Consider the following 1,144,115-nt stretch of genomic DNA (forward strand, 5'->3'; position numbering starts at 1 on the left):
TAGACTTTGATATTCTTGGAACTACCAGAATTCCTGAGTTTTGTGATTTCAGAGAGTATGAAGGATTGTAATGTGCTAGAAGACTAGTTAGATACATGGGAGCTAAACAATTAATCCCATGTCTTCTAATAATGTTCCCTAATGGAAGCATGTATATCGAGAAAAGCAGGGGTCCAAGAACTGATCCTTGAGGGACCCCAAAATTAACTGGAAATAAATCGGAGGATTCACCATTTAATTCTACAAAATGGTATCGATCGGACAGGTAGGATCTAAACCAACTTAACGCCTGTCCATGAATACCTGTGTAATTTTGTAAGCGATCTAGAAGAATGTTGTGATCTATAGTGTCGAATGCAGCACTAAGGTCAAGTAGAACTAATAGGGACATACAGTCTTGGTCCGAAGCTAGGAACAAGTCATTTGTAACTTTAACAAGTGCAGTTTCTGTGCTATGATGGGAGTGTAGTTGTGAGTGTAAAGCTTTAGGTGAGACTGGATCACAAGGTGCTCTAAAAAGGTTGAACATCACCTATTTTGTTCCTGATACTTTTAATTTTTTCAGTGAAGAATCTCATAAAACCCTCACTACTGTACAGTGATGGAAGTGTGTTCAGATTTCTGTTTTTTTTTGCTAATCTAACCACTGTGCTAAATAAAATCCTGGCATTGTTCTGGTCATTTTCTATGAGTTTGCTCAGGTGCTCAACCCTAGCAGCTTTTAGAGCATGTCTACAGCTGGACATACTGTCCTTATACGCAATTCTAAAAACCTCTAATTTAGTTTTTTTAATTACATAAAGTAACACCTCCATGTCATATGAGAGATTATTGGTAAGTGTGAGGTGAATTTTCCAAAAAAATAAATAAATCCCAGAGTGTGGGATTTACGGACTGACGTCACATCAACATGGCTGCTCACTCATTAAAGAATAAAGTCCCTCTATGATTGTTTACATTAGTTTCTAGCAGAGGTGTCAAGTAACAAAGTACAAATACTTCGTTACCTTACTTAAGTAGAAATTTTGGGTATCTATACTTTAATGGAGTAATTATTTTTTTAGCAGACTTTTTACTTCTACTCCTTACATTTTCACACAATTATCTGTACTTTCTACTCCTTACATTTTAAAAATAGTCTTGTTACTCCTATTTCATTTCGTCTTGTCATCATTTAAAAAAAAATCAAGATAAATCGCGCCATCCGGACAGAGTGAATTTGATTGTGTTTGGATGAAAAGTATAAACATATACAGTACCACTGTTTCAACATTATCATATTAATATAACATTATAGTCATTATGGCTTTAGAAATATGTTTTTTTGGAGGAGGTGGAGTAGTGTACAATAGGCCCCTGTGGCACAGCCTAAGCTTTTGTCCTTAATGGCATTTTTTCTTTGCATTACTTTTACTTGTATACTTTTAAGTAGTTTTGAAACCAGTACTTTTACACTTTTACTGGAGTAAAAAGCTTGAGTTGATAGTTCAACTGCTACAGAAGTCTTTTTAAACCCTAGTATCTATACTTCTACCTGAGTAATGAATGTAAATACTTTTGACAGCACTGGTTTCTAGCAGTATTGGCTTTAAACAGATAACACAGACAACAGTGTTTGGTTAATATCTGTATCAGTGAGCATTTTTATTTATTCATTTGATTTTTATTTAGGGGGGGGGCACGGTGGCTTAGTGGTTAGCACATTCGCCTCACACCTCCAGGGTTGGGGGTTCGATTCCCGCCTCCGCCTTGTGTGTGTGGAGTTTGCATGTTCTCCCCGTGCCTCGGGGGTTTCCTCCGGGTACTCCGGTTTCCTCCCCACATCCAAAGACATGCATGGTAGGTTGATTGGCATCTCCGGAAAATTGTCCGAAGTGTGTGATTGCGTGAGTGAATGAGAGAGTGTGTGTGCCCTGCGATGGGTTGGCACTCCATCCAGGGTGTATGCCCGATGACGCCTGAGATAGGCACAGGCTCCCCCTGAATAGTTCGGATAAGCAGTAGAAAATGAATGAATGAATGATTTTTATTTAATCATTAATGTTATCACAGCCTTTAGTTGGTTAAATCAGGCTGAATAAACAGAATAAAACATACTAACACAAGAAAGATAAAACGAATTTAGTTTAGAACATCGAGGTCAGCTGGAGATTACCAGATGGTGCCATTAGTTTTTAGAAGTGACGTTAAAGGTAGGGTCTCCAATTTTTGAGAAATGCTTCAGAAAACTGAGTCGGGCCGAAAAATAAATAAAAAACAAAACAAACCTCTAGCCAATGAGCAGAAAGGGGCGGGTCTTGTCAATATGCAGTGGAGAGAGTGTTCAGTGCGCATGTGTGCCATTAGCTGAAAGCGGTTTTAACATTGACACAGAGGATAAAAACAAAGAAAGAAAGCGAAGAAAGGCTTACGATAAGGACAAGAAGTAGGACGTGTTAATATAGGATCAGCTTTCCGGCACTGGAGAGAATTGAAGGAGCAGGAAGTTGGCCACATATTCACAGATTGGAGTTTCCCAAGTCAATAACTCCTGAGCTAAACGCTGTTACTACACAAATAACACCTCTTTTCTATCATAGTAATGTAGAGAGGCAGCTACAACCGCGTTTTGTGTAGTAACAGCGTTTAGCTCAGGAGTTATTGACTCGGGAAACTACAATCTGTGAATATGTGGCCTACTTTACTTAAGACGCCGAGGCGCTTTTTTCCTTCTCGATAGGTGAGTAACGTTGGTTTTGCTTTGTTACACAGAACTAATATATGCCTTTGTCCTTTACATGATTATGTTTGTGTGTCATTTTTGTTTGTTTTTTTATCTGCAATCGTACTTCGTTGTTCTTCCCTTCAGCTATGATAAGACACATTTCATTAGTTGCCTGTGTTACGTATGTATGTGTGGGCGTAGCTATCAATACAGGGGTGGGACCCATTTGGGTTAGGGGCGTGTTTGTTTTGATGATTTTATATGTCAACATTGGCTTTCAAAAATCGGAGACCCCACCTTTAAATGAGACTTTCATGCGTTATATTAAAGAGATAGAAGATTTAAAATGTTAAAAAAAAGTGGGTCCATCTTTCTTCTGCTCATATCAGGGTTTTAGAAATACTGAGTAAAATTAAAGTAAATAAAGAGAGACCATTATCTTCTTAGCTGTACTCGCTATCCGCTGCAGGGTCTTGTGGTCAGAATCGCTGCAATTCCCAAACCAGGCAGCGATGCAGCTGTTCGGGATGATCTCCATGGTCTCCCTATAGAACATGGTAAGGTAAGGGGGTGGTGGATGGTGTCTGTTGATGGAGCTGTTGTTGAGGGACCAGGTGAGGTTCTCAGCAGGTGCTCTTGATGATCTCCACAGAGGATCTGTAGATGTACAGCAGAGAACGATCACTCTGAGCTCTGTCAAAGTGATGGCATGTTTTCCAGGTTTAGGCTCAGATTGTGGATGTACTGTAGGTACTGAGTGAGTTGATGGCCCATTTTCAAACAATGTCTAAAGAATACTTATGCATGCTTATGATTTTTTTTATTGATGGATTAATTTATTGGTTTTCCCAGTATTAAAAATAGTTAACACAGGGCTGCCAACTTGGAGTTCAGCTTATAGCAAGATATTGGGGGCGGGGCTTTGGTTATCGGGAGAGGCGTGGCTTGCATTAGCAGAAGTGTATTAAGAATATACTGATTTTCAAAGTATTTGGTATCTGTACATAATTTTTTGGGAGATTTACATTACATTTAATTTTCCCAAACATTTTACAGAAATAGGATTAACATGTGCGCTATTGTAAGTGCTGGTGGCTGATTTTGCAGCCTTAATCATTTATTGGGATGTCGTTGACTTGACATTCTGTTCTTAGAAAACAATAATTAACATTAACTATTAGGTATGTCCAGATATTTGTCATCTGGAAATGCTTTTGTACTGTTTTTTTATGATAAAGTTATGTAAAATAACTGCTCAGTGCTGCAAAACAAACAACTCTGCTAATGCTAACTTAATTCTATACAAACTATATAACAGCATAGGCCTATTAGTTACTAGCCTAAACTGGACTTAAGTAAAGTTGGCCGCATATTCACAGATTCGAGTTTCCCGAGTCAATAACTCCTGAGCTAAAAGCTATTATTGAGTTATTGACTCGGGAAACTCGAATCTCTGAATATGTGGCCAACTTTAGTCTAAACTGGACAGAGACACGGAGCCTTGTAACTCATTGACCTGCCTGCGTTCACAATTCATACTGTGCAGATGGGAGGGAGAACAGCTGACTACACAGTTTATGGGAATAAATTGTGTATTTCCATCACAATTGTCACAAAAAGTCACTACACTGTCTCTCTGGTTGCTTTGCGAGATCATGCGGTGCGATTTTTTTTTTCCTTACTGCTGCACGAGTCTGGGTGAGAATATGGGGGTGTGGCACCTCATTTGCTAAATATATGCAAAACTTGTTTTTCACATTTGAGTGACTGAGCAGCGAGAACAGATCATGAAGGTGTTGAACAAGCAGGTGCTGAAAAAGGCTGAGGAAGCACTCAGACTCTACTTTCCTGCATCACAACTGGTTTGTAAACCACACTACATTATATAATTCAGTTTCTCTGGAATATTCTTCGATGTTTTATTGGTATCGACAAGTTTTTCAGGCATTCGTTGTGGTCCGTTCAATGAAGTGACAGAGAAAGGTCTGCTTGGAAAAAAGGTTGCAGCTGAAAATGAAGGAAAATATAGAAAACATGCTTATTTACTTACATCTGATTTATTTAAACGTGTTATACATCATTTGTTTCATAGAAATAAGCTTTGAGCACTTACAATTTTGTACTTTTTTGTCTTCAGGTGTATGGATATGTTTGTCGTATTAATCGAGTAGACGTTGATCCCACAGATGTGCTGGTGGACCAGTGGCCGGATTTCCGTGTGCTGCTTGTTAAACCGGGTCAGCAGCAGGTATTACGCAAGATGACTTCAGTGTGAAAATAATTAGAGCTTAAATATAATAATCTTTGTTGCAACAGATAAAAGACAATCTAACAACACACTATATCTCAATTTTTATAGTTGTCCTGTTCCTTTTATATACAGGATCCAGACTTGATAAAAAATGTGTGCATTTTTACCAAGGACAAATCATGTCTCATGAACATACTAACCAGGACAGACGTTCTTGACTGGAAGCAGGACATGATTTTAAGTATTAATTTTTGATTTTTTTTCTTATTACAACACATACAGAGATCCCGACCCTAGGAAGCATTGTTTAACCATGCAACCTGTAACATATCTGTTTAGGTGTTGACCTGCAGCATGAGGCAATGATAAAGGCTGTAGCAGCGAACAAAAGTGTACCAATTAACAAAACAGTTGTTGGACACTTGATGAGATTGCAGGATCCATCTAAGCTTAAAGTGGAGAGGTAAATGGTAAAAAAATCTGGAATTATTCTGACTTTTATCTCTCATGTGTAGATTATTTAATGTGGGCAACATTTTTATGGGAAAAGAAAGTGATGGCCTTATAACATAACCCAGATCGATGAAATCATTTAGGTTATTTTGTCGTTGTCACTTCAGTTTATGTGTTTGAAATGAAGTAGGGTGTACTTTCTTTGTCCAATTATGCCATTATTGTATAGTCAGAATATTTTGATTCAGAATCAGAATAAGAAAAGAGCTCGAAAGAGGAATGTTTTCACATGTGAGGAATTTGTTTTAGTGACAGCAGCTCCACAGTGTACATACACAGAACACTCACTACTCTTGCACACTATTTACTTAAAACACATACTATGTATATTTCAAGTGAACATTTCACACTTGTACATTCTGAGATCATGTGGAATCACCATGAAATCCACTTGGAATTTTCCCTTGCTCTGTAAAAAGTTACCTCTTTGAACAAGCATCTTGAGATACTTCCAGCCAGTATTATTATCTGAGCCACTTGTTGTATCAAATTAATCACCATTTTCAGACCAAGTGGAGAAGTTGTGAGAAGAACCAAACTCTCCTTCATCCTCTATAGGTCATCCTTTCAAGTGTCATCAGTTAAGGAGTCTCACGCTGCCTTGATTAACAGCAAATGGGAGTTGGGCAGGGGTGAACGCACTGAGCCCCTGATCAGGAACATGATCAGGAACTTCCCTTCGTGTTGCGTGCTGGATTCAGAGGGTCGGCCGGTGTCGTGGCTCTTGAGTTACCCTTCCTGTGCGATGGGACCAATTTACACGCTGCCGGAGCACAGACAGAAAGGCTACGCCAAAGCCCTGGTCACCATATTGGCAAAGAAACTACATTCAGACGGCTGCCCGGTCTACTGCTTCATTAAGTTGGAGAACCAACCATCGTACAGGCTTTTGACCAGTTTAGGCTTCACCAGGGATCTGTCTTATAGGAATGCTTGGCTTTATTTTAATCAGGCATCTATGACTCCATAATTACTTTCCTGTCATGACATTACATTCCTGTCATGATTGTACAATTGAAGGTGGCGTTCGGCACACGTTCATCCAATATCTTATCCATTTGTAACCCTGTGAATGGTTGGCTCTCCAGTTTAATATCTATCTACATGTAGTCTTTTTAAAAAAAATTAATTTCTTGCTATTTTCTGGTAACATTATAGATTATTCTGTTTAAGTGCTATTAAAGTAAAACTTTTTGTTGTTCTTGCATTACAACAATAAAACCACGAGAAACTTATATTGTGTTACAAATGTGTGATCTGTAAGACACAAAGGCAAATTAAATGATCCCCCTGCAGCTTATCTTTTGCAAAAATGAAACTGCCATCAATCATTTCAACAAATTTAACCCCAAACACACACAGCCTTGTAAATTATCCATTTTTTTAGATTAGCAAATAAAATTGATTCAAAACATACTCGATATCTCAAACAAAGTTAGACATTTCTCTCTTTCTTATGGCAGTGAAGCTTGGAATTGTATTATTATTTGGATTATTTTGATCACTTTTCACACCAATGAGATCGATGATGCTATTGATGTAGGATCTTCCTCGTTCAATTCCTGTGACCTATGATTACACTCAGGGGCACCAATAGTAATTTTGGGCCCTATGAAAGAAAATGAGACTGGGCCCCCTACCACACATACAAGCCAGCCTAGCTATCCAAATTTTTGTCTACAATTTACATTTGCAGCATTTAGCAGACACCCTTATCCAGAGTGACTTACATTTTCTCATTTTTATACAACTGAGCAATTGAGGGTTAAGGGCCTTGCTCAGGGGCCTCAGCAGTGGCAGCTTGGTGGTCTTAGGAATCAAACTCTCAACCTTCCGATTGGTAGCCCAACACCTTAACCACTAGGCTACCACATCCCACAAAGTTTAATAATACTGACCTATAACTTATAATTACCACTAGGTATCAGTATTTAGTAAGAGACCTACCATGGCTGTATAGCTAGCAGATGATTTATTGTGCAAATGTAAATTTAATAAAAAATACAGTAAAGTAACTAAATATTCAGGGAAAATGCAAGATTCTTAAAGTTTAAACATACTGTACTGCAAATAAAATGTTACCTGCTTTATAATGTAATTAGTTCTTTTTGTTTATATATTGCTTTTTGTTTTTCACCTGTAATACCATCGAGAGCGACATGGGGGAAAATGGGGAATTGAGCATATATGCCCAGTTACCATAGAGTATATGAGATTTGTTTAACAGAGGAGAACTGTGTGTTTGTGCTCTCTCTCATATGGCATCTGAAGTCCTTTTGTGGAGAACTCTTTGAGTTTCTTCTCTACTAAAGGAATTTTTTGTTGTAAATGGCAAGAACCAAAAACCTAGTGAAGCTTTGAGTGAAGCTTGTTAGTGGTCTTCTATGGGAACCATTACTATCTTCTAGGGGAATCATTGTTGTGTTTGTTGACTTCAGGAGAGCACAGAACGACCGTTCTCTGCTGTACATCTACAGATCCTCTGTGGAGATCTTTGAGAGCACCAAATTCCATATTGCTGAGAACCTCACCTGGTCCCTCAACAACAGCTCCATCAACAGACACCATCCACCACCCCCTTACCTTACCATGTTCTAGGGAGACCATGGAGATCATCCCGAGCAGCTGCATCGCTGCCTGTTTTGGGAATTGCAGCGTATCCGACCACAAGACCCTGCAGCGGATAGCGAGGACAGCTAAAGAAGATAAGGGTCTCTCTTTATTTACTTTAATTTACTCTTTATTTTATTTCTAAAACTCAGAGCAGAGGAAAGATGGACCCACTATCCTATCAACTTTTCAGTTTCTCTGACATTATATAACATACATTATACCCCTTGTTTAATGTTTAAACTTCCACAATTATAGTATTTGCCTGTAAACCATCTGTTTCTTATGTCTCTCTCTAACGCAAGAAAGTTTTTTTAGTCACATCTATAATCTAATGGCGCCATCTGGTGGTCTCCAGCTGAACTCGATCTAAACTAAATTCGGTATATCCTCCTTGTGTTTTGTTAGTGTATTTTATTCTGTTTATTCAGCCTGATTTTAACCAACTAAAGGCTGTGATAACGTTAATGATTAAATAAAAATCAAATAAATCAAAAAATGCTCACTGATACAGATATTAACCAAACACTGTTGTCTGTGTTATCTGCTTTAAAGCCAATACTGCTAGAAACTAATGTAAACACAAAGTAGAGGGACTTTATTCTCTAATGAGTGAGCAGCCATGTTGATGTTACTCCGTAGTGTTTTTGGAAAATTCACCTCACACTTGCCAATAATCTCTCATATGACATGGTGGTGTTACTTTCTATAATCAGTCCTCTTTGATAGACATCTTCAAATCCAATTTTTCCAAAGTCCAAAGTGCTTGACCGTTTGAATAGCATATGGTCAGGTACAATACTCTCTTTGGGTACACATTCATCACTCTGAATAATAATGTTTCAACGTCAAATTCAGCTTGCAAAATGTAATAGCTTTTAGATGTAAAATGTACAATGGCTATTAACTTATAGGAACACCTATACACCTTCTCATGTGCTGTTGGCCAGAAAAGGATATAATCACTAATCATACTCTAGTCCACATTCTTTACAACCATAATGAGCAGAAAAGCATCTTGCTGTGAGCATTAACTAAAGCTTTAGACCGGAATATATTCATGCCTTAAATGAAGATTTTATAAGCATTGTGCTACTGCTAAATGATTGGCTGTTTGGGTAGTTGCATAAATGTGCAGGTGTACTGGTGTTACTGTTAAAGTGAATAGTGAGTGTAAACAAACACGTATCAGAAAATGAAACTGGTTCTCACTGTTTTAGGCGGTGAATCACTGCAGACGCCTTGTTTGGAGTTAAAGATGAGTGGAGTGCACAAACTGACTCGAGGAGCTAAAGGAAAATTTCTGTAGCGCTGTGTCTCTGTTTTACAAAAATCAACCGTTCCTATTGTTTTATTTTAGAAATTTAAAATAGTGCTTTCAAAACTAATTAAGTAATTTAGCCACCTGGGGAAGATTGAAGTTTCCATTTGAGAGGGAGTTAAAGAACGATACAGGAGGTGGACAGAACCTGTGGGAGAGACAGAGACTGAATGGGATGTTTTTATTTTTAAACTGAACTTTATGTTGACCATTTGATAATGTGGAGGTGTTCTTTTTTGTTTGTTTGTTTCTTCTTCCTGATTCAGTTGTTTAATTGCAGGTGGCCTTGAAAGACGAGGTTATGCTTTGAGCAAAGAGGATGTCTGGGACCTCTGAATGAACAGTTTTAATTCTCTTAGGAAAAGCTGCTCCTGAAACTGCTATAGCCAGTGTTTTTCATAACTTCTTTCATACAAGGTGTATTGTAGCAGAGCAGGAGGTTAGGGAAGTTGTGCCAGGGAGAGGAGGTTATGCTAAGGTCAAGGTATCTGTGTGTATGAGAGAGAGAGAGTATGAGTATTTGAGTGTGTGAGAGAAAAGAACATTGTGCTCTGTACAGAAAGTCTGCAACATTATCAGAAAAGATGAAGTATTTTATACAATTATTCTCATAAATACAAAATTCAAGATTAATATTAGATAGATTTAGTTCACAATGTATGTATTTATCCCCAATCAGCAAGTCTGAGGTGACTCAGGCAGTAGTGGCAAGGAAAAACTCCCTTAGATGGTAAAGGAAGAAACCTTGGGAGGAACCAGACTCAAAAGGGATTCTCATATGGGTGACACTGGAGGGTGTGATTATAAAAATACAGTCTAATAAATGTTGTATAGATGCAAAAGATCACATGGAGTTCACATCTCCTCTTTAGTATGGCAGAGTCTGATTGGAGCTGGTAAATCTCTAGATGCCTCAGGATTCTCAGAGTCGGCCTCATCACAGTGGAGTTCCAAAATCTTCATTGCATGGAAGATGATCGGAGCTGGTACAGTTTCTGGATGTCTCGGGATGGGTAGAAGGAGAGAAGCAGTGGAGAGGGATTAACGAGATGAGTTTAAACTGGGAAAGTGTGTCTGAGCACTGAACACTATCAGGAAGATTATTCCAAAGTTTGGGAGCTAAATATGAAAACGCTCTACTGCTTTTAGTAGACTTTGATATTCTTGGAACTACCAGAATTCCTGAGTTTTGTGATTTCAGAGAGTATGAAGGATTGTAATGTGCTAGAAGACTAGTTAGATACATGGGAGCTAAACCATTAATCCCATGTCTTCTAATAATGTTCCCTAATGGAAGCATGTATATCGAGAAAAGCAGGGGTCCAAGAACTGATCCTTGAGGGACCCCATAATTAACTGGTAATAAATTGGAGGATTCACCATTTAATTCTACAAAATGGTATCGATCGGACAGGTAGGATCTAAACCAACTTAATGCCTGTCCATGAATACCTGTGTAATTTTGTAAGCGATCTAGAAGAATGTTGTGATCTATAGTGTCGAATGCAGCACTAAGGTCAAGTAGAACTAATAGGGACATACAGTCTTGGTCCGAAGCTAGGAACAAGTCATTTGTAACTTTAACAAGTGCAGTTTCTGTGCTATGATGGGAGTGTAGTTGTGAGTGTAAAGCTTTAGGTGAGACTGGATCACAAGGTGCTCTAAAAAGGTTGAACATCACCTATTTTGTTCCTGATACTTTTAATTTTTTCAGTGAAGAATCTCATAAAACCCTCACTACTGTACTGTGATGGAAGTGTTTTCAGATTTCTGTTTTTTTTTGCTAATCTAACCACTGTGCTAAATAAAATCCTGGCATTGTTCTGGTCATTTTCTATGAGTTTGCTCAGGTGCTCAACCCTAGCAGCTTTTAGAGCATGTCTACAGCTGGACATACTGTCCTTATACGCAATTCTAAAAACCTCTAATTTAGTTTTTTTAATTACATAAAGTAACACCTCCATGTCATATGAGAGATTATTGGTAAGTGTGAGGTGAATTTTCCAAAAAAATAAATAAATCCCACAGTGTGGGATTTACGGACTGACGTCACATCAACATGGCTGCTCACTCATTAAAGAATAAAGTCCCTCTATGATTGTTTACATTAGTTTCTAGCAGAGGTGTCAAGTAACAAAGTACAAATACTTCGTTACCTTACTTAAGTAGAAATTTTGGGTATCTATACTTTAATGGAGTAATTATTTTTTAGCAGACTTTTTACTTCTACTCCTTACATTTTCACACAATTATCTGTACTTTCTACTCCTTACATTTTAAAAATAGTCTTGTTACTCCTATTTCATTTCGTCTTGTCATCATTTAAAAAAAAAAAATCAAGATAAATCGCGCCATCCGGACAGAGTGAATTTGATTGTGTTTGGATGAAAAGTATAAACATATACAGTACCACTGTTTCAACATTATCATATTAATATAACATTATAGTCATTATGGCTTTAGAAATATGTTTTTTTGGAGGAGGTGGAGTAGTGTACAATAGGCCCCTGTGGCACAGCCTAAGCTTTTGTCCTTAATGGCATTTTTTCTTTGCATTACTTTTACTTGTATACTTTTAAGTAGTTTTGAAACCAGTACTTTTACACTTTTACTGGAGTAAAAAGCTTGAGTTGATACTTCAACTGCTACAGAAGTCTTTTTAAACCCTAGTATCTATACTTCTACCTGAGTAATGAATGTAAATACTTTTGACAGCACTGGTTTCTAGCAGTATTGGCTTTAAACAGATAACACAGACAACAGTGTTTGGTTAATATCTGTATCAGTGAGCATTTTTATTTATTCATTTGATTTTTATTTAGGGGGGGGCACGGTGGCTTAGTGGTTAGCACATTCGCCTCACACCTCCAGGGTTGGGGGTTCGATTCCCGCCTCCGCCTTGTGTGTGTGGAGTTTGCATGTTCTCCCCGTGCCTCGGGGGTTTCCTCCGGGTACTCCGGTTTCCTCCCCGGTCCAAAGACATGCATGGTAGGTTGATTGGCATCTCCGGAAAATTGTCCGTAGTGTGTGATTGCGTGAGTGAATGAGAGAGTGTGTGTGCCCTGCGATGGGTTGGCACTCCATCCAGGGTGTATCCTGCCTCGATGCCCGATGACGCCTGAGATAGGCACAGGCTCCCCGTGAATAGTTCAGATAAGCAGTAGAAAATGAATGAATGAATGATTTTTATTTAATCATTAATGTTATCACAGCCTTTAGTTGGTTAAATCAGGTTGAATAAACAGAATAAAACATACTAACACAAGGAAGATAAAACGAATTTAGTTTAGAACATCGAGGTCAGCTGGAGACTACCAGATGGTGCCATTAGTTTTTAGAAGTGACTTTAAAGGTAGGGTCTCCAATTTTTGAGAAATGCTTCAGAAAACTGAGTCGGGCCGAAAAATAAATAAAAAACAAAACAAACCTGTAGCCAATGAGCAGAAAGGGGCGGGTCTTGTCAATATGCAGTGGAGAGAGTGTTCAGTGCGCATGTGTGACATTAGCAGAAAGCGGTTTTAACATTGACACAGAGGATAAAAAGAAAGAAAGAAAGCGAAGAAAGGTTTACGATAAGGCAAGAAGTAGGACGTGTTAATATAGGATCAGCTTTCCGGCGCTGGAGAGAACTGAAGGAGCAGGAAGTTGGCCACATATTCACAGATTAGAGTTTCCCGATTCAATAACTCCTGAGCTAAACGCTGTTACTACACAAATAACACCTCTTTTCTATCGTAGTAATGTAGAGAGGCAGCTACAACCGCGTTTTGTGTAGTAACGGTGTTTAGCTCAGGAGTTATTGACTCGGGAAACTACAATCTGTGAATACGTGGCCGACTTTACTTAAGACGCCAAGGCGCTTTATTCCTTCTTGAGAAGTGAGTAACGTTGGTTTTGCTTTGTTACACAGAACTAATATATGCCTTTGTCCTTTACATGATTATGCTTGTGTGTCATTTTTGTTTGTTTTTTTATCTGCAATCATATTGTTCTTCCCTTCAGCTATGATAAGACACATTTCATTAGTTGCCTGGGTTACATATGTATGTGTGGGCGGAGCTATCAATACAGGCGTGGGACCCATTTGGGTTGGGGCGTGTTTGTTTTGATGATTTTATATGTCAACATTGGCTTTCAAAAATCGGAGACCCCACCTTTAAATGAGACTTTCGTGCATTATATTAAAGAGATAGAAGATTTAAAATGTTAAAGAAAAAGTGGGTCCATCTTTCTTCTGCTCATATCAGGGTTTTAGAAATACTGAGTAAAATTAAAGTAAATAAAGAGAGACCATTATCTTCTTAGCTGTACTCGCTATCCGCTGCAGGGTCTTGTGGTCAGAATCGCTGCAATTCCCAAACCAGGCAGCGATGCAGCTGTTCGGGATGATCTCCATGGTCTCCCTATAGAACATGGTAAGGTAAGGGGGTGGTGGATGGTGTCTGTTGATGGAGCTGTTGTTGAGGGACCAGGTGAGGTTCTCAGCAGGTGCTCTTGATGATCTCCACAGAGGATCTGTAGATGTACAGCAGAGAACGATCACTCTGAGCTCTGTCAAAGTGATGGCATGTTTTCCAGGTTTAGGCTCAGATTGTGGATGTACTGTAGGTACTGAGTGAGTTGATGGCCCATTTTCAAACAATGTCTAAAGAATACTTATGCATGCTTATGATTTTTTTATTGATGGATTAATTTATTGGTTTTCCCAGTATTAAAAATAGTTAACACAGGCCTGCCAACTTTTGAGTTCAGCTTATAGCAAGATATTGGGGGCGGGGCTTTGGTTATCGGGAGGGGCTTATGGAGGGGTGTGGCTTGGTGTGGGAAAAAATACAAACACAAAATCCTTGCATTAGCAGAAGTGTATTAAGTATATACTGATTGTCAAAGTATTTGGTATCTGTACATAATTTTTTGGGAGATTTACATTACATTTAATTTTCCCAAACATTTTACAGAAATAGGATTAACATGTGCGCTATTGTAAGTGCTGGTGATTTTGTGAAAAGTGATTTTGCAGCCTTAATCATTTATTGGGATGTCGTTGACTTGACATTCTGTTCTTAGAAAACAATAATTAACATTAACTATTAGGTATGTCCAGATATTTGTCATCTGGAAATGCTTTTGTACTGTTTTTTTATGATAAAGTTATGTAAAATAACTGCTCAGTGCTGCAAAACAAACAACTCTGCTAATGCTAACTTAATTCTATACAAACTATATAACAGCATAGGCCTATTAGTTACTAGCCTAAACTGGACTTAAGTAAAGTTGGCCGCATATTCACAGATTCGAGTTTCCCGAGTCAATAACTCCTGAGCTAAAAGTTTTTATTGAGTTATTGACTCGGGAAACTCGAATCTCTGAATATGTGGCCAACTTTAGTCTAAACTGGACGGAGACACGGAGCGCCTTGTAACTCATTGACCTGCCTGCGTTCACAATTCATACTGTGCAGATGGGAGGGAGAACAGCTGACTACACAGTTTATGGGTATAAATTGTGTATTTCCCTCACAATTGTCCAAAAACTCACTACACTGTCTGTCTGGTCTCTCTGCGCGTTGCTTTACGAGATCATGCGGCGCGATTTTTTTCTCCTTACTGCTGCACGAGTCTGGGTGAGAATATGGGGGTGTGCCACCTCATTTGCTAAATATATGCAAAACTTGTTTTTCACATTTGAGTCACTGAGCAGCGAGAACAGAATCCTGAAGGTGTTGAACAAGCAGGTGCTGAAAAAAGCTGAGGAAGCACTCAGACTCTACTTTCCAGCATCACAACTGGTTTGTAAACCACACTACATTATATAATTCAGTTTCTGTGGAATATTCTTCAATGTTTTATTGGTATCGACAAGTTTTTCAGGCATTCGTTGTGGTCCGTTATCAATGAAGTGACAGAGAAAGGTCTGCTTGGAAAAAGGGTTGCAGCTAAAAATGAAGGAAAATATAGAAAACATGCTTATTTACTTAAATCTGATTTATTTAAAAGTGTTATACATCATTTTTTTCATAGAAATAAGCTTTAAGCACTTACAATTTTGTACTTTTTTGTCTTCAGGTGTATGGATATGTTTGTCGTATTAATCGAGTAGACGTTGATCCCACAGATGTGCTGGTGGACCAGTGGCCGAATTTCCGTGTGCTGCTTGTTAAACCGAGACAGCAGCAGGTATTACGCAAGATGACTTCAGTGTGAAAATAATTAGAGCTTAAATATAATAATCTTTGTTGCAACAGATAAAAGAGAATCTAACAACACACTATATCTCAATTTTTATAGTTGTCCTGTTCCTTTTATATACAGGATCCAGACTTGATAAAACATGTGTGCATTTTTACCAAGGACAAATCATGTCTCATGAACATACTAACCAGGACAGACGTTCTTGACTGGAAGAAGGACATGATTTTAAGTATTAATTTTTGATTTCTTATTACAACACTTACAGAGATCCCGACCCTAGGAAGCATTGTTTAACCGTGCAACCTGTAACATATCTGTTTAGGTGTTGACCAGCAGCATGAGGCAATGATAAAGGCTGTAGCAGCGAACAAAAGTGTACCAATTAACAGAACAGTTGTCGGACACTTGATGAGATTGCAGGATCCATCTAAGCTTAAAGTGGAGAGGTAAATGCTAAAAAAAATCTGGAATTATTCTGACTTTTATCTCTCATGTGTAGATTATTTAATGTGGGCCACATTTTTATGGGAAAAGAAAGTGATGGCCTTATAACTTAACCCAGATTGATGAAATCATTTAGGTTATTTTGTCGTTGTCACTTCAGTTTTTGTGTTTGAAATGAAGTAGGGTGTACTTTCTTTGTCCAATTATGCCATTATTGTATAGTCAGACTATTCTGATTCAGAATCAGAATAAGAAAGAGCTTGAAAGAGGAATGTTTTCACATGCGAGGAATTTGTTTTAGTGACAGCAGCTCCACAGTGTACATACACGGAACACTCACTACTCTTGCACACTATTTACTTAAAACACATACTATGTATATTTCAAGTGAACATTTCACACTTGTACATTCTGAGATCATGTGGAATCACCATGAAATCCACTTGGAATTTTCCCTTGCTCTGTAAAAAGTTACCTCTTTGAACCAGCATCTTGAGATACTTCCAGCCAGTATTATTATCTGAGCCACTTGTTATATCAAATTAATCACCATTTTCTGACCAAGTGGAGAAGTTGTGAGAAGAACCAAACTCTCCTTCATCCTCTATAGGTCATCCTTTCAAGTGTCATCAGTTAAGGAGTCTCACGCTGCCTTGATTAACAGCAAATGGGAGATGGGCACGGGTGAACGCACTGAGCCCCTGATCAGGAACATGATCAGGAAATTCCCTTCGTGTTGCGTGCTGGATTCAGAGGGTCGGCCGGTGTCGTGGCTCTTGACTTACCCTTCCTGTGAGATGGGAGTAATGCACACGCTGCCGGAGCACAGACAGAAAGGCTACGCCAAAGCCCTGGTCACCATATTGGCAAAGAAACTACATTCAGATGGCTACCCGGTCTACTGCTCCATTAAGTTGGAGAACCAACCATCGTACAGGCTCTTTACCAGTTTAGGCTTCACCAGGGATCTGCCTTATAGGAATGCTTGGCTTTATTTTAATCAGGCATCTATGCCTCCATAATTCCCTTTAAGATAAGGAACATTCCTGTCATGATTGTACGATTGAAGGTGGCATTCAGCACACGTTCATCCAATATCTTATCCATTTGTAACCCTTTGACTGGTTGGCTCTTCAGTTCCCCTTTATCATTTTAATATCTATCTCCATGTAGTCTTTTTTAAAAAAAATTTCTTGCTATTTTCTGGTAACATTATAGATTATTCTGTTTAAGTGCTATTAAAGTAAAACTTTTTGTTGTTCTTGCATTACAACAATAAAACCATGAGAAATTTATATTGTGTTACAAATGTGTGATCTGTAAGACACAAAGGCAAATTAAATGATCCCCCTGCAGCTCATCTTTTGCAAAAATGACATTGCTATCAATCATTTAAACAAATTTAACACCAAACACAGACAGCCTGGTAAATTATCCGTTTTTTTTAGACGAGCAAATAAAATTGATTCAAAACACCCAATATCTCCAGGGCTGTCAAGTGCCATGCATTGAGAGTGACAGTCACGCATTTCAGTCTTTTGTCACGCTCTCCCGCCACACGTCTTATTTCTCACTCAGAAAAACTTTTTGACTATTTATCATATATTTATTATGCCGCAGCACCTAAAATGTATCAGTCCGCACCGCTGTCTCTATGGAACCGGGCAGGAATCAAGCGCGTTTCCCCAAGAGTTCTTAGTCGAGCCTGACACTTATCAGCCAATCACAAATAGAGGCTACACAATAGCCAATCAGAAAATCTGGGTAAGATTTAATGCAACAACCAATGAAAAAACATATTCATTAGAGAGGGTATTTTTGATGGCCGACTTGAACAACACCTCAACACGAAACAGCTTGTCTCTGGACGGGACATGACCCTAAAATCATGACCCTAAAAATGGCTGAGCATGAGCCGAACTATTTTATATGGGAGCAACATTACAAATGATAAAGGAGTTGAAAAAGGCAACAAACACTTACAATAAACACCCCCCCCCCACACACACACATAAACACAAATTAATAAATGGAAATTAAACTTTAAAATAGTTGTTTTTTTAATGAGGAATTGGACACGTCATGCTTGCCTGTCTTCAAAACTTGAGAGCCCTGTATCTCTAACAAAGTTAGACATTTCCCTCTTTCTTATGGTAGTGAAGCTTGTAATTGTATTATTATTTGTATTATTTTCATCACACTTTTCACACCAATGAGATCGACGATGCTATCGATGTAGGATCTTCCTCGTTCAGTTCCTGTGACCTATGATTACACTTGACAAACTAAGAGTAATTCTTCAAACTTGAGGCCTGCCATTCATCTAATGTCATAGGTGTCATAAAATCATGTAATGCTGCTGATCAGCTTTTAACTTATTTTCTGGAGGAAGTAATTAACCATCTCTTAACCTGTACTCAGTAAAGTCTGAAACGACAACTCAATAACTACATAACTAAATCAACATAAAGTTAAAGGTGGGTCAAAGATAACCAGCAGCTGATTAGTTTTAGTTAGTAAAAATTGTCAAACGCCTACAGATGTGATCTTTACAGTCTCACACAGTGCCTTCCTACGGTGGCCGAGAAGTGCAAAACACATTAACAAATCCGAAAACACAACGACAAGTCAGACAACCCGAAAGAGGTTGGTATAGTTTGTGATTGGAACACGTACCGATCATTGGACAAGACACCTGTCTCTCAAAGATGGAATGGATTACTGTGGATTAATTTTATTTTCTTATATTTAAACAGAGAACTTTACACATAAGATTTCATACCTGTATATCTTGAGTGACAGGTGTCTTGTCCAATGATTGGCAAGATTCTATTCAAAAACAATACCTACCGTTTCCAGGTTGTCTGACTTGTCGTTGTGTTTTCGGATTTGTTAATGTGTTTCGCACTTCTCGGCCACCGTACCTTCCAGATGTTAGACCATATTACACCCCTTATTCATGGAGCTTTTTATTTTCTTTCACACCACAACACTGTGTTTGCCCCCCCCCCCCCAAATATACACACAAAATCTACTTAATCCATTATCTGATCAAACCTCTTTTCTTAACCTATTTGTAGATTTTTTTTTGTACACACTGTTAATCCTACAAACATTCTCCAAACTACTCGAGCTTGAGATGAACAGATTACATAAACCGTGGGAAGGAACTAGACCCAAAGTAAAATAACGAATGTGTAGATATGAACCTGCAGATAAAATAACAGAATGTTGAACACGTTTCCATAGAGCGAGTCACGTTTTTAAACTAGATTGTAACCTCATTTTTTTATTGTTTGTGACTGAATTTCTTCATCAGGAGCTTTGTATAGCCATGAAGTTGTTGAACAAGGAGGAGCTGAAGAAGGAAAAAAGCAAAGGAAGCGCTCAGATATTATTGTCCCCAGGCGCAGCAGGTCTGTAAACAACACTGACGATCTTATTTCTCTAACATTTATTTGTTGTTCCCTGGTGTAAATAAACGGTTTAATTAATTCCTTCATTTCTTCATTATTAGACTGCCACAGATACACGAGATGTAACGAATCTGCTGATTTTAAGGAAATTTTGATTCTTTCAAAAGATTCGTTCATCAAAATGATTCGTTCATCAAAATGATTCGTTCAATGAATCGTTCAGTGACCATTTCTTCATATTACATGAATGCACCAGCAGGTGGCGAAAAAGAGCCAACTAAGTCTAACTAAGTGGTTCATTTGACCAAAGCACAAAGTTTTCTTACATAATTAACATTTTAATATTTAATATTTAACATTTAATATGTATGTTTGGTCAGACATTTACACATGTATAAATTTACGTTATGTTAAACGTTATCTTCTGTAGGTTAAATAATATATATAAAAACGTCTGCCCACAGTACCTATAACTGTATTTTGCATCTGCTGCCATTTCTTGCTGGTACCATGATGCCATCACTGTGTCAACAAACTGTAAAAGATTTATTTATCAGTTTGTGTTCCAGAGTACCAGCTATGCAGACTGCACTTTTATGAGGCTTTAGAAATGTCTGTCTCATTTCGTGAGGCTGCTGTTGAGAAGCTGAGTCATTAGATGTTCTGGTGGAGCAGAAGCCAGATTTCAGTGTGTTCCTCATCAGACCAAAACGGCAGGTGGATTTATACAAGACGACTTCAATATGTAACCGGTTTAATATATAACATGATCTGCTGAATTAACAGACAATGTCTAACCAAAAGTAGATCATCTTTAGTTTGTTGACCTGTTTGTCACATATACAGAAACTAGAAATCCTTTTTAAAGTCACAGATTTTTTCGCCAAGAATGAAACGACTCTCAGGAACATACTGATCGACTCAGATTTCTCAGACTTATCACATCATCTACTTTATTCTACATCCTCCATGTAGAGATGCTAAAGTTTGTCGCAGTGAGCAAACAAGGAGCCAGTGATCAAAAATCATTTGTGCTCAATGATCAAACTACAGAATCCATCTAACCTTACAACAGAAAGGTGACTGATTTACCATTAGGATGCTTAGTTAACAGACAACAATCAGACCACTCACACCATAGTTTAACCTGCCTATTCTTTAACCGATTAGATGAGCTATTGTATTGTTTAAAGAGAACATTTGGTGCTTTTATCAGTAAATGACGTTTTGTTAAAAGTCTTTATGTTTGGTGAAAATGACCTAAAATAATAGAATTTCTACTTTTTATTTTCATTGATGCTCTTTATATTGCCTGTAAGAGGAAATATGATATAAATACTGAATATATTTCAATTAATTTCTTTTTCTATTTCAATACAAATTAAATCTAATACACCACGGGTTACCTGTACGTGTGTCCTCACTTAAACAGTCGCACATTGCTCTGGTCAGTAGAACATTTAGTGAACTTTAGTGAACAGTTCATCAGAAACGTCCTGTATCATGAATTTCCCTTTGTGTTGTGTGTTGGACTTATGCACAGACACAAAGGCTATGCCAAAGCCCAGGTCACCGTACTGGCATAAAAAAAACTGCAATCACTGGGCTACCGCTACATTAAGGAACCACCTTTACCAGTACAGGATCTATTTGGATGAACTTTAATCAAGTGTGTTAATGTCATGAAACCTAGAGCTTGAACACTAATGACTGTGGAAAGTCCAGGAATAAAAAGCTCTATAGCTCCAGCAGGCTACATAATCACTTGCATTGCTCTACTAAGCTCTCTGTGGCATGTAATCTTCCTGTATATCTTCTACAACATATGCTGAGTAAGTGTAAAAAATAGTGGGCTGGACTTGGGAAACACAGAATGAACTCAGATAAGCTGCATTAAAAGTAGCTTGGCAATTCCCAATAGCTTATAAGCGTTGATTCAGTGGAGTGAGTGAATCTTCACCTGAATTAGGTTTTGTTTGTTGACTGGATTTTGTTGCAGCACTTTAAAAAAAAAAAAAAAAGCTATGAAGGTGCTGAGCAAGGAGGAGAATCAGTGCCTGGACATTTTTAAACCTTGTAAATGATTCTACAAAATGATTACAGTATGTTCTGACTCCGTCACATTACACTTGGAGTTTGAACCTAAAGTGTAGAAATGAATAAATGCTATAAGACAAAAAGACAGTGAATTCTTTGCTCCTCCAAATTCACAGTGGCACTAATCCCAGTATGATACCATATATGTAGGTATATGGATTTGTTTTTCTGATGAATCGAGTTGAAGCCAGTCCCACAGATGTTCTGGTGGATCGCTGGCCTGATTTTAACGTCCTATTCATCAGACCACAAAGGCAGGAGGTATTTCCTGACGTGGCTTTACTATAAAGTATCGACAACGTAACTACTGTTAAGTTTTTTTATATTGATCTGTTTCTCTCACATGCAGAAAGCAGACCTTTTCAAAGACATGTCCGTTTTTGCCAGGGATGACCGATCCCTCAGGAGCGTACTGATCAGGACAGACATTTTTGACTGGAAGCAGTACTTCTGTCTAAGTATTCATTTGACTTCTTTTTGTTGTGTTATAACGGTTTCCTAACATATTGGGCCACTAAAATGGTAGTTATGTTCAGTATGCAGCTGTTGTAGCACACATCATCAACATGGTGTATCCACTCACAGAACTGTAACTCACTTATGTTTCTTGCACCACTCTGGACACACTTAAGACATTGTAGACACTGTAGTGAGCACTATAAACACTCTGCTATCTACAGGCTTCCTGGTGGCATGCCTAAATGATGACCACAGCATGCATCAGTTAGAGATGATCAAAAGCATATCAGGCTATTCCATATCCTGGCCAAGTTGTACCATCACCTGGAGTGAGGTTTCAATCAACTGCCTTACAGTTTGCCTAACATCAGGGCGCAGTGACACAACACAACACATCAAGTACTAATGGAAGCATATCACAGCAGCAGGAAAGAGTGAGAAAGGAACGAGAGAGAGTTTTGTTTAGCCGCACAGTGTTAACCAATATACACAGAAATGATGGTAGGATTTTTCTGCATCATACTAGAAGACCTCAGCATATGCCTTACACAGATCATGGTGATCAGGAACATTGAATTAAAACAAACTATTAATGTTCTCCTTCTAAAAATACATCCTTGTAAGATTTTAGTCTGTGCTCCTCTGGTTTAATGGTCAATCTAATAAACCCTGCAATCTAAAAAAATCTGTTTAGGTGTCGACGTGAGCCACGTGGAACTGATAAGAAGTACAGCTGTGAACAAAGGGGTGCAAAATATTAAAAACCACATGTGCCACTTGATGAAGCTCAAAGATCCTTCTAAACTTACCACGGAAAGGTGAGAGATCTGCCATTAGGTGTCTCGGTTTATTGTTAATTCTAAAACTAGTCAGCATTTTAACTCGCAAGTCATTTTTAACTTAGATAAACTAAGTAGTTTTGGTCAAAATGATGTTTTAAATTGTATTCATCTCTTCACATACATAGTATTTATAATGCAACAGCTGAACAACAAATGAAATGATACACAGGGTATTAAATTAAACTTACACAAAAACGCTCTGCAGGTTCTCCTTAACAGTGTCTTCACTGGACGAGTCGCACGTTGCTCTGGTCAATAGCACCTGGAAATTTCGCTGCGGTGAATTAAGTGAGCGGTTCATCAGGGAAATGATCGTGAACTTCCCTTCGTGTTGCCTGCTGGATTCTGAGGGGCGACCGGTGTCCTGGATCTTGACCTATGCTTCCTGTGCGATGGGAATGCTGTACACATTGCCAGAGCACAGACAGAAAGGCTACGCCAAAGCCCTGGTCACCATATTGGCAAAGAAACTACATTCAGACGGCTACCCGGTCTACTGCTTCATTGAGTTGGAGAACCAACCATCGTACAGGCTCTTTACCAATTTAGGTTTCACCTCAGATCCATCTTACAGGGCTACTTGGTTTATATGTGATCAGTAAAAACAAGCTCATTTATGGAGATATTTGTTGGATGAGAATTTGGTGATATCACGTAATTGTTTTAATCATTGAGACATATTGTTTTAGAAAGGCTGCTGTTGAGCTCTCTGCTGTTGAGCTCTCAAACTGACCACAGATTTCACACCTTTTCTTTATTCTGATGTTTGGTTTGAACATTACCTGTGAGGAGCTCCTGTGCCTGGCTTGTGAATGATGGCATGATGTTTTTTACACTTGTGACTAAGAGCTCAATAATCTCTTTATGGAGGTCTTGGGAGAGGCATTAACCCTCTCCCAATTCATTCATTCATTCATTCATTCATTCATTCATTCATTCATTCATTCATTTTCTACCGCTTATCCAAACTTCTTGGGTTACGGGGGGCCTGTGCCTATCTCTGGCGTCATTGGGAATCGAGGCAGGATACACCCTGGATGGAGTGGCACTAACCCAGCTAGTTCATATTTAATTCCCCTTCTCTGTAATGTGGTGCCAACTTTTCTGAATCTTTATAATTGTTGTACTTTTGTTTTGCTCAGCACTTTTATACTTTCATGCACTTTTAGATGTCAGATCAAACCTGGCTTGGCTATTTTAGAGGGACCAAAAACAACGAACACAATAAATTTCTCTAATAATCAGAAATTTCCAACAAACCCAAATAAACATGAATTTAATTTTCTCCATTTTTGTATAAACAAACTCTGTACCATTTACGCTGGGTCCAGCACTGTAAGAAATAAAAAAATGTGTGAAATAAAGCGGTGAGGTTGAAGATCTTAATGAAGAACATGAAGTTTATTCATGAAGTACTTTGGGTTCATCGGAGTCAGTAAGAACCCAGGACAAATCATGCTCAAGCATTTTATAGTTTTCCCTCTTTGTAGTTTAAATGAGGTTTCCCTTTAAATGTGTATTGTGTGTAAGAACTGAGTGTCTCCAAAATGGCTGGGTCAAACATTGTTATCTAGCCAGATGTCTTTAAATGTTAATCATGGTCACATACACTTTGACTTGGTATTGTTCCAGTTATCACTAAAATGGTCACTTTAAATGGTAATTCTTTATGTCCTGCTGCTGCTCCCACACTAAAGATGTAATCAAGTATTATTCCTTTAGAGTTCTAAATGGATTACATTATGATACTTAAACCTTTTTAGGAATGATCTCTTTTCGATGTGTATCTTGGAGTGGAATCTGGGTGCATTTATCTGTAATTTCATACAGCACATACGTTAGCCATAACAATATAACCACATGCGTCTTTCCTTTTTCTTTTTATAATCTTTTTTGTCTAATAAGCACACCTCTAACGTGGGATCTGTATTTTAACACTGATCCATGACTTTACTGTTTGTAAAGATGGCTTGAAGGGAAACTATTAAAGGATCCAGAAGTAAAGGTCAGAGTTCAGATGAGTAAAGCAGAAATTTATGGTTTGTTGGTAGGTTAAATGAAAAAAAGGGTGGCAAAATCTATGAGATAATGGAAGAACAGGGAGGCATTATTCAAAAAAATGCGGAGGTAGAAAAGAAATAACAGGAAAATGTGCTTGCCCTTGAAAACATCCCCCAAACATTTAAAAGCTCACGCTGGTATCGGTGTACCACAGTGGAGCAGTGACAGAGAATGACAGAGAGTGGCTCATGTGACTGTGGGGAGGAAAAACTCCCTTGAATGGTAAAGGAAGAAACCTTGTGAGGAACCAGACTCAAATGGGAACCCATCCTCATGTGGGTGACACTGGAGGGTGTGATTATAAATATGCAGTCTAATAAATGTTGTATTGATGCAAAAGAAGACATGCAGTTGGCATCTCCACTTAGTATCGCAGAGTCTAACTGGAGCTGGTAAATCTCTAGATGCCTCAGTCGTCGGCCTCATCTCAGTGGAGGTCCAAAATCTTCATAGCATGGAAGACAATCAGAGCTGGTACAATTTCTGGATGCCTTGGGATGGGTAGAAAGAGAGAAGCAGTGGAGAGGGATTAACATATCTGCTGTTCATAATGTTAGCAAGTACTAGATGATAATGTGCATTTGGTCTGATGTAATAGAGCACAGTATTATGGGATGTATTATGTGTATGCCTGACTAAAGAGATGAGTTTTTTATCTACGTTTATACTGGGAAAGTGTGTCTGAGCACCAAACACTATCAGGAAGATTATTCCAAAGTTTGGGAGCTGAATAAGAAAATGCTCTACCACCTTTAGTAGACTTAGATATTCTGGGAACTACCAGGAGTCCTGAGTTTTGTGATCTCAGAGGGCATGAAGGATTGTTTCATATCAGTCTGAAAATCCTGAATTTCATGTGACATTACACTCAGTTTGTGTCCTATTGCTCCCTCACACTGTTTTGGGTGTCTTGGTCAAATGATTAAGCTTTGTTGTGCTTAACACTGAACTATTTGTTGGAATCTGTACAAATCTTTTGTGGAAAATAAACAAAATCTTTTTGGAGTGGCCATTTTACTGTAAAATGAAACTTTGGAAAAAGTGGATTTGAAGATATCTATTAAAGAGGACTGATGACAAAAAGTAACACCTCCATGTCATACGAGAGATTATTGGTGAGTGAGGTGAATTTTCCAAATAAAAAAAAATCCCAGTGTGCAAACCTATATATGTTTCAGTATAGGTTTTTGATATATGTGACATACACATATAATTGGCCGTTTTCCTATATTATATGCACATATATGCACACATATATATGTGTGCATATATGTACATATGTGCGTGCATATATATGTACACATATGCACACATATATGCGTGCATACATATACCTATATAGGTACATATATGCAGGTATATATGCACCTATATGTTCACCTATATAACAGTAAAATTAAAATCCATAGCTGCTAGGCAACATAAATAAAAGTCCAAAATGTAGAAATGTACATTATTTATTTACTTCAGATCAATCAAATAGTACAAAACAAAAAATATAGTACAAGAACAAAAATAAGACAAAAAAACCTGCTAGGCAACATAAATAAAAGTCCAAAATATAGAAATGTACATTATGTATTTATAAGAATCAAATAGTACAAGAACAAAAATAAGACAAAAAACTGAACAGAAATTTTTTTTTGTCTTGTTGCACTTCTCAGCTCCGTGAGCTTTGAATTAATAGATGTGCCTATCTGCCCTCGGCTGGCCGCCGGCCACTTCTTCAATGTAGCATCTAGAGAAGACAAAAATAATAAGACATATAAGGCCTCCCCCTTATTTTTAGCAGTATCGTTCTTTCTTATGCACATGTCCGTCATGGGGACTATTGTTAACAGTCACACGGTCATGTACATCCAAAGCAGAGAAAACTCATGGATAGGAAAAATGTAGCCACTCCTGCGTTTTTTGGTTTGCTTAAAACACAAGTGAAGTACAACTTCTGCAGTTGTTTAAGGGAAATAAGACCGCTCAGCGGAAGTCAAAATGCTATTATTCTGAATAAAGTTTGGTGCATGTTTATGCACGTCATGATTTGACTATTTCCATGTAAACTGATTCAGATTTTCCAAACCCTCAAATATTTAATCTGATGTAAGAAACATGTAAACGTAAACTTGTCAATGGGCTGCACTTAGCATTTTTCTGCACCCATGGGATTTACGGAGAATTTAGTTTAGATCGAGTTCAGCTGGAGACCACCAGATGGCGCCATTAGTTTATAGATGTGACTTTAAAGGAAACTTTCTTAAAGGCAGGGTCTTCACAAAATCAAAACAAAAATCAAAACAAACGTGTAGCCAATGAGCATAAAGGGGCGGGGCTTGTCAATATGCAGCGGAGAGAATGTTCAGTGCGCATGTGTGACATTAGAAGAAAGCGGTTGTGACATTGACATGGAGGATTAAAAAAAAAGAAAGAAAGCGAAGAAAGGCTTACGATAAGGCAAGAAGTAGGACGTGTTAATATAGGATCAGCTTTCCAGCACTGGAGAGAACTGAAGGAGCGGGAAGTTGGCGCATATTCACAGATTGGAATTTCCCGAGTCAATAACTCCTGAGCTAAACGCTGTTACTACACAAATAACACATCTTTTCTATCTTAGTAATGTAGAGAGGCAGCTACAACCGCATTTTGTGTAGTAACAGCGTTTAGCTCAGGAGTTATTGACTCGGGAAACTACTTTACTTAAGACGCTGAGGTGCTTTTTTCCTTCTCGATAGGTGAGTAACGTTGGTTTTGTTTTGTTACACAGAACTAATATATGTCGTCCTTTGCATGATTATGCTTGTGTGCCATTTTTGCTTGTTTGTTTATCTGCAATCGTATTGTTCTTCCCTTCAGCTATGATAAAGACACATTTCTTTCCATTAGTTGCCTGGGTTACGTATGTATGTGTGAGCGGAGCTATCAATACAGGGGTGGGACTCATTTGGGTTAGGGGCGTGTTTGTTTTGGCGATTTCAAATGTCAACATTGGCTTTCAAAAATCGGAGACCCTGCCTTTAAAGAGAGAGAAGATTTAAAATATTCAAGACATAAGAAACAGATGGTTTACATGCAAATACTACAATTGTGGAAGATTAAACAATGAAACAAGGGGTATGATGTATGTTATATGTCAGAGAAACTGAAAAGTTGATAGTTGATAGTGGGTCCATCTTTCCTCAGCTCATATCAAGGTTTTAGAAATTAAATACAGAGTAAAATTAAAGTAAATAAAGAGAGACCATTATCTTCTTAGCTGTCCTCGCTATCCGCTGCAGGGTCTTGTGGTCAGAATCGCTGCAATTCCCAAACCAGGCAGTGATGCAGCTGCTCGGGATGATCTCCATGGTCTCCCTATAGAACATGGTAAGGTAAGGGTGTGGTAGATGGTGTCTGTTGATGGAGCTGTTGTTGAGGGACCAGGTGAGGTTCTCAGCAGGTGAACACCATGGAATTTGGTGCTCTTGATGATCTCCCCAGAGGATCTGTAGTTGTACAGCATAGAACGGTCGCTCTGAGCTCTCCTGAAGTCAACAAGCACCTCTTTGGTTTTGTCAAAGTTTTGTCAATGTTCACACTGGGCCCCTGAGCAAGGCCCTTAACCCTCAATTGCTCAGTTGTATGAAAATATGGTAAAATGTAAGTCGCTTTGGATAAGGGTGTCTGCTAAATGCTGTAAATGATTGTTGGCTCTACAAAAGGCTGATATTTGGAGAGCTAAATGGTTTACTGTCACTGTTCTCCCTTTTATCTCTTATGTGTAGATTATTTAATGTGGGCCACATGTTTATGGGAAAAGAAAAGTGATGGCCTTATAACTTAAGGCAGATTGATTGTTGTCACTTCAGTTTATGTGTTTGAAATGAAGTAGGGTGTACTTTCTTTGTCCCATTATGCCATTATTGTATAGTCAGAATATTTTGATTCTGAGTCTTAGATCATGTTGATGTCCACCATGAAATCCCCTTGGGATTTGCTCTTGCTCTGTAAAAAAGTTACCTCTTTGAACCAGCATCTTAAGATATTTTCAGCCTGTATAATTATCTGAGCCAGTTGTTATATCAAATTAATCACCATTTTCTGACCAAGTGGAAAAGTTGTGAGAAGAACCAAACTCTCCTTCATCCTCTATAGGTTATCCTTTCAAGTGTCATCAGTTAAGGAGTCTCACGCTGCCTTGATTAACAGCAAATGGGACTTGGGCAGGGCTGAACGCACTGAGCCCCTGATCAGGAACATGATCAGGAACTTCCCTTCGTGTTGCGTGCTGGATTCAGAGGGTTGGCCGGTGTCGTGGCTCTTGACTTACACTTCCTGTGCGATGGGAGTAATGTACACGCTGCCGGAGCACAGACAGAAAGGCTACGCCAAAGCCCTGGTCACCATATTGGCAAAGAAACTACATTCAGACGGCTATTGTTTTAGAAAGGCTGCTCTTGAGCTCTCAGACAAACTGACCACAGATAATGTCACAGATTTCACACCTTTTCTTTATTCTGATGTTTGATTTGAACATTACCTGAAGCTCTTGATATGGACCTGCATTATTTGGCTTATTAGATAACAGTACATCTGCCAGACTATGACTATAACATCTGCCAGACTATGACAGCATTGCTATTAATGTTTATTTAAACCCAGTGTTTTCAGTGGGCTTCCTATCTCCGTGTTGTGTTTATCCTGGGCTTCTTTTAGTTTTGCACAATAGATGGCTTGTGTTGGACAGAGGAATAAATGACTGTTCCTCTTCTACAATATGAAATCACCAAATTTTGTTTATAATTCCACCTGACCGATGTGTTAACCTCACTTGCTACATTCAGAAAGATTTCTGAAGATGTGTAACACCTCACTTAACTTTTATGATGTTATTAGCATGCTTCCATTTGGTATTAACATTTTTTGCTTTAAAAAATAACACTGGGCAGCTCAACTCGAGTTACAGTTGACTTGATGAAAAATAAATATTTTAATTTTGTGCCAAATGAGATTTACAAATCTGACATTTTGACACTTTTACCATAAAAAAATGTGACAAAATCCCCAAACATCAATACTTGTATTGAAAGCAATTAAACGTGGCTGGAGTTGGGCTTCCTTTTTTTATCCCCCAAAAACTACCAAAAAAATGTATTTCACCTAATCTATTAGAAATATCCCACATATATTGCATGTTTGTCTTGTTACCCTGGAGGCTGTAAACAGTGCTGCATGATCTAACTGAAGAACCTGCATGATTGCTTTCAGTAACTCAGCTGTATTTTGGTTTGGATGCAACTTGGAAATGGGTCTTAATATAGTTCTGATGGTTGAGGTGTTGTTAGGAGTATGTACAAGGCATTTGAGTAGAAAATGAGTTTGACTGGCTATATTTAGTGTGTAGGTTAGTGATCCGGCTATATATATAAAAATGTAAATAAAATGGTTATTTTCCTCATGCTCCTATTTTAGCCAGCTATAGATTGGTGTTATACACAGAATTTGTACCTCCAGGGTTTTTGTTTGTTTGTTTGTTTGTTTGTTTTTAACAATGTTTTCCAAAGCATAGTGGATTTTTGGATATAGTTTAGGTTGTATTAAATGTTATTGAAAAGTTGTACTTGTCTCTTTTTCAGGTTGTCTGGCTTCATGCTGCCATCACCAATAGTAAGTTCGGGGTCTATATTGGCACTGTGGTTCACTACAGATTTTGCTGTGAGTGCTCAAGGATTTAAAGCAATATATGAAGGTAAGAGATGCTGCAGTATTTGTTTTATTTTCATTGTGAAGCTGAATATATTTACACTGTGTATTTAAACTCCAGGCTCTTTTTTGGTATTCATTACTCGTGGTCAAAATTTGTAGAAAATTTGCTTGGTTTAAATTTGTTTAGGGTCCATAAGAAAATGCAGACAAATCTGAGGCAATATAACTATATATAATTGAAAAAGTGCATGTGGTAAAATTTGCAAGCTGTTAAATGTCAAAGTACATCTATTGTATCAGGTTACTTTATTATTTACACTATCTTTGACTTTTATTGCAATTTGGTCATCAAATAGAGCCGGGGCTGATTTATTTATTTATTTATTTATTTATTTATATTTATATAAATATATATTTATTCCCCACCCCTCCTTGCCCCCGAGGGGTAATTATAGACATAGTGACAATGTGTATGGCGATCACAGAAAGTGAAACGCCCCCTAGATTCGATCTTTACATGGACCAATATTTTTCCAGCTGTTGTCACTGACATCTATATGTTTATCAGCCCTGACTAAGACAGTTAATGTAAAATTGTCATAGGAACAACAAATGTGAATGAGGTGGATTATTTCCTTACTGGTTACTCACTTAATATTTTTCAAATGTTTGTTTGTTTGTTTATTTATTTATTTATTTATTTATTTATTTATTTATTTATTTATTTAATTTTTTCCCCCCAAAAAATGGCTTTGGAGTGTAAAATACAAGTAGATAAACTGGGCACATACTGACAATACAAGTACAAATTACACAATGGGACAGAAGACAGAACATACATGAATTTGTTGTTGTTTCTAATGAAACATATCTTTTTGGTTTGTTTGGTATTCAGAGGAAATATTGAACCCAACAGAACTTGTATTGGCTTAAAATAACAAACGCAACTGCCTGTCTCCTTGTATGTGTAATATTTTAACACATCGATGAAAACCTGTGACATCTAATACCACTACTCCAGAGCTTCATATTCATTAACATTAGGCAGGAATCCATCCTGTGACCTGCTTAACATCCTGCCAAACTGAATGAGCACTGCCAGTATCTTCTAAAGCATTACTACACATGATTGGTAAACGTTTTTTCTGGCAGATGTTTCATGGCATAATGGTGCATTTGTATGTGAAAGGACTTTTTAAAAAAAAAGAAAATCTGGCTTGAAAAAGTAGGCACTCATTCGTTCACAGGTACGTCTCTGTGAAACTAGATTAATACTCCATGCAAATGCATGAATGAGCTTTTCCAATTAGTTGTCGGATTAACGCAGCATCCAAGTTTTACCTGGATCTTATTCAATTCCAGCTCTGCTCCCCTGAGCTATGTGGACTAATTTCTCTAGAAAGATGAGGGCACGGATATGATCTCCATCATTGTTCTCATTCACCTTAATGTTAACGCATGAAATGCAGTTAATAAGATCCCCACTTGTATAGTTCTTATCTCACTCGTCTTTCTTTTCCCTCAGACGTGCACTTAGTCAGGGAAGCTAAATTAAGGTTGGATTTGTATCCGTTATTACAACTGAGCTTTAGAGGGAAACAGCAACAGCTCATCGTTTATTTATTTATTTTTTTAAATAAAGTTTAGATATCACTGGAGATTCACCCATGGCATTCTCTTTGAACATTCTCAGGCATTTCTACGTACCAAACTCGGCAAGCACAACCATATGACTCATCAGATCTCCGCCTTATGAATGATGCACATTCATGTCACTTCTTTGCTAGAGAGACCTATTTTCATGCTTTATTTCTCCCTATAATCTCCTTCAGAATATGGATTACTGCCATCATAATTCAACTTCTTTTTGGCGCCGGCCTCATTGCTGTTAACTTATGAGCTGCTCTGAAAGGCTTTGCACATCTAAAAGTCACGTCTTTCTCATTTGGCATCATGTATTGTTGGGTGCCAGCAAAGCGCCCGAATACTCAGCCTATTTTTATGACCATATGGCGGTTGTTGAGGCACCGCTGTGGAATGCAGATGTTCTGACAATGTGTGCTTTGTGCACGCTGTGAGACAAAGCCCGTCTCCCGCATGAGGTATTATTCCTGCATCGCACTGAACACTGCCGCATGATCTCATTACACACCTAAGCACTGTGATGTAATTACACCCTAAGCGTCCGCCATCCTGCGTCCTTCACTTCGGGAACAATACAAGCGTGCTCCTATTTGCGATGCGTGTCGCAAACCAGATGATGACCATACAAGTTTCACTTTTGTGCAGTCCACGAACTGACAATTGAGATGTTATGAAATTGGTTCAAGGTTCTTTCCGCTGGCTTGTTTTTATGCGCGTTAGCCAATGCCCATTGAAGTCAATGCTGCATAACATTTTCAGTGACTGCGTGACCTTTCTCTGTTATGCATTAGGAGCCTCTTGCACAGCTACAACCCAATCCATCAGGTTAATGGGATTTTATAATGCCGTTCCCTCTGGTGGAAGGAACGGACACTGTTTAACACACTCTAGGTCCCCCCTCGCCCCACTCCAACCCCCTTTCTCATTCCCTTAGAGCCAAACACATTCTAATAGCTTTAGACTTCAGCATTAGTGGGCTGTCCATTAGAAAGATATTTCTGAAACTAATTGACAAACAAGCCAGCTAAATATATTTCATTCATTGGTTACATTTACGGCATTTGTCAGACGCCTTATCCAGAGTGAATTACATTTGATCTCATTTTATACAGATGAGCAATTGGGGGTTAAAGGCCTTGCTCAGGGGCCCAGCAGAGGCACCTTGATTGATCAAAACCTTAAGAACATGGTGAAGAGATGTTTGATCTTATGATCAGTGGGTCAGGTATTCATCCTGTGGGAAATTGTAAACATTCTAAAGCAGAGGTGTGTGTGTAGGTGGCAGTAAATCTTTGTGTTTAAATGGAGATTTTTTTTTGAGTAGATTTTTTTAAACACCAGTATTTATTTTCTAGTATTAAAAGGTTATAATGCCCTGCGAAGGGTTGGCACTCCGTCCAGGGTGTATCCTGCCTTGTTGCCCGATGACGCCTGAGATAGGCACAGGCTCACCGTGACCCAAGGTGGTTCAGATACAGTAAGCGGTAGAAAATAAATGAATGAATGAAAAGGTTTTAAGAAAAAGCTAAAAAAAATAATAACACTTTTTTTTTTCTTTTTTTTTTGGCACCATATAACAATCACCTCTTAATTGGTATTTCATTTGTTTATGGAGGTGTAGTATACAAGGCATAGATTGTACACTTTTAAAACCATATGTTAAACGGAAAAAAAAAGAAGTTAAAGAAAATCATGACTTGGCCAACGCTATCTATAACTGTGACACCCCACAATGAACAGTGTAAAGCAAGAGTAATGATAATGTTCTCAGTGCAGAGAAAAAATACTTTTAAACCATAGAGATTTTCTATACATTAGTCCATAGCAATTTTTCCAACAGCCTTCAGGTTTGTGTAAGTTGAGATCAGTAACAACAAATCTACGAATTAACCTTGCTGCCAGAGAGGATCTGTGCACCTTTTTTCCACTTTTTTTCCCCCCCAAAGCATTCAAAATAAATGAGATCTGTGGAGCAAAGCGCTGACCTTGAAACATGTCATCAATGGCTTTATCCTTTTTTTTTCTCCATAATGCTGTACTGAATCAACATTAAAAATGAACATAGTCAACCATAAGAATTCAACAGCTAGTATTCCAGGTTGTCCCAGACTATGCAGCAATTGGTTAGATATACAGGGCAAAAATGTTGAAATGTCAGCTTCCAAATAGATATTAAGGAAAAGGTTTTGACTTCATAAGACACTTTCTGGTAGGTAGACAGGTCTTTTTTAAATATAGTGCCATTGAGTCATTGTTTTATGAGTGTCGGATTTTTTTCCATTTCATTTAGCCTTGCAAGTGATGTTTGTCATTTAAAACAGAAACGTTCATGGTCTCGGCCAAACCTACTTAAGGTTTAAATCCAAACGTTTAGTTGGAGCAGTCGGATTGTATCCTGAGCCGAACGATTGTATAATATGTGCATGCACATGTCATTAATCCTTAAACATTGTGTTTTTACAACCAATATTGTAAAGTGATAGCAATGTTTCCCTGCAATCCATATCCAAAGATGCAGCCAGTTTGGCTGCATTTCCTTTAATTCTACTCAAAATTAATTTATAGTCTAAATATTCGAGACAATAGGGTTTTGTTTGTTGTAAGATAAAATCTTTAATAGGCCCCAGGCCAAAATATAGACATTTAAAGTTCTGTTATTTGCTTTTGATTTATTGCTCATGTATCACAGCCACATGGATATGGGAAATATGAAAAATGATGAGGTAGAGAAGTGCCGGCAAGATATAGTAGAGCCAATTAAAGCATATTTTCATCGATATTGTGCTGTGTGATGCACATGATGTCAGTGTTTATCTGCAAAAAAGTACCTAGTCTGTAGATACAGAGGGAAAAAGCTTGCAAATAGAAAATTTTGTCTCAAAATATTGTTTTTTTTTTTCCAAATATAGCTTGGCAGTTTGTATTGGACTATAAGCCTTTTTTATTTAGAATGTTCAAAAAACTATGGTTTAAAAGAAATCTGATCATTAAAATAAAGTTTTTAGAAAAGGATTGAAAATGAACTGTTGCCACTAAGTTCTGACAAAGCACCACCTGTTTCAGCACAATGCCTCTGTGCACCAAACAAGGTTTGCCAAAATTGGTGTAGAAGAACTCAAATGCCCTGCAATGTGAGCACCATTGGGATGAATTGGAACACCAACTGCACCTCGGACCTTCTCACCAGACACCGGTACCTCTTTAATGGTCCTGTAGCTGAATGAAAACAAATCCTCACAGCCATGCTTAAAAATCTAATGGAACAGCAAAAAGGGACCGAATCTGAAATGGAATGTTCAGCAAGCACATACAGTATGATTCTAGGCCTGTACAGTATGATTTTACACCTGGTCACTTCATGTGTTTTCTCTGATCCGATAGCTATCTGATTTGTTAAAACTGTTCTATTTACATTAGGCCACATAAATGCGTCTTGGTGAATCGGATATCGATCTGGTCTTTCTACTCCCGCCCAATATGCAAATATATTTTACCTCATTTCCGGGGTAATTGAAATGGAACACGCTTTCGTGCATTTTCGCTGGCGGCAGCAGTGCGTTTTAAGACCAAACGAGACACCTGGGTGAAAGATCGGAGCAGCACTGGTGGGAAAACGTTTGTTTCTGGCACGATGCACGTCTCGCAAGGTCACGATCTTGCTATATCCTTGCACAACGATCTGATCTCCCCTTCAGCCACAGCTCGCAACCTTGGGGTAACCATGGACAATCAACTGTCCTTTTCCTCTCATGTTGCAAATGTGACTCGCTCATGTCGGTTTCTTCTCTACAACATTAGAAGGATTCGGCCATTTTTGTCCACACAGACTGCCCAGGTACTTGTTCAGTCTCTTGTCATTTCTAGACTGGATTACTGCAATGCACTGCTGGCAGGTCTACCTATGAACGCAATCCGTCCTCTGCAAATGATCGAAAATGCAGCTGCCCGGCTTGTTTTCAACCTGCCAAAGTTCTCGCATACCACCCCGCTGCTGCGATCCCTCCACTGGCTTCCGGTAGCTGCACGCATCCGATTCAAAACACTGATGCTGGCCTACAAAGCCAAAAATGGACCAGCTCCCTCTTACCTCAAAGCCCTCATCATTCCTCGCACTGCACCCCGTAACCTCCGATCTACCAGCACTGCTCGACTGGTTCCACCATCTCTCAGGGTAAGAGGCAAGTATACTACAAGACTCTTCTCTGTACTGGCACCAAGGTGGTGGAATGAACTTCCCCTAGAGGTCCGGACAGCTGAGTCACTGGCTATTTTCAAACGGCGGTTGAAGACCTACTTATTCAGGAAGCACTTCAACTAGCACTTCTTTCCTTATCCTTTGCATTTAAAAAAAACAAAAAAAAACCTTTGACACTTTTTCATTGTAACTTTGAACAAATGTTTTAAACTCATGGTATCTTAAGTATGTAACCTAGTGAACCAGCATTAATGTATTCAGTGTTAGAGATTTAAGCACTTATGTACGTCGCTCTGGATAAGGGCGTCTGCCAAATGCTGTAAATGTAAATGAGTCACCTGCGAGTGACGTACTTCCATTTGGGAGAAGTATAGCGCTGACGTATGTGGCTTAAACAACCACAAGCATTTACACCTGTCCAGTTTCATCTGAAATGCGTCCCAGACCACCTCCGTCTCGAAACCGTTTCGGTGGGCATTTAGACCTGGTCTTTTTATGATCGGACAGCTATCTGATCACAGAAAACGCATGAAGTGACCAGGTGTAAAAACCCCCTGTGATGCTCAGGTGTCCACCTCTGATAAAGATTCGACAGGAATCAGTTCAGATTCCTGCATGAAGTATTTAACAGTACAGCTCAATTATCTGTTGAATCCCCTCAGAGTAACATCTATATTGAGAGTGTTACAATACATTTTATTAAACACTAACTTATAAACACAGTGCAATATACAATACACTGTCACAATGACTTTTCAAAAATAAATAAAAATAATTAAGAAATATATATAAAGTTCAATATGCAATTCACTGCATCATCAGTGACTTTTAACAACCAGTTAGCTACAATTTAAATTAGAAAATAGGCTTTTGTTTAACCTGCCAGTGACTTAAATGCCAAAAGACACACCAGGACATTATAACCCATAACACACCCACAACACAACCTCTTCACCCCTTTGCCATCTGGGAGTCGCTACAGGAGTGTGAGATCATGGACATAAAAACTCAAACAGCTTCTATTCACAAGCCATTAGACTCCTGAACAACATAACTCGAACTGACTGTGGCCACACAACTCACTGAGCACCTTACTTAAATCTTAATACTGTATTTTTCCATACATTTCATTTCTATTATTTATTTTTTTCTTTTTTGTAAGGGAGATATGCAAAGGATTTCATTGTATGGTCCAAACCATTGTGTTTTCACTGAAAATAAAGCTCTTGAATTTTGAACTTTTTCTTTTATTTTTAGGAAATAAATGCTGTTACTTAATATGAATGAATACACATTTTATTTATGATATACGATTAATTATATCATTACACTGTATGACTGTGGGTTAAAGACGAGCAGCAGATAATTGATGTACTACAGTGAGAACAGCCTGCAGTTGTATATTCACATACAGGTCCATATGAACGTCTCCCTGCTCTGAACAGGTTAAGGACATGTAGGACAAAACTTCCTGTTTGTGTTTGTCAGATCTAACACGCTGTCTAATGCTAAAAAAAAAAACAATCCAACACATTAAGATCCAATTGAGATACAAACCGAATTCTGGGGACCATTCTTTTCAAATGATCTAATCCCAACAAGAGAGAGGTTAAAATCTGGATCTAGAAGCTTTATCTTTTTTTAGTTTCTGCCATTCTACATTATTGGTTTCTGACCTTAGATCATAATTTGTTTTGTTCATTCAAAGGCATTAATACCTGCCAACAATACAGGAAAGTATTTTACTGTACATAACTGAAAACCAACTTCCATCAAAAATATATATGATATATATTCACGATTATTGTGACAGCTGATTCATTAAACATTTATAAATATTGTAATTCATTCACAAAATTTTACTTTTTGACAAATCAAGATTTGTCAAGAAGTACAATTTTAATGCATAAAGTAATAAAGTAAAATAATAATACATATTAATACAAGCAAAAATTACTATCAACCTTAAAATTTTTTAAATTATTTATTTTTATTCCCAATAAACTTGTTCTTTACCCTACTTTCTAAGGGGCCAACTGGCTCTCAAGGTGCACAAGGAATGTCAGGCAAAGATGGGCAACAGGAACAAATTTAATGACCTTCATAAGTTGATATAAATGAATGTCTAATAAAATTTTCTATGGTCAACATAAAACTGCATGGCCATATTTTATCCAGACATCTTGTAGGATTTTGAAAGTCTTAGTATGCATAAAAAAACCTAAACTAACCTTTCTATATACATGAACTGTGTCAAAGCTTACAATTTTTTTCTTTATTACAGGGTGAAAAGGGACCTTTGGGTTCCGTTCATCCCCATTTGTGGCCATAACTGTTCAAGGTATGAAAGTAGGCCTTTGAATATCTGTCATTCCAAGTGAATCAACTGGATGATAAGCTGTAATGGTATGCTACATGGAGAGGAATGAGGTACAACAACTGCACCACACACAGACCCATAAAGAACAAATTGCAGAATTTAGGAGAGACAATAGTAACAAGGAGCATTCATCAGACATACTTTATAGGTGGAAAGAGATGTGTCTTCAGACTTGTGAAGAAATTTTCTTTCCTACACCTCTTTTATGTCCTTGGTCATGATGTTAACCAACAGGGCACGCTGGGGCAACAAGAACATCACCAGTCACATTTTGAAAAGTGGGTGTGTTCAAAGGAAAAGGTGGAATGTTCTAAGCTGCGTAACACATATTGATGTAAATTTCAGAAAATTCTGATCCATTATGTCGTCTCAAACACAAATGTCTTCAGTGTATAACAAAAAGAATTGACACTGCTCTTTCTTTATTGCAGTTCATTGCAGTTCTAGAACAGATGATTATATCCAGTTTATATCCAGAACAGTTTATTATATCCCTCTTTTTAATTTTTTTGAGGGTGATGCAGGTGTTCTTTTGATTCCTGGTCTGGATGGAAGACAAGGACATTCTGTAAGTATATTCTAAAATATTTCCTATGCAAAAAAAATATATTTGAATGTTCTTCAGTTTACATTAAAAAAATATCAGAACGTAGTATCCTAATAACAGGACCTAAAACGAGCCAAATGACATTGTTTCTACTTGACAGTTTTCCTAAAATTTGTGAATCTTTGCATGAAAGGGTGAAATCCATGGTGGTGTCTACGCAAATTGTTTACCATGAAATGCCATGGTTCAAAGTCGGTTAGAGAATAACAGTAGTGTGTATGCTCTGAGGTTTCAGTGATTTAAACATGTGGAAACCCTTTTTTGCCATTCAAAAATAACAATTAGGCATTATTAATGTTTCTCAAATGTATAAACACTCTTAGCAAAACAATATTAAAGTTGGTTATTGCATTCCTCTCGAGCATTTGATCATTTTCTACTTTAGTGCTCTTTTCTTCTGACATTACAAGCACTCTAACTGACTCCACAGGACTCTGTAGTATGGACTAATTTTACCCATGTGAGCACGATTAGTACATGACCTGTTGGGACACATGGAAACTAAAGGAAAGCAATAAAGAGAAGCAAAAACAATGCAATGGCACCTAAAACAATTACTGTTCAGCAGCACTTTTTAAAGTCCAGTATAGGGTGTACCAGAATCGCATGCTGGCTCAGAGCTGAATTCGGGCCAAGCCTCTCAGTCTGAACAGCTTTGTGCCTGGTTGTCATTCTTCTCGCCTCATATAAGACGAGCATGAGGATGTCTACACCTGGGAGGTTTTTCCTACTTTCAACTCCACCAGTTTTGGTAGTGTCTGGGGAAGGGGCATGGACCAAGCTGTAGCAGCCATCCTGGAGAAGTAGGGTTGAATTGTACAAAACAAACACTGAATGTACTCTTGTGCATGGCACCTGTAAGATCAGGGGTTGCTATAGTGCAAGCATTTTAAAGCAGCTTTCATGCAGCAGCTGTTGCATACATTTTTACTTTGTTGAGAATATATCATGTGAAAAAGTCTGAGTAAAGTATTTTTCCATTAAAAACAGGAAATAATAGCTGTTGTGAGAATAAAAGGAATAATGAGGATATGAAGCTAGTGGGTGCAAGTGTTGAGGATGCAGACGATAGGGATAGGTGGAGAGATATGATTCGCTGTGGCGACCCCTGAAAGGAAAAGCCGAAAGAAGTAGAAGAAGACACATTCATGCAGAGTCCTGCTGTTCCCTCTAGTGTTTGACTGGTTTATTGTAGAAAAAGCAGATGAAAATGATGCTAAATGACAAAAAATTTATGTTTATTTGCACTGTTTTTTATTTGGCATCTTCATTCAGAGCAAAGTCTGAGTCATTGGGCTAAATGGCCAGTTGAAGACTGAGCACAAACAACGGCATCTGTCTATAATGGGTCCAGTAATGTATTACTGCCTGCATAAAAAAGGCACCTCCAGCTACCAGGGGCCCCAAAAGCCCTCTGTGACCTGTGTCCCATTTAAAAAAAATAAATCCTAATTATAAGCTATACATGATATTACTGGAACCTCTTCAAATGAGAGATGTTGGTTGCTTGTTTGAAGCTTGCTTCTCTTGTATTTGTAGCCAGATGATTCTGGAATGACCTGGAGGCTGAATCTGGGTTTTTTCAAAATCTCAATCGTCCAACTTTAAGTAGTCTTCTGAGCTTGAATGGTCCCTGCAGGACAGGATGCTACTTATTTGGTCCTCAGACTAGCTATTCATTAGGGTGTAAGATTGGGTGTATTCATTAGGGTGTAACATAACATAATTTCAGCTTCATGTCTTTGAGATCCAAATTCACAAAAGACATTAAGGGAAATTAGCACAAGCACAAAATAAATAAATAAATTAAAGTTTATAAAGGGTTTCCCCTTACCCACTTAAATTACTATACCATTTCTCAGCCTAAGCAAATCTGTACTCATTATTTCAAACCTTATCTGGAAGTAAAAGTCCTCACTGTTTTTACATCATACAGGGAAGAAAGTTTCAGAGGGTTCTTCTAAACAGCAAATAACCATCATTAATCAGTGATTAACTATTAATCACTAAGCATAAATTCAGCTAATAGAAAGAAATCCTTTGTCGAGAGTGAGCACAATGGCTCAGTTATGAAACTACTGGCTGGTTATATCTAAATACACAAGTCAGAGGTTTAAGCATGAATGTGCAAATATTTATTCCAAAACTCAGTACAGGCAAGAGAGGGCGGGTGGAACAGCAGCAGAGCAATCAAGAGTTGTAATTTAAGTTGACAAGCCAATGGTCTGAATTAATAAAGGTTGTCCACATGTAAACCTTACAATATACGGTAAAGAGGCTTACAGTGTTATGTGCAGATGCTGTACTCAGTATCTCTACACAAGTGTCACAGGTATTAGGTTAAAATTACAGGTACAGAGTCAATAATGTTGTTCTTATCAAAAGGGGACATCATTAGATGTTAATTGTCTGCTATTGAAAGAAAGAGTCCAACTATATTGTTCATCTTGTTGAAATGTTGTGTATTTACATGATTTATGAGACATGTCTTTAATAAAGTAGGTTTCAAATCATTAAATAAAATGCTGTCTCCAACATCCATGCATAAACTCATTAACACAACTAACCCTCCCCATCTTGTTTTCCTCCGAAGTATTGTTCGGTCCCTTTTTTCGTACAGTATGCACTTGAAGAAATGGGAAGTACTTTATTTTGCAACATGTTTCCATGTTCATTTCCTAATCCCTGTAGAACAAATCCAGACCATAGTTTGTTTACTTTCCTCTAAATTCACTGAACACTGGATTTCTTGTTTCTCCCAATTAAATCCCCTCAGGATATCATTAACAGGACTACGTCTTAATAAAAAAAAAAAAAAAAACAAATAAACAACTATAGTAAAATTCAAAGTTAACATAAAATAAATATTTTGTAATACAACTAAATGCAGCTTCTTACTTTAGAAAAGGATTTTGTTCCGATAATTTTTTCAACACAAGACCTGTCACCTTTGTTCCCCAATAACTCCAAATTGTTTTTTTTAGAAAAAGTACACTCAAAGTAAACCAGAGTGGCAAAAACAGCGAAGCAGCTCATTTTTCCAGACATAAGGTGGTCAGAACATAGCTAGGCTTACAGTGTCAGCTCAATGAAACACTATTTAGCAATATTTCAAACCCATATAACCAACTGTGGAAGACTGATATCAAACAGCGTTAAATCACATGAATTAGCATAGAACACCCTCAACTCTCCTCTCCTAAATGCCCATATAAAGCTCTAATGAAAAAAAAGTTCTATGGTCACAGTATAATGCAATACCCTTTTTTTGCACTTACTTTCTACATTTTCAGAATTGTTCAATACTTTAAGTGGAAACCATGAAGAGTTGTTCCTTGATAAATAAAATAGCTGACACGGGTAATGGGGAACCTAATCAATCATAAACAATTAATGGTTTTGATGAAGGTTTTGTGAGGGAAATCTTTCCAAAAGATTCGTGGCATGCACTGGTATCACAGTAAGCATCGATTGCTTGGGAATACTTCGAAATCCTAAAAAACTTATTGTGCCAAGATCAGTGTAGTGTTGTACTCCTCTTTAAGAAATAACGTTCCCGGCATTGATTGCTGTTGTGTTATACGAACGGAAAGCATGTAGTGTTACTAAGTAAAGTATGCAGTAAACCTCTCTGTGAAGTACATGTCTCAGGTGTTGTCTCGGTCATTACAATGGCGACGAGGGAGTAAACGGCAAAATAACGCGAAAAAGCAACCGACACCACAAAGAGAAGGCTCAAACAACAGCGTCCTTTCTCCGACACAAAAAAAAAAACAGAAAAAGGCTGAGACGCGGCACGAGAAAAGTTACCATCATATTCATCTTGTGAGTAAAACTACAGAAACGATCAAGAAAGAAACTAAACCAAAACGCAGAAAAGTATAAAGTGGATTTCACACACGTGTATAAATTTCATACAGCTTCACACGCTTTGCCAACGCCTGAATAAAAGCTAAAGCTAAAAACATGCTCAACAACAAAGCTACCATCACCCGAAAAAACATGGATGCTACTGCTGTATTGCCACATTTTCCAAGATTTGACATTGACTCAGATCAAGGCTCACTTGCAGTGAAATGGAAGAAATGGTTATCAAGATTTGGAACATTTCTAACAGCTGCTGGTGTAACGAACAAGACCAGGCAAAGAACGATGTTGCTGCACTATACAGGAGAACAAGTTCAGGACATTTTTGACACAATTCCAGAAAATGGCAACAGTGATGATTATGATAAAGCAGCACAAGTTCTGACTGAATATTTCAGCCCAAGCCGTAATACGGAGTATGAAGTGTATGTGTTCAGACAGACTAAACAAAAACCAGGAGAGACAATCGATGTGTTTCACACAAGATTAAGACAGCTTGCAATGACTTGCAAATTTACAAATACAGACAGAGAAATAAAATCTCAGATCATACTCACATGCACATCATCTTGATTGCGAAGAAGAGCATTGAGGGATAATAATCTTACATTAAAACAATTGCTAGACTTTGCCAGAGCATTTGAAACTTCAGAGCAGTAGGCGGCTGGAATTGAAAATGGCACACAGGCTAATACCTTCGAAAGTGTTGCAGCTATACCAAAAACAAACCTCGGTAATAGAGCACATACAAACCACACAGAGAAAACCACATATAACATGCAGGAACTGTGGTGGACCTCTCCTGCATCCTGGAGGACAGTTAACATGCCCAGCTAAAGGAGTGTCATGCAAACTATGTGGTAAACCAAATCACTTTGCTCGTTGTTGTTGTTACAGCAGACCACGGATGAAGCGGGACAACGAAAGACACACAGCCACGACAAAGACAGGACAGCTCGCAGAAGGTGAGAGCAGTAAAGCTAAATGAAAACAGCCCACCAACAAAAACACTGGAGCCGGATACAACTTCAAGCACAGACGATGAATATGTCTAACGTCACACAAGAACATACAAATGTCAAACAACCAATGACAAAAGTCTGGATAGCCCAACAACCTCTAGATATATTAATAGACACAGGTGCTACAGTCAACCTGCTAGACAAAAACGCACATGACAAAATCAAAATGTCAAAACAACAACCACTTCCACTACTAGGAAAGCTAACTACAAACATCTCAGCACATGGAAAAACCACTGAGGCAACATTCTATGTAGTTGAAGGAGATCATGGGTCTCTGCTCAGTCACAAAACAGCTACTGAACTTGGACTCATTCACATTGTCATTCACATTGTCATAATTCAGCAGACATAATTCAACCTACAACTTCTGTCGCTGACCAGCTCTTGTCAAAGTACCCAAACATCAAAAATGGCATAGGAAAGCTGAAAAATGTTGAAGTCAAGCTACACATTGACGACACAGTCAAACCTATTGCTCAACCACATCGCAGAATTCCTTCCCATGTTCGAAAGAAAGTCGAGAAGGAACTACAACTTCTGGAAGATGAAGAGATCATAGAAAATGTAGAGGGTCCAACACCTTGGGTTTCACCTATTGTTGCAATGCCAAAGCCAAAAAACCCTGAGAAAATACGAATTTGTGTTGACATGAGATTACCAAGTCAGGCTGTATTGAGAGAGAGACACATTTCACCAACCGTTGATGACATCATTCATGACCTAAACGGCACGGTAATGTTCTCCAAACTGGATCTCAATTCAGGATATCACCAACTCGAATTGGCACCTGAATCCAGATACATCACAACATTTTCCACACATGTTGGGTTAAGAAGATACACAAGACTCATTTTTGGTATCTCATCAGCTGTTCAGAACACCATCCCACAGGTCCTACAAAGCATCCCTGGAGTTCGAAATTTCAGAATTTTCCATTCTGGTATATGGTACCACAGCTGACGCACACAACAGATCCCTCGAAGCGGTCTTCCAACGCCTACATGAAAACAATCTGACAATCAACAAAGGCAAAAGTGAACTTCACAAAACGTCCCTTGAGCGCACCTGACCCTAAAAAAATTGAGGCGATCACAGACATGCCACCCCCACTAAACCAAAGTGAGATGAGAAGTTTACTAGGTATGGCCAACTACAGTGCGAGATTCATTCCTAACTATTCATCAACAACTCAACCTCTGAGAGAGCCCACACAGAAAGACTCAAAGTGGATATGGGGAAAAGAACAAAGAGATGCACTGAAAACACTTAAACACAACCTGGTGAATGCTCCTGTAATAAGTTACTTCCATCCTGACAGAGAATCCAACGTCATTGTCGATGTTAGTCCCATTGGTCTAGGAGGCATACTAGCTGAGAGAGATAGAACCACACATCACACCTACGTTGTTGCTTATGCTAGTATAGCATTAACCCCAGTTGAACAACGATACTCACAGACAGAGAGGGAAGCCCTTGGCATCGTCTGGAACTGTGAACACTTCCATCTATATCTCTAAGGTGTGGGATTCAACATGATCACAGATCACAAACCTCTTGAGTTAATATTTAACAACCCTAAGTCAAAACCCCCAGCAAGAATTGAGAGATGGGCACTAAGATTACAACCCTACAAATACAAGGTTGTTTACAAAGCAGGAAAGACAAATCCGGCAGACTATATGTCCCGCCATCCACAAAAACTTCGCGAATCTACAATCACCGATGATGTTGACACTGAGATACATATCAGATTCATTGCTGACAATGCAGTCCCAAAAGCCATGACATTGGAAGAAGTGAAAGTCGAAACAGCCAAAGACAACCTTCTTCAATGTGTTATCAACACTATGCACAACGGCCAATGGCACACACTGGATGATACTTTCACTTCAGAACGTGATCAGGCAGACCTGAGATCATTCCACAATGTAAAAGAGGAACTTACTGTTCTGGATGACAGAAGCATTCTTCTAAGGGAAAATCGTATTGTAATGCCAAAAACCTTACAGCAAAGAGCACTTGAACTTGCCCACAAAGGTCATCAAGGCCTAGTGAAAACAAAACACTACTCAGGGAAAAAGTTTGGTTTCCGGGAATCGACAAACAGGCAGAACATTTACTTTCGAACTGTATATCATGCCTCAACGCAGATCAAACACCACTTCAGATGTCTGAACTACCTGAAGGTCCATGGCGAAATGTTTCTGTGAATTTTTGCGGTCCATTCCCATCAGGTGACTATCTTTTAGTTATCTTGGACGAATACTCCAGATTTCCTTTTGTAGAGATAACACCATCAACATCAGCAAACAAAGTTATTCCATTGCTAGACAAAATTTTCTCCATCGCAGGTATTCCTAATGTAATGAAATCTGATAATGGCCCTCCTTTCTTCAGCCAAGAACTGGCTAACTTCACTACACACCTAGGTATACACCATCGCAAGATCACTCCGTACTGGCCTCAGGCCAATGGTGAAGTTGAGAGATTCATGAGAACGGTAAAAAAAGCCACGTCGACAGCTTTTGCTGAAGGAAAACCTTGGAAACAAGAATTGTACAAGTTTCTGAGGAACTACAGAGCAACCCCCCATCAATGTCCCCGGCCGAATTGTTGTTCGGAAGACCTATGCACATCAAATTACCAACAGTACACAGCCCAGTACACGACGATGCACTTAGGCAAGCCGATTGCCACAAAAAGGAGAAGATGAAGCAATACTTGGACGAGAGGAAAAGAGTTTCAACATCTGAACTCACAACAGGAGACTCTGTACTCATTCGTGAAAAGACGAATGGAAAACTCAAAACACCATACAACCCAAAACCATACACAGTGATAAAATCAAAAGGCACAATGATAACAGCACAGAGAGGACAACACATCATTACAAGAAACACCTCACACTTTAAACCCCTGAAGCAAAGAGTACATGTACCACTCTGTGATGTCTCTGATGATGAAATGGATGAATTTGATTATGGAGACAGACCTCAAGAACAAAGAAGACCTCCAAATGTTCCTGAAAATCCTGAGCAACGAGAACAACGTTATCCCAAAAGAGAGAATAGGAAAAGACCTCGAAAGCTAATGGATTACACTTGATGAACTAAGATTAAAGCACTATGAGGAACAGTTATAACATTAAAAAGAAAGTTAATATGGTCTAAGTTTTCTCGTCACAGTAAGTTAATGTGTTTATAATGCTGAATGTACTATAATTCTGTTGAGGATTTAAGCTAACATAATTTCGAGAAAATGCATTCCCAGTTCTCTCAAGTCTTATCAATAACAAACATGTCTAGGATAATGTTTTATTGTTGTCATGTTTTGACATTTTTCTTTTAAAACAAAGGGAGGGATGTAGTGTTGTACTGCCTCTTTAAGAAATAACGTTCCCGGTGTGACACCGAAATCTGTGAACTATCGTATGTTGTGACCTTAGAGGGCGCTGTTGCTAAAATGCAGCTTAAAATAGGTCGTCTAGAGAAGTTCGCAACGTAAACAGCGTATATGCAAAATCTTGCGTAAATCTTTGTTGCGAGAACGCGCCAAGCGCCGTGCACATTACATTCAACGCGCGTGCCGTCGTGCTGCAAAGAAACAGTTGCATGCGCTTTGAACTAAAGACTCATTTACAGTACTTAAAAAAACAAAGTTACTCAAATGCTTTTGCATTCTCTGTTTTCATGACTGCTTTTTTTTAACTACCCTGAAAGTCATTTATTAATTAAGGCTAAAAAAAATTTAGTCAGATGCTGATGCTTTAGACTGTTAATTATATATATTAATTATAATTAAATAATTAATTATATAAATTAAATATATAACAACAATAAGATTATTATTATTATTATTATTATTATTATTATTATTATTATTATTATTATTATTATTATTATTCCAAATTTGAATTAAACAAATTTTAATACATTCGAATTATTGTTATCCAGTAATACAGTGCAGAATAAAATACTGGAATTCGTTATTGTTCTCCAAAAAGGATTTAGGTCTCATGTCAACAGAAACAAACTTACAGCACGGTCACAAAATATGATAAGGTGCTATTACAGGTTATCAGAATCTGTTACCTCCCTCTATTTCACACCAAATTGAATTGAATGTTCTCCACAAAGCCATAAAAAAATGACCATACTGTTATGTGGTTGATAATGTCTAACACACCAGATTACTTAAATCTGATTAAGTGTCCTCAAGTGTCTCATGAATGTAACTAATAATTTTAACCACAAATGTAAATCATATATCCCATTTAATACTGTTGTTAAGTGTAAAATACATGTAATCTTTCAAAGATTTTTTTATATGTCTAATTCATGCTAAAAATAATAATCATAAAAAAAGACACATTTTTACAACTTATTTGTTTTAATGGTAACTTTAATACTAAAATATAAATAGTAAATAATAACAGGGGAATGGAGGAGATTCTTAAAATGTGCATGCCGCACAGCTGTAGGACTTGATGGGATCGGGCTCTTGAACACACTGTGTATGAAACCAACGGTCACACACGTCACACTGAATCTGTAAAAACAAAGGAAACATTTCAAGGTAAATATCTGAAACATCTGAGCTGGGATCCACATACAACATATTCTATTTCAAGACAGATGCCATGTACAAGGGGTTCAGAATGGACAGAACACTGTCATTAACTGCCTTAACAGCATTTTACCCATGATGTACATGATGGCGGTTGTTCATTTTTTTCCCTCACTGTCTTTGCTTGCCCTTTGCTCTTCTCCCCACAGTTGTGGCACAGCTCAGATAGGTTATCTGGTCACCATTAAAAACAATACAACTTGTCAATAATTGCATGCATGTGTTAATCATTTAAAAAATGTATTACATAAGTTAAAACCACAGAATTGATCAAATGTACCAGTCTCATTTAGCAGGGTCACTGCAATCACTGAAATGAGTGACTGTCATGATCAATGTGTGACACTTGATAGCCCTGAGAACATTCAATTCAATTTGGTGTGAATTAGAGGGAGGTAACAGATTCTGATAACCTGTAATAGCACCTTATCATATTTTGTGACCGTGCTGTAAGTTTGTTTCTGTTGACATGAGACCCAAATCCTTTCAGGATATACTATAGAGGGTGTTAGGCATCACCAGAGTGAATATGGAGAACATTCAATTCAATTTGGTGTGAAATAGAGGGAGGTAACAGATTCTGATAACCTGTAATGCCTTATCATATTTTGTGACCGTGCTGTAAGTTTGTTTCTGTTGACATGAGACCCAAATCCTTTTTGGAGAACAATAACGAATTCCAGTATTTTATTCTGCACTGTATTACTGGATAACAATAATTCGAATGTATTAAAATTTGTTTAATTCAAATTTGGAATAATAATAATAATAATAATAATAATAATAATAATAATAATAATAATAATAACAACAACAACAATAATAATAATAATCTTATTGTTGTTATATATTTAATTTATATAATTAATTATTTAATTATAATTAATATATATAATTAACAGTCTAAAGCATCAGCATCTGACTAAATTTTTTTTAGCCTTAATTAATAAATGACTTTCAGGGTAGTTAAAAAAAAGCAGTCATGAAAACAGAATGCAAAAGCATTTGAGTAACTTTGTTTTTTTAAGTACTGTAAATGAGTCTTTAGTTCAAAGCGCATGCAACTGTTTCTTTGCAGCACGACGGCACGCGCGTTGAATGTAATGTGCACGGCGCTTGGCGCGTTCTCGCAACAAAGATTTACGCAAGATTTTGCATTTACGCTGTTTACGTTGCGAACTTCTCTAGACGACCTATTTTAAGCTGCATTTTAGCAACAGCGCCCTCTAAGGTCACAACATACGATAGGTCACAGATTTCGGTGTCACACCGGCATCGATTGCTGTTGTGTTATACGAACGGAAAGCATGTAGTGTTGCTAAGTAAAGTATGCAGTAAACCTCTTTGTGAAGTGGTAAGTTTGTAAGTTGTTTTTTTTTTGTAAACCTCTCAGGTGTTGTCTCGGTCATTACAATCAGATTTCATGGCATAACATTATTTAGAAGATATAGCTAAGTGTTTTACATGCATGTGATGTGCCCTTATGTTCATGCATTTTATAAATATTGCTTGCAACATAACACATTTTTTATAATCAGAATCAGGTTTATTGGCCAAGTGTGTTGACACACACAAGGAATTTGGTTCCAGCAGTTTGTGACACTCAAAGGTACAGACATAAATAACACTATACTATACAAGAAAACAATGCAGACAAAGAGACACAACAAATATACAGACGATGTGATGACTGATAGTCCTGATAATGCAGTAGGCTACTTATGATAAGAAGCAGTGAATATTAATATGGTGAGTTGTTAATCAGGGGGATTGTCTGGGGAAAGAAACTTCCTGTGTCTGGCAGTTTTAGTAAGCAAAGTTCTGTAGCACCTGCCAGAATGGAGCAGCTGAAAGAGGTTGTGTCCAGGGTGAGAACGGTCAGAGGTGATTTTCCCACATAGATAGATAAGCCATTCTCACGCTGGAGCTGTATTAAATTCCACCAGATGCTGTTTGTAACAATGTCTCTGGAGCAATTTTTTGTTGGCATCTGCAACTGTATTTGTTGGCATCTGCAACTGTATCTGTAAGCTTGTACAATCCATTTCACATATATTCCTTCCCTACCAATGGCCCGACAGAGCTCAACTTTTACAGAGGAAACTAACAAGCAAACCTGCAGTGGTGTCTATGAACCAAAACAGATGGTGTAATATTTCGTATGTAACTTGTGAAAGTGAAGTGAATTGACATGACATACGGCTAAGTAAGGTGACCCATACTCAGAATTTGTTCTCTGCATTTAACCCATCCAAAGTGCACACACACACAACGTGAACACACACCCGGAGAAGTGGGCAGCCATTTATGCTGCGGTGCCCGGGAAGAAAGTTGGGGGGGTTCAGTTTCTTGCTCAAGGGCACCTCAGTCGTGGCCGGCCCGAGACTCGAACCCACAACCTTAGGGTTGAGTCAGACTCTCTAACCATTAGGCCACGACTTCCCCATTGTCTTACTGACAGAATCGTTGGGAATGAATGTTTATCTGCTGCATTTCTATAGTATTCTATATGCAGTGGTCAGTACCAACCAAAAGTGGTCTAAGGAAAGACAGCCAGTTAACTAGGAACAGTGTCATGGGTGCCCAAGGCTCACTGATGCATGTGGGTAGCGCAGGCTAGCCCACATGGTCTGATAACACGGAAGTGTTACTGTAGCACAAATGACTAAAAACATTAGTGCTGGCTACGACGGGTGTTGGAACACCCAGTGAATTGCAGTTTGTTAGTTATGGGGCTGCCTAGCCATGCAGACTGGTCAGAATGCCCATACTGACACCTCCACACCAATGAAAGTGACTAAAATGGGCATATGATCATCAGAATTGCACCATAGGGCACCTGCAACACTGCACCAATTGTTCAGGAAAGGTTTGAGAAAGATAAAGAATTCATCTATGATGACTAACAGATATTCACCTGGATGGAACCTACTTTAGACAACATTGTGACAAGTTGCCCAGAAGACATCTTAAATGGTTTGTTCAGGGAAGTTGGGATAGCCTGACATTCTAGACAGAGCTTAACAAGCATCTTTGTTGGTCTTGATGGTTTATGTTTAGAGCTTACCTTTTCTCCAAGCCGTCCAGGCTATAGACTTCCTTTTGTCTTGATGGCTTTCCTGGGCATATTGTATTGTCTATTGACTAAAGATTATTGCAGATCAGGTCAAGTGACTTGTTGTCAAATGTCGGAATTACATATGAGGTTCATAATCCAGTGGGATGTATTCTTATTCCGTACAATGTTGTATTTAAATCAGTGTGACCCATTAGACGTGAGATTAGCATCTCTTCCCTTGGGCTTCTGCCCTTCCTCATGCTTGTGGCTACTTGATTTTGTATACTGTATATGTGACGTCCTGTATTTGCTGTGTTCCAATATTCCTGCTGTATTTTAAGTGAGTGTTGCTTTATGATAGTTTTGACCTCTGTTCTGCTTATTGTTATGTGCACATAAACTGTTTCATGCATTGTAGAGTTTTTTGCTAGTATATCCACAGTTTCATTTCTTTCCACCCCTACATGGGCAGGAACCCAAAGGAAGGAGACATCTATTATTTTATTGTAAAGTGTGAGAAGCAAGATGAATGAGGTCTTGTCTACATGACGCTCTCCCTGACTGAATGCTTAATAATGCTGATAAACTGTCTGAGGCTATAATGACATCTTTGTTTGGATTATTTTCCTCCACCCACCCTAATACCATTAAAATTGCTACTAACTCCACAGTGTATACTGACAGGTAATCTGTTGTCCTCTTTTTGACTGCTACTTCATAGCTGGGGATAAAAAATGCTGCACCAGTACGGCCTGTTTCTGGCTGCTTTGATCCATCTGTAAATATGAATAGTTCCTCTTGATACTTCGCTACATAGTTTTGAACTATTTCCAGGGCAAAATTGCTGATATTGCCACAGTGGGTCCTATTTGCAGCTGATTGAGACCTGCATTTTGAGCCTTAGCATTCCCCACCCACCCGAAACTGTAAAAATTTATTTTGCTATGCTCTGTGCAGTTTTGCCACACAGTTTTTGTTGGGTACACCATATTATGTCCTTGCAAATTAGTCCAATATGCCAACATGATCTTGACACTCCTAATACGTAGCGGCATCTCTCCTGCCTCCACCCGTAATGCAGTTACTGGCTATGTTTAAATGCCCTGGTACAAATCTGAAGTGCCTGTGCCTGCTCCACATCAAGCTTTTTAAGGTTAGATTTCGATGCTGACATATATGCTAAGCAACCATAGTCAGAGGCAGTTCTCATGAGTGCCTGATAAATGTTTATTAGCGATGTTCTACTCGCTCCCCAGTCTCACCCTGATAGACATCTCAGCAAGTTGTTGATCTTCTTGAATTTATTTCTGACCTTATTAGTATGTTTACACCAAGTCATCCTCTCATCAAAAATAACTCCTAGAAATCTCACCATCTTAACTTGTTCCAAATCTTGTCCATACAATTTCAGTGGCACTACCTTATGGCGCTTAGAGAAGCATATAACTTGAGTTTTTTGGATTGACAGTTTAAATCCCCATTTATAAGTCAATTGTTCAACTTTGTCTATTGCATTTCGTATTTTCTTTCTTAAATATTCTACATTTCGACTCACCCAGAGTGTTCCATCGTCTGCATAAAGTGACTTGCCTATATTTCCGCTTACCTGATCAAAAATGTCATTTATCATAATATTGAACAGTATGGGGCAGCAAACACTACCTTGTGGGGTACCATTTTCCACAATATGCCTACTTGAATACTCTGTACCAACCTTAAATTCTATTGTTCTTCTGTCCATGGAGTCTAATATCCAACCGAGTAATTTACCTTTTATTCCTAATTTGTTAAGTTTGATAAGAGGTCCATCCTTCCACAGCAAATCATATGCTTTTTCGACGTCAAAGAACACAGCCATTAATCAGTTTGTAATTTCCTAACTTCTGCTTCTAAGCACAAAACAGTCCGTTGTCCTACCCTTACGAAATCCAGACTAATATGCTGGAAAAGGACCCTTGCCTTCCATATAGTAATTTAAACTATCTGTTACCATCCTTTCCATGATTTTCCCTAATTGTGATGTTAACGCTATAGGTCTATAACTTGACAGGATTTTTACCAGGTTTGAGTATTGGGACTATCACTGCCTGTTTCCATTCATGTGGGATTTTACCTGTATCATGTTAATCAGCATTAATACTACCTCCAGTGACACATCTTTCATATGCCCTAGCATGCTATAACATATAGCTTCTTTCCCTGGTGTTGTTTGTCATGCATTTAAGATAGCCCATTTTAATAGTAAAAGGCAAGTCTATATCTCCTACTGATGCAGTTCTACTTACTTTAATTCCAGGGTTTTCCAACAGTGTCTGATTCGTATTCTGCTTATCTATTGTAAATTTCCAGAACTGTGGATTTTCACAAAGGTTTCTACCAAAAGCTCTGCTTTTTCTGCAGTACTAACTGCATTCTTATTATTGCTACATAACACTGGCATGTCCACATTTCTACAGTACTTAATCCACTCATTCTTCTGATTGTTCCCCATATATCTGAAAACTGAGTTTCACTTCCAATTTTATTGCAATACTGTTTCCAATACATGCGTTTGACTGATCTAATTGTTTTCCTAACTACTGCTTGTGCCCTTTTGTAGCCAATTAAAGTTTCTAGTGTGTGATGAGCTTTAAGCTGTTTAAATGCTTTATTTCTTTTTTTTAACTGCTATTCTACAGCTCTCATCCCACCATGGCACGCTTTTTCCTTGCTTATTTCCTGTGCTTTTAGGAATTGTTTCTTCTGCTGCTTGTATAGCTGTGACTACGGCACTATTCATTTCCTCCACATCTGTTATTTCTACTCAGTATTTCCACACACTTAGACTTACTAATTTCTTGAAATGTCTGCCAATCAGCTTTATCTATGCTTCTCCATCCTGGTGTATATCCCCATTATTGGATAGTGATCACTACCCACTGTCTACTCCTTACTTCCCATGCACTAATTCCTGCAATTCCAATTGATACTAGTGTTAGATCAATGGCACTCTCTGTGTTACTTGAACTATTATACTGCGCACTTTCCATCATTAATACACACCATCTCTTTATCATCTATGAATCTCTCTATTGCTAATCCATTTATATCTGTGTTTTTACTACCCCATAACGTACTGTGTACATTAAAATCTCCACATACCACTAGTTTGTCCAGCAATGATCCACAAACTAATTCCAATATATCAGCACTTAATCTAGTGCAAGGGTTGTAAAAATTTACTATTTTTATGCTATTTTCCCTGACCATACTTCAATTACAACAGATTCCTGTTCTGTCCCTTTACAAATAAATCTTACCCCATTTTTAACAAAATTTAATTATATCCATACAATACAAAGTCTAACTGTGGTTTTAACCATGTTTCTTGCACACATATTACATGAGGTCTGTCTGCTAAATCTGAGACAAAACTCTTGAATACCTGTTCATTTGCTATAAGGCTTCTAGAGTTCCATTGCAATATAGCTAATACCATAAAGAGCCACCAGCCCATGACTGCAAGTTTGAACTTCCTGTCACTATCATTTCTTCCATCACTTCACAGCTAAGCCCTTTTATTCCTAGATATTTTTCTGCTGATTTAACTATTATTTTGATCTTCTCTGTCTTTCTGTCTGTCTGTGCCGAGTTTATCACCGCAACCATAAACAACACAAATTCACTTTTCCAACTAACAAATCTTTCTTTGCCTCAATTTTTTCACATTTCTCACAAGACTTACTTTTATTTTCTTTGAGTTCTGGTTTATTGGTTTCCTTTTCCTTAGACACTTTATTTATATCACCCTTCCACAGTTACAGCATTTCAACTTTATTCCTTCTTCACATTTCCCGTACTCTTGCTCACCTGAACATCTACCACATCTTTGTTTACCCTTACACACAGCTGCTACATGGCCATATCTTTGGCACTTAAAACATCTCAGTGGGGGAGGGATTCATGTTCTGACCTCGTAGCTAGGGCTGCGATTTGGCCTAAAATAAAAATCCCTGATTTTTTCACAAAAAATTCTATTTATGATTTGAATAGATTTTTCCTGTATATTTATATACATACACATGAGACAGATTCCAAGGGGCCGTCTGCAAAGTGCAAAACCTGAAAAGCGAATACTATAATACTGTCACCAAATTCAGCTCACACACCACTGATGTCCTGATAGTTATTCTACAACACATATTTGGGGGAAATGTATTTTTGTATAATTTTTTAATGATTTTTCATATAAAAAACAGTACAGTGTATTACAGTGAAGTTATTGACTGTTTTTAAAGTATTCGCTTTTCAGGTTTTGCACTTTGCAGACGGTCCCTTGGAATTTGTCTCTTAGGTGTTCGCACATAGAGACTTATGTATTTTGTCCAACGTGGATTAAAGCTGATTTTCAGAAAAATTGGGTTGTAGCTGCCTCTCTACATTACTACGATAGAAAAGAGGTGTTATTTGTATAATAACAGCGTTTAGCTCAGGAGTTATTGACTCGGGAAACATATCTGTGAATATGCGACTTTACATAAGTTACAATACACAATATAGAGTATAATGTTTGTTGATGTGTATAAAAGGAATTCACTGCATCCATGATCGCTTTCCAACAGCACCCTTCTTATCATACTGGATACAGTTTGTAAATGTTTATAAAATGGTAGGTTGATTTTTGGCGGTGTGCTTGTGCTGCCATGGTCTTTTTCATTTCGCAGGAAGCAAAATCTCTCCAACTCGACAGCATGCCTCTGTTTAAGGTGCTGCAGTAAATTAATTCGTACTGCTATCTTTGCTAGCAACAGATTTTAAACACACTTTGCAGCGGGGTGTTTGTTCTGCGTCTGACGCTGCAAAACCGAACCAATTCCATATGACAGATGACACCTGTGCCTTTCTTGGGAAAAAGTTCTTCCCTGCTCGCTGCCATGTTGTTTGTGTATCTCTATGGCAAATGCGCGGGGGGAAGGGCTGAGCCCATTCGAAACTACGGGAACCCAGAGGGGAGCAACAGCGGATGTTATAGAGAAAACCAATTTTTATTCAAACAAATCGATGTAAACTCCACATTCGAGTTAATCGATAAAATCGATTTATCGCCCAGCCCTACTCGTAGCTCACGTAACCTATGAATAACTTACTTGGAAGTCTTGCTTCATCAAACTTAAATAACAGACAGGCTATCACATTTCTTCCTGTTTCTGGTTGTTTTAAGGTGTTTTACCTCCAGCACTTTTGCCCCTGCTACATTGTCTTTGATTTGATCTTCTTTGACATTTATTATTGTATTCCTGTGACAAGTCCTCGAACCAACGACTTGTTTCCAGTCAAGACACATTTTATTCTCTTGTCATCTATTGTACTCCGGCTCTATGGCTTTCTTTTGTTGCTTTTTATTCCTACAGAAAGTCACCAAACGTCAAACGAAGACGATGGGTGAAATGAGATGTCAATTGATAGGTGAAATGAGATGTCAATCAGCATCAAACATCCAATGCCAAATAAATATCAAATAAAAATTCGGGGTGGCACCTGGGGTGGCCAATCAGATGCTCTGTCACTGAGTAATAATATGCTCACTTACATGTTTTGAAAAATAATTCAATAAATAAAATAGATAGAAAGGAAGAGGGAGAAAAAACAACACGAATACATGATGAAGATTTGAAAACATAATATTGGTACAATGAGCGAGTTCCGTCGGAGTCAGAGGAGGGAGGAGGGAGAAAATAGGCTTTTTAAGCCGCCTTTAAGCCGGGTTTCCACTGTACAAACGCGGCCGATAAACCGGGAGTCATTCATTTCCTATAGAGAGTCGGGCTGCGTGAGGTGCCGACCATCTGCGGATCTGTTTTGAGCGTTGGATCTGTTAAAATTTTTTAACTTGTTAGTGATGGCCGGTTCATGAACGAATCGTTCTTTTGAACCGGTTCTTTTTAGTGAACTGGATGAACCAGTTCACCAAATCGGACTGATACGGTATGTTCTAAACAGTTCGTGTCTTGAGTCAGCGCTGATCTACAAGTTACTAAAGTTACTCACTTTCGGTTATGCCTGACAGTCGGTCCGACTCTAAATAAACTAATATCCCGGAGTATATGTAACTCCTGTACACGGAACTGAGACATGCTGTGCTGAGAGATCGGTGAGCTTGAGCTGTTCATACTGCGCATGTGTGAATTGCTGAACCGATACAGCGAATCATCAGTACAGAACTGAGAACTGTTTCTTTCGGATGTGTCCGAGAACCGATGAGCTGTTGATACTGCGCATGCTTGAATCACTGAACTGATACAGCGAATCATCAGTACACTGAACTGAGAATTGATTCTTTCGGACGCGTCCGACATACTGAGAACTGATGAGCTGTTGTTACTGCGCATGCGTAAATCACTGAACTGATACAGCAACATGTGGAAATGGTTATGATTTAATGTTTTATAAACGTATGAGTGTTTAACTCAGTTGCATTAGTTTTTTTAAACAACTGATGGAGGGAAAGAAACTTTAAAAGAAGTGGTGAATTGACTTCTATAAGCAAGTTGTTAATTAATAATACAGTCACAGAGGATGGAAAAAGATACCAAAGTTTGTTACTCAGTTTTATATAGTAATACCTCGAGATACGAGTTTAATTCGTTCAGTGACCTTGCTCGTATCTCAAATTGCTCGTATCTCAAAGCAAGTTTCCCGGTTAAATGAATTGAAATCCCATTAATCCGTTCCAGCTCGCAAAATTCCACTCCAGTTGTTTTGTTTATGTGTTTGAATATGAAAAATGTACAGTACCTGTATATATAAATGACAAATATTGTATAAAAACATACAGTAATAAAAGAGAATGTTAAAAAAAAAACTGGTTTTACTTTATGGAAGATGTGCATGGAGGTTGAGGGTGGAGTAAACAGGCGGAGGAGTTAGGAGGAATTACACTTTCACTTTCGTTCACTTACTCGCTACTGTACACTCTTAATGCTACTTTACACTTAAATGGAACTTAACTAAACTTCACTAAAATTAATGAACTTAAATCAACTTCACTATTTTTTATCCATCCATTCATTCTTTTATTACTTTCCAAAAACGCATAAGCGAACATATCTAATACTATGCATGATTATTGGTTCTGTTATATGGTGGGTCAATTCCATTTTTCGCTGCTCTTTCCGGTCTGTCCATGCATGCGCACGGACGGGCGCGTGGATTCTTGCCCAGAACAGAACCATACCAACAACATTAACTGTATGCATATCATCTAATAAATTCTCTTTTGACAAAGTGGTCCTGACAGAACTGAAATTCTCTTAACTTAACAGAACTTAATTGCTACAATTTCTTTACAAGTTTTCTTTACATTAATTTTGCTTAATTTTCTTCATTGCTTTTCTCTTCACTTGTTTTTGCCTTTTTTTGTCAATCTTTCCTCACAAACATCTGCCGGTCGTTTTAATAAAAACCTGTCGGCATATTGGATGCGGTGTAGTCGCACAAGCACATTTTTTAACGGATCCAAAGCTAAACGGATCCGAAAATTACGGATCCGCAGATGGTCGGCACCTCACGCAGCGTCTTTGCGACTCTCCATAGGAAATTAATGTATTAAAATTTGTATGTCAAAGCACTCGTATCTCGAGGCATCACTGTACTTCCAATTTTGTATCTACTGATCTGAATGACTTTCTGGATAGTGTTATAGACAATGCCAAAGTTATTGATGATGATTTTAAATTGTTTTGTGATGGTGATTTAAGATTAGAGGAAGTTAAAGAATGTTTTGGCAGCCTTCAGGATAATCGTTCTCCAGGTAATGATGGACTTGTTAGTGAGTTCTATAAAATATTTAGAGATAAATTAGCTCCCTTTTTGGTAGCTGTCTTCATAGAATCTCTTGAAAAGGAGGAATTGCCCACTTCTTTAAGGCAAGGTGTTATTACATTAATTCCAAAACCAGATAAAAATACTCTATATTTAGAAAATTGGAGACCCATTAGTCTATAAAATAATGATGCCAAACTATTTGCTTTAATTTTTGCCAAAAGACTAAAAAAAAGTATTGGAAAATATTATAGATGGGGAACAGACTGGATTTATTCAAGGAAGGCACATTAGTAATAATATTAGATTGATATGATAGACTAGATATGATAGACTACAATGAATAAGTCTTAGATGATAGTTTTATCTTTTTTATTGATTTTCACAAGGCATTACAACTTTTTATTTAAAGCAATTGATTTTTTGGGGGGTTTGGAAGTTTTTTCAAAAAGCTATCAAAACTCTATACAAGATGTCCCAGTTCTGTAAAATTAGCAAGGTTTAGGAAGATTTGAAATAAATAGAGGGATTAGACAGGGATGTCCGATCTCGCCCTTTTTGTTTTTATTAGCAACACAAATAATGGCCCTTCACATCAAAAAATGGACATTTTCAAGGAATTACAACATTAGGAAAAACATTTAAGTTGCAGATGACACTGCCTTGTTTGTGAAAGTTATGAATGAAATCAGTAAAGCAGTGAAATGCATAAAATATTTTTCAGATGTATCATGGCTCTTTGAGTGTTTAAGGTTGCCGACCCCTGAGTTAGACCTAAAGAATTTGCTGTTGTAATGGATGCAATTCCCCATAAAGTATTGATCCTTCTGAGGATATATTTTAGATATCAAGGGTGAAATATTTATTGGTAATACAAATATTTTACAAAATAGAGTCTCAAATAACTATATTAGGAATATACTTAATAATATTGTTTATCCCCCAGCTTATTTTTTTCTGGTCTTCTGTGTTTGGGGATGTGAATTGGCGTAAAGCTTGGCAAACAGTGGATAAATTCTATGTTAATAATAAAGTAAAAGAAGTCTCTTTTAAAATAATGCATAGAATATACCCGGTAAAACATGTGCTGGAATGTTTTAAATTAGATATTGATTACTCCTGTAATTTCTGTAAAGGTGAAATTCCATTGCATACAGACAAAAATATTTTGGATTGAAGTGGAGAATTTAATTAAGAAAAAATTGAACATTGAAATGCAGTTGAGTGGACTCGATGTAATGATACACTTTAATGATCATGGGATTGAAAAAGAGAAGGCATATTTCATAAATGGTCTGGCTCCAAACCAAATTTTATTTGCTTTATAAATGATTTCATGCTTTATTGTTCTGTTTTGTGTAATTGTCGAAGCAAAAAGGCAATTCGAGCTTATAATATTGTAAGCAGATTTCATGTATAGGGTAGCAACCTTTTCCTTTTGTTTGTTATAATTTTGTTCTTGTCCTCTGGCATTGTTGTTATTTCTTTTCTTTTTTGTTATTGCTGTGTATTTGTATTTTAAAGAATATATCTCATTGTATTGTTGGTTTATCGCATTAATAAATAAAATAAAAAATAAAGCTAAAAAAAAAAGTGTTAGCTGCGCCATCTTGACTCAGCTTGCTCCCTCACGCTGCGAATGCCGTGCAAAATAAAGGCAGCGTGGTTGGCGGGGCTTATGAAAGTGCTCTTGAAAGATTGGCTTATGAAAGATGGCTCTTAGTAGAGCCAGTCACTGGAATGAGAGCCATGATTGGACAAAACAACTTTCCTTCTAGAACTTTCCATTCTCTCTTTTTTGTTTTAACTAGTAACCTGATTACCCGGATTACAGTCTTGGGAGATGCACTAACAGAGTTGACAGGAGGTAGAACTTCTTGTTGTAATCCAGGGGTGGTTCTAGGGTTTCATCTTTAGGGGTTTTAGCCCTCAGTGACAATTTAAAACAAGAAGAGTTTTATATTATATATTATATGTGTCATGAGCAACGAACCACCGCGGGAGCGTCGCCCTAGAGACGCGTCTCCGGAGTACTAGCGCACTTCTGCACTACACTCCCCATCAGCCACCTCGCCTCCTGATTGCACCACCACCTGTCTCTCATTTCCCATTCACATAAATACCACGCTTCTACTCCATACCGGTGCGAGGTCTCGACTTGTGTTACTACCGTCATTCTGAGCGTTTTCTGTGTTCTGTTTTCCCGGTTATTACTTCTGCTCTTTCTTCCTGACTTTCTGATTGTTTGCCGCCTGCCCCGACCGTTTGCCTGTCCCCGATTCGGATTCTGCTCTCTCTCTCTCTGATATTGTGTTTTGCCGGTTCTGACCCCCGCCTGTTTGACTCCGATCTGTGTTTATCCTTAAGTAAACTCTGCTGCAAATGGATCCCCAGCAGTATGCCTCCTCGTCATTACAATATGACTACATAGTAAGCCAAAAGTTATGGTATTATTTAAAATGGCAAAAGTGGACACCAAAATTTTATGCATGATGTAATGAAGACAGTCTTGAATCAAATCAGTTCATGTGTGCATTCTCTACAAACAGTGTGTCCAATGAATGCAGTCAGTCATTAATAAAAAATATTCACAAGGCAAAGACCAAATCAATAAATGTTATTTTCATTTAGTATTGAATGGATTATTTGCATTAATATTTTGTTTGTGCTATCAACTCTGGTAATAAGAATAGTGAAATTTCACTGGTATTGGTATAACTGATTTTTATTTAAATGTAAACACAGTACTGTATGTATACTAAAGCCACACACAAATCTCACAAATCTCAAAATTCACTACTATAGCAGAAACATGCAGTAGTAGTACAACTTTTTATAACTGTACCTCCAACAAACTTTTACTTGTGGGATGATATAAAATACATCCTCACAATGCATACATTTTAAAATAAATGTCTCCAAATAAATAATGAAAACTAATTCCTTTTGTGGGAATAACAGACACAAAACCTCTTTGCAAACAATTTGAACACAAATAGCATTACATTGTTTACATCCTCATGAGTGCCAAATTCTTTGCAGTTAATTTTTAGATGGTATTATTAAGCTGTATCTCCTATCTTTCATGGAGGCAAAACGGTCAATAAGTAAGACATCTCTTTCTGCTCACATGTTGCCTCTCTGTCTTCTCCTCTATCTACATTTGTGTCTCTGTTTTGTCTCTCTATGGCTTCACAGTCGGCCTCTCTGTCCCTTTCTTCCCTGTCTTCACGTGTCATTCTGCTGTCCTTCTCTTCATCTCCATGTACTATGATGAAACATGATATAGTATTAGCATGTCAAGTGTACAGAGACCATATAAAAATTACTCTCCTATCTATTACCTCTCTTCATTATTAGCCTAGGCAATTTAATATCCATTAAAGCAAGGGTAGACACACACTTTCACTTATCCTGTGATGAGGGGGTGAGTTTTGCCACCCTAACACCTTTTATTATTTTAATTGATTATTTTATACTTCAATCAAATAATAAAAAAAAAACACTGAAAGCACTGCTGCAGGGCAGGCTAACAAGGCAAAAACATTTCCAAAATACCTTCTATGACCGTCTTTGCGGATTTCTGCTGATTAACGTTATAGATAAACGCCTCCAGCTCTGACTGACTGTGCTTCTCTGTTCAAATAAAGCAGACAGCTGAAGACGCACTTTTGAAAGACTACAACGTAGGCCTGTAAAAGCAAAGTAAAAAAATCGCTCTTGGATCAAACTGATAAATAATTTTCTTTCCCATCGACATCATGTCCTGCATTTTAAGGTAATTTTTATTTTTTATTTTTGAAAGTAAAAATTATACTTATAGTTTTAGGGTGGCAGAGATCACAGATAGGGAGGCTGAAGCCACCCTAAAAAAGGTCTAGAACGGCCCCTGTTGTAATTATCTCCTACTTTGCTTTTTCTTGGTGTACTGCTTTTTCTTAGTGTGTTTAATACTTTACGCCTGTGTCATTCCATTTAAAACTAAATATAACTTTTCATGGATTATAAGATTATGATTTCTTTATCTGTGTAGATTTTTTGAGTTAATATCAACGCTGGGACAAAATTTTATGGGAATTGCTGCCTAGGAACTGTGTTTAATTAAAAAAACTGATGGTCTTGAATACTTATTTTCCCCAACTGTCTTTCATATTTAATTCCCCTTCTCTGTAATGTGGTACCAACTTTTTTGAAACTGTATAATTGTTGAACTTTTGTTTTGCTCAGCACTTTCATACTTTTATGCACTTTTATATGTCAGATCTAACTTTAAAGACAATGAACACAATACATTTCTCTAATAATCAGAAATTACCCACAAACGCAAATAAACATTAATGTCATAATCTCCTTTTTTTGTTTAAACAAACTCTGTACCATTTACACTGGGTCCAGCACATACGTTAGCCATAACAATATAACATTGAATATAATATAACAATAATATTGAAGTGTCTAATAAGCACACCTCTAACGTGTATTTTAACACTACTTTGTTCTGGGCAAAAATTCCCCGTGCCTGTCCGTGCGCATGAATACAGGCATTCACTAAATTCCAATAAAGAAAATTATTTTTCTTAAAATCATGTATTCTCCTGTAATAGAGTTGATTAGATTAATATTGCTTATTTTACTGTAAACTTAGATGAAAAGCTGTTTCTTGTAGTGAAAGCCTAAGAAGCCCACTGTGTATTACTGGTAGTATCTGCACGCAAATTGACAAAAAAGACATTAGTAGTGCACACAGAGTCGACGGCGAGATATGTTTGGGAACTGAGAAGTGTGTGTCAAATAAGATGGTAACAGTATAAAAGGCATAAAGCCAACCAAACCTGACAGCCTAACCCAACTGGCCACAGTAATTATAAAGCATGTATAAAAGCCTGCCTTGAATCACAGTGTGTGTGCATTCTGTTGTAGACAGCCTTAGTGCATGTTATACTTTAGGTGCATCATAGAACAAATGCAAGTTTACACTTGGAGAATGTTTCTTCGTTATAATAATATAATAGCATATAATTATAATATAATCTTTGCATTTTAATAACTTTTACTTATTCCAATACTGTTTGATTATTTGAAGGAGTTTTTATTTGTAATTTTCTTTTTATTTTACATATATTACACACACCTATTTGTATTACTACTACTTTTAAAAACAAGGCCTCCCATTGTGAGGATCCTGAAAAGACAAAAAGGTCTAAGTCTGCCTCCTTCATTTAAAGATTCAAACAATAGATTAAGTAGAAGACCTTTGAAGTAGAAGAGGATCCTTTGTTAGAAGACTGAAGGGACTTCGAAGGACACCTGCGTTCAAGGTAAGACCAACTTGTTGATCTTGTGTTTTCAATACTAACCCCTGCAAACTAGGACACATTACTTAGTGGGAGAGAGGGGAAGGGTTTCCTACGCAATCTGAAAACGTGTATTTTATGGGATTTTATGTATATTATGTATTTTATATCATCCCACAAGTAAAAGTTTGTTGGAGGTACAGTTATAAAAAGTTGTACTACTACTGCATGTTTCTGCTATAGTAGTGAACTTTGAGATTTGTGAGATTTGTGTGTGGCTTTAGTATACATACAGTACTGTGTTTACATTTAAATAAAAATCAGTTATACCAATACCAGTGAAATTTTACTATTCTTATTACCAGAGTTGTAGCACAAACAAAATATTAATGCAAACAATCCATTCAATACTAAATAAAAATAACATTTATTTATTTGTTCTTTGTCTTGTGAATATTTTTTATTAATGACTGCATTCATTGGACACACTGTTCGTTGAGAATGCACGCATACATGAACTGTTTGATTCAAGACTGGCATCATTACATCATGCATAAAATCTTGGTGTCCACTTTTGCCACTTTAAATAATACCATAACTTTTGGCTTACTATGTAGTCATATAATATATAATATAAAACTCTTCTTGTTTTAAATTCTCACTGAGGGCTAAAACCCCTAAAGATGAAATCCTAGAATCGCCCCTGCGTATAGGGTTAGATTATCAAATAGGCCACACCCCGATGATGCAATATCACGTGAAATAAGTGCTGCCCATGCAATACACAGAGTGGGGAGAGCAGCGACTAGAAGATAAAATAGACCCCTGGTATAACAGCAGAACCATTAATCATGTATAGTATTAAATATGCTCACTTACATGTTTTGAAAAATTACATGAGGTAACATAATACTGGTACAACGAACGGGTTCTGTCAGAGTTGGAGTCAGATCATAGGACCTCATGAGAGGAGGGGAAAAAAAAAGAATGTAATAACCGGATTGGTGCGCTGATTATCAGGTGACTATCAGCAGATATTTGTTACGACAAAATTACTATAAGAGGGGTTTACCACAGTGGAGCAGCGACAGAGAATGATACAAACACTCTGTGATCAAAATCAGACAACTCAACAAGAAAAGGGGCTCCATAGTGATTTTATGATGTTTCTCCGCTTTCTTCTGGTCTTCATTGGTAATATGTTAGATATTTTCAGATTCGTGCGTCTTAAACATTTTTTTAAACATCGGAAAATACTGAAAATACTTTTTTGCAGGTTGCGTTGTTTTAGGGACGATTAAGATTGGGGAAGAGTTGACGTTATTCAGTTAGTCAGACGTCTTTCTTCATTGTTTAACTGATTCCTCCTCCTCTCCCTCATCCTCATCCTCTCCTCTCGTATTACATGGATAAAACTCTTAACTGCTTTCAATAAGAGCTACTAAGATTTTTGGCTTTTTAGTATCATAAGTTATACATATGATGTTTTGTTTCTTTATCTGGAAAATGTTTTTTTGATTGTGATTGTTTAGAGCAGGGGTGTCAAACTCATTTTGGTCTGGGGGCTGCATACAGCTTAATATGATCTCAAGGGGGCCAGACCAGTAAACTCGTAGCAAAATTTCATAGAACTAACAATAAGGCCATCCTTAAAAATATTCTTGTTTGCCGTAACCCGACCGACCCTGTCAACTTAACACCGACTCAATTTTTTTTTTTTTATTTTGCTTTAAGTCTGACCGACTTGCCGGTTGTAAATCAATATCAGGCATTATGTCCTGAGTAGCATCCAATTTTAGAATCTCATTAAAGGCAGGGTCTCCCATATTTGAGAAATGCTTCAGAAAACTGCGTTAGGCCACAAAACAAAATTCAAAACAAGCGTGTAGCCAATGAGCAGAAAGGGGCGTGTCTTCTCAATATGTATCGGAGAGAGTGTTCAGTGCGCATGTGTGACATTAGCAGAAAGTTTTTTTATCATTGACATGGAGGATAAAAACAAAGATAGAAAGCGAAGAAAGGCTTACGATAAGGCAAGAAGTAGGACGTGTTAATATAGGATCAGCTTTCCAGCGCTGGAGAGAACTGAAGGAGCAGGAAGTTGGCCACATATTCACAGGTTGGAGTTTCCCGAGTCAATAACTTCTGAGCTAAACGCTGTTACTACACAAATAACACCTCTTTTCTATCTTAACCCAGTTCGCTTTGCGTTTGGGTGATTTCTGCAAGCCGCGAATTCTAAGTGTTCAAATTTGATCATTACATTCAAGTAACATTACCTGGGAAATGGTTTGAGCACAATGAAGGAGAATTCGCGGCCTGCATAAATCAGGAGAATCAAATAAAACGGATGGTCATGACATCGTATTGTTGAATTAGCAAGCACACTTTCGTGTTTATGTACTGAAGGAAAGATGTGGATATAATTAAAAGAGAATCGGCGGAGGGTCATCAGGTAGTTTTAGCTGACATCTTCAACAAAGTAAAAGTAGATAAGGCTACTGTAGTATTTAGTTTACTGTCCGATTTGACGCACCAAATAGATGGAAAAAACGGCTTTTCTCAGAAAAGAAATCATAGCACAATGGTTAGTACCCTCAGAATATAAAGCAATAAAAACAAGAATAAAATCTCCTGGTTAAATGTTGAGTAATGTAGTGCTTAAAGTTTAAAAATGAATAACAAATGAGCAAAAACAATGCTTCCGACTGGCAGAAAGAAAAACGTGGTGCAGACACAAAAAATGCTTCCTATTGAAATACATTAGATCGAAAGTCTGTGCTTTGTGACATGTTAAAAAGGGAGCTCCGTCTCCACAAACACGAATCAAATAGATTACATATCGTGACCTATGTCACGAACTGCCGTGAGACTGGGTTGAAATAAAAGGAAGCATAAGTACCTGAAACTGTTTGTTTGGATCGTGATGACAGTAACTGTTTGCCCTGTGAAAGATAATAATGAAACTGATGTTACTGTTCCAGCTGTGGCCAGCCCTCTCCTGGGAACGGAGCAGTGTGCTCGTGGACCCCCGTACTGGTGCCAAAATGCCAAGACTGCTTCACTTTGTGGCGCCGTCTCCCACTGCCAACAAAATGTCTGGAACCAGCCTCATGTGGTCAGTTTTGTGTCTCTTCACACACCCTAGACCCCCCACCCCATGACCACCTTCTTGTTTATGTTCAGTCCTGAATTTTTTTTTTTCTTTTTAAGAAATCTGTGCCATGTGACTTGTGCAAAGAGGTGGTGGCTGTGGTGGACAAACTGGTGAAGGACAATTCAACAGAGGTGAGGATTTTGTGTGTTGATGGAGAGATGACATAAATGTAATTATCCATCATGTAAGTTTGAGTGAAACAGGATTCTGTTCTCTTTGTGTCTGTAGTCTGAGGTCCTGAGCTACCTTGAGAAAACGTGCCAGTTGGTTCCTGATGAAGGCCTGGCTAGTCAATGCAAGGAAATTGTGGACAATTACTTCCCTGTCCTCATTGATATTATTAAAGGAGAGCTGGTAAGTTAGACTAAATGACTTCAACAACTCCTTTTGCTATTTTGCCAGACTATGACAGCGTTGCTATTAATGTTTATTAAAACCCAGTGTTTTCAGTGCGCTTCCTCTCTGTGTTGTCTTTATCCTGGGCTTCTTTTTTGTTTTGCACAAAAGATGGCTTTTAATGGACAGAGGAACAAATGGCTTTTTGTTCCTCATCCTTTATGAGCCACTTTGCACCTTCCTGTTTCATGTGCAATGAATGATTTAAAAATTTCTATCCTGTTCTGTTATCTCTTTTCAGGACGACCCAGATGTGATCTGTAGCGCTCTTGGCCTATGTGTAACCCAGCAGGAGGTTTTTGCCAAAGCCCAGCTCATATCAAATGAGATTCCTGAGTTGCCTCTGACCCAGAGGATCAATCCTTTACTCCTCAACATTCCTCAGCTCCTTTACCCCAAGGAGAATGCCAATAAGGAGAAGGAGACCACCGCCAAGGTCTGTTTACTCTCTTCAGCCTGTAGTCTGTGGGCTTTCTGTGTCGTATGGTTCATTACAGCTAATTGGTGTGTTTTCTACAGGAGGGTAACGAAGTGTGTGACGACTGCGTGAAGTTCATCACGGACACTCAAACGGCGGCCAAGAAAAACACCACCTTCATCGATGCCATGATTGCACAGATTGAGAGCCAGTGTGACCTGCTGGGTCCTGGTATTGCAGATATTGTAAGAGCCTCGATTTAATTCTAGTTTCAAAAAAGTTCTGCATCAGATTTCATATTTAACCAGTCAAGATTTTTGAGCCTCGTCTTCTGCTTTGTAGAAAGTGTTACAGACTTGACCTGAAAATCATTAATTCCCTCCAACCATCTTGTGTATCTTTTTTCCACAGTGCAGGCAGTACGTCAGTCAGTACGCACCTCTAATCTTCCAGCAGCTCATGTCCATGGTCAGTATATCCCCATTTTACCTTTAAACAAAATGAAGCAATCCAATAAAAAATGTAGATTATCCTGACTCTTGTGTTAAAGGTCTAAAATATAGAGTTCAGGCTGTACACAGCCAGACTGGCACACCACTGATGAGCCCATGTCCAGTCTGACAGCCACTCGGCTTGTCTGTTGGTCATGTTCACGTTTTCTAATCACTTTTCTCTTGATTTTATTCCACCTTTCATTTGCCTTCTTTCTCTCTCACTCTGTCCCTTTGCTTTCTCTTTGGTCTACAGCAGGGGAGTCAAACTCAAATTCACAGTGGGCCAAAATATAAAACTGAGATAAAGTCACGGGCCAAACTGAATATTTATTGAAAAATTAACTGCAACTGATATGTAATGTTCAACCTTTTTCATATGGAAACAAACTTTAGTTTTGCTTAAACACAGGATTTGGTACAACCAGAGCTTGATATTACAAACATATAAGAAAGTAAATTTGAAATAAAAGACACATCAGTAGTGTTCATTTCATAAACTTTGACCATACACTTTTTGACAAACTCTCCCTCATTAAAGGGCCGGGCAGATTTTGCAATCTCTGCTGCCGCAATAAAGCTTTACAGCCTTTACAGCAGCTTCACTTTTGATTTTGCTTTCATGAACGTAGTCTGCCGGGAAACCAGACTTTTTTTTCATCTCCTTCGAGTTCTGGATCTTCTGCTTTACGTCCAGGTCCTTATACTTCTCATAATGTTTCGTTACATATTGTCTTCTTATGTTATATTCTTTCCTTACGGACACATTAGCTCCCGTTAGCACACAAGACAAACAGGTCTGTCCTTTATATTTGTGAACAGATAATCTGCCTCCCACATGTCTTGAAAGCTCCTATTGTCCATCTTTCGTTTGGCCATTTTTGTGGAGGGTGGAATTAACATGCCCGATGTGACTGTAACATGGTTGCTAACGACTGTCAACAGAGAATGAGGGGCGTTTGCTGTTTGTGACTATGCGTCAATACAGTGGCAAGGCATTCTGGGATTTGTAGTATTAGTGTTTTAGTTATTTGATATGATCTTGTGGGCCAAATATAATTACATCACGGGCCACATTTGGCCCACGGGCCAGAGTTTGACACCCCTGGTCTACAGGAAAAGGTAGGTCTCTAGCATTCTGCTAGTTTCATGCTGTTTTCTGTTTTTTGTTGTTGTTGTGGAACTACATGCCTGTGGCTGACCTGCTAACCTGTGATGTATGTAGATGGCTTACTTACAATATGAACTCAACATTTTTATAAATCCACCTGACCGATGTGTTCACCTCACGTAACTTTTATGATGTTATTAGCATGCTTCCATTTGGTATTAACATTTTTTGCTTTTCTAGTTACCCTGGAGGCTGTAAACAGTGCTGCATGATCTAACTGAAGAACCTGCACGATTGCTTTCAGTAACTCGGCTGTACTTTGGTTTGGATGCAACTTGGAAATGGGTCTTAATATAGTTCTGATGTTTGAGGTGTTGTTAGGAATATGTACAAGGCATTTGAGTAGAAAATGAGTTTATGACTGGCTATATTTAGTGTGCAGGTTAGTGAGCCAGGTTGGGTATAAAGATTCGACAGGAAGCAGTTCAGATTCATTTGTGTTCACTGTTACAGTACGACTACAGGCTGAAATACTGAGCTGACATACAGCAATGTTTTTGCTGCGTGTTTTAATCTTCTGTGTATCTGTGTTAGATCTGACAAACACACAAATGGGAAGTTTTGCTTGAGGATTGAGAGTGGTGTTCGAATTCCACCACATTAATATGAATATTCAGTATAATGTCGGTATTTTGTGATGAAGGAGGTTGAAAGCTTAATCCAGGACCAGACCACTGTGGTATGAACTTCTGCTCAGTAATGAAACGCTGTCAGGTTTCTTCACATGAGTTAAACAGCGTACGATGAAGTAGAAATTGTCATATATGGCTTAATGTTGCTTTTGATTGCTTTTCAGGATTAATTTGCTATCCTTCCACTATAAGTTAATTTGATTCTCATTCAATTCCAGGATGAAGTGGTGCAAGCTCTGGAGAAAGTGTGCAGCATCCTGCCCTCTACCCTTTCTGCTCAGTGTAAGGACCTGATTGATACTTATGGCCAGACGATCATTGAGCTACTGATCCAGGAAGTTGATCCCAAGACCGTCTGCAGCCTTCTGGGCCTGTGCAGGGACATGAGTCGCACCTTCGTCCGTGAGTTTCTATCTAAATGTGCAAAAAGCTTCTTTTCCCTCCTGCCCTCGTGAGTCCAGCTAGACCGTCTACAACACAATACAATTTAGTTTCCTTTTTGGCTGTTCTGTATGTGTTCTCTTTTAGCAGAGATGGTAAAGGCTGAGAACGAGGCAGCTGGAATGTGTGGAATATGCAAGGTATTCATGCAATATGCAGGTGGCATACTGGAGCGGAATTTGAGGATCATCTGCATCATCATGCCTGTTGAATACAGCGTTCAGGTGTGTTATGCGTCTGTGGCACATGACCTGTCACCAGGACAAAAATAGATGTTATTGGATAAATGACACCATTTTTGGTAGAATTCTCATAGATGAGTATAGAGAGATGATCATGAGTATAATCACACAAACACACGCACACACACGTTGCACAAGCACTAAAAGTCCTAGGATGAGAGCATTATTAAAGCTAATCTTGGGTAGTTTTTCTAAACAACTTTCTGTTTAATCTTTATGATATAGTCTGATGAGGTTCAATGATGTACAATATGATAACTTTAACAAGTATCTTGAAGCTCTGAGTTGCATTAAATGACTGAGGGTCTCTTCGTGTGTGCAGTGTGAACAATTCATTGAGCATTATGAGGATCTCCTCATCCAGCTGCTGCAGCAGGCCCTTGACCCTGAATTTATCTGCACGGTAAAGTTCCTTGTCGCTCATGCATTCTGTACGGGTTTGCAGAGTTTTAGTTTTAAAGGCATTATCTTAAAGGACTCTTGTTAGTTTCATTACTTCCTGGCAGCAAAACAGTTATGGTTCTCTTGTTCTGAGTGTGTTTTGTGTGTTGTAACGATGTAGAAGCTGGGTGCATGTCCTGGGGTGCAACGGATGCTGTTGGGTCTTGAGCAGTGCAGCTGGGGCCCAGCCTACTGGTGCAAGAACATGGATACTGCCATCCGCTGTAACGTGAGTATCCTACATGCACTCTTTACTCTGCTTGACCGTTTGAATAGCATATGGTCCGATACAATACTCTTTTGGTTACGCATTCATCACTCTGAATAATAATGTAGGCTTTTCAACGTCAAATTCAGCTTTGTAAAATGTAATAACTTTTAGATGTAAAATGTACAATGGCTATTAACTTTAATAGGAACACCTATACACCTCCTTATGTATGCTGTTGGCCAATCAGAAAAGGATATAATCATGAATCATACTCTAGTCCACATTCTTTACAACCATAATGAGCAGAAAAGCATCTTGCTGTGAGCATTAACTAAAGCTTTTGACCGGAATATATTCATGCCTTAAATGAAGATTTTATAAGCATTGTGCTACTGCTAAATGATTGGCTGTTTGGGTAGTTGCATAAATGTGCAGGTGTTACTGTTAAAGTGAATAGTGAGTGTAAACAAACACGTATCAGAAAATGAAACTGGTTCTCACTGTGTTTTAGGCGGTGAATCACTGCAGACGCCTTGTTTGGAGTTAAAGACGAGTGGAGTGCACAAACTGACTCGAGGAGCTAAAGGAGAATTTCTGTAGCGCTGTGTCTCTGCTTTACAGAGAACTGTTAAAACTGTTCATTCAGAGGTCCCAGACATCCTCTTTACTCAGAGCATGTCTGGGACCTCTGAATGAACAGTTTTAATTCTCTTAAAGGAAAAGCTGCTCCTGAAACTGCTATAGCCACTTATAAAGCCAGTGAGATGATTTTAGGAAGATCCTGAATTTCATGTGACATTACACTCAGTTTGTATCTATTGCTCCCTAACACTGTTTTGGGTGTCTTGGTCAAATGATTAAGCTTCGTTGTGCTTCAGTCTTAACACTGAACTATTTGTTGGAATATGTACAAATCTTTTGTGGAAAATAAACAAACAAATCTATTTGGTGTGGCCATTTTACTGTAAAATGTTGGCTTGCTTAAAATGTTGCTTGACACCAATGCAACGACTAATCAGTCCTGCCATTTGGGTGGTGGGATATTGAAGATATCTATCAAAGAGGACTGATTACAATTCAATTCAATTTAATTTTATGTGTATAGCGCTTTTTACAATTGACATTGTCTCAAAGCAGCTTCACAGAACATAAACATAGAACAAAGGTTAATATAAAGAATAATATAAAGATTAATATAATACTGTAAGGAATTATTTCTCTATCATCTGCCGCCTGGACAGGATTCCTGAAGTTAGCCACTCGCCCTCTGCTTGGTTTCTGGTTCTCCGGCGAGTACTCGGGGAAGTCTCAATGAAACACGCCCGTCAGTCTTTCAAAGAGAAGTCCAAACTTTATTATGTCAAACATGAATATATAATAGTACAAAAAAGAGAAAGGACGTAATGTGTGTTTGTGGAGCTTAATGCTAGTTTCTGCAAAAGCAGGCTTGACCGTTATCACAAAGCGGGAAACCTCCCAATTGCTGTATCATGTTTTTCACACAAGGCGTATTGTAGCAGAGCAAATGTGCCAGGGAGAGGAGGTTATGCTAAGGTCAAGGTATCTGGGTGTGTGTAGGAGAGAGAGAGAGAGTATGTGAGTGTGTGTGAGAAAAGAACATTGTGCTCTGTACAGAAAGTCTGCAACATTATCAGAAAAGATGAAGTATTTTATACAAAAATGGGAAAGTGTGTCTGATAACTATCAAGAAGATTATTCCAGCGTTTGGGAGCTAAATATAAAAACGCTCTACCGCCTTTAGTAGACTTTGATATTCTTGGAACTACCAGAAGTCCTGAGTTTTGTGATCTCGGAGAGCTTGAAGGATCGTAACGTGCTAGAAGACTAGTTCGATACATGGGAGCTTGTATGTAAGTAGCAGCAGTTTGTAATCAATTCTAAATTTAACAGGTAGCCAGTATAGAGATGATAAAATTGGGGTTATATGATCACACTTTCTTGCAGGGGTGGTTCTAGGATTTCATCTAACGTGCGTAAAAGCAAAGTAAAAAAAAAATTCACTCTTGGATCAAACTGATAAATAATTTTCTTTCCCATCGACGACATGTCCTGCATTTTAACGTGATTTTTATTTTTGAAAGCTGGAGCCACTCTAAAAAAAATCTAGAATCGCTCCTGCTTTCTTGACCTGGTGAGAACTCTGGCAACTGCATTTTGTACTAACTGTAGCCTGTTTATTAAAGATGCAGGACAACCAACTAGTAATGCATTACAATATTCCAGGCTAGAGGTCATGAATGCATGAACTAGCTTCTCAGCATCAGATACAGACAGGATGTTTCTCAGCTTGCCAATATTTCTAAGGTGGAAGAAGGCTGTTTTTGTAATATGGGCGATATGATTTTCAAAAGACAAGTTGCTGTGTAATATAACACCCAGGTCTTTCACTGTCAAGCTACTAGTCAAGTCAAGTTGTCAAGTTGAATTGTGAGAGCTTCTGTGTACTGGTTTTTGGACCAATAAGTAGTATTTCTTTCTTATCTGAGTTTAACAACAGAAAATTACAGCTCATCCAATCTTTTATCTCTCTAAGGCACTGAGTTAATTTGGACAATTTAGCTATTTCATCACAACTCGAGTTGAGCTTTCTTTGTTTTTTTAAAGCAAAAAGATGTCAATACCAAATGGAAGCATGCTAATAACAGGTTAAGTGAGTGAGGTGTTCTACATCTTCAGAAAGGTTTCAACACTTCTTTCAGTAATTTAGTTGGAATGGGGTCTAGTGAACAAGTTGTTGATTTAGCTGTATTAATAAGCTTATCTAACACTTCCTGTCCTGTACTTGTAAAGCACTGTAGTTGTGAGTGTAGAGCTTTACGTGAGACTGGTGTTCAGATTTCTATTTTTTTGCTAATCTAACCACTGTGCTAAATAAAAACCTGGGATTGTTCTGGTTATTTTCTGAGTTTGCTCAGGTGCTCAGCCCTAGCAGCTTTTAGAGCATGTCTACAGCTGGACATTATACACAATTCTAAAAACCTCTTATTTATTTTTTTAATTACAGAAAGTAACACCTCCATGTCATATGAGAGATTATTGGTAAGTGTGAGGTGAATTTTCCAAAAAAAAAAAAAAAAAAATCCCAGAATGCCACATTAACATGGCTGCTCAAGTACAAATACTTCGTCACCTTACTTAAGTAGAAATTTTGGGTATCTATACTTTAATGGAGTAATTATTTTTTTTAGCAGACTTTTTACTTCTACTCCTTACATTTTCACACAATTATCTGTACTTTCTACTCCTTACATTTTAAAAATAGTCTTGTTACTCCTATTTCATTTCGTCTTGTCATCGTTCAAAAAAACTATCAAGATAAATTGCGCCATCCGGACAGAGTGAATTTGATTGTGGTTGGATGAAAAGTATAAACATATACCATTTCGACACCCTATTGGTTTGTACGTGACCCATCGCACCTGCACATGACACAAATCACGTCACACTTCAGTTACCCAACGCTGGACATAGCATGTCTCAACAACCAAGCACCAGCACCAGCGAGGAAGTTGGTAGCCAGGAAGACCAACCAACCGCAACCCTTATACATCCCTGGCTGTACCTGGAAGAGTTGTTTGAAATAGTTAGATTGAAAAATGTCATTGCGCATGCGCTGTAAGCTATGTGCACCCAAATAACACGAGCTAATGACTTTCAAAAACTCGCCGTCTAATTTAAAAAAGCATATTGAGCTGAGCTGAAATTTTGTTATCAGTCAATTATTAAAAATTTTTGCCAAATGTTATCTGAGCTTAAATTATTGCTCTATTTGTAAGTTAATTGTGCAAAGCTATAGTTTTTGTTATTATAAGTCGATTATTGACAGTATTGTAGTGACCTAGTAACGTACTAATAATGATTGCTATGGCAAACTTGGTTACATGCCAATGGTTTGCTTGCTACCAGTAGGTTATGATTAAACATTGCAAACTAGTTTGGTGGTTCGGTGTGAGATTTAAATTCAACTTTAACCAAATGTTATCTGAGCTTATGTTGTTAGTATATGCAATATTTGTAAGTTAATTGTGCAAAGCTATAATCCACAGCTGGTTGATAAGTTATGTACTAAGGATAGTCATGATCCTGTCTGTGTATGAGAGTGCTCTATGGGTCCTTGTAAAGAGGTAATAGGCCCAACTATTATCCAAATGCTGTTTAAAATGATTTTACTGCTAATTTTCAGTCATGCCAGTAGCTACTTGTGGTCCTAAAACAGTTTTAAAGGGATAGTTAGATTAGATTAGATTAGATTCAACCTTATTGTCATTGTGCAAGGTACATGTACAGAGCCAATGAAATGCAGTTAACATCTAACCAGAAGTGCATAGATGGCTTATTTACAAGTGGCAGTATAATAAGTAAGGGTATGAGATTATACAGAAGGTGTAGTAATATGTACATATAACTGAATAAGAGCATATATAGTGTGGTTTTTATATAAGTATGATACAGTATGAAGTGGTATAACAGATATAGCTGTACAAAAGGAATGTCATTATGAATACAGCTGAAACAGGTAGCCTAGTGCATCCCAAATTCTTTTTATTTTATTTGATTTCTATTTAATAATTAATGTTATCACAGCCTATAGTTTGTGCTTTAACTCTCTACATTTGAATATATTGTCTTCTGGTTCCTGACTTTTATATACTATCTGCTTAACTCGCTTTGTTCTAGAGTAGTGTGATTTGAATACCATTCTATACCATTGTTTATTTTATAGTGTTGGTCTTTGTTGTTCTCTCAGCTGATTAATCTGACTTACCCATTTAAATCGAAGGTTCTCTCGCTAGCGTTAGTTTGTAAGTATCTCTCCATCTCATCTACCCTCCTCTGTTGTGTAAGTCTCAAACAGTGGTGGTACAGTATGTGGACTCTGGAATTGTCAGTCTGCTGTAAAGAAAGCTGATTTTTATCTCTGCTTTAACTTCCCATTACTCCTTTGATTTTCTTGCATTAACAGAAACCTGGATATCCCACAGAACACTGCTACACCAGCTGCTTTATCCTCTGCCTATGCTTTCTCTCACTCACCACGAGAAACAGGCAGGGGTGGTGGTACAGATTTATTGTTGTCAAAGAAATGGTATTTTACACCTCTCCTCTTGTCTCATTTAACCATCTCCTCTTTTGAATTCCATGCCATTTCATTTACCTCTCCAATCAACCATGTAATCATTGTTGTTTGCTGCCCTCCTGGTCCCCTAGGAGACTTCCTGGAAGAAATGGACACACTACTTAGTGTTTTCCCTTCCGATAGCTCCCCTCTGACGGTGCTTGGTGACTTCGACCTCCCCTCTAACAAGCTTCAGTCTTCTTCCCTCCTGACTCTTCTCGACTCATTCGACTCGACACTCAACAGCTACATCTCCACACACAAAGGAGCCAATGTCCTGGACCTGGTTTTCACCTGTCCTTCTCCAGCTACGGACGTGACTGCTACCCCACTACATGTCTCCGATCATCACCTGGTATCCTTCACCATCACTCTCCCTACCCTACCTAAAACTACCTCTCACCCCCTCGCTCTTACCCGCCACAACCTTCACTCTGTCTCCCCTTCTTCTGTAGCTTCTGGTACTCTTTCTTCTCTTCCTGATCCTGAGTCATTTTCCTCACTACCCTTGGACTCAGCCATAGATACTTTCCTCTCATCTCTTTACTCAACTATGGACTTCCTCTGCCCTATGTCCACTAAACCCAAGAGAGAAAGTGGAAGTTCTCCTCAGATGTGACTTGTGCCAAGACTTCCTTCTACAAGGAAAAGCTTGAAGCTTCCTCACATGACACCTGCCAAAGTTCTTGCATACCACCCCGCTGCTGCGATCCCTCCACTGGCTTCCGGTAGCTTCACGCATCAGATTCAAAACACTGATGCTGGCCTACAAAGCCAAAAATGGACCAGCTCCCTCTTACCTCAAAGCCCTCATCACTCCTCGCACTGCACCCCGCACCCTCCGATTTACCAGCACTGCTCGACTGGTCCCACCATCTCTCAGGGTAAGAGGCAAGTATACTACAAGACTCTTCTCTGTTCTGGCACCAAGGTGGTGGAATGAACTTCCCCTATAGGTCCAGACAGCTGAGTCACTGGCTATTTTCAAGCGGCGGTAGAAGACCTACTTATTCAGGAAACACTTCAACTAGCACTTCTTTCCTTATCTTTTGCATTAAAAAAAAAACACAACCTTTGACACTTTTTCATTGTAACTTTGAACAAATGTTTTAAACTCATGGTATCTTAAGTATGTAACCTAGTGAACCAGCATTAATGTATTCGATGTTAGAGATTTAAGCACTATGGATAAGCACTTTAAGCACTTATGGACTCTGGATAAGGGCATCTGCCAAATGCTCTGAATGTAAATGTAAGATAAAACGAATTTAGTTTAGAACATCGAGTTCAGCTGGAGACTACCAGGTGGTGCCATTAGTTTATAGAAGTGACTTTAAATGAGACTTTCGTGCATTATATTAAAGAGAGAGAAGATTTAAATGTTCAAGTGGGTCCATTTTTCCTCTGCTCATATCAGGGTTTTGGAAATTAAATACAGAGTAAAATTAAAGTAAATAAAGAGAGACCATTATCTTCTTAGCTGTCCTCGCTATCCGCTGCAGGGTCTTGTGGTCGGAAACGCTGCAATTCCCAAACCATGCAGCTGCTCAGGATAATCTCCATGGTCTCCCTATAGAACATGGTAAGGTAAAGGTGTGGTAGAAGGTGTCTGTTGATCGAGCTGTTGTTGAGGGACCAAGTGAGGTTCTCAGCAGCTGAACACCATGGAATTCGGTGCTCTTGATGATCTCCACAGAGGATCTGTAGATGTACAGCAGAGAACGGTCGCTCTGAGCTCTCCTGAAGTCAACAAGCACCTCTTTGGTTTTGTCAATGTTCAGACTGATTGTTGGCTCTTCAACTGATAGTCGTTTCACTTTCTCTCTGAATGCTGAAGTGACCTAAGATAAGCCATTTTGAGGAACTTTGTCGGTTGTGATGCCAATGCTACATGTCTTTAGTCATTAGTATCTCTTGGATTTGTCTTCTCTGGGAAAATGCAACTAAACAAGATGTCTGTCAAAGTGATGACATATTTTCAGTTTTAGGCTCAAATTGTGGATTGTGGTGGAAATTTCTAATCTAAAGATGTACATAAGGCTTTGTCCTTCTATGCTTGTACCTTGTGTGCATCATGACCAGAGACTGACATTGTCATCAGTAGGTTTTGTTAAGATTATGTCAAGGGCAGTAGGGACTGAGGACGAGTTGTCCATAAACAATGTCCAGTAGGTCCTCTAGAAGACCTTGGCCTGGTAAGATTAGCTTGGTCAGGAGATGAGCATGTGGTAATTTTGAGCCAATGATTGATGATGTTTTGCTTTTACATATCTTCTGTTTTCTTGAGTTCTGTCTATAAAATCTTGATGTAATGAATGATCGTGGCCCTTCATCTCTCATGCTACATGTGGAGTGTTGGGTCCTGCTGCGCAGCTGATCACGATAAATTGTGTAACCTTTAAATAATTGTGTAAAATTCTAAATATTTCAATGTCTAAATCCAGATATTTAACATAACTACACTTTCTTTTTAATTGAGTGACTGGCTTGTATGTTTGGTGCGAAATGGGTCTGGTAGGGGGCCCAGTCTCATTTTCTTTCATAGGGCCCAAAATTACTATTGGTGCCCCTGAGTGTAATCATAGGTCACAGGAACTGAACGAGGAAGATCCTACATCAATAGCATCATCGATCTCATTGGTGTGAAAAGTGATCAAAATAATCCAAATAATAATACAATTCCAAGCTTCACTGCCATAAGAAAGAGAGAAATGTCTAACTTTGTTTGAGATATCGAGTATGTTTTGAATCAATTTTATTTGCTAATGTAAAAAATGGATAATTTACAAGGCTGTGTGTGTGTTTGGTGATAAATTTGTTTAAATGGTTGATGGCAGTTTCATTTTTGCAAAAGATGAGCTGCAGGGGGATCATTTAATTTGCCTTTGTGTCTTACAGATCACACATTTGTAACACAATATAAGTTTCTCGTGGTTTTATTGTTGTAATGCTAGAACAACAAAAAGTTTTACTTTAATAGCACTTAAACAGAATAATCTAAAATGTTACCAGAAAATAGCAAGAAATTTATTTTTAAATTAATTAAATTAAACTGGAGAGCCAACCAGTCACAGGATGAACGTGGATGCCGAACGCCACCTTCAATCGTACAATCATGACAGGAATGTTCCTTATCTTAAAAGTAATTATGGAGGCATAGATGCCTGATTAAAATAAAGCCAAGCATTCCTACAAGGCAGATCCCTGGTGAAGCCTAAACTGGTCAAGAGCCTGTACGATGTTTGGTTCTCCAACTCAATGAAGCAGTAGACCGGGCAGCCGTCTGAATGTAGTTTCTTGGCCAATATGGTGACCAGGGCTTTGGCATAGCCTTTCTGTCTGTGCTCCGGCAGCGTGTACATTACTCCCATCGCACAGGAAGGGTAACTCAAGAGCCACGACACCGGCCGACCCTCTGAATCCAGCACGCAACACGAAGGGAAGTTCCTGATCATGTTCCTGATCAGGGGCTCAGTGCGTTCACCCCTGCCCAACTCCCATTTGCTGTTAATCAAGGCAGCGTAAGACTCCTTAACTGATGACACTTGAAAGGATAACCTATAGAGGATGAAGGAGAGTTTGGTTCTTCTCACAACTTCTCCACTTGGTCAGAAAATGGTGATTCATTTGATACAACAACTGGCTCAGATAATAATACTGGCTGGAAGTATCTCAAGATGCTGGTTCAAAGAGGTAACTTTTTACAGAGCAAGAGCAAATCCCAAGGGGATTTCATGGTGGACATTGACATGATCTAAGTCTCAGAATCAAAATATTCTGACTATACAATAATGGCCGAATGGGACAAAGAAAGTACACCCTACTTCATTTCAAACATAAACTGAAGTGACAACAACAAAATAACCTAAATGATTTCATCAATCTGGGTTAAGTTATAAGTCCATCACTTTCTTTTCCCATAAACATGTGGCCCACATTAAATAATCTACACATAAGAGATAAAAGGGAGAACACTTTGGGAGAGCAAGGAAGTCAGAATAATTCCAGATTTTTTAAATTCCAGTTACAGTGACATTAAAAAAATTTACCTCTCCACTTTAAGCTTAGATGGATCCTGCAATCTCATCGAGTGTCCAACAACTGTTTTGTTAATTGGTACACTTTTGTTCGCTGCTACAGCCTTTATCATTGCCTCATGCTGCAGGTCAACACCTAAACAGATATGTTACAGGTTGCACGGTTAAACAATGCTTCATAGGTTCGGGATCTCTGTACGTGTTGTAATAAGAAATCAAAAGTTAATACTTAAAATGATGTCCTGCTTCCAGTCAAGAACGTCTGTCCTGGTTAGTATGTTCATGAGACATGATTTGTCCTTGGTAAAAATGCACACATCTTTTATCAAGTCTGGATCCTGTATATAAAAGGAACAGGACAACTATAAAAATTGAGATATAGTGTGTTGTTAGATTGTCTTTTATCTGTTGCAACAAAGATTATTATATTTAAGCTCTAATTATTTTCACACTGAAGTCATCTTGCGTAATACCTGCTGCTGACCCGGTTTAACAAGCAGCACACGGAAATCCGGCCACTGGTCCACCAACACATCTGTGGGATCGACGTCTACTCGATTAATAAGACAAACATATCCATACACCTGAAGACAAAAACGTACAAAATTGTAAGTGCTTAAAGTTTATTACTATGAAAAAATTATGTATAACACTTTTAAATAAATCAGATTTAAGTAAATAAGCATGTTTTCTATATTTTCCTTCATTTTCAGCTGCAACCCTTTTCCCAAACAGACCCTTCTCTGTCACTTCATTGACAGTCTCTACAGTCTAATGATAAAACACATTTTCACCACAACGAATGCCTGAAAAACTTTTCGATACCAATAAAATCCTCTTCCACAGATTCTGAATTATATAATGTAGTGTGGTTTACAAACCTCTTGTGACTCAGGAAAGAAGTGTCTGAGTGCTTCCTCAGCTTTTTTCAGCTCCTGCTTGTTCAACACCTTCATGATTCTGTTCTCGGTGTTCAGTCACTCAATTAAAAAGAAAGTGTAGTTATGTTAAATATCTGGATTTAGACATTGAAATATTTAGAATTTTACACAATTATTTAAAGGTTACACAATTTATCGTGATCAGCTGCGCAGCAGGACCCAACACTCCACATGTAGCATGAGAGATGAAGGGCCACGATCATTCATTACATCAAGATTTTATAGACAGAACTCAAGAAAACAGAAGATATGTAAAAGCAAAACATCATCAATCATTGGCTCAAAATTACCACATGCTCATCTCCTGACCAAGCTAATCTTACCAGGCCAAGGTCTTCTAGAGGACCTACTGGACATTGTTTATGGACAACTCGTCCTCAGTCCCTACTGCCCTTGACATAATCTTAACAAAACCTACTGATGACAATGTCAGTCTCTGGTCATGATGCACACAAGGTACAAGCATAGAAGGACAAAGCCTTATGTACATCTTTAGATTAGAAATTTCCACCACAATCCACAATTTGAGCCTAAAACTGAAAATATGTCATCACTTTGACAGACATCTTGTTTAGTTGCATTTTCCCAGAGAAGACAAATCCAAGAGATACTAATGACTAAAGACATGTAGCATTGGCATCACAACCGACAAAGTTCCTCAAAATGGCTTATCTTAGGTCACTTCAGCATTCAGAGAGAAAGTGAAACGACTATCAGTTGAAGAGCCAACAATCAGTCTGAACATTGACAAAACCAAAGAGGTGCTTGTTGACTTCAGGAGAGCTCAGAGCGACCGTTCTCTGCTGTACATCTACAGATCCTCTGTGGAGATCATCAAGAGCACCGAATTCCATGGTGTTCAGCTGCTGAGAACCTCACTTGGTCCCTCAACAACAGCTCGATCAACAGACACCTTCTACCATACCTTTACCTTACCATGTTCTATAGGGAGACCATGGAGATTATCCTGAGCAGCTGCATGGTTTGGGAATTGCAGCGATTCTGACCACAAGACCCTGCAGCGGATAGCGAGGACAGCTAAGAAGATAATGGTCTCTCTTTATTTACTTTAATTTTACTCTGTATTTAATTTCCAAAACCCTGATATGAGCAGAGGAAAAATGGACCCACTTGAACATTTAAATCTTCTCTCTCTTTAATATAATGCACGAAAGTCTCATTTAAAGTCACTTCTATAAACTAATGGCACCACCTGGTAGTCTCCAGCTGAACTCGATGTTCTAAACTAAATTCGTTTTATCTTACATTTACATTCAGAGCATTTGGCAGATGCCCTTATCCAGAGTCCATAAGTGCTTAAAGTGCTTATCCATAGTGCTTAAATCTCTAACATCGAATACATTAATGCTGGTTCACTAGGTTACATACTTAAGATACCATGAGTTTAAAACATTTGTTCAAAGTTACAATGAAAAAGTGTCAAAGGTTGTGTTTTTTTTTAATGCAAAAGATAAGGAAAGAAGTGCTAGTTGAAGTGTTTCCTGAATAAGTAGGTCTTCTACCGCCGCTTGAAAATAGCCAGTGACTCAGCTGTCTGGACCTATAGGGGAAGTTCATTCCACCACCTTGGTGCCAGAACAGAGAAGAGTCTTGTAGTATACTTGCCTCTTACCCTGAGAGATGGTGGGACCAGTCGAGCAGTGCTGGTAAATCGGAGGGTGCGGGGTGCAGTGCGAGGAGTGATGAGGGCTTTGAGGTAAGAGGGAGCTGGTCCATTTTTGGCTTTGTAGGCCAGCATCAGTGTTTTGAATCTGATGCGTGAAGCTACCGGAAGCCAGTGGAGGGATCGCAGCAGCGGGGTGGTATGCAAGAACTTTGGCAGGTGTCATGTGAGGAAGCTTCAAGCTTTTCCTTGTAGAAGGAAGTCTTGGCACAAGTCACATCTGAGGAGAACTTCCACTTTCTCTCTTGGGTTTAGTGGACATAGGGCAGAGGAAGTCCATAGTTGAGTAAAGAGATGAGAGGAAAGTATCTGTGGCTGAGTCCAAGGGTAGTGAGGAAAATGACTCAGGATCAGGAAGAGAAGAAAGAGTACCAGAAGCTACAGAAGAAGGGGAGACAGAGTGAAGGTTGTGGCGGGTAAGAGCGAGGGGGTGAGAGGTAGTTTTAGGTAGGGTAGGGAGAGTGATGGTGAAGGATACCAGGTGATGATCGGAGACATGTAGTGGGGTAGCAGTCACGTCCGTAGCTGGAGAAGGACAGGTGAAAACCAGGTCCAGGACATTGGCTCCTTTGTGTGTGGAGATGTAGCTGTTGAGTGTCGAGTCGAATGAGTCGAGAAGAGTCAGGAGGGAAGAAGACTGAAGCTTGTTAGAGGGGAGGTCGAAGTCACCAAGCACCGTCAGAGGGGAGCTATCGGAAGGGAAAACACTAAGTAGTGTGTCCATTTCTTCCAGGAAGTCTCCTAGGGGACCAGGAGGGCAGCAAACAACAATGATTACATGGTTGATTGGAGAGGTAAATGAAATGGCATGGAATTCAAAAGAGGAGATGGTTAAATGAGACAAGAGGAGAGGTGTAAAATACCATTTCTTTGACAACAATAAATCTGTACCACCACCCCTGCCTGTTTCTCGTGGTGAGTGAGAGAAAGCATAGGCAGAGGATAAAGCAGCTGGTGTAGCAGTGTTCTGTGGGATATCCAGGTTTCTGTTAATGCAAGAAAATCAAAGGAGTAATGGGAAGTTAAAGCAGAGATAAAAATCAGCTTTCTTTACAGCAGACTGACAATTCCAGAGTCCACATACTGTACCACCACTGTTTGAGACTTACACAACAGAGGAGGGTAGATGAGATGGAGAGATACTTACAAACTAACGCTAGCGAGAGAACCTTCGATTTAAATGGGTAAGTCAGATTAATCAGCTGAGAGAACAACAAAGACCAACACTATAAAATAAACAATGGTATAGAATGGTATTCAAATCACACTACTCTAGAACAAAGCGAGTTAAGCAGATAGTATATAAAAGTCAGGAACCAGAAGACAATATATTCAAATGTAGAGAGTTAAAGCACAAACTATAGGCTGTGATAACATTAATTATTAAATAGAAATCAAATAAAATAAAAAGAATTTGGGATGCACTAGGCTACCTGTTTCAGCTGTATTCATAATGACATTCCTTTTGTACAGCTATATCTGTTATACCACTTCATACTGTATCATACTTATATAAAAACCACACTATATATGCTCTTATTCAGTTATATGTACATATTACTACACCTTCTGTATAATCTCATACCCTTACTTATTATGCTGCCACTTGTAAATAAGCCATCTATGCACTTCTGGTTAGATGTTAACTGCATTTCATTGGCTCTGTACATGTACCTTGCACAATGACAATAAGGTTGAATCTAATCTAATCTAATCTAACTATCCCTTTAAAACTGTTTTAGGACCACAAGTAGCTACTGGCATGACTGAAAATTAGCAGTAAAATCATTTTAAACAGCATTTGGCTAATAGTTGGGCCTATTACCTCTTTACAAGGACCCATAGAGCACTCTCATACACAGACAGGATCATGACTATCCTTAGTACATAACTTATCAACCAGCTGTGGATTATAGCTTTGCACAATTAACTTACAAATATTGCATATACTAACAACATAAGCTCAGATAACATTTGGTTAAAGTTGAATTTAAATCTCAAACCGAACCACCAAACTAGTTTGTAATGTTGAATCATAACCTACTGGTAGCAAGCAAACCATTGGCATGTAACCAAGTTTGCCATAGCAATCATTATTAGTACGTTACTAGGTCACTACAATACTGTCAATAATCGACTTATAATAACAAAAACTATAGCTTTGCACAATTAACTTACAAATAGAGCAATAATTTAAGCTCAGATAACATTTGGCAAAAATTTTTAATAATTGACTGATAATAACAAAATTTCAGCTCACCTCAATATGCTTTTTTAAATTAGACGGCGAGTTTTTGAAAGTCATTAGCTCGTGTTATTTGGGTGCACATAGCTTACAGCGCATGCGCAATGACATTTTTCAATCTAACCATTTCAAACAACTCTTCCAGGTACAGCCAGGGATGTATAAGGGTTGCGGTTGGTTGGTCTTCCTGGCTACCAACTTCCTCGCTGGTGCTGGTGCTTGGTTGTTGAGACATGCTATGTCCAGCGTTGGGTAACTGAAGTGTGACGTGATTTGTGTCATGTGCAGGTGCGATGGGTCACGTACAAACCAATAGGGTGTCGAAATGGTATATGTTTATACTTTTCATCCAACCACAATCAAATTCACTCTGTCCGGATGGCGCAATTTATCTTGATAGTTTTTTTGAACGATGACAAGACGAAATGAAATAGGAGTAACAAGACTATTTTTAAAATGTAAGGAGTAGAAAGTACAGATAATTGTGTGAAAATGTAAGGAGTAGAAGTAAAAAGTCTGCTAAAAAAAATAATTACTCCATTAAAGTATAGATACCCAAAATTTCTACTTAAGTAAGGTGACGAAGTATTTGTACTTGAGCAGCCATGTTAATGTGGCATTCTGGGATTTTTTTTTTTTTTTTTTGGAAAATTCACCTCACACTTACCAATAATCTCTCATATGACATGGAGGTGTTACTTTCTGTAATTAAAAAAATAAATAAGAGGTTTTTAGAATTGTGTATAATGTCCAGCTGTAGACATGCTCTAAAAGCTGCTAGGGCTGAGCACCTGAGCAAACTCAGAAAATAACCAGAACAATCCCAGGTTTTTATTTAGCACAGTGGTTAGATTAGCAAAAAAATAGAAATCTGAACACCAGTCTCACGTAAAGCTCTACACTCACAACTACAGTGCTTTACAAGTACAGGACAGGAAGTGTTAGATAAGCTTATTAATACAGCTAAATCAACAACTTGTTCACTAGACCCCATTCCAACTAAATTACTGAAAGAAGTGTTGAAACCTTTCTGAAGATGTAGAACACCTCACTCACTTAACCTGTTATTAGCATGCTTCCATTTGGTCTTGACATCTTTTTGCTTTAAAAAAACAAAGAAAGCTCAACTCGAGTTGTGATGAAATAGCTAAATTGTCCAAATTAACTCAGTGCCTTAGAGAGATAAAAGATTGGATGAGCTGTAATTTTCTGTTGTTAAACTCAGATAAGAAAGAAATACTACTTATTGGTCCAAAAACCAGTACACAGAAGCTCTCACAATTCAACTTCCCTTAAGAGGGATGTACTGTTACTAGTAGCTTGACAGTGAAAGACCTGGGTGTTATATTAGACAGTAACTTGTCTTTTGAAAATCATATCTCCCATATTACAAAAACAGCCTTCTTCCACCTTAGAAATATTGCCAAGCTAAGAAACATCCTATCTGTATCTGATGCCGAGAAGCTAGTTCATACATTCATGACCTCTAGCCTGGACTATTGTAATGCATTACTAGGTGGTTGTCCTGCATCTTTAATAAACAGGCTACAGTTAGTACAAAATGCAGTTGCCAGAGTTCTCACCAGGACAAGAAAGCAGGAGCGGTACTAGATTTTTTTTTAGAGTGGCTCCAGCTTTCAAAAATAAAAATCACGTTAAAATGCAGGACATGTTGTCGATGGAAAGAAAAATATTTATCAGTTTGATCCAAGAGTGAATTTTTTTTACTTTGCTTTTACGCACGTTAGATGAAATCCTAGAACCACCCCTGCAAGAAAGTGTGATCATATAACCCCAATTTTATCATCTCTATACTGGCTACCTGTTAAATTTAGAATTGATTACAAACTGCTGCTACTTACATACAAGCTCCCATGTATCGAACTAGTCTTCTAGCACGTTACGATCCTTCACGCTCTCCGAGATCACAAAACTCAGGACTTCTGGTAGTTCCAAGAATATCAAAGTCTACTAAAGGCGGTAGAGCGTTTTTATATTTAGCTCCCAAACGCTGGAATAATCTTCTTGATAGTTATCAGACACACTTTCCCATTTTTGTATAAAATACTTAAAATATAAAATCTTTTCTGATAATGTTGCAGACTTTCTGTACACAGCACAATGTTCTTTTCTCACACACACTCACATACTCTCTCTCTCTCTCCTACACACACACAGATACCTTGACCTTAGCATAACCTCCTCTCCCTGGCACATTTGCTCTGCTACAATACGCCTTGTATGAAAAACATGATACAGCAATTGGGAGGTTTCCCGCTTTGTGATAACGGTCAAGCCTGCTTTTGCAGAAACTAGCATTAAGCTCCACAAACACACATTATGTCCTTTCTCTTTTTTGTACTATTATATATTCATGTTTGACAATAAAAAAGTTTAATAAAGTTAATAAAGTCAATTAATAAAGTTTGGACTTCTCTTTGAAAGACTGATGGGCGTGTTTCATTGAGACTTCCCCGAGTACTCGCCGGAGAACCAGAAACCAAGCAGAGGGCGAGTGGCTAACTTCAGGAATCCTGTCCAGGCGGCAGATGATAGAGAAATAATTCCTTACAGTATTATATTAATCTTTATATTATTCTTTATATTAACCTTTGTTCTATGTTTATGTTCTGTAAAGCTGCTTTGAGACAATGTCAATTGTAAAAAGCGCTATACACATAAAATTAAATTGAATTGAATTGTAATCAGTCCTCTTTGATAGATATCTTCAATATCCCACCACCCAAATGGCAGGACTGATTAGTCGTTGCATTGGTGTCAAGCAACATTTTAAGCAAGCCAACATTTTACAGTAAAATGGCCACACCAAATAGATTTGTTTGTTTATTTTCCACAAAAGATTTGTACAGATTCCAACAAATAGTTCAGTGTTAAGATTGAAGCACAACGAAGCTTAATCATTTGACCAAGACACCCAAAACAGTGTGATGGAGCAATAGATACAAACTGAGTGTAATGTCACATGAAATTCAGGATCTTCCTAAAATCATCTCACTGGCTTTATAAGTGGCTATAGCAGTTTCAGGAGCAGCTTTTCCTTTAAGAGAATTAAAACTGTTCATTCAGAGGTCCCAGACATCCTCTTTACTCAGAGCATAACCTCATCATTCAAGGCCACCTGCAATTACACAATTAAATCAGGAAGAAGAAACAAAAACAAAAAAAAAATACCCCCACATTATCAAATGGTCAACATAAAGTTCAGTTTAAAAATAAAAACATTCCATTCAGTCTCTGTCTCTCCCACAGGTTCTGTCCACCTCCTGAATCGTTCTTTAACTCCCTCTCAAATGGAAACTTCAATCTTCCCCAGGTGGCTAAATTACTTAATTAGTTTTGAAAGCACTATACTTGTATACTGTACTAAAATAAAACAATAGGAAGGGTTGATTTTTGTAAAACAGAGACACAGCGCTACAGAAATTCTCCTTTAGCTCCTCGAGTCAGTTTGTGCACTCCACTCGTCTTTAACTCCAAACAAGGCGTCTGCAGTGATTCACCGCCTAAAACACAGTGAGAACCAGTTTCATTTTCTGATACGTGTTTGTTTACACTCACTATTCACTTTAACAGTAACACCTGCACATTTATGCAACTACCCAAACAGCCAATCATTTAGCAGTAGCACAATGCTTATAAAATATTCATTTAAGGCATGAATATATTCCGGTCAAAAGCTTTAGTTAATGCTCACAGCAAGATGCTTTTCTGCTATTATGGTTGTAAAGAATATGGACTAGAGTATGATTCATGATTATATCCTTTTCTGATTGGCCAACAGCATACATGAGGAGGTGTATAGGTGTTCCTATTAAAGTTAATAGCCATTGTACATTTTACATCTAAAAGTTATTACATTTTACAAAGCTGAATTTGACGTTGAAAAGCCTACATTATTATTCAGAGTGATGAATGTGTACCCAAAGAGAGTATTGTATCAGACCATACGCTATTCAAACAGTCAAGCAGAGTAAAGAGTGCATGTAGGATACTCACGTTACAGCGGATGGCAGTATCCATGTTCTTGCACCAGTAGGCTGGGCCCCAGCTGCACTGCTCAAGACCCGACAGCATCCGTCGCACCCCAGGACATGCACCCAGCTTCTACATTGTTACAACACACAAAACGCACTCAGAACAAGAGAAACAAAACCGTTCTGCTGCCATGAAGTAATGAAACAACAAGAGTCCTTTAAGATAAAACCTTTAAAACTAAAACTCTGCAAACCTGTACAGAATGCATGAGCGACAATGAGCTTTACCGTGCAGATGAATTCAGGGTCAAGGGCCTGCTGCAGCAGCTGGATGAGGAGATCCTCATAATGCTCAATTAATTGTTCACACTGCACACACAAAGAGACCCTCAGTCATTTAATGCAACTCAGATGGTACTTGTTAAAGTTATCATATTGTACATCATTGCACCTTATCAGACTACATCATAAAGATTAAATAGAAAGTTGTTTAAAACTACCCAAGATTTGCTTTAACACTTTTAGTGCTTGTGCAACGTGTGTGTGGGTGTGTTTGTGTGTGTGATTATACTCATGATCATCTCTCTATACTCATTTATGAGAATTCTACCAAAAACGGTGTCATTTATCCAATTTGAAGAAACATCTATTTTTGTCCTGGTGACAGGTCATGTGCCACAGATGCATAACACACCTGAGCGCTATATTCAACAGGCATGATGCTGCAGATGATCCTCAAATTCTGCTCTAGCTTGCCACCTGCATATAGTATGAATACCTTGCATAGTCCACACAATCCAGCTGCCTCGTTCTCAGCCTTTACCATCTCTGCTAAAAGAGAACACATACAGAACAAGCTAAAAAGGAAACTAAAATGTATTGTGTTGCAGAAGGTCTAGCTGGAATAACAAGGGCAGGAGGAAAAAGAAGCTTTTTGCACATTTAGGTAGAAACTCACGGACAAAGGTGCGACTCGCGTCCCTGCACATGCCCAGAAGGCTGCACATGGTCTTGGGATCAGCTTCCTGGATCAGTAGCTCAATGATCGTCTGGCCATAAGTATCAATCAGGTCCTTACACTGTGCAGAAAGGGTAGAGGGCAGGATGCTGCACACTTTCTCCAGAGCTTGCACCACTTCATCCTGGAATTGAACTAGAATCGAATTAACTTATAGTGGAAGGATAGCAAATTAATCCTGAAAAGCAATCAAAAGCAACTTTAAGCCAAATAAGACAATTTCTACTTCATCCTACGCTGTTTAACTCATGTGAAGAGGCCTGACAGCGTTTCATTACTGAGCAGAAGTTCATACCACAGTGGTCTGGTCCTGGATTAAGCTTTCAACCTCCTTCATCACAAAATACCGACATTATACTGAATATTCATATTAATGTGGTGGAATCAAACACCACTCTCAATTCTCAAGCAAAACTTCCTGTTTGTGTGTTTGTCAGATCTAACACAGATAAACAGAAGATTAAAACACGCAGCAAAAACTTTGCTGTATGTCAGCTCAGTATTTCAGCCTGTAGTCATACTGTAACAGTGAACACAAATGAATCTGAACTGATCCCAAGCCGGCTCACTAACCTGCACACTAAATATAGCTGAATGAGAGAGAAAGAAGGCAAATGAAAGGGGGAATAAAATAAAGAGAAAAGTGGTTAGAAAACGTGAACATGACCAACAGACAAGCCGAGTGGCTGTCAGACTGGACATGGGCTCATCAGTGGTGTGCCAGTCTGGCTGTGTACAGCCTGAACTCTATATTTTAGACCTTTAACACAAGAGTCAGGATAATCTACATTTTTTATTGGATTGCTTCATTTTGTTTAAAGGTAAAATGGGGATATACTGACCATGGACATGAGCTGCTGGAAGATTAGAGGTGCGTACTGGCTGACGTACTGCGTACACTGTGGAAAAAGATACACAAGATGGTTGGAGGGAATTAATCATTTTCGAGTCGAGTCTGTAACACTTTCTACAAAGCAGAAGACGAGGCTCAAAAAGCATGACTGGTTCTAGAAACTAGAATTAAATCGAGGCTCTTACAATATCAGCAATACCAGGACCCAGCAGGTCACACTGGCTCTCAATCTGTGCAATCATGGCGTCGATGAAGGTGGTGTTTTTCTTGGCTGCCGTTTGAGTGTCAGTGATGAACTTTACGCAGTCGTCGCACACTTCGTTACCCTCCTGTAGAAAACACACCGATTAGCTGTAATGAACCGTACGACACAGAAAGCCCACAGACTACAGGCTGAAGAGAGTAAACACACCTTGGCGGTGGTCTCCTTCTCCTTATTGGCATTCTCCTTGGGGTAAAGGAGCTGAGGGATGTTGAGGAGTAAAGGATTGATCCTCTGGGTCAGATCCAACTCAGGAATCTCATTTGACATGAGCTGGGCTTTGGCAAAAACCTCCTCCTGGGTTACACATAGGCCAAGAGCGCTACAGATCACATCTGGGTCGTCCTGAAAAGAGACAACAGAACAGGATAGAAATTTTTAAATCATTCATTGCACACGAAACAGGAAGGTGCAAAGTGGCTCATAAAGGATGAATAAAAAAGAGCTATTTGTTCCTCTGTTCATTACAAGCCATCAATTGTGCAAAACTAAAAGAAGCCCAGGATAAACACACACAGAGATAGGAAGCTCTCTGTAATCACTGGGTTTTAATAAACATTAATAGCAACGCGGTCATAGTCTGGCAGAATAGCAAAAGTAAGTATTGGTGCTAGACCACAAACTAACCCATGCTGAAGGAGTTGGAGTCATTTAGTCTAACTTACCAGCTCTCCTTTAATAATATCAATGAGGACAGGGAAGTAATTGTCCACAATTTCCTTGCATTGACTAGCCAGGCCTTCATCAGGAACCAACTGGCACGTCTTCTCAAGGTAGCTCAGGACCTCAGACTACAGACAGATGCACAAAGAGAACAGGAAAAAAGAAACAAGAGTGTGAAGGCTGCCCATTTTCACCATGTTCGTTCATGACACATTGTGTACAATTTCTTGCAGTTAAATGCTGCTCTTGCTTTTCCATCAAAAACAATGTACACTTATTTCACTTATTTTATTTAATAATCAGATTATTATCAGAAACAGATTAAATATTCAGTCTATTCAATTTGATTTCATTTGTATTTGATCATCCTGTTTCACTCAAACATACATGTTGGATAATTACATTTATGTCATCTCTCCATCAACACACAAAATCCTCACCTCTGTTGAATTGTCTTTCACCAGTTTGTCCACCACAGCCACCAACTCTTTGCACAAGTCACATGGCACAGATTTCTTAAAAAGAAAAAGAAAATTCAGGACTGAACAAAAACAAGCAGGTGGTCGTGGGGTGGGGGGTCTGGGGTGGGTGAATAGACACAAAACTGACCACATGAGACTGGTTCCAGACATTTTGTTGGCAGTGGGAGACGGCACCACAAAGCGAAGCAGTCTTGGCATTTTGGCACCAGTACGGGGGTCCACGAGCACACTGCTCCGTTCCCAGTAGAGGGCTGGCCACAGCTGGAACAGTAACATCAGTTTCATTATTATCTTTCACAGGGCAAACAGTTACTGTCATCACGATCCAAACAAACAGTTTCAGGTACTTATGCTTCCTTTTATTTTCTTGTCTCAGCATGTCTGAACCTCTAAACAATCACAATCACAAAAACATTTTCCAGATAAACGTTTCCAAGCAAAACGTTTCAGAAGCATGAATCTGATAATATTAAACGTATTACCCGTGGAGACCAGAAGAAAGTGGAGAAGCATCATAAATTCACTGCCGTGTTTGTGTCGTTCTCTGTCACTGCTGCAATGTGGTACACTGACACCCCTCTTACAGTAATCTTCTCATAATCACATCCCTTTTCCTGTTATTGTCATTTTTCCATTCCACCTTCACATTTTTTGTATAACGCCTCCCTGTTCTTCCATTATCTCATATATTTTGCAACCTCTTTTTCATTTTCACTCCAAACAAACCCTAAATTTCTGCTTTACTCATCTGAACTCTGATCTTTACCTCTGGATCCTTTAATAGTTTACCTTCAAGCCGTCTTTACACACAGTAAAGTCATGGAACAGTGTTAAAATACATGTTAGAGATGTGCTTATTAGATGCTTCGATTAAAAAAAAAAAAAAAAAAAAAAGATAAATTATAAAAAGGAAACAGAGAGACGTAAGTGGTTATATTGTTATGGCTACTGTATGTGCTGGACCCAGTGTAAATGGTACAGAGTTTGTTTATACAAAAAAGAAAATGACATTCATGTTTATTTGGGTTTGTGGGCAATTTCTGATTATTAGAGAAATGTATTGTGTTCGTTGTCTTTGGTCCCTCTAAAATAGCCAGGCCAGGTTTGATCGGACATCTAAAAGTGTATAAAAGTATGAAAGTGCTGAGCAAAACAAAAGTTCAACAATTATAAAGTTTCAGAAACGTTGGCACCACATTACAGAGAAGGGGAATTAAATATAAAATAATTCATTCAAATAAGTGTTCAAGACATCAACAGTTTTTTAATTAAACACAGTTCATAGGCAGCAATTCACATGAAATGTTGTCCTGGCATTGATATTAACTCAAGAAATCTACACAGATAAAGAAATCAATCTTATAATCCATGAAAAGTTATATTTAGTTTGAAATGGAATGACACAGGCGTAAAGTATTGAACACACTAAGAAAAAGCAGAGCAGGAGATGATTTCAGTAAGCAGTTCTACCTCCTGTCAGCCGAGTTAGTGCATCTCCCAAGACCTTCACTAAGAGATTATTGTGCAACATAATAAACACAGGTGACAGACGAGATATTATTTCATGTAAGGACCATTAGTAAGTGGAAAAAACATTACGCCACCATTCACCGGCCGAGCACATGAGCTCTTCGCAAGTTTTCTGACCAGAGAGTCAGAAGATTTGTCAGAAACCTAGCTCAAGGGCCAAGAACAGGTGAAGTAGTCACCAAGAAACCAACAAAAGATGCAGTCCACCACTACAGCCTCCATTCTCCCAATAACTCACAGACTTTCCCAAATGTTTAAACAAGCTTCAACATGCCTTTTCTTCCATAATGGAGCTTTTTGGTATGAAAAATTTCATATGAATTGCTGCACAGGAACTGTGAATATTTATTTACCCCACGGTAAAAAAAGGTGAATAGCTAATGGTTTGATATGAAACAGAGAACAAAAATACAGTAAGTTTTGTAAATTTCGTAAAGCAAAGATGCTTTGAAAATAATCAATAAAGAATTAAAATAAAGAGTGTTTTGTAACTAGGGCCATGACATAACATTTAGAAGGACATGTGTCTACTTAAAGTGAATGGTCCACAGCACACTAGGGAGTATAAGACACATTGCAATAAGACTTACCAGATCAGTCATATGTCTCTCTTTAAAATGTACCAGTAGAAAAAATCTAAGAAAGGAAAAAAAATGGACATGCACAGGACTCTCACAGGATATTTAAGTCGGTTGAATAAATAAAATATTACTTTTGTGTGTAAATGATAAATACACTCGCTGCCCAGCTGCTCAATTCTACGGTTATCTAATCAGCCAAATAATGCAGGTCCATATCAAGAGCTTCAGGTAATGTTCAAACCAAACATCAGAATAAAGAAAAGGTGTGAAATCTGTGGTCAGTTTGTGTGAGAGCTCAACAGCAGCCTTTCTAAAACAATATGTCTCAATGATTAAAACAATAACGTGATATCACCAAATTCTCATCCAACAAATATCTCCATAAACTAGCTTGTTTTTACTGATCACATACAAACCAAGTAGCCCTGTAAGATGGATCTTAGGTGAAGCCTAAAGTGGTAAAGAGCCTGTACGATGGTTGGTTCTCCAACTTAATGAAGCAGTAGACCGGGTAGCCATCTGAATGTAGTTTCTTGGCCAATATGGTGACCAGAGCTTTGGCGTAGCCTTTCTGTCTGTGCTCCGGCAGCGTGTACATTACTCCCATCTCACAGGAAGGGTAAGTCAAGACCCACGACACCGGCCGACCCTCTGAATCCAGCACGCAACACGAAGGGAAGTTCCTGATCATGTTCCTGATCAGGGGCTCAGTGCGTTCACCCGTGCCCACCTCCCATTTGCTGTTAATCAAGGCAGCGTGAGACTCCTTAACTGATGACACTTGAAAGGATAACCTATAGAGGATGAAGGAGAGTTTGGTTCTTCTCACAACTTCTCCACTTGGTCAGAAAATGGTGATTAATTTGATACAACAACTGGCTCAGATAATAATACTGGCTGGAAGTATCTCAAGATGCTGGTTCAAAGAGGTAACTTTTTACAGAGCAAGAGCAAATTCCAAGGGGATTTCATGGTGGACATTGACATGATCCAAGTCTCAGAATCAAAATATTCTGACTGTACAATAATGGCATAATGGGACAAAGAAAGTACACCCTGCTTCATTTAAAACACAAACGGAAGTGACAACAACAAAATGACCTAAATGATTTCATCAATCTGGGTTAAGTTATAAGGCCATCACTTTCTTTTCCCATAAACATGTGGCCCACATTAAATAATCTACACATAAGAGACAAAAGGGAGAACACTTTGGGAGAGCAAGGAAGTCAAAATAATTCCAGATTTTTTTTTATTCCAGTTACAGTGACAGTAAACCATTTACCTCTCCAAATATCAGCCTTTTGTAGAGCCAACAATCATTTACATTTACAGCATTTAGCAGACGCCCTTATCCAGAGCGACTTACATTTTACCATATTTTCATACAACTGAGCAATTGAGGGTTAAGGGCCTTGCTCAGGGGCCCAGTGTTAACATTGACAAAACCTTGACAAAACCAAAGAGGTGCTTGTTGACTTCAGGAGAGCTCAGAGCGACCGTTCTCTGCTGTACATCTACAGATCCTCTGTGGAGATCATCAAGAGCACCAAATTCCATGGTGTTCACCTGCTGAGAACCTCACCTGGTCCCTCAACAGACACCATCTACCACACCCTTACCTTACCATGTTCTATAGGGAGACCATGAAGATCATCCCGAGCAGCTGCATCACTGCCTTGTTTGGGAATTGCAGCGTTTCCGACCACAAGAACCTGCAGCGGATAGCGAGGACAGCTAAATTAGATAATGGTCTCTATTTACTCTGTATTTAATTTCTAAAACCTTGATATGAGCTGAGGAAAGATGGACCCACTATCCTATCAACTTTTCAGTTTCTACAACATATACATCATACCCCTTGTTTCATTGTTTAATCTTCCACAATTGTGGTATTTGCATGTAAACCATCTGTTTCTTATGTCTTGAATATTTTAAATCTTCTCTCTCTTTAAAGGTGGGGTCTCTGTTGTTTGAAAGCCAATGTTGACATAAAATCACCAAAACAAACACACCCCTAACCCAAATTGGTCCCACCCCTGTATCGATAGCTCCACCCACACATACATACGTAACCCAGGCGACTAATGGAAAGAAACGTGTCTTTATCATAGCTGAAGGGAAGAACGATACGATTGTAGATAAACAAACAAGCAAAAATTACACACAAGAATAATCATGCAAAGGACAAAGGCATATATTAGTTCTGTGTAACAAAGCAAAACCAACGTTACTCACCTATCGAGAAGGAAAAAAGCGCCTCGGCGTCTTAAGTAAAGTCGGCCACATATTCACAGGTTGGAGTTTCCCCGAGTCAATAACTCCTGAGCTAAACGCCGTTACTACACAAAACACGGTTGTAGCTGCCTCTCTACATTACTATGATAGAAAAGAGGTGTTATTTGTGTAGTAACAGCGTTTAGCTCAGGAGTTATTGACTCGGGAAACTCCAATCTGTGAATACGTGGCTTCCCGCTCCTTCAGTTCTCTCCAGTGCTGGAAAGCTGATCCTATATTAACACCTCCTACTTCTTGCCTTATCGTAAACCTTTCTTCTCTTTCTTTGTTTTTATCCTCCATGTCAATGTCAAAACCGCTTTCTGCGGTTTTGACATTGCACACATCACACACATTGCACAATTGCACAATGTCACACATGCACACTGAACACTCTCTCTGCCCATATTGACAAGCCCCGCCCCTTTCTGTTCATTGGCTACGTGTTCGTTTTGATTTTTCTTAATTCGGCCCGACTCAGTTTTCTGAAGCATTCCTCAAAAATCGGAGACCCTGCCTTTAAGTTTCCTTTAAAGTCACATCTATAAACTAATGGCGCCATCTGGTGGTCTCTAGCTGAACTCGATCTAAACTAAATTCTCCGTAAAACCCAAAATTTCTAGTTTAGTAAGGGAAAAGTATTTGTACTCGAGCAGCCATGTTAATGTGACATTCTGGGATTTATTTTTTTTGGAAAAAAATTCACCTCACTCACCAATAATCTCTCATTTGACATGGAGGTGTTACTTTCGGTCATCAGTCCTCTTTAATAGATATATTCAAATCCAATTTACCCAAAGTTTCATTTTACAGTAAAATGGCCACACCAAATAGATTTGTTTGTTTATTTTCCACAAAAGATTTGTACAGATTCCAACAAATAGTTCAGTGTTAAGATTGAAGCACAACGAAGCTTAATCATTTGACCAAGACACCCAAAACAGTGTGAGGGAGCAATAGGACACAAACTGAGTGTAATGTCACATGAAATTCAGGATTTTCAGACTGATATGAACATGTATGCCATTGTAACACGCTGCAAAAACACAAACTTCCATTAGGATCAAACATTTTAATCAGTAAAAACAAATGTTTAAAATCATCTCACTGGCTTTATAAGTGGCTATAGCAGTTTCAGGAGCAGGTTTTCCTTTAAGAGAATTAAAACTGTTCATTCAGAGGTCCCAGACATCCTCTTTGCTCAGAGCATAACCTTGTCTTTCAAGGCCACCTGCAATTACACAATTAAATCAAAGAAGAACAAACAAAAAACCCACATTATCAAAAAGTCAACATAAAGTTCAGTTTAAAAATAAAGACATCCAATTCAGTCTCAGTCTCTCCCACAGGTTCCCTCTCAAATGGAAACTTCAATCTTCCCCAGGTGGCTAAATTGCTTAATTAGTTTTGAAAGCACTATTTTAAATTTCTAAAATAAAACAATAGGAAGGGTTGATTTTTGTAAAACAGAGACACAGCGCTACAGAAATTCTCCTTTAGCTCCTCGAGTCAGTTTGTGCACTCCACTCGTCTTTAACTCCAAACAAGGCGTCTGCAGTGATTCACCGCCTAAAACACAGTGAGAACCAGTTTCATTTTCTGATACGTGTTTGTTTACACTCACTATTCACTTTAACAGTAACACCAGTACACCTGCACATTTATGCAACTACCCAAACAGCCAATCATTTAGCAGTAGCACAATGCTTATAAAATATTCAATCCAAGAGCTTCAGTTAATGTTCACTGTGAGATGCTTTTCTGCTCATTATGGTTGTAAAGAATTTGGACTAGAGTATGATTCATGATTATATCCTTTTCTGATTGGCCAACAGCATACATGAGGTGTACAGGTTTTCTTATCTATTCATCTAAAAGTATACTTTATACAAGTTTACTTGTATACTCACATTACAGCGGGTGGCAGTATCCATGTTCTTGCACCAGTAGGATGGGCCCCAGCTGCACTGCTCAAGACCCAACAGCATCCGTAGCACCCCAGGACATGCACCCAGCTTCTACATCGTTACAACAGACAAAACACACTCAGAACAAGAGAAACAAAACCGTTCTGCTGCCATGAAGTAATGAAACTAAGAGTCCTTCAAGATAAAACCTTTAAAACTCTGCAACCTTAAACCTGTACAGAATGTATGAGCAAAAGGGAACCTTACCATGCAGACAAATTCAGGGTCAAGGGCCTGAAGCATCAGCTGGACAATGAGAGGCTCGTACTGCTCAATGAGCTGGTCACACTGCACAAACAAAGAGATGCCCAGGTCATTTAATGCAACTCAGAGCCTAAAGATGGTTCTTGTTAAAGTTATCATATTGTACACCATTGAACCTCAGACTAGAGAAAGTTGTTTAAAACTACCACGATTAGCTTTAATAATGCTCTCATCCTAGGAATTTTACTGCTTGTGCAACACAACATGTGTGTGTGTGTGTGTTATTACAGTCATGATCATCCATCTACACTCTGAGAAATCCACCAAAAACATTCCTTTATCCAATGCAAGAAATGTTTTTGTCCTGTTGACCGGTCATGTGCCACAGACACATAACACACCTGCGTTTTATATTCCTCAGGCAAGAAGTTGCAGACTTTCTTCACGGCCTCCTCGATCTGAGCCTCTGTGGCGTTCTGCTCTAGGATGCCATCTACATATCGCACGGCCATCTTGCACACATCACAGAATCCACCAGCCTCAAACTCAGCCTTTACCATCACCGCTAAAGGAGAACACATACAGACCAAGTCAAACAGGGAAGAAAACAGGAAGAGAAGCAGGAGGGAAAAGAAGCTTTTTGCACATTTAGATAGAAACTCACGGACGAAGGCGCGACTCGCGTCCTTGCACAGGCCCAGAAGGCTGCAGACAGTCTTGGGATCAGCTTCCTGGACCAGTAGCTCAATGATCGCCTGGCCATAAGTATCAATCAGGTCCTTACACTGAGCAGAAAGGGTAGAGGGCAGGATGCTGCACACTTTCTCCAGAGCTTTCACCACTTCATCCTGGAAGATCACAGTTAAATCCCAAAACATTAAAATGAATTAAATTAACTTTAGGATAGCAAATTAATCCTGAAAAGCAATCAAAGGCAACATTAAGCCAAATATAGTCAAAGATTTCTTCTTTATCGTACAGTGATTAAATCATGTGAAGAGGACTGAAGCTTTTCATTACTGAGCAGAAGTTCATACTGTACCTCAGTGGTATGGTCCTGGATTAAGCTTTCAACCTCCTTCATAACAAACTCACATATGGCACATTGTGGGGAGTCACGGGCACGCACCATCTTCTGCACAAGCACACAAACAAACTTAACATACACACATACCATGGATAACAATACAAGTACAAGCACATCTAAAGTAGGGATGAAACGTGTACAGAAAAATAAACAGATTTAAATGTACGCAGTCAAACAGGTTATGGGAATATAATCAACGTAGGAAGCCTTGTGAGATTGAGTTACCACATGCATGTATTTTACCTTGGCTTTAACAGAAACAAAAGGTCTAAAGATTTAAAATACTTTAAATCATACCCTGCTATTTTTAACCAAGATTAATTTGCTTTACAATGTCCTGCTTAATATAACCCTATAACCCTGTTTTATTTTCGGACAACGCCATCGGTGTTCCTTATGCTGCATGACTGATATCTGTAGTTACGACACACTGGCTACTTTACCTTGGCAGGTTTGATGTAGGAAGGCTTCACCAATTTAGTGGCAGGGAAGGTCTTTGTTGCAGCAATGGATTTAGCAGGAACGAGGTTCAGCATGGGCACAGATTTAGTCGTGGAGTCACAGAAACCAGCACGGCAACAGATGTCTTTGGGTTGCTACAGAAGAAGCAGAGAGATCATGGGTGAGATGTTTTAAGTAGAAGATCAATCAGGAGTAGAATCACCTCAAATCAAGCACATTATTTTAAACAAATAACTAACAAAGCGAACACACGGGCTACTAGAGGTCTTAAACTGGTTTTGTTTCAGGTTCATAAGATCAGGGGTTACCAATGCAACTTAACTACAAAACTAGATCAAGTTAAAAATAGATATATAAATAAAATACTGAATATTCATTAATGTGGGGAATCTAACACCACTCTCAAACCTCAAGCAAAACTTCCTGTTTGTGTTTGTCAGATCTAACACAGATAAACAGGAGATTAAAACGCAGAGCAAAAACTTCAAGCCGGCTCACTAACCTGCACACTAAATATAAGTCAAACTCATTTTCTACTCAAATGCCTTGTACATACTCCTAACGACATCAACCATCAGCATTATATTAAGACCCATTTCCAAGTTGCATCCAAACCAAAATACAGCCGAGTTATTGAAAGCAATCGTGCAGGTTCTTCAGTTAGATCATGCAGCACTGTTTACAGCCTCCAGGGTAACCAGACAAACATGCAATATATGTGGGATATTTCTAATAGATTAGGTGAAAGATTTTTTTTGGTAGTATTTGGGGGAATAAAAATAAATAAATAAAAAAAGAAAGAAAGGAAGCCCAACTCCAGTCTCAGAGCCACGTTTAATTGCTTTGAATAGAAGTATTGATGTTTGGGGATTTTGTTTTTCTTCAAAAATGCTAAGTGGCCAAAATGTCAAATTTGTATCTCATTTAGCACAAAATTAAAACATTCTTGATTCCTGTTTCAAGTCAACTGTAACTCGAGTTGAGCTGCCCAGGGTTGGTTTGTTTTTTTGTTTTTTTAAAGCTAAAAGATGTCAAGACCAAATGGAAGCATGCTAAATAACATAGGTTAAGTGAGTGAGGTGTTCTACACCTTCAGAAAGGTTTATGACGGAGGTGAACACATCGGTCAGGTGGATTTATACAAATGGTGAGTCCATATTGTAAGTAAGCCATCTACATACACCACAGGTTAGCAGGTCAGCCACAGGCATGTAGTTCCACAACAACAAAAAAGAAAACAGCATGAAACTAGCAGAATGCTAGAGACCTACCTTTTCCTGTAGACCAAAGAGAAAGCAAAAGGGACAGAATGAGAGAGAAAGAAGGCAAATGAAAGGGGGAATAAAATAAAAAGAGAAAAGTGGTTAGAAAATGACCAACAGATCAACAAGCCGAGTGGCTGTCAGACTGGACATGGGCTCATCAGTGGTGTGCCAGTCTGGCTGTGTACAGCCTGAACTCTATATTTTAGACCTTTAACACAAGAGTCAGGATAATCTACATTTTTTATTGGATTGCTTCATTTTGTTTAAAGGTAAAATGGGGATATACTGACCATGGACATGAGCTGCTGGAAGATTAGAGGTGCGTACTGGCTGACGTACTGCCTACACTGTGGTAAAAAGATACACAAGATGGTTGGAGGGAATTAATGATTTTCAAGTCGAGTCTGTAACACTTTCTACAAAGCAGAAGACGAGGCTCAAAAATCATGACTGGTTCTAGAAACTAGAATTAAATCGAGGCTCTTACAATATCAGCAATACCAGGACCCAGCAGGTCACATTGGCTCTCAATCTGTGCAATCATGGCGTCGATGAAGGTGGTGTTTTTCTTGGCTGCCGTTTGAGTGTCAGTGATGAACTTTATGCAGTCATCGCACACTTCGTTACCCTCCTGTAGAAAACACACCGATTAGCTGTAATGAACCGTACGACACAGAAAGCCCACAGACTACAGGCTGAAGAGAGCGAACAGACCTTGGCGGTGGTCTCCTTCTCCTTATTGGCATTCTCCTTGGGGTAAAGGAGCTGAGGGATGTTGAGGAGTAAAGGATTGATCCTCTGGGTCAGATCCAACTCAGGAATCTCATTTGACATGAGCTGGGCTTTGGCAAAAACCTCCTGCTGGGTTACACATAGGCCAAGAGCGCTACAGATCACATCTGGGTCGTCCTGAAAAGAGATAACAGAACAGGATAGAAATTTTTAAAATCATTCATTGCACACGAAACAGGAAGGTGCAAAGTGGCTCATAAAGGATGAGGAACAAAGAGCCATTTGTTCCTCTGTCCATTACAAGCCATCTATTGTGCAAGAGCTTTCACTTCTCTAAAACTAAAAGAAGACCAGGATAAAACACACACAGATAGGAAGCCCACTGAAAACGCTGGGTTTTAATAAACATTAATAGCAACGCAGTCATAGTCTGGCAGAATAGCAAAAGTAAGTAGACCACAAACTAACCCATGCTGAAGGAGTTGGAGTCATTTAGTCTAACTTACCAGCTCTCCTTTAATAATATCAATGAGGACAGGGAAGTAATTGTCCACAATTTCCTTGCATTGACTAGCCAGGCCTTCATCAGGAACCAACTGGCACATTTTCTCAAGGTAGCTCAGGACCTCAGACTACAGACACAAAGAGAACAGAATCCCGTTTCACTCAAAACATAAAAATATAATTATCCAACATGTATAACATCTCTCAATCAAAATCCTCACCTCTGTTGAATTGTCTTTCACCAGTTTGTCCACCACAGCCACCAACTCTTTGCACAAGTCACATGGCACAGATTTCTTAAAAAGAAAAAGAAAATTCAGGACTGAACAAAAACAAGCAGGTGGTCATGGGGTGGGGGGTCTGGGGTGAGTGAAGAGACACAAAACTGACCACATGAGGCTGGTTCCAGACATTTTGTTGGCAGTGGGAGACGGCACCACAAAGTGAAGCAGTCTTGGCATTTTGGCACCAGTACGGGGGTCCACGAGCACACTGCTCCGTTCCCAGTAGAGGGCTGGCCACAGCTGGAACAGTAACATCAGTTTCATTATTATCTTTCACAGGGCAATCGGTTAGTGTCATCACGATCCAAACAAACAGTTTCAGGTACTTATGCTTCCTTTTATTTTCTTGTCTCAGCATGTCTGAGCCCCTGAGCAATCACAAAAACAATTTTCCAGATAAAGAAAAAAAAGAATATATATTACAACGAATAAGCCAAAAATCAGCAGTTATGAGGTTTGTCCATGTAATACAATAATACAAATACTGGAGAAATAAAGGAGAAATGTACAGTAAGGGTTGGTTAGGGAAAAGCATTTATGAGGAACAACTACTATTTAATTCTCTTTTCCAAGTACCCACAACATCAAAATTCCCCACATGGCCTACAAATGAGTGTCTATTGGACAACCTACTCTTAACCACTCAACAATACAATGTCCACATCATAGATATCAAGAAGGAAACGAAAAATGCGGAAAAAAAAAGAAAAGCACAAAGAGTGTCCTGAACAAATATCACTCAGTAAAGAAACATGAACTTGGCCAAGCATCACATGACAAAAAAAAAAAAAAAAAAAAAAGGGGATTTTTAAGCAAGTTGCTATATTCAGATAAGCTACAGTTTATTCTTGAGACTGCATCGGGCTAAGCACTTCACCTTTAACAAACATACCACAGTGGAAAAGAAAGAAGATTTGGCTAACAATTTCGAAACTTTAATCTGAAAGAATATCAAACTGAATTGTGGCTCGGTCACATGATATTCACCTCGGCAGCATGACTAACAGTCTCATGGTGGATGAGCAACTGCAATTACAAAAGCTGACATTTCAAAAAGCGCTCTACTAATCTGTTTATTGTTGTTTTTAGCGCATGCTCACTGCTGCAGTACTTCTGTGCAAATGGGCTAAAGCCATGTAGTTGTTGATTAATAATAAGAAAGGCTTTGGGCTGCATAACACTAAATCAGCCAAGATCCATAACAGCTTCAACAAGACTACACAAGCCCCATGTTGAAATTCAAGGGACTGCATGATATTTTAGAGTCATGCAAATGAGGTTAATTGTTTACCATCATTTACTGAATATAGTCAAATTATAGTCGATTGTAATGTAACTAAAATTATAGTGGTCAAAGTCAGAAATATGGCAGTGAAATATTTAACTGACAGTAAACAAAGACAAGATTTGCAACAAGATGAAATTTAACAAAAAAAAAAAATAATAATAATAATAATAATAATAATAATGCGTTTTTTTTTTTTTTTTGCACTGCCTGAATAGTCAGGAGGAGGAGATGCACTAAACACTTAAATATATTAAATACACTATTTTTTATTTTATTTTAATTAACCTTTGTTCATTCAAGCAGGTCTGTTCCTGGCTCATCAAGGGAACAAAACAAAAGCAGCAATTATGAAACATTTCAAGACTCAAAATGCTGCCTGTCTTCATAAAGTCACCTTTGCTTGATCTTGGACACGGTACATAGTCGATCTTTAAGGCTGCACACACTATAGTCATGAGACAAATTAGTTTATGGACACAAACAGTAAACAACTTGCCAGCAATTCCTTATTGATTTGACCCTAGAAAAGCACAAATAAAACAGGCTCGTCGTTGACAATCAGGGACAAAATGCTGTTTAAAAAAAAAAAACATATGAAACATGATGCAGTTGGTAAACAGTCCCACAAGTAGTTAAAAAAGACAGCAGACAAGTTTGCCTCCCTCATGCATAACAAACGGCACAATCAGTCTTAACCATAAACATACCATAAGCACAGTATGATGAAACTTGCTCTTAATCTAATGCGGTCGACCTTTTATACACTTCCTATTTATAATCACATGGCAAAAAAAAAACTTGTCATTAACAGCTATTCTGCCTTCACCCCTCAACTAGTGAACTTACTCATATGATTCAAAGCTGAAGTGAGAACTGTAGGTGCAGTGAAAAGGACAAACTGAGAACAAAAAGAGGATGTGGAACTATTTTCAGGGGACTGGGTAAAAGTAATATGTTCAAATGCAAATCACATCTAATCTACAATATTTAACTTGTATTAAAAAAAATTATACATTGGATTATAATACAAAGCTAGACTATGTTGTAATGCCTTTTGTCGGATAAAGGCATTCGGTTATTAATAAATAATCAATAATAAGAGTGTAATTGAAAAGCATGTTGTATATTTAACCTCTTTTGGTTACAGGAGACAAACCTCATAACTTAAGGTTTTAAATAGTTCCCTCATCTGCTTCTCTTGTTTTTTCTCTTCCCGGTTGAATAAATAAATAGATAAAAACAAACAAACAAACCAACACTCCTCTTTCCAGAAAAATCTGACTAAAAAAAAAAAAAAAAAAAAAAAAAGGCAGACACAGGAGACTCATTTTACAAATGCTATATGAATTAACTGATTATTTGACAGTCAGAATTACACACACACTTACTAAAACTGCCAGACACAGGAACAGTTTCTTTCTTCAGGCCCCTCATCACCCTGATTAACAACTCACCATAATTATATTCCCTGCTTCATATCTATAAGTACTGCATTATCAGACCTGTCAGTCATCACATCATCTGTGTACATTACACACTACTGCTGCTGCATATCGTACAAAAAGCATAATATTGTTATTTGCACTTCACACTTTATGTACATAACTGAGCAATCATATTCTGTATTCATATTTAATACTCATAATGTATATTGTATCACATCTGCATAGTCTTGTATAGTCTGTATTATCTTGTATAGTATAGTGTTATTTATGTCTGTACTTTTGAGAGTCCCAAACAGCTGGAACCAAATTCCTTGTGTGTGTCAACACTTGCCAATAAACCTGATTCTGATTCACTCACGCGCGCGCGCGCGCGCGCACACACACACACACACACACACACACACACACACACAGTTTGAATTAGAGCTGAAACTAGTCTCTATAAAAATTAAAATCATTAACCGCTGACCAATCTAGGACGTGAGAAGAAACTACAACGAGTCACGAGGATGAGGGCTCATTCACAAGCGGAAACGGAACTGTCCACCGGTTAATAATCACAATGTACAAACTATATCAGTTTCACAGCACTGATTTTAACCTGGTGTTAAAGCAGTAGTGTTAGACAAACTAAGTAAACACAAACACAACAGACAACAAACCTGTATTCCGTCGTCATTCGACTTGTTTACGCTGCGTCATGTTAGCTAACGGCTAATCAATGCGTTACACAACCGTTAAAGCGTCCAATAAGCACGGAAATATTAAGCCTATTACCTGTGGACACCAGCAGAAAGAGGAGAAGCATCATGAAGTCACCGTGGAGCTCCTTTTGTGTTGTTATAAGACGTCTGGTCTTGATCACAGACAGTGTTCGTGTTGTTGTGTCTTCTGTAGCTGCTGCACTGCGGTACACTGCCACCAGCTCGAGCTTAAAAAAAACAGCTCAGTCACGTGACTCCGACTCGCCCAACCACGTGACCTGCTCAGTGCGTGAGCATATTTCACTGATCATGCTTCATGTAAAAGCAACTTAAGAGTTTTGTGGTAAAATGCTTTGAAGTAAAATGTGTCACTGATCATGCCTCAGAATCAGAATCAGGTTTATTGGCCAAGTGTGTTGAGGTAAAATGCGTTGAGGTAAAATGTTTCACCGATCATGCTTCATGTAAAAGCACCTCAAGAGTTTTGAGGTAAAATGTTTCACTGATCATGCTTCATGTAAAAGTACCTCAAGAATTTTGAGGTAAAATGCTTTGAGTTAAAATGTTTCACTGATCATGCCTCAGAATCAGAATAAGGTATTTGAGGTAAAATGTTTCACCGATCATGCTTCATGTAAAAGCACCTCAAGAGGTTTGAGGTAAAATGTTTTACTGATCATGCTTCATGTAAAAGCACCTCAAGCGTTTTGAGGTAAAATGTTTCACTGATCATGCTTCATGTAAAAGTACCTCAAGAATTTTGAGGTAAAATGCTTTGAGTTAAAATGTTTCACTGATCATGCCTCAGAATCAGAATCAGGTTTATTGGCCAAGTGTGTTGAGGTAAAATGCGTTGAGGTAAAATGTTTCACTGATCATGCTTCGTGTAAAAGAACCTCAAGAGGTTTGAGGTAAAATGTTTCACTGATCATGCTTCATGTAAAAGCACATCAAGAGGTTTGTGGTAAAATGCTTGGAGGTAAAATGTTTCACTGATCATTCTTCAGAATCAGAATCAGAATCAGGTTTATTGGCCAAGTGTGTTGACACATACAAGGAAATTGGTTCCAGCTGTTTGTGACTCTCAAAAGTACAGACATAAATAACACTAAACAATACAAGATAATGCAGACTATACAATGCAATGCAGATGTGATACAATAGACATTATGAGTATTAAATACAGAACATATGACTGATCAGTTATGTACATAAAGTGTGGGAAGTGCAAATAACACTTATGCTTTTTGGAACGATATGCAGCAGCAGTACTTGGTGATGACTGACAGTTCTGATAATGCAGTACTTATAGATATGAAGCAGGGAATATAATTATGGTGAGTTGTTAATCAGGGTGATGAGGGGCCTGAAGAAAGAAACTGTTCCTGTGTCTGGTAGTTTTAGTAAACAAAGTTCTGTAGTACCTGACAGAAGGGAGTCCTGTAGCTCCTGCCAGAAGAGAAGAGCTGAAAGAGTTTGTGTCCAGCGTGCAAAGGGTCAGTGGTGATTTTTCCTGCCCGGTTTCTGGTTCTTGTGTCATACAAGTCCTGGGGACTGGGCGGGGGGGCACCAACTATTTTTGCTGCTGTTTTAACTGTGCATTGCAGTCTGTTTCTGTCCTGTTTTGTTGCTGCACCAAAGCAGATGGTGATAGATGTGCACAGGACAGATTCAATGACTGCGGTGTAGAACAGCATCAACAGCTCCTGTGGCAGACTATACTTCCTTAATTGGCATAGAAAGTACATCCTCTGCTGGGCCTTTCAGGTCTTGGGAAAAGGTAGTGCCCAGAAACTTGAAGGCCTCCACAGATGACACCGGGCTGTTGGATATTGTGAGGGAGAATAGTGTTAGGGGTCATTCCTAAAGTCCACTATCATCTCCACAGTTTTGAGGATGTTTAGCTCTAGACTGTTCTGATTGCACCATAGCACCAGCCGTTCCACCTCCTGCCGGTATGCAGACTCATCGCAATTTTGGATGAGATCGATGAGCGTAGTATCATCAGCAAATTTCAGGAGTTTAACAGTTTGGTTACTTGAAGTGCAGTCGTTAGTGTAGAGGGAGAATAGAAGTGGGGAGAGGACATATCCCTGAGGAGCGCCAGTGCTGATTGTCCAAATGCTGGAGGTGATACCTCCCAGTCTCACCTGTTGTTTCCTGACTGTCAGGAAGCTGGTGATCCACTGACAGATGAAAGGGGTTATAGTGAGCCTTAGGAGTTTGGAGTGGAGAATTTCCGGAATTATTGTATTAAAAGCCGATCGAGTTGTGTGTCATAATAAGCCGATTAAAAGTTTTATTCATTTAGAGTTTTAATTTCTTAAATTAGTTTTACTTCTTTTAATTTAAAGTCCTTTTCTGTCTCTTCTTAGGTCACGTTTCACACAGAAACACTCTTGGGAAAAAACAGCTTTTTGTTTGAAAAAGTGGATTTGCCGAGTGTGAAAGCACTCCAAGAGGTTATTGACTAATGTTGTTTCCAGGAGCAAAATGTCTGTTCTGCTGGATCCTCTGAGGCCCAGAAATTCAATTTCACAGATTAATCATCATGGATGAACTCAATCAAGTTAAATTGGCTTAACAGATAGATTCGTTTGATCAAGTTGAGTGTAAAAGCACCATGATAATTTTTAGAAGTTTTCTTTCTTTCATTAAGAATTTATTAATTTATTTATTTATTTAGTTAATAATGCTTTAGTCAGTGAGCAAATAAATGTCTCATTTTGCTGGATCAAGTCTTAAATGATATTATTAAGAGCATAACAACCTATTGGAAATGCTCAAATCTTGAGCTCAATTGTTTGACAAGAAGACAAAGAAATAAATATACATTGATCATAAATATCAAGTCGAACATAAAAGGGAACTGTAAGTTAAGTTTTTAATTATATTTTCAAAATGTCTCATACAAAATGGTTTCTTCATATGAAAAACATGAGTATTTGAGTCACAGGAAGTCATGCAGCACACTAGGGAGTATACCGACACACCACAGCTTGAGACACACTTGATCAGTCACTTACTTACACACACTGGAGCACACACACAAACAGCTTGCCTTGACCACAGGCATACAATTACGAGTTATGTGAACGAGTTACTATAGCATCGATAACATCGGAACAATCAAACGCCTATAATCTTGTGAATTGAAATAGAAAGAGTTGCTACTGTCAGAGCTGCTAGTAAATAAAATAACAGATAATAGATATAAGCCTTTATAAGACTGAATCAGAACTATGAACATCACTGTGGTATAAAATAATTCCCTTTTAACTGGTGTAAATGCATATAAGTGTGGATAAACATACTGTTATGAGACACTTCTTTTCTTCACAGGGGTGCAATATACTGTATATCCAAAACTAGTGCAGGCCCTGTAAAGAACAAGGCCTTAACTTTCCTTGAATAGATTTATTTTCAGAGTATTTTCAAAAAATCTAAACATTTGCCTTTTAACAGGCTAAAAAGTTATCTGTTCCAACACACACACATGATTCAATCAGGTCTATGATTAGAGTTGACTGCGTTACTGAGTAAGTAAACACAATCCTAAACAAACTCAGCACCTCCAATTTTATTGCAGTTCAAGTGTTTGTTGAATAACTGCATGTAGGTTCATACCTACGTATATACTTTGGCCTGAACACTTATGCTTTATTTACCATTCTCTAGGTTTTATTTTATAGAATCGTCTATTCATTTGTGTCGGGGCCATGCACATTTTTCTGTGAAATGTTTTAACAGAATAATTTTTTTTTATTGATTTATTCATTTCTCATTATAAACCATCACAGGGATAGGGTTGAAATTCGGCAAACTCCAGCAGTGCATCCTCTTCCTTAAAGACCTGAGGAGAAAAAAAAAATACAAATAAATTGAATAAGTTTTCCCTCACTTCATGTTAGAAAACAAGTTTTGATTAGAGAAGACTTAAGAGAACGTGTCGGGGGACCATGTACACAGACACGTTTTTATAATAAAGAGCTATTAGTAATGTTATGATTATATATACATATGTTCTCAGTGCATTATGGGTAACAGTCATGTAGACAGTCATCACTGATATTGCTTTGTCAGCCATTTAGCATAACTAAGATAAAAAAGTCGATGTGATAACTGTGCAGATTTAAGGTCTAAAGTGTAAATCAGTCTTTGATTTATTTGATTTTAATTACTATCTGGTAATTAGGCTCAATTTACAGGTATGATTATCAGGTGAAGCAGGCATTCTGGGATTTTGTATGAGAACCATAAATAGAGTTTTGGCTCAGAAACTGATAGAGTTAAATGATTAAAACTTAATGATCATGGTCTACAGTCTTTAACTCTACTCGACTATTTCTATTATTAATTCAACAGTGAAACTGAGTTCTGGTGTCAGTGGCAGAGCCAAATGGTGGCCAACAGTGGCTTCGGTCTCCCCATTGAGGTCATTGTGCAAGCTGAATTGTATGCAACACACAACACAGTGACCATGTGATTACCAGCAACTTGACATACTTGCAGAGGAGACACTTTCTGCCCAACTGACTACAAACCATCTTCGCAGCCAAACTTAATATCACCACAATGTTATTCGTTTCTAGATCACTGTGCTTAAGAATAGCCTAGTACATGTACTGAACACCAAAAAAATAGAGATCGGTAATGCAGTGTTTTACATTGCAGCCATGTCACGCTTCTGAGAAGATAAACAAATACATTTAACTAAAAGATCTGTGGACTTCCTTTAATGAGACAGAAAGGTGGTGAGATGCCGTTAGATCTGCCAGAAAATCCACCTAAATGTGTGTGTGTGTGTGTGTGTGTGTGTGTTTATAATTGAGAGAAAACCTGTGAACCTTGGACTTTTTAAATGACTTTTCAATAAGAGGAATGCAGTAAATGTATGGGACCCGTAAATGAATTTGGATTTGCCTTTTGCTGCCAGAACTAGTCAGATTTGCTGTTATAGGAAATTCATCACCTTCTGAATCAAGACATCGGCACTATGGTATTTAAATTCTATCTTAGTACCACAATAGATCCCCCCAGATCCCAAATACACTTTTGTCTACTCTCATTCATGTAACCAAATTTCTCCATTTCAAGAGTTATATTAATTCCCCACACGGTGTGTCACGGGGTGCATAGTCACTGTAAAGCCTCACGTTTATGTAGAAGTCATCTTGTTTGTCTGAGAAGGTGATACACCACAGCACGGAGCTTTAGGAGGCTCTGCGCCTTTCTTTAACACCGTCTGACGCACCACGTCCACATCTCTCTCCAGGTGATTCAGTAAAGCAGTCAGAATAGACGGCGACGAGTGAAAGTCGATGAGGAAGTAACCAGCTCGTGTGTGTTGCTGGTTGTGTTTGCTGATCTTGTACGGTAACCTTCTCTCTCCGAGGTTCTCCAGGTTTCTGACCACAGCGCCGCGCTCCATCAAGGTCTCCATCGTGCGCCTGAGCACCGCCGCGGTCTCCGGCCTCTGCATGGCCTTCAGCACAAGAGACAGCTCGTAACGAGGCATTATTAACTCGGATCAACCTGGAAAGATCTTTAATAATCTCTTCTGGAAGGAAAAAACATGTGACTTCACTTCAGGATACAGGGCGCCGCCATGATGGCTGAACAGTAATAATGTTCATGGGCGACTTCTTTTTCTTACTTGCATGGCGACTGTCAAATAAAGTGTTTGGTTCATTAGCGCCACCAACTGGACTGGATTGTGTAATGTAGTAGTTACACAAGCCTAGAAGTCTAAACGGCTCTTCTTCTTCTTTTTAATAATAATAATAATAATAATGATGATAATAATAATAATAATAATAATAATAATAATAATAATAATAATAATATGTATTATTATTATAACAACAAAAACAATAACATAATAATAATAATAATAATAATAATAATAATAATAATAATAATAATAATAATAATAATAATAATAATAATAATTGTTATTATTATTATAACAACAAAAACAATAACAAAATAATAATAATAATAATAATTCTTCCTCTTCTTCTTATGATAATAATACTACTAATAATAATTAGTAATAGTAGTAGTAGTATTTTATTATGTAGAATAGATTAGTACTAATTTAAATATTGTAGATTTTTAATATGTTAAATCATTTTCTCTTTTGTATTTTGCATTCTTTTATTACTTTCCCATCCCAAACGGACGGAATCTTTCTGTGTTCCTCTACATAAATACAGCCTGAATCCAAACAGCTTCCCTAGAATGGTGGTATATCTATAGGTGATATGATTCTAGCAGTGTTGTAATGTAACGGAGTACAAATACTTCGTTACTGTACTTAAGTAGAAATGTCACGTATCTGTACTTTACTTCGCTATTTAAATTGATCAACTTTCACTTTTATTCCACTACATTTCCTAGACAAAATGTATACTTTTACTCCGTTATATTTCCTCTAAGCGTTTTCGTTACTCGTTACTACAAAATAAAATCAGAAGAATTATGTGCGACTGTAATAAGGGAGGTTTGGCAAATCACTGCTCCTAGATTGCATTACGCAGCTCCGCACGCTGTATTTCAGCGCAATGTTGCCAATAGGAGGCGGAAGCACAACTGAAACCGCCATGGAAGCACCTACTGGTGGACCTCCCGTTATCGTAGACCAAGAGCCACATTTTTTACTGTGTTACCGAAAGAGGGGCATCATACACATGGGCACACATGATCATCACCTTTTTTTCCCCTGCCATTTTGAGAGGGAACTTGACACAAATTGTTTACTCAAATGATTTTGCTCCTACTGGGAAACTTTGAGGTATTTTCATCCCACTCACATGCGCGTTTGACGAAAATACCGTATTGAACTCAAGCGAAACGAACACGCACAATAAAAAGACACAAATACAAACTTTGATATGAACGTAAGAGCCGCATGCGGTTCGGGAGCCGCGGGTTGACCACCCCTGTCGTACACGACCACCCAGACGATAGTGGTGGTGAACAGGGTGAAGAAGATAACGTTATACACACGTGGCCGTATTTGCAAGAAATGTTTATGTACATTGGAATGAAAGATTCTTCCTACCGGATGAAGTGCCTCTTATGCCTACCGAAAATCACTGAAATTTTACTTTTTACTTTTACTTCAAATACTTAAGTACAATAAATATCAGAAAATTACTTTTGATACTTAAGTATAGATCAGATCCTTTAAGACTTTTACTTGAGGAATATTCTAAAAGGTGTCTTTCACTTCTACCAAAGTCTTTTTCTAGTACGATACTTGTACTTTTACTCAAGTATTGCTTTCTAGTACTTTATACTGGATTCTAGTGCATTGCACGTTTAACAGCTCCACTATCTAAGTGCACTATAGGTGATATGATTCTAGTGCACTACACGTTTAACAGCTCCACTATAGTGCACTATAGGTGATATGATTCTAGTGAACTACACGTTTAACAGCTCCACTATCTAAGTGCACTATAGGTGATATGATTCTAGTGAACTACACGTTTAACATCTCCACTATCTAAGTGCGCTATAGCTGATATGATTCTAGTGAACTACACGTTTAACAGCTCCACTATCTAAGTGCACTATAGGTGATATGATTCTAGTGAACTACAAGTTTAACAGCTCCACTATCTAAGTGCACTATAGGTGATATGATTCTAGTGAACTACACGTTTAACAGCTCCACTATCTAAGTGCACTATAGGTGATATGATTCTAGTGAACTACAAGTTTAACAGCTCCACTATCTAAGTGCACTATAGGTGATATGATTCTAGTGAACTACACGTTTAACAGTTCCACTATCTAAGTGCGCTATAGCTGATATGATTCTAGTGAACTACACGTTTAACAGTTCCACTATCTAAGTGCACTATAGGTGATATGATTCTAGTGAACTACACGTTTAACAGCTCCACTATCTAAGTGCGCTATAGCTGATATGATTCTAGTGAACTACACGTTTAACAGTTCCACTATCTAAGTGCACTATAGGTGATATGATTCTAGTGCACTACACGTTTAACAGCTCCACTATAGTGCACTATAGGTGACATGATTCTAGTGCACAACACATTTAACATCTCCACTATCTAAGTGCACTATAGGTGACATGATTCTAGTGCACTACACGTTTAACATCTCCACTATCTAAGTGCACTATTGGTGATATGATTCTAGTGCACTACACTTTTAACATCTCCACTATCTAAGTGCACTATTGGTGATATGATTCTAGTGAACTACACGTTTAACATCTCCACTATCTAAGTGCACTATAGGTGATATGATTCTAGTGAACTACACGTTTAACATCTCCACTATCTAAGTGCACTATAGGTGATATGATTCTAGTGAACTACAAGTTTAACAGCTCCACTATCTAAGTGCACTATAGGTGATATGATTCTAGTGAACTACACGTTTAACAGTTCCACTATCTAAGTGCGCTATAGGTGATATGATTCTAGTGAACTACACGTTTAACAGCTCCACTATCTAAGTGCACTATAGGTGATATGATTCTAGTGCACAAAACGTTTAACAGCTCCACTATCTAAGTGCACTATAGGTGATATGATTCTAGTGCACTACACGTTTAACAGCTCCACTATAGTGCACTATAGGTGACATGATTCTAGTGCACTACACGTTTAACAGCTCCACTATCTAAGTGCACTATAGGTGATATGATTCTAGTGCACTACACGTTTAACAGCTCCACTATAGTGCACTATAGGTGACATGATTCTAGTGCACAACACATTTAACATCTCCACTATCTAAGTGCACTATAGGTGACATGATTCTAGTGCACTACACGTTTAACATCTCCACTATCTAAGTGCACTATTGGTGATATGATTCTAGTGCACTACACGTTTAACATCTCCACTATCTAAGTGCACTATTGGTGATATGATTCTAGTGAACTACACGTTTAACATCTCCACTATCTAAGTGCACTATAGGTGATATGATTCTAGTGAACTACACGTTTAACATCTCCACTATCTAAGTGCACTATAGGTGACCTGATTCTAGTGCACTACGTTTAACATCTCCACTATCTAAGTGCACTATAGGTGATATGATTCTAGTGCACTACGTTTAACAGTTCCACTATCTAAGTGCACTATAGGTGATATGATTCTAGTGCACTACGTTTAACATCTCCACTATATAAGTGCACTATAGGTGATATTCTCCCCTACATAAGTGCACTATAGGTGATATGATTCTAGTGCACTACACGTTTAACATCTCAACAAAGTTAATAAACTCCCATTTAGAGTCCATAAACCTCTATGTAATTCTAGTTAAACAGTAAGTAACGCGATATTAAAAGAGCTACAGGTTTAAAAACCACCTAGTTTGAACATGACGTATTTCTTGTGCGCCATTTCCCGTCTTCACGTGATCAGCCAATCGGCGTCGTCGCGTGTAATAGTGCAGTAAAGATGGCGGCGGGTAGCTCAGTCCCTAGTGATCTCTACCAACACGTTTATACGTTTCTTTTAGAGAACAAGTTCACCAAAGCCGCCAAGGAGTTTCTAAAACAAGCTAAAGTCGTAAGTAGACGTCAAGTGTGTTTGTTTATGTCGTGTGGTTCTGTGTAGCGGATTAAAGAGTCAGTGCGACCCAAACACGTGTCTAGTTCAGGAGCAGTGTAGTTGTGTGCATATCGCCTTCACGTGTTACTGTGATCTTCAGTGATGGGTTTTTAAACTGAGTTGGACATTTTTATGTATTATCTACTGTATAAGATAGATATAGAGTGCTTACTACTTCTGTCTGATCGCTATATGATAGTGTTTATTGAGTTCTATATCGCAATAAAAAAAATCTATGTTAATTCCGTGTTGATCTCCAGGAGGAACCTCAACATGTGACTCCTGAGAGTTTATAAATAACATTGTTTTGGTCTAATTCAGTGTGAACAGTCAGAGTGGTCAGAAATTAACAAAAAAAGATTTACAGTCTCTCACACTTTGGCCCTTAAGCAAGGCCCTTATTTATCTGTTCCAGGGGCACCATATTATACCTTCCTAACAAGCGAGAAGGAAAAATAATACATTTTACTGTGCATTAATGATGGTGACAGATTTTTAAAGTTATATACCACTTGTACATTCTGAATTTACAAACACCTTTTTTTTAAAAATATTTTTTATTTAGAAGCCTCAGGACCAAAATGAAGACGGACTCGTTGACATCTTTAGTTTTTGGGTTAAGTAAGTACTTGTTTAATATTCCTGCTACCATGTTAGAATAATCAGGATTATTTATTTATATATTTATATATTTATTTATTTATTTCGCCACTTGCGTGTATCTGATAGTTAACATAATCCTCACTTACCTTAGTTCTCGGGGGGCAACGAAACGGAAAGCTCTGCCCAAAGGTCCTGAGGTTAATGGACCGTCTGCGAAGAAGGCAAAGAAGGATGAGGAGAGTTCTAGTGAAGAGGAATCGAGCAGTGATGAGGAAGATGCAACACCTGTCCAGAAACCAGCTCAAGGTAAAGGCTCAGCTCAGTATTTCTGAACTAGAGCCATCAGTATTTACTGAAATATTGGCATGCCCTAGTAAACTGAACGTGCTTCAGGTTTCGTAAAGTCTTAAATCTTTTCATGTTTGTTAAAAGTACACTTATTTCCAAATGTAGTTACCTGAGGTTAAACTTAAATGTCTGTCTGATCACAGAAGAGCCACCATGTAAATATCAGTCAGCACAGAGAGCTCTATTCTTAATTATTACATAATGTCATTGATCATATCATGAACACTGGCAAGGGCACAGATTACAAAATCTAATTTACTTATGTATTAGTAAGGTACAAGCCATTGTAAAGTAAACCAGCTACTGTAAATCACAAGCCTTTTGGATTCTGTTCATTTATCTGTGGTTAAAATTCCTAGGAACAATCGATCGTGTTATAAGGAAACGTACTAATGAAACTGAAATGATACATCATCCTGTAGGTTATTGAAGTAGTCTGACTTTACATCACTTTACTTTTTATCTGCTGGGTACTAGTACAGTTACCTCAAACAGGTTCTGTCTGAGTCTGCAGCCAGTGTTTAGTATATGTACATTTAAGTTTAAGTGTGTGTGTTCACAGCTGCAGCACAAGTGAAAAAGGCAGCGGCTGCAGTGCCGGTGAAAAAGGCAGCGGCTGCAGTGCCGGTGAAAAAGGCAGCGGCTGCAGTGCCGGTGAAAAAGGCAGCGGCCGCAGTGCCGGTGAAAAAGGCAGCGGCCGCAGTGCCGGTGAAAAAGGCAGCGGCCGCAGTGCCGGTGAAAAAGGCAGCGGAGTCCAGCAGCAGTGAAGACTCTAGTGACTCTGAAGATGAAGCCACCACTAAAGTCCCAGTAAAGGTAAACCCTCAAATTATGCAAATCGGCATAAAACCCGACGGACATCTGGCAGGTTTTTTAGCGCGCCGCTTTCTAAATTTGCCGCCTGTTTTATTTGGTGTCTCAGAAAGTCACAGCTGTGAAGCCTGCAGTGTCGTCCCCTGCAACAGCTGCCAGGAAGAAGGACACCAGCTCCAGCAGTGAGGAGTCTGACTCGGAGGAAGAATCAGCCAAGCCTGCAGCCAAAGGTAAGCGACCCTGAATGAAACTACAGGATGTTAGCAAGTGTTACCAGCAAGAAGGAAATATAAGGAGGTGATACGAATATGCGACTAAGTGCACAGAAAAGGTTCTGTACCTGGAGAAAACAAAACACTTCATGGTATCGCAGTATGTACAATTGTCATTTACAAAACTGCCTTTGTACATCCTTCTGTTGTTTTGGAGATGCTCTGACCCTGTCGAACATCACTTTTCAAGTCGGCCCATTTTTCCTGGCTGCTGAAGTTCTCTCACATCTTTCAGGTCCTACTGTAACGATACGGTGGTATTCACTTCACCTCTTAGTTTTAAGTTTATGGCTGATCAGTGTATTGTAGGTGAACGTGTATTGTTTGGCCGTAATAATTAGCTCTAGCTCAGACACAAATGATGTATTCTTCACCAAATGAAGTTTTTGTTCATGTACTAACACCAAATAGAATTTTTTTGTTGATTAAGAAATTCCAGTGCTTATAAATGAACCATTAAATAAATACCCAGATTGTAATTCTCACTCATACTCACCGCTCTGTGGTTTGGTTTTGTTCTGTGCTTCTCAGCAGCCAAGCCTACGGCTGTGACCCCTAAACCCAAGGCTGCTCCTAAAGCCCCAGCTCAGAAAAAACAGGAGAGCAGCAGCAGTGAGGAAAGCTCAAGTGACTCTGAAGATGAGGCTCCAGCAAAGGTAGGATGACCTTCATTCACCACGAAGCTTTCTGAGACATGAATTTTTCCAATAAGTGTTATAGCCATCCAAACTTCCAGCTGTGTCAGCGGTAACACAGTAGAGAAATTTCTGATGCATCTTGAAAGTGGGCGTACGTCTTCTGTAGATTTTGAATGTGTTTGATTTGTGTGTAAAAGGCAGCAGTAAAAGCCACTGCCCCGAAGAAGGTTCCAGCTCCGGCCAAAGCCGCCAACAGCAGCAGCAGCAGCGACGATGACTCTTCAGATGAGGAGGAGGAAAAGGCTCCACCCAGTAAAAAACCCAAAGCAGGTACTGTCTTTCAAACCTTTCAGAGAATACAGTGACCACACAGAAAGTAAACCCATCTGCATTGAGGCTAAGGGTGTGTTTTTTTTTTTTTTTGGGCATGTAGGTACGTACAGTGCGGTTCCTCCACCTGTAGCTAAGCGTGCCCCTGCTCCAGCAACTAAACAGGACTCATCAGACAGCAGCGAAGACAGCAGTGACGAGGAGGAAGAAAAGAAAGCTCCTGGTAAGAGTTTGGATAACTAGATTTTATATTCTATATTTTATATTCTAATATATAGATTGGGAGAATGCTTGGTGGCAGCAAATTGCACTACTAGACATGGACTTAGCTGAGATGATACACACTTTATAAAACCCAGTTCTTTTTGTGTCTGGATGTAGCACCTGCAAAGGCTGTGACTCCCAAACCTGTGGCCAAGAAGGATGAGTCAAGTTCAGACAGCTCTGGTATGACCGACTACAAGATTCTGGCTCATAATTATTATCTGAAGCTTGTATGTTTTATTTTAATCTGTTTGTTTTACAGATTCAAGCTCAGAGGATGAAGCAAAGAAACCAGCTGCCAAAGCAGCTCCACCTAAAGCAGCTCCACCTAAAGCAGCTCCACCTAAAGCTAAAGCCCCAGCAGTTCCCAAGAAGACTGTGGCAGCTCCTGCGAAGAAGGAAGACGACTCCTCGTCAAGCTCTGATGATGACGACGAGAAGGAGGCAAAGAAGCCACCCACCAAGGCAACACCGGCAAAATCTGTCCTAGCTGCTAAGGCCACTCCTGCCAAGAAGGAATCCTCCTCATCCTCTAGCTCTGAGGATTCAGATGATGAAGATGAGGAACCAACAACAAAAACTCCTGTAACCAAGGCCACCCCGGCAAAGGCCACCCCGGCAAAGGCCACCCCGGCAAAGGCCACCCCGGCAAAGGCCACCCCGGCAAAGGCCACCGAAGAGTCGTCCTCTTCCAGTTCGGAAGAGTCTGATGATGAAGATGAAAAAGCAAAAACGACTGCTAAACCTGTCCCAGTTAAGACTCCTCCAGCAAAAGCCACACCCGCAAAGAAAGCAGTCTCCTCAAGCTCAGGTGAGTACAGCAGATCCTCTTCGTTACGCCTGTTAAAGATTGTATTTTTAAGACAACATTTGTTACATAAGACCTCCATTTCTCTCTAATTTGCTAGGTTTGATTTCTTTCAGCATGCCCCAAAGTTGTTTCTTTCATATTCTCATTAATACAGAAAGTTTTTTTTTTTTTACCAACAGACTCTGATAGCTCAGAAGACGAGGCTCCTGCCAAACCTGCAGCTCAAACGACTAAATCCACACCTAAACCAGCAGCTACTCCTAAGGCTGCATTAACACCCAAGACTCCATCCAAGCCAGCGGAGAGCAGCTCAGACTCGGACAGCTCTTCCGATGAGGAGGAGCCTCCGAAGAAAGTTGCCGCACCTCCTGCCACTAAAGCAGCACCACCTAAATCTAAACCCGCAGCGGAGTCCAGCAGCAGTGACTCAGACAGCTCCAGCGATGAAGACGAGAAGACTAAAGTGAAACCTGCTACCGCAGCTAAGCCTACTGTGACTCCAACAAGCACAAAGAAGGCTGAGAGCAGCAGCTCTGACTCTTCTGACAGCTGGGATTCAGAGACCGAAGCAAAAAAAACGACTCCGGCCAAACCTCCCGTCACCAAAACAACAACTCCTAAAACCCCAACCGCAAAAACGCCCGTCTCGAAGGCTGCAGAGTCGTCGTCCTCCAGCGAAGAGAGCTCAGATGAGGAGGAGGAGACCAAAGCGCCAGTAAAAACCACACCTGCTGCAAAAAGCACACCCACTGCTACAGCAAAGCCGAAGCCTGTGAGCAGCTCATCAGAGAGCTCTTCATCTGAGGAAGAGGAGGTGAAAACTCCCAAGACTCCAACTGCAGCAAATGGTACTGCAAAACTTTCAAATTTTTAACTTTGGTAACTTGATTGTTGTGTTATCGCTGTATCCTTTACAATACTGTAACAAACAGCGTGGCACTGCAAACCTTCAGAGTATCAGTAAGCTAATGAACTAATGACTCAGTTAGAAATGTGCAGTTCGGTGGTGTTACAAATAACAAGGGATTTTGGGACTGTTGCTGTTACACTTGTGGAAAAACTTGGCAAGAGGAACATCTATTAATTATTATATTCCAGGGTGAAATTCCACTTCTCGTATTCAACTAAATTGCTTGAATAACTCTGTCGTGAGGGCAACTAACAGTGATTCCATTGTCTCCCTTTATTGAGCCTCTACCTCTTCTGTGGTAACATGAGCAGTGACGTTCATTGCTTTTGTAATCATTTTGTCCCATAAAATACACTCCTACACTGCTAATCATCATTTTTTTTAAACCAAAGGTACCGGCGGCAAAAGAAAGAGGGCAGAGGATGACGAGGAGGACGAGGCCGCTTCAAAGAAAACACCCAAAAACAAAAAGCCTGTTCACGTCACTCCTCATTCCTTCCCCAAGGCCAAACAGAAGGTAAGAATGATTACTGCAGGCTGTCTCTGTAACACGTATGCCTCTCTCTACATCTCATTCTATGTAGTATTGCAGTCGAGGCTTTTTAAGTAAACATACGAGGTCAACTAATTCAGTGCTTTCTGTTCGGGTAAACCGAAAGAACTGACTGAGATGAGTCCTGCTGACTGAGATGATGCTTTGTGCTAGTCATGGTGTTTTATAGCAGCTTTGCGCAGCATAACTCGCTGCTGGATATTAAATCAGGGCAGGTAAAGTAAGCTAGCTGGTGCATCTTTGGCTTAGATCTAAGTCTATGATCGTGTAAGTGTAATATATATACCCCCCATAGGTTTATTTTAAATGAAGCCCCGTTTCTGGTTCGTGTTTGTTCCTCAGCTTCAGTCACTTTAAAAGTACTCAGAAAAATATCATCATAAATCATTGCTGGGACTTGTGACTAACAAGTGACTGCTACGTCTCTAAAATTGTGCTAAAGCATGGTAACGAAGCTCCTTTTTTTGTTCATTGTGTCCATCCTTCTGTTGTGTCCTTTAAAGAATGGCAATACTCCTTTCCGTAGAATAAGAGAGGAGGAGATTGAGGTAGACCCGCGTCTGACAGACAATTCCTTCAACGCCAAGGTAGGTCACAGTATTCACACTATTTCTACCCTACTACTATAAGTTTCTTTTAAATTCCTTTTTGACACTTTCTTCTGTTCTTCAAGTTGGGAGCGACCGGAGATTATGGCGAGAAGGCTAACGACGTGCTTAAGTACACCAAAGGCAAGTCCTTCAGACACGAAAAGACAAAAAAGAAGCGCGGCAGCTACAGAGGAGGTGCCATTTCTACCTCCGTCAACTCCATCAAATTTGACAGTGACTGAGATCCGAACCTCGCAAACGCCACATTTCCTTCATGTTTCTAACTGAACTGAACTCTCCGTCTGATACAGTGGTTTCGTATCTAGGATCTGGCCACCCAGAGCCCTGCAGTGTGTTAGTGCTGTACTCAGGTCACTATTAATATTGTGCCCTCCAAGCCTTGAGCAAAGACACAGCCATGTCAGTTGCAGTTTCTTTTCTTAGCCACTAGGTGGTGACCTCGTTTCTTCTACATTTATTCTTTCATTTCTCTCATCAGAGGCCTGATCTCATGAGTTTGTTTAGAATTAAGTTTTTCTTTTTCTTTTTATTGAGCTAATGAAGCAGTTGTATTCAATTACTCATTCTAGTTATTAACTGTATGAACGGTTTCTTTTTTATCTCTGTTAAAAGTTGATGTCGAATGGTGTGAGGATTGCTAAGCTAATCTGTTCTATATGAATTCTAATCAGACTAGATATCGAGCATGGTAATCGTGTGCAAAGTCTCGTGCGAATAAGAAGCCGCTGTTAACGGCACTTGCATCCTTCTTACCGTGGCAATTTCAGTTTTTGATTCTTAATTTAATGCTGCAACAGTTGTACCGTCATCCCATTTGTTCATGTATTCATTAAATTGTTTCTAATTAAAATCTGACTCAATCTTAATACTAAGGACTGATCTAACATGATGGGCAGGACAAGTGAAATTTCCATAAGTCTGAAAAACCTGAATGTATTTAAGGTAACATTGGCACAGCTTTCAGAAACTGCATTAGAGGTGGGGGAAAAAAACACTTATCATCGCTCCACTATTGTACACTTCATATCCCCCCATTTAGATGCTTGTCGCATGCTGAGTTGCTGTCAAAACCTTGACTCAGTAAGCTTTCGCCGATCAGCTCTACATAGTGCAGGTTCTCTATATGCAGACTAAAAGACCGGTTATGGAGTCATAATGCTGCATCAGCACATCTCTACTGGAGCCTCGAGAACTCTTCTGCACTACATTTTTACTACATTAGTCATAAACCTGCATCATATTGTGTAGCTGCTTCACACGTCTAAAAAAACGTCGTGTGGTTTAAAGCTGCTGCATGCAGTCCTCACTGAGCATTAAACTTGTTGATGCAGGAAACATATAGCAGAAGTTTGTCTCCTCCTCTGTGCACATCTGCCCTGTGGAAGCACTAATCAAGAGCCAAAAAAAATTGCTCCACCACAGACTACATAAAATGTCACTGTATTACTTCTGTATTTTGACTAAATCAGAAAACCCAGAGGCAGAAATAGCAGCATGGTACGTTAACCTCAGTATCTCAGCCTCAGATACGTCAGTCCGGTTCGTAATTGGTCTCAGATAAAGATGTGCACGGCTATCAGTTTTAAGATATTTTCAAACAAATTTAGTCGGTTTTATTATCCGTAAATACAGAGTGTCACAAAAGTCTCTATATCGAAGGGAAGTACAACTTTTTCATACTTACAGACTGGAACCGACAACACCAACATCCACTGGTACGAGGCTCAACTGACGTGGTTCTGCCATAGATGCTCCTTTATGTATGGAGATTTTTGGGACACCCTGCATAAACAACCTACTAGATACTTCACGCTAGCACCTAAAGAAATGTAAGAACCTCCATCTTACGTGAGTTTTTATTGTACCGCTCTCCATCCTGTGAACCTTCCTGTTGATCTCAATCTGATCTGCTTCTCCGCTCGCACGTTAAATCCATAAACTCACACCGAGTCATGAAAAATGGTTTAATATAGTAACTCTGAACATCAGTCACACTCATTCAATAATAGATATTCATGTACATAGCATCATGTTCTCAATTAAGCTTTTTTTTCACACCCATAGCCACTTTATAATTATATATTATGTATAAAAAAAAAGTTATAAAGTACACTGTAATGCTGAGTGCTAGGATTTGGCTTTTCTGTATGCGTCCTTTAAAACAGACATAGATTTGCTTTGAGAGCTCTAAATCAAAGACCTTTTGAAGAGCTTTGCAGCGTTTCAGTGCTTGTCAACAACGCTTGCAGAACATCCGACAATCCCCTCAGCCCTTAGAAGAACTCCAGCATTCTCACTAGGTTATATCACACATCTGAGTGCCGCAGGCAGTGGAACGTACACGTTTTTTTTTCTGTACTAGGAAAAGAACTGAAATCTGTTTACACAAAGTTTAACCTTGATCTGGCTGATATGATGTGTGTTTTAAACATACATGGCTTGCGTAGTGTCTTGTCTTGTATGTGTACATAAACAGACCCACGTGGATAATCATAATTCATGCTTCTGAAAAGGAATTTTATCATCAATTTAGGGTCTACGTTAGAATTATTTACCATTGACAAGTACCATTATAATGCATTTATTCATCTTCAGTGACCCTTTTTATCCTGGTAAGGCGTTGCGGCGGGACCCATTGGCCATTCCATTAGCATCCGTGAACTAGAAATACACTCTGGGTGGGACAGCAGTGCATCACAGGGCACCATTAACCCACATTTATAATCTCCGACGCATCTATCTGCATGTTTTTAGGAGGTCGGAGGAAACCCACATGAACGCTGCACAGACATGAGCTCAGGATCGCAAGTCATTCTAAAATGAAAATGGTCACAGATACATTTTGCATGCACAACCATCCTTATACGTGTATTAAAGGCTCTTTTCTCAGTATGGATAAACATCTTAAAATTCTTGCCTGTGATATTTGCACATATGTGGCAGACTATAAGAAGTGTGAGCTGGGAAGGGACTAAAGTGGAGAAGCTGGAGTCCTTCTCTCTCTCTCTCTCACTCACCCGCACATTCATTCACTCACACACACATTCACACTCACACACACACACACACACACACTCCTCACACACACACCTCTCCTCATGTAGCAGCATTGGCCACTACAGCAGCATGTGCATGATTTATTACATGCCAACTTCAGTTCATTACTTAATTTAGTTGGCTGCACACAAAGCTGCTCTTTGTCTCTCTCGCTCACACTCGTTTTTTTATTGTTTTTTTTTAAACCCTCTCTCACTGCTTTCTCTCTCTCTTTCCTACTACTGTTGTTTAGGCATGGCGAAGTCCCATGCTGTGTCCTGCGCACACTTCCACATAGCACGCACCAGGCGAGTAAAGCCCATGTCCTTGGGCTTTTCAAGCCCTCGCATCAGCCTCTGCTTCATGATGGATATGAACTCCTTGTTGCTCAGCTCGCCGTTACCTGAGACAAAGACAATGTCAATTATTGCATTTCTGGTTTCATTCTAGCTTTCATTTCTGGACAGAAGCGAGCACACTTACCGTCACAATCGAACAAGGCGAACACCACGTCGCACACGTGATCCGACAGCTCCACCTTCGCTACAGTGCGAGCCACTTGCTTCATAGTGGCTAGAGAGAAGGCAGGAAGGACATTAACATTAGCACACAGGAGCCTACCATACTTGTGCTTTACTAGCAATCTCTAATGAAGGAGCATATATTCTAGTCAGATTATGTTTAGATCTTAAACATTTATCATCTTAAATCAGCTTGGATCAATAAAAGACAATTTATCCATGATGAGTTTGACGGATATCGGGTCTACTGACAATCAGAAGACAGGCACTGAGGATAACACGATAAAATCCAGAGTCTTAGCTGAGCCAAAATAAAGAAGAGCAAAAAAAAAAGAAAGAAAGAAAGAAAAGACCATGACACGGTCTTTAGTCTCCATAAGAACCATTGATCTGCTCTGTTCTCCAACGAAGAGTGCAGGAGACGAGAAATATAGAAGATGGAGGCTGGGTTATGATTTTTGTGCCAAGACGAATCAATTTCTACATTATCAGTTCTGCATGGCTCTGAGCAGAAAATGTAATTCTCTTTCAGTCCAGAATAAAGTGGAAAAGGAAGATGCACTGAGAGAGAGAGAGAGAGAGAGAGGGCGAGAGAGAGAGAGAGAGAGAGAGAGAGCGAGAGAGGGGTATTAAATGAAAAAGGGGGTGTGTAAATTAGATACACAGATGTAATGGCGTGAACCTCCCATGATGAAAGTGTAGACTTGGTCTCCGTGTCTGTGTTTACTGGCTTTAAACCTTTGACGTTTACGTTTACAATCAAACGCGGCTCACGTCGGTCTCAGATATCGAACACATTAGAATGATTTAAAAACATGGGCCGGCAGTGTGAACTGCTCGTGAGCAGTTTTTTTTCTTCTGGTTGTTTTTTTCTAGCAACAATTTCTAAGCCACCACGGAGCAGACGGTTTAATAACAGCATCGTAATTAGTTACAGAGATGAAAAAATAGTTTCAAGTGAGGCTGAGATCTCTGCTTAATATCTGCTAGGAAGTCGAAGACGACGTACAACGTCTTGTACAGTAGCTCGTCTGTCTCAAAGTTTGATATGATGTGGATACTGAGATGCTTTCTGAGTTGTTCATGAGTTTCTACATCTTTGCTGAAACAATGAAACCTGGTCCTCTCTCATTACTAAAACCTTTCTGCCTCGAACTGGTTGTTTTTGTCGTCGTTTTTTCCCCTCTTCCTTTCTCTCACCATTCTGTGTAAAGTCCAGAGTCTGTTGTATGTAAAAACCCAAAGCAGACAACTTAATATTCAAACTATACTGAGTTCACTTTCTTTCCCATTCTGATGTATTATATGAACGTTCACTTTAAGCTCCTGACCTTAATCTTTATGTCACAATCTCCTGAGTGGATAAAAGCAGGGGTGCAGGTGAAGGTTGATTATTGAAGGCTGGTGAGTGTGTAAGCCACTCGATTAGTGTCTGCAAATGCGGCACAGCATATGATTAGTCATATTCCAGTGAAACCTCAACAACCTCCCTCACAAATTTCCGCCTTAATCATTTTTGCCATACGAATGAACCGAGCGCCGGTTAAGTTCGAACCCATACGTCTGGGATGCGTACAAAACTTGTTTGCACCAGTGGAAAGCTAAGCAAAGCAAACCCAAGCGAGTTTACATGTTTTACTAATATTTTCAGTCAGCGAAAGCTCAACCAATGTTGCATTCGGCATGCGTTCAAAAGCTATGTGTGTGTTTTTAAGTTGACAGATTGTTGGTGTTGGTGGCGGGGCGACTTCATTAGTGTTTGTGCGTTTTTTTGTTTTTTTTTGTGAAAGATTTAGTGAAGAATTACAACCATGGATCCCAAGAAAGTTAGCGAGGCTGGTAGCACGATGAAAAGTGAGCCACTTTCGGTAGAAATTAAAAATGAAATCATCGCTCAAAAAAAAAGCAGCCGGGGCAAAAAGAGAGTGCAAGCGGCCAGACATTTTAATGGAAGTGGATTCCCCTTCCAAAGAGTAACCCCACTCCTCCTCCCCCACCTCCTCATCATCCTCCATATGCAAAGAGAAATCATAAATTAAAGTAAGGAGAATTTTAATGCCTGTTTATTTCATATTTTACTTCATTTACATGTCTTTTCTGGGGCAGTGGTGGTTCAACTGGTTAAGGCTCTGGGTTGTTGATCGGAGGATCAGGGTTCAAGAACCAAGCACGGCCAAGCTGCCACTGCTGGGCCCTTGAGCAAGGCCCTCAACCGTCCTTGCTCCAGGGGCGCTGTATCATAGCTTCCCCTGCACTCTGACCCCAACCTCCTCAGTTGGAGTACGTGAAGAAAAGAATTCCACTGTACTGTAATGTATATGTGGCGATAATAAAGGCTTCTATGCCCCCGTTCTTCTTCTTTTATAAACTTTTTGATGGTTTTAATATGTTTTAAAATCATGATTACGGTAATATTTTCAGGTGGCTGGAACAGATCATCTGCATTTACGTTATTTCCTGTGGGAAAATTCGTTTCGCCTTAAAAACTCGCCTCCAGAACGAATTAATTTCGTATGCCGAGGTTTCACTGTAATACAAAAATGGTTAGAAGGATAAATGGATAGCTATTCAAACTAACTGGAATTAAAAACAACAGAACCGTGAATAACTGATGAGCTTTGTTATCGTCCATGAGCTAAGACGTGTGACGCACGCAATGGCCAGAATGAATATCTCCAAACACTGTGAAAGCTTCAGTGGTCCGGCATTCATACACGACCGTGCTGCCATAGCTACAGCAGACTCGCACACCTACACACCTACGCTTTGCTTAATTATGTCACACAACGAGGGGCGACAAGTGTTTCTGAAAACAAAAGAGAAGAAGAAGTGACATATAATATGAACAGCAGCACATACAGTTCTCCAGATCAATAATAAAAAAAGAGTGGATAAAGAGAGTGTAGTAATTTGCTTTGGATTCTAAGAGTTGAATAGAAATGATTTATTTCTAACCCTGAAACATCAGGACATGAACCAATCACCACCGTAAGCTTTTGATTGGGAGAAAATGGAGGAAATGTGAGAGCTGCCTGGGAAAAATGCCGAAGCTGGTAGATGGCAGGTCCACAAAAGTACGGTGTGTGTGCATGTACCTTTGTCTATAGAGGCACCAGCCATGTGGTAGAAACTCAGCGCCGTGTCCACGTCGTTCACGTTCTTCAGAAATGTGAAAAAATTCTCCACTTCTTCAAACGTGATCCCCTAATGAACACAACGGAGGATGAGGTGAAAGAATGATCGCTTTCTGCTTAATAAGCCTAAAAAAAAAAAAGGGCAATAACGGTATACAGGCTGTTTATTTGTTTTATGATACAAGGCTCCTTTTCACTAAGAGCTTAAGTATTTGAGGATGTAAAATTAAGCTAGGAAGAATTTCTCTGTTATGTGTTTTATCTTAGTGAAGCATGACTGATTGGTCTGATAGTCTGTTGCTGGATCATGTAAAGTCACCTCGCACTAGGCAAAACATGCCACTAGATATCCAGAAGCAGTGAAGTGTGCATGTAGGGGCGAGTGGTTGTGTACGAGCGTGTGTGTGCGAGATGTTTTAACTCAGCACCTCCCTGTAAAAGCCCAGAAAATGCTACGGTGGGAATCGCTGCGACACTCGCTACAAGTATAAATACTGTTTTACGATATCCGGACGTTTCGATATACAGCACAAAACGATTATAACCTGGCTTACGGTTACAACTCTGAAGTGTTCCAATGTCTGCTTATTAAGCCAGCTAACGCCTCCACATCGCCAGATAGCACTTAATCACTCAGCCAGTCAATGAAGCACATATTCCTGCCAAAGCAGTTCATAATCTCATCAATGGAAAGCTGTGGAACCAGTCATGTCGAAACCTCATATTCAAGAGCACTGAGTCATCACCTTTTCACCTTTAAGCTTGTCTGCGTCAGTAAACAGTAACACATTACAGGCGTGACAATGAGTACTTGAAAGCTAATAGATGGGTAATGATTCGTATAAGAAGCACGCGAGAGAGAGTGTGAGTGTGTGTGTGTGAGAGAGAGAGAGAGGAGAGAGAGAGAGAGAGAGAGAGAGAGGAGAGAGAGAGAGAGAGAGAGAGAGAGAGAGAGAGAGAGAGAACACATCCGTACAGTCATACGGTGAAACTAATGTTGCATTTTATCCAGACTGCTCTGTTAGGTGTTTCTCTCTCTCTCTCTGTGTGTGTGTGTGTGTGTGTGTGTGTGTGTGTGTGTGTGTGTGTACTTATCAAGTTTACCTGTGCATCTTTGAACATCTTCTTCAGTCCTTTTTGCATCTGTTTAAGTTTACGTGACTGTACACCACTGTAGGCCAGAAGCATTCCACCAAACTGCCTCTCTGTGATTCTGCCGTCCATTGGGTCATTCCTTTCAAACTACACACACACACACACACACACACACACACACACACACACACACACACACACACACACACACACAGAGGATAAGACTAAGGAGTTGAATCAAATGCTGATCTAACCCTTTTGTATGTTCATTATAATTTTCTGGTATTAGACCATTACAAAGCGCCCGCTGCTGATGCTTTTCTTTCTGTTGCACTCTTTTTCTCTCTCTGAAATCTCCACCCTATCTGTATGTAAATCTCCTCTGTGCTGCGTGATGAGGCATAAGCTAGCACAGTCATGCATCATCCAGACAGCAGAGCAACACTGGGACTGGTTTTTGCGTACACAATGTATGCTTAAAAAACACTGAAATCACACACATGCAGCTCGCCTTTCTTCGAACGAGTCAAGTACCGTTAATCAAAGTAGCATTTATTAAGTCTAGAGACAAACAGAAATACGTGACACTAAGAATACATCGTGATTCTGTGCACTTTATTTCTTTAAATACAGAATACACATTATGGGTTGCATTGCGTAAATCTGATTTATCCGTGCAGCTATCTACCGAGTCCCGGCTTTATGGCTTTATCGAACGTTTAAGAAACTCCGCATGCTACTATTTCCCACTGTTAGACATCCAGGCAGGAGAAACAGCTCCATCTACTGCAGTCAACATTGCAAGACGTGAACTTGAACGAAGATAAACTTGGGATTTACGAGGGTAATCTTTGTAAATATCTCAAACCTATTCTGAGCGGTGTATTAAAAATTCAGCCCGATAACTTGTATTAAATGAGAAAAAAAGAACGTGAAGCCAAATCAAGTTCCATATTATCGTAACGCTCACAAATCCTCAGAGGTCCCGCGACTTCAGTCGCTTCCCCGCTGCACCAGAGATAAGCAGCCGGAGTCTAAACTCAATCCCCTTAAGTGAGAATGTCCATCAAATGGACTGTGGCGCCAAAGAGAGACAGGAAACGGAAGTAATGGGTGGAAATGTCTGTATCATAACAGACTGGACAGTAAGTTAAAAGAAAAATAGACCTGCCAGCTTGGAGAGAGAGAGAGAGAGAGAGAGGGAGGGAGAGAGAGGGAGGGAGAGAGAGGGAGGGAGGGAGAGAGAGGGAGGGAGGGAGAGAGAGAGAGCTCTTAGTGACAAAAAAAACATGAAACTATGACATATGCTGACTTTGTGCTTCCATCATTGAGACAGAGATCGGTCAGTCTTTTCTGTTTAACCCATTCATTGTGATTTCCTGTACCATCTCTTTATTCCCCTCTTCCACGCATTGGGTTTTACGGCCGACGGCGGTAATCTCAGACGGTTAAACTTCAATCACACACATTTTGAAATGTAAAGTCTCACACAGGAGACGCAGGAGACAGTGGGTGCAGATAATGATAGCGGTTTAGAGGAAAAAGACTAGATACGCTTTTGACTGCACAGAATTTTAGTGGCGATGATATGCACGTATCTATGATGCCATTATAGATTTTGAAGGTGTTTTTTTCTGGGGGGGAAAAAAAAGAAGCCACGTTTTCTTCATCGTTATAGCCGCGTATCACGGTCCTCTTTAATTTCTAGAATTATTCTCGAACTGCTGTACCTCAAGCTTGAGAACATCATGCTGGAGTTTCCTCTGGAATTCCAGGAACGCGCCGATGGTCAGTTTGCCCTTGAGGTCCGCTCCGAAGAAGTAGGTGGTGAGAGCCGAGCTGCAGCCGGCCGTCCTTAGAGTGTTTCCCGTAGTGGAGCGATCCCTGTGCCTCATGCCCATGCTGGTCTGAGAGCGGATTATACTCTGCACCTGTGACGCACACATACAAAGAAATCCTCTAAGGTGAGGTAGCGCTGTGTTGTGACATCACAAAATACCGGTTTCAAACCCTAGGATTCCCGACTATTAAGCATTAAAAACTCACACTTCACACTTACAGCAACAGCCTGTGTAGAAGAAGAATATTCCACACGAGCTGCCTGATGCTTATGAGCACTTAATGAGCAGTAATGTAGCCTATTCAGCTCTGATTAATTCTCTATATCCTTCTGCATAACAGCTAGGACAAAACCGCTAATATTTGCTTATGAGTAACTGATTGGAGTCATTCGTTAACTTCAGTCAGGCTGGATTTGTGATTGATCATACACAAGATGTGATTTATCAAGTTATTCTCGTGTCTGATGATGTGCGTATATTTAGAACCGCTCCTTTAGATCCTGCTTAATTCGAAACCCCTAGTGGTGGGAAAGTGCAATGGTATCAACAGCATCGTTTCCAGGGTAATCGCAGACGGTGGCGCTCACAGACCGGTGACAGATAAACTAGATCTAGAAGGACAGGATGATGAGGATGACTGACTTCACTATTGCTGGAATTTATTTCCATAGAAAGCTCTGTGCTGAGATGGATGAGTGGCTCATTAGTGGATTTCATTTGCCTGATGGCAATTTTGGTTAATCCCATCTAGCAAGTTGTCCCACAACCAACCGCAGGGATAGAATCGGACTCGCGCTCAAGTGCATGTTTTGTTTCAGGGTTTTTACCCATAGAAACATTTCGAAAATAAGAAACCGGAGACTGACGTTTCGCATCCTGCTATGGGCCGAATAACAACATCTCTCACGCGTTCAATCGCTCGTGTCGCAACACATGATTAAACACTCTGTGACCGATCAGATCGCTGAATATCACAGGTCACGGTTTACGATTCTACCAGATTTTATTTGTAATTAACAGAGTTCAAACTGAATGTCATTCTGATTAAAGGTGGGGTCTCCCCTTATGTGAAAGTCATTGTTGACATTTGAAATCACCAAAACAAACATGCCCCAACCCAAATGGGTCCCACCCCTGTATTGATAGCTCCGCCCCACACATACACCAGACAAGTATAACCCAGACAAGTATTATGGCGGAACCTGTTGGGGCATCTGACCGAGGGTATATTTTTATCAATAAATGAACTGAATGAGTAGGGAGACGGTCAACACCTAGAACCCGAGGCAGAGGTCATAACGTTGCTGCCGATAACATGGAAAACAGAAGACTTGGAGCGTGTGCGCATGTTTCAGGCACAAAGACTTGCAGTAACGCAAGTAAGTGTATTGATTGATTTAATATTCCGAACTTTAATTGATAGCAAGCCGTATTCTGTTAGTCCTACTTCTTGCCTTATCGTAAGCCTGTCTTCGCTTTGTTTTTATCCTCCATGTCAATGTAAAAACCGCTTTCTGCTAATGTCACACATGTGCACTGAACGCTCTCTCCGCCCCTTATTGACAAGACACGCCCCTTTCTGCTCATTGGCTACACGTCAGTTTTGTTTTGCGGCCCGAATCAGTTTTCCGAAGCATTTCTCAAACAACGGAGACCCCACCTTTAAATAGCAGCAGTTCTGGGCAGTTAACTCTCCGAAATCCAAGTACAGCCCTGAGCATGTGTGCTCATGTGTGACGTGACCATTAAGTAGTCACATCTGAAATAAAAGCTTTGTGAAATGTCAGGCTCCTTTGTGTCTGCTTCTCTGTGGAAGTGAATGGTGAAAGTGAAAATCATTAAAAAAAAAAAAAAAACAGCTGATGAAGAGAATCTACACGGATGAGTGTGTTTAAGATCTCTGGGTTAAGAGAGAATGAAGATATTCAAAGCTCATTGATGCAGTGTGTGTGTGTGTGTGTGTGTGTGTGTTCCTACCTGCTCGAACTCCTCCAGGTCCACCTCACCATCCCCATTAAGATCAAACATCTTGAAGGCGATCTCAAAATTTCTCTGAGGTGCTGAAAAATAAGTAAACGCATCTCTAATAATGAAACAAAACGTAGCACAGATTTGTTAGCATTAATGCAACACGTGCCATCTGTTAGTGAAAAGACAAGACAAAATCCCGCTAAGATGGCCTCAGTAATGTGTTTTGATTCTGTAGGTTGAGGATTTGAAACAGGAAACAAAACTGTGTTGAAGTGACTGATTTATACCCATTAACGTTTGAGATACTCCACACCTCCGTTGAATCTCAACAAACTTGACAGAACCTTGGCCGAATATGAAGAACAGGTAAGAGTTTAATGAGTCTTTGTTTATCCTTGGAGGTTCTCACTGTCCCCTTCCAGAGGATGTTATCATAGACGACGGGCTGTACGTGTCGTACGGGATATACGATCTAAGGATGACGGTGACGCAGACACAAAAGGGAACCACCATATTCGCTGCTTAAAAGCTACCACTGTAGAGCAAGACACGTCCCGTCGGGCGGGACGTAAACGGTCTAGAGATATTTTTTGTAATTGGATGATTACAGGACTAGAAAAGAACGAGTCATCGGATATTTTAATGAACTTCAAATATATCAACAAGGTTTTTTTGTATCGTACGTCCATAATAGTGAACAAAAAGCTGTTTAACCTTAATTTGGATTTCAGGAGCACTCGGAATGAACGGTGTCTTAATTGGAGATGCTTTATTCCTATTAAACAGTGAGTAAGTGTAGATTAGATTAGAGTAAATTAGATCAGGAAGGACAACAGCTGCATTTGTCACATCCTGAGGGAACTGTGTTTAAACGTGTTATGAGAAGCAGATGTTTTTACAACATTATATCTTTGTCACGTTCCCCTGGCAAATCTTGCACAATGTGCAATTCGCAGAAAAAAAAAACAAAAAAAAAAACCAACTCACTAGAGAGGACGGTGGTGAGGAATATGTAGTCGGAGAAGGAGATGAGGCCGCACTCCCCGAGCGTATAGAAGATGCTGTCCTCGTCCGCAAACTTCTCTCGCTCCTGAGCAATCTTCTGTTGGCCCCGAGAAAGATAAATAGAGTGTGGTCTGAACACCTGCGTTCTGTGTAACAACTTGGTGCAGTACAAACTCTATGGCCGTTAGAACAGACACACACTAGCATGCTAATACACACGTACACATACACACGCACACAGTACACGACAACATCCATCGAACATGCACGTGCAGCGTACTCGTTCAGGCAGACACACGGCAGAGGGAAGAGGGAACATGAAGAGAACATGTTATCGTCATCATAATCAACATCACCGTCACCACAGTGGCACATAAATCAGTGTACAACAGTCTAATGTGAAACACTACAATTGCATGTGAAACAAAAAGACTACACAAAAGACAGACAGAGACAGTGAAGTGGTCTGTCCTGCGTTTGATCACAGGGACCGAACAACAACTTTTACATACAGACTGCAGTGTATTGCTCTGTTTCTATTTCAAACACAAACACACACACACATAGTGCACAGTGTTACCTCTGTCTGGTTGGAAATCCCATCAGAGTGTCAAGGAAGGAGAGAGAAGGTTAAAAAAACAAACAAAAAAAAAACACAAACACAACCTCACTATTATTGGCTTCATCAAGGACAGCTACATCACATACACACTTCAACACGCGTTCATACACTATAGTTGTGCCAGATTTTTTTTTTAACCTAATTGTAATTTCATAATTTATTTAACTAGAACAGAACAACAGTAAAAATATGAACAGTCAAAATCCAGGTCTTTTTTCCCCCCCTGTAACTTTTTAAACAAAATACACCAATCTATTATTCTGACAAATACGCATGTATGGTCTATTTATGTGCTATTTATCCCGTAGTCTACTCAGCGGGAAAAACGAACAAAGCCAACAAAAATTTGCACACCGTTATAGGCTACACGGCTGCTCGATTCAAACGGCATCGTAAGCGATAGCCGACCTACATTTTATACTTCGGAGGAAAAATAGCCCTTGTTGTGCTGAACACTCTGTATAATGCAGAGCTAGCATGCTGTAAGCGCCATTTTAGAGTTTACAGAAAACTAGTTCAGCAGCACTCCGAGGCGAAGAGCAACGTCGACGGAATGTCGTTTGGTCCTGAACTTATGATGGTAACAAATGGGTCCAAGAGTTTTTTGTTTATTGCATTTAAAAAGCTGAGAAGTGAAATTCTTTCAAAAGTTTGCGCAACTAAAAGCCGAATTCAGCTATTAATGTCAATGTCTGCATTTCTATTCACATTTATTTGTTGGTCCATTTTTATTTCAGTTTTCCGTCATTACCCACAATGCGAAAGCGCAGTGCAGGAAGCATCAAGCATCTTGCTTGAATTCTATTTAAACAGCGATGCAGCGGCACTTTAATCCTCAAGTCGGACTCTCTCGCCTTCTCACCTGTACGTACACTTTTCTCAAACACTCCTTTCCAAAGCTTCAACTTTTGTGCCAATACTACAGTCTACACCACTAATCTGCAACTAATCATCTCGTAGAGCGGTAAAGATTCTCCCAACTTGTCACGGCGGAGCAGCAGAGAACCTCTGGCGGGTTTGAGGAACAAAGGAACACAGCGTCAACTAAAGAATTAGCACCAGAACTTACGTGTTTCATGGTGGTTGCACTTTCACATATATGAACTCTGGAATACACCTGTATTTTTTATTTTTTTAAGAGCCTAGACACACTTACGTCACTGTGCTATAAAAATAGAGATATGAGATTTACCCCAAAAACATTTATCGAGAACACGACTCTGCTGCTCGGGGGAATGATGCTGGAATAATTAAGTCTAAGCACAAGGCTGAAGATGGTGTGTGTGTGTGTGTGTGTGTGTGTGTGTGTGTGTGTGTGTGTGTGTGTTGAAATACCAGGAGAGCACAAGTTATTTTTATTGTAGATGGGGAAGTCTGGATAATAGCTATGACAGCAAAAGCAACTAATTGGTGTGTGTGTGTGTGTGTGTGTGTGTGTGTGTGTGTGAGAGTGAGTGTGTGTGAGAGTGAGTGTGTGTGAGAGTGAGTGTGTGTGAGAGTGAGTGTGTGTGTGAGTGTGTGTGTGTGTGTGTGTGTGTGTGTGTGTGTGCGCGCGCGCTTGCTCGCACGTGCTCTAGGCACCACATGTCTCTGCTGTCACCTTCAGAGATCCTCAGAGAACATGCAGCACCTTTCGCAGCCAGGAACACACAAACAACACTCAGCAGGCTACAGATTAACACAAAAGGGAGCAAACCAACACCCACACAGATAACCACACACACACACACACACACACACAATTGCAAGACAGAAGGTGCTCAAGCCTGTGAGGTGATCATCAGTAACAGTCTATGCTCACAGATGAAAAAAGAGAATGCAGGAGACCAAAGAGAAAGAGAAGCTGACAGCTGGACTTGTACATCTAATGGCTGCTGCTCTGTTCAGCACCACATGCCCTGGAGTCTCCAACCTGATACACAACACAAAGACTGTAGACGGCACTGAAGCGCAGAGGAGATGACATCTAAAGAGCACTGAGACTCAGCTGAGACAGGATGAAGACTGAACAGAGACACGAGAATAACAGCATGAAGATAGCACCGAGAAACAGACGAGACAGGATAAAAAAAAGAAGAAGAGAGAAACACCAGAGACATGAACACAGCACTTAGGCACACCCAAGACAGTATAAAGAACATATTGAGACATGGCCTAGAAATTATTGAGACAGCATAGAGACACAGCGGAGACAGAAGTGAGACAAAGCCGAGACAGTATCGAGACAGCATTGAGGCACAACCTAGAACGTGTCGAGACAGCACTGAGACACAACCTAGAGAGTATGGAGACAGCACTGAGACACAACCTAGACAGAATCGAGTCAGTACAGAGAGACACAGCCTGGAACATAGAGACAGCACTGAGACACAGCCTGAAACGTATCGAGACAGCACTGAGACACAACCTAGACAGTATGGAGACAGCACTGAGACACAACCTAGACAGAATCGAGTCAGTACAGAGAGACACAGCCTAGAACATATCGAGATAGCACTGAGACACAACCTAGACAGTATCGAGACTGTACTGAGACACAGCCTAGACAGTATGGAGACAGCACTGAGACACAGCCTAGAACGTATCGAGACAGCACTGAGACACAGCCTGGAACATATCGAGATAGCACTGAGACACAGCCTGGAAAGTTTCGAGACAGCACTGAGACACAACCTAGACAGTATCGAGACAGCACTGAGACACAGCCTAGAACGTATCGAGACAGCACTGAGACACAGCCTGGAACATATCGAGATAGCACTGAGACACAGCCTGGAAAGTTTCGAGACAGCACTGAGACACAACCTAGACAGTATCGAGACAGCACTGAGACACAGCCTGGAACATATCGAGACAGCACTGAGACACAGCCTAGAACGTATCGAGACAGCACTGAGACACAGCCTGGAACATATCAAGATAGCACTGAGACACAGCCTGGAAAGTTTCGAGACAGCACTGAGACACAACCTAGAACGTATCGAGACAGCTCTGAGACACAGCCTGGAACATATCGAGACAGCACTGAGACACAGCCTAGAAAGCATCGAGACGGCACTGAGACACTCTAAACACTGAATAAATCAATAATAACAGAATATAATCAGTGTGTGCGGCAGTCGATCCTATATGTTGTGTAATGGCACTTCAGATACTGTCTTGTAAAAAGCTCCACACTCGTTACTATTTTTACACCTCGAGTAGGGAAACTCCCACGTCTGATTACATAACCGTTTAGCCAAACGTAAACGGCTACGCTGCTAAGCTGCCGAATTCAACATAAGAACCAGCAGTAGAATTTTGTAGGAATCTGGTCATCGGAGGGGCAAAAAGTCGAAGAAGGAGAGGTTGAGGGTGTCTTAAGGAAAGCCGTGAGCTCTAAAGCTGAGCTCTGGTACAGAACACGGCGTGTTAAGAAGAAAGCACATTGGAGATGCAGTGTGTACTGGCCTGAGGGAATGCTGGAGGGGGGATTCCTGCCTCTCCCACTCCCTCTCATATCTTTCTCTTTTAATTTGGCCTTGATTCTGGGCTTCCTGTTGTTTAGGATAGTGATATCTCTAGACATAAGAAGACGACATCAGACGTTTGCTTACCGAGTACGTAAGCTGGGGAGAGGTTCCTGCTGATTCACTACCAGTGCTGCGAGGGTTCACTTTATTAGTTCTACTGATGGACAGATTCATAACAGAGAAAGACAAGTCTTGTGTGCAAGTAAATTAATTAGTCACGAAAACTTGCTATGTGCAACCATCAATGTCCGTGTGTCTGGCTTCTCCCCAGGAATACTATAAATGTGCATCAAAGTAGAAAAACCCAGTGTACTTACTATTGGTTAAGACACTAGAGCTGATAAAAATGTGAAGGATAATATAAAAGAGAGAAAAAGAGTAAAAAAAAAAAAGATCGCCAATGGAAGGCACGTTCCCATTCGGGTCCTGGATCTTCTTAAACCTCTTTCTCACAGTGACTTTTTCCTTTGTCTCGGTCACACATTATCATCAGGACAATGTCTACAACAGTTTAATAAAAGCAAGAAAGCTTGCAACGAGACAAGGAAGAAAGCAGGAAAGGCAAAAAAAAAAAAGACTAAAAGTAATAGGAATTGTCTTGAGACGGCTTATAAGCCATGCGCAGTGACAAACAGCAATCGATCTCTCACATCATTCATCAGGGACTTTAGAAAAGGTCCTCTTTTATTATCAAGGTCTCTCTCATACACTCTCACACACAAACACACACACACAGTCATAAAACTCATTTCATCCTTCATCTTAATGCCGTTTGGGATCAAATGAATTGCAAATGGTGTTTTGTAGACCCTGAGTGTGTGTGCGTCTGTTTGCGGGTCTGCGGCAGAAGAAATCTCAACAGAGGTGTTCGATAGTGTTCGAGATATTAGGTTGTCATATAAACCAATTACCATCAACTTACAGTCTGAGACGGAAGTGTGCGTGTGGGCATGTTTTGAGATCTTTGTGGGAACTAAACGTCCTCAAAAATAAGAATATATTGACCTTATAGGGATCTCTGGCTTGTCCCTGTGTTTTATGAGAAAATTTTATTTAATAAAAAATAATAGCCAAATTGTTTACCGAAGTCTTCAGATGAATAGTAAGACAAACGTGTGTGTGTTTGTGTGTGTGTGTGTGTGTGCGCATGTATGCATGTGTATAGCACCTCCAACTGTCATCGAAGGGCTCCTGCTGAGACTGAAAGCCCAAAATAAGGTCAACAAATTCAGCCAGAAGCCAATACACAATTATTCACTGGCAGCAGCTCTATTAGCATGCCACAGGCTCATTACGGCACCTGCCCCCTCCCATATCCCCTGCCTGTCTACCTAGGTCACCTGACACTAGGCAGATGATGTGACATCACAGTGCCCTATGACCATATAGGGATAGGATACGGAGGATAGTGTGTGTGGCTCGTCCCATTCCGCAGCATGCTAACAATGCGGTCTCAAACGTTTGAACATGTGAACGGTCCACACAACAAAGAAAAGGACAAGCTTGTGGTCAGGGCAAACTGTGGTGCCACAGTGTGCAGACAGGGGGCACAACAGGCAACTCTATTACCCACTCCCAGCTTGCAGTCCCCGTCCTGCAGACATTCAGCAGGGCATGCACACACGAAAAGAGAGAGAGAAGAGAGAGAGAGAGAGAGAGAGAGAGAGAGAGAGAGAGAGAGAACAATTCAGAGTTCTTCAAGATCAGATACAGCACTTCTCCTGCCTGAGGAAAGCCTACTCACATCTAATGTTAAGAAAACTTGAACTGCTAGATTATTAAAGTGCTGAATTATTCATGTGTGCACGCGCACCTTCGCTCGTTTCCCTTCAGATACACACACGACCTTAGATACAAACTGAATTCGTATCTGTATGCATGGTTAATAATTCAGAAGCCACAATCAGCTGCATTGTTCCACCACTGAGAGAGCTTGGATATGCAAGCGTCAGCTGTGTTTCAGGTGTGTGTGTGTGTGTTTACCGGAACACCTGTATACATCTAAGAACTGCTGCTCTTTTCCATTTATGCTGTCTATTGTGTTTTGTGTGTGTGCACTGTGCCTAAAACCAGAAACCACCACCATGGAGTGTTTTTACTGAAAGCAGCAGCAATGACAATCCAGTTCTAATAACAGATATTAATATCAGAGTTTAAAAACACTGTGTAATAAGGTTGTATCGGTCAATAAAATAAAGATAGATTACTTTCCTGAATATGCTATTTTAAATGATTGGTATAGAAACATGTGCATTTGTAAAAAAAAAAAAAAAAGAAATCCTAGTGAACGGTTTTGCATTAAAATTAAATCGGTACAAACTAAACTCAACTATATGAATCGATAATAATACAAAGACAGAGATTAAACAGATAAAATAAGAAATAAAAAGTTCCTGCGTTGGAGTTGAAATGTTTGGGCCCCGATCTAAAGCGGAACCTTGCTATGCGATCACTGAAGCATTTTACCTTCTCGATATATCTACACTGCTGCACCGAGTTCTGTAACTTCCCATAAGACCATAAGCATTGCTTATGGAAAGTTGAGTCATATCTGTCTGTCTGTGTCAGTCTGCCTCTCTCTGTCTCTCAAACATACCAATAAGGGAAAGATGCTCTGTCAGGAATCGTTCCGTTCTCATTTCTGCTGAATCTAAAAGTCTCACTTTCCGCTTAGTACCACACTATATTCCCAAACCAATGATTATTAGTGAAATTTATGTAGCTGTAATGCGTTGCTTGGCTGCACTCCTGTGCAGTGTAACTGAGGACTAAGGTTTAGGTGAAAGGCTTGCTCAGGCAAAGAGAGACCAGCTCTAACAACTCTGAAGAGAGAGAGAGAGAGAGAGAGAGAGAGAGAGAGAGAGAGAGAGAGAGAGAGAGAGAGAGAGAGAGAGAGAGGGTTTTTTTAGTGCAAAGGCTCTGAATTGCATCTACACACACACACACTCATGCAGCTCAGTATCATCCCCATACCTGCCAGAAGTCCTACACAGAGGGACGGGCATACAGGATGGATGGAAAAAATTGGAATGATGGAGGGTGGATTGGATAGGAAGGAAGGAAGGAGAGACAGGGACAAGAGAGAATGGAAGGTTTTATTGGTTACATGAGTGGAGAAGAAAATGAGAGACAACTGCAAGAGCACAAGATATCGCACAACAAGACAATTAAAAGTGTATGTTAGGGTTAGCACAAATGCACTGTAGCATATAGCATAAAACACAGAGGTGCCAACAGTTCTTTAGCTAAAAAAGAGAAGAGATGTCAGTACAGTGGAGACAGCAACAAGCACCACACACCTAACATGCATCTGAACAAACGCTGCAATTTGGTGTTAACAGGCGGCCGAGTCCGGTGTCCGCAATGCTGTAGAACACTATTAAGCAAAAAATAAAAGGTTAGGACAAAACCTGTGCATCCGTAAAGCATGGTATATTAGACTGCGACAAATTCTGGGCCAAATCCATTAGTGTCTTATTATACAGGGACAAGATGGGTTACAGAAAAAGAGAAAGAGAAAGAACAGGAGCAGGTGGACTGAATGGAGAAAGAGCCAAAAGGCTGGATAAACCTAATGAGAAGCGAGGAGGGATGAAAGGACAGACGACATTCACCATCTCCACAGATCAAGCCAGTTGTCACATTGGAACTGGGAAGGGAAGGAGTGGTACAGGAGAGGGGGAAAAGGGAGAGAGAGAGAGAGAGAGAGAGAGAGAGAGAGAGAGAGAGAGAGAGAGAGAGAGACAGAAAAAGAGAGAGACAATAGAAAGTGAGCATTGTGCTATGCAAAAACGCTGTGAAGGGAAAATTTGGGAGGGAAATAACTACCCCCAGAGGACACAGCCTGAGCTGGGAGGTCAGAAATCAGTGTGTGTGTGTGTGTGTGTGAGAGAGAGAAAGAGAGAGTGAGCATGATTTTGTGTCCATGTCATCATATGGCTATAATCTATCACACTCTCGCACACGCACTCTCGCACACGCACTCTCGCACACGCACTCTCGCACACGCACTCTCGCACACGCACTCTCGCACACGCACTCTCGCACACGCACTCTCGCACACGCACTCTCTCTGGTGAAGGCTGAACACAAAGATGATCTTATAGCAAAATAATGAATAAGCCTTACGTTGATGGTAGTGTATGATAAGTTCTGTTTTCATCAAGCAAACTTTACACGAGAGTAAACTACTAAAGACCAGTAAAATGTTGTGCAAGTTTCCTCCAAAGCAGAATTCTGATTTAACGGTTGTGATTTATGGTTTTTATCATATCTCTCGAGTGGGCTAATCAGCATGTGGGCGGCTGAGACAAGCCCGGTTCAGACCAAAGACCAGAGCTTTGTCCAAGGTTCAGTTCATAAAGAGCCACTCCATTTGCACTTGTTACTGCACTGGATGCCTCCCACGGATAATGGCACTAATGGCTGGAGAGAGAAGAGCAGCAAGGCTGAGCCTCATATTACTCTTCATTGTGTAAGTTTAGGGACGTTCTGAGAATAAAAAAAAAATCTATATAAAAAAATAGAAAGAAAAAAAAAAATAAAAAAAATAAGGTGTTTCATCTAAACACTCGCAAGCTTTCTGGTGTGGATATTTTACAGCATCTCACAGCTCACGTCCAAATGTTCAACCTTAAACGTAAAAATAGTTTAGGGTCGAATCATCTAGAGATTCTAGCAATAAACAAACAAACAAACAAATAAATAAATAAAATTCACTATATAGAAATAGGAAAATAGATTATGAGTCATAGAACAGCATGGTATACAGAATGACATATGACTAAACACAGATGTGCCCAGCTCAATAGTGCAGATCAGCTACAGTGATACAAATGAGAGAGAGAGAGAGAGAGAGAGAAAGAGAGAGAGAGAGAGAGAGAGAGAGAGAGAGAGAGAGAGAGAGAAAGAGAGAGAGAAAAACACACTTCTTCCGTCTTCAATCGGTTTGCTTACTTAAAGAGGGCATAGAATTTGGTTAGGCAGTTAGACAGACACACACGAAGAAAAGAAAAGAAAAACTGCTTTCTGTGACACAATGACCAAAGCTGCAGGAAAGCGAGAGAAAGACATCATGAGGGATCCAAGGCCTCGGGTCCTTCTAAAGAGAGAAATTAATGGCTTTATGAGAAGCGGCTTTTGAAACACACGTTCCGCGGCAACATCCTGCTGGGTAGAACAATAGCTAGGTAACCTCTTTCCACCCACTCGCCCACACACACACATACACACACACACAAAACAGAGCTTACCTTTCCATCATAGCGTTTCACCACAAACTGATCCAGACCTAGGTCTAAGAGATAGAAAGAAAGAGAGACAGAGGGAGAGAAAGACAAAATGTTAATAAATCTTTACACGGTTACTGTTTTAATAGTTAACAGTGATTAATACGGTAGATTAAGACCTCTATTTTATTCTCATGCGCTTCCAGTTAAACGGACGGCTCATCGTTTTTACATCTTTACGATGTGTTGATAGTACAGGTCTTGGAGAGTGGGGAGAATTGTGCCAATGATTCGGACTGCTGAACGAATCATTGGCGCAACTCTCCCCACTCTCCAAGACCTGTACTCCTCCAGGGTATCAAAAGGGCAAAGTCAATCACTCTGCACCCCTCACATCCAGCACACTCACTCTTTGAACTGTTGCCGTCTGGTCGACGTTACAGAGCCCTGAGCTCCAGAACGACCAGACATAGGAACAGTTTCTTCCCTCAAGCAATCCATCTGATGAACAATTAACACCATGGAACACACGACACCTAATATGTGTACTATGTATACCTCAATTGCACATATGTACATACATACATACATACATACATATTGTCTAAATGTTTACTGTTTACTTCGACCGCACATTTCACAATTGCACATATATACATACAAATTGTATATATTGTATACCTCAATTGCACATTTCTCACACTTGCAAATTTGTACATACAACTGTCTATATTTGTATATGTATATTTCATATGTATATCTAAACTGCACATTTCACATCTGTAAATGTGGACATACAATTATACTGTATATGTCATTCTGTTACACTGTGGAGCTTCTGGCACTAAAACAAATTCCTCGCATGTGAAAACATGCCTGGCAATAAAGCTGATTCTGATTCTGATCAATATATACAGTAGTTATGCATTCTTTATCATTTGGTAGTGTATAAAAGTCAGTCAGGTGTAAACAAGGCAAGAAAACTGTTCTGGAAGCCAATCCTCCAAATGAAAGATATTTTACTCTTAAACATTTTTGTAGCGTCCTTTGATTTGTCCTTTTACATTAATAGATTTAATAACGTTTGTATCCTGTCAGCAGGGATTTTTTCTCTCCAAAGCTAAATTGATCTAATCACATGGTACAGACTTTAAACTGCACCTTAGTCATAATAACTCTGGAGGTCTGGCTAATTTGTGCATTTTGCCTACCTGTCTGTCTTTTTACCCTGGTCGAGAGCTCATAATCAGATTCCTGAAAACGCATGATAATGCCTTTGATTAATTTTTTTCCCTTTTTCATTAATCATTGCTAAAGCTGGAGAGCGAAGACTACCCCTCATACAAACCCCACAACACACACACACTAGACCCCAACATTTCACTCCTCACTGGCAAATTTATTCCTCCTCTTTCTAAAGGTGTTTTTTAGTCTGCATGGGATGATTGATATAATCAGTCAGGCCAAAGATGGTACCAGAAGAGCCAAGCACGAACGGTTACCCGAGAAATAGAGCCCGATGATGAAGGGCCAAAACTCAATGTAGATCAATGTAATTCTGCTGGGCAAAGGTGATGAATTATGGAGCAGCATTTCTGCCGCTCCAATGAATAATGCATTACATGTTTATGTCCACCATTAGTCCTACTTTTTTCTTATTCTTTCTCTTTAGCAAATACCTGTCTATCCGTCTAAATAAGAAGGCTTGAATGACAATGTAAAAGTGAAACAGATGGTGACCTGCAAGGACATAAATATCCTCTATATGTGAAAAACTTTCTAGTATAAAACCAGGAGAAACTATAGAGCTACGTAAGAACGACCCAAGCCCTGTAAACTCTCCCGGGGATGAAAAGCTACCGGCTGTTCGACCGAATAACGAGTAAACATCATCTTTGTTAAATAATAACACGTTTTAGCAAACTTTTTATCATTAGGCTTAAAATGATGTAGAGTGTCTGCTACACAAGTCCTTATGTATGAGCTGTTACTATAGAAACAACCAGGTATTCGTATGTTTATATAAACCTGTGATATAAACCAGTTTACTGTATAGAAGAGACACGTCAGATCGAGAAGCCGACCGGTGTGTGCGTGTATATACACACACTATATATATATATATATATATATATATATATATATATATATATATATATATATATATATATATATATATATATATATATAGTGTGTGTATATACACGCACACACAAATATATATTACATCATCAGATTTTTTTGCAGTTAATGCAATGCATTTGTTGTTGTTTTTTAACAGATTGGACACATTTTAGAGACATGAAAACAGACGTGTGTGTGTGTGTGGGTATGGGATGTGGTAGCTCAGTAGTTAATGCGTTGGGCTACTGATCGGAAGGTCATGGGTTCGAACCCCAGGTCCACTAGGCTGCCACTGCTGGGCCCCTGTACAAGGTCCTTAACCCTCAGTTGCTCAGTTGTAAGTCACTATGGATAAGGGTGTCTGCGTTTCTGATGAACGCACGGATGAACGTCCGCCTTAAACGACTCCATCACTGTTTGATTGAGTTAACGAGTCATATCAATAAAGTCAAGCCTGATTCTCACGTTTTGTATCGAGCGATTTATCCCCGGTCACCTTTTATTATAGTTCCTATTAAAATACTGCAACATAAAGGTCAGGAATATTTTATTTTTTTCCCCTTCTGCCCCATTTTGGCTCGGCTCTCGAAAAGTAAGTGTGAAAAAAAGACAACGCCTACGAACATTATTTAGTCCAAGGTCAAATGATGTGTGGGGAACACCTACCAATCAGCACTAACTTGTGAGCATTATGCTCCTGATAATCAGTAGCACGTTGCAGATAAGAAAGGGTTGACAAAATCTCCTTGGCCCACTTTTAATTAAAAAGCATAGACTGCAGGCAAAACCTCAGTGGCAAGCAAACTTCAGGGCCATCAGGGGATCAATACGTTAAAAGCAATACCACTCGTCTGTGCCAGCCGGCGCACAACTCAGAGGAACGAGCAGTCAGCATAATACGAGGGGCTTTGGGTGTCTGCCCTCTGGACTGTCCTTCAAAAACCTTAATATGCATACAGTTTCGCCGTTTATTCAATCAGATTCGATGTCTGGAGGCAACAGAGAGTTTGTCGATGGTAAAAAGGCTTCTACTGTGCATCACGGTGAGGCTCTGAAGTCTAATAATGACAGCAAGGCTGTGTTGGGTAATTGCACTGACGGGGCTTTAGCTGAGAAGAAGGGGGAAAAAAAAACAGAAGCGCTCATGCATTTCACACCGACACACTCCCTTTCTCTCTCTCTCCCTTTCTCTCTCTCTCTCCCTGTGATTTTCTCACTGACAGTTGGTGTTAAATCCTCATAGTCGCATGCAGACCAAAAGAACCCTGCATTATTTAATTTGACTAAGAGAGAAAGATAATATTTACAGATAGGATCTCTGTGTTAAAACCGAGTCAGACTACGATTCAGTCAGTCTTCCGTGTGTGTAGTGTGTGCTTTTATGAATCAGGCATAAATTAATTGGAGTAAGGAATTTATTATGAAGCTGGTTATTAAAAAAAAGTAACCCTGGCTGTGGGAATTCACAGAATCATTCTCTAGTGCATGCCGATAATTGCGGGCTGGGGATCAAATCTCTGTCATCAGCTGGCTCAGCATATGAGCTGCTAATTTATTTACCGACTGTCTAATAGCCAGACCCCTTCCTTCACGACCAGCGGCCACTCGGCTAGTCGGTTCAGCCTGTCAGACATTGTTCACCCTATCTGAGGAATCACCTGACTGAGGCTGTGGTAGACTGCGGAAAGCAGCTGTTTGCTGTCACTCTTCCTGTCAACCATATAAAAGATGTGGAGGGGTAACACGAGGTCAAGTCCGGTCAAGTTGCCCCGGCCTCCGTTAAATAGATACAAGATACAGGTGGAGGAAACCGGAGAAGACAAAGCCCTGATGATCGCATGTACTGCTGGTGAGAACACATCTGTTCTTCTGTACATGAGGTAGTTGGTTTACGGTCATTAAGTGACAAAGCGAAAGATATTACTCACTCATCGAGAGCAACGCGCTTATAAGACGTATTCATAAGCGCGTCGTGCATCGTGACTACTCAAGGAGTGTCGCATTACTGAAGCACTTCTAGAGATACACAGAGAACACTCACTCTCTGGCTGCTTCTCATTAGGCGTGATGGAGCGGATGAAGTCCTGTGGCGTCATGTACACCTCGGCGTCCCCGTGCTCGCTGATGATCTTCAGTGTGGCAAAGTAGCGGAAGATCTTGTCAGGGGTGGAGTAGGCTCGGATACGGTTCTCGTACTCCATCACCTGCAGAGGAAACAATGTTATGAGACGGCGGAGAGGTTCTCGCAAAAACAAAATGACCTTGTGCGATGCGGCACATTTGAAAGTTTTAAATACAAAAGCTACTTTATACAGCTTATTTAAACAGCCACCTGGCAGCCTTTTCTCCTGTAGCACCTACTGTAAAAACTATTATAGCCTATTCATGTGCAGAGCTGTTCAGTTTCAGCTAAGAAAAAGTTGTCACAAACCAGCAGGGAGGGGAGATATTAACCTGCAGACTCACACACTCCATTAACAGGCATTCGGGAGACAGATGTGCTAGTTAGAGAGCGGGATCAGATCAGTGAGTGTGTCTGTCACTGTTCTGATCTACAGGGAAAAAGGTAGAGGAAAACATTCTGACAGGACGCCATCATGGCACCGATGCCATCTGCGACTGGAGCACGCTGATGCCACATAGAAGATTATGGTACGGCATACACACAAGAGGAACACAAGGACATACACACTTACCCACACACACACACACACACACACACACAGTCGGCATGAACAAATAAATATCAGATGATGATAAATATAAAAACGTCCAACCAGCAAGAGATTGTTTTACATAGTGTAGAAACTAATATAGAATTGGGAGGAATTCTTAAAGAATTTTTCATCCAAACGTCAAATAAGAGTCAGGATTGTGTTAAAGGCTTAATGCTTTAATCAATATTTTATTAGCAGGTGAATTAGCCACACTTCTCCACAAATCCAATGTTTACATCTGTTAATGAGAATTAAACTCGCTGGCTAGAAAACCACAATAATTACTGTGAGCAACGCTGTACTATAGAATTCAACTTGCCAAAAAAAAACATCATAATAATGCAGAGATTATTGATAATCAAGCACTGGGAAGCCTGTCCTCGATGCAGAAAGATGAATGACTCCTTTTTATTTATTTCGAGCCATTAATATCGGCAGCGCTGAAGAAAGACATGATGCACAACACCACTAATCCTTTATCAGCACAACTAAAAGTCATTGCACAGCCTACCAAAGGACTTTATAAACAGAGAACAAGATGAACTGCTTGTAAAAACTCGCCGTGTTGAGAACGCGGAGACTCTGGACCGGGGGTCGGCAACCTTAAACACACAAAGAGCCGTTTGGTCCCGTTTCCCACAGAAAAAAACAACACAGGGAGCCACAAAACCCATTTGATATCTAAAATAAAGAAAACACTGCATATATCGTTTTTTACCTTTATGGACAGTATAGAAAAAACTGTAGTGTGTTGCATTTATGAAATCAACGAACTGCTACCGAGTAAACGAAATTTTATTTCAGCAGGCAAACAAAAATATTTTGAACAGTTTGAACTAACCTTAAGTAAAAAGACGCTGGGTTGAAGGTAACTTTCAAATAAAATGTTCAATGTCTAATTGAGTCCTCTTCGGCTCTCAGGTTTTGAAGACAGGCAAGCGTGACATCTCCATCTCCCCGCAACCCCAATTTTTTTCATTGGTTGTTGTGTTAAATCTTTCCCAGATAGTGCTATTTTCTGATTGGCTATTGTGCGGCCTCTTTTTTGATTGGCTGATAAGTGTCAGGCTCGACTAATAACTTCAGGGGCTTGATTCCTGCCCGGTTCCAGACAGCGGTGCGGACTGATACATTTTGGGCGCTGCAGCTTACTAAATATATGATAAATAGTCAAAAAGTTTTTCTGCATGAGAAATACGATGTGTGGCGGGAGAGCGTGACAAAAGACCCAAATGCTTGACTATCACTCTCAATGCGTGACACCTGACAGCCCTGAATGACATCAAAATTTTAACTTGCCGGCTGCAGCAAACCAAAAATGCGTCTGCTTCTGTGTGTCGGATTTCACAAGTCGGCGGTTATAAAGCATATTTTGAGCGACAAAAAAATTAAAACACGGTTTATTTTAATGTTACAAGAGCATCATAATCTTAGCATTTAGAATTCCTTTTTTTTTTTAAACTAACTAACTAACTAACTAACTAAAATAAAATAAATTTAAATTAAATTTTTAATTTCCAAATCTACAGGGAGCTGCAGCAGAGGAATGAAATGGCCACTTGCGGCTCCGGAGCCGCGGGTTGCCGACCCCTGCTCTGGACGATCGCAATTTGATGTCTGACGTGAACATGTACGATTCTACGCGGTGCTACTGCAACATGGTACATTTATAGGAACCACTGAAAGAATAAACTGTTTCTATTAAAATGGCCAGTGAGTTTGGATGCGTATATGCAGAACAAAGCATCTTTGTATCTTTAAATCTTCTCTTGGGGTCGGGGAGTTGTTCACAAATTCCAAACGACAGCGTCCGTAAGAGCCCTGATGGAATCGGATGTCGTCTTCTCTCTACAAACGTAAACGCGCCTTCATCTCCACTGAGATCCTCTCCAATCATTTTACTCCAGGGCTTTCCCTCATTTGAAATGGATGAGAAAGGATGATGAAGTGCCTCGCAATAATCCTGAATCCAGCAGTCAATAGAAAGTCTGCACGAGTCAATACGTCTACCGGTTCAACTTCCTGCCTGAGCCACGTTGTAAATAAGCGTGGGTTTGTGTGAATGACTGCTGAATTTGTTTTGCCAAGCAGCACAGAGTTAAGCTTGTTTAACATGAATTATAAATGCTTATAAACTGGTGCTTTTGTGTAAATTCACTTATTTTGTCTTGTGGATTATCCCTGTAAGATTCTGCAAGGAATATGTAAAGTTACAGCCTGAACTGTATGTTTTAGATTTACTACACACACACACACACAGACACACAGACACACACAGACACACACACACAGAGACACACACACACACAGAGACACACACACACACAGACACACGGAGACACACACGGAGACACACAGACACACACACGGAGACACACAGACACACACACACGGAGACACACACACGGAGACGCACACACGGAGACACACACACGGAGACACACACACGGAGACACACAGACACACACATGGAGACACACAGACACACACATGGAGACACACAGACACACATGGAGACACACAGACACACACATGGAGACACACAGACACACACATGGAGACACACAGACACACACATGGAGACACACAGACACACACATGGAGACACACAGACACACACATGGAGACACACAGACAGACAGACAGACAGACAGTCACACACACAGACACACACAGACACACAGGCCAGACTGGTTTGAACTGACACATCATCAGATACAACAACAAACACCACATCAGGTTTCACACATCGACAGCTAAAACATGCCAAGCTCTACTAAACTGAACAGATTAGGGGGGAAACAAAAATGGTTGGTCTTTTTCCTATTTATTTACCGTTTGTTAGAAACATTACTTCTATTAATAAATATGCTTCCTATTATTCATATTAAATAATAAAAAAAATACTAAATATTTCTGCGGATGTTAAACAAACATATCATTAGTGAAAATCTCTCTCCTTTTCGAGATGATGTGCATCCCAATGAGGCAACACTCGAGTCCATACACAATTTACAGCTGTGTCCATGAAAAGTACACAGAAACATGGAGGAGGGAGAACGAGAGCTAGAAATAACCACGCCGCCTTGATGTCAATTTAATAATGCTTTAAAAAAAATCTACTTTGCTTTTCCCTGAGACACAAAGTTTTGAAACTGCATATTAATCTACAGATGCACCATTCTAACAGTACACAGAAGGCAATCAGGCTACTTAGAAATTATTCTGTTTTCTTTACTAATGTGTTACAGCAACAAAGCCTTGCTAAGTTTAGGCGACGTGACTTAGTCAGGTTAGTGTTACGAATGCAGATTTGCTTTTAGCTGAGCAGGTGAGGAGGTCAGTCTCGAGGTCATGTCAACCATTACCTTACGGTCACGGAAGCCGACTCTCTGTTTCTTCTTCTTGCCCTCTGAGCTCTCGTCGTCCTCATCACTGCTGCCGGACTCCACCACGCTGTCCGAATCTGCGTTCGCATCTTTCGCTGCTTCCTCCTCATGCAGCTCCTCCTCGAGCTTGACAGACGAGGCTGCCTCGGCATAAGCCCTGCCAATCAGGATACAAATCTCGGTTACTGAAACGCTCTTAAAAAAATAATCGATGCACACAGTGGATGTACAATTTCCACACAACCACACCCTAGCTACAGCTGATACTGCTTATAGCTGATACTGATACTGCCTACGTACTAGTTTTATGTTTCAGTCCTATGAATCGTGGGAGAAAATGATGGAAGATGTGACCGCACAGATACAGAAAAGCTAGGCATTGTATATAGTATTTCTCATGTTAAAATCCCACCCGTGACTGCACCTGACACACACAGACCCTGAATACTTTGGATTTAATAAGAAACAAAAGCTGTTCTCTAAACCTAATTAAAATGCGACTGGACAAATAGCTGCACCACAAGCAGCTGTTTTCTTCTCAGTTGGATGCCTCCCTTCTGGAGCATTGCTAAACTTTAGACTATTTCTCTGTACTCAATTGTTTCTAAGGAAATGTCAACAAACTGATGAGCACTTAGCTCGCTCCTGCATGCGCATCTGTCAGCAGTGGGACTCTGACACTGTGTAAATTATGTGATAACACAGTTATATATGAAAAAGACAAGCAGGTGCAAAAGCAGGAGCTGGTCACAGGTGATTGCGGCTCCTACTCTGGAAATAACAGGTGACAAAAGGAAAAGATTATACACTACAATTGGGATGCGAACAATTTGCACACTCCTGCATTTGCACATTTGAATTTGTGAGTTTATTTATATTACATCAAGCACACTGTGTGCCTTGTTTGTTTACTAGACCATTATGTGTGCGCGCGCGTGTGCGTGTGTGTGTGTGTGCGCGTGTGTGTGCGTGTGTGTGCGTGTGTGTGTGCGCGCGTGTGTGTGAATGTGTGTGTGTGTGAATGTGTGAGTGTGTGAATGTATGTGTGTGTGTGTGTGTGAGAGAGAGAGAGAATGAGACAGAGGAAGCAGTAGCAGAAATGAGGAACGTGCGGTAAGATAATATGTTGTTACTTGTTCCAGAGGAGTCCTGTAGTTGCAGAGATGCCCGTCACTCCTGCCAGAGCAGCCAGAAGCAATCTGCGATGCTGAGGCGGGCGCGTGCTGGCTCTGTGTACGCGCCGAAAACACTGCACCATCCCAAACGTGACTGCTGTCAACGCCCGCACGCGATACATGCTGTCAAACAGAGACAAGTGGTAGAAATGTCCCGATTAGAGGAATGATCAAAACTCACAGCATGCCAACTGCGGCTACATGCCAATTTTACAGCTCTGGAGTACATCGCAGCATCTGTTTATGACTTCTGAGATGATTTTTTTTATTTTTTTTTAAGAGAATGACACTAAACGGTACATTATAGCAGCAGGAAAGGTATTACTTCAAAGCCGTGTCTCGTACATCAATACATATAACATAACACAGCTTAAATCGTTCACATTTCCTCAGCATATCATATTATACCATCACGTTACCCGATACTCTGATATTCTGCCCATGAAGCCCAAAAGCATAGTTGCTTATTTACACACATTGTGAACACACAAACACACTATAACTCAACTTTATATGCTATTTTTACAATGGTTTTACAGAACACTGGATATAGATTTAGATCCCTGATTAGCAAGCCAGATACAAGCAGGAAAGACCAAGAACTTTTTATTGCCACTAGCACTTTAATGACCTTAATCAAAGAGTGAACTCTAAAGGTATGGTAATAAATGCTAATTTATTACACTTATGTATGGAAAAACCAAGGATGTACAAGGAATTCAAGCTGTGTATGTTGGAAGGTGAACACATCCTAGGAGCAGGCAAACGCCCCAAAAAAATATTTTTACACTTTAAGCAACTGATTTTATTCCCAGAGAAATGCATCATTCAGACTTTCTGTTTGGAAGCAAAATTCTCGATAATCTTTTGTAAACGTGACGAAGATAAAGAGATCTAGTTCTGTACGACTTTACTATGATCACTAGTCGATAAATTTATTTTTTTTTTTTCTGAAGTCAGCAGTGTGTCACGGGACATGGGACTGTAATTAAAGAAGCGGTTTGCAACAGCCACCTGTCGATACTCTTTTCCTGATTGCCTCGGGACAATCGCAGTGCATGATTCAGCATCAGAGACCGACGGAAGGGACCCTGTGTTAATTGGAGTGAGCTTTGGCGCGTGACTACAGAGGATTACGGAGATATTCTCTGGACGAGGAGAGGTTTTGGCAGGTTCTCCTCTCGGATTGGCCTTTTTTCTTTCACAGTGTGTGTGTGTGTAGGTGTGCAGGAACATGTACCGTACCGACTCTCAAATCTCGTTCGGTTAAAAAAAACAAAAAAAAACAAACAAACAAAAAAAACCACCATATCGTGGAGGAAATTTCCAATCTAACCGTATGCGATTTGTAACAGAACGCACTGAGTTTCAATGATATCATCTGCATTTTTTTCTCACTTATGTCTTAATTTTTGTTTTTTTGTGGCAGGTTTTATGAACGGAAAGCTCACTGAAGTGTTAGAATCACTGCTGCTGTAATAAACACTCCTTTTAAACTCCTTTTTGTCAAGCTAATAAACTTTTTGAAGGTAAAAGCCTGAACCGTATAATAACTGAAGATTACCGTGCCTTTTCTGAATGTGCTCGTTTTTGTTTGTTTGACAGGAATCTTCACTGTACTTTACTCTACTGGTGAATCACAATAATTAACTTTACAGAAAGAATCGATTTTCCGTGTTTCGATCTCACTAGTGACTCGTTTTGCGTATACCGTGATCCCTCGTTTATTGCGGTTAATGGGGCCCGGAACCCCTCGCGATAAGTGACAATCCACGAAGTAGGATCGGCCCTAAGTTTGACTGTTTCACTGATGGTCATCATCTTCCTCTTCCTCTTGGGCTCACTAGAGGAATCTTTCGCAGGGGCACGGTGCTTAGGAGGCATTGTAAGGGCTTAACGAAAAGTTAATTTCGAACACAATACACGAGACACAGTTGACAGCATGAACGAGAGTGGCGAGATACAACAAGGGAAGAAGCTGGGAGAGGATGCGAAGATGCGCAGCCAATCAGCTCAGATCTCGCACCGGGAACCAATCATGTGCCTTGTCTGATTGCCCGTGGGTATGTACAAAGCCTCTGAGAGAGTTTCTCTCTTTGTCTGGCATCCTGGGAAACCGTTTTTATTATTACTTTTCGATTAATATTTTTGAAAAATCAGAGATGCACTGAGGCCGCGAAACTTGAGCCGCGAAGTGGCGAGGGATTACTGTATACGTGACTAGTCGTTGTAATTTCCGATAATAAATAAAACTGTTTAACGGAGTACCAGTTACTGTGGTGCGGGTCTGCAATGAGTGTTAACTGAACATTAAGGCACCAGGCTGCTGCTAGGCTCTGATTAATCGCCTGAAGAAAGCCAGGGCAAGCATGCTGTTCAAACAATTACACAGACACAAGGAAGCTTTTTAGCTCTTGAATGTCCTGCCAGCAGCACTCAGGCCACAAAGTGTTAGGCAAGCTCGCTTGGGCTCTGGGAAGTTCGACTGGAAATGAATCTCTCCTTCAATGTACGTTTATTAGCTCAAATCCAGATCGTTCCAAAAAAACAAATCGAGCTTCGAGATCAAATGACAAACGTTTGTTCTATGAAATATCCCGTGAAGTTTGAAATAAACGACAGAACATACACTTGATTTATCCTGAAACTCAGATCCTTTTTTCTCATCACAACAGCACGGCTCTGATTCCTAGTCTAACTAGATTTCTAAGAGCCTTATTAGATTCATATGCATCAAGCATGAGTACAGTTATCATAGGAAAAGAATTACATACATGTTTTATGTAATTATATTATATAAAGATAATATATAACCTTTATATATGAAGATGAATGGGGGAATTTGGTTTTGAGCTCAAGGACTGAATCAAATGTCTAAGCCACAAAAGTTTCAGTGACTGTCAAAGTAGTTTCTAGAAACTATTGCACCGATTCTGAAAGTGTTGCACCGATCTATCTCTCCACTCCAAAGGCAGGTTAAGCTTCAAGCGAGGCTGAAAGCTCCAAACCGGGCATTAAAAAAAAGCCTCCGTCGATCCTCAGATCAGAGCAGAAACCCAACGACCGCTGGATCATGTCCCATATGTTCAGCATTGATCTCACAGCCCTGGAGGAGGAAGCTAATGGTTATTAAACAACGAGTCATGAGAGCTGATTTTCTTCACGTTTGGCCGGAGAGAGAACACGTAAATACTTGGATGACTTGGAGTTGCAGTCGGGTCCAGAAATTACCAGCACTCTTAGAAAAAAGCACCTTAGCACCCTTAATGAAGACAGAGTTTGGAAAAACTGCTTCTACTTATAGTGCATCAACTGCTTGGAATGAGATTCAACGATCATTGAAATTGAGTGTACTTATCTCAATGAATGAGTTAAAGCTGGATCTCAACCGAACATTCCAAACTGCCTGCACTTGTTCTTAATCTTGTTTTAGTCTTGTTTTATTGTTGGAAATGTGTGTGTTGTGATTATTGTTCTGTGTACTTAATTTGTTTTTATGTCGTCTATTGTGTGCTGCTACCTTGGCCAGGGCTCACTTGTAAATGAGATATCTATCTCAATGTGATTTTATCCCTGGTTAAATAAAGGTATAATAAAAAAAAAAATAAAATAAAATAAAAAATGGCTTAAAATAGCTTTTTATACTGGCTCACATTTGTTCATCTTAAGCCTTATTCGGACGGGATTAGTTTTATGTGGGGACGTTGGGGTAAAGTAATTATTACCAGAGCTTCTCGGTGATTTTAGTCCCGTCCGAATGCGCCATCTCGGTAATCATTACGGACAATGTCAGTAAAGATTACGGCGACTTTTACCTTCTGTAAAAAGGTCCGGAAAAATTACCTCAGGTAATACTGATCCCGTCCGAATAGACCCACTGTAAATATGTATGGTAAAATTCCGTCATTTCCTGTTTAAAACTAGTTTTTGGCACGTTTTGCAAGCATGGAGGTGCTTGAAACAGGAAGCAACGTCATACGCACATGACGACAAGGAGATTACTGTGGTGCGTAAAGCGAGTTACCCCTCCCACTTCTGCTAGTTTTACTGAGATGTCTTGTCCCGTACGAATTGGCCAATTAATATTACAGACGTCCTGATGTAAAATTGCATTACATCACATCCCCAAGTAAAACTAATCCCGTCCGAATAGGGCTTTAGACACAATAACTGAGGAAAGTCCTATAAACAAAATGGAACTAAGGCATGTTTCCATTTTTATACATATTTAATAATAATATTATTTAAACAACATAAAACGTCGGATAGTGTCCTAAGCAATCTTTTATGACTTGTGAACTCTGAGGTGCTGAACTCCCTGAGAACTTCATTAACATGAGGACAATTACAAAACACACAAAAGTAAATGAGACAAAAATGTGTTCATCTTAATAAATCAGGCTACATGTCTGAAGATGCCCATATCAAGTGTCAAGGGAAAATCGTAGGTTGTGGTGTATACACCTAAAGGAGGACACTTTTGTATTTCACAGCTATAAAGTGTAAAACGGATAGATGGATGACGGTTAAAGATTTGCAAGACGACTGTGTCGTGTTGTAGCTTCCGAAGTCTCCAAATCTATAATTAAACACCTTCTTCATGCCAACAAATGATGTAGGAGGCGTGCCAACAGAAAATCCTTTTCTTTCATTTAACCACAAACAAACGGCTGGAGTTTACTAGACATAACTGGAAATGTAAGGTGTTAATGTGTCAGTCTGTTGAATTCCACCCTGTTCATTAGTATTTTCTCGTAACAGTACATTCCTTCATTTTTTTTATTTATTTCTTACTTAAATGTCCATTATTCTTCACCCAGAGATGACATTATTTACATTAAGGTGTTATTCACCATGTGTCATCAGCTTAGCTCTAATCTGTCATAGTTACGGACTTTACCGGCTATACAATGGTGTTTATTAAGGTTACCATGGCAACCGGATGCTATTACCTTAATCCATCATGGTGCATTCACATGTTGCAACGTTGTAATGGAAAAGATCCCAAATAATTCTCGACTACAAGATGCAGAATGATATACGACCCCTCGAGCTCACATGCTGTCTTTCTTAAATATTTTATGTCCTATATTATTTTATATATAGTTATATTATTCTGTATTGACTCAAGCATGAAGTGGAAATGTAATGAAATGTCATGTAGTAACAACGCAATATTATCAAGTAATTCAGTGTGTCAACACAATCCACTGCACCATCACACAGGATACGAAGCCACAAGATCCTGCAATAGAGTCAACGAACTGAATGAATATTTCTAGTGTTTTCTTTCTTAGAGTTCTATAGTCGCTGAATGTTCTCTCACACTTTTTAGTCAGAGGAAACGTACATATCGTAAATATCCATCGACGAGCCTGGAGTCTATCGAATACGGACTCGTCGCATAAAGTGGGGGACTAAGACGCATGTACGTTGACACAGTAGGAAGTAATTAGAGATGCCCATAAGCCTACAATGCATGTCTTTGGACTGGGGAAGAAACCAGAGTACCCAAAGAAACTTCACCCACACAGGACAAAGACAGGAATTAAACCACCAACCCCAGAGGTGTGAAGGTCTTAACTGAATTCTCATATCTGATTGGTCAGAAGGTTAGGATTCTAGTGTTTACATTAACGAGCTCCATCTAACACATTATCGTTTTTATAGTAACAGCTCGCTCATTCACAGAGACTTGTACAGAAGACGCTCCAATCATCTTCCGTGCCACGTGTGGTCTTTGAGGACAACGACCTCATCAATACAACATTTATCAGACTGTATATTTATAATCACACCTTCCACTGTCACCCATATGAGCATGAGGTTCCCCTTTGAGTCTGTTTCCTCTCAAGGTTCCTTCCTTTACCGTCTAAGGGAGTTTTTCCTCACCACAGTCACCTGAGTCACCTCAGACTTGCTCAATGGGGATAAATGCAAACATTTAAATATATCTAATATTAATCTTGAATTTTGTATTCTATTAATCTTTATATTATTCTTTATATTAACCTTTTGTTCTATGTTTATGTTCCGTAAAGCTGCTTTGAGACAGCGTCAATTGTAAATAAATTTGAATTGAAAATAATGTACAGAATATTAATCAAATAACAAACATTTTTATATCGTATTGCTATTGATAGAACTTTCCTGTCACTGTTCTTTACTTGGCATTCATGGAAGGAGCCTCCAGTGTCAGTTATATATACGGTGGCTATGTCGTACTCCGTTCGACGTTGTACGTAATCCTTTAACATTTTACTTGTTTTGTAATTTTATCTTATTAACTTCAAGACAGAGCAAACAAGTAACTGATGAGGGAAAGAGTGCTTTAACTTTAATGATAACATTAAATAACATGTCTGGAAGACATTATACAACATTACATGGGTTTAAAGGCTTGTCATGGCATTTATTAATTAATAATCGATGGCACATTTGTTGAAGAACAGGACACTTCTCCTTCCTGAAACATGAAACTTTTCATTAAGGGGGGAAGAAAGGTGACATTCATAAAGAAATAAAACTGTCAACTTTATAGAAAGCACAGAGGGTTTGTTTGCAAAGACGTGGACAATTTCCACCTTGTCTCAAGAACTACTAGTATTTATCCAGACTCTTTGTGGATATCCCTATTAATTGTAAGTCTAATAAGCATCAATTTCAAAACTTAAGCATTTTCTTCACATGGGCAAGTTTTTTTTTTAATCTCCACAATCCGATCCACATGATATGAATCCATCATGAACCGGATCTTTGGAGAAAAACAAAAATGTGCTGAATAACTCTAATTCGGAGAGAAATCATTTATATTTAGGTGATTAACTAAAGAAAAACTTCTGGAGTGATCTTTTACATTGTTTTTTTTTCTGTTCTAAACACAACATCAGCTTGGAAAAGCAGCACATCGAGCCAGTTAAAGAAACACTCACCTGAGCTGACAGCTAGCAAGGAGGCTAACACTGAAAAGCAAAGCTAACCGTATTAGCTAGCTCACAAACTTGGAAGTATATTTTTCCCGATTAACAAGACGACTTCTTCACTTTTAATCCCTAGCTAACTCAGCTAAAAACACGTCCGTACTATTGTGCACGTACTGACACAAGCGAAAGCTAGCTTGCGAACTAGCCGTGCTAGCATACTACCTACCCATGCTAAGCTAAGCTAAGCTAAGCTAAGCTAGCTCACACTTCTTTACGCACTGTTTACTCACTTTGCTCCGATGAAAAAGCAGGTTTAATGAAGAAAGATTTTAACTCCGCTTGGCGAATTCCTTCTGAGTCAGTCTGTGTTTACTTCCGTAGATGAAACGAGAAGTTGTGCGTCCATAGAAGAGCCGAAAAATAACCGTGAATGGACCTAGATCTAGATCCTCCTTCGCACTAGAGCTATCAGACCGCACTACCGCACTGCATAGTGCGCTCACCGCCGGCGTAGCGTTCTGCATTCACATACAGTTTAGTACGCTGGCATGCATTGGGGTGTAGTTAGAGCAAGGAGGCTGTAGTCAAAAAATGTGACAAATATATCACAATAAATATCACAAATGACTGATATATCACAATAAAGATCACATATAACTGATATATCACAATAAATATCACATATAACTGATATATCACAATAAAGATCACGCGTGACTGATATATCGCAATATATCACATATGACTGCACTGATATATCACAATAAATATCACATATGACTAATATATCACAATAAATATCACATATGACTGATATATCACAATAAATATCACGTGTGACTGATATATCGCAATATATATCACATATGACTGCACTGATATCACAATAAATATCACATATGACTGATATATCACAATAAATATCACATATGACTGATATATCACAATAAATAGCACATATAACTGATATATCACAATAAATATCACATATGACTGATATATCACAATAAATATCACATATGACTAATATATCACAATAAATATCACATATGACTGATATATCACAATAAATATCACGTGTGACTGATATATCGCAATATATATCACATATGACTGCACTGATATCACAATAAATATCACATATGACTGATATATCACAATAAATATCACATATGACTGATATATCACAATAAATAGCACATATAACTGATATATCACAATAAATATCACATATGACTGATATATCACAATAAATATCACATATGACTAATATATCACAATAAATATCACATATGACTGATATATCACAATAAATATCACGTGTGACTGATATATCGCAATATATATCACATATGACTGCACTGATATCACAATAAATATCACATATGACTGATATATCACAATAAATATCACATATGACTGATATATCACAATAAATAGCACATATAACTGATATATCACAATAAATATCACATATGACTGATATATCACAATAAATATCACATATGACTAATATATCACAATAAATATCACATATGACTGATATATCACAATAAATATCACGTGTGACTGATATATCGCAATATATATCACATATGACTGCACTGATATCACAATAAATATCACATATGACTGATATATCACAATAAATATCACATATGACTGATATATCACAATAAATAGCACATATAACTGATATATCACAATTAATAGCACATATGACTGATATATCACAATAAATAGCACATATGACTGATATATCGCAATAAATAGCACATATAACTGATATATCACAATAAATAGCACATATGACTGCACTGATATATCATAATAAATATCACATATGACTGATATATCACATTAAATAGCACATATAACTGTGGTGCAAGTACATCACACTTTCATTTAATGTCTAAAACAATAAACAATGTCTAAAACCAACAACACAATTAATATAAATCATGTACTTAAAGTTTTTTATGCTATATTTAAATACCACAAATTAAAATTCTGTAAATAAAAATGTAAAGATTTAGTCATTACTGAAAAATTGTAACATATTTGTCAAAAACTACTGTTATGAGGCAGATATCTCATATAATATACAGTAATTGATCACAATATTCATATTGCATTCATATTGCGGTCCTTTTGGTATAGTGTGTGTATTCGTATATCGAATACAATTAAATTAAAGAGTGTGACATGCATAAACCTACTGAAAATGATTCTCGTAGCATTTGTCTATCCTTGCAGCCATATGGTCAAAACCCAAAAACTGTAATACTGCAGTAATATCTACCACAGCTGGACTCCTGACATGTACTGTATTATCATAATGCCATCTGGATGGGTGCAGTTGACCATCTTATTATGCAATTAAAGTCACACGATTATGTGATTGTGATTCTATAAAGTTATTATTGTCCACATTCTATTATAGGAAGATGAATACACACACACACACACACACACACACACACACACACACACACACACACACACACACAAACACACACGTACACACGTTCCTCTTGAAGTGATCTGTGTGAATCCACAGGTGTCTGGTTCGTATCATGATTGGCAGAAAGTCTCTCTCATACACAACACTTTTCATACACAAGCTTTTTTTCTCAGTATCTTTGACAGCCATTATCATGAATTATTCACCAGGACTGAAATGTCAACAGCATTCTCTACATTTATCTTGTTTATGTGTGTTGACTCAATACCTAGTTACTTTAGTGTTTCTAAAATTGTAACGAAACAAAAAAAGTCGATCAGATCTAGGCTAGCCTCTTATAGAAATTTCACTGGACAAGAATCAGTGAGTTTTATTTTCATATGAACTCCATTCTCCTTGCCACAATTATACCATCTAGTTCATTTTATTCTGGGTAGCTTGTTTGGACTTTTTAATGTAGACATTTTTAACTGTTCTGTGTACACAGTCAGGTACTTTCAATTCAATTCAATAAAATTTTATTTGTATAGCGCTTTAGTTTTTTATCAATGGATATTGTCTCAAAGCAACTTGCATTACATTTTTCACTCTGTTGACTTATATCATGCCCTGGGACATTGGGCCTAAATGTAAAATTGTGCATGCAGGCCCTATGGCCAGCCCAATAAAAGCATGGACAACCTTTATGAAGAACTGTCTTACTGTAAAAGACTCACAGTTTTAACTGCTAATGTTGGCTTGGTTAGATGCATCCCAAATAAATCCTTGTTTTAATGCCAGAACATCAGAGATACATCTGTTGGGCCAAAGCTGTGAACTACTCCAGGGGCAAGGTTTCTTAACTGACTTCAGCTGGCTAACAAGAAAGAAATGAATTTAATTCTACTGTACCTGAACATGTGAAAACATAAAAAGTGTTGTTGTTGTTGCTCGATTTTATGTTTCCCTTGGTATAGTCTCTCACTTCACCACATTAACCTTGCAATTTCTGGATCATGATATTATGGTTTCAGTTTGCATTAAAGTGTCTTCCTGAGCAGACAAGCAGACCTTAAACTATCCAGTGACTACAGGTCCTTTCCCTGAGTATCTTTTTACAACAGTCTGAAACCTTCTGAATCCTGTCTGAAAGGGAATAACCACTAACTGTAATTCTGACTCAGACAAAAATCAGTATAACATCACTGGTGGGAATTACCTACTGGTGGGAGTCAAATTGCTGGGTAATTTCTCACCACTCATCTGAAGCTAATTGAGCGCCATCGACTGAAATCCCCCCAGTGACAGAATGGCAGTCTTTAAGCCTATGGTTTATTTTATTATATCTTTGAACAATTTGCTGACCTGGATGAATAAACACCTTCAGAAATGTATCACACCCTTATCATCACAATGTGCACCGTGAGCATACAGATTTGAGCCATCCGTGCATATTCATAGATTATAACAGTTATCCCTGTTCTCTTTCCCTTTGTCTTTTAATAGGCATCTGGCTCTGCATTGAGATGTAATTTATAGGGTGGTGTTATCACACACTCTGAGTAAAATTAGGGTCTCTTCTGCACATTTGTTTGCTGATTAGCCAAGCGTAGAAGCAAGATCCTCCTACACCAAAGCATTCTTTGCTGAACTTCCTTAACATAACCACAACAAGTTCTGAGTTGAAGAGACCCAGTGGACTTAGAAGAAGTAAAATTATAAAGGTTTGAATTTGATCTGTACATAAATATGACTAAATATATGATGCGATTTCACTTTGGAATGGATAAAGTCTGTATGGAGCAAAGATGTAGCACAAATATGTTATTCTGAATGAACAGACATGGTGTTCCAATGGAGAAAACCCGTCAGAAAGGTTCACAAGAGATCTGTTTGAAACCAGACGTGTGGATGCTGAAGAACTGTCAAAGCCGGAATTCACACACACTGCTAACAGTACTCCATTCATTTTAATTATTAAAAAAAACTTCAGGTTTAAATCAGAATACAGATACGGATATATTGGCATTGTGTCACATCCCTAGTATGAACAACTCTATTTCTCCTTGAAGAGCAGAAAACCCGACTTTGTGCCGTGATCTAAGAGTCTCACAGTCTTATCTAACGAAGCACGGCTGAATAGCACTATACCAGATCTGTCTGTCTCATTACACTGACAGCAAATCAGTCTAGCTAGCTGCAAATAGGTGTAAAAATATGGTGTGCATCACCCATCCAAGGGCTTGTTAATACACCCAGTGACTGGCTTGCTTAAGAAGGCCTTCACTGCACAGTAACTAATGCACAGGAAAATGTACAATGAAAACAGGAACATCGCACATGAGTGAATCATGGAAAACTACAACAACCTTCAGGTTACATGTTCCACGCGACCTGCGATATGTGGGTATGTGGGTGTGTGTGTTTGTAAAGGTAAACTAGTAGTGCAGGTTTGAGTGGCCACTTATCGTACTTGGACTTTGACACTGAACACACACCCTTGATTTATACTGAAAGCCTTAGATTTTTTTCTTATCTTTCAGCAAACAGTTGATCGATTATCACCTAAACGTATAGTGCACATTATGACATAAGCGACACCACGTAACGTGCCATATCCTGTCCGTACTTTTAGGAAACATTTCCTGTATAAACGTATGTGTTTCTCGAGGGGTCCAGGTAGTCAGGTGTAGTATAGGTGCAGAGGAGTGTCTAATTGCAACAACCCTGTATAATAGATGAAGCCTTGCATTGTTTGCGCTTTAGTATGATGAATATTTCATGTGGGCTAAGTGAGGTATGTCGTCTGCTTTCCCTGTTGGGCAACCACGCCTGCCAGGTGCTGCTTTTAGTTGTAGTGCATTCCTGATCTTGACTTTAAGGTGTGGCCTTGTAAAAGGACAGCATTATGAAAAGTTCAAGAGACAAGGCAGGGTTGTACGTTTCTGTCTGTCATCTGTAATGGGCCTCAGCTTGTGTGAAGAAAAAAAAAAGGAAGGTGTGACAGAATGGGAAATGTGGGTGTTCAATGAGAATGGTTATCTTTTCTAAATCTTTCTTTTAGCTTATCAGTTAATATCGCTGCTCATAGTGTGTCAATGCCAGATTATGAAAACCTTCTGAGTTTCATTTTTCTTACCGTTGTGTGTTTGTTGGCTTGCACCTCTTCCTCGTTTTCCAAATCAGCAGTGGAAATAATGGCGGCTTATTTTGATCTCGATGTGTGTGAAAAACACCCATGTCAATAACCTGTATGCAAAGTAGCCAAAGCGTCAGTGTATGTATGTAGCTCTCTGTTGGTAGGCAGGGGCCTCCTGGGCTGAGCAACAGGTTTGAGGCAGAAACAGCATGACTGTTTTAGTAATAGTAAACCCTCAGAGCACCATGAAAGCTATACATCTCATTAATGGTAACAAGTACTTATAGATTCTACATTCATCAGCTGTGTGTGAGGAAATATATGCATACAGGTTTGAAGAAGAAGACATTACCCTCTTTAACAACAAAGAAACTTCAGTTAAATTTAGCAAGTAAACTTCTCTATGTGATTTATAGTTGATTCAGAAATAAATAAAAGATAACGATCTGATGCAAATCCATAATACTTTATTAGTCATGCAGTGGTCTGCTGCACACAAGAATGAAGAAACCAGAACAGTCCATTCTCAACTTATTTCATTTGCTCATTGTGCTCTTTGTGAATTGTCTATTGATTACCTAAAAATAAAATGGTTCCCTCTGCAACACCAAAAGTTTTCATGTGTGCTATTTACTGATTCTTACAGTCAAAAAATGGAAGACAGAAGATCAAATGGTATAATTGTGATGCGTTTTTATTAACAGCATAATTGGACTGCATGAGATAGCAGTCTGTAGCTGCAAACACCATACGTTATCTCTAGTGGGCTTATAGTCCATAGGGAGATAAATGTGATAAAAGATTGAACAAGGGACTTGTTAGTTACAAGATTGGTATACTGCTAAATCAGTCTATACAGTAGTAAAGTTTTTCAAAATGAGAATATGAAACATTATATGTATGACAATGAAAGTTTAAATAACATGCCTCAATGAGAGCATGTTTGCCCCATAAATACTGAATGCATTAGAAACTAAATCCAACACCCATATCATCTGGGGATGACCAGTTCCACAGTGGCCTGCATCGTGGTCCAGGACTTTTCCAGCTGATTTGCATTTAAATTGCATCACCCCTGCACTGCAGCACATTGCAACTGGGAGAGGATGAGATCTGGACAGCTGGCGCAAGACAAACAATGAAAGCCACTTGAGTTACACCCAGATGGTTTGTCATTTCCCACCTAAAACCTTTTATAAGCTGAGTGGGAATGGATCTAAAATTGCCGACGAACAACATTTCTGGTCTGTGCCCAATGACAGATGCAGTTAACAGTGGGTGTGAGACAGGAATAATCCCTGGATGGGATATTAGTCCATTAGTCCAACAGTCCAAGGAAGAATTCAATTCATTCGTTTATTTGTATAGTGCTTTTTACAATTGACATTGTCTCAAAACAGCTCTACAGAACATAAACACAGAACAAAAGGTTATTATAAAGAATAATATAAAGATTAATAGAATACAAAATCCAGGATTGAGATTAGATATATTTAAATGTGTTTGTATTTATCCCCAATGAGCAAGTCTGAGGTGACTCAGGCAGCAGTGGCAAGGAAAAAACTCCCTTAGACGGTAAGGAAGAAACCTTGAGAGGAACCAGACACAAAGGGGAACCTCATCCTCATATGGGTGACAGTGGAGGGTGTGATTATAAATATACAGTCTGATAAATGTTGTATTGATCTCTGGATGCCTCAGGATCCTCACAGAGTCTGCCTAATCTCAGTGGAGGTCCAAAATCTTCATCGCACGGAAGACCATTTCTGGATGCCTCGGGATGGGTAGAAAGAGAAAGAACAGACATACGCCAATTAGGAGGAAACCAGAGAACCTGAAGTAAACCCACTGACATGGGAGTTCACATCTAATACCAAAAATTACTGCTCAAGATCAGTTCCAACCGGGTCCTTGGAGGTTTCTTGGAAGTTTGAAATCTTATCGTCTCAGATTCGACTGAGGTTTATTAGCGTTCAGATTTCTCTTCTGCAGTTTTGCACTGGCAAAGATGAGGCTAATTTGGTTAGCAAGTAATACAAGTCTCATAGCTCCAGCGCAAAACAGACAAATAAAAACTCCTCGTGTAAATTAGATCTCCCCCGAAACCATTTCTTTAATGAGTGTTTGCCTTGAGCACGGTACAGAAGATATTCATTGGTAGCCTATTCTTCACTTTAGTCATTAGTCATGCTACAGAAACACTCATTATCTGGTCTGGATACACTAATGAATCATCATATTGATAAACTGTAAGCATGGGCTCAATATTTTACATTAGCCTGTTGTGTGCATGTGTGAGAAGAATGAAGGAAGTGGTTGGTCTGATCAATCAAACCAAGCACCCTACAGACCAGAGTGAAGGATGATCTAATAGTAGAAAAGGAATAATAGAAAAGACGGACAAAGAACTGTACAGGACTTCCCTCTGTTTACAGACTTGATAAGCGTCCCGCGTGCACTGATTGGCTGCGCGGTCCGATAAACACCGCCTATTTGAAGTTGTCAAACTGATGCACACGCCGTCTATGCTTCATTTCATTGGATAAAAAAACGTGCTCGTGTCCGTGCAAGGGCCAGCATTTAACTACTCTGACCAATCAAATCGTTACTTTTTGTACTTCACTTTGAACGTTTTTTTTTAAAGGAAAAAAAACGGTTATGAATTTAAAAAAAATGACCGTTTTTTTTTTGTCATGGTAACGCGTAGTCAGGTTTAACGCTCGGAGATAACTGAATTATTTTCGGTCGAAGGAGGGAAGCTGTAGTTTATTCCGCATTTCTGTGTGTGTGTGTGTGTGTGTGTGGCAGCCCAGCCCAGCCCAAGCAGCCCGCCTTATTCCCCTCCCTCCCTCTCTTCCCTACCCTCTACGGTCTCCCTCCGTTCAGCCCGCAGCAGTTGCCGTCCGGCTTCCAGGCTTCTCTAGCAGACATGGCCGCGAAAGTGTGCAGACTCCTGCTGTCCCGGAGCAGAGTCGCCGGAGCGTCTCCTTTCCCCGTGCTTGGTGTCTCCTCACCTCGACAACACCAGCACACAGGAACGGTAAGAGTGTGAGGATGAACAGATTACACACACACACACACACACACACGCGAGGGGCGGCTTGTTCTAGTCCTGCACTGTCCTGGTGATAAGGAAGTAACGAGCTAACTCACCACTTATCCGACTGTACACTGGTGCTGTTGTGTTCATTTCTGGTTCTTTAGGTACAGAGATAGATGAAGGCTTTTTTTTACGCAGTATTCAGTTGTGACATTGCAATATTTGGTCGTGCATCGGCGTGTATCGGCGTGTACTGTACATACAGCTAAGAGCTTTTAAGCTAACGCAGTACATTTCCATTCTGGTCACGTTTCCGTGTTAAGGAGACTACAGTAAACTCAGTGATAGTGAACGCACGACAGGTCCGTTTAACCTTCAGTGCAACAGTGTCAGTGTCACTGTCAGTGGGTCTCAACTTTATTTGTTGCATGGACGAAGGACACACAAACACACATACACACACACACACACACACACACACACACACACACACACACACACACACACACACACACACACATATATATATATATATAAACACATACACACACATTCACATATATACATACATATACATACGTATACACACACACACACACACACACACACACACACACACACAAACATATATACATATGCACGCGAACAGTCACGTTTCTGTCCAACTATCATTGTGAGGACCTTCCACTGATTTAGCAATAAATGACTGAAATGAATGTCTACCCCTAAAAATCTAACCTTGGTAACATTGGTAATTAAACATTGGTAATTAAAATGAAGCCTTTTTAGCTATTTTAGTTGCTTATGTAAAAAGAACAAGAGTTTTTCATATTAGGACCATGCAGATTACTCCATGAGGTCCTTGTATTCTGTATGGACATGACATTGTACTTGAGTGAGTTTTCTGCATTGTAGTAGTGACCATATAAGTGCCACTGATTTTGTTGAACCTGTTAATCGGGTATGGTGAGCAGTGTGTTTCCTGAGCCTCTGCAGTGTGTGTGTGTGTGTGTGTGTGTGTGTGTGTGTGTGATCGAGGAAGAGAGAGAGAGTGTGAATGGTGAGAGAATGGAGATAGTGCCGCAGAACTCTTCAGTGACCCTCAAGCAATCCATTTCTCTCTCTCTCTCTCTCTCTCTCTCTCTCTCTCTCTCTCTCTCTCTCTCTCTCTCTCTCTCTCTCTCATATTTTCTTACACACTCATTGTGCCCTCCTTTCCCTTCCCTTCCCCCTCGACTTGTATTCATTCTCCTACAGAACTGACACACAATTGACTCTGTTCCGGGTTTCCCTTTATGGCTTCCCGGGTTTTCCCGTTTGGAGTGGATTTCCGTTCCTGAGCTTGTGCTTTGTATGATCAGTGCTCCAGTACAAGGAGCACAGATCACAAAAATGTAAGGCAATAACTGACCCAATTTGTTTAAGCATGCCTGACTTTTCCTGCCAATATATAAGCAAATATCCTTGCTGTGTTTGCTGACATCGTACCTCATTTCTCCACTACTTGGAACAAACCCCAGTTTGACTGTGAATCCATCTGTAGCTTTGTATAGCAAAGCTTTAATTTCACGTCATGCGTTTGGTATTATTGGCTCTTTTTACGCTTTTGCAGGGGTTTCATATAAGGGGAGCTGACGTGAAGCTGTTTTTGCAGGATGAAAGAAAAGCTCAATGAAGAGTTTAATGATGTCTATAGAGGTGGCAGGTCTTGTGATGGTGTAGTAGTCACCTAGCACATGACTTGTGCGCTCTCAAGTGGGCTAATCCAATCCAGAAGGCACAGATTCAGGGCTTTAATTCAAACATCTTTATCTGTAGAAGCACCAGGGGAAATATGACTGAGCACTCAAGGTCCCCAGATCTATAAGCTGTACTTGGGGCTCTGGTCCTGCTCTTGACACTCATATTAGACCTCAGAGAGAGACACTTATCCTGCTCTACCTCTGTATTTATGCAGCTGCCCTATAAAGGTGCCCCGATTTTGGGGGGGGAAAGGCAATGATTTACTCAGCAAAGCAACCTGCCGTAAATCATGATGTGGGTGTGGGCTCGGCACAGTTCTATCCATTATACTGGAGCGGCATCTTGATGTAATTCGGTTCCTCTTCTGCACCTTTCAGCTTGATCGATTTAGAACAAGCCTGAAGTTTTCTATGTATGAATGTGAAAGAACCAGACAGGCAGGCTCATCCCCGAAAACCTTACGGCACATTAATAGAATCAGGATTAGAATAAATTAATTAACCTCTGCTACTCTTGATTGACTGGCAAGCTGCGGTGATCCGGATTAGCGACCGAAAGACAGTGGCGGCTCTATACGGTGAAAGTATGCTACTGAACACATCACCCTTGAGCCGTCCTGCAAACTAAGAACTGGAAAGTTGATTTCATGTAGCAGTCATGTTGCATCTGGTTCTTAACATTTCAAGCTGTGGACGGAAAAGCTGCCTTTATCAATGCTAATGACAAAGTGCATACATAAATACTCTAGAATAACTGATATTTTGTATTTAGTGAACTTCAGGTGAGCCAGTGCCTACTGTAGCCTCCGATTCTTGTCCTTAGCTGACAGGATTTTAAACCAGTCTGATTTTTTTCTGTTCTGCCTCAATGTTTTACATGCGTAAACACATGTGTTCCTAGATGCTTTTCTGCTTATTACAGTTGTAAATAGTAGCTATTTAAGTCACGTTAGTCTGTCAGCCAGCTAAAACCTGTCTGGTCATTCTCCTCTGATCTGTCATCAACAAGGTGTTTAAGCATTTAGATAATTTTTGTTGAAATATTGCTGTGTGAGAAAATCTCAGATCATTAATGTCTGAATTACTTAAACCTGCCCATTTGGCACTTCTACTGCTCTATGTGAACAGTAACTGGAGCTCTGTATCTGCATGATTTTATGCATTGCTTATGCACTGCTGTCACATGTTTCCCTGAGTAGATAATAGCATGAATGAGCAGGCTTTTATGTGTTCCTATTAAACTGGCCTTTGTGTGTGCTTCAGTACTCCATTCACCATATGATTTTTATTATCCCTTAACTTTCTGTACTGTTTGCACCCATTTTTATTCCTTGATTATGTTGGATCAAGGCTCCAATCAGCCCATAGTGTCCTCGTTTATGGGAGATTCGATCTGCCTTGCTTATTACCCCTCTATAGGCCTTTTATTATTATTATTTTCCAATGTTTTTTTCCATATTTTTACCCGCTATATGCTCCACGTCGGTAATAACTGAGGTGCACCAGGTAAAATATGCTTATAAGCATTGTGTGTACCATTTTAGATGGCTGAATAAATTTTAATATTCAAGCGTAAAAATCATTGACCCCACCTTTTTATATAGAAAAGGTTCTCAGAGGACGAGGGAGGAAAACACTGACATGACTGACCTTGATGAAAAAATATCCCAGAGAAGCACCTGTAAATAAAAGCATTAGAACAGGATCCCATGCAAAAATTTCTAAACTAAATATAATGGCCTTCTTACTGTGGGTGATATTTGCATGATTTTTCAATGTATATCAGCAGTGATTGGACGATGCAGAAGCAGGCTGTAGGATAAACAAAACAGTAAGAATTTTTTTGTTATTTATCCTGGTCAGGCTCGAGGGGCTTAACTCTGGGACACTGGGCATTATGAAAGGACACCCGGATCGGGACGCCAGTTCATTTCCACAAGCAAACACATTAACACTTACAGGCAGTTTAGCATTGGGAGTTGGAACAACAATCTGAAATGCAACAGAAGCTTGTTATTTTCTAATTAGGTTCTATTCCTAATTTCTTTTCCATATTTAACTTTTTTTTCTGCTATACAAGTCCTTGTTACTATGGAAACAGTAATGTATTAGAACAAGCATGTTCATATCAATCAACTGTGATTGCGGTACACCTTCTGACCAATCAGAATTGAGAAGTGAACAGTATGATTATGTAATTATGATGTGTGATATGACTAGTTTTCTTTCATGCTGTGAGAGAAATAATAACAACCACGTAGCCCTTTTTTAATTTTGTTTTATTTTTAACTTCTCGTTACCGGGTGGATGTTTACCATCTGGATTGTAAACTCTAAAACAGTGTGGAACTTAACTGAGGAAAGTGTTCAAGATAAAACATACTGTAATCTCAGTCTCATGGGTTCAGCAGGATTTCTGAGCGTCATGCTGTTTAAGTTCTTTTCATTCATGAATATTAATGATGCTAATAAAATGATTATTTGTCCATGACCTTTAATTAGATTGGCAATAAGATTTGCTGCTATATTGAAGTCGGCTGAACCTTTTGGCAGTACAATTTTGAAATGCATAAGAGGTTTGGGACCTTGGCCTCTTTGGATGGGGGAATTTTCAAGTTGAAATCATCTGCAAGCAATTTATTAATTAGCTGTTCATCAGAAGTTGCTATGCGATTGACTTCCATTTAAGATTTGTGTCTGTGTGTCTGTGTGTGTCACTGTCTGCTTTAATGTGCAGTAAGATTTTTTATTTCTGTCTTGTATAATAACATCTTAATAAATAATATAATAATACATATTTTCATGTACATTCTGTCGTCAAAAGTATGTGGACACTTGACCATCAGTGTCCACATATCTATCCAGAAAATGAGCTCCATGAGCTCATGGTTTGCTGAAGTAGCAGTGAAATAACTCTGGTGTCCTGCACAGAGCCCTGAGCTCAACCGCACTGAACATCTCACCCAACATCAGTGTGTGATCTCACTAAGTAGCTGAATGAACACAAATCCCCACAGCCACATTCTAACATCGAGTGGAAAACCTTCCAAGAAGAGTGGAGCTTATTATAACAAGAAGTCTGGAATGGGATGTTCAGCAAGCACAAATGGGTGTGATGATCAAGTGTCCACAAACATTTGGACATATTGTGTATGTAAGTGAGCTGGAATGTAAAAAGTATGTAAGAAAGAATTGTTCCCAAGCTACATATTACCACTCATCCTTGGTAGTCTATGAACTATGTTCGGTATAGAAGAATCAGACTCTCAGCCCACGCTTTTAAACGTGGTGTGTGTATGTGTGTATGAGTGTGTGCACAGTCACATATATGGTGACCTCCGATCAAGGCTGCGTTCCTGCTTCACTCAATTTGTTCCAGGTCTATCCACCATGACCCTGGTGCAGGATAATAAATGAATTATTTAACGCTACCGTTTTTATTCTATGCATTTTTTTTCTTTCCCAGAAAATATTTAAATAGCAGTATAGTTGCTGATTGATGTGTAGCATTTTGTAGAACAGAGCAGATGGGGTTATGATGATCACCTCCAGCGTAATTGAGCTAAGTGAAAGCTCATCGCTCCAGGCTCCGCGGGTCTCGCTGAAGCTCGTGGCTTTGAATGGAGACCAGCCACCCGGTGTCAGGCCGCACGGTTTAGATCTGCCACTGGATTGTGCTTGATGAGAAAACAACCATTCTCCCTTACCGACTGAAGATCTAAACAGGCTTTCTAATTTTGTCCCTGACAGGAAGGTTACCTAGCTCATCTCTGTGTTAAATGAGTTTGAGATGATAGCTGACTGGAATTGTGGCTTGCTGATTGAGTATGTGGGTGAGCGTGTTGCATGATTGCATGCTTGTAAGCCGGTCTGTTTGCCCCCGTGTTCAGTGTTGTGTGTTCACTAGTGCGATCATGTGTCTGTGACACTGCAGCGATCGATCGGTTCAGGCTTGTCATTGCGTTTGGAGAACCAGAAAGATCTCTGCTTTACGTAAGGAGCAGGGCGCGACGGGCCGCACGCTGTTCAGGGAAATTCATCCACGCCGGAGCTGAGAAACGATAATGTATTAACGAGCACATTAATATACGGGCATTAATATAAACAAATTATAGCTGTGACAGTTGTCATAGCTGCTGCTCTAGAAAATTAATCAACACCTTCAGATCTGAGAATTCAGTGGCTTTGTGGCATAATTAAATTTAAACATCACCATTTTAACCACTTGTTTGGGGAATCTGTTATGATGAGCAATTGATTCTTCTTGGGATTTTGACTTATATTTTCCCCACACTTTACGGAGTATTTTGGCTTCAGGGTTGTTCCATTTCATAACATTACCACACACACATGCACACACACACAATACTGCTTGTATAATAGCTACACAAGCTGCATTTCCACTACAACAGGATTAAACATTTAAGCATGGCCAGAGCCACCTCACAGCTCAAAGGTTGTTTCAGTGATGAGCTCTGTGGAGTTTCACATGTTCTCTGCATGTCTGTGGATTCTCCTGTTTCCTCTCATGTCCCAGGAACATGCTGCTAGCTAGATTGGCTAAGCGAGGTGTGAATGAGTGTGTGAATGTGTGTGTCCCATCCAGAGTATCTTCCTGTTGGACTTTTTTTTTTCTATCCTTTGCTCACATCCTTTGGACTGTTCAGACGGGATACGTTTGTTGGGGAATCTGGTTTTTAGGTCACAGAGGTAGAAGTATCTTTGTGAGGTACACAGGGCTGTCAGTCTTAAATGCTATGCACACCACACACACCTTATTTTAATACACGCACTGCTTTATTATTAACACTTCCTGTAGTGCACATTGCTCTTGAGGTGAAGTATGTCACATGAGTGTAGCATGGCTGTAGGATGTACCTCTACTCTTTTACTAAGTAGTGAGTGCTTTTGTTTAGATTATGTTGTTCTGTATCGTAAGCTTGGTCTTGTTTTGGAGACAGTAAACACGGCATCCCATGCAAAACTAGCCCAAACTGGCATCTAGTCATTGTCATCTCTGTTTACATTATAATTAGTCGCCAGAACAACTGTATGAAGGAAGGCTGGCGTGTATTTCCGCATTCGAACCGGCTCTATGGATACCTGCCTAAGATTGCTTGTGCTTTGTGTCAACCCGATTACCCGCTCAAGCCCCCCCCCCCTCCGTTTTTTTCACTACTACTATACTGTGTGTATGGAGGTGTGTGTGTGTCTGTGTGGAGGTGTGTGTGGGTGACCTGAAAGTCCCAAGGACGCAGCCAGCCTGTCTCGCTCCATTTGCCCTGCTTAGCCAGACATTCACTCCCCTTCTGAAGCTACAGAGAAGAGAATCAGGAAGAGAGGATACTCTCACACACTTAACGCCTGTATCCCAGCAGCAAATCAATATAATTACTCGCTCATCATCTACCAGGAGTGGAGAAGTACTGGAATTGATGGGGAAAGAGGATTTTTTAAATTTTTTTTTTCATGGTTTGCATGCTTTCTGTCAGACTAGATAGGGCTAGAAAGTGTGTTAATCTGTGGTTACAGAGGTGTCAAACTGTCCAAACCACTGCCAGTTCTCCTTAACAACATGTTTATGTATCACGTGAGTAACAGACGTAGAACAGAACATCGCCCGCACTCAGCCAAGCACCTCACCTACGTCATTTTCTTATGTGGTTATGCTCACCACAAAAAAAACAAGCCTATAAATAATGTCAGCTTAAACCACCAATGGGTTTTGTATGTGGAATGTTTGGGGGGGGGGGGGAAGACAATGTTAATGTGCACCTTTTAGTAGCAAATCTTTTTATTCGCCACATGCATGCAAATGTCTTTTTCTCTGTGTTTGTTCACAACGCCATACAAAAATTGATTCAAGATCCAAGCCTTTGTTGTGACAACACAGTGAATTTCTTATCACTGTGTTTCCTCCAGCAACCGCAGACAATTTAAACAGGACCTACATCAAGAGAAATGGTACAAGTTGGGGAAAATAATAATAATAATAATAATAATAATAATAATAATAATGACCAAATATTTCCACAAATATTTTTTAAACAGAGTAATATTTGTGAACATTATTATTATTTACAGTCTCTCAGTTGATAGAGTGCAACCCTTCCTGTTTTCTCGTGGCTGTCCTAAACTAAACTTTGATTGAAGCCGAGTGTCACGAACGAAAGCTCCGATTAGCGTCCACTGTTATCTGGACTCATCCACACATGACACTGGTGTAGCAGAATGCTAATAGGCTCTATCAGCATCGAAAAGGACATGATTAGCGTGATCTGTCGCTCGTCTTGCGCTCCATGCCAAGAAAAGGCCAACCCAGCATCACAGCTCTGCTGAAATCTGCCCTGTGGGGTGGATTTGTATTTGTGTGTGTGTGTGTGTGTGTGTGTGTGTGTGTGTGTGTGTGTGTGTGTGTGTGTGTGTGTGTACAAGTCTGCTGTCTGATTCTGGCACAGGAAGAGATATTAAGAGATAAGGAAAAAGGGAGAGTGAGTGTGATGGAGAAAGTTCTAGAGGTTCCTGTGGGGGTGTTACTGGTGCAAACACAGAGACACAGAGAGAAACGTTTGACTTAACCAGGAATTGTTTATTACAACTGAGCAAATACTCTTCAGGTCCAAGATTTAAAAAATAACTTCTGAGTAGATCTGTGTCTGTTGACAGGAACCACCAGAAGTGCATTTATTCATTTTTGTTTCACAACAAAAGGACTGTGTTGAAGGTATTTTTTAACATTCAGTTGTGTTAGAGAAGCCGATCTGAGACAAGTATGAACAAGAGCAATGAGAGCAAGGCGTAGTGAAATGTACCCATTCACACAAAGGTATTTGTGAGAGTCATGCAAGACAGTGCTACAAACACTGAGCAATAAAACACACCTACACAAACACACCCTTTCTACTGTCTACAATTCTCTAGCAAGACGTAACACAAAAACGTCATCTTATGTAAAAAAGTAAAGCAAGTCCAGTCGAGAACGTGTTTCTTCATGGCAAAATAAATAAATAAACGAATAACCACGGCCTTCAATATACGTGAAATCTACGTCAGCTCTCTGGACTCCACCCAGTTTCACCGCAGTTATTTTCCACCCAGTTATCTGAATCAGATGATTGTTTTACCGGTACAGAAGTGGAACAACTTCTCTCTGGGTCTTTTTTAGTGTCTCAGTGCAGCTCAGTGTTCTGTAGATCTTTGGAATGTAGATTTCAGCTCAGTGAAGCTGTTAGCCAGTAGTACTGTAAATCCTTGAACAGGGCAGAATTATGATTTTAGTTTGTAATGTTTTTTTTTAATGGGGCGTGACATGCACTGAAAAAGAAATTTAATCCCCCGCCCTGCTTACGTTATTTTTAAACCGAAATGCGAGCATGCTGACATTCGTTGCTGATGAGAAAGTCCTGAGATTGAAGGTGGGATTGCCATCAGTGGCAGCTTGCTTCTATTAAGTTATAGAACACTCCCAGGAAGCAGATTTGATTCACAGTGTAGGACAAGGGTACCTAAACCTCCCAGAGTTCTTCATGACACATTAATTACACAAAGTGAAGTGTAACTTTTGTAACAAATGGCAAAACTCTTTACTGTCCCAGTACCCAGAACCCCAAACTATGGCATTAGGAATGGAAGAAGCACCAAATCACAATTTTGGAAGTTCTATCCGACTTTTTTCTGTTCTGTAGTGCATGTAGTTTCCTGTTCATTTGAGCTGGTGACACCTCGTTCAGCTCTCTAGCCCAGAACACACGCCTCCTCCTTCCTCATTCCACACCACGGCTCTCCATTTCTGTAATTACTATGAGGATCAGATTTCAGTCAGCACATGCGGCCTTCAGTCTGCTGCAGTGCTCAGTCCCTCTGTTCACCCTCTCAGCTGCCAAACCACTCTTAGCTGTCGAATGAGAGGCAACGTCACTGCAGTAACCCAGAGAAAAAATAAAACCGAGTGTGTGTGCTTGGTGAGGTTACTTCAGGGCGGGGCTTGCAGTGACAGCAGCTCGTTCGGGCTTTGTGGCGCCTGGGTGGCTGCAGGGTTAACAAGCAATGGTTTGTTGTTTTTCTGGGTGGGTCTTGTGGGGGAAGGAGGCTATTCCATGAGAGATGCTTGCACCACGTTGTTGTGTCAGAATGTCAGCTGAACAGGAAGTATGCTGCCTGGCTTTTTCTGTGAGCTGTCAAGGAGACACAAGTTCAGCATCACATACACACACACACTCACAGACATTTCACTTTCAAATACTTTGTGCCTCAGCTTGGCAGACTGTCATTGATGCTATAGGGATGGAAGTAGGAAGTGATGCATTCAATTCCATTATACATGGGATGCAGGAAAACCTGAAACACATTAAATATAATTATATTCAAATATTTTTGATGTCCTTAGTTGGCTGAAGACAAAAGGACAGTGTTAGTAGTGGAGGCACCAAATGAAGTACAAAGCACAAAGCAGCTACACAACGCAGTTCGCTGATGTACGGCTAGTTAGTCCTTTATGAGTTGACAAACACACTATTTGTTTGTGAGTATGAGTGTGAGTTCTGGACAGACTAATGGACTAAAGGACTAAAATGCTCTCTTTTAGTAAAGATTTCAAGTCCCATCGCTGCCATTATCAGGATGTAGTAAAATGGCATTGTGGATAATGTCAGAAACCTGAAAATCTGTTTGTGAATGAAGTTTAAACTAAGTCAGCTACAAGAGATAAAGGAGAAATTCTGGATAACTTTGAATGTCACATCTTAGTTAAAAAGTTTCCTATACATGTCGTTCAAGGTGGATTTGGACTGACATGGACTTGCACTTGGACTGACCTTTATGCCTAACTCTACTCTCTGTATCATTCTCCAGTGCCTAATTCATTCTCCACAGCATACCGGCGAAAACGTGAAGGTGATCCTGCAGCTGAGAGCACAACCTTGAAACACAGAGTACCAAGCTGCAGTGTTCTTAAGAGGTTATGTGACCGGGTCAACTATCCCCAAGAAACAGGGCTGCTTTTAGGCCTTAACACTGAGTAGCCTACTTTCTCTAACAACAACTGTCCTGAACAAGAATGGCTAAAATGAAGCCTAACGGCATAATTGCGGTATATCACATGCATTACCGCCGCAGTTGACAGGAGGTGGTACGTCTTTTCAACCTTAACTCTATTCTGTGAGAAAGAATGTCAGGACTCCCCAAACTGGCTATCAGCTGTAGAGTGTGTTTTTATTTTAAGACTGTTGAATCCAGCAGAACGTGAGCTTTTTTCTGATTGGCCCTTCTGTCTCATGTCTCATTTCAACTTCTGCTCGTTTGCGGCGGACAGCTTACCATTTTGCAATTAAATCGCTGAGCTGAGAGTTTCATCAGATTGTTGAAACAGTAGCCAGGCTAGTTTGTCTGGCTTTTCTCCAAACCATGCATTACTGCCATTATGTAGAGTATAGTGAAGAAATACGGAGAAGTATGCCACGCTAATACATCATAAATTATTTGTAGCCAATTTGGAACACAGCCTCATTTACTGTGGTGCAAAATTTTCTGAGTACTTTTCTAAATAGTCTGTTAAAAAGTTCATCTGGAATAAATGAGAGGTTTAAGCAACCTGTTTAACATCTGAGAGTTTAAACCTGTCCATCATTTCTTGGAAGAACACATTTAGATGTGGCCTTACTGTTCCTCCCGGTGAATGGGGAATGTTTTGAACATATACAAGGTTTAAGGAACCACAAAGCACCTGGGGGGTGGGGGTGGATAGAACAAAAATTTCCACTTGTAATATGTTCACATTTACACTAAAACAGATGCGCGGCTTTTTCCACCCTTCAAGTGCCTGGTGGTTGCCCTGTATACCCCAACATCTGATGTGGAATGGTATTTCCTGTTACTCGGCACTGAATGTGTGTGCACATTGCCTCTCAGCTGTAATCTTCGCAGTGCGTTTAAGTGCACAAAAAACAAATCATTTAGCCATGTTTGGAGCTAGTTTTCTAGTTCCTCAACGTCTGCTCTGTGTGTCAAGGCCCCTTAAACGTAATTAATCGAGTTTAGCTGCGACGGTAGTCGGCGTTGCCGACGGCAGTGGTGGTGTCTTTGTATTTGTATTCTGATCATTCTCCTTGTGCACCGTTACTGCAGCTACTATGTAAGGAACAGCTCTCTCACAAAGGAAATTAAAGCTGTAAACTTTTTGTGAACAGAATCACTTTTACCATAGGTATGTTTAATTTTCTCAATAAAATGATGCTGCTGTGTGGAGCAGTGTTTTTAGGACTTATCTTATCCATCACAGCTGACCATGTCTTGCCTGTGTGTCAGGATGAGCTGCGAGACTCGATGCAAATAAAGGAGAGATGGAGAGTTGGAGAGACAGACAGAGAGAGAGAGAAATAAGAAGTTGAAGTAGTGGCGAGAGGTAAATCTGTAGAACGGATCAGTGCCGCTGACAGCAAAGCCTGCATGTCTAAAACTCCATTTCATCAGGCAGTCCTGAGGGATTTCCCTCTCCTCTGAGAGAGAGAGCGAGAAACAACTAACGAGTGGGACAGACTTATAGAGCGCAGCATACAAGCAAACAAGAGAATAACATTTACAAACTGGAAAACGGTGGACCTGGTTTTAAATTCACATCAACCTGATTCCTAGCAATCCAGCAATACTACTTAGTAAGGAGTGTGACAGGCCAGCTTGTTGTCTTTTATCCAAGGTGCTTGTGTGAGAGAAAGCTTTTACAGTACAGCTCTGACCTCACGCCTCCTCTCAGTCGCCATGGAGTTGCTGTGGAAACACTGCGACACCGAGGAAGTCTCTGCGCAGCCCGATGTGTGGCTGGCTCCGTGCAAAAGAGATTTCTCACTCTGATCACGCCGTAATTGGGCACTTATTTCCAATCCGAGTACCGGCCCGCTACCGTGCTAATTATACTCATGAAAATGCTCCGACAGCAACATCTGACAAAATGTCGTGTAAGCTTGGTGTGTGTCGTTGCTGTAATGAAGTAATAAGGACCAGCAAACAGACTGCAAACTGTGCTTAGGGAAAATATTAGAAGGAGGAACTATCCTCCTATAGCATTCCTGCTCATCATGTTCTGCTTGTTTGGATTAATGTCCCTCAGCTAGACCTGGGATTTATTCCTTTCATTGCAGCTGTATCGTGCTACAAGATCTCAGAGTCGTCTGTGGCTAATGATTAATCTCTGATGACGCACCATCCCGATAAAGCTAGTGAGTGATCGCTTTATCATCACTACCAACCAAACCCATGCTTTTGTCTGAGGAAATCCTCACCTCTCTCCACCTCTCTCTCGCTCCACGCTCTGTGCTGTTAGTCAGAGTAACTGACGCTAGTCTCTCTCAAAGTATTTTACATTTTCTTTTACTTTTTCAGGCTGGACATTGGGAATTACAAGTTACAAGCATGAGTCATGCAGCATTAAACCTCGAAAAGCATTAAATAGCCCCATATTGAAATATTTGTAATATCTGTTTAGTGTTAATTTGTTTACTTCACCTCAGCCTGCTAGCAAAGGTGCTATGAGGTTGGCACATAAAAATGAACAGAACAGCTTCTTTTTATAACTCGCCATTTACTGAACATGTTCAATGTCATATTATGTCAAAGAATGCAGTGCAGCTCTGGCGTTGATGGCATGAAGGTTAGATCTTGTGGAAACTGTCCCACTGTTTAGGTAGTCATGTTAAGCAAAGTGAAAATAGACCCTTAAAGAGCATGTGTTCTGTATAAACTCCTTGCCTTTGTCCTTGGCTTGCTCACACGTCTTAAAAGCAGCATGTGTTGCATAAAATCTGTCTTGCATAACAGCTTGTATTTTAATTTGAAATGTGCAAGGCTGGTCACAGGATTCCCCGCGCTGATGCAGTACTGCTAATGACCGTGTCATGTAATTAGAGCTCTCATTCATACAACACTAATTACGGCACTGATGTTTGACTGACGCTGGGCTGCGAATGCAACTGTGACTGACTCCTTCCATGGCCGGACCTTTACTTGTCCAGGGATACATTCCGAATTGAATAACTGCAGTCTGTGATTTCAGCCGGAGCTTTACACAGTCAGACCCGAGGACCCCTGACAGACGTTTGTGCGTAGGATCTGTTAACATAACACCTCTGTAAGGGTCACAGACTGACACAGAGGGCATGAAGACAGGCTTATGGTGTCAGCATGACGATAGGACTCACTGTGTCTTTGTTAGCAGAGGCTCTAATTAAACTGCACTGAGTGAAGAGGGATTCCAGCTGTATCTTTCTCTTTCTGTATGTCTGTCTGTAACTCTCTTTAAGTCTAGCTATGTGTCAGTCTACTCTGTCTCACTATCTCTGTGTGTCTCTCATACAGCTCTTGTATTATGAATGGAGAAGCGTTGCGACTCAGTCATTCATCCCTGCTGCTTCAAATGTGCCCCGGATGACAGATGAGCTCCTGCACCGACACGACCGAATGTCTCTTTAAAGTTTAGATCGTGTCTATAACACCCCCCCCCTTTCTGTGTGTGTGTGTGTGTGTGTGTGTGTGTGTGTGTGTGTGTGTGTGTGTGTGTGTGTGTGTGTGTCTCATCCAGCTGAGCTCAGGCAGCTCTGATGTGTCACTGATGGATCACCACACATTAGCAAGCCAATGCTAGACCTCTCATACCACACTGTGTCCTTGACACACAATGCCAGTCAAGTTTTCCAACATCTGGACCAATCAAAATAATACAGAAGCTCAACATTCTACCTTTTTTGTCATAAACCTAGGAAACACAATACATTGAAACTCATCCTCTGCAATTCCTCCAGCAAGCTCTGACATTAAATCAGGACATAAGGAAAAGTTACATTGGGTGGAAATAAATCATCGGCTCCTCTCAGATCCTAGTGACGAATTAAATGCTGGTGCTCTTGGAAAGGAAAGCAACTAATGCTCTATTTAATAGACCCATAGACAGTGTTAACTCCGAAACATAAATATGTGATGTGAGACAAGGGCCTGATTAACGTGATAAAGATTTTCCAGATTTGATTAGACCTAGATTGTTCCTGGCTCGGTTCACAGAACATTTAATTAATTTTTCTTGATTGACACGGATGTGAATCCTGTTCTAAATTTGAATTTAAAATTGAATTTAAAATGAAGCCATTTAAAGAAAATGCCAGATGTTGAATGGCAGTGTAGGTGAATCACATACAATATTAAAAATATCTGTATTGGAGCAATCAGTAGGAAACCTCTCACTATTCCATGTGAGCCATTTCAAAGCTAGACATTTAAATTATGAGGATTTTCATCCAGAACGATGGTGTTTTCAACAAAATATCACTGAGCAGCAAATTATTTGTTGCTCATTTGAGACATACTGCACTTAGCAGTAAATACCCTTGGTATTATGGTAGCTGGAGGAGCTGAAAGAACGGAGCTGGGAAGAGTACAGATCATTGATTTTCAAACAATCCACATCAATCAGGTCAGACGACTGCCATTTTGAAATGACCCTATTTGGCATTTTCAGTAAACTCTATTATTCTCATTGAATACAAAAGAAAACCTTTCTAGCCTTCAGAAAGCTGTACAAGCTAATGTATGCAAGGTCAGGGTACAGGGATTCAGGATAGTAAATGTACTGGACAAGAAAAGTCCATGTAAAAAGTATTTGTAAGAAACTGTTTGGCCATATCGTGTACTGTTTACGTACAACACTACTGTTATGTATTGAGTATATGTAGTGAATGACAATGATTTGGAAGGACTTCAGATATTAGAAAGGATCTGGTTGACATGCAGCTGAGAGCTCAGGAGGGATTCATTATGACACAAGTGCAGGGATTTTCCCTTTCCAGATCTACAGCGTACAGGTCCGCAGCATCTGAACACACGCAAACGCGCACACACACCACACACACTCACACACCCCTTCATCGTCTAACTGCCACTCTGTTGTTTGTTCATATTGTGTAAGAGATTGCTTAATGTTCTGGAAAGCCTGTCTCCTGTTTATTGTGCATACAGTGGAGAGAGAGAGAGAGAGAGAGACTGACTGACCAGCCGAGATCAGATCAAGAGATTCTCCTTACTTTACACTTTTTTGTTTTACTCCTCTTTTAACTTTGGGAATAAGGAGCTAACTTTTGTGTACAGAATATTTCAGAACCCTTTCTGCTTCTGCATTAGTGCAGTATGAAGGATTGGGGAAAGCAGTGGAGGGAACGTAAAGAGTAAAGTGTAGCAGAACAGAAAAAAAGTGGAAGTTCCTATAGGACAGCGGGTCAAATAATTTTCTCATGGGTTTATTTATTATTGTATTCTATCAACCACAGTGTGTGGGGGGGGGAAAAAGCTTCTTTCTCCAATTTGTTCTGGTTTCTGTTGTATGGCTGCGAGTTAACCCTTTAGTTTCTGTAGTTGGGCTTTTTTTTTTTAAGATATAGGAGAAGTGACTGCAAACCTAACTATCATTTTGTCTTTTTAATTATTTGCTGCGAAAACACTTATGAACACAAAAAGCTGTTAAATGTATGTGTGTGATGTCACAGTGCAGTGTTTGTTCCTCTAAGTCAGTAGGGCTGTGTATTGGCAAGAATCTGGCGATACGATACGTATCACGATACGGGGTTGCGATACGATATGTTGCGATACATTGCGATATTGTAAGCAAGGGGATATATTGGGATATATTTCTTATTTTAATTATAGGATAAAGTTTTAGGGAAGCTGTCAAGAACACCACCATAGGCAAACCTTAGCAAAAAAAAATTCTTATTTAACCAGAAAACATTGGGAACTGCATTTGCATTAATTAGCCCCTGTAACATTCAATATGATTGAACCACTTTATGTGCAGTATGAATAAAGGGGGCAAAATAAAGTGCTTGCAGGATTTCTTAAATGTATTAAATTTTAGCTGTTATAAACAGAACATATATATTTTTAGACCCTGCCTTTAAAGCTTCACAGTTTCAGTTTACAATTGTAGCATGCAGTGTCCTAACATTTTGATCTGAACAAAAGAATTATATCTGCTTAATATCAATGAAAGTGCTTGCAGGATTATTTAGTTAAACTAAATATAAAATATCACATTTTGATCAAAGTGCTTGCAGGATTCCTAAAGAAAACAAAACAAATATAAACAATAAAATATTAACAGATGTTGAACATTCTCAGAACCTTTAAACTTGGATTTTACAGGTTTTTTTGATTTGTATTTATATTTGTCTTTTTATTTAATGTCAAGGTTTTTCTGAAGAAAGATAAGCTGGTCAATATGCTCAGATGTCAGTGCACTTCTATGTGCATCTTCATATATATATAGCGGACTATTTTACCGTTAACATTAGTAGCGCGCCGTTATGCTAGTACTTTGTAACGAGTGGAGTGGTACTACCCCTTTAAGAGCAATGTGCCTTTGCTTTATTACTGTTATACTAGTTGGATGTGCGCATGTGCAGAAGTGTGCACGCTTCAGTTATAACACCACATGTGTGGAAGTCTGATGCTGCAACCGATATTCTCTTTTATTTTCATTTTCTCATACTAATGAGTATTTTTGTTTTAGTAACATGTTATTACGGAGGTTTTTCCTGTGTACGGAGGAATAAACCGCTGTGAGTGAAACGTTTGAGAGTTCGTCCTTATTTTCGCAGGCCTAACCTTGAGGAGCTATCCTAAATCTCCATTAACGTGTTACTTCCTGTCACTGTTTAAGTTCAGAGATAAGACTGCGATCTAGCGGTTGGGATATAAACGGAACAAAATGAAACTGCCATCTGTATAATTTTTTTTATTTTTATTTTTATTTTTTAAATAAATATCGATATTCTGTTCTTGAGAATCGATTCAATATCGCCAAACAAAATATTGCGATACTCACGTGTATCGATATTTTCCTACACCTCTATAAGTCTGGGGTCGGCAACTTGTGGCTCTTTCATCCCTCTGCTGCGGCTCACTGTAGATTTGGAAAATAAATATTTAATTTAAATTTGTTTTATTTTAGTTAGTTTAAAAAAAAAATGTCATTCTAAATTCTAAGATTATAATGCTCTTGTAACATTAAAATAAACCGTGTTAAAATAAATCGCTCAAATTATACGTCAAAACTGACGACTTGCGAAATCCGACACACAGAAGCAGACACATTTTTGTTTTGCTGCAGCCGGCAAGTCAAGTGCCACACATTGAGAGTGACAGTTTGGTCTTTTGTCACGCCCTCCCACCACACGTATTTCTCACGCAGAAAAACTTGACTAATTATTGTATATTTAATAAGCCACAGCGCACAAAATGTATCTGTCCGCACCGCTGTATTTATGGAACCGGGCAGGAATCAAGCGCGTCTCCTGGAGTTCTTAGTCAAGCCTGACACTTATCAGCCAATCAAAAAAAGAGGCTACACAATAGCCAATCAGAAAATAGCACTATCTGGGAAAGATTTAACGCGACAACCAATGAAAAAAATTGGGGTTGCGGGGGGTTGGAGATGTCACGCTTGCCTGTCTTCAAAACTTGTAAGCCCTGGTCATGAATACGAAGAGGACTCAATTAGTCATTGAACATTTTATTTGAAAGTAACCTTCAACCCAGCATCTTTTTTGTTAAGGTTAGTTCACACTGTTCAAAATATTTTTGTTTGCCTGCAGAAATAAAATTTTGTTTACTCGGTAGCAGTTCATTGATTTCATAAATGCAACACACTACAGTTTTTTCTATACTTTTCATAAAGGTAAAAAACGATATATGCGGTGTTATCTTCATTTTAGATGTCAAAAGGGTTTTGTGGCTCCCTGTGTTGTTTTTCTGTGGGAAACGGGTCCAAATGGCTCTTTGTGTGTTTAAGGTTGCCGACCCCTGCTCTACGTTATGCACAGTGTGTTTGTCATGAATGGGTACACACACACACACACACACACACACACACACACACACACACAGGTCCTGAACCAGCCTGCATTTTGTTTTAGTTGTAACTGTATTTAGCAATGCAGCACATTAGCTTTGTGACAAAGGGCATCTTATTACCAGCAGTTTAGCGTGCTATCTCCAAGTAAGATCACATATTAACTTCTCTGTTTCACAGCTCTCTAAACTGTGCTCAGCTTTTGTTATGCCAGTTCACAGGAGCGTGTGTCTGGGGGAATTGTTGATGTATTGACCATCCATCAAGAAAAGCTGCATACAGTGCATACAGGACTGAATACTAATCAAATAGTACTGAAATGCACAGTGTGTGTGTGCGTGTGCGGTTTGGGGGGCATCCTCATTGTTATAAAAGGTTGTGATAGTTGTCACACTTCCTTTTAGCTGCTTAGCCACATGCAGCGATTAACGGGTCCAAGCACTATGGTGATGTTAAAGTTTTTATATTGTGAGGGAGATTTTCCTCATGAACATTGTATGTCATTTGTATGTTTGTATGTTTTTTAATTCTAGCACCACCTAATGGTAAAATGTTAATTAATTACCTTTGTTAATTAATTACCTTTGTGTGACTTTAAACCTACATACAAGTTTGATGGCAGTACAACAAAGCCTTCCTGAAATACATGAACACTTCCTGTTTGGTGTCTGTTCCTGCTTGGTAGCTTCTGAGGGGCCAGTCTTATGATCACCTGATTTAGGCTTCAGGCAATTCAAGATGGCGGTCACTCCATTGTGGCAGTTAATAAAAGTTGTGGAAATAAAATGTACTGAATGACTCTGTGGCAAGCAAAGTGTTATGCAGAGTTATGGACAGAAATGTTTGTCCATAACAAAAATAAAAGGCTATAAGGAGATATTGTATCTAGAACAAAGAATCAATCTGAGGTGATGAAATGTTAATAAAATGAGTGTTATCTGTTTTGAAAGTCCTCTGATGTTCAGGTTCACCCCTGTTTTGGAGCTTGAAACAGAAGCTACATATGTGGATGGACATCATGTAGAGCTCACGGCGCACACCGATGGGAAGATGTCAGTTTCTTACAGCAGCAAGAAGAAACAGTGCTCTTTGGTTTGTCATTGTAATTTGTGGCGAGCAGGCACTGTATTCACCATGACAAGCTAATCATGGGCTATAGGCTGGGCTGTCCCTCTTGGGAGAAGTGCAGGATTAAAAGGAATCCTTCCTTTGCCTTTAATGACACTTGCACTGCTCAAGTGCAGCTGAAATATCGATGATCATCAATAGTCCAACACTTCAGATTTACAGAAGGATCTTTTGCTTCTACAGGGATGGATTTAGCAGTGGTATTCAGAAGCTTATGATCTGTACATCTTGTGTGAAAGACTTGAAACGGAAATTATGTATTGCAGGACAACAGCCTATGTATGGTAACTGTGATAATGTGCGAAGAGTCAGCAACTTTACACATTTGCTGCTGCTGCTGGCGCTCATTAGAATCTTTGTCACACGGCTCATAGCTTAAGCATCACCACAAAGCATGTTCAGCAAACCTCAAGCCATGACAAGCAATAACTACTTCTGGGTTAATTGGAGGCTGCTATCTGAGCCCTTGCTACCCACACAGGTCTACCTTTTATGCTCCATTACCACTTTGCCTCAACATGCATGTAAAGGACCTTGTGGGTGGATGGGTGGCTTTAGTATACATTAGAACATATGTTGGGTTTATCTTTGAGCTCTAACAGATGTCATCTGTATTTAGACCTAAAATTATTGGAAGAGAACAGTTTTTCAATTTGTGTCTTGATAGAAAAATATAAAAGTTTTATGTTTGCGAGCACTTGAAGTAGCTCTCTGTTATGACCCCAACCACTAGCCATTTAGGGAAACCGAGTAGCCTAATGTCTTGCATGGCAATATTACAAGTCAGAAATGTTTAAGCAACTTTAAAATGATTGATTATTAAAGGCCCTTGTCATTCAGACAGACTTGCTGCTGTAGATACATAATTAGAGGCATGTTTACATGTCCAGTCCCATACATTTGCTTACCTGGAAATTAAAATGACTTGGATAACAATGAGCAGCTGATGTAATCTAATAACATACGATCAGCTAGTTAGTTCATTATGCGGATTTGTAGAGGGAATCTGACTTTAGGGTGATTTGACCAACACTGAATATGTTTCTTGGCCCGATTAACTTTGAGCAGTAGACATAAGTTGAAAAAATAATGAGATGACCACTTTAAGTTTTTGGTGTTTGACCTCCTTGGTATGTGAGTTGGTGCCCTCAGTAATTTCAGTATTTCCTCATATGATTAATCTGATTCTCTATATGCCTCTTTAGCACCAAAAAGCACCGGGTGCTGGTTCAAAGTTGGTTCCACTGGCGAACCTTCTAAGAACCTGTTTGCCTTTCCATCGGCTAGAGAGCCATCGCAGAGCCGAGTGTGACGTCACTGTATACGCGTATAAAAAAAAAAAAAAAAAAAAAAAAAAAAAAAGCGCAACAGCGGGGAAAACATCAACAATGGCGGGTGTTTTATTCTTAAGGCTCACTTTGCGAATGCACTACTCTGGCATCCAAACGTGGCGAATCCAACGTGTACGTGAGGCTCCATGTAATCTGTATAAACGGAGGTTGTAATCGAGAAAGTACATAACGTTATTTTATCATTAACACAGAAAAAAGTTAGCCTTAGCATGTAGCTACCTACTATCGTGTGCTGATAATGTATCATATCGCGGTAAAGTAAAAGTGTATTAAACATTAGTATACTTAGGGTATATTATCAAACGCAGTAGCCACGCTCACAGCCCCTGACGCAAGTGGTTCTTAAGTCTAGACCAACAAAAGTTTTGGAGCTACTTAAGAACCACGTTTCCTGGTTCAGAGCCGGTGCTTTTGGCGGTCGAAAAAAGAAATGAACTGGTTCTAAATTAGGCTCTGGCTATGAACCAGCACTCAAACTGCCTCGGTGGAAAAGGGGCATCATGAGACTCTCTTTGCCTTGCATGTACTTTCACTCTCACTCCCTTTGTATCTAGAAGACTTTTAGCGTAATTAATTGAGAATGAGTCTAATTGGCGTTATTGTAGGCTCTGATGGAGCACAGCTGGAGTGATTGCTAAAGTTGGAAGAAAAGGAGGAGTAGTTTTTCCCCCTTCTACACACAGAGAACCAGGAGCTTAGAGCTGATTTTTTTTTAAATGTATTTATGCCTTTTTTTTTTTTTTTTTTGCTGCAGCTTCACTTACAGCAGTTGGCTGAAAAACGAACTCCGCCTTATGTTTCTGACAAAGTTGTTCCAACATTCCATAACACTAGCTTAATTCAAGCTCCGAAGATGAGTAATAAAGTGCTAAATATGTTGCCAAATATTCCATTTAAACCTTTCATTGCTATGAAAAAACGGAACATGCGGTAGCAATTTTGACCTCAATTAACTGGTTGTAGATGTTGAAATTTAGATCATCATGAAAAGAGAAGCACAAAAGATTTGTTAAGTATATCGTTCATGCATCAACAATTCTCCGAAAGATTTGTCCTCAAGATATTTAAAAGATAGTACTGTTAATTGTTGCTTCCTATATTTTCTTTTTTTTGGCATAGGTGTATTGTCATGCTGGAACATGGAACAATAAACAGTCATGACATTCTACGCAATTGTGTGCTTCCTTTTGTTTCAAGAAGTAATAAATGGGTGTGGTGGCTATAGAGTATTTCTCTGTTCTTTTAACACCGTGCACCATGATTTCAGTATGACACTGTGATGTGGACTTATCCTCTGCTGGCGACGCTATCTGGACCCTTTGTCCACCTGACTGGGAGAAGAGGACTGAGGTCTGAAAGGGCAAAATTCTTCATCCAGCCCAGGGCCTTCTTAACTCCCCAGGTTAGTGCAGCAGGATTACAATGAATTTGAAGAGCTGGATGTCAAAAACAGAACTTACATTTTTCTTGAGCTCCACAGGGTTTTTAAAGAAATCATGTGTAAGCTACCTAAGCTTTATTTAATACCAATGCCTTTCTGAATGAGCTAGATATCGTTTAGTACAAATCACTACAAGTCACTACAAATGTTTTTGTTTCCTTTTGATAAGAACCCCCCCCCCCCCCCCTAAACTCTGATTTGGTTAATGAGGCAATTATAATCCCATTAACACCTTGCTTATTATAGCAAGTCATTTTGATAGATTTCATGGAAGACTCAGCGTTGAAAAATCACATTCTGGCGTGACCTTGTAAGCGATCAATATAAGCTGTCATGTTTATATCCGCAATCAAACTAAACAGCAGCAAGTTGTTTGACTTTTCGACACGTCTCAATGTCTCAGTGTGGTCATTTCAGTCTAGCACAGATTTAAAGCTACATTCTGTTTGATCAATTTGTTGACTTTCAGCCAAGTAAATGTTCATTTGTTCATTTCTCGTTTTTCAGTATTTTAGTAACTGTTAAAACAGATAATGATAATAAATACTATAATGAGGAACCTGCTCAATATTAACGCAATTTAGGGTGTCATGGAAAATGTTTTTTTAACTTTTATAACCTATATTAGTACCAGTCATGTGCTGCTAGCAATGAGCTCTTAATGGTGATATTTATTAAGCTGTTATCCTGTGTAAACCTCTTCTAAGCTGGCTGAACTGAGTCTGCAGAGCATTTATCAGTGAGCGGGAGGCATTATAAATATGCACCTTGAACCATGAGCTAAGCGATATCCTCGGTGGGGGGGAAGCCCCGCAGTGCTCAGTGCTCGCTGAAGCAACGTGCTCTCAGGTGCTTCTCAAATATTTGCATGACCGAGAGAGCTTGAGTACACGTAGCTGAACCTAGTAAACACAATGTTTTTAATGCTGTTAAATTTGTATGTGAATGTGCCATGGTCATAATCCATCCTGCTCTATACACTCCACACACACTTCAACTTATGAACGACTGAAGGAGCTTTTTTCCAGTGCTAAATGACTAGGTCTGAGGAATCATGCGAGAGTTACAGCAACTCAAAAGGAAACTCAATTTCACCTCACTTTCCTTATTGGAGTCGGACTGTCTGTTTATTTATAAAACTTCAGCGTTTTTTTTCTAGGCCAGTGGCCATGGTAACAACATTTCTTGACCTGAATGAAGCGAATTTGATGAAAGATTGTTGCAGATTGTTTGGCTGATGAAGCTCGGTGTTGCAGATGCAGTACGTTCAGGAGATGAGCACAAGGAAAAGTGTCTGCATTTTTAATACTGCTATATATTTTTCTCTCTGCTGGCTGAGTTTCAACAGGCATATGGGCTATAAATTTCTTTCTACAGAATAGCCTATTTGATCCTGTGCATCTCTGTTGCTGAGCAGCACATTAGTGAGCGTACGCTTGTGTACGCATGTGCTAAAGAGGCTTCCATATTCACTACACATAAGGACTGACGGTTAGATAGCTGAGAGAGCAGAGGAGATGAGGTGTGGCGCAGGGGAAAAGGTGGCGATATGACAGAAGTTACGTTAGTTTTGCTTTTGCACTTTGTCTAGTCTTCATGCAGTCCATCCATATGCCTAATATTTGTTATCATTGCTCATGTGCATTTATTTAGATCAGTGGTCCCCAACCTTTTTTTTTCGCAGCGGACCGGTCAATGTTTGATCATTTTACCGCGGCCCGCTGTGTGTGTGTTTATTACGTTGTTTTGTTTTGGTTGCTGTCACTGCAGAAAACCCTGCTTCATACAGATAGTATGTCGGAAATGGCAATAGGGATTTAAGTGCTGTGGTGACAATCTCAGGATATTCCGCCATGACTTTAATCCAGAACATCGGCAGAGTTTCTAACTTTCTGTCGACGTCTGTTTCGTTCTCATTTTTGCAAATTTGTTGGTTAAATTTGAGCAAACACAATATACACGTACACCAAGCACTGTTAAACATGAGAAAGTACCGGTGAACAGAGAGAAGATCAATACACACCTTCTCTCCACCAAAGCTACAACGCCACTGCCGCTTGCAGCCGCTCAGCTTCAGACGTCACCTAAAACCGCCCCGATGTCATGATATTTTGTGCATGTGCGGTATTGGTGCGGCTTTAGGTGACGTCTCTCAGCTCCCGGTTAAACTCTCGTCCATGGAAAGTCGCACAAACCCGAGAGAAATACACCACAATAAAAAATTTAATGTTCCTTGGGCGGCCCGGTACCATTTGGTCCACGGAACGGTACCGGCCGGGGGTTGGGGACCACTGATTTAGGGCTGTGTAGGTGAGGGAATCTCTGTGCACCTCATGATTTCTAGGGTATAGTTTTTACTTTAGCCTAATGTTTTGGCATGAATTATGTGTAGGATTTAAACCTCATCTCAAAACATACTCAGGGGGAAATGAAGCATGCTGATTAATGTGACAAGGAAATATATAGCTGATGTAGGAAATTGTATTGGATGGTATTTAAAGCAAACAAATAACAAAATACAAAATCATCTGAGCACTGGAAATGGCTTCAGAAATGAGTGCAGAAATTGTTATTGACCTTAAAGCTGCAAGATGTACGAGTTTGGAATTTTGCCCTTTTGCAAGCTACTTGGCAAAAACATTTTTAAAGCTGTGCATTAATCTCCCAACTGTCCAGCAAACTCGATCAGTCCTGAAACCTTTTTCCTCTTTGAGCATTGAGGGACTCACTCTCACACTCCTTCACTCTCTCACTTCCATTTGCTTTGTTTACACACGCTTGTGCTCTCGCTCTCTCTCTCTCTCTCTCTCTCTCTCTCTCTCTCTCTCTCTCTCTCTCTCTCTCTCTCTCTCTCTCTCTCTCTCTCTCTCTCCTGCAAACACAGGGTAGTAAGACCTCTTTCATGTTGTGGCACGATGACGTTTTTATATATCTGAGTCAGCTTATGGCACGAGTATTTCCCTCTAATGCTGATCCAACCCTTATGACATGGCGTTTTTCCAAAGTATTTTTCTTCCATGACTCAGTATCTTTTTACATTATCCACTTTAAATTATTGGCTCATTGTTATTTGTTAGTATATTTTCTTCTAATATAAATGACCCAGATTATTTAAAAAAAAAAAGAGAAAACACCTTCAGCCCATGAATAAGTGTCCATTAACACCCTGATTAATTCCTGATTAATCGACAACATGAAAAACAAGATCCAGCTTAACGAAAGGTACATTCAGTTACAGACTCTGTCAGATAAACCAGCTGAGAGAAAACAGTTATTTTTTTAACTTGTGCTGTTTCGACTTTAATTGCTCTCTTAGCACAACACCTGAGATCATGTGTTAGCTCTGGGACTCAACATTGAGCTTCTGAGCCTCGATTTCTTCGTTTAATAACACTTTGTTCTCTGCTATTCTCCCGTGTTCATTAGATTTTGTTTTCAGATCTGTATTGCCACACATCAGATAGCATTACTCGGGACAAGCGTCTCGTTCTGTAGTTAGCGTCTTGTGAGAGTTCTGCGCCGACACGAATTCAGGATCTTATTCCATACCGCTGAGGTTCCAAATGAATGTGGATCTCCATTTCTCTAGACGTTTAGTAAGATTGTGTCTCAGCTTTATCTTTGCTTCCATCCATCTCTCTTTCTCTCTCTCTCTCTCTCCTGCACTCGCATTCCTTCTCTCTACCCGCATTGCTGTAGTGAAGGGGCCAGATGTGGCATCGATCGTCAGGGTCTGCAGCTCTTAGCCTGTGCTGTGCTGACAGGCCATCACTCCTGTCATTGCTCTGCTGAGCAGTGCTCTTACAGGATTACCGTGTCATACTCCAAGGCAAAGGGTTTGCATTACGGAATAACATGGAAGCGGTATTCTTCTACCTTTTTACATTTTTGGTCTCTTTCCTTTTCACTAATTCATGTTGCCATAAATGTCACTACAGCACAGAGTTTTCAAAAGACTGAAAACCCAAAGTGTTGTTAGGTGTGTCTGTTATTCTATAAGTAAACCCCATGACACTCGGGCACCATATATGGAGGGATCCTGAATCATCTCTGGCAGCTTAGTACATTCCGCTTCCTTATTTGAGCCGAGTTTCAGGGAGACTTCATCACTTCCACTTTGTCCTTGGCTGCTACTTAGCTGTATCCTAATCCTCTAAGTGAGGGGAAAAGAGAAGGAGGGAGAGACTGTGTGTGTATGTGTGTGTGTGTGTGTGTGTGCGTGTGTGTGTGTGTGTGTGTGTTCTCTACAGTACAGCAGAGTAACATTAGGTTCTCTAGTGTATGCTTATCACGTCCTTTGTTCAGGGTTTCCCCTGCTCTATTTCATCCTCCACTGGAAATGATGTCATTATGTGCTATATATCTTCTGTCTGTTTAAAAGAGAAACTATTATTATTATTATTATTATTATTATTATTATTATTATTATTATTATTATTATTCGTCCTGTTTCAAATCAGTGTTTCAATTGCATTACAGTTGTGGAGTAATGGACTCCCTATAGTCATAGTGTTGCAGTAGTTATGGTATTGCTGTATTTATGGTGTTGCTGCTTAATTCGTTTGCATTAATTTAGTCAGGATATGTCAGCTTTAAAGCATATTGGAAAACTTTTTTCAATGGAAATAACTACTGGAACTAAAATGGCAACAGCTGTATGTGAGGGTGTACCTACCTACCTACCTTTCTCAGTAAATGAGTTAAAATGGGAATAACGATGAAATTCCACGTGGTGTTTTCTGTATCTGTTTAATACAAGACTTGCCACGCAATTAAGCACAATTGCACTATGTGCTGCTGCATATGCTGCTACTCGATATGCTGTTTTACTCAATTAATGGATGATATCCAAGAGTTGGATGCCTTGGGTGTGGGAAAATAAGTGTGTGTGTGTTTGCATTTCAAAAACATTGCAGAAACATTGCAGTGTATACACCCAAACATTCTCCTGTTCATTGAAGATAGCTGCAAAATCAATAATAGTCAAAAAAATTTTTTTTTATCTGCCAAGCTAATATTCACCATCATTCTCAGCTCACGGTCTTTATAAAGATTGACAGGTTATTGACCGAAGGTGGTTTTTTATTTTATTTTATTTTTTCCATCTCTCTTCTCTCACACTCTCTCTCACTCAGCCGACTGCTTGTTCTTCGAGGAGATAAAAGGATGACTCAGGTACTAGCAGAAGATGTATTATGAGTATCGTTTCATTGTGCTTCTGTGTATAGAAATCAAAGCCAGCACAAACTCTTCTTACTTCACGACAGGCCACGTCGCACCACCCCATGGATTATTTTCCTAGACCAGCAGGACTCTGTTGTGTTCTGTTCCTGACGAATACCCTGCACTCTACACTCACAAAATGCATTACAGCAGATCGAAAATGGGTATGTGAATATGTCGGCAGGAGAGGGATGATGAATCAAGTGTGAGGAGAGAAGGATAAAAGCTACCAGATTAGCCAGTGTGAACTGTCCATCTATCTCTCTGCTTGTTTTAATGAGCTCTTGACTGAAAGCGGTTACAAGCTCTTCCTCTTCTAGTATCCAGGCTTTAACCCTTCCTTACTTTGTCTAGCACTTTGTTGAGATACTTCCTCCTAAGGTATCTATGGGCTATGTTTCACATTACAAGCTTCATTGCACCTTCAGCCGTCTATACCGACAATTCACACTTTGATTTCTCGGACGGTTGTTCACTACTCTGTGTCCTTAAGATCTTTCCACCTTTGTATGAATTGATTCCACAAATATGAAGTGCATCACCAACTTCATTCTCCCTCCCGCCCTCGCCTGAATACACACAGTCGCTGCTGTTGCTCTTGGCGACAGTGATACAAACAGGTGGGTTGAGAAGAAGCTGATATTTTTTTTTTTGTGATGGTGCTTGTGATCCCTGCAGCAGAAGCATGTCTGATTCAAGGGTGTGGTCATGTTTTTATGGATGCTCATGCTGTGTCTGGAAGAAGGTTAAATGTCTCCACACTGATACAGAGTGAATGGTTTTATAATACAAAAGAAAATGCAATGGAGGAGATTGTGTGTGTGTGGATGTGTGTTGACATGTGATGTATCTGTGTATGTGCAGTGCACAGATGATGGACAATCTCCACGGCTGTTTGGATACAGTGTTCGACGAAGGGATGAACGGAGGGCGCAGCTGATTAAACGCAGCTCGTTTGCTGCTATTGGAAGAGGCTTGAAGCAAAGCGAGCCTGTGTCTGTTGACTTGGTTGTGTCTTTTATCTGTGCCTTCAAGTGAGCTTTAAGCTTAGGCTTTTGGGATGGGGAAATAAAACTCACCTTGATTTCCACAGATAAACGTATTTAAAGCTTTCCTTTGCTCAATGAGAGTGTCTGGCATGTTCAGAGGCTTTACACTACTGATTAAAGTCAAGTGCATTACAGTCAATGGACGTGCATTAAGTATGGTGATATTGCCGCTGTGTGGGTGGGTGTGTGTGTGTGTGTGTGTGTGTGTGTGTGTGTGTGTGTGTGTGTGTGTGTGTGTGTGTTTGTGTGTATAGATATAAATAGGTTGCGCATGTTGTGGACCTGACCGGTCACATTCCTTATCAAAATGTATGAACCATATAAAGCATACTTAAAGTATTGATTCACACTCTAGTCTCTTTTGTAGGGTAAATAAGAATGTGAAAGTCCAGTCATTATTCTGCTCTTAATACAGCACAATGTTGTGTTTCATGTGCATGAACGCCCTGTTGCTGTGTGGTTTTTTTTTTAATTAATCCTCGCTCTCTGAAATGTTCTCTCCACCCCTAGCATTTATTTCGGTTGCTAAAGCAGTGACTACATCTTTCTTAATTAATGTTGCGAGGCTGAGCGATCGCTCTGAGGATGAATTTGTTGTTTAAGCTGGGAAAGGCCTACACACGGTTTCGTGCCGGGGCGTAATATTTATCGGCAGCCGTTTTTGTGCTCTAAGGCTCTAAGGCTGTATTTCCCCTATGCATTACTAAACAGGAATCTACATTGTGAAGAATTTAAAATGGTTTTATTTCCAGTCAATTGCCGAGTTTCTGAATAAAACGAACATTACGAGCAATACAATAAAGCCTCGGTGAAGTCAGCAAACCATACGAAGAGGGAACGGTTCGTGTTTATTGTGTCACGGTTACGGTTCAAAGCTGCTGAACCCGTCTGTATTTATATCACGAGTATATTTGCTGATGAATAATCTTCATGAATGTGTGGGGCATTGGGAATCCCTGCACACGATGAAACGAAGCTTTTCAGATTTGAACTTTAATCGGAACGGACATTTTTCCAGGCTGCGTAATTAAACACCAGAGATTGTGTTACTTTAAAGCAAAGTATAATATTTAGAATCCCTGTTAGAAATCTGTAGTGTGTGTTCACAGTGATTTAGTGCTCAGCGGCATTTCTGTCTTGTCCACAGCTCCAGCTGATTATAAACCATACCCTGTGGTGTTGTGCTTCGGGTAGTATGTAGGAGGAAGGAGGGGGCAGTTGCAGTTTGGTAAGACTTTTTTCAGAGGAAAAAAAAAAAGTGCAGTCTTTGCTTTAATTAATGTCCAGCATCATCAGTCAGCTGCTGGTCACTATAAAACAGATATTGTGTGTGTGTGTACGCAAATGAACACAAGTCGAGGTTCAACACCATATGTCTGTATACGCAAACACAGCGCTTCAAACTGAGCAGTCCGCAGGCTATCTCGCTTGCACACAAAAAAGAAAAAAGCAGGATCTCAGGTTCAGTACGCTGATGATCTAATAATCTGAATCTGTATTAATCGTATTTCCATAATCAGGGTGTAGAAACGGTGCAGCACTAGAAGTGTAAATAGGACTTTAATAAACCCAGTTTATTGAGTGAAATTGAACATGAAGGTACAAACAACGGCTTTTTGTCCTCGGTACAAACAATATTTCATCATCCGCAAAGGAGAAGAACTAGACTCCAGTTGTGTAAAGTTGCACACTTCCTTTACGTCATGCATATTAATACAGATTCCAGTGTCACGGTTGAATCAATAAAGCAAGCGGTCCTGTGGCCATGTGAAGGGTCTTTAGCTTACTGGTGTCAGGCTGAACAATGGGTGAAAAGAAGCCCCATTAATTGGGTTTGTTTAGTCTTTTGATCTCCTAGATTAAGAAAGTCAAGTAGTTGAGAAGCGCTTCTTATAAAAAAAAAAGAAACAAAAAAGATTGGATTACCGTAATCACCCTCTTCTTCTCCCTGCTCAGGGGTCGCCACAGCGGATCACGTGGTCCACATACTAGATTTGGCACAGGTTTTACACCAGATGCCCTTCCTGATACAACCCTTTAATCCGGACTTGGGACCGGCACTGAGAGTTGACTCCTTACAAACAATATTAATTCTTGGATGTTGTCGAATCTCAATTTTATTATCATTATGTATGATACAGTGACCTCATAATAAGAACTGAAAAACTGCAGATGACTAATGTATGATCTGCCCAGAACATTGAAACATGCTTGAAAGGCTAGAACATGGATGATGAAGATTTCCATGCAGTAATGTATGCAAATGTGCTGACTAGAGAAGCATCAATCAGACTCCAGATGTGTCCGTGTGGCAAGAGGAAACAGAAGAACTGCTCCCACTAAAAAAACAACACCCTCTAAAGCAGCACACAGTTCCTGCTGAAGCAAACTTTATTATTAAAACTATATTTTCTTTGGATGAAAATTATCGAGACATTTTTTAAACGTTGGGGAGTAAAAGAGCTTTCCTAAATAATGTGAGCTGTAATTTCCAGCTGTCCTTTAGCCTTAGCTCCAAAATGGTGAAATGATTTTAAAAAATAATTCAGTCTTAATGTCTGAAAATCTAAACTGAAAAGGCAATAAACAAATCTAAGCTAATTACATCTCCATAGCAAGAGACATTACTTCTTTCCACCAGAACTTCTCTGTCGTCATGCCCTCCCTCTGGGCTTATTCTTAGTCTGCTTATTTCTTTGTTTGTTTGTTTGTTTGTTTATTTTTAAGGTGTGTAACCCTCAGCTATCACACACAATTCCTTAGCAACTCCATCAGATGATGGATTCAGAAGGTTTAATGCTGGTATTCTGTGCATCTCACAGAAAAGAGACAGAAAAAGAGATTTTCTTTAACATAAACTGGAGTAAACTCTGGTGCAGAAAACATACACTTCCAGTCTGTGCTTTTTTTTTATTTAGTTTTTTTTAGTTTGGTCTTTATTGTGTCTTTAATATACAGAACAAGTCATGAAGCACAGGAGTATAAGGAAATCCTTGCAGCTGCACACACTCTCACAAACAATCTCTCTCTCTCTCTCTCTCTCTCTCTCTCTATCTATCTATCTATCTATCTGTTTCTCTCTCTCACACACACACACACACACACACACACAAACTCTGTCTCACAATCACATCTTGCTCTCTCTCTCTCTCTCTCTCTCTCTCTCTCTCTCTCTCTCACACACACACACACACACACACACACACACACACACACACCAACACTTATGAAATTCATTGGGGATGCTAACAGCCTGTAAATTTGTCACATCCTTCATTTTCTTAAGAACTGTTTCCCAGTCTGTGTATAAATAATACACTGCTGAAGGCTTGCTGTTCTACTTTGACAGAACAAATCTACTCTCAGCTGTCCCTAGCTTAGGGTTTGGCCATATTTAATAGCAGATTATAGTACACACATTATATACACAGTACACGCCCACTTATGTGGATGGAGGCATCTCTACTCTAGGATTCTATTCTATTGTACACGTGAGACAGATTTTGCACCACAACTTGAGCTCCAGGGATTCCTGGACTATTGATTCGACAGAGTCAATAAAGGTGTGTGTGTGTGTGGTGTTGAGAATTTCACTCACCCGCTCTCGACTCTTTAGAGCACCTACATATAAAGGGGGAATCCATCTCTGGCTGTAAATGGCTTTCTGAGTAAAATGCAGGAGTTATTTCAGAGAGGCACAGCAGACTCCAGTGATTTAGGGTGATTAGGATGATGATGGCCATCAGGCTCGGGGCAGGATCGTTTGTGGAGTGCACGGGTGTGGACGAGTGTGTATGCCGGTGATCTCGGTCAGAAAAATGAATGAGGCCATTCAGGAGATGAATAGCAGGACGTAGCTCAGCGTAAGAATGACATTGAGAATAAAAGCTCCTACTTCTCATTCTCTCTCTTATAAATTAGCAGTGAAAAACTGCACCATGTAGAACTTTATATGAGATGCTGCAAGAGTTTGAAGCGGAGATAATATCTTAATTGGACCAATCCACACAATGAATGACAAGTGTGGGAGAGAGAAAAAAAATTCTGCAAACGAGTATAACCACTTAAATAAATGCACTTATCCACATGCGTGCTGATTAAAATAATATAGAAGTATTTTCTATTTGAAATGAGTGCTAACAAACGCATGCAGGATGATTTCTCATTGTTGATTTTTTATCCAAACCTTTTAATAAAAGAAATATAAATATTTCCACAGAGAAAGACCGATTCACATCTGTGAAGGTGCTTCAATCTGTTTTCTGAGATCTGCATATAGATTACATTGGTGCTGTTCACGTCTCAGTGATTGTGTCTTAAAGAGAAGCGTATAGACCAGATTAATGGAGCCCTAGAGATTTGGGTTAGCATCGAAATGGGAGACTCTGACGAACATGTCAGTGATAACTACAACATAACAATGTACAATGTTGTTAGAATTAATTTTTTACCTGTTTAACATCCCCATGTCAAAGTGCTGGGAACCTCTGACCAAGAACACAAGCGTATGCCTGTAAAGGTGAAAAAAAAAAAAAATCAGGAATAGAAAATGCAGACTGCAGAAGGAAACGTACAATGTTCGATATAATAAAAGCAAGAGACATCATAAGAATGAATAATAAAAGACTGATACAATGAAGATTGTAAGAGAGTCAAGTGCCTGCTATATTTGCCAGTGTATATGATGTGGTATCTATGCGTGATTAGTCCTTGTTGTAATCCTATGATTTAGTCGTGACGCTGAGATAGTGTGAAAGGTTGCGTTGCTGACAGATTGAGAGGAAACACTCACATCTAATACACCAACGTGCCACACTGAGTCTTCAAAAAAAAAACGCAGTGAAGCGGCACGAAGGGTCTTGTCGCAGAGCAAACAGGGAAACACCGGCTTTCAGACAGCTGCAGGACAAGGATAAAGAGAGAGAGAGAGAGAGCAGAGAGAGGAGAGGATGCCAGCATAAAGAGAAGCGAGGGGTAAACCCCCTTCTCAAGGCAAGGGATTCCACTGCTGCAGTGTTCAGCATTTCATGCAGTCACTCTCCCTCCCACCTCTGTGCTGCAGAGTACACACGCACACACACACACACACACACACACACACACACACACACACACACACACACACACACACACCATCCTCTCTGTCGCTCCCTCACATTCCTGCATCCTGTTCTCTCTGTCTCTCTCATTCCTGCATCCTTCTCTCTCTCTCTCTCTCTCTCTCTCTCTCTCTCTCTCTCTCTCTCTCTCTCTCTCTCTCTCTCTCTCTCTCTTATTGGTTGCTGGATGGTGTACTATTGCCTGCTCTGCTGTTTAATATTTCAGCTCATCCACGAGCAGAACCTGCAAGAGTGGCGTTTTTTTAAAACAGAGCTTTAAATCTCGCTCAGAACTCTTCACCAATACATACACACAGTACAATTTACAATAACACAGTGTAACTGAATCTGTACATGCCCTTTTCCCTATCAGTTACTGACACACACACACACACACACACAGAGCTCCAAGACTGCAAAAGACCAATTTAGTTGATTTTCAGGATTCATGATATTTATTCATGTTGAAATCAACCTTTCCTTGAGATATTATATAGCAGGCTGCATGATTACTGTTATAATATACAAAAGTGCTACTTTAGATAAAAAAAATGATGTGCGTGTGCTGGGGGAGTGTGGGAGAGTGATAGCTGACATGGCTCTCTGCTGAGAGATCGGCTTGTTAACTCGTCATCACTAATTAATGCCAGTCCTAAGTCAAGATCCGCAGTCAACAGCCTGCCACTGCCTCTCCTGCAGGGGGAACACACACACACACACATATATACACACACACACTGCTGCATCACAGCTGTCTGAATGAAATTTATTGTCCGAAATAACAATTCTGATAGATCTGAATTTCAAACAGCCTGCTATTGGGCATCTGCAGGGTTTAGATAGTTGTGCTGTACCATAAAGTCAAGTGCAACAGATTTTAGTAGCACGAACGTATTCGTTTCCCTGATGACGAGTCATAGATGCTCTCACATTTTGTTTCTGAACGCGCTAACAGTATTCTCTAATAGCTTGGAAAGAAATGGATAGTTTCAGTTCTATTATCAAGCAAAAGATGCACCTCTGTGACCACGTGACAAGAACTGAATTCTCTAAATCAGCTATTCAACCAATAACACCGTTCCCCTTTAACCACAGTGCTTCTGTCAATATAATGTCATGTCTCCACTTTGTGCCGTGACTAAGAACTGTTCCCGCACACCCCCTCATGTCTTATTGCATTTAAAAGAATAAGCTATTGTTCCGCCATGTAGAGTAGTCTGTTTACATCAAGTTCCAGACATGGATTAGAGCAGATTTTAGAACTTAATCTAACATATGCTCACGGTTCGCCGTCAAACAGCCTCTATCCTATTGAGCAGCAGTTCAGTCCAGTCCTAAATATCAGCATCATGGAGCATTAATGGGGGTTTTAATAGAATGTGACAAATTCTTTAGGGTTTGCTTATAAATCAAGTGCCACGATGTCCATTGATTTGGTTTATGCAACATGAACACACTGTAAAATTACTGCTTTGTCTGTGGCAGTTTAGTATTATTACATCATTAATATTTCAATGCACACGGACAGTAAATGTTTGAAGTAATTAAATGCCGTCATAAAGGAATGTGCAGCCCTTCCTCACTCTGTCCTGTGACTGCGGGGAAAAACTGGTGTGTTAAGTGTGTTGGAGTCTAAATTGACATGGTGTGTGTGAGAGAGAGAGAAATGCTGGCAGGACGTTATGGAGCGCCCCTGGGACACATCTCCTGTTTTAGGATCTAAATAGAAGACTGATAGTCAGTTAATTTAGGCAGCTGCCTGGTAGCTGTGTGCTGCAGTAAACCATCCTGTCACCTTTATGGAAGCTATATTTAGACCAGTATGTGCTTTGATTGGTTTGTTCAAAGTGTGGAGTGTGGTGTGAGGGTGAGAGGGTGGTTAGTGGTATCCTTGAAGCAAATATGTCTGTCATAGAGCTCAGCTGCAAACGGGAGTTTGTTCCCCCTCCGGATCTGATGAACAGCTACGTTCAGCTGCACCGTTGGTTTAATTCGATATCAGGGTAACATACTGTACCTAAAATAATGAACAAAAGATCACTGTTTGTGGAGTTGCAGTCTCCTTAGTGGCACTGAAGATCTAATGTAGTTGTTGTGCAGGGTGTAATTAATGTGAGGCATGTTGACAGAGCTTTTTCTGGAGCGGTTCTGGAACTCTAATGATTATTTTTTTAAAGAAAATTAGTATTGCTATACAGAGCATTATTTTAGGCTCTTTGGAAAATGAACCATATATAGTTGCAGTGTAGCTCTAGGGTCATTTGGAGGAAAGGGAAACACTGGTGTTCGGTGGTTTGCCTCACAGAACAAAAAATCCATCTTTTGGTTCTGATCAATTGAACAAATGAACCTTTTAGTGATATAAATGTTTAGCTGTGATCACTGTAGATCAGTTGCGTGTTGTTTTAGGATACTTTCTCATTCATTCACAAATCCCTATTTAAATCAAGCCCTGGTGTGTTTACCCACTTGGTCCTGTTTGTTTGTGTGGATGACAGCACAGCAATCTACACTCCTGAACAACAGAGACAGGCTGAGCGAGGTGTTCTCAGTCCAAGACCAAGTGGACTCCAGCAGCCAGAAAGTGATGCAACCCTGAATCGATCGAACCTCAAGAAATGAACCAAACATACCATGCCAAACAAGCCCTGATCGTATCTCTGTGTTTCTGGGATGGAATGCACATTATACTGGATGCAGTCCACAAAATGTCATGAGCTAGTTGTTTATTGAATTACTTGAATTGCATTGTTTTATTGAATTACTTGACCACCAGCTCAATGTTGGTTGGGTTTTGTGGAAGCGTGGAAGAGACAGCTGGTCTCGACCAACTATTAAAACTATTTTTGCAGCCCCACCTATTACAACAGCATTTTTTTTTGCTTTTGATATATGCAGAATCAAAGGAATACAAAGTAAATAGCAAGTTAACTAAATTAAAGGCACAAGGATATTGTTTAATAGGTTAGAAAAGCTCTTAATACGCAAATTTCTGTGTGGCGAGTGAAAACTCACTGGACGACCTTCCTGTCAATTTCCAGGCACTCATACAGAAATTCTTTCCCTGTGAGTCTCTCTCTCTCTCTCTCTCTCTCTCTCTCTCTCTCTCTCTCTCTCTCTCTCTCTCTCTCTCTCTCTCTCTCTCTCCCTCTCCCTCTCCCTCTCCCTCTCCCCCTCCCATCTCCAAGTGTCTGTGTACAGCTCAGTGGAAAACATGATGCTCTTCCCCACTACTCATTGAAGCTCCCATCTGGATGCCGTTCATCAGAGAGCCTCAGTAACATATACCAAAATAGAAAGAAGAATGAGGGTTAAAGTTGAGCAGTTTCTCATACCACACAACTCAGCCATTCCCATACTAGAGATTTAACCCCACACCCCACCCCCACACACTCTCACACACTCACTCTCACACACTCACTCATGCCTCTCAACTCTTCTTCATCCTTGTTTTTTCATCCTCATAACGGCACTGACACTAATTCTACGTGTTTTCCTGCGTCAAATGGTCTATTCTTTCTGAAATGATTGATGAACACATTTCTGTAAACAATTAATATGCTAAAATAGAAATATAGAATTGTTTACAGAATTGTTTACACATTTCTGTAAACAATTCTATATTTCTATTTTAGTATATTAATGACAACCTAACTGATGATTATTAGTTATATAATCGATTAAATTTCCCAAGATGTAATTATGTAATTGCCATGAATTAGAATGTTAGTGCATCAGTGAAGATGTTTGGTCCTCGTCAGGACGTAAAAACACGCTTTGGGCTTATTTAAGATAGGCCAGCATATCTGCTACACCAACTTGAAGTGTTTAATGTGTGTCACAGTGATGAATCAGCTGCTTGTGTTTGTGTCTCTGCAGGGCTTGAAGGGAACTCTGACATGGCAGGTTCAGAGGCTGCTGTGCTCATCTGCTGCTTCAGAAGGTGAGAGGACACTGTGTGCGCGTGTGTGTGCGTGCGTGTGTGTGTAACCTGTTCAGACCTGGTATTAAGATCTTTCTCTGTGATCCAGCCACCAGCAGACATACATATCTATTCACACCTGTTATATTTTAATGCCCCTACTGCATTGACCACTCGAGTGACCTGGATTTGTCCGTAGCAGGGTTTCTAACACCAAACAGTAATAACCTAACCTCCTTCATAAACTAGATCCATATAACTAGTCAACAACAACCGGAGCATTTATAAATATAAACGATGTGTTGTTTATATTTAGCTGTTGGATGTCAGTTCTTATTTGACTCACGGAGCACTCTGATTCATTTATAAACAAACACTGTGGCCTGCTCAAACTCTTCTCAGGCTGTGTGCAATTTCAGGCTGCTTTTGCTCAGTCCATGTCCTTGTGAATAAACACAAGCAGGTATGAAAGTAGAGTGTACATTCTACATGTTTATGGATTTAAATAACGGACATTCCACAAGTGTAACTGAAAAAGAGTAAAAAGAAAGATGACACTTTTTTGGCATGAATGCATAAATAAAAACTGGAGCTAAAACGTGTTGGAGTTAAACGTTTTGAGGCATGGTGTTTATAAGAAAATATTAGAAAAGGGTATATATACGAGCGGGCATTTTGCATAGTCAGTATGCACACTGTAATATAGAAATATAATTATTATAAGACACAAACAAGCAGTGGACAAAATTGTATCAACAGAATAGCTAGCAACTCACTGGATTCCATAGGAAGAATAGGAAGAACATAAACCTGGCAACCCCGGTTACGTCTTTTTTTTAGTTTATTTATTTTTAATGAATTGCTGAATTACTGAATTAAGTATTAACATTTTTTTTACGATATTAATATTATAGTTAATTAATTACTATTTAGTTAATGTATAAACATGTCCCTACAAGTTTCACCCAAACAAGTGTTCTGAGCTCTCAGAAGACTCGTCTAACCCTGTTCAGACCTGCATTTAGTCCTGTCCATTTATCATCCACCAGAGAGCAAGAACCAAACTTTGTTGGTTTTAACAGCGTGTAAATCAAACCGCTGTGTATTTCCCAGCCACTAAGCCAGAACCCAAGCTAACGATAGTGACAGACGGGAAAACACACTCCACTTACCTAAAAAATAAGCACTGAAAATTTCATTCTGGTCCTACTGCATTTTTTAATTTAGCTAATCATTCATTAATAGTTTGAACCACCGTTTACATTAAAACCAACAAACAGTAATAATCTGGAGTGGAACATTCGCCCACTCGGGAGCTTAATTGCACCTCTTTTTGGCGAGCACATAGTTGTCCTATTATCACATTAGCAGGGAAGTGAATAGAAGAGGTATGTTCTGATTGAAAGAGGTTTACACCCACAGGGCACGATGACATATTGACTGTATGCACGACAATATTTACACATTTACTTTAAATGTGTTGCAGTATTTATCAATAACAGGGCAAACTTTCACCTGTGCACTTATATAAGGCAGCAATAAAATTCAAAAGTCCTCTAAATAATTTATACAAGCACGATGTTTAATGTAAGAGAGTTGCACTTGAGAGCTATACAGAATGATTCAATCTAACTGTCCTCCTTAGGATTCCAAAGCAGACTAGAAACTACAGTTACATGAAACACCGTCCGTGGTGAATAGCAGGCATGCAGTCGTAGTTCTGCTCTGTTTAGAAGACTAACACAAATTCGACTCGATCGCATTGAGCGCTGCAACTTCTTAAAGTGCACACCGGAGGCGTGATGAGTCAGAGTCAGAATGCACTCTAGATATTGTGCAAGGAGATTGTATGGAGGGAAATGCTGACCAGATTCAGGCAGATGGACCTCGCTGAAAGCACAGCCGTGCTGCAGAGTCGGCTTTATTTTAGTATATATTATAAGAGCTACATTTTACTAGCAGTGCTATTAAGATAAAGATTGGCCTCTTGTGGTGTCAATCACACAGGCTCTTGTTAGTAAAGGGTTAAAAAATAAAGAATGACTCTGATTCAGAAGAAGAGGGAATAGGTCGATGAGGCTCGGGTGATATCCTTCACATATTTTCGATGATGCTCGTACTAAATGGTCCTCTGCTTTGAAGATACCTTTTGAGGCAGTGATATCCTCAGACATCTGCACTTAAAGACACAATCTCCTAAAATGACTCCTCATTAAGCCTAACACAGGCTCTAATTGTTCCACACAGAAAAAAACACATTGCTCTGAGCATTTAAGGAGGTAACCAAGTGTAATGATTTAAAGTTGACAGCTGGCAAACACACTGCTTCAGCCATAAACGTGTTGCACGCTGAGACCCTGTAGATGATGCCTCCCAGGGACAACGACTTCCATGGAGCTCGATTTATTTCTGCGCATAATTTGGAATGTAATGAAATAGAATTGCTTTGTAATGAGTTTAGGAGTTTCATTGGCACTAAATAATTCCTTATAAATATGATAATTTAGTCATTGTTCTTCACTTTTCTCTCACACTCAAGGTCTCTGCCTGCAGTGTCGAAGTAGTGAAACTACCAGAAGAGCAACAGCTGTAATACAAAGCAGAGCTCAAGCACACTACGAACAGCTGGCTAGGATCTGAATGTGACCATTTCATATAATTAGTCTAACTTTTCAATTAGATGTCTGTGTTCATTTATGCCTTATAAATAAAAGGCTGTGAATTATAATGCCGGAAAAGTTATTCAGACCAAAACCTTTTTCTAATCAAGCAACAACTATGACAGATTATAGAGTTATTGCTCAGTGAGGAAAAAATGTAGCCGTATCTGTTGATGAAGGGTAAAGAAGTTTAATGCCTGTCACTGAATTGGCAAAAAGACACAATTAAAATCTTGGATAGAGAAGTTTGCATTCTCCAGCTACATGATAAAAATCCTAAATCTCACCGTCCTGCAAAAGGTGTTTAGGAAGGGTGCATATGCACTCGGATGTCACTCTTCCTGCAGCACGCCTCCTCTCTCAACACCACTTTCCATGTACTGCAACACTGCCCTCTACAGCTAGCCATAGGTTTGTCTCTTTGTATCCCAGTATGCCACATGAAACCACAATTATTCCGATGATAATATATAGAATGCAAGATAGAGCACACTAGTGTCTGCTGCACAGCCACTGACACAAAGTGGAAGCCATAGCATTCAGACGCACACAGACTGTCTTGTGGTCCTTCATTAAATGACAGCAATGGCTAAAAAGCTGCTGCGTGGGCAGCCATTCTGCAAGAGCTGTAACGATACTGTTTATGTTTGTTTTGTCAGAGGTGACGGTGGTGTATCAGAACAGCCTGCCGGTGATCTCTGTGAGGCTGCCGTCTCGGAGGGAGCGCTGTCAGTTCACTCTAAAGCCCCTCAGCGACAGCGTGGGCATCTTCCTCCAGCAGCTGCAAGCTGAGGACCGGGGTATCGACAGGGTCGCTCTCTATTCCACAGGTATGACCACAGACACACTAATGCACGTGTTCTTCTAGTATACTATGGAATCTGGATTCACAATACATTAGGTTCTGGTCCTGGCCATGTTTATATATCGACTATGACAGCCACAACTTTACTGTTTTAATCACTGAAGTCAGCGCTGCCCCAACTAAATAATAAAGAAATGTTCTGTTTCATAAGCACCCTTTAGTTCTGGCACAGCGAGCTGACTGTTGGCCGTCGAGCCGTTATTGTGCGCCTGCGGCTGATTCGCTGCCCATAGTGTTGGCAGTAGTCTGCTTTTATTAGCGCCTGTCAGCACTGATTGAGCATTGCAGGCTAGCGATGAGAGGGAGTTCTCTTACTCTCTGTTCCTCCTAGCAAAGTATTTGCAAGACAAGAGAAACCGAAGTGAGGAAAGCTCACTCGCTAACTGTGGTACAACTTTTTACAGAAGATTAAAGATCAGTTGCTTTCCTTTTCTGTCATTAACAGTGGTGCATGAAAATGTTTTTACTTTCTCAAAGCCAAGGTGGGGGGAAAAAAGCAGTTAATGATTTTCCTCTCCCTCTTTCTCTACTATAAGTAGATGGCGCAAGGATAGCATCCTCTACAGGGATTGACATTTTGCTGCTGGATGACTTCAAGCTGGTCATTAATGACACCACGCACCTTGTGCGGCCACCCAAAAGAGGTGAGCTTTCAGGGCATTCATTCAACATTCCTTTTTAAAAAAAAATAATATTACATGTAGCTAATGATTGTGTGTGTGTGACAGAATTGTTGGCACACGAGGAGGCAGAGCGGCTGAACGATGTAAAGCTTCTGGTGCAGCAGCTCTACACCACTCTCCGCATAGAGGAGCATCAGCTGAACAAAGAGAGAGAGCTGATTGGCCGACTGGAGGATCTAAACTCACAGCTCCGCCCACTGGAAAAGGTGCCTTGGATTTGTGAAGACTGCTGTAAACAGACAGCATTTTGAAAGATCACTACAGCATAATGAAGCTTTGTATAGGTTGATAATTCTTTATAAGTCTATTAGAATAACTCTGTATGTTTAATCAGGGGATGTATGTTTTTATTCATTTCTATTCAAAAATATTGTCACAAATAAAGCAGTATTAAAAACCACCACATACTACTAGTTTGTAGTTGCCCTGGTCATTCAGTGGTCATAAATACCTTCTGCATTCCCGGATCTAGCACTGAGAAAACCTAATTCAATTTTGAAAATCGAAATCAATCAGACTGATGTGATGTCCCCCTCTACTTTTTCCTCCTTGATTTGGCATGTAAACCTGCACCTCACAGTTCTTTGCTGTGTGTCTCAGGTGAAAGACGAGCTGAGCAGGAAAGCAGAGCGTCGGACCACCTGGGTGCTGTGGGGAGGCATGGCGTATATGGCCACCCAGTTTGGTGTGCTGGCACGGCTAACCTGGTGGGAATACTCGTGGGATATCATGGAGCCTGTCACCTATTTCATCACCTATGGCACAGCCATGGCCATGTATGCTTACTTTGTGCTCACACGCCAGGTAAAATGCCAACAAGCCACCAAAACCCTAGTTACTAACAAATGGCGTTTATATATAAACCGTGTATCCTACTCATATCGTACTCTGGTGTAAACCTATAATGTTAACCTCAGCTGGCTCTAAATCCTACAGCTGGCAGGAGTTACTGTGCTTCTCTACACAGATTACACTGTGGAGTATAAATAGCTTATTTCTTCAACTACACACACAAATCTAATAAGAATGTTGTCATTCATATTAATAACTTGAAAGAAAGCAATCTAAAACAAATCCATAGTTTGAAACAAAGACGACAAACAATTCTCAAATGAGTGATGATGCAAACTCTACAGCAAGAGCAAATCGTCACTTCCCACCAAATTAGAGAACAAATAAATGTTCAAGCAAGAAAAAAACTATGACTCAATCACTTTCGGAAATCGCTATTGTGATGCAAGCTGACTGCGATGTTATGCAGAAATGAATGCACGCTGGGTGGTGTGTGACGTGACACAACATGCAGGCAGAGTAGTAAAGTAGTTAGTCCTCTTATACCACAGGCATTTGACAAAGTTTGTAATGATTAGTTTATTATAATAACACTGCGCTTTTTAACGGTTGTGCAACATCTGTGAGACAAGTTTCTGTTCTCACCTTCGTTATAACTGCAATAAACAGCCGTTCCCTTACAAGCCTCTCTCTCTCTCTCTCTCTCTCTCTCTCTCTCTCTCTCTCTCTCTCTCTCTCTCTCTCTCTCTCTCAATCACAGGAGTACATCTACCCTGATGCCAGAGACAGGCAGTATCTGCTGTTCTTTCATAAGGGAGTAAAGAGGACACGCTTTGACGTCGAAAAGTACAACAAACTGAAGGACGCAATTGCTGAGGTGTGCCTTCACACACACACACACACACACTCCCCACACGCAGTTATCCCTTCTCTTAAAAATAACACTCCTCTGCCTGAATGACCCTGACTCTCTCCTTCCCAAACTCCTCCCTCGACCCTATATTCCTCCCTAATCTCCCTCTTTCTCAGGCCGAGTTGGACCTGAAGCGCCTGCGAGATCCTCTCCAGCTGCACCTCCCCATTCAGCAGATTAGCACCAGCAAGGATTGATGTGAGGAAGTGAAAGCCTCCCTTCCTCCTTCACTCTTTCCTTCTCCCTTCTCTTTCCTTCCCTCCTTACTCTTTCCCCTTTTCCCTTTATCTCATTAAGCCCACCGTTCTTTCATTTTCTATTTTTTTTCCTTTTTTGTTTGTTTGTTTGTTTCCCCTGCCACCACTTTCAATTTGTTTTCTTTCTAAAATGAAATGGCATTTATTTTAATTACCACTGTTTTTATGTTCTATAATTTGATTTTGAAAACTGCGTCAACATGGCGAGTCAATGTAGGAGGAGGGGATGGAATGAAATCCACCGAAAGAAAGAATGACACCTGAAGCCCCTTTGCTGGAGGGCAAAACATTTGCTGGTTAAGCCTGCAGACCTGTGCGCTCTGGTAACGCTACAGGATCACCAAGAGAACAGCAGCAGCCTACAGGAAGTGACCTCTGGGTACAGAAACGATATCTCCCAGACATGCTGAAAACAACACATGCAGACACATGCTCTGTGGTTCAGCACCTTTGAAACGTACTTTTCCAATAAAAACCTCTAAAGACCTATTTTTTACAGTGGAGTTCTATATCTGGCACAGGAAAGATCTTGGGCCGTTGGCCTTTTTTTTTTTTTTTTGAACAGCCCTTGTTGAGGGGACAATCAAATGCAGGAGAGCTATTTTTGACCCAACATCCCTGCGTGGAGCAGAGTTGTCCTCTGTCTCCCCTCTGTCCCCTCCTGTCCTTTAGTGGCTGGGACTCTGGACTGCTGCCACATCTCCCTGTGTCTCCAGTTGCATTCTTAGCATGACTGACACGCTCTGCTGTGCAAACGACAGAGCCATAACAGGAGTTCAACCACACTGCTGCTAAGCGTGTACAAGGGAAAAGGGGTCACGTGATGAGCATCATTTCCTGTACAGACCTGTTGCAAGCTGCAGACCAGAGATCTACCGGCTAAACATCACTGTGTGTTCAATTATTTAAAAAAAAAAAGAAAGAAAAAAAAGAAAAACAACAAAAAAACAAAACATTTTTGGCACTTTTATTTTGAAAGCCATATTATATTATATTATATTATATTATATTATATTGTATTATTATATTTGTTATGATGGGTGAGGAAATGAAATAACCTGTTTCTTTAATATTGGTGGAGGATTTTTTTTTATTATTATTATGTTGTCAGCATCGCACTTCAGTACACCAACCGGATCAGGCCATTTTCCTCATACATGCAGCTCTGGATATCAAATTACAAAATTAGCACGCTTCCTGTGCACATAATGGTTCAATAGAAATGCGGCCTATGAACGGTGACAGTGAATGATTCCACATATGCAGCTTTTCCTTTGAAACCTGTGGAGATTAACAGAGGATTACAGAAGTGACAGATTCAGAAGGTTTCCTCTTCTTTTCTGTGCCAGAAAACTGTTACCCACAGTGCCTCACAGCTCCCCGTGCAGCATGCTGATCAGGGCGCTCCTATTCCCCTGTGCAGCCATGTTCTGGTCTCTCAGCCTCAGCCCCTCTACGAGACCAGACACATCCTTCAAGATATTTTCCTGGGCTGTTTACTGTATCATACGATTGTGTGTCAAAAAATAAAAAAAGTGACAAAATCTAGCTGTACAGCTGCACAGCTCTTCTGTATGCCAAGAATATACTGAAGTGTGAAGATACCATGTAATATATTAGATCCTAGATTAAGTTTCTCGCACTATTTTACGGCATGCTGTAGCGCGTGACTTTTGCATCCTTTCATCTAGATCATGGTGTCTTTTGGGGACAGGCTTTAGAGCAGACCCATTCTGAAATAGTAAAATCAGAATGAAATGGTAAAATCTGTGGATGGAATATGAGGCCGCTTGAATACGCACATTTTTTTTTTTTCTTTTTCTTTTTTTTTTTAAAATAGTTTACAACGAGACATTAAGGCATTTCTTCTGGACATGGTGCTCTGTTCAAGTTGAGTAGGAACAGATTTTAGATATCTAACAGCCTTGCCATCTCTCTCTCGGAGTAATATTTCAAAGCTTAACTCTGCATGTTGGCCTTGCGTGCTACAATTTTGAAGTGTTTTTTTTTTCTCTCTTAAATATTATCTTCTCACGCAGTTTACCATCAGACCAGGGCTCCTGGCAGACACAGCACTAACGTCCAGTGGCATTGCAAAATGAGCTACGAGACCGTCATGTTTCAGAGACCTGGTGCAGAGCAGCACTTTTTCATGTAATACATGGCTTACTTATTTAATCAGAAAAATGTCATACACCGTGCATGACTGCAAGCCTAGAAATATTTCACCTTGATCCAAAGGAATGTGTCTCGCAAAATTTGACATTTATTGGAAAGTAAAGCACAATCATATCAATCATAGAAAGGCCAGATCTGAATAAGTAAGCTGAAATCGAGTTGTGGAGACGGCTAGCCTGGATATTTGAATTTGTATCGGTGTATAAGATACTGCAGTGGACTTGTGTATGATGATCAAGCTGTCACAGGAGACTCAATAACTGCTTCTGTATTTCATGAGGAACAGGATTTGCTGCTCTCAGCTGTCATTAGGCAAAGTTTAGAAATGCTGTCAGTAAGAACGTATCGTCAATGTACAGCTTCATCGATACGGACAGGATGAATGTCAGCGTGTTTTTTTTTTTTTTTTTTTGTACAACTCCATGAAAGCTTCTGAGTAATTCCCATCCATACTGGTCTTAATCAATATGAGCAAATCAATCCCCTCCTGTGGCCCCTTGGCTTCTTGTCCTGAAACTGTCAATAATCATAAATCCTTGTATGCTGTTGCACGTGCAGAGGAAATCGGGGACAGGGACGGTGTCTTAAAAACACTTCCTGAAATGACCTGCAAAGCTGATACCAAAATCATTCACTGTTCAATGCCTCAGTCGTTATTATCATTGAGCATTTTGACTTTTTTTTGTTTGTTCACGTACTCTACAAGGGTTTGCCTTTTATTTGCTTTGCCTTTTATTTTTTACAAGAGTATATGTAATATATGGAACTTATTCTAAAGCGGGTGTTGCATGAATGTAATGTTTACATGGGGAAATTATATACAAATGACAGAGAGGAAAAAAAAAGCTGCAAAGATTACAGATTTTACAGGTTTCGTTGAGGATTTTGTGCCGTTTTAATTCCTTCCATGTACTCTGAGACTGCCCTGAAAGATAGATAGGCAGCGAATGTCCAGCCATGCAACTCGTTTTCATTTTTTAATCACTCTATCTATCTCTCTCTCTCTCAATGTCTCTCTCTCTCCCCATTTATATCTTTTAAATACCTCTTCATAAGCCGACAATTTTTCCATAGCACACGAATTAAGTTGTAGAGGAGTGTGTAATTTTACATTTTTACTACATGCACTTAAAATAAAGATAAAATTGAAATATGTCAGTATGAGTTAAGCAGGATCTCATTGTTTTCACATTAATGCATTTCATTCATTACATGTTTTTTATCAGTGGCATCAGATGCTGTGATATTGGAAGACTATAAAAATGTAAACTCCTGTATCATTTATGAAATGTGTATAAAAGAGAAATGTAATTCACTTATCAATAAATACTTATCCAGTTTTGGAAGTTGGAGTCATGTTTTTTTTTTTTTTTTTGTTTGTTTTGTTTTTTGCCTTTGGAATTCGATTTTCTTTGAAATCATGTATACAGTATGGTTTAATAATCATAGTAATTATCCGTGATGCAATTGTTGTTTTTTTGTAATGCTGTGTAAAATTCCAAGCCATAAGGAAAGAGTAGTTGAGCCGACCACGTTGTTGAGAAACGTGGTTTGGGCTTTAACTTGATTTTACATGTTTACATCAGGGCTGAACAGCTGAGCCTTGACCTTTGCAAATCTGCATCCTTTGCTTTTGTTCTTCCTGTAGTCTTGCTTCCTATTCAATAAGAGTGGAATTTTTTCTCCAATGTCTAGAACAAATACTGTGATGTGATGCTCCTCAATCAGGTCTAACAGCATATATACCCCACTTTAGCACCCAGTGAATAGTGGAAAGATTTAAAGATGATGATCCTATTGAACCATGTGCACTAATCCCATACGACGCATGACACATTCCAGCTCTTGTATCTTAATTGCCCCACTTGATTAAAGGAGCAATTTGTTTAATTAAAAACTGGCAATTTTTTCTTTTGGTCACGTCTTTGCTGCCAGAACTGATAGAAATTGCAGTGTCTATGATTAAGGGAGCTCTGGGAAGCTGCCAGGATCAGTATGTGGATTATGTATGAGCTCAATGGAGACTGATTGGTTTGGGAACAATGAAAGGATGATCCTGTCACTGGCCGGTAGTGTGTGTGGTGTATGGGGCTGGAGGACAGGACTGAAGGTCAAGGTGAGACAGATGTCCTATCTTCTGCACAGTACACAACACTTGACACGGATCCATTATACACGGTACAGCTTTAAAGACCCTGCCCTTTTCCACAATTCTCACAACAGACCCACTTGTGAGCGTGTGTTAGACAGAAGTCACCATGCTGTTGATTTGGCTGATAGATGTCCAATTAGCTTTGTCGGTCCAACAGATTGTGGCCACCGATAAGATTGCAGGTGAGTGCAGTGCATTTTTAACTTGTTTAATGTTTCTTAAATGCTTTTCATAGAGAAGTTTCAGATTGTCACTTTGAAAGCTTGTTATCTTGTCATTATTGGTCTACAATATTCTGTACATTTCTGAAAGGTAATTGATGTCCAGGTAGCCAGTGAGGAAGCATTGATACTGATTTGCTGCTGAATTTCAAATGCAGTAGATTGGGTTGGGACTCAAGTTCTAGTTGAAATGAAAATGAACACTTAATTGAAATGAAAATCTAGTGTCACATCCCAGCTACTGTACAAATAATATGTACGTTTTCATCAGCAAGCTAAAAATTTGACATCCCAATTAAGTCTATTTCATTTCCACATACAAAGTGTCAAAAAACAAGGGCGATTATTCATTTAAGATGCTGTATGGTAAAAAAAAAAAAAACGTCCTAATGTTCAATTTGTGTTTTTTATTTTGACCCAAAACAAGTCATGTGATTTGTTTTATCATTTGTTAGCCACATCATATAAAACCTTATCCACACAGACTTTTGTTTACTTTGGCCATCAAAAGAAAATCAAGGGTACAGTATGTTGTTCTCGGTTGAAAGGATAAAAAGTTGGTAAATGGAATGGAGGGAGTAGAACTGATTTATTTTTGGCAGTGTACAGGAATCTTGTGTTTTGCATGTCACTTTGACCTGATCCTTGGCCTTTGATTCTTCCCGTATTAGCAGAACATCCTAAAGAGATAAGACTTCTTTGCAGTCTGCCTTGCTGTCACTAGTTTGCACTCTACTGCAGTGACTGCTTTCGATGGTGAAAAGGAAATGAAGGGACGAGGATATATTCTTTTCACTGGGCGTGTCTGTAATATTGGATTTGTATTTGGACTCTGAGGAGTTTAGCGGTTTAAATCTCTAAAGGTCAAGTATTTGCAAAATTTTGTCTTTGCATCAGCTTTGTAATATAATTCGTTTCTTAACACATTGCAAGTCAAATAAATCGAAACGGTCCAAGGAAATGGTGCGTTAATGAGACCAGTTTCCTTAAGCGCTGGGGAAATTCAGTTGTGGAAGTTTCTCTCTAATGCCTACAGCTGGAGCTGGAGTAAAAGGTCACGTTTTACCAAAATCTACCGCATCGTGGATCTCAAAACCCACTCAACTACTGCTCTGTAGGTTATTCTAGATATCACTTGGTTCACACCACTTCATCTGCCATTTACAGCAGGAGGCATGAACTAGCTTCTTACCATCTTAATGAGTTTGTAGAGAGAAAGATATTGATTATTCAGTCAATTTTCCTGTGTTTATTTAGTGCATGTACAGTATTACCTTCCATTAAGCGCATATATGGTTTATTCCCTGCCTGAGGGTTAGGATGGATTTATTTGGTCAATGATTAGGAAACAAAATGATATACAAACTTGCATTTGATCCAGACTCTGCAGAATATTAAGTGAATGTATGATTGGAACCTTTTCTACCATTTTCATGCCTTCATTCATGGCCAGCTCCAGATCCATGCTTGGCCTACATCAGCCTGAATGAACCCTGGAGAAATACAGAGTACCATGTCAACAACTCGGCTGGTGTGCCCTTGTGTGACCGGCATGTAGACGGTGAGTGGTACCGCTTCACTGGTATGGCCGGTGATGCCATGCCCACCTTTTGCATAGAGGAGAACCACTGTGGCACCCACGCACCAATCTGGCTCAATGGCACCCACCCACTGCCTTCCGATGGCATCATCACGTTGCCTACATGTGCAAGCTTCAACGATGACTGTTGCCACTGGCGTGGGATGGTGGATGTAAAAGCATGCCCCAGGGGTTACTATGTATACCGCCTGCCGCGTCCCTCAGTATGCTTCCACGTCTACTGTGGCCGTAAGTCTGTCTGCCTGACATTTCTTTTACATGTTGGCTTGCTACTTTAATTTAATTGCTGAGAAATTTAACAAGGATCTTGTGTGTGTGGCAGATTTCTATGACATCTGCGATGAGGTGGAGTGCACTGGTCCAGACTGTCCATTGGGAATAGAGTGCCGTTGTCCTTCAGGAACTGTTCTGGGGCCAGACTCCCAAACTTGTCTGGGTGAGCCTAGAGACCATGAGGGATGGATAATGGGGAAAATGTCTTATCCGGAGGTTATTCTAGACAGAGTATTAATGCAGACAGGGGAATAGGTTTAATTTTTCCAATCTGACTGGGAAATCTAGACTAGGTTAATTTACATTTTTCTAAATCATGCAGACAGAAGTAAAAGGATATTTGTCCTCTGAGTGATAATAGTAGAGATTAATACAGACAAAAGGGCAAAATCAAACAAGGAAAAAACACAGGGTGTTGTTTAATTTGGGGTGACAGCCATTTTGCAGAATCCCTGTCATTGTGTAATTACAGTCTTATCAACTCGAATGCAATTTATTTTCATCTCCTTTGTTATTAATCTCTTTTTGAATGAAAGAGAAAAAAAAGGAAAGTTTTGTATTTGATTTCTCATAAATCATTCAATATTAAGTAACTACCAGCTCCATTCTGTCACATTGTAAACCATTGTTTAGTTATTTAGCCTCCCTGCTGTCATTTACTCTCAATTGTCTTTCTATCTCTTAACACCTTTCTCTCTTGTTTTTCACACAAGATATAAATGAGTGTGAGAATAGCAATGGTGGATGTGCTGAAATGTGTTTGAACACCAAGGGCTCACGGCGGTGTGAGTGTGGTCCAGGCAGAGTCCTGGATGCCAATGGCTGGACCTGCAATGGTAGGACTCATCCAAATTTAGCTTGAACACACTTAACACACACAAGAATGTTGAAACAACTGTGTTTTTGGCTCCGTGCAGAGATCGCAGGCTGCCACAATGTGAATGGAGGCTGTAGCCATGGCTGCTCATCAGAGGATGACTCCTATTACTGTCACTGTCCAAGAGGACTGACGCTGGGAGAGGACAAGCGAAGCTGCCAGGGTCAGCTAGACTACACTCGTATATATTTAGTTGTGTGTCTACTCTGTGGGAACTAAATACCTAAAATAACTAAAGACTTTTAACTTTTTCTAAATAGAAATTTCTAAATAGAAATTCAAAGATCTTTTGTCTAGGTTTAGATTTGACTTTAGTGTTGGGTTGGTCTTAAGGTTTAGAGTTTGGAAAGACTTAGTTTTTTTGGGATTGATCTTGGTTTAGGTTTGGGAGAGGGTTAGGGGTTTATGATTGAGTTGGGTATACGGCTGGGATGTGTAGAAATTGGGCAACAGCTTTTACTACTGTATTTAGAAATAAATAAGATACTTCCACCGGATTACTGATATTAAAATGGTGTGTCTATTCCTGTCCAGTGCCTGTGCAGTGCGATCCCAGCTCTATTGATGTGTCTGTTCCTAAAGACCTTGTCGGTGGCCTGGAGCTCTTTTTGTCAAATTCCTCGTGCCGCGGTGTCTCTAATGGCACTCACATCAACCTTCATTTCAGCCTGAAGACCTGCGGCACCGTGGTCAAGGTGAGGAGAAACTAAGGAGAACTAAAAACTTCTTTTGTTATTGGAGGTGTTTTAGTCTGACTCAGGAACTGATCTGAGTAAAACTTTCATAAGAAAATACAGGACCTTGTTTTGGTCCCAGAAGGCCTTCCGTTGTATTAGTCTATTACAATGTAAAAGAGTAAAGAATGGTATTAGGATTGTGACTGCAGTGCTCAGCTCAGCTTGATACAGTCACATACAGTAATAGCATAACTGTTGTTAATAGGTTGTTCTTATTTCTTATAGAAACGGCTAGACACTATTTGGAAACTCAAACCACTTTACAATCTTCTTTATAGGATTGTGCAGTTTGGTTTTCAATAAGGTTCTATTCCAGAGACAAAGATGTGTTTCTTGGATCGTATCTGTGTAGATTTAGTGTGCCAATAACCTCTGGAACAGTAGATACATTTTTTCTGTCTCTCTAGGTAATTGATGACAAAATAATTGGCACGAACCTGGTTACAGGGCTGCCAAAGTCAAGTCCAACCAGCAGTGGAGATCTAATTGTACGCACCAGCAAGCTTTTGCTGCCCATAACGTGTGAGTTCCCAGGTCATTATGAAGTATCAGATGGTTACCTCCCCAGCTTACGCAGCTCTGCACTGGAGCTGTCAGGACACAGTGAGGGCGTCTTCCCATTCACACTGGAGCTGTTTAAGAGCGCAGAGTTTTCCGAGCCGTACAACAGTCCTCCTCAGCTGCGTTTACGTGATGCACTGTACTTTGGCATAGAGCCACGAGAGCGTGTGGAGGGCCTTGCTGCACTTGTGGAGACCTGCTTTGCCACCCCTGGCCCTAAATCTGAACAAGTCCTCAAATATTACCTTATTAAAGATGGGTGAGTGAGTTGGGTAATCAAAGGCCTTGTACTTAAGAATGGTTAAACAGTTGATTTCAGAAAAGGACACAGTCCAGCTCTGACTTACTGGCCAACAGTGACAGCATGTTGAGTCTTCTTGGGCCAATTTTAGTTTTGGACTTGTACTCTTCACTTCCTTTTTCAAATTTTCTAGCCACTGACACAGTTCTGCTGTAGGTCCAGTTAAAATAGATACGACCTATCCGACCACTTATTGGTTACAAATTCAGACCCACACACCAATCATTTTTTCCAAGTTTATTTCATATTCTGTGACATTGGCTGGGGTTTAATAAATAATTCACTTCAAATCCATGATGGTCTTCAAATCTATGAAGAACCCACTAGTAATAAGAACCCAATTGGTAATCTGATTGGTGATTAGACCTCCAAGGGAATCAATAATTCTTCCATAGTTGATTTGGCTGGCTATATTTCAGCTCTTTGTAGTTAGTGCTTAATTATGGCCACTGAGCTGGAAAAACATCAGTAATTATGGAGTTAAGTGGAGGTCTGGCTACACACGTGATGTTCAATGTCACAATTTTCCACTAGAACAAAAGATGTTTAGCCTGTTTTCTTTTTGTCAGCTGTATTTCGGATGACACAGTTCGCCAGCTCTCGGCTAAAAATCAGCTCTCCAAACACTACCAGGTTCCTGTCTTCAAGTTCATTGGCAGCGACAACAGGGTGAGTGAATGTTCACACTGACAGGCATCCGGTAGACAACTGTTTGAAATTGAGAAGCCCTTTTCAATATTTTACCCTAAGTCTTGCTGTCTTGCAAAGGAGGACAGCAGTCACAAAATCACGTGCCAATATCCAGTCAAATGCTCGGGTGATGTCCGATAAAACCTTCTCCCAAAGTCATTTCAGATCCAAACTCCACATTTCAGAGTATTCTTTAATGAATGAATCTTTTTGTACTTTTATGTATCTCACATAATGCATTGGAGATAATGCACATAATTTGCACATGGTTGTAAATCACATAATGAAGACTATAGATGGAATTAGGCAATAAGTCGTACTGTTTTCAGTCTGTTGTTTTATAGTTTTGCAAACCTGATCATGCAAAGTACAAAGACAAAATAAACAAATGTATATATCTTTCTGCTCTGGTCTGCAACAAAAGCTAACTAACAGTTGCAATGGGTATTTAAGAGAACACTACTGAGTCTACATTGATGTAGACTTTGCCAGAGGACTTATTGATGGTGCTTCCAAGCGTCATTTTGAAGTGTAAAATGAGAAATGGCCTTACAAATCCCAAATACAACAAAGGCAGCAATACAATTGCTGGCACACACACAAATGGGAATCATACATGAAGTTTGCCATTAGGGACAGAGAGTGAGAGAGAGAGAAGTTGTGAAATAAATCTTTACTGTTGTGTGTGGGTGGCCAGGTTTTTATAACACATCATTTCAGATATTGTAAGGACATTAGGTTGGCCCTGAAAAAATCGTTCTTTTCTGAGAACAAAGTATTTTCTTTTGAGTCCTGAGGTAATCATTCGACAATACAGAAGTCAATAAACCTACTTACAACAATACTGAAGTCAATAATAAAAATACTCCACATATATAGTAAAACTAATGTCAGTGTGATTTTATGGTTGCAGCTTCTGACAGTGACACAATGCCTTTTGTGTGTAGGAGGTGTACCTGCACTGCCGGGTGCTAGTGTGTGGTGAGGGAGAGTCACGCTGTACGCAGGGCTGTCACAGACGTCTGAGGCGAGACCTCTGGACTGAACAACATCAGGAGAAACGCACGCTGACAGGAGGACCCATTCTCATTCTGCCAGATCTGTAACACACACACACACACACACACACACAACTCTGCCATCCACCTCTTTATCTGTAACCTTGCTTCTGTGATCAATCAAACACCACCATACAATGTCTAGTACATATACCCCATTAACCCCACAATTTCATCAGCCAACTGGAAACTCCATTACTGTGCACATGCATCTGTGTCAATTTACTCACATCGCTCACAAATACACTGACATCACACTCATGTATATCTGAGCCAATGACTCACTCTCTTATGTCATCATAACATACAGTAAGCTTTCCTCCAGGTTAATAGAAGCACTGAACCATGAACACATCCATTCACTCAGCTAGTCCTTACTGAATATTTATATAATATATATTTGTGCATTTATAAATTCTATATATTTTGTAACAGTTAACAGACCGATGCTATGTCAATTTTGTCATGGACTTATACTATATTGCTCAAAATAAACACATTTAACATTTAAAAAAACCCCGCATGTTAACATGCAAAAGTATCACTGTATTAAAATTCTGTGTTAATGAATTCAATGCTTATGTCACAGCTGACCGGCATATGTTTTGACACACCAAATATCTATAATAAGGGTATAATGCAATGTTATTTTCTAGATCTGTATCTGATAATTCTCCAAATATCCATAAAAATGTATTGTTTTAAACAAATAAAATTAAAATATATTAACTCTTACACTACGCCCTTGGAAGCACAGGAAGTCATTGGCGAAAATGTAAGCACTGTTAGCATGGTGTGGCACTGTTAGCATGGTGTGTATTAACAATGTAAGCACTGTTAGCATAGGAACACTTACTTCCTCAACCTCGGCTACATCACCCTAGTTCATAATAAGTTTCAAGTGGAGATGCATTCTGATTCCCCAAAATGGAAACTAAACCTAGTCTGATTTATACCAGTGTGATCATTACAAATGATCAACAAATGAACATGGTCAAGCTTCATATCTGACCACTTGCTTCAACATGTATGAGAGTTGTACCTCCTCCTCATGTGATTTTTTTTTTTATTGTGTCCAAATCCTGATGCACGCATTTGTATCTGTTTAAAAAACATCTTTTCAATCCGAATAACACAATCCAAGTAAATGCACATAGACTGCTGTATTTGCAGACACAAATATACCCTTCATCCAACCTTACCGGAATGATTCTCTGCTGAAACGCCATTTTAGACATGCATGGAGAAAAAGATTTACAATATGTAAAGAGACACAAAGTAAGTTTGCAATTTATTCAGAATAAAACTTAAAATAACTTAGGAATGTTAAGACAATGCAGAAGTCATGATGTTCACGATGTTCTTGTGTCTTACAATGTGTTAGTCTGGGTAAAATGAAACCAGTCTGGATTGAATTAAGGGCTGAAAGTTTAATTTGAGTAGCAGCTACACTTTAATAAATTACGAATAATAAATTGTCTCATTTAGAACAACTTAACCAGACCTGTCTACATTAGCCCTAAAGAAATGTTAAAGAAATGCTTTCCTCCCACAGAACCGTAGGAGTTTACCGTTAGGTAAACGTGTAATCCAAGACCTTTTACATTTATTTGTATATTATTAAAAAGGCTTCGTGATATGTCTGGGATTCAAGCATTTCATTGTTATTCGCTCTACATGAGTCTTTCGCACCACCGGCCTCTCTTTGGAGTCCACTGAGCTCTTTTTGTTGAGGTTGAAGGCACTTGCAATGTTGAGTCATTTTGCTTGGCAGGAGAAGTGGTGTAGTTCTTACAGCTCATCTTTCTCCTCTCCCTCACAGATACATGCTGCCCTCTGGCTGTTCATGAACGGCCTGCAGCCCAGAGTCCATACCGTGTTGTACATGGTGTCTGCAAATGCCTCGCAAGCTGAGAGAGAGAGAGAGAGAGAGAGAGAGGGGAGTGGTAATTTATACTGTCATTAATAATTCTCAAGTACACAAAAAAAGCCATGAGAAGTCAGAGAGCAAGATAAGACGTCAGAGTGTACAAAGTGCAATAGTATGTCAGCATGCAAAGGAACCGTTTCCTTATCTGTAACAGCGTCCATATCAGACGCTCTACAGTTTGCTCCTCTGAGACTCCTATCTTGTTTACTTCAAGCAAGCACAAATGTGATTGTAAGAGTAATGGATATGTGATTAGAAGCACTTCTCACCTTCAACCTTCGACACAAAGCCCAAGCTCTTCTTTAGATCCCCGCAGATGCTGTGGAGGCACCAGCGGAACTTGGTGTCACAACGGTACTTGTTGGATCCGCATGTGTCGTAACACATGTCCAGCTGGTTACAGCACTTGGTCATGGCTGGGATGCCCATGTCGAGCTGTGTGTGGTAGAGCATTATGTAGAATTAGTGCATACTGGGAAGTATCAGGTATATTGTTGATATGCTCTTTAAAAATGAGCTCCTTGGTGGTGTGGATATTTGAGTGTTATAGCTTTCTAGCGAGGTTTTACTTTTTTGGTAAGAAACAGAGGATCTCCCATAGGAAGAATCAAAGAAATGGCTGAGTTGGATGAATCCAAGAGGAATCCCTGTTTCCCAATCGCTTCCTATCCCAGGTGTAAATTTACTTTTCATAACTTAAGATACTTGGCTGTACTGTTTCATGGGCGGAACCATCAGGGGAGCACGATTTATACCTTTATTAGCTTTTCCCTAGGAAAGTGTACGTGTTGTAGCTTTTATTAGTGTTTGGAGTATTCCAACACAATGTCTAATTACGTATGATTAATTAGAGGATTTCCAGATAAAATATACACACTAAAAGTAGAAAAATATCTTGTTGATGGTACCACCCCAGCAGCAAGAAAAAAGTGTAGTTTTTATTGTTATTTTTGAATGTTAATGTGTTGACCTATGTTCTTTCGAACCATAAAACTAAATGTGTTTCCCTTTCTTTATTTATCCACCAAACCCTAAACAAAACCCTTTTCTACCTGGTTGAAACAACCACCACATGTATTCAGAGCTCTGTAGTGAAAATGGTAACACATGCGGGTGTTAGTTTGTTAGTTATGTTTCAGAAGACACATACACTATCCGGTACCTGGAAACCAAGCAAAGACGAGGTGCAGCCATTGGGTTCAGGCATCTGGAAGCCTGGACGAGCTTGTGGAGCTTTACCTGTCAATCAACAAATATGCCTGTTATCTCACCACATGCAAGAGAAAAGCAAAGTGATACTGTCCATAACGTTGCTCTTTCATGGACTCTCTCTCTCTATATATATCTCAAAGGGTTTCATTTATAAAGCTAGGAGGAACTTTTCTTAAGCATTACAAGCATTACTAACAATCTCTGTCTATCACTGCTAAAGTGTGTATTCCCAACGAAGGACAAAAGTTTCAGTAACTAATAAAGACTTGAGCAATGATCTTGAGCTTTGCCTGCATAATTCTGATATTATCTGCTTTGTTATATAACAGTGCTGCTCTCATTCTGATAAAGATAATACTGTGAAGCAATAGTTTTGTAAGACTTAGCAAACATCTCCAGTTTGCTAAATGGCTCTCCAGTGTTAGTTTTAATGAACCAACACAACAGCATCGATCAAGTCAAAATGAACAGCAAAACCAGGCTTTGGCCACTTACTTCTCATCAGAATGACTTTCGATGGTGTCCATGGCCAAGAGTTATGTGTTCGGTACAAAGTAAAGCCGAGCCACTCTCTAGAATCACGTCACAGCTCTGTCAACATCAACATTTAGCTTGGCTTGCTTACCGAATCTACAGCGGTACTGGCACACTCCATCACGGCCTCCCATAAGCTCCAGCAGCGAGTCAAAATACCCATTGACGGCTTGAAAGCTGCCTCTGATGGAGCCCAAGCCCCATTCGGCTTCGTCGTCGGCATCCTGGGTAGAGCTGGCGGCAGTTTGAGCTGTTTCAGCCTCGGGGATTGTGTTCACGTTTAACTCTTCAGCTGCTGCGGCCTCGGGACCTGACGGAAGCTCCTCGGCAGAAGCAGAAGGGATGAGGGTGGCAGCCAGGCCTGTGGAGAGGCAGAGCAGGAGAACGAGGGCACAGTGAGAGACCATGGTGAAGCCTTGTATGGAATAAGTGTTTGTGGTGTGAAAGAGTGAAACAGCCTGCCACTGATAGTGCTTCATGGACAGGACTTTGAGCCCTGATTAGATCAAGCAGACAGCGAGGCACTGACTCGTGTTAAGGTCAAAGGGCACAGTAGTATCATGCTAGGCGAGAGAGCACGTTTCAAGCCACAAACTCCCTGTAATCTATATCACTTTATTTTTAGCTGTAAATAACGTAGTCATAGACTCAATAACTTTACGTGGAAAAGGTTTATTTGTACTTTTTTTTTAAACCACAGTAAATTCTACCACATATCAAAACAATTTAAACTGCAAGTGTTTGTGGCTTGCATTCTGAAATATAGTTTCAGTCATTGGGTTGGGCGATTTATTGCAATCCATTGGCGAGGTTCTGGGTACATCTAGTGGTTAAACTGATGAACAGCATAAACATATAATCACTGCAAGTCAGCACACGGCCAATGGGTAGCCTGTATGGAACTGGCATCAGTAGCTGGTTCCAAAAGTACATGCAGTATGCTTGGTGTCTGACTGATAAACCATAGACTTTGTCGTCTACTGACAGATTTATACACTCTCTCGTTAGTCCAAAAGTTCTTTGCTTCAGTCTTTTACTCCCCTTCAGCTTAGAAGAGTCTGAGTCATTCACACAACATGGTGACAAACCCTGTTCCTCATAAGATGACATATCCTCATGACCTAGATTCAACCCTGTATAATTTTAAATATTCTTGTGCAAAAACTATGGCATGAATTATTTTTTAGTATTTTTTTCATAGGACCTTAAGTTCACAATTAAGCAAAGGAAACAAAAATATTCTTCTTGGTCTTATTTATTTAGATTTATTTATTGAGGAAAATTATCTTCATCTATTTTTTCTACTTGGCTTTTGCAGCAGGCAATAAAAAAAATGATCACAATATATTATTAGAGTAATATAAAGTATATTTATATTTTTTTGCATTTCTTGTCACTGGTGTTAACTACAACTTACTCTTTGTTAACTCTTTTCTGTCTTTCAGTAAAATAATTTTTACCAAAAATTAGGATGTAATTGAGGAATATATTGATGCTGGTGTGTTTAATGCTGTGTTTTTTAAGAGGCTGGTGATGTTGACTCTGGCTTGTGCATTTAACACCAGTGACAATGAATAAACTTCAGTGATGTAAAGTTAAACAACATCAAAATCATGAATGGACAAACACGATGGAACATTTTGCTGGTCTGAAAGTGACCTTTATTTGAGAATCGCCCATCTATGAAGACTTTATATGGTGTTATGAACTAAACGATTGGAAGCAGATTATAAAACGTTATTTCATAGTAAGGACAGACGTATGAAGGATCCTAAATCCAGATATTTGATTTGAATTATGCTTCAAATTAGGATGTATACTGTATAGCAGGAAAGAGGACGATAGTTTCTCACACATCGGTAATGACCAGCCACTTCCTGTCCTGTGAAACTGTGGAACTCAAAGTAAGACCTTTCTGTTAAGATTACCATCATTAAATGGCTAAAATATTTTTACAAGGCAGCTCATTCTTGAATGTCCTAATCATCCATTCAGTGTGGTCCATATCTCCTCCCAAACCTGCCTGTGAAAGAGACAAATCAAAGCGTTGGCCTACTGGAGCATTAATGATGCTATAAATATTGATTCTAATGCTGTGAAATGTTGACTGTTAAACAGTACATACATTGTTGTCTCCTCGCCGACTTTTGCTTTTTTCAGGATCGCTGAAATGTTTCGTTCGAGATCCTTTAAAGGAAGGAAAAGACTTTATTCCTTCTGAACTACCCGTTAAACAGGGTGTTGGATTTTTATATGCATACACTCTTGAGATTAACATTAGCGTGTTCATGGTTACCTTAATGGTTCTCTGAAGAAGCACATTTGAAGCAGCAAGGTTCAGGATTTCATCCTAGAGACAGAAAATGACAAACGTACAGTTGAGCACGTAAAGTTTTCAATGTGATGCTCTTAACTGAGTGTAAAACGGGCAGTACTTCTGAGTCTCTGATGCAGTTCTCAAGAGCGCTGGTGGTAACAGTGGACACCATGGTCTCTCTGATGTCTTTCTGAAGCATCTGGACCTCATCCCACACTTTCCACACCTGCTGTCTTTTAGCCTCCACCTGACTGACGGAGGAAAGTGCACACGGGTTCACACCCGCGAACACAACCTCATCACACTGACCCACCGGCTCGCAGCTTTCTAAACAAAACAACAACGATCCAAAGACATTAGATGTACAACTTTAGAAACACCCATTAATTTGTTTATATGTAATGTGTTATTAAATATTAATGTGCTGAACATACAGTAAATTTTATGATTATGGTTGATGTACTGGAAAATCCTAGTGACTATGTCGTAGCTAGCTGTGTGTGATGCTCAGTTGTAACTGCTTGCCATACACATTCTCTGTCACAGTAAAACATGGTGAGTGTGGTGAAGGCTGAATGATTTGCTCAGGGTTATGTGTAAAAATCTGTGGTTGTGCTTTGTACCATTTCCCTTCTGGTCAACCAGAGCGTCTTCACACTCTATTCGGGCTCTGAAGGGGGAAAAAATGTATATCTTTTATTACTTGTTTTGAGCAACATGTAAAATGAAATAAAACTGAATTTACAATAATACCTGTGGTTTTCCTCTAGAGCTCTCCTGGCTTCCTGTTCCAGTGATAACACTCGGCTTACTACCTTCTTTAACTCTGTTGCTTCTGTGGAGACTCCGAATGAGGTAGACGCAGACTAAACACAAGGTCGTCTTATTATCCTTGTAAGGACTGATAATGCTTACACATAAATCTACTCCTAACTGTAACCTAAAGCAAGATAAAGCCAGTTTCTTCATGGGGACCAACCTGATGCCAAAACTGTCAATTGTTCTTATTCTTATGAGAACATTTAGTCCATGCCAAGATATAAACACTTGACTCACACACACATCATCTGATGATTGATGAATGAGGGCTGATTTGACATCTGTCTCAAACATTAGCGTTGTGCCAAATGACCTTAAATTACTAAGCAGGTGGAAACCTAAATTACATCCCTGACATATAAATGTATTTTATAAAAATAATCTCAATATTTAATCAAATCTAACCGAGAAAATGGTGTCATGATCCTTCACTAGCGGAGATCATCTTGTTTTATTTTGCTATTTATACATTTTTGCTGTTTGGCTTTTTACAAACTTGTTTTTTTTTTCTACCCGATATCTGAAGTGTAAAGCTCTCACCTTATCCCAGAGTGGTGACTGGGAGAAAAGGAGTGACTTCAAGTATAAATCATACTCTGTCTGTATACAACAGGTCACAAACAGCAGTTAAAACTTAATAAAAGTCATCTTAAATTAATTAAGGTTATGACTCTAATGACAGATGGATCATTTCTATAACATTTACATAACTAATACATGTGTAAATCACTGGAAAATGAATCCAGTGAGATTTACTCATTAGTCAAAGATGTGGGTGTTTGACGTGTGTATGACGTGTGTCTGTGTCTGTGTGTGTATTAACAAGGCATTATAGTGTCTCACCTTGATTTCTCGGAGGACGCTGCCGAATGCAGGTGAGCCGTCACACACGTCATCAAAGACATCACTAAATACTGCGAGGCGCTTTCTGCAGGGACCTCCGCTGGCAGGAAGTTTCCTCAGTGCCTAACATACACGCACACGCATTAACGATTTCCTGTGTCGGAAATGTGTATTAGTCTCTTGCTGTCCTCTGAGATGACTAAGTAGACTGTAATTTGTCTGCGTTCTGAAGCACAGACATTCGCCGTGCCTGGAACACATCAGTCAAGCTCATGAGATTCACAATGGCCCTAATATGGCTTCAGAGTTAAAAACAATTTCATACATTTTCATGTATGAATGGTTTCTGCATTCAAGTTGGACCTCGGTTATTTTTCAAAACTTGCTTAAAATGACTAAATTAAGTTAATTTATTTCACCGTTTACTTGGAACGGTCAAATAAACGAAATAAGACTCTCAAGTCAGTTTACTGTGAGAGGTCATGTTCATGAGTCAAATGGGCCAGGAAAACATTTCAAAAGGCTTAAAATAAGGAAAATATTGGCCTTTCAAAGAGCTGGTGAAAGGGATTAAAAGATATCCCTGTTTAAGGAATTCAAAAAAGAAGAACCGTGGATACTTTCAATGAAATAAAGACTAATAACTAAAAAACTGCCAGAGAGATTTGAAAAAATCCATTACAAACATCAGGAGAGTTGAAGAAATGTCCTGAGGCAAGAGGAACAATCCGTCCATTCCAACATTCCAATTTATACAAGCATCTGATCGTTGGTCCCATTATATAACTTGCATTAACAACATGTCAAAAGTGAAGTAATGTACTCTTTAGCTAGAATTCTGACCTGTTGAAGCCTGCGCTCGTGTCGCTTTGCTGCTTCTATACCACTCAGACACTTCCTGGTGGTCACGGCTTTTATCCTTAAAACCCGCATGTCAGTGTGCAGCCTCCGATGCTGTCGATCGCTCAGTGCAAGCCCAGCTTTGTGTGTGTGTGTGAACCTGCGGCTGTCCTGTTCCATCGTGTCAGACACTGTGCAACCGTTTTCCTGGATTGCTTTTCTCAGCTTAGCTAATTCGGTCATGTCCTGAACTCCTGTCAACAATTCCTCACTGGGACATTCTGGTCTTTCCTGGATTCTAGGGATATGTAGCATGGTGCCTATGGTGAGACTGTGCAGGGCATCAGATGTTTCTTCCACATTAGCTTCCGTTTGGCTCCTTTCCCGAACACGAGACAGGCCCACGTCTTTACATTTGGGTTTGCTCATTGTTGTCTTGCATGGCCTGCAGTTAAGTGATCTATGAACGAGTTTGTTAGGACCCAGGTGACCTGAGATGTAGGTCTGGATGTCGGCTTTGTGTGCTTTTTCCAGACTATTAAGAACTTCCTTCAACTGCCGCTGCATGTCTGAGCGCCTCAGAGTTTGGCTGCCTGATACAGACATGGCTAAAGCTGACAAAGAGAATTCATCATTTCACTGGATCATCTTCAACACAGCTCTGACACAACAGTCTGTATTGCAATGGTAAGAGTAAATAATTGATGGTTTTTATCAGATGTACCTACCTCTAATTCAGCTTGTAGTTATACAGTTAGAGAGATTAAAGCTTTTTCTATGCACCTTGTGTGTTAATCATCATCTAGTCCATTTTCTGGTTCTGATCACAGGACCAGAAGCTGTTAGCTAGATGGATAAAAGCATTAAAAGGTGGTCAAAACACTAGCAACAATGCAGATATGCTGTCACTGATGTTCTGAATGATCCAACAAGCACAGCATATCTGGTCTGTGGTGGTTAATTGGTGCTTTCTTTCTGAAGAATGGAGAGCAGACAGATCACACTTAGTATTTGTATACCATATAGATTTTGCTGATAAACTGACCTATGAAGGTGGAGGTGGGTGAATGGATCTGTGTGTCTATAAATCTTATTGTATTTCATTCAATGGGACACACCATGCGTATGTGTATTTCCTCTACTGTATAAATTGGCTGTGATTAGAAGAGCATAGTGTCGAATGACCTGTCCTGTGATGGATCGGCATCCAATCCCGATCGTGTCCCTATCACCTAGAATTTATTAATATTTAACTTCAATTAAAATATAATGTTTTTTTTCCATTTAAAAGGTCCTTATAAACCAAATGAGAATCTGTGTATACAATAGTCTTCATATAAGGGAACATCAGTAACAACTTTGCAATCTCAAAATTGCCAGAACTTTTATTTTTTACGGTACAGTAACCAGTGTTTTATGTCTTAAAAGTAATAAAACAACAAAACAAAACATGTATAATGTAGTAAAGATACGGCTTGTTTACTCGCCTTGCCTCCAGCTATGCGTCCATCACAAGCATTACCTGGTTGTTTACACAACACAGGTTGCTATGACAGCGCGTTCCGAGCTCTTATTGGTTACCTTTGAATCACGTGGTGAAAGTCAGACACGAAAGCATTTATTTGTTGAAAAATTAAAAAAAATATATATATATTACTTTTTTTTATTATTCAATTATTTATATACTACATTTAGTATCTCGTTATTTAAAATGATTTGTCAGAGCTTAATTATACGTCGGCTATATTATCTTCGTGTTGATTGGTTGTAGGCTGTGGGCAATAAATATAAAATTTCTCATGAGCAATTTTTAAAGTGGGACACAAATACTTATAAAGACATGTCCCCACAGTGAAAAACTGCTTTTATCATTATTATTGTAGCATGGAAACTGCGTCATTATGGTTATTTTCAAAGTTTTTCTCAGGTTCAATGACAAAGTAGATTTTTCTTCAAAACTATTTATTGCATTGTTTGTGTTGTTTAAAGTTAAGCCATCAACATACATTAAGATATAAACATGACTGTTATTGTGAAACATATATATATATATATATAAAACAAAATCAATTATTAAATAATCACTTTATAGTAACTGCTCTATGTATAAAACAACACAGCGGCTTTGGCGTGTTAGTTACAGTGCACTATGCAACAAACTATTGTAAACAAGCTCAACTAAATAAGTAATATCTTAATCGCTAATATAGCAGATTAATGGAAAATTACATCAGTAATCAGCATTTTTGCCGCAGCTAATCTATGAATGAGTCTGCATTAACTACATTAAAGAGAATCGCTTTATTTAAAGTGAATAAAATCTCCTACTTAATGGAGTTCAACGTTAATCGAGCCGCAGCCACACACCTGACTCGTGTGTGCAGAGTAGGTGAGAGGAACTGGGAAGGCATGCAATGGGTCAAACCACTGTTAGGAAGGGGAGGGGGAACTCAACTGTTTCTAAATGCATTTTTGCGTTATTTTCTACTTACACAATTATTTAGGTATACATACATATATTTTTCACAATAGAGAGTGCGATATTTTTTTATATATTGTTGGGGGGGGGGGGGAATACTCGGTTGGGGATGCATGTCCCCCCCCGCGCCCAGAATTTACGCCAATGCGCACGGTGAGGTCACGTGGGCTTTGATAGCAGCAGGTGTGCGTTAATTGAGTCAATTAAGTCTTAATAGTGTATCTTGAAATTAATAATAATAATAATAATAATTAATAATAATAATAATAATAATAATAATAATAATAAAATTACATATTGTTGACCTAGCGTTTCTGTGGTGGAACTTTAAGTGATTCAAATACGTAACTTCTAAAAGGTAAGGAGCTTATTTTATATTTTATATTTTATATTAGGGTTTTTCCTTTAATATTAGCTTTCTTGTGGCATGTTGTTTAATGGGCCAGGCTGATGTTTGCTTACAGTTAATGTGATATGTTTGTTTTAATCAACAGCGCGTCTCTTTCAAAGCGGTAAAATCTCATTTTCAACAATTCAGGTATTTCTGAGCTACATTTTTTTTAATATTGGGTCTCCATTTACACGAATAGTGTCAGTAAGGGGCCGTTTAAAAAGTGCATAACGTAGACATCTCCTTAGAGTCTGTAGTCCTACCCTCAATCATTAGTACTTGTAGTATTAGAATAGTTATTGCAAAAAGCGAGTTTGTGGACTAATTATAGTACAATATTATATTTTGTATGTATGCATAAGTTAAAATGTCTTTCAAGTGAAGATTGCAGAAGTAAAGGGATGTGGGATAAAATGCCAATACAAGTCTAAGCATATGATTATGGTCAAACTGGTAGATTGCATATTGAATGAAATGATTTGCTTGTTGTTAAATTATCATTTTCAAAATATATCTTTTTAATACTTAATGTTAACCATTAGAATGATCAGTGTCTTAATAGTCGTATTTTTAGTTAAATTTTTTTCTGTGATATTGCACGTTTTCATACTTATTCAACAGTAAGTCATATAACCTGCAAGGTACAAGGTACTACAGTCCCGGATTTTACGTTGCCTGTCCCTTACTGACTCCTCATAGCCTCAAAAGTTTGACATTTCTGTAGGTTCATATGAGCAATGAAAGGCATATGTTTCAAAAACCAGTTATGCAACAAGAAGCGAACCAGAAAAAAAACACCCACTTAACATTTGTATAATTTGTAATGCTCTAAAACTAGTTGGACAATAGTGTGCACCTCCTCTATAAAATATGACTGTTTTATGGACAGTTGTATCAGGTTTGCTTGTTTTATGTGGTTACTAGTTGTTGCCTGTTAGTTTAATAGTTCAAGCCCAAAAGTCTGGCCCTATTTTGAAGTGCAAAAACATTTGCTGTGTCCCAAACGGAGTCGACTAATAGTCTCTGCTCTATTAGTAGAAGGGAAAAAAGAGGACAAGTGTGATCCATAATCTTTTTTCCAAAAGGTTGCTGGACATTTACATGGTACCATTAAACTGGACATCAGTAATTCTGTGACAATGTTTTTGGTGACTCGCATTATTAAGCAAAATGAGTCAATTGAAAGTACAAGTGAATATTTGTTGATTATTATTGATCCACTAAGGATTTTAGCTTTAAAAGATGGGGCTTCTTAAAGAGGTTGAGGTCATTTGTCAATAAAAGATGAGGCTTTGTGCAAAATTTAAGTTCTCCCATGAGCAGAGCAGTTGGAACAATCTGGTTTTCATGTCAGAAAAATTCGTCCCCGTTCCTTGACGTGTACATTGTGGAGAAGAGATTGCTCTTCAGGGATGAAATTTGGTATGAATTTCTAGATGACCTCTTGCTTAAGGACTTCTGGAACAAAGACATGTTATTCTTTGGGATTATGTCAGTGACTTGTGTTGAACACTTCACAAATCCCAAAGTCTTGTATTGGCCTTGGTCAGTGCTCTTGATAGTCTAGACGGATGTCACTGCCTCTATTGTTATGACTTGGTTTGTGTCAAGTGCTTTCAATTCTTGGCTGTCTTCAGTAAAGGGGCTTCCCATGTCTTAAAATACAACCATCACTGACATCTTGAGCAAACTGAGACTGTGTAGAGGCTGCCTGGTTAGGTTCGGTTAGGTGCTGTGCAGTAAGAGAATGTTTATTAGAGAAATTAATTGAGCAACATTTAGCAACCTGCAAGTCATGTAATATTTGTTGGGATTTATTTGTTAGGGTCAAATGTTTGGTAGGATTCATAGCCATTTTCGATCATTTTGATGCGTAAGCAATCAGAAAGCAACAAAAATTGTGTAACAGTGTTTTAAGGCTATTGCACGTTCGAAGAATTTGGTTTCTAGGATGCAGAATTCCACTTATCCCCATATAGTAGTTTTATTTTACATTTGTTCCTGTTGATAGAGTAATCTGATATTGTTGCAAGTGATCATAACCTTAGTGTCTTGAGCAAGGCAAGCAGGCTGGTTGGGTGTAGTTGGAACAGTGTCATTTCATTTGTAATTTTGCTAACCATAATGTTGTCATTTTGATGTTTTGTTGAAACTAGACATCCTCCCTCATGCTTTGTAAGGTTATTCCATTAGTAATGACTGTAACCATGGGATCGTGATCTAGTGCCCTCATCCTGCAAAGAAATTTATTCCTTGAAACCAAATTTCCTGACTAGCAGAAATGAAGAGAAGAAAGTGTAACTTGTCCATCCTGGTATTGAGGCTTGACATGGTTTAGATCTTAATCCATCTGTATTTGCTTTGGTGGAGTCTTCTGTTGTTTTGTTGACTTTGACACAGATATGTTTACTTCATGGAAGATGTTCTTGAGATGATCAACTGTTGGGAAGAGGTTATTATTTGCCAGGGAAAGACGTCTTCCTACTCTTGTTTTCCCATTGTCTCCTGGGCCTTTTTTGGCATTGCTGTCTTGCTGTTTATGAACATACTTAATAGCTGATTGGCTTATTTTTATTTTTCAGCCTAATGATGACTTCATACTGAGAGTTAACAGCAACAATTTCCAAATGTAAACGCCACACTTGACCATCTGGCAAAGGAACAGCTTAGCAGTCAGTTGTCTAATTAATTTTTTTTCTTAAAAGTGTCAGAGCAAAAAAGGGCTCTAATTCCTGCACTGTTTATCTGAATTGGATGATTAATGATTTCATATAAAACACCAGTATGCTATGGTATAATAACAATAACTGATGGAACTGTATGATGCTGTATCATTATGCTATAGATCGTGTCTTCCTGTAATAAAGCCAGATTGATCTGGGTAAGTAGAGATGACGGTCTTTATTATGGACGTTAATGCTTTATTATCAGTGTTGAGTCATAAAATTGAACTGAAGTTAAGACAGTATTCACATGTGATGGGATAGATGCTTCTTTTTCATATTATTTGTTGTGCTAAAGTACATTAGTTCTGATAGATTAGTGAAATCAACTGATAAATGATTTGTGTCCAGTAATTTGTACTTAGACAGTCTTTTAAGTGTACTTCATATATTTCCTTGCTCAGTGTTTTAACATGGGAAATGATCTGGTATTCAAGCTTTTTCTTTTTTATCTATATTTGTGTCCATAATCTGAAGTGTATGTATAGCTATTAGGTCAAGGATAAGGTTTCCATTTGCATCTTTAATTGTTAATAATAATACTATAATATTTTAATTAAAAAAATGTTGATCTTGGTTAAGTTAATTGTTTGGGTATTAAATGTTATATATGTTCTGAAATGGAGTTTTTGGACCAATGGAGGTTTTTTGTTGGCATGTAAACTTCTTTTTCTTCTTCGTGTGTGTGGAGTATGAGAGAATTCTTCTCTCGCTACTACTTTTGCTGTTTTCCCAGACAAGTGGGTGAGATTTTTAGGAAATCGTTGGTATTGCTTGCAAGGATTGGTGAACTGATGAGAAGAAAATGTGTATTCTTTTGTGGATGAATTTTCTCATCGGAAGTGTATACTGTATACTCATACAGTATAATGCTTCATCTGATGAGTTCCACTGTCTTAGGTGGTGTTGAAGATCAGTCTTTTTTGTGTTTAAATCCCCGTTGATGAAATGTGTGATGACAGGAATTTGAGTCATAAATGTCAAGTGTAGGATTTGCTGATTAGACACATTATTAATGATGTATAATATATCGTATATATATATAATATAGTATAAATGTTCAGTAATTAGGAAGGAATGAGGGGTAAGATAGTAAGGTTGCAGGATTGTATCTTATATGTTCCATGCTGATTGTCATTTGGACCTGTGTATAGTTCATGTAGTTTTTCTATCAGTGAAACACTTCCAAGTTTGCTTGAACAGATTGAACAGGGGATACAGTACATCTTGCCATTCATCTGTTTGCAGTGGAAATGGTCACCGAGGCCATTTCCTTTCGTTCCATATGTGGGATGATGGATCTGGGTCAATTTTGTGGTCTGGATCAGAGAATGCTGTGGACGCATGCTGTGAAATCTTATATTGTATAACTGCCTCAGCTTGACAAGATATTTCAGGCTGTCACTGGAGCTTTTCTGGTATTCCTGTTAATTTGTCTAATAAAAAAAATGAAATGACTCGTAAAGAGTTTCCATGTGTGTGATAAAGTTCATTATGCTAAGTGAAGTCAAGGCTAAGTCTTTAGTATGTAGGCATATAGTATGATTATTGATTCTAGTACACTGACCTTTAAGGCTGTGGTGTTCATGTTTTTTTTCTTTCGGTAAGGTTATGGAGTTTCTTTTTCCGCGCTGTCATTTTTAAATCCCTGGACAAATACACTGTTTGGATGATGTCCAGATGCAAGATTCCAGTTTTTTTTTTTTTATTTGTTGGTATTCCCAAGAGCAGCAATGGTTATATTTGGTGTGTAGCAGCAGGGCATGGCCAGGCTGAGTCTTGCCCCTGTAATTTTGTGACCTTAACACTTGCTTGGTGGCCCTGCATTAAATTTTATAGCTTGTGCTCCTAGACCCACAGCTGGATATGAAACTAGCAATTTAGCAGTACTTTTTTTTTAATATATAATCTCTGAAGTGTGTTATTTTTTTAAATCAAAGTTTCTGAAAATATCTGATATGTAGTCTAAACACGATCTGGTGCACCGTTCAGGGTGCAAAAACTTTTGAATCCCCAACCTAAAACAATAACAGAGAAAACTAGTCAGGAAATATTACACACTTTTTTTTTTCCAGAAATATTTAATAAAATTACTGCTCTTATATTTACAGTCAAGACATTCCTTATTATTCTTGGGCAACAGTGGGTCTACATGACCATTCACTTAATGATGAACAACTTTGCTCTGTACAAAACACAAATGCTAACTTTTTTTTTGTATAAAAAATATAAGTTAATTTAAAATGTAATTCTAATTAAGAAAATAACAATGCTAATAATCATTGACGGTTGCATTAAGGATAGCAATATAATAGGAGCCATAATAAAATTAAGGACAACATAGTAGTAATAATAATAATAATAATAGTATTAATAATAATAATAGTCTCTAAACATAGTGCATGTGAGGGGAGAAAAAGAAGCTGTGGCTGAGCTCAGTCACTGAGGTGGATAATGCTGTGAACTTCCTCTTAACTCAGATTCTTGTTTTTAAGCAGTTATGGTGGGCGCACATGCATAAACACACACACACACACACACACACACACACACACACACACACACACAATCTGAAAGTGCATGGCTGCCTAAGACCTAAGGTAGCACCATAAGAGTGTAGCTTACGTCTGTGAATACAAACACATTTTCACACACGTGTTGCACATGTGCCAGAAGTATTAAGGGGGAGAAAATCACACACACCACACACACACTGCAACAGAAGCTGTACTGACTGAACATACCCCCGCACCCCCCGTACAGGCATGGTTAAGCAGTTTGTCAGTGTTGGTTACATTCACACGAATTCGCTCTCAGCTCTGGCCATGTCTCAACGTATTATAGGCTGCAAAATAGAAATGCAAACCATGCATGACACCGCTCTATTTTCAGAACAAATCATTTAATCAGAGAACACGCTGTCGCCACTTTACAGGCGATTCCTCATTCTAATTGATCTTTGGCCGTGTTTTCAAGTGTAGCCCAATTGTGTGTCTTACCATCTCACTCGAATGTAGTTTTTAAAAATTAAGAGCACAGTGTGTGTTTTAACACAGTGTTTCATCTTTATACACATAATGGTTTGAAAATCTTCGGGACATGTCTTGATTATTACTACTCAATGTTATTACTCCTCACACCAAGTTTGTCCTTCCATACTTTTAATCAGTGTTTCATAATGATCTAATGAAACCTTAACTTATTGCTTTAAGATGTTCTACACATTACTGTGAACTTTTAATAATCTCTCTATCTAATAGTCTTTCATGTCACTATCGTTCTGTTAAATCGTGACATTAGTATTAGACGTTTCTGTCTATCATTTATTCGTAACCCAAATAGAAACTTGTAATATTAAGGTCAGGGTTGATGATTTGAAACAGTTATCGTTAATGCTACGTCTTACTTATAGGGGGGAAAAACCTAACAAACAACTGGGCACAAATGGTAGCAAGCCGGACTGCATTTGTCATAGTGGTTGTTTACTTTCCTGTCCTACATACACAGTAGTATTACGCTAAGCACTAATGAGACGTGTGTAAGTCTGAACTCGTCTTGTGCATAAGTACGACAGTGATATAAAAATGAACAATAAACAGCACTATCTGAGAGTGCAGTGAACATTTCGGAAGTCTATAAATACAAATTAAATATTACCGTTTAATGAGGATTTCTAGTTTACTTTTGTGTGTCTGTCACTATAGTCACAATGCACTGTGTAGAACATTTATTACTGTTTGCCTTAGAAATGAATTGATTGCCCAAGGTCCAGCACTTTTAGGACAAGAGGATCAAAGGCTGATTTGTACATCAGGTTGAATGGTCATAGATTTTTAGAGAGGAACATTGTGACTCTCGTGTGACTACAGTAAGGTTCAGAATGATCCGGTTTCTTTCGTCACAACAGCTCTGTTACTTCAGACAGATACACTGCAGGGTTTGTTTTTCTCCCCCTGCCTCCCCACATCGAATAGGCTGTATTTCTTCATTCAAGTACAGCAAAACATCTTTGCACAAACGATCAGAATACGTCCACGAGTCAGCCACCGTGCTTGGCCTTGCCTCGTGCACCTTTATGCTCCCTACAGTCTCTCTCAAAACTCCCAAGTAGGTTTTGCGTTAGATGTTTTGATCACAGCAGGAATTAAAGTACCGTTTCAGACAACCTGAACCCTCTCCAGTTATTTAGTAGGAACCGCAGGTTCAGATTTAAGGCCTCTTCAAACATAAGACCACAAAAGAAACCATTTTGAAAAACAAAGAATTAGATTTCACCTCAAAACATTAAAAAAAAAGCTACCATCCAAGGAACACTCGAAGCTAAAGAAGTCCATTCAGACCAAAGGTGGTGCCACACAGCAGATTTGAGGCAAACGATTCCTGCTTTCTAAAGAGCCATTATAATTAGTCTCTACCTCCGTCACCCACTGAGGTAACGCTTGTTTTGCTTTGTCGTCTTCTTTTTTTTATTCTTCCTTTAGTTGCTTGGTGAATATCACCTCTCCTGCCTGGCCTCTCTGCTCCCTCCCATCTTCAGAGAAGTGGGATTGTTCTAAAGGAAGTGCAGTGTCTATGGCAGGGTGTGGATGTTGTCCTGTTCAAGGCTGAAGGTCTCAGGCTAAGTCAGTTGTCCACTTTGACTGGCCCAGTCTCTAGCAGCTCGCTCTGCTCTGGTTCCTCACATGGAGTCCACGCACATGGCTCTTCCCCTTGAACGATGCGCTCCCACTGGCTCAGGTTTTCCCTGCATTTACACAATGCTACACTTTAGAAAACATTTACAAGAACCGGTATATAATTACTGACTTTAGCCATGAATGAGACATATGATAGAATAGTTACAGATGAGCTACTTTGAGAAACGTCTTCAACCAATGATATCTAGCCATGTATGATTAGATCTGGTGGGTAACACACTGTATATTGTGCATATTATTATGCAGGACTGTGTAGAATGGCTGGATATGTAAAGGCTCTGATGTCTCGCATCACTAAAATGCTAGTTACACATGTAACTGGGGTTTAAAATGGCTGTATAGTGGATATCACAAGCCTGTTAGGATTGTTGTGCGTTTTACCTTGTTCCACCTTTAATAAGATATAGCAACCAACAAAATACAAGTGTACATGAGTAGAAACATTTTAGCACCTTTTTGTTTTTCAGTTTCCATACTTCATCAAAGGCTGAAAAAGATCTGGCTTGCAAGGTTTTGTGCTGCAAAATAATTACACCTGAGCAAGTTGAGTGAGTGAAGAGGTGTTGTAGGTATTTTAAATACCATAATGCACGTACCTAATGCATCTTTACTATGGCTTCTAGAACCTACTCCGAGAACCTAACCCAGATAGATACTGGGCCGATGATGTTTCCAAGTGAGAGGGAGCCGAGACATTATTTGGGATTCACAGGAATTTCCGTCTGGGGAATTTTCTTATACGTTCTGCATGATCTCTCCTGGACGTAGGCCTGTCCAGTGCTTCATTACGCTGACCGGAACTTATGTTGTTCTCAGTGAGCTGATACGAGGTCAATGTACGTATCTTTCTGCTGGGATCACATCTTAAGTTCAGGCTGCTGCTAGCACCTGACATACTAGCTTTATGCCACAGTACCTAAGCATGTGCTGATGTCCACTGAAATCCAGGCCACCTAACTGTCAATGTAATCCTTCTATTAGGGTACATCAAAGTTACATGGAGAGAGAGAGCGCACATCTGGTCAAGTCATATCATGGCATCGTGCCAGCTCTATTTGAGAGTGCATGTCCCAGTCAGCCCGAAACCTGACAACTGCTTCAGTCAATTGGAATTTGTTATCAATTGGTAAGCTGAATGAGGACCAAGAGAAGAACTTGGACAGTAAAGCGTCACTGAAGGACATGAGTCAATGGGTTCATCATTTTCGAAACAGTAAGTAGTAGGAATATTGTGTATTCACTGTGTATGAATACTAACTTATTAGCTAGAAATATTCCCACCTAGCTCCCAGTGTTCCTGGGACCATGACTATGAACTGAAGATGAGTAAATCATCCTTTTTCGGGTAAGCTTAGCAAATATACCATATTAACTGTTTAGAATAGAGTATGGCAGATATTTTTAATGAGTGCTAAGTTACTGACACAGTAGTGAAATATTTATTTATAGAAGCTAAGCAGTGGCACAAATTGTCAAATGCAGGTATCTTACTGTACCATGATGCCTTACATAGTGAGGGTTGTACACTCCAGTCTGGGTTATTGATTGGATTGAGGCCTTTTTTAGTATTGCTCGGTGGACCCTAAACTTTTTTTCTGTGCTATGTCAATCTAGCTACACACTCAGGGGGAATACCAAATCTGTTATAGGCCGGTTGATGTGTTTCCTGGATTGATTGTTAGCTGTTAGTCGCCTGATTTGCTGACATGACTGAAATATGTCTGACATTAGTCGATGACCGCAGCAAGTAAAATTTTTGAAAAATATTTCACTAGTGTCAATAAATTACTGCTCAGAAACATGAACCATTTCCTAAGATTAAGATAAGACGAAGGAATTTGTTTACTCATCTTCAGTTCATGGTCCCAGGGACACTGCGATCTAGGTGGGAAAATTTCGGACTAATAAGTAAGTATGCATACACAGTGAATACAGAATCTTCTGAATACTTACTGTTTCTGTAGGTTCAGTAATGATTAGAAAATAATGAACACAATGACTCATTTTAAAGCTGCAGTCACACACAATAGCTCATGTCCTTCAGTTTAGTTTTATTGCCCAAATCCTCCTGTTGGTTCTCAGTCAGTTCACACCAGTTGTCAGGTGACATTCACCCTGATCCAACCAGTAACTCTCGCTCATCATGTAACTTTGATGTACCCTAATGGAAGGATTATATTGACATGGCATAAAGCTAGTAGGTTGGCCTCTAGCAGGACCAGGCTGAACCGCAAATGTACTGGTGTATTTCCACATGTTTGGTGACTCTCCAGCAATGTACTCAGTAAAGGACGGTCCTCCCACTTTTGCCAATACCCAAAAGCTGTCAGGCATTTTTGCTGTAATCGAGATCTACACATATAGCCAACCATCCACCTGCACATTCACACAGTAATCCACTCAAACAATCATGTGGCAGCAGTGCAATGCAAAAAAAAAAAAAAAAAAATCAGATACTGTACAGGTTAAGAGTTTCAGATAATGTTTACATCAAACATTAGAATGGGGAAAGGTCTGATCTCGGTCACTAACTGTGGCTTGGATGTTGGTACCAGATGAGCTAGTTTAAAAGTATTTCAGAAACAGTCTCTAGAGTTTACACGGAAGACGAGTAGGAAAAACAAAACATGTCCTGTGAACAACAGATCTGCTGGTAGAAACATCTTGCTGATAAGAAATGTCTGAAGAGTCTGGTTCAAGCTGCCAGAAGTCCATAGTCATTTAAATAAGCGTTAATTAAGAAAAGTGTCTCAGCATGCACGGTCTAGTTTCAGTCAGTGAGTCTGCGCCCACGACGTGCCTCAGATTCCTTTCTCAGACGAGAGAGGAGCCCGAGGTGGTGGCTTGCTGTTGTGGCTCATCCACCTCAAGTGATGTGCGTTCTGATATGCTTTTCTGCTCATACCGGTCTGCTTATTCTCTTCTGATCACCCTCGAGAACAAGGTGCCTACAGCCTACAGAACCGACCGTGTAAACTCCAGCGACTACTGTCTTATGTTTTTGAAATACTCAAACCAGTCCATCTGTCATGCCATGGTTCAAGTCTCACTTTTCCCCCATTCTAATGATTGATGTGAATATTAACAGAAGCTCTTGACCTGTATTGGATTATTTTTTTTTCATTACACGGAGTGAATAACTGCATTGTGGGCAGGTGTTTCTATATTAAAGTAAATAAACAGTGTATGTGTTTAGGCAGAGCTCTAATTTACTGGACAGGTTGTTATATCTGTTGAACTACTGTTGCAATCAGCTTATGTTTCCATATCTCCGACATGACTTATAACTTAAATGCGATTCAGCTGCTGCCTGAATAACTGACCTGCAGGCTCGAAGAAGTGGAGACGATGGAGGAAACATCTCAGACAGCGTGGTGTAACATGGTACGGCCACTGCGTTGTAAAACCCCACCTATGAGCACACACACAACATGGCTGTAAACACAAAATAACTACTGACCGCTTACTAGAGTAACAATGAACTAACTTCATTTTATATACATTCATTTTAAGTTCAGAAACTTCTGAATCAGTGTCCCTTTTTCAGGTCTGGCTGTACCTGTCCTTGTGGAACCTCATCCTTCTTATCCCTGTCCATCATGGGAATGGGCTGCATTCCTATCTTCTTCATTTCATCCCCCTGGTGAAAAAAGAGACGATACATGTTCCGTGCTCCATTTCTTTCTTTGTTTCCCCAAGTTAAAACTGCCTGAATATTTAGAAGTGTGCATTGCATTTTAACATGAAACTGTAATAAAGCTTACCTCAGCCCAGAACTCTGCATAGATGTCGTTGGCTGTGAGGCGAGTGATAGGCCACAGTTTGGTAACAGAGCAGAGATCACACGCTGTCATCATCAGGCCAATTACGCGGTCCCTGGTAAGCCGAGCAATTAGGACACTGATCATCTCCATGCTAGACTCATGAATGTCATGACACTCTTTTGACACGATTAACTGTGAAAGTGCATGACCTCTGACCTGTGGGCGTGGTTGTTCAGGTCCAGTGCTCCTGTGCTCAGCAGATCAGCAAGCTGCTTGCGGTTGCTAAAGTAGAGTGCCAGGTCGGTGGCGATGATGGCTTTGCGGATGATCTCTAGCACCTGCTCGTACTCGCTGGAAGTCAGGTTGGAGAAAATATTGTGCCCTTCCAGCTATGGGAAACAAAGAGATCAATAAAAAAGCAAAAGCTCCACTTAGGAGGCAAACGGCAGCAGCAAAGCCTGGAAGAAAGGTTCCCAAGACTGAGCAGGGGTTTACATAAAATAATCTAAGGGCGTGGGAAGTGTGTGTGTGTGTGTGTGTGGGGGGGGGGGGGGGTCACATACACATACAAATCTACACATACAGAGAAATTGTTCTTAACCCTCCACTGGTGTGAGAAGAGAAAAGCCTCTCTTGATCATTTCACCTTTTCCCCTTCATTCAAATGTGAAAACCTTGCTCCTACACCCTTATGTGTTTTGCTAAGTATCTCACCTAAAAACTGTACCATTAACAAAACGATCATAGAGGGATCATTTTCTTTGCTGGGTTGAGGAGTGATAGCATTTTTCCACCGGACAGCACGGTATGGCTCAGGTAAATTATCCACAATCTGCCATTTTATTCAAATCTGCTAATATAAAAGCCAAACCAGCACCTATGAGTGGGGCCAAAAATAGCACAGACTATCAACTGGTCAACATAAAAGTTCTCTCTGCTAACACAAAGTAAAAAAAAAAAAAGAAAAAAAAAAAAGGCAATTTAGTATTAATTAATTTTATTTATAGTACAATTTAAATTATTGCTGTTAGCTTAATATTAGATTTCTTCTATTGCAAGTAAAATCTTCCGAATCCAATAAAGTTTCCTAATCACCTTGTGCTCTACACCTGGGTCAGAATAAATTGAAATGAATAAATGAAATTTTAAGGTGTATTTTACCACTTTTTACCTGCTAAGTTCCAAGGAAAATTCTAAATCTCAGTAATAGAGTTTGCATTTTAAAGAGCTGTTCGGTGGAAAAATGCTAATAGAGAGGCAGTGAAGTCAGGAAAGGGACACATCTCACCAAGCCAAGTGTGTGTAGATGCAGTGTGTGAGAGCTCTACCTGCAGGATAGACACCGTCTGGGAGAAATGATGCTGTTCCATGGTGGACGTGGAGTACAGCGCCGCCAGAGGGTGGTCAAACTTCTGCAGGTAGCTATTGCTGTAGCCTCGGTGGTCCAGGTCATGACATAAGCAGGCTATAAGCAGACCTTTCCTCTGGGTGAATGGAGACAGAATAAAACATGAGGTGGTATGTAAGGAAATTTTTCGGAAAAAGTTTGGGATACGCACTGACCTCCAGTTCAGTGAAGATTCCGGAGGTTTTCTGGAGAATGACGTACATGCAGTGGGCCACCGTCACAGCATGCTTCCAGTTGTGGTAGGGAACCCGTCTGTAATTCTTTCGCACTGACATGGTGAAGCGACACAACTTCTCCAGCTCAAAGCTTTACACACAAAACAGCCACATCAATAACCATTTTTACAACGCAGATTAACTGATCACACAGGAGCCATTATCATTTTGGTAAGAACATAGTATACACACACAAACAGTTTAACAGTAATATTCACAATTACACTAAAATAAAATAAAGATTCCAGTGTGAACACTGTGTAAAGTGGAGAAATAAAGGATGAAACTGTACATCCTGAATGATTACCGCTACAGTACAGAAGTGAATCACATCAACACCGTGGCTTAAACACGGTGTTTAGAAACATGAATTCCATTTCTCTCTCATCATTTCCTGTGCATCAGGAATTTTAAACCTAAAAGTGTCATTTAAAAACTTGTTCTCACCTGTTTTTCCCACATGAACTGTGAACCATGTACACAAAGACTGCAGGCCAGAGCTCCTCATAAGGGCTAATATCAAAGTGGAACCTAATAAGATAAGCAGAGAGTGAATGAACTGCATATGAACGTCGTTTGGGAAAAATCAATTTTTTTTGTGTAAAAGAATAATTTCCTAATTTTAGATCAGTGTTAATGCCCTGTTAGCATAGTGTACGTCGACCCATACCCCTACAGTAACAATTAACCAGAATAAAATAGTTGACATTTTCATTATACTGTGGCTCACACCTCAAATCAAATGGAAAAAGATTTCATTGTTTTTTCAAGTTTTAGCTGTTTTTAAGGTTTTATTTTAACACAACAATATTTGTTCCCATATTTTATCGTGTAACTGCTAATTCCCAGAGAATGCTACAACAAATAAGAGATCATTTCTTAACTTTTGTGTACGTTCCATAACATCGTCCTGTACGTTTTAACAGTACGCCCTGTAGTGTTTTAGTCTTCAATTTCTCAGGTAAACCTACCATATAGGTCATTTCCTTAGTACACCATTATATTGTATCAGTTGCAATGCAGTTTCACACAAAGAGCAAGATTAATTTATGAATTTTCAAGAAAGTTAGTTTAACCCAACATTACATAAACGGCTAGACTAACAAGGTAAGTGTTTGAGCTACATGTGGGCCAATTATTGCAGTTCCACATGCTTTAGTGTATACTCACATTTCAATCTCTTTGTATATGGGGGTAGGAAGGTTAAGCTGTGTGAGGGTTTTCCACTCCTCAGATGTACAGATGCTGTGGTATGAAAGTTTCTCCATAGTCACCCTGTAGATGCACTCTGAATGTCTGATGCGATGATACATCTAAACACACACACAGGCCACGTTGAGGACATTAGTCTGTTCAGCGTCTTTTACTTTACAGACACAAGGCACGTAATTGAATATCGATAAACAGGAATCAAGCTTTTTTTTTCTTCTTCAAACGTTTGCAGGACGTCCGATTGTGACGAGGTGTGTGCATCAGTACTGAAATATCAACAAGAAGGCAAACGAGTAAGAGGTTTTTTGCATTGATGTGGGTGAGCATTCGGGTTTGAAGCTTAGATGACAAAGGCCATATTGACCAACAGGAAGCAGAGACAACTAAAAATATCAGCATTCGTACAAACAAGACTATTACATAAGGGTTTTTTTTTTTTTTTTTTTTTTTTTTTTTACAAACACCCTCCTGGTTTAAAGTATGCTTTACATCTGAATTCAGATATATATAGGAAACTTTAAGGCACAAATTAGACTGTGAAATTGCGTTAGACCTGTAAGACACTCACACACACACCACACACACACACCTTTGGGTGACGGTTTCTCCACAGATATTTACAGAAACATACACTTTGTGAAACTCTATTGTTAAATGTGTTTTAACATTTGACCGAATTAAAACCCAGCACTTGAGGTTCGGTGTCTGCCAAATAAATACGCACATGTAAAATTCACACCCAGAATGCCCGGCACAGCCGTGTCACGTCTAACAGATTCAGCAGCGGCTATGGAGGGCATTATTTATTGTTTTTCCTCTGCAACTGTTTAGCTACTAAACCTGATGCCTGTCAAAGGAAAAAAATAACCCTGAAGCCAAATTTCCAAAACTAAACCACATTTTCGCCAAACCCAAGGAACAATTGCTACTCTGTACACAAGACTAAACACCACTTCTCTTTATACACACACATGCCATGGCAGTCTCGGTTTGTCTTCTGACTCTGTTTATCAGTTATAAGTAAGAAGAGGCTTTAAGGGTTTAAAAAGTCTTGCACAGCTTAGGGAGTTTGACTTTAAGAGTTGAGGAACAATGCGCTTTAATAATTTAATTTGATAAAAGTCTCAGCGGTGGTGGTCATTAAATTCCACAGCACTTTAGACGTGCACAGAAATGCACACATTGTAGAAATCGGTCAGTGGTGGTTGAAGCTGTTGTGTGTTTTTTTTTTGCTCATTAAACTTGTTCATCTGCAGGAATTTGACTCTGGAGTGCGACTCGTTCCGACTCCCCGAGAGCTTTCCATTAACACACGGCTGGGTCTGTCACTCACGTTTGCACAGTGTAAGGCCAGAGCACAAAAGACGGCGAACATCTTGAAGTTGTTCTCGTCAGTTTTAGTGAAGGCACTTCCGTTCAACTTGTTCACCATCTGTACGACGCCTATTACGGTCCCTCGGCTGACGATGGGCATGCACAGGATGTTCCGCGTCGTGTAGCCGGTATACAGATCCACTTCTCTGTGAAGACCATGGCACACAAACAAAAAGAAAATCACATTTAATCAGGTACATAAACCATTTGTGTTCTATATACTTCATGAGTTTCAGACTGACTTGCTGACACGTGTAAATAAACTCTCTTTTAACCATGTGATGATATTTTTAATAAATTTCTCTAAACTGTTTAATATACAATGAAATAATATCCATAAAGAGAGAATCTAGTGATTAGTGTTGTTCCCCCCCCCCGTATCCCATACCAACATGAGGTTAGGAGGTGGACGACAGAATGAAAGTCAGGTGGTTATGAGAAGAGTTATGTTTATATGCTGCAAATTAGGATGTGTGTTACCTGTTGAACCGTGGGTCTGCATAGGCATCTGGAATATTCAGGACCTCTCCTGTCCGTGCCACTTGACCCGCTATGCCCTTCTCTATAGAAAACCTAAGGGGACACAGAGATTACAGGGAGTGTTAGATGACAAAATACGACAAACACAAACAATATAGTATAAAGCAATAATGCACCAACTCTGATACTGGACTTGAGAATGCAGTGCAGCGAGTGTGGGCATTAAAAATGAGGTCATAGTGGAGTGAGATTTCACACACAATGATATCTTCACTTCACTTCTGCGAGGACTGAGACACGTGCTTCCCATAGCCCATAAGATGCAGCTCGCAGCACATTGTGCTCATGTTTCATAAGACACTAGCTGTTCTGAATCAGCCACTCGAGTACACTTTATTAAAGATACTATTTAAACACCAAATCATCTTTAAAAACAAAAGTCAGCGTACTGTATGCTCATTTCTTCAGTGTTGCCCAACTGTTATAATACACAGCAAGTTACTTATTTCAGTATCAAGCATCGTACTAGTTCTGTTCAGAACATTTAATACCAAACGTTTACTGGTACTCACCTAATTTCTTTGGTTTTCTTAAATACCGGCCTCCCTTCATTCTCCTCCCCGATATCAAAAAGGTCAGAGTACAGCTCTTTGTTATTGTGATCGACCTGGAAGAGGGCGCATCTGTCTGCATTCACCAGGTTTTTTGCATATATCTGGAACACAAAGTAGTGCAGCGGTCATCTCTTCGAATTCCTGTTTGACAGTTTAAAAAATGTCCAACGAAGTACAAGAGTATGACTGATGCGTACTGAGAATTCGCTACAATCCCAGTCATTAGACATACATTAACATGCGTGTTAATATCTGGGCAGGGATCTATGATGAGCAAATGGGATGCACTGTGGCAGAGTGAGAGTGAGTGAGTGAGAGAGTGTGACAGACAGCTAGAGAGAGTGTGAGTGTGTATGTGTGATAGAGATATAGAGAGGGAGAGGGAGAGAGTGTGACTGTGTGTGAGTGATAGAGATATAGAGAGGGAGAGAGTGTGACTGTGTGTATGTGAGAGAGAGAGTGAGACTGTGTGTGTGACTGTGTGTAAGAAAGAGAGTGACAGAGAGTGAGAGTGTGTGTAAGTGAGTGTGTGTGAGAGAGTATGACAGTGATAGAGAGTGAATGTGTGTGTGAGAGTGAGTGTGACAGAGAGAGTGTGAGTATGTGTATGTGAGAATGAGAGAGAGAGAGAGAGTGAGTGACCGTGTGCGTGTGAAAGAGAGTGTGATGAGATAGTGTGTGTAAGTAAGAGTGTGACAGAGAGAGAGAGAGAGAGAGTGAGTGAGACAGTGTGTAAGAGAGCGAGAGAGAGTGCAAGAGAGCGAGTGTGAGTGACAGAGATAGTGTGTGTGAACGCAAGAGAGAGACAGAGTGTGAGTGCAAGAGAGAGCGAGTGTGACCGAGGTAGTGTGTGAGTGCAAGAGAGAGAGACAGTGTGTGTGTGAGAGTGAGAGAGTATGAGTGTGACCGAGACAGAGAGAGAGAGAGAGCAAGCGAGAGAGAGGATCACCAGTGGGGAAACCATTCGTTTCTTTATGATAACTTTTATCCATTATATTGGACCCTTTTCTAACATCGGTTGTCAACAGAATAGGAAAATCCTGGCAGTCGGCTCCTGAATTAGTCTCGTTAGCTCCAAGCTTACAGTGTGGCCAGGAACAGACAGACTCAGATAGAATTACAGCTGTTCGATGCTCTGATGGTGTCTTTCCTCTCTGACCCGTCAACATCACTTCCTGTAATGCTTGGCTCAGCAAGAAGACACGCAGACAGGAGAGGCTCAGTGACCTGATACCTGCTGTGTGCTTGCTGTCTCTTTAAGACAGGCAAAGGAGAAGAACATAACAACTAGAGTATAAGCAAATGGATGTGTTGCCTGAAAGGATAGAGATCAGGAAAGCAAAAAGATTCAAGAGTATGATATGAGCACTAGCATGGGGTTGGGGGTGGGGTGGCTCTGGGGAAGCCCAAGGGGAATGGCACGAGCAGGTTCTAGGAAGGGACTTTCACTGAACCCAGCAAACATAAGAGGAGTTCTTTCATCGCTCATTTTTCTTCACTGGTGATGTCAACACACGAGCAACAAAAGCACAGCAGTTTTTCTCCTCATGACAAGGCGTGTGACCCTGCTGAGAAAAGCAGAAACATACTCACCATGATATGTTCAAGTAGAGAATCTATTGCCACGATATTGTCGAAGTACGTTCTATGAGGAGGAGAGTGAGAAAGGTTTAAACAAATAAAACAGAACGGTAAAAAAAACTGTATAACATTACTATTAAAATGAAGTTTGATGATGATGATGTGTGTGTGTGTGTGTGTGTGTGTGTGTGTTGTGGTCTGGAAAAACCCAACAGATGTCACTGCAACGCTAAGAGCTATAAATTACAGTTGTGCATGCCAAAAAAATAATGTGGACCTGTTTCATTTACTTCATATATTAGTACCCAAGTTTTCTGCGTAATAGTCAACCGATCGGTCTCTTCTACAGAAGTCAAAACTTTGCTAGCCAAGTGTGTCTTCGTCACACCGAATCAATGTGTCGGAATCATTCGGAGAGTCGTGGCACCATATCGTCTTTAAGATTATTACAGTATAGTATTTTATATTTTATTAAAGATTCTCTACAGCTCTCCATGCAGTCACTCACTTTGACACGTCTAGCAGGAAGTCGTTGAGCTCCGTCTGCTTTGCTAAACCTCTGCAGACCTGGAATGAACAGAAAAGAAAAACAGAAATGTATTAAAGACACCAGACAGTTTTGTAGTCTCACGTTCGATAAAGAATACCAAATGTTACCAATGAGTCTTCCTCACACTGACAGGCACTTATATATACTGCTCAGACCCAGAGCCACTGTGGGACGCAATCACTCAGTGTGTTACTGCTTATGGTTAAAAAGGTTGCGACTACATAATTGTCTCCCAGAGGTGCATGTGTGCGTATATTCAATGACCGGGTTGCAAAAACTGGACCTCTGAGGCTGTTCAGTGCATATACCCAGGGGCTTTGAGAGAGTGTGTGTGTGTAAACAGAAAAGTTGTGTCTGAACTCACCTGCACTTGGTGAATAGCTACAGAAGCCCACGCTAAATTTGCAGTGGCAACCTAGAAAAAAAAATGGAGACAGGTAAAAATAGATATTTACTTTATTTTTAGGTTGGTTGCTTTTCCCAAAGATGAAGATCTGTTCGCATGTTATTTTATCTTCTGACACTCAACAAACAATCTGCACTGTCATGTTCGTTTCTTACTATTGGTTCCGTGTCAATAATATAAGTAATAATAATAATAATAAATGCTCCAGGTGTAATTATTATTCCTTTTATACCTCTGCAATATGCCAGAAATGATCATTTTAATGTATTAATCAACAGCACCTTATGCTTATTAACCAGAAATGGATACAGGTAATTTCCTGCTAGCACTTTATCACGTTTGTTCCTTCACCAGGTGCTCTTATTTTTCCTTTCTCGGCTTGTCATGTTAAGGAGAAACCGACACAGGAGTCCTTCATGAAACTCATGTCCTGATGTTACTGTAAGTGTTGACACCCGAGACATCATCCATAAAATTTTTAATAAACATCTTTGCGCACGTCTACATGAATGACAGGTTTAGATTAATGCGTTTGTTCTATGTTATGTTTCTATAGTAACCGATCATCTGACTGACCGTGATTAAACTAATGCATGATTAAGTCATTCTCCTTACTTCTGTTACTCCTCCCCCACAACCACACCCCACCCCATGACATCACATGCTTAAAGCAATACTATTTCGACTTGACAGAGTAACTCTTGACTCTGGACAAGAAACAGAAAACATAATTAATACTATTTGCAAGAGGCTATAGTGGGTAGTGTAATGTCTGCGCACCTCCTGGTGGCTGAGGTTGAAGGGCTCTCGGCCGAGGTTGCGGTGCAGCTCCAGCACAGCGATCAGGTCTCCGATGGCCGTGAGGATGGGGAGACACAGAACAGAGTGAACATGGATCCCTGAGTCCTGCCCTGTGCCGTGGGGAAACCGCTCATCCTGTACGTACACACACACACTCATTTCAACAATGTGTTTCTGCTTAACTAGTGTATCTACATTCCAGCTCTGACATTCCCCTTCATTGTGCAGCCGTGTATTGTACCTGCTCTAAAAACAACTGATCTGCGTCAATGCTTAATTACCTTAATCACCTGTAATTGGAGTTGAGTTAAACGGGCATAATGAGGAGTTAATACCACAACTGCTCATTCAGATCTGAGATGTAGCTACAGGACAGGAGCATGTGCCATGCTGGGGGGGAAAACCGTGTCAGTTCTGTGAGGTTCTTAACCGTGAACGCAAGTCGATTGCTGAACAGTATCGATAGTGTGCACCACCACTGACTGTCTGTTTTGACCACAATATTGAAACATGTTATGGGCTGGAAACAAAAATATTTACTCAACACCCTTCAACGACCCTATTAAATCCTATGTGTGTGAAATTATTGCTAATTACTTCGTTGCATAGGAATGTGTAGGGACCATCCCACAATTATTTTTTAGTTAGTGCATATGTGGGAGCTCTGAGGAGATGTGATATTAATCTGAAGCAATAATTCGAGGACTCCCAGTTGTTTCTTACAGTAAATGTGTAAATCGATCTTTCGTACAGTGAGCTGCACAATAAAACAAGGCATGGAAACATGGCTTCAGGTTCTTCACCACATTCGATGGTGTCCAAAATACGGTACATTGGCACACAGAATAAACAATGGAATACTAATTTAATGATTTGTTCGGGCATTTCTGCAATCCTGTCAAGATCCAGAAGATTCAATGTTTTCCACTTCCCCAACCAAAAAACCCCACTTTGTACCATCTGCCCTGAGGAGAATACTCACACTCTTCCCGTGATCTCCGACAGTCCCTTCCTACACCCTGAACAGTTTAAGCTCATTTATATTCTTATATATTCTTATATTCTATATCGTTCATGTGGACGATGTGGACCAGAGATGGAGAATTACGTGGACAAACTCTGTTTTGCTTTAACCATTTGGCTCATTCTCTTACCGAAAGCTTCATCTATAGCCGAGTCTGAACCTCTTTGCAGAGGCAACCAGGTTTTGGGCTGAATAACCAATGATCTTCATAAGGGTTATTAAAATACATCACAGCTTTCTAGTCAGCGTTTTGCACCGTGACTTACCCCCATGATGTCTTCTACAAGTAGTGTCTTGCGTGTCTTGGCAACGTGAGCAGCTATGGTGGTACCGAACACAATGGGACCAGAGGGGATGAGCCCGGGAAGCCCCTCCTTTGCCCCGGTTGGTGTGAATAAACACAGGGTCTGGACCAGAGAAAAGGACAGGATATGATTTATGATGCATCACTATTCTTCAGCAAACCCTGTGGTGGTGAGTCAAATTAAAACCTTTAAAAGTTGTTACAATTTAGAATTTAACAGAAGGGATTTCTGGAAGAATCTGACCAGTGCTGAAAACAAGAAATAGAAGTGATAGACTTCATCAATGCCCATTAGTGTGAGCTTAAAAAAAAAAACCAAACATCTAAGGATTTTATTTGACTCACCCTCGTATGAGCGCTAATCGTTCTAGCGAGCGTTCAAACGTGTAAACGTAATAAGTGTACGGAAATAGCTATCCAAACATGCTTATCTGTTGCAGATAGGGTCATAATGATGACACGGCTACTCTGGTAATGATGTAAAAGAGACAAATCGCTGTTTGCAGATTCCTGCATTTGTTTGCACTTGATGTTCCTACAGATTACAGATTAAAGACGCCTAAGGTTAAAGAAAGGCCTAGTCCTTCCTTTTATTTCTGACAATACCATCATCAAATGCATCGCCACTACCTCATTTCTATTACTATAAGAATATCAGAATAATAATGATAATAAAAGGAAGTATACAGTCATAGAGAACCACTTACATTGTTGCATTCTCCAAGGAAGTATAGTGCAAAACCATCCGCTTTTGTAGCTATGAGGGGGAAAAAAAACACTTTTAGGCGTCAGCTTTAGATTCTTTATCATCACAGCACAACTTCTTCGATCGTGTGTAAACTTTAACTCTAAAAGGGGGTTCATATTCGTAAGCTAGAGTTCAAATTATACAAGACTGATCTGTGCTCATGGCTCGTGAAGAATCTCGAGTCATGTGTGTGCAAGTGTGACACGCTTGCAGTTTGTTTGTGGTGTTTCGGTTTACGTGAATGCATGTGAGTGCACACATATTAAGAGACGTCGTGTGTACAGGGGGCAGGGATGAATCCCTGAGCTCCGCAGTGCTGCAGTGTGCCGACGAGGCGTGGGTGGATTAAACGTGACAGCCTGTGCACTACTCACAAGGAGAGAGAGAGAGAGAGAGAGAGAGAGAGAGAGAGAGAGAGATGAACATGAACATGCACTAGGGCAAGACCTTCTAACCAGGGTCAAGCCCACCAGCACCCAGCACTCTCTCTGTGTTTCACCATTAACCCATAAGTTGACTGAACTGCAGACACTTGTCGAGGGAATCCCGGACACTTTCATGCAGGATATTTCCAGCACTTTAATACGGTTTCGTTTGCTCATATGGATTTCCTTTTTAAACTCAGTACAGTACACAGGCCTGACTTCGAGAGACTCGAGTCATGTTGCCAAACCTTCATTTGTTTCCTGTAATTATATTAGTGGCTAAATGCTTCTGGACCTTTTTGTTTGCTTGTTTTTAGAATGGCCTGTGCACTGCAACAAACATCTGTCTGTTTCTTTTGAAAGCTCTTTGTGATGGACGACGACGAGACACGTTACGAGAAACAAGAGGGCATAAGTGTCTCATTTTTAAGGATGAGAAAATTTCCAGTTAATGTAAGAAATGCTTCAGGGATGTGTGTGAAGCCTGACCTGTTTTGATGATGTTACACAATTCGTACAGCAGGAGTTTGTTATCTCCGCCTGTGTCCAGCCGCTGCTCCATGTAGCTGTTCAGCTCGTAAACCACGCCCTGCATATTAGTGTCCTGGTACTGCTGGACACAAGAGACACACACAGTATGCAACTACACAAACACAAACAACACGTACTGCATACAGATACGTGTTAGGACTCTCGGGCAGTGAAACAGGTGAGTGGATACATTCAATCATCACACAACCACTGAGAGAGTAGGTCTGTGTGTGTGTGCGTGTGTGTGTGTGTGTGTGCATGTGTGTGTGTGTGTGATGCAACAGCAGGCACAGTTTACTCCTGTGAAGGTTTTAGCCCTCTAACCACACCCACAAATCCCATCATCCCATCTCACTCCGGCGTCTCAAAGATTTGATGCTTCTTGGGTTCTAGTCACAGGTGGATTTATAACCGCGGCCGATTTGAAGGATGATCTGAAGCATTCATTCTAAGTCTAATGTTTTGAACATTAGACACATTTGTGACACCATGAATGAAAACTAAATAAATAATGAACATTCTTGTAAGAGGATTAAACTAACTTTAAAAACAAAAATAATAAAATAAAATTAAAAACGTCAAGTAATTTACATGCGTCTTCTAAAGACACCTCCGGACACACACATGCTCTCTCTCACAACACACACACACACACGCACACACGCGCACACACACACACTCCAACATGTAATCAAAAGGAAAGTCAAGCAATAAAGGAGTGAGAAGAAAACACAGACAGCAAAACTATTCAAAAAGAAGTCACCTCACTTACCCTGCTTACTTCTTTAGTCGAAGGCTCATCTGTGTGGAGACAAAACAAAAACATGTCCAATGGAATAAATAAAAGGTGGCGTGTTAAAGGATCGCATGTTGTACTTTCGCTGGTGTCGCTTCTCTAAAACCAACCTTCGCAAACACTGTCGACTATTCAGGAGATAAATCACAGTTACATAGTGCGAGCACAGAGTGGTTTAGTCTTGGCAGACCTTTTGGTGTCTCTACAGTAGGGAAGTGACAGAATATGAATACATTACTTAGAATGAACAGATAATGATTGTCTAAACAGATACAAATACTGATACTATATATTTAAAAAAAAAAGTTCCTCAGTAGTGCATCGGACCAGGATTCTGTGGGCTGCAGCAAAGAAGGTGCATAAGCAAAAAGATCATTTCATTCAGGTACAAGTCAGAGATTGGATATGAATCTCTCCTGGCAAAAAAGGTACATCAACATGGACATAAGTGTCATTAGATAGCTATCGGGTCAGAGACAACACATGAAGTGACCATGTGTAAAAAGGCCCAGTGTTATAGCAGCAGTTACATGAGGTATTGTAATGTATTGTGCAAAACAGCAATCAATCAGTTCTAGTCAGTGCACTCAAAGCAGTCCTGAAGGGCAGAGGTCGCTCCTGCTGGCCAGGTTTTCACCAGTCATTGGACAGGACACAACAAAATTGTCAGTGTCAGACCTTATGGTGCATAAAATGGTCAAAAGAAAAAAAATATACACAAATTGTGTGTGTGTGTGTGTATGTATATATATATATATATTAGTATATACACAGTATATATGTGTGCATAGTTAAAAAAAAGGGTATATTTAATAGGAAAAAAGCCTTGTCATGTAAACCTTGGGTTTAAAAATAAGAATAGAGAGAATTATTTTAAGCATTATGCAGATACAGAATAGTGGAATTGTGTCTCAGACAGAGAACACAAAACTTGGAACACACACACACACACACACACACACACACACACACACAAAATGAGTGAATTTATGACTTTGTTGCTCAGTGTTTCAGTTTCTCAGCCCGTCAACGGACAGAGGCTTTAGCAGAACCTTCTCCTCAGTCAAAGACAGCTACTGAGTCAAGGTCGGAGAGGAAGAAAACACTGTTCATGGCACAAGGTGCACAGATGTGGGCCTGAAAACAAGACGCATAAGGCTCCTCTCTTCTCTGAGGTAATGTGATTTAGTGTACATTAGTGGCTGCCATGGCAGACGCATCTCACTCACTGCGTCATAGCAACATGTGACCCAACATATGACGAGTCCTTTCAGGGACACGAAGCACTCTTACCAAAGAGGAAGTACAATGGACAGAGAACACGTCGAGAGGAATAATTAGTGACATTATATGTATGTTTCACAATACTGAAATAATCACTGAATAGCATACAAAAAAAAAAAAAAAAAAAGGCTAGTCTAGCCAGATTTCTGTTAAAGCTTATAATAATCTGTTATTCTGATGACTGCAGCAGAGCGACATTTCAAGTGGCATTTCGGTTTTATGCAAACGACAAACTCGGGTGTATTCTTTCTGACCAACCGTATGACACGTCCCATATCTGCGGTGTCGCGAAACCTCTGCTCTTACACAGAGATGGTGCGATACTACTTCTCTTTTTCAAAAAGAGTCCTTGAGCATCATATCATCTCGATACTCCTTTGACGGATTTCCTTTAAAATCCGCTATAAAATCATTTTTTAATGAAGCACTTACACACACACACACTAAAAAAATCACTTGCATTACAAATGTAATACAATCTAATAAATATTCTTCAAATCCAAATGCAATTTTTTTTTGCCTAGAATATTTTTAACAGTTATATGTCATGTAATGGAACATCCATGAGACAAGTTGCTTCGTGTTCTCACTGACATTATGGTAGCTATAAACACATGGCTAACTCACTATCCTGTACAACTCTGATCACTCAAAACGGTCAGAAGGAAAAACTTGACACAATTGCAGATGTCTGAAGAATTTCAAACACGTTTAGAATTTTTAATAAATCAATTCTACAGGAGAGGAAAAAAGTCTGGGATCTGCATAATCATAATCCATTGTGAAGTTAAATAAAATAACCATATATACTGTGTGTGTGTGTGTGTGTGTGTGTGTGTTTATATATATATATATATATATATATATATATATATATATATATATATATATATATATAATGTGTGTGTTTATTTATTTATACATTTCTTAACAATTCATTTCATTATTTTAATTTTTGTGCTTCCTGCACAGTCCTCATGAGCGTATAAAAAGTACAATGCGAATGTGGCTGTACAATGCAGATGTATAGCTCGTGGTGTCAGTACAGCTGAATGGGAGAAACATCTATCTTTGTTCTTGCAGGTAAACTACGCTGGCCTGATCTTCCCAGGCGCCATGGCGAATGCCGGTCTTTGTTGCGCTTGAGGCCGGTGTCCAAACAAAGCCGACAAACAGCATCAGCTGCGTCACGCAGCCCGACGAACCACCCAATCCTGCTTTCTGCCTCATCCTTACTGCTGAGCGGTGGAAGCCCGGAGACCACATGCTCAGGCGGAGGGCGCTACTGTTCCATCTGTGTGTTTGGCCCTGAGCTCGTGCGAAGGTCCCGGGTAAGCCAGGATCACAGTGAGAGCCGCACAACAGGCTAGAAGATACACCTGAGATTCCCAAACAAACAGCGGGATAAAAGACGAGTCTTAAAAGACGTCATCTGCCGAAACGAGTATGATTTACACTGAAGTCAATCAGGAGTCTTATTTATTGTCTTAATTACACAAAATAACTTAAAATACTGCTAAAGTCCTGATAATCATTCTTTCCTCAAAAGGTTGCTATGGACAAAACTTGGAGGTTTCTCACTACGTATTTCACACTTCTGCATGCAAACCTGTGCAACAGTCTATACTGTACCTCTGTATCGTACTCTAAAACTAGGCATCCTGAACAAATCTTATAAAGTCTCTTTCATTTTCCATGGGGGAAATGGATTAAAGTTGAGTGGAGCTGAGTGGAGCCGCAATTAATGACTGCAGTAAGAAATGCAGGACGCAAAAAATACATAAATAAAATAAATCAATTGTAGGAGGGTATCAAATAGCTGTGTTAATAAAAAGGCAAGCAATCCTGGGAGGAAGCAGGTATAAAATATATATATATATATATAATAAATAAAACTGGAAAAGCTGGAAACAAGTTGCACGTCGAGGCCGAGCGGCTTCTTTCCTGCTGTAACTAAATTATGGCACATTTCAGCCATTTTTCCTGAGCACGTCATCTATAGCGCTTTACTTTAGTGCCAAAGTGATTAGAGCCACACAGCCGCAGACAGTCTGACTGGGTCGTAAATCACCGTGTGTGTATGCATATGTGCAAGTTAGTGAGAGAGAGAGAGAGAGAGAGAGAGAGAGAGAGAGAGAGAGAGAGAGAGAGAGAGAGAGAGAAACAGAAATAAAGAAAGCAACAGTAAATGTGTGCAGTGGAGAACACAGGCTGTATATCTCAGCTGTGTTGGTCCTCTAGAAATGGTGCCCTGAAGAGTTGGGAATTTATTAAGTACCTAGCCCGTGCGTGTGTGTGTGCGTGTGTGTAGCCAGGGGGGAGTGGGTAGGGGGCCACTGACGTCAGTAGGGCCTGAGGGTGCTCATTAGTCACAGCCAAACTACACACACGCAGACAGGCAGGATAACACCTCACCAGTTTCACACACCTCAGTAGTCAGTCACACACATGCACACACTTTCAACATGTCTCCAGTCTTCTTGTACTTGCACCTTTGCTGTTTTGTTGACTGCCAGTACTCATACACAGACTTCGACACATGCTACATTCTGTATGGATTTTACATCCCAAAACAAACTGAGGGGAGAAAATTCATTTAGAAATAAGGAACAGACATGAACACAACACCCACACACTTACTTAAATTGACCATTGTACAGCAATCTAGAGGTTACACACCGTTAGCGGGGCAATGTGTAAGGAATGTGTGCTTCGAGGCTAAACGCAGTCACAAGATACAAAACATGACTGTTCACATTTTGCAGGATGCCGGATTCCAGCTGCTCACACACTGTTCACCTTTGTTTACACTCCAGACCAGGAGGTTCTCGTCAGACTTTACCGTTTGCATTAAACCTTAATTATACAACAGTTAGCTCTCTACGCGCAACCTGATTGGTTCCTGAAAAAGTGTTCTAGCAGATGTTGTATCTGATAACAGCATTTTTTCCCTGCTGAACCAAATCTGTGTCGTTCAGCTGACCACAAGCTGCTGAGTAACAGCAACGGTCACATTACTCTAAACCGTTCTATTGTCAACGACGTATAAGCGAAAAATAACATGACATACAGAAACACAGTCTGCATCACATGATTTGAGAGCACCAGGACTGCCTTCAGAGAAGCCTGAATAAAGGAGGAGTGTTTTTTTCCTCCTTGTTTGGAGGGCTAGGAGAGACATGTGGGGACCTGTACATACTCAGGCGCATCGATGTTACAACAGAGGTCATGTGACTTGTCAATGCCCTCACTACCTAACATGGCATAAACTTAAAGCCGATACAATGTGATAAAATGCCTGTATCTGAAATAAAATGCTAGACATCCTTCATTCATTTCATTTTCTACCGGGTCTCGGGGAGCCTGTGCCTATCTCAGGCGTCATCGGGCATCGAGGCAGGATACACCCTGGAGGGAGTGCCAACCCATCGCAGGGCACACACACTCATTCACTCACACACTACGGACAATATTCCAGAGATGCCAATCAACCTACCATGCATGTCTTTGGACCGAGGGAGGAAACCGGAGTACCCGGAGGAAACCCCCGAGGCACGGGGAGAACATGCAAACTCCACACACACAAGGCGGAGGCGGGAATCGAACCCTGGAGGTGTGAGGCGAACGTGCTAACCACTAAGCCACCGTGCCCCCATACTAGACATCATTAATAAACCATTTTGGTTCAAAAGTGCTGCTGTAGTGAACATCAATTCTATAAATGAGAAATTAATACTGACACGAAAGTGTCCCCCGCCCCCCAATTTCCAAAAATGCCACAGCAGGATAAAGCATTCTTAATGTTGTATCAAACTAGAATTTTATGTCCTGATCACAGAAACGTGGAATCAAAACTCTTGGAATGCCATTTGTCCAGTCCAATCCAGTTCGGTTTAGATGTTCACTATCGAAACGTGGTTGCAGGTAAGGTTTCCATCTGAGGACTCCTCCATTCAATTCAATTCAAGTTTATTTGTATAGCGCTTTTTACAATAGACATTGTCTCAAAGCAGCTTTACAGAACATAAACACAGAGCAGAAGGTAAACATAATTAATGATAAAGGAATTAACGAATAATAAAAGAAATAAGAATTAACAGAATAAAAATTCTAGATTATTATTAGATGTATATAGTTCACAGTGTGTATGTATTTATTCCCCTATGAGCAAGTCTGAGGTGACTCAGGCAGCAGTGGCAAGGAAAAACTCCCTTAAATTGGTAAAGGAAGAAACCTTGAGAGGAACCGGACTCAAGGGGGAACCCATCCTCATATGGGTGACACTGGGGGTGTGATTGTAATATACAGTCAGTTAAATGTTGTATTGGTGTGAGGTTCAAGGACTTCTGATCTCCTGAGTACCACAGAGTCTAACTGGAGATGTCTCAGGATTCTTAGAGTCGGCCTCGGACATCCTCCTCCATGCAGATCATGTTTGTGCACATAGCACTACAGAGCAGAACAATGCACCAACACTCCTGTTGTTTCCAGATCGTTCCTTGACATCAAGTTCCTTTACATGCCATGTCTTTATGACAGTGAAAATTGTGAGCTTGAAGCACTTTGATGCCCATGTATAGTCTCCTCTGCTTTGTAGGCATTGATCAGCTTCATTATCAGATCCTCAATCAAATTCTTAGAGCAGAGCAAGCTGCTTAAACATTTGGTGACAAATGATTTCTGTTTACATTTATTTTCCTGCACTTGGTGTGCTTCCATCTTTTTTACTCCCACATGCACACATTTTGTTGAAGACATTTGTGTAAATAGTCCACGTCTCCAGATTTGAGGATCGGACTCCGTGTTTGTTTAACAAGTCCTTAGAGATGCTTCCTTGTGCGCTAAGAAAAGAATAAAGATCACAGCACACCCTACTACGGTGGATTATCTTCTGGTAGCAATACTAACCTAGGGGTTTTCTCCTCGGAGTTACAGCCGTTCTTTTATTAGTGAATGACAAATGATACTTTTTACCAGTTTAGCTCCATTTAAAGTTGGGGAGCATGATTATGGAGCGGTTCAGAACGGCCACAGATTTTCGGATCGGTTGTGTCATCACTCGCAACTTAGCATACACGAGGGTGTGACTATGGAATGCCAAAAGGGTCACACCGTTTAGAAGAAACAGTTGAAAATACATATAACAAAAAAAAATTTCTGGCAAAACTTCGTCGTCCAGTTCTTTTGGTAGAAAAGGTGTAAAAATGTGCAGATACTTAAGAAAATTGAATACTGGCCCATGAGCACAAAGAAATAAATTAAAATAAAAAATCTGCCTATAACTATTACATCATTACATATTTGGTCAGGTTTGTGTGACTCTAGTCATGAGGCAGGGAGCAGAGCAGCTGGAATCTGTGAAAATAATATAAGGTACATTAGACAGAAATCTTAACAGTGTATCATCAGTGAGCTGTTGAAGCTGGAATTTGGATTAGGTCTGGACTTTCTGTTACAGGAAACACATCCACAGCTTCGAGTTTGAAAAACAGTGTTGAATAATCACATTTTAATGGCAGCAGATTTGTCCCTATGCTAAGTGTAAACACTCATGGAGAGGAGTTGACGTTTTAGACCTGACATCTTGTCTGACTGTTGTATTATTAACACAGCTGAGGAGTCAGTCTCTGAACCAGGGCAAAGCATTCAGGCTGCAGACTCGACGTTTGCATCAAGGGCAACAAGCTGACTTACAGTATATAAAAGTGTCACTAAATAAATTCAGCTCTGATGTAGTCTCTCTTGTGCTCTTAAATTCAAACACAACGTAGAGAATCGCTGAAGCCAATCAAAATACATCCTCCAGCTCTGCTGCTGTGCTCATACAGAAAACATTTCCAAAACGCGACACGTTGCATTCCCCTGGAGGTTGGCTATGACGTCAGAGGCTGAGCTTAGGCTGACTGCCAGCACTGTGAGCCCTCGATGCTCGTGGTGGGTCTGGTACAGTGGGCACAGTGCAGGTAGCACGAGGCAATGCCAGGCCTCGCGATGACCCGTATGCACTCAGAAGACTATTTTACCCAGGCCTTTACCAGCACTCTCTATTTCTCTGTAGCCTCAAGCCACCTCTCACGTTCGCTCCACAGCTCCGGTTATTCACACACTCGAACGAACAGATTAGTACGAGAAAAGAAAAGCGAGGTGTTTAATGGATTGGTTACAAATCTGGAAGCTTACTGTGCTCTTTCTAGGAGGTTGTGTTTATGTGGGGAGGAAGACGTACAGTATAATTCAACTACGAGTTTGGCATTTCATTTTAATGAACCACGCAAGTGTATATGTTCCAAGTTCAGCGGATGTGGTGAGGTCACTCTTTCTCCCTGCCTGGAGCGTTTCTCTGCCAGTCTGATTCCATTCAATACGCCAAACACCACAAGCTGCACCATGAAGAAAATGACAGAACACATTTCTCTAGCTTCACAATGAATAGAGTGTAATAAAATTTTATGTGAAAACCAAGGAAGATGCTAGTCTTAAAAAAAAAACCAAAAAAAAAACACACTACTCCCCTAGAAGCTATGCTTAAATTTACAAGTACCCTTTAAAAAAAAAAAAAAAAAAAAAAAAAAAACCGGAACCCTTTCCTCCAGCTCAGATCGTGGCACAGACAGCAAGTGGACACGGGAGGAGACTGTTGATAACCGCAGAGCTCGTGTTGCTTTTGCAGGACAGCATACCTGTAGGTGGGCCGCTGCTCTTGCGCTTCAGCCATCTGTCCACCGTCTCCGCGCTCACGCTCTCCAGCACAAACTCGTCCAGCATCTGCGGGTGCAGGGAAAGGTACGCCTTCACTTTCTCATCCGTCAGACCTGCAAAACAGCCATCGCCATCAGTCAGGCAAACACTGTCACGTTTGATTAAGGGTATTTATCAAGTGTAAAAGAAACTCACCCGTTAGCATAAGGCTTTGCTAACTGGCTCGTCAACAGACGACTTATTTTATGCATTTGTATAAAATATAAGCTTCAGACACACACACAAAAAATATCATGACTCCAGATAAGCCTAAAGATCTTTGCAATCCTGAATATGTAAAAGTTCAATCAGGACAATTTTTCATATTTTCGATCCAATCACAATTGTGTGTGGACACAAAACCGCCATGACCAAACGGTGCGTTCTTAAACTGCTGCATGGGATTCTGTGTTTATTGTATTGCTGCATCTCCGGGGAAAGGCAGGCGGTCCTGACGGAGCCGAGGGAAGAAGACGCCCAACTTGATTGTGTTTAATATGCAATTAAGTCCTTGTGTGTTTGCTAAGTGCTGCTGTTTATTGTCTTTGTTGTCAGCGCAGGCAGCCATTTGTCGAGCTAGCGTGGGGTTTTAATGCACTCCGTGGCGTCTGAGAGCCAGCGCTGACGTACGTGCTCGGATGTGGCCTAGCCTCTGGAGAAGCCATCCTTTAACGTTAACGTCGTAATGTAGGGCAAGTATTGGACTATAATGTCTGGATTGTATTTCTCAGTGTCTTTTTATTAGGAATCTTTTCGTCAGGCTAAACAAGTCGCACGGCATATTGGTTATAGGCACGGAAAGGAAACCAAAATACCGGAGTGAACTGTGGAACGATTAAAATAAAGAACCAACAAAGCAGGTCATATGAAAGGTGAAGGAAGTGTAAGGGTATTAGATTATGGCTTAATACTTTTATTACGGTCACAATTTTAGTGTCGCTCTTGTCTGCCTCAGCGTGTCATGTCAGATAAAAGTAGAGATTAAAACAGGTCAAATGAATAGATTTATTCCTTACACCTTAGCGATTAGTCAGTTAAAGAACACCACATCATATTTTTTATCCATTTCTAGTTACAGGCAACGTTATTGAGATACAGTAAATGTAGTAAATGCTTATGGTTGCAATAAGCTATACGCAGTCATTTTCCCAGCCCCTACATCCCCCGAAGCGGATAAGAAATAAAAAGAAAGTGATGCTTGTCGCAACATAGTGAACTCGTAAAGCCCAAAGTATTGAAATCTTCCCTGTGCTACAAGGCTTAACCTCCTTAACAAAAGAACAGACACTTTTAGAAATGTCAAGTTCTCGAAAGTTAAACTGGTATACTCTTTACAAGTCCTGCTGTTGCTATAGAAACAATAAAGCATTACAAGTGGCATGTTGATATAAACCCGTGAGTTGTCATGTAGCCAGAACGGCTGCTGTTACAGAGAATTAATCAACACTGTCTGACCGGTAAGAACTGAGAATCTAACAGTGCTGAGGTTTTAGGACTTAGGACTTCATGAGATCAAAAATATTGTGTTTTCCAAAACACAAAAGTTGAAATTTATTTTCTTGTATTATTTGTATTTCATCACTGAGTGTGTAAGCTTGAAGGGGATCGCAGCTGGGAGGCATGTGTAGTGCATGGAGACAAACACACACAACACAGAAACTACGAGGGATCGCAAACCCAAGCCTCATCTTTTGTCTGGACTTCAATAGAACCTCCAATGGGGTAGCAAATGGCTACAGACTGTTTTGGTGCACAACAACAAAAGCCTAACAGACAAGGAAGGCAGAGGCTCTACGCTTTGAACACTAAAGTCGAACCAGATGCGCGAGTCATCCAGCCTCACAGCCTTAACAGCAGATCTTGGAAAAATAAGCAAAGCAGTGTCATTTTGATAGCCCACAGCCAGCTATGATCTGTGTGTGCGCGTCTCTTCTTTTTGGTCCTCGCAGAGACACTGTTCTTTAGGCTCTTTTCACAGACGCCCAGGTCTTCGCACAGAACCTTGTGTGTGTGTGTGAGTGTAGGAAAGGAGTTGGGGGGGTCGACTGACGTTGTCCAGACACGAGACAGTGCTCTTGAGCTGCGTACAGCCTCACGAGACTCCTCGAGTCGGTGCTGACGCACGTGGACAGAGTGCACTGCTTAATAAATCGACAACTGGAGGGGATGCAGAGATGCACAACAGCTAAAGCAAGAGGCGGGGCAAGGGACGTCTCGCCTCGTCTGTCTTCATTTCGCTGGAAAACGAAAAAGACTTCCTGAACCTCTGAATTTATGAAGTGCACTCTGTTTTAGGCTGCTAAAAAATGGTGCCAAAATAAAACTGTCCCTATTAATTGGTTTACGTCAAACCGTCCCGGCCGAGCACTCGGTCAAAGCCACACACTGACAGCAAGCACACGCTTAAGCCAAGAGGACGGCTCTTTCTTTCCTTTTTTTTTTTTTTAGGGTTTTAGCTAGGTTTTTTTTATTTAACATCCTCCTCACCCCTTCTCTTCTTCCAACAATACAAGCCTATAAGCCTCTGTCCTTTTAAAGCCACACAATAAAAAAAAAAAACCCTAAGGCACCAAAGCGTCCAACCTTCCCCTGCCTTAACCGTTCGGGTAACATGAGTTTTGCTGAGAATGCTATCTAAGGCATTATCAATGTAATAATCTCAGCTATTTGCTACACCAGTCAATGTCCTTGTTCATATTCTCCGATACAATTTTTTGTAGGAGATCCAGGTTTGCGTACAACTCTTCTCCACTTTCTAACACTAACCCGTTCTATAGGTTTTGTAGCTGGGAGTACTCTGTATCTAAACAGGAAGTGGGTGTGGCTTAGACCAGAAACTTTGTTTAATTGTTAAACATAAAGCCTACCACAACACTTATGCAATAAATAAATAAATAAATAAATAAATATTTTTTTTTTTTTAAAAATATCAAACAAACAACAACAACAAAAAAAACCCTGCCACATCTACTGGAAAAAAAATCTTTCATTCACAAATGGACATGATCGCAGAATGTCAAAATAACGTCCTTTATGATCGATTAAAAAGACTGGCCGTTTTTCCCCGCTGCCTATTGTGGAGTCCTCCTGTCAGATTTGAATAGGAGGGAAAAGTAAAGCGAGTGTTCATGGGAAATCCTGGTTGCACAACAGCCTGCAAGCTGTGCTTTTTGAGAAGACACTAGCCCCTTACAATTGTAGCGTCCTCATTAAAAGCTCAACCTGGAGCTACACAAGCACTTCTTGTTCAGAAGAGGGGGTTTTTTTTAATTAAAAAAAATAATAAAATCCTGGGAACTGAGTGCATCTCTGTTACGTCCAACAATAAAAGAACACAAGAAATGTCCTTAAAGTATGATCTTGTGCATTGGAAAGAAAGTTAGATCTGAAATTTATCCACCAGTGACACAATCATTTCTTCTCATAATATTTTAGTGTTTTTTTTAAAGACTATTCAGTCATCTCTAATGGTAGCAGTACAACAACAACAACAACAAAAAGGCACTTCCAATTCCAATAAATAAAGGAATGGTGGCTAAATAAAGCCCCATGCATTCCTGCATACTAACATTCCTATTTTACGTCATATGACCGAGGTCTGCACTGATCGCAGTTTTTCCCTTTTTTGCACATAGAACGAGAGCATGTGATTCAGGAGGACGTCAGGATCTCGGGGGCTTAGTGCAGACGTCCGTCATCTCACACTGACCCCGCTGGCATGATCGCTGCTGGACAGCTCAAAGGCCACAGACCACAGACCCTCAGCGAACCCCTTCCGAGTGACACAGGGCCGAGGCTGGAGCGGTGTGGCATAGGAGACCAGTTAACCTCGAGTCAGGATCAGTATTAATGCCAGTGCCACGGTGTGTCAGTTTGATGTATCTGTAATGTGTCCTGCTAAAATGTATGGTTTGGCCTGTAAAAAGGCATAAAAAGAACTGTGCAATGCCATTTGGAACTCTATCCAAAAGGAGGGAAATATGCCATGTTTAATTAATAAAATAAATAAAATCATTGTCCCTGTAAAATTTCCCATGACTGAAATTCTTATATGGATATTATAAGCTGATGCTCAGTCAACTTACACTAAAATCTGACAACTTCAGTAGGATGAATGAAACGGATTCATGTAGAGCTTTGAAAACAATCTGAATCAAAAAAAAAAAAAAAGTGTGTGTGTAAATTTTAATAAAACATTGAATGTGAATTTGATGAATCTGATTTCTATTTCTCTTATTCTTATTTTTTTTTTTTACATCCTTACAGAATCTCCAATGGTTCTTTGGCTCCAGTCCAGAAGATAATAAACTTTTTCATATTCCAATCCATTCCCCATCATTCCCCATATTGTCTGATCGTAACTAACCAAAACGCTTCCATCATGCTACCATATTTACTCTATGAAGCCCAGATTAATATCTGAACAGTTGAACCCAACCTTCCAAGTCAGTGATTCATAGTCTAGATACGCACTTTTCATTAAACCGATCAAATCTCTGCAGCACTTCTACCGTTCCAGATGTCTGTCAACACACCAAATTACAGTAGTGAATCTTTTAGGATAGACACTTTTTTTACAACAATAATTACTCTTGAAACATTGGCTTGTTTGGCCAAAACTGTTTGGCTGCTCTTGCACCAGGAGAGTCCTCCAAGACTCGCGAGTTCATCTGCCGCTCGTACACAGTCCAGGTCGGCTGGAGGGAGCGTTATCAGCATCATTGATAAAACGCTGCATAAATGACCTGCATACTGACCATATCTCATGCTTACAGAACAGCTAGCTGTACAGGAGCCAGATAAGACCAGCAGCATATAGAACACTGTTTCTTTTGGAAAGGTTTTTGATTTGTATTTGGTCCTGGGGTCAAAGACGGAGTTAAGTGTCGGCTTCAGAAGACTCAGAAGTCAGGTCAAGGTCAAGTTTCAAAAGAACTGAAAGGAATTGAAGCAAGTTTTCTGAAAAGCTCATGATCCTATATGTGAATTAGTATTTTAGTTAAAAAAATTCAGAAATGCCAACTTGTATGTCTTTAGGTAAAAAAATAATAATACAACAGATTTTCTGCACAGGGATATTATCCAAACCTTACAAACAGATAGTAATACAATAATAAAAGTCAACAGTTTCTGTTCCGTAAGTCTTAAGTCAAAGGTTTTGTGTGATTGAACTTTATGGGTGAGAACCCCGCCATAAAAAAAGTCCCTTCATGATTAAATAGATAAGATCCGGTTTCCCTGGCAGTCATATCCATTCCGATTCACCTATGGGGTGAGACGACAGGTGTTTATTCCAATTTCCTCATTCCATCACACTGATACACGTTAAGACATCACGGGTTTCAATTAAAAGAACTTTCTGGGCGGGTTTTGGGGCATGATAATGGTATGTGGTTGTCAGCTCTGTGCAGTTGTACTGAATGTCAAAGGGGAGCATGCACTACACTAAAGATCACAATCTGGCAACCTGGTAGAGAGAAAAACCATCGATAAGAACAATGAAACTTTGTAGTAGTAATAATAATAAAGAAAGAAACACTGATAAAAACATGTTACCAACATTAATAAAACAACACCACCAACACCAACAACAATTATAATAATTAGTTGGTGTCAGTGGTAAAGAATCTAATCTGGCAACCCTGAACATGAATGTTTCCCAGTGATAGGTAAAGCGACAGAAAACAATATCCTGTAGAAGTACAGAAATGAAAATAGTTGTTTTTTTTGTTTGTTTTTTTGCTGCATCTAAGCTTTTTTCTTCAAGTTTCTGATTCATTACGTGATTTCATGATCACATGATTTACAGGCACTGACATTTTTTGATCCTCTGGCTGAAAGACAAGAGTAACCGAGTACACAAACAAATGATACATGGCACAGATGGCCAAGAAACAAATGAGTCAAACAAATGACTTTATGCAGTTGCACCCTTCATCTCTAATTCAGCGTGTTGGTCCTGTTACAGAATGTTTCTGAGCCCCACAGACTACAGCGGTAAAAACCAGATCCTGTTCAATTACCCAGGATCCAGCAAGTCATCCTGCGAGTGGGCAAACCCATGCCCTCATTATGCCAAACAGAGGATTCATAAAACACCAGGTCCTAATAACTGTGCTGAACTGTACGACTATGACCTCCTGTTCCGTCCCAAATTAAAGCAGGCCTCATTTCCTTCCTTCCTGACGACTGTCCTTATTCCACGACTCTGATCCTCTTTGTCTTTTTTAGATCAGTTCAGCAGAGTCGAAGATCCCCCCAGACGTTTTTTGCGTCACCGAGGGGTTTTTATTTTAATTCTGCTTCGAGTAAAAGAGCAGCGGTTCTCGAGAGGGAGGGCTCGGACGTCAGCTGTGACACGTGGCCTTTGGAGACCATGCGCCCGACATCTGAGAAGATCCCGGGGCTGCACTCAGCTGTTTAACAGGTTGTGGTCAATCACTGGAGCTGCAGAGGAGCAGCACTAAGATACTTACAGTAGATTCTTTACGTTCCCGATAAAGTAATCGACGTTCGGTTTAATAGTAGGATTGTGAATAACTGCTGATTCTTCTAAAGGTCTTCTCCTGGTTGTTGCTGCTACTGCTGCTGTTAACAGAGCTGAAGGTCTGCTTTTCTCTATTGGGGGGTAAAAACTGCTTGAATATGTCCAGCAAACATTTCCATTTAACAGGTATCTGATATCTTTTGAAGGATCTTCTGGCCAATTGCTTCAGGAACTGGAAGACTATAATTTCCCTGCACTGCAAAAAATGATACCTAAGAATGCTGAGCAACAACAACAACAAAATGTGTGTTCTAATAAAACAAATGCAAGACCATTAATCCTATTTTTAAACAATATCAAGCTTAAAATCATTTTGTTCCTTTCTAGATATCGAAGTTTTAAATAAGCAAAGCCAAAAACTGGCAAAAAAAAGAAAAAAATTTCAAAAGTCTACAAAAAGAAGCTTAAAAATCTTACATTTGTTTACAAATAGGTGAATTTACCTGTGTTTAAAATATTTTGCTTGATAAGATCAGAGTTGACAGGACAGCAAACTAAACCATGTAACAGTTATATTTTATAGCAAGAGATAGAATTTTTTATTATTATTATTATTACCTAGGACCTTAGTTTGATCGATCAGAGTTTCCATATAAACTGTTTGATCTTGTATGTTTGCAGAAAAACATCTTAAAAGGCTGTAGGTTGGTTTTCAGTTTCGCCTGAATTTTGCCTAAAATTTCGTCTTAAAAAAACACACACACACACACACACACACACACACACACACACACACACACACACACACACACACACACACACACACACACACACACACACACACACACACACACACACACACACAGCAAGCAAGTCGCACCAAGTTTGGACCTAAAAAACATTTAAAGAAAACAAACCTTAAATAAATAAATAATAAAGGCCTTAAATTTTGTATACGTCAAGCTATAAATGCCAGTTTGAAACAATTACGCTCTGACAAGGTAACTGAAAGTCCAGTCCTGAAAGCAAATATATATCCCTCCGAATCCCCTGCATAAATTATACCGAGCCAATAAAAGTGGTTTCCGCCGTCAATTGGATTTGTCTGTGCTGATGGGGAGTACGATAACAGGGCTCCTTCATCACAGCCTTGCCTTTTAGAGAGTTTATTTGATGAGCTGAGCTCCGAGACTAAGAGCTCTGTGTGCGGTCAGCTTCACGCCTCTTATGGCCAGGAAGTGTGTAGCTCTAAAGCTTTACAGTAATAAATAAAGCCAGCGGAGGTGTAGGGGTTCCGATACAGCGAAGCGCAACAGAGTGAGGAGGGGAAAAAAAGAAATAAAATAGAAAATAAAAAGGGCCGGCTTTTTGTGAACGGCCCTCTTTCTGGCACCGTGTCAAAGGCACTCTGCCAAGGTAGTACTTTTTCACTTGCCTGCCATGAGAGCGAAGCAGGCTCGGGTGGGTGTGTAAGAGGCTGCGTGCGTCAGCAGGTCCAGCTGGGACTCCCTCGCCAGGAGGTGGGAAGAGCATGTGTTTCTTATCTTATCTACGGGAGGGCTGCAGAGACACTGCCTGCCCGTGCAAATGAAAAAAGGAAGGAGCAGGAGGGGAAGGGTGGAGGGCAGTTACCTCTGCACCCTAAATGCAAACCTGCTGGGATCTCAGCCGTGTACAGTTTCTCCCCCGGCACTTCATTTACAGGTTTTCTGCCGATAAGGTGAAGAAAAATGGCGTCAGAGCGGGGGAGAAGAGGCAATATATTAGTAGCGTAATTTTCAAGGCTGCATGGAGTTTCTGAGATGTGAACAAAAATGCTTGCGATTATTACATGGCAGAATTATATTGTTGATAAAATGGTGAAACGCTATAGGCCGAAGCTTGCTTAAAATACATTATGTCATCATTTATAGTAATGGCAACGGTCTTGAAAGTACTCGCTCAAGCCTATATCACACATACACACTTTAATTTCGAAGAATCGGCCCATCTCGCTAGTCATCACCACAAACACCAAAAAGTAAACAGGAACAACCTTGAGGTGATGATACTACGGATTTGATTCCTCCTCCTCCAGCCTTACACACGCTCCAACACATATGTGAACAAATGTGCAAGCCCAATGTGTGATCTTGCACTGAAACATGCACACATACAGATTTCCATGGAAAGGTAATCTGCATTATTTCCACTCTCGTGGCTATGCTCATTATTCAGAAGGTGTGCAGGCTATAAAATACGGGTTCATATGGAGATAAGGCATGGATGTGAACGAGACCATGCTCCTCTTTCTCTGGAGTCTTTGCTGCCAAGGCTGTGATCATACATACTTTTTTATGCTCTTTTAACATCCAGTAGCTTGTACAAATTGATAAATCTACCTCTAATCTCTGGCCACAACATGCTACACTGGGCAACTCTGGCTCTCTGTCCAAAATGTGCTATTCATTTAAAAACCGAGGATGAGCTGCTGACCACATTAAAGACTGCTGTTATTATTAATATTTATATGATGTAAGCTGAATCAATCAGGCTTAAAATTATATAGTTTCAGCATTCAAATCAGCTGTTTCATACCACACACGAGATCTGAAAAAAAAAAACATAAGATGAATAACGTTCATTCATAAACTTCTGCAGAATACTAAAGCTCGCTCGGCCAGTGAGCCTAGGATACCACTGATGAGAACTGCAGTCTCTCGCTGCCTTTACAGAGCCTTGAATGTTAAGACCACCAAACAGCTCGATGACGTAAGAGGGATTTAAACTAAAAGCATGTCCCGCTGATCAGTAAGTGGTTAGAACAAATGGTCACGCTGACAGGCTCGCACTGCCACGTCCGAGCCATTGCCCTGAACTTAATCTAGACCGTGTTCACGTTTACTACAGCTGTGTAGCTGCGCTGCATTGGATTTGTCTCTGGATAAGCCAAGGACATATTATATTATATTATATTAAGTTATACACAGCAGATAAAACAGCAATCTACAGGATGCACAGATTATATAGGAGCCCAGTCTCACTGGTACAGATTTACACTGATAACTAAAGGATCTGATCATTTAATTAATTCCCTGAATAAGCCATAGTTGTTTTGGGAAAAACTACACAATAAGTAAGGCATAAAATAGACATAAAGTTACAGTAAACTTATCACCACATTTCTCATACCGTACTCATCTCTTACTCTCTCTTTTTTCTCACATCACTGTCCCATTATTGCACATTATAAACATTATTAAAACTGTTTACAATGAGACAAGTTTGTTCCTGTTATCACTTACATTACAGCAGCATCTTTTGTCCGTCTCTTAATTTACCTCAAAGTAAATAAAACAAAAAAAAATACAACGCAACGCCATGAGTCATGAGAAACTAGATAGCGTCGTGTCTTCTTGTCCTGTGCTGAAAAGTAATGAAAGACGGCCACGTTGAACGATGTTTGTGAAGCACACTGTAACATTAAGCTCTGGAGGGCCGGCATTTCAAGACAAAATGTGCATCATCTTTATTGACTTCTCTGCGGAAAAAGAGAGGCCGCTTGGGGAAAGGAAATCACTGCAACGATTAAACGACATCCAGCTGAGACAGGAAGTGCGATTCCTTCTCTGAAGAGTGTTTCCCGCATGACAATACAGCCTCATTGTTTGTTTTGCTCTGGAGCTGTTGGTCCAATTGGGGATGAGAATGCCTGTCAGATTATATTAGTGTTGACCTAGAGAAGCCTTAAAACAATGACCTCCACAAAGGAGCATGTACAAACACATATACATTAAAATAAGCATGGAAAAGACTGTCTGGTCTGATAAAACAACCAGTGCAAAGATCCTAACATCTGGATTAAGTACTATGTCAGTATGGAAGTGATCAGATTCTACGCCAATTGTGGAAAATATCCGACGTATATTTTTGATGGGGTCAAAAATAATTTCGATGGTGATCACCGGTTTTATTCTCTACAAATTTAAGTGACCAAATTCACCACATGCTAATGATCATTTGTTACCTCAATGGGTGGTGGTGGTGGTGGTGGAGCAAGATTAAGATTTGTAGCTAATAACTCAATTAAAAATAACTGCTATGGAGGTCAACACACTGAGGTCATACATGTTTGAACCGGCGTCAAACCAAGACCCAAAATACTTTTGAGGCCATGCAGTAGTTTCTGCTGGACGTGGTTTGCAGAACCTTCGCTAAATAAGTAGGTAAGCTAAGCGCTGTGCTAAAGGAATGTTGGCTACAACATTTATATACAAGCTTTCAAACAGCGCTTTATATACAGTATAAACAGTACTTTCAGAAAAAGGTTTAAAACTATCCGTATACCAGCAGACCGGCGCTTACACGATTACGTCAAATTTTGTCACCTAGGTTATATTTATTTTCTTGGGAGAGAATAATACATGACTCATCGTAATTATGACTCGTATGTAATTAATGAGGGCGCAATTAGGTCTATTTACGTTGGTCGAGATGCAAAGCGGGTAACGTGAACAAAAGCAGCTTGGGGAAGGTGAAGAACGATCCGAGATTCGTTTCAGCACGAGCTGATAGACTTTTACAGACAAAAACGTTTGCTGTTCAGATTCCAACGACTGACTCGCAAGTTAAAACAGGTGAAATCTCAGTAAGTCAGAGATCCTGGTTAACAATCTGGACTCACTGGCTGTTAGAAAGACTACATGATTATATGGGAAAATGCAAATGCTTTAAATCCTCTGTGATTCAATGAAAATTAAACGGAGCCATGGGGGGGGCATTAAGAAATCAAAACAGCACTTTTGAAGACACAATGTAGCTGATGATGGAATTCCCCTTTATCCTTACAGTGTTTGGATTTCTTGGCAGCAATAGCATTATGCAATAACATAAATGACGCACCAGCCGACGTTTTAGAGAAGGAACAGGACTCGCAGGCCTAAAAGAAAGTCAATTCTATAGCATGACTCATTTTGGCTGCACTCCTCTTCCTCAGTAAATTCCTTAGGAAATGTGCTACAGAAACTCTCCCTCACTCACCAATCTGTGCCCCTTCTCAATAAGCTGACAGAAACGGGTCTGCCTCATTTATTTGGCTCGTCTGTGATGGTTTCAGTTGTCCGTTATTAGCCATTAGATTCCAGTATTATATGTTTCCACATGTTTAGAGAATGTAGTCAATGACCCAGACTGCATAAAGTATATGATCCAACATTACATTCATCTTCACCGAATTTCATTTATTATTCTTGGCCAAAGAGCATTGACCTAGAACTATATAACAGAGGCATAAAATTTAGCCAAGCTTAAAGTTTTGCAGAAATTAAAAAAAACAGGCCTTTAGCAACAGTTTCTGTTGTTAAAAACTCTTAAAAGATCATTTAATAAATTCAATAATGTGCATAGTTTGTGTTTTACAAATATACATTTATACACTAGCTAAGACAGAATCTACACGCTTTGATATTTTACACAACACCCTCATGTAAACTGCTACTGTTGTCTCACAAGAGCATGGAAAGTTGTAAAGTAATTGAAGTGGAGGGACTTGTAGTCTGAGCGTCTTTTAGCAGTCGTAGACAGTGGCACAAATTACAGTGGGCACCGGGGGAGGAAATGTCTTCCCGCGTTTGACAGAATATTGAAGCAGACGTCGAGTAGCGTGAGCAGTGGTGCAATAAGATTTGCATAGAAGCCTTACTGTAGCCTAGTTTGCATGAAAAACAGTGTGCAAATGGTGCTGACCTGTGACTTTTTTCCAGCAGCGTCATGCTCGGTAATCATATTCACCTGCTGTAGGCTAAGTGCAGACTTCACTGCACCATGCAAAAGTTAGGAGGTTTTTTAAGTGTTTGCTTTTTTTTCTTTTAGAATTTTGCATATAAACTGCACCAGTTGTTAGATGCCTAAAACTTTCTGCATGAACATTTTCTTTTCAGGCTGAGAGGATTAGAGACACAAGTGACATTTAAGTTCAGCTTCAAACAGTCCTGCCGTTAAGAATTATTCTACTTATTTTTATTGTTATTAATACTATTATTTATAAAATATCCTAGCAATACGGTAACAAATTTAACATCCAAAACAAATATTTAATTTACTTTAATTTGATTATGTATGTATTGTTTTTCTCCTGACAATTCTGTGAAACTACAGGATTGGCTTTACTTTTTTATTCTAATAATAAAAAAAATAAAATTATAATTACATAATGCAGTGATATTTAAAAATATGTACTGAGTGACACTGCTGTCTCACAGCTCTATAAGTCAACTGCCTGTCCAGGGCTCTTGGTGTCCATGTGGGGTTTCTTAAGGTTCCTACAGGTAAAAATTAATGATGGAAAGTATTTGGAATGTATTGCATTTGTATTTGGAATGTATCTGAAATTAGAACGGCAATGGAACTCAATACACTGAGGTCATACAGGTTTGAGCCAGGGCCAAACCTAGACCCAAAATACGTCTGTAGCCCAGCAGAAACTACTGCATGGCCTGGACGTAGTCTGCAGTCGTGTTTGAAAGCAGTCATTTAAATGTAAGCCTTCAGATTGGATGGATTGGGCTTTCAGAAGAAGGCTTAAAAGAGATTGTTACTGGCTATATGTATTCCAACAGACCAGTGCTTACAATATTACATCAAATTGTGTCACTTGGATTATATTTGAACATCTGAAATTTTTTCCCAAACCCTCTGAACCCTCAATAACCCTCAAAAGTCTTCTTTGTATGACCTGTATTCACTATAATCCTGAAAAGAATCAGGTGGTTTGTGAAGATCGATAGATGGATGGATGGATGGACGGATTAATAAATAATGTATTATTTTGCTGCTTAATTGGAGTGTGGGGAACGTCTTACTGCTAATGCATCCAAAGACATTCAAGACTATTTGCTGCCAAATTTCTGTCAAAGGCAGATACAGGGGTGTGAAAAAGTATTGGCCCTCTTCCTGATTTTTTTTTCTTTTTCTTTTTGCATGTTTGTCACAGTTTAATGTTTCAGATCATCAAACACATTTAAATATTAGTTAAAGATAACAAGTAAACAAAACATGCAGTTTTTAAATGAAGGTTTCTATTATTAAGAGAAAACAAAATCCAAACCTACATGGCCCTGTGTGAAAAAGTGCTTGCCCCCTAAACTTAATAACTGATTGCGACAACCTTAGCAGCAAGAGCTGCAATCAGGTGTTTGCAATAACTTGCAATGAGTCATCTTTGCAGAATTGTTGTAATTCAGCCACATTGGAGGGTTTTCGAGCATGAACCGCCTTTTAACATCATGCCACGGCATCTCAATAGGATTCAGGTCAATACTTTGACCACTCCAAAGTTTTCATTTTGTTTTTCTTCAGCCATTCGGAGGTAGACTTGCTGGTGTGTTTTGGATCATTGTCCTGCTACGGAACCCAAGTTCGCTTCAGCTTGAGGTCCCGAACAGATGGCCGAACATTGTCCTTCAGGAATTTTTGGTAGACAGCAGAATTCATGGTTCCATTTATCACAGCAAGACTTCCAGGTCCTGAAGCAGCAAAACAGCCCCATACCATCACACTACCACCACCATATTTTTATTGTTGCTATGATGTTCTTTTTCTGAAATGCAGTGTTACTTTTACGCCAGATGTCCTGGGACACACACACTGGAAAAAGTTCAACTTTTGTCTCTTTAGTCCACAGAGTATTTTCCCAAAAGTCTTGGGGATCATCAAGATGTTTTCTGGCAAATCTGTGACGAGCCTTTATGTTCTTTTTGCTCAGCAGTGTTTTTTGTCTTGGAGCTCTGCCATGCAGGCCATTTTTGCCCAGTCCCTTTATTACAGTGGAGTCATGAACACTGACCTTAACTGAGGCAAGTGAGGCCTGCAGTTTTCTGCATGTTGTTGTGGGGTCTTTTGTGACATCACAATAAGTCATGAGTCGTTGCTGCGCTCTTGGGGTAATTTTGGTCGGTCGGCCACTCCAGGGAAGGTTCACCACTGTTCTGGGTTTTTGCCATTTGTGGATAATGGCTCTCACTGTGATTTGCTGGGGTCCCAAAGCTTTAGAAATGGCTTTATAACCTTTTCCAGAGTGATAGATCTCAATTACTTTCTCTTTCATTTGTTCCTGTATTTCTTTGGATCTCAGCATGATGTGTAGCTTTTGATGATCTTTTGGTCTACTTCACTTTGTCAGTCAGGTCTTATGTAAGTGATTTCTTGATTGTGACCAGGTGTAGCAGTAATCAGGCCTGGGTGTGGCTAGAGAAATTGAACTCAGGTGTGAAACCAGTTATGTTTTGTTTGTTTTTTTGGGGCTGCAATTTTAACGCCATTTGGGTTGGAGACCAAAAGATCGATATGAGACGGAAGTATATTTCCTGGTATTTAGACCTAGCTGTGTAAACAACACTAGCAACATAAAACACAGATCCTTTTGTATCAGACCATTAGATTTTTAAAGCAAGCAAAAATATAAGAACAGCAAGTGACCTTCACCTCTGCATTCACTGGATAAGGTTCGCCCAAAGAAGCAGACATTAAATGCCATTATATAAAAGGTGCTGGAAACCGGCACACTGGCTGAAGCCATCATACTAACCAAGGACCAAAAGTCCCAGATTACCTTAACGCAGACATTTTGCATTGACAGATAAAGTCGTTGTATTAGCCACAACCTCTACCACAAAAATACCTGACATCTGGCAAGAACAGTTCAAAGTCACACTTAATTTTTTTCAAACTCGCATATAACCCAGAGGCACTAGCAAATTCCCTTATCACCATAGTCCAAGATTAAATTGACCATCTCTACCCATTTTGCTCATAACATTTTGTCATGCCTCCACTTGAGTCTATTCAGAGCGTTCCAGGAGCGCTTATATTTAGAACTGGGACGTTTTACTGTATCTCTCCCATCGACCTTGTTAACCACTTTAATTCTACTAGCTAGTTAGAGAGGTGAGTATGTTTTTTCGGGATCGGTTTTCACTAGCAGAGCAAAAAATCCATAAAACAAACAGCCATAACGTATCTCGGCTTACCACACAGACAAAATAATCTCCCCCCCACACACACACTTTCAAACTTTGCATTGTGATACGTAGATCACGATAAAATTCAAGCTGTCTGGGTGACACCTCTAGACTGTAGTATTTCTGATTTCCCAATCATTTTTGACGTGTTAGCATACGACAAGCGCATGAGCGCTACAATTGTTTGCAAAGAGATAAAGAGGAACAGATGAGTTGGAATAGTAGTGAAGAAAAATACATGATGGAATAAAACAGAAGCAAGGAAGAGAAGTGATGGATTTCCCCTCATTATTATTCAAATGCACATGTTTAAAAATAAGAGAAATTCATTTCAGTTTGTTAATAAAACATTTCTGCTGAGCAAAAGGAGTAAAAAAAAAAAGAGAAGAAGAAGAAGAAACTGGAGAATTTTACATATGCAAATTTTTTTTTCCTTGATAAAACATGAACTTATATGAAAACCAAATAAATAAATATGGAAGCTTCAACAATGGGGGCAAATGTGGAGATGCAGTTGTGTCCATGTGTTCAGGGTGCGGTTCAGGACTCATTGTGAAAGCTGGCTAAAGTTTCAAAATGCTGACTAATTCAGTTTGATTCTGGTAGTTTCCATTTTCAGAGCTTTCCTGAACATGAACTGAAACACTACTCACGGCTCTTGCATCATCAGTGGCGTAAAAAAAAAAAAAAAAAAAAAAAAAAAAAAGAATATGACCATCTCTGACTTCGCAAGTATTTCACACAGGTGTTATTTAAAGTTGCTTCACGTGTGCTTACTGAGCAGTTAATAGCAAAATGTGCACAAATTCAGACCTCAAGAATAACTAGAGAATTGCATGTTAGACTACGTAGTGGATGGTAGTGTTTGTGTGGTCAAGGCTATGGTGTATATGCATGTGTATTAATATGATTGTGATTCATAAACAAATGAACTAATAAATAAACTAGAACAAATTCCTCATATGTGAAAACCTACTTGGCAATAAAGACCTTTCTGATTCTGATAACTTAAACTTAGACTTACTGATTTCTTCTAAATCACTAAACTGCATTTTTCACCATTGCTTTAACTTGATACTTTATACTTTTCATTGTATTTCTTGTTCATCAAGGGGGAAAAAAAAGGTTGCGCTGGATCAAGTGCTATTTTATAAGTAGCTTAATAAGGACGGTAGAAGCCATAAAGTAAGATGAATACAAATGTGCAATTATGAATAAATACAACTACAATTTCTAATGCTATTTATTGATATTAACAGACTTCTTTTAAACTTTCAAGCCGATACAAAAGATTGTCTACTTTTATATCGTTGTATTATTCTTTCTATTCATTGTTTTTTTGTTTTTTGCTTTTTATGATACGTCATATATGCAGCAAAGATAAACTAAAACATCTACATGTTTAAGAGGCTGAAGTCAATTTTTGGTTAATTATTCTCAGAAAAACTGGAAGACTCTGAATATGAAATTTCCTTGCATTAATGCTGATTCATCATTTGAACTTCAGTCGCTTACTCTTATTACAGCGCTACATTTCCGAAGGACAACAAACTGTTTTAGAAAGGACATTATTTCCTGTCCAGTGTCACCCAGATGGGGATGAGGTTCCTTTCTGAGGCTGGTTCCTCTAAGTTTTTCTTCCTCATATCATCTCAGTAAGGTTTTTCTTTCCACAGATTTGTTCAGTGGGATAGACAGTAAGACAGAAAATAAATTGTAACTTCATTTTAAAACTATTCTAAGTTTCTGTACTTTTGTAAAGCTGCTTTAAAACAATGTCCATTTTTCAAAAAAGTGCTATACAAAATATAGTGCTATAAAAAAATGGAACTTAAGCCAACTACGTTGGTAAAACACCACCAAACATAGTCGATTACATCCCGCAACTTTCTGGGATTTTTTTTAACTAGTAAAAACTAGAACATTTCAAATGACACCCAAAATACCTTCAATCTAACATTAAATGTATTTATTTATTATTTATAAGCAGCTCCTTGTGTTAGTTGATTGTCGCACCTGTTACAGATCTGTATGTCTCAAACATTAACATATTACTGAAAAATTTGCAAACATTCTATACTATTGAAATTCTCTTGAATATTGACAATCACAAAACAGAATCTTATTCTATCGGTTTAATTCTTTTTCAATGCTGGCCACCAAACAGATGTCAAATTATTCATTCATTATTTAAGATTAAACTGTTTCCCCCCGAAATGAATTATTCACAATAATCTTTTATCAAAGCAACGGAAAGATGTTTAAACAACGACTTTAAACGTAAACATCTCCCTGTTTCAGGGTGCGTCATTTTAAATTTTTAAGAGTCTTGACATTTTTTTTCCTCAAGGGCTTTAAGAGGCAGCTTGTTAGTGTCTGGTGTGGACATGTTCCACTAGAACTTAAGGTAAAGTAAAATAAACACAAAGGCCACCTCTCCGATACAGCCGGGAGACACACACACACACACACACGAGTGCATTACATGTGTTCTTCATTGATTCGAGCAAACAATTTTCATGTATTTTCATCTCAGACACAGAAATTTTATGCATCTTGATGAGTAGCAGTAGCTGAGTCCGCCGAGTAGCAGCAAATTCCCTTTCCACCTCAGCGTGAGTGTAGTTCGCGTGTAAATGTCCATTAAAAATATTTTCCTTGACTTAAAAACATTTACCTTGGTGATGTGCATGAACACTGGCCTGTGTCATACTGTAGTCATTCACATGTGGTGACGCATTTTTAAATTTCCTAATGATTGTCTCATCTAACGAACATGACGCAGGGACGTCAGTCACAGCTTTGATCATGTGAACTCACCAAGAGTCTTCCTTACATTTCATGTCAACATGCTTCTAACAGGTTTTAAATGATACAAAAGCAAGCTGGGTAGCTTATTGTGTGCGACAAACCAGTATTTAATGCCCAGAAGTATGTTAATCTGAAGACGTGAAAGGAAAAGCTAGCGTTATTGTCAAGTCAGGATTCCAACCCTGATCAAGTTTAACTCAAATTCAGGACATGCAAGTCTTTTTTTTATTCACAACAACCAAAACAAGATCGTTTATATTCTACCACACCTGAAAGACATTAGTCTATGAAAACTAAAACTACTGAAATGAGCCAAATTATCTTCAGAGAAGATATGAAGCAGTCTCGGGATACAATTAGAAAGATACGACTCCTAGACACAGTACTTGTTTACATATTCAAGCAAACACGCTTCCCTTGCAACTCGATCAGCCTAGTTACAAGTCGAAAAAAAAAATATATTTATGTTGACAATTTAAATGTGGTTTTGTTTCTGTGCTCACTATCTGGTCGTTATACACAAAGCAAACCCTACAAAACAGTTACACCTTTGAGACTTCAAAGTGCTGTGACGCAAATCCTACTGTGGTAAGCCACAAATGTGCAGCAAGAGCCTAATAGCACAAAGAGTGCTGACTATCACCAGTCACTATAACCACAAAATAAACTTTTATTAGAATATACACCGCTTGTCAAAAGTTTCCTTATATCATTTAACATCTTTTTTTTTTTTTGCCAATTTCTTTCAAACAAACCGTGTCTTCCCTTCACTAATCGGACCCGATTGTGCAAATATAAAATGAAGTCTGAAAACGAAAACTCAGTTGATCAGTCTGATACTTGTACTTGCTTTTCTAAAGAGGGAATAAAAGTCGATCAAGAAATGACGATTACCCATGTTCAGTGAACTGATTCTACCGGAAATCTAATCTAATCTAATCAAATCCTGACCACTTTAATCCTGCACCTGTAACACAATATGTATCTGTGGAGTCATTTACTTTATACTAAGCACATTGTACCTGATGTTGACAAAGCACTCATTTTAACAGCTCAGTTAACAAGATCCACAAACATGTAGGTTTATTTTATTAATTGTTGTTTGGCATTATAATTGTTTGATCTGGAAATCATAGTGATTAAAATGTAAAGCTTAAAAACGTACGACTGGCTGTACACAGTACCACAATCACTGATTATCAAAGCAGCTCGTAAGAAGCCGACATGCAAAGCTCCGAAAAAACACTGTATTGGAGATAATATGATATGATACCATCTAGCTTGAATACCGATCACACACAAACCACACCTGTTGTACTGTAACCTTAAGAGCACATCACTGAAGAAAGGAAAAATATAACTTATTTATTTATTCCATTTGTTTTTACAATAAAATATCTCCAAGAACTAAAAAGCTAAAGCGGAGCAGATACTTTACTGTTCCGTTTTACACATAAGGTCTTTTCATGTGTGGTAATTATTCGAAGGATTTACCAGGTTTATGTGTATTGCAAAGGGAGCAAACGGGCCTTTTCTGTGGAAAACGAAAATCTAAAATTTCACAGATGGCTAAAATAAAAAAAGGAGGAGGAGAGAATAACCTTTCATCATCACATACTGCAAAGATCTACAACTTGTGCATGTTTTAGAAGAATTATGTAGCAGCAGGCAGCAAAACCAAAGATGGGCCTTCTGGCAAATACATAAACAAACCAGGTGGTGCATGAGGATGTGAAGCTTTCTGACAGACATACAGCGTTCGCAATAGTGCTGAAGGCACAGTAGAGGAGGTTTATACCATGGATTAGGAAATCAACTGTGAAAACTAGAGTCATTAGGTGTTATTAGGTGTATTGATACAAACAAACAAACAAAAAACTGACATATGGGTCTGAATTTGATTGCTTCAGCGGGGAATTTTAGTTAAAAGCAATATGCTAGCTATCTATATATATATATATATATATATAAGGAGTGAAGGTTAATCAGTGATTGTACTTGTATTTGCTGAAAGACTTAACATTGAAGTTTATTTGTTCTTGGCATGTTCCTGGCTGTAAATCATAAAACATGCTCGTCTTGTTTGGACTTCAATCACTTGTCTCATCGCAGCTCTTCTATAAACACTAAACGTTACAAATTACAAATGGTGTTAAATGATGTCTAGTGATAGCTGTATGACAGCCATGTGCCGCGGGCTATTTCCAAGAACTTGCATCGGAAACTTTCCAAACTACACAAAAAAGCAAACAAAAACAAAAAAAACCGCTCGCGCCTGTTAACTTTGCGCAAATGGGGCAAAAGTTTGTAAACAAAAGTCAAAGATCCGTACAGCTGAATTTTATAGCACCAAACGGCACGAGCTTGCCGGTGAGGAGGGAAATAACACAAATGTACCTACTTGAGCCAAGAAAACAGTCCGCGAGCCTTCTGAAGCAGCTGGTCGAAGGCGGCCCATCTTCCATGTCGGACTGGAAAAACGCGATAGAACGGGAGAGGATGAGGAGGATGAGGAGGAGGATAAAAACGCTGTAATGAAAAGTCTTGATGAAGGACTCCGGCGGCTCATCAAGCCAAACGGAGAAGGAAGCTGACAATCTGGGTAACGCAGTCCAAATCGGCTGCTGGTGAAAGGGGGGATGCCGGAAACGGCGAGAGCGCGCAGACAGTACCTCGTGTCTCCGCGTCCTTCGGTTTCTCGCACGAGCCGCACCGCAAATATCCTGCAGATGTAAAAACAGCGACGTTCACACTGCTCCTCGTGTCCTGGGTGTCCGCGGAGAAAAAAACCAAAACAACGCGTTAAAAAGGAGCCAAACGGTGGCGCGCCGTGAGCGGACAGACTGGCGACGTACACGCAAAAGTTGTGTGTGTGCGCGCGCGCGTGTGTGTGTGTTTTCCCAGGAGTCGGGGGGCTATTGGGGGCGTGATGAGAGTAATTTCTGGGTTGTACTTTTTTTTAAAGGAGCTCAGAATGAGCGCAGTAACAGAGCGAGCACATTTTCATGCTTTGCGCAAAAACACAACCCGATGTCTCCGAATTCCCTGCGTTTTCTTCCCCGTGTTGTGCTGCCGGTTTGCACCGCTCTCTGCTACACGGAAACCACCCACGGCACGATCAAGCCGATATACAGGCATTCTAATGAAGGGATTTTAGTGACCAACACCGTTCCGGAGAATGAATGAACACAAGGTGGCCATAAAAGCACATTCCTGCTCGCCACACCCATATGAGCGATTAAACGGAGCCATAAGTACAAGTCAAACTGTTTGCTAGTGCTGCGGCAGGCGGTCTGATGCGCTCCTTACGTCAGCACGCGTCAGTGTGTGTGTGTGTGTGTGTGTGTGTGTGTGTGTGTGTGTGTGTGTGTGTGTGTGTGTGTGTGTGTGTGTGTGTGTGTGTGTGTGTAAAAGAGAGAGAGAGTGTGTTTGAGTTCATTTTTTAAAATGAATTTTCATATTTTTTTTTACCATGCAACATTAAACGTTTTGCTATCGGAAGGTTTATTAACACTATATTAAACTCGCTTTGATTTGCAAATGAACAGAAAATACATTATGTCAGAAAATAATTTAAGTGCACAGGTGACACTTATATTGAGGCAATGCACTAAACAGGGAAAAATCCATTACGCACTGATGATTGTTCATTAAATAAAAGTCATGCACGGGTTTCTATTAAAAGCTTATGTTGCATTCACCCAGGTTCAACACTGCACACTACATATAAATGATTCTGCAGCAACTTTGTTATTGCAGCTATGCTAGAGGGAAGAAATTGCAAATATTGAAAGGAAAAAGGGTGTAATTATCACATTTCCCCTTGTACAGTATGCTACATAAATTAGAAATGGAGGTGTATTTATTTGTAAACTCAGAACACATTTTTATCACTGAAAGTCTAACTTCTAGTGAATAACCTACTAGTGAACTCCCAACTTGTGGTGTTCAATTATCCTTCACTTATTTTTACACTGTGATCATAAACCAGAACTAGAACACTAACAGTGTTATCAATCTGGCTTTGCTTGCATGAGAAACTGTACTTGGTTATTTAAAACTCACAGACGTTTGCCATCCCGTCCTTTGTAATTATCACACACGTTTGGTTTCTGCTCCACAAGTTGTGTTTTTTTAAACTTTGAGGTTTACTCAAAGGATTTCCTGTGTCATTTTTTTGACGTCCTGCTGACGTCTTTTAGGCCCGCACACAGCTCACAAAACGTTAAGATGTTTCTTCAAATCTGAGCAATTCAGTCTCGCTGGATAAACTCATCTAGTGCGAAAAGGTGTTTTGTCAGCTAATCGACACTGTAAGCGACCCAGAAATTATAAAACATCTGTAAAGTTGGCTGCAAGGACACTTCAAGAGACTGCAAAACACCTGAACCATATTTAAAGCTTTTATTGCGTGTATATAATGTGTTACAGACCTGAAACCAAGTTTCACAGGGTAAGGTGACTGGGCACAACACTGTGATGTGTATTGTGCATGTGCACTGGCATCATCATGATGAAAGTAAAATGAGCTCTGAGATTATATATCTTATAGCATATAAAGAAAAAATGCAAGTATTTCATGAAAAGGTTTAAACAAACTATTTTTCAATGTTTAGTCAGTTACCTTTTTTACATAAAGGAGGGAGATGCCTGACGACAACAACTTATCACAAGTTTATTATTAATGTTACGTATGATGTCACTTTAAATCTGTGCCTCAATTTCATATTAGCTCAGATTTCCACATCTAAAAACTTTGAACAAAACGTAACCTAAATATCTGGTTTGAAAGCACTCTTTTACTTTTCTTCCACATTACAAGGAAATGTTGCATGTCTGGGTATTAACATGGCAAAGTGTTCTTACAAAAGTCAGAAGAAACTTAATACATTTGTACTGGAATTCCTACAAATGCTATGACTACAAACCTCTGCCCCAGGCATATTAGTTACATTTCATATGCGTTGGGACTATGTTCAACGACTCTCTCTCTCTCTCTCTCTCTCTCTCTCTCTCTCTCTCTGTTGAAACTATCATCTATTTGCTTTCCCAACAGCCCCCAGTGCGCTTACATGATTGACAATTAAAATTTGCAGAAAACAAATGGAAGCGTTTTTCAAGTATTTTTACACGGTTTCATGTTGCACGGAAAGGTCTAAATAACCCGACCAAATTCTGGGATCTAATCCATCATTATATACATCAATTTGTCATCGGTTGAAACATATACGGATAATTATTAAGCAAGTAATGTGTGGAATAAAAAAAAAAAATCAAGCTGCTTAAATTTCTAATTCAGCATCTCGTTGCCTTTGTGAATATAACACCACTGTCGGCTGCAGTTTTGCTAAAAAAGAGAAGGACAAGGTAATAATCATGTGTGGAGGAAGCTTCTTTTCTATTACAAACTGTGCCACCACATGTGGGAGGGAACACACCAGTGTTCAAAGCCAATGCATTAAGAAGACCTAAAGCAGAAAATGTCAGCAGGGCTTTTGTCAAATGTACTTAAAAGAGGCATTTTAGGCCATTTTCCCTCTTTTATGTCACATCTATCCTTCTTCTGTTATCACACCCCCTGTGCTGAGCCTCATAATGAAGATTTGTCTGTGAGACCGCGGTTATGATGTCATCTTCCTCTGTTTAGGCTTCACCGAGCCACGTGTCCGTTATGACCAACATTACCCTTCATTTCTGATCTGAACGTCAACAAAACAGCAAAAGATGTGATCTGGGTGTAAAGGGCTAATCATGTATACTATAACTTCACAGTGAATTCAGTCACATTGCATGAAATTAAAGCATGTTACAAGGAGCAAACAGATAGGAATATGATGTGTGATTCTAATGATTTTTTTTTTTTAGGGCAAATTTTAATTAGTACCCCATGCAATGCTGAGGAGAATCATCTGTGGTAAAATTAGGTCACTGTAGACTATGCAAACCGAGTGCACAGACAAATAACTTTTGCACCATCAAGAATTGTGAACAACAAAAAAAAAAAGCATATAGTAATTATTTAATCCGTTATATTTTCTATATTTTCACTGCGGCAAAAATAAGCATTGCCTGTAGACGTGCCTTAGGTGTAAATTTTCAATTGAGGGAAATAAAATAAAACAAAATAAAAAAATAAATATATATATGAAAAGAAAAGCTGTACGTTACGAGGCATAAAATGAAATACGGCTAATTAAACGACAGAATCGGGTTTTTTCCTTTCATTAAAACACAGTAGCTCTAAAAGTGTTATGCATATTCTACATATTCCTCTATTAAAGTAAATATGTGGGAGGGAACACACTCGTTGGTGTGTGTTTTTTTTTCTTTCTTTTTCTTCCTCCAAACCCTGTAGCCTATCCTGCTCCAAGCTAAACAGGAAGAGAAGTTAGTGAGTATAAATGTTTATTCCATTTCACACAATATAAGCAGTATTTTATATCAAATCCAGAGCCTGTATCAAAGGATACAATACAATGAGCCAGATCGCTTACACAGTGGGCTTTAGAAATTGATTCTTCTGTTAAAATATTACATCCCGTTTTAGCCTGTTAAACAATACATGGCTTTATGAGGTCACCAGGTGTCGATGAGAAAATATCAGTAATCAGTTTTAGTTTATTGACTTCCGCACTTCCCGAACAGCTTTATTTCTGTCGACCTACTTCGAATAATGTCTAGGAGCACTGCTTGCTTTGTCAAGTGTCAAGTGTGTATGGACATAATCCAGGTCACTATAGATGCCATCATAATCCGAACACACTGTGTAACGTCGAGACGCTCCTGGAGGTCGTTGCTAGATGAACGAAGAGAGAGCCGGAGTTTGAAGTAGATTAGGGATGAGTGCACGATGGGGGGATGGGACGTTAGAACATATGGAAGTCATTTATAATCCAATAACTATTGCTGTGCCTATGTGTCTGCGTTAGCAATGAAGTAAGTATTTGTGACAAGACCGTGAGCCCGAGACTGCAGCGCCAATGCAGTTCCAATGCTTTTTGGTATGAACACTTTGAAGCAAAGTCTACTGCATGCTGGAGCAAGGTCTTTTCAGTTAGCAGCCCAATCGTGCACAAGAAATTAGCTCCCAGAAGAGTTGCATCACCTCATTTATTTAAATGTAATAAAGTGCTCTTTAAAGTGTATATTAGTTTTTGCCTAGCTGATAACACTGACAGACTGACTCCACAATTTGCCCGAGTGTGCTGGAGTCACTCAAGACCATGAAAAAAAAAAAAAACTCTGTGGAGTGCTGCTTTACCGTTCACACACATACACACACACACACACACACACACACACACAAAAAGGAATAATTTTATATTTATTTAGTCTCTGCCTCAGGCGTCATGTCCACAAACCGTTGGATAAATATCTGAAGCATACGGTACACAAAAACTTCAGGGCTTTCAAAGTCAACATGTGATCGTTTGGTTTCTACGGTACTTCCGGTAGACGTACGTGTTGTGTATATTTAACGGTCCGCTTGGAAACAAAGCCGTCGTCACGCACTACTCCACACATGGAAGAAGGAAGCCTCCGTGTGACACTGAGTGCGTTTGGAGATCAGCTAAACACTGGATTTTCCAATTGATCTGAAGTTCACAGTATAGACTCATTCACTTCCTTGTGATCTACAGTATGGCTGCACGCCGGTCTGTTTATGTAGGAACATCGACTTTACATTTTTATATCCTTAATCATGACACCGAACAACACAAACTGTGAATGGTTGCTTGACATGTCACGTACTCTTAGGCTGTCCTTGATCAATAAAGGCTGATATGGAGTTCTGAGTGCTGTCAGTCTGAAAGCACTCATTCTCATCACTTCAAGGGAGCACAATTTAATGGAAAGTCTATAAACTATTAAGTAATATATAAGACGTGATCTTTGATGGTGCCAGTGCCAACAGAGTTTTTTTTAGTAGAATAACCTATCCATGGGCTATTTCTCTTCCACATATAATGTCTCCTGCATTATGATGATCCCGTCTCCTGTATTAGAAATCTTTCGTCACAAATAAACCAAAATATTCTCTGATAAACTACACCAAGCTAGATGTTTAAAGAAACAATGCAGTTGTGTTCAGTCTTGTTTTCATTAATATCTTAACCTCTTCACAGACTTTTTCTCAAGCTAATATGCATCTCAGGAGGCCTCAGATTTTGGATCACTTCCCACTGAAGTAGTTACAGATTTAAATTTACTGTATGCTTATAACCTGGATGATTATTATGATTTCGATCGTGTTTAACTTTCATTCATTCATTCATTTTCTACCACTTATCCGAAACTTCTTGGGTCACGGGGAGCCGGTGCCTATCTCAGGCGTCATCGGGCATCGAGGCAGGATACACCCTGGACGGAGTGCCAACCCATCACAGGGCACACACACACACACACACACACTCATTCACTCACACTCACACACTACGGACAATTTTCCAGAGATGCCAATCAACCTACCATGCGTGTCTTTAGACCTGGGGAGGAAACCAGAGTACCCGGAGGAAACCCCCGAGGCACGGGGAGAACATGCAAACTCCACACACACAAGGTGGAGGCGGGAATCGAACCTCCAACCATGGAGGTGTGAGGCAAATGTGCTAACCTTTGCTGAACCAGAGCTGAGGGTCTTGTGATGTTTCCTGACATTAACCGTGCTTGTAAAGCTCTCATAGGGTTGACATGATAAAGCAAAAAAAAAACAAAAAACAAACAAACAGAAAAACTAGCAGGGCTACCGGGTGCTGATGCTGGTGAGAAAACATTATCAAGATGGCTGACGACACGTCGGTGGACAAGACATGTTACAAAAGTCTCTTAAATGATCCCAAGTTGTGATTGATTTTTCAACATTTTAAAAATTCATGAACTGGAGAATTAACTCCTCACAATTCTTCTCTTGTTAAAAACTCTTTTTTCCATCTTCGTAATATTGCTCGTCTCCGATCTTCTCTCACCATAGCTGATACTGAAACCTTAATTCATGCACTAATCACTTCACGTCTGGACTATTGCAATGCCTTATTTCTTGGTCTTTCAAAAAAACTTATCGCAAGATTACAGTATGTTCAATCAAAACTCAGCAGCACGAGTTCTCACCTCCACTAGGTGCTCTGCTCACATTACTCCACTGCTTCATGACCTTCACTGGCTACCTGTAGCATCATGTATACACTTTAAGGTATTGCTTCTAACGTTCAAAGCATTAAATGGTCTTGCTCCCCAATATCTGTCTGACCTACTTTCCCCTTAGCTGGTCCCTTAGATCAGCTGAACTTGGTTTGTTGTCCATCCCTCCTTTCCGTTTGTCTACTGTTGGTGGAAGGTCATTTAGTATAAAGGCTCCTCAATTATGGAATTCGCTGCCTCCTACACTACGAAACATCACATCTGTGGGTGCATTTAAGTCCCAGTTAAAAACATATCTATTTAACAAGCATTTCGGATAATGCAATTATATGTATTATGTGTTGTGTATATGTAAGTGTCTGAATGTACTGTATTTGTGAAATGTAAAGCGACCTTGAGCTATGGAAAGGCGCTATATAAATAAAACTTCTTCTTCTTCTTCTTCTTCTTCTTCTTCTAACTGCATTATGCTTTTTTTTTCCTTTAGAAAGTTTTGCAGGGAATCAGGTCAAGACTAGCGTTGTGATGGTCACCCTTGGTTTTGACTTCTGTGAATGGTCAGATATGAAGTTTGAGAGAAAACCAAGACCATTAAATCATTAGTGACTGGCTGGTCAGGGTCATGGTGGATTAAATGAGGTTATGAGTTTGTTGTGGGACTAAATATAAATGGGTAGAAACAAACAAATAAGAATAACTGAGAGATATAGAAAACAAAAAAAATATCCACCATCCTGCGCTCAGTTCCATTTGAACCCGATTGTGAATCTGCCATGAGTCAAATTTTACAGCCCATGCTGACAGAGCTGCCATTTCTACCTCACAATGTCTGAGGACATGATGATAGAGGTAAGTATTTTATTTATGCCACACATGCATATACACACACACACACATATATATATATATATATATATATATTAGATATTGAAGCTACAAACAGATACAGAATGTTGTTGGTCAACTGAGGAAGATTTCCACCAGCATTTGTTTAAAGCTTACTTAATTCCAAGAGTCACATTCTGTTCACAAGGAAACAATTCTGTTGTGACTTTCCAGAATAATCGTATTAACGGAGATTAACACCATTACGAAACAGTGATCAAAATTATTGTAAATATGCCAGTGGATTTGATTTGAAAGTCGTTTTTCTGAAGCTACAGATACAAAGTTACTGCTGATTACTGGTGTTCTCTATATAACGAATAATCGGTACAGTTATAGTACAATACAGAGTTATGATGTAGATGAATCGGGTCTTCTGAACGTTTCGTAGTCCCTTCCAATGACTCGCCGAAAAAAAGACAACAAAGCCGAAAAATGATTCTAATAAATAATGACGTATCTGTATTTGATCCTATTCAGCTTTCTTTCCACGCTTCATCACTGTGTGTTTTCCTGCGATTGTCGAATGCTGAGAGGCCTCGGCATCGAGCACCTGGTTTTATGTGCCACCCGAATGCTTTGTCCCATCCCAGCACAAAAGGTACGAACACACACCCAAATAAAACACACACCTATTATTGCTCTGTAACAAAATGCATCTTTTTAATACGGTATGATTTTGCAGCAGGCTACAGTCTTGAGTGCAGACTGCAGTCTTTGCACACTCGCAAGCACGCACACACACATTAATACACACATTCTCTCTCTCTCTCTCTCTCTCTCGCTCGCTCTTTTTCTCTCAACGTCTGCTGTGACGATCCACAGGACAGCCAGAGCATTGACGTCAGAGACAGGCGTATGAAAAAACTGGTCCCTTGGGGCTCGGCAAAGTTATGCTTGTGCTCACAGCTCTGCTTGCAACTATTTCAGCAACGGTGCTGCCTGTTAGAAGCCATTCGCTTAGCATCTGCTTTTCACATGGGAAATTCGACCATTGTGCCATAAAAATAAAATGGGCAAATTTTATGAAGAGTTCTCCATGCACATGTTGCCTTATGAGTTTAGCGCAGTGCTTTCATCCTTTTCACAATTTTAAATTGTTGATCTATCTATCTAGCTTTTGGGGAACTGCACTAGTGGTGAACAAGCCAAATGTTTTTAACAGTGAAGAAAATAGTTTTTAATATTTAAAAAAAAAAAAAAAAAAAAGCCTTTCGAAAGGTGGTAATAAATGGAGTGGGTAAATGGATGACATACTGGTGATGCATATGGACATGAGAGTGGCATTGAGTCAATGTTAAAACACTGTTCTTGTGTGTGTGTGTGTGTGTGTGTGTGTGTGTGTGTGTGTGTGTGTGTGTGTGTGTGTGTGTGTGTTGTAAAAAGCATGTGAGAAGAAGGTGCCATAATGAAACTCTGTATGTTAGGCTCTGCTATCTGCTATTCTGTGGTTGCCCCTTACAAAAAAACCCCACACCACCGAATACAGGCTTATTATTGTGCAGCAGACATGAGACAAATAATTAACATAGTTATATAATAACAATTAAGCATGTGCTTGTTGCAATGATGTTATTTTGACCAGAAAATGTCTCGCATGATTTATTCTGAATTGTATTTAAACCCTAAGCAAATGAGGAGTACAGAAAACACGGACAGAAGAGAAAGATTTGGCCGGGACTGTAGGAAGAAAGAGGGTTGAGTGTTTGAAGGAGAAATAAATAGAATAAATGAAAGAGAAACGGAAAGGCACAAAAACAAGCGCTGCTCTCGAGCAGAGGTGAACGTTGCAGTGGGAGGAAGTGCAGAAAGCACATGAATCAAAAACCCATCTAAGCCAGCCAGAGAAAAAAAAGATGAAAAAAAAAGGGAGAGGGAGGGAGGGGAGGAGTGGAGGGAGGGGGGGTCTATCTGCGTCAGAGCTGCAGCCAATGCAGTGAGAGATGGGCCAGGCTGGAACAGAGAGAGATGCTGTTACTGCCACTCACGTTGCCTTCCAGGACCTTGTGTACCCCCCAACGACAGGGAAATGGCACGCGTTGCTGCAGCTTCTTCTACTGGAACATACACACTCACACACACACACACGCACGAACACAATCCTGGGTGGTATATAAGTGCACAGACACACAGACACACTTTAATTTATATTTGCTTAAGCAATTCATAACACCACGACTGACGTAGGCACAATCCGGTCTGTCGTATTATGTATCACCGCTCTGGAGACAAAAGGCAGCAACTCTGCTGAACTCCACAATTGCAACCAAAGTGAACAGAAAAAAAAAGGAAGGAAATATTAATCTGAGACAAGACGTCAAAGTTCAAAGTCGTATGTAAGCTGGGGAGGTCTCTATCGTCGTTACAATGGCTCGGCTGATTAGGCACTTCCCATTCATGATAAGGCATTTGTTCAGTCAAATGACCACAGTAAATATAGTAGGACACGAGCCATATGCAAAGCGCTTTATATTTAATAATAATAATTTTAAAAAAAGGCAACAGATGGCTTTTTTTTTATTTGGAATAATATCAGTAGTCTGTTTGTTTGTTGCTTTACAGAGGTAAAAAAAAAATCATCATTTTGCTAATTAAAGTAATATATTGTCATCCACTATGTGGTATTTCCTTCTCTTGAAGCCATGAGGCTGTGCCAGTGTTCGTCTACAACATTATGGTGTTTACATGCGACGTTATTAGACATCGTTATTAAATGCAGTTGTCATGTTGTGTAGGATGCCGCACTTTAGCAGCTGAGCAGAATAAAATGCTTTTATCTACCTCAAAAGCTTTAAATCTACCTCCTAAATGAACCAATAAATCTACAGTAAAAGCTGTTAGTCATCCAGTGTTTATTTCCACGACCTAGATCAGTTAAACACGAGGTTGAAAATATGCCCTGAGTGGTTTAAGTTATGTGTTACGGTTTGCCAGAAGTCAAATCCCAGGACTTCGATTGTGTTTTCAAATCTATTACAATTACTAATCAAATTTATAAATATATTCACACCGACCACTTCAGTAGGAACACTGATACCCGTATATTCACATCGCCTAGTCTTTTTCATTCCGAGATGTTGTTCTGCACCACAGTCGTAAGGAGTTGTCCATCGTGATGATGCCATACTTTACTGAAAACGAGAAGCAATCCGAAGTGTTGATGTTGAGAAGAATTTCTGACAATTCTGCTATTGCAATCCATTGACGATAAGAAGTGTTCAAGAACCTGTTAGTAGTCTCTGACAGTATCACATCGCTCAGGCTCATCACAGAGAACACGGGCTGCAATGGTACTCTACACGTCACGCTATGCAGAAATGTTCGCAAGAGATACTACACTTACCGTGGGAGAGCCGGGCTGTAGGTAAAATGCAGATAAACCGTTGCGACCATTATTTTGTGTGAAGGTTGAAGACATTCTACATGTAAGCACTCACACTGACCCAAATGTACATGTGCTAACTCATCCTGGTCCATCATCTACTGCACATCACAGAGTAAGCTTCTATCCATCTTCTGTAGGTGCACCACTCCTTAAAGTACGGGAATGCCGCAAGACATCATTGGTTTTGTCAGTGCGACTGGAAAGCAGCACTTTTCCCGTAGTTTCCACATCATCCAAGCATCTCCTTCCAGAACTTTCTTACCCAACTACAACTCCAAACATTGCTTGGAATTGATGAATAACCACAATCCAGAATCCAGCATTGTTGGAGTTTGGCTGAACATAAAACAGAACAAAAACTTCATGACACGCTTCATGAAATACAATATGAAATGAGTTACTCCTCGAGCGCCACTCCAACACTGCAACACGATGAAACAAACAACAGGCCACAAGTCTGCAAGCCATGGTGACGATAGTAAGAAGTTAAATACCTTTAGAACTAGAATTACCATCGACCATGTCGGGCATCGAAATCAAAACACACTCCATTCATGGGGCAGACAGACAGGATTTGTCTAAAAAAGTAGCCGTAGATCCGTCAGTACCTTCTGAAACTTTTGCAAGCATCCCTGATGTAAGCGAAAGCCCTACAACAGGTTATTCTATGTAGGCCTACTGTTGTGTGGATGATCGTAAGAATGAGGCAAAAATGTAGAAAGACCACTGTATAATGGGCTAAAAACATCTTTACCACAAGATCTCACCACAAAATAGAGTACATTGTCTCCAGCTCGGCCCGAAGACTTCTTCACATTACGAAGTGGTAAAGCAAAACTCAATCCCGAACTGTCGTAGACACACTGAAGAAAAGCAAGTCCTTTCTGTCGCCTTTCTTCCAACACGGTCTTTCTGTTGTAGGAAACACGGCCCATGGTGTTGGTGTCACCACACACTGTTTTTACACAGTTCTTGGGAAGTCAAGTGTGATTTCAGGTTTAACTTGAAAATGTAGGTGAACACAAGACAGGCAGCCACACTTCATGTACGCACTTCTTTATTATTTAGTTCATTCATTCATTCATTCATTCATTCATTTTCTACCGCTTATCCGAACTACTTTGGTCACGGGGAGCCTGTGCCTATATCAGGTGTCATCGGGCATCAAGGCAGGATACACCCTGGATGGAGTGCCAACCCATTGCAGGGCACACACACTCTCATTCACTCACACACACACACACACTACGGACAATTTTCCAGAGATGCCAATCAACCTACCATGCATGTCTTTGGACCGGGGGAGGAAACCGGAGTACCCGGAGGAAACCCCCGAGACACGGGGAGAACATGCAAACTCCACACACACAAGGTAGAGGCGGGAATCAAACCCCCAACCCTGGAGGTGTGAGGTGAACGTACTAACCACTAAGCCACCGTGTCCCCTATTTAGTTAATTTATTTATTTTATTTAAATTTGAATACATATTTGGATGCGATCCACACACCAATACCACAGGCATTGGTGTGCTAGCAATTTGCTGCAAACACTTAATAGGTATTTAGCCTCCAACCTTCACCATGGAGGAGCACATATTTTAATTGTCACTTAAGACTGGGAGAATATCTGATATCGCATGCAATGAATGAACATCCTTTATTATTTGCCAATGGTTTTATTTATAGTTCTAACGTATGCATTTGTAATGTATTCTTTCATTTGCACTATATAAGAATTCTTGATAGATAGATAGATAGATAGATAGATAGATAGATAGATAGATAGATAGATAGATAGATAGATAGATAGATAGATAGATAGATAGATGTGGTCACTGAATACATTAAAGGTGAAGTCTGTATTTTGTGTTTACATAAAACATGGACATAAAGTTGTCTACATGACAGGAACATTTCTCCTGCTGTGCTAAATCCCTCACTACTACACAGCCCAGGTGAGTCATTTAGGATACGACTCTGTAGTGTTAACTCCGTGCATAGAAGCTCCGACCTGCTAAATCTGTGCCTGATGCCCTTGAGCCTGCAACGCTTCTCTCACCAGTCCGAAGGAACGAATGGCTCACAGATGATACATAGCTGTCACACAAGCATCTATGCCCTCATCGGTGAAACTGTGATCCACTGCCCTGACTGGGAGGTTACATTCAGTCATTGTGTGGTGTGTGCATACAGTACACACTCCTAAAGCACTAGCAAAACTGAAGACTCGCACGTCCATGAAATGTATTACTAATACAGTACATACTTTAAATGAGATCAAGCTCAAGCGTAGCCTTACGTTTAACCTGTTTCATTTTGTGTCAACCTCTATACTATATGTTGTGTAATGAACATTAAGACGTTCTCCTCCTCCCCCCGAGAGAATTTAAGGTTAATAGCATGAAGTGTAATTGACTCAGACTGAAGCTGCGCTCAGATTGTGCTATTTTTTTTAGAATCTATGATGCTTGTCAGACTGTACGAACATGATCCGCATGTCACACTGTAGGATCTCAGATGTCATCATGTCAGACTGTACGACAGTCAAGACGCTTCAACATAAGACGCACACAAGACCTGTCCGGGGTTTTACGTCATCAATCCGTGACACGTTCAGCCCAGCGTTAAAATGGCAGGAAGCAACAAACAAAAACAATCTGTAGCGTTAATTTTGTTTATGACAATAACGTAGGTTCGGTGCTCCTATTGGTTCTTGTTTTGACGCTTATTGTAGGAGATGGCCATGTCAAACCATCTCAAAAAAGATTTTCAGACGAATTTTCAGAGGATTTTCAAAATTTGTCTCAGACGAACAAACCGTCGCCAAAATCACACAGTTTTGAGCCTGGCTTATAACTCAAAAACCTAAAACTAGAATTATAATATAGGCAAACTTTCTAACTAACTAACTAACTAACTAAATAAATAAATAAATAGCCACAGTGCTACAGCTAGAACCACAAAAGAAGTTCCAAAAAGAAAAGAAAGAAGAATATACAATTGGAAAAATAATGCTGTCTCATCCATGATTTAAAGGAAATCTTTATAACAAGCTTTACATGCAAAACAAGGAACACCAAACTATATATTTGGGGCAAAAATGATCATTTTAATTATAAATTATAATATTGATTAGTAATCACTAATTCTGAAGTACAATCCCTCCATTTTAGCGTCTTTAGAGAAAGCTAAGCTGATTCGTTCAAACATGCTTGTCAATATAATACAAAGGTTTTTTTCCTCTTTCTCAAGGACAGGTGTGTTGTTCTGTTTGTACTCTGTAGCTGGCTTTGTTAGTGGAGCTGTCGCTCCCGGGTTGTGTTTATGAACCCTGGAGAAATTCTGCATTGAAAAGTCAACTTAAACCGTACTGTATGTCAAACTGGTCAAGCAGAAGAGTTAAAAGCTGAACTGCAATCTTTATATAATGCAATCATAATCATAGTCATAATGCACTCCATTGAAGTACTGATCGGTCGGAAGACTGCAGGAACACCTGTGATTCATTTTATGAAAGAAAGAAAGAAAGAAAGAAAGAAAGAAAGAAAGAAAGAAAGAAAGACAGTCAGCAGGAAAGTATGAGTTTGATGACTGCGATGTGAGGGTGTTCACTGTCTGTCTCTTTCTCTTGTTCTCTCTCTCTCTCTCTCTCTCTCTCTCTCTCTCACACACACACACACACACACACACACACACACACACACACACACACACACAAAGAAGTAGTGTCTCTGATTTTATATGTAATGTATATCCAATGTAATTCTGTGAACCCACATCAAAGTAAGGCTAGAGTTTGAAGAATGTCACACACCATCTACTGAGACCAGTGACCTGGAATTGTTTCACAGAGGCTGATCTCAAACCTCAGTCTCTGCCCTCATTAACTTTGAAAGATGATGATGATGATGATGATGATGATGATGATGATGGTGTATGACACGCGTCAGCACCTCCCAGACGGTAGAAAGTGCATGGGAAAGGGAACGTGTGAGAGAGAGGGAGAGAATACGAAAGAAAAAAGAGAGCGAGGAAAACAAATAGCAGATTTAGGCTTGAATGTGTTTCCCACTGCTGTCTGCTTACGTCTGTAGTAGAGACGTCTAAATGGACTCAGTGTGTGCAATCACATCAAAGCCCTCGATATTAGTGCCAAGCACATGCTCAGGCCTTTACGCATGACTCTTGTCCATGCGTATACACACACACACACACACACACACACACACACACACACACACACACACACACACACACACACACACACACACTCCCTGCCTTGATTTATGCATTTATTTAAAAAGCACACAGACTTTGATTCACTAACATCATCTCAACTCAAGGCGTACATTATTATTATTATAATTATTGTTATTTTAAATTCATTTATAATTTTTTTTAACTTTAGCCTTTTACAGACCGGGCTGCGATTCATTGCCGTGCTAATCGAACTACACGTACTGAACATGCTACAGTACACTGTATACTTATGTGCGACTACAGTTACTAGATCTAGAAGTACAGTACATTAGTATGGTCTTAAAGATGGGTTCCAAGAAAGCTCCAAGAAATCCGATTCAGTCTGAACATGTCGATGGTACAGATCAGGCATTTATCACCATCATTCAATATGTAATATACAAGGCATCATATATTTAGTAAATCAAAACTCTATGCTCAATGAACTTGTAAATGCTAAAGACATGTCATGCAGTAAAATCTGCTTAAACATTTAACTCTTTTCTTTGAAACTGATGATCAAAACGAAAGCACCCGAAGTCCATTTTCAAAACCTTAGCTCTCTTTAGAAGGCCTGGAAAGACCACCTGTCTGTCTATTTACCTTTTTTCCTGCCCTGTAGTCATTTTGTTTCTCGCTCCCTTGCTCTCTCTGGCTCACCAAGTGCATTTTGTATTTCAGTTTAAAATGCCACACTGAGTACAGTAAACCACGGCAGTTGACGTTAATCAGATGGCTCCGGTGCAAAAAATCCTCAGCAGAAGAAATCAGACTCCGGACAGTCTGCCGTTAGCACGGTGTCCTGCTTCACTGATATTTAGTTGCGATATTTAGTGAGGTGTTACGTGCTCCTGACTTCACCCACGTCTGTGGCAGCGATCCAGCTGCTGGTTTACACGCCTGTGATGTCAGAAAGCTCTACACAGTGATAGCAGAGTCCTTGCTGCCTGGCACGGCGCTCTTAGTGCGTGCACAAAGGTGCCAAAAAGACAAGTTAAGCAAGGCGACCTCTCTCGTGCTCTGTACTTATCCGCCAACCGCGGAGAGCACGTGCCATTCTTAATGTGCTGCTGGAGAACAAACACAACAACTCCCCTTTTAGTCTCTTATACAAGGTGATTTGGGTGAAGGACAGAGCTGTTTAACTGAGAAATACTCTTGTTTACTTTCCTACTGGAGATTCAATCCCTCAGGGGATTGACACCATCAAGAGGTGCACTTTTTCCCCCACAGACAGGTTTAGAGTCAGGTAAAAAAAAAAAGAGATCTTACTATCTGCTAAAAAAACATAATGCATGGTCTTTTTCTGGCCCTTAAATATAATGTACTGCTGAAAAGATTTGCATATATAAAGATCTAGCATGTTTTTAATATGAAAATATTACAGCTGCTGCAAGTCAACACAAGCTGACTACAAACCCCATAAAAGAGACACTGCTCTTTATCACACAGGTGATTAAGTCATTATTGTGTAAGAATTATGTAAGAATTTTTATACATTAATCTGAAAGTACACATGCACAAAATTAAACACATATGATCAAAGGCATCACAGGTTTTTCTGTGTGCGTGTGTGTGTGTGTGGCATCAGATTTCTGTAGCACTTATCCTACAGCAGGTTGAAAGGAAACTGGAATCTATCCACACAAGGTAGGGGGCATACTGGACAGGGTGAAAACCCAATACAGAGCACAATTTCTAACTCTCCTGCACACACACACACACACACACACACACACACACACACACACACACACACTTGCATACACACTCGGACAGTATAGAGATTTCAGTCAACCTACAAACCAGAGAACCGAAACCCCTAAAGCACAGAAAGAACACACACACACGGCAATAATTTTCACACAAGACGATTGTGGTTCATCGTGTAATCATGTGGGTGAAGAACCATTAGAGATTTGATTTCATGATGAATATTTAAAGGGATGTTTTTTTTGTGTGTTTTTTGCCTAGTGGTTGTTTTAGACAAACCTAGAAACTCCTCGCCTTACAAGTAAAAGTAACTGGACCTGACTTTCCCCCTTCCTTCTAGCAGGCCGCACAAATGAGGTGTGAGTGTGAAATTCGATCACTGTTCATTCTAAACTATAAAATCGGTATGATGAGAAGGCAGCGGTACTTCAGAATTCTGCAGGGTGACAGATTTGTGATACGCGGCATGGCGACTTTTAAGTAAAAGCAAAGGTGTGGCAGAGAACAGAAAACATATCAAGCAAAGTGATGCTGAAGAAGCAGAAATGTGAGGAGCGTTGTGTTCATTATCGTATCAAACGTATCAATACAACCCTGAACACAGTCACCCATTTGGTGCTCCTACTCCACACACACACACACACACACACACACACACACACACACACACACACACACACACACACACACACACACACACACACACATTTAATCCCATCTATTTTTAATCCCGAAGATAGAAAAAAACTAAAATAAATAAAATTATACATTTAACAAAATATATAAAATAAAAATAAAATAAAAAACGGAAGGGGAAAATATATATATTTTCCCCTTCCATTTTTTATTTTTATTTTATATATTATGTACTTATTCTTTATTCTTATTTATATATTATATATACTTCTATACTATATTTTATATATACTTATAAACTTCTAATAATTCCACTAAATAATTGCTACTGAATTGTCAGAGTTATTGCTGTTTCCCTGGACAATAAAGTGAACAGGTTTAAACTAAATAAAATAAAGAACTATAAATAATATCACCCTGAATCTAAAAACAATTTTTCCATTTTTGGTAGAAATGTGTTCTGAAATTGGAAACTAAAATACACTGAACAATACAAATAGATTTAAGACAAAAATAATAACTCGACTGTTCCAATAAACAACAATTATATATATATTATATATTTTCACAGATTTCAATAATGGCCATAATGATTAAATTATATTAAAATAATTCTGCAAAGACGGTATTTATTTATTTAAGTGCATTTTAAGCTCAAGAAACCCACACTGGGTTTTTTAGGTTGTTCCTGAATGCATTATTTGTCACTTTGCTGCCATCTAGTGGATATTATGCAGAACTGCTACACACGTACACTTCTATATTGAAGCATAATAATTCATTTAAATATTAAATAATAATTGATTTTAATATTTAAAATAAAGCATTTCTTTCGATATATTGTCTCTTTTTTATAGGCTCAACATTATCTTAAGATTATCTTAATCTGTTGTTCATTTGTCTAATGAACAACAATTTCTAAAATCACAATCGTTCTCATCGAAGATGAAAAAATTCCCTCTACCATTACTTATTCCCATTTTACATGCCTTATTAACGTGAGAACCAGTGCACAGGCTTTTTTGAACTAGTGATTGGAATTCCGGCTCAGAGTCGACTCTTTGAGCTCCCAAACGACTCCCTGCCGTTTTCCCCTGAACCGAACTAGTGATTATTATTCTCTGCCTAGCAATTGCTGCAACAGTTTAATGAAATATTGTCCGACTTTATACTTAACAAAATAATATTACTATGCATTGCACTAGCACTACTATGCAACACCTACTAAAATAATTTTCAGCAACAACTACAATTTAGGACAATTATGTGGTAGCTTAGTTGTTAAAGCATTGGACTATTAATCAGAAGGTCATTGGTTTGAACCCCAAGTCCACCAAATTGCCACTGCTGGGCCCCTGAGCAAGGCCCTTAACCCTCAATTGCATAAATTGAAATAAGAATGTAAGCCACTCTGGATAACGGTGTCTGCTAAATGCTGTAAACGTTGTCTAGTGTTCCTTTTTCTATATTATTATATTCTTGTTTTTTACTATTTACTGTATAAGACCTATAGCTGTTCAAAGTTGTATAGATACATGTTAGGATCTGTAAAGGTTACTGCTGTTTAAACAAAACAATAATTAAGAAGATTGTTATGAAAAATATCTGGTGTCAAGATAATTATTCATCTGTCATGGGATTTGTGATGTCATACAAATGTACCAAACAATGGCGGCAAAGGATGTAGGATTAGCCATGGCTCTGTAATACTATACTCCTGCTCTACAAGTTTCAATGATGTAGCTATTTACGTAAACTGCTTTTGTTCCAGAGAAATATAATGGCAGAACTCTAACAGTATTAAGGTTGTACAACCAGTAGCACTTTACTTATACAATGACCAACACATGATCGGTACTAACAAGCCATACTTAGCCAGTATCCTTTCCATCATCATCAAAATCATTACATAAATTAAAATTCCATCTTATATACTACATATAAGTTCATAATACAAGTTCTGAGAAGTCAGAAAAAACTAAGCATTACAAATTTAATCACCTTAAAAATACATTATTTTTGCTTTATTATTTATTTATTTATTGTTAATGTGAAGCATAAAATATTCGTGGTTAATCATAATACAGCTATCAAATAGTAATAGAAATTACTGTCAAGTAATGTTTTGTTCCATGCAGATTTATAATCCACGTTACAGACAACCACACCATCAACCACAACCCTGAAGATGAATGAACGAATTAATACGTGTGTCTCAATGTGGTGTTATTTAATCTTAACCCTTATTAAACATTTGATGCTAATACACTAGTGTTTGCTAGATACACTGAGAAGCTACTCACACTAGACAGAAATCATTTCTAACTTTGCATGGTCAAATATCTCTAACATGCAGCCATAATTCCATATCTCAGGTTTACATTATGACCACAAAGATTTAAAAATGTTACTACTGAAGCATTAATGTACTGAGCTCAACTTGGAAGCGACAGACACACCAGTTTTAATACGGGTTAAAAAAGCAGACGGTTTTAAAATATGAACGTAGCATCAGTGGAGTAGTCATTTTGTGACCATCTCATCAACATTGCCTTGCCAAAACCAATTATTTTGATCTAATTGGTTTGCAGTTGTTTAAGCATGATTGATATGTTGATTGATACAACTGCTATTCTGAAAGGCCTTGACTAATCGTTTTAGCTGAGCACAGAGGTTTGGGAACAATAGTGCTACCAGCAGATTGGAAACAATTGCAATTTATGAACATCATATTGCAATGTAATTGGACACCTGGAACCATCTCTAAACTGTAATCAGTAAACAAGACATTGAGGTAAAGGTTTTTAGTTGCTGTGAAAGATGGCACAAACCTCTTTTGGTTGTGAAGAATCACGTGATCGATGTTGAATTAGACATGGCTACCGTGTCTCACCATTCGTGGGAAACAAGGCCGATCTGGTCTGGAACCTGGAGAGAGTTCCCCTCATGGACAGGTCGAGCCTTTGCTTCAGTTAGACAGACAAAAAGGCTTTTGTGGCTCCTGATATGAATCTCAATGGATCTCTTTCTAAGCTTCCACTCCTTTTCTTGGCCACCGAAAACATGAAGAATAAGGGTTCAATGAGAAAAAAAAATGCAAGACTGCTTTGTGTAACATGTTTCACCGCCACAAGCTGTTTTTAATAGTAAAATATAAACGTAAAGAGCACAATCCTCCTAAACAATTTGTATGTTCTGAAAGTGCAATATTTGATGCAAATGCCCAGATGCCACACTCTACAGGCTAAAGGAAGTGCCCACATCCCCCTTCATGCCAGCCAAGGGAGACACACAATCTGGCTTGGCCTCTTAAGAACATTCATGTGGGGTCACACAATGTGTGCAAACAACACAGCCAGACTCCCTTCTATTCAAAGGCCTGATTGTGCCAGGCCTGGACGTTGCACTATACGTCCACATAGCAGACAAATTCCATGTGACAGAAAGGTCACTGGATGCAAGGCCTGGCATAATATTATTAAAAAGCCAACTTAAAAACAATGTTAACACACTTTAAGAGATAACTTCTACTATTCTGCTGTCTTCTATATGTCAAACGTTACTGTCCGGAGTGGTGGGAGAACACTAGCTATAAGTAGTGATGCTATTAGTTTAAATACATCTTTAATCACATGATATTTTAAAATAGCAGTTTAGAGTTTCTTTGGTCATGCTAGACAGGGTGTAAGGTGGAAGAAGTCAGAACGGCACAATGCATGCACACACACACACACACACACACACACACACACACACACACACACACACACACACACACACAGAGTCATTTACAACTAGGGACAAATTTTCATTGCCAATTCAGGTCTGAGGGACCCGGTGAACCTGGAGGAGACCCAAGGCACAACAGCAAAACTCCACATAGACAGTAACCCAAACTCAGGATCAACCTGGAAAGGTGTGAATTCAGACGATGTGTTAATATGAAGAAGTACAGATGAATGCATCTTATATAACTCCATGGACAACAGCGTTGTGATGGAGCAAAATAAAACCCATTCCAGCTGAAATGTTGGCTCACAGGAGCGGTTCAAAAGGCTTTCTCTGGGTGTAGGCCTACACATAATACAAGAATTTTATTTATACTATCATTTCTTTTTCTCAGTGTTCTCCATGTGTCCGTCATCTCTTCTGCCTTGATGAGTGACTTATTCAGTACATTTGAGTGGGATATCCAAGGTTACATTGATCTCGTGCCCCTGTCCATACGCAGTTTACATCAAAATGCAGGTGGAAATTTTGGCATTCATGTAGTAACACATCACCCGCACCGTCTGGCTCAGGCTCAAACGTTTGTGTCAAATCACCAGTTAAGGTTCGAGTTTTCATACCTTGGTCAGCGCAGCTTGAACACGGGAAATCCTCTGCTCTCGCGAGCTCTCCTACTCCTCCTCCTCCTCCTCCGTCGTCGTCGTCCGGAGTTTTTCGTTTCTTCGACATTGGGTGTCCTAGATAGGTCACAATGTTTTGGAAATGCCTTCTGATGTTCGAAAGGGAGACGTGAGTGAAAGCGAGGCTCTCTGCGCTGTGCAGTTACGCACATGCGTTTGGCCGCAAGGTGAAAAGCAGGAGCTCCGCGCGCCGAGATTTCGTGCATTCAGACTCCAGCGGTTTCCCGTCCAAAAATCCGCGCGCTCAGGGAAAAGTTGGCAGGTTAGAGAAACGAAACGCGACTACAGGAAACCTAATAGGATCTAGTTTTCCTAGTTTCCCTTGCTCGGAAACAAGCTTTCCATGACAAAAGATGGAATACCTATACGAAGTGACTTGCTCAGTCACGTGTGCCAAGGATTATACTGAAGCAGGAAAAAGGTACACGTCCACGATAACGCACGGCTCAGCTCTCGCTCTCCTATCCGTAGTGGCACACGTATCCACGCGGGTCGCTCTTTTATTCTGCTGCTCCACTGAAACATGTCCATAGCGTTCATTTGCATGGTCAGCTTTCAACTCAGAGAAAGAGTGCACAGATATGATAAATGTTGCCCTATGTTTTTGACTGAATAGGACTGAAATGCCAAAAGGATGCCCTAAACATCCTGCGTGTTTTTGGACCGACTTTATATCACTGTCAGAGCTTCCCAGTTACTCACAAGTAGGCAACAGATGAAGTAACATCTGTACCGTCAGGGAGAAGCGTTTGATATTGTAGTGTGGCCAGTGGAGATGGACATACGCGCCAAATCGCTAAGCTACAGACGGCTGAGCACCGCGTCGCACCTTTGGCTCTTGCGCAGAGATCCTTCTTCCAACGACGATTTAAAAGAGTTGTGCGCGCCCTCATCAATCTCTCCGCCGAACTGCCTGATCCAGTTGCCAGGGAAACGCGAACCGAGCAAGCGGGCATGGTTTCAGCAACCGGCGCCTTAAGTACTTCAACTTTGCACAGCGTTGATCTCAGTGTAGTGGCTAACTCTCAGGGACTTCCAGTGGTCAGACTGGGTTTTTGGCACGAGGCGAGCAGTTTTCTGTAAATAAAGGGCTGCAGTGTGTGTGTGTGTGTGTGTGTGTGTGTGTGTGTGTGTGTGTGTGTGTGTGTGTGTGTGTGTGTGTGTGTGTGTAGGGGGAAAGGGGGTGGTTATTGCTTTTCTGTTCACGATCCAATGACGTCAGAGGCCTCCTCCGCAAACGGCACCAAGGCTTCAGCTCAAATTGACTTCAATGATAATCTCACTTACTTCTTTACGCAAACCGTTACATCTGTGTACGCGCACAGGAGGATTCACTGACCGGAGGACGCATGTGCGAAGAAGACAAACTCATAAACTGGCAAGAAAACGCACAACGCACGAAAGCAACAAAAACGTGGCCTATATCATAATGATCTTTTGAAGAAGTAAATACATAATTGTTTTTACACATCATGACCCGTGACAACCTCTTTGGATAAAGTTGTGCGTCACCTGTTGAACGAGATGTGAGGGAGAAGCAGTTGGAGCCCGGAATGAATAAGGATGTGCGTCCTCACCCTCTTTATTACACAGATGCAAGAGACAATCAGGGACGTAGATCATGTTAGAGGAGGGCACGTTTTATGCACGTGAAATAATAATAATAATAATAATAATAATAATAATAATAATAATAATAATAATAATAATAGTAATAATAATAGCAGCAGCAGCTATTGCCAGCTGTTCTGCTGCATGTTAAAAAGAAAACATAACATGAGTGTTACTTCTAAATCCTGCTTTGATTATTATCTTTTAAAATCACTTCTGCGTTTATCATTTCATAGGAAGGTTTCGTGCAAATGCTCGCCTTTCATGCAAATTTAGAATTCTTTACTAATGCCATAGACGAACGCTCCAATCCAACAGGCTCTTGGCGCTCTGCTCTCCCCCCGTTCACTGCAGCTACTGACGTCAAAGCTGCTTGCGTCAATGCGCTCTCTTTGACAGAAGGAGATTTTTTCCCCCTCATATGAACCTAATGAGATTAACAACAAAAAAAACCCCCGAAAAGCACCATTTGATTCTTTATATGCAACGTGAGAAGAAAAGTAGGGTTTTAACCTACAGCATCTTTAATTATGTACCTCTTCCTGGCATTAGGAAATCGTCACGATACCTCTCTGGGATAGTCATTAAGGATGTGTAGTGTGTGAGGCAGGAATTCAGTTTTGCAAATGCATGCACCTCTTTGTAGAATGCATCGGGATGAACACCTCAGGCCCGTGTTTCAGCCTCCCCCACGCAGCACACGTGTCCCGATGGAACCAAATTAATCGGTCCTGCGTCGCTGCGTCTCGCGCCTGGATGACGCGCGCGTCTGAAGCGCGTCACAAATGGCTTGGCTGCCGCGCGTGACATGCAATAACACCGAAAGAAAAATGATCAAGTTCAACTTATTCATTCATTCATTAAATGATTTGCAAGCTAGAGTAAAGTAGGTGCAATAATGACCTCGCCAGATAATGAACAGCGCGAGATCCCGAAATAAGCAGTAATCAATTCACAAAGGTTATACCAACAAATAAATATATGCACAAATTGTTGTTGTTATTTCAAATATATGTTTTACATATGTGTGTGGTGCATTAAACACACTTCTCAATTCTGAGAAGTCTTTTGTATTCATGACGTGGAAAAAGTAACACACTCATAAGCAAAAACTTTGTTCATTGTTCTTGTGTTTACTAGTCTTTTATAAATACCATTATTTCTTTAAAGGTAAAAAAAATCTTGGCTTACCTTAAAGTTGAACTGAACAATTAAAAAAAAACTTACTTTTTAAACTTTTCGTCTCCTTTCTCATGTCCAAACGATGTGTTTTTTTTAAATTAGTATTAGCCTTGCTAAACAAATTTAGTTTAGGTTTGTAGGATGACACGTGATATTGCTTGTTATCCAATAGCAATTAAAACAAAGGTGTAATCAGCCAATTAAAGCGATGAGAATGTTTTAATCCCCTCCCCTGCCATTCTTGTAGGCTTAAAGTTACGTTCGAACTTTTATTAAATAATAAAACCTACTTTGTTAGATGCCCACTTTTAGCTCACTATGAAAAACACACACTTGTGGATTGATTTTAACGAGTCTTTCTGAAATCCAGCTCATATATAGATACAGTGGTGTGAAAAAGTGTTGGCCCCCTTCCTGATTTTTTTTTTTTTGCACGTTTGTCATACTTTAATGTTTCAAATTTAAATATGTCAAAGATAACACAAGTAAACACGACATGTAAAGTGTGACAAGCATGCAAAAAAATCAGGAAGGGGGGTCAAAACTTTTTCTCTGTATATTGCCATGCACATGAAGAGATCCACAAGGAAATGCTGTTCATTATAGGCGTGTGATTTTTGCATCCCAAATGTATTTGTGGACTAAGTTTGCATTTCTGAAACAAAAGTGTCTTGTAATCACTGGGTACAATGACGAGATGTGTGACACAAAGCCACACTAGCAGGACTGACTGTTGCTTTAACTGCTTGGGATTGGATTATCTTCAACAAGCACTTACTGTACATAGTCTTGCCCTAACTGCAGCATAATGCAGGAAGCACATTTTGCAGAAGAACTGCTGCCTATTCAGCAACCTCCCCTGATGCTGTATGAGTGCAGTCTGCAGTCAGTATCTAACCAAGAGCAATCCTCTGTTAAACACTATTGATTCCTAGTGATTCCCATCATGTCCTCAACTATGGTCAGTATCAACAGTCGAGTGAGTCTAGTTTCGATAATAGACTGTACACATTGTGCATTACATCCTCAAGAGAGTACATTTATAAATGACTGAGCAATTACTGCAACATCAGTAATAAGTTGTATCAGTGGTTTAATACATCTTATCCACAATATCAACAGCTGATCTAACCCTAAAAGATCTCAGTTTCAGTTTGAGTACTGAAAAGATTTTTTTCATTGCTTGCAGTGCCACCTAGCGGCATTCTATGAAGTTTGAGAAGAAAGTTCTTGAAGAAAATCTGTCTTCTAAGCTGTAAATACTATTTTAATTATAAATACAAGGCTACTAAATAAAAATATAATTTAATATAAACTATAGTTATATTAAATATGTAATTATTGGATCTCATTCTACTGGGATTTTGAATTTCTGTAAGTTCTGAAAAACCATTGCTCTCTTAGTTCCTCACCACTGGAAAGAAGAACTCCATCACTCTGATGGTATTTAACTCCTACAACTTTTTATTATTATAAAAAAATATATAAATATATTTTAGATAACATCTATATATAAATTATTATTATTATTATTATTATTATTATTATTATTATTATTATTATTATTATTATTATTATTATTATTATTATTATATTTATTTATGTTTTTTCCCCCGACTCATTAGGGTGAAGAAAATTGAAGAAGAAAAAAACACCCAATTAGAGTTATGTCCCTCTCATAAAGGTGTAAATTAAAATCAGAGCCACAGTCGGTGTTAGCGTGGACATTCCTTTGGTCTGTTCATAGCTGCACTGCTAAGATCTGACTCTCCTAAACACCTCCAGATAAATGCAATTCCTCACTTAAGTGAGTAGAATTTGCTCATAAGAGAAGAGTAAACAGAGTTGAATGGCTTGGGCAGAGTAAGCCATAAAAGTGCAGAAAGAAGGCTAGTGTTGTGACTTCAAACTGACCCATGGATTTCCCTAAAAGCATGCATCAAGCAGTATTTGATAGAATAGTTAGGCCTGGACATGGGTAAATATGACTATGGCTATGTTAAATAAACTATGGCGATTTATTTCATAATGAAATGTCCCTATAGCCAGCATCCTGATAATAATGCTAAAGTAAATCACCTAAAGTCTCAGAACCTTGTTGTTGTTGTTGTTGTTTTCAACCTGGCATGATATAAACCCAGTTTGTATTTACTTTAGAAAGTGTAAAAGCTTTGTTTTACTTCTCTGTCATTTCCATGCTGTGGTGCTGCTCAAAATCTGCCCTGCCCAACAAGATGATGACCATGATAAGGGAATGCATCCAAAACTTTATTTTACACTGCTAAAATATACAATCAAACTGTGAGATATTAATTTAATTACTTACTCCATTCCTCCAAATGACAAATTGGAAAACATAATGAAATATTTTTCTCTCAGCAGTATTAAGTATGATACAAGGCTACCTTATTAGTTTATATTAAGCCTGAATAATATCTAATCATCATCATTATTATTATTATTATTATTATTATTATTATTATTATTTTGCGTATTGTCTGATTTTATCTAATGTCTAATTTTCTTTTCTGTGTATTTACCTTTATTATCATAATCTACACTTATACGTATAACCACATATTTTAACTGATGTTTTTTTTTGTGTCTATATTGTAATATTTAAAACTTGTTGTGATTGAAGCTTGAGGACACATGATTAGGTCTTCTGGTCTGTGACCTGCTGGTAGTTAAAATACCACTGAAGACTTGCGTTGATCTGTGTTTTGATCTGACAAAAGCTAATCTGAACAGAAGCAGATGGTAATTCTAAATTTGCACAGTATTCTTCTTTTTTTACTACCCAGACAGTAACCTGTTCATTTTATTCCGTCTTTATGTTCGTACTTGTTGCTGTAAGTCTACTTTATTGCTAAGTATTGTTTAATTGAGATGTATCGACATTGAATAACTCCTACTGTTTGGAGAAAAAACATTGTTTTACTTCTTAAATTTTTCTATTAAAAGCCCAAAAACAGTCCTTGACTCTATTAGACACCTGAAATATGTGCCTTATTCACAATTACAGTGATCTTGCTACACAGTTTAAGTCAGCATTAGAACTATCTGCGTTTGAAGATGGACAAGTTACTGAACTGCATTGTGGGATTTGACTCCATTTTCAGTAAGCAGGAGAGACTTTGTAAAATGATGTTTCCCCATTGCTTCTCAAGGCTGAACGTCTCTTAACAAAAATATGTTGAGGTAGGTTTTACTAATTTGCTAATAAATTCCAAAGAATCCTTTTTTTTTGTATTCTCTCAACCTTGTAGGACATTAGGTCAGGTCGAAAATTTATTTTCTCATTTTTATTTTAGCTTTTTTCGATTGTGTGCAAAATGGTTATCTTGAGGGAAATAAAACGCAAAGTCCATCTGACTACATATTTTCCCGTCTTTTTGTAACCAGTCTTAATCAGTTAATCATTTTTTATTTCTTAATTAAGATTCAGTACCGCCGATGCAATTGTGCAGCTCCAGATGAGTGGATTTCACAAATAAAAATGATAAGAAAGATTTATGCTGAAAACAAAATCCTGAGGTGATAATAAATCCATTTACACTTTGTACAAATGATTGTCTGTACAGAACACATTCACCATGTTATTAGAAAACTATAAATAATCCCACATGGAATATTATAAACTGTTGCTCATATTAAACAATTCTCAAGGCACTGATGGAAGCAGCAGTAATATATACACTCCAGACAAGGCCTATAATCACCCCAACATTCTGCTGCATAATAAACTTGCTCAGTTCAATGCATTTGAACATAAGGATCCAGGCTTCAAATCTTTGTGCTGTTGCATAGACTGAGTGCTAGTTCAGAAACCTGTGATCACTGGGAAGTTGGTGCACAGTGCTCTGCTGTCTATAAGGAAGGAGGTGTGATGGGTGTCCAGGCTGTAGCCAGTCGCATGTGGGTTGTGCTGTCGTATGGAGATGCTTGGTGTACCTCTGTGGAAGGTGTGCCATCATATAGTGGAGATCCAGGATTGGGTACTGAAGCCGAGTGTGGCATGCTGGCATAATGAGGGGCAGAACCACGGAGGTACTGGGTGCCTAAGCTGCTCGCCATTCCACCTGTCTGAGACACTGGAGTCAGCGGAGTGTTTCCCACACTCCACAAACTGGTGTACTGACTGCAAGAAAGCAGGGTGTGAGAGAGATATTAGCTATAACAGTGCGATTAAATAGATTCTACTGTCACATACTACAGACTTAAGACAAGTATTTAAAATAAAAAAAGTAGGCAATATATAAGATTTTAATATCTAGCCATGCAGTGTTTATATATCTATCAGGTTTCTGCTTTCACAAATGAGTTACTGTTCCTTAGTAACTGCCTGATCAGGGTTGCAGTGCTTTAAATGATGCTAGTTGTTTGTTAACATTTTAGGAAATAGAACCACCAAAATAGGTTAAAAAAATATCCCAGACAGATACAAATAAAAATAACTGCATGAGTGGCATAAATAATATATATATACATAAAAAGTAATATATGTTGACTATACTATCAAAGATATCTTAGATACCTTGTTCATTTTGAATAGCTACAATTCAGGGGCAATATACAGATATAAGCCATAAGCTATAATCTACATCATCTTGGAGAGACATTTTTGTAATGAGGAAAGTGCTGACCTAGAGTTTGAGTTAGGGGGAGAGTGTTGGCCCATTGAGATCATGCTGGAGTGAGAAGATATCTGTTGACTGGACCAATTCTCATGAGTGGGCAGCATGGACAAACAAGCTGAAGGGTTTTCTGAGTAACCAGCTGCAAAACAAGCAAAAAACAACAACAAAAACTTACTTCTGGTATAAACTTAAACACATGCAGAGTATATATATATATATATGCATTTTTATATGGGTGAGGCCACCAAACCAAACATGGGATGCATGTTTACGACTATGAGCTCTGATGTGCACAAAGACTTCAGGAATGCAAGACATTCTCCAGTTAGTGCCATTTGTTTGAGTTTCTCATTAATGGCATGGAGTCATAGGTCATGTGTGCCAGTGAGAGGAAAGTAAAAGTGTGTGTGTGTGTTCTTACTGGGGGAGGTTGTTCGATGAGGATAGGGGCTGGGGTAAGGTGAGGAGCGATGACTTCTTAATGTGGAGTAACGTTCACAACCGTGAGAGGACGGCAGAGGCAGAGCGCCACCAAACTGAGGGTGAGAGTTTGCAGGAGGACAGAGGGATCCGTTTCCTGGCAGAAACCAGCCACTCACTACACACAGGGAAGACACATTGGGTTAAAACTTGTAGATTTGCAGCAAATACACACATACAGTATTAGCAAATTCCTGATCAGACAAATCAAACATTTCATTTTAACATGTTCAAAATTCACAGTGCCATTTGTGCAAATAACATTTAAAGACATAAATTCAGACTTACATTGTGTATAGCCAGACTGTTGATTCTCACTGACTTCGTCCAATATTTCCTTATGATCACTTCTACAAACCAAATGCAATACAAACAAAAAGCTCATGCTTTTCCCTTTCCAACATCCATCTCAATTTATTTAATATCATCAAAGTAAACGAAACACATTTATTTTTATGATGTATTGATATACCTTTCTTTGGCATCTAGGAAAGCTTTGGCAAAGGGGTTGTATTTGATTTTGAGTGCAGTGATCTGAAAGAAGCCATTAACTACATTAACACACAATCCTCAAAGACACTTGATTTGACAGACACAACAGAGATAATACAATGCTTTAAAAGTAAAGTATGATGAAACTCGCCTCCTCATTCTGGTATGCAGTGACGGCTATGAACTGGGTTTCAGGAAAAGCGTGGCTGGTGATCATTCTGTGTGGCCCTCCGACCCGCACTATGTGGATACGTGGTTCGTATTTGTGTAAAGAGTTCAGCATGATCTAAAGAGCAAAGGAAAAAAAATATGAAAAAGAAATAACTGAAAAGAAGGTCATGGTTTAAGTTTAAGGGGTAATGAGTCCTTCTGATAAACCCTTATGACTAATATATATATATATATATATATATATATATATATATATATATATATATATATATATATATATATATATATATATATTCAAAATGGCAGTAACTTTAGTGCTAAAACGTTGATGTCTTAAAAAAACAGTACAAATTTTGAGCAATGTCTAATGAGGAAACTTCATGAGAACATAAAATATTCTAATAGATTTTGAAAATGTATAATAAAATGTATGATACATATTATTATAGGACAAGCATGTCAATAGACCGAGTATAACTATATTTAACTATATTGTATAGTTAAACTAAACTACATATACTAAATATATGTATTAATATTTGGTTTTCAATTCAACCAATAAATAAATAAATAAATAAATAAATAAATAAATAAAATAGAGAATAATGATGGTATATTTCCTATACGGATATATTTGATAGATATTACGTATCTCTCATAGTTGTTCAGTGTATGCGGCAATGTGCAGCACTAACCTGTCCTCCCCCGTTGAGTTTGTTGGTGAGTTTAACTCTGCTGAAAGAGACTGGAGCTTTCATCCAGTGCGCTCCGAAGTTTGGAGAGTCTGGGTGCATATATACACAGCTGGAGGTGCGAGGCTCGGGCCTGCCACCCGCCACCCACTCCCCGTTCACGTACTTCCATCGGTGCGAGTCCGCCGCCGAGAAATCCAGCAGGAACGAGTACATGGCACTCGGGTCCAGACCAGACACACTCACTTTCAGCACGGGGAACATGCGCCTGCACGCACCGACAAACACAAGACACGCGCGCGCTTTAAAGCCAAACTTCCCAAACTTCTTATGTAGAAGTGACAACGTGGTGCAAATAGATGGATTAAAATATGACATCTCAAACTAAATATTAACAAACGAATCAATGTGCCAAAATCCCCAAAAACTGATGTCGCATCCAATGTCAGGTTATCGGTGTTGTTGTTATTGACATAAATGACATCATACTGTATTATGACGTTAGAAATAACATTTTCAGTTCTACTTATGAAAATAGTTCACACTGAACGCCATACCTGCCGTTCTTCGTTACAATCATCTCATTGGTGAGCTCTCGAAACTTCTGCCACAGCTCGACCTCCTCCAGGTTCACTTTCAGCTCCCTCTCTGTTGGGTCTCCTTTCTCGCTTCCAGCCTGCAGCTCGTTCTCCACGGCGCTCAGCAGATGGTCCACCCGGTACTGGGCGGCTTTCCCCGAACACTCACTGCCACTCGAAGCCATAGTTATTTATCCAAGGAGGTCTAGATGATGTCCAAACTGTGCTCGCGTTTGTGTGTCAGATAATCAGCCCCATGCACAAGGAGTTAAAAGGTTACTGTGCGTCTGGAGCGGCTTCGGGTCCTCATAAATAGTTCCGACTGTCCGCGCGCAGCTGTGAACCAACCTGATTGGCTAAACTGATCCTTTGATATGCGCCGACAAGCCTCTGATTGGTTAGACACGAAAGTATTTTGTATAGTCTACTTGTATAATTTTGGACGTATCAGTTATTGATTTCAGCTACACAGCTATTTAAAGTATCGTTATGAAAAAGAAAGAAAATAGTTGCATTATTATTATTATTATTATTATTATTATTATTATTATTATTATTATTATTATTGTTTTAATATTAACTCAAATTTAAGTCTAAGTTGTGATGGGTATCATGCTCACAGAGATAAAGATTAGATTTCTTAATTGTTTTAAATGATTAAGATCATCAAATAGATTACATTCACATATACCTTTTTACACTTAATTATTTTTACACTAGGTGAAATGTGATCACTGAACCAGGTCCCTTCAACATATCACAAATAAATGAGGAATTTTCAAATCTTTATTAAAGAAATTTAACAACATTCGTGCAATATTATCAATTGATTAGGCTTGTAAACTCCCTCATAATTATTTCCAGTATTATGACACCCCCCCCCCTCAAAATAGAAGGTTCTCAGAAAATAGCTAAACTATTGTGCAAAAAATTAAATGCATAACCACAATGAATTGCTATACAGGAAAAAATATATAGGTATGCTTTAAAAGCTGCAGTTCTGACAAATGTTTATTATTTCACTGTGCATAATTGCTCCACGTCTTCTTATTAAATGGTTTACCCTAAAATGAAACACATATCGTGTCAGTTAGATAAAACAACACAAAAAAACGTAATGGGACAACCAAAGAAAAGGTATAATTGTTTACCAGTAAAATGCAAGGAGCATAAATATCCTCCATGGACAGGGGAACCTTGTCAGTGCGGGTGCTGTTGCAGGGATCTTGCACTTCTTCAGATAGTTCAGAGCTGTACAATTCAGAAATATTAAAATCACAATGTACATTAAGATAATTCTGTGTATTTGCAATAAGTAGATTTTTTAACCTGCCAATCTGGTCGGCTTGTGTATTAATTTCCTCTTTAATGCATTCAGAGGATTCGGTTGTCGTGTGATCTCTCAGGGACTGGTCTGGAAGTGGAGGATCACTGCGACATCTCAGTTCTTTAGCTAAGACTATGTTTGGATATGCGTACTCCATCTGTTTAATATGGAGAGAAATGTATTTGAAAGTTAGGTTTATAGAAATTTTAGAAAGATGCAAAGGCTTCTTGTATAATATCTCAGAGTGAATTATTATGTATTCTCTGAACTAACCATGTCTTGGATGCTGTTTCCTTTATCGTACTGCATCATCAGTCCATTTTTAATCAGTAAACTGTTCATGCAACCAAAGAATGAGACAACTTTATTTGTTAATTTGTTAAATGTGCTTATTTTTTGTCTGGTGCTGCGGGTTGTTGTAGTATTTGTGCTAAAGACTGACCTCTGAGCCTGAGCCATGTTGAAAAGAGACAAGCTGTGCATGAGACGTAATTTACGCTGAGTTACAGATGCAGTTTTTGATTGGTGAAGTGGCTCGTTAGCTTTCTGTTTAAATCAAGAAAGCAGGAAAAAAAATCTATTATCATTCAATGTATGTGTTATACTATTTGAGTATTTATAAAATTTATACAAAATTTCAATTTGTGTATAGATAACTACTAAAGGTCTTGGGGGAAAAGACTTGAAAACTACCAATGGAGCAATGTTGGTCCTGAATGCTTCCAAGAAACTGGGCTGCAAAGTGGAAAACTTGGGTACCTGTAACTTCTGCAAGAACACCTGTTGAGACAAAGGATCGTCAAAAAAAAAGAGCAGTAAATACCTATTTTTTTACTTCAACACCTCGGCACTGCATGGAAATGCACCATAGTGAAGTGAGACTGTCACGATGGCAGGGGATGACATTAGCGCAGGGGTTGGAGGTGACGAGGAGCATGTCATATCTCACAGTTTGGGTGTCAGCCTCAGCACCTGACTTTCTCACCCCACACAGGGCACATGCATACAGCAAAGGGTGAGAAGTCGGGGGTGGGGTAGGATGGGGTGTGTGGGGGGATTGAGGACGTAGGAAGAGAGCTGTTGATAGAAGTGACTACTCACACACCTCTTAGTCCATATACACACACAAGAACTATGCTCATTCTGTATTCAGGGCCACAACTGTGTTGCCTAGCACTAACATCTGGCTTGACTGGCTTTTAAAACAATTTCATGCAATTGATTTCTGGTCCTTTTCAAATTGTCCCAATAAAATTTGAAGAGATTATGCTTGGAGATGGATGCTAAGAACTATGTGATATGTACGTGGAGTAAAGCATGTTTTCTATCATGATATTTCCTCTGTGATGTTTGTGTAAATCAGTAGCCTAACGTCTGAGGTGGACATGAGTTTGGGAGACTCTGTGCCTGAGTTGTGATGCCATGAGTGGGCAGCAGGGCTGAGTAATACCCCCTTACCCTTGTCTACCCCAGCTCTGTCTCCCCATTGTTTGCCTTCCCTTCTTCTAGCGTTCAGCCAAGCCGAGCTCTGTTTGCCCACATCCACTTCGACAAAATGGTGTGAGAAAAATGAAACCGGCACGGCTGTCTGAGGAGCCCCCCTCCTTTTTTAACTTTTTTAGCCCGCTTCTACTCCACTCCTGTCCTCTCTCCTTCCCTTTCCCTCTGTTATTGGTGTATTGAAGATGTTTTGCTAGATACTAATAGAGAATGTATTTTAGCTAGATTTTCATGTATATACTCCAAGAAAATAAGAGTTCTTGATCTGCCCACTAGGCTTTGCTGTAAAATGGGAAACATGAGTACATATAACTCCTGCTTTAGTGCAGTGGGATCCGAGGATCCCCATGGGGTCCTTGGTTTTATACATTCTGCTTCAGTGGTGGAAGTCACAACCCACCATTATCATATTTACTATATGTATTCTTAGCCTAGAAAAATCTGTGCTGAGGGCATAAGTCCTCTCTAGCTACAAAATGTTATATTTCTTTCTTTATCAGAAAAAAAAACATGTCTATTTTCATGGATTTTGAAGTCATTTCACCTGCACACAGTTAATTTGGAATACCTTTGTCCTTTGCTGATAAAGTTGTTCTAGAGTTTTGAGCTGTTCCTGTTGTTTCAGACCGAATCAATCAATCAAAATCAAAGCCATTTTCATGTTAACCAAAATCACTGCTTTCACCCAATGAATAGTGCATCCTGTAAAAAAGTGACATGAGGAGACACTAAAACCCACTGAAATCTCTGTATGACTCCGGAAATGCTAATTAACACACATGATTGTGTGGTAGGTAAAATAATGAGAGTTTATGAGGGGTATGTATGTGTATGTGGGAGACAGCAGTGAGTAGGACGCGACCACGGCAGGTGTGTTTGTCTGCCCGCGCCCCCCCTCATGATCACATCTCACATCTCCAGTGGTCTGACACATACACTGGGAAACGTTAGCTCAGATTCATCCTGTTCCTGGATTTGTTTGCCATGGAAAACTGGAGAGATGACCTGTACTCCTCCTCCACTCTCTGAGAATGTATCATGCTGAAAGACACAGAGGACACAAAAAATATTCTGTTGATATACCTTCAGCTCTATGGTGTGGGTTATTGTGGAGTTCTAGAATATAATTTTTAGAAATTGTGTCAACATTTACATTTTTTTTTATACAGTGATTTTGTACATTTCTTCCCACTTCAGGTCTTACTGGAAACGTCTGATTCCGTTCCGTTTCCCCTCAATGCTTTCTCGAGCTGGTGCAGTGTGTGTGTGTGTGTGTGTCGATGCTGGAAGGAGCGTGGAGTTGCTAATATATTCCTAATGATGTGCTACTTCTCAAGCGTAGCCTCTGAGCAGCCCGGCTCACGCCCGATAACACTGCACACCCGGGTGAGGACACACTTTGTCTGCTGGGTGCAAACTATCCTTCTGAAGCACACTGAAGCAGGGCACAGTTTACTCACATCAACATGTAGTGACTAGCGGCCCTGTATCAAGCCCATTCACAGACAGTGAGAGAAAGAGCAGAGATACAGATACCCGGGATGTAAAACACCAATAATGTCTAAAAACTGAAAGAATTGTATTGACCACTGTTACACCTGAGCATTTTTTTTTTTTTCCTGGAACCTGATCAGGACGATTTGACCTGCGTCTTATTATTTTTCCAGTCAACCCAGCAACAGACTAAGCAATGCTATGAGCCGCCATATTTGCCCAACGATCCTGAAAATAAATATGTGTGAAATTCAACATGCTGAAGAGACCTTATGACTCAGTGCCTTTCATAGAAACTAAGCACAGCATAAATAAATAGAAATAAACAGAGACAAATACGGGACATTCGTTCATAGATATAACTTATGGATCCTTGTTTAGCCTTGTCGGTGTTCAGGTTTAATGAAACGAGTAGCATTATTTTTTCACATCGCAATGCGGAATGTTATATAGAAGAGGACGATGTGGAGGGCAAGCCTTGGCCGTGTTTGTCCAGGTCGTGGGGAGAATTCACACAGACATTCAACTTGTCAACTCTGTCTCATAACGCTGAAGACTTTAAGCATTCAAAGCCGCCAAAAAAGCAGAGTAACGTGTTCTCACAAGCATCACTACCCCATTTTGGCAACACATTTTAACTGCTTAGTGGCCACCAAGATGATGTGCGCTTCGCGTCTCTATGCCAGTATAGACGACATGCCACAAAACAATCCAGACCAGTCAGCACACAGGAGAGACATGCTTACACTTTGTGAAGAAAACGTGAAATAAAAACGTAATATAAAACAGAAATCGGGGATCAGTTTCATTAAATCAGTGGTTTAATTGATGATTCATTTATACGCTCCAAATATTCTAGCCGACTCAGTGATGTGAATGAAAGTCACCAGATCAGAGGATCGGAGAACAGACTAGATGCTTTCTGAAGTTTAATGAAAGAGGAAAAACCTCAACTTTACTCTTGAGAGACAATTCTATCCTTTTTTTGTTTACATTAAGCCAGTCTGCATTCTGGACACTTCCAAAAGAAGTTTTTAACAAAAGGGCTTAACATCTTTGTTGAACACTTTTCTAAACAATTCCTACAAAGGCCCTGAGCTCTGGCATGATGTGACATCTCAGGCCAAATTGGGCCATCTCCTTTGTATGTGAAATGAATTAGACATTCACCCCTGGGTGATGTTTTTTCTGTGCTTTGGTGAACACAGAGATCTTCTCTGCTATAGTAGGGCTTCTGTTTGTTCGTCTCACTGCTGTGTGACTAGTTGACCAGCTCTTCAGATAAAGTCCAGGCTAAACAAGCTTTCAGAAGAGAGGGTTTTGTACAGATTATGTACGTCCAAAAGGACTGAGCCGATCCGACAGAGTTGACCGACGAAAAACACTTTTCTGTGACATAACGACAATCACGATACGAACATGTTTAAGTGACTACGGTTCCTAAATGAAAGTGAGTGAGCTGAACTTACGTGCTTTTGTTGATCTGCACCTTCTGCAAGAGAAATCTGTATCTTTGGTAGAACTTTTAACTTCTTCTTTAGCAAATCATCTAACTTCAGCCCTGGATCTGACTTGCTGGAAAGCTCTGAGAACAGGAGAGTTATTATTATTATTATTATTATTATTATTATTATTATTATTATTATTATTATTATTATTGTTGTTGTTGTTGTTGTTGTTATTTTTAGTAGAAGTAGTAGTGGTAGTAATAAGCTGTTATCAACATTTTAACTAGTCAAATCAAAAAAACAAACTGGTTTACGATTCTAAAATTAATCACAAATGACAAAAATATCATAGTTGCTACTTTACATCAGGTCAAATATGACATTTTATTGTTTGTTTTTTTGCATGAATAATGATCCTAACAGAGCTGTACAACATTTGAAGGACATTTGACTCTGACTTCTGATTAATAATGATGCCGGTCTCTTCTCACTTATTTGCTGTAGTTGTTTCTCTAGCTGTTTGGTGTTGCTGTGGTCCATCCAGGACCTGAACACCTCTTGCTCCCTGATACGCTGCAGACTCTCACGCTGACCCAGTTGCCTCTGGAGCTCCAAGATCTCTCAAAGGAGAAACATCACATGGCAATGACATTGACAATGAAGGATACAGAGCTTAGAAGAGCCATCCCCATATGATACATCTAAATTGTAACCTGTATATCATATTATAACTGACTAATACGTGATGTATTACTTTATTGAGAGGAAGTGGTATCTCTACCATTAGAGATTTACCAGGTAATAATGTGTCTTCGGTAAAGACTTCAGGAATGCAGCATTATCTTTAAGGCTTGAGCCAACAAACTCCTGGAAGGACAAGGCTCTTGAGCTCTATAAGAAAAGAAAGACAGACGCAAGGACATAATAATGAGAAGGGCATCAAAAGAGAAATAAAAAGAATAGCGAGGTGAGAACAGGGAAGTCTCGACGAGGAACCTCGTCTTGCAGCAGGGCTGGGAATCCCAGCACCCAAAGCAAATGAGAAGTAAACACACAGCCACAGGAAGCCATTAACTGCAGCAGGGACCAATTAGGCCCCAGCAGGTGGCCTCAACCCTGCCTGCTTTGGTCCTGCCCCGTTGTGGCGTCCTGACTGGGGGGGTCTCGGCCTGGCCCAAGGAAACAACGGGGCAGTTTCATTTGCTCAGCAGTTACTTTTTTTCACCAAAGGTTTCCTACCAGCAGGCTCATAAAGCCCTTTATAGCACTGCCTTTGTCCTCCTCTCCAGTGCAGGTCATTAGAAGAGACAATTACAGCCCACTGAAGAAGGCCCACTTTTATAGGAGGAGATTGATAAGACAGGATCCGTCTAAGGCTGCCAACCCCCGACAGTTTACCTTAAACACCCTCCACCACCACTCTCTCTCTCTCACCCTCATTGTCCTCAGGCCAGACGGCCAAAATCAAAGTCAATCACAAGTCTGCACCAATAGCCCCCAGTTCCCATATTAAAATGAGAAGCTTCCTCAATCCTCTCAGCCTAAACGGCATTATACCTGCACTTCAAAGATGAACGTAGCTACAGGCTTGCATTGTTTTTTTTCTGTAGGCTGTGATCTACCCTGGGATTAAATTCACACTACTAGATTCGATCAGATTGACTATAGAAGTAGCTTGTGATATTTATTCAGTGTAAATTGATTATAAAGTTTACTTATTTTGTGCATTAATTATCAGCCTCGAGTAGCGTATCAGAACTATATGGATCCATGTAATTCACCCTTTGTATAATTTCAATTTATTTAAGAACAATTTCCTCAATTTGCAGATTCGTGTATTTTAATAAATGTAGCATGTCCTAGGTTTCAGTGGAAAGAGTTTACTTTGAATGGAAATTGAATGGATACTGTTGGTGCTGTTTGTATTTGTGTATTGTTAGGTTGTGTGGGTGCTGTGTGTGCGTGTGTCTCTGTGTGTGTGTGTGGTGGAGGCGGGTGGGGGTGGGGGAGTGTTAGGGTAGATGGGTGAGTGGCTTTGATTCTAACAGTTGTGTATTAGAGCTCAGACTCACAGGAGGAAGGGTCAATCATGTAAGAATATCATTACCATACACAACAGTGCACTTGAGGTCTGAAGATGTGATTAAAGATTCTGGTGCTGTTGTGTTGGGTGGTGGTGTTTTTTCTTTACTGAGAATTTCTACAAGGAGTGTTACAGGTTATTTTCTGCTTTGATGTCAAAGACACTGCTAGCACAGTTATAATAGGGTTTAATAGGAGATACGATTTCCACTATATCAAATACAAGGGATGACCTGCAGATTTCACTGCTAGTGAATTTCCCAGTGAAGTTCAGTGTTCTATTAATAAAGAATTCACTGGAAAAGAAAAGGACACAGCAAACATTGGACTCACCGTTCCAGAGTGAACATCAACTCTTATTATGCTTAATAACTTCAGATGAAATTAAACTAGACCATAGAAATGAGTCTACTCAGAACTCAATCATGAAATAAATCTTTCGCCCAAGCGTACTATATTATTGCACTATATATTATTGACATGTTTACATACACTTTAATACACTTGTCATTATATACAATCCCTATGTTTGACTGTTGTGCAATAACTTATTTCTATCTATATATTTCTATCTATATAAATATTTACATACTTATTTATACCAATACATCATTTACAATAACAGACTTATTTATTACTTACTGTTTTTTTTTACTGTTTATTCTTAAAATTGTAGCTTGCACCAAATTACAATGTAAGGACTGTATTAATTTCATTTTCCTCTGTATAGTTACAATAAAAGAATCCTGAGGCTTGAATCTTGAATCAAACAGCATTTGCTACCCCCTAGTGGTGATTCTGGAACTGCTCCCTGGGGGAATAATAAAGTTATAATGCAGTGTGTGAGAGTAGTTACCTGTCCATTGTGTTTTTCTGTGGTGTTTAAATGAACAGAGGTGTGCTGTTTCATCTCCTGTCGCTGTCTTTGGACTTTTTCCGAGAGCAACTTGGCGTATTTTTGGGACAATCTGTCCTTCAGGCTGTGAAGCCTACGATACGCCTCTAGATGTCGCTGGAGGACAATTAAACACAAACTCAGTCCAGAGAATGAATTTCAGACTGCAGTAAATCACACTGTAAGTGTAATTAAATCTAGTTTAATCTATCTCGACATTTATTTTAGAGTTTTATCTCGAAACGGTTCGAATGATAAGGCTTTAAAGAATTTGGTTTCTTTGTTAGAATAGATCCATTCATTTTAGACAGCAGTTACAACCAGGCGCCAGTAGATGGCGATCTTGATCCGCTGGGAATATATATATATACATTGCTGTAAATAATAGAGATGCAATAAATAAATAATGCAAGTAAAACTGCTTGATTTCTATTCTTTATCAGATAAAATACAACTACAATATAACTAAATAAAATCAGTGCAATTTTTTCTGCTGATTTTTAAACACTTTTTTATATTATTGCAGTTTTAAAGTCTAAAGAGAGGTTTTGAAAGTGTAAAATTCGATTGATGTCAACAAAATGGTCATTTTTTATTGTGGGGATGTGGTAGCTCTGTAGTTAAGGTATTGGGCTGCGAATCGAATGGTTGCCACTGTTGGGCCCCTGAACAAGGCCCTTAACACTCAACTGCTCGGTTGTATAAAATGAGATGTAAGTCGCTCTGGAAAAGGTATTCTGCTAAATACTGTAAATGAAATTTCTCCCTGTAGCGTCTTTCTTTATGATTTGTCCATCAAACTGCATAATCATCTATGCCAGTTCTAACACCAAATTATAATAATTTTTGTGTGTTATGTAACCTCAATATGTTCATATAATGTATAAGGACAGTTACTATATGTTTTATATGCTTCATATATATGCAGATATATTTACTTTCTCTAGGAGAATCGAATCATTTGTTTCTTTAACTCACATTAACAAAAATGTGTCACATTAATGAGTCACAGTCACAAGAATGTGTGCATTCATTTTGTGGCTATTTCAGTAATCTCCATATAACACCTGTGTGTAATGTAATCTCACTTAAATAGCCTGGACATTGTGTTCTTGTTCCAGATATGAGGAAAGGTACATTTCCACTTGACATGGTTTCCTGCATAACCATCCTACTTCTGATAAATCTTTATTGTACTAAATTCTACTATGCTACCTAAAAAAATATGCAGTAGTGAATTAATCACATTTCTAAAGCATTGTAAAGTCTACATGGCTGCTGAGAATGATTTTGCTATCCATCAGCGGATCACTTAATGTGATCTCAGTGAAACAATATTAACTTTTAGAAGTCCAGGAGAAAAGAGAAGTGACTTGAAAGATACCTGTTTAAGGAGGACTTTCCTTTTTTGGAGCTCAGCAGCAGATACAGGACGCTGAACTCGTCTCTCCTTCAGCTTCTTCACCTGTGTCACAACTTTGGCCACAGAGACTGCCTTTTTGGTGAGGGAAACACACAAGCTTGTTAAAGAGCATCTGACTTTCCTTCATTCTACCATTATACATTAGACAAGCTTGAGACAGACTTTGATCCGCTTCACGTCATTCTCTTCTCGACTATTCCTGACCAGCTTCCCGAGGAAAATATTTAATTTAACTCCCAGTTCATTCTATTTGGCAAGAGCAAACACAGAACACTATTTTACTAATTGTTTATTTAGTCTGGGGGATTTAGTGGTTCTCACAGCAACTCTTATTTAGTTGAGGCCATTTTCCGATTCACTCTTTACACGTTTCTGAATAGTTCATTACATTTGCCGAAGCAAGTAGGCTACACGTTTGTACCGACTGCTGGGTACAACAGAAAGCAGTTTTAATGCTATTCAAGTGCATCCTGAGTTCCCGTCTAAGGTTTCCAAGGTTTTCAGTATTATTTTGCACATAGAGAGAATTTGTATTTGTATTGTAATGATCCCATGACCCACGTTAGTGACTGCTTCTGCTATAGCCTCTTGGTGGACTTAAAATTAAACTACATTTGATGAGGAATACAAAACAATTGGAGTGATTTTATTAAGTTAACCATAGAACTCAGTAGGTAAAGAGCCAGTGATCAGAGGTTAATAAGTGTTCTGGGTATAACGCTAAAGAGAAGCAGTAGGTCTTTACACGAAGACGTCATCAGACCCTTCTCGGATCCTTTCTGGAAAAGGCCAGAAAGCTGTCTGGCAGCCTGGTAATACCCCTGTCCCCACATTTTACAGGATCTGACTGTTTCGGAAGTCTAGTCTTTACAAAGGCCGTTACTGGGACGAGAAATTTATCAGTTCAGTTGCCACAGCAATGTACAGGGGGAAAAAATGGCTTAAGGGACCTTGCAGATATCAGACAAGATAAAGGAGAGAAATGTGGTGGTACTGTCTATCTGTCTGGCCATGTCGAACATGAATCAACTCCTACTAGGAATGGAAGCTTTCCATACCCATTGATCCTATATGCATCCTAAACAAACCCAGCAAACTATGCAGAAACAGAACATGAAACAGGAGCAATAAAAAAGGTACATGAGACAGAAGAATACTTTGGAGGATTAGCACAATAATAGCACAGAATGGAGCTGTGGCAAGTGTGAAAAGATAAAGGTCAGGGAGTTCGAAGGGCAGAAGAGAAGGCAGTGTTGACAGCTGTAACCTGGGTGACCATCATAGCAGTTTTTGTACTTTCTTCCTTCTAGTTCTGGCAACAAAAGGATCAGAGTTTGGAAAGCTCAGTGATGATGAACAGAAAGCTGAATGAACAGCCCCTTTGCATTCTGCAGCCACCGACAGACACAGAAGCCCTGTGAAAGGCTCGAGCGTACAATGAATTGCTGAATGTGTGGACTGATAGTGCAGACACAGACAGGAACAATACATCAATTGTGAAGGCAGACACAGGAACCGTTATACAACAATTCCTCAAGTGTACACGGTGTCCCAAACATTGGGAGGAGTTAGGCACCGGTGCGTCTCTTATGTCATTCCATTAGACTGTTCACATTTCTGTGGGATCACTGACTTTAATATGGCTAATCAGCAACTAGATTGAACTCAAAGCGAAGCAAAATTAACTCATTGATAAGAACTGTATCCACTGTCTTTATTCTAGAATATTTCAAGATGGTTTCTAAAAATGATCAGTCAAGAGTGGTCCTTTTATTTTTGTCAAATCGGCATTAATACAACGCACAAATGCATTCACATGCGAGTCAAGATCTTATACACTGTGTCGATGCCACATGACTGGGGTAACTGTGTGAAGGTGCAGGTGTACAGGGGTGCCTAATAAAGTAGATGGTAGATGACTTGATCCTCTTAGATTCTTAAATGAAGGTTTTTTTTTAGAATATAGGCATTTACTATTATTGAGTGATGTCATCATCTCTTTATGCATCAACACTCCTTTCCTTTCCATGTTGAATGACTGAAAGTTTCCTTAATCCCCAATTCCATTACAAACCCGTGTTCTTACCCCTGTTGTTCTGTTTGGGGATCTCACAGATGTGAAACTTGAATAGAATATTCACATTTTTTTATTTATGTGTTTATGCGTTATTCTTCTGATCTGGTTGTGCAACTACACAGTACATGTTTACAGATCATTCATTTATCTTCAGTGATTATCCTGATTAGGGTCATGGTGGATCTGGAGCCATGGTGGAAACACTAAACATAAGGCAGGAATACAACCAAGACAGGACATCAGTCTGTACCAGAGGATCTCTCCCTCTCTCTATCACTCTCTCTCTCACACACAAAATGAGAGATGTAAATATTCATCAGTGTTTTTTAGTCTGAGTTTCTTTAGCAGATTGTCAACAAATTCTCTAAAATGAAAGAAAACGTTCGCCCTATCGAACCAATAATAAGTTATTAGAATCAAAGTGATGGAGGGTGGAGTGAAGATTTACACCAGATCTGACATGCTTAATGATTGTGATTAGAAAAAAACAACTTGATGCTAAACACAGACCGAAATTAATCACTGCCATCTTTTTCTGTTCACATTCTCATCTTACTACACAGAAAGCTGGAAATTTCATTGATACACACTATAAGCAAATTATACAGTTCAGAGCTCACAATGAAACATGACAGTTATGAAATCATGGTAAATTGACTGGACTCCGGTACACTATACTATAACAATGTACTCCTAAAGTAGTTGTGCTTTTTTTTTTTTATTAACAGAACTCTACATACCTTTCCCAAGTCTTCAGAAAACAGGTAGGAATCGAGAATGGATGGAAAAGAGCTAGTGTGATGAATATCTTGGGTCTTCATTGTCATCGTGTGTTTGTCTGTGTTGTACTGTGATGATAAGTTACTAGCTGTTATCTCAGAATCACAGAATTATCATTCAAATATCATTTTCAGAAAAAATAAATAAATAAAAGTAAATCGATTATTACTAGCTTTATAATACTTCAATATAACAGTATGCCTAATGAAAGGATTCCCAAACAATACATTGTACAGCAATATTACAAAATGAATAAACAATATATTATACACAGATTATTAGAACGATAACAACATACAGCAAGAACTGATATATTATATATAATTGTACCTGTTTAACTCGGTGAATTAGAAGCCTGAATTTTCTGCTCAGAGTTACTCACTTTCTGAGTGTGTGTTTATGTGTGTGTGTGTGTGTGTGTGTGTGTGTGTGTGTGTGTGTGTGTGTGTGTGTGTGTGTGTGTGTGTGTGTGTGTGTGTTTGTTTGAGAATGTGTTGCTATAGAGAGGCCAGATTACAAATGAAGGGTTTTCTAAGTCAAACCCACAAAACTTAAAGCTACTTTTGAATTTTCCCTGTTAATAATCTGTTATTAATGAATTAAGGTGATTGTACTAGCACTTGCTTCAGTTTATGTTTAGTTCATTTCTCTGAAAAAAACAACAACAAAAAAACAAAAAAGTACATAATGCACATTGGGCTTTATGTATTGTTGGTGGAAAGTTCAGGAATAAAATGTTTTAGGACTCCAATCAAAAAACAATATAATATTAGGTGCATTTAAATATTGTTGGATTGTTTTTAAATGAATATTAAGAATTCATAATGAGTATTGTACTAAAATATTAGTTTTAGGTGAAGCACTGCTTGGTATTTAAGAATTCAAACTTAAACACACACTTACTATTAAACTCTCACTATTAACAGCATTTGTAGCCTATTTGTAGCTAAACTATGTGTGAAATCGTTCAGATTAACAAAAATATTACTTTGCAGCCTCTGTTCGGGACGAACAACCAGAAACATGAGATCTGGAAACGTGATAATAACAGGCTTAGTGATTGGATGTCATCCAAGGGAACAAACACAAAAGAAATGTTCTGTCTTGCTCAATTACTGAGATGATTACATGCTATTGTTTTACTTGTTTCTGGTAGTCAGTACAGATGGAATATTTCTCCAGAAACCAAGTCTGCTAGTAAATTTGAATAATAATAATAATAATAATAATAATAATAATGAAAAAATCAAAGAGGTTTTAGATGATGTTAAAGTACAATACGTACTACAAAAAATACTGCATTGAGATATTACTTATACTTATTAAAATAAATTGACATGGAATGTAAGATTATGCATGATGTTATGCATGTTTCAAAACTTTACAATAGAAGTATTCAGAATGTATAGAAAACACCATGCTTATGGATGTCATTATTCGGATCTTAAATAGCAATATCTTTGATTTGATACCTAAAATCAAAGTCAGAACGTCCTTAATAATAAAATTAACAAGTCACTGTAGATGCAGAACTGGATGTAATACACTTTATTTAATAAAAAAATCATAAAAATGACAAGGTCTGAGCTAAAACACAAACACAACATAACGTTATTAAATAAATACTGTACAAAGCTGGTTTTATCAAACCCATTTTCTCCGTGTATAGGCTTTTTACACACACACACACACACACACACACACACACACACACACACACACACACACACACACACACACACACACACACACACATTTGTGAATTCTGCATTGTAAAGTTTGTCCCACTGTCTTTGATTTCTGGCACAAAGGAAAGCGTCGCGCTAGTGGGAAGCTGCGTCCCAAACGGTAGCATCACATCCGCACTTACAAAGCCTATCCATGCCAAAAAATACCCAGCACAACACCTGTGGCTTTGACTGTGCATGATGAGCACAGGTACCGAAGCTTCAAAACATGGACATCGGTTTATCCGAGTGTGACTGAATGGCGCTACATTTAGAACGCAACCTGAGTGGAAATAAAGGGCCAACGGGCCGCATGACAGACACAGACACACAGTGCCATCCATATCAACAGGCTACAGCAAGAGGAAATTAGATTTCAGTCCATTGATATTTTTTTAGGGTAACCATTCCGATGTGGTTTTCACAGTGGCTTCCATCAGCAGCTCTTGAGATGAGGCAGAGCAGTGAGTTTGTCCACTTTGCTGAAGGCGGCTGCGCTCTCGACACCTTTCAGCCACTCTTTACATTTCCGCATCACCGTCTCGTCCACGTCTCCGTCCTCCTCTTCGTACTCAACGTCGTCGTACTTGTGCTGGTCGTTGAGCAGTGATATCTTCACGATCGCGCTGATGTCATTCGAGCTATCCAGTTTGACGGCGGGGCCCGTGCTCTTCGACGCGCCCTGCGCCCTTTTGGACGGTGCAGCCCGGCGGTGTCTGGCGTCCGTGGACCCGCAGCACTTCTGCTGCTTGGCCAGCATCTGTTTTTCGAGGTTGCGTTTCTGAATGACGAGGATGGCTTCTGGGGTGAGGCTGAGGGAGAACTGCACCTCCTGCTCCAGCTCTTCTTTGCCGTAGGCGACTGCGCGCCGAGCCCCGGATTCCCCGGAGCTGGAGCGCGGCACGCTTTCACACGAGCCACCCAGCGGTTTGCACGCGTTCAGCCACGCGCTTTTCACGTCCACGACGTCAAGGTTTGGTACTGAACAGTCTGTGGGAAATTTGCTAGAATGTTGCTGCTGCTGCTGTGGTTTACGTCCCAGCTGTCTCAGATTGGAACTAGGCCAAGACGTGGACAGTTTGTCCTTCTCCGGTTCCTTCTCCTCGCGCGGCTTCTGACTGAGCAAAGACTGAGGAAGAACAACAGTCGTGCCGGGTTTCTTCTTCCTGAACAGATCTTTCCCTGGCGACGATATCCGCGAATGGAGGTTTATAGGTGGAAAAGGCATCTTATCGGCTGTGTTACGGCGCGTATTTGTGGAGCAATAAAAGCGCAGCGTTTAGTTAGCCAGAGAACTGGACCGAGCCATTCGCTTGCAGTGACACGCAGCTCCCCAGCAGGGTAAAGCTTTACTGCCGGGACAAGGAGGTGTCATTTGGCTTTTATAGATCCAGGGACAGGGGGTGTGGCCACAGCGCAAAGACAAGGCACGTGTCTGAGATTCCATCTTCATGCTTTATAAGCTACATTATTTATCCCACCAAACGTTATACAGTACACCTTATTCTAAAGTAGAACATGGCCTAATTTATTTTCCTACTTTAGTAGTTCAACATTGTTATTACATGATAATATGCTAATGAATAAGTACATTTAAACTTCAGGCTCCAGAATTTGTCCATTAAGCATTTTGTCCATCAGTGACATGCTCTTAACTAAAGCAGACCTACTGATGTGATGTTCTTATCTTTCACTGATTCTCATCCAAAGGAACATCTTCCAATCCCAAACGCCACGAAGAACTAAGTAAAAATCAATATGCTTTTATACCTTTAGAAGTAGCACTTACTGCATATCGACAAGGAATTCATACCATCCATTATTTTCCCCATAACAAACCACTGTTTGTACTCCATAATCATTTTCTCTACTTGTAAATGACTTTACCTTATTAGTAAGCAGCTGTAAACTGTAAAGCATTAGACATGCACAGTGTTGTTTTACCACAAACAAAGGGTAAAAATACACCTACTATTTGTTAATCAGATATTAATATAGACATTATACAGACCATTGACATTATACCTGACAAAATAAGAGTCATGCAGATATGGATATGCTTAAAAAGCATAGTCTCTTTTGTGTTATTCATGAATATTACATATCTGAACTTTGATGTAAATAATCTATTGTTTAATTATTTTCAATAAAATATATCCTAAGATATATTGATGCAATGGAAGCCAAAAGCAGTTATTAGACTGCATACTTGTGCAGACCAGCACAAGAAGAAGAAGAAAAAAAAAAAGACATCCCACCCAACAGTTGAATGCTGCATCCCATGTTCATATACGGTGTTGTAGAGAATGTGCTGGTGGAGGAGGGTCGCTCAATACGGAGCGCGCTACACGTAGTCACTATGGCAACCACAGCTGTGCAGTCTTAGCACATCAGCCTAAGTCAAAAGCAAAAACCATTAGGTCATATTGAAGGCCAATGTTGTAAGAGTATACGGAAGCAAATACTGCATGAAAGTATATTAGCTAAACTCCTTCGTGTTTGAAACGGTGGCGTTTGAGTGGCAGCTGACGTAGTGTGAATCTTGCCATACATGACATGGACTAGTCTGCCTCATTCACAACCATTCTATGATCTGAACAAAGACATCGAACATTTGTGAACAAGTTAACACATTAGCAAACAAATTCATCAATCATCTCCAGTGACTAATGTATCCGGCCTGAGTCTCTCTCTCTCTCTCTCTCTCTCTCTCTCTCTCTCTCTCACACACACACACACACACACACACACACACGGAAAACAATTGACTGACATTAAAAAGACAGAATAATTGTGTTTATTACAAGAGCAGTGTTATCAGACAATTTACTGTGTTTACAAAATATTTGGTGTAAAGTACACAAATGACATTTAATGTACAAATTAAGACATAAGAATAAGGCACAGTTTTGGCACTCTCAACAGCAGCCTGACACCAAAAATACTTAAATATTTGTTCATTTTAGGGACATAATGTTCAATGTTCAGAACAAACACATTATAATGCTGCAAACATAAAAAAAAAGCAACTTCTGATGAATGTTTATTTTAATGCTAATCCGCAGGATGACAGAAATATTTGAAAGTATAACAATATGCTGGCATATATTAGCACAAATTAAATGAAAATCTTTGCAATATAATATTTTACATATTTACTATGTATATTCTGAATATTTTGGCTTGGACAATATAATGTTGCTGAGAAAAGCAGTTTTAGCTCAAACAGGAAGTGAAGCACTTTAGGACTGCGTCCCTGTAGGAAGAAAACACAGTAAAAAAAATAGCATTATTGCAAATTTTTTTAATTCAGTATGGTGTAATATTTAAGAAACAATTCAAGAAGGTTAAACATAGACAGATTATCACAATATGACAAATTTATCAGTGAAAAATGTAGAAACCGGAAAAAAAAAAATGCTGTTTGTGTTGCTTATTCACTTGAATCACACAGCTGTTATGCTGGACTAGCTTTATTCTTGGGCTTTGGATGGGTGGATCTGTTGCTCGTTTTCTGTTTTGGTGAGAAAGGACCGACGCACCTCCCCTGACATCAGGTACATGGCTGCGGTATGATGTAACCCACACGGTCACTATGGCAACTGCAGAACGAGGTCATGGCGCCTCCTTATCCTCATCTTCCCCCACCCCCTCTTCCAGTCTCTCTCTCTCTCTCTCTCTCTCGTTATTAACGTGTTGCTATGCAGACTATATCACAGTTCTACATCCAGTAGGAGGTGTGAAGAGCTGTCAAGGTTAAAAGGAAAAAAGGGGAGGAGGAAGGAGGAAGGGCTCTGGGTAACGCCGTCCCCTCTTACCTTTGAAAGGGATGTTCAAAGACTCATCCCGCACCCCCAGCACATCAAAACCTACACCTCACTACTCTGCAGTCAACCGTCTGGTTAGGAACTACTTTCATTCTTGATCAGAGTGATGAGGATGAAAAAACTTCATTCCAGTCATATGTAATATAAGGATAAAAAAAAATGGCATGCCATGGAGCAAGCACTGATGCTACTGCTGCATTCACAAAAGGATGAGGATGACAGAAACACCATACTCATTAAGAAACCAGCTCCAATCACAGCATCAGCTCACTACGCCACGATGCAGCTCCATTGTCAGTTAATCCAATAACAAGCCAATGATAAAGGTCTTAACTGGAAGGCTTTAGCCAACAACTGCGCATGGTTTAGGTTTTTACCAATACAGCAGCACAAGAAAACTAAACAATCATCACCACCACAATCCAACTACTGTCTTTTCTAGACACTCATTCATATTATGCTTCATATTCTGCCACTTGGGTTCATAGATGTCTGGCTCACACATACTGAGCTACTAATAGAAGGAGTGCATTTTAGATCTAGGCCTATGCTGCTAAGAATATATCATAGCATGGCCATCACACTTCCAGTGCAAGTGCTTGAAAAATAAAGAGGACGCAGACTCTCAACCACCACACACCTTAGAATACTTTAGAAACTTCAAACAGTAGAATCAGGTTAGATAAACCCTGTCGCAGGGAGCCATCCGCTAACACATTAAACAGCACATTTACTGCCTTGTCTCTGCACTTTGATTTGCCATTCATCTTTAAATCTGTTTGTGTAATGGCTAGATAAGTTTCCTGACCTATTTTTAAGCTCACAGTTAACACCTAGATAGGGCACACAGAATTATATATATATATATATAGGTTTTAAAAAGCTTGGCAGAAAGGTTCTGATAATCTTAAGGCTAGAGCAATGCATGAGGACAGAACAAAAGTCTCATGCAAACAAGAGGTTTGTAGTTTCATCTAGACAAGTGGTTAGATAGACCACCATTATTAATGTGGAGAATTAGTAACGTCAAGGTCAGTATCACAGTGGTTTGAATTAGCTTTTCAATTAGCTTTTCAATTTCTTAGAAAAGGTACTGAAGGTACTAAACTAAATCTGTCTCGATTTCGAAACGCAAACCAAATCATAAACAAACCCCTTCTGGTTTAAACCACACCCAATTTGGTTTTAAATCTGAACAACACGTATACGAAAAAATTCAGTTCAGTTCATTACACCATCCACTTTACACTAGAGCTTACAACAAGCTTCATTATTCCTCTGAAATCAAAGCTGATCCTAAAGGAATATTTTGTAATCTAACGCAATTTTACAGTCATAGGCAGAGTTTAAACCGGACATGTAGGGAATGTCCTCAGCTGGACAAGCTCCCAGAACTGCCAAGATGGCTTTTTGACTTCTGTATTAAGGAATTAATCACATAGCATTATGGGGGTCAAGAGAAAGGAATGAAAACCCAAACCAAAACAACTACAACAACAAAAATAAACCCAGAGCCATTTGTATGGTGCAGACACCCAATCATGCTCCAGGAGGGGATTAGTGCCATATGGTCAGGGACAGCAGCACATCCGTGGGTAAATAACATGTTTTCATTCAGACACCCAGGCAAAACAAACCACCCAGCTTGACTAGGAGAGTAACACACTGGCATTTGGAGGAATCCTTTAGTCTTGGTTGGAGCTAAGTACCGATATCTAATCTCACCTTCCAAGTGTCACATATTACAAACCGACCTGGCAAATGCTGAACAGAAGCTAACGTGTGTAGAATTAAAATATAAACACTGTGAAGGTAACTTTAAGCCTGAGCTGTTACTTTTTGAAAATGATTGACTGACAACAGAAGCCAAGTGTTTGTATAATTAATTCATTTTGTTTTAAGTCAAAATATACCTAGACAGAAACGCATATACATATATAGAAATGAAATTCTGCTTACCGAGCAAATGGAATGTATGAGATGCTGTACCTAAAAAGACAAAATAAAAAAATAAAAAAAGAGAGAAGAGGAGAAAGAAGAAGAGATGTGAGTTTCTATTTTATATCATTATAAATCTCCATACATTGAGATGGAGATAAATGATAGGATAAAAAAAAAATCAATTCCAGTATCATTAATAAGATAACACAGTGTTAAATGGTTCATAATCTATCGAAGGCTTTCACACGAATGAGACTTCTGAAGGTAACAGGAATTAAATCAAATATAAATGAAAATATCAGTTTAAAAGCCAAACATAATAATGAGGGCTTCTCATACAGTACAAGCCATTTATGGTCACAGCAAGGACAATAACACAACAATTAAACAAACTATTGAACTATAATGAACAAAAAAAAAGTAATTCAAACCAGTAGACATTCCTAAAACCAGTCATATTAAATTCAACATCATTCATACTTGTGTTTTTTTTTTAAATATATTTTTAGTTTCATATATTATTCTTTGAAAGGTTACAACTATGATTACTTAATTTATAACACAAAATAAAATTTCTTTAAAAAAAAAAAAAACATACGGTCTTTCAACATAGAGGCACTTAAGAAAGATACGTTATGAACTGGTTAAATATTCACAAAGACTTGTTCAAGTGACATCGAACGCAGTGCATGTTAGATAGTATATTAACAGATTGTGCTGTCCAGGCATGTATGGAATTTCACTGCCACACACAAGCTGGCTCAGGGCTTGTACCCTTCTCTCTCTGCTAAGGAATACTCTGTATAAGAAATGGCACATCACTGTGGCAGTGTGCGGTTCATGTTGGCAAAAGTGTGTGTGTGTGTGTGTGTGTGTGAGTGCAGAGCAAGCAGTTGCCAGGGTGACGGCACTTGTCTGTTATCCTGATATGACTCAGGATGTGGAAGAAGAGAACGTATCGTCAGTGATGATGACAATAACACTGGCAATAAAGTCTGGACCAGTGACGTGTGTAAAATCCCACACACACACACACACACACACACACATGCTGAGAGTGAGGAATGCAAATAAAGTTAGTCATTTGTCTCTCATGCTCCAGCAGTCTGTGGTGTGACTGGAGCCAGCAGAAAGGATCAGGAAATGCCAAGAGAGATTAGCTTAATTTCCCTGCCTAACAGAAGCCGAGCTAAGCTAGAGACACTATTTGTCCTTTCTGTCTCTTTTTTTTTTTACTCCCATATAATTAATGGCTAAAGGAAAGAGGACATTGAGGACAATCCTTAGTCATGTTTACTGGGCAAAAACCCTCACACCTACAGTGAATCAGCGCAGCTAGCCAATGTACACACACGTTCAGACGTTTATTTCTGCTTTGTTTTTTTTAAATTATTGGCACCCATGGGGTAACCTGTCTAACTATACATTTTGTGACCACAAATTTGCCAGCCTTATTAACCACCACACTCTTCACTGCAGCTTCATCACAGCACCGGGTTCTTTTAAACTTTTTAATTATTTCCTTAACAGTGGACAGGGAGTCAAATATTCTATATTTTAGAATCAATTTAGAGTAAAAGCTTGGATTTAACTAACCGTGTTCATTTTCAGCATAGGACTAAGCAAATTAAACACAACAGCATTTTTCTTAACCTTTTATTTTTTTCCCTAAATCCCATCTTTACCCAGGGTGCCAATAATTCTGAGGATGACTGTAGAATTAGACCACCATTACAGTGCTTTTTTGCTGTACATGATGGCTTTCTAATCCGTTGTTTTTTTGTTTTATTTTTACGTATTTTTGTGCTGTTTTGGCCTAGACTATCCCTCACCTTGGTTATTTTTAGTTCTATTTAGTTGATTTCCTGCTGCCTATATGAGCAGCATGCGGTTAATAGCAACCTGCCTGGCTTAATTAAAGCTGAATCAGGCACAGTTAGCCACAGGAGCTTCCAGATGGCAGTGGTCCAGACAGAAAAGGAAGTCAGTGCCAGGTTGATTTCGAGCTTTAGGGCACGCTGTGGCTGAATGTGACTTTACTCCCTAACTGGATAGTCCATAGCTCTGCAGTGTTAAAATAGTTTTCAGGATGCAATTTCTGCTAATTTCTGTAAAAACCTTTCATAAGTTATTATATAAAATATATACAAGTCAGAGGTCTAGATAACCAACAATACCTGGATGCCTGGATACTTACCATGTCATAGCTAAGAACTGTAAGATGCAGAAGATGATAGCCAGCCCCCTTTTATGCCACTAATAAAAAAAAAAATAAAAAAAACACACACAACAGTTGCAGTGTTAATTACAAAATCGTGGGTTCTAATATAGCCTTATTGAGTCAACACAACTGTTAGACTAATATATTATACAAAGCTGCTTACCCAAAAGACTGCACATAAGGTCAGGACAAGGCACAACTGCAGAGAAAAAGACAAAATCATGTAATGCTTTATGGAAGAGAACAAAACAGCCAACATCTCTTCATCCAACTCAATAATGTAAAAGATTCATACTTTTGACTCATACTTTTGAATCATGACAGATTCTGATTGCATAATTGGTGTTTACTAAAAAATAGAAAAACCCTTCAGATTGTTGCATGTGCCCTCACTTTATATTGTTACTGAATAAGCTCCATGGCTGTGGCTCAGACATGTCCCAGAATATACTATGCCCCGGTACAGGGCAACATTTTTACTCATAAGCCAACCAGTTAACTTGGCTAACGTTATTAATAAACAAAACAGCTTTGTTTTTATGTGGTGTATTAAAACCAAAAGAGGGCGAGCATTACAGATTTTTTTTTTATTCCTTCGTTAGTTTTTGCCAGCTCCTGAACTGCATGATTGTGTGTAATGCGAAGATATAGAAGATCTGTCTAAGCTCAAGCTCATTATACTGAATTCTAGGCTTTACTGAGGATTAAATGACTAGATCTTTGGTGTCAGTTTGGTTCCAGCTCCCGTAATGACTTCATGCCATCTCAACTCTCCAAGGTTAACAGTGGTGTGAAACTGTAGTCTGGGTTAAAGCGTTACAGATGTAATGCATCTTTCCAAGCATGATCAAGAAGTGTGAGCTAGAGAAACACTTCAGCAGTGCAGTTAGGCACAAACCCGAGGCATACAATAGCTTCAGCCTTACCAGCATGACGCAGGTGGCTATGAGTCTGGTCGGCTCAAACATGCGCTTCAGCTGTTTCAGTGGGCCCATGAGGAAACAGGTACTGGAGGGAGCAGATAAATGGTAAATATCATTATATTAAACGCAGAAAAAAGAGCAGATGCTTTATATATATATATATATATATATTACAGACAGACATATGACCACCACAACAGCATCGTTGCATCCTGGAAAGTCTCTGTACTGGAGGGATGAGAAGTCTAACTCTATTCTACCAAAAGGTATTTACATTTCTAGCATTTGGCCGACACCCGTATCCAGAGCGACTACCATTTATCTCATGTAGCAAATTAAGGGTTAAGAGCCTTGCTCAGTGTGGCAGCTTGGTGGTTCTGGGATTCAAACTCAGAACCTTCTGATGAGTAGTCCAACACCTTAACCACTAGGCTACCGATTCATGTTCATCTAACCGGTTTGATGATAGCATTAGTGTTGGTTGTCAGTCCAAAAACTCCCACAGGTGTTCAGCCGGGTTAAAATCTGCTCAATGGCAAGGTCATAGCATATTATTTACATGTTTTTTTTCTTTCACCCGGTGACTTTGTGCTGTGTTACTGGGGCAGAGTCATCCAGAAAGAGACAAATCCATTCAGGATGGAAATGTTTCAAACAGGGGTTTCTAACCTCTAGCTCACAATCCATTTGCGCTTTATGGGTGATGGAGGTAAAATACACTGAGATTTGTAATTCGATATTAGACAAAAAATCCGATTAAATAGCATCACTAAGATTTCTTCTTCTCCTCTTCGCTCTCCTGATGTGACCAGAAACAGAATGACTCTAGTCCCCTGAGGGCTGAGGATCTCCAAAGTGTGTTACTCAAGCAGGCTAACTGAGGCATATATTAGATTAGTAAAGGTCTAATGCATGAGCAGCAGGCATGTCCCGTGCATAGCACTGAAGGGGCAAACGTCTATAACCACCAGACCCGAGACGTCTTTGACCTCTGACAAGACAAGATTAAGATAAATCTGGTCACGTGAAATGGAAAGGCAGAAATATAAACGGCAGTACAGCGCAGAATTTAATGCTGTGCCATTATGCTGATGAACGGAGAAAAATGTTTTAATTACTGTTCAGTGAAAATGTCCGGTGTAATACTTCCTTCTGGTTGTGTCTCGGGAAACATGACATGTTTACTCAGTGCTTCCATGGCACAAAGTTTACATGCACACTTATCCTGTACACACACACACACACACACACACACACACACACACTCACACTGTACATTTTTCTGGTTGTTTTCATATGAACTCAAAGCTTTTGTAAACCCCTTTATATGCTCATTTCTATTAAAATTATTTGTACAGTATTAGATGGATACTTTTTTTTATATTGTTTTAAAAAGCAAGGCCACAGCAACTACAAACGAGAAAACAGAGCTAAGGTTGGAGCACCAGCTAAAATATCGCTAATGTGATATGTACAGCAAGGGTGCGCTGTTTATAGATGGTCATTCGTTCCAAACCCATACGTCAACTGGCTCATTTTATGGAAAAAGGGAAATCCTTTTGGCTCCTACACAAAATGGGTGGGCTGGAGGTTGGGAATTCTAACGTATAGTCACTAATCACCTGCAAGATAAATATTGGAGATACGAATGGTGCATAAATATAGTTAAGAAGAAATGTCTAAAAAGTGTTGACAATAACCAAGGTGCAGCAAGCATGGATGGAAGGGGAATTCTGGGGCACTTTCATGCATTCTGACTGCAGTTAATAATTAGGCCTCTTCCTGGTTCCTGCATAACTGATTCAAAGTGCTGTCACGACAGGCTGGTGCTGCTTTCCAGCCCGGGTCACAAACACAAGCAGTGCTCATGGGAATAGGACAGATGAGGCCGGCTGTTTGAACTCTTAGCGCTCATGCCTTAAAAAGAATTCAGATGAGTCGTGGGACTAACAAAGTTGATTGGGATCATATCTGTTTCAAATGCTAACGAGTAGGCAGTCAGGCTTTGTTTTAGGTCTCTTTTTATGACTGCTGTTAAAGAGCAAGGCGACCCGAGACACTGGATCCACACAGGCTCCCTTACAGAGGAGAATCTAGCTGCAATAGTAGGATGATCTGTGCTAGAGCTATGATCTTGTGGTGACATGAATAAAACAGACAGAAATGATTGTGCGATGCTGAACAGAACTAAACTCCCAGATCTCATAGCAACTCCCGAAAAAAGTGCAAGCTCTCAACTGATAGCCTGTGTCTTAATTTTCACACAACCAAGGGGACAGTGTCTCGGTCTGCATACGTGTGGGTGTGTGTTTCTTCTTGCCTGGTTTCTTGTGAAAGGACATTTTAACACCGCATGAATTTAATATATTGCGTAACTCTGCGGTATAAGGACACAGAGGAAGTAGTATGGTCTGTCCACATAGAGTTACTAAAGACGAAGCGACCGAACAGTAGACTTGAGTCTTGTGCAAACAGTGCTGGCCCATTTATTTAGCCGGCCTAAATCTCAGAAACACATGGGAAAGAAGGCTACTGCGGGCCCTGTAAAGAAACGCACGTGTTTAAGGGCAGAAATCATATACTACAGAGATGTCCTGCATTAAAGGACAGTTTTTCCATTGAGAGGAGCTCGGCTAACTTTGGGACATTTGTGCAACAATAACAAAAGCATGTGGATGGACAACTGAGTGTCATTGAAATGACAGACAGAAGCATTTAATATAAGTCATGTGAAGGCTGTACATTAATGATTATAGCCTCTAAGTCACTATTGGGAAAGTTTTATGTCTTCAAACAAAGAATGCGGTGAAATCTGCCGGTGCTATAATGCACTGTTTTGTGATGGTGGTGTTATTCAAAAGTCTTTGTTGAAACGTTAATGGGTTGGTTAGAAGTGAGAAGTTATGCATGAGCTCAACTTGGGACAGAAGGCCAAGGTCAGAAAGACTGAACACAATGCTTGTAAGATATCTTACCTAGCTAGAGCTGCAAGGTTTCCTATGGTGTAAAATACTGCAAACAACTGCAATCCTTTAGGTAGGAAAAGTAGCGCAGTGCCCTGTTTAGTCCAGAAAAACAAAATGGTGTTATCCATTAAACACTGAAAACAAATACATATCAATGTAAAACTATCCAAGTATAAAAACTTCCATTCAAACTCATGAGTTACTTTAACTGTTAGTACTGATGGTTTGACACTGATATTGGTTAAGTCCTGCCACCTAGTGGATTTTTAGCTTTATATTTAACTGGCAACCGACAACAGAGGCTCCTTCTATAAACCATATCAATCTTTATACAAGTTTCTTTGTTCGATAATGTTTACTTTAATAAGAAATCCGATCAAACGGTTATTATACAAACTATATGAATAAAATGAGTGTTTCATCATTATGAATCTATTGATTCGATTACGTCAGTGTTAAGCGCTTATAGAAAATTAGTCAACGACTTCCGACCTGCAAGATTCGATCATTCTACAACAGTGTAACTGTAATTAAAAAAATCCTGAATAATGTGAACAGTCTGGTGTGTTCTTGTGAGAGCACACACAGCAGGGTGGTTAACATTGTGTGAACTATCAGCTAGCCGTTATCAGCACGCCCACAAACCAAGTGTGGGTCGGGTTCCCGGGTGGGGGCTGGGTCGTGGCGTCAAGTCTTAAAATGTCAAAAAATCAGTCTTAGTTTTAACTGGAGTGCACATTATCACATATATGCGGCTGTCCCTGAATTCATATAGATTTCTATAGATTTTTTGCCCAAGCACCGAGTTTTTACGTTAAAACCCGGTAGGTACGAACACAACTGTGACAAAACTTGGACATGATAAAATGATTTGTCAAAGGTCTTTAGATCATTTGGTCCAAAAATGGTCTCATCCCTAATGAATACATTTAACTGTATAGTTATGATGCTGATTATATACTCGTCTAATGTTAGTACATATTATATCAGATTTATGTCAACTGACTCAGAAAAAGAGTGTCATTTGATGTATTTGTGAATGATAAGCCACAATGGTGTACGACAAGGTTAACACGCAGAGCTCCTAGGCAGACAGTGTAAAGGCTATCGGGTCTGAATTTGCACTGAGCCGAGACACGAGGTTAGTAAATTACCAGCATTACCAAGTTACTTCCTGAATGAAAGATCACTAAACTGGTTGTGTTTATGTACACAGCCTTGAGAGAAAACATCCTGTTTGCACTGTGTCACCTTTGGCTTGGTTATACTGCAGGTTACATCTGAATCCAGATTTTTTTCTAGAAACTAGGAAACTTCTCACCATTATAGAGCACAGGATCCCAGCGGCGAAGCATATGATGAACCATTTGATCCTTGTGCTGTAACTGAGTGTGGAGGCATCCAGGACCTGAGGGGAAAGAATGGCAGGATATCACATGGTTCCTTTCATTAGAAAACATGCTGAATACGGCTAAATCAAGACTAGCCCATGTACTTCTTGTACTTTCGAGAACATTATTACAAACAAATGAGTCAGTAAAATCTTTCGGTTTTAGTATGTACTCTGAAACTGAAAGCCCAGAGGTTCACAGGCAGCCGTATAGCTGACCAGGCATGTAACAGGCACGGTATAACACAAGAAACAACAACTTTACTTGAACAGCCAAGTATTTCATCACACCAGCAGTAAAGCTGTATTACCAGCCATTTCCTCTAACACCATGAACACAACACAGTATTTATGCTTCACTTTTTATTTTATTTTAAACCTACTTAATATTCAAAAACAGACTGAAAATGCCTATTGTGTGTCTACATTAAACTATATTAAAATAAGCTTTATTTGTGTAGTTTAAGCATTAGGTCACATGACTACCGAAGGGACACAACTACACTAATCCTATCATTTCTAATAAAACATCAATCTCTGAAAAAAGTGAGAGGATGTCAGTTAGAGAACACATTATGGGCATAACTGCAACAATACAGGGCTAATAAAGTTATATTATATAGCATTAACACAATCTAATGAAAACAACAGGCACAAACACGCCATGCAAAGCCAACCCTATAAACACCATAATAAATAAAGGCACATGCAGAGCAGGAGTAGCAGGTTTGTGTGGGTCTATTATCAGACACTGGATTCTGATCATAATTTATTGTAACTTCATCACAGACATGGGTGACAATATGACAGGTTTAAAAAAATGATCTCTGCACCCGTCATGGATGCGTGTTAATATCCTAAAGGGCTTTCTAATTATATGGAAGGAATCTTTTTATAAAGAAGTGTTTTTATAACATCTCCAATGTTTATACAAATGTGTTAGCCAACACATTACATCATGTTCCTTTGCTGATTTTAAGATTTCACTGGAAAGCTTGTGTGTTTATGTATTCATGTGTTTTTCAACCCCTTTAATCCAAACACCATAACCTTACCTTATAACATCCATCCTCTGAGACCATGCAGCATTTGGTGGAACAAATACGGAGTTAATATAAAATAAGCTAGAAAGTTCATAGTAAAAACTTGCAGAACACATTTATACAGATATACTATAAACAACACACAAACACACACACACACACACACACAAAAACAAACACACACACACAAACACACCATAACACACACACACACACACACACACACACACACACACAAAACAAACATACACACACAAAAACAAACACACACATACACACACAAAAACAAACACACTCAAACCAACACACAAACAAAAACACACACACACACACACACACACACACACACACACACACACACACAATAAAACACAAAATAACACACACACACACACACACACACACACACACACACACACAGCCCTGTACAAACTTTTTGTACACAATATTATAGCTAGACTGTAAAGCTCACAGCTGTATCCCAAACAACTCCCTACTCCCTATATAAGCACACTTTACAGTGTATAAAGGACTGACATGTGCACACTACGTAGTGTACAATATTTTCAAGAGATTGTCATTTCAGACACGGCCACGAACTATGTAGAGGAATTACCAACATGTACATTTTTCGTTTGGATAAAAAACAGTCCTTCGTACGAAGACATGCTACGAAATAACTCAATAAAAAGCTTAACAGCTGGATACAATTCGTTTGCAGGGTGCAGGCTAACTGGTTTAACCACCATTAACTGGTTCTTTTAAAGGAGACGCAACAAACAAAACCTCCTCTGAGGGACAAATCTGCTGTAAATAAAGACAGTTTACCTGCGCCGTCAGCCCAAGTTCTTCATTATCGTCTCGGCCATTTAAAACACGTCGAAGCTTGTCCATGATTGACGCTTTTCACGTTCGGGAAATATTATTTGACACTTCCTCAAACTTCAGACGTTGAGATAATGACACCGAGGCGTGTCAACGGCCGCGTCTCAAATGCCACATCGAGCCCTACGTAGGCCCGCTATGTTGTTATGGAAACACCATAGATATCTACACCTAGATGTCGCCTTGGGGTTCTAAAAATGCGTTAAAACCGCCGCCACGTTGGAACAGGGGTCTTGTACTTCAAATGCATGCACGATGCCGGACTTCTGTGCTGCTTTTGGATGTGCAAATGAACGAAATCTAAAAACCAGACAGCAAGGGATTACATTTCACAAGTGACAATGTGTTTTATGATATTTAATGTTACGGTATTATATTTCTGGTTACGTTTGGTTTGTTTCAGTCCTTGGTTAACGACCTCAGCTAATCCATGACCGACAATGTTTATAGATTCCGAAGCTGTTAATAAGGACAAATTGACCCATGCTTTTTTTGCTTAAAGGTAAAAAGACCCAACTTTATGTATGTTTTGTAAGATTCCCTTATCTGTCAAACATATTTTATTAGCTTATCCTGGACTTAAAACAAGCAGAATGCTCTTTTATCAAGTTCTACTTCACTTAAGGATATATTTAATGACTTTATGCCTGAAAAGGTTTTGGATTTTTTTTTATCGTATGTTAATTGAAAAAACAAAATTATAATATGACTTGCTGATTATATTTGTTTTGTTTTTATTGTATTTATATGATTTTTGTGTTTTTGTAATTTAATATTTGCCATGAAAATAGCTATGATTGCTGACATGGCATTAAATAAAATAATCCTGAATCTGTCACACCATTGTAGCAGTGTTGCATGCAGTAGACTAAGGTAAGTAGTGGGGTTGCTGGGGGGTTGGAAATGTCACTCTTGCCTTGTCTTCAAAACTTCTAACCCTAGAGCCCTTTAAACTTAGACCTACTAGCACTATGCATTATATTTTGAAAAAGTAGTTAATATCAAAACCTTACATTTTCTCTGGACTCAATGATAAATACATGTCTAACCTTTGGAACGAACCAAAAAAAAAACAACAACAACAACTAGAAAATCGCATTCATGGCATTTTATTTCCGTTAGACCTTTGCCTACATTGACGCTGATGCATTAAAGAGGAGGGGGTCCCCTGTTCCAAGATGGCGGCTCTATTGACGCATTCGTTCCAATGAACTGCCGCAGCCAAGGCGACATTAAGGTGTAAACACAAGCGCCTGCACCCTATCTAGTGCACTGTACGTATAGTGCACGGAGTCGTTTTAAATTCAGCCTCAATGCTGACCAAATGTGTACCGCAGTTTCGACATATAGGTAAAAGAAATCAGTAAATATTGTTTAAGAAGTGACAAAAAATTATTTTGAAAGAATTCTATTTTATTCGGTCATAAACTCGTGACCAATGACGTTGCGTTCTGTTCACGTGTTTGCACGAGCGCTGTAATTCACGTCTGGTTACGTGTTTCTCGGATAGTTACAGGGCTGTCGAGTGTCACGCATTTCGGTCTTTTGTCACGTTCTCCAGCCACACATCGTATTTCTCACGCAGGAAAACTTTTTGACTATTTATCTCCTGGAGTTCTTAGTCGAGCCTGACACTTATCAGCCAATCACAAAAAGAGGCTACACAATAGCCAATCAGAAAATAGCACTATCTGGGTAAGATTTAAGATTGGTGTTGGTTGGAGATGTCACGCTTGCCTGTCTTCAAAACTTGCGAGCCCTGTAGTTCTGCATGAAAGGGGATTCTATTGATGTGGTACTGTATTTAGGAAAGAAGTTGCGGTCATGCAAAGTACTGCATTTATACTCCGAGACATCCGGTTAGTGAAACCAAGAGTGACTCCTCAATACCACAAACATCACAGTTCCCCATTTATTATCATCACCAATAATGCCTTTCACAGAAAATGTCCAGAAGTTAGTTTAAGGACACCTTAATGTGTGCTTTTGGACCTTTCCATTGTGTCCAAATACATTTGAATCATTTAATTTTTATGACTTTATGACTAAATATACCCAAGAAGAGAATTTAAAACGAACAAAGAAGTGTGTGAGTAAACTTTTACAGCATACACCCTTACCCAGACCAACTTATTATATACATCTGAGCAATTGAGAGTTGCGGGCCTTGCTCAGGGGCACAGCAGTGGCAACCTGGTGGACCTGGGATTCAAACTCGCAACCTTCCAATTGCTAGTTGACAAGTTAACCACAACCGAGGAACAAATACACACCTCTACAATGCTGACAAGGCAACTACAGTAACACGAGTTCATCTGAGCACGAACATCTTTCATTATTTTATTTTTTTACCACTGGATTTATATTAAGAAGATGATTTCAGCAAGATTAAATAAAGGTGTTAAAAGAAACAATAGGAACATGTTGAGAACTAAGAGGATTCCAAAGCTTTAATGTGTCTCCTCCATATTTGTTTATTAAACTCATTCATGAATTATTCTGTTCTTTAAAAAATTCATATGTACAATATATAATTAAAAGACACAGATCATCCAGTGCTACTGTAGGTAAACAGAAGGTAATTACCAAAGAGCAAAGCTGTTCTAACCTTAGCAGCATCAGACACAGTGTCCCCAATTGCTAGTTGACAAGTTAACCACAACGCTACCACATACCCACAGTAGGATTTATTTCTCTCTCTCTCTCACTCACTGTCTCTCTTTTCTGACTACAAAATGGCATTAACATCCTTGTTAAAAAAGCTTTGCGAATTGAAAGCTTTCTTAACACAGAGTAGACCGTTAGTCACCATTATAACAAATGTACAGATGAATGTTTGTTTTTCTTTAAAACATGTACAATTTAGTGGGGAAAAGGATTTATAACACAATCTATAAACAAGTAACCTCAAGAGGCAAAAAAATAATAAAAATAAAAATCCCACAGATCTTTTTTTTTTCACCCCAAATTATAAACCAACATTCAGAAACCAGGTGGGAGAAACATACATACACCATATAATTCAATAACATAGTGCACTACCATTACCAACAATAACTTTTTATTGAAAATATTTTTGTTTTGTTTTATATAATTCAAAAGATTTGTATGATTTAATTGTTCCCACTTTTTCTCTAAATACTGGGTTACTTTCTGGGGGAAAAACATTATGCTTTTTTCTCTGCCTGTATACAGTATGTAAACATGTGATATAAATCCTCTATAGAAGCCTTCCATATAGCATGAGGAGAATTTGTGGACAAATTGTAGCCAGGCAGCAAGTCCTAACCGCTTTAAATTTGTTTTCGGTCTGAAAAACGATTCAAATATTATGAAAATTCATGATATGGTAAAAAAAAAAAAAAATTCCTTATTCAAAGCATACAGATGTTGGCAATCAGCATTTCCTGAGGACGGGAATCACTTTATAAGAAAATCAGACAGCACATTATTCAATACAATTTATTTAGAAATCGCTGGCATGCAAGCCAATATGATTTTACTCTTCACCTGATCCACACTCTCACAAATAAAGGCACCTAACTGCACTTTCCCTTGTGCCTGGTGTGGCACCATTACTATGTACATTTATACCATATATATCTTTGTACATAACTGGATATAAAGCACCACTGATTTAAAGTTTTGCACAAGCTTTGGTACAAATGATGCAGTCTTGATGCCGATGACTCCGGCAACAAGGAAAAGTTCTGCGTGGTACCTTTATTTCTGACAGTGCATAGATTTCCACCATTGTCATCATTTGCATTGTGAGATTAATTTACACCATTACACATTCAAAGGAAACAAATAAAAAAATAAATAAATCAAGCTCTAAGATATGGCGAGATAGCAAACACACACAGTCAGCGCTCTTTCGTCAAACTTCATTAAAAAAGAAAGGAGATTTTCGGTGGTGTGTCTCTGTTTTGAATTCAAGCATAAGGCTAGTTTTCGAGGTCAATGGGTACGGCGTAGGCTACGTAGTACATTAATGATAAAGATATTCTGTACAACGAAGTTATAATGAATCTAAAATCTGAAGCAAATACGAATAAACAAACAAGCTTTATCATGGCTATGATTAGAGAGAGAGAGAGAGAGAGAGAGAGAGAGAGAGAGAGAGAGAGAGAGAGAGAGAAAAGAATGGTCTGCATATATTAATCTCATACTTTAATACAAATTCCAAACGAAGGTTAGTGCAAAACTCGGGCACTTATTTACAATTTTCACACGTCAAACCAAACCCTATCAAGTGCACTTCTAAAACAAGTAAATCAACCAACCAAACAAGCAGGAGAAATAAATAAATAAATAGTTTAACAAATATATATATGATAAGATGATTAAATAGGAAGGATGAAAGGATTTGAAATAAATAAAACGACTAAAAAATAAATAATAAATAATAAACATATTTTTTTCCCCCAGCAAAAATATTTTAACTCATTTATAAACCAGCAATCGTGTCTTTAAAGCTGTTCCAAAATGTACCATGTCCTTTTTTTTAATTCATAAAACCACTTAGACTAGCATGCATGTTGGAATCGGATAAAGAAATGTATGTAAAGAATGCTGGCATCTTTTATAGTCCTGTCCTTAAGTTGTTCGGAACATAATATTGCTTGTTCTGCTGTGGTTACACCTGAGCTAGCCAAAGAAGCATTTATATTATAGGGCTCACCTGTGTGTATGTCAAGTGATTCATTAGATAGGTTTAAAGGAAGAGGTCCGGTCTGGAAAAAAAAAAAACAATCAAACCCAGAAGGATTATTTTTCTATTTGAGTGAGCTAGAGGACACATTTGTAGTGATGCCAGACCAGTGGCTTTGCGCTTTCCTTGTTAGTAGCATTAGTGGTAGACGTTCAGTGCATATCTCCAGAAGTAAACATTAAAAGGACTCATCACATGTGAGCAAAGGGAGAACTCTGTGTTTATACATTTGTTCCCTGCTGAACTATTCCTTTAAGAGCTTCAGTGTTAGTGTTTCAACATGAGCTACAATCTTGCTGTCCACTAAATAGGTCAATGTTGTGGACACGATTAGTGTACATTTATTCCAGCCAGAGCCATACGGAGAATGACAGCAAGCTGGAGCAATATGACCGCAGTCAGGTCCAAACATTTTGACATGGCTCACAGCACATGACAGTCTTCACGGCATGAGCTGGTGGGTTATGTTATTTGTGCTCTCGGTTGGCGATATTATCTAACTCACTAACATCACTCCAATTCCTTTGCCGTGCCTCATTTGAGGATTAGAGCAGAGAAGCTCTGGATCGAATCTCGAGTTAAGTTAACGCTTTCCCAAAGTTAGCTCTACCGTGTGCTTTGAGGACTGCCAGGTTCCGTTTCTCAGGCTTGATGCTTGAATATTTTCAGGTCCTCTAGGTGGTGCTATTTGATTCTGTGCTACAAGCAAGTGGACGTCACTCTCTTCATTCCTCTTCTCTGAGCCAGACAAGAAGCAAGGACAGGCTCAAGCTTTGGAGCCTGCGGCGTTCGGTTCAGGGCTGAGTATGTAGCGGCCATTGCTCCCTTTAATAAACAACAAAAAGAGAGCAGAATTATTTTGTTGGTCTGATCTATTGTAATTTTTCAAATGGATGAAATGAAAACCTCAGTCCTATATTCCGCAGTGTGCCAGAGAACCAAGTGGTGGCAATGTTGCTCCTTCTAGCACATGGTAGATCCACACTACCAATGGCACACAGATTGAAATACATCTAGGTAAATACAGTAAATCCAAGTGAACACGTTAAACAGGATTTTTTCTACCTTGACCATGTGCACGTCTTGTCTCGTGAGCTGACTCAGAGATAACTGCTCTTGGTTCACGATCCAGGGGTGACGGAGTACCAGAGGGGCGGTGAGCCGCTGGTGAGGGTCCACATGCAGCATTTTAGTCACGATGTCCTACAAACACAAGAGTGTTTACAACCGAGGAACAAATACACACCTCTACAATGCTGACAAGGCAACTACAGTAACACGAGTTCATCTGAGCACGAACATCTTTCATTATTTTTTTTTTTACCACTGTATTTATATTAAGATGATTTCAGCAAGATTAAATAAAGGTGTTAAAAGAAACAATAGGAACATGTTGAGAACTAAGAGGATTCCAAAGCTTTAATGTGTCTCCTCCATATTTGTTTATTAAACTCATTCATGAATTATTCTGTTCTTTAAAAAATTCATATGTACAATATATAATTAAAAGACACAGATCATCCAGTGCTACTGTAGGTAAACAGAAGGTAATTACCAAAGAGCAAAGCTGTTCTAACCTTAGCAGCATCAGACACAGTGTCCCAGTTGCCCCCAGAGAGGGTGTATTTGCCACTGCCGATTCGAGCCAAGATTTCCTCGGGGGTATCATCAGGTCCACTGGCGAAGGGCGTGAACCTGTTAGAACCGAGAGATTTTTGGGCTGAAAAATAGATGACGAATGTGCTTTTTTTTTGTTGAAGCCCAATTTCTAAGCACTATTTTTAGCTCCCAGGTTAGACGTGTTGAAGTGCGCCTTTTCAGATGCCCTGATTACACGGAGCTTTAAAGCTCAACAAACAGACAGGGACATTAAATTGTTCGAGCACGGCTTGATTCTCCACAGCAGTTGCAGAACTGACCTGGGCTTACGCCGTAATCCTTTCAACGCTGCTCCAGAAATGAGTGCTTTCGTGAGCAGTGTTCTTATTCGTGATTGGAACAGTGATTTTTGTTTGCTTGTATTGCAGGAAGACTTCAGATAAATTTGTCGACAGGTGTCAGGCAGACGGCCCCGAATCACGCCCACAAGGACAAGCTGTCAAGCTCGCTGAACAGATTTAAAACTAGCCGTGGTTTGCTTGTTGAAGGCGTACAGAGTGATCTTTTTTCATTACAATAAAACCTGATCAAATGCAAAAATATCTACATTCAAAAGTATTCCCTTAAGATCTGCAACTATATTAGAAATAAACATTTTGCCCAAATCAGATGTGTTAAGTGAACAGAAAAAAAGGAATTCATTCCAAAACCGTGACCTGACATCGTCCTTATGTAAAACATAATCCGCACTGAAAAATCCATGTCTGTTGCTGTTGTTACTATAGCAACAAGCATGGATATGCAAGCAGATGCAACTAACAAGCTGAAGTAACAAATCTGATCACTTGAACACTTTTAAGGTTCGACGTAGAGACTAAATGAATCGGACTTGTCCTGCTTTGGGAATTAAAAAAAGATTTCTATGAATTTATACAGTTAACTGTGGCATCAATGAGTAAATAATATAAGAGGCAGGAGAAATAAATGTTATCTATGTGCCATGATCATGATTTTGCTGGATGGAGTCTAAACCTTCAGCGTGTAAATAAATATACCTCTGTATTTTTCTATAAGAGCTCATCAATGTGTGTAGAGAGAACTAGTGTATGGGTGTATGAGTGTGTGTGTGTGTGTCAGATACCCACCCTGCGAGCATGGTGTACAGTAAGATTCCCAGACTCCAGATGTCGCAAGCTGCGTCGTATCCTTGCTTCTTCAGAACCTGCCACATAGACCGACTATCTCTGTCATCTCACAGCATGATGTTGGCATAACTATAAGAGTTACTACATTCATTACCATAATGTTTCAGTGAGCCATCAATCTGTTTGTCTGAACCGAGCAACAGGACGCTGATCTTCACCACGGACGTCGTTAAACATTTCACAGCGACATCCAGACTGACTGAATTTTAAGATTTATTTTGTATTATATTATTCAGAACTAACAGAATATGTGTTCTAAGCAGATACAACTACAGACCCAAGTAGGAGGCAGACTGTTTGTTTAAAAAAGCTTGCCAGAAAGCTTCACAGGGCATCTGGTTGAGACTAGAGGTGTGTATCAGACTCAAAAAGAAGGGAGGTAGGCAGATTCATATCATCGTGTTAGGTCCATGATATCTCTCCCAAAATATATTTATTATGTATATCTGTACACTTTATGCACATGTGCAATGACAATAAAGTTGAATTGAATCTAATCTAATAAATAAAAGGGTGTAATATATACTCTCAATTTGTCACACAGCCCTGAAGGTTTTAACCTTCTAACCTAGTTCTGGAGCAAAGCCATATCCTGCTAATACACAGTAAAGCAGTAAGCTAGTTTGCTGTATTGATATTATATCTGGCAACCCAATTTAAGTGAACGTGAAATAATGGCATAACCCAATGCGGTTAACACTAGTTACATTTCATAATAATTTACTATTGACTGGATGTCCTTGGTGAACGCTTGTAGTAGTTTGGTAAGGAAAGCGAATCAATGTTATTAGAGGTTAGCTAGCTAGCAAATGCTCGTTCAATCATCACTCATGACTCGGTGGTCTAAAAATCCATTCGGTAAAATAAACAGAAAAATAAACTTAGTGCTCTGGGTCTAAGATCTGCTTTTTTTTTGCAAGATGGAGACTCGAGGAAAAAAGGCTTTAAATCCACATAATAGGAGAGAATAGTGCCCAATACACCGATGCATCTATAGGAGCAGGAATAAGGAGAGAAGATGATTCATTACCTCTGGAGCCACAAAGTTGGCAGTGTAGCAAGGGGTCATAAGGAGGCCGTTTTCAGCCCGGAGTTGTTTTGCAAAGCCGAAATCACAGATCCTTATCGATTCTGGGTCACCCGTCTCATCCACGTACAGGATATTGCTAGGCTTCAGGTCTCGATGTACAACCTGGGAATGGACAATTATGAAACAACCTCTAAGCAGTGGATGATACGCAAAACAAACTCATTACAAATGCGCATGGGCATGGACTAGATTTACACAAAACCCCTGAGTGCATGCGTGAGAAATCGAGAAGGTACCCCTTGCGAGTGCAGATACTCTACAGTCTTGGTTAGGGTGCAGAGCACAGCAGAAGCCTCTCTCTCTGAGAAGCCGTTGTGGCGCAGGATGCGGTCGAGCAGCTCGCCACCACGCATGAGCTCCATCACCAGATACACAAACTTCCCATCATCGTAAACCTGCAAGCAGCAACACACACACAGCTGATATTTTAAATTGATATTTATCTATTTCATACTTAGCTTTTTTTTAATATACTGAATGATTTTTTTCCAACCTAAACATTTTTGCCTAAATTTTCACATACATCGTTTTGTCTTCGGCTCATTTTTACCTGAGACACAGCTGTCTTTATAACAGAAGGTGGGCGCACATTCGGGTATGTTACATGAATTTAAATGTAGAAAACTGACTCACGTCTTTCAGAGTGATGATGTTGGGGTGCTGTCCATAACGCAACAATATCTCAATCTCCTCAGACGGGTCCTTCTTAGCTCTGTCTATGATCTGAAACGAAGGAGACTAGTGACTGTACAGCCTGAGGACATTTCTTTTCCAGGTAAGAGGAACTTGTGAAGTAGGAAATAAAAATGCTAAAGACATGCTACCCATTTTCTATACAGAACCTCCTGCTTGTGAAAATCCTCAATACTCATGCTACTCAAACGCGCATTATGTCATCATTATTATTATTATTAACCAGCTCAACTTACTTTAACAGCGTATTCCACGCTGGTGATTCTGTGTACGCAGCGCTTGCATACTGAATACGAGCCGACGCCGACGTCCTCTTTAATTTCGTAGCTGTCAACGAAATGGATGTTGTTGCTATGAAGTTGCTGAAATGCAGAACAAAACATCGAACATTATAGACGTTAACCAGATTTTCTTCCAATTCTTCCAAATATTTGACACACTTTTATTTTTCGTACTTTACTCCTTTAGTTGTCGTAAATATGATCACATCACTCCCATTCTCAAACTCTCTACACTGGCTGCCGATTTCTCAGAGAATAGATTTTAAGATTTTACTCTTTGTCTACAAGTCTCTCCATAATACCGCTCCTCTCTAACTATCTGAACTTCTTCATCCCTACTTTCCTATTAGAAGTCTTCGTTCATCTGACCAGGCTATGTTGGTTGTCCCTCGTGTACGGCTCAAGCGTAGAGGAGAGCGTGGCTTTTCTGTGGCCGGTCCTAAATTATGGAACTCCCTGCCACTAGAGAAAAGGATGGCACCCACCATTTATAGTTTTAAGTCCATGCTAAAGACCCACTTATTTTCTCTAGCCTTTTCATGATTGCCTAGTTTTTTATGTCTGTTATATCTTATGGTTTATATCTATATTACTTTCTTTTAAACTGGCTATTTTATTTTTTTTAAAGAATTCTTATTGTAGGTTCTTGAACTATCTTATTGTGTATGTGCGTATTTTTTAAGTGTATCTGAAATGTCAAACGAACTGTGAAGCACTTTGGTCAGCTGTGTGGCTGTTTGTAAATGTGCTATACAAATAAACTTGAACTTGAACTTGAACTCCCCCAATGCTGTGGAAAATCAAAATGCTTCAGATATTTCATTAAGCCTACAGAAGTCTATCCGTGTTCATGGACTAGGTTTACCTGACAGTGGTCACATGAAAGCTCATGCTGTGTAGGTTTAATCTAAGCGACAGATGTTTTTAGTGCGTGACGTCAGATCGAAGCACAGGGAACAATATGTCAGTGCCAACAACTGGCCTTGTCACTCATCCTGACATCTGTGTGTTCTCTAAAGTCAATAGTTCACTCCACCTTGACTCGTCAGTGAGATACACTCAGTCAGTCAGGCTCCACGTGACTCAAACAAATCAGCTTACACATGTGGGATCATGGCCCTCTTTGCTTTCTGAGACCTACATAAGCAAAGCTACAATAGATGCACCCATCATAAATATGACGAATTTGTGATAGTTTGGGGGTAAAATATTATCACAATGATTTATTAAGGGAAGTCTATTTCCTGAGATTTTGGCAACCTGAAAAGTCAATCTCTGACTTAATCTTTGTCTTCGTCACTATCAACCTTGCTGTAGATTGTGTATTGGGGCATTTTTAACCACAACAATTCACCATCCATCTGTTTCTTTTGTTTTAAAAACACTTTGTGTGGTTGTGTTTTCACATGATGAGTAATAACAAGGATTTCAGATTTTCTGTGTTTCAGGTTTGGCAATAACCTTCTAGATAACAATAGCTATACAATATAAATATCTAGTAAATATCATACACTGGGCTACATTTTTCAGAAGCGTTCTCTTGAGGGGTGCCAATAATTTTGAAATGCACTCAGCCAGTTGATGTAGTTGAGCCTGTATTATTTTTATTACACTGTAAAGTGCACCACTGATCTCACCATTGATCTTATCACCTACAGGACATAAATTCTTCTGTGTTTCCAATAAATGCATAAGTGCCAAAAACACCAGCATTAAATGGGATATCGACTGCTAAAATAAACGTTCCTTATCCTGTAATCCCTCTGCAATGAATAAAGGAGCAATGATGCAGACTGATGCACTTTTGCTTACCTGCACTATAGGGTTAATGGAGTTTGGCCTGGTCTCTGCTATACACTGCTCCTGTCCCAGATTGGAGGCCACAAAGCTGAAACCGCGGAAAAGCTGATGGGCATTGGCACTGGGAGGAACACCGGGCGAGTCTGAGTACACACACACACACACACACACACACACACACACACACACACACACACAAACCCAGAGGGAAAGTCACAATTGATCCGATGTACTGTATGCGGTATGAAATGACATTTCACAAGGTGGTCACAATCGGCACAGATCTACAGTTAATGCTATCAGGGTCACGTCGAGAGGGTGCAGATGGTTTCATCACACTAAATCCCAACATGAGAACAAATGTCTGGCTGAAAGCTGTGTTACAGAAAGCTGAGCCCAGTGATCACTGCATTGTGTGCATTTCTCTCCTTCTCTATGTATACAATATCCATTTACATTGTCATTTTGCCTCAAAAAAAAAAAAAGGTTCTACTACTTCCTCACTTACTGCTGCTTAACCGTTTGAGCTGTTTGTTTAAAGCTTCTGTTTATGTAAATTTAGGAAGGATTTGCATCGATTTGTACCTGTTGGCGTGCGGGAAGTGAATTCGGGGTCGAAATGGAAAGTGTCTTCTGGCCTACCAACTGCTGGTTTGAACGGAGGTTTAATCTCCTTCCTGTATAATTTCTGTTGAGACACAATCAGTAAACAAATTCCGATCAGTTTTATAAAAATCCGTTCTGTATCACAAAGAAGTCGCTTATTTCTAGGAAGGACTGTACAGTTGCATTGCTTACACACGAACAACCTGCAAAGACAAAACACCTAGCTAACAATCCTCAGTTCAATTCCACAATTCAGCTTCACTTTCTTTCAAAGTGGAACGTCTAAGAGGCTTATGGAAGACCTGTGTCTTACCTGTGTAAGAGATGTGTGAGAGTGCAAGTTGCTTTTTCCAAATATTGCCACAATGATAAGAATATCTGATATATACTGTATTGTTTTGCTCTGCATCTGCATCCTGTTTTTTTAATCCTCAATGATGGTTCCATCTATTAGGTCATACAAGAGCTACCAACAGGGAAGGGTGAAAGCTAACATGTGCTTCCAACTAGGCACATGAAGCTGCATCACACTGCATCCTTTTGAACTGCTGCTCACATTCACAACCCTCTTTCTCATACATGACCTCACGGATGCCAACAATTAGCTAGTAACAATGTGATTGACAGTCAGTATGACGTCAGCACGGATTATTTTGCTAGCCTGGCTCGAAGACATGGAGATCAAGAGTTCCAATCCTGGTGATGCTTTTCTGCTCTCCAGTCAGGAGCCATTGTATCCCTGTTTTATTCTTAAGGTTGACCAGCAGGTTGTCAAGAGAGTCCACTTACATTCCAGTCTATGTTTGCGAAGAAATGGTGCCTTTTGATTTCTTCCACTCCATCAGGTCCGGCTCCTATAATGTCACCAGAGAAGCAAATATCAAAGTATAAAAATATAACTTTATTAGAATATAATAATTTCCTATAATGCTTATGAAACAAAAAGCAGACCTTTTCATTTGTATCTCATATGAAAAGTAGATCTCTTGATAATCCATTTCAAAACTCTGGCTCAAAGACTTCATGATCTAACTCATCACATTAAGTCATTAACAGGAAACATTCAATTATTATTTCATCCCTGTCCTGTTGACTCTTCTCTGTTCCCTACTACAAGAACGTTCTGAATGATGCATCGATTGCCTCCCGGTAGGCCATCTATTACATGGAGGAGTTGAGAAGTTGCCTGTGTAAATAGCTAATGCAAGGCTTAGCCCTGTCTCGCTGTGCTCAGCATGATACCTTGACTGCATTTTCCATGAATAATGGAGAGTGTGATTCTTACGGTCACATTTAATCACGACCCGCAAAAAAAAAAAAGGGCTGCCTATGAGCATTGACGTGGCTCCACTTCTACCACATCTGTAGTGGACGTCCTCGACACAAGAAACAGGGCGTCCTACCGGATTGACTTCTAACTACAAAAGCTAAATTTAACCTAATTCAAGGGCACAATTGGCGGCGATGACAAATAAAAAAATCGACTTAGTAAGTAAGGAAAATTTGTCTAAAGCCTCATAGCATTGAAGTATGAACACTGAAATTGTCCTAAATTTCACATAGATTTATAATTTTTTTTACATAAATTTCAACCAAAATCTTTTTGGTTTTCTTGTCACTTCCTTATTAATAAAACTTCCCCATATGTAAAAAAACATTCAAATCATAGTAGCATGAACACACACTTTAACCACCTCTGCAAAATCTGTAATACGATTATTTTTTTCAGAACAGTTGCAGTGTTTATCTCTTAAGCAGGATCAGCTCAGGCCATGTTGTCTATAAAAACAATTGTTTTCTTTATGCTTTATGCAAATCTGATACAATGTGTGCCAAGCTCCGGAGGATTCAGACAACATCTGTCATTAAAAATCTCAGCTGAAACTCGTTGTTAATTACGGAGCAGATGCGTGAGCTCAGGTTCAGTCCCTCAGCATCGTTTACTCATCTCGATCTTTATCCATTATAAGATAGCTTAAAGAATTCCAGGGCAAATATTTTGAAAACTGACTCAATGATAGAAGAAAAAAAATCAGCACGAGCTTATGGTCTCTGCATGCTCAGTGCAGAGGCGAGGTTCGGCTGCACAAACAATATGATGTAATTGCGGAGCAAATGGACACCGTGTGGAGACTTTGCTTGCTGTGCAATACATATGGCATTCTCTGCACATGGACGCTCTAAGCGATGTGTGATTGCCGCACAGATGGGAATGCTGAGACCTTTAAGAATACCCTAAATGCGTATAATAATCTAACACCATGTAAATTATTTTAAAGCTACAGGCTGAAGGATTGTTTTGTTTGTTTTTTCTTTTTACAAAAAGGCAAAATACAAATGACTGAATGAAGCAGCCAAAATTATTCTTAGCTGCAGTGAATCACCAGATAGTCAGGGGATTTTAATTCAGTTGTTAAAAAACATCATCATGTCCAAACTTTAGGCATGAAGTAGGTCCAACTACATTATGACAGGCAAGTGTGAGCATATAATCACAGGGCTGAAATGGAGACACAAAGTGAAGGAGTCTGAATTTTTTTTGCTCAACAGGAATGAATTTGGTCTCTGTTGTGGTGTTAAGCTTGTGAATGCTAGTCGAACTCTATTCCTTCTGGTATTTTGTTAAAATGTTAGCTAGAGAGCTCAAGATCCCAGTGAACCCCGAGTATAGTTAAGATTCTAGTGAAAGATATGATCCTTTTGGTTATATTGGGTGAGTGAGTGAGTGAGTGAGTGATCCAAGGGAGTCTCCTTGGACAAATGCCACAAATACAGTATATCTTGCTACAGTATGTTTTAACTAGCATGCTAACACTAGCTGGTTTGTGCCTCATGTTTGTGTCAAGACCAAAATACCAAATAGTCCATAAAATACACTTCAGGTGATATAAACACTCACTGACCAGATGTGAGTGTTATTCTTTGCTAATTGTTTCAGTTGTTCAGTTTAAAATAACTAGTTAAGTTAATGGTTGTAGCATTTTCAAACCTTTAATTCACCCAGACTTATGGATACCTTAAAGAAAGACTTGGAAATCCTTAATATCTCAAGTTTCATCATGCTGTACATCCATGTGATTGAATGTGTGAATGTGGTTCAGAGTTGTTCAGATATATTACCTAATCTGTTGGTCGGATTCCTTTTAAAAAGTGATCGCAGTAAGCTCTGAACCTCTGGGCTTAGGAATTGTGGCATGCCAAGCTTTGCCCTAAAAAAAAAAACCAAACAAACCCATAAAACCAAGACAAAAAAAAAAGTTACACTTCATATAATTTTGATTAAAATAAAACTAAATCAAGGATTGTGTGATATAAACTTTGGAATCGTCTTTCTTTTCAATGTCCAGTGATGATATGTTAGCAGATCAGCCAATTTTCCCCAGTTTTAAACTGATTTATCAAACACAGGTGATGAACACTGATAAAACAACAGGAAGAAAAAAAGATCATTGCAGTCAAATAGAGCAAATGCAAATCGTTTAGGACACATATGAAACGGTTCAGTTTGTCCCAAACGCCACACGAGGGACGGTTCCTCCCATTTATCAATTCTGGATGAGATATTGCTCAAGCATACATGCTAGTAATCCCTCAACTGAATGTTATGTTATGTTACTGAAGGATCATGTTACACATTATTAAACAGAAGGGTCAAATCTTACTTGAGAATAAGTGCCATGGTCTCCTTGCGGTCTTTGCCTTGAAACGGCAGAGATCCGGTCAGCATTTCAAACTGGAAGACAATAAAATATAAATGTCAGACTTGGGCGTCAGCTAGACGTTCTGACAACAACAGATACATCAGAGCATCAACTCTTACAAGTGGTGCCTTCTGCATGTGTTCAGGAGTTGTGTAACCGAATCATCCCTGAGATATTAGGACACGAGCCAGCGCTCAGTCGGCTGGAGCTACTTCTAAATTTATACATTTGCTTGCCGATGCCATCTTCAAAAAGCAGGCCAGATAATAGCACAAGGCATTTTATATGTCGATACATAAACTCTGTATGTGTAAAATATTTACCAAAGAAATACTGTCTAATGTCTTATCTAATACAAATAAGGTCTATTGGATCACATTAGATTATTATTATCACTGGATTTGTTTTTAAGAGAAGCATGAAAAGCCTAAAAGGCTATTCGTGTTTTGTTTGAGCATCAAATACAATCTATTGACTTCCTAATATTTACTTGCTTTATTTCTTTAAAAATGGCTGTCCATAAATTTGAGAGCTTGCTGCTTGCTTGCTTGCTTGCTTGCTTGCTTATTTATTTATTTATTTATTTATTTATTTATTTATTTATTTATTTATTTATTTATTTATTTATTAATGGCTGGGCTGTGCACTGCACAAAGTGCCATTTAACTCAACAACGAGTCATCAAGTCGATTAACCTTGGGAAACAGAATACATAAAGGACGTCCTTTTGTTTTTTACTAGCAAATAAAAAAAAATTATAATAGTGATGTGCATGCTTTTTAAAAATGTTTAAATATGTTAACTTGTCAATGTCTGATCCTGCCTGTAAGTGTGATCCAGTTAAACAAAGATGATTTGAATCCTTTCACCATATTGATCATTAATGTTAAAATAAAAAAGAAGGAATGATTCTAATTATACACGTCATTAATACGTATGAATAATAATTATCTCCTTGAATCCACTTCGAACATTCAACTATCGGGGTTACAATCGACAAACTAACAAACTAACATGACATGATTTTTTCACTAACCCTGCAGTTCTCTTTGCAGAACAGACAGTCCTTGCTCACTGCATCTCCCCTGACCTATCATTCCTCTACTTCTTCTATTTTTCCTTTTATATCTCTTCTGTAATAAACACAGAATACAGTTCTCGGTGTATTGTCGTGAGAAAGCGGAATACAGGAATCAGGCATGCTTTGTTCGGGGATCTGTCTGGGTGAAAGATCAAGACAACAGCTCACAATATCCTCAGATACGTCCTCAAAACAACAAGTAATTAAAGCCCTGTAGTGTGCACAGTGCTTTCCTGTTATAAACAGTGTGTCTCGGGAAGTCTGTCTCTTCCCTTTCTTTACTCTCCTGCTGTGTCTTCCATATAAAGAGACGTGTCTTTCTCTATGCCACATTTAATGCGTCTGGTAAAATTTCAAATGCATGTCTCAGGTTAGAGTTTCACTTACTGCATTACAATGAGCACACACACACACACACACACACACACACACACACACACACACACACACACACACACACACACACACACACACACACACCTGATATGCCTACAGCTCTTCTTCTGTTTGCTGAAGATAAAAGCTTCTAGAATTAGATAGTCTTGTATCCAACCTGCTCGCCTTCGGCCTTAAACACACTCACCATCAACACGCCAAATGACCACCAGTCTGCGCTTTGTGTGTGTCCTCTCCTGTTGACTACCTCTGGGGCCATGTACTCGATTGTCCCACAGAACGAGTACGCTCTCTTGTCATGATCTATCGCTTCTTTACTCAGACCGAAATCTGAAACAGTGTGTGTGTGTGTGAGAGAGAGAGAGAGAGAGAGAGAGAAAGAGAGAGAGAGAGTATGAGAGAGATAGTGAGAGAGAGAGAGACAGATACAGAGAGAGAGATTGTGAGAGAGTATGAGAAAGATTATGAGAGAAAGAGAGTGTGTGTGTGTGAGAGAGAGAGATAGTTAGAGTGTATGAGAGAGAGTAAGAGAGACAGTGTGTTAGAGAGAGAGAGAGAGTGTGTGTGTGTGTGTGTGTGTGTGTGTGTGAGAGAGAGAAAGAGAGAGAGAGAGAGATAGTGTGAGAGAGAGAGATAGAGATTGTGAGAGTGAGAGTATAAAAGAGATTGTGTGTGAGAGAGAGAGAGAGAGAGAGAGAGAGAGTGTGTGTGTGTGTGTGTGTGTGTGTGTGTGTGTGTGTGTGTGTGTGTGTGTGTGAGAGAGAGAGAGAGAGAGAGAGAGAGATAGTGTGAGAGAGAGAGATAGAGATTGTGAGAGTGAGAGTATAAAAGAGATTGTGTGAGAGAGAGAGAGAGAGAGAGAGAGTGTGTGTGTGTGTGTGTGTGTGTGTGTGTGTGTGTGTGTGTGTGTGAGAGAGAGAGAGAGATAGTGAGAGAGAAAGAGTGTGTGTGTGTGTGTGTGTGAGAGAGAGAGAGAGAGAGAGAGATAGTGAGAGTGTATGAGAGAGAATAAGAAAGAGAGTGAGAGAGAGAGTGTGTGAGTGTGTGTGAGAGTGAGAGTATAAAAGAGATAGTGAGAGAGAGAGTGTGTGAGTGTGTGTGAGAGAGAGAGTGAGTGAGAGAGAGAGAGAGAGAGATAGAGAGAGTGTGTATAAGAGAGAGTGAGAGATTTTTACAACATAAAGCTCTTTGCTCAGCTAATTAAAGTGGTAAAAAAGACAGAATATATCTTACCAGTGATCTTTATGTGCCCCTCTTCATCAAGAAGAATACTGTAGAAAGGTTTAGAAACATTAACTTAATGCTTTTAAACACATTAAATTAAAATACTAATGTGTCTAATCAGCCTGTCAGGATTTCGGTTCTTTTGTAATTATTGCAGTCAGATTTGATCGATTTTGTGACTTTTGTCAAAATATATCTTTTAAACTCCTGCCAGTGAAAACATATGTAATGACTTTCTATAAGTGTGAATCGAATCTGTGGGAAATCTGCTTTCATTGTGAAAAACTGCAAGCTCCTCAGAATATAGTAGAGTTTGCTTGATTTTGCTTTCATTTCTACAATCTTCCTTCCCCTAAATTAAAGAGAACATGAATAGGAGAAGCTTTCTGCTTATCCGTCTCTCAAGAGTCAGTTTAGATTACAAGTCGGTGTGATGTTCGACACTCAGCAAACTTTAACCGCCCCGAATAAAAAGTGTTGTTGTTTGCACAAGCAGAACACTGGTGTAGATTTCAGCTGTCTAGCAGGATAAAAAGCTTCGACTGTGTCTCTAAATCTGGCCCGAGCGCAGCTGCTGTGATAATCACACCTCAGCACCTGGATGGATTTTTTTGGATCAAGACGAGTGGTTATATCACCGCAACCGAAGTGCATTTCTTGCCAGAGAAATGATGCTGAGGTTTTTATTCGATGTAATTTAAGCTGAGCGCTGCTTCCATAAAGGCTGGTGTAAAAGACCGTCAAGGGATAATACAGCATTTATCTGAGATCAATCCAGATCCTCCTCGGTCCTAGATGCTTTCCTGTGGATGGTGTTTAAGTCGGAGGGGTTGTGACGTCATCGAGCTTGATTCTCTGGACATTATAACCATTTTTCTACGAATGTAATGTTTTGTATCATTATCCAGCCATGATGTAGTTGTAACCTCTTGGCAGATGCTGCCAGATTTTTATTTAAAATATCCTGGTACTTCAAGGAGTCAATGATCTGTCATAGCCTAACAAAGTTCCCACAGCATCACATCACAGATCCACCAGCCTACATAACAGTGTGGATTAGGTTCTGTTCTGTATAACAATCCTTCTTTTTACACCAAACCCACCTGAGGGTTTATTTGTGTCTCATCTGAACACGGAACACGGTTCTAGGCAAAGATCCAGTAGGGTTCGCTGAACTCCAGGCCATTGTGTTTGTGGTTAAATGAAAGAAAATGCTTTCTCCAGTCTTTCCAAGTTTCAAGTTTGTTGGCATAAGCTTGCCATCTAATTGTACATTTGGAAACTTAGCCATAACTAAAATGATGCCATCTTCTACAAATCTCCAACTGAGATGTTTGGAGAAATGGGAAAACTACATTCGCCTCCGATTTCTTGACAGGTTCATTACAGCTCTGGATCTTTTAAACTTCTAAATGATTACCCAAATAGTGGACATGGACATGGACATTTTCTTTGAATAAATTCACTTAAATTAAAGGTTAGATTTTAATTAACCACAAAAGATTTTTTCGAATTGTTTTTTTTTTCTTCTTTACCAAGGACAAAAATAAGTCTAAAGCTGACTGCAGTAAATACTTGGTTGTAGAAGATGGATCACATTCAACACTCTACAACATGCAGTATAAAGTTTGGACTAAGTCTATACTGTATATTTAGAAGGCTACATAGACTTACTTTTCTGGCTTGAGGTCACGGTAGATAATTCCCAGGCTGTGAAGATGGTCCAGAGCTAAAGCCAGCTCAGCCAGATAGAATTTCACATCCTCCTCAGTGAACATGACCTGCACAGCAAGAAAATAATGATCAATCTTTAAAATGCTTCAAGGAGTATTTAAAATAGGAGAAAAAAACTAACCGAGTAACCACCTACGCTCTATGTATTTACTTAAAAAAAAAAAACTTCACTTTGCTGCGGTTATGTTATAATTGCTTGGGAATTCATTTCTGCTCTGCGCAGGATGGTGCTGGGAGACTGACACCGGCATTCTGATGGAAGTAAATTAGCACACATACGCTGTAACAAGTTCCAGGTAGGAGTGCAGCAGCTGCTGCTGGCAGATGACTGATTCCAGCACCGGCGTTAATTAATTCACATCTCCCGTTTCACCAGCCCCTGCGCTCAGGATCATGATTAAATCAAGTCTCACGCATGGCATCAATGAGAGCGTAAAGAGTCTCTGCAATCGCCTGGTGCTCTTTTAAAAAGAAACAGAAGCGAAGCTAAAGAAGGTAAGACACGCACGTCTGAGGCATGTTGGGTTTCTTACTCACGGAGACGCTGGAGTGTATAATGGATTACAGTGTTTTAGCTCACTACAGGGTAAAGGGCAAAAATGATTCATGCGTAGTCACATACGGTTTATTGACCTAATAAAGAGCCATGTTTATGCACCATCAGGGCCCATATGTTCAAGTGTTATTAATCTGACGGGCGATCGTCCTGTCTGAAGGTGATGATGCTCACACTAGGTCGGACTGGTTGCTTAGCATAGGGAGGGACTCTCATTAATCACTGTCAGAAAAAAAAGCACTGAGAATCTAAACATCACGAAAAAAGATAAATAGAATGTATTAAGATGAAATATGGGTAATACATATGTATTTATATACCAGGAATTAAGTTATAACTTTTCCATTTCCCATCATCCTAATTTGAGAACTCTAATTACTATTTTATGTTAAATCTTGATAACCATGTACACATTTGATGATCGCCTACTATTAAGAAATGTAGTTTATTATCGGTTGCTTTATATGGTTTTTGACTTGGACCTCTTTAGGGTAAAAAATCCAACAAAAGACAGACAAGCCTGCAGACAAGAATAGAAATGTGCTGTCTAAGATGAGCAACCTTGAAGCTCTTAGTGTGATGAGATTCAAAAATAACTTATAACACCTCCTGTCCTGTCACCACGGCAAAAAAAATGATTCTTAGCCATCTCAATCTATGTTCTAGATTAAGTGATCTTAAAGTATCGATACCATCAACATGGCCCATTTATGAATATCAGAAATGATACCTCTTGGGATTTCACATGAAACAAGTCACCGGTGGTAAAACTCCACTCGTCGTCCTCATCGCGTGAGGACGTAGTGATCAATAATCTATTTCTGCTCGATTTCTAAAAACAGATCTGAAAACATTCTCAGAACGGTGTTTTTTTTTTATCTGCAGATAGAAAAGATTTGTTGTGCAATCAGGAGAATGAAAGAGTCCATTAGGGAGTGTTACAGCAAAGCACTGGCAATGCTAATTGCACCATGGGGGGACGATTCGTCGGAGAATAGCTGGCAGACATGCCTTTAATTACCCAGCATTGTCGGAATAAATCTCCATTAAGGAGCCTTCACACAGCTATGATGCTTATAAGGCTACTAAAAGATCTAACGTCATAATAGAGGCTGAACTTTCCACTACATGAGTGACTTTAGGGCTCCGCATGTGTTTATATAATGCGAAGGCGTAACTGATACAGGAACTGAACAGGAACTATCATGCCGTCAGCGTCATATGTACGTAACTATAAATGTTTAAAAAGTGTGAAAGGTAACGTGGGGTTCCATATATGAAGCAAGCAATAAAACCAATTTAGGTTCTAAATAAAACTGCTCCTTTTGAGAGTGTAGATAAAAACCTGAGTCACCTTTGACGACTAGCAACTAACCTCTTTGGAGAGCCGTGTGAAGAGATCTCCTCCTCGTAGAAAGTCCAGGATGAGGTACAGTTTTCCCTCAGTCTGAAAAGCTGCATTAAATAACATGGCATCTCAGTTTGCTGGAACGTTCTATATATTTTAAGCAGCATTGAAAAAGTCTCATAGTCATAGGTGAAATGGATCATATGTGCACTGTAGTGTCAATACAGCTGCTATAACGTAAGCGATACTGAGCGGGAACCGATGTCAAATACATGCAGTGTGGGTAATAATTATTTTAGTAATCAGGGAGAGAAACATTGGCTGCTCACCATAGTGAAGTTTCACTATGAAGGGATGATTCACTTCAGCAAGAATGTCTCTCTCCATTTTGGACCGCACCCTGTCACGCACTTGATGGACAACAGACCAGAAGAACAAAAGGACAAATGCAAATTCATTGACAGGAATTCCCCCCAAAAAACAACATTTTCACCAAGTCTCACCCTTTTTTCAGCGGATAATTGCACTAAGAATAAGAACTGCTGCTGTAAACCGCTAAGACTCATCCTGAACATCGTTTCAGCACTTTCTCACTGTTTAACATGATCATATGTGCAGTTATGGAAGTGTGATGGCTAGTAATTGCATAGAAGTGTGAATCAGATCGTCTTCCTGTCTGAGTAGCATTTACATCCCTCTTGCTCAGTGGATCAGCATTACAAACACACTTCTAATGTATTCTGTGAAAGCTGCTTCTATTTTGCATGATATCACTGGTTTAAATGCAGTCATGGTAGTATATATATATGCAAACCAAATGATAGGGTTTATCCCCCATTTAAACCCTTCTAACATCTCAGAGAGAAGAGAAGAGAAGAGAGGCGAGTTGAGGCGAGGAGAGAAAAGAGAAGAGAAGAGAAGAGAGGCGAGTTGAGGCAAGGAGAGAAGAGAAGAAAAGAGGAGAAGAGAGAAGAGGAGAGGAGAAAATAACAGAGGACAGAAAGAGTAGAGAAGAGTACAGTGGAGACAGAAAAGAGGAGAAGAGAAAAGAAGAGAAGAGAATAGCCGAGAGTTGAGGAGAGGAGAACAGAGAAGATAAGACAGCAGAGGAGAGAAAGAGAAGAGAAGAGAAGAGAAGAGAAGAGAAGAGAAGAGAAGAGAGGCGAGTTGAGGCGAGAGAAGAGAAGAGGAGAGGAGAGGAGAGGAGAGGAGAGGAGAGGAGAGGAGAGGAGAGGAGAGGAGAGGAGAAAATAACAGAGGACAGAAAGAGTAGAGAAGAGTACAGTGGAGACAGAAAAGAGGAGAAGAAAAAAGAGGAGTGGAGAACAGAGGAGAATACAGAAAAGAGGAGAAGAGAAAAGGAGAGAAGAGAATAAGCGAGAGTTGAGGAGAGGAGAACAGAGGAGAAGATAAGACAACAGAGGAGAGAAAGAGAAGAGAAGAGAAGAGAAGAGAAGAGAAGAGAAGAGAAGAGAAGAGAAGAGAAGAGAGGAGAAGAGAAGAGAAGAGAAGAGAAGAGAAGAGAAGAGAAGAGAAGAGAAGAGAGGAGAGGAGAGGAGAGAAGAGAGAAGAGAGGAGAAGAGAAGAGAAGAGAAGAAAGGAGAGAAGACAGAACAGAGGAGAGGAGAAAAGAAGAGAGGTGAGGAGAAGAGAGGAGAGGAGAGGAGAGAAGAGAAGAGAAAAGAAGAGAAGAGAAGAAGAGAAGAGAAGAGAAGAGAAGAGAAGAGAAGAGAAGAGAAGAGAAGAGAAGAGAAGAGAAGAGAAGAGAAGAGAAGAGAAGAGAAGAGAAGCGCATGCTGCCCAGCTGAGTATTTTTGGTTTATGTGAGTGAAGAAGAGCTGGTTGTTGCTAAGGTGTCTCTCTTGCTGGTGGTGTTATTTTTCACTCACAGGGGCACAAAGAAATCACAAAGATGATTTAGTAAATGCTGAAGAAAAACTCCAGTGTTAAAAAAGAGTCTTGTAAGTAACCATAGTTACACGCAAAGACTTACGTGGGTTGTACGCAGGTTGTGTAAAAGGATGCCTCGGAAACAGCCAATCATAAACTACCATGATGACAAACTGATTATTGTAATTATGGTGTGACTCAATAAAAAGAATATGAAACAGGGGGAGAAATGATATTGGACTTTGTTTTCTTAATGGTGAAAATCTGGATGACGTAAAGATAAATCATTACTTTTTTTTTATTTAGAATAATAGAAATAATCATGTACTGGAAAAAGATGAGGCACAATCTTGATCTAGCCCATTGTAGGGACAGTTCTCTTCTCATCTACACACTAACTGCAAGAGATATTTCCGTAAATGAAACTCGCCTGAATCTCTTTACGAATAACATGATTTTAGGTCAAATGCATTGCGTCTCCGCATGACCGAACGGATATTTACTGATAACGAACACACGGATGTACAGGGATTCCTAATAAAGTGGATGGTGAGTGTACAAGTGACACACGGATTGCTCCTTTAAGGCACTCTTTCCTTTCTTACTGGCTTTATTGAGAGACATTGCAGATTTGTTGAACACTCTCAACCCTGCAGCACTGTGTAGGTCCTCCAACACTGACTCCCTGCTGCTTAATAAAAAGCTCTTTAAACTGTTTCCCCAGAGCGTTTCAGCGCCTTTATCTTTTCATATAATTACGTGCGAACTGCAGGCTTCGCTGAAATCGCCGAGGACTGATTTATTACAGGGAAGATCGACAAATACTACGTAAACATGATCTAGAAGGATAATATTAGTTTCATTAGTAATATGTATAAATGTTAGAAGTGAAGTAAAGACATTACCTTTCAGTGTGGCCTTTTTTAACACCTTCATGGCGTAGAGCTGCCCAGTGTCTGAGCCTTTAATTTTTCTCACAAGAAATACCTGCAAAAAAGTATAAATACACAAAATGTGCCTTTCTGATCACGATCTATCTATTCATCCATTTCCTGTACTGTTTATCGTACACAGGGCTGCTGGAAACCAGGGGCCTTTTCCAAGGGGATGAAGTGAGGTACAATTTAGACAGCCAACCAATCAGAGAGCATCATCACACACACTAGAGACAATTTCATAGAGTCATAAAGGAAACCGAAGTAGCCAGAGAAAACCCCTAAAGCATGAAGAGAACATGCAAGCTACTGTATACAAACACAGGGTGGAGGCAGGTGTCGAACCCCAAAGCATTACAGCACCAGATGTTTCTTCAAGGTAAGGTGAATTTGCATGCCATTGACTAACATATAGGATGTGTTTCTGAGCTCACTTTGCCGTATGATCCCTGTCCCAACACTTTAAGAAGCTCAAACTGTGATGGGTCAGCTTTCTCGAAGCCTTCCTTCACATGGCTGCTTATATCGATCTCTTTCAGGATGCCGTCATCCTGCAAAGGAAGAGAGAGAGAGAGAGAGCCTGTGAGAGCTTGTCAGAGACAAACAAACACTCTCGCCATTAACCTGAATGTATACGAGCGAGAGGTTTCGCCAGCTTTCGTTGCGACTAGTGGAGCTGTCGTAAACAGACTCGGTGCTAACCACAGCTGAATCATATTTAAAAATACACCTGATAGAGATGTGATAAATATTAGCTGTGTGAAGTAACAGTGCAGTGTTTGTGATGATGGACAGATTTTCTCTACATAAAATAGAAATAATAGTCTAAATTATGAACCATCATTTGTCACCCTACACTCGTTAATGTGTATCCAGGCTTAGTGATGACTAAAGAGAAGTGACTGGGCTGCCTGATTCTTCCTAATTCCAGAATAATAACTTCTGTACTTTTATTTATGCCACATCATTATATAATCCCATGTCGATTTAACATATCTAATGGTGACCATTGTTCATCCATTCATCCATCATTGATTCATTGATTCATGATGGTACCAGACTTTCTATTCTCCCAGCCACAGATTCCAGCTGTTCCTGGAGGTTCTCCAGATGTTCCCAAGCCAAAAGTGAGATAACAAGCATTTTCACACTTGGATTGAATAACTAAACAGCAAATTTATGTGATTGATGAAAAATAATCAATAAAATTATTATTTTTCATATAGGAGTTCTCCTGGGATTTCACACCTCATCAAGCTTTCAGGAAAAGCTGCAAGGTGACAACGACCGGTGTTGTCTCCAATCGGTAGGCCGTGTTTTTGATACAGCTCTAAAAAGAAGATCTAGGTGCGTCCAAAAATAAGTGTTTTTTTTTCTTTTCTTTTTTTTTTCCAGGAGCTGCGACTCTACCCCGAGGTTTGGCCAGATTGTCATGTTTGCACAAAACAATTAGACGTAAAATTCCTGCAGCATGTAATATGGACAGGGTCTGACAGCCAAAAACTTCAGCTTTAACAGTTATGTGTCGTGGGTTGCACCATCTGTTGTTCTTAAAAAGCACACGTCCACCTCCTCTCCTCTTTCCGTTCTCCTTTGTATTTTGTCTGCGCATGTGACATAAAATACACCAACCTCTTAGATACGTTTCAGGCATTTTTCTTTAACTGGCACAGACCTGCACTGCTAGACACTGTTTCTGCTCCAGGACCTGCTACATGGTGCCAATATAATATGGAGTAATAAATCCATGGTGTCCTTTTAACAAAATAAGGACACAAGGCTCTAATGCTGTAGCGTGCTGTCCACACTGGACGTACTACATCGTGTCCAGCATAATAAATAAACACAATTAACTAATTAGCCCATTTTTCTATCTGATTTTCATTCATATATCAATTAAACGGAATCGTTTCGGAATCATAAGGTGGTGATTCAAATTTCCTGGATAAATCTATAAATTGATAAATAAATAGACAGCTGCATATGTAAGCCTTCAATTTAAGTTGATTATAAAAGTTTCATCGTAACATGAGCTAGATCTGCAGAATTAAAAATAATTCAATTTAGAATTGCCGACAGCTGTAAACCAATTACAATCTCTTATTATTAAAATGTTTAGACTTGTTTTTCATGTGCTTCTCTTCTTCAGCTTGCTTCAGAATCTTTATGTGTACTATGTGTAAACGCAGAAATATCCAGGAGGCAGAAGGCAAATTGAGAAAAGCGCCCATGCAAGACGTTCCATCGTTGGTAGTGTAACAAAGAGTGAATGTGATTCACGTCTTTGGGCCTAAAGGCTTGCTCTGAACTAACAACCTCCATGAATGCTCATACTGAGAGTGAATCTTCATGCACTTCACCAGCAATCTGTATGAAATGTACATTAAGGTACTTATGATCATTACAAATTGAAAACTTGAGGATTTTTAGAAAAAAAGCTGAAATACATGCAAACAATATTGTGGTTAATAACATACTTCTAATGCTCTTAATCTAGGGATTAATAAGAAGCATAATTCCAAACATTAGTCGTACATTAGTGTTCTTTACTCCTGAGTAATATTAGATATTCACATAGTAACCTGATTACATTATATCCATTCTCCAATTCTCCATTCGTACGGAGCAAAGGAATACAGATGAGGGACAAAGTAGCAACCGAAAGATGGACTAAATGCAATTTCCCTCGCACCAAAACGCATTATTCAGGCCTTTGCATTTCATTTTCAGGGAAACTATTTGTTCAGTCAGACAATAAGCGTCATATTAAAAACAGGCTTTTTAATTTTTTTTTATACATCGTGAATCCACTCTGGTTTGAGCACAACTAATAAAATGCACAATTGTGAGTCATGGAGCACGGCCCTTAACCTTCAACTGCCCAGTTGTATCCTGTTGTTTTAGATAAACGCACCATGCAAATGAGTAAATGTAAAAAAGCGACTAAATATATGCGTGCCAGGAAACAACAGGGCTCAGAAGGTTCTACATATAAAAGTAAAAAAGAAAGTTAAGCCTTTAATTAAGTTTAAAAGTGAAGTTAATTGGCATCTGCTGGTTTTATTTAAATCCATCTATACACAAATGAACAAAGGCTCATCCTACTCTGGCTATTCTCTGCTCAACACCATTTTTGCTGCGTAACATAAATGCCACATTTAATGTGCCATCAGCTAACTATATTAATCACAGGTACACAGACACTTTGACAGCTTAACTTCTAATAGTGTGAGACAGTGTTGTCCAGGCAGTTCAACGTTTTTGTTGGAGCACTGAAAAGCAGCTCAATGGGATTTCATACACAAAAACATTTGTATAAAATGCAGTGGGACTAAACAAACAAACAAACAAACAAACAAACAAATAGCATAAACAACAACAAAAAATATGATAATTACATTATTATTAATAAACAACATTGCAACGTTTCTAGAATTTAACTCCAGAATTTATTTTGATTTAGCTTATCATAAGGAAAGTAAATACTGTTTGTTTTAATGCCATAATAAGAATACAGCTGTGTAGACCAGATGTTCTTAAAAGTAATATTGATTAAAAGTTTTATATGTACTGTCATATGTTCTGAATGGGTTTTACATCAAATCTCAAGCAGGCCTATAAAGAATATAAACTTGGACATTGCTGGACTTCTGTGTCACCCTGTGTGGTCAGTAACATCTCAGAAATACTCTTTACTCATGATTGTGTCCTTCCTTTGCACCCTGTTCTAACCTTAGGGGTTTTTTTTTAAGGAAGATACTATAAGGCATTTCTGGAGAACGACGTCATGCTAAATGCCAGTTGTGGTTGTATTTTTGCAGTCTATTATGCCATTTATTATTGGTCACTTCCTATGTTGTCAAGGTGAAATCATGGCTCAGGACGTGTCAGCGTGGAGGTGATGTTTCAGTTCAACACACGCAATGCGCTTTGGGGAGGACGCGTCTCCGCCGGAATCTGCAGCAGGATAACTTTCACATAGCAACAGAGCAGTGATTACAGCAGCAAACCTCACAACTTTAGACGAGAGAGAGAGAGAGAGAGAGAGAGAGAGAGAGAGAGAGAGAGAGAGAGAGAGAGAGAGAGAGAGAGAGAGAGAGAGAGAGAGAGAGAGAGAGACTCACCTCGAGTTTGCACAAGCTGGCGCTTTTGGAGCGCGACTTTTTGCGCAGGTAAATCGAGAACCATCTCCGTACTGTGAATTTCCGCATGTTTGCTTCCATGTTCGCCAATTTCACCTTATCCTGCGCTGTAAATCCGGATAACACACAGTGGGGATTTACTCTGGCTTCTCTTCTCGACCTTTCTCTCTAATCCATAACGTGGAGATTGCTTTAAACTGGACGAGAGACGGCGCAACGCCCCGGTTTACTGCATGGGGATGTGACACAGCTCTGTGTCTTTTAGCAGCATCCTTCTTCTTCTTCTTCTTTTTTCCTGTGTGGCGTCAGTGTGACCTGTGCAGCTCTCTACCTTCGGCTCACTCCCTTTATGCAGCCAATGCCAGAGCTCTTTCTCCTCCAAGTCCCGGGGCGCTTCACTACTGAGCAAAGCTGCACTGGGTCCTACCCGTTTTCTGATGAGACCCGCCTCCGTGCATCAGATTCACACGTATCAGCCAGTGTCTAATTGGAGGACTGATTCTGATTGATTAACAACTAACCAATCATAGCGCAGAACGCCGAGTTGGTCGGAAAACGCGTGGGAAATCTGAGCTGTGCGTCCAAACAGCTGCTCACCTTGCGGTAGGAACAGAGCTGCTCGGGAATGGGGACAGTAGTGATACCTCGGGTAGTGCAATAAATATATAAATATATAAATAAATAAACAACAAAAATAAACAGTGATAGAAGGAGTTTAATTCATTTTGGATTTATGCCACTCAGGACAGAAATGGTTTTGTAATATTTGTATTATGAAAACATTAAAAATGCATGAATTAGTCTTGCTCATCAAAAATGTAGCTCTAACTGCAGGACCAAAAGTTCAGAGAAGAAGTCAGATCTAATCTGGTCTTAACTGGACAGACAACAACCAGAAGACAAGAAGGTGACATTTCAACTCCTCGTATCTGGGACTTGAAGCTAAAGGTCAGAAGGTGGCATCTGACCTGATCCAGCTAAATCTACATGAGTGGACTCAAATAAAAATGAAAAATCCAAGGCATGGAATTGGACATGATCAAGCTGCTCTTTCTGGACAGAGTCTAATCAAATCATCAGGTGTACTAATGACCGAAGATAAAAAATAGAGCAGGTACCTGATTTAGCTCCTTCGACCTACGTAAACGTTTAATCAAACTAAAAATCCAGGGGTTGGAGTCAGACTAAATCCAGGACCTGTTCTAGCTCATCTTCCTGTGCAGACTTGATTCATAATCCAGGGGGCTAAGTCAGAGTTATTCCAGCCCCTTCCACCTGGGTGGATTCCAACCAAAAGTCCAGTTGGTGTAGACAATTTAGCATGATTCAGGTAAACAGCAACATGTCCAAGACAGATTCTCCAGTACCGGCACTGGGAACCTGCTTCTTCTATCAAACTGGTTTAGGGTTTTAAGTAGGCCAGTGCAGAATGATGTTAGTGAAATCACTTTAATCAAGCATGCTGTTGTGAAATAAAATACTTTTAAAATGTTGCTAAAAAGCTAAAAAAAAAAAAAAAAAAAAAAAAAGTCTTAAATAGTCTGAGAATAAAATCATATATAGAGATTACATTTTTGGATAAAAGTGACAATATTTAATTTAGTGAAATATTGTGGGGGTGATGTTAGAGGTATTTGTTTCATCGGACCAGAGACTAGCTACAGGAACAGAAACACCGGCTCAGAACTTCATTCAGAATAGCTACAAAAATAAATTTGAATCAAATCGAATTGAATTAAATTGAACTTAACACTTGACACTGAATCAGTATCCGGTGCCTTCTAACATGTTAGTGTTAATGTGCTACTGCTAAGAAGAAACCTATTATTAAGGAATTGTGTTCCAAAACATTATCTTAGTTTTAAATGTAAAGGTTTCAAAGAACATGCTATAAATGAAGAGAGACTTTTTCTTTTGCAGGATGCACCACTCAGCCATCTAACACCATACAAAGTGAGAATTAAAAGTAGAGTGTTAAGGAAATGCTACTGCTGAGACCGATGACAAAGCGTTAGCAGCAGGTGCTAGGCTGCAACTTCATTTCACACACTTTCTGGGTTTAATGGCAGTAAGTACAAGAAAACTGATGAGGAAGTGTCATGTCAGACATGTCATGTGAGTCCTGATATGTCAGTGTGAGCTACGAAATACATTTAACACATCATCTTAACATGGATGAACACGTGGATTTTAGTTGTAGAAAAGAATCAGGGACAGAAACATATTTCCAAAGAAATACAGTTCAGCAACTGACTAGAAGTGATGCTAATAGATAGTACAAAATAATTATGTACCGATTGAATCCAGTCTATTAAATGTTGTTTGTATTGATTTCACAAAGCTAACATTTTCTTTCAAAAGATGCTGGTTAGCATACTTTTTTGTCAACAGACCAACCCTGGATATCAGTATCAAGCCAAACTACATGTTACAGCCTTCATAACGACTACAGAATCTATTTTTAAAAGAATAAAATGTCAAATGTCTACATAAACCTTTAATACTTGCAGCTGAAGCTGATTTCTTTTAGCTCAGACTTTTTCTGCTTCCCACTCAACAGTGGAATATTCCAGAATATTAATCTTGACAAAGATTAATGCCTGTTTCCAGCATGTCGAGTTGCCTATTATCAACCCAATTTAACCCTCATACCTGACCCAACAACAGCTAAACCCCACAACTGAGTTGTAAGGGTTGGGGGGGGGGGGGGGGTTGGGGGGGGGGTGCGTGTGTGCGTGCGTGTGTGTGTGTGTGTGTGTGTGTGTGCGCGCGCGCGCGCACAGTTTGAAGACAGCCAGTGACGTAGCTTTCGGACATTTGGGGGGAAGTTCATCCCACCACCTCAGTGACAGAACAGAGAAGAGTCTTGCCTTATTCCTTGCTTATAATGTTAGTATATTTACTAATATTAGCTTTTATGTAAGTTGAGTAAACGCTAAGCGAGTGACAGAGGTGATATGGACGACTCAGGGTTCTCCGTCACTCCATAGACTACAGTATATGAACTGTTCCTCTACATAGTCGCAGCTCTGCTTCTGGCCATATTGACAGTAATCCATCAGACATTTCAGGAAGTGTCAGGAATCCTGCTGCTTAATTCAATCTGTCTGCCACAGACTATGGATCTTTTTTCTTCTTCTCCTTTTACTCCCTTCTCTCTGTCACTAGCAATTTCTGTCACACAGAGACACTTGGACAACAGACACACAAAAGCAGCTCTGACTGCATGCAGGTATAATCAAGGACAAATTATGTCTAATGACACGGTCAGATTCAACTTGCGCATCTTCAAGTAAAAGACGTTCATATTTTTTAGGCTAGCAATTTCCTGATAATTGCTATTCAGTAAAGAAAGCAGGGGCCATCCAGAATGGACTGATTTTCCATGTCCTTACATGCAGGGATGTTTGGATGCTTTCATACTATTTTCTAGTTCACTAAAAGATTAGTCAGAAAATCTGTTAAGGATTGTCTTATTGTTACTGGGTTAATGGCAGGGGATTTAGTCGAAGTTACCAGGATTTGCAGTATATTGCAGGTTTTATGGTTTTCAAAGTAAAATAGTTATCAAACATCTAAACCTTTCAAAAATCTTAGAAATATATTCTCTAAAAACCCAACATGGCTGATCAGTTCCCTCAAAACATGTTACGTTACTAAAACTTAAACCTGTTTGTAAAGCCAAAGAAGGAAAGGACTGAGGGAGAGATAAGAGAGAGAAGAACCCGAGTGAAGGAAAGAAAGAGAGAAAGAAAATCCAGAACCCGTTTTATTTTCCTTAAGATTAGAGTGCTGCCATGTGAACAGTGATCTATCGGACACTTTGAGCAGGATGATTTATTACTTATTTCAAAGAAAGGAATCTTTTTTTTCTCCCCACTTACAAGTCCTGTTTTTGTTCCCCTTCTGCCCTGATATTCCGTTTCTCTGCTCAGCACGGCTGTTAAACAACCCTCTTCACACCAAAATAACGTAATAACACGACCTCATAAACAGAAATAATAACTCACTCGACACGTTTATCTTTTTTTTTTCCATTTGAAGCAAAGTCCACTACCCTGGATAAAACTGAGCTCATAAACATCCAAAAAAACAAATATAAGATTCTAATCAATTATCTACAATAAGGCAGTTGGATCATATTAAACTTCAGTGGGTTAAGGGTTTTACCTTCTGAGCTTAATGACTGCCTGTAAGGCTCAACAGCTTTACCAGATAAAGGGAATCGCTGTAGCTGATATGTTAATGTTCCCTTAAAGACTGTGTTCTTGTATAAAATGAGCCACTTCATATGCGTTTAATGGACCGGTTTTTAAAGGGTTTGTCGTTGTTAACATCGGATATAACGATGAAGCTATAAATCATTCACATATTCAGTCCTTAATCTGTAAAGAAAAAAAATTTGTATGACCCACATCTTCATAGTACCTCAGTGAAATGAGTACATATCAAATTTTTACATAATGATTACATAGAATCATAATCCCGTTTCTGCTTGTTTGAGTTATGGACAGTGTAGGTGGTGCCCTCCAGTGGCCTAAAGGTGAATGCACAGGAATTGGGTCTATAGGCTGTGTCTGGAGGACACAAGTGGTCACAAGTATATCGTGAGGTCGGTCTTGAAAACATTTAAAAAAAAGGATGTCAAGTACAACCTGTTCTTTCAAAAAGATCAAATTCAACAAGCACAAACAGGAATAAAGATTACAGCGTATCTGATTGCACCACATCGACTTTTGCAAACCCCGACAGCTTAAAGAAAGCTTGGCGTCAGCAGCGTGCCTCCGAGAGGAGGATAGTAGACCGGCATGGAGTTGTCGCACACAATGAATCCTGGGTTGGTGTTAAAGATGATCTCGCCTTCGTCTCTGCTCTGAAGCTCCTCCTTGCTATTTTCACAGTCGACAAGCTGAAACTGCTTGTCCAAACAGATCTCTATCTGGCCCAGGATCTGGAACTCGCTTTCCTTAAATAAATAAAAAAAATAAAAAACTATACAGTGCTATACTGATCAGTAGAGAATACAGAGTAATCCCAGATTAAATCCATTCTGATTCCTACCTTTTCGTGGGAAACACACTGAATTTTTGGGTGTGCTCCAAATGCACTGATGATGCTTCCGTTCACATCTGATAACTAATTAAAAGGTCAGAAAAGTAAGAGTTATCCCTCGTCACGCGTGATTAAAAACCACAGCTGATCATTAAAATGGCACGATGTGGTCATCTGACTAACGAGACCAACGAGTCAGCAGTTCCTCATGTGTGAGACTCTTTTTTTATGCAGTATGCACATTAAAAGTCATACAAAGAACAAAACACTGGAAGTGAAATGTACTGAGGTCACGGCACTTACTCGTTGAATTCTGGGAACTGAATTATATGCTGCGGTCATTACATAAAGTTGTTTATCTAAGCAGATCACTGAGCTATGAATGGAGCTCATCTGACAAAACATTAATGAACTTAATAAACTCAGTCGATTTCTACAGCCAAAGCAGCTATATCATAAAATAAATAACACTTCAGCATTCACATTATTAACACACAAGTCATGGCAATTTACCTTGTAGTAGTTTTCAGAGGGAACAATACTGCTCTTCTTTAAAACACTAAAGCCAAAAAAAGAAAAGGAAATGATGAATTAAGCAATCATGTATGCACACAATCACTTAAATTAATTAATAAATCCGTGTATTTTGAAGTCTATAAACTTTCTCTCACCCATTAAGGTCAAGCTTGTGGTAAAGTTCCAGGGCTTTGCTAAAGTATTTGTGCTCAGAGTCCATGGCTTCTTCTTGTGCCGCACATGTCCCATGCTTTGTCCATTCATGCTTCCTAAAAGACCAGACAGAAAGTCCATTAAAATAAAGGCAGAATAGTCAAATAATTTCACTTATATATAAAAGGGCACAGATTGTACCAGAATATTGTAGATTGAGGTTTAAGAAGATCTGGCCAGTACGTCTTCATTTCTGGTAGCAGGTCCTGAAAAGCAAATGTAGGCAAGCAGTGGTGGGCTGTATGAAGGTGAACAGGTATATAAACGGCAAAAATGGCCTACAGGTGCTGTAAATATAATGTCTGTGCCAGATTTATAATGATATACAGATCCCGCCAGCAACGGCACAGATTACAAAACTCTAGTTATGCCCCCTTGCACCAGAACATAAACATCAATTTTCTATATCCCATTTCCACCCAAAGCTAGAAGTATGCAGTATGCAAATAAATTCTGTGATTCACCTCACATACACACACACAAATATATTTCTATACACATCCACCCTGACACACACTTTCCCACATCCTTACCTCAATCAAGCTTGCATTAAAATGCCAGGATGCGTTACAGTCGGCGCCGGTGTTAGGCCTGTGCACAAGACATTTTATTCATCTGAACAGTTCTTGGAAAATAAAATAAAATATGGGCAATAAAATAAAAGGATGCTGAACGTACCATAATCCATGCAGGGTCCAGTAACTAAAATTGGCAGTGCATTTTTCCATCTATAAACACAGAAGCATTCTATAACAGCATGATAACAAAATACTATAACAGCGTGATATATGAGAGGAAACTAGACTAAAGAGAACGACCGTTTACAGCTGCTACAACGGCAACAATAACAGGAACTAACTTGTCTTGTATGAGCTTCCACATAATGTATGAAATACACAGGGCTGTGCATCTCAGGACAGGTCTGATTTAAATTACACCAATTTGGGAGAAGCTCAGAAGACTAGCTGTGATATTAAATGATTATGAGTGGTGATCTCGGCACATATACTGGACAGAATAACCGGATAGAGCGTGTCAGAAAGTCAGAAAGAGTGAGAGGAAGATTGATAGGAAGGAATAGCGAGAGAGAGAGAGAGAGATGGAGAGAGTATATGGCATTTATAAGAGAGAGATGAAGTGAGAGTCTAATATAAATGATAATCATCTTCATCATGAACAGTAGAACAGAATGAGTAAACATACAGATGTAGAACTGATTCAGTTTCTTACGATGCAAAATGTTTTTGGCCAGTGGTGAGTCAGGATGAGTTTGGTCCATTCTTTCCTAAAATAAGCACAAACCAATTCAAAACATTACTAAATATTGATTAACTCAATGAAGTCTTTAAAAAAAAAAAGACTACTTTTTAAGCTTGATTATGAGGTATAAGCTTACCTAGGAGTGCTATGGACTGATATCATGAAGGCAAATCCAAGACACAGGATGATGACATGTGACTTCATCCTTCTTCAACGATTAACCCAGGCTGGTCTGAAAAACAAAGACAAAGACAAGGACGCAGTCTTTAACGAGTTAAAGTGATGATTGCGGAGCTTCCAGAAGGAGCTACAGTTTAAAGAGCAAGGCTATTGTTGCTGAGGTTCCTCAAACTGAACGTTTTTTCCTCTTTTTTCTTTTGATAAATGGAAGAATACGCACAAAGTAAAAAACAATAAGTTATCACCCCTCTCTGAAGTGTTTTTTCTTTTCTTTTCAAATGCTTCTCGAACAAGCAAACAGGCTGTGGATGTAATAATGCCTTACAAATATTAATAGTTTCCCCAGATACTTCAACCAAATAGTGACACCATGGACAAGACGTTATGAATCACTTCATTCGTTTGATTCCTTTGGTAACTTTCTGGTTGGTTCTTTGACATCGAGCAAGCTGCACCGTCAACCAGAACCTAAAGTTTTGTCATCTGTATTGACCAAATTGTACATTTTGGGTATACTTCGGTATATCTGACTGCATTTTATAGCTGGGGTTTGTACCAGGATGATTTATTGTGCTATGTGTGTTCATTTATCCATCATTATTCGGCACAGAAGACTTTTACAGTGTGATCTTTGTCCAAGAACAAATGTTACATGACTGAAATGACAAATGGCTTCATGTCAAGTGATAAAACAGTACATGTGTGTAAACCCAATAAGAATAAAACCTGCTTTTTTGACTTGTTGTTAGACGAGTACATAATCGTACATAACATATAACATAACATAATATATTTAACATTATATAATTATGATTATAATTATAACATAATAATCATAATAACAATCTTTTTTCTTGAAACCCAAAGAAAGAGACAGAGAAACAAAAGGAATAATTGTTGGGATCAAATTGTTAAATGTAATCATAAACAGATAAAAAGTATGACATGTTCCATAATGACAAGAAACAACAACAACAACAAAAAAGTATTTAGTGGTTAATTGTGGTGATGTGCTGGTACAAGAAAGTAAACTTTGGGGTAGTAACCTGAACACCTACCTGTTATTGATTCAGAATCGAATCTCTTAAATCCCATAAAACGGATAGTTCAAAAAGAACCGATTCTTTTACCAATCGGTTCTTGTTGGAGCTTAGTTATCGATACGACACAAGTGATCATATAAAACTAAACGAAATGAAAAAAGTGAAAATAATAACGTTTAATAGAAATAACCGCCTAAAGGAAGTGAGAACAAAGACAAATTCACCCGTTTCTCCCTGTAATAACGAGTCAACCGGTGTGACGTTTGTTTTGAGGTAAATGTAACGTTTGTAAAAGTGCTTCCTCGACAGCTTAAACATACAAAAAAAAATAAAAAATAGCGAGTCAGCACTACTTAACCTCTCCAAATGCAATTATGGGTCATGTTTATAGCTAGCTAAGGTTCGATTAGAAACATGTTTACGTCGAGTGAAGTGTACAGAGATTGGGTTGCCAGATGGAAATAAACACTGTAATAAGACATACTCCAGGTCGACTAAAAACCGGGTTACTTTATATTTTTATTCCTACTTTTTTTTAAACAATATATATTAAAGATTAAAAGAGATATTAATATGCTGATATGGTAATATATATAAGTAAGGATGTCTATAAAACAATAACGAATCAGCTGATTGTTATTTTAAAAACATTATTATTTAAATGACAGGTTTACAACCCAATCTGGCAACATTGTAGTGTACCCCGGACCACGTGATATGCTGAATCTTCACACGTGACTTCGCTTTTTAACCACCGTGTTTGCCGCTGATGCTAATACGTCAGTCCTCCCGCCATATTAGCGGGGGCAAGAATGGCTCATAAGGAAGTGCAAGTGCAGTTGTACGGTTTTTTACATTTGTTTTGTGGTAGACAGTCGTAGATCTTGTGCGTGTTTCAGTTTATAATGTAACTTTTGTATCCAAGTTCCCCTGAGGGTTCAGGAACCATTAAACAGTCACTGTTGACGTCATGATTCAAATAGGACACACACTCACACACTCTCTCTCACACACACTCTCTCTCTCTCTCTCACTCACACACACTCACTCTCTCTCTCTCTCTCTCTCTCACTCACACACACTCACTCTCTCTCTCTCTCTCTCTCTCACTCACTCACACTCTCTCTCTCTCTCTCTCACTCACACACACTCTCTCTCTCTCTCTCTCTCTCTCTCTCACTCACTCTCTCTCAAACACACACTCTCTCACTCACACTCTCTCTCTCTCTCTCTCTCTCTCTCACTCACACACACTCTCTCTCTCTCACTCACTCTCTCTCTCACACACACACACTCTCTCTCTCTCTCTCTCTCTCTCTCTCTCTCTCTCTCTCTCTCTCTCTCTCTCTCTCTCTCCACACACAGAATCCAATCCCCCTTATGAATGATCTGTGATATGGAGCCATTAGGATACTGGTACTCCATGTAGTACCAGGAGATTTTAAATAATGACAAAAATCTGGCATGTAGGGTTTCTTCTAGTATGAGAATGATCCAAAACACATCCAAATCCACCCAAAGTGCTTAAACAACCACAGAATCACTTACTATCATATTTACCATGGATACCCATGAACCTGGAGCTGACTGTACGGCCTTAAGTTAAGCCTCAAGCTCCTGTGTAGTACAATGTTTCTGGGAGTGTTTCCCTCCAGATCCATCATCCTCACTGTAAACTGTGTTGTCCTGACTGTAAACTTAATCTGCTGTTAAAAATAGAGCTCGGCTGTATCACGATCTTTACAAGGCCGTCTCAGACGTCTCAGAAAACACTGTAAGACTGCAATGTTAAAGGAACTAGTTTTTAAAAAAAAACAAAAAAACATTGGAGGTAAAAATAAGCTATAATAAATATTAAACAACAAATATTAGATCCTTTAATTATTATTGAATTGTTCTATATATAGTCAGATTCCAGAATAATCAGTCCAGGCCTAAACTCCATCGAAGCAACACATTACTAATCCATATCCATCCTTACACACTGGGTAACACTTATCATTACAATACACTGTCCTTTAAGACATAAGCCTCTCTCTTGCAGAAATGATGGTGGGATGTGAGTTTAAATGCTATATATAATCTTGTTGCGTGTCCATAAATGGTGTACAGGAAGGTTGCGAGCTCCTTGTGGGGGCATGATGAGTTTTGTTTTCATCAGCCACTGACTCCCAGGCGAGTTGAGTCTGATGTGTGTGTGTGTGTGTTAAGCGCTGCTCTGCACTCTGCCTGGGTAAGTGTGTAAAGTGTGCCCTTCACTGAACGTTTCTACATTTTATTGACACTAGAAAACACTTGATTAATGCACGAGTCTGTGTTCTGAAACTGCATCTTGGAAATGCTTTCTGTGCTTGGGTGCCTAAATGAACGTTAATGACAGTGATCATCATTATTATAATGATGTTGATCATTATAATAATGATGATGATGGTGATGGAATAGGATAGCCTGATTGGACCTATTAAGCTGTTTTTATATTTTTAGCTTTGTGGCTGACGGATCATGATACAGTTATTATTCATACGTGTCATGCAAAAAGGGAAGAGGTGCATGATCTGGCAGTTTAGGAAGTGCAAGCAGTACCAGGAATTTGCAGAATTGTATAATCTTTCTCTGTATGTCCTGTCCTATGTTTTGTGCAGTTTTAAAGTCTTTGTTTGAGATTCGGTTCCTCAAGCATGTAAGGAGGTCAAGTGTGAAGGATTTGACATTTTGGGTGTGTCACTTTGACGAGTGTCTTTCTGGTGCATATATAAAATATTCTACAAATGAAACGGTATGTTTAATATTTCAGGCTCAAGATCAATGCCCATAGTTTCATCATTTTCGAGGCTTGGAATTATATTACACATTTGACAGGCTCTGCTTCTGATTATTCTAATATCATACATATGAAACGGTGTCTATGGTCTCTGAATGGTTCCCTGAAGCTGTTTACCAAATATGTGTATGTTAAACACACAATTAGCATCAGTAATATCATAAGTGATAAAAATAACTTCATGTGTATTCCTTTATCTTAAACACACATCATCCTTTAAAAAGCCTTGATCATGGGAGTTTTTTCTCTACTACATCCCATAATTTAGTCTCTCTCTCTCTCTCTCTCTCTCTCTCTCTCTCTCTCTCTCTCTCTCTCTCTCTCTCTCTATTTTCTCTCTTATTTCTCGTATTTCTTCATTACTTCATAGGTCCCTTTTCCGGTATAGTTGAACATGGCTACAGCCATCGCCAGACACAAGCACTTCACTCATGACTATCACAGTAAGCAGTCCAGATATGTGGTCAAGGAATACTCCAGGTAAGTTTCTGTGCATAGTGGACTTTGTATAAACTTCACAACAAAAGATCTCCACCCTCATCATTCCTGTCAGCCGCCAAAACTTCAGACGGATCTATTAAGTGTTATTGGAAACACACTCACACGCACATTATACAGTTTTACCATCTAGAAGTTATATTTATCATTCTGGTTTTCATTTTCGGCAGATTTTATCAAGTGAATGGCAGAAAAATATGGGTAGAATATTAGAATTAACTGAAGCGTTAGCATAGACATCAGACAGTGAAGGCTTTGAATCAATAGAAAACAAGTGTATTTCAATCTTACAGTTCACAATAGACAATAGAATATATTTCTCTTTGTATATTCATTAGCAGATGGATTTAAGTGTGTGCGAGTGTGTGTCGTTTGTAAGGGATATGAACGTCTGTGTGTTTCAGCTCTGAAGTCGAAGAAGTGAGATATGAATACAAAACCGGGAAGAATATCCAAAATGTGGTGAGGTTTATTTATCATTAAACAGCAAAAAAATTAATCAGAGAGTTTAACAGGTTAACGTTGGCTTGGAAGAATTTATTTACCAAGATCTTGTGTAATGTGTTCCATAATCTCAGGCTTGAAACGAGGTGTGTGTGCAACAAGCTTATGAAACAGTCTTTTGTCTTTCTGACAGGTGCAGAGGAAGATTCCAGAAAAGTACATCCGTGAATCATCCATGATCAGGGGCCCGAAGTTCCTGGTGAGGCTCAGATCACACACTGTGTTTGAAAACACTCCCGTGAAGCTGTTCTGCACCGTGGAAGGCTACCCCAGCCCACAGGTTAAATGGTTAGTCCCTTTTAAAGATTCAAACACATTTTATTCTTTGTAATCATTTACTAAAATTGAAAAATAATAATAATCTTTTAACCTGGATTAAATTTTCAGCAAAATACCAGAAATCAATGGTGCACCTGACATAGTGTTTTATAGTGACCTCAGAATGACCAACATTAACTGAAAATCAGTCACAATGCAGGACTAGTGTGTGTCTGAAAAACGTACAGTACTTAATATAAAGCCAAAGGTAGCAAGGAAATCTGCTGCACACCTTGAATCAGACTGACAGACGTGTGAAGCTGAAACAAGCCGAGACTAGCATGAAAACGTCTAGAACGACTCCATTAAAGTCATCAATCATCCTGTTTTTTTACTCTTTGTTCTGATTTTATCAGGTTCAAGGATGATGCCCTGATCGACATTTCTTCCGGAAAATACTTTGTGGAAACCAGCGCTGGAATTCACTGCCTGAACATCATCAAGTAATTAAGGCATTAGTGTGGATTCTGTCACAGATTCAATGTTAAATCGCAAAGAAACGGTGTTATACATATTGCTTGAATAATAAGCAGTGTTTCTGATATCTCTAGTAAGTAAGAGATTTACTACTTATCCAGTCTCTTTGACTCACATTACATCACATTACATTCTATAGTTTATCATTATCCAGGAATTACATTTCTCAAAAATCTCAGATGCCTCAGATTAAGATTTTTTTAAGGATCAGATCCTCACAGAATTCTTTATCAGGTTAAAGTTGTAGGACAAGTTGACATATTTTCATCATATTATAGCGAATATGAGCCATTTTGATTGCACACTGCGCCCCCCTGCTCCACAAAAGGAAGATGGTGGTGTGTGTGTGTGTGTGTGTGTGTGTGTGTGTGTGTGTGTGTGTGTGTGTGTGTGTGTGTGTGTGTGTGTGTGTGTGAGAACTTTTATCCCGATTTAGCCTTAACATGTCTTGAGCTCCCCTCAGCTGTTCATACCAAGTGCTGAGCTCAGCGTCATGCGACCTTCCAGCACCTTAAAGAGTTCAGGATCACATTCTCTGTCCCTAATCAGTATCACTATAACGTCTACACAGGCCCTTACTTCAAAATCACTTTTTACATATGAGATTTAATTTAATTTATTTATTTCCCCCATAAAATCGGCCAATCGAAAATCAGGACAAGGTTACTGCTATCTCAAAGCCCTGTTCTTACACAGGTACTATATATATATATATAAGGAGTAACATTCCTTATTAACGACATCAGCAGTCCACATTTTTCCAAAAACCTTTTCACGTTCCATTAGGAGAAGCATTCGTATTGCTGCTGCAAGGAAGTTGAGCGCACATTAAAATAGCAGCATTGAGGTGAAGGTCACATTACCGTGAATCGTTCCTTAGTACCATTTATGCCACACTGCTGACCAGGTCCCTGCCATTCATATCATTCTGTTTCTGTTATTTTCTCTTTTGTCCTGGCTGATTGTATCTACAGATCTATATTAAATACTTAAGCAGCATGTAAAAATGTTATCTGTTCTTAACCTTGCTCGTAAACAGCACTTTATAGCATGAAGCTTAACGTGCTGACTTCCTTCTAGATCAAAAGAAGCATACTGTGTGTATTATAGACTAGAGAGAATTTTCCACTCTGTCCAGTTGTCAATTAGGAAATTACCATGGTGGAAATCTGATGAAAGCAGACATTGTGCAGCACTGGCAGCTTTTATTGTTTGATTAACAAGTCGAATGAGATTGAAGATTGTATTGATTCTGTGTATTGATCTGAGTTTGGGGTGATTCCTGCAGAAAGATGGACAGTATTCAGCAGTGAATGCATGTGTGTGTGTGTGTGTGTGTGTGTGTGTGTGTGTGTGTGTGTGTGTGTGTGTGTGTGTGTGTGTGTGTGTTATTTGTGCAGGTGTTCGATCGACGATACTGCTCAGTACACGGCCGTCGCCGTTAACACTCACGGCCAGGCCTCCTCTCAGGCTGCAGTGATTGTCAAGAGTGAGTACGTCTTTAAACAAGCTATCAGAATAACATACAGCCAATACAGTAGGAACAATCAAGTCTTTTATTCCCACAGCTGCCTCACCTCCATCAAACATATAAAACTACTTCAGTTCTGTGAAAAGTGTTAAGGATAAAATATAAACACACTACAGAATAATTTAAAGAAAGGTCAAAGCAGTTAGAGAAATAACAGGGCTCATGGGGAATTGGCAAGACTTCGCAAAGAGAGTTTGGAGAAAAAAGTCCTTTGGTATTCAGGGGGACCTTTGCTAACATGGAGGTGTAATTGAAGGGCTGTGTGATACATCCATAGCTGTTTTTTGAGGGGTTTTGTATTGTAGTTTCTATGCACTTCTCAATTTGTTCTCAAACTACATTTTTAAATGCTCATGAATGAAGCAGCGAATGGTCAGTGGTCAGTACCCAGGTCATCCAGCTAGTTGTAGGAGTTTTTGCCAGACGTAAACAGAGAAAGGATTGGGACAAGGGCACAAAGTGAGAAAAAAAAAGTCAGGGGTTCAGAAAAACAGAAACAGACCTAAAACACAATCTAAGACCAATGTCGAGATACTAAGCAGGGTGGAAATCCCCCAAAACAGCAAAGGTAAAAGAACAAGATTAAGATCTAGACGAAACAAGAGAGGATAAAGCAAGTCTAAACACAGCGTTATTCCTCACATTATTCTTAACTGGAATACAACAGGAAATAAGAAATCATAGAAAGGAAGTGGGGTTATTATTTAGTGGATGGCGCCCTCTGGTGGTCTGGAGAGAAGAGGTCCTGGATAGATCATGTACAAACTGCATATTAGAGTGTTTATTAAATGGGGAAAAAATAATAGCCCAATCTGATTAGATGACTCTTATTAGTGCATATACTCTACATCAGTTGTTTAATTTAAATACAATTTCTGTATTAATTCTGTTTTACATTATCTCAGTAATTGGGAATGCTTTGTTGTGCACATTGTATAGGGAGCAAAGATGAGGAGAAAATCTGCCCTTTTTCTTGGATGCCTTATGAATGTAAGTCTAAAAGATTTTTTTTTAAATAACTTTTTATGATATTGTAGATCCACAATAAGCATTTATTGTCCGTATGCTTTTTATAGACATACTTATGTTGTTCACCCAGTATTGTCCCAGTATGGGCACATTTATATGATCCTGGAATATTACCACAATTCTTATTCTACATTATTATCGTGATTCTTTTAAAAAAGCTTTCTTTTGTTTTCCTTCAGTTGCAATTTTACCTGAGATTAAATATACAAAGATCAACATCACCTTTTTGGAGACGTTTGATGTGGTGTTCGGTAAAGAGGAAGACTGTGTGACTCTGTCCTGTAAGATGACTATAAGCCCCAATCTTGCCAACTTACAGCCTGAAGCCAAGTGGTACAGAGATGGTAAATGAGACATAAATCATACAACATACTGCTTACCACACAGTTCACACACATTTAGAAATGTAGAATATGTAGAATAACTCCTTAAATACATTCACCTTACTGAATTGGCTTGATAATATGCTTTGAGAATAGGTGACTAATATGATGTGTCTACAATCTTTAACATGCGTTCATCAGCTTAGAGCCCGTCGGATTTTATATACATTTTATTAATGTGTAGTTTTTTAATGACACATCTGAGGCGCAGACCTTGAGATATTTCTCCATTTTGTAACTCACAGTATTAATCCTAACCTTCTTGTTCTCAAAAACATGATTCAATTACATTTTCGATAGGAAGACTTTTTCATTTACACTGGAGGGAACAAAACAGCTACCATTCTGAACTGTGTCTCTTAAAACGTACAGAGGACCGCCTGAAGGAGTCGAAGTGGGTGAAAATGGAGTCTGGGGGAGGCGTCGCTAAGCTCACTCTGACTCACCTTGCCAAAGATGACGAGGGTCTTTATACCCTGCGCATGGTGACCAAAGGAGGTGACGCGGTGCACAGGGCTTACGTCTATGTGAAAGGTAAAAAATAAAATCTCTGAACTCAACAAAAGGGGACAATTAATTCCTTCAATCTTGCATTAGGAGGAAAGTAAACATTTTTAACCTTCAAGCTGACACAAAGGTCTTGCTGCTCATTAGTATTTCTACACAGAAAGGTCTTCAAGAAATTCTGTGAAGCGAAGATGCATGAATGAATGAGATAAAAAGGATGAAAAGAAGCATTTCTGAGATTTGGAATAACCACTGTGATAAACAACGATAAAAAATACACTTTTAACATTTGGGCCTGAAATTACATCCATCCTCTGAGGTATATACCAAGCTGTACTTTTTACTTATCACTACATACTTTGGAGATGGAGGTACTGTAGCAGAGATTAGGATGTTGAGATTCTCTTTAGGAGTGACGAGGATGGACAGGATTAGGAATGAGCACGTCAGAGGGACGCTCAGGTTGGCTGGTTTGGGGACAAGGTCAAAGAGGCTAGATTGAGATGGTTTGAGGAGGGAGATGGTTTTATTGGTAGAAGGATGTTGGAGATGGAACTACCAGGTAAGAGGTCAAGAGGAAGGACAAAGAGGAAACATGTGGATGTGTTAAAAGAGGACATGAAGGTAATTGGTGCGAGATTAGATTATGCCGAGGATAGAGTTAGGTGGAAACGGATGATTCGCTGTGGCGAACCCTAACGGGAAAAGCTGATGTTCTGCATAATCAGCGGTTGTCCATCTTATCTAATACACTTTTTTGTCAAAAATGCCCTGTTCTGGAGTGTTTTAATGCTATATTTAATAATGACATGATTATTCAGCTGGCTATATTAATGGAAACACAGTAACAAGAGCTGGTATTATAGAGCATTCCATAAAGTCGTGATTCTTTTACAGATGGTCCCCCTCCAGTTCCTCAGGCCCCTGGAGCCCCCATGGACATTAAGATCCATGATGCAAACAGAGATTACGTCATTGTGTCCTGGAAGCCGCCCAACACGACCACTGAGGGCCCCATCATTGGATACTTCGTTGATAGGTGACAGAACGGGCTGATATGTCCAATTACTCTCTGGACTAACTAACTGAACTAAACTCTGTTGTGTAGGAGGGCATTAAGGAGATCTCATCATTCACATATATATAAAATTATATTAGTTGATTGGGGATTCCAAAGTTTTTGAATTTCTTTTTAATTCCCTTAAAATGTCCTACACATTGCTTTATAAGGTAGCTATCATTTGGCATAGAAACATAATTAAAATCGAATGAATTAGGAGCGGATCTTCATTCATGGCTTCACAGTTTAGCAGTAAAAAAAAATCTATGTTTATTTAAGTATATTTTAAGTTTATTTATGTATATTTATTTTTTTTTGTTTGTTTATTCATTTCAATATATTAACTTTTTTTTTTTTTTAAGATTATTGATTTATTTATGGCTAAAACCAATATATATATATATATATATATATATATATATATATATATATTGTATTTCTTTGTTTTCCAAATCTGATGTCTGACTAAGCTATAAACAGCAAGCCAGATCTTCAAATAAGACCTTTTAAGCAATAGTGTGTTTTGTTTAGTCAGACTATGCATCAATCATAAGTCATTCACGAACAGCCTTGTTTGCATCATCAACCTAGAAGCTATAAAAGTCCATATATTTTGAAAATAGGCCATTTTGATTACATCTATCTATCTATCTATCTATCTATCTATCTATCTATCTATCTATCTATCTATCTATCTATCTATCTATCTATCTATCTATCTATCTATCTATCTATCTATCTATCTATCTATCAGAACGAGGCAGAGACATAGAAACATTTAGAGTTTTCCTCAGTATATACTTTGTTGGGCTAGAAATCTCGATTTTATACAGTCATCGTGATCGTAAAATCATAATGGATTTTTTTCTGAAGGCAGTAAATGGAACAAGCGCTATTTGTCTTAAACACTCACACATTTTAATAATAGGCTGTAAGTATTAGATTTTTTAATTGTATGGCGAGATAATAGATGCTTTTAGAAAAATAATTTCTTGTCTCTGCTTGAACTCCGTGACAGATGTGAGGTCGGCACGGAGGACTGGGTACAGTGTAATGAATCTCCCATTAAGATCTGTAAATACCCCGTGTCTGGGCTGTTCGAGAGTCACTCCTATTACTTCCGTGTGCGTGCCGTTAATGCGCGTGGCATCAGCAGACCTTCTAGAATGTCTGAACCCATCGCTGCTGTGGATCCGACTGAGTTTGAGAGACTTCATGGTAAAAAAAAAACCAACAACAGCTAAATCCATTAATTATAAATAATATCATTCATCGTTGTGTGTCAGTTTGTATTTATTCTCAATTTGTGTTTGAACAGCTACAAGGCTCGGTGGAAAACTTGCCGTTGTTACCTATCATGACGACCTTGAAGGTAGTCTGGATTCACATATTCCTTCAATTCTTTGATATACAGCTCTACACAGACTGACCTCTTTATTAGGAACAGCTGTACAGCTGCACTTCTATTCAGTTCTCTTACCAGCTAATCACATGGCATTAGCGCAATGCATGAAATCATGCAGATACAGGATGAGACCTTCAGTTAACCTTCACAGAATGAGAAAAATCTCTGCACTGACTTTGTGACTTGGTCATTAATACTCAATGAGTTGGGTTAAATATTTCAGAGCCTGATATCCTGGGACTTTCACACGAAACAGTGTTTATAGTTTATAAAGAATGGTGCAGAAAAGAAGAAAAAACAAACAAACACCTTATTATAGAAAGAGAGACAGAGAAGGATGAGCAGACTGGTTTGCACTGATGGGTAGGATGCACAATATAAATGTTGATGACATCATAGTCTACTGCTGTCAATCAAAAACAAGACCCTGATGTCACAGTGGGCACAAACTCACCTAACCTGATATGTTTTACCAGTCTTACACGAATGAGCAGCTGTTCAGGTGTTCCTAATGACGTGTCCAAAGAATATAGATACAGTACAAATCTTATATTCTGACACTGTTTACTCCATCAGTTTTATTTAAACAAGTCAACAAATGTACAATAATATACGTTAAAGGAAGCAGTTCATTGATTAATAGGTTATTTCAGTATTTTAGCAATGATTAAAATACAGGAAAAAAACAGAGCTACAAATATTCAAATGTTTCCTAAATCTACATGTCTCTTTTCTGTGTTTTGGATTCTTCTGATCAGCACTACTTATATTATTTTTTGCATGTACAATTAAACTTTTTGCTCGGTCACCTTTTGCTTCATTTTCGCTAGTTCTCTTTTGGTTTTATGTTGTTTTTTGTTGTTGTTGCAAATTACACTAATTACGCAGGTCAAAATTGGCTCCCGTTCGAGAGGTGCTGATTACTTTTTGATGAGAATTCCATCATGAAAGGAGTGTCTGACCATCTGTGGTGCTTTTTCAGACTGGAATTAACACATCAACTGGTGTCAGGAGCATGTGTGTGTTCGCGTGGGTGTTTCCACCAATATTGCAGACACTGAGCTCATTTTAATGGTGTAATCCTATCTTTTGAAAGCAGAACCGATGACACGGCGATGTTTCCTGAGAGGTGTTTATGCGTGTGTGTGTCTGGGTGTGAGAAAAGGATTGAATGTGAATCATGCTGTTTTGGTGCACGCAGTAATTCTGTTTGATGTGATTTTCATGAAGCTGAGGGAGTAGCTCCTGGAGCTCCATCCAAAGTCTACGCCTCTGAGACTGATCGAACATATATCGTGCTCAGCTGGACCCCCCCGGAGTACCACGGCAAGGCCCCTATGTGGTACTACATCGAGAAGGTTGGTACACCTCAGCGTCTGACAGATCACCTGTTTGAAGAGCAGTTCGTCCATATCACTTTACTCTTATTTATAATTAAGTATCCGTTTATACACATAAACAAGGAGGCGCGGTTTAGTGTAAGCATTTCTCGATTGCTAGCTGGCATTGCTATGTGAAGTCATGGAGTGCTTTTTGATGGATTGCTTTAATCTCTGGATGGAAGATGTTGCTGGCAAAGAGCGATAAAAACACATACTCAATTTTAATCTCACTCTCTACTCCATGAAGCTCAGAAACCCCCCTTTCTTCCTTCCTTCCCTCACTTTCAAATCACTTTCACTGCTGATGTTAACGCTTTAAGGACAGTTGTAATTAACCGTGCTTTTTAAATTTGTGAATTGAGAAACTAGAATTACTGTAAAAGTTGTTTGATTGTCAGCTGACACAGCTGGGTGAAGTAATGGAGTGCTTTTCAACGGCTTAGACTCTGGCTGGCAGTAACTCCTGGCAGAGGGTGAACACTCAAGTGCCAGTGCGTTCACCGCGCTACGCCGTCTTCAACCTGGCTGAAGGGAAGGAGTATCTGTTCCGCATACTCTCAGCCAACCTGTACGGCACCAGTGAGCCCTCCAAGCCCACCGCACCCATCAAAACCCAAGAACTGCGTGGTAAGAACTTGAACAAAATGCTTTATTTTCCAATTCAAAATACATTTACATTTACAGCATTTGGCTGAATATAAGAATATATTTATATTTACTTCACTGTAATGTTATTTTCAGACCAAAATATCATTAAATTATTGTTCTATTGAATATCAAGCAATGGTCAATGGTTCTATTACGATTGTTTTTTCTCTTAAATGTCTTTCATATGTTGTTACAATCCTCATACCTGCCACAAAGAGGATGGTCAAGTATGTGTGTGGTGTTTGTTTTTTTTGTCATTATATTGACAATAATTAGGAGGATATGTATATAAAATTAATCTATTTTACATTTGCGTTCAAATCTAAAATCTAAGTCAGCAAGCCAAGAATACATTTTAAGAATATGTACAAAATAAAGCCACCCTGTGAGCTGTAAAAAATGATATTGCTATGTGTGATGGGATCATGCATTATGAGCACAAATATTTTATTTAATCATTAAACATACCCAATCGTTCTATATTAATCATGCTGTCATAAAATAGCTTTCTCTGAGTTTCAGAGAAAATGATTGCAATAAAATAGCAGGAAAAGTGTGGTGGTGTCAGTGGAAAACCCTGCAGTAAACCTCCAGGAATTCATCCATACAGTATCCCTGTGCTCAGAATGTTGCCAGAACAAACAAAAACAGGAAGAATGTATGATTCTGATTGGTTAATCCTGTTTCTCATGAATGCAACCAATAAAATGTGATTAAACAATGTCAAAACAATGTCGTGTGGTATATTTGTATGCTAATAAGCAACAAATAAGCATCAGGAACTAACCTGAAACACTTTCCCAGACAGATACGCCTCTGCCTGAAGTGCAGGTTGATTCAAGGCGAGATCAGGAGAACAGTAATTAAATTGCCAGTGGTGCTATAAACCGTAACGAACGCATGCTCTGAAAGTCATCTGGAAGTTTAATCAGAAGCGGATGATCATTGTAATGAGGTTTTCTGTTTCTCCAGGTGTTCCTTCGGCTCCTGGACAGGTTGTGGCCACAAGAGAAACCGATACATCTGTTCTGATCCAGTGGGCCCCTCCAAAGGAACCCAATAACCTCATTGGCTATTATATTGACTTGTGTGTTAAAGGATCAAAGGACTGGACCTCTGCCAACCACAAGCCACACAAGAAGACAGAGTATGTCCTAATTTAAGCAGTGGAGTGCATTTTGCTGAGGATTTTTGGTCTTAGTGTAATACTTTACTGTGTTGGTATACAGTTGTTCTAACTGTACAGCATTATGTGTAGCACATGGTAGACTTATTTGTTTGGATGTCATGAATCTCTAAGATAAACGCGTAAAGTCGAAATATGTACTCTCAAAGAAATACGGAGAAAAAAAGAAGAAATATTCACAAAACAGAAAGACACCCGCTTCTCATCACACACTGATTTTACTCAAAATTCAGACTCAGAAAACATTAGCTAAGATATCTAACTAGGTATCTAATTCTCTTTTAGCTAGCATGAAATTGACATGCTAATAACTAGCTGTCACAAACTACTTTGATACGATATGTAACGTCTAAGTAGCAGCAGTGTGATTAAACGGATCTCAAGGTATCAGGTCTTGTTTTTGCTGTTACTTCCGATAAAATGATGCTTTGTTAGTTTATTAGTGGCTTGATGCAGAATTGTAACCTTATGACTTATGGCTTGTATATGATGACAGGGAACTGTAGTGATGTAGTGTTTGGTACTGTAGAAGATGGAAAGTTTTTAAATCTAGGACATACACGTCGGAAACTCTTTGCACCGCAACCCGTTCTGCTTGTGTTTCAGGTTTGTCGTTCATGGCCTTAAAACCGGTGAATCGTACGTGTTTCGCGTGCAGGCCATCAATGAGCTGGGCCTCAGTGAGGAGTCACAGGAATCAGCACCACTGTCTGTCAGAGCTGCCCTCAGTACGTATGACCAGCTTTCAGACACGCCGCACATCCGAGCCCACTTCTCTATCAAGCTTGGACACAAAGTCCTATTTTTCACTGAGTTTCTAATGAGAATATTTGTCTTTGCCAGCGCAAAGTTTCACTAACCTAAAAAAGTGGTGGAAATACTCTGACTTTATGTATACCGCAGCATGTCAAAGGAATAATAACAGAGTGCATGTGCAGCAGAGGTGAGTCCATGCAGAATTAATGAAAAAAGGGTAGAATTAATGTGTCCACTTTGCCATTCCTCTGACAGGAAGGGACTAAAAAGTATAATAGCAAGCACCAAAAAAAAAAAAAAAAACCTGATCCCAAAAAGTCTCTGTACAGAAGTGAAGAAATACTCGGATATTACAACAGGTTTAACCGCTAGCTGGATAGTCGTGTCTTTTCATTTTGCACTGAAATTCATGCTTTTGTAAATGAACTCACAAAAACGAGAACTTGGCCAGCTTATCCTTTAAACTGTGGATACACTTTCCCGCATGAATAGGCATTATTTTAATTATCTTTAAAATATAAAAAAGAGAGACTTTTTTTTAAGCATGCTGCATTTTAAATGCAGTGTTACAAAGAGACTAAAAAACACAATTTTCCAGATTCAACAAAACAAAACAAGTGCTATTTTATAAATTTCAGAAAACTAGATTCTCAAATTCATCCTAATTTGCACTGAATAATATGATCACAACTAGCAAATTTCATGCAGCAATAGACTCCTTTTAGATGTGTATTTAAATGCTTGCCGTCCTCTTCATCGTGTCAGTCATAAAAGTCATTTCTATTTGTATTTTTTAAACGATCTCATTATTACAATACAGTGATCCCTCGTTTATCGCGGTTAATGGGGACCGGAACCCCTCCGCGAAGTAGGATTGGCCCTAAGTTTGACCTTTTCACTGATGGTCATCATCTTCCTCTTCCTCTTGGGCTCACTAGAGGAATCTTTCGCAGGGGCACGGCGCTTTGTAAGGGCTTAACGAAAAGTTAATTTCAAACACAATACGTGAGACACAGTTGACAGCGTGAATGAGAGTGGTGAGATACAACATGGGAAGAAGCTGGGAGAGGATGCGATGATGCGCAGCCAATCAGCTCAGATCTTGCGCCGGGAACCAATCATGTGCCTTGTCTGAGTGCCCCGTGGGTACAAAGCCTCTGAGAGAGTTTCTCTCTTTGTCTGGCATCCTGGGAAACCGTTTTTATTTTTATGTTTCGATGAATGTTTTTGAAAAATCAGAGCCACGAAAAAACTTGAGCCACGAAACTTGAACCGCGAAGTGGCGAGAGATTACTGTATACCTTATATCACATTAAACAACAAAAAAAGTCTGTATTGTTTATCCCACCATTTATTTGGTGCTTAAAGATGGTGGTCAGGCTGCTTTTTAAATTACAGACACTCTAGCACAATCTGGCAACCCACACTAAAGGCAGGTGCATAATATGAAGGGCAAGCACAGAAAGCAAAACATTCATAATCTGTCGCTGAATACACATAACTTTCACTACTTATATATTCATGTAACTTTTTCAGCAGCTCTGACTATGACCTTAAAACAACAACTGCTGCATATTTAAAGAGCTCCCGGGTGTGAAAGACCGCACCTGACAGCAGACATCTTTTTTGGTTTAAACAAAAGTCTTTAAGAATTAAGAGCTGGTGTTAATCTAGTCTCACACCTAATCAACACTCTGGAACACTCTGTTTTATTCGGTGTACTGCAACTAATGAGAAACATTGAAATAGAAATTTAAGAACAAAGTAACCAGGATAAATTAGTTACTCAAATATAGTGACTGAGCAAATAGACATTACGCAACGTTTCAGATGTTCTTTTCAGATAAAATATACCGAACAATCAGTATTTTTTCCTCTCTCAATCATATCCGTTACATCCACAATAATGCTGATGTTAATAGAATTGCTTCATAAATCAGTGTGTGGCATTATTACTGCAGGATTTACCGAACAGCGGCTACTCTGTATCTGCGCATGGAAAACTTTCTGAATGTTGATTTAAACAACCACTTTTAGGTCAGACTCGTATTCATAATTTGCAACAAACACCAGTCGTAATGCGTCGCATCCGCCATAAATCATTCCTGCATTATAAGTCACAGCAGACAATAAATGGCCTCGAATCGACTTTATTAAAAGCCAGAGATAGCTGGAGTACAGCGTGCTGCCATGGACATTGAGTAATAGGCACGTAAAGCATGAGTCATTTATCTTGTGTGCAGAGCTCCCCTCGGCTCCCTATGACATTGCGCTCCTCCATTGCGATGGCCAATCCATGGTGCTCAACTGGAAGCGTCCTGTCCACTGCGGGGGTGCTGAGGTCACCGACTATTACATCGACAAGTTCAACGTGGCCAAGAAACAGTGGCACGAGGTCAACGTCTCGCCCATTAAGGAGAGGCTATACAAGGTTTCTACAAATTTACCTCCTATGTTCCATTTGCCACACTTTATGTTACATTTCCACATGAGAAGAGTTTGTAGTATGAGTGTGATTTTCTCTTTGTCTGCAGGTTCCAAACTTGACTCCTGGTTCAGTGTATCAGTTCAGGGTTCATGGTGCTAATCTAATCGGTTTGGGTGATGCATCTGCTGTTAGTGCCCCATTCGCATGTGAGGCATGGAACATGCCTGAGCCAGGTAACAAACACCACACATGTGGAGTACATTTTAAGGAATCACATTCTCAGGCACAGCGATTGATTTTTGGTGTAATAATAGAAGCACTGTAGTGTATTTGGAATTTCCTCATATTTGTACCAGAAAGCTTGAAGTGATACCAGTGATAATATATATTTTTATGATAACCCTGTGGACTATGCCTTTTGTCTGATATAAATGAAAAATGAGATTAAAAAAAAAAAGGTTTTACATTGTCACATGAGCATATACAGTTTTTATGGAACGTAGGCCTCCATCGAAGACGTAACTTCTATCTACTGCTATAATGTGGACCAGCAGTGTAATACAATACTACTATTTGTTTGTTTATTGTGCTAATATCTGAATATGGTTTTAAACCCAATGTGGGTGTGGCCTAAATGGAAAGTTACTAGAAGCACTATAAACATTATGAAACACACATCCAGAAAAATACCCAAAACAATATTTGAACTGAAAAAAACAAGGCTTGACTCAGATGTTTGACTTTTTTCGCCCAGGTCCAACCTATGACCTGAGCATCAGTGAAATCAGAGATGACTCTCTGGTGGTGGAGTGGAAGGCTCCTGTTTATAGCGGTGCCAGCGCCGTCACTGGGTACTATGTGGACATGTGCAAGACAGGGACTAATATCTGGACCACTACTAATGCCAGTGCTGTGAGCCACTGCTACCTGAAGGTATGGTCTCTGGTAACAGTGTATAAACATGTACATGTATTTTACCAGGCTGTATGTAAGACACAAATGTAGTCCATATATAAAACACATATAATCTACTCTCACCTTCCACTTTAATAGGAACACCTGTACACTACTAATTTAGGCATGTATTTAATCAGCCAATCACGTGGCAGCAGCACAAAGCATAAAATCAAGCAGTTACAGGTCAAGAGCTTCGGCTAATGTTCACATCAGACTTCAGAATGAAGAAAAAATGTGATCTCAGTGACTGATCTTGTTTTTTTGGTGCTGGAAGGATACAGTAACTTAAATTATCACTCTTTACATCTATGGTGAGTGAAAAAGCATCTCAGCATTCACACAATCAAACCTTGGATGAGCTACAACAGCAGAAGACTACATTGGGTTTGATTTTTTTTGTGAATATTGAGATGTTTTTTGTGCTCAGTAACATCGTAAAAAGTGAAAACTCCCTGGGAACTCGATCCAATCTGGCTTTTTTCCTATGATCTTTCTTAGCAACAAAGCTTGGCTTTTCCACCCAAGTTTGATGTGAACATTAACTGAAGCTCTTGAGCTCTATCTGCATGTACCTGCATGCTGCTGCCTAATCTGCATAAATGAGCCGGTCTTAATAATACAAAAATAATAATAACGTAATGTGTTATGCTTAGGTGAAAGACTTGGAGATGGGCTCTTCCTATGTGTTCCGTGTGCGTGCAGAGAACGCCCATGGCATCGGAAAAGCTGCAATATCCTCTGACCCAGTGTGTGCAAAGGCACTTCCAGGTAACACACACACGAACACGCAGATATAAGCAACCCACACACCCACTACTACCGGGGACTGCCAACCATCTCAGCTATATCAGGATACATCAGGCTGAAGAAGCAGAAACAAGGTAAACAGCTTGCAGTGTGAGAGGTCAGGTTAAAGAAAGGGAGAGAAATCGAAAGAGAGAGGGAGACCGCACTGCAAAGTGGTGCAGGAGGAAGATGTCTGCCCGGCTGCAGATAAGAAAAAAAAAAAAAAGCAGTCGAAATGATTCATCTTGAATTGCCTTAAAACATTCATACTTGAGAAAAGAAGGCACTTGCTTCGACCAGCAGAGTGCACTGTGGACTTTTGTGTCTGTGTGTGTGTGTGTCTGTGTGTATGTGTGATAATGGGAGGATAGAACACCACAGGACAATGAAGGACAGATGAGTTGGAGGTGACGGTGCCCCATAATCCCACTGTATCCATAACATAAATCCAACATGGCTACCCCATATCCCTTACACATTTCTGAATCAGGATGATTTATATCTACACCCTCGTTTTCTTATGTGTTTTTTTTTTCAAAGGTGCTCAGGAAATCAAGTGTGGCGTGGACAAAGAGACCGGAGATATTTACCTGTCTTTCGAGAGCTGTCAAATAACAGAGAAATCCCAGTTTGTGTGGAAGAAGTCCTATCAAGAAATCACGGACTTCTCCAAAGGAATCGCAATTAAAACGTCAGGAAGTCGGTAAACAGTATACACGGCTCACTGTTAATTAAAGAATCACGTATAAGTATGTTAAAACATTTTGTATATATTTAAAAGCCTCATCTGTATGCTAACCCTGTGTGTCTGTTCTTGTCAAAGCTCGACTTTGTTGTTCAAGAACCCAGACAAAGAGGATGTAGGCACTTACTCCGTTTCTGTCACCAACACTGATGGAGCTTCAGCCAGTTACTCGATCTCATCAGAAGGTGCGAGATTTGGAGGCTAATTATGGAGGAAGGATAATGAATTATGCATCAGTTTTTTTTTTATTCTGATGTCATGTATTATTCCTTATGTATATATGTAGTTTAAATATCAGTAACCACATTAAAACTCATAGATGTTTAGATGTTGCAGCATTAAAATTATAATCTAAATAGCTAAAGATATGGCAAACCTGTCATTTATATCCTAGTGCTTCAATCATGTGATTGTTTCTGTTGTGATTTTCTTATTGGGGACTAAATCTCTGGCTTTGCTGCACAACAGAAACACACCCAAAGGCAAAAGATTACTCACCTTACTTCAGAAAAGAATAAACGCCACTTCAACTAAGCCGGTGAAATTGACTATGAGCCTTATGTGCTGCCCCTTGAACTGCAGATTCCTTTAGTAGAAAACATGTGTACACATCTGCTCATTGCGAAAAACATCCAGTGTGCGGTAGGTCTGTGGACCAGAGAGGTCAGAGCAGAGTGGCCAGACAGGTTCAAACTGACAGGAAGGGCATGTGTACAGAGGTAGCGGTGCCTGAAGCAGTTAAGGCTCTGGGTTGTTGATTGGAGGATCAGGGTTCAAGCACTGCCAAGCTGCCACTGTTGCCACTGTTAACCCTCACTGCTCCAGGGGCGCTGTATCATAGCTGACCCTGTGCTCTGATGCCAACCTCCAAAAGTTGGGATATGTGAAGTAAGAAATTCACTGCGCTGTAAAGTATATGTGACAAAATAAAGACTTCTTCTTCTTCTTCTTCTCCTTCTTCTCCATAACTCTATAGTAATATCCACACTTTACAACCGTGGTGAGCAGAAAAGCATCTCAGAACACATGCCAAACTACAACCAGAAAGGTTCCAGTGTTTTCAGCCATGAACAGAAAGATATGACAGAAACAGACTGCAAAAAAAAAAAAAGTAAACTATTTCCAATCTTTAGCTGCTCAGTTTCATCGAGTCTGTAGGCAGATCCGCTGTATTGCTGCTTGTTGAAGATGTATTGCATATTGTCAAGTGTATTAGGACAGTCGATTCTTAGTATAAACGAAAATGAATCTTCTTGATGAAGCCCTGACAATAACATTGATGCAGCTTGTGCTTTATTCGATTCTCAAAAGAGCAGCAATTATACGACGTGATGTCACATGAAAAGCGCAAAAGCTTCATTATGGATTTTTACAGCTTTGTCCACTGGAATCTAATCATGTCTTAAAATCACTTTCATTTGGAAAGCAATCTCAGGTTGTCAAGAACCCTGCACCATGTGCACCTTATGCATCATTTCATAGGATGATTTTTGTTGCACAGTGCTCACAGATATTTGGTGGAATTTGATGTATTTCTCTTTTATTTCAGAGCTTACGAAAATGCTGGCACTCAGCCATGACATCCGCCATCCAAGTAAGTAACCAAGGAACTATTTCTGTCCTGCTATTTCCAAGCTGACTCACTCCATGACTATCGGAGGAGCTGTATTAAGACTGAGAATGTTTGCTTTGAGCTTTGACCAGTGCCTTCTTGACCAATGTTTTACTAAGGTTCTCAGAGCCTATGAGGATTTGTGTATCTATGCCATTTTCAAGGTCACATATGTAAAGCATGAGAGCACACAAATTTCACTTCTGCCACTTCTGTGTTCATCACAGTTATCCCTCTGAAGACCGAGCTTGCGTACAAGATTATGGAGAGAGGTCGTGTGCGCTTTTGGCTGCAAGCTGAGAAGATCTCCTCTGCTGTGACCTACAAATTCTTTGCCAATAACAAAGAGCTTGTCAACTGCGAGGTAAGCAACGAGCCTCATGCAAAGCGACACAGACAGCTTGTGACACTTGCGTAAATCTTCGAATGCTTGGTGAGAACTGTTTAGGTTCTATATTAAGTTGACCCTAGCATGCACTGCACCGTGCACCGTCTCACCCAGAATGCCTCCAAGAAAACGTAATAAAAGGTCCAAATAAATTGCTTACAAAGCTAGTAGAGGCACCAATGAGGACAATTTGCTTCCATCTTTGTATTACTTTCATCCTGTTTTTGCTCCAGCAAACTAAAATGACACATGATGTAGCCACGGGCATTATTGAGATGGTGCTGGATCATTTCACTGAGGACAACGAGGGGACATTCGCCGTGCAGATTCAGGACGGAACAGGAAAGGCACAGTCCTCTCTGGTGCTAATCGGAAATGGTGAGGAGATATATAAAATCATATATATCCCATTATAATTTGACGGATCCTTAACCCTAGCTTCTTCTTTTTTCCCCCCTCTAGCTTTCAAGGCAGCTCTGGCTGAGGCAGAATATCAGAGGAGGGAGTATATCCGTGTGAAAGAGGGTATAAATCACAGAGAAATATTAATCTGTGCCGTATTAATACACATCCTCTACTATTAATACAGACCCTTGGCCAAGTAGTTACTAAATGACTGAGGTTTTTGTTTAAGGGAAAAAGAATAGTGTGTGTCATATTCGTATCTGTGTTTTGTATTTGTTTAGAACACTTCTTATATTATATTTAATGTCTTTCTATTTGTTACTCTTCTATAACAAATGTAAGCCTGCCATTTCTCACAGTAGTCGTAAGTAATAGTAAAGCAATGAAGGTGAAATGGTGTGAATTATAGTTATTGGGTCTCAAGTACAGAAAGTATTTATAGACATGGATAAGAAACAAGTAAATAACTTTTGTTATGTCGTGATAAAGAAAGAAGAAAATACAATAATACTTATAAGGATATAATACAAGCCAAAATGCAAAAGCAACGTGGATACACTTATCATCCTTCAGACGTAAATCTGTGAATTGCTTCATCAGCTGCCAATAATCTCCCTTTTGCTAGGACCTCATTTTAGCCAGTTCCTGTCTGTTCATGTTGGGGAAGATGCCAGCGTCAGCCTCATCTGTAAGGCGAGTGAACCCACATTTGTGCCTCAACACACCTCAGACAAATGGCCTGTGTTTATTGTCAGTGCCAGTCAGAATGACTAATGTGTCAGGCTTTCTTCGTCTCATTTATAAAGATATCATTGTAGTGGTTTGTTGTTTAGAGGCGCAGTGAACAGCCATATTTCAGGCTGGCTTGGTCATCACTGTCTGATGCCTAATGTCTCTCCTCTCCTCTCCTCTCCTCTCCTCTCCTCATATCCCCTCTCCTCTCCTCTCCTCTCCTCTCCTCTCCTCTCCTCTCCTGTCCTCTCCTCTCCTCCTTTCCTCTCCTCTCCTCTCCTCTCCTCTCCTCATATCTCCTCTCCTCTCCTCATATCCCCCCTCCTCTCCTCTCCTCTCCTCTCCTCATATCCCCTCTCCTCTCCTCTCCTCTCCTCTCCTCTCCTCTCCTCTCCTCTCCTCTCCTCTCCTCATATCTCCTCTCCTCTCCTCTCCTGTCCTCTCCTCTCCTCTCCTCTCCTCTCCTCTCCTCTCCTCTCCTCTCCTCTCCTCTCCTCCTTTCCTCTCCTCTCCTCATATCCCCTCTCCTCTCCTCATATCCCCCCTCCTCTCCTCTCCTCTCCTCTCTTCTCCTCCTACACCTTTTTCCCTCTCCTCTATCCCCCCTCCTCCCCTCTCCTCCCCTCCCCTCCTTCTCTCCTCTCCTCACCTATACTCCTACCCCCATTCCCCTTCTCTTTTTCTCCTCTCCTCTCCCCTCCCCCTCCTCTCCTCCTTCTCTCTTTCTCCTCTCCTCCTTCTCTCCTCTACTCTCCCCTTCTCTCCTCCTTTTCTCTTTCTCCTCTCCTCCTTCTCTCCTTCCCACCCCTCCCCTTCCATCCTCTTTTCTCCGCTCCCCTCCTCCCCCTCCGTCTCTCTATTTCCCCTCCCCTCCCCTCCTCTCCCCCGCCTCCTCTCCTCTCCTCTCCTCCCCTCTCCTCAGGTGGCAAATCTGAAGAAAGAATCTGCATTCCACTGGTATAAAAACGATGTGGAGGTGATACCTGATGTGCCTGCTGACCTGAGTTCTGGAGTCTGCAAACTCCCACTGTCTCTGGTGAGATCTTGGCTTCATGAAAGAAAATAGCAATGCTGTTACTGAGCTTAGGCAATAAAACCGAACAAATCTGATGGAGCAGCAACAGATGTCGTTCAAATGCACAACATTGTTATCTTTATGGAATAATTAAACGATTTATTTATTCCTGCTGAATTATTATTTTCCTTTATAAGTTTTATGTTCCCATTGTTTGCAGAGGTTAATCAAATTTTTTGCAGTCTTTTGCTTTTCTAATAATGAACAAGTCGATTAATGTTTCTCAGCAGATCGCATTCAAAGCTCTGATGTCGGTTAATGGGAAAGACAAAGTTTCCGAAGATCGTAGTAATAATGCTCTTTCTAATTTCATGATTAAACGCCTTTTTTTCTTAACTCTCAGGAGAAATTAGGATGAACATGAGAATTTAAATTGAAGATAAAAAGAGCTGGTTAGCCAAGCATATAGGATTTCATGCTGGAGAAATAATGTTTAGCTTAGATTAGTAGCTATGAGATTTAAACCTGAAGTGGGTGTGGCCTAAATGAACCTAATAATGAACCTCACCTTCCTAATAATAAATGTGCTCTTTCTTTGTCCTGCAAGCTTTATATCTCCCAGCTTGTTCACACTCACAGCCTTCAAAACCAAAACTTCCTACTTGTGTAACCTTTTTGTTTGTGGTCCTTGTCCCTAAAAAACATGAAGCTGTGCCTTCTATTCATAACGGTAGTAGTATTTGTACAGAACATATCTGTACCTGTATCTGTTACCTGTTTGTTTTAAGTATCCATTATTTCATCCCATCATTGGTGCATCAATGTACCAAACTATATTGTCATCTTGTTCTTAACCACAGATTATTTTGATTTTGTGCCACTGGCATCACTGTAAAGGTTCGCTTTTCTCATATGACAAAAATTCTTGACTTGTCTCGAGTTACTAGAAGATCCAACAACATGCACAGACTGACATAGTTATCATGATTTTTCTTAACACTGTAAAATACAGCAAAATGTTAATTAAGCAAGTGACTTAGCGAGTAATCAAACCTAAATGTCCTTATGGGAACTTAAACTAGATCATGGTCGTGGTCAATTGCATAATTATACAACAACAGGGAGTAGGACACTGTATTCAAAGCTAATTATGATGACTTCCTTTACAAAGCCATGGGCTCGGAGCAGACATTGAAAGGAGGTTTGTGTTTAAGCAATAATTAAAACGCTTTTTGTAGTTCCAGCAGTGGGTGTTTTTAACCTTGGCACACCCAACCACCGCTACCTAACATTTCATTTGGAAGTCCCAGGAATGGGAGCATATAATAGTACATAAGCGAGATGCGTCGAATGAGCAGCCCACAGAAAACATGCTCGAGTGCCCTGTCTCAGCAAACATTGTTTGAATTTCTGCCCTCAGTTCTCCAAGAAGGACGTGGCTGTGTACAAAGCAACTATTAGCGATGACAGAGGACAAGACGAGTCTCAGGTTGATATTTCTGGGAAAGGTAATAGTGCACTCACCTCAGTTTGTTGCAGTTTAGCAAACATTTCTAAACTAAAAAAAAACCATCTTCTTACTTACTTACCTATTCTTTTATCTGCAGCCTTTGACAACATCATCAGCGAGCTCTCACGTATTGCTGGTATGTATCACATTTGCATTACAACATATCTGTGGTCTGGGAATCTAGTCAGTATCTAGTCAGTACGTAACCAAAGATAGATCACTCAGGAGATACAGAGGTCTTAAAATAAACAGAGCTACAATGAAGCTTTCTTTAGCATGGATGTAGGATGACTGCTGAGTCATAATGAAGAGCGGCCGGATATACAGAAACCCTTTCTGCTTACACATTCCAGCTAAATGTCAAGCCTCAGAACAGGAGTACATGTGTAAAGGATGATGCTTTCAGTCTGTACTGTTCACAATGACAGAAATATACATAGATGACACTGTCTCTATGTTCCCAACCAAATGTTTTCTTTTATTTGCTGAAAGTTAAAAGAAAAACATGATTATCTAAACCAGGTTTGGGAATAAATGATGTTCCTGAGCGTCTGTGAGTCATGCTGATGATTGTCCTGTAATTGTAATTGGCATTCAGTGTTTTGTCGGGGGTCTTGGTTCAGAATCAGAGGAAGATTAGCATGAAAACATCATTTGGCAGATCAGATGCGTCACAAGCCATAGTTCGTCCACGTCAGATACAAAAAAAGAAGTTCAACTACTGTATGTGGCCAAAGGTGGAAACCAATTGGACGAGAGAAAGCGTGAACTTGTGAGAGTGTTAAAAAAAAAGAAACAAAGGAAAAAACCAAAAGGCATGTCAATAACAAACGGGTGGTATGTTTACTTTATGCTGATGAGAATCAAAAGAAAGAAATTCAGACTATATTTTTATTTACCTTGTCAGCTAAAAATTGTGGTGTATTGACAAGCTGGAGAACAAAATACATGGATTAGACTGTAAAATAAACAGAAACCACATATATGTATTATGCGTTATCTATTTCAATTAATTTGTTAGAAATAGTGGGCTAGTATTTTGGCTGAATCACCTTGATCCACTTATTAGCCATATTTCTGCCTTGTAGGTGTAGTGCCTGTATTTGCACACCCCTGCACTAATCCCCTTTTCCCAAACCAATCAGCAGTTACTCTCCTCCAAAACCCCACAGAGCACCTCAACTCGAAACTCATGTGTTCCGTAATAGAAAAACCCCACAGTCTAACTTTTGTTTGAGAAAGTGTCTCTTCTTTCTTTTTGACGTGAACAGGGTCCAGCGCATCCGAGTTGGTGATCCAGTGCACTGCTGAGGGCATCATGCTGCAGTGCCACATGAAATATTACACAGAGGAAATGAAGATCCACTGGCTGCACAAGTACGGTTATTCTCTCCTTCCGTTCCCTCTCGAGAAGGGACGTTTCTGAATAGAGTGATGGAAATGACCATGGAAATGTGATATGCGTGCTCGCTCAGACCTCCGAGCGTGACGGTCGGCCCTGCATGTAAACACGATTTAGAGATTTTTGTCTATAATTGTATTGCTTTAGTCTGCGGCATGAGAAAATGATTATTGAAAAATTAGCAGAGCCGAGTGACAAGAAACCTGTGCGTCTGTCAATACAAATCAAATCAATCAGATTAACAGTTACCTAAAGCTTTAGCCCCGAGGTACAAGCTGGAAGCATGTGGCATACTAACACATCCTGAGCTCTTCTTGTAAACATGGCCATTCTTGTACCTGTATGACCAATTTAACTAAATGTCCTTAAACTTCTGCGAAAGTGTCTCATCATTTCTGGAACCAGGTGTACTGAGACGGCACTGATAGCATTTCTTGCAGTAACATAAAGATTTACCTTCTCACAGATCATGGAATATCTAAAATGCTAACAGATTTCTGTTAGGAAACAATTGGAAATGCAAACTGCTCACCAATACGCTCTGTGTAGAATGTAATGCATTCCCTTTATATTTATTTTAATATTTGTATTTAACAGGGAATCTAAAATCACTGCCTCTGAAAGGATGCGTGTTGGTGGCACTTCAGCTATGGCCAGTCTGGAGATAGTCGAACCCATCGATAAGGACAAAGGAGTATATTCCTTTGTGCTGACAGACAGTGAGAAGACGTACAAACGCGTTTTTGAATTGTCTGGACAAGGTAAGAAAAGTTGACTGACTACTTCATCCTTAAAAAAATAAACGTTTCATATTTTTTTATAGCATTCTCTGTTCAGTTCAGTTCAGTTCAGTGGCGTTCTTGTAAGCAAAGGCAAAGGTCTTTAGAGAATCTTGAAGTTTAACTAATGGTTAACCCCACAAATGGGGTACCGACACAACCTTAATGGAAATCGGCCAGTTTAGAGTGAACTGGTGTTCAGAAGAAGTTTGCCCAAAGATCTGTCAGCACTTAACTCAAGAGCCAAAAATCTCCTACATTCCTTGCCCGGTTTCTACAAAACAGTGTCCAAAAGGCCAGTGCCACGGCAGTAAACACCTGTGATCTAACTGGGTAATTCCAGTCGTGAGGTACTAGTAACAATATATCAAAGGTACAGATCCTGGCTTTGGCAGCAGTTAGTCCGCAAACTGTCGAGTGTGCTGCCCGAGAGCACTTCCAATCAGTCGAGCAAAGACAGTAATTAATTAAGAAAAAAAAAAAAGCAGAACTCTACAATGCACCAAAACATGGCCATTAAAATAATGAGATGATATCATTTTTTCCCCCCTGTGCTGTCCCCTAGAGGGTTCTAATGTTAAATCGTTTTTCTCTTTCTATTGTATCATTTGGGCTGTGCTTAACATTTATTTTCTTTCTGTCTTTTATCCACCCCTCCAGTCTATGATAATGCGTATGCAGAGTTCCAGAGACTCAAGTAAGATAATCACCGCTTGGGAGGTTGCTTGCTTCTCTTGTCGTCCCTTCAATGTTTAGAAATGCAAGAGCATGTGTGGCGCATGTCAGTGTGTGGATAAAATATTAGCGTGTGTGCTAATGAGCCTGCTAACAACGCCATTCTTCTGTTGCTTTTCAGAGCGGAAGCATATGCTGAAAAGAGTGAGTACACTCATTCAAGTCCTCTGCGCTTGTCACAGCTTCTTTTATTGATATAATTGCATACTTCAGTCTGACTGGCTGTGCGGCGTTTATATTTTCAGATCGAGGCAAAGTCGTTGGCGGTCTGCCTGATGTTGCAACCATTATGGAAAAGAAGGTTTGGCATCATTTCAGCATTGGTGTACCATAATATAAACACTAAAGTCATCAGCTGGGGTTTGTGGCCATAGAATTTTGTGGGGCAGGACTACAGACATCGTGCCCCAAAAAGTTGAGAGGCTATCACACTTTTTAGAGTGATTCCTTAAATGAGAGCTCACAGCTGGGTTTGGTCTAGCAGGTGTGCTTCCTATAATCACAAGTGTCAAGGAGAGGTAATATCATTAACCAGGGTTGCCAGGTTGGAGCACGATTTGCTGCTTAATTACAAAAACCACCCAGAAGACCTAAAACTAGCAAGTCACCGTTGTGCGTATGTATTTCTCATATACATTATATTACTCACTCCATAATCCCTTTGTTTCTAATTTAAAATGTACAGCATATCATACTACAGAAATTGTTCTGTACAGCACAGACACACTGTCCGCACATACACCGTCTTGCTTTGCAGATATTTTTAAAGCACTTCAATTTCACATAAATATCACAACCCTGGCAACCCTGTCATTAAGCGTCCTGTCCTTTGTCCCTCCTGCACTGAAAGTGTTCACAGAGCATGCATGGGGCAGCAGGATTCTTTACCCAGTGGACCTCTTTTAGCTCTTGCTGCACATTCCATTATGTCCATGGTGGAAAAAAAAAATGTGTAAATGCGGCAATCAGAGCAGTTACACAACATCTAGAAAAGCCAGAAACAGAACATTAGTTTCTATCTTTCCATTAGCATTTTATTTACATTGATGGTCATCAAAAAGAGGTTATTAATATTTCTGATGTCATTTAAAAGGCATTGAGTTGTGAACTTTATGAAGATGAATGTTTGTTAAATATCAGCTATACACTGTGTCCTACCTGCCTTTGTGCATTACAAAAAGACACACACACACACACACACACATTTGTTTGGGTGTTAAAATGCTTTCAATTTGGAGGAAAACAGCACTGAAAGAATCAGCAAGGCTCACAATGGGTTATGGTGAATTTTGTTCTGCATTTTGCAGACCATTAATTTGGCCCCTGTGGTAATGATGCAATTGCATTAGTGATCCTAGGCACCACAGGGCAGTTTTGTAGTGATCTCGAATGGTGTGTGGTGGTGTGTGAACAAGCCAGAGGATCATCTGCTCTCTTCATTACGGATAGCATGCGCTTTGGGGGGTGGATGATACTCCTTCATTGTCTCCGGACTTGTAATCCACTGTTGAGGAAGCTTCAAGGAATGTTGTCTATTCATTGGATCCATCTGAATAGACAACAGTGGAAATGTCAAGCACCCTCTCTCTCGCTCTCTCTTTCTCTCTCTCTCTCCCTTTCTTTCTATTTCTTTAACAGCAAGCAAATACTAGGTCCTTATCTGTTACATCCCATTAAAAGGCAAGCAAGTATCATGTAGGACATTAGCAGGTCTCTTATAATGGACAGTGCTCTAATGAGAGCTTCCTTAAAGCTAGAGAGTGGGTAAGATGCTCATTGTTAAAGAGATCCCAAGGTCTTGCTGAAGCAGAGCCATTATTATAGCCACAGGAGCATTATGAGTCCAAACAAGCAACCTTGTTTATACCTGTTAGTATGAGCACAAGTTGAGTATTAGTTATATTTTGTAGCAGAATGTTTACTAGAATATGTTTCTGGAAATTTTCTTAAAGAGCCTATTTACCATAAACGTGCTTCAAGTACAGCTTTAGGAAAATGTGACATTCACGTCAGATCATTTGCTGTTATTTATAAATAGACAGAATGACACGAAGAAATAATGCTGGGGCTGATTTCTTTCTATCCCAGACTGTGGATCCAAGCAGACTCTCAGTGCCAGACTGGTGATTATACAGAGTCAAACTGCCCCTAGATTTATAGGTACACTGGGTTTGGTATTAGAGAATGCTTTGTGTCTATGGCAGTGTGTTGCTGGCCGGCTGCCCTGCTGGCACTTTAATCAAATTTCACTTAGTTCACAGTAGACTGTGACTGAACCAGAAAGAGCTTTCTGAGTCTCGGTCTGAACTAGCTGAAATGTGACAGGCCACATTATACACATTATTTAAGCAAGTTCCATATTGAAGTTCTGATTTACGCTGAATAAATCACAAAATTGTTTAGTTCCTGTGTATTTCGCTGATCTCCTGAAACAGTATAGCCCATTCAAGGATTGCAGCTTTTTTTTTGTTGCATCGCCCCTAAATAGTGGTCCAAATAACATCAGAAATGCAGCTCTTACGAATTCACTTCTTTTTTTAAACCCCTCTCAACCTACAATTAATGTACTATAGTGGGAATTAGATTAAAATAATGAAAAATGTAGACAACAACCCTGAGTGTTTCCCTGTCGTAGATGGTTTAAAAACATCCTCTTTAGTATGCTAAGATCCACAAGATCCCCATGGAAATGCTTTTCTATGCACTCTAGATCATTTTAGATGGAAGAATTCCCTTTGTTTATGAATCATTTATCATCTGTCCTGTGTGTGCTTGGTTCTCTGCAGACCCTGAGTCTGACCTGCACAGTGTGTGGCGACCCTAAACCACAGATCACCTGGTTCAAGAATGACCAGGAGGTGGAGCCAGGTGACCAGTATGTGATCTCGCTGGACTCGGGCAAGTTTGCCAGCCTCACCATCAAGGGTGTGTCCTTAGATGACTCAGGCAAGTTTACCATGTGCGTGCAGAACAGATATGGTGGCGAGTCAGTGGATGTCATTGTCAGTGTCTACAAGCATGGTGACAAGATGCCAGACATCAAGCCTTCAGCTGCACCCAAGAAAATATTGCCTCCGACTCAACCCATTGTACTCCCTACCCCCAAGGCAACTAGCCCCACCCCTGCTCCTGCCAAGACCACAGCTCCATCCTCAAGTGCCAAATCAGCTGGCATGAAGTCTCCTACTCCTTCCCGGAGGAAGTAAGCTGTCCTATTTTGGACAAAAAGAAGCAGCAGAAAAGTAACATTAAAAAGATGCCATTTTTCATCATTGACATTGTTTGGATTTATGGGATCTATTGAATTGAGTAAAGTAAATAGAGAACTAAAATGCACAGGGGGTGGGAGGGGTAGGGGTATAGGATGGTGGGTTTTTTGGGGGGGTGGGGGGTGGGGGGTGGTTTGGGAGTGTCAAGTTATATTAGATTCCTTTCCCACCGCCTACAAAATGAAGTGCTAAACTGTTTGGCATATGGCTTACTTCGGTGGTGTGGGTTTCTAATGGATTTGGCTGCCTCTGCCTGGAGGTCCCTTGGTGAAAAATGGCCAGTGTTTTGATGTTTATTCTATTTATCTCTATTTTTTAAAAGCTGCACTTTCAGTCAGGTGGTGGAATCTTGAGGCATTTGGATAGATAGTCCACAGAGTGCTGGGTTTCTGCTACAGCACTTCAGATAAACCTTTTCTCTTCTCATGTCCTCTCCTTTCTTCCTCTTCATGACCTTCTGCCTGCGTTTGTTATTAAACAAGATGTAGTAATCATTTTCACGGTGTTGTGCTTGAGTTACTTACTGTATATCACACACACACACACACACACACACACACACACACACACACACACACACACACACACACACACACATGTTCACTCCATGAATGCACAAAAGTGATAAACGTATTCAAGCCTTTATGAATTCCATCAGCATCTTTCATCACGTCTGTGTCCCCACTCACAAGATGTTCCACACACTTCATGTGTATGGCATATCTTGCGTGAACCAGAGCCTCGTTCCAGGTTCATATTTTTACGAACGTAGAATAAGTTTGGCGGAGTCTTACTGTCACAGATCTCTTTAGCATGGAGCACTTTGGTTTTTTTGTCTTGCTCACATTTTGCTTTTCATTATCCTTCTTCTCTGCCTTCAAAGGATGATTAACCATTTCAGATAGGACATGAAGTAAAAATAGTGTCTTCTCTAACCTTCTCCTTTTGCTGATTAAACTGCTCATGCAGTCATTGCATTTCAATGGGGATTTGATTAAAATAATTAAAATGAAGTGAAAATTGAGGTTGTTTAGATTTTGAATTTGACTTTTAATTAAATTGTGCATATTTAATCACTGGGAATTATTCGCTTGGAAGTCATGTTTCTATGGAAACTCAGGCAATCCATAAATCCTACACTTTACTTTAACCCCCCCTCCAAACAGCATGTTTACAAGATGTCACCTTATGATGTATCATTTCACCCTATGGAAAAATATTGATTGTGTTTGCACACATACTTGGGTGAGATCCTACGGTCTGTAACAGATTGCAGCACTCAAAACTATTGTTGCTTGTAGGACAGTGTGAAACAGCGTAGTAGAACCCTGAAAAATAGGCAACCACATGGTGGCAGTGGTGCATCACATGCGTCACCAATGGGAGAAACCACTCTGACACCAAATTATGGGGCTCAATTTTTACACATTGATTTGCTGTGGGAAGGTGAATCACAGAACTGGGAGATGTGGGCAAAATACCACCACACCAAAGTCACTGGATGAGTCAAAAAAATCTTCTGTCGAAACCATGCACTTGTCCTAGTGTTCCAGCAAGTGTGACAGCGTGAAATATAACCTACACAGCCTCGGCTTTTTAAACACAAATTCTATGAAAGTTTGAAAAAAAATTTATTCTTAGGTAAATAAACCACTAGTCAAAATGTCGGACAAACTAAAGTGTGTGTATAATAGTGCTAGGCTAATGCTTAAAATTTGTATCCGTGTTTATGCTCATGATGTACAATAAGTAGTTTTAACTTAAAAACATACAAAACAAATAACAATGGACTGTTTTCACACCTGTTCCTTGGAGAAGCTCTGAATCCATGAAGACCCTAACCAAGACACAGTGGTTGCTAAAAATGACTAAATACATCAACAGTTTCAGACCATTCTGAATGTTTAATTATGATAACACTGCTCTTGGTCACAGAATAATTTCATATGTGCTAACTCATTCATTCATTTCATTCATCCACAGTAACTGTTTAAGCTTGGTCAGGCTAGTGGTGGATCTGGTGTCTATACTAGGAACAAGTGGGTGTGAGGTGGACATACAGCCAGGATGTGATGTTCGACCGTCTCTGTGCACCGTGATCAAACACGTTGTAAATCTTCAGTTTGGCACCGAATCTCACCTACTGGCATCAGGATGAAACCCAAGAAGACATGGAAAGAATTGGAACAACTCTGTGCAGACAGTAACCAGAAATCATGAGCAAATGGGGGACATTCATTAGAGTATTAGAGCCAACCTGAAAGGAACAGCAGAGTGACTGCTTGGCATTTGATGGGGTGGGCCAAAACGTCCACTAATGGTCCCACTGCTGAGTGCACCAGACATTTCCACTCTCAGCTAATCCCTCAATGGCCATAAGTGCTTTGAGGATCTGCCAGTTTTCACCACAAAGTACAGAACAGAAACATCCAGAAGCACAAAGTGTATTATAGTACTTGTGTATAGTCAAGAGCAGTTTAACAACCATTCCTTGTCCCATCTGCTTGTTCAGACAGCCTGAGCAATTTGTGCATCTGAAGCCGTGTTGGTTTTGAATGAACCATGCAGAGCCAGCTTATGCCTCTGGATTGCCTGCTGTCTTTCTTCTAAACTTAATCATGGCTATGATTCACTATATTATCTCTGAGCTCCAAATATTTTATGAGTTTTATTTTTTTTTTTTACTGAGCTATGCATTTAGAAATATATCCTTTTATGAAGAATCCAAAACTTCTGGATATTTCTGTCAGTCAGAAAAATGAAAGATATATTTATGTTAGACATTATGTGATACTTATGTGACATTACAACGCTCTTAAATTCTCTAATTAGAAAGTACGGTTGAATTTTTGGCACCCAGTGGTTCCAGCTGTAACAGAAATGATTGATATGGTTTATATTAATGCACTCATTCTAATACATTACTGTTGCTATAGTAACAGCTCATACACAGCAACATCTATGGCAAATGCTCTACACAATCTAAGGCTACTAAAATATGGATCAATGAAGCGTACTATTGCTTAATATAGAAAAAGATATGGTTATTGATAGAGGAAGATGTTTTTTTGTTTTTTTTTTAATGGAAGGAGTCTCCAGAGTCAGTGCTTAAAATTAAAAACACTTCTGGTCATCTATAAATGTCATGTATAGAGTTTAATATTCATGTACATTTACAGAATGTTATCCAGTAATCCATTCCTTCCACTGTTGTTTCAGCAGCATGTCAGAATCCTAGCTAGGATGATGTTTCCATTATAGGACACTGTATAATTTTTGCTCGTATTTAACACATTTTTTCAAGGACTTGTCACGTGCCAGATAATTCATCAGTGTGTAATGATGACAAGCTTGCATGAGCTGATAGCCATTGAAACAGATGAAGAATGGCAGGTTTTTGGCTACTGGTTAAAACGGTGTTTAAGTTAAACAGAATGTTCACGTTTTCATCGATGAGAAGGGAACGTTTTATTGCTGATACAACACAGATTTGTTTTAGCTCTCTACAGAAAGCAGTGACTGCATGCTTGTATGAAGATGCTAAAAAGAATCACGGTCAACTGAATGTGTGTCTGTGTTTGCGTGTGTGTGTTACAAAACAAAGAATTTAAAAAAGATAGCTGCTAACAGCTTTATCCTTGTAAGTGATGTGCTGGATATTTGGATGCTGGTAGGAACCCAGGGATCCTGGAGCTGTGAAGTGGCAATGTTACCTGTTACACCACCATGCCACCCAATATTTGGTAAAAATGATTAATTGCGATAAAACCTGATATTATCCCTGCTCTGCCGGTTTACTTCCCCACATCTACAAAGAGAGGAGGAACTTTGAAAGTACATCAAGAACTTTCCTGGCAGTGCTGGTCAGAGTGCTGCAATACAGGCATCATCAAAGTTGTGGAATCAGAGAAGCTGGGAGATGAAAACCCATCACACTTCAAGGCAGAAATCTTTGGCCATAGTGGGGCTCTTCCAAAACACTCACAATCCTTTTCTAGAATGGTGTTGGATATAAAAGTATGATTATCTGAATAACTCCGGACGTTAGCCAACAAAATATAAACAAACAAACAAACAAACAAACAAACAAATAAATAAATAGATCCATACAAATGATGTGTACATTACCTGTACATGTTCTTATACACCAATACACTAATCAAATAATAATAATAATAATTTATATATATAATATAATAATAATATAAATATAATAATAATAATAATAATAATAATAATAATACATACTGTAGTAAAGATCCTTTATGTAGCATCCAGTATAATTCTGTGACATATAACAATCACATCATTCATTTGACTCTCACACTATGCTTATTACTATGAACTTTGTCTCGAGTCCCGGAATTATAGGCTTTTTCTTCTGAACTGCATAAAGAGGAGCACTTTCAAAAGCCAACCTTGCTCCAAGCTATTTCTGCCATTGAGGAAAATTAGGAAATGAGGAGAACATGATTAGAATATGGAAGCGTGGATAATGTAGAAATATTTTCATCAATATGATGTGGCAGACTAAAGTACGCTAGCCCTATGGGTATGTTAAGCTCATAGACAATTATAGTAAAGAGACTTGCAAACTTGTACTGTTGCAAAGACACTAACTTGGCACAAATTAGGGCTGGAGCATAATGAAAAATCTTACAGTTGAAAACGACGACGTTAAAAGAAAAATAACACTGCTTTACATCACCAAAAATGGTATAGAAGTACAATTTCATTTTTCATCTGCCTCTAATGGGTTTGTTCTTTAAAAAGCAATTTAACCTGTCTTAAAACTCTGCACCTTGAATAATGCTTTTTTGAGTGACCTCAGCGTTTAAACTGTATAACAAACTGCATATATTCTCATTCCAGCACTCGAGTACATTTCACTGTAATGCTATTATTTATTATATTTATCTATTATTGTTACATTACATACAGAAGTCCTAAGAGGCCGTGCATTATTATATTTTTTCTTTCGCTTCGTCGTGATAAAGACTTACTTCAATCTTTATCTCGACATAACAAAAGTTGTTTTGTATTCGTTTTGTCGTGCGTTTATTAACAAATGATCGTTTAGCAATTTATCTCTGACCCAATTTATCACTTATCTTTTGTTTTACATGCTTCAGAAGATACAGCATGATAATTCTCTGCAAATAATGAACATATCTGCACTTCAACACACAGCTTAACATCATGCGTTACAAGTAAATCATAAGCTAGTTGAGTGAGTTAGACTAGCTAGCCAAATCTTTTGCTGTTGCACAGAATGAACACATAACGTGTATGAGGAGACTTTGCTAGAAAGCTAATTATGTAGCATAAAAATGTATGAATTTACATGCGCTAACAAATCTAGCAAGCTGCTAACACTCACTCACTCACTCATTTTCTACCGCTTTATCCGAACTACCTCGGGTCACGGGGAGCCTGTGCCTATCTCAGGCGTCATCGGGCATCAAGGCAGGATACACCCTGGACGGAGTGCCAACCCATCGCAGGGCACACACACACTCTCATTCACTCACGGGATCACACACTATGGACAATTTTCCAGAGATGCCAATCAACCTACCATGCATGTCTTTGGACTGGGGGAGGAAACCGGAGTACCCGGAGGAAACCCCCGAGGCACGGGGAGAACATGCAAACTCCACACACACAAGGCGGAGTCGGGAATCGAACCCGGACCCTGGAGGTGTGAGGCTAACAGCATTGAGCTAAGTTTACTTAAGCAGGAAAAAGTTACCTTTTTTGAATATACTAGTGGTTTGCAATTCAGCTGAGCTCAAGTTGAGAAAAAGTGAGAAAATAGAAAATGTTCTGGTCAATTGTTGACATATTAGAAAGTAGTTTATAATGTAAATATTGTATGGACTTACCTGAGGAATTTTCTTGATCACTTTGTGAATAATTACAACTACAACAGAAAGCAGTCATTTAAATGAAGTCAGTATGTTTTGTACACTTTTCACCACTGTTCTGTTTTCCCCTGAAGATTTCCTTAACAGAGTCGTACAGATATGCTGTCACACCTCGACTACAATAAACTCACCACGGGCCGTGTTAGAGTCTCTTACACATTCTCTCTGTTTATGTCCTACCTATGAATTTATTCTGGGTTTGCAGCACAAGTAGCTTTCAAACCAATTTAAATGAATTTCGAACCAATTTAAATGAATCAACAGTGGTCCAATGGTACCACACACACACACTCACACACACACACACACACACACACACACACACACACACACACACACACACACACACACCTGATGCATTCCAACAGATTTCATCCATGAATGAAACTGAAAATATGCCAGAAATCAAGTGCCAGTGGCACGGCTCTGACTGCCCTGAAAGCTATGGTGCAAATTGAATTGCTGTTTCAGAGAACGATTTCAGCCGGAATAACAATGGGTGGACACTGTGGTAACCCACACCAGTCAGACATTCTGCCATTTTATTTTATTTAACTGCAGTTCGTCTGATACTCATCTTGAATCTCTCACTGTGCTGCACTACAGACTGAAAGTGTATACAATCATCCAGATAAGATGGGAACCGTATATTAGACTTGATCAAAAAATACATTTGACTCTAAGGTCGTTACTCAGCAACTACAAGCAACATTAAGTAGGGCAGAAAATTTATGAGGGAGAAACAAAGTGTAGAACAAACATGATTTATGAGTTATTTCATTGAATATGATGGTTTTAACAACCACTGAACCATGCTATGAAAATAAATGTACAATTTTTTTTTTATTATCACGTAAAAATGTACATTTCTGTTTTAGGAAACCATGTTTTAGCTTTGGTGCATTTCTACATTTGCAGCACAGTGCACAGTTACTTATCAGCTGTTTATTTTATTTTGTCTCGGCTAATTGCCAATTTGTATGGACAAAAAAAAACCACTCAGTACACAAAAAGTGTTTGTTGTCACTAAATGCCATCATGGAGATTTTAAATAAGTAATGAAAGGCACAAAATATCTGAAAACTGCCTCTCTTTAACAACTCAGGTGCAAATATATTTTTAATGTGGGTGCAATTACATTATTTTCTTGTGTATACATGTAAATGCTAATAAGGCTTTAATTATTAAATACATACTCTGCTCAGAAAAAATTAGGAAACACTTCAATCACATAGTGTATAACCTTTTGTGAACAAATCTTTTTGACACTGGTCAATGGAAACCAAACTCATCAACCCATTGAGAGCTGGCTAACAAAATCAAAGGAAAATATTTCAATTACAGGCTTAACTAACCTGCATGAATTTCAGTATACTCTAAATGTAAGTCAGTAGTGTGTATGACCTCCACATAACTGTATTATAGCAGTATCTGGGCTTGTGTGTGATGAGATGGCATAGGGTCTCCTGGTGGATTTCTTCCCAGACCTGGATCAGGGCAGCAGTGAGCTTTGTGGTGCTACTTGGCGGGTTCAGATACATAACATCCCAGAGTTTCTCAATTGGATTCAGGTCTGGGAAATGTGATGGGCGGTCAATGGCATGAATGCCTTTGTCGTCATTCAGAAACTGCCTGCACACTCTGGTCACATGAGGTCAAGCATTTTCAAGCACCAGGAGGCACCCAGGTCCCACTGCACCAGTGTAAGGTCTGACGATGACTCTGATTTTATCCCAGTACCTAACAGCAATAAAAGAATTGTGGCTAGAGCATGGAGGTCAGTGCATCTCTCCAGTAGATATTACTCTACAGAACATTATTGACCCAGCTCCAAACCAATCACTCGATGATGTTGTAGGCAGAAGAGCATTTTCCATGGCATCTCCAGACTCTTTCAGGTCTGTAACATATGCTCAGTGTGAACCTGCACTTATCTGTGAATAAGTGGACGGGGTGCCTGTGGTGACTCTGACAATTCAGGTGTTCTCTTGTAAATGCCAGTCAAGCTGAACGTTGCTGGGCTGTGAGCACAGGTCCTAGTTTGGTCAGAAACCTACACACCGGTAGCCAACAGGTCATTTTGTAGTTCTATTGCAATTCTCTTCCTGTTCCTCCTCGTACAAAGGAACAGATACTGGTCCTGCTGCCAGGTTGCAGCCCTTTTATTACTCTGTTCATCTTTGCCCAGCCAATCTCTTGCATCTCACATCCGCTTTTTAAACTGTGCTGGGAGACACAGCAAACTTCCTTGTGATGGCACCTCTGGATGTGACATTCTGGAGGAACAGGACCCTAACAAAACACAAAACTAGAAACAAATCATTCAGAAAGGATAAGGAGAAAGCAATTGTCTGTGGCCACCACCTGCAACCCATTCCTTTTGTGGGGGGTTGTTGCCTTGCTGTTACCTCTCTAGCTTAACTGGACAAACTGATATCCCTGAAGTTTTATTGACATGGTGTTGTTCGTTTAATTCAATTCAGCTTCATTTATTTGCATAGCTCTTTAACAATGTGCATGGTCTCAAAGCAGCTTAAAAGAAGCACATTAATAGTAATAAATTATTATTCATGTCTAACATTTATTCCACTGAGCAAGCCTGAGGTGATGGTGGAAAGGAAAAACTACCTGAGAACCTTGAGAGGAACCAGGCACAGACGGGAACACATCCTCATTTGGGTGACACTGGACAGCAAATAATCCAATTGTAAATGATTTAAATGTAAATAATGTCCTTTCTACAACGGTTTGTAGTCTGTGGTTGTTCTGTCTTGATTTTGAGCTCTGCATTTATGTATATGAATCTTATTCTCTACATAAAACATGACCATAAAGAAGGAAAGAATACTGACACTCAGTGCTTTAAGTGGCAAAGTTGCTACTCCATGGATTTGTGATGCACTTAGAGTAAAACATGCTGCAGTTTAAATTACTCCAGAATCTCGAGGTTCATACATAAAACACCGACGTGCACATTTTGTATTTCTTCACAGCGAGTGATGGGTTTACTCATTTTGGCTTACGGGTGACACACTGGTAAAATCATGAGCAGTTCTGCCTTATTTCAAAAAATATTTGACCCCATCCAGTGTTTTTGTTGCAGTGTTTAACATTATTGTTGTGTGTGCACTAATTTGTCTGCTGGAGTGTTCTGCATGGACTACATGCTGTTTCATCTTGGCTGTATTATGACATTTGATGTGATGCCTAACTCTTGAAGCTGAAGATGTGGATTAATTTTTCCAGAACAGCAGATCGTTGTCTGCTCTTATTTAAATAATAGGGTTATCTTAATGCACTTCTTTAACTGTAATTAGTTTCTCGAGCAACAGGTAATACCCCTCGACTTGGACAGCAGATACACATAAAATAGATTAAAAAAACTATAGATATTTAAGAACATTTAAGTTAAGTTAAATTTATGGAAGTTCGGATAAGCGGTAGAAACTGAATGAATGAATGAATGAATGAATGAATAAATTTATGGACTCATTTACTTAAAATTTAAGTGTCAGTGCTATGTAAAGATGAATAAGTTCTCCAAATCAGGGAAGGCATCGAGACAGAGGACTTGCTGCTTTCTGGTTCAGGATCTGATTCATAATAATCAGCTGCTATAACATAATGACAAGTAACATGAACTAACTTCCTTCCACAACATATAGCACATCACTGTGTAATAAAAGGAATACAGAACTTGTTAAAATAATCCAACCTGGTATCATATCACACAATTTCTTATGCTGATAGGGGAACAAATATGTTCACAATCCTTTTTCATTTATTAGTGAATGATATCTTTGTGTATTTTCTGCGGTTTATACAGTAGATACATGTCATTTTGTAGAAACCCTACTGTGGTTTAGTGGATAGCACATTTGACTCGCATCCTCCGGGGTTGGGGTTTTGACTCCTTTCTTCTCCCTGGCATGTTCTCCCTGTGCTTTAGAGGTTTCCTCTGGGTTTTGTCAGTCCAAAGACATGTGTGATAGGCTTACTGGCATCACTAAATTGCCTGGAGTGTGTATCTGAGATACAGGTTGTGCCCAGAGTCCTCTGGGAATTCCCAAGGCTCCTATTGACCCAATGTTGGATAAGCGCTACAGAAAATGGATGGATGGATGGATGTATGGATGGAACCTCCACAAGAAACGTTAGTTCTTATTATCACCCAGTCGAGTTTTTGAATGTTTTTCTTATGTTACTGAATGCAGTGTAATACTGTATGTAAGCATTTTAATATTATATTTAGCTTGTAACTCCTAATATCAGTCAGTTAGAGGATGCTAGATCGTCATTTAGAACTACACACCCATTTGGGGCCATCCAGTGGACCCATCCTTTCAGGTTTACAGCTGAGATTCTAATCTGTTTATTCATCAGGGAGGGCTCATTGAGAGCATAATATGCTTTATATTTCTAGAGATTTGTGTAAATCTAGCAGTATTGTTCTCATCCGAACAATCAGAAGGCCCATAAAAATAAAGCAGGATTCGGACTGTAAAACAGATTTGCATTTGTAGTTAATTGGCCATATGCTTTCAGCGTATATAACGAGAACATTTTTCTGTCCTGTTGTAATAACTTTTTACATTTCAACATCTGCATTCGGTATGTGACCAAGATGTTGTGTGTGTATCGTGCCAAATCATTTTATAAGCTTCAGCAAATGACACCATTATGAGACTAAGTGATAACGTCTGTCATGTAGAATATACATAATCAGCCAAGTACTGTAAATACCGTGTGTTCTGCTTAATGCTGCATTCGTGGTGTGTTTTGAAGTGGTACTGTAAGTTGTATGTAAGGACACAAGTCTCATGAAAAGCTACTTTAATCAGACATTTACAGTTAAGCTGGAGTGGTTATTGCTTGTGCTTTACTTTAGCGAACTGCAAACATTCATGTCGCATTCCGGACAAAAATTGCAGCAGAGCATCAAGAAATGTGATTATTAAGCGATTATTATTTAATTCAATTCAATTCAATTTTATATGTATAGTGCTTTTAACCCCGGGGTTGGTGCTCGCATGCGAGCGCCTGGTGGCCGGGTCCTGCCCCACGGGGCCCGGCCGGGCTCAGCCCGAAAGAGCGACGTGGGGCCGATCTCCTGTGGGCCCACCACCTGCAGGAGAAACCGTAAGGGGCTGGTGCAATGTGGATTGGGTGGCAGTCGAAGGCGGGGGCCTCGGCGACCCAATCCCAGACACGGAATCTGGCACTAGGGACATGGAATGTCATCTCGTTGGGGGGGAAGGAGCCTGAGCTGGTGCGGGAGGTTGAGAGATACCGACTAGATATAGTCGGGCTCACCTCCACACACAGCTTGGGCTCTGGAATCCAACTCCTTGAGAGAGGCTGGACTCTCTACTACTCTGGAGTTGCCCATGGTGAGAGGCGGCGGGCTGGTGTGGGCTTGCTCATAGCCCCCAGTTCAGCAACCATGTGTTGGAGTTCACCCCGGTGAATGAGAGGGTCGTTTCCCTGCGCCTTCGGGTCGGGGATAGGTATCTCACGGTTATTTGTGCTTACGGGCCAAATGGCAGTGTAGAGTACCCAACCTTCTTGGCGTGTCTAGAAGGGGTGCTGGAAAGTGCTCCGACCTGGGACTCCGTCGTTCTACTGGGGGACTTCAACGCTCACGTGGGCAGTGACAGTGACACCTGGAGGGGCGTGATTGGGAGGAACGGCCCCCCGACCTGAACCCGAGTGGTGTTCTGTTATTGGACTTCTGTGCTAGTCACAATTTGTCCATAACGAACACCATGTTCAAGCATAAGGGTGTCCATCAGTACACATGGCACCAGGACACCCTAGGTCGGAAGTCGATGATCGACTTTGTGGTTGTTTCATCTGACCTCCGGCCACATGTCTTGGACACTCGGGTAAAGAGAGGGACGGAGCTGTCAACTGATCACCACCTGGTGGTGAGCTGGATCCGATGGCGGGGGAGGAAGTTGGACAGACTTGGCAGACCCAAACGTACTGTGAGGGTCTGCTGGAAACGTTTGACAGAGTCTCCGGTCAGAGAGATCTTCAACTCCCACCTCCGGCAGAGCTTCAACCAGATCCCGAGGGAGGTTGGAGACATTGAGTCCGAGTGGACCATGTTCTCCACCTCCATTGTCGACGCGGCCGCTCGGAGCTGTGGCCGTAAGGTCTCCAGTGCCTGTCGTGGTGGCAATCCCCGAACCCGGTGGTGGACCCCGGAAGTAAGGGATGCCGTCAAGCTGAAGAAGGAGTCCTATCGAGCCTGGTTTGCTCGGGGGACTCCGGAGGCAGCTGATAGGTACCGAAGGGTCAAGCGAGCTTCAGCCCGGGTGGTTGCAGAGGCAAAAACTTGGTCTGGGAGGAGTTCGGTGAGGCCATGGAGAAGGACTATCGGTTGGCCTCAAAGAAATTCTGGCAAACCGTCCGGCACCTCAGGAGGGGGAAGCAGTGCCCTGCCCACACTGTTTACAGTGGGAGTGGGAATCTGCTGACTTCGACTGGGGACATCCTCGGATGGTCGAAGGAATACTTTGAGGTTCTCCTCAACCCCACCGACATGTCTTCCACTGAGGAAGCAGAGGGCGGGGGCTCAGTTGTGGACTCGTCGATCCCCCAAGCTGAGATCACTGAGGTAGTTGAGAAGCTCCTCAGTGGCAAGGCACCGGGGGTGGATGAGATCCACCCTGAGTACCTCAAGTCTCTGGATGATGTGGGGCTGTCTTGGTTGACACGCCTCTGCAACATCGTGTGAAGGTTGGGGACAGTGCCTCTGGACTGGCAGACTGGGATGGTGGTCCCTCTGTTCAAGAAGGGGGACCGGAGAGTGTGTTCCAACTATAGGGGGATCACACTCCTCAGCCTCAGATGGATGGATGGGTGTGTGTGTGTGTGTGTGAGACAGAGAGAGAGAGAGAGAGAGAGAGATTATGACACGTGTTGTTTATTGTAAGTGTTTGTTGCCTTTTTGGACTTCTTTATCATTTGTAATGTTGCTCCCATATAAAACAGTTCGGCTCAAGCCCAGCCAATTTTAGGGTCATGATTGAGGACAATGTCCTGTCCAGAGACAAGCTGTTTCGTGTTGAGGTTTTGTTCAAACCGACCATCGAAAATACCCTCTCTAATGAATGTTTTTTTTTCATTGGTTGCTGTGTTAAATCTTACCCAGATAGTGCTATTTTCGGATTGGCTATTGTGTAGCCTCTTTTTTTTTTTTTATAAGTGTCAGGCTCGACTAAGAACTCCAGGGGAGATGCGCTTGATTCCTGCCTGCCCGGTTCCATAGAGACAGCGGTGCGGACTGATACATTTTGGGTGCTGCGGCATATTAAATATATGATAAATAGTCAAAAAGTTTTTCTGCGTGAGAAATATCTCTCAATGCGTGACACGTGACTGCCCTGATATTAGGTGATCTAAAACAAATAGTACTATAGACTCATTTCTAAAGTAGAAATCTTGCAAATGCATACAATGTGGGTGGCCATGTCGCTTTGACATCCCTTCGTATACAGTGAAGGAACGGGGTAATGAGTTGTTGATGCAGCATTAACCGAGTGGTACACTATAATGGGCATGTATAAAGCTATAATCGATAAACAGTTTTACTTTTTAATCTAGTCCACTAGACCAACCACATGACATCACCATTATTCCTTGGCTGCAACAATACAGAGTCTGCAGAACCATACTTGATTGCAGCAAGAGAAAAGTGAATGAGTTTTAATCCATGTTTATCTCTGTGCCTCTGTTGCTTTGGCTTCCGGGTGCTGGGGTAAATAGAATCGTCCACAACTAGGAACAAGCAAATCATCAGTGCCTTCAAGGGAGTTTCAGTCTTTTCTGGCACTGTAATCTGCTCTTATTTTACTGCCAAAAGTCGAGAAAGCAGTTTAATCCACGAGCAGGATTCCTTCTGCTCTAACAGATTTATTTTGCTCTCGAACAAAAAAAATCACTCAAATCCATTCTATTAGTTCAAGGATTTGCTTTGTTAATGCGAAAAATAAGTATGCACCCACTTGAAATTACAGTGTAATGAATAACCCCTTTAATTCTGGTCCGGAGTAGGGGTTGCGGTGCACGACTGCAAATAATTTTTTTACTAATCAACTAGTCGATGTGCTCATGCTACTATCTGCGCTGTTCTGCTCTGCTATATTTCAGTGCAGCAAAATTAAAATCCCCAGAAGTACTAATGGTGGTTAAGCTGAAAGTGCAGATTTCATCTCACATGATAGCGCTGGAGTAAAACAAAGTGGCTTCAGCTCGCAGAACTAATGGTATTGTCTGCAAAGTGAGCGCTATGTTTCATTATTTAATCTAAAAGCAGTTCAACATACAGTAGACATTCCTTCTACTCAAGGACCTGCCTGTTTAATCTCTGGGTAACAGTACCAATTATCATCGGGTTAATGACTTTTACCTGTGTTGTTGCGAGGAGAAAGACACCTAACACGTACTGTAAAATCGTCGGTGAGGAAATGGTGAATGAATGTTTTCACTTTGGCAACAAATGCATACTTTCCAATCTTTGAGCATTCACATACAATTTTAGATGTATCAGCATTACAGATTTGAGTTTGTTTTTTTTGTATATACAAGTGAAAAAGTAATCTACAAGAAGAACAGAAGCGATCCTGCTCCCAGAGAAAATTACTTTACATCTCGTCTTCTGGAGGTAAAAAAAAAACAAAACACGATCCTATGACTCCAAATTCCACTCCAAACAGCCACCTCTGGCCATGTGTTACAGCTAATGGACAGTCTGTCTTCTTGTCCTAGAAAGGTCGGAATGATACTAGCTTATTAAATTATAGCTTAAACAATCTGTGTAATGTTATTGCAGAAACCTGAGGGAAAAGAAAAAAAAAATCTTAAGTCATGTCATCTGCAATCAGTCATTTGTGAATGTTTATTAAGCTTTACTAATCTGTGTTTAAACAGTGCAGCTAACGCACTTGACACGTTTGTGCTTCCGGTGTCAGTCAGACTGCGGCAATACGAAGCGCTTGATCCACGTCAAGGCACTTCTCTGAAATGTGAATCTGAATCTTCAGTTTGGCATCAGACCAAGCTGCTGGTGAGAAAACCATTTTGTCTGAAGTTGATCATTGATTTTTGCCTGTCAAACTGACTGACATGCTTCCAGCTGACAGGGCGCCTAATTCAGTAACAGCGGCTCACAGGCTCGGCACTGAGCACGAGAAAAACCTAGTCTAGCAGACAAACTGTGTCATTGTGTCACTATGGTGTTGGATTGTTTGCAACCAGCAGTGCTATACCTATTTAGCTGGAAAACTGAACTGGCGGGTTTGTATCAGATGAATAACAAACAGGAACGAATATACCGTACTGTAGATCTGTAGTAATAGCCAGTGTACTTATTAGTGCTTAAAAAACAATACAAAATACAGCCATGTTATTCACAATGAACAGATCCTGTGTTCTAAAAAGATTTTAAAAAAAACCCACGCTATTCTTCCACTCGCTTCCCCATAGGATATCGAGTTGAGACATCAGGAGACATAGAAGTGAGCTAGTGATCATATACAGCATGAAGGTAATTACTATATAAATAATTGAATAAGATGTTAGGATCTCAAAACAGTGTGCAGAATGTAGCAGAGTAAATGTTATCATTTGAATTATTTATAGTAAACCATGACTATAATAATGTATTTATTCTCACTGTGGTGCTGAGGCTTTCTCTCTTTATTACATCTACTATGTTAAACGACATAATTAACTTTAAAATAAACACTAGCCGGCCCTCGGATTAGTAGGTTGAACAATGTCATTCTGTGCCGATATGTTTAGGCTAATTCTTTAAGCTTAATGTCTTTTGGGAATTTAGAGTCTCACCTCCTACATATTGACAGAGACGAAGATTAGTGCTCAACGTTTGTCCTACAGCTGGATCCCAGGAGTAAACAGAGGTTAAATAGTTTCCTTGAAAGCACATTATTGGAAGACAGCACTGAAAGTTATTGATTTGCACTGAGGATCACGAGCAGCAGGCTTTCAGGTAACAAGCCACATTTATTTAAAATGCCATTCATGGAAGACATCGTTAATTGTTCTCTTTTTAGCTCAGCAACCAAAACGCAGACCGACTGAGTCAAAACTCCTGCAGTTGAAGCAAAAAGAAAAAAACCCAACAAACAAACGTTTTATAGGTCTCTATTGTGCAATTGATCCTTAATGGTATGAAAACAAGCCATTATTACTGAAACTAACTGGAATTCCACTCATTCGCAAGCCGAAGAATGACACCACATGTTATTCAGTTCACTCTCATGACCTGAATATTGATCAGGCGTGTTTAACTCACACCTCCAGAGTCAGGGTTCAATTGCTTGCTTTGCCGTGTGTGTGAAATTTGCATGTTCTCCCTGTGCTTCAGGGGTTTCCTTAAGGTATTCCTTAGTTTTTCTTAATCTAGTCCAAAAACATGTGCTGTAGGCTGGTTGGCATCTCCAACCAGCCTATTGTCCATAATGTGTATGTGGGATTGTATCCTGCACCCTATCCAGAGTGTCCTCTGTGTTGTATTGTATTGTAATCCTGTTTCCCATTAATTATACTATAGGTTCCACACACTGTAGGATAAGTGCTGAACATTTTCATCCATTTTCATGTTTAGTGAAGATTTAGCTTCTAGTTAATGTAAGAATGTATCAACAGATTCTACCTAAATTTATCCCTGTCTTTTCATGCATATTAATGTCCAACCAGTGACCATTTAACTACGTTCAGCATTTATTTTCTCTAAATGTTTTTGTGTGATATCTGTTGAGTAAATAGCTTATGAAGGCACAAGCATCTGAATGACAACAACTGTCACCTTGCATTGGCAGTTCAAATGCATTGGAAAACTCCCAACACCTGACAAGACTCAGTAACATGTTTGGACAAAATAATGCAAAAAAAAGGAAGGTGCAAATCATGCAAAGTTTAGTACAGTATATTTGTTGAAATATGTCATCAGTACAAAAATTATGATTTTTCCCTCAAATATATACAGTATATGTGAGTTGGAGAAGCGCACAAATGCTGCATTTGAATGTTGTTTCTTCATGTAAAATACTGCCTAATATAGCATACAAACAGGCACATACCTCTTTGTACATCTGACCCTCTGAGTCTGGCCATCTCTGGTGGCTTTTCCTGTCATTTGTATTCCAACGCCAAACTTTCCTCCATTGCTTCAACGAGAAAAATGCATGACACGGTTTGCCCTTTTTTTTTTAATTTAGCATCATGCACATTTGCAGCCAAGGTGAAAACAACTGTTGACAATTGTTGACTTCTAACTACTTTCTTAAACACATCCGCTGCTCCCGCTCTAACATGTCCTCATTATTATGATATACTCCAAGCGTGGCAGATAGTCCGTATTTAATTGAAAACAACAAGGGAGCAAACGCTTCCAATGTTTTAGATCAGTGAAACATTGCCTTGTGAGAGTTCGGTGTCTGCACTGTAATTTCTATTTGAGCTGTTATGACTGAACATCATTATCTTCCTCTTCATTGATATGTCCCGGCTGGATTGTGACGGCGAGGTGAAAAACAAAAACAACACCAGCTTAGAAACTACATTAACCTCTGGAGCGCTTGGTTTTGCGGTACTGAGCATCCGCCGGATGATTTTGACATGGAGACGCCACCGTCGGCTTGAGCTTCAATTCCTTGGGACGTTGACTGTCCCTATCCTGTCGTCTAACATGTGTTTTGTTGTTCTCCGTGAGTAACACACACATCAGAGTGCTACTTTCTTTAGTGTAAAACACAGGCTTACTTATGGAAAGAGTTTTACTAATTTCCGGCATTGGTATTGTTAATATTCATCAATGTCGGCAGGTTAATAACTGCATTATCCACTCATGCAACCCTGGAGCCTTATGGCTGGCAGAATCAACACATTCATTACCCCCTGTTTTATGGTTGAATGGTTTGTTTTTTCAAATTTCAGGTGCCTTTCAATGCTCTGTCCAGTACGCTGATACTTCTGGACTCGTTTACATTTACAGAATTTAGCAGACTCGTTTATCAAAAGCGATGTAAGTAAGTGCTTTATACTTTTTAGCAAAAAAAGCTTGAGCGTGAGGTCAGGGACTAGAAGAAAAAAAATATAATTGAGCTTAAACATTGTTAGAGAGAAACTAGTACAGCTTGAAAGAAAAGCCTCACACAAGTCAATGGATTTTTGAAAATAAATTTAATTAGCGCTAATTCAGGTAATTTGTAAAGAGGGATGGTCTTGTGTCTTCGTTTAAAGGAAGCAGGTGATGGCTGTTTGGACAGACAGAGGAGGTCCTTTACCCCACCTTGGTGTCAGCATGGAGTAGACTTACAGTATATGATGCATACCTTCCTTTTACCTTTGAGGATGATGGGTCCAGTCAACCCTTCAGGTATTTTTGCCTTTTAGGCAAGCATAAGCATTCTCCTTGATTTGCCATGTGTGTTTTGATTTATTGCTGTTGACTATCTTTATGTTCACCTGTTCTGTTTTTTTTTTTACTTCAATTAGTTATTTATGCCCTGACATTTTTCTTCCTGCATGCACGTTTTTGTTTCTTTTTTTTTTTTTTTTCAAGTTTTCCAAATATTGGAATACTGTTATACTGTATATAATATAATGCAATGTAATGCAGTTAAAGTTAACACAATAAACACAACTTTCAAGCTTAGTTCTATCATTTGAATGTCAGACAAGTGATATTACATGTTGTGGTGATCTTAGATTAACTTTACGGCTGTGCTAAATTTTTACACACTATTTGACACACTGCCAACGACAGAAGTGAAGTAAGTTTATCAGTGTTTCTGCTACAGAACCAGTTAGTGAGACATGTCAAAGCACGTGGATTACCCAAAAAGATCAACGGCACACGTTAATGCAAGAAGACAGTAGGAATTAAAAGACAGGGCATTTTACACAATTAAAAATTTTAAATCAGTTCCTTCCAGGAAGAACTTTAGATTGGGGTTGAAATGGAAAACACTTCCAGTCTAGTGTAAGATATGCATTGAAATTCTTACTTTCCCATTTTGCCACAAAAACATCTCACCAAAAGATGCAACATACATCATGATTATGCCACAGTATTAGATGAATTGCACAGACAGATTTAAGATAGGCTGTACTACATGTGGTGAGTGGCACAGTAGTGAGACAAATTGACCAGCTACAGGTTATATCTGGGTGTTGGATGGTATCATTCATTCAAGTGGTTTAAAGTGTAGAGTGTGTACTGAAGTGCAGCTGCGTGGAAAGCTACAAAGTGCTCAGTGTCAAAAATGATATAGTAAATCCTTTCGGTATACTGTAGTGTGCACAGTACATTATATAATAGTTAATTTTATGCAGCATGTAGGTTTTATATATATATATATATATATATATATATATATATATATATATATATATATATATATATATATATATATATATATATATATAAAATCCATATTCTAATTTATGCAGTTTTTTTACAGCCACAGTATGTAAATGAAGAGGGTTAAGTCATTAAGACTGCAGCATTGCCAGAGTGTGACAGTCAGCTTGCAGAAGTTAGCCCTAAGAGTCTTAGTGACAGAAGCTGTCCCTGAACCTGGATGTGTGTGTGTGTGTGTGTGTGTGTGTGTGTGCTGATGGACCTAAGCCGCTTACCAAAAGGGAGGTGTGTGCGGGTTGACTGAAGTCCTGCATGATGCATCCTGCCTTTGTAAAGCAGCGTGTGGTCTAAATGGCCTGCACAGCTGGGAACGGAGTGCCTATGATCCTCACAGGTATTTTTACCATTTCTGCTGTGCTTTATGCTCCTGTGTTTTGTGAACTTCTAGTACCAGGATGCCATACACCGTGTGATTGTTGCTTCAATGATGCAACCTATAAAATCTCTTCAGAACTGTGGTTGACATGCAGGCCTTGCTCAGATATCCTAAGAAATAGAGGCATTTGCCAGCCTACATTACTGTGGTGTGGGTTCAAGTAAAGTCAATTCAAGAAGCTTTTACTGTTATTTTGAATGTAGATCGATTCATACATACATACATACATACATACATACATACACACACATACACACACATACACACTCACTCACTCACAGTACATTTTAATATTACATATTTAAAAAAAAAAAAAAAGAAATGTCCAGTACCAGCATTCTCAGCCAAATAAAGTAAATACAGATGAAAAACTGTACTAAGTCATCCTGAGTTTGTATGTTTCCATCCTGCTATACCTGAGAGATATTGTACAGTCTAGGGGGAAAAAAAAGAGTTCCTCAGTCTTGTAGTGGAGCATGATAAAGACAGCAGTCTACCACTGAACACACTCTTTTGCCTGGTGAATATGCTGTGAAGAGGGTGGTGGGTGTTGTCAAAAATGGAGAGCAGTCTGTCAATATGTAGCTGATGTACTGTAGTACATAGCAAAATGAAACCATAATCCTCTTTGACCTTGGGGCTATCTTAAGACACAGAGTTACATAAGACAACACAGAACTAAGGACTAAAAACGTAAAGTGCATGTGTGCAACCTTGTGCAAACAGTTCAAGACAAAAGACATAGACCATATAACACAGTATAAGACAGCTATTACAGATAAAGAAGGGAGGAAGGAAGGAAGGAAGGAAGGAAGGAAGGAAGGAAGGAAGAAAGAAGATGTCTGTCTCTTGGTTTGTAGCTACATTGTTCAAAATAATTTCTGCAATGTTAACGTAGCTAGCTAGCATATAACCTAAGTCATAGTGCTTTGTGTCGTAGATTAAAGTCTACTACTATTTCTACAGGAAGAGATATTAATGAATAGGCACACATTCCATTAATTAGATGATAGCTATGATAGCATGTTTTACATTCTGAAATAGTACATTTAACTGTAAAGTGATATATCTAAGTGATCTCACCTACGCTCTCACAAACCCACTGGATCAAATGGTTGACAGATAAAATGCAGATAGGAAAGCTGGTTCATTATTGGCTGAGATTGAGCATGAGGAAAAGAATGTGCAATAGCAAATGGATGAATTTTTTGTTACTTTTCCAAGATGGTAAAGCCTTCTAGTTATTAAAAGGGAAATGTAAAATCAATATTGCATTTGCATTTGTAGAATTATGAGCACACAGAATTCACAAAAAGCAAATATGAATGTCGCAATATGGATTTGAATGTGATATAATGCACAGCCAATGGGGAAATGCAATTGCAAATACATGACTGAATTACCAAATTTTTACACAGAATTTGGATATTAAAACTCTATTACACCAGACTACTCCTATTTTTACCAGATACACAACATGGTCAATCAAAGTTTGGCCAAGTCTTATGTCAGAACAAAGGCACTGAGCAAATATTATATTCATTTATATATTTACAAACAGCCTACTATTATAAATTCTACCATATAACAGTGGAATCATTATAACTGAATGGCCTAATCTTTGTTAATACCATACACATCTTTTGGGCTGTAATTGCAAATCTTACATAGTTGGTGTGACCTAAAAAATATAAAATGAATCCATATCTGTGATGGATGGATGGATGGATGGATGGATAGAGGGCTGTATGGATGACAGTGAATTGGCCTTGAAATTGGTGGGCAGATTTGAAGGCGGTCATCATCAGGCCGAGAAAACAGCGTCAACAGCTTGTAGTCCTTAGTTTGCTACCTGAGGAGGTATTTTATGTCCTAATGATGACTGCTCCAACAGTCTCTTTCCCACCTAGCCCAGCAAAGCCAGTTGTTATGGCAACTCCTTACAGTCTTTCTGCCGTTTTGGTCACCATGAAAGCCCGAATCACAGAACGAATATATAAAAGAAAATCAGATTACTGCAAGGCCTTTTACTACACGGTCGTATCAATTTTCCCAGCATGAGGGGATGGTCCCAAATGATGCCTCAAAAATTAGACAACATAGGATGCTGCCAAGAGTTTCATCTAGTAGGGGGGCATTTCACTCTGCTTCTAATATCAGACTCAATGTCAAATCAACCAAATCCACCAGCCCTCACGGAATACAGTATTGTTAATCGTACAAATCTGATTTGTGCAACAGCTGCATACAGACCAGCTACTGTGCTGTGGTGTACATATCCAGAGACCACGTTTGTACTTAGGCCTGAAAGGACAAAACAGTTAAACCAACTAAAAACACAAAAGAAAACTCAGAAATATAACAGCAAACCCAAAAGCTTGGCCTTAAATGGAACATACTGAACATTACATGCTTGTTGGACCCAGATTATGACTATCACAAGAAAAAAAACACTGTATTTTTGGTATATTATCAAGTTAATAATAATAAACCTAACAAAAACAATTTAATGCAAAGTTCTTTCTACTGAACAACCCGGCTTAATTTTCCAAGTTGACGACAAATCTAATACAACATCATTAGAATGCTTTTCATTCTCTACAGTCTCTCAGACTGGCAGGCCCTGTAGCCAATCAGCAGCAGGCTTTAACCACTTAACCTTCACTTTGTTTATGTATTTATGCAGTTAAAGGTGGGGTCTCCGTTGTTTGAGAAATGCTTCAGAAAACTGCGTTGGGCTGCCAAACTGTCAGGACTCAACCCGGACTTTTGGCCACGTGCTGTTTTTGTTTATCTTCTTCGTCACGTGTCTGCCCTGCCTTCGCCTGCCCCTCCCGGTCTTCACACCTGTTCCTTATTGTTTCATCGTGTCTTTTTATATTTAAGTGAGCCGCATTGCCGAGTGCAGCGCGGAATCATTAGTTACGTTTACCCCTCGTCATGTCTAGTCTTTGTTAAGTGTCTTCATTTGTATTGCTTTTGTTATCGTCTTTATGTCGTTGTCTTTATCATTTATTAAACCCCTTTCCTTTGAAGCTATCCTGCAAACGGGTCTGTCTCCATCCGCTTCCAGCTGTGACACAAACAAAACTAACGTGTAGCTGAGAGACTGCCAAACGTGTAACTGAGAGACTGCCAAAGTTCTCGCATACCACCCCACTGCTGCGATCCCTCCACTGGCTTCCGGTAGCTTCACGCATCAGATTCAAACACTGATGCTGGCACACAAAGCCAAAAATGGACCAGCTCCCTCTTACCTCAAAGCCCTCATCACTCCTCGCACTGCACCCCGCACCCTCCGATTTACCAGCACTGCTCGACTGGTTCCACCATCTCTCAGGGTAAGAGGCAAGTATACTACAAGACTCTTTTCTGTTCTGGCACCGAGGTGGTGGCATGAACTTCCCCTAGAGGTCCGGACAGCTGAGTCACTGGCTTACATTTATTGATAAAAATATACCCTTGTCAGCTGCACCTACAGGTTCCGCCATAATTCTTGCCTGGGTTATACTTGGGTTATACTTGTCTGGTGTATGTGTGGGGCGGAGCTATCAAAACAGGGGTGGGACCCATTTGGGTTAGGGGCGTGTTTGTTTTGGTGATTTCAAATGTCAACATTGGCTTTCACACAACGGAGACCCCACCTTTAATACTGTTATGTTCTGGTTAACACGTTTTTGGTTTTACTGTTGTGTTTCTCACTGTTTTTAATTTTGCATTTTTAGTGTCCTGTTATATACAAAACAGATGCATCATAAACATAAATGCTGGCTATTTATAAAAGAGATTGATTTACAGATGTTTGAAACCCTTTTTATTGATTGTTCAGATAGTTGGATGTGGGCTGCATTTTGAACGCAAGTATCACGATTTTAAGGAATGTTGATCACTCATCAGCATTTGGTAAACCGGGCAGAAAGCTGCATCGACTCTCTTATAGCTCCCACATATACAGTATATTCTTGCCAGTATCAATGCCAGCTCTCTGGTGTGGGCAGAGGGGGTAGTCCTAGACAGATGGTGTGTAGGATGGACAGTTTGATCTTAGAACCCTCTGATTAGCTTAGCTACTGTATGCATCTGGATATCCTGTTAATAAGCTCAGTAGTCATGATGGGGAATGACCTCAGCCTGTACTTTTGAGGAAACAGCCACTGATTCCACTGTGTGGACTTCTCCAGCTCAGCACCACTGACTCTGATGCATGAGCTAACGAGGTAAGAACCCCAGGTCATATTGTTAGTACTAACCCATTTGGCTCATTCTGTTAACCTGGACTTTATTCGGTTAGTCTGGCCCAATAGCCTACATTTCTCCTTGTGAATGTGCTAGATCACAGCAGTGAAACACAAATCCTTTGGGCCAAAAATAGTCTGCTGCTCATTTCTTAATACTATTTCTACCCATTTTCAGACTGGAGGATTATTTCCTACCCAGAATTCACCAGACACAATGTGAAAGTCTGCTCATGCCACTGGTATTACAGCATGCTTCATTTTTTAAAGGATGCCCCAAAGTACAATGCTATCTGTGAAACAGAAGCACAGTCAGTGCTGGACCAGCTGCATAAACAACCGAGTTCACATCACATAAAAAGTTTATTTGAGTTTATTCTCATTACTATAAGTGTCATTACTATACAAATGCTGTGCAAGCTGCAGTAATCATGACTTTATTATACACAGATGATCCTGGACCCTAGATCAGATTTTGAATAATGACCCAAATAATTTTTTTTGATTTCATTTTAATGTTAAAGAAAAACTGTTGACTGAAATAAGATGAGGTGTTCTCTAATTTCATGGCAGCAGGTTGTATCACACACCGAATCCGCAAACTTTCAGAATACAGGTCGTCTGCAGATTCTGATAGCAATGGCAATATTATTATGTGAAAAACAAAAAGCCAGATAATTGTAAACACACTAAAACACAAAAATGGATTGGATTAAAAATGAACTCTGCACGGAAACATGGCAAAGAAAACTCAACATTTTGTCACTGCTGGTTTTTAAATAGAAAATGCAAGACAAACGCAAGAAAGGTAAAACATAGCTGCATAGTACAGAAGGTACTCAAATATTCATAATAGATGTGTAATTTAGTAATGTCATTTGTGTGTGTGTGTGTGTTAGGTTGCAGAGGACCCAGTGAAGCTCATGCCTAAGAGCCTGGAACTTACTAATTCATATAAATATATATATGATCTGTGTTGGCTCATGATCAAATATATATTCTAGAATCAGTATTTGAGGGCAGTGGTAGCTCAAGTAAGATGCTAAGTTTTTAATGGGAAGCTCTTCCAAGCCTCCACTGTTGGGCCCTTAAACAAAGGCACTGCATTATGGCTGAAACACTGCTCTGACACCAACCTCCAAAAGATGGGGTATTCAAAGAAATAATGTCACTCTTCTGTAATGTATACATTATACATGGATACAAAATAAAAGCTTTTTCTTGACAAATGTCCACTTTAGCCCACAAGGGTCCCGACAACCCCCCTTTTTTTCTCTGTCTCACTCACACGAGCCCCTGCAAACAAGTTTATCTCTTCCAGTGTACAGTATACAGCAGTGCTTTTCTCAGAGGGCTTCGTGCTGTGCCTTTTGCTGTTCTTAAAGAAAGATCATGATGGCTCACCTGGACAGAGGAGGCAGTCTCAGTTTCCACTTACTTAAATTCAGAGCACTTCTTCTCAAACACTCCAATTTGAAAAAAGAAAAGAAAAAAAAACACAGTGAATGCCTCAGAGGTAGATAGGAAGCAACGGGGAGTCCTTTCTCACTGCTGTGGTATACCTGCCAAAATGTTTCCCTGTGCTTTTTTGCTCACAAAGACCTCTTCAGCAGAATATAATTACAACGTGGGAAGCCAAGAATTTTGCTAGTCATAACTAGCCCAACATTGGTGGAAGGAGGAGGCAAATCTTTCTGGATTTAACTAAGCACCTCAAAACATCAACCTTTACTTAGTCCTTCTAAACTCAACACTTGTCAAGATGCATTTCAGTACTAACCTTTTTAGCCAGAGTTAATTTAATGAAAAGTCTATATACAAATGACATTTCAATAAAAACTAGGGGTAAGAAAATGTTCAATGTCAGCTCAGTGCCTGGAAAACATCAAGTTTAATGAAGCATTCATTACGTAGATGCTAGGTTCATACAAGTGCTCGGATTATTTGATATTCTTTGGGTCATTGTTTTAGAGTCTGGAAGGCGTGTACCAAAAATTAGGCATCACCGTGAGTCGAGTAGATTGACCAAGAGGAGGAATGCACACAAAACTCGACATAACCAGTCTGTCAATCCGTTTAAGCTATCCATTACTTCCCTGTATCCCTATTGACAAGCTTTGGATAAATAGCCGCTTTCTACTAAGAGGTTAAAAAAGACGAGAGCAAGTAAATCAATGCTTCTGTTAGGAAAAAGATCGTCACCAAATTAATATATATTAATAAATATCTAAATATCAATATAAAATGAACTGGGAGAAATATGGTCCAGGCAGAAAAGCCACTGGTGTCCCTACATCAGATTCCACACTCTTCAGACAAATTGGCCTGAGTTCACTGTATTTGACAGTGAATTAGGCTTTAAATGTATCAAATTAGTGACAAATTAATTTTACAGATTTTCAGAGTGGCAGTATGCGTGGGCCTAGCTTCACTCTAGATATCTCATTAGCTGGAATTAAATGTCTCACTGCTTATGAAGGTAATCATTTTCGTAAAACGATTTCAAACAGCGATTTCAGAATCCTGATGATTTCCAGGCGACGATGGTGTCACCTGGAATTCCATATAAAGATCGGTTCTCGACATAATTCGACAGTGAGCACAGCATCTATTAATAACTCTGAAGGATTTAAACACCCAGTGTGGCAGCATGCAGCTAAGCATTTTTCCCTATGGCAATCCCACTTAATTTTATTGCTTGATGTGTGGTTGTCTGGTTGTGTGGGGAATAATGATTTTCGTTGGTGCTATTTTGAAATTATGCACATGACTTTAAAGGTTAAATGTAAATGATAATTATCTTTAAATAATCAGGAAAGAGGTAATTATCTCTTTAACTGCATTGCTGATATGGTGTGTGGAGACCGAGTGGGTCTGCCATAATGTTAGTGTATAGTCAATTATGATTTTCACCAGCTTGTAAATATTACACGGCAGTATCCACTGGGAAAGTGGTTGGAAAGCATCAACTATCTGCCAGGCTACAGAAATACTTATGAAGATAAACAAAATTTATTCAGCTTCAGTAAGTGCTTTGTCCAGGTCATGGTCACAGTAGATCCAGAACCTCAGGAACACTGTGCGTGAGGCAGGAATACGCCATGATGGAGAAGACGGAGAGCGCAAAGCAAACACGCATAATCAATCCATTTGTACATGGGGAGACCGTGTGAAACTCTGAACAGATCAGAATTTGTTGAGACTATTTATTATGTTCTCACCCTTCCACTGCATACCATATTCCCAGTGTGTGTGCCTTAACTTTCCCATCACATGGGAAATGACAAAGCCAGAATTTTGCCTTAGCAGATTTATCTGTGTGACTTCACTTTCCACTTCATAGGAACAGCAATCCAGAAAAATTGCAAAAATTCCAGTTTGCAAATTTGTTCCTGATTGATGTGAAAACAGCTAAAACATGTGTTGCAAATAAAACAGTACTTCATTGTTATTAAAGCAATTTTAAACAATGCAGCTAACTGGTACTGGCTGCTGCTAGTCACCATACTATACTCATACTTCACCTGAGTTTTAATCATAACCCCAGCCTGCACACATAGATAAAATTTCTTCATCTTTTGTATTTCGTTTGCTAAATATTGATATCAATTTCCACGCTTTCACAAAAAAATTAATCTACTTGCACGTTATTGTCCGCTGTAAGCCTTTCTGTCTTCTTCTAGATTTCTTTTCTAATGCAATGTACTGCACTGCCTACAGTGTTTGATAGACAGGGCTATATTGTTGGCAGTAAAAATTTAAATTCTATCGGATAGTTTATTTAAATATGCCCAGAGGTGAAGAGTGAAGAAGAGAATGTGCAAACTCTAACAAATTAAGCGCTACAATTACTTTTTCAAAGAGGCCGAATACTACCAGTGAAGACATCGAAATGAAATATCAAATCAACTTTGCATTTGCATCTAGGTTCTGTCAGCATTTGTAATTTGTGTTGAACAAAAATGCAAATTTAAATACTTGTTTTGCTATTGATTTGGAGTTATGTTTCAAATGATGTGCACTCGAAAGGGGAAATGGAATTTTAAATACATTTGAATGTGCATTTTCTAATCAGCGTCAGAAACACAGTACAAAACAATGAGCTGGGAGTTAAAACAAGAGGAGCAACAAAACTTTGGAGCAGGAGTCCCTTTATAGTCATGCTTAATAAGCTGAGAGTGCAAACAAAAGTTTGCAAAAGTGTGTAGGCTTGCACCGATCAGCCATCTGATACATACACTTTGTGCTGTGGACCAGAAGCTGCTTTCGGAGTCGCACGTCACTGTCCAATCCCATTCAACTGGTTTAGAGTCAGCTAAGGAGTGTCCTGACTTGTTTTCAGAAGCTGACAATGAAAGAAAAAACTCACAGACACTGCTGTAGACATTGCTTCCTTTAATCAATCATTAAGCTATTCGGAGCTTCCATGCTGTGTGCTCTCAGTCTCAGAAACAAAGATTTCAGCCGAGCTGCCAGTTTATCTGATGAGAGCACTATAACAATTGGTATGTCCTTAAATAGAGTAACATGATACATGAACATATTTTGCACATTTACTGCAGTGATTCCTTTACCGATGCTAGTAACACTGTAGCCTAAAAAGCAGTTTGACATGTTCCTTGCTGCACAAATAGAAAACTGAAAATAACAACGTTGTGACATATCTGCTGTCTTAAGTATAGCGAAGATGACTAATCGTCTACTTTTTTGTCAACTAGCAAAAATGAGTAGTCATACAACCTCCAGAGTGTGTGTGTTTGTCTGGAGTGCTTGATCAATAGACCAGGGAAGTTGATTTCCTAGTGGTTTATGTGATACAGAGCTGCACAGCATGGTCAAAATACACTGTAGCATTGCTACATATTGCATCACTATCCCTTAAAATAAGTAAGTAAAAAGAGATATAGATAGATATTTTCCTCTGATATTTTGACCAAGCTTATTGATATTCGAACGTCTATATTCATGACGAGAAATGGTAATGATACAATAATTTACTGCTGTTGTGAAAAAGATGTATGATTACATTGTTCAAAGCTCTCTAGAATATATCTGACCCTGCAGTGCAGATCTCTGATTTTGTAAGAAGCAACTATGGAAGAGAAAAAGAAAGGAAAAAAGAAGGAACATTTGCTGGCCTTTCCTGCCCTTACCTCTAAATCAAGCACTTGTAAGCACGTTGTAACAATTTGTCATGGTAATTACAGAGCGGAAGTTTATTCTTGTATGAACTTCTCAGTTGGAGAGATCCTGCAGGGGCTCCTTTAGATTTTTGTAGGACCTGTTCATTTTATCTCCATCTTCACAAAAGTCAAGGTCACACTAATGAATGAAATGAAATGAAACCTCTGAGCTTGAATGTGAAACCCTTTCTGATTATTTAAAAGGAAAGGAACAATGTCAGCTTTCCATTCCTGCCTGCTGCCATCATTTCTGTAAAGGCTGATAACTAGCACTCTGACCCGTGATGAATGTTATTCGAGGAGCAAAAATGTCTTATTCGATTAGTGAATTTTTGCATAGAACACACAGTTCTTGGACGATCACAAAAAAAACAAAAAAACAATTATGATGGGTTTATATTTGATTTCTTTTTATTTTTTTAACATCCAATCCAAAATATGAGTAATTATTAGTTTTATATAACAAATAAACAAGTCCATAGATCCATAGTTTCAAGTTTTCCTAACACTAAGAATAAAATGCAGCCTATTAGAAAACCTCTTATATGAAAGATGACAGTAAATGAGGAAAGTATACAGATAAAAGTCTTACATAATATATATGACTTCAGTGGTTAGGAGTTTAGTTTTAATGAAGCTACCCTCTGCTTTGATAAATCTTCCACTGAATTGTCGTTTAAAGAGAATTTGGAGGTAATATGGGCAAGAAACTGGCATACTCCATCTATTTTGGTAGTGTGCAGTGCACTTCCCAGAGCCTTGTTACCACTACACTCATAAACACATTGCTATACTCTGGTAGAGAATTTTTGTTCTCTTGCATGATGAGATACATTTTGTGCACAAGAACAACAACAGAGAAGCGTAGTGGGACAGAGAGCACGATGCCACACTGCACACCAATAGCTCGAGGTTATGTTCTCCACCACAGGTGGGCAAATGCATGTGCCAAAAAAGCCCACATGCCCTGGAGGCAAATGCCAGTAGTCACTAACATAAATGAGCCTGACCTTGCTCCACTCTGACACCACAAAATAAACTGAAATACAGGCTCAGGGTTATCATAGCAAGTTTTCCCCATCATCATTTAAAAAAACAAAAACAAATCTAAGCCAAATTATCAACATCTGCATTAACCAATATTTGTACTATTAATGATTAAAATTAAGGCCACAGTGACCAGTATGATCTAATACAATAATTTGCATCCATTATTTCAGAATTTAAATAGCACCATAAAAGCAGACAGATGGGAACAATGCAGACTTTTATTAAAAACCCCTGCAAACAAAGCAGAAATGCTAGGCAATACTCAAAGGGATAAACAAGCATCGAGTCAGGTGATCAGCAAACAGGCATGAACTGCACAGAGCAAATGGGAGAACAGGTGCAATGCTGAAGCAAGACATTGCAATATACATGTATAAGTGTATCTGGGTTATTAAGGAGTGTTGATTAGTGCAAACTGGTGAGTTAAAGCAGAGATCCAGTTATCAATGATCCAGGAGTTGCAAATATGGACCTGACAATCTCACTTCCCTTAAAAATGCTCACTGTGGGAGCTGACTGGGATTCCATTCTCAGACAAGCTCTGGGTCATGGGCAATCAGGGTGCCATGGAAAATAGCTCTGATGAGTGCAGGGACCTAGCACTCCCAAACGATGAGGGATTGGAAATGTCCCCTGTGGCACTTCATTAAAGTATGGACATAAACCCTTGATATCAAACTGTGATTATTCCTGTGGACCAGGAATAAAGGTCTTAAAGAATGGAACATGAAAACTAAAAGACAAACAGTATTGACATGGGAATGTCTGATCCTAATTTTCTGGTATGCTGGAATAGTAAATCTAAAGTTTCAAAGGCAGTGGACAAGGTCATCAGAGGGATAAGCCTGAGGGATTTAGAGAAGCAGACGATGACCACTTAGATGGTTGTCGAGGCTCAGGAGGACGGCAAGAATGTTATATAATATGTTGCAAGGTGAATCCATAGACAGTGAAAGACTGGTAGATGGATGAGTTTGCCTGCCGGGGGACTTTGGCATGGGAGTTTGTATGCAGGACTGTTGGAAACTGAACACTGAATTCCAAGTCCCTCTATTATACCAGCCCAGAGATTTGAAATTCAACTTTTTGACGTTCAGGAGATGTTCCCCTGCTCCTTTGGCAGAGGAAAGTTGATTGAACACATTGTGTAAGTTAAACATAACTTACACTAACCCTAGACAAACAGCAGTTTTCCACTACAGCCTGTCCAATGAGAAGCAAAATGAGTTGGGTTAGCTTGACTTTATCACTTTACAATGAGATGTACTATGAGTACAATGACACTTCAGTGGATAGCATTCATTTATCATGGACTATGAGAGGCTAACCCCATTGGCAAGCTCCAAAAGCTTCAGACAAACTCTAGACATGAAAGAAGTGGGCAGATCGATCAAAGCAGAAATCAAAACAATGATGCAAAATAGACTTTTATCAAAAGGCTTTGTAATAAATCATGAAGCCATGCTGGCGCGGGACTTTGCACAGTATGTGTGAGAGTTCTGGTTATTTATAGGAATATGGATGATAAAGAACCAGTGAATTACATATGTAATCTGGTGAGCGTCTACAGGTTAAGAGCGTCAAGTGACATACGTGGCACATAGCGAGTTCCAATATTACAAGACCAGATTTCAGTAGGTTTATAGATTAATTATCAATTAATTATCAATTAATTTGTAATTAAATGTTCATAATGTGGGTTTATTTTTAATCATGGATTGAATAAATAGTCAAAGCAATTAAACAAATTTTGTCAGCATTAATGTTGAACTTTATGGCTTCTAAATTATAAATATTGCATTAAATATTGCTAGTTAAGGGAATTTAACTCAGGGAACTTTTTTAATTGGTTTTTCATACATTTCTATTATAATTTTTTATTCTTCTTGTAAGGGAGACATAAAAGTAAGTATGAATTTTAGTATGTGGTCTAAACCAGTGGTCTCCAAACCTTTTTTTCGCCGCGGACCGGTCAATGTTTGATAATTTTACCGCGGCCCGCTGGGGGTGGGGGTGGGGGTTGGCGGCTATACAATTAGATTAAAATTAATCATTTTAATCTAATTGTATTTAAACATGCCTTTTTAACTCACTACAACGCTAAATCAATGAGAACCCTGAGCTTGTACGAGACGGTTCCATCTGGGGTAATAGGAGACAATGACACCCGAAGTGTGTTGCTTATGTCCAGTTTATTCCGTTGTTTTGTTTTGGTTGCCATCACTGCAGAAAACCCCGCTTCACACAGATAGCATGTCGGAAATGGCAATAGGGATTTAAGTGCTGTGGTGACAATCTCAGGGTATTCCGCCATGACCTTAATCCAAAACATCGGCAGAGTTTCTAACTTTCTAACGACGTCTGTTTAGTTCTCATTTTTGCTAATTTGTTGGTTAAATTTGAGCGAACACAATATACACGTAAACCAAGCACTGTTAAACATGACAAAGTACCGGTGAACAGAGAGAAGAGCGATACACACCTTCTCTCTCCACCAAAGCTACAACGCCTTTGCCGCTTGCAGCCGCTCAGCTCCAGACGTCACCTAAAACCGCCTCGATATCATGATATTTTGCGCATGCGCGGTATTGGTGCGGCTTTCGGTGACGTCTCTCAGCTCCCGGTTAACCTCTCGTCCATGGAAAGTCGCACAAACCCGAGAGAAATACACCACAATAAATAAAATGGAAATAATTTAATGTTCCTTGGGCGGCCCGGTACCATTTGGTCTACGGACCGGTACCGGTCCGCGGCCGGGGGTTGGGGACCACTGGTCTAAACCATTGTGTTTTCTCTGTGCACATGACAATAAACCTCTTGAAGTGTTACTTATTTATTTACTGTAATGTGCAAATTAACATTTTATTTCGCATGAAAACTGGTCCTTATTTCAAATCAGACTCATTTTTCTTATTCTACCTAAAGAACAAACACATCTGTGAGGTTCCTGGATAATTTAAATATATCTGGAAATAACGCAAGAATGCAAAATGGTTAGGCTTCTTATAGAGAGAAGCAGGGATCGAAACTCCCTGAGTTCATCTCTTTTCATCGACTGCTAATCAAGCCGGCAAGTCATGTGGAAATGCAGCTGCATTGATAGCGGGAGGAATGAGGTTGAAATTCACGGGAGTATGCGGCAAGATTTAATTATATATTTGCTATCTCTTAGCAGACCAAGTGGAAGACAATAGCATAGCAAGCTGGCAGACAGAGAGAGAGAGAGAGGGACAGAGGCCTGGCATTGGTTTACAGAACACTGGCTTAAATGCTTTTGGAGAACAACTGAAGTGAGTTGTTTGTTTCATGGAGTTCCTGGTACATGGTAACTAACTCCTATGAGATCTAATGTTCCAAACTGTGAAACTGAATCCTATGTATGATTGGCTTATGTATGACAATGCTATTGGACAGGAAGTAAGATTTGATGGATATCTTAAGGATGCGTGATTGCAAAAGTGTAGCAATATAGACATCTCTAATGTGGTTATATTAAATCTATTCAGTGTACATTTTTTAGCATAGATTCCTAATTTTTTCAACATAGATGTGCTTGATGTATATAATGTATTCATGTCAATAATTTGAATAATAACTTTCAGAATGAATTTTTTCTGCTGGTCATATGATTGGTGATGGAGCACAATTACTGTTGAGGAACACAAGTTAGCCAAGGTGAAATTATTCACTCACTCATTTTCTACCGCTTATCCAAATTACTCGGGTCACAGGGAGCCTGTGTCTATCTCAGGCGTCATCGGGCATCAAGGCAGGATACACCCTGGACAGAGTGCCAACCCATCACAGGGTACACACACACTCTCATTCTCTCACACACTCACACACTACGGACAATTTTCCAAAGATGCGAATCAACCTACCATGCATGTCTTGTAGGAAAAGAATTTTAATCTATCATCAACCCCGCCCGGACATTTTGGATGCTGCTTCTCTGTTAAAATCGCTTGTTATAAAATCAGTATGTTGCTTCTTTGCCGAGAGAAGACAACCACAGCTCGGGATCAGATCATTCAGGATCCAAGTTTGGACATCGCATCGATAAAATATTCTGTTATGAAGAAATGATTGAGTCAAATGTTTTTCCCCAAATGCAATTTTCTTTACTGGTTGCTTACGAGACATAGATGGGCAAAAGTTGTTAAGAATGCAACAGATACAAACCACAAAGTGGTGATATTTAAACATTGTACACAGCAATAAGCACATTGGTGTCTATAAATAATAGCTCCAGTTATTTCCAAAACCAGTTATTTCCATCACTGTTGTCATTGTTTTTGTGTTTGGAAATGCACTCATTATTATTGGTGCCAGAAAGGCTGCTTTAAGTTTTTTTTTTAGAAACTGCTGATCTCATGCCATTTTCAGAGACATGTTTACACAGAATGGTGCAGAACACATTTAGTAAGCAGATGTTTTGTAGGCATAAACACCTTATGGATATGAGAGGTCAGAAAAGAATGGCCAGAAAAGTTTACAATGACAGTAAGTTACAATAACTCAAATAATCCCTTATTTTAACCATGGTGAGCAGAAAAGCATCTCAAAATGTGTACCATGTTGAAGATTCAACAGCAAAATACCACATCATTCAACTGAAATAATGTTAAAGAAATCAAACATCATGGAAAACAGCTCAGAAGTTGAGGCATTAATACATGGAAGCAAAAACCAAGCATATATTATAGCTCACTAAATATTCAGAGAGTTCATAAAACAGATTTAAATCTAAAACCCAGGAGGCATGGTCAGGGCCAAGACGGATCCAAGGAAAACGGGAAGTAAATGTCAGCGTTCAATGACACTTCCAGTTTAGTTCATATAGAGCTTGATAAATCATGCACCTTAAAAAACTGGGTGTTTCTCGATACCAAGAATACAAAAAATGGACTTCGATAAATAAACTTGATAGGACACAAGAATGGACTTTGCACCTGTACACATTACAGTGCCACTGTTTACTTGTTATTGTGCAGTACCATCACAATAATCACCACTTTGTCAAACTGTTTAATCTTCAAGACCATTTTGTATTTCCTTGATAAAATCATTTTTCAAAAAAGACCACACAGTTAAAACGGTAAGTTCAGAGTAAACCTGGTGGTTAATCTGCCATTTGAAACAGACAGTGTTTCAATCTGTTCGACATTAGCCAGTGTCAACTAATTTGCTAGCTAATTTACCAAATAAACTTGCTGTATCTCATGAGAGCCTCCTCTTTAGGTAAAACCTTGATCATACTATACTATTAACATGTCCTCATACTGTATGCATTATGGATCTGAATAGAGTCCTTCCTATGACAATGATGACACAATGAATCATGGGAATTTCAGTTCGTTCTTATTGCCAAGACATCAACCAACACCACCTTGTTTTTGGGGATTAATTATCTTTTTTAAATTGTTGCTTCTTTAACATGTGTTCAACTTGTATTCTTGAACCTAGACAAAAATAAAATCAGGCAGGGATACAAGGAATCACAAGTATGCATGTCGAAAAGCATCCATTAAACTTTACTGTGTGTGAATAAGCGTGTGAGAGTGTTTACATGGTTTCAGCGTTACTGGAATAATACTGTTACTGAAAATGATAGAAAGACAGAATTAATTTCCAGTTTCTGAACATGTGTTAAGTTAAATAAATGTAAGGTATTCTTGAAGCTTAACAGTTTTTTTTTTATAGTGCTGCGGTATGGGAAATTAAACGATCAGTTCTTAGCCTCCTGTGTATTTAACGTCTAGTCGAGTAAATTATGCACTTGTTCACCTTTAACAATGAGATTTAGTGCGAGTAAGGAAGGAAATAGAGCGAGAAAGATGGCCACCTCCTATTTGTCAAGCACAACAAAGAGGAAAAAAAAAAAGAACCCTGAAAGCAGTGGGAAATTAAATGACCCAACATATTACACTGTCAGCTAAGGCCCTTTTTCTGAGGTCATGCAGTAAGAGGGAGCATATTTCCATCTGTTCCTACCTGTGAGAGGTACGTTCAAAACCCATTTGGGTGTGAGCAAGCTCCTGTGACAGGCACCATGACTGAGTGACTGGGAGAGAGAGGAGTAGTTACCTGGCTTCAGTAGGATCCCATCACCTGTTGTCCAGCTATAATAGAGCCAGATGGAGTCCAGTAATAGAAAATGTGATTCACTCTGTGTCATGATCCACTGTGAGAAAAACAAAAGTGATTATCAATTTTTCCCACATAGCCTTCCTTCGGTCAGAAGCCATTTCCATACGATGATTCCATTAGGCTGAATTCGTGGTGATATGGAACCTCAAATGATGAGAGCAGCCCTCTCTAGGGCTCTTTCTGGGCAACATGACAGAGTTAATCCCCCTCAGAAGTACGGCAACAGCACAACTGGCATAACGGTCCCTATGGAAACTAGACTTTATTCCATACAGAGAGTACCACAATTTAGATTCATTTCCGATGATCAGGTTCTTATGTCCAATTGCGAACGACGGAATAGTTTCGGATGTTAGCGACCTTCAGGGCTCCACTTAGCCATTCAAGCTGCACATTTGGACTAATGTCCCTTTCCTAACACATTGAAATACATAATGAAATCAAAGTGACTTCACAGTCCTTTTGGAAAGCCAAATAGGATTCTGTTAGTTTGATCAGCCATGCTAGCTGTAATAGCCAAATAAGGATATGTCTGTATATCATTCTGTGATCATAATTATATGGTTTGTTTTCAGATGAATAAAAAACAACGACTAAAAAGCATGTTTAATTAAGGTTAATTTGCATTTCAGATTGTGCATAACAAATCATATCCTCTTTGTTTCTGGCCTTTATAGTCTGTACTCTTAATAATTCAGTCAGATGCACATGCTAAGCTTACATGCAAAGAGAGAAGGGATTGAAATTAATTTTGAATTGAGGTGTTGCAAAGGAAAGCAAACTTTTTTGTTCATGATGAGATTAAATGTGATCCTTTATTGTATGCAAAGTAAAATTTCATAACAGAGTATAAATAATTAAAGAACAGGCAGTGCTTGCTGTTAGTGAGTGGTAGTAGAACAATTTCAAATGAATTAATTCCATATTAAAGAATTACTGTAATTTTATATTTACCTTTTCCTGTTTTTCCATTTGTTTGCTGTGGAAGTTTTCCATTTTGAAATGAAAAATGAATTAATCTATCTATCTATCTATCTATCTATCTATCTATCTATCTATCTATCTATCTATCTATTGGAAACTTTCTAAAATACTTTTGTTTACTTTTTTCGGAGGCAGCATGGCTCGTGGCTGAACAGGGGAAGAATAATGGATGTCTTGTGTCTACGCCCATCCCTTTTATATATAGAGCAGTTTTGTATTTGGCTTAAATTGAAATAACGGTCAATCTCAACTTGGCTGGATGGACAATGTCTTAGGGACAAAGAACCAGAGATCTCAATAAAATGAGGATGAGTAAAGTGAAGACATCACTGTTTCTGCAACCAAGGGAGCTGCCTGAGTATAATTATATACTTATTGTTGACAAGTCGCTCAGGACAGATTGATTTTACGGTCAATGCCAGAATAACCACACACTAGCAATGCCAGGCTGTTAAAGGCCAAAATCCTCATATCTATAGCTAATTAGTCACTAAACTTGAAAATCTTTAAATCTGCTTTTGGATGTTAAAATAATGCAGCATATTTCCATGTATCCTATGTATACAGTACATAGCCTTCATCCTTTGTTGTTTCCTTATTGCTCTTTTAAGACTTGTGTCTTAATATTCTTTCTAAATTACCTAAATCGATATGGTATGTTGGCAAATATGTGCCATAAACCTCTGCCTACATTTAACTATTATTCCATTCATTAGCCCTGTTTAACTATTTTCATCTACAAATCATTTTATACTCATTATGCTTAAGACATTGATGACATGTCTTAGCAGATCAGTCTTATCAGTTTATTTGTCTTGTACTTTTCTTTTCTTTCTCAGCCCAAGTCTGAATATGAAATTTCCTAAAAATCACAAGCCCCCAGGAAACCCTGAATACATTGTACTTTGTCTTCATGTTTTATTCCACATTTTAGATTCATAGCTGTTGTAGTTGATCAATTTCATCTCCAGATCACAGCTAATCTGTGAGATATTTTATTATATCCTTTCTCAAGGTTTTACACCATCACCACTTCCTCAGGAGACAAAATGAGACAATTCATTCTTATTCTTTTTTTCTAACACCTTCTACTGGTTACATCAACAGATCTCATTTGCCAGTTAGCTTACATACATTCAAGCAGAAACTAAACATGTGTTTACTAAAATCTACCATATTAAGATCAATTTTGATTGGTTTGTCCTTGCTCTGGGAAATAAAACTAGTTTCTGCCTGAGATGATTCAGAGATATTCTACATTGTGGTTTACATACTCAATATAACCAAATTATAAAAAATACAGGAGATGAAAAAAGATAGAAAAGATAATATTTATTCCTCCATGTTGTGAAGCTTTGTGGTATGAGACTTGAAGGGAGTTTTCCACCATGAGAGAGTCGAGAGAATGACTGTTAACAGTATATCAAGTGTAATGCAAGTGATAACATGAACTAAAATGCTTTGCAAATGTTTCCTAACAGTAATTAATAGTTTAAAAGCACGTTTTCATTCATTATTAAAGTAAAATTTGTCATCACTGACAAGTCACTGTCATATAAGCAGACTAAAATACTTAAGTCTGTCCACACACATACATACCTGTAAATTACTAGCATTTTCTTTTATTGGTTTTTCTGGCATCTAGGATGTGGTTCCCAAATATCCCAACTATTCCATCACAAGCCCTCCCCAACCCTGAAATATTTCAGACTGTTGCTGGGCCTGGCACAATAACAATGAATAAATGAAGCATTAAGATATCTTATAGCTTCACAGGATTCGGCATTGAAACCAGATTCCCATAGACTGTGCCAAACAGAAGCAAGGTGTTCTACACGTGTGCAAACATGCAGACAGCGTATCTATGACTCTCAGCTAGGAATGTCCAGCTCTTTTCTTTGTCTACAGGCCTAATTATTATCTAAAAAAGCACACACAGCTTGGACATAACACAGAAGTAGTCGGTTGTCATGGGAACATGGAGCTCCAAATAAAAGAAAAATGCTCACATTATGGATTATGATTTCACACTTTTACAAGGGATATTGAGGCAGTGTGTTTAAATTTTCTTCATATATATATATGTGGGTGTGTGCGCCATACTCTAGTGTAAAGACTTAAATAAATTGTTAAAAAAACAAAAACATATGACCTTTTCCCAGACAAACCTCTCAGAACAAAATGCCATTCTATTCACAAATAAATTGAAGGTGTCATGTTTCTTCAGCGATTTAAATGAATGAGTAATCAATCAAGTGCTTCACTGTATATAGTCACCTCCCAGCAAGCAATACTTACTTTATGAATTCTGGTTAACAGCAAAGCAGATAAATCAACAAGCAATTTTAAATCAACAGGAAGGTTTCTGATAATTAGCCCACAAGCCCACTTTTGATAGTGTGCCAATTAGCAGGCATCCAACATCCAGCAGTGCATCGAACAACATGCTGCATGCCAAGACACTTAAATGAATAAGGTTCTTATGTTTGCCCTTTAGGTAGAATTTCCCAACCCTGGATCTCTAGTACCTCTCTGCAGATAAAATTGGTGTTTTCTCTACATGAACATACCTTATTCAAATCCTGAGCTAATTACCATGGACCTCAAGAGCTGAATCAGTTGCTTAATTGCAAATAAAAAAATAAATTCAACATGGCTCCAGAACATGTCGGTTGGGAATCCGAAAACCTTATTCAAAAACCTTACTTTTAAGACATCTTTATGTCAACCAATAAGATTAGAGGCATCAATTAATGTAATGATAATGAAATAAAAACACCTCTGACCAGCATTTTTGTCCCCATTTTGCCTCACTGTATGTTTTGCCACGTAGTTTTTTCCCCACTCTAAGTGATACCTTTTATGTACATTTGTCCCCTTGAGTTTACCATATATGGAGTCTTATTTCTGCGAGGTTTACCTTTGATATGTATTTGTTCCGTTGAGCTTTTTCCTTTTATGGAGTTTTTTGGGCGACCCTATGCAAATGAGCTGTGGGTGGGGCGTCGCATTTCAATTAAGATGCACCTGCGTCTTTCTCCGTTTGCCCTGAGACAGGTATTGAGGCGTAAAGGAAAATAAAGAATAAAAAATAGTATGCTAAAACTTAAAAAAAACTGACTCATGGTTCACCCCAATGAAAAACTTCACCCCCAATGAAACCTCCTCTCTTCGAAAACCTGTGTTTCCCTTCGAGCCTGGTAAGTTTGCGCTTCTCTCTGACATGATAAAATGGTTCAGTTTAACCCAGTGATGTTTGAGTGTTAAGTATTTTGATATAGCTGATTTTTCCTGTTGTGTACTGTAGTGTCCACTGATAAACACAAACAAACCACACCACCTATAATTAACATCAATTTCTTTGCTGTAAAATATCATGCATTTTAAAATCCAAACATGAATATTGATTAAACACACGGGGCACATTTTGAGGTAGCATGAGACATATTTATACAAATTCTCTGTATCCATAATAAACATGTGCACATGCTTGTTTATACAGTACACCTTCTGGCCACTTTAAAATGAACAGTTTTACACTTGAGTGTTCAGGAAATTCTCAAGTCAATGCACCAAGTCATGAGGATGAGGGTCAAGAGCTTCAGTTAATGCTCACATCGAACATCAGAATGATGAAGAAATGTTTCAGTGACTTGTAGGGTTTTAAAAACAACATTCTGAGACACTTTTCTTGTCAATATAGACTGGATGACATCTGTTCATTCTCCTCGGACCTCTCTCATCGACAAGGCATTGTTTACTATCTTCTTTGTAAATTTTAGGGACTTGTGTGGCCCAGGAGATCAGCAATTCACAGAAATCTCATTTTGTCCCCTTCCATGTTTGATCTGAATGTTAGCTGAAGCTCTTGAACTGTTTCTGCATGTTATACATTGGTCATTTTATTAGGAACACATGTACATTGATTCAAACAACCAGTGTTTAAATATTAGAATTACATTTAGGATCAGGCACTCTTTCTTCTCTGATATTTCTTTAATCAACTGATGTGCATGGGCAGACATTACAGTACATCCTGTTTTGAGTTGTGCACAGGAAGAGCGCCTTTTTTTTTTTTTTTAATATTTATTTGTTATACACCAACCGTTCTCATCAATTTGTTTTTACTTAGATGGTACCTAATACCTAATTTGATTTTAAAACTTGACAAACCTAAGAATCAACTAAACTGTGCTGCTTTGTTGAGGAAATGTTCTTTAAGTGTGAATATTTATATTGCCTCATCCACCCTGCTTCTCAATGGACAGAATGATCATTCCTGGAAATTATCTATATATTTGTATATCTATATTATGTTATCTATATATTTAATTATCTATTATATTACACTCATGGCTGTATTGAATGGTATTTTGTACTGCTTATATACCGTTTACTATTCGTTACCTGAATTCACTATCTGTCTCTTTATGTTCGGAACTTTTTTCCAGTGGCATGGATGACACATTTCTGCATGCTAGTAACCTTGTATTCTGTAAAAACAATTATATATGTTTGAATTGGTATAAGCATGGACGTATGCGCTTTTGAATTCAAACTATATCGTTATCTATCAACAGCAGTCCTACCCAGGCCTTCATGGAATTAAACATAAGGCTTTAATGTCGTAGTCGGGGTACAGAAGAACGCTTATGCAAATAATTACCCACTGTCTGTTCAGGAAAGCTGAAATTTCCCTGAATTAAAAATAATTAAATGCTACACAGAGTATGAACACATTAATCTTGATCACCTGAAACATGGCATATCTAATGAGTAAATGTCATTCTCATTAAGATTCCGCCGGAATGACAAGTGGCCATGCAACCCAGCCAAGAGTGACTTTAATGGGTTGACCTGTATGCCAAAGCAAATGATAGCTACTGCTTCCTCTTAGAATTTGCAGTTATTATTGCTGAAACAGAACCTTAATTAAGACAGGAAGAGATGAGAAGGAGGAGATGAAGCTGACTTTGGATATATAAACGTGTTCTGTGCAGTTTGTTGAAGTTCAACCTTTTTAGTAACAAGGTCTGTGGACAACACTTAAACTGCTGCTGGGAAGGTCTGTGGTTTGTGGGTTTTTGTTGTTTTTCTTATGTGAATTGCATGTAGATAAATTGCTTTTATTCATGCCTGATAAGTGTAACATACATGCTATGTAAGTTCCAGTTGAACCCCTAAACCAATTATCATGTCGGTGGTGCATCTCTTGCATTGTGGTCCACAGAGATCTCCCATATCCCAGAAATTAACAGATGCGCATCAGATTTTGTATCAGATAACGGATGTATTAAATGTCTCTGTCGGCTGGATGAAGGATTCTTTACATTGCAATACCAAAATCTTTTTTTTTTTTTCTCATTTATTTAAGAAATGTATTAAACATCTTAACAGCTGTTACCATAACTCTCCAGCTCAGGTGAATTTACTTGTTGTATTGAATTGGGTGTTTCTCCAGACTTGATATATATCTGTTTTATTGTTTATTGTTGCATCGATAAATGTCATATCATATGATGGCCTCATGAATATTGCACAGAAACATAAAAAGATGATTTAATTTTCTATTGTGGGTGTTTTTGCATACAAGTCTATAGGCTCTATATGAGAAGGTGACAGTGCATATGATTTTTAATTAAGAAAAAAAATTAGTCATGAGAAAAAAATATGCTTTACAGTAAGCTGTTCCTGAGCTGCTGTGAGTTGTCACGCTGCCTAAGTATGAGTAGTTGCCATGTGTTTAGCACAATAGCACATACCTTAAGTGTTGTTATGCTTCAACTTCATTGCTGAAAGACATGTATATTAATATCACAGTGACTGGCAGGAGCTGCAGCCAATCAGGACAAATCACATTTGAGAGAGACTGAGTGACTTACTGTAGCAACTGCACACAATTTTGATTTCTGACAGACCCCCATAGACATTATCTGACACCCCTAACCCCCCAGAACAGTTTACTGTTTTATTCCTTACTGTGTTATAATCTGGAACAAATAAAAATGTATTAATGTCCTTTTTTTCCCCCCTGTAAAATAAATTATTGTTGATGGAGTGATTTTATGATTATGCATACTGGTCCCTAGCACCTAAGGTAGAAGGTACATCCTGGGTACATTTAGAACTTGTTTAAATATTCCTCTTTGTCGCTTTGCTATTCAGAATTGCAATAATGCTGTTGTCCATTGTCGAGCATGAGGATGGGCAAGAGCATAATAGTACATGGCATTCTAAATGTTGCGTGGAGTGCATGGGCGTGCAGTAATTGAAGGTTACCATGGAGAAATGGTGGCTCGAATGTAAGCCATAGGGAGTTATTAATATCTGCCATCAGTCTTTGTTCTCATACTTCTCTTGAAATTGGATGCGGTTGACATTGGTGCTTCAGCAGTTAAATACATTAAGGGGAGTAGAACGGAAATGGGAAAGTGGTTTATTCGCAGCTTGTCTGCTATGGTAAGGTTTCATTATGATGCATGGGTGTAAAAAGGGCAGGCTTTTCTGTAAGCTATTAATAATAATAATAATGTCATTTTTATGGTTACAGATGTCATGTATGGCCAGATGTTTGGGAACCCCTGTCCCTTGCACTTGTATATGTTCATTCCAAATCCGTAGGCATTAAAACTGGGTTGGTGTCCACTTTCCTGTTTATAATCTGGGAAGGTGTTCAACTAGATGTGTACTACACTAGATCACAATGGTTCCACTAGACTAGCCACAAGAGCATTAGTGCTGAGGACTAGAGAACGGGCAGCATTACAATTAATCCAGAAAATGTTCTGGATTAACCTTTATATACCATGTCTTTATTGACCTTGCTTTGTGCATGGAGACACTGTCATGATTAAACAGGTTTGAGTGTCTGAATTCTAGTTAAAGGATGTCCTAATACAAACGGTATACAATGATAATCTAGAGAATTGTGATTTCACCTTATGGCCGGCCTTATAATCGTATGGCTGTGATGGTTAAGTCAGGTTTCTACATTCTATAGGCCCCATAGTGTAAGATGTGATACTGAAAGTGTTGAAAATAAGGGGAAAAAGTAACCACAATAAAGGCAGTAGGTCTAAGTTGTCAATCATGTTGCAAAAGGTCATGTGTGTTTTATGATGCTACGGGAGTAGAATATATTTAATAAAATAGATTTTACACAACATAGGTTTCTGTTTAGATAACAAAAAGCAGAATGGAAAGAAGACAAAAGCCAAATGTGGAAAAAGTGTTTATCATGTCCGTGTTACTGATTAGAAAATTCAAGGACAAGATTCAGCTTTGATGGCAGCAAAGAGTGAAATGAAAACACTTACTCTAAAAAGTGAAAGCAGGCTACAATACATTCTGCACAAAGCAGAACTGCCTTTTATAAGCGCACATGCTGAATACAAAAACCGCTGAAAACTCCTACTAGGTGACTTGTATTACTTTTGATTCAAGTCGTTTGACTGTAACTGATTTAGTAAAATATGAATATTTAATTTCATAGTTTTATGAATCTGTTCAAGTTATTTTATTTTTAATTTAGGTTATCAATGATGAATGGGTGTGATTATGTACAGTTTAGTTGAATATTTAAAATAAAAAATGTCATGTTTGTTAGTTGAAAAGTAGTTCCTCTTATAATTGAAGTTGGTTGTTTTTATTTTTAAAGATTAGTAATCATTAGTAATTAGCTTATCTTATTTAGAAGTTAGATTTAAGTTAGTTAATTGATTGACTCATTCAGTCAAATAATTGACAGTTAAAATATTTACCCTATTTGGTGCTCATTGAAATGTTATATGTTGTTTCTTCACTGAGTATTTGATAAATTGACCAATGTCAATCCCTCTTACAGATCAAAATGTAATATCCTGTAACTGTTAAACTAAATCGTATCTGGTACACTTTTGGTATGTTCTAGGATTTAGATTGTGATGCTAGCCTAAAGACTGTCTGTCTGTCCATGTGGTTGATTGTCACTGACTGTGAACGAGAACACCAGCTCTGCTTACCACCTCAAGTAATGCATGTTGCCTCTCATTTCATCTGTGCCACAAGAGTGCTGTGTAATAGCTCATTAGAATTCACCCACATAGCAGCCAATTTGAAAGTCTAGCAGATGTGACACTTTTTTCTAAACATGACAGCCATCCTGAATTGTGTGTCATGGAAGACCAGCAAGAATATTATTGGGAGTGGCAGAAAAAAGAAGCTTCTGGAGTAACCGAGGTAAGCTGTAGCATCACTGAACGGACACTGAAGACACCTTTGAGAGAAAAACCAATGCTGCATGACCGATGAAGGTCAGACTTCACTGGGGTTTAAGCTGAAAGTGATACTTGGAAGGACATGACAACACTTGTAATAATGGCTTAAATCAAGCTACTGAAACATTATGGCCATGCATTAAGATCATTGTTCATGTATTTCTGAGACACTATGCACAATGACTGTCACTTTCACATTACAAACAATTTTGCCACAGAAGCAAATTCAAAGAAGGTTCAGTGGTGCATGATATTAGGTTTTTGCAAACATGGAGCTGCCATGGAAGTTGGGCCATGACCTGAGGGGGTGATGGAAAAATATAACGATTCATGTGTGTATGTACATGTCAACCAAAAATCAGTCTTTACATCTTTAGATTATCAGCCATAATTGCTTTATTATTGATGAAGCTTAGCAAAGAATGCTGAATTAATACAATTCACTGACCATGCACAAGCAGCTGTTGGGTCTAGACAGGTAATTGTATTACGCTTTTTTCACACAAGTAAAGAGAGTTCTGTGTCATTACTTGTCTAGAGGTTTTTGTTGCCTTTTTCTGCTCTCTAATCAATGCTGATTTTACTTTGATATTCAGGTCGCATGTGCCCTTGGTACTTTAAAACTCCCATTTACTGTCAGGAACAGTTTGAGTTCAGCTCCATCACTGAGCCCAGCAATGGCCCAGCAGAGAGAACCAGACATAATAATGTAGCGCAGGTTACCAGTGACCTCAATGCAAGACCTGTCAGACATGTTACTCACTGCTCTCTTAACAAATATTCATGATCAGTATACGGCCGTCTGGCCAGACAGAAATGCTGCTAGGAGAGGAGAGAAATGCTGCTATTAATGGAGGAAGTATGGCTGTGAGCAGACGTTTGTCAAGAAACCAGCATGTATTTAATTATTTGGTGTAAAATGACTTTGTAAAGGTTATTTCTCATGAATATGATCCCCCTCCCTTTAACATGACGTGTAAAATTATGCATTTTTATTTCATACCCACTTTAAACAGTGGAGTGTTATGCACTGAAAACAACTGGTTAATATAGAGAAAGCAGCACTTACACACGTGCATCATTTATGCAGCATAAAAACAACATGGTTTATAAAAAAATAGTTGGTCTGCATTGGTAGATTTTTGGATATTTATACTAATATATAAATTAAAATAATTTTGTAGATGCTTAAAATTACTTTTTAAATTGAGGAATAAATTCTTTCAAACCTCCAAGCTTTAGAAAATAGAAAGTGGAAGGTAAATGTTTGAAGAAGAAAAAATTCTAAACATCAGACTGGGATTGTCAAGTCAAGAAGCTTTTGTCATTTCGACCATATATAGCTGTTGCAGTACACAGTGAAATGAGACGTTTCTGCAGGACCATGATGCTACATAAAACAAAGACTGAGCTGAGGGCTTACAGTAAGTAAGTAGTCCTAGCCACATAAAGTGCATCTGTGCAACCTGTTGCAAACAGTGTAAGACAAGACTTTTGACAGTGCAAACAAAAAATACAAGACATTTGACAAGATAATACATAAAAACAGCCCTGACCAGTGTAAATACTGTATGTTCAATCAATATTGCATGTGCAGAAATACCGAAATAAACGCATTAGTATTATAGCACCAGTTACATGAGGTATTGTGCAAAACGGCAATCGACTGAAACGTTAGACAGCATTTGCAAAGAACAAAAACAGTGCAAAACAGCATGTAAACAGTTTGATATAGTGATGCTGTAGACATGGATGACTATTGGAAGAGTGTGTATTTGTTGTAGGCCAGTATAGTTGATTGTGCATGTGTGTGTTGTGCTCGGTACAGTTCATTTCAGTTATTGAGTAGTCTGATGGCTTGTGGGAAGAAACTGTTACACAGTCTGGTCGTGAGGGCCTAAATGCTTTGGTACCTTTTTCCAGATAGCAGGAGGGTGAAGAGTGTGTGAGGGCTGTGTGGGGTCATCCACAATGCTGTTGGCTTTGCGGATGCAGCGTGTGGTGTAAATGTCCATGATAGAGGGACTCCAATGATCAACTCCGCTAGAAGTAGAAAAGCTGTTGGGCTTTCTTGATGATGGAGCTGGTGTTGAGTGAGCAGGTGAAGTTCCACACACAAGACCATCAAGACCATCTCCACACGCTACAACCAGAAGCCGTGGATGGCTAAAGAGCGTGCGCTGCTGAAGCCTAGAGACCTAGCCTTCAGAACAGGCTATCAGAGAAGTAAAGCGTGCACATGCCCAGACAATCCACAGCCACGTCCAGGACAGCGGAGACACCCAGCGCATGTGGCATGGCATACAGGCGATCACCAACTACAAGACCGCTTCACCTGTCTGATCGTGATGCCTCCCTCCCAGATGCGCTGGATGACTTCTACGTTCAGTTTGAGGTGCAGAACAACATAGCGGCAAACGATAAGGTACTCTGGTCTATCCATGGCCGATGTGAGGAAAACTCTATGCAGAGTTAACCCACGGAAGTCTGCTGGCCCAGACAACATTCCTGGCAGGGTGCTCAGGGAATATGCGGAACAGCTAGCGGACGTCGTTACTGACGTCTGCAACATTCCTTGAGCAGCGCTGTTGTTCCTACGTGCCTCAAGACAACCACCATCGTCCCAATCCCAAAGAATTCTAAAGTGTCCTGCCTCAATGACTATCGTCCTGTCGCACTCACGCCCATCGTTATGAAGTGCTTTGCGAAGCTCGTCATGAGGCACATCAAGACCCAGTAACCACACTTACTGGCCCCATACAGTTTCCGTATCGTCCAAACCGCTCCACAGACGATGCCATTGCCACAGACGTTCATTAAAACCCTCACCCACCTGGACAATAAAGACACAGTCTGCTGGGACTGAACACCTCCTTCTGCAGCCCTCACTTCTGCAGTGTTGAGTAACAAGTCTAGATACAGTTTGGATCAAAAAGGGAACAGCTGTGAAACAAGTTAGTTCCTGTAAACATTATAGTTATCTATTTCCTTCAACTGCTGTTTTTTTGGACTCCTCTTAAATCAAAGCTTAATCCAGTTGCATCAGTGTTCAACTAAATCTTCAGTAGGACACTGAAGTGTAGTAGTTATAGTTTTTGTCCATATTAATACACTGCATCTGACCGAGGGAGATTTACACTCCTAATGGCAGAGCAAACACTTTACTCTAAAAACAGAATAAAGCAGCTAGCTGTATTTTCACATTCAGCTTCATGATGATGTGTAAGTGGCAGTCAAAGATGTGGTGGTAGTTATCATGAAATGGGTAAGAATTTTTGAGTGAATATAGCGGTCATAATGAAGTGTTCGTTACATAGAACATCTGGCAGAAATGAAAGGTGCCACAAGAAACATTTATCACATGCATGTAATGATGATGATGATGATAAATTATCTACACAGTAAAAACATTGCATGTAAATTAAAGCTTGTCTTCTGTACCTGCATGTTTGTGTCCCATTTCAATTGGCTCTCCATGTTTCTATGATTACTTCAATATATAAACAAACGATTTTATTCCATGCCACTGGCGTTACATGCACAAGCTCTTGTTTGAGCAAGATCCTTTGCCCTTGGCTTCTATTGTAATTCCAGAGTGAATGCTGATGTCTTCCAGGTCAGTAGAGTGTGTACTACACAAACACACAGCATGCCTCAGATCACTCAGGTAACTGTCTTTTAGTTCTGTACTCTTGGCAAATGTAGCACATTCGAGAAGGCTTGTATGTCGGGAGCTTCACTGGTGTGATTGTTTATTTGTTTGTGTGTGGCTACTTTTCAGGTTTCCACAAACAATCAGCATGATCAGAAAGCAGCAGATGTCTGCTCCTTATTGTGTGCAATGAAGCATGGGACTGCTCGGTTTTGGCTTGCACTTACCTAATCCAATTTACCATAATGAAAACCTAAAGTGGGGGAAAAAAACTCACTGCACTGAATTGCTCTTAAAGAATACCATAGCATCATCCAACCCAATCTTCTGCATATGCACATTACCACAGAATATTGACAACTTTCAGTCCACATGCCAAGGAAAGTATGTTTATGGACTGAAATTTGGAAAAAGGAAAAAAAATAAAAAAATAAATGCTTGTAGCAGAGCTGTCTACTGTATGTGGGGAGGACAACTGCCTGTGGTTCATGTTTTAGTTGAAGACTCATGTTCATGTTTACCTGAGAACCATGTTGACTTGAAATTGATTATGAAAATCTAAGGCCAGTTGCCAGAAAATTAAATATACACCTCAGTGAAGAATTCAGAATTGGTGGTTGTGTCAGTGTAGTTGTGTGCCAGTGGGTTTGATTGCACATCAATTCCACAAAAACTATAGGTAAACATTTGAACCTATGTTTAAATAAAACTCTAGAAGAACGCATTGACCATCTAGAGCAAGAAATCCTATGAATATAACAGTATGCAGTTGGTGATTGTTTAATGTTAATCTTGTGGGGAAAAGGAGTGGTGTAACATGATTTATTGAACTTTTCCATCTCCTCAATCGTTTTGAGTTTAACAGATTGTGAAGTTTATGAAAGTCGAAAATGTGGCTCTCTACTGTTGAGCCTTTAAGCCCACATGGTATTGCTATAACTGACTAGAGGTGGTTTGCGTACCCCAACGCATTTTTCTAAACATATAGGTCTTTAGTTTAGACTTTCAGTGTTTATAGTCTGTACATTTTACTAATAAGTACTGAGAAGAGACCTGAATCGTGACTTCACAGGATGAAGAGTTTGGGAGATTGCTTCAAGTGATTGAATGTGATCATAATAAATGAATAGTTTTTCAATGATCTAACCTCATTACTACACTCTGGAAGAAGTTCCTTGTAGGTCGTTGCTGCTACAGTGAAATCCTCTACCGTTCTAATTATATGAGCGGTTCAGGTAATAAAAGTACACTCGTATCATGTAGCTTAACTAAATGCTGTCTCTACTTTTTAGTTTATAAATAATTCTGTTACATGGCAATACCAAGTAAGAGCATCCAGGCTTGAATACTTCTTTCTCTATCCTCAGACATTTATCTTCACTTTTGGCTCTTTGAACCATTTCTTTTAGAAATGTCTTTTCTGTTGGTTGTGTTGCACATTTCGTTACATTACTGTATTGCTCTGGAAGTTATTGCTTAACCTTTTTAAATAAAGTAATTGAAGACATGAGGGAACAAAGGCTCACATTTTCTGCAATTACAAAGCTTTTTTTTTTTAATAGATGCTACTTCTCACTGAGTAAGATTTTCTGCGGGTATGTCGTGGTTGCAGCAGCGACTGACAGTTTTGTTAATGAAGGCGGGGCTGTAGCTCTCACCGGAGACGGCCATGCTCCCTAATTAGATATTTGATTTAAACGTGGTGTGTCAGGTTGGTTAGCTGTGTTTGGGGGAAAAAATGCTTAAAATTTATCTCGTTTGTCAAAGTGGACAAAAAGATTGTTTGAATTTATATTGCCTGATTCTTGCAACAGACTATAAACTCCACCTATTTAAACTGTGCTGTTAAGTAACATATGTCATCTTATTCAATGTAATTTTTTTCTTTGAGAGCACTAATTAACAAGTTTTATTAATTCATGAATTAGTTACAAGAAATGCCAAATTAAGCTCTCAGAGATTGAAAGTGTAGGTGTGTTGCATGCATGTTATTGGGGCTAGACTTATACAACATACGCTACATTAATAACTGGTTAAAGGTGCAGGAGGTTTAATAGCAACAGACTGGACTCCACTTGTTCATGACAGTAACTTGGCTCATGGCTTAAGGAGGATATGACTGCAGACTGGTGTGATTCTGTTTATTCAGCAGGGACACAGCTGTCATTGTTTTGTTGTTCATCAGAATATTCATGCTGGGCTAAAACTGATTTCACACCAGTCATCTTGCACTTTTTTTTTTTTAATGTTATTGCAGACCAAATCCATTGGTTATCAATAAAGCTTACATTTTTGCACTTTATTAAAAGCAGCTTTGTTTGGGGACCGTCCTCTGGCAGAAAGCTGACTGTTCTTGGGACTGCAGATTAGTAGGAACGATTTTTTTTGTGCTTTTGCCAGAAAGAGTGAATTTTTAAGACCCTTAGCTTTGAATTATTTAAATCATGTGAAATGAGTTGGAAAGGATGCCTGAATCATCAAAAGATTAGTTGTGTTGATCCTTTGCTGTGCTTTGCGACATTGGTGTGAACACAAAGGCTTAACCTCAGGCATTTGTTTGGATTTTGCAGGGGAAAATGTGTACTGTTGGGTGGACAAAATTGCAGGTTTTAAAAAAACTATGAATATATTATGATTTACTGTATATTATTGATTTCATTTAAACCCAATATGGCAACACATTTCTTTTTTATTTAACATGCTACAATATTTCAGTGCCATGCAGAAACTTTATAGCATCAGATGCTCAAAAAGTAAAAAAAAAGTGTGTTATGATAATTCACATCCTATCCATTATATCTGTAGTCTTCAAAATGAAAATAGGAAAATAAACTAAGCAGCTTTTTATTTGGTTAAAATGTTTTTTGGTAAAAATAAAACTAGGAAAATAATTAGGCTGTAACGTGGCCTTCTTGCAATTAGTCATTCTCTATTATATACAGTATATGGGTCATACTTTATTCATTACATTTAAAACCGAATTAATGAAAAATAAAGAAAATTATTTCCTACTTCCAGAGATACATGATGCAATGAAACCTTAAAACTAATAAAATTGACCAAATTTTGACTAAACACAGGCGAGGAGGAGGAGAGAGAAAAGGTGAGAGACTGATGGCGTTAGTGTTTAAGAAGAAAGCAAGTCAAAATGGCTTAAGCTTTAAGTTCAAAATCGAACCTGAACATGATAAGCTGGTAGGTTTCTGGCTTTCACTCATTTACTTTTTATTTTAACAAATGTTTGAGCTTTGGATCTGTCTGCATAATGTCAGTTTTACTAGTATCAAATTTTTAACAGAAATATAAAAACATAGGAAAAAAATTAGTGTAAAATAAAATGAATACTTATTAATGAACAATTTATTGAACAAGGTTTTAATATTTTTTTGCATTTACATGTAAACACTGATCAAGTTGAAAGACACAGCGTTAAGCAAAAAAAGCTTTCAAAATCATTTTCAAAAAGAGAATTTATTATTGTTAGAATTGTATTATTATTATTATAATGTGAGATTTTTTTAAAATAATTTTGTAGAAAGTTGTGTTGGCTGTGCAGGAGCTTGTGTACTCGTTTTACACTTTTCTTTACAGCTAAACTAAACTAAAAGCCGCGCCCTAGATTCAGAATAAATCGCCTGGTTTAACTGCATCGGTGCTTGAAAATGGGCTTCAGAGCCTTTTCTCAGTAATACCAAACATTTCAACTTGTGAAAGAAGTAAGATACTTCAATTTAAACTTAAATAATTCTGAAATGTTTTTGCTCTTTGATCATTTTGATATTGTTGCATTTTTGCACTTTAATTTCACTCTACTTCAATGCAACAATGAATTTTGACTTTTTAATGAAAAATATCTTTTTGAAGATCTTATTAATTTCCATAATAATAATGTACGTATTTACATTGCTGCATATGTCACTTGTAAGCCTTGCAGTTCCATGACCGTGATGTTCTTATGACTTTATTAACTTAATTCATTTATTAGGACCTCCAAATATGTTTGTAGACTTTAATTATTTAAATGTCAGCCGCCTTTAACTGGCCTACAAAGATGCTTAAAAGATTAAAACCATGATGAGATGAATGAAGCAAATAGTTTAACATTACATTAAAATTTTATCTATTTAACATTAAATGGAAATATACTAAGGATCAACATTGCTTTAGTAAGGCAATTTGCCCAACTTTGACTTGTGAGGAGGAGGAGAGAAAGAAAAAAAATCAGGAGGGAAAAAGAGCCATCATCCTCAGGTCAAACTCTGATTTAATGTTGCCAAAGAAAGAATGACATGAAACTTTCAATGCACACTAAATGAAAGGAAACAGCCAGAGCAACATCACTCTTATCATGTGAGGCACTAATCCATTTATCAGAACTGACAAGTACAATGATGATTTGTTTGATGGAATTACACTTCTTTATCCCCTGCTTTGTAGAGTACACTTGCATTGTTGTCCACTGTTATGGAGGCTAGCGCTGCTACAGTATGATTTTGTCAAAATTCAGGGCGTGTGCCATCTGTCGAGCCGCAGGAGTTTTCACTGAGATTCATGCAGAGGTTTGCCTGCTATTCTCAGCGCATCCTGATATACACTGACATCATAAGGAATAATTTAGCATATCTTGCCTTTACATTTGTGTTATGGCTTTTGAATTTGACAGAAAATCCTTTTTTCATGTTTATTTCAGGGCCAAAAAAAGCTGTAACTAGGATAGAAAGTGATGAACCCAAACACTGCAATTGGGATGTGATATTGTGCTCAATCTGTGCTCAAATTTGTTAAAACATCTGAAATTTGACTCCAGTAACATAAAGGTTCTCAAGTTAAATAGGATTTATTTACAGCTGTTTAGCTGAGTGAGTTTGTGCCATTGTAACATTAGATACCTGTATTTGCTGATGCGTGTTTGTGTAAACTGATGTTTCTGTAGCTCACCTGCCCTAAGGCTCAAAGTGTGTGTGTGTGTGTGTGTGTGTGTGTGTACACACACACACTGTCACTTAAAGGTTTGTAAATATATATATAATTCAGTGGTGTGAAAGTGTTGGCCCCTTTCTGATTTTTTTTGCACGTTTGTCACACATTTTCATATCAAACAAATTGAAAAATTTGTTATAGATAACAAAAGTAAACAAAACATGAAGTTTTTAAATGCAGGTTTTTATTATTAAGGGGTTTGGATTTTGGATGTGGGTTTGGATTTTGTTTTCCCTTAATAATAAAAACCTCCATTTTAAAAAACGCATGTTGTGTTTACTTGTGTTATCTTTAACTAATTTAAATTTGTTTGATCTGAAACATTAAACATGCAAAAAAATAAATAAAAATTTCAAGATGGGGCAAACACCCTTTTTCACACCACTCTGTGTGTGTGTTCCTGTTAGCAAGGAACTTCTTGAACAGCTTCTTGCTGGATTTTATTCCTTTTTTGCGGTAATTGCATGAACGAAGTGATCCTAATAAAGTGACCAGTGGGTGTTTTTTTTTTTTTTTAATTCATATAATATTCTCCCTCTCTGTTTTCTTTCAAGATGTCAACAGAAGTGCTTCCATTTCTGACATTAATGTTGTGATACTATTGAATATGTAAAGGCCACTTCTGTCCTTTACATAAGAATTGACTTTGTGCCAGCGATTTCTTCTCTAGTGTCTGTGCTTTATTATGAAGAACTGGTATCTGTGGGGGTGTGGAAGCTCTCAACCGTCATTGTTAAATGAGGGCAGGTGCCCCCATTAAGCCCAATTATCCTTCTTGGCAAAGATATTTAATCTTCTGTGTTATTCGAGAACTATTACACAAACCATCCCAACCTTCATTTTGCAAACGTAAGATTCTTTTTGAAAGAAATAGAGAGCGAAATGATCTAGTTCTTGGGATGTGTACCTAAATATTTTCCATAAAGTGAGGGTGTCGGAACTCAGAGCCGGTCTCCAAGTCGACACATCACAGGGTGATCTCTTCTCTTAGGCCTTTAGTTAAATTTCACTGTTAACTCTATAATTACCACAAAAATACTGAGAAAACTCCTCAGACCTGGATGAGAATGAGCAAACTTCTTTATTATGGTCAATCAGCCAACAAATTATAATTTGCCAAATTAAAAGTAACAAATTGCCAAATCAAAAGTAACAAATTGCCAAATTCAAAGTAACAAATGAAAACCCCCAAAAAGAGCATGTCATGCAAAATCAATCAAGAAAAACAAGAACTCTCGCGACATCCTTGCAAAAATAAAAACCACCCACCTTGACCCGCGGACACGGGCACGCGCCCGCGTGCGCGCACACGCGCCCCCACACGCACACACACACCTTCGCCCCCGAAGAACCCAAAAAAAAAACCTCAGATATCTTCTCAATATATACCCTGGCGCTCCTAGGAGCCCAGGTGCCATATCACCTTATTTACCGGAATCATCTCCTATGTTTTCTAAATACACTGACCCAATTTCCCCTTATTTCCCATTACCTTTCACCCATATGCCCATTTATGGATTTTCCTTCCCTTATTTTTCATGACCTCAGACTAAACACCTGGGCCTTCTTCAGTCTGCACAACAAGTTTATGAGCACCACATGCCCATATATGGATTTTCCTTCCTTTAGTTCTCAGTGCCTAGGTCTGTGGACCACTGTTTTTTTCATTCTACATAACATGTTATTGCTATGGACCAAGGTCTGAGAACCATGGTGTTCTTCATTTTCCATAACAATTTATGAGCTAAGGTCTGGGAACAATGGTATTTTCCCTTCTACATAACAAGTTATTACAAATGTGCTCAGACTGACTAGGCCTAACAGCCCCAAATCTGGTTGCAATAAACATCTTTGGCCTACAACATCACCTACATATGTCTTATGACAGCAATTGTAATATTTTGCAAGGCCTAATACTTTACTTTGGTTATAGTATTGTAAGGAATAATATTTTAATTATTTCTACTAAGATTTTTTTCCAACAAGGGGACTGTGAGGGACTTCACTTTGTTCAAGTTTTATTTCATGGTACATTTTTGATACAGATTTTCTCCTTTTTCTTCAAACATACTTTTTGTTAATTGGGGCTAAGTCTTCGTTTTTTAAATATCAGTCTACAGCACTTGTTTTCACTTCGCTACAGCACTTGGTGTCTCGTCCATGCAGATTTTGGAATGGTATTTAGGTTCTGGCTGTCACTTGGGGTATTTTTGCGTGGCCTTTCTGGGCAGCATACAGGCAGTCCATTCTATTTAAAAGTCATGATTTTATAATTTTTTTTCTTAATGAAATTTTGGACGCTAAACTGTGAACTGGAAATGCGTTTTTTTCCCCCTCATATAAATAGCATTGCCTTTTAGGTGTGGAGACTGTGCTTATTGTGCTCATGAATTCTTATTTCTGATTCCTGGTTCTTGTCCAAATGTTTGCACAAGCCACAATTAGAAATCTACTAACTATAAAATTATTTGGGTAATAACATTTACAGATAAAAAGGCTCTCTGTAGAGGTGTTTACATATTTAAATGATTTTTGTAAAAATAATTTGATCAGGGCTGCACAAATATTTGCACACAACTATATAGCAAGCCCTATAAAAGATATAATCATATTTAATAATCAGCCTAAAATGGAAGTTTGAGTCTGAAGACAATGTATAATATTGTAAAAACACTCCAATCTCTGTGAGTTCTACAATGATGATATATACTGTGAGAATCAATCAGATGTCCTCAAGCAAAACAGCAGAAATCTCATCCTGTCCACATACGCTACGGATGGTAGAAGAGATGGAGTTATTGTGTTTTCATCCAGGTATACTGTGATATTCCAACAATGCATCAGTCAGATATTGCTTTATTATCCTCACAGTTTAGGACAACAATTATATTAGATTAAGTGTGATGGAATGATATGAAGTCCATACATCATCTCAATACATTTATAAGAATTTTTTTTTTTTTTAGGATAACTCATAGAATATTGTTTTCATAGTGAAAAAGATCTGTCAGAGTAAAGCGTACCCATTCATTGTATCTACATTGTCATTGTAACCCATTCATCACCATTTAATTTAATGCTTTATGTTATATTTATTCCGCAGATTCTGAAAAAGTTTTGAAAGAGTAAATCAGGAGTCCGGAATTTTCAAGTCAAGAAACTTTTATTGTTATTTCAAACATATATAGCTGACGCTAATGTTTCTCCAGGACAATGGTGCTACATACTGTAGAACAACACGGAGCTAAGGACTTAAGTCTTTAGTGTCTTCATTTTAGTGACCTCTATTCCGTGTGATATAAAATCTAGTGTATGATTACGACGATACTAGTGATGTTTTGTTTGTAAGCTCAAATGAGTTAAGTAGGTCCATAAATGTGAGTCCTAAAGCGTCGTTTGTATTGTCAACGTGAATGTTAAAGTCTCCCACAATTAACAAACTTTGATAAAGCGTTAATTGTGGGAGACTTTAACATTTTTTTATTTGTCTATGTTTATATTTTTTCCCTTCAATTCTGAATACAATGTTTGTTTGGGATTGATTTGAAAGAAGATACTCAAAGTCCAATTCAGTCAGCTCCTTTGTTCAAATGTTATGTAAGAAGCCTGATTTTAATTCTAAATGATGGAACTCAAATTTGCATGCTGCAGTGTTTGAGTGACAGGAAGGCAAACTGGGATGTCAGACTGTAAAATCAGATTGTCTAGCAGAGGGCCAAAATATCACAAACATTATAAAAGGCAATTCGGATGCAAGTGTCACTACAGCTACAAGTAATTCATTGAGCATGTTTTGCCTGGGGCATTTTCGCTGAAGGCTCTTTCAATATCAAATTCAAGACACAGTTAAAAGCAACACCGTTTCATTTAAACCAGGAAAATGACTCCAATGCCCCCCCACAAACCCATATTTTTCTGTGTACATTTACTATTGGAGTGAAATAAGTGTGTGCACCTTTACTGTGTACTACTGTACCTCCACTGTGCTTGACTGATGAGCTTGATCATGAGCACATCCTTACTGTTCCCACACTTTAACCTTGACCAAAGTGACAAAGACCAGTCTTGGTTTCAGAACTCTGAGGCTCACTGTATTTCTTTACAAATTCCCATGTAGCCTTTGGATACTTACTGTTGAGGAGTTATTTGCATTTGACATCCCTATTTTTGCTGGATTGTGATTTGATTTGATTCCTTCATCCCTGTCCTGTGGAAGTTGTTGTTGACACATGTAACATTGCACATCCCATTCTCTTTCCTCTATAAATTTAATTATTTATGTTCTGTTTTTAACTTTCTTCTGAAATGTAATTTATTTACTGTATATGAACAGTGTAGGAGTAACTGGGTTTTCATTACACTGTATGCAACTGTGTATAAAATAATTCCAGTGAATACAGAGATATTGCCATAAGTCGATGGTCACTTCTCAACTACGCCATAAAAAAGTACCATTTTTTCCAGCCTGTTAATCTGTGTAGAGAAAGCTAGATCAGGGACAGAAATAAGTTACTCAACTCCCCACATTAGGATTATGTATGATAGTCTGTGGGCAACACCTTTTGTGCAATAAAAAAAAAGGAATCTGCAAAGGTCGATGAGACAACGTTTGTCTAGTGTTCAGAGAGGCTACCTGAAATCAATATCATTGACTTGTGAGCCGAATCTGTTGTGTGCTTTTGAGAAAAGTAATTAAGAGGAAGTGCTACATTTTCACTGAAACGTATTTAGAAGGTCTACACGCCTGACAAGCTGATAAAGACCAGACTTATATAATAAATTCAAATAACCTAACAAAATAGACCTTGTTATTGGGTTTAATATATACAGTAAGATTAAGACATTAAGGTGTGTTAAGGCAGGTGCAGAAGTGAACAAGCCACAGCTTTAACTCTAGATTTACATTTAAAGCGTTTGGCAGACGCCTTTATCCAGAGTAGGACTGGGTGATAAAACGATAACGATATGTATCGCGATAGACACGTGAATGATAGCGATATAAAATATGCTCGATAAAATGTTCGATATTTTTTTATCCTTCGTCGGGAGAAAACGGCGGTTGCGAAGCAAGTTTGGTTGCATTAACAAAGGCAAGCACTCTCTGGTAACCTAGAAACGTAGGGAGTGACATGCTAAGAGCCAATCATGTAACAGTAACAAGTTTGTTTGCGCCATATTGTTGTCTCGTGCTTCAGTAACCGGCGACTGATAAGCAGAAAATGAAATTGTAAATAAAAGAGGAAAAGTCAGCTACTTTTTCATATTTCTGCAGGTTTTATATTTCAAACAATGTTGCTGTACTGTTTCAGGTTTGTTTTATATTCTAGATGTATCTCAGTTAGGGCGGAAACGATTCCTTGAGTAACTCGATTACAAAAATGTATCTTTTTAAATTTATTTTAAAGCCTCTTTTAATTCATTTTAAAGCTTGCGCACACGTGTGTGTGTGTGACAACGCGCTTACATTACATTACATTACAATACATTTATGGCATTTAGCAGACACCCTTATCCAGAGTGACTTACAACTGAGCAATTGAGGGTTAAGGGCCTTGCTCAGGGGCCCAGCAGTGGCAGCTTGGTGGACCTGGGGTTCGAACCTATGACCTTCTGATCAGTAGCCCAACACTTTAACCACTGAGCTACCACACCCCCCGCTTACGTCAAAGCGGTAGGAGACGCGAGGAGTTAGTGGCCTTTTGATTTGAGGGTGTGTGCGCATGCGGGCTGCAAAATGGAAGGGCACGATAACAATGGCAATGAGCAAAGAGAAGAAACAAACAGGAGAAAATGCCAGAAAATCATACCACCACAGCACGTCATCCATGCTTGTATATGCTTAAAGCACTCGGTGTGAAACCATGCATGGCCTCTAGGTCCATGTTCTTGTCCATGTTTTTTGCCTTTTAAATACCACAAATCATTCCAAAAAGACAGAAAAGGTTTGTTATGCCTGAGCTATAGATTTAGAAGTTAAGTTGCATGACTTAAAGGCAGTATTTTTGTATTATTATTATTATTATTATTATTACTTTTATTACTTTTATTTATTTATTTTAATGTATGCCTTTTGTTTTGATACTTTAATTTGAAAGTAATTTTTTTGTTTTTGCATCTCAAAGGGTTCATTTAAAACCCAGAATGTTTGGCACTTAAATGTACTTAATTCTTCTCAGTCAACTTTTTCATTGTTCACAGTACAAGTACAGACAGAGAAACAATGGGTATCTAAATGTTTATTTCTGATGGAAAATATTGTTGCATGCATTGCATACAAAATAAAAGTAAATTTTTCTAAAAAAAAAAAAAGGAAACCAATTAGTTTCTCTTGTATGTTTAATATTGCTCTTTAATTAAGCAAAAATACATTTTATCCGATTAATCGATGACCTTTTCGGTAGAATACTCAATTACTAAAATATTTGATTGCTACAGCCCTAATCTCAGTCTACCTCAGTTTTATTTATGTTTACAAAACTGCACATATTTTAAAACACTTTATTCACCAGAAGGTGAACAGCTAGTGAACTTCCTAACACTAAACTTGCACTAAATTCTCAGGTTTCTCTATGTTTAACACTTTGCACTATTTTATTACACTTTATTAAGCATTTCTTACATTTTATTTCATTTTGCACCCTAAATGTTAAGAGAGAATTGTTAAGTGTACATTGTGACTTTAGACTTATGTTTACGTTTTAATTATTTGAGTTTTCCATGGTTGTTGACATTTGTCTTAATAACTGAGGGGATTATGATCAGAGGAAGGTTACGTTCAAAATAAAAATGTTTAAATGTATTATTTTTCTCCTGGTCCTTATTTTAAAGGGGTCATAAATATCAATAATTATCGATATCGACCGATATGAAACACTGATATCGTGATACAGTTTTCAGCCATATCGCCCAGCCCTAATCCAGAGTGACACACACAAGTGCTTAAATCTCTAACATTGAATACATTAATGCTGGCTCACTAGGTTACTTAAGATACCATGAGTGTAAAACATTGTTCAAAGTTACAATAAAAGTGTCAAAGGGTTTTTATTTTTTTGAATTTTTATATATGTGTATATATAAATGCAAAAGATAAGGAAAGAAGTGCTAGTTGAAGTGTTTCTTGAATAAGTAGGTCTTCAACCGCCGCTTGAAAATAGCCAGTGACGTGTAGAGTCTTACCTTGCCTCTTACCCTGAGAGATGGTGGGACCAGTCGAGCAGTACTGATAGATCGGAGCGTGCGGGGTGCAGTGCGAGGAGTGATGAGGGCTTTGAGGTAAGAGGGAGCTGGTCCATTTTTAGCTTTGTAGGCCTCGAACTCTAGATGGATCTATTTAGTGATCTCTGCCTTGGTAAATGCATGAAAGTGTTAGGAACGTTATGACGCACACACTAGCAAACTGTACAGCCATGTTCTACAATATGGGCATTGAGACAGTTAGAAAAATACAGCCCTAATAATGTACACTTTGCTTTGGAAGAACTGCTTACACGCAAGATTTTCTGTAGAAAGTATGGCTATAATTTCAGTTCAGGTTGCATAATACGTACATTAATCATGTGAATTATTTTGTGAAGTAGTTTGTAGAGAATTGTCCTGTAATTCCAACTAAATAAGTTCTATGCAGCCAAAGAATTTAAACATCATAAACTCAAACTCCCCATTGACTTTTGGTAATATGAGTAAACGGTAGGGTGTATCTGTGTGTCAGTGTCCGTCCATATGTGTCTGTCCGTCTGTCAGTGGCCGTCTGTGCGTGCATGTCCCCGTGTATATGTCCCCGTGTGTGTGTTATTTCATTTAAAATCATTTGAGTCAAGCTTTTTTATAAATCCTTTTGAGAAGAGCACCATAGGGCATCTGATGCTGCAAAATTGCCCCATATTCGTTGAGTGTAATCACTGACCGTAATGATTCTGGCAGATGGAGGATCATCCAGTTTGAGAAGATATTATGGGTTGAAAATATGTTGGGGTCATCCAAATATAACATGTGACCTTTGAGACTTTTCTCTTTGAAACACTAAATAATTTTCCGAATCTGCTAGATGCCTTAAGGTTGTTACTCGGGCTCCACCATGTCGAAGCTGTGGCTGTTCCCTTAGCTAAATGTAAACAAATTCAGACGTTCTCAAAGTCTGTTATATTAATCTAACATAATATTATAATATCAAATGCACAGCCAGCACCACTGATTTGATTTTAGGTCTGCCAATATTAAATCTAAAGGAGTTGTTGTAAATCATACTATAACTGAAAGAATTGATGTATTTTAACAGCAACATGGACTGGATCACATGATTATGTAGTTTTAAATTTAGTTAGTGCTCCCAGATATATACAGATATATGGAGTACACTTGCATCATCTACTTGTCGAAGGAGGTGCAAATGCAATTCTGTATTTATAACGACAAACTAGGTGTGACCGAAGTCTGGATAGGAAATTTGTTAGTTTGAAGTGCTCTTTGTGAACATAAACATAGCCACACAGTTTCTGTTTTGTTCTCTGCTTAATCTCTAATATTCTATCTTAGCAGCTAAGTTCAGTGGAATCACATTTTACTCAGGATTTAGGTTTCATCACAGTACTGAGGAAGCACTGGTTAAAATACTGACTTATGACTGGTTTTCTCATTGATGCGATATCTGAACTACTATCAGTGTGCAAGTGTTAATGATGACTTTTTAGTTAATAGAGGAGTAAAACTGCCACCTGTTGTTTTTCCTCTGTTCTTTCGATTAATGTGTGAATGGTTAAGGAAATGTGAAAAAGGTCATTCGCTGAACTCTGAATGTTAACTTCCTGTTGCTTAATTCAGACAAAACAATGTCTTTGGATGGTTCACTCATTCATCCATTATTATAATTTATTATTATTCATTTGCACCCTGTATTCTGTGAACTCAGCAGTAAGTGCCCATGTAATTCTGGTGGTCAGCTCTAAAAAGTTTTCATATCCTATCTGTCCTTCCTGCAGGCCTTCTCAAACCCTTTCCTGTTCCACAGTGCCCTTGGTCTCATATTGCCATAGATTGTTATCACAATCTTACTGCCTTTCCAAGGTAACACCACTTTACTCACAACATATTGTTTTCTTGAGGCCTGCAAACTTGTTACTATTCTCAAACTATTGACTGCCCTCGAGTCAGCAGAAAGCTTTTTATGAATTACAAAATGATTACAGCAGCTTGTCTCAGGGCTTGGAGTCTTTACCTTCTGTAGGTGGAAGTCACCAAATAGTCATTGTCATTTGATGCATTTTCTTGAAGTGATTACTGTGAGGCGATCATGACAAGTTTGAAAAATATGTCTGACGCTAAGCTTACTCGGTCACCTCATTGTAAAACAGTTGTGACTGCTAAAGCTATAACTATTAACATGAGCTAAATTGATGTGTGCTTAAGGATTTTAAAGCCATATTCATAAAATATCTGTTGCTCATTTCTGAAATTGGCTATGAGCTGACGTGAGTTGATCAGATAGCACTAGTTTGAGGAACAGCCACAAAAGTTATTTAAAAGCAATAGTCATAAATGTCCAGAATCTATATTCATTATCCAGCTATCAGAACTTGTCCCAAGATTAGTTATATTAGTTTAAATGATGCACACTACTTATTTCTGACTATTACTGTTGGCTTAAAGGTTTATTCATAGGTATAAAAGAGAACTAGCCAACAGCATGCTACCCAAGTAGTTTATCATCCTGGGCAGCCAACATTTTAACATGGGTTAAAAGTTTTCATGTATAATTTAGCAAACAAATTATTAAACCAATTATTAACAAATTTCTTTAGGTAATACAAAATGTACACAAAATGTGTATTTTATTAGGTGTTGCCCTGACACTGTTCCATCAAGTGAATTTCAGATGATTGCATGCACTCCTGAATATTTAAACTTGTTTGCATCACTGTGGTGATTATGGCACTGGGCCAGATTAGTAAAATGGTGCTGTGCTCCTGGTGTTCTGGGATGCGTCATCAAGGCTTCTCTCTTAAGGCATCAGACCAAAGGCGTGACATGACTGTGACTGTCAAGCATTTATGCCATTGTTAAAATGGATCTGTACAGATCTGAGGTTAGTTGCCAATCAAGCCCATATAATTCATCTGATATGCTTCAACTCATCTGTTTCTAATTATTATTTATTCACTTTGAAGTCAAGGTCATTTTAATAATTGCTTGTTTTTCTGTGTACAGCCTTGAAGGTATCTCTGATTTTAGTACAGTCAGCTGAAGAGTGGCACGCATGTCTTTTTGACCAATAGTCGAAATCTTCATGAAGTGGATGTTTTAGGTTGAAATCGTGGTGCATCTGCGAATCATTTGTCAAAACGTATTTGTTGGAATATCTGCCTCCATTTCACTCCTGGTGTCTGATACTCTTAAGAAGCAAAGTTATTCTGCCGTGGCATTTCTATACAGTAGCTGTTTCCTTGGTGATGCTCTGCCAGGTCTATAACACAGCCAATTCAGTTACTGCTTGTTGTGTTCAGTAGGTGAAATGCAACTTGTTTTCAATTTCAGGCTGTAGGGAAAAAAGCCAGAGTTTACTGTACTGTGAAGCATCATCATCATCTGAAATTGACTTATTTGGTTGCCATTTTCTCGTAGGTGCTCGGAGCTCCTATAATGTGTTGTATAAACAGCATGCGCTTATTACTTACTTCTTACGTCGTTCATCCTTGTACATGTGAAAATTGCAAAAAAAAAAAAAAAATGCATATTTTAAAATACTTTAATATTTATCTGAAGTAATATTTTTTGAAAATATGTGTATTTTAACAACCTGTAGTACAGTTCTCTAGGGTTTTGACACGTCAAAGAACACATACGAGCAAGATGCGTCATAAAAGCTCGTACATAGACATTTTGCTGGAAAATGTTTCAACCATGGATATATACTTACAGGTAGATAAACCATTAATTTACATTTTATACAGTAAAAACATTTATTTTAACAATTTTACCTACATTTAATCAAAAAAAGTACAGCATATTTAATCATTTTACAAATTCCTCATAAAAAATAGATTTCTGTACAAAACCATTTTCTTTTGCACCTACTTCAAGTCAGCAGCACATGACAGCAGAATGACGTGTATGAATGCTATGATTGTGTTGGACTGAATGCAGTTTTACAGCTTAGTGAATTGCTTATTTTACAGTGTTGGTGGTGGTGGGGGGGGACTGTCAGCGTTATTGCAGCAAGCCTGAAGAGAGGCATGGCGTGGGATATTTGGCAGACTGTAGGGATGGAGTGTGAAGAGGGGTGAAGTAGATAGTATCATAATGCGCAATAACTTTGTGACTGGTCTAACCTGCTGTACCCAACGCTTGTTCCTCAGTCTGTCTGACAGCTACATGGGTTTAAATATGTTTTAGAAGAGTGATAATTCCTCTATTACTTCTATAGAAGGCTATGGCAAATTGAATGGGGGGGAAAAATATGATTCCTTTTTAAAATTATGTGCATATGAGGCTAAGTTAGTGATGGCAACATGGTTTACAGTCCAAAGTGTTTGGAAAGTTACAACTAATCAAGTATTGAGTATGTTTTTTGTTTTGTTTGGGTTTTCCCAAACCCTTTTTCTCTCGTATGAGTTCCAAGAGTTCAAATTTTAAATGTTTGCGAGCACACCAGTGCACATACTTTTGGAAACATAGAACAAATTAGGCTTGTTTTTAGTTTTGTTTTTTTTTTTTTTAAATATAATTAAAAAAAAAATAAATAAAAATAAAGCACATTTACATGCATGATCAATAAACCCCAGCAACTGAAGCTGTTAAAATCACAGTGAATCTGCTCCCATGAAGCCGTATATGCTCCTAAACTACGTGATACGGATGAGTGAAAATGGCTCTGTCATGCTTTTGATTCTAATAAGGCAGTGTTTCTTTAAGAGTATATTTGATATTTCATTGGGTCAGGATCTTGGAGAAGTTGAGTGAGAGGTACCAGGATACATGAATTGGGCACGATGACTAAGCAGGAATGAAATTATGACTGTAAAAATGTCATGAAGGCATTTGACGTACATTATCCTGGCTTATAAGACGCGTCAGTGATGTCACACAAAGAGAAAATGTAGCATTAATAAAGTATAGATATGAACCTGCATCTGGGATAAAAAGACAAACTCTGGGTTCAACTGTGCTAAATATTCAGTGAAAAAGTAAAGTTCTAGGTCAAGAATTTTACTTCATTAAATTCTGGAGGAAGTGAATGAAAAGGATAAGAGTGACATCAACAAAAAAATAAATGGAATGAGATGTGAAGCTTTCAGAAAATCATTCCAAAGCCTAAAGTGTGTCTCATCCTTTCTGATAGGCTTATGTAAACGTAAACATAACTTTATTTAAAGATCTAATTTAGAAAATAGAATCAAGCTCTCTCTTCATAGATATAGCATGGCATCATGCTGTTTATGGATATGGAATTACAATGATTTATATACATATTGTCAGTAACCCTGTGGATTTTTTTTTAATGTTTATTCCATGAACCCCTTTCACATCCTTCTCATACTAGTGCAAAAATTGTGCGATAAAGTTTTTTTTTGTCTCCTTTAATAGCCACACAGCAGTTGACAGTTCCATTTGCAACCTGGCGATACAGTTTTTCTGTGTGTAGAAGTGTTACGTCTTGTTTTTCTTGGAGAACAAGTCCAGTGTCTGTTATACTTGTCTTTTGTCTTCACTGAAGAAAATACACTTTGCAAGAAATTCTGTGGCATTTAAAAGACACTTCATCTTCCCAGATGAGCTTGTTTGATTGGTTGGGGGTGGAGAAAGACATGGGGTGGCGGTGGGGTTGGTTGTTTAGAAGAATTAAAAAAAAAATAAAAAAAATAAAGCAAAAACCCCTTCCACCCGGTGTGTGCTGTTAGTGGTGCTATTCATTGCTCTGAGAAACTTGTCCATGTCAAAGACAGCACGCAATCATAATTTCCCAGAAAAAGTTTTTTTTTTTTCTTTGTTTCTTTCTTTGAGAATTTCAATTTTTTTTTCCTTTTGTGTTCTTAAAAAAAAGCCATCAATGCTTGAAATTGTTCAGAGCGAGTTCACATCCCTTCCAAAGTGCATTCGGTTATGAAGAATTGGCATGTGGTTCCCAGTGTCTGGACCTGCTAACGAGGGCTATACTACTGTGCACACTGTGTTGAGCGTCGTATCAAATCTCACGGCTTTGGCCTCAGTTGGCTTCATGTTCGTATCGTACATGGGGTTCTCAAACGATGCCTGTCCATTGGTATTCTCGTGCCCTGCGTAGCCATTGTATTGGACTTTTGGTCTTGTCCTGCCAAAGACGAAAAAAAATCCTGTTACCAAAGACAATTGATGTCATGCATGTTGAACAGTCACCGAAAAAAAAGCAGGGCTATCCAGAATACATTCTCCTGCCAGCGTTAAGGGGTGGAAAATACTTCAAGAATTGTACTTGACTACTATATTATATTTTGTGTATGTTTACACTTTATTATAGCTTATGAAATTTAATATTTGGACTCGATTGAACTTCTAAGGAAAAAGAGAATAACTTTTTACTCTTTACATTTAAGGTCCCGTCTCTCCGGTACAGAATTATACAGAAGTCTGAGGCCACTCTTTGTTTTCAAATTGCCATTCAGTCTTTAGTGTTTAATAACATGCTGGCAAACAATAAGACAAGACTTATTTTTTTTAATTTATAAAATCTATGGTTTCCTGCTGAAATAATCACAATTATTGTTGTGTATAATTACTAAATGGCAATTTGATTGAAAACCAGTGGAGGTATCTAAATTTTGCACAATAAAGTAGTCTCTCGCCTACTCTTATATAATGAGCCAATTTAGCATTAACTGTACTTCATTGTAAAAATATACAATCAGGAAATATCAGTAAAATTATTTTAATATGCTGAACAATATAATATATAATCTTATATGCTGAATGCTTTGACACCATAGAATTTTGCTAGTATCTTGCAGGAAATTTGCTGATATCAACGATTTCTTTGATCATACATAGCTAGACTTCCGGTATCGATTCTGGTAGCTAACAAATTGACTAGGCAAACATGTTCGTTACAGAAAATTTGACTTGTAATTTATTCATATGGAAATAGCAAGCAGTGTTGATCATCCATATCTGGTCATCTGGTGACAATTGTTTAGTTGCTTTACAAAATCAGTTTTTCACATTAGAACTTTGACATTTCTCAGTCAAGCATTTACACTACTTTTTAATACACTTGTGTAGATTTCAGTCGACTGGCTAAGACACCTTAAAGTAAAATTTCTCGTTATTTATGCATATAATTTCTTAGTACTTTTTCCACCCCTAATTGTTAGAGGTTAGAGTAAATACATTAGAGACATTAGATCAAGCCAAAGAAATAACAAAAAATTTAATAAAATGATGTCCTAGACTAAGTGTGGGGTGAGACAGGAAAAGTAAAAATAAATAAATAAACAAATCTCTAAATTTAGGTAAAGACACATAACTATAAATACTCAACCACTTTTTCATGCCAGAACACAGATCAAGATCGCAGCAATTATGATTTGAGTAGCTATTTAATGTGCACTGTTGCTAAGCTGTGCTTTTCCACTACAATGAGGTAAGGTTAAATGTTAAAGATGCCTGGGAGCACAGAGCCTCATGAATTCCCTCTGTGGAGCTCCATGTTTGAGCAGGAGGCCATTAGCATGGGTGAGTGTACCTCGTAACATCAACTCTGTTTTTAAACTACTGCCAGTCTCTTTTGGAGCGTGAATGTAACGGCAAGGCTATTAGGTCTGCTGGCTAAAATTATTATTCATTTATCCACAGCAAAATCAGGGCCACTACTGTAACTAGAAGCTAAAAATCAGGGATATATTATTATTATTTTTTATAATGCCTCTCTCAATAAGGAATCGTGCAGAATTTTTTTTGCTCAGAAACCATAACTAGGGTCTAAAATAATGTAATTCTTGCAAAAGGTCACTGCTTTCTTAATCTACAGAAAGCCGTAACTGATAGTCTGTGGCCCGGCTGCCTATCATTGACATGATTAAGGGTTGCATGTAATTTGTACGATAATCTAAATATAAATGACCTGCATTTTGAGGCAAATTTCACATCGTCCCTTCCTCCCTCATTCCTTCCCTCCATCAGCCCTGCTTGGATTGCATGGTGCATTTAACACTTCAAAGAACTTTAAAGAACATTAAGGAACAATGCCTCGTTGGCACATTTGCACAAACTGATGACTTTAAGCCTGTCATATTAGGGAGACAAAACATTGCATAACTCTCTTCTCCTCAAAACACATACATACACACACAGGCATGAACCCCCCTCAAGATGAACAAAAATAAATGAAATGATGAAGACATTGTGGCAGCTGAGGGATTGTGGCCTAATGATTTAGTTTCGCGGTTCTTACCTGGAGCCGGCCCTGATTACGTCTTTGGGTCTCTCATTCACATCTGTCTCTTGTGATTGTACCCTGCCAATTTTTTATTTATTTTAATATTGGGTAATTGTCACCCGTCAGTTTTAACTGTATGTCACATTTATCTATCGCTTGCTTTGGTAAACGTAGGAAAACTCCAATGCTCTTTTTTTTCTGTTTTGTGATTTGAGAATGAACACAATGGTTCTTTGGTAATATTAAGTGCAGAAATTTGTTGAATCAATTGTGCTGATAATCAGGCACAGGAGTTTCCCATACAAATGTAGCGAAACAATGCAGATCAACATCCAACATGGAAATAAGGTCAGAAATATGGAGGTCTGATTCTGCCAAAATGGGAATAAATCAATCAATCAATCAATACAATATTAATAACAGGTTTTAAATTATACATGTACAGTTGCTCTTTAGTCCTTGATCAAATTACATATTTTTAAAATATGAATCAACCTATGCATCACTATTTAAAAAAAAAAAACACCTTTTTTTTGCAAATATTAATGGTTACACTAAATTTTAAATTAAATGTAGAAAATAAAATGGTAATTGTGGCATGTGTGAACACCCTACTTACTCACAGCCTTTTATGATTTAATTCATGATTAAGTCAGGGTCCTGAACTTTTCAAAAAGGTTCATCATGCATTTCTTGAAGTTAGTTGTGTTTATTTTATTTTTTTTTAACATTTTGGATCAGTGTCCCGTTGCAGCTGCCAGTCTCTCAACATGTTCATTTTCCTGTCTGTGTCCCGTTTACATCCAGAATCTGCTGAAATTTATTTTAATCCATTCTTTTTATCTGTTATTCTACTATTCCACTGTCACTGGCCATCACACAAACAAAAAGCATAATAGATCCCCCTCCTGGGCTTAACAGCTGGCAAGGTGTTTATTTTCCCCCATCAATACTTTTTGGTGAATTAAATTTTTTTTACTTTGGTGATTAATGGCTAAAGATTTCCAGTTTACGGCATCATTCCCTAGCACTTGTATCCACAATGTTTGTGAATGTTTTCTGGTCAAGTACCTAACACTCAGTGAAGTTGGCATGTTGGATAACTAAGAATTGGCTTCCTACTTAGCTAACATTTTAATATAATAAAGTTTAATTTATATTATTTTAACAAGCCTACATAGCTTACCCAAAATTTACACCGAGAAAGTAGCTAACTATTATTGGATTAGCATTCTTACTGAGAAGTTGCCTACACTGGACACTTTTGTTGTATTCGTAGAACAATAGATGTAAATTTGAGCAGCAAGAAATTTGTAGGCCTTTTATTTTTTCCTTTGTACAAATGTGGTGAAGTGTGTGTGTGTGTATGCTCTAGTTTTGCAGGCAAGTAGAGCGTCACTGACAGGATGACAAGCTATACGGCTCATCTTGAGTTGCACAGTTTTAATGTGTTAGTACAAAATGGAGAATTCCCTTTCAGTGTGACTTTCAGAGCTAAAACGTCTAGTTAATGTCTCCTAGCAAATGCATGGCTCCAGAGCTGAAAGTGACTTCTTTCTGATTAAATTGTTGCGATGAAGTTAAATTACAATACAAGTAGCTACCTGATGTTACCAATGTTATGTGTGTGTGTGTGTGTGTGTGTGTATATATATATGCATACATACAGTATATTCTCACATAACATTGGTAACTAACATCAGGTAGCTACAGTACTTGTATTGTAATTTAAATTCATCACAACAATTTGATCAGAAAGAAGTCACTTTTGATTTATATCTGTGAACAGGCAGACATCTGGTACCCTTATCTTTAACATTGTCCTCTGTTTGTGTTTATGTATTTTTGTCCATGTGGTAATGAGGAGGTAAGTTGTTCATGTTTCAACAGCAGATTAAAATCCAGAGCGAGCAAAGTGTTGGTGAGCCAGCTTTTCCACTTGATGCACAGGCTGTGATCAGATTGATCACCCTGATTGCTGGTGGAAATGGTGATAGAATTTATAAAAACATCCATATGATGTCACCGTGCTTGTGTGTGTGTGTGTAAAAGAGAGACGGAGTGAGCTGGCAGAAATTTTGAGATTTCTCTGCATGTGTTGGATGTCCAGACAGTTCACCATTTCCCAATATAGTTTTTCTTGCATCAGTCTTTGCCCTGTTCATGCAAGAAGACTGAACCCTAAAATGTTAAGCCCAGCTTTCTGGCCCTGTAACAAGTGAATTGTTATTGAACAGTGTGTAACTTTTTTGTAGTTTGGTGGTAGATCTATAAATGGCTAACCACTTGTAATGTAGCTGTATGAAGCGTCTCTCTCTCTCAGGTGCGCTACATAATCCTATTTATTTATTTATTTATTTATTTATGTTTGTTTGTTTGTTTATTCTCATTTTGGCAGATAAATTTCTCCATACATAACTGCACAGCTATAGTTGTGTGAGGCATTCTCAGCAGCTCCTACCTGTGTTTGTAGAGGTAAAAGGCAAACCCTGACAGAATGAGAGCGAAGAAAGGGACCAATATGGCAGCCGCTACCGAGCTGCTATTCGTGCCGTAGTACGGATTGGAGGGATCCATATCTGTAGTGACAAGAGCTGAAAGTGTAATGAAATGTGAGCACCAACAACAAATATTCTGTAACTGCCTTAAACATACTGGTCTGTTTCAATTTGTTTGTTACCCAATCTTGTACTTAGTGTTAACTCTCTAACTAAAGAGAGCAGCACTTTAATATTTTTACTCTGTTCAGCGTCCTCATTTCTTCTTATTACTCACACTTGTCACATAGCTTGCTAATTAGCTGAGCTAACTTAGCTCTGCTGTAACTCAGCACACCACCAGCAAGCGGCAAATTTGCACCATAATCACTAAGCGCGTCACATATTAGTAAAAATACATTTACTGTGTTTAAGGGTGGCTTTACGGGTAAACTGTCCCATAAAATGACCAATAAATAAAAAAACATAAATAAATATTTAATGTTGTTATTTATTAGTTTTATGCTTTGCACTCCAGTGATCATTTTACCTTGTCTTGTCAGCTGAAACTTGCCAAAGTCTTTGCTATGGATGTGGCCTTGGTAAACAAACATTTTCTTTTCAGACTCAGCTGTCACCTTGATCAGAAGAGAGGGGGGAAAACAAGAGAAATAACAATCACTTTTATTTATGCAAGCTCATGGATGATTGAGTATTGTCTCACCATAGCCAGTCACCAAAAAAAAAAAAAAAAAAGTCTAGAAGAGAAACAAATTCATTGCAACACTGGTTAAAAGCTCTGGATTAGTGATGAGTTCGGGGGTTCAAGCCTCAGCCCTGCCAAGCTGCCACTGTTTCTTTCAAGCACAGCCCTTAACCCTACTTGCTCCAGAGTCCTAGGAACGGTATCAGTTATGGTTAAGGGCTGCTTAAGGGCCCAGCTGAGGCAATACATAGAAAAGCTAAGTAAACGCAAACTACACTACTGTAGTCCCCTTTAATAGTATTAGAATGACAAGGCTGATTCCTTTGTTTTGATGATGCACTGAATACATTTTTTGTGTGAGATCAAAAGACAAATATAAGATGATGGGACATGGCACATCACAAATTATTAGGTGTTGGATTTATTTAACAATTGAGATATTTGTATAATAACAAAAGCGTCTGTCAATTTACAGTAATCAAATCAATTGGGTGGAACTTCAACATGCAGCAAGACAATGACCCAAGGAACACTGCCAACACAAATCAACAGCTTGGTGATGTACGTAGCAGTGGCAAGCAAGGCAGATGCAACAAAAATATTAAGCGTTATTTACTGTCCCTATACTTTTGCTCACATAAGATTTTGTGGTCTGCCACCAAAGGTGCCATGTACTGAGTTACAACACTAGATGTAAATATCAGAAAAGATGGGTGAAATTTGGATCCATCATCTCTCATTTGTCTTGAGCTCAAATCCAAAGGACCTCAGGATACGCAAAATGAGAGAACCTGTTCTGCTGCTCCAATACTTTTGACAAAGGTATACATTAACTTTACGTTTACAGCATTTAGCAGACACTCTTATCCAGAGTGACTTACATTTTTATTTATTTCAGCTTATATACCTGAGCAATTGAGGGTTAAGGGCCTTGCTCAGGGGCCCTGCAGTGGCAACTTGGTGGACATGGGATTCGAACCAATGACCTTCCGATCAGTAGTCGAACACCTTAACCACTGAGCTACCACATCCCATCTTGTAGGGTTGATAACTGCGCTATGGATTTAAATCTCTAATTTCCCTAAGAATGGTGGAGTAACTTTGTGGTACTTACATAACCATCCATTGCCCAGTTGTCATTTTTGAATTTACTGAAGTACTGCTCTGTTGGGCCTCGTATCTGGTAGACTTTGAGTAATAAATGATTTTCTTCTTTTTTGTAAGTCCCTGCAGAAGACAAAAATTTATGTTGACAAACATGTTTCATAAATATATTAAAAACCAAATAAATTAGCTTAGGCATCAGCAGAATTTTAAAATTCCACCATGTTGAATTCTCGAATCTGATCAACAACTATTGATTACATTTTCTGTGACAGCAGATCTGACAGATGATAACAATTTTGACAGATTGAACAGATTGTCTTGTTCTAATATGTTATGAAGAACCGTATACAGCTGCTGTAACATAAGTGATAACAAAAATGAACTTGCCTCATAGATGCTTCACAACATTTAAAAGTAATAAAACACTAAGATGTGCCGTCATGGCATATAGTTTCACACCAACATCATAAGGATTATTTTCCTAAAACGAAGTATCCTTTGTCAATAGTATATAAATATTACTGCTGCTTGCTTTTTCAAATCAAAGGCTTGTTAAACTAAAGACAGTTTCCATTTTTTATTTAGTAAAACATTTTACTTGTGCCTGTATTTCAGCCTTTTCTAAGCCTTCCTGAATTTTATAAGCTAGGATTTAACAGCTCACCCGAAAGCTTGATCTGTACCCCGCTTTGTTCTAAAAGCGTGACGTTGACTCTGCTCGTTGACACGTTGAAAGCAGTCACTGTTATTGTAGCAGTCTGTCTCTTGCCAAGGTACTCGTAGAAACCGGTCCAGCCCGAGTTAAAAGAGAACACGTCTGCAGGCACTGAACACCAGGGAATAATCAGGATATACAGTAATTGTGAAAGACATTGTCTCAAAGCAACTTTACAGAACATAAACATAGAGCAGAAGGTAAACATAAGGAATGATAAAAGAAATAACCAATAATAAAAGAAAAAGAATTAACAGAATAAAAAATTCAAGATTATTATTAGATATATAGTTCACAATATATATGTATTTATTCCCCTATGAGCAAGTCTGAGGTGACTCAGGCAGCAGTGGCAAGGAAAAACTCCCTTAAATTGGTAAAGGAAGAAACCTTGAGAGGAACCGGACTCAAGGGGGACCCATCCTCATATGGGTGACACTGGGGGTTATGAGTCTCACGAGAGTTTGACACGCTAACCATCACACCAGTCATGTTTACTTCAGGAGAGATACTGTAACTATCTCTCACCCACTGATTTGTCTTAGAGCAAACTAAACTAGTGTGTAAACATTAGATCCGATAGTCATAAGCGTTGATGCTCGTACAAGAATTATTCTTCAGGCTGTTTAAGAAATCCCATCTTTTAGAACACGAAGATTTAATTAGTATCATTCTGTAGACATAATGCATTACGCATAGATCTAAACTGCTGATTTTGTGTATAAAATGTGTATAAGACTAGAGCACTCATTATGTAAAAGAAAAATTAATTTCTTTTCCTCTGCAAACATGGTGACAATTGCAGAGATATGGTTACGTACCCCGAATCTTGTTTTTCTGTATGTCTGGGTCTCCCTTTGACTTGGTGTTTATTTTTGGTCCAACTAGAAGACAGATAATTGACAAGTTGACATTTGCAGGTGCACTCTGTCCTTGCATGTTTGCACAGGGATAATGATCACAACTTTTAAGCATCGTAGTTCATTTAAAAACTGTATTCTGTTGAATGACCCACATCTTATCACCTGTTCATAGGAGATTGCATAATCCTTTAGCTTTAAATGATTCGTAAAAGGGAAACAAATGTATTTCTATTTGAATGTTCACCATTTTTAGAATGCAATGATGTGTAGAAACATTGAAGATTGGTTTCTGACCGGCTTAGACTGTGTGCTAATATTTGGATATTTTACAAAATGTTGCTGCAATAAATATTTTTAATAGGAAAAGGATGCTGTGTAAGTGTAAATTGTGGCAAAGAGAGCAAATACATTGTTTCGTTATTTCCCAACCTTCGCAGCAGAAACACTAGCGTTAATGTACTAAACTCTTTCTACTCACAGTACAGGTAAGGGTCAGTACCTTTGCAGACAGGTGTTTTGCCCGACCACCGGCCATCTGGCTTGCATGTCCTGTGCTCAGATCCCCCGGCCAAAAAGAATCCATCTTGGCACGTGTACATGAGTGTGTAGCCCAGCGTAGGCAGGTCGATGGCCCTCACATCCACGTGAGACGGTGTCTCAGGCTGTCGGCACGTGTGAGCTACATAGAACAGATGCGATGTGTAAGGCTGGGAAGCACACTTACTGTACTGTATTTACGTGCAAAGGTTGCATGCCTTAAGTGCACCTTACATACTGTAATATGTGAAGTGTTCACATTTGCTTTTAGTTGACTCATGTCTTTACACAATCAGGCTCAGGTGGTGCTTTTTATCAGTGTTTCTTGTATGAAGGTCACAGAAGCATAAACAGGGGTCTGTGATGTTTTTGGTAAAGTGGATGAAATCACCTCTCACTAGTAGCAAAGTCATACTTTATTATGGAGTTATTTGGCCTGTTTAACTGGTCACTTGAAGTGAATAAGTTCAGTCCAAACCTAAATCACCCAAAAGCAAGTAGAACTATAAATAATGTTAGATTGATCCTAATGTGTTTCTTAAGATAAATGTTCAGTAATATAAAACAGGGTGTTTGCTTTTATAAGACTGAATAGTAGTGTGACAATTTCAGCCATGCTCTGACACCTGCCTACAGATTTACAACTTAAGATTAGTTCCTGTTTTTTGGCAAGTGATTTTGTTTGGAATTTTGTAAAAGTTGTCTGTCATATTCAAATAAGTCCTTACCGACACACTCTGGCTGCATGCCACTCCAAGTTAAATTTTCCAGGCACGTTCTAGTGGTAGACCCAAGGATATGATAATTTTTTCTACATCTGAAGAAAACCTTACTCCCCACCTAAAAAAAAAAATCTGTGTTACTAATAGCATAAAGGAATCTTCTTTGCAAACATTTGGGTTTACTACCCTTACCATAAATCCCTGAGCCTGCAGTGGAATTCCATAAGCAGGTGTTCCCGGATCCTTGCACGCATTATATGCTGGATCTGTAATCACAAATCACTTATCACCATCCTGTAGCTTACACCTCACCAAGAAGATTAAAAGGATGTTCATCGGGTGAGGATTACACACCGATGCAGGAAGGCTGCAGTCCGCTCCATGAGCCATCCTCCTGACACGCTCTTCTAGAGGAGCCCACTAGCAGGTAGGGAGGGCGGCAGTAGAACGACACCTCAGACTTGTAGGTAAATTGCTTGCCTTCTCTGTAGCCTTCTGCGGGGGTTCCGGGGTCCCCACATAACACCGCTAGACATGACGCAATTTGGATAACAGAAATGTTTACGTTATTTTTGGTCATTTTAGTATGTTTAACATTACCAGGTTTTCGGTGCTTCCTTAGAATCAGGATACCCATCATCAAAATGTTGCCTATCCAGTGAGAGCATAACATGCTTCTTTGCACTAAGGCAAAACATGCACTATATGTCTCCTAATACCTCTCAGAAAACCCAAATCTCCTCTTTTACTGTTGTTTCTTTTTTTCTTCCACCATCTTATCACCAATAGGGTTTGTATTTCAGTCCAGTGGAGTTTGTATTTAAACAGAGGACATTAGATGTTCTCGCAAGTAATCACTGTAACTAGATACCGTTTTAGATTTTTTTTTTTTTATAATCACCACAACAAGTTTCTCCTTCTCCTGTTTCCATAACAATATGATTTGCAATGAAATGGTATGATTTAGCTTTACCTACTGCCAGAATGAAACTTGGGTGTGGTTCATTGACTTTTTAGTGCTGTGACTCTTGTACTCTAGCATTAATTCCTTTTCCTCACCAAGTAGGACTTGGTTACTAATCAAAAACTGATATGACTTTCATTTTAAAGCCTGAAAACATTGTTCATGATTACAATGGACATGATTACAATGGACATGCTGGCTGACTAATGCTGTGTAGTTTTCTAATGAATTAATAAAAATCAATCGGTATTTAGCATTAGTTAAGATTCGACTTGCTGCCTAGACACTTTAGTTAATGGAATTAATGCTATGCTAACCTGGCATAGTTAATGTTAGCTAAATGCTCCCCAAAGAACACTCATCCTCATAAAAGCTTATCCGCTTTTAGACAGACGCATGGATAGCTCAATGCTAACGGTGTGTAGCATGACAGTCACAGGAGAGAAATTTGGCAAACTTGTGTAAGCTTTTTTTTTTCTACATTGATTAGATGATTATCTAATTTAACAGATTAGTATTGAGTATTTGTTTTTAACTTTGAAGTTTAAATAAAAATATTACTTAAAAAAAATAAATGCAGTGTTGTTCACAGGCTCGAACCAAGAGTAGCCATTCACACCTGGGGAACAAGAAACACCTGCAAATCATATGTTCCGATATACCTGATCACTTGAAAAAATGGGTGGTTGTTCATTCATCTTTTGATCTCAAACCCTCATGGTATTGTTTTTGCCTCTTGCTTGTTTTTGCCTATTGGTTTTGACACAAAATTATCTAGCTTGCCATTTCAGTACTTCCAACAGGGACTATACGTTCACACCTAGGGACGATTAAGTGTAGTCAATCTACCTGCTGGCATGTTTGTGAGAGGTGGGAGGAAACCATGTGGATGTGCACATAAATGGCACACAAAACAGTTAAATGAGCTAAGGCTCAAATCCTTAGCTTTGAGGTAGCAGTGCTACCTGCTGGGCCACTGTGACACTTGGAATACAGTTTAATGACACACATTTATATGAAGTCGCTTTATCTGAACACAGCAGTCTTTTCATTAAAGCAAAACCGCCTGGGGATCTAATGACACATCCGCTGTATCGGTGCTCTCTACACCATTTACACCGTGTTTTGACTTGGTGTTTTAACTTAATATAAACTTCATTTATTAACAAAGTAACCCTTCTTTCCATTTCACAGCACAATACGTGCTTCACACCGTATAGTTAGTGGAAATCCATGATGCTTTTTATTTTATTCTGTCTGTTGCTTTAATATACTTACAGAATTGCCAGTTGTCACCGGCAGCTATCTATGGGCCAAGAACTAAAATTCATGAGCCAGGTATACTGGCAAATAAAAATGATTCAGATTCTGAGGTTGTTCATGTTCGTGTGCTGTCTGTCAGGCTGTTGCACTTCTTAAGTTTTCATGCAGCTAGAATTGCTTCCAGAATCGTTACTGCTCTGCGAGAGATGCTTCTCCCCTCTCCCGAAAGCCGTAGATGACAGGCCATTTGGGGCATGAAGTTCCCAGCTCTTTTAACATTTTCTCTGACACTGTGTCAAAGGATTAGACTCAAAACCTGTAGGCTTTAGCAGCAGATTGGGGCCAGGCACCTTGTGTATCTTGCAAACGATAAGAACTAGCAGGAGGACATATTTGTGACATGTTGACACTTGTCACAGCAGTTTAATGACCTGTCAAAAGCTGCATCAAGGACATTCATGTCAAAATGCCTAAAATGCTACTGTACATCCCAATTGTCTGGATCAGTTTAATGAATCAACAAAGCTAAATATCAACATTTGGCCTAGAAATGTGAAAGGGGTTTTGCAATGAGCTCTGTAATTTTGAAGCTTTGTTGAATTCGTAATATTAGAAAGTTCACAGAATGCCTTTGCAAATTTTAACAATTCATGTGAATCTTCCCTCCTATCTAGAGATTATTGCATAGTTCGTATGTGCCGATTAGCATTAAAAGTTTGTACATTTGGCATTGCTCAAATCTCTCTACACTCATTACTTGTGGGTGTTGCAGTGCTTTCTGAGGTAATGCCAGGCTAGTGTGAAACAAGTTTATGCTGCGGCTCAATACTAGCTAAAAATACAACCTTGTGCAGAATAAATAAGTGTTTATAAAAAAAGCTTTCAGTGTGAACAGGACTTCAGTAGCCACAACTGACCTTTTACCTTTTTTGTTTAATGTAAAATAAATGTCTGTTGTATTTGGTTATTTGTGTGAAGTGGTATGGTTAAACACGTTGGCTAGTTTATTAGGAACACCTACACTTTCACATGGTTGTACTTGTGCTGCTGCACCCACAATATTGGCTGATTAGAAATTGGGTCTCATCTGACTCTTTTTTTTTCCGCAGCCCTCCATCCATGTTAGACCCCAGTGTGTTCATTTATACTCACGCAAACACTGAGGGATTTCGCCACGCCATGTTCCATTCCCCTCACATGTGGCGATTCCGGGAGAGGATAACTGATATCCACTGAAACAGCTGTAGGCCACGCTAGAACCCCACTGCAGATCAGAGCCCTCCACTTTCCCGTTCCGGATAGCCGGGGGCTGGCCACACATGATCACTGCAGGCACAAAATGCATAATTATCATTAGCATTGTCTCAGATTCCTACTGTCAGCATTTAGCATTATTCAAATTAATTATTCATCATCTTCCTTGATTGTGTTGATTTATGGATGGCGGAACAGAAGTGTATGTATGGCACCAGATGAGAGTAGACAAAGATGATTAAGCAGAATTATTTTCTCCAGCCACTGCTTGCCCAGAATGTTTACTACATTTTTAATGCAGCACAGCACGTGTTAGACAGCTCAAAACCAGAAGCTAAAGTGTGTTCACTTGCTGTTTGTAACTCGAACCTGACATCTGATAACCAAGATCTTACACTTTTTTCCTTCAGAGTGTGTAAGTGAAAAAATCCTCTAGCTGTGGGAATGAGGGGGGAATGGAGACAGAAGTTAAAACAAGATCAAAAAGGCTTTTTATGTGGAGATTCCAGCAACTCTTTTTTTTGGTATATTTTTTTTGAGTGTTCACTATAAACTGTTTTGTAGCCTAAATAGCAGGAAAGTGCAGAATTTAACTGAAAGCACTGTTGCGCCTTTCCACAATACTAGCATAAGCATCAGTCACAACTTTAAAAGTTTTATACCGCTGCATTGTTAAATCAATTAATCTATTATGGCAACATCTGTAATTCAATTTGGAGGTTTATATAGTGATGCACTCGTTCCAATACATTATACACACAATACACAAGTACGTGTATGGCAGGCGCATTATGTAATCTAAGCTATTAAAAAATTAACAATAGAAATGTAGTTAATAGTTTGGTTGTTGTTCAGTTATTTCAGTATAATATTCTTCTCAAAAGTTAGCATGCAACAAACTTCTGTTTTCATCCAGCCATTTTTGTATAAATGATCTAAACTAAATGAATTGATAAGATCTCGATTTGCAACATTTGGCAAAACATCCATGATATGGCTAAACATTTTCTAAACCAAACAAATTTAAACAAAGCAAATCCTTTGTCATTTTCTACTATGCTGAAACGTTAAACCATTAACTGATGATGAGATCTGATGATGTTTGCAGTCGCTAGGTTTGGGCATCTGAATGATAAGAGTCTGATTGGCTGTCTCTCTCTCTCTTTTTTTTTTCTTTCCCCAAATACCTCTGCAGCTTGGTTTGGTCTGATTCCACATGCCATCTTTGGAGCAGTAGAGTGTGTGCTGCCCCAGAGGGTCCATGATGTAACCAGGGTTGCAGTGATAACGGACCGTCTTATTGAAGGTGAACTCATTGCCCATGTAAATTCCATTGGCAATAGGACCAGGATCTCCACAGCTGATAACTACAACAAAAATCTTCTATTAAAGATAGTCCAAGTGTAAATCAAACCTGGTTTGTCATGTGGTAATTCAGCACAGATGCAACAGTAGGCTTGAATATGTAAACCTCGACAATACACTAATTGGTATAATAAAGTTAAACATTTTTTTAGCCACAACTTTTCAGCGGAGGGTTCAGTGAGTGGAAGTTGGTAGCCAGAAATGATTATATGAACATCCATTTAACTTATTTGTTTTCATTCATGGCTAAGAACTAATAAATAAATTAACCACAAATTATCATAGATTGTGAATATTCAATTTCATTAACCGTTAACAAAAACAGAGATGCATGCCATGTTCAAGCATGTCACAGTGAATGGAAGCTATATTCACTAATTAGCATGCAATTTGCCTCATCTTGCTCGGTTGCTAACTATTCACTCAATCATAACACTTGAAAAATTGCTTGGGGAAAAAAAATAAATAAAAGGAGGCCTTCAGTAAACTGTTAGCACGAGATCCCAGATTTTGGTTGCTTCTTTGCTTTAAATTATTTTTAAGTTAACTACTGCTTTAAAGAGCAGGACTGGACTCTGACCTGCGCAATCCGGAGCTGAGCCAGTCCATGTCCCGTTGGTGGTGCAGTGGCGAGTTGTGAGGCCTGTGGTCTTGTAGCCCTCCCAGCAGGCGTACGACACTGAGCTGGAGAAGTGCATTCCATCACTGAACATGATCTTAGCGTAGGCTGGAGTTCCAGGATTCCCACAGGACACAGCTGGGAAAGTCGATGTGGAAACATAGCATGATGAAAACAGGCTTAGCGATACTGTCAGAGTAAGGATGTAGAACAGCCAAAAAAAACTGACTGAAGTTAAAGCAGAAGACAAAATTTACTCTTAGGTTTTTTTTTTGTAAAACCCAAACATTAAAGCATGTAGCTATAGTCCACAACCCCATTAAAAACCCATGGAGCAGAGAATAAAACGGGTGAAATATGTTAAACATGGACAATTTCTGTCAAAAACACTAGAATATAATTTAATTAGAAGTGCCATAGTTGGGTGAGAGATTATAATTGTCACATTAACTGCATTGGATTGTAATCGATACAGTCCCTGAATTTGTGCAGAGAGAGAGACAACTTTTCAAACAAGTCGTAAGCAATAAAAACACAACACTGAAATTGCTCATCCTTTCTTTCAGACAAGCATTCAGTGAACAGACGTTTTTGTTTTTTTGCCTCATGGCAAACAGGTTTCTAACAAGAAATGATTCTAGACATTTCGTGTGTATGATAAATGACTCGTTTTCCAGCTAAATCGTACGGTTGTGAGAGAGGCCAAACCCATTAGTGTAATGCACAACCCAATTCATAACAATCATCCAAAGAGCACAAGTTTTAAGTCTTAACCTCTTGAGGCCGTTCGTCATAATCAGTGAAATTGTTACTGCAAAATTGCTACCTCACTATAAACACTGCCAGTTTATTAAATAGAGAAAAAATGGTTCAATAAAGAGTTAATGAGATCTCTGTGGAACGGCTCTGCTCCGGGCAAATATATTTCCAGACTAGAAGTTGTTCTTTCCAAGTGGCAGGAGGTTAGTGCTTCTCCTGCAGTTTGGGATTTACATTTAGTACCCGTGTGGCGTTATTTGTATGCCCAAGACATTGGCTCAGCCTCCACCTGCATCACCCATCCATCTCTTCTCCCTTAAAGCAGCCGTTAAAAGCCCCTTACTCAATTATAGATGTCCGCTAAATAATGCATCTTATTGATCTTCTGTACACAATCCATGGGCTTACTGTACTCTGTTTGGATTTAGGAGTTAGTGATGCCAGAGGGATTTACCATTTTACTCAACTTACGTATTTTGATTGCTCTTGAGCACGTTTCTTGCAACGTGTGACAAATGACCTGGGTGATATTCATTTATATTTTAAATGATGAACAATTATAATTGTTTTGTGCTAACAAATTTTCTCACAACCTCTCATTAATGTAGTGATTGAACATGCTCTGCTGTAATTACAGGGTATTTGTGTATCTTTACTAACTAGAGTCATTGAATTAACCAGTAATTACTGATTTTAGGCCTGTCGGCACAAAATACTCATGGATGGACAAAGCCTGGGATTCTGGGCCAAGATTTTTTTTTCTTTTACTTTATAGTGGCCAAGGGAGCAAATCGCTTCAAACGTGTTGAGTCCTTGGGCCTCTATTGTAGATTGTAGTCTCATCCCACAGGATTTCCCAAGCACTTTACATCAAGAGATTGTTGTGCTGTAATCCTTGTAATAAAAATGTTTGTCTGTCTAACCAGCCTCCTCACTGTGAGGGTGCAAAACATACGTTCTCTGAAACGGCAATAATAACAGTGGATATACAGTAGGCATTTTTAGTTGTAAAGGTCTTTTCATATCCATTATCTGATTCTAAAACTTTTATTTTATTTGGTCAGCCTTATTGAAACTAAATCTGCTACCAGATTTTCTTCATGCTTGAGTTTGGTTTTATATGTATATTAAAATTATGCAGATACAGTTCAAGAGAAAACTTAGTTTTAAGGCTGTATATTCCCCTGCCTTTCAGTAACCCATCTATGTCTCCTTACCCTCACACACAGGCTGGTTGCCACTCCATGAACTGTTCTGCAGGCAGGTACGCTCCGAGGAGCCCCTCAACATATATCCCGCTTCGCAGGTGAAGCGCAGGAGGCTCCGAACACGAAACTCCTCTCCCAGGCGTGAGCCATGTGGCGGAACACCCGGGTCTCCACAAAAACCAAGAGCACCACCTGCAAGTGAGCATTATAGAGAGAGTTGGGTTTCAATTCATCAGCCTAGGTGAAAGGTCCCAAGGTTTGCATCAATAAGAACTATTTTTATTATAGCCAAGTCATATATTTCATTCAAATGATAGCACATGACGATATGTTTTATGATGATAAAACTTATTAGTTTTCCATTAAAGCTCTTACAAAAGCTGCTTGGTAGACAGCTGAAGCTTTTTTTTGTTGTGAATTTATGCTTAGATTTTAAACAGCATAGGTTCATTCTAATGCTTATCTTATATAATTGGAGACTGGAAAAACCTAATGTGCTAAATCAGGTGTGAGAGATCTCATTTGAACTTAATCACTGCCTTCAGGGCATCTGTTCCATCTGAGGTATACATCATTAATCCTGAATATACTGACTTGGGCATCAGTAAGATCTTGTTTGAGGTGTAAAGCTACACAGTCAGAGACATGCAATAAACTCAGCTGCTGAATTCCTTACCTGAGCAGTAGGGTGGTGAGCCACTCCAGCGTCCATCCTCCTGGCAATGGAGCGTGGCATTTCCCACTGGGGTTCGGCCTTGGCTGCAGGAATAACTAACTACTGCACCGTAGGTGAACTTCCTGCTTGAGAGGATGGCAAAGGGTGGGACGCCTGGATCACCACAAGAAATAGCTATAGGAGAGGAATGAGGAAGTAAGCAAGGGAGATGTGTCCTTAACAAAAAAAAAAACAGGAACTGTTAACATTTACACATCTTATTGTTTTTCGCGGTGTACTTTATATAAGGTGTGAATGTCACTGTAAAATGCAGTCTTTAACTGGTCACATACAGTATATAATGGCCCATAACATTAATCCCAGAGCTTGTTTCAGTAGCTTACAGCGGTTTAGTGGTACAGTATACTACTTGGCAAACTAGGCACCGTTATTTCTTATTCAGTGAAGTGCTGCACCCAATAACTAATGTAGGGCTTTCTTTTATCCAGTTACCTGTCTGTCATTACTGTTACATTTTAATTTGTAAAAAAGAAAAAAAAGCCTTTTTTTAATCATGTCTTTTTTTGCACAAGGATGAAGTTTCTTTTATATATTTTCAAAAACTTTCATCATGAAAATCAGGCCTTTTATAAAACATTTTGTCTTAATTTTCATACACAAAATTAGCAATACTGTTTGAATCAGAAAAGGAGACAGATAATATTACTCACAAAGGCACTTTGGAAGCGATCTGTCCCACAGGCCATTTGACTGGCAGGTGAGCACAGATGAGCCAAGCGGATAAAAGCCCTTCTTGCAGTGATACATCACTGTGTGTTGGTAGCTGAAGCTCTCAGGATAGCGATGTGAAGAATGACGGACAGCGTTCTCCACAAAGCCTGGATCAGAGCAGTTTACCACTATGAAAAGAAAATGGGGGGGGAGACCAAATAAGATGCTTAATGTCCTTAGGCACAGGGACAAAGCATGGAGGAATGTGAAGAGTGGCCATCACTTCTCTGAGTCTCTAGTGCAATTTCAGTCATTTGTTTGATCATTGAAGGATCGTGTCTACGGTGAAAATGACATCTGTGGCTGTATGCTTAAAGCTGTTCAGAATGCTTAAGTCAGATTTCATTGTGTTTAAATTGCATATGAAACATTTTATATATTATTTAAATCATTTTGTTGTATTAATTAAATCATGAATATAGAAGTATGCTGCCAAAACTACTTAAAATAAAAGTAGTCAAGGCTGACTATCCAGAACCTTGACAGCTACTGACATGCTGGAGCTAATACATAGGAGAAGCTATATTCTAAAACCCACCTTAGACAAGGGAGGCTGCACAGTTTTTGAAAACACCCACTTCAAATCATTAGGTGTACACCACTGAAAGTGGCTGTGGCAGATGGAGGTGCTTGGCCCTTTTTAGAATGGAAGTAATAAGCCTGTGGGACCATAGAGAACAGGCCAGCTACTACGCTGTGGTGCACTGAGATGATGGCTGCCATGCATACCTATAGGGTAGGTATGGACTTGCTGCAGTTTAGCAAAGTTTAAAATACAGCAATAAAGGAGGAAAAGTGTATAACAAATGGTTCACAGAATTCAGGTACCATCTCTGAGTGCTCCGTTTCAACAGTCTGCTACACCATAAAGAACCCCAGGAGATAAGCCGCTCCTAAGGTGATTGTTGAGGTTTTGTTAAATCAGTCATCATGGCCACACAAAGTCAAGTATCTTTCTCACCCCGTGCACAATGTTGTCTGATTGTGCCAGGACATTTCTACACCCGAGAACCAGCTAGATGAAGTTCAGAGACAGATGGACTGCGCTCAATTCTAGCTGGTGAGTGTGTTCTGACCTTATACTGGGGGGCACATTCACCTGTAACACTGAAGCACAGCCTGAGAGGAGAAATCCATAGTGGTAATCTTTTTCCTATTGAGTCACTCCCAAACAGAGTTCTATCAGGAACACCCTGCATCACCAGGAAGCTAATGCGTTGGCTCTGTTTTCTGAGGCATAAACATGTTAAAGTTAATTGCATTTGATGTCCGTTTGCAGGCTTTAGATCCCCTATTGTCAAATTAATAAAATAGTGGCAATGTGTTTGATAATTCACTGTGCTTTCCTTTAGATAAAATGTGCCTGTGCTTTGAAGGAAAAGCTGACAATTGAAACTCAACATTGGACCACATTTAGCACGCGTCTGTTGTGGGAGGGTGTGATCTGGGGGAGGAGCCAAAAGGACAGTGTGACAGCTGTAGTTTACTTTCAGTGGCCTATTTATGTTTTTTGCTCTCTCTCTCAAATGAGTGTATGAACTGTGTATATCTAGAGTACTGAGTAAGATAAAGTAAATGGGAGCTGGACATGCATGATATTTTTTATTGTCTTTATTTTGCCATCTGCCCCAATGCTCCAATGAGCCAAGTGAATAAAGGTTCCCATGGATCTGCTATGTTCACTGGGCATGGTGATGCTGATTTTTTAAATATTAATAAAACAAACAAATGCAACTTACACATAGTAACACAATTTAATGTTTCTGTTTCACTTGCTGCAAAATGTAACGGAAAATTTTGCCTATTTCACAACACCAGCAAATCCCTGTTTGTTTTCTAAAAGTGTTAATCAGGTTTCAACTTACATTTGTTAGATTTTAAAAGCAATAAAAAGAAATCTTGAGATGTTGCAGGAGCATAACTCTCTTACCTTTGCAGAGGGGCAGTGGGTTGCTCCAAAGGCCATTCATACGGCACTGGGCTCGAGCGGATCCGTGCAACACGTAGCCAGTGTTGCATGTAAAGTTTACTACGTCATTGAGGTTAAACTCGCTCCCATTTGTCCGCCCATTAGCTGGGTTTCCAGGATGGCCACAGGTAATAGCTGTTAATGAAAATGAAAGGTCAGAATGTACTACAATTACTCTATTATGTACACTCGATGTTGCCGAGACTAAAGGAAGACGGTTCCAGTTTTTTTCATAATATATGAAAAATAACCGAAGGGCAGGTTGCTTGTTACAGAATAAACATGATTTGAAACTGTAACCACAGCCTTTTAAAATTTTAAAACTACAGCCATTATTTATTTATTTTAAAAATGAACATACAGTATGAGAATCTAAGAATTTTGAGGAGGAGGAGGACGACCCTGGTATTTACCCTTAGCATATGGGCTGGTGGAAGTCGCATCCAAGAAGCCCTGGAATGCAACAAACTACACTTAGCTAGAGGACTTTTAAATGTTCTAGTGCTTTTAATTATTGTTGAATAATACATGCACCACAGTGGGGAATATATCTGGTACCTTTGAGTTCAGAGTTGGAGTTCAGCTATAAACCAAAATCAACCCGCATATCTCAGCATGCAACTATGGTCAGTCCTCTCTGACCCACAAAAGTGGGGGTGGTGGAACTTAACAAGAATTTTGTTGCATTTAACAAGGCCCCATTCATTTACCTATAATATGTGGATGATTTCCTACTCATTAGCCTGGGACCACTGGAATGCTTTATTGCTACAGGCATTGCAAGTTGCATATGGTCAAATCCTGTATTAAATAAGGTAACACACAGGCTGGGCATACTTAAACTTTATACTCAAATCCCAGAGATCCACTCAGCGTTCATATCAACATTCCTTTGGCCTAATGATGAAGTGGTAACATTTCTAAAATGAGTAAAAATTCTGCTGAAAGCTTCAGAAGAATACTTACGAACACAGACAGGCGCTCGACCTGACCACCTGTGGTCCTGCTGGCAAATACGAACTGAAGTCCCAATGAGGCGAAATCCCAGGTTGCACTGGTATACTACTGTGTCTCTGTAGCTGGAGCCATCACCGCTGATGTGGCCATTGGTGATGGGATCAGGTGAATCACAGTGACCAGCTACGATGTAGCAAAGCACAGTTGTTATAGTTTTGAACATAAATAAGTGTCCTAGTGATCTCTTTTCCTGCCTGTAACATGTTCCACTTTGACAAAACAAAAAAGTACTCCACCAGTCATTTGTCACTTTTTCTCCGAAAATAATTTTAGTAAAAAAATAAACTATTTGCATTAAACTAAAAATGTAAAAGGTTATTCAATAACAAAATTCCATAGTTCAGTGGTGTTGGCTTAAACAAACAGGTAGAGAGAAGACAGAGATGGGTTCAGATAATTGCTTTAAACCCTAAATATTATCTCTTGCATTTACCTTTTTGAATGCTCTTCTATTTAGTGTATGTGAATAGTCAGATTGTGCCTGAAATGTCACTTGCCACTATTTGTAAGCATTACATCAATTTCTTTTAACAAAACTGTATCTGTCTTTTAAAATATAGTCAACTACAGTAATGTATAGAATTCCACATTAATGCCAGATAGAATATTGTAGTGAACTAATATTTATTATTCAGGAAGCAACTTTTGAACTCCTTCAATGCACCATTAGATCCTAAATATGCCTTTAAAATGCTGAATCCTGCACATATAGAATTCTCTTACCTAGACATTTAATCTCCACTCCACTCCACAGGCCATTGGCCAGACACTCCCGCATGTGGGAGCCGACTAGCGTGTAGCCTGTATTGCACATGAAGATGGCTGTGGCACCAAAGGTCGTCAGTGTACCCATCTTCTTACCATTAGGAGGAGAAGGCAATTCCCCACAGGAGATAACTACAAATGACAAAGGCAAGCTGGAACAATTCAAAGTCAGGAAATGACTAAAAAGGTGCAAGGTAATGAGAGCTACCCGTAAGTGTTATTCATGCTTATCACGACTTCTGCATAAATGGAAAAGGAGGGGGGAAATCTTATAAGCTTCATGGTTAATGCATTTTTTTTTATTTATTGGAAGAGAAATGTCAACCAAGATTTCCACAATTTGATTAATAGAATTAGCACAAAAACATATTAGCAGATCCAGTAAATACTAAAAAGTAGAATGCTTTCATAACATTCAGCATCAGACAAGAGCCCATTATTTATAGTCTGTTCTCATTTAAAGCTTCCATTCATCTGAACTTTATCTGAACTCTGCAGTTGTAACAGCACTCTGTAGCACACCACAGCAATATTCATTTAAATTCAACACAACCCTTCTACAGTCCACACACATTTTAATATTGCTTAAAAGATATAATCTTGCATGTATCCATTAGTAGCAATAGGAAGTTATTTATCTTGAAGCCTGCAACCGTGGACCAGTGGGATGCATGGGTCTCCCAAATAAACAAGGCTTTCTCTTTGCTTTCTTTAATTAGCTATAGCAAGTTCGGTTGAAGATGCAATCACTGCTGTGCTGTCTGCTTATCTTGTTTAGGAGGTATAAACGGATATGTATGGAAATGTAAACATGTATGTAGAAGAAGAACAAATTACTGCAAGGAACAACAAAGTGCTGTAATAAGGTGTTGAAACATGACAAGCTTTCAAGGCCAGCAACTTGGAATAGATTCATCTGGAAGTTGAGACCAAAGGTCAAGCATATGATTTGCATAGTTTTTATACAGCAAACCATTCAGTGAGGCATTGTGTCCTGTGGATAGGGACATTGTCATCCTGGAAGAAATGACTTCCATTTGGATAGAAGTGTGTCATCTTAGTATAGTAGGTGATTAGTTGGAATAACTAGATTTGCATGGACTTCCTGTTCTCAGGGGAGACGTGTTCCCAAACCAAACAGTACAAAAGAGAACCCTGTCTGTCTGTTTAGCTAGCTATAGCAGTTCTGCTGCTGGTGTCCTATGATGGCTCAAGTCCAGTGATGTAGGGTTAAGAACAAATTACGCAACAACAGAAGGACTACAGTCATTGATTGCAAAATGTACAATCTGTAAATACAAACTGTAGTGTGTGAAAGAGTAATTCGGTGTATGCTTACTTTTGCAAGTCGACTTCCCCTCCAGTCCTTCCCAGGTTGCATTTGCTAAGCACTTGATAGTTCTTTGGCCCTCCAGGTAGTAGCCAGGAACGCAGCTCAACATGATCTGAGAGCCGAGTTCATTCAGCATGCCCGAGATTAGGCGCCATACCATGTTTTCTAAAAGCATACTCTCGATGTTGGGACACTGAATCGCTGCAGGATAAAGCCAAGAAAGCATTAATGGAAAAGCTTACGACTGGGAAATTGTGTATTGCAAAAGGCATGTCTGTGAAAGAAATGTTACATATTTGAACTTCATTCTCAGAAGGCTGACATATCATCTGTTTCTCTGTCAAGAATGCTTTCAAATTCAATTTCTTTGGTAAATTGGTATTTATTTGTTAATAAGAGACTGGTGTAAGACTGAGTTACTCTTTCTTGTAACAAACTGATTGGTGTTTCTAATTTGATGCACTAAGAGACCTTGAAGTTAAAGAACACATCTTTTTAGTCACAACGGGAACATGATGGTTTCAAAGGTAACTTTCAAATACTCTTTTGACTTCTCCAAACTGGGACCATTAAAAAAAATCTCACTTTATGTAATGCAATTACCAAAAAAAAAAAAAAAAGCTCATGCTGCCTCGTTTTAAAGAAACGTCAGTTTTAATGGCAGTTGACCTGGTACTGCAACATGTGCATCCATTATCAGGTTCCAGGCATATATCAGCTACAGAGACCATTACTAATTCCAGTCAGAATGAGGGAAAAGTAGGATAGGGACATGCCCCATCATAGCTATTTCCTGGTTTTAGTACCAAATGAGGAAAAATCAAGTCATTATCAGTCATTTTAGCCAATTACCTGCCCTACACCATTCTAAGATGGAGAGAATGGAGTTGAGAGAGGCCGCTCGATTAAGTGGTGGAAATTTGAACATGCGGTTGGCATAGAGATTAAAAAAGAGGAGGAAGAGACTCACGTAAGCAGCGAGGAGGACGAGCCACATTGCTCCAGGTACCATCCTGTAGGCAAACAGCAGATAGCAGGGTGGTATTCTCAGCCCAAAAGCCTTCGTCGCACTCATACCTCACAGTGCTACCCACAGTGTACTGTAGCCCATGGAAGGAGCCGTTGCCCGGGCTTTCTGGGACTCCGCATGATATTGCTGTCAATTGAAACACAGCACATTGTTAGTAATGTGTTGTACTACACAATGTAGTAGAGGACAGCTGCCAAACATAAGACCATCTTTGACTATAGCATCCTTCAAGACATATAGCAAAATCATTACAGTCTATAAGAACAGGTTATTTGGAATTATTTTAGGGAACAGTGGTGTAATAACAACAGTTCTTGAGTATCTATCTGTCCATCCTTCCTCCTACCCATCCCACCCATGGTGTGCACATGTGAGAAACACAAAGTTCAAAACATTAGTCCACATTACATCTGCTGTATGCATAATGAAACTTAATTAGATGGTGTGGTCAGATCTGAGAAAAAAATTGAACATGCAAACAGATGTTTCCTTTGCTTAGGGGAAAAGTAATGGCACCAATTAAAAGTGATTCTGTGGCAGACCTGATCCTGTAAAGGCCATAAAACTAACACAAACAAACAAACAAGCAAATAAATAAATAAAAAGTGTCAAGTCCTTGCCTTGGCCTCATTGACATTTGCACTGACTGCAATGAATTGTTCTTGCTGTTTAAATAAATGATTGGCTTTAATTAGCTCATGTTCTGGCTCTGTGCACTTGCTCACAATAAGGGAAGAATATCAATGCCATAACCTCCAATCCTTAGAAAGATGTCATGTACCTTTCCATAACTACCCGTAATGGCTGTCCCTGCTTGAAACATTAGGTTAGTTTGCCTCCTGACCTTTGCTCTCTCTCTCTCTCTCTCTCTCTCTCTCTCTGTCTCTCTGTCTCTGTGTTATAGAGTCCAAAATTCTGAGATCACATTGAAAAATAATTTGCAAGACTTTGCACTATTTCTAGGTCATTATTTAAATGTAAATTAAATTTACACACATGCTGTTAGCCAGTGTGTAGACCAATTGCTACAAAAGATATTTTCTCCAAAACATGCTGAACATGATTTTCTGTTGATTGATGATGGTATCCATCTACAAACACTTAAATTATAACCGCATTGAGATAGAACTAGATAATGGGAGGACCACTTACATAATAATTCCTTGTAGGCAGACAGCTGTGAGGGTACGTGCCTATCTTTGTGTTGTGTATGCGATTGCACATGCATTTCCACATAAGCTACACTTCTTCTCTGTAATATCTAAACAGGTAATTACCAAACATAAACTCCCCCCAAGCATGCACTCATAACAATCACATAATAATTAGCCCTGCATAAATTTCACCCATCTCCAACCTTCATGCAAATATATAACCTATTTCAGCTAGCTTGTCCTTTCCATAATGACTACATAGAGAGGCTTGGAGAAGGACTGTTTCTGCATCAGTGGCTCGAGGAAAAGTGACTATGTGGGCCAGAAACCAAGATGACGGGGGATCAGGGTAGAGGACTGTGTATGTGGGGGTAAAATCACACCCTTGTCGAAGGATAAATTAAACTTTATCAACAGATAAGCATGAACAATGAAATTACGACTGTGACACGAATCACATTTTTGTCTCAATCTCGACATCATAGCCAACACTTGGATGAAGGACACTCATCATCTCAGTGAGTGTTCTCAAAATAAATTATGTATTGAGATGGCATAAGAGACAGCAGATACTGGCGTATACAATAGGGCATTGTGGCTGAGTAAAGAAACAGCATCACAAAGGAACTGGAGGGTATATATTCATATTTAACTGGCTGTAGAGAAGGTTATGATAGACAAGCCCAGTCTTTAGATTCAGAAATTGTCAGATGGGTCTGACACACATGCATGCACACACACTCCTCAAATTGCCTTTATATACGTATATACACACACACTACAGGCTGAAACCAACAACAGGTGAATCATATATATTAAATATAGGACAGATATCATTATAGGGCAAAGCCATAAGAAAAGACAAAGGGAAATACCTTGACAAAGTGGTGGTGGGGCATCCCATTGATAAAGTCCATTTAGATGGAGTCGACATGTGGCATTGTCCTGGCCAACGAGCCTGTAGCCTGCATTACAATAATACTGAATTCGACTGCCAGGCCGCTCTTTTGTCCTGTTGGTGATCCCGCCATTCTTGGGTGGTGCACTCATGCTGCAATATGCCGCTATGTTTATTAAAAAAAAAAAAACATAGTACTGTATGAGATCATTGCAGGTTAAAAATGCAGAGACAATATTCAAGTAATTGTAGAGACTCAAATAATACTAAAGAGAAGGAGTCAGTTGCTTAATATTCTGAAAATGCAACACATACCAAAAGTACAAACAGAAACAAAACCCATAAACATCCCAAAAAGTTCTAAGCTTATTTATAAATCATCTTAATTAATAGCTTTCTTTAACTGCTGCCTTTCTAAGTATTTATGATTAGAATGAGGAGTCTGGAAGTTTAACAGAATACAACTGAATGAAGTTTTCATGTCATTAATCTTTAAGATTCATGCTTATGAACGGACTCATATTGGTGTGAAATTATAGGCCCTGGGAAACTTGGACCCAATTTCCTCAGACAACTGAAATCAAATGCAACATCACTAACTGAGATGATGCCTTTTACAAAATCTTGGCAGAGAGCAACTAGACTTCATACATACAAAAAACCCAACCCATGCAGCATGGCCTTCTAATTTACTTTGATAAAAAACCCAACGGAGTGTTTAAAATGGAAAGAAAATCCCCCACAGAAAGAGCTGAGCCTCTGCTCCCACCAGAGTTTTGTAAAGATAAAATGAGATAGACATGCATTACAGCCTGCTGTTCAATGTTTGCTCATTGTTCAAAGTGTAGCCGGTAGCTGTTTGGAGGCCTTCCCATATTATAATTTATTGGGGCTGCTGAACCTCTATGCAAACGTAACTGCTTCCTGCAGTGAAATGATTGTTGTTGCCCACCTCTCATTCCACAAAACAAAATATTGCTTTATATTTCAAAAGTAAAAAAAAAAAAAAAGAGAGAGAATGTTTGTATGTGTATGAAAAGGGAAAATAGAATTAATCACTTCCACCAGCCACTGCACATTATATATCAAGTTTGACCATTGGTCACAATGTCAGTTTGAGGCATGAGGCACGGAAACTATTCAGCGAAAATCATTACAGCATCTTTGACCTCTATTATATCAGACTCAATCAGCGGCACCCTGAAGGTACAAAACATCTGTTCCTACTCTAATGAGCGCTAACTAATAAAAAACTGACTTTCTTGCCTTTTCTGATCCAAAACTGCATCAGTTGGTGCAACAGTACTGGAGGACTTGGTAAGTAATCCAACCAGACACTAAATGTTATCTTTAGGTAGCACTGACCACAATAAACAGGACAAAAAAAATATTGATGACACACAAACCTGTGTAGCGTATTTTGAACCCCCTCTTGTTGGTGGCATGATCAGTTGACCACCTTAAGTAAAGCTGGTTGGTTTTGCTTGTGAAGTTCAGTTGTGTTGAGTGGTTTCCGCTAAGTGCCACCAACAACGGGCTTTGTCCAGATGGTCCTGGGAGACAAAACAAGACAGTGGCAACAAAATAAAACTACGAGATACGAGTTTATCTGTAATGCAATTACATACCTACATATATCTAACTGCACTGTAGTTTTATCCACTACATAAACTCAATACACTACACTTGCATCATATAGTTTAACTAAGAGTATAAAATAATATTAATTTGTATAGCATATTATGTAACAATATATAACCAAGTATTTTATTTGTGTTATGCCACAAGAATTAGGCAATAATTAAACTTATAAATTCATTGGGCAATTTTATCTGTTAATATTTCCAGTTATTGTTGAAATAAATTTATTTAAGATTTTTATTTATTTAATTTTTTTTTTAAAGTTGTAAGTGCTTTGAATATCAAAGTGCTTTTTCAAAATATTCCAGCCCAGGAAAACAGAACAGATGAGTTTCCCAGTTTCTTGGTAAAATGACATGCTGTTTTTTTTTTAGTTGTTTGTTGAGACATGTTCAACATTAAATCTAACTATGAACCGTTAAAACACTCAGTGCGTCATTTCATTAATAAATTAAACATTGCATTAGTAGTCAGATCACTGTGAAAGTGAAACAGCACACTCTAGACCATGCTGTTATGCGAAAATAACACACTTCGGGTGGTAGCAGAATTCTACTTCCAGCATCACATCCCACTGGTATGCATTATTTTCATATAACCACACAGTCTGTCTTGTGTTATTCCTTTTGTGAGGTAATGTAATACGACTTTACCATCAAAGATTTCCAGCTCATCAAACTGCTTTTCACTCTGAAACAACTCCACGTAAATGGAAATGGTATAGGAGGGCAACACTTTGATGATCCAGGAGCAGGTCTGGGAATTGGGGTAATTTTTTGGGAAGCCGGGACTCAGGATTACTCCAGACGACATGGAATGCTCCTCATTTGCAGGACATTGAGCTGTTGGGACATAGTCAAGTTAGCAAGTTACAGTACAGAATGTTTTTCCAAGGCCATGGTGCTACAACGAACAAAGACAGAGCTACATGGAACAACACAGAGCTAAGGACTTGAAATAAGTTACATAAAGCTTTTCTGTCAAACTAGTGCAAAGACAAAAGGCACAAAACTTTACATTACACAAAAGTAGCACCAACCAGAGTACATACTGTATATTCTACAGTACAAAGAATAACATTTGTGATTTCATACTGTTTAATCTGTGTAATATTTACAGAGGTTTATCATTAATAATAGCAGGACTCCTACATGACTGAATGTAAACAGATCACAATTACACTTATTAAATAGATGCTTTTAGAATCGAACATTTCACTGTCACAGTTCATCTCTTCTATCCCATGCTAGATCTTATACCAGTCTACTTCAATCCAGATCAATCCTTTTATCAGTCTCCTTCCTTGTCCCATGTATCATATCTTCATTCTGTGAATACTGAGAGTGAAGCTTCTTATACTGTAAGCAGCCTCACCATTTGACAATAAAGCACTCGGGAACTCTGACCTTTTTTTTTTTTTTTTTGCCATCTTCCTGCTCCCCCCCCAAGCAGTGCTGTGTATAATGTAATCAGCTCAGCAGGGTTTTTTTTTTTTGGATGCGTTTTTAAGCCTGACTGTTCAAGTTGTTTCCATTTACCTTCACACACTGGAGGAGGGCCTTCGAACTGCAGGTGGGAGTTAAGCTTGCAGGTGAGCTCATCGTTGCCGACCAGGGTGAACCCAGGTAAACACCGATATCTTACAATGTCACCTGTAATGTTACAGTATTATTCGTTTGACATTCTACTGATCATCAAGTGCAGAAAACAAGATCATCAATGATACCATCAGGCTGGATCGTTAAAGCATCTTTCACCTTCTGTAGCTGAATCCACTGAAATAATTTTTTGTATAATATAGAATTTTGTCAAACATATAATTTCTTTTTTGTCAATCAATAACTTGTAGCTGCTTGTATATTAACCATAAACAGAACCATTTTAAAGGACCTGCACATTTGAAAGTGTACAGCATATTGTATGTAAACAGGATATTTAGATGAAATTAATTCAGTTTAAACTCAGGTTGGTTCACCCTGTAGGTGGAAGAAAGCTAGATTCGGTAGCTTTAAACATTAGAGGTTGATTTTGGAAACTCAGTGTGGTGAAGATACCATCTGTTGTGTTACAAGGCACGTTTATCCGCAGACACGTGCCACATATTTAATAGTATCCTGTCAGGATCTTCCCTGAAAAGATTTCATATTTCTTTATCTGGACTCTTCGATTTCTTTGAAAACAGTACAATCAGCTAAATATAGTGTACATTGGGTAGTGACTGTCACATACCTATTTCATAGTCTCCATCTTCATACAGTATTTCTGCCTCGTCCACAGCAGGGGGAGGGGAGCATTTCTTCAGAGGATAAGCTGAGAAGAAAGGAAATATTTTGGAGAGCTTTGCCTCATTTTTTTTTTAAAACTTTATTTCAAGCTGCTTCTGTAACAAAATCTGTCAGGATTATATACAATAACAGTATGTGAAATTGTTCTATATATCCTATACTGAAGCAGGAGAGCTTCAGATCACCAAACATACACATGTAAGAGAAAGAAAATACACAATAGGCTTTTGAGCTGTTACTATAGAAACCATAAAGTATATTAATATCAACGTTGTTTAATTTCAGCTGCAACTAATAAAGTTAGAACAACACTGCTGTCATTGGACATTTATGGGCAAAATCTTTGCTTCTGTTTTGTTGTGGTGTGCGTACAGTACAGTATATATTCCTTGTCTTGAAATTGAAAGAAAGCAAGCCCCCTTTTTTCCTGTAGTTTACACATTCTGACACAAATAGCAAACAAACATAAAAAGAGGTGTCTTTTTCTGACAAGTCTGATCCTAAAAAATGCTGATGTCATCAGAACCAGTGGCTGCATGATTGAATATCGGATAACAAGATGAATCTTGTGTTTTAGCCATTTCCCCTACAGACTTTGCGTGATATGTATTGGTTCAGTAGCAACATATTTTTTCATTTAGAAGAGAAACTAACCGTGGAAATTGAGGACAAAGAATCCGCTCGTGGAGAAGTCACTGTGAAACTTGATAAGAACCTGATTGAAAGAACTGTATGCTGATTCCAGGGCTGTATTGCCACTGAAGATTCCAAGCTGTGGGTTGCTTTGTTCTGGTCCATCCCTGCAAGAAAGCGAGTGCACATTGAAAATGCATTACTCCCAATTCTTGCATTAAATAGTTTAATAATGCCTTGCTTTTTTTTCCCCCGGAGTAGTTGGAGAAAATTGATTTGCTTTCAAATCTATGGCTGGATTTTGTGCTGACTTTCATGTGAAGCCATTTCATTACAGGCCATGTTGAATGAAAACCAGGAAAAATGATGACTTAACAGAGTAGCCCACTCTTTTAATGGCTTTTGAAGATTAATGGCCTACGTAACTAAGAAAGGGCTCAGATAGCCTGCACTTTCTTCAATGCTACACATCTTTTTGATCCACTTAAATGGAGGTGTCAGAGAGAAACGAAATAAAATGGCTTGTATGATATAACTATAATGTTAAATCTAGTAATGAACAGATCTCCAGATTCCAGACAAACCATGCGTAAGGATGTAATACTTTATCATGGGATAAAGGTGATCAGTCAGTAGAACTACTACAGTATGATGTTTCCCTGTAAAGGGACTCAAACTATTTCAGTAAAATGCCCTCATGGCAAAACAGTTAATTTCTCACCAGTCTGTATGTATGTATAGACAATTATAAATCTTGAAGATTTAATTATATATATTTGAAAACTTTTATAAATGTATTCTTGGATGTTTAACATCATACACATAAAGCTTTGTTTAGTTGATTATATACTACTAATAAATAATATTCTTAGAGCAATAACCGTTAAACAATAATGTTCATTGCTCAATCATTTTTGTGCGTCCATTTCAAACAACAACCACAACAAGAAAAATGTCAGAAACCTGCTACATGGTTTCCTGGTATATATGCTTTCATTTACATTTTTACAGCATTTAGCAGACATCCTTATCCAATGTGACTTACATTGTTCAGGAGCCCAGCAGTGGCAGCTTGGTCGATCTGGGATGACAACTCATGACCTTCTGATCAGTAATCCAATGCCCTAATCCAATATTCCTAACCCTAACCACTAGGCTAACACATTCCCTTTTATTAACATGCCACAAAATATTATTTGCATTATTTTATTGAAACCATTATAATATCCCTATTTCCTGTTAATATGACAAGATTGACTGACATTTGTCATTTTGTGCCATGTGTCATGTGAAAACTCCAAGGTTTTCAATTTTTCAACTCGCTGCCAAGTATTTAATCCTTAAATTTGATTCGACTTTGGTTGCTGCAATCCTAGATCTCACAGTGATTTTATTTAACAGATTTCCTCATTTTTCCCAAAAAGGAATTCTTGGCTACACCACTGTTTTGTGGTCAGGAATCTTTAGAAGACTCTGCGTTTCACAGTTGAGAAAAACAGTTCTTTTTTTGGTGTGATCAGGGATGAGAACTTACCACACTGCAATGTAGTCGGTTACAGGCTCGGTCTGGAGCAGTGTAAAGTTGATGTACACTCCATGGCCATGTGGTACGGTGATGAGCCACAGGCAGTCCTGTGAATCCGGATACTCGTTGGGGTATCCGGGTGAAAAAATTGTACCGTTCAGCGCCGTCACATTGTAGCCACAGGGTGCTGTGCACAAAAACATACACAATTCATGAACAAGGACTAAGATAATTTATCTTTCCCAAGAAAGATATTCATGGCAGATGATCAGCAGTGGGGAAGTGCGACATCATCATACTAATGATAGCGTCGGCAGGCAGGGAACCATGGCCTTCTGTTCAGATTTCTAGAGGATTAAAGAAAAAGAGGGGGGTTCCACAAAGTGGAAGATAGGGAGAAAGAGAAAGATGGTGCAAGCAGTGTTACAGTGGTGGGAGAGGGGTGGTGGTGTCTGGTGCTCAGAGACAGACAGAAGAAAGAGAAAATGTGCAGTGCTGTTGATTGATTATGGGCCAGACGGCTTTCACACTGCACTACTCTGATTGATCATCAAGGCTGCAATTTAAAGCAGGTCCCTGTAGCCTTGGTCTCCACTGGATCAGTCTTCAAGGTGCTTAATTAAAAGGCAGCTTTCGGGGAAAAAAGCAGTCCTTGATATGCTGTACCAGTATAACACAAAGCAGCAACACTTCAGTTAAAGAGGCCTTTGGGGCTTCAGAATAGTTAGCGAAAATCTGTAAAATTATTACAACTGCAAACTTGGAGCAAATATAAACCACCATCTGCCTCTGAATCATTAAACAAGAAAGATCAAGAAGGGGCAAAGATGAACATTATCAGGAGCATTGCAATGTTTGTCACTTACCTTCACAGCGTGGAAATGGATGGTTCCATTTACGGTTGGTTCCATGCTGGCATGTTAATACTGGATAACCAACCAGAACATATCCAGGATAACACTCAAATGTAATGGACTGCCCTGCACTGAAGTCACTGTGGATTATATATCCATTAAGGAACGGATATGGGTCTTGACAATTTTGTAAGTGATAGGCTGGAAGAAAAACAGAGACATATGATACTGGAATATTGTAGTATGTTTTCAGAAATTCAGAAAAATCAGGCATGCATGCCTTGTTTTAAATAGTTTTCATATTCAGTTTGTTCATTATCTATTATGAATGATCATCTATTCTACACACTTCAGTGCCTTTCTGTGATATCAAAAACACATAATTGATTTCTTCCTCAGGCAAACAAACACAGGAAGCTTACAAATCAAATCAACTCTTGAACCTCCATTGGGGGAGAGAAGAATAGGGGATGTAAGAAGAGGCATGGATGCTATCTGACCTACAAGTAGGCGATGAGGACAAATGGTAGGTTACTTCTTATCACGTTTTTATCAAGTCAGAATCAGAATTACAATGTTTATATCCACGTATTGATTTGAAAAAGTTTTTTTCTGGAACAAAACAAATCTCACATGCCAGATGGATCCCATCCCCACACCTTCCACCAGACACTCAAACAAACACTGTAGATGCCTCTTATTTTCAGAGGGGTGCTATGATCCCTGTCATTCCCTAAAATGCACACCGAGCTTTTCAGAAGAAAAATGCTGTGTGGGAAGGGAACTTGGTAAGATTACCTGAAACCATGGAGATTGTACAAGTAGCTGCAGGTGGTTTAAAAACATTCACATGCAGCTATTGATCCCCCCCCCACCCAATTTTCCCTAATTTGGTCACCTGCCAATCACCACCAGAGAGTAGCCAAGCCTTTTGAAGCAAAACAGTACGATTCCAGTAAGGGGATTAATACAGTCAGGAATGAAAAGCTGTTGCTCACCTTGGTATGTGAGCCTGAAGCCCTGGCGATTTTGCGAGTGGTCGCTGTAGAAGTGGATGACTGTCTCATGAGTTGTGCTCAGGAGGGGAGCAGGAAGTTCACTACCGCTGTACTGGCCAATCAGTGCGCTGCTGTGCTGAGGCCCATTACGCACCTCCAGGAAGTCATGGTTATCTTCAGTAGTGAAGTTCAGGAACTGGATGTGTGCTCCTGCAGGGTGTGGAAGCAAGCGGATTACGGCACTACACAAATGGCCAAATGCCTGTTCAAAAAGCATCCTGTGGTTAAAAACACTGAGTGCAGCCAGCATGCTAAACTGCTAAGAATGGGCAAAGTTCCAGTGGCTTTTAACTTACATTATCACCTGCAGGAAAATTCACACAATCTACTTCTGCTCATTAATCACCTCATTAGTAAGTGTAAGGCAACAAGAGGACGGGGAATAAAATTGTTAAAACTTGTACTATTTACTATTTTTAACAAAGTGTCTTTCAAAAACACATCTTTCCTTTATAATACACCAACATAACACCTACACTACATTACCAGCAAAATAAATGTTTGGTTTTTTAATTAGTTTCGTAATAATTGCGTATAGGAAAACTTTGTGACTTGTAAACATTCACCCTGTGCTTTTTGGCGAAGATAAGAGTTCAGCCGATATCACATCCAGTATATAACATAACTGGTGGATAATGTGCTTTCCTTGAACGACCATTAATGTCCACATCATGCATCAGATTTGATTTCAGTGACTGTGATTGTGAAATGGTTGTTGGCGCCAGATGGGCTGGTTTGAGTGTTTGAAAACCCGTTGATCACCTGGGATTTTTTTTTTAATCTCTAAAGATTCTCTAAAGATTAGAATGATGCAAAAAATTGATGCAAAATGCAAAAAATTAATAAAATTCAGTGAGAAGTGGTGATGAGATGACAGAAGAGAATATTCAAGACTAGTTGGAGCTGAAATGATGACTACGGTAAATCTAGTAACCATTATGTACCACCATGATGTACAGAAATGCATCTCGGAATGCATGTCACGTGAGGTGGATGAGCTTCAATAGCAGGAGAATCCGTTGGGTTTCCCCCTTGTTGTTTGAGCATAGTAGCATGATGTGCTACTTAAGAAACTTTGTCAGAGGGTCCACATAATCTCCCAGCTGCCTTAATTTGTCTCATAATGCCCATGGTCCCGTATCTCGGTACACTTTATCACAGATCTGCCCTCCTCTCAGGGCCAAACCTTTATATTAGTAGTGATAGACTGCTGTGCTTAGTCCCTCCGGCTCATTCTACTTCCATCTGTAGCTACAGCATTTGAATCAGCAAAACTTCTGTCACAGCATCTTTTCAGACTTCACTTTCCTTTAGTAAAAGGACATTGTGTGTCTGTCTGTGGACTGCAGTTTACATTGTATGAACGGATGGCATTGTTATCACTGGGGCATTGCGATTAGTGTTTTTACCACAGTTTGCTTCATGTTTCCTGATTTAGTCTTGTCTAGTTTTGAGCCTGTTTGCTGATTAACTAAACAATTGCCTGCCTAGTGTTTCCGAGAATCGTTTGCCTTTTTTTACTACATTGTTGTTAATAAAACCAGAAAACATGCACTTGCATATATCGGTCTGCTTAGTGACATTTAACTGTTGGAAGGATTTACAGCATTTTAATAGGATATTAATTCAGCCTGACTCTCTACATATTGCTAGTTTTAGTTTTATTGTGCATTTGTGTGTTTCTCTAATTCTCTTCCATTCTAAGGAAAAAAAACAGAAGAGGCATTTTCTTATAATTATGAAAATATTACTGATAAAGTTGGGTTCATATTAGATATTCGCCACACGTTCAAGACTCTAATGTAAACAGAATTTAAATAAAACCTGTGGAAGTTTAATTCACAGAAGGCACACTATTGTGTGCAACCATTTGCACATTATCATATGCATATAGTTTTGTTATCATTATTATTTACATATGGGTTTCAACCTACACGTTGCAGGTGACAATTTAAATACCATGTGTGTAAAACAATAAAGTAGATCTAAAAGTGTGATATCATGATGAATATCCAATATAAAACCAACTTTACACAACCACGCTCCTGAATTGGTGACAAGGTGTTGACTGTTGATTACTTTTCCAGAACAGTATGAATTTGATTTATAATAATCTCATAATAAAAAGCAGTAGATACATTTGCCCACATTGAAGACATTTTCACCTGCTTAGATATAATTCTTTTGCGTCGTACCTAAAATACTTATGATTTCAGGTCAATGCAATCACTTCTCCTGAGGCTGTCCATTTATTCATGGGGTGGAAATATATTAAGCAACTGAGAAATCAGTTTAAAATGTATAACCAAAAGTCAGATGAACCAATTTGCAATTCATCAGCCGAAGTCTCTGAATTGAATTAACTTAAACTCGCTCAACCTCAAACTCGGACGTTATTGCCAGAGCTCTGTAGTGAAGCGATATGGGAAAGATCAGAAAGAAATGCAAGTGTCCAAGAGGAAAAGGTCGAATGTGATGCTGGAATTAAACAAAGTCACAACAGCCAAGACTTCAGATCTGTAAGTCTTGCTCCACTGCTGAGTGCTAATATTTACAAATGTATGAATACTAATTAATAATTCTAAGTTCCAATACATAAGGAACTCCATCAGCTCCATGAACTCCTAAATCTGGATCCACTCCATTCATTATCTCCAAGCCAATAACAAGGCAGTATATACAGTACAGTCACTGATCTATTTAAATACTGATGGTAAAAGTTAGGGTTAAATTTAGAATTAAGTTTAGTTAACAAATTCCTTTTGGTATTTGGTTTAGATTCAAGTTAGTTTACTCACCATATCCGATGGGCAAGAGGATCCTCCATGTACAGTCCAAGTTGCCAGGGTAGTTTCCAGGGAAGCCAGGGCTCAGTATCACATTACTCATATCGTTGAGCGTGCCACCACACTTGGCTGGTTTCAATAACAACCATACAGGACAAATGATAAGCTTTTTGTGATATTTTTAATCTAAGAGCAAAAATATATGCATGAGTTATAACAGGCAATGCCCTGTGTGTAGTGGGGTGATTATACCGATGCACAGTGGAGGTGGGTAGTTCCAGCGTCGTACAGTGCCTGGCATACATGTGATGTGAGAATGACCCTAAAAAAAAAAAAATCAAAAAAATTGACACACAAAAGAAAGGCACAAAAGAATATTGTTTTTATCACCATGCATTAATGCTGAATACATTTTTCTAAATATCTTAAAAATCTAAAAGTGAGTTGCTATCAGAATCCAAGTTGAAATGATGTAAGCGCAAATTTACAGACTAATTAGTTTCTCCATGATCAGCAAGTCACTGAGTAGACAATTTAACTGGTGTGAAAGCTAGGACAGGCACTAAAAGGTTTTTTCAGGGTATGTGACAATTTTTATTTTATTGAGGCATTTAGCTGGTCTCCATTATTATTTTTCTAAGGGGAATAAAACTCTTTTGGTTCCAGGGGGTCTGATTAGGGAAACCAGAGTGTGCATTGTTCCTTACTTGCAGCACGTATCCTGGCTCGCAGCTGAACGATACCACTTCGTTCACCATGTACCGATCCCCACTCTTAATGCCGTTGGCCGGCACGACTGGCTCTGGACATGCGGTCAGGCCTACAGCTAAAAACAAAAAGAAATAAAAGATCACTAAACAGCATCACTCACTGCCAAAAAGTAACCCAAACAAAACAAGTAGCTAAATATCACCTCACAGCCTCTGCAAAAACACTTCATTTGTAACAGACAGGTTTTGACTGAGAAACGGCTGGAAAGAAGAGCTAGTTAGTGACCAGGGGGACTTGATTGATTTAAGAATGAACAGCCCTATAGTTCCTATAAATAGCCAAAATATAGATATATAATATTTAAAGTTTTCAGCTTTGGAGTATCCCAACATAAGAAATATGCATCGTATTTATATGCATGCCACATCATAAGCTCCAAAAGCAAAAGATGACAGGCAGATCAGAGCTTTTAGGTGCTTTTAGAATACGATGATAGAAAATAGAGCATTTTGTTTGCAAATAATTTACACTGCATTTGACTATGTGCGTTCAGTTTTTTTATCCTTCATAATGGCAACCACATTTATCTTAGTATATGAAATCAAATGACTGACACAGCGTGTCTCTTGAATAAGTGACCAAGTTGCCCCATGCCGGGAATCATAATGCGCATTACGTCTCTAATTCAGAAATGACATTTCAGCCTGTGTTCAGATTCTCAACTGAGCCACTACTCCACTAGAGCTGATTGTTATTATTGTACTTCTATGGACCATTACACTGGCGGCGGGCCTAATTGGGCTACATGTTGATGGAGTGTGCCATAACTCTGAGATGTATTTAGAGTTCACTGATTTACTGCGATTCCGTAGAAAAGAGAGAGCGGGGAAGCTCAAGGAGCCGGAAAATTCCGGCACTATTTTTTTTTTTTTTTTTTTGCAGCAACCTGATAAGCATGATGGCATGCATTAAGATAAGAGAAGTGCTTAATGCTCTTTTTAAGGGAGCATCATTTTGTGTTACATCGCTAGCACTAGCCGCTGAGCAGCTTTCTAAATGGATGCAGGCAGAGAAGCAGACAAATTGGACCGTGTCATTGAGGGGACTGAGGATAGAAACAGACAAATGAGGAGATGTGGGGAAGTGAATTAGGTGAGGTGGTGTACATCAGGGCTGGGCAGATGAAAAGCCATGCTCTAAACACATGGACACGCATACACACACATCCATTTTCACAGAGAGGAACCCTGATGCTATCTGAATCTGACCGTTGGTCTGAACTGCATCCCAGAATACAAAGAGGAAAACAAAATGCTGCTTCTTTAAATTCCAACATCAGAAATGTACACCCTAAGAGGAAATGACTTTCATTACAATGCTTACCCCAAAAACCCAGAAGAACTTAATAAAAGTAAAGCTGTACAGTAGGTGCAACACTGGACACAAGAAAAGACTCCCAATTGTTTCTGCTTCCATTCTAATCAAGCCCTTAACGATAATATTAGACTGTATTCTATAGTGTATTGTATAGTGTAATTTCAATTATAGTGTAAATGGCATGGCAGAGATAAGCAGGCATATTAAAATAAAAGAGAGAAAAAAGGGATGTTGGAATGAATGTTACAGCTGCTACAATGCAAGTTTGTTATTCGTGCTCTTTACTCTGCAAAGTTTGGTATGTACAAGTGCTTTGTAAGTGGGTGTATGAATGCCAAAGTTATGTGCACGACTGATCATAATAAATAAATTGTTCATTTGCACTGAACCACTACAAGGTCAGACAGGAGAACGGGCTGACAAACACAGCACGTTCTTTACTCACTTTTGTACTCCAGGTGAAATCCAGCAGCGACGACGCTGATATCAGTATGAAAGTGTAAGTAGAGCTGGTTAGATGTGCTGTTTAACAAGGCCGGTGCTGTTGTACCTGAGACAAATAATAAAAGGCAGTCAACAGAGAAACCAAATTTAAAAACACTTCAAATGCATCATGACTGTCAACAGTCAACAACATTTTCTTTTGTTCAGCCCAAGGATGATTAAATTTTGTTACCACATGAAGTCAAACTGTGTTTTGAGGTCATTCAAGAAAGTTGGATAAAAAAAATCAAACATATTTTGACAGACATTAGTAGTTTAGGTTTGTTACTGGCCTTCCATTGCCTTGAAAGAACCTTTATCTCATGTTTAAAGGGGAGTTTTTACTGCTTTGTGTGCCATCACATTCTTTTTAATAACAAGATACAGCCATTCTGTATATTTTGTATGATGTAAATTAGTTCATTGTTATTTAACCGACCCCCAGAGATTATTTTGAAATACAGTGAATTATATTGAAGAGAAGTAACTGTAATTAGAATTGTGAGGTTATTATTGTAAGGCTTTTGTGTGCTTCTGACATTTTGGAGCACACACATGGCACTCATTCTGAAATTCATTAGATGATCTGGTAACATTTTTCAGACAGAATTCAGGCCTGCTTCAGAGAAAGGAGTAATTATGAGTATTCACAAATGTAAAGACTCCATTTCCCCAAGCTATGTACTGTAAGCATTGTAAACACTGAAATTGGTCTGAATTGGTCCATATTTATAGTTTCTTAAGCATGTGTAACAAAGACCACTGTTCAATACTTGTATTGAACAGAGTGAAAGCTACATTTTATTAATTCGACAAATTAAATGTGTTAAACATTACAATCCTATAATTTGCACACATCATGTTTTCATGACCTTTATTTAAGCATTTGGTCTTCATTAATTTTTCTGCACAAGTAACTATTGGAGCATAATATAAAGTAAAATAATACCGTGTGCTGGATCACGTGCCATGTTACAAGCTGCCAAATAATGAGGATGGAAGCCGTATTGTTAAATGCAATTTTGCAGTCATTAATCTGATTATTACAATTAGGACTATTCATGCAGCGATACACTAGACTCTAAATACATTTTTAATTCAATTCTTTATTTATAAATCATCATATTAGTCTTTATTAGTCCTTTTCATTTTTTGTCTCTTAGTTTTATGTTATTCTGTGTTATGTCTTGTATAATTCTACACAATTCTACTATCTGGCAACCTCTGAAACATGAACGATCAATAAATTCAGGTAAAGTGTATAAACTTTATTGGAAGCCTAAAAATGTACTTGTTTGTAACCCATCCCTGAAAATTTATATATTTTACTCATTCACTATATCATCATCAGCCACAGTAAAATCTGTGAAATATTTAGCGATCCCTGGCCAAATAATGACTAAACGGTGGCTTTTTTTTGTCCAGTTCACAACCTGTAAAGGCCTGAGTCATGCTATTCTAGCCAATAGTAGGCAGGTATTAGTCCTAGTGCATTACACTGATGACTGAAGCTGGAAAAACGCTTTTTTGCGCTTGAATGACCTGACTAATAATTTCTAGATGAGGTCTGACAGGCCCAATAGAGCCCCATCCAGTGTCTATCTATTCAGCACATCTTCATTTCCATGAGCGAGACAGCAATCTACTGCATTCTTATACCTGTCAGATGAGACTATGATGTGCCTAAATAGATTTTGCTGGATTGAATATGGTGCATTCAGGGCACTGCATTACTTTGGCTGCCAGCAGCAATTGTTACGACAGAGAAACTTCTCACAGGAAATCTCTCTGTTAGTGATACACAGATTTAGTTTGTGTTCCACCTATGTGATTGGTGGGGAGCATTCATCCTATCTGCATTAAATATTTCAATGTAAGGTGCATTAATATGCGATATATTAATACTTGCATGCCAACTAAGTCACTAATCCTTTGCACATCCAGGAAATAATGAAGCCTACTGTATACATTAAAAGCCACCAACTAAGTCATTTTTGAATAGCCATTAATAATGATAATAGTTAAACATGAACATTTTGTACACAGCGTAGCTTAACCCCAACTATTTATATAACTTTGGACAAATTCATATTAATGGCACTGACTACAGAAATGTTTGTGTGAAAACATTTAGAATTGTGAGAACAAGTTAAGAAAGCAAGGCATTATAGATCCAGAAATAAAGACAAATAAGAGCGGTCATTTAAATAAGATGAAACACCATATAACAGGTGCACAGATGGATTGTAATTCAGTTCCGTCTGCTATGACGTCTCCTTTTGTTTGCCGCACTACACTTCATTCTTATGTCTCAAGCTGCACTGTGCTGTACACTTCCTACATTTACGGCATTTATCCAGACTGACGTACAACTGAGCAACTGAGGGTTAAGGGCCTTGCTCAGGGGCCCAGCAGTGGCAGCTTGGTGGACCTGGGGTTCGACCCATGACCTTCCGATCAGTAGCCCAACACCTTAACCTCTGAGCTACCACATCCCACTTCCTAGTGAGCTACATGCTAGCAACAAGCTAGCCATCTAACATCAGTGTTCATGAGTTTATGATACATCGTCTTTCTCAAACCAGCCCGCTGTATGGTCAGTGTTATAGATTTAACCAACTTGTGTGCCTATGTTGATGGATTGAAAGTAGACGCTACTATACCCATGTTTAAAGTAGTGAAGTAATTAATAATTTACTGTCGATTTATTAATCGAGAGCTCTGAGTATGAAGTCCAAGATAAGCAGAGGCTTTTACTTTTTTGTTTTTTTCCTAGTTGGAGATCAGACATTCCATATTAAAGGAATGTGGCCTAATAGTAATTTTAATTAACAGAGTAAACAAGATTTAATCGGTTATTCAAATACAACTCAGCTGGCTATTGGTGTTTACTCTTCATTAATTCTTGATGCAGTAATGATTAATGCATGTATAAATTCACCATTATGAAAGCATTAATTAAATATTCATATACCACTTATATAAATGATTACATGTACCTTTCTGTAAGATGCATATTAATGTGTCATGCTGTACATGTTTTCCAATAGACTCGTGCAGCGGATGCTGATGTTTGTTTGACTAGATTGCTGATTCAAAACAAGAATCTTTGCTTAGGTGTTTTCAGATTCATTAGGGACTTGGGGCTATTTTCACATTTTATAAGTCTCTCCGGATCATTTGCCAAATGACTAATGACAAAATGGAAATGTAATGTAAATGCTATGAGCTGTCGATGTTTAAGTCGTCATGCTACTTCCCACATCTAAGTGCATTAAATAGTATTCACACGTATAAAGCGCACAATGTATTGCCATTGTTTACCATGATGATTTTGAATCATTTGAGATGTTTGGAAAATTGTTCAACACTGAATCGGCACGGTGCGTCGGGTTTTGGCAGCTAAATGTAGTCTACATCTCTTTATAAAGGTTCATGATGAAGAACACACTGTATGTATAATGGATTGTAGTAATATTATGCATTCTGTGGGATTTCGAGTAAAGTATATGGGGACGTTGTAATTCATCGCTAGCTCATTTTTCAGCAAAATTGGAAGGATCCCTCCAAACTGCCTTCATGGTGAAGAATTACAGCCTTATATTATGGATTTTGTGGAATGCGCCTTTAATATAGACTCTAGCTTTAATGGGAAAAATGCAGCTTGTTATACATTAATGTAATTACATGTCTCAAACTCTTTAAGTAAATATAAATTGCATGGGTCACCTAAGAGGAAAAAAATGTATTGCTTAAAATAAAGGGGGAAAAAAAAACTACTGTAATTGAATCGGGAAGTGATGAGCAACAATTAGTCCTGCATGACTAAAAAAGGATGGGAGACAGGAACACAAAATATAACTGACATTTTAATTAACAATCTAATCCACACAGGATTTGGGACCGTCGAGAAAATAAATTGAAGGCTTTTTACAAGAATGCATAAAGGTACATAAAGGTGAAGTGTTTTTAATCTGGCCACAAGACCTCTTCATAATGCCTCTAGATTCTTTGATCTGATGTATTTGCAATGGATGTAATGGCATCAGGACAGCATAATTTGCACCACTGAGCCACAGATGTGAAGAAATGATACATTTTTCGAGCTGCTTCAATCATACGGACGTGACGGGTGAATTTGCTGGGCACTTTCCTAAGTGGTTGGAGGGTAAGGCAGGGGGTCTCAGTGTTCAGCATCTGTGCTGGGAGAAATAGGAGCAGGGCAACAGGAGCTGTGCAGGAGTCAAAGTGAGATCATGGCAGGCAGAATGTGCCAGGGGGCACTCGGGTGACCTTTCGCTAGTGTCCTGCTGTGCCAGTGGGATGAGTCGAGTACAGACATGTTGAAAGTGGTGCTGCAGGACTAGTTTCAACTCACTCCAGTGGGAGGACACTGGGAAAAAGATTAAACCTCCCTCTCACCTTCTAGTCTATACACTATACACTGTACTATAATACACTGTACTATACACTCCACTCCAGGAATAGGCATTTTACTTTATTTTACTTTATTTTATATATATATATATATATATATATATATATATATATATATATATATATATATATATATATATATATATACACACACACACACACACACACAGACAAGATAAGATTTATATATATATTATATTTGAGAGAAAGAGAGAAATAAACATGCTGCAGGCATCAATAATGTCGTTAATGTCATATAGAACAATAATTGGCATTCTATAAATACACGTGTTCAATATATAATATAAATACCCTTTTTTATTTGTTGTTTTCCTTAAAGAACTGGTGTAAATGCCCCCCCCCCACCACACATTTCCAGAGCCATTAATAATATAAAATAAACAAACTAATAAATTTTTTATCTCTCACTATTTTAATGTACAAGAATTCTTCATAAATTATTTCAGCTAGATTGTTTAGTGATTTGATGCTGAATGAGACATTTTAAGTTATTATCATTAACCAACTTAATAATAATAACAATAATAATAATCTTCCTGAATTTAGTAGATAACATTAAATATATGAAAACCAATGCCGTATGACTAGAATAAATGAAATTTGGGACTACACACTAATAGTATCCTACACTACGCTAGTAATATTCAGTTGTCAAATTACAAGCACACAGATGTTTAGTTGTGAGAATCCTTTGGCTATAATTAATTGGGATGACAAGAAAGCACTAAGAGTTGCCAGTCAGACCTCAAACGGCCCCTAGAGCTGATACTGTTGTTTGTCCAACTTCTAAATGAGGGCATTCATCTGTCATGTCAACAATGGCATGGAGATGGCTTTGGACTGTGCTCAATCTTGGTGCCTCCCCATTTTCGAGTGAATAAAATTAGTAGGAGAGATTGGCTTTGAGATTTAATGTGACATAAAAAAATAACGAGCCTGGATGAATGACACACCACAGAGACACCATGTGTGGTCGGCGCTGACTATTGCAATAAAAGACTAAAAAGTGCTTAATAAAGAATCTACTCACCTGAAAAACTGCCAAGCTTTGGCGCAGTCATATCACCGCCATCATAGATCTCTAAGGAATCCCAGTTATGCTCCGTAGCAAAGCTTATCACTTGGATCTGGGAGGCATACAGGATGAATGGGTTACTTTTACATACAGACAAATAAGAGTTAAGGAAAATGGACAATATTCTAATTAAAAAAAAAAAAGAGTTCTCATTTCGTTTCAGTCTAGTATAAAACGTATTAACAGCATACAAATTTCAGTTCTGCATATTTTGCTTTTAGATCTTTTTGAATATTCATCAGAATGAGCTTATGCATCATTTTCTCATCCTGCTAAATCTCTGTGCGATTGCATAATATTCACATGCTATCTCCTGTGCTGCCATCGGCACCAGGCTTTTTTTTCTTCCAACTCTAAAATTAGCTGGTGTAATTCAGCCTGCTTGCAGCGGGGTGAAATGTGTTCCCGGACAAAATGTGTTCCAGTCTGCTGTGTCGTCGGCTCTGGCTTATTGCTTTTGATGAGCTCACGTGCTTTTATTTATTTATTTATTTATTTATTTTTAAACTTGCCTGAATCCCGGCCCCTTCGGTGACGCTGATCCTCCATACACAGTTCAGGCTGTTCCCATAGGGCTCTGGGAAGCCGGGGGAAAGGATAGTGCCTCGTCTCTCTGTCATATTCCCACTGCACGGAACTATGGGAGGAAAAGACCTCAGTGTAGTGAGACACACTTCCCACATCTTTTCTCACACAGGATGCTAGAACTATGCTTACTACGGCCCTGCAGGAAATAGCATCCACCCATGCAAAAATGAGAACTTGAATTTTAACCAAAAATATTACTGAATCATTTTTTACTGACTAACACAAAGGTAGCATGCATCACAGAATTCATTAATTCAAGCAAACTATGCATATTTCATGAGTTACTAGACCGTGTCATTTGGGTAAATTTCCATCAGACCAGTTCGAGCTAAAAGGAAAATTCCCAAAATGACATTATAAGAATATACTGATGGAAGGAATGGGATAACGATATAAAATATAGCGATGTGGTTGTGACCCAGAACTTTACATTGTATTTTTAGAAAGGCGCTAAGCCAAGAAATATAACCCAGTGGGGCCTCAAAGATAAATCCCGGTTTTTAGACTTAAGCTGAAAAATTTAAGCCAAACAGCTGTGTCTAGGTTGCTTATCCAATATATCGGAAAATCTCCAAATCATGTTCATGGGTTTGTTCTCTAAAGGTTATGATCCTTTATCCACAGTTTCTTTAAAAGATTGTTATATTTTAAGAAACCGTCTACTTGTACTTCATTTAGCATATCCCAGTAGCCTTTGAATTCTGGCACACAGATAAATTAGTACAGGGTCAGTAGAACTCTATTCTCCCAGAGGTTTGAAGGTTAAGTCCTTTACTTAAGGGTAAATAATTCTGTGAATCTGGCCAATGTTCAACCTGCAAATGTCAGTCTTGCACGTATTAAAAAGTTCAAACCCCTCACAACACCTTCCATCTGCAGCCCCTCCATGCTGAGCTCTTTTCAATTGTCTTTTTATTCTGAATAAAGTGTAAACAATGCAAAAATTCAGGACAAAGCTTACCTATGCAACTGGGGATGGTGTCGTTCCATTGTGCCAGTGCATTGGGGACTGAGTGGCACTTAATGGCTTTGGATCCCTGTAGCAGGTATCCTGGGCTGCACTCGAATCGAACAATGGAGCCGGCTGAGAATTCCGAACCGATCCGCCTGCCGTATCTGGGCTCGGGGATGGAACTGCATTGCGTGTCACTGGTGCGTGGAACAGCTAGACAGGTGCAAATGAATTTCTAATCAAAACAGAGCAGATGCAAAGCACCTCATCCGCACACGCAGTCCTCCATTATTTGCAATGTTTTTCAGAGCCGTATTATTGTAATGAGAAATTCTAAAATGCATAATGAGTCATTGTGAAAGGGTTTCAAATAAATGTCATTTTAAACCTTGTAGGAGTCTTAACTAGAGCATCGTAGCTCAATCTCAGTTCTTTGATGTATTCTTAAGTTCATAAGACGTGTGGATGTGCACAATGCAAGTTGCCTCCATGTAACAAACTGTCCTAACTGACAGAAAGTCCTAACTTACATGCTGCTGTCCATTTAATGCTGTGCTCCATAAAACACTGACACGTGATAAAAATAAAGAGACAAATTGAGCATGGTCTACAATATGCGTGCAGTGAAATTAAACATCACTTAATACAGTAGGTCCGCTGTTTCTATGAAGCAGCCGACAAAGCCAGCTTTAAAAAACAGAAAAGAAAAATCCCGTACGTGCATCACATGTCGTCTTTATTATTTCATTGTAACCAGAGGCAAAAATGTCTCGACATGTTCTCAGGAGCCGACATTTACATCTACATTTACACACAAGTCCTGCTGAATGAATAGCCAGAGTGTGGACCTTGCCTTTAAGACCTTAAGAATCATTTTCCCTGCAACTGCATTAAAAAATCATAGCAGATTTGTTCTTTTGAGTCAACTGTGCCTCAGTTGTGACAATCCGCTCATTCCCCTTGATGTACCGTCGACTGACTCTGGCATACTGATGAACACGACCAGCATCGCTTTGCTTTCTTTTGTTAGTAATAAAGTCAAATACACGGTCTGGTTAACACAGGTCCCATTCAGTTAAATTACTACTTTTGATTATATACTAGAACGATTTAGACATATATACTACGTTTACTTGTTTCCCATCTTTAAAAGAAAATTAAAAAAAGGAAATACCGAGGGCCTTCTTTTGCTATCTGAATGTGTGCATTACGTACAAAATGATCATTCAGTTCCATCCCTAAAATAATTAATGACCAACTCATGTGTAGTAAAAGTACAATGGGTCATTTATCTTTAAAAGAATATAGGTGAAATAAGATGGATAGATCAGATACCAGGGAGGTATCTGATCTATCCATCACGTATCTGGAGGTATCTGATCTATCTATCTGGTATCTTTTCATGTGAGATGCAAGTGTACATACCTTGGTAAACAAAGTGGAATCCCCTGGCAGAAGGGCCGCTTTTGGCACTGAACCTCAGCATGATCTGGTTTGAAGTGGCCAAAGGCAAGGTCTCGCCTGCAATACACAGTTATGCCAAATAATCACATTTAACTCCCTGAGAGTGGCACGTGGCCGTAAATGTCCTGTAATAAACTACAGTGAGTCACTATATAAGATGGAGCTACTATATAAGACGGATGGCTTAATAACCAAACTGTCCCTTCTGGACATGCTGAAAGGTGGAGAGAGAGAAAGAGACGTGGAGAAGTGAAGCTTGCACGTCTGCAGATTAATAGCCAAAGGAAACACTGGTCTCTCCCTTGGGCATAAAAACTCAAGCCATGAACAATGAGCTAAAGTATCCTCACCATCTCCGGTCTGGGTTCTATATCAGTGGATCACTGTATAATTAGACTTAGATTAGATTTCTTTTATGTTCCACAATGCTTATGCTACATTTCTAATGAAACCATGTTTCCTAAGCTGCAGTACAAAGTGTGCCTTTTTTTGCAGGTATGTAGAAACATTTCATGATGGAATCGTGTAATTCACCTTCTGTCAGATAAAGAAACAGACACATGAGACCAACAGCCAACTAAATGATCATTATTGTTAAGGAACATTATATATATCCTTGGTCTCAGTCAAAAAACTCTATGTAAAACTCATAGTAACAAACTATGCCTTAAAAAAAAAGTTCAATTCTAATTTGCTAAGACAAATGAAAAGTTGAAGAAAAAAAAAAAATTAAATAATAAAAAAAATCTGAATTTAAACATTATTGTATTATTAAAGCATTACTATACTCATACTTATTTTAGTTTATTTATCTGCTTTTTTACATATATGTTTCTATAGTAAGTGTAAAAGTGTAAAATAAATGTATAAATGAATCCCAGATATATCTACTGAAAATATTCCACAAACAAGCGTTTTCTGTTAATCTCAATGACGGAAGACAGAAATCTTAAATGCGAAGTCATTTGAAAAAAAAAAGGGAAATTTGTGTGATGCTAATGACGAGCAACTTGCTCAGCGGAACCTGCAGGGTTAACGACTCTAGCGTGAATAGACAGGCCTGGCAGGATTTCTGGCCCGCTGGGCTCAAAGGCTGAGACAGAATTTACAGCACATCTTTGAGGGATTATATTGTTGCACGGCGGACCATAAAAAGAAGAAAGCATCAAAGTGCCATACAGATAGTTTATGTCCAATGGCCTTCATCAATCCTAGGAAGAATCCAGAATTAAGGGCAATTTCTTTCGAGGCATTCTACTGTCTTCACACATTAACGGCAAACTCCACAATAAACCTCATGGTACTGTGCCTGAAATACAAATTAATTTTAAATGTAGAACTGCGGGAACAAACAGATCCGAGTTTACAGACCGATTGTTGAAATAAAATCTAGTTTATAACATAAAAAAGTAATATCTTTCTTAAAACAATAAAACAGCTCATTGAATTGACATTGACTGATTAGATGCTGACAACTGCACAGTTTAACAAGAAAGCATGCCAAGTTCCAAATAAGTTAAAATGATTAGAAAAGACATGGCTAAGCAGTGCCCCCACAGCACCCATGTTTTCCTCCCCGAATAAAGCCATTAAGTCTCATTCATGACTCCCTTTCCTGCTAAATTGCACACACTTAATTGTCTTCCCTGCTTAGTGCAAAAGCTTGCATATGCCAGCTCATTTTTTGAGTCCCCCAAAGGATTTATGCATTTCAAAGCAAACCAAAATCAACAACAAATGCTGAGGACAAGGTAAAGCTATTACTTACCAGAATGAGAGCCAGCTAGGGAGCTCAGCAGCCTGGCATTGTGATTTGGCCCATCAAACAGTTCGACTGAGTCATTCATAGCTGTCTGGAAATAGGCAAACTGCCCGAAGACCACTGAGGAGAGAAATAAATAAAATGGGCAGAGTGCATCATTGTTATATGCACTACAGGAGAGAGGTACACCTAAATAAAGTGCTTAGACATTTTATAAATTTCACCACATACACACATCCCTCAGGCAGGTGACTTTATGTGTGAATAAACGTTCATCCTCTACACAGTGCTCATCTATCTATGTCACAGGCGTTAGACTGTAGGCTCTTTTAACGCTCCTCATCTAGTCGGACAATTTGCATTATCTCATCATACTGTTTCTGTTAGATTAGATGTGTACAGTCAAAAGGTCTACTACTAAGGAATATTTTTAGCATGTAGCATATCTTTATAGTCATTAAAGCACAATGATACTAATATATATGGGGGGGGGGGTTGTCTCATATTTAGTGTTCTTGGCTGATAGCACTAGAATGCAATGTGGTCTTCTACAGTTCTAGCTGATCCGCCTAAAGGTTCAACATTTTGTGTAATTTGAGATGCTTTTTTGCTAACCGCTATGCTAAAGTGTGATTATTTGAGTTTCTGCTCAGACTATTCTGGCCATGCTTCTCTGACTCTCACTAACTTATTGACAAATAATTTGATGCAGATTTCTGCCATAGTGACATCTTCAGGACTTTAGCACTTTAGGCCATGTGCTGGGAAAACAAGGGCATGTTCTAGGAAAACAAGGTATTCTTTTTGGGCAACAGCCCCATCCTGTCTTGGATACATTTCCTAGAACAACAATCCCTGCTGTCCCTGTTTTCCTTCCATGTAGTGTAGATGCCTAAATGTCACTGTTTTATATGCACTACCCATGTTTGTACTGCTCCAGGTCTATCATTACGTCTGTAATCTAAGTGTTCACTCTGCAGGGAGCTGTGCATTGCCCTTGATCTCCAGCCAAGGCTCAGGTGATGTAAAGTTGTCACGAGTGCCAAGGGTCATGCATGGCATGCTGGGAGGAGGGAGGCGGCCAATTACTGGTACAGGGCAAGTGTCAGGGCAGTCAGTGTGAGACACGGTCAGGCAGGGAGCCACAGAGCAACCCAACACCATTATCTGCTCTTTAATTAGATGTTTGCCCTTGTCTTCTGCATGAGCCTGAGGGGAAACTCACACTGACTCTATGTAAATATCAGAGCTGGAGGATTTCCTCAATGTCTCCAGGTTCATCCCACGCAGCAGCCAGAGCTTTACATTGCACATTCTGTCAACATGATGGAAGATTTTTCAGTGTTTGATTTGTTCATTTTTTCCCCCCGTATGCCGTCACCTAAATGTAACTCTTTTAGATTATTTAAAAAAAAAAAAAAAAAAACCTTATGTGAGTCTGTTAAGTTAACCTGTTAAACTTAATGGACCAGGAATACTAATATTAGCTAGATTGTGTGCTCTGCGCATTTCATCCAATTAAGAATTCATGGATTTCGTGTAGGGCTGGGCAATAAAACGATAACGATATATATTGCGATAAACACGTGATCGATAGCGATATAAAATGTGCTCGATAAGACGTTCGATTTTTTTTTTCTTCGTCGGAAGATAACAGAAGTCGCGAAGCAAGTTTGGTTGCATTAACAAAGGCGCTCACTCTCTGGTAACCTAGCAATGTAGGGAGTGACACTCTAACAGCCAATCATGTAACAGTATCATGTTTGGTTGCGCCATATCGTTGTCTCGTGCTGGTGCTGGATTCCTCTTCGGTAACCGGCGACTGATGAGTAGGAAGTAAGCGCCACAGCGATCGAGGAAATTGTAAATAAAAGAGGAAAAGTCAGCTCGCCAGCATTTTTCGAGGCAATTCCTCTGCCTCGAAGCCTCTTTTAATTCATTTTAAACCTCACGTCACGTTATTGTGCAATTATTTTGTGTGTGTGTGTGTGTGACAATGCGCTTATGTAAAAGCAGAAGGAGAGGCGCGGAGTTAGCGGTCTTTTGATTTGAGGGCGCGATAACAATGTCAATGAGCAAAGAGAAGAAACAAACAGAACACGACAGAAAATGTGCAAGTTTTGGGACACTATTAGAGCGTCTGTTTTCAGCAGCAGGAAACATTTCTTCAAAGTGCAGGGCAAGCCTCAATTCTGAGCATGTTGATACCTTTTTTCGTTGCAATCACGTGCTCCATTAAATACTTTTAAAGCACACACGTTGAGTGAGGGTGCTTTCACATCTATAGTTCAGTTCATTTGGTCCGGACCAAAAGCAAAAAAATAATATATTGTAGATTTTTATCAGTTTTGGTTCCTTTTCACACCACACTGATCGTTCTGTAACGCACCAATTGAAACGAACCAAAATGCAGTCATGTGATAACATCCACATCAGTCATTGGCCACATGTCTTTGAGCGTATTTCCTAAACTGCTTCTCGATTGGTCAGAATAAACGTGCGGGAAATTTCAACGAAACTCCGGAAGTAAACAAAAGGAGGACTGCGCGCTGCAATTATGTTTGTGGTTGTAATCTACTACATCGCTTGTATACAGCATTCTATGCAAAGTCTCAATTTTCAGAATGAAGCGCGGATGCGGCTTGAAAATATCATTTTAATGCACTGCAAACGGCGAAGACGCATCGCAAGACACTTCAGGAGGCGGCGAGCATTACTTTTGCGAAACTGTGACATGCCCATCTTCCGAAAATATTGCCAACGACCCACTACGGCAGCTGGTTTAGTCCAAAATGAGCAATAATTTTCGCAGTTAGGTCTATTCGATCTCGGACCGTGTTCTCACCACAAACGAACCGTACCAGAGTTCTCCTCTTCAAGGAGGTCTCGGTACCTACGTTTGGTCCACTTTTGGTGCGCACCAGAGTTCGATTGCTGCATTCTCACCGGCCCAAACGAATATATATATATATGTGTATATGTGTGTGTGTGTGTGTGTGTGTGTGTGTATATATATATGTGTATATATATACACACACACACACACACACGGTGTGAAACCATACATGGCCTCTAGGTCCAAGTTCCTGTCCATGTTTTTTGCCTCTTAAATACCCCAAAGCATTCCAAATTAGACAGTAAAGGTTTGTTATGGCTGATCTGTAGATTTTGAATTTAGTTCTGAAAGTTAAGTTGCATGACTTATTTTTAAGTCATGCAGTATTTTTGTATTATTATTACTATTTATTTTAATGTATGCCTTAGTTTGCCTTAGTATGCCTCAACTTTGTCATTGTTCACAGTACAAGTACAGACAGAGAAACAACGGGTATTTAAATGTTTATTTTTGATAGAAAATATTGTTGTATGCATTGCATACTATGCATTTAAAAAATAAAAGTTTAAAGGAAACCAATTAGTTATTCATTTTAAGAGACCCATCTTATTTTCTCTTGTATGTTTAATATTGCTCTTTAATTAAGCAAAAATACATTTTTATCACATTACTCGATTAATCGATGAAATTTTTGGTAGAATACTCAATTACTAAAGTATTCGATAGCTACAGCCCTAATTATAAGTCTACAAAAATATACATAAATAGTTCAACTTCAAGTATGATTAGAGTAAGAATAAACTGAGTTACTTTTTCATATTTCTGCAGGTTTTATATTTCAAACAATGTTACTCTACTGTATCAGGTTTGTGTTTTATATTACAGATGTATCTCAGTCTACCTCAGTTTTATTAATGTTTACAAAACACTGCACATATTTTAAAACACTTTATTCACCAGAAGGTGAACAGCTAGTGAACTAAAGCACTAAACTTGCACTAAATTCTCAGGTTTCTCTATGTTTATATTTAACACTTTGCAATATTTTATTACACTTTATTAAGCATTTCTTACATTTTCTTTCATTTTGCACCTTAAATGTTAAGAGATAATTATTAAGTGTTTTCTTTGTGACTTTAGACTTATGTTTACATTTAATTATTTGAGTTTTCCTGGTTGTTGACATTTCTGTCTTAATAACTGAAGGGATTATGATAAGACGAAGGTTAAGCTTAAAATAAAAATGTTTAAATGTAATATATTTTTCTCCTGGTCCTTATTTTAAATGGGTCATAAAAAAGTTCAATATATATCGACCGATATGAAACACTGCTATCTTTGGCCATATCGCCCAGCCCTAATTTCTTGAGCCAAGAAATCTCTCAATCAGAAAAACATTTAAAAAATAAAATAAAAAGAAGTGATACGGCCTCTTAAAATCTCAATTCTACACGTGGCAGTAATTACATTATATGCATATTAGCATCTAACCGGTATGTGGCTTAATCTAAAACCGTCACAGAAACCTGGAAAGTTCCAGATGGTGCCACTTAACCAACCTTATAGTGTAAATGGCTATTTTGTATGCACTGCTCCACCACCATCATTACACCTGTAATGTAAGTGTTCACTCAGCAGGGAGCTGTGCATGTTATGTTCTGTACTTAGCGAAGGATGTCCCACTGACCTGATCCAACTCCAGTTTCATCCCAATATCGCTTATACTGCTCCTGAAACTACTACAACTAATAAAACTCCAACTAATAATAATACACTTTATTTATAGAGAACTTCTTAAAACGTATATCAGAACCTGCTGAAATCTGGTTTGGTCTGTAGCTGTTTTAACCCATCTGCCTCAATGGTTGGCATATTGTTCCGAGATGCTTTTCTGTTCACCATGCTTGTTAAGAGTGGTTATTTGAATTACCAAAGTATTTCTGTTCTTTCTCCTCTTCCTTCTGTCCTCAACAAGACATTTCTGCCAAGAGAACTACCTCTCACTGGATGTCTTGATTCTTTATAAACTCTGTAGTCTGTTATGTGTAAAAAAAATCCCTGGGGATCAGTGGTTTCTAAAATTCTAAATCCAGCCTGTCTGGCACCAAGAAACACGCCACAGGCAAAAACACTACGTTCAAGTTTTTTCATTGCACATTCTGATTTTTTTTTTACATGAACAATAACATGATTGTATGTGTTGTGCTCCACATGACTGGTTGATTAATTAATTGCAAGTATGAACAGGGGAATGTTCCTACAGTAGCAACGTTTGCAATATGTGCCGATACCAACGTTCCAGACCAGAACATCCTAAATTTACATTGCTGTAAACTATACCTTCTTTTCAGCAACTATTCGTACCAGTGTGAAATCAAGCGGCTCAGTTAGTAACACCAAAATAACGAGCTAGAGCAAACACCTTTATTTACTCACCAAACTCTCCAGAGACAGTGATGAAGTAGGTGCACGTCTGGCCTGTAGTGTAATTGTGTGGATAGTTTGGAGATAGCACGACTCCCTCTGATCCTGTGTACTGTCCACCACATGGAGCTGAGAAGAGAATCAGATCCTGGTGTTAACCACTCAGCATATCACTGTGTATATCACGATGTCTGAAGCCACCATATTTCAAATGCATAAGATAAATTACTTGATTTTACATTGTGTAGGAGAGTAAGAAAGCTAATTTGCAAATGATGGCAACTTAGCAGTCTAGCACAGACAATCTATGCCTTAGGCATTTCTACGTTCAGCACACTAAATTTCACTGAGATTTCATAAATACCAAATTCCTTTATTCTAAAGTCAAATTTAGAGACATAGCTTTAAAAATATTACATGCATTATCATTATCCAAAGTGCTTATATCACAAAGAGAACAAGGTTGCTGTTCCTCTTCAGTGTTTTAAAAGACCTTTGATAATATGCGACTTACAGACCCTGTCGTACTGCAAGTTTCCAGCAATGTCTAACTTCACAGCTCTGGTCTAACTGTTCTGTATAAATGTTGAGGCACAGCGTGAAGCAATAACTATCAGGGCAGCTAATAACAGCAGAGTGTACTGGGCTGAAACACGCCAGGCCAAAGCAAGCCAATAATATCTCATTAAATGCTGTATTTACCTTTGCTTTGTTATGCTTTAACATTGATTTTATGCTAATTTTAGTGCTTTGTGTCGACAGTTTAGCCATCACGAATGCTCATTCAAAAGATCAGAAAAGCTATCACAGCAAATGGGAGTTTTTGCAGTATACACAGAAAGCTGAAACAAGTAAGAGTGAACTTTGACGGACATTTTTTTTTTTTAAATTAAGGTTAACTTAAGTGAAATTCAGCAGGTTTCAGCATGTATAATATTTACTATGTGTCTAGATGAAAATGACAACCAAAAGTACATGGTTGCAATTTTAAAAAAAACAATAGATGATAATAAATAAATAAATAAACAAACAAACAAACAAATAAATAAGCATCTCATTATTAAGATAATATTCTCTATGTATTAATGTAAAATATTTTGTTATTAGGAGAAACGTATCTTGTTACTACACACTTCCCAGATAACAAACTAAGGACAGAGGACAGATGTTTAAAAGAGAATGACAGAGCTTCTCAGCAGAATCGTTGAGACTAATATTACCTGGATAGGAATATTAGGGCAGATATACAGTCAAGAGGGACACAAAGTTATCAAAGTCAATTCAAGCCACTAAACTAAAACTCCAGACAGGCCTAGATGAGACTTACTGACAACTGACTATTACATTTTAAATTCATGTCATATTATTTGACATTAATTCTACCTGGACTGTACAGTAAACATATTCTAGCCAGTTTCCCCCATCTGTGCACAACCTCTCCACCTGTGATCTTTTTCCTCTTGCCTTTCTCCTTTCATCCCTGTGCTCTTTGCTACAATGATCTTTGATTGAGATTCGCAGCACATCAAGTCTGAGCTAAGCCTGTGGGCTAGGGCACCCTCTGTGCTGCTCCTTCATCTGATCACAATGCCTCTGTGAGTACAAGCATGGGGGAGAGAATAAAAAAATTACTGCTGGGGTTGAAGCTGACATTCCTGGTAGTCTGAATATCAAACTCTCTTTTGCACCTTTGATCACGTCACCTTCATTCTCCACCTTCTTTTAGGAGGGTTGGAAGCCAAATATACATGCACATAAATATCCTCATCGATGCCCACCAGGGACAAAGAGAAACAAACACACACAAACACACACACAAATAAAGTTCTTTCAAAGCAGCACATGTACACTTTTTTCTTGACTGATGCAGCTGATAGATTAAGCCTCGTGTGTAATTAAATGCAAGACTCTTTTCATGTGAATCAGTGCCTTAACAAAGCAACACGTTCCAGTAGTTACTTTTCAAAGGCTTTCTTTAGTACAAATTTTGACATTTGAGTCATTTTCCTTGATATTTTCTCATACCTCTGTTTTATTTCCATGGTGACAAGACTAAACAATGACATTAATAAATGGAGTGAATTTTGGTTTTGCATTAAAATTTTAAGCAGACCGCAGAGTCTAGTGACTAGTAGATGTCTTCAAATCTGATAAAACATCACGTTTTTGAGTGTCAGCCACCTTTTTTTTAACGCATGCTTGCATTACAAAGTATCAGAACCAAAATGTCAGTGGCGTGAAGTAAGAGTTAGCCAATATTTATGCAGGGAGACTGAGAGAAACCTGCAGGGAGACTGCATGGGAAAACAGTTGTGCAGTACTTAGATTTTGAATTCAGTTGATCTGTGCTACATGAAAATAAATTTAATTAGCACAGCTCTGTCAACCACTGCATACTTCAACATGTACAGTATACAGTTCTGAAAATAGGCATCAAGACAAGACCCTTGTGAGCAGTGTTCTTATTTGAGCCAGGCTGGACATTGAGTTTAATCCTGGTTTCCATGTGCTCATCCTTTATATGGGCTTCATGACAAGAATTCAACCCTCTCATACTCTCTGGCCAACTACTTACATGTGTGTGTGGAGGGGGGGGGGGGCAGGCACACACACACGCACACACACGCGCACACACACACAGAGGGGAGAAGGGAGGATCACTTGGGAGAGAAAAGCAGAGAGAAATCACAAGGGAGAGACAGAAGAGGAGACTTACATAGTGAGATACAGAAAGGAGAAAGAGAGAAAAACTCACAGGAGAGAGAAAGACAGACCGATAAACACTGTAGGGAAGCAGAAAGTGAGAGACACAGGAGACAGAGGGAGAGAAACACACGGATGGGAGACATACAGACAAAGAGATAGGCGGACAGAGGAAAGAGTGGTAGAGAAATCATTCACTGCTGCATTTTTCAAATGCAGAATAACGACAAGTGTGTATGAGTGTGATTCTGTGTAATTCATATTTCATGTGCTGACATTCCCTAGCCGTGAGCTTGTGCTGCCTCTGGAAGGCGCTATTTCACCACTATACATCCCTCTACCCATTCACTGCCATGAAGGATTCCTCATGCTTGGGCACAGAGACAGTCTTTTAGTTACTATGGAAACGAATAAAAGATCCGTTTGGGTGAGAGAAATGAGGGGTGTGTGTGTGTGTGTGAGAGAGAGAGAGAGAATCCTTCATTATTTAAAGGAATCTCACTCTTTTAGTTTTGTCTAAAAGCCCAAGGAAGTGATGAACAGTGCATCAGCAGTCGGAGAGAAGAGAAAGAAAAATCACAGTACATAAAACGGCACACGGCCACTGACTCCTCATCTGCTAACCATTAACCACAAAGTAGTAGCCGTGCTTCTCTTCTTAACCTGCCATTAACGGTACCAAGATACAGCCAGCAGATCACATCGGTCTTGCTCGAGGGACTTAAACTTGTGACACTTATGAATGAGTGGATGTTTATCTGTCGTTAGAAGGTTTAACAGAAATAGAACTTGAGGTGGTATTTGCAGAAAATAAAAAAGAAGTGGTAAAAAAAAAAAAAAAAAAAAGACAAATCTATTTGATACTGCTGGAAACATTAGGCCCAGGAGTGGGGTTTAACATTCATATGGAGTCGTCCTCATCTTCCTGATCTGCATATCTGCCACAAGACTGCCTGTCTCCTCTGAAGCTATGGAAGGAAAGCAGGAAAATGCTGCCTTACTCACAGTCTGATGTCTCTGTCATATTAAAACGGTCATTTTTACCAGATTTTAACACTGGGCAATGCTTTAAAATGAATCCATAATACATTAGAAACTCATTTTTAGTAATGCTTTATTTATCTTCTGTGTTTTCGCTCTGAACCAGGAAAGTGTGAGGAACAAATTTGCAAAGTTTTTGGTTGGCACCAAACTGATTACCCCCATTACCAATAATCTGATACCAGACACCTAAAATTTGGTTTGCTTTAATTGTAATTAGTGATAGTTTGTTGCTTGCTATTTTCAAAAAGATCCAGTATGTTTGGCAAATTTCCACAAAAAAAAAAAACCTCTATTCTCATAGGACCTAACAAAATATGTTTTAAACTTTTTTGAATTTTTTTTATGTAGATTTATAAAGCTGAGTAAAGAGATGAAACCGTTCCATTGTAATTGTAAGGCAATCTAATTACAAGTGTAAGTTTTCTTTACATTTACAGCATTTAGCAGACACCCTTATCCAGAGTGACTTGCAACTGAGGGTTAAGGGCCTTGCTCAGGGGCCCAGCAGTGGCAGCTTGGTGGACCTGGGGTTCGAACCCATGAACTTCCGAACAGTAGCCTTAACCACTGAGCAGGTTAAGAGGAACTTTTAAAGGACACAATAATGTTATAAAATCTCTTCACTTTAGACATTAGAAAAAAAACTCAAGGAGTCTACAGTACATTACATATACATTTTGTCTTACATGCCGATTTACTGCCTTAGTGCTCCGGTAGAAAATATGTATTTTTGTTAAATAATGTAATAAACACACTTGACAGCCAGCACAGTCTGAAGAAATGTGTTGTGTTCTTAGAAAGCCAAGAATTTATGCAGCTTTAAACATGAAGGCAAATTATGGTTTATAACTTGGTTGTTTTACTTCACTTTACAGATTTTATCCTGAACACGCCTAAGACATTTCATGTAGTACTGCATATTTTTATGCAAAGTTATTAAAATGTTATTCTCTTTTATCTTTCTGGCTGATAATAAAGATAAAAATGAGTGTTTACTGTGAAGTTTAATTAGAATATATTCACATGTGAACACTGAAATATGTTTGGTAGAATATGGTCACCTTCAAAACTTGTCGTTCCAAATAATTATCCACTAATAGTGTACTCTATAGTATATTCAAAAGCTGTTCATCTTAGTGTAATTAAATCCTTCTGCCATGGTGCTTACTGTTATATATACAGTAGATAGAATAGTATATGTTTCATTTTCTCCACACGACTTAGTCAGTCTTGGTGCTACAATATTAGGTTTACATAGTGTTATCATATAAAAAGCAGGTGCAGACAGCGTGCTAACAGTATGTACAGCTGAGGTCACTAATTTAACTAATGGAGAGCATCAGGCATCATTAACTCTTTCATTATGTCATTAAACCCATTAACCCAGACTATGCCCTTTCCCCCATTAGATATAATTTGCACTTTTCACACCTTGTTCCAAGCGATAGACAAAAACCCATGTGCTGATGTATTGGGTGTGCACGTACAGGTTGCATAAAAATGGAAAAATGACGTTCGATATTAAAAAAGAATGGCCCATGCAAGAGGAATGTTTACTTTGCGTCCTCTTGCTTTGCTGAGTCATTCCAGCACTTTCTTTTTTACACAGCTAGACTTGAATTGCAACTTGACGCCTGCCCTCGACAGCCAAATTTTCAGTGCTTCACTGTTTAGGATCACACACCTCTGCTAAAAGGTTGTAAGTGCTGAAACAAGCCATTTAGCCTGGTATATCTTTTTTTTAAGCCAGTTCTATCGCTAAGTAAAGGCCATTGTGGTGGGATATAAAAGCATAGAGAATCTTATATGGGTTGGCCAGACATACCACTCCTTTTAATAAGCAAGTAAAAGGATTAACCTCCAATTGCCCGATCTCCAGATCAATGGACCATGACGAGCTCTGTTCATCCTTTCAGTGTTGCACCATTCAAGCCCAAAGAAAACGAACAAAACACATGAGCCCAGAATGGTCCATGTGAGGCAAAGAACAGCAGATTATGTTAATTGCAGTTAAACAGATAGTAGACTGTAGCAAACCAAAATGGGTGAAAAAGCTTACACTGACACATTGTTCAGTACTCTCGCTGAGTAAACGAAATAAGTGTTTGACCTCTAAATGAGTACAGTTACATGCACTTCTAATACGTCTAGCAGCTCACAATTCATTGGGAAAAAATCAATTCCAGGGCACTTAAATAGCATTACAGTTCAATAGACCTTCTCTGTTCAAAAGGTAGAGAGAAAGTGCAGTTCACCCATCAATTCTAATGGTTACTTTCACAGTTTTTCACTTTAAAACCAGCCCACAACTGCAGTGGTAGCACCTGTGTGTCTGTATTGAAAATAGGCTTTAAAAATGCAATAGATGGCATAAATTATTTTAAATTAAATTATACATTTAACCTGGAAAATATGCAGAACTTTATAAAAAAAAATAAAAAAAAATTATTATAATTAAGCCATGCTCTCATCATGAATATATTTTGTGGCTTAAAAATATTTCTCGTATTCCACAAAAGTGTTATGGAGCTTATTTTTGTGTTTTACATTAGCAATGCCCCTATGATCTGCCCACATCAGTCTGAGACTGTTACGTGCCCAGTGCAGATGTGCTTTGTAAACCCAAACAGCAAGAAATAAAATACAAGCAGCATAAACACTCAAGTCTTTCCCATCCATGATTGAGTAATTTGTTACTAATGAAGGGGATTAAGCTGGATTCAGAATTAGCGACGGTGCTCATGTACAGGTCTGTAAACCCAATCAGCTTGGCTTTCAAAAAAATGTGAACGATGCTAGAAGAAGGAAAAAAAAAAACATTCTCATAGGCCAAGTGCATTTACAGTGATGTATTGACTCTAGATGAACCAAGTTATGAAACTTTTTTGTTACATCCATTAATATCCCAGTTTCAACAAACAGCCCAGCCTCAACCAAATGACCCCTGTATGTGCTAGCTTTAAAAACAAAACACACAAATCTAACAGTGCACCACTATTTCATATCTTTATTTGTACCTGCTTAGATAAAATATCTGTTCATTCCAATTAATCTATTTGTATATATATAAAACTAATCTGGAAGAGTATGAACAAGGGAGCACCTCTCCCAAAAAAGCTGTTGTCATATCCTTGGATTATAGTGTTCTTTCAGTGTGAATGTGTGTGTTTTTGGCAGTAAAAGCAGTTGAGCTGATGGCTGCTCTGTCATACAGAACCATTGCTTGATACTAGCTCTGCCGTGCAAGAAAAAAAACGAGTGAGTCAGAGGCGGGAGAGAAAGGCGAGTGTGTGTCAGGAACAGAGTAAGATTGGGAAGGGGGGGTGCAAGAAAAGGAAAGGATGAGGAGATAACGTCTGAAATGGAAAGAGGACGAGTGAGTGTGAGTGTCACTTGTTACCACTTGAGCGCACCCATTTGTCAATAGCTGCACAAAAGAGCTCGGCCTTGGGCTTCACTTGCGTCTGTCTCCTGCTGTGGAAGCTAATGGTGGCTGCATCAGAAGCCAACAAATATCCGGTGCATATTGGCACAGGAAGAGGGACGAACAATGAGTGTGACAAAAGGCTAAATCAATTAACTCTCAGGACACCAAACAAAGGAAAATGAAAATCGTCTTTGATAAGCACCTTGCTCACGGCTCTCCTGGATGGTGCCATGTTTTATCATGTTAGTTTTCTTCATTGGATTTCTCCAAATGAAATCGTGCAAAAATCAAATCACTAAATTAACACTCAAAACTGAAAGAATAAAATGTTTTGATTGATGTTTGCAGTGATATTTATATGAGCAGATCAAGCAGGTTTGGTTGAAATCTGATTGAAGGACATATTGGGGCAATATCCTTAGCCAGTGTGTGCAGGATGTTCAAGGAACAAACCACAGTATTCTTACCTTTACATGTAGGGAGAGCCTTGTCCCATACAGGCTTTCCATCACTGCCAATGATGCAGGTGAGAGTAGCTGGACCCATGGTTGTGTAGCCAGAATCACATTCGTACGTGACTACAGAGCCGAGTTTGTAATCCATTCCAAGTCGTGATCCATTCATAATGTTTCCAGGGTCAAAGCAGGCTTCCCTTGGCTTTTCTACAAACACAAAGTAAAACAATGATGAAGCAAATTGAATAATCATTTTAATGGGAGGGGTTTCAAGTACAAAGTGGTGAGATGCATCAAGTAGAAATAATAATGAAATAATCATCACCACTGATTTTATATCAAGTTGCTCAGTGAAACATTCCTGCATTTCTATTCTGAGCATTATAATGTACAAACCATGGGGCAGGAGATACAAGGTCGAGATTCAGGAATGAGGTGGAGAAAAAATGATGTAGAGTGAGCAGGTGTGACATAGCAGACCGACCCCGATTTCTGACCCCAGCTTCGTAACAAGCTATGTGAACAAACTAAATTCATATATGCATATACATGCACACACACACACATATATATATATATCTCATCTCACTCATTTTCTACCGCTTTATCCGAACTACCTTGGGTCACGGGGAGCCTGTGCCTATCTCGGGAGTCATCGGGCATCAAGGCAGGATACACCCTGGACGGAGTGCCAACCCATCACAGGGCACACACACACACACACACTCTCATTCACTCACGCAATCACACACCTTGGACAATTTTCCAGAGAGGCCAATCAACCTACCATGTATGTCTTTGGACTGGGGGAGGAAACCGGAGTACCCGGAGGAATCCCCCGAGGCACGGGGAGAACAAACTCCGCACACACAAGGCGGAGGCGGGAATCGAACCCCGACCCTGGAGGTGTGAGACGAACGTGCTACCCACTAAGCCACCGTGCCCCCCATATATATATATATATCACATATGTGTGTGATATATATATATATATATATATATATATATATATATATATATATATATATATATATATATATATATATATATATATCACACACACACACACAATATACACGTCTATATATGCCTTGGTTCATGATACTGCTGTTCTGATTCAACTGATCCAACCCCTATTCAAAAACTATGTTCTTTGCATTTCCTAGGTTGATAAGGTGATTTAAACCAGAAGTAGATTCTTTTGGGCAACACTAAAAAAACAGGGCGCTGAAAAAGAGGCAAAATCAGAAATGTGTGCACACCGCCATTTTACATGCAAATAAGGAGCAAAACAAAAATGAATCCTTTTTGTTTTTTGGGCTAGTGTCCAATCTTTCCACATTCTCCCCTTTCAAACTCTATGTTAAAGTAAAAACCTCAAGTCCTTTTTTTTTTTTTTTTTGCAGAATCCCAGTTTTGATGCAAGCACCTAGTCTGAAGCTTTCTTTAAAACCTTGACTCTGTGTTGTATACAGTGCAGGTTAACATTGAGATGAAGTTGATGATTTCTTCATAGCTATTAAATGATATTTTAATAAATGTTTAACATCAAATCCATTTCTCCTTATGCATCTTCAGTATGAGATCTTTGTTTCTTGTGGGTGGTTGTATTACTCTGCTACTGCAATCAGGTAGATATTACTGTAAATATAGCTGCTTTAGTTATTTTATCTCCATAACCTTCTTAGTATGCCTGTTAACCGACAGAAATCAGATGTACATAAGTCGTATTGAAAGAAGGGAATAAAGGTTTCAGAGGAAGAGAAAAAGAGAGTGACAGGCAGGTATGAAATGACAAAGATAAAGGAAGATGTGAGAATTGGTTAATGGGGGAATGAGGGAGTTCTTTTTTTTTTTAAATATTCATACAAATTTGAGAAAGCAATCTTGATCAGGTTGGATCATGTATAAATAAAGTCGCAAGAAAGCGTATAAATGCTTTGACAAGCAGGAAAACTAGCTTTAGGGTACAATGCAGAAGAGCCAGTTGCAGACAATGCACCAGATCTCCAGACTTCAGTATAGTTGTAGGAATGATATGGAGGTGGTGCTTGGAGACACTGCCAACAGCATGACAGCTAACGGCCCACTTCTCCCTTGGCCTGCGGTTTTAGGAGCAGAGAAATTGGGAGGAGGCGGGAGATTATATCAGCCAAATTGCTAGAACGAACACCACAATCTCAATTATATTTTAGGTCTGATTCTTAAATGACAGGGGAGGAATTATTAGTGCATCTGGGGTGTCAAAGTTTAGAAGTCCAATCCAAATTGTATATAAAGTTCGATAAGTACGACTTTAAATTGCTAAGGAAAACCACAATTTGAGTTTTACATGTTGCCTTTTTTTTTTGGCAAGTGTCCATAATTAATAGATGCTTTTTCTTTTTGTCCACCCCAAGAATAAATTGTGATTTGCATTGTGCTATTTTTGCATGCACGCCTCTCCACCAATAACTCAGAAAATGATTGTGACTACTGGTGTGTAATGAGCAATAACAGATTAGAGATTGACTTTGTAGAAAAGAAAAAAAACACAGCTGTGAAGCAAAGACATGCATTAAATTGGAAAAGGGAGAAAGACTGAGCTGTACTGTTTACCACTAAAAATGTCACATCACATCCATGTCATTATGGGTGAAAGTACACTTAGCAATAACTTCAAAAGGACAAGTTATCCTAGAGTGTGGTAAGAAAAGGCAAATTTGCAGTCTGTATTTGCTTTATGCATCATGTGTGACAAGTGATGACTTTTGGAGGTCTGGGATCAGCACGGATTCTCTCAAGAGTGAAAAGCATCCAATTTGACAAACAATAAGATCTTCAAACATAGTGATGAATGAAGTATTTGCAATATGTGCAGGTGCCATGCAAGTGAGGTGTCCCTTGCTTCGAACTCATGTGCATAGTATAGAGCTTCTCACAACAGAACAGAATAGAAGCTTTTCTTTCTCACGTGTTACAGCACAGTGAAATTCTTTCTTCACATATTCAAACTTTGGAGGTTGGGGTCAGAGCACAGGGTCAGACATGATACAGCACCACCAGAGAAGTGAGGGTTAAAGGCCATGCTCAAAGGCCCAACAGTGGCAGCTAGGAAGTGCTGGGGCTTGAACCCCAATCCTTTGATTAACAACCCAGAGCCTTAACCCAGAGCCTTCAGCCACCACTGCCCCTAGCAATATAGTATGTTAGTATTAAGTAGGTTTCATAAAAATCTTGTTTCTTTAAGAGTGTTTATAGCATCACAGAGTACAGGCAATGTCCCTAGCATAAATTTTACTTGGAGGGCTTAAAGAAGAATGCAACACAGGCCAGGATTCAATCTACCAGAAATTTTCCCTTAGGAATAAATGACAATGTTAAATCAGTTTATGTTTAAAAAAAAAAGAAACAACAAAACAGTCATTTCAAATAGTGGACACTGTCTACAATGAATTGCTTTGACATTTGATTAATACATCTTTTACATAAAACATGATTTGTCCCTGAGGAAAATTACTCTGTATTCACGTAGAAAGGTTAATAATATTAGAAAAATCATAATATTTGGCTTAATAAAACAGCCTTGAAACCACTTTCCTGCATTCCTGCTAATGACAAAATGACTTATTCTGTCCAACACTTAATATGCTACTTATGATGGATTTGATGTGATGTAAATGTGATGTTACAAATATTATTTCCTTTGCTGTTATTATCAGCATCACAAGTGTCGGAAATGCAATGAGGCCTGGGCTTTTATGTCTGCCTATAAAACCCAAGCTTTCTCCCTTGCACGTGTCCTCTTTTCTTAATGATTGCAAACCTAAATAGAAGAGACAGTTACAATAGCATGGGTGAAGACTTCCACAGACACAAAATGTCATACTCTGCATTGCACATGACAATACTGTCAATAACATGAGGTCATACTGTACCAAATAAGAAATTATTGGACCATTTATTTATTTATGTACTGAACTGTTTTTATACGCGTTGCATTTTCCAGTTGCTGGTAGATTGCTTAGTTATTGACTTGTAAAGTAAAAGTTGCTCACTGCTACTCTACAGCTGTATTATAAGCTATAAGCAATTGAAAATCGTTTGTACTATTATTTTTACATTGGGGAACTGAGATTTCTATTTTCTGTGAATTGGTGATGTCTTAACTATTCATATTCTATGCAAACACCTTCTCTATTTTATGTTAATTCTTCTGATAAACGTTAAAACCTATATTAATTCACATATGAAGTTTTTCCGAAACATTCTATTATAAAACATTTACATGATACATACAGTAATATGCTTTAAAGATCAAGCTAGCTATACTGTACACATAAGCCCAAGAAGTAAGTTGACATCTGATCATCACTCACATGGGCTTATTGATCATTTTATTCCAAACCCACCGGCATTGATACAAATTCAGCGTCCACTCTTCTGGGAAGGATTTCCACTAGATTTTGGAACATAGCCATTGGGATTTGTGAAGGACTGATGAACACCTTTTGGATGAACCTTCTCACCCAACAATCAGTGGAGGCCACTCAAGTATTGCCTCACCATTAAGCCATGTCTTTATGGAGCTGCAATGTCATGCTAAAACAGTTTGGATCTTCACTTATTTATTCCAGTGAGGGAAAGTCTTAATGCTACTTCATGCAAAGAGATTCCAGACAATTCTGCATCATCTGTGTGTCAAATGTTTGCAGAAGGCCAGCACAGATCTTAATGTTCAGGAGTCCATACAGTACAGTATACTGTACCTTTTGAAATATTTTACTCAAACTGAGCTGTAAAAATAATGGTGTTTCTACAACAGATAACAACGTTGTGCATACCTTTGTACTCAATGGCAAAGCCGGACATTCCAAGCGAGGCGTCACTGCGGAATGCCAGGAAGAGGCTGTCCCCGCTGCTCTCGATGCGCTCTGGAGCCTGACTTCCCTGAAGACTGCTAATCAGACGGCCGTTAGAGTCTTCACCCTCGTAGACATGCAGAAAATCATAGCTGGGCTCCATGTTGAAGCTGCACAACGAGATGGACAACAACTTTGTCAAATGGTCATATGATTAATTTTAAGGCAATGACTCCAGAGAAAACTGTTAGGTCTTATTAAGGCCATTTTACTTTTTCAATATATACTGACAACATATTTTTATATCACACTGAGTATTATCACAGATAAGAGAAAGATGCATTATAAAATGTTAAACCGTTTCAGGTAGCTTTTATTTTTTTTCTAATAGCCAAATTCTTTTGACTGTCTTTTAAGTTAATGTAATGTCTGACAATGACGTGTACACTGAGTATGTTTTTTTTTTACATAAAATCTCAAATCTTGATACAACATACAGAATACAAGAACAGTGGACATGTTTATAATGTCCCATTCATTAATGGATGCCATTACACACATTACACCAACTTGTCCTGTTCCCATCTGCTGGCCTCAGATTTAGCAGTATCCAGCCAGGAGTGAGCGCATTATACCTTTTAAAAATTAGCGCAATGACAAAGTCTGGGTTGACTTTTATTCTCCAGTCACACTCCTTTCCTGGTGGGTAGGGCTGAGGATAGTTTGGTGATAGAATTACTCCAGCAGGTCCTGTCACATTGCCTCCACAGGTAGCTATCAACAAGGAGAGTGCAAGTTAGTGCTTTAATGTGAGGCTTCAAGGGACACAAACACGCACACAAATATGCGCGCGTGCACGTGCTCGTGCACGCACACACAGAAACACACAAAAGATGAGCAATGTTTGCAGAATTGATTATACACTGATTGCTCTAGGTTCATTATTCAGTGGATAATAACAGTAAGTAACAAGTGAAGGACTCTCAGGAAAATAAAAAAAAGGCAACAATCGATAAAACCAGGATTTAATGATGCTTGATACAATTATCTGAAAGGATATGTAAATGTCACTTCAATTACCTGAAAGTAATAATTAATGCATCAGATGCAGTGACCTAAGCAATACCTGCAGCCTGTGAGTCACTACTGACAAAAACAACCCTGATGACAAGCATTAAAATTTCTTAGGCTGTCTGAGAAGCGCACAGCTCACAAGTACTTAGATATTTGAATGCAACTCCATGCTGCATGCATCTTCTCAAAGTATGCTACACAATAGTCCTCAACCCACCAGACATTTAGTGTAAAGTGAGCAGGCAATACACTGTCATTTAGAGAACAATAAACTACAGTATCTTGCAGCATGGCTCTGTGCACCCAGTGATATTACATCTGTTTTAAAATGCCTACAAAGCAGACCATATGCAAGGGGATACAATTTATGACATTAAAGGGCACCTATTTTTGGAAATATTCATGAACAATCTGAGAGAAAATGGAGATAATGGAAAACATTCACTGAACCTACCTATGCATGTCGGGGGGTCGGGCTGCCAGAAGAAGCGATTGTTGAGCTGAACGCAGGTAATCTCAGACACTCCCTGAACCTGGTAGCCTGGATCACACTGAAAGGAAATTGTATCTCCTGGCTCTCTGCTGTCCCCGTAGCGAGTGCCGTTTTGGGGGATGCCTGGGTCATTGCAGGTGGTGGCTGTTGTAGCTGAAGTAATAAGGATACATCTTGGATTATTTTAAAACCAGTGTGAAACACTTCACCGACGGAGAACTAGAATGAAAGACTGAAAGTTTCTTATTCATGGCTCTCTCCTCTCTAAATATGCCATGCTTTAAGCCTCACAAGACGGCGTTCATATGATCTCTGCTGCATTTCTAAAGAGAAGCAAATCTCCCACCTCCTCATCTCTCCAACTATGTCATATTTCTTTCGCAGTGTTTGTTCTAAAGCGAGTGCAAGGAAACTACAGAGAGAATATTGGATCATGCAAACCACGAGAGTGATGAAACAGGGGGAGAGAAGGCAGGAGAACGGAACTAAGAGAGAGTAGGAGTTACAGTACTCACTGGAGAACTGGATGGAGAAGCCAGATTTGCTGATAAAGTAGTCACTGTCAAACTGGAGCGTGAGGATGTTGAAGGTGCTGTGCGTGTCCTCGGGTAAGAGAGAGCCGCTCCACTCTTTCAGCAGGATACCATTCTCAGCTGGGCCGTCCCACACTTTCAGGATGTCATGGTCTACTTCCGTGTCAAAGACGATGAAGTGGAGGCTAGACACATCGAACACACACGTTTCACACAAGTTTACACTCGGACTAAGAGAGATGAAGAAGCCTGGTGAAGCAGATCTTAGAGCTAGTTAAATACAATGGAATTGTAGTTTCGTTTATTTCTGCTGAACCATAGTACCATAGAATAGTGTTTCTAATTACACTGATGAAAAACAAAAGACAGAAGAACTACAGATAGGTTTCATAACTTATAAATTAAAGTCACTTTTTTTTTAGTCGCTAATGTTGCTGCTTGAGAGTGTACTGTCTAGTATAGAGAAACCCTAGTAGCTAAATACAACTTGTAAGTCTGTCTCGCCTTCTTCCTTCCAGCTTTTATTTTTCTTTATAATATCTATAATAATTTAAAGAGATTTTGTATATGTGGTGTTCTTTCTTCGATTTTGGTGCATAGGTGGCTTCATGTGGTGAGCTTAAGAGACTGTAAATTACTAGACCTGAGAACGATCATTTCTAACTTAACTCCTAAAACCCAGCTCTAAGATTAAACACACAAATTGACTTCATGCAGGATGTTTCAGTGTATTATAGAAAATGCGATCATTTAAGTACACCGTTAAGAAGTACAGTTATACCAGCTCTCCATCTTTTTTTTTTTTTTTTACTTTTATGAGCTTGCATACAATCATATGAATATCCCTTGGCTATCCAATTTCATTCTGCAAATCACAACTCTGATTATTTAGATCGAACAGGGCCAGGGTTTATTCTCACATCAACTACAGTAATGTTGGCAGAATGAAAACACAGCAGACAAACCATTCATCAGCAGTAGGCACAACAACGCTAACTGGTCCTTAGGGAGGCGTGGGTGGACTTCTTTTTACTTTCTTTGCAGTCACGTGATCACATTCAGAGAGGCCTGTATTACAGGATCACCTCAGAAGTTCCCAATGTGTATAGGGATGAAACATTAACGACACTGTTGTCAAATCACCACTTTGCTACAATTGCTTCTTTTAAATTGAATCAATGTTCTGCCCTTTTTCAAACGTCTAATTGGATTATCTTTGCTTGTGTTCAGTGTTTCTCCCCCCGACTCGTACGATAATGGACTTGAAAGAACAGATGCCAGTCGGCAATAGGCCTCTTAGCAGGGTGCCAATGCAATCACCATGCCATGTTATGAGTTGCGTGGGAATTACATGGGAATTAACAGGGGTGCAGTATTTTAAAAAAAATAAAAAAATAAAAAACACATCCGGCCTTCAGGAGAGTAATTCGTGGCTCACGGATGTGAGCAGCTTTACCTGATGGTTTTTCCTGTATCAGCCTCAATGGACCAGGTGCAATGAAGGTTGTTGTCATATGGTGCAGGATAGCCAGGAGACAGGATTCGGCCAGATGTGGCACCGCTGATATGTCCTCCACATTCCGCTAAAGTAGAAAAAGTCAAAAATGAATAATTCCTGCAATTAACTGCCTTTTTTTTTTCTAGATTTCTCATGACAAACTGTTAGTTCTTAATCCCCTAATCACAATCCTCTGAACCCCAGCGTTCTGTTTTGCTGTTTTATATCTCCTCTTAAAACACTTGCAATCCTTGTGATGCATTGAGATTTTCCTTGCTAGACTGAATCTGGGATGGTAAACCAATTAAAGCACAAATGCACGCAGGTCCCCGAAGCTAAGACTATACATCACTGAGATTAACCACTCGGGAACATATCAAATGACCAGATAACAATATAATTAACTGAATTTCTAGATTCAATTTATTATAGTTGGATGATGTTGGTCCTGGAAACATATTATATGTAAATCTAAAGCACTCTCCAGTTTTCTTAAAGCTTCTGTGTAGAAACCTACATCCGATGTGTTTTCCTTTTAAGAGCCCATAAATGTCCAAGGAATCCTTGAAGAGCCCTTATTTTCCCTAAGAGTGCACATCACAATCTCTTCTGGAAAGGAAAGGGGAGTAGAAGGAAGGAAACTAGCCTTACGCTGTTGACTAATTTAAACAAAGGAACAAAATGACCGCCATCTATTCTCCATGCCAAGCACCTGCAGTATATCTCATTCAAGCCATTTTAATTAGGGAACTGGGATTAGGGCAATGTGGAACAAAGCCATGTGTCTCTTTTCACTTGTTTGAAGACTGCAGGGCTGGTTTAAGGTAGTATGTGTAGAAGATTGTTGATTGAGAATAAAAACATTGTCTTACAGTATGTGTCCTTGAGAGAATGCATATTGCATGGAACAAAAAAGGAAAATCAGCATTTACAAATTCTTGTACTGGTATCTATAGAGAGTATACAAAGGTATGTGCTCATTTCTAAAGACAAGATCATTACAATTAACCACTAGTTAGTGGTTAAATTTATATTTTATATATTTGTTAGTGATACCACAATGGAGTAAATAATCCTCCCATTTTAGTGTATATAAATTATATTTTATACATTAAGAGCTAATATTTTCCTTTATCTGGAAAGCGTAAAAGGAACAATGAATTTTTTTTTATCAAATGGTCCATTTGCAGAGCAGTTGGATCGAATAAAACTGTTATAACTATATCATATATCCACGTCAACCAAATGATTCTAGTGATCAAACAATTTTGACAAGTTTGCACAAACGTTAATGCTTAAAGTAAATGATTTTTGATGCATCTGTTTAAATTGATTTCCTTTACAAGCAGGTCATCGGATTAATTATAACTGACAGATGCTTCTCAAAGCAACAGAGCTAAATGTACTGATGTAGTAACCAACAATCCACATGTCTAAAAAGTTAAATCAGTATTATTTGTACTTATTTAACAATAGACATCATAAAGAATCTGGATGTACATTTAGATCTCTGATGAGTAAGCTAGAGGCAACAGAGATGGGGGGGAAAACTTCCTGAGATCTGAGGTAGAAAACTTAAGTGGAACCAGACTCAAAGGGAAACAGAAATGAAGGCAATCAGAAGTGTGTAATAAGTGTATTTAATATGAGCAAATTTTGGATAAGCGTAATGGGATGAGCACAGGACAGTCGTTATGATTACATAAGTAGTTCCTAGAAGGGTCAGGACAAGACATCACCACACCTTAACGCCAGCGGGGGTTTAACTGCCACTCACGGATTACCTCCTGATTAAAGCAGATTCACAGTTCTTGCATATTTTGCCTTTCTGAGCGATTGTGTAAGTTCCAAGTCTTGTTCGTACAAATGTTCTAGAATGTTCTATGAGGCATCATAGACTATAAGACTTATTACTGTACCAAGGGTTTCCAGGATAGACGCTGGACCCAAAGCAACCTTGACCAGGATAAAGTGGATATTGAAGATGAAAGAATGAACATAATTATAATATAACGTTAGAGTAGAGTTTAGATAAATAGATAGCTAAACAGAGTTTAGCATCATAAAGGTAGTATTATGGTATGGTACAGCTGTAAGTCTTTATGACTTCCCTTGAATTAAACTGCAATGAAGAGGACTATAAATTTGCATGAGATCTGGTTGCCACATGGTCCCAAATCATTAAAGTGTTTATGAGACACCAGTTAAACTTATGGTTAGTAGTTAGAATTAATAGTCACGGATTATTTACAAATTCCTTCATATAAAATGGAACAAAACTATTCATACTTGTTAGAACTCCACCACACGTTATGAGATGCTGTAGTGAGCTCACCGATGCATGATGGCAGTGGTTTGTCCCAAACACGTCTATCTCCGCTCAGGCAGGTCAGTGTACTGCTGCCATGCAACGTGTAACCAGGATTACAGCTGTATAGAACAAATGTGCTGGCAAAATGGCCGTCGTCCTGAATCTTGTAGCCGTAGTTAGGAGTGCCTGGCTCTTCACATTTCACAAGGTCAAAGCCTGGCAAAGGGGAGAGAAAGCAGAAGGAAAAAGCTTATTAGAATGAAACCAAGGCTGAACAGGGTTTTGCTGAATCACAGTCTGCTGATCAGATATTCAAGGAGACTTTCACATCACCGTAGCAACCAGAATAAAACGGTGTATTGTTTTTATTAAACAGATCTGAGATTCAGAATAGGACCTGTGAAATAGCATCTACATACATAGTTTTTACAGAGAATCAGAAGGTTTTGCACAAAACCTTGATAGTTTAAAAGCTAAATCAATATGGACATTATGACTGGAATTGGACAGAAATAGCTATAAATTCTTTGCCTGAAAAATGCCATTTCAAGACTAGCTGCTTGATTGTGTAAATACAGATCCAGAAATCCCCCCCCCCCCTCATGTTCATGCAAGGTATAATGAGGTTAATTACTTATACGTAATTGTGTATACGTCAGAAGTTATATTACAAGGGCAATAGTAGCTCAGTGGTGCACTCTGATCTACCAATCAGATGGTAAACAAGCTCAACCCCTGCTACTGCCAATCTGCCACCATCAGGCATCCCTGCATTATTTACTGTACAACATTTGTCAAGTCAACAAAAACAAAACGATATCCTCAGCATTAATAAACCAGAAGAGATGTTAACTTACTCCTACTTAATTCTGTGAAGACTAAAGTACTTGTCCTAGAACCACATACAGCAAATTTGACCTTTCTGATTTGATCACGTTCAGCAGTTTTGGTGTGATTACTGACACCAGTCACTTGAAGCTAACATAGATCTTACGAGGATAGCCTTCTTTCTTCACGGAAAAATTTCTAAGATAAGAAAGATATCGTCACTGTGATATTGGATATATGAAAGAAAAAAAACTTCATTCTTTTAGCTTGTTAGTTTAGAATTTAGAAGATATGATCACATCAGCACTAACTTACCCACTTTACATTAAATATAAATACTATTGACCTACAAATCAGTGAACGGTCCCGTGCCGCAGTACGTGACTGAACACGGTCTTTTACAATCTGCTACAGTTACTTTGATCAGAAGGTTCAGGATATTTTTTAGTAACTTATACAGTGGAAGCTTCAGCAGGGGACAGAGCTTTCCACAGTTATGGAACAGCCTTCTAATTAATGTTTAAGGCTAAGACAAAGTCTCAGTGTTGAAATATAGGGTAAAATATATTTGTTTAGAATTCTGGGAATATTTTTTTCTTGTTTAAAGTGGCAGACCTGAAGTGTTCACAGGTCTAGACTGTGTGGTGGACTGGGAGGTTTTGTTTCTGTCACTCACTTTCAAATCAGGTTTGTTGACAGCGGATTGACTGGCCACTTTATGTCTCAGGAAACGCCATCACGACTGTGCTACTTACTGGCTAGCCCTTTTAGTTGTGTGGCCATAGCTAGTCTTGCCAGAACCCCTGCTTTCATTCTGTACACATATACAGTGTATGTTGTCATTAACTATTATGTGACAATAAGCACACCTAATAATCTTTGCTTTTCTCTCTCTCTCTCTCTCTCTCTCTCTCTCTCTCTCTCTCTCTCTCTCGCTACACACGTTACTCCTGAGATACCAGTGATCGTGACACGTTCTGCCTCATGATCTGCCTGATCCATACTGATGCTCTTCACTTGAAACCCACTTACTGCTGCAGAGGGTGGGCTTATATGGACATCCAAAGATGCATGCGATTACTATGGATGGTAGCACTTACAAACTATGAAGATGGTGTTGGACTGCAATTGATACAAACAGATTTGCTACAATGGCTAGGCCTACAATTACCCTTATAGCTTTAGGACTGCAATTGCCACAAACAATTTGCACTCAGGCCTCCGTGGGTGAATAGATGATAAACAAAATAGACTTTATCTTAAAACTATTTTTTGATTTTCTGATTACAAAATTTGACCAAATAGTACACGCATTACCTTCTGAGTCTGGACCCTCTCAGGGTTTCTTTCTAATATTTTAATATCTACATTTTAATATCAGGGTCATTGTTTGTTCATGTCAACTAATGCATTGCATCTTTAGGGAGCCTCAATGTAACCAGAGATGCAGTGTGTGTGTGTGTGTGTGTGTGGGTGTACTTGGTGATAATATTTGTTATGTGCCTAACTGTGCTTATCATCTTTCACTCCATTTTGGTGTTCATGCACAGGGACATTGTTCTGCATGTTCATTTTGCAGGTTGTCACTACTTCTATTTAATATTTTATTTAAATGCCATTTAAACAGTGGAAGCTGTGAAGCAGCAGAGAAATGTTGCTGTTTTTAATTCCTACCCATGTCAGTGAACCAAAACAGGGGAAACAACAACAACAACTGTATTTTCATTATCAACCCACTGTAGGGAGCGACTGATTTTTGCTTAATAATGACATAAAGGCTGTTCCATAAAAGTAGCACCTGCCCACCACACTTATCGTCGCAGCCCCGAGCAGGCCATTCTGAATTAATATTGGTACAACATATGCTCGAGTGAAAGATCATCTTTTATCTGTTCATTTGCCCTGTAGATGTGGAACGCATTTTATCTCCCATGTTCTAACTGCATGCTAAAGCACTTCCATGGGTCTCGTAAAAGCAGACGATCTGGAACAGAGGATGTGTTAAAATAGTCCACTGCTTCACAGCACACAGAGACTGTGGACATGGTTATTTCATCTCCATCACATTACTTATATATCAAACAATTAGTTATACAGCAGAGGCAACTGTAAATGGCTAATTCTTAATAGAATTATTATTACTTTTCACAGCAGGTTATGGGTTCTGAGCCAAAACGATAAAAAAAAAGTGTAGTTTAACAGTGTATGTAAAATATTTGAATCATGGTTGACATGTTTAGTAAAACGTGTTTAAAGTCCTGCGGTATCTCAACAAGTGCCTGCTGATAGATAGAGAGAGCTATAGGGAAATTACTCACTAGAGTATATCAGTTTGAAGCCTTTGCTGGTTCCCGTCCCATTACTATTGAACTCAATCCACAGATGGTTGGAGGTACTGTTGATGATGTTGGACATTTCACTTCGTGTAAAGTTGCCCAGCAGTCTAGCTGAACTGTCTTGACCATCATAAATCTGTGAAGAAAGAGAAGCGCATGCGAAGCATGGACAAACTGGATCTCTGCCAATAAAGTTTTTAAAAACATTTTCCCTCCAAAATGTTCGGATTTTGGAATGCGTGTTCACTTCTGTAATTGTTTTTGGATATTACAAGCATACTGAGACAGCAGGCTCCATGTGGGAGAAGACGGTAGCAGCATGGCAGGAAATATTAAAGGTTATAAATCAATGTCAAGCCATTTTCTGCCACAATTTCTCCATTTTCTGCCACATAAGACATGATTTTAACCCCTAATGAACAAGATCAAGCAACTCGACGGCTGTATTTGTAAAGCTAGCTGCATAAAATGTGTAGAAATTCAATTCTCTGCCTGGATGGAAAGATATTTCTAGCAGAGATCTTACCATCCAATCAGCAAAAAACACTTGCAGAGTTATTCATGCAACACAAATTAACCGTAGAATCATTTGAACAAAATGGGTTTGTCACAATGATAAGTATTGTATCAAATGCGATGGGATTAGAGATAATAAGGCTATAATGTCTTAGAAAATAGTTTCTAGGATTTACGAAAAATACCACTGGCAAAAGACTATAATAAAGATTCCAGAGTATCTGAATGCGACAAAAACTGCAGCTTATATGCTTACACCGTGGTTTAATTAGTGTCCATAGTGCTCTTCAGGGAGCTCCGTTCTCATCGGAAACTATGTGCGCCTTGAGCGCTCTATCTTAAATGAATCTATGAATAGTTAATGTCTTCACTTAGTCACATGTATGGCTGTCTTGTGGATTCCAAGCTCTTTCATGTTAGCTGTGCTGCAAATTGTAGAGAATGACGCAATCGTGAAACCTGGGCACAAATTAGTGTAGAAATGCCTTTTTAAAACCAACCTCAATTGGTGGACTTATTGTATTATGTCCTCTTTATCCCCCATTTTCGATTTATCTTTAATAAGAGGTGTGTATGAGGAACTTTGCTAAATCCCACTCCTGCTTGCTCAGACAGATATTATTACCATTTTTACACCTACCTGTGATACTTTCTAATGAATTTCAAACCCAAAACAAAAGTTATTTAAAACCACCATGATTTTGAAGCGAATAAAGCATTTAATGAAGATGAATGCTGGAAAGCGGCGACACTCTGGTGCAGTGGCATAGAAGCAACCTTTCTGCTCTTATGTTAATGAATACGGCCTCTAACTCCTACAATTTTGTTGGCTCCCACTCTCAGTGCATGCCTGTACCTTTAAGCTACTGTATACCCTTTAGTGCAATAACCATATAAATAATATCTATGCAAAACAAATTCCTGCCCTATGCTCGTAAAGATCCTGGAAGCAGATTTATGCATAAAACTAAATGTAAATTATGAACTTGCAACTAAAACCAACTTATCAAAAAAGTTCCAATCATCTTTTCTTACTTTTACATTACCTTGGTACTAGTGATCTAATGATCTAGTGCAAATTAAGCCTGGAGCATTAAGTGGAGCATTGCACAAAATAAACACACCTGGAGGAAGTCACCATCACGTAGCTGGAAGTCGCTGGCCACGAGCTTGATTCCCTTGCCGTTATCAGTCTGGATGCGGTAAATGCACTCGTGGTTGTTGTCATAGTTAGCTGGGAAGTTAGGGGACAGAAGAACTCCTTCACTGCCTACAGACGAGGCACCACACTCAGCTGGGCAAAACCCCACAAGCACAGTGTGGAAACAATAAGAAAACAACAAAGAATGATAGTTGAGGAGAGTTGTGGTGCAACATAATGCTACATCAATGAAACTGGGAACAGCAGGGTGCAGAAAAAGATCACTTCTATTTCCTCACACCATACCTCAATGTTCCAGTGTTAGTGGTGTGAAAGTCCCTAAATTCCCCTAAAGTTGTCCCGTAAAGTAGTAGCTCTCATGCCTAAAAGTGGTGCTCACTTGAAATAATTAAGCCAGCAGCACCCTGACAGCTGTTGCTCTGCTTCCTGTTGATAGGCCAGTCTGACTATTTTCACCAGATGGAATCTGAGCCTTTGTCACTTTGATGGATCACAACTTCAAACTTCGGAGGAATACTAATTAACGCAGGGCTTTATGTGTTAGTTAGGTATTGGTCACAAAAGCCCAGGGCTACACTAGAATGAAATGTCCTTGCAGTTAATATTCTGCTCTTGTAGGCTCTACTATATGAGCAGATGTTGCCTCAATTCTTGTGGTGTATACCATCTATCCAGACTTTTTTAAAGAGTATTTATATTGATTTTGAAAAGAATTCGCTCAAATAGCTGATTTGATTTTCTATTGGATAATAAAAAGAAAAATATAACTAATAATTTGATGTTATCTAAGAACTGTATGAAAGTGGGAAAGTAGCACAATATTGATATTTTTTGCCTGTTTCCCGTATTAAAAGAGGCACTGCGACATTTTAATGTAACCAATATATAAATCTTAATTATTCAAGACTAATGATTCCTGTAGTCACTGCACCAATTAGGAGTAACCGTGCGGTTTGTACATCCCTATACATAAGCCATATGCACAGATCTTAAATGATTGACTACAGTAATAATCTGATGTAAAAGCCTTGCACAATATCCATTGATCATCCAGTCAGCACTTTCAGACGTTCTGTCGAAAATGCCGTTAAAAATAAATGAGCGACTTAGATTATTTCGCACTGTCATTTTTATTTTGTCAAGTTCCATTACAAATAAATGTTTTAAAATTGAATAAAAATGAGAGATTCATTCATGCAAATCATGACCATTTTGTTTGATATATTATTAGTAAAACAAGACAGGATTCATTCTAAAATAGGTTGAAGACGTAGACAATAAAATGAATAAAAATCCTGAACCATGCTGATCTCACATACGTAGTTTCGAAGAAAGGTTATTAAACACATTTTAATTGGTGTCGGATGAATTGGCAAGTGTGATGTCTTTGATCAGTTATGAAGTATAATGTTGATATCATTGATATCATAAGTCCATATAAGTTAAATAAAAGTTGCATTATGATTATTAAAATGATTAATAGAAGTACTACCTACCCACACACCTGGGCAGGGCTGCACTCCACACACGCCTGCCTCCTCCCAGACATGTGATTTTGCTCTCGCCTTCTAGCCGGTAGCCCGAGAAGCAGGTAAACACCAATGAGTCGCCTACACCGAACTGGAAACCCACCCTCCTGCTGTAGGCCGGCACGCCGGGATCATCACATGGTTCTAGATCATACTCTGGAAATGTAGGTCACGCCATTAAAATGAAACATTAGGGGTGCGATGGTAAACCCGTATGAATTTTAGAAAAATATTTGTGAATTTTAAAAATATTTATGTAGTAGGCTTGTAATGTGACAAACATAAATATCAGAGTTTTTTATTCATAAAATAGTTTTTGATTTATTTCGTTTTCTTACTGTTCCTCCCATATTTCAAACCAAATGCCCTTTTCCCAAAACAAACCAAAGTGAATTTAGGAACTTATTTGATCTAAAATATATTTTCGAGAATCAGAACGCATTTAAACAATTCATTTCATTCTGGCACTGATACCTGAGAAAGTGATGTTAAAACCCTCGTAAGACATGGAGAAGTCAGAGATGAAGCGGATCTGGGCACTGAAGTTTCCAAACAGGCCCGCTTTGATGGAGGGAGGCAGGACGGAGCCTGTGAGCCGAGCCACGGGTTCGTTGAGACTACCGTCCTCCATGATGAGCAAGTAATCGTGCGAGTCCTCCAGGTGGAATGTGTGAAAAACCAGCTGTACCCCTGCAGAGTTGCAGATTAGATTAAATCCCTCTGTCAGAGATGCTTGCTTTTGTCAGTGGGTGCACGAGAGCAGCAACAAATAATCATTTTGCTTCTGAAGGATGGCTAAGTAAATACAATGGAGAGGGATAATCACAATCATGTAAAGCCCTGTTCACATATGATATTAACTTGACTAATCAGAGCACAAGAGACAAGCTGAGATGAATATCTGTGCATATGTGACCACTTCACTGGCCACCCCATGACCAGACAGCTCTGACAAAAGCTACATGACAGAACTTTAAAATCAGCCTCAACACAATTGAAACACATCCATTTTATAAGGAACAACTACACCTTCACTGTCCAGTTTCAGTTAGCCTGTGTCCACTGTAGCATCTGATTGCTGCTCCTGATGTGGTCTTCTTACCTCAAAGCCCATCCGCCTCAATGTTCTACATTTTGTGTGTTGTGAGATGCATTTTTGCTCGCCGTGATTGAAAATAGTGGTTATTTGAGTTACTGCAACCTTTCTGTCAGCTCCAACCCAACGAGTCTGCCCTCTCACAGAACTTGATGCTCTGTGCAAACTCTAGAGACTTTTAAGTGAAAATCCCAGGAGTGGATTCTGAAATACTCAAACCAGCCCATCTGGCACCGATAACCATGCCATCGTCAAAGTCACCGAGATCACATTTTCCCCTCATTCTGATGTACAATGTGAACATTAACTGATGCATTTGACCTGTATCTGCATGAGTTCATGCATTGCACTGCTGCTTGATTAGATAATTAGATAATCACATGAATGAGCAGCTATACAGGAGCTTCTCAGAAAGTATGTGTGTTTCCTGATTAAGAAATCTTGATTGGTTAATAAAATCTTTGCTAATATATGTACTATTAATACATTACAGGAATACTGTGTCACAATGAACACCAACGAAATAAACATTACCAATGCAGAGAGTGTCTATCATTTAGACTTAAAACTTGTATTTTATATCTATTACACTGTTTCAGACACATGTCCCATTAAGCAGTAGAGAAGCTACAACATTTCACCTAGTCTCTGTGTCACATCCAGCGTTACCACTGCTCTGTGTGTTAATCTCAATCCATCCTGCTCACACTTAACTGTACTACACTCGCACACTCACTTCACCACGCTCACCTGACATCTAGTTCCTGTTTTCACTCTGAGCTTTGTGGTTTCTTTATTTTTAATTCACTCTGTGTTGTAGTCTCCGTATTGCTGTGTCTGGCCACAAGCTTTGAATTTCCACAAGCTTTGAATTTCCTGACTCTGTAACTAGATCACTTTTAATATTTGATCTCAAATATTCTGATAAGGTCCAGTAGTGATGCGATGCAGTGCATTGTATCATTACTATTTTGTGACTATTTCCAGCAGACAGGAGGTTTGCTCTTCAGTCTTGTGATCTATTTGTTGATTGATTTCTGATCATTTTAAAAATGACTTTCCAATGTTTGTCTATAACACATTTTGCTTGCTTGTGAATTTCATTAATAGCTCGACTCCGAGTAAAGCACATGTTGATATAATGTGTAAAATGGACCTAAAAGACTGTAAAAAGAGTAACCCTAGCAAAGAGAGTTTAATTGTGTCTAAAATGATCACCTATTTTAATTCTTTCATTCCTTGGAGCTGTAAAACTATTCTCTTCTCCGCTTACCTTTCCCATGAGATACTTCTATGGTCCATGTGCAGTTCAGAGAGTTTGGGTAGAAATCCGGAAAACCAGGAGAGAGGATAGTTCCAGTTTTCCCATGGACATAACCACCGCACAAAGCTGAAAAAAAACAGAGGAGTGGAAGCACACATATGGTGTTTGATTATTGAAGTTCCAGGCTTGATTTGTGTACAGCTTTATTTGTAATAAAGGGCTCCCCCTCAATCTCCCAACACCTGGAGTGTGGTCTGCGACACCGACGCTACAGATTCCTTCTGTAATTATTCGTGTGCATCCTTGTACATCAATTTATTTTTCTTGCTAACAATAACAGCATGCAATAACAATGATGATTAAGCACACGGACCGCCCTGTAAGATTGGATTTGATTAGTATTCCAATTGTGGAAAAATTACCCAAAGAAATTGCGACATAAAAATGTCTAGGAGGATTAGATATGGAAATCTAGGTCAGACTCTGTAAACTACATCCCTTGGTGCCGAGAATCTAATATGCACTTTATAAATTCCATAAACAAACTTTAAACTCACTTGTAGAGAAAATGATGGCGATGATTTGAGAGAAAAACCTTTTTTTAAATGAAAAGTATTTAGCAAACCAGAAAATGGACGTAGAACCGAGCTCGATATTCTCACAAATGTCTCATTTCCGGGATTTAATAGAACAAAACTGAACCACTTTGCTTGCTAGGGTATTGAATTTTGGATACATTTACAGTAACAGGCTTATTGTAAATGGATATGGAAATAGCAGGGCTTTTCATAAACCAAGGTATGCAGCTCTTGAGGCTATAGCGATGCTAATGATTAAATAAAGCTTGCATTGTGTGCATATTATTATATAGGCCTTGGGCCACAATGAAAGCTTAATCTACACATCCGATTTTTTCACAGTGAGACAAACAAGGTACAAGTAATGGCACAGCACATAGGCTAGGAACTCATTTATACCTAACTGGAAAAGTAACACTGTCAATCAATGTTATCTGCAAGAATTTCTACTAGATATTAGCCTGAGACAAAATGTTCAAAAATCACAGCACAAAGGGTTTAAAGCAGAGTTCTCAATGAGATAAAATCGATTTTGTGGCAGATTCAAGCATTTTACAGATGTAAACAAGTATAAGTATGTTATTCAGAGTGAACAGAGAATGTGTGCTAAAGGAATATAAATACAGAGAGGAAAAGTAGGGATCTGGGGATTAGGATCCCACAGGACCAAACAAGTCATTTTGAGCACAAGGTCTGTACTTTTATGTGGCGCTTGAAAGTTAAGCTTGAGGGCAGGTTTGCCTGGTTTCTGCAAAATTCCCACCACAACTTTATTTCAAAAACAGCAGAAAAATACCTGAAACTAGCCCACAAGTTTAAGCTCTGCTCAGTTACTTACTAATTCTTTACATGTGAAACAGGTTCACAGAGGTGTACATGAAAGCCCATGCACTGTGCACAGGGCAATATACAGCATCAAAAAATAAGCTTTTAAATTTATTCTAAAAACACTCATTTGTGTATCCAAATCAATTTTAAAAAAAAAGTAAATGTTTTTTTTTGGTAACTACAAACAACCATCACTTTGGAAAACATTTTTATTTACTGTACACAGTAGTGTTTATTCAGAACAGAGTATCTGTTCATTTATGCATTTTAGTGTTTAGTTACAGGGCTACTAGGGATGCATTAAAAGATATAAAGCTGATTCTATATATATTTCAGTACTAATCAATCCTGCTGCCAAACCTAACAGTGTTACAGTCTCATGTAGACAAGAATAAGTGCTGTGGGTTTTTACTAACACTGTCCATCTGATACGAGTCTCTAGAGTAACAAATATATACTGTAACTGGAACCTGAAGAATACCTGAAAATTTGGATGTGGCTCAATAATTGATATTTTTCTCAATTGTTTCATAAACCCGTAAAAAACTATAGGTGCAAACAAATTGCCACATACAGTATCAGAAAATACGGAACAGAGCTATTTTAAGAAGTTTAGAACTATAAGAATAATATAAAAAATAACTATAATCTACCAATCGAGACAAACCAAAGGATTAGTGATATCAGCTGTTAAATTAACTGTTGGACTGAGCAAACAGAAATCAGTAAATGGCTTAACATATATTTCTAACTCGTCGAACAGGTATGAACCTAACTGTCCTGTTTATCCCATCTATAATGAACATCAGGCTCAGATGAGAGTGCATCAGACCAAAGCGTATTCCATTAGGAGGGAAAGGCACAGGGGTGATAAGGAGCAGGCAGAGGAGGCAAAAGAAATTCTGAATGAAATGGGCTGTGGTTTGATTATGCTTACTGGGAAGCACATTTCATCCCCCGCTGAACTCACGTGTGCACGTAGCAGTCAGGTAGCAAAAAAACAAACAGCTGCATTCTCCTGTAATTCATTTCTTCCTGTTGAACTGACGGCTTCACCTTTTTTCTTCATCCTCCATGAGATTATCTGTGAAAGCCTCTACTCATCAAAACTGTATGACATGGGAGAGCCTTCTGACTGCTTATGCTTTCTCATGCTGATAAATAAGGCTGGTCCATAGAAGTGGTGATAGAGCTGAGATAAGAGATGACGACTGAGAGTCATTTAATTAGGGTCCTCCATCTCTGGCCTGAACATCCCTATTGTCAGCTTTACTACCTGTTGCTCACCATTAAACTCATGGTGACGTAATAACGTGTACAATTGTGTTTTTTCTTAAAATCTGCGTGTTTTCAATGTGGAACTTAAGTGTGTGTGTTTATCTTCATTTGTGCAAAATTTGTGCATTTAGGACCTCAGGTATAACTGCAAATTTAAGTGCAACTAAGAAGTTAAAGAGGAGTTACACAAGCAAGGTGGAGCTGAGGAACCACAGCATTTAAGCCAACAATTTTTTTTTAGCTTAAATCAGAAATATTGCTCATGCATACAGTTTAAATTGAGCTGCAGGTGCTGCAGATCGATGCTCGGACGGCTTGTCCTTAAACCGGACACGCTTTCTTTTCAGAAGCTCATCAATCAACGTAAACACACTGCCATTATTTTAGTAATTCGAACAATCAAATATGAACAGTGTAATAACAGCTTACAATTTCATGTTCATGTGGATTGTTGGAGCACGATAAAGCAAAACACATGCACTTAAGCCATTTATGCTTCAGTATTTCTATTCTTCTATTGTCATTGTTTCTTAATTTCCTCATGTTGGAGCTTCTTCTTCTGTAATTCTTCATGCTGTTTTTACAATTGCACTATTTGCCTGCTGGTTTTTAATACATGATGGAGATGTACATTCTACCTGCCTATGGGTTATGACAAAGGAGGACAGACATACACAGGGATGTGTAGTGTAGTTACCATCACAGCTGGGCAGAGCATGGTTCCACTGATGGTTCCTTTCGCAGACAATGGGCTCATCATCACTCAAAGTGTAGCCCTTATCACAGCTGAAAGCCACCTGGGAGCCAATGGCAAAATTATCACCATGCCTCTTGCCATTTACAGGAATCCCAGGATCCAAGCATGAGTCACTCTCCATCATGATACCTGCAGAAATATAGAGAACTATTTAATTCTCTCCCTCTGGGGCCTGAAACGAACAGAGGGAGGTGTCAGAAACACTTCATACAGTATAAATCATGTGTGGTTAGCTCCCCATAGATCTCTGCATTGATGTCTTTTTTTCTGCATTGACGTCTTTTTTTTTATGTATATTATGGAAAATCTTTAACACTACATCATACAGTCCAGTGTTTAGCATATGGCTGGATGACATCTAATAGCAAGATCATGATATATTATTTTATGAAACACTTCTGAGATTTTGTGATATATTTTAAAAACTGAAATGAAGCAGAGGATTGGTGTTAAATTCTTTTATTAATATGTATAACGGTAAAATACCTGCTGTTCTCCATCATGTTCACCGTGTGTCAGGCTCTCTCAGACTCTCGACTTATACAGTGTATAGTATTACAATGGTGTCATTCAAGCCACTCCAAAAATGAAAGTAATTTCCCTAATCACCTTGTACTGGAAAGGAAAGCTTTGTGTATTTGTTTGACTCTACTATGATTGACAAATCACTGAGAATTTTAATGTAAAAGTAATAAAAGCAGTAAATCTTTATTACAGGATGATGAAGTGATGCTGGATTTGTACAGTTACATGGCTCACTTGATGGGAAAATTATCAACGTGTTATTAAAATTTAATCATGCTGTAAATCCCTAAACATCCTCTTGAATATAAGACTCTACAGCAAAGTTAATAATTCAGTAAGGTTAGTGATCTCTCACAGTTATCTACTGTTTCTCATTATTATTATTATTATTTGGCATGTAATACCAATACTGATTCTTCTGTGGGAGAAAAAAATACTTCTGGAAAGGTTTAAATGACTGGAATGCAGCCCAAAACTCATTTGTAACTAAGAAAAGAACTAGCAGGTGAATGTGGGCAGAGGCACAAACCTCCTGGGAGACATAAAGCAGAAACAGCTCCTTTACCTCTGTAAAGTGCACTTAGTGCATTGTATGTGAGCCAACAGCTTCTACACCTTGTCTAGTGCACTATGTTAGAATTGAGGCGACGCCTCGGAGGCTGACTCACTCTCATAGCGGATCTGGAAGCCCTCGCTGGAGCGGCTGTTGTCGGTGGTAAACAGGAGATACATGGAGCTTCCGGTGCTGATGAGAAAGTGTGGAGCCTGAGTGCCGTGGTACTCCCCAATCAGAGGGGAGGAATTGGAAGGCCCGTCTCGAACTTCCAGCGTATCGTAATTAACCTCGGTCTGAAACCTGAATGGGAGAAGAGTGTCTGGTTATGGCCCCGATCGTTACTGGAATAACTTTAATGAGACAGATTAACTGTGAAATATAATGGGCAAAATGGTGGGAATTAAGTAGGTGTGAAACAGTATGGATAAGTGCACGGTCACCAGTACATGGTACAGGGCACAAAATAAATGTTTTTGAACTGAAATAAGCTGGAGTAGAATAACTATTTATTTATCCATTTATTAATTAGCCATACTGGTCCACTATTACATGTGTAAAATAAGGGCAGGGGTGAGAGCATATTGATGTTTAGGTCATTCATAAGAGAATATATACCTGTCAAATGAAATCTTAATAGCATGATTCTTCCTGGCTTCAATTACCCATTCACAGCTGAGAGAGTCTTTGTAGTAGCCAGGCCAGCCTGGGGACAGCAAAACTCCTGCTGGAGCAGTTAAATGTCCACCACAGGGAGCTTGTAAACATAGAAGAAGAAGAAAAAAAAATTTGGACCCACTTTTAACTCACATTACACCTGAGGTGAGTAAGGTGGGAACATCAATCAGGAGACCAGTGTGAGAATAAGGCCTACCTTCACAACGGGGCACAGCCGCGTTCCATACGACGTTGCCATCCTGGATGACGCAAGTGATAGATTCCGAGCCATGCGTTTTGATGAAACCCTCGTCACATGTAAAGAGGACTGAGCTTCCAAGTAAGAAGTGCTCACCGAAGCGCTGGCCATTAATGGGGATGCCTGGGTCATGACATTCATTCTGGCCAAAGGCTGAAGTCAGAAGATGAAAGTGAAAATCAAAATGTCAAATAAAAGCAGAATCTTAAACTGCACAATGCAGGTCACCTTAGATCTCATTGCTGAAATGGTAGACAGGGGAAAAAAATGCGTCTGCTCCAAATACATCAACTCCTGATTGTAGTGACCTACTTTCCTTATCTGCAATCTCGCTCTGCATTTACACTTTATATCTTTATATCGCATTTATATCTTAGGTTGGGGGACTTCTTTTTGTGTGTGTTTGTGTTAATCCGATCCCCTAAACGCAGATGTGCCTAGTGCTATGAGTGGCAAAAGGTAAGATTCTTCAATTATTTTCTATGTGCAAAAACTGTGCTGTAAAATCTCTGCTGAGCTGCTTTTTCTAACCCTCAGTTAGAGAGTAACATCTGCCTTGTGACAGAAATACGGCTAATGCACGGGAAGCAATGGCTTCAGAGCAAAGCTCACAACCTAGCGGCCTTCCTGCTCTGCAGTGAGACATCTCTTCGTGTCGGTGACTGTCCAGGTTTCATCATTATAGGCTCCACTGGTGAGATATCAAACTATACTATCTTCTGACATTGACATCCCACAAACAACTGCTGTCATCCAACCAGCCACCTAGGTGCATCTGATACACACACACACACACACACACACACAAACACAGACACACACACAGACACACACACACACCTTTCTGGAATGGTTTGGTCCAGGCATCCAAACAGCTGTTCCATACATTTCTACCTGGACTATTTTTATCTTTTCCTAACACTTATTCCTATAGAATATAATGGAAATTTGTAACAAGGCAAAAAGAGTTGACGTTCACCACTCAGTGACTGAAACATGTTGAACAGTCAGTGGCATCGCTTTAAACTCTAATGAAATCAGAAGCGTTCACCTAGCAGTGCTTGACTTTCTGTGATTCACCAAGAAAATCTCAATAGAAAAGGCCAGGAATAAAATGAAGCGTTTACTTGTGTAGGTGATGTTGAAGCCCTTCCCCGTGTTGGAGTGGTCTGACTGAAATTCCAGGCGCATAATGTTCCCATTACTGGCAATCTGTGAGGGCACATCCTTTCCAGAGAAGGTGCCAAATGTGGTGGGCTCGGGCATCCCGTCATCCTTCACAATGAGATAGTCAAACTGAGGCTCCACATCGAAGTCGCTGAAAATGAGATGGATCCGACTGCCCACCTCAGCTATGATAAGCCACACGCAGTTCATGTTGTTGCCGTACTCTTCAGGGTAGTTGGGGGAGAGGATGATGCCTGATGGCGCAGTGAAATTGAAGAAGCAAGAGACTGCAGAGGGAAGCAGAGAAATGGGTATTAACCATCCATGCCATCTGTTACTCACTTGCACTAAGAAAAGACTATTTTCATTCCTGAAGCATTTACAAAGAATTTATTATGGCATTCCACCCAAAACCATATAACAAGCCAGAGCAGGGGGTCTTAAAGGAAAAATCCACCTTGAAAACCTTTTTAATCTTTGTTTTTAACATGTTATCTGCATGTGTCCAAGATTCTTTTTTTACATGAAATTCTACGATGAAAAACTCCTTTTACCAAGATGCTTAGTTTCCTAATCCCCTTTGACTAGCCGTTGATGGTGACTTCTGACGTATTTAGCCTTTATTTATCCCCAATTAAGCCTTCTAACAAGCGTGATGCAGCAAGTCTTTAGTCTTTTAGTCTGTCTAGCCCTCTCACCAGTTCACTGTACACTCCATCAGACACTGCGATACTTTCGTGTGAATACTGCAGTCAACACCATTGTTCTCGTCAAACTTCTAGATCGCTAATGAGCAGAGGGGAGATTCTGCTGTAACTCCGCTGTATTATTTAGCTGCAAACTGAGTGCAGAGTTTTCTGTTGCATTTCTCGTTAATGTCATTGCATGTTGTTGGAAAATGGTGAGCAAGAAAAGAAAAGAATTTCTTGCTTGTTTGTTTTCAGGAGCTGACAGCAAAACATGACCATTACCTCATATGCTAGAGAAAGGTGAAGTTTTTTTTGTTTGTTATTAAACATCATGGTAAATGCGCTAGCACAGTTCCACTGTAATATCAGTGCACCAAATAACCACCAAATATTCATAGGAATAAAGGAACAGACAGCTTAAAAAGCATATTAGCACCTTAATCGCTAAATATACATAAATATAATACAACAAATATAACTGAATATCTCTAAACATATTTAATATGTCTCAGGGTTGAGTTCTGCTTTAAACAAGACCAGAATTTGAGAATGAGCTGCTTGGCTAAAGCAGATGACGACTCGAGTGGTCTGAGCTTGGCTTGGGGCCAAAAGGCAACAAACAAAAGGCAAAGATGATGAATTCACAAGGTGTCTGCTCAAACTACAAAGCACTGAGATACGGAAAAAACATCTTACAATAAACACCGCCAACCCAACTAGGAGTTAGCGGCATTCTTCCTGTAAAAAACAACAACAAACAAACAAAAAAACCCAGCAAAACAAATGAGGTTATAATAGATCACGAATAGTGTCAGCTGAGAAAAGGCAGCCAACTCGCTGCCATTCGGATTGGCGTTGTCGATCTGTCAAGCCTCTCCAGTGCAGTGCGTTCATCATTCTAAATGGCAGAGCGTTAATTATAGCCGCACATTTTGGAAGAGGACTTACAGACGCAGCTGGGTTTGTTTCCAGACCACTGGTTGTTTTGCTGGCACGATATAGTCCTCTCTCCGACCAGCTCGAAGGCAGCCTGACACTCAAAGGTCAGCACGTCGCCGTGCGAAAAACTCTCTCCCTTACGCTTGCCATAAGCTGGGACTCCTGGGTCTCCACATCCTCCTTTGTTAATCTCTGTACAGGAGAGAAAAAAAATAGCAAGAAGGAAATACAGTCAATTACATAATTACAGGCACCCTATACAGTATCTGCCTCAAGATTGACATATTCTGCATTTCTCAGATGCTTTTCTGCTCATCACACTTGTAGAGTGTGGTTATTTGAGACACTGACTTCTTTCTAGATGTTTTTCCAATACAACCCATGAATTGTATCAGAGCTACACTGGAATTTGAGTGCCATCTAAAAATAGAAACTCTTTACCCAAAGGAAAAAAGGAAGGAAAATAAAAAATACAGGTTGTCCTGGTTAAACATGTTACTATCATTTATGTGAACCATTTAACCATAATGCATTGACTGGTTGAGTAAATTACACAACCTTCTGTCTTTCACAGTGTTAACCTTGCTTTCTGTGGATTAAAGATCATTCCTTGTAGGAAATACTTTGCATTCTGGGTGAATAATGGCCTTCAGCAAAGATAGGGATGTCGCACAGAGACAGCATATGAAGGTGAAACATTGCCCTGCTTTCTCACACCTTCTTTTATTTCCTTAAGATGATGTGGATGGTTACATTTTTCTTCCTCATCCATCCATCCATCCATCCATTAACTACACTGACCCAGCCAGTCTGTAACCTACAAGGATTTTTTTTTTCTCCACAAGGTATTAAATACAGTTAAAATAGCTTTGAAGCCGCCTGGGGCAATTAGTGGTCAAATTTACAAAGGCACCAGGTCTATCAGCTGCAAATTAAACCCCTGCTGATCTTATGATTGAGAAGCCATCGGCTAAGTTTACAATTAGCCTAATGCTCACCAGGTTGGAAACATTCTTTATCCGGCTCTAAATCAAAAACACCGAAGCAATAACAATATTCACCAGAGGATTAATGCACACTTTTAGCAAGTGGTGTTAAATCAAAATGAATGCTAATTTAATTATCCAATAATAATAATGTTTTTACCTGGTTAAAATTCCATTTGTGTCATTATCATAAGTGCTCGACAAGCTGGATGGAGTTTTACTTGGGCACAAGTAGATTTGACTTATTTGTTTTAATTGCTAAGTGAATCCATCGTTTAGAAATTTGCACATCCTTACAATAGCAGAGTGCACCTTATCCAAAACAGACTCGCAAATGCACCGTTCATGGAGAGCTTTTACTTTTTATCCTACAAAATAATTTGTATATCTGTTCCAATATAAACTGTGTGTCTGAGAGTAGACAGAAGACATTAAATTAATAATTTAGAAGCATATTAGGTGCTTTTACTATCCAAATCTAAACAACATACTCTCCCTATTTATGAAGTCTTACTGAGTTGCACTATATGGCAAAAGTTTAATGATCATGAGCTTATGATGTTTATTTTCTTTAGCATCATCTGTGCTGTAGACTCAACCCACTATTGTGACCTTGATGGTAAATCTGAAGTAAATACTGCTAGAAAGTAGTGAAGTGATTGTTTATTATTAAGCGGGCAGAAAGTCGGAGTCGCAAGCTTTATTCCAATGCACCAATAATCCACAGGGGAGACGTGTCACTAAACCCAACACCAAGTGTCAAGTGAATTATTTTCCTATAACAGCATGCTGTTATATTGAATAAATATTTTATTCATTTTATACCGCAGTGATATGATGATAGCTACAATTGTTTGTTTATTAATGAAGGAAGAGTTGTGCTTTTTATTAGTGGTCGAAAAATATATCACCAAGGCTGATATTTAGCATTGTTTAATGATCGGCATTGACTTTCCGTTGGACTTTTGATGAACAGTGCATGAGTGCATTCTTGGGAAAAAACCTTCTGATTATGATTAAGGACTAAACTTCATCATCATAATCATTGACATCAGCAAATTCTAAAAAAATAAATAAATAAACATAACAAAATGAAACCACACTGAGATTTGAGAAGTCTACAGTGCTGTGGTATAAATAACGCTCTTCAGGCAAGCTTTGCTCTGCATCGTCAGCATTTAGATTTTAAAAATGCCCAAATCATCATATATACTAATCATGACACTTGTGATTGCAAAAGACCAATACAAATCTATTTAAATTGCATAAAAATACATATCCATGTATATAAAAATGCATATGTAATCTAGTATTAGATGTATAATTTCAGCAAGGCAAGGGACAGCAGCCAATCATCTGGGCTTTACAGAAATCTGAGGGAATATGGAAATGACCAGATGGTTTGAACATCTGTGAAGCCGGGCTGTGTGTGTGTGTGTGTGTGCGTGTGTGTGTGGGGGACTGCTACATCTTTTAGTAGAAGCAACGTTTCAGTTTCATGCATGCCCCGGTGCTAATTGTTTAGTTCTAGCTCATCTCTTTGTAGGTCTCTATAAAACGTCAAGCCCGACATCACCATACTGGACTGGCATGTTTGTGAACAGATAATGATAAATTGATCTGAATGTAATAACGTTTGAATTCCACTCCCCTCAATAAATCTGCTCGTGTTGACACTGCGAGTTAAAAATATCAACCCCCCGCCCCCCCACCCAATACTTTTACATAACTTGATGTTGTATCTGAGCATAAGCACTATTGAGTCTCAAAGCAAGATGTCCAGCTGATCCTCCCTGGCGAGACTATTGTCAAATAGGGCAACGTGACTCGGAGCACTTGTGTGAAATTGGATTTACACTAAGTTAATTGGGTTTGTGTCATTGTGCTTTGGCTTATCCAGACAGTGAGAATTGCTCGATTGTGAGGATACGGTTTTGGGTGAAGAATCGTGGAAGTAACTGGGATTTAATTTTGACACGAATTTGTAAATGGGAAAAAAAAAATTATTAACATCAATACTGTTGCTAAATCTCATTTTCTAATACTGAACTATTATCTCCGTGAGATACAATTCTGAGTAACATACTTTTTGAGTAACTCAGTTCAATGTTTCCACATAATACAGACTTAGATTGACCATCTGAGGCTCTGAAAAACATGCAGGATTGGTAACTTGGCAAACACTTTTTAAAACAGATGCCTCAGTTTAATACCAGGCTTCCTTTAATGCTATTTTCATACACACTGAAGGCCAGGTAGTGCATTTCATTCAAGCATTTCGAGCATGTCTGCACTGCACATATGCTGCTCCATTTGTTTTCAATTTGCACGCTTCTGGCGAAGCTGGCGTGACTCAACGGCTTTGTCGGCCGAGCCGTTTTGTGAGGGGAAGAAAAAGCTGTACGATTCAAATGCAGATGTAAAATAAAAGTCGAAACATGTCACATAGGAAAGTTGATAAATAACAACATACTTCCCAAGTACCATATACTAGTGCTGTAAACAAATAGGAATAGATTATTCAGATGAAATGTTTGAAAAAGATACAAAAACCAGACATGTATAAGACACTATTTTTCCGTGGACCATCTGGGATTTTCACAGGAGCAAGAAAAAAAAAAAAAGTCGTATGAACTAGAGATTTGCAAAAAAATAGAGAAAAGCAGTGAACGGTGCGGCATGATGAATTAGTTAACCTTAGCAACCACTTGGCTGAAGTCATGCTGCCAGTCACTTAGGGAGCAGTGACACCTTGTTTGTTGCTGTTTTGAGAGAGATATTATGCATTTATTTAATATTTAGTAACAGTTTCACAGCCAGGTAAGGGGGGCGGCGGGTCTTTACACTATACGTGTGGTGAATTGACCATCACTGTTAATCTAGGACACCAAAGACCATGTTTATTAGCTCTGTTCATGTTTCCCTGCTTTCAATAGTAGCCACGGAAAGGGCACACGTGGAAAATTAACGAATAAATAAACAAACAAAAAAACAAATAAATAAATAAAAGCTCATACCAGCTAATAGGGTTGTTGTTTGTAATGCTATCTAGTTGATTTGAATCGGAGTGCCTTAGCAATCTACAGTAGTTTTATTAGCTGGAATGTAATGAAGCGCTGTTTTCCCCCTACTTTGTAAACGCACATTTGCACAGCTGTAAGCAAAGTATGTTCCTGTTTTCAAAGAATCAGAATCACTCCTTGTGTTATGAGTGATAACGGCTGATCGGGCTGTTAATTTTTTTTTTTTTTACTTATCTGTAGACATTATTGTATGGTCTATTGTTTGCTGTTGTGTACACAGTTAAAGTACATAAAGTACACAGTTTTTACACATGTTTTATGGAAGGGTTACTTGCATTGGAGAAGATAGTGTAGAAGGTCAACTCAGTTTGCCCATATACCATCATTGATCATGAAATATATCCAGATCACTGTCCTTCTGTCTGTTCTATTGTTGGGAACATACTGTACACTAGACAAATACTGGGGAATCTTTTAACAGTAGGAGTATGAAAAAATGAGTATGGCATTGAGCCAATACCAAATCCCAGTATTGATTTTGAGTTTTTTGATCCTTAATTTAGACCAAATATGAAAACGAGATGAGTGACATAACTGAGGGCAAGGAACTGCCAGTGACACAATTCATTTATGGACCATAGCTGACAGTGCTAACATCCCTACTTCCAGGGGGTTTTCTAGTGTTTCCAGAACATCCAAAATTTCATGAAGAAAGGAACAATAAATGGAAGAAAAACCACCTAGATGAATATTTGAGGCAATCTAGGGATAAAGACACATAGTGGCCTGGACTTACACCCCTAACATATACTATACTACAATCCTATAATACACCAAATATTATTTATTTCTGTATTTAATTATTATAATCATAAGAATTTTATTTCGAAGAACATAACTTTGACTAACCTTCATAGATGGCCTTGAATCCCTGAGAGCCGATGGTGTCGTCAGACTGGAGATGGAGCCACATCTGGTTGCTCATACTTACAATCAAATCAGGCACACTGGAGCCTGTCAGACTTGATTAAAGACAAAGAAGGCTTATACTCTTACTTCACAAGAAATATAGCAATGACAAAAAGGTTGTACATGTAACATCAGAAATATGTTTTGTTGCTGTTCTGTGTGGAGATTTTAACTGGATTTTAATAAAAATCTGTCATTTTAATATGGTCTGCCGTCAATGTGTGAGATCAAATGCTCAGCGTGTATTTTGTGGACTAGATCTAAGGAAGGGATTTGAAAACTCACACATAGAGCACTCGTCTGGCATCACCGATCTTTCCTCCGTCACCCACTGTTAACGTATCATAAGCTCTCTCAAGGTCAAACTCTTCAAACGCCAGTTTAATGACCTGGGAAAAAAAAGTTCACAAATTAAAATGTGTTACTCATTCAATCCTCTTTACATACACTTTAATAGGATCTGTTTGTCTGTCTGTCCATCCATCTATCCGTCTGTCCATCTATCCATCCACCTGTCCATCCACCCACCCATCCATCCACCCATCCACCTACACAAGGAGTATGTAAGCATTTTATGCTGTGTGCTGCTTCATGATTGGCTGAATGGATAAATGCATGAACAAACAGATTTAAAGTGGCTAGTGTGTGTTTACAGAATTCTTCTTTTTTCCTGACATTAACATGAGAAAAGATTTATAACATAATAATTTTTTCCAAATCTAAAACGGGCCACAAAAGTTCAACCATGTTTGGTGTGCGGAAGAGAAGAAAGCCTGGAGAAAGACAGGCTACATGAGCATTTGATGTGCAAGTTAAAAGAAAATTGCATTTCCAGAAGAATCGCTTGAAGGAGGAACACAACACAGGAAAAAAAAAATAAAGCTTAATTAGGACAGGCCCATTATCAGCATCCTCACATTCTCTCAACTGGGCAATTAAAGAGATATTGCTCTCATTCATATTCCTTCCTCCTTTTTTTCTTTCAAATGCCTCTTAAGGAGACACAACCTTAGCAGGTGGAGCAATGTTATTGAAGAATGAAGAAAAGTAGAACTCAAACTATCACATCAACACATTGTAAGTCCTTATAATATCCTTTAGGAGAAAGTTCTATGTCACTCAATCTAACTCTCAATGACTGAAAGCAAAGGGGTGCTTTGAGCACAACAATAAGTGCACTTACTCTCTATTGCACCTACAGGAACATGCCTAATTGATCATAGTTTAAACTGAATGGGCAATGATTTTGATTGGATTCCGCTCGCTAAAACTATAACACACCTACACAATATGAGTGTTATTTGTTAACACTACAAGTAAAAAATACAGACGGGAGAGGGGTCATGCTAGTTGAAGAAGCACAGATTTTCGACAGGGCCAGCTAAGAACCTCAGAAGTACTTAATGGCCAATCTGTATAAGATGTCAGTGTGTTTAGAGTGAATTGTTTGGTGAGGCATCAAATCAGAAGTCTAAACCAAAGCTCCTTAAATTATCCTGTCAAAAAGTAAAGACACGTTTTACACAAGACTTGGTCCATGTAAACACAATCCTAACATGACAGAATCTAAGCGATTGTTCCTTCAACTGGCTTAACTACAACGTTTTAGACCAAAATTGATCACTTCATTTTATACAACTCTAAAGCCTGACAAATGGTTCAATGGGTTTTTTCCCCCCTAACTTTTAGAGTTAGTAGACAGTCTCAAAAGCTTATTAAAAACATTTGTGATTGTTTTGTGCCTCACAGTTCTTCACAGAGGTCTTTTTTTTTTGGTTTATTGTTTTTCATTTGACATCTTGTCATTTGGTCTATTTTTTTTTTTTGTTGTTGTTCAATACGTTTTTTTTTTTTTTGGCTACCTGCCTTGACAAAGGACCCAGCAGCACAACCCACTGAAGCCATAAACAGATTCTCTGTCTGCTATGTTATTATCCAGTGTGGCATTCCTATCAGGATTTTTCTTTCTTCCTTCCTATTGTTTTTAAGACATAAGAGAAATTCAAGTCCCAAAATACAATCGGAGCCTATTTATTTTGCATCGAATTGTTTTGTACTTAAAAGAATGTAGCTACAATACAGTGATATTCAGATCAGGAGTAAATTTCTGATTGTCAAATATCGGTGTAGAAGATGCATTTCACACCTATCTGAACATGAGTTATATTTAACTTCATTAGATTTATTATTAAGAATATTATTTGACATGAACTGACACAAACTTGTGTAAATATGCTAGATCAAGTGATTCAACTATAAAAACTTACATGAATAAATAACCTGGACAAATATTTAACTTTATTATATATATATATATATATATATATATATATATATATATATATATATATATATATATATATATATAAAAAGGGTATAAGCCATAGCCTTAAAACAAGAGTATTTTGTGCCTACAAAAACCCTTATGGAAAACTTAAGTTAGAAATCTGCTTGCTCCAGTTGTTTTAAAGCCACTCGCTTATGTCCATATACTCTGTCCCATCTTACCCAGGACAGCCAGATAATTCTCCTGTGAGTAAAGGTTTACAAAAAACAAACACAGTAAAACCAGAATAAACAATAAAGAGGAATTTGATTGCAGGAATTTGCAATGCTACAGTATACAAACTACTGTATGTAAAAGGAATCTGTATAAAAACTTTAAAAAAAACAAGCCAAATATTTTATTTATGAAGGAAAGAAAATGACTTAAGCATAGTCAGAAATCATTATGAAGCAAATTTTGTTTTTATAGCACTTTCATGCAGTAGAATGGCTGAATGTTTTAGCTAATGATGCGAACATGCTAACAGCAGGGCCTGAGTTCGTAATAGCTTATTCTTATGTAAAAGAAAAAAGAAAAAAAAGAGGACAGGAACTACACACGTGAACATAGTCATAAATCATCCTGAGACGAATTAGTGTTATAACTTTGCTTTCAAGACCAATTCTGCTTTATGTGCTTCAAACGTATGTAGTGGTTTATTCTTGTTCCGCTCGACTCCTCTGTGTGTTCTCTGTGTACGTCATGCTTTTCCATGCAATGCAAGAAGATTAATCACAGACTGATTAACTAACAGAGAACATTGTTAGAAGAGTTTACCGTTTGTCAGGTTTTATTAAGCCGAGACTTAATCAGGAGCCCAGGCTGTTTAGAGACGTAGCCCCCGCTAGCTGCCATAAACAATAAAGCTATAAGGTATCTTAGTTTGATAAAAGGCATCTTTAAAAGACGTGTCAACACTATGCACACAAACATTTAAACGTTGTTTTCTTCCCCCCCAGTTATACGTACGGCTTTGATAGAGAATCAGTCAAGTTGGAAGGGTGGTTCATTACATAATCTGTTTGATGTACAGTACTAATGTTTAACAACTAGCAGCAGGTAGTTTTCTCCACCTCTCACCATCAGCATGTACGTAGCATAAAGCAGAACAGATGACGTTTCAAGGTGTATGGATTCTCTCCAAAATTCGGCTACTTAGATCTTTTTTTTTTGGCAACGGCTGCATTAAATGCACTGTTACTTCATGTTATGTGCTCGTCTTGCTCCTGTTCTCATAAACGCTTCCTTTAAGATACTGTGTGGATGTACAGTATTTATGTCAAAGAATTAGTCTGCTCTCAGATATTTCATTACATATCTATGACAAGCTGATGCTATTTTTTGTGGTCAAATTGGTGCAAATTATTGGGTGCGATCCAATTTTTTCTGTTCGGCTGTTATGTATTTCTGTGGCCATACATTAAAATAGTATGTTAAGGTTGGTGGAGCAGCACAAAAGGCGGAGTGACATTCAATCCTCTTTGGCACAATGGGGTCTTTAAAACATGTTTAAGTCTAAAAATGGCCTCTGTTTATGTATTCAGTATTCACCGCAATGTCTTAAGTTCAAAAGTTATATCAATATTTAAGCAGAGAAAGCTGTTGAAATTCACAGCAGGCTTGCACAGGTGCTAAAGTTGATTTTCTGGTCGACCCTTTTAGATAATTAAAAATTACCTGGGTGCAGTTCAGGACTTCAGAGATTTGTATTTCTTTCACTATGTCATTTCAATTTGGATACTTGTTTAACCATAATGGATAAGAACAAAAAAAAAAGAATTAAATAGCAATTACACTAAAAACTTTCATGAAGCATACAGTATTTTCACATCCTTCTGTTTGGCTATCGTCAGATTTACGCATCCCGCAAGGTCCGAACGCCTGTGGTATTGTAACGACTGTGGTGTTTCGTGGTGCCCTTAAAAAAGCATGTTTGCTCGTAATATGTTCAGACCAAATCCGCACACATGTAGTGACTTGATGAGCATGCAGTTCGAAGAAAGTTTGTACGTAGCAGGAAGCCATGTGCTTTGTGCGCTTGACTGCAGTGCGCAGCTTGCAACATTCTGTCTCTATCCATCATTTACCTTCTGTGCATGTTTTTGTTATGATCTGCATTTAAATCTCTGTATCATTAACTCCTTCCATTTCAAACAACTGCATCTAAAATATAAGCACTTGTATGCAGGCCACAACTCCCGTGATACATTTGATAGAGTATCGATTTAAAAGCTTGCGACAAAGAAGGCAGAAATTAACCAGACGGTTATTTCTATTATTAATATTGACGTCTGTCTCTGCGAAAATGATACCAGTGGATTTTGATTGCATAGTCAAGACCAAAATATGATGTATAAAAAGTTTTAGGTGAAAAAGCGAAGTGATTTAATGCTGCTGGTCCGCTGGGCTGCTTTTGCCCTGTATGCAGAGCAACCATGGTCATAGCAAATACATACCTAACATATACTGTAGGACATCAATTATCTCTGAATTTCACACACTAAGAATCGGGCGCATGATAAATGGAGTGCAGTTTCATTTTAGATGACAAATATTAATAGCATATCGTCTTTTCAGTGCTTTCTACACTCTTTACTTTCCCTGTATAAAGGCCGCAGTCTGGTTTAATCTGTGTGGGTTTCTTTCCCCCAAACCCACCACAGCATATACTGTATTTATATTCTATCGTTATACATATATTCTATTTCTTTTCTACACAGTACAGAGGACACCCTCGGTGGAACACAGACGATCGAAGACAGACAGTTTGATCTACATTTCTTGTAAATACACACCACTTGTTTGACTTCTTATGTCAACGACACTACACATATGAATTTCTCAAGAATAGACAAATTGGCCACAGACTTTTCTAGTGCACTCTACTCAAAGTGCAAATAGATGAGTATGTCCTGTCCATCTCTTCAGTACTGAACACAAGTACAACAAACCCCTCAACAGGATTACACTTCAGCTGATAAAACACTGCCAGCCCCATTTCACCAAACCACTGTCTTTAGTGTAGGTCTAACACAGTCATGTATTTTGGCACACCAATTTAGACCTAAAAAAATCCCATTATACAAAAGTTATACTGATTTATACATGAAAACAGTCACCATGTAAGAAGGCCATTTTTCCATTTTTGCCAGCTTAGATGATCTCTATTATTATTATTATTATTATTATTATTATTATTATTATTATTATTATTATTATTATTCAACCTTAGTAGTAGTAGCAGTAGTAATACTGTGTTTTTTTTATAAATAAAATAAACTCTATTTGCTCGTTGTTTATTAAAAATCAGTTTTCTTAAATCATAATGAATTAAATGCTCACATAATAATATAATGATATAATAATATTTATTAGTATTATTATTATCATTAATATTACATTGTTAAATAATCAACAAATTAATGAATTATCCATCAATTATTAAGAAATAGCTCAAATAATCATTAATAATTTTCTTTCATATAATTGTGGATCCAAGCCGATTGCTTCTACATGCTGCTTAACAATAATGAAGACTATACAATACTCACTTGCATGTAGAGTTTATCGTAACACAAGTCTAAATTTATTCAGCAGCAAATCCTTTAGAAAAATTCAATCGATGCTACGTAATTATTTTGGTAATTAATATGAGTAAATGGCTACATACTTGTCAAGGATTCTTTTTGCTGACATCCGTTCACTTAAAGTACATATCTGTGTGTGGGTTTTTACATATATATATAATTTAATATCTTGCTTTTAAAATAAGCGTACTGTGATGAATCATTAACAGATTCTCTTTGTTCAACTTAGCTATTATTAATGATGTACTTTTGTGACACACATCCTTTTAGGGACACTTTGTAATTGCTTAAGTGGTTTAAGTATTAGAAGACCAGAATGCACTTCATGAAGTTCAAGTGTTGCTTAAACTTGAATTGCCACTGCTCAATCATCATAATAACAGTAACTAATTAAGCATTACTTAACCAAATGTGTGTGCAGGTCTGTTGGAGAATGCTGGCAAATGCCAAAAAAAAAATAAAAAATCTGGTTATGGATAAAATGTTTTATTTTGATCTGATTTCTAATTTAGTCTTGGCTGTTTTCCTGTAAAAATTATATTGGATAAAGAGCCAGTTTAACAAACACAGTGGCACATGCAATCAGTCTTCTTACAGAAGTCTATTTCCCCACGCAGTGAACGTCAAGCTTGGATCGAGTTGTTGGATCGCTACTGGGCCGCAGTGAAACGGACATAAGCCAAATCGGTTGGGTTTGTAATCAAACACTAGCTGTCAAAATTCTCATTTTACACTTTTGGAAGTAACCGAAATGTAAAATTCTAGTATAAATGTATATGTAGTTGAGATACACGAAGAAGAGAAATATATTTCAGTTCATGACATTTTTTTGTCTGATATATAGTGTAAAAAGAGTTTTCCCATGCGTCTAAATATATAAACCCATATTATTTCCATTTATAAATGAAGGCATTATGTGATGTCTGAATCATTAATATGTTCAGTAACTTGTAATGAGTGTACATTAACTCACAACATGAAAAATAAGCTCGTTAGTCATCAAGACATCACAGAGCATGTATGTGGAAATTAATTAATTAATTAATGTTGACAATTTTTTTTCATGAATGCAAAAAGTTCTAGGAACTCGTATCTTACATTCCAAGAGAAGAGTTTCCTGGTTCAGCGCTTATATTAAAAATTAGAAACAAACAGAGAAAAGCATGAAGACTACAGCTTGGATTCACAGATGTTGGCCAGGAATTCAGGCTAATCGTGAATATCAAATACTAAACAATTAAAAAAAGGAAAGCTTTAGCAGTAACGTGGTAGACGTGAACGTTTATTGTAAGGTGAGAGGGTTCAGTTACATAAGGTAAATTACACAAACATGGCTCGCATTAAATCGCTTCAGCATCTGTACCCGAGTCTATACAGAAATTATGTAAGCAGTGTTAGTCTAGAATCTACATCAGGAATATATAATTTCCATAAATGTCTAAGAATAAGAGTCTCTGTGAAGCACTAAATTCATAATGTGTTTACTGCCTGATATAGAGCTACAGATCAGGGACAACATTATTCAGTCGTACAGAAAGAAGTGACAGCTGTAATTTAGGCATAGTGGCAAGAGGCATTATTTATTTTGAAACACAATGCAGGTTGAAGGCTATGCAGATGGGCTCCTGGGTGTACAGCCTCATTTTTCTCGTATTATGTCCAAAACAATATCTGTTGGTTTCACAGAGAAAAATACCCCTTTTCTCTCATAATCTCAAAAACATTCATTGCACGTTTCAGAAAAGAAGCCGGAATAATCCAGACTGACCTTCTCAGGATCCATAGCTGTGATGACCCAAACGCAGTGGGCGTTGTTCTCGTACTGGACAGGGTAGTTCGGAGAGGTGATGACACCTTTGGGACCTCGCAAGTTCAATCCACATGTTCTTGCTATTGCCATGGGGGGAAAAAAAGAAAAGAAAAAGAAACACAACAAGAAAGTAAGTAATTAAGGTAGGATCAAAAGTTGATTTCAAACTATAACAATGGATCTAAAAAATGTAATTAAATTAAAGCAGCTTAGATCACATTTAGAACAAATAGTAAAAATTAATTACCATAATCTACATGACTTGACAAATGATGACTTTTTCTATGACTCAAGGGTTACACATATTGCCTATTGTTCCATAAGGGGTAGTAATACTGTAGCTCAACTGATTCCCTGTATCACATGTATGGAGCACTCATCAAACTCATATTAGGGCCTTTCCAAAACTGCTGGAATTAAAAAGCTTAAACATGTCCAGCTTGACAATGTAGTGAAAGCTTTCCAAGAGAAGTGGATTAGCCATTAGCAAAGCAGAGACTAAATCCTGAATGGGAGGTTCAACAAGTTCACGAGTGATTTAGTCAAGTGGTAGGAGGAAGAGGTAGGAAACCAAATCTAAATATATTACTCAGAGTTAACTAATAACCTGTACAGATACAGGAACACCAACGAAAAAGGGAGAACGATTTCTGTTTTCTCTCCATAGCTTTCCAGAAAAGTTCACAAGGCTAAAGATTTGAGCTGGCACTGGGATCCTGTGGGATGTAACCAATAAATGGCAATAAATAACAGGACAAACAAAAAGCGCCGGTTCATTAAAATGAACGTACTGCATTCATTTATTCATCATTAGTAATTGCTTGGTCGGGGTTGTGGTGGATTAAATTGGGCTAATAATTTTTTCCAGACTTTGGGAAATGAAACAAACTAAATGAATTACAAAATAATGCAGCTCCAATCAAAATGAAAAGAGTGGGATTTAAAAAAAAAGAAAAGAAAAAAGGAACATCTCTAGAATTTTCGCTGTTTTAGACCATGCCCATTTCAGGTTAAAATAATGTGAATACACAGACAAATATTTGGAGCACTACAGTATATAGATAAAGACTGCATTGCTCCACCCCTATAGTGACAGGGAAGGTATGAGATTTCTGCGGCACACTAAAGGTATATATATATTTCCTTTTACTGGATTCTACACAAGAGTTATTTTCATCATATAACATCCTATAGCAGTGAACACACTAACATAGCTAGTCCACATGTCCACTGTACACCAACCATGACATGTAAACAGTCATTTCAGTCAGGTTTCAGTATTAGTGGACACCACTGCTGATATATCAGTCTTTTTCCTCTACTGCTTCATTTTATACTTCTCTCCTATTCTGTAGAGAGGTTTTAACCGCTTTATGTGTTTAATCAGGGATTATCTTTGACAACTTAAAAGAACAGCCTGGATTCTTTACGGTCTGAGCCTCAGTGGGACAACACTAGGGCTTTGGAAATGTGGAGTGTGAAAAGATTAAGTTGGAGATATGGTTTGGGGACATTCTGTACCTAGTGTGAAATTAAAGATGCAGATATATATATGTATGTAGATAGGAGGGGGAAAAAAGGTCAAAGAGAAGCAATACCATAACAATCAGATTTGCTGATCATCAGTATAAAAACCTAGACTTTCACTTGCCATATTTGCAAACTGATCTTACGTGCATCTCTAAAAACAGATCTCTAAAAACAGAATGTTTGCTAATTAAGTGACAGTCGATGTGTTGAATGAGCAGTCGAAAAGGAGCTCATTCCTCATTTACAGGTCTGAAGCCTGCACTATAATTACATACTCTCATGAGATCACCATGAATTCAGGATGAATTAGTAAATGATAAGGCTAAAGAGTTTAACTTACTGTTGTAGACCTGCAGCCTTCAACTTAAACTTGGAAAGCTATTAAATATTATCTTTAAAGAGGATTTTTTTGTGATAAAAATAAATAAATCTGGATCCATCATCAGTGTAAAATTGCACAAAATAACAACAACAACAACAAAAAAAATAGAAAAACAACCCCAAACTATTTTTTGTTATTATGCAGTGGGTAAAAATACTGACATTTGTGTCATCTTTGCCTTTCAGGGCAGGAAAAGTCCAGGTTTCAGCTTCTACATCATATGCAAATGTTATTGTTATTAATCGATAATGAATAATAAATATAACATTAAAGGAAAGTAACACTATTTCCAAATTATATTCCCAACTATTTTCACTTGAGGAAATACAAAGCAAGAGCAGCATTCAGTAATGAAAGTATGAACCGGTTTGCTTTTATCACTGATATAACTGAATATCTCATTCAAATGCTATTTTGCCATTTGTATCATTTTATTCTGAGAGACGATATTTTCGACAAACAAGAGGAAATGGACACTTATTTTACAAAACAGATAGCTAACGGTTACAGAAAATTGCCCACTCACATGCAACCCACGAGCAAGTCTAACAAACTGGGGATAAATATTTTACACCGGAAATAAAATATTGTTTTTTTAAGAAAAGTAAACCCATTCTAAGCACAAAAAGTTTAGCCAAATACTTGGGGGAATTTTCCCAGGGTACAGATACAACATGAGAGTGTTTCTACAAGAGTGACGTACATTGTTGAGTCACTTTACTCCTGTACCCATGATAACTAGTCATATTGATGAGCCTTGGGTGACCCATCACTGGTTTATTGCATCTCCCTCCTCAGACCATCTGCCCTTAATGATCTGGCCCTTGTCAAAGTCACTAAGTGCTTCATTCCTGCCCATTGCTCCTGTATCAACACACTGACTATAAGAACCCCTGTCTCCTTATTCATTCATTCATGACTGATTATGCATTCACTGATGTTACGAAAAAAATCAAAGTGTTCATAATGTTTGGTCCCATCTGTGTATTATTTTCCTTTCCAGTGTATCAATGACATTTGCTACATGAAACCTTTAAAACAGAGAGATTATTAATGGTCACCTGGTAAGAGAACACGAGTTCTCATGCATTAGTCACATTTCTCTTTCTGTATCCACGGCTAATATTTGAGCTGCTTCCTCAAACTCCTGCTTACAACTTACGAACTTTCAGACATGTTTGGCAAAGTAAGCAAAAGCTTAATTAAACTTGTGCATTTAAATGAGGTTTCAGTCCAGGTTAGTGTATTTGTGAGATGCAAAGAGAGGCATGGTGGGTAGGTGCTCAAAATGACAGAGCATAATTAAAGCAAACATCATGTCTAATTAAACTGTTAGACAGATTGCTTTGAAAATGCATAACATGGAGGGAAAACAATGAATGAATGAATTCTTATACATACAGGCACAGAGAATGCTATCAAGAAAAGGTTGCTGGTAACTAGCTACGATTAAACCTCAAATTCCAGTGAACCCAAATATATCAAACTACTCACACGCCAGTCTTAAATTTTATTTCATGTTGTCCTGTGTGAATTCCCATATAAATCTGCTTCTGGTTTGATCGGAATCTTTCATGGTACTGAGCAAAGCGTTTTTTTTTTTTGTGCGATCGTTTCGTTTACTTCACTTCACAAGCCAGCAGAGTTTGGCTGTGTAATTACACACATATAATTTTACACACATATAATCAGTGACATTTTCATATCTACGACTTGACGACTGCTGTTTATTTATTCACTGGTACATTCCATGATAATTTATTTCTAATTCATTTAAATTAATGATACACGCACAAACGAAAACAGTACACAGCTAAAATAGTATATTATGAATAAAATAATTGTCACCGAATTTGCCTCTCGATGTGGGGCTCCCAGTGCCATGAGAGCTGACTTTGATTGTTTAGCTCTTCAGGTGCTTTTTGCTTATTTTGAAAGAGTTTTTATTTTGGTCCTGCCTTATTATTGGTGAATTACCCAAATGTGGTCAGCTCTTCTGTGTTTACTTTGTTTCTCTTTCGTTTCTTTATCTCAGTAAGGACATGTTGAATGTATTTATGTATTTCTAAGCCATATTTATGCTGGGTTCTGCTCAATTGATGCTGCCTTCCTGATTTTTTCTTTTTTCTTAATCTAATTATTATTATTATTTTTATAATTATATCTGATTGCCATAATAAGCCATGTTGAGTATACGTACTTGGGTCCTGCTTTCATGAATTGCACATTACACTTAAGTTGTCGCATCACTGTACATTATGTGCCCCTGTGATGCCAAATACTTCCCGAGCTAAAACACTGTACTGCACACAGTCTTTCTCCCCATTGGTATGCATTGCACATCTCACTTAACAGGATCTGACAGCATCTTTACAGAAAGTGTCTGCTCAGGGCCGCATTCACACTCACTTCGACAGATCGGCCTGTGGTCACTCCAGGCGGCCAGGGTCTCCGTCACTCTCTGGCAAGTGATGCTCTTTGATCCCTGCAGCACATAGCTGTCATCACAAGAGAACTGGATGCTGGCTCCAACACTAGAGTGAAATTGGAGAGAAACATTTTATTTTATTTTTTTTTAAAAGGTCCATCGTAAAGCTACACAACACACTGTAGTTCCTCTCTTATTTGTCATAGGTGTCTCCTTCATTTCACAAAGCACTTGCATCAACACATCTTTCCAGTCAATAAAACAACTGCACTTGTTCTCTCAATATGTTTCGATGTTTTAAATATATCTACATGCCTTAATTCTATTTCACTCCTCTTCTTGTTTCATGCCATGCTTCCCTTTCATTTTTGGCCAGCAGGTAATCCTGTCCTCCAAGTCTACAGCCTCTCACGCGCTTCTACCTTGTTGAATGTATTTTTATACATTACAGAGCTCACTGACTTCTGTTAACACGAGTCGCTTTTATCCAGTTAGCATTTAGAGCCATGCTGCTGGCTGTACAGCTGCTTCGTAGTCATGATCACGCACTTTCTCTCAGTGAGGTACAGTAATTCTCACTGTTCCTGGTGGTTTAAGGAGGTGAAACAGCACACTGTTGGGTCTTAATGTGTTAATTTCCAAACCTTCAATTTGACTCAGAAAGGTTTTATAGCACAATGGGATGTTTCAAATGTAGTTCAAGCTCCCGTTAGCGAGTATTTACATATAACCATTTACAGCATTTATTAAAGCTATAAATAGCCCATTTCCTATAGAACTCGATACAGTTCTGGACAAATTTTGCTTACAACCCCTGAATTGTATAAGTGTACATTGGACAAAAGCATCTTTTTCTTCCCCAGTTAAAAAAATAGGCAGTTACAGAGCGAGCTAAAGATGGTTAACTTTTGTTTTTTAAGAGGGTACACTACTGCGCACAAAGTCTTACGCATGCTTATTTAAAATAATATATAAATTCTGTTACAGATGATGATTTTATGACTTCTGCCTTAATGAGACCATAAAAAACGTTAGAAATTTTGCATTTCAAAACATTACCATTACATAAACATTGCATAATACACCGTTTTTCATTCAAAGACACATAATGATGTCTGTCAGGTTTTTACTTTGAAAAGAGACTCAAGCACGACGGTTAGAGTCTCCATGGAAAAAAAAATGTGGGAGCTTATTTACAATGATTATTCCTTAAAAAACTGCACAAATTACACCCAACTCTACCGATGCATTCTTTTAAGCAAAGGGTTAACAAACCAAGCCTTTGTTAGTCTAGTTTATTACTGCTTGCTACATTTTAAGGTAGAATAACTGCATTATTGCTTTACGGCATTTATTTTATTAACTAATGGGATAAAAAATAATTCCAGATGGAGGACTGCTGGGCCTTGCTGTGTCTTGAGTAGCAGTGATGGGACCTGAGCTCCACACAGGAATCATCTCCCAGTGGAGCTTGAGACCTATTGAGCAGCTTTGACTTTTATGTCCTTTGCAGTGGTGATGGAGGATCAAACTACATAATGTCAAACAGCAGGGCTGCCTCTAATTACAACTGTGCCATGAAACTCCCATTACACAGGACAAGTGCAGCAGATAAGAGGAGCAGAGGGAGCACCCACTGGAAGCTGGAGCCAATTCGTTTCCCATTCTCTGGAATCCCTGGATCCGGACAGATGTCTGCAGTCAATCCTCCTTGGCTCACTGAACGGAAGAAAGAGCAAAGAAATGTTACATGAAAAGAGGAAAAACATATGACAAAAAAAATCATTTTGCTCCAACACTTGAGCAAGGATACAGTAATATCTTGTATGAATTTTAAACATAAGCCAGAATTCTGTAAATAAGACCTCTGAGGTTGTGTTTAGCAGAGTTAAGAAAAAATTATATTAGCATATTATTAGTGATACCTGTCATGAACAAGGTTTAAAAAAAATAATAATAATTAAAAAAAAAAAATACACTAAATCATTTTATGTTATAACAAGATCAGGACCCATTAATTTTAATCACAGTGAAATTTTACTCTATTGGGCTATAAAATCAACCCCAGTGTAGCTGCTTGAGCTCAACTGCACTCACTCCTGATTTCCATGCGGTTTCTTTTTAAATGAAATGTTTCATTTGGGAAATGCTAAAATGTTACACCACCTGTTAGAGAGGTAGAATGGGGACTTTCACTGAGCCGAGAGCATACGATTATGAGGAAAGAAACAACATGATTTCAAAGTAGTTTATGAGACTTGCAGATGAGAAAAAAAAAACCCAAAAATCAAAACACCATAAAACAACAAATAGGCTGTTGTGTGGAAATAAAGTGGTTTCTTTTGGCTGAAGGAAGGTGTCTTGGTATGCTGTGGTGGATTGCATGCATAGATGAAATGCCTATTCTTTCTGTGGTGACAGGGGATTGAACGATCAGAGGCTCAAGGCTATTTCCATAAAAGGAGGGGGGGAGGGTTAGTTCAAAAATGAATGTGTGAGGGAGAGAAACAGAGTTAGATAGAAAGAGAGGAAAAAAAAAAAGAGAGAAAAGGTCAAAGCACACGTCTGTCACATTCACCAGCTCTCCTGAGCCTCAGCATGTTTGTGTTCGCACCTCAGACACTACATCACTCTGTGGCATTGCCTGGGTTCATTTACTGGCCAAAATCACATTAGGTCATCTCTCGGATTTTGCTTAAATCATTGAGCACCGAAACATTGAGCACCTCCTTCGCACTCTGTGTCCGTCTGTCTGTCAGTCTCTCTCTGTCTAGTGCTTGGAATAAGATTTTCATTGCATCCTTTTTTTTTTTAAGCATTTTAAAATCTAAAATATTTCATATCATTTCAATTCAATTTAATTTCATGTAACAGCAAACAAACATTTTTTTTGGATGCTACAGTATAGCATTAGATGCTTCATCAAAGACCTGACCTGCAGTCATCAGTATAGACTAAACGCTTCACCGAATTTTGTGGTAAATTGGTTGATAGCCCAGGGCTACAATCAGGAAATATAGTGAAACTCTGTCTGGAGACACTATAAATGAGGATATATCTTTAGTATATGTTAGACAGGTAATTAGCAGAATGATATTACCTGCTCAGTGCCAGGGCTAGCCTTATCGTCAGCTGAATAACCCTTAGCTTTCTGTCACAGCTTACAAGTCAAGAAGAAGCTCTTTCACTTTCACACCCAAGTCTTATTCATCTACACAGTTCGAGTTCCTGGAGTTAAAGTAGCGTCCAGGTAAAAAATCTCAAGTCACCAATAAATAAATCAGGATTGAGTTCATAACTAAATATGATTACATTTTTTTAAATGGAATACAGACTAGAGTTGTGTATCACACTTTGTTCCTGTGTGGTGGTGATGTTTTTCCATGATCAAAAGGAGCAAATACAGTAAGAAGTCACATGAACTTTGCAGAAGAAACAAAGACCACATTCATTATCGTGAACGCTGTACTGTGCATCGCGTTTCCATGTGGTTTAAGTTAAGCTACTATGTTTATACTTTGGTAAACAGAACTAACTAAGATACTAACAAAAAAAAAATAATAATAATATTTTTTACACCTATGTTCAAATCCAAATATGGGTATGATCATGTATGTATAGATACAGGTTTAGGTATTTAAATGCAAGTCCACAGCTTCCTTGAACAGTAACTTGTATGCTAAAACATTTTCCATCAACTGTCATACCTTTCTGTTTGATTTGGTCTTAACCTTTTATTGCTCTTTTACACTTGAAAAGTTCACTGAGATCATCACAGGTGATTATAAATGTCTTCTATCCTATACTGGCCTCTGGGAGGTTTATATATTGTATATTGTATAAGCATACTCATTCCCTTAGCAGTCATCCAAGCTCGATGTTTGTTTGCAGAAGATTTATTATGCTTACCGTATAAACACCCTATGAGACGAATTGTTTTCTGATTTACAATATGACGTGATGTGCAAGGGAAAACTTCACAAACTCATTTCCATGTATACGCATTCTACAGATAAAGTAAAGTAGACCGAAGCAAAAAAAATAAATAAATAAATCTCAATTATGATTGATACAGGAGTGTTTGATGTATAATTAAGGATTTGAGATTTTGTCAGATGTTCATTTTGATACATCTGGCTAGATTAAACTGAAATAAGGCAAACAAGCAACCTGGATTCTGAGGACTAACTGCTTTCTATTTCTTCTTCTTCGCATTAAAATGTGTCTACTGTATATTTTCTGTGTTTTGAGGGAACATGCTTCAGATCTGCTCCTGTAGCTTCACTGCTTTGAACTCATTTGGATTAAAGCAAACCGACAGATTTCTGAAATGCACAACTACTTTTCTTTCCACTTTTGCTGTGTGGTTTTGTTAATGAAATATTTACTTATGGAGACTACATTAATGAACTCTCCCTGTCTTCTCGCATGAGTGAGTTCAAAGTGGACTTACAGACTGCATTTTTGTGGCTAGTGTCCTTATTCGGAAGCATTTTCACACCTCTGGACTTCAGCTCGATGGCCTTCTTCACTGTAGAGAAAAAGAAAAAGATGAAATGTTCTTAAAAACATTAAGCCTTCCCTGCTATGCCCCAAAGAAACATGGTGGCACAATAGCTTCAGGTGAACTTGAACACCTTCACTTCAGGTGAACTACAGTACAGTATCTGCAACAAAACATTTTTTAAAACATTGTTCATTTTCAGTCTTAACTTTTGAGCTAAATTTATACAGGTATATAAACAGTTATTTAGAAATTAAAATGTGGGGCCTTTATCCTTTTTTTTTCCTCCACCTCTCACTTATTCCCATTCATGAACGAATCATGGCAGTATGAATTATTTACTGTTACTATACTTTTTATTATGTATAATAAAATTGAAAAATGAGACAATGTTGTTTTTTTTGTCCTTCTGACAAAAAAAATGCCAGAGCCTGGAAATGTGAATTTAAAGTCTGTCATGGATGATAAGAGCAAAGTACATCAGATGAATTTCACCTAAGTAAGTAACATACCCTTGATATCATAGACATAAAAACAAATTTGGCAGGGAATGTCATGGAGCTGCTATTTGTGTTTGTATCAAGCTAATTTAGGCTTCAAGGCCACTGAGGAGATACACGCTTGTAATTATGTTGGGTGGGAAGCCAATTATGAGCCTAAAATCATGAGATAAATTATTTTTTTGTAATTTTCTCACAGTATGACATCACTCCATATGAGGCCTTTAATGAAATAAAAATGTGGAATAATGAGAAACCAGTGGGCTAAAGCAGCCTTCTTTTAAAATAATTTATTCTGCTAGTCACATAACACACTAACCGACTTCTTAGCAATTCTCATAAAATGACAATTATGAATCACACGTTTTACACATACATATATGCACTAACATGCACCCAATTCTTTTTTTGTTTTCAATCCTATCACATAACACACCTCAGATGCTAAAGGTCCATGAGCAACTTTATATTCCCAGTCTACAAATCCCAGGCTCTGCCCAGGACACACCACATCACCTGCTCATTATGCAAATTGTCTCCCAGATCATCAGCCCATTTCAAGAAAACAATATAAAAATGCCTTGGTTTGCATTATTCATACGAAAGATGCAAATTTCCCTATTGCTGTCACAATTTGTTTCCTGTTTTAAATATCAGACGTGATGCGAGCGCTGGCAGAACAGCTTACTGCAGCTCCGTGTCTCTACACACACCACGCCATGTTATTTAGCTGTGTTACAAATACAGCAGACCAGGCATCATGCAGTTGCTCACTGCCAAGTGCTCAACGTGTACCAGCCTCGGGAGGGCCTCTCCTCACCACACTTACCTTGGTACTGGGCACTAAATCCTTTCCGCCGATGGTTGCTGTCAGATGTGAAGTGCAACCGCAGCCAGTTCTTGCTGCTTATGACGGGTGATGGCAGATTCATGCCAGTGAGCCTGGAGTGGGGAAAAGTAGCAGAATTTAATGAGCAAAATCGGCAATAGAAATCAAATGCTTGAAAAGGCAATTTGCGCTGTAAAATTATACACGCTTTCTGTAAAGCGAGACAGGAAAAGGGCAGCACGTGGGTGTGTTTTCCAAAAAGGCCATTAAGACTATGATAAACAGGATAGTGAGGCTATATTTTTTGGACTGAGGCCACAGCATACACTCTTATTTTGGCTTTTTGTCATTGTATGTCAACTTGACTGATTGCATTCACTAAAAGCAACAGCTATTAAAAGGTGTGTGTACACTCACCGCAAACCGGTAGAATATGCTGAATGCATAATAAACACTGCTTACTATGACATATTATTCAATACTTTACTAACAATACTCAGATTACTCTAACATACTGTACTATACTACTATAATAATCAGGCTTACTATACTACCACAGATTACATTATATAGACTATAAATCACTATATCATTACTATGTATACAATCAGGGCTTACTATGTTTTACTATACCATTACTATAAGAATCAAGGTTTACTTTACTATATTACACTATTGCTAAAATAATTAGAGCTCACTATGCAATACAATAAAATAACGAGCTAGGTTTACTATACAATCTATACTTTTTTTTTTTTTAAATATTATAGAACCCTGCTACAACAGAGGTTGCTATATGTTACTATACTTTTTCAATATTATACTATTACTACAATACAGCAGGTTAGACAGAACAGTATTCTTTGTAGCCAGAAACCCCATTAAATTGGGGGGGGGGGGATAATAATAATAAAAATAATAATAATAATGACACAAACAGCGATACTGAATCATTTGGCTTAAGTAACACTTGTTAAAGTTAATGCTGAAAAATTTATAAGAAACAAAACAGGAAATATACTGTTATTTAAAACATTATTCAGGCTTATGTCACTTGTCAAAAGGGACTTGAGGTGTCGTGTTGCTGTAAAAGCCACCATTAAGTAGTGTGACTGAAACTGCTTACAAAAAAGAATTTTACGTTCTGACTTTCCTCACAAGGGAAAATCAGTATATCTTGTTTTTATAAACACAGGAGAATGTGTGGTTGCAACACCTCTTTGATCTTCTGCAGCTGCATCATCTACCAACAACAGCTCCTTTTCTTTTCTTTTCATTTCTTTTCTTCACATGTTCCAGGGTGCCTATTAAAAGTTCTCCTCTGGTGGAGCTTAAGGTGTGTAAACTTTGTGCTATTTGATGTGAGCTCTCTCCATGCCTTTTTCTGCAGTTCATGGTGAAGGCGCTGCATGCTGCGTGACACAATAGCAGCGCGACTGTGAAGCTCTGGGGCATCTTTTTTAGAGCTGGAAACTGGCTTCCTTGATCCTTAACTTGTCAATCCTTAAACATCATGAAACTAACTACCCTTACACCACCACCCCCCACCACCACCAGCCCCCGTTTCATGCAGAAGTTGAGTGCTGCAAGTCACTGGTGATCTAACCCAAAATAAAAATAGCAATTATCCTTAAATCCCATCACTCATTACAAAATCATTACAATCTCTCTAATGCATTATATGATAACATTTGAAGTAACCATTCATTCATTAATTTTCTACCACTTTTTATCCAAACTACCTCGGGTCACGGGGAACCTGTGCCTATCTCAGGCGTCATTGTGCATCGAGGCAGGATACACCCTGGACGGAGTGCCAACCCATCGCAGGGCACACACACACTCTCATTCACTCACGCAATCACACACTATGGACAATTTTCCAGAGATGCCAACAACCTACCATGCATGTCTTTGGACCGGGGGAGGAAACCGGAGTACCCGGAAGAAACTCCGAGGTAAGGGGAGAACATGTAAACTCCACACACACAAGGCGGAGGCGGGAATCGAACCCCCGACCCTGGAGGTGTGAGGCGAACGTGCTAACCACTAAGCCACTGTGCCCCCTTGAAGTAACCAGTTAAAGATAAAAATGATTTATTATTATGATTTTATTAATAATCATAATAATTAGAACAGATATGCTGGAATTAAACCTGAAATGATTAGAGCAAGCATTTATCAAATGTTTAGAGGCATGTTTTGGAAACATTGGAAAATGCCAAGGTCATATAAATTGTCAAGTCCCCTAAAGCAATGAGAGTCAAGGCCCTTTTTGGAGTGCTGACCACTGGCCACCTCTACACTTGCATATTACCACAATACCCATAATTCTCTCTGGATTTGGTATATATTACATTTGAATATGCTCAGCTGTGTAAAACTATGGACACTTAAAAAATAACTTTGGCAATTTTTAGCCTGTAAATCTTTTTTCCCAGTATTGAGGTCCAGCCAGTTATTTTTACTCTTCTACCTGCTCCATCTAAAGGAGATTGAGGGAGGGGAAGAGAGACAGAGAGAGAGAGAGAGAGAGAGAGAGAGAGAGAGAGAGAGAGAGAGAGAGAGAGAGAGAGTGCATTGAAGTCTGGCATTAAGCTGCTGTGACTTGCAATTAACATAGGGTGCTGTTCGAGGCCCCTCTATTTCTTTTCAGGAAAGTGAAGATCAGTGGAGCGTAAAGGGGCAGTGGGTGCTGAACAAGCAGTGGATGAAAGACATAAAAGAAAGTCATGCAATGTAGAGACTGTCTGACATGTAGTTTTAGAAACAGTTTTCATGTAAAGATAAATCACAATGTTACTTTCCAGATACTGTTCTTGTGCTCCGATTTAATTGGAATTTAATAAAAAGTCTGTGTGTCCAAAACCAGAGATAAAATCATAACCCATTTTTTAAAATTCCAGCTCTGTATGTTCTGAAGATTTAAGAAAGATCTTGCAGCAATCATTTTTAACCGAATCTGATCTAATCTTGTTACTGTAATCAGTGTCGGTTACATGAATGATACTGAATCGTTTATTCTCAATTAGAAGCATTCTTAAAAGCAATAGCTACTTGGTACACATAACGTGCTTTGCCAGAACTTTTGATTCGAACAGTGCCATCACCTGAAACATGCGATTGTTTAGGTACTACAGCACAGCCGAAATGTTCGGATGCCACCCAGCGGAGCCAGACGCATCTCTGATCGACGCAGTAAATTTGAGGAAAGCCTTAAGTAAGAACTCTAATGAATAACTAAAGAGCATTAAAGTCTTCAAAGAGTGGAGAGTCTTTATTTTATTTACAGGCTGCTGCAATATTCATCAAGCTCATCTGTACTTTAAGGAATGCTGGCAATAAGTGTTGAGCGCTATGTCTACATATCACATTAGATGGGGTGCGAAGTTTTGCACTTAATCCTTCTAATTTCATAAATAGATTTGTTATTATACATTCCTCAGTAACTGCTTTATCATCACCAGAGTCACGGTGGCTCAAGAGCTTATTAAGCATGAGCATGAAGCGGTTAATACATACTGGATGGGCTGACAGTCCACCGCACTGCAATATGCCCACACACATTTGCCTACTTATTTACACCTGGGGCAATTTAGACCATCCAATCCATCTACCAACATGTGTTTTGCCAAAACTGGCTAGACTTCCTGGGTGAAAAGCATGGCATATACTCCCCCCCCGATCAATCACAGTGACACTAGCAAATCGTGGGTGTCTGTGAATTCATGTATGCAGAAGAGGGTGAACAAAACTGTTACGAATGTCTTACACTGCACTGTGATGCAGCAGTTCAGAAAGAAAAAAAACATTCTGGCTTCATCCTCCCCGGTTGGTAGTGGTAGGCCATGTGATAGTGGAGAGCTGTCCGGTGGATGGGAAGTGACAAGTGACCAAACTGGGGAGAAAATGGGAGAAAATAGCCTAGTGCTATGTTTCTGGGGCAAACTACAACTGTTTCAAGAGCTACTCATTAGTCTCACTTTTAAACTGCTGCTTGTGCAGATATTTTCGCGCGTGTACCTGCCTGTAGTGTATTCTACCCAAAAGACTGGCTCTATTTTCAAAATAGATAATAAATGGAAGGCTAATCTGAGCTACTGTGACCATGACCTGGTAGTTAGTAAGGAGGAATGAATGATGGTTGTAGATTTAAGTTATACTGAATTTAGTGTGTAATGGCAACGGTCAATCCAGATTCCCACTCTGTTGTGAACAGATGAATTTCTTTGGGTCTTCTGAGTCTTGGTCTTGAGGACAACTACTGTATACTCAAATGGGTTCAACAGTTCAACATTAATGAAGCAATACGAAGATAATGGTAATGCTCAGCATATGATGTAATCGGGGTGAATAATACTTTTTTTTTTTTGGTTTGTTGACCAGCATATGATTTGAAATGAGACTTGGGGCATTTTCCACTTTATATAGTTCAAAGAAAAGACATGAACACATGCAAATTTATGGGAATGAAAACAGTGGTAATACTGAAGATTTTTATCTGTGGTAAGGGGATTCTGTCTGTAAATGTATGGGCTACAATAAAATGACTAGTAATGGTAACGAAATGACAAACATGTGGCGATTAGTAAAGTCTATTTTAAACCCATTTGACTTCAGGAAACATTACCATTGGCACAAAAAAAGAGGTATATATGGTACTTCAGATTGAATGGATGTTCTATTATGCGGAATCGTTTCCAGAGTACAAAAGTCTGCAAGCAAAATTAATGGCAATGAATTATAATAAGAGATTTTAATGATTAAAAAGTCAAAATATTTTGCACAGTAATGTAAAACAAATTACAGCACCGCCGCATCAATTTCTGCTTAAAATGCATGAGATATAGTGCTGTGGGTAGGATTTTTAAGTTTGAAAAGCAATAACAGGTTGGTCATCTATCAGCTTTCAGCATTATTGCCCCTGTCTTTTCGTTAGCTTTTTAAAACGTCCTTTTCTGGCCTGTGCCTTGATAAATCTTTTTTTTTAATTGAAGACTTCCAGAAAAGTAGAAGTAAGGGAGATTTGAATACTATTGTACTATTGTATTCCCGTTCTACTGAATGAACAAGTGAACTGCAGTTGATTTTTGTGATGCATCTGCACTTTTTTCTGGGCAATACAATTCTTGCCAATGAGGATGAGTGATAAATATGGACATCTACATTTACTCTGGCTCTAAAGCTACAGCACTTAAAAAAAAAAAAAAAGAGTTGACACTCAATTTTTAAAAATCCCAGTCAGTCAATCTCCTTAGGAAAGAATAAAGTAAAAAGAGACAGCAGTCCATGATTAAAAACTATGCCTTAATATACAGTAGCTATGTGTTGGAGCTTCTGCATTTATTCAAATCAGTGTCTCAGTGGCACTGCTGCTACTGATGGTCCAACACGGATTCCCTAAAGACTGCACTTCCTAAAACAGTTTGTGTCCAATTCACACCAATTCTTCGGTGGATAATCTCACATGGACACTGTAAAACTGCTGCTGTAAAAATAAAGATTATGGTGCTGATACTGAACGTTGTTTAAATACACCTAATAATGTTTTCTGTTCAGCGATTTACTACCCTGGTGTGTTCACCTGTTTTGTGTCCAGTCATTTATTAGTTGCTTATTTATGTCTCTTTGTTTTTGCTCCATTTATCACAATTTCTAGTGTGGCTTAATTATCGTTTAGATTTTAGCATGGATCTGTCTTGTATATATTGCATACTGTATACGCTCAAATACACACACAGACAAATACATATACAGTAAATAGTGTGTGTGTCTATTCCTCTGACTGGCTGTCACCCTCAGGCATTTGTAATTTTAGTACGTTTCTTCGTACCGTTCTTTTTTTACCTAGAAAAGTGCTAGTCGAAATATGCACATTAGATTATGCTGAAGGTACATTTCAAAGAAACAAACAGATAGGCATCCAGGAAAGGTTCAGTTTAGTCCCCATTTTCTGAAACTGTTGGGCATTATGTAACACTAAGCTGATTATTTATTTATTTTTAACAAGACCACCTTTAGTGCTTCAGAACTGAATCCTTCTTTAAACTCTCACAGACAGAAAAAAAAAAAAACAAGCCTTGTCTCAGAAAGAATGCAGCAATGACAAGGCTAACATTTGTTTGTCTATAAAATATCATTTAGCAACTACGACTTGAGGGTGATTCTCTCAAAACATTTTAATTAGTCTGAAAGCAAATCAAAATTGGCATCTGACACCGCAGGAGTAATGCCGTCATGAAGTCCTATATTGACTTATTTCCATTTAATGAGCAAATAGAGCTTTGCAGCAATGGTTGATGGATTCAAAGAGGATTTTTTTTTTTCTTCTGAGGGTAGCGCCACATTCCAGATGGACCATTCACGCCGGGAACATGAGAGGCAGCAGGACACAAGATTGATTTTGCTCAAATCTGATTTTCATTTGACACCAGCGCTCACTGGAGCTTGGGATTTTTTTTTTTTTTGCTTAGGCTACATTGCAGACACTGCCTCTGAGCAGATCTAATTCGAGCCACATTCAACCATTTCAATGACACTCTCTCAGAGGCTATTAACTGACACTGTAGAATTCTCAATCTTGACTTTTCCACCTGCCCCCTATGTCCTATGGCTAGAACTTTAAGCAAAGAAAGCAGGGGCTCCAGATCCTCTTAGTGAACGGTTTGCCTTAACAGACCGTATCAGTGCTGAAATTATATCTGTCAAATAGCTGCACGGATTCATTTCCACACATATGTAACTCAAATGGGGGAAAAAGTGATAAAGAATTCATTTCATCTCCAAACTAGTGAAATAATGCTATTTCAGGAAGAATATGTGATGTTGGGTTGGAGTGTGGTGTATAGAGAGAGAGAGAGAGAGAGAGAGAGAGAGAGAGAGAGAGAGAGAGAGAGAAAGATAGAGAAAACAAATTTTTTAAAAAATTAACTGTGACAGCACTTCATTGCATTTGCCAAGCCAACCAGACTGCCTCCTCAATGCCTCCCTCCATCATGAGCGAGGACATGTTTATTCACAGAGCGAGAAGTTAATGGAGTTCAGCCATAGTCGCCTCACAGGATTTTTTTCACTGTGGTGGCACTCAAAATTGGTCTGCCATTAGGCAAGAGGAGGAAAGAAAAGAAGTGTGAAGGTTAAAAGGCAGATCGAAGCAGGATAGAAAAAGAAACCAAGAAACTGCAAAGAAGAAGGATGTGTATAGTGGTAAATCTGAAAAGACCGAGCATCTGTTTGGCAACAGAAATAACTCATGTGAACAGTAGAGGGAATGTAGCAATGTGTTTTCAAAACTATCAGTGGGATCAATTGAGATGGCAACTCGTTTCCTTTACAGAGTGTAGAATGGAACAATCGTTCCAAAAGAAACCTCCTAGGAGTGCGTTCAAGTGAACCCTGCCATTAAAGGAATAGGATTAGCTGCTGGGTTTTCTTTCATCACCAATGAGGTGGTAATTTTTCATTGATCGTGCTTGGTTCATTATCCACGGGTCTCATGTCCCTCTTAATGCGTGCCACATGCCAAAGATGAGGACAGATAAAACCGTTCTGCTCCCGGTGGAAGTCACGGTCTGTTTACTCACCATATTGATGGCGCTTCTGTGCCGCTGATCTCCAGAAAGTCATATCTGTCCTCCAGCTGGAAGTCTGTGAACACCAGTGCAATGGTGTCTCCTGGCTCGGCCAAAATACTCCATGTGCAGTCCGCACTGTTCTCGTATTCTGCGGGAAAGTGAGGACTGGATATTGTTCCTGTTGTCCCTCTAAATGTGCCGCCACATGCTCCTTCGGCTGATAGAGAGACCAAAAAAAAAGACTGTCATACAACCAAAAAGGAATCCTATTCAGTTTCAAACGGATGGTAACCTCATGACATATCTTCTATCATGTATTCTAACAGTAAACATGAATGTTATTACATTTATATTTTTTAAGCATTTACCCCAATAATGAGAAAGCATCCACTACAGGCTGACTTTAATACATTTAATAACATTTCCATTTCAATTTGATGAATCTGACTATTTAAGACTCAAAGATTAAAACAACTTTCAGGATATTTTGCTTTGTATACTGAGACTGTAGATAACATGTCCACTGAATTATTTCCTGTAACAATTCATTTAATCGATTTAATAACGGTAAGGTAATTGAAAACAGAGTGTGCATAATGTGTGAACGGCTTGGTGAAACTTTTACGGAGAAGCTGCTCTCAAGGCTCACTTTGGACCAATTCTGAGCTTGTGTGTGGGAGAGGCTCGTAATCACACGACTGCTTTCACACAAAATAATTCCTCTGAATTTAGAATGTCTTTTTGTACACACAAGCCTAGATATCTTTCACACACACATATACCTCTGAAAAAGCTGAATAGAGTTAAACAGTAAAGCCTCAGAAGAATTATTTTCCCATTGCTTGTTTTTTTTATCTTATGTTACTCCTGTAAAATCTTACCTCTACAGAACGGTGCTGGGAAGTCCCACGATGCACCACTCCCAGGACTCACGATACACGTGAGCACAGCATGTCCTTCCAGGACGTATCCCATCACACAGGTGTAACGGATTTTGTCCCCGATATTGTACCTCGTCCCATGAATGATTCCTCTTGGTATCAACCCAGGATTTCCACATGTGTGACTCGGCAGCACTAGAAAAATGGAACAGAGTAAACAAAAAGATAAAGACATGGGTAAATGTTTCTGACTGAGAGATGTTTCCCTATAGGCTCTGATGAACACAAGACTCACTGCTAGCCTCTTTGGGTCAGATCAGAGTCTTGTTTCATCTTCTTAGAGCCAGACAAGCCAAACTCCAGAGGGTTCATGCTTCATGAGAATTTTCCTTAAGTTTTCACATCTGAGCCTGCTCCAATATTCTTAGCAACTCTCAAAGCGCCTCAAACTCACCTGGTACGTGAGGCACTCCTTACACGGTTCAGTGATACTTGCACAAGACCTTTGAATTTAAAAAAAGATATGGAATACACGTAGAGCGCAAGAATGCAGTGGAAGTGCTTCTCAACAAACTTAAAGTGCTACTCTTGAATTTTTGCCTTCCTCCCTGTATGTGGTCTGCTTTTACATGAAACATGCAGGTTTATCAGGGATGGCTGATATAAATGAGCTGGCAGGATGAAGCTGTGAAAACTGATGATACTGTCTTTCAAAACTAGAAAGATATCTACATATGGTTTCTTTTTTTTAGCATTCACATCAGCTTAAATATTAGTGTTTCAACAACTGTCAACTATATACAACAGTTCCTTCTGAGAAATATCTTGTTTTGTGGGATTTTATCTAGATTACACAGAAATATTTTATAATATCTATATATTGCGTGCTTATATATATATATATATATATATATAAAATTACCATTTGTTGTGAGAATTTATTCGAATTTGTATACGTGATGTATATGCGATGCTGTGGATGATCTCTCTACCCCAGACTGTAGATTCATGTGTCATCAGATTCATTAGTTACACAGTCGTGTCAGATGTGTGCACAGAGTGAACGACCCTATACTGCGTTACTCAACATTAATCGTTTTATTGTTGTGCTGCTGGTGTTGGTTTGTTGCTTTTCCATCTAACCGTAAGATCACAGGGTTGACTTGTCTAATATTCTGCAAACAGCATCTACAATGATGTAGACTCTTGCAGCTTTCCTTAATGATTTTTTTTTTTAAAGAAAATGCAACATGAAAGCCTACACCTAAGGTCAGTACGTGCTGTGTATCGCACGTGATTTGGATTCAAAGTGTGCTTCTCTTGTACAGCTTTCCCAAGGGGCATATCAGAGAGTGTCGCTGGATCGTGTCAAAGAGGAAACAACCATGTCAAAGGCAGAGATCCCCTGAAGGCATATCAGCCTCGGCAACTAGTCTGGCTAGCAGAGGCTATGACGCGAGGACGTTGCTTTGCCACCTCCAATGTGATTCAAAGTTTTAGTCGGTTGGTGATTGAGTATGGTGTGCACTATGCAATAGAGAAGATACACATGAAAATTCATGTCAGGTCACATAAAGCAGTGTTGGATATGCAGATTTATCATCATTACTGCAAAATTGTAATTTCATGATACATGTCTGTGTGGGTTTCCTCCAGGTTCTTAAGTTTCCACCCACCGCCTCTGTACTGTACATGCCAGGTGGTAAACTGGATACGCTAAATTGGCCATAGATGTGTATTACTGTGTGTGCACATTACGCCATATGATGGACTGGTGTCCTATCCAGTGTCTATCTACTACATAGTGTTCCTGGAATATGCTCTGTATCCTGCAGCACACTGAACAGGATAAAGAAATGACTGATAAATAAACAAAATGGGTTTTTGCGGTACATCCAAAAAAATTCTCCCGTAAGCTTCCTGTTTGAAATGTACAAACAGGACTTTGAAGAACATAGTCTGCACCACTACATTTCATTGTGTTTTCCGTATAATGGGTAATATGCCTTGAAAGTCAGCTTCATCGACAGCATTTTTACAAGGCGTGATACAGCTGTATTAAGATGTTTTTATCTGCGAAATCAATCTAGAGAACACGGGAGTGAAGTGAAGAGATTTTAAAATGTTTCGGAGCCCTGAGGCAACTGACATTTTCAGGCCTCAGCAATTAGCATAATAGCTGCAAGCTGATTTTTCTGGATTCACAGATGTATGCTGCTGAGTCTCCAAATATCACATTTCTCAAAATATCATTTTTGACTTATTGACTACTGGTATTTTACATAATGAAAATGAATATAGACCTCATCATTGCCAGATAGTGACATCCAGTCTTCTTTTTTTAATTTTTTATTTATTTTTTTTTAATAAAAATGCCAAAATGCTGTCCAAAAGATAAAAAAGACGACTACAAGGATCTTCACTGTACACGTTTTTATTTTAAACATTTAGAACTTTCAATTGATCGAATCTGAAATAATTAATTTTGCAAATGTCTTCCTCCTGAGATGTTCGGGGACTGGAAGAGCCATGTTCATTAATCATGCTTTTAATTGACACAGTCTTCTGCTGCACCAGCTTTGGAAGGAATATACAGTTTGGTAAACATTTGATTTATTGTCTGATTAACAGTCGGTGGCAAAGAAGAAGGGTTAATTTACTAGAATTTAAATGCAGCAGCAAACTGCATTTTTTTTTTGTTTCGTTCCAAAAGGTGTCCATTTCATTTGGCTTGTCAAGAAGCAATTATTCATGATGTACTTTTGTGTTCGTGGACACACCTCTTCATGTGATCCTGACTTTTATTTGTTACAAAATATATTCCTGAAAAATTTAATGTGAGGTTTCCATGCGTCTTTACAATAAACCAATAGCTCAAAAAACGAACATGTAAACATAACCAAAGACATCTGTTCATTCATGCAATTATTTGACCAGCCAATCATGTAGTGCGAACACAACAGATAATATTATGCAGATACAGGTGAAGAGCTTCGGTTAATGCTCACATAGAACATCAGAATGGGGTAAAAAAACATGTTCTCTGTGACTGACCACAGAATTTTAGATGGTTCGGACTGAATATTTTAGAAACTGCTGATCTCTGGGAATTTTACACAGCAGGCATCATAGGTTACACATCAAGGTGTGAAACACAACACACTCAGAGAAACAGCTGTGCGAGTGTAGATGCTGTTTTGATGAGAAAGGGCAGATGAGAATAGATAGGAAGCTGACAGGAAGGCTACGCTAATAAGCACTCTTTACAAATGTGGTAAGCTGAAAAGCATTTTACAAAATGTCTAACCAAGTTGTGCTACAACATCAGAAGGCTACTAAAGGCTCCAAGTGCTCCAAATAAAGTTACTGGTAAGCGTATGAGCTTACTGTCATTTTTATTGTCATCGTTGTCAAATGCTACACGATACATGCTCGTTATTCTTATTTATTCTTAATTTATCCTTTATTTCTACTGCAACATAACTGAGAAAGCTCATGAACTTTGAATAACGTTCTCATGCCACTTTGTTGACAAGTGACCACTTAAGACAGTCAGTGTCTGTCAGTATTTTTGGAACACTTCTTTGTAGTAATGATGTTGTCAGGAGTCTAACTGTAGCTCATTTGAATAGCAACCACACCAGTGATTAATGTCAGGGAACCTAATGGCCCCCTCTTTTCATTTCCCTGACACAGTACGAGATCAATAGAGCAGTTACAGACTGTCACAGGATCAATTCGGCTGCTTGAGCCGTTTGCCCCAATATACACACACACAAATGACCACAATCTAAAAATATTTCATGACTACTCATCGAAGAAAAGCAAAGCACACTGCAAACATCTCTGTGTCAATATCAAAAGGAGCTACAGCATCTTCCGTCGATACAAATATGTGATACGGCAGAATTTAAACAGTATGTTTAATACAGAGTGTAAGGGCAGCCTGCTGAGAGTGATCATTAAAAATTGACACAAAGTTCTGTGCACACACAGAAACTGTAGTGTGCGAGAGCAGTTCAGTAGGGTGAGCACTGAGCCTTATTGTGCTTGCGAGTCACGGTGCAATTTCTCACATTTTTAATAACCGCTCTGGCTGATGCTGCTTATTTCGGTCACCTATTGTAGTCTTTATTTAAAATGCTGTAATAATATCATAATATCTTCAACATAAACCTCACCAGTTTCCAGCAGGAATGGGCATAAACAGAGCTAAACAAAATCCTCCACGAAACCCTAATTGATGGAGTAAGCACTCATTTCAAGATTATGTGTTATTGTACATGTATATGTACTCTGGTCGGGGTGTGTGTGTGTGTGTGTGTGTGTGTGTGTGTGTGTGTGTGTGTGTGTGTGTGTGTGTGTGAAGGCTATCAAATGCTTCCCAATTCAAAAGCGTGGGTAGGAAAATGTCATGTAGCGGAACATATCGAGCACACCGAACAATCCATGATTCACTATGTTGAAGGAGATGCCACAGTATGATACGCTACAGTCGCTGCTTTGTCTCATGCCCCACTGTTTTAAACAAGTGTATAAATATCAGTTTGACACTCAGCCAGCAATAATGTGTAAACCTGTCTCACCAAATACAAACCTCTCTGCAAAATTAATGTCTACGCCACATTTTTACAGTTGTACAGAGACCTGTGCATGGAGAGCGGCTTACTTTCTCCGCAACCTTACTACGTCATGCCTGCTACGAATGCTACTTGACCAGAGACATGTTAATGTAAAAATCAATCGAGGTTGTTCCCTTTGAACAAATGGCCAGTGTCTGTTTCGCCCATGTTAAAAGGAACAGTAGATTTCCGGCAGACGTTAATACACAAAGTCTTAGTGAAATTGCTTAGCAGGGCTTATAAGAAACAATAGCACACATACAAAATAACCTGTTTTGCTGTATCATGGTTTAAGAAATTATGCAAATGCATAATTCCTCAATCCGCAAAATCCCTTGCAAATGCTGGGTCCATGGTATTTTCCCCTGGGTGCAAAAAAAAAAAAGAAACAGAAAAAAAAGAAATGTGTCCTTCAGTCAAACTGCCATTTCTTAATGTGTTGCTCTTATTGAACCCAAGCAAAAGTAAAGGCCATTTTGGATTTATTACTGCAGTCACTTTCTGAAGATGCACATATAGCCACACAGCAGCTGCTTAATAGTCCTGGCCATCAATTCCCATTTTAGCTAGTATGACAAATTTAAAGGTGAACATGAGGTTTTAAATGAAGATGCATTGAGTTGAAAGGGTGCACGAGTAAATTTTTCTATAGAAAAGCTGCCCGAACACCTGCATGTTCTCCTGGATGTTGTTAAAAATGGACTAGTCAGACGGTTTTGATTAATTTTTTGTGTAACTCCTACTGTAATCTACATTTTCTACATAATGCATGCTGTATGTGTAGGTAATACAACCTCGATGGGTAAAAATACAAGAGATGTAGTAACGGTGTAACAAAGACGGATAACACGATCATGACTAAATTTTATTGAATGAATCTTCCATGTATAATAACTTTCTTAATGTCATCATCTTCAGGTTCAGAAAATGAAGTAATGTTTCTGCCCAGGCACAGGCTGATATTACTCCCATATCACTTAAGTAGCATTTTACAACATATCATGGTGTGAAATTAAGTGTGAACATTTCAAAATGGTCTCCTGGAATGTATTCCAACACCCCACTGTAGCATTTTGCATTCAAGACATCTCTAACCCCGATGGAAAAACTGCTATGGTCCAGTGAGTAGAAGCAGTTTATTACCAAACACAATCAGGTGTTTGCAAAGCCTGGACACACAACAGTCGTTAACATTTACATGCTCCCCCCATACACTGAGGACCAGAGCTCATGCTCCAGATACAGTATCACCACACCAAAGCCTTTTCTGCTGAGAACCTGAACAGCTAAAAACAGTTGACACAGCACAAAATAACATGATTTAATTATTGCAAACAAATTCAATTCAATTTGTCAGAAATATTCCAGTTGATTAATGGCAGGGTAATGGGTGGGATTAGTGTTCATTGCTTTTCTTCCACTATCATTCATATGAAATGCACCAGAATTATTCATACTCAGTAAAACCCTGGTCAGTTTTGTGAAGTTAAGTTAAACATCAGGGTTTCTTTTATAGAGACCCCGGTTTTTTATTTTCCTTTTCCCTAATCTCAAGCCTTATCTACATAAAAAAGTCAGCATCTAGCTGAATCCATTATCACCCTTTAAAAGGTATTCTGTGTCCTGCTGGTATGAAGCACCACCTCAGTGCCTCAATGACATTTAATTAAGATATTAAACTAATCCTTATTCCCTACAATGAAGGGACAAAACGGTGCCAGGTGAATCCCAACATAACCGCACATCAGGATCAACAGATTTAAATCTTCATTTAGAGAGTGGAGAAAAACAACAACAACAACAACAACAACTAAACTCCAAAAACCCACGTGTATGATCTTGGAGAAACAAAGTACTTTAATACAAGTTGTGGCAAACAGCAAAAGCACATCCCAGAATCAAAAATATCTGGCCAAGGGAGGAAGGGAAGCATTACTGGACTCAGAACTTAAGGAATCATACACGCAGGGAAGACTTCATGATGAGTAAATGCCCAAAAACCATTTATATAGAATATGATGAAACCAAGAAGTAATCTGGCAGTGACTGTTTGAGTCTGTGCTGTTATTCTGATGAGCATGACCTCTGCTAGCAGTCAAGAAAAAGCTTCCGAATAATTGTAATTATAAAGCATATATAACAAAAGGGTTAAAAAAAATGAACAAATTTCAATCAGTGGATGCAGTAACCTATTATTCATATATCATGGCTTAAGGTCTATTACATTTGATAGTTTGATAATCGTTTAACATGGTGCCAATACTTTTACACTGTTACCTTTTAAAATATTCAAGCCAAATTTACCTTAGTTTTATTTCAACGCGGAGTCCGTCTGAATGACACGACGGAGCCCAGCAAGTCAATAGCATTGATCTGATTTGGTCATGTTTTGTTTTTCTTACAAAATCCTTTTTTAATCCGTGTGCTCAATGGAAACCTGGCTAACTAGTGTGATCATAATCTGTTTTGGCATACCTGTCTACCCTTAGTAAGACGAATCAAAAAACAGCAGAGAGAGAGAGAGAGAGAGAGAACGAGAGGTGAGGGCACATACAGTAACAAGCACACCTGCTGCATTTAGACAGCAGACCTGAAGGCTTTCTGTTGGTGTTCACAATTGTCCAGACTCTTAGAGAACAACGTGAAGTCTTCTCACTCTGCCAAGTTTACAGTTACAGTATCAGATATTTTCTCCCTGCTTTAGATTATCAGTAAATAGTAAACTTGTTTGAATCCGTTAAAATTATTTTATTTAATTATTTATATAAGATCATATACATGCTCCACATCCATATGTTTTAATTCAAAAGTCAGTATTTGGTAACGATGCAGCCTCATAGCCACCTGACATCGCTCCTAAAAAAAAAAAAAGAACCCCTGTTTAGAATCAAGAAAGAGAGAAACCTCTGGACTACTTTTGTGAAACTACTAAACAATCACATACTGCACCCAGTGTAAGTCTTCGTCGCCGAATAACTATGACTAAAAAGCAGAGGAAAGATCTTTGACAGTGCAATATTAAGGGCCTGAGCACATAAATCATCTGAAATTCTACTTCACAACATTTCTGGCTCTTTCATTTTTCCACTGCAGGATTCCTTGAGGTCTCCATGTAAACATTTACCCGATTTGCATAAAATCTGATTAGCAATTTGGTTTATATCCAGGCTTCGATCTTTACCTTCATCACGTTAAAATACTTTAAATATCCTAAAATTCTTCTTCTGGATAATACAATAATGATAATGTAAATAAAACTATGATAATATCGGATATGTCTATGATCACAGTTTTGCAGATTATTTGTGCTTTACTATTCGTATTTGTATCTGAATTATATAAATCTGATGTGGGTGTCGATTGAAATGGAAGGTTTAAGGCCACAGAACAGGTTTAATCCTGCTCATAAATGTATTTTGTGTGCTGCTTTTCTAATAAACAGTGTGTTTCTAGAGATCTACAGTATATTTGTTAATCTGTACAACCTTTCGGTGCCATTTAATCCACCACAGTCCCTGACCAGGCAGTTAATAAGGATGCATAAATAAACACATCAAATAAATGAATCATCTTTCTTGCTGTCTTTTTTTCTTGTACTCCAAGTTTTGCTTCCACATATGAGCTTTATATCTAACCATTTATAAGAAACCTCTGATTCAAGTGACCTTTTGTTATTCCAGTCCACCTCTGCTCTCATCCAGATACCATGTGAACCTATAAATAAACAAACAAACAAACAAACAAACAAACAAATAAATAAAATAGTGCAGTTTCTAGTCATATCTACAGAATATTCACACCTGCTTAGAACACAGCATGTGTTTAATCCGAATAACACATGCTTGGATTAGCTGTTTACTGACAGCTCATTTTCAGTCCCTACTTGCAGTAATTCTTTCTGGATTTAATGCATCCGGAGAGCAAGAGTGCAAGCATGTCTAAGTTGGTAGTTTAGTAAGTTCGAGCAATTTGGCTCAATATCCTAACTCCTCTCTAACAGGGGTTTAAGACCCTTAGACCCTGACCTATTTGTACTAGCGTGAGGATGTGTTTTCCTTTAAGGCTTGCATTTCTGAGTTTTGCATTGCCTAGTTTGAGTGTTTTTCCATAAAGTTTCCAGTAAAATTACTAGAACACTCCAGCAGAGACTCACTTCTACTCTGATTTATCTATGCTGGTTCTTACGAGCTTCTCTTTTTCTTTTTAGGAACATGTGTACAACTGCCTGTTTATGCTTTCATCTAAACAGCCATTCGTGTGGCAGCAGCACAAACAATAAATATGTAAAAATCATGCAGATACAGATAAAGAGATTCATGCATAACTCCAAACAATCATCAGTATGAAGTGAGACACTGGACAACAGAAGCTCCTGGACTCTTTCCCAGTCTTTAATTGTGGAGTTTAGGGTGAGTCTGAACCTGATGTAGTCTTCTGTTGTTGTAGCTTATCCACCTCAATGTTTTATGTGTTGTGCTGCTCACCACTCATCTGGCCTTGGCTCAAATCAGTCATTTTCTTCTGATCCAACTCGTTGCACAGTTTCAGCTCATTCTGTGTAAACTCTAGAGACTGTTGTCTGTGAAATTACCAGGAGATTAGCAGTTTATGGAAAAACTCAAACCAGCTCATCTGGCACCAACAAAGATGCCACAATTAAAGTCAGACATCGGACTTTCTCTACATTCTGAAGTTTACATTAACTGAAGCTCTTGACTTGTTTCAGAATGATTTTCTGCTCTGTGCACTGCTGCCATCTGATTGGTTGACTAGATAACTGCATGTGTGTGTAGGTACACATTAAACGGCGAGTGTATATAGAGAGCCAGGAAAGGTTAAATTGGTTGTGAGTGCTACCTTGCAAAATCAAGGGCTTTTCCAATTACAAACAACCGAACCCAGAAATGTCTATCATTCTTGACCGTAATGCAAAACGCATTGTGTAGAATTACTCGTTAAATAAACTTCCAGGTAAACAATGCCAAATGAAGCTTCAGAGATGCTGCGATTGTTTTTCTTATCACCGAGGACTGAGTTTAATAGCTCTATGATTGCAGACTGGAGTGTTATTGCAGTGAGGTTTTTTTATTTTTTAAAGCAGAATTTATCAAAGACTGTGAACATTTCCAAGCCTCTATTCTGAGTGATTTCACCATTAACGTTCACATTCGTCTACAAAACCTACAAAAACTAGCTTCTGTTCTATTTTTCCTGTATGTTCGGTTCTGTGTTTAGTATCTCAACACTCACTAACATGGACAAAAGGACAGCATATAGCTGCATAATATATAATCACTACCGTGTCTGTGCCTTTTATTTAATTATTTATTGATGTTTTATTACAGTAAAGTATACTGACTCAAAATATTATTGCATGAAGTAATAACTAGATACGGCATGAAGGAATAAAGTCACTTGCTTGCAATCTCCTAATGTTACTGAACTTTTGTTCCACAATATACTACATTTCACTGGTTGCTGTTTAACTCTAAACTTGACAGTGTTTATGCAACATGGCTAACGGCTGAATGAGCTTCTGGATGACTAAGTAGCTATTAGGGATAATCACTGGAATATAGTTATTCCAGTAATTATTGTTATTTTTTAATGGTTCAGTGGTGTGGTCTTGGGCTTTTACTAAGCGATACTAAGCATAAGAAGGGTGATTTTCATTATTACTATTATTATTATTAACATAACTAAACATCTCTTCTCTAGACAGCATTCTTTAGACAGGGGTGTTGTTCAATAAAGAAGGCAGAAAAAACTATACACAAGAAACACTAAAACGGTCAATTAATACACAATTTAACTAATATTCTAAACAGTAGAAACAAACAAGATATTAAGTAGTATATGTATATAAAAAAACTGTCCTAAAAAAGAAAAAAGAAAAAAAAAACAAGCATTTTGAAGCAAATACACTTTTAGCATTCGTTACAGAAATGTAGCATAAATCCTTCTCCCCAGATGATATCCTGTCCCCATAACCTGTACACCGATCTGCACGTTTGATGTTGCTAGCTTCATGGACACTATGTCTAATGAGGGTGTCCACAGATTAATCCCCTTATAGGATAGACTAGATCTGATCTCAGATCCAATTACTAAGATGGATATAGATGTCTTTTGGTTAGCCAAATCACTGTGCACCGTTCCCTAGAGGAGACAGTACTGTAAGTAACACGTAAGTATACACGACACACGGCTTTGTTCTGTTGTTTTAGGCATTTGTTTTAGCTGGCATTTCCATGGGTGCACGTTGAGAACGTTTTATATAGCCTAGATGTCGGTATGATGTAATAAATTTAGTTTGGAAAGGGTGTGTTTTGTTTGTTAAGATGATGGGTATTCCATTTATTTTATAGAATATTACTGTTCGTACTTCAACCAATAGCTATGATGTAAACTGAATGTATTTACTAGATGTTATTACCAAAATTCGTCATTCAAAATTTCATCTCAACACAGTCACCATATCACTATTGTGCTAAGAACGGTGCATGATCCAAATGATATCTGGCCAGTGCTGCTCTTGATCATGGTCAGGGTATTGGAGTTGCTGACAAATTGGGCATAACCATATTCATTGATTAAAAATGAGACAGATTCTAATGTTTATGAAGTATTAATAGCCTCATATTTCCATGTGTACTGTTCTCTAACGTCTTCAGATGCTCCTACAATACAAATAAATAAATAAATAAATAAATAAATAAATAAATAAATAAATAAATAAATAAATAAATAAATAAAACAGTTGCAGGAAAAATGTCTCCTTAAGGTTGCCAGTGGTCCTAATTATAGAAACTGCATTTTCTGAATTGTTTTTTTAAAGGTACTTTTGGAAGACAGGTTGGCAGCAGTGTTACTGCACAATGATTTAAAAAAAAAAAAAAAAAAAAAAAAAAAAAAAAATCAGTTCATATCCATACTTGGGTTTTGACTTGCGTGCATGTTAAATAAAGAATGTTATCTGTTGGTGATTTTACAAAGACTTTTGTAGCAACAAAAGACTGTGCTCCCGTCTCACAGGGCTGAAATGTGTTTAAAACTGAAAAAAATCTGCTGCGTTTGATGCAAGTCTAACCAAAGTCTATAAAGAGATTCAAAAATGGGCCTGGTGTTGCCCTTCAATGATTCAGTGATTCACTGATTCAATGATCCTGAAATGTATTGCCCAGTGCAGAGACCTACAAATCTGTTGAAAAAAGAAAAGTCGATGAAGCGCAAAGACAAGATAGATGAGAGACTAAGGACATGTATGCTCCCAGCAAAGGAAAGTCTGTGTGTTCGTAAATCTTCATTTATTTCACGGTAATGTATTTTTGGAAAGAAGAATTATTTTAATCAGTATAAAATGGGCATCACTTCATAATTAGTGCGTAATAACAGTGCATCTAATACAGTTAAATAAAACCTATTAGCCCTAGGAGTCCAATTATCCTACTGTCATATAATCGGAAATAGGTGCTATTTGACAGAACTGGAAGAAAGTATACCAAAAAAAAGAAAAGAAATAAACAAACAAATAAATAAATAAAAAGTAACAAAAAGAAAAACAGGCCAGAGTGTGTGTGTGTGTGAATGCAAATCATCCATTTAATATAAAGACTGATGCTCTGTGCTGAAACCCTTTCTTTAAAAGATTTGCAGTTTGTCCATCAGAGAGTTTGGGACACTGTGATGTCTGTTTTCAACGGTATAACGCTGTCAGACATGAGGCCGAGATTGAGTGCAGAAAGCCTGGGCACAATGTCTATAATCAGAGCATTAAAGTGCCCTGGCTCAAGCTATTAATTTCTCAAGTAGATTTGTATGATAATGCAGAACAGTGACGAGACAAGTGAGTCACCACTACAATTACATTTATCATTTCATTTGTTATTGATCCCCCTTTTTTGAAGCTTGCCTCTGAAAATAAAAAATGATATATTTTTTATAGTGCTCTTTTGCTCAGAGGAATACTCTTTGTTGTACATCGAACATGGTAGGCTAATTAAGCGTTCGCACTGAGATCTAGTAACTTTCAGTCTTCTAGATAAAGGATCAAACACATGCAGATGATTCTTTCAGAAAAGATAAATATATCTATAGAAATAAATAAATCGCACTGTGGATTGGCACTGCTCATTCAAAGTAAAGTCTGATAATAATTCTAATTATTATGTGATCTTGAATACATCATTCATTAATGCTTATGATGTACACTTTCACAAAAACTGAACAATATCTTAAGCAGCAGAGGTCATACTTGACAGAATATATTTTGGGCTGTCACTCAACCGCAAGAGAAAATATTCATGAAAAAATATATTTTATAAACCTATCCTAATTAGTTTTATCTTTTTTTCCATTGTTATACAATGGAGTTTATAAAGAATTGTCTGTACATATCTTCAAATGTATCTGATGTATATCGTTCCATTTAAATAATTAAATGCTTGAGTGTTGAGCTATTAACTGGTTTCTATTTAAAGAAAACAAAAACCAAAAAATAAATAAAAATAAAAAAGATCAGAGCATGACAAATACTACTGTTTGAAAAGCTATGTTAACTATGTTAAATCAATTTTACTATTTAAAAAATCCAAAGTTTTAAATGGTGAACCTACACAATTAGTGAAACCTAACTGGAGAAAGAATCACTGGGTCTTATGGCAGTGCAAGAGAAAGTTCGTTGGATCAAGGACACTTGGGTCCATCCTCTATCTGATGCAATGCGTATATCTCCTGTGTAAGCTGGCTTAGTCTCACAAAACAGACAAGCACTGTGTAATTCATCCTAAATTAATGAGCAGAATCCCAATGAAATCATACGATGCTGTTCACTCTAGCAGCAGGGTTTAGAGGAACCACCTCACCTGCCCTTTTACAGTAAATATCAACAAAGTGCTCTTCATTGTATCTGTATACATTCATTCTACTGATGACCAGTGATAAAGCCAATATATAGAAATAATTTATTATTCAAACTTCCAGACCTGCTTTTTCCTTTGAAAGGTGGCATAATTGCAATAACTATTCATGCCCCCCGAATTTCACCTTTTAAAGGGAGCCTCATGAGCTTCGCTTGTGCCTCAGATAGCAGGCTGCTTACGTTGCACTGCAGTCAAGTAGGTCAAGTAGATTATCTAAAATGTTAGCTTGGGGTGTCATCTAATTCGAAGGCAGTCGGTTAACTTGAAGGCTTATATACTGTAATGCACAGCGTGTCCCAGACACTGAAAAGAAAAAATTTTTTTTATTACTGCCGGCCAATAATTAAAATTAATCCCAAATCCCATTCAGAACGTTAGCAAGTACATCATAGCTACAGCAGGCATACAGTATTTGGTATGGAAGCTAGAGTACTGCAGGAAAATCCAGGAAATATTTTAAACCAAAGTTTTATATTTAATATTTTACGTGAATATTGATAATTAACATCTGATTTTCACTGGCATCCAAGATTTATTTAATAATGACTTTGAGGTGTTTTTTTTTTTTTGTTTCAGCTTCTTTTAATCACATCGAATTTCTCTTTGTTGCCCAAAACGGCAACATTAACTAACAAACAAACAAATAAATAGCAGCAAGATATTCAGTTCCTTATCGGTACACTCAAACAGATCAGTACCACTACTTAAGACAAGTCTGTGCTGCATTCTGTAACTTTATGTCCAATGTTTGTCATCTCTGCTTTTTCTATATTCAATTAATCTTCTGTATTCTGCAATATGACTCTGAAACTTGCTGGAAAATGAAGAATGAGAAAAGACATTTGTTCTGCTGTTTTCTACTTTAAGCGACTAACAGTGAAGACTACTATTATGTTTCAATTTCTTCTCCCATTAAATGCTATTGTCACGGCACTACACTGGCCTGTGAGCAGGAAGAATAACAATTCCAAGGCTCATTTTATCCATTACGTATTTTACATAAATTTAACCTAATCTAAAAATCAGCTGTGAAAAACGAGCCTTTCTTTAAATTTTTTAAACAGCAACTGACTCATCATAACCTTAACAAATAAAAACAGAAATCACATCTTTCATTGCAAGTCAGTATCTAAAGAAATGTGACATGACTGAGTTAAATAAGCTATACGAACACTGAATCAAAGTATATTGTGTGCATATGAATATTTACATATTGCAAATGTAATAAAAACATATCTACATGTGGTGTCTGGTCTTAAAATGCTCACATCGATATCTCTGCAAGCGTGTAACATTTTAGACTAAAAAAAAAAGTAAAAAACACAAAACTAAACAGACAAACAAACAAAAAAATCAGTATGATTCATCACTGTAGCTTTTAAACACATTTACAACCAAGGTAATGCAAGTTTATATCTTCCTTATAATGTACTCGAGTCACTTGGTTGTACATTTGAAACATTTATGTATTACTGCTGTACACCTCGGGCACAATATCCAAACAACAATGTTCCTGCTGTACACAGAAATTGCCCATGTTCTGTCTGTGTCATAAATATGCCCTTATTAGTGCGAGGCAAGAAAAACAATCTTGTTACATACGTAAAAACAGCACGGAGGTGAATTTCAAACATGGCCCTGTTATTGATCGAGGTAATGCTTTAGAGTGAAAGAATTCAAACTGCCCCTGTAAATCCTGTTCTGCATGTAAAGCCCCAGAATGTCAGGGTAAAAACGCATTTCGGGAGAAAGATTGAAATCTCTTGCGGCTCGCACCATCGCTCGTTGCCATTTTCTTCAGCTGAGGAAGTGAGCTGTATCGACAGGCCAGCCCATGCATAGCAGAGGTAATGAGCACTTTCAAACAATGGGAATTAATTCCCCAGCTGAAAAAAGAAAGCCCTTATAAATGCTGGGAACACAAAGGAACTGAGGCAAATTCACTGATGATTTTTTTCAGGTGAAAAAGATATTTAAGACTGTCACAAATCCCTCTGCAGACCTGGCAACCCTGAAGAGGAATAATGTATAGCCTCACCGAGGTGGGGTGGAGGTCTAAAAATACAATAGATTTCAATACAGTCCTTTCATAAATTGCTTGTTTAAGGTGAAAACTGGGGTGTGTGCAGATACAGGATATTAAAGTTAGCACTAGCCGCTTAAATAATAAAAGATTTTGTTCATGTCAGTTTCTACAGTTTCTATATACTTTAAATATGTGCATCAAACTGTCCATTGATCAATTTCCCCCCACACATTCTCCATTTACCTTGACTGAAAGCAAGGACACATCTTTTAAGAGGGAGCATAAACTGAAACAAGAGCTAACGTGAATTAAGGGGTCGTTTTTTGGGGACTTGGTTTGACCTGTAGTCAAGGACCTAATGCCCCTTTTCCACCGAGGCAGTTCGAGTGCTGGTTCGGAGCCAGAGCCTAAGTTAGAACTAGTTCTTTCTGTTTCGACCGCCAAAGCACCGGTTCTGAACCAGGAAAAGTGGTTCTTAAGTAGCACCAAAACGTTGCTGGTCTAGCCTTAAGAACCGCTTGGGGCGGGAGCTGTGGGCGGGGCTACTGTTAGTGCATTTGATAATGTACCTTAAGTTTACTAATGTTTAATACACTTTTTTTTTTACCGCGATATGATACATTATCGGCACACATGATAGTAGGTAGCTACATGCTAATGCTAACTTTTTTCTGTGTTAATGATAAAATAACGTTATGTACTTTATCGATTAAACCTCCGTTTATACAGATTACACAGAGCTGCACGTACACGTTTTATTCGCCGTGTTTGGATGCCAATGTAGGTTCGCAAAGCCATGAGCATTAACAGTAAAGCAACATCCGCCATTGTTGTCGTGTTTGTGTTTGCCGCTGCTGCGCTAACGTTGCTGGGACACGTGACACCTATACAGTGACGTCACACTCGGCGCTGTGATGGCTCTCTAGCCGGTGGAAAGGCAAACCGGTTCTTAGAAGGTTCGCCAGTGGAACCAACTTTGAACCAGCACTAGCGCTAGCTCTGAACCAGCACCCGGTTCTTTCCAGTGGAAAAGGGGCATAAGAGCTCCTACACAAAATATGAAATGTTGACAGGTCTACATCCAAGAACTGGATTTGTTTATCGGGGTGATTGTGTGGTATCTGTTCACTGAAAAACTACTCTCTGTACTCCCTGTATTGATATTGGTGCATTGTATTCGGAACTGTGTAACATGCAGAGCAAAATGCGTCGGTTCTCTATTCTACGATGAGCCGGATAGCCCACACAGCAACCCCCCAGTGTTGAATTTAATCGCGCTGTAGACTCATTTCAGAACAACTGGCCTTATATAAACACTGTAGGTGTAAATTCAAGGCTGGGGGTTGCTGTGTGGGCTCCGGGGCTCATTGTATAACCGTGAAACATTCCCGTTATTTATTTTGCTTTGTTTTGCATTCTTTTGTTTTCACTGCATGACTTCATATTTATCACCGATCACAGTATGAGCAGATTTATCACAGAGCAGTAAGTAATGCAGACAAGTTATAGCTTGTGGTGGAAATCAACACTACTTGGGACTGAAATGATTTCTTTTGGTTGGGGTGGGGGGGTGATGTTTCTTTCCCTCCATCTTTTATTTCATGCACTTTTATTTCAAGCAGGTAATTTAAAAGTCTGGAGTTGATTGCCAGAGTGGTTACTTCTGCTTCTCAATGGCTGTAAAAGTGTCGACATCTTTAAAACAGATCAAGACACAGACTATGTTTGTCAAAACCAGTCGTTTTCTTTATTGTTAAGAGAGAGCATGTGAGAGCTTAGCAATCGCCAAGACATACCTTAGGGAGAGAAAAAAAACCTGTGTATATAACCTTTTATACTGTTAAACTAGACCTGTGGTAGATTACAAAGATTACAAATTACTCTGTGTTTGACGTCAGGCCATTTCTCTTTAAGGTTTATAAGTGCTCGCAGAACTGAACTGCTCTAACACGAGTGTTTCTCTGTTTCATGACTTGTTTTGCTCAATTTTATTGATCCCCCTTAATATAATGTTTAAAATCATAGCATGTTCTTGGAGAATTGAAAGATGTACATCGGTCTTTATTTATATTCACATACAACAGTGTTTTTTGTATAGGCTAGGCATGACATGTGATGCATTCAACAGCACACAATAGGCTGAACCCCATAGTGTGTTCATCTGGTGCAAACAGCAGTGCCTCTAAATAATCCATGTAATAAATGTGCTATTACTGTACAATATATTACATCATTCAACCTAACCATCCACGTGTGCTCATGGCTGTGAATTACTAGTGTTTTGCTGTAATTTACATATTTATCTATCTATCCATCCATCCATCCATCTACTTATTTATTACTACTGGCAGTATACAAGCATTTACCAGTATTGCTAACTGTTACCGTGGTAACTCACCGGACACAAGATGAACTTTGGCATATAAAGGAGAGTCGTGTGAAAGACTATTATAATTAGAGGAACAAAAACCTTACTGAAGACAAATACACAGAGTACATTAAGACATTATGGGCAGATGAGCTAATGATTAACCTTGACAAGACTCAATGAGAAAAAAAGAATAGAGGGAATAATGTGTGGTTCTCATCTGTGCATCAAGCTGAAGTGGTTTAATAGCTCGGTCATGCATGGCTACCTGTGGAAGTGCCTCGGTTATCTTTATTAATCATGTGACAGCAGATTGCTGCAGGTGGATGATTTATAATGTATATAAAAGCCGGTAAAAGGCACATGTACTTCTAAACCGACTAAATTTTCAGTATTAAAAAAATTGCTTAACTAGGCAAGTCAACCATGCAATCTAAGGCATCCTTGTGGATACAGATATTCGTGAAAACATTTGTTACCACTGCATTTTTCACAAAAAAAAAAGAAAGAAAGAATTAAAAAGGAAATCCTCCACACAAATTGCCCCTCAAGAATAATGTATTCTTGTATAATAAGTGTACTGAGTGATGAAGAAGAAGAAATACAGAAAAAACCCAACCTAGTCAAACGGTTACTCATTCATCTTCAGTAAATGCTTTACCCTGGTTTAAAATGTGAAAAAGACAAACACAAGGTGTGTGGTTTGACCAAGGCAACAATTTGGGTCAGAAAGTTTTGCATCACCAGAGCAGTAAAGTCGGTATCATTTTCTGGTACATTTGCATAAGGGTGTGTTGATTCAAAGCAAAATGAAACTGAAGACGCATTATCAAATAAGAATTTACAGGCCACAAACTTGGTCAGAAGTCAGTAGAAACAAAGTCCCAACACAAGTCACAAGTAAAAAAAAAAAAATCCTCCCTCATTTACAAAACTTTCATTTTCAACCCAAAACGCTGTATTTGTGGATGCCAAAACACTTGACGACCTACAGTTTTCAAGAGGAAATGAAACACTACCATTTGGTCACTGGTAGTGTGGAATCGTGTGTAAAAAGATATGTAACAAATACATGATACTTTACCCAAGATTCCCTGCATCATATAATAGTTAGGGGTGAAAAGCCAAGTGGTTTTCATTCCAAGCAAGCAGACATCTTCATGAACGGAGTCTGCTGAAAGGACCATCAACTGACTAAACTGGTGGAATTAGTTGTGGCTCCTGCTTGATTGAAATGAAAACCTGTATTTCTGCAATTTATAAGACTGCTTTAGATGGATCCATATGGACTTGAATAATTCCATGAATAAATGTTTAATACATTTCTTCCATTCCAAATCCAAATCTAACCTGCTGTACCTTCCACAAAGTAGTGCTATAAAGCTCTCAGGCCATCCAACCATCAAATCAAATCACTTTGTCACTTTGCACTGTCAGATTCACTTTTGTCACTACAAGTGTACAGGTGGGTGCATTCTATCAAAATACAATTATACAAGTATATCATGTTGTACACAATTGTATCTGTTCATTATTAATATATGACGATACACAGTACACATATACACACATGCAGGAGTACTGTACAGAAGTGCAAATTGTAAGGAGTACAGAAGTGCAATGATAGTGCTGCAATGTGTTAATGAGTCGCTCAGCACTGGCATACAGTATATGCCTACAGTTTCGACTGCAATATCAGTACGAGTCTGTCATCAGTTCAGTGTAAAAGTAAATGATAAAGTGCAGTGTATAGAAGGAGAGAGTGGGTTATGCTGGAGGTGTTATTAGTTAAAGTTCAACAATAGCTGGGTTGCCGCTTGACATGGACCGTCTCTCAGCTCAGACTTCCATGAAAATATGCAGCAGCTTAATATTTAAATGAATTGTATCTAAGGGTAAAAAAGAAAGTATGATTTATGCAAAAGTTCATTAGTTTAAGTAGCGATGCTGAGGGTCACTGAAAGTCTCGTCCCAGCTGGGAGTGAACCGTGAGCTCTCGGGTCACCGGGACACAATCACATCCTCTTCCTACTGAAATAATGCAGCATAATCAGTCCGCCGAGACTTCCTTGGAAAGTTAAGAGGTGAGCAATTCCCCTTTTGTGCCGGCCGCTGTTTGCACTTCGTGAAGAGATAAGATATTCACGGTGTGTAAAACAGTTCCGCCAAAGTAATTAAACGGTCCATTAAGTCCCTACAAATGACAGTGCATAAAATGGGAATCTTTTTGATGAAAGGAGTCACAGACACAATGCAGGATATCAATTGTCTTGCTGCTGGACATTTTCAAGACTTCAGCTATTTTAGGGGTAAAGTGTAGAGCTGTTTAAGAGCTAAACTGAAGGAACCTTGGCTTTCGTTCACAGAGCTCATACATAAAGCACTCTTCCTTTCGCGAAGGAGTTTTCAGGCCATAACTCAGGTAAATCACCGCTTATTCCTTGTGTTAGTGAGGATTGAGTGCTATGACAAGCCAGCAACCCCCCCACACTCAGAAGAGACAGCAGATCTGGGCAGGAGAGATATAGCCCACATTTTGCATCATCAGCACTCAGTGGGATGTATGTCAGCTTTTGGGCGGAAAAAAAATATCCTAACCTGACAAAAAAAAAAGCTGTACACTGTGCGAGAATACAGTGTCACAATGCTCAATGAAGTGTGTAACATCCGTGTGAACAAGAGACTTTAAAGCAATTACTTTAAAGAAATTTACAACCACCTTAAAACAAACAGCATCATAAATAACTTGATATGATGAAAGTCTAATATGGACATTTTTGTAATTGTACTAGAACAATTCTCTCCACAAAAGCAAACTACAGGAATACCATGCCATTTCCACATCAGACTCCATTCCCCCAACAGCTGAACGTACTTCAAACTTGGCTACGTGTTCAGTCACACGATTCATGAGCAGGCAAATTCAACTGACCTGTAAGCAATCACTTGAACACTTTAAACAAAGAGTGATTTTCAATCATTGCTGTGAAGTCTCACTACTCGGTCAGCTCTATAATGATTCCAAAGCTTTTATTTTGGAATAATAAACCTGCATTCATAGCCAACCCTGGTCATGTACCAAACAAAAAGAATGCCATTATTCATTATTCAATATTCATCATTAAGCATTATTTTGCTTATTTATTTTCTTTTCTTTTTCGTTACCCTTTATTAGTAGGTTTGCCGATTACCTGAGTAACCGTAGCCAACCCGGGTCTTGTACCAAACAGAAAGAACGACATCGCCGATACTAGAAGTGTGGATTGGTACTGGGAGCCCACACACACACACACACACAAAAAAAGTCATATGAGAGGGAGCTTTTTAATTTCATGCATACTCAAGTGCTCAGATATCATGATCAAGGAACAAAGACAGACAACATTCATTAATGTGAAATAGAACAATGCATTTACAGCAACGCAACTTAACTTTCATTCACTCGTCTTTAGAAATTGCCTGGTCAGAGTCATGAAATTAAATTGTTTATATCTTTGGAAATGGAAATTTGTTAAAAATATTCACTTGCAAAAAAACAAACAAAATAAAAAACAATATAGTTTAAAAAAAGGTTTGCTTTTGCCACACCCACCTCAGATGATGTTTACCTCTGAATACAGTAATGAATATTTGGAACAGAACACAGATAATGTCTGTGCAAGGGCACCATGAGAAACACTGCAGAAGTCACGCCTGACATGGCTGGTGTCATAGCCTCACTAATGTCACTCTTTGAAGGAGGTGGGCTTATCGGCATGTTCTCTGTGAACCCTCTGTCTAGACGATAGCACTGTGGCAGCTAAAAATGGCACTCCATTGTACTTAGTTCAACAACTGAAGGATTCATTGTCAAGGTGCTTTAGAGCCTTTTCTCCCTAAAATGACAGCAGCGCTTGACTCCTATCTCATACTTCTAGATGATTTGTCTGGCATCCAAGGACATACAGTACTGGTTTTGAGCGGAATGGAGAGAAAGAGAAGGGAAAGAAATAAACAGATTTTAGATTTATAAGACATTTTCAAGAATACGTCGTCTGTCTTTTGTATCCCTTTCAGTTAAAACACCAATGCAAACTTTTTCAGTAACCGTTCTAAAGCTGCACTCGTCGTTTATTCCCAGGGTTCCGGAGTACTGCAGGGTGTCGAAGGTGAGCAATCGAAGTGTTTACATAGATTACTATTTATCTACGCCTGGTCTTTAATGCAATCTTGCACGAATGCATTAATGATTTAAAGACTGAGTAGAGTATTTATCATAACTGGCAGCAAGATATTATGTGGAGTTGAAGATGATGAAGCATTCAGATGCAGCCCTGTATTGCTCTCTAATGTTCCTTGAACGCCAACAATAAAGAGAATAATTAAGGTTTCTTTAAGCACAAACCAGGCAGTATGTACTGTACATCACCAAATAAGGATTCTGTCTCATAAGTTTGATCCTAAACCCAGGTTTGTGTGTGGTAACTCTTAGAATAACCCTCAGCAGGGTGTTTCTCATTCAGGAAATGCTCCATATAAAATAGCTTTAGGAGGCTAGAGCTCTTATACCATCTAAAGAACCCTTGAGGAACACTTCAGATATATATATTTCTTTCTTTTTTTTTTTTTTTGGCCTTTTATTACAAAGAGTGCTGGATTATCATAAAAACATTTATTAAATATCAATACACAAGCGACAATCACAATCATGGTATTGTTCCAATTAACCCACGGATCTTTGTGACGAGATACGTAATATAACTTATAACGGTGATATAACGGTGATGGCAAATAATTCCTATATTAGTAAAATAAAATAATGGCAATGGCATCAGAGGATACAAGGATGCGTGTTGTGTGAGCAGCCATCTCAGCCGAAAGCCATGATAAATGTAGTCACTGATACAGTAGTAAATTTTCATGCTGCTTGACTGCTAATGCAAATTTAAATCTGCAAACAAGGAGTTGATTCAAAGGGAGCTATTTGCACTGTCAGATTAAAACCATGCGTTACTGTATAAGTACATTAGATTATGGACAGTATATATTGCTGAGTATTGAGAAGGTGAGGAGGTGCTTTAGTCAGCATAAATGGCCACACATACGACTACGCATTATTCGCTCAGTGGATGGCAGGCAGCCTTCTTACTGTACATTACAGAAGAATCCTTCAAAATTATTACTTTATGTTTGGCAAAGTGCTTTCCCTTTCGCTCAGAGATTGTCGAGTCTTACCTGATGACTGTAAAGCCATCTAAACTCAAGAGGTACCCTCATATTGTTCTGAATACTGTTATGTACATCACCCCAAATTGTGTCAATAGGATAATTAAGATTAGAATATTTCTAGAGATTATAACTACTTGACTATATGTTATGTATATGTTATGAAATACACTTATTCTGTTGAAAGAATAAACACTTAAACTAAATAATCTGCTAATAAATACTACAATCAACTTTTGCTCAGGTGTGCTAGTAGGATTACACATGGAAAAAATTTTTTATACCATCTTCTACCACAGGAAGAAGTTATTTTTTTTACATGAGCCATTGGTAGGTGAAGAAAATTTTTTTTAACCATTTTTACCAGCTACATTATATTATACCACCATGTACAGTAAAACCACCACTTCTGGGTGGAGATTATGTGGTCGTCACATCGGTGGAATGGAAACATAGAAGCCTTGTATGCTTTTCTGACTTGCACGAAGAAAGGCTGCATGCCTATAGCAATGATTAATAATGTAATGCAATGCAATGCATATATGTATAATCCGTATAATTCTCACTTCGGCTGCACCCCACTTTTTTTTTTCTCCATTGACTGCTGTGCAAAATGGAATCTCTAAAACAGTCTAAAAAGCTAGAGACAGCCTATATATATATATATATATATATATATATATATATATATATATATATATATATATATATATATATATATATATATATATGACATTTAATGCACTAATATGGTGTAGGATTACTGAACTATGATCAATAATATGCTTTACTGCTTTATACATGTACATTATTCCAATTAGGCTCAAAATGACTTGAGTATAGCGCTGCTCTCTGGAGCAAACGATTAAAAAACTGGACAGAACCCAAAAACTCCAGGGAGTAGAGTATTAATTCTAACATTATCAAGGTACCTAAAATCAAGGTAAACCAACGAGCATACTGTAAGCTTGCTGAAATATTTAACAAGGGACAAAAACCTATTTTATTGACATATGTTTACAACCCAAGTACACATACAATGTACTGACTTTGAAGTATTCTCTACGCTATACTCTTCTGTCTGTATCCCCTGCACTATGTGTGTCCAGAGACTTGAACTGATTCTACTTCATGAACTTCAGAGCCGTGTGGAGGCATTGGATCAGGTCCAGCTTCACCCCTATACAGTATATAGTTTTGGCTCCGCAGCGAGGACCGTCTCCTTCACTACACACTACATCATTAATACAGATAGTCTGTTATGGATTTATAATTTTGAGCACAAAAAGCAGTTATCCTTGTACATTTGTGAATGTATTTATCTTCTTGACAATGAAAACTCTCTCAGCTATTAAATTGATTGATACCAGGTGTGTCTGTCACATTTGGCTTGAGCTGCGTGCCGCAGACTTCTGGTGTAGCAGATCGCCAATGCAGCTGGACTGAATACGCTTAAAGCCTGCGCGTTATCCAGATATAAAGATCACAGAAAAATTCTTAGTTTTTAGTTTTTTTGACTCATAACTGAATGAGAAAGAAAGAAAGAAAGACTGCAGGTTTAGGCCATGCCCACTTTAATTTAATAGGAATACAGTGCACATATTGGGTGCATCTACCAGATAAAAACACAGTGTGTGTGTCATTGTGTTACATCCCTCCTTGACATAAACAAAGTGCATGGCATTGCTGATGTAGGATTATGCAGCACCGTTTAATAACACGCTGTATAATTTTGTATACATGAATGCAGACTTGAGGCACTGTATCCTGTTCAGGCTCGTTGGCGAGCTGCAACGGGCAACACAGCCTGGGCTGAAGGAGGGTAAAATTCCACCTGATGCAGATTAATGTGACAGCCAAGAGGTATTCGTTGTGCATAAACTAATATACTTTTGAATGTGCAAGAACTGCTTTATCTGAATCATAGTAGAGGTAGAATCAGTTCAGGTCTCAGTTATCAGAATCATAAAGCTGAACATCTGCAGGTTTATTTTACCTTCAAACTTTCCCTACTTTTGTATACATTTGAATCATCTATGCATTGTATATTAGGCTATTAAATATAAGACAGTCTTGTTGTGTGTGTACAGTAACAATGAAAGAATCGTACATTTTCTTTCACAACTGTTACAGACTGGGTGTGTACTAACATCACCTCTAGGGGGCTCCAAGCCTTAGAAATGGCAAGTTAGGAAACAAATCCACCCTGTGATCCACAGCACACTCTGGAGTTAAGACTATTCACTCTCTCCACTGGATTTGTGCTAATGTTAGCTCCTAAATGACATTATATATGTGTCGGTGCATGCGACAGCAACGCAGAGTCCTACACAGAGTAGGACATTTTTGCTTGTGGGGTTTGAGCCTGGAATCTTCCAGTCTCTCACAAAAATGCATATCTCAGTATTTTAAGGGTGGGAAAAAAAGTAAATAATTAAAGGTTAACAAAAGGACACCGAATTTGCATCGAAATGGCTTTGGCTTTCAACAACCATCAGCCTGATTATTTTCATGGATCTTGCTCTTCTCCAGATCTGGCTAAATCCCTTTTGACAGTTGTTTTCTGATAAGCGAGTCTCTTTCCTCCCTGCCTGTCTCTTACTCTCTCTCCTTTTCTCGGGTTAGAAGTGGTGTCTCGTCACATGCGCCATCTCGACATAAACCTACAGACGCTTCTTTAGGGCTGATTGATCCTCCCAGGAAGTCCATCCTAGGTTTCACTCAAGCTCGGAGCATTTGCATATGAATTGAGAGGTCTGATATGTGTGAAAGCCCCCATTGATTAGAGAAAGGGGTTGCTGCCCAATATCCCACCATCACAACTGGGCTTCCTTTTTCATTATCAACTCAAGAGCTAGTGACTGCTGGATGCGTCACATATATCTCCTTAGGCATATTCATGGTCACAAGATTCTCAGTTTTCCCTTCCTAAATAGACCCATATAAGGCTGAATAACCTGAACTTCAAATCAAAATGCTTTCAGATTACACAATATAGGCAAAAGAAATGACACAAAAGCAACACGGTAAATGTATGCAGAATTTTTCCAAGACCAGATTTTTCTCATGAGCATAACCTAGGCTTGCCCTTGATAAATCATGTCCAGGATTCTCTTAAGACACTGAAAGGTTAACTATGCTCCCTTATAACCTATCAATTTAATAGTCCACTATAAAATCTTTAGCACATTAGTGGATGACGGTGATAAAAATAGGTGATTATCAGAATTTTATGTCTCATATTATATTATACTTTCCAATAATTCATAGTAAACACGTAGAAGCAACAAGCATGAATGCTATTATTTATAAATTATAAAAGTTATTATTTCCCTATAATCCCAATTATTTGAGCGGATAATGCAATCTGATCTAAGTCACTGATTCTAAGCGGAAAACAAAAGATAAGTGACAAGATTTTATATATATATATATATATATATATATATATATATATATATATATATATATATATATATATATATATATATATTCATATTCAAGTTAATTTGAGTTAAATTAGCTTAAACTATAACTTTGAAATTATTTCTGATTAAGTTTCCAATTAAGAAAACTAACAAATAATGTTTATTGTGTACTTAATAGGTAGTTTGTTTAATTTAAAATTAATTTTAAATGTGGAGTAATGAAATGCCTCGAGATCTCAGCTGAGTCCTTTATAAATCTAAATATACTTCAGGATAAAACATTTGATTAAGTATGACTGTCATTTTCTATCAAGCATTTTACAGGAAATAAGAATGAGGGGAGATTCTAAAGTAAAGATTTAAGCTAAGTGGATATGCACTTATAGCTAAGCTACATCATTTGTTGTTAATATTAGATGTCACTTACCTTTGGAACAAGTAAGACATGTTTTAGAACAGCTTTACAGTGACACATATACACTAGCATGAAAATAATCATCTCACTTCTATACTACACAAGCAGGCAATCTCTCTTTCTGCTTGTTGCTTCTACATTACACGCATTGTGGATTTACATTAGTCATGATCATTAGGATCTTTCAGATGATTGATGGTTCCTTCCCCTTGACCCCAATAACCCTATCAAAAAGACAAGTGCCTGCTGGAAGTTTGCCAAGATAATGGCCATTATTCTCCACGACGAACTCTGCACCTTAAACGGTCCCCATGACTTCCGTCGATACACATGGTGCTCTGTAATATTTTTAGCTCACAAAGAAACGTTATTTGCAAGAAAATGCCAAGCTCCAGACAACAGCGGAGATACCACGGGATTTGTTTTTGTTAACTCTTTGTTAGCATATGGGATATGAAGGATAAAACTGTAAAACAAATCATCAGGCTGAGTGATGCTGCTGATCCAGTAAGAAGCTAAACAAAGTATTGCGAGATGGGGAGGTCGAGTGGGGAACAGCCGCCTGCGATGTGCTAATCTCTTCTCTGCCATACACCTCAGATGTGCCGCGTCTAATAATGAACAGAAGTCCCTCAATACAAGCTCCTGCCATTAACCTTGAAATGCCTATCGCTCAGCAGGAGTGTACAGGGCTCCTGTCTGTGATTTACAGCTGTGGCGGGTGTGTTGATTAAACCTACACGTGCAGCTGGTCTGAAATTAAAGATAGATGGCATATGAGGATTAACGTGACTCGTGTGCATCACTCAAATCTCATCAAATGATTTTTCTTTTTTACTGATTGCAAGACAAATATCTGTGAATGGATTATAATGTACTTGGTGATGAGAGGAAAGTTGAACAATATTTGTACATCATCCTGCAAATTAGACAAGCCATTAATTTTCAGTTTTTAGCCGCGACACAACTCAAATGTTTCGAAAATGCAGATTCACTTTAATCACAGTAAAGGCCATGGCTGCATTCTTGATGTTTCGCACACCTGGCGTGCTTTTCTGGTTCACTTCCTCCACCATGTTGACGGCTTGCATTCTGCTGCTGATGTGAGCTGTCTCGTAACCTGAGGACTGTTTCTATTTACCATCTGTTTAGAGGCCGTTGGGGTAGATTTTTAAATGCCATCTGACGTCATTTGTTGTCCTCCAAGATTTGAGCTACTGAACATCTTGTAATAGTTGTAGCAGCAGAAGTGCCGCATTTTATACATGTCCAGGCAATGTATAAGAACAGCGATTTGTATTAGTCTGTCTGCTCTTTCTCTAGAGAATCTGCAGTGCAAGATTTACCGTTTATTAGATGTTTCCAAACTAAGGCCTGCAATCCCACATGGGCTTGGGAGATTTATCATTCTCCTCTTTTGTTCGCTTCATTTATTTATCTATTAATATTAGAAATATTGACTGATTTTGTTTGCTATTTTGAAACATTACTGGGAGTTATAGTCAGACAAGCCACATTAAATTAAACGAATAAGTGATATTCAGTCTTTTGCCAATGTTCGGTCAGGATTAGAGTACAAACCAGAGAAAACTCCTAAAAAGTTATCAATGTGTCTCAAAGCAGCGTACTACAGTATCTAGCGTTGTAACCTCTCGTGTCACTTTTACACCTCCTAAAAGCTGTTCTGGATTTTCTATATTATACAGATTTAAGTGAGTCTAAAACTGACTCAAGTGAGTCTGAACAAGAACAGCTTAGTGATATCATGAGGCAAACACAACAATAATTCTTTGTGTGTCTAATTTGTATGTAGATGCTGTGAAAAATACAGTACCTACATAAAACATACAACGCATACAAAAATCATGAGACTGACAGCATCATTCAAAACCCTGTAAATAAAAAATGATGTAGTTAAACAATATAATCTGATAAGAATAACATATACAAAGGTTTCTCAAATATAAAATTCTTCGAATTTACTAAACAGCAAGTTCAACACGACAAATATGAAGCATGTGTGGACACAGGGAAATGCACCATTAAAAATACTGTAGGTTGCAGAAAATGACAAGTTCATCCCTGTGTGGTTTGGATACTCTTAAAATAATGGAAGAAGACTTGTATATGAGAGTGAGCGCAAGGAAAAAATAAAACTGATTTAACATAAGTAAATAATAGAGCAATGCCAGCGCATGCCAACTACTGCGCCCCCACACCATGAGTCAGACAATCACTCATAAGATACACACACAAATTTTTTTAAAGCTTGCCAGAAAGCTTCTGAATAGATGTGTGCATTAGTACTGGGATCTCACAGAACGAGAGAAAAAAAGGTCACATGAAAGGCTTTTTTATTTTCAATTCAAGCTTTAGACGCATGATTTTAAAGCTTAGGTTATGGTTTCAGCAAAATCCCCCACTTCAGCTACAACTCAAACTGCCCAAAATGACTCTTCACACGGTTAGTTTTAGGCATGGGAAAAGGTAGACATATTTTTCATCTTTTTCTCAATCTTTACATAGGAAAACAAGTTAACAAGTTAAAGTGGTAGGCGTACATTTTTGATTTCTGCAACACACTGCGGACATTACGCATGGAACTTCCCCAAAGCAGGGTTGACAATTTAATAAACATGATACAAATAGCAAACACAAAATATGAAAAATCACTAAAAGCTTTCCATAAAGTTCCAAAAGGTGTCTGGTTTACCAATGTCCTGTTTTTCCCATTGCTCTATATGCACTTGTTTGCTTTCATCACCGAAAGAAACCACAAAACTTTCTGTCCTAATGCTTTTTGAATTAAAAACAAACATAGTGATATAAATGTACTTAACCTACTGCTAAAAAAAGCTCAATACATCACACTCGAATTTCATATGTTTATAAGATTAATAGTGTGAACAGAGAGATTTCTGGATCTCAAGTTGTTCTTTTGAGAGCTGCTCTAAATACTGTATAAAGCACCAGACTAAGGTCATGTATGAGAGAGAGAGAGAGAGAGAGAGAGAGAGAGAGAGAGAGAGAGAGAGAGAGAGAGAGAGAGGGCGCCTCAAGAGAGGTGATCTGAACTTGAGTGAAGTGCATGTTTGACTGGGAATGCTGTTTGTTTCCTGATTGCTGGTGGATTTGGAGGTCATGCCACCTTTTGCTCTGCTTTACCTACATTGACGTAGTATGGCATTTAAATAGCAAGTAAATACACATGGGGAGAGACTTAATACACCTAACCGTAGCTAGGTAAGCAGTCCAAGCAATGATTCAGTGTCTTTACATCCTTATAGTGTATGTATTTGTGATATCAGTACACTTCTATACAGTATAGCATTCACAAGCACAGGAATAAAACTGAACTTTTAAGGTGGAATTGTAAATGTAAAGAAAAAAAAATCTGGTGAATAAAAAGAACTTCAGCCTTGTGAAATAATTATCAAGAGACATTACTGTATAAAGTGGTCCTCAAGACCAAGATGATGGCACTTAGAGTCTGCTTTGAATACCGTGCATAGTTCTTTGAATATAAAGTCATACTCACTTGAACAGAACTTTTAATTAGAAAATTCTTCATTACATTAAATTTACCTTGGCACTATTTAATGTTCTGCCCTAAATTTGCTTCAGTAGAATACAAGATATATACAATATATTTTTCACCTTCAACTGGAAGAACAATAGAAGTAAAAAAAAAATAAAAATCAGGTCCCAGAATGAGTCACATTCTGCTATTGGACCAGCAAATTACACTTGTTCCTGCAGAAATAAACAGCTAGTAATGCTGATTAATAACAGCAGTGCATCTCACATTCATCACACAATTGTTTTTTTATCGATTTCATATAAATCTGCCTAACTATAATTCTAATCTATTCTAATAATTACAGGCCTATGTGTATTGTACCTTGTCAGTAATTAAAGCTTTAATGACATGCTGTTAAACTAATCATTAAAAAAGTCAGCTAAAAAACTCCAAGACCAAAGAAAGAAAGAAAGAAAACCCCACTGTTTAGCAGTCAGAGATGCAACCGCTTTTGTATGCAATACAGATCTCAGCAAAATTCTATGTAAGTTCACTTTTCTTTATTTGCTTTAGGATTTGTACAGTACATTTGCTTATTCTATTTACAGAGCTGTGAAATTGTTTTGTGGATAAGGATCATGCTTTTTTTGTGGTATGTAAAGAAATGTATTACTATTATTAACATTTTATGTTATTACTAATTCTGTCATCATGGTTATACTCTAACAACAATAGTTTCTTGTTATTCAATTCAGTACAATACAATTAATTACCATAGATTAATTACATATCTACTGACAAATGTTGGTTCGAAAAAAAAGTTTTTATAGGTCATGAAAAATCTGTGTACCACAAAGGTAGGCACCGTTACTCCATTGGAAAGAAAGAAAGAAAGAAAGAAAGAAAATAGCAGGCACTCTGTCTTGACATTGCTGGGAACAAGAATGACTTAAGTGTGTGGTTTGTTGCCGTATCTGGTATGGTGCATGGTTCAGTGAATTAAAAATGACAGCTTAGGACACAATTTCCTTTTATTCCTTCAACAGCTCCTTCAAAAAGATTTTCAACTTTTGTTATCATGGCTGCTGGAGTTGGACAGTTGTAGAAACCCTACATCTAACAAAACATGTCACCTCACCTTGCCGCATGTGGAAGCAAGCACCATCATTTTGTGCTTTAAGGTCAGCATGTCAGATTTGTTTCAAATCCTGCGCTTTCTGAAATTATTGTTCAGGAAACCTACAAGTTCTAGTTCAATGTTTTTACGTTTTAGCAAGTACACACACCGTTTTGCAGCAAATGACCTTTCTGAGCCTTTCTGAGGCTCAGGGTGGTGTCAGGACCCTGTTACGTCTTAGCAGTTGTGTTTCTGTAAACATGGGATGCATCAGAATTGACAATGGTATTGGGTATCAGTCTGACACCATGCTCAATTAGTCCTACTCAAAAAAGTTAAAATACCAACTTTTCATATAATTTTACATGAGAGTAGATCATCAGTTCAGCGCGGCGAGAACTGAGCACTGAGACTTGCTTTTACTGGGAAAATACGCTGCTCAAAGAGCAATTTCACGCACCTTGAGCTCACTTTTAATGACATTTTAAATACTTTTCTGCATGCTCAGGTTGGCCAACCTCATATTCTCTAAATAAAGATATTGCTTAAATTTTTTTTTACATTTTTCATAATAAAAGTCACTGCTAGAAGCATAATAGCAACAACCAACAAAAAAGCGACATCATATAATACTTAATACTAAGTTTTTATTGAAATATCGGTGTTGGTATTGCTGAATATATGTTTTTAAAAATGTTATCGATGCATTCTACTTTTTCAGAATTATCCATGTGTAAAAGTAATACGTCGGGTTTAAAAGTCAGGGAGTTCATTAGTGGATAAAATGATGTAAACATGATGCAGAAAGCATAGCGAGAGACCTGAGTGGGTAATTATTCAATTTAAACATTTATGTAAATGCTCATTATCGTTTTTATCATTAGCATGATTATCATCATGCTATCCTTTCCAAATTATTGTGTATTCTATTATTTCCTGAACTGAAATAGGTTTCAAGTAACATCCTGGCAATTGACATTCTCCCAAAAGTATAAATGCAAGAACACATCCTCATGCTGGTTCATGAATCAGTCTGAGAAAATGTAATATTTATATATTATCGCCTTTGAGTGAGGAGTTTGAGAAATGAAGACGGCATGCCCATACATTAAAAAGACAAAGCTGTGAAAGGTAACGTAATCTTTAGTGCACACTCATTAGACTCGTTAACCTCCGTTAACCTCATTGTTCATTTAGGGTCAAAACTTCCACTTCTGTATTTCAGTATTTAAGTGGACCTCACTACGTAACTAACGAGCTGCGTCAGGAACGTACTTCTGCACTTTATGGCTGATCATCATATGCATACATGTACAGTCCAAAGAAAGAAAAAAAGTATTTTCAAAACTAAAAGATGAATAATTGAGGCCAAGCTATTTAAACATCTTAAAACATCAGTACAGACTGTGTACCGTCTCTATTTTAATGATGCTATGCTGCAGAAGCATCGCAGACATTCTGAAGGCTGCTATCTGATTACATAAAGAACTTCACACTTTTATGGTGTACGACTATTTAAAAATCGAATTTAAAATGTGAGCAGTGTTTTTACTGCTGCAGTTGTTAAACTGGCTCTTTAAACAACATGCTCTTTGTAGGACGACAAACAGCAAAATGAAGGTTATAAAGTAGCTGAAATAAAACATCTCCATGCCGTTTTCTGTAACCGTGACTTGTTTTTTTTTAGTTTTCAGTCAGCTTCACCTACAGAATGAGAACAGAGGTACAGAACATTGTACAGAAGTACAATGATTAAACGTTATTCAATGATTTGTCTTATTAAGGATTCATATATAGAGTTGATGACCGGATTATCTGTGGCTTTATTTATTTAACTGTTCCTAAGTCTACATTCAGTAACCTGTCAATGGTCCCCTGGAATAACAAAGAAAAAACAAACCCTATATCATTGTAATTTAAAGATTCATACCTCAAATTACACTTCTCTATAAACGGATCAGGAAGAAAGCATGTAAAAAATGTAAAAAAAAAAAAAACATATGCAAAGTGCTTGATTCTTCACGCTGCAATTCCCTGTGCCACAGTCGCATTTTAAAACTAATCTGAAAAGTCACAAGAGGTTCTGGCTCCATGCGAATGCCTTCTGCAGTTTGTCCTTCTTAATTAAGTGCAGGCTTTAAATCACACTGTTGACATGTGATATTTGTGCGAGGGGTTGCGAAGGCTCTGAGCTCTGGTATTTCCCCCTCAGCTCTGCAGCAGAGCTGTCATCTACCAGCAGCCCTTCTGATTGCTTATGAGGTTTGGGAAATGCCCAGAGAATGTATGATTAGCAGCTAAGAAGCTGCTTAGCATTAGCATCCCAGGACGCTGGGAACTAACCGACCACAAACAAAACTGCTGAAGTATGCAAAAGGTCACAAATAGTGTGCAGCACAAATAGTACAGCAGGGTGGCTTCCCAGAAGGCTTATTGCTGTAGGTCTTTACTGGCTGCTGACCTACAGTCTGCCTGGAGAGGATTAATCTATCTCTGGACTATATTTCCGGTCGATCAGCATGATGGAGATAGCATCTTAATCTACATTAACAACTAGCAAGAGCATTATTACTCAGAGGAGGAGTGTCAGGTATCACTGAAGACCCCAGTCACTATAGTTTGAATGCTTTTACTGCTTGATACAAAGAGTAACATTAAAAAATACATATATAAAACAAAAGAAACAGATTTGAGTGAAACGATGGGAGTGTCCCTGTCCAATTTCAGTTTTTGATACACGTGTGTGTGTGTGTGTGTGTGTGTGCACCCTCACAACCAAACACACAAACAGAAAACACTTCCTTTTAATCATTAATCACTCTTCCCTTATGACTGTGACGTTTGAAATTTTCTGTCGGGGCACCAGCTGTGTACAAAAGTAAAAACTCCAAAGGTGCTGTCTGGGCCTGGAGGGCAAAGGAGGTAGATAGTAGTCAGAATACCAAGCAAACCGAGATGGCGCTGACTGAGGAAATCATCCACAGCTCAGTGCCCTCTGCTCCCAAGACACACTCTCTGCAAAGGGAACTAAAAATAAACATATTCCCTCTGGTCTGCACTGGCCAGCTTCCTGTCAAAAAAGAGACCCATCTCTCCTTACCTTTTGTTTTGTGTTTGTTTGTGTGTGTGTGAGTATATGTGCGCATGTGTGTGTATTCCTGTTCGACTAAAACAGCAAAAAATAATAAAACAATGCAATAAATCATATAAATCATCGGTGTGTGAAGTTGAGTCTACCGCATGGGAAATCTGTCATATCGACTGAAAATAGGATTAAACAAACACACTGTAGGCCACAGGTTCGCAACTTTGGGGTCACGGACTGGGCCGTGGAGTGGAGTGGAGATGACCTGATATGTTTTTGTTAGATAATTGTGTTAAATGTGTTGATTAGAGTGCCGTACAGCTTTGTATGGGTTAGGATCAGACGAAGCTGTATGCTCTGGACTTATGGATCTGCAGAGAGGACTATCTCCATGTGCTAACACTTATTTATGGGCAGCAGGGTTCAATGACATCGCATGCAACAAATCAAAGGCAATATTGGATAAAACAGCTGGGATGATGTACGTTTTTCACCTACTCTCCTGACTTGTCTAAGCTGCAGTGCAGCATTCAGTACAAGCACATGCCACTCATCAGACTTAGTGTACGAGTGAATGTGCGGGGAATGTACAGGGAGTCATACTGTATCACCTAACATACGTCATTAAGCATCATTCACTAAACATAATGAAGGAATGTTCTGTATTTCCCTTTTTGATATGATTTTAGATAAATTGTAACCTTTAAATAAGAAAAAGTGCTCAGCAGTCTATGGATTACGTGCTCTAACAGTACTGAAGTGTGATTTGTTCACAACATTTAAAAAGTTGGATCACAAATGTCTCACTTTTGAAATAAACCTCCCATTAAGGCCACAAAAACATCTCCAAAGTACCACAGACCCCAAACATTAGCACTGTAGCCCTATAACTTTCGTTTGTACCTAGTTGACAGCTTTTACCTACACAGTCAGTATTTCTGTTAATTCCTCCTGAATTTATTCCTTCTGCAAGAGCTAACAAATTTTTTTCATTTATTTATTTTACCATAATCATCAGCCCTTGTGTGTGGGTTTCAGCAAGTGCAATTTTGAAGCGCCGCAGCCCAATCGGTGCGTAACATTAAAGGTTTTGTCGAAATTTCAATCTCTTTTTCAGTGAAGCAACAAATCAACATTGTATCTAATTTGGCAGAGTTTATTATCAACCATCATTAATTGTATCTCACTGTGGCACATTAGGGAAAATGTAGCCTTATCCACGTGAGGTGATAAGAATAACAATGGCATTTATTTTCCTGCGGTACTCCCATAACGTATGGTCAATGTTCAAGAACAAATTAGCACAATAGTTCTTTTAATTCTGTTCATCAAGCCATGCTGAAGATAATTTCCACCTTCACTGCTCTCAGAATGAAGAACGCACTTGATTGAAAAAGGATGTGCTCACTGAAAGATGATTTTTAACACACACACACACACACACACACACACACACACATACACACACACACGCAAATGGTGTAAATGGACTAGCGGGGCTAATCCACCCTGTCTTTCAGAGATAAAAGCAGGTTTCATTTCTTGCCATCATTTTATCTCTGATTTATGTGTTAAGGCTGATTAGTTTGGAGTTTTGCACAACAGCACTACCGATGGTCAAAACCAAAAACACAGCACAGTATTAAGAAGAGATTTTGGACTTATATTTTTCGGTCCAAGTCACTGGCACATCTGTAACACGTCATCGGCAGTGATTGAGAATACAATCGCTTTTATCCTCACAGCTGATATCACGATCAATGGTTATCACTTTCTCCAGCTTCCTATCCTGAAATACACATTGCTGTAACACGAACATTCTGTTGCCTGCTTGTGGTCTTACTCTGCTTCTCAGGGTTAAACCATTTTCCAATAATTTTGCCTGAGATATAATGGGACTTCGGTTTACACTGCACCTTCATGCACTGGCCACCACACCAGGCAATAATCAACCAAACTCCCACAGTGGCAGCCATCCTTTCTTTCCAAATGCCAAGAATGGTCCTTACTTTGGGGATTTATACAATTTTAGAAGGGGATAAAAAATAAAAGAAAAAGGATCAATGAATCGATTGCTCTGGGGCTTAGGGAGTACAGGTGTAGAAAGCAGACCACATTTAAAAGCAGGTCCATCCAAGGAGGTGTCAGCAAACCAGTTGGTGCCATGAGGCAAAAAACAAATATGTAACTAGAGATAAGCTCTAATTACTGTATCTGCACACAGTGATTCCTGCTATACTGCGCTAAATGCAGAACACCAAGCGGCCAACAAGACCATACACTGTTCTCAGGAGCAGTGTGGCAGTCATGAAGTCTAAACAAGGCATCAGTTAGTGCAAAGTGGCGTTTGTGTGGTTTTGGCTCTGGATTCTGGCACATTAGACTCCAGACTACAAAGTGAAAGTGCAACTTCAATCACTGAAAATGTACAGTACTTCTATATAACTGCAAACTGCATTTAAATCACAAGTCTTTATATAAACAGCACACTTGTTTTATGGGATAATAAGTAATCTGGAGAGGTCATGGATTTCTTAATATTTTCTTGACTAGCTTTAGACCAGTGGTCCCCAACCCCGGTACCTTCTCATGTTTAACAGTGCTTGGTGTACGTGTATATTGTGTTTGCTCAAATGTAACCCACAAATTAGCAAAAATGAGTACTACACAGATGTCGTTAGAAAGTTAGAAACTCTGCCGGTGTTCTGGATTAAAGTCATGGCGGAATACCCTGAGATTGTCACCACAGCACTTAAATCCCTATTGCCATTTCCGACATGCTATCTGTATGAAGCGGGGTTTTCTGCAGTGACGGCAACCAAAACAAAACAACGGAATAAACTGGACATAAGCAACACACCTCGGGTGTCATTGTCTCCTATTACCCCAGATGGAACCGTCTTGTTGCAAAGAAACAAGCTCAGGGTTCACATTGATTTAGCGTTGTAGTGAGTTAAAAAGGCATGTTTAAATACAATTAGATTAAAATGATTAATTTTAATCTCATTGTATAGCCGCCACCAAAATATACGCTTATTAATTCCCTTAAATCATCGTCACGAAAGCATATGTTAATTTGTGGACTTTACAGTAAAGTTAAAATAACATTTTTAACTTAAAGTCTTTAAAATGAAATGCACTACTGGACAGCACTTCAGCTGGCAGCAAGGAAATCACTCAAGAAAAAAAAAAAAAAAAAAACAGCTTTAGGGTTTTTCCAAAGAAACAAAACAGTGCAGTGCTCTTGAGTGGGCCATCAGTCACTTCACCTGAACTCCACTGAGCCTGTATTTCACTTAGTGTGGGATGGAAAGGGCCGAATTACAGGCCTATAAGAGGATGAGATGTCATGTCCCAGCTACGTTATTACGTATTGCAAATAAATTGCAACTGAGCGATAAACATGATTTCAAATCCGATTTTATTTTTATTGTTAGACTTCACTGTTTACCTGCGAGATATACAGTATACTGAGAAAATATTTGCCCACACTATTTGTTCACACTAACTTCTCTGGTGCCTCATTTACTTTGTCAGGTTTCTCGCTATAGGCTTTCAAAGGTGAAAATGAATAATTCACTACAAATTATTACAAGGTAAATGAGAACATTCTGTCATTAGTGAATTCTGTTTGCTGATTATGTCATGGTCCAAAAGTAAATACTGCTGCATAATGTGCTTTGATTGCACGTCTCAATGATTCCCGGATTCACGACAATCATCAGCGTGCTTGAGGAGTGTTGAAACCCAGATACAGGAATATGGATTAGGACAGCAGCATGTTTAGTAAATTAGAAAATAAATATCTGTGATCTGTGCTAGAAAAGCCAAAGCAAAGCAGCTCTTCATATAAAGGAGAGGTTGTCGTTGGAGTCAACCTGCTCGGCGTACTTTAGTCACGTGGCTGTCCAGGTTCTGCAATTAAAGGGAAGTTAATGTGTTTCACACATGGGGCTACTGAGTTTAAGGGCACTGGTGCTGAACTCAGGACAACCAGCAGGCCTGCATACTAATGTAATATGCTACATTGTATGCTTATTAATGCAGTCTCTAGCTCCCTTCTCTAGAGGTGTGCATAAAACTTTTTATCCCTTTTTTAAATCCCACTAACACAGCTGTTACTTGTGTGTGCATATGCCTGGTTGGCTATATTGTTATGATATGTTATATGCGTATAAACAAAGTAGTAGCCTAATTTTAACCACCACAAACCTGAACATGTTGTTAATAGGGATCGATGATTGAACACGGTAAATGTTTTGAACGTCACCACACTTTCGTGTTAACGACTGTGGTTTTGTTTGTCCCTCAAGATCCATATCTGACTCACATGCAAGCAAAAACCTCCAGCTTATGCAAGTTAGGATCTGACTATTGTTAGATGCCCTGTGAAGCTTCCTGGACAGTTTAAAAGAAAAAAAAGAAAAGCTTACAACACATTATTTGTTCTAAATAATTATTCCAAATAACGGATTCATATTCGATTTCACTCCGATTCTGACTCACTTGATTGTGTGCATGTCTTCGAACATTCTTCACGCTCAGCAGCCTTCTGCAAAAGCCCTGAGTTCCTCACTTTCGGGAAGCATCAAAGCCCGACTGGGACAGGACATGCAGTATTAAAATTGCATGGCCATTTAGATGACAGCTGAGTAACCATTTCAGGAACTCTCATTTAAACTTCAAGTAATTTGAGCCTCATGTCACAGAACTTCTCTGACGTGAACAGACTTTGAAGAATTCAAAACTATCAGCAGTGTCATTGAGAGCGAAGACGACAAGCTGCAGAGACGTGAACAAAAGACAGGCAATCACTGAAGAATGGGCTTAAAAAAAATTTCTTCATAGGGTGTTTAAGTTGGTTGATGAAAAAACCTGATTAAGAGTTGGACCAAACTCTTTTCAGCCTTAATATAAAATTCATGTCATGTCCTATTGGTGTACAACATACTAATTCCTTAATAATACCATCTTAACAGCTCTAGAGTTTGTATCATCGAGGCATTGTTGGATCGCTGCTTGCAAACTTTATTTATTTTATTTATTTTTATGCCATATAACAAAGCAGCAGATATGGCTCACAGACTCCTAAATGAAAACGCTAATCCGACCATCTGTAGTGCTGCAGTCTTGGAGACTAATGATTTTCAAAATAAATTACCGAGATCAACGACCTGAAAGCTGCCTAAAGCAAAGAAAACACGATAGGTTTAGAATTTTGTAGAACGACAAAGTGGAAAACGATGGTATCATTACTCTGATGGGGACATGCTGTCCTCCCCCCTCCCCCCTTTATAGTCTCAGAACGTGATCATTTCATGCCTCTGTAACATGCTTCAGAATAATATGCCTAGACTATCCAGAGGCTGTGTTCCAAGGCCTCGGCTCTACGAAAGTATTTTTTTTTTGTTAACTGTAGAACGTTCAACCTCCTTAGTCTCACACTGCCGAGCCACATGCTTTCATTCGGTTCCCAGTTGCAACACACCGTCATGCACAAGTAAGAGAGACCATAAGGGTCATTTCTAAGAAAGCTCCCTAAAGGAGCAAAAAAAGCAATTTCTAGACTCAGAGGGACATTATTATTATTTATTTTTTTCTACTTCTCTGCCTTTTGTTCCCTTTCTTTATTAAAAAAAGACACATAATTAGCAAGCCTCATATTTAACTTGTGAGCTATCAGGCTTCACATGCAGACACGAGTATGTGCACGTTATTTAAAAAAAAAAAAAAAACACTACAAAAATCGATAGTCATCATTTCAACCTAGAGACAGGAAAAATAATTAGAAAATTCATGTGGTGGAAGATGACTGTCTGTAGTAGAATGTCTAATTTAGTACATTAATTTTGTTTAGAAGTCAATAATTCAATAAAGCTTTAAGTAAAAGTTGTGTATCTCAACATGCAAAAGTTGCTCACATGGGCATTTATGAATACTTATTACTTTATTTTATTGCTTGTTTGTGCCAATGCATATGCATCAGCCTGAGGTTATTTTGCCCTCTTTATGGTACAAATGACTTGTATTATATAAATGACTCAAAGTAATGCAGGCATTATAAATGTTTTATGAAGGTCATAAGTATATACCATAAACTAAAATGCTTCCTACTCACATTTGCACTTGGTAGACTCATAAAAGATGATAATTCTCAGTAATAGCACATTAGCAAGCCTATCTGTCATCAGTGGACACAAACACGGGCCTGTGTTTATAAAGAAAGAAGGCTGTAGGGAAGTTCTACATGCCTAAAGAAGTCACCCGGCCAACCAGGGGGCAGCAGCGAAATGCATGAAGTCATGAGAATCAAGCATCAGAATGAGATCTCAGTAGCTAGAAATGTGCTTGTGAGTAATTCACAAACTGATGATGTCTTGCTAACATCGGAAAAAATGTACATTTTCACCATTCTGATGTTTGATATAGACTGTAAGTGACTCTTTCCACCTGTACAGTACTGTATCTGCATTGTTTAATGCCATGTAATTGGCCAAGGGGATAATTCCATTAATGTGCACAGGTGTACTTGTTCCTATTGAGGGGCGTGAGATTGTATTTTTAAAATTCTAAAATGCACACACTTATTTTCATGTCAGAGACTCTCAGGGCATCAGGAACACTCATGGAAAGATACACACACACACACACACACAAACCTCCCAGATGTACATTGAGACTTTGATGGGCAAGTCTTATATATATATATACATGTGTGTGTGTGTGTTTTTGCGTGTGTGTGCGTGAGAGAATGTATTTTAGTGTAAGCTAAAAGCAAAGAGAAAAGGGCACTATACTCAGTATAGCAGATTAGATTTTACCGGATTGCAGGTAGGACATTATGTCCTTATGAGTTTGTCCTTGAATGCCACATTATTGACTGAATGGATATTGGGTCTGCCTTTTAATCTTAATGTCATTTTTTTAATGGCCCAAATGAACTCATTTATTTATTGTAGATGAAATTTTGGGAGAATACTGTATGTGGCTTAAAATCAAGGTCAAAATGAAAAACATTACTGTGTTACTATGAACAGGAAGAGGTATGTTCAAGTTTTCTAAATGTTGGATGATTTATGAAGCACTTATGTGCACACTTGTGATGTAACATATGGGGATTTATGTAGTATGAATTTGTATTTACATAAAAGAGAGAACCTTAATTTGCCAGTTAGCTTTCAGAATGCATTTCACAGTGATAGCACTCAGGCACAAAATTTAAACAGTATGTTCGAGTTAGATATCTATGGTCACAGGGGGCACTGTTTGCAACGGGTGCTTGATCCTTGTACATCGCTACTTGCAGCTGTATTAATCAATGTCATTATGTTAAAATGTGCATGTTCTCTGGTGTCCATGTAGGTTTCCTCCTATCTCCCGAAACCATGCAGGATTCGATGGGAGTGTTTCCTGCGATAGTCTCATGGGATGTTAATGGATGTGCTTCATATCTGACAGCATGCCTGTATTGATGTAAAAATGTCTATACAATATATCTAACATTTATATAGAAATATATAAATAATAAAGGGGAGATTTTCATGTCTGTATCCATAGGTAATACCAAAAGTGTGTGTTAGTGTGGTAAGATTTTTTGTGCTGTTTTTTTTTTTTTTTTTTTTTAAACCTGCATTGGGATAACATTTAAAAAAAATAAAAGGAAGAAAGAAAAAAATAAAATAATCACAATCCATGCCAAAACAATCAACGTGACAATGGCAGGTGGTTGAGGGATGCAATGAGATGTTGTAACACAATCATGACTTCCCTTTCACACCCCTACACTGGACAAGAGATCGTGTTTTCCGTGCATCATGTCACCGTTAAATAAAAAAAGATGAAATCATGAGACTGTAGAAAGAAAACATGCATTTATATGCATTTATTTATTTGTTTTGGTCCTATGGACAGCTTGTTTTAGCCAGAAAAATCTCCATCACTTTATTATTGACACTAGCCCAGTTATATTGCACAGAGAATACGACAGTATCACAGCTGATGCATATTACATGACACATCCTGCAACATTGGTCAAACAAGATGTGGCAATGTTTGCATTTCCTGTCAAATCAAGTCACTCAGCTCTTATAAAGGAAAAAAAAAAAAAAAAAAAAAAAAAAGATGGGGTTTGTAAAAGCTTTCACCTTAAACTCCTGCAATTACACATGAAAGTAATTCAGAAAGAAAAGTGCCTAAGAGCCAGCTGGAATCTGAGAAATAAACTCCCTTAAAATATAACGAGAGTTTTGATACACAGGATCCTTAATCTCCTGGTGGATGCATGTCATATTGAATTCTTAAACTCCACAAATTTTTTTAGAGATGACACTAAGGCAAGAAGTAACGGTGAGGCTGAAAGAATGCTGCCAGATTTGCTAGATTTCCATAAGTTTGCTCAGATAAAGCCTGCAGGTTGCTCATATTTTGCTCCGATACATATTACACGGGGCATTAGCCAGGGTTTTAACTCCTGTAAAAAAAAAACTGTTTACTCAGACATCCCATTCACGATAACCGATAAAGGAAGGTACCGATATTTACCAAATAGAGAACGAGGGAATATCGATGGGTGATTGAGGAATATTTTATCTCTTCTGAGTGATTAAGATGATGTGCAACTGTGACTGTAACGATGACTAATCACATTTTCAAATAGTGTGTGCTTGTGAAGTGCCACAGCACTGATTCAACACTTCTTAAAGGAAAAAAACCTCCCTGTTACACATTAGGCACCTTGCAAATATTCCAGTGTAAATATATTTAGTGAATTTGGTGCAGGTCTGTTGGTTGGTGCTGTATTTGTCATTTCTTTGGTGTACGTCACTAGCACACAAAAATTATTTTGATAACCTCAAACCTAATAACAAAAGGGATAATCGTAAGATCTTGCTGTAAGAACCACTTTCTAGTCACATTTGTCACAATGTCATATTAATGATTTTATCATTCACTTGTCCCGAATGATGGTATAGACCTGACGTGCGATTGTGCTCATGGTGTTAGCATAAAAGTCAAAGCTTTGGTGGTGTACAGATGAAAACTATAGACAAATGACCATAGCAAAGCGACAGTTAAAAACCACTGGTGCCACCAGTAGTAATGCAATAAAAGCATCAACCAAAGTAAAGAAGAAATGAGTTGATAATGGAAATATTTAAAGTGTTAATTTAATTTAGCAAAATAAATCTCACGTTCCACTGGTGATCAAGCGTTACTTAAAGACTAATAAGCAAGTCATTCAAGGTGGCTATTTCTTCTCTGTACTGTGTAGCTGGGAGGCAGAATGCAGTGGGGTATGTTATACAAATCCAATACCGATCCAATACAACACCACCAGCCCTCAAAACCAAAGGAGAGCGGCGCTCGTCACATTCAGACGTGACACACGGAGAGATTGGGATTTCCTGACAATCTGCTTAGCTGGACAGTCATGTGTCTTTCTTACACCTGAATCAGTGTGCAGTGAAGGTATTCCGGTTGTTATTATTAGACACCGTATATTCTTCTATGCAGAAATCTACATTTTAATCCTACCTTAAGCTCTATAAAATAAACATGAAATAATGAACCAGGAATAAAAGGAGATATGATTATGATTTCAGCCTGTGCCAGAGGAAGAGTCTTCAAGCTGTGCTTCCTATAAAACATCAGATACTGTAGTGTACATGCATACACAGGGTTGTTAGTACCAAAGTACCAAAATAAAAATGTGCACAAAGAGCATCAGATACACAAAACATTAATCAGCGTTTCAGCTGGTTAAATCGACTGTTTAGAGCCATGGTGCAAGGACCAGAGGGGGTCTGTGATATCAATCGGTTGCTTAAAAAGAGGAGTTGTCATTATCATGCTTATTACATTTATGCTTGAGTTCTTTTAGAAGTCATTAGCCTATTTAAATGATCATAAAGTATATGGATTAAATCCTAAACTTAATAAATTCTAATCAATTATGAAACGAAATTCTGACAATTTTGTGGTCCAAGGTCCAAGAAATGGCCAAAACCAGTAGTAAATATTATTGTACTTATTTACATAAAGGTGGCAAATATATTAAACACGTTTTTTAAGTAGAAAAAGAGCTCTTTGCTGCAAAAAAATTAAGACTGCTTAGCTTAGCGAACTGTCTCTCTGGTCTGCACGAACTCTCTTGTTGCCTTTGATCGTGTCATGCTTTCACTGGGTGTAAATCTATAAAATGTGGGATTTTTTTTTGTTGGAGATAGTGATTCAGGGCCTGATTATGAATACTGGTGGCATGGTGAGTTTCATTCTAAGTACCAGGACATTTTATTCTAGGCATGGTGGCGGTGAGGTTACTGTTGCTGCCTCACAGCTCCAGGGTCTGTGGTTTGATCCTAAGCTCAGGCTATGCTGCCTGTTAGTTTTGCATGTTTTCCTCATGTTTGCGGTTCCTCTAGGTGCTCTGGTGTCCTCACAAAACATGTCAGTAGGTGGACTGACTATTCTTGATTTTTCTTGGCATCTCATCCAAGGTGTATTATCTGCCTTGGGCTCCATGTTCCCAGGATAGACTCTCGTTCTCGACCAGGATAAAACACTTCCTCGTAATCTCAGTATTATCCAGTTTTACATGGGATAAGAATAAATGAGAAATATGACCTTATACTACTGTTGTCAAGATGAAAAATTAATCTAATTGCCTCTGCCAGAAGACAAATGCAGAGAGAGAGAGAGAGAGAGAGAGAGAGAGAGAGAGAGAGAGATAATGACACCAAACATGCATTGGGTCAGTAAATGAATGTTTTGTAGTGGACGTTTGGTCTCGGAATTTACACCCTATAAACAAATCTTTGTCTAAAAGAAAGCATTGCACATGTGCAAACATAATTGATTTTGGAGGTGGCAGTAATGTTTGTTCAAAGCTCATATAGGGCCAGTTTCATTAATTAATTTTTGCTCATTGTTTTGCTCACTGGTGCAAGCAATTCTGAAGCTGTAATTATGACCATTAATATTTGAATTAGATCAAATCTGAGAATAACATTAATCAAACATCCAACACCACTATACAAATAATGTCTGCCATTCTTCTTCTTCTTCTAATGTATCTGTAAACGATAGAGAAAAGCCATTGTTCTGAAAAAGGGTTAGAACAAACTACATCTATTTTCATATCCATTTATACTGTGATAAAACACCATGTTTCTCTGCTGTTGTACATTTTGTTCCTGCTGTTTTCAATTGCTGCTTTTTTTTTAGCCATCTAAACAAAAGAAAGAAAGAAAGAAAGAAAGAAAGAAAGAAAGAAAGACAGTAATAATGTTAAGAGGTACACTATTCGGCCAAACAGAGGTGGACACCTGAGCATCACAGGGGGTTTTTACACGTGGTCACTTCATGCGTTTTCTGTGATCAGATAGCTATCCGATCGTAAAAAGACCAGGTCTAAATGCCCTCCGAAACGTTTTCGAGACGGATATAAATCCGATCGCTCAAACCCCTTCAGGAGGTGGTCTGGGACGCATTTCAGATGAAACTGGACAGGTGTAAATGCATGTGGTTGTTTAAGCCACATACGTCAGCGCTATACTCCTCCCAAACGGAAGTACGTCACTCGCAGGTGACTCGCGAGTCGTGCATCGTGCAACGTTTTCCCACCAGTGCTGCTCCGATCTTTCACCCAGGTGTCTCGTTGGGACTTAAAACGCACTGCTGTTCAAAATGCTGTTTTTTGTAGCAACCGCACACACCAAAGCGTGTTCCATTTCAATTACCCCGGAAATGAGGTAAAATATATTTGTATATTGGGCGGGAATAGAAAGACCAGATTGATATCCGATTCGCCAAGACGCATTTATGTGGCCTAATGTAAATAGAACAGTTTTAACAAATCAGATAGCTATCGGATCAGAGAAAACACATAAAGTGACCAGGTGTGAAAAGGCCCACAATCATACTGTATGTGCTTGCTGAACATCCCATTTCAGATTCGGTCCCTTTTTGCTGTTCCATTAGATTTTTAAGCATGGCTGTGAGGATTTGTTTTCATTCAGCTACAGGACCATTAATGAGGTACTGGTGTCTGGTGAGAAGGTCCGAGGTGCAGTTGGTGTTCCAATTCATCCCAATGGTGCTCACATTGCAGGGCATTTGAGTTCTTCTACACCAATTTTGGCAAACCTTGTTTGGTGCACAGAGGCATTGTGCTGAAACAGGTGGCGCTTTGTCAGAACTTAGTGGCAACATTTCATTTTCAATCCTTTTCTAAAAACTTTATTTTTATGATCAGATTTCTTTTAAACCATAGTTTTTAGAACATTCTAAATAAAAAAGGCTTATAGTCCAATACAAACTGCCAAGCTATATTTGAAAAAAAAACAACAATATTTTGAGACAAAATTTTCTATTTTCAAGCTTTTTCCCTCTGCATCTACAGACTAGGTACTTTTTTGCAGATAAACACTGACATCATGTGCATCACACAGCACAATATCGATGAAAATATGCTTTAATTGGCTCTACTATATCTTGCCGGCACTTCTCTACCTCATCATTTTTCATATTTCCCAGATCCATGTGGCTGTGATACATGAGCAATAAATCAAAAGCAAATAACAGAACTTTAAATGTCTATATTTTGGCCTGGGGCCTATTAAAGATTTTATCTTACAACAAACAAAACCCTATTGTCTCGAATATTTAGACTATAAATTAATTTTGAGTAGAATTAAAGGAAATGCAGCCAAACTGGCTGCATCTTTGGATATGGATTGCAGGGAAACATTGCTATCACTTTACAATATTGGTTGTAAAAACACAATGTTTAAGGATTAATGACATGTGCATGCACATATTATACAATCGTTCGGCTCAGGATACAATCCGACTGCTCCAACTAAATGTTTGGATTTAAACCTTAAGTAGGTTTGGCCGAGACCAGAAACGTTTCTGTTTTAAATGACAAACATCACTTGCAAGGCTAAATGAAATGGAAAAAAATCAGACACTCATAATACAATGACTCAATAGCACTATATTTAAAAAAGACCTGTCTACCTACCAGACAGTGTCTTATAAAGTCAAAACCTTTTCCTTAATGTCTATTTGTAAGCTGACTTTTCAACATTTTTGCCCTGTTTATCTAACCAATTGCTGCATAGTCTGGGACAACCTGGAATACTAGCTGTTGAATTCTTATGGTTGACTATGTTCATTTTTAATGTTGATTCAGTACAGCATTATGGAGGAAAAAAAAAAGGATAAAGCCATTGATGACATGTTTCAAGGTCAGCGCTTTGCTCCACAGATCTCATTTATTTTGAATGCTTTGGGGGGGAAAAAAAAGTGGAAAAAAGGTGCACAGATCCTCTCTGGCAGCAAGGTTAATTCGTAGATTTGCTGTTACTGATCTCAACTTACACAAACCTGAAGGCTGTTGGAAAAATTGCTATGGACTAATGTATAGAAAATCTCTATGGTTTAAAAGTATTTTTTCTCTGCACTGAGAACATTATCATTACTCTTGCTTTACACTGTTCATTGTGGGGCGTCACAGTTATAGATAGCGTTGGCCAAGTCATGATTTTCTTTAGCTTCTTTTTTTTTCCGTTTAACATATGGTTTTAAAAGTGTACAATCTATGCCTTGTATACTACACCTCCATAAACAAATGAAATACCAATTAAGAGGTGATTGTTATATGGTGCCAAAAAAAAGGAGTTATTATTATTATTTATTTTTTTTAAGCTTTTTCTTAAAACCTTTTCATTCATTCATTCATTTATTTTCTACCGTTTACTGTATCTGAACCACCTTGGGTCACGGGGAGCCTGTGCCTATCTCAGGCGTCATCGGGCAACAAGGCAGGATACACCCTGGATGGAGTGCCAACCCTTCGCAGGGCATTATAACCTTTTAATACTAGAAAATAAATACTGGTGTTTAAAAAAAATCTACTCAAAAAAAAAATCTCCATTTAAACACAAAGATTTGCTGCCACCTACACACACACCTCTGCTTCAGAATGTTTACAATTTCCCACAGGATGAATACCTGACCCACTGATCATAAGATCAAACATCTCTTCACCATGTTCTTAAGGTTTTGACCTGCAGACTCCACCATCCTTCAGGAGCGACAGCTAAAGAAGTGCCGAATGACTCAGGTGGTGTCCAAATAAAAGAAGAGCGGCCTGATAACCGAAAGGGAGACCCAGAGTGTAATCCAATCCTCTTGTCTGGCCTCTCTATCACAGTCTATCTCGGCGAGGTTGATTAAATGTTAGCCAGGCTCTCATCACGTTTGACAGACCGGCAGCTATCTTAAGGCTTCTACTGTGAGTAGGGAAATTAATTGATTCATATCTTTTGGCACAGTCCTTGCTGGACCTTTTGCTTATCTAAATCTGTCATGTGTGGAGGGAAGAAAAGGTGTCCTTTCTTTGGAAATTTTCAATAAAGGTCTGATGAGATACTTAATTTAAGGAGCTGAATATGAACTGTAACTGCTCGTTTGCAAAAGCAGACAATATTAGCATTATTTCCCAGTGTCAGCACAATATTCACAGGCTAACATGATCCCAGAGGAGAAAAACACAGTGAAATTCCCATTATCTCTTCACTAACATTTTATACCATGACATCTTATCTAGAGCATGATGAATTACAACTTCTAACTTAAAGTTTAATTACACAATTCAAACTAGGTTGCAAAGACGAAGACTGCCAAATTTTAAGGCGGAGTCTACCAAGTTTCAAAACAGGATGTCTACAAAACAACGATAAAGGCCAAAAAACAACAACAACAACAACAACAACAAAAGTACTATACCCTATATAGTATATTTTTTCTTTGACTTTAAGTTAGCATATGCTCTCTGTGCTGAACAGATCACAGAGAACTAGCCATTCCCTCCAGCAGTCCAATGCATATTTTCAAGGATAAATTTAAATAAGTGGCACTTTCTTTACCGCTATAGAATCCAATTCCTCTGTAAGTCAGTACTCATTTAAATCACTCAGGCATAACTTGTGCAACATTATTTTCAGGAAATCCCATAAACAAACAAACAAACAAACAAACAAACAAACAAACAAACAAATAAATAAAGAACGAACGAATGAATAAATAAATACGTTTTTCCAGTTTGTGTCCATTTTTTTTGTCTGGGCATTTATTCTGTAAGTTTGTGAAACTGTAAATGGAGCAAGGTTATGTATTATATAAAAAGAATACATTTCTATCTTAAAGTTATATTACGTTTATATTTACTAATGTTATTTTTAAGACTGTAAATAGCGAATAGTGAATAAAATTCCCAGTATATTTGTTTCTGTTTTAGTCATGTCTCCACCACTGTGGATTTTTACCTGAATTTGGTTTTGTCACCTGTTATGTTCACCTGTTTTTTAAGACTGTGCCTCTTTTACCTTTCACTTCTTTAAAAGAACATTGTCCCCCCCCCCCCCCCCCATGTTTGTGGGTTTGTTTTCAGTTTGGTGGATTTTAACTAATACATGCCAGTGGTGGCCGTGCTCCAGAGCCAAGCTCGAGCAAGCGGATTTCCCCGTGTGATGCGTATCTGTGTGCCGGTTTGCCGAGGACTGTGTGTAGTGTCTGATCATTTTGGCAGGTCTGTTCCTTTGATCAGTGGCAGGGAATTTAGTAAAATTCCTATCATTGTAAGTAATGATATTTTGTGTTGTGTTTTGTGGCTTTGTGTGGTGCTTGTGCAGCTCAGCGGCTCCGTGGCTTGGCGTTCACAGTGGTGGAACTATAGATATGGGCGACTGTTATATGTTAGCGTTTTAAGCACTTTGTCTCTTTTCTGGATCTTTTTTGTTTTATTATTATTTTGTGGTTTTCATTTTTATTACTATTTTGTGTTATATATCTGTTTCTTAAAATTGTTTGTTTCATTAGTAAACTATCATTAGTTAATAGTTTGTTTATTATTGTGCTTGTTATCATTATTATCTTGCTAATAATAATCGCTAAGGCTAGGCATCACTTCCCACAGTTCCCTCATTGACCTTAACTTGCAGTTCTGAACTCTGATTATGATCATTTAATTCAACCCATAATGCTCATACTGAGCTTATGCACTTGTGTCCTGCCTCTCACTATATGCTGCAATGAGTCAGATGAGAAACCCTGAATAACCCCCCAAACCCCCCACCCCCAAACCAGAGGTCACAGTCCCATTCCAATTAATGCTAATCCGTCTCACCTGCACCTCATTAACACCCCCCCCATGGTTCCTGCTTATGCAATTCTGTCTATTAACCAGTGGATTTAGCAATCAGCCTGTGGACACGACTCGTACACTTTTGTGCCATATTGCATTCAGAGCCAGTGCGTAGTCCTTTTGATCTGACCAGCAACAATTGTAAAACAATATGTACACCAGGATGAAACCTGTCAGGAAGGTTTATTTCTTTCTTTCTTTTTTTTTTTTTTTTTTTGTTAATTAACTGCAGAACTTGATCAAACACTGGCAAACACTGTCATCTTGAATATATGGGTGTATCAAGGGAGGGAAAATTGCTCCGAGGTTCTATATTCATCTACCACACTGCTGTGCCACTCAGCACTCTGCAGGCAAACAGATTAGTCTGGTGTAATGGTCCATAAGCCCTGTTCTAAAGGCTGCTAAGAAACCTGTGGGACAATTGTGCATGACGTGATCTAAACAGCACTGAATGGGAATTGAAGAAATAGTGCACCACCTCACTAACATTTAGATGTACACATTACGAACTCCTGCTGTATTTTTTTGGTCCCCAGTTCCAGCGCAACAGCCGGCAGCGAAGTTGAGATTTTCATCTAAATATTTAAACATTAGCAGAAGCAATGCTGTCTGAGGCGCAATGAAATAATGTAATGCGCTACAAGCACAATAGGTGTTAATCTATTATGAGACAAAAAAAATTAAATAATTGCTGCAGTTCCTCTGACGCAGACGACAATTTATGCGTGCTACTACAATTTTATTCAATTCTGATTTAGAGAAGAAGAAGAAGAAGAAAAAAGCAACATACATTCCTGCAGGTAAGCGCTATTGAAAATATCGGGGATGTGTTAGCCTAATGGTTAAGGTGTTAGACTACTGATTTGGAGGTTGTGAGATCAAATCCCAGATCAACCAAGGTGCCTCTGCTGGGCCCCTGAGCAAGGCCTTTAACCCCCAATTGCTCATCTGTATAAAATGAGATCAAATGTAATTCACTCTGGATAAGGCGTCTGACAAATGCCGTAAATGTAACCAATGAATGAAATATATTTAGCTGGCTTGTTTGTCAATTAGTTTCAGAAATATTTTTCTAATGGACAGCCCACTAATGCTGAAGTCTAAAGCTATTAGAATGTGTTTGGCTCTAAGGGAATGAGAAAGGGGGTTGGGGTGGGGCGAGGGGGGACCTAGAGTGTGTTAAACAGTGTCCGTTCCGTCCACCAGAGGGAACGGCATTATAAAATCCCATTAACCTGATGGATTGGGTTGTAGCTGTGCAAGAGGCTCCTAATGCATAACAGAGAAAGGTCACGCAGTCACTGAAAATGTTATGCAGCATTGACTTCAATGGGCATTGGCTAACACGCATAAAAACAAGCCAGCGGAAAGAACCTTGAACCAATTTCATAACATCTCAATTGTCAGTTTGTGGACTGCACAAAAGTGAAACTTGTATGGTCATCATCTGGTTTGCGACACGCATCGCAAATAGGAGCACGCTTGTATTGTTCCCGAAGTGAAGGACGCAGGATGGCGGACGCTTAGGGTGTAATTACATCACAGTGCTTAGGTGTGTAATGAGATCATGCGGCAGTGTTCAGTGCGATGCAGGAATAATACCTCATGCGGGAGACGGGCTTTGTCTCACAGCGTGCACAAAGCACACATTGTCAGAACATCTGCATTCCACAGCGGTGCCTCAACAACCGCCATATGGTCATAAAAATAGGCTGAGTATTCGGGCGCTTTGCTGGCACCCAACAATACATGATGCCAAATGAGAAAGACGTGACTTTTAGATGTGCAAAGCCTTTCAGAGCAGCTCATAAGTTAACAGCAATGAGGCCGGCGCCAAAAAGAAGTTGAATTATGATGGCAGTAATCCATATTCTGAAGGAGATTATAGGGAGAAATAAAGCATGAAAATAGGTCTCTCTAGCAAAGAAGTGACATGAATGTGCATCATTCATAAGGCGGAGATCTGATGAGTCATATGGTTGTGCTTGCCGAGTTTGGTACGTAGAAATGCCTGAGAATGTTCAAAGAGAATGCCATGGGTGAATCTCCAGTGATATCTAAACTTTATTTAAAAAATAAATAAATAAACGATGAGCTGTTGCTGTTTCCCTCTAAAGCTCAGTTGTAATAACGGATACAAATCCAACCTTAATTTAGCTTCCCTGACTAAGTGCACGTCTGAGGGAAAAGAAAGACGAGTGAGATAAGAACTATACAAGTGGGGATCTTATTAACTGCATTTCATGCGTTAACATTAAGGTGAATGAGAACAATGATGGAGATCATATCCGTGCCCTCATCTTTCTAGAGAAATTAGTCCACATAGCTCAGGGGAGCAGAGCTGGAATTGAATAAGATCCAGGTAAAACTTGGATGCTGCGTTAATCCGACAACTAATTGGAAAAGCTCATTCATGCATTTGCATGGAGTATTAATCTAGTTTCACAGAGACGTACCTGTGAACGAATGAGTGCCTACTTTTTCAAGCCAGATTTTCTTTTTTTTAAAAAGTCCTTTCACATACAAATGCACCATTATGCCATGAAACATCTGCCAGAAAAAACGTTTACCAATCATGTGTAGTAATGCTTTAGAAGATACTGGCAGTGCTCATTCAGTTTGGCAGGATGTTAAGCAGGTCACGGGATGGATTCCTGCCTAATGTTAATGAATATGAAGCTCTGGAGTAGTGGTATTAGATGTCACAGGTTTTCATCGATGTGTTAAAATATTACACATACAAGGAGACAGGCAGTTGCGTTTGTTATTTTAAGCCAATACAAGTTCTGTTGGGTTCAATATTTCCTCTGAATACCAAACAAACCAAAAAGATATGTTTCATTAGACACAACAACAAATTCATTTATGTTCTGTCTTCTGTCCCATTGTGTAAGTTGTACTTGTATTATCAGTATGTGCCGTTTATCTACTTGTATTTTACACTCCAAAGCCATTTTTTTCATAATATGAAAAAATAAATAAATAAATGAATAAATAAATAAAATTAAACAAACAAACAAGCAGACAAACAAATAAATATAAACATTTGAAAAATATTAAGTGAGTAACCAGTAAGGAAATAATCCACCTCATTCACATTTGTTGTTCCTATGACCATTTTACATTAACTGTCTTAATCAGGGCTGATAAACATATAGATGTCAGTGACAACAGCTGGAAAAATATTGGCCCATGTAAAGATCGAATCTAGGGGGCGTTTCACTTTCTGTGATCACCGTACACATTGTCACTATGTCTTTAATTAACACCTCGGGGGCAAGGAGGGATGGGGAATAAAAATAAATAAATAAATAAATAAATAAATAAATAAATAAATAAATAAATAAGCAAGCCCCGGCTCTATTTGATGACCAAATTGCAATAAAAGTCAAAGATAGTGTAAATAATAAAGTAACCTGATACAATAGATGTACTTTGACATTTAACAGCTTGCAAATTTTACCACATGCACTTTTTCAATTATATATAGTTATATTGCCTCAGATTTGTCTGCATTTTCTTATGGACCCTAAACAAATTTAAACCAAGCAAATTTTCTACAAATTTTGACCACGAGTAATGAATACCAAAAAAGAGCCTGGAGTTTAAATACACAGTGTAAATATATTCAGCTTCACAATGAAAATAAAACAAATACTGCAGCATCTCTTACCTTCATATATTGCTTTAAATCCTTGAGCACTCACAGCAAAATCTGTAGTGAACCACAGTGCCAATATAGACCCCGAACTTACTATTGGTGATGGCAGCATGAAGCCAGACAACCTGAAAAAGAGACAAGTACAACTTTTCAATAACATTTAATACAACCTAAACTATATCCAGAAATCCACTATGCTTTGGAAAACATTGTTAAAAACAAACAAACAAACAAAAAACCCTGGAGGTACAAATTCTATGTATAACACCAATCTATAGCTAGCTAAAACAGGAGCATGGGGAAAATAACCATTTTATTTATTTATATATATATTTTTATATTTATTATTTATATATATATTTTATATATATTTTATATATATTATATATATATATATATAAATATATATATATATTTTATATATATTATATATATATTATTTTATATTTTATATTTATATATATATTTTATATATATATATATATATATATATATATATATATATATACACATACATATACACACACATACACACATATACACACATACACATTATATATATATGATATAATATATATAGTAAATATATATATATATATATATATATATATATATATACACACACACACACACACACACACACACACACACACACACACACACACACATATATGAACTATCAGCTTTTATTTTTTTATGTTTATATATTAATAATAACAACAGCATGTGCTTTCTGTTTGTATCTGTTTAGAAACCATAATCTGGTCCTTCTGAATAATACATTACATCCCTACAACATATTCTTGTATTTACTGTCCCCATTGTTAAAAAAAAAAAAAAAAAAAAAAAAACTCCCAAGACAACCTGAGTGTTCTTGTGTGTTACTTGTTGGTGTGTATGCTTTATCTGGTTAGATGCAACATGCTAAGACAATATGACATTGTCTTTCTCTCTACAAGCTTACTGTATAGGATCTTGTCTCAGACAATGCCCAGGTAAATTACACAAACATAACAACTACGGCTCGCCTCAAGTAATGACAGCTACTATGGCTCTTGGGTGAAAGGTCAGACACGTTCATTTGATGAAAGCCCTGCTAGATACACTGACCTCGTTCTTTAGGGAACATGGTTAAGTGCCACCGCGTCCTCTGACCTTCAGTATCCAGCCAAATGGAACAGAAGGACAGTACAAGCAAAGCCTTAAACCCCCAAAGACATGTCCATCTGACAGGAACAATAGGCTAAAGCATAAATCTTCTAACAATATATTTTTATTTCTGTATGCATACATAAATAATGCAAACTTCCCACTCCATCAATCATACATAAATGTCAAAAGGTTAGTTATTATTTACTGAAAGTCGAAGTATTGCCTGTATCTGGGGTTTGAATACTTTGAATAGCGTGTGGCTGTGTAACAAAAAAATACAAATACATTATTCAGAATGAACAGATATTCTAAAAATGTTCTAAATTCTCTTCTAAATGTAAACAAATCCAGACGAAAAAAGTGCTTCCAATAAGAATTTAGATGTCCCATTAAAATAAATTCCCACTATAATTCTTCAGGGTATGGAATATCAACATTATTACATTTATTTAATGTTAATTAAAAAAATATATAAAATCCACATTGCTCAGCACACCAAGTCATTCTTCACAGGGTATCTTTGTTGTTGCTGCTCAAACTATTTTTAGAGTTGTTTTTATATCATACAAGCCTTCTCTCAATCATGGTTTCTCTGTTCTGACCAGTGGTGCTCTTTATTCCATCTGTTTAGAACAAATTCCATGATTTTTTTTTTCCCTGACTCGAAATGCACGTGCATTTGTCCCTATTTTTTATTATTGTTATTAATATACAGGAATACAAAGCAAAACCATTTACTTGTTTCTCATCTAGCCTTCGGTGAATGAAGTAATCTCAAAAATCAAATGACTGCTATTTGAATGTATCCCCCGAATTATAGTCTTATTCACCAGAGGAACACATTTGTTAACCCAGGAAACCCAAATTGGAATGCTCTGCCTCCTGTAAATCGAATACTATGATACGATTTTTATTCCCTGGGCTTGTTGACATGCAGTGTTAGACAGGAGGTCATGAATACATGAATTCCAATGGTTTTATCTTAAATACGTTCATCTTAAAATGTCTGCCTGGAGACAATATCTAAATAGTGGTGCAGGCTAAATGTGCTGTAGCACTAAATAAAAATAAATAAATAAACAGAAAAATCAACACAAAGCCTTTTAAAAACTACTTAAGGGACATGATTTATTAATGATTAATTTTCTTATAACTACAATTTGATAAGGGCTAATTTAATGACATTTAGCAGATTTCATTCGTATGGAAATTCAGTCCTGTTTGTTAGGATTTTGTCCCCATACAATTAAAGGCAGGGTCTCCGATGTTTGAGAGGCAATGTCGACATTTGAAATCACCAAAACAAACACGCCCCTAACCCAAATGGGTCCCACCCCTGTATTGATAGCCCCGCCTAAACATACATACGTAACCCAGAAAACTAACGGAAAGAAATGTGTCTTTATCATAGCTGAATAGAAGAACAATACGACTGCAGATAAACAAACAAGCAAAAATGACACACAAGCATAATCATGCAAAGGACGGCATATTAGTTCTGTGTAACAAAGCAAAACCAACGTTACTCACCTATCGAGAAGGAAAAAATCACCTCGGTGTCTTAAGTAAAGTCGGCCACATATTCACAGATTAGAGTTTCCCGAGTCAATAACTCCTGAGCTAAACGCTGTTACTACACAAAACATGGTTGTAGCTGCCTCTCTACATTACTACGATAGAAAAGAGGTGTTATTTGTGTAGTAACAGTGTTTAGCTCAGGAGTTATTGACTCGGGAAACTCCAATCTGTGAATATGTGGCCAACTTCCTGCTCCTTCAGTTCTCTCCAGCGCTGGAAAGCTGATCCTATATTAACACGTCCTACTTCTTGCCTTATCGTAAGCCTTTCTTCGCTTTCTTCCTTTGTTTTTATCCTCCATGTCAATGTTAAAACCGCTTTCTGCTAATGTCACACATGCGCACCGAACACTCTCTCCGCCGCATATTGACAAGCCACGCCCCTTTCTGCACATTGGCTACACGTTTGTTTTGTTTTTTGTATTCATTTTTGTTTATTATTCGGCCCGACTCAGTTTTCTGAAGCATTTCTCAAAAATCGGAGACCCTGCCTGGAACATGGCTATTGTAAATTTAATGATACGCACAATAGGTTTTGAAGGATTTATATATAACAAATGAAATGCAGGGAAAATGCTGGTGGTACTTTAAATAGATTAAAAAACACAAATGAACAAAGCAAAAAAGCAAAATGAACAAATTATGCACTTCCTATCAAGGACTTAACTGAATATTAACACACTATTCGAATTAAACAGAAAATGTGTGTCAGATACAAATACTTAAGTGATACGAGCAAATCTTTCTAGTCAAGGCTAATTATGAATTTTCACTTTTGGCTACGTCTACTTCAGGTTTATAATCTGACTACAGATACAGATTATGGCATTGTGTTATACCTGTACAATCTACTGCATAATTAGAGGAGCAGAGGATTTAAAATTCAATCTCACTGTAAATTATAGTGATCCAAAAGATAAGATGACTAAATATGAATGGATAAACAAACAAACAAAAACGAATAAATAGCCTGGCCCATCGAGAGGGCTTTTTTCCGCACGTCAAGCATGAACAACTTTACAAAGATCTTGCAAGATACAGCGACCATCAGTAAAATGTTTTACCACTAAACAGCTCAGTTATTTCTTATTCATATTCATTCATGGTAACAAGCTATACTCAAAACATTCTATTTATTTATTCACAAAGATTAACCTCATTCAGTTTCTTATCCGAACACACATTCAGAATGATTGCTGCTTAAGTCTTAGCTTAAACTTAAACTTTCTTAGTTACATTTTCCATTAGCTTGTGTTCATTCACAGTGGACGAAATAACCCAGTGTTATGACCTTCAGTCTAGTGTTTTATTTCTGTTGCTTTTTTTGGGTACCTGTCATGTGTTTCAGGAAGGCGGTTCCAAAATAATAGGAGAAAGGCTCCCATTGGTTGTGATCGCCACCTGTTCCACATAAAATGACTGCCTGGATCCCTGATTAAAGAGGAAGCTTGCTTTGTTTGTGTTGCTTTGTGTATTTGTACGTTATATTCCTTGAATGTTTACCCATTTCAGTAATTTGTGATTGTCTCATCTTAGATAGGAAGTTTCTGTTCCTAGTGTGTTGGGCCTGTGAGTTTTGTTTTGCTTGACCCATGCCTGATATACGACTACGATTACGGACTCTGTTTTGACTTGTTTAGCCACTAGGTTTAATAATACACCTTTTACCTATAACATAGTGACAAGGTATGTAGGGGGAGCGACGCCAGTTAATTTGGAAACTTTAATTATATTGTTTTTGTGAGAGGGAGTTAGGGAAGAAGCATGTATTTTATTTTCTTTCATTTCTTTTAATTAGTAAGAGGTGTTTGGTGGAGTGTGTTCTGTTTATTATTTTGGCCTCGTCCTCCCCTGAAGCCTAAAACCCCTTGTCAACTCTTCAATAAAAGATTGTAAATTATAACATCTCTGTATATAGACATTCTTTTACCCATTCTGTTCCGACTGACCCCTAGACGGTCGCAACACCCAGCTACTGTTTAACTAAAGAAAATCCCCACCCATAATGAGTATTTTACTTTTTTACTTGTTATTTAATTACCACAAGAGAATCCAGATTACCTTTGGGAAAATGTCAGAAATGTAATTTTCAGAGGGAGTGTTTAAAATGGGCTGCTCTAGAAAATGTAGAAAATGAATGAATGAATATTAGCTCTGTTATGCTGTAGCCTTTTGTTGCCACTGTTTCTGTCCACTTGTCCCCTTGGAGAAAAGTGTCACTACAAATCAATACAAATGCATTCTGACTGATCCACCTTCATCATTTGATGAATCATTTCTGCCCAGGCGGGAGTGGCCCTTAATCCATCCACAAGGCATCAGAACTTGCTGAATGTTTTGAGGAATATGACAATGGTGTAAATCATATGCTTTGACCTTTGTTGTCACCAGATCCTGACGAACATATAGGTCTTTATGAATAATGCGTAGTGAATACATTTTGACAGTTGTCAAATCTGAGCCTTCAACAAGATCTTAATAAATTGATTAAATCACAGTGTGTTGTGTATATAATAACATTTCCATTTTTTTAAAATAGTGCCAATTCTAGAGCTGGATGTATCGTGATTGTTCAGTTTTCTGTGTTCTGATATATTTCAGGCAATTTTTGGCTCAGGTTATTATTTATTTATTTATTTTTTGAGAGAAAAACATGCTAAAGGGGTATCTTTTATCTCATCTGATGGAAACATTGCCATGTTTATCTTAGCTTGATGTGGGGCATCATATTACATTGTGGGTTTTAATCTCACCGGACATCCATCACTACTCGGACAGTATTTCGTTGAGCAAAAACTCCAGCAGACAGTTTCATGTTTCCTAAAATGCTTAATTCTCTGCACACATGTATTATGTTTTCTTTTGTCTCTTGTAAAACCGGTTGTTGTGTGTAGACGTGTTTGTGTGAAGCGCAGTCAATCTGTCTGCTTGATGGCTGATGATGGTATTTTGGAGGGGGAAAAAAAGGACTGATGGAATGAGAGCTTTTTTAAAAAAAAAAAAAAAAAAAAAATCAATAAAGAATGCTTGGCATTAAAACAAGTTGGAGAAAGGCCACATCACAAACCCTTTCTGGACTTTTTACAACATTTTTTAAGCAATAAAGTACCTAGCCATTGCAGTTTCCTAAACCGTTCTTTGCCCAAAGAAGCTGAAAAGAACTTTTATCCTCCTCAATCAAACCTCAGATCTTGGCTACCTATGAACAATGTAATTTTAAAGTGGTTGAACAATTTCATTTTTCCAGGAGGTAAGCTCAGTTCTATGTTCTAAAGCCCTCCCAAAATGACTCAGTATCGAAAGCATCATGAGATGGCCACCAGGTGTAACATTTATCATTCTGTTAAAGGGTGAGCACACCATTGCTGACCACCACTGGTGTAGACACAATATATTGGTATATCCATCACATGGCTCAGCAAGCCTAGCCTCACTTTGACTTGTGGTACAAGTGCATCAATCATGAAGCCAGTAACTCTCTCGGCCTGCTGAAGAATTGAATTTCTCACAGAAACCCTGTCTATGCCCCCTGAATAGTTTTACACAATTTCCTACTCATGATGCCCAAAAATGTGGCATGATTCCTATATAGAATCCAGAGCCAAGTATTGATCTGTATTTGCTTTCCCCTTCCTCTCAGACATATACTCAGCTGCCAGTTTATTGAATGTATCACCATCATACAAGCACTCGTTCGGCCATACAGATGCACCTTGTAGGTAGTAAAAGTGCCTGAGACACATTTGAATGAATTTAGTTGGTTCTGTATCCCAAAATATATAAACTATTTTTAAATGGTTTGAACCCAGTACAACCCTGACCAGGCAGTTACTAAGGATGAATGAGTTAACTTTCACTAGCATTAATAAAAGTGGTGTGTTCTGTGAGCTTTAAATCAGAGTGTGTATAAAACTCCCTGCTTAAATGACTTCAAAGTCAAACAACTTGTTTTTAACACTCTTGCAGGAGAGAGCAGGCAATCGGAAATGAAAATTGCAAAGCCAAAAAGATACAGAGCTATATAATCATCACCGGTTTCTGTATTTTGCCTTTGTTCACTAAAAAGAGGTTCTGCACCTCTCTCATTTCTACTGGCTTATGTGTCTAAGGTGTGCAAATTCACAAAGTTAAACTTTACTTTGATACTCACTGCTACTGAATCAAGTTCCCTTTTTGTCTCTGTTCCTGTTCAGTTTCAAGAGTCTAATTTGTGTTCGCTCTGACTCCTGTCTTTTTATAGCTTAAAAGGTTGTAACCCAAGTGTTGCAGAGGAAATCCGTTTTTTTTTAAGGGAAAAACGCTCATGGCTGCAAACAGAAATAACAGTGTGAGGAAAAATAACAGTCCCACACAGCATTAAGTTAGAGACTCTCTACCTGTACACCTACACAGTGAACTAACAAAGAAAAAAAAGAAACAATACAAAACTTTTTGTCCTTCAGCTGTGCACCTTTTTTGCCTATAGAATATATCATTCACATCCTTGAGTGCACTACTGCCGAGACAAGGAAAAGGTACAGTTTAGTACTATTTTGTAGTTTGTGGCCAAATGATTTAATACTACCAGTGGGACGCTTTCTAACAGACATCTGGCAACCCTGGTCTTAGCATGTACGTTCTTTTTAAGAATCAATCCTCGCATGCGTTTAGTACTTAATCAGATGGGTGTAGCGTCTGTAGCACCCTAAATTTCAACATCTACTCCTCAATTAACCGATGAGCAACCCAGTTTTACACACACACCTGGCTCCAGAATGTCTGGAACCTACACAAAGACCACATAACCCCATGCGGCCCTAAACGACTCATAGGGGCCCTAAACCAGAACACACACACACACACACACACACACAATGAGACATTCCTTTTACTAATAAACCCAAAGATAAGGTACTCTAAGGTTCTCATTCTTATAACCCTTTTTGTAATGTGTTCTTCTTTTAAGGATTGCCTGACTTAAAATTATTTGCTCCTTAATTTCCTGACAAGGGTGTATTTTATTCATGTGTCAGAAAACAACATTGTATTTTAAAATAAGTTATACTTTGATTAATGATCTATGTATGTAATGTACCGCTGCCTTCATACCGTCATTACCCTTCATGTTTAGTATCCAAATGACCACAAAATTATCGGTACTCATTTTTCAAGCACTAGTGTATTTTATTTGAGCACGAAAGGCGCCATACCGTCTTAATACACCCTGGATCAAACTTTAAAGTCATCTAAAAGTTTGATAGCTAAACCACACCCACAGACACCTGAAACAAAGGGAGCTTTTCCCTCCAAAACCTTGACCGAAGTATTGGTCATCTCCCCAAAGATGGGTGGAGTTCGCGACCTTTAAATTGTCACAAACACCACTAATCCGTGGTCAGACTTCCGGAACAGCTTCAAGACGACTCCATGTTCCTTCAAAGAAGTACCAGCAAGCTTCACTTCCAAGAACGACAACTGCTCTGATCTTCAGGAGAACTTGGAAGAACGTCTGACCCCACCCTAACTGACTTTTCAGAGATTTCTCTGTTGCATCCGGACTCTTGTTCAGTAAGCCAATGCAAGTAACCGTTTCCTTTACCAACCAATTTAGATGCGTAATTTTAAGTAGGAATCCTTCATTGAATCTTAAGGTGAATTTAAGTTTCTGTGACGATTTCCCAGTTAGGGTGTGATTAATTTTTGAGTCTAAGCTTGCCATTCCTTTCCTTCCTTTCTCTAGTTTCTTCTTTCCAGTCTCTTCCTCCCTTTCCCCAATTTTAATTTCTTTTCTTTTATTTTATTTTCATTTTCGTTTTCCCTATTTCTTTTGTTTGTTTGTGTAGTTAGTTTTATGTTGTGTTTGTCTCATTCATTAAATGTCATAATTTTGAGCCACAGGTGATTTGTCTCTGAGTATCGCTCACAAATTAAGGTACTTGCAATATCTGGTCTGAACTACATGCTCTATTGAGTTAATTTAATTTAAATTATGGTATACAGTAAAAGGAAAGCGAATCTTTCTTGGCCGGGAAGATACCACCTTCATAGAATTAATAAAAGGTACACGGCCTGTTCGCCGGACGAACAGACCAAATAAGCGTAACCTTAATTCCAGTACCGTTAATTTCAACTTAGGTTAAAATATTTAGAAGTCACTATAACACATTATAGTGACTTATAAATATTTACCTTGCTTCGCGAGCCAAAATCGCTAAATGGGTTAACATTTTTACATGCATAAACATGTTGCTCTAAAAAGCATGACACTGATGCATGGCATACTCATACTGTGCATAGATTAAACCCAAATATCATCATGTCAGTGACGACCCAATGGCGGTCCCATACACAGATGGACAGCAAAGCAGAAGATGCATTCAGAGAAGCTCACACATTTATAGAGATCCTGGGTTAAATATAGAACTTTATGGATCAATGTGGTCTCCTAAAATCATAACTTTATGTGTAGACAAATCCTACAAAAATGTTATGCTGATTAGCCATAGCCTAATGTAACATTCAAACAACATTCTATTTACTGAATTTTTAGAGTAGCCCCGTAATACCCAATGATGAGTCAAGAACATACAGTCATCCAGCATATAATTTAGCATATCATTTTATACAGTAGTGGATTTTTTATTTATTTTTACAACTGTTTGATATAGAAAATGCACACAGAAGGGCTAATATTGTTAACATGGTTGCCAGGTTTAAGCAAACCCTAACTCTAACCCAGCCCAACTACATCTCAAAATCCCCACAAAAGTCACAAAACTATTGTCCAATGTTCCAAAAAATCGAACACTGGAAAAGGAAGCATAATTTTTCTCATTTTTGCCCCCAGTGTGTGAAAGAAGGTCACCGTGGTCTACACTTATTTCTTATGCATGAGAATTATCCACTCCATAATCTCCCCTCTTTTTCTCTCCAATACTGTATATCGAACAATAGCTATGTTTCTGCAGTTCACAAACACTTTACATTTGTTTGCAGATAAATTTAATGTTTATATTCAGTTATTTGCTATGGAACCTAATCTTGAAGTAAGGTATTTTAAATCTAGCTCATAAAAAACCAAGACCTTGGCAACCCCATCATTATCTGTCCTGTATGCTGCTTCTCCTCCACTGAAAATGTTCATAGCATGGGGGAAATGGATTTCCTTCCTTAGAGAGCCTCTATTAGTGCTTCCTGTAGTTTCCATTTGTGTACTAATAACTCTACGGAGTTACAGTACATGAGCATGATGCACCACCTTTGCACAACATCTACAAAGGAAATTATCCAATGAAACTTTGGCTTATATCTAAGAAATTACTTTTTTTTTTTAAAATTACACTTGATTTTGGCACAGCATAATACTGTGATAAGGCACACTAGCATAAGCTAAACAATGCATCTATTATCAGGTTCACCAAAAAAATTAACTGGTCATAACCTGCACTCTTTATTGTTACGGTCTGTCACTGCTGCCTCATTTTACTCTACTATAGCAGTCATTTGTTTGCTACATAAATGGTCAAAAACTATAAATTCCCAAGGATTTTACCAAGCCACTATTAAACACTACTGAGGACTAATAGATAGACAAAGTTTGTGCATGTGTGTGTCAATAACTTATTCCAATAGAAATAATTAGAAGCACAAGCAATAACTGAGACAATGAAATAGTCTGTTCATTTGGCATTATATCCTACTCTGTATTCTTCTGCCAGGCGTCATCAAAATCATTTACTGCCAACATGTGGGCTGACTGAAACGCTTGAACTTGTCCTAGCATGCCCATAAAAGTTTGTTTGTTGTTGTGGTAGCATATCACACACACTGTATGCAGGTTACACTGGTAGACTGATGATGTTGCTAGCAACAATTAAGTAAATGAATGAATGAATGTTTTCAAGTCGGCACCTTCCATACTTTTAATTAATTACATTTAAATATTGCGCACTTGCAGAAACTTGCAGAATTACAGTACATATTTATCTCTTGAATTTGATCATATAAGCAACCTCAGTTTCATATTTTTTCGATTTTTTAATTAGTCAACTTTACTATGGTATTTGCCCTACTGTGTAACAGTGCTGAAAATGACCATCACTAAATTCATTCATTCATTTAGATTGTTGTAATATATTACGATAATCGAATTATTATTACAGTAATCGGTTTATTAAAATAATTATGCATAGCTGGAAAAATAGATCAAATGCTTACAATTCTGAAACAAATTAACCCATAGAGGAACTCGTTCTCAATGCTTTAATAAATTCATCTAGCAAACTTTCACAGGAGAACAGAGCCATTAATTGTGTAATAATAAAAAATTGTATGTGTACACTGTGTGATTCTGCCAGCATGTGCCAATAAAGGCTGAAGCAAAAATGAAGACACCAATATTATTCCACCCACTCACTTATAACCTGAAACCTACCGTACATCAAATCAAACAGATTATGTGGAGGAGGAAAGCATCATCAGTGAAGCAGGATTTTAGGAGTCACTCTGTAGAGAAGACAGCAGGATTCATGCTTTATATTATCTTTGTGTTGTGTGGGGTGGGGGGTGGGAGGTGAATATGGGTACACACACAATTCTAGTTATTTAAATGAAAATGTAAAAGGTGCATATTTGTGTTGACGGTACTAGAAATAGAAAGTACGAGTATCGGTTTTCAAAATCGCGATCCCCGGCACAAAATCTTAACTCATAGGCTTGCACTGACCAATTCCCTGTTATATTGTTAAGCATGCAGTTAATTTTCAACTCTTCTTATACAATATAATGTGTGTATGTTTCTAAGCATTATTATTTCATCAGGCTTTTTTTCAGGATTATTTCAGGATTGTTCTGAAAATAGTCAAAAAGTATACATTTGGGTGATATGTTCTCAAATATAGATACCTTCAATTTTCTTATGTGCTTGGACATGGAATAGCTCACACCAGCCAGCATTTTCTACAGGCTTGATCTCTGAAGTGCATCTTTAAAATTTAATCCAAATCAAGCCAACCAAATAATAAGTACGATAAATATATGCCTGCAATACATATATACATATATATCCATGTGAGAGAGTATGTATATGTGCAGAGAAAATATTTAATATATCTTTATTAATAAGCTGTTTGACATCCGTTTGCATTTAACACAGCTTCCGACCTTCATGAAATAGATTCATACAGCTCCTGAATATATTCCCATTGGTTGTTGAACCATTCATCTTCATCTAGCAGAATATCTTCTAATTGCTTTGAAGAGGTTGAAGCTTCTTCCGAAACTTCTCTCTAAAATTTCCCACATTGGTTTGATGATATACTGTACAAAAATCAGGTGATTGAGCTGGCCAGGGCAGATGCTGAAGTTCATTGTGTGCATTATCATTTTAATAAAATAAAATAAAATGCCATCATTGTTTGTAAACAATATTTGGACCATCGGATGCACCTTGATCACTTCGAAGTTCCAAATACATGCTGGCAGTAGCACAACTATACAGACATTTTAATAAAATAAAATAAAATGCCATCATTGTTTGTAAACAATATTTGGACCATCGGATGCACCTTGATCACTTCGAAGTTCCAAATACATGCTGGCAGTAGCACAACTATACAGACCTGAATACATTAATGCTGGTTCACTAGGTTACATACTTAAGATACCATGAGTTTAAAACATTTGTTCAAAGTTACAATGAAAAAGTGTCAAAGGTGTTTTTTTTTTTTTTTTTTTAAATGCAAAAGATAAGAAAAGAAGTGCTAGTTGAAGTGCTTCCTGAATAAGTAGGTCTTCAACCGCCGCTTGAAAATAGCCAGTGACTCGGCTGTCCGGACCTCTAGGGGAAGTTCATTCCACCACCTTGGTGCCAGTACAGAGAAGAGTCTTGTAGTATACTTGCCTCTTAGCCTGAGAGATGGTGGAACCAGTCGAGCAGTGCTGGTAGATCGGAGGTTGCGGGGTGCAGTGCGAGGAATGATGAGGGCTTTGAGGTAAGAGGGGGCTGGTCCATTTTTGGCTTTGTGGGCCAGCATCAGTGTTTTGAACCGGATGCGTGCAGCTACCGGAAGCCAGTGGAGGGATCGCAGTAGCGGGGTGGTATGCGAGAACTTTGGCAGGTTGAAAAGAATACCAAGATATAGCCACCCAAATCTTCACAGATCCACCCCCATGTTTGATAGTTGGATCCAGAAAGTCCAAGCTGTTCCAAGGGTTCTCTATACATAAACTCGACCTGCTGTTAGAAATAATATAAATGAGGAGTCTTCAGTTGTCCAGGTTTTATGATGATGACACCACCTTTTTCACATTTTTGCATTAGTGTCTGTTATAAATAGTTTAGCAATTGCAACTCTTCCATGGATGTTGGTGTTGTGAAATTCTCTGTGGACTGTTTTTGTGGAAACAGGGTCATTACGGTGGATATTAAGTTCTGCCGTCACTTTTGTTTAGACACAATCCCTCCTATTGTTCAACGGTCCCAATCATTAAGTTTTTCATCCACTATTCTTCTTCGAAGTCCTGCCATGCTTTGTATAAGCAGTCATAATTACAGTATAGAGACTGTTGCTCTTGAAACACCAAAGTGTTGGGTTGTAAAACAATGCTCCTAAAACAATTTGTGATCACGCATTATTTTGTCCGACCCCTGTACACGTCTGTGTGTGATGTCATTACAGCGTTTATTTAAACACATGATAGGGAACATTCTAAGGGAGTGTTCCTGAGACAGCCGAGCCACAAGAGCAATCAATACAAAACAGCAGCGAGCCTTTCTACAGAAACAGTACCACCCAGCACATGATTCAAGCCTTATTGATTAAGTGCAAAACAAGTTTTTAAATGGAAGCTTTATATTGTTGACTGCAATGCAGGGTTATTAAGAGTGCCTTTCCGTTTTCTTAGACGTCCAAGAGTTGGTAAGTGGATAATGGACATGGTCTAATCAATTTGTTTGATATAGATACAACAAATATTTGAACACAGTGTGTGTCTGTGCCTGTGTACACTTAAATAGCACAAAATAAATGTGAGAAGTGTACTATATATAATTACTCTGGTTATATATACACACAAAAACATTATTAAAATCACAGATTTACATACTACTTAAGTACAAATAGCTATGAAACAAATGAATGGCACTTATACAAATTGTATGATAACACTTATCCCATTTGCAGTTACTGACTTACTAATGGAACTTGCTTGTTCGGAGCCTGACTGGTTTCAAATAAAACTACTGTATTTACCTGCACCTCAACAGGGACACAGCGGGTTTTAGTATATTCCTCCAAGCTCTGTGCTCAAGACGATACTTACTGACAAAGATGAAATTCCTCTAAGTGTGAAAGTTTTCTCTTCCCGAAGAGAGTCACGTCAAAGTCAAACAAAGACTAGAAGCATGTGAATCTCCCAAGAGCTTCACAAAAGGATAGTGGTCAGCACATTGGCTTTTGAAAGCAGATGGAAGAAGCCTGCACTCATCTTTTGTCAACTCATCTTTTTGACAGTAGTGCTCATCATTGGCCTAAATCACAAAAGAGCAACTCGGGGTCATTGTTCTGTGTTTGCACAATTCAAAAGCCAAACAATTCCAGACACTTTAAGCCCATGCAAACTGCCTACACCAGCCTAACTATTAAAGAACATCAGACCCATCTTGAAAGAGAGGTCTTTGCTTCTATATAGTAGTCCGCACCAAAAGTTCAATTCCTGTCATTGTCTAACATTCAAACACCACCTTTTACGTTTTATTGACACTACGACAACTACGATATTCATGTCAATACAGTGAAGCATTTCAGGAATTCTATACAGGCAATTAAAAACCACATTCGTGTTCAGGCTTTGGAGGAAAAACCAGTAGGTGAGAGGGTTATCTGCTACCAAAGCGCTTAGAAGCACAGAAATCATGATTCCTGAATGCTACACTAAAATCACTGTGTTGTGAATCAATGTCAAAGCTTGAACCCTACAGGGTCCTGTAAATATAGACACCCCTATTTCCAGATGTCCTTGGACCAGGAATAGCTATAAACAGTCAGCATTTTCAACAAGCTTGATCTTCAAAGTATTTAAAACTGGATCCAAACTAATAAAGTGGAAGATATGCTTCCAGTACAAACTACAAAACACTTTCACCATTAACGTCACCAGTGTCATATGATCACCAGTTCAGGACCTATGCTCATTCACAAATCACCAAATCACTAGTGGAACTTAATACAAGAAACAAGCTCTTACATTGGAATGCAACCGAGGCAATTCCAAGCCTTTGTTCTCTTCCTTGTTTTATCGTTACTTAGTACTTAAGTTAAAATGCCTGATAACCCAGAAGGCCTCCACTACAACATGCTTCTCCTCCTCCACCTTTATTCACGTGTCGAATCACAGTCACATATTTACAGTTACAAACTTCTGCTCTACTTCCGTTCAACCTGGACTACCATGGTGAACTCATTTACATACTAAAGTCAAAAAGGGGTTGTAACACATCTTGATGGTACACCTTGTCAAACATTAAAAAACAGCACTTGTAAATTGTGTTATAATCATACTTGGAGACTGATAATCACTCATTTATGTGTTTGTTCTGTGTTTGTGGATTAAAAAACGGTCAATGCCCAAAACAGAAGCAAAACCATAAACCTGTCATGTCATCCTTCTACACACTATCCACAATGATAAATCACATAAATTCATTATGTAATGTGCTGCATAATGTAATGCATCTGTAATTTCTTTATCCTGGTCAAGGTGGAATCAAAGTGGGAAGATTAGGCAAAATGCAGGCCAGAACACAGGCTAGACAGGACGGACAAGGCAACGTGCATACACTCAGATCTATTACTGTTTCTGGGAGAAAACGAGAATGGCCAGAAGAATCCATCAAAAAACACACAAAGAACATATGAAAAGACTAAATCATGAAACTGTGAGGCATCAGTTCTACATGCTGTGCTCCATGTGGCCCAAAAACTACTTTTGAATGCTGTTGCATGTCATTAAATTAATATTTCACTTGTCTGTCTGATACAAGTTAATCACATTCAAGTAGCTGCTTGGCAAAAAAACACTTTTTTTTCCTTACTATAATTATGTGATACTTCACTGAGGTTTTGAGTTGAGTGCTTAAGAATCTAATTTCTGAGTGTTGTATGCAGTTTACGCTGGTATGTTAAAAATATTAGTTACCTACAGCATGAAAACAAAGCAATTTACAATTTTTTTCATGAGTAATACGTGAGTAATATTTCAACAGTAGTGGCACATGTAGGAAAGAGTCAAAATAAGTTTGACCACCCCATAGTTTCACTATATGACCAAAGGTTTGTGCACGCCTGATCAACATGACTATATGTGGTCCTCTCCATAATATTGAAACAAAGTTGGATGTACACAATTCTACAGGATGTCTTTGTATAGTGCATCACTACACTTTACCTTTACCAGAAGTCCATGAAGATCTGGTTTGCCAAAATTGGTGTCTGAGAACTTTCTATCTGCTCATAACTTTGACCTCAACCCAAATAAAAAAATAACAACTTTGGGATACATTAGAAAGTAGAATCACAGGCTATTTCTTGCCTGGTTTAATGTGCAAATCCACACAGCCATGTATCAAAATCTAGCGGACAGGCGTCCATAAAAGATTTAGGTTATTGTTACAGCAAAGGCTTGACTGAATCGGCATGCAAAAAGCACATGTGGATGTGATGGTCAGGTGTCAACCTTTGGCCATATAGTATTGTGTTGCGCGCACACACACACACACACACACACACACACACAAACACACACACACACGTATGTTCATCTTTCATCTAACTACATGAAGTCAATATAATTTCTTTTGTTTTATTAGTTATTTATTCTTTCTTATGCCTCTTGTATTTAAGATGAACAGGAATTTTTCATAATGACAACCTAGATTATTGCCTGCAATGAGCTTTTCCCCCTCTGTATTGCCTCAACTAAATTCCTGTTGGCAGAACAAATGTGGACTCTCAAGGGCATACAGTTCTATTAATATGATTATGACTGTCATATTTCCAAGCCCTATCTCTAGCTTCAGGAAATTAAAATCTTACCAAATATTGTATAACTAATAGAAAGTAAGCGATCATTCCTGTCATGTGCTGTCATAGGCAAGCTTTAGCTTTTGGAGAAAAGGTGAACATGTTAAATATCTAAGTTTTTCATGGCAAGTTGATCCGAGGCTGACCTTAGAGTTATTTTCCCTCACCTTGAATGACAGGATACTTATATTGCAGCAAATAACCAAGAGCAAAAGTACCTATACTGTATATATTCACATACAGGTTCTCTCAGTACGTGTATATGTATGTGTGTGTGTGTATATATATATAAGAAAAGATAATCGACATCTGCATATATTATGTATAAGGGAAGTTAGATGAAGTACATATGATTTTATTATAACGGGTTTCTACACCTGGCATTATTATAGCACATTCATGCATCTGCAGTGCTGAGAGAAACATCGAAGGTGCAGTTAGACATGCTATTATGTGGATTTTTATGCAAATACCAGGTAATGGGTCTTAAGTAGTGGATATGTTTTTAATCCCAGATTAGAAACACAGCTGTTTTGTTACATCCCACGTTGTTTTTTTTTTTGAGGAGTTTCATCACAGGCACTACATTTAGTGTATTTTTATGAACCAATACGCTGTAATCACATGTACGTCTTTTGATTTCAACATTTAGAATGCATTTGGAGTTTCTGCCCTATTTCTTTTTTTTTTGCTATACTTTGGAACCAAACAACAAGCTTCAGCACTATAGAGGAGCTAAATGTGTTACTGTATTACTGCAATAAATCTACACAGTAAAACTGTCCCCCCCTTAATAAGAATTTATCTTCCTAAATCCAACATGGATCCTGCTGACCTGCAATGTACAATGTATAGGGCATGTGCATGGGCTGTTTCTATCTGTGTCCCTGCATCACATAATCTCAAAGAATCATTTAACCAAGATGGCTATAAACACATCAGAAATGGATTGACCTATAACGTGTGGCTTAGAAACGGATTTCAAACGGGCTGATCTTAAAATCAGACAATTCGTAAGATATCAATAGAGCTGCCCTATTTTCCATTCAAAGCAAAATTTACCAACTCAAGGGGATATTCTTAGCTGTGTTGAGAACATAGACCAAAATAACAATGCATGAGACATGCAGTGTGAGAGTGGTGCTGATTAGACTCTTACACTTTAGACTTTCATCAAAATAAATAAATAAATAAAGCCATGCACTCTTCTGAATTTCATATTCACTCAATATCTGTAAAGCAGTTTGTAACCAGACACTGTCAATCCAGCCAGCAACATTCCAGCAAATTCAGGTGGGCAATAAACATCACTCTCGAAAAACTCTTTATTCTTCGTCTTCTTTAACATTATGCACCTCTTTGCTGATTGTGTCTGAAAGAAAGACCTCCTCATATACTGATATAGCACAACAAAAAGCAGGTGTGATAGGAATTTGTCTTGACATATTAATCATGTTTTTTCTTCCGACACAACACTGTAGTTTCCACTTTCCCAAAATAGATGTGTTTTGACTGGCATGCAATTTCAAGCTGGTTACTAGGTAAAAAAAAAATGTAAATCCTTCTAAACTAAGTGTTGAAGGGATAACATCATTTTGACAGTGACCCTGATGAATGATTGCAGGTCGATAAGACGCTGTTGCCATTTCAGATCATGGTAATTGGAGCGCCTGCTTAAGTAACACATGATGTGAGTGACAAAACCAATCCCCAAAACTCTTAAAACAATGCATAATCACAGTAGCTCAGGGTTCTGAGCACATGTTTAAGCCAAGTTCACAGCAATAATGTTGCTCCACATGCTGGAGTACTTTGCTGTATATAGGTCATACGTAGAAGAGCGTTATCACCACTGAAACATGCTTGACTCCATTACATGCACGAACAGGTGCCACTTCTCTGGGTCCATTTGCAAAAAAATTCATTTGATATATTGGGGAAAAAACCCAACAACCTTGGATTGTCAAAGAAATTGTGTATTTTTGTAAAATTACACTTAATAATTTAACTCAAATTAAAAATAAAAGAGGGATGAGATATCTATTACCTATTAAAGGCAGGCTGTCCGATTTGTGAAAGCCAATGTTGATATCTGAAATCACCAAAACAAACGCGTGCCTAACCCAAATGGGTGCCTAACCCAAATGGGTCCCACCCCTGTATTGATAGCTCCGCCCACACATACATACGTAACCCAGGCAAATAATGGAAAAAAATGTGTCTTTACCATAGCTGAAGGTAAGAACAATACGATTGCAGATAAACAAACAAGCGAAAATGACACACAAGCATCATTATAGCATAATCGCTTTCTTTCTTTGTTTTTATACTCCATGTCAATGTTAAAACCGCTTTCTGCTAATGTCACACGTGCACTGAACACTCTCTCCACCGCATATTGACAAGCCCCGCCCCTTTCTGCTCATTGGCTACACGTTTGTTTTGATTATTGTTTATTATCCGGCCCGACTCGGTTTTCTGAAGCATTTCTCAAAAATCGGAGACCCTGCCATTAAATTTCACTCATGGTTAGACACATTAACATGTATGCATGACTATATCCCCCCCGAAGCAATCTATTAACTCTTAAATTAAGTCATGTCTATGGCTACATCATGTTCATGAATACCTTATCCATCATTTAGTCTATGTCCCAAATTTGGAAAAATGTCCTGTTCTTGATAATGTGACTGCTGTTCCACATTTTCTTCCCTTGTTGACAACTGTCTTCACTGTCGTTCTTGGTATATCTAAAGCAATGGAAATAGTTAGGTAGACAATGTCAAATTTTCTACTGCAAACAGCTGAGATTTTGGTTGATTATGAACGGTCACAAATATGCGATTAGGTTTTTCTCTGAAATACCTCACTTTGGTTTTTAAAGGCATTGCATATGTAGCCATTTTTGGTTCATCCTTATAGTATGGACGCTGAATTATCAGTCACAACCACTTTCAAACACCACATTAAAGTAAATCACAACGAATTCATTGATAAACCTTTAACTCATTATAGCTACTTTCAACAGAAAACTAAACGAGTAACCAACCATTTTGTGAATGTGCTGGGATTTAAACACAATGTCGAAACAAATGATTTTAGGAAACTTTCACTTCCATTAGCCAATCTACCTTTGCAGGTGTGAAACAGGTCACTAAAATGTGTTCTTAAGCCCTATTCAGACGGGATTAGTTTTACATGGGGACGTGGGGGTAAAGTAATTATTACCAGAGCTTCTCTGTGATTTTAGTCCCGTCTGAATGTGCCATCTCAGTAATCATTACGGACAATGTCAGTAAAGATTACGGTGACCTTCTGTAAAAAGGTCCGGAAAAATTACCTCAGGTAATACTAATCCCGTCCGAATAGACCCGCTGTAAATATGTACGGTAAAATTCCGTCATTTCCTACTACTACTTTAAAAGTAGTTTTTGGCACGTTTTGCAAACATGGAGGCACTTGAAACAGGAAGCAAAGTCATACGCACATGACGACAAGGAGGTTACTGTGGTGCGTAAAGCGAGTTACCCCTCCCACTTCTGCTAGTTTTACTGATATGTCTTGTCCCATGCGAATTGGCCAATTAATTTTACAGACGTCCTGAGGTAAAATTGCATTACTCCACTTCCCCACATAAAACTAATCCCGTCCGAATAGGGCTTTAGTCTGTGTTCGAACATGACGAGAGACCATCAGGAGAGTTTTGTATCCATAGATTTTGGTAGGGTAGGATGACATTATTATACAACACTCCTTAAGGTGTTTGGCAGGTGTCAGGGGAAAACAATCCACACCTCAAAACAAGACATAAAACTAAACAGGAAAAAATATAGACATTTTCCTTCTTTTTCCTCAGCCTTTGCATGGGAAAAAGGTCACACTCGATCTCCCTTTCCCTCAAAAGTTAAACACATTGAATCTTACTGAACTTGCTCTGTGTTATTTTGTAGAAATGTTTTGACCACTAGTTGCAATAATAATTCAGTTTTATTAACTAAAAAAAAAAAAAGTTGGACAGAAAGGTGACAATTTAATGGAACATCAAAAAGCAATATTTATTTATTGCTGGCCAGTAATAGAAGGTATATTCACCATTTCTGTAAAATGTTATGGAGAATGGCATCATACATATACAGTACCTGACCTTATAGATTAACCACAACGGAAATTTTCGTATCACTGTACAACTGTGATGAAATGGATCTTGTATCATTTTCAGCCGGTATACATGAGCAAGCAGTGATTAATGCATCACATAACAGAATAAAACATTCCTTCCAGAGCATCCCATCATTATTGCTGTCAAAATGGAGGCTTTCACATTATTGTTAAAAGATGTTTTGTTTTGACACATCATAATTGGTATAATTGTAGAAGCTCTGACAGTTGACTTGGAACAATCTCAGCTTTCATTTTCTTAAAAAAAAAAAAAAAAAAAGAGGCAACACTGGGACGTTACAATGGATGAATAACTATCTGACTGGTTTCATAAACTTCAAAGTGAGGTTTCTCAAAGGAGAGCCTATTTTAATGTACTGTATGTGGTGGAAAAACTCCAAAAGACCTGCAACTGCAGTTGATACAAATTGAATCAAAATATATCCAATGAAAGAGGGAATCTTGCGTATGGCCACAGAACTGTATGAATCTATAAATTCTGTCCCTCTCTGCAGAGGAGGTCATTTTTCTAACCCGATCTATCATCTGACTTTCTCAGCCTTCTCTGGTCAATTCTAATTTCAGTGACTGGCGTCGATCAAGCTGGCAAATTGCAAAGCGCGAGTGTGATACTTCTTGAAATGGCAGCAATTAAAAATAGAATTTATGATAGACTGCTCTCAAAACATGGTGAACAGAACATTTTAGATGAGACAGAAGTAGCTGAAAAATCAATATGGCGTTAGATCAAAAAAATGTATAATGCAAAATGTATCCCAGTCCTTTGCAAGTATGCACATTGTATTTCAATTTATTCCACATCTCAGCACTAAGGGAGCTGTACAGTAAATCTTTTGTCATTGTCCTGAATGTTTTTTTTCCCTTTAACCGCGTGCAACATCACTACTACTCAGAGGAGTAAAAAAAAAAAAAAAAACCCATAGCAGTATATAGAAGTTCATGCATTATGCAGTGTTTGTGACATGTCTTAATTTTGAATTGCCGTCATTAAAATGCAACAACTTACTATTAAAGCGTCATCAACTGCCAAAATCAGCATCTCAAAATTGAACCCTCAGGCAGATGGACTACAACAGAAGACCACCACATTGAAAGCCAAGAACAGGACTCTGAGGCTACGGTGGGCACAAAATGAAATTGGACAGAGGTTGGAAAAGACTAGGTGATCTACAACTGGTGTATAATGCGTTTTATATTGGGGTGAGTTTAACTACGCCTGAATCTACTAGTGCTCCATACACAATAGAAAAGGCATCAACACCTTGAATATAAAAGTGGATACATTCAGCCAAACAAACAACAGAGTCATTTTGTCTAACACTACATTCTATATTCTGTAAATCTTAGCAGGCCTGTGGCGAGACAGACAACACCACAGAAGACAAAGTAAAGGAATAAACAGTGGCTTTGTTGTGCAGTGGGAGCATTTTGCTGGCAAGCTTAGTTTCCGCTTGTCCTCTTAGAGGGAAGGGTCAGTGCAAATCAATACCAAGTTATTCTGACTGATCACCTTTATCCTATAATGAAATATTTCTATCCTGATGGGAGTGGTCTCTTCACTGTTCCCAACCACAAGGTATAAAAGCTCACTAAACAACTTGAAGTACAAAAATAATGTAAATTATGATAGTGTCTTCATGGGCAACAGATCTCATTACAGTGAAACATCTACTGTATCTGAGAATTTGTGATGTGTTAGACAGATCTCTCTAGCACACATCAAAACATCATTTAAGAGAATAAATTTCAGGAGAACTGTCCTCATTCCTAGTCGCACCGTGTGGCTTGATCAGGCAGGATGCCAGTGCTTAATCCAAGTGGTATTTAATCCAAGAGGCATTGTCAACATCTGCAGACCTGGTCAGATCACAGGCAGATGTAATTATACTAGGATAATACATTAATCACAAAAGGGAAAGCCGAGCAAGGGTTTCGCAGCAGGAATTAATAAGAGAAACAACACGGCTTGGATTTAACGCTACAAAATACTTTACTGTATTACAAGACGCTACCAAGGCACAGAAGATTACAAAGAAACTTTTTAAAGGTTTAACACAAGGCATGTAATGCCTCAACAATGAAATACAACACTTGCTTCCTTCTTTTTTGACATCTGCAAGCTAAACATTTAATACATTTAATAAAAACTGCTGCTGTTGAGATGTTTTCAGGGTGTTGTTTTATAAATACGTAACTGTTTTACTAAATTTGATTCCATGGAAAATATTAAAAGACATGGAAAAAAAAATGAAGAAAATGAATAAGAAAGGAAAGTAACACTCGTACCACCAGCTAGCTATGAATACACTGGGGTCCAGACATCGGTATTTTCATGGGTTATTTTTAATAGAACTCTCAGGCAAAATTGTAGACAAAAGAAAAATTGACATATACACCTATCGATTGGAAGGTTGTGAGTTCAAATCGCAGGACCACCAATACGCCAATGCTAGGCCCTTGAGCAAGGCCCATAACCCTCAGTTGCTCTGGATAAGGGAATCTGCCAAATGCCATAAACATAATTAAAAAACATAAAAGCAAAAGTCAGAAAAAGGTCTAAGATACTGTGAAACCTCCTCAATAGATAACTTGTTGATCAAATGTGTTTATTTACAGATGAAATTAATTTTATACATTAATTTCGATCAATAAAATGTCATGTATGAAACAATGGAAGGAAAAGATAATAGAGAATAAAAATGACTTGGTGTAGTGCATAGTCAGCACCCGAAATATTAAGCATGACCCACTTCTGCTAACATTCCAATGCTGGTTCCAATCCTGATTCCACATGTACATGAACACGATATATAATTCACTATTGGGAGTGATTGTTTTTTTGGACCTGACTGGATGGGGTAAACTGAAATCGAGTTCCCATGTGGTGTAAAAGGAAGACAGCTGCATTGGTTTGTCAACAGTCTCTGCCAGAGATTCATCTTGCCCACACCTGGTCTTCTAATTATTTTTACACTGTTCAATTCCTGCTGTGCCCTGGGGTTTTCAAAAGTTATCCAACACTGAGCATTGGTTTCATTTCTTTCTTCAGGCTAGTCTGACTGCAGCCAGTTCCCCAGATAATTTCTAGTTCTCTCTGTCTCTGTCTCCCCACCACCACCCCACCCCAGCCTCAATTCAAACACATCCTCCTATCTTTCCTGTTACAGATGGTATCGATACATCAGGATCACTGGTGGATTCAGAAACACCTGTAAACATAGCTGTGGAGTGTACACTCTTACACAAAAAACACCTTGAAGATCTCTGTTTTCAATCAAGTGGTCTTTCAGATAGAGAAACACTTTAACTTAATTGTCAAACTGTACAGATTAGACCTTTGGTTTCCAAGAGTGTATGAGGCTCTCTATTTGTTTTAGATAGGTAAAAGTCAGTTATGACTGCTGTAACCAAATACATTGACACTGAGGTTCGGACCTCAGTCAGTTAGGACGTTTTTTGGTTCCCTCTATAAGAGGGAAGGACTGAAAGCACTGACATCCTATTAAAGTAATCTTACATTCCAAGACTATGTACAGTATTTAACAGTGATGGTGATATCCCATCTAACCTAAGAGCAGCCAAATTTATGACAGTCTGCAATGCAGATATTCAAGGACAACAGCTATGATTATAAATGTGTGAGTACATGCGAGAACATTTTATACAAATGAGTGCTCAAAGAATATGAGGGTTTCTAAAATGGAAACATTTTTTAATTCAAACCATCAGCTTGGTAGCTCCGGGCTGATTCTGAGCATGTTTTGGGGAGGAGAAATTCTTACAAACCATCAATCAACTACGCCAATTGCAAGGGGTTCCTTTGGTACCAAAAATAGGGATGAACACTGCTTTTTGGATGCATGGCATGATAAGGAGTCGATCTCATAGAAAAAGATTTAGCTGTGCAGACTGGAGCAGTGACCAGCTCTGCAGTTCTATGAAAGTGTGATTTTAAATATTGATAAGGTGTTCCATCTCCTCCGCTGACCATAACAACCCTTTCCTCACCAAAAATGAACTTGAAATAGGAAGCAACTTGGCAAGTTGAACCAATTACTTACTTGCTCAGGACTTGACTCTGAAAGCAGACAGCATTTATACCTTCTTTGGACTGCGCCATGGTTTGGTGAACATGAGCTCTAAACCCAGCAGTGGACAAAATAATGACAATCTACCATAACACAGAAAAATTGGTGTCACAAATGTTTGGAATAATTTATTCATCAAATACAGAATGGCTCACATTTCTGCACCGTTGTCCTCACCGGTTAAAGCCCTGATGGTGGTTACTAAAGATCAGCATTCACTTTAGAGTTCTGAGATTTAATACGCTGCCGGCATTTATTGCTATACATATAGACTTCTCTCACTGTTGCACTGTTTCTCATTCAAGCACCACTTCTTTTCTCAAAAGCCTTTGTAATGCAAATCATATTTTAGGTTAAAGCAATGGCCAGCCCAAGTCATGCATTAATAGGTCAGTAATAAGGCGATTTTTTAAAATATGTATTCATATTCAAAACACAATCATTCTCCCTTCAGAATATTCTTCTATGGCACTCTATCACACAGAGAAGCTGCTTCATCCTCTCTTCGCTCTGTATAGCAAGCCCCAGAGCAATTATTCTCCCACAGGAAGTCCACATAGCTCTGGCAGTCCTATTCTCCCTTTACAATCCTTCAAAAAACAAAAGCCTGACAACAAGCTCACGTCGCTTTGCACCAAGCTGAATAAAACACAGCCTTTTTTTTTTTTTGTAAAAAATGGCAAAAAGTTCAGCTTGGCTTTGGGCTCTGAAATGACATTCCGAAAGAGAAAGAAGAATATTTTTGAAGGGGCAAAGGTAAAATCTTGCATTGAGCTACATTTTGGTTAGATTTCCACCAAAACAGAAATAAATTAAGTTAAATAAGCTGAAATACATTGGTTCAGCACTGTTAAGAGTATTCACAGAGAACTTTTTAAATGCAAGAGTGTTTTAAAATAGCCTGAGTGATCACACGCTGGTCTGCACACATCAAGAGTGCAACGCCCTTTTTTGTGTATAAAAGGTCAATGCTTAGTGATGGATTACTCTGCTGTTTTGACATGTACTGTAGGACAGATATTGGCCTAAAAATATATTCAACTATCTTTCAAGAGATAGATTCTTTATGTTCACATTAAAGATTGCACACTGTGCAATTATTGTACCGAAAAATCAAAATCAATCAATCTATCTATCTATCTGTTGTGCATGTTTTTTGAAGAGCATGGATTAGGTGCAGCATTTCATCCTTCATTATCATCCAGTAAAGTGTTCGGGTTAAGGCCTTAACCGTTTTTTCCAAGTATACTCAATATCAATGTAAGTAAAAATACATAATATGTACAATAATGTGCAGCCTAATTAATATGAATGTGAGGACAAAAACATGAATCAACAGTGATTAAGTATTCTATTTTGTTGACAGTGATTTTATGCTTAATTGTTATAAAAAAAAATTAAAAAAAAACAAACAGAAAAAGGTTCATATTAAAATGGCAATGTGGTTAAGGTTGTGTGTTCAAATTCCTTTCACTTCCAAGCTGCTACCTCTGAGCCCCTGAGCAAGGCCCCCAACCCTCAACTGCTCAGTTGTATAAAATAAGATGCAAGTCGCTCTGGATAAGGGCATCTCCAAATACTATAAATATAAAATGTCCAAAAGAATGGTGTACATTGATCACACTCTGAATAGATCCCAGCCTGCTGCACTGTTTTTGTAATTTTTCATTAGCGTACAGCCAGATCAATTTGCTGTTGCCAACCTCTTTGCACGAAAGCTAACACATCTATTGAAAATCTAAGTAAGGTTCTCTAAACTCTGAGCATAAGCAGAGTGGCACAGTCCGGTCACCATGCTGCAAGTCCTCGGCAACTCTCATCTCAGCCATGAATACAAATGAATGTAATCTGACTCGCTGGGTCAATTTCGCAGCAAGGATGAATTTGTTTGAACAAACAACGCATTTTAATTCACAGCATTACATAATGGGCAGAGAATGGATATAAGAAAAGGATAGATCAACAGCTGTGCTGGAACAAATAGCCTCTTAAACATGCAACAACTGCAAATTTTATATGGCTGATTTTCTAGCTTGCATCAGTAATAGTAAAACTAATAGCATCTGTAAATAGTGTCGTAGTGAGTGCATGACCGCTCCATGCCACACCACCATAAGTCCCTATAGCCCCATAGAATATTAAACCACCTCCGAGTCATCTGGGCTCTTACTTGTGGTTCGGTGCTTTATATTCTTATTAACTGCTTTCAGTCCACACTTTCCTTTAGATCATCGCCATCTTGGACAACATTATTGTGTGTGATTCTCTAACTTTGAATTCTATGTATTATATATTATGACTTGTTTTTGTTAACTGAATCCCTTAACAACAACGGTCCCTCGTGTAACCACAAAGACTAATCTAATATTAAAAATATAATAGTAAATAATAAGTCTATTATTAATAGACTAGTAAATAACTAGTTACATAAGGCAGGTTCCTTTTTAGTGTGTGAAATATTACCATTAGCACTATAATTATAAACCACATTAGAAAAAAGTAGATTATAGATTTCTTTAAATCAAATTTAACATGAGTTAATTTTTTTTGCAATGGATTTATGTCCAATTTAGGGTCAATTGTGACACCTTTCTCCCAGGGTTGCCAGGTATTCACAAGGATAAAGAGGTTATTAAAGATTAATGAACAGGACGAGAGAAACGAGAGTAGCATGATAACAACAGATGCCTCGGGTACCCTGGATTGATCCTGAACTTGGCTTACTATCCGTGAAGAGTTTCACATGACACTGATGAGGATAAAAGAATTAATGGAAATGAATGAAAAAAATGAATTCAACATGACTGACATTTCCATCAGTTTCAATGGAGGAAATTAGCATCGACAATAACACAGGGTTTAACTTTGTCATTAGGAAACATTTTTTTAAAAATACTAGAAGGATTAAGCCAACATAATGTCTGCTTATAAAGCAAAAATATAGTATCCATTACTTGAGCGGTTTCTGCAAGTGGCATAGCATGGAAATCACCCCGACCTGTCCGCCTGATGAATAAGCAGAACAGCTGGAACGCCTTGGGATACTGAATACAATGTTTGCTGGTCATAGTTTAATGTGTAATTATACAAGGACTGATGTTCCAGGCTCTCGGATTTGAGTGCTGTTTCAACCCAAACAGAAAGAAGTCTGTTATTCTATTATAAATCTCACCACAAATTTACTGTGTAAGGCAAAAAGAATAACCAAGACCAAGAATCGAGGTGTATAGAATGTAGTATTAAAAAGGGCATTCATGAAAAGAAAAAAGAAAGCTATGCAGTGAGGGAGTTTTTTGTTGTTGTTTTTAACCTGCTGTGGTATAGTGTATACACACAGCATGTATGAAGCAATCAAAACAATGATACAGACACACAAGGATTCATCCAATTCTGCCTTTTTTCTTGCACTCGCCAAGTTGTGACTCAAGAGGGAAGCAATTTGAAGCTCCTCTACAGCAGTGAATGTGACACCAGTGTATAAAGATTAGAGGTCAACAAGGAATGCAACAAAGCCCAGAAGCAGCTGAGATCCTTGCGACATGTGAGAGAAATATAAACTTCTTAATGATGAAGAAATGGTGTGTTATTGGTTCAAAAAGGCTGGATAGAGTACAAAGGTTCGAATGCTTGGAATAAGACTAATGTTGATATCACATGAATAGTCCTAGTTGTGATCATTACAACTCTGCAAGTGAGGTAATTAAAAAATAATAATAATCAAATAAATTTACCAGTCGATCTACGTTCCTACCCTAACCTATGGTCATGAGCTTTGAGTCATGATTGAAAGGACGAGATCCCGGATACAGGCGGCCAAAATGAGTTTCCTCCGTAGGGTGGCTGGGCGCTCCCTTAGAGATAAGGTGAGGAGCTCAGTTACTCGGGAGGAGCTCAGAGTAGAGGTGGCTCGGGCATCTGTTTCGGATGCCTCCTGGACGCCTCCCTGGGGAGGGGTTCCGGGCATGTCCAGCCGGGAGGAGGCCCCGGGGAAAACCTAGGACACTCTGGAAAGACTCTCGGCTAGCCTGGGAACGTCTCGGTATTCGAACGTCTAGGCATCCCTGCTTAGACTGCTGCCCCTGCGACCCGGTTCCGGATAAGCGGTAGAAAATAGATGGATGGATGGATGGATGGATAAAATAAAAAATAAAATAGCACTTGATCTAGAACATCCTTTTTTTTAATTATTATTGTACACTGACAGTACCTGTTCATGAAAAGTAATAAAACCTTAAGATACTAATGAAATTCATTATTCAATAGATCAATCTTAATTCAAACAAATAACATTAATTTGATACGTTCTCCTATTTAAAAAACAAAAACAAAAAAAATTGAAAACAAGATCTCGGCAGACACGTTTGATTACATGAAACCAGAGCACTTGTTATTGACACCGATACTAAAACTACTACCAACAACTGCTCTACATTTGCCTGTGCATCGCAAATATTCTCCAACATTCATCATTCTTCAATACAGGGCAATGATGCAACTCAATTAAATGTCATGAATCGTGGAGATTCTGCTATACAGACTTCTTTTTTTAGGTTTTGATTAGGTTACATCAGTAACAAAATTTTGATAAGTCACAACTGCTTTGGAAAAAACCCTCTGAGCAATTCTGCAACATTGTTAATTATTTTTCACTTTTCTCTAATACAGAATTACATGAATCAATGCTAAGCTAATTCTATTACTGAGCTCACCCAGCTCTATTCTTCAACCAAATACAAGTAGTATTTAGCTCTAATTACTTGTGGGCCTGGGCTGTATTGGATTCTGTCTCTACATCAGCCTAATTTAAATAGACTTGCATGGAGCGCCTGCACACACTGCCTTTCCTCCTAATCTTCAATATGTAAAGGATTTTGTTTTGAAGCCTGAGATGAAAGAGGCTGGCTGCTAAAGTATTTTGTGGTGCAGAGCGGGTCATGTGATGAGGCATCATCGCAGAGTATAGTGTGTCTGTGACAGCTATAATAAATCAAAAAAGTTTTGCAGGAGTCATACTGCCCAGGCCGATGTCATATTAGTGCTCTGGTGTTTTTAAAAGGGCATCCAGGGCTTTGTCCCAACTGCACTGTTTTGTGAAAAGGTAAAACAATTTTTTACCAATACTTTAGTTATCTTATGGTCAAATAGGATCTGCGATACTGAACCCTATTAGGTTTAACTACCGACTTAGTCCCGAGTTGGCCTCAAGGGTCACTATTTTCTGTTTCCTTTACTAAGGATACTGGTTCATCTTAAGTATGGATAACTTTTGTTGAACCTGAAGCGGAGAAATCACCGAAATAAATATTAATATTAAATATTAATAATAACAGTGTTGGCTCACTAGACATAAGCACTAAAATTTTTTTTATTGTTTAAATAGTGTTAAAATAAGCTTAATACACTATAATACTATAATACACACAGAGTTAGGTTATCCCCTTTGAGAATAAACAGGTGAACTCTTTTCTTTGTGGCTACAAAACTGCTTAGTTGGGTATTTTCCCTGCTCCCGTTACACAGCGGATTATGGCTAATTCAAGTATTAGAACAATGTGAATTAAGTTCCTTATATTTAGAGTCTGCTTACGCAAGTACTTAAGTTTATTTCTGGTGTGTTCAAATTATAATTATCAGGCGGCCTGATTTTTCTTTAAAACAAGTATCCAAGAAGCATAGTGTCATAAGCACTTGCCACTAAGTCAAAGAAATAATAAGTAATAGAAAATAGGTGGACTACACAAGTGTGTGTTTTTTGTATAATAAACTATATGTATAGTGGCACAATGCTTAGATAGATATGAAATAGTGGAGAATTATTTATATACACAAATACCTTTGAATGTTGATCCATCCATCAGAAAGCAATTAAGTTTGGACTTGGGTGCTGTTTTTAAATGGACATTAGTATTTCATGTTTATAGAACTGTTGAATAAAAGCAATATCGCAGAAGAAAGAGTGTCATTATAGTGACTATCAGCACAGCTGTGATTAGCTATGGCCAAATCACAACCGTGCTGATATCACACTCTTGCTTGTGAAGTTTTGCTCATGTTCTCATATTTTCACATGCAATCTTTACTCTGAATTAATTCATCGTTTAGAATATAGGAAAATGACTCGATGGTAAATTAAAATAAATAAATACAAATCTTAGGACATTTTGGTTTAAAGCCTTGTAATTCACTGTGATATGGTTCAACTCAGATTCATGAGATTCCCCCATCCTGTCTGATGACCCTATTGTGTTCACCTTTTGTGTGTTCGGTCCTTAATTAGCTTGTTAATGTTTTCTACTTCTCATTTACAGAGTGTATTATACAGTTCTGTGTTGTTTCTTTGAGTATTGTTTATGTTATTATTATAGTAGGACTCTTCCTGCTCTTGCTTATAATATACTTTCTGAACTATTACAATGATGCTTGTATTTTCGAGAAAATTTATATATATATGCATGTTGGAAAGCATCCTATGGTTCACTTTTCAAAATAATACAGCATAACAATCAGAGTCAGGGTCAGTGTGCTGTCAGTGTTAATTAACCCACATGAAAGTAGGATGAGACTCTCTCCAATAATTATGTTCACTTCACATAAAGCCACAGGAATTGAATACACACTGCACTAAGCATCGACAACACACGCACTACCAGGAACTGATTTGCACCAGCTCCTGGGGGGAATCTGGCTTTCATAGCTGAAATACAAACCTAATTGGATTAATGGACCTTTAATTCCAATAGTTTACTAATTAGCTGCTTGCTTTCCTATTGGGTTTAACAAAATTGATTTAACTTTTGTCATTCAAAAAGAGTGAAGTGTTTGCATCAGCCGGCGTATTTATCAATATCCAAAACATTTGCACCACACTGCTAGTGAGACTCACATGAGAAAAGGATTTCTAAAAGATTCGATTCATGTTGTTAAAGGGTCACAGCTTCTTAAAAGGGTTCTGATCTAAATGAGAACCATGAGAAAAAGTGTTTTAGGGGTCTAGAGGGGTTCCCCATCGGGACACAAATTTTAGCATTTATTTTTTCTTGTTTGTTTTCTAGAATATCACAGTGGTCCAGTGGGTAGCATTAACACCTGAAAGCACCAGGGCACCCAGGTTATTTCCACCCAGTGAAGGTCCAGGGTTGGCAGAGATTCCACTGCTTAAAGGTGGGGTGTACGTTGTTTGAGAAATGCTTCAGAAAACTGAGTTGGGCCGGCAAACAAAACAAAAACAAAACAAACGTGTAGCCAATGAGCAAAAAGGGGCAGAGCGCATGTGTGACATTAGCAGAAAGCGGTTTTAACATTGAAATGGCGGATAAAAACAAACAAAGGTGTGGGAAGGCCTGCAATGGGACGCCGAGGGACTTAAGTAAAGTTGGCCGCATATTCACAGAATCGAGTTTCCTGAGTCAATAACTCCTGAGCTAAATGCTGTTACTACACAAATAACACCTATTTTCTATCATAGTAATGTAGAGAGGCAGCTACAACCGTGTTTTGCTAGTAACAGTTTTAGCTCAGGAGTTATTGACTCGGGAAAACTCAACTTTACTTAAGACACCGAGGCGCTTTTTTCCTTTTCGATAGGTGAGTAACGTTGGTTTTGCTTTGTTACACAGAACTAATATATGCCGTCCTTTGCATGATTATGCTTGTGTGTCATTTTTGCTTGTTTGTTTATCTGCAATCGTATTGTTCTTCCCTTCAGCTATGATAAAGACACATTTCTTTCCATTAGTTGCCTGGGTTACGTATGTATGTGTGGGCGGAGCTATCAATACAGGGGTGGGACTCATTTGGGTTAGGGGCGTGTTTGTTTTGGTGATTTCAAATGTCAACACTGGCAACGTACAGCCCACCTTGAATTAGCACAGACTCCACCCACAGTCTCTCAGTTCATAAATGAAATTTACTAATGAAATCATAGGTCTGCATCGTAGGTCTTACCTCTAGGTTATGTTCACTGCCTCAAGGGTAAGCGTCAATGCACAACGCAGATATATTGGCCTAGACTGGATCTCAGAACAACCCATATTTGGCACATATCTGCTAAAAAAAAACACTATGCAAAAGTATCAATCATCCATTTCCCCATCCATTCATTTAATACAGCCAGTGTTGTAGCTGTACCAGCCAGCTCTGTCTGTGTTTTTGTTTACCATATGGATTCAGAAGTCCCACAGAAACTCGGTTTTACCATGTGGTGGCTAAGTGTGATGCCTGTTTCATGTTTGACCCTGGCACTGGCACGATGAGGCTCACAGTCAAAATGTCATGATCAGTGTCTGTGCTTTTTTGTAAATCCGTTTTGATCACTGGGACCACATGCCGCTTCTGTTGACGTTTGCACGATACACAAAAAAGCATAAGCCAGCAAAGTTCAGAATGCTCACGTGCCATAATCCTACAGCCATATGTGCAGCAGTTTTGTGATAAGTAATGTTAGTCAGAGTCCCAATAACCCTCTAACCAAAGTGGAATTGTTATTTAAACATTGTTAGTTGTGCCTCCATTGTACACTACCCACTACTACTATTACAGACATATACAACTCAATCTTGCAGTTTATTTTTATACTGAAAAATATGATTATATACAAGCGTGCTATGAGGATTAAATTGAAATGCATTTCAGCACACTGACATTAATTCTTCAGGCATTGAATGCGGCATTTAAATTCATGCTCAGTGGTTTACAGATCAATGTATTAACTAATCCTGACCTTAGAATATGGTACACAAATTGACACATGAAAAAGCCTTAGCACGTTTAGACCCTAATTAGTGATGATTAAAAATTCTGCCTTTGGATGTGGAGGACATATTGAATTGACTTTTTCAGCGATCACAAATGGCAGTCGCTTAGATGCTACAAAGAACATAGTCAGAATAATTACATTTAGGAACTAATGTGATGAAAATTTACAGTACCGAATCATGCACAACCATTTTTATAACAAGACTTTATTGCACCATTTCACATCAAACAATGCAAAATAGTAGTTAAAGTTATGTAGTAATACAGGTATATCTGAATAAGTAATAATGATTCATAAATTACTGTGTCCATTTTCTACTTTATTAATAAAATCCATCAATTTACACCTTCATATGTTCTTTAAAGTATATTTTTGTCACTTTTCATTATACGTTAAACCAGAAATGTATTTCTGTAGAGTAACAGCAGAATTATCTCCAATTAAAAAACTTTTTAGGTTTAAAATTTTTCAATATTATATTACTTATAATATAATATTATATATTATATATATAATATTAATCTTATAGATTATCTTTCCTTATGTGTATCATTTTTCTTCTTCTTCTCCTTCTTATTATAATAAAATATGATTACATCAGGCTGGGTTTATTTATATACCAGTATTAATCATGTTAAAAACGGGGAATACACAATAATAAGCAAGTAAAAATTCACCCTTTTATTCAAACTTTATGATGAAATGCACTGACACTACTCGAATTAAAACGAAATGAAAAATGTCAGAGGCGGTCCACTGGACAAAGGTGAAACGTACACTTCACAGAGCCAGATGATGTGCAGGAATTAAAAAGTGTTACAGACTAGACACACACCTTCCCACGCTTTAAAAAGTGACGCAAGATGGTGCTCTTGTGGCCAGATGCGCATTGCTAGATTCGACTCTATATCTCTCATCTCTGATCGGTGTGTATGTGGTAACAGTTTGAACTAAAGAAAGATGCTGTCAGAGTGGAAGTTGTTTCTTACAATGAGCCCCTACATGTGTAAGGAATAAATATAGGGCCAAAATATAGGGCCCTATTCGCATGGTCTTTCCTAATAAAACATTTGCATTCCCCCACGCCCTTGATATTTCAGAAGCAGAGGACAGACAGTACTGCTGACTGCAACAAAGCTTCCAGCTTATTGACGGCTTAAAATCCAACAACAAGCATGGCTTCTAACAAATAATGGCATTATGAGATTTACTACATAAAGCACATACTGTACGTGAAAGCTACATTTAATGCAATGGGGCTGAACTTAGCAAAGATAAATAAAAATGTAAATTTACATTTATTCGGCATACAAATATGTACAAATATATGTATAAATATGATATGGGGGATAGCAACAGGTATTGTCGTGGGTGGGTATGCACAGATTTTTTTAGTTCCAAAGAGAAACAGTAAGAGCCAAAAATGTATAGCCTGTAGCCCACTACACAATTTACTCAACATCAAGACAATTCATCCACATCACTGTTTTATTAAAATGTGTTTAACTTTATTTAAATCTTCTTTGCTAGGATTCCTCTTACTCGCTATGTACACTCACCAGAAGCATCTCTGCTACTTCTTTACAAGCTGTATTTTAATTTGTCATATCTATTACACACACTTAAGACACACACAAGTTTATGTTAAATGCAAGGAAATAGAAACTAAAGTCAGGTACAATAAAGGCTCACATAACCATAATATAATTAGTACCGTTACACAAACAAAGCCACTGGCCTTTGCTAACCTAGTTAAGTTTAGTTTAGTTTGTTGACAAGAAATAAAAGGAAACAAAGGGACAAGATTGACGGCCAATTCTTCTTCTATACTTTCTCTATACTATAGGACTTCACTTTACATCTGTAATCAAAAAAGCATTCTGATGCATTCGCCAAGTTGTTGGCATTGTTAGAACGAATGAACTAAACAATAAAACTAAATGCTGCCTTCTGATGAAACTAGACATACAGTACAGTCATGGCCAAAAGTGTTGGCACCCCTGAAACTATTTCTCAAAGAAAAGTATTGCAATTTCACGTTTTGCTATACACATGTTTATTTGGTGTGCATTAGAACACCAAAAAAAAAAAAAAACAGAGGAAAAAGCAAATTTGACAATTTCACACAAAACTCCAAAAATGGGCCGGACAAAATTATTGGCACCCTTAACTTAATATTTGGTTGCACACCCTTTGAGAAAAATAACTGAAATCAATCGCTTCCAATAACCAACAATAAGCTTCTTCCACCTCTCACCCGGAATTTTGGGCCACTCTTCCTCTGCAAGAGGTCTCTTATATTGGAACGATGCCTTTTCACAACAGCAATTTTAAGATCTCTCCACAGGTGTTCAACAGGACTTAGATCTGGACTCGATGCTGGCCACTTCAGAATTCAAAAAAGGATTTTGGTTTACTCACGTACATTTTGGCAAAGTGAAGTCTTGCTTTCTTATGTCTCTGTGTCAGCAGTGGGGTCCTCCTGGGTCTCCTGCCATAGTGTTTCATTTCACTCAAATGTCGATGGATAGTTTGCGCTGACACTGATGCACCCTGAGCCTGCAGGACAGCTTGAACTTCTTTGGAAGTAATTCTTTTGGGCCGCTTATCCACCATCCTGACTATCCTGCGTTGCAATCTTTCATCAATTTTTCTCTTCCTTTGACATCCGGAGAGATTAGCTACAGTGCCATGGGTTGCAAACTTCTTGATCATGTTGCACACTGTGGACAAAGGAACATCTAGATCTCTGGAGATAGACTTGTAACCTTGAGATTGTTGATATTTTTCCACAATTTTGGTTCTCAAGTCCTCGTTCTCCATGCTTAGGGTGGCGCACACAGACACACAATGCAAAAACTGAGTAAACTTCTCTCCTTTTTATCTGCTTTCAGGTGTTATTTTTATATTGCCCACACCTGTTACATGCCCCATGTGAGTTTAAAAGGATCATCACATGCTTGAAACAAACTTATTTGTATCCACAATTTTGAAAGGGTGCCAATAATTTTGTCCGGCCCATTTTTGGAGGTTTGTGTGAAATTATGTCAAATTTGCTATTTTTTTCCCCTTTGTCTTTTTGTATTGTTTCAATACACACAGGAGATAAACATGTGTATAGCAAAATGTGTAACTGCAATACTTTTCTGTGAGAAATACTTCATTTTCTGGAAAAATTTCAGAGGTGCCAACACTTTTAGCCATGACTGTATATCATACGTATATATCAGATGTATCTGGACCTCCTGGATATCCAGAAAATTTTTTAAAAAGTCAACAACATCTATACAAAAAAGGGGAAAAGCTTGAATGTATTAGTTGAAAGCAGTAATGCAACGGGTCTAATGGAGGAGTTAAGTAAGTTTAATTTGCTTTCCTTGTCTACTTATTAAAAGCAGGAAGAAACATAGCTAGAGGGATTAGATGTCGTTATATACGCTTTCTCGGAATTGTAGAAGCAATCAGACACACAGTCAGCGCCCAGGCCCACCCGGGGTTGCTGGGCCCGGTCTAAGTACACCGGCTGCACTGCAGTAATTCTCTCCCTGCTGTCTGAATTCTCACTTGTTTGGTAACATTAACATCCTTTTAAACTACAGTGATATTTTGTGTTTTTTAACATACCTGATGATGCATCGGAATATTAGAATTATTCAATGCACCCACTTTCTTTATGAAGGAGAAACTTGATCGGATTCAAAACTACACATGCATACAGTACAAATACAGGTGTGAAGATGATGAGCAGGATTCATTTTGTTTGTCTATCATCATCGATCTGATCCAATAGTCAGAAAACCATGTTTCTTGAAGGTCCCTTTTCAAACCTGCCCAAAATGACAAAACATTTTTAAATGTATACTTACTTTGTAGACTTTGAAACTGAAAACTGAAATTAAAAATTAGGGAATGAGTGTTTACTAGACTTACGTTTCAGGTTCAGCTTCATTTAACTATAATTAGAGTCTATCACTTAAATCTATACTGACGCTCAGAACCAAAACACTAAAATCTAAAAATATTAGATTGTTATCAAGAGGCTAAGACTAAATCCAAATATAAATGATATGAGGATAGAAAAATGATCTTGTTGTTGATGAAACTGTTCATGTTACAGTATAGCCTAAGGCTTAGTCGCATGCTATTTCCTGTCCGAAAGAGGCTAAGCTATACGAGTACTACGCCTGCTGAAATAAGTCTTTATTAATGACGTTGAGATGCATTTCTGTTTCCATGCTTGTTAAGAGTTGTTGAGATAATCTAGACCTTTTTTCATTATTGCCTGGACAGATGATATTTGGACACTAATTTCGCATACGATGTTATAAAAAAGATTCAGAAGTGAGGCAAAATACAACCCAAGCATAGTCAAAACTACAGAGCTGTGTGTGTTAATGCTTCAAAGACACACTGGCCTTATATCAAAGTGCAGTAATGGGGAGGGAAACATTTCCTGGCCATCAGTCTGAAAGGCAGCAAGCTGGACTACATCGGATCATGTACTATACGGCAACTTGTGTGCATCTCAGGTGCAGACTGCTGTGTAATTGCCATGCACCATTCATGTGACATGCCTACAAATCAAGTATTTAAGCAAAGCTTTAGCTTGCACAAGAGTGGCAGTTTATCAATCCATCACGCTAATAGCTTGCCCTGGCTTTAATCACTTCATCTTCATTCGATATTCTAACACGATGCTCACTGCATGACACCCACCTATACTGTGTATTTGTAATGCAGTGCATTTCGAAAGAGGCATAGAGAATTATCAAAGAATGGTTTAAAAGGGGGGGGGGGGGGAGAGAGAGACCAACATCATTCCCTTTCCTGCATTTTGCAAAATGCTTTCTTAGTTCGGCCAGCTTGAGTCTCTATCCCATGTGCTGGATTTGTTCAAGTCACCGGTTATCTGTGCATGGCCTATTTTCTCTGCCTGTGAATGTAGGGTACCCTGTTATGCATGCCTGATGTGTGTATTTCATTAGCATAAAAAGGCCTGGATTAAGGTTCCACTGACACCTTGTGGCGAGCCGTCAGAGGTCCGCAGAGAGAAAGACCTAGTGATTGACGCTACCTTTCGGCTTAAGCGCAGTTGTTGCATCTACGAATGTGACGTTAACAGACAGTTGTGTGTCACATAACTGCAGTCACAGCATGCACAGTGTCAGTCTTTAAAGCGCATAAGGCAAAGCTCCGGCTATGAGACAGAGCTGTGCTGTAACATTCCCCACACATGCCCACACACACATCAGTCTCAGACACACATGATCCCTTGGGTAATAGGTCCGATTTAATTAGCGTGAGCACTGACTGACAGAACCAGACACTTAATGCTACACTGTGACGAGCAACTAGCATGATCATAGCATGATTTTGCTGAAGATTTGCACAATAATTATCCAAATTCATTGCAAACCGTATCACCAAACAAAAGCTTAGGAACTTAATTGGTTATCACAAGTTCCATCTGTCAGATCATGTAGGCATTTTGCAGACAGTGTGGGGGGAAGCTGTATTGTTATTATTAGGTCCATTCTAAAAGACGTCAATCCACGAACATAATATGCTGCAAAATCACACTGCAGCAGTATCAATATAGTTTTATACACTGTAATATAACAGCAATCAATTCACAAACTACCATCAATATTTCAAAACCACATATTACTGTCTTGCAATAATAAACCAAGGCAGTAACTAAATTTTCACATTTAAGAAGCTCTAAGAAAATTGGCCTAAAAGTAATTACTGTATGATGAGATTTTACATTATATGAATTGCACGTGTGTTATGTTTTGCTCATATATTCTCACAAAACAGAGTGAGAGACAAAGTATAATCATCTTCTTAGGAAAAATAAAAAAGTGCTGACTTAATTTGCTTGACAATATTTGATGATATTTGCACTATTTGCATTTCATTATAGAACATTTCTGTTTTCCGCAGAAAAGTTCTTTCACCCCGATTAAACTGTCAGAATAAAGTCTGTAAATTGACAAATCAGCAATAAAATTTTAGTAACAAAATCTGTGAAGATGAAGTGGTTCATTTACATTCTGTATTCAAAATCACTAATCTGATCTATACTGCATCTTCTTACATTCACACATTAGAAATCGTGCTTCGTGTCACTGAGGGCAGCACCGCTGTTTTTTCTTCTTCTTCTTCCCAATGATCATGATTGCTTACTCTTTACACCTAACTCACGCTACTCCTTTATGGCACAGAGCAGTACAACACAATAACCTTCAATCTCTCGTCCTTGTAGCTTCGTGTTCTTTGGTCACAAACCTGTGTATTGTCAGTTCTAAAGGCAGCCTTGGGTACATTATTTCCTCAAATGACAACACTTGTGGAATGTCTCCTATCGGTGCTTGTGCTGTTTGTAGACAACAGAGAAAAATTCTTATACAGTACATGATCACGGATTTATTCTACACCACACACACCATCTCTACCTGCATCCTGACTATGATCCACAGTTCTAGAAATATACAAAATGACAAATCTTTGTGCTGTTTCCAGGAAATAATAAAGACTCTAGTTAACTTTGTACTCTGTGACCATGAACCTACTTACTCTACAGTAAATATATTTTTAAATGGACTGAAATTATTCCTTGATATTAACATACGGAACAAAAAAAAATATTTCCCACTTGGGTAACTTTCTTTAAATGTGCCACAATGATCTGTACAAGTTACACAGCTATTGTTCTTGACCTCTTTGGTTCGCCATTGTAGAATATAGAATTACCAGCCAAACTTTTAACCGATTTGACAGAAGTAATAAATAAAACCTAATACCTCTGCATCATTGTAATCTACTGTGTCTGTTGCTATATACTTTATATTCATCAAGGCAGTTTATGTTTCATTTTTTTGTACACTTCTTGGCAGAAACCTGAGCATCACACCCATTAGTGCTTATTGAACATCACGTTCCAGATTCAGCCCATGCTCTGCTCTTATTAAAACCTGCTTCCCGGCCTTTCACAAGAATTAGGATTATGATTTTCACCTTCAGCCACAAGAGCATTAATGGTGCAATGGTGCACTGATGTCATATAAGGAGGTCTGGGGTGCAGTCTGTGTTCTGGGTCATCCAAAAGGTGTTCAGTGGGGTTGAGGTCAGGGCTTTGTGCAGGACACTCAAGTTCTTCCACTCCAACATTGGCATGCCATGTGTTCATCAAAAGATGCCCATATGGGTGTTAAGGTCAGATGTCCATTAATATTCAGCCAGAGAACATATTTGTATTAACCAACAGCTGAGAAAAGAGAAATAAAGGTGTTGAAAGTAAGCCTTAGCTAATATGTTCCATGATGTTTCTTGGGGAACGAAGGATTTATTTCTGATCAAGATGTGAATTTTAAATCAGACTTCTTTAACTTTTCTCCTTCCATCTACAGTTCCAGGAGTTAAGAATTATGAAGCGATAATTTGACATCAAATCGCTGCTAAATATGGATGAGCAATTTTCTCATAGGTACGAAATTTGGATAGATGCACCGCTTCTGATCAGTTCGACAATCCCTGTAGTTTAGCAGGTCCTGCAGAGCCTTAAGACGGATAAAGTTGGATTTGAAATTGCCTATGAGGCATGATATTTGTACACCATGGCACATAAAGGCTGAAAGAAAATCAAACACTAGTAGACAGTTTTAAAAAAGAAAAAAAAAATCAATGTGTTATAAGCACTAGGTTGTGATTTTATTTTACATGGCTTATGCCTTATTGCATCCTTAAAGCCACATGATGTCCAGTGCATAGCATCTTGGATTAAAAAAAAAAAAAAAGACCATTAAGCACCACAATCACTTCCAGTCTTTTTCTAGCCACTAAACCCAGAGAAAGAGGTTATTTTTTATTGTTTAACCACCATTTTCATATTTATATATATATGTTTTAAACAGCACATGAGATCAGTTTGGCTTTTACATGGAACACTTAAATGCTGCTGGTTTTTTATAATGTCCCCACAGAACAAGTGTTTTTAATCTCTAAGATATTCAGCATCCAACACAGGTGGAGAAAAAGAGAAGCATTAAACCATATCAGTCTTAACACTAATTGCAGTTAATCTGCAGGAAGAAATGCTTTTAAAGCCTCTGGGCCATGCATTTTAAGCTCCGCTATGATAGAGCAAACGTACATCATAGCTACATCACCAGCAGCCTAAGTGCTACTTAGAAGTAATAGTTTTGTTGATTCAACACACACAAAAGATTCAATCACCAGCTACCCACACTTAGAACAGGCTGCTGGGTCCTTAAGCATTTCGGGTTCAGTATCCCCAACCCTGAAGCAACTGCACAGTTCAAAAACATCCTCAGGCCTGCTCTTACCCAAAACTTGGTGTTTAATCGTCTGATAGAAGCATTTGGCATCTAATTCTAGACACCACGAGTCCAGGCAGTCTCCATTAAACACGGCAAGCTTCCAGAAAATGGTTTCCCATAATACTGACATACAGGCTTTCGTCAAAAGTTTTTAAAAGGAACTTCGGAAACTTTAAACAGAACATCCGAACTAGGAGTACAAGACAATTCCACTATCCATATCTGTTTAGTACTCCAAATACCTGTATTGAAGTTTGTTTTTATTTTTGCCATACCACTATAGCCTTAACTACTGTATACCCTCAAGCTTAGCCACATCGCTCCAGTTATTATTAATTTCAGCTACAGTTATAGTTTCAAATTCATCTGGTTCCTAATATGTAAACAAACTAATATCCATTATGACTACTGGAACAATGTGCTCGGGATTCAGGTCTGCATTTGTATCTATTTTGTCGAAAGCTGTTAGCTGTTCATTCCAAATAAATATATAGGTATTTGGTTGCATCCCTATAGTGCACCTACAGTAAATTCTAGTAAGATATGGTGGAAGGGTTTTTTTGCTCTTGGTATGAAACCTGTCTGCTGTCATTTAGATATAAATAAAGGCCTATTTAAGAATGGACAGAACTAATAATAAATGAAGCAGCTCGTAGAAGTGAAGGGTGTTCATGTGCAAACTCCACATAGTGACACACCGACCCAAGACCCTTAACTTTCAAGTAAAACAGGGACATCTGAAGGTTATTCTGTGTGTTGTTAACTATGACCCTAGCAACTTACTGTATGATATAAAACAAAAACAGATGTGAGCTTGCCAATTGGAATAGACAGGACCTCCTACCTCATCTTTAAGTTCCCTGGCTGTGGCTGTCCATCGTAAATGGACACAATGTCAAAGTCCTCCTCCAGAGCGAAGGTGTGGAAAGAGAGCTGAATTCGGTTCCGTTCTCCTGTCACTATGATCCATGTGCAGTTGGCATAGTTTGGGTAACCATGAGGAAAACCAGGGCTCTCTATAGTTCCATTCAGGCCTTGCACCAAACCGCCACACGACTGACCTGAGGACAGAAACAGAAAACAGCGGTTAGACTACATCTTTAAGCACTGAGATGACAGAAATTTGGCTGTTAATGCATGACTTAAAACTTCCCAAGTTGGCAATTACCATTAAGCTAATCACAATAAAGCCCTAAAGCTAGAAGTCCAGCCCCAAACAAATTAATACAATGATCCATCAATTAGGTATCCATATTGTATTTCTAACATATTACATTTTCAAGTTTTTATGGATTATTAAATCATAGGTTTGTTTGCTTTCAGCTAGAATCCTGCCTTCGAATAACAAGATACAAGAACAGTATGTGGTGTTTATGTACATGTCATAATGAACAAACAAGTAAAAACACACATTACAATGTTCCTTTTATGAGCAAAAAAATTTCTAATTTTCTTGAAATAATGTTCATAAAAACTAAATTTCTTGTTTGAATAATACAAAACGTATTAAAAAAATAAACAAAAAGTTATTGTCTTTGTTTTGCCATTTGCACTACAAAACAAAACCCTAAAATGAAAGTAATGTGCCTGGACACAAAGTAGACCAAAAACTGTGATACAATAATACACTCTCTGTCCCAAGACTCACTCAAGATACACTTTTGATACGGTCCTGGTTTTCATCTAAAATATAATTTGAGATATTTGAGGCAAGTTCCAAGCCTTCAATAAGTAAATAATGATGTACAAAAGGTGAAAAGGTTCCTTTTTTTTCTAATCTTATACAGGATTTATACCCTGTCACTTTTACTTTCATCATGAACAAGACTAAATCATAAAAGGGACTCAAACTTGAAGGTCACACGCGCATGGTTTGTGAATAAATGCAACTCGGGCACTTAAGGCAACCAAAACATTGGCATATCTCCCACACCCTGTCTCCTGTGGCATTTGTGTGTCTGTGTGTTTTATCTTACACTGCCCACAGATTTCTCCTCTATCATAAGGGAGCTTATCTCTAGCACCAGGAGAGTACGCAATAATAACAAGCCTAACAGTTGTGCCACACGGCGTGTTGCAGTCGCATCATCAGTGATGCATTTGGCTTCATTAAAGAGGTGTATAAGCCTTGATGAAAGGAGATTATACCATTGTCCTTTCAACCTCTCACTTTTTATTTCCTGAATAAGGCTAAATCATTCAAACATCAGCTGAACACCACTAACTAAAGATACAGGGAGTGTGTTTGTATGTAAATGCTGTCAGTGATTTCAACTTGAGTGCACAGTTCATAATCAAAGATGAATAACTAAAAATATTGTGGCCTTGAAACACATTCATCCAGCTTAGGGAAATTGTAGTATTCGACCCATGTTGGCATGATTATCAGCAGTTATCTGCTTATTTACTTATCCAATTACCCAATCCTACAGAAGCCAGACAATGCATATCATCATGCCGATATACTGTAGATCAAATTAAAATGAATCCTCACATCAAACATCAGAAATGAGGGAATCTAGGTTCGAGGGAATCTAGGTTTCTTTGACCATGCCATAAATGCTGGAGCCAGATATGTTTATTTGAGTATTTCAGGACCTGCTGATCTCCTGTGATTTTCACAGTGTTTACACAAAATGGCGCCAAAAACAAAAAACATCGAGTGAACAGTACAATGTTAACACCATGTTGAGAGAGAAACAGCAGTAGCAGAAAACCACATCAGGTTCCACTCATGTCAGCCAAGAACAGAAATCTGAAACTAGAGTAGAAGCTAAAACCATAATCGTCCAGATTTGTTTAAATGTACCCTATTAAAGACAGTTATATTACTATTATATTATACAATATAGTATATTATATTTTAAGCATGCTAAGTGTACAACCCAGTATCATCATTTTTGGTATAGCAACAGTTTCATCACATTCTGAAGGAGGATAACAAGAACATGTTGCACTTAAACATGTACCTATTTATAAACTTTAATAAACAAAGGTAAGAAATGAACACATTCTACAGGCTTTCAACACCAAAGTTACTGCATAAGTCCAAACATAACATTTTCCTCTAAAAACTCTGGACCAATGGCCTCACTATTCAGTTATATAAAAATAAACTTAGTAAGGAGATTAAATCATGCATTTTCTATATAGGGTCGAGAACCTGTCATTCTTTCTGTCCTTTAACTTCTCCATCAATCAGGCCTCTGTGTTTCTCACCTTCTCTCCGTGTACCAATCCATCAGCCGTGGCCTCGGAGCACGGCAACAATGAGATGTAAAAGCGTCATTTGATGGAACAGCTTTCAGCTAAAACTTAAATAATTGTCTCCCTTTTGCCTGATTTGATACATAATCAGTCAGCACTTTAATGGTCAGCTACGGGTACAGAGGTTGATGAGGGCAGCTGCTTTCAGTGTTCTGTGGTGGAAACAGCCATCAGTTTAGCACTTTGTATTTCGAGGGGGCCGAGAAGACATGAAATATTCGGCCCTAGAATGTACCGCAGTGCACTGCGTGACGAATCGTGTCAAAACCTTGGTTCCAATGTGTGAACATCTGATCCAGCTCATCACTGAATAATAAACCCTTCATGAGTTGGGTCAGGTGTGCTGAGGGCAAGGAAACGTCAAACTGTGCAGGGCAGCGGGTCCACACCATTCAAACTGAAAACCTCGGTTCCAAGATACAACAATTTAAGCTGAACTGAATGACAGGGAAGCCGAGCTGATAAACAAACGACACTTGGGAACAGAACTATATAAACAACACAAAAATGAACAAAACACTTGTGCACATGCACAAACACACACATGGGTGTAACCTTCAGACATTTGGGATTATGGTTAGAGGGAATTAATTATAGTGCTTATTAAAGAATTTACACATTTAAACACAACTTTATACTTTTTTCCCCCAGTTTATATTTACAATTGCGTGAAAATCACTTATTACAATGGCTGAATATGTGAATCACATCTGATACCATGGCTAACCATAAAGGATTCTTGGATTATTAGTATTATTCGGATACTTTGGTATATTTGGTGAGTGTATAATGTAGCATTTACTTTGGCACTATTGCATTGGAATGTTAGCAAACCCTCTCCAAACGATAAACAGACCAAGTTTGAAACACAAACTTTATGAAATAAAATCACCAACGCCTCTAGTTAGTCACTAGCTAATTATCACGAACCATCATCTACCATAACAAATTATTAACTGGGGAACATTGCAAATTTCTCAACATTGGCTGACAGTCTTTGACTATAAATCACTAGGTTCCCACCTAATGAGGGAATTTGCTCTGTTTAACGATTAAAAATCTAAAATACTCTCTCTCTTGATTCAAAGGTGATCTTATAGTATAAAAACAAACCCTCGTCTCCTTGTTTGGTTTTGTTTACACTCTCACACTTTCTCTCTCTCTCTCCTGATTAGCTGGGTCATGATGATGTATGCATACTAATTTGCGGCCAATTCCGACACGACACAGCACTGACTGTTTGGCTCTGTAGACTCGCGGCAGCTCTGAAACATTTTTATTGTAAAGCGTGTTTTTCTCCCCTGACTCAATCGTGTTCGTGTAAGCTTTTATTACACACGACCAATAATTAATGAGCAAAATCCACAAACCATACACATAAAAGTGGTAAAGGCTACCGAATCAACTAGGGATTTGTTTTCTCTCAATATTCAATGTGCTGTGACTGGAAGTCGGTCCCGCTGGGGTATGAAGGCTCACGGCAGTAAATAGTGCTCCTGTAAACATGGCTGAAGAAACCCATCAAGGTGTCTAATGACTAATTACTACAATTTCCACTACAAATGTAATCAACTAAAAAGCACCGCATTCCCTACTTCAAGTCAAATTATAGAACAACCATCCGTGAGAACAGATCAGTTTGAGCATTTCTATAAAAATTGCTTTAATTAATCCAGCTGCTTTATACAAATAGAGAAGCAATACAAATACTAAGTATACTAAAATATCCATTTATATCTTCTCTGCCTGCACGATTTTCATAAAAGTGCTGGGAAAATATGGCCTTTGGAATCTTGTTTCTCTTAATTAACATACTGTATGTGTTACTATGTAATTAACATGTATGAAAAAGGGAGGTTTCTATTACAGAGAATTCTCACAGAGATCTGCACATACATTAGAAGCAAATTAAAAACGAATGGGGATCAATAGCAAAAAGCCAAACAGGAGAAAGAAGCCATTTCCACAGAGAATCTGAATGCAGCTGTTGTTTAGATCTCATTTTCACTGAAATGATGTCTGTGCATTCCACATACCAATTCACACCTCGAAAAATCGTCCCACAGATATCAAACTGGGATATAACCTGGCCAACCAGCAATAAATGTGTGTGATATCAAATATCTACAGAAAAAGTAATAAATAAATAAGTAAGTAATCCATATAGATATAATTAAAGTTCAAAGTGAATTTCATTTGGTATAAAATGTATGCAGTGTGAAAGTTTGAAATAAATAAATAAATGAACGTGCCCAAAACAGTCTACAAGCTCCATAGACAATAAAAAATCTGCAGAGGATTTCTTGATGCCAATTCGGGTCACCTCTGTAACCTTGAGATGAATCCGACACGCATATCTCAGGCGATGTCACTTCCCAGACAAACACAAGGCTTTCCCTTTATGCAGCGATACCATCGTCCTTTCACTGATTCATCCAAGGTTCCCAGGGCACAGAGCAAATAAAAATGCCTCTGAATAAATATTGTCTGCCTTTCAGCACTATGTCCGTATGTATATTAAAGTGCACAGGTAGTGGGAAAGGAAACGTTATGTAACGAATGTGAGGAAGTGCAACTGCCGAGCCCATTTACTCAATATTTCTAAATGATCAGCACATTTACTTAAGGATGTGTTTATTTGTTGTTCTTTTTTTTTGTCTGTAAAATAAGGAAATACTTTATTGGTGCATTTTACTCTATAGCCTACTCCATTATGAGACTGGATTTAAATAAATAGGTTTAACCAAAAAGTAAAACACGTTTATAGGAGTGAAGTTCATATAAATAAGTTTACCAAGGTAATTAGTATGTAACCAAAGTAAATAGGACAGTAAAGTAAGTAAATAAGAATATATGTTCTATAACTAAATAAGATGAGGTAATAATGAATGTAACTAAGATGAAGTACTAAGTAAAGTATGAAAGAAAACAAGTAAACAAGTAATTAACTGAAGTAAGTGTGCACAAAAGTAATAAAGTAACCACAGCAAGTAAGCAACTAAATTAAATATGAAAGTAAGTACTGTACGTAACATTAGTAAATAACTGTCCCTGTTCAACCCAACCCAAAGATTAACCAAGTATGTGCTTCTGTCTCTCGTATAAAAAAGTTTAAAATTCTGCCACTATAATATTGAGGCAGTTTAGACAAATAGCTCATCATCATCATCATCATCATGTATAAGTATACACGTTGTACTTAAAATACACAAACATATTTGCATTATAAATATAACCTACTATAAAGTATTTTTGAGCCACGTCTCAAGTTTTCAAGGTCTCTCTTCCATCTGTTTACATTGTGTTAATATTTTACACCACATATTGTGAGAATCTACAATGTAATTAATTTAATCACATTGTTCTTCACGTTACATATTGTTATCACACAGTTACGGATTATTTCTACATTTTTTAAATCCACACATCTACTGTGCAACAGAGCTTGTGTAGTGGGTGGAACTGAGAATGCAGCCAGTAAACATAGCTCTATTTGCCAAAATCTACACGCAAGACATTCCTAGACCTGCTTTTCTTTTATTATTATTATTATTATTATTATTATTATTATTATTATTATTATTATTATTATTTAAAGATTAATGCATGTTAATTCATTTCTTAACATTAGTCATTTTAATTTCTGTTTTCAACAAACATGATGTCCTGAAAGTTAACAGCTATAATTTACATTTGGCAATGCATAATTACAAAGTAAAAGAGATATAAAAAGAAAAACTAATGCATGAAATTCTCCTTTGCTATTTTGGAAAATGAGACACTCAACCAAAAAAATATATTATTCAATATATTATACATACTCTCCATTGCAAATTCTGTAGTCAATATTGATTTGTTAAATTATCTTTGATGCATTGTCTCACATAACATAGTTTGTGCTTTTTTTTTTTATCACTGCAGTTCGTCTTAAAGTTTTATACATTTTATTCTGACTTATTAAATTCACTGACAAAATTAACAACCCAAAATGCAATTTTGGTGCTGTTTTCTTTTTAGATTTTTTAAGCCAATAAATGAACTTTTATTTAGAATTTAAATTTTTTTTTTCTTCAAAAATTATGTTGGTTTATCAAGACATTACAATGACCAGCTGTTAAATTTTAAACAAATGTGGAGCCTAAACTGGCACTAGTGCAATCAGAAGTGTGTGCTGTTTTTCCACAACAGCTGAGGTTTAAGGCAATGCTAAATAATGTATGATTGACGTAAACAAAAAAAGCCATAGGCTTCCGTAGCTAGGCAGAGAGATGGATTGTATTATTTCGCCATAATTTCCTCTCCCAGTTCCCATTCCAATCATAGCAGAGCGACGATGGTCGCTTTGTTAGGATTTATGGCCAACATCTAGAACACAGCTGAGGCTGAGTTCCAGCTTAGTTCGATGATGTTCTCCGCCATGATTAGCTAGTGTGTCATTGTGAGAGCTGTTCCACCAAACAAAAGTGTAATTGGCTCTTACACTGGGCCACGACAATCGTATTAACACCTTGCAAAATATATACAAGATAGTCGACCTGATATGGATATGACTAAATGGTTTCATTTCCTGTCAGCCAAGTCGCATTCCTGTGTGATTTAGACAGGCTAAGTAAACAATTTCCCAACGTGTAGGCTAGTGTTTGGTCTTCAGAGTACTGCAGCTCAATAAGCATGCTATGAACAGTCATTATTCCCAGCAACTGCCCCCCCCCTCATTCTTTCCACCTTCTGTGCCTTCTTGTGTGTATCTTGACAGATTCTGAGCAGCCTGGTTTCTGTTCCATAGGCTAAAATTGCATTTAGATAGATAGATTGCATTTAGATAGCTTCAAAATCAGCAATTGTAAGTAATGAGTCATACACAGGTGCAGGATTGCATACTTAGCATTCCGGTAGCACGAGGATTAACGTTAAACCTCATTTTCTTCTGATAACTCGATGATAACGGTCAATAACAACGCCCCAGTACCAACAGATTTGTGGGGTTTTATATGTGTACGATGATGCACACAATCCTGACCTGATATAGAATTGAAAAAAAAAACAGCAAAGAAAAGAAAAAAAAAAAGAAAAGAAAAAAGATGAACAAATATTTATCACTATTTTGTCTTGGTCTATAATTAAAAAATAATAAAAATCTGAAGAGCGGTTATTAATTTGAACAGCTGTCTGCAAACATTTTTTTTTAAAGAATAATTCAATCTAGCTTTCAAAACACAGGCTCAAACTGGAGGCTTCCTTCCAACGAAATGATTCCAGCATGTTTCTGATTAAACCTACAGCCAAGTCAGCTGACAAGTCGACTACCTTATGGTAATACTCTCATTCTCCATAAAGATACTGGATCTCAACAGCCAGTGTCTTTTCAGTGGTCTGTGCATCTCTTACAACAGAAAGCCTGAATAGAAACAACTACTACTACTATGATGATCATCATTAAATAAGGTTTTCATTTTAAAAGATTATTGATAATCAATAAGCTCTCATTAATTCAGTTCACATGCTCCTAGTTTGTGCATCACCTATTCTGCAAGATGATTAATGTATACTGGTATCAAATGTTATTAAAAGTATTGGTAAGAATCTGTTGTTTGTTGTCGACATTTCATAATTTCTGGAATACAATAAATCCACTGCAGTGTACCTTTTTTTTTTTTTACTCGCCTCGATCAGTGAACTAACAATACGCAAAGGCATTTACAATGCTACATGTTGCATTTAAAACTAACTATTTAATGACAATTGTCTTTTACATTTTGTATAACAATTGTACTTAGTATTTAATATATAACACTAAAAAAAGGAGAAATTGTTTTAATAAACAAAATCAAATTCTAACACTACAGTAAGCTGCTTCTAGCCAGTTTGCAATTAAATGAATAATAATTACAGAAATACAGAAAACATACATCACAAAAGTGTACTCTGAGATAAGGTATCACAATATAGATATTATATTTTCTTATGGCTAAGCCCATCATTTTCCGTTTATAAAACCTGGAAGCATAAATGCTATTTTCACACAGGGAAAGTAGAATCTCCAGTGATGACCTCATTTATGTCCAGCAAGTGTCAAATTAACACCTACAACATTCTAAGAAGCCCAGCCAGATACCAGTGCACTCCAATTTATCCTGCTGAGTCTGAAAGGCATAGCATTAATGCTTGATATCTACTCTCAAACGCAAAAAAAATCCGTAGCTGATGCGTCTTTAAAGTGTCCGACGAGTGACAAATGAACACCTATACTGCTTATTTAAGCCCAGCTGGACACAAATGTGCTTTATTCCACTTCTTTCAGCACTGAGGTATTTTTACAGAGTAGGTAGACAGAAGAGATAGATGCATGAGTCCTTCTTCAATATGCATTGAATTTGTGGTGAAAAGCAGCACCGTGGGCTCACAGGAGTGGAACCGGAAGGTATATAGATTAAAAAAACGGATGTAAAAGGAGTTAATGCAGGGATCCATTTCTAGAAGTATGCAGAGGTTGACAGACAGGGCATGTACTGATTAATACACCTGCTATGGTACTCCTCTCCATTAAAGTGTGCTCATCTCATACCGGCAGGCGATGTGAGCGGGCCACACGTCCGGATAAGACCGAGCCTCGGTTAGACAGAAGCTCAGCCATGACAAGAGGCCAAGTAAGTCTGGATTGGATTCTGGGTTTGAAATAAACTCTGAATGAGATAGGTTTGAAACAGAGGCTCATGGGCTGCGATCAAGGAGACGTCACCATGCGTACATGTGGGGACAGGAATATGGGTGACGACTGAGAAAAATATATATATTTAAGAAAAAAAAATAATTAAAGAAAGTGGAAAATGCTAGAACAAGAAGAAGAAGAAGAAGAAAAAAAAGAAGAAAAACACTAAGACAAGAGGGTGAGAGAGCGAGAGAGAGAAAAGGATGAGAGCACCGCTCATGTGGAGCAAGCAAATCCGAATTTAATGTCACAGGATCTAAAATGATTCTATATGGTTATGGTTTTGCCAAAGCAGCATAAGCAAATATGAATACTTTCTCAAGAATAATTCTGCATTTCTTTGTGAGCTTCCTTTTGATGGAACACTGACAGCAAAAACAAGGAGAGAAAGAAACGATGTTGCTTTTGCATGGAATGAATTACATCTAAAATACACTATATATGCCTGCTAAACTATTATGGAAATAAGGTAAACATATTACTTTCTCATTATAATATAAACAACCTTATTTCTTGATTGACAGCCTCATAAATAATTGCAAAATTACAAATGTCATTTATGATGCTGGTGACCAAAAACCTGAGATGACCACAAAGACAGGGGACCATTTCAATATCAATTCATCCTTCAATTTTTTCCTCCTTTAAAAATCATTTTCTAAATATATGCAAACCTACAGCGAGACGAGTGTCAACAATTACCACGAGTGATTGTGAATAAATTAGCACACCCAATCCCAGTTATAGCTTAGTGCTCAAAACTACCTGCCCGTCCTGAGATAAAAATACATTAACCTCAGAAATGTCATCATATTTCACAGCATAACTAGCGGTAATGAATCAAGGTATACTGTAGAGATCTGTGAGTAATTGTACTGTGCTTGTGATTAATTGTGCAGCACTGATGATAGCAGGCTGGGAACTGCACTCTGATGATGATTGTCATTTTGGACAGGATCTCTAGGGAATAATTTGGAGGTTTGAGGGTGGAGGGGGTGTTGGTGGTGAAATCCACATCATTGCTATCTCCCTGAGTTCCCAGATGGAAATTCAAACTCAGTTTTATTGTTAAGGAGAAACAGTGGCTCGGAAAGATCTTAATATATGATACCAAGTCGTTAATACTGAAGTGTCCCTGGGTAATTAATTGACTTACCTTATCATCTAGCTTCGAATCAAATGAAGCAACTAATAGGCTTAAATATGTATATAAAATAAGTAAGAGATATGACAGGGATGATTTATTGCTTAAACACTGCATAGAGCTGTATTTAGGCAATAAACCTTTTAGAAGAGCTTGCAAATTTTTATGAAGGTAGCGCACATTCCAGGGCTCATTCACGAAAATCTTGGAACTTTAAAGATTTCTTTCAAACAGAAGATCCTAGAAAAGATAAAAGTTATTCATAAAGTAACTTAAAAGGGCTAATAACGTCAAAAAGTTAAAAATAGTTAGAAATTTTTAAGCTAAATTAGGAGCTCTAAGGCTATCAAAAAAAAAGGCGGCGGCGGTTGGTATGTTCTCATTTGTGCGGTAAAGCTAGTGGATTTTGCTGGCTTTAACAGTGTTGCGGCTTGAGCAGTCTCAAGCGTTGATTAACTAAAGCCGGGTTTACACTCAGATTTTTAGCCCAATTTCGCAGTCAGAGACAAAAACCGCATAGTGCACAAAAAATTATATAAATTAATTTATTTATAAAAATAAATAATAATAATAAAATATTTTCTGGTGCTTAGTAAAGATCGGCTTTCTCTGAACACAGTGTGACGTGCTCATCGCCAAAGATTCAGTGGCACTGCAACCGAAAGAACATATAAGTTCTGTCAGTTTCAGTAAAAGAGCTGAAAGGTCCTCAAGTATAATAACAAGATATAATTGATTACTGAATAATATTAACAATTACTGAAATTGAACATATGTACTTAAAAAAAACCCTTAGAGTCAAATCTCAGGTTTTTTTCCCTTTTCCCCATCCCCCAATGACTGAATGCTATGCATCAATCAGAAGAGCTCGGTTTAGCATCTAAACATTTTAGTTTAACATACAATTAAGTTCATCAGCATAGAAAGAATGCTAAATAAAAGACACACATCTGCTTCTCGTGCTGTAGAATGTAGTTAGCACTATAGCCATCTGTGTACGTTTGAATATGGATAAGCCTTCAGTCTGCTGTATGTTTTGAGGATGTGCGCCCCTGGCCCTAACACACTGAAATCTTTCAATATGCTGGGGTAAGCAAACACTCACAAAACAAGAAATTCCCTTTGACTTCCTAGAAGGGATGAATTCCATCTCATTTGAAAACAATGCTGAGGTACATTTTAAATTATCCGTCTATAAATACCTAATACAGAGCAGAAGGTTGAGAGTTAAAAGCCCAGGTCCCCCAAGCTACTGTACCACTGCTAGGCCCCTGATCTAGACCCCTTAACCCTTAATGACTCAGTTGTATAAAAAATGTGAAAGTCACTTTGGATAAAGCCGTCTGCCAAATACAGTAAAGGAAATAAATGAATGACGTACATTAAATGTTCAAAATAACAAGCATGCACTCTTGTTATTTTGAACATTAAGGTGTGTCATTCATTAAGGTATGTCATTTATTTACTGCATGTACAATGATGACTAAGTTGGGTTTTTGCATGCATTAATAATACTACAGATCCATGTTCTGTACTGTAAAAACAAACTGAACTTGAAACTAAAGTCATCTTAAAATCGGTGAGTTGTGTGGAAAACACGTTTTAAAATATGAATAAATGAATACAAGAGTGTAGAAACATGCATTCCTTATGTTTATATGGTGTGTTTGAATTTGACATTAGATTTGTGAAGTTCACATTAGTAACACTTCCTAGTCTTTAACTAGATGGTAAATCTACGATTTTGAAATCTCAGCTTTAAATGAAACAACTAGACATTTTTATTTGAAAAATAGGAAAATAAATGTTTTTGACTGTAATGTTTTTGGCTATATTTGATGCCAAGCACATGGCACTCTCTGCATTGAAAGCCTGGTGTTTTTTCATTTAATATCAACATTATCCTATTTTTGGGTTCAGTCAGACTACCACATCAGTCCCATGAGCCTCACAAACAGGTGTTTAATTACCATCATGGGTTTGTGTAAGCAATGAACACTATAGAACACACTCAAATTGTTTATTCATTCTTTTTTTTTTTTTTTTGATGGATCTGTAATCTGTACTTTAAACAGGAGACCTTGGGTCAAAATCAAAAACCTGTGGCCTATATACAGCTCAAATTTTGTCATTATTTGACTTGTTCATACTAGAAGCATCCTGCTAGAATTTATACTAGCAATCATCATATGTTAATTCACCAAGGAAATATATTATATACACTTGAGTATTCATAATGAGTTGAAAGTTAGGACTGCGGCACTTTCGGTTTATTTTCAGTTTTTTTTTATACAGTACAGACTTTCATTCTTATTATGGTAACTCTTGTAACGCTGTCGATTAAAGCTATAGGAATTACCTTTCAATATAAATACATTAGTATTACCCAAGTCTTTAGTATTAATTAGAATTTGGGTAAAATTTCCCTCAGGTTGGCAGAGGATTTGCACCTTAGCATAAATCACAGAGATGAGTGTGTCTTTGACCAATGTTTATAGTTGTTTCACTTAGAACTCCACGTTCCTCATTTTAACATAAATGGACCGGATTTGACCTTCATTATTACTTATTTATATAAGTGGTTGTTGTAGCCATGAATATGGTACTTATTCATTATCAGATGACCATGACATGAGCAGTCCTTGTACTAGGAACTAATAACTTAAAACCACAGATTAATTTAAATGTTATTTCTATTGTTTATTTCACAGAAGAAAAAGAAATGGCCTATACATAGAAAAATGGCAGATACATTCAGGTAATTACATTAACGGACCGCCACATGTAAAGCTAGTTGAATGCAAATAAGGTTATTGGAGACCCATGATAATCACTATGTAAACGACATGACCAAAAAATATGTCAGAAAGCTCACAAGTGAAGTAAATGTCACTCTGTGTCTCTCCAGTGACGAGTGCATTAAGTTCCACCACATCAACCCTGCCTTTGACCTCTTCTTCAACACTTGCAGCAAACTGGCATTTAGATGATGTTAGTGTAGCGGAGCCAAGTACGTTTCGGTGATGTGGAGAAGGACTCACTCTTGGAGAAAGATGAGAGCAGCATTGCGCTCTAGCCCACAGGCAGCCCTGCCTTTAAATCAGCTGCTGGAGTGTTCACTTCTAGTTTAGCAGGTCGATGGTTTGAGGCCTGCTGTAGGCAACCTCATCATATGTTAATTATGAAATGTCTGAAGGTCAACACCTAAATTCTAATTGCAATGTTTCATTAACATGTCAAGTGAAAGATTTAATTATTTATCAAAAAAAAAAAAAATTGTAGTTCAAGACAAGGTTAGCAATCACAGCTAAACCCTGAATGAATCACTCTGCAAAAAGGTAGAGCTTTAATAGTGGGAGTGATTAAACCTTAATCTACCTCATCTTACTTGAAACCAAATTCAACAAGAAGTCCAGATCAAAAATCTATGACATTTGTCTTCGACTGTTTGAAGCACCAGTCTGCGTTGCTGCACAATACATGACTTAGTAAACCAAGGCTGATATTTGTGTGCTGAACTGGCTCTGGTATGTTTCAAGAGGCCTTCAGACCTTATTCTGGTCCATCAGCATATTTACTACCTTTTTTTTTTCCTGGTGCTTCATGCAGAAACATAATGACAGATTGCTTCATTGAGGTTCTGCATTGAGGAAACAACCCCAGTCTACCATTCAGATGCTCCTCATTAAGTAATTCTAGTGCCTGATGGTACGCACAGTACACACAGCATTTCTTTATAAAAAAAAAAAACCTTCTCTTGTACAACCGAGCATGATAAACGAAACATCATTTCAAAACTTCATTTAAAAAGTTTCTATCTTACAACTAATAACCGTGGAAAAAAGAAAGTCGAACTCATTTCCTGAGCTACCTTTTCTTCTTTTTTTTTCTTTTTTTTAAAAAAAAAAAACTTGGCATTCAGCATGAACCGGCATTAAGGTTGTGTTATATAAGACAGGCTCAATTTTATCTGCAGCAGTTGTGCCAGGGGAGTTATTTGTTGTGGCTGCTTTCATTCCTACACAAGAGTTTATATTTTAATGATTATGTGGGAGTTCCCTATATTCTGGCTGTCATTACTCACTGACGCATCAAAAGAAGACACACGCTATTAGATATCAATTAAGCTGTGAAAACTTTATATCTGGAATTTGCCCTCTTGAAGAAACACAGATAGAGAGCAGTGTAGCATTATACCTCTATAATGCACATATTTAAGCATTTAGAAAAGAACTTTTAGGTTTTTAATGGAAGTGCACGCACATTGTGTTCAAACTCCGAATTCATCATATGGACATTAGGATGTATCGTGCGGCCACACATGGCTGATCTGTGAGTGATTGGTGAGGGCCCTCGGGACAACTACACACTCCACCTCCTGCCCTCCCAGTGCTTTGCATTACACACTTAACAGACAGTGGTTAGAAAAGATGCCATACAAAGGAGAGATAAAAATATCTCCTTCAGTCTATATACTATCTGCGTGATGTCGTGTCAAAGAGGACGCAAGCTTTCCAAGAGTGAGACCGTGTAAAATAAACTCTCTCACCTCACATTGTCTGCACATGAACTGTTCACTCTTCATGCAGGACCTTCTAGAGTGCAATCTGCTATATTATAAAAGGTTGATCATGAATCACGATTACATTCGCCTACCCATAAAAAAAATCCCGAGGCTTAATAATTCCTTATCTTGAAGAACACACTCATGGATATTACTCTCTATAAATGGGGGTCTGAAGGGAGTGAGGCAGCAAAATCCACTGGTAAAGCCATCATGTCAGGGCATGAGAAATACTACATTTTCATGTTTAACGTCAGGAATTGCAGCACACACAAAAGCTGCACTATCACGGTTTGTATGCAGATTCCCTACACACTAAATAGATCAATAACAGTAGAGCTTGCTCATGAAACACAAGCCAAGCACAAGCTATTTCAATGTGAGTAAGATCAACACCAACGCTGTTGCTATTTTCGTATTCAGTTGTGTAATGAAGCTTGGCCTACATTTCAGAACAATGCATACAGTACACAGACTTAATCAACAATGGAGGGCAGCCAGCAAAAAAAAAAACAACACAAAGATCTGATAAGGTGTAATTTAACATTCATTTTTCTAATTTGGATCAAAAATTGATATCATGCTGAGGCTGTCATACGTGTGTTAATGAAAATGACTCATTCAATAAACATCCACAGTTCACTGGGGGAAAAGGGTGGAGGACGCTTTGTGGCATTATAATTAACGGTTTATGCAAAGTGCATGATCTAATTTCAAAATTCGCTGCTTGTTAGTTGATGAATAGATTAGGAAAGGCTTGTAAAAACAATATCTTCTTGGCTGGTGCATCGTCCTTTGCCAGAAGATCTTGCAAAGACTAAAAATATGCATAGCAACCATCAGTGCCAATGTGGCTGACGAATGAAAGGAACATTTCTTGTTTAAAGAACAAATTCTATCTAGGGTCTTTTTAATCTTATCACTACCGGAAATCAGCAATCATTTGTTTTAACGTGCTACACACCAGTCACTTCATCAATGTTGATCAGTGTGTACACCTGGTTATTCGCACAATTATCCAATCAGCTAATCGATACAGGTCAAGACCTTTAAGTTGTGCTCACATCAATCATCAGAATGAGGAAAAACAATCTCTGTGACTTTGACCATGAATTGATGGATGGGGCCAAATGGGCTTGTTGACTATTTCAAAAACTGCTGATGTCATGGGTTTGTAATGCATAACATTCTGTAGAGATTATTAAGAATCAGGTGGAAACAATATCCTGTAGGGTGAGAGGAGAATATTTGATGGGAGAGATCATGTGAGAATTAACACACTGGTTCAAAAGGACATTAACATTTACATACAGTAGACGGAGGTACTCCAAAAGCTGGCCTGAAGGATCTTGATTTCTTCAGCAAAATGCAGACAAGGTCAAAATTTGAAGTAAACAGCATCAATCAATCCATTTACGCAGCCTGGTGATGGACGAAAAGTACTGTATAATGAGTTGGGGTGTGTTTTCCTGGCACACAATATGGATCCCTTAATACCAGTCAAGGACTGTTTGAATGCCACAGCTTATGTGAGTATTGTTGCTGACCTTTATGGCCAAATTTCCTCATCTTATAATGGCTCTTCCAGCATGATAAAAACACGGTACAATGAACAACGTATTAGTGGCCACAAACTTCTTTAAGGGACATGACAACAAGCACAATGTACTTTAGTCATCGCATCGGAATCCAGTAGTGCTCTGGAATATGGTGGAGCAGGAGATTCGAAGCATGAATGTGCATCCGATGCGTGCCACACCACTATGACACAGACTGTGCATTCACCTTTGTGCCTTTGTTATAGCTTGTACCATGTTGAATAAGCATGTCTTTTCACAGCTAGCGAGCAAGCCGGCTGCTGCGGTCTAAAGTAAATCAATCAGAAAAGGATTCAATCTGCAAACACTATTCTGCCCGTTTGCCCTCTCATATAGTATGGGTCACATCCACAGAAATATCATCAGAAGTCCTCGATCATGCTCCGTGTTATTTTACAGACCACCTCATCTCACACTGTCTGTCTTGCCCTCGATCTCTAGTAACAGTTTACCTTTTATACCCATGAGTCAGGGACATATCCAACTGTAAACTGAAATTGCTCCCAACTGTTTGTTGGACAAGTCATTAAATAACAGCGCAGTTTAAACAGTCCATTATAAAATACACAGTGCAGGGTTTTCTTCTCCTCATATGGGACAAAGGCTAGTGTTGGGCAGAAAATCTAATAAACTCCAAAATAAACACTCATGGCATAAAACATTGTCCTAAATGCTTGTCCAAGGTGTTAGAAATGCTGTAACACTTACGAGAGGGGCCATCTGTTACAATGACTGCTTTTATCTTATGACTTTCAAAACAAGCTGGACAAACTAGACTTCTCAAACAAACTTTTAATGCATAATTTGCCTGAAATATTATTCTGCTAAATAACAATTAATTAATAACACAATGGATTGCACTGATGAGATAAATATCAATAGTTGAAAACGTTTATCAGTTTTATTAGGGGTAAATTTTTTTTAAATAAATTATGTAAGCTATATGTGTATAGATGGAGTTATTTCAATCATATTAATGTAGTAATGGAAAACAACTGAAATGAAGAGATAAGTATATTCATATTTTCAGTGCATTAGGAAATAAAACAGTTCTTGGCACCAAGTGCTACTGTAAGTTGGAAGAGATTTAAATAAATAGTTCTTAACATAATATTCATAACATTTTTTATATTACTGGGCATGTTAAAGAGCAAAAGAAAGACTTACAACAGACTTTGACTGGTATAATGTCAAATTATAATAGTGTGTGTAAGTGTGTTTAGACAGATTTAAAGCCCAGGGCTATAGCTGTCCCATTTTCTAAATGGAACTCATAATTAAGTATTGTTGAGATGCTGGTAGTAAAGGCCAATACATGTCATTGTCAAACACCAATTCCTGCTACATGTGAAATTTTCCAGGATGGTGGAAGGATTCATAGCAACAGGATGAAATGGCAATTTTCAAGCTTCTTGAGGTATAAAAATTGGAACAAAGCCTTTGAACGGTAAAACAATGCTGTTTATTGAGTTCAGGACAGATTGATCTGAGAAAGTCCTCAGTGAGGAAAACAGATAAGATTGGGGGATCAGGCGTGACTGAGTTTCAGCCGATGCGTCTGTGGCAAATCGATGTGGAAGATATTACGTGATTGGTATTTGAGAAAAATGACATTGCTGGAATTTTTCAGAGGGTAAGGAATGAAAGAGTGGGTGAATGCCTTGGCACTTTTTGTACTCTGACATTAAGATTTTATTTACTTAAATATGTGGATAGTAAAAGTCATAGTACACCATTTATTTCAGCATGAACTGATGGCATGAGGATTATAATGTGAATCTGTGAAAGTTGTGTGCTAAAGTACTATAGATAATATTTGAAAGATTACTTAATTACCTGAAAATCATAGCCTTCTCACCTGTAGAAGGGTAAAGAGAAATGTATTTTTAATGTACGTTTCATCCTAAAAGTGAAGTGTTTATAGCACGGATGTGACATTGTTTGCCTAAGCAATTATTACTTACTGTCAACTTGCTAATGTCGCAAGCCCAAAAATTGGTTGGGGGGCTTGGAATGGCGGTTGGTGCCAGATTATATTAAGCTGATGTGCTTTGTTTGACGAGAAAGAGGCTATAACTCAAATATGAAAATGTTTCACACTGGGTTCCTCTCATCTTAGCCAAGAACAGGAATCTGAGGCTATAGTGACTACCAAAACAGGGCAGATGAAAATTAGGAAGAAAGAAAACAAACTAAAAACAGTGAAATAGAAGAATCTCCATACACTCATCTTCATGAAGTCATGCAACTTTCTTCCCAGGATTAATGTCAACATTCTAAGCTATTTAGATTTTCCTTCGATAATAAGGAGATTCATGCCTTCGTTGTTTCATGCCTTCATCTTCTGATCGAGCATGCTACAGAGTGACTTTACATTAACTGACCTAAACCTTTGGCAAGCTTTCCGTCCATCATTATTTGGCCTAAAGCCACATGAGTCAGTGGGTAAACTAAAACTCGCTAAGTATAATGATGGTGCATCAGATCAGGTGTCATCCTCAGCCTGTTAAAGGTATATTAGAGCATTGGGTGTGTGGCGAAAGACGAGTGCAATACTACATCATGGCCCGGTGTGTGGGACGAATGGATATATAATATACTGACATGCTGAAAGCTTGACGATGCCCACACTTTTCTGATTCTCTTTAGGTGCGAAGCAGCCTGTCGAAAATGAAATGTGTCAAGAGTGGCCCATGCAGCTGAAAATATCTAGGATTTGTGCATCTGCATAGGCTCCTGCCATATGTACCAAAGCAGGTGTGCTGGGGTTTGGTCACTGATAGATGAAATGCTTCAGAAGATGAAACGGAGCATCTGCGCCAATGACAGAACTGGGTCCAACAGTTGTCAATGAATTTCTCTTTCACACAACTGTGTTCATAATGTCAGCAGAGCACATCAACATCAAGGTTTGGGTGCTTTATTTTTTTCCCTCTAATGGACTACTCTGCTAATGTGTTATTAAGCGAGATGAACCCAGATGAACTTCTCTATTCATCATTAACAGTTTATTTGGGTTATTTATAAATATCTACATAGCAGATAAATGGCAAAAAAATTTGCAATCCGTTTGCAAAGTGGTCTGTGTGGGAGGTATAGCATGCATACTCTCTCCTGTCAATCACAATGACACTATTCAATCATGAGTTTCTATGATCTCATGTATGTGGAAGAGGGCGAAAGCACTCCACAGCAAAAACCCCCATCACGCCTAGAGTGTTATTCTGCCTTTATACGCAGCAATGGAAAACAATGTGGTTCTATGCCTTCATGGGTCTCAAAGGAAGCACAAAATCCTTCAAATAAAGCATTGGTCATTGTATGAAAGAGGAGAGCTAGCTGGTGGGTGGGAAGTGGCTGATGATCAAAAAACAAGGTACAGAATGCATTGGAATTGATCTACTTTTAGTTTCTCCACCAAAAACATTCTGGAGCGACAAAGAGAGCTATTGTAGAAGGCGGGTACCAAGTATGTTGCCTCGCACAACCTATGTCAGCACGCGCGGACAAATTAATTTCCAATGTCAACAAAATTATTAGGCCAATGTCAACCAAATTATTAGGCCGATATGCTGACGTTCTAACACCTAGCAAACACTTTACACAAGCACATAAAAAGGAACACAAATGCAAAACAAAGTGAGATCACTCCATACATTTAAAATATTTTTTGCTGGACATTTTTTCCCCAATGCACTTTCCATCTTTATGTCCATTTCTGCTTTGATCACACCTCACAAATCAAGTCTCTAGAACAGGATACATAACCTTGGCTGAGGCTGCCAAAAGCTCACAGAGCCACAATGATTTAAAAGTGCTTTTTATCAAGAGTAAAAGGCTCGACACAAATGAATCACACTTTTTCATCACACAAACTCCTTTTCATTCATTCACCCATTCAATTACAGCCATATCTCCTATTATGACATGTTGGAACACAGTGCAGGTGCTTTCCTTCTAGCCAGAAAAAGCAAACTAATATTCCATAAAACAGATTTAAGCCTAATAAAGCTGCTCAATGCTTATGGGTTGATTTCGTGTGGAAAAAAAAAATAAACAGATGAAAAAATAACAGGGGTGAATGAATGAGTAATACAAATACATAAGCAATATTAAAAAGCAAATGAATTGGGAAGACAATAAAATAAATCTTTAAAATGTAAAATACTGTAGCTTTCTCTTCACTTATACATTTGAATTTGTTTCTATATGAATTTGTTTTGATTCTTCGCAATAATATCATTTGTTTATTTCATAAATCCCCACAGGTCAAATACTTGTATAATGTATTACTCTATCAAATGTGTGAACACACCAGCTCATAAAAGCGTTTTCTTAATGTTTAAATAATAAAAAAAAACTACTGTGTTATAACACATAAATGAATCTACAGAAGTATGCATCATACAAGAAAATCACTCAATTAAAATACGACATCATATGTGAAACTCAGCAGCGTTTCTGATGCCATTTTCTCACCGAGCTTCATCAAAGAGCTTCACCCATGAGGCTCTGACCTTCACTCCCCACTACCTGCCTTTGCCATGGGACAATCACAAACACAGGTGACACAAGTGTGGCAGACACGAAGATAAAAACCTGTGCATGAACAAGAATTTTTTGGATTGTTTGTTAGTTTTTTCTTTTGCAGTGTCAGAGCTGCCTGAGGGATGCATCTAAAACTATAACATCACTTCTTCACTGTTATGCTGTTAGGTGTTAAGTTCTTGGTGTGTTTAATAAATGTGTTACTAATTATTTTTAACTGATGTGTAAATGAACAAGATAGCTACATGATGTGTGCAACTCTGATTTGGGGTGGAGGCCCATCAACATCATTCATGACTCTAAATAAGTCATATATCGATCAGACGCCACTACAAATGGAACTGCATCGTAAAGGATTCTGCCGACATGTCTAGTATGGATTGGAAATCATGTCAGATTCAGCGGCACTTTTATTTATCGAATTGTTGCCTTTTAAATCAAATGCATCAAATGTTACAAAAGATTAAATATTGTCAAATGCTGAATTGTTCCCTCATGATTCAAGAGTATCGCAGCAGATTCAGTGGTATCTTCAGAAAAGTGTTAACTTGATAAAATCAGACTGTATTGTATGGAAGAAATCTTGTAGTATATATACTGTACTGTATGTGTCTATACTGTATATGAGCATTGTTGCCATCTATAGGGGTCTTGATGTTTGTACTGTAGCAAGCCCACCGCTTGTACACTAAAGGGAACATTTAGATGAGGAATAAAAATTCTGCTGATGCTGCTGCTATTTCACAGCCTGTAACAAGAGAGCCGTTCTTTGGAGAACAATATTATCGGATATTATGTGATTCACAAATTCAGTGGATATGCCATAAGCCAGAAATAATGGAAGTACGTTGAACACATCAAACTTTCATAAAGAAATATTTACATCTGTTCATCAAATGCAAAGCTTCTGAAAGACGCCGTATGTCGTATGGCCATTGGAACTCCCTGGGCAGCAGAAATCTGACAAGCCATCTGGGTATACGACTCTCCCTTCTCTTCAGTGATAAAAGAAATAGAAACACGGAGCTAAACAGTGGCTGGGAAAACTCTAACAAAGGCTGTTAATTAAAATTTAAAGCCATGATTTCCATAAATGATAGCACCTCGCATAGAGATGGATTCTATAGAAAACACTTATTTAAAAAAGAAATAAATAAGACATGGTAGAAAGAACAAATGGCTGAGAATATAAACGAGAACTGCTTCGCCATGCTACAATATTTTAGTTTCCTTCTGCAATTATTTAATTTTAGTTTTTGTGATTTTTGCTCAAACATTTAACTAGAGCACTCAGAATACTGGATACCACTGTACATGCACGGTTATTTAAAGAAGTAAATAGATACAGAAGGTGACACTGTGTCTGGAAGAAATCTATATGCTTAGTGCATTTGGCAAAAGCTAACCTCTGAGCAGGTAGCATCAGGCAGAGAATGCTTTTTCAGCATCACTTTTAGTACCTGCACAAATTAGCCTGAAGGCACTCATCAGCTGAGGAGATGTGCTCTGACAGCAGAGCAGCATGACTGATGTCACATGCCTGATGGTCACAGCTCATGTTGGTCAGCTTCTAGAAATGCCTCAGGAGTAAATAAATAAATAATCAAACGAACAAAAACAATAAAACAAAACACCAAAGTCTCTTCTAAAACTGGATTCTTAAGCTTTGTTAGAGTATTCATAACAATTGTCCGTGACATTAAATCAGTAAAACCTCTAAAATAAAGGAAATAAAGAAATCTTTTTTTTTCCATGTGGGATTAACTAGAACTGTCCATTTTTCTCTGTTTAAACCTAGTTTCATTTACATGTTCTGTGATAGAGAGATATTGAGATGCCATTCAAGTTGGGATGTAACCACTTGCATCAACTGAAGCATTCAGACTTGAACAAATAATCTGATCCAAATAGATACTGATACACAAGTTTTTACTTTCATGCGGATGAGCAGCCAGATATTAACCTCAAAATCAGGCCACATTTATTAACATCAATTGTGAACGATGCATTTACAGCATTCAATATATTCAACACACCTCGCTACCTTTCAGGGTCGTTACAGTTTAAATCAGGCTACTAGCTTGTACCTATTTTGAGAAATAGAGCAAACCAAATCAAAAGATAATTTCCTACACGAGTCCCAACAGAGATAACATTGCTAACATGATTTTTTTTTTCAGTCAAATGCACATATCTATTTCTTAAAGAAAAAAAAAACAATAAAACTTTCAATAGAGATGAATGAATGAATGTATGACCGAGAAATACAATTGAGATAGAGGTACAACATTTGGAGTCCTGAACAAAGACGCATGCTGACACACACCGTTAACACGGGTTGATGCGACTGATGCCGGCTCATTACGTACAAACTGAACCATGGCGAAATTTTCACTTCCAAACTCTGAGGCAACAACAAAGAACTCAATACACAACAGTAACAAGCATTTCCCCCATTTTTTGTTTTGTTTTGAGAAATATTTTTTTTTTGCAGTTGTTAAGTACTATCCAGTACTACAAACAGTACAAATACTATTACAAATACAAATACCAAAACAAGCAAATCTACACTCTAAAAGCTCCAGGTCATTCGGGGTTACTTGTGATTTAGGGGGCAATGTAAAGTGTAAAAAAAATAATAATTGAATTCAATGAATTTACTGCTGAAGTATCAAAGCTGGCTTTCCTTTTTCGCTGTGTTTACACAAAACATGCTTGGGTATCACAGGTATTCCCCCTATTTCCTGTGCGACAGCCTCTGAATGATTAATTGAAATTGCTTGTGGAGAAGAGTGTGTTGTGGTAACAGCAAGCCACAGCGTCTCCTGTCACAAGTTTCATTTGAAGTCCCTGCTGAGTTCTGATGAAAGCAAGGCTGTGTGTGTGTGTGTGTGTGTGTGTGTGTGTGCGTGTGTGTGTGCGTGTGTGTGTGTGTGTGTGCGTGCGCGCTTATAAAGCCCTGGGATGCAGTCAGACAAGTGAGAAGGATCACTTTGTTGGCAAGTCAAACTTTCAAAATGCAAACGCACTTTCACATGACATTAAAGACAGCCTCAGAATAGCTGCGAAGCTCTGTTTCATTTAATTACTGCTTTTGGAACAGTGCTCAGTTCCTCTATTAAGCTATCCAATTATCTCACCAGTAGGGGTGGGCAATATGTATGGAACAAAACACAATAGGATGTGCAGTTACGAGAAAGTAATCAGTGTTGCAGTGGCGTGATGTGGCTCGGCACAAAGTGGACCTATTACCTCCCAGCAGTCTGTTATCTTCCTATAGCAGGACATCCAGATATGTTTTAGTCCTCTTAAACCCCAGTTATAAGTAACCTAATTTTTGTGCACAGTGTCCAGACTTGATTGATTGAAAGAAGTTTGGCTAAGAAAGTGATCACACGTACTATGATACTGTTGTACGGTATTTTTTGAAGGAAAGTAAACTAAACACTTTGGACAGTGAGTAACAAGAATCTGAAAAACACTGACACATGACAAAGACATAGTCTGCTGCATCTCAATGAGAGTAGGCTTTTCTGAGACTGAACTGAATATATAATTCCTTTCCCCCACTCCCACTTTTGCCAAGAAATTGTGCAAGTGATAAGTTCTGATATCACAACTTCTCTTCCAGCTTATCTGTTAAACACAATGCAAATTATACACAAGGCTTAACAATTAATTTGTACGGGCTTCAGTTCCACAGCATAGAGATCATATTAAAGAACTTTATAGTTACAACCAGAAGGATTTTCTCCACCTTGGCCACCCATGTGTCCAACTAAGCAGACGCCAGCAGTTGTCAGAGCTGGTTAGGCATTAAGCCACAATATTTATTTATATATAAATAAAATGTGTTTGCCACAAAGGATTAGATATGATCCCACTGTTAACTTTACAATCAAATATGTGTTTAATAGAATTTATTTTATTTATTCATTTATTTATTATTATTATTTTTTGCCAAAAAAGCTGTTACAAAGGTCTTTTTCTGTTCAAAGGAATTAATTACAAAAAGTTAAAATAATGGAAATCTTACTAACAATATTTTATAAGAAAGAACATCTACAATTGCTTATTGTCTTCGACAGCTGAGGTTATACATCTAAATACTGGCTTCAAGTTATATTTAAAAAAATCTACTAATAGTGATTTATATTTATTTTATATATATATATATATATATATATATATATATATATATAATTCATCCATCTAACCCCCCATCCTCAGGGACCACAATGGCAGCTACAGAGGAGCGGCAACTTGTTTTCTCTCACATTACCACCATACTGTAAAAATCAATAAGTCCTCAGAGTGTACTCCAAGAAACCCTACATTACGTGTAGAATCAGATTTGTTGACAGTGCAACTGTGTCACAATATCATTTTAAAGTGCCTTCAGCGATTTTGGCATGTTCAGCTTTTTAACTAGCAAGTGCATACACAACATTTCGCTGCTTATAGAACAACATGAAACAGAAACGATGACAATGAAACCTTTAGGCTCCAACATAAAGACAGCCGTATTCTCTTAGGTCCAGTGATCTGATTAAATGCCTACTATGGTTAGAGAGCAGAACGTTATGATTAATGCAGTGTAATCTGCTTTGAGTGCATGTATCTATATCCACACACAATGCCTTTTTACTAAGCATTTATAAGTGTGAAATAGTATAAACAGTAAAACAGTATTAGGGGACTGTTTTTATTTGTTTTGTTTTTTTTTGTTTTGTTTTTTAAATCAAGTTTCTTTATATAAATGACATTTAAAACAAAAAGGTTCCTGTAACAGAAATTAAATCTTGTTGAAATAAATGGAATTAATTTATCGAATGTGTATTATGAACAACAGCTTTGCAACAGTATAATAATGCGCAGTGTTTAAGGTCTTGGACTACAAATAGGAAGGTTGTGAGTTTGAATCCCAAGACCACCAAGCTGAGCTAGGTCCTTAACCCTCATGTATTCAGTTGTATAAATGCAAGTCGCTCTGGATAAATAATACTGCCAAATGCAATAAATGTAAATGTCACAGCTGCATTTGGTATAATGTTAAGTGTAAGTAAGTACATCTGTTATACTTTACACACAATACATACTGCACATCAAATCAAAATAATATGCACCAAATGACACGACACATTCCAGTCAGAGGGTTGACCAGCTCGTCTATTAGTAGACGGATAGAAGATATAGATTACAACCTCTTAAAAAGCAATGCCCAGAAGTCAATTTATTATTCAATGGCTCTGAACAAGAGTGCTGATGTTGTAGATATGGCAGAGTACATATTTATACAGGGCACTGATGAATCATTCGCCATTGCTAAGGAGCTAGCTCCTTCACAGTTTGAAGAACACTAAAACTGGAAAGGAATTGTTTAAAACACTTTTCGGCGAAACACTTGATTTGATTTGAATTGAGAAGAATCTGAGACGAGGACATGAGAGGGACTGATGGGTAAAAGAAACTGGCAAATAAATGTCTGTTGCATAACCAGTTCACTTGATCGCAGAGAAGTGGTGATGGTTGTTTAATAGCATGAACTTAATCTGATGAGGTACACCAAATAGCTGCAGGATCTTGACCTGCACAACGTGGCGATGTTGAGTTCTGAAATCAGCACATTCATGACAGGAAAAAAGCAAAGGGTTCTCAGGATTCTGTGTGGGTTTCAAGAACCCCACCCCACCCCCCACATACGCACATCTTCTGACCCAGGTGGCTATATCACAGATGATTTAGAGACGGCGTTAATTATAATCCTGGAAGTAATCCAAGAAGCTGCGCACTGAACAGCCACACACCCGGCACACAGTCTCAGGGGAGGACCGAACATATCAGCAGTGCTGCTGTGGCTTTGATGGGAATTAAATGAAACACACTTGTGCGCTCACTCACTCACTCACACTCAAAATCAGAGAAGTTTGTGGGATCTATGTTCCATAGAATAGGCAATTTCAAGCAAAATATGTTGGTCCAAACCACCACCCAATCCAGGGCTTTGCTGTAAAAATATTACAGGCAGTATGAACAGCACAGTCGTGCCAATGCATTAACCACTCAATCCCTCACATCTCACATTTCATCGTCTGCCAAGGGCCTGATCACAGAGATGTAATAAAAGCATGGGTTAAACCTAATAACGATCGCTTTTTAAAGTGCAACAAGGTGTGGAGAGAATTTCACGGGAGAGTCCTTTTGCGTGTGAACCTCCACAAGACTGCATGTGAATTAGTGAAATGCGTTGTGTGAAATAAAAAGCATGCTCCATGAAATCTAGTGCAAGAAAAGCTGCCACTACAGTGGTTTTGCTAGAAATGGGAGGGAGCTGAAAATTATATTATTGAAGCATGTGATAGACGGTACTGCATCATAAAATATTACAGCCTGCGTTTGCTGTATCGCTGACCGGGTTTGAATCTAAAAGAACGCAGGCAGGCTGATCAGGAAAGTAGGGTCTTGCCATCAGTCTGAAGTTTAATGTACTTCATGACATTCCATGATTGTTTAGCATATGTACAAGTTGGACACATGACAAAACATGGCTCGTCTTTCTCTGTTATACTGATTTGGGGTGTTTGCCTAATCAGAGAATTGGAAGACATTCACCATCTATGGGAAGGGATGGTGGTCATCTAGAACTTCTTTATGTTCAAGGGTCTTGGGTTTGATCTTAAGCCAGGGTTGGCTACCCTATGTGTTCTGTACATAACTCTCAAATCCACTGGATAAATCATTTGAAGATGGATGAATGAAAGTAGGACAGAATCCTGATTTCCTGATGAGGGTAAAATATGTATGCATATGCTTGTTTTCATCTGCTGCCTAATTACTGCAAAACAAGACACAGAACTAAAGTCAATAATAAACTCGGATTGCTTAGATAGCAGTACATTAAGTCTTATTTGTATAGCTTTAAATAAATGACATGTTTTATTTCATTCCTAACCTTGGTCCCAAAGTACCACTTGTCCTGTACAGTTTTAATAGTTGCCTCCTTTTTAAAAATGGTTGTTAATTAGAAGATTAGTCAAACCTGGTGTATTGGGAGCAGATAAAACAGGAGGAACCCATGGCCTAGGAAACGTAGAGGAAGAAAAAATAAAGAAAGGTCCCAAGTTACAAAAAACCACACTAGAACCCTTGAGAATCAAACCACTACTTTTTTGCACTTACCCTGGAGCACGTTGGGGATTCACTCAACACACCCATTTCAGAAATTAATCCAGAAGTCCATTACTCGAGTGGTGTGGATTCCTGAATCACTAGAGCTGACACGATGACATGGTGACCCTACTACATCCACTGGGACACTGCTCAGCAAACAAACCTTCAGCTCTTATCTGAACTCATTATTTGACCACTTTCTCATAAAGGGGTAAGGGTCTCTAATACTTTTGTAGAAAATCCTTGATTCTTGAAGATGAGGCTGGAATGACTGGTGATGGACAGCTCGCACTGAGGCAGCATGCAAATAGGCCAGTCCCTCCGTCCTTCAAATTCTAGTCACAACACAAGAAGATTGTCACCATGGAAACTAATAGCATATCTTCCAGGCGGCCAGAGGAGAAAGGCAGGCTTCAGATTTAGCGACGTTAGTGGCATATGCAGCGTGAGCTCTCAGATAAAGTCGCCAATGCCAAAGCGTGCGATTGGAGATCAGTCTTCAGTCATCACATGGCTGTTATAGAGGCTTTGTGGGGATCAAGTATGTGTTTGTGAGTTTTCCTGTAAATGTCTCACCATTTTAAACTCCAATGAAGGTCCAGTGTGTGTAATGTGCAGTCGTCATTTCCCTGGCTGAGTTAGAATTGCATGAGCAAACTTTACGACATGCCTCAAGGCCTGTTTGTTTTCTAAACTGCATGTTCATGTTCTTAATTCTGGGTAAATGAATGTCTCCAGAGTAATGTGTGTAGATTAAAACAATAAGCCAAAGGAGGGGGTGTGTTAGAGTGATTTTATTACAAGTAAGAGTTTTTTTGGTCAGGACATAAACCCCTTAATCGCTGTAATGCACAGAACAAAAATCAACAAAGAGTTCAAAAACATATTACAAATATTATAAATAATATCCACAATATGCAATTATTTTAAACAATCTAGTCTGTTTGTAGAAGGTTTTGGTTCCTAAGCAACATAACAGGCAAAAAATAGAAACCAATGTGGCACTTTAATACAGAAATTAATTATCGTGCTTAGATTGAGAATCAGATGAAAACCTACAGTACTTGTGTTTATGATGTGGAAACGTAGGACATTAAAACCTATAAGTAATATAAGTAAACTTTCAGTTACCTGATTTTGTATATTACTATTCTATATAACAGAGTTCCATGCTCATTATTAACCTAACTACAAATGTCCATTAATCCAGGTAGGCCACTTATGTTAAATAATATACATAATTATTGCTGTTTTTGTTCTTTCTTCTTTGTCTGTACAAAAAATACAATGTAAAATTCCCAATTCGCTATAGAAACCTTTTATAGCGTGTTTTCTATTTATAGCCATTAAGCCGGGTGACATCAATACAAACAAAACTGGGAAAACATAGACGTTTTCCAATTTCCTCTATACATATTGAAATAGTTAGCTAAAAAAAAAAAAGACTGGGCAATCAAAACATTATGTCAGAACGATACAATTTAAAATATGCCCTTAACAAGTGTTCCAGAAAATACCTTGAAAGGGTTTAAAGGGGTCAGTAGTTAATACTTACCCGCTACATCCTCCTTTTTTGGTCTGGATCAGAAGTAGCAAAGTATCGGCATGGAAAGCACCTAATGGCTATATATGCCAGATTTTTTTTTTCTGGGAACCATTTGACAAGTAATTATGGCCCATCACTGCACTTGCATCTTTGCAAAGGGACCGGCAGCAGCAAGAGCAGAATATAAATACACCTTAAGGTCCTAATAATGATACTGTGGTCTGTAAGCTGTCAAGGGCCGTGATTGTTTACCATGCCTGGAAAGACTGTGTCAAAGTAGTGATATCACTCATCCTATTATCGTTTGGTTTAAAAAAAAAAAAAAACACCCTTCCAAAGCACCTCTGTTTCACCTCCATGTTCTAATCCTTTACTTCTCAAAGCTGATGGGAGGAGAAACACACAGATGTGTCTTATTAATAGGCCACACAGAAGTGTGAAACAAGCACCTGAGGAGACATCCATACTGTACCTGCTACAACTATTAAAATGTGACCTGGTGACGCCTACTCCGTCTCTATTTAGCTGGACAAGGGGGGAGATGAGCTAATGAGACCAAGCCCCAGATTCAGTCCGAATCACAGTGCTGCCTTAGCTCTATATATAGCTCTGACAGCTCCATTAATTTTGATGTAACGGCATACCAACACAGCACACCGCCTTTCAATGTTTTTTACGTCTGGAGGTGTGACCTGCATGTCGTCTGTGATCCCCACACCTCAGTCCAGACATTTTAAAAAGGGAGGAGGGCCTTGAACTGGAATGAGACTTGGCAATGCTGATTTATTCATCTATATACTATGCACGTCAAGGGTTTGTTGTTCGGATTTGCAACTAGGTCGGCTCCAGCATCACTTATCTAAACTGGTATCAGACAGGTGTTAAAGGAATGAGTTGTGAAATGAACAAATACGGAGAAAAAGCATTAGTCATGCTACATGCTAGCATGTTTGAATAAGTCATCCCTGGGAAATATAGCAGCAGGTTCTCTAAAATAAATCTGCCTCCCTCCTGTGTCAGTGAGGCTAAGGTAAGTGGACGGCTGAGTGCAAAGACGACATGGCCCCAAATCAAATATTCTGACATCTCGGGATTTTCAGGCATGAAAGCCGCATGCTTCGGTATCCCACATGCCACTGCCAGAGCAGGTAATCAGGGCAGATTAGCACGTCAATCCACTGAGTACTCGATACCTATCGTTTTTCGCCTGGAGATCTGTTGGTGCATTCCTTCTGCTGTAGTTTACGGCATGCTTACCCTTGGGACACAAGCCTATTACTAAGCTGATCATGCATCCGGTCAATTATGCAGGGGATCAGTGCAAGCATCAAGATACGGTACTTTGTCTTGTGCCTAACAGGCATTTCTGTGTCTCTGTACGGTCATTATTCACCTACCAGCAAATTAATATGGTATACTAGAAAAACTAGAGGAAATGGAGGAGAAAATCATAAATGAACATTTACAACATGTACACATAGTTCCAAAAAGTACAAAAATGCCTCATCTAAAGTACTGTATGAATATATAATGAAGATACACTGTATAAATTCTGGTAATATTCTGGTAAGCACAGTTTCACTTATATTAGTGAAAAATTTATATATTGTATTAGTACAAACTCTCAAATTGACGAAGCACTGCAAAAGACCTTGAAGGCAGCATTTCTAATAAAATGTACCTGATGGTAAATAAGTGTATTGTTTGTCCCTCAGCAACCAAGAACATGCACAAACATTGATTAAATCTGGGAAATGACAGTTACATCCCTTGCACCAACAACCACAGAGTATCCTGTTAATCTTGCAAACATTCGCTAACATTCTAATAGCTCTGATCACAAACTAGCTTTCATGCTGTTATCTTGCTGTCATAATACAAGCAAGCCACACTGTAATACAATAATATTCGGATTTATCACAAAACGGTTGTGGCCTAAAACATACATTTAAAATTTGTATGTTCCTCCCCAACCAGATGACCTTGGAATCATTCTAGCAATAAATAAATAAAATTATTAAATAATATTAAATTGCATTTTAAAGTATCTGTTAATTCCATCTGTTCATTACACATAATGGTCACCATAAACATCAACAGATGTTTACAGCAAATATAGTCAAGAGAGAGTTCTTGATTGCCCAAAGCTCCTGGTTAGCACACGAGACAATACATTTACCATAAATTCTCCTTCAGGACACGGTTTGAATTATTACCAACAATGATGCTGAAAACTATAAAGTACGATTAACTCGATCAAATGTGGAGAAACTTGTGTTAGTTACCAAAAGGATTTCAGTGTCAGAGCTGTATAGGATCTTGTGTAATGATAGTAATTATGGATATAATTTTTTATTTTATATCAATCTTCAAAGTTAAAATAACAACAAGAACTTTTTCTTATCAAACTATATTCATTTATACATCAATTATTAGTATTCATTTACACACAACACCTCTGTTTAACGCTTCAACAATCCTCTATTAAAAGCATATTAGATCGTTTTGCATAAGTTTCGCTTGTTTTTTTCTTCTTCTTGCACCTTACTTCATGTATTCTTTCCAGTTCAGTGACCGCAGCAGTGGCCCGTTTCTGGGCATTGCTTCAAAACCAACTAGTCTGCTGTATTTGTGCAGATTCACTATTGGAGGTCAGACTGAATTGTGTTCTCTGGCTTGTTATGCACAGGATATACAGCAGCAGTGCTAATGGATTGGATTCTGCACTTGCCTTGCACAGAAAAGCAGTAAAAAGGGTGCTAAGTGGCAAAGGAAATTATTTTTTGTTTGCCTCATTAATTGAGTTACAGTGATTGAGCATGAAGGCTGCCCTTTAATGGCCTTGGCTGAAGGTGCGTGAGCTGTGAGGAGTAAATTAGCCACAGTTTATGTGAATGTCTGGAGTAGGAAACACCAGCATAGGTATGACGTATTCAACGCCACAATGATCCATAAACATATTGTGTGGTTTTATTCTAAATTTTTATATTTCTGTATAGCTGCACTGAAAATAATCATTGTTGGAAGCAATATAAAAATAAATTGTAATTGAATTAAACGAGAACAAATATTACATCTGATGAATTTAATATCTAAACTAGGGGCAATATATGGCATGCTGCTAGAATGACTGGCATTACAGCATACAAACAAATAAATGGGCAAGTAGAAATGAGAGCTCCCTTAACTGAAGCCTATAGAAGCATGAGCAAGATTTCAGTAGGTATTTTGTACCTTCCAATAATTTCATAATTATTTATTGAATTCTTTTCCCCCAAATATATACAGACAAACTCATGGTTAAACTCATTTAAAAGTAGCACAAACCTGACCAGGCAGTTACCAAGGATGAAGAAATGTGCAGTGACTCACATTCCCGATAATAAATGGGGCTCAGCAATCTTCGCATCAAACCTCTCACTCAAAACTGCCTGACATGAGAATCTAGTGTCTACTGGATGTGTTTTGTGGCACAGGCTTCTTAAATAAATAAATAAATAAATAAATAAATAAATAAATAAATAAATAAACAAACAAACAAACAAACAAACAAATAAATAAGGATAAACTTAGAAAGAACATGTTCATATTCGTTACATCTCTAGCATAGACATACACCTAAGAAATGCTCAATATTCTGAGAAGTGAAGGAGTACTTATCTAGAGTCAAGGACATTTTAGTCATTGTATTTCTTTTTTCTAGAAACCCTCTAGGAAACCATTTATTGCAGTTGGGATTCTCAAAGACAGACAATATTGTTAAATGACTGTCTGATTGGGTTGCAATTTTGGTGCTGATGTAGCAACTAGAAATTGGGCGCCCCTTATATCTAAACTGCCATTGTGTGCGTTATCACTTCGGCACACTCCTATTTGCTAGCTCACACTTTCATGGCCCCCTGAATAGAAAATGGAGCGCCACTTTGGCATTGTCAGGGCAGCGCTTGCAACATTTTTTGGCCTGCTTTGCCCCCGGGTGTCTGTGGATCAAGTGTTATCAGAATAGCACATTCTACCGAGCCCCACCCCAAAAATGTATTTCGACAAAGCTATTCTTTAGCTCCGGGATTGTCCGTGGCACACCTGATGACCTGTCTACTGAAACAGCCCACCATGTAACGGCAGCTAACTCTGGCACATATATCAGCTGCGTCGTCACTGGCATGCAGCTTCAATTTGTCAAACAGCAATAGCGAGTTCTAGATTTAATCCCCGGAATACGAGGTGGCTCTTGCTGTTGCCTTGTCGTTTGGTGATATGACAGCTGGAGAAATGAGCTCATGCTGAGGAATACAGGCAGTGTCACTCATCAGCGGTCCTCACCGTCCCCCAGCAATAACTCGTGCTGTAGAATGAATTTCTCAGAGTGAGATTGTCACGTAAGGATGAGCCTGAGTGCAAGTTTAAACTGCATTTCGCTGCTTCGGTCCCATCTGTTCCATAGCTCCATAGACATCCACATTCACAACGTGCCACCTTCGTCGATGAATAAAAACTGCATAAGGTATATAGGGTTTTAAAAATGATAACGTTTATGAAATTGTATTTTATTTATAGAAATGATATTCCCCATGATGTTGTGATTAACACTTAAATATGGTATGAAATACTGGGGAGTGAAGCCAATAGGAGCAGCAACACTTCCTCAGGCATTCAACCAAAAGTAGTGATAAATTTTCCAAGACACAGGTCAAAAAAAAAAAAAAAAATCCAAGTGTACTTCACAGAATTAAAGGTCGGTTAAGGTCGCCCAGAAAATATCCTATTTAGAAATAGGAGCAAAAAAAAAAGGTGAGAAAAAGCACCTTTCACACAATTCACCTTTTGTCACTTTGCAGTCATTCTAACCAAAGTCCATTTCAAGAATCATTGAGTGGGTCAATGTCTGTCCAATCACAAGTTGTTTTCATAAGTGAAGGGCAATTACTGTCCAATATAATGCTCAAAGCAATTGCTATCAAAGGACAAGACCCCTTTGGGGTACAGATAAAGCCAAACTGTGGTAATGATGCTGGCTCTTTGGAGCAGCCATGTGATCAACAGCAGGCAGATGGTGTACTGGACAAAGCCTGTCCAAGACTCACTCAATCCATTGTTCATTAATGTCTGTTCTGCTGGCAGAACTCAAGCACTGTAGTTGTCCACAGCAAAACTTAGCAAAAGGAGCCATCCGAATAGTACCACAATTAAGGAACATAAGATGTCCTAATAAGCTACATAAATAAAGAAAAGGAAATATAAAAGCTTGCACGGAGAAATGCAGTTTTAATTATCAGCCTTATTAATATTTGAGTAGAGATTATGCACAGGACATTTGAATATTTTTTTGTTTTATAGATCTCCTGGTGTTAGCCACATTTATAAACAGTCAAGTAGTAATAATTTTAAACGATTTAGTCAAACCACAAAGTCCACAAGGTTTATGCAGGTCAAAACAAGTGAAGTGGGGTCAGATGTGAAAAATAGATTTCAAATATGTAATGGTATTGAGCATCAAACTTTACTCATCTCCCCAAAACTAATAGGGGAGGCAGTGATTTGATGGCTGGTGGGTGATATTGGATGAGAAAACCAAAAATTATAAATCAGTAAAAAAATAAATAAATAAATAAATAAATAAATAAATAAATAAATAAATAAAAATAAAAGTTAGTAGCTTGATCATGTTATTATTAGTTGAACGGCGCATTATATCGAGAAGTCTCAAAAAGTTATTGATGGCATACAGTAGCACATGTCCCATTCTATTACTCACACACTTACAGAATGACCATGTCAATTGTGATTATGATTTTTACATCTGTTGATGCAGTGTCCTCAGAGTACCAACTATGATAAACAGAGAATTTGTAACACACACAAAAAAAAATTAAATTAAAAGGTTTGAGATGAAGGATGTTGTTTGTTTCATCTAACATTATATTAATACATTCATCCTGTAATTTGCAAAAATAGAATCTCATCCAAGTGTTCAAATCAGCTGTGCATCAGTTCAAACTGAAAAACACTGTTAAAGATGATGATGGGTTCAGACACCAGCAACTACCAACCATCATCACTTCTCTATTTTTACTCCAAAATCCTTGAGCATGCAGTTTACAATCAATTGTCTCTCATACAGTACTGTATGACCTTCAGGATATTCTACAGTCTGGCTTCAAACCAGTGCACTGCTTTGACATGAATCTTTGGGCCGTTACTAAGAATCATCATGCCGTTAGTTCAACCGAACCGTCGCGGGTTCTGTTGTTTCTCTTGACCTCTCTGCAGCCTTTGAAACAATGAATCACAAAACGTTCCTCACAACCCTCACATAGCGGCCACCATGGAGGCACATTGCTTCTTATCAGTGGGTATGCAGGGGGTCCAAAACTGGACTGCCCCCCCGCCTACCTCACAGCACTCAAACCCTGTTCAGTATCATGAACCCTTTGAGCCACAAGCAGTGCTCAATTTGACCTGCCATTCCTCAAGATACATTCATCAAGAGTCTACTCTGTTCCGGCTCCCAGGTAGTTGAATAAACTTCCACTTGCCCTCTGAAAGGGCTGAGTCACTGGCTGTCCTCAAACAAAGACTGAAGACCTAACTATTCACTAAGCATTTAAAGGAGCACTAAATCTACTCACTTAAAATGTATAGATGTGCACTGTCTCCACGGAAGAAAAACAAATCCCCATCAGAAAAACACTTAGTTACTACAATAAAACTTCATTTTTACAAATGGCATTAAAAGATTTTTTTTTTTTAATGGACAGAAGAGCATGCTGATGTTTTTATAATGTATTTCTTTCATATCGCTCTATAGGTCTTTCTCATAATTAGATGCTTTCCTGTTGTTGCACACTCGATATTATAAGAATAAATTTTTTTTTTTTTTTGTATTTTTTTTCTTAATAACCAGATCTTTTCCTTTATGGAATTTTTAAACCAGGGACTATTTGTACTATTGTGGTAATTGCTAAATGCTGTAAATATATGTGAAATGATGCAAAGGTTTGTGCTTATTATATATCGACACGATACATATACAGATGACAATCTGTTATACTGACCAGAAAAGATTCAATATATTTATGTAAATGTTTCCTTGCCACTTACTTAAACTTAACATTAAATGATGAAAAAAAATATCTGTATCATTCTGTTGTTTTATCTCAAATGCTCATGGTAATAATTGGTTTTGTAAGCAAGTTAATTTACTGCTCTTGTCTATAGAGATACAATAGACAAGAAAACATGCCCAAACAAAGCACAAAATTAACAACAAAAATGCTAAATCTCACCTTTTATTTTGTTTTATTCTTGTCTGAATTTTGTATTAGAGTTTTTAATTAGTAAAAATGATTAGGAAAAATTGAAAATAATTAATAATAGTTAACACTTATAACACTTATCAATAATCTGTTCATTAAACAGGAAATGTCAAGTTTACTAGGATCAAAAACAGCTCATTTCTTGGTTAAAAGCCATTTAAACTTGACATTTCTTTTTGTTTCATGTCTCCTGTCAGGGTTTTTCCTTCTCGGAGCATGGCACCGTTCCAATCACAGCTTCTGCATTTAATTTTGTCCTACAAGTGCTTTTGTTTATGTTTTGCCACATGCCTTTGTTTTGGTTCAGCTTCTATCCTGTCATTGGTTTGTTTGCCTAATGTGTGCACCTGTTCTGTGTTTACCCATTAATTAGTCAGACAACGTATACCCTTCTGTTTACGTATTACACGGCATGCTTCAAGCCATGTTTTCCTGAGGATCTTGTATCTTCGTTCCATGTTCACTGGTTTTGACTCTCTTATTATGATGACTGTTATAATAGCCTGGAATAATCTATATAATCCATACATCCTGCTCTCCATCATATATAACTGCATTTCTTTAGTGTGTTTAGCCAGATTGTTAAACACGGTACCAAACTGTACGTTTTGGATTGCGATTCCAGAATTTTAAACCCACCTGATGTGCAATTGAAAATGCATTTACAAGAAAGTGTTTATTTATGGTAAATATTTCAGTCAGAAACGATTTTAGAATAATGTATTTTATAAGAAAAATAAAATAAATAAAAATAAAAAAAAAAGATTGACTTTATAGCTGTGACCTTTGTCTGTTATTAATAATAGACCTGAGAGAGAGGGACATATGAGGAAGGGAAAGAAAAAAAAAGGCAAATTATAATCATTAGTAACTATCTACTGACTGCCATGATGGACTAAACTGTAAAGCTAAATTAATCCTAAAAGCCAACTTGACATCTTGATATTTACTCCCAATCTAAACCCAAAGTTACTCAACCCATGAGCCCTCCTGGTTGCTGTCCTTTTATGCCAAAACACTGCAGTTACTGAATATCATCCATAGCCACACACCAGAGTCTTACATTCATCTTAACATATTTTAAAAAAGACAAGCAAAAACAGCAGTATAGCAAATCTCAATTAAACTCTTCTGCTATAGCAGTTATACAGGACGCCTTGTCCATATAGATGACATATTACAGTTTTTCTTAAATCGCTTGTACACATGCTGAGCTGGAATCCTCCCCTGACCACTTCGGGGTGTATTAGAATGTATTTACGCTCCGTAATTGAAGGCAAATATGATTGCTCAGTCTGCGTGGCCTGTTGACAGAGCAGATGAGATGGTGATTCATTCTGAGGAACTATTAGATTATCTCATGTGCCATGCATTTGGCGGCCTTCAGAAACAAGATGAACTTGACAAGCAAGAGATTTGTCACAACCTCCTTATTTCCTGCCATGACTCCAACACCAATTAGCATAATTGGTATTAATTTCTTTTCCAAGGGATGGGTTCCCATTAACTCTACATGCATTAAGAAGCCCACAGAGACATTTTGTGACATTTTGCTCCACATTTAAAGCGCAATATTTCAACCACATGCCCGACCCCATTAATTACTTCCGCAGCCTAGGATTTGAAATCACCATCTTTCGACAGTTTTCGAGGAATGTTTGGAACAAGTACCAAAGGGGAAAGAATCTGCTTAATATCAGTGTTTTTAACACACACACAACTGCCTGGTTTGGGTTCATAAGAACAAACATGTGGGAAAACTTGGATTTCTAACTAACCTGCTTTATTTCATAAAGAGATAAAAAAAAAAAAAATCATCACGTTCTGAAATTGAGTTTGTGTTCTATGTAAATCCAGGAGCGATGGAGTTTGAAATAAAACTGGAGAAAGCAATTAAGAGAGTCATTATGCCTTGAGTTCATGGGGCCTATTACACTCAAGGGAGCTGTTTTTCAGTCAATTATCAGTTGTTTTGTGAGGTGAACATACATATCCCCAGTGAAATGACAGGTCCTTCAGCCATCTGCCACCACCATTTCCTTGGGCTCAATGTGTCAAAAGAGACTATCCAAGTGGAATGCTTGCATATAAAGCACACTGGATTGAATACAAGAACATGCTTAGTTAAACGCCTATTACTTGAGGGAAACGCAACAGGATTATATTCATGCTCTGCAAAATGGTGGGAACCACGGCTGCCGTTACGCAGCCAAGCCTATAATCCATTCATGTTTTCCTGAGGTTAGAATGTATCGATTATTTTAAGGTATATTCATGCTTAGCTTTTTTGCAATCGTTTTTTTTTTTTTTTTTTTTGCAGTGTGCGCGGTTCATTTTTATTAAAAAATTCATTTTCTATTATATTTTGCATCAACTCTCCTAATCCACCACACAAAGTACACCTTCAATACATCGCCCCCTTGGAACTATGCTAAAAGGACAACCAGGAAGTTTATCTCAGCAGCAAGCATTGCTAACATTAGCAAAATGTATTGAGCTCCCTGTAATGACAGCGCTTTTTCTCCTCGTGATGAAACACCCTGACCTTTACCGACCATATGAAGAGCCACTAGGGTTTCTGTGCTCTTAAATGCTTTGAGGCACTCTTCAGAACACAGAGAGGGGTTTGATTACGAGATAAATTATACGTATATGCATTCTGACATTTATACTACATTTCTTTTTAATAACATTAGCACATAGCTTTTTCTGAAGTAAGTTCTGATTTCATCCATGATTTCACCCATCATTAGGTTTGTTTGTGTTGTATTCAGCCCAAATATTGTGACAGAAACAGAAAAATCATGTGACTAGAATATATTAAAACTCTAAAGTCTCTAACAAAGCTTCTTTTAGTGTCAATGTATTCATTATCCAGGATCTATTCGTCTTAAATGCTTACTGAACTTACTCAAAGGAAAGAAATAGCAAACTCATCAAATTTGTCATCAACACAAAGATTAGCATTATAAACTCTATGACCAAGAGGCATGATTTTTGAGTTTTCATTTCAGGAAAATATTGGTTTGTGGCATGACATTTGTCATAAAAGTCACTGTCATCTGGCTGTAACACAAGAGGTATTTTGTGTACAATTTGGAATACCATGAAGCAGCTGATATACCAGATTGTTTTCATTGTTTGTTTGTTTGTGCTTTTAATTAAAAAATAAAATAAATAAGTATAAAATAATTTCAATTAATGATATGTAAAATAAATGTATCAGCCACTTTACAAAATTACAATAATCTCATTTACACAATGATCAAATAGTAATTTAATTATAGCAATTACAGGTCACATCGCTCTTTTCCACATCGCTCTGAACAGAGTTGCAGAAACAAAGTCTCACAAAAGCATTCCGGGAATACAAATGGAAGAGAGATTGGAAAAACAAAAAGACTTATAGCTGAGCAAATCACCTATACACCAGATTTCATTAGAAAACAACGCAAAGGTCTGAAGATGTGAGCTCACCCCTTTCTTCATTTACAACTCAAGTGGTTTAAGCTCAATTCACTTGGAATATTTTTTATAACCGACTACTTTAAGAAAGCAATTGGAACCTCACAGATTACACAAACTCAACAGAACTGCTGTTTTAAATTAGAGCTGAGATCATATAGCTGGTGTGATATTGAATGAGGTGCATTATTAATGTTATGTGAAGAAGCCCCGTCTTTCTGACCTGCTTTAGGCCTCAGGTGAAAGCCAATGATTCAGACCAAGTCTGTCTTCCAGACATTGGTAATGGGTTCGAATAGTCAACCCAGCTAATTCTGTGTGCCATTAATTACCAGCCCGGCCATGGACAGAGGAGACGCAGTGATTGTGGTTCAAGGACACACTTCTTCTGGTTATAGAGCTGCTTCCCACAGTGCCTGTGTGCAGGGATTCAGAGTCTTATTTATTAGCGCAGACTTTCAGGTCAGACACATCTGACCAGGTCCATGAAATTTGGCAAGTAGCTAAAATAAAAAGGGAGGTTTATCAGCTAGCATCGTCAAACACTGTGTCAATGCCTTGGCTGCAAATGTACAAATGTGATAACCACATGAGAATAGTCTCATGCACCGAAAGCCTGGATAAAGTGGAGAATAACAGATAGCTCTAGCCTGCATGAGTCATTATCATCATGCTTTATTTTTCACTGCAGTGATTTCTCATAGTAATATAAACACCCCATATAAACACCCCATTTGGCAACGCACAACACTAGTGATCCATGATATTTACCATGGGACATGGTTTGCTTTAAAACTCCAATTTATTCTTCTCCCAGACTAATCGGCATTGCTAATGAAATACCCTTAATAAGAAAGCAACGTGCAGATCCTGCCATTATGTCCCAGTCTCTGAAGCAAAGTTCCCCAAGGAGAAAAGCTGAGAGTAAAGAAATCAAGAAGAGGTGCAGTTTAGGGGAGTCTCTGTCCTTTACTTCAACCAATATGGAAGCTTATAATAATTTCTTTCAGTTGGATTATATAAACACACTTGACAAAAAAATCTTTTTACTTTTTTTTTCCTCTGCTGCTTTTAATACCTTTAATTTTGACCAACATTCATATTCAAATACTTTTGTCAATAAGCCCCAGGCAAAGACACACTTGCACTCGTTTCTTTCACTTGTCTCAGCAAGCTGTCGCCTGTACACTCACTTGCTGGCAAATGGAATCATTTCATCCGCTAGCCGTCAATTCCTCAAAAGGCAGCCTTACTAAGTGTGGTGCTGTGCATTAATTATGGCGAATGAGAAATAATCAGAAACAAGAGACCTGCACACACTGGCAACAGAGCTGGAGACTTGGCATGGGCTACGTGCACCACACTGGCACAAGTAGCTAGTATGACACAGACCTGATTTGCACATGCCAATAAAATGCTATTGCTGTGTAATTGTATTACCAGGAGAGGGATTTATAGAGTGGTTTTGGGCTTCTTTGAAGTTAACAAAGGCCTTCATGATATGCATTTAACTCAGTTCCAGATGCAGGTTAGATTAAAAATGCAATCGTGATTAAAAATGAATGAAAATGCTGAAAATTGGAAATGGAAAAAGCAATTGTCTAGTAAATGTTTACTGATGGTAGCTGGCAAACTAACAAGGGGAAGAAAAAAAGGTGTCCAGGAAAAAAAGCTGTCATTTTGCAACGTACAGGATTTTCAAACTTCTGAGATTGGACATTTCGGACTTGGGGATAGCTTGGGCTGTTTTGAAGAAGAATTTGTGCTGGGCAACCATGGTTGTGCAAGCTAACTGACACATGAGGAGATGATTAATCCGTCTCTGCCCATCCCATCTGTCCATCTGATTTATGTAGACACTTCAGCCAGATCTATTCTAATTAACTACAACCACATCTCTCCCACCAAAGACATCGTCTCTGTACACTGTCTTTGCAAATGCTGTGTCATTAGAGCCACTAAAGTGGTTAAATGTGCTGATCTCAAGTGTAACAACTGTGCGGGCGGTTGACTACAATATCAGCCAGATGTTAAAAAGGCCACTGACTGCCACCCATCGTAGAAGCTCATGCAGAGATGACAAAGTACAACGATGCCCAAGAATGCAGCACATTCTCCATTTGATAAATATTTAAAACAGTCTCCGACCAATCACTTAAATTACAATGCACTGGTTTAGAAGCAGTCAGCAGTCAATTTCGATTCACATGGAGATTTTGCAAGGAAGCAATCACTCCAAATTTGCAGTTTGAGCTAAAAGGTGTGCTCTTGATGCAGCAAATATTTTTTCTATTCTTCTACTTTATCAGAAAACAGCGCTCGGTGGAACACTCAGAGCACTGAAAGCATTCACCATCTGAAAACTGCAGATTGTGTGCTGCATTGTGTTCACGGTCATATTAGATATTCACAGCCCCATTTTTCATTAATCTAAAATTGACACTTTATGTGGCTTCTTGCTTACAGATCTTTTAAGCTATTTGTACTAGGGGTTGCATGGAGTAACATTCACTAGTCGCTGAAGTGGAGATGTTGACTAGTCGGGGTGGTTATTTATAGCACAACAACAACAACAAAAAAAAAACACTACTAAGGCAGATAGTAGTCGGAAAGGCTAAATGTATTTTGTTAGACTGAATATAATTACTTATATAACTCACTTTCAGTTGCTACCACGGCAGGAGAAATGTCAAGTAAAAGCCTTTCGGACACTGCTTGAGACAACACATCCTCCATCCTTCATTAGACTATCAAGAACGTCTGTGCTCCACACCCTCAGATTCAAAATCAACCAGTTAAGCAGTCAGCTCGCCCAAGAGCCTATGTTAAGAATTGTTAAATCCTTAAATAATGTACTATGCTAAGAACCACAGATGTATTTTGCTTTTTTATTGTACTGTTTTAATTACTTTTGTAATTCTTTTTATAAAAAAGTATTAAAAACCACCAACAGATGGAAAAACATGAATCAAACTATAAAACGATTATGCAATGATTATACATATAAAGAAAAAACATTGAAATATATCCTGCAAACAGATGGTGAATCGGTCTTCGAGTCAACAGTAAAGCATATATGCAGCACAATTGTATATCATGTTGAAGTTGCGTTAACTTTTTTTTTAATGTTACACTCATGCTGTGTGTTTAAAAAGTGTACAGAAAATATGGCCATGTGCATTCCCTGTACATTAATGTTTATGCCTGGCCTACACAACACTGCAAATGCACTTACATTTTATATACACACACACAATACACACACACGCACACACAGGCCCTTATTCATTAGAGTTAACAGATTCCACAGTGAGAGGACTCTGGTGACCACATAAAAGTCACTTTGAGAAAGGGAATACTTGCATAAGTCTGTTTCAACGATTGGAGACAAAATTAAATCAATATCATACTCAAGCTTTTTGGAATTTTGTCTCACTCAAAATCATGACGATGTTTCTTAAAATCATTCCTTTTGAACAATTTTTGTGCTCCTTAACACTGCAGCATGGCACGACGCAGCTGTGTTCATGTTCTTACGACGGTTACGTGTCCATTTTTAGACTTTTATGGATATTTCACTCTTGACTTTTCTTATAAAATGCCAGTTGCTGTCAACATTAATTCAGCTCATAGTCTACTTCAAGGACACACTTTATTCCTTTGCTCTCATGGGGGGAAATCAGGCCGCAAAGGAGCAATCAATATCTTCCAGAAAAGAATTATAATAAAGCATTAATATTTTAACATCATCTGCATCAACAGGGAACAAGAAATTTTCAAATAGCTAAGCAGGTATTTTAGTCTCGAAAGGATTATACAGAGGCCTGTTCTGAGTCCCCAGGAGGCCAGAGATGTATGTTTTATCTCGACGGCTATGTACCCTGTTTGAATAATAACAGGAACAGGCGTTCTTGCTTTTCTGGCACAGTTGTGTAAATATCAGCACGCTAAGTAAGAATTATAATGACTCAAACCAGATTTATGTCATAGTGTACAAAATCTGCCCCAACTCTCTGGAGTGCTGTATCAGACTAAAAATCGGGTATTTGAACAGGTATACTCATTCTCGACCTTTGCATGACGCACACGTAATTTTGACATACACACATTTCCCATTCCCAAAGTCCACCTCATCTGTGTAATCAATCTTACGATAGTTACATGGTTCATATATATCGTGGGGCTTTGATTGTGAAAGTTAAGTCCAGCCCTTTCACTTATTTTTTGCTGCATACCGTTTAAATCCTGCAAATTTTATGAAAAACACAAAGTACTTGCTTGATTGTTGGCGCCAACTTAAAGCTGTCTACCTCATCAACGAAGCAATCAAGGATGCTAAATAAAACCCCACTGTTTGTGCACTGATATGGAGAACCACGTCTCTTGAAAGATATATCAGAGTAGACACTTTAGCAATTAGCCACAGTATTTAGAGCCATTCCATCAGAGTGTTGCAATATTTATCACCTTTATAGCCAGAGTTTCAAACAGTAAACAGCGTTCTAATTGTGTCTGGTCTTACAGCATTGCTGCACGACCAGCTTTTAGGGTTTATTGAATTCATAACAAAAGTGGCTCAGCGTTAAAAGAAGAAAGATGATACAAAAGGTATTCAATCAAATCCTCTCTTTCTACAGATCTGGGACAAAGCTGTTGGTGCTTTTCTCCTCTATCATTGACCGAAGAAAGCATGGAGATACACTCGGAGATGGCCCTTTCACTTAGGGCTCCACTCTGCACTTATATTTCACCAGTTCCACAGTCAGAGGCTAGGGCTCTGTCTCGTTTTTAACTACAGCTGACATGTATTACTTAAAGACTTTCTGCCTGACTTTCTCAGACAGGTACTGTAAGAAAGCAAAGAATGTCATTTCTGACCCATTTCTCGTTCAGAATGTTATTATTAATTGTAAATCAGCTAACATCATATTAAGACGATCATTATGGGTAACTAATACACATTAAATACCTGATGCAGCATCTTCAACCATTCTTCTAGGTGTAACATGGCACTGGATGTAATACGTTTCACTTCATGAAACTTATGAATAAAGCTGAAATGCCATTTCATTTATGGATAAGCTGAATCACAGAAATATGTCCCGTTAAATATAGAAAAAAAAGTGCTACAGTGATATCAAACAGCTGTGCTGTCTTGCCAAGAAGCCATAACTTAAAGTTAAATAAAGCTGATGAACAACAGTAGTTGTACAATAGAAGCCTGCGTAACAAAAGCCTGTCTAAGATTAATTATAGGCTAGATTAATTTGCTAAAGTGTCGACTATCCCTCTGAGGACTTTCAAAAAATAATTAGGCCTACCAAATCCCAGAGATCACAGAAACACGGAACGGGAAATAAATTATTTCTGTTAATCATGACATTCATTTGTTGCTCCAGAATGTATGTGGACTAGAGTCAAAGCCAAAAGATGCAATATACTGTATATGTTATTTATCTGTTTCAAGGACACTTTCACTTCAAATGTATTCCATGGGACACGGGCAGCGATCTATAAACACTGGCCTTTATTCAGAGCACTGATGTACTGTAACTAGTCTTAAGTTCTGTTCAGACAGTTTCACAAGAGCAGCACAGATGAAAGCTCTGTACATGATCACAGAGGTGCATGCTTTACTTGAAATTTTCAACTGTTACATGTTACAAGCATGGTTCAAAAACATTGCTGTGTATGTACAGTACGTTATACTGCAGCCCATCGACGTCACAGTAATGCAGAAACTAATCGTATCAGAAGCTCCAGCAACAACTACCATGTATAAATTTAATGACAACATGTGGCACATAAAACACAAGGTGACCCTTTACGGTGTTGAAAGATAACTGGTTCTCATGCCCACAGTTTGGTTTGCTAAAAAAATAGTCCATGTTGGAGATAAAATGAAAAGAGGCCCAGTGCCCTTCTAATGACAATAAATTTCAAGGATCACCCGTCCTTCAACTGGGTACAGAGAGAAAGTAGACTCTAGAGTGGCAAGTTCATAAATTCACACAGGGTTTATAAACTCAGCGTGCTTCTTAGTTAGCGATATGCTCGGTTTGTCATAGACAGTGCTTTGATTAAAGTGTTGGGACAGAGTGTTGTATGAGGTTATGTACTAACCTTGCGCACTGTGCTTTGTTATTCTGAGCTATACCACAGGCTCGAACATAAATGACAGGTTTATATTAAATCCCTCATTTTAATGCAAGTAGTTTCTATATTAACAGCTCATTCACAGGAGCTTGTTTGGTGGATCATCAACATAATCTGAGCATTATGAAAAAAATGGCTAATTTTAAACAAAATTAGTCTAAAAATTAAAATTAAGTCTAAGCCCTGGCAAAACTTTGGTATCACACCCTGGCATGGATAGTTTTCCTACAACAGAACGGCCTGAAATGTGTTATTCTTTAATTATATGAAAAATAAAATTGACTCATGGCACTTTCACACATGGCAGGATTATATAAAAATCACTGAGAGAGCTGGCAGCATATAATATGAACTACAGTCCTATTTAGATGCTATTAAGTTTTATTTTGTTTTTGATATTTGCATGACTCCTATGTGACAAACTCGTCACGAGACAAATGGGTTCGAGATGTTCACACATCACACATTTTCCTCCATGTATTCTACAACATACGTAGAAACTTGCTCGCTTTTTAACGGAGCCAGAGACCACTAGCTTGTTTAATTTATATACCGTCTCTAAGGAGCACAGAGCAGTGTGTGCAGTTTGTACCAGCAACTACAAGAAGTGAAACAAGACTTGAGGCTGAAACAACAATTTTTTGATCATAAAGCTCTTAAAAAAAAGCACGGTGTCACTTTCCCCCATAATGTTCAGACACCATGTCGAGATTCAGAGCGAACTCTCTGCTGGTTGGAGTAATAATCGCAGTGTTGTGATCTAGACGTTGCAGGTTTATTGCATTGTCATGTTAAGGATTTATACCAGAGCTGCGTTCAGTGTAAATGACAAAATAATAAATCATTTGTGTATGTTGTATGAGGGAAATGAATAAATAATACCCCTGATGCCTGAACCACATCTGTTTGTAGTAACTACACAAGCTTACAAACACTTCTGGCTATAGGCTTTGAAATCCAGAGATTTGTCCATAGTTCTTGTCAGAAAGTGTTCCAAATGTAATGCCATGATTTGCCTTGAAGCTTTATAATGTCTGGATATATAAATGCTTCGATAATTTGGGGCGGGGGAACCCTTTTGACCACGGCCTTTATAAAAGGCATGATATTGTGGCATATGCAGATGCTTTATATCTATAAACTAGATGCCATGATAATAGCCTAACAAATCATCTTTGTCTTTCAAATGGTTGATATTCTCTAAAAAATTATGTAGTATTAACTCTGAACATATTCACATTCGAATGTTAGTAGTGTGAGGTATTTGCTGTTAATTATTTAAGATAACTTCTTAAATTAACACAGCAATGTTAATTACACATGACACTTACTGGACAGTTTAATAGGAATGCATATTCATGCAGTTCTCCTTCCTAAATGCTCAGTGTGAAAATCACAGCAGATCAGTCATTTCAGTACACTACGGCACCATTAACTAAGTCACTGTGCAAACATTTAAGCCTGTTTTGAGGTTTGATGTGAACATTAACTGAAGCTCTGCAGGATTTTTACGTACTGCTCTGCTGATGATCACATAATTACATAAATGTGCATTAAAGAGGACAGTGAGCACATATCAGCAATAACGAAGAAATCTGTAATGTTACAATAGAACACATATTAGAAATCGTGCTTGCATACATACAAGTGCTTAAAGTTAGTATAAACTGCAATGCATTTTCATAATTACAGAGATTTACTGTAAGAATGCACTGTAACATATTATAAAAGGTATACAAAGCTCATTCATGCTATCAATCGAAGAGTCTTGCAGTGAAAGCCGTAGCAAGATAAAGGTTTACCTCCCACACAGGAAATTGAATTTACCTCAAAATTGTGAACAAGGCTGATGGATCAGTGCACGGTCTATAGACAGTTAGCAGAGGTAGTTGAGAGAAACACAATACCAAAAAACTTTGCGTCGTGGGAAAGATAGGTTATATCGGTTGGATTAATATTTGAATGTCCAAGAAGTAATAAAATTCAAGTAGAGATGTCAAAACACACACACACACACACACACACACACACACACACACACACACACACACACACACACACACAGTACACACAGGCTAGAGGAGCCTTGCAAGTTGCTCAACACCACCTTAAGCACCCCTAGTATACCTTCAGGCAAAAGCAACGTACGCTGTTTCTTTTACAAAAGGAAGCCTTTTTCAGCATTTCAGCATCTTCAGCCTTTCCATTGTCGGAGCTATTGAAAAAAATTAAGACCCAGCACATTTTTTAAGTTAAAAAAAAAAAAAAAAACAGAACAGCTGCTAGCTGTCATCAAGTACACTGTGTTTCTAAGGATCATGGCTTGGAGTGCTGGGGTTAGAGACATGGACAGCATGAGGAAAGTTTAAAGATCACTCATGGAAGGCAGAGAGTCCAGACTCGTCCACTACCATGAGTTGGAAAAGTATTTACCGTGGTCTAGTTGAGAGGACTTCAGGGAAGAAAGGATTATGAGCCCTTGGTAATTATAGATGATGTTAGCTGAAATGAAAGTGTCTAGACACGGGCGTATATGCCTCTAGGTAGTGACTACCTCTGCAGATGGATGGAATGGAAGTCAATTTTATATTTATTTAGTTTTAAGTGTAATTTTACTCAGTACTATAAGAACACAATGCTTCATTCAAGTAATTGCAAATGCTCTGCAGTGTTTCACCTCACATCCTGCCTTCCTGGGCCATAACAGATAAAACCCTGCTCTGCCCGCTGGCTGTGTGAAATTCCTAAACACATTAATTAGACATGTTTCAGGTTTGCGAGGGACAAATGGCAAAACATTCGCAAAAATGCTGGCACTAGCAAATTAGTCCTTTAGACATACCAGAGGTTGTGGGAGCAAAAAAACGAGAGCTGCTAGGAGGAAAATGAAGCTGTAAGCTGGAGCCACTTTGTCAAACCGCATATGCTCATTAACTCGGTCTCACGTTGGTTCTTAAAGAGCATGCTAGAGCATTCCTCTTATCTGAAACAAGGGCAAAGAGAAGGGGTGGAACAAAAAGGCTCCTGCCTTCTTTATCTGGAAAGATCCATAAATGCTAATTTATCTGTAGAGTCTTATTTTGGTTTGCTTCTCTATAGATGCACATACACACCCACAAACTGGGTGTCAAGGGGGGGGGAGCAAGGTGTCTATAGACAGCTCCAGATGCTAAGGCACTTAGCGCCGACTCCTAAGAATAGCCTACTTCCCCCTTTTAGCTATTATCACTTTCTTTTGCAATGAACATTCATACAACACCCACCATCACCACCCACCTGTCTTCCTCTGACGTGTTAACTTTCTATTCTCCCTGCGTAATCATCCTGCTTATCCATCTCCTTCACATTCCTACCTTATGTATTGACAAAGAACATTTAAAAAAAAGGTATCGGACAGCAAGCATTTATACAGTCACATATCAGCATTCATAGCACTTATATAGTTGCAGAAACCAAACTCATCATAACCCTTATACAGTAGGCCATGCTGCATGCTGCACATTTATGTAATCTCTGCTTTTTTGTGATGACAAGTACGCTAAATCAAACCCAACGTGAAGTGCGACATCCTCATTTCCCAGAATCATCGCTTTTTTCCTTATTTTTTTTTTTTTTGCTCCTTGCACTTTCTACAGTTTAATGGAGTACATCAATCAGACCCAGATTCTTTTGTCTTGACTTTCCTTGGGGCAACATAACTGGTCTAATGCATTCATTGTCACCGTGACTCAATGTATTCCAACCATCTGCTCCATTCTGTACCCATAACGTTTTTTTTCCACTCACATAAGACAGAAACATTTTCTGCCATCATGACACATCTATTCAACAATTAATTCAAAAAGAAAAAAGAAACACTTCACCTGCGTTTGAGATTATAATTAAAAGAATAAAAAAAAGATCCACTTTCATGAAGAAGAAGAAAAAAAAAAAAGAAAAAAAAAAAGAATTAAGAATTTCCTTGCTTATAAAAGTCCAGGGTTTTAACGATTTGTCCTACCTTATCAAACTGTCCGAGCATAGCATGCATTTATAGATCTTTGTAAAACAATCCCTTGAGCATTTTGTGCTATTTTATCTACGTTGTTACTGTGACCTTATCAGAAACACCTCCAGCAGAAAACTATAGGTAGCATATTTTAATAGACTAATTCATATTTATGATCCAAAAAACGCCTCCAGCTTTAAACATACAAGATTAAACATGAATTTATGGCAGTACAAAACTAAAGTGTGTGTTCAGGAAACTCATGGAAGGTAGGACAATTTGTTAGTCATGTGCTATCATGACTGAGTGTTAACAAGTTTACTCCTAAAGCTTAAGAAAAAGTGGTTTGTTCATGGCTATGAATAAGACATGCCAATGCGATGAGGAATGTCTGCCAAATGCGGTAAATGTAAATGAGGATTGTTTCAAACCAGCATTTCATGTTCCTACTTTAAACTTAAACAATTTTAAACAAAACCAGGTCTTTTTCCAGGTCTCCACCCACCAACTAAATAACGTATCAACTAAAATGGCATCAGGATTAATCACTTGACTTTATGATCTTGAGAAAAAGGCAACTGCAGTAAGCAAACATTCAACAAATAAAGAAAAGACCAACTGTCAACATTAAATCATTATTTCTTTAATAAAATTTTCTTGGGATCTTTACCTTCCATCCATATCTGATGTAAATTTAGAACAGAACATCGTTCTCCCGCTCTCAGACCCAACTTTGCTAAATATGGATTCATAACCAAGCACTGCTCTTGTGAACAGTAGAATCAAGGCACAGCTAAATGTTCACAGCTTGGTCCCTGAATCCTCACTGAACCTAGAAGGATCCCAGGACAAGCATGTCTGACATCACTGGAGCTTAGGGGGTGGGGGCAGGAGGAGTGAGCCACCTGCCATGTTCAGTGGAGTGGTGCAGAGCAGTGTTGGGCTTTAGAATGAGTCACACATGAAGTGAAGCAGCAGGCAAAGCACATCGTCAGCGTGTAATCAGAGCGCTGTCAAGATCTCTCAGCTGCGATGCATTGCTGCATGCTTTGATAGAACGAGAGAGCAATTGAAGTAATGCCCATGGACCGTTATGGCGATGTTTCTACAGAGATGGATAATTTTCTCTAATTACCCAGTAGAATCTCTTAAGGGGGGAGGGGGAAAAAAAATAAAATAAATCAGGTGAATCAGGTGCTCATTGCACAAAGACTGAGAACCAAAATCACATTCCCTTTACATAACAACTCACACTTCTGGTGTTTCACAAGAGCTTTGATCTTGGCAAATAGTGAAAAGTGTGATATTTCTAATGTGTTGGATGATAAAGTATTGAAAAAGCATCTCCCCATGCACTCCTCCGTTCCGGCGCCACCATCGCAGCTCTAACTACGTGCTTTATAGGTCTTTTAAAATTCCCTTTGATTTTGCGTCTCCTTTCATGTGACTTTGCAGTCAATGTCTAACTCCAAGCATTTTCATTTACTATCAGCTTCTCTTTTTTTCTACCTTTAGATTTAGCGTAGCCCACTTTGACAGTTAAATCAACATTGGCCTTCTGTGTCACCTGCATCATGGACTTAAATCAGTCTTGTAATCGCTTGCACGCTCTCCTGGCACTGCTACTGCAAGCAATCGATAAACAGTGCCCATCAGCATGTTATAAGCCTCTCAAATGACTAGCACTATGGTCATGTCCAATACCTTGAAAAAACACAGATTAACAGAATACACAGGACTTGATTCAGCCTAATGTCAACCCCTAAACTGACAGTAATGGCATTATCAGCACCATCATTCTAACACACAGACATAAATACACTATGCACCTGCATCTGGGCAGGATTAAAAGATTCTTGATATCTTAGTGTACAGTATATCTTGAAAGAATACTTTTTCCAGATATCCTTGTTTTAGGGTTATAGTTTGCCAATTCCAGAAAACTGACTAAATTTCCTTTGACAAATTGCCCTCATATTCTATATATCATTGCCCATACAAGACCTGTGGTTGTCCAATTAAGCAGTGGCTTTTTTGATTCAGGGGGTTTGACGCATCACAGACACTATCTGTCAGGCTCTTCGGCACACTGTTTCAAATCGTGGCTCTGAAGCCATTTCATGGATAGACCATGGATTAGAAACAGAATGGCTCAAGTGCAATACACGAAGGTTGTCTGGGGAAACAGGAGCACAGGGATCATATTGCAGTGTAATTTCTGCTAGCAACTGTCATTTTAAGTGGACTTATTGTAAAACAGCTTTCCAGCAAAGACTTGCAAAGACTTCCTCTCACACAACCAGTCTCATTTTCCTCGTCGCAACTTTAGGGAGGAGAAATGGTCTAACCAATTAAGCCTGGCTTCTGGAACAGGAGCACTGATCTACTGTGGTTGTGAACCCTGGGCTGTTTTCTTCATTTTGAGAATGGTCCATGATTGCAGCTTGGGGGCAAGCAACTGTGCACCACAAAGCCAAAGAAGCAGCTCAAATCTAAACCAAATGGCAAGACTTGCTCACAGGTGAGTGGTAAATAGGGCACAGTGATCAGTCAAGGGAGAATGATTAGACAAAACTTGGAAGTGTTTAAATGACCACAATGACCTGATGGTACTTTGGTGCCAAAAAAACTACCTCTGCCTACAGGCCACAATTTATTGCATTTGTTGTTTTTATCATTAATAATAATAATACTGATATCCTTAAGGCCCAGGCTCAAAGAACCTTTTTTTTCCTAAAGGGTGGCAAGCATATTTTAAGAGCCTATCTGTGAAACCATCAAAGAAGAGAGGCGAAACATGAGGGGAGCACTTTCACAGGTTACATTTATAGCAATTAGTGTAAATCTTGTCACATGCCTCATTCCTTGTGTGTGTGTGTGTGTGTGTGTGTGAGAGAGAGAGAGTATCTGAGAAAAATTCTCCCAGTTGAGGACGAAGTCTACCACAAAAGCACTGTTAAAAAGAACAAACAAAATAAGAGAAAAATGTTGGCTAAAAGCGAGACTATGATGGGAAACGATTTTTGTAAAAGAAAACTTTTAAAAAGAGCTTTGTGATCTGATCTATCACTGTAAGTAAGATTCTTGTGCACCATAAAAAGCAAGGGCTTGGTAAAAAGCTAATTCATTATGATAAATCACAAGTTGCCACAGTGTCACGGTTAACTCATGTTGTGATTAGACAATTACCACAACACTGAATTTTTTAAAATATGATGTAAATTTTATTTCTTTGCTTTTTTGTCTTGGTACTTTTTCAGTTTCTATTGACAAATACTGGCAATGTTACTGTTGGCAGTTCTGTGGGCCGATAGGCTTGTTGATGAGAGAGATGACTGAGACGAATGGCCAGAAATGGTCCAAGATCACAAAGGCTTTGGTAACCACCTTTTACACCCTTGTTGACTCTTAAGGCAAAAGGCAGAAGACCACATTCAGTCAAATCATATTTTCACCAAAATTGGTTAATTATTTTAGTGAGATTATTGCACCTGTGATCAGTGATTAACATTTCAGACCATAAATCTCCAACATAAATTCAAGCTGTAAAATTCAAGCCACCATGAAGAAAAAAAAAATCCATCTTTAGTCATGTGGAGACAGCAGGCTTACCCATTTCAAAGGGGTTTACAAAAAAGAGCAGCACCCAAATTCCTTCTATGTATATGATCTGACTTTTCATTGCTCTGTAATTCATTTTGAAAGGTTTCCCACACTTACCTTCTGTCTGGGTGATTAAAAAAACCCATTCACTAAAACGCTCTAAACTCAAGTACTCGCTACACTGTCGGCCTACCAACTATTACACATGGCTACTTTATTAGAGTACAGTCCACTGCGAATGTAAGAAAATGCATTCAACAACTCATCATGTTCTAGCTTTTCAACTGGGCATTTTTCCCACCTGTTGAAAAAATATCAAAAGAAAAAGTCAATAAGAAGTCCCCCTGGCTTTGCCTCAGGCCAAGTCAATAAATATAAATAAGAATAAACAATCATGGTGGTTTGAATAGCTTGATGTTACAGTTCATCTGGTTTTTAACCCACAGTTTCTTCTGTTCACCTCAATTACATAGTGCTTGTTTTATCACACAGTTATAAATGCACACCTCTACCTGACCCATTTGGCAAATGTTTAGTTCATATTACTAAAGGCCCTTTTATTGAATTCACTAAACTCCAAGGAGCAATCAAACTTACATTCCTCTTTCTCAATTAAATTCTAAATCACATTATTTACTGCTAAATAATTTTCTTTCATGTGGCCTGGTTGTCGAATATAGAGGATTCATTCAACTACATTTATTAATTTATTTATTTTTAATGTCTGACGTCCAACTATGAAAAAAGAAAGAAAATGCCTCAATCACAACAACAACAACAATAATTGAATGGCATGAACAGTAATCAGTGAAACACATCATTTAGATTTATGATATAATTACGTATTTGGCTTAAATTTATAAATGTGGTGATATTTTGAAGTACATTCACATCTACACTGATTTTATCTCTAGTCATCTCTAGTGTCTATGAATGATGACTGTAGCTAATCAAACCTTCTGGTTAAAGCCCCATGTACATGGTGTTTTAAATCTGCATACAGATATGACTTATATAGATAAAGCCACATCCATTTAAACTTGTGTTAGCTATTAAAGTGTCAAACCAAGGTTTTATTTACCCTTATGCATGCTTTGTGACATTTTTGTACATTAGGAGGCGTAGTTTCCCCATATCTTACGCTGTGTTTCAGCAGTTGGAATGATTTTTTTTGTGACAAGTCTTTATATGACATTCTTTGAAAAGATGCTTTCAGAATTTTCACCAGGTCTTTAATTCGCTGTGTACAAATTTAAACACCCTTATGTGTTGTTGAAAGGGTAGTGTTTGCGAACGTTGCAGAAGGGTTAAATCACCCATCATCCTTAGTAAAGGTTGTTTTGAAACCATTGATGTGAAATTTTGCATTGTGTATCATCAGTGCCTGAGCTATCGGGGCACAAGGGAAAGCACATGGCCTAAGGTAGAGTGGCTTGTAGGAAACAATAAGTAGTGCTATAAGGCAGATAAGAGCAGATGCACTGAACGCTTGGCTTTAAGAGTGCCAATATAGAATGTTCCCCTCTAAGCAATATCCTGTTGCAAAGAATAGTTCCTCAAACTAAGCTTCTTGGCTTTTGTTGCTGTTGTTCTGTTTACAACAGTTTTAATACTAGCCTCAATTTCCTCAGGTTAGTAAAGCTATTGCGGTTTGAAAAGGAGATGATGCTCGTCACTGTCTGCCTGACCTGCCTTCTTGATTGATTTCTGAATCCCTTTTTTGTAGGAAACCATTTAACTGAAACATGCAGTGCTGTCTTATGCTAAGTGCCAGTATTCAATGTGATAAATATCCCTACTTAGGTACTTATTACCAGGCTATACCCTAAGGGATGATGCAAAAATCAAGACAATGTTTCTACTAGAAAATGATACTCATTTACCTACACGAGGCTTCTAACGAACATCTGCAACCTTTTTTTTTTCCCAGTCAGATTTCTTCCCCAACCATCACAATCTTGATACTGCAATGTTGGCTTTATTTGAAGCAAAGGCATGATATAGTGATATGTTTTCAGACTTCTGTCTGCAGAGGGTGATTCACTTCTTCCAATTTCCCCTTGCGGACATCATTCAAGGGAGTGGCTGTATTAAAATGATTGCTATCAGCAATTCTGGGATGATGTACCCATATACTGTACAATAGAAGTCATCAAACTGTGAGCATGCAAGTGGCCTGTCATACGAATTCTAAACCACACTGGGATTCACGATGATGTATGGAGCAGTACAATGTATGCATGAAGCCTACTTTGGATTTCATTATATCATTTATCAGAGAATCTCTAAATCCCTAACAAGAGCCGAGATGGCAGATTGGACTTGTGTTATTCAGCACTGAATATGTTATTTACAACCAATAAATGAACAGTTCATCCCCAGTATAATCCACAGATATGCATGGCACCGGCTGCTTAATGTACAGCAGGGGAAATGTGTAGCAAATCCACACAGATGTTGTGCAAAAATCTGAGATCAGGGACAGATTACAGACCAGGCCTTCTGGCCACATGCCCAGGTGCCTTGGCCACTAGGGGGACATCAACATGCATAGATTCAAAGTGAATTATGAGGTTATAACAATGCCTCAAACATCATGATACACAGAACACGGTCTGACAATGGTGAGGAGAAAAAAATTCTTTAAAGAAAATACCCACATCGATTAAAATAAAATTTACTGGGAAGACGTCATTGAATTTCATTCATTTTCCCTAATGGGTCAGATTACTAACAAACCATCTGTAAACAAAAATGGTGAGATTTTTGTGTCATAAAATATATAAATACATGTTTCATACTGTATGCTTTGGGGTGCTTACGTTTTTAGTCATTTGTTACTGTCAGATACAAAACATCCTTACAGATGATGGATATGATTGTTATAAGTGTGACAATCTGATAAAACTCTACATGCCAAACTTTCAGCATGAAACAATCAAGGTATTCAGTAGATTTCTGATGAATGGCTTAAAATAAAATTGTTTTTTTTAACAAACAAACAAACAAACAAATAAGCAAATAAATAAATGTATTACTGTTTTTCAGACTTTAATAAGTGACAAAGTCAAATCACTACACAACTTTTCAATACCTCTTTTGGTTCTGTTACTCGGAAACAAAGTGACACTATGTGATCTCGGCCCAATTATTCTATAACCTTTGAATTTTCTTCATGGGTTTGGCTTCAAAACCACTTTGAAAACAGCCTTTTTAATGGTTTGCTCCAAATTATTACATAGAGAGCCGCAGGAGGACCTGACAAACATTTCCTATGAAAAAGACATTCATCTTTTCCTTCCCCAACTCCTGGCATCCAGTAGAAAAAACAAAATGATAGACAAACATTTTTTGGACCAAACCTCTATGCGACCATTTGTAACTGAGCACTCTTCTCATTGTTTTTTTAAGGAATGACAATTTAAGGGCACCCTTTAATTTAATTTATAAATTGCCAGCATTAAACCATCCGTTTCTGTATGAAGGCTCATTAGCATGTGGCACGTGCCAGCCCGGCCTCCTGACACGCGTCCAGAGAGGAGTGTCGGGTAGCAAAAACTAAGTAGGCAAAAGGTTTAAGTGAACCATGCTGTTCGTTTTTCTATGACGTGGCATCACAATCAATTTGACCTGTCTGAAAGTGCAACATTAACTTGTTCTAACTCAATCACACAAACTAACAAAATTGGGACAGATTCTCTAGCCTGAACAGCGTGAAGCAGTGCTTGACTAGATTTCTTAAAAAAAAAAAATAATAAAATAAAAAAAAGTGCTTTACACAGCTGTATCATTGTAAAGGCAAATGTTAAAATAGCTAGGAAATATGTCATGGCCTAAAAAACCTGTGTTTATTTGTTCTAGACCCACTTAACATTCAATTAATGTTACCTAAAATTGGTTTTAAATTTTGTTTATTTTGGGATGAACACCTTTAGCCAAACACTTGAACTATTTTAGTCCATAGAATACCCTAATATTAGCAACAACAGCTTTATTGAAAAGAGAGAGTAGTAAAAAAAAAACAAAAAAAAAAAAACTCATGCATGCCTTCTAAAGGCTTATTGCTATGACAGTCCTGATTCATACAGTTTGTATACATTAATGGCTATAATTACCTGACATACTATTTAAACCGTAGTTCAATAACTAACCCATAACAAAAGTATAACTCGCAGCCCTTCGCAGCCCATTGAAAATAAGTGAGTTTTCTCGATTCACTCCTGCTCTCACCCCTCATCAGTCTGCACATGCTCTCTGTGCTCAGTAAAGATAAGGCCCAGAACAACAAGAACAAAAACACTGTTTCTCTAATAAATATTCTCACAAGAATGGCAGCCCACGCAAATACAGACTGCAAATTCTGAGGCGACTGGAGCAGAAGTTTCCTCTGAGCTTCATCCCTCCACCATAAGTGCCGCATCAGTTACCATGGAAACTGTACGCCTTGAAGGAGGGAGAGAAAAAAAAAAATACAGTACACGCCTAAATTACTAAAAGAATGAGAGAGGTGAGATCAAATGAGGGAAAAACAAGTTGTTGATCAAACATCAGGGCTCTCTTAAATATAATGTCAAAGCGCTGAACTGTGCAGTTACACAGTGGGAATGCCCATTAGTGCAGTGGTTCACACACAGGGAAAAAAAGGGGTGGAATGGGGTCTAGGGAATCCCTGACACTCTGAGAAACTGCCTGCCACTGTGAAATGAGACTCGTTTCCTGAGTACATTACAGGAAATTTAGCTCATGAGGTGAATCAGGTTAAAGACTCAATAAAGAATGTATGCTATTAATTAGTCACATGTCGATTTTTTTTTTCTTCAGAAGAATGGATGTCCATTCCAGAACTGAAACACAGAGAGCTGGTTTAATGTATAACACAATGCTGAACACAGGGGATCACACAGAAAAGTTTCAAAGGTTTACACAGAATGGTTCGAATAAATAAAATAAAATAAATTAATTAATTAAGTAATGTTCAGAGAACAGTTTTGTGGGTAGAAATACATTGTTGATGAGAAAGGTCTTTCAAGAGAATGACCAGGCGGGTTCAAGCTCAAATAACCAATCTTAAGGAAAACATGACAAACCTTAAGGCAGATAAGCTGCAAGAGAATAATCATGTCAGGCTCCAATTCGGTCAGCCATGTTTATTTAGTAAAGTACAGCACATCATTGTTTTCATCTGTTTTTAAACTGAAACATTCAAAAAAGTTACTTCCTATTATCACTTACATTATAGGAGTACTTTCCCCTCTGCTGTCTCAATATTATTATTATTATTATTATTATTATTATTATTATTATTATTAAGTGTTATCCACACTCCTCGATGAGCTGTTATTATAGAAACAATAACATATTAGAACAAGCATATTCATATAAACTTGTGCTTTGCTCCACAGTAGTCGGCACTACCGTCAGAGCTGGAACAGGAAATTAAACTCATTGCCACTTGACCAATCAGACTTACAAAAATATCACAACATAGAACAGCTCCAGGAGAAGCCATGTCGTTTAATGAATGTTTCATTCTAAGTAACCGCTAAACAGTCAAGTTGCCCAACTTATCAACCAGCCGGTCTAAAGCCGCAAGGCAATAGTCTAGCAAACCACTGATGGAAAACTATCTTTAGTAATGTGACATTTTATATGTTTCCATGCTCAGCTTAGAAAGCAGTGCGCTTCAGATAATGTACAGAGCTGACCTGAATATAATTACTTGACCTAGACTAAGAACAGCACTTACTCTAGGTGCCCTGGGCATGCAAAATTGCTTTTCAGCAAGGTTAATGAACTCAGAATTAGAACAATGGAAATAAACAATGCAACCCAATCTACACAGTGCACAATTTTAAACTGCTACAAGACCTCTGGGTTTGTGCATGAACTTTACCAAGCCCAAACCAATTTTCTCCTTGAGACCAAAATGCCCAGTGTTCTCCTACTCGATGCAAAATTAACACCCAGGCCTGTGTGTCACGTTAACCTCCAGAAAGATCTCACGATTTGTAAGGATGGGTCACATGAATTGGGGATGTCAGAAGCAAAGGATAATGTGCAAATACAGAAAGACCAAGCTCAAATAAAATAATGTCAATGCAAGTTACTGTGTGATTCATGTACAAGGTTCCTTATTAGCAAATGCATGCTCAGGGTCACTGTGGCTTGAATTTGGCTGCATGTTTGTTTATATTTGAGAAAATAAACAATTTGTTAGAAAATTGCATGGCTACGGTACAAACAAGCAAAGCAAGTTTTTTTTTTCCACAAGTTTCATATTTAATCTCCTTCTAGTTTTGGCCACATCCACTTTGACTTTCAACCTGAATACAGATACAGAAACTCTTTGAAGGATTTATAAATATAAATACAAATAAACACAGTATAATTGTGTGACACCTTTAACATGCCCAGATATGATTAGGATGAGTGGATTAGAAATCCAACTAAATTACTCCTACATTATTTGTGTGTATAAATTTAACCCTTTGTCTGGAAGTGTGTGCGATGTGATAACTGGCCCTAATGTGAGCTGAGCAAAGCTGTCTTCAACTAAATAGACTGACAGTTTATTTCTCTGTGGGATTTTAGCAAAAAATCCATCCGAGACCACCACAACTGCCACCTGTAATGGAAAAACCGATGGCTCTTAGGGGGTACAGAACGAGCGTCACCTGGAAATAGATGCGACTGTAGACTTCAGCTCAGATGAAGTGACTTGCGGCGCATTCTCTTCCTTTTAAATTACTCAAGCCAAATCAATACTTTCTCAGCAGGGTGATCCTAAAGGTCTTCCCTAATGCACAGTTCTTTAAATAAAAGCCTCCCCAGCTGTATTTAGAGGTGCACAATGGCTGGTTTGACTGGGCAATTAGTAGTGACGCTGTGAACTAGTCATGAGCTAAGAAGCCATTGACTTTCTCACCACCTGCAAGAGTCCAGCAAGTGAAGCCTTGCACTGCAAAATGGACCTCTTAGCAAGTAGAGAGCTCTTTCATTATGGGTAAATGACCAAATGCTTTTTACATTAATAGATGATTATAAATCAAAGGTCTGTTGTTTTTTTTTAATCCCGTCATTTTTACTAATTCCCAGCTTAACACTTCGTTCTAAAAAAAAAAGCTTGAAATAGGCAGCGGAATAAAACGAGACTTTATTTGCCAAGATAACTTTTTTTTTTTTTGGTTATGAGTGGTACAAAACAATGAGTGTATGCAAAATTACCCTAACAATTCCTAAGCATATACAGAACAATGTGGCTTAGGATAAATGGCCTAATCTATCATTGCAGCTTTTAACATCCGCAAACACACTTTAAAAAAATTTAGCACCGTCAGCAACAAACTTGTCCTCGGGGAGACTTTATGCATTATGAACTCCGTGCGGTGCAGATGTTGCCAGTATGAAGAATGAAAGCTACTGACACTTAAAGTTGGTAAGAGGCAGTAGTGGGAACGGTTGGGGAATAAATTTGATCACTGCCCTTCACAAGGCAGCAAAAGTGCCATTTGGAGTGTTTGTGACAGTAATGCGTCAACTAAACCAAGGGAACAACACGGAAGGGCGAAGACCACAAAAATCTACAAAGAACCATCTTCACAGCAATGAAAAACCAAACATACTGTAGCAGGGGAGTAATGCAATGCCCCTATTTGTACATATTTAGTTCTCCAAATCGATATTTATATATATTTTATGGATTTAAACCAGGAGTATGTATGGCCTAAACTAAAATGTTGTTTTTCTTAATTTTATTTCTGCACTATACTGTTATATTTTGTAGCTTGTATCCACTTACATCATTGTCCAACTAATTTAAATTCACAAAATAGAAACAAAGCAGTAGCCTAATTTGAATCTGTGACCCTGACCAGTCAGTTACTAAAGTTCACAACACAAAGTATTGCTGCAAAACACTGCTAACATTCATATTAAAGGCTTTAGAGGTTTTTTTTCCGCTCTAATATCTTTTGTTGTGTCCCATGAGATCCCAAATTTGATGCACATGTAAACCTTTCTGGCAAAAATATGCATTTATTTGTTTAGTGTTCCATATTATTCATAACCGTATATGTATCGATTACATATTAAGATGTATCCCTTGATCACATTGGGTTCAAAAACACTGCTTGGTAGATTAAACAGACTTATTTTTCATAAATTTTCATTTATGTTGCACAGAGACAGCACAGATCAGATACCCAGTACCAATATGGGGCCGACAGCAGCAAATAATGGTGAACAGATATGAGAGAAAACATATCAGTTATCGGATCCTGTAACATACGGCAAAGAATAGAATTGAATTTGGAAAAGCAATGTATTTTTTGTAAGCGACAAAGGCTGCTATTTTGTTGCTGCTGCTTTACCACTTGTACTAATTACATTTAATATATTTACATTACAGTGATCCCTCGTTTATCGCGGTTAATGGGGACTGGTACCCCTCGCGATAGGTGAAAATCTGCAAAGTAGGATTGGCCCTAAGTTTGACCTTTTCACTGATGGTCATCTTCTTCTTGGGCTCACTAGAGGAATCTTTCGCAGGGGCACGGCGCTTCGGAGGCATTGTAAGGGCTTAACTAAAAGTTACTTTCGAGACACAGTTGACAGCGTGAACGAGAGTGCCGAGATACAACAAGGGAAGAAGCAGGGAGAGGATGCGATGATGCGCAGCCAATCAGCTCAGATCTCGCGCCGGGAACCATGTGCCTTGTCTGAGTGCCCGTAGATATGTACAAAGCCTCTGAGAGAGTTTCTCTCTTTGTCTGGCATCCTGAGAAACTGTTTTTATTTTTATATTTCGATGAATATTTTTAAAAATTAGTGATGCACTGAGGCCGCAAAACTTGAGCCACAAAGTGGCGAGGGATTACTGTATAAGTAAGTTGGTGTATAAACATTTAACTGTGAAAAACACATTAAGTTGAAAACAATAGGTAGAACTGTATCAGTTTCAGCTGACCAAAACTGGGATCAGTAATATTATAGCGTATGCACTCCTGATAAATAATGTTGCCTGACTTCATCTAGAGCAGTGTAAATGCATGTGTACATGCATTTACATGTTTAATATGACCTTCATTATACTGTACTTGTGGTAGGGTCACAAATACAGAGTTTGTTAGGCCAACAGGCCAAAATGTAAAATCTTAGCCATGTGCCTAACGATATTGGTTATTAAGCTAACGCAAAGATTTGAAGGCATAAAAAAAATGCAGGAGAAATGTCAATGATAAATATAGTCAGAATGACAGAGTAAGGCTTTGTAATGCACACTGAGACAATGTCACTGTCGCCATGGGAGAGAGATCATGACGAATAGAAAGAACCAGCTGGCTGACATAGCATATGACAAATGTGCTTTCTGCATTTTCGTGTGTTTTTGTGGGTGTTCTAGTGCGTGAGCCTCTAGTATCAGCTCAATATTCATCTTGATAATGGCAAAACAATTTTTTGTCATCTCTCTCTTTTTCTCTCTGAGCAGATTCAAAAACAGACTACTGTTTTATTACAGGTTCACCTGGCTGGATGAGGCTGGAGATATGCACTGGGAATTGGCAGGAAGATTTTACTCACAAAAAAAAAAGAAAAAAAAAAAAAAAAAAAAAAAAAAGAGTCTTCTCATTAAGATAGCAGCACTGTGCTATGAACGTACACTACACTATGTGTTAGACATTATGGGGATTTAAAAAAAAAAAAAGCTACAGTATGCATAAATCTGGAGTCATATTATGGAGGAGTCATAATTCAAGAGAAGAGAAAACAGGAGATCTTTCCATCCATCCATCCCATATCTCTTTGTATTTGTACTATGTATATGAAATAAAAGTGAAAAGTGAATCAAGTCAGGTAGTAATGAAGTGATGTTCACATTCCAAGACATTAAAATGCGGTTCACTTAAAAAGCAACATTAAACAGTGGGTCACCGAGTAATGAGTGTATTTATGTTTTCTTGTTCCCCATGTTGATGTAATGAGTATCATTACCTTACAAACACCTTACTTTGTAAATACAGGGCACACAATCATTACATTGTTGTAGAGAGCATAAATAAGGGTGGGATCTGAATGGCTTTCTATGGCGTTTACACTTCATTTAGATGGAAGATGGATGGAGTAGGTGTGGATTGACGTGTTGATTGAAGATTAAAAGAAACCGTTTTTGTGCAGCAAGAAGCAGCTAAAAATCCTTCTGGAATGCTTTTTCTGGGGACTTAATTTGTTGTTAATTATATGATCTTGCATGTGTAATTACACATCAGCTCTCTGGCTTACTTTTAGTAGCCACAGCCGAGTTGTGTTACTTTAACTATCTATCTATCTATCTATCTATCTATCTATCTATCTATCTATCTATCTATCTATCTATCTATCTATCTATCTATCTATCTATCTATCTATCTATCTATCTATCTATCAAGGAGAATCTAATTTAGTCAGCTACATTCGGTTAGCAGAAATACAACCAGGCTTTGCAAAAATTTGCCCTCAAGAGCAATGTTGGACAAAAGTGGGTTTTAAAATAATGTTGTGCTTGTGAATAGTAAAGGATGCTGCACAACTTCATTCACAATTCTCAAACTGACATGGGTAGCACAGGGGCACTAGTTCATCTAACAGTTATCCAATTAACCAATCATGAGGCAGCAGCAGCACAATGCATGCAATTATACAGATACCGATAAAGATCTTCAGTTAATGTTCACATCACGTCGGTATGAAAAGAAAAGTGATTTCAGTGACTTAGGTTGGGTATTTCAAAAACTGCTGATCTGCTGGGATTTTTACACAACACAGTCTAGAGTTTACACACAGAAAACATGTAGTGAGCAGCAGTTCAGCAGATGTACAAGCCTTGCTGGAGAGAGGTCAGAGGAGAATGGCAAGACTTCAGCTCAAATAACAACTCATTACAACAACGGTGAGCAGAAAAGCAGAGTGAACAACAAGCCAAACCGTGGATATGGCCATGTCATTATCTATAAACAATACATTTCTGCTGTTTTTGAAAAATAACACAGTGGAGCATACTCTTTATTTTAGCCAGTAATTGCTAAAGCACATCCCAGATCAATGAAGATCATTGATTCATTATCTATTCCAAAATGAATCTCTAAACGATGGAAAAAAGCTAGGCTGAAAATGACTTCTGTGATATTAATGGTTTCAAAGCCAAAAACTGTTTTGAACATCAATTTATCTCTTATTTTTGCTATAGTGAGAGACACCTAACACTTTTGTAAGATATTCTCTGCCCAGGTTGTAAGCTTCAGCTGGCTTAACACAAAGATGGGGGAAAAAAATTCTCACTGTGCAAAGCAACACTTGAGTGTTCACAAATCATTTAAGTGAATGCCCTAAAGAGATGCACCATGCAGCCTTGCGCACATGCATGTAGGTGCCTCACGACAGGCTGCCTTCAAATCTGACAACACAAGACATGTACACTTTATGCTCGATTGCACCTTGGCTTAAGCAAATAGGAATTGTTACTTTGGGGAGTCAAATGACAGGCAGACGACAGAAGCCATTACGGTGCTCAGTGTCAACCTTTTTCTCCTGAAATGATAAATGGAGTACAGATTTCATCAGTATGTAAAGGGTTGGGCGTCGTCACAAACAATCTACCCGAGGATCTCATAGCTGAGTCAAAGTTTCATCTGTTATATGATGTATGAGAAGACAAGGTTGAAATGAAAGTTCTTATCAGGATCAAAATATCCTGCTGTGCCTCCCCCATCCACATGAGAACAGATATGTGAGGAAAGTAGTTAATCATACGAATGTTTTAGACCATTTACATCTACAGAGGAAAACACAATTCAGCACACGTGCAGAATTTACCTAGTGTGTGGCTTGTTGCTAATTCCAGCCCAATATCTTTATCTGCTACTATTATCCATAGTTGATTATAGTGTATGATTTAAACCAGTCAGCAATCTCTTCTGGTGATGATTTATTTAATCTCCTAACTCTTGCCGTATACAGTAAGTAGATTCAGCTTTCGTTGTTCAACTTTCCCATGATTAATAAACATAAACTACATTTTGGGGCATCGTTTAGCTGCCAACTTTACAAGCAACAACTGAGTAAATATGACACTTGTCTAAAACTATTAAACTAATTATTAAGAATAAAATATTAAGAAAAATCCCTGTTGGAGATTTAGAGAAGATAGACTCATTTTGTGGGATCACAAGATCTCCAAATCTACAATTAGACAGTCATAGCAACAGATTATCTGGAACAAGTGTCAGGAGAAGGCCTTTACTTTCACAGAAGCTTCTCAAACACTCAAACAGATGGGTTAAAAGAAATAATACAGAAAGAACCTACGCTTCACTTCTAAGCATAGCATGGTAAAGAATATGTCCACCAAAGGCCCCATGACCGGTTTCATGGTAGGACAATGAAAAGAAATCAATAAAATACATTGAAGCACCAGGAGATCTTAAATGCCAAGAAGAAACAACTAGGTCATGGCTAGAACTTCCAGCAGGACAATGATCCAAAACAGGGAACCAAATCCAAAGAAATATGGTTCATGATCACAACATTTAAAAAGGACACTCCAGTCCCCTGACCTTAACCTCAAAGGAAAAAAATAGAAGGTGGCAATAAAAAAAAATGTAGATCTGGAAAGATTGTGTATTGAAGAGAGAGGTCCCAGATTCCAAGCACTGCATTCTCTATCTAATTAGAGAGGAATCTGAGCTGATGTGTTGACAAAGGCATATTGTATGGTATTAAGTGCAGGAGTGACATTTTTCTGATAAGGTTAAAATCCTAACTTCACTTCATGGTGACATTAAGCTAAATATCTACAAAGACAAATGTTTCATAACTTGTTTTTCCACATTACCACCAAGCACGGCAATAACTGAAGGTAAACAGCATTACACTGTACGTCACATTATAAATACAACTCAAATATCTTTATTTAAAACTGCACAGTAAGTAAAATCTGCATACTTCAGTTAATAAATAAATACACTCTGCAAATTCCTGACTTTAAAGCTTATAATGACATACAAAAAGAAATGTTTTCAAGTTTATGATTGTCCACTAAACCCACCCTAGAAAGTTAAATGTCACATGGCTACCAGTTTGTAACTACCATTTTTGTGTCATCCTTTGTCGTTTTGAGAATTGTGATCAGCATGCTGGCATTTACTTGAGCCATTATATAAGAGTTATACAAAGCGTTTTTTTAGTCACTTGGCCTTTAGTATCTAACAGCAGTGAGCTGCTAACATGTAATCGCTAACAGCTTCAATTACTCTCCATCTCTGTGTGCTATGAACAATGGATGTGTATTGTGGTGTGTTAGTTTTCTCCCATGCTGCTCTTGTCCATCATTCTGGACATTTCTGATAGTCTCAAGCTGACTATGGGGACTATAAAGAGAAAGAGAGACAGACAGACAGACAGTGTGTGTGCTTGAGCATTTAAAAGACAAGAAATGTGTTTCTGTGACTGACATGTAAGGCATTACATTGAAATGTGATGCAATCTGATGCCTTGTGAGATAATTAAACACTGCTTTCTCTTGTCCCTGGTTTCAACTGACTCCTCAAATCCCTGTTAACGTTTTCACAACTAGATAATCAGCTGAATATTTATTGAAAATACCACAGATACTCAGCCTTAATATACAAATTGTAATAATAATAATAATAATAATAATAATAATAATAATAATAATAATAATAATAATAAACATGCTTATTTATTTCAAATATTTTAAAGGCCACTATGATTAAAGCATGCTGTCGTGGTGCTTTAGAGGTATAAAATCTGCAAAAAAAATGTTCATCTATACACTGATTATGGGGAAAATATAGCATTGATATTATAACAGCACACCCTTGGGTGCATCAAATTACACTAGTTATATACAGTAGGCTGGATGTTACAGCAGAGATGAGACGCTTGCATTCAATCACATTTTCTGACTGATTTTTGCTAAGCTGCCATGAGCTGCACAAGCACAGACATGGCAAATGCAGAACACCTGCAGGTACACTTTCTCGTTCACCACAGAAGCAGTGTTACATATAAAAAAAAAAAACACACACACACAAATACAACCCATGTGCCGCTTTTTCCCTTTTGACGCATGACAGCTACATGTGCTTTGAGATCCGTGTGGTTTATTTTTATCGGTTTTGTGCTTTCATGGTTTAAATAACAATGGTTACTTTCAAATTGTGTAAGTGTTTACAATAATGAACTGTAAATTGTATATTCAATATAGGAAACTGGCATACAATTGGATGTACTTTAAGATACAATTCAAGCAATTGTTACACAATTATTTGTAGATTTTTATTATAATAATTTAAGATTTTCAAATTTTTTTTTTTATTTTTTTTTATAAGAAGTCATAAAATCCTCATGAATGTAAAATGTAGACTTTTGGAAGATTTTACAGGTCTGACAAAGGGACAAAAGGAAAACACAGAAAATGCAAATAAACATTTATATTGAAGCCAAAATCAATAAGTAACTCAATTACTCCTGACTCTGATTCAAAGTGGTAAATTAATTAATCGCTGTATTCAAATCAGCTATAAAAGAGCCGCATGTTATACAATAACATGCCTGAGAGCAATAAAATTAAGACAAAATGAAATAAATTAAGCATACGGCATGAAACTTTCTGAAAGCATCTGCTGTTTAACAGTAGCAAAGCAAGACATGACATGTAGGCATCAGAAAATATGACAATATGCTGATGTTTAATAATAGTAATTACTGCTGGCTGGTATTAATAGAGATACTGATGGCATAATAAGGATGCAATGGGATACAAAGGTTACTTGCAATTAACAAATGGTGTATTTTGAAAATAAAGAAATCCTACTTAGAAAGTGTTCCAGAAAGTTTAATATGACAGCTGGTTGTTATGCACTAAAATATATATATATGTATGTGTATATATATATACACACACACACACACACACATATATATATATACACACACACACACCCACACACACACTGTGTGCATGTATATTATATATACACACACAATATATAAAAATACCACATTTTTTTTATTTAAGCCACACCCACTTTATATTTAATTACTAGTGCAAGCTCTAAACGGAGCACTAAATGGAAAGTGTGTTCCTATGGGATAAATGTGTGAAATATGTAAATATAGAATGCTGAAATTCTGCAAAAGCAAAAATGCTATAATTTTCCTTTTCTTTTTTTTTTAAAGCCGGTATCAGGCCATGGCCATAAAAGTTTCCACAAAGCACATCACAAACCTGTTGAATACTGATGCCTTATCTGCACCAAACAGGAAAATAACATTGCAGCTTTGACAAAAGTGTGCCAGTCTCACCGTATTGTGAGAAAGATTATGCAAAGCCTGTTCACATCCCCTAGCTAATTACCAGATGACCTCGATTTTTGACTCAAATGATAAAACGTACCTACTGCAATAGCTGCACACAAAAATATAGAATTTATGAGACCTCATATTCCCAGCTCCTTTTAAATGTGTCATGGGGAATCATTCAGTTGCCTGAGCACATATTATGGCAAGTAAGATTGAACCGAACAAAATTTAAACATTCATCCCAAGTGTTCAAAATGGTGGAAAAACTTTGTCTGCTGGCTTCATAAGAATTACCTTTAGAACGATACAGCATGTGGTATAATGGGATTAAAGGTTGCTCTGAACAGATCCCCAGAAATAGACCGGAGCACTAGAATGCTTTTCGGTCTGACATCTTTTCAATCCTTGCAAAGAGCTATTTAATATTTTAGCATAAAACCTCTTATTTGGTCAAATATTTTAAAGCACCAGAAATGCTGTACTAATTATATGTCGCTCTTAAGAAACAGAAATTTAGACTGACTGGCATATTTAAGTCAAAAGAAATGAAAAAATATATATAACCAAGATATAGAAACAAAAACCTGGGAAAAAAAAGCTTAAATATTGCAAACAAACAATTTTTCCCCAACAATTATTTTTTGATGCCACATATGAGCCCTACAGCATCCATTTTTGAAACTAGAAGTGTGAAAAGAGGATCAAAGCCAGCAAAACTAAATATTCAAATATTTTTCTATATATTGTTTAAGTTAATAAAGGCCATTAAGTACAGCAAACTTAGAGATAGAACTAATATTTGGAAATCAATTAAAATAAAATGTTAAACACCACACATACCTGGGTTCAATGAGCGAGTATTTATGGTGATAAATAACAAAAATCTAATTTGAGTCATTTGGGTTCCCAAACAGCATGTTTACATGTGATATCCTGACCAAAATTTGTTTAATCTGCAAGTTTGTGTGTGAAATTTAAAACAAAATCATGCTGAAAATCATGGGATTTCAAACTGTTAACATGGCTGTTGGTGCCAGACAGACTGCTTTGAGTATTTCAGAAACTTTGAGGATTTGGTCTCCTGGGATTTTCACACACAGCATTCTCGAGTTTAGACAGAATTACAAATAGAAAGGAAAAAAAAAACAACAACTTAAAACATCAAGCGAGCAGAAGTTTTGAGGACAGTAATGCCGTGTTGACAGGAGAAGTCAGAGGAGAATTGCCAGACCGGTTTGAGGTGACAAAAGCTATCATACTGTAAGTCAAATAACCACACAATACCAAAGAGATGAAGGACCTACATCAGAAGACAGATTTCTCTCCTGTCAGCCATGAACGGGATTCTGAGGCCACTGTGGGCACAAACCCCTTGAACCCTGGCAGTTGAAGGTTTAAAAAACATTACTTGTTCTTATTGTCTCTCTGGTTTTAGTGAGTGAGTGAGTTGCTGTGTGTGTGTGTGTGTGTGTGTGTGTGTGTGTGTGTGTGTATGCGTATGCACAGGTGACGCATTACGCTGTAGCACTTTGCTCAAAAGATTTGCCAACTTTTAAAGCTTCATCTAACGTGTAGTCTTGGTGCGAGTTCTGTCAGAAATCTCCCACAATTTTGTGATATCATCACGAACATCATATAAAGTCATCAGCCTGACTCAGTAACACACGGTTAGCTTAAGGCTGCAGTAATCTAGCCTATAATTTTCCTCTCATGTTTTAGCAGAGGCTGATGACATTCTTGAATGTAATTAAATCCTTCCAGCCCTCAAGCTACTGGATATAGTGTAAGTGTTTGGGGGACCTGCCATAACAAAAGAATGAACAGCAAAAACGCCACAATTAGCTGCACTTAGATGCTCAGGTTTAGATTTTGAAGCTGCACTGATGGTCGTTCAGTCACTGTGCAGTTGGTATGAACTCGTCATTGTCACGTTCGCATGGTTGGAATATTAAATTGCTTTATGAATGAGTAACCATGTTAATGGGCACTTAATTAGGTGTGTAATTAAAAGCACAGCTAAAACGTCTGCTTTTTAATGACATTACAGTAATATTCAGTCTGTGTGGTGTCATTTTACCTAGAAGAAGCTCATTCAGTGAAATCCTTGCATAACGCACTTTACCCATTTTTTCAGATGTGTAAAGTTCGCTGTGAGCTTCCATCAAAATAATTACTAAGGAATTAAAAGTGCGCCATCAAAATTTTTTCCAGAGATGCCAATCAACCTACCATGCATGTCTTTGGACCAGGGGAGGAAACCGGAGTACCCGGAGGAAACCTCTGTAGGAAACAGTTATACTTATTACTCATTAAAAAGATTCCATCATCCTTCAAGTGAAAATATATCAATATATGTATATCAATATTTATGTCAATATTTATATCGGTACACGATCTCCAACGGTGCAAATGATGTTACGTAGTTAAAGTTAACGTTTTTAAGACAACAGTCTGTTTTCTTTAACTTTAACTCAAACGAACAAGGTTCCAAGGCTTCAACATTCATGCTAATGTCACAAGTCATGACATGACACTTGTAGTTTTACTGACTGTTATTTAGCTGAGCCGAGTTCAACTGTACCACTTTGTGTTCTGGAGTGTTGTCATTGACTAGTGCGTGTGTGTGTGTGTGTGTGTATATGTGTGTGTGTGTGTGTGTGTGTGTGTGTGTGTGTGTGTGAGAGAGAGAGAGATTGCTATGGCTCTTGTTTTTTTGTACTAGCAACTGCTATAGCACAGAATGCCATAACTTCTTAAAGAAAAACAGCTCCAGCAAACAAACTGCAAAACAGAACAAGTATTTCAGCCTAAACATATTTAATGTGTTTCAGGTTGGAGTGTTCCTTTATGGAAATCCGCCCCAGCGGTACAGCGACAGTTACTTCGATAGGACCTATTGTAATGATGTATAAACACACAGGAATGAAAGCCATAGCATTTGACTGCCCAGCGCTGCCGTACGTCAAAGGCCTCATTTCAGCTTTGCTCAGTGTTCCTGGATTATCAACAGTAAAACCATAGCAACATGTCTAAACTGGCCATGCTGATTCACCAGAGGCAGTGTGAGTGGAGGAGTTGCTGCCTCCTACAACGTTCTTCATGCTGGCAGCTACAACATTTTTTCTTTCCTCCCCCTGCACTATAGTCCTTGCCACTCCTGGTCATCGTGATGATGAATCAAAAACAAAACGGTGTATCTGTTCGACACGGATTACACTGTCTCTCTCAGTATCGACAGTAAGGTTGGGGAAGAATCATTCTTTCATTTGGCTTTAACGGTGTTCCATTAATCTGGAGTTGTTGTACTGTAACACTCCATGCTGGGCAAACTACCCCAAATGAGATTGAATAGAAGTGTGGAAAAGAAAAAGAAACAAACAGTAATTCTGCATGACTTCACCACCCCAGTCCATTCAAGAACCAGACATATGCAAAATATTTTTTTTAATAATTTTCAGCGGTCATCTCTTAAGATTATTACACGGAATAGTCATTAAATGATTCCCTCTATATTTAATAACCTATACTGTTGATACTAGATTATAGTGAACATTCTTTAACAGCTAATTTTTTTTACATATACTTAATATCATATGAAAGCATGTTTTAAAACACAAAGCAGAAGAGAAGAGCACAGAAAATGGTGAGTCATCAAAAAAAGAAGGCTTAGAGAGATTTTTTTCCCCATCCATTAGAATGCAAGGTAGATTTGCAACTCACTGTACGAGGGACAAGGCATTTATGATGCCTGTGATCCATGACTTCTGACATCATCCTAAGCCATTCTTATATTGGTGGCATTTAGACACGTGTCTCAGATATTGTCACACTCTTAATTAATCAAAAGGTCAAGACATCACCAGAACATTATCATTAGTCTTTGGTTGCAGTGGCACTAAATTTTGTGCACATCTCATATTGCAGTATCGAAGCACAAGTTTCGGTTTAATGGGCAGTTTTTAACAGACCAGCACACTGCCATTCATAACTTGTATTATAATAAAAATATAAATGTATCGTTTAGAACTCCCGGCTTCTTAGGAAACTTTCCAGGACGTCATACTGAGAGTTGGTTTGGAAAACATAACCCTGGTGTTACATTATTTCGCTCTCGTCCAACGTGGGATACTTCAACAATCGCAAGGCTGTTATTTATGTGCTGGTAGGAAACAAGAAGGGAAAAGTCAAAACCGTAGTTAAATGGAATGGAGGCTAGACTTGCAGCAAATCTCTCAAGAAAGAAAATCCTCCTGTCTGAATAAAGTACAAGCACATTTTTCACACTTCTGCATTTTTTAATAGGAAAAAAAATGCCTGAAATTTATCAGCTTAATGTCAACAGCTGCTTCATCTGTGCCAGAAGGTGAAAAACACAGGAAATGTATATATAAAAAAAGGAAGACACAAAACCTTGTTACATTTAGCCATTTCAGAGCCAGTGACTAATTAAAAATGTATTTTGTAAATTGTAAGTTGTAGTCCTTCTTCTGTTCTGCTGATCCCCAACCTTAAAATCGCATTATAAGATGAATAAAACAATGCCATTTCTGCTGACTGGAGCTGCTTTGAAATTCAAAAGCTTAATCGGTTATATATGTATGAGACCGCTCTTCACATACATACTTTAAATGGGTCACTCCATCCGGAACCTAGGTGCATAAAACTGATGACCACAAAGAAATCAGCTCCAGAAACAAAGGTAAAATAAGAAAAATCAAATATTGCATGCATACAGAACTTTTTGAAGTGGAGGAAGAGCAGTGACTAACTTAAAACAAGAGCTTTCTCTGCTGCACTGAGCCAGATGTCCAGTGAATAATTAATGTTTTTGGCTCCTTGCTTTGCATCTGCCTTCCTAATCAGTGCCATTCAATAATGTGGCATGTTTATATGGCATCAGCATTTTAATCACTTGAAAGGCATTTTTAGTGGCCTCTTAAACAGGTTTGTGTGTTTGATGCATCAAGTATGAATCATCTATGAAACGACATCAAGGAATATTTCGAGTTCTGAAAGAAACACAGGGAATAAAATGCTGAACATGTAATAATCAACAAAGCTACACTCCGGTTATATTAGACAGTTCTAGTGAACACTGGGATTCCATGTTCCCCCCATGTGTTGACTCAAACTGTCTAATATAGCCTAATATTTAGCCGGCACAGGGTTTCCTGTCCCCCCCAGAAATCTAATGTCATATTTGCATGAGAGACGTGAAGTTGGACAAATTCATAAATGTCTTGTAGTTTGGCAACAACTCAATGTCATCTAATTGTCGCTGGGCATCTGCCTTGGACCATCAAGCAGGCATCTTATAGTCAGTGTAAAATTGGTAAATTGAATTACTGTTCCTGCGCGGCAAGCTTTTATTCCCTACTGTGCCTAATGCAAGATTAAACGCAGCTGAAACAACGTTTTTTAGATTTCTTAACAGTTACAATTAGTTACAAGCTACTCCAAATACTAATAAAACGAAAAGACATTTAAGACATGACACGAACACGTACCCCTTTCGAAGCCTAATGTCTCATTATATAAAGGTCTTGGTTCATGGTTAGTTCTGAACAAATCTAGTTTTAAGAATCAAGGATCAGCCAAAAGTCACCACACCTGATCAATTATCAGTAGAATTTCCCATCTTACTGAAAAAGTACTTAAATCACAGCATTGTAAAATGATCAAAGCTTAAGGTGCCGATTCATTTCCTATAACAGAACAGCTCTGACAAATTAGAAATCATTAACAGGATGTTATTGTTTCCTTATATATAAAACGTTGATATGGTTTTCTGCAAGATGTCGTCTCTACCATGGGCTTCAGAAGAACCTTTCCCATTCCTCGAGAACATGCACATTTTTGTTTTATTAAGTTTACTCTTATAAATATCACTCTTTAAAACTGCTATAATGCAAGTAATCATAAGAACCAAAAAGAGGCAATTAGTTGTTCTATAATAAATCAAATATTTTATTTGTTGCAAACACTGATATTCCTGAAATTGTTTTAATTCAAACTACTTAGGTACAATAAACAAACTCTAAAATGTTTGCACAATTACTCCATGTTTTTAGTTTGTTGTAGAATTAGCATGATACTTTTCATTCTATTGAATTGTTTAAATTGAATGTACTTAGCTTATTTTAGTCTGTTGTCAATGCAAAGCAATACAAGGAAGATGTTGATTGGCTGTTTGAACTGACGTCAGACAAGGATGCAGCGCGCATTTTCATCAACGTTTGCTGGTGAGTAGGACTTTACATTTTGGTCTGAAACAGCGAATACATTATAAAACATTGATAAATGAGATGTATAACATTTAGCCAGTAAAACTAAATGTTTAGGCTGTGTTTACATGTTATCGTTCGCCATCGTGTTGTATCGATCAGTCGCAACCGCCACTTTTATATAGTTCTATGTTACGACATGCTCTTTGGAATCGTCACATTTAAAATCTAATGCTTAACCTTTTTTTGATCAATAATTCTTATTAAACAAATGACCGAAAACGTCGTCTGTTGTGTAAAACTATATCCTTTTTCAATGGTGTTTTTGCATCTTGGCGGTTTACCACATTAGAAATGTCCAGCATGGTTTAAATACAGTGCAACTTTATCATTAACCTTTTAGAAGTTTTTACATTTCTTTGTGAGCCAAGTAAATTGCTTAAATTGAAATTCGACTGCCCGCAAGAAAAACTAGCCCATGTAACGTTAGTTGTCTAAAGAAATGCAACCTCGTGCTCATCAGCGTGGTGTTAGCTAGTACATTTCGGTTAATGCAAGTCTGTTGTATCATGACATGCTAAATAAATAAATGGATAGCTAGATAGTACTTTGTTTTGGATAGAAATTTTGTAGATAACAGATCAAAAGATAATTATTTTCTTGTCATCATGTAAAAATGTTTTTTATTACTCTGCAGATTCAACTTCAAAGCAGGGCTAATCAAGATGATCTGGAAATGTAAGTATTGCATATTTGCTTGTGACAAAAGGGGATACTTGTTAAAACATTACAGACTTAAACATGGGAGCTATGCAAGAAGCCAGCCTTTTCCATGCCTGTATCAAGAATGGTTCTGTACTTTTAAGTCTTTCACTACCCTTAAAATACACTTACTTAAAAACATACACACAATGTTTAAATATAACTGAACTCCTGGATGCACTTGTGTACATAATTTACAAAAAATTATGCTTGCATACAACTAAACAAAAAAAAAAGTCCAATAAAATTAATATCTAGAAAAAAACTGTATACTGCTAAAATGTATTTTAGTAATCTCCAATCTGTTGTCCAGGCTTCTGATGATGGTGACTCATACCAACATATGCCAGTTGGAATCCTCAGCTTAGAAAATGAAGATGTGGCTCTGCAACCCCTGTCCCTCCGTCTCCACCCATCCTCGGGGGAATCATCTTGGAGGGGAATGGACAATTTAGACAACATACCCCAGGCCATGTGTCTTCTTTTTGGTTTAACTTATGCACTGCACCTAAACTACCCAAAGTGCATGGGCAGCACCTTTCTTTTCATTCAGCAAGTTTTGCTAGGTTTAGGCAAGAAGGAGTTGAAGGGCAAGAGTCTGGCTGTTACAAATCAGCTAACCATGTAAACAGGTACGGTAAATTCATGTTTCTTCTGGTTCTCTTTCAGAATCGTTAGATAAAAAAAACGTTCTCTTTCCTTTCGTTGAGCTATGCCTTAGGGTTGGACAAATGTTCCTTATTAATACAGTATAACAACACTGTGCTTGTTAAATATTTGGAAAAGTTTTTAAATTTCTGTTTTAAAGATTTAAAATTGGGTAATTGGTACTTAAGGTATTTCATTGTTTTTGTCAGTCTTTGAAAACTGATTTTGATTAGTGAATTCAAATAAATAGTAAGTTCAAATAAATGATTGTTATCCTTTGTCCTTATTTGTAATGCAGGTGTATCTTTATTAAATCATTTGCAGTAAATAGCTATATTTAAGTTAAAGTTTTGGGTTCTGTCTACTCACAACATCCATCCAGATTGTAGGTTTCACATATGGTTTCTGTGCATAACTGTAAGCCCTTACAGATTGATTGAACTTAAAAAAAATTATGGAAACTCGTTGCCCTAAAAAAGTTAATTTTGTCTTGTTGAAAAAACAACACATTTTAAGTTTAATGTACCTAAAATTTCAATTGCACTGCATTAAAAACTGTTAGTTCAATGAACTAAAGGTTTTCAATTAAATGCACTTGCATCTTAAGTACATTGAACTTAAAATGTGTTGTTATTTCAACAAGACAAAATTAACTTTTTTAGGGCAACGAGTTTCCATAATTTTTTTTTAAGTTCAATCAACCTGTAAGGGCTTACAGTGCAGTGGATTAAGAGGAATTTTATAGAACTTGTTTTTTTTAAGAAAATATTCCATTTATTGGACTGTTATAGTGTGTTCAGATCATGATTTAATCCATCTTTAACAAACAGCTCCTGACATGATCCATCCACATCCAGACCAGAGAGTCCTTGAGGTTCTTTCAATACTAGGTCTTTCCTTATGGCTCTGAACCTGGAAGAGCTGCAGTCATTGGCAAGTCATTAGTGCAAGCTTTAGCAAAACTAATGATTCTTTTACAGACCCAGAAAGTAGAGGAAATGTCCTGGAGCATCAGAATTTTTTTGAAGAGCTCATCCACTAAAACGATGCACATAATGGGTCCAGGAAAGCTGAAAGACACCTAGCATCCTCACCCACCCCGACATCTAGTATTCCCTGTTGAGAGCTGACTTCATCACTGTCAATCGGTGCATTTTGAGGCTGCAAACTTGCATGCTGGCCTATTTACATATAAATTTTCAAGCTTCTTCTTCCTTTCAGTAACACAACCTATCTAACTTATGAAGAAAACCACTTTATGTTTAAAGTCAATGGCAATGCCATTGCTGTTGCTTCTAGTCAGGTCACACCCCTTGTACCATCAACACACCCTCATTGCCTCTAAATGATGAGAATAACGTAAATCCCATAAAAATCCATAATTATAATCTTTCATAATAATCAGGTGTCCAAAAAAACTCATTTTTATGATCAAAGACAAAAACCAGGAAGATTCTCTCAGCTTTTAGAACCACAAGCAGTAAAAGGAAGGGAGAATTCAGAAGAGTGGATGCACACACGTCCCATGCGAGCATACTTTCACATGCTCATTTGCAGCTAGAGGGCAATTTAGAATAGCGGTAGGGTTTTCAGTGCTGTGAGCAGCAACGCTGCACACTGCGCTATCATGACAGGACCAAGAAACAGTACTTGAAACAAATAATCATGAAATATTTTGTTGTCTTAGTAAGTTTTAGCTCAATGCCACCTAAAACACATGAAGGAGGAGGTGATTTGAAAATTTACATCAGCAATACAGTGGACATGGCTTGTGGGACCTGTCAGCTAACTAAATGAGCGTGAAATCACATCAAGCGCAACTGCGCCGTTATCTGCTCCCACTTCTCCAACTGTTGCGTCTGGAGGTGGAGACATCTCTAAAGCATAAACAAGTGCAAGAAAAAAAAAACTCAAAGCATAAACTTTTGAAAAATTAAAGGAGTACCCACACATTCTATTTCATTGAGTTTGATCAAAATAACTGCAGTGACCTGGGCTAGTCTGGATGTGCAAGACAGATTCTGTGGCTAATTCCGCCACACAAGTCTATAGAAATATGCACACTAATTAAGCTAGAACTTTACAATCACTCAACACGTTTTGGTAATAAATCATTTCCATGGCAAGTGCATCTTAACTTTTAGCCAACGGTTCGTTAAAATCTTCATTGATCAATTTAAACCAAAAAAAAAAAGGAAAAAAAAGGGCTGTGTGTAGGGTGGGAGAGGGGGTGTCAAAGAGCAGTTGGCACTATGTTAAAGTTTTTAGCAGTCTGTTTTAGGGTTAAAACAGCACATTTATTTCTATTTTGCGCCCGCACGCGCACACGCACGCACACTCGCTCTCTCCCGTGCGCGCTCTCTCGCTCCCTCTTACGCACACGTCGTATTTTTGGACAATCTTTACCCTGAAGGACAGATTCCCCCCCTTATTTTTTTTTTTCGTTTTCAATCAGATTTCCCCGTAAGCTCATTTCGGCGTCATGTCATGTCCTCTAAATAACACTTCGTGAGTCTGGCATTCTAACTGAAGTTAAAGATTTTTTGCGCGTCAGCCTGCATTTCGACGTATTATCCTGCTAAGTGGAAATCATTTGTATATAATATTCCTCTGCAATGTCCTTCTACTACTTCCAAGCATAGGATATTAGAATGCAAGTTTGGGAAGTGGGTCCAAAACGTAAGAAAAAGGGCACAGGCGCATCTGACAGTCAGGTGTTCTTAAAAGTCAAATCTCCAACAGCTTGCGCAAAAATCCCGAATACAAAAATAAAGAGGTACAATAAATTCTGAATAAATCAAAACCAAATCAATCCCGGTTTAGGACTTACCGCTGGCGGCGGTGATGAGACCTGCGAAAACGAGCCAGACGTGCTCGAATTTGCCCATGGCGGTGGCGTCCGCCGTTAATTCCGCCTTAATGCCGAGTTCTTGACGCCGATTAAAGCCGCGTATAGACATCCAGCTCGGGCGGGAAGACGAGGCGCCGCTTTGGCGGTCATATCAGCATCGGGAGAAAAGCGCCCGTGTGGTGCGCAGAGAGAAGGACGCGAGCATAGCGAGGATCACTCAGTCCGAACGGAACACACGGAATGAGCTGGAGAGAGACGCAGAGAGAGAGAGAGAGAGAGAGAGAGAGAGAGAGAGAGAGAGAGAGAGAGAGAGAGAGAGAGAGAGAGAGAGAGAGGCGCTGCGCTGCGCATGGATGCTGGACTCACCCATCACACAACACTGTGCAGGGGAAGAAGACACACGGCACTGCTCATCTACGGAGTTTAACAAGAGCTAAGAATTACAAATGGCCTCTGGGATCTGATATTGACTGGAACAGCAGCAGCAGCAGCAACAATAAGTACCCGAAGGTGATCCTAAAAGCACAATTTCTTAGCTACCCTAAAATCAGCGCAGTAAACTCTGCCAAGATTAAAGAGACCGGAGACTGGAGAATTAAAGATGCGCACCCTGATCGTGACCCAAGACGCTGCGAGTATGACCACAGCAGGTCAAAAAAATAAACACACACACACACACACACACGTGTGTATATATATATAATTTTTTTTTTTGATATATGTCGGTGTGTTTTAATGCACAACACCTCAAACATAAAAAACTTCAGGGCGTCAATATTATAGCATTTTATTAAACAATGAGTCTAATATTTAAAAACTGAATTGTTTGCTAGTACAAATCTGTATTGATGGAGGATGTGTGGTTTTACAGGTAAACAGTCCCAGACTGGAGGATGAAGTGCGGTGGGTGTCAAATATCAAGCCTGTCTTACAGTGTCTTGACATTGAGACCTCTGAGCCAAGCATATAGACGTTTCAACTTTTAATCTTTTTTTTTCCTCAAAGAAATATATCAAAAGTTAATTATCACTTTTTTAAAAGGTATGTCTTATGCATATTTTAAAAGGCACAAAAGTTGTACTCATGAGGATACACAGTTGTATGGCAAGGAGAGTAGGGAAAGAAAAAGAACCAAGGAGAATGAATATTGTCTGGGTCAAGGAAGCCTAGTGGGCCTGACTGGTGTCCCAAAAGTCATCATTGTACCCCAGAATTCATCAAATTGACCAAATTCAAGCAGCAGACAGGAAACATTTTTTTCTAAACAAGCCTCCTCAAGCAACATCACTAATGTAGCATGTACACGCTGTAAAAGAAAGACAGATTTTCTTGTTTTCCCGTTCACGCACCCGTCGGAGTATAAATGGTGTATAAATTCTCCCTCACCAACATAATGGGGGTGGTATGGTTAAAAAATGTGTTTATCTGAAGAAGTCTGCACATATCCTTTTTTGGACAACACAAGACAGTAAAATGGGACTTTGCTGCCATCTGCTGAAAATCCTATCACACAAAGAAGGTGCAGATCTAAGACTGCCTGCTTGGGAGTGAACTATATGTTTATGGCCACTGTGCTAATAATGGAATCTGTATGGGCCCTAAAAAAATTTTTAATTGTAAAGTAATTTAAAATTCCAGCTGAATTTTCAGAAGCAGTTCATTTTATGCCAAAAATCTAATTTTTCCTTTAAAGGAAAAGGTCCTAACGTTAATATTGAATGTACTTTGAAACTTTGCGTGAAATTAAGTAAATTAAGTTACTACTTACTGAATGTTCTGCACACCAACAACATTATACAAATGTTTAAATAAATACTAAACAATAATAATAATAGCCATTATTTTATAAGTGATGTTTGTTCTGTTCTGAAAGCTGTATTATTGCATTTGGGTTTGTTCTGTAGACGTTAGTAGTATGTTTAGCAGTTCTGAAAAGAACATGTGGCCCATACCTGAATGGCAACAATAAACCTACATTTTGATATTCTGTTAGGGGTTCAAATAAAAAATCTTAACACTGTTTAGATGTGAATGGATAAGAACCTTTTATGGAACCATAGAATCGAGCAATCAAGTTACTCACAGATGGAGAACTGCAACATTATTGTTTTAATGTCAATATAATGCATAATTGTCTATAAAAATAAACAGCACTAGTTATATATCCTTCATATTTGTTTGACACAATCCCATGCAGGATGATAAAAACGGTGATGGCAGTATTACAAGCAGACAATACAATACAAACACAACCCTGCAAGAAAAGCCTTTAACAGATGTTAGATATGAAGGCATATAACATCTGAACACCGATCCACTAGCGTGTTGTAAATAGTCTTCATATATGTGAAGCTGCTGTTGCTCATGTTTAAACCAAATTATGTAGACGTTTTTCGTCAAAAAAGGATCAAAAAAGAAAGGAAAGGGGGGGTGGGGTGGTGTTCCTTACCTGGTTTCATTCCTGATGTATTACAGCCAAATACAGACAAACATTCAGCAACACTGCACAGACACAGATTAAAATGTGCTTGACTTTCAATGATCCAATGAACTCAAGCTTCACCAGTTAATATTTGTTGAATTTGCTGTGCCATGATCCATCAGAATGGACAAAAGAGCCCTAGATGATGTGCCGGTCTTAGAAGAAAAACATCCCAACCTCCTACCTCAACAATATGTGCCGTATTTGTCACAAATAAGTTTGCTTCTGCTTCACACAGCACCTACTTATTTCCTTACTGCAATATTCTCATGTGTGCAAACCGCTGCACAGCAGGAGTTGCAACAACAGAAATTATAATATTGACTCATAACATTGAGCAATCTACAAAAAATATCGCCTTGCAATTAGGTTCTAAACACAACCATCACTCCAACAGCATGCACGACTAAGCTGTCATCATTGACATTTTTGATTTTTGAGACAGTGCTGTGATCTGGTTTTAAATGAAGAATGAAAAATGTTTGATTGCCGAGTTCTCCTTCTTTTAGGTCTTACACAAATAGTTCATTTTTGTTAGTAACTGTTTAGTACGTGTTACTGATATAAGTGCCAGACCATATAGAACACAGGTGAGTTCAAAACAAGCCGTACACTTCAAAGATTCTGTGTACTCAATCAAACCCCACTCTCAAGTATGGTCTGAATTATAAGAAGAAGAACGTAAACATGTCCATCTAGGTCTGTCCATCTCCCACAGTGCATTAACATGACTGGTCACTTAGAGTGCTTTGAAATGAACAGAATAGGGCTGGCTCTTTATAGGGTATGAGGAGTAGAGGCTGAGCTGAATAGAATGCAGCAGCACTAAAAGAGATTGCATGAGTTTCTGAAGAGTTTTGAAGAAGAAAGAAAAAAAATCATCCTGACATGCATCAAAACAACATCTGCCACAAAGAGGTAGTAGAAAGCTGAAAACAGACACAGCACTCAGTATCCTTTACATTTATAGAGAGAACAGAGAGTCGTATGAAATTGCGTACTTTTTAGTCGTACAACTGAAATGTTATATTGCTGAGGTGATGCGAGATTTCCAGTGGGCCTGGAGTAAAATGTGATGCCCTGGAAAATCAAATCGTATCATCACTCAGTGCCCTTCCCTGGTCCATTGCAATATTTCACTTGTACTATTTCTTTGCTTCACCTCAGGGTTATACTCTATGCTCCGTTTTAAACAGCAGCCAGGCACGACGGATGGTCGAACCAAAGCTGTGTGCTCAAGTTCAGTTCTGGCTTTGATGCTTTGAACTTGGAGGGTAAGAAAAGAGTGGAAGTAGGTTTTTTTTTTGTAAAAGCCCAAACAGCAGCATTGTGATCAGATTTGCTGCACTGTATGGCTGAAGGTTTGTGTACACCTAACCATCACAGCCATACTTGGGCCTTCTCCAACCTATTGGCACATATTTGAAAGCAGTCAATTGTATAAAATGTCACTGCATGCTTTAATAATACAATTTCCTTTCACAGCGACCAGGTCGCCCAAATATGTTCCAGCATGACAATGGCCATGTTCACAAAACAAGTTACACAAAGACATGGTAGATCAAGTGGAAGAATTAAAATGCGTGACTGACCGGCACAGAGCTCTGACCTCAACCCCACTAAACAAAATAAACTTCAAAATAAATTGGAATGACAACTGAACACCGAGCGTCATTATTGCCCTCTCTCACTAATGCTCATGAGCAGCAAAGCCATGACCAACACCATATTAACACCCATGTTTTTGCGATGGGAACCCTTTCCTTACCTCTTACTATAACTGACACTAATAGTAAGTATGGACAAACAAAATATCGGGGGAAGAAAATCCTGGAGAAAAATTATGCTTTGTAGTCTGAAAATAAATAAATAAACAAACAAACAAACAAATAAATAAATAAGTAAAATAAAATAAAAAACAAACAAACTAAAGCAATTGTATTATAATCAACACCATCCTTGCATCCTTACGCAATGAAAGTGTTAAGACAGACAATAATTCACCCGAAGAGGCTAACAAGACAATCTGTATCTTTATCAAAGATAGCAAGGTAATTACTATCACACATGTAGAGACTTGACTTGGGGTAATTCTGATAAGCTACTCTTGGCATTAATGCTGTGACAAACATGTTCCTAAATGCATTGCTGAATTTACTGATTATCTAATGAAGAGGAAGCATATAACTGTGGCCAAAAGTTTTGAGAATGACTAATATAAATCTTCAAGTCTGCTGCTTCAGTGTTTTTATATCTTTTTTCAGATGATTCTATGGTATACTGAAGTATAATTACAAGCATTTCATAAATGTCAAAGGCATTTATTGACTATTACATTAAGTTTATGCAAAGTGTCAATATTTGCAGTGTCTACCCTGCTTTTTCCAGACCTCTGCAATTCGCCCTGGCATGCTGTCAATCAACTTCTGGGTCACATTCTAAATGATGGCAGTCCATTCTTGCATAACCAGTGCTTGGAATTTGTCAGAATTTGGAATTTGTTTGTCTACCCACCTCTTAAGGATTGACCACAAGTTCTGAATGAGATTAAGGCCTGGGGAGTTTCCTGACACCGGACACAAAATTTTGATGTCTTTTTCCCAAAGGCACTTAGTTATCACGTATTGCAAGGTGCTCCATCATGCTGAAAAAGGCATTGTTCGTCACCAAACTGTTTTTGGAAGGTTCGGAGAAGTTGCTTTCAGACAAGCTTTTTGTACCATTCTTTATTAATGGCTGTGTTCCTAGGCAAAATTGTGAGTGAAACCACTCCCTTGGCTGAAAAGCAACCCTACACACGAATGGTCTCTGGATGCTTTACTGTTGGTACAGTATGGCACACGGCTGATGGTAGCAATAACCTTTTCTTCTTCAGACAAGCTTTTTTCCCGGATGCCCCAAACAATAGGAAAGGGGATTTATCAGAGAAAATGACTTTACCCTAGTCCTCAGCAATCCAATCCCTGTACCTTTTGCAGAACCAGTCTGTCCCTGATGTTTTTCCTAGGGAGACGTGGCTTCTTTGCTGCCCTCTATGACACCAGGTCATTCTCCAAAAGTCTTTGCCTCACTGTGCATGCAAATGCATTCACACCTGCCTGCTGCCATTCCTGAGCAAGCTCTGCACTGGTGGTGCCCCGACCTGCAGAGATGAATCAACAGTAGGAGATGGTACTGGTGCTTGCTGGACTTTCTTGGGTGCCCTGAAGCCTTCTTTACAAAAAATTTAACCCCTCTCCTTGAAGTTCTTGATTTGATGGTTGATTTAGATGCAATCTTACAAACAGGCAAGGATATTGACTGCACATGTTTCCTTACAGGTTAACAGAGGAAGAACAATTATTTTAAGCACCATCCTTAAGTTATTTGAACTTAATTAGCATGACAGAGTGATCTCCAGCATTGCCCTCATCAACACTCACCTGTGTTAAGAGAATCACTGACATGTGGCCGTGCTGAAATGCAGTGGAAATGTTTTGTTGGGGTTTTTTTTGCCATTAGGTTCATTTTCATGGCAAAGAGAGCCTGTGCATTTAAACTGCAATTCATCTGATCGCTCTTCATAACATTCTGGAGTATATGCAAATTGTCATTACAAAAACTGAGGCAGCAGACTTTCTACAGACTTAATATTTCTGTCATTCTCAAAAACTTTTGGCCGTGGCTGTACATAAAGCTAACCACAATATTTATCTACTTATGCAGGATAATAGTCTGGTAGCAGTACAATGTCAGTCATATTATCGTGCTGTGGTTCTAAAAGTCTTGGCTATATTGCTAAGATGAGTTACTAGCAATCATTGACATCAAACCAAGGAAGCAAGCTTATTTCTAATGGTGATAAGAGCTCCTGCAGATTCGGACAAGCATGACTCAAAGTCTTTGGGGAAACAGCCCAACATAAATAAATAACATGATTTGAAGAACATGTTAGGAACAATTAGCTGTGCATGAAATGCAAGGACAAGTGCAGCAATAGAACTCATTAAGATAAATATGCATGGGTGGGCATCCATGTCCTTGTTGACCATCTCTATAAAACATAAATTAATGATCAAATGGCTGTGATTATGCATTATTAATACCTTTTAATTTGTCATCAAAACACAGTCCAGAGGAAAAGACACCATTTCATCCACTTGGATTACAGCAGTACATTGCAATTAAAAGGGTCGTCATCCCATTTCTTCCTTAATATCTGGAAATATAGTCTACTGGTCTACAGTGCCTTTTACTTCATTAAAACTAGTCAGAGACAGACCCACATTTCTTTTTGGTTAATTCTTATAGGTGTAGAGTTGATGGTGAAAATCTTTATTCATAGCAGTGTACATTTTGCATTCCATACAGAAGTATCATCCAAGGACATTTGCTCATGATGGAGCACAAGTGCAGAATTATTAACTACTTAGTTATACATTCATGCCAATTACTATATCATGGAATTTAAGTTTTTACATTTTTCATTCTGGATATAAATAATTATTGAGCCAGCATTCATAATGGTCTCTGTAGCACTATTACAAAATTTAGGGGCAACAAGTAAAACTCACTGGGCCAAGCTGTGAATAATCACCAGGAGTAACAGTGGCCTCTGAATTGACTGAAGTACCCATTATAGGCTGCATTACTTTAGAATTAGACAAACACAAACACCAAAGTGCAACTGACATTGCACAATTGGTAATGTCATAAACAGGACAATGTAGCCACAATGTGGAACAGAGAAATAGCATGAAATTGATGGGGATAAAATGTGCTGGTGTTATATTCCTTAAAGAGGCAGCAGAGCAATCAGCCAGCAACAATTTCAATATTACAATCCAGAGGTTTTCTCTGCATTATTTTGGGTTGGTGCATGTGAAATTTCTATGAATATGCTAATAATAGAATTCAGAGAAGTTGGCCAAATGGGGATCACTTTATAAAACTAAATATAGGGATAAGAGAATTTTTTTTACTGATATCTTTGGCTTTATCAAAAAAAAAAATTACATTTAATAAATTAATCACCAGAGCAGGGCCAACCACCATATTGCACACAGATTTCACATCCAACATACCGAAGTAAAATTCCTGGAGAGAGACATTTTTGTCATAATGGACTAGGTCCTCCAGTTCTATTAACGTAGCCTATTAGGTTAAAATGTGGCATGTCAAAATAATTTTAGCCGTTTCTCCTTTAAAAGTTCCAAATCTGTTCCACTTTTGGTTTGTAAGTAAATATAAATGTTGGGGCATAGCAGAGTTATCAAAACAATATGTGAATAAGGTTAACTAAAGTTAATAATAGTAATAGTTTCTCATAAATTATACCCAATTTACATCTTGTGCTTTGTGCTGCTAATTCAGGGTGAATAGAGAAATATCCTTGTGGATATAAAAGAGAAAGGAGCAGGAGACCTAAAGTAGATGATTTTTCCCTCTGACGCTATATTGGACATTTTGTTAGGCTCTGAAATCTTGGCTGTCAAAACATTATCAATTACATACTCCTCAGATTGTTCATTTTGGTCAGTGCTAATCACCCAATATGGCACTTCTGGAGACCTGACTGGAATACACTGTACTTGTTTTTACTATTTATGAAAAAAAGAGCAAATAATATTAAATAAGGCAAAATGTGGTTTCTGTTGCAGTGGCTTTAACTTAAAAACACAGGGCTAGATTAGTGTTGAATTATGTTATGTTTATTAAGGCCTCCCAAATTACAGATGATAAATTCAAAAGCAACTTGGACAAATTCAAGTACACACGTGATTGTTTTAAGAGGACAGTGTCAAGATACAACACCCAGTAGGGCTAATCTTAACTAGACATACTTGGATGTATGGCACCTACTGAATTACCGTCATTAGGAGATGGATGGAGCAGAACAGAATGAATTGCTGTCAGCATGCTGCTGAATTTTAACCTTCATCATCTTTTTTTTAATAAGCTTAGGAAGTCACTGTTGCTATGGCCTAGAGGAATAAGAGAAATCACCAATAGTCAAGGGCCTGGTGCACATTATTGACAGATTACATTCATCGATAACAATGTCCTGCCTAGCATCCCCCCAATCTTCAAACACATTGGCAGAGGATTTGTTTGAGGATGTACACTGCACAAAGGAAAAGTTTTTCAATTTTTGTTGTTCCTACAACACCACCCCCGAGTGTCCCACCCACCCCACCACATCCCCACCCTCCCCAAAATAGTGTATCACTATACAGGGTAGAGATGGTCAAGCTGGAAGCTATTACATGGTACACTGCATAGTTCACATAGGTCAGGTGGTTATATATCAATCACTGCTGCAGTGGTAAAATATGTAAGCAGATGTTACTTAAATCTGGGAGGATCTAGAGCTGAAAATGTTCAAACCTAAACCAACAAATCAGATACAGTCTCACTTTGGGGATCATTCACATTAAAATTCCTAAATAGATCTAGTGTTCAAGTAACAATAGGAGCAGGGGTCTAGAATACAAAATGGACTAAATGAGCCTCATAAAATTAGGACAACATTTTCATTGAACATTTATTTAAAAAAAATCAAAAAATCAAAAATAAAATAAAAAACACTTCAAATTAATAAGAGAAGATAATGAAATTTTATAAAGTCAAGACATTAACTAGTTAATGATTTTTGCCACTATTAGTTTGAACTAAGTGTTAGACAGAGCTTCAATTTGGTACGCATGTCTTGTAATACCAAACACCATACCATAAATGCAAGCAACACTTCCAACCTAATCACAAATGCAAGCATATAGAGACTCCTTAGTAGGAAGAGGAAGGGGAAGATAAAGAGAAAGAAGAAGAAGAAGAAGAAGAAGAGAAAAAGAAAGAAAGAAAGTCTTGCACATATCTTTAATTTAGAAACATTATGAACGAGTGAGGTTGAGAAATCGTCAGAGCTAGAATTCACACACCAAGCTCATAGTGCTGTGGAGCCTTTTTTTTTTTTTTTTTTTAAACTCGTCTTCTGGTTTAGGCCACACACTTTTATAGATAGAGACAGGACTATTACACATATGGTGTGCTTTACTAGAAAATAAAAATATTGTAGTTGTTTTGCAAATCACGAGTATGCCTCTTCAAGAACACCACAGGATGCTCTTTTGCATGCTAAAACAAGTAGAGAGATCACCAGGGATAATAAGAAATGATATTGCAAGGTTTTCTTTCTTGAGTTCTAGCCAGGTGGGAGCTATTGCATTCAGGTCCACTGAGAAATCACATGAAATTTGCAATTAACCACGAAAGCCTTTTGTAAATATTAGATCACTGACATCTTAAGCTTCCGAATTTAATGTACGCTCCAAATTGAGAAGCTGGAACATGCGTGTCTTCTTATTAGTGGCAGAGCAGTGTCTGCTCGTGATGTGCCGTTGATTTACCGTGCAATTCATTTCTTTTTACGGACTTCAGATTAATTCAGAACGACTGCTATTTCACATCATTAAGCATGAATAGCTTGGTTTTGTGTGGATATCTGAAAGGTAAAGGACACTGTAGCGTGTTCTCTTTATAAATGTAAAAGGTTAGATCTTACAGTGTATCTGGTGAATGTCAGGGTGACTTCACATACAGGGACCTCAAGGACATTCCTTTATCATAGAATAAGCATACATGTATGGTATTGTAAAGAGACAGTCTTTTATCTCTTTTGTGTTATGTAAATTGCAATCTGAGCAACAGCACATACATATGCAGTTGGATTTGTATGTTGGCTGTCTGACATGTTATTGGCTTCATAGCATCTTTTTCTGGGTGGAACAGTTAAAAAAAATCTTGCTGGAGCGCACCGTTATGACAGGCAGTGTGTTGTCAGCTTATCTGGTGGCCTCACACAGACACACACTACACAGTGTCTTTTGTGAAACAAAAATAGTCTACACCTCTGAATGGAGTTGTAGTCCATGGCAGGCACCTGCTTCCTGTTAAAAATAAATTATTCTTTAAATAAACTGAGTGATTATTTCATTTTGATTTGCAATTTTGGAGATTTTTTCCTCTTTTTTCTCACCGTGTTTTCAACCTTATTTTTTGTAATCCAGTTTTGCCTTTATTGCCCTGTTAACATTTTGGACATTGAAAAGATTTAGATAAAGAATCTAAAGAAAATGATTTGGATGAATAAATAAGATTTGTCTGCCTCCAAGTTTAGAAATGAGGTTCACTGAATAACATGGCCAAAGTCTAAGATGTCATTAAGATGGGACGGTTCTACGTAGAACCTTGCAACATAATCATTATAGGAAAGTTTCCATACAGAACCTGTTTGCAAGAACCCTTAATGATCCAGTTGAACCTTTAAGAAAGCTGACTTTATAAGAATGGACCAAGAATTGAAGGGATGGGATTTTTTTTTGCTGTTTTTTTTTTTTTTTTTTGAAAACTTAAAACAAAAATCTAATTATATTTTTGACCTTCAAAATAACTACAGAAAGTTATTATGGTTAATAAAAAAGTAGAATACCCTTCTGAGTACTTAGCATATCTATGAAACTGTGACTACACCAGCTATCTACTGTATCTATTGTTCAATGTGTTTTTCTTGCAGTTGTTTTATTTTATCAGTTCTAATCTCCATTTGTCTCTCTGGTGTAAAGTGACTATACTTTACCTTGGTGTGCCAAATCTGAGCTCATCACGTATGTGTCCATTCAGCTGCTACAGTACTTCTCTTTCAACAGTGAAACAGAATTTTTTATTCTGCCCTTCTTAGTATTGTCAGGTTGTATTACACATCTGTTCACTGGTTTAACTGTGGTGTTAACTATTTGTTAGGGAGCACTGACCATCAATAATCCATCATTTGCAGCCCACAGGCTTTCAATCAATAGCCAAACAATGAAGAGGATGTTAAATGTCACCTGCTTGTACCTTACATGTAATTTGTGTATTTACACATTTAGGAAGAAATATACTGAACGTTATGAAAGGTAACTTTTTTTTTTACTTTTATTTTAAATCTAAATTCAATAAATCTAATCAGTCAATTGAACAGAAGTGAAAGTTTAAAATGTGTCAAAATCATCTGAAAACAGGCTGCTGGATTCTGTATTTGATTTCTAATATAAAATGTTGGCTACAATTTACAAAAATTCAGCTAATTTTCACTCAAACAAGATGTTTTTACCAGTTTTTGCCAACATTTGTAATTTGCAACGAGCTGTTGCAACGAGCAATTTAGTTTCAGGTTTAAAGAAATTAAAGAAGGTTGATGATCATTTTTTCTATATATCTATATGTTAAATTAAACATGTATAGACTAAGGACACATTAAAAAAGAGTCACAGAATATATATAGGTTTTGTTCATTTGAACGCAAGTCAAACACTATTTATTTATCTTTTATTGTTGAAAGAGAGACTCAGTCATTCTCATTATGCCATCAGTGAGACCTTGTGATGTAATGCACACTTCACTATTAGGTTCACTGTTGAGCTATCAATGAAACAGATTTGCATCTCTTAATTTTGAATGTAACATTCAGCAATCACTGCCCCTATGCATCAAACAGTACATTGTGCCACTGAAGAAAATACAAGAAGCTTGATATTGTTGCATCTCTCAAATAACATACGTTAGCAATTATTTACTTTCTGGTATTCGATATATGGTTTGAGTTCAATGGCTTTTAAGTTTTCAGTGATCTAGAACAATTTATTAGCTAGCCTACGATCCTGCCTGAAGTTTCATAACAGATGTGTAATTAAGCTAGCACTTACGTGACATAACTATAGATATTTTATATATTTGGGGTTACAATGACTAATGACAAGCTATGGCTGGAAGTGAGTAAAGTTATCCATAAAGAACCACATTTGATTGATATGGACTCATTTAGGAAGCTGTTAACAGCGTTGAAGTAGCCTGTTGTTGATGTTTTACAACCCGAATACAAACTGAAAATGTCCTGTCCCCCAGTGTGTACCGAGTCCTTACCAGTTCCCAAACTTAAGTACATACAGTAATATGCTGATTCACATCCTAGGGAACTGACAGAGGTGCACCCTTTCAATACCATGAAACTACCTTAAGTAATATGTTTCAAGCAATGATATCTGCATGGTAAAAAAAAAATATTAAAACTAGCAAGCCATCTAGCTACTTCTTCAGGTGCCATGACTCACATTTGTAGAAAATTTCCAAAAGTAAAATGGACATACTTGTTAAAGTGACGTGATAGAGGCTATGACTGATGGAAAGGACTGATCTTACTATGTATAACCTGCCAATATTGTGTTAATAGTTTCAGTATTGAACTATGCCACTATGTGGAACAGTATTCTTTGCACCATGTCTGTAGTTTACCATAGTAGCACAAAAATGTCAGTGTATGTAGATGTGTAACTAATGACTTGACTTAGTGACATGAACATTCATTATTAGATTATCAGAATATTATGCTGTCAATCTTTGAAACAGCCTCACGTCTCTTTCCTACTGTCCAAAAGCATCACAGGTGGATTGGCTGCACTAAATAGCCACTAGGTGTAAATGCGAGTTTGCATGGTGTGCTGCAATGGACTGGCATCCCATCACTTCCTCCAGGCTTGCACCAAGTGTTCCTGGGATAAATACATTAATGAATAAATAAATGGCATGCTTCTTTTCAGAACAATACTTCTGATAAAAAAAAAAAAAAACCCGACTCTCTATTCAGTTTATTTTCTTGATTTGTCCTTGTTTTTGTGCCTCAAGACAACACAACCAAGTATGTTTTTAAGTGATGCATAAAATACTAGACAAAATCCTTTGCTTCATCAGACCATAAAGCAAACATAAAAATCGGCCTCACCAGTTTTCAGGTATACAAAATTAATGTCCAAAAATCGTTCACAATTTGCATAGAAGATTCTCTTATCTACGCTCTAGCTCTAATTAAACTGCAGCGGGGAAAAAACCCTGCAGAATCGGGTGCTCTTGACAAATCAATTTCAATTCAAGCCTGCCCAACTGAGACACCTTCATCTCTTTAGCTAATAGATTCTTCCTTAAAGATGCTCAGGTTTTCCATTATCAACCTCTATTCTGATCCGTTTTTGATGGCACGGAGAAACAGTTTTCAACCCATGCCACGAGTAAAGAGGGCATGAGCATTTTACAGTTCATTTCTGACAGTTTGATGAACTACTTAAACCCAGGCCAAAATGCTTGACCGAGTTATTGTGTCATACAGTGGAGGTTAATTTCCAACTTACAGCAATGTAATCTCTCTGATCTATTGATTAGCGAACTGCTGTCTCAAACCACAGCCTCTGAGAACTTCTCATCAGTCTTACTGGCTCAATAAGCACTCCGTCATATCAGAATCATCAAATCCCAACACATTATTATGAAAACATTTCACACGTGTATTGTAATGGTTGGGTCAACACAAACTAATAAATAGAACATTTAAGATTTAAGATTAAAGATTGTGTGATCTATATTAAATCTTAAGGAACGCCTGTTTAAACTGTTGCGATGTTTAATTGCTTTAAATTGGGGATGTTTTCTTTCCATCATGGCCAAATTCGGTTTGTACAGCAGAAAGTCTTTTCAAGGTTATCACATCACCTGCCTAGTGCAATATCTTACATTCTCAACCAGTCATAAATAATGAAACTCATACATAGTAGGATTTGAACAGCAGGCCACGAATCCTGTCACAGGATCCTCAATTAGAGTAACTTTCCTTTGTTCCCCCCTTCCCTTCATAACTTTGGGAAAAAAAATTGTATATAGAATGAATGTGAAAAATAAGGACAATTGCTTATTTTTCAACTTAAGCTTATTTTTCAACTCAACTAAATTTTTCAACTGAAATTACTTTTTAAATTATATATGAAAAGAGATTTTAAAAAAACTCTTCATAGATAACACTATTTTGCTTTTTGAGGTAGAAACAAAAACTGCATGTTTATTATGTTCTATTATGCTCATGTGAAAGATGCCATATCCTGTGGTCACACTATTTCTACATTATTTCTTTAAATTTGTTGTGATCATAATATAAGAAAATGTCAAATGTGCCCTACAGGCTGCTACTTACAGTAGAGAAAATATAAAGTGAAGGGGGTGAAAATTTTAGGAAATATCCTTTAGGGCGCGTGTTGTATGCAAGTGCCCTCTGCGATGCTCTTCTGGTGAAGTTTGTGTGAGGCGTGATGAGGTGCCCCAGTATGTGCCCTTCTTTGGAAAAAATCTAATGTACTTCCTTACAGGCTCTCCTACAAGCAAGAAAATGAAATGAATTGCCCTCAATGTATGTGAGAAAATGTACGCTCTAGGATGCCTCCATAGAAAAACCTGAGTAAATATCCTCCATGTGCAGTCCCCCATTACCCCCCAACCCCCACACTGCCAAAGAGTGCAGGATGTGCCATTTTTACTCTTTTGACCTTTCTTCTCAGGCAGCCAGTGTCCATGCCTGCATTTGGTTAAGACTAGTGGTGTGCAGAAAAATTGAGGTCCTAGGGGGGGAAAAAAATGATGTGTACAGCTTCAAGCACTCATATAAAGCACAAGGGACAAAAAGTCCATGTGGCACAACACATTTAAAGTGTTTATGACAAGCTGACAGTTCTGCCTCAGAGGGTTGTTCCCCCTTCCCACCAGTGTTTTCCTAGCATTTCGTGGTGCATAGTAACAGGGTTCATATTAAACTTAATGTAAACAAAACACTTGAAGTGAAGGCATTGCTGAGAGGAGGAATTTAAAACATACTGCATGCAGTATGATCATCGCATACACTACAGGGAAATATGTTCACGCTCCAAACAGAATTAATCATGTGCTGAGCAGTGTATACAGCTCCCATGGAGAAGTCAAAGAAAGGGTGATACTTGATACTGTTTTGGTCAACTCTGCTCTTTACACCTGCGGCCACTAGCAAAATCTTAGAAAACAAGATTTCGTCTAACACCCTATTAATTGGGAACCATGAAGCAAACTGGTCGTCTTTCTGAGAATGGAAGCCATCCAAACCCTTAAAGGACATTTTTTCTGCTATAATTCTCTAATTAGTTTGACTACCTATTATTCAATACTTCACTGATCTCAGTCATCTTCATCATTATGTATTTACTATTTTGTGACATACAAGTTGACTTGTTCAATTATTAATGTATTTGCAAATATGACATGTTAACAAGAGACTGAAACATAACTAAAGGGGTTTTATGGAAAATGGTTTATGAATAATAGTAATGAACAGGGTCTATAAAACACAGGTTATGTATCTGTAATGGATAGAGGATGGGATGTGTCAGTTGGGGAAAATGTGAAATTGCCAATGTTAAACTGTGTCCTCAAAGAATGAGAGAGAGAGAGAGAGAGAGAGAGAGAGAGAGAGAGAGAGAGAGAGAGAGAGAGAGAGGATTTCCCTATTTTTAAGCTTAGCAAACTCTGAAGCCTGACAAATCCTTGGGTATTGCATGGCATTTTTAACATTCAGATCCAGATTATATAGTGTAAGGCATCTTGATCCCTTGCAAGAGACATAGATAAGGTGCACGAAGTGATATACTACAATCAACAACAGTTTAAAGCAGAAGACCTGCACACCTCACATCTAGCAAGCGGCAGATCTATGCAGAAATATCTTCTTGTTTAGGAGACTGACCAGAATGCATGTGCCAACAAGGTTACAGTATGTAAAGAATTCAACCTCAGCAACCTCACCCACCCCACCTCAGAACTAACTAAACAAAAACATACCTCATTAAAAAACACAAGCACTATCATTCTCACCTACACAATGGAGCACTGTAGGTCCTGTGCGCTCTTTGGTCTGGCACTACTCTTAACCTGCACATCCGTGCATCTAGCCTTGCTAATGTTTAGTCTTTGGTTACTTTTAAATTCTTGTTAATAGCACTTACAATTTTCAGATATTCCCAAACACTATTTTTGAATAGATTAAGCACATTGGTTAGCCTTAGCACTAGCCTATGTATTATGCTGTGCTGAAGGTAAAGTTGAAGCTTGTTTCCAAGATACTCATTATTGTGCTCTGTTGCTGCAAATTCAAAACAAAATTTGTACATGACCTCATTACAACTTGCAAATGACCACTTACAAAGTACCAAAGACATGGGATTAGCCTTAGCTTGGTCAGTCTATCATCCTTGTTCATGTTTATTTTTAGTCCTGCTGAGTTTTATTGCTTGAATATGTTGCTTTACACTTCCCCTTTCTGTGTCCATCAGTGTTCAAGGCTACAATAACACAAGTAACTACTCTTTACTCTCTTAACCGTGGGGAGCAGAAAAGCATCTGAAATCATGAACAGAAATGTCAGTCTAAAGTGAGCACAGGCTCACCGAAACGGAGAGGTTTAAGATTGGAAAAAGAACAGGTGACATTTTTCCAATCTTCAACTGAAAACAAATTGTTCACAATTTAATTGCTTTAATATAGACTTAAATAATAAGAAAGCAACTCTGAAGGAATTGGCATAATAAAACTGATGAATCATTTGCAATGTGGCTGTCAAGATTCCATTAAATGAGAACCATTAGCGACGAGCCTGTGTGAAATATTTTCTCTCCTCTTTAAAGTACCACCAGTTACACGGAGTTAACATAAAAAAACAACTGCAAAAACAGTTTTTCTTTACCACTTTCAGCTGCAGAGATTAATATACAGCAGCCCTTTAATCACTATAGCCAGCTAGACTAAACATGACAGCTGTAGTGCGAGGAGAAATAAATAAAAAAAAAAAAAAAGGCGGTGGGGGACGCTCAGCTCCGCCTGCCTTCTGATCTCACCCTCAAGAATAGCGCTATTTATGGATTTTGAGGAGAAGGAGATCTCATTTTATCACACAGGCACATTGGGTGACAATACCACAGCAGGTAAACATCTATGCTGTTATAGAAAGGGAGGTGAGATTAAATGAGAATACCAAATGGCAAGCACAATCTAACACGGAACACGCACAATACCGGTGTTGCACAATGTACATACGAAGACAAGGTCTGAACAATGCATAATTGCTGATTTGCACTCAAGAAACAGTACAGACTGACCTTGTGAGGTTGGAGTGTGTCCTGTGCAGCTCTGCAAAAAATTAGAAAATTCAGATCATTTCATTTTGAAACCCTCTTCAAATGTTACAGATTTCAATTAAACATGCACAAGACAGTGTAATCATTTGCATTTTTAATTTGCTATTCATTGTACTAGACCATTTATTTATACTGACATAACTAATTGGCAGTTCTCTCCCTGAAGAAACCGCTGGCTATGCCACCTGAATACATTTGAGGCACGTGTGGAAACTTTGTAACTTGTACAGGGTTGATTTAAATGTGAGGGCTTGCGGGCTCAACATCTGAACCACAAAAGGGACAGCGACTGATCACGCTCCTCACACTGCGTGTTCTGTTAAATCAGTCAAATTTGCATTTACATATATGCAGTTTGGCAGGCACACTTATGCAGACAGACTTATATAAATGCTTTGTCGTCTTCATGTTAGCACGAATTGGCCACTGTTTAATGATGGCAACAAGTTAAAGTAAATATTTAATGCATATTGTGTGTGAGGTTTTGATTCTCTCGGGCTACAGCAATGAATCATAGATGCATCAAGACTGTATGAAGTAGAGGTTAACTTCTGATATTTGACATTACATACATAGAGCTTTTAGAACAATGGTGTTTGCGATGCTGGAGAGATGAAATGAATAAAACACAGCAGTTATAAGACAAATCAGTGTTGGGATTGTGTGACACAATCCAACCCAACCCAACCTGGTGATAGTGTTATATCGTTTTCCCTACAACAGCACATACAAGTGGTGTATTCCTCTTATACCACAAACAAACAAAAATACAGCTTGCCATATTACTGAACAATCATTACTCTTCTGTCCTGAAGAATTCCCCCGGGGGAAAAAGGGTCAACATGCACACTGTAGAAACTCATTTCATAGAATTCATAAACGTTAAACAACTACTTACATAAAGCTTCATCAGGTTTATCTTTGCAAAACAGACCAAGAAATATTTTCTTGTTTATTGCATTTAGATTACACGTGTCATCTGCCTTCATATTTATGAGTTGTTACTATAAAAATAAATGTTCACTAATATTGTTTATAAGGGTAAACTAATAACTAAGACAACTTAGAACACTGTAGACACAAGTGTTCAAACAGTTGGCCAATAAGGGTTAGTGTTTTCACATGAAAGAGTGAAGGAAAAAACAGAAGCAACCTCAATCATTACACTTGCCCCACTGTCCAGGAAATCCAGCGCCCAGAAAGCTCCTGCAGGTACATCCTTCCACTACGGGTTTCCTCCTATCCAAATCCCCTGAAAAATTCCCCTCATCAACTTTACTACACAATGCCTCTAGAAAATACTCACCCTTTAGTGATTATTTCTCATCTCAACTGTTTATAATGATTACACATTTTGATTTTGGCATTTTCTCCTATTGCTCAATTTTTCTCCAAATCTCCAAATTAGACGGTGAACAGCAACTTTCAGGTGACATCATATACTTTAAAGTCAGGGCTTTGACTCTGACTTTTGCCATTCCAAAATCAAATTATTAAATAAGGAAAAAACATTTTTCCCCAAGCTGCTTGTTTGTAGGCTTTCTGGTGGACAGGAAGAGATTCTCGACAATTTCATGCATTTGGCTCAATCCAATGATTTCTTGTTCATGCAGGGGGGAAAAAAAACAGAGAATGAAGCTAACATGACCATGTTTGATGGTATGTATTTGCTCCACACCAAACACTTGACGAAATGGGACAAAATCTTTTTCTAAAAGCTCTCAGAATGTGTCACATGTCTTCTAGCAAACTCCAAGTGGGCCTTTATGCTAAGCCTTTCTCAGAAAAGGCTTCCTTCTGGCCACTCTCCCATAGAGGCCAGTTCTGTGAAGAGCTGATGATATTTGTTGATGTCTGCACAGGTTCTCCTATTTCAGTGGGCTCTGTAATTTCTTCAGTATCAGAGCTGGCCTCTTGGACACTACTCTTAGAACTGCCCTTCTTGCCCGTGCACTCAATTTGGAAGGATGGCCTGATTTTGGCAGTGTCTGGATGGTGCCATATTTCCACTTTGCTATAATGGATTTCACAGTGCTCCCAGGAAGGTTCAAAGCATTGCTGGTCTTTTAATAACCTTTGGCATCTTTCTTCCTCCCAACAACTTCATCTAGAAGCTTCACAGGCAGTTCCTTGGACAGCAGGGTCGATCTGATCTTCCATTTTAGCTGTGACCGCTCAGTTGCTTATTTTTGAAAAACCATACAAGTGGACACAGGTGGGTTTGAAATAGTGAGAGTATTAAAGAAAATTAAATGGGTTTTTTCCTATTTAAATAATTCTATGGACATCTTAATCATTATTTAAGTTTATTTCTGTAGAAACACTCCAAAAGAGCTTAAAATCAATCCATCTCTAAAATACTTTGATGTTTAAAAATTAAAAGAACTAATCATTAAGGGGTAAGAAAGGTACTATATTCCCTACTGTTACATAGTGTCCTTGTTTAATCTTGTAGCTATATGAACAAATGTAAAGTGTAACACTGAACACGAGGCCTGTATATTGAATCTCCTCTGCCCTTTTATAAAAGTAATCAATCACTTTACTGGTAATGTTGTTACCAGTAAAAGCCAAAAACATCTGACCATATTTATAGAATATGATAATACAGAGGAGAAATGACTATGTAATCCTATTCCCGTTTATGCAATCCAAATGGAACAGCTCATTTAAAAGTCCCAGACAGAGAGAAAAATGTCTGAACAAAAATAAACTGTAAAAACCAACTTCAGTGGAGCTAGCTGTGAAGCAGAGCTGCAGGACGAACTCAAAATGGCTTTGTAGGGCCCATGTAGTACACTAGATAATGTGTTGAAAAGATTACATTTTGTTCTATTTAGTGCACAGAAAGTCATCAGGATTCAGCCTATAATAAATCATCACTGTTACCATAGTTATCAGAGAAACGGAATAAATAATTTGTTGCCAAGCCTTTGCCCTGCTTATTATTTAGGTAGAGCAACAAAAAAATTTTTTTTTATTCTAGCCACAAATTATTTACATTGTTTAGATTTCATCAGTGATTTTATATCACTATAAGAACGTTAGATTGTCAAGGCATTTTTTTTTAAGATTTTAAGGGACTCGTGACTGATTTTGATAATATTGAAAATAACTGCTAAGGGGCTACCAATTGGACAGACTTCACTATAAGAGCTTTGATACAACTTCCCTTTATAACTTAGTCTGAATTTCAGTGAAATAAAAATTCTCTCTAATATAGCTGCACCACTCACTTTTTGCAGTGTGCGAGGCCCATCAATAATGCAGTCTTAGTGCACAATCCCTAAATTTTGTAGGATTAACTACAAAGCCACAGCAAACAGTTTTTAATTTAGTTTGCAGCTTTAAGGAGCGACTAGGGATAAGAGGTGTTTAATGAGCCCTGGGTTTTATTTTACTGCCAAGATGGATGGTATAAGCTGAAAATGTAGGCAGAAATGTGATTTGCATCCATACTGATCAATAGTACATAAGGGTAGAGCTTATTTGCTAACTACATATTACTGAGTATATTGGCAGTGTTTTGCATAATATGGAGGTATAAGCTTTCACAAAATGTGTCCTTTGCAAGTGTGACAATAATTTAACCAGAGAAATGTTTTAAGACAAAAGCGTGAACTTCAAGTAAACATAATTTTAGTTGTACAGTTGCTTTTATATAAAGATATGTGACATTTTTTTTTAGTTTCATCTTGGGAGCTTTGAGAAGAATGACCCATCGTTGATCATGCAGTCTAGAACTTCGCACAAAGAGCATGCTTGGGTGAGGAATCACCAATCAGCACCTCTGTAGGAGCAGGTATGAACAAATTTCAAACACTCTCGCAAACTTAGCACACAAAACAGAAAGACAGAGACCATAGAACTAAAAAAGAAGTGCAACAGATGTATTGTATTGGACACCCACTTTCAGTGAATACTGCTTAAAGTAAACCGGGCAAAGAAAAAATTCAAACAAAGTAAACAAAAAAAGAGCCAGTAAATACAAGAGGATTTTTAACCATCACAAAAATTTCATCAGCTAAATGATGGTGCAGGAGAAAAAAAAGCAGTCCAAAAAGCATGCCAGTAAGTGAACTGGCTAGGCTGTGGGTCAATGTGTGCGTGAGTGCATGGTGCACGGTTCTTCAAAACGGTTCTGAATACTCAACACTGCAAGATCCTTACAGTCCTTATAGAACCCATTATGTTAGTGGAACTGTCTATTGAGAGAAATGCACAGCACATTTAAGACTTCCCCCTAGAGTGAGAACTGCAGAAAGTTAAGCATTCCATATTTAGCTCCAAAGCATTAAGGTGCTTTGGCAGTCATCTGCAAGGACAGAGTTATAAAAGGTTTCGAAAGTCTGTTGAAAATAATGCTGTCTTTTGCAGTTTTGCCGTCACGGTGGTCATACACTAACATTCAACGCTCATCAACATGATAGAAATCACAATAAAAGGTCATGGGGAAGAAAAAAGACTTGATCAAACATCAACCTGGAGTATACTACTAACTTTAAATTTGGTGATAGATCATGGACGCTTACGAGCTGTTTTGCAACTAGGAGTGCAGGGATGTTTGTAAATACTGACAGCATTAAGAAATCAACCAGTATATTTTATGCAAAAACATGACCTGATCATCTAGTAGGAGATCAAGACCTGTCAGTAGATGGATCATTCAACAAGATAATGTCCCCAAAGATACACAAAGTGCTAGTAAATATCCAAACTGATGTTGATATGGCATTCTCAATCACCCTTCTCAAATGGAATCCTACTGTAAAAAAATGCCTGTGGTCCAAGTTAAAAACAATCATCCGTCTTCAACACAGACAATTGCTTAAGGGAGTACAGGACAAGCCCCAAAATTTGCAAAAAAAAAATTATTCTTTGTCTGAAATACCGAATCTCACCAAATCAAATGACAGCAGAGACATATCTCACAGCAGAGTTGTGGTGTTGGTGCAATTGAAAATCGTGTGCATTACATGAACAAACAGAATTCCAGTGAAGCCCAGCTTCTGTGGGCTCCTCTGGCAGATTAAAGTTGAGTGATATAAACTCATTGGACAACAGGCTTTCATTATGAATAATCTACTGAATGCTGGGAGGAAAAATTGGGATCAAAGGGGTGGAACCTAATAACCAACTGCCAATCATTGAAAGGGTAATGAAGATCAATGACATCTCAAACAAACAAGTAATTTAGTGAAGTTTAGCTACCTCCAGTACGTGACGGTTTGGCTGCCTTCAGCCTGACATGGAACACACTACTCATTTCATCAACTTGACCTTGACTATTTGATAACCTTGATACAATAAAGCTGAAATAAACTAATTAAATAAATTAATAGATGAAACCCCAGTCAGTCAATCACAGCTGTGCTGATATACAGATCTTTTGATATCTTGAGTGTATGATCTTTTATACTAGTATATGGATACTGCTGTTGGACTGTTTTGGGGGGGGGGGGTTTTCTTTTAACCAAAAGATAAAAATACTGCACACTTAGTTTCCTGTGCTTTAGTGTTTGTTGCACCAATGCCTTCTGTAATGATTCCAACAAAAATTCGATGCTGAGTCCACCATTCTTTCAAAACCTTTTCAACGTCTACTTTCAAAAATGGATAGTAGTCTCATATCCTTAGCCTTTCCTTGAAAATAACGTTTTTTTTCCCAGTGAAAGCCCTCGGTCTATGGCCGCCAGCCGTTCTTTGAAAAGATCAAAGTGGTTTCTGCAATTTTTTTTTTACATTCAAAACATTAGCCTTTAATATTTCATGATGCCCTTTTCCATTTCAGCGTTTGATGCTTTGTCGAGCTTCAGACGAATATTATTTTGCTTCTGTATCTTCAGTTACTTCATTCAGAATTAAAAAAAAGAGATCTGTTTTCTTAAAGCTGTAGTGTGTAACTTTTTGAGATTCAGAGAACTTAGAAATATTCTTGTGAATATAATTCTTATGACTGCAACTCTCAAATCAATACACATTAAAGTTGTATTCATGTAGTGCTCATGAATTGGAGGTCAATCTGCAACGACATAATTCACAAGTGAGAAGACTAATGTTTCACAGCAGGTCAAAAACACCATGTTATTTTATTTTCGTTACGGAAATGTATTCTTTGGGTGCTCAAATGATGCTGCCTGCTTTGAAATTTTTTTTTTAACTTTTCCTACCAATGAAAAAATAACTGTAGACATTTTGTTGTGTGTTAACATGGGGGGGGGGGGGGTTGTAAATAAAAGAAAATCAAAATGAACCACTGAAGTAACAACCACAGTTATATAGGGAAATCACATTACTCTAGATCAAGGGAAGGTTTTTGATCATCGTCCCACAGCAACATAAACTGCCAGAGTATAAAGATATGCAGGATTATCATTCAGCTGTGTGTTAAATAAAAATGATGATTTCCTTTTTCTATTCTTTAAGTACAATATTTAGTTGTTTTTTTTAATCAAATTACTGTTCACTTGGTGGATAAATAGCTTCTGATGCTTAAAAATTAAAAAAAAATAAATAAACAAAAATTGTTCCCATTTTCTCCCACATTAGCTGGTTGCTTAGTCCTGAAATTTAATCATATCACATTCACCCACCTGAAGAAGCTAAAGTTTCTTTAAAGAATATCTCCAGTAACAATGTCTAACAGTTTAGGACTTCATAGCCTTGAATAGTTCTAAGAAATTGAACAATAAAATTGTGAACACTTAGCAAATAAAACCGCACACCAAGTCAACAGTGTCAAACGGTCAAGCTATTAATCAGTGACAAGCCAAAAGCAGGATCAGCAGGGTTATGGTTTTCATGCCAAACTGGAAAATGTTAATTGGTGGCATTTTTTTTAATGGTATGTAGCCAATATCCAAGTACATGGCAAAGGAAAATGCCTAAATGCAGACAGAGGTTCTATAATGTAATGTAAAGGCAGTTCAGCTGTAATAGTAACTGAGCAGATATTACAGTGACTCAAGTGTGAATGAGTTCAGGTATGCTAGCTATTTCATCATGTCATGAGAGCATGTGGGAATAGAGCAGTGAGGCTCGTGATGATTCATTCCAATGGTTTCTTCCGATATTCAGTCAGAATGCCAGGTAAATGAGCGAACTCAAAAGTCTGGGAGAGCGTCAAACGGAATATGGAGTGGATAATGGCTGCACCAGATAATAATAAAAAATGAAAAGTGTATTGAATATATCATGTGCACCACGCTGACCTCCCCAAAATATGCATTTTCCAGTTTCTAAGTCAAGTAACAAGCAATGTTTTGTGATTTTTTTTGGTCTTCAAAAGAAACTTCAAAAGAAAGAGAAGAGAGGCTTGTCAGAGAATGATAATAGAAGTGAGAAAACAAGAACTTTTCATGGAACAGGAACACACACGTTTCATAATGATGCATGTAAATAGTGTGATGTCATTAATCAATGAATTAAAAATTGCCATACAAAAAGAAAAAGCATGAAGCACAGCCAACCGTATCACATAGCACCATTATTTTCACATAAAAGCACTCATCCTTTGTGTTTTATTGCTTAAAATTTTAATATGTTAATTTCACAAAATGTTAATTCAAACATACAGTAAATCAAACCTCTTCAGTCTGTCAGATCAACATTTAAAAAAAAAATAATTAAAATAAATTAAAACAATATTCAGGTAATCGATAGGCACTTTGCTTTTATCTAAGCTCCCAAAATGAATGCAAGGAGAATGGAGCAGTGAGAAACCTGGGATGTTTCCCTGCAGTTAAATGGCTGATAAGTGCATTTCAGTATTGATCCATTGCATGCTCACCTCACGCAGGCCAGTGTGCTGATGCATTCCATGTCCTCTGGGAAATAAGAGACAGAGTGGGATGCTCCTGACAAAGGCCTTCAGCTCAGATGATGTTAGGGAGACAGGTCATCCACCTAAATTCACCAAGAAGGAAAGATCAAAATGGGTCGGTCAAACTTTTTTTTTTAACGTGCCAGGTACTTTGAGGTCAGATACATTGATCCTGGGCCTTGATCCCAGACTTTCCATCTAACTCTGGCAGGGTTGTGATTTTTTTTTTTTTTTTTTTTCATCCCCTCTTTTTGTTTTGGTGCCAGGCTGAGAAACTGGAAGCCCTCAGGAACGTTTTATAATAAGCAGGTAGAGGAGATTGTATTATGAGATCTGAGTTGTGATGGACCGAAAGTGATTATCCTGCTCTCAAACCAGGGAGAGAGGCGAGCGGAAATTAAGTTAGGTTTAATTACCTTGGTTTTATTCACCGCTAACCTTGAGAAGGGGGAGGGCTCCGTAGGCTGCTTAAGGCAATTAAGTAATACGTTCTTGCAGTGTACTTTGTAATGTACTTCTGATATGGGTCATGTCCTTCAGATTCAATAAAATTCAGAGTACAGGCTTCCAGAAACTTTAAAGATTCAAGGGAATTTTTGCCGCAAAAAAATGCACTGCAAAATGTTAAGGACATGATGCTCTCCTGATTCCATACAGGAGATTGACTGGAATTGATATTTCATGAGATGTAAAGTGCAGATGTCTGGGTGCTTTTTAGAATTTGGATGACACTGTGGTTGTGATGGACTCATTAATGAATCAGTCACATCAATAATGCTACCCAGCTAACTCTAGTATTTCAGAGCTCATGAAAGAACAAGATTGAACATTATTTAGACATTATAAAAGGCTTTAGAATCTGACATCAGATAGTGGTACAGTGTTACGGCACTTATTTGCAGTAAATTTAATAGATTACATTATCCACAACTACAGAAAATGAATGGGGGTAGAAATGGGAGATGTATACATAATGTTGGGATGGGTTTCTAATAACGCACCAAAAAGCCCTGCTTTTTAACACAGCTGCAACCACTTTGAATTGAATTATATTATATTGTACACAGGCTGGAGATTTTTTTCTTGAGTATCACCTCATGATTTACTGCTCTCTTTTTGAAAAAGGCTGAGAAATGAAGCGTCAGATTGTATGCTTCTAGCACTGAATGCTTTGACTCCATCACATTGTGTTGCTGTAGGAGAGTCACGCTCATTGCAAGAATAGTATTTGAGGGGAAAAAAAAAAAACAAAAAAAAGAAAATACAGAAAATAGTTTAAAGCTCGGCTTCAGGGACTGTTGCACCTAGTGTTAATGGAAGATAATCTATTTAAGCAACAGAAGGGTGTCTAGCTCACTGTTCATAACAAAAATCAATGGCAGACTGGTACATTTGGAGCACTCATGGGTCACATTACAGAATGGTCTTTCAGCCGGCGTTCTATCAAATGCAAAATGTAGAAAGAGTCAGAGCAATTTTTTCTGTGTAAGCCGGATAATCAAAGTATATTTAAAAAGTGTCAGCAGCAGAACACACATTTGTTTAATTTGTTAGATCATATTTAGGTGCATGTAATCAAAAAGAAATTAATCTAAAATTTAAAAAACAACTAAAACACAAATATGCTTTTGCATTTTGGAAAATGTTCTCCATCCAGAAAGTAAATAATTTCAAGTTCTGTGATTTTGAAGGCCAAGACAAAGCAGCCTCATAAAGCTATCCATTTCAATCCTTGACAGAGCACATTTTCTCAAAGGGAAAAAAAAACTGTGCTGGTGAAATTCAAGATTAATGAGAGTGTAGTTCTCATTAGAAATGTCTGTGCTCCTCATCCATGAAGTAGACTGTAAGGAGACGGCTCTGAAAATCAGAAAATCGGCTCCATTCAAAAGCTTTGTTTCTTTACTGGAAATCCTTTTTATTGCTAGGAAGACTAAACAATTTTTTTTCCTCATCAGACCTTTCTTTAAAAAAGGTATCAATAATAGCTTTTTATAAAAAATCAGGACTTAAACTACATATTTATTGTATATTGCATGTATTATGGGTCAAAGCTGAAACAGCTTTTCTAGGTTCTACTCACTCATTAAGATGAAATAACATTTCCCCAATTTATTTGAATCACTTTTGACAGATATGGTAATGGATATTTATTCATATGAATACATTAATTATGAACTACAGTATATTTTGTTTAGTTAATTTTATGTTTAGAGAATTATTCACAATTATACACAAATCTCTGCCTCACTTTCGAAACCTGCACACCTTCCCTTGACGTTAAGGCTACAAACAATCCTCTAATCCCCTCACTGCTGGTGGGTGGATGTAGTGTAAATAGCTCCTGCCAACAACGGCTGCTCTTTGTACTTGGAGCAAACAAAGACTACCGTTTAATTTACTTCCACAAGAAAGTGCTCCGGATAATACACACAGTGTGTTGACTGAATGCTGCATGTGAGTCTCTGTCTGCATATCCATCAGTCCATCCATCTGTACAGGTATCCATCTTGCTACCTATCCTTCTGTATAGATAGCTACCCTTCCGTCCCTCCATCCATCTGCCCGTCCACCTCAGTATATCTGTTCATCTATGCGTCTGTATCGATATCATTCCATCAAATTCATCTGTATCTTCACATCCATCTAACCATCAGCACACTTGATTATCTGTCAATCCATTCATCTGTACATCTGTTTAACCATTCCACCCACCCATGAAGCAAATAGTGCTAGATTAGGAATAATGACATGATCTCATGTCGAAAGAGGCATACGCAACATGCATCATGTTTTTAGTTTGGACCATGCTCTGAGGAAGCTGAGGAATGAACCAGTGTACCAGACTGTGTTTTGATCTTTTAGAGCAGGAACCCATCACATAATTCATACAGCTGTTCTCTTAGAACACGAATTCATAAGCAGCCTCATGCCGGGACTGGCTGATGATCAAACCTTTTTTGTTCCGTTCTTTCTTTTTTAAATTCAGTTTAAAAAAACAGCTCGATTATTTATAGTAAATGTATATTTTTTTTAAGAAAATAAAAATAATACCCATTAGGACAACTCAAAAAGCTGTGCCCAGGTTGTTGTGAGGTGAGTTTGCTTAATTATTCTTCTTGGAATTTTGTGCTTTGTTTATTTACAATATTTGTTGGCCTATGCATGCTGATGAGGGGATTAATTTCTTTTGTCACCCATCAACACATACCTCATTGCACATATCCAGGTTCAGACATATTTACTGCAACACCATGTTTATTTCTGAACACAGAAGCTCAGAGAATGCTCCAGCAAAAACAAACTACCTTCACCCATTAGAGCACTTTTTAAGAAATATGTCTTTTATAGTAATCTGATTCACCGCGACATGTAAGGGAGCTAAAGTGTGACTTGTGGTAAAGTGTGTCCTCCTCCATTCTCCCTCATTAAGTCAGAACCTCGGACAGTCAGTGGTCCAGCACATCAATAATTAATTGGCATGCATATTCAGTGAAAGAATTCTGGACAGCTGCATAGGGACTGCACACAGGGTTTCAGTGCAGGGGGGTTGATCATCTACGGTTCAGGCTGGGTATAACCCTCCTTGCCCTCCATGTCTGCTTCACTGCTTTGGTAATCCTTCATGCATCCCTTAGAAAATACCAGTTGATTTGAGGATACTAAAAAAATGTTCAAGATGCGTCTTGAGGGTTACTCAACATCACCCGTGCCATTTTGCTGACTGATGCATGGTGGCAAGCTCAGAGCTGTAGGTCAGAATTAATTGTAAAACACCTGCACGTCTGGGTGCTACTGAGCATCACGCTGAATGACAACAAGCCACCTGATCAAATCAGCTCATTTCCACACAATAAGTGGTATGAGATACCAGAACATGCAAAATCATTTGCAGCCGTCCAAGCTAAATTAATTTTAACTGCCACCAATTTATTTGTAACATGGATGCATTTTTTTGCAAGTCAGTTTGCTTAATGAATTTTACATCCAGATTTACTGATATTCATGTTTAGTATTACGAGTAACACCACAGCCCAAACTATTTTCTCTCACAGCACGAAGATTTGCTAGTCATACAGAATTGTATGACTTGACCTTAGAGTTTCAGTTCACCCTTACATTATTAACAGCTATAAATTTAAATATTTTTTTTTAAATAAATCAATTACTTAAAAAACAAACCCACACACAAATTGTCTAATATGCAGACACTACAGCACAAACTCCACCATCCTCAAGATTGTACAGTGGTAGAAAAATTACTAGTAGTTAGTTACTATCATATAAGGAGGCTATTAATCTCTTTATTATTAGCCTTAGATTTTGCTGCCTGTCTGCCGTACACATACCTATGAAAGAGCTGTGACTATGGAGAAGAATTAGTACAAGCACATGTTTACAAGACTATTATTTATGGTACAGATGGAAAACCCATCAGAACCTTGTTGTTATAGAAAATTAGTCAACAACTTAGGATTTGAGAATTCAAAAGCACTGCTTTACAATTTTAAATCAGCACAGGCAGGGATCAACCGTTAATCAGCACTGTGGTCTCGTTCACAAATAAAGCAGTCAGGGATTTGCACTCAGAAGCATTGGACCACAATGGACATTAACTTAAGTTCCTAATTATTTGTGATTATTTATATATAAAGCATTTACAAAATGTGGTATGAGACTTCATGACTAACAGAAGCACACGCTTTCACCCCTGCCTTACCTCCTCTTTCAGAGTTTCTTTACAACAAAAGCCAGTGCCAGTCGATTTTGAAATGCTAGATCTCTACTCGCACTCCTCACAAACAATGACAAAGTGGCTATTCCACAAATACAGGTTGTTTCACAGCTGTGCAGGAGTGCTCAGGGCAGATGGTGAGAGCTTTCATAAGTTGCAGTTGCTTCCCACCCAAAAACAAACAAACAAACAAACAAACAAAAAAAACTGTTGCAGTGAAAGGAAAATAATGTACCACTAAAGGTCCTGCTCCGTCAGATCTTTGGACCATGCACATAAACATAACCATTGTGTAAATTCAGCTTGGAGCATCTGGGTTACTCTATGTTTTCTTGTTCAAGCCACTACTTGCAGCTGGGCTTGCTTTCCTGCCTCCTGCCTGTTATTAATCTAATAAAACAAATGACCTAGAGAATCTATTGATATAGATGACTTATTGTTTTAAATATACACAATTCATCTAGGTGACCATCAAAAATATATACTAAAAATAATACTTTAATCAAAGTCGTATGTTCTTTGCACAGCAAAGTTCTAAATGCACACAAGAACGTTCTGAATCTGTATAAATAGTACAAAATTACACAGTATACAAGGTAATGCAATTGCAGTAAATATTATTGACTTGCAGTGCAATAGAGACCTCTGCTGGTGTATGATATGGTGTTTATTTCACACACACACACACACACCCACCCACTACTGGTATGACTGCTTTATCCTTAGACATGGAATCTTCTCCAAACTAATGGATAAATGTGGCCTGTATCAGGTTAAAGATCTAAAAGGCCAGGCATTTACAGAACTGGGACTTTTTTTTTATACGGACAATATTTCACATACTATGGCGCAGTATGGGTCAGCCACACTAGCAATATTTACAGGTCACAGTGAGAGTCCACAGTGGCTCAGAGTAGCAAGAAAAACATCTCAGAAAGGAACTAAAAGAGGGGGGGGGGTGTCAATGCCAATATTCTTTTTACAAGGCAAGAAAAAGAAATGATTTGATGTCTTTGACAGAATTACACCAAATATAACAACATACAGTGCTCATGTGACTTTCTTATAGGGCTCAACATGCTTGTGACAGGCTTTGTTGAGTATTACATGCTTTCCCATTAAATTTTAAGCAGTGTGCTGTCTGTCCTCTAAGAGTCTTTAGCAGTGATTCACAACCTCTGGCAATTAGGACCGATAAAATGGAACTGTTATTTGAGCACATCTTTCAACATTTTATTGTAGAGGACCTTGTCACGCATTATAAACTTAAATCAAAATCAGAGTGTGAATCTGAGTTAGATTTAAAAAAAGAGCATCCACAGTCCAAAGTGCAGAAAAAAAAATGATTAAAAAAAATTTGAAAGCTGTGGGATTCCTGAACCACAGTCGTGTTCGATGACAGGCTCAGTTCACCGCAAGGTCTGAGTATTCTAGAAATCATTGCAACAGATTCTGGTTTAAATGTCTTTACAGCAATGTTCCAAGTTACCAACCACAACTGTTCGAATAAAACCCAAACAGAGGTACTGTTGGCTGACAAATGGGTCCACACTTTGAACCAACCCCCATAAAAAAATTTAAAAATAACCCATCATCAAAAGCATAAGCTGACATTATGGAAGACTATTAAGCTCCTGCCTTGTGATTGATGGGATATGGTTTGCTTTGAATCTGCTTTGATTTGTGCCTGCGATTTACTAATTCAAATTAAAAATACTTTGCAGAATCAGACAACTCACTCAGGTAAACCTACTATCTATTAGAACAGCATCTCATTTTTCAGACTTGTGAATGTTACCCCCAGCAATGTCACACTGCTGTCCTGAGACAGTGACTAGCAAATAATAAACACTACACTGAAACCACAAACACGTGTGTATTTCTGAGTGTTGCTCTTGTGTCTGGTGTTTTTCTTGCCTGCATGATGCCGTTTCCCTAGGGTTCGATCCTTGTCCATCCGACCACTGTTCCACCTGTCCATTTGGTCAAACACATCTGTAGATTGGGTCTTTTAAAGCAATTAATAAGAAAAATCTTGTCACTACACAGACCGGTAATAACTTAGGATACTTCAGTACATTAACAAACTGTAGCTAACATAAAGGGTCACCACAAGAACAGTCACCACAAGTCTAAACTTTCTTGCTACTAATTGATATTCCAGAAAATAAACCTTAAAATATACATTACAACTCTGTTGAAATTCTGTTACCACAACTTGATAACTGTCATTTAAAATAGATAGATAGATAGATAGATAGATAGATAGATAGATAGATAGATAGATAGATAGATAGATAAAATAAATAAATAGAAACTAACACAAAAACAAACAAACAAACGCGTCTCTTAGCAAATTAATATTTCTTAACCTAATATACTGTTATTTAGCTGTTTATTTAAATCATTTTCTACATAATTTATTAGTATGGAACGATAAAAAGAAGCTATTAATCCATTAGCAATCGAATACATTTCGATTGATATTCAGCAACTATCAATGCTGAATAAACAACCGTTTTCTCTACCAAAACTTTATTAATGTTATTAGACTTAATTAAACGACACTACATTCTCATATGCAGCCTTTATTTAAATGAAAATAAGCAAATTTGAGCTTAAACATTTGAGTCTTACTTTCTTTATGATGCCGTAACACGGACCAACACGGAGTAGTTAGCGTTAGCAGCGTCACCGACACACCTGAACTTAATCAGTTAATTAACGGCTCTTTTTTTAAATTCAAAATAAAACGGTCAGAACGTCTCGAGCGTCTTAACGGTACTACTTAACGTTTTGTTTTGAACAACGACCTGATGTGTTTTTAATGTGAAACAAACCTAAGATGCGTTTGTATAATTAAAACAAACAAACAAACAAACAAACAAATAAATGTGGGTGTGTTGTACCTGTGGATGTCCGGTAGGTGGCAGCAGTGAGCTTTGTGCCCCAATAAACCCTCCGTGAAGAAGAAGAGTCTCAAACGCAACCGCGAAAATGTGCTATGGCTAAAATAACACGTCGTGATCAGTAACGAGGTTAGAGAATCAATAACAGTTCTATGTACAGAAGCTGCATGTTAACCTTCACTAATAAACCGTGTCGATCTGGTTAGCCACCAGGTTTAGCAGATTTTTTATGTCTCTGAAGCTAACATGTGTGTTTTAAGGCTAAGTTTTGGTACCTCGTGTAGTCTAAAGTAGTGAATTTTATTATGTAAATGAAAAAATGTCTTTCTTTAGACATGTCTTTATGTCTTTCTTTAACCTTTAATCATCGACAGTCAGTAAAAATCATGGTGTAAACAACTCTGGATCTGTTTCATTCATTTTGGGCGGTACAGAAGAGGTACATTTACTTTAGCACGTTTGGCTAATGCTGCTTCAATGGCTAATAACAATAATACTAGACAAAAGAGTGGTGTTTTATTAAAACTTCACAACGATAGTGAAATTGCAACACCGATTTTAACGATACAAGTGTGAAAAGTCTAAACTGGATTATTTGTATTCTCTGAAAAAAAAATAGTATTTTATTCTAATGTCTAAGAATAAGCAAATTATATACTATACGCTTAATAATGAATACCGTCTTGATATGAGATTCAAGGATTCAACAGAGCTGTGCTAAAAGACTTATAACGTATAACATGGTGCATGGTATGCAGCTCTAGGAAAATAATCCACAAGAGAAGAGTTAATGGATTGTTGTCGTTTTGACTGCACGTTTTATTTCTCTTATACCGCAGCATCTTGCCATTTTGCAGATTAGAATAACATTCATAGTCAACAATGCAACGTTCGTCATGTTTACACTTTCTTTAAATAGATATAAACTAGCATCTTCCTTATCTTTTGCCTGTGGAAGTGTGTCTGTGAGTGTTGTGGTTGATTTTATTGTTTCTTGTGGCAGGTTTGAAAAGTCTCCAATTCAACCATGACTCCAAAAAAAGTTCCTGTAGCTGTACTCAAAGGTATGTCGTTTCTATAGAAACTACATTTACTATTTAATAAATATGTTGTTAATGGGAAATTGCATGTGCTATAGCAGCTCACACAGATAAGGCGCCGTTTAGATGTTGCTGGGATTTGGACATTATTGGGGGGGGGACCATGGTAGGCTTGTTAAGCAAAGATTCAAACACTTCTTATCTAAAGCCATGTTCAGTTTCAGCATTTCTTAACATGTCAACCATGCAATTTATTGAAAAATGCACAGAGGTGAGGTTTTTGTTATTTAATGTATTTATCTGTATGTTCTCTTTTGTGTTTTTCTGTTTCCTCTTCTCGCATACAGATGTCGTGGCATATGTGGACGTGTGGTCCGCGAGTAAAACAGAGAATTACTCTGATCCCTTTATTCAACAACTTCGGGATATGGGTGCACAAGTGAGGGAAATTGCTGAAGGTTTTATCATATTTTCATATATTTTTGTATATATATTAAGTTGTTAACTGATATGGTTTTGTCATGCTATTCCAGGTGTGTAAAACATTCAACAAACAAGTCACCCATGTAGTATTTAAACATGGTCATCAAGCCACATGGAATAAAGCAAAGAAAATAGGGGTGAAAATCGTGTCTGTCCACTGGGTGGCCAGGTAAGCTTAAAAACAGACAAGCAATAGTCTACACTGGCTCACACAATTTTAAGAATACTCAGTGATGTTAACCATGACCTTACGATAAACTGAATTACATATTCAGTCTTAAATATCCTAATGTTGGTTATAATAAATAATTTGGATAGTGACTTTTTTTTTTCCAAGGTAAAATATATTTATAATTTTTTTTTTTCCTAATTTGTGAGCAAACCTAAATCTATCGTGATGCATATCATGTATTGTAGAAATGTCAATAGAAATCATTAAACAAAATAGATTATTGCCCACTCCTAATTTAGTTAAGAAAATCTTCGTCTATAATGAATCAGTTGACGTGATCGAACAAAAAATCAGCAGTTTAATTGCAAATCCAAAATCACATCATCTTGTAACCTACAATAATCAGAACAGAAATAATATTTATAATGTTCCACAAAGGAACATAACTTGTATGTAGGATGTAGGACTTGTAATATTTAAAAAATAAAAAGCCAGCTGTTCAGTTTCACAGTGAATTTGGTGAATTTTGAAATGGATTTCAAGACTATGTTTGACATCTTGACAATTACACAATCTTGCCAATAAATCTTGGCCTCTATGTTTACATCTGTTTGGTGCAGGTGCAAAGAAAACAGCGAACACGCAGATGAAGACCTTTACCCCGCACACAATGAGGAGTCACAGCTTAGTCGCTTGAAAAAGAGAAAAGTAAGCTGATGCGCAGCAATGAACAACATAAGAAGGTACTATATAAACAAAGGATTATCGCTACGTTCTGATCTTTTTTTCCCCCCTTTTCTTAGCATCGGTGCATGCAACCCAGGGACATTCCTCAATGCACCCCTAAGCGCTTGAAGAGGAAGCTGGACAAGATGATGGAAGATCTAGTCCGTTCCTCTCCCATAGGCAAGAAACGAAATAATTTTTTCCTTTTTCTTTTCTCCAGTCTGCAAACCTATAAAAACAGCAGATTAGCCGATGAAATGATTGATAATTGCTCAGACATTACTAACTGACACTAAGTGCAAGCCCTTTCCTCTAATCTTATATTAGTAATCATTTGACCAGTGCTCTCTTGGTGTGAAAGAAGCAGGAGCTGTAAATTTGCCCCAGATTTTAAACTGTCCTTCATCGGTCATAAACAACAACTTCGGAGTTGACAGGTCTGCCTCAGTGGGACTTGTAAATAACATGTCATGTTTGCTCATGCAGTTACAGATACAGAAACATCTCCATTCATTATTGATGAGGAGAACGGGATAGTGTACAGTCCCTCTTCTAGAAGGGCTGACACCATGGCTCAGCGGCTCAGGGAAATGAGAGCACAGCGTGAGAATCTCTCTCCTACTGGTATGTCTAAAAAAAAATGTCTTTTCGATGCCTTCAGAAGTGTTTATACTGTGCTTAGGACATTTGATATAAATACATGTTTAAAGTTTTTGGAAGTACATAATTTTCATACAGATTTTCTTTTTATCAGCCTCTCAAATGCAGGGCTCACCAACAGATGACTCTATAAGGCCATCTCTGGGGGGGACACCCACAGACTTGAGCATACTGCTGCTGGGTGAGGCCACAGAGCTCTGTTTTAGTAGTGTGTGTGGGTGATATTTAATTAAAAGTTAACATCAATGTACAATTTGAACATGACACAATGAGCGTTTTATATACATGTGTGTGTATGTGCGCACATGTGTGTATATGTATGTATATATGTGTGTATATATTTTTTAGAGTAATATTTTATAGTCGTTTCACTGCAGTGTGTGTGTGTGTTTGCGTGTGTGTGTGTGTCTGTGTGTGTGTGTGTGCACAGCCGATAAAAAGTCATTTATTTGTTTTGCATTATTTCATACAGAAGAAGAAGAGGCTTTAGATTGTTTGTCACGCAGCAGCATCTGCTCCAGCAGCAAGAAAGATGTGAAAGAATGCCACAAAAAAATATCGCTTAAGAGGACGACTGATAGATGTGTTGAGAAATCACCTCCTGATTTACATGCAGGAATGAGGTTCAGCTCCTCAGGTGTTGAAGAAACAGTTAAAGTCTTACCACCACAAAATAAAAGGCGGAGCAAATCCTGCTCAGGAGCACCAAAACAGGCTTCTATAGATTCTTATGTAAATACGGTATCGTCAAAAAAATCAGCTTCACCTCTTTTATCTGAGCCTAAAGCTGGAGCAACAGCAAAACCTACACAGACAGTAGGCAATAAAATAAAATCCTGCACCAGTTCCTCTACAAGCAGTATGGAAACTGGAGTAATCCAAATCCCACGAAGCACAAAAGAAATAAAGACCAACAGTGACTCAGGTGATTGTGACAGTAAACGCTTGCCTACATTTGCTTCACCAGTTTGTTCAGCTAAAAACAATGAGCCGAATGTTCAGAAGGCGTGTTATAAAAAAAAGCAAGTGGACATATGGACTGGTCCTGCTGGAAGTTTTGATTCTCATAACGATAACGCAGATGTTAGCGTGTTTGAGGACTACTTCACTTCAGAGAACGATGCACCGAAGCGGAAGGTCCTCTTAGTGCACTCGGTTTCAGAATCGGACCGTTTGCCTTCTTTTGACCTGGAGCCTCTGAAGAAAAGTAGCCGTAAAAGCCAAATACAGGAAAACTGCAGTCAAAATAGAAAAGCTAAAACCTTAAACGAGAGAGGCATCATGGAGGCACCAGGCCCGCCGGAGGAAGAGTTGCCGGCTGTGTGTATGGGGGCATCTCTTCCAGTTCCTAAGGAGTCCAAATCTGAGAAGCCAGAGCAAGAACCTGTTGCAAAGAAACAGAGGAGGAGAACCAGACAGAACTCGGTTACATTTTCAGAAAGTAAGAATGATGGAAAGCTTATCAAACATCACTGAACTTACTTAGAGTTAAATAAATAAATGAATGGATAAATAAATAAAAACATCTCATTTATGATTGTGAGACAAGACCATAGTATGCTGATTAACATCTGTGCTAACATAAATTATAATCATAAGGGACTTCATGATCACTCTGTATAACTTATTGATCAGGTCTCAGTTTGTATTCCTCACCGAGTTGGTTTTTTTTTTGTTTTTTTAAACAATGTTAAGCAAAAAAACATCTTGGTGCACACGGATTAGCACTTGTGTACATTATTTAGATCGATTACTAGTTCCTAATAAAACGTTTCATTAATCTTGCGTGTTTTGTATCACTGTGTTAGCTTTAGGCAATGTTCGAGAGAGCATCTTGAAAGCACTCGACTGTACAGATGCACCTGTGGTGTGCTGCATTAGTCTAAAGAGGTGTTTTTTTTTTCTTCTTCTTTTTTGCGTATTTTCATCTGTAGGCACACACAGTAAAAGCACTTCAGATGGGCTCACTGACAGATGTACTGAATTGTGTAGCGACATGAACACAAAACGGATTGTGAAAATGGATAAGTACATGAAGGTAAAGTCATTTGAGCTCTCACCTTTTTTTTTTAAAACAAAACATCTGTAATTGAAGCGTAGTTTCCCATTTATTCATTCATCTTTTCCTTCATGCATGCACAGGATTGTTCACAAATTGTTTGACATGCCTTATCTATGCCATGGATCACTAGTTTATCTGAATTGGACAGGGAGGGAGGTCACACTTTGGCAGAGTTCCATTTGTTTGTGAATGTAATCATGTGAAATGAGAGATTGTGACCGTGTGCTTTCTTACCTCCTGTTTCCTGACCAACACCCAAAAGTGTATAAAGATATTTATTTATGTATGTTTTCAACTAAAGCGTAAGGTGGAATACGGGCTCCCCGTGTGAATGACACGAGAGTGCTTTTTAAACTCTGCCCTTCTGTCTCTATAGAGCATTGCAGCATGGTTCAGAAATGGAGCGTAATAATCTGGCTTTAAAGAAGTCGTCGTTTTGCCTTGTTCTTTTGTTGCTTTCTTGACTTCCTGTGTGTGTTGTCTTTGCTTCTGCGACATTGCACCTGGTGGATTCCTTCTTTTGCGCTCCTTCAGCCTTGACGAAACTTTCTCTTGTTTGCAAGAGTGGCACAAGGGGCTTTCATCTCTCTGTGATCTCTATTTGATCTTACTTATATGTGACCTGTGTCCGAGAGCACATTCAGTCATGTCAGAAGCAGGTGAGGAACTCGATTGTTCCAGAGAGTTCCATTGTGCAGAGGTTTTGAGACGTGGCTGATCGGCGTCACCTCCAGGAGACTAGTGTTAAATGGAGTACACTAGCAGGTATTTTGTCAGTATATATCAGCAGAGATCAAAGACAAGGACTGGGTGACGTCACACCGGAGCCCGATGTTTGGTGTGATAAGTAACACAAGGGTTGAAATCCGTCCTTTGAGGAATAAAACAAATCTCTTGGGATGATCGAGTTTGAAAAAAGGTTTATTATAGATGACGCACAAGGCTTGTTCACTTGTTTCAGATCTTGCAGTATGAGTCAATGGGAAGGTTACTGAAGGTTGGGGAAAGGCAGAGAATTTCCTTTACTTTCATCCTTTTTTAGGCAATCTGGTATGCTAGGATTCAATTTTTAAGAAAAATAACATTCTCACCACATTCCCCTGGCGAACCAGTCATGCATCATGATGTGATCTTGTATTTATGATTTACAAATATCTCAACTGATGCCATTTAACCTTTTCCATATTTTGTAGTGCTACAACAAGGAATTGACGTGAATTGGCATTTTAAGCATTTGTTCCTTTGATATTTCTTTCAGCTTTGCACTAGTAGATACTAATATTACTTGCTCGTTATTCTCGATAAAATTGGATGAAGGCCGCTTGGGAACAGCGGTTTTTCGAGCCTCGTCACATTCTATGAGGTACGGGCTTTGAGCAATTCTAATACATTCGAGTTCTTTGTTTTGAAGCACTCCAATGTAGCACTGGACAATTTTCTGGACAAACAGCTTCTGATAACTCTAATCTTGGTTCTAAAGCTCCTTGGTCTTCGTCGTTCTTGGGTTGCTTTTAAAACTTCTGATTTCTCCCTCACCTCATTGTTGTGAGAGTTTGTGAATTTTTAGCATATACTTTTATTAATAATAATTCTTTATTATTTTTATCCTTTATTTTAACAGTACGACCTGGAGGGAGTTTGAAGGGATGAATACTTATGCAGGGCACGTTACAGAAATCCCAATGTAGATTTTGATTCCTGAAGCTGTTGTGAAATTGAGTTTAATTGCAAAGCTGTGCCTATTTGTTCATGCCCGTTTTAGAAACAGTTTTTTTTTTATAGACATAATATATAACGGGACGATTTGCTGTTTCTTATGTGTAATTATTATTTTTGGATTATTACTAGGAAGGCAGTGACGTGTCGAGGCAGTGATGTAACAGTGCTGCCTTGAGAACAAGTGTTCAGATCGACTCAAAATATAGTTTCTGGCCTCGTTATTAAATTATTTTTCAGCACCACCCTCTTTTTATTCTCAGTAAAGAGACTTGCGGTTGGAGTTTTGGACTGTTCTCTGAATGCTACAGTGTAGGTGTGTGTTATCAGGCTCATCCTGACAGCTATGATGTGATCTCATGGCTGACTCGTAAGACTGATAGAGGAAGTGGCCCACAGCAGTGACAAGTGCAGTATGACTTATATTGTCAAAACAAGAAGTGTAAAATTAAATCACGGAAGACGCCAAGCCCCAGCATGAAATCATATGTTGCACAAAAAGGAAATCATGAAAATGCGACAAATGGCTCGATAGGTCAAAAGGTGCTTTATATAGCACGTGGCTGCTTTCTGAGTACATATGGAGTTTGAGCAGCCTTTTACTTTGAATAGAGGCCTCAATCATATCAGATTGCATGAACCGGCCACCGTGCTCGCTGTGTCATACCCGAAAGTATTTCCTTCATTTGTGCTTGGGGCGTATTGGAAACACGCTTTTAAAGGAGTTCACACCAACGTTTGAGTTCATGCTCTTTTGCATTGTAATGCTTGTACGAGATGCATCCCCTTTTACAAAACATGTCAAGGGATATGCTAATCGAACAACCTCATGCAATGCGGTGCTTTTTCCATACACAGGAATGTTTTTGTTTCTAATTGTTTTTAAGGTGATCGTGAATTTTTTAGGTTTCACTCCAGAGTTACCAGCCCTTGTTTTCAGCAGAGCAACGTAAAGGAACAGCGTCAAGTCTTAATGAACGATGACTGAAGTCCACTGCAAGTTCTTCCTGACTTAACAAAGCACGTTTTGGCTGTTGGAGTAAATAGAGTGCAAACAGGAAAAGGCCTGACAGAGAATGATAAATTTCATCTTAATTATTTATTATAACAACACTTCTCTATACGCTTGTTCTAATACAGTAGCGTTTCATGAGTAACAGCAAAACTCTGTTTAATTTCCGTTTATTTAAAGAGTCTTGGGTTGTCAGCACTTTTTAACAGTCATTATATTTTCTGCCAGTCTACAGTTCAGTCTTGTGATTTCAAGATTGGGAACAAAGAGGCTTGTGAAGAATCTACTGTTTGTTTGTTTTTTACTTATATAATGTAAGAGATAACAGGAACTAACTTGTCTCAAGAACATTCTACAACCTTGAATACAACTACGAACGTTGTTCAAATAAAACTTTTATTTATTTATTGTTCCTTACTCGCACCATAAATCCTTAAATAGTATTGTGTTGTCAAGCACCAGTGGCAACAGTGGAATAGATTATGATTGTAAGTAAAGGTGAGCTTTGAAGAACACTTCTTGCATAGCTTGTTGACGCATTCATGTTAGACTTAGCGTCCATGAAGAAGGGGAAAAATGAAAGGATTATTTCAGTGTGAAGAGAACATCCTTTTGCTAAATACTGGTGACCATATAGGCACTGACCCAGAAGTGAAAGGAGTGCTTAGTCATATCAATAAAAGTAGAACAATATACCAGCATTCAAATAGCATGCAGTGTTTTTGTAAGAGAAGCCTTTCTAGGTCAAATGATTATTAAAGAATGGGCCAAAAACAACAACAAAAAAGAGGCTTAGTGTTTCAAGATATGGAGTTCAGGCTGAAGCTCTGATGGTACTGCTTTTTGAGTAAAGAGCTTTCTTTGGTAACCCAGACCCAGTTTTTAATGCACAATTTTGGCTGATTAATTGTTTCACAGATTCATGGGTTTGTAGCTAGACGTCTTATTTAAATGCAATCATGATGGCTAAAGTCAGTTTCTTCAGCTTCGAGCATATACGCTACTTGGTCATCTACACACCTGGCTGCACATTTGTCAATAACCATATCTATAAACATGTTATGTATTATGGAAATGTTTTGGCTTCTCTGTGTGCTGATGGAGCCGAACCCCCAACTTCCTGTGGTGGGAGCAGAGAGGAAGTTGTGTGTGTGTGTGTGTGTGTGTGTGTGTGTGTGCGCCTGCCTCTCACTCGTGCTCGCACCGAGGACCTGCCATCATGGGGCCAGAGTACGGGGGGGCGGATGAAGCTGAGGGACACGCTGCCGTCCCTTAAACAACACGTTAACTGCTTTTTCCCCTTCTTCGTGGCCTTGGACTTGTGTTTCCTCTCCAGTCACCAAATACGCAGATACATCCGGCATGTGTTTCTCATGCGAGTGTGTGATCTGCTGTGTTGTTTACCGTGCTGCCTACCAGTATGTCCCTAATCAGAAAGAGAGCTCCTTTTTATATTAGACGTGTGGAGAATTCTAAGTGTTTGCTGGTTGTTGTTTACATAACCCTAATTTTATTGTTTTGTTTTTTCCTTTTCAGAAGAATAGAACATTAGTAATGACTAGCATGCCAACTGAGTAAGTATGATCAGCTAGCTACCAACCTATCACACCATAGTTAAGAGACTGGTTACTGATCAATTAACACAATTAATACAGCATTAAATTCTCAAATCAGAAAGTGTGAATACATTTTCTCTAACAGCTGCTCTGACAGTCGTTCCGTCCATTCAAATCATGGTTTTAAATAAATTAGCTTGTTCTAATAATATCACAACACCTCATGCATAGGGGTAACCTAAGGTCAGTAATAAATTGATTATTTTCTGAGTAATGTTTTACTTTAATGAGTAAAACTTTACAATGTTTGGATAAATGCTCTAAAAGCATGCCGTGTTATTTATGGATAAACATCTCAGTCGTTAGCAGATCGCTGTGGAATAAAATGCTTCAGTACATGCTGTAGGAAGATAATTCATCTTTTTGTATATAAAATATTTATAAGTTGTATTCCTTCACCACTCTAACGCTAAGTACCGTGGGTCTTGTTAGGAAACAGCAGACGGTCATACAGGTGGTCAACTCTCTGGGTGGATTCACTGTGGTTGACGCTGTGTGTGAGAGCACGACGCACGTGGTGTCCGGGAGTCCGCGACGCACCCTTAATATCCTACTGGGCATTGCACGAGGATGCTGGATTCTCTCCTTTGAATGGGTGTGTGCTGCTTGTCTGCTATACATCGTACCCTGGAGCTGTGTTATATTGTATATTCCAGATTATACAGAAATGAGTGCAGTATAGTTTTATCAAATATATTTGTCCTCAAACAGATGTTTCTTTACCTATGTTGTCTAACAAAGCTTGAGCTTCTCTAATTCGAGCATACAATTCAGCCCAAATGTAATCTTCTGCTTTTGTATTTCATTTGTCTCAAAGTTTGGAGTTTCCTGCATTCCGAGATGCTTTTATTTTCGCCGCATGTTTAAAGAGATTATTTAAGTCGTCATAGTCTTCCTGTCAGTAGAAACCTGTCTGCTCGTTCTCTTTCGACGGCTCTCGTCAACAAGGCCTGTCTGCCTGCAGATCTGCCGCTCACTAGATTTCATTATTTTTGGTTGTACAATACTGAAGAGTCTCTGGAAATCCCAGAAGATCAGACATTTCTAAAATGCATATTTCTGAATTTGTTTCTAACTTTGTTTGGCAAATTTCAAGAGGTATTCCTCCAAATGGTTTATTAGTAAGGCATCTAATAGTAGATTGGAAACCGATCGTCTTTACCTCTGTCACCGTTCTTGTGGAAGTTGAAGGGTGTTGGGTTATAAATTCTATCTAATTTAAATGCAATTCTTTTATTTCACATATTTAAATGTGTTGTGGGTTTTTTTGTCATCATTTCCCCACCCCATAGATCCTATGGTGTCTGGAGCACCGTCAGTGGGTTCCAGAGGAGCCGTATGAATTATCTGATCACTTTCCTGCTGCACCGGTAAGCTAAATCAAAATATATGAAGTGCTGACATGTATTTGATTATTATTTAATCACAGAGTTAGTGTGGATTATTTATTTGCATATGCATTAGTCACGCGCCTTAGTCTGCTATCAACACAGCTTGCAATGTTAAGTATGTACCATTTTATACACTGGTTACAAGTAATGAGGTTATGAGGAACTCTTGTACACCTGCTCCTTAGTGTAATTTTCCAATCAGACGTTCATGAAGTTGGATCGCAGTGCATAAAGTCATGCAGAGGCCAGGCAAGAGCTTTAGTTCATGTTCATGTTAAAAAGGGAGGAAAACCCCTTTTAGAAACTAGATGTTTATTCTAATCTTCAAATATTCAGTGCTATGAGATCCAGTGTGCGCTTATTGTAATCTCAGGAATGGAACCCAATGTGGTCTTCTGCTGTTGTAGTCCATCTGCCCCAAGGTTCAGTGTGTTACGTATTCTGAGATGTTTCTGCTCATCACAGTCTTAGAGTACTGTCAACTCAATCAAATCTGACCATCATCACTTATCTGAGGGATATTTGTCCTTAGAGCTGCCTCTCATTAAAGGTATTCTATTTTAACTAGAGTCTTGTTTGTGCAAATCTCAGGAGATCAGCAGTTTCTTTAATACTTGAACCAGCACCAACAACCATGCCAAGATCATCACCTTTTCCACATTCTTATACTAAATGTCTACATCTAATATCCATTTTTTTATTATTTTTCTTTAAAGAATATAAAAAATACTACAGAATTAGAAAGTACATTTACTGCATCCTTTCCCAATGGAAACCTAAAAGTCCACCATATAAAAGTGATGTGAATAAAAACTGACCTCAAAGTCAAAGATGACTTGGCTGAAATGTAGACATCCTGCTTGGAGGGATGTAAAAGCTTACAAAATAGGTGCATTAGGGTTCCTGTTTGATTTTGCCTGTCCTGGAATGGGTCTTTGTAATAAAAAAATACACATTAGTGTCCTGGATTTCACTTACATTAGCTTTTGTGTGCTATGGCAAAATGCCATTGGCTGTTCTGTCTTAAAAAATGATGCAATGCAATAAAAAAAATAACTCTGATATGCACAGATTGTATTGTTTGGACTCCAGTTTCAAGCACAGTGGCTTTCAAATGAAACAATAACTTTGGGTGTTTTAAGTGCAGCATATAAATTCAAGTAAACATACTTTATATATTTAGCAAAAATGTATAGGAATATATAAATTAACACACTTATTTGTGCAGAGAGATTGTTCAAATGTTAATGATCGGATAAATACACCTCATTGTCAATTCATGACTGACCAAATTCACAAAGTGTGTAAAGCGTTCAGTCTTGACCTGCTGTTGGCAGTGATAAAGTGCTTTAGTTTCACTGCCAGCTGAGCATGCACATGCCACCATGTTTCATAGTGAGGTCATTTTTGGATTGGATCCTTTTTTTTATCCATTCCAACCTTTCATCGTTCCATTGCTGCAGTACAATTAAGAATTGAACAATTGGGGAAAAAAACTCCTTGCACTGTTTTTGTAGTGAATTCTGTTGGTAACAGTTGTGTAAGTGTGTGAAAAGAGTCATTCAGAGCCATGGGTTTCACATCACTACCCAAGTTCAGTCCAGCTACCAGCTCAGAGAGGACTTACATATGGCTAGTAAAGTGCACAAACAAACAAATACTGCTGTTTTCTGCTGCTTTCAGGTCTTTAAACAATGTGCTCTCAGATTAAGGCAGGAGTTACCCTAAAGAGATTGTACCAACGGGAATTTTTCATATTTTTTACTATGTTTTTTTTAATATATATTTCTGAATACTTTTCCATTCAATACTTCAATACTTTCAATTCACATATATTGTGCTGAGAGCTAAAACAAAGTCTACTGTCCAGTTCCTGGCAGGCTGCACTGTACAACACACAATTATCGTTAAACCCAGTGAAAGGAAAATGTTGACCATTACTTCAATTTTAATGACATTTTAACAAAAAAAAAATGTACACCTTTTATTAAGTATGTGTAATACAAACAAATAAATATCCAAAAACATGTCTATCAGCTTTAATAAGTAAAACGTGTTAAACAAGGTTTCTTCAGATTTTTTTTTTTTTTTCTGATCATTTTCATGGTACGATTATGTCCATGATTCCTTCAATAAAAAAAAAAAACAAATTCTGTGCTGGGGGAAAAAAAAGAACAACGAAGAAATGTAATTAAAGTTTAAACTAAAATTTTTTGCCCCAATAAAGAATCTTAATTTAAAAAAAAATAAATAAATAGAAAGTCTTGCCTCAGCAGTGAAAATGTAGTTATAGTCTATTGGTGATAAATGCAGTCCTTTTGGCAACTTAGCTATAGATTTGGTATTGCTAGTGTGGTGAGTTGCCTTCTAATAAATGAGGTCAAAGAAACGGTATAAAGAGTATCAGAATTTCGAAACTGATATTACACATTATCAATATTTTTGGAAAACTGTGATAACTAAAAATTGGATAATTTATTAAAACTGCTAACAGAAGTGAATTATCCAACTATGGCTTTTTCCATAGTTCATTAGAAGTGAACAAATACATCACATACACTACTTATCCTGGGGCCAAACACCAAGCATGCCTTTTTTTTTTTTTTTTTTTTTTTTTGAGAAAACCAACCCACGTCTCACACGGCCGTTAATGTTTTGTTAACTTGAGGCGAATCTTGTGCAAAATATACTCGTTTCTTTTTATCATGTCTGGGTAAATGTTTCAGAAATATATTAACAATTGCAAAAAGTACTAAAATTACAAAAAATGTAAATCAGTAAACAGCTGTAAACAAAGGGACATATTTTCCGTTTACTGTGTTAGTGTAAGGACCCTTCTGCTTCATTCACTCTTCCTTTACCTTTGTACCATAATTGTATTTTCTATATCAAACCTTATCAAAGTAACTGTTGTATATTATCAAGAAATTCAGAAATATACTCTCTAAACAAATATTACATTTGACCCCATTAGCTTGTTTGCATAAGGAATAATGACAACCCTATTAACCATTCAGTCCATAGGTGTACATCCAATGTAAGGCCTTCTTTAACAGTACTTGCGCATACTTTGTGCTGTTTCCTCTTACTTAGACTTATTTTTTTTACATGTTAATCACATGTTCTTACTGATTTAGCATTTTGTTTTGAATCCGTAAGTTTCTTTCAAGTGCTTTCTTCTTTGCAGGATTTTCTTGCTCAACATGGTCAAGCATTTTCCCTGTCAAAAAATAAGGTCCCATATCAGTTCTGAAAATGTTGTTGCCCCACTACTGCCCCATTTGTTCCTCAAAAATCCACCGGTCTTATCATCATTGTTGTTGCTTTGAGCGAATATCCAGAGCCTTTCCAATAGTACCATTTGATACCATTGAAGCGACTGGTGTGCTGCCCATGCTGATAGTATACACCGTTGAGATTGGAAGGGCCGCAGGCGTCAAACCACCAGCCTGTGAAAATAAGCCAAAAGACTTTCTTAGATTATAAAACACAAATTAGAGCATGTCTTAAGCACTCATAGGCTTGGTCTTGTCAACTCTTCCTAACCTCCAACAGCTACCTACTGGGGAGGATGAAGGCTAACACGCACTTCCACACAAGAAGAACTGCTGCTCATGCTGAGAAACACCCATGCTGTCGGTCTCATACATGAGCTCTCAGGCACTCACGATTGTCTAGTATTGATCGACGGGGGTGGCACACCCTCTCTTTTCTCTTTCTCTCTCTCTCTCTCTCTCTCTCTCTCTCTCTCTCTATACATGTATGTTTGTGAGGAGCAGAATTTGAGCAAAAGAAGCTAGGTTGTTACAGAAAAGCTGAGTTAGCACTTGTAAACACCCACAAGATAGAAAGCTTTGCAAGTCTGCAGTTCCCAGACTATTAATGTCAACTTTCACAAGGGCCCAATTCCCAACTGAGCTGAACAGTGATTAGCTCCCAGCTAATTTCGCTGGAAAGTCATGATCCCAGACACGAAAAATGCAAGAAGAGAGGGACATGTAGAAGAGGGAGTGTGTAACAATGAGCTGATTTAGGTATGCATGCATGTGTAGATATTTGTATTGAAGAATTGATTCATTTCGAAACAACCTGCTTACCTCCTGTGGTTAGCTGTGAACACTTGCAAACACATTTGTCATTGTCTGCATCCTTTGTGCTAAAATCACTTCCTGGCTGGGCAAGGCTGCTGATTTTACCCGCAGTTCCACTGTAGCCTTTAAGGTGTATCCTGTGTAATTGAAAATGCAGAAATACAAAACGTCAGAAGGAAGCCTGTAATTACTGTATGGAGATGTGAGAGGTATTTAGTTCTCTCTGTGTGATATAGCTGTCCAGGATGCACACACCTGGTTTACTATTAAACATTGTACACTGTTAACCCCTTAATCTATGTAACTGCTTCTATACTGGAACAGATCCACACTGTACTCTCTGTTTCTCACCTCCCACTCTCTCTCTCTCTCACACACACACACACTGCCTCTCTCATTTTCTTTCTTATACATGCAATTTCTCAATCACTTTCTCTTCTTCTGTCTTTCCTTCACACTCAAACACATTCTCTGTTATTTTTTCTTTTTGTTTTTATCCCTTTCTTTCTCTCACACACACTTTCTCTGTCTATTTCTCTCTTGTTCTGCCTCACGCTCACACTGCCTCTCCCTAATTCTGTCTGTTTTCAGTATGTGAAATGGACAACAGGAAACCCGCGCTGTTGTCCAGTTTGTCCGGCTTTCCAGCATTGTTAATGTATGAAAACTTGGGCAGTGTTTGCCTTGAGCTTATTATTGTTGTGGGGTCAAACAGCAAGGGTTAAGATAGTTGGCTTTGCTTTCAAGAGAGCGTGATAAGAGTTCAGAGACAGCTCTGGGCTGTTGTCGTCCTGTTTCTGTATCTCATAGGCCATAACCATTTCCAGATGGCAAAATATTTGCTTTGGAACGATGACAAGTGTGTGGCACCATTCGTGAGATTTTGTGGCAATATAAATACAAAAGTACAACCGTATATTTACTCTTGTTTGTGTAATTAAACATTACACCAAAATAATGCATGACATCTTTTACATGATCATGTTACAGATCATAATAAGAGCTATTATAACTGGGATTTGTTATCCCATTCATACACATGTATAGCAGAGCTGTAACACAAATATCTGTCTCTGTTTAGTGCTCCAAATATAGATGTATGTATTCAGATTTAAACCTTGAGCTGGTGTTGCATCCTTTACATACTAATTTTTAGAAAAAGGAATTTAATTAGTTTTGTTTCCTAAAATATTATTAATAATAACAATATAAGCTTAGTTTGAAGCACTGCTGAACACTTACCAGGAAAATACCAAGGCTGAAGGAATAAACTCTATATATTCATATTAACAAACATGGTCTAGCTTTGTGCCACTAGCTTCATATCTAGCCCCCACTGGCATGAAAGTAAAAGCATCCATCTTGGATAATATGGCAGGGGTAGAAGTATATTGTAATCTGAATATGACACTGGATATGGTGGCAGGAATGATGACCACCAACTGTGGTGCGTTTCTTACCTGTACTTCTGCTCTTCGCTGCTCAAGGAGAATTCATCATACTGAGAGAACGCTGTGTTCCCGTCCCAGTCGGTGAGCTCTATCCTCAGCACGTATTGCTGATCATTAGTCAGCTTTGAGATGTACTCATTACCCAGCCAGTGTTCACCTGAAGTGTCTCCGAACCCCTTTCAATTGGGAGAAGCATGAATACATTTTACACTTCAATAAACTCATTTGTTCCTTAAAGCACTAACTTCATCATTCAATCACTGTGACCACTATTGTGCTGAAAAATGTCTGTCCCTTCCAAAGCTCACCATTTTGTATTCTTTCCACGTCTGATCAAAGTCAACAAGGCCACTGAATCGCTTCTGCACTATTGTCCATCCACCTGCCTCGGTTTCCATGTCACAGTATGCCTGGAAAGAGAAACAGTGTTGTCTAGAAACACGTACTGTAGCTTGTTCATGTCATACTTCCTGACACATTTAACTAACTTTAGTTTAGTACAGTGTCTGTTAAACTGCTGTTAATTTGCCAAACTTAAATGACTTCCCATGAAAAGTATCTTAGGAGAGAGCTCAGTCTGCACAGGCATGTGTAAACTAACTACCTTAAAAAAAAGCCTTTTTTTCTCTGGATGCACTATTTCCCGCAAAGTCACTGGAAGTTCCTCCTGTTGTTTCTCCTTCTCTCTCTCTCTCTCTCTCTCTCTCTCTCTCTCTCTCTCTCTCTCTCTCTCTCTCTCTCTCTCTCTCTCTCTCTCTCTCTCTCTTTTTTTCTCTAGAAAACTGTCTTTATTTTCTCTCTGACTCTCTCACACATTCACGCATGTCATTTTTCTGATCTCTTTCTTTTCCTTTCTTACACTCTTTCTCATGCACAAACTCTCATGCTTTCTTTCACTCTTTCTTTCTTTTCTCTATTCTATCTTTGTCATTATTTTCTTTCTTTCCTTCCTTTTTTTCTTTTTCTTTCTTTCCACACTTTCTTTCTCATTCGGCCTTTCTCACACATACAACACATGCTTTCTCCCTTTCCTTTTTTATTCTACCTAACCAAGCTTCTTCATACCTTTATTTGTTCTTTTGTGTCTGGGATGGTTAGCGTGTAGACTCCAGTTTCTTTGTTCCCGGACTTAAAGATGGCAGCGCAGTCTTTGTACTGTGAGGGAGTATCCTGCATCATCGCTGATTTATCTGTTAGAAGAGAACAGAACACTGAGTTGAAGCATGTAAGGTCATTAAATGCATATGATTATCAAGTACCTTAATTGGCTTCTTATGCCACCTTCGCTAATCTTCGACCAAATCTAAAGCAATCTTAATTATCCTCTTATTTTATAACCTCGATCGCCCGGCAGAACAGTTTGCACCATCCGCTCCCCAAACAGTTGCTCATGGGATTGCATAATATTATTCTGGCCACTTGTTTTTCCTCCCACATTCCCCTGTGTGATGTTTGGCTGCGATGCTCTGGCGCTCACTCACGGGTGGGGATGTTGATTGTTTGGATGAGGTTGTTGACCGTCTCCGCCAGCTCTTGCTGCTGTTGCTGCAGGGCTGTGTTCTCCTCAGAGGTGCGCTGCAGATGCTGCTTCAGTTCCTCAATGATGCCTGTTTGCTTCTCCACCAGCTTCTTCAGCTGCTCCTTCTCCTCCTGCAGGCTCTTCAGCTCTGCCTGCCTTTGGCCCTCCATGTCCTCCACCCTCTTTTCCAGAAAGCTAAAAAAAAATAAAAAAAAAGTTATTATCTTTGGCAAAACTGTAAGGATTTTAATGTCTCTATTCATTGCCTAGCATCATGATGAACTACATGCATGGAGCATATTATCATATTATTATATACTAATGATCAGCTTTGCCATCTTTCATTCACATCCTTCAGAAGCTGAGAAAAAAATATTACCAAATTACACCATTGTGCCAGTAACAGGAATAATGAGCATGTTTGCTAAAAATTAAAAGCTTGGCATACAATTGAAAGCTTTTTTTTTTTAAAGACTTTTAAAAAGATTCAAAAGGAAAAGATGTATGCAACTAATGTATAGTTTAAAAAAAAAAATCAAATCTTTAGTAAACCCAACCCTAATCATCAGATACTGTAATGTTTAATACTTCTGAATAAATATTTCAATAAATAGTATTCCAAAAAAAAAATAACTTCTCACCGGTTTTTATCATTGAGTTTAGTTATTTCATTTGTCTGCAGGATAATGTCTTTTTCCAGTTTATTTGTTGAGATTGAATGCTCGAGAAGCTGACGCTCCAGTCGTGTTGTTTGGTTTATAACCTAAAGGTAAAAAAACAAGTTTTTGCAGAAGGTAATTTAGATAAGCTTTCACTTTCCCACTCTTGTGTTATTAATTGAACTAATTAAGCCTGCATTTGCATAATTAAATCCTTTAGATTTTAACACCTCTTTTTCCACTACAGTTCACTTTACTCTGTATTTTTTCAAAGATTCTGTCTTGAGGGCTCTTGTGGATGATACGAAGTGAACACATAAACCTGCAGGCGTCCTCATTTGACAAAATGCGAGCTACAGTAACGTAATGAATTTTGACAATTGCACTTTTCCCCTAGAATAAACTGTCACAACCAATTCTCTCTGCTCTCCATTGGGCTGTAGTTGATCTCACTTGTCAGAGTATGGGTTTAGACCTTCATTGGCTATGGATGAGCATGTGGGCATGTGAAAGCCCTTAATTGCGTGTTAGGGGTGTTTACACATCACTTGGCATCAAAGCACATGTCCACATATTTGATGAGAGGAAAAAAGAATTTGGTACATGGCTAAAAATACTGGACAATCACATTTTAATAAATGAAAGAGGACATGGGGACTAGAGGGACTGAAAGGCGGTGTGTACACTCGCCTCATTACTGAATTCTCCAGCTGAGGCATCACTTGATATTTGAGAACTCTGAATGCTCAAGATAAAATCTGATTAGCGTCATGAATGAGATTTAGGTTTTAGGTATTTAACATTTTATATGGAATGCTCACCTGGGCTTCGACACTGGTGAGCTTTCGCGTCTGCTCTGCGGTGTGAATCAGGAGGTTGGTGCCGATCTCGATCATGGCTGCCGTGTGGTTGTGCACGGTGTCGTGCTGAAGCTGGACCATGTCTTGCCTCAGGTTCTCTTGGATGTAATTCTCCAGCTGTGGAAGGTAGCAAATGTAGGATGTGTGGTTAACATCTACAATAATCCAGCTGAATGTTTGATGAACAGGACCTACTAGGGTAAACACGTGTCAACCTGAATTGTATTTAAACAGAAAAAAAAACACTTTCACTAGAGTCACTAAAATGCCATGTCCATAAAATACCATGCATTATGTTGCTTAGTAGGATTTTTACAGACTACAATCCATTAGGGAGGAACAGATTATACCAAATATCATTAATAAATACAATTATTAATTGCATGCTAGATTGTATCTGTAAGGTGCTTTTAGCCATTCATCTTTGTGTCTTACATAAAATCACCTCTTCCCTGTTATGATCACTGTAACACGCCCTCTCTAGATTATTTGTTCTAAATCCATTAATGAAAAACTTACATTTGTTTACATATCAAGAGATTTCTCTATTTCAACCCACTTACAAATGTTGCTTGCAGTAAAATCAGGATGACGGGAGCAGTAAGAATCACTGTCCAGTCTGGTCAGATGTTTTATAGCTAAATTACAGACCTAGAGCTCATTGACGAGTTTTAAATGGAACTTGTCATAACAAGGTCATGACCCCTTTCAAGAAGACCCAAAAAGGCTAAATGTATCTAGACTTTTAGAATGCATAATAGACTAAGCCTTAGAGAAATATGTACTCTTGGCAGGTTTTTGGCTGGGGGAAGCCAACGTTCTTTTGCTTGTTAAAGCTTTTTCTGTAAACTTCATAAGCCATCACTGTTCGCACAGGTGGTCTTGTTAACACGAGAGTCTGAAGACAGGTTGTGGTTAACCATAAAACTTCAGTCTTGCTTATAGCTTGAGGAATGATCGCTGTAATTTTTATTTCTAGTTTTAATAAGGAAAAACTTTAAACACATCAGATAGCACACTAGCTGAGAATCCTGAACTTGCCCACCCTCAACCAAGTCTTTTGGGTTTTGTTTGTATTAACTACTTCATGACTGGCTAATGTCTCTGTGCTCACAGGGTGGGAAGTGTGCCATTAGTTTATCTCCCCTGACAGTCACAGAGACATTAGACAGTCATGAGCTAGTTCTTTGAGCTCATGTATGTGGCAGAAGACCTAGCACTTCCTTCTTAGTGTCTTAATCTGCATTTACATTTATGGCATTTGGCTGATGGCTAGAGCGACTTACATTTATCTAATTTATACAACTGACCAGTTGCGGGTTCAGGCCCTTGCTCAAGGGTCCAGCTCTGGCAGCATGGTGGTTCTGGGATTTAAACTCACTACCTTTTGATCAGTACTCCAACACCTGAGGGGGGAAATGTGGCTTTCTGTGTCAAAAGGGTCACATGCATATTGATGATTTGAAATGTATTTAGTTTGCTTATTAAGTCCAGATTGTTCCATAAGGTATCTGGTTCAGCAGTTAAATAAAGTAAATATCTGCAAATTGTGACTTGATGCAATTTGGGAATTAATGTCCCAAAAAAAAAAAAAAAAAGCACCCCTACACACTTCTACCCTAAACAGATACAGGTATTGGCTCTGCATTTCACCACTAATGTATAAAAAATCATCTTATAATATAGCATCTTTTTGTTTGGCGTGTAGGTGACATTGTATTACCCATTGTATTTGATTTAAAAAAATAAACTAGTAAAAAACACTTCAGGTAAGTGTTTCCTGAGTCATCAAAACACAAATTTGTTTGCGTCCCATTGGAAGCAGTGTGTGTCTAGCTCTCATCCAGTCCTTGTACTCTTTCCTGCATGGAGTTCCTGAATAGCAGACAGACCGGCACTCAAACAAACAGGATAGGCATGAGTGACGAGTTGCATCCTCAATGAAAACATTTCTATAACGTGACAAGGGAGGAAAACATCAGCGCTTCTTTTGCAATGTGATGTGAATTGTTTTCTTGGAATTTTTTGCTCTTAAAACTATTCCGGAAGTCTTGCACTACAGCAGTTGGGATATATTTAACTTTTCCTTACTGATGACTGCTAAATGTGACAACTTTGATAATCGTCACTAATTTTGTTTATCTTCCTCGCTGCACTTCCATCCAGTGTTGGTGTGCCATCGGAACTGCGGGCAGGACGTTACACTGACAGCCAATCAGTTGTTGGTTTTACATTCGGGAAGCTTTTGTTCCTTTTTCTCACTGTAAACTGGCAGGTCATGTTAGCGTCATGGCACAGAGTCACATCCTGCCTGCTAATTAAGCAAATATGCCAAACATGTGAGATTCTGTAGCATGACCTAATGGCACGCAGAGGTCCGATGCTTTCCTCCGACCTTCGCTTGTAGACCTCAAAAGTGCCACTTAGACGAAGAGCCTTTCCTCTGAGTGCTCAGACAATACTATATAATGTCAGACTGTTACAGTCAGAAAGGAAATTATGCCATAAAATCCGTTTACTTTGTTTTTTGACCCTTCTTGAACTTTGCATAAAGACATTGTGCCAGAATATAACACTGATCTTCAAGGAGACATGAGTATGTTTTGGCAAGTGCAAACACTGGGTCAGTTTTGTTGCCTGGGATTATGCACCTGTCTCACGGTGTATTTTCAGAACATCCTTTGTATTTCTATAAAAGCAGCTTTACTGTACACAATGAACTTTTTCCTCCTTTTGTATTTTCTCATTTCTGACTTCTTACGATTCATTGCTTTCTGAAATGGAATTTTTCCTTTCACACTCAAGCAAACGCAAGTCTTTCACCAAAATTTTACTAATGTATCTCTACTAATGAGGCTTTTAAACCAGGGTTCATCACTCAAGGGAGGATTTTATTTTTATTTTATTTTGTTTAGTTTTATTTTAGTAATCACAAAAGGAGTCCTGTGGAAATTACAACAAACAATTTTCAGTTACTTGAGATTTCTTGAGTTGTATTGATTTTTAGCATGTTTGCATGGTCGCGTGAATGGAATAAGTTTAATCCGAGCCTCAACAGCGCCAGCATGTTTTAAGGCTATATGGCTTAAAACATGCACACATTTACACAATGAGTCTAATATTGAAATAGTTGGATTATTTTTCATTTATGTTCAAAAAGAAATTAAGGTATTACTTGACAGCAATAAGTTGAAATTCTTTGTTGACTCAATTTTTTTTCCAAACAGGCAATATTTTGTTTTTATGTTGTTGTTTTTTTGTTTTGTAGAATTCTCCACTAAATATAAGTATGTAAGTTGATTGACATAATCTATAGGAAAAGCCCCCATCTGTCATATGAAATACACGTATGACTTTTCCATACTGAAAATGAAATGGGTCTAAATCTTGAGCATTACACATGCTCTTTCTCTTACTTCTAGACCATGTTCTATTAAGACATATAGAAAGAAAAAAATAGAACTATTACAGCAAAAATTTCAATTAGAATTTCCATATGCACCTGTTCTAGTCGTAGAGGAAGAGCAATATAATTTATGGAAGAGCTGTTTACATTTGCATGCATTCTCTAAGATTTGTCTGGTTTTTTAAGGTAAGTTGTGTTTCATGGGCATTTTTGTGCCATCAATAAAAATGCATCAGTTTTTTGCTTCTTTTTAAGCTTCCATGGTGAGGAGGTTTTTTTTTTGTTTTGGTTTTTTTAAACTTCTGACCCTTAATTCTGGTCCCGCAGCAGGTGAAGTGTCCAAGTGTTTTCTTTCTTATCAAATAAGTAATATACACTACTAAGGATATTATTCAGTGATGGATGAAACTGTACCTTGAGCAGCCACTGAGTGTTGTTCTCCATGATGGTCTCTAACTGCTCCAGCCTCTGTAGTGACTCCTCGTATTCAGCCGGATCATCTTTCTGCACCTGGTTGCCGTAGCTACTCGGAGGGCATGTCTCTTGCTCAGGCAGAAGAAATGTGTAGCTGCATGGCCCATTCTGAATCTGATAAGGCCTCTTGCCAGCTGCATAGCCTTCCCCAGCGGTGAAACAGAAGCTTAAAATGAAGATCCCTACATTCAGCATCTTGTAGTTTTTTTGTTTTTTTTTAAACTAACGTCCTTTTTAGAAAAAATTAAGTGGGTTGCTTTGCACGTTCCCACGTGTCAGAGTCTCCAATGCTTGAATGCTGCTGTTCAGAATTCTCCCTGTGCTTCTTGTGAGCTCCATTTATAATGAAAGGCAGGAGGTGGAGACAAATATCAGCGTGTAATAGTAGAAGCGTCACTCAGCAGCTCCCAAATCTTCAGCTGTCTCTCACACGGTGTGTGCTGCGTGAGCTCTTGCGCTCCTCTGTCTGCTGAACTCAACAGCAAGACCCTCCTTCTTGACAGGAGCAGGGGACGCTAATTAAACACTTCCCGTCGGATGGTCGCTTTCAGCTGCCTCCTCTGCTCCAGAGAAAGTCTGTGTGGATTGGCGGGAGAGGACAGGATGACAATGGCGGGATTAGTGTTTTTCTTCGAGACGGCCACTCTAAAAAAGCCCTTCAGGATGCAGCTGTGTTTCTCAAACCATTCAGCTTCGACAATCTTAAAGCATGAGCTTTTTTTTTTTCTCTTTAAACCTTCACCCTCTCCTGCCTCCTTAAGACAATAATAAATATGCAATAATAAATGTGGTGGAAAAGGAATGTTTGACTCATCACATCATCTTGATGTTTCTTTATTTTTTTCCTTAATCTCAAAAAAAGCAGCAGCTTCCATTTCCTGTCTGGTCTGTCATATCTGGAAGTCGTTAAAAGAGAAGAGCTAAAAAGCCTCGTAGACATAAGTATCTGGCTTTGGTTCAGGAGTCATTTTTAAAACTTGTCATCTTAAAATTCCCGATCCCTATTAATGCCACAGCTTAAAATATTCATCCAAGTTCTCATAAATGCCGTAAGAGTTACTGTTAAACTATAAATCTTGTTTACAGATGCCTCTAACTTTAGTGCTGTTTTACTGTGATGTTTGTACGTCTATTATGCAATAAAACACAACGGGGTGTGCTGTCATAGGAAAATAATCAACAACGGGATAGCATGATACAATCTGATGGAAAGCGGAGTCACTGTTACCACCTTGAAGTTGATTATTTTCCTATAACAGTGGTCCTGAAGTGTTCTCTTATACCATGCTGATTTGGCACCAAGTACACTCTTAAAGAACCATGTTGTACTTTTTTTGTGTGTATATTTACATTTCATGTTGTCGAACATCTGTAAAACATGTCGGAAATGTTATAGCAGGTATAAAGAGAACGTCCTTCACCATCTTTCTTTTTTTCTGTCTTTCTTGTTAACAAGATCAAGAAATGCAACGTTACGTTGTAAGCACTTTTTCCTGGGTCCGAGAACTTAAAGCTTTTACATATGATTCACCATAGCAATGATTGTATATAATATTTTGTACAAATTTAATATATATTACATTATATATACATTGTGGCTCATACAAGTACTATACTAAACCTTGGAGCCAGAAGCCATGCTGATTTAGGAAATTAATCTTAATTCATTTATTTGAACATCGTTGTTTTAATAATAAAAACATGACAAGACTTGTTCATGGTAATGAGTGTCTTTAAAGACAAACGTGTATTTTTTTTTTTTATGTTTAAAATATATTGAGATTTTGTGTGCTTTTTTTGGTAACCACTTAAATAACACACATCAAAAAAGATAAAGTTGTGTTAAAGGTGCTGACAATGCTAGTAAAGACATATTTAAAAGCACATAGCATGTCAAATGTTACAGAGCAATAGATAGTTCCTTTCTATTCCCAGTGATAGCGCGTCACCTATGAATCCAGTGTGACGGATGCGGAAAGCAGGTGTCGCAGGGAGGAAATCGTTCCGCTCAGAGGATGTTTTGTCCTTAACCTCGTGGGGGTCTTTCAGAACAGACATCAGCGCAGTGCTCCTGTGGCTTTAATCATCACTTCCACAAACACCTGAGAGGACATTTCAGTGATCAACACAGACATTTTTCCATTTGATCAACGTCAGAATGTTCATTCATGTGTACCTTTTTGTAAAATATGCTTAAGTTTCCTTTTTTTTTTAAACTTATTTCGAGAGCATGTGGAGGTTTGTACTAGCAAACAGACATAAAACCAAGTGCATCAAAAAGATTAGCTGGAATGTAAAAGTTTTGCTGGACTGGAAGGGGAAGTATGCCAAGAGAATGTTGGTGTCACAGAGGCGCACATGTTGCAGCTCAGGTGCTTGCTCTGAATCATCTTCCTCCGGCACGTGCGTGGGAGACTTGTGTTTTCCTCAGCCGTTTCATGTAGAAAGGAAGCTGGGCGAGGAAGGAAGTGACCCAATGTCCTTCTTTTTCTTAAAGAGTTTACAACATTCAAATTTCTGTCCGTTTAATCCGGATGAGGGAATTCATGATTGCCGGGGTCAGGAATCTATATTTTTTCCTGTTATTTGACTGGAGACTACGATTTTACTAAAACAGCCAAGCTCATTTATTCAGTTGTCCTTTGCCTCTGAAATCATGCTTTGTGAAATCACAAAAACTGTGATAAGAACATTCAATGGGAAATATTGGTTCTAACAGGTAATAAATAGCACTGTGGTCGGTGTAGCAATGGACACACACAAATGTAAAAGATTTAAAAAGTCATAATGTTTTCTCACTTCTGTTCAACCTGTTTTAAACTCAAGTTTATAAATAGCACTCCGCCAGCCTAAATTCCAAAGTGTTTAAAATGGCACTGGTGTATTTGCTAAGCGGAGCAGATTGTGCCTTTCAGCAGTGCCAATGACCCATGATGGTCATGGAGCACGTCCCGAATGCCCTTAGCAGCAGCATGAATGCCAGCTCAATCTGCCTGCTACCATTCACAGACCTCAAACTGGAGCCAAAAGAGCTCAAACAAGGCGCAGACGATGCCATTGTGCAAGATCTTTGATGTATTACCCCATCAGCTGCAAACTGAGGGCTTTTGGTTGCCCGTGTCACTAGACCTCTGTCCTGCACATACACAGCACAATGCAGTTCCCATCATTCAATGTGTGATATGCAAAGTCTGTTTCATTTCAAAGTTAGTTAGTAAATTGTTGTCGTTGTTGTGAAAGAGCAGCTTTGTGCTCTTGTCTAACTGAGCCTTGCATATTTTAATTTTGATTGACTGCTTTTACGTGTTTCAGATAAAACAACACCAGAAGCATTGCAAGTTTAATCATCCTGTTAGTATTTTCCAGTATGCAGAAGTAGCCACAAACTTGTTCTATGCTCTTATCATCTGTGACTGTTGGCACACCTGAACAAATATTATGACAATCTGTGTTTGTGCTTGCTTGTGCTTGATTTAGTGTGCCAGGGGTTCTCTCTACGCTTTGATTTAAAGCTGTGATCAGATTTATTCAAACTTGTTTAAATGAGATCTCTTTCCTTTCATTGGTTTTTAGTACTTCACTGGCAGGAAACATGGTGAGAGTATTTGTATGTTAGGATATTGGTATTCAGACTTTTATTGTTTCTACAGAGTCTGGTACATTTCATTTATAGATATGGGATATGGCCAAGAGCTACCTGCATTCACAGAAATAAATTTCCCTAGCATCTGTTTAACTCACTGTTATTCGCTTAAAAAGACTTTTCAAAAGGGGTTTATGTGTTTTTAGATATTAATACGGGTGTGGTCTAGGCCAAAAGTGTATGTACCCAGAAACACTGAAGGGAAAACTGCTTGAAAAAAGTCATCTTTCATTCACATAACACAACAAATAACACAAGTTCACTATGGAATTTTGGGGCAATTTTTCTATTTAACATAAATAAGCAAGATGGCTAACCACTATACAGTATATGTCCAAATGCATATAGAAACTTGGCCGTAACAAATATCAAAATATGTTTCTTTCCCATGTGGTTGCCAGACCAGATAGAAGCACACAATTGTTTAGAATGTCTTTCTACACTTTATCATTAAAATGTTTCATGTTAAGTCAAATATTTAGCTGTTGCACTACACAGTGAAATGAGACCAGGTTTCTCCGGGACCATGGTGCTACATAAAAACAAAGACAGTGCTAAGGACTTAAGTAAGGACTCAACCTGGTGCAAACAGTGCAGGATAAAAGTCCGTGCAAACAAAAAATGCAAGACATTAAAAAGAAGAAAATACACAAAAGCAGCACTGACCGAATACTGTATGTTTAATATTGCGTGTGCAGAAATACTGTAAGGAACACATTAGTATTAGTTCTTCACCAGAACTAAGAGCCCTGGCCCAAAATCTTTTGCAGCATGACAATACTGTTGTGTTTAAAGTGAGGTTCATAAAGACATGGTTTGTCATGGTTAGTGGAAGAATTTGAGCATCAAAGCTCTGACCCACCTTTGGTCACCTTGGTGACTTTATCTTGCTTGAAGCTCATTTTGTTGAGGTGTTCAGAAGTGTATTTTCCTGCTGGAAACCAGAGCATGAAAGTTTGATAGTCAGATTATATCCTTCCTGAAGCTTGTGGCCATAAAAGTGTATATAAGAGACAAGACATTCTATAGCTCCATAGAACAGGGGCAAGGCAAGGCTGTACAGAGATTAAATCACTAACCTGACCTTATTATTTAGATTCAGTTGCTAATAAGGTTCTTTCTCTCTGCTGTTTCTCTCAGATCTGCAGGTTGCAGCAGCATCTTTCCGCTGGAGAGCATCAGCAGGATCTGTTTCGTGAGCAGCCGCTGGTGTTCGTGTCCGCACTATCTCAGCCACCCTGTCACAGTCTCACAGAGCTCGTGCAGCTGTGCGGGGGCACCGTGTGCAGGAGTGTTCGCCAGGCTGGCATCTGCATCGGCAAATACAAAGGCAAAAGACCTGAAGGGACCAAGTGCCTATCAGAACAGTGGGTTTTAGGTAAGATGACTTGTACTCGTCTGACTGTAAACCTGTATGGTTACATTCTGAGATTCTTTTAAATTTTAAACTTTTATACTTTTTATAAGAGCATATTCTTGGTAGTATTTTAACAAGTACATTTTCCTTCCTTTCATGGACAGATTGTGTGACTCATCATTTGCTGCTCCCATATGACAACTACATTCTTGAGTAAAGAGAAGTGTGTAATGGTGACATTTTTACTGTGAATAGAATACTGTGAAGTTGTAACATATAACACATGTACCATATGTATGTTTGTAGGTTGTGTTATTATTTTTTGTATATTTTATGTTTTTCCTTCTGTCTTATTGTGTATTAGATACTGGTTAATAAAACTCTTAAAAATAATGTGGCTCATAGCCAGGGAGTGACTTAAATATATTGATAAGTAATGAAATCAGAGCTAAGCTTGGAAACTCTTGATTAATGTAAATGTACATTAAAGTGCAACATAAAGCTGGTGATGATTTAAAACAGATGATTCAAACTTGCTTCAGCAAGTTTCAATAGTGTTTCAATAGTGTATTGCTCCAATTGTTGGCTGCTACATAAACAAACCAATGTTCATATTGATAACGACGCTGAACCGCACATACTGATAGTTTTCCAGGGCTACAAATGACATGTAATTGTACTTTTTTAACTGTAATATATATATATATATATATATACACACTATATATATATATATATATATATATATATATATATATATATATATATATATATATATATATATATATATATACACACTATATATATACACTATATATATATATATATATATATATATATATATATATATATATATATATATATATACACACTATAACATTTTTTAAATGTTGCTGCAGGAATACACTAGGGTTCCACCCCTTAGATACACCAATTTACTGTATATATCAACTGAACTGCATTGTTCATCTTTCATTAGCATTTTTTTTTAATTAGTGTAGAACAAATATCCGGAATCATGTCAATATTATTACAACATAATCTTAATTGGTAATATTTGACTACATTCTATTTTACATAATAATAATAATAATAATAATAATAATAATAATAATAATAATAAATTCTTAGTGTAACACATTTGGTATGCAAATGACTAAATGACTATTTAATCAATATGCTAATTAGTGTAATTAGTGCTTTAACTTAGGAAGGGCTGTGAATTAGCTGATTAGTTAAAAGAGCACTATGTGTGGGTGTGAGAGCGTGTGTGTGTGTGTGAGAGAGAGGGTGTGGGAGTGTGTGAGAGAGAGACAGTGTGAGTGTGAGAGAGAGAGTGTGTGTGTGTGTGTGTGAGAGAGAGAGGGTGTGAGAGTGTGTGTGTGAGAGAGAGACAGTGTGAGTGTGTGTGTGTGTGAGAAAGAGAGAGAGAGAGAGAGAATCAGAATCAGAAAGGTCTTTATTGCCAAGTATGTTTTCACATATGAGGAATTTGTTGTAGTACAGGAGCTCCACAGTGTAAACAGAATGGCAATAAGAAATGAACACGTATATAATAAACAGTTATATGTACACTGGAAAAAATGTGCAAATTGAAATATAGATGTGCAAATTGAAGTATTAATGTGCAAATTGAAATATAAATGAGTATGTGTAAATAATGTAAGAACATTTTGTCTAAATGTTTACTGTTACTTCAACTGCACATTTCAAAATTGCACGTGTACATACAAATTGTATGTATTGTAAACCTCAATTGCATTTCTCACACTTGCAAATTTGTACATACAATTGTCTATATTTGTATATGTATATTTCATATGTATATTTAAACTGCAATTTTCACATCTGTAAATGTGTACATACAATCATACTGTATATGTCATTCTGTTAGACCGTGGAGCTTCTGACTAAAACAAATTCCTCGCATGTGAAAACATGCCTGGCAATAACCCGGTTTCAACTGCTATTTTATGGTTCATTGTGTTCTTATTGATTCTATTTATTTTGTTTTTTATTGTTGTTTTACTGGAAAGCACCTTGTGCTCCTTTTGGCAGTTGTAAGGTGCTCTATAAATAAAATTTGATTGATTGATTGAATAAAGCTGATTCTGATTCTAAATAGGCTTTTGTTCTGCGTATGTTAGGTGTTCATCAAATGAAATGTGTGTTAAGTGTTCATCAGATGGGGGGGGGGGGGAGAGAGAGAGAGAGAGAGAGAGAGAGAGAGAGAGAGAGAGTGGACATCCCCAATGTCTTTCACTTCGCCTTTTAAGAGGCATGACACGTGAATGAATAAATGATCGATCCTTTGCCCTTCACCGTTTCGCCCCCTACGTCTCTGCACTATTATACATGCATTTTTACATTAATGTGGGGTTTTAGACGCAGCCCGTGTTTCACGTGTTTGCTGTATATTCGAAAAAGGGGCGTAAATGTGGTCGCGTCCCAAACGCTTTTCCTGCTCAACATCTAAGTGCACTACATATGAAGTGTTAAAAAAAGTTCTATATTTACTTTCTTCTTGTACTTAATAATCCTGGATGGGATTAATTTAAACGAAGCGTGTGTATAATGTGGATTGTTTTATTCCAGAGTATGAAACAACAGCGTATGCACCCTAGCTGCTGAGCAGTGAGAGATTTGGGACACGGCCCATATCGGACCAACGGCCACACCAAAAACAGGCGCTTCCACCAATGGGCGAGCGCGATACTAGTGAGTAGCTGACGTCACCGGGTGCAATATGGGGTCTTTGCTGCGAGTGTAGCGTGACTTTGGTAAAGCGAGAGTAGACAAGTAGATTTGTGGGATTTTTTTTTAAACTGATTCGGACCTCGGGTGTTGAATTAATCGGCCTTAAATGGCGCACGCATTGGTGTTATTTAGACATGTTGTCGTTTGATTTTGGAGCTCGAGCGAGCCTCACCTTTGGCAGACCGCGGTAGAAAGTAGTGAGAGTCTATACAGAGGTTTACGGTAATCACCAAGCGGTTAGAGGAAAATCACAAAGCTGATCTAGTTATTGATTTGTGTGGTGTGTTTGCGTTACCGTTCACTGTTATCTTTGAACAAACTCGAAAAAAACGAGCGTTCTGTTCTCAGGTGATTAATAGGTGCTCGTGTGCAGTAGTTCATAAGAAAGTTTGTGGGTAAACTTTTCTAACGCAGACGCCTTGTGGTTACCGTAAAGCTCGGTATACGCTCGCACCACCGCGGTTTTTTGACAGAACCATGCTTTTGTACTGACCGTCCGGCAAAAGTACACTTTGTCATGTGGCCGTGGGGGTTTTGAGGGTTTGTTACGTTTTAGTGATGCATTTTAATCTTCTGCACGATGGCAGGGTTACACCGGAACTTTGTACATTCTAGAGCAGTTTCCTTGTAGCCAATGTTGTGTAGCAGCTGCAACATTTTGCTTCCGCGCACTGTGTGAAACGACGTGTGGGTTCATTACGACTCGTGTTATTAGTCTTCGGTTTGTGTGCCGTATTAAACATGCTGCTGTCGCTGGTTGTACACACGTACTCTCTGCGCTACTGCATCCCGGCCGTGGCCATGCTCGGCACTGCGCCGGTCTACCTGCTCTCCTGGGGCGCATGGAGACTTCTCTCCACTGTCCTCCCATCCAGACTCTACCACACTGTGGACGATCACATCTACACCGTGTACCAGAGCATGGTACTGTTCTTCTTCGAACATTACACCGGGGTTGAGGCAAGTTTACTCACTCTATTCTTCTGTAAATGACTATATCCTTCCCACGTAACTGATCACATATATATTTACAGTGGCAGCCTGGTGGACGTGGGATTCGAACTCATAACTTTCCAGTACCTTAACCACTAGGCTACCACACCCACATCTCAAACGTTGGCGTCGGGGGGTGAATAATTTCTGTAACAGCAGCTATGACATTAGTGATTGTATTATATTAATGCTTTTATATGAACACAGGCATTAATATCCTTGTCTGGAAAGATGACTTTAGCCTGTATGACACTTATAGAAGGAAATCTCTATTGTCAGCACTTAAAATCTTATTAACTGTTACATTTACATAATTTCTCAGACCCTCTTATCCATTTGTCTCACTTATACGGCTGAAAAATTGAGGGTTAAGGGCTTTGCTTAGAGGCCAAGGAGGCCCGGAGATTTGAACTCAACTTCTGTCCAGTAGTTCAACAACTTAACCACTGAGGTATCACTTCCCTGTTACCAATTGCTGGCACCTGACTGGCACTTACCATATCAGTAAGGTCTGTTTATTATAGGGCACAGATTATGTGGCGTGTTTGCTGTACAAGTTCCTGTGAGTAAGCTGTTACTACAGAAACAGTACAGATTGTACTATGAAAAAAACATTTCTGAATAACTGAAAGTAAGCAGTGAATGTCTCCTATGGTATTAGAACTCAAAAACAACAGAAGAACAAAATCTGTACTCTTGCCTCTTTGGCTGTAAAGTAGATTAGGCTGAATGACCCGTGGAACAAGTTCAGTCACCTTGCAGCACACTTTAACATTACCAAAGAGGTGTGACTCACCACAAAGACAATGCTGTTAAAACAGTAAGAAATGTTTTTAGATACCGTCTGTAGCTATGATACATGATAATGATCGGATTATCAAGAAGTGCTGTTATTTGGGTCCTTAACATGATGAAGGGCTTCTTAGTTCAAGATGTTTCAGAGTCAGTTATGCTGGAGCAGGAAATGTCCAGTGGTTGGTATATAATAAGATTTTAATGCACTACGAATTCCAGTGTAAAACTGATTATCAGTCAATTTGTTTGGAAATTTTAGGACTGCTTTTATTACAACAATCCTGAGACCACATATGGTGTAGCCATTATGTATTTCAATGACACAAGCAGAGGTTAATGTTTAAAAGCGAAGTAATAACACTTTACACAAGCTTCTGGAAACACAGTGTGACAAAAAACTGTACATGTAATGAGCACATATTGAATGTCAGGCCTGTTGTGTTTACAGCTCAGGACACATGGACACAAAATAGAACTTACTCTGAAGCTTCATCATGACTTTTAATAAGCAGATGATGTCGCGTATAAACTTAAGAAAAATGGAAGTGAATGTTCCTAATGCTGATGTTAATGCATTTTGTTAGATATTGTTTTTCTTCCTTCATTCTCATGTATTATTATTATTATTATTATTATTATTATTATTATCATCATCAATTGTTTAGATTATTATTTATGGAGACATACCAAAGAAAAAGGAGAATGTGGTCTATCTCTCCAACCATCAATCTACAGGTATGTCTTGGTGCAGAGCCACACTACTTATTTGTGTTCAGCTAGATGAAATTCTAGGATTTTTGAGTGAATGTCGCCTTTATATATATATATATATATCTTCCCTCGTGCCACAGCGGATTGGATCATTGCGGATATGCTAGCAATTCGCCAAAATGCGCTTGGGCATGTAAGATATGTGTTGAAAGATGGTCTGAAGTGGCTTCCATTGTATGGCTGGTATTTCTCTCAGGTATTGTATGCTTACTTGTAAAACATCATCTTCATTAACTGTGATTGTGATAAGCGTTACAGGAATAAGGCACATCTTTATCTTTTAAAGCATGGTGGTGTGTACGTCAAGCGGAGCGCCAAGTTTGATGAAAATGCCATGAGAAGGAAACTCCGCTCTCAGACTGATGTAGGAGCACCAGTGAGTATTCAGTACTGTACAGCATTTCACAACTAGAACGGTACATTTCCTAAAGAAAATGTGAATGTGCATTTCACAATTAAAACAAGGATGTTACACTAAACGGGCAGCGGTGTGAGTCTTTCAGCGCATAAATCACATGACCTCTATACAGTCAAACAAGTAACAAATGATTGCACTTCAGTTCACTCACTACTGATCTGGTGCAATGTGATTCATGCGTGATCAAATTCTTAATGACTGAGGAGTCCAAGAGGTGTTTTTTTTTTTTTTTTGTTTGATTGTTTTGTCTTATTTGTTTAGAGAGAGATTAAAAAGAGAAGTTGGTAAACTGGTAACTATTGTAGCTGCTATAACATTAACGATAATAAGCACTTGCTGTTTAACAAACATTACACAACATTACTTTTTACTCATAAAATGTATGACACATGGTTCTTGAACACTTTTAGACTTCATCGACAGGCCAAGATTCAAATGCAAAAGTCTTTGTATATTTATTTGTCAAGTTCTGAGGTTTGAGAGATTTAAAGTATAAAGTATCACACTGGTAGACACGTGCAAGAGTAAAAAAGGTTTCACAATTTATTGTGCTCAGCTGCGCAGCAGGACCCAACACACCACATATAGCATGAGAGATGAAGGGCCACGATAATTGATTACATCAATATTTTATAGACAGAACTCCAGGAAATAAGATGTGTAAAAGTAAAAATCACCGCATGCTCATCTCCTGGTCAAGCTAATCTGGACCGGGCCAAGGTCTGCTAGAAGGCCTACAAGAAGTTTCAGTCTCCAGTCACTACTGCCCTTGTCATAATCTTAAGAAAGCAACCGATTACAATATCAGTGCCTGGTCATTAGATACAAGGTAAAAGCATAGAAGGACACAGCCTTATGAACATCTTTAGATTAGAAATTTCCACCACAGTATTATAGACTGATCTTGTAACGGTGCAGTGTTGATACGTCCTGCATATTGAACTACACATATTGAATAATGTAGTAGGATGTTCAGTGTAAAATACCACTGAAAAATATACTCCGCATTAAGCAGCAACTTCTTTATCTTGACTTGTGAGAGGCTATGGGGATTTTAAAAAAAGGTTTTCCCAAGCTAGTTTCAGGTATTTCCTGAACTGGCACATCAGTTAAAGCCTGACCAGAAAGATAATGTTTTATTCGGTTTTATTCTAATGTGCATATTCTGTTTTATTAAAAGATGATAAGAATCTGAAGGAAATTTCACTGATTGTACTGATTTTCACCAATAAAATTGGGCACATATTCAGGCTATGCTTATTTTTGCTGTATCGTATTAAGACACAAGTTTATTGTATTATATTGAAAGTGCATCTTTTCATGTCTACTAAACAGCATTCTTGTGTACTTTATTTTAAACCCAATATAGAGATCTCCAAGCTAACATTTGATTCATGTTGCCACTTTTTCTTTAGTGGGTGAAATGTTCTGGACATTTTATTTGATTTCTCATGTTGTTTCTGTAACTGACTGGAATAAATTGCCAAATGACATTTTCCCATGACACTATTTATGATCCCATGGTAATTGATGGGGTGGAGAAAAGCCTTAAAGTTGTAATATTGGGCATTTCCGAGTGATGGCTTTAATTCCTTAGAGTCTTTGATTTATGCTTCTGTAAAAAAATTTGCAGCCATAAAAATATCCAATGCTTCAAACATATAAACATCCCGGGTCCACACTTTTCTCTGCAGATGTATCTTGTCATATTCCCTGAAGGAACACGCTACAACCCTGAATTTAAGGAAGTCATCAAGGCCAGTCAGGCTTTTGCTGCCAAAGAAGGTACTTGTCCCTCTGTGACACATTGATGCCAAAATGCCAAATGAAGCAGCATCATTAAGATTTTCAAGTAACATGTTTGGGGCCCCTTGGTTTCAGATAAAAAAAAAAAAAATTATAATGCTACATGTCACAAATACATTCAAGATAATTTTGTGCGTTAGATTTTGTGAACAACATATGGCTAAGATGAATGGGTGTCCACAAACATTTGGCAATTTTGTGATTGTCACAGTCCCCACTTTGAGAACTATAACTAGAGAGAATAAGCTTTGTTACTAAGTCCATATTGTTTATCTGTATTTGTTTAGATCTGGGATCGGTGCATCTTTTAAAGTAAATACATTATATTTGTTTTTTGTTCTTTTTGACTCTTCTAGGGCTTTCTGTACTAAATCACATTCTAACGCCAAGAATGAAGGCATCACATGTAGCAATAGAGTCCATGAAGGAGCACCTGAACGCAGTTTACGACATCACAGTGGCTTATGAAGGCACACTGACTGCGGATGGGAAAAGACGCTCTGCCCCTTCGATGCCAGGTACACTGACATGCTTCACACGCACTCCTAATACAGCCATAAAAAACACTATTAATGTGCTAAATTTAATAATGCATATATGCTGTACATAATTCAGTTTGATAACAAGGCCAGGTCATCTAATATAAATGCTGTAAGGACTCGGAATGAGCTAGAGATCCAAAGGGGTAGATTGCATGTCAGTCTTTGTTAATTCCAAGTACAATCAGGTTCCTAGAATACATAAATATGGATTTCCTGTTGCTTCTTATAAACAGGAAGTTATGGCATGCAATCTTCCTGCGCCTATTTTCCCCAAAAACATTAAAGCCATCATTTGTTATGCAAAAAAACATCCTGTTTCTGAACAGGAATAAACAGCAATGGAATCTAAGTAATGTTATGAATGGAAAGAAAAATCTTTAAATGTTAATCAAGTGCTTTAGTCATTGCATAAGGGTGAGTCTAGTTCAGTATTCTGTACTCTCTTTCAAACACCAGTGTGCTGCAAGTATTTAAATGATATCCCTTGCTTGCATACCGTAGTTAAACATTCACAACTCATTCCTGATACCTTTAGCTAAATGGCAAAGGCAGTGTGTCTTATTCAGTCTTTACGAATTAAGTGATGGTTTATAAAGCAAAGACGAGAAATACTGGACTGAACTCTTTATTAATTTTTCTGTATTGCATTTTCTCCACTAATTTCTTAATTTGAATTTATCGCATTTTTACATATTGTTTGTGCTGCATTTTAAACCTTTTGCACTTGCACTATGCAATATTACAATACAATTAACTAATACACAAAAGCAGTTTTGCTTTGTTCAGTATTGAGTGAGTGAATGCAAAGTATCTAAGGAGCTTTCTCATTTTTCTTAGAGGTATAGGCTCTGTATTAATGTAACAATTTAATATTATCTACACTGTCTAACACTGCCATGATTACCAGTGACCTTGACTATTATTCATTGTGCATATGTTTCTCTACTGTCTAGCAACTTTTGTATTCAAATGTCAGTCTAATTAAAAAAGAAAAGTGACAGGAATCTTTAGGATACACTAAAAATCCTTCCAGGTGAGTTTTTATTACCACCAGCAAGCAATAAAGAATGATGTAATCAGCCAGAGGTGGTGAGAATTCACATGGGCTTTAAGCCTTGTTTAAAAGTGTAAATTCTTAAATCAAGATTGTTCTAAATTATAATTACAGAAAAGTGCTGCAGCTAGTTTATATTTCAAACCTAATGACACACAACAGCGCCACTCCATGGATTTAGCTATTTACTGTATTTAAACTCTATTTGCTGTATTTCTAACAGATATGCTGCAACTTTGACTTGTTTCTTGTTAACAGAGTTCCTTTGTAAAGAATGCCCCAGAGTGCACATCTACTTTGAGCGTGTGGACATAAGGGAGGTTCCTCCAGAGCCAGTTTTTTTCCGCAGATGGCTTCATGATAGATTTGAGGTTAAGGATAAGTAAGTATTTCTCATTCCTTTGCTCAATCTCACAACATATTACACCAGGTTTGCCATAAGACTAAGCAAGCATTTTACCTTATTTTAGGTTGCTGGTGGACTTCTATGAGTCTGAGGACCCCAAGAAAAAATGCAAGTTTCCAGGAGAAGGTCAAAGGTCAACACTCAGCCTCAGAAAGACACTGCCTTCACTTCTGGTGTTGAGTGGACTCACTGTGCCATTGCTGTTAACTGAGTCAGGTAGAAAACTTTATGTGAAAACCTGGCTCTATGGAACTCTCTTGGGATGGCTATGGGTACATATACGACCATGAGGTAAAAGAAACCACTGACCTCCTGCCAGCTTGTATCCAGACCGGTGCTGGTTAAATTCTTTTGTTTTCAACCAGCCAAAGCTGTGACCATCTTTGGGATGTTTTTTCCCCCCATTTGTTAGAGCAAGTGGTGTTTGCTGGAGGATGACAACATCTTCTCTTTATTCACTGCATCGTTTGTCTTGAAAGCTTTTTTAGTTTTACATTCTCAGTGCAATGTCCAAGTTGGTATGTTGGTACGTTGGTTGTCTTAATTTTTCGGGCTGGAAATAAAAAGCAGATTTTTAAATGGGGTTGACAGGCTTATACAAAGGTTGGTTAAGATATTTTTATTGTGTTCAGCTTTCCACAAAGGTATTCATAATATTAATAGCATTTTTGGTTCTGTTATTTTTGACACACTTGTTTAAATTGCAATCATTTATGATCGGGTTGGTAATTTGTTGTTTTTGCACGATATTTTGGTTTGTTTACGCATTGTTTGCTTTATATCTTTTCTTTGTTTTTGGTTTTTTTGCACAATTGATTGCCTCATACAATATTGCCAAACTTCAGGATGCAGGAAAAATATATTGTCACTAAATACTTATCTAATAAATACATATATATGCAGTAAAATGCAACTGAGAAGCATTTCACTGTACTCTGCCTTTAACATGCAAAATTAACCCTGTTACCTCAGCTGCTTTTCCATTCTTCAGTTATTCAAAAAACAGTGTATTCAAATGCATATGTTTTAGAGATAACTTGCTTTAAAATGTATTAATACCACGATGGGTTCCAGTATTATTCAATATTGGGTGAAAAACCCAATTTACCGCCTACATCTCAGCATTTTACACTTAACCCTTAATCTGATCACATTAGTCTCATTTTAAAAGTCCATGAAAATATGATTCTGATGTGTGTATCTGTTTAGGCATGTGTTGACATTTAACTAATAGAGAATAATGAAAATATACTCACAGACCTCATAAAGTAACCTGTACTTTTGCAATTGTCCAATCACCCAATCATGTGGCAACAGACCAATGCATACAATCATTCAGATACAGGTCAGGAGTTTGCTGCTGTTGTTCACATCCCAAATTTTTGAATGGGGCAAAAATCTCACTTTGGCACAATTTGGGTGAAATGGTGCATACCGCAGCCACAGATTCCATTTTTTGGCTGACCTGAGTCTTCTGCTTTTATAGACTCAAGGTTTGGTGTGTTGTGAAGAATTCTTTGAGTTACTGTATTTTTCTTGTGAGCTTGAACCAGCCTGCCAATTCTCACAGCTCTCTCCTAAACAAGCCATTTCCACCCACAGAAATGGTGCCCATTTTTTTTGCTAGCTTTTGCACTATTCTTTGGAAACTCTAAAGACTCTAGTGTGTGAAACCAGCTCGTCTGGGACTAATACCTTCATCTATACAATTGTGCTACTGCCACATGACTGGCTGATTACATGAATGAGCAGGAGTACAGAAGTGTCACTTGTAGTATGTCTTCAAGTAAATGACTGCCAATTTAAAAAAGAAAGAGAGAGAGAGACATTTTACTGGCCTGGCACCCTTCCTCATCTGATTTAATCCTAATTAAGGCCATGCCTGTCTAGCATGAAATATATGGGTTCTGTTGATCAAGGCATGAATGTTATTAAGAACGAACGGTGACTATACAAAACCTAAATATTCTGAAAACCTAAAAATTGTTTGTTAATCCTTTGAACCCATTTCCAAATAATTGTGTACATTGCTATTTAGATTTTTTTTTTTTATTTACATATTGAACCAAGAGGAAAACCAGTAATTGTGTATTGTGAACAAAGTGAAGTTTTATTCCGGTAATTACCATACATTGATAAGTCCGTTATTTTAACCAAATGATATTTCATCCATTTCAATCTATGAATAATTTGGTTTAAACAATCATTTTGCCAGAATTTTACTCTAAGACGTAAATATGAGAGCGGCATGTGTGGTTCAAAGAAAATGTCACCGAAACTCACATTCTCCCAGATTCCATTAGTTTATCAGTGAAATTAACACACAATGTAGCCATTTATTTATCTGTATCACACAAAGAAAAGAACTACCTCTAAATGTCTATCCACAGACTGTGTGTGCAGTAATATTACATATTGGTGTGCAGTATGAATGCTTGCTTCCATTATATAAAAATTAATCAATATACCATTAAATTTTTTTTATAGTTTTCCCCAGTCATAACAAACCTTTAAAATTGACCACCATATTATAATGGCTTCTAAAATGTATTAATAGGGCTCTGGTGGGAGGGTGGTTTGGGGGCTATAATTTAGCTAATGAAATGTATGGGTGATTAACCCCTTTAATGTTTTATGATGATCTGAGTGAAAATTGCCCTTGTGAATGTTTTGGTTTTTTGACATGCATTTGCCTTTTTTTGCTATTCAACCTGCAGCAGTGTTTTGTTTCTTTTTAATTTGTTTATTTATGATTGACAGTGACTGCATAGACGTGTTACGTGATCTCATGGGACAATTCTTATTTTGATTACTAGGCCATTTTTTTAATTTTGAATTACTAAATATCACTGCAGCAATTAGCAATTTTTTTTATCAGCAGTACTTTAAATTTATATCCATCATCTCACTGGTTCTGAATGGACATAGTTTATAGTTCTCAGAAATAGTTTGACAACAAGGCAGCACATCTTGTCAGCGTCTGCAAAATGGCCACAATATTCTCTTACAAACTCAGAAAACACAATTGTTTTCAGAACAGTGTTGCTGATGATCTAAATGCTGATTAAACGTAGAATGCATCATGAAAATTTACTGGAATTCCATTCCCTATTATATAAATAACAACAATAAACAAATGAAAAACAACAACAGGAAAACAAATTAGGACAACAACAGGAAAAGTGTCAACGTTAGCCGGTGTGAGCGAATGAGTCAGTATATGTGGATATTGTGAGATGTCCACATATTTTTGCAGAGGAACCTGATGACGCTATTTGGTCATTAGCAAACAGAAGGTCATATCGTCACCTGATATGACCCAGTAAATTCCCACAGATTAATTCCAGTTACAGTCAGGAAAGAACAAACGGACATGAGATTGTCAGGAAGTTCCTTCTCGTGACATGTTTGGTACCAGAAACTGTTTGTATTCTCATCATAACTTGACTGCAAATTATTTTTTTTTCCAAACAGGCAGAACAGCAAACAAAACCTTCACTCAATCTATGCTGCTGCAGCTAGGTCTAAAAAGTTCACAATCTCTATCTGTTGTTTTCTCATTCTAATCCTATCCTTTTTTCCATCAATGTAACATTGTCATACCCAGTATCGTGTCTAAGAAAGCAAACATTACCTGTTTATGTTAACATTAGAGGCCTGTGCATTACTGATAACTGTCCCTCTGCACCTTTTCATCTCTTTTAATGTCATCATTGAACTGTAAACTCATACACAGAAGAGAACATCACAATTTTATGCCGTTTTTATGCATAATCTTTAAATACTTGTTGCGACAGTATTATTGCAATAGCCATATAATGTAACAGAATTTCAAGACACAAATTGTAGTCAGCTAAAGACCATATCTGAAATGTATGACATTTTGTCATTGCTTTTGAAATAATAAAACCATGTAATAAATGGAATTTCTAATGCCATAAGCCATAGTTTTCTGTGTATGACTGCTTCACAAGTAATATTCTACAAAGACCAGTGACTGCACATCTGGGTATATGCACACATGTTGTAGCCTAGGGGTTGAGGTGCTGGACTACCAAACTGAAGGTTGTGAGTTTGAATCCCAGGTCCGCCAGGCTGCCACTGCTGGGCCCCTGAGCAAGGCCCTTAACCCTCAATTGCTCAGTTGTAAAAAATAAGATAAAATGTAAGTCGCTCTGGATAGGTTCGTCAGCTAAATGCTGTAAATGTGCATCTGCATTTTATAATCTTAAATATAGATATGTTTACAATGTGTAATAATTTATGGGATAAGTAGATTTATATATTTTTTATCTATATTATAATTTGGATAAAAAGAGAGTGCTGTTTTAAGTGATTTTAACCCTTCTGGACACTTCAGGACATTAGGTGGCCTAGTTTTCCCATTTTTTGGCCATATCTTTCTGTGTTTCAGCCAGAGGAATGATCTTTTTAGGACAAATCTTTATATAACGTGTACTTTGGAAAGAGTATTTTGCATTTTTGACCAGGTCTATAATTTTCTGTATTAAAATTTTACACCCGTTTGTGAGCTTTGAGACAAAAAAAAGTCTTAATTTAATTAGCACAGACACACACACAAATGCCAATGCTATTAGTATTAGCTATTAATATCTTTGACATATCCAAGACTGTAATAAAAGGTAAGAAAAAAATCAAGGTAAGATTTTTTTAAGATTTAGTAGTTTTAATTAGAACTGAGGTTGATTAATTATGCAAACAAATTTGAACAAATATTAATCTGATATACATATATAGATATTATAGATAAGTCTTGAAATATTAGTGTTCTGCAGCAATATCATGATCCAGATATGTAAAACAGATCCCAGAAATAACCCAGCTGAACTGCAGTTAAACATGGTTGTTTATTATTATCTATTATTAAATAATGAAACTATATAGGAAGAGCTAGCACATAACATTTATCAATATTAAAAAATCTACTTAAATACTCGTTAAAAATACGAGTAATTTCAAATGGTACGAAACACATTCCGAATTTAAATGTGTTTGTACAGTTTGGTCTGCAATCAGCAACTGGTGTATAATATTAATACATCTTTCATGCGGAAGCATTACAGGGTAAAACAGCATAGTTGTTAGTTTTTAGTAATTATGAACAAACAGTGAATGTCTAAAGACAAATTTGGCATCACTGCTTATAACAGCATTAAAACCCTGAATACTAGTGTTCTACTATTATACTATTATAATAATACTAGTGTAGTAGAATTATTCCACCAATTTTACTGCTTCATGTAACATCTGTTAAAAAGCAAACATAATTAACTCACTGCCTTTTCCAGGAAATAGAACAGGTGAGCTGGATGATGCCCATGCCAGTTTTATTGTAAGGGATTCTCAGCCTTTTATGAGTTATAGGAAACCTGCACATCCTTCTCTTAACCAGTCAGATCATTAAGGCCATGCCAAATACAAAATGTATAATTATAATAATTGGTGAAGGGCAAAAAAGAGTTAGACAGGGCAGGCTATGTGAGTCTGTCTGTGGATATGTGGACTTGCTTTCCACAGTATATTCACAGGTACCAAGAAAAACCAACATCAGTTTGCAATATTAATAAGACAATTCAAGGTGCACATCGCTTCGCATCAAACACTGAGAGATTCTGAACCTATGCAGCAAGTTTACAATCTGCATCCTCTCCAGATAAAGAAAAAAATGCAACTGTTAACTTTATTTATATTATCCATTATATTATAAATGATTAGCCTTGTAGAAATGTTCTCTCATATTTTACAGGTATCGACCTGTGGAAACCACTTGCTGGTGACACTGACAGTTCTACCCTAGCTGGAGTTTATATATTACTTCATATTTTATCTAAAGATCCTTTGGTCTATTGGTTTCTCATCAATGCCATAGAATACAGCTGAATTCAGAGAATCGTGATTGTAACAATATTACTGCTCAGCACATATACAGGTAAACCTAGAGGCATTGTTACCTGCAGAACATCCTCTTTACCAGCAGATGTCATCCCTCATGCACTACCATTTAAAGGAGTAGCAAACAACATTTCAGTGCAATGCTCAAAGCCTCAGAAGGCCTTGTCTTGCCTTTACTTCCTGAGCAACACTTATTTTTATTTTTCCACCACCTGGTATGAAAGATTCTTAAGCTTCTTAAGTACATTATAAATATTCAGTGTCCAATGGTCAGTAATAACATGATACTGTCATATTTGAAAATCTGACTCAACACCAAAGAGCAGGCCATCTGATTTGTATCCATAATCCTGTGGCACTCAGACTGATCACAGCAGCTGTACCAGTGATTCTCTATGCTGGCTTGCGCAGGCAGTCCACAAGTAGGACTTCAGCCTGCAACTAGACCCCAAATTCCACAAACTAAATCGTGCCTGTGTTCTTGTCAGTGAAATGAGCTAACCATGCAGGGTATTTCTAATAAAATTTTGGTTTGGCACTAGTGCCCCACTCAAGAAAAATTATATGCACAATTAAGGGATTCCCCAATATGTACAAAACAGAATATACGTCCTAAAAACTACATATACCATGCAATAAGTGTGCATGTGCCAGTAGCAGTAGCATTTGCTGTTATAATGCAATGAGTTTAGAAGTAAAAAGGGTGCAGGTAGAATTTAGAAAGAGACAGTGGGCTAATGCAGGGAGACATCTTAAGAGAGTCTTTACAAACGGTTCTAAAGATTGCTTGACCTGCATGCCAGATACAGGAGTGTAAATGTCCAGGACTTGAGACACGGAAATTGGTTATTTTAATTATTACAAATTCACTCACTGTTAGATTCCTATACTGGGAACAGATTGGCAGTGTATTTTCTTCCTTATCCACTAAACCATTGGATATATCAAGCAAGATATCATTTTCCTAGTTAATATATAAGATTGTGACCAGGCTTGTTTCATCTTCATGCATTCAAGACTGGTCTTCGGCTTTTCCCATCAAAGGTCGCCACGGCGAATCATCTGTTTCCACCTAACTCCATCCTCGGCATCCTCTACTCTCGTACTAATTACCTTCATGTCCTCATTTAACACATCCATATACTGTATCTCCTCTTTGGCCTTCCTCTTGACCTCTTTCCTGGCAGCTCCCTCTTCAACATCCCTCTACCAATATAACCATCACCCTCTTCTGTACATGTCCAAACCATCTCAATCTCTTCTCTCTTTGTCGCAGAAAACAGCCAACCTGAGCTGTCCTTCTGTGCTCGTTTCTATTCCTGTCCATCCTCGTCACTCCTAAAAAGGATCTTTACATCCTTATCTCTGGTACCTCCATCTCTGCCTCATGTCTTTTCCTCACTGCTACAGTCTCTAACCCATACACCATAGATGGTTTCACTACGGTCTTGTACACCTTTCCTTCGATTCATGCTGTCTGATTAGTCTCCTGTCACACAACACTCCTGACACCTTTCTCCACCCATGCCAACCTACCTGAACATATCTCTTTTACACACTTCCCATCACACTGGACGGTTCACCCCAAATACTTAAACTCCTGCACCCTCTTGACCTCAGCCCCTGTAACCTCACTGTTCTACGTCCCTCTCTCTCATCCATACACATGTATTCTGCCTTACTACAACTGACTTTCATTCCTCTTCTTTCCAGAGCGGACTTCCACCTGCTCTCTACTCTCACTACAGATCATAGTGTCATTCGCAAACGGAGATTCCTGTCTGACTTCATCTGTCAACTTGTCCATCACCATAGCAAACAAGAAGTGACTCAAAGCCGATCCTTGAGGTATCCCCAGCTCCACCTCGAACTCCTCTGTCTGACCTACAGCACATCTCACTGCTGTCATATTCCTCTCATACATATCCTAAACTACTCTGATGTACCACTCTCACTCCTGACATCCTCATACAGTACCACAGCTCCTCTCTTGGTACCCTTTCATACGCTTTCTCTAAATCCACAAAGACTCAGTGCAGCTCCTTCTGACCATCTCTGTACTCCTCCATTAGTCAAATTAGTCACATAAATATAGGTAAATATTTATAAGCCAGTTTATGATTCTATCCCTATTTCCTTTGATCCATTTTAATTATTATTGTATCTATATTATTACACGTCCATGACGCACAACCACTTCCTCGTGACGTAACACGTGAAACGTGCACTGATACCGGAAGTGTTGAGGAAGAACCATTTGCGTGATCGTGTCGTGTTTGCACTTTTTAGGACACTGAGTAACTACATATATATTTGGTAAACATGTGGTGATATTCTGAAAGTCATACTAAGCTAATGTCGTGTGCATTCATGTATATTTTCCTCTCTTTCAGGTCAGCATGGCAGTCGACTGGCTCGGCTTCGGCTATGCAGCTACTATTTTATTCGGAGGCTTTATGGGATATAAGAGAAAAGGTGGAGATTTGTGTGTCTTCTGTGTCTACTTTCAGTGACGGATGCAGAAAATATGCAAAATAATACGATATGTGCAGTTAAACGTATACGTACTACGTGTAGGTGTGTTGATAAAACATAACAGTCTTTCTAAACGAACAAACGTTGATAAAATCTTTGACAATTCCACTAAAAACAATTCAATAAAACTGCTAAAGTAAAGGTGAAGTGACGTATTTACCTTAAAAAATAAGCTCCGCCCTAAATCCTGCTTCCTTATAGATTAAGTTTTTTGTGTCGGTGCTGTCAGAATTGTCCTTAATTATTCTTCATAAAATGCATAATTGATAACGGTGGTGTTGCGTGAAAGTTTGACATAATTATTACTGTTATGTCAGGTCATTTAGATTAGCTGTCAGCTAGTTAGTTGTAGCTACTTTCTACTTCTTAATTATGCAAACAGAAAGAGAATCCGTTATCCTGATTGGTTAATCCTGCTTATCACTTTTACCATGAAAGCCTCGAAAATAATACCATATAAGGTAATACTGTTAAGCGTAACCAATAAAATGTGATTACAACAAACTAATTGACACGGGAAGAAAAATCCCCCAAATATGTTTGTTTTTTTTTAAGCTAAAAACCTTTTAAATAAATAAAAGAATCATTTCGCATGGTGCGAACTTATAAAGATTAATCAATTCACTGATATAGTGGGATATAACTATCATTTTTTTGTGACTATTTGTGAGCAGGAATAAAATTTCAGATTTTTTTGTTCTGCAAAAATATTTCAAAACCAACCACACTAAAACGAGTTCCCATGTTGTAATGATTCTGCAACACCCTGTACTGCTGTATGCTATGTAATCTGAATCAGTTTGAATCATTTTAAAATCTTATTATTCGTTGCACCAGGAAGCTTGATGTCACTAATTGCGGGGTTGTTTTTTGGTGGCATATCTGCATATGGGGCCTTTAGGGTAACAATTGATCCACAAGACAAATGGACCCTGTTTGGTAAGTACCCAAATTATAATAGAATAAAATGACATTTATGTTGAAATACTTTATTATTATTATTATTATTATTATTATTATTATTATTATTATTATTATCAGAATATTATGTTCATTCTGGATATCACCTTTTTCCCTTTCTCTAGCTGCTTCAGGTGCTCTGGCAGTTGTCATGGGAATGAGATTCAAGAAATCTGGAAAATTAATGCCTGCAGGTATTATGGCTGTATTAAGGTGAGGATTACTGAAATATCATTAATCACTATTACCTGAATTCTGCATCGTGCTTAGAAGAAAAATGGATATTGTGTTATGGAGAGGAATAAATACACATGGATGACAATTAAGCAAAAAGCAACAAAATGTGACACCATGTGCCACCAGAAAACATGGGTGTTGATTCTACACATCCCTGTAATACTTACTGAGGGATGAGCACCATTCATCAGCAGCATAGTCACTCAAAAGTTCTTCTATAGGTGTTCAATTCAGGTCAACTCATGTGATTTACAGTATTTTTATTCTAATTACATTATTCATTGAACGTTTGCTTTCTAAACATATGTCTTGTAATATGAGACCACTCCCATAATTATAGAAATATTTTGTTATTGGATAAAGGTGATATATAAAGATATGTCATGAAATTTCACCAAATGCCTGTATACTCTGGAACTTGTACGTTTTGCAAGTGTTTAAATATTACCAATTGTAATTTTGATAGCACTTATTGTAAACTTGAGTGATTTATCTTTTTTTTTTTTTTTTTTGAGAAACTAGTTCTGAAATAATCATTTTTTAATGTTGTTCAGCCGTGTTGTATTGCCTGCCTCGGACTTTTAACCCATATTATTGCAACAGCAGTTTATCAAAGTTCATTCTGTGCCTTGATTTCAGCCTCATGATGGTCGTGCGACTGCTGCTCCTCTGAACATGGCCATGAAATGAAGCTTATTCAACTGCAGCTTTCCTGGCCGTAGTGTTATAAACACAATAATGGATATATTGCACTGCATCAGCTCCTCACTAATCATTCAGAACACTCACCATGTACATTCCAAACAAAGCCTATTTTTTGTATTTTTTTGTTTATACATTATACTTGATTAATTCTGTTTACATTTCATTTCTGAGTAACAAAAAAAAAGTCCAGCAAACAAAAGATCACAAATGCTTTATCTAATAAAAAAAAAAAACACTCAAGTTCAACTTGGAATCATTTATTGCTTTAAAAGCTTGCATAATATATAGGCAATGTGTAAAGGACCAATACACTCATTTGTATGATTATCAGAATTAGGATTTACATCACATCTCTGACAAGTGTGCACTTAAAAGTAAGAAACAGGTAGGCAGAGTTTAGATCGCTTGGATATGGTGGACAATTCATGGAACAGAAAATTCAATGCTCACTTGTGGCCAAAGGGCAAAATAGGGTGTTTAAAGAATATATGATTAACAGCCTTTCGTGATCCATCACTGAACTACTGTCTTCTATTTGAAAAGAAAGCTTAATATACTCATGACAGTTTTTATATACACTTCATCAGGTGGAGGCTTCCTCTGACTGCCGGGCTGCAGGAACTTATTGATGGCTGGGATTGCTTTCATCCTCTTCTGAAATTCCTGCAAACGTTTTTTTATAAATTATATATATTTCTAAAATTACTATATTTGTGCAATCATGATAAGAAACTGTACATGGTACAAATGAATCACTGGATAATAAATAAACCAGACATCAGTGAAAAGCCAATTAACCACAAAGACAATTTCTAATTTTATTAAAGCAAGGTTTTCAATCATTCTGGAGCTGACTATGAATTTCTTGTAGTTCTGCTTAAAGGCAAATGAAATCATCCCTCAGAAAAGCAAAAGCTTTCCAACACAGCCAGACCAATGTATGGGCAACATCCCTTTCTGAGCCTATAAAGCTTTTTCATAGATGTGATCAATACGTCACATGAAACTAACCTGGATCTTGGGGAAAGTGAAGAGTATTGTAGGGAACAGCTCCTCTAGCATGAGAGTGGCCTCAAGGAGATGCACATCTGCACAGCTTAACTGACTTCCCACAAGGAACTGGGAATGAGCAAGAGCCTAAAAGACATGGTACACACACACATGAAAATACAATTCCTATGAAAAGATACATATTAAAAAGTTATACTGTTAACATAAACCTCATACCTTTTCATAAGCTGGAAGACTACGTTCCTTGGCTTTGTCCTGTATTTTGTCCAGTTGTTTCTGTTTTTGGTCAGCAGGTGTAAAGGGTAGAACCATGATCATATCCATGATGTCCCTAGCACCCTCAGAGTACATATCAATCCTTTAAAAAAAAGTATACTGTGTTGTAGTATGGCCTTCATGAACACCTGACTGTATATACCAGTAATACAGTTAAAAAATCTGTTAAAGCTTGCACTCACATGAGACGCTCTTTAATATCCTTTCCATACATGTTGTATTTTGCAGCAATGTAGTTCAAGATGGCCTTAGTCTGAACAAGCTTCATTCCATCCATTTCAACCAGGGGAACCTGATGAAACAGGAGCGCACCATCTGGAGATAGAGAGTGCTGCTGGTTTCTATCAGCTGATGTGTATCAGGTTTTAGATACATGGACTGCATTAACTGTGAACTAAATTGCACAGACCCACTTTTATGAATGTAATTCAACTATACAAATATTTGTCTATTTGTAGAATCATAATCTGTCTATATAATAAAGTGTTGTACTGTTTTATTTCTGAACCTTCTATCAACATAACACAAGTTCAATTTGGCCAGGTTTTTATTATTTAGGTTTAAATTAAACTAGTTTAATTAACTTTTGAAAGTGGTTTTTCCACTACTGCATCTCAGATTGCAGTACATGCATGCAAACACTCATTTTATTCTCTTCAAATTAACCCATGACTCATATCTTATGAAATGGACATTTTAAAATTGGGCCCAGATGCAATTTATGATGTGCCACACCCATTTTTTCTTAACAAGTCAAAAGGTATACATGCTATGAAGATGTGCTTCATGTGGTTAGGGAATTTTTTTAAATGTAAATGGCACATTTGTAAAGGTTTATATGAAAATTACTTAAAAATGGGCATTTAATAGAGTAAAAAATAACAGCAAACATTAGTCTGTTTGCCTTTTTAAACTACTAATATCTTGGCTCCTGTGACCTAAGATACTGTTTACAATTCTTTTATAATAAAGAAAACATTTTAAATGAATAAAGCAGTTTTTCCATTTTAGTTATGTATTCATTGATGACTAATAAGTAACATTCTTGAGAATTTGTTTCTATTTAATGTTTTAAAAATAACAACTAAAAGCATTAGTAAGTTATGTTCTTTGATGTTATTTTTAGACTGCTATACGCATTTCGACTTCTGTGAGTGTTTAATCAACCACACGATAGTAACTAGTGTCACACTGATATGGATGATAATTATTATTATCATTATTATTATCATTATTATTATTATTATTATAATGATAATAATAATAATAAGAAGAAGAAGAATAGCAATAAGAATGAGTTTTAATGCACTTTTATTTTGCAGCAAAAGTTCTCATTTAGTTATTTATTATTTAAACAAATCTACACCTCGTGACCTGATAAGCGGTTACTATCAGTCCCATCTCTTTTGTACACATGTCATTCTGTGAAATCTACACCTCATGACCTCATATGCAGTCACTGTTTCAGCGACTTAAAGATCACCCCTTAATTTGTTTTGTCTGTTTACAAAGCTCAACAATAAATAACAAAAAAATGTACTATGCATACAAATAATGATCCTAACGTTTGAATGGTTTGATTAATAGAAATAGATTAATTAGAAATCCGTGGTGTAATAAATACCTACTAGTAAAAAAAACTGCAAGTTAATAATACATACCATCCACCAGGTTCCTGAATTGCTCTTCGGTGGTCAGAAAAACCTCTTCAAACTGTAAATGCATGTAAATAAATTTGATTATTAAAACCGATCTTATAGGAGAACAGACCTAAAAATGTGTCGCACAAACCTCAACACCAGCAACAGCCAGAAGCCACCGTATCGACTCCATCTTCCCTCTGCCGTTGAAGTAGTACAGAACAACTTTTCCTGACATGTTTGCACGTAAAAACACTTTGACCAGCAGAAAATGGTACTCGTGCTGTCAGGGTCTTTGTAGAGGACGAAGAAAAGGCACGACCTGGAAAGGTTGCGTAATAAACTGATTGATGTCCAATTGCACGGCGGAAAATGGTCACGTGACTGAGTACCTGCTGAACTAGGTAATGAAATAAAAGAAGCCATTATTTCAAAAGTGTATTATTTATTTTCTTCGCTAGATAGAGACGTAGAAAGCTTTCTACAGGAAGATGAGTTTTCCTAGCAGTGGCCAATGTGTTATAAAATTCAATACCACACAACTGTGTTATATAGCACATATTATTATTATTATTATTATTATTATTATTATTATTATTATATCTCTTATGTGAATTAAAATATAACAAAAATCAATGCCTCTAGGTTGTATTCACTGAGCTCCTCAAGACTATTAAACCCAATGAGATGTCTGCATAAAAACAGATTCTAATTAAGATTAAACGTTACAAATGATAATTTCCTTAATAAATGACAAATGAAGAGGAGCTTTGTATAAACCTATTACTTGGTAAACCTGTAGTAATTTCAATAATAAATAAACAAAAAATAAATAAAATAAATAATAATGATATCATAAATAATTAAACAGATAAATAAATATTTTTTGAAAATACATTTATTTATCTATCTATTTATTTGTTTGTTTGTTTTTCGGACGTGCTGCTTAACATACTGCTCAGGTGTAAAAAGAAAGAAAGAAAAAAAGGTAAACAATATTATAATAAAGAGAAGCAGCCTACATGATTTGCTTTTTTACACTGTTTACAATTTCAACCGAGTAAAGAGTGCATTGTTTTATTTCTAGAAACTGATTTTTTCTTGTTCCAGTCATATATTCATTGTTAATTAATCTGTAATTTAGATGATGCACTTACTGCTTGTAAACGTCCCTGTTTCACTCTCTTCATAAGGCTCATCTACGCATTTCTCTTGTTTTTTTCTTTTCTTTGCTTCTTGTCCCCAGAGCAGTCATGAGTTCTGTGGATGTGCCACGTGACTGTTACATCTATAGTGCCATCTACAGGTGGTAGAATGTAACCGCGACACAATTTCACATGACAAACAAGTCAAAAAATCCGCCGTGGGGTTTGTATAGAGTATAAAGGATAAGCACTAAACGTAAATAATGTCCAGTTTTTAAAAATCGAGGTGACTTTTTAATGTAAACCCGTTGTTTAACGGAGCTTCACACCCTGTGTACACACTCACTGTTGAGGGCGTGTCCGTTGTTGACTCGAGCCAATGGCTGCACCATATATTTCCATATACCACAAAGCATGTTGGGAAACTTGAAATCTTCTTTTTTAACTCTATTTACAAAAGAATTAAACAATAAAACGTATTTACTAAGATGGATTACGTGTTTTACTAATACTATTATGTATTTGTGGTAAACAACGAGGGTACATTTAGCACCTACCGGCATCGTGTAAGCGATATCTGTTCCGCGGTATATAAGTCCAGACTGGCAACCTATGGTTTGGATGTGAGGGCGATCTGGCTGCGACATCTGTCACCCCATTGATCGCTAGGGTTGATTCGGCTGATCTGGCTGGCTAGGCGGGTGTCCCCTTCCTCCCTCACCACTCCATGTGCGTCCCTCCCGAAGCTCCGCGCTCGGTGGAAGAGGACAGGTTCCTAGACGGACGAGCATCGTTGGTATAGAAGTAGCTGCTACCCTGCTAGAACCTCCAAACAAGCTCAAGGCCCATTTGTAGGAGAAACGTAGGGAAGTCAAGCTTCGAGACTTCAGACACATCCAAGTGAGGCGCTGCACGTGGCAGTCTGCCTTCCTTTTAAAAGTGCTTTATAAAATAATTCATGTCACATATAAATACAATAGTGATCTTATATTTATTATATATATATTATATAGTAATATAAATCTAAATTCAAGCAAAATGTGCTTAAACAAAGGGAGGTTTATTTCTATAGCATTAAATTTGGGGGGAAAATATCTAACAAGTCTGGGCATCCCTGCTTAGACTGCTGCGACCCGGTCCCGGATAAGCGGTAGAAGAAGAAGAAGATATCTAACGTGATTTATTTTGATTTAAATTGTTCACATCACACAAACCTGCGAGTTATACATGTGAGCGTAGACCTTTTTTATATAGCCACTGTACTGTATATTCATAGTACTCTGAGAAGTTCTTCTTCTGCATCGATAAAGTTGATCCTATCATCTATATAGGATCTAACAAACATTCCAGTGCATCAACACAACACAATTCAAAACTAGTGTAGTCAAAGCTAGTTTTTTTTGTTTGTTTGTTTTGATTTTTAAATCTACCAATCCTACAGGTTGGTAGTTTCATCAGAAAATCACCAGAAAATGTGTCTGGTCTTCAGCAGTTTGCTTCACCAAAACCTGGATCAATCGAATGGGGTCTATGAATTGGGGACTTAGCTGTGTAGCTCTGGTGTGTCATTTTTAGCCTCCAGACCAATAATGACTTCATTACATGTATTCTGTCTTTTAACTCCAAAGTTATGTAATTACAACCTAACAAACTTACCAAAGTTTTGACTAAAAAACAGTTGCAGTTGCTAAAAGATCATTTTCTGTGGTAATCGATGTTGTTGCTAATAGATTACAACCGTTTAATGATGGAGACTTTAATTTACATTGTTCTTAGCAATTTGTGTGTGTGTGTGTGTGTGTGTGTGTGTGTGTGTGTGTGTGTGTGTGTGTGTGTGTGTGTGTGTGTGTGTGTGTGTGTGTGTGTTTTCCTACAGAAACAAGCAAACTGATTGATATGATCGTGCCACTTTCACACAAATGTCTTAATATCGTTATTTTAAGTACGTTTTATTTATTTATTCCTTCCCCATCAGTATATAGTAATGCATTCTGTGTTTTAATGGAATTTATGTAATGCAATATACATTTTTTTTGCTAGCTTTGTCCCACCTCTGCTTTTGTCTTTGACATGAACTTTACAGGAGTGCAAAACTTCAAATTTTTCAGAAATTCAGGAGGAGACTAGAATGAATAGAGAATAGAATTTGTAAAACAAGGATCAGGTCTTCATCTTCTGAACGCCTGAACTCCAGTTCGGCAGGTGGCGATATTAGTTGAAAGAAGAAGGAAAAAGTAGGAAGGAAGATTAAAGCTAGGCGCGAAGTTTGTGTTGCTTGTTATTTATTTTGGTGGGGTTTTTTTTATCATCCATTAGAGCTTGATGAATTGATTTTTGGTTGATTTTACGCGTTTGGTCCTATGCCAGGTTCTCTGGTCCATATTGTCAGGTGTGTTTGTGCGTTAGCTTTAGCTTATGTGCTAACGTGTTTACATGCTTCTTCACTAGATTACTGATCACAGAATAATACATACTGAAGCTGATGGAGGTGGGAAAGGACAGAGTGGTGGCCCTGGTGGATATGGACTGCTTTTACGTGCAGGTGGAGCAGAGGTTGAACCCCAAGCTGAAGAACAAACCCTGCGTCGTTGCTCAATACAAAACCTGGAAAGGAGGAGGGTGAGAAAAACATTGTGGTGCTACATTTAATAGATGACCATCTTCACAGGCCGCTAAACAGACCTGGTCAACTCATTTGCATATTCATAGGATCATCATGATCATCATTTGCATATATAACGTGCAATATTTACATTTGCCAGACACGCTTACTTACAATTTTATTTCAATTTATACATCTGAGCCATTAAGGGCCTTGTTCAGGGGCCCAGCAGTGGTAGCTTGGTGGACCTGGGATTCGAACTCACAACCTTCCAATAAGTAGTCCAACACCTTAACCCCTAGACTTACTCATTCCTGCTATTTGCTCACAATAAAGGTTTATTTCTAAGTGAAACTTCTCCAATAGGAAAAAAATGCATATTTTTTTCCATTAACTTTTATCTCTTTTCTTGATCAGTATCATAGCAGTCAGTTACGAGGCCCGAGCACACGGTGTGACAAGAAACATGTGGGCAGATGATGCCAAAAAACTGTGTCCAGATCTTCAGGTGGCGAGAGTCCGAGAGTCACATGGGAAAGCTGATCTAACCTGGTAAGCCCTCCATTCTTTTACACATGATAAAAGCATGGTTTTGATCTGGTTTTGTCTTCCCATGATGCTGAAAGTTTGGACTTAATCTTTTTGGCCAGTTACAGGGAGGCCAGTGTGGAAGTAATCGAGATCATGTCCCGATTTGCAGTCATTGAGAGAGCCAGCATCGATGAAGCCTACATGGACCTTACCAGCAGCGTCCAGAAAAGATTGAAGGATCTTGAAGTATCGCACATTGACCCGCAACTTCTGAAAAACACTTACGTCCAAGGCTTTCCCATTCCTGGCCCAGTGGAAGATGCTGCAGTGGATAAAGGTGTGTTCTCAAAACTTTACCGGAAAAAAGACATTGTAGCAATAAAATGTGGCCAAGAGCATAACTCAGCTACGTGCAGAGGCTGAAACTGCAGAAATTCACTTATTTTTATGTGCATGTAGAGGAGCAGAGGTTGAAGGGACTGCAGCAGTGGATCAACACACTGCCTGCTTGCATTCAATCAGGCTGTTTAGGCTACTCAGAGGTGTGTTTGGCTGTTGGAGCGATGATTGTGGAGGAAATGAGGGCCGCAGTGGAGCAGCACACTGGTTTCCAATGTTCTGCAGGAATTTCTCATAACAAGGTGCTTTTTTTTTTGAACACCCAAAATATTCTATTCAAGTGCATTGAGGTGACTGAGATTAAGTAAGATTTTGCTCATTTTATAAAATAGTTTTTAGTTAGTGAACATGTTATAGAATTCATTTTGAAATTAATGAAATTTTTTGAAGGTATTGGCCAAACTGGCGTGCGGTCTTAACAAACCAAATCGGCAGACTCTGCTTCCTCTTGGATCAGTGCCTGAACTCTTCATGACGTTGCCCATTAGTAAAATGTAAGTATATTCCCAAATAAAGCTAGGAGGTTAGACGTAGTGTTTAGTTTTATATACACTGTATGATGCAATTGTTGTGTTTCAGCCGCAATTTGGGAGGAAAACTTGGCGCTTCCATTACAGAGACTCTGGGGGTAGAGAATATGGGTGAGCTGACTCGGTTCACACGGGCGCAGCTGGAGGAACGCTTCGGAGAAAAGACTGGGTAAGACTCTCCCTTCACTTCTCCACCAAACTGAGTGTGAGTGAGAGAGATGCAGAGGCATGCAATTATAAAAGCCTTAACATAAGTATTTTAATATTTAATGTAGGTAAAGCTCCATTATGTTATACTCTATGTAAAGTGGTCCGAGTTCATGTTTTAGTTTTACACATTTTTTGTCACCTGTGGACAGTGTGGAGCACCAACCTAAGATTGTGCTTTTAGTATATTGTTAGTCTCTATCTGTCTAACCAAAATAACTGTCTTGGCCATTTGGTTTAAGTGTTTCATTTTTATTTATTATTTTACAGGCAATGGTTGTATGACTTGTGCAGAGGCATTGAGTTTGAGCCAGTGAAACCCAGGCAGCTTCCCAAATCCATCGGCTGTAGCAAGAACTTTCAGGGAAAATCAGCTCTGGCTACAAAAACACAGGTACTAATAAAGCCTGTGATATACATGCAAATCCCTATCCATCATCTATGTGCTATAATGTTGTGGTTGTTGTTTTTTTAGGTTGAGCACTGGCTGCACCAGCTGGCCCTTGAGCTGGAAGATAGACTGAGTAAGGATAAAGCGATGGTAAGAGTTAAATCTCGTCAAGCCAATTTGTGGTTGATTATTTGTTTTGTTTTGTTTTGTTTCCCTCTGACATGCAGGAATTTTTATTGTTTACTCGGCAGAATGGTCGAGTTGCTAAGCTTCTAACTGTGGGGGTCCGCCTAGCTGGAGATAAAAAGCCCATCAGTTTATCTCGCTGCTTTGCCCTAACACGCTATGAAGCCTCAAAGATTTCCTCAGACAGTTTTGCCATTATTAAGAGCCTTAATGCTGCAGGCAGCCATCAGGGAGCCTGGTGAGTTATGGTTATGTGATTCTGGACACTTCATCTCTTTAAACCACTTAGCCTTGTGTGAACTCGAGCCAAGGACACTGGAGTAATATTGCTATCTTGATATGGTGGCATTGGTGTATTGCTTTCCATATTGATGCAGGGTTTCTGTATTTTATATAAAAGAATAATAATAAGCGTAGCAGAAAAGTGCTTTTTTCATGAGCTTTGGACAAATTTACACAGCGAATTAAAATAAATGTTCCACAAGCACATTATGATTCAATGAGTTTGATTTAGTGTCTCTTTTGTGTAATTTTTCCTCTAGGTCTCCACCTTTAACCTGTCTCCATTTATCTGCCAGTAAGTTCAGTGAGAACTCATCAGGAGAAATCACTAGTTTCCTCAGCAGTGACATCACACCAACCAAGTCACGTCTGAAAACAAACGAGCCAGCTTCAAGAACAGAAACGGCACTAACGAAACCTGGAGGTATCCAAGCCCTTTTCCAAAAAGCTGCTGAAAAGAAAAAGAAGGAAGCAGACGAAAGTTGTATAGAAGGTTGTTCTTCTGAGAACCTTCCACACAGTACAACCAGTACGGTACCTCCGAAAGTGCCAGTGATTTCAAATGTGTCACTTTCCTCCTTTTTTCAAAGAAAGTCATTGGAGAAAACCTCTGACAGGTTCCCTAAAGAAAACAACATGAAAGAAAGCACAGAGGACAAATCTCAGACCTTATGCACTTCATTTGGTGTCGATGAGCCAAATTGTGCTGAGGTCCTCACTCAAGGTGTCCACTTTAAAGATTGCAAAGAGGACTTTCACACGTGCGAACGCTGTGGACAGGAAGTACTAATGTGGGAGATGCCAGAACACACAGACTACCACTATGCACTTGATCTGCAGAATTCCCTCTCTTCTTCCTCCTCCACCACCTCATCATCGTCATTCTTGTCTGCCCCAGTCATGGCTGAAACGGTGTCATTATCACGTGGAAAGAGCAGACCCAAAAATCAGGCTGGACCTCAGGCAAAGAGAGCAAGGCCCATGGACAAATCAACCACTTTGGATTCTTTCTTCAAGAAAGCCTAATTTATTTATTTATTTTTGTAAAAACCTGGATCCCCTACTTAATCAGACTTTTCTACATCAAGTCCTAAATCATGCCTTTGGAGAAATTTTGTCTGGCTTACAAATATAAACGTTATACATACAAAAAAAATTTGAAGTAGAAAACTGTTTAGCTTCTATGCTTAAGAAAACTTGAGTTACTTGGTTAAATGTAATTGTCTTCCAAATGATTTTAATAAAATACTGTTTTAATGTATTGCTTTTTATAGTCGTTTTATTGGAGTAATGTGATGCTCAGTAACAGCCACAAGAGGGCAGGACAGTATAACCACCTAGAACGCTGGTGTCACAAGATGCTGGAACTTGTATCATCAAACTATTTAAAAATAATTGCACTTATTATCATGGATTAGTGATTTAACCCAGTACAAATACATGATTTAGAATGAACAAATACAAATCGTAGATGTACTATTTGTTTTTCTTTTGAAAAGCTTCCCAGAAAGGTTGTAACTGCCTGATCAGGGTTGCCAGGGTTATAAAAATTTACCAGTTTGTGCATATTTTGGTCAGTAAACAAATACACTTATGACTATTCCAAGTGTGTAAACAAACATTTTCTCTGGATTTACTACCCAGACTAATCAATATTTAATTGGTCTTTTATGTGATTCTCAAGGAAGGGCCTTGTAATTGGAATTGAACGAGTTTACTTCAAAGACCAACATCGCATCAACTACTTTAATTAGGTGTTAATAATACCTATACTATATACACCAACATATTTTCAAAATGGTCATTGTTCTGCACTATACTTTTTCCTGAATTGCGTAAGTAGTGAGATTTGTTAAGCATTTGCATGTCACTACAGTAATTGTATGTTGTCACTGTTGGCTTTCATGGTGCTAGAATGTGATTACAGACTCTTACATCAGCTTTCGGTCTCTGTGAGCAAGGCTGACAGCCCATTTCATCATGCACGCGTTTTATACACTGTACAGCCAAAGGTTTGTGGACAACCACCACCTCTTGTTCCAGAGTTAGTCACCACTTTGCTGCTATAACATTTGCCAGTTCAGCCTGAAGAGCACAAGTGAAGTCAGTCGCTGATGTTGAATAAAGGTTTTGGGGTGCAGTCAGGATTCTAGTGTATCCAAAAGGTGTTCAGCAGGTTAGAGCTAAGGACTCTGTGCAGGACGATGGACTCATACCTGAGCAAACCATGTCAGGAGAATTGTCACTTCAACATATTTAGACCCCTTAGCTCCAGCTGAAGGAAATTGTAATGCTTCAAGATAAAATGACATCATACACACACATACACAGTTGTGCACTTGTGTGATGGTGTTCACAGAGTACTGGAGATCAAAAGACTTGTTTTTAACTATACACCAATCGAAGAACACAGCTCTAAAAGGAATCAGTCATGAACATTTTATTTTGTTATTTATATATATATATATATTATATACACACATCATAAATATACAAACTTATTTTTTCCATCAATTCACCAAAAAGAAAAGCTAAACTTCTAAAATTCTTTAAGAAATTAGATGGGAGGAAAAAATAAAAACATTTTTTCCAGTGTCTCTCTTCATAAGAAGCCCAGAAAAAAGACACTAATAGAGGGTTTCAAAAGTAGAAGACTTGATAAAACTAAGTAACAAAACAACCTTTGTTTTCCATTTTAGTTTTAAATACATTTGTATTTCCTACCTCTAAAATTGCACAAGAAACACACTGAACAACATATAAAGGTGTTAACATGTGCCTTAATGTGGTACATATGAGAACTTGACATGCATAAACTGGTTGTTGTAGACAGACACATCGTCAGGGTTTAGAAACTAATGTATCAACCCTCTTTGTGTAAAGAGTAAAGGGTTAGCACCAAGTTTAAAGAGCTACAAAACTGTGTGGGGTTCGACATCAAACTTCGCAAAGGAGCTTGTCGGGCTCAAGGCACAATGAAAGAGCACCTCGATTTAACATTGTGATATTAGTAACCTAGAGAAAAATAGAAGACGGTTAACAATAACAATCGGTGACATACTGGATTATGAAAAATTCTGCCTGAGGCCTGCAGTGCATTTTGCACTGCAGTGCATATTCAGTAAAAGAGCAGCAGAGATACGGGCAGCTGAGAGACGGGTTTCATCCTTCAGGAGCCGCTCAAGTCGACCTAGGGTCAATGTGAAGGAGGAACAAGCAACACTTCCTGAGCAACTAAAGCACTTGAGTGTAGGCAAGAATATAAACATAAACGACATTACAACAAACAGGAAAAACACTGATATTCTCATACAAAGTGGCATTCAGCAACAGTGAAGCACAGAGAACCACATGGTGATAAGGCAGTGGGAGATACCTTCAGTGTGTCTTATTGAGCTGAAACGTCCAACCCTGTAAAGCCTGAGCCTGCCACTACATTAAAGTGCCTTGTTTCATATCGGTCATCCTTTTACAGAAGACAACAGACTGTTAGCAGGTTTGAGTTGGTTTACGCTGTGAAAAGTTCATTTTAAAAGGTTGGTTGACAAGATAAAAGTCAATCACCATTGAAGCTGCCATTAAATTGAATTACTTGTGAAGACATTGGCTACAGATGATTAGACTCGGACACCCATGAAAAGTAACTCTCCTTCAAAATGATCCTAAAGTCTGTTGCCTTTAATTATTAATATAAAGGTTTCCAATACCTTTCCTGGAGATCTACCAAGCTGCAGAGTTTAGTTCCAACACACCTGGATGTACTTCTGTGTGTGTGTGTGTGTGTGTGTGTGTGAGAGAGAGAGAGTGAGAGACATACAGTAAGGGCTGGGACTAAACTCTGAAGTTGTGATGAAGCATGCTCATGCTTTTACTCTGCTTGTATTTTGTGGTTAAATGAGTGTTGGTGCAAGGAGCTCATTAAAAGGCTGTAAAGAGGAAAAAAGTCAAACAAACAATGCTGATGGGGTAAATAATGCTGGCGGCATTAAGGCTCAGCTATCATTTACCCAATCAGCCATCCAGTTGGTTTGACATTTGCTTTAAAATTCTTTAAATTGCTAGGTGTCCACCATTACTGACAAAAACAGCTACTTGAATTCAAATCGACCCTTGATTTGGTGTCCTTTGCATTTATGCTTAAATCAGAACCAGCTCACTTCCTTATATTCTTATTGCTACAGTTAAAAAATCTATAAACCAGACCATCTAAAGAGAAAGCGAATCTATATAAATTTAAAAAGAAAAAAAAGCTTGAGGTCAGTGGCGAAAGTCTTTGGTAGAAGAAAAGAAAATGCAAATGATTCTGAGGTTGTGAGGGATTACAAAATGAGACTGAGGATGACTGAAGGACTGGTGTATTTTTATAGGATGTGCTTGTATCCTCTGAGCCAGTAGAGGCAGAAAGGACAAGAATGAGACGCTATGTTTGGTGTTGGTACTGGGACAAGGGCTGGAGCTTGGTGACTTGTCCGATGCCTTTGGTAACTCCGTGTCTAAACAGCAGCTTGGCTCCCACTTTGAGGTACTCTGGATGCTTGATGAACTTGAATCTTGCCACTGCTTTCTCACCTGTGCGCAGCTCCTCCTGACATAAACAATGAACCATAGATCATTTATTTGTGTTACTGATGTCTGACAAATGAGAATTGGTTAAGGGTTTAGGTCTAAAAAAGAAAAGAACAAATCCCTAGTTGCCTAAAAGCTCATTAACTTGTGAACAGTAGTGAAATACCAGCCAACTCCTCTCATTCTCTTATGCATGTGCGCAATTCAGTAGTGTGGAGGAAGTCATTCACCTTCATAGAAACGTACTACCAGACTCTTGGACGACTGTAAATGTTATGCTATGACGCATCCACTTCCTGAGTAATGTCAAGGGACACACTGTTTTTCCAGAGAACCTAAACATTGCAGCTGTACAATAAACCTTGGGGCAATAACAGGCCTGTATCCTGTATAAAAGTTTCATACTATTTACCTAGTCTTTGTTTGCTCTCTTAAAGCCCTTATGTGCTCTCAAATGCATTCTATATAATCTTGTAAATTCATTCAATGAATCCTAAGCTAAGAAACATGTAAGTAATGCAAGGAATTTTTATATTTTAATGTGTGAACTAGACAAAAAGAAACATGCGAGTGAGCTCTGGGTCACCAAATAGAAGGTAATAACATTACTAATGGTGACGGTCAGTGCAGTATTACACTGGCAGGATACATTAATGATTAATTTTATACCATCTAAGAACTATAATGTGTATGGGCAACACCCATACAGATATGACTGAGCAATGTGAGAAGAAAGATACACACACATGTATGATGAAGTGAATCACAATCACAGTCTCACCTTCCCTTGCAGAGCCTCCACTGTGGTGGTCTGTCTCACGTTGCCCACATGCACGGTCACCTGGAAGCCCTTGTGAAAAGTCTTAGCATGGAAGAGCAGAACAATCTCAGCTTCAAACATCCAACAGATAGTGGGATGCATCTCCGGACTCACCATCACCATTCCCTAAAGAAAAAAAATAACACGTACATAAGATCGCAGAAAAGCAAGCTTTTGGCACAAATCAGACCTTACACACAGCCACACATCCAAACCTTTCGTAACAATGAGCGATCAAACTCGCCCAGTGCCAGGGTAGCTGCCTGTCCTGCTCGAAGCACCCTGCATGCTGATCGGTTTCTCTGGATGCTGCACACGGTGAGCTCGCAGAACTGGCCGTTATCCATCGGTCCTACAACTAACTGCTCCCCCTCTCGACAGATACCACTGCAATAAAGCAAGATGGATTAGGACACGATTAATAAAAAAAATTCTTCAGCTTCTACAATGACAAAATGTTGGACATGTTATTACCTGTAAAGAGTTCCACCCACTACAGTCCCAACATCAGGTACTGTATAAATCTCATCAACCTGCAGGGAAATAAAAACAAGGTCTAAATCTTGAGTCCTTGGGTAAAGTTTTCCTCTATAAAGAAAGATCATGGCACGTGTTGTGTTGGCTTTGTAGATTCTAGGCTACTAAATACTGTTGATTATGTGAACCTGGAACTCGGTGAGTTGCTGCATGAGCTTCTCCTGCTCTTTGCTGTTGCTGAGGGGAGGGAGGATGTTAAAGAACACCTTGAGCAGCTCCAGATTCTCCCCTGATACGCTGGACAATGTGAAGATTGGTGTGATGCTAAACAGATCAACAATGTAAAGCCAATATAAATTAACGAGACACAGCATAAAGAACAGGAACACAGTAATGTTTAAGAACCTCCTCAGCACTGCAAAGTTAGTTTCCTTGTACAATGAGACCATATCTGTTGTATATGACCCGAGTGCGTATTACTGTGGGTATATTTAAAAGCACTTTGTACCTGGGGGACTGTACAAACTGCTGGGCTGCAGTGACGGCGTCGTCTTTGCTGTTCACCACCAGTGGGATTTTGTTGCAGCCGGGCTGCTTGAGGAAGCGCTCCAGCTGCCGTACAGTTCTCTCTACTGTGGCTTTTGTGCACAGATCAACTTTACTAACCACGATGAAGACTGGCACTGTCAGAGCCATGGCCAGGCCAAGGTGCTCCCGTGTGGTGCCCACTAAAAAACAAATCCCATTTGTGCAGGTGATCACTTGTTGTGGACTTCACATTTAAAAATCTATACACATTATTTTTACTCTAACACTTCTCTTTACTTCTGCATGTGCTTGTATACAATTACATTAACACTGGAGATCTCACCCTAAGCACATAATATATATATAATACATGCACTGAACCAGGAACAGCTGTATTCTATATGTGTACTTTTCAGTAGACAGGTATTGTGAGCTATTCATATAATTGTGTGCTTAAACAGCAGCTCAGACAGCAGAGAGGCTCTAGAGAGGTCATGTAAGGGTCGACAAATACACTTACAACAGAACAGAATACACCTGTCCACTTAACAAAAACTATACTGCAACGTACAAGCGAATAAAGCCATATTTTTCATAAAAAAAGCAAGCATGTAAAAAAAAACCCAACAACAGATTAAACCGACGCATCCTTTAAAGCCTTTTGAGAAGCTATTGCTCCTATTGCTCTCACTCTCGCTTTCCTGAGCTCTTGCCTCAACTTTGTCATGCAAAACATGCATATGAAAAACAAAACACATTTTTTCCCTACATCTAGACAAATGCGTTTCTGGGAACACCAGAACCCTGACCCTAACCCTAATCTACAAAAAGCTCTAAAATAAAAAACATCTCAAATAAAAACAGACTTATCTATCTAGAAACACAACAAAAGCTCTACTTTTCATAAGCATTCATAAGCCCATCAAGGCGAGGTCAAACCGACTTGTCGGCACACTGCATCAACAGAGCTGTACTGTATATAAAAGTATCTGTGTCAGATCAATCAACATACACAAATTAGGTTGATAAATCTAGAACAGTGTGTATAGTTTGATGTTTTGAGGAGGTAAATAAACATAATGGTTCAGTGGCTAAAAAAAATGTAAAAAAAGAGCATCGGTGAAGGCATCCATGGTTTTCCCTTTACTTTGTAGCTTAAAATTGGTGCAATTCCAAATGCCGGCCCTCGACTTCCCTCAGACGCAGCAGTGATCCGAATAGAGATATCCGGAACACCATGTTCATGATTAACCCACTGACACCCACCTCACTGACTGGATCCCAGCTCAGACAGCATGAAAGCAAACACAGTTGGTCACCTCTAACTATCAGGCTGAAAGAGGTGTGTGTCTATGTATGCCCAGATCCATCAAAAGTCAGATAAACAACATTAAGGACGGACAAGAGACCGGGCACCTGAGTGATTTCCAGGCCTTTGTGAGAGGGGACGTCCTTCCTCTGACCACAGACAGGGCCAAGACTCAGACACCACAAAGATCAGTTTTCTGTTTTATTATGCACAATGTGACCTTCCAGGATACTGTTGAGTATACGCTGAAAGATTATTGGTTACTCGCGGTCTGACTCGCTTTCCTAAAGTTGTTATATTGATAAACTACAGGCAAAGGTTTTTCACAGTACATTAAACATTTGACTGATTCTGTAAAAAAATAAAATGTTTGTGTCGAGTTAACTGACTGTGCTGAAATCCAGTTTAAATCTTTTCCATTCATTATTCCTTATTTTGTCTGAAGAGTCAGCACCAGGCTAGCAGGGTTCCAATTACTGAACGTTAACCATTCCTTCACTCCAGCCTGCTCCATCTTCCCACCTCTACCCCACCTCCTACACTCAACAAGGCAGCCTGGGATATATTGGGAAACACTTACTGTACGGGGGGAAGGCAATATTCCTCATTACATAAAAATTACATGGGTAATTTGAGAAGTTGCATCTGGTTGAGTGTGATAAGGCTGCAGTGCACTTAAATATTGCAAGGCTGCTTTGTGTTACTTTGCCCTCTTATCTAACGTTTATCAGTATGTGCCTGCTGACCGAGTCACCTTAACTTGACTCATCTGTCGAAGGCTAAAGATCTTACAGTCTAGACTACTATCTTATAAACCAAAGTTAGAAGTTAGATAGACTTACCAATGCCAGTGTTTGCACTGACCACAAGCATGCCAAAGTCAGGGCAGTAGCTGGTGAGGCCAAAGATGGTAGTTTTTTGATATTTATGATGACCAGCCAAATCTATGAAGGTTATCATTTTTGAAGCGCTTTCGCAGATTTCTTCAGTCGTTCTTGACTCACTGTAATTCACCACCTGCGGAATGGACATTCATTAAAAGACATTAAAACGGCTTAATTCCGCCTAGAAAACATCCCTGGATATGATAAAAAACAACAAAACAAAATGGCCTGGCAAAAAGCAGGAAGGACATTGTTTCAACATACAATTAAATAAATTGAGCTCGAGTCATATGGCATATAAACCTACCTCTCCTTTGCTGTTAAAGCCTAGTATCTCAAAGCTGATACTGGAGGTCCTCCCTGTCTGAATCTCATGGAGATGCCTAAAGAGGTTTAGTCGTGCTCTGCCCCTGCCATTATCCAGCTCTCCTTGTGTGAGCACACCAAGGAGAGTGGACTTCCCCGTGTCCACGTTACCCAGCACAGCTACCCGTAAGTCCAGAAACTGTAAATACAACCACATTAAATGTGTCAGAGAGCAGACTCACTGCATTATTACCAATAAAAAAATATTGTGGTTTATAGCATATCGTATTTATATCCATTGTTACATAGCAATGCAGCAGTATGAGTGGAATTGCTGCACAATCATTATGTAAATCATACATCACACTACCTGCTCTTCAGCATGTTAACATAGTAAAAAAAGCATGACAGGCACCAAGCCACATGTATATAGGCCTCTGATATGCTTTAACTAGTAAACAACATGAGCACTGACCTGCTGGTCATCTGGCACTTTCCTGACGAGGACTTCTGCAATTTTACGAGGCTCCTCTGAGTCATAATCCACCTCTCTCTCTCTGAGAACTGTAATGTCAGCACCCACCCTGAGAAGTCACCACAAAGATGCGGACAATATTGTAAATGTAGTGGTCCAATAAGTGGTAGTAGTAGTGTTTAGCAGCACCGTGTGGACACTTTCTTACTTTCTAACACTCTATGCTGATCACTTATTACAGTATTTTCCGCACCACAAAGCGCACCGGATTATAAGGCGCGGTCTCAATTACGGGGTCTATTTCTGTACTTAACCCATACATAAGGAGCACCGTATTATAAGGTGCATGCTAAATCATACGGTCTACAAAAAAAAGTAAAACAAAAAAGTGAGTTTATTTGAACTTTTTAACAATACACACTATTTTTTAATCAATCTTCTCCCACAAATCTATCAAAGTCTATCAAAGATGTTTTCTTAACTTGGCACAGTTAATTTTCTTGCTTCCTGCACTTCCGAACCATAGATTCATGGATGTTGAATTCTTTCGCAGCTGCTCTATTCCCATTTACAACCGTGTAACTGATAGCCTGTAGTTTGAACTGTGCCTCGTAAGTATCTGATTTTTATTGGCGGATGGCAAACCAACTTAAGGTGCATTTACCGCCACCTACCGGACTGGAGTGTGGAGCACATAATGGTTAGGAAGAAACAAATGTTGCTTTGCAGCATACCGATATTATACCTACCGGAGGCGTGGCGAAGGTAAGCGTACGTACTGTACTACGTAATGTGTATTACGTGATGTTCTCTGATTGGTTTATCGCTGCCAGCGCACGTAGTGTATGTATTACGCCCTGTGTCAGCGGGAAATGATCGGACAGTCAATCAAGTGGAGCGCTTATACAAAGTCTCAAAACAACGTTTTCACTGATTTTTGGAACTCAGTGCACACATAAGGAGGACCGGATTATTAGGCACATTGCCGATTTTTGGGAAAATGTAAGGCTTTTAGGTGCGCCTTATAGTGCGGAAAATACTGTCAGGTTTGTGTGGGGTTAAAAAATAAACATAAATAAATCAAAAGCACACACATAACATTTCAATATTATACTATTTCAACTGTGTACAAGACTTATGAGCGAAGATAAATAAGGCCATACTTCTCAGCCATCATGTGGAGGGTCCGGAGCGAAGCTCTCATATCTGTCTCGGATAATCCAACAAGCAAGCCATTGTCTTCCACACCGATTTGATACACAGCCTCTCCTCTGCCTTCCTGCAGCCTCCATTTCATCTGTGTGGCCAGGTGCTCAAAGCGATACTGTGTGGGGTTCACCAGCTTCAGCTGAGTCATGACACAATGAAAGTAAAGATTATGGCAATTTAAGCGTGCATCATTCCTTATATCATTCTCTAAGACCAGTGAGAGAGTTTATTTATGTTAATGACTAAATGATAGCAAAGGCAGAATGTGGCAGGTCTGGGCTGGATACAGCACAAATCACTCTATATGGTATGAGGTGATATACTAAGTTAAATCTAGATTAAAAAAAATCAGTGCTAGACAGAAACCGTTAACTCCAAAACAAAAAAACAACAACAAAGTGACACTTTGCACAGTATCTTTTTTAAATAATTGTATTTTGTTAATGAGGAATTAAACTACTATTTTCCCTGTTTGTGATACGTGCAAATTAAAAAAAAAATTTACATGGACTTTAAAGAACTTTTCTACGTCACTCTGGAAAAGAGCGTGTGTCAAATGCTGTAAATGTAAATTATGAAACATGAAGTAAATCACAAACGCTTACCTTGTACTCTATATTTCCCTCTTCAACCTGAAACAAAAGCAAAAGCCAGAGACTTTAATGAATAGAGCTGAAACAATAACCAGTGTGGTTCAGTTTTTTACACCACAAAGCATAGACCTGCCTATGAACAACACTCTGAAAAGTCTACAGACCAGGATGCAAAGAATTTTACATCTAAACAGAAACACCTAAACGGACAGATTGCGCTGTGCTCTGAAAAACAGAAATGAGAATAAACTAAAATATATTAACAATAATAACTACCTAATCAATTTTGTATGAGCCGTGCTTAATCTGGGTTAAACATGGTGTCAAAGTAGAAATGTGAACGTTAATACAATCAATGATCTTTTTATATTCATTAAGGGAAAAAAATCATTGAATAATATTATTATTATTAAAACCTCATAAATCAGTAATCTGAACTAAATGTATCAGTATGAATAAATGTAACAAGCAGTGTTTTCTGGTGGTGCATCACAGCTCCAAAGTTCAATCCCGAGCTCAAATCTGCGTGTGAGCCGGTTTCCTCAGGACTCAATAGTTTTGTCTCAATGTCACAAAACATGCCAATAGATGGATTGGCTACTCTAAATTGCCCCTAGGTGTGAACGTGTGTACGCATATTGTCCAGGGTGTATTCTTATCTCGCACCCAACGTTCCCTGGATCATGTCTGGATCTACAGTGATCCTGACCGAGATGAAGATGAATGTATGGCTGGATTTCACAGTGTTGAGTGTTTTTAAATAGCACTGCTCAGACAGGGGTCAGTCATATCGTTTTACCTTGGGGTGATCTGTGTATTCACCAACAACTTATACAATAAAGGACAGTTATTAAAGCAAGTCTGTTCTTTCAAAACCTGAACTTTTAAATGAAACGTGTAGACATATTTTACTTCTCTGTTTGTTTTCTTTCTCCTCCTGAGCCTCAGAGTGTCACAGGGATCTGTCTTGTCCAGTCTGACTCCAGGGTTATTTACTAACACAGCTGTAACATATACAATCACACCAAGCTCCCTGAACAGACTCAGAATCACGTAACTACTATACAATTTACTAAACTAGAAAAACCCTACAGTATACTATCAGGTTTAGTGGTTTGCTTTCTCATAAAATGAAACCTAAGAGCAAGGGAAAGTTGTCGACGTGTCCATGGGAGTGAGACAAAAACAACAACACAAACACAGCGACCACAGCTAGTTTAGCATCGAGCATTTAAACCACAAGTTATACGTTTAAACCAAATATTTAAATTTGAATTACTAGTTGTTAAGTAACTTAAGTAACGAACTTGTCGTTGTTTACTGCCCGAGTGGAGCTGGATAGTTAGCTAGCTAGAGAGAGCTACTACCGCATAATTAGGCTAATGTGTGTTATTATGCTAAATGTTATTAATATTAATAACACTAGAAGCAGAGAAGGCTCGGCTCACCTCCGGAGGTAGATACGGTGGGTTTTTGTTCGATTTGGGATGTCGGGCACAGCGGCTTTTTGTCTTCTTGCCGTTTTTTGAAGGCGCCTTTTTCGGCGCCGATGCCGCAGCATTTGAAGCTGAAGCGGTTCCGGCACCAGCAGCGGCAGCAGCGCCGGGTCTGAAAGCGGAACCTGTCCCGAAAAGCTCCGACACTCGCGGATCCATTTCTGCTGGGACCCCGTTAAAAAAAGCTAATTATTCAGCTATGCTAGCTTAGCTAACGAAAAACTTGACAAAAAACTGTTCGGGATCATCGACATCCTTGTAGCATTATGTGTAAAAGAAAAGGAAGAAGAGAGACATAATAAAGAGCGCCATGCAAGCAGGCACATCCCCCAGCTGAGGGGAGGGGTGTCAAAAAAACCAAAAACGTAAACAACTCGTCTAAGTTTGCGGAAGCAGCTACGTCACCTAATCAATATTCATGAGGTGGCGCGTGTGATTGGATAGCGAGAAGGTCAAAGGGGTATTTTGAATACGTGAAGATGTTGCAACTGCGCTGCAATATTTATTACAGGGACATAAACACGGAGTCGTTCTTAAGTTCTGATAGTTTGACTCATACCCTTTTAACCCCAGGTGTTTCACCCTGTTCTGGTGGTGGGAAAGGAGAAGCAAAATGTACAAATGTAACGTTAGATATGTAAAACGTACTGTATTATATATAAAATTAGAAATTACTATTTGTTTGTTGGTTTTTTTTTTGTTTGGTTTTTTTTACTTAACTGCTTTGTCCAAATCAGTGTTGTTCCAGAGCCCTTCCTGGGAACACTGGGCATGAAGCTGAAATAGCCTTGAGATCGGATAGTTCAACACACACACTATTCACACACTTACACACTATTCACACACTATTCACACAATATTCACACAATTACACACTATTTACACACTATCCACACAATTACACACTATTCACACAATTGCACACTATTTACACACTAGTCACACACTAGTGACATACTATTCACACACTAGTCACACACTTACACACTATTCACACAATTACACACTATTTACACACTATTCACACTATTCACACAATATTCACACAATTACACACTATTTACACACTATCCACACAATTACACACTATTTACACAATTACACACTATTCACACACTAGTCACACACTAGTGACATACTATTCACACACTAGTCACACACTTACACACTATTCACACAATTACACACTATTTACACACTATTCACACAATTTCACACTATTTACACACTATCCACACAATTACACACTATTTACACACTATCCACACAATTACACACTATTCACACAATTGCACACTATTTACACACTAGTCACACACTAGTGACATACTATTCACACACTATTCACACACTTACACACTATTCACACAATTACACACTATTTACACACTATTCACACAATTTCACACTATTTACACACTATCCACACAATTACACACTATTTACATATTCACACAATTACACACTATTTACACACTATCCACACTATTTACACATTATTCACACAATTACACACTAGTCACACACTAGTGACATACTATTCACACACTAGTCACACACTTACACACTATTCACACAATTACACACTATTTACACACTATTCACACAATTTCACACTATTTACACACTATCCACACAATTACACACTATTTACACACTATCCACACAATTACACACTATTCACACAATTGCACACTATTTACACACTAGTCACACACTAGTGACATACTATTCACACACTAGTCACACACTTACACACTATTCACACAATTACACACTATTTACACACTATTCACACAATTTCACACTATTTACACACTATCCACACAATTACACACTATTTACATATTCACACAATTACACACTATTTACACACTATCCACACTATTTACACATTATTCACACAATTACACACTAGTCACACACTAGTGACATACTATTCACACACTAGTCACACACTTACACACTATTCACATAATTACACACTATTTACACACTATCCACACAATTACACACTATTTACACACTAGTCACACACTAGTGACATACTATTCACACACTAGTCACACACTTATACACTATTCACCCACTAGATTCTGATTCTGATTCTGATATATATAAATTAGAAAAGACGATCAAAAAAACCCCTTCTAGTATGGCTCTAATTCCTGAAGCAAATGAGCTCCCCTTCTTAGTTTCTCTCTAGGTTCTCTTTGCCACTCTCGCCTTCTGCTTCCTCGGTGAGGGTTACGGAGTTCATGTCTATATTCTTATAGTTGAATATAGCTGTTTTTTTCTAATCTATTTAGTGTAAAACTAACCTATTATTTACTGGGAATATAATAAGTATGATTACCAAGTTCAACCATTCATTTTGAACCTTAGCCTTAATCTATACACAATAGGAAAACACCTAAGTGCCTGCGTAACAGCACCAACAAGTATAGAGTACATACCAGTGTACATACCATATACAGTGTACATACTACAGTGTACATACCATACATACCAGACTACTGAGTGTACATAATAATGCCATCTTTTACAGAGTTGTATTCATTTATAAAGTTTTATCTTTATTTATTAGCTTCCCCAAGTCAAAGGATGAATTATAAAATATTCATGTTTTTTTAATTTTTCTTTTTAAAATTTTCTTTCTTTCTTTCTTTCTTTCTTTCTTTCTTTCTTTCTTTCTTTCTTTCTTTCTTTCTTTCTTTCTTTCTTTTATATAATGTATTAACACTGACTCATGTTTCTGGGAGTGTCTTAGATGTCTTTACACTCAGGCAAGTTTGCACTATCATTATGATATGTTGTCCACATAGATAATGCACTTCTGTAAGTCACACTGGATAAAAGCATCTGCTAAAAGAGTGATTTTAATGAAACACTGCAAATATTTTTTTTTCTTTTTACACTATTCAAGTAAAGGAGAATGAACATAGTCAAGTACAACTTAAATTTAAAATGTCAAGCATTTTTTCATTCTTAAATTTAAAATTTACTAAGCTAAAAGTTAATTGGTTTGTGTCCTTAAAATGTAAATTCTGGTCCTTTTCTGTGGTAATTTAATTTAATTATAGTATTATAAACAGTTTAAGTCATGTGACATTGTAATGTGTAAAGTATTAGCTTTTGGGAAGCACGTATGGGTTAAAAACTAGCTAAACAAAGTCACTGGAGTGGTCAAGAATATTTTTCTAAAACAAAACCTGAAAATATTATAATTACAACTAAGAAATATGTTGTGTACAGTTTGCATTGAAAGGAACTACAGAAAAAAATCAAATTAAAGAATAAAAAATCTCCCATTTTTCCAAAGTTTCAATATCGGCAATTGTTTTGTCATCTTAACAACACAGATTAACAACAGTTAAATAAATAGAACATGATATTCACTTTTATCTCAATTACCTTGGGAAAACACATGTCTCTGTATAAAAATGTAAAAGACATACACTTATATCACTAAACAAAACAATCACAATATTTATCTCACAGTTTTTCATAGTTCAAGTTAGCAGCATAAATGACCTTTTTAAAAAGTCATAAAATTCAGAATGAACAAGAGAGTATTTCACAGAGATGAGAAAAATATTAGCTCAGTAAACAGAGCACTGCCACCTCCTTCCAAAAATCTCCCAGCTTGTTGGCTGATCCAGGGAAGTTTGTTCTGCTCTTTCAGTGTGAAGGGATAAACTGCAGTCAGAAGTAATTTCTAACTGGACCTGACCTGAAAATGGAGAAATCGCACTGTCTTCTATTGCTTGTTCTTTCCTTTGGATTGCCTTTGTTTCACCTGGCAAATGCTGTATTTATGGAGAAACTGGCTGACCGAAAAATATGTGCAGACAAGTACTGCTCATGTAAGTGAACGTCTTATGTAATGACATAAAAAAGTGCCTCATTTAACGATTAGCCTTTTAGAAAACCATCTCTATGGGATGAAATATAGTTTGTATGCTGTGTATATTCCTGTCTAGATGTAATCTCAGCAGCTCAAGCTCTTGAGGACTTCATTGCTCCTGACTGTAGATTCATCAACCTGAAGAAAGGCCAGATTATATATGTGTATTCTAAACTAAAGCCAGTAGATGGTGCTGGAGTCTTCTGGTCTGGAAGTGTGAGTAGCTCTGTAATTCTAACATCCCAGTTGTTGTTTCTGAATCATTTCCCTCCAGGTATCAGGCTCCACTATATGATCTGTTCATATATCTCTGTACTTGGATTTTCTTCCCTAAAAGATGTTTTTTTTTCTTTCTTTTCCTTCTTTCTACATTTTGCAAATACGTTAATTCAAAATGACTTACAATTGAGCTGGAAAACCTTGATATAAAGCTGTTACTGATCTGTCAGAAATACAAGTTTACCACAAGTCTAACAATTGGGGAGATAGCTTTAATAAAACAAAACAAATGCAAGATAGCAATAATAAAAACTGATATGACCACAACAGTGAGGTGAAACACAGAGAATGCATTAAAATGAGGGTAGGAGCATTGTGTTGGTACTCTGGAGTCTTGAATAAAGCAGTGTGTTAAGATATGATTGCATTAGGGTGCTATCTTCCATGAACAGGGAACAGCATGCTGAAAGAGAACGCCTCAATAAACGTTTATGGGAAGTAATGCAGTGCCAATATGTGTTTTTTAGAAGAGGAAATTGCTTCATATCAAAAAGTAGGATTTGCTTTTAATGACCAAGACCATATTTAGTGAGACAAATGGCCATGACAGAAAGTGCATTTCCTTCTTGGCACATGATTGACTGATTGGATAATTGCTTGAATATACATGTGCACAGGTGTTCTTAATAAACGGAGTGATGATAGTATACAGAATGCTCTTGAAGGAGCTGAATCTCCAGGTATCTCTTTACATTTGAGTAGGAGATATGTTGCTGTGCACATGCTGTATTTGCTTTTCGCCTGTGAATAATTCACATTTCAACATTGCTTAAAGAACATTGTTTGTGAAATCATAACACTTCTGTTTTGCAGGTTTATGGTAAGCGCTATGTGGACCAGATGGGTATCATTGGCTATTTCCCTAGTAACCATGTTAACGAGACTCAGATTTTCATGACGAAAACCATTGAAATAGCCACAACAGTGAGTATGCTGTTTCTCTATTATAGCAATAAGAAAATTAGGTCATGCCGTAATGACCTTCTCATTTTACGTGTTCATGTAGAAGATGGACTTCTTCTGCGTTTGAAAAGGAGACTACGTTTGATGAAATCCTGGATCCTGTTTTTTTCTTCTTCTATGTATTTTTCTAGCATGTGTCATTTAAAATGTTATCAGCTGATTAAACTACACGATGGGGAGCATTACCTGAAATATTATACAATAAAAAGCACTATAAAAAATGAGAAAGCATGAATGCCACTGCTCATTTCTATTTCTTTGAGTGCGTGTTCCTCTGTGTACAATATGTGTATTCGCTTCCTGCCTGTACACAATGAGACCTTGTGCTAAAAAGACTCAGCCTGACAGTTTTAATATCTCAACCTCTATGACTATTAGTAGTTATTACTAAATTCAATTTGCCATCATGAATAGTTGAATAGTGCTTTTGTTTTGCAGTGTCAAGCTGTTAATTGCTTATTACCATGGATGAAAGATTAACCTTATTTTGAAATCTTTATGTCTTTGAAGAACGTGAAATGTCAACAGCACTGATTGGATGTCAATGGAGCAGAGTAGAAAATAATCGAAATATTATCTTGTACAAAGCAAAAACCTTAATGTTACCGTGCCACATGGAGTGTTTATGAATCTAGCTGGACGCAAATGAACACGAGAAGTGATTTTAACTTTGTAGATGTATTGTAGTTAACATTGTGAAAGGTGTAACACAATGACAATATTTGCACCTGTATCTATAGTGCTTCAAATATTTGAGTCATAATTTGTAGTGGTTGTGGCCTAAACTGGAAGGCTTAAAAAAACTCAGAAGTAACAATTAAAAACACTGAGAACCACACAGATGTAGAAATGCCAGCTTTTTCATGATGTGTGACATTTCCTCAACTTCTGTTACATCACTCCAGTGCATTCACTGTTTGAATGCATTTTGCACCGCATGTCTTTCTTTGTCTCTTGTGGTTCATGTTTCAGAACTTGATCTTACCCACAAGCTTCATATCTAACCACTCACCAAAGAAAAACCTCCTGTTCGGAATAACTTACTCTGTATGGATGTGTTTTGGTACATCAAACAGACTGATCTTAGTATTATAGTGATGATGATAATAATAATAATAACAACAACAACAACAACAATAATAATAATAACCACAATATCATCAACAACAACAATAATAACAACAACCACAACAACAACAACAACAACAACAACAACAATAATAATAATAATAATAATAATAATAATAATTGCTCTTTCAAAACAATACAAAAAATGGCACACAGACTAAAAGTGGGTGCTATGCAATACTTAACATATTTTTTGTTTTTAAAATCGGTTGTACAATGATGTAAATGTAAATGACTGTTACTTAAAAGCCAACAGAAATGAATTCCTATCTGATACTAACCCAGTAGGAATCTGGTCAAATTAAAAACACCATTGAACACAAGGAAAAAGGCAGCTTATGAAACATTTGGTTGAAAGTGGATGGGGGAAGGTCTGGCCAGAGATCATGTCCCATATATTGAGGGAGGGGAGCTGCAGGGAAGTGTGTTAGTGCTCCATCTGGTACCAAGGGCTGACCTTGAAGGAATACAAATTACTTATGAAGATCACAGACAGAGTGAAGTTGCAGAAGACATTTGACAGAGTGCTAGTGAAGCTAGAAAATTGTGCTTTGGGAAATTATGTTCAGCAGATATTCAAGATAATCCAGCTTTAAGTTCCAGTTCGATTGAATAAAAAGTCAAACTGGAGTCGGTAGGGTAAACTTTGTTTCTATTTCCAATTCTAGCAGATTAAAAAAGAAAAATATGGAAATATGAAAGTGTCAGAGTGTAAAGATTCAGGCTGTATGTCATAAAAGTAGATGAGAACAAATCCCACTGAAACATGTGCTTTATCTTAGTAACTCTGAAGGCAGGTGATAAGTCAAACCTAAAGAATTATCTTATTAAACATGGGATTGCTTTCCCATCAAGAAAATCACACACACACACGCACGCATGCATGCATGCACGCGCACACACACACACACACACACACACACACACACACACACACACACACACACACACACACACACACACACACACACACACACACACACACACACACACACACAGTCAAACTTACTCTTACAACGGACTGACACTGGAGACTCCTTCAATAAATGTATAAATGTGATATAAAAATGTCTCCAAAAAGAAAACTTTATAACATTATTGTACATTGGTTTATTATTACTTAATGACCTCGCAAGAGTATGAGGTGGATGCATATACTACCTATATTATAGATACAGCAACATATAACGCACTGTCACGAAAAAACAAACATCACCATTAGATCTAAGAACAGCCCAGTGTTCTAATAATCTTCATTACATGAAAGATCTTTATCTCAGACACAAATACTGTTTGCCCTTTTACAGTCCCAACTTATTCTCCAGTTATTTGTTTAAAACATATATTCAGTAACTGATGACTCAGTCACTAAAAGCTGTTCATTTACTGAAACTAATGAATGTCTGGTTCGATTGGTCAGGGCTTAAGAGTTTAAAGGTTTAAACATTTCCTGTTTCATTTAAGAAGATTTCAATTACTCGATGTTCATGAATGAAGGACGTCCAATATCCAGTACAAGTAATTTGAAAAGCGATGGAACTGATAATATCGTTTTAGTTCATTTTTAGAGATATTTGTTTAAGCACTTGAAGATATTAAAACTTGTTTTTTTATATACCAGATCAGCAAGAGTGATAAAAATATATGAGCATGAAATATATGAAAAAGTCGACATGCGGTAGTTTCCCTGACAACAATCTGCTTGTATTATACCACAAGTCAAGTCAGTATTATTGTTACTGTACATGCAGAGTATAGGAAAACAGTGAGGTTCTGTATGAGTGCTTCAGTCCTTCAGGTCATAACGGGGCAGCTGACAAATATAGATTTGATGTGGAAGAAGGCAGGACACTTAATGTCAAGGTTGGCAATTTGGGTTTGTTATATAGAGTTAGGGAGAACTGTATGCTCTCTGAACTGCATGTTAATTTTCCTTAATGAGTAGGATTAAAAAATGAAGTAAAATAAGTCAGAGAACACGTAACATGCTGCCACACCTGAATCAGATTTGGTGGATAAGTTAATGAGGAAGAAAACAAGTAAGAAGCCAGCCACCTAAGGTTAGACTTGTGTATTAATAGATGCATTCTGTTATGCTTGTGTTTAGTTGTCTAGGGTCTATACATTGATTTACTACCCTTTACAGCACTTACTAATCCATTCCTGATTTAGTTTCTGAGTAGAGTATTATATTGTATTCATACTGATTATACTGTATCCTATTACAACTATAGCAATCCTAGTACTTCTTTTATTCTCATGAATTCTAATGTTCTCTCTGTCATTGTTAACACTATTATAAACACAAAAACTATATTCCGGTATTCTGAGACCAAATCATTTTGAACATTTTACAAGTAAACAGTGTACGTCAGCTTCAGAATAAATCCCCTTAGTTGAATAATAGTATATTCAACCCTAAGTCTTTGTGGACCAGTTAAAATTTATGTGCAGTGGACTCTGGAGGGAGGTAGTGGGTTTAGTATGTAGTGGATATCTGACATAAAGCCGACATTTTACAATTAATTCAGGGAGATTGAATTGCACATTTTATTATTTTCATACGCATACAGTTATGGCTGCTCCCTCCTCCAGTTACCACAATACAATAAACAATAAGCTTTTTTTTTGTTGTTGTTGAAATCACGTAAATTTTTTTTGCTATGCATTTTAAATAACCTTTCCTTTCAACACAAAAGCTGGAACTAGCTGTCTCTGAGCTCTCTGATGTGTGTGTATCATACTTTATTTCTCCAATATCCCTTCACAGCACGCTTCGACTCCCTGGACCCAAAGTCGATCATCACTTAGACAGCATCAGCATTGGACCGTTGCTATGGATACTGAAGGGTCTGTTGTGTGCAGCAGAGTGACAGAGGGAGAGGGCTAGACTGCAGAGTGTGCGTATGTGTGTGCATGTGTGTGGACACAGAGCACAGCTGTGGCCCTATGGCCTTTGGAGTTCCCATCTGAGAGGAACACAAATAAAATCAATTCTGGCTTAATCAGAAAGTATCCATCACTGTTTGGCTGATCATCATTGACCAACGTGTTTGACTTAGACGTTCAACACTGCATAGAAATATTAAAGGTAATCATCTTGTATTATATGTTGCAACAGTACTAGAACAAGATACTAGAACAAGAAGCGTCTCAGCCTTTCGTTAGTGTCACAACCACTCTTTACTTAATAGCATTACTCTTTTGAGCAATGCTATTACAATAAAATTCCAGTCTTAATTGGCTATCGACCTTCATGCATCAAAACCAGGACTCAGGCAATGTGTGTACTGTATTCCCATCTTCTATACTTTGTAATTTAGTTTTCCTGCATTTACTGGAACATATTTAATGTGGCCCTATATATAAATCCATAAAACCAAATATGCAGATTTATGCAAATATATTTCCACTGCTCATATCCACTCATCTTGGTGTGCTGTTCATGAACCAGAATATAATTGATTTATTAAAGGACACACTTACCATTCGTAAGTATTCATAATTACAGTGCCAAAAATAGGCTCGTACTGATTCTGCGGAACTTAATGGTCATTCCAGGTTAAAAAAATATCATCTCAATGGAACACTGTGAGCAGAGTATCTGGTCCCAATGTGGTGACCTTGTTCAGAGCGGTGATCATTATCTGCAATCGTGTGATGAGTTCCATGGCAGTGGTCAGAAAAGGCAATATTCTTTATTCCAGCTATGGTCACAGCGAACATGGTCAGACTAATGCCTCAGCCAACAGATCAATAGATAGAGGCTTGCCTCATATTGGATTTTCTATTGTTTAGCTAGAGCACACACACACACACACACACACACACACACACACACACACACACACACACACACACACACACACACACACACACACACACACACACACACAGGCACACACAGTTTTCTGTACCTTCCAAATACCAAAGCAAGAACAGATTACATGATACCTTGCCTCACTTTTTCTATATTTCACTACATCATTTCTTGCCTAAGTGAACAGAATCAAGCCAGAATCAGAATCAAGCTCCCAAGCCTTAAATACAATTGGATTTGCAATACGCATTGCACTGTAGCATAGCAAGAGGTCTGTTGCAAGTGTTCATAATTTAACATGCTAAAAAGTGAGATATGCAGTTAACATTTAAACAACACAGCATGAAAGTGTCATTGCCCACCTTCAATTCAGTTAAATCCAATTATATTTTATAGAGCTTTTCACAGCAAAATCACAAAGGACATTTTCTTTTTTCTTTACAGAAATCCATGTTTAGCTGACTATTCAGCGATTCAAAGGCAGCAAAGTTAAAGACAGCTTAGGGATGAAACCTTGAAAGGAAATCAAAAGGGAAACCCAGGCTTCCACTTTCTCTTAAGCTGGTTTATATAATTAATTATAATACAACAGTTCCAGGGTCTTTTCATTAAAAAGGTAAAGTTACTGTCTGTGTTGAAAAAAACAAAACAAAAAAAACACAATATGGGCCGTATTCAGATTTGAGAAGAAAATGTATATAAAAGTTTTTATTTTTTAAAGAAATTTGCACATATTTGGTCATTTGTCAAGTTTAATATATTGTGAACAATGTATATGAAGACAATGAAAAAAGTCAGCAGGGGCAGTGATTTATTTTCATGCTTCAGTGTCATATCATTTATGGCCCATAAGTGACATCTGAGATGTAAGCATGCTTGAATGTTTGTGGGTTAGAGGAACAATTCTTAAACCTAATGCAGCCATGGGCCACCATACTCAGAGATGTATTGTATGAACATCACCAAAATATTTAAATAGGTCTCTTATTATAGTGCACAAATATTTACCTGTAAGTGTTCGATAATATTCTAGCTATTTATTGAAGCCAACTATGTAATTTATATAGCTGTTTGTGTTTGATTGAGGTTTGGATTAAACCTATTCAATTCAAGTGAGTAATCTGTAATAAATAATACATTTAATTTAAGCCTTGGTGAGTAATGGTGAGTTGATATTTTCACAAAAATCACAAACCAGTGGGTAAAAGAATAGGTTACATATTTATAGATGATTGTGAATTGAAGTAGCAGTATCCACTAATAGTACTAAACTATAGATAGAGTTTTTATTTATCACTTTTATATCACAGGAACTGGGCTTCAGATCCTGCATGCAACACAGCCTTTGCTTTTCTCTCTTCTGTGAAATGGGGCAGAAACAGGTAATGGAGGACCCACACTACCCATACATGCAATACAAAACACAGCTGTTGTCAAGGAAAGGATGTTATTTTTCACAAGCACTTCTACACGTGAGCTTTCACGTGCATTCAGAAAACTCATGGTCTTAATAATTCCTTGAATATGCAGCTTTATATTTTCCAGGGATATTTGCAAAAGGATAAATTTACAAGTATTTTTTTCTTTTGTGATCATATAAATTGCCAGTGCCAGGTAATGGTTTTATATATTGCATGCATTTGATAGTGATCGTCATTGTTTCCTTTTCTGTATTTTTTATTGATCTAATTTATACTCTTTGCCGATCACCTGACCACGGGCAGTTCTCCGCTTTCCATGTTTCCAGCTAAACTCCACATTATGGCTCAAAATTGAAGCACCATCTTCTGAACAGTGAAACTGTTAAATATAATCGCTATAACAGCATTGCATTTTCAATAATTAAAGTTTTTGTCTTAACATTAGATGATAAAACATGGTCATATCATGTACATCAAGTGCCAAATGCTGTACATGTAAAAGTAAATGTACATCAGTGTATAAGCTTTACATTTTTTGGTGGCTTAGAGAAATATTCCATACATCTATAATAGCTTTATGTAGTCAATTTTCAGGTTATTTACTAGTCGAAATTTCAAGTGAGTCACCCTACTTCATGGAATTACTTGATTCTGAGTATTTTTGCCCAAACATAATTGCTTGATAATAATTTGTCCACATTCCACTGACATCATTGTATGACCTAAAGTCTCTTAAAACTAATGGATGTTGCTGGTGAGTCATGGTGATTGTACTATAACTAAGATTTTATACTGAACCCATGCAGCTCACATCATAAAGTACAGTTTGTGAAGTGGGCAGCCTATTTTTTTTTACAATAAAAAAAAAATAAGCGAATTTGTATTAGTGCAAACAACAAACTTTAGTCAAAAAATATTTAAGTTTGGTTTGCAATTCTGTCTGAGCTGTCCTCCATCTCTGGCAGGATGTTGAGCAGAGTTAGAGGTTCTGAACAGCACTCTAGCCTGGTAATGGCTGCTCTGAAAAACGTTGTCCATTGTGCTAATGATGACATGGTCGTGTTGAGCGAGGTCACGTAGCCTTTTTCACCAGAGTGTTCAACAGTAGGGTGCTTTCTGCCAGACAGGCTACATGGGCCATTAAAGTTTTATGTCTCACTGCCGCAGTCCCTACTGTCAAAGCCTTTAGCTCAGCATTATCTATTAATTAACCTATAGCTGCATATAACACAATCTTAATTGGCAGATTAAATATAGCATCTAACCATCTAGTGTTATATGATTTTGTGGTAAGGGGTGAAATAAAAATGTAACCAAAATGAAGATCCACCTTTTGATATGCAATACTAAATATCAAATATTTACATCTAATTGTGCTCTCAAAGAGTGGAATGAGACATGGGACAAAAAAAACGTTACGGACATTAAAACCTCAAAGTGGACTCCCTTTTCAGCACAAAGGGGACTCACAGGTTTGCAGACCTCTAAATGCACAAAATGCTTACAAAATACCTTCCATTGTCATCATATTATGGTCCTTTTGCAATATTAGCTTATTAGAACAAAGTTTGTCAGCAATGGCAGTAAAAAAACAGCTTGGTCTTCAAAGGTCATTTGTATTTAATAAAATTTTATGACACAGATATATGGATGAGTCGCCATTCTGTCAATGGTGACTCCTTGCCTTGTCCCCTGAGATCTGGGCTCCAGGTTCCACACGAAACTGTGTGGGATGTTTATCATTAAGGAAGAGTACTAACTAAAAGTGTAGCAGGCAGGAGACAGTAGAAGTGCTGTTAAAGTTTTGTGTAGCTTTTTTTCATAGTATTTATTGGTTCCGGTTATTTTCATAGTTTATTTATTAGTAGTTATCTGGCTTATTATCATTACTATCATAACCTGCGTGTATAAAACTAGGGTGTGTTGTATTGATACCATTCAGTTTAGTTCTCAACACTGATATATAATAAACATTTTTTAGGGTGGCTGTGATCAGTCTGTTTCTGAATTAAGGGCTTAAATTAACTAACTATAATTATAGTCAGTGCTCTTTGATTGTCAGCTTGGCATCAAAATGATATCAAGATATCAAACACATACCCTGAAGCACTGCATTATACAGCTTTAAAATGAAATAATGTCTCTATAAAGCACTGAAAATCTGTATTACATCAACATTGTTATTATCACCATTATGGCACTCTGTGATTTTCATTTCCATCAAATTATAGCACCAGAGCTCAGCTCAGCTCACTATTCATTCAATCAAAAGGTGAGCGCCTACATACATGAAACTACACCACGTTTCATGGCAGAAACAGTTCCAGGATGTGCTACATCTCAATGAGCTGGTGATTGCTCCACTGCTGTCCTCTAAATCCCCCTTTTGCCATGGTGGATTTGTTAATTTTGCTCAGTCTTTGCTGAATGTATGTTTGTCATGACAACCAATTACCCATAGCAAGAGAAACAAGGGTAAGTGAAGCAATCAAGAGACTTGGCAGAACTTGTGTCTTCACGGCTGTGAGCGATATTTAAATTCTGATTTTGCGCCTTCTTGGAGAGAAGCAATTAGAGCAAAAAGACCTACTGGAAAAACTGCGGGATGAATAAGCAAATTCACACACCTGCCACAGTGTGATCTAGTACCATCATAGTGACAGGTACACTGGGTTAGTACAGAGATTAGTACAGAGGGTTAGTACGCACACACCACACACACACACACACACACACACACACACACACACACACACACACACACACACACACACACACACACACACACACACACACAGTCAGATAAATAAGTAAACAGTTTCTCCAGTGCTCTGTTTTTTAATTTACAAAGTCAGCATGAAGTTTATGGATTAGTCAGGTTTGTTAAGCTTAATAGCATGTTTATTGATTGAACTTTTTTGCTTACCCTCTCATAGAAGCGAGCAATTTTGTTCAAAAATCCAGGCACTTTTTTTGTCATTCATTTTTATAGCCCTGGCTGTGACTAACCCTGCTTATTTTTGACTGAAATGAAAGCCTTTGGGGCTATTGTTTATCGGAGGCCTGTTTGATTAAGGAAATGGTCTAAGGAGATTATTGAACCATGCTCTGTTATTATCGACCCCTGGAGGGAGCAAACAGAGTTTGAATCAGTTGAAATTAGATTTTCAGCTCCTCATCCTTCATCACTCTCCTTTCTCATTTTAATACCACTATCAATAATAGTGGAAGATAACATGCCAAAAGCGTGGCAAATAGTTTTTCTTTTTACAATAAATAAATAAATAAATAAATAAATAAATAAATAATTACTTGTAATTAGTTCATAAGGAAATGTGATTTTTTTTGGAAAAAAAAACAATAAAAAAAGCACTCAACTAGCAGTTAACTAGCCTGGGGCATTTCAGGGACTGTTAATTCATCATTTTCTATTGCTTTTTCTCCCTAGTAGCATAAATTTAATGATAATGTAAAGCAGCAGTTTATCCACCAGGCTACATGAGACTGAAATCCAACATATATATCAGCTTTTCAACAAATGTTCATTTGGATCTTTGTGTTCATTCACAGCTACATTTTTCATTCTGATGAAATACTTTATAATTTCATATGAGGGACAGATAACAAAATAATATTTTATTTTATATTATATAATTAAGCATATATACAATATCATTATAACTATAACTTGTGCATAAGTTATTTAAACGAGCATTTGTATCTAATTTGTCCACAGATTTCACTTACAGTATATGATCAGCAAAATTAATCAATGCTGTTATCTAGCTTCTGTAACCTGCTGTATGGTTAAAGTGTAATACTGCTATTACCAGCACCTAGAAACTATTATACCTGCAATAGTAAGTTGTATCATGAACAAAATCTGCTCTTACCTCCTGCATACTAAAGCAATAAACTAATCTAATTCAGTGTTGTGTATGTTTATTTAGATGCTTGTTGAAAGAACTAGATGAAGGAAGTTCAGATATTATTTTTCGGAAAATCTTCTTTTATAAAGTCACAGTCAGCATGCAAAAGCAGTATGCTGTGCAGGCAGGAGACCATTAATCTGTCAGAGATCATCTTGGCAGTTTCACACCTCCCTGTTAAGACTTTTTTGTCTCAGATGGCTTTAGAATTACTGTTGTTTTCAAAAGTCAAAAGTATACACAGTCTGCCACTTTAGAAAGTGCCACACAGACTGGAAAAAACGACTGTCATTTAATATACAGATGTTAACATTAGTGAATATATGTTAAAGTTTAGCTTCATTAAAATCATATGTATTGAAAATATGAAAACAAAATTCATAAAAACTGCAATAAAGCATTACTATGCATGTATAATATAATTAGAACATTTATTACTGTAGAATTCTTTCTATCAATCAATTGGGTGATTTTGAAGAGTCCAACAATATTACACATTGTATTTATCCATTTCCCTTTTTGTTCCTTCTGGAAATGCTGGTAAGAGCTGATCAAATAACCAGCATATCACACACTTCACCATTGCAGAGTGACTAAAAAATCTGTTTGCTTTTCTAACGGAGTGTGTTCTCCTTGGTTAGGTGTTGCTTTTGTAAAGCTCTGTGTACAGTGTATAAGCACAGAGTACACAGTTGTATCATTACCATTAGTGCTAATGCTGTTTTGAGATGGAAAAAAGCCTCAGGACCACATCTAATCTGCCAGCTAATTTGCAGGATTTGCGTGAGACTGTCGTCAATCACGACCCATGTGTTTGTACTCAAGTAAAGGTTACTCGATTCTCCTTGGTTTTTTGACACGGTTATCCTACATTGTTAAAAGGTGTTTGTGGAAATATGCTGTCATCGGCCTGCTTAAATGGCATGACAAGTACTCTGAACATATGTGTCAGCTATCCACCAAACTAGAACCAACTAAATTTGTTTAGGCAAAAATAATACAATACGAGCTGTGGCAATTGATTTCCTACATGCTATATAAATAATATCATTGATTAAATTTATCACTTACATTCAAGTCACTTAGCCTCTTATTACTATTACAGTTCCATGAAGTCAGTTAAAGCTGCCACCTTTGCTTGACCTATGTTAGAGGGAATAAATAATGTCTGGGGATAAAACACATTTTTATGGCTTCAATCATTGATCACTGATCGATTACCATGAAGATTTAACAAGGTTAAAATAAAATCCAATGTTCATTATACAGCCCATTATATTCTGTGCAAATGCTGCAATTCAGTGCTGAATACAGCACAAAACATGCAGCGCTAAGCTTAAATAACCGATGGCTAAAATATCAGCAGTAGAAAGGAAAAGAAAGCAGAGAAAATTGATCCTGCCAATGTTGTGCCTAAACCCAACATAAAACAATAATAAATATTAACAGGATGTATAATCACATAAAAGATTATGTTCATCATAAATAAAAGTGATATATATAAGACATAACGAAACCCATTGAGATAAAAATGGCAGTTCTTTTTAAGAGATACAAGCATGCAAAATAATAGTGTTGTTATTTTCTAGGTGTATGGCAGTAAAGAAACGCCATCCAGCGACTCCATGCAGCGGCTCATTGAGCATTTAATAGCATGGTTATGTTTGCCTGTCAGCAACAAAATGAAAATGCCAAAATCCAGGTAGCCTAGCGTATCGCTAACAATACAGACAGCTTGTAATATCCTTCATGAAATCTATTTTAACAAGCAGAAAAAGGTCAATGCCAATCACAATGAGTACAATTCATTCAAAGGATTTCTGCTTTTGTGAAACAACAGCATTGTACAGTCATAAAACAGGGAAACGCATCTGATGTGGAACTTTAATAAAAACAATGCAAAAATAAAATTTTACCAATCAATGATGAGTCGTGCATTCTGTGTTACTTTTCTGCTACTATTTGAGTTAGCCACAGAAGCACCACTTGGTGGACCACCACTTTTTTGTCCCATTCTGTTAACATTTTAGAGATCGGCAGCTTCTGAAATACTCAAACCAGCCCATTTGATCTCAGCAGTCATGCCATGGGAGATCACATTTTATTCATTGTGCTGCCCTGTGATAGGCTTATTGGATATGTCAATGAATGTGCAGGTGTACATTCCAATTTTGGAATGAAATCTTCTTATGCACTATTAAACTTCAAACTTCATAAATCTTTTATTTTTCTGGAGCTTTTAAAGGAAATCTTTGGTAAGGTCTCTACAGCGAGCAGGACTAACAAAAGCTTTCTTACTTATGTGGTAGATGGCATTCATGCTCAATACAGCAGCTAGAGAAACGTTCTCAAGTGGGCCAGCAATTCTTCTTCTCTGCATTCAGTGGGGTCCAGACTTCAGAGCATATGTTGCTGAACAATAGAGCCAGTTTTCTTTTTTTGACATTGCATTTCTGCTCATATTCAGTCACACAGTAGTACTAAAAGGGCTGCTGCTCTCAATCTCTCTCCAGGAACAGAACAACTTGAATGAAGAGAGTGAAGTAGATGTCTGGGTTATTTTGTTCACTGTAAAGGGGGCATAGGGCAGCAGATAGTCTCAGGAAACACAATTTAACATATCTTAATTTGTCATCAAAATGATCTGAATTTAGTTAACAGCATGGTTTTCAATCATAATATTTAGCACTTTTTAGCAACTTAATCCAGCAAACCAATCAATAGAAATTTTGAGCTGTCATAACTCATGTGTAGTACATAATTGTATTCCAAATTTTCCCTGAATTACATTCCATTGTTTTTTGAGTGCCCATTAATTTCTGATTATAACAGTCTGTCAGTTGAACAGTACCAATGCCATAAAACTCGACTCAAGATCAAGCTGCCTCATGCATGCATGAAACAAAGGTTCTTTTGCCTTTGGCTAATTCTAAGATAATAAAACTGTCCAAGCAGCATGGGTTGTATGGCTTTTTTTATCACCTAAAAAAAGATGTGTGTTACTACACATACTTAACCCAGCACTGACTACAGCCATGAGATAGACCTAGACTTAAATATATGCAATGACATCTTTTTTACCCAAAAGGTAGTATGGTCCAGTAGCATGACTTTATCTAGTCTGGCACCATGGTAGTTTGGCACGAAAAGAAATTACACTATTCTATATATTGCTATAAGCATGAAATTCATCCACACTCTGTTGGTTCTTTCTATATCTATCAAAAACTTCATAGAACTTACATGCATCAGTTGCTGCAGCCAGTTACAACCACATGAAAATCTCTGCGTTATGCTTATAATATTCATTGGTATAAATGGCTGGAAGCTTAAAGCAGACTTCTTGTGTTATCCATTAGAATAAAAGGGTACTGGGAAAGGCACCAATCCTACAATATTACATTCCCAGTCATCTTTCTCCACTCCCTCCTTTTTGGCACTTCTTTGGACCTCGATATAATGCTCAGGGTGAGATTTATGAGAAGTGGGCATGCAGTGTCTCAAAACTGCATCAGCTTTTTTGCAGATTCACCAATTGCTCTGTGAGTGTTTTAATAGAGTTTGGCAGCTCCTGAGTGTCATATTGCTGCTGTGCTAGATTAGATGCTGCATTGCTATTTCCTTGGCTGTTATGTTTACACACGGAAAGAAATCCAGTAATTAAGGCAATAATCAGACAAAAGAATAATAATCTGAGTGAAAAAGCTGTTGCATTTTTGTTAAGAATGGACAAGAATTACTTTGAGTTACAATAGCAGGATTAAGATATTCTGTAAACACTTAAAAGCATGTATTGCATGCGCACCAGTGTTCTTTCAAAAATAACAGGAAACATGACTCACTAAAACCACATTAACATCTGGATTTGGTACACTTGGGCCAAAGAGTTTATCATTTCTGATCATCTGTGTGAAAACTGTGTCTATCCTCAGGCTACAGAATTGAAATCATATTTTTTGGTGAGTCACAGAGCCAGTGTGCCTATAATATATGTGCAGAGGAGATTTTATTCATTCATTCATTTTAACTTTAAAGTTCTGGTTAATTTATGCCATTAAGTGTTTCGAAAAGATTGTTTCGTAGCAGCAATAGTGCAATTTAGTCAATGAGCTTTTTGCAATGTGGGTTGTATTTATTATATTGTAATGGTAGGAATATTAATTGCAGGCCAATGTTGATTAATTTCAGTTTGCTGCTTTTTCTGCCTCTTGCTGTTTTATTCTGAACCTGCAACAAGTTGCCTAATTACAGTACATGTAAGTTATATAGGCAGTGATGACTGGTGGGAGTGTTAAAAATCTAATACCTAATATTTAATGCCACATTGTACAATGGGCTGATATCTACCCATTTTATGTAGACTAACCCTCAATGTTTTACACACTGGTTGTTATTTCCACTAGCCTGGCATCTTAAACATTGGTGCAGACTCAAATCCAGTTGGCTGGAGTGTACACATGCATTTGTAACTTCATCAAGGTAATTCTCTCTGATTTGGATTGCCATTCATTCTTCCCCTTCTATTTGTTTTCTGAAACAACTTCAGCCGACGGCAAATTGTGCTCTTTCTTCACTTTCAGCTGTCGACTTACATTGATGGCTCATTCATTAAGGCACACTAAGTGCTCAGTTTGGAATGAGCTTTAAAGTGAGAGGAAGGAATTAGTCTGATTATTCATCTCCCCTTTTCTCACTCATGCTTTCTTGGTAAACTTGTAACGAAGAACAATGTAACAACTCACTCTCTCTCTCTCTCTCTCTCTCTCTCTCTCTCTCTCTCTCTCTCTCTCTCTCTCTCTCTCTCTCTCTCTCTCTCTCTCTCTCTCTTGGTATTATAATATGTAGAATGTGTAACTCCCCCAAATCAAAACAAATAGTAGACATTTAGACTAATAAGAAACTAATATACTCACATTTTATTTGTCTATTTTGTAATGTTCTGCCTGCCTTGCTGTTGGCTCAATGAACAGCTGTCACTGACTTTTAATAGATACCAATTACTATATATGCTATGGCCATAAAATTTAGTGTGGCCATTGCGGTCTGGCAAAGTGAAACAAAAAAGTTGGGGTTTTTCTTCTTCCCATTATTATTATTATTATTATTATTATTATTATTATTATTATTATTATTATTATTATTATTATTATTATTATTAGGTCGTTAATGACAGCTTAATTAATTTTTTATGGTTTAAATTATTCCACTACCTTATAAATGCCCATGATTTATATTAAGAATATTCACTTTTCTAGAAAAACACCTGATATCGGATGCACAGATAAGTGAGCAGATATGGAAAAACACACAGCAAATCACAAGGCTGCCAAGGCAAGGGGCTCGTATGTCATTTGATTACAAACTGGGCAGTGGAAATATAAATAGCAGTGACACAGTGGTAGGACAATTTAGTTTCCGGTGAGAGGAGAGCGAGACTGATAGATGCAATTTAATGTGCATTGGCCTGGGCTTTGCAACATGACAAATTGTCAGTCGCCTTGTGTTACCGTGGGCACGGCATAGACGAGAAATTCTGCTACCCATTTGCTGGTCATGGAAGTAATACATTGCTTTAATGCAAAACTGATGATGTCACCAAGCTGGATGTCCTCACTGTGTTGGCTGTGTAATCACATAGAAGTAGAGTGCCTGAAGACACAACGCAAGGACACAAGGGTGCCTATAAAATCATTATGTGCATTCTTGTTCCTACAGAATCCTCTTGGGAAGATCTGAGTTATTTCTTTGGGTATGTCCTTTCTAACATAATCCCACTGACTGCACCAGCAGTAATATTGACACAGATAGAAAGGAGGAGATCATTTGGAGACTCAGGATTGCAGTCAATCCAGATGTACTGGATCTGATTATTAGTCTGTGTGAAAATCCTGGCTACTTACTATATCTACTAAATACTAAATACTAAATACTCACACCCTGGAACTTTGCTCCACTTTATTTGTTTGACTCAGCAGAAGAGAAATTCCCACCTTCTGAATTCTGCAGTAACATGTTCTACTTGTTTCCCGGGCAACAGTGTAATTCTGGTATCAAGACTTTTGTTGAGTCTGTATGGTGCTATTACTGTATAGTGATACTGTACTGATGTGATACTAGACCTGTTATTATGTATATGGGGTCACTAAATTAGCTCTAATGGAAGCATTTACAAGATTAAAAAAAAAAAATCGAAATTCAAGGATACTAAGGCTTGGGTTACCGTGTAAAGAAAATGACAAATAGATTCTTTTGACCTACTTTCAAAACATCAGTATGGCCAAGCTGTATGTATCGGAAGGATAGCAAGGTCAGAGCGAGACTTTTCCATCTGAGAGTAAGACACATTGCTATGTTGAGACGCACTGTCATGGGTCAGTGCATGCACTGTACAGTAGAAGTCACATCATGTTTGTGGGGCTTAAAAAAAAAAGACATGTTTGAATGTGCCCAAGCATCACGATTATCTTAATTCCATATGTTATGGAAAACCGTAAAAACATGTAAAATAACATTAGATCACATTCTAAAAATGCTGGGATATTTTTATAAATCAGTGGCTAGGTTTAGGTTGTTGCAGATATTTGGGTGACCTGAATTGTGTCATGTTGCATCAAGATTAATTTTCTGGATTCTTCCACTGCGGTTAAAAAAAAGTAGCAGAAATCAGCAGCAACTGCAAGAAATGCAAGATTTTATTCACAGTTTAGAATTTAACATCGAAAGTGTATGTTTTTGTAGTCGTTATGTAGGTTAGAACTTTCATCTTGATAGTCAGTGTTTGCATGCTTATAAAAAGCACTGTAAGCACAAGCTGTTTGAATAAATAAATAAATAAATAAATAAATAAATAAATAAATAAATAAATAAATAAATCCTGCATGCTAGGCCAGCATCCCAACCCAATCTCAATGGTTAATACAACCCATGCTGTGTTAATCCATAGTGGACTCAGTGGTGGGTTTCTAAATTGACCTAAATAGGATAGTACACTAGGAAATTTATTCAATTGGCAGGACTGGTAACACGTGGAAAGAATATAATCAGTGTTATCAATTTCAGTGACTCAGATTCATATAGATGAGTAACAGGTTACAAAGCTAATAATAAGCTAAAGGACTGTTGGTGGAAGTGCACTAGGGAGAAAAAGCCTTTTTTACTCAAGCACTACAGACTGGCAAAGCAAATTGTTTTTTCTATTTGTGGAAAAAAAATGTCTGGGTGTGTGTGCATGCAGGATTTCATCAGCATCTGAATGTCTGCTGGACAGAAAATGATACTTCACAAGATCAGAATTTATGTGAGCATATGAGGAGGAAAGGCTCTGGTTACTTGATCAGCTCAGTATCAGCATGCATTATCAAGAACTCCAGATGAGGTTTCTTTACCTATCTGGAGCGTAGGAGAGAAAATATCAATCACGGCTAAACTATGACTCCTATCATTCTTATCAGCAGCACAGTTTGTGCACCACTGTCATTTAAGGCAGCAGAGTTTCATCTGTGCGCCTCATTTAAAAGAACGCCGTGCCAATAGCAGGAGTTTTGGCACAATTAGGCAGGTAGCTTCCATCAGAAAAGCAGCAGCCTGAACATGACAGTATTAAGATATTGTCATTGAAATATGTAAGGATGTGCTGTTCATTTAGTTCTGATTATATCATGACTCAAATTGTTCTTATTGTTATACCATAGCAATTTGGGAAAAAAATTAAATAAAATAAAATTAACTCATGACATGCCATAGTTTAGTATTGTGAAACATCAATGAGACAAACTATTTCCTGTTATCGCTTACATTACTATTATAAAAGCTACATGAACATATCTACAGCTAAATGAACAAACTCTTATTATACTCTTTCTTTGATAATTAACAATATATTTTTTAATACATTTATAATAAGATTTATATAAATAGTCTGCCCTATATGTCACTGTGAATGAGCTGTTGCCATAGAAACAATAATGCACTGGACGGTGATTTGGACGGAAAAAACGGTGATTTGAATGACAGCCAGAAATGCTGGCAGAATCATGCTGGCATAGAAAATGAATCAAAACCTTCTGACCAATCATATTTGAGAATTCAACATTTATTGTATAATACCTGTTAGCAACATTTTTTACCCCAAGCAAAAACACAATGACACATTATACATAAATTATATTATTTAATATAATAATGATCCAGTTTCTAAAAATTTAAAAACTTGGAAATGTTAGCAGATGACTTGTGGCAAAGGCAAATGTGTAAAATCATATTATTACTGCAGAAAATAAATTATTATTTTGTTATTCATCCGTGAGACTGCGAGAGTCAGCTGGAAGGCTGGCAAACTGACAAAGAAAAAAGACAGAAAGTCAGGCACACACATTAATATTGTCAATCAAGTTTTGTTGGTGTTTAAAGCTGATCACTGGAAAGACAGTCATGGTTTTACACTTAGCTTATCAGCAAATTACCTTTAGGGACCATTAGACCATTTCTGCACTTATTAAACCACATGAAACATTTGAGGAAGATCTAAACTTCAGAAATAAAATGAATGTAGAGCTAAAAGTGCCTTGATGTACAGTACCAGTTCCAGTTTTGACCTCCTCTCTTTGTTGATTTTTTAAATAATATTTTCATAGAAGCTGTAAAGCCTTTAAACTACAGTAGCTCACTCATGTAATTACCCAATCAGCCAATCACACAGCAGTGCAATGAATAAAATCATGAAGATACAGGTCAAGACCTTAAGTTACTATTCACATCAAACCCAAATAATATTATAATGAATTATGTTGATGTTGGTGCCATATGGGGTACTATATTTCAGAAACTGCTTGATTTTACAGGGAATGCTATGAAGAACAAAAAAAACATTGAGTAGTTTTGCAGTGGGATATGTCTTGTTGATAAGGGAGGTGAAAGGAGAGAAACCAGAGGCCAGACTGGTACAAACTGATAGAAATGCTATGGTAATGTGTATTCAAATGTTCCACACACCAAAACTGAGATGACTGGGCGTCGATAGCAGAATACCACATTAGGTCCCACTCCTGACAACCAAGAACAAGAATCTGAAACAGACATTTATATGTGTCTACATTTATATTTATATATGTCTGGTTCTTGTAATAGAACATATTCCCTTTTTCTCTTACACACAAAGATGAATGCACAGTGAGTCTGTAATTGTAGCAGAAACTCTAAAGCCAAGTAATTATTTGGAGACCAAGACTGAAAGGTTGAATGGTAAAATTGTTATTTCATCAAGAAAAGAATACATTATTTTTCTATTTTTCTATTCTATATTCTAAAGTCTTTAGTTTGTAGATGACATACAAGCATTTGTTTTGAAGGTCTGAGTCTTTATTGAGTTTTATTCATTGTCACATTTTGCTCTGATAAAATATTATCAACTGAATGAAACTTAAACTGAAAAGAAACACAGCAGAATTACCTTGTCTTCTGGATATATACGTGTTTCATGTCATGTTTTTGAATAGTAGCTGGCATCGTCCATGCAGTGTATATGTGTTGATGCTATTTACACCCATTTTTTAAAACCACTTATTTATTCACATTAGCACTATTTCCCTTATCAATTTTATATTGCTTAATATACAGTGATGAGCCAAAATATTATGGCCACTTGCCAAATATGCTGTGGGTTCTTTGATTTAAGGCTCAAGCCTCTGATTAATACTCAGGCCCAAATGCATTGACAGAGATGAATGCAAATTGTTGTGTATTTCCATCAACTTATGTTATGCAATTTACAATCTACATGTTTGTCTGTTACTGTCATGGGGATATTTGCTGAAATGTTGTGAAATTATACATTTTATTAGATATACTGTGTTAAATGAGCTATTTACAGAATAGTTACCCACTTGATAATTAATATTTTCAAATCTGTACACAATTTCATAAGAAAGTGCATAGCAACCAAATTATTGTGAGGTTTCTTAGGTTTCTTTGTGGAAGCCATTATTTACATGTATATTTTATTTCATTAAAACACAACCAAAGAAAAAATTGTAACAGATTTTGCAGAACTGAATAAAATTGAGTATAATTGAATTAGACTGAATGTAGAGCACTTATATAAGCAGCAATGAGCCATCTGGATTAACCCTAAAGAATGTTTCTTTTTTTCCCCCTTTTGCCCACATGGCACACATGGTGTAAATATACCCAGAAGGCATATAGAGACAATAAATCTCTTGTAGCAAAAAATGCAAAGAAGACACTGTTCCAAAACGACTTGTAATTGAATAAATTGAGTAAATAATCTATATATGTCACCAGTGTAAAATCTCTTGATATATGTAGATCTTTGAATATATTACAGAAATTGATTAATATTCAGAAATTAATAATAAATTGTTTAGATAAAACAAGATTTAATCATGTGTTCTTGTAATTTTCTTGAAGAAATAAAACACTTGAGAGTGTGCATTACAGTGATTTTATCAGGGTAAGGGGGATTTAGTCACTCTGCTTCACATTGTGCCTCACACCCTTCCCTGTGATAAAATCACTGGAACCCAATTGCTTGAGTGACTTATTACTTTAATAGAGAAACAGTGTGTAGAGAGGGTTGAGAGCTTTATTGTCATCTAGCCATATATACAAGTACGCAGGAGAACAGTGTTTTCCAAAGCCTTTGTATGCAATATATTATAAGTGACAGCATTGAATTATCAGACAACATGGAGTATACAGTATACAGCAGTACAAATACCTTTTATTCTGTAATCAGAAATGCTTGTTGATATGAGAGGTATGAGCTGACAGAAAGGCTATGGTATCTCAAATAACCACTCTTTACAGCCATGGTGAGCAGAAAAGCATTTTACCATGGGTGTTATGAGTCTATTGTGTTGTATGAAATGGTTTACATAGAGTGTGCATAATAACTGATTCAAAATGAATTAAAATAATGAATAAGATATTGTGATACATAGTTCACCGGACGAAATGAATGAAATAAATAATATATAAATTAACAGCAATTAATAGACTAATTAAGAGGAAGTTCTGTTTTTTTTCTTCTTTTTTTTAATAATTTAATAATTAATTATACCTAATTGGGGAGTTCTCCAAGGTGCTGAAAGGGGCTTCTTATAGCAAGCAGAGGACGCGGGCGGAGAGACGATAATTTGAGGCCACGCCCACTGTAACGCAATTGGCCACCACGCCGCTGAACGTCACGTGAGTGAGAACCCACACGTTCAGGCCGCTGAATTATAGATGAAAGCGCTCGAGCTGAGAAATGTAGATTGGGTCCCGCGCGCGCGCACCTCACCTCACCGGACTTCGCGCAGCGCCCGACCGACGTTCCGACTCTTTTCCAGCAGTCCACAGGACGAAGAAATGAATCCTGAAAAAAAACCCTTCTGAAAGTCGTTTTTATTTCAAACAAACATTAAATCACTAAACAACACGGAGATGCTCGAAGCCGTGAAATGCTGGACAGCAGCCGTTCTCCTGGTGTTTACTGCATTGCTCCTCATCACCGGAGCCACCGAGGACGGGATTCTTACTAACCATCTTTTAGTGCAATTACACCAGGGAGGGAATGAAGATGCTCACCAACTTGCACTTGAGTATGGCTTTGGGAGTCCTAGACAGGTAAGATATCATCATCATCACATCACAAAACACACTCACTGGCTTATCATTTAAGGTCGAGATTGCTTGCTGTTGTAATGATCACACAACTTACAAAGATTAGTGACAAAACAACAGCCTTTAATAGCTCATGGTTTTAAGTTGACAAACATAATGCAGTAAAGAACATTTTCATAAAAAGCCTACAAACCATATAAGAGTCATTGGTTCAGTTAAAAGTGCAAAGTTTGCAGAGACGATGAACCATCGGTCAGCACTTGATGTTCCTCATTCTCGGGTGAAATGAAGCTTTGTGTTATGGTCAGTTAAAGTTTACGGACCATGATTTCATTAGTCGTTTCTTTTCACTAACAAGAATGTTAATAGAACACACACAGAATCACACCTTAATTCTAACACTTAATCAATACTGAATATAAAAGAATATACCTCAGTGGAAATATAATAACAAATAACAGCTTCTTTAACATCAGTCTTTTTTATAAATTAGTATCTACTGATATAAAGCGATGTATTAAATTGAATGAAATTAAATCGAACTACAAAATCCATTTGAGTTTCAAATCGTTTGTGCAGGTACAGACTGATAATACATACTGTCAAAATTATTCATTTACTGCATGTACAGCAGTCAAAAACTTGCCAATAATTCATCATTAAATCTTTAAGGACATGCTAAAAAATCAGTCTCACTGTAATCTTCAGCCATAGTGAGAATATTCCTATAGTTTAGAATTAAACAGATTAAATAACTAAATTAATCAGCAAAAGCCCTGTCACAATAATAGATGTACAGGATTTAAAACATACAGAACCACAGTGTCACTTGCTTTAAATAAGAAACAGAGATTTCTTATAATAGAAATCTGGCTATTTATGAAACATTAAATTAAACCCATTGCTAGTTAGCAATTCAGAAGTGCACTGACCTCCTGTGTCTTGCCACTTTTTATTCAGTCCTCATAAAGTGAATTTATTAGTGAATAGAGGATATTATTAATGTTATGATTGGTTTGGCCAAATGTCAAAATTTGAGCATATATGTGTGTGCAGTGGACTGTTACAGAATCTAATAATGTGGAACGCAAGACTTGTCTGGTCAGGCTTTTAAAAATTTCCTCTGATTGTAGCCTAGCGTTTCTATTCAGAAAAGGTTCTCACATACTGTATTACAGAAATTATTCTGCGACCCACTTCCTATGTGCACTTAGTACTTTGTCTCACTCCTGTTCCTATTTGAATCTGTAAACTGGACATCTTAAATTGATATTTAGTTCTTAGAAATCATATATATCAAACACAATTTGTCTTACTTACCAATCTTGGGCATTGTTTGACATTTGGTCTGGTTGTTGGTGTGTGAATACTAATAGTATTAAGCTTTTTTCACACTATTACATGTTTTGTTTATGGCTACTAATGCACAACAATGTACACCTTAGATTTTGATAGACCCTCATTCAAGCTGTTTGTCTTTTCTTCAAGCTTCCCTTTGGTGAAAGACTTTTTCATTTCTACCCTCGGGACACTTCAAAAACGAAGAGGAAACGCAGCCTACGTCAACGCCAGCTTCTTGATAAGGACCGGCGGGTAAGCCTACAAGCTCAGTATTTGGTTCCCATAGAAACCGGCCCAGTTCCATTCCGTGGAAAACAATAGTTAATAGGGAGGGTGATGCAACCTAAAAATTAGATCACAATGTTTTCAAATGTCTTAATAATATTTATCTCAAGTACTGTACATAATAGTATTAAAGGGGCTGAGAGAACATCATAGCTTGTTAAACAATATTTTTGTCTGTTTATTTATACATAAATCAATGTATATGAATGTCTGTGCAGTTTATCAATACTTATCATCAGGGCTAACCAGAAGGCTAATGCCATCATGGAGGAGTTTAAATATCGTTCTAAACTTATTTGATGAAAAAGTGAGCAAGGAGATGTATAAAAATAGTTATGTTGATATGCAGTGTAGTGTTTTTAAAAAGGCTTTTTGCTGCTCAGCTTTGATCGTTACTTTGGTCAGTGGTTGTACAAAAGTAAATAATACATTTTAATAAAAATAAACAAATGTGTCAGGCATGGTACACTTTGTAATGTGTTTAGATTGAGAAATAAATAAGAAAAAAAGATAAATGCCATAGAAACTACAAACTATGTACCAATTAAGGCAGGCAGCATTACTCAGCTTTCTCTTCAGAGAAATGGATGGCTTTTTGACTTGTGGTGAATAGGTACGCTAGAAGAAGTAATAAACGGATGTTTTTGCCATATCAGGCAGACATCAGGAGATATACAGTTAAGTGTGATTATACACAGTCACTTCTTTGCATCTTTAATGCATGTGAAAACTAGTTTTCTGAAATAATTCTTATTTACTTTCTCTTTTTCCTCTGACACCATGGAAATCACAAATTCTGCTGCTTCCGCCTCTACTGTATATAGTAATTCTTGAGTGTAGATTTATGCAAATTGCTGTGTTCGATGCACACATGGCCTTTAGGATAGACCGAGGCTGATCCTCATACACATGTGAAAAAGAATGAATGTAGTGTTTATGCAGCTATTCGATTAGAATTCCGGCAGAAGGCGATGCATTTATCAGCAAATTTACACACAAGACGGGACAGGCTTGAAAGGGCACAATTTCCAAACTCAGTATTTATATATATAAGATCTTGTTTTTGCATTTTTCCAGCATTTTGTAGCAGATAAACCATGAAGACTTAACTAGAAGATAACTAGAAGGGTCATCTACTATCAAAATGATGCATGCTTGCTTTATAATCAGTGTATTATGTGATCTATATAAGCACTAAAGGCCACACATAAATTAAAATAGATTAATAAAGCTGTGCCATGTCATACATATAGGAACACCTGTACCCCTGTTCTTGTCTGATTGAAGTGGAACAAGATTCAGTCTTCTTCTGTTGCAGTCTATCTACCTCAGTGTTCAACGTGTTGTGATGATTTTCTACTCACCATGGCTGTAAAGAGTTGTTATTTGAGCTTGTTTACTTGCCTTCTTTTAACTTAAATCAGTCTGGCTATTGTCCTCTTTCCTCTCTCATCAATGCTCACATCGTTCTGTGTGTAAACTCTACACGATCCCTGGAGATTTTCAGCAGTGTCTGAAATACTCAAACTCATCCCGTCTGGCACCAACAAACACACCAATGATGTTGCTGGCATATGATTGGTTGAATGGATCATTGCATGAATGAGTGCTTACACAAGTGTTAAGGTGGGCAGTGAGATTATTTGTAATATACAAAATATTGTGAAGAAATAAACATTATTTAACTTTTTAGGGTGATACGAACAGTAGAGGTGAGGCAGGAACAAACAGACTTGGTATGTCGGTGTTAAAATGGTATTAAAATAAACACATTTTTACTAAACCAACTGCAGCGTTTTAAAGTGACTTTTGCAATAGCAATGATTTTAGCAGCTGCAATTGAAGTTCATATAATCATTAGGTTTATAGCCTCTCAACAGTTACTCTGTCAGGCATCAGTGAATGTTAAGCAAAGGATTATTCAGTCTTGTGCTGGTTATCCTTTCAACAATCGATGCAAGGACATAACTGAGCTTTTTCAATTCTTAAACTGCATTCAAGTGTTGTTATAGCGTATCTCATATTGATCATGTACTCCTGTTCACCTGCGTTGGCTCAGTGTCCAAGCTGTTGGCTGTTTACTCTGAGACAATCCTAGTGTTTGCTATGCTCTCCATTCTCTTTATCTATATCTTTTCTGTCCTTTTATGCTGCTGAGTAACTGCCTCATTATATGCTCCACATGACCTTTTACCTGCCATGCCCCAGAGTATGTTGAAAGACGGATTTATAGATTTGATTTTATGTTTTATGCGTTTGATTCATTACTTTGTTACATGTGACAAAGGCTCGGTTTCAAACACTGGTTGAGAAGGTCTTGGGTACCATTTTGAAAAGCAGTGGTGACTGCTAGAGTTCAGACAGGCTATTGTCAATAATGTACGATAGCTTGCGCCACAGGAGCAGAAGTGCTGGGGCTGATAAGAGAGGAAAACCCGTGGATCATTGAGGATGATTATATGTGTCCCATGTGTTGAGCTTATCCAACCTGCTGGATTATTTTTAGGTACAGGATTTACTCCTTGCAAATTAATTGCCATCAGCTAAATTTTGGGCTTATCGATTATGCTACAATATTTCCTCCGCTATATTTTAGCTCAGACTTGGTTTAAAGCTGCAAACATACTATTAAATGCAGCATGCTTTCTTTTAACACTGTGCTATTTTTTTGCTTAGGTTATGCTGATAACTCAGTCAGCAGCTGCATACAAACCACCTGTTGATGTATTTAGAATGATTGCAGAGCTATAATGAAATCTTGGGAAACTCCAATGGTGAACCCATTGTTGCTTTGAATTTGCATTTCAGGCAACAAGGATTTCTATTCTTTTAAACAAGCCTGCGGTCAGTCAGATACTCAGTGCACAGACTATTATGAAAATAAATCGGAAACCTTCCTGTCCTTCCTTAAATTCTACCTATTTCTTACATTTTGTACATCATAAAGTGTGCTAGTAATCTGTTCACTATGGTATTATTTGCTGCCATGCTATTACATTTTATCTTGCAAGGCTGGAGAAATTATGTAGCTGAGGGGTAATATGAATTTTGCACAGGACATAAATTTGCGAGCAGAGTTCATTTCATTTGTTCATGTATACTGAAAAGGGAAATAATTGTAGTACCAGCATTTAACATCTCACAAAATGTACAGATCTGATTGGTCATAATACGTTGATTAACTAAACCAAGTACCAATGTCTCTCATTGGAGCTCCATGATATTAACTAATAAAAATGTAATACTGGCACATAATTGTGGAGTAAAAGAAATAAAACACTTCAGGGCATGCTTCAAAAGGAAAATTATCCACCCTGCCATGGATTATTTTCTATAACAGCATGTCCTGTTCAGTGAGAAATATCAAATTGCACGTGATATTAAGACCCAAGCAAAATGGTCACTCTTGCTCCAAATTCTCCTTATAAGCAGAGATAACATGGAGATAACACACTAAAGTTTTTGATGTGATTTGAGTTTTCAGAGTTTCAGACATTAACGAAGCACCTGGTGTGCCATGTGCAATTTTACACCAAATTAATTTCAAAACATCCAAACAGATGGCATAACGGTGGTGTGGAACATCTAAAGACAGCTGCCAGGGAGTCAACCTTTTCTTTCAGCTTTTATGAAATATTACCAGCTTGTTCTAAATGTATGAAATGTTTCTACCTTTTTTAAATCAAGAATAAAAAAAACCCAAAGCACAAAATTCATGTGAATCCCAACAAGCATGACTGTGAAACTCTTCGACTGTTAAACTCACTACTTGACTCCAACCAGAACATTTCATGTTTCTGAATTTGTCAGCATTAGCAGAAGCACAGGCTTCCCTGATTTAAATGACCATTTTACAGCAGTTTTCAGGGACAGCACTCTGACATTTAACTCGACGAGATGTATTTTTTTAATGTGTATAATTCGCGCACTGCTAGAAATTCTCGCTTCTAATTGAGCAGAAATAGCAGTCTGTTTTCAATACTCTAGACCTCTCTTTCTCCTTTATTTTCATCTTCTTTAAAACAGTTCTCTTGAAGCCTTGACAGGAATTTAATTAAAACAGTATTTAGCAAGCTACCTGCTTCCACACACTCCTGTCGAATCTCATTTATGCCACACGACAGCTGGTGATATCCACTGATCTGCATATCTGTCTGCTATTTACAGAGGGGGAGCAAATGAAATCTATTGGGAATATCATTCTGAAATATTTAATATATGATGTTACTAAAGCACCCAGCAGTATTAATTTAGTATATAAAACTACATTGTTCTTCAGGACTCTTCTTGACAGCTTAATTAATAGGCTACCCATAAATCCATGACAGGCAGGCTTAGGGTTTTATACTCTGCATATACTGTCAAAAATTAGCAATGAGCTATGTTTATACTTCATCTATGACACATTTCTATTAAGAAACAAAACCCTCTCTAAAACGATAAGCTTATTTTAAATTATTTCTTCATTTAAAGATGAGATCATAATATGACAACATGACGATGGTATGCTAAGTGCTTCTTCACATCAAGGCTACTGTAATTCAATGAGCTACTCTTTTCAGCTGTGGTGAACAGAAAAGCATCTCAAAACTAAATAAAAAAAAAGAAATTGAAACTTGAGGAAAACTAGGCTACAGCAGCATATGCATGTCCTGTCAGTTGAGAACAGGAAACTCTGTTAACATTAACTGGACAGCTGAATACTGGAAAAACATTTTGGTGAGCCTGTGCTCATTGTAGGCCCATTTTCTTGTTCTCGGCTGACAAGGAGAGTAGGAGAGAAACCTGACATGGTCTACATATACAGTATAGACACATATATGTATATTCACTCATAAACTGCTGTCCTTCCTTTTCTGTCTTATGACAGTTCTAATATAAAAGGCAGAGTGTATAATATCCCTGGTGAGATACTGTAGCTTCTCGGGAAACTGCACAATTTTTCATCATGTTTCAGTTAATGATATAACTATATTTAAAGAAGGATACCATTTCAGCACACTCGGCTATTGAACACATTGACAGGACCATGTCAAAATGTTCAAATATCATTTCAACAACCTCATCCTGTCTGGCCTATCGGGGGACTCTGTAATTACAGACTTTAATTTACATTTACATTTATTCTGTATGTCAAGGTGTAAAATTAAATAGACTTGAATGGTATATATTTAACCTAAATTGTGCAGAGCAATTCGTTATTCCTTTACCTTAATAATAATATAATATAATATAATATAATATAATATAATATAATATAATATAATATAATATAATATAATATAATATAATGTATATGGTAATAGTTCTGATGGCTAATAAATAGATTTCAAAGCTTTTCTTTAATTAACCAGGCCTTCCTTTAATCTGCACAATGTTTCATGAAAGTGAGAGAACATGCAAATCCGAGAGCATAATTCAGGCATTCTTTGTTACGAAGGCCATATCACACCACATAATGTCTGCTGAATGTGCATCTACTCTTTACTGGTTTCAGTTTCAGCTGTTATACGGAGTACAGCACAGGAGATTTAACAGAAAATGTGTTAAATGTGTCATTCATCCAAATAGAATTCTCATAAAAATTCTCATAATTTTTAATAACATTTTCATTAAAAGATACATTTGTCTTTTGTTCAAGGTGAATGATTTCAGAAAATGTCATTGTTAACGGTTTTTATTTTATGTCGCAGGTAAAAAAAGTGGTTGTACAGGAGGGATTTGAACGTCAGAAGAGAGGCTATCGAGACATCAATGACTTTGACATCAATTTGAATGATCCACTTTTTTCCAAGCAGTGGTACCTTGTAAGTGATTATAGCATGTATTGTCTTCATGTATTCATGCCTGACCTTCAGAACCATAGCTGTTCATGGCAAATTAATCAGAATGGCTGCTATTCTTTATTTATATCATTTTTCTCATTGGCAGTCAGTGTCAGTCATAATCCTCGAGCCAGCATCTTCAACACGCCTTCTCTATTCCTCCGTGACTTTATCTTCTATGGGAACTTTGTCTGCTTTATGAAAACAGAATGTCACCTTTATTGAGCTTGTCATTTTTAAATGTTTCTCACCACCGGTCTATTATCAGTGACCTTTATTTTGCCTTGTAATGTAGTTGTGGTTGTGACTAATTTTATAATGTACAAACACACCTGGAGTGTTCAGCTAATACGAACGGGTCCATACTGTGTTGTCGATTAGATAAATACAGGGCAGGCAGACGGCACTCCAGGGCTGGACCTCAATGTGGCTGAGGCTTGGAAGATGGGCTTCACTGGAAAAGGAGTGACCATCGCCATCATGGATGATGGTATATTAACTTTAAACTCATTGGAATTAGTACTGTTCTCTTTGTCATTCTATATTTTCAGATCTATTTGGTTTATATATTCATTTTTACTACTTGTAAAGCATATCTTGTTATTTTGACAGGTATCGACTATTTACACCCAGACCTTGCTTCCAATTACGTAAGTATACATAACCCTGATTTGTATACTAGAGGGATAGAACCAAATATGAAACATTATTTTTAAACTAATTCAAATACAGATATCAATATGAGATGTACCATTAGCTTTTTTATGACATTTAAAAAAAATCCTATGAAAATCCTTTGAATAAACAGACTTGCTGGGATCGAATAGAATAAACTGCAATTATGATAAAGGATGAGCAAAGGAAAGCACCCACAAGCACCTAATTATAACATTTTTACAAATACATATACACACAAACATTTTAGCTAACATTCACTCATAGTACACGCAGTAACACAGTCAGTAAGTCACAGTTCCAGGAGCTGGTGGATTAGTGAGCGATGCATCCCAAACCTCTATAGTGCCACCCTGGGTCCTATTTATCACTGCTAAAGATCTCTATAAATGTCTATGTATCTATAGTGACTGAGCCACACTTGTACTGATAGAGCATTCGGACTAAGCCACGAGTGTATTATTGTTTTCTTTGCTGACAGTCCTGCAAGACTTATTTTATCGGATAATCTAGCTTTCGAGAAAAAGATTCTCGAGGTATCTGGTGAAGACTAAAGACTGGGACCGGGATGCAGTGGGATGTAACAGGTTTTTGCTTTCATGCGGACATGTGCAAATGGTCATAAACAAAGCACATTGCAAATCTGGATAATTTTCTATAAATCATACAGGCAGTGTTCCTGTGTTTTTCATTGTCTCCTTTCATGAACTCCTGATTTATTAAGATAAGATAATATGTTATTTCTCCTACAATGGGGAACTTTAAAGGGCAGAGATGCTTCCATTTGCCAAAACCTGGGATCAAACCAGGCACCTTTATCTCTTCAGGCTAACACACACCCAAACCTTCTTGTAGTGCTGTTTAGTATAGAATTTATTGAGAGCATAGATGCTACAGCACAACGTTTAAGACTAATTAATTATAACACGATGCATTTAATCTTGGTACATAATTTGTTGATCACAAACCATATTTGTTTTAATGTTAAAAACTAGAATCCAATTTCCAGTAAGTGTTCTATATTTCATTACTTTCTGGGATTTCATGTGATATTTCTGAATGTCTTTGAAACACATCACAATAATTTTATTCCAGTTATTAAAGTCATTGAAATCATTTCTTCTAGAAAGCCTTTCTCTGCTTTTCCAACTAATAACCAGCTTTAATTGAAAACATCTACTGTTCATTAATATTCATAAGCAGTCCTGGTCATAAATATTCATTAGTTCAAGATGTGTCCAGTATGAATCTAATGTGATGCAGGAAGAAGAGGCTTAACATTCTTAACTTCTATAAATGCAAGACGTTTTAGAGCAATGAATTTACAGAATGGTTTATTAACAATAGATAACAATTATTAACATAATTGTAGGACTCAGGAGCCAGTGAGTTGAAACAGCTAAATGCATTCTGAAAAAAAGGGAAAAGCCTTTTGCATGATGTCTTTTTAAGTTTAAGTGTTTCGTAACATGTCTCCAACCTGAGAAGGGAAAACACTGATTCATTTTATTAAGTGTAATAACAAATCTTGCAATATAATTAATGCTGCCTTAATGCTGTCCTAAAAGAAATAAAGTGAATGTTATGATCTGAGAGAAGAGCCGAAGGATTTCAGATTTCAGCTTTACCCATTTTTTATCTTTGATCAATAATCAAAATAATTTATTTAGCGATTTCTATGGCATGTTTGCCAAAAACAAAGCAAAACCTGAGCCATATTTGCTTGAATTGTACATTGACTTAGCCTCGTGAGATGAAAACACATCTCTAGATGTGTGTGATCTAGACAGCTGCAGCTCTTTTATAGAACCAACAGACACCAAAGAAAAGGCAGGCGCTAACAATCACATCTTTTAACCCTTGAGAAATACTGTATGTGTGTACTAAAGAAAATGTGACTGCAGTAGGTTTTTCTTTCCTTGCCTTCAAAGACAGATTTGTCTTACGCATGAAATCCCACCTGAACAGAAAGGGTTTTTCTTTCCCATGGTGAGATGAGATCAGACTGCACCTTAGCTATTCAGAAAATAAAATAAATATCTTCAATTTCATTCTTTATACATCTTCCTTTTTCTCCAGTGAATGCGCACTCAAAGGAAGCAGGAAATTTATCAGGTACATGTGCTGTGTTCATCTTACATGAAGTCCTGATTCAGGGTTGTGAGTGTAGTGTGTGGGCTGTGAGTCTCACCATGCCTTTGAACACGGAGGAGCCTTAACCCAAAAATAACCTTTGCTTATCTGTGGTGCTGGGTGATGCCAGCTCACGCTCCGTTGGGCCGATGTCTCCTGCCGAGCAAGGCTGAAACAGTCATTTACTGCCTCCTCCTTCCTCTCCTCCTCTCCTTTCCTCTCCCTTCTCTTCCCTCCCCTCCTTGCTGCTACTGTTTTATTTAGCGCCAATTCCACCCAGAGCTCCAGCTCTTCGTTCCCTCTGAATTATCAGAACACATGCAGGCATCTTTGCTGCAGCATACACAACATACCAGCTTTACAGTGCCTGAGGACTGATACACACTGCTTTATTTCTTTCTATTTTTAGTGGAGGAAGATCATTTTTAGCGTACTAGAAAAATAAACCTTAATAAATTTGCTTGGCTGAAGCTGTATGTGGATTTTTTGACTGCACTTGACTGCATTTTTAGGTGGCAGCCTCTCTCTCTCTCTCTCTCTCTCTCTCTCTCTCTCTCTCTCTCTCTCTCTCTCTCTCTCTCTCTCTCTCTCTCTCTCTTTGTTTCTCTGTCTTTCTGCCAGACATAACAGATTACAAGCAAAGCTGCCAGTTCTCAACTCTGAGCAGCTTTATGTATATTTTTTCCATGAAGTTGCCATGGCAATAACGTGATATCGTGCTCATCTTTTTCTATGTTATTTATGTAACATAGAAATGATATACAGTATATACAGTTATATAAATATATATAAAATAAAACATAGACTTTTCTTGCACTGTCCTTGTCTGTATTATGGAATCTGCTTTTAGGTCCTGGCTATTTTATAAATGCTGCACCACTATAATGAATTTGATAGCTATAAGTTGATGTTTGCTTGCCGTTAACTTGCCGTTCTAGTTGTAGCGCAATCGTGGCCTAATGGTTAGAGAGTCTGACTCGTGGGGAAGTCGTGGCCTAATGGTTAGAAAGTCTGACTCGTAGCCCTAAGGTTGTGGGTTCCAGCAAGGCACCGATCCCCCCAACTGCTCCCCGTTCGCCGCAGCATAAATGGCTGCCCACTGTTCCGGGTGTGTGTTCACGGTGTGTGTGTGTTCACTGCTGTGTGTGTGCACTTTGGATGGGTTAAATGCAGAGAACGAATTCTGAGTATGGGTCATCATACTTACTGTATCCGTATGTCATGTCACTTTCACTTTCACTTATCATGGGGTAGTGAACTGAAGTCCACTTGGGTCTGTGTGCAGGGCGTTTGATGATATAACGTCTTCATTCACGACTGCTTTCCTGAGAATTGTTCAATTTTGTTTTTAAAACATGCATTTTAACAAAAGTTTAGAAAGAAAATCTTTTCAGCCCTCTTCCTGACTAGGAAGGAGGTGACTATTAAGTTTAATCTACACAGTTTTCTAGCTAGCTATGTACCTATGTCGTAAGTGTGTCTTTAGAATACAACAGTCTGGAACCAGGAAACCATAATTACAGAAATAAAAAAGTGGCGAATTGAATTTCTTTACAAATTAGGGAAATTAAGCAGCAATGAGGCAGTGTTTGAAGTAATGAAGTCTACTGTTTTTTTGTTTTTGTTTTTTTTTAAAGCTAGGGGAAAACTTGGTGCTCATTCTGTTCTTTGACCATTATGTGACTATTAATGTCGTCCTGCTCTTCCAAAATCTCTTATCACGATCCACTCCTTCCTAAATTAGATGGGTAGACAAACAGAACATAGGAGTTGAAAAGAGGCAAGGAGAAGAGCACATCTTGACAACGTTTACTAAGGCACTGCATGTTGTTGAAACTCTGTAGACCTCTTCCTCTTTCTGAGCACAGGCAAGGAAATCCTGATTATCTCTAGAGCATGTGAACTGTTTAAAGAAAGTATTTGGGGTTTTTTTTTCAGTAATGATCAGTCTTTTCCCTGATATAAAGGTAACGGTACAACTGGAAGTCTGTTTCAAGAGAGTTGTTTATTTATGTCTAATTATACATTTAACACCATCTTTATATTAATAATATCTTTATTAACATACCCATAAATGTGAGCACGATTACTGATAATATCATATATGTCTTAGCATGGAATCTATCTGATGGTAATAGTTACTACTATTAACAATGCATCCGGTAACCATTTAAGAAATAACCGACATGAGAAATAGTATTTATTGGTGCTAATGTATTACATCAAGCTGGCATTAAATTATTTCAACAAAGTAAATAAGATAAAAGAAGCAACTTAGTATTTATATATCTATATATCTGTTACTTAGAGTGCAGTGTAGAGTTGTGCTGTTGTAGAAAAGGAATCCACACCCCACTGACTCAAGAACTTAGCAGCACACTGGAGTTAATGTTAACACAGCATTGTGAGAGAATTCAAAATTATGCAGATTGGGACAGATGGTCTGTAATGAGCTATGTATAATTCCAACTGCCGTTCCTTTTTTAATCATACTGGGACGTTATGCTGCTTCAAATTACGTGGTCATTAAACGTGTAACTGAAATAACTTTCTGCTTTCTGTCTGGAAGATTATGCATCAATGTAGAAATGTTCTGAGGATCAAATTCAAACCTAGTGAAGATTTCTGTGAAAATCACTATGCTAGAACATCTAGTTGTGTGAATCTGTTAAAAAATTTTACTCAGCTTGTCTCTATGATATTGATGTCAGCAATTTCTGCCCACCTTAAACCACTACAGTGATCCGATGCAGCCTGGTAGTGTCAAAACCCCTCAGCCATCAGCCACATACACTGGGATACCTGCTCCAAGCATGTCATTACACTGCACAGAGCATGGAGATGAGAGGCTGCCCTTTGTCTCTCACTGACTCATCCTGGCAAATGCCAGCCAGAATACTTATCCCTGGAGCCATCAATGGTTTCTATGTATGATATTTTCAACCACAGCCTAATGAATTCCAGTCTTCTCACTGCTGTCTGGGAAATAGCGGTTGTAGATTGTGTGTGTGTGTGTGTGTGTGTGTGTGTGTGTGTGTGTGTGTGTGTGTGTGTGTGTGTGTGTGTGTGTGTGTGTGTGCGTGTGTGTGCAAAGCACAGAAAATAGTGTTGAAAGAAGTAGCACTAGTAGACCCACTCAGTGTATCAGTGTAGGAGCAGAATCCGAGAGCCGTGGAGCTGAACAAGATACCCATTTTTCATTAAATGAAGGTGGACAGAAGTAATGCAGTGCTGGGCAGAGCAGCAATAATGAGTCTTTAAGTCTCCTCCTTTGCCTCATCATTTAACTTGCATGACGCTTTGATGTTCTCTTCATATATTTCAAACAAACGCTATGAAAATTACCTCTTTTGTGGTGGGGGTTATGTTCAATAACACTGATTCTATTTATTAAAAGAATAATGCATTTCTTGGATATGTGTGTGTATGGGGGTGGAGGGGCTGTGATGTACAAATCAGGTCAGGTCTTGTATATCATTTGGATAAGTAAAAAATAAAACCAATCTTCAAATAAAATGTAATCTATTGAAAATATTGCAGTGTAAGTGCTGCTCAAGCTACAGTATGTTTACTCTGCTTTATCTGTTTCAGCAGGCCGTTTTTTCCACCGTCTGACAGTTTATCCTAACTGTTTCTTTAGAGAATTAACTAAGATTACTCACATACTTAGATTGTAAGTAGCTCGTTTTGGTTTCCAGATGTGCCAGAACTTAGGAATGTGTCCAGATGTGACTCTAAGGAATGACTTTGAATTAAATTAGTAAGTTGACTACAGTATATCTGATGTAAATGTCATTTGGTGAATGACTAAGCTTACATTTGAGTATTTGGTTATAAATTCTGTTCTGAAATGTTTTGTAAACTTTAGTGAACGCTTTTTGTAGCCAAGATGTTCATTTGATTCATGTCTCATATACAAACGGAATTAATATTATATTAATATTAATAAGTATATCCAAACCACTGCATCCTTTTGAACTGATGCGTTGGGCAACGAAAGACATTGGGGAGAGATTTAAAAAACCTCTTTGGTATGCGTTTGATCATGAAAAACCGTGATGGGCTAATGTCCTGCTGAGAGAGAGGGACATCTTTACCTCCTGGATAACAGCTCCAGTTTTGAACACTTTTGAACACTGTGTTCTGAACTTGCCGTCACACAATGAAGCATTAAAGTGAATTGCAATTGCCATTTTCCAGTCCATAAAAAGACCCTCGGGGCTACTAAGGATTCTCACAAAGGAGCTTGACAGTTTCTGTAAACCATAATTTCACCATCCATATGTTATTATACTTAGCAGCCAGTCTCTACCTTAATTAGTGTATGAGTAATTAGACTAATTGGAAGAAATAAAACATGGAGGGCAGAGAAGATACTATATCACAATATACAAGAACTCTGCATACTCTGCTGTACAAGAATACAGCGGATCGGTATACGGATTAGTTGTCTTGCTCAAGGACTCAACAATGGCAGCTTGGCAATGTAGGGATTTGAGTGTGCAAGCCCTGTATCTTTATAAATCCTGGTTTTGACCCTAGTTTGTTTTCATGTTTATAATTATGGATTATCACACTAGATTTGCCCGCCTGTCATCTAAATCGTGCTAGGATTTCTGACAACGATTTATGGATTCTCTGCACCTGCAGCCTGCTTTGCCTTACCGCATGTCGGATTAGTGTGAGGAGTAAAAAAAATAGAATTATACCCATGAAACCTTTATTCCAAGCTTCCTGTAAAATGCTCATTTTTCAATTAGGATTCATTGAATGTTCAGAAGGCATAACAAAGCATAAGTACAACAAAAAAGAAATCAAAAATCCGATTGTAATAACACGTGCAAGAAACATAGAAACAGACCTCCATTTATGAATCCCTGTATGCAAAGGTTCCAGAGGACATTTAGCTTGCACGTTGTCCTCTCCTTGACACTAGATACTCAGGACGTCAGGGTGATAGGCTGTGTACAACGTGAAGAGACTTCAAACCATCTGTTTTCCCTTCTGTTTTGCCATGAGAAGCAGGTATAGCTGGCACCTTCAACACTGAAATGTGTCTGTGTTTGCTAAATGCCTCAAGGCTAAGGGGATAATGCCAGTACTGTCTTAAAGCACAACAATTCAGCAGATAGCAATTCACTGGATTGATTGATATTTTAAGATATTGGGTTTTAGCCCAGGGGGCTGGGTATAAAAGTAATAACAGAGACACACCAATGTTTAAGGAGACTATGATTATATACTGTATAATGTTTCTTCATGTGTTAGTATATGAGTTTCGTTTATCTCCTGTGTTTTCTCTCTAGTCACATTCTTGAAGCCCCCTTGAGTCTTTTTAATGTTGCATAAAGCTCCCTATGGCCAGAAGAATGCTAGCATTATCGTGATTTAGATATATCCGTGATACACAGAATATCACATGTGTGTGTGTTAAGCAAGAGGCAGAGCTTTGGATTTATGTGTAAATAAATCTGTAGAATGAGCAAATGTAGAAAGTGGGTCTGGTGCACACATCTATAGTCCTTCTTCATACTACAGTATGTAGGTCACTCACCATCCCAGCCGCTGGCATTACAGATCTTATCCTGCTTGTGTTTTAAGTGGAGGAAGAGGACATTTTTAGTAAGATTTTTTTTTTTTCTAAAAAAATGAAACAATGCCTTAGATTGCCTCATCAGAACTAAGCCTATGGTCATCAAGAATATCTGAAAACATTTTATAAAGGCCTAATACCACTTGATGAGCCATGTGGATGATATAATAATAACATCTAAATATAGTGATAAAGGATGTGACAATACATTTTTCAGCGCTGTGGGTCTTCAGTGTTTTATTAACCAACCATAGGTTTTTCAAATAACTGTTATTTATTTTCTTTTCATTTTATGTAAAATCACTCTTGCATATCTTAAGTTACCATGCAATTACATTCAATTGTACTTTGTGTATATTTTTTATTGCGGCGCTTCATTTTGCTGTTACTTGATTATGTATTAGGGATTATGTATTAGGGATTTAACTAAACACGAATATGAGTCGAATCCATTATTCAGAATTAGCAGATGATGTGCTCTAAACAGATAAAACTACTGTACAAATAGCAGGCACATTATTCTATTTTTATTTTCTCCCTATTAAATTTGAAAAATAATTTCCCAGTTCTGGTTTAAATGAATATAGATATAGAAACTGTTTAGATCATGAAACAAAAACAGATTCAATTATATTGCATTAAAATACGAGTGTATATGTATGTATGTATGTATGTATGTACATACATATATATGTTCAGTATTGAATTTCAAGTATTTTTGACCTGTATACTCAGTATGAACCTGTTCTTTCTGACCTCTTGAAGCCTATATTAGAGCTGACATGTACTTTCAGTTTTATTTCCTTAGCCAATGTTTTCGTATTTCAGAATGCAGAGGCCAGCTATGACTTCAGCAGCAATGACCCATACCCATACCCTCGCTACACGGATGATTGGTTTAACAGGTAATCAGCAGTCCGTCAGTCTGTACGCTTTGTGACTCAAGACACAAAGGTGGGAGGGGGGAGGATGGAGGATGAGTGTGGTGACCCAAGAGTGAGTTTCCTGGCAGTGGTTAGCTGAAGGGCTGCTTGCTTTTTCTTATTGATTTTCCTAACACATAGCCCTATTAAGTCATCTTCTCCCTGGGCTCTCAGCTCGGCTGCATTAATATGGAGCACATGGCCCACGCTGACGCCTCGCAGCACACTGAGCTTGCTGTGTCTCACTTGTCAAGGTCTGTGGAGGTGTGACCACAGAAAACAAGGAATACAGAAGGACCAAACACAATTTAAAAGGGACCATCTTATATTATTTAAAATCCTTTGTATTTTCTTAAGGAAAGCTGGTTCTTATATATGGATCAGATGCAGTAAAGCAGTTTTAAGATCATTTGTTAATGGATTAAGATTGATGTCTTAATGTGTGTGTAGTAGTAGATGGCACCCAGAAGGTGCTCAGCCTGGTCAGAGGCAGTGCAGATCAGCATGACTCTCTCTTTAGTACTGCTACACTCAAAATCCCAGTGTTAATAAATCTTGGCACATTGTGACACCCAAAAAGTGCTCGAGGCCATCCTTTTTAATAATGATGAGCAGAAGCATAGCTTCTTTTTGTCCTGTACTCTCTCTCTCTCTCTCTCTCTCTCTCTCTCTCTCTCTCTCTCTCTCTCTCTCTCTCTCTCTATATATATATATATATATATATATATATATATATATATATATATATATATATATATATGTGTGTGTGTGTGTGTGTGTGTGTGTGTGTGTGTGTGTGTTTGTGTGTGTGTGTGTGTTTGTGTGTGTGTGTGTGTGTGTGTGTGTGTGTGTGTGTGTGTGTGTGTGTGTGTGTGTGTGTGTGTGTGTGTGTGTGATGGCAGCAGTAATATCATTAGTGTCACAGACTTGCCAGTTAATCAGACAGTTATTTATTATCACAAAAGCTGTATTTCTGAGAAGCTCTGTATTTCCTTTTTACACACTGGCTTTCTTCCAGGCTTCATGTTTCTCCTTTGTGCTGATTTGAGAACAGTGTGCAGTTTCCTAATGGCTGAGGATATTTTTAGAAAGAAGGAGCTGTCCATAGAAATCCTTTTCTATTCTACTTGTCAAAAAACAGATTTCCATTTCTAACATTTCAGTAGACAGAGGGGTTTCCAGTGGTTTTGTGTTATGTAAGATTCATTTGTCAGTCTTATGAATGTGCGGAATGCAGAAATATTTATGTGCAGAACATCAGGCAGTAACGGGGCAACAACAGACTGTGATCTTTTAATTAGACACACATTAAATGCTTTGAATAAATGTAGGTTATATAATAGAACCGAACCTCCAAAAACCTTAAAACACACACGCGCACACACGCGCACACACGCGCGCGCACACACACACACACACACACACACACACACACACACACACACACACACACACACACACACAGCCTCATATTTTATCATCACTGGGGATTATTTTAGGTTGTTGTGTTAGCAATATTTTTTGCTAAGAGCATTAATATCTTGAATACATATGTTCAATTCATACTAACATGATTATATTTTCTAAATGCAAATGTTAAGCCATGGGACCAGATGTGCCGGAGAGGTGTCTGCAGTGGCTAACAACAACATCTGTGGCGTAGGAGTGGCCTACAATTCCAAAGTGGCAGGTATGTCTCATGATATTAGTCAGTCTTACAGTATTTTGATCCTATTATTCATAAAATGATAATTCATTTTAGAATAAGTTCAGATCTCATGAATATACCCAATATGTGAATATACCCAATATGTGTTTTACTAATGGAAGCTATTCATCCTATTGTATAGTCAAAACAGCTCACTCAGTTTAATTTGTGAAAACAGCAGATTCCTTCTAATGTGCCAACCTTTTGTTTATCTGAGGCACGCAAATTGAAAGGAAACTCCCTGTGGTGTAATCAAGACAATTTTGTACAATAGGTGCTAATCATTCTTTTATTTTTGTTCTTTAAAATATTTTTTCTTTCATTATGACTTGATGTTTAGTCCGATTTGAAAATAACATGTTGATGCTTGTGTCATGAACTGTTAGCATCTGTGGACAGAGATAGCTACTGGCATTACACTTAAACCTAGTTATTCACAATGATTATTTGTAATGCTGACAATATTCGAAGCATTATAAAAGGTCGTGGCCACTGTTCATGATTAAGATATTAACAGTTTGATTTGAGGTGAAATAACTAGAAAACATACAAGCCAAATTAAAAAACATAACGCTCTAAAGGAAAAGACAGTAAATGGCTCACAACTTTAAGAAAATATGGAAAACCTAATCATTCATCAGTCTGCTTGTGGTACTGATGGTGTAAGGACAGATCAGAAGAGTGTTCTGTGAGGAGCAAAAGCAATTATCGCATGGTCCATAGTCTCTCTAGTCCCACTAGACTAACTCCTCTATCAGTTATTATTAGGAGCAGCTCTGAAGAACAGTGCATGACAAGGCATGTACATTATTTCCCGAATAACAGACTCACAGTTTTTGCAGTACCACAGCAAATATATATAAGATACACCTGACATATATAAATAACAATAATAAAATAAGAAAAAACAAACATGGATCTTCCTCTGGTCTAGGCATCCGGATGCTGGACCAGCCATTCATGACGGACATCATTGAAGCCTCCTCCATCAGTCACATGCCGCAGGTTATTGACATCTACAGTGCTAGCTGGGGTCCCACTGATGACGGCAAGACAGTGGACGGGCCTCGTGAGCTGACCCTTCAGGCTATGGCAGATGGCGTCAACAAGGTACTCATGGGAAATATGCTGTTTTATTTTTTAATAAATATGCATTTGTGAATCCAGTGAGATTTTCAGGTTTCCATATCTATGCTCTGTTGTACTTCAATACATATAATACAAAAATCAAAAAAAAGTTTGAATTTCTTTCAGAGTATATGCTGTTAAAGTCAGCAAGTGTAACAAACCATTACATACAGGTGTAAGTTATTCTAAACTAGATGATGTACAGTTTCAAGATATCCAAAGAAGTACTCCTGTAAAGTACTAAGATGTCCCTCCAAATTTTAGTGACATGACTAGAAAGGACTAATAGTTTTAGCCTCTAATTAACTTGTTGAATTAATCACAGCACTATGGAGCGACATCCTCATACTCTGGAATAATTATCACTACTCTCAGATTCCTCCCTCTTGACCAAGGCAAAAAAAAACACCCTAATCAATTCATATCACATTCAATATCTCCGTGCTATTGGTGGCTTATTTAAGACTTTTTTGTGCACTTTAATTGTTTAGAAATTCTCTTGGGGAGTTATGTACCACTTGCAAAGTCCAGTCATTTACCATCAGGACTCATATTAACACAGCTAATGGAATAAAATTAAATGGGAAAAAAAATCTATAAATCTGTTACAGCTCTGTAAAATAAATAATCTAATACATAAATATGACAGAATTTTAAATGCTAGGAATTTAACCCCTGAATTCTCTTAAGGAGTAAAAAAGTTTCTAGTCCTGGACAGTGCTGAATTCTGTGGAGAGAGATGTGTGCACATTTTTTAATGTTCAGTATTTATATCCTTTTCTCTTTGACTCTTTGAGAAGTCTTGTTCATTGTTCACTGTACATCCAGTAAACTACAAATCATTTGAGGCAATTATTTTCCAAATGAAAGAAATGAATGATATAATGCACGTTTAGGGAGCATACAGTATATAGCCAGTATGTACAGCTTTTTATTCATTCATTATTCATTCATTTTCACCGCTTATCCGAACTATTCTCGGGTCACAGGGAGCCTGTGCCTATCCCAGGCGTCATTGGGCATCAAGGCAGGATACATCCTGGACGGAGTGCCAACCCATCTCAGGGCACACACACACTCTCATTCACTCACACACTCACACACTACGGACAATTTTCCAGAAATGCCAATCAACCTACCATGCATGTCTTTGGACCGGGGGAGGAAACCGGAGTCCCCGGAGGAAACCCCCGAGGCACGGGGAGAACATGCAAACTCCACACACACAAGGCGGAGGCGGGAATCAACCCTTGAGGTGTGAGGCAAACATGCTAACCACTAAGCTGCCGTGCCCCCCCGTATGGCTTTTTAGAGAAAGCAAAATAAGTTAGGATATTGCGTTGAAATTTTCTTCTGAAATGAGATGCACAAAAATCGTTGCAGCTCCTATCTCTTAAAGTATCCCTTAGAAAGATTCTGGTCCTCCTACACCTCGAAGATTCCCTCTCATGAGCTCTCTGTGTGAATAGAGCTTGTTACAAAAGCAGCAGCATTTAAAGTGCAATCATTTCTTTTAGCTAATTGCAGCCAAGCTGAGCTGATGGGTCTCCATTCAGAGAGAGGGAACAGTGCAAGAGAGAACAAATAAAAATGTGCGGTGGAGGTGGATGGGGATGTTGTTTGTGGTGAAGGGGTGTTGGATGGAGGAATTAAATTCATAGAGTGGAGGAATGAGAGATGTGTTTACGAAAACAAAACCACAGGCAATTCTTTAAGAATCTTGATTCTGTCTTCAGTTTCCTGAACGTTACACTGTAAATCCAAGTAATCCACTTAACCATGCATAGTTAATTGCTACATATAAAGATGATAATCAGGGAACGAGTGGCAATATGAAACTAATGGTTTGAATCTGAATAAATGTGCAATGTGTTTGACATTGATGAGTGTGTTCTTTTAGCCTTGATCTAAAAACCAATTCCATGCATTTTACCTCAAAATACTCTGACCTACAGGAATGATAGTAGCTATTATAATGTGTTATTAATGAACTTATTGAATAGTTTGACAACTTATAAAGGTTAATTATGTGTGGTGTGTGTGTGTGTGTGTGTGTGTGTGTGTGTGTGTGTGTGTGTGTACAGGGCAGAGGGGGGAAAGGCAGTATATATGTGTGGGCTTCAGGAGATGGTGGTGGCTATGACGACTGCAACTGTGATGGCTATGCCTCCAGCATGTGGACCATCTCTATTAACTCCGCCATTAATGATGGACGCACGGCTTTGTACGACGAGAGTTGCTCCTCCACACTCGCTTCGACATTCAGCAACGGCCGCAAGAGGAACCCAGAGGCAGGAGTGGTGAGTAGGCAGTTGTTTTGTGGGGGTGTGTGGGCGTTCATATCTGTGTGTTTATGTGTATTTCTATGCCTTTTTGTCTCAGCAGTAGAAATCCATTCAGTGACAGAGCATGTTATTTATTATGATTTTTATTAGAATTCTATATAAAATGCAGTGTTTTAAATAATTTGTTATAGGTTATCAGGTTGAAACTTAAAAGAAAAACAAGCAGTAGTGTTGCCAGTTTGGAGAAAAGGTTGAAATCTCATCCATTAGCTGTATTTTACACAGCAAAATATTTAGCTCATTTTAAACCCTGAGTGTCAGGACAGAAGAGTCTTGATGCATGTTTTCCTTATAAATTGAGGAGTGGGTCCAGGTTAGTGAGAATCCATATTGGGAATGCACACAGCAACAGGAAGCAAATGGAGCAACTGTAGCAGTGGGGTGGTGTTGCAGAACTTCTTGTGCTGCTGTGTTGTGGACAGGTTACAGTGGTCACATGATGCAAAGAGGAAGCCCTGCCAGAAATGGCAGCACTCCAGACTTGAAGTGACAAGAGATTGAACAAACACCTGATTGAGAAGAATAGTTGGCTGTGTATATATATGTGATATATATATATAAGCTGTTTTGCAAAACAATAAGTTGCAAAAACGTAATCCTCTGCAGGGGAACAGGAGAGGATGAGCTGACTATCATTAGTATAGCAATGGTACGAAAAAACATCTAAGGATTTGACCTTGCTAAAAGAGCAAGTATTAAGGAATAGTATAAAGAAGGTATGTACTGCACTGATACTTGTGGGACGCATACACAGAGTCTGCATGAAGCAGATGGGTTCCCTCCATGTCATCTAATATGACCTTCCCGCAAGAATCAAAACCATCACCATGCTGTGCCTCTAATTACAAGGTTGTGAGGATGGACAGGAGATGCTTGTGACTGAGAAGGCTTCTGACAGGAGTTTGAAGACCAATGACAGTTTGGCTGAGAACAAGGATTAAGATACTGAATTGCTGACTGTTTTGTATCAGTTATCTGTGCTTTGTATTTTCTATATATAGCAGTACACAGAGGCCAATTGCAACAAATATATATGAATCCTAATACCAATGGCAGCAATCTAATGCACAGAATGATGATAAATGATAGAGAGCTAATTTTCTTGTCCTTTAGTCTGACACAATTTAAAGATATCGGTAGAGATGGAGTACTTTTTTGCATGTCCACTGGGCAAGGCATCAGAGTTCAGAGTATCTTGATGTAGGTGCATTTCCTTCAATAATAATAATAATAATAATAATAATAATAATAATAATAATAATAATAATAATAATCTCATATTGTAAAATCTAAAAAATAGTTTTGTTTTACATATTCCTTGTATAAGTTATATCACACATTCCCCCAATTTTTTTCACATTTCGTTCTGAGTTCATAACTTTTTGTGTGTTTTTGTCTGTTGCCTAATGTGTGCACATCATTTTTATGTTCAGTATTTATATCCTTCTCTCTTTGACTCTTTGAAAAGTCTTGTTCATTGTTCATTGTTAATGTGCATTTCTGTGCGTTAGTTTCCTATGTTCCTTGGTTGCTTATTTGTGAGGGTTTTGGTTCATTTCCATTTTTTTCTGAGGTGCCAGTTCTCTTAACACACAGTAACATGAGAAATGCTAATTAGCTGATTCATATTTTTTGCCTTAGTGTGCATGACACTCTCTCTCTCTTCCTCTCTCTTTCTCTCTTTCTCTTTTTGCAGGCCACCACAGATCTGTATGGAAATTGTACATTGCGTCATTCAGGCACATCAGCTGCTGCTCCCGAGGCTGCTGGTGTGTTTGCCTTGGCATTAGAAGCCAAGTACGTACACTTCTGCTTCTTAGAACATGTTTCAGCTACATAGTCTGATTAAAGATTTATGAAACATGCTGCAGAGCTTGTAGCAGAGAGTGTACTGCACTCTTGGCTGTAGATTACATTCAGTGAGTATTTTGCTCTGCCAACCAGTCCTACCATGATAGTGTTTTAAGACCCTCATGTCTGTACATATCTAATGCCATCCTCTAGTGCTTAAAGCCAACATTGAACAAATCACTGTATGAATGACTAAAAAAAAATACAGCTGGTCCTTAAAGCTAATTAAATGGGCGTGGAGCTCACACACTGCATCACTGCATTGGCTCAAATCTCACCATAATTTACTTAATTAAAAGCAAGAGACCTTTAGAGGGGCGGGTACTCATAAATATAACAGGGGACATAGATACATCTTAAACCACTAAAGACAGTCTATCCTGATGAACCATAGTAACTGTTACACAAGCAGAATACAACAACAAGCTTTGCTATATCAAAATGCATTAAATCTATGTACTTTGTGCCATTTGGTTAGAGATAGATACCTCTTTAGTGAACACTGACCATGGGACTCAGGATAATAAACATGGAGGAAAAGAATAAAATGTATACTGTTACATCTTCTTGCTGCATCATCTCAAGACATTCAAGACAATACTGTTTTGCACAATATCAAAGAATTATTTTATTTTATTTAGATTTATTTTTAAGTTATTCATTTAGCCCACTGAGTGTTGAAACTGATTTTAGAATTTCATTTTTACTTCACTTGTGCTGCTTGACACAGTCTTTAGTGTTGCTGTGACTGGTGTTAATGAATGTTGACATGACCTTACCTCTGCAAAGCCTCAGTGTTTGCTCAGCATTGAATAATGTTGTAGCTGATGGTGGTGCAGGTCGCTCACTCCAGCCAACGGTAAATACTGATTGCAGGCGGTGAGTGCATGTGTGTTTTGTCAGTTGCCCAAACATACTTAGTGCACTGTAGTGATACCTGCAACATGCTGAGGAGCAGAGAATGGACTCTTTTGAAAGATGAATCAGACATTGTAGAGTCTAAATCTGGACCAGTGTTCAAAAAATATTTGTATTTCATCTTTCACTAAAATGCTTTTCAGAGAATATCTATTGCGCTTTTTATAATCTGGAATATAGTATGTTTCATAAAGCAGACCCTAGTATTTGACCAATGTGAATGTAATTATAAATAAAAACAATATTTAATAAGCAGTATGTAATATTTTACAGTGCGCTATTATTGGTGAACAAATGGTTTTGGTCAAGGCTTGCTTTATTTGTCTACGTATTCAATTTAGCTAGACAGTTAAAGCTCAAAAAACACAAGATGAAATTTTTCCAATCTTCACTTTACCCAATTTTGAAAGCTGTTTCAGTCTTTTTGAGTCTCTAAAATGACCAATCTATAAATGACCATGCCACAGACCATTCATTCATTTTCCTCCATTCAGAAGCTCTTGTCCTGTATTTGCATGATTGTGTGCATGTTGCTGTTCCATGTTTAGTTGATTGGGTAATTGTAGGTGCAGGTGTAATGGTGTATTTCTATTTAAGTGGCTGGTAAGTGTATATTATAGAATTCTCAAATTTGTGTAAGCTACCATAAGAAAAAATGATAACAATAATTCATAAGAGGTTACTTTAATGAAAAATAGTATTATAAAAAAAAAAAAGCTACTTTTTTACTTTGAGTACTTCAGTCATGGAGGAATTATTGGAGAAGGAGTGACATCAAGAGAGGTGGAATTCTCAAAACTTGAGAGGTGGAATTAAGCAATATTATAAAACAATTAGGTGACATGCGTCAATAGAGAGTCTCCGGACCTTTAATTGATGCTGTGCAGTCTTGTGATTTCATTATGATAGATATTATTCTGTAGAAGATTGGGTCACAACCAAATTAATTATGCAGAATGAATGATTTATTTTTTTTCCTATACAGCAGAAATCCAGATATCCCTCAGCCATATTCCTGAATGTTTTGACCATAGCTGTATTGCCTTAATCTTGTTTTCCTTGTGTGTGTATGTATGCAGTCCTAACCTGACATGGAGGGACATGCAGCACCTCACAGTGCTCACTTCGAAGAGGAATAAACTCCATGATGAGGTACACCAGTGGAGGAGAAACGGTGTGGGCTTGGAATTCAACCATCTGTTCGGCTATGGTGTGCTGGATGCCGGTGCCATGGTCAGCCTGGCACGTGACTGGAAGACTGTACCTGAGCGTTTTCACTGCGTGGCCGGATCAGTGCAGGAGACACAGTAAGGCTGTAAAGGACTTCGTGTGAACACGAATATTGTGATCTGGATAAAAATTATTTCAACTAATATTGAATGTTGTTCATATTTATTTCCTCATTTGACATTCGGCTGCATGTAAATGTAGTATGGAAGAATAGGGGCAGTGTGACAGAGTCGCTGTGCTCCACATGATTGCATTTTGCATGCGTCAAATGTTCCTATTTTCTTACCACACAGATAGTGGGAGTCCCTCTTCTTTTCCCCAAGCACCTGTGCTCCTTATTCTCATGTGTGCTATAATTAGTCCTCTCCTACTCAGTGCTGGGCACAGCATCCTATGGCAACAAGCCTCAATTAGACTGGGTTTGAGTGCCAGGGAGAATGTGTGTGTGCGTGTTCAAGCAATAACTGTGTTTATATATCTGTGTTTTTGTGCATCCTTGTCAAAACCCCCATGGACAAAAGTGCCATCTCTCATATCATACCTAGCAGAGGTGGCGGGAGTCCTATCCGAAGCAGTGGGTGAGAATAACAATTAAAACTGCAGAAGAGAAAATAAAGATGCAGCTGAATTCAAATGTGCACGGACATGTAGAGCAGCCGCCATGTGATAAGGCCCCCTATCAGCCATGACTAATGAATGCCGCCAAACCCTCATACACTGAACCAGCACTGAACAAATAATGCTTCAATTGTTGCAGAAAGACGTTCCCAAAACAGGGATAATTAAGCGCAAGGGGATAAACAGTAAACAGAATGAAAGAATTAAAGTGCCTTTAAAAAGATCAAGAGGTTTAAGGAGCATTTTGTGGGATTCATTAAAGACCTTACATTTGTTTGCTTTCTGGTGAGAGCATGTATTCAGAAAAATGTACCTGTCAATAAAAAGACTCATATCTCAAACCCGTATATAAGCTAACTTCTATTAGTTTTTCCTTCACTGCAGTCAGAAGCGATCAGTCAGAGAAGTGTTTTCCAGTCTCACAGTACAGCACCTTTTGTTCTAGAGCAGTAATTATAATCAGAACAGCAGAATGACACTCCTGCTGTGGCCGCTCTATTAATAATCCAACTTGGGCTTTAATAACGAACACACAACAGAAAAAGTGCTCACTGTTCTGTGTTATAGTCTTTATAGTTGTAAGCTTTGAGAGCTGAGCACTACTGAGCTGCACCAGTGTTGAAGGTGTAATACAGACACTATACTATCTGTATATGTTAAGTGCTTCGAAAGGTTTTAATCTATGTTCAGATTTTAAAACACAGAGTTAGCAATGTGCTAGGTTTTATTATAGTACAGTCTGGTTAATTTCTATTTGTAGTTCACCCTTTATTCTTATCTGTGTCTATTTACATTTACGCCGTTTAGCAGACGCCTTTATCCAGAGCGACTTACATTTTTATACAACTAAGCAATTGAGGGGCCCAGCAGTGGCAGCTTGGTGGACGTAGGAATCAAACTCACAACCTTCCGATTGGTAGCCCAACACCTTAACCACTAGACTACCACATCCCTGCATATCTATTAATACGTATCTGTTGAATTCAACGAACATATTCATATGGGATTACATACATAGCCAGTGACTTCTTACCAAGTCACATTTTATGTTTAGGTGCAGCTCAACGACAAAAATACTCTAATAAGGCAACCGTTTGAGAACCTCAAAAGATATGCTCGGTGTTGTAGATGTTCCTGGGAGCAAAGAGTTTAATGACTGTGTGAATGTTTGATTTTTTTTGGTTGCTCACAAATCTCTATAAACTCTTTTTATAGCCACAACAATGGATTTGTTGTTTCAATTATGTTCATTCAATTAGGACATTTGCTGTTAAAGTCAGTAGAGTTGCGTTGCTTTACACTGATTGTCTTCCAGAACATTTTTGTTTTGCTGTTGCATAAGTGGTGTATTTATATAAGGTATTTTTAGAAACCATTCAGTTTCATTTCATATGTTACAAGCCACACATTAAAAAAATGCATATTCATGAGACACCCCCTGCAGGTTTATTTCCAGATTCCAATTTTCCTAACAACCCACCAACCGGATGCACACTTGACTCGCTTCTTACTTCTGTTATTCTGAATTAGTCTCCCAGGAAACACGCCCCACTTGCGTACCACTAGTCTCACGCAGACCCACATACGTAATCTGAGTGCAGTAATGGACCAGGATGGGAGACCTGTCTCTGATAATGGCATTACGTCCACTTTATGGCCGCTCGCTCCAGCCCTCTGCCGTTATCATCCTGCTGCCACAAAACCGGCTGTCAGCAGCACTGTGCCTTTGTGCAAGTGCGACAACAAAGCCATCCTCCTCTTATGGTGTGGATGAGATACCTTCATCTCTCCGGAACAATTTGTCTAGCACTAGGGTGGTGTATTATTGAAAAGATGGGACATAATAGAGTTTCTGTTGTCTGCTCTTTACAGCCTGCTCTTACTGAACTATTATTTCAGAGAAGAAAAAGAGTTCCATCTCAGATCCATCTTTCCAGATGAGAAATTGATTGTTTTGCTTTTTTTTCTTGCTAGTTATATGCACATGTTCATCCTTGAATGCAGGATGTTGCGGTTTAGTGTAGTAGAAGCTCTAAGGTGACAATAGAACTGATTGCTATTAAATCAATAAGCCATGGGTACAGTGAGTGTGATCTTCAACAAAGTGCCTAAAACCTGCTTAATAGTGCTAAAATTATTGTACGGATCTTTTTAAAATGGCTTATTGCTTTAATAAAGATGCCACAAAAGCAAAATGGTAAAATACAGTGTTCAGTAAAGTATTTCATTTATTATTGATGATATCCACAATAATCAGTTCCTACACCACGCCATGAAGTCTGTTAACTGTGGCGCATTAATACAGAATTCAGCTACTTTGATTTGGTGAAAGTTGTGCATATTAATATCTGATTTTTTAACTTAAACAAACTATTTAATAATTTGCAGTGATGACTAATTAATATGTTTTATCTGACACTATATTTGTCTCTCTCTGTCTTTTTTTGCAGCAAGATCCAATCAGGTGCGAAGCTAGCACTCACCATCACTACAGACGCGTGTCAGGGCCGGGAGAATTTTGTGCGCTATCTGGAGCATGTCCAGGCAGTGGTGACAGTGAATGCCAGCCGGCGTGGCGAGCTCATGCTCAACCTGACTTCACCCATGGGCACCAAGTCCATCCTGCTGAGCCGGCGGCCGCGTGACTCCGACTCCACTGTGGGGTTTGACAAGTGGCCTTTCATGAGCACACACACATGGGGCGAGGACCCTCGTGGCACCTGGAAGCTGGAAGTCGGCTTCAGCGGGGAATCTCCACAGAGTGGTTATCTACACGAGTGGACCCTCATGCTGCATGGCACACAGAGTGCGCCCTACATAGAGCAAGTGGTCAGGGACTACCAGTCCAAATTAGCCATGTCCAAAAAGGAGGAGCTGGAGGAGGAGCTGGATGAAGCCGTCGAAAGGAGCCTTGAGAGGATGATGAGCAAAAGTAACTAGCCTCAGTCTGAACTGCATGATGCCTGCCTTCTCTCCCTTTCTCCATCTCACTTTTCCTCTCAGTGTATCTTTCTCTATCTCTCGCTCTCTCTATTTCTCTTTCTCTCTTTCTTGCGCCTAGATTATTTTTTCTGTGGTCACAAGTTCTCTGTTGAATGATTGTTACATGTAGGCCGCATAAATAAAAAAGTATATTCTCCAAAATAACCTATTGTACAAGATATTACCTCTTGTATTCTCTTTAATTTTTTTAAAAATAATTTTTAGAAAATGTATATACACAATATATACCTATATATAGTATATTAATTTATTGCTGCCATCGCTGTCTCCTCACCTCTTCGAAGACTACTGTACAGTTTGTGACTGTAAATGATTCTCTGTGTTATTCTTCCTAAAGATTAGTACCTTGCTAAAAGAGCAGTGACATTGACATTTTTGTTTGTTTGTTTGTTTGTTTTTTAACACGATCTATTTATATCTAAACAGGGAGATGTAATGTGTGATCACAGCTTGTGGCCAACAAGAAAACCCATTTCATAACCTTTAATATATCTACAAATATATCTGTTCTGCTGTTTGTGAAAGCACTCAAGTGAAGCTGAGGATGTTTTACAACATATGAACAAGAGGCTTTTTAGGATTAATCTCAGATTTTCAGTAATAAACAGAATCCAATTGCATCCATTAATAGTCTGATTTGCTTTTTCCTAACAAAAAGAACTAAGGTTATGTTTCTCATTATATATTATTCTATATATTATAATCAGATTGAAGGCAAAATAAAGATTAAACCATCACAAGCCACTAGAAGAACTTCTGTGAACCATGATATGGATTCACTAATAATTTGAAACTATGCTGAAGTGAAAAAAAAACACACACCATAGTTTCAAAACCTATTTGTTTAACTACAGGTTTGATGATAGAGATGGTGAGTGCCGTTTTATAAGACTCTTCAGAATTGCCTGTATGTCTAACGGGTTATCTGATCAATGTTCAGGACGTAGTATATGATGCAAATCATTCGCATCTTATCAAATTTTTCAGTGAGCCCCCTGTGAATTGGGATATGGTTATCTTATTGGTTTCATTAGGATAGAAACAATAATGTGGTGAACAGTCAGATTTTTTTATATGAAAATCAGACTTTCATATAAAAACACGTGTAAACCCAAATCATGACTGAATGTGCTACAGCGTAAAAGAAACACTGTTTTTTTTTGCTGTTGTTGTCCCTATATAAACATGGTTTAGGTTGTAATTATGTCTATTTATTCCCATATAATTAAATTTTATACAAATAGGTCTGGTTTTTAGGGAGAATTAACACAGACTCAGACAGATTCTGGTTATCCCCCACTCCAGAGAGTAAGAGAGTAGATTATGCAGAGGTCACATCTGTACTCCACTGGGCCACCTTCATGTAAAATGGATGAGTGTCATCTCCAGCTGGCTCACTTAGACAAACACATTCACTTCAGAGAGAGAGAGAGAGAGAGAGAGAGAGAGAGAGAGAGAGCATAGGAGAGGGTGAGGAAAAGAGAGAGGGGGGGGAGCATGGGAGAGGGCGAGGGAAAGAGAGAGAGAGGGTGTGTGGGAGAGAGAGAGAGAGAGAGCATGGGAGAGGGTGAGGGAAAGAGAGAGAGAGAGCGCGTGGGAGATAGAGAGATGGGGAGAGGGAGAGAGAAACTAGCATTTAAATGCTGCAATAGCCATGACCTAAACTACATACACTTGTGATACAACAACACAGAACATTATATTTAATCATGTTGATTATTTATTCATTAATATATTCACAGCAGAACTGTGCTACTGGCAATTATAAATTTTTCAAATTCACACACTGTAGCAACTTTTGGACTCAAGGTTTTTTGGATTTTAGCTCAAAAGCATAAATCACTGGTTTAGGGATGAAAAGCAGCACCTAATACCAGAGTCTTCTCATGTAGCCCGGTCCCCATGCTTCTTTTTGGTTGTCTTTTCAATCATTGTCTCCACTACCGTGGCCGTTTCCTCATACTCCTTCACTTTAAGATCGGGTGAAAGCTTTTCCACTGACACCACCACTTCAACCTTCTCGTAGCTCATGGAATCTGGAGTACAACTGGAGCTTGAGGTTAGCGGTGGAGGTCCAGGTTGCCCACGTTTGTCTTTTTTGCTCTTTTCCTTGCCACGCTGTGGAGTAGGGGTATTTCCTTTGTTGTCACCGTCTTCCTTCCCACTTGATGCGTCATCTCTCCTTTGAGTGTGGTTGTCATCAGGGGGACTGGGAGGAATTACTGGGAAACTGGTAGCACTAGGTGGGGGACTTGGTGGTGGAGAAGGAGTTTTAGGTTTACAGGGTTCCAAAGAGGACATGTCGTCGTCACAAATGGTTACGATGATGTGGCCAGCAGAGGGTATTGTGCTGTTGAAGCAGGGGTCCAGGTAGCTGGACTCACCTGTCACCAGGACATAACGGCCTTTAGTATAGAAATCAGTGATGGGTTCAGGCTGCCTGTATCTTCGCATGCGGTTGCGCACAATGTTGCAGAGCGTGTCGAAAGCCTTGCTGATCTGGGCACCATCAGGCACATCGTTCGGTGCCGCAACATTCAATAGAGCAGATTGTTTCACTCCTCCTTCAACCTCAACAGGGTCAACTGCTTCTTTTTCTATTTCCTCTTGCATGTTTTCTGTCACGTCTTTAGATGAGACCTCCTTCTTTTTGATCACCTTTTTAGCCTGATTCTTCTGACGGGGCTTGACACTGGCAATGTCCTGGAAGGCTTGAGTTATATCTGAAAATGGGGTTAGTCAGAGTATAATAACACTGACACAGACATTGCAAATAAAATGAAGGGTAGAGAAAGTTATTTAATTAAACAGAACAAGAAACTATTACTACAGGAATAACGAAACTAGTTTAGAAATTAACACACTCATAGTCATGGGGCAAAATAAAGAGAGAAAGTAGAATTGTAGTTGGCTACTTTGGCTGACACTTAGCTTGGGAATATTGATTATTATTAACAAACTTGCATATTCTGTGAACTCATTACAGAACATCTAGTTCACATCTTGCCATGTGTGACAAGATAAAAAAAACCTGTCAAGCCTCTAACTGCACATTACGAATAACCAACCTGCTCCTATTTCACTTATCTGCTATATTACAGCACTCATTTACCGAACATCAGTGCAGATCACAAAAAAAGACCTCAATTATTTAATGATAAGCAAGCTAATTGCTGAGGCCAAAATCAAGATAATAACCAGTATGTGATCACCAGAGCAGTGCTACACATGCACACACAAAGACTAATCACACCTAAAACCTTTTTCTCCACTTAAAGCACACAATTGCGTTAAATGAATCACTCGAGTGTTGTTTTGAGCACACAGCAATTAGTCAAACGATTCACACTTGCACACTGTTGTGCCAGAGGAGTTTGTTGGAAAGGTCAGCATCATGCATCATTGCTAGAAGATGCTGAGAACTGATCCAGTTTCCTCGTGAAGCACCTTAGACAGAAGGTAATGGAAGAGTATGGGAATCGACTAATCAATAGTCTGGGATGTCAGAAAAGGGGGAGCAGTGGTAGAACCCAGTGCTACGATACAAAAATGGTCCTTCAATATGCCTGAATTACATGAAATCCTTGCTTTTAGGTTTCCAGGTTATTAGCCTAAGTAATTTTCCATCTGTAAGAATTAAAGGACCTATAGAAGTTGTTTTATACAGACAAGAGGCTCAGTCAGCCCCTGGACATCATTTTTAGAATCATTTAAGGGCAGCAAAGCACGGATCTTCCCTAAAATATGCTGTGCATTTACTGTAAAAACAATTACAGTAATTATATTTACACTGTATTTGGAAACTGTACAAGTAAAACTGTGGAAGCATTACAACTTAGCAAATCATGTTACTAGCATACAAACATGCATTAAAGAAGGTTTGGGTTCGTCTCTGAAATAAAGGGCACACAAAAAAAAAACCCTAATAATTTGCTGATACAGTGAGAATCTTTCTGCTGTTCTCACATTAGATCACATTACATATCCCACAACACCTTGCATTATTCTGGTACTTTTCTGAAAAGCAATGCACTTCCTGAATTACTTATTTGTGTACAGAACAATTCTATGAAATTAGGAAACACTAATTTGCTAGCGAATTACTCACGATTTTTATACTTATACCAAAACATCCCATAACAGTCAACGAGACTAAATAGACAGATTTCTAAATAAGATGCACACTAAATTGAACGCTCTCAAATTAAAATATCTCATATCTCACATTTCATAGTTGTCTAAACTACCTTTTATATTACATTTAGTTTAGAGATGATTTAATGGATCAAACGATTGAACGAACATAATTATTATACACCTGACAATTCTAGGCTCATTGCAGCCAGTTGCAGAGTCGTCAAATTGAATCACTCAATTCTGGTTTAAAATCTGCCCAATTGACTAGAAACCAGCCTGACCTATAACTCAAACCCTATGAATTTACATATACATGCATTTTATATCTATGAAGCCATTTGTTCCAGGCTAATAAGATTAAAATTTGGCCAAATAGACCCAGGTCTCCTCCTCCCTCTGCATCACTCTCCTCTATTACCTTTCCCTTGTCTGGTCATGGTGGGGCTGTGAGTGTGTGATCTGTAATTGGTGGTGAACAGACTAATGGGGCTTCCAATTATAGCTGAATTCAATCTGTGAAATAAAGTAAGACATGTGATCACAACACAGCAAAGAATCAGGGATACCTCAAAATGTCTTTTAGTGTGAACACAAATCAATCATGGATGTTAAAAAATATATATATGAAGTATGTTTTTATACCATAAATATGATAAAAATACTAGTACAATTTAATCTATTTATATATATTTATATTAGTTGCATTCCTTAGACTATACCGCCACCCTGTGGCTATATCTATTATGATATATTTATCAAGCATTCAATAAAGTTTGCTTCCAAGCCATCCACACTTAAATAACCTGCTGTCTTCATTCTCAATGATCCTCTTGTATCTCTCTAGCTCGTTCTCCAATGAGGTTTGGTACATTGCCAGCTGTCTGTACTCATTGGTGTATTTCTCCAGCAAGTGCTCAGCCTCCTCAATCGCTTTCCTGAGGGATTCAATTTGATCATTGTACAGTTGGATTTCTTCATCATAGCTCTCCTGAGTTGTCCTGATGGCCTGCTCCAGTGCTGATGTCTGGGAGATGGAAAGGTGCAGTAAACGTTATGCTGCAACATTCTGTCATCAAATATCCTAATGAGACTGAGGGAGTAAAATGGTTATGTGCTGGCTGTTCAAGCAGACCAAATACATTAATAATGATTAATATAAGAAATATAGGCGAGAAGATTGCTTGTGTGAGAGTTTCTTGTTGGATCCTACATACATGATATTTGGTGATTGTGAGCCACGTTTGCATGAGAACTTTTAATAGGTTTTTTTTATTGCTAAAGGTAATTTTCACCTCCAAACCTTGAATTATTAACAGGCATTAGGCAGAAAAATGAATGCTATTTTATAAAATATAGAATAATTAATTATATAATAATGACAGTGGTGTCCAATTCAAGCAAATGATTTATTATCATATTATTATTACCTATATTTTATCACTTAAAAATAAATTGTGATAATTGGCTAAGTATGTTTTTATTAAATTAATTATTGTGAATAATAGATTCAGCTGTATATTACTACAAGATATAGATGCCAAGTTACGGGCCACTGGTTTGTATTAGTTACTTTCGGTGACTCAAAAATCTTGGTCAAGATCACAATGGATCCTGCACATATCCCAGGAACACTGGAAACAAGCTGGGATCACACCCTGGAAAAGTTGCCAGTCCTTTACAGAGCACTATTCACACACACCTTCATATTTAAGGACAATATTCCTTAGCCAATGCACCTACTCTGGACCTAGGAGCTGTGACATTGTTACCCGTTTCAATATCACTCCACCTACCCCACTCATCTGTCTGCTAAACATAAATGTTTTTTTTTTAACTGAAGTGATGCCCTTATCCCCTAAACTCTCAGGATTGGCTGACGTGTATACTGTTTCAAATTTAGTTTAGATAAATACACCATGACTGATGTGAGTGACCAAATGTCGCCCCGCTTCACCAGCTCTATGGTGACCTACCTCAGACTGCAGCTTGTGCTTTTGTGCTTGCAGCTGACAGAGAGCACTCTTATAATCCTCTAACTGAGAGATCAAAGCAGGAACTCTCCTCTGACTTATCAGCTTCTCCTGATCCTGCCACAGAGAAGAGTAAGAGAAGAGAAAGAGACATAAAGTGATATAAACACAAAGAGAAAGTATTCATACCAAGATAGAGGAGTCAATCGACATCAGTGAAGTCATGCAGGCATTAAACCAATCATGTGGTAGACGTTCTCACTTGAGCTGACAGGAAGGTGCATCTACGACTGTGATGAGCAGAAAAACATTGAACCTTTAGGCTGATGGGCAGAAGAACTTAGTCAAGATCAGGAATCTGCTCCCTACAGTGGGAGTGAAGGTTTATTATTTTCTATCCTATTGTCTATCCCTTCTCAGGAACACTGGGAAACTGGAGAACCAGCATGTCATCATGCTTGCCCTGGTTTATATCCATTAAATATGGCACATTAATGCACATGCCATCTAATTAACCACTGTGTTAATATCCGTGTCATTAGTATAGATTGAGTGTGACATGAACTCAGAGTGTCTCTAATTTACATATACTAGTCATTCTGTAATAAAAAAAAATTGCAGCTCTCTCTCTCTCTCTCTCTCTCTCTCTCTCTCTCTCTCTCTCTCTCTCTCTCTCTCTCTTTCTTTATTTCCTTCTGATGCTTCCTGGCAGTGGAAGTTAAACTCCTCTTTTTCCCCCCTGTGGCACTAATACACCACATAATCACCTTACCTCTGAGATCCCCAGTGACAGACTGGACATTAAGACAACAGTCTGATTGATCTGGTGAAGGATGTTCAAGTACGTCTGTATCTCAGCAAGATTCTGTAGAGGAAGAAAGATTGGGAGAATATGATTTTCTTTAAAGGATGGTGATTTACAGATTGTGTGTGTGTGTGTGTGTGTGTGTGTGTGTGTGTGTCGGGTGGGGTGGGGTGGGGTGTGGGGTTCCTGGTTGTGTTTGTGTGTGCTTATCAAATGAAATTAGTCATCACGATGTCAGTATGATTCCAAAGGCTTTAGTTTTCACAGTTTTACAGATTTTTGGTTTTAATTTTTCATAAAGTTTACAAATTGAGCTGCCGCTAATAAACTAAACAGGCTGATTTGGATGCTTACTTCGAGAAAGTGCTCGGAGGTGTACTTTAGTGCTCGGTTAGGAAAAAATTCAGATTGCTTATTGACACAAAATATCTCATTTTTGACTGTGTTAATTATACATAATTACATTTTCAAATAATATGCCATGCTGGTTCTGGTTGGAAGGTTGTTCTATTATTAATTTTAGAAAGACATCTCAGTGACCTTCCTCACTTCTGAATAAATAATGGCATTATTGAAACTCTCACTTGACCTGACACTCTTTACAATAGGACTTGATTAGAAAATAAATGCTATGTTAACACTGAAGAGTTCATTTTCACTGTGCAGTGGTGAGGGTTTAATTATAACATATTTCCAAGATTGTGATATATATATATGAGCTTATCTTTTTATTATGAAGATGGTTTAGTACAGCAGAAAGTAAGCCAAACCTGAGTGGCATTAGACTTTCCAATTTAATCTCAATAAATTATTAGTCGTTTAAAAGTATCAAGTCAAAGAATCAATGCTAGTAACAGATTTTAAGCAGCATTGTCAGGATTGTGTATCAGCAAATTCCATATAATTGGCTATGTTAATTTCACTAAGTTCACAAATAATATACAGCGATCCGGATCCAGGGTCAATTTTCCCATAATTCATTAACGATGTAGCACATTGGACATCGGTAGTATAATAAAATCTCAAAGCTGTTTTTTTTGCATATGAAAACTGTGAAGTTTAGAATCACTGTCTAAACCTCTTGTAGTTTCAGGCCTTACTTAAACCCACTCCCTGTGTGCTGAAAAGCTGAAGACATTTCTCCTTCGCCAGTTGATGACTGACTACACCAATCAACCCAGTCATCTTGGGTTACTTTCTGCTGTCAGAGATCTGACTAAAAAACTTCTCAGACAAAGTTGGCATGCTGGAGATGCACCCTCATTACCTTTTTATGTCTCTCCTTTGTGGCCTTTATATTATCCTGCAGGAACTGTGACTCGATCTGATACTCCAGGTTCCTCAGAAGTGCAGTGTCTGCCTCCTAAAGATTTGATAAAAGACTCGATGAGAAATCAGACAACCTCCTTGAAACCACAATGTCTCAGGAAGAAAAACTGTTCATACAAAAATGGAGGTGAGAGAGAGCGAGAGAGAGAGAGAGAGAGAGAGAGAGAGAGAGAGAGAGAGAGAGAGAGAGAGAGAGAGAGCGCCTGGGTAAATAAATTATGTCTCTTTTCGATTTATTCCTCTGATATACTTATATATATATTTTCCTTTTAGAAAATGGGAAAATTAAGCATACTTCTGTCAACAGTAAGACCCTGAAAACGCTGAAAACGTTCTTGTTAAATCGGATTCTTATTAGCCATGCCCTCTTTTATTTCATTTGTTAAATGTGTTGTAGATAAGAGTTTTCTAGGAATGATCTGTACTCAGGCTGGTTTTTGAAGAATGTCAAATAAAATGATTCTGGCATTTGTGTACCTTATTGAGCTGCTCCAGAGTACTTCGTAGTTGGTCTTGATATTCACATTCATTTCTGTATCTGTGGGCAAGCCAAGTTGATTAATACCCTGCTTTCCTCCTACCTCATTAATTTCTAAATGTAGATAGATTATATATTGATATTAGATAACATTAGAAAGCATCAAAACTTGACATACTTGAACTTACAGATATTCATACGTTCGTGCAAATTGTGTGTGAAATATTACATAGATAAATATTGCACAGAAACAATAAACTGTTTACTGTTTAAAAGATAAATATTCTCATCCTCAATCTTGTATATATATATAAACATTCCACATTATAAGAAACATGAAACATATTCCTAATATGAATTTCATGTGCTTGGGTTGTGTTTGTGTTTGATGTTTACGTTACACAGGTTGTTCTCTTTTGTGTGTGTGTATGTGTGTTTGTGTGTATATGGAATTGAAATAAAAGGTCTTCTTCATGAAAGATGAATTAAAGAGGTGGTTTTAGATGCTATCATCTACAGTAGGTGCCTGCCATTAAAAGGGACAATATTGCATATATGCTACATATTCATTTAGAGAAAAATCTAATGACTGATGAAAAGATCCAGTAATGCTCGGTTAAATCTAATCAAATCAAACGAAATTACCTGAACATCTGTTGCTTAGTGTTGGAAGTGTGTGAGCAAACCTGTCACTAAATTGTTCCAGCATGCGCTCGGCATCCTTAAGCTCTCTCTCCAGCTTGGCACGCTCAGACTGAAGTTCACGGATACTCTCTTGGTTGCTGCTGATTTGCTCACTGAAGATCTCCTCGAGCCCAGCAGCCTCTTCCATGTGCTGCAGCGTCTCCAGCTGCTTGCGGAAAAGCGCATTGCGCTGCTCCAGCACTCGGGCTCTGTTGATGTAGCAGGTAAAACGGTGGTTCAGCTCCTGCAGGCTCTCTAAGCCAGGCATCATGTTGCCACTGAAGAAAGATTCTTCAGACCCCGCTTCTCCTTGATCTTCAAATACATCAGACTGTTCATATCTTTCTTTGCGCACTTTGCGCAAATACCTGGATTTAAACATGCGTGAGGCTCTTCTTCTTCGTGTCCCAATGCTGTTTTAGTAAGTGAAAACTGAGCTGCTCACCCTTTAAGGGGTCATACCACACTGGCCTTGCTGCGAAATAGCAACACAAAATAGTTTTCAAGCTCTTGTTTTCACACCATGTAACATTTAGAGGTTTCTAGTTGGATCTCTGCGCACTGTAGCAGTAGCCAGAAAAGACACTTGCATTGTTGACTATGCAAAAGCGACAGGAATGTGAGGACAGACTTTGCTGTGCAAAGCAAACCATTGTGAATGGGCCTTGTTTTCCAATCTTTTCTATGCTTCTGTTACACACGTTCATAGCGGTAAGCTTAACACTGTAAACAGAAAGGCCCAGAATGATCTAGCAAAATGGTCTAGCAGGTGGCACCTGATGTGTGTGTGATGGACAGAACGCTTGTATGCTCATTCTAAAAGACTTTCTCTCTGTGGGTAAATATGCAATGGTCCCACTTCTTAAAGCAGACAAAAATTGCTCCTTAGGTATATAAAGGAATTAGATCAAATGTATGTTTACATAGATATTTAATGATTTAATGTCAACTGCAGACAAGTGATCTCTCCCACAGGACTAGTCACTTTCTGTCTTTATATGTCAACTAATACAGTAATTCATACAGGGAGAGATCATATATCTATTGCACACACAAAAAAAATCACTTTGTTACCTTTGCAACACACCACACTCACTAAAGGTCAGCCAGTCTAAATATATCAAAAATGAATGTCAGCTTGTGAATTGATGGTAATACACTCCTGCCCTTGCCCTTGTAAGTGCTGGCCTTATTTACCCAGATGGATCTGAAGCCTCTGGCTGTGCTCAGGTGAGAACTAGTGCATGAGTGAGTAATCACAAACAGGGCTTTAAGGGTGCCAACGAGCTCAGAGCTGAGAGTCTGTGGCTACTCTCTGTCATCACGCATCACCATCAGGCCACGGCATACCTCGAATGCCTCGTTTAAAACCTGCAGCGGACATACTGTACTTGTACTTTGCTTTAAGGAGGCTGTGTTCTTTGTGCCCTTTCAGACTGAACACAATTACCACTGACCAGAGAGCAACAAAGCAAGGATGTAGGACATGTGTGAATTCATGTTCATATGGTTTGGAAGGAATGTTTTGCATTTGATACAGCAATGTGAATATATTTCATCAGAGGTAGAATAATGAGAATGTGAGTTTGCCAGAGGTCAATGGTTTCAGATAAAAAAAAGCCCAGCAATGTCATGAATACACATCTGTGTCCTGTATCCTGTAATGCATTTCAGGAGAGTCTATTTCATCACAATCACTCCCACCCACAAAACCAGCATAACTATTGACCTACAATAGAAAATTAATTCTCTCTCTCTCTCTCTCTCTCTCTCTCTCTCTCTCTCTCTCTCTCTCTCTCTCTCTCTCTCTCTCTCTCTCTCTCTCTCTCTCTCTCTCTCTCTCTCTCTCTCTCTCTCTCTCTCTCTCTCTCTCTCTCTGTGCATGTGTCTTAAGATTGCCCCCTTGCCATTATTTTACCTCCATTATAATTCATGAAGCTGCACATTTTTTAAATGATCCATTTATATCCCGAATAAATGCAGCAGAATAAACAATCTTGAAAACAAGTTATACGGCTTTAGAAAAGACAGAATATAATATCCTTTTATATCACCACATTCCAAACCCCTGTTATTAATTGTGCTAAATAGCATTCCACAGAGTGCTACATGCGACTAGCGTTATAATTACTTGGAAACAAAAACACACTAGGTATTTCAATTCTTTTTTCTTTTCTTTCTCTCTTTTTCTTTTTTCTTTTTTTTTTTTTTTACATTTCTTTTAGTTGAAGAAATGGTACCTAGGTGACATAACACTTCCTGTCCATTTTATTAATAACTGCATGGATCTGTAAGAGTACTGGTGTTCCTAATAAAGTGGACAAGGGCTGTAATTTCATACAGTATGATTTAGAGATTTATTTATTGAATAAATGAAATATGTAATTTATACTTATTACAGAACACAAAATTTTACTCTCAAACATACCAAATGATAGCTGTTTGTAATCGAAGCCTCATCTAGAATTCAGTTTTTTTGTAAACAAGTTTGCCTTAGCATCCATTAAGACAAAATCTTCCTTGTAACATTGTGGATCAGTTTGATCTCTCTCATCAAAAGGTACTGTTTCCAGCATTGATGCAAACACTGCTGTCCTTCTCCATTGTATCTTGATGTGGCATGCAGGTGCATTGAGATTAAAGAGACTGAGATGAACAGTACAATCAGTGGTTTAACCTCCAGACTTAACATGAATCAGACCAAGTATGACTCAAATGATATATGTACAGAATGTGGCATCTCTAACCAGCAGTTAAACATCCTCAGAGGCAGAAACATTTCCCATGAGGTTTTTATTTTATTTTATTTTTTTAAAGCTGTCTTACGTGATCATTCATTTCTCTGTTTTAATCCACTGCAAAATTTCCAACGCAATTTTATATCATTACTGTTCACAGATTAATAACATTACATTATGTTGTATGTTACATTATGAAAATACTCAGCATGAATTAGGCTACATTACTATACACCCTCTGACCTCACCACAAGCAACCAATAATTAATGGCAGAGTGTTTGTGGGTAAATCATATTGCAGGGGACAGGATTTAGAAAATATAGATGGGGAAAAACTAATGCACTGTTCAACTAAATAAAATCTTTTTTCTATCAAACATAGATATTCAGCTGAAGGTTATACGAAGAGTGAGAGCCAAATGTGTTTTTTTACTCTTTTTCCCAAAAGAGATTTACAACCTTACAACAAAATATGTTTAGTGCTTATTAAAACAAAGCACAAAATGTGTAAATCAGTACTTTAGATGACTAATAGAAAGTATTTTAAGATTGTGAGTGATGCTGGAGAGACTTCCAGCTACTGCATTAGGTGGTCCAGTGTAACAAATCCCACACTCTGGCTGAAACCATCCATCTGGCCAAGGACTATATGTCACTGTTCCCAGACCAAGGAATGCTGTGCACCATTTTGCCCACCCTTAAAACTCTATCTACACCAGAACAGCATCAAAACAATCTTCTGCTGTGATTTCTGATTTCCCTCCTGTATGAGGTGTTGTAGGGGCCCATGTCTCTGCACTCCCTTGGTCCAGAGATGTCAAAGTACATAACTGGAAGAAAAACTTAAATTTTAAAATGTTTACCAGAATTCAGCAATAGCAATTTGGCTTTTATTTATTTTTTAAACTTTAATATGCATCAGTACCATAAGTGATGTGTTTCAGTACAATGCAAATGGTTTTCCTGCGACATCATTACAAAGAGAGAAAGAAACTTAATCACTGTTTTTTAGATCACCGTAGTGAATGTATATTCTAAGAGTGCTTGACATCACTTTTACCTACTGTAATATGTTCACGTCTCTGCCACCTCAAAAGATGAAAGCCAGTTTAAACATCCTGTATTAATTCACAGCTGAGATGAGAGGAACTTTGAAGAGTACCATGCATTAGTGAACTAATTGTGTGTATTAAAATATAAAAAATTGAATATATTTGGTAGAGATGTCATAAGAGATGTCAGGAGAAAATATACTGTTTTAATAAACAGTATAGAATAGGTCGTATATTTAAATGAATGTGTATGACAAAAGCGGAATAACACAACATGTATTTGGTAGATTTGTCAAACTGATGTATACGATGCCTCTAGGATATACATCCCGGGATACGATCCTGATCCACTTTGTCCATGACTATAATTAAGCACTTACTGAAGATGGTATAAATAATCTGTACTCTTATGTTAATCGGTATGATGTCACAGGGAATAGTGTTCTTGTCTCAAACGTTCAGAGTCGCTGTTTCAATCCTGAGCTTGGGTTACTGTTGCATGGGCTTTTTATACTTTTCTCTGATGTTAAATTGCAAATAGCAAATAGGTGTGAATGTATTTGTGCATGATTCCCAGCCATGGACTGGTGTCTAGTCTGTGGTGACCCTTCCTGCCTTACAAACAGTGTACATGCGATAGGTTCCAGATCCACAGTGATCATGATGAAAATAAAGCACTTACTGATGAATGAATAAATCTGTTATGTATAAGTTTCTTTTTTAAGTTGGCTTTAAAAATATTATATTGTATTGTATTGTGTGTTGCCTGTTGTGATTATCTGAATATCACCAACTCATTACAGTCATGGAAATTGAAGGCAGTTTCAGAAAACAATAGAGAGATTTTAATGAGAACATGTGGGCTTTAGGGAACTCAGTAATGCTGCAATGTAGTAAAGAGCAAAAACACACTTTTTTCTGTGAGAATCTTGATGTTGCTCTGTAATGAGTCTGTCTGTGTTCTCCTTTGTTTCTGCCTGCTGTCATTCCCTGCTGTTAATTGTTGACCCCGCCCGCCTATTTGTTACCATGGACATTAATTGCACTCAATCTCTTCCCCAGGTGTTTTGTCTTAGTCTTTGTTTGTCTCCGTCTTGTGATTGGTTCTCGTTCACTGAATGCACTCTCTGTTTTGTTCACTTCCCAGTTGTGAGTCGTTGTTAGTATGCGCTGTGCTGTCTGTTCATGGCTCTGTTCCTGTTCCCTGTCCTGCTCAGTGTCAGATCTGTTTTTGCCTGCTTGTTTGTTTCCTGTTTTTTGCCCATTAAAGGAGTAACTGCAAATGGATCCGCATTCACCTGTGACTAACCGTGACATCCACTTTATTTGAACTCAACTCACTGAAGTCTATGTTTGTCACAGATAGCTCTTTATACCTTGCATCCTCCTCTACTAACAGGAATATCTCACTAACTTCAAGTACATATTGTAATCCATGTTATCATAGAAGCAAACACCAAAGCCCCGAAATCTCTTAAAGGTGTTTAGCTGGTGACTACGAAGCTGGTGAATATAAGGTCATACTACATTTTTATACAAAACTTTACATGTAAAGCTATTTAATGAACCATCATGACCTGCATGGCTGAGGTTATTATCATCCTGGAAGAGAGCTTGCTTCTACCAGGATAGAAATATGTGATAGTTTTGACCTTCTGAGGACATTTGTATAGTCCTTAAAAATATCAAATAAGTATCATTGTAACCATAGCTTTAATTAGCTGCATTAATACAGTATTTCACAATTGCTAAAACACAACCCCATTCTCTGAACCCAATGCTCAGTGTCCTAAACCCATTTGTCGAATCAGTCACTTTGTAGGCAAAACCTTAAACAAGTTCAGGTAGTTAAGACACTCTTTGCAAATCTCATCCACTCTTTTTGCAACTCTAAACACATTCTTACTCACTAAAACACATTTTGCACTGTGTTGAAAAATTGTAAATACATGTGGCAAAAGTTAAACACAACTACAACACAGCTGTCATTGTTTACACACAACTCAAAATTGTTCACACTTGTTACTGATGATGTTATCAAATCAGTTGTCTAGTATATAAGCCAGTTCAGAGGTGGCCCGGGTACGTTGTGTTGATACCACAATGGATGGAAACAATGTGAGAGGAAGAGGAGGAAGAGTACAAAGACAATGAAGAGCAAGACCAAGAATAGTAATTTCAGATCAACTGTGATAGACCATGTTCTTGCTCATGGAAAGAAAATGAGGGAAGCAGGACAAAGAGTACAATTCAATTTGTCCAAATTCTCTGTGGCCACCATAATCAGGACATTCAGAGAAGAGAACAGGTAAATGTTTTGTTTTTCTAATTTGTGCGACTGAAAGTTTACTGTATACATTTGATGTAGCACATCAATTTGTCAATAGAAAGGGTAGTGGGGGAAAAAAGAAAAAAGATTTACAATACATTTTACATATAAATGTGATGTCCATTACTATTGTTTTTGTATGTATACATTTGTAAGAGCATTTTACCTTTTGTAGAATTGCAAGACTCCTTTGTTCTCCCAACAGCAAGAGGCTCTCATTGTTGATATGGTCCATCAAAACAATGTCATCTGAAATACAGCAAAGACTTGTAGAAGACAATGTAAATTTTGAATGTATCAACAGTGTCAGCCTTTCTACCATTTCCCTTGTCCTCTACACAACAGGGTAAGCATGAAGCAAGTGTACAGAGTACCCTTTGAGCGCAATTCAGAAAGGGACAAAGATCTCCGATATCAGTATGTGCAAGTAAGTGTACACTTTCAGCATTGATGCTTACAGTACTAGTTTGTAACCTACAGTTATTGTCCTATAATGTTACTGTAACTGCACTATATTGTAGTGTATGTAAATCAGGAGTGCATATACATACACTTTTGCAGAAGTATGTCTTTCTGTAACACTTACAAAACTATTTATTTAGAGGGTGTTTGAAATAGATTCCATGGAAAGGCCCCATGAAAATATTTTTGTAGTTGAAGCAGGGTTCAATCTGGCGGAGGAGAAGGAGAGGCTGGAACAGAATTGGCCAACGTGCCATTGTGGAAGTCTCTGGTCACGGTGGTGGCAATGTCACCCTATGTGCAGCCATAAGCAATGGGACGGTTCTCCACCGTCATGCAACCCTGGGGCATATAACACTGACCATCTTCTTACATTTCTTCGGGATGTTTTGTTTGAACGTGAGCAGCAGGATCATCAGCAAGCAGTGCATCCTGTCTATGTTGTGGTTTGGGACAATATCAGCTTTCACTGTGGTGTCAGAATACGTGAGTGGTTCAACATCAACCAGCGATTCGTGAATGTTTGCCTTTCACCATACAGCCCGTTCCCCAACCCCATTTTTCTCTGCGTGGCGATGTAAGGTCTATGACGGTAACCCATATACAAGGGTAAATCTTTTACAGGCACTGGAATTGGCCTGTGATGACAGGTGTGGAGTGTTGTCAAGCCTGGATCCGGCACACGAGAGGGTTCCTCCCCCGTTGCCTAGAAAGGGACAACATTGCATGTGATGTGGACGAAGTCCGGATGCTGAGGCAGAATGAGTCTTTCATTGACTTTGATTTTGCAATAGCATAATATTTTGTATAATACACTTTTCATTTAGAGTTGTCTTTGTTCTTTGGGTTTACTTTATTTTTATGCTGAAAATACAGAAATTCAATACTGTATTACTTGCAGTACTTACAGTATGCAATATATTTGCTGTACCGAGTTGTGAATTATTTACTTTTATTTATGGCAAAATTATTTTCTAAATGCAATAAACATTTTTTTCTCTGGACGCTGTGTTCTCAATTTTTTTGATGTAGTGTCTAATGAATGCTGATGAGTGTTTATATATTGACTGGCTGTGTTTATGTTTTGAAAGCATTGTTTGATTTTGAGCACAGATCAAATGGTTTTGAGGCAAGTGTTTGATTTTGCCAGAAGAGTCAAGGGTTTTGTGTATAAAGTTTTGAGAATATGGGTGAAGGTTTCAAGAAATGTGTTCTAGCAATTGTGAAATACTGTAATACTATCAGACGGAAAATCTTCAGAAGAAGAAAAAGACAGGCATGTATGTGACACTCTTTCCATCTTATTTATTTTTAATAAAGAAAAAAAAAAAAGAACGAATTTAACCACATGAACCAACCACCCTGCTCTTTAGCTTTAGGATGAGAGAGAGAGAGAGAGAGAGAGAGAGAGAGAGAGAGAGAGAGAGACAGACAGACAGAGAGAGAGAGAGAGATAGCCTCACCCGTATCTTCCCACACATGAACTCTCTCTCTCTCTCTCTCTCTCTCTCTCTCTCTCTCTCTCTTTCTGTCTGTCTGTCTGTCTGTCTCTCTCGCTCTCCACACACACACACACACACACACACACACACACACACACACACACACACACACACACACACACACACACACACAGAGCGCATCTGACCGTATTTCCTTCAGCACAAGAAGCGAGATAGGAATTGTTCCGGAATTCTTCGGGAAAAAAGGTGAGGTGTAAATTTTCCAGCACTGATTTAAAATGAACACTAAGTGAAGGATGGTGTTTAATAACCTTAAATTGTGTCTGCACACTTTATAATAACTAGCATTTCTTAACACTCTTTTTTTCTAGTGTTTTTAGTGTTTTACGGTTTTGTTTTTTTCAGCGTTTCATTTTGTCAGAAATGACAAGAAATTATAATCATATATATATATATTAGTGTATATAACAGTTCATCATTTATTGGGATTTAGTCGGTACACATTGGGAGGATTAACGACGTGTACATAACGGTTTTTAGAAATATTATGGGCTTTTCTGCATTTTATAAATGTAATTATAAGTCTTGAATGGATCATGATGATATTTTATTTCATAAGAAATTCCTGCCTGATCTGAAGATCACATTAATGATTCGATTCTTCAAACTAAAATAAAGTATAAATGAATAAATAAAATTCATTTGATTTACATTTCAGAGCTGCGACGTTAGTACCATTTCAGACTTAAACTAAATTTTTTTCATTTTTATTTCTAATAATTAAATTAATGTGCTTTTCTGGTTGCTTCCAGATTTGTGCTCTGATATGTAAAAGTACACAACAGAATATAGTCTAACATTTAATAAAATAACACAGCTTCATCCAAGGTCAGATCTTTTGTGAATCACGTTCATCTATCTAAGAGCGACTCAGGATAAGGCGACCCTTAAATAGGAATAGATAAGTGCCCCAAAATGTCCTTTATGTCATTAATTATTTTGAAAGATGGGGAATGTACTGTATTGGCTGTCGTGCTTTATTTGAGCCTAAAATTGGCCTTGCATTGAGATCTAATGTATGATGAAAATAAAGCACTTACTGATGAATGAATAAATCTGTTATGTATAAGTTTTCTTTTTATGTTGGCTTCAAAAGTAACTTACTTTTAATGGGACCAAAAAAACATTTTACTAATGTTTATTTATGTGTTATACAAATGTCTGTCCTAGATCCCAAGTAGAAATTTGTGGTTTTGCGTAAGAATATTTTTATTTTTCACATACATGATATTTTCAAGAATCTCAGGGTTCAATTTATGTGCAATTTCTATGATATAACCATGTTTCAACTACAGAAAACAAAAAGTATCATTAACTGTAGTACAGGTGTGATTTGTGACTATGTGCAAATGTGCATGCTTCTCCTCATTTAAGCTTTACAGTAGGTAAATAAAGATACTTATACTTGCCAATCAATTCTACCAAAGCTTTAGCAATTCAAGGAGGGTTAAATAAAGGTAATTACATCATGCACAGTAAACATTCACGATACAAATCAGCAATTAGTGTTAAGCACCTGTTGAAACTTCTGATCATGTTAGATGTGCTAGGATTTTAAAGATTTCAGAACATTGCAAGTAGAAATTTCTAATGAATATCTCACAGGTACAGAAGACAAATACATAGAACAATCCAATACACTGATTCGTTTTACTGTGTTATGTTCTGGAAAAATCTGTAGTGTTCAAGAGAGCATTTAGATTAGAGCAACAGCTGAACTTTCAAAATGCCTATGAATCGATAAAGAAGGAACAATGAAACAATGAATGAAAACAACAGAATGTTATCAAGCAGCAATTATACTAAGCAAAGGTCAACATCTCACTATCAGCAACATAATTTAAAAAAAAAATGCACTATGCACAATATTTTTAAACAAGAAATAAAAACATGGGGTCACGGTGGCTTAGTGGTTAGCACTTTCGCCTCACATCTCCAGGGTTGGGGGTTCGATTCCCACCTCCACCTTGTGTGTGGAGTTTGCATGTTCTCCCCGTGCCTCGGGGGTTTCCTCCCCTGGTCCAAAGACATGCATGGTAGGTTGATTGGCATCTCTGGAAAATTGTCCGTAGTGTGTGATTGTGTGAGTGAATGAGAGTGTGTGTGTGCCCCGCGATGGTTTGGCACTCCGTCCAGGGTGTATCCTGCCTTGATGCCCAATGATGCCTGAGATAGGCACAGGCTCCACGAGATAAAGTTCGGATAAGCGGTAGAAAATGAATGAACGAATGAATGAATGAATGAATGAATGAATGAATGAAATAAAAACATATTTATGGCTTTAACCCCAGTCCTCTTTTCAACTGGGTTTGTTCATGCTAATGCTTTTGCTTATGATTCTTTGTCTTTTTGGCAAATTTCTGACAGATTTCACATAGAAACAGCACAACATCATAAATGATTGTGTGCCTTCACAAGCTTTCCAAAATATGAGAGAAATTGGCAAAATTATAGACATCTGCAAATGCAGATTTTCGGTATATATCTGTGAGAACAGGAAGAGTTAAAACAAATGTTTATTAACAGCTACCAAATTTTTAGTTAATAGTAATATTTCTGTAATATTCTTCTCAAAATTATTTGCAATAAAATTGGAACTTATGAAAAAACCAAACTACAAATTCAAAAGCAATGTAGGGTTTAATGTTACTTTGAACTGACTTTCTTATTGTTTTAATCACTAGGGCTATCCAGTTAGGACAAGCTGAAAATGTCAGTATTTGCCTTCAGAATGATTCATCCACCAAAATCCAGTCAGAGATGCTTATCACTTGTGGTTTTGCAAACAAAAGAGTTCAGCAGACACAATTAGCACAGCAGAGGGATCAAAACGGTTAAAAATCCTGTCCAAATAGGACATGATTGGTGGTCCTTATGTCCTTAGTGCATGTAGAGAAAATAAGCTGTAGGTAATGTAAATGCAGAAATCCATCCACCCAATTAAGTATCACATAATATTAGCATGTGCATACAGTATGCAGGTGCATTGCCGCCTTGTGGTCTACTAACAGCGCCAGCTACTGACTAGCAGGTAGTTTCTAAAGAGAACAATAGTAGCTATAATAGCATTCTTTGTGTCTTTATGTGGCTCTTTGTGCTTGCTTAAAGGGTCTTGCTGAGTGTGAGCAGAAAATCAAACACTGTTCTTCTTAGACTTTGAGCTCATTTTCAAGCCAGTGAGCAGTGTCAAGAAGAGCTTGGATTGACACTTGTAAGAGTTGAATATACTTCTTTAAATCTTATCTAAGGCCATCTGAGAGTTTAGTCAGGGGTCTTGTTAAAGTAGATCCACATTACAACTCATCATTGCCTATTCTCTCTAGTATGCTCACTGAAGAATGATTTCATATTGCAATCATACATCTCTTCTCCATTAATAACTAAAGCACTATGTGATATCGGAGGCAATTTACTTTACTTCCAGACAAATCAATGTTATTAACCATTACAAATATTTCTTATAGTACTCTCCTTATTCTAATTATTGGTGATATTGATTTTGATTATTTAATAACAAATCAAGCTTTTTGCATGTTGTAGACACCCACTTTAACTGGATGTCATGTATCAATGAGACGATCCCAGTGGCTTCTCTGTATAGTATAAAGTATATTATACATAATTGTAACCTATGGAAATATGCTGATGTAAACTTGCCCCCAACAGACGTGCCTGTGAGGCTGGTTCTCTTTTTAAACCTTTGGTCAATAAAAATTTCATTTACAATGATTGTTTTAAATGTGAGACATCCTAAATTCAGCCATTCAAGTTTCAGATCAAATTCTGGCCATTCAGACAGGATGATCTAATTTGATAAAAGTGGATTGTTTATGCCAGTCTTTAGATCTTTTTTATTTACCTGAGAAACTCACAACTCACAGGCACTTTATCCCTGGTTGTGGGTGATTAAATGCAAAAAGGCCAGAAATATTACATATGAAGATCTAATCAGATAACATATTTTAAGATAATTCACATTTAATGGTTAAAATCTGTCATATTAATCAGTGGCCCTAAGTACATGCCAAGCCTGTGTCGCTAGTCTTGACAGTTCCATGAAGCAAGTCAAAGCATTAGAGGTCTGTTTATAAGATTAATCAACCTGAATAAGAAATATGCTCTTATTCATTCTTTTTATTGCCATTGCTTCTTTCTACAAACAAATGTTATAAAAAAAAGAAGTTCCCAATAGAACACAACAGTTTTAAACAGCAAATATTAGGAATGTCTTGAAATAGGTTATGTTTTTGAGGGGAAAAAATGGGGTAATAAAAACTATAATCCATTATGTGTCTTGAGTAAGAATTAGTAGAACTTACATAGTCTATTAGAAAATGCTTTGTATATTGATTGATGAGTAGTTATTTTAAATGGTTTACTTGTTTTTTCACAGGAGACCATGTACATATTCTTTAAGCATGCTAATATAAAGCTTTTGGAGAAATATAGTAATATAGTTTGAATAGAAATATAGTTTGGGCAGCTTTTTATAGGATAGTTGCTATAGCAAGGGATTTGTGATCGTTAGATATTAATACAGTTTATAAATCACGTTAGCATCGATGAGGAGAAGTGGTCTAGAATGAGAGAAATATCTAACAGGAGAAAAAACAATCTAAAAAAACTAAGATAAAACGGGACCTGATCTTTTTATTAGTATTGAATTTTCCAGATACTGAAATTGACTGCATGATATTTGCTTTTAAATCTGAATTTGTATTTAAATCTGAAAAATGTAGTTAAATGCATATTTATATATTTACTATTACAGGGGAAATGTGTCTGAGAGCTGGATTAGAAGGATGTGGATTCTGCCATGAAAAAACCCCATCAATGTTGACTGGCGCTGTGACTGCTAACCGTAACCTAACATAACCTGACTAACCCAAGCAATGAAGAATTGAGGCAAAAAACAAAGAATATTTAAAACATTGTAATATTACAATACATTGTAATCATGACAAACATTACACATGTAGCAGTAGTGTTTGTAGACCCCCACAGCCAAGCACCCACAGATGAGCATGAGCCCTACCTAGACTTTTATGATATGGACTATGGGATTCCTGCCGAGGAAATGCCAGACACCACTCAGGGCCTGGCATATTTTGTGGCCACCATTGTTATCGGGGTGGTCCTTGTCTGCATCATGCTTGTGTGTGGCATCGGAAACTTCCTGTTTATAGCAACCCTGGCTCGCTACAAGAAGCTACGAAATCTCACCAATCTCCTGATCGCAAATTTGGCAGTCTCCGATTTTCTTGTGGCAGTTGTGTGCTGCCCTTTCTTGGTGGATTACTATGTGGTGAAACAGCTGTCCTGGGACCATGGAAAAGTGCTCTGTGCCTGCGTTAACTACCTCCGAACCGTGTCTCTGTACGTGTCCACCAATGCCTTATTGGCCATCGCTGTAGACAGGTTGGTGAAATTAAATATCAGTGTTCCCTGGTGGAGGATAATTGCATTTAGACAGACAGCCCTGAGGTGTGAGTCAATGTATTTCAAATGAAAGCCACCTGTCACTTAACCATGTGAGACATTTCTCTTGGACAGGTGTTTGGTTTGTTCACTATAGCTAAGGGATACTTAATGCTCATTAATGCATGAATGACACACAGTAAGTCAATCCTTTTAAGTCTCAGTGTATGCAAAATCTACTGCCGATATATGCCAGATATAAAACCTAAGAAATAACTTCATTACAGAAAGGTAGAATGTTGCTGATTACTGCTGTCATGAAATCTCTTTCAGAGTAGCTGTTCAAAGAGGATTGATACCAAAATCATTACAAAAATCATTCCAAAACTTGAATTATGCACTAGCATTATAACATTGTGCTGCACAGAGTAACATATTTCAGTATCACCAACCAATCAGAAGCATGATCCCACAAAAACTGGAATCGTTACAGCCCTGATCGTGATGTGTTCATAATCTAGATAATGTCTGTCTCATTTTCAGTGTAACTTATACTTCAAGGTTTTTTGATATATAGTTATACAGTATTTTAACCATTCATAAATAAACGAAATCAAGAAGAATTGGGCTTTATAACGAAGTGGTGACTCTTGACCACTTTATCCATCTTGTTCTGTTTTTTGGGCTCTGACACAACAAATCTTATGCTTTTTACACATTTTTTTAACAAACTATATCACTGGATAATACTGACAAGCCTGAAAAATAAACAATTAGTTTACATTATACTATAATAATTTACTTCGAATCCTTTAAATTTTACATTACTAAATCTTTACTATTGTGGTGTTTACAAACTTACTACCATCTCAATTTATTGACATTAATTTTGCACTAATCATAGAAAAAGACTGATAAGATGTCAGATGTTAAAATCGCTCTTAAAAAATGTGTTTTTTTTTTTTTCCTGTATATGGCAGCATTGTTTTCTTATCATTACAGTCCATGTTGACCGTCTAGGAGGTAGACAATTTTATAACAGAACATAAAGCTATGTTGAAAATGTTCCTTTGTGCAGCTGTTAATAAACTTGAACACAATGGCCATTTATGTTTAAAGTTAGGCTAGGATACGACACAAAATAGTCTTCGGAAGATTTTTTTTTATACCTTTTAATGTGATTAAAGTTTGGGTAATGTATAATTACTACTGTTTGTTTGCACTTTATAGCACAATGAACTATGCATAGCCAGCTGAAATAACCCATGAGGTAGTGTTGTAACAGAATAATGCAGAGGAAGATTACAATAATAATACTGTCTATTATAATAATAATGTATTTTCAGGTACATGGCAATCATTCACCCATTAAGGCCCAGGATGAAACATCAGACTGCATACTGTTTGATAACAGGTGTGTGGGTTGTTCCAGTCATCATCTCCATACCTTCTGCTTACTTTACATCTGCAACCAAAGTACCTTATGGTGCCAATCGCAGTAAAACCTTCTGTGCTCAGATCTGGACAGTGGACCAGCAGCTTTACTACCGTTCCTACTTCCTTTTCATTTTTGCTGTGGAGTTCCTGTGCCCAGTCCTGAGCATGGCACTGTGCTACATGCGCATCTCCAGGGAGCTTTGGTTCAAAAGCGTGCCTGGTTTCCCGACAGATCAGATCCGGAAGCGCTTGCGTTGCCGGAGAAAGACAGTCATGGTGCTTATTGGGATCCTCACGGCATACATTCTCTGCTGGGCTCCTTATTACGGCTACACCATCCTGCGTGACTTTTATCCGACGCTCATCTCCAGGGAGAAGAATTCACTGGTAGCGTTTTACATTATCGAGTGCATTGCCATGAGCAACAGTATGATCAACACCTTCTGCTTCGTCAGCGTGAAGAATAACACAGCAGTGTACTTCAAGAGGATTGTGCTGCTACGCTGGAAATCCACTTACACTGCTAGGAAGACGGATGTGAGGACACTGTCCATGCCTGTGACTGAGGAAATTGATTGCATACAGCTGGGATAAAAAAAAATTGTAGATTTGCAGCCGATTTTGGAGATCTTATCTGGAGATCTCACCTAGCTGTAAATTTGACATTAGGAAATCCATCATATGGCTTAGCCTTTGCTTTTGCAGTGTTGACGATCTTTGGCAGATCTACTGAATGTAATCAAATAAACAAACAAAAAGGTTTTCATTAACTAGTTCAGTTTTATCTACAACACATTGGATTTATTTCAAGCAAATTCTCATTTAAGTCACAATCATTGTTTACTTACTGTTAAGTATCTCTGTCTGTGTTGGTAAGTTGTACAGTGGTTTTGGTAATAAAAGTCCTTTTTCTCAGTGAAAATGAGAATCATATTTAATGGTTTATCAATTAAACCCAATTGGTGTTTTTTTTGTTTGTCTGTTTGTTGTATTATTTTCTTGAGTGCCTCTAAGTAGATTTATAATGCAGTGTTAATTATAAAATATAGTTGTTAGTAGATCGCTTCAAGTGGATTTCTGATTAACTTAGACAAACTGACCAATGGTTTATGTCTAGGAGCTCATGACTTTTGTATTGTCTCTTGTGCATGACGTTAAGACAAATAAATTTAAACCTGAGATGAAAATGTCCTCTTACACTAGTGTCTTATTCACATCTTATTTGAGTTGTCACATACATATTTACCTTTAAACAACAGTAGATGCGTATGTTCTCTGTTTAGAGGCACACATTTCATGTTGTCTAATAGAATTAGTCATTATACTAATCTCATCTGTTGCCCTGTCAGTATGTCTATTAACACAGACTGATTTTATTGCACTCATTCGTCTTTTTCTGGCCTTTCCTGGTTCAGGGTCTAATGAAAACATGCATACGTGGATTCTGAGAAGGTCCAACATGCTCTTGCTAGTACTACAAATTTATAGGTGGTGTAGCTCGATTTTAATTCTTTAAAATCCATCTTGAAATCCACACTATGTAATTATTAATAGTGGTGCTCCTTTTTTACCATCCCAAGCAAAATCTGATATTTGGCAACACAGTTGTTGAAAATATTACATAAGTAAAGATTTTTTCCCCTCCTCAACTTTCAATAATTTACAAAGATGGCTGTTTGTTATTTCTCTGGTATTTGAAACTGTCCCCACAAAAAACAACATATGTTTAAACTCAAAAGTGGGATATTAAAAATGTTCTGCCTCTTTGGAGGCATACTGAGCCTGATTGTTAAATCATGGTGACAAAACAGCAGTAAAAACAATCTAACTGCAAGAAGACAGTCAGAGGAAAATATATCAGGTTTATATATATATATAAAATATTGTAACCCTCATTAGCTGGGGGCAATGTGATGCTAAAAGGCCACAGGAGACGTCACATGCATGTCTCAGATGCATCAATCATCATGGTGGCCTGAGGTCAGATGACTCGGTTCAACTTACAAAGGAAGCTTCTTAGGATTTCTGTCTATGATTAACCTCACTGGGGTGACTCACTGTACACTGATGCAGTGAAAAGTAGCACCCGTACCCAGAATTGGTGTCACAGATTGCTGATGTTTGGCATTTCACAGCTGGACCTTTTAACCAATGTCAAGTGAATTAATTTTTGAATGAAATTCTCCATAGCAGAGCAGAGATGCAGATCTCAAATGGATGAGAAGATTTGGCACCCTAGCCAGGTCACCTGTGCCTGTGGGTTTGAAGCACAGACTGAGGACTGCAACCAACAGCAGATCAAGAAGCCCTCTTAAACACAAGAGCCTCAAGTGCATGGACCTTAGGTGGAAATTGCCCTGTGAATGGTGTGCACCTCATCGACTGAATCCGTTGCACTAAGAACTTATAGATGCTTATAGATGATAAATTCTCATCCATGCTTTATGTGCATGTTGTTTCCATTGTGATGGGTCACCATGGATGATATAAACATCAGTAAAATTATTATGACCTTTTTGTAAAGGGCCTGCATCCAGCAAGAATGTGTTTGGATTACATGGATTTGGACATAAGAATGGGACTGTTGGCAGTGCTATGTAGTTTTTCCTATCCACTTTTGGTGGAACATTTTTGCTTGTATTTTCTTTCCTAGCTCATGAATAAGAAGCCTGATAAATGAAAAGCCATTATCATCACCACTGGGAGGCACTATTATTGGGATATTTGGGATTCACTCAGTTCTATTGCTTTAGCACTAGACTTTAGCACTTTCACTTAATTACATAGATAAAGTTAACTGAACCAAGTCTAACACCTCTGTATTTAAACTAAAGGCTTGCTGTTCATAGCAAGGAGGCTCATGTCACATCGCAGGAAGGAAACCAAGACCCTTTTTTATTAATTCTAACTGATTACTAAACAATTGGACCCCCAACATGCATAATGATCACTGTTTTTTAAATACATTTAGTCTCGAGACTGAAGATTGGAGGAAGACAAGTGCTCAAACTTTAAGTTAGGGCCCAGGTGACTTGCCAAAAGATCCAATGGTATTGTTATATGATGACAGAGTACTCAGGTATTTTTAACTTTCTGAATTTTTTTCACTTAACCCCCATGTTCAGTCTTTAAAAGTATTTGCTTGTTCTCTCAAGATGCTAGACTATTTTGATGCTGGATTTTATAGCATCCTTACATAGTGCTTGCTGGGCTTAGTTTGGTGCCTGATATGTTGTCAGTTTAAATGTCTCTCAGCATGTGCCTGCTAAGTACCTATGTGTCGCAACTAATGCAGACTATTTAGTTTGATAGAGTCTTGCTGTATCTAATAACTCTTGTCCTGTCTTGGTTTTATGAGCAGTTGAACATGAGCAACACTGATTTATCTAACAGCAGATTATTGCCTATCCTAGGCAGTGGAAAAGAAAATTCATCTAAAAAATCAATGAGCATGGTTCAAGAAATTTATCTAGATGAGAACATGTGGAATTTGCAAAGCTTATACCAAAAGAAGTGAAGTTAAAAGAAATAAAAAATATGCGTGGTATATAAATTAACCTTCATTGTAATATCTTTAGAAATAAATAACCAAAATTAAATATCTGTTTTAATGGAAATAGAATTCAATAAAAAACAAAAATTACAAAATAAACACAATTTCAGATTGCAGGAATTACAGGAAATTACTAATTAATTTTCTAACAAAAATAGAGAATCATCTTTGAAATTTCTCTTCTATTATATTCATATTAACATATGGCATGTTTAGAGTGTTTAATGGAAAGGGACTTTTTTTGACAGTGTTTCACTGTGTTAATTTTTCTTCATTTGCTGGCGATAGGAAAGTTTGTCAGTTGTGTTTTCAGGAAACATCCAAATGACAGTTTAAAAGCAGTGCAGTGTTTCTCTAAAATATATTGAGTCCAACTCAGCTTAAAAAAAATGTGCTTTTATTCAGTGTTCAGCGAGAGACTCACATGGTTCTGTTTAGGATAACACACCAATCTTGGTAACTACTGTATATCATAGATTAAATTTTTTTAATGGCTTGTTGTGTATGCATACATTAACTGTTGAGATAAGAACACATATTTATAGAACAGGACTAAACTCAATTAGACCTAAAAATATTGTACATTTATGGGCTAATTTTGGCCAGATTTTGATGATGGGGAATATATTTATTATTGCTGTGTTTTGATAAATATTTTATGCAGTCTTCCCATAAAGAAGTGCTGGTGTTTATTATCCGTTTCATTCACATTCACACAAATGCATGACCTGTTTGCTGTGTACATGTTCACTAAGGAAATGCTACGCTTACTGGATTGCAGTATCACTTTTGAAAAGGTCAGAGGCAGAAAGGCTTTCTCAGTGTTCTCTCTAATCTACCTCTGTAGATCAGCTCATGAGGCAAAAGTGTTGGGTTTATGATCTCAGCTCACACCTCTTAACAGTGCCATTCCTCTTGGACAAATAATATTGTCAGCACCAGTCATCCAGCCAAGCTATTAATTTCTGCACCTGAGGGACTGTGTTTTATAACATATCGGTTGAGTCAGCTGAGGCTTATGTGTTTGTGTTTCTTCTCAGCTGGGAACAATTGGCCTCTGCTTTGCTGCAGACATTTCCTAGGAGGTTGATCTTATTTAGTCATTAGATTTCATCAAGGAATGTTTCGGGAATGGTACTGAGGCCCATGCTGATTGCAGTAAAAGATATAGTCAAGTTCCTTTTTGTGCTGGTGGCCTTAAAATGGCAGGCTTTATTTTTAAATTGTTCTTTGGAGATCTATTGAAGTCATTCACCAGGGGCACTCAACCACTTTAGGAGGCTAAATGAAGCTTGTTGATATATATATGCTTTCTCTTGGCTCCTTGCAGTACTGCAGTAAACATACAACATTAAACAGACTGCAGGCGTTTTTTGTGAAGTTAGCATGATACACAGTCAAAGAAGCAGGTGCATGGCATTTATTTGAAATCACACACTAGTTAGTAAATCAGTTGTGAAGAATTGCACGAATCCAAGTACAGAAAATGTGAATGGTTCATGAGTAAGTATATTATTTACTAGCAACCACTGGGCCAAATTAATTTCTACACATCTCCAAGTCATGAGATTATCTTGCATGCAGTCATCCTTTTTTCTTTTTGTATTTCTGTTAGGGATGTGACTAGAGGGAGAAAAAAGCAATTAGTAATGAGTGATGAACGTAAACAAACCGAATGTTTGGCATGCTGTAAAATGGCCTAACCTGCTGTGCATATTGTCATAGAGATGATTCACAGCATTATTACTGCTCCAGAAAACTTGCACCATTTATGAATTTAGAGTGTGTTACTTGGTCATGTTGTTGGAGATGATAATATAAAATCTTTCAGAAAATATTTTATTTTTTCACTTATGAATGACTAAGTCTGAAGTGCCTGATTGTGCCAAGTTGCTCGTGCTGTTAGCCTGATTAAACAGAAGGCTAAATGCAGTGCATATTTAATTGATATAACAGAGATAATAACAACCCAATAATACACACAATAAATCATAATGGTAGACTGCAACTCAAATTAAAGGAACCACAGAAAACTGGTGTTAAAGGTAAATAGCAATGGTAGGTCACATGAGCATGATGTGTACATAGGTTGTGCCTAGGTTAGGAACTTACCAAAGGGAAATGTTTGACAGATGCCCCATATTGTGTAAAATTAAAGTGAGAACTTTACTATTTTCTGTCTCTGATCTGTCTCTGTAGTAGGGCTCTGAGGGACAAGCAGACTGACTGAGCTCTTCCTGTGCATATTATTTATCCTTTCTTCACACAAACACCCAAAATTTTCTGTCTTGTTCAGAGATTTCCCTCTTAATGATGAGTAGCACCAGTGAAACGGAGTTGGCAGACTGTGGCTTTAAGCAGGAACATTAGACATCTATCCATGATTGTGCTAAAGTTCCCCTGGCTATTTTTTCTTTTTTTTGAAAGGTGCTATATAATTTCATGTAACAGATAGTAGTGTTATGAAGTTTCCAACAAAAGAACATGCTAGACAGAAGAATGAGCAAAATATCTTTGTGCTTAGCTCCGTTTCTGAGAAATGGTAGTGTACACGCTAACCCTAATTTTCAGTTCTGTATTTTGTGTGTACTATTTACTGACACCCAGGTGAATGACCAGATATTGGATACTTTCGTATCTAGAGGAATTGTTCTTCTGTTTCTACTTTCATATTCTGTTACTTTCATATTTCCAATATTCAATATGTAAGCCTGGGTTAGATCACAACCAAAAGAGTGGTTGAATTTATTAACATTGGCCTTCAACCTCATTATTCAACAGTTTATAAGATGGCACTTAATGCAGCATAATACTTTAAATATTTGTTGTTAAAAGATACTAAAGTGTAATGTGTGCATGAGACTATTTTACCATGCATTTCATTTGCTATTTTGAATCGTTTGGTTAATAAAGTAATGGGAATGTTTTTATCCATTCCTTTAAGGTAAACATAACTATGGTTTGACGGCTAAGCCAATCATTTATCTGCTGCTATGAAAATCTCAGTGCTTCAATTTTGCATTTTTTCCAAAATCCCTAGACTGTACCCTTATGTTTTCAAAGGAAAATTTGTCCCTTGAGCAAATTCAGATTAAAGAAAAAACATTTACATCAATTTATTAAAGATGCCAAAAGGAAAAAAAATGTGACATGAACGTGAACTATTCCAAGAGACTAGGGCTTTGTTTCCTTTTTATGTATAACCTATTTTTTATGGGCTAAGCTTTCATATGCAAAATATCATCAGTGGGAGCTCCTTCATGCTGGAAGATTTCTAGGTCGGTTATTACAACAAAAGCTGTTAAAATGTTTTATTGTCCGATGATAAAAAATCAAAGCGATAAAAGGATGTTTTGTGCTTGTACGACCGGAAATAATCTGTTATTTTATTTCTCAAATAAGCTAATTATCATTGCTATTACATCTACTGATTCTTTGGGAAATCAATCTGTAACTCCATTAGACTGCTGTCAAAATATAACATATGAAACAAATCAATGCTAATTGAGCACAATATACATGGTCCTATCTTGATACTAACAATCCATATAGACTTGCAGGTACCAGTAGTCAGTAGTCTTGTGCTATAACTGGCACAACCACTGAATATATTTACTTTAGTATCAAACTGTGTTTTCGTTCCCACAAATGAAAAATTTACAAAATTTCTCACGGATGATTCCCTCTTTCACATTGTCCAACACTATCTTTTGATAACACCTAGAAGCCTAAAACAACATTAAGGTATGAGCACTTATATATCTGGGTTGAATAAATGTCTGCTTTCCAGGCAATTTATCTACCATAGCATTGATTGAATGTCTACCTGCGTGACGATGTATTTCCTATGAAACACGTAAAGGCACTGTTATTGTCAGACATCGGCAGCAAGTCTGAAATGGATGTCTGTGGGTGAGTGAAAGTGTACTCATGTTTTCAAAGCACTGGTTTCTACTTAATAAACTTTAATAAATTCTTTTCATTTCCTGTCTCTGTTGTAGCTTTTTCCAGGATCACTTCAAAGGACTTCCATTTGTGTCCTTGTGCTCAAGCCTGTTGTTTTTTAACATCACCCTGTAAACATGTATTATATTTTGTCTACTGAATAAATTTTCACTCTTAGAAAGTGACGTGACATACGGCTAAGTATGGTGACCCATACTCAGAATTCGTTCTCTGCATTTTGACCCATCCAAAGTGCACACAGTTGGGGAGCACACACCGGGGAGCAGTTGGGGGGTTCGGTGCCTTGCTCAAGGGCACCTCAGTCGTGGCCAGCCTGAGACTCGAACCCACAAGCTTCGGCTTACGAGTCAGACTCTCTAACCATTAGGCCACGACTTGCCCCCTTAGTCTTTTATGTAACCAAAGGATACCTTTTAAATCTACCTTTATATTGAGTGCTTTTATTTTTTACATTACATTATTGTGTATAAAATTCTAGTATTGAAGTGTGTACTCAGAAGTGCTTTTGCCATGACCGAATGTCTGCTGTTTTTCATGTTTTCCACATGTTTGCTGTGTCTCCATTGCTCTAGTGATTTTCTGAAGTAATGACATTTGGAATGTTTTTTCCACCACTGATGAATTGTCAAATCCATGTAATGCAATTCTAGCCATGGATTTTAAACATGAGATTTGGTCTATGTCACTTGTTCCTGGCAAGATACAGTACAATGGGGAGGTTCTTCATCTCATCAAAGTTTCACCAGGGAAAAAAGTGTACTCTAAAACCCTTAGAAGTTTTGTTTGTAAAAGTAAAAATGCACACTTTGTGTTAAAAATAATAATGATTGTTTGATTTCACTAGTCTTTTTGTTGTGTTTTGGTGGGAAAAAAGGCATTAAATCAACTGGTAAGAATTTTGACACACTCCATCTCACTATGTTTTGATATCTTCTTTGCATGTAGTTGAATTCCAACAAGTTCAAATTAAATTGCCTCGTCTGAGTCACGTGGCCATAAGCCACCCCTTTTCTCAGCATCACAAATTTGACGATTTGTGCTTTGGCTCAGCTAAACTAAAATATTTTAGAATATTTTTCTGTTTCTTTAGCAGTTTACCAGAACTCTGCTTTTCTGAGTTGAATTAGCTTTTAGGTTTAGGTTTAATATTCATAATTTAAATATAGCATTATAACTCATTTGATTTCTTTCCATCCAAAAGAAAAAGATATGCACATTTTATCTCTGAATCTTGCTAATCACTGATGGCTATAATGCAAATGTCTGGATTTCAATATACTGTATATTTCTGTTTTAGAGTGTTGACTGCTGCTCACTCTTGCCTGCTTGATGTCAAACGCATAAAAGCTGAATTTCCTCTACTTATCCCTCTCATTATCCACCAAACCATTTTCCTTTCTTAAATGGTTCATTCCCCAGTTTCCACATCTCAGGCCACTTGAAGATTAGGGGACCTGTGGCTACATTTTGTGCGTTTCTCAACCCATTATGCTCATCTGCTTCAGCACAAACTTAGAGCCAAGTCTAAGCCCACAGCTGGAGTCCAACGGCGATGTGGTGGTTGAGCAGCCTTTTTAACTCCAGCTAGGTATTATCCTCGACCAGCTTGCATTGCTGGCAGGCTCCAAATACGCCATGGCAGCCACCATTATAAAACCCACCAAATTGGACTGGAAGCTGACTTGCATTCCATAAAACCAAATGTACTCCTGCATGTGGCATCAGTCATGAAGGATTTCCCAGTGAGAAGACTATAAAGAGAGGATTAAATGTGTTTTTTGATTAATGCAATACCATACCTAAACTTTGTGGCTTGTGCTTTAGCTAATAAGATGAATTACAAGTCATCTCTGGAGGTTTGCCAGGTTTCCAGTGTTTGAAGAACCACAGTACCATATCTAATTAGTACTCCTGGCTGGCTGGCTAGCTAGCTATTGAGAAAAATAGATTGCTTAAGCAAATTATAGCTCTTGTGCCTTTCTGAGGATGAAAAAAATATGAAAATGAAAAGAGTAGAAGGCAGCACTTGAGCTTCACTCTGTGCCCCCATGCGGTCTATGGTCATGAACTGCACCTGTCTCATTTAGGATTGATTGTTTGAGGAATGGCTTTACCTGCTGTGAAGTTCTCTATTCAGGTAATTACAAGTGTTTATGTTCCTGAATAAACTTTCTTAAATTCATTTCTCGCTTGGTTTAGCTGTGGGTTTTGTTTGATTTATTATTAATGTGTTTCAGCAACTCAGATCCTGTGCATCAGTCAAAACATGGCAATTTAAATGATGCATGGATACTCAACATGTGGTTGGACTCCTACATGTGATATCATCTCCAGCAATCATTATATTTTCAGTTTTCATCATTCCAATTTTGGGTGAAAATAGAAACCACCCTGGCTGAAAAAATGGGCTGAACTGCTAAATATTCTTGGAGATGCAATAATTTTATTCAGTCATGTAGGTCAGAATGATTTGGCTGTTCCTCTCCACAAAGGCCACTCAGATGCTGTGTTTTCAGAAGAAAACACTAAAACACTTGACTGCAAAGCTAAAAGCAGATGTCACATGCCTGTATGACAGTTTCCCTTTCAAGTCACAAGCACCACTCAATTTCACCCAAGACATTGAAAGACATGCATGAAGATTCTTTTCTTCTCTGTACTGGCCCGAAGGTGTCTTTATTAAAAGTCTTAAAACCCACCTTCACTGCGCACTTAAAAAATCCACTTGTATTTTGTACAACTCCCACACATACATCTCTCAGGTTTTAATATAATGGCATTCTAATCCCTGGCCTATTTGTCCCTGAATATAAATGTTTCTCTCTATGAGACATCATGTGCACAATGTGGCCCATTACTAAGAAGAACGGCGAGAGTGAAGCTATGCCAGGCTTTCTCTTAAACAACGTGTGTCCAAATTTATCTGCAAAGTTTTCTGACCAAAAATTCCTGAAAAGATGCCTGATCCTTGTATCAAATATGCATTTGTCTACAGTCACTAAAAAATGTTTTGAATTTCATTCTTCCACCACAAGAGATGAAAGAGAGTAGAAGAAATAAAGCTAACAAGAATGCCTCAAAGTTTTAATTGGAATAAAAAATAAAATAATAGTGTAACGGATCATTTTTTTTATTCTAAAAGCTTGTCTCTTCAATCTTCAACTGTTCATTGACTTTGTGCCCACTGTAGCATCAGGTTCCAGTTCTTGGCTGACATGTGATCAGTCTTCTGCTGTTGTAGCCCAACTGACTTCAATGGTGTTGTAGCCCAACTGTTCAGTGTGTTGACAATGTAAATATAAGGAGATTAACGATTTCTTAAATACTCAGAGATCGGCAAATCTAGCAACAAAAACCAAGTCACTGAGATCACATTTTTCCCCATTGTGATGTTTGAGGTGAACATTACCTGACTGCCACATGATTGGCTGATTTGTTCAGTGCAGGAATGTGTTTAGGCCATCCAAATAAAGTTTACAGTTAGTGTACAGTACTTTCTTGACCATGACCAAACAGGAAATTACCAAAGAGGAACTCCAGAATAGGCATGATTTCTTCTCAGATAAACCATTCACCAGATAACATATTCAAACTGAATACTTAAGATGCCATACTCTGTAATTTAAAAGCATGGAAGCTGTTGTGCCCTGAGCCCATTTACTTCAAGCATAGTAACGTCCCTGTGTCAAGTCCATAATTTGAAATGCAGCACTTTGTATTCAAAAGGATGATTATCCATTGGAGGTAAAAAGCAGGGAAATTGCAGAGACGAACTTTAACTGTTGAAAAGAAAATTTATGCTTCAAATGGGTTTTATTGCAGAACATTTTTGTTTTCTTACCCTGTTTTCTACTATGCAAATGCTTCTTTGACATTTCATTTCAAATGTGTATTAGGTGGTGTTACTAATGCAAAACAGCCATTGAGGTGACACTTTTTAGAATAAAAAAAAGAAGAAGCAAATTGTTTAAATTAATTATTTTGAATGGGGATGTTGTAATGTTATAGCACAAGCATAAACATTCCTTTCAACATTTCCACTTTTCCACAAAGGAAAAACCAACTAACAATCAGTTAGTAAGACACTTCCTTACAGCTTGGTATAGCCACAATTGGTACATATATTTATTTCTCCTGTTTGTGTATGTGTGTGTATGTGTCTGTGTTTGTGTGCGCACTTTACTTTTATCTCCTTTGTTAATTTCTAGATGTTTTCTGTCTCGCCATGCTATAAATGCGGTGAGAAAAGTGATAGAAGGACAGCATTAAATAATAATACATCATAAGTTAATTAATTAATAAGTTAATTAAGAGTAACTCATGACTGGAGAGGCTGTTATAGGAAAATAATCCACGCCAGGGTGATGTGATCATTACATACTAACAGAAGGACACACTTCACATTTTAACCATTTTGAGTTACATTTAATGTTGACGAGACAATTTAGTTCATGCAGGTTCTTATGTCATCAAGAAGCATCTACATACATGATATCCAACTTTTGAATGATTTTTCCAGGGCTAATATGGATGGCACTAAACAGGATTATCTTGTTCATTGGATTTGCAAACCAGTGCACTTTAATCATTTTTAATATTGTGATTTGAAAATTTGCATTGAAAGAAATATATTTGTGCATTCATTTAGTGCATAAAATAAATTGCAGAAACACTACTGTACACTAAACACTAATCTACTCAACATGAGCACAAACATGTACAGTAAATGAAAGTTACTGTTAGACAATAGCATGTGTTTTGTATTAAACTGTAACTTCTTTTTCCTCAAGTGCCATTGGTAGTCAGACAATACTCACACACTCACAGAACACACACAAAAACATTTCAGTGTGAACGCTGACAAAATGCTTGCATCCTGTGTTAAGAGGAAGCTTCCTTTTTCTCACATTAAAGTGAGTACACAAGCAACTCTCAAGCCTGGGTGTGCTGCTGAAAGAAACATGAGGGTTACAATGAAACATATGCTCAGATGACATTAGCATTACGATAATAAAATCCCAACAAGCTAATCTTGCACCTGGCAAAAATACAACTACTAGGAGGGAAGTTGTTTCATTTCATGATCGCTTCTTCCTTTTTTTTTTTTATTTTTTTTTTGTCAGCAGCGAATTAGAAGGGAAAAGGGTACAAACCCTTAAAAAAAGAGATTGGTAGAATGAGCTGCATGGGTTTTACAGTTAAAATATGGAAGTATGTTTCACAGTCAGTTAATAATTAAAAAGAATGAACAACTTCTAATCCAATGGCTCACAGATCAAGCTACCATCGTTGCCAATAAAATGGGGGTTCTTAAATGTTTTACAGCCACAGACACCTTTAAACTGAATAATAAACTTCACACATAATAAATATACAAAAACACATCCATTTTTTCTGTTCAATTTCCCTTGTTTCAATTCAAAGCATTCATTTGCTTAATTACATTTGTTCGGTAACATTTTGACCATTTATTTTTGTTATTTATGTTTCTGCCTTTAGAACTGCTACTCACTGGGTGTTTTTGGCACTATTTTGTCACAGAGATCATATTTTTATCCCCCATTTTGATGACTGATGTGGGCATTAACAGAAGCTCTTGACCTGAGGTAAATGGGTTTTGGTATTGGAGTTGTACTGTATAGTGCTGCGTTCCCTTACAATGCCATAAATGGGGATGGTTTATGTGACTGATAAGTTAGAGTTATAAGGTGACTTGCATGAGGCTAACCACAGACTGGCAAAAATATTGACAGACAGGAAATGATGCATTTTGCAATATAATACAGGAAGTGGCTGGACTGCAAAGATTTTTAGCAGTTTTTACTTGTTGAATTGTTTTTCATGGATTATCATCGATATAAATAGCAGTGAAAGATACTCGTGCTCCATTTCATGTCTGTCTCTTAATATATTTTTAGGTTTTAAGAGGAACTTGACATGCTTGCTGTGTAAAAATTAAAACATAACCATTTTATTATGTGTTTGGGATTAAATAACAATCTAAGCTAAACAGTTAAAATATAACGTCTTTTTTTGGCAGGATACTTCTGCACTGAAGTGATCTTCTGCAGTTATTTTCCAGACTTTGACACCGCTTGAACGGCTCTGATCCAGTCATTGCGTTCTTCAGCGGTAGCTGCTTGCAGGTAGTAGTGTATCTCGTCTGAAGTGATGATTTCAAACAAGTTGCCCTCGATGTCATGCTTCTTAGCTACATGTGAATGAATGAACAATGAATTAATGCCTCATTTTCACATGGGACGTTTGCATTTCTTGTCCTATGGCTGTGATGCATTACGATTACACCATTCTGCTCCTTTCAAAAGCAAGAATTACACATATTGGGTTTAGGTAATATCATTTAGTCTTACTCTTGTTACTGATGAATAGTTTGTGATTAATGATTAATTATATCTCACCATCTGGTACATAATCCACTGCAGTCACAACAGATCCACGCAGATGAACTGAGCCAAGAGGATCCTCACCCTTATGTAATAGAGTGAGAGATACAGAAAAGGAATATATGAGAGAGAGAGAGAGAGAGAGAGAGAGAGAGAGAGAGAGAGAGAGAGAGAGAGAGAGAGAGAGAGAGAGAGATTTTTCCAATGTTACAAATATTTAACAATTAAGAAAAAACCGACTCAATAGCACAGCATTCCTAACCTTGGTGGGGTCGTAGTAGTGGATATACGCAGGATCGTCCCTCAGGATAAATTTTCTCACCTTCCAGTTTTTCCGCCTGTGGCCCTGGAAAAAGCAAAAACATCTACAATCAAGACATTGGTATTCATGTTAAATCTGAACACAGATGTCAATCCTACAACTTCTCCCATTCCCACTGTTACTGTATTACCAGCTTATTTAAGCGATATATGAAAAAATAATGCATGCAGTCAAGCTCTTACCTGTTTCATCAGACAACCCTGCTTCACTATGGCTCCTCTGAACTCCTCCTTTACAAGCACATCCTCATCGCTCGAGTAGCCTTCACAGAAGAAGCCACTTTCTGCCTACAGGAAGAAAAACAGTCTCGTACCCAAAAGTATATTTAATCTTCTCACAATTTATAGTAACAAAATAAAATGTATGTGTGTCACTTTGGTCAAAAAAGACTTGTTTGTATTTCCACCTCATACCCAGTGTCCCTGGGCCTCACAGAGATCCTGACCAGAATAAAGCAGCTCTGGGAGATCAACCATGAATGTATTTTGACTGAAAGCAAAAAGTGGTTATACGTTTGCATGTTCACTCACAAAATAGTACATAGCATCCGGCTGGTCCAGCAGTGCAGACTCCACGTTGCTTTCCATAGCTGTTTTAGATAGGTCTCCAGCCGGCTGCAGATAGCCTTCATTCAGCAGCCCTGTGCCCAGCATCACACCCTCAGGTCGGTTCCGTACCTTCCCCTGAGAGATTAACCAGTCGATCACCATGACACCTGCCATGAGATCAAAATTCACATTACAGATGTGTCAGGAGGTACCGCTAATAATATCACATAATTGTCGGCAGTATAATGCAATTTCCAAAACCTTGAGATTTGAGAAAAGACTTGGAATAAGAGGAATGCATCTACTAAGAAATATTAGAAACTTTTGCATAGACATTTTCACTTGCAGTAAAATGAAATCATTTGATAAACTCAGGTCAAAATAATCTTTGTAATATAAGATGATATTAAAATGGACTTTTGCAAGGCCTACTCCTTCAAAAGGTTTTGTTAAGTGTGCAGATTTGTTTTTGTACTTTAGCAATAGGGATTTTATGCCAGCCCACTTATCATATAAATAGCATATTATATAATTATACCTAATAGCAGATTCCACACAAAAGCACTGTTTGGTCAATTTGACCAAAGTAACATACCAGTGAAGCAGTGGTTGAAAAGCTTCTTGTCTTTTTCCAGTTTCATTTCTTTCACTCCGGAATCTTGGTCCTTCATCAAAACATACAGCTCACTTAAAGAGATGTGACAGGAAATATCCATTAGCAGATTATATTAGAGCAAACTAAGCTGGTTGGTATACTAAATTGATTCACATATTGTGACATATTGTAATTGTGTACAATGACCCTGCCTGTGTTATGTCTATGATCATCTTGAGTAATCGACAATTATCGGCTGCACCTTGTGCAAGTTGTAAGATTTTTGTATCATTGACTGCATTTAGTTCCATCTAAAAAAGGACATTTAAAATTCAAACAGCAATAAGTAGATGGTCATTTTACATTTTACATCGCGACTGAAGCTAAAGCTGATGAAAAATGTAGTGGTAGATCTAGTCTTCAATTTCAAATAAACTACATTACTCCCTTTCACATGTCATTTCTTCATTTACCTTCTTGTGCTCTATTCCTTAAAGCTTAAAAAATCAGTGAAATAATGCCCACTGCTCAGATCTTCAGATCCTCTTTCGGTATTCAAAGGTTATAAAGTGCTTTAAATGCTGCAAGTCTTTTCACCAATTGTTCAAATACAAGACAGGCAAAACAGTGAGGGAGAGACTCCCATAAAGGCACATAATTATTATACAACACAAAAGGGTGAAGAAAGTGTAAACATACCTAGGTGTAATGAAACAGCAGTTAAGTTACACAATTACTCTGGATACTGACAAACTCACAGCATGTCAGTTTCACATGCTGTAATAATGGGACGTGGGTTTCGTCTTGATACGTGAATTGGTTTCTATGATCTAAATATACAGTATATTGGAGGAAGAATGGTTGTAAGGTATTTAGGTTATCTAGTACATACTAGAACATGGTTTAAAACCAAAAATGGGGCTTCACGTGCTTTCTAGATAGTTTGAAAACAGTCTATTGAAAAAAGTCTATTACATCTTTGAAAGAAGGCTATGAAGATAAGTGGAAATGTGAAGATAAGTGGAAACAAGAATACCTGAAGGAAACCCACCAGACCCTTATGAGAATATATATGTGTGAAATATTAGACCTAGGCAGATACACATCCTCCACACTTGTCTTTATCGCTATCTCACTCAACCCTATAAAAATCTAACTGCTGTCTTGCTTTGCCCTGCTGGTGGATATTTAAATTCTTGTAGCAGTTATAGCACGTTATCAGCTTTATGCTTCACCAACATTTCACCTATAAGTGATTCTGGGAATAAATATGAATACATCTATAAGGATAATAATACGTCTATAAAGAACTTGCAGACAGGCATTTAGTTCTAAGCTTTTTTTTGGTTCCTTGTATTTTGTTGGGTTCTTCTTAGCGATCATTGACATTAAGTTCCTACCTCAGGTTAACCGTTTCAGGTAATCGAATCGACCGCCTGGTAGACTTCCTGGCAAATTTCTTTCCACCATCCAAGCAAGTGATGGCTCTCTTGATATCTTTAACCCATGCCTCTCTCTCCTCCAGGTGGGTTGCTTGGAAAAAGTGGTCCTGCTTCTTTTCTCTGGTCACCTTGAAAACTAACTATTAGGGAGCAAGAGCAAATATGTGGAAAATTGTTTCTGGTCATAAACCTGTGCTGAATTCATTGTTATATGTATTCATTGGGCCTCACCGCTCTTTTGTTGAAGTCCTGGCACGGGCTGGTCAACACAGCTTCTTTCAATGGAATCATGCCCTTTGGACTACTGTCTGTCTTCTTCTTGTAAAACTCTATTCCATCATCTGCTAACACCACCCACATCACTTTCCATGAATTCAGCAAAGTGCCCTAGAGATGATAATCATAACCAATACTAAAAAATTTTTAAGTACATATTTGATCCTTTATCTCTCTTGCAAAGTGTGCAAGTAAAATTTCAAGTCTCAACAGGACAGCATTTTGAAAACATTGCCAAAAAAAAAGAATAAATTGTTGATTCCTTTGTCCCTCTATGATTGCTTTCATGTTTATTTCTAATGGCACATCGGGTTGTGATTTGACGGCCTTGTTTCATTTTGCCCTTATAGGTCACTTCAATGTCCAAAATTCTCTGAACACAATGGAAATTATTAGGAGAACTCAAATATATTGTAGATTATAATGCTTGTAAGCACAACCTATGTTATATTCAAAAACAGAATATTATACAAACTTTAGGTCAAAAAGGCTACATCCTCTTTTCAATTACATGTAAGTAGTATTGTATTTTCTCTCTTTCGCTCTCTCTTTCGCTATCTCTCTCTCTCTCTCTCTCTCTCTCTCTATCTCTCTCTATATATATATATATCTCTCTCTTTCTCTCTCTCTCTCTCTCTCTCTCTCTCTCTCTCTCTCTCTCTCTCTCTCCCCTTCTTTAAAATGACAAATCACAATTGAATAATCTATTTTATTTATTTATCTATTTATTTGTCTTGCATCTATGTACATTTTTTGACAAACATATTTGCTCAGAGGAGTACACCTAACCTAGCTGTGGTTTTCTGAGGAAGTTAGAGGCCAACAGCTCTAATAGTGGTGGGGAAATAATGAAGAAACCAAGCATTCTAGCTTCTTGTTTAACCGACATTTAACAATACTTTTGTCCAGATAAAACAGGAAAAATATAACAGACTCTGCTGATACATGTCTTAAGTCAAGAATATCGCAATGATGAAATTGGCAAGTTACAGCAATGTTCAGACACACCCATACACACACTGTCTAAATTTTAATTTCAGTTCTAATGAACTTACCTTTTTTACCAGATATCCCTCTCTGATGATGTTGGGCTCCATAGCTACTGATGTTTTTTTTTTCCAGCTGCTTATTCAAAGTGAGGGGTGATAAGTGTGAAGAGCTCAACACCAAGCTGCAGCTTTTATCTGCTGCCTAAATGATAAGTGTACAAATGAGAAAAAGGAAGTAGATGCATGAACATGAGTCACATGTGGCCTTGGTCAGCTTAGTTTCAATCTTTTTTTAGCATTTTCATCATACAGTAAGATAGCTGCATGTTTTCACATCATTATGAATCACAGCAACATATTCAAAAACATCTTTCTTTCATGACGGACATTATAGAAATGTGATTCTTTCATTTTAATGAGTGAAAAAAACATCTCAGTTCTGAAGGGAAATGATTCGTTTAATGTGGAATTAGAGTTTTAGTACCTGAGAATTAAATCATTAAACATGTTTACCACAATAATTGACTACGGATAAATACTTTAATGTTACTGTGACAGAACACAAATACTTTTTCACTACATTTTCCACAAATGGTATGTCAATGGAAACTTCTGAATAGAAGATGTTCTAAAGATAGAAGACCTTCTGTGTGGGCTTAAAAACTTGCCACAGTGTGATGAATCATGCTGCAATGTCTGCTGACATTGACAATATAACAATAAATAGTATAACGTTTTGACAAACACAAATCTAAATGAAAAAAAGCCTGTGTGGATCTGGAACCACATCCTATTGACAGATGAGAAAGATCAACTGAAGCATACCACATCATCTTTTGACTGGGCTGCCACTGGATCACGGTTTCTTGTATTTATTGATGATTAAGTCGGTCAAAAATAAACAGGATTAATTCTGAAGTCTATAAGGTTATATTATCTGCTCACATTCAGCCAAATGCTTTAAAGCTCACTGGATGGCACCGCATGCTGCAAATGAACAATGACCCGAAGCTCACTTCAAAAAATGATTAGGTAAAATCAAGATAGAACCCAATGGCAGTAATGCTACTATGAGATATGACCTGTAAATATTATAGGTAAGACAGTGTCTTTAGCATTTCCTATGTTTGATTAAAAAAATGAAGGCTGTAAATTGCTAAACCTTCACCGAATATGTGTCATAGTGTATTTGAATCATGCTGTAAATCATACTGTAAAATTATGTGCTATATGTCACTTATAAAAGTGCATCTTAAAGCGAGAATCCACAGCAGCTGCAGGATCCATGTATAAAGGCCAAAGATGCAGAGACAATTAGTAAACTTTGTCACATTCTTTCTTTCTTTCTTTCTTTCTTTCTTTCTTTCTTTCTTTCTTTCTTTCTTTTTTTCTTTCTTTCTTTCTTGAACCATTTGTCTAAATTGTCTAAATGTGTCTTAATGACTTTATACTGTTATTGTTTACAAGGTTCTTAAACCTCTTGTGTCCTAAACAGTATTACAGAGATAATCCTTTGCAGGACGAAGAGTTATTGGAATTTAGTAGAGGAAGAAATTGCACAAAATATTATATTACTGTTAATGGTATAAAACCTTTAGTATCAAAATGAATAACCTTTATGGCCCATGCCGTTAACCCTCCATGTACATCTACAGCATGAGAAGGTTACTACATGAAAATAGCAAGTGACTAAAAAACCTCTATACAAACCACCCCCACCAACACAAACTCACACTTCCTGACCTCTTGCACACACACACACACACACACACACACACACACACACACACACAAAAAAAAGAGAGAGAGAGAGAAAGAGAGAGAGGGAACCGGAGAGAACGGTCTTTAACTCTATACCAACATTGCACTCAGAGTAAGCATCATATACAAAAAATGCATTGTTGGATTATACTCTCTCTCTCTCTCTCTCTCTCTCTCTCTCTCTCTCTCTCTCTATCTATCTATCTATCTATCTATCTATCTCCCTTTCTCTTCAAATCGCTGTCATCCTCTCATCTACTCTCTGTCATCCTCTCATCTAATCGTTGTCATCCTCTCATCTCATTGCTGTCGTCCTCTCATCTCATCCTGTTCAAAAGCAGCGACATAGCCGGGGTTCCAACTGATAACAATCGTACTTTCTCTGAAGTCCATTCCAGATGACAGGCCCGTGTTCTTCAAGGTGGACAGAACGAGATTTGGTCAGAAATTGGTAAAAAACAGAAGTAACTGTGCACTCGAGGCAAAGTAACATAAGTATAAGAGTTTGTTTATTTATTTGTTATTAATATTATATGTATTTTCACAAACAGAAGATGCATTTTTACAGGGATTTTTCTGTGTATTTGCTAGAAAATAGGGTGTACCCAAAATACACCTGCTATTACAGGAATGAACCGCCAGAGGGCGTGCATTATAATAAAAGGCCATGCTTATTTTTATTTTTTTTTGTATATATAAAACAGACAAAAATAATATGATACAGTCTAGTATTGAGTAAATAATTTTAACATAAACATCGTAGCTATAAACAATTCTACAAACAGTAAGCGTCTGTTACTAAGCAACATAATGGTTTAAAATCGAACCTTTTTTATTGGCTTAAAACACTGGCGCATTAATAGAAAGTTGATGTGAATCGAAGTTCTGTATTATATTTATGCAAAAATTGGTGCTGCTTTACTGACAATCAATTGAGAGTTCCAAACACAATATGATGAATAAATATATTTAATTTATTTTTGCTCCGCCAAAGCAAATAGTTCCCAAAGAAGCCACAGCTGGATAGAGCCTTGCCTGTTGCCATGACAACACTGAAAGCCTGATGCCAGAATTAGATAGATAGATAGATAGATAGATAGATAGATAGATAGATAGATAGATAGATAGATAGATAGATAGATAGATAGATAGATAGATAGATAGATAGATAGATAGATAGATAGATGCTCTTCTGTAAAGTGAACAAATTGAAATCATTATAAATCATTAATTGCTGAATATTGCAGATCATTCTTTAGCCATATCACATTATGCTTGTCGTACATTAAAATATATTGAAAGGCATATTAGAATGATAATATTTAGCAGTATAATGACAACATAGCATAGCAAACTGCACGGAAATATATAATGTACATATACAATATAGTATAAACTAAAGTATTTTATTGAAAATGGTAGGTTTTTTTACACTCTAAAGGTGAATGTTGGACTCCACTTTATGTTATACTGGCTTAAGGGGTTTAAATATATCATTCTGATATAGTGTTTTTTGCACAGCCATGTTTCCCCTCTACAGTTTTTGGACTTTTTTAGACTATGCGGCAGATAAAATTCTACAATGACAACAAGAGAAACCACTGCCACTGGGGCAACAGCTTCCGCAGCATTGAGTATGAATGTAAGCCTAATGAGTCCCACAGCTTGTTATGCATCAGTAAGGAAAAATTTTTGTGAGATGATGTTTTTGTAATGCAAATTAAACTATGAGTACCAAGAAAATTTCTACATGGAAATCAAATCACCAGCACGTGTACATGCACATATCTGTTATAATCTGCATCCATACATCATCCCTAATAGTATATACAGATTTTCATTGTAAGTAGGTCTCTGTGCATACAGTGTCATATGCACAATTCATATCCTCCAGAATCCGGCATAACATGAAGGATCTGGAGGATATGAATTGCAGCATTGAGAAAAGAGCGATACAGACGCTCTTTTCTCAATGCTGCTATTAGACTTTACAATCAAAACTGCTCCCAGTGAACCAGTCACCATAATACACACTGTTTTTTCTGTTTATATGCAATAATAAACAAGAAAGAATTTAATTTAACTAAGAAAGTATTTTAAACATGTGCAATAACAGAAATTTTGAAAAATGTGCAATATTACCTATGTGCAATATGTCTTCAGTGTAACCACTACTCTTTTTATACATTTTGTTTTTGTATATACTGTATATTATATTATGTCTTTATTCTTTATTCTTTTTATATATTTTTGCTGCTGTAACAGAGAAATTTACCCATTGTGAGACAAATAAACGTATATCTTATCTTATCTTATCATATCTTATATTATTTGACATTTTTCCGTCTTTGTTGTTATTTTATTCTGTGTTCAGTGATCTCTAGACCTTAAAAATAGTGTTGATTATGTGTTCAGTCAGAATGTGATCATCACAGTGGTGTTCATCCATAACCTGACAGTATACTCCTATACTGTATATATACATATCGAACATATCCTTGCGTTTCTTCACAGCACATCATTTCAAACAAATTATTGTTTATTGTGTTCATTATCACGTAGATCAGTGTAGTTCTCAAACATTTTGTAGCTCCATTTAATTATAAAAATATATTTCTCTTACTTAATCAGTTTGTATTTTTTCATGGTGATTTTTTAATATAAATATAGTTTGGTCCATGGACCCAAAAATATAATAACCAACAATATTTAAAAAATATCACAGACACCCTTGCTATGCCTTGTGCATCTTTAAGGGTTCCAGATCTTATTTTGAGAACCATATCTAATGTAAAATAACAAAAATAACATAGTGGTCCAGTGGGAGAGCAGGTTGCATTGTTGCTTCACAGCTCCAGTAAGCTTTATTCCATCCTGAGCTTGGGTTTGTGTGCATACTCTGTGCCTATTTCCTGTGTAATGTAAAATTAAGAGCATTGTAAGAAAGTGGTTTATTTCTAAAGTTTATTTTCAATTTTTAGGAAATAAAAATGCATTACCTCTACACAGGTGTTTATTATTTCCTTGGTTTAAATGCTACTCTCTAAAACATTTCCCTGTCCTGTAATGTGCTTAAATATTGTGGTATGTAAAAGAATAAAATATTAATTCAGTCATTAATATTGTTGTTGATTAAACATGTGGTATCTAATCACAAAGGAGACGTTGCATTGTTTCGGGTATTAAGTAATATAACCAGCAGATGGCGCTAAAGTTGCACAGATAAAAAAAATAACTTCAATATTCAATACTGCAGTAAGCAAATAAACACTGCTCATAAATGTCCGTCTTGCTTTCGTGTCGGGTTACAATCACTGTTATTATATCGTAAATATCAACAGGATCTAAAGGGTCATTTGTCATCCACAGGCGACTATTATGTCTTAAAATACGTTCAACGTTTGATGCATTTAACACAAACGTGTTGTTCCCTTGTCCCAATAACGAATCGCTTCATATTCGAGTACACTAGGTAGGGTGCTACTACAAATATAATTCCATAATCCTATGTATGCACTATTATAGGCAGGCATAGTGTATTTGAGATACAGCTCCAGAGGTACCCGGATGTAGTATAGGCGCGCTCCTCATCTCGCTTCTAGTCGCTGCAGCAGGAGCCATAGGACGCAGTAGCTTTATGTCTTTTCTCGCTGTTGTGGCAAAGCAAAACGAATATTTGCCTGGACAAGAAGAGATTGTTCGAGTTTATTTTCTGCAGTCATTTGTTGCTGCCCGTGTTCGAAGCGGAATTTTGTCTCCCGAGTAGCAAAATGGTGAGAATAAAGTGCGGCTAATTAATACGACACATTTAGCAACGCTTGCTAAACGCTAACAAGCTAAGCAAACTAGCTAATCAACCCACCGACTAACTTACAGCGAATAAGCGATTGTTAATTTGCTGTAAATTTATAATAAAATACCGGTCGAGCCTTATGCAATCTTATCAGCGTTTAATAGATCGGAAGAAAGGTTTTATTTTGTGTCTGTGTTCAATTTTGTTGCCCGTTTTGATAAGGTGCTTCGTGTAAAGTCGTTGCTACAAACCGGTGGTTTTTTCCCGAGGCGTTTAACATCTAATTTACAAATTTATCAGGTTTAAACAGAGTTTAGGTGCTAATGGTTTATCATGGAGTGGGTTTAATATGACACTGATACCGTTTAAGAGTCGGATGTAGCTGTTAGCATGCAGATAAACGCCTTTAGTGCTGTTTTTCTTCAGTAATATAACGTTAAAAACACGACAGATGATGCCATGTTAAAGGAAGAGTCCACCCTGGACAAACTGGAGTGTTATTAAAGCGAAAAATTCGTGTTATTCTGCTGTTGTGCCGTGATGTATTTTTAGTATTTTATGTAGAAATCGATCACTGAGGCTGTGTGTGTGCCCCAGAGACGTCACAGGGTGAACAGGGCGGCTGGTTCAGTTCCAGTGCTGCTTGTTTTCCGTATACATTACTGACTTTATCTGTAAATACGAGGTGTTAATACAAGTTTCAAAGTGATCTTGGGATCTAGATTTAAATATTACTTTAAAAAATCCTTTACTGAAGCTCTTAATGGATGCTCACATTTTGTTTTTGTATAATTTTGTTCTCCATTTGCAAGTCAGTTCCCTTATTTTCAGAGCAGCCATGTCGATTTGATTTCACTCGCTGAACAAGAACGAGGAGAAAGTCCTACAGGAGGAGCGAGGACGAAATGACAGTTACATGGAGTTTTCTTTGGGGGTTTTTTTCTTCATAGCTAATCAGAAATGATGCGGGGTTCAGCAGGTTCTGCTTCCTCACAGCATCAGGCTTGGCAGATTCTTCTGGAGATTCTTTTAAGCTGGAAGAGCAATATTTCATGTAATTGTTTAGGGATTTTGATTATAAGCTTGACAAGCCAGTGATTCTGATGAAGTTAAACTGACATAACGCGCAGCACCGACCAGCCCAACCCAGAGAGTGTGTTATGTAATGCCTATGATTTCATTTGACATAAATTTACCTCCCCAAATAATACAGATGGTACATTAACAGCCTTTAGAAGACACGGTCATCCAGAGCTACTTAAGAAGTACTTCGCTCTGTCTATTAAAAAATTACCTTTGTGCTAGTTTAACTTTGTCAGCGAATAAGATTGCGGGTTTGTACGGCAGAAAAATAAAATGTGCATAGTTGAAGATGTAGGTTAGTAATCTTTGTTTAAAGCTCTCCAGTGACTCCACTGTTTAAACAGTGAGGGGAAGTTCATTCCTGAGATCTAAGCAGAAACGTGAGTGTCTGAAGGATTAAAGGTCAGGATGAGTTGAGTGTCATCGGCACATCAGTAGTAAGAAAACCCATGTGAGGATAACAATGGGGCCGAGCACTGAACCTTGTGGAGCACGCCGAGGCTTTCACATATTTTGTTCCTGCTGTTTTATTAGTGCATTAGTCTATATTAGTCTTTTTTCCCACTCACAAGATTACGTCTCTAATGGTTATGAGGCTTCAACAAATGAATGTTCATAAAACCCCATATAGGATCTACAAAATAACTGACATGATAAACATACAAACAGGTTTTACGACCTGGAACCACATTTTCCAAATGTGTTTTTAGTAGCCTTATACACTTTCTACCATTTTTTTCAAACTTAATACACAATGTTCTGCATATCCCCTAGATTATCTTTACAAGTAAGGTGTAAAATATTGAATGCTGCACCTGTATGTGTCACATCCTATCCACTTGAACCAACACATCATTTAAATTTATCACGTTATTTTGTCAAGTATATCGTGTCAGAGAATTTTGTCAAACATTTTTGTTAAGCAAATGAGCTGTACACAAAGAAACCCAGTGCTGTTTCATAATTGCTATTATTGATTTAATTTGGCAAGTTATATTTGTGCATTGATTTGAATTGCAAACTGAGCAATGTGGGATTTTTAAAAACAACAAAACCTGGCTTGCTCGGTTGCAGAATTAGCTGTTTATAATGTGTATAATGTTTATGGGTTTTTGGATCATCTTTATACTCGTGATGGTGAGCACACTTACCTAGATGAGACCTAATTTTAATACCCTCACTTACAGACAGGTGACAAAATAAAGGAAAAGTTAACATTAAGTGACTGGTGTAGGACCACAACAACCCCAAAAACAGCTTCACTGTTCCTTGGTACAGTTTCTTTAAATCTCTAGAAATGTATGTAAGGGACAAGTAAGAGAGATTTCATAATTTAACTCACTCTCTGCCCTAGAATTTATAACCAGTCTGAAAATAAATAATAGCTTTTTGTGATTGTTATTCAGATTACCAGCATTAATCATGAAGCATACAAAGAAGTGATTTATTTTAATATGTTCTCATTAATGGACTACAATGGAGCAGAGCTGTATTCTTAGGAGCTCCATGTCTTTACCGGTTTATAATAGGAACTGTGTCAGGGACACACATGGACTACTTGATCTATTTATTTTATTGGCTGAGCATCTTGTGACTTTGCAAAAAACTGCCAGCATTTAGAGAGGGATAAAGTGTCCAATATAAAATACGCGACATTTTCAGATGTCTGTTTAGGTAAGGTCTACTAATAATCCACTGCAGTAGCATGTGATGTTGACAGGTTTAGATATGTATTTGTACTTGCGTGAAAGGGACAAGCCATCAGTATCAGATTTAACATTACATCTAGATATAGATACAGCTATACCAAGCAGAGATGAGGTTGACATTGAATTTGGTCTCTTTGAACATTTATATTTCATTTGAATGTATAAAAATTTCCTTTTCATTGGAGAATGCTCAGAACCAAATCTAAAAACTTATTCAATATACTGTAATGTTATGTGTCAGCGTCTGTTACATATTGTAGTGTAGCCTTCCGAGTGCCGTGGTGCTCACTCCACTTTATTGTGAATACACAAACAGGCCAGCTGAAATAGTGGCAGCCCTTAAAAGGAATAAATTACCAAAAGGTCTTTCAACAAATGATAGCATCTCATTAATGGAGCATGTTGTTTTTTGACACACAAAGCTTTTATCTTTCTCTGCTTAACCTGTCGTGCCTAAATCCTGTGAGGCGGCTTCGCAGAGCATTGTGAAGAAAAGTGCATCTTGAAGTATATTAAATCGGATCTGTTTGTGTACAGTACAATATGGATTGATTTCATTACAATACAGTAATAGATATGGGTTTGGATAAATTTAGGCTTTCGAAAAAGAAAATTCTTCAGGAGTTTACACTAAATATACCTCACCAGTGAGCACCACCGTAGCTAGCTTGTAACCTATTCAAAGCTTTTTTTTTGTTTAGTCTATTTACAACTGAATGAGGAACCTATTATTAATGTGTACCCCATACTCTTCATAGACTGGCTGATACTCAGCACACCAAACAGTTTATTTGAGAGATGGACCTCTGTAAATGTGCCTCGCTAATATTTATTCAGGTCCAATACTAGGTCGTGAATAATGTCATGGTTTTATTATTTTGAGAGCAAATGCACCTGTTTTGTCTGTTCTCTGGAAATCCAGTGCTTTCTTTTTGTAGCTCACAGATTATGCTGCACAGAACAGTCGTAATGCCTGTGTGTATTACTTTTTATAGCAATAGCCATATTTTGTTACATCCTTCTATAATTTCAGTTATAATTATAGTATTAATTGTATATTATGTTCATAGTATATAATTGTATATTATGTTCATAGTACACACACATCTGTAAATCACTTCCATATTACCATTTTATTTAACATTTTAATCTAAATCTTGTACAAACTGTATATCTTGCACTTACTGCTATTGCACTTTGGTTAGACCTAAACTGCATTACGTTGCCTTGTACTTGTGTAATGACAATAAAGTTGAATCTAATCTAATCTAATATGGATAATGCAAAGTGTTGACTAGAAATCTGAATTTTTCTCGATTTCTAAAGCTTACTTTGGTTTTGAATAACAAACGTTCAGAACCATTTTTACTCTGGGTTCCACATAATTGCTAATAGTCAAATATTATTTTCATAATAAATCAGTGCAGTTATATTTAGGAGATGAGATGTTTTTCACTGCAGCCTCAAGGATGCCAAGTCCTTTATTGACAAGTTGTATTTCAACAGATTGAAACTAAAAGACAACGGTTTAATGGTTGTTGAATTTCATTTCATTTAATAGAACAGTGCAAGGTATTCATCTATTTTGTACAATATTCAGCATGTTCTCCCTGTCGTATGTTGAACATGTGACTTTGATTCCTTGGCAATTTGGCTAGATTAGTTTTGTTTTCTGCTGTCCACGGCCACCATTTTCAAAAAGAATTGCTTGTGTTCTAATAAGAAATATGTATCTCCACCCAGTTTAATGTATTTGATCCCAATGTTCAATCATAGCCATTTTCATTTTTTTTTTCCCCAGACATGATTGTCGTGATTTGTGTAGGCACAATTTGGATTTTTACAGGTATTCCTTTGTATTTGTGCTTGTGCCAGCGCTGGCTGTTCACTTATGAACATTTTTAGTGATATAAATGACTATTATACATGAGCTAACACACTTCCTGTGAGGCATTGTATTAACTGGTATCATTTTTAAACACCAGATGTGCACACAACAGTGCTAAAATAGCTGCTTCTGAATACACCGTCCTCTTGACTGTAGACTGTAGAAAGTAAAGGAAAGGGAGAAAGAATGCCTAATTTTTTTACTTATTCTTTTCTCTCTCTTAGGGAAATGAAGCAAGTTATCCCCTGGAGATGTGCTCGCACTGTAAGTACAAGCATTTACCTGAAGCTTTTCTTATTTGTCTTATTCTGAACACTTGAAAGACAAGCATAGAGATTGAATTAACAGAATTATCAGAGTGGCTCTTACAGCAAGCATTTAGTAACGTAACAGTCTGTAGGCAGAACCTTTGCTGGATGTGATTGAGTAACTCTTACATAATCAGTGTGCACATTTGAATTATTTCTGTCATTCCACTGAAATGTATATTTAATACATTGCTTTTGTAGTAAAATTCCTATAGTTATTTCTAAATAAGTAAAATCTGTCCAAAGGATTGACATTTGAAGATAAGGCTTTAACAGGTTCAGAGGTGATTGTAGAAACAACAAGGACATCCACGCTGTCTAAAAACTCCCTCCTTCTGCAGATGGAGCCACACTTATTTTTAGGCATGTATATGCTGTTTTAATTGGTTTCATGCCCCTTGGTCTCCTGAGCCTAATAGACATGAGGAAGATGACCAAAATAGCATGGACAAGTGTGAGGGCGTGAGGACAGAAGCGTGAGTTAGGTTCTAGTGTTTGTGTGAAGCTTTGTTTCTCAGTGCGCTGGACAGAACTGCCAACACATTTCCTACCTTACGTTTCTACAAATTAAACGTCTCGGGCGTCTGCTTAAGGACTCAAAAAGGGTAGAGACCACAGTTAAAACAGTTTATGCAGTGCATTTTTTTATGTTCAGCCCACATCAGGCAGGTCCTTAAAATGAGTTGAATGTGGTGGGGGGGGGAAATCCTCCCCTCTTTTTCCTTTTACAATTTGTAAAAGAAATCGTTTTCTTGCGTATTATCTTTACAGGTATCAATAATTCAGAAGTGTACCACATTTTAAATTTGTCACTGCGGGAGCTTCAGGTTTGTCTGTTTTTTTTTTTTTTTGGTTTGTTAATGACCCTGAAAGGAGCAGGAGATAAACAGGTGTGAAACCATGACCTGCAGCAGGGCCTTGTGTGTCAGATATTTTCAGTTCCCAAAGCTCCACACGTGCACACGGATCTGTCTGTGTGACAGGTTTAATCCCTGCTGTTACATTTGTGTATGTCTTGACCTGGAATTTAATTTGTTTTTGCAAATTTATGGATGTTCGACTGTGAACGCTTGACTGATCCTGTAATTGGATAATTTGTAAGGTGCATCAATACCGATGCTTTTACACGTCTCCTCAAGAGTGATCAGCCGTCCATATGTGGAGGCTCAAAATAACCTGCATGCTTGAATTCCTTGTTGCTAAGGATTTCCCCAAAAGCAAATGTCAGGGCAACTACAGGAGGTTCTCTTATGAGCACATGGATAAAAATACAGCCGATCTTAAGCAGATGCCTGAACCGCCATTCATTAACGTAATGGTGTCGGAATTTAGATCATTTGGTAAAGGATTTAATGGTGTGAAAAGCTGTGAAATGAAGAAGGATATTTCTTTTTATGCTACATTTAGTAGCTAGGCATGAAAATTAAAAAAAAAATCGGAAGTTTCTCGAACTGTACGTATTCATCTAGCTGTTAAAAAGAAACAGTTTTTAACCTACTTGAGTTTAAACACGTCTGCTTGCTGTGCTGTGAATTCCGAGCTTAATGTGGAGCATTACACTAATGGAACTGACGTGTTGACCGTATGCAATTACTGACCCATCTAGTGACACTAATGTTCAGAGAGCTGCACTCTCCCTATGCTTCCACAATGCCTATAAGCAAGATTAATGCATAATACATTCCAGAGAAAGCGTTAATGCTCTGATGATTTTTTCTTTCCCTTTATCCAATGGACTAGCGTGTCAGCCGATCCAACATGTTAAATTGGGGTTTGGGTGAAGGAAAGGCAAAAGGTTTATGTATTTAGTTAATTCTGCTAGTAAAATACCAGAACACCTGACCATTCATTCATTTATCCTGTCAGCCAGTCATGCAGGTGCAGTGCATAAATTCCTAGAAAGTTAGGTCATACATCTCGAAGGGTAAATTAAAGATTTGGTGTGGTTCTTGGTGCTAGATTGACAGTTTTGAGTATTTCACTAATGGTTTTACAATAATGGTTCAACCAAAGTAACCTCCAGTGAGCAGGAGTTTTTTAGGCAGAAGGGACTTGTTAATGAGAGGTCAGTGGACATTGAGCAGTGGCCAGAATGCCTTGAGCTGACAGGAAGGATGCTGTAACATAAATAATTACTTTTTCTAGGGTGGTGAGCAGAAAAGTATATCTGACTCTGAGGATGCATTGGGTGCCGGCTCGTGCAAACTGCACAGACTGCATTGGGTGCCGGCTCGTGCAAACTGCACCGTGTGTTTTTATTACACGGACTTCTGGCATCAAATACTCGCTGAGAAAGCTTAGGAGAAACATTGTAGAAGTGGTTAGAGCTTACGGCTTAGACTGACTAAAGGATTACGATGTTATATGATAATATGTAACAGTAGATCATTTAAATTTTTTTTCTAAAGACATTTAAGCATATGAGGAGGGTTGATGAGTTGCTTTATTTTTCATCATTTGCCTGTTTGCTCCCCCTCTAGTCGATGCAGATGAGATTAAGAGGCTAGGTAAGAGATTTAAGAAACTCGACCTAGATAACTCTGGATCCCTGAGCGTAGAGGAGTTCATGTCCCTGCCTGAGCTACAGCAGAATCCGCTGGTGCAGAGGGTTATCGATATATTCGATACAGATGGCAATGGGGAAGTGGATTTCAAAGGTGAGGCCAAGCAAATACCTCAACACATGCAAGTGTTTATCCAGTATTTATTGTTGTAAAGTGTACGTTGAGTATGTTTCCGATTTTGTAAATGCCCTGATCAAACATTACTGCATGTTAATGGAGAATATTTTATTCTTATTGCAGTAGTAGTAGTATTACTACTTTTACAATTATTATAAATTTTATATTACATTTTTAGGGTTTTAGCAAATTAAATAAACATATCTTTACTGAGGAAATATTACTTAAGTAACGAAAAACAGGCTTGATTTTTTAAAAGAATTTCAGCACATAAGCCATTACTTCAACCTTATTTCCTTAACAAAAGTTATGTTTGAGGCAAAGTGAAGGTCTCTGGAATAAACCGCCTTTATAAATGTGTTTTCTGTAGAGTTTATAGAGGGCGTCTCACAATTCAGTGTTAAGGGAGATAAGGAACAGAAGCTCAGATGTAAGTCCAGTTTCAGTGACTCATATTAAATTACATGAACATGAATGATCTGTACACTTATCTATAAACATCTTTCCAAACCTCTGCAGTCGCTTTCCGGATCTACGACATGGACAAGGACGGCTATATCTCTAACGGTGAACTGTTCCAAGTGTTGAAGATGATGGTGGGCAACAACTTGAAGGACACGCAACTGCAGCAGATTGTAGATAAGACAATTATCAATGCAGACAAGGATGGAGATGGGAGAATATCTTTTGAAGAGTTCTGCTCTGTAAGTATTTGATGCCAGCCAATGTCACCAACAATCACTTGAAGGGAAAGTAGCTTGTGTAATGCTCAGGAAGCCATTCAAGTCAGCAGGTGTCATCACAGGCTAATTTTCTTATTCATAGAAACATGTTCATTTACGTATTAAAACTTTTTTCATGAAAAGATGTTGGATGTTGGAAAATATCAATGATATTTTGTGGGATGAGTCTTTGGAAACAGCAGTAGCTCAACAGCAGTATTGAGTGCAGGGAGTAAGGGGGTTTTTACACCTGGTCACTTCATGCGTTTTCTGTGATCAGATAGCTATCCGATCATAAAAAGACCAGGTGTAAATGCCCTCCGAAACGGTTTCGGGACGGATATAAATCCGATCGCTCAAACCCCTTCAGGAGGTTGTCTGGGACGCATTTCAGATGAAACTGGACAGGTGTAAATGCATGTGGTTGTTTAAGCCACATACTTCAGCGCTAAACTCCTCCCAAACGGAAGTACGTCACTCACAGGTGACTCGCGAGTCGTGCATTGTGCCAGAAACAAATGTTTTCCCACCAGCGCTGGCTCTGATCTTTCACCCAGATGAATCGAAAATGCAGCAAACAGTAAATGCTGTTTTTTGTAGCAACTGCACACACACCGAAGCGTGTTCCATTTCAATTACCCCGGAAATAAGTTAAAATATATTTGCATATTGGGCGGGAGTAGAAAGATCGAATTGATATCCGATTCGCCAAGACGCAATTATGTGGCCTAATGTAAATGGAACAGTTTTAACAAATCAGATAGCTATCGGATCAGAGAAAACACATGAAGTGACCAGGTGTAAAAAGGCCCTGAGACATTGCACTGTTATAGCACAGGATGAGGAGAGGCACTCCTGGGAGACGACTTAAATGTCAGGACTGAATCATGTTGATCAATCTCCTTTAGAGTCTGGTGTATGTTCACATGTCTGTCTAAGTGTTTCTGCTCTGACTGTTCATGAGTGATGGCTTCTGTTGCTTGTGTTTGTGTATTAAACTTTCTGTGTCTGTTTTACACTGGGTCTTTTCAATCTGAATATTTTCCTAGTACTTTCTGGTTAGATGATATTCACTGTTGTACCGTTCTGACTTACTTTAAGTAACTAAGTTTGGATTTTTTTTTTTAAATGTGTTTATTTACATGTCTGCGTCTCGGTACCGAGCCACCACCGCTAGGAGGCGAAAATGCATCAAATTCATTGTAACTTCATTGTAACTTTTAAGCATTAAATCCTCTAAATACACGGTTAAATTATATACTGTTTGAAAGCTTAGACTCTCAGGATTTTATTAAGCGCACACACACAGCATAATATGATTTATAGTAATTTAACCATTTGATAGAAAATTGAACTAGGTGGCGCTAGTTCGATCTGTTTACTCACTTTTAAACGCTGGTCTTTAAATTTTCCTTTCTTCACATTGTCACTAATGTTAATGTATTTTCCAAAACAAATGCTTGTAAAAATCCCCGAGAGTCCAAAAAACTTGAAAATGTAATCCTTTTAATCCAAAACGCTTTGCTCGCTTCACAAGAATTATGTGTTTGACCGGAAACTGAACACGAAGCTTCACTTCCGCCCTTTGTTGGACTCCTACGTCTCATTGGACACATACCAAAATTTCAAAACGCGTCAGATTTGTAGTCGAGGATGTGACGAAGCAAACAAGCCCTCGCATGAGCCAACCAGTGCCTGTGCGGCCGAGATAGGCAGCTAAGAAGCCAATGAGGTCTCTCCATGCTATGTGGGTGACCCGCCCTTTGACTGACATTTGCTCCGTCCAGTAGCGATTTGATGTTTCGCGAGCATCATAGCTCTTTAGCCAATAAGGAGACGATTCCAACGAGATGCAACATGATACATCTGGTGAGTTCGGGCTGTGCAATAAGCGTGCGCATATTAATTTTTTTCAGCTTTATTGCGCAATTCTCGAACGTTTCACACTCTCACACCTCAGGGTGTCAGTTTACAGGCATTTTTTCAAAACAGAGTTATAGGCAGAGGGGTTCTCTTTGTTATAGGACTTTTGAACTAAGCATGCAGTCCTTTTATACAAAGTTATACAGTAAACAAAATAAACAAGAAAAACCTGAACAGACGGACATGTCCATAGAAAAATATTCATATAAAATCCATTTTTGAGTCTTTTGACTTCATTTTTTTTTTGGTGAAAGCCAAGACATGTGGCTATGGCCCTCAGTTGTTGTTTACCAACCAGAATTAAATACAGCAATGTATGTAATCAGTTTATCAGGTAAACAACTCAGACGGAAATAAACACCCTCCATTCTAGCCTCTATAACTCTGTGTCAGTAAGGCTTAGAATCAAGCTGACACTTGTGTCGGAAACTAGAGACTCTCTTCTTTCCAATGAGACCAAGCTCACCTCTGTGTGTCAAAGTATATGGGAGCTGTACCACTTTTTATGTGGGTATGTCATCTAGGTGAAAATCATGAAAATGGGGGGGCGACAGGTAACAGGTTAAACAGTCAGTGAGTCTTAATGCTAATCCAAACCCCTTAACTAACCAGAAATGTTTTCCAAATGCTTTTGCTCTAGGTTGTTGGTGGTCTTGACATTCACAAAAAGATGGTAGTGGATGTGTGAACATCCTCCTTGAGCATCCTCCCTGCCACCTACAACACGCGCTTTCCTTTCCATCTGTGATGATCTGCTCGAGACATCTAGCAAATGCTCTTTCAACAGAAGTATTTACTCTGTGAAGCTACCTTATTGCTACCCTGATGAAGCCAACGCGTAAGTGTTTGAACTCTGATCCTCACAATAACCAGGTGTAGCACTTTAACGACTGAAGAACAGCTCAGAGCATCTCTGTCTGCAGAAGGGAAAAACGGGTTGGCTGGTTCATCATTTTCCCCCTTTCTGTCTTTTTCTTTTTTATTTATTATTTTGGGTCTTTTTTTTTAAGCAAGTGTATGTCACGCATTGTAAGAAGGTGGATGTAATGTTAACATATCAGTACATTAGGGTATGTAAATAGGGTATGATGTGCCAAGCAGAACACAGAATCGACAAGCCAGACAAAGATCTTTTATAAATAAGAAGAGCTGGTTGATTTTGTCTGTTTTTCAAGTGAATACTTTTTTTCTTTTTGCATTGTTCCTATATTTGAATCATGTTAATCAGTACTTTTTGTATTGTGATAATTTGTTATTTATGAATATTCATAGTACTGGAGAGTAATTTTATTCTGTGGTTTAACTTTATGCTGTGATTTATCTCCTGACCGTTCGGTAGAATTAGATGCCAAAAAAAAAGCCCTAATGTAATTTGTGGTTTACTCAAATATCAGTGACTTCAAGTTTGGTTTCTGTTAACGTTTTGTTATTTTGACGGCACCTGTGCAAAAAAAAAAAAAAAAACACCACAAAGTTTTTTCGCAGTTTCAATGCAGGCAGCATTATTTTTGCTTTAACTACTAATATTCCTAGCTTCTTGTGTACCAGAAGCTAGAACACAGCATTTACAATTACTACATGCCCCCATCTGGCTAAATGAAGTACTGTATTTTTACCCACTGAGACATTTTAAGACATTGGTATAAGAGTAAGGCTGGAAATGATTTGTTCTTTATTTTTCCTATCCATCTCCACTAGCTTGTCTAACCTGCAGCACTAAGCGGGTCTCAGATCTCTCCCCCTTGCCTCGGTGCTCCTCCAGCATCTGCATGAACATGTTCCCTTCTGCATGGTTTCCGATTTCTGGCACGTCTACTGTTTACACTTGTGATATTAAATGTCAACTATAATAATTATGGATGTCGCCAAAGTTTAGAAAAACCTCAGACCAATCAGCGTTCTTAAAGTAAAGATACACATTTCCCCCCCCCCTTTCTGAATATTAAGTTGCTGTGAAATGATGTATGGCGTATAAACATTTCTCTCATATATATATCCAGTCAAGGCTACCTTATAAAATGTATTTTTAATTACTTTAAAACTAATCTTACTCCAAGTTTATGTTCCGAGTCAACATGGAGCATCCTCCTGTTTCAGTTTGGGATGTCTGCTCTGCATGCTGCATCATGTTGCCTACTGTGGGATGACTTGGTACTGTATAAGATTAAATAAAATATTTAAAATATATATACACGCATTTCTTACTGAATCCACAACCTGCTTCTTTTCCATTGCTATGAGTTTTTTTTTTATTTTGAGTGTTTCAGGGATATTCATTTCTGTTATCTGTCAGTCAGGTGAAAAAATGTCCTCTGCTGATGAACTCCAGGCAGCAGTGTAAAGGTACTGACTGGATATTTCACACCACTTTTGGGAACCTGGGAGTATTTTCTGCTTCAGTCCATGTGCTGCAAAGTAGGTGGAAGATAAGAGTGTCATTGTTAGAATCTCTCAGCTGCACGGCTGGCAACTGCCCGAATGTTTCCATACACCTTCGATGGAGGACTTCCTGTGAAGGTGAAAATCAACAGCGTTTTATTTCATGTTTCAGTTCATTTAATAATAATAATTTAAAAAAAAAAAAAACAGCGCCAAACTTTGTTACCTAAGATAAGGTTGCATATAGCTGTCCGTGCCATCTTTATATTCTGGAACGACCCCAAAATGTGAACCTTCCTGTAAAACATAACATTTTTCAGTTTATTCGTTGTGATGCAGAACGTACATAGAAGGTGTAGTCTTGGGACTCACGTGTCTGCAAGGACGATCCTGGTCTTTGTGACATTTTCAATGGTGAACTTCGTTTTCCCCCCTTTGCCTGCTATTCTCCCAACAGCTCGTGACAAGTGATCTCCTTTGAGAGGCTTAACTGTTCCCCAAAAAAAAAAAAAAACACAAAGCAACAAGCACTTTGAGGGTCTACAACAAAATCAAATGGTATAGCATTTGTATAAAACCATTGAAATTTCAAGCGACAAATGCAAAAAAACAACCGTGTCATCTTTCTAGGATGATTCAGCTTCACGCAGTGCTTTTAAGGGTATATCAGGGTCACCAAGGTCAGCTTTGATTGCCTGTGTGTAACGAGCATGTCAGTCACACACCACGGGCCTTTCTTCAGCATTACTAAATGACTTTTTGCATCAGGGAATCTGCTTATTTTATTATTTTTTATCATGATAATTGCATAGTCTGTTTGCAGTTGTGTTCCGCTCGTCGTATGAGTTATGACTGCTAAAACTCTTTCCATATGGCAATTATACTGATCGTGATTTCACTTCCTCAGCATCATGAATGGAGACTGCACTTTGTGTTTGACAGGATTCCTGAAGTGACGTCAGTCTCAGTGGACACCCGAGAAGGTAACCGTGCTGAACAGATGAGTGTATACAGTCTTAACTGAATGAGATACTTTAATCTCTTGTTCAAGAATCAATGGCTTGATTTATGTACATGATATTAAAAAAAGAGATGCATCACAAAAAGCACAATTCAGATTAATTATTTTAAAACTTTTGAGATACTTAGGAAGAGAGAGATCTTGTTTACCAATAAATGTTATATTTGGTAGCATCCAGACAGCTATTTAATCTAAACCCTTCACATGTCAGTAAACTATTCAGTTTGGGATAGTTTTCATTCAATCATTTGGGGGGTAAGAAATTTATTAATTACTCCTGTAGGAAACAAAGTTGTGCAACTGAGGCAATCATTAAATCAGACAGGATTTTCAGCACATTTTCCTTCTTGGCTATCAACTGTGACTGACATCAATTTCAAACAAACAAGCCACGTTCTCTACAACACAAGAAATGCAAATCTATTTAAATTGTTTAGGCTCCATAAACATAACTGATATGACAGGGTCATAAATCATAAGACAAGGTAATGCAACTGCAAATGGACTTTGCTTTTCTATTTTGTTCGTGTAAATGAAAATAGAAACGATATCGAGCAATCTGCGTCCACAAACAGAATGAAACTTGCATTTTCTTGGGGGGGGGGGGCGCCTACATCCACATTTTAGCTTTTAACTATTTAAAGAAACTGAAAATGTGCTTTGATATTTAGATGCAATGCAGAAGGTAGGCATGCAGGCTAACTTTGAAATCAACTTAAAAGTTTTGTTAATGTGCTGGCCAGCCGTGTGAAACACCGAAGAGATAAATAGCAATGGTGGATGCTGAAGTGTCACATGTGGAACTACAGTGTCAGAACACAAGCAAAGAGGCAGAAATTAAACTGATGCCCCAAGCAGTAATGACCTTCAGACAAAACACAAGCAGATGGAAGAAAAAAAGGTTTGGTTGTTCTGTTTCAAAGCTTCAACACACTCTTCCTATTATGACATGCATTTATATCTGGTTTCTGCCAACTTTAACTCATAACGCATCAGATCATCACTTGCATTGTTCTCGTAAGCTGCTTGAATTAAAAACAAATTTAAAATAAATTTAAATAGAAAAATGAATAAAAACAAATCAAAATGCATAAACTTACCATCTGTGATATCGAAGGTTTCCAGGAACAGTTCATCCAGTCTGATGAGTGCGAGTGCATCCTGTGGATAATTACAGAAACTCAGATGAAGAGAAGTGTTCACCGCTGTGCAATTAAGAGCTGTGGCTGTTGCTCACTCACCTCAACCTGAAATCCTAAAATAAAGGCCTTTACAAAATCTGCTGCTTTCGTAAGAGCACCGATATCCTGTGTGTCTTTACATGTCTGTTAAGAAAGATTATGTATGATTAGGAAAAACTTCATTATACTTCCATTTACTCACAAATGAACAAGTCTTTCAAAAACACTTTTGTTCTTGCCTTAATTTCCACGTTTCTCGTTTTGAGATTAAATCGAACTTGAAGCTGCAGGTTTTCAACAATGGGGGTGAAGATTTTGAGCCAGTTTTCTTTCAGAGGTGTATATCTGTGAGATGGCACAGGGATTTTCCTCATCTCATCAGCACCACCCTGAAAAAGCACAAGGGCTCAATTTCAAGAGCAAACAAATAAAAATTGATAATTATATATGAAACCAAAAGCACCAGAATCAAGGAATCACAAAAAATATATATATTTTTATAAATCACCTTTTCAATGTGTTTGCAAGAATTATAGAATAAAAGTTTGCTTATGCAAGCCATGTAAAAGTGTGAGAAATCCAGTACATGAGCCCAGTTAGCAGTAGCTAGAGTTCACTGCCCTTATATTGGATATTTAAAAAATAAAAGTCTAGTCTACACAGCCCTGTTAAAATGTCACATTCTTGTGATAGGATATATGAAAGCATGATAAATAATATCGGGATTTTTTGAAATTACAAGGCATAAAAATTAAGTGAAAAACCTCAAACATTAAGGGAGGGGGATTTACAATAACCTGGTTACACACATGCATGTGCACATCTGTTTATTATTGGCTTACGGCTTTGTTCAGAATGAACCAATCACATACAACATGGTCAAGGAAATTATTCTGATTAACCAAATAAAGATCAGCTGCTTCTGTAGAATTTTCTTCACAGCTTCGATCAGGAAACAAGACAAAACCTTAACAGCAAGACTGCAGGGACCTACAGCAATATGAAATGAGCTGCAGAAATTATCTGAGCTGATTATCTTCATGTCTGACCCGTGGTGGTGCGAAAAATGCATGCAACTCTAAATAAAACTTAGCTCAATCATCTCGAACCATGCGGTAAAAGGAGCCCAATTCCAAAAGCTAGAAATAATAAATTAGGTACGTTTAAAAAAAAAAAAAAACACCACCAAATAAAGAAAAAATATGCATGGATTTAAAGCCTGGCTTAGAAATAAATAAAAATTCACATTTCAGCATGACTATGACCCAAAGCATACAAAAGATCGACGTATTTGAACAACCTAGAAAGAGACCTGAATTCAGCTAAAATCTGTGTGGTGACCTGAAGCGGGCTGTGCATAGGACATGTCTGCACAAACTGATGGAGCTAGAATGTGTTTTCAAGAAAGAAATTTTCCAAGTCAAGATGTGCAATGCTAATTAGTCTCTTACCCAAAAAGAGAGTAGTGCAATAAAAGGAAAAGTTTTTTCAATTCAATTGTATGTTGTACTTTCACAATAAGGGTAGAAAAAGTCACAGGCTTTTTAGATCCACTGTTACCAGATATAACAAGTAAGGTTTTCCACCTTCTGCTGACTTTGACAGACTGCAGACACTGCACATGCCCAGGCATCTCATTAGTCTCATCTCTTTGGAGTGGCGTACAGTAATTCATGAAAATGTGCTACGTGCGCCATCATACCCTGTTTGGTGTCTCTGTTAAACAAGCTAAAGAAATTTGCTTTTCATTCTTATCAAACCCTATAAAACCAAATGTATCATATGTTACATGAGATTCTGAGACCTCTACAGAACCTGCTTTATCAACACTTTCCTCTTCTGCCCTCTAGTGGATTAACTCATGCTCTGCAGTCAATAGCAGGCTTTAGGCTGTCTTACCCAATATGGCTGCCTTCACGGACTGACTTGCTACAGATATCTTTGCCCTTTCTGAAATAGTTATGTTAAAAATAGCATACATGTTGATACTGATTTTTTTTTAAATATGAATATGTACTTTTTTGAATAAATGTATATTTTATACAGAACGTTCAATATGTGTGTATCTAATATGATTTAATACAGCTGGTACATAAGGACACAGTGCCAAATACAAGTTTTTATTTAATAAACCGATTAAAATATTAAAATGTCATTTTAATTGATTCCAACCTAATAGAATTGAAATATTTACAACGTGGCTTGAAAGTTTGTGAAACCTTTAAAAACTGATACATTTCTGCATAAATATAACCCAAAACATCAGAAACCCTAAATGTAAAGGTTAAGGCAATCAATCGAATGAGTCAAAAATATACTTCTTTATTTTATTACCGAGGAATGATCCATCCGGCATTACAGATCTGTGACTTGCAATGTGATTAAGTATTTCTTCTGTACTGAGGAATGTGGTTTCCATGCAGTTATTTCTGCACAAAGGTTCACATACTTTTGCCAAATCACAAATAATATTGGAAAATTTCCCTAAATAAAAAAGAATAACCAAGTATAATATGTCTGATTTGTTTGATTGGGTTCACTTTGTCTGCTTTTGGGACTTTGGTAAATATCTTTTGAAGTTTTGCATTATATTTATGCAGAAATATAAGAATTTCTAAAGGGTTCACAAACCTTGACACTGGATATGTGCAACATAAAGTTGTATCTTGCTAATTGTTTTCTGTCATTATCAATTTTCAGTAAGACAATTAAATGATCATCATAATCTGTTACATTTACTAATTCAGAGAAAAAATTCAGAACAAACAGTAGTGTTTCACCTGTATTTTCAGATGTCAAAAAGGTAGTGTTGAAAATGTCATGTTCCTGTTTGAACCTTTCCACATACAATAATTAGTCTTTGTTGTTTAAACTGCTATAAATGCCTGATAAAAATAATGTTTTAATTTTATGAAACAATGATGTTTTTATTTTTATTATTTGTCTGGTCACGAGAATTTAGGGCTCATAAGATGTCATCAGTGGCCAAAGAAAAGGCTTGAGAACCTTTAGACTACATTTTGTCATCATGAAATCTTAATATATTTGCTTTCTACCATGTGTAGGCAAGTCCACATCTATTTGGCCAGAGCTTGATTCATTTTAAATCCCAGAATTGATCACTCGGTGGTTTTTGTGCAAGAGTTTGTGCTAAACTACTGCGTGTCCGACCTTATTAAAACTGCCTAGAGCTATTAAATGCAGACATATTCAGTTTTTTTCAGCTCGATACATCCTGTAAACCTGAATAGTACAGAATAATTGCACAACTCTTATTAAATGTGTTTGACTATTTTGGATATTTACCAGAGATGTAAAACTTCTTTCTAGAATACAGAGGTGTATATAGAGGTGGTTTTTTTTAGATGTATTTAAGTTTGAATTTGGGCACTTGATTGAAATGCCCAGTCAAACAGACCAACAACAACAACAAAAATCAGTGGTCTGTTTGTGAATCTACTGCAACTTATACATCAATACCTTTACTTTGCAAACACCTGATCTAATATGCAGTTGTACGTTGGTGTTTAACAAGACACGTTGTGGCTTTTGGTGTGGATCCTGATGACGTGTCTTTTTTACTTTACACACAAAACAAAACTTAAAAATCAGCCCTCGGATAACTGAGAGCCGCGCATGCGCATAAAGACACGTGTAGCTTTAACGATAAACGCTTAATTAAAACATATACAAGTACATACGTTAAAATAACACCAAATGACTTCAGTCATACCTTCAGTTTGTCTCCTGATATTGGGGGAAACTGTGGTCTTTTCGGTGCCACGGCGTCTTCAGACTCCATTTGTACTTCCCCTTGGTCACGTTTACGTTTTGAAGATTTCTTCGACTTTACCGTCTGAAACGTGTCCGTGTTTCCTCCACCGTCCACCGCACTCGTGTCCTCCGAAGCTGAGTTGTTGACACTTTCCATTTCGAACTCTTTGCTTATAAACGTAATAAAAAACAACGATGCAGGTGAACTGTTTATCTTCAGCACGCGGTGTCGACCATTTTACAAAAAGGACCCCAGGTTCCTCCGACAACCGCCTGTATGCGTTTGTAATTATTCCACAATTATTTAAAAAATATGTATATATAACAGGACCAAGGCTGTGGTGTTATTGTAAATATATTTGAACCGATTAAAAAAAGTCACAAACTAAACTCGTATCGTCTCAAATGTCTCTTTGGATTGTGAATTTATGATCAGGCGTTCATACGAACAGCTATACACCTGTTTACCCACCCGTGTTCCGACAAATTCCTGCTCCTCGTTCATTTGCTAACGCGTCTCCGTTCGATCGCTTGATTGGCTAATTCCGTATCGATTCGGATCTTGTATCCAATCAGAATCGCGGGAAGCTTTACTTTTCGTTATACGGGTGGGAAACAGGGTCCATACGCCTTCCTCACTCGGGTTGTAACGGAGAGGTCTCTAGTCTTTAGTCCTTTTTTTTAACTTCTTGTTAAACTGGCCGAAATGTCAACGTCTCTGGAAAAGCCGCAGATCATCGCGCACTTTCAAAAGAGTTTAAATTACACGGTGTTCGACAGCAAGTGGATTCCCTGCAGTGCGAAGTTTGTTTGTATGGGAACCCTCGCCAAAGGAAGTGGAGTCCTGCAGATTTACGAGCTTGAACATGGAAAACTAAAACAAGTCAAAGAGGTGAAGTTTGTTCTTTTTTAACAAGTCGTAATTGCCACAGTTAGAGAGTCCACAAGCTAAAGCTAGCAGCTATGCTCTAGAAAACTCGCTGACCTTGTTGCCATAGCAACAGCACGCCACGCTGATTCCAGCTTCCCTACACATCACTGTCACTGGCAGGAAGTTCACTGTCTGGTCCACCAACCCACACAGAAGTCCTGTGATCAGGCCCAGGATGCTGCCTCAGGAGACTTGTTATAATTCGAGATGCAGAATAAACCCGTGCTTCAGTATCAACTCCTCAGATCAAAGTTCAATTCCATTCAAATTTCAACTAATTCAATTCAGATTTATATTTATGGTGCTTTTTTGCAATTGACATTGTCTCAAAGCAGCTTTACAGAACATAAACATAGAACAAAAGTTTATTATGAGAATAATATAAAGATTAATATCATCTTAGTAATATTAGAACTTATAACGGGTACTACAAAAAGAGGTGAAATATCAATGTGTATGTGAAAATGAGTATGCAACACACGGACAAACAAATCTGAGGGGGAACAAATATTTGTATCAGACAAACAGGAAGTTGTGCTACAATAACTGTATCAGATGTGACCACGGCCAGCTAGATTTCCCCATGTTTTCTCATTCTCGCATGTTTCCATGAATGTTCTATAATGTATTTTGCTGTTTCAGATGGAAAATCCCAAGCCTATAAAATGTGGAACATTTGGTGCAACATCTCTCCAGCAGAGGCATTTGGCCACAGGCGATTTTGACGGCAACCTTCACGTGTGGTATGATTGACCTTTCTACGGCTCATCTGTTCATTCCACACACTTACAAGTTTGGTCTAAGCCGAAGTATAAAATGTATTCATTAGGAATCTTGAGGCAGCAAAGGATCCGGTGTACTCTGTGAAAGGCCACAAGGAAATAATAAACAGCATAGACGGAGTTGGAGGTTTAGGCATCGGAGAGGGCGCACCAGAAATCGTTACAGGGAGCAGAGATGGTAAGTTTGGCATCATTACACATTCTGATGTTTGGTATTCTATTAGCATATGATTTTAATCTGGTTCACAATATTAGAACAAAATTATAGATTGCAGTTCTGCACATGGAAAAAAATGCAAACCAGGCAGAGTGTTATATCTATTATACCTGGCATTGTATTATAATAATATTATTATGATCAGGGATCTGCACATTCTTTGGTCTTGCTTTTGTAGGTACAGTTAAAGTGTGGGATCTGAGGCAAAAAGATACACCTGTGGCAAACATGGAGCCGATGGAAGGAGAGACCAAGAGAGATTGTTGGACTGTTGCATTTGGTGTGTATTTATTCCAATACATGTATCATGCTAAAGCATGATGGATAGATATGAAATACTTTGTAGCATTGTGTTGATCTGCTGTTGTTAAAAGAAAACATGCTGACACAAACTTGCCAAGTAATTCATCTACAGGAATCTTGTGTAGGTTAGGATGGCATGTAATTAGGGAATAAAACAAAACAGGTCTTGGTGTTTTAGGAAAATAATCCAACTTGCACCCTATTATAGTGTATAATTCCTCTCATATATCAGCATTTTGCCAACAGTTGCACATTTAGATTATACTGAATGACAAGGATTCCATAGCTTTGTAGTACATTTAGGGTCTGTGATTTGTATTAAGCGGTTTTCTCAAAGCATGATGTTTCTAATGTGTTTTCCTAGCTGATCGATGTTTTTTCTTCCAAGGTAACGCCTTTAACGATCAGAACCGCTGTGTCTGTGCTGGTTATGACAACGGTGATATTAAGCTGTTTGATCTCCGAAATATGGCTCTGCAGTGGGAGAAAAATATTAAAAATGGTGTAAGTTTTACAATGGTTTCGCATTTCATCAAAGGAACGTTTTTATATAGCACATATATGTTGGAAATGCTTTAGAGCACAGGTGTCAATATCCTAGTTTATGTTTTACATTACATTTAATCCTTTTTTAAGTGAATCAGACTAAGTCAGATTAGTAACCAACAACATGCCAACTACTGTTTATAGTTTTCATTCATCTACACTTTTCTGAACCATACATCCTGAATGTGTGTGATATACAATGAATGTATACGTTTATTTGCAAAACAGATGCAAATTTACTCACTAAAAACCAGAAAAATCTAATAACTTGCAGAATATTTACAATACAATATTTATGGTTGCATAAGTTTGTGCCCGAGCTACTTTGACATCTGTAAATTAGTTCTTTTGGAAGAAGATGTAGAGTAATTACTGAGGAAAATGTTCAACTTGCTCTATTCTGCCCCCTAGTGTTAAAAAAGGACACTGTCTCCTTTTCTTTTTAATCTGTCAGTTCAATTATGGCCAACCAGACGAATTTAATTTTAAATACATAAATTTCTAAATTAATGTGGTGGGCTGGATTATATCAATTTTGTGTCGATGTGACACCCCTGGTTTAGACTCCTATTACACTGAGTATCCTAGTATACATTGAGATTTTCTAAATGCTGATAAGCAACCTAATTAATACATCAGTGATTAAACATTACAAATAAACTTTTCTTCATTTTATAGGTTTGCAGCCTAGAATTTGACAGAAAAGATATCAATATGAATAAACTAGTGGCAACGTCTTTAGAGGGCAAATTTCATGTCTTTGACATGAGGACTCAACACCCGACCAAAGGCTTTGCCTCTGTTTCGGAAAAGGTGAGCCTGAGAGCACTCGCATCATATCTGCCAAGTTTTTATATTCACTACTGGTTTTTATTATAATTACTATTGTTGTTGTCTGTATTTTTAAGACTGACCAATCTACAATATGGCAAGTGAGACATTTGCCGCAGAACCGGGACATCTTCATGACAACAGGTGGAGCTGGGAAGCTGCACTTATGGAAATAGTAAGTAAAAAAAAAAAAACTCTCTCTGTACTCTTATTTCCCCCCTTAAACTCAGACACACACGTATCAAAAGTGTCCCTGCATACTGAGTGTGTGCTGGGGGATTTATAGGACAACACATTAATATTTTCCCCCATTTTAGTTATACACATACTCATGCTGGCTTGATAAATACCTAGATTGCTCCCTGTTTTTTGGAATTATGTTGCTGCATAAATTGTTTAAGTATTGAGTATTTTATCACTTATATTGACATCTGATCCATTGCTCACTTACTATTGTGAAACAAAAATAACACTTGAACTTTTTAAAAGGATTTTTTATGTAATATAGAATATAATCCATAATTTGTCACAATATCAATCATAATATCGTCCCAGCACTAAGCACCTCTGATTGACAATTCAACACTTTCAGTGAGTATCCAGGGCAGAGGCGTGAGAAAGATGGAAACAAAGTAGACCAAGGAGTGCCTGGGACACTCAGTCTCCTGCAGAATGTCACTCTGTCTACACAACCTATTGTCAGCCTGGACTGGAATACCGACAAACAGGGCCTGTGTGTGTGCGCTTCCTTTGACCAGTCTGTACGAGTCCTGCTTGTCACTAAGCTGAACAGAGTATGAGCTCACATCATGTGTCTCCTGGCCTTAATATTATTATTTCAGGCTCTTTAAACCAAATCTGCTTACTGTATATGCAACAATCATGACAATTTTGCTTGTATAATTTCACTTTAAATGAAGTTAAAGTTGTCATTTTAAATTTCTTTTCATATGTGCAAATTCTTTGCTTGCAGGTGTGTTTGTTTAATTAAAACCTTGTGGGCACATCATAAATACTACCCTTGTCATTTCCGTGGACAAAACATCCACTAAATTAAACATATTTAAATATATGAGATTAATATTTACCACTAAACAGTGGTTGAATACACGAACACACGCAATTTTACCTCTTCCCAGCTGAGGGAACCATTAACAAGCAAAAATGCATGTTTTTTTTTTTTATGTAATGGCCATGCAATGAAAAAAAAAAATTTTTATATTAAAAAGAATAATTTTGTGTGTATTTTTATGTGAATTTGTGATGTCACTAATTAAAATGGTAATTAAATACAGGTAATGGTAAGTAAAAAAAAAATTTGTTTAAACTATTTAGCAGTTTTGAATAGAACTGAGGTTGATTAACAGATTTATGCAACAAAAATAAATAAATAATAATAAATAATAATAATAATCTGATTTTCTTTATATAAAATTAATTTCATTATATTTATGGACTTTTTTAGTATCAAAGCGACCTGGTCAAAAATTCGAAATACTCTTTCCAAAGTACATGTTATATAAAGGTTTGTCCCAAAGGGTTAACTAACTACTAAATTCATAATAACAGAAAGGGAAATGAACCTGTAAAGCTCAAGCCGGGATCTATTCATATCCAGCATTTAAACTTGAAAAACTCTTGTTTTTTTAGCAGCTTGGTCATAAACTTCCCATCCAGAATATCAATGTACTTTTCAACATTTCAATAAATGGGGGGAAGAAGACAATTAAAAATAAATTCAGAGCTGGGCAAGATTCATTCATTCATTTATTTTCTACCGCTTATCCGAACTTCATCAAGGCAGGATACACCCTGGACAGAGTGCCAACCCATCACAGGGCACACACACACTCTCATTCACTCACACACACACACACACTACGGACAATTTTCCAGAGATGCCAATCAACCTACCATGCATGTCTTTGGACCGGGGGAGGAAACCGGAGTACCCGGAGGAAACCCCCGAGGCACGGGGAGAACATGCAAACTCCACACACACAAGGCGGAGGTGGGAATCGAAACCCCAAACCTGGAGGTGTGAGGCAAACGTGCTAACCACTAAGCCACCGTGCTCAGCTGGGCAAGATATTTTAAGATTATTTTAAAGGACAACACACTTGTCCATTCCCACTGTATAATATTTTAAAATTTTCTGCCACAAAAAAAACTTACTGAGCCCCATGACTTTCCCATATGCAATCAGATTAGGAGCCAGCTGTGGATGCTCATACAGCTCCTGTTTCATGAGGATGTGAGCAATCTCTCCTGTGATGAAGGCATCATCGAATGTCTGTTCATTCACAGGTTTTAACGGAAACCTGCTGTATACATCTACAGCAACACAAGGATTGCTTTCCCCCAGTAGGTTTGCCGGATTGTATGCATCGTAAACCTTAAATACATCCATAAAATCTACAATGACCACCAGCTTGAAGAAATTTGTGTCAGATTTTGTTCAGAACTTACAAAAAGGAGAATTTAACCTGTGGAAACATGATAACCTCTTGGTAGAGAGAGCAGTCCTGCTGGAGGGAGTTCGAAGAGCTCTGGCTAATCAGGTGCTTCAGGTTCAGAGCTGCTGGTCTTATGCTGATGTAATACTCCTCCAAAGGTGCTATTTAAATCCACACAAAATGTTATATATAAATATAAATATATTGTTAAGACTACTGCTTTAAAGTGTCAGTGTTTCAGAAAGTCTCTGAACTGGTTATATCCTTAGGTTGACTATTCTTGTGATGTAATATGGTAAATGTAGTAAGTATTATCACAAGAATACAGCATTTATCACAGCTATCCTCTAGCTTTTCCATATCGTGCAAATGTAAAGACTATAGATTATGGACATCTTTTCCAGAAACACACATATGTGAAAAATCACCTGCTTAACACAAGGTACCATTCACTATTGGGGACAATTTGGAATAGACAATCAAACGTCCAACCTGTTTTTAAGCCAGTATATAAAAAAATCACCACAAAATACCAATACCAAATATGCAGTGACAATTATCAGCAGACATGCAGTGAATTTTAGATGAAAACAGAGGCCTGGTCAAACCTGCTGGTTTAGTGTGTTGCATGCTGCACTCTTGTTTAGACTTGCTGGGAGAAAGCTGGATTTTGAGGTCTGGTTTGCCAAGACTCTTTCCATTCCATTTCCATGGAAAGTGGAAGATTGATGCACTTTTAAAAAAAATTTACCTAAAACCAGAATGCCTTTACAAAGCCATGCACTATGAAATGATTGATAGGGTTAAGTCTATTAAATGCTTTATAGTTATAAAATAGTTTTCTGTTAATTACACCCCTGTCCTTGAAGCACATGATAAATCTTAATGTATCAGACATGTCTCTGTATCTCATATGGTAACCTTGCTACTCCTGGAACTGCTTTGGCCCCTCAAGCTGGAGCAGATGTTTTAGTCACGGTTATAGTTCCCCCTTGGGCAGAAGCTGTTTTTCCAATACCTCTTCTAGCCCTAATTTGTTTCTCTGTTCTCTCCTCTTTAGCCAAGTGCTCCTGCCACCACTTCTGCTTGATGATTAGAAGTGTATTATATGGTACAGTTGACTAATGGACTGAAATATTGTACAACTAAAATATACACAGATAACCTTGTAGATCTTGCTTACTGATCAGATGTTCTGGAGGATCTACAGTTAGTGGTAATCCTTCCAACATGATGCTAGCTTGGAAACTAAGGCAGGCATTGGCTAAGCCTTCTGAAACAGCATTACTAATCACACTGGGCTAACTGAGCCACATCCAGCAGGCATAACGCAGTACTGTTGCAGAGAGTGTTAATGACTCCCAACTCACACACCTACACAGACCAGAAACATTTATTTTGATCCAACGAGGTAGGCTTTTTTTTGTTGTTGTTCAAGGGTGTCAGTTAAATTAGTCACTTAGTTCAATAGTCAGGTAATCGACTACAAAAAGGCTGAGAAAGGCACATCTCCCTCCCCCCATCCTGATCATGTTCTGCAGAGGGACCATTGAGAGCATCCTGAGCAGCTGCATCACTGTCTGGTTTGGGAACTGTACGATCTCGGATCGCAAAACCCTGCAGCGGATAGTGACGACAGCGGAGAAGATCATTGGGGTCTCTCTTCCCTCTATCATGGACACTTACACCACACGCTGCATCCGCAAAGCCAACAGCATTCGGGCCCTCACGACCAGACTGTGTAACAGTTTCTTCCCACAAGCCATCAGACTTCTCAATAACTGAACTGTACTGTACTGAGCACAACATACACACACATCATCTGGATGGACTGCATAGACCCTCACAAAACACAAACACTGACACATCATACTGTTTACATGCTGCTTACAATCCATCAAACTGTTTACATGCTGTTTTGCACACTTTTCTGCTGTTTTTGCACATACTGTCCAACATTTCAGCCATTTTTGCACATATTGTACAATATCTCAGACATTTCGCACATACTATAGAATATTTCAGTCATTTGCTGTTTTTTGCACAATTCTATATATTATCCCAAGGACCTGCTGCTAAGAAACTGTGTTCATTCTAATGTTACTGCACGAAATATTGTTTGGACATTCAGTATTCACATACAGTATATACACTGGTCGGTCGGCGCTGTTTCTGTTGCTGTTTATTGTCTTTTGTGTATTGCATTTTTTGTACTTTTTGTATTGTCTTGTAACTTTTTGTCTGCACTGCATTTTGTCCTGCACTGTCTTGTCTGTCTTGTTTGTCTTGTCCTGCACTATTTGCACCAGGTTGCACAGCTGCACTTTATGTGGCTAAGACTACTTACATGTCCTTAGCCCTGTCTTTGTTTTATGTAGCACCATGATCCTGGAGAAACTTTGTCTCATTTCATTGTGTACTGCAACAGCTGTATATGGTTGAAATGACAATAAAAGCTTCTTGACTTGACTCTTGAAAATATCTCCTTACTAAAAGTGTACATGACATAGGATGCGTATCTAAATGAAATATCCTATATCAAATGCTGTAGCATCCTAATAATTTCTCTATTCTAAACTGCAGAAAAAAATTTTAGTGAGCAGTAATGCTGTGTATTATGTATTGAAAGACAAGTTGTCTGCACATGTCTGTCTGTTGCCTATGGCAGCATGAGGGCTCAACTACACTCAGACACACAGAAGAATTATCTACAATAATTACAGATCTAAAAACAACACCTGTTACTAACAGATGTGCAAGTAAATAAAATACTGATGTGGGCATGTGAAAGGTTCACTCACCTTTAACTGTAGGTCCAGCAGTTCCCTGCAGGTGTCGATGCACGAAAGCCATATGAGAGCAGAGAGAGCTTGGCACCTCTTAGTCATCCAGGCTTACTTGACTATGTTCTCCTGCTCAAGGAAAAGTTTAAGTGAAACAAAGTGGGCATCCAGCAGCACCTTCTCTAAATGCTGAGTCACTCGGCCCTGACCAACACACGTGCTCGGAGCTTTCACAGCCATTAGAGCAACACTGTAGAGAACATCATACATACAACTGATGACAGAATACTACAGATTTTATAAGAAAAATTAGGTTTTATAGGAAACTTATATGAAGAAATTCCATGTATCTTATCAGAGCCCCTTTAATGAAATGCTTGGGGATCAAACTATTCTTTTACAATGAACACATGCCTCAGCAGCCATGCTTTAAGGACAGAGAAAGTGCACTCTGACATAAAAAAAAAAAAAAGAACTCAATAATTACCAGTGGGTTTCATGGCTGTTACTGATACTTACTTTTGATAAACCAGCATCGAGCTCATCGTTTGCCCCAAGTCTGTGTGTTTGTGCAGCAAGGCTCCCAGACTGACACCCTCTTAGAAACTAGGCATTTTCAATTGAAAAAGAATTTCCATCATCAAGTTTCTGCTCTCTCCTGAGAGGTTTAAATGTATAATATTTTAAATAACCAGAACAATTAAAAGTTATTAAACATGTTTCTCACCAGACTTGGCCATGTGAGATAAAGTACTGGACAATAAGACTCCAGGCCTTGATGAAGGAACAGCCTCTTTCTCTTTTTCCAAACCTGCAGTCATTCATGAACTATAGTTTAGAAACTCTATAGTTTCTCTACATTTTTAAATATAAAATAGGAAAACTTCATGTGAAGAGTTTTTTCAGGTCACCACACAATTGATATTAACATGGACAAATAAGTCCCCTGCCCTGCAGTCATTCATGAACTATAGTTTAGAAACTCTATAGTTTCTCTACACACAGTTATAACAGGGCTGGGTGGGGCTTTGCTCTGCTCCTGTAAGAGCAGCAGAAGACCCACATTTACAGCATTTAGCAGACACCCTTATCCAGAGTGACTTACAGCTGAGCAACTGAGGAACCCAGGACCCAGCAGTGGCAGCTTGATGGACCTGGGGTTCGAACCCATGACCTTCTGATCAGTAGCGCAACACCTTAACCACTGAGCTACCACATCCATATACCACATGCAAGTTGAATTCCCAGGTGTACAGATACTCAATAATATTCATACCACAAACATCTGGATGCATCTTTGATCTCTGGGTCAGAATAAAAAACATTTGGATTTGTTAGAACATGTACAGAATTTATAGGAAATAAAATAAATTGAAACCATTAATGTGTTAACATAATTATTCTTGATTTTTATTAACCTGTTTGACTGGTCCACTAAACCTAAGGCTAAGGTTGTACTCATTTTAAATAATAAAGACTATTCCTACACTACAGAAGGGTGAGGATTTTCTACAGTGGGAAGGGCTGTTCAACAAGGGTGTGTAAACAGAATTATAGAAATAGGACCAATATTTACAATGAAGCATGTCTACAATGAACAGGATCAGCTGGAACAGATCTATTAGATGTGGCTTTAGAAATGAACTGTTTCAACATTTTGGGAGCAATGACTCTAAATACTGATCACTGATAAAATTGAGGATTACTTGGGAATTTGTGCCATCTGGTGACAAAACCAGATTCAAAAACATAGGCTCAGAGCTGCTGTCCTCATTCACGACCACTTTCGGCACTTGGGGCTGCACATTCACCATGCAACAGTCAAAACTCACCATGTATATAGCATAAAATAAACAATCGATACCATGATACCGGTCTGGCATTTAGAGAAAAAAAAATAATTATCTGTTTCTGTATTGTGTATGGTGGTTTACAATTACTTTCAGTTTGTACAGACAGTTATGCAACTACTTAAACTTGTATACAGTCATGTATAGTGAACCCTGATTGTGTACACTCAAGCTACTTGAATAGGTACCTTGTACGTGCACACATTTGCCATTGTATCTACCTACCATATAGGTCACTGTGTAGGTAAACAATTACTGCCTGCTCCCCATCTGTTGAGATGAGCCATTTGTCACTCCTCAAGTCACCGTTAACCAGATGTTGTTTGCGTGGTGGACCATTTTCAGGTCACTGTGTATGTGTGTGTGTGTTGTGTTCATAAAAGTATAACCGATACAGCAGTAACCAATGGTTTTTTAAACACCATACAGTTTTGACACACTCACTATGTTGGTTTACTTTATAGATGTACATATGGATGTTCAGGTTGGTGATCTAACCAATGATCAATTCCAGTTTGCTGATCTAACCACTGATCTAATCCAGTTTGTTGATCTAACCAAACTGTTAAATTATCCATATTAAAGAATAGGTCTTAATTCGTATGGTTTAATATGGATAATTTAACAGTTTGGTTAGATCAACATAATATGGTGTTTAATATGGTGTTGGTCCACCCTTTGTCATTAAAGTTCATGCGCATGTAAAGGAAGACGTACCAAAACTTTTGCCAATGTAGCGTATCTAACATGTTTTAAAGCATTGTATCCCCTTGTACAAAGCTAGTGTGTTAAAATAGGGGTGGGGAACAAAATGTGTAGGACAAGAGATCCTCCAGGATGAGAAATGGGAACCAGTGGAGTAAAGCTGCATCCCAACAAGAGTAACAGTGTGTCAGTAATTGTTTACATCCAAAGATCAGCTGAATGGAGGTTCAACCTGATCAAAATAACTAGTAATTAGTGCATGCTAAAGATTTCAAATGCAAAAACGGCTTACATGAATATTCATGAACATCAGAAGAAAAGTCTGGATGTAGCTGATGACAGGCATTCAATCAGCTCAGTGAGTTTAGCATCATCTTTAACTCGACGTGGTATTTCTTCGTCGTGCTGCTCTTCCTCAGCTGTCACTTCGATATCTACCTGGTTTAATCACTTCGTCCAGTTTTAAACACTTGCCAAATAACTTCAAAACACAAGAAAGACGAGGGTTTTCATACCGTCAATGATATACGAAGCTCCACAGTCGCTCGTTAGCACATCGAGTGTCACCTGGTTAATGTGACTCGACACCGTGGCGGTGTAAAGTGTTAAATGTGGCTGGAAGGAAGGACACAGAAGTACGGTGTTCAGTACTAACTTTTCATGTTTTTTTATCCATTTGTACGAGGATACTTCGCCAGAGGTGAACAGACGAAAGCGCTAGCTTCATTACTGTAGCCATGTGAACGGGCAATAACACTGTTTATAGGTAACAGGTGAAAAGATTCAACAAACTCACCACGACTCATTAATCGTGTCAAACTCCTGAAAAGTCGGAAAGTACTTCCAAATGGGCAAAACAAAAATATAGCGTCCACAATTGTAACACTTATCTATTTATTTTTAGCAATTTTTTGCCAACGCTTAATAACTCTTTGAATTTAACTCATTTTCTGCAACATATGCATCCAGAGAAATGAACTACCAAACATTAAAAAAAAAAAAGTCTCAAACAATTTACAAAAAAAAAAAAAAAGAGACAAACAATTGGGTTATTATTTAGCATTTTTATTTTTGATCAAGAATACAAAAAAGAACAATAAACCAGTATTCAATAGAGTGGACATATTAATTCCAGAACAAAAAGACAGTAGGCCAGTTTCTGGCATAGTCACGTAGGCCTGTTAGTCTCTCCTAAGTGGCACATTCTCCTCCAGGATGCCGTCCTTGGTGACGATGCAGATCTTGAGGGCATCTCCAGTGTAGACATCTCTCTCTGCAGCTGATATGAACACGTCTTTAACCAGCTGTATGGCTTTATCCAGCGTCAATGGCAACTGCTCCACATTTTCCATGTTCTTGTATCCAATCTGTACAAAAACAGGGGAAAATGTTTAATCAAAGATTTTACTGCAGCAACTATAAATGGCTCATTCCTGTCTTGTTCCATAAAATTCCCTCCAGGTGTCTAAAGTATTCAGTACTAAAACTATATTTCTGTGTAAATGTTTTAGCATTTTTCAAAATACATACAAGAACACGATTAATTTCAATGGATGGGAAGGTTTCTCTCAAAGAATATGAAAAAATATTATAACTACATTATTCTAAATCTTAACCAATCATATAAAGTATGTATTTTTCAACTTGTTAATAAACATACGTCATTACATACATCATTTATATGATACGTTATATTAAGCCATGTACCAATGTGTGAATTATTTTCATTAAAATATGTAAACAAATTAATATATAGTGCTGATTGTTCTTATTTGCTACAATGTTATGAAACAAGTTTGCTATATATTGCAGCAGACAGGTTTGTGCATAGCAAGCATTTACACATGTACATGCAAATTGGAATAATACCTCGCACCGGGCATGCCCTAATGCTGTATTTGCAAGTTGTTTAACAGTCAATTGTAACCCTACCTGATTGTCAAGCAGGGGCTGCAGCATTGCACTTGCTGAGCCACCAGCTTTGTAAGCATCCCTCTGGTAGGATCCAACTGGATCAAAACTGTACACTGCACCTCGACCTTGAAGTAACAGGTATAGGGGGGGAAAAAACGAACATGAGCTGCTACAAAGTGGTAAAAGGTTTGCTCTGTCTTTTGCATTACTGTTCTTTCTATAAAGAAGCATTTTACAACACCATCAGTAAAAACAAACCAAGTCTGCTGAAATGAAATAGTTATGCAAAAAAGATTACCTTGTTCATCAAGCCCACCAATTATGTTGTAAACGTAGTATGGGAAAAAACGTCTGCCATACAGAATCGTTGACAGCATTGCAGCAATAGCTCCACTTGTCATGGTCTTGTTATTTGAATGCTTGTACATCTGTCAGAAAGGAATAACACACTAATCAGCTTAAAACAATAACAAGTACTGTAATCATTAAATCTGTAACATTTGGTCATCATGTCATTTCATCATGAAAGAAGAATGCAAACATAAATAACGATGTATTAAATTAAGCGTAGCTCATTACGAGAAAGTGCATAGTCGTGTTTTTATTATTAAGCATATATTTTACTAAACACACTGTAAAGAAAAAAAAGGCTTATTTTCTATCGCATAAGCAAATGAATTGCTAACAGTTCCATGTCACCACCAGTAATTTCAACCGAGCATCAACTGAGCCTGACAAAATGCACTTGACACCACTTGAAGCATGAAAAGAAAGTTGCAATGTTTTTAAAGAAAGCGGACTGTTCAAAAAGTAAGTTTTAACTTCACCGTGTACCTTGAGCCTTGCATCAATAATTTTGGTCAACGTCAAACAGTCCCCATGGAATCCGCTGCAGCCGATCACCGTCTGGTCTGTCCTGTGTGTGAACAGATAGAGTATTTACAATTTAAAAAAAAACATCACTTGCATTAGGTCTATATTAAATCGAACTACTTTAAACACTGCTAAATTTAAATTATGGGTTACCAACAATCTAGTCACTCACAGTTTATAGCACTTTGGAGAGTCTCGGCTATGGATAGAGTAGCCCTCACTCAGACGTGTATCTGAGGCCACTATAGAAAAATCTTCTCCAGCCACCGCCAGCACAGTCCTGTTAGACAGAATGCAGAAGTTAGGCAAAGTTTATGTTAAGAGTCAAAAGTTTAGGAATCACTCCATTCTCTAATAGTAAGATAAGATACTATAGCATCCATTTCTTTGGTTGAACACAAAACTAGTGCAGGATGAGTCGTCAATGTTGTGTGTGATGTCTTCATAAATGCAAACAAACTACAATTTTGTTAATTTACATTTTTTAAGTCTTTTTACATTTTTTATGCTACAAGAAATGCACCAGAGATGAATGAGGACAGGATTTCTTCACTACAATGTGCTCTTGCTAACGTCACTCAAACATCAGCAGCTTTAGCATTAAAGCGAAACTGAATTGATCTTCATAAGTAAAAAATCTGACTATTATAAATGTAACCTTTAAAGTGAAATCAGAGTTCGAGCTACACAAAATAAACATCATATACTCAAAACAGCTAGCTAGCTAGCGGCTAAAACGACTGAATGATGACTGTCTCGTTAACAAGACTTTCGTAGTCGGAAAATAATATACGGATACTTAAGAATTAAACGGCTAGTGTGTAAAGCCATGGCTCCTGTCAGAACATTCGACATTTTAGAATCCATAGACATTGAAGTGAAAATGACGGCTAGTTACCGACATACAGGGAAGATGACAAAGCCGCTTAGCAGCGTTTTCAGCATGAACCTATTATTTCTTACCCTCCATTAAAAGAATAAGGTGAGAATTTATGCTCTGCGTGTCCGGTGTAGTGATACTCCTTCATCTTTCCGTTTCCTCCCAAAGCCTGTGTGGACATCATGACTGAAACTAAACCGAAAGCGTTAACGCTAATTCAGAAATCTCGCTGTCTCACTGCAACATGGCGGACGGAAGTTGATTTGGCATCTCTTCCGGTGCCGTCACAGGAAACCATTACGAAGAAAATGCTGCAGAATTATTTTTTTTATTCTAACATTAGTAAAAAAAATAAAAATAAAAAATTATCCCATGAATGTGGTGCATCGTTTTGTCCTTAAAGATATTTTTTAAATATGCAAACCCAAAACATGGATCTCTGGAGTATGTTGTGAATATTTCTTTATTTTAGATGCAAAAAATCCTCTTTGTGTTTTAATTGAAGTCTCTTATTTCATCCATTATAAACTAAAAAAAGGTTATAAACAACAAATAAACGCACAAAATCTTTGATGTTTTATGAGGAATTCTTTAAAATGCTTTGTATGTCTGCGAATGCACATTTCCCCCTGATCATGTGTTGAATCTTTTGCAAAATAAAGAAAAAAACTCTTTTAAAGTTAGTAAATTTTAGGTTTAAATGCGAAATATGATTTCATTTTATTATCGCTGAAGTCTTTTCATTATGGCATCATTAGGCTTCTGTACAAGGTTGATGAAGCTTGGAAAAAGTATCCTCTAAAATGTATTATTGTGCAACATTGAGGAATGGGTTTTTATTTTCCAGTGAATTCTCCAGTGTTTTCTATTATTATTATTATTATTATTATTATTATTATTATTATTATTATTATTATTATTATTATTATTATTTCTTAATTCATAACTGTTGTTCATAATTTAATTGATTGCTTTTTAATGATCATAAATAAATTACATAAGGTTGAAGTTTCTCAGGGCTCTTAAGTAATTCCCTTATTGATTATGATTTTCATGCCAGTTCTGATTAAATCAATACATGTATCATTCTGAGTCAACAGAAACTTAGTAATAGTCTGCGTCTTTTGTCACACCCAGGCCACAACATACTGGAACTCCTCCTAGCACATGGGAGCAGGTTGATCTTTCCACATGCAATCAGGCTTATGAATGATTAATTGCCTCACAATCATGATGAATGTTTCATTGTGTTTTCTAAGTTCAAGATGAAAAAAATGTGTTTGGTTTTTTTTGTTCAATATTGTCCATTTTATTACTCACAAGTCAAGTCACGTCAAGTCAAGAAGCTTTTATTGTCATTTCAACCATATATAGCTGTTGCATTACACAGTGCAGTAGTGGTATATACTATTCACTTCTGTTCTCTAACCTGGATGAAGCAGTTACTGAAAACAAGTAAATGATCAGTAAAACAGTACTAGTACATTTCCTATTTGTCAAGTCACTGGATTTGAACGGATTTAATCCAAATTTTAATAACTCAAAAACTCTAAAGCAACATCAGAGTTGTTCTGTGTATAAAGATTATAAAGGTTGAGGAAACTTTTAACGATTAAACATTAAAATACCTTTTTGAAAGAGCACTATGACCATGTTTCAGGATAAAGTCACCAAAACCTTTGAGGTTGTTCATTCCTTTTGGTGACTTATAATGGAAACATGGAAAAGACAGAAATACTATTTTTTTCTGACATTGTATGATAGATAATCGATTAACTTCAAATCTGACAAACAAGTAGTCAAACCAGGTATGCTGTTTTGTTGTCTTTTATCATATCACACTGTGTTTTTATGTTTAAGATGAAAAAATGTGTTTGTTTTTCTGTTCAATATTGTCTAGTTTATTACTCACAAGTCAAGCCAAATCAAGTCAAGAAGCTTTTATTGTCATTTCAACCATACATAACTTGTTGCCACAGTGGTATATACTATTCACTTCTGTTGCCTAACCAGGATGAAGCAGTTAAGAGCTTAAGGCATTAACTAGTGGTTAAGGTGTTGGACGACTGATCAAAAGGTTGTGAGTTCGAATCCCAGGTCCACCAAGCTGCCACTTGCTGGACCTCTGAACAAAGCTCTTTAACCCTCAGATGTATAAAACTTTAAGTCATTCTGAATATGTTCGTCTGCTAAATGCTGTAAATAAGCTATAGGTTTTTTTATTATAGAAAAATAAGTATGTTGTTTTTATATCACCGAATCTCCTATTTGTGTTCTGTTTAATCGATTTCTTTTACTGCTTTTAAAGAATACATACATTTAAAAAAAAACAAAAAAAAAATTGTGTGTGGCTCCTCCTGCTGTGTATCAGGGTGTGTACATGTTCAGGTTACACTGGGTGGAGAGTCTGTAGTTTAGTGAGACACAGAATAGGCGAACAAACAGGACGACTGACTTGACCCTCCGAGCAGTGAACACACACACAGACACACACACCATCGCGTTTCAGACATGTTTCGTTGTGGCATCGCGTATCCCCGCTGCAGGTGGATTCTGCCTCTTCTCCTGCTTTTCGCCATCATTTTTGATATAATCGCCATCGCGGCTCAGTCCGGATGGGTGGAGGACGAAGACGCTAAGTCGCATTATGCCAGTATGTGGGATCAGTGCCGAGGACGCAATGAGGTCTGGAGTTGCAAGTCTCTTATGGAGTTCTGTAAGTTTCACCAACAGTTATAACAACGTTCGGTGTTTATTTGTTAACTTTTTTTTCTGTTAACTGATTTTACCTAAAGCTGCGCAGGTACCCTGCTCTCTTTCGATGTATTAGGCTAAAACGGTGTATTATAGTACGTAAAAGATTCACTTTTCTATCTATATGGATGTCTATTTAGTTCTATCTTAAGTTAAAAGTAAAAATGAAGTAACTACGGCAGAGAGCTGTGAGTTTAATAAACACGAACTGTTGAACACACGGAATTTCCCGGAATTTCAAGCTCGCCCTCTATAAGGAAGCCGCTATCTTCATAACACACGTTCGCACTTTCGATATAAAATGTTGTCAGTAATTTATATTTATATATTTATTTTTTGTGTGTTACTTTAAGTTTTATTTTTAGAAAACGTTTTATGTCTTATGGCGTTGTACACCTGACCTATGGTAATAGGAGTAAAAGGAAAAGTTTGCCTTTGATACTTTTTTCAATGAAACTAAATTTAAAGACATATACATTTAAGTTAATTTACAAGAAAATGTCTGAAAGATAAGTTGTTAGACCAGTAGCCAGACTTTTGTGTTTGTGTACTACACAGGTGTGTGTGTGTGTGTGTGTGTGTGTGTGTGTGTGTGTGTGTGTGTGTGTGTGTGTGTGTGTGTGTGTGTGTGTGTGTGTGTTTTTTTCAGGGGCCGAACGCCATTTTGTCTGTTTGCTAGCCTGGTTCTCTTTTAAATGTCTCTATATTCGATGTTGTATGAGCACGACAGTGTTTACTTTGCCATTTAGACTCAAATGCCTTTTTATTTTACATACAAATGAGTCAAAATTCATTACAAACACGTATTGTTAAAGGAGTGTCTGACCATAAATACTTACCAGATAGTTTGAACTAGTTTTACAACCTACACTCAACCCAGTGCTATAAACTGTTTTAGTATTGCAGGTCAGTCCTATTAAGTAGAAGATAACAACAAAAAAAAGTCTGAACTGTATCATCAGTCACACCTTTAAAGTACAACCAGCCCTAACAGTTAAATACCTGCTTGTGTTGGCCTCATTTTAAACCTAATTAAAAGAATAAAATAATGCCGCTGGATGGATTTTATATCTCCGTAAGTCATACTTGGTGGCAAGTATGTTTATAATGATACGATAACATTAATATATCTGAGACAAATTGAGAATTTTTCATGAAACTTTCATCTCGTATTGTTTATGTCCATTAACATAGTATGTGTGTCAAATCAAGAAGCTTTTCTGTGTGTGTGTTGAGTAATGTTCTCACAGAAATCATATTATATGTTTTGTTTTTCACAGCATGGGCTCAGGCTGTCGCTGCACTGATGATCATCGGCCTCATCATCCTCATCGTAGCCTTTATCATCTCCTGTGTGGCGCTCTGCTGTACCCTTAATATTCCGCTCATGCCACCAATTGCATTGCTCCTCATTATTGTCGGTAAGAACAGCTTTGAATTATGAGATTTGGTCTGTGTTTAAATAAATGTCAGCGATTAACCTCTTGTCTGAGAAGATATAAGAAAAAAACTAAACTTAGTTCTGTATTACAATAAGCACATGAGGGACAATATTCATAAATAGTAGCTAAACTACTTATTTTACAACCGTACACTGGAAAAATGATGGCATCAGTCAGCACAAGTCTGAACAAGGGCAAGCCTTGTGCTCTGTTTTTTTTTTTTGAGGAAGTTCTGTATCTCTGATTACCGCCCTCAGCTTTGTTATGCTGGTTCCCTGTGGGGCTAGGAGTGGTTTCTAGGTTACTGAATCACTCCAAACACACACACAACACGCCTTAGCCTAAACGTCAATATGGTAGTCAAAACCTGTTATGACTTTCTCTGTAGTCAGACTATTTGGTCATCACATCATGACTGCCTTGTACAACATCAGCCTAGGTGGTAGAGCGGGAATAGCCTGTCCTCGAAGAGTAATAATCCTGGGTGGAGTAAGCTTATCTCTCTTACTCCTGTGAGAAAGAATTGCAGCTACACACCCCAAAGGGCGAGGCAGTTACACGTATGTGCAAGACTTTCAGTCTCGTCTCAGCCCGTCCCAGCGGCGTTGGAATCATTACTGTTTCTTTGGGCCTGGTTCTTTTTAGGAATTTTTAAATTTGAAAAGCTACTAGTATTTATGATGTGACTTTTACAGTCAGGTGTGCTACAGTCATATCATTCCATTGGTTCTTGTTTTTGTAATATGATCACATAATCTTGTGTGTTGTGTCATTTCAGCAATACTCCAGATCATCGCTCTGATAATTTACCCAGTGAAATTCAACGAACAAATCTTTGAAGGCAAATATAACTACACTTGGGCGTATGGTTTTGGCTGGGGAGCCACCATCATTGTAATTGGCTGCACAGTCCTGTTCTGCTGCCTGCCCCGCTATGAAGACTATCTCACTGGCTCAGCAAAGACCAAGTACATCTACACATCAGCCTAGAAGCCCTTTCTGTCCTACTATGCATTGCACAAATGCTCTCAGAACTGTCTGACTTTAATAGCAATTTTAAAGCTCCAAACAGGAATTGGCACAGCCTGCTCAAGATAGGATCAAAGTCTACTTAAAGAGAATATGGGATACATGAACAGTATTTTCTGCCTTAACATGGATTATTTATAGTAACATTTAATTGCATGCCCTGACAATACTGGTCATAGCTGCTTATGTCCTTCGAGGCCACATTTCAGTTTTTGTCACTATCTTCTGATATGATTTACTTTTTCTGTTTCATGTAGACACAAAACCAGTGGGTCCTCATCAAAGCACCAGTGTAAAAATCTTACCTATAAATGCTGACCGTTTTTATCGAATAATTGAATAATAATTCATGTGGACTTGCACAGACATTTTAGTAGACAGCATTGCTAAAAAAAATTTGTAGAGTAATATTAGTATTACAAGAATTCAGTTGTGTTTTAGAAACCTTAATCTCATACTGACAATATAGAGAATACTTTTTAAAGATAATATTTTTATAGTCTATAATGCTACTCTTCTCAGATGCTTGTATAGGTTGTGTGTGGTGTGAATGGACTGATGAATGTTTCTGTTGCTTGAGCAAATGCCTTTTACACTTACAACTTTGTGTGTGTGTGGATATAAAGATCGGAGAGAGAGATATATTTTAGGGAAAGGTCTTCTGTAGTTCAACACTGCAAAATATTCTAAAGGGTTTCCAGGTTTTTGGATTGTTTTACTTTTTTTTCAACTAAATGTTAACACTAACATGCTGTTTTCATATTTGTGGTATTTTAATACATTTTTTTTAGTGCTTATTGCAAACCAATGCATAATAAAGCTCCAATACCAATCATGGACTCTATTTTGATTCTTTGCACCATTTGTCCTTTGAGAAGTTAAAGACAAGTCTACATTAATATATGAATTGCACATTTTTTTTCACATAAATGAGCTGGCAGTACTTAATTCAGTTAAAAATGAAAGGTTTTCTCAGCTCCCTGGCCTCCAGTTTGATCCTGAACACAGGCTACTTGTCTGTGGAGTTCTGTATGTTCTTCAAGTGGCTGTGTGGGTTTCCTACAGGTTCTTAGGTTTCCACTCACCTTCAGAAAACATAGCAGTTGGTACCCTGGTAATCAAATTTGCCCTTAAGTGTGAAGGCTGTCCTGTGAAGAGCTGGCATACTGTTAAGGGTGGGCTCTCAAACCCCTGTGATCCTGACCATGATAAATTATTTGCTTACCATAGATGAATGAATTGTAACCTCATATATGAGATGTTTCCTTATGGGACTAAAAAAAATCCTTATGGGACTAAAAATACCTTATGGATGACACTCCAGTAAATTGGGACACACATTTTAAATTAACAATGCACTGTATTTTACATTTGGATATGGGTTTCAATTTAATTTAATTTTGTAGGAAAAGCTTGCAAATAAATTCTTGTTCCTGTGCATGCAAGATAGCACAGTGTTATGAATTAACCATGTACAAAATCCATTACATTCCTGTAACCTTCCTTAGTGGTAGTTCTGTGCTCTTGTGTGAAAATCTTACTGATGCAATTCTTCACTCTGTCTCACACACACCAGAGTTGTAATCAGGGTTGCCATGTTTTTGTTTGTTTGTTTTTACATCATTTAAGTTTTGGAATTAGGAAGCAAGACCTTTTTAGGAAAGTGAATGTGTGAGTGGGACGACTTGTTTAGCTATGATTTGCAAAACCATTTCTGGAGGGGAAGGAAAGCATTACAGAGTGTCCCTACTAAGCAATGAGGCACACTTTTCAAAAAGGCACATTTTTCCCACCCAAGAAGTGAGAAAACAAAGATTATCTCCCTTTTTTTGGGGGGTTTGGGGGTCCTGCAAAGATTGTTTAATGAACTAAGTAAAGAAGCTTTGGCATGCAAGGAAATCCTCATTTATTTCCTAATTTTATTTCTCACAACTCTCAAGGAAGCCATATTCATATTAACTCCATATTCAGTGTATTCTTCTATCCTTCAGATCAGAAATAATAATTTATTTTAATATAATAATAATAATAATAATAATAATAATAATAATAATAATAATATTTGCACACAATTTTTCTACTTTACCTGAAAAATGCATGTTTTATCTAACATGGGACAATCACAAAAGATATTTATTTAAAAAAAAAAAAAAGTGGTTTACCATGATTGTATTCAGGTGCAGGTTATTACAGGAAGCCACCTATCAAAAGTCAGTTACCAGGTACGGAGAGAATTAGTCAGAGAAAGCTCTTCCTCTAGGCAGAGGTGTGGTGGTGATATGTTTTGTATATGTTTATTTTTATTATGTTTTGACTTGGTTAGGTTACCTCTTGATCTTCACTACACTGTTTGAAGGAATATGTGTATTTACCCTGAGATCACTCAGAGAACTTGGTCTAATTAATATAATATATTCACCAGGTGAATATATCATTTAAGGATTTTACAGCAATGATAGTGAACACTTGTACAGTCAGAACTTTTAGATTCATTTGTGAATCATTTTTCACTGGAAATGGACATTACAGTTCCAGCTTCCACACTAGAAACGGTCAAAGGGGGTAAATTCTTATGCAAGCACTGTAAATAAAACAGGATACCATCTTGCTTTTCAGATTGTCCACAACATTAAATAGTTTAAAACCACAATGTATTATTTATTAATGAAGTGCACATTTGTCATTGATGGGTAATCAATGTTAAACATGAGAAATAACACACTATAGGATGTGTTGATGGTTGTCATGGAAACGATACACACTGTAATGCAGAATCGAAAAGTGTGTACATTCTTGATGCACTATGTCAGTGTAGGCTGAAACCATAAGCGACGATAAGTACTGGCTTTCTTGTTTCTGTGTGAAAGGGAGGATTAGACTTAAGTGATGATTGACATGCCAAACCTGACACACCTGCTCGTCACAACATTGTCGTTCAGCACACTGTGTTACTGTTTGGTTAAGGATTTTTGAATAAAAACAATTACATACGTATGTTCATTTAAATGGTATAAAAGATATCATAATTATGTGATTTATTAGAGATCATTAACAACAATCTATGCAAGTGCATTAATACCCAGGTTTAACACTATAGCTTTATATGACAATGCGGAGGCTTGACCTGATAGTACTGTAATTATTAAAGATGAGCATGATTCCTGTGATACATACATCCATTAGCCATAACATGCCTAATATAGTGTAGAATCCCCTTCTGCTGCCTAAACAGCTCTGACCGGAATGAGATGTCTAAGATGGAGATGTTAGCAGCAGATTTCTGTAAGAAATCCCACAGGTGCTGGGATTTGGGGAATTTGGTGGCCAAGTCAGTACCTTGAGCCCTTTGTCATGTTCCTCAAACCATTTCTCGAACCCCTTTTGGCTTACCATCACACCCAAAGCACACAATAATCCAATAGATTTTCAGTCCCTATCCATGTGTCAATCATAATGCCTGTCAATCTACAGAAAAATATTTGATTTCTGCTAATGTTAATGACTAACCTCAATTATTTCATTTTAATTCATTTAATCATTTTAGGTACAAAACAGTGATGGTATGTCCCAACAATGGGCATTTGCAAAAGTCCTCCCATTCAAACGATCCTCACAACAGTTTATGTACATGTACATTTTAAAGCCCTTTCTTGCTAGAGCTCCAGTTTCTAAAAGATTTCAGCTGAACAAAGGTGTTGTTGTTGAAGAAGGATGTGCCAATCAGGCCACAGACAAGAAGTATGAATCATGTACAAAATGTCTATAGTCTTACTCAATCCTGGGCTGAGTGTGTGATCTATTGAACTGAAATTTTTTTTAAATGACAGACATTTCAGGGTTTTTACCCACAAGTGAAAAAGTTTTGTCCCAATTCCTGATTTATTTATTTATTTATTTATTTTCATGTTTGTCAAACTTTAATGTTTCAGATCATCAAACAAATTTAAATATTGGTCAAAGATAACAAAAGTAAACACAACATGCAGTTTTTAAATGAAGGTGTTTATTATTAAATAGACTGACAAAGTAAAGTAGACCAAAAGATCATCAAAAGCTTGGCAAAAGCATGCCAAGATCCAAAGAAATTCAGGAACAAATAAGAGAGAAAGTATTTGAGACTGGGCAAAAATGGCCTGCATGGCAGAGTTCCAAAACAAAAACTGCTGCTGAGCAAAAGAACATAAAGGCTCGTCTCAGAGTTGCCTTTTGGGAAAATACTCTGAACTTTTTGGAATGTGTGTGTCCCATTACATCTGGCGTAAATGTAACACTGCATTTCAGAAAAAAAACATCATACCAACAGTAAAATATGGTGGTGGTAGTGTGATGGTCTGGGGCTGTTTTGCTGCTTCAGGACCTGGAAGACTTGCTGTGATAAAAGGAACCATGAATTCTGTCTACCAAAAAAATCCTGAAGGACAATGTGTGGCCATGCTGAACTGAACTTGGTTTCTATAGAAGGACAATGATCCAAAACACACCAGCAAGTCCACCTCTGAATGGCTGAAGAAAAAAAATGAAGACTTTGGAGTGGCCTAGTCACAATCTTGACCTGAATCCTATTGAGATGCTGTGGCATGACCTTAAAAAGGCAATTCATGCTCAAACCCTCCAATGTGGCTGAATTACAACAATTCTGCAAAGATGAGTGGACCAAAATTGCTCCACAGCACAGTGACTCATTGCAAGTTATCGGAAACACCTGATTGCAGTTCTTGCTGCTAAGATTGCCCCAATCAGTTATTAGGTTTAGGGGCAAGCAATTTTTCACACAGGGTCATGTAGGTCTGGATTTTTCCCTTTAAATAACAACCTTCATTTAAAAACTGCATGTTTTGTTTACCTGTGTTATCCTTGACTAAAATCTAAATTTGTTTGATGATCTGAAACATTAAAGTGTGACAAACATGCAACATAATAAAAAAATCAGGAAGGAGGCCAACACTTTTTCACACCACTGTACTTGCTCATTTACAAATATAACATTATACACCTGCTGTACTATAGCAGATGTATCATTAAAGCATAAAACTCGATAATATTTAATAATATATAATATATATAATAAAGGGTGGAATAAAATTGTACTCACTTGCAATGTTAACGAAGGAGCATTTTGCCACTAGATGGCAGCATGTCCTTTTTTTATACATCATACCTTTTTTTCAATGACGTCATTACTGTTGTCTAGCCATGATGTCACTAAAAAATCTGGTGGGGAGACAGAAAGCTTCACTCTAAAAAGGTTTCACTATCGAGAGAAATGATAAATTTTTACACCATGCTATTTATAAATTGGTTTTATAATGTCAGTTTTTGTTAAATCATGTACTCAGACATCTTTATATAAACTGTTATTTATTAATAAACTAAATAACAATTTCTCTCTCTCTCTCTCTCTCTCTCTCTCTCTCTCTCTCTCTCTCTCTCTCTCTCTCTCTCTCTCTCTCTCTCTCTCTCTCTCTAGTGAGAGATAGTGAGATAAAGATCTACAGAGAGATAGATGCCTTAGCCTCACCTACAGAATGTGCTTAGGGGCACAAAAAAGCCCTAAAATCAAAGTCAAACTTTACTACTCATTTGAACCAATTGTATTGACTGCTTGTTCCAACTGTGAGTCAAATTGTGACTTACTGAAAAGTTACCCAAAAAGAAAGCACCTGACAAAGTGATTCCCCTACATGTCTTAAATGTTCCCCATGTGCACTCCCCCACTTTAGCTATGCTGGAACTCACTGGTGCTGTGGCTTCTCAGGCCTGCTTCATTTGACTCGAGCGAACTCAGAAGTGCTGTTTTCACCGGGGACAACCCCCTGAACTCCAAACTTACAGCTTTTCTTGAATCAGAATGAAATGCTGGTCAAATTTACGGGATCTGGTTTCTCAACCGAGGATGAGTCACCATGGACCATAAGACTACTAGAAAGGGCCCTGAATCAGATAGCAGCGTGTAAACTATTCCTGGCTGTAACCTTCTCATGGCATCACAGGGGATTCTGCTTCTTATACAGATTTATTGACACCTTTATGTAGGATATAAAATACACAAACACCTGCAGGACCTACAATAAGGTCAAAAAAGATAGAAACTAAAAACAATTTCTTGTAGGTGAATAGGGCATATTTACTGTAATTATGAATGGTGTCTTTTCTTTCACTTTCTCATTTGAAAAGCATCATGAACTTAGTACCGGGGTAATTTCCACTGACTACTGAGATACCACTACTGAACCAGATTAATCTAGATACACTTTTAAAAATAAATACAGCATGATACATGTCAAAAGTTCGTCTCTACAGTAATATATGTTGAATAAATCTATATCTATCGGTATTTTGCTTAGAGTAAAAAATGTTTATTATATCCTAAACATTAGTCATAATTCCTGTCTGAACATGTTAAGGAAAACTTTGTGGAATGTACCTTGAGTGATCAGATCAATACTGGAACTTTTCCTGATGTAATGTATGAGTCATTGGACATAGCTACACATTAAGGCATATGGAATTCCCTTTCCATTCCATACACTAAACACACATGTCGTTGGTATAAAAAAAAAAGGTCAAACATCCCATATACTCTCTTTGAGGTTTGTTTTTTTTGTTTGTTTGTTTTTCCTCCACAAAATTTACTTCCTTCATCAACCTGGGAATTACCAACAATCACAATACAGAATAATTGGCTTTATAGTGTCTTTAATTTTCTTTGAATCAAATTAAAGTAAAAGGTATGCAAAGAATTGCAATGTTTGTTATGATGTATTATTACATTTTAAAGCATAAAACCAAGCAGTCCAAATATATAAAGATACAGTATATTAATTAATACAAAAATGTATTTGGTGTAATTTCACATGTTCTCTTCATGTACATATGGGATTCCTCAGGACTCTCCAGTTTCCTCCAAGATGGTAGGTTCACTAGATACTCTAAATGGCCCTGAAGAATGAATGAATGAAAGTGATAGAATAAGGATACGTATGATTTACAGTGGGTACGATAGATAGATAGATAGATAGATAGATAGATAGATAGATAGATAGATAGATAGATAGATACGTATGATTTACAGTGGGTACGATAGATAGATAGATAGATAGATAGATAGATAGATAGATAGATAGATAGATAGATAGATAGATAGATAGATAGATAGATAGATAGTAATAGAATAAGGATACGTATGATTTACAGTGGGTACGATAGATAGATAGATAGATAGATAGATAGATAGATAGATAGATAGATAGATAGATAGATAGATAGATAGATAGTAATAGAATAAGGATACGTATGATTTACAGTGGGTACGATAGATAGATAGATAGATAGATAGATAGATAGATAGATAGATAGATAGATAGATAGATAGTAATAGAATAAGGATACGTATGATTTACAGTGGGTACGATAGATAGATAGATAGATAGATAGATAGATAGATAGATAGATAGATAGATAGATAGATAGATAGATAGTAATAGAATAAGGATACGTATGATTTACAGTGGGTACGATAGATAGATAGATAGATAGATAGATAGATAGATAGATAGATAGATAGATAGATAGATAGATAGATAGTAATAGAATAAGAATACGTATGATTTACAGTGGGTACGATAGATAGATAGATAGATAGATAGATAGATAGATAGATAGATAGATAGATAGATAGATAGTTAGTTAGTTAGTTCACAAGATCCGTGCTCATTAGAGCAGCTTTGGTTCATAAACTCTTCATAATCCGTCTTGTCAGCTGGTGTCATTTAACTGGCAGATATTTTTCACCAAAAAGCTGAATGTAATTGTGACAGTCTGGAGTTTAAACAGAGAGACAAGATAAGGTAGTCTCGTTTAAGACAGCATTTTCCATTTATTAACATCAATAACAATTTAGTCAGCGACACAGTAGTGTTGAGCAGCATCTTTGTTTTTACATGTTCTCCCCCGTTCCCTTGTTACCGCCCACCTTCAAAAAAAAAAACTACCTGTAGGAGGAATGGAAACTCTAAATGGGTGTGAATGAGTGTCCAACTCATACCTAATGTCCTTGGGATAGTCTTCAGATCCACTGCAACACTGACCGAGGTAAAGCATTTACAAAACATGAGGAAATGAACACATTAGACATGAATATCAAAACAGAACTTTTTATTCCCTAAACATTAATAACTTTCATATCTTCACAACAGTTTCTGAGTTACTTTAAGGAATGAAATTAATTTTAAGGATGGTCAGGGTTATGTTGGACCTGGATCTTGGGAACACTGAACACGAAACAGGAATTGCAACCCTGCATAGGGTAACATGCACCCGCATTCACATCTAGTGTAACCAGTCCACAGTGGATTGTGGTTTTTGGACAGTAGTAGAAAACCACAGAACTTGAAAAAGGAACATGCATACAAATAATATTCACTGCATCACTAGGAACTAAAAATAACGTTCTTTATTTATGACACCAGAATTTTTTCTTAGGCTACTGAAGTTTGAAGTTTCCATAAAATTTTTTTGTGGACACCAAAAGGTCCTAAAGATAAACAGAAAAGTAATGTTAGCTTATCGTTGTGTAACTGTGCTATTTTCAGACATTCACACTGACTGCAAGGCAGGCAGTGGGTAAATGGTAGGCAGATGATAGGCATGGCACCCACGCATGTAGCGGTTCTTTCCCCCGCCTCCTCTGAATGTCCCCTCCCTCTGAGATGCTTTCCATCCAGCAGTGAGTAAGCGGCTTGGGGGCCGCTGCTGCTCTGCCTACCCATCACACACAAGCTTGCGTGGGCCAACTTTCACAACACAATTATTCGAAAGAGTGACAAAAAAAAAAAATTACCGACAAAAATGCCAAAAAAAAGAGAGGGAGAGAAATCTAAAAAAAAAAGGCTCGCAAACCATGTGTTGTAATTCGTGGTCACAAAACTTCCTGACACAAATGACAGAGTTCCTGTGTTTCAACTTCAATTATGTGTCGACTTCCTCTGCCTTTGTGTACCGGTGTTTTACACAAGATCTCAAACATTAGAGCACATTACCGTCAGTGCTTATGACATTTTTGTATTTTACTGTAAAGTTAATAGCGAAACCTGTTCACAAGTATCACTTCTCTAAAGTCTTTATCACAGTTCTCAACCTCACTGTAACTGAGGATTTTCAGCTGACTGATTATGAACTAAATGTACTGCAGGCTATAGATCTGACAATTAGGGCACTACACAGGGTGTAGGAGTCTTCATTGGGAGTCTGAGGAGACCTTTGAGAAAAAAAGAAAAGGAACAGAAAAAAACAAACAAAAAAAAAAACACCAAGCCAATGTTACTTTTGCTATTAAAAATAATTTATTACTGAACGACATATAAATAATTATTATAACACAATACAGATACTGTTTATTGTGAATAAATACCAAACACATCCCCCCTACCCACAAAGAAAAAAATGATATATATATATTTTTTAACTAGATCTACAGTTGGAATGTAACTATGTCAGAAATAAGTCAGAAATACCTCAACTAATTCCAGAGCAGCTTATTACGTTCTGTGCAAATTGGTGATCTGAATTTTGAATTCAGATTCAGTAGTTGAAGAGCCAACACTCTTAATTTCTACAAATGATTGGACTGTGAATTGTTCTCAAATACGTCTTTTGACTGAAGCACGTCTGCATATCTCTAGTCCTCGTACGTCACCACTACGTTAGCTGTCAGAATGGAAATGTCTAATGCACATGCTTGTTCGTCGGTGTTGCCAAACAAGCCAGCAAGTTTTTCCATGTTCATCTCTATGCAATCACTGGGAGCATTTGGGACATTTTTTGTTGTTTTCGTTTTTTTGTTTGTTTTCTGCATACCAACTGTATGCAAGAGAGGCATCATGTGAATGTAGCAGAAGTAAATTTAAGGGAAGGAAGCTCCCTTGTAAGAAAAAAAATGCAGATAAAACTAGGTACTAACAATTCTAAAAGAGGATGAACACAACGCACGGGTGTGTTTACTTTTGGATTTGTGTGGTTTTTTTGTTTGTTTGTTTGTTTGTTTTTTAAATAAATGAGTCTATCCTGTCACTGCATGCACGGTTCTTCCTGGTTGAAACTTCTATGACTTTGATGTGGCGATTCTCTTCACAAGCGAGTGTTTATGTGGTGTTTGTTAAGGTGTGATGAACCTGTTTTTATTGCACTTCGGAATATTTTTTTCTTCTTCTTTTTTTTTTTTTTTTTAGCTACAGGAACATGTTAGAATGTATCCAACATCACCTAGTGCCATAGCTATTAAACGTAAACAGACCAAACGAAGTCCAGAACAAGGCGAAATCGGGTGTGTAATCGTTTCAAGCACGAGCAGGCCACAAAAAAAAGTGAACAATGACAATAAAACCCAAAAATTGAATAAATAAATAAAATCTCAAAGGCATCAGGTTCATTTTGGCAGCAGACATCAAATGGTGCAGCAGAAAATAAAACTGGAGCTCTGCTTTGCAAACACTCATTGGCACTTAACCTACATTGTAAGAAATAAACTGTTTTTTTTCTGAGGCCTCTGAAACCCTGTAGCTGTGGCTCCTGTATTTCTTACTGGCCCCACTGGCTTACTGCAGTCTGCAGTGGGAACGTACATCAACTTGGTCATAATTATTCTGGAAGTTACTTTGGTCAGATTTTCACCGTGTTTAATTCACAATTGGAAAGAAATATTTTGAAGATGCTCCCCCTCCCCTCCTCAATTTTTTTTCAGCAATGTACAAACTGATTACAATCTTATTACCCTGTTTGATATAAATCACAGATAGCACAGATGTACGCAACTGGATGCCAGTGTATCATCAGTTTCTTTATATCAACAGCCCCATCTCTATCTTATTCACATAGAAAAATGTTCAAAACTTTGCTTGAGAGGTAAATCGCCAGTGTTACACTGCTGCTGGCACCCAAAAACAGGTGGCTCAGTTAGCTGTGGGAAATCCGCATAGGAGAGGATTCGCACACATATGTGTGCAAAGATTCTAGTCCCCTCTTTGGAAAAAGGAAGTTGGTTGCGTCAGCCCCGGTATATCTGCTTGAAGTGGTCACACTCATTGCAGTAGCCTTGTTTTTCCTGGTTGGCATAATGATCACAGCCTTGTGTCCTGCAACGCTGCTTGCTCTTCTCTTTTGGCGCGTGGGCACGACGACCCTCACGCTGCCCTCCACGATTCATGCAGTCCGGGCACAAGTCCGTGCAGCCAGGTGATACATTCTTACAGCCGCTGCGTCTGCAGTGGGTCTGGCTGAGTGTCGCCATTGGACGTGATTTGGGCGCTCGCTAATGGCAAAGGATAAATAAGTAAATACGCAAGTAAGCAAAACAAAACAAATTTCAATTAACACTGTCAGCAGGCAGTGTCACAGAGAAGAATAACTCACCAAGACTGGAGGAGAAGTGGAGCCTCTGCTAGCAGCTTCATTAAATCTGGTGCTCTGCTCCTTCACGTAGCACTTGTTGCAGTAGCCCTCGAGCATGGCTTTGCCCATAGCGCCACAGCCCTGCCCACGACACCGTACGTTCTGAAAACCTGCCTCTGATGTATTTCTGGGCTGCACCACTGCTGGAGCTCCCTCTGCATTAAAAACAACACAAGGACATAAGTGACTCTCATGCTATTGTGTGTTTGCCAAAAATTTACTGTGTATTTGCTAGCTAGGGTTGATATAATGACAATGCCTAAAATCATTATAAAAACCTCACTTAAACTAAACTAAAACTACTTCTTATGCACCTGTTGAATAATTACATGAAGATCAGATTAAAGTTCCATCACTCAAAGATAATCTTCAAAGTTCAACTATCTTTCATTTCCTGCTATTCACATGTGTGTTGACTAGTTTTTCCACTTACGGTGATTGGTCTGATAGTCCACATAACAAATGGTACAGAATCCTAACTTCTCGGCAGTGCCAAAGAATTGGCAGCCTGAGCGTTTGCACTGGCGCGCTGTCTGTGTGTGCCATGTGTGCCCAGTGGTACCAGGACGCTCTGGCTCTCTGGATGGCACCCATGCTGGCATGTCCATTCTGGGCTCCTGCTGCTGGTCAACAGCACTTCTCTGCATGCAGGGTGGACAAAGGCCATTGAATGTCCGAGAGGCTTCCTGCCGACATGCACTACATTGCTCTGCATCTTTTTCTCTATTTTTTTCCCGATCTCTGGTGCCTGGGCCCCACTGAGCGTGTCCCCAGCCATGGGCAGGGCCTTGGGGCTGCCCGTTACCTGCCTGACGGGCATTGAAGCAGCGTTCGCACAAGCCATCATGCTCTACACTGAGCGTGAACAGACAGTCAGGTGTCTTGCACTTCATGGCATGTGTCTCACTGTACAGGCTCAGGCTGGGTGCAGTCGGTGGTGCTGAGCGAGGGCTCGGGATCGTTGGCTCGGATGGTCCGTTGACGTGGTTGGTCCGATTGGGACGGCTGGCGACAGCCTCGTGCTTACCGCTGGCACGCCGCTTTTCAAAGCACTGGTGGCAGTGCGGCTGTGTGTCCACCGAGACGTAGAAGGTGCAGCGTGGTGTGGCACAGCGAATCTCTATCAGTGACAACTGTGAGACAGAGAAGGGTGGTGGTGCCTGCTGCGATGTGGGTGCCCACAGTGCATCTTTGTCCTCCTGCCACCGCTTGTACTCATGATTCACCAGCTGCATGTAGTCTTCCATCAGGTTCATGTCTTCAGGCAGATTGCCCTCATCAAGGCTGATGAGAAAATGAGGTACAGTCTTATTAGACCATCAAGTCAGCAGAAGGCTAATTGTGATGTATGGTTAAGAGGACACTACTCAGGTGCCAAACAAATTAAATAAAATGTACATGTTTAAATTATGAATTATAAACTTCTGCATCATTTTTATTTGAGTTCTAAAGGCCCTAGTAAAGAACTTCAACTGTTGAACTACAACAGCAGATTACATCTTGAGTGAGTCTAATGGAATCAGTGGTGCTGTTTATATGGTTCATACCGGGCTGCCCTGATAATCTTTGTGGGTTCATAACCCACGCCTATGACTGGGATCTCCATGAGCATCAGATATTCATTTAACAGCCGCTCTTTTTGTTGCTGCTCCTTTTCTGTCAAGAAGTGAATGCGCAGTTCCTCAAAGCCTCCCCTTCCTGAATTAATCAACGGTAGGGCTCGAAATTCTGAAAAAGACATCAGGATATTATAAAAAAAAAATGTTAAAACATAAGAAACAACATTTCATACAGTAAAAAATATAGGGTAACCAATTCTGAGCTGTACCTGGGCCACTGTCTTTGATTGTGATTAAGGGTGCAAAGTGTTGCGAGTCATAGCCGAGCACTATGGGATATTTGTAGCACTCTCCTGGAGGCCAGTGAAGAGGCAAGTAAATGCCTCCTACATTGAGGGGGGAAAAAGAGGAACCAGACTTCATACTTCTCAGCACTTGATCTGTGGATAAAGAAAAAAAGGGAGTTTAATTTACTTTGTACAAGCTGAGCAAATACAGGTGTTGGGGCAAATTAACAAATCAGTAAAAAAGCTCGTAAATTCTCTGGAGACAGTAATCATACCTGCAATTACAATAATTGGCCTGCGCAGGATATTTGACAGCACAAAGATGTGGATGTCTTCCAGGGAGTCAAACTGTAGGCCGTTGCTGCTGGTCACAGGAGATGCCATATCAACTATCTTCTCCCATTCCTCTTCCCAGTTCTGCAAAACAAAAAAGGATAAACATTTCTCATGACCCACAATCCCACAGCTTAGGAATTTGAAACCCCAGGCACACCCTGAATAAAATTTGCCATGCAAAAAAAAAAAATGCATTGGGCACCAGAGCAGGTAGACAGACTATAGATATGGTTTCTTCTACTTTGATAAATCAAGTAGCTAAATTTTCCCTGAAACCTTTTAACAGTATGTGGGGACAAATATTTAATATCAGCAGGTCTCGAGGCCAAACCACAAGCCTCCATTCTGTCCACTGATATTTCGGTGGCTTGGCATTTGGCAAGTATTTTGTACTAGAGTGTATGTATGTAGTCACCTTGGTGCTGTAGCGCAGGCCGGTCTGGGTGAACTCCTGGGAGTGTAGCAGCTCTGTTTGAAAGCGTGCCCTGAAATTGCTCGTGTCTGTCTCTTTGAGCACGGCGTAAAGGGTTTTCCGCAGGACCAGGTCTGTGTCCTGCACACCCAGCATGTACTGTGAAGCTGCATGAAGCAGGCAATTTCCATCACCTAGACAAAACAAATAAGGAGCATGACTTCAATGCCTCGTGTGAAGTACAAGCGTGAGGCAATTGGACTGCATTTAAACACAAACACTAAACTTTCAAATGCAACGATGCCTTAAATCACACAGTCATTAGGATTTTAAACATTTCAGAATTCGCACCCGTCTATCAGAACTGCACAAAACACAATAAACTATTTGAGTTTGATCTGACAAGAATCAAAAGGAGCAAAAAAGGGCAGAGTTGAGTGTGTGTGCTGCAGACTGACTTGCAGTTCCGGTTTGAATGCTCTCTTTTCTAGGCCGCCTCCACAAGCTCAAAAGGGTATTTTTTTCCTTTGACAAAAAAAAAAAACAAAAAAAAAACCCAATGGCTAAAAGCCAAAAGAAAATGAAATATGCTCTTATACATGATGTAAAAAGCACCAGGCATTTAGTTATAAGACTATAGCAGATATCTGTGTGCTTTGGGCTTTGCTGCTAAAAAAGAATTCTGGTGCCATAAGAGATACAATTAGGTGTTTAGTCAGGCAGCGTGACAAAAAAAAAAGAACTGGGGAATTTCCAACATGCTGCTAGAACAGTTAAGAGCTATCTATTACAAACGACCATATATCTTTTAAAAGAGGAAATAAGCCTGACAGAAATCTTAAAAAGTACAGAAATGACACTTCTCAATGGAACTATAGCAGAAAATGTATGCATGTATGTATATATATATATATATGTATGTATGTATAATACACACAGAACTGGTGTTTTGCTTTTTTCATGTTGTTAGGTGTGGATATGGATTTATTAAAACACATGAAACAATAAAACAAATGATACACAATTGGCTAAAGAATCCAATTATAATAATTGGGGATTGGTAGGGGATACATAAAGCTTTTTAAAAATAATAAAATTGTTACAGAACTATATAACTATATGTACAATATATAAATAATATACACATGTATATACATATATATGTATGAATGTGTGTGTAATTATATATATATATATATATATATATATATATATATATATAAAATGTAATGCACATGTAGGCATATATATATATATATATATATATATATATATATATATATATATATATATATATATATATATATATATAACACAACACACATGTGCATGTGCATCACATTATGTGCCTATTAACAGAAGAACTACATTCCACTGAAGGGTTTTTTTGAGGTTGTGCAACTGGTGTGGCTCCTGGTAACAAGCAGCTCTAAAACAAGGCTATAACACGACAGCAAGGAAATTCCCCAGCAAGCGATTTGCTCTGATTAAGTGCCGCGAGGCCGGCAATGCAGCTTTTTCTTCCCCTGCTCAGGTCTTGAGACAGAAGAGTAGCTGGACTTTCCAAAGGGGAGGGACCCAATTCAGTCAGTCAGGAATGTCAGTCTGCTCGCTAAACTTTTAATATCACAATAGGAGCCTCCTAGGTTTTTTCAAATTCCATGAAGGTGTCTGTACATACGATTACCTTAAACATGGAACAAAGCCGAGGGTTTTCTGGCCAACTTGTGGCTTGTGATCCAAGCAACCTTATTGTTTTTTTTTTTATTATTTAATTTTGGTTATTAAATAGTTTTATACATCATAAACTAAAGTGTGATGGGCCTAAATAAATCATATCTTAAATGATGTGTTCCACTTAAATAACACACATTGTGAAACTGCCTCTTCAATGCATTTTCTAATTTTAGAATATTTCAGTATAATCTCTTTCTACATTGCAAGGGCAAAAAGTTTCCTCTCAGTTTGAGACTTGTTCTACATGACTACTCACTCAATCTGTAATGATTTTACATTACCAATGACAGTAAAATGTTACACAATGTAATACTTTAAAATATCTCCTCTTTACGATAGTAGCCACACTGCCAGAATGGTCATGAAAAATACAGCCAATTCCACCCATAAAAAACTACCCGTATATGGTTAGGCACCATCTGAGTGAATGAATAGCACCTAATGAGAAGGGAAAACTGATATGAAACACATGGAGTGGACATTCTGGAAATACCCAGACCACATCCTTATCTGCATTGATCAGTATTTCAGCCACAGCTTCTGAACATGGACGCAAAAATAAAATGAGTCAGATTTGTGGCCGCTGGCATGGACTGTCCTGTCCTTGCCCTTGTCCCAGTGTCACCTGATGGGATTAATTCTACTAACAAGCAGCCAGTTGGAGAACAGATCCTTCAAATCTATCATATTCATACCCCAGAATCATTTATGTCAAAACAAAGTGTTGAGTCTAAATCTTTCTGCTAGGAACTATAATAAACCAATAAAAACGCTATACTGATACAAGCATCTGAGAAATAGATTTGTTACATTTCTTAATGCATTGTGTTACTATAAAATTATAGCCCAGAACACTAAAGGAAAAAAATGTAAGAACTCCAAGGTTTGGAGATGAAGCATTACTTATCCACAATCAGACATAGAGCCTAACCTTGTGTTTACAGAAGAAATGTTCAGCTCATAGAGACCGTACTGTTAATGATGAAACGGGAAAGACCCCTAGATCAAATCACAATGAAGTGGGATGGCAGGGGGGACATCACTGTGACAGTTTAGGATTTTCCCATCAGTTCTGATATGCTCATGCAGCAGAAGAGTGGCGCCTTTCCCTGACTATTAACTCTTTGATCTTGCCCCAGTTCTTACCAGAGGTTCAGAGTGTTTTCTTTAAAAGCTTCAACAAGGCAGTCCTGATCTGAATAATATTCACCTCAGATAGAACTTAAAATGTAGATAACAATTTATCCTATTATTTTGAGAAAATTTCTGCATGAACTAGGAATCACTTCTTTTTAGAAGGACGTTATTGCCATTTGGCCCTTTTAGAAAACATCCTTCGGTCTCTAGTATAGACAAACTAATTGTAAAGGAAATTGCTGTTAATCAAAAGTAATCATTTAATTAGTTCTAGGTAAACATTACAACACTATAACTAAGACAACTCATCCATTGGAGCAAATAAAATCAACAGCAAACAAAGCTTTGAGCTGAACAAAAGCAAGGTGTTACCATTTGTTCGGAGTGGCACCAGCTTCTTGACTTCATAGCACCAGTTGAGCCTCTTCTCCTGCTCCAGTGAGGTCTGCATAGCCCGGTCCAAGATGGCCGACTGGATGATCTCACGGAAGGCCTGCGGGAACTGGCTCATCCGGATCATTTCCAGCGTGTAGCGGTGCATTCCACGAAGATGGTGAAGCAGACCACCACTAGCTGATGGTTTTACGACATCATGAGGAACTCGCTCACGGATCTTCATGGCCTTCAGGAGGTTACTCACAAACAGGAACTTGGGCAGGAAGTTTTGGCCCTGTGACATTGTGTTCTCTCAGGAAAGGAGCGGGGAAACCAGTTAAGCTCTGTGGGAAAATGACAAAACAAAAAGTGCATTAGCTTTCATTATTATTATTATTATTATTATTTTGGGAAGGCCTGTGTGTCTGACTAGTCTTTACATTTGGCGAACCTTAAATTTAGATTTGGTGAAGCACTGAAACCCGGATCACTGCCACTAACCTGGTACCATTCTATATATTATAATCCTACAGATCAAACCTGTAAAAAGACACTAGCACATGAGAGCCATGCACATGAGATGGCAAAGTGGTTTTCTTGCCATAGGATACAGTGTCATCGGTCAAGAGGAATAGATCATAAGACCTGACAGACTGGACTGGAATTGGGAACGATAGCATAAAAAGTGCATTTCCATTTACATCATTTGGCAGATGCCCTTATCCAGAGTGACTTACATTATCTCATTTTTTAAAATACAGCTGAGCAATTGAGGGTTATTAAGGGCCTTGCTCAGGGGCCCAACAGTGGCAGCTTGGTGGACCTGGGATTCGAACTCACAACCTTCCAACACCTTAACCACTAGGCTACCACATACCACAAGCATTTAGGCCTGACTTGTCTGAGGCAGTCTGAGGTAGTCTGAGGCAGGACAAGTTGCTCCAAAAGGTCTCCCAAAGAACAACCTGCGTGTCGTGAAAAGATTCCTCCTGGTATAAATTCAGCAGCATGGCGTTAAAGACACGAAAACAAACAGCACACGCGGGGGAGTGTTGTGTGAAGGAGCACACAGGCACAATAGAGACAGAGACACAAGGAGACGATGCGGCTTTTCTCCCATCTTCTTCTTCATCATCTTCTTCATCTTCTTGCTCAAGCCGCCTGACGCTTTAATTACGTAATTCATCCGATAAAGCCGTCAGATACAAACAATACAACGCTGTCACACACCTATACATGAGAACAAATTCACACACAGACGTTAAATAACTGATAACCGAGGCCTTTGAATCTAGTCATTCAGACTAAAAGGGACATTTTTCCAAACAATGGCTGTGAAATCCGTGGCGTTTAAACTGAGACGCGGTGGTAAAACGAAGCCCGTTTTGTCCTGTCATTGTGGCTCAGAGAGAGCAGCGCGGATAAAAGGCAAGAGACGGACTGAAAGTGTTACCTGTACAATATGTCGGGATCCGTTAAACAAAGCCCATAAGATGCTCCGGTTTGTCCGCCTGCTGCTGCTCCTGCTGTAGCCTTAGAGCTCCATGACGCCGTCAAACATCACGCACAGCCTCTTTCTCCGAGCGCACACATAGACGTGAGAGCAAAAAAACACAGCGTAGGATTTAAACGAGTCCAACACGACATCGATATTGATGTCAATAAGGAAATGCCGAAGGGGGTTTCCGAGGAGGTACTTTCCACTCGCGACCTATCATAAAACGAATTACAGCTTAAGCTTTTTAGCGTTCGTTCCTAGCGTGATGACGTCGAGTTCAAATCGCGATGACGCGATGACGCTCCTCGTTTAGCCACGCCGGTCGAGTCGAGTGTGGGCGTGTCCTGTTACTATTGTTATCCCAGTTTCGCTTTTTAAAAGTAATACGTGCTGGATGTGTTTCAGAGCGTGTACGACATGAGTGACTTATTATACACGGATATCGTAGAGAAATAAAACGTGATCCGACTAAGAATTAAGAACGCAGATGCTTGTTTGAAATGCTATTCCACCACATAGGCACATTAAAGCATCTTTATTCATTATTATTATTATTATTATTATTATTATTATTATTATTATTATTATCATCATCATCATCATTATACTACTACTACTACTACTACTACTACTACTACTACTACTACTAATAATAATAATAATAATAATAATAATTATTATTATTATTATTATTATTATTAATAGTATTATTATCAAATATCCTGTCAAATATTTATTGAACTTTTCAACTTTCTACCTAGAGAGCACATTACAAATCCAAGCTGATACACACACACACACACACACACACACACACACACACACACACACACACACACACACACACACACACACACACACACACACACACACACACACATTATGTGTGCATAAAGTTCAGTTGGAGCACAAGTTTAGTTGTACCACAGTTCACACAGACTTGTGTGTACATCACCAAGTACATGCCCTCCAGTTTCAGCCTCCACACACTGCACACAGGAATCTATGCAGCAGTCTCTGTCCTTCACCTTAAATCCTTTGTAATAAGGGGTGTCATGGACATGTCATAGTATCATCCCTGTAACATACCACACATCACTCACATCAATCACTTAAAACAATCACTTTTTTTTCATTTAATTTAGTCAAAGGGAACTTCCCCAGAGTTATTCTCAGACAGACATGAAAAGAGAACATTGTGAGGTACAGAAAAGTTTTTTTTCCCCCCACAGCATAGCCTTCACTATTATTTACTCCTTATGGTTAGATTAAAATGATGTTGGGTCCATTTATGATTAAAAAAAAAATAAAAGTAAAACCTGAACCTTTGTATTTTTTAGTAGCTGTATTTAATTACGTCTAATAGGAAATCCAGTTAATGCAAGATTAGATTAGTAGCCAAGGTTTGAAAAATGCATTAAGATCACAAAAAATGAAATCTCCAAGAGTTTAGAAACAGTGGTATACAAAATTGATTCATGTATATGAAACCATTTTCTGGTGTCTTGAGCATCAAAATAACTTACGCGCCATCTAGTGGACAATAGAAAAACTGCTTTATTCAACCCTCATTGCTAATTACTAAATGTGTATTCTTGAAATACCTTAAGATATTTAGCAAAGGTAGCTAACTATTTAAGGTTTGCATATTTGCTAGCTAGATTAGTTTTGTTAATTAGTTTGTTTAATTTTCTCATTGGTTGTTTGCTTATTGAATTAAATTTGATTGTTGAATTAGAAAGCTAGTGATTTTTATTTGTAATAAAATTATTGGTAAACATTAGGTGACTAGCCAGGGAAAATCTAGAATTATTTGAGTTAGCAGATTTTCTTTTTCTGTATGACCAACCCCCCAACCCCACATACACACACCTTTTCCACATCTGGATTGCATGTATGTAAAAGGTGACTATAAATCCTTACCTTATCCATATTATATCCTTCTGGTATATTGGAGTGTTTGGTGATTTTTTATTGGTAGAAGAAAAAGACTTGAATGCTAAACTGGCTGTACAATAGATAATACATACATTAAAATTAACAAATTCTCCTTAACTGTTTCTCCTTAACTGACAGTAAACACAAAAAATTCCACCTTCCAAAATCAAAATCCACAGAGGTGAAAAATACTTATATATATTTACATAAGTGGGAATAATTACATAAGTGGGAAATTTTGCTGGATTTCCAGACACAAAGATGATGTCTAACCTCACCCAAACCATAACGTTAACCCTTTTTTAAGTATTTATACACAAGTAATTGTTGTATTTCACTCTGTATGTGAGGGGAATTTAAAAAAAAACCCCTCAAAATCTTATATCACAGACACACAAGAATTACTGCCAAATCCTGCTAAATTTTAGATATATATATATATTATTTGCCTATACCGTTAAACTGTGAGCTATCCATGCGGGGTCATTTACAGGGTTTTCTGCCTGTCAACTTTGCCAATCCCAAGGGATCTAAAACCTGCTTATTGCTTTTCCTTTCACGTGTGACTAAATCAAAGTTAAACTAGTTCTAGCTGTGAACAAGCCATCAAATACAGTGTGTACACTGGGTATCTAGATTCTTTGTGTTAGATCTGTTTGTAGGCTGGTAAATCTGGAGACAGTCCTGGGAACACATTTTGTTTAGAAGGAATACATCCTAAATTGGACACCAGTCCATCACAGGGCACCATACATGCACTCCTTTGTGCATAGGGACAGTTTAGTATAGCCAAGCCACAGCCATGGTGGACTGACAGTAACTGACTTGGGATTTATTTCTTTTTCCTTATACTACAGAATTTTTCATCACCCAGAAAGATTTACTATAAAAGTCCATATGAACAAGATAAAAAGATAAAATACATGCACTAGGCCCATTGCTAATGATTGAACTAGAATCCCTGGAGCTGTGAGATACTCTAAGCACTACTTTGTTTTTGTTTTTTGTTTTTATACGTTTTAATATCAAATCTATCAATTCAAATATCTAATTTCTAACTTATAATGTTTCTATCAAAACAAATTAATAGGGCTGTAGACAAATCCACCATAATCAAGTCCAAGACTGAGACTAGCCAAGAAATTCAAGAACAAGTCTTAAGTGAGAGGCAAGACTGAATCAAGATCGAGACTGAAAAGCTGAATCATTCAAATAATTTTTGAGATTAAGCCTTTGGCTAGTTGGCTTCAGTCATGAATTACACCAATGATTAGTCTGTCTAGAAGTTATTACTTCTTGTCAGACTTTGAAAATCCAAAAGCAAAGACAACACAAACATTATTGTAACAAACCTTTGGTCATGTTTAAGGCCATATTTAGTAAAACCAATGTCCAAGACTGACACAAGCCCAAGTGCAAAGGCCAATAATGCCAAGAGAAGTCATTGTTATGTTATTATATTGTACTGTTTACATGTGCCCTATGAATAGATACAACACATAATACATCTACATTTATATAAATTAATAGTCACAGTGTCAGAAAACAGTAGACATCCCAAAATAGTTAATAAGATTTAATAAGTGTTAATAATATTTCTCTGGAATGCACCTTACATAGCTTCATAACTTATGTGCTATTAAAGGGGTTCTGGATTTAGTGTATGATTAAAAAACAGATTAATCTCATGAATACTGCATAGATAAATTACTGTGATATGGAAACGAAAGCTGGACTGCTTTGTGGGATCTCCAGCTTAAAAAAGTCTGAAGGTATACAAATCATTTAGTCTGTTTTTTTTTTCATATTTATTTATGCTATGTAGTTTCCACTCTCATTTTAACTGGTTTCCAATGAGTCAAATGACAGTCAGTAATCTGTATTTAGGTTTCTTTCTGGCATTATGCTTCTCACTCGCTATTTGTTGATGAAACTCATGCAGCATTTTAGATCAAAAACTTGAATGAGGAAATAAGACTGAAACTTGGGAATTTATTGGCTGGAAAAATGCACGAAACTTGAAAAAGAAGCTTGTAATTTCAGATCAAAACCAATATATTAAAATATCATAAGAAAAGTTTTACTAGCAGTATGTTTCATACCTTTACAGATTAAAACGCATTTTCTTGTACAAAAAGGATGTCTGTGACTGGTCAGCTACAGGACCGGCTCATGTTCATGGACTTTGCAATTGCTATATTCATGTTGACATTGTACCATAACAGAGATGGATTTGAAGATTTGCCTTTTGTCCTCTCTGTAGCACCTAATTTGAATACGCAAATAGGTGGCCTTCTCTTTTCTGATAGTGACTGCTAGTAGGATAGTTCCATATTCAGACTATACATAGTGAAGATGAGAATAGAGAACAGATCCATTTCTTTTCAACTAAGAGAAAAGTTGTTTTACACTAAGGATTCACTTATAAACACATCAGCCAGCTGGAGTTGAGGGTGGCTCAGGTCATTTTTTCTTCTTGCCAGCAGAGGTCCCCCTTGCCTAATTCTAACATTTCTTATTCTCAGAGTGTATAAGGACTGTTTATTGACCTACACAATGATAAGTTTTGCCTCATGTCATGTCAAGTTATAAGCTTTATGGACTGTGTTTGTTTTTACTGTATTTGGACTCCTTTGGCCTGGATAACTGGATTGTATATATTGGATAGTGGACTTTGCTATGTTGTAATAAAAATCAACAAATGGAGCCTCACCCTTCTCCTGGAGTCCTGGTGCAGGCTTCACTGGAAAGCAACTTAATTCTGTCAGGATTGTACAGTGATGTGGTTTAAATAATTATTTAATAATGATGTTCCATATTTTGTAAAGCAACTTTAACTGTTAAAAAGTAAAAATGTTATTAACAAATAAACAAAAATAAATCATTCACAATACTATTCAGCAGCAGCAGAATTATTTTTGTGAAAATATAGTGAAATATGCGATAAAAACAAACAAACAAACAAACAAACAAATAAATAAATGTCACAACACAAAAGCAGCACTTGACACTAGGTGGCAGCAAAGATTTAAACGTCTCAGCATTTATTTCTTAGATTGCAATCTGCTATATATATTTTTTATCCATTTCAATTCAGTCCTTAAAGAAATGACATGTGCAATAAACACGTGACACTACATCAACATAAAACTAATAGAAATCAAAATCAAAAGCAAGTCAGTGAATCAATGCAGTATATCTCACTTTGAAGTGCAAACTAAATTAAAATTAAAATTTTATGTGTCACATACACATACAGAGTACGACATGCAGTGAAATGCTTAGGTTTTTGCATATCCCAGGTTATTATGAGCCTGAGGTCAGAGCGCAGGGTCAGCCACAGTGCGGCGCCCCTGGAGAAGGTGAGGTTAAGGGCCTTATCAGTAACCCAATGCCTTAACCACCACTGAACCATCACGTTAGGATTCATGTACCTAATAAACTCGTACATAACAGTGCCAAAGCAGTACAATATATATAAGAAATTAATAAACTACTAAAAACACAGGATGCTGCTTGTTGTTTGGTCAACTTTTAAGGAAAGTTAATGTTGACACTAAAGATGACCTTTACCAGGAATATCGGTGGTGTGTGTGTGTGTGTGTGTGTGTGTGTGTGTGTGTGTGTGTGTGTGTGTGTGTGTGTGTGTGTGTGTGAAATAATATCTACCAGAGCAGAGTTGTTTTGTGAAAACTATATAGCTTTAATCAGACCAGAAAAGTGGTAGCAAACATGACATAGATAATCATCATCATTTGCAAAGTATTGCTAAATATTATGTTTTGACTTCACTGCACTGTAAAAAGTCATCTAGGTCTCAATTGTAAAAAAATAAAATAATAATAATAATAATAATAATAATAATAATAATAATAATAATAATAATAATAATAGTTTTTAGAAACTTTGCATACATGAAGTAGTACATGAATCAGAATCAGAAAGAGCTTGCCAAGTGTGCTTGCGCGTACAAGGAATTTGTTTTAGTGTCCTATGCTTCCAGTACACATATACAACAAGATGAGATTAATTAAAAAAAAGGATACAAATAAATCTTTAAATAAATAAATTGTATGTACAGTTGTACTATAGATGATAGAAAGGAATAGTATAGAATGAGATGCAGGGATGTACTAGGATGGAGATGGTAACAATTAAATGTAAGGTTATTGCACATTGTTATTGATTAATGGTGGGAACATTTAACTGTTCATGAGGTAGATAAGAGAAACTGAAACTGTTCTTGTGCCTGTTGTGCTGGTATTTAAATCTCTGTAATGCTGGTCAGATGGTAAATATTCAAAAAGTGGATGTCTTGGATGTGAGTGATTTTCTGAGCCCCTTTCCTCACTCTGGATATATACAGTTCTTGAAAGGTGGACAGGTGAACACCAATAAATCGTTCTATGTACAGTAGTCTACTGATATCTGATTTTGTAGCTGAGCTATTATTGAAGTGCACAAAACAGACTCGATGATGTCAGCTCCCGTGGCAGGTTAATCTTCCACAACTGGCTAAGGAAGTACATCCTTTGTTGGGCCTTAAGTGTCCCACTTCAGGTCCTGGGAGATAGTGGATCCCAGGAACTTGAATGCCTTCTCTGCAGCCACAATGCTGTCCATGATGGTGTGAAGTGTGTAATATTGTGTAGAATTAACAGGGTTAATAATGCTGTATATACACTTTGATAAATGTGTTAGATTTTTATTTTGATTAATTTAATTAAATTAAGTACTTTTGCCAAACTGTATTTATTGCAGCATCATGTACATTATGTCAATATATAAAAGATTTATAAGGCCATAGTCACATTTCAGTGTGTCGGAACAACCCCAGATGAAAACATCTTAAATTTAAATGAACACAATTATTTTGTGGAGGTAATTTAAGAAGCATTTACCTTCTGTGTTTTTCTTCATCTAACTCATTAAATGATATTTGTTCCCCATAAAGCTTCATTGGTTGCTTGTTGTTGAAAAGGTGCCTTACTTGGTGTCATTTTTTAAGTGAGGAACAGTCTGTAGCTAGGTTTGTTCTGTGCCAGGAGCAGGTGCCCCAGATTTAATGTGTTCCCATGGTAATATAAAATAAAATAAAATAAAATAAATAAATTGAACAAACAAACAAACAAACAAATAAATAAAAGGGAATAATATATTTCATCATTAATCATTTAAAAAATAATAATTAATGTCAACTTATTTAATTACCTCAATCAGGCAACTCTGTATATTTCTTTGTAGGCACAAGGCACAATGTTCCGCTTAGGAAAAAATAGAAATAATAATACATTCATTGTAACTGGAATTGGAATTAATGCAAATACAAACTGTTGTACCTTGTATCACATTTTAGCAAATGATTAGCTTTAGAAAACACTGGTACTTGATTAGCCTTTTCATTCAAATGAAAAAATTATATTTTATATATAGTATAGTATGATATGAATGCTTGTATTTTTCTATTTTTAAAAAAGAACAGAGTGATATAGTGAAAAGAATAAATGATGCAGAATTGGTGGTATTTAAAATAACGGAGCCTCAGATAAAATTTCTTGTTATGGTTCTGAATTTCCTGAGGAAGTTACATGTGTTTCTAAGCATTTTGGTTAACCGTCTTCTTTTCTGTGGTCTCATGCTTCTGTTTCTGCAGGATGATCCCTAGCATCTTTCATTATTTGCTAAATATATTACTTTCTCCTTTATTTTTAGCATAAAATGTTTGGAAAAACGAATGTTTGGAAACGTAGAAGTTGTTCTTTTCAACACGAAGTAGGAAAAAGTTGACAATAACAAAAAAAAAAGTAGGACTAGTGTATATGTTATAGTATATGTACATGTCACATGCGTTTATTATTTTAAACCAATTTTGTTATCAGTAAATGAAATAATGTTTTGAAGTCATTACAGTGGATATCTTTGGTTTAACATGAGCACACGCTAAACCTTCGAGACTAGTTTCAGTTTTAGATAGGAATTGATGTAATAAGTCACAAAGTCACATCATTTGTGAATTTAGAGGTTGTGCTTTTAAAAGTTTGGGAGTTTGTGTTTGCTTATTGATGCCATTTAATATAGCTTAGACTCTGGTAAAAGAAAAAGTGGTAAAACATCATAAAAACACACAAGATACAGTGAAAATGTTTAAAATATCATTGCTGTTTTCATAACAGTAGAATTAATGCGAAATATTACATTGGATTGCTTTAATGTTAATTACCTTACTGTAAACTTTCAATCAATAAATATGGATACCTTACCTATCTTTCCTTATAAAGATTTATTATAAAATCCAACCTTTGTCATGCACCAGGCTAAAGGAACTGACTGATATTTAACTTTACTTGCCATCAGATGCACATCATTTACTGTATCTGGGAGAGAACATCTTGCTCTCTATCCTTTTGGCAAAGTGATTTCATTCCCAGATCTGCAAAGTCAGGAGGTTTAGGCTTCAGCAGTTGTCCCCTGATGAACTTGCACTTAAATCACGTGGTGCCTCAGTAACACTGAAGCAACATGCTCTCATATTTTTCACTGAGCCTTCCAGCTTTCAGAGGAGACAAAGGGAAGTGCAAACATGAAGCAGAGAGCTGAGACGTGCAGAGTGAAGCAAGCCACTTCTCAAGGCCAGGGGCCAGGGGCCGCATGACAAAGAGGCCCCCGTGCAGAGGGCTACCTTCCCCTGGAGAGAGAGTGGCGCTTCTGCCCAGCAGGCTCCTTATGCTCTGTATGAAGTAGGAGGGGGCGGTGGGTGTGTTTGTGTGTGTATGTGTCTAGTATTTGGAGGATATAAAATATACTGCATTTTAGTGTTTTGTTAAAAAATCACGAAGAATAAATTTGTTTTTTTCTTTGTCCTCATCTATTAATTTGTGTATTTTTGCATGCACACTTATCTAGTCACTTGAGGCAAACTGTATGCAGAATTCAGTGCTTCCTCCTGCAGGCGCTAGTGAGCAGAAAAAGAAAGAAGGGGCGTGTTTGAGATAGAAGCACAGCCAGTGGGACATCCCATCACTCTCTCCACACTTCTGCTGTCACTTGCTTTGTACAGGAGCATTACTCAGCCGCACAGGCACAGGTTCCTAGGTAACTGTGTGTAAAGGGGAGTGTGTGTGTATGTGTGAAGGGTGTGCAGGGGCCGGTGTGTGGATGGGGTGTATGGTGCCGTAGGGGCCTCAGTCCAACAGTCAAGTCCTACGCTTTGTTCACATCAGAACAGAATCGGGGTATCAGTCAATGGCCCTTGACCACTTTATGGAGCGTACTCGAGAAAGTAACTCAAGCAACACACTATTTGTTCTAATTCTCACAGGAAGACGTATCATTAAGTGACATGTGTCTTAAGTGTAATTCGGTAAATCTTTGGATCTTAAGTAAATATTTGGATATTTGCTTTATGCTGAATGATTTCTAAGGAAGAAACATATAATAATGTTTTATGTTTGTATGTAAATTATGATTATAATTATAATTTCAATTAAACGCGATACATATCTAAAAAAAACCTTTATAGTTTAATACCATAGTTTTTTATATTTATATTTAAACATTTTTTCATTTAATAGAGATGAATTGAAGATAGTTCAATTGAAGATAGTTAACTATGAACTGTGAAATTAGATACAAAATGAATTTGATCATAAATACAGAGTTAATACAGATTATAAGTTTAAAACCTATTTCCTACAAATATCCATGACGATGATCTTATTATTATTTTTTTTTAGTCCAACCTCCTCTTTTGATTTCATTTTCTATGCATATTTATATTACTCATTTCTCACTAATGCCAAAGTATATAAAAAATACAGCTAGATGAGAGAAGAGAAAACACCTTAAATGTAGTCAGGAGTCTCATGCTGTGTTTTTAAATGTTTACTTTCCTTTCCCGTTACAGCTTTCCTGGTAATTAGTTTGCTTTAGCTCACATTGTGCAGTTGTATGACATCCCCAGAAAATGAGACATCTTAATGATCTCTCCATGTTCACATGTGAAATGAATTTCCGTTTACTGCTTTCTTTGGCTGGAACTCAGTTTATTCTTTTTTAAACTCTGAGAGTTCAAAGCTCATAGCCAGTCATTGTTATGGATTAATGTGGACGATGAAGGTAGTGGGTAGTTGACATGGAGCGTCGCTGAGGTAACGGCATGCACTTTTCCGTCAATGATTTACAATGTAAGGTGTCTTGAGAGCTCTGTTGCTTTTGCCTCTCTCAGCCGCATTTTAATGCCTCGTTAGGAGGCCGTAGGCCAACGGCTCCGGACACTGCAGAGAGCCAGTTTTCAGAATGCTGGGCATATCAGTGACCCATCATCCCCTCCTTACCCATCACCCCCTCCCTGGCCATCAGGTCAACAGTTGGTCCCAAGAGCCAAAGTGGCTGGGCTTTCTGCCAGTGTCAAGAGGCTCTGTCTGAGATTGTCCCAGGGTAATTAAGCAGGGGACGCGGGTCAGTGTAGACAAATAAATCATGCCCATAGTCCAAACAGTGACGCAGAATGCCTCCGATTGAGCAAAAACAAGAGCCGCCTCATGCCTGTTACCGCCTGGCTTGAGGTCCATCACTATACTTCATGTTAAATTCCCCTCCCCAAAGGAAAAAAAAACAGAGAGGGAGAGTGAGCTTTGTGTGAGATCAAACGCTGTGCAAAGGGACATGGGCTTTAATTGTTCCGCTTTTTTTTTAAGATAAAGGCAGGCTGGGCATCGTTTTAGTTCCTCTTTCTTTGGGAACAAAGCTGATTATTGCTAAGAGAATACTAATTGCTGGTTGCAGGATGATTAAAGGTAATAGCAATAGGGAAAGAAACAACTACTAATCAGACAATGCATACAAGCACTTTTTATAACAGCATAAAAAAATCAGTGGGATCAAACAATACTCTGAAGGATGCGTCCTGACTGAGGGATGGATAGAACATTTTCAACAGTGATAAAACAGTCAAATAACTAGAATGCAGATTATTAACATGCGAACCACAGGAAAGTGTGGGGAAAACATTTGATGGTGAAGAAGAAGACTAGTAAGCCAGACACAGTTTGGCAATTTTGGAGTATCTGTGTTTACCTCACTGCAATATTTGGACAGTGGAATATTTTAAGACATTTTTTTAATTATTATTATTCTGTTTCTGTTAGGATCAAAAATAGGTTAACAGGAAAAAATAATGACTTTTAAATTCCTTCACATTTTTTGTTGACTCTGCTCGCAGTGTTAGTTTATTAGACTCTTGATCCATTCTCATATATTTTGTACTAAATGTGCTTAAACGATGGGGTGTTCAATAGTGGCTTAATGATTCATTAAGGATGAATAATGCTGAGGAAACAATAGGGAATAAAGAAGCTCTTTTTTTTTCCTCAGTTGAAAAACCTCTTTGGGTCCAGTGTGCTTCTAACTATGTCCTAGGCCTAATGGTTAATGCTAGGAGGCGGGACGAAACGGACGACCCTATACCATGTCAAATTGGCCTTTCTCTCCAGGGTCAGGACATTCTGTCTGGGTCCACTTGTGTCTTTTCCTCAGAAGTTTCCCCCATTCATGCAGACAATGTAACTGTCAGTCTGAGCAACAGTTCCTGTTTCCACTGGCTCCACAACTCACAGGGTTACACAATATTTCACAGCACCAAACAATTGCCTGTCTGCCTGGGCTAACCATATGGTTACTATGGGGCACAATATTGACACACATCACTAATTATACAAAAAAAAATTAAATATTAAGGACGCGGAGGAGGAGAGACGAGATAAACTCTGCCGCATTCTGTAACAACTGTTAAACACCAGGATCTTGGAAGTTAAGACCCAGAGAAAAGGTTTCTCTAACTTTGAGTTATTCAGGGTATTTGGCATTCAAGCCAGAATTTCAATATGGCCAAATCCATTGTACAACAACAATGCAACATGTAAAACAGCCTGTTATACCTTGTACCGAGTAAACCACAAATTAACATCGCCTATTCAACTGATCTGGAGAATACATAATTAAGATAGCAGTGTTTGTTTTTTTAATCTTCTTGATACCTGTTTACAGACTATGAGGCAATCTGCAGAACTGTCTAGCTAATTTAGAGACATTAGATTGCCTCAGTAAGCATAATAATTTCCAATTGTCTGCTGTACTGTGAAATTGTCACATTACTTTTTAATTGGGCTTAAAAACCTTGTATATGATTATGTTTGTTTAAGACAAAACACAAGATTTGCGGTAAAGGGAAGCATCTTTAAATGACATGACTGCTGGATGTTTCTTAAAATAAATGAAGTTAGCAAGGAAATTATATTTTTCAGAATCTCCTGTGAAAAAAATCACTAATATTTTATGCATACATATGAAGTGAGAAACGTGTGTGTGTGTGTTTGCTGCTCTCTCAGTCACTTTGTGACCCCCTACAAGGTGGGAAAGTGCATATGTCCATCAGCCCGTGACAAGCTCATGTAGGGCCAGACTGCATCAAACTGCTCTACACCGCAAGTGATTGACAGGTCCTCCTGTCATGCCTGACTGAAAGGGGGTGGAGCTTCCTGCCTTTCATTATTAGGGTGTGTGTGTGTGTGTGTGTGTGTGTGTGTGTGTGTGTGTGTGTGTGTGTGTGTGTGTGTGTGTGTGTGTGTGTGTGTGTGTGAGAGAGAGAGAGAGAGAGAGAGAGAGAGAGAGAGAGCGAGCCTCTGTTTCTTATTCATCTCATCTTATTCAACTCCTCTTATTTTTTAAAATAAACTTAAATTATCTTACATTTTATATCTTGTGTTTCTTGCTTTGTTTCCTTTCTTCTCTTAAAGAATGTTTTGAATCTTACAAGCTCTGACAGTAGCTTCACCTACACGAAAGCTTCCTCAGTTGATTCTTGGCTCCTGTCATCATTTCTACAACTCTGAATTTCCGCTCTCTCCTGCTTCCTTGATCTTGCTCAGTAGGAATCTGGATCCAGATTTCTCTTCTTTCATAAGGCCCATGAATAAATAAAACAGAAGTGAATTCTCTCAAATTGACTTCATACATTTTACCAGTTTATATCAAATCAATAAAAAAAAACACCCAGTATCTTGAAGTTGATTGTTGGGACTCATTAGATATTTTAATGAGATACTTTTACATAAAATTAAGTGGTATGTAAATCGGTATGTGGTATGTAAATTGTAAATAATATTAACATCAACGAAACTCACTGGCTTAAGTAAAACTGCTGGTACTGTAGTAATAAAAAAGCAGTAATATAAAAGTAATATAAAATGTCTCTGTAAAGGTTAATAGGTTGTTTCATCTCAGTTATCAGCCACATATAAAGGTAATGATAGTCAAATGCTAGGACTGTAAGTTAACTAGCTAGCTCATGTTAATTCATTCATGTTTCCAGCTACATAATTAACTATCTAGCAAAGATTCTCCTAAGAGATATGCTTTTTAGCAAAAGATGTATTTTTATATATAAATGTTTTCTTAATTAAATGTTTTAATAAATACAAAAGAGTATAAACATAACAGTTAGGTGGTACAGTGCCCATGTCACACTGGCCTTCTTCTCTTGCAAGGTTAAGGTGCACATGTGGATTAAATGGCACCACTCCAGATGTTCTATAGGTACGGATTCCCTCGGCACTGCATCTGGCAACACAGAACCCTGACATATTGGACTCCATCTGCCTGGTGGGCTTAAACAGTGTCTAACTCTACCCAAAATAGGCAATTTCAACCATTGCCATAAGTATTTAAATTTATTTTTTTGCCATGGCAGCAACAGCAGGTTTTTAGCACAGCCTGGAGAACAGAGCATAGCTCAAACTTTGGCAGCTTTGGAGCAGCTTCAGTCAGTCTGTTAGCATTTGTGTGACACTTACCTCAGCTTTTCTGGCAACAAAAAAACATGGCTCTCCTGCCCCAAGCGATACCGCTGTGCTGAGCCAACGGCGCCATGCTAATATGAATGTCACCCCACATGGTATGTTCCATGAGGGAAATTGACTTCTTAGCCCAGTGCTGTCTTCGGCCATATGCTGATGTTTTCATATTCCAGAAAATCAGTTCGGGGACTCATAAAGTTTCTTAAAGGCCAAATTATACCCCGATGCTGCAGCATGAAAGGGCCAGCCTTCTGTCACACTGCAAAGACTTAAGAGTAGCTCAGTACTCCTCTGGCAGCAAGCTGGAGGGGACACTGGCTCAGCTTATCTATTTTTCATATGCTGAAGCGCACTCCGATACTAATGAGGCCGTAAACATCCGTTCATTCTTTTGAAAAAAGGAATATAGTCGCTTTAAAATGTAGCATAGCTTTGCAGTTGTAGTTGAGGAAATCTTTTATCAGTCTTTCTGATATATATATAAAAAAAGCTAATCTTTAATGATAAAATTAATGTGACTTTTTTGTGCATGGCTCACATTGTGTAATAAACATCACTAACTTTTAAGGTGCATGCAGTTTTTGTAGGTGATTCAAAATGACCGTTAAACATAAGCTGTTTCACTGTAATAATTTTTATTGTCAGTAAAATTTACTTTTTTCAACTACATAAAAATCTTGACAAGCTTTACACCCTTGTCTGTTTTTTGTCCTTTAACCTCTATTCAAGCAGCTCCAAATGGATATGTTTCAGTCAGCCAGATTTTTCAACATGACCTAGGTTACATCTTACCATATCACACAGCATCCTGCAACGTGTCGCTAACGGCCTAGAGCGCCTGGACATTCGGCTGACGGTTCCCCAAGTTCCTAATCAGTGTGGTTATGTAAGAAGTCAGGGCTTTTTAAATGCAGAGCTCCGATGTCATTTACACCGGATTATCTCTCCGTGCACAAGCTAACAGATGCCGGGTCCAGCTGGTGCCGAAAAAGTTTATAGCCCAGTTGGAACGAGGGTCCTTACACCCTCTACAATGTTGGCCACCATCGCCTTTTTTAATGAGTCACGAATTGCCTGTTTATCTCCTGCTCCCTGCTGTTTCGGCATTTTCCCTTCCAGAACAATCCCAGAAACACATGCTGCTACAGACGCAAGTGCAATGTGCACAGACATTTGGAGCCAAATTGTTACAAGGAACAAAGTTTTTTCTTTTTTTTTCTTCAATCTCTCGCTCCCTTATTCTCTCTTTTCATCTTGGGCATCAAAATGTGAGAAGGATTACAGGATGCGCAGTAAAACAGAGACTCAGATGTTCTGTTTGACCCTTTCAATATGGTCAGCCAGACAAAGCCGGGCCTATTTGCAGGCTCAACAAACACTCAAATGACTCTATAATTGGCACACTTTGTTGTTCGTGTTTTGGCTCTCTCCAAAACTGTGCTAAACACTCTCTGTAATGGCTTTACATTATGACAACACATGGCTCACACCGAAAGAGGCCGGTGCTGGCAAGGCCTCGAAAAAGTAGCAGGTGGTGTTGACAGTTTTGCTTAAAAAGTTGCGTCGAAGTTACAAGCTCACCATCAGCATGGCAGTGGGGCTTAGAGCGCAGTATAGCGCGTGTACAGAGAAAGCGAAAAAAGGTCACGCTGAACTGCATAATGCTTTGTCAAACCATAAGAATTGTTTGTACTGTGTTGGTAATTGTTCTTAGCTTGGTTTTAAAGATAACAGCAGCACTGTGAGAACATGTCCTTACTTTAGTTTATTTTGAGTTCTTTCAGGTTTTTTTTTCTTATTTTTTCCAGCATTACTCAAGTAAGTAATGAAGTATTTAATTTATAAGCTCAGTTTAAAAAAATGATATAATTTTATTCAATTAAATAATAATAAAATGATAAAAAAATTTACAATTTAATAATGAAACAATAAAACAATAATAAAATGATTAAAAAAAATTATTTAATTATAAAAATGATAAAATAATTATAATTGTGTCCCATTTTATTTTGACTATAATAGTAAAGGTATTACTAAATAATAATAATAATAATAATAATAATAATAATAATAATAATAATAATAATAATAATAATAATAATAAATCAACATGTTGAGTCAAGCATATTATTTTTATGCTTGTTTATTTTATATTGACTTCACAGAGTCATTTTCCATGTGTACTGCAGAGTATCAGTTCTGCATTGCTATAGAAGTGACTTACAGTCCCTGCAGAGAGAACCAAGTATCTGTGGAATCTTGGCAGAAGAGAGTTGCTGCCCAGCAGCATGAAATTTTTTTATTCTGTAACCGACCCCTTTTGTGGCTGGCATAAGAGGTTAGCCTTTTGCATTCTTCTCATTGTACAGGTCACTCTGGCAGAGGCGGCCAACTAGAAAAGATCCTGCGAGGATGGAGACAATGGCCTTAGCCACCCCATAAATGTCGTCCCTTCTGTATCGGCCCATTGACTCACTGCTTCCCCGCCAAGATGTCACTGTTCGACCAGTCCTTCTTAAAACGGCTTAATTAGCTGAAAAGCCAAACGCTTGTCCGAGCGTGTTTGTGTTAAAATAAAAAAGGCAGAAAGAGGGGAAAAGTGTCCCTCTCCTCCTCTCATTGTCCATTATGCTCACTTCAGACAGGCATCTTGGTTTTCTTTGCAGGCTAACACAAATAAAACAACTTTTCTTTCTTTACTCTGTGATTCTCTGTAAATTATGAATGAAGCTATGTGAGCTTTCTGTAGTAAGAGATCATAACACAATTAGCTATAATTTTGCCTACAGAGATATATTTTTAACCAGGCCAGTTAAAACCAGTTCTTAAAAATGAAATATACTCTACTCATATATCTAGTTCCATTAATTATTAAGCAGGCATCTGAGATTAGGAAAAAATATAAGTAAAATGTATAAGTTCACCTGCTTGAAAGCACAAAAAAAAAAAAAAAGAATTCATTTTACATTTTCTGTTAGTATGATGCATGAGGGATGGTGTAGAGCACTGCTGTTTCTTTCAGCCTCATTTCTTGTCTCCCTTTCAGAGCAGGCTCCCGTTATTCCTTTATCCTGCTCACTTCAAAGACTCAAAACAGATTGATTCTCATGTGAACACAGCCAAAGTGGGACCCCAGTTTTCTGTGCCTGCTTTGAACTGCTGGCTGTCTGTTTACCGCCTGTTTGTGAGCCGCCGCGTGAGGATGGACCGTAGCAATCGGAAAACAAACTCCCATTCACAGGGCCATGTCAAAGGTGAGCGGTGGCCTGTAGCGCCACTCTATGGGACTGATGCGCCCTCCCATTTGCTCCTGTTCTCAAGCGCTCCTTGGTTGCCATGGCTGTGTACCTGGCCGATGTCTATCTTGTCTATGTGGGAATGCCCATTAGGCACTTTGTCAGGGTGATCAATGGGGACGCTGCCTTTTTTTTTGTGCCTTAACAATGGAGGCAAAAGCAGAGGAGGAGAAAAACTTCCCATCAGCCTCTGGGCTGAAGTCAACATGGTGGATATAGACTTCAGATGATAATTTTACTAATCAGATATTTTTTGTGTGTTTTTTTTTTAAACCTGTCTTACTTTTGGAGCTTTTCTTTTTTTTATTAGATATTCTTGTAAGTACCAGGATTTGGAGTTCTATAATTATTCCTTTATGTATATATAATTTTGCTTATGAAATTTAAACCTGATATAAAATATGTATCATAATTTACACTTATATCATACCATATTGTCAAAAATTTGGTCTATACATAAAATTTTGTGCTCATTTAATATCGTCTCATATAAAACGTCTATGTCAGAGCACTGATTGTGTTAACATATATTCATGATGCATATTTCGCATTTTTGTCTCATATTTTAGAAACAAAAAGGCCGAAAACTCATGCATGAAATTCATTCTAAGAGCATCAGTGTGTTGTCTCAAACTACCTGCCATTTTCTCACAACAAGAAAAGACAGATAGCTAACATAAGTTTTTTCTAACAAATACCGGCCTTCGGAGCAGTGCAGACTGAACCATATTTAACCCTTATGTGCCAGACCACCCGCTAGTGTCCGCGTCATTGGTTGGCTTTTCATGAATGGCACTAAGCCATCGTCGAATATGATATAGAGCACGTTCGTATAGAGACTGCACAGCCAAGATGCTGATTTATGTACTTCAGACCTAAACGTCTTTAGAATATGCCTTGTGTAGCTCCAGACAAAGCGTCTTCAGAGCACAATGAGGCAGCGACATAAATTGGCTTGTTTTTAAGCAATAGAACTTTTATATGTGGGGGTGCATAAAAAATCCATTGGTTCTCAGGTTATGTTGCTCAGGGGGACCGCAGGCTTATGCGTTTCAGAGAGTGCATACAATTCACACTGGACTTCAAGTACTTATCAAATTTATTTTGTGTGAACAGAGGCAATGTTATATCAGAAAGACCACAGCTGACCGTAAATCAGAAAGCTCAGGTTGTGACCTTTAATTTTCTCAGCGCCAACTATTAAAAGCTGCTGGAGCCATTTTTCCATCCTTTCTTCTCCCTACGGAGGGGGCCTAACCCGTTCTCTTTGTGTTCCCCTTTAGATGACCGCAGCTCAATGACCTCCGGTAGGCATAAAGATAAGGGGCAATTGCATCAGATTAGTAATTATTGTTGCTCACGATGCAGAGAGGGGTAAGCCCTATCTAACAGAGCAAAGGTGGGGTCAAGTCTGATAGGCGGGGTAATGAGATACACGATTAGGTTGATATCAAAAGGTGAGCAGGTAAAACTTTTCTCCTTCACCCTTTTGAGAGATGAGCCCCCATGTTGTGCACTTGACTGTGGGAGAATGAGAACAAACACATAGAAGAACAAAACACAGGGCACTCTGGCTTTTCACAACCTATTAATTAAACTTGATGTAACAATAGAGCTTCAGAGATCAGAGAGAGAGAGAGAGAGAGAGAGAGAGAGAGAGAGAGAGAGAGAGAGAGAGAGAGAGAGAGAGAGAGAGAGAGAGAGAGAGAGAGAGAGAGAGAGAGAGAGAGAGAGAGAGAGAGAGAACATTGCTGAAAGCCAAACAATAAAGATTACAGCCTTTCCCATATTATAGTAGGAAAAGAACATGTGGGTGTTGCTGAATGTGGTAAGTCATTTATTGAATGATCTTTTGAATGAAATCTGTACATTTCAGGCATGATTACAGTTTCTGTATTAAAAATAAAGTAGAGTATGAGCTTTTCCCCCTATAAATTCTCACAAAATAATCACTATCAAAGTTATTCAAAACTAGTTGTCATATTTAAACTGACATTTAATCCCGGTAGCCTAGCACACCAAAACCAGACAGTCTAACCTGATCAAATGTTCAGTGATTCAATTCAGTTCAATTACATTTCATTTTTATAGTGCTTTTAACAATGGGCATTGTCTCAAAGCAGATTTAAAGAACATAATGTGATATTATACAAAAATTAATATAATACAAAAATTCAAGATTAATATTACACTTACATTTAAATGTGTTTGTATTTATCCCCAATAAACGAGCCTGAGGTGACTGATGCGACTGTGGCGAGGAAATACTCCCTTAGATGGAAGAGGAAGAAACTTTGAGAGGAACCTGACTCAAAAGGGAACCCATCCTCATTTGAGTGACACTGGAGGGTGTGATTATAGATGTACAGTCCGACAATTGTGTATCGATTAGGAGGTTGTTGTCCTCAAAGACCACACGTAGTAGCTGCTATCTATATCCACATGTAGTTGACATCTGGAGTCCAACTGGAGATGGTAAATGTTTAGATGCTTCAGGATCCTCCAGGGTTGGCCTCTTCTCAATGCAATTTGTAATTTGAGATCTGGAGACTTAGAATGTCGGCAGGATGTAATTTATATCACTTTCATCCTCACTAAACCCTTCACCTGTAATCAAAGAACTATTTCATTATAAGCTGATCATTAAAAAGAAATTTCTATTGATTTGCAGTAATTTGACTGTCTAAGAAAGCGAGTGGGTCCAAACCAAACACCATGGTATATTAAACACCAAGTTTCCCTTAAACCCTGGAAATGTTAGGAAAACTCTTAATTTGCAGGAAAAAAGGAAATTACCCTGACTGACCACTAGTTCGTCTCTCTGCTATTTGGACCATTTGATCCCACCTTCTTTGATTTTACAATAATTTGCATAATACCCGAAACCTACTTTTGAGAACTAGTCCTAGGAGCTTAGCATAAACTTAAAAAATATCAACAATATGGCTGTACATGGCAACCAGTCTTTCTAGGATTGAGCATGGTTTACACAAGCAGCTTTAACTTATGAATTGCTTAATAGATTCACACAAATCACACTGTCAACAGTTGGCAATAAAAAATTGTCACTATCCAGTGACCCTGAAGAGGATGGATTCCACTTTGAGTATGGTTTCCTCTAAGGATTAATTTGTCATGTTGTTCCAGTGTGTTGACTGACACTGAATTGAATTGTAATGGTTGGGGCAAAGAGTGCTTGGATTATTATTATTAATAGTAGTAGTAATGTAAATAGCATTATTAGTAATGTAAACTGCTCTTTACTTTATCTGTGGTAAGTACAGTTGGATGCATTGAACCCAGGATCACATTCAGTCACATTAAAGCTGAGCACATTACACAATTGCAACTACCTGCCCCATAGCTGCTGGAGTTGTCACTGCTGACAATAAGTAAAGTGTCAGTATGGCAGGGTCTGCCACAGAGGTGTTTAGTCCCCACAGTCATAAATCATATTTCTGGACAGCTTTGTTCCCAGTTTCTTTAATCCACTCACATGGAGAGAAAACTGGGTTCAATCTTCTGGAAGTGGCAGTGGTACGGTCTTGTCCAGAGTTCACACACACACACACACACACACACACACACACACACACACACACACACACACACACACACACACACACACACACACACACACACACACACACACACACACACACACACGATTGGTTACAATATGATACAATTATAAATCTTAAGACAATAATTTAATATCTAATGACACATCTGAATTAGTTTTTATTTATGCAGAGTAGCCTCCAATTGGTATAGACCAACTTCCTTTTTCCAGAACCGGGGGTCAGCCTTCGTTTAATTTATAACTGATGACACAATTTATGCATCACCTATTTTTAAATGATGATAATAATAATTTTAGAATAAATTAGAATCTAAATGAATATGGTTATTCCCCAGAATTAGATCCAGATCGTCCGATCTTTACACATCTCTTTATTGTAGCGATATATATATTTCCAGATTTTGTTTTTGTATAAGACTTTTTCTGTAGTTCCTAATTAACTGCAAATTGCATTATCCAAAATTATCATACTCTAAACTAAGTCAAATAAAATAACATACATTTATAATTAATAAATAAAATAAAATGCTTCAGAATCCTCATAGTTTATCATATTTGTTTGCTTGCAGTTTATCCATTTAACAGAATTCATCAAACGATCTGATTTCTAACTAATATACGTACAATATGTAGCTTTCATTTCTGTTAAATAGGAGAAAGCGCCATATTTCATACGCCATTATTAATCTGTAAATGCTGTGACTTACGGTATGCAGGCAAATAAAGATAAATGGGACAAAAGCAGAGAGAAAACAGATGAAGGCAGTGATTGTTGTTGAGTTTATTAAGCCAAATGAATGATGATGTCTTTAACTAACTGACAGATTACTTAGCTGCTTGGGCAGTGCTGTATACTCACCTACCGGAGCTCCTCGAGGGACTTGTGAGCAGCGGCATCCCGTTGCCAGATCTATTTTTCACTCAATTTAGCGCCAAATGACGGCTAACCTGCAGGTCCTCCCTGTGGGTGAGGTTTATGCAATGATTAATGGCAAGTGTTGGGCTGCCTCTACCTGGGGGACTGCCCCATCTGCAGAGCGATGTCAGGTGGAATAGGGGCGCCTGCAGGTGGGCACTCTTGACTGGCAGGTTCCTTTTGCCTCGGGCAATCTCTCTACGTTAAGTGGCCTCTGAGAGGCAGCTTCCACTGCTATATCACCTGCCACTGTCTCACTAGCCTGGCATCTGCGCTCATTCTGTCGGCACACTGAAAAACAGGTTACAGTGTGGGCTTTAATGTGAAAGTAGCTGTAGCCATCGAGCTGTTATCCTGCTCGGATACAAAACTAGTGGACTATGAATGCTTCGCCTTTGCAATTAAAAACTGAAGTGTTTCTATTATATTTAATTGTCAGTGATTTGTAAGCCTAAGTTTACTAGTTTCTGACACTTTATAAATGACTATATAACTATTTGTGTAGTTCTGTAGCAAGTACAGGATTTGTATTTGTCTTAAACTTTATTCTATGTTCCTTCAAGCTCTTTGTCTTGTCCAGATCCTGAAGTGAAGCAGAAAATGACCAAGATGAAAGTCATAACACTGAAACAAAGCCTGGTCACAGTACAAAAGGGCTTGAAGTTTGTTGAGAAACTGCTGGAATCTGGAAACGAGTCTGGAAATGTTTATTTATATGTCTATTTTACGCATGAACAGCCTGTCTCTTTCATTCCGTCAAAAAGGAAACAGCACAGATGCCGGTCGGACAGTTATCAAATTAAGACTTTTGGACAGGTTTACAGGCTCTGGCTGTCAGCTCCCTTCTGGGTGGAAATCATCTGATACGGCTCTGATAGTGATTAATGAGCGCACTAATCTGGTGGATCGTTCCTCCGTGGATAGACACATCACTGAGGGTCTGCTTGGCTGCCACCCACTCCATTTGATATCCTCTAGGTTGTGTGCCAAAAGAGAAAAATCCAGCAGATACTGACTGAACTCCTTTTGGGCTTGGCCTTAGGCAGGTAGGACTACTAGGTAGGTAGGACTACTAGATAGGCAGTGCTACTGTACCTGATTGAGAAAAAAAACACAAAAAGAACAGTGCTATGAAACCATGCACATCTATTAAAAGCAGTTTGTGTGTATGTTTGTTTTCTAAGGGGGGGGGGATCTATGAGTGTATCAAAGAGTATCTATGCCAAAAAACTTGCCTGAATGTTGGAAATGGGCCAGTAGATTTGTTAAACTCTACACTCAGTCCTTAAGTGTATAATAAATGCACTTTGAGCCACCGTGCCCCCCTGCTGGTATTTCATAATGATTTATTTTGTATTAATGTGTATAATATCTATTTTAATATCTATTGTAATAACATGCATATTATGCATTATTATCATAATTAAATATACAGCAGGGAGGAAAATATTCTTGAAATGTTTCACATCATCCCTCACGATCGCTACACAGGGAAATCCCACAGACCAAGCTCTTTTGGTTCTTATACAATAAAATATTTGTATACATTATAGCAAATATATTTTATTATTACAATCATAAGAGTTACCCCAAAATATCTGGTCATCCTCCTGATGTAAGGTGTGTCTAAGAATGAATGTAAGATTTTTTTTTTTTTTATTTTATTTTGTGAAACTCAGGCAAAAATATAGTGATTGGAATATTTTTCACTTAAATATGATAACAGTATAAAAAAAATTGTTGGAGCAATTGAGCCAAGAACAAATGGAAGACTCTAACAAAATAAAAATGGGCTGGTTTAAAAGGAGCAGAACATAAGGGCTACGGTATGCTTTCATCTTATTTGTGTGTGTGTGTGTGTGTGTGTGTGTGTGTGTGTGTGTGTGTGTGTGTGTGTGTGTGTGTGTGTGTGTGTGTGTGTGTGTGTGTGTGTCATAATACAAGGACGCATGATACCTTTTAAATTTTGGGAACACTGATTGATTAACTGCATGATTAAAACTAAAGTAACTAAATGATTTGCTTTGTTTATAAGGTTATAGGGTAAATGCATACATGAGATTGTTCAGCTACAGTCATTGTCACAGGTCTGTGGAAACGCTGTACTATGACAGTAATACAAGAGTGTATACATCTGAGGGGGTGTGGAGTGGCCCAGAGGGCCGGAAGGATAAGAAAGGCAAAATCATATTTTGTGTGTGTATATGTGTACGCACTGGGGAGGGGCAACGTTTAACGTCTCCCCACCTCGGACGGCACAATAGCTAAAGGCGCTTACAGCACCATAAATCAAAGGCATCCGCTGCGCAAGAGCAGCTGGCACATTTGCAAATAATTGTAATTATTAATCATAGTGATTTCACACCCTTCAGTGGGCCGCTGTGAAGGCTCAGCGGCCAGGCAGCCTCGGCGCCGGGAACCTGCAGCTCGGGGCCTGTATGTGCCGAACGCTGCCATGGACTGCACTTTGATGCAGCCTCGGCACGCTGCTGAGTGGCACACAATACCCAGCCAGCCATGCGGCATGGGAGACTTTATCCATCCTGCCTAAAGCTTCTGCAGAATCAACATACCATTTTTTTTTTTTAATTTAAGCATGCGAGGCTGATTTTAAGTGTACAGTGTTAAGTATTACAATTTCTTTCTCTCATTCTTTTTTCTTTCTGCTCTGTGAGACTTTATCTGCTGTAAATCTTATGCTTAAATGCCCCACGAGCCTACATTTCAGTTTGGATATATCATGCATTCCACAAATTGTTGTAGTGGAAGCTGTATGCACCTAATGCAGCCTCTGTTGTAAAAGCAGATGTGTGTTAATATGGTCTCCAGCTGCTGTGTTTCCATATGAAAGTATTTACTGTGTCTACGGGCCTGCCTGTTGGGAAATAGTACGAAGAAGAGGAATTTTTACCAGCTGGGAGCTCGGCTCAGTAGTTTTCCGAGTAATGTGCTAAATAGAGTGTTTGCCCCCCTGTTAGTCATTATTACCTACCACTCACAAGACAATGCACAGATGGTAGGCGTGGAACGGTCAGTGTAATGACAGCAGCGTGGGCTGGAAAAAACAGCGAGCTGAAACTCACTCGCACAAGCAAATTATCGAAACGAATGTGTTTCTCATATTGGCAATATTTTACACTAATTTGCAGCTACGATGCAATTTTGTGTCTTTTTATTGTTTTTGTTCCAGCATTTGGAACTTAGACACTGACACACAAACAGATATACTTTACACACATACACAAGACATTTCTACACTAAACCATAAATCTAAAACATTAGTTTTCTGTTTACTACAAGGAAATGATTTTACAATTTCAGTTCTGTTTTATGTGATTTTTATAAAACACACACTGACTACAGTGTAAATTCACTCTGGTGTTGTTTCCTGATTTGCTACGTAGTCATGGCTTTTTATGCTGCATTTGACTCATAAACTAGTGAGAGAAAAATAAAGCATCTGCTTGGAAAGGTCTCCTCAACCCAAAGTTCAGCAAGTGATGACAAATCAGCATGACATAGTAATACGAGATAGTCTAAAAAACCCACATAAAAAAAAAATCCTCAGTGTTACCAGCGAAATGTTCCCCACAAAATGAAACAGTTATTAGATATTCTTGTCCTTCTAAACATTTGTCCCCACAAAGATATAAAAACGAACCCAAAATAAATTAAACTGGCCACATATTGACACAGAAATTGAATCAGAAATGGAAAAACCTTCATTCAGTCATGCATTGATCACTACAGTAAACAGTACTAACAGTCTAAAGTGGCTCGATGAAGTGGAACGTCTTACCCAAACACTGAGAGGACAGAGGGCGTGTCAGTCAGCCCTCCTGCACCGCCCCATGGCTGTAGGAGGGGAGAATGGCGGGCACTCTCCAGGAGGCTGCCCCTTCTTTTGACACCGGGTGATGGATGACCCCTGAGCAACCTTCTCCAGCCCTGGTGCTTTCCCTGCATAACAGTGGCCATATAAAGAGCGGGGCCGGCCCGAGGGACAAAGCACAGCACAGGTATTTAAATCACCTCTAATAGAATAAGGAATGAAGCTCCAGTAGAAAGTAGCATGACCCTCCATCTCTAATAAGTTGCTAATGGGGGGCAGTCACTTTCCTTTTTACCCTGTGAGTAAAGACAGATGGAATAGGAAGGCCTGCTTTGATTGACAGATCTGAGTGATGTGATCAAAGAAGAGGTGAATTTGCTCAGATGGGTGAAAGTGACACTATAGCAGACTGATATGTCCTTAATCCTAATACACTATCAGATGGAAAGTACAAAATGGTTTGTATAGTAGGGTCTCTCATAGGTTCTAAAACTGATTTCCTGCATGAATAATGTAAATTGCTGTGTTTTTCAAACATACAATGTGTTCCACTGTTGCAGTTAACATTCATGAAATTAGTGTATTAGTGTCTATGAATTAAACATTATTGTTTAGGGGTTTTTGTATGAAAACAATTGGGTTTCATATTAGCAAGGAATGAATGTTGTAAAAAAATAAAAAAATATATTAATTACAAAAATTGGACTACTGTACATACATAATTATTCTGTCTACAGATGATGATGCAGGAATATTTCTCATATGCATTGTCACATAGTATTGAAAATTCAAATACAATTAAGATCGCTGTCCCTCTATCCACCTTATTACTCAAGTAGTATTATATCATGCATGATGTTGGGATTATAATTCGAAAAATTATATTGTTTATGTTTTTCCAGGATTTAATATTCTCTATTTAATATTCTCTTAGTATTTTATTGTATTTATTATATTACATATCACTGCAGCAGAAACCATTAACATTACATATTACATTATATGCATTAAATTAAATGGCATACACAGCATTAATTATAGAAAAACATATAATATATAATGCATTAAGAGGTATTAGGTGCAGCAATTAACTTGTTACACATTCAATCAATTGTTGTTACACAATCAATGGTTTTTTAATCTGCTTGTAAAAATATGTACCTTGTGCTAACTACTGAAAACTTCATGTTAACTCAAATACAGAGAAATATTTGGTTATTATTTAAGTACGCATTTAATAGATTATATGCATTCACACTTCCATTGTTCTCTTTATAGTTGTTACACTGTAGTTATTACTGCATAATAAGCATTTAATAATCATTACTAAGAGTTAATTCCCTCTATTTATGGAAGCTCAGTCTTAGAATCCATGCTTATCATCGCTGAATCGTTTGGAGCCGTTTCAGCTTGGTCATATTCTTTCGATCGCTACTGACAAGCTGGCGACATTTCATTAATACATCAATCCACAATGTGTCAGAACGTCCCCATGGTGAACACAACAAGGCAGCCTGCTGCATGGAACCTTGTGACAGATGTGCGTCCAAATGGCAGCATAGTGCTGTGTGGTTTAGCGCAAATGCTTGCAGAAGTGTGCCATCTTGCCCTTTTGTGTTGAAAAGGATGCTCTACAGCTCCAGGGGTCTGCGGCATATATTCACATGCACTCTGCAATGACATTAGGCTCCAGTGGTGAGGAGGACGCTGTAATGGCTTGCTAATGGGATAATGAGGCTGCGCCGGGGACAGATGGGCCGTCCCTACTGCAGGGAGCGGCGGCTCAGAACGGACGAGAGGGCTTTGAGTGACGAGAGCGACGGCTGCCAGTTTGTCGCATTTCCTCTTCCCACTGTGGAAGTGTTTTAGAGGTGTGTGTGTGTGTGTGTTCCTGTGAGTGTATGCATCTGCAATGAAAGAGACCTCAAACTGAGTGGAACTGTGGATGTCTTTTTTGCTGACACTGCAGAAAAATGTATAATAAAAAATATATTTTACTCATTAGAATAGCTAATGGAATGAGATAGATGGTTTATTCTAAAAAAAATAATCCAGATAGTTTAAGCCTGCACTGATTGGCAGTTGTTTTCTCCCCTGAATATGTGTGTGTGTGTGTGTGTGTGTGTGTGTGTGTGTGTGTGTGTGTGTGTGTGTGTGTGTGTGTGTGTGTGTGTGTGTGTGTGTGTGTGTGTGTGTGTGTGTGTCACAGTGACCAGCTGTTTGATACCAGTTCAGCATCTACCCCAACAGCAAACACAACATCTGTTATATTTCCCATAGCAGCAGCCTGTTATTCCACCCATACCATTACACCCTCCACTGCCCTCTGAGCACAGCTACTCAACATTGCTTCAGTGCTAGCATAGCAGGAGTTGGATTTACAAGGGGGAAAGGGAGACTGTAATGGCAATCTTAATGCAGTCGCTCATACAATTTTTCTTTTATTGAATCCACCTGTTTTGTCAGAGCAGAAAATACTTCAAAACTGTACTTCATTGCTATATGTTAATATTATTTTGTCAAAGTAAATTCAGCTAATTTCCTAATATTAGCTTGCTATATTTAAATATGTTACCAATATCTTTGCCTATTTTCTTTGCTAGTCTTTGTCAGGTTAGATTAGCATCGATTTCATTAGTTAACATAATTGCCTAGGCTGCAAGTTTAATAATAAATTTTGATTACTTATAGGATATTTGGTCTCTGATTAATTTATTCTTGAGCTAGCATGTAACACACAAGGATGTTTTCAGGCAAAACGCAACATATTTCATTTTGTTTTAGTTTTAGTTTCACTTAAGTACTAATTCTCACTAACCTTTTTTGCCCCAAGTCTGTGACTTTGTGTTGTGCCCTACAAGAGTACCATGTAATAGACTGCCATCCAGAGTGTGTATAGTGTTCCTGTGAAGGCTCTGGAGCTACAAGCAACCACGATAAAGAGTTTACTGAAGATTATAATTAACATTTTTAATATAATATTTAATATAATATAATATAATTTAATATTTTTAGCAATATTTCATGTTGCTATTCCATTGTTAATTGCCTTTTTACTTTGGATCTGGTATAATGCTCAGGCTATAAGAAGACAGGAGACAGATACAATAATGAAGTCATGTGCGAAACACACACATACACATATACACACATGTGCTCCTCCCTACAGTAATGCCTCTTTTCTGATTAGGTGAGGTCTCCGGAGAGCCATTGAGTACAAAGCGTTAACATCTGGCAGCCATTACAGCCCCGGATCAGTTGTGATTTGTCCATATGATGATTCTGGCCCAGCCAGACGCAGGGGGTGTGTGTGTGGGGGTGTCTTGCAGGCTTCTGCCATGCCAGTGGACCACTGCTGCTGTCACTTCTGTTTTCACACCAGTGCACAGAATAGACTATAATTAGCTCTGCTGTCCTGAGGCCTCTACACACTCATACACAGTTTTTTAGACTTCTTTAAGAGAGACACACAGTGATGGTCTTTGGTAAGTGGTCTTTGGATATGAATATCCTGGATAAAAGTGATACCATAAGATTTACCATAAGTCATAAGATTTATTCAGTTGTTAGTAGTGCAATGAAATGTTTTATTAGTGTATAGCATTTATGTTTGAAAATTCAATAAACTATTGAATATTATCAGTTTAAAACGAAATCTTTGTAAATGATTTATGACATATTTAGATGTTTCCCTTTATATGTTCTATGAAATTTGAAGGGAGTTGCCTCTTACTTCAGGCTATTTAGACACTGATTGACAAATTACCTACAGTACTGTGACCAATTTCCTCTGGCACATGGCTGGCATTGATCCACTTCTTTCAAGCGACTTCCAAAATAAGCTAAACTATACACTGAACGTGTCTCACCTATAATAGTAAAGTCCAATATATAAGAAAATAAATATGCATCTAATGTTAAGTTTGTAAGAAGCTTAACTACTCAACTTTGCGTATAGCTGTAGTGATTCTGAATGCATTCTGAACAATGCTAACATTTACAACAGTAAATAAAGCATTTCAAGGGCTTAAAATGATCCCCAATCACAAGAAAGAAATCGGACCATAGTGCAAGTATTTGTCTTAGTGATAGACTTTTTAAGGTATTCAAATTACCATCTTATTACATAGATAGATAGATAGATAGATAGATAGATAGATAGATAGATAGATAGATAGATAGATAGATAGATAGATAGATAGATAGATAGATAGACAGACAGACAGATAGACAGACAGACACTTTATTGATCCCGGACAAATTATTATCAATGTTTATCCAAACCTTTCATGACTCATGACATACATATAATCCTATGTTCATGTATTTCCTCTAAAGGTTCATAAGTTTCCTCTCAAATCTTATCTCCATCGATTATTATTACCGCTTCACCTGAATCCATTTACAACAGTTAAATAGACTCTGTGAACTGTGAAACAAATTTGTTCTCAGTTTTATTTTTATAAAACTGGAATATTATTTAACTAACTATATTTTGAATAGCTTTCTATTCTTGAAACTGAACACATTATATTCACATTATGGAACGAGTTTTTTTTTTTTTACATATTGAGGTTTGCTTTAAACCCATTTAATTCAAGTGATCAGTTATAATAATACAAATAAAATACATATAATAATAATAAAAATAATACATATAATAACACGATTTCCACTGCCGCAACATTTTTTTAAATCACAGACCACCAGGAGGAATCCAAAGATTGTCCTATGTGCCATTAAATAGCTTCTACATCTTCCTTTCTGTATGCATGTATGTATGATGAAGCAGTTACATTGTTCATTTTTTTCTTAGAGTTATTTGTTTAAAATCTTTATATATTCTGATCTAACCACCAACCTGATCTGATGTAACTACATGACAGCTATTTCACATTGTCCTTACACTACTTACAAAGCTTTCTTAGATAAATATAAATCTCATTTGGGAATTTTAAAAGAAGACCCGGTGTCTTCTTTTAAAAGCTTATTTCAATTAGGACCACTGTTATAGTGTCTTATTACCAGGGGATCCAGGTTGATCAGGACTTGCAGAAATTAAGCAAAGCTCTTACCATTTTTGCCTGTATATCATGGGAATACAAAGTTTCTTATCGATCACATCATGTTTATGAAATATAAATGTTCATGATTTATAAATAAATAAAATCAGATGTGTGTAGAGCAGCATGCTGTGGAAAGGACTAACTTGGACTATAGTTAAAAGCATCCAGATGCACCACAGTACTGTGAAATCTATTACATATACACATTATTATCAAGTGAATGCTTTTTCTTTGTGAATGTCAATAAAAAGTACAGTGTTTTGTTTTTCAGGTTGTTAAACCAGCTTGTCCACTAGGCAACTATGAATAAATAACTAATAACTCAGAGACCTCTCCTAGTGATTCGTCCACTCGGTAATATGAATTTATTTTTTACTTCAAAACTCTTGCAGACTATTTAACTGACACAGCTTTATGACTAATCTCCTGACCATTATAAGGTCCTAAAGAGATAGCTCTCTAATTGTGAGTTCAGCTTCCTCAGCATATTTAGCAGCTTTCTTTTTGGTGAATTCGTTTGGGGATAATAAGCATGATGTAGTCATGGCTCACATCTGGATAAGAATGGTTTTATAACAATGCTTAATTGTTGGTGTCATTTTCACATTCTGCATCTATTATAATAGGCTTTAGAATAATAAGATAGCCTTCTGATTGGGTTGGTTTTTTAAGATTTTCACGACACCGTCCTCAAGCTGTCCAAATATAACACACTGTGAGTAATATCAGAGGCCAGGCCATGAATCCTCTATCTTTCAGAGGACATTTGCCCTGAGCGACATTAGCCATGGCAGCTTTGAAGCATGTGCTGGCATATGATTTAACTAAATACACGTCCCTTGATCGCACCTGCTCCCCCAAACCTTTTTGGTATCAGAGCAGAAGGCTGGGTGGTGTGAGGGCCTCACGTGTTGGTGGTTGACAATCAAGCACGGTTAGTTTTCGGGCAATGTCGGGGCAGTAACATTCTCCTAGGGAGTCCCTTATTCATAGGCTCTGGCAGACAGACAAACACTCTGTGACAGCCATTTATGGCCAACTAGTGAACGCCATCTGTCAGACACAGTGGGAGGATATTGGGGAGCGCACACTCCTTTTGCCATTGCGTTTTTTGAGCTAAAGGGACATCAAACACTGACTTGGATGCTGTAGATTGACTCACCAATAAAAGGACTTGCTTTTCAGTTGTTCTTCTCCATCAAGTTTGGCTCCAGGTTTCCTCTATTTCTAATTGATTAAGTTGTCTGGTTTGCATTTGCATTGAAGTTGGTCCAGAAGAGCATAATAAATTGTCCTGTAATTTGCGATGTGCTAACAAATGCTTTTGGTTGCAATGAACTAGAACTGCAGAGATTTGTTTGATTGGACTATAAAGGCAAACCCTGCTTCCAACAGACTGATAATGGCTCCGATTATATTAAATCAGATCATGTGAAGATGGTTAAACAAAGTCCCAATAAAATTACCAGTCCTATGGAAATGAATGAATGTATAAGGTTTAAACCAGCCACTGTGTTACACAAACAAGGAAGTGTAGACATTTACTGCGTTAACAGCCCAATTAGCATGCAAATGAGCGGCGACACTAATGGCTGTTGCAAAACGCTCTTATGATGGAAATATGCTTTCTGTTTTAGCTGTGCAGTGCAAACATTTGTCTATGAAATCAGCTGATGACAGGCCTCAGGCATTTTCCCCCCCGGGACGGTACAAAATGGCTCCTGCACCTGCCGCCTAATGCAGGCTGAGATGCAAACCACTGTGCTAACTGGCAGGGCATAATGAACTGCATTCATCCTGTCAGAGGAGTCAATAACTTATCCCACAACTGCTTTTGTTCTGGTTGTTTCTCCTGTGTGCCCCACGCACCCTTTTTCAGACAAAATTTATTTTCAATTGCAGCCCCCAGTGTCGGCCAGCACAAGTTGAGCTCTGACATGGTGTCGTTAGCACCCATGCCCTTTGTTAGGGACCTTCTTCAATTTTCCTTGTAGAAAATCTCAAGTGCTTCCAGTAACAGGTGTGTCCACTGGCGAGGACTGGCTGTTTGTCAATGTAAAGAATAGAGGGGACTCCACTTAACAGAGTGGTTGCTTCTTTTTCTATGGAGGCCATGAGGAAATTTTACAGGGGCATTTATAGCTTCATGACCCCTATGTATTTATGGCTCCACCCTAGAATACATAACAGATTGCCTAGTATAAATGCAGACAAGTATATAGATACACTCTACACACACAAGGGTTCCTTAGTGGTTCTTAAGTGGGCTCTAAAAAAAATTAAAATAACTATTTGACTGCAGAAATCAGACATACAAGAATGAAAAGTAAATCAGATTATGTGAGTGGATGTGAATGCATTAGGATGTGTATGCACAACATTAGGAAATGCATAAAACTCTACAATCATAATGTCACCATTCTGTCTCCCTTAAATTCCGAGACATGAGAAAATTCGGTGCAAATCAGTAGAACTAATAGGGAATTATTTGCAACGCTTCTGCTGAGAACATATAATCATGATAATAATAAGAAAACCAAGGGGTGGGGATCAGGAACGATTCATCTGGTTCTTTTAAGGATTCTGGACACGCTCTGAGAAGATAAACTCTACAAAGTTTATTAAAGCAAATCTTCTGCACACTGCAGAGTCGTTGTACCTCTATAGTCCACATGGTTAATGAGGCTCCAGCAGGGGAGGATTTTTTATTTAACACCAAAACTGTAATTAAGCGAAACAAATGGAGACGCACAGAGAGATACAAAAAAAAAACAACAACAAGAAGATTTGTCTAATTTACCAATATGTCAACATGTAAATATGATGCCGTTCCTTGTTCTAGATTGTTTAGGAAGAAAAAACCTGATGCAAGCTAAGCTTCAAATGAGAGCTATAATTATATTTAGTTTGCCTTTATTAGACTGTGACAAATGATTAAACATATTTTTCACTATAGTAACAATAATATTTATTACTCTGCTTTGGTTTATAGTAAAGAGCTTCTCAATATCTAGTAACAAGATGTCCATGATCCTGACTGATTATTCCCTGGATTTTGGTCCTGTAATCCGTGCGCTCACTCTGGTATTTTCTTCTCCCGTTCTCTTATGAACAATTAATTTGTAATCTCCAGAAACACACGTTTAGCTGCTGTCTATCGGATAAGTGTGAAAGGACCCTAGAGGCTGGAGATCTGCCTTTTGTAAAGCACTATATGTTTTCAGTCATTCTTAAGCATTCAAAACCACACAACAACACTAATGCGATTTAAACATTTTACATTATGCTTCACTAAAAGATACTATAATTAAATTCAACCTTTTTTTTCCATCCATTAAATTTATTTTTTTTCCCCCAAGCATAATATTTTGAACATATTATAATTATGTTGTGGGATTACTGTTACAAGCACTACTACAAGTACTACTAGAAGTAATAATAATAATAATCATAAAAATAATAACAAGAAGAAGAAGAAGAAAAATGATAACAACAACAATTATTATTATTGTTGTTGTTGTTGTTATTATTATTATTATTATTATTATTATTATTATATTTAGTTGTTGATAATGATGCCGAAAAGAAGAAGAAGAAGACGACGACGAAGAAGAAGAAGAAGAAGAAGAAGAATGATGCCTTCTACCATTATAATGAGTAGTTTTTTAATCTAATATTGTTGTTTCATGGAATTATTTTGTTAATATGAAAATTATGTAATTATAATAATATACATTGAAAAAATAGTCTAAATAAAAATAGTACAATAAACTCCTAATTTCTGCACTGCAAATTCTGCAGTGTTGAAAGAATAGTTAAATTTAATTAAATATACACAATACGTGTACGTGTAAATTTCCTGATTTAAAATCCTGCTGCAATACAGCCAACATGCCTCCTATAAGTGTCTGTATCACTCAGACAATGAACTATTAAAGTTAAAAAAAAAGTTGGTTCGGACCTCGAAGTTCAGTTATTATGCATCTATTTACCAAGCTTTAACTTACTGTAATATCTGCTAACAATCTGATTACTGAAAGCCCAGAAAGCTCCACAGCTTGCAACAGACCAAAGCAGGACACAGATTTTTAACTCTTAAGTGTTTTTATTGAAATGTTGTCCAGGATCACTGGGCATTAATAAATATCTCATTTCTCATCAAGAATTTACAAAAATAAACACGGCAGTAGTCTCTGGCAAAACAAAACAAAAGAAGCACAAAATTTGATTTTTGATTAAAAAAACAAACAAAAAACAACAAAACAAACAAAAACAAACAACAACCAAAAAAACATGCTGTAGGTATGAAACTGCTTTAACCTGACGTGCATGCGGAAAAAAATTAAACCTATTAAACACATGAACGCGCACAGCAAAACTTTACGCCGAGTTCAACTGATTTTACACTTTATACATTAAAATCTTCAAACATACAGACAAACACACACAAAAAAACATACTTTTTCAAACTCGACACACAGTCGCACAATCCTTGTTACAAGGAACACACGGCACTTCATAAACTTCCTTCTGCAGTTCTGCGTAAAGATGCGCATCCAAATTTCCTCCCACATTCACGATCAACACGTACAAAGCAACGTTATAAATCGCAGATAACATTTAAACATGTGGATCTTCGGGTGCCTTCACATTATTTACAGTGGATAAAGTACGCGCAAGCAATTCATTTACATCGCATTTGACCAGATCCTTGTTACAAGGAGTGAATTCTGATTTAGTGAAAATAAAATCAACAAAATAACAAATATACAAACGATACACATCATGCAAGTTATTTTTTTTTCTTCGAGTCCAGCCCATATACAATTTACATGATGACATTTGAATATAGTCACTTCATCGCCTCCTTGTCGACGGAAAGTCTCGTGAGTCCCGTGGAGGTGATGGGCACGTGTGCGACGGGTGGTGGCACCTGGCAGATGGCACAGGGACACGGCAGTCCTGCCCAGTGCTGGAAACCGGTGCCAACTGAGAGTGGAGGCGTCGGTGGCGTTTTCATCAAGGTTTGAGGCGCCCGAATGGAGCTGAGCCCGGGTAGTGCGGCAGACAGCGCGGCGGAGGATGTAGGCGGTGCTAGAGCGCCTCCGAGAAGCGCGTGGTGCATCGTGGGTGCTGCCGGGCCGGGCGCGTGCGCGGTCCCGTGACTCGCCGCGGCGCCGCAATGGAAAGCTGCGTGATGGCCACCACCGTAGATCTCTCCCACCAGCCTCTTCATCTCGTCCAGAGAGCTATTTAGCATTAGGATGTAGTTCCGCGCCAGCAGTAGCGTGGCGATCTTGGACAACTTCCGCACTGACGGCCCGTGCGCGTACGGCATGACCTCTCGCAGGCCGTCCATGGCCAGGTTCAGGTCGTGCATGCGTTTGCGCTCCCGCCCATTGATCTTCAGGCGCAGCTGTTGCATTTCCTCCTCGGTGACTTGTTTCTTAAGCTTGTATTTACTGCCGACGCTCGCTGATGTCCTGTCCATGCCGCTTCGTGACAAGTGCTCGCTGGCCATCTTTGCTGTGAACTCGTTCTGGCCCGAGGACGCGAAAGTTTTGCGGGCGTACATCTCGTCCACGTCCGGCGAGGAGGATCTGCTCGAATCAGAGTCCGAATTCATTTTATCACCTCGGTTCGAGTAGGGAGGCCGTCTCTCACTCTGCCTCTGCTTTTGAGTCACTCCTGTTTTGTCACCTGATTTTCTTTCCCCTATTATGTAGTCTCTCTCTCTTTTTCCCCCGTTTCTGTAGTGAGTTGTGTTACCGGTAACTAATCAAGGAACTGTGTCGACTTGGTTCCGACGATGCACAACCTGCTGATTGGCGAGCGATCGCGGGACTCTGGCATTTATAGTGAGGACTGAGAGAAGCCGGAACAAAAGAAGCCCCCATTCATAAAGACCTCGTTAGGATGACGTGCCCATTATCCGCAGCGCTGCGCTTTCACTGTCCCATCGAGCAAAGGAGCAGCTATTCATATTCATTGTAACACCGCCGTGGGAGGGGGGACACTTCAGTCCAGGATACTCTGAGACCTAAAGCTGCTTGAACAATCCTCCTCGACACTTTTGAAATAATACCAGGGGTCAGATTAATCAGCTTACTTCACTGTGCACCTTACGTTTAACAGGTTATGTATCCTTTCATTTTAGCTTAATTTCAAAATGTATGTTATGCATGTCAAAAGATGTTTTTTGATTAATTATTTTTTTTGGCATATCATTAATAAAGTTTAAAATGTAACGCATGAACAAAGTATATTTTTTCATTTATTATTTTCGTGTTTTTTTTATTATCCCAAATCAGTTTAGACATGTAATCATTGTGTAGAATTGACTTAAATGTGATTAAAAATAAATAAATAAGCAAGCACCTGTCTGGTGGAGTGTATGTTTTAAGTCATTAATAAAAGGAATCTTATTTTTATCGTGTCTTCCCCCCCCTTCCCCACCAGGCAAATTCATTAGATATTTTCCCTACCTGTGATTAAATGATCCGTATTTAATTCGCATTTTTACGCGCCGCTCACGTGTTGTTGCGCAGCGAAAACTCTGGTGTTTAATGAACACCTGCAGTGTTGAGTTCCGTCCTGTACTATTGAACTACTCTTAGAAAAACACTCTGGGTGTCCATTCAACACTGATCATGCAATTACTACACACTTTCCGTCCACAACTGAGGGACGGGTTGCATTACGCATTACAGTTTACTAAAACCTACAGAAATATGCGCCACTGTGGGTTCCTGCAGTAACAGGTGGAGCGGATGGAGACACTTTTAACACCTCACCGCGGTGAACTTGAGGCTTATTTGGAGTTTTCTTCAAAGAAAATTTATTTATGGGTGTATTTGTGGGTATAGTAGTAGTAGTAGTAGTAGTAGTAGTAGTAGTAGTAGTAGTAGTAGTAGTAGTAGTAGTTCATGAAGAGACCATCAATGAATAATGCATTTATACATTTTCCTACAGTCCAACTACTATTTAATCTATTTGTTAATTAAAGTAACTATAGCTATTACATGCTATCTAAACAGTCTGCCTTTAAGAACGATGCAACATTTAAAAAAAAAAAAACCTGTGATGAATAAAAACTGAAATGATCTGTTTCATTTGGTTCATTTTAATATGGTTCATTTTATGGTTATGGTTCATTGCGTCTGTTATCTAAATCCTAATACATTTCAATTTTAATAGAAAAGACGAAATGTATTTGAGACAATATTTGTTTAGTCTAAATATATACACCATACATTTATCTCATGGTATCTATAGCCTAAATTAAAAAGTGGGACTGGAAAGCATCAGGAAATATGAGCAATTATTAAGATTCCTTTGACACTAGGTAAGAATATTTATAGTGGAGCCACACAACCAAGACTTACAATAATAAACAAATTTTATAAGATTGAATTAGTGGAAAACATACCAGGGAGGAATAATCAATCTTTGGTAAATTAGAGAAGATAAAAATAGACCATCCATTTATCCACACTTACAGACACACAAAAAATTATCTATCTCATCCACTTCTTGGTGTTCCAAAGCAATAAAAATCCTCTCCAAAAAAAATAAAAATGTGTATTCAGAGTGGCATTGTAGGAGCAGAAAGGGAACCGTACCTCATAAAGGTGCTGCAATGCAAAGAAAAGCTCTGGACTTCTTTGCTCTCTCTTGGTGGCATTAGAAAGTGTAAAGCTTTGAATACCAATTGCTTGAACTGGACATATGTGAATCCCCTTTAATCCTACTAATCCTGTCCCCGAGTGTTTCTTTGTCTGTGGGGGCGACTGCATAGATCTAAGTGAAAGTGTTCCTAATCCGGCCAATGTGGAAAAATGTCTCAGTGTGTGAGATGCAGGAGGGGAGATAAGGGACGAAAGGAGGGTGTGTGTGTGTGTGTGTGTGTGTGTGTGTGTGTGTGTGTGTGTGTGTGTGTGTGTGTGTGTGTGTGTGTGTGTGTGTGTGTGTGTGTGTGTGTGTGTGTTTGAGGTGCCTGTTACAGGGATAGAAATCTGGGGGGGTGTCATACACTGCACTGAATGAGAAGGAAACCCAAACAGCAGGAAGACCTTCACACACACACACTCACACACACACACACACACACACACACACACACACACATTCACACTTTCACACATGCACACACACTTACACCCTCCTGCAGTCTATTGGGCCCACACGTTCTTTTTCCCCACAGTACCAGGGCAGTGGCCCAAATGTCCGACTTTTTTCAAGTTTCCCCTTAGTCAGCGGTACAGTCCCAGCAGGTAGCTTCTAATGTGGCCGATCTATTCTTAAGCCCTGAGCTTTTTCATTCTCCCTTTGCCCTGCACTTCATCTCTTCCCCACGCTCCCAACCCATGCAAAAACAGACGTTTAGCTTAAATCCATGTGGTGGGTCCACTTAGGAAAGGGGTTACACCAAATAATCCTTTCAGAGGAAGACACAATAACCTATGGAGGTATTCAGAAAAAAAAAAAACACCACCATCCATGGAAACAAGCATTTTGCTTATATTTCAGTACCAAGAACTACAACTGAACACTGATATAAACACCAAAGAAAACAGTAATTATAAGGGATAACTTCCGATGCATTAATTAAAAGACACAAATTATTTCCAAGTCTCTCTCTTTCTCTCTTTCTCTCTCTCTCTCTCTCTCTCTCTCTCTCTCTCTCTCTCTCTCTCTCTCTCTAACAATACTTGTAGTATATACATGTACTTGTAGTTTGAGTCCAATGGAACTGCTAAAACATTGATTCGCCCTTAGTCAGGCAAAGTGATCTCAGACAAAAGGTGCATGTCAAAGGGCAGGATTACACTGGTTTGGGTTAGAGATAATTTACTGCTTGTTCATGGAAGAGCAGGTTTAATCTTACTGCTAACTGGCTACAGCTTAATGACAGAGCTAATGAGTGATACAACAGAGACACAGATAATAAAACCTATAACACTTACAAGCTGATGATTCCTAACAGAGATGATTCCTAACAGATTCCCCACTAACTTATCAGTAAATGACCACAGGTAAGACTTAAAAATCTAATATATATATATATATAATTAATATACTAATTGATTTATTAATAAAATAGTTCTAAAGGCTAAAACAATTATACGCAGCTTCCCATTAAAAATAAATTTTACTTTAATGTTAAGTTTTAGTTTCTTGTTAAAGTTCAAGTCATTCTGTGTGTTTACTCATGATAAACACGAAAGTTCAAGGGGTGCTTATATAAAGAAGATGCAAAAGCTCAACAAGCCTCAATATTTGTATACACGACTAAAAAAATTAAACAAAATAATGAAACTCCTCAATCAAACTCAGTTGTTCTTAATAAGCATTTGTCTTTTTATGCTTGCATACAAACCTTATTCTTCAAAACATATACTGTTTACTCATAATGACACAGACCGAAAGTACAAAGAAATAAAACTCCCATTGCTTTTATTCTATAGTTCGCTGTCTATAAAACAAGGAATATTTAAAAAAAATATATCTGATTGTTCCTGGGATCAAACAAAAAATGCTTGCTAATTAATGAGACGTACAAAGAATGTGGATTCATGTCAATATTTTGAGAGATGTTCAAAAAGCTTTTGCATTAATTAAGCAAAATATAAAAATGCTAATTTCCCACTGAAGTTTACATTTATCTTAAAGAAGAAAAGTTTAATATTATTTTGGCTGTTGGGCTGCCATTAAAAACATAAAATGATCAAATGTAAACTATATTTTAATGCTGTTGTTAAACGCTTTCACGGCATTTCACAAAAGAGAGAATTATCACTAATGAAAACAGTGAATTAAAATAACATTATTTAGAAATTATGTTATTAATAAAATTATTATTATTAGAAGTATTTTTGATGTTGTTGTTGATGTTATTGCGTATCACCTCTAACAGATTTTCATATGTGCTGAAAGAAGTGGCCCAGGATCATCATTATTTCTACACATTATTGGTTCACTTCATAGAATCGCTAAAGATGTTCCACTGTAAACAGAAGTCTGCCAGATGGCCACGAGGTCCTGAGCTCTGAGTTTGTTGCACTTTGCGTCTAGCAGTTTGAGCTCCTCTGGGTCACCTCTCCATCACATCCTCCATGGTGGTAAGAGCCCCTCAGCTCGCTTGTTTTAACCGTCCCTTTCAGCCCCAAAACAATTGTCCAGCTCCTTTTAGGTTCTTTTCAGACCTGGTTTCAAGCCTGGTAGCCTCCATTCTGCTTTGTATGTCACCCGGTGTCTGGTTTGCCCTATTCCAATGGGTGCACATGACCAGAAAATGAAGGCTTGCATGAGGCCTCAGCCAAACCGCAGAGCGCAGAGAAGAGATTAACATGTAAGCTATTGCGGGCTGAGCCGGGCCCAGGGGAGGGAGCTTTGTGTCCGGCCAGGGTTACATGTAAGCAGAAAGGGTCTGGACGGCTAAACCTATTGTGTGAGTCAATCCGAGGGAGGTTGTTTCATTAATTACACATTATCTATTGGTCTGTGAGGTAGGAGGTACATAGGTTGGAAGAAATACAGAGTGAAAGAGAGAGAGAGAGAGACTGTGAAGATAATGTAGAAAACTTGATCTTCTCCAAAAAACTTTCTTGAAAGATATGATCATCTGTTTTGGTGCTGATTCTCTCATACTGCCTTGTCTACATGCGTATTGTTTGATAGTAGTTCATCCACAAGCACCTCCATGTTGTGTCATTGAAGCCACTTCACTGGACTCCCCACAGCAGCTTAAAGAGATCTAATGGCTTTCTCTGCCTACAAACACCAAGCTTTCAAGTTCCCACATTTCATCGATTCAGGCTGAAAAGAGTTCAGGCTTGTAGCCTGAGAGGGTACATCAGGCATCTCTCCATTGTGCTCATTCTCTTCATGCTCGCCTTGACCAGAGACCTCCACAGCTTTATGACCTGCTCAGAATTACTCTCGTTGAACACAGGCCATCCCTCTCCAGCCCCCTGGTAACCCAGTAAAACCAGTGGGAGGACCACAACTTTACAACGGCCTGTCTAAAATGTGCCTCTCTGATTGTTCCTCATTACAGTGCTCCTCCTCCTTAGTAACGACACGGATGCCAAGGATGGCAGGCTGATTCCAAACACTGTCATTCCAGGTTTCTAAAGACTTTTCCACTAACAGCTAAGGGAATTGTTACAAACATGGTAAATAGTAAAAAAAAATATTGATTTGAAAAAATGAAAATATTTGATCATATAGCCTACTTTTAGTTCTTCTTCTTTAAAGTTAATGGAATTGTCAGTTCTTTGTGCTCCTGAATATCAGAAACATTTCACATTAACCTGATTTTTTTTCCTTACACAAGCAGCCCAGGCCATTAAAATGACAATAAAATTAACATTAAATAATGTAAATGATTTTTAACAATAGAGTTAAGCACATCACATAAGGAACTTTGAAGCTGACAAAAGTATTTGAATATGAATTTTGCATTTTGCATTAATCACACGTCACTGTAAATAAAATTCTCTGAGGCTTTTGCCAATGCTTCTTTTTCCTTTTAAATAAGGATAATATTAAAAAAGATTTTTTTTTATAAATATATACATACACAATTTGAAATAACTGGTTGCTAATTTGTGATTTGTTTTATCAGATCCCTAAATAAAAACCTCAAAAATTCAAATCGTGATCAAAGTGTTATCAAATAATACTGTTTTTATGTTCTACACAAAAAGCTGTCTTTAAAAAAAAAAAAAAAACATATTAATGTATTAAATATCCCACAGGGAAAAATTATTTAATTGTATATTCAATGTATATTATCTGTTTATTGTTCATTAAATATAATTTAAAAATCATCTGGTTATTGTCGTAGATACAACGCCAAGTGTATTAAAGCTAGTGTTCTAGTGTAATTAATATTCAACAGCAATTGCTCATATTCACGGCACATTAATCAACCACTTCTGGTTGATGCTGAATTTTTTATTTTTTTTACCATGCAATGACAGAAAAACGATTCAGTTTTTCTGTCATTGCATGTTAAAAAAAAAAAAGTAAAAAAAAAAATTCAGAAAAAAAAAATCTCTTTGAGCATATAATTTAAATGTACAGAATTCACATTTGGCTACTTTTGTCAGCTTGCATTCTCCAAATCAATCTATTTGCACACTTTATCACACTGCAAGCATATTGTGAATCTTCCAGCACCCAACAAAATCTTGGATCTAAATGAACCTTTCTTGGATCAACACTTTATCACTAGTGGCTGCCCACGAGGTTGAACTGTGAATGTCGGTGGTCGTGCTTCACATTCTGTCCCTTTATGTCTTTGTACATAAAGAATTGAAATTCGGACTGCTGGATATAATACAGTTTCCGTCAATATCCTTAGGGTGCTAATAAAAACTCATATGACGTAAAGTGATCTCAAATGCTCACATACTGAAAAGCCAATGCTAGCCTTCCTCCCTTTCTCTATCTCTGACTGTTTCTCCATGGAGGCAGGACCGTATCTTATTAGCGTTCACTCGTCAAGGGCCATTAGCTCTTCAGGTAAAACCATCAGTGACAGAGGAGAGGTTTAGGGCAGCAGGGAGTTAAACTAACACTTATCTAATTACTGACAAAGCAGGCACACAGCAGCCTTATTCAGCTGATTGCTGAAGCACACACACACACAAACATTTACCATGCAGGAGCATGATAGTGTGAATCTTCTAGGAAAAAAAAGCTGACATCAAGGGAGGAAATAACAGTCTTATTTAGCAATGAGCTTCCTCTTTTTAATTAGATTTGTTATAACAAATAGTATCATATACAAAAATCTTAAAACAGGCAAAGCTCAAATTTCATTCAACACAGAATTTTAACAAACTGTATATAAATATCTAAATATAAATATAATATATATATAAGGTGTCGGAGTGTCAGAGTTTTTGTAACATTCAGTAAGTCTTCCACCACCACAAAGTCTTCAGGACAGACGCATTTGCACACTTTGTTTTCTCAGTACCAAGGCAAGTTAGATTTGTTTGCGTTATTCGATGGAGAGACAAAAAAAAAAGTCATGTTGAGCAGCAACTGCTTATTGCTGCTATAATGTAAGTGATGAATGTTGAAAACAAAAAAAAATGTTTGGAAATCACTGTGGTATAACTGGAATAAAACAATATAAGCCACGTTCTTATAAGTAAATAATTTGCGTTGCATCAGGCCATATCAACTCACACACACACACACACACACACACACACACACACACACACACACACACACACACACACACACACACACACACACACACACACACACACACACACTCACACACACACACAAACCTTGTTGTGTTTAATTCTTTATTTAATACAAAAGCAGTAAGTCAAAGTGAAACATTTGCATCCCTTGAGAGCTTCTTAAACAGTGTATATTCAACAACAGATTAATTAAAGCCTGAATAAGCAAAAGAAATACAAAATAGCTTCTTGTGAAGTTCCAAGCCTAACAAAAGCCTCACACTATACATGGCAATGTGAAGGATAAAAGGGCTATTTTCCCAAGTGATAATTACCAGTGGGCAATTTAGGGATATCGAGAAGGATTACTCCTCTCCACCCACTAATACCCGGCTGTAAACACAGAGTTTCTGCCCCAAAACACACTGTGTGTGCTACTAGAGCTTTCACTGGTTTTGTCAGCCGATTGGCTAATGGAGGAAGTTAATTGTGTTGGTTGTAAGGCCACCTGTCACACCAGCTTCATTTCCATAGTAATGGGAGAAGGGTGGCAAGGACAGCATGCATCAGCCATGATCGAGAAGCATTTATGCCTGTTTCAAAGACAACACAAATATGGCCACACACACACACACACACACACACACACACACACACACACACACACACACACACACACACACACACACACACACACACACACACACACACACACACACACACACTTATTCAGTCCAAATTAGGCTTATATAAAGTCTAGGATAGCTGATAGATAATGTGTAAGAATGAACTCACAAATTATTCAAGAAGAATTTTTATATATACTTTTTTTACTGCAAATATACATTCATAAAGTTTCATAGAGCTTCATAGAGTTTTCTCAGGAAATTGACATTTATTTATCTAAGATGTGAACACAATGGATGCTGAAGTTAAAATTTTTGAACACTTCAGAAAGTGAAGTCATGTGTGCACACCATGGTTAACTCATTTCCCTGTGAGGAAATAAAATCTTTCCCTTGTCCACTGCCTTGTAATTTTTGTGCAGTTGTGTATTTGTCTTTAGAACACATTATCAATTGAATCCAAATAACGTGTCTGTACTTTGTTACATTCTTCAGTTCCATCCCGCATATGCAATTCATTAATAACATTTTGGTGAGTTTAGGACAATAACGCGAGAGGATTAGAGTGATGGTTTAACAAGGCCATCTGTACCACATCCTGTCTATTCTCTCCACCGCTGCTGCTTTACATCTCTCACTCTGTCTATCAATCCTTTTCTCCTGGAACAAGCCTAATTAACAGATGTAGCCAGTCTCCACAGTTATCATGGAGATGGGGTTTGCCTGGCTAACTGCAAACCGCCTAGTTGGCCAAATGACATGATTTCCCTTAACATGTAAAGAGCTCAACAATAAGGCTGAATGATAAGTGAGGGACATTTCGATTAGCAGTTCGTATTGTTTTTGCCGTGCAAAAGATTGCGCTGGCCTCAATCTTGGCCTATTGGCCTATAATGTCCACTTATTCTGACTTAGAAGGAAGTTGATAAAAGTTTGTACATGTTCTTGAACTACATACAGTGTAAGACTTTGGAGGCAGTAAAGTTTGTCAGCTGTTTAATGTCATTGAGTACGGTTGAATTATAGCTACGGTAGACAGGATTATGATGTGTGGCTGTGCGTTTACCTCACCGATAGCACATCGCCTTTTTTCTCCCCATCTTTTCTTATGATGCATTTAAAATGCTAATAACTGGTTTATTATGTGCTCTGTCAAATGCAAATGTTTTTTTTTTCTTTTTTTTTTACTGCTACAGCGTTGGGCCAGCAGAGGCATTAGCATATCTTATGCCTACCTCCTTAGCATGTGGCACTGTAGCTAGCTCCATGAAACAATGTAATAAATTAGATTAACAGGCACATTAGATAAACAAGCCAAAAGGATGGCACGTTTAAGATGTACAGCGAGGTTGCTCAGGCAAATGAAGGTGTCTGGCTCTGCTAGCATATGGCACATCTATTCCATCAAACCGACACCAGCTCAACATTAGCTGGAAGTGTCAGGCAAGGCAGGCGGAGTCTAAAAATCATCATGTTCATAACTTTTAACAACGAACAATGATGAACTCCCTGCAAATGGAAAGCTTAACACGCTTAAATGTCATACTGAAGGAGAAATTTTACTTGTTTGTTGCATCAACCCAATAGCTATATATTGATTCATTGTGAGTATAATATATATATATATATATATATATATATATATATATATATATATATATATATATATATATATATATATATATATATATATATAATTTTAATAGCTTGTTAAAAACATTTTGATGACATTCATAATCCTCCTGATTTTTAGATTTTATGCTGAAAGTAAAAATGTTTGAAATGTTGTAATTAAGGTCAAAGACTAGCATAAATCTAATCATTCTAACATGCAAGAGTACATGTTAACATATAAAATAATAATTTAATCATTTAGGTCAGTTACTTGGAGACTGAATCGACAGAGAGAGTAGCTAAAATTGTGACCATTTTTAGTTTTGAGTTTACTCCAAAGACTATTACAAAAAGCAAATATAAAAAAAACACTACTGTCCAGGATTAAGGAAAATGAGAAGGAAAATGAATCAGCAAAACATAATAAAGAAAGACAAGGACATTTTTATTTAAACATTTTTTTTAAGACTGCAAAATATATATATATATATCTTAGCGAGTAAAAATAGTCAAATTCAATTTGTAGTTTTATGTATTAATTTATTAAAACAAATATTACATTATAAACATTTATATATATATATAAAATATTGTATATTTTTCTATAATTCAAGGTTGAAATTGTTTTATTCTTCTAGCGGATTATTTAGCTTATTTTAAGTATTTATTTTGTATAAAGAAGCAAAATAATCTGCTAATAAAAAAGAAAGTTAAAAACTAATAAAAGAAAACAATTTATAAAAAATATAATAAATAAATACATAAATAAATAAAAATAAAAAGAAATTTTTAGAGGGATTTTAGTACATTCCATCATGAAGGATAATTTAAGCTCTGATATATTCAGATCCAGAGACTGAGAGGTGAGGAAATGAAAATATTGCTTTGTATTTTTGGTTCATGGTCCTAAAAGATACAACCAGGTTATAGGCAAGAAAAATGTCCTGGTATCAGAATTCATGATTCCATCAATATCACAATTTCCATCAATATTCACAAGAGCACCTGAACTATCAGCCACAAAACAGCCTTAAATGAGCTTCCAAATTTTTGTAGGTATTTTTTCTCAGATGGTCTTAGAAAGTTCTACAAGATTTTGCCATGAAACATGGCAACTACAAGAATTGTGCAATTGTGAAATGTGCTATTTGGCTTCTTTTTTTGTCTCCTTCACCATCCTCCTCATCATGAACTCATGGGTCCAAGTCCTGGAATATGTCCAGCTCATTTAGACATTTAGGCAATACACTTGTATTGTGCTTTGTGATATTATATCTGCTACCTGATTGTACCGTTGTCTTTTATATTCTTTTAATATATTTTTTAAATTCGTTTTAAATTATTGTGCAAAATAGGGTGTTAATACTTAGATAGTACTGATTAAAACCGAAATGTAAACTAAGTAAATATCTCTGAAATTTACTTCAAAATTGTACCTAACAAATAAGAATGAAAAAAATAAACAATAAACTAATATATTTACAATGTATAATTTTATATGGTCTGCTATTTATTATTCAATTTTTTAAAGATTGTACTGCTACATTTTTATCATCCTAACCATCTTGATTTTTTGTAAATTGTTGCTGTAATCTTAAACCTGTAAACCTTTACATTTTATTACACATGCTTTACTATTTATTGTTTGAATAGCTAACTCAGAATTTTTTTTTAATATTAAGATTGAGATTTTCTTTATCTTCTGTATTGTTTCACCAGATCCAGAAAACAAAACTTTTTTCCATAAACTTTTAATGCCGTTTTTGAATTTTTAAGCCATAGATCCATTTTTTTCTTTTGATTGGATAATACAGTATGCAGCTTTTTATGCAAAACCTAATTCCCTATTACTGATGCACTTCAGATGAACATTCAGAGCTGCTGTTTTGTGTAGCTCTTTGAAGCCTTTGTCCAGAAGATGCAATTAGAGCTGTAATCCTAACCATTAGCCAAGTAACAATACTTGTGAATCCACTGTAATCTTCACACCACAGTCTGCTCTGGAAAAGGAAGAAAAGCTCACCCTTAAACAGATGGCCTGAAGTCTAGGCGGCCAGGAGGCCTGCACACCGAGAAGGCAATGCGGAGGCATATGGCCACAGCCCTGTCCCCTGCCGACTGCTACATTCTGCTTTCTGGACACACATACAAACACACTTGAAAACTCTATCACAATGGTTTCTAGTCCTTGTATACAATGTATCTCAATGTATCCACAGACTGCTGTTATTCCTGCAATAATGCTTATAATTTGAAGGTTTGCGATCACGGAAACGGGCGTTCTTCCTGCAGCATAGCATATACACTTTATAGGCATATTCAACTGTCCACCTGTTGTTCCTTATAGACAGAAATCATTTTTATCTTCTTAATAGTGTAAATCAGACATTCCTCTTTTACAGTTTCAACAATCATTGAGTTATCCCTGGCTTGTAGAACACACTTTCCACAGCTCTCACACTGTTTAGGATTTGAACTCCTAAACAAGCTTGCTAATGAGCTGACAGGTCATGAAGATGTGTTGGGAGCAGAAAAAAACAACAACACTTAATTGACCAGATATGTTCATGCACTTTGTCGGACTTTACTGTGCATGGTCCAGGCATTTTGTTGCAGCAGCATCTAGCAGATTGCAATGAAGGACCCCCCAGTGCCGTTTCCATCTGTACCTAAAGACCCACATGCCCTGACAATGAGGTGACCATGTCCCTGCCTGCACACAAACAGAGGGGTCGGCAGTGGTGTGTGCGTATGTGTGCGTGTGTGTGGTGGTGGTGGTGGGGGGGGGGGGGGGATTATGCATGAGGCAAAGAGGCAAAATACATTAATAAGCTATAATATCAGTCTCAAATGCCTTATCCATAATTTATTCCCTATGCCAATTTATATGGTGTGGAAGCCTTTCGGGGGAGATTTGGGGTGGTGTTTGGGGAGACTCTCATACATCACGTTATTTTATTAGCTTTCCACCCTCCTCTCTCACTCTAGCTGGCCTTTCACTCTTCTTCTTTTTTTTTTTGTTGGCCCCTGTTTTGTCATGGTTGTTGTTCTGTTCAGCACAACTGGCCCCATAAAAAACTCCAAACAGCTTAATTGCTGGGTTGTAAAAGATTTGCATGTTCTGGATGGGGGTGGGCGGTGTTGCAGTGCGAGTTGGGAATCGAGTGGCTAGGGTAGGACGGGATAATAGGAAGGGTGGGGATGAGACTAAAGACTACATGGTTGGGGGAGGCCAAGAAAGAAACATCATCATCCTCATCAAGTGCAACACTGCCCGCACAAATGCCCGGCTGAATTCCCTTCTGAATTGCCACCAATTATGGGTTTGAGATCTGGTGAGGTCAGCAGCAGGGCTGTTACGATGAACCTAGGCATGCATGCTCCGACTATTAAACAGCCTGCAACCAGAACAAGAGTGTCAAGAAGGAGTGAGACTTTAATTATGTCTTGAACTGGATCTCCTTTATCATTCTATTCTTCAATAAGTGAAGAAACACTCCCAGTGTACACCAGACATTGACCATTTAATCAGTATTACCTATTGCTGGTTCATCACTGATGTTGAAACTGTAACACAACAAAATAGCATAACATTTAAACTATATGAATATTATTAGCATGTATTAAATTGTTATAACTGGTCTAACTGTAATTATACTTAATATAAAGTATTTCTAAAATGTCATTTTTCTTGCATTTCATTAGATTTATGGTTTTAGCATTTTTGCATTTTTGACTAAGTTTATGATAAAGTATTTAAACAAAATAAACAGAACAAATATAAACCCTTATTATAAGAAAGTATAAAAGCAAAGAAAAAAGAAAAGAAAAGAACATTTAATGAATGGAATATTTTACACAGTTTAATCATTTAATTTCTCTCTAAATGAAAAGCATGAGGAATAAAGATGGTCCATAATCTTTTTTTTCTCTCTGCACATTAATGTTTTAATTATTGTAATTTAAAAAGAACTTTTATTTAGATGTATTTATTTGAAATACCTCTAATTAAGCCATACAATTATTCATTCGATTACCTAGCCTAATTGTCATTCTTTTCTCAGTGAATATAAAATAAATCTATTCTTTATGTGTCATAAATTAAGGTTTTTAAGCTAGCTCCATATTAGCAGAGAATTCACTTACATGCTATTTAAAATCTTTTTGACCAATATCATATTAGTATTTGCAATACTGTAACTACAAGGCAAATCATAATCCTATCCAATAAATTTATTTATTTATTTGTTTGTTTGTTTGTATAAAAATAATTATTTTGGTTCATATATATAACTGTTCCAGCAGTTGTGTGTACTGCAAGGAATATATTACAATTGTCATATGCAGCAATATGATTGTAGTGTATAATTCTGTCCAGTCGTATTATAGAGTATTATATTTGCATATATTTACATAAAACATGTCACTATTAAAAACAATCCTCAGCTTATCTTCAGCTTTAGAGAAACTTGATGTCGGTAGCAGACTGGCATGAGAGAGATGGATGTTGCCGATCTGCTGCATGTGTGATGGTTGGGGTGGGATGCGGGAAGTAAGCCTCTGCTCTAAACCCATCAAACTGCCAGTGTGTTTAATTGTTGGCTCATCAACAGAGCGGCGTGTCCTCACTAAGCTCACTCATTACCACTGCACCGCCTTTACCCACAATCCATCACGCTTGCATGAGGCTCCGCACGCCGAGCAGCCTGAGCAAAAGGCCCTCATAATTGCAATCATATATGTGAGGCTTTAGCGCACGCCATACTGTACCATTAGTTTCACAAATAAGTAATAATTTGCTAATGACAACATTATGTTGAGTCAGTTTAGGGGCAATTAAAGTGAGTGATATTTACATATGCCTAATGAATCATGGTGCCATGGCAGCTTGAGGGAGGCTCATGAATATTCATCCACGCATTCACAGCGGCCTGCCCGTAGTTTATAAACTGAATTATGGTTGATTTGCCCTTTTAAAAAATGAACACGGGCGCATCTCCCTCAAGGAGCGAATGAACAATAAAGGCTGATTATAAAAATGCTTTTGGTGGTAAACTGCCGGTGAGGAAATCAAAGGCTGATTTTTTTATAGACTTCCTGCTTTATAGCAAAAACCCACACACAGTTTAATATAAGGTAATAGAGAGCCCACCCCTTCCCTGTCAGTGCCTCGCAATCTTAATGTTGGCTGGCACACATCAGAGAGGTCAACTGTGTCACCCAGCAATCAGTCCCTAATAGCTCATAGAGAGCTGCTTTTCACCAAGTACCAGCTGCATAGTGTCCACCTAAACGAGATGTAAATAGGGGTGTAAATGCAATGACAATATCTGTATTTGTATCCGTATCTACAGCTTTAGTGCTTCAAATATTCACATATGTACTCAGAACCGTTTTTTAAAAATAAACTCTACTGGAAGCTGCTTAAGCAATTATTATTTTTGTTTGTCCTTGTCTTTTATACTCTCTCTATATATAATTTTGTTGGTTCCTAAAATATAAACAAACTAGTAGTCTAAATTAATTCACCGAAAACCTGACCAGGCAGTTACTAAGGATGAATGAATGCGTGAGATAAATCCATTGAGCACTGATTTATTCCCACTAATGCATGTGATTTTTTTTTTGTTTCACAAGCTTCTTATCTGAACTTAAAAATACCTTCAAAATAAGAACCTCTCGCCTACTTTTTTTTGTTGTATGTATAGTTCTTATACTTGTAATCTTTTTGTTTCAGCCATTTAGTTTTCAGAACATTTCTTACCAGCTTCTTTTAAAAAAAGAAAAAGATGCTTTTTCTTATTCATATGTATTAGTTATATGAATTTATCATCTTTTCACATTAAGAATGCGTCTGGCCGTCTCAGCCTTACTAATGTTTTATTGTCTATAAGGCACACTTTTTTGCCTCATCTACTCAAGTGTACTTGTTAAAAAAAAGAAGAAGAAAAAAGAAAAAAAAAAGCCCTAAGTTTAGAGTTGCTAATTGGGCTCTTTTAATTGCAATATGTGTGTTTTGAACTGGTTCCATCCAATTCCCTGAGTAGATTATTAATTGTAAATCCCAACATCTGCCTTGCTGAAAGTAATTTGATCGGATGCACTGGCACTTTGACCTTTGTTCAGAGCTCACTGAAAACAGCCTGTATACATGATCGTGAATCAGTACACCTGTTTCAAACAGAACATTGAGCCATAATCCTTTTTTTAAAGGGTTATATAGATAATTAGGATTTTGTACTTGAAATCTTTAGTGATATCGGGTCCTTTATAAACCTAAAGAGATTTCCAATAAACCCTTAGAGGTTCTAGATTTAAAGTGAGTTCTAATGAATTGAGTCATTCTTCCAAATCCAGCAGTCTATGGGGCAGAAAGAAAAAAAATAGAGACTAAAACACTTTGGAAACTTTTCTTTGTAAACATTTGTTCCTTTTGGCCAAAAAAACAATGTGGAATAAAAATGTAATCACAATAAATAGAACAGAATGGAAAACAATTACGTACAAAGACTATCCTACATAAACCTAGATGATTGCAGATATTTATAATAGCAGATTTTCTTCTTTTGTATTTCACCATGTCTGTTTTCACACTGTGTCAGAGTAAGCAATAAGGAAGCTATACAGTATGAAACAATGCTGCCCCCTTGTGGACTGTCCCTGTTACACAGCTGTGCAGTATTTAGGTTCAATAAGGTTGAACTGTATATATGGAATTTTGCAGAATATTCTCAATCCAACACTTTGATTCTGTGAAATATCCATTTTATAACATCTTTCATAGTTGTGGATCAGAAATAATCAAATCTATTCCAAAAGATGTTTTATTAAGGCAGGCACACTTGTTTGGTGAAGCAGTTACCATTAAATTCTAGATTATCATGAGCCTAGATTTCGACAGTTGATATCGGACAGTAAGTATATACTATCACTTTATTAGGAAGACCATACTAATACAGACTAGGACCCCATTTGCTCTTAGAACAGCCTCAGTTTTTCATGGCATGGATGTCACCAGGTTTTAGAAACATTCCTTAGAGATCTTGGTCCATGTTAGTATAATCGTCTCAAACCGAACTACACTGAACTCATTGTGTTGTTTGTGGATCTAGTTTGAGATGAATTGTGTTTCATTAAATGTTACATAATCATGCTGGAAGTAACCATTATAACAGCCATTTAAACAATGCTGAATTTTTATTAAAGAGAGAATGTGTACCAATGTGTCCCCACATCGTCTTTCACTGTCCTCCACCAGCCTGAACTACTGACACTAAACAGATTGGGTCCAAGGATTCATGTTGTTGACTTCAGATTCTGAGCCATTTTGTCAAATCAAGCAATGTCCTGGCCGATTGTACTTTTCCGCTCACCGTGGAAGTGATGAGTGATTATTTGAGTTGACGTATTGTCAGATCAAATCAGTCTGGTAATTCCCTTCTGATCTTTTTCATTAAAAAAAATGCTTCCTCCCACAGAACTGCTTCTTATTAGCTGTAATCTCCAGAGACTGGCATGTGTTATCCTTATCCTTATGTGCAATCCTAGTGGATCAGTGGTTTCTGAAATACTCAAAAAAGCACATGTGGCACTAACAACCATGCCACAATAAAATCTTTAATATGAAACATAACTGAAACTGTTGACACGTATCTGCATGATTTTAAGCATTGTGTTACTGCCACATCATTCGCTGACTGGATAATTGCATGAATGAGCAGGAGTTTGTGTTCCTAATAAAGTGGAGGGTGAATGAATATGTGCTACAAGACAAGGGCTTAATTTGAGTGATCCGGACAGGTCCTTTCAAGTATTATCTAGATTATTTCCCAATAAATTAACAATTAACAACCATAAAATAGTCCAAATATTACTTAATCCCATATCCTGCAGTTTACCAAAAATGTTAATGTCTTTAAGGGATCTCCCAGATGAAACAACTCAAAGATTACTAGATTTAACCTCTTTATATGTGTATTTAGATAATATTTCTCTTTCTTTGTTAAAGGCATAAATAAAAATATATATAAAAAAGAGGAAAGATACGACTAAGAAACTTTTCATCCAAATACCACTTAGTACAAGAAAGATACAAATATGCTGGACATGTTGGGAATTTCATCCATAGGCATAAACATTTCAGGGAATGGAGACATGCCATTGCTGTCCACCATGGTTTTCACTGTGTATGCTTTCATCTCCGCCTTTCCCACCAACACATCAGTGTGAATAACAGCTATCCTGGGTCCCTCATGGTAAGGCATGTCCATATCTCTACCCAGCACAACATCATGGTTTTGCCCAGGCATCGAGAATGGGTATGAGACATATAGCCTCTCCAGCCTCCTCACTGTGAAGTAATGAACAGATGGCGAAGCACCTCTTTCTGAGTTGCACTTGGCCAGCGCCAGGTGGCGGACTTCTGAGTTGTTCAGCAGACGTGCAACATTAAGTGGTGAGGTGTACCACACTGTCAGACGCTTGTAAGTCACTGTACTGGGGCTGTCGTTGTGCTCCAGCAGGGAGAACGGGTGGTTGTGACAAACACACTCACTGGAGTTAATAACACTGCAGGCTACCAGGTCCTGCATGCAGGTACAGATGATGATGTGGTGCTCACTCACACTAGCCAGAGTGAACTCAGCATGCAGGATCGCCGGCATGACCAAAGACAAAACACAGTACAGAGCAAGAGCACCCACATGACCCAAAAGATTCAGCTCTGACATTGTTGCGAATCTAGAAACACTAGAAAGCCTTGCTGCTATGTTCCACTCGGAGTTATGTCTTTCTGCTATGTCACATGAATCCTTTCCAAATGGTTTTGTGCTGCTGAAAATTATAGAAAAACTTCTGTAGTGATGTTGACAGTGAGAGCACAGCCATGGACAGCTGGCTTGGCCTTAGACAGGCCCCAGAGTAGACGTTACTGTGGATGATAATAAGAACACATGTAAGAAGATCACAAAAATATCATTAATATACATATAAGCAGTCATGGCTGGTGCCGATATTCGATGCCAGCACAAAGTCTAATACCTCACAAAGCTGACAATGAAACATTTTTTCTATACACAAAACACAATGTGCTTAAGACAATAACACACACAGATTAGACTTGCAGAATATTCAGAAGGAATTTTTGACCAATCTATCTTACAAAACTCAGCTTCTCTCTCATATTCGTATTTACAGGGTGTCTGGTGTGAACAGTTTTCTAAAGATCATTCCAGAACATCTCTGTGAGGTCTGAGCTCTGACTCAAGTGCGCAGAAATGTTTTTGTTTGTTTTTTTTGGAAACTAGCAGCTTTACTTGTGGTGTCCTGCCATGGACACTGTGCATGTTTAATGTTTTCTGAGTAATACACTCATGAACAGAGATGTTAACCAGTTCCAATGATTTCTTCAAGTCTTTAACTGTCACTCTAGGGTTCTTCTTTATTTTTTACCTCATTGACAATTGTGCAGTTTGCTCTTTTTAGTCATCTTGGTTTGATTTGGGGATAGAAGCCACAGTATATCTAAATTTGTATAGACAATTTGTCTAACAGTGGACAGATGAACAGATATACTGTATCAGTGGCAATGTTTCATGAGTCTACAATCTGAACAAGAAAGAATCATTCGTAGCTTTGCTTTTCATATCATTCTGTGTATTTGTCTTCCAACCTTTGGTGGCTCTGCTGTGCCAGATTAAACAAAAATTAAACCAATTTCTTTTCATCTTTAAATGCCAGGAATTATTTAGTGATTTACTGATTCCTGATATAAACCAGCCGTCCCTGAATATAGGATTAACGTACCTATTATAACATGCATCTATTACATGGTTATGTGAGGATTTTAAACTAAATTCCATTCACCCCAAAGACTTCCGCTTGTGTCTTTATTTGTCACAGAAAGCTTGCTGTTATGGGAAACAGGCCAGTTTTAGAACCGCTGATGGAAATGGAATTTCACTTGGTCTGGCTCACTCATTATGACTAGGACGCTCATTCGGCTAATTTTGTGCAACAAAAAACCTGCACATGGCAAATGCTTAGCAAATTGCTGTTTATTCTGTTCCAGGTCCAGTGGATAGAACACACACTGCTGCCCTCATTTTCTCCCCTGACTCATGCTGGGACCACATGTGCAAGACAGAACTTAACATTTGTTCTCTATCATAACACACACACACACACACACACACATATTCATAGTATGTTATTTTTTCTAACCGCCTCTTACGCACTCTGTTATATATATATACAGTATATGTCGCCAACACTGAGATAACACTAACAGGGGAGTATCCTCGTATGTCTGACTCACACATCAAAATTTCTATCTTCGCCTGACTCACTAGTTATTCCTTTCCACTTCCATCCCGTTGTAACAATCTTTCTAACAGCAAAACAACTTAGCTTATATCTTTCCAAACATACAAATCTCAGAATCCTGTAACATGAAAGCCTGTTTTGATTGATGCCAAAAACAATAACTAGGATACCACAAGCTGGGAAGACTTAAGTATAAAGTCTTGAAAATATGTACAGTAATTATCTTACACTCATTAAAGTTAATGTCATTTTGTTATAAAAAATAATAATATCCAGCTGGGAATACGTTCTGTTCTTTCTAATACTTTCACCTCAACATCAAGCAAAGATATAGTTAATGGTTAGTTATGCAGTAAGAGAGAGAAAGACAGAGAGTGTAAGAGAGAGAGAGAGAGAGAGAGAGAGAGAGAGAGAGAGAGAGAGAGAGAGAGAGAGAGAGAGAGAGAGAAAGAACACAAATAGCTACCTGCTATTCCTTATCACTGCAGATATGTCCAGCACGAGTCCTTTTCCCAAGCCGAGGATCCAAGAGACTGATGAGGAATGTTTAAAATTTTCACTGGACTCAGTGAATCCGCCTTGCTTGCCAAAGCCACAGACAGTGTCCTAACTATCTTGCTATGCATGACCGGCCAAGTCAACTAGGAAAACCTAAACTACAGATGGAACAACATGAGGCAGTCGTTCACATATATGACGTCATTGCAGATAAAACACCCACTGACATCTACAGCAGGATTTGACTTTGGATAACAGAAAAGTTAAAAGTAGAAAAATCTGTGTTGCTTTTTTATTCTTTAACAACAATTTTATGGTTCCTTATATGAACGTACCGTGTTTCATTACGGTTCAGAATGTGTTCACACATGATGGTGTTGGGGGTGGTGTAATCTAACAGACTTTTGACTTCTTGCTTTGATTCATAGCACTGAACCACTGAACTCTTAAAGCTATGAGATCAGTCAACACTGTAAAGACAGCATTTTTTATTATTTAAAGAAATATTAAGCCACTTTAAGAGTGAAATTTTCTGGTTTAAATACCGGGACACATCTGGTTGTTGGTTACACATTTTTTTGTTTATTTATTTATCTTCTTTTTTTTTTCACCACTTTTGAATTAAGTCTTAATTCTTATTTGCTTCCTGACATCACGTGGAATGATTTGACCATATAAAATACAGGCTGGCTTATTTGAAAACTACTGAATTCCCATATAGTACTCCAGCAACAATTATTTGTCAGATAAGGAAAACATTTAAAGCAAAAAATCCTTATTACCTTTAACAGTATTAAGAAAAACAATTACACAAAACAAAAATGTACACAATTTTAAAAGTGTTTTCAATTTCTTCTCAGCCAATCCACCTCAGGCTAATAACGAGATAATTCACTTAAAGGTGGGGTCTCCGATTTTTGAAAGCCAATGTCGACATTTGAAATCACCAAAATAAACAAGCCCCTAACCCAAATAGGTCCCACCCCTGTATTTATAGCTCCGCCCACACATACATACTTAACCCAGGCATCTAATGGAAAGAAATGCGTCTTTATCATAGCTGAAGGGAAGAACAATACGATTGCAGATAAACAAACAAGCGAAAATGACACACAAGAATAATCATGCAAAGGACAAAGGCATATATTAGTTCTGTGTAACAAAGCAAAACCAACGTTACTCACCTATCAAGAAGGAAAAAAGCGCCTCGGCGTCTTAAGTAAAGTTGAGATTCCCGAGTCAATAACTCCTGAGCTAAACGCTGTTACTACACAAAACTTGGTTGTAGCTGCCTCTCTACATTACTATGATAGAAAAGAGGTGTTATTTGTGTAGTAACAGTGTTTAGCTCAGGAGTTATTGACTCAGGAAACTCCAAACTGTGAATATGTGGCCAACTTCCTGCTCCTTCAGTTCTCTCCAGCGCTGGAAAGCTGATCCTATATTAACCCGGGTCCTACTTCTTGCCTTGTCGTAAGCCTTTCTTCACTTTCTTTCTGTTTTTATTTCTTTATGTTTTTCTCCGCAGCATATTGACAAGCCCCGCCCCTTTCTGCTCATTGGCTACACGTTTGTTTTGATTTTTGTTTATTATTCGGCCCAACTCAGTTTTCTGAAGCCTTTCTCAAAAATCGGATACCCTGCTTTCCTCCGGGTACTCCGGTTTCCTCCCCCGGTCCAAAGACATGCATGGGAGGTTGATTGGCATCTCTGGAAAAATTGTCCGTAGTGTGTGATTGTGTGAGTGAATGAGAGTGTGTGTGCCCTGCGATGGGTTGGCACTCCGTCCAGGGTGTATCCTGCCTTGATGCCCGATGACGCCTGGGATAGGCACAGGCTCCCCGTGACCCGAGGTAGTTCGGATAAGCGGTAGAAAATGAGTGAGAGAGTAAATTAAGAAAAAAAACCTTTGTTCGTCGAGCGCCACCTAGTGACTAGCGCCTTAAGCACGTGTTCGTTTATCATTTTTGGATATGTCCTGATGCACTTACAGGTTTGACCAGCAGATGTCGACACGGATAAGAAAATGTCCAAACCCAAAACCAAGATCATGCAAAACCATAGGCAAAAAAGTGTCAAAGTGATTCAGACATTTTAATTTTATTTCTATATTTAATTATAATAATGAGAGAGAGATATGGATCTGTTTGTTAGCATAAACAGCTAATAATCCAGAAAAGTGAGTAAGAAAGGTAGATTGTAAAGACAGATATTGAGACACTGGGGTTGATGGAATGGATAAAATGTGATTAAAAAATTATCCAATAACCCATTTGTTTTTTCGGCACACTGTCATTACCATAGTTTTCTAGCTAACATGGCTAACGTTAGCTGCAAGGGCCTTTGCATAGCTTTGCATAAGCCTGAATTCAAGAGTTAGTTCACTGATTTTATCACGCTCTCCCGCCATACATCGTATTTCTCACACAGAAAAACTTTTTGACTATTTATCATATATTTAATAAGCCGCAGCGCCCAAAATGTATCTGTCCGCACTGCTGTGGAACCGGGTGGGAATCAAGCGCGTCTCAGTTCTTAGTTGAGCCTGACACTTATCAGCCAATCAAAAAAAAAGAGGCTACATAATAGCCAATCAGAAAATAGCACTAACAGAGTAAGATTCAATGCAACAACCAATGAAAAAAAAAATTCATTAGCAACGATATTTTTGATTGTCGGTTTGAACAAAACCTCAACACGAAACAGCTCATAATTGCGGTCAGTGATCCTTACCAAACACAACTCCTCTATTATTGTTTTGTTGTTGTTTTTGTTTGTTTGTTTGTTTGTTGTTTGGGGGGGTCACGCTTGCCTTTCTGCAAAACTTGAGAGCCCTGCAGAAAGTCTCACATTGCCCGACCTTTTTAGTAATAAAATATACCTACTTCACACAGCGTGTGTTTACAAACCTTATCCCTAATTCAGTATCCATTTTCATTGCTTTGGCTAGTAATAAATTGGGTATAAATAGCAGAACTAATGTTTATTCTATTTTCACTTTTATGTTTTCTCACGTTACATCTGTAACATCGATAACAGTAGCTAACTGAACTTTCCACTTGAGTGGATTTCAGTTTCATTCCAGTACACACAGTTCCTCAAATGACTCAAAGTTAGACTGAGGTTTAGACACAGGGTTATAATCTAAACATTTGTCAGTGCATTTCAATGAGCTGTAATTTACTGTAAGAACGATAAAGTACAAACACTTATTTTAGGAGAAATTAAATGCTGGAGAAAAGAAATGCTCGACATAAAGAAGAAAAACAGAGGAATTTATTTTTTAATGGTCAACCTTGATAATGAGCTTATAGCTCTAAGCTGACACGTGCCTTTCTGATGAACTCATGCACTTCTATTTTGTTCACTGTCGTATGTTGTCAGTGGCAGATACAAGACCCCCAACTGTGGAAAACAATAACACCGATGGGACTTGGGTCTCAGCTACAGTATAAAGCTCAGCACAAACAGACCTTTAGCTGGATCACAGACATGGTTTGAAATAAATACTTATCTTCCCTGGGGACCCAAACAAAAAGTAATTGAACCATGCCATGAATGTGCCAAGGATATCTACACAATATAAACACCAGGATTGTGCTGGTTGATAGGAAGCACACGACGTATGCATAGCACAATAAACCCACACAATATAAGCATAGTTATAAGCACAATATAAGCATAGTTTTTGGTTTGTTTAATTTGCTTATCATGATTTGACTGTATGTTCATGATGTTTTACATGTCAAGAACAATCCAGTTTTTTTGCTTCTCATTCATTCAATCATTAATTTATGAATTAATCCATTCATCTTCGGTAAGCATTGAATCACTTCTTGCATTTATCCTTTATTGAGGTAAGATGAACACAGATTTTCCAGTGGAAACCCACAGAGAAACATGTGAACCTCAGTGGTATCCTAAATCTGTAAACCATTCATCTGCTGAGCCATTCAAGGAGACACGTCTGAGATGGCATTTTTAATAGTGACTACGCCACTGCCTTTAATCGTAAGCACTTACTTTAAAAATTTAGGGATAGAAAATATGGACTAAAGAAGGAAATAGCTTTTTTGTCTTAATAAGATACAACAAAAAGCAATCCAGTTAAAAAAAGACCATAATTGAATGAGAAAATTGATTGAAATACTCATATAATAGGAATATTATTGTATACTGCAAAATATTTCTACATGAATAGTCAAATTTGCAGTTATCATCACTGCAACTTTGGTTTGTTCTAACAGTATGGTTTCCAGGTCCATTACTTTGGAAGCAGGTGAACTAGGACTTTGACCTGTTTTCTTCTGTTTTGTCGTTTAAAATCACAAACTGACAGTTAATTGTTTGTACAATTTGATAACAAAAGAAAAACAATTAAATAAACTGAAGACCTGGGATTGTGAGCACATGATATAAAACAATGTTTCTGATTTAAGAGCACTAATAAGATATGTTTGGTTTACATTAATCTGTCGTACTGGTCACCAACTCAAGAACAACGTGGCTTTATTATCGAGTTCACAAAAATGCAGAGCTCCACCTTTCTTTGTGTGTGTGTGTGTGTGTGTGTGTGTGTGTGTGTGTGTGTGTGTGTGTGTGTGTGTGTGTGTGTGTGTGTGTGTGTGTGTGTGTGTGTGTGTGTGTGTGTGTGCGCGCGCGCGTTTGTGCGCGTGCGTGGGTGCGTGCGTGCGTTTGTGCGCGTGCGTGCGTGTTCGCACAAACTGGCTCTGTCCTAAACGCCGCCGTGTTTGATGGGTCTTGCATAGGACGTAGAAGCCTTTGTTTTAGACACTACTTAGGGCGCCTAAATACCACAAGGAACTCGTTTGTGATCGAATCAAAAAATAATGCGTCGGGAAGTCCGTGGAGTTTGAGGGGAAATTCAGAAATGTTTGCCAACTGTTAAAGGAAACCGTTTGTGGAGATTGAAAGATTTCACACACTGCTATAACTGGATATTACTGACATCAAACTTCAGCATTAACGACGTGGAAGGAAAAATGTTTCCAATAAGCGGATGAGCGTGTGATGAAATTTCCTGATTGATTTCTGACACATTTTATAAATCTCCGAGAGACACAATGCTGAAGTCGCCGACATTCACCTTCGTGTTGTGTGTTTACGTTTGTCTGAACCGCGCCTTGTCTGGTAGGTAAACACTGCTAACTTACACTAATACTAGTTTACCAGCTGTACCTCCTTTCTCAAATAACGTATTTAAACATTAGGAATTGTGCTAACATGGCTAGTTAACTCGAGCTATCTACGTTAGCATCTGTAAATTAACTCTGTGAAGCTGTTAGCTCGCTAGCTGGGAAAATGTGTTTAATGACACAGATTTAAAAGCTAAATATAATCGATAATATAAATATAATCGATAATAAAGACATCCTGTGGTGAAGACATAAATATTGTTGTTGTTATTGGCAACATTAATATTAGGTAAACACATGATTAACTCATAAAACAAGCATTTCATTTGTAACATATTTAATGTTGAAGACATTCACGGTGTTAAAACCAAAAATGGCTGAAAATCCGTATTTTGAACCTGTTTTCATTTGTCACACAAGGTAAAGTGAACACGACCCTGAGGCCTGATCACCTGATAAACCTTTTATTAATGTCGTCTTTGTAAAGAAATTCGGTTACATTTCAAAAGTGTTTCTGTGAGTAAAGAAAGAAAGAAGCGGTTGCAGTGACGATTTGTCACATAGACATAAGATGGCGGAAAAACTGGCTTTCCTTGTTTGTGAATGTGGGCAAGGAAGAGCAAAGAGATGTGCGCGTGGGACAAACTACATGGACCACCGATTGGTCGTTGGGAACAGAGGTGTTCAGTGATTGGTTGTTATATATATATAAATATAAAACTGTCTGTGCCTTCGGGGTGAGAGAAAGGGGGCATTTTCTTTCCGTCCATTTACAGTGACCCTAATCTGTGACCTCATGTATATGGAAAATGTTAGAAGGCACTTCCCTCCCAGGGTGTTAATGCTTCCCTGTAATTCAGCATGAGCAGCAATTTGAAAAATAGATAAATAAATAATGAATTTTTGTCTTGCTTTAATGTGTTTCAGAGGAAGCAAGTTTTTGTGCTACTTTCACATATGCAGCCATTAGAACTGGCAACATGAGCAATGCGACAGAGTTGAGAGAGTTTAAGCTTTATAGAATTATAATGCCACTTGGTGCAGCAACTACTGATTACAGTCAAGACAACACGCTGCTTCTCCTCGAGCTCATATGATATCTCTCACACACACACCCCCACACACAAGAATTTCATATACAAATTCCCTCCCTTTAGTTGTTTCATTTTGTCAGTAAGAAACATGATGGAATTATGTTTGTGCCACCCTTTGCTAAAAGTTTTTACTACTGCAACCAGTAGTATGATCACTTACTGGATATTTTTTAGTGTTGTAAGAGGTCACTTACACAGGAAAAAATCGGCTATATATGTGACCGTGGCATTAGCCTTTATCTCCTGCATTTGGTAGTCATGAGCTGTCTGGCCAGTGGAAATGGGCAGAAGACCAAATTTCCAAGATTTGCTAAATGTTGACAATTCTGTTTTAACTTTCTGTTGGATGCTGTGTGCAATAATATTTGTAATTCCGTAATGACTATACTAGCCTCTGTTCACATAACGTTATTGTGGTTATTGCATGTGATTTCAGGATTACAGAAAGAGGAAGGTGGTGTCTAAGCGTGGGCTGAGCATTTGGTATCTTGGCATATCACGAGCATGAGCTGCTGCTGGGTTGGTGCATAAAAGATATGCACGTCTAAAGCCTAGCATGTTTAAACTTGTTTAATCACCTTTTATTCTTCCCAGTGTCTTTGATGGGTTAAATGGCTCAGTAATGACTGTAAGCATCATGTCTGTGCTGGTGCAGTGTTTGTGATGGTGTACTTTTATTATTTTTTTAACCACTGCCCTATGTGTTTGTTAGATATTTTGACACAGCATGGTGTTGTTGTGGCGTTTCATTCTGCGTACAAAAGTGTTAACTAAACATACCTGCCTTTGTGTTCAGAAGTTATGCTTCACCCCTTGTTGGTGTTTGCATAAATGTAATTCTTTCTTTTATATTTATTCTTAATTCTCCACATGAGATCAAGTTCTGTACATCCCGTATTTTGTTCTCATCACCCCCAGACACAGTAGAAGCAAAAGTGTTCGGCAGTGCTGTTTTTTTTTTTCACAACATGGTTTTTTATTTTCACACTTCTAAACCACAAAGGTAGCCTACTCTGAATGATTATAAGAAAATGCTTCAGAGGTGCTTGTGGTTAGAAACAGAAAGCATGTTTAGGTTAAACCACAGTCTTCCTGTTTGTTTATTTATTTATCTTATTTAATAATTTAATTATTTTTAACCAGGATGTCACCAGAATAGTGCTACTGTAACAGTGACCTGCAGTCTAGAGGGTTTGCGACCAGCAATCACAAGCCGTAATATATTCATGGTATCTGTTTTATCAAGGCTTGTTTATTTAGATTTGAACTTTTATTTTTTTATTAGTATCTGAGACCTATTTATTTATTTATTTATTTATTTATTACATTTTGAATGCAAAAAATAAATAAACATTACTGCTTTTCACTGTCATGTAAATAGTAATGAGGAGAAAAACATTGTTTTCTTAATGTTTATTTCCCCATGCTATATAGTGAATAGCTTATTTTTAGTGAACTGGTTATAAGGATGTACCGTGTTGAATGGATGTGTTTGTAGCTACAAGCTACTGGCTTTATTTAAATATTGATTAATGTCCAAATGACAAAAGTACCTCCCTTTTTAGATACAAGTTTCTATCAAAACCGATATGTAAAACCATTGTAAGCTTATTCATTGCCTTGCTATTGTTGTTGTTATTGTATTCATTGTATTAATCATGCTTGAAAAACCTAAAAAAAAAAAAAACCATCAATATTTAATCCCACAGCCTCTAGGCAATAGGGTTTGACACAGGGTTTGTTACTGGGGCCAAAACTGGCTGTTGTCTCTGAGTAGAAGTCACATCAACACAGAATCAAGGCTTTTTATGAGATCGGGTATGTGGAAGAAAGCAGACAGCATGCTCTACATGTCCTAGTATGTACATAGCATGAGCAGCAAGTTATGTCAAGTCGTGATCTGCTGTCATTGAGGAAGTACGTGTTTGCCATCAACCTCCCCGGTTGGGAGAAATTGTATGACAAGGGAGAGCTGGTTGGAAATTGTCAGGTTCTCATTTTTGAGAGTGGCTTCTCAACAAAATCTCTTACATTGTGTTTCGCATTTATCACATTATTGTGAGCTGAAAAAGAGAATACCTGTGGTAAAAAGTAGCATGCTGAGCCAAAAAAATAAGAGTTCATTCTTGGTCAGCAGTTATGGATTACAAAGCCAAAAGGTTTTTAGTGCAGTCCCAGTTCTTTTAAGAAGAAACAGAGTTTTTTTCCCTTTGGTTTACACGTTCAGGGGGAGAGCTGGCAAAATCCAGTGTGCATTTTTGGTGATTCAGAGCCAGACACAAATGGGATGAAAACCATTGAGTTTGCCATGTGATCCAGTAATTAACATAACCAGCAGATGGCATGATATGAAATGCAGTTCAGTTGAATCCTACACAGTGATTAACCATAACAGTCCTACAGTGTTGGCGGCTAGTTGAAGTTTTTTCTCAGGCCTCTGTGAGAACGGGTGCTAGTTGTTCAGCTCGCATTTTACTGTAGTCAGAGGTTTATACGTGCTAGGTTCTGTGTACATCCGGAACGTGCAAAAACTGCTGAAAACAGAAAAAGGCTTTAAGACTTCCTTTTCTTCGAGTGTGGCAACAGACATTTACAGCATTTTCCCACTTCCTTTTAAAGTCTCACCGGTAACCAAACATTTTGCTAAAATGAAGTTTTTGTCGTATTCTGTCCAAAATACTTGTAAGTACTAGCATTAAACAGTTACAAATCACCTGTAGTTGAATGCGTTGTGTGTTGTTTTTTTGTGTTTGTGCATGATCTTGTCTTTGAATTTGGTAAAACAAAGTCCTGCATCTTTTTTTTTTTTTTTAGCTAGAACCAACTAATTTCTTCATAACACAGTAAGCAGCTTAATAAGTTACGACTGACTCCTCATAACTGCAGTCTAGTTGGTGGTGACGTTGACCAGTGTGATATTTCCTGGTGTGTTGCATACTTTCCCACGCATGTTCAAGAATATTTCTGATGCTATGACGGTGCTAATAACCTCGATATGACACCGGGCTGATGATTTAGCTATAACAGCTTTAAAAGCTCATAATTTAATTCTCACAAGAGATCAATGCACAAATACTCCTTAAAAGCAACTTCCATCCTCTGTCCCATTACAATCTTGTCTTAAAACATGATTGTAAAGGGACAGAGGTTGGAAGTTGCTTTTAATGTGTATTTGTGCATTGATCTCTTGTGAGAACTAAATTATGAGCTTTTACAGCTACAGTTGTGCAAAACGTCTACAGGATTACTGCTTTCCCAACGCTTAGAGTTAGAGATAGGAATTATCGACACACCCAAATTAAACCCATGGGTATAACATAATTACATGCTTTTCTTTTTAACTTTTTTCCATGTTAATGTGTAAATTAGTTGCTCTCTGCTGTGGTCAAGTTCCTGTTTGTTGAGACATCCTGTGTAGAACTCGTCAGACTTCAGCTACATCTAATCTTAGAACACCGTTTGGGGACCTTTTAGGGAAAGGCTGAATTATTTTATTCATTCATTTATTTATTTATTTTTGAAATGTCATTCCTGTGACTGTTTCTCATAAGTCCGTAAGTTTTGATGACTTTCTGCGCTTTTTGCTTACGCAGACATAATGCAGTGCCTGTTTTGCAGAAGTGGAAATCTTAATGAATCACAACACACTAGCAGGTTGAGACACAATGAAACTTGGGAAATCTTTACCAGTGAATCTATTTCTTCATACTGGAAGATGTCAGTAAATAAGACGTCAGTAAATAAGAAACATGTTTCTTGCTAACACTACCAAGACAAACAGAACTAAAACCATCATTCCATTGATCCTTTCATCCAAATATACATACAGAGGACAATTAATGGAAAACATTAAAACATCTTAGTAAGGTGCTGAAACTTGAACTAATAATAGTTTAATACATGCTGATAATGTTTCTGTACTACTTTTTTCCACAGGTCCCGTCATAACCGATGTCCGTTTGACATGCCACAATTTTAAGAATGTGTTATATTGGAACTACAGCGCACCCGATCCGAATCCTGAATTCAGCATAACAATTAGAGGATATGAAAAGTAGGTTAATTACTAAAGCCTAATATGGGACTTAATTTGATTAGATTACAGTAAATAATTGCAATTAAATAAAAATGTTTAATTGTTGTCTGGTTATCTACAGTGCAGACAAGTCAGTTCTCACCACCAATCAGACTTACCTGGATATCAGTGAATACACTCAGCATGCTGAGGATGGTTACAGCGTACAATTGACAGCTCAAGCCAACGGATCAGAACTTAAAAATTCATCTGCACGCATTCTCTTTAGCTATAACGAGAACATTCCCACTGATTTTAAATGTAGGTCAAAACCAAACAAACAAGTAAACACACCATTCCACACAAGGACATTAGAGATTTCCTTTCATTATTATTATTTTTATTATTATTATTATTATTATTAGCAGTAGTTTTTAAAATACTTAACGTCAGTTGCTGTTTAAGGTAAATAAATGTCTGGAGCTACATTCTGGTCTCCCCCTTCTCCTGTTTCCTGATTACATTGTTTGAATGTTTTTATTTAGGCGTGGTGGACTTCCCACCATTGAAACTTTCTGTCACTGACCGCAGAGTCAACCTCTCCTTCACTCATCCCTTTTATTTCCATAATGCTGAATCCCTCAATGATTATTTTTCATGCAAGATTTCTTATAACAAGGTAAGATTTTCACAGGTGTCAAGCTCAATTTCACCTATGACTCCTGACTCATTTTACTCTCGACTCTGGTCTCAAGATCTGTGTATGTTTAAAAAGAAAATGTCCATGGAGCTTGAATTCAAAACCGATGGGACAGACCATTCTTACCATTTATATATATATATTTTTTTATTTTTTTTATATATAGCCAGGTATAATGACTGTATATCCTATAAAAGTGGTTCCATTCAGTTTTTTTTTTTTTAAGTTTAAAGGCAATGCAAATCAGTCAGCTTCATGCATGAATCAGTAAAACAGTTAAATTAAATCAGCAACAAAAAATGCAAAGATTTTCTCTCTGAGATTCTTCTACCTAATCATCCATCCTGCAAAAAAAATGCAGTTAGTGAAAAGTTGAGCAGATCCAAAAGAAATTCTGTTACCAAAATCTGCTGTTTGCATCACATCACATATTTGTGTTGTTGATAGACTCTACTGTATAATGTACTCTTAACAGGTCTAACACATTGTTTTTGAACAATTGTGACTTTTTTAATTCCCTGAATGACTTCTACATGAATACACAGATAATCAGAGTCCTCTGCTGCCCTCTGTGGTGATTAGAATGATAAACGTACTCTTTGGGGCTGTTTGTTTGTTTGTTTGTTAGTTAAGGGCCAGGTTAAAATAACTTCTGTTTTTGTCTGCAGCTTTATTTATTTATAAACAATAAAGCTGTTATTTAGCATATTAACCCACAAACAATTATTAATGTACTTGTAGTGGTTATATCATTAATAGTCATGGTTCCCCATCAGACGGAGAGAATCTGTGAACCCTGTTATGTGGAAGATGTTATGTGTACAGAAGAGTTCGAGCTATCTGAGAGTCTTTATGGGAAATGCATGGATGTACACATCATGGGATCTGTTAATGGCATACCAACTGAAATTGACAAAAAGGTGTGCGGCCCTGAAGCACCTATTGTTACAGGTAAGCGTCATCAGTCTGTACCGACTGAACGAAATAACTAATATATATGAATTAATATATTAATATAAACTGTTTTATTTAAATTAGAGCTGTGCTCTTAGAAAATTAATCAATAACTTCTGACCAATCAGATTTGAGGATTAAATTGATTATAATTATGCTGACTCTATACAATCAGGTCTACTCAAATATCTGTTTGTTTAGAGTCAGCATAATTATAATCATTTTAATTAGAGTTGAGTATTTATTTTAATCGCTTTTTGTTGTTATTGTTGTTGTTTACAGATTGGACAATGATTATAACCATTTTGCTATGCTCTGGGTTCAGCATTCTGCTCCTAACAATATGGGGAGTCATTATGTACAAGAAACTGATTCAGTCTGACTCTCAAAGTGCACTCTCCAAACTCCTGGTACTGTAAGCTTTTGAACTATTTTTTGACGTTGTTTTAACCCTGAAAGATTCAAATATTTATGCTTTGACAATTTATATATGTATTTTTGCATATTTGTATTTGTACTTAAAGCACCAATTAACAAAGATGACTGTGAAACTACAAGCGTGTGACAAAAACATTAGACACGTTTATCTTTCGTAATGAAAAAGCATTTGTTCTGTTGTCATGAAGTCATAAGATTGAAACCCGACAAAGCCACAGCCATCTATGGTCAAGGGAGCAAAATTAGGCCAGCTTTTTGGGTGGGAGGGATGTCGCTCTCTTTTCCCACAGCAATGCTAGACAGGCACTGTGGGAGTTCATGTGGAAGAGAACATATAGCACTGTTACGTTACAACGCTACAACATGAGCAGAAGTAGTTTGCTTCACATGTCAGAGGATGCATGTTTTAGTCCTCATTGGTCAGGTTGAAATTGGCATGGCCAACTTCCAAGCCAATGGCCAGTTGGATTATAAATCTTAGCTTATCTATTACTGATTTTGTTTCATGCTGCACAATATCGAGCCTCATAAACCTATCCAGCAATCTGACTGTTTTAGACTTCTAGAGCAAGTTTGCTTAAAATAAGACTGCAGATGTATTATTTGATGAAGAGAAGCTAATTTAATGCCAATTTGTGTCTCATGCAGGGAATAGTGAAAGCTGATCACGTCAATGTGCCCGAGCAGCCCACTCTGTCCAAGGTGACCTCTGTAGGTCACACCCCTCTGCTGGAGACCACCGATCAGATCTTTGTAGACACATCCACCTCCAAGTTTGAAGACAACTCTCACTTCCCCAATCACTTCATTTCTAATGTAGCATTGACAGAAAAGCAAGAACACCCAGATGAGGAGGAGGAAGAGGAGGATGAAGCAGATTCTGAAGTCTTTGACAGTGGTAACAGCTTCTCAGGCTATGACAGCCATAAGTTCCCTATTGACATGGGACAAGGAGACATAGTAGAAGCCTATGGGCCGCGTTAGCATAATGTGCATCATTTGGTAAGCAAAACTATTTCAAAACCTTTTCCTGTTCTTGAACTTGGAATTAATTCCCAAATGTTCAGTAATAAAAAACACCTTTTTCCCCCTAAAATGAAACCGTCAAGCTATAAACCTGGAATGGGTACCATTTGTGTTTTAAACGCTTTCATAAATGATTTAATAATCCCTGTGAAGCTGCACTCCCATTCCCTCCAACTCGTTTGGCACTGTTTCAACTAGTGTCTCAATTTACCTCACTGTAAAGGTTTTTAGGTAATACACAATCAATTGAGTGGGAAAATAAGGAACTCCTTGGCAGCTTCATTGCTGACTTAATATAGTTTTTGCTTTGTTGTAGCACTGTTACACACAGCGCTGGAAAAGGTTTTGACGTTAAAGACATTCAGCCAAGCGGATAACCCAACGGATGTGGAATAAAGAATGTTGATATTGCTCACAGGATGGATGGGACCTTCTGACTGCAGGAGATAATGATATGATATGACATTTAATTTATTTTTAAATGTATAGATTTCATTTTGTCAGTTGTGTTCAGATGAAGTCGTTGGGTATTTTATTTGTTTGGCAAGAAACAAAGACTGTGATACTGTGACTTACGGAGACTAATTAGATTTTTGACAATTTGCCTTATTATTTTCTATTAAGGTTTTAGTTTGGGGGGAGTTTTTTTTTTTTCTTTTTTTTCCCCTTTTATGTATGTATCATCAATGATGATTAAGAGTTGAACAATGTAATGTCTTCTATTGTCCGAAAAAGAGCTGAGGTCTCTTTGAACATGCCAAGTTAATGTACTTAGTCATGTACTAGCTGTTTGAGGACTAACATTTTCCATTTGATGCCTTGAATTCTGCACAGACAGCAAAGTCTTTAAGTACTTTAAATAAGCAAAAAATGATCCATTAAAAGCCTGCTTTTCCAGTATTCTGTAAGCATTGTGGCTATTTGCTAGTATAGTTGATAAAATGATTCTAATAATACAGACCTGATTTTTTTTTTATGTATGTATAGTACCAATCCATGCACTATGTTCCACTGAACAGAACCATGACAAAATCAACTGTATAAGCATTAATTTTTCAGCAGCAGCATGGACATAACCGCACCATATAATAAATCAGTAAAGATTCTTCTGCTTTGTATAACATGTATCAAAACTACGCATGCATTTATATACATCTCCAAAGATTTCTATCAAGCTCCTACTATTCACTGCATTCGAAACACGTATTACTGTCGACACTTAAGTGGTGTTGACACTCAATTCTTTTATTGATTAATCAGTTGGTCTTTTTTTTTTTTTTTTATTCATCGGAAGCACCTTATCTAAATACTGCTGTTAATGCATTATTGATAAAGCCAAATAAACATTCCGCTTTGAGTTGCTTATGTACAGTATGACTTTTTTTAAAGCTGTAACTAAACCGTTGCTACAGTTGCATATAATTGGATTGTTGTGAGTTTGTGCATGTCCAAGCTTTTTCTGTTTGAAAATTCAATAAACAAACTTTGTATGTAAATAAATGAATAGAATTTAATTTTTTTTATGCATGTTAGTTTTTGTTCATTTCACAAATTAATGAACAAAATATTGCTTTAATAAAGTTTTCCCCTTGAACACATTAAAATACATTAACAAGACAATGAAACTCATTTAATTAGAATGACAATTTAACTACATAGTTCTTGTTTCACTTGCATTATTAAAATATATATATTTTAATAAATACCAGAAAAATCTCACCGCTTCAGTTGGCGCATGCGCGTTGCAGAGACGGCAACAGAGGACCTGACCCCGCCCCTTTTTGCTAGGGGCGGGGTCAGGTACTCTGTCGCCGTCTCTGCAATGCATACGTTACTGCTTAGCCAGCAGATGCGTCTATGGCGTCGCCATCTTGGAGAGAGCAATAGAGCTATGTTTAATTTGAATTCAGTGAATAGACTTTCTCAAATTTCTGTCACAATGAGCAACATTTGGATGTAAATTTAATTACTTTTCAAAGGTGAAGGTTCTGTCATCATATGTATTCTATTTAGGAGGAGTTTTATACTTTATTAATCTTGAACATGACAAGGCAGGACTATTATTATTATTATTATTATTATTATTATTATTATCGTTTAGTAAAGTTTTATTTTTAACTTGATCCCAGTTATTAAGCTAATAGCTAATGTTTTTTTTTTGTTTTTGTTTTTTTCCTTAACAGCTGGTCTTGTAATTGAGTAGCACTGATTTATTTTGTCTAACGCTTCCTATTATAAGTCAAATACAAGCAGTGCACAAAAGATCTATTGAGTCTATGGAAGTGTACCGTTGAATGAACACCATAACTTCCAAAGTGATGATATGATGGATGGGTGCGATTGAGAGCTCTGCCAAACACACCACAGCAAAAATCGACTACTCACTCTCGCCCTTTCCAATATGGCGGATATTTTGACGTATTAGAGGCGCCACCAACAGCAGCCAACGCTTGAACGTGAACTAACAGCTAATGCAAAGGAAGGAGGCGGGATTTTTTTTTTAAGAACACGGGTGGGAAAGAAAGCACATCGAGTAAAGACAAGCTCTTTCAGCATATTTACATTAGATGTAGATGGTTAGCGAGATCAGTAAGCGTGTACAGACCGAAAGCAGCAGGATATATGATTTAACTGTGAAGATTTGCGACGTTTTGCGACACCGGAGCTCCGGCGAGTCCATGAACGCGTCTTGGGCTTTCTGTCCAAACTCAAGAATGTAGCGGGAAGAGAAACCGTTAACGCCGAGTGCAGGTAAGACGAGATGTTTTCACCTTTTATATGCGCGTTCAAAATTTAAGCTTTTGGTGGTCATGGATTTAAGGCGATGAAGCTGTTAGCTGTGATGCTGCTAGTTATTGTAGGTGTGTGTTTATAAGCTAGCTAACGTTAACGGTGCTCCTGCGAGGTGTTTATTCCCCTTATACTGCCTGCAAAACCTGCTCATCGGTCCTAAACACACAATCTAAACGATTTAACATGTCTCCAGACAAATAACTCGTTACAACGGTTTAATATTCGACTTATATGTGAACAAACACGTTCTACATTAGCTGTTATTTCATTGAGTTCACGTACACACACTTCCTTGGTTACACGTTGCTTGGTGGCATGTCAGGAGTAGAGCCTTACACACACACACACACACACCTCATGACCACCTGTCCACACACACACTGTTTGTCTTAACCTAAAGTAGATAATTCACGTGTAAAATGTCTCCAATTGATGTCACGGGCCAATTGACATATTCCCTGTTTTGTCATGGTAATTTAATCCGATTTAATCTTAATTTGACTTTTGTTTAGATATTTGGAACAGTAAAGACTTTTCTAAGAATAGAATACAAGTAAAGAAACAGTCCATGTGGGCGTACGGATGAGATGAAAATCCTGGTGTAATGGTTAGGACGTTGGGCTCTGAACACAAAAACACAAGCTCAGTTCCCACACAAGGCTAAAGAGGGAACTGGCAAAATTCTTTGGGCTGTGGTAGATTAGTGGTAAAGGTGTTGGACTACTGATGGGAAGCTTGTGAGTTCAAATCCCAGGTACAAAAATGCCCCCTTTCCACCAGAAAGAACCGGGTGCTAGTTCAAAGTTGGTTCCACTGGCGAGTCTTCTAAGAACCGGTTTGCCTTTCTATGGGCTAGAGAGCCATCACAGAGCCAATTCTTACGTCACTGTATACAACGTTACACAGCAACATGAGCGCAGGAGCGGCAAACACATCAACAATGGTAGATGTTGCTTTACTGTTAATGCTCATGGCTTTGCGAACCTACATTGGCATCCAAACGTGTCAAATCCTGATTTAAACTGATTTAAAAATGGCGCTGATGTTCTCTTTTGTCTTGTTGGTCATGGTAACCCCACCCACAGCCCCTGACACAAGCGGTTCTTAAGTCTAGACCAGCAATGTTTTGGTGCTACTTAAGAACCACTTTTGCCGGTTCAGAACCGGTGTTTTGGGTGTCGATAAAGAAAGAACTGATTTTAAATTAGGCTTTGGCTCTGAACCAGCACTCAAACTGCCTTAGTGGAAAAGGGGCACAAGGTTCCACTGCTGGGCCCCTGAACAAGACCCTTAACTCTCAATTGCTCAGTTGTATAAATTGAAATAAAAATGTAAGTCACTCTGGATAAGGGTGTCTGCTGAATGCCAGAAATGTAAATGTTTACACAAATGTTCCACACCAGGGTGGTGTGATGCATGGCCTCTTAGGACTTCCTTACGGCCCAGTGGGAGGCGGATTATTTTCACAAAACCATGGTGAGGAGTCTTATTCCATTTAGGAATATCTGTGACAGTTGAGCGATCTGATCTGTAGGAGCTTGCAATGTTTATTCACGAAGAGCATGTTGTGTGCATGGTATCGGTTTATTGGTAGATTTAAATGGAATGTCTGAGAGATACTTAAGCGAGTTAGTTACTTGCTAGTCATTTCCTAACTTTCATTTTTTCTGTCCATTGTGCTTTGTCTCTCTCTTTCTCCGAAAACACAGCGTAATTTCCTGAGAAATCATAGAACTTCCCCAATGTTGTGAAGACTTTCCTGAAGCACAAAACTTTGCAAAGCCCTGTGACTGGTCAAAGTTTTTGGGAAAACATCCGAGACATAAATATTTAAATGAATGTCTCCTAACAAAATCCTCACATCAACAATCAGGTTTTTCTTTGCTAAACAATACATTTAAAATACCTTTGAACTGAGACTAAGTACTATGAATGGACTAATATTGAAGTGCATGTGGGACAATCAGTGGTGATCAGTGATTGGTTGGCTGGTGATTGAGAACAACAGTGATCAGTGATTGGTCCGAGGGAACAGTGGTGATCAGTGATTGGTCCGAGGGAACAGTGGTGATCAGTGATTGGTCCGAGGGAACAGTGGTGATCAGTGATTGGTCCGAGGGAACAGTGGTGATCAGTGATTGGTCCAGTGATCATCTTATAGATCACTAAGTAACTGATCTGAGTAATCCATCATTTTATTTTACTTTGTACCTTTTGCTGTTTCTTGGATGAAAGTTTTGCTTCTTCATTTATAAGACCAGAGGATTGATAGGTTTCTGGTTAGTATATACAAACCATCTTGGCCAGTGTTCTTCAGAAAGATTGGCTTGTTGATAACATTCCTAATAAAGTGGCCTGCAGTCCCTGGTGTCTCCTTGACCAGGGTGTTCTTGTCATGTATGAACATGACGTGCATAAAAGCTACTTTATCTGAGTGGCTGTTGCCACCACAACCAGCTGCTTGCAATGGCACCATGACATCTCCAGACCTCAGTAAGTGTCATGTGATCTTGTGAATAGTCATAGTCTTCATTTCTGAGCATTTCTCCAGCACTGAATCGAACTAAAGGATAATGTTGGATGTCCAGCAACTTTGAAAAAAGACAGTACAGAAACCTGGATGTGCAACGCTTCTTTCTCTTTTTTTAGTCAGGTATTGTTCGTTTGCTTCAGGTTTCCTTCATCTGATCATCCACATGTGAACATTTCGAAAACTTTTTGAAAAGGGTGTAGAGAAAGAATAACCGCTCAGCTATGATTCAAGAGATCTCATGATTTCGCTCAATCCCAGATGATTCCCAGATGTAGTGTCCTTGAGCAAAGCGTTCCGCTCTGAGCCGCTGTATCAGTAGCTTCTACTTTTGCATGGAACTTAAAGCACTGTTTCAGATAATCTGCAATGCCTCCCAGAGAGGGACAACTGAACACCACCCGGTTTCTTAACTCGCTTTAATGGTGTCCATGTTGTGACACAGAAGCTGAACATGATGATACATCAACCGTATTCATTTACCTACTTTGGTTAGGTTTTAAATATGTTTCCTATTTTTTTAAAACTGTATCGTATTGCTGCAACAATGCGGATTCTGTCTCGCACTGGTGGCTAGTTGCACCGCTCCTGCGGGTATCGTTGTTGCGTCAGACAGTCCCGCTGTATTTAGTTACCTTTCTAAGAGACAAGAGTCAAGAGGCCTCTGTAATGTAACAGAATAAGCAAGCAGTGCGGTCTCTCCAGTGTCCTAACGTCTCTCCTGTGGTTTGTTTTGTTTTCTTTAGTTTCATCTGGGCAGCACGCACAGCTTTTAACCTTTAATTAGGATTATTATTAACATCATAACATTTAATGTGCCATGTAAAGTTTTTTTTTCTAGAAAAAATGACAGGATATATTTATCAGGATTTATGTTATGTTAGTGATATATAACAATATATTAAAGACAACAAAACAAAAGATGTGGTTTCGGGCCTGTGTCTGGAATGGAATTTGTAGAAATTCGGTATTAAATCTACCAGAAGCTCAATAAAATGGTCTAAAAGCACCAGAAACTCTTTTTGTATCTGTTGTGTACACATGTGAAGCATGTGGAAAGTACGCCATGTGGACCACACCCTAGACCAGACAGCTCTGTCCTTTAGTAGGAAATAAATGGGCAGAATGGTTGACCCTAGTAATACATGCTCTTGTGACTTCAGCATGTAATTTTTTCAGCTCATGCCAAACCTCCTGCCATAAAGGGTTGCCTAGGAACATCTGAGGACACCGTTTAAAAGCTTTCTTAAATTTGTTTCAAACAGGAACCTAAACAGAGACTATTACGAGAGAGCACGAGCCCAGGAGTTTTCCAGTCGAGCTCGCAGCCATGTTGGAAGAGGATATGGAGGTGGCCATCAAGGTGGTGGTCGTGGGCAACGGTGCTGTAGGAAAGTCGAGCATGATCCAGAGATACTGCAAGGGCATCTTCACCAAGGACTACAAGAAGACCATTGGTGTCGACTTCCTGGAAAGGCAAATAGTGTAAGTGTTTGTGACTGTGCTCTGTTTGCTCAGCCATATTGCGCTGAAACTGGTTTATGAGTTGTTGTTTTTTTTTTTTTTTTATGTGCTCTGCTTTCCACTGTCTTAGTCATCAGTGGATGTCTGGGTTTCCAGCCTTCCCTGCTATTCATCTGACTCAGCTCTTGTACATATGGCTCTTTTTATAAGCCTGTCATGTACCACAGAAACTTGTTTAATGGCATGGGATCAGTGCTCCTGTAAGCTCATATATATATATTATATGCATGTATGTATGTACGTATGTATGTATATGTATTGTGGCAAGGGTTTGACCATCTTGATTTTTTTGGCTTCACCTTAATCAGAGGCTGCTGTGGCTAATAATCTGACTCATCCCTGCTAGTCACTGTGTGTACAAGAATGTCCAGAGAAATCAACAACGAAAACTCACTAAGCTGGAGTCATGCTGTCAAAGCCGTGGCGATACAGGAACGAATTATTTAATTATTAAAGACTGAGGATGTGGTGCACAATGCTTTACCCCTGTATAAGTTTCCGTTTTAAAGATCTTATCCGTGTTTTGTATTGATTCTAAATGACAAAATTAGGTTGGAGTACGATTTTGTTCATCACATATTATTTCAACCTCATACTTATTGTTATTGTTTAATATTAAGCTCTGTATTAGGAAATGGATGTAGTTTGAAACCAGGAAACATTTCTCCTAGAGGCTGACCTCAGCTGGGAAAAAATCTGTGGCGCTCTCACAGATCTTGTTTGATCATGATAAAGTGCCAGAGAAATCAATACGTCCCAGTTGTTGTAGGAACGGATATGATGAGTAAGCCTGTAGGACTGCAGAATAAATAAAATATAGAAAATAAAAAGGGTAAGAGCAGCAGTTCATCATTGTGTAGTTGTCTATAGTACAAATCTATAGATTCATCCTAGTTACAGAGATGGTGCAGCTTGTCAGTTCTCTTCCCTTCAGTAAGGATTTATTTATTTATTTGCTAGTCTGTGATCTCTTTTGGTTGACGTGTGTTTCAGAGTAAACGATGAGGATGTGCGGTTGATGTTGTGGGACACAGCAGGCCAGGAGGAGTTCGATGCAATCACTAAGGCTTATTACCGAGGTAGGTAGCACTGTACTTTTTTCACCTGGTCTCTGGCAGAAAATCTCCTATAAAATACACCTCCATGAATTATTAATAATGACTAAGGAATAAATACTGGATTATTGAAAGCTCTGCACTTTTGATTTTTAAATTACGTGCACTTTGTAGGTGCCCAGGCCTGCGTCCTCGTCTTCTCCACCACGGACAGAGAGTCGTTCGAGGCCATCAGCAGCTGGAGGGAGAAAGTGGAGATAGAAGTTGGCGACATTCCTACCGTTCTGGTGCAGAACAAAATCGACCTCCTGGATGACACGGTGATAAAAAAGTACGGCCTGCACTTTAGTGTAGAACTGGAGTATAATGTATATTTATTGGTCATCCGTGTCACATCAGTGCATTAACACTTCCACGTTGCCGTCGCAGTGAGGAAGCAGAGGGTCTTGCTAAGAAGCTCAAGTTGAGATTCTACCGGGCTTCAGTGAAAGAGGATCTCAATGTCAACGAAGGTTTGTACCATTGTGACAGAAACATGACTGAATATGTTACAGGACCAGACAATGAGGTTGAGTGAACGAAATGACATCACTGCTTATAGTCATCAGTCATCGACAGCCAGGCGCATTAAGCCTCAAACAAACTACACTGTATGACTAAATATCGTAGAAAATGCCTTGTTAGATATTGTGTGATATTAACTACGTTTGCCGGCTGATGCAGAATTTATTTTTAGCAGCTAGCTAATTAAAAACAGGTTAACAATATCCCACTGTAATATTAGTGCTGAAGGAAGTTATAGCCTCATAAGATTTATCTGTCAAGGTTAATAAGGCTCTTCGTATCGGTGTTTCAGGACACAGTTCTAATAAAAGCAATAAATTCGTCACCCATAATGAAACGCTGTTTGGTCGAGACACTGTTCCTAAGAGTTAAATGTAATTCTACTCTCAGCTGTGGTGTTTCTGTACTGTAACAAACTGTTATTCTTTGTGGTAGTTTTTAAATATCTAGCGGAAAAATACCTGCAAAGACTGAAGCAACAGACTGCTGAAGATCCCGAAGTCGTTCACACATCAAGCAATAAAATTGGTGAGAACTAAAACTGACATTTGTTTAACTATAATCTGCATCAGGTTATGAGTTCTCATTGACCTTTATGTTTCTAACAAAAACACCAGGTTTATGCTCATATGCTTTTTCTGATATGTTGTTGTTTCTATAGTAACATCTCATTCCCATGGACTTCATGCTTAAAGTTAAATAACGGAGTTGATGTAACAGAAAAACATTTCATTGTTGATGTGGTGTATTTGGTGCCAGTCAGTAAAGGGAAAGTCGTCAGCAGGCTTTAAGCTGAATTGTATTTGTTGGAAGCATGATGCGGTGTAAGAGGAATAAACCACATCAGGTCCTGCTGTTACAGAAAAACAATTTACTCCATTGTATTTTATTATAATGATACTTTTTTCTCTGTGAAATTTTGCAGCACACGCATCCATGTATTTCACCAAACGTGACATTTTGGTAAAGAAAATGATCTTGAGCCTTTAGCAGATATACTGAGAGGATCCTCCTGCACGTGTACATTATGAGATGGTGACAAAATCGTCATCCAAGTCATTATAATCTGTTTGCTTCACTTGTGTTCAACAGGCGTGTTCAACACTAGCAGTGGCAACCAACCGAACCAGAACTCCAGCGATCTCAATGGCCGTGAGGTCATCAACCTGCGACCGAACAAGCAGAGAACTAAGAAGAATAAAATCGCCTTCGGTAGCTGCAGACTTCTCTAGAACGTCTCCTCGTACGCGTTATGCCTTGTTTGCCTTGTAGGTCTGGGTGACGCGCATCATCACCAAACACTATCCAGAGTCCGTAAAAGGCTACGTCTCAGTGTAAACACTGTCAGTGCGGCGGTGGCGTTTAAATTGAGGTCAGCTTTTTCACACATTGTCGTTTCGTTACACGTCTCTGATTCCTGTGGATGAGTCTCATGTCACGTGATGGTAGAAGTAAGGAGGAATGTATTGTGTCAGTGGACTTGTGGAAATGCATTTCCCAGTTGCTTGTAAAGCAGCAGTGGTTTTGTGACACAGATGCGTACGTTTTAATCAGATCTTAGGGATGATGATGATGATGATGAAGAAGCAGTTCATGTTGCTTTTATCACAGACAGACTATCAAAGTAGATTTGCATTTTTAAAAATAAAATAAAAAGATTAACAAGGGGAAGAAACTTTTTCAGAACAATAGAGTCTAAAACCCTTTTTGAAATAGATGTACTTTGTTTTTTCTTCCCAGGTTGATATGGGTTAAATGGAACGAATTTTAAGTTGATACATTTAATAACATCAAAAGTACGTTTGTGTGTTACTTTATACCGTGTAGAGCAGGGTAACTAACACGACACGCATGCTAACGCTAACACGAACGTGTCGTTCACTTTTTACTCCAACCATCTGTGCACTGGACTGTTTTCTCTTTCGTGCAATACGTGTGTAAAGGTGTAGAATTTGGTAACACATCATTCCATAAAAATAATTTGACGTTCTTAAGGAGTACTAAAATCGTTAGCATTAACAGTGCCAAAAAAAAAATGTTTAAACTGTATGTACTTGTAAATATTAGTAAAATTTTAACTTCAGAGAATGTGACCACACTTTAAGTATTTTAGTGTGATCTGATCTTAGTGATCTGATAACATGCAGCTTGTCATGACCAACACTAGAGTTTACTGATGCACAGCCGAAGACCAGGATCTGTGCAGACCTTAATATTGATGCGATATAAAGTTCTGCTGCTTGTAAACACTAACAGTACAGAATTCTCCATACAAGCATTGGTATACGTTGTAAGTGATCAGTATGCTGGGTTAAATTTTCTGTAGATTCACACTCTTGGGTTTAAAGTTCCTCTAAATCAGCAAGGGACCCATTTAATTGGAAAAAAAAAACTCCCTACAGGATAATGAACATCCGTTCCTAAAATTAGCCAACTATGTCAGCAGCACAATGCAGTGCGTACAAGTCAAGAGGTTCAATTAATGTTCAATGTAATGTAAGATCAGAATAAGGAAAATGACCGGTTTGTTTGTCAGTGCCTGATGAGCTAGTAAAAGACTTTTGATCACTTGGGATTTTCACACACAAGGCAGTCTCTCGAGGTACAACAGAACAGTGTAATCTATTAATCAACAAGTGCTTTGGGAGAAAATGCGGAGAAATTAGAGAAGAATTGCCAGAGAGACTCAAGCTGACAGGAAGGCTACAGTAACTTCACTGCTCTTTACAGCCGTGGTGAACTGAAAAGCATCTCGGAGCACACAGCATGTTGAGCCCGACGGTGGTTGGGCTACAACAGCAGAAGATCACAACAAGAACAGGAACCTGAGATAGGATCAGAATTCGGCATCTAGAGCTGGGATCCATGATTGAACTGCTGACACAGCAACTGATTGGATTGGATTGCTGTCGAAGTGTATGGTGAGAGTGGAATCCAACTATTCATATATTAGGCTCAATATTTAATCATTCAAGCTATAGAACTAAGCTCTAAATAGGGGGCATGGGGTTGTGGAGTAAGGGGGTGGTACCCCATGAATTCCACTATGAACATTCGCTTACTTCACGTCGTCATTTTAAACTATTTGCTCTATCCCATCTACAACCATGTATGAAACTGGCTCAAGTCTGATTTCTGATCAGATCGTATTTTCCTGAGGAGGAAAAAAATCTTATCGATTACATCAAGGCAGGAAAATCAGAATTGTCTGATAATGTGAACATAGCCCATTTTTGCGTTTTACTCGAGAACTCATTCATTCGGTTTAACATAATTTAATAAATAGATATATTTGTATAGGAACTTTTGTCGAAAGACACTCTTACATTTATTCATTCGATTGACGCTTTTAATTAAAGTAATGAATGGACGTACGACACGCAGCCGATGAGTAAGCGTCTTGCTTACAGAAGCTTCTAGAATCTCCAGCTTAAGTTCTGAGGGTTTCCCTCCCACACACAAAGCACAGAGAGTACTAGAAGATGCATTAAGATAACATTCGTTTGTAGTTTCTATAATTTCTAGAATAATCCTTGATCAGTCTCTAAAGTTATGAGAAATAAAAAAAACAACAACAAACATTTACGCACAACATGCATGCCTTACATTCAATTCATGGATGAATGTGTTCTAAACGGTACTTAGCCACAATGACCAGCGAGATGTTTACAGTTGTAATCAGCTTTATATGACTTTGCTCTCTTTGTATTTTGTAATTGTGTGTAATCTAATCATTAACTCTTTTGGAATATAAAGATTCATGCCTTCATTATGATGGATTCCAGGCACTTTATTTGTCAAAAGAAAGAAAAATAAAAGGTCACTTTATCACAGAGCACAAACTCGAGAATACGGTTCATGAAATTATCGAGTATATTAAAATATTCCATCTGTTACGACTGCTCATAGTGGTTCCGTGTTTTTTGCTTTCGGTTACGATGCCTTTATATTAAATGTAAACTTGACAGTTCAAGTAATCGTTAGTAAACGTAAGCATTCCTGCACTCACTGTTCTTTAAATATTTCACAGAGATGTTATTTTAAAAAACAAAACACTATTGTGTTAACTATTTTTTTTCCCGTTCCGCTTGAACGTGTCTTATCTGGTGTCACTTTGTACATTTACGTCTTTGCTCTGGTAGATGGTAGTCATTTTACAAATAAAGAATCTATTTTAACGGTCCGTCTCTATTTAACATATTTTATATATTGCAAACAATTTTTTTCTGTATTGTATAGACCTGTCTATGCTATATTCATGATGTGAACCGCATTGTTATATTTTCAATAACTTTCAAATACAGCATTGGTGGGGAAATGATTATGGAAAATGAAACTTTCTCTGCACGTGGACTTACATTTTGCAGGATCGTTAAGCTGAAATTGTAATAGTTTGAAGGTAAATGCTGAGATATTACATCGTGTTGCACTAGTAACACTTTGGAGTGTTTGTTCAGTGGCCAGTCTACAGCACTTAGCACTTAAACACGATCCCATTTCCATTTACAAGATCTTCTCGAGCGTCGTTCTAGACCATGTGACAACCTTAACGGCTTTATGAAGAATTCCATTCAAGCAGGATGGCAGACGAGGTCTAATTTAAACCCTCGGCATGTGCACACCGTGTGCAATTTAAAATACATCTTAACGTTATGTTCTATTGCACCCCTGACGTATATATCTGGAGCTGTATTCGGATTAAACCGTTAAGTGGGCGTGGCCTATGGCTGATGTTTGGTTTGGTTTTGATTTTAAATGCTTTCTTTCCTGGATAATACTGAAAAGTTCATAATTGGTCTCAAAATACAGATGTACACAGGACTTAAAATCTAAACTACATCTAAACAGTATTTTCTTGTTAATCTCTCAGGTTTCAGCACTCATTAATTGGGTTTTGGTACTAGAAGACAGTTAATATAGAAACAATTGCAACATGACAACATATCCGTTTTCAGGATGTGATATATATATTGCCATAACTTGCTACTAAATGTCTCTAGCTCAAACTTTTTAATTGAGTTGCCCCTGGTACAACGCATCAAATACAAGATTAGGTGTGATTCTGTTACTGATATGTGAAGATGTTACTCAAATGAAAAGATGCCCAAAATGGTGGTATGAAAGTAAAAGTTTAGCACATTACACCCAAACATGGTGAGAAATGAAAAGTTGAGCAGATCCCAGTGATTAGTGGGACATGGAGTTGTCTAAACCCCATGTCATCATTTGCCATTGGCACATTTGGACTCCTCCACCTTCTGGTTATCCATGATCTTAATGGTTTTCTCCGCGTTGTCCATGTTCCGTATGAGTGTCTCGAGTCGCCGTTTGATTTTCTTCTGGTCTTCTAGTGCGCAGCTGATCACAATGCTCTGGAATTTCTGGTCAATGGGAACATGCGCTGCCTCCGTGAGGCAGGAAGCATGAAGCGCCTGTAGCTTCTTCCTCGCACTCTCCATGTCTTTGAGCACTTTAGCAGCGACCTCGTCGATGATTGCTGTAGCTGCTCTCAGAGCGCCTTCCTGCTGTGTGTTCCGGATGGTGTCTACTGAGACGGTCACCGTCAATGTCCGGTTCATGAGTCTGCTAGCGGTCAGCGTGAGTTCTTCTCGTTCTCCTGGGGGTGCAGGAAAGCAGGGAGTGTCTCACTTCTGCACTTATGGTTCTATACTCTTGATTATACACAAGAGGTTTAATTTATGTGTGGCCTTACCATCACAAATGGTCCGCATTTCCTGGCTGTTCTGAATGGAATGGATCGTTTCGATTAACCACTCCCTTTCTTGTTCCATGGCTGTGGCTGCTTCCCTTAGTGCTTCCACCCTGAGAAACACACAAAGGTTAAACAGAATACAGGGATACTATAAATATCTAAAAGTAAAGCAGGTAAACAACATAAATGTTAAGCTAATTCAATTAATTAAAATCTACATGATCTCTTACCTTGCACATTGCATTTATGAACACTTTTTGACAAAAAGACAGCAGTAAACTTTTGGGGGAAGTTGAAATGCACAGTTTGTAATATGTAAATATGCTGGAAGCCCCAAACTGAATTCATTACAGTCTGTACAAATGAATAATTTCATAAATAGGTTAAAAATAACCTCAACTATATTAAAATATGTGGAACTGCCTGGAAGAGGCTCTGTGCTGATAAGCCAAATCTACATGGCTGTATAAACTGTTCAGAAGAAGACATACACACACATAAAAGAATAGGTTAAATGAGATGTTCAATAGCAATCAAGTCTTGTAAGCTGTGTAGCTCTGCAAGGCTTGACATGATGAACTCTGGTGTAGCCTGAAGCCATCAGTGTACCTCATGCTGCAAATGGTATTTATAGACTCGCACGAGCCGCAACATTTTTACAGCTGTCCTAGTTTTACTCGTGTCAAAGTTTTCTCTAGAAATACTGGAAATGAAAGCGTACACTCGTATATCTTATTGTTATTATTTTAGGGTAAATAATTCTCTCTCTCACACACACACACACACACCCTGCCTGACGTCCTTGTGGACTCTGTCTTTTGGCTGTAATGTCCAAGCCACGTACTTACCTCAATTCAATTTCATCCAGATTCTCCAGTAAGCGTGTGGAGCGATCTGCCATTGACATGGATCTACTGAATTTGCCCTTTGCAGCGTCGGTGTTCATTCTAGCGCTGATTTTAGCTTGAGCCATGTCGGCACTCTGTGTCCGTGTGTGTGTGTGTGTGAGGAAATCTGAGTGAACGGCGTGCAGCAGCTTTTTTCTCTCCTCCTATTCACTCCAGTGCTTTCTAGAGTTTTCCTTGGTGGGACAGAGGCCCTGAGGAACATCTCCAAACATGGGCTGGAACTTCCCAGGGGTAAACACACAATCCTCAAGACCACAGAAAAGGGTGGGATTCTTACCAAGACCCCTCAGAGGAGTCATTGTAGTGTGTGTGTGTGTGTTAGGTAATTACCAAAATAAATAAATGGTAAGGTCATGCTAAAATGTGTGCTGAATTGTCACTATTTCTCTGAGAACTTAGTGCTTGGGTGCTGAACTGATTTCACAGAAGGACATATGATAACATCATAGAGCAGTTTAAACTAAAATTCAACTCAGTGTTTCATAAAACAGATCTTGGCTCTCATTGAAGATCAAGTTAATTTTAATGATGCACATTATATAGATAGATAGATAGATAGATCTCTCTCTATCTATCTAATATATATATATATTAGATAGAGAGAGAGAGAGAGAGAGATAGATAGATAGTTAGATAGTTAGTTAGTTAGTTCAGGACTTATTTTAAATAAAATTGCCAGAGCTAAGCTTTAGTTCTTTATTTTCTATTTTTTTTTAGTTCTTTATTTTAGAACACATTGACAAAAAATATTTTAACAGCTCACAGTCATTACATGAACAACTCAAATGAAAAGAAAAGACAAATTATGTGCGTGTGTGTGTGTAGCTTCTGATCAAAAGTCCACCAGGCTTCTCTTCAGAGCCTCTTCCATCTCTGTAGAAATATGAAAAGAGAATTAGATATGGATTCATTCACATGTACAGGTCATGTGCAAGGGAAACACAGGATAATTCGATGTAACAGATTTAAATAAAAAAAAAAATGCTAATATCCAATTGGTAGAAAAATGACTGATCAGATAAATATCAGAAAATGTGTAGATAATTTTGATGTATGAATTATGTGGTTAGAATTTTCCATGTAGGTTCCAGGATTTTCAGAAATCGTTCACTACTGAATCTTAAGTAATATAAATAGTTGTTTGTTCCCTTCCTATCTAGAGATTTGAAGGAGAGATGTGCCGTTATTAACAGAAAATGCCTCACACACAGTTAAGCTCTAAGTCTAGCTCTTGTGGGAAATGTAATCTGGTGGAAGTGTATCATGGTTAGCCAACTGGATCTGACTAGTTCAAAACCAAGAACCTACAGATTTGGTGGTTTGTCACAAATATCAAGCAAATCTTGAGTTTGATTTGGTCATCAGTTGGATATGCACTTCTCTTCTACTTTGTAACAGCAATTCTTGCCTAGTACTGCCTCTAGATAAAGAGAACCACGTGCTATGTCAGTCATGTCAGCCCCAAACACCACACCATGTAACAAGGGATCAAACAGTGCTCCTTATCACCCAAGCTTCCATTTATACCTCAAGCTGATTTTGGACATGCTGGTACTTCTTTTCAAAGACACAAAGCTAGTGAAAATAAACACCTGATTATTAAATGCAAGCTCAGTCGTACAATTTTAGGAATTATGTCCATATTGAGGCAACCGGTAAAAAGGAGAATGCCTTGACCCACCCTGGTCAAATGATGTTGGCTTTGTTGCTTCTTCTGCACTTAAAGCCAAAGCCAATTTTATTTCCTCATCAAATTCACCTGAGGAAACAAACGGTTTTCTGTGAACACACACATTTTGAAATGCACATATGTACAGTATATTTAATCAGATCACCCGAAATGAAAAATAACCAGAACTATTAGACCCTTGTGAATTTACCCTGCTTATCTTCGGAAATGGTGCTTGAAGCAATGGCTGTCTTTACATCCTGAAACTCCTCGGCTAGAAAAGGGAATAGATCAATGAGTAGGATAATCGATTATTCTCACTTTGTGACATGTGTCTGGAAATGATTAAGAGATAAACCTCTCTTAACCTTTTGTAGAGATTTCCTCCGTGTTCAGAATCTTCATGAGCAGGGGGTCGTCCTTGCTTGATCCACCACATCGAGAGGACATACACGGTTCCAGTAAGCAGTGATGGGCATGGTAATGTGAGTGGAACCCGGGAACGTCCTTATGGCTCTCGGAACATGACTCGCAGACGACACTAAAGCTTTTGTCCTTGCCCAGGGCCTCGTGCTTCAAATGTATGTGTGTTTTCATTTCTGCGTAAGAGGCTGTTTTGGCTTCACATTGTTGACAGACATATCCACATTTGCCTTCTATGGCGAGCTGCTTCATGCATCTGGTAAAGGTGGACTTGGTTTCGTCTTTGGCTTTTTGCGAGCCCATGCATGGACAGAGTTGGGGAAGGCTTTTACTTGTTGTTGGTATCTCGTCGGAACTGTCTGGGACTGAAAAAGTTCCATTTCCTGTTTTGTCCAAGTGGTAATAATCCTTGCTGTGCAGGCTGGCATAGTGCTCAAGGAATTCCTGCTCAGTGTCATATAGCATGCTGTCGCAGAGTCCACAGAAGTAGCGAAGGAGCAGCTGATTATTGTGCTCATTAGCACAGTGCCGGCGGAGCGTCGACTCTTTGAAGAACTTCTGCGGACAGTGGCCACATGCGAACCTTTGAAAGCTGTGACTGGTCACATCGCTGCAGTGCTTGAGGACCACGGATTCAGAGTCAAATATTTCCTCGCACATTCGGCACAGCCACCGTTGTTTGCTTCTGATATCATGTGGAGTGGAAACAGCTGGCCTGCTGTTGACAGTGGTGGATGGTTTCTGAGAAGGACAAAACAACTTTTCCTTTTTAGTTTTTTCTCTTTCTTCATAAAAGGTGTGCCCTTTATGGGAAACACCAACATGAGACAGGATGTGCTCAATCCTTGGCATGTCTAATTTGCACAGCCTGCAGTGGAAAAGGAAGTTGGACAGATGAGCACCACCGTGGAACCGGCTCATGTGCAAACGTGCAATGGACGATTCGCCCATTAGCTTACCACAGACGGCACACTTGTGAAAGATTTGGTTGGCTGCTAGAAGATGCTTGCTAGCTTGATCCTCTTCCAGGAACTGTAGGCCACATTCACAGAACCAGGCAATGTTCGAGGCTCTATAACATTCAGTTTGAGGACTTGAGTTGGAGATTTTCTGCCGCTTGGCAGGGGACCAAAGACCGTCGTTTTTGTCTCTTCTATCCTTATACGATGAAGATCTGGTTGCACTTGGATGTTTAGAGGAGTGACTGGTGGTAGCCTTGAGGTTTTGTCGGATTTCGCCATAATTGCTGTACACTAACAGTGCTCGCGCCATGCTGCGGATCATCTCCACCTCGTGCTGAGTTTGTTCTTTGTGTTCCTCTATCTGACTTTGGCATAGGAAGATTTTGGAGCAAGCAGAGCACTGGCCCAAAACTGTGAGCTGCTTCATGACTTCAGCCACACTTTGATCACCTTCTGCAAAAGCACAACCTTGTCTGCAATGCACACTGGGGAAACACAAACGGTACAATAGCACCACATACTGTAAAATAATAATAATAATAATAATAATAATAATATTGGATAATTCATCCTCAGATGAGTGACAAATTGTCAAGATGTTTCAAATGTAATATAAAAACAGAATGCTTACTTGAAGTGAGCCTTGGCTTCCATGTGTGATGTAAGCACCTTTGAGCAAACTGTACATCTGACAGTAAATGCGATATCTTTACATAAAGCAATTAGCCGGTTCTTTGCGTATCGTGGAACTGGAATTGGTCCTGATGACTTCATCTCTATTATGAAAATATTAATAACACAAGTGGAGTGAGTTCATTTCCACTGTCCATTTAAAGGATGTATACGGTCTATGAGATATGTAAGTAAATTGGAGGAAGGCAGCATATTCACTAACCGTGTAGAGAGACAGACTGTGTGAAGTGTTTTTTGGCTGTTATGTGCTGAAGACACTCATCTTTGATGTTAAAGAGGAGGAAACAGGCAGGGCAAGCGAAGCAAACAATCACCTGGCAGGTCTGAGAGCTGTCATGACCACCAGTATCAGACAAGGACACCTGCAGTGGTAATCAAACACAACAGCTTCACTTCAGTTATTTATTATCATCAAAGCAACAGACTTGTATCTACTCCCCTTAATCATTAATGGGGGGAAAAAAGCCAAACCTGAGAGTCCAGATGCATTCTCCAGTGCTCTCTGGTGTCAAAGTGACACCCACATGCGACACAGGCATACACAGAAGCAGGGTTGCCCTTAAGCATGATAGTAGGGTCACATGGAGAGTGATCAAATCTACAAATTTAACACATGAATATCGACATCTGTGTTTTGGTGCATACACGAAGAGATAAGTTGTACTACTGTACTCCTGTGCTAAAGCCATACAGGCCTGCAGGTCTGTACGCAGGTAATCATAGGTACAGGTAGGTGTAAGTCATATGGATATAAAACTCTTACCTTTTAAGGTGACCCTCTAGCAGAGGGCCATTTTCATATACCCTTCCACAGTTAATGACAGGGCAGGTTTGAGGGGAGGATCTTATCGAGGGACTGGGAGCAGATCTGCGCCTCCAGCCAATGCCATTATTAATGATACCAGGCTTTAATCCTGGAAAAAAACGTTTGAAGTGTTCACGTTTTGCTTGACACACAAAACTCTTCTTTACCATCTTTCTGTAAGCTATTTAAGGTAATGTCAACCTGGCATTTTCAGCCAGATGTCCACACAGCGTTTGGCATCATTGCTGTCCTCGTTGCTATATTGACTCGCTGCCAGCTCGTGACGGCCATGAGCTTGCTGCGAGATCATCTTCTCCTAAAAGGGCAAATACGAATACTTCGATTGTCATAAAAGTAAATCATTTTTTTCCTTCTTCTTTTTCTTTTTTATTCAAAAGTACAGACCTTAAAGGCTTTACACTTTTCAGCCCGCTCCTGTTTCTCAACAGCTACCTGGCGAGCCAGTCTGTCCAGGGTTGAAGCTGCTTGGGCCTTCTGTCTGTCCACCTGATCCTCAATCTGGCAATGGAAGGAAAGCAGATGCCGTTGTAAGTGTAGACACTTTGGAACACACTGCATTATGATCAAGAAAAGGGTTTTAGTAAAATACTAAAAAAAATAGATCTATAGAAAAATGTGTGTATGTGTATATTACACACACACACACATACAGGTCTAATATATATATATAGGTCTAAAAAAAACTATTTAATATAAACTGTAAGGCAGATATTAGCATAGACTATTTGGTTCAACAATCAAGTGCACTTAAATCCCTTTAAATAAATTCACAGATTCACAGTCTGAGTGTGGATATAACATTACATATAAAATACAAACATATTTAGGTTTTCGATAGAATGCTTGTTCTATCGCTGTCCATATTTAATCACCTGTAGCTTGTTAACTGCAATTAAACCTGTACATCTTCCCAAGCAATGTTTTATGTTGTTTCTATATTTTTGATCCTACATTTAAGTAAATGGTCCAACAACCATGACTGCTCCTAACATTTCTAGGCCCTGAATGTATGACACACACCGTACACACTCCTGCATCATCCTCTCCTTCACTCAGCAGGTCAATACACTCCAGAACAGGTCTAAGTGGAACCTCCTGAAAGTAAAGGAAGATATTAATGGTCACATGTCACTAATCCAGTTTGTACATGATCAGCTGAGACCTGAACACCTGGCTAACATGACGTGACTGAACAGACTCGCCTTACAGACCATTTTCAGTTTATTTTTCCGCTAATCGTTTAGAAGGACGAAGTTGGACGTTGTTTCGCTAAAGGCGATAGTTGATCTTATGCTCTCTTGTCCATAAGATGATGTTGCTGCTTACTGGAAGTCTATGTCTTGTGGTTAACTGCCTGTAATTGCTCAGTCTTGTAAGTCTTCTCTTGATTGTTGACTTTGACACCCTCCATGATTGTGAAATGGTTGATCTTCACCAGGGGAAAAATTTGTCTCTTATTTATAACAGTTCTTTTCCATGAGCCTCTTGGGCTTCGGTGATACTGAGCACACCAGAAAGAGCTTGTTTCCACACCTACTGTTTTTGCTATCACTTTAATGTGTTTGCTCGGACTTGCTTCAGGCTTCGTGTGAGCTGAAGATGAGAATCCACAAGAGAGAAACCTGGAGGTATCTGGAGAGCTTGCGTGTTGAGAAAAGGTCTCAGATAGAAAATCTCTCTGTACCTTAATGCTTTTATTTTGGTCAAAAGAGGTTGCAAGTCCAAGCCTACATGTAAAAGATGTGCATATCGATTTAGGGGAAACTGCACAGTGCAGCTTTTACTGCATTTTTAACAAAACGTTATGGGGCAGTTCTTATTGTTATAGCCCTGTGTAGAAGTAGCAATGTTTGTGTGATTGAGGTGAAGGTTTCATCTGTGTGTCAAAATGCTCTATTAAACTTACAGACACAAATTCAACATCATCTTCCTCTGTGTCTTCAGTGCCAACATTAGTGGACATTGTTTTGTACGTTTTGCTTTGTTTTACTCCCTGCGTTTTAGATCTATAAAGAAAAACAACAACACTATTTTAGTGATAA

The 1,144,115-nt window shown here is 38.2% G+C and overlaps 47 protein-coding genes, 3 long non-coding RNA genes and 2 pseudogenes across 117 annotated transcripts in view; 24 read left to right on the forward strand and 28 right to left on the reverse strand.

The window, feature by feature from the left end:
* The window catches only part of LOC113655284 (prosaposin-like), a 135,773-nt gene extending 41,181 nt beyond the window's left edge, over positions 1–94,592 (reverse strand). For 3 of the 6 annotated variants that reach the window (XM_047812184.1, XM_047812182.1, XM_047812181.1), the window contains exons 1-6: positions 94,481–94,592; positions 94,126–94,259; positions 93,957–94,031; positions 93,519–93,644; positions 93,004–93,198; positions 92,777–92,920 (exon numbers count right to left, since the gene is read on the reverse strand). In XM_047812184.1, coding sequence (XP_047668140.1) covers positions 92,777–92,920; positions 93,004–93,198; positions 93,519–93,644; positions 93,957–94,031; positions 94,126–94,259; positions 94,481–94,514 — 708 coding nt within the window. In that variant the 5' untranslated portion in view covers positions 94,515–94,592. Of the gene's footprint in view, positions 1–89,556; positions 90,250–90,742; positions 90,851–91,008; positions 91,090–91,414; positions 91,552–91,678; positions 91,863–92,580; positions 92,638–92,776; positions 92,921–93,003; positions 93,199–93,518; positions 93,645–93,956; positions 94,032–94,125; positions 94,260–94,480 lie in introns of those variants that run through there. The other 3 variants (XM_047812186.1, XM_027165707.2, XM_047812183.1) reach the window with 3 other exon arrangements.
* On the forward strand, positions 4,209–7,028 carry LOC125141019 (glycine N-acyltransferase-like protein 3). 2 transcript variants are annotated; one of them, XM_047812212.1, is made up of 5 exons: positions 4,209–4,566; positions 4,842–4,952; positions 5,064–5,196; positions 5,295–5,418; positions 6,027–7,028. In XM_047812212.1, the coding sequence occupies exons 1-5, from the start codon at positions 4,492–4,494 to the stop codon at positions 6,436–6,438; spliced, it is 855 nt and encodes a 284-aa protein (XP_047668168.1). In that variant the 5' UTR covers positions 4,209–4,491; the 3' UTR covers positions 6,439–7,028. The 2 variants fall into 2 exon arrangements, with proteins under 2 accessions (XP_047668168.1, XP_047668169.1); XM_047812213.1 differs by having other exon boundaries at positions 4,230–4,566; positions 5,088–5,196; positions 6,027–7,017.
* On the forward strand, positions 14,821–17,329 carry LOC125141017 (glycine N-acyltransferase-like protein 3). 2 transcript variants are annotated; one of them, XM_047812189.1, is made up of 5 exons: positions 14,821–15,187; positions 15,465–15,575; positions 15,687–15,819; positions 15,913–16,036; positions 16,645–17,329. In XM_047812189.1, exons 1-5 carry the CDS (start codon positions 14,861–14,863, stop codon positions 17,054–17,056), a joined length of 1,107 nt encoding a protein of 368 aa, XP_047668145.1. In that variant the 5' UTR covers positions 14,821–14,860; the 3' UTR covers positions 17,057–17,329. The 2 variants fall into 2 exon arrangements, with proteins under 2 accessions (XP_047668145.1, XP_047668146.1); XM_047812190.1 differs by having other exon boundaries at positions 14,847–15,187; positions 15,711–15,819.
* Positions 19,067–25,140, forward strand: LOC113655288 (annotated as a pseudogene).
* Positions 66,155–73,625, forward strand: LOC125141016 (prosaposin-like). Of its 2 annotated transcripts, none has more exons than XM_047812187.1 (12): positions 66,155–66,275; positions 68,066–68,199; positions 68,295–68,369; positions 68,467–68,592; positions 68,876–69,070; positions 69,154–69,297; positions 69,464–69,520; positions 71,565–71,748; positions 71,875–72,011; positions 72,352–72,432; positions 72,592–72,699; positions 73,193–73,625. In XM_047812187.1, exons 1-12 carry the CDS (start codon positions 66,176–66,178, stop codon positions 73,226–73,228), a joined length of 1,377 nt encoding a protein of 458 aa, XP_047668143.1. In that variant the 5' UTR covers positions 66,155–66,175; the 3' UTR covers positions 73,229–73,625. The 2 variants fall into 2 exon arrangements, with proteins under 2 accessions (XP_047668143.1, XP_047668144.1); XM_047812188.1 differs by having other exon boundaries at positions 66,156–66,275; positions 71,878–72,011.
* On the reverse strand, positions 80,739–84,256 carry LOC113655292 (annotated as a pseudogene).
* Positions 94,593–99,217: 4,625 nt separating the features above from the next.
* Positions 99,218–108,562, reverse strand: LOC113655283 (prosaposin). Of its 6 annotated transcripts, none has more exons than XM_047812179.1 (15): positions 108,402–108,562; positions 104,998–105,131; positions 104,829–104,903; positions 104,610–104,729; positions 104,086–104,280; positions 103,859–104,002; positions 103,662–103,718; positions 103,378–103,383; positions 102,088–102,240; positions 101,600–101,692; positions 101,222–101,405; positions 100,959–101,122; positions 100,561–100,641; positions 100,297–100,404; positions 99,218–99,955 (listed from the first exon to the last, which is right to left on the reverse strand). In XM_047812179.1, exons 1-15 carry the CDS (start codon positions 108,433–108,435, stop codon positions 99,920–99,922), a joined length of 1,584 nt encoding a protein of 527 aa, XP_047668135.1. In that variant the 5' UTR covers positions 108,436–108,562; the 3' UTR covers positions 99,218–99,919. The 6 variants fall into 6 exon arrangements, with proteins under 6 accessions (XP_047668135.1, XP_027021505.2, XP_027021504.2 ...); XM_027165704.2 differs by having other exon boundaries at positions 101,600–101,689; positions 104,610–104,735; XM_027165703.2 differs by having other exon boundaries at positions 104,610–104,735.
* Positions 108,563–111,198: 2,636 nt separating this feature from the next.
* On the reverse strand, positions 111,199–114,004 carry mrps6 (mitochondrial ribosomal protein S6). Its single transcript, XM_027165745.2, has 2 exons — positions 113,485–114,004; positions 111,199–112,181 (listed from the first exon to the last, which is right to left on the reverse strand). Exon 1 carries the CDS (start codon positions 113,844–113,846, stop codon positions 113,487–113,489), a length of 360 nt encoding a protein of 119 aa, XP_027021546.2. The 5' UTR covers positions 113,847–114,004; the 3' UTR covers positions 111,199–112,181; positions 113,485–113,486.
* Positions 114,005–117,734: 3,730 nt separating this feature from the next.
* Positions 117,735–124,942, forward strand: nolc1 (nucleolar and coiled-body phosphoprotein 1). 9 transcript variants are annotated; one of them, XM_047812749.1, is made up of 15 exons: positions 117,736–117,897; positions 118,505–118,560; positions 118,694–118,848; positions 119,453–119,553; positions 119,608–119,706; positions 119,813–119,933; positions 120,507–120,631; positions 120,811–120,943; positions 121,047–121,166; positions 121,325–121,390; positions 121,470–122,018; positions 122,198–122,866; positions 123,321–123,445; positions 123,985–124,068; positions 124,155–124,942. In XM_047812749.1, the coding sequence occupies exons 1-15, from the start codon at positions 117,787–117,789 to the stop codon at positions 124,311–124,313; spliced, it is 2,673 nt and encodes an 890-aa protein (XP_047668705.1). In that variant the 5' UTR covers positions 117,736–117,786; the 3' UTR covers positions 124,314–124,942. The 9 variants fall into 9 exon arrangements, with proteins under 9 accessions (XP_027021744.2, XP_027021741.2, XP_047668705.1 ...); XM_047812751.1 differs by having other exon boundaries at positions 119,635–119,706; XM_047812750.1 differs by having other exon boundaries at positions 119,459–119,553.
* Positions 124,943–126,042: 1,100 nt separating this feature from the next.
* On the reverse strand, positions 126,043–162,902 carry micu1 (mitochondrial calcium uptake 1). Of its 5 annotated transcripts, none has more exons than XM_027165951.2 (14): positions 162,676–162,902; positions 155,421–155,585; positions 154,267–154,444; positions 150,223–150,385; positions 146,082–146,125; positions 143,803–143,814; positions 137,276–137,281; positions 136,678–136,792; positions 135,697–135,779; positions 133,609–133,809; positions 131,888–132,025; positions 130,745–130,853; positions 127,612–127,701; positions 126,043–127,531 (listed from the first exon to the last, which is right to left on the reverse strand). In XM_027165951.2, the coding sequence occupies exons 2-14, from the start codon at positions 155,582–155,584 to the stop codon at positions 127,368–127,370; spliced, it is 1,467 nt and encodes a 488-aa protein (XP_027021752.1). In that variant the 5' UTR covers position 155,585; positions 162,676–162,902; the 3' UTR covers positions 126,043–127,367. The 5 variants fall into 5 exon arrangements, with proteins under 5 accessions (XP_027021752.1, XP_027021753.1, XP_027021756.1 ...); XM_027165952.2 differs by lacking the exon at positions 162,676–162,902 and adding an exon at positions 162,395–162,538; XM_027165955.2 differs by lacking the exon at positions 143,803–143,814.
* A 7,764-nt stretch (positions 162,903–170,666) lies between these two features.
* On the forward strand, positions 170,667–218,538 carry mcu (mitochondrial calcium uniporter). 4 transcript variants are annotated; one of them, XM_027165959.2, is made up of 9 exons: positions 170,667–171,007; positions 193,378–193,512; positions 208,802–208,865; positions 212,164–212,334; positions 212,906–213,013; positions 213,098–213,258; positions 213,653–213,856; positions 214,605–214,721; positions 214,874–218,538. In XM_027165959.2, exons 1-9 carry the CDS (start codon positions 170,897–170,899, stop codon positions 214,952–214,954), a joined length of 1,152 nt encoding a protein of 383 aa, XP_027021760.1. In that variant the 5' UTR covers positions 170,667–170,896; the 3' UTR covers positions 214,955–218,538. The 4 variants fall into 4 exon arrangements, with proteins under 4 accessions (XP_027021760.1, XP_027021761.1, XP_027021763.1 ...); XM_027165960.2 differs by having other exon boundaries at positions 170,668–171,007; positions 212,909–213,013; XM_027165961.2 differs by lacking the exon at positions 170,667–171,007 and adding an exon at positions 192,083–192,221.
* Positions 218,539–219,368: 830 nt separating this feature from the next.
* On the forward strand, positions 219,369–226,402 carry oit3 (oncoprotein induced transcript 3). The gene is made up of 9 exons (XM_027165950.2): positions 219,369–219,526; positions 221,019–221,393; positions 221,488–221,601; positions 222,152–222,274; positions 222,356–222,478; positions 222,850–223,010; positions 223,460–223,872; positions 224,484–224,583; positions 225,552–226,402. The coding sequence occupies exons 1-9, from the start codon at positions 219,451–219,453 to the stop codon at positions 225,708–225,710; spliced, it is 1,644 nt and encodes a 547-aa protein (XP_027021751.1). The 5' UTR covers positions 219,369–219,450; the 3' UTR covers positions 225,711–226,402.
* A 524-nt stretch (positions 226,403–226,926) lies between these two features.
* Positions 226,927–229,836, reverse strand: pla2g12b (phospholipase A2, group XIIB). 2 transcript variants are annotated; one of them, XM_027165964.2, is made up of 4 exons: positions 229,430–229,836; positions 228,755–228,831; positions 227,862–228,027; positions 226,927–227,572 (listed from the first exon to the last, which is right to left on the reverse strand). In XM_027165964.2, the coding sequence occupies exons 1-4, from the start codon at positions 229,815–229,817 to the stop codon at positions 227,454–227,456; spliced, it is 750 nt and encodes a 249-aa protein (XP_027021765.1). In that variant the 5' UTR covers positions 229,818–229,836; the 3' UTR covers positions 226,927–227,453. The 2 variants fall into 2 exon arrangements, with proteins under 2 accessions (XP_027021765.1, XP_027021764.1); XM_027165963.2 differs by having other exon boundaries at positions 228,743–228,831; positions 229,430–229,833.
* A 252-nt stretch (positions 229,837–230,088) lies between these two features.
* Positions 230,089–236,529, reverse strand: LOC113655421 (uncharacterized protein C6orf118). 5 transcript variants are annotated; one of them, XM_047811965.1, is made up of 11 exons: positions 235,645–235,794; positions 234,886–235,003; positions 234,161–234,771; positions 233,318–233,440; positions 233,015–233,074; positions 232,409–232,521; positions 232,279–232,325; positions 231,774–231,982; positions 231,635–231,688; positions 231,464–231,525; positions 230,089–231,357 (listed from the first exon to the last, which is right to left on the reverse strand). In XM_047811965.1, the coding sequence occupies exons 3-11, from the start codon at positions 234,761–234,763 to the stop codon at positions 231,330–231,332; spliced, it is 1,299 nt and encodes a 432-aa protein (XP_047667921.1). In that variant the 5' UTR covers positions 234,764–234,771; positions 234,886–235,003; positions 235,645–235,794; the 3' UTR covers positions 230,089–231,329. The 5 variants fall into 5 exon arrangements, with proteins under 5 accessions (XP_047667921.1, XP_047667922.1, XP_027021759.1 ...); XM_027165958.2 differs by lacking the exon at positions 235,645–235,794 and adding an exon at positions 236,486–236,529 and having other exon boundaries at positions 230,090–231,361; XM_047811964.1 differs by having other exon boundaries at positions 230,090–231,361; positions 235,645–235,686.
* A 5,282-nt stretch (positions 236,530–241,811) lies between these two features.
* On the reverse strand, positions 241,812–311,592 carry pde10a (phosphodiesterase 10A). Of its 4 annotated transcripts, none has more exons than XM_047812419.1 (22): positions 311,342–311,592; positions 268,645–268,776; positions 260,657–260,685; positions 259,843–259,966; positions 258,888–258,937; positions 258,143–258,283; positions 256,832–256,987; positions 256,010–256,060; positions 255,604–255,662; positions 255,108–255,159; positions 253,473–253,615; positions 252,901–252,993; positions 252,380–252,566; positions 251,005–251,147; positions 250,282–250,365; positions 249,775–249,925; positions 249,540–249,695; positions 248,428–248,597; positions 248,212–248,323; positions 248,007–248,087; positions 247,771–247,859; positions 241,812–244,494 (listed from the first exon to the last, which is right to left on the reverse strand). In XM_047812419.1, exons 1-22 carry the CDS (start codon positions 311,448–311,450, stop codon positions 244,374–244,376), a joined length of 2,433 nt encoding a protein of 810 aa, XP_047668375.1. In that variant the 5' UTR covers positions 311,451–311,592; the 3' UTR covers positions 241,812–244,373. The 4 variants fall into 4 exon arrangements, with proteins under 4 accessions (XP_047668375.1, XP_027021747.2, XP_027021746.2 ...); XM_027165946.2 differs by having other exon boundaries at positions 248,428–248,600; positions 259,843–259,963; positions 311,342–311,589; XM_027165945.2 differs by having other exon boundaries at positions 248,428–248,600; positions 311,342–311,589.
* LOC125141044 lies at positions 268,610–272,730 on the forward strand. Its single transcript, XR_007140392.1, has 2 exons — positions 268,610–268,747; positions 272,338–272,730. It is a non-coding gene; the product is annotated as an uncharacterized LOC125141044 (long non-coding RNA).
* Positions 311,593–317,230: 5,638 nt separating the features above from the next.
* Positions 317,231–321,626, reverse strand: tbxtb (T-box transcription factor Tb). Its single transcript, XM_027165871.2, has 8 exons — positions 321,227–321,626; positions 320,673–320,937; positions 319,958–320,092; positions 319,787–319,848; positions 319,603–319,664; positions 319,256–319,432; positions 318,841–318,973; positions 317,231–318,335 (listed from the first exon to the last, which is right to left on the reverse strand). The coding sequence occupies exons 1-8, from the start codon at positions 321,430–321,432 to the stop codon at positions 318,065–318,067; spliced, it is 1,311 nt and encodes a 436-aa protein (XP_027021672.1). The 5' UTR covers positions 321,433–321,626; the 3' UTR covers positions 317,231–318,064.
* Positions 321,627–322,046: 420 nt separating this feature from the next.
* Positions 322,047–335,480, reverse strand: si:ch211-130h14.4. The gene is made up of 14 exons (XM_047811962.1): positions 334,604–335,480; positions 334,234–334,341; positions 331,378–331,488; positions 329,955–330,110; positions 327,812–327,907; positions 327,508–327,634; positions 327,038–327,153; positions 325,011–325,115; positions 323,268–323,354; positions 323,017–323,120; positions 322,848–322,908; positions 322,577–322,731; positions 322,399–322,498; positions 322,047–322,311 (listed from the first exon to the last, which is right to left on the reverse strand). The coding sequence occupies exons 2-14, from the start codon at positions 334,318–334,320 to the stop codon at positions 322,267–322,269; spliced, it is 1,350 nt and encodes a 449-aa protein (XP_047667918.1). The 5' UTR covers positions 334,321–334,341; positions 334,604–335,480; the 3' UTR covers positions 322,047–322,266.
* Positions 335,481–335,805: 325 nt separating this feature from the next.
* prr18 (proline rich 18) lies at positions 335,806–337,367 on the reverse strand. Its single transcript, XM_027165690.2, has one exon. It carries the CDS (start codon positions 337,226–337,228, stop codon positions 336,437–336,439), a length of 792 nt encoding a protein of 263 aa, XP_027021491.2. The 5' UTR covers positions 337,229–337,367; the 3' UTR covers positions 335,806–336,436.
* A 1,414-nt stretch (positions 337,368–338,781) lies between these two features.
* sft2d1 (SFT2 domain containing 1) lies at positions 338,782–351,326 on the reverse strand. 2 transcript variants are annotated; one of them, XM_027165850.2, is made up of 8 exons: positions 351,140–351,326; positions 349,200–349,286; positions 347,888–347,970; positions 344,916–344,997; positions 344,153–344,188; positions 343,966–344,024; positions 341,787–341,816; positions 338,782–339,256 (listed from the first exon to the last, which is right to left on the reverse strand). In XM_027165850.2, the coding sequence occupies exons 1-8, from the start codon at positions 351,203–351,205 to the stop codon at positions 339,217–339,219; spliced, it is 483 nt and encodes a 160-aa protein (XP_027021651.1). In that variant the 5' UTR covers positions 351,206–351,326; the 3' UTR covers positions 338,782–339,216. The 2 variants fall into 2 exon arrangements, with proteins under 2 accessions (XP_027021651.1, XP_027021652.1); XM_027165851.2 differs by lacking the exon at positions 351,140–351,326 and adding an exon at positions 350,324–350,457.
* A 3,962-nt stretch (positions 351,327–355,288) lies between these two features.
* On the reverse strand, positions 355,289–380,650 carry rps6ka2 (ribosomal protein S6 kinase, polypeptide 2). 2 transcript variants are annotated; one of them, XM_027165700.2, is made up of 21 exons: positions 380,174–380,649; positions 376,484–376,600; positions 376,020–376,101; positions 373,554–373,634; positions 373,252–373,331; positions 371,261–371,367; positions 369,596–369,633; positions 368,550–368,692; positions 366,847–366,917; positions 366,305–366,393; positions 363,974–364,038; positions 363,164–363,266; positions 362,591–362,721; positions 360,734–360,859; positions 360,438–360,527; positions 360,041–360,199; positions 359,745–359,906; positions 358,655–358,731; positions 357,488–357,605; positions 356,976–357,113; positions 355,289–356,735 (listed from the first exon to the last, which is right to left on the reverse strand). In XM_027165700.2, exons 1-21 carry the CDS (start codon positions 380,270–380,272, stop codon positions 356,610–356,612), a joined length of 2,202 nt encoding a protein of 733 aa, XP_027021501.1. In that variant the 5' UTR covers positions 380,273–380,649; the 3' UTR covers positions 355,289–356,609. The 2 variants fall into 2 exon arrangements, with proteins under 2 accessions (XP_027021501.1, XP_047668219.1); XM_047812263.1 differs by having other exon boundaries at positions 356,593–356,894; positions 380,174–380,650.
* A 3,297-nt stretch (positions 380,651–383,947) lies between these two features.
* Positions 383,948–388,913, reverse strand: rnaset2 (ribonuclease T2). Of its 3 annotated transcripts, none has more exons than XM_047812264.1 (10): positions 388,680–388,913; positions 387,369–387,464; positions 387,203–387,257; positions 386,651–386,700; positions 386,506–386,563; positions 386,114–386,178; positions 385,915–386,028; positions 385,757–385,802; positions 385,253–385,327; positions 383,948–385,157 (listed from the first exon to the last, which is right to left on the reverse strand). In XM_047812264.1, exons 2-10 carry the CDS (start codon positions 387,434–387,436, stop codon positions 384,945–384,947), a joined length of 744 nt encoding a protein of 247 aa, XP_047668220.1. In that variant the 5' UTR covers positions 387,437–387,464; positions 388,680–388,913; the 3' UTR covers positions 383,948–384,944. The 3 variants fall into 3 exon arrangements, with proteins under 3 accessions (XP_047668220.1, XP_027021503.2, XP_047668221.1); XM_027165702.2 differs by having other exon boundaries at positions 388,471–388,913; XM_047812265.1 differs by lacking the exons at positions 387,369–387,464; positions 388,680–388,913 and having other exon boundaries at positions 387,176–387,230.
* Positions 388,914–390,554: 1,641 nt separating this feature from the next.
* On the forward strand, positions 390,555–420,219 carry myom2b (myomesin 2b). The gene is made up of 36 exons (XM_027165699.2): positions 390,555–390,688; positions 391,647–391,756; positions 392,179–392,236; positions 392,412–392,566; positions 392,953–393,039; positions 394,474–394,562; positions 395,544–395,594; positions 395,813–395,977; positions 396,389–396,550; positions 397,421–397,562; positions 398,602–398,801; positions 398,902–398,955; positions 400,219–400,346; positions 400,814–400,997; positions 401,991–402,165; positions 402,811–402,932; positions 405,204–405,391; positions 405,495–405,621; positions 406,143–406,321; positions 406,999–407,113; positions 407,672–407,834; positions 407,955–408,061; positions 409,426–409,470; positions 409,716–409,852; positions 410,110–410,254; positions 410,339–410,401; positions 410,907–410,974; positions 411,936–412,049; positions 413,449–413,536; positions 413,636–413,674; positions 414,810–414,915; positions 415,538–415,701; positions 416,380–416,416; positions 416,576–416,598; positions 416,700–416,755; positions 419,241–420,219. The coding sequence occupies exons 2-36, from the start codon at positions 391,671–391,673 to the stop codon at positions 419,658–419,660; spliced, it is 4,242 nt and encodes a 1,413-aa protein (XP_027021500.2). The 5' UTR covers positions 390,555–390,688; positions 391,647–391,670; the 3' UTR covers positions 419,661–420,219.
* Positions 420,220–459,712: 39,493 nt separating this feature from the next.
* LOC113655229 lies at positions 459,713–521,562 on the forward strand. Its single transcript, XR_003443650.2, has 6 exons — positions 459,713–460,284; positions 501,178–501,288; positions 503,955–504,189; positions 509,121–509,325; positions 520,884–521,010; positions 521,125–521,562. It is a non-coding gene; the product is annotated as an uncharacterized LOC113655229 (long non-coding RNA).
* LOC113655221 (CUB and sushi domain-containing protein 1) lies at positions 484,697–819,653 on the reverse strand. 6 transcript variants are annotated; one of them, XM_027165618.2, is made up of 74 exons: positions 819,504–819,653; positions 818,784–818,874; positions 812,099–812,214; positions 804,271–804,301; positions 706,706–706,922; positions 663,721–663,833; positions 609,128–609,322; positions 608,256–608,463; positions 600,673–600,785; positions 599,293–599,370; positions 596,477–596,558; positions 594,821–594,945; positions 590,458–590,579; positions 583,062–583,165; positions 582,717–582,829; positions 577,808–577,990; positions 576,131–576,457; positions 574,962–575,156; positions 574,706–574,844; positions 574,203–574,390; positions 572,950–573,138; positions 569,578–569,694; positions 567,683–567,898; positions 567,176–567,364; positions 565,642–565,811; positions 563,984–564,137; positions 560,862–561,053; positions 558,485–558,611; positions 557,011–557,213; positions 556,457–556,648; positions 555,564–555,702; positions 554,911–555,098; positions 550,100–550,294; positions 542,471–542,587; positions 537,205–537,318; positions 535,398–535,493; positions 533,982–534,185; positions 532,945–533,069; positions 532,388–532,484; positions 526,862–526,966; positions 525,036–525,154; positions 524,581–524,650; positions 524,341–524,457; positions 521,483–521,692; positions 520,497–520,685; positions 519,640–519,817; positions 518,127–518,272; positions 517,417–517,497; positions 516,726–516,839; positions 515,841–516,029; positions 514,953–515,099; positions 513,524–513,712; positions 511,435–511,620; positions 510,471–510,665; positions 509,090–509,263; positions 508,316–508,489; positions 507,311–507,484; positions 505,320–505,508; positions 504,610–504,783; positions 503,943–504,125; positions 501,928–502,104; positions 501,170–501,349; positions 499,881–500,054; positions 496,856–497,029; positions 496,694–496,767; positions 496,508–496,619; positions 495,742–495,921; positions 495,201–495,263; positions 494,329–494,490; positions 493,672–493,784; positions 492,402–492,489; positions 491,836–491,968; positions 489,390–489,452; positions 484,697–487,274 (listed from the first exon to the last, which is right to left on the reverse strand). In XM_027165618.2, the coding sequence occupies exons 3-74, from the start codon at positions 812,123–812,125 to the stop codon at positions 487,115–487,117; spliced, it is 10,740 nt and encodes a 3,579-aa protein (XP_027021419.2). In that variant the 5' UTR covers positions 812,126–812,214; positions 818,784–818,874; positions 819,504–819,653; the 3' UTR covers positions 484,697–487,114. The 6 variants fall into 6 exon arrangements, with proteins under 6 accessions (XP_027021419.2, XP_047667936.1, XP_027021416.2 ...); XM_047811980.1 differs by lacking the exons at positions 804,271–804,301; positions 818,784–818,874; positions 819,504–819,653 and having other exon boundaries at positions 812,099–812,216; XM_027165615.2 differs by lacking the exons at positions 804,271–804,301; positions 812,099–812,214; positions 818,784–818,874; positions 819,504–819,653 and adding an exon at positions 786,757–787,046 and having other exon boundaries at positions 491,836–491,953.
* On the forward strand, positions 819,623–848,506 carry mcph1 (microcephalin 1). 8 transcript variants are annotated; one of them, XM_027165628.2, is made up of 16 exons: positions 819,623–819,647; positions 819,793–819,904; positions 820,779–820,839; positions 821,163–821,254; positions 821,349–821,467; positions 822,091–822,178; positions 822,274–822,376; positions 822,683–822,820; positions 822,951–823,037; positions 823,329–824,297; positions 824,791–824,894; positions 829,183–829,220; positions 829,695–829,857; positions 830,555–830,632; positions 847,897–848,134; positions 848,278–848,506. In XM_027165628.2, exons 3-16 carry the CDS (start codon positions 820,803–820,805, stop codon positions 848,328–848,330), a joined length of 2,307 nt encoding a protein of 768 aa, XP_027021429.2. In that variant the 5' UTR covers positions 819,623–819,647; positions 819,793–819,904; positions 820,779–820,802; the 3' UTR covers positions 848,331–848,506. The 8 variants fall into 8 exon arrangements, with proteins under 8 accessions (XP_027021429.2, XP_047667937.1, XP_047667938.1 ...); XM_047811982.1 differs by lacking the exon at positions 819,623–819,647 and adding an exon at positions 820,150–820,214 and having other exon boundaries at positions 819,654–819,904; XM_047811981.1 differs by lacking the exon at positions 819,623–819,647 and having other exon boundaries at positions 819,648–819,904.
* On the reverse strand, positions 832,584–844,496 carry angpt2a (angiopoietin 2a). The gene is made up of 9 exons (XM_027165629.2): positions 843,054–844,496; positions 839,195–839,350; positions 838,356–838,477; positions 837,677–837,909; positions 837,261–837,385; positions 836,504–836,605; positions 836,205–836,371; positions 834,751–834,881; positions 832,584–834,102 (listed from the first exon to the last, which is right to left on the reverse strand). The coding sequence occupies exons 1-9, from the start codon at positions 843,306–843,308 to the stop codon at positions 833,942–833,944; spliced, it is 1,452 nt and encodes a 483-aa protein (XP_027021430.1). The 5' UTR covers positions 843,309–844,496; the 3' UTR covers positions 832,584–833,941.
* A 2,305-nt stretch (positions 848,507–850,811) lies between the features above and the next one.
* Positions 850,812–861,596, forward strand: agpat5 (1-acylglycerol-3-phosphate O-acyltransferase 5 (lysophosphatidic acid acyltransferase, epsilon)). Its single transcript, XM_027165630.2, has 8 exons — positions 850,812–851,830; positions 853,324–853,393; positions 853,510–853,625; positions 853,716–853,805; positions 855,542–855,632; positions 856,010–856,171; positions 857,508–857,631; positions 857,720–861,596. Exons 1-8 carry the CDS (start codon positions 851,612–851,614, stop codon positions 857,943–857,945), a joined length of 1,098 nt encoding a protein of 365 aa, XP_027021431.1. The 5' UTR covers positions 850,812–851,611; the 3' UTR covers positions 857,946–861,596.
* Positions 861,597–865,746: 4,150 nt separating this feature from the next.
* Positions 865,747–868,251, forward strand: tmem14a (transmembrane protein 14A). 3 transcript variants are annotated; one of them, XM_027165633.2, is made up of 5 exons: positions 865,747–865,884; positions 865,962–866,043; positions 866,941–867,042; positions 867,189–867,276; positions 867,940–868,251. In XM_027165633.2, the coding sequence occupies exons 2-5, from the start codon at positions 865,968–865,970 to the stop codon at positions 867,971–867,973; spliced, it is 300 nt and encodes a 99-aa protein (XP_027021434.1). In that variant the 5' UTR covers positions 865,747–865,884; positions 865,962–865,967; the 3' UTR covers positions 867,974–868,251. The 3 variants fall into 3 exon arrangements, with proteins under 3 accessions (XP_027021434.1, XP_027021435.1, XP_027021436.1); XM_027165634.2 differs by having other exon boundaries at positions 865,751–865,865; XM_027165635.2 differs by lacking the exon at positions 865,747–865,884 and having other exon boundaries at positions 866,035–866,145.
* gsta.1 (glutathione S-transferase, alpha tandem duplicate 1) lies at positions 868,247–872,351 on the reverse strand. 2 transcript variants are annotated; one of them, XM_027165631.2, is made up of 7 exons: positions 872,090–872,351; positions 871,084–871,332; positions 870,954–871,005; positions 869,475–869,607; positions 869,233–869,374; positions 869,017–869,142; positions 868,247–868,668 (listed from the first exon to the last, which is right to left on the reverse strand). In XM_027165631.2, the coding sequence occupies exons 2-7, from the start codon at positions 871,168–871,170 to the stop codon at positions 868,537–868,539; spliced, it is 672 nt and encodes a 223-aa protein (XP_027021432.1). In that variant the 5' UTR covers positions 871,171–871,332; positions 872,090–872,351; the 3' UTR covers positions 868,247–868,536. The 2 variants fall into 2 exon arrangements, with proteins under 2 accessions (XP_027021432.1, XP_027021433.1); XM_027165632.2 differs by having other exon boundaries at positions 871,084–871,254; positions 872,090–872,350.
* A 332-nt stretch (positions 872,352–872,683) lies between these two features.
* polh (polymerase (DNA directed), eta) lies at positions 872,684–878,466 on the forward strand. Of its 3 annotated transcripts, XM_027165624.2 has the most exons (12): positions 872,684–872,977; positions 873,954–874,019; positions 874,526–874,696; positions 875,097–875,231; positions 875,330–875,547; positions 875,670–875,851; positions 876,000–876,103; positions 876,189–876,308; positions 876,617–876,740; positions 876,822–876,887; positions 876,989–877,161; positions 877,466–878,466. In XM_027165624.2, exons 3-12 carry the CDS (start codon positions 874,560–874,562, stop codon positions 878,229–878,231), a joined length of 2,025 nt encoding a protein of 674 aa, XP_027021425.2. In that variant the 5' UTR covers positions 872,684–872,977; positions 873,954–874,019; positions 874,526–874,559; the 3' UTR covers positions 878,232–878,466. The 3 variants fall into 3 exon arrangements, with proteins under 3 accessions (XP_027021425.2, XP_027021423.2, XP_027021424.2); XM_027165622.2 differs by lacking the exons at positions 872,684–872,977; positions 873,954–874,019 and adding an exon at positions 874,247–874,367; XM_027165623.2 differs by lacking the exons at positions 872,684–872,977; positions 873,954–874,019 and having other exon boundaries at positions 874,296–874,696.
* A 1,155-nt stretch (positions 878,467–879,621) lies between these two features.
* On the reverse strand, positions 879,622–890,382 carry gtpbp2a (GTP binding protein 2a). Of its 2 annotated transcripts, XM_027165842.2 has the most exons (13): positions 889,821–890,382; positions 889,285–889,376; positions 888,385–888,411; positions 887,734–887,918; positions 886,571–886,679; positions 886,097–886,294; positions 885,748–885,922; positions 883,577–883,796; positions 883,257–883,392; positions 883,066–883,124; positions 882,807–882,978; positions 882,553–882,717; positions 879,622–881,790 (listed from the first exon to the last, which is right to left on the reverse strand). In XM_027165842.2, exons 4-13 carry the CDS (start codon positions 887,865–887,867, stop codon positions 881,626–881,628), a joined length of 1,533 nt encoding a protein of 510 aa, XP_027021643.1. In that variant the 5' UTR covers positions 887,868–887,918; positions 888,385–888,411; positions 889,285–889,376; positions 889,821–890,382; the 3' UTR covers positions 879,622–881,625. The 2 variants fall into 2 exon arrangements, with proteins under 2 accessions (XP_027021643.1, XP_027021639.1); XM_027165838.2 differs by lacking the exon at positions 889,285–889,376 and having other exon boundaries at positions 889,821–890,379.
* Positions 890,383–891,957: 1,575 nt separating this feature from the next.
* Positions 891,958–895,245, forward strand: LOC113655381 (otoraplin). Its single transcript, XM_027165891.2, has 5 exons — positions 891,958–892,108; positions 893,554–893,734; positions 893,852–893,991; positions 894,868–894,978; positions 895,061–895,245. The coding sequence occupies exons 2-5, from the start codon at positions 893,608–893,610 to the stop codon at positions 895,082–895,084; spliced, it is 402 nt and encodes a 133-aa protein (XP_027021692.1). The 5' UTR covers positions 891,958–892,108; positions 893,554–893,607; the 3' UTR covers positions 895,085–895,245.
* A 21,308-nt stretch (positions 895,246–916,553) lies between these two features.
* Positions 916,554–947,133, forward strand: pcsk2 (proprotein convertase subtilisin/kexin type 2). Its single transcript, XM_027165931.2, has 12 exons — positions 916,554–916,940; positions 918,426–918,530; positions 924,257–924,370; positions 924,770–924,878; positions 925,001–925,038; positions 933,618–933,694; positions 935,314–935,402; positions 936,355–936,530; positions 938,633–938,848; positions 940,590–940,690; positions 942,742–942,969; positions 945,961–947,133. Exons 1-12 carry the CDS (start codon positions 916,758–916,760, stop codon positions 946,448–946,450), a joined length of 1,926 nt encoding a protein of 641 aa, XP_027021732.2. The 5' UTR covers positions 916,554–916,757; the 3' UTR covers positions 946,451–947,133.
* Positions 947,134–948,397: 1,264 nt separating this feature from the next.
* LOC113655411 (filensin) lies at positions 948,398–956,298 on the reverse strand. Its single transcript, XM_027165930.2, has 8 exons — positions 955,919–956,298; positions 955,232–955,292; positions 954,693–954,788; positions 953,393–953,485; positions 952,624–952,737; positions 951,454–951,674; positions 951,069–951,163; positions 948,398–949,236 (listed from the first exon to the last, which is right to left on the reverse strand). Exons 1-8 carry the CDS (start codon positions 956,296–956,298, stop codon positions 948,398–948,400), a joined length of 1,899 nt encoding a protein of 632 aa, XP_027021731.2.
* Positions 956,299–960,851: 4,553 nt separating this feature from the next.
* On the forward strand, positions 960,852–963,493 carry LOC125141084. The gene is made up of 4 exons (XM_047812788.1): positions 960,852–962,014; positions 962,381–962,462; positions 962,690–962,983; positions 963,122–963,493. Exons 1-4 carry the CDS (start codon positions 961,857–961,859, stop codon positions 963,227–963,229), a joined length of 642 nt encoding a protein of 213 aa, XP_047668744.1. The 5' UTR covers positions 960,852–961,856; the 3' UTR covers positions 963,230–963,493.
* Positions 963,494–964,094: 601 nt separating this feature from the next.
* Positions 964,095–972,024, forward strand: prokr1b (prokineticin receptor 1b). Its single transcript, XM_027165888.2, has 3 exons — positions 964,095–964,206; positions 968,792–969,438; positions 970,785–972,024. Exons 2-3 carry the CDS (start codon positions 968,978–968,980, stop codon positions 971,467–971,469), a joined length of 1,146 nt encoding a protein of 381 aa, XP_027021689.1. The 5' UTR covers positions 964,095–964,206; positions 968,792–968,977; the 3' UTR covers positions 971,470–972,024.
* Positions 972,025–984,343: 12,319 nt separating this feature from the next.
* Positions 984,344–989,194, reverse strand: plek (pleckstrin). Of its 2 annotated transcripts, none has more exons than XM_027165911.2 (9): positions 989,037–989,194; positions 987,937–988,092; positions 987,664–987,845; positions 986,264–986,355; positions 985,651–985,835; positions 985,303–985,407; positions 985,061–985,144; positions 984,814–984,883; positions 984,344–984,605 (listed from the first exon to the last, which is right to left on the reverse strand). In XM_027165911.2, exons 1-9 carry the CDS (start codon positions 989,076–989,078, stop codon positions 984,466–984,468), a joined length of 1,056 nt encoding a protein of 351 aa, XP_027021712.1. In that variant the 5' UTR covers positions 989,079–989,194; the 3' UTR covers positions 984,344–984,465. The 2 variants fall into 2 exon arrangements, with proteins under 2 accessions (XP_027021712.1, XP_027021713.1); XM_027165912.2 differs by having other exon boundaries at positions 987,937–988,117; positions 989,037–989,172.
* A 1,401-nt stretch (positions 989,195–990,595) lies between these two features.
* On the forward strand, positions 990,596–992,757 carry cnrip1b (cannabinoid receptor interacting protein 1b). Its single transcript, XM_047812075.1, is given in 3 exon segments — positions 990,596–990,634; positions 991,081–991,171; positions 992,272–992,757. Coding segments are annotated over 3 exon segments (288 nt in total). The 3' UTR covers positions 992,430–992,757.
* A 1,546-nt stretch (positions 992,758–994,303) lies between these two features.
* On the forward strand, positions 994,304–1,007,025 carry ppp3r1a (protein phosphatase 3, regulatory subunit B, alpha a). The gene is made up of 6 exons (XM_027165799.2): positions 994,304–994,504; positions 999,429–999,468; positions 1,001,993–1,002,169; positions 1,002,564–1,002,623; positions 1,002,713–1,002,897; positions 1,005,479–1,007,025. Exons 1-6 carry the CDS (start codon positions 994,502–994,504, stop codon positions 1,005,524–1,005,526), a joined length of 513 nt encoding a protein of 170 aa, XP_027021600.1. The 5' UTR covers positions 994,304–994,501; the 3' UTR covers positions 1,005,527–1,007,025.
* A 34-nt stretch (positions 1,007,026–1,007,059) lies between these two features.
* On the reverse strand, positions 1,007,060–1,013,452 carry pno1 (partner of NOB1 homolog). Its single transcript, XM_027165798.2, has 7 exons — positions 1,013,153–1,013,452; positions 1,009,659–1,009,808; positions 1,009,480–1,009,563; positions 1,009,339–1,009,399; positions 1,007,590–1,007,707; positions 1,007,444–1,007,514; positions 1,007,060–1,007,347 (listed from the first exon to the last, which is right to left on the reverse strand). The coding sequence occupies exons 1-7, from the start codon at positions 1,013,348–1,013,350 to the stop codon at positions 1,007,280–1,007,282; spliced, it is 750 nt and encodes a 249-aa protein (XP_027021599.2). The 5' UTR covers positions 1,013,351–1,013,452; the 3' UTR covers positions 1,007,060–1,007,279.
* A 239-nt stretch (positions 1,013,453–1,013,691) lies between these two features.
* dnaaf10 (dynein axonemal assembly factor 10) lies at positions 1,013,692–1,018,048 on the forward strand. Its single transcript, XM_027165797.2, has 8 exons — positions 1,013,692–1,014,085; positions 1,014,767–1,014,867; positions 1,014,954–1,015,084; positions 1,015,302–1,015,403; positions 1,015,815–1,015,930; positions 1,016,651–1,016,785; positions 1,016,881–1,016,978; positions 1,017,396–1,018,048. Exons 1-8 carry the CDS (start codon positions 1,013,900–1,013,902, stop codon positions 1,017,601–1,017,603), a joined length of 1,077 nt encoding a protein of 358 aa, XP_027021598.2. The 5' UTR covers positions 1,013,692–1,013,899; the 3' UTR covers positions 1,017,604–1,018,048.
* Positions 1,018,049–1,019,291: 1,243 nt separating this feature from the next.
* LOC113655234 lies at positions 1,019,292–1,023,130 on the reverse strand. Its single transcript, XR_007140496.1, has 4 exons — positions 1,022,770–1,023,130; positions 1,022,562–1,022,648; positions 1,022,061–1,022,171; positions 1,019,292–1,019,420 (listed from the first exon to the last, which is right to left on the reverse strand). It is a non-coding gene; the product is annotated as an uncharacterized LOC113655234 (long non-coding RNA).
* A 2,516-nt stretch (positions 1,023,131–1,025,646) lies between these two features.
* psmb1 (proteasome 20S subunit beta 1) lies at positions 1,025,647–1,028,540 on the reverse strand. Its single transcript, XM_027165639.2, has 6 exons — positions 1,028,348–1,028,540; positions 1,027,557–1,027,664; positions 1,027,346–1,027,427; positions 1,026,810–1,026,939; positions 1,026,530–1,026,636; positions 1,025,647–1,025,964 (listed from the first exon to the last, which is right to left on the reverse strand). The coding sequence occupies exons 1-6, from the start codon at positions 1,028,446–1,028,448 to the stop codon at positions 1,025,779–1,025,781; spliced, it is 714 nt and encodes a 237-aa protein (XP_027021440.1). The 5' UTR covers positions 1,028,449–1,028,540; the 3' UTR covers positions 1,025,647–1,025,778.
* Positions 1,028,541–1,030,665: 2,125 nt separating this feature from the next.
* LOC113655399 (p53 apoptosis effector related to pmp22) lies at positions 1,030,666–1,034,322 on the forward strand. Its single transcript, XM_027165910.2, has 3 exons — positions 1,030,666–1,030,980; positions 1,032,299–1,032,439; positions 1,033,239–1,034,322. The coding sequence occupies exons 1-3, from the start codon at positions 1,030,776–1,030,778 to the stop codon at positions 1,033,448–1,033,450; spliced, it is 558 nt and encodes a 185-aa protein (XP_027021711.1). The 5' UTR covers positions 1,030,666–1,030,775; the 3' UTR covers positions 1,033,451–1,034,322.
* A 9,837-nt stretch (positions 1,034,323–1,044,159) lies between these two features.
* tnfaip3 (tumor necrosis factor, alpha-induced protein 3) lies at positions 1,044,160–1,052,518 on the reverse strand. Its single transcript, XM_027165847.2, has 9 exons — positions 1,052,231–1,052,518; positions 1,050,775–1,051,121; positions 1,047,532–1,047,722; positions 1,047,056–1,047,197; positions 1,046,763–1,046,933; positions 1,046,482–1,046,662; positions 1,045,368–1,046,218; positions 1,044,896–1,045,089; positions 1,044,160–1,044,794 (listed from the first exon to the last, which is right to left on the reverse strand). The coding sequence occupies exons 2-9, from the start codon at positions 1,051,079–1,051,081 to the stop codon at positions 1,044,531–1,044,533; spliced, it is 2,301 nt and encodes a 766-aa protein (XP_027021648.1). The 5' UTR covers positions 1,051,082–1,051,121; positions 1,052,231–1,052,518; the 3' UTR covers positions 1,044,160–1,044,530.
* Positions 1,052,519–1,086,858: 34,340 nt separating this feature from the next.
* On the reverse strand, positions 1,086,859–1,088,702 carry olig3 (oligodendrocyte transcription factor 3). Its single transcript, XM_027165697.2, has one exon. The coding sequence runs from the start codon at positions 1,088,382–1,088,384 to the stop codon at positions 1,087,611–1,087,613; it is 774 nt and encodes a 257-aa protein (XP_027021498.1). The 5' UTR covers positions 1,088,385–1,088,702; the 3' UTR covers positions 1,086,859–1,087,610.
* Positions 1,088,703–1,105,017: 16,315 nt separating this feature from the next.
* Positions 1,105,018–1,109,353, reverse strand: si:ch73-52p7.1 (uncharacterized protein LOC100321084 homolog). The gene is made up of 2 exons (XM_027165674.2): positions 1,108,999–1,109,353; positions 1,105,018–1,107,138 (listed from the first exon to the last, which is right to left on the reverse strand). The coding sequence occupies exon 2, from the start codon at positions 1,106,936–1,106,938 to the stop codon at positions 1,106,285–1,106,287; it is 654 nt and encodes a 217-aa protein (XP_027021475.1). The 5' UTR covers positions 1,106,939–1,107,138; positions 1,108,999–1,109,353; the 3' UTR covers positions 1,105,018–1,106,284.
* Positions 1,109,354–1,113,837: 4,484 nt separating this feature from the next.
* Positions 1,113,838–1,123,909, forward strand: ifngr1l (interferon gamma receptor 1-like). 2 transcript variants are annotated; one of them, XM_027165684.2, is made up of 8 exons: positions 1,113,841–1,114,181; positions 1,119,217–1,119,334; positions 1,119,438–1,119,616; positions 1,119,841–1,119,974; positions 1,120,772–1,120,946; positions 1,121,232–1,121,359; positions 1,122,036–1,122,389; positions 1,122,730–1,123,909. In XM_027165684.2, exons 1-7 carry the CDS (start codon positions 1,114,115–1,114,117, stop codon positions 1,122,369–1,122,371), a joined length of 1,137 nt encoding a protein of 378 aa, XP_027021485.2. In that variant the 5' UTR covers positions 1,113,841–1,114,114; the 3' UTR covers positions 1,122,372–1,122,389; positions 1,122,730–1,123,909. The 2 variants fall into 2 exon arrangements, with proteins under 2 accessions (XP_027021486.2, XP_027021485.2); XM_027165685.2 differs by having other exon boundaries at positions 1,113,838–1,114,181; positions 1,122,036–1,123,909.
* Positions 1,123,910–1,124,622: 713 nt separating this feature from the next.
* On the forward strand, positions 1,124,623–1,134,651 carry rab23 (RAB23, member RAS oncogene family). The gene is made up of 7 exons (XM_027165686.2): positions 1,124,623–1,125,164; positions 1,129,002–1,129,221; positions 1,130,254–1,130,339; positions 1,130,490–1,130,646; positions 1,130,745–1,130,827; positions 1,131,315–1,131,407; positions 1,131,972–1,134,651. The coding sequence occupies exons 2-7, from the start codon at positions 1,129,067–1,129,069 to the stop codon at positions 1,132,109–1,132,111; spliced, it is 714 nt and encodes a 237-aa protein (XP_027021487.1). The 5' UTR covers positions 1,124,623–1,125,164; positions 1,129,002–1,129,066; the 3' UTR covers positions 1,132,112–1,134,651.
* A 3-nt stretch (positions 1,134,652–1,134,654) lies between these two features.
* On the reverse strand, positions 1,134,655–1,137,914 carry bag2 (BCL2 associated athanogene 2). The gene is made up of 3 exons (XM_027165687.2): positions 1,137,441–1,137,914; positions 1,136,593–1,136,702; positions 1,134,655–1,136,496 (listed from the first exon to the last, which is right to left on the reverse strand). Exons 1-3 carry the CDS (start codon positions 1,137,563–1,137,565, stop codon positions 1,136,102–1,136,104), a joined length of 630 nt encoding a protein of 209 aa, XP_027021488.1. The 5' UTR covers positions 1,137,566–1,137,914; the 3' UTR covers positions 1,134,655–1,136,101.
* A 268-nt stretch (positions 1,137,915–1,138,182) lies between these two features.
* Positions 1,138,183–1,144,115, reverse strand: part of znf451 (zinc finger protein 451) — a 6,717-nt gene continuing 784 nt past the window's right edge. For 2 of the 8 annotated variants that reach the window (XM_047812026.1, XM_047812025.1), the window contains exons 2-12: positions 1,143,980–1,144,079; positions 1,143,094–1,143,168; positions 1,142,458–1,142,571; positions 1,142,254–1,142,368; positions 1,142,011–1,142,161; positions 1,141,719–1,141,845; positions 1,141,450–1,141,609; positions 1,141,186–1,141,330; positions 1,139,538–1,141,039; positions 1,139,381–1,139,443; positions 1,139,095–1,139,259 (exon numbers count right to left, since the gene is read on the reverse strand). In XM_047812026.1, the coding sequence (XP_047667982.1) occupies positions 1,139,126–1,139,259; positions 1,139,381–1,139,443; positions 1,139,538–1,141,039; positions 1,141,186–1,141,330; positions 1,141,450–1,141,609; positions 1,141,719–1,141,845; positions 1,142,011–1,142,161; positions 1,142,254–1,142,368; positions 1,142,458–1,142,571; positions 1,143,094–1,143,168; positions 1,143,980–1,144,036 (2,643 nt within the window). In that variant the 5' untranslated portion in view covers positions 1,144,037–1,144,079 and the 3' untranslated portion in view covers positions 1,139,095–1,139,125. Of the gene's footprint in view, positions 1,138,374–1,138,403; positions 1,139,260–1,139,380; positions 1,139,444–1,139,537; positions 1,141,040–1,141,185; positions 1,141,331–1,141,449; positions 1,141,610–1,141,718; positions 1,141,846–1,142,010; positions 1,142,162–1,142,253; positions 1,142,369–1,142,457; positions 1,142,572–1,143,093; positions 1,143,169–1,143,979; positions 1,144,080–1,144,115 lie in introns of those variants that run through there. The other 6 variants (XR_007140330.1, XM_047812028.1, XM_047812029.1 and 3 more) reach the window with 6 other exon arrangements.

Source organism: Tachysurus fulvidraco, chromosome 4, assembly GCF_022655615.1.
Source record: "Tachysurus fulvidraco isolate hzauxx_2018 chromosome 4, HZAU_PFXX_2.0, whole genome shotgun sequence".
NCBI lineage: Eukaryota > Metazoa > Chordata > Actinopteri > Siluriformes > Bagridae > Tachysurus > Tachysurus fulvidraco.

Coding starts and splice junctions, on each gene's coding strand:
- LOC125141019 (XM_047812212.1), top strand. CDS start 4,492: ATGAAGGTGTTGAACAAGCAGGTGCTGAAAAAGGCTGAGGAAGCACTC. Junction 4,567..4,841: donor ACTTTCCTGCATCACAACTG/GTTTGTAAACCA, acceptor TTTTGTCTTCAG/GTGTATGGATATGTTTGTCG. Junction 4,953..5,063: donor TTAAACCGGGTCAGCAGCAG/GTATTACGCAAG, acceptor CAATTTTTATAG/TTGTCCTGTTCCTTTTATAT.
- LOC125141017 (XM_047812189.1), top strand. CDS start 14,861: ATGGGAGGGAGAACAGCTGACTACACAGTTTATGGGTATAAATTGTGT. Junction 15,820..15,912: donor GAAGAAGGACATGATTTTAA/GTATTAATTTTT, acceptor ATATCTGTTTAG/GTGTTGACCAGCAGCATGAG. Junction 16,037..16,644: donor TCTAAGCTTAAAGTGGAGAG/GTAAATGCTAAA, acceptor CATCCTCTATAG/GTCATCCTTTCAAGTGTCAT.
- LOC125141016 (XM_047812187.1), top strand. CDS start 66,176: ATGATACAAACACTCTGTGATCAAAATCAGACAACTCAACAAGAAAAG. Junction 68,593..68,875: donor ATATTATTAAAGGAGAGCTG/GTAAGTTAGACT, acceptor ATCTCTTTTCAG/GACGACCCAGATGTGATCTG. Junction 69,521..71,564: donor TCCAGCAGCTCATGTCCATG/GTCAGTATATCC, acceptor ATTCAATTCCAG/GATGAAGTGGTGCAAGCTCT.
- LOC113655283 (XM_027165703.2), bottom strand. CDS start 108,435: ATGATGCTTCTCCTCTTTCTGCTGGTGTCCACAG. Junction 104,281..104,609: donor ATATTATTAAAGGAGAGCTG/GTAAGTTAGACT, acceptor ATCTCTTTTCAG/GACGACCCAGATGTGATCTG. Junction 101,693..102,087: donor CCTACATCAAACCTGCCAAG/GTAAAGTAGCCA, acceptor GTGCTTGTGCAG/AAGATGGTGCGTGCCCGTGA.
- mrps6 (XM_027165745.2), bottom strand. CDS start 113,846: ATGCCTCGTTACGAGCTGTCTCTTGTGCTGAAGGCCATGCAGAGGCCG.
- nolc1 (XM_027165939.2), top strand. CDS start 117,787: ATGGCGGCGGGTAGCTCAGTCCCTAGTGATCTCTACCAACACGTTTAT. Junction 119,934..120,506: donor AGCCAAGCCTGCAGCCAAAG/GTAAGCGACCCT, acceptor TGTGCTTCTCAG/CAGCCAAGCCTACGGCTGTG. Junction 121,391..121,469: donor GTCAAGTTCAGACAGCTCTG/GTATGACCGACT, acceptor TTTGTTTTACAG/ATTCAAGCTCAGAGGATGAA.
- micu1 (XM_027165951.2), bottom strand. CDS start 155,584: ATGTATCGCGTGCGGGCGTTGACAGCAGTCACGTTTGGGATGGTGCAG. Junction 133,810..135,696: donor ACCTGGAGGAGTTCGAGCAG/GTAGGAACACAC, acceptor TGTGCGTCACAG/GTGCAGAGTATAATCCGCTC. Junction 132,026..133,608: donor ATGATGTTCTCAAGCTTGAG/GTACAGCAGTTC, acceptor GTGTGTGTGTAG/TTTGAAAGGAATGACCCAAT.
- mcu (XM_027165959.2), top strand. CDS start 170,897: ATGGCCGCGAAAGTGTGCAGACTCCTGCTGTCCCGGAGCAGAGTCGCC. Junction 212,335..212,905: donor GGTCGCTCTCTATTCCACAG/GTATGACCACAG, acceptor CTCTACTATAAG/TAGATGGCGCAAGGATAGCA. Junction 213,014..213,097: donor TGTGCGGCCACCCAAAAGAG/GTGAGCTTTCAG, acceptor TGTGTGTGACAG/AATTGTTGGCACACGAGGAG.
- oit3 (XM_027165950.2), top strand. CDS start 219,451: ATGCTGTTGATTTGGCTGATAGATGTCCAATTAGCTTTGTCGGTCCAA. Junction 222,275..222,355: donor CAATGGCTGGACCTGCAATG/GTAGGACTCATC, acceptor GGCTCCGTGCAG/AGATCGCAGGCTGCCACAAT. Junction 222,479..222,849: donor GGACAAGCGAAGCTGCCAGG/GTCAGCTAGACT, acceptor ATTCCTGTCCAG/TGCCTGTGCAGTGCGATCCC.
- pla2g12b (XM_027165963.2), bottom strand. CDS start 229,817: ATGAAGCACTATCAGTGGCAGGCTGTTTCACTCTTTCACACCACAAAC. Junction 228,832..229,429: donor CCAGTACCGCTGTAGATTCG/GTAAGCAAGCCA, acceptor GTTGATTGACAG/GTAAAGCTCCACAAGCTCGT. Junction 227,573..227,861: donor CTTTGTGTCGAAGGTTGAAG/GTGAGAAGTGCT, acceptor TCTCTCTCTCAG/CTTGCGAGGCATTTGCAGAC.
- LOC113655421 (XM_027165958.2), bottom strand. CDS start 234,763: ATGTCTGTATCAGGCAGCCAAACTCTGAGGCGCTCAGACATGCAGCGG. Junction 231,983..232,278: donor GGTTGACCAGAAGGGAAATG/GTACAAAGCACA, acceptor TGTTTTGTTTAG/AAAGCTGCGAGCCGGTGGGT. Junction 231,362..231,463: donor GTCGGCGAGGAGACAACAAT/GTATGTACTGTT, acceptor TCTCTTTCACAG/GCAGGTTTGGGAGGAGATAT.
- pde10a (XM_027165945.2), bottom strand. CDS start 311,450: ATGTCGAAGAAACGAAAAACTCCGGACGACGACGACGGAGGAGGAGGA. Junction 268,777..311,341: donor TTCAAGCTGCGCTGACCAAG/GTATGAAAACTC, acceptor GCTGTTTTGCAG/GTCTGACGGATGAGAAAGTG. Junction 255,663..256,009: donor TAGCTATTCACCAAGTGCAG/GTGAGTTCAGAC, acceptor TGTTCATTCCAG/GTCTGCAGAGGTTTAGCAAA.
- tbxtb (XM_027165871.2), bottom strand. CDS start 321,432: ATGGCTTCGAGTGGCAGTGAGTGTTCGGGGAAAGCCGCCCAGTACCGG. Junction 318,974..319,255: donor TCATCGAACAACCTCCCCCA/GTAAGAACACAC, acceptor CTTGTTTTGCAG/CTGGTTACTCAGAAAACCCT. Junction 318,336..318,840: donor CCCCCTAACTCAAACTCTAG/GTCAGCACTTTC, acceptor GCTTTCTTGCAG/TCAGTACACCAGTTTGTGGA.
- si:ch211-130h14.4 (XM_047811962.1), bottom strand. CDS start 334,320: ATGACAATGAAGACCCAAGATATTCATCACACTAGCTCTTTTCCATCC. Junction 330,111..331,377: donor GGAAAGTCCTCCTTAAACAG/GTATCTTTCAAG, acceptor ATTGTCCTCCAG/CGACATCTAGAGGCGTATCG. Junction 327,908..329,954: donor CAGAAAAACACAATGGACAG/GTAACTACTCTC, acceptor CTTTTCTTATAG/AGCTCAAGAGCCTTGTCCTT.
- prr18 (XM_027165690.2), bottom strand. CDS start 337,228: ATGCCTTTTCCACCTATAAACCTCCATTCGCGGATATCGTCGCCAGGG.
- sft2d1 (XM_027165850.2), bottom strand. CDS start 351,205: ATGGACAAGCTTCGACGTGTTTTAAATGGCCGAGACGATAATGAAGAA. Junction 344,025..344,152: donor CCTTATGTGCAGTCTTTTGG/GTAAGCAGCTTT, acceptor TTTTTTTATTAG/TGGCATAAAAGGGGGCTGGC. Junction 339,257..341,786: donor TCATACATTCCATTTGCTCG/GTAAGCAGAATT, acceptor TTCTTCCTACAG/GGACGCAGTCCTAAAGTGCT.
- rps6ka2 (XM_027165700.2), bottom strand. CDS start 380,272: ATGGAAGCAAACATGCGGAAATTCACAGTACGGAGATGGTTCTCGATT. Junction 366,918..368,549: donor GGTCATTTGGCGTGTTGATG/GTGAGTGTGTTT, acceptor ATTGTCTTCCAG/TTTGAAATGCTGACCGGATC. Junction 362,722..363,163: donor CACTTCCCGCACGCCAACAG/GTACAAATCGAT, acceptor GTGTGTACTCAG/ACTCGCCCGGTGTTCCTCCC.
- rnaset2 (XM_047812264.1), bottom strand. CDS start 387,436: ATGAAGTCACATGTCATCATCCTGTGTCTTGGATTTGCCTTCATGATA. Junction 386,029..386,113: donor CCTCAATCTACAATATTCTG/GTACAATCTGTG, acceptor CTGGTCTTTTAG/GAAGCATGAATGGACAAAGC. Junction 385,803..385,914: donor CACAAGCTTGACCTTAATGG/GTGAGAGAAAGT, acceptor TTTTGGCTTTAG/TGTTTTAAAGAAGAGCAGTA.
- myom2b (XM_027165699.2), top strand. CDS start 391,671: ATGGCTACAGCCATCGCCAGACACAAGCACTTCACTCATGACTATCAC. Junction 398,802..398,901: donor TGAGTTTGAGAGACTTCATG/GTAAAAAAAAAA, acceptor GTGTTTGAACAG/CTACAAGGCTCGGTGGAAAA. Junction 414,916..415,537: donor AAGATCCACTGGCTGCACAA/GTACGGTTATTC, acceptor TGTATTTAACAG/GGAATCTAAAATCACTGCCT.
- LOC113655221 (XM_027165614.2), bottom strand. CDS start 786,886: ATGTCTATACGCGGCTTTAATCGGCGTCAAGAACTCGGCATTAAGGCG. Junction 706,923..786,756: donor TCTCATCACCGCCGCCAGCG/GTAAGTCCTAAA, acceptor TTCTGTCCTCAG/GTCAGTCGTGTGGCGGTTTG. Junction 574,391..574,705: donor ATTAAGATTTCATTTGACAG/GTATATATTCTC, acceptor TCTCCCATTCAG/GTTTCAGACCGAGGTTAATT.
- mcph1 (XM_027165628.2), top strand. CDS start 820,803: ATGACTCCAAAAAAAGTTCCTGTAGCTGTACTCAAAG. Junction 822,377..822,682: donor AGTCCGTTCCTCTCCCATAG/GCAAGAAACGAA, acceptor TTGCTCATGCAG/TTACAGATACAGAAACATCT. Junction 824,298..824,790: donor CTCGGTTACATTTTCAGAAA/GTAAGAATGATG, acceptor TTTCATCTGTAG/GCACACACAGTAAAAGCACT.
- angpt2a (XM_027165629.2), bottom strand. CDS start 843,308: ATGCTGAATGTAGGGATCTTCATTTTAAGCTTCTGTTTCACCGCTGGG. Junction 837,910..838,355: donor AAACTCAATGATAAAAACCG/GTGAGAAGTTAT, acceptor ATTTTTTTTTAG/CTTTCTGGAAAAGAGGGTGG. Junction 834,103..834,750: donor TTCACAGCTAACCACAGGAG/GTAAGCAGGTTG, acceptor TTATTTTCACAG/GCTGGTGGTTTGACGCCTGC.
- agpat5 (XM_027165630.2), top strand. CDS start 851,612: ATGCTGCTGTCGCTGGTTGTACACACGTACTCTCTGCGCTACTGCATC. Junction 853,806..855,541: donor AGACTGATGTAGGAGCACCA/GTGAGTATTCAG, acceptor TTTTCTCTGCAG/ATGTATCTTGTCATATTCCC. Junction 855,633..856,009: donor GGCTTTTGCTGCCAAAGAAG/GTACTTGTCCCT, acceptor TGACTCTTCTAG/GGCTTTCTGTACTAAATCAC.
- tmem14a (XM_027165633.2), top strand. CDS start 865,968: ATGGCAGTCGACTGGCTCGGCTTCGGCTATGCAGCTACTATTTTATTC. Junction 867,043..867,188: donor AGACAAATGGACCCTGTTTG/GTAAGTACCCAA, acceptor CCCTTTCTCTAG/CTGCTTCAGGTGCTCTGGCA. Junction 867,277..867,939: donor GGTATTATGGCTGTATTAAG/GTGAGGATTACT, acceptor CCTTGATTTCAG/CCTCATGATGGTCGTGCGAC.
- gsta.1 (XM_027165631.2), bottom strand. CDS start 871,170: ATGTCAGGAAAAGTTGTTCTGTACTACTTCAACGGCAGAGGGAAGATG. Junction 869,143..869,232: donor GTCTTCCAGCTTATGAAAAG/GTATGAGGTTTA, acceptor CATGTCTTTTAG/GCTCTTGCTCATTCCCAGTT. Junction 868,669..869,016: donor TCACTTTCCCCAAGATCCAG/GTTAGTTTCATG, acceptor AAACGTTTGCAG/GAATTTCAGAAGAGGATGAA.
- polh (XM_027165624.2), top strand. CDS start 874,560: ATGGAGGTGGGAAAGGACAGAGTGGTGGCCCTGGTGGATATGGACTGC. Junction 876,309..876,616: donor CGCTTCGGAGAAAAGACTGG/GTAAGACTCTCC, acceptor ATTATTTTACAG/GCAATGGTTGTATGACTTGT. Junction 877,162..877,465: donor GGCAGCCATCAGGGAGCCTG/GTGAGTTATGGT, acceptor TTTTTCCTCTAG/GTCTCCACCTTTAACCTGTC.
- gtpbp2a (XM_027165838.2), bottom strand. CDS start 890,027: ATGGATCCGCGAGTGTCGGAGCTTTTCGGGACAGGTTCCGCTTTCAGA. Junction 883,125..883,256: donor AGCAACTCACCGAGTTCCAG/GTTCACATAATC, acceptor ATTTCCCTGCAG/GTTGATGAGATTTATACAGT. Junction 881,791..882,552: donor TGGAGGCTCTGCAAGGGAAG/GTGAGACTGTGA, acceptor TGTTTATGTCAG/GAGGAGCTGCGCACAGGTGA.
- LOC113655381 (XM_027165891.2), top strand. CDS start 893,608: ATGGAGAAATCGCACTGTCTTCTATTGCTTGTTCTTTCCTTTGGATTG. Junction 893,992..894,867: donor GAGTCTTCTGGTCTGGAAGT/GTGAGTAGCTCT, acceptor TCTGTTTTGCAG/GTTTATGGTAAGCGCTATGT. Junction 894,979..895,060: donor CCATTGAAATAGCCACAACA/GTGAGTATGCTG, acceptor GTGTTCATGTAG/AAGATGGACTTCTTCTGCGT.
- pcsk2 (XM_027165931.2), top strand. CDS start 916,758: ATGCTCGAAGCCGTGAAATGCTGGACAGCAGCCGTTCTCCTGGTGTTT. Junction 916,941..918,425: donor GCTTTGGGAGTCCTAGACAG/GTAAGATATCAT, acceptor CTTTTCTTCAAG/CTTCCCTTTGGTGAAAGACT. Junction 940,691..942,741: donor GCCTTGGCATTAGAAGCCAA/GTACGTACACTT, acceptor GTATGTATGCAG/TCCTAACCTGACATGGAGGG.
- LOC113655411 (XM_027165930.2), bottom strand. CDS start 956,298: ATGTTTAAATCCAGGTATTTGCGCAAAGTGCGCAAAGAAAGATATGAA. Junction 954,789..955,231: donor CTCTGGAGCAGCTCAATAAG/GTACACAAATGC, acceptor TCAAATCTTTAG/GAGGCAGACACTGCACTTCT. Junction 953,486..954,692: donor CAAAGGAGAGACATAAAAAG/GTAATGAGGGTG, acceptor CTTCCTCTACAG/AATCTTGCTGAGATACAGAC.
- LOC125141084 (XM_047812788.1), top strand. CDS start 961,857: ATGAAGAGCAAGACCAAGAATAGTAATTTCAGATCAACTGTGATAGAC. Junction 962,463..962,689: donor TCCGATATCAGTATGTGCAA/GTAAGTGTACAC, acceptor ATATTTTTGTAG/TTGAAGCAGGGTTCAATCTG. Junction 962,984..963,121: donor TCACTGTGGTGTCAGAATAC/GTGAGTGGTTCA, acceptor AATCTTTTACAG/GCACTGGAATTGGCCTGTGA.
- prokr1b (XM_027165888.2), top strand. CDS start 968,978: ATGACAAACATTACACATGTAGCAGTAGTGTTTGTAGACCCCCACAGC. Junction 969,439..970,784: donor TTGGCCATCGCTGTAGACAG/GTTGGTGAAATT, acceptor ATGTATTTTCAG/GTACATGGCAATCATTCACC.
- plek (XM_027165911.2), bottom strand. CDS start 989,078: ATGGAGCCCAACATCATCAGAGAGGGATATCTGGTAAAAAAG. Junction 987,846..987,936: donor AGGACTTCAACAAAAGAGCG/GTGAGGCCCAAT, acceptor GCTCCCTAATAG/TTAGTTTTCAAGGTGACCAG. Junction 984,884..985,060: donor ACTACTACGACCCCACCAAG/GTTAGGAATGCT, acceptor CTATTACATAAG/GGTGAGGATCCTCTTGGCTC.
- ppp3r1a (XM_027165799.2), top strand. Junction 999,469..1,001,992: donor CCTGGAGATGTGCTCGCACT/GTAAGTACAAGC, acceptor CTCCCCCTCTAG/TCGATGCAGATGAGATTAAG. Junction 1,002,898..1,005,478: donor CTTTTGAAGAGTTCTGCTCT/GTAAGTATTTGA, acceptor CTTTTGCTCTAG/GTTGTTGGTGGTCTTGACAT.
- pno1 (XM_027165798.2), bottom strand. CDS start 1,013,350: ATGGAAAGTGTCAACAACTCAGCTTCGGAGGACACGAGTGCGGTGGAC. Junction 1,009,564..1,009,658: donor CGAGAAACGTGGAAATTAAG/GCAAGAACAAAA, acceptor CTTTCTTAACAG/ACATGTAAAGACACACAGGA. Junction 1,007,515..1,007,589: donor AGGATCGTCCTTGCAGACAC/GTGAGTCCCAAG, acceptor TATGTTTTACAG/GAAGGTTCACATTTTGGGGT.
- dnaaf10 (XM_027165797.2), top strand. CDS start 1,013,900: ATGTCAACGTCTCTGGAAAAGCCGCAGATCATCGCGCACTTTCAAAAG. Junction 1,015,085..1,015,301: donor CGTTACAGGGAGCAGAGATG/GTAAGTTTGGCA, acceptor TTGCTTTTGTAG/GTACAGTTAAAGTGTGGGAT. Junction 1,016,979..1,017,395: donor AAGCTGCACTTATGGAAATA/GTAAGTAAAAAA, acceptor CAACACTTTCAG/TGAGTATCCAGGGCAGAGGC.
- psmb1 (XM_027165639.2), bottom strand. CDS start 1,028,448: ATGATGTCCACACAGGCTTTGGGAGGAAACGGAAAGATGAAGGAGTAT. Junction 1,026,940..1,027,345: donor TTATTGATGCAAGGCTCAAG/GTACACGGTGAA, acceptor CCTTTCTGACAG/ATGTACAAGCATTCAAATAA. Junction 1,026,637..1,026,809: donor TGGTGGGCTTGATGAACAAG/GTAATCTTTTTT, acceptor TGTTACTTCAAG/GTCGAGGTGCAGTGTACAGT.
- LOC113655399 (XM_027165910.2), top strand. CDS start 1,030,776: ATGTTTCGTTGTGGCATCGCGTATCCCCGCTGCAGGTGGATTCTGCCT. Junction 1,030,981..1,032,298: donor CAAGTCTCTTATGGAGTTCT/GTAAGTTTCACC, acceptor TGTTTTTCACAG/CATGGGCTCAGGCTGTCGCT. Junction 1,032,440..1,033,238: donor ATTGCTCCTCATTATTGTCG/GTAAGAACAGCT, acceptor GTGTCATTTCAG/CAATACTCCAGATCATCGCT.
- tnfaip3 (XM_027165847.2), bottom strand. CDS start 1,051,081: ATGTCACAGGGCCAAAACTTCCTGCCCAAGTTCCTGTTTGTGAGTAAC. Junction 1,045,090..1,045,367: donor GGACTATCAGACCAATCACC/GTAAGTGGAAAA, acceptor TTTTTAATGCAG/AGGGAGCTCCAGCAGTGGTG. Junction 1,044,795..1,044,895: donor CCACTTCTCCTCCAGTCTTG/GTGAGTTATTCT, acceptor CTTTGCCATTAG/CGAGCGCCCAAATCACGTCC.
- olig3 (XM_027165697.2), bottom strand. CDS start 1,088,384: ATGAATTCGGACTCTGATTCGAGCAGATCCTCCTCGCCGGACGTGGAC.
- si:ch73-52p7.1 (XM_027165674.2), bottom strand. CDS start 1,106,938: ATGTCAGAGCTGAATCTTTTGGGTCATGTGGGTGCTCTTGCTCTGTAC.
- ifngr1l (XM_027165685.2), top strand. CDS start 1,114,115: ATGCTGAAGTCGCCGACATTCACCTTCGTGTTGTGTGTTTACGTTTGT. Junction 1,119,975..1,120,771: donor GCAAGATTTCTTATAACAAG/GTAAGATTTTCA, acceptor GTTCCCCATCAG/ACGGAGAGAATCTGTGAACC. Junction 1,120,947..1,121,231: donor TGAAGCACCTATTGTTACAG/GTAAGCGTCATC, acceptor TGTTGTTTACAG/ATTGGACAATGATTATAACC.
- rab23 (XM_027165686.2), top strand. CDS start 1,129,067: ATGTTGGAAGAGGATATGGAGGTGGCCATCAAGGTGGTGGTCGTGGGC. Junction 1,130,340..1,130,489: donor CACTAAGGCTTATTACCGAG/GTAGGTAGCACT, acceptor TGCACTTTGTAG/GTGCCCAGGCCTGCGTCCTC. Junction 1,130,828..1,131,314: donor GGATCTCAATGTCAACGAAG/GTTTGTACCATT, acceptor TCTTTGTGGTAG/TTTTTAAATATCTAGCGGAA.
- bag2 (XM_027165687.2), bottom strand. CDS start 1,137,565: ATGGCTCAAGCTAAAATCAGCGCTAGAATGAACACCGACGCTGCAAAG. Junction 1,136,703..1,137,440: donor CTGGATGAAATTGAATTGAG/GTAAGTACGTGG, acceptor TGTGTTTCTCAG/GGTGGAAGCACTAAGGGAAG. Junction 1,136,497..1,136,592: donor AATGCGGACCATTTGTGATG/GTAAGGCCACAC, acceptor CTGCACCCCCAG/GAGAACGAGAAGAACTCACG.